Consider the following 896,588-nt stretch of genomic DNA (forward strand, 5'->3'; position numbering starts at 1 on the left):
CAGTGACACTCTTTTCACTGTGTACAGACACCATATTGTGATGGACTTTGTTTATCTTCAGAGATTTGCAGGTAAGGAATCCCTTTCCCTCAAGTATGTGATATCTTTATGATACTACAAAATATATATATAAAAAAATCCTGTTTGTCGTTAATAACAACATGTTTTAGCTTTGGGTTTTATAAAATATCATTATAGAGCAGAATGTTTCCCCGAACTTGTTTATTTCCCTTATGGGTGACTTATCTCGTTAGCTTTAGTTGAGTCATGTATTTTTTCCTCTCATATTTCATGCCATGAAGATGTGGCTTCTGTTAAATCACTTCATTGAGTTATTCTAGCTTTGTGTTGCCTAAACACATTATCTATTCAATGAGAGACAACTAATACCCTTGTCAGCGCAAGTTTTGTTATGACTCCTTTTGTAAACTCTCTGGGGTCCCATATGGATGTAGGCTAGGAGCCATTTTGGAGAGCTACCACCATGCAGCTCTTAGGGCTGCCCTTCAGCCTGCCTCTACTAACTGCCACCACATAGAACAGTCTTGCCCTGAGGGAAACAGGAAAGAAGTAGATAAGCACTTTCAAAACAAAAACAGTTGCCTTTTTTGTTTGATTGATGCTTACTGTTTTTTATAATTTTATGTAAACTTCTTTGTGAGGTGGACCTGAAAAGTGCTTTAAGGGAGGAGGGCAGCAGGGAGGGGCAACAGGAACTCAGCAGTATGAAGAAAAATTATGGTTTTTAGCTATCATTGGAAATGATCTCGCAATGAGGGAAGCTGAGGAGAATGCATTCAAAGTGAGCAGTTCATTCACCGCCATTCAACGCTGGGTAGCAGGAGGACAGTTGAGAATAACAGAAAAACTGGGGGGGGGGGGGAACCTTACCTAAAACAGACTGAATTGCAAACCAGTATGCTGGATGGAGGGGAACATGTTCCAAAGGGATACACAGCAGACCATGGTCCATAAAAGGACAAAAAAGTTAAGTTAAAAGAGCAACAGTTTAAAGTTTGAATAAATGTGGGAACTTAACCAAGAAGGGATGACAGATGTGTGTGTAAGTGGAAAAATTACGTAAGTGAAAGTGTATTGAAGTGTATTGAGAGCAGTGTGTCTATTAAAGAAAAGGAAGAGCTAGTAATTTAGAAAGTTAGAAGAATAAACTCAGTGAAAGAACACATTCTGCAGTTCCATAGTTCTGTGTATTGAAAGTATGTTCACATATTTCCTTCACAAAGGCCCTCCCACATTTCCAATAGCATTTGAGTACCATATGTATACTCATACATGAGTGTATCCTCCGTATACTCATGTTTATACCAGGTCCAGTAAACATTATGCATCCATTTCTTATTAACAGTGAATAGATGCCTTAGTTGAGCCTAGACATGTAGGCCCCATTTTCACATTCAAGAGGAGATTGCTTAAGCCCAAGGCTCACTCATATGCTCTGCAATTTGTGCAGGCTAACATGTTGAGGCAATGTGTGAACCAGCCTCAAATCCATCTCAATATGTATTAAATATAAAGAATTGGAAGACATAACTTGGATGAGTGATGTTATCACTGGCTTCACTCCATTGCTCTTAATGCCTCTTTTCCAAACTTCGAATAGTCTGGCTTTCCCCCTTCATGTATAATCACTGCTTTCCAACCAAGTTGAAACTCCCCCCCACCCCCCACCCCCCGTTTTAAGTATGCCTGGTTTTCTGCATGTTAGAAAGTAAATTATGGTTCCGCTTGCCCGTGACCAAATATTACCATGCCTGATACTCTTGGTTCTTCATAGAATATACTGATGCCCAAATTTCCCTAGGAAGTCTGAAAATGAGTTGACTACTTTTGTGTCCTTCTTGTTCATGGAGCTAATACAATACCCAGGATATGAAAGTGTGTGTCTCTAGTTCAGGCTTCCTCAACCTCAGCCCTCCAGATGTTTTGAGACTACAATTCCCATCATCCCTGACCACTGGTCCTGCTAGCTAGGGATCCTGGGAGTTGTAGGCCAAAAACACCTGGAGAGCCGAGGTTAAGGAAGCCTGCCCTAGTTCCTTAAAAATAAACTGCTGAAACCAGACAGTGGTCATTCTTGAACTGTTATAAGCAGCCAGTCAGAGTCCGCTTCCCTGTTACATCTCATATTGGCAGTGCTTCCAGTCTCTTCATGTTGTTATCCTCTCCCCCTCTCTGAAAGCATGTTGGTGCCATTAGAATAATAACTACAGTACTTTAGAGTATTGCTTTTCAGACTGCTTTTATCAAAGAGAGAAACCTTTCTTTGTGTGTTAACTTTAAATGTATTTGAATTTTTAATATAGAAGGGTAGGCCTAAGTAAGGCCAGAAGAGGGAGCTCTGAGTTAGGTAAAAAAAATGGTAGAAAAGTAGAGCTATATAATAAGCAAGGAAATTCTCGTCTCGTCTCTGAGCATTAGCCTGACATACATACATAGATACATACATGTAAGCAATATATTTAATTATACACAGTTGTTTTCATGTCCTAATGCAGTTTTCATTACCAAAAGCAGGGTGGCCTCAAGCATCCCCCTTGTGTTTACCAATGTCCCCCCCTCCTTTTTTTTTAAAATAAGGTGGGGTTTGAAGGTTTCTTCTGATTCTTTGATGGGGAGGAGAGTTACACACACAAACCTACCATTCAGCGTTATTGTGAGGGGGGGGGGACTGGATAACAATGTTCACTACCCTGTTTTTTACAATTGGGGATGTGCAGATATACTTTTAGAATTTGATTATAAAATGAGCACAGTGTCTACAATTCTATTTAAAACAGAGCAAAGCCTTTACTGCTACCCCAACCCCCCACAAGCATTTTCAACTTGTTCATTTCATATAGCTGTAGAGCTCATACATGCCATGGAAAGGAAATGGCAAAAGATTCAAAATTTAATTGTACTGTAAAGACTTAGGTTATCTTTAGTTATTTCTCATTTTCCACCTTTATGTCCTTGTTTGACAAACAAAAAAACCAACAGCTATCATTCATTAAGCTGATGAATAATCAGAATAACCCTCCAACACTGTTGACAATTTCTTTTCTATTAAGCAGGGTAGCCAACCAGAAAGAAAGAAAGAAACCAAAGGGGGGGGTCAGCATTTGATCTCTGGACAAGGTGCCAGAATTATTTGTGTAGATGCTGCAAATATTGGCAGATCACCTGCAAAAAATAGAAGAAAAGTTGCAGAGGGATCTTTACATTATTAGTGTGCATGCTTCACCTACACGCATACTAAGCTAGATGAACAGCAAGCTGTTTTACATGCCAGCTCATGCAAGACTGCAGCAGGGGACATGTGTGGTTCTTCTGTGGTTACACTTCATAGGCTATATTATACTGAGAGAGGTTGGGAATCGGAAGCAGGTGACAGAGAAACACAGTAGCATGGAAGTGGCAATTGCTCTGACACCCACTTTTCTGGATATGCTCAGACAAGCTAAGCCTACCATGACTGCCAACACCAGAATTAACAGACAGCTTTTGCCACTCCTTCTACCTCTTTGTACAGTATTCTGAAATTTGCCACACTCTGCCTCTAAACTTGCCCTAAACTCTGGCTCCTGGCCACACCCATGTACCAGAAAGTTTTAAATCAAAACTTGGTTACCAATTTTAAATATTTCTTGTAAACCACTTACAGGTTTTAGAACAATCAAGCAGTGTATAAATTATAAAGGGGAAGGAAAAACCCTACCACTGAGGGTCAAAGTAGAAGTGATGCTAGATGTATCTTTACACTTCAGATGTCTGGTTTTTTAATAATTCAAATAGCAGCTCAGATTTTTTTTGGGGGGGGTCTCATCATCATCGTTATCATAGCAAGGAGGAGGAGATTTTCCTCCCCTGCAGTGATTCGGATGAAAATCACTTTATTTTTCATGGGAGGACCCTTCCTCCCCCTATTAGCCTAATGGAAGATTCGTTTCTGGTACAAATAGTAGCTTCAGAGGAAGTAATTTTATTTCATCAGGAGTGCAGCAGGGAAGGAAAGTGTTAAACCCCACACACCTGCTGTGATTATGATACTGTTATTTTTTTATTTTAAAAATGTATGTTAAATGTTTTTCTTGGCCCAGATAAGTGGGCCAAGCTGGTTGCCTTGATTTCACAATTAGACCAAGCTGTTTAGTGCTTTTTTGTAAACATATTGTATTTGCAATAATGCGTAATACTGTAGATATCAAGATCTTGCTGGGTTTTTTTATATTAGTCTATTGTTTACCAGTATTCCAAACATCACACATTGTTTCTTTAAACCCTACCCCCATCTATATGTTAAAAACACATATCCATTTGTGCTACATACACATTAGAATGCTGCAGTGCAAATCTCTGACTTAAAAAAAACCAGGTATAACATCAATCAGTACAAAAGACACAAAAATACTGAGTGGTTAAATCATTCCTCGTAAGGTCATTCAACATTAAGAATAGCTACTTCTCTGTTTCCATTATGAATGACTGATATCTTTGGGGTGCATGTTAGTGAGGTATCATGCTGTATCTATTTGCACAACCCCCCACCCATTAAACTGGGAACATATTGAAAACTCTGTCCCACCACAATTACTGTGGAGGAAGCTCAGCATCAGTCAATAAAGGCACTTCTTTTCTATACAGATACAATAATGGTTCAGTTCAAAACTCTATCCCTTCTGGTGCAAACCAGGATAATTCAGCTGTTATGAATGGAGTGTTATGCTAAATTCGCATTGTATATATACAAAACAAAAAGTGCCATTCTGTGCTCTCACTTACTTGGGTGTAAGCCCTGTGGAACTTAGAGGCTTTCTCCTGAGTAAACATATATAGGATGGCACAAATGTATTCAAGTTTGAAGAAGATGAAAGGCAAAGCATACCAAAAAAAATGTTCACAAGAACACAAAGGACTTCTGTACTGTTTGCATATCCTAGTGCTTCCTGTTTGGGTATCTTCTTGAAAAATTGACTTGCAATTCAGTAATTTTTGTGATGGCTTTGAAATATTATTATTATTATTAGTGGTGAGGCATGGAGAGTGCTCCAAAGAATTCAAAGTGCCTGGTCTATTAATGAATGACACAGACTTTTAAACAATAGATGCTTGTTCCCCAGCTACTGCAAATGCTTAGAAAGAACTATATTGCCTTGTATACTCAATAGCTTGGTAACAAAAGACTGTTTTTCTTTTATTTATTTTTCCTTCGAATGGATTTGATGGTTCACTTGAACTTTAAAAAATTGCATAAAGGTTTACCAGTTACTGCAGAACTCTTCTGTCAGGATTAATATCTGTGTCTATGTGACAGAGACATGCAGAGGCTCGTGCATAGTTGTAATCCTTGATACATCTTCTGTTTAAAGAAGCCAAAGCTATGAAGAATTTTGAATATTTAATCTTTCAAAATTTAATTTTACATAGAATTTTTCAAAAGTTGCTTTTAACATTCACACTGGTGTTTCAAGCTGTTAAGGGAATTTTTTCTCTTGCAATTATGGTGAGCGAATGCACTCTTATCTCTTTAAAAGAGAGGAAGGGCTTGGCATCTCTCCCTTTTCTAGACAGTAAAACCTCAATTATCTGAATGACCTTAATGCAAGGAAATCCTAATCACACATGGTTGCTCTGGCATTAGGTTAAGTTGGAAACACATTTTAAATTTGGTTACCTGACTTCCAAAGAGTAGGGACTCTTTATTTTATTTTCCACTGGAAATATTTTAAAGAAAGCTAAAGCTAAATAAAATCATACCGATCTACAGCATTAGCACAGAACAGGAATGAAGAAGTGACTTGTGACATTTGTGAGGTAACTTCCATGCCAGGATAGAAAACTAGCACCTGGATCTTTTATCGGAAGCTGAGTGGCATTGCCATTAAGTTCTGGTAAAACCAAGGAGACTTTGTCTCATCTAAATATTTACCATTTCAGTGCCAAATGCCAAAGTCTTCAGCTTAAAGCAGAAATACAGGGAAGGCCATAGACAAGTAAAACATCATTGGTTTAGGAACAAATGCCTGGTGCATATAGAGAAGGGCTTATGGCTCAAGTGGTAATCTCTGGATAATTTGAGGTACATCAGCAAAGCTTTCTTGTTCCCAGCTGATCAATAATAACAAAAATTAAGCATTAAATGGGGTGGGGTAGGAGACCCACTGGGGAGGGTAGTAGTAAACCATGGATCTATTTTGTGGAAGGACTCTAAGGTCAGTTCAGTTCTGGTACTACACTGAGCTCAGAGTCTTTTGTACCAGGCTCAGGTTGATGGATCTTGATTTAAAGGTGGGGGACACAAGTGAAGTAGATCCTTCAAGCCTTAATTCTGCCCACACCTGGCTTAAGGGATAGCCTAAGTGGGGGTGGCTGTCTAATCAGCAAATGGAGCTTTCCATATACCTTCTACATGTAGATAAATGCAAAGCCAGGAAGACTTCTAGGACCAGAATTTCTAGATTTCGTGTAGACCTTTTAGTCTTAAGCATGTGCTTGTTTCACCTAGAGGCTGGTTAGGGACCTGGAGATGAATACCATGGAAAATGTTCCTTCTTCCCCTTATTGGTAGTGCATGCCCCAGAACTAGGAGCTTACATAATGTTTCTTAGTGCCTATAAACACGTGAATCTGGGTTTGATGCTTTAGAAATGCATATGTATAATCTTCCCCAGACAGCATTTTGTTAATACTGCTATTCAAATGACGAATGAAAAAAAAAGACTGGACACACTGACTGACATTGTATTGGGACCGGAGTAACAAGATCTGTTATACAAACAATACAAACAGAAGTAGTGCCAGCACAGAGCTGCTCCGCTGGAATGATGGTGCCAAACTGGCATTATTTTTTAACATACACTGCACTCTCGACCAGGACCCATTGTTTGGCAATGGTTGTATTCCTGCAACCTTGCACATGACATTATAAACATCAACTGATCTGATTGGCGCGGCTCTGAAGTTAGACTTGAAATCTGAAACAAAATGACAATGAGGCATTTTAAATCAGTAGCGCACTTTGCAATACTGCAAGCTAAATTTATATCACCTGAAATTTAACGTTTGCCTCGCTTTTGCATGAGGTCAGAAAGCCTTTAGTAACACAAACAAAAGTTAGCAAGCATGGCCCACATTTAAATGTTCATTTCCCCCCATAGTACTCTCATGAAAGCTTACTATAGCAGTTAGTCAGCCTCAATGTGAAGTTGCTTTCAGTCACTACTGCACAGTTATTAGTGCATGTTGTGAATCGGCCCTCTGATCCAATATCAGAGGATCTGAGAGAACATGGAAGAACCTCCTAACCTAATGACTGGATCTTGCTGACCATGAGCAGGTGTGGGTATTTCCAAAAGTATTGTTTAAGCAACATTATGTTGTTGGTTTGGTATCCTGTATTCTGTGTTTGGCGTTGTCTAGTATCCACTGTTCTTTTGCCTTTAATCACATCCCTGGATCTTGACTTCAGGTTATGCCGCAGTCTACTTTTCCCACTAGCAGAAGGATCCAATTTGGATGAATTTCACAGTAACAACTCTGCTGCAGTCCTTGCCATCCTGGATCAGTTTGGGACGGAATCCAGCTAAGGCTTATTTCTGCAAAGTAATTTTGACTGTATGTTCCATTTCTCCATATATGGCCGTCGTGCCACATTAGCTCTGTTCATATCCTTGATAACCTTAACATTTTCTTTTGAGATATTTGCTCCATTATGTTTTACTTTCTTTTCCCACTCATAGTATGCCCAGGTATGGGAAACAGTTACAGCTCAGTTGTTAAGCATCTATTTTGCAGTTTCAATTCCGAGCATCACCAGGCAGGCCCTGGGAAGGCCAACTGCCTAAGATCCTGAAGAACTGCTGCCAGCCAGTATAGATAATAATATGATTAAGATACTTTCCCTTCACCATGATTTAGGTAAAACAAATGACAATCAAGAGAATATAGTGGGTCCTAAAGTATATCTCTCAGGTGTCACAGGCCTAGGTAAAGAGTTGCATTTTCAGCTTACAACAAGGTAAGGTTAAGGTAGGTAAAGAACCCCTGGATGGTTCAGTCCAGTCCAAGGCGACTGGGGTTGTGGTGCTCATCTTGCTTTCAGGCCAACGGAACCGGTGTTTGTCCACAGGCAGCTTTCGGGTCATGTGGCCAGCATGACTAAACCACTTCTGGCACAATGGGAACCGGGGAGGAAGCCAGAGCGCACAGAAATGCTGTTTACCTTCCCACCGCAGTGGTACCTATTTATCTACTTGCACTGGCATGCTTTCGAACTGCTAGGTTGGCAGGAACTTCCAATCTTAACACCTCAGAGAGGGTCTGTTGACCTAGATGCACCAATGGTCTGAATCAATATAAGGCATTATGCTCCAATGTAAGACACTGAGATAACATAGCAAGAATATATATAAATGCATGCTGACATGTTTTTTACCATTTTGTGTTTGGGTCCTACTTGATAATAAAGAACCAACTCAGTCCTCCCAATTATAATTATAGAATGTGGTTTTTCACAGTGGTTAAATCAAAGGCAGTTGAATATGTTGCTGGTGATATAGCCTTTTTTTATACCAGTTGAGGAAATAATGAACCTTATCCACCCCATTCTGTGAGGGGGAGATGACTTTGGATGTACTTTGGACTGAATATGCTTAACAGACAAAGAATAGACCGTGAGACTTCATCTTAGCCTTGAATAATTTTGAATTGCTCTGGTTCCAGGAAATGAAAAAGTACTGCTTGGAATACTTTTGTTGAGTTCAGTAGAAAGAACTTATTTCTCCAACAAAAGCTGGTTTTCAATGCTTTCACAAATAAAGATACTCCTCTGATAACAGACAAGTAACATGAATAGTTTAAGGATTGGATCAAGGTGAAATGTTTGAAAAATTGCTCCTTGTTTACTGTGAGTGGAGAGAGATAATTTCTCCGTAAGGTTTGAATGATGGATTATTATTCTTTTAACACAATAAAAAGTACACAGAGCCTTGACTGTAGGCAGAGGGGTCCAAAATTTGCAACTCCAAGAACAAAAACAGTTCACGACAAACTAGACTTTTGATAAACACAGGGGGGCACAGCTAAATGTTTCCTTCTGCCAATATTACTCAAGAACATCCAATGTAGCTGATGAAATCTCAGACTACTGGCAACCTCTCAACCCAGCACAATTATCATAGCTTTCAAAAGAAAATTGCCTTTAACTATAATATATATCCTTGAGTGGCGGCTTACACAGACCTACCGTACTTAACAGGTTTACTTTTAACTGGAATGTCTGTGTATTGTAATATTAAACAAAATAAATATTGCCCTATTTTGGAGGGCGGGGAAAGGAAATAATTTTACAGCATTGAGAAACAGCCTTTAGTGTCATCAGCCCAGTCTTGTGGAAGACCCTGCCAATAGAGATTCAGCAGGCACCTTTTGTGCCAACTTTTAAACCTTTCTATTCCACCAGGCCTTTGCAGGCAATAAAGAGTACACCCCCCACAATGGTATAGTGATGCTTGTTTTTAATTCTTTTGGTTTTTAACTTGCTTTTAACTTTTTAGGATTTCATATTGTTGGAAACCACTGTGGTTTATTTTTTTATAAATATTTTTATAAAAAAATACTGCGTATGTTGCTCTGGCTCGTGACAGATTTAGGATTAGGATTTAAATAAGATTCCATATTATGCAAGATTTACACTTTCTCATTCTGTGCTCTCTAAACAGAAAGACGTTTTATTAGTTGTGCTCCCTTATGTCGTTCATAATGGCTAGGACAATATATTTTAACAAAGTCTCTGGAAATATGCTGGTAAGGCAAGTTATATGCTATTTCCCCAAGCAGTTTAAAACAAGGCATAGAAGTTGGAAGTAGAGTAACTCTTGTTTCTGCTTCATTTGCACAGCGTGAGGAACCTTAGGCCCTCTAGACACTGCTAAACTGCAACTCCCATGGTCTTTGGCCATTGACCATGCTTGCTGAGGTTCATGGGAGTTGGAGTCCAACAACATCTGGAGGGCCACAAGTTCTCCACACTTGTAGCAGAAAGACTGAATCTGCACAATTGACTCATGTCCACATACAACCAACAGACAGCACCAAAAACTGCATCTGTTGCAAGCAAGGAAGGAATAGGGTGATTATCTACTTCTCCAGTTGACCTACCTGGCCCATATGCAAGGAAGAATCCTTTCATATCCATCAGTTCATTATCATAGCCATGCCATCCATTCTGCCAGGCATCTCTTTTTCCCGTTCCATTCTCCCAGAATGGAAGCTTTTCTTTGCTCTGTAGGGGAAAGAAATTCTGTTTAACGTGAGTGTGTTACACATCTTGGGCTTCAGTCCTGAACATAGTTATTGAGAAGAGGTTCCACTGTGAATTAATTAAACTTCCTCCCAAGTAAAGGTGATCATCCAGATGAATGGATCTAAAGAATGGAATCATTAAATTAAGTAATTGCATTTAATTGCTTTGACAAAAGGTCATACAGCGCTACAAATACAGAACCTACTCCTTAAATGACTGAAGCACAATCCTGTGCATGCCCACTCAGAAGTAAGTCCCACGTTCAGTGAGACTTGCCCTAGATAAGTGTGCATACTGTATAGGATTGCCATGCTAGTTTTAATTTTGCACTGCAGTTTAGTCTTCCATAGACATAGGGTTGGTAAAATCAAAAATATGAAGGGCATCCTAGATGAGAGCCCTGTGTAAATGGGTCTAACTGGTTATTTAGTTGATATAGATTAAATACCATTACACAGTATTATAGTAACACAAACAGGTCAGTAGTGTTTCATGAAATGACTGCCCTCATCTTTTCAAAGAGCAGGAAGAAAACTCAGACATCCTTCCAAGCTACATCCATGATTGCGAAAACAATTCAGGATGACTCGTCTATCAAGGAGATATATGTGAGTAAGCATCAAGGAAATTTAAGAAAAGGACTTGGTATCTCTTCCAGCTACCCCATAAACCCTCATACTATAGAGTTCTGTTCTGTATTCTGCATCTTTTAAACCACAATTAAGCCATTGTTTGTCTCCCACCAAACAAAACACTACTGTACCAGTAAGCCAAGAACAAACTTTGATTATAACTTATGGTGTGTTTTTTGAGAGATACAACCTATGAGCCCAAGTTTGGACATAATGCTAAGCCAAATACTGGAGCAGAAATGGGAAAGAGAAAAGTGGCCCAATTTTAGCCCTGTGCACCAGCACACTGCACATTCACCTTTAAACAATAAACTCTGGTTTATCACTTCAGCCACAACAGCTGCAGCAAGCAATGGTTTTGAGAAGAGCTGACTTTGATCCTTCTTTTACAGGAATGTATGCATCACTAACACAGTCCCCATTTTCCAATGTCATTCTGATAACTCTGGCCCTGTTTTTTGACTTCCACCTCAGCTGAATTACTGTGGTGACATATCGGTTTAATAAGAAAACCTATAATACATTTGAATGTATTATCCCGTACATTCAATATGTTTGATTTTATGTACGGAAAGTTGCTGTGCTTTTGGACTTCATTCTCAACAGGCACTGATAGGCATTTTCTTCATACGTGGACCTGAGCAGAGGGCACTTTTGATTTATTAGTTTTGATGCGCTGCTAGATGAGCCAACAGCAACATCTAGCAAATTCTGAAAGGTTTAACAAGTTATGTCATGCTGGCATACGACTATTTTACAAATTAGGTAAGACTTGGCAGGCCATAGGTTAATGCTCGCAAACGTGGTAGACATTGTGCAGACCACTGACAGCCTGGAAATGAATTAAACAGAGCAGCGGTGTAAAGGGGCTCTGGAGTTAGAAGGGGGAGCCAATTTTTCCCCCTTTGCTCACCCTGAGTGCTGTCAGTAAAAATAGATAGAGAAAAGGAAACAGATTTAATTTGTCAGCTAGAATTGTTCAATTATCTAGTACATCTGCTGACTATTAAATACAGAGAAATGTATGGATACTCAAGGGGCTCCTGAGTTTTTAAAGGTTTTTATTTTTTTAATGACTACAGTGCTGACAGGCAAGGATTCTCATCATAAATAGAAGCAGATAAAAATCAAAAGGGATTCCAGCATCAGTTTATTGTGTTACTAGCTCAAATTCACTGAAGCTATAAATTGGAAGGGCATCATTCTTTGGATCGAGCCATTGCTCACTTTTGTTGGCATCACTCATACGGGAAGGGGAATTTGAACACCCCATCACTGGAGGCAGTGGCAGATTTTATGCTGCAACTGTGTGTAGCAGAAATCATGCATCTCTCCACTGTATAAGCCTAAAATCCAACACAAGTGATAATGTGTCGTGCCAATGACATTCAAGTTTTGCATATTTGTCACTGGCAGAACCCAAACCCAAGGTAACTGTACTTATATTTTGCTGAGCAGTAATAAAAAATAACAAATCATAATTCAGTTCTAACAGCTAACCAGATGTGTGTAAGGCCATTGTTTTAATGGCAGCCCCTACTACTTTTTGGAAGGAATATGACATGGTGAGCAAGAAAGGGGACACCTACCAAATCAGCTATGTTTCTGAATTGAAGATGGTGATCTATGGAGTCCTCTAACAGGACAATCATAATAAGAACTACAGCAACCAAGGTTAAAATAGTATTGAGTTGGAAATTCAGCTTTATTTATTTATGAAGACTTCTAGGCCTGACTGCTCTCCTGGTGTCAACCAGCTTCTAATGAACTCTGTTTTGGGCAGTTGGCTTCCGAGACAAAAGAGACAGTAATGGGTGATACAGACAAACTGGAACAAGATAGCTGGCTGAGGTGATCTACCAACTTCCCCCTACAGCTGGTGTCCCTGGCCCACGTAAACTATGTTTTATTTTAATCTTTTGTAATTTTTAAATGTGTGTGTGTGTGTGTGTGTGTGTGTGTGTGTGTGTGTGTCTAAAATGGCGGATGATATGCTGATAATCTGTTAAAGTAGGCACACGCATCATCACACACTTTTACTAAAAAGATTTAAAATTTTACTTTCATTTTGCACACTATTGTTCCTCCTGTGAGCTGCAAAATTGCATTCAACTATACCATGTTTCCCACATTTGGAAGACTGTCAGTCCCTCTGTTATGGGCCAGGAGTCAGCTTTGCCTGCTGAACAGCAGCCTGAAGGTGGAGAGACTCCACCTGCAGCTGATCAGCCTTCAACGACACAGAAGAGAAGACACTGATGAGAAGCAGCTGGTGTTAGCTTTCTTAATCAAAGCTTCCAGCAGCAGTCAGGTGCTGGTAACAACACTTGTAGTTCCTGGCCCAACCTTGCTGCTTCCTGCTTGTCTTGAACCCCTGACCATCAGATTCCCTGACCCCTTGACTGTCTGGTCACACGGATTGCTGTTTGCTTGACCCTAGGACTGGACCTGACTTTGGATGCTGACTCTCCTTCCAGGCAAGTACACCTCAGAGACTCTTCTGGTTGGCTGTCTTCCCACTCCACTGAGCTCTGCACAGAGTTGCTCAGCAACAAGACTACGACACCCTCTCCCCACCCCAAGAAATCTTCCACCACTATGTGCTATCCACAGTTTGAGTGTTACCCAAGAAATCAAAGTGAATTTAACCACTGGGCTATAATTTAGGACCAGATGTAGAATTGAAGGTTTTCTCAAGCCAAGAAAATCATTACACCTGTAGGTGTTATATATGGTAGGAAGCTTAAAAATGAGATCTGATTGTATGCAAAATGGTGCAGATGAATAACATGACAAAGACATTTCTGACATCTGTGTTCTGCTTATGCCTTTTCAAAATGATGTGAGATGGAGCAGTTAAGAAGAAGAAGGAAACATTTTGAGTTGCTGAGACATTTTCAACAATAACACCTTAAAAATATATTGAATATAATATTTGATAGGTTTGGCAGCCATTTTACAGTCCCTTTGATAGGGAGGAAATTAAAAATCAATTATTCGCTATATAATAAAAAGCCATTTTTGAAATTCTGTTCTGTTAATAATGAAAGTGGTTCAGGAACAACTGGTATAGTGGAAAGCTATTCTCAAAAGCTAGAAACAATAAAAAATTAAGAGTAGGAAGAGACATACTTACTCCAGTATCAGCAAAGTTTCTAACATTTAGAGAGAGAAAATATTTAATGTAAAATGCTAATCCACCCTGAACTAGATATTGTGAAAATAATTTTAGAATTTTGTTGTTTAGTCGTTTAGTCGTGTCCGACTCTTCATGACCCCATGAATTTTAGAATAAACCAGTTAATTAAAATAGATGTAAATATCTCCTTATATTCCTGAAATGAAAATGTGATTTCAGCTTTTCAAACAGTATATGTTAACTTTAATTTTCTTCCAGATACGGTTATATTGAAAAACAGCCTTAGTTTAAAACGACTCATACAAACTGTCAGTACAACCTATGACCCAACAAGCGAAATAGAGCATATGAGCCATGTATGGTGGCCCACAAGGGACTTATTAAACTTCCTGGCTTTGCTATAGAGCAAAAAACAAAGACAAAAAACAGAGGACTTATGAAGCATCAGACAGGCCACTATTCATGCCTGTCTTCTGTTTGATGGGTCACAACTTGTGTAGCCCTGACACAGATGATTTACCTCCACTATGAACCATCCTTCTTCAGCGACAAGTGTCAAAGGAGAGACAAATTTCCCTTCTTTATAATAAAATCGAGCAGGGATATCCTCTTTCCTGTAAACTGTCATATGTGGCACATTTTTCAGTTTGTTGTATACCTGCAAAGAAAGAAAAGCTATGAAGCCTCAATGCACATCATAATTGCTGGCATGGATGATCACACTGCCCTAAGATATATGGTCTTTTAAAAACAACTATTATGGGAACACTGTGGGCTTACTAACTTGTGCAGAAAATCCCATGAAAAATATTCCTTTTAAAATATCGAGGTTGGATATAATTAAAGGAGGGAAAATTGGACTTCTGCACCCCATCTTGCTGAGAAGTAAATAATGTATTTGCATTCCTAGCTCAGCCAGTCACAAAGCTAGGTAGTAATATTTTGAAACGCATTAAGGTTGCAGTCCTGTGCACATTTACTTGGAAGTGGTGACTGGTGAACTTGGTTTCTCAAGTTCTAATTTTTCTTCAGTTCTCCACATTCCCACATCAATTTACTACTACAAACAATTATCAGTGAATTTTGCCTAATACCGCACACATAATTTTGCAAATCCTATTTCCCTAATGTAATGCATTTTTGTATGTTATTTTCATGAATATATGGGGTTTTGTGCACACTTTACTATAGTGTGTGCATTTTTGTACACGTTACTTGGCCAAACTATGGCTTGGCTGGTAGCATTATGGCAGCAGAAGGCACAGGAAGGAGCCAAGTGGCCACTTTTTGTTCCATGCACCAGCCTTTATGCCATAGTTAAGCTCAATTGTAGTTTAAAGTGACATATAGACCCTGCTGATAAAATCTGACCTATTGATGGGAAGGTGATTCAGAGGTCATGATGACGCATAAAGGATGGACCAATCTCTTAGGCTGAGCCCAGTTTGTTAAGGGCACTACAGCAGCATTGCCTTAGGGCAGGCTTCCTCAACCTCGGCCCTCCAGATGTTTTGAGACTACAATTCCCAGCATCCCTGACCACTGGTCCTGCTAGCTAGGGATCATGGGAGTTGTAGACCAAAAACATCTGGAGGGCCGAGGTTGGGGAAGCCTGCCTTAAGGCTACGATGCATGACTGTAGGACGCTAGCAGACGACATGTAATTCTTCCTAGTCTAGGTTCTTCACCTTCAGTAGACCTTCAGGGGGTTATTGGGCTGTTTTTGTTTTGTTCTTTTGTTTGTTTTATTTATTTGATTATTTATTTTGGGTTTTTATTTTGTGATTTTTATCTTGTGAGCGGCCCTGAGACCTAGGGGTATAGGGCGGTATGCAGATTTAATAAATAAAATAAATTAATAATACAGTCGTACCTCTGAAGTCGAACGGAATCCGTTCAATTTCCGAAACATTTGGAAACCAAAGCGCGGCTTCTGATTGGCTGCAGGAAGCTCCTTCAGCCAATCAGAAGCTGTGGAAGAGCCATCTGATGTTCGGCTTTCAAAAGAAAGTTTGAAAACCAGAACACTCACTTCCGGTTTTCAATCATTCAGGAGGCGGAACGTTTGACTTCCAAGGTGTTCGGGAGCCGAGGTACGACAGCAGTAGTAGTAGTAGTAGTAGTAGTAGTAGTAGTAGTAGTAGTAGTAATGGACCAGGTTCTTTCCTGTGAATGCTCAAGTAACGCCAGAGTGTGGAGGCCAAGCAGTAGAACTGGGTGTTAAGTGGTACAGGAAAGCAGGGGGAAACCCCTGATTGGCACACAGTGGGTAAAGAAAGAGAAAAGGTCCCTTGCCTCGGACTGCTTCTCCTTGGCTGGCCACAGGCTTACAACAGGACCTCGGTCCTTTACTTGTATAACATCGCTCATGTTGATACAATTTCTCAGCTCGATCACTTTTTCCATCCAGTAAATGTCAGTCATCCCATGATCCGAGAAAAGAATGACATTCAGGTCATTCTGCAGGCCCTTGTCCTGTCAAGATAGTAAAGACTGTGATTGCAGCTTGGGAAAAATACACAATGAACTTCCCATTTTCAGTTCGGTAAGCAAATTCACCATTCCTGCCATGCCATCATTGATAGAAGAAAATGTACCATGGGGGAATAATCTCTTCACCATTCCAAGCTTAAAAGGGACTGATATCAAATAATATTCTAGTCTTGATTCAGAGAAAATTGCACTTAAGTTGAAATAAATGGGTCTAGTTAGAGATGGAATATACACGCTATACACTGTGATGAGGATGCAACCATTGATTGTAAGGGCCCTTCCAGATGTGCTGTTTTTGGGTGGGATTCATTCCTATACTGGCAAATTCAAGTTGCGCAGTTAAAGTTGGTGTGGCAGTCTTGCACAGTCAACTCACTTCCCACAAAAAGCTTGGGCTTTGGGGGATAAGGAAAATGATGGAGAAATGGACTGAATTGTTTGATACAGCATCATACAGCCTCCCTGCAAACAATTCAGAATTCAATAAATAGCCAACACTGTCTAGCCTCCCTGAAAACTTTCCACAAACAAATCAAGGTGAAAGTATAATAAACAGATAATGTGGAAATGACCTAAGTCTCTGCACGCCCAGCCCTCATTCTTGGTGCCAATGGCTGGAAGCGGTAGAGATTTACAATTTGATGTTCCAAACCATCATCATCATCATTAATTCAATTTATATACTGCCCTTTATCAAAAGATCCCAGGGTAGTGTACATAATTAAGAACATATTTTACAGAGCATCAATAATAAAAACATAATAAAAAGCATAACAGGCAGCATAATAATAAAATGATCATAATAGCAGTCATCCCCTCACCCAGCTTTAACAGGCCATAGATTATGGCTAAAGGCTTGCGTAAAGAGGAATGCTTTTGTCTGGTACTTAAAGACATGTGATGATGGCGCAAGGCACGCCTCTCTGAGTGAATACTTCTGCAACTACACATTCCTACTAGAGCAGGGATCATTTGCCAGAGGGAGGCTGGTTTTGGTGGGTTCCCTGTGGCTGCACAATAAATATTCCCTCAGAAGTAGCACAATGAGAGATTAACATCTGCTTCTGCTGTTAGTCACAACTAAGTTACTACCCTCTTGGTTTGCAGACTAACTTTCTCTGATTCTTTATAGTTTCTTTAAAATATAACCATGTCTTGCCAAGCTAAATCGAGTAGTCTATGGACTAGCATAAAATGAGGAGTAGCAGGAACAACACCATAAAACCCTTTTGCTACTTGCACTCATTCTAACCTCTTGAGCACTATTTTATATGTGTAGGTCTTGAAATATTGGAGTGCTGGTGGTTTTAATGTTCAGATGGATACTCTGTGTGTAGTTGCAAGCTATGAAAGGCTTTTAAAGATCAAGAGAATAACCTTGCAGTTATTGCAGAATCAATTAAATTTGCTTCCACCTTCCCACACTTATGAGCAGGCAGGCTGCAGTTTTATCTTACTAGCTCATGCTTATTGTATGCTGTAATCTGGATGACGTGAATCAATCTGTTATGTGTGCTAAATGCATCTACTACATTTATTAAGGTAAAGGTAAAGGGACCCCTGACCATTAGGTCCAGTCGTGGCCGACTCTGGGGTTGTGGCGCTCATCTTGCTTTATTGGCCGAGGGAGCCGGTGTACAGCTTCTGGGTCATGTGGCCAGCATGACTAAGCCACTTCTGGCGAACCAGAGCAGCACACGGAAATGCCGTTTACCTTCCCGCCGGAGCGGTACCTATTTATCTACTTGCACTTTGACGTGCTTTCAAACTGCTAGGTTGGCAGGAGACTACATTTATTACATAGCTGCAAAATGTCAGTGGATGCCAAGAAAGCGAAAAAGAGCAATCCTTGCCCACTGATTTTCTATTTTAATATGGTAGATTTAATCATTCTTTGAGGGAACATGCGAATCTATGTACCCAGTCACCCCAATGTTTCACATTCAAGACTTCAGACAGAGGCTTCTCCCAGTTCTGCTCAGTGCTCAAATGGCAGGGGAGTGGGCAAATAGATTCTTCCCCCTTTCCTTTTTATGATGACTCCTTTAGTGGCTAGTTGGAAAGCACGATTTGGCTTAAATGGGGTTGGTGGCTGAGGAAGTGTTGTAGATGTTACAATTGAAGGTGCCTGATACTGAGCCTGGGGACTTGGGTAATTTAAGGGCCCTGAAGACAGGCACTTAGTTGTCCCTTTTAACTTGGAAGAGGTGAGCATACAAACTGACAATCCTCTCACTTTCTCACCAAATTTATTGGGTACTCCGTGCATACATTGGCATTCTGACTTTGCTGTGGTGGTGGTGGGCCCTCAGCTTACCTTGGAGCTCTGACGAAACTGGTTTTCTTCACTATCTGGAGCCAGCCATTTGGGAACCATTGCAAGCACAGCATATACTATTCCCTTTATTTCCTTATATGTAAGCAGTAGCAGTGTTTATGCATTTTATGACATCACGTCCAGCAATGGCCACTTCACTTGCTAAGAGTACAGCAAGTGTACTCTGTTGCATCTGAAGCAGTTATGTGCATTTATTTGATCACAAGTACCTATGACTCACAGGGACACGGGTGGCACTGTGGGTTAAACCACAGAGCCTAGGACTTGTCGATCAGAAGGTCAGCGGTTCAAATCCCCGTAATGGAGCGAGCTCGCATTGCTCGGTCCCTGCTCCTGCCAACCTAGCAGTTCGAAAGCACGTCAAAGTGCAAGTAGATAAATAGGTACCTCTCTGGTGGGAAGGTAAACGGCGTTTCCGTGCGATGCTCTGGTTCACCAGAAGTGGCTTAGTCATGCTGGCCACATGACCCGGAAGCTGTACGCCGGCTCCCTCAGCTAATAAAGTGAGATGAACACCACAACCCCAGAGTCGCTCATGGGGTCCCTTTACCTTTACCTATGACTCACATCTGGAACATGTACAATGTGTGTTACCATTTCAAACGATGTGTAGATGTATATACAAGGTGTGATGAAACCTTTGATGCATAGTTACAAAGAATGTTTAACAAAGATAAGGAAAGGACTGTGGGGCAATTAACGGACCCTGTAGCCTCTAAGTAACACTAACCTTGATAAGCTTTGTCATATTTTGCAATACGTTATCCACTGCTTTTAAGGCATTCTTCCTCTGAATAGATGAGGGACCGTAGTGATGACCTTCTACATCAATCCGTTCATAATACACTGCTGCCATATCCGCTCTGCCCCTTCTAGAGTGGCAACACCACAAAAGAGTTCGGTGTGAAACAAGTATAGTATGCTACTATTTTGAAGCATCTTTCAGAATCAACACTAAGACTTGGAGTTTTTCATGCCATGTGCAGCTAAGTGTTGCAGACAGAAAAGGCGCAGGCCATGCTTTTTAATTCCTCTACATTCCTGAATTTGCTAATTTGCCTCTTCCTCCCCCCATTGGACCATTGTTTCTTATATTGTAAGCCATTTTTTTAATACCCTAAATGTTTTGTCCAAAAGACAGTTTATAGATATAGTCAACGAGTAAACAGGCCGTTCAAAGTGGAGCAGCTTCGGAACTAATGGTAAAGTTCACACAACCAGTTGTTATGGTCAAATGCCAGTTTGTGTTGATGCTTTCAGTGGCTTTTAGCATGCCGAACTAATCTTCAGAATACTGTACATTGGGAAGGCAGTTGTATAAATAAGTACAAATCTTCATTTGGAAAGTGCTACATTCATAACCATTATTGACTTCTTTCTCTTTCCCCATCTTTGTGTGTCTGTGTGTCAAATTTAACTGGAGATGAAAACAAAGAGGGAACTGAGGGAAACGTTGTTGGTCTTTGCCATATCCCCCCCCCCTCATCTGCCACCCCCTCCCTGCATTATCTCAATTAAGGGTCCTTTCTCGCATCTCCCATAATGCAGAAAACCAAAATGAATTACCTTTGTTATCATATCATGCTGCTACTCTTATGGGGAGGATGGTTTTACTCCTCAGATTAGAGAAATAAATAAAACATTTGATTACTTTACCTCAGAAGCTCAATAGCACTATATACAGCATTGGAGAAATTGCCATCTGTTGGAACACTATAATATGGTAGGCAGTAGGTAGGTCGAGTTCCAAGGATTTCAACTTCACACCCTAAAGCAAAGTGTTTAATTAGTTTAATTCAGCTTCTGAATTTTGAATTACGAATTTAAATAATGTCATCAATATTTAGATAGGAATGGATATATTGAAAGGAACTCTTAACTCGAGATATACAAGCCTGCACCAGTAAAGTTCTGCTTTTGCACCAGGACTTTCTCTTTCTCTCCTCCCCCTGCACTCCCCTAAAATATCCAGGGCACCCCGTAAACATCCGTCTTGAAACCCAAAATCTGAAAATAAAAAATGTTGACCTTAGACATGAATTCTGTATATTCCTGGTATGTTCCCAAAAGAAAAGGGCTAATTTTGAACATTCAGAACTGGAATCTGAAGGATTTGCAGCCATTTTGGTTAGCTGCTTGTTAGAATTAAACTATTTTAAAATTCAACCAATTTTTTTTCAAATAAAAATGCTTAATTTTATTCAAAAATCAGTTTTGTTTGTATAGGACTAATCAGTTACACTGCTCCATATTACAATAAATTAAGAACAGCAATAGTCTAGATTTCAAAAATACTTTTACCAAATATTTTGTATTTAGATGTGCAAAACCTCTTTCTGGAACTGAAATGTTGAATCTCTTTCCCCACAGGATCTTATGAAAGCATTTTACACCAATTAACTTTCCGTCACCTCAAACCTTTCCCAGAAAAAATGCACTGTTTTGAGTCCTAGAAGCTTGTGGCAACTTTTAAAGGGGGGAACATGAGCTCTGAACACAGGAGAACCGTGTTTTAGTATTAATATTTATAGCTGCTCTGCTTAGCAACAAAAAACACAAGCAATTTAGTTTTTCATAACCCAGACACCCTGAAATCATAGTTCTGTAACATGTATTTCCTTGAATAGTCCCAGGAGAGTCAAACAAAAGGAGGAATGAGGGGAAATGGTGGTGGCATTGGAGAAAACAAATAATGTGGGAAGTCTTACACTGAGGAATCTGAAGAAGTGTGCATGCACACGAAAGCTCATACCAATGATAAACTTAGTTGGTCTCTAAGGTGCTCCTGGAAGGAATTTTTTTAATTTTATTTTTATTTTGTTTTGACTATGGCAGACCAACACGGCTACCTACCTGTAACTAGAACTGAGGAATGTCAGATGCCCTCTATATAAGTAATGAATTACCGTATTTTTTGCTCTATAAGACTCACTTTTTCCCTCTTAAAAATTAAGGGGAAATGTGTGTGCGTCTTATGGAGCGAATGCAGGCTGTACAGCTATCACAGAAGCCAGAATAGCAAGAGGGATTGCTGCTTTCACTGCGCAGCAATCCCTCTTGCTGTTCTGGCTTCTGAGATTCAGAATATTTTTTTTTTTGTTTTCCTCCTCCAAAAGCTAGGTGCGTCTTGTGGTCTGGTGTGTCTTATAGAGCAAAAAATACGGTACATGCTTTCAAAAATTATGTGTTATCTAGTAACTACTAGTTCTCCGCAGCTGCCCTAAGAGGCCAGGTGTTGATGGTCCTCGTAGCATTTTCTGCTCCTCGTAGCATTTGTGCTCTTGGGTTTCTATTATTGTTCTTTTTCCACTTTCAGGTCCCCCCCCTTTTTTGCTGCATTTTCCTATGTCCGTCTGACCTATAGAGAGCTTCATAAAGCACATTTTCCTAAACGTTAAGGCCCACCTGAACATGGGCCTTCTTTCTATGGCATTGTGTATTTCCTCCATGCCAGCAGGTAGAAACGGTGAGCAAAAACATGATTTTGTAAAGCATAGCTTGGTGGGCTCTAAGGCTGAAGACCATTTTTTCAAAATCATAGTACAGGTACACAGTCATTATTCTCCATTGAGCATGCACACATTTTTGTCCCACCATCATCATCTCCAATCAGGCAGGCTCTGCAGCTTCTGAAACTGTACAAAAATCTCCAAAACCAGTCAACAGAGGGGATGAAAGCCTACACAAAGGGCTATTCCCTTCGCTTAGTACAACTAACTGCAAAGGCTTTTGTCTGTCTGCAGCCTGTCTGATTGCTCTGCCTATATCTCTTTTGGTATTTAGACCATTTAACTACCCCAGTTGCACTATTTTGTATTATAGTAGTAGTAGTAGTAGTAGTAGTAGTAGTAGGTATCATATTATATAGTAAGGTCCTGTTTAAGCCTTAAAAAACTTCTATTTCATTTCACTTTCTTATGTATAGTACTGTATTCTGCATCTTTATATGTTTGACACAGAGACTTGAACCTCTATCGTTTTCCAATTGTATATCTAAACATTGGTTTAGCAGTTGTATGCCGAATGTCATAACACAACTCTTTTAAAGGTTTCCAGATTGCTGCAAATGGTCTGGGAAATGTCTTGATCAGAAGGGGGGGGGGGTAAAAGGAATGGAATTTGTGGTTTTGTACTTTAGATTTTTAAAATTCACTAGTGACATGGTCATTCAACTTTAGTTGAAGTAAACACGTCCATATTCTTATAAACAAACTGAGCAGCTGCATAGTCACTTCAAAATGTTATTTGACATGACCTTAAATCAAGTTTTGAAAAAGATGAGAGGATTGTAACATTTTATCAATAATAATCGGGTGCTCAAAAGCAGTCAATTTATTTGCATGGTTCTTTCACAACAGTATCAATGATCCACAAAAGTGTTGATGCACAGATGTTAGTTATGTCACGTATTCTGAAATACCATGTGCTCTGAGGCATATAGTTGTTCAAGTTTAACAAATATTCTGTCTAGACTGTATGACTTTAGACTGCAGGTGAGGGGTTCCAATGGTTCAGAACCATGATGTACACCTGGCACAATACAGTCTTCTCCCCAACTCCTGCTGTGCTCATCCATGGTCCATTCTGGGCCAAGCATGGGCAAGGAAGTGTTCCCAGGTTGTAGCATTAGTTCCATGGAACTGTCATCTTTAAGAGCAAACGATAGTATTTTCTTGTGTACGTTGCAAAGTCAGGTACAGATATGTTCTAAGTGGCTCCACTGTAACTGTGGAGTTTCCTTCCTCTTGAGACTCAACCATTTTTGAGTTTTTAGCATTTTTAGATGCCTTAGATATTTATGCCTTGTTTTGGGTGGCTTTCAAATACAGGAGATTTTAATTAAGCATTCTGTAGTATTTAAAATGTTAATGCTTATTTTGTCCTAATTGTTTTAATCAGGGAATAATTTAAAATGTTGCTGCCTAACTTGAGGATGTCTAACCATTGGAAAAAGACACATTAATTGAGTGCAATTTAACTTTTGAAGACAAAATCCTCCAGTAATTAATAGTTTCTACAGTTTTAAAACTTAGTTGAGAATCTGTTTTCTGATTATGAAATGATTCATGTTTTAAAATTTATCGAATGACTTTAATTCTTTATTATGCTGTACAAGTATTTATAAAAACTGGACAGGCTGACATTGTCAAACAATCATTTGGGAATTATCATAAGATGAGATTCCATTTGGATGGATTTGAAGAACATCTGACAGCAATAGCAATTTTTGTGCAAGGCTTAACGGGCTGTGATAGTTTAGCTGTTCATCAGGTTTCCTATTTAAGAAAGGAAGAATGGCTTGGCTTGTTTCTCTGCCTGTCAGAATTGAGCAAATGCCAACTTGTATTGTCATTATTACTATTATTATTATTGTATCTGTCTGTTGCTGAGACACTGCCCTCTCTGTTGAATGGTCTTATGCAGTATTGTATGAGGGGAGACGTGACTAAGTGCATACGTGGTAAGATGAGATGAATTAGCATAGAACATGAATGAGTAGTTCAGCTGCCTCGTTGGCATTCTCTGTGCATAAACATAGTCCTGCACATATATCAAAGTGTGCACACACATAAGGAGCAACAGTAAACTATTGCCATTACAAAAGCAATATTAACGTGGGACTCCATTTTTAGAAATAAAGCATAATATCCAGTGACTATATCTCAAGAGTTTTGTCAATAGTTCCACATTCAATGTTACCTCCAAAGCGAAAGTGGTTTGTGGGTTTAGCAAAACTAGTGACTGACTAGGAAATACACCAGTATATCCTGGGGTGCCCATGAACCTCTGGGTTATGGATGCCAATTTTTAATGGAAAAAGGGAATTGTTGAACTTTGCATATATTTGCATGTTGGCATTCCAGATACATAAGAGGCATGGCCTGATACATTGACAATGTTGATCAAAATACTGCTCTTATTGGAAAACGTATTAGAAAATATTCATTGAAATAAATGTGCTTTTTGCCTAATGAACCGAATTAACCGAATACTATTTTGGTGAGATTAATATCAAAAGTTTGCAGCTCAAATGTTAGGATCCATTTAATATGATAGAACATCTGTTGGTGACTGTAGATAAGTGCTAACATGGTTCTCAAGGCAGCTACACTAAGCAGCTGACATATGCAGGTCTTTTTTTCAGAGGGAACTCACAGGAGTTCAGTTCTGGCATCTCTCGGGCGGACGCCATTGCTATTCTAAGAGAACAAGGGAGGTGTTAGTTGGTGAGTTCTGGCACCTCTTTTTCTGGAAAAAAATAGCACAAATGTATTTTCTAGATTAAACGATTTGCAAACTGCAGTCAAAGTGAAGATACTCCTGTGCATCTTTCTCATGTGACATCCAATACCCCACAGTATTGGTGTCCTGGTTGTGGTAGCACCTCTCCAATCCCTGCACAGTTGTGCACAGGATTCCAGGTGTCTTGGCCCTCAACCAGGGTCTGTGCTGCTTTGGGGAATTGAAGACGTGGCGGAGGCTGTTGTAACTTTAAGAAATACTATTTATTCACATATTTACACCTGAATTTAGATGGTGGGAGTCCAGATATTGCAGCATGGTCGTCTCAAGAGGGGCTCGCTCCCCAATACAGTGCAGTCTAATTCATATCTTCCAGCTTGCCTGCAGCCAGCCAGCCAGGATCATTCTGCCTTTTCTCAGCTATCCCAAACCTTGAGCCAAAGGCCCAAAATATTCCTGTGCCATCATCCCCAGTTACCCTGGTAGCCTCAGGGCAGGTGGGAAGGGCAGTTCCTTGCATTGCCAATGGCCCTCAGTGACCCTGTATTGTTTCTTAATGGCCCTAGCTAGGCCAGATTGTTTTCTGTCTAGGCTAGCCCAGGAATTCATCCACAGCTGTTGTTTTCCCTTCATATCCCAAATCAAAATCCTACCATTTATTAATTTCTAGCTGCCCCCCACCAGCCTATAACAATATATAGATAGCTAAGAATAGGTGTTGCCATCCACTTAAAGGCTTCCTTGTGTGCAGAACCCTGCAGTATACTAACCCCAGAATCGGAGGCACTTTGCCTCTGAGTACCGGTTACCGTGGAACAACAGTGAGAGATGGCTGTGGGCCATTTGCCCCGCTTGGTTCCCTTAGGCTGACAATGTACGATATAGGATACTGGTTTAGATGGGGTTTTGGACTAATTCAGAAGGGTTCTTATTCCATTCTTAGTCTTACTATGCTAGAAGAGAAAGCAATAAGTGGACCAGTTGCAGTTCCCATCTGCTTGACTTTCCTTGCTGGTTGATGGTATTTAAGCTTTTTAAACAGAGTCTTCTGGTTGCTGTGCATTGGATCAGAGCCAGAGCGATCGATCTCGAGGTTGCATTTAGAGCAGTTAAAAAGTAGAACATGTAATGTTAGTCAGCAATTTTAAGAAATGCAGAATTCAGCAACACTCACCAGGCCAGTAGTACATGAAGACTTTCCTCTTGGCTTTCATCATAGTGACCCACAAGGGCTCTGATCCATTCCACCAAAGAGGCAGCAGGCTCTCTTGATTCACGCCGATATCAAAAGACATATTTGTACTTGCATCCCACATGTAGTTCCCAGTCATTTGATGGACATTGCAGTGGCGACCTAGAAGGTGAGAGGATTGCTTTATATCCTCACTTCTCAGTTACGTTTAGCAGTCATAACACCCCCATACCCATTTCAAGGCCCTGTGGAAGCAGAATAAAGTCTCACTTCTCTCTCTTAGACTTAGAGGGCACTAGATAAGGAATTACTCCAGCTCAAATCTTGCAAATAAGTAATGAATGTAAAGATGCTGTTTTGAAGAAAAGTATATATTTTTGCGCACCCCCAGAAGAGCTGCAGAACTCATGCTCCCTCCCAGTGGCGTAGCGTGGGTTGTCAGCACCTGGGGCAAGGCAAGTAATTTGCGCCCCCTAACCTGTGGATTTGTGCCCCCTAACCCGTGGATTTGCGCCCCCTAACCCGTGGATTTGCCTAACCCCCCGATGTTGCGCCCGGTGCGGCCGGCCCCCCCTGCACCCCCTACACTACGCCACTGCTCCCTCCCTAGTATGGATGAATGAAATTACTGGTAAAACGTCATCAAATTCTATTGTCATAAACCACCTAGATTGGCATTTGATATAATGCAAAATAGGGAGAGGAAAGTTAAAGTTGTATTGACTTAGTATGAAGAAGAAGATGCAAAGAGAAATTTCATGAGTTCTTCGCTTGCAGATTGTGGGGCAGATGTACATGTCAGTGTGCTCAAACGGAACGAGCTGTCAGTCTTGCCCCTCCCCTAATGATGTAGATGGGCTGCCCACCTTTTACTGTTTTTATTTTAAGGGTCACCTAAGCAAGCACCTGTTCTCTACTGCTCCTTCTTGTTCAATGGAAACATTATAAGAATAATGGCAAACTTATTCAAGGAATGAGTGTGTGACATGCAGATTAAAAATAATAATAATGGCACTGAACCCTATTTAGAAAAAGTAAATTGGATTGAAACCAATGCCAATGCTTTTCTTCCCATGTATGAGCAATCCTTCGACATTTAAGACCTCAGATCTTTTGGCTGCTACAGAGCACCTATGGAAATGTAAATTATTTTAAAAATCATACCGCAGAATGAAACTAAAATCCAAGCAGTAAAATGTAAATATAAAACCCAATTATGATTTGGGCAGGGGGAGTAGTAGCAGGCATCACATATTTCTCCCAAACATGATGGAATGGAACAGGAATATTTTCAATAATTTTGTTCCATTTAACAAAGATATTACATAGCTGAATGTTCTACATCTACGTGGAGAAGTCATTACTCCATAAGCCTCACCTCTATCTCGACAAATTTCTGTCAGCTGCAAAGCAGGGATGATTCATCTGTTGTGGGGCTTTACATGTGGCATAGTGTTTGTCACCTGATTGTTTAAGCCTTTATAGGGAAGCTCTAACAGCTTTCTAAATAAATACCAGCACCTTCTGCCAAGCTTGGGTGCAAACTGGCAAATGCTGGAAAGGAAGGAAAGATTATGCAAGGTTGACCCAAGACAGTTTGCTGTCTGAAATACTGGAGGTGATCACAAACAAGTTGAGATGCACAGCATTCAAAGACTTATAAAATAATTTCCCCACCTAAGGCAAAAAAGCAAAAAACAAAAAAAAAATCCCATAAGTGCTTCTACCTGTCCCCAGAAGTAATATAAAAAATAAATAACTATTTTCTGCCCTTCAGGATACCCAAAATCAACTGCCTGAAGTGGCTTCCTCACTCATCCTAATGGTAGGGCTGAATCTGCCAGAAAGCTGTAATATCTGAACAGTTTTCAAGGCCAGTCCCATGTAATAGATTTGTCACCAGATAGCGAACAAATTATCATATTCTCTCCCCCCCCCCCCCCGTTTCTTTCATAATTAAGTATTAACTGGACTCTTTTTAGGTCGTAACAGATGTATTCTTGAAGATTTAGGTAGGCAAAAATTACTGCGCAATAAATTGCTATGCAAAACATTGTTAACAGTAATAACTGGCTATTCATAACCTCTCTTGCTGTATTTAACTACCCATTGTTGTGGATCACTGTTTTCGTAGACACAGAGGAGGCATTGTAGCTGATTAAAACCATATAATAACAATACTTGATATTTTTCTTTTCTTTTCAGAGCATTTCACATCCCTGTAAGACGGGTCACTATCACTATCCTTATAATAAATGCAGTATTTTATTGCAGGTGATAATAAAAAATGTTTTAAACAAGCAAACACAGTTGGAGGGCTGAGACGATAAGAATTTCCCTAAGCCTTCCCCATCTCTCTATGAAAATTTTTGTGTTTTCAGGAGTACTTGTGAGGTTCATGGAAGTGATCACAGAAGCTAGCTGTGTGATTTGTAGCATAGTAAGTACAGTATGTTGAAATAAGTGGTGTAATCACCACTCAGTTCTGGATTATCCCTTTTACTTTTACTTTTTAGCATTTGTTATTGTTATGTACTGAAGCTCTCACCCTGGGCCAGCAGGGGGATACTGTAGATAGTTTTCACTCAGGTCCACATATGCAAATAAGGGATCGAAAGTGACGTTCAGTGATTGGATAGTTATGGAAAATGGTTACTGTTGCGTTCTAGTGGAGCTCTATATAAGCAGGCTGGCTGAACCCTTCAGTTCAGTTCTGTTCTGGCCTGCGAATAAACAAGAGCTGTTTGAAGAATCGCTGTGTCGTCTGATATGTTCACCCACAACTTAACAGTTATCATACTTTGTTATGTTCTATATGGGAATAAGACCTCAAATATGTAGGAATCAGCTTGCTGCAATTGATCTGACCTTCTGTCAACAGTTGCCATGTCTTTCTACAATTGACCAAAAATTTCACAACAACTTTCTAAACCAGGGGTAGGCAACCTAATGGCTGGATGTGGCCCAATTGCCTTCTCAATCCGGCCCATGGAGGGTCTAGGAATCAGTGTGTTTTTACATGAGTAGAATGTGTGCTTTTATTTATAATGCATCTCTGGGTTATTTGTGGGGCATAGGAATTCATTCATATATATTTTTCAAAATATAGTCTGGCCCCCCACATGGTCTGAGGGACGGTGGACCGGCCCACGGCTGAAAAAGGTTGCTGACCCCTGTTCTAAACCATCGGGGGGGGGGGGAGAATCCCACTGGAGCATCCCATCACCACATTCCCTATCTAACTTCAGCACCAACAGTCTCTCCTTGCTCTTAGAAAAGTACTTTTTCACGCATCTTCCTGCTGCTGTAACCTTCCTGATTACACTTCATTGCCTCTGACAAGCTTCACATGCCAGGGAGTTCCCGTCTTCTAGCATCAGTCAGCCCAGATGTAATGCAGCGTAGGTTAAAGAGCTATTGACCCCCTTATAGAAAACAGGGGAAAGTACTTCCATATTACTTTCTGTATAGCACATCGGGTCTCTGGATGCTTGCCCCGCTCAAAACTGTTCATTTGCTGCTCCCTTACTGGAGATGATAATCATCTCTGGCAGTGCAGTGGGGTGGGGGGAATTTTAACAGCAATGGACTGTAAAGGTAGAGGGCTGGAATATAGAATTAAGAAATGTTTCTATATTTGCAAATTATGTTTGCACACCTGTGAATATTTATGATTCAGGGAACCTGCATCCCTATTTGTTTGTTTACAGACTGCCCGATAACACAGTAGGCAACTTACTTTTTATTTACTCTTGTTTTTATATTGTATTACAAGTGCAAGAAAAATCCAAAAAAACCCACAGCAAACAGAACAAGCCTATGCTGATGTGATAACCCTTGATGGCTGGGGTTAATGAGAACTGTAGTCCAAAGTAGCTAGAGTGCTTGAAGAAGGCTGAACTACACAATTTTAAAAACTAAACAGTAGACGTATACAACTCCATAGCATTAACAAATTAAAAACACATAGCAGAAGAATAAAAATGCACAGAGCTAAAGCAGTACTTAACTACCACAAAAATTAACAGGTCTGGGACAAGCAGGAGTCTTTGCCTGGCATTTACCGGAGTGTTTCACTAATGAGTACAGACTTGGGGCTATAATCAAAACAAACATGTAACAGTTGTGGCTTTCCTGAAAGATCCTTCTTCATACAGAATCTGGGTGGCCGACAATTAAGGCAAGAGTGGACCTTTCTCAGTTAAAATATATTAAAAGAATTGCCACTGTGCCTACTGAGTGTTTTCCTGCAATTGGGTGATAACCAACTCTGGAAAGCAGTGTGTCAAACTGTTTTAGACTATTACCATAATTGTTTTCCAAAACTGAGCTCTGCTTTGACCTTGAGTAAGTGTGTCAACTAAGGGATTGGCTCTTCTGGATAACTAGGAACACCAAAATTTCACCTTGGCACCCACTCCTGATAAAAGCATTTTAGTGTTAGTTATGCCTTTATTGAGCTACATTTCCAGACTTAGCTAGGTCACTCCCCATCACCTTTTCTACATGCAATCCTTGTCTTCAGGTACCTAATAATTTTGGAATTTTCACCATTTTGGAATTAACCTAAGTTTTGTTGCCTGTGTTTCCTGAATGCTGCATGGAAAAGCACATGAATCTGACCTTGGAAAAGTTTGTAAGTAAACTGTTTTTAACTTACCAAACATTTGGTCTTTTTCTGTGCTAGGGGAAGTGGGAAACTCTGGAAGAAACTTAGAGGGTGTCTTTTAAATGTCTAACAGCCTATATTTCCATGTTTTACTTTGCTGCATATTTTGTGATTTTTAAAATCTCTGCTGGGGTTCTTTCACCAAAGAGTACCTACCCCAGATCTGGATCCTGGCATCTAGGAAATTCTCTTTTTATGTACCTATTTTCCCTTGCCAACCAACAGCCATGTGGTGTGCCATCTTGCTGGAGCACTCACAGGAGCGACACCAGAACCAGTATCCTCTTTGCAAAAATTATTTATTGAAGAAATGCAGCCTAGGTGTGCTTATTTTGATTTTCCTGCCCAATCAAAATCCTCTAGTATGGTAAGTAGTGCACTGTGAGAATCATAGCCCTTGTTCTTCAAGTATGGCACAAGGAAGTTTACTGCATTTTTGTAGTGTGACAGTAACTAAATAAATAAGGAGTGTCTGTTGGTTCACTCTCATCTAGCAGCCACTCCTGTGTAGTGATTGGTTCATTCCCAGGTCCTACTCCTAGAGTAACCTGATAAACCAGATGTGACTGGGTAGAAAAGATGACCATTCCAATTGGTAATATGGAGCAAGGTGTGTAAGCAGTATGCTGATGACACTCCGCCCTCCTTCTCTACTCCTCACATCTCTGAGGTGATAACAAGTCCAATTTGACCAATATCTGGAATTATTAAGGGGTTGGAAAAAGGCCAGTCAACTGAAGCTGAATCCTGGTAAGACAGAATCCCTGTGGGCAAGTTGCTCCCAAGTTTGGGGAACTGGCAAGTTGCCTGTTCTTGATCAAGTTGCCCTCTCCCTGAAGGAGCAGGTATATAGTTTGAGAGTACTCCTAGATCTATCACTGTCTCTGGAAGAACAGGTGTCCTCAGTGGCTAAGAGTGCTTTCTTCCAGCTGCCCAACCTCCCAGCACCTTCTTCCCATCCTTGCATGGCAGGGGTGATTTGCACTGGAAACTGCCTTATTCTGAGTCTGGCCCACTGGTCCATCTCACCCTGTTTTGCCTACACTGACTGGCAGCAGCTGTCCAGGGTTTCAGCCCTATCTGGAGATGCCAGGGATTGAAAGCAGATGTTCTACTGCTGAGCTCTGGACGCTTCTCAACATGCAGAGCAGGCCTATGCAGGTTTACACAGAAGTGTGTTCAAGATTACAGCCTTAGTTATCCAGGGGGTTCAGAGTGCTGTATGTATTTGAATAACACTTAAACTGTTGCAGATCCTCTCTTTAATTCAAGTGCAGTGCTTTGATCATACAAAGCTTGTGCTTTGCTTTTTTAATTCCAGGATCCTTGCACGGTTTTTGGACCAGCTGCCCCTTGTTTATATTCTTTTTCTTTCTCACACATTCCTGCTGCGTAACCGGAATGGGAAGCAAAGTGAACTTTGGAAACACCGCAGAAGTTCCAGTCCACAACCTTCTGCTTCTGAGGGGGTCCTATGGAAGTGAGTGGGGCTTCTTCGGAGTAAGACATTTCAGTGGCTAGCCGGGTAAGTAGTTATCTGCTGATCACAGAGCTAATTGTAACGCAGGAAACAATGTACCTACCGCAGCACAAGCACGAAGTCACAAACCATGACATTATGCCGGTTTTACTCACAAGGGTTTTTATTATGCCAGGGTCACGTGTGTTGACGCTGGCAGAAGTGCTCAGAATGGGAAATATTAGAAGTACTCTAGAGAAGCAAATAAACTGCAGTTTATCTAGGATGAAAAGAAAGCTTTATTGCAAAATATGAAAACTTGGAGAGCACCTTAGATGCTCTCCAAGTTTACATACCTGACATTATTTACTATATAAACCTGCTGTGGAAGCATCTACATTCTCAACTGTGACAAGCAATGAACAAAAATAGAAAGAAAATACTGTAATGATGGGGACAACAACCCCGTCCTGTCCTGCCACAATATTTTCAGTTTTAGTTAGAATTGATGCAAATTTTGCTTAATAAAGTGAAATGATCCATAAAATGATTAAATGTGTTTACACGCCCTCAAATAAATGAATGTCTGTTTTCAGTAATTGTTAAATTATATCTTAACCAGTTATTCAGAAATGTGGGGGAGAAAACTCAGCACAATCTAATACTGTATTCCAGTGAGGGAAGATGCACCAGCTGAGAATAGTATTCTGTATCCTAGAATCATTTAATACTTTTGCTAATGCCTGATATTCCCTGAGGCGAGAAGTTAAGTGGTTTACTGTCGAGTCATCACAACTACAGTTAATAGTCAAAATTTATTTTTATTTTTTATAAAAAATCTGATTGTACTGTTTGCTTTTCAGATGAGCCAACAAGGTCTAACTGTTTGACAAGATTATATTTGTGGGGGGAAAGTTTCTTTCTTGAGAATAAAGTGGAACAAAAACTTGACAAATTAATTGTTTTTATATATATAGTTCAGACTGACCTGCAGTCATTCCAGTCATTCCTTTTAATCTTCAGCAAGGATGAATCCTCATTTAAAAATTTAGTCCGTATTCGTCCCCGCAGTGTTACAAAAACTACTGACTTTATGCAATCTGCAACAATTAAGGCTGCCTGCTGTTAAGAGCCCTGTAGTGAGAAAGTCAAAGAATGTACTCACCAGTCATCAGTGTGTAATAGTTTGGATAGGAAAGACTGGGGAAGTCTGGTGTCAGGTAATCCACTTTCACCCCCCTGTTCACAATCTCTCTGAAGCCAGGCAAGGATTCCAGCGCTTCATCGCTGATATAATCGTGGCGAAGCCCATCAATCAAGAACAGCAGGAGCTTTTTTCGACTTGCAAGGGATGAGCTTGCCAGGGTGAGGACAAGCAGGAGAAAGGGGGCCATGTGCTTTGCCATGTTGCTGGGTGGAGAGGAGCTTTGGCAGAGCCCTGTCAGCACTGCCTGTCCCTGTGCAATAACTCTCAATGAGGCATCTGAAGCTGCTCTGAAGGGCTGGACCTCACACTGCTTGCTCTCATTTTGCTGGTTTGATTCCAGAGTTTAAAGGTACAGCAGCAGTAACTGGAATTGCCAGACTTAAAAAGTTACAGGATAACTGCTATAACACGGTGGACTTTGCATTCGGATGTAGCGTAGCAGGATGCTGTGGGCTGCATTCTGGTACCGTGCTCTGACTATAGAAATAAATGTTGCATTGAAGCAACAAAAACCTTGTTCTCAGTGTTAGCTCTAGTGGCGCTTCCAAGACACTCAAAAGGTTAACACAGGAACAATGCAACTTCTCAGTTCCCACATGTCAGGCTTTTCAGGGCACTCAAAACAAACTGGATGAATTTGAGAACAAAAACATAATGAATTTTTCAGATCTTAAACCTTTTCTTTAAAGCCAGTGAGTTGATATAATTTTAAAGTATGAGGAGTGCACTTTTTATTTCTGTTTTTGACTCCTACATTAGCTTCACCAGATTTTGGCACAGTATTGGATATTTGCAAATTTACAGGGGCATTTGACATCCAGGCTTGAAATTTTTCACGTATGTTAGTGACTTCCTATATTTATAGTCTATTTATATTTATATTATAGTCTAGGTAAGTTCGTCCCTTACCTTTCCCACCCCGATCTGGCGACAGTGATCCATGCAACGGTCACCTCCAGGCTTGACTACTGTAATTCACTCTGTGTGGGGCTGCCCTTGAAACTGTCCCAGAAACTCCAGAGGGTGCAGAATGCTGCAGCGAGGCTCCTCACGGGGTCCCTGCCATGGGAGCATATTCACCCTGTGCTTTATCAGTTGCACTGGCTCCCGGTGGAGTACAGGGTCAGATTCAAGGTGCTGGTTTTGACCTTTAAAGCCCTTTGTGGCTTAGGGACCTTGTATTTATGGGACCGCCTCTCCTGGTATGCCCTGCAGAGGACCTTAAGGTCCATGAATAACCATAGTTTAGAGGTCCCAGGCCCTAAGGAAGTCAGACTATCCTCCACCAGGGCCAGGACCTTTTCAGTGATGGCTCTGACCTGGTGGAATGCTCTGTCCCATGAGACTTGGGCTCTACAGGATTTAACCTCCTTTAGCCGGGCCAGTAAGACAGAGCTATTCTGCCTGGCCTTTAATTTGAATTCAGCCTGATCTTTTATTTCCCTTCTCTTCCTCCCCCCTTCCCTTTTATGAAGATTACCCGCTCTGAGACCCCACAGCTAATTCCCCCCTGGCCTCCTCGCTGGCCCAAGTAGGACTAATTCAGCCAGCTAGCCCCAGTGACTATCTAATGTTTATTAGATGGATTTTCCTCAGATTGATTTCTGAACTTTGAATTTTATTGTTATTCATGTTTTTATACTGTATTTTATGCTGCGTCTACAATTAAGTATTTTAAATTTGTTGTTAGCCACCCTGAGCCCGGTTTTCTGAACCGGGAAGGGCGGGGTATAAATAAATTATTATTACAGTGGTACCTCAGGTTAAGTACTTAATTCGTTCCGGAGGTCCGTATTTAACCTGAAACTGTTCTTAACCTGAAGCACCACTTTAGCTACTGGAGCCTCCTGCTGCTGCTGCTGCCGCGCCGCTGGAGCACGATTTTTGTTCTCATGCTGAAGCAAAGTTCTTAACCTGAAGCACGATTTCTGGGTTAGCGGAGTGTGTAACCTGAAGTACCACTGTAGTATTATGTGAGGAAAGTCGGTGCCAGACTTCTGACATACCTCTTTGCATTTTACTGTTCTCTTCCTGCTGTGCTGTCACGCACATACACATCAATTATAAGTTAAAAGTAAACAGAAAGGCAACTTGTGTGAAGGAATGTAGGCGACAGTTCAAGGGAGCAACAGGGCACTGATCATCTAGGATGTGATGCTTGTTTTGACTCCTTTTCTTTGGTTGAGTATTTACTGTATGACCCTGTAACTAAAGAAGTGTGCGGATGTCACACATTTTATAATCCTTTGCTGATTGGGAAGAGAGACGTTTTCTATCAAGTTGTGCCTTTGTTGTTACAGAAAAAAACTATTTTACAAGCATGCAAGCCACAGATTGTGTCCCCTGGCGAAACTCAATTTCCCCTCTGCATTAGTGCTGACACAACACAGTGTGTAATTGTACTAATGAATAATGCCTGTAACATCAGTGTTGAATAACTTGTACCACTCTTTGACTAGCAAGCTTTGAAACTGTTCTCTGTTTTTAAAATCATGTTAAGACATAGAGTTGGACTTGCCTAGGTTCCAATAGCTGCAAGACGGGGGGGGGGGGTTAGCCTGTGCATTTTTCCTTGGCACTGCAGCACTCTGATGGAAGAAGTTGTGCCTGCTCGGTTTCTGTATAGCTATTAAAGGCACGCGATCTTTCTTTGAAAAGGAGCTGGCATCCTTATGGATGGGTTTGCACAACTTTCTTTCTTTTACAGTCAGATGACTTTGAAAGTCACCTCTGTTTGATTTATAGTGCTAAGCTCCGTGTCACTCTCCCATCCGCTTGATAAAAAACATGTCACCTCAGAAAGCCACCCTGTTGCAGATGTTGATAATGCAATAGACTCTAGAGATCCAGAGGGCAACAACATGAGAACAGGCCTTTTCTGTGGTGGCTCTCCATTTGTGAAACGCTCTCCCCAGGGAGGCTTGCCTGGTTCCTTCATTACATATCCTTAGGTGCCAGGCAGAAGCATAGATCTGTAACAAGGCCTTTGGCTTATTGAGCATTCTGTGGCCTTTTAAATGTGTTTGTGGGACAGGGGTTATTGGTATGCTTTGGTTCTTGTTTTATTAAGTAATTTGTGTTCTGTTTTTTATTTTTGTGTTTGTGTGAACCGCCCTGTGATCTTCAGATGAAGGGTGGTATAGAAAAAATAATAATAATTAATAATAATTTATTGTGTCATGAAATAAATAATGTATGTGAAACACTTTGAGCACTTGAGAAAAAGAGCTATACAAGTAGCATGCATATTATTATTATTATTATTATTATTATTATTATTATTATTATTCTGATTTTGTTTCAGTCTGGCTGAGTTAAGAAATCCTCCCGGTAAAAAGCAGCTCTTTATTTCTTGAACGGTCTTTGAGCCAAGTGAAAGGCCAGAACATATTGAATGTGGTTGGAGGCTGGCCAATGCAAAGTCCCAGAATCCAGAAAAGAGAGAATCTTGCAGCCAAGAACTTAGATTTGGCAGAAATAAAGTTTGGGAAAATAAAAGTGTCGAAGCCAGCACAGCAAATAGCAGACTGGTGGGGTCAGAGCTGCACCACCATTAAAGTGTGGGGTTAGGGCAACTTGTAATGAAAAACAAGAGCAAGGTCAGGTGCCAGAATGGCTGATTTCCTGGGATGCTCATGTGTTTTATTGGCAGCGTCCTGCTTTCTCAAATGCTTAAAACAGCATTCCTGGGCTGATGAAGGCAGTCCAAGCCTTCTGCAGCCACCTGCAGTCTCCAATCACCACACAGATTCAGTGAGTGGCACCTGCAAGCTGTGCTCAGACTTTTGTTTTTGTGGAGTGATGCAAGTGATTCTCCCCATTGCAACAGCACCGATACAACCTGGATAGCTTGATAATGGTGCAAGGAGAATGGAGAAGGGGTGCGTGTCCATCACTATGTGTGAGGGCGGGGAGAAGCCTGATCATACACAGTGCCCCAAATTCCAAATGGCAGCCACTCCTATGATGAAGCCCATGGAATTCAAATTGAAAATGGCACTAGGTCTAACAGGAATAAATGGCTTGCCTGAGGAAATTTTTCAAGAGAGCTTTGTGTCCATTCCTTCCATTTAAAAGCAATGACATGTAAAAAAGCACTGTGTGAACCTTTCTGGTTTTTGCCAGTCTGTACAAATTGCACCCCTCTGTGCCATTCCCAACTCTCAGGAGCAAGAGGATAAATGCACATGAGATGGTCTGAACTGTTTGAGCATAAAGCTTTTCAGCTAAGTCTGGTACCCCAAATGGAGCACCCATGGGTGCAGTGGCACCCATGAAAGTCTCCCTTGGCACTTGAGAATCATCCTTGTGCTCTTTCTTCTGTTCTGTCCCTTTGCCTCACAAGTAAGTGTTTCATTTTTTTATCAGGGTGAGAACCTTCCTCAGCCATGCCAAACAATTTTAAGTTTCTGTATTACCTGATGCGCTGGTGCCACCAGTCTAGTACTCAAAGCAAGTGTCTGCATCAGTTTCACCTTCACAATGTTCACTTTCAAAGCCGTAACTTTTATTTGTTAGTAGAACTATGCAAAGGCAAAACTTTGCTAATTGTTGAAGGAGCTGAATCAAGCTAACACCCAACCACAGACACCCCTCCCCTGGAAAAAATGAAACAAACTTCACCTCTCTCTCTCTCTCTCTCTCTCACTCACACACACACACACACACACGAAATAAACAGATCCCAAGGCAGGATAGATAAACACAAACTCCCGGGCCGGGGGGACTAAGCCAAACACTTACGTCAGAGAGTAGAAGTAAAAACTAAACCCATCTTTTCCTCTTTTTTTACTCCAAAAGTTTTTCAAAATGCTTTCTTTCCCTCCCTCCTAATATCCTATCTGCTCAGTCTGGAAAACCAGGGAATTGAAGGAGGAAGTGGAAATGAGTGAAACTCTTACCACTTCCTCTCTCAATTTGCTTTAGCTTTCCAGGTTGAGGTTGTTCTTTTCCCATTTCTAAGGAAAGCCCCTAAACTGCCAAAATGTCCAGTTTCACTCTTCCCATCGCTGACCTTTTGTTTCTTTATTAATTGCATGGTTTGCACATGATTTTAATTGCTGGATAATTAGAAAAACGCTGACTGAGAGCCAACAAACTAACTGCCATGCCAAATCAGTTAAAACAGTAGGCTGAACATTTTGACCTAAAGGAAAACTGAAGCCGTTTGGAAGTTTCTTCCAGCACAGAAATTATAGAAAAAATGATAGCAAAGAACAGTCTACTTACCGTACATTTCAAATCCTCGTTGTTCAGAGTGTTGAATAACAAAATATTGCTTTGGATTAGCCTGTGTAATAGCACTGTTTAATCTATGCCATTTGGGTGCAAGCTAAGTAAGTAAGTAAAAAAGTAAGTAAATAGTTATTCCAAAAATCCAAAGGAATAAATTCCCAAAGTTTGATTGTTTCCTTACAGAATGCCTTTCCTGCTATAAGCCTGTCCATGCCCTGTGATCATCATCAGATATCCTTCTCCAGCAGCCGTCCAGAGGGCCATGTGGGAACAGGCCTTTTCAGCAGTGGCACCCTGACATGGAATGCTCTGCCTGGTGCAGACATTGCTATCTTTTTGGCACAAGGCAAAGATGTTTCTTTTCTCAAAGGTATTTTGGTGTTTTTTCTTTGCAGCAGTTGATTGTGCAGTCATACCTCGGGTTGAATGCGCTTCGGGTTGAGCGCATTCGAGTTGCGCTCCGTGGCAACCCGGAAGTAACGGAAAGCGTTACTTCCGGGTTTTGCCGCTTGCACATGCACAGACACTCAAAATGACGTCACGCGCATGCGCAGAAGCGGCGAAAAGCGACACACACGTGCGCAGACATGCTGGTGCTAGTTACTTTTGCTTCTAGATGCGAACGGGGCTCTGGAACGGATCCTGTTCATATCCAGAGGTACCACTGTATTCTTATTTTATTTTAGAGGGTGTCTGTGGTATTTTGGCCTGTGTTTGAGGATGGAGGGATTGTTTTTACACTTTGATTACCTCGCATTGCACTTCATTTTAGTTGTTTTGTTTTTCGTGTTTTGATTTTACTATTACTTGCAAGTCCCATTAAGATGCTTCTGTAAAACAGCCAATAAGCTTAATAAGTCACTGGGCTGGCCTGCCCATGAGGCTTCGTGAGGCAGTCACCTTGGGCAGCTGGCTAATTTGACAGCAGGGAAGGGTAGCAGATCTGGATCCCAGCTGGGGCTGCCTTTTGCTGCCTCAGCTGACAGAACAGCAGGAAGGGGCTTTGGCAGGGGGCAGGAAGAGGAGGAGGAGGAGGGGTGGGCACCATTTTCTGTTTTGCCTCAAGCGGCAACATGTCCCAGACCAGCCCTGATAAATCGTGGTGGTGGTGATGATAATATGCTAATGTTAACAACCATGAACTATTACTGTGATACAGAGCTTAGCCAGACAATCACAGACAGTATATTTGTGTGTTGGGGTATAGCCCCGCAAAGTAGTGAAAAATTGTAATTTATCTTACTCATATAGAATGAATGTCGAGGTGGTAGCCTTGCCAAGAAGTGTTAGCATTTGCCCTTTGGGGCGCGAGTGGAATTGAGAGGCAGTGAGATTCAACCCTGAATAAGGGAGTAAGGAAATTTTAAAGAGAAAGAAAGAAAAAGAAAAAACAGATAAGGGTTTACTGAATTCACTCCCCAGGAAATCAGTGGGTGTCTGGAATGGATAAACCTAAATAAGATATCCGTCAGTTTGTGGTTATGTACAGTATCTGCAGTCTAGTTTATTGTTAGGTCCAGATATGTTGGAGGAACTGGACCATGGAGGAAGGGGTTACTTTCCTTCTTGAGCACAAATTGCCCCATGGAGGAACGAATCGCAGGCGCAAGGGCACTGCAAGCCAGTTGCCCTGGTCATGGCTAGGACAGGGAAAAGGAAGGAAAACCCAACTTGTAAATAGGGAGTCGTGTCAGTAAAAAAAAGGGGGGAGCTACAAATATACTAATACAGTGGTACCTCAGGTTACAGACACTTCAGGTTACAGACTCCGCTAACCCAGAAATAGTACCTCGGGTTAAGAACTTTGCTTCAGGATGAGAACAGAAATCGTGCTCCGGCGGCACGGCAGCAGTGGGAGGCCCCATTAGCTAAAGTGGTGCTTCAGGTTAAGAACAGTTTCAGGTTAAGAATGGATCTCCAGAACGAATTACCGTAAGTTCTTAACCCGAGGTACCACTGTAAATGAATGAAAATCTGTTTTCTTAAATAAAATAAAGCTGACAGAACCTCTGTGTTCAAGATGCAGGCCAATGAAAAGGTCATCATCTTTATTTTGTGCTCCTTCTCCCTGGCTGGCTCTTGTTGGAAACCAGAGTACTTAGACTTTCTGCTGATCCAGCAAGGCACTTCTTGAAATTGACTGAGTTGTGAGTGACCACTAGGTGTCAGCATTGTTTAAACCTAAGTTCAAAAAAGGACACTTGTCCGCATATCCATTGATAAATTGATCAGCCCCCATGCTCCCTCCTCCGTGTTTTGCTATCTTGATCTTAAAAGAGAAGCGATAGCCTAGCCAAATCTTTAATGTTGTGAAACTAGGCAAGAAATTAAACAAACAAACCTTCTCCAACCACACCTTTTTTGTGAAATTGCTTTCATTCTAAGCTACTTCGTTTGATTTATATCCCAATGACAGAAGAACTGGTACTTTCAGAATGTAAAGAAATAAATGTCTGTGCATGCATGACTAATTATTTAAAAATATATAATTTATATATTTAAAATAAATAATATATGATAAATGTAATAATATATTTAAAATAAAGCCCAGCCATAACAACCAACTCACTCAGACCAGAATAGTAATGTCTGTTTAAAACCAGCTAAAACCTTATAGATACCACACAGCCAGTTGAAACCTTGGAGGGCCAAAGCATCTTTTCCCAAAGGCCATCTGAAACACATGATCTCTCTCTCTCTCTCTCTCTCTCTCTCTCTCTCTGTGTGTGTGTGTGTGTGTGTGTGAGAGAGAGAGAGAGAGAGAGAGAGAGAGAAAGCCTTGCAAAGAATAATGGATGGCATATGTGCCACAAGTAGTTATTTTGCCTGCCCCCCACCCCACTTTTGACAACCCTGTGGATTAGGTTAGACTGGGCAACAGTGGTCAATTACACCCAGTGAGCTTCACACTGGTTTTCTTTTTCCTTTAAAAATTAGGTGAAATTTCATTTTAAAGAACACTTGTGAGATTACTGGATATTTTAAATTTAGGTCTTTCTTGTATTTAAATGAAATATTATTGGTATTCTCTCTGTTCCCTCCCTTCCAAGTGGCATCCTAGCAACTGTTTTTACGTGAATGACTGTTGTCATGGCTGCTGCAGGGGAAGCAGGAAATAACCCTCAGGGCAGTGTTTACAATGAGCAGGGTTCTCGTCCTTAAATTTCAGGAGACTCCCTCCTCCGTCAACAGCTCTTGTGCATTCAGATGCAAAACAATTGTGTCCTAGACTAGAAGATAAGCAGACCTGGGAAGTAAAACACACACAAAAACTCCCGTGAACTCCTTAAAATCTTTATACATAATTGAATTTATCCTGATTATATATGAGGTTCTGCTTGCTTGTTTTTGAAGGAAGGTACTTGATTTGACGCGGGTGGCGCTGTGGGTTAAACTACAAAGCCTAGGACTATAAGACGCACCAGACCACAAGACGCACCTAGTTTTTGGAGGAGGAAAACAAGAAAAAAAAATTCTGAATCCCAGAAGCCAGAACAGCAACAGGGATCGCTGCGCAGTGAAAGCAGCGATCCCTTTTGCTGTTCTGGCTTCTGGGATAGCTGCGCAGCCTGCATTCGCTCCATAAGACGCACACACATTTCCCCTTACTTTTTAGGAGGGAAAGGTGAGTCTTATAGAGCAAAAAATACGGTAAACGGCGTTTCCGTGTGCTGTTCTGGTTCGCCAGAAGCAGCTTAGTCATGCTGGCCACATGACCCGGAAGCTCCCTTGGCCAACAAAGCAAGATGAGCCCCGCAACCCCAGTCAGTCACGACTGGAGCTAATGGTCAGGGGTCCCTTTACCTTTTACCTGATTCTTCAAAAGTACTCATGGATTATGCACAGTGGGAATAGTTTGAGCATTGCTGTGGATTATTCCTTCCAAATGACATATTGCAGTGTAGGAGATGGTCAGTGGAATGGAATGTGTTAGGGCTATCAACAAGTCTGCTGCCTAAATTTTAATTAATTTGTCAAAATGAAAATCTGTATATTGAAAAAGCTCAACATAAATCATATTACAAAAGTAATCAATATAGGGGACTATTAGAACCAGATATCCCTACTCAAGGTGGTGGGTGGGGGAGGGGGGACAGGTATTACCTGGGTGTCGGTTTTAAGGAATTTTCCTTTCTGCTAAGTGGAACAGGACCTTGTTCCATATTCTGTTCTATTTAGCAGAATTGTTAGTGGAATCTAAGTCATGTACCTATGTTACTTTGAGGCTATCTAGTGCACTTGTCCTAAAATAAATAAATTCTAGAGCTATCATCCGTCTGTCTGTCTAATAACAAAACCAAACAATTGAAAATGCTATGTAATAATTGGGTGGACAAATGGTATCAACAAATCTGCTTTAATGGAAAAGCTGCCTAAGAAGTTGGAGCAAGAAGTAATCTAATTCTGATGAAAGGCACTTTTTTATGAAAGTTGGTTCAATTGCTTATATTGCACATCAGGAACATGACTGGCAGCCTCTGTTGACACACAGAGTGCTTTGTTGTGTGTTGTTGTTTTATTTATTTTATTAAAAAGAAATGATACAACATAGCAAAATACACAGGTAGCATTCACTTTGCCAAAAAGAAAACAAACGCTTTCTCGATACAACCTGAAACATTTTGAAAGGATAATAATGATAATCAGAAATAGCATGCAATCAAAATTTTGTTGTGCTTTATAATGCAGTGAACTGTATTTTGCTGGTCATGAAATGGTTTTGCTTGTTTTGTTTTTCATTTTGCTTGATAACTGTTATTATCTAAAAATAAATTATAGTAAGATATGTTTTTTAAAAGCTCAATATGTGCCTTTTTGAGGACACTGAAGAAATCCTGAAAGAGGTTCCATGGCCTTTCCTTAATATGTTCTTCTTTCTCAGTTACAGTAACACACAGGAGCCAAAATGGCTTTAGTAATTAAACGTACCCCCACAGATTAAAATTTCATCTCACCAATTACCCAATTAAAAGTTCTGTCAAGTGAGGCCTGTATGTAGAATTCATGGAATGCATGAATCAGCCCAAATAGCAAAAATTACCGTAAATACTGATTTGCCCATTCCATTTAACAGAGCTCTTTAACCAGCAATAACTTCCAATAAAAACACATATCTAATTATATGGAAGCAAGAGTCAGCTTTAAAACTGTCAGAAGCTCCTGCGCCTTCCATAATTCTTTTGCACAGATATTTCCCATGACTTGGCCTCCTTCTCTTTCTATTTTTGGTTCTGTCTGTTTATAAACAGTGCAAGTGAAAGTGAGAATAAAATTGTATTTACAACTGAAATGATTCTTAGGATCAAATGCTGAAAATAATAATAAATAAAATAGACAGACAGACGTACTGTGCTGGCATGACAGCTACCCTGAGTGATATGTTAGATTTGGCCAGTCCTGGGGATGGAGAGCAGAAGTGATACAGGATTGTGTTTCTTGAAATAATATGAAAATTGAAACCTGAAAACTGCATCACCATGTATGTGGTCAGTCATGTCCTCTCAGAAACACTCTGAGGTACATTAGCCGAGAGAATTATACATTTAAAGCACATGACTTACCCCCAAAGAATTCTGGGAACTGTAGTTTACGCCTCACAGAGCTACAATTCCCCACACTACAGTTCCCATGATTCTTTGGAGAGCGCCATGTGCTTTAAACGTATGGTGTGTATGCAGCCTCAAGTGTTCAAGGCTAGTCAGCACAGGGATTTGAGTCCTTGTCTCTGTTGAACAATACCTAATGCTCTTTTCCCATTACCACAGACAGAGATAAATCAGGTTGGTTTGGTTTGCTTCGGAGTCAGCATTATAATAAAAAGGAAATCTGTTACAATGGATAATGTCGCCTTAGCATGCTAATGCAGTTGCCACCTTTTACCAGCAGGGCTCCTGATCTCTTACATTCAACACATCAAGGCAGGAAGGGCACAACTGCAACCTTCCCTTTCACAGTGATGTAATGATTGATGGGGAAAGGTACAGAACACTTGTTGATGTTTTTGACAAAGACACGGCTTTTAAGAACAAAGGAGCCCAGCCCAGGAAACAAAAGGGAGAAACCTCTTTGCATCAAACTCTTTTAAGTACATGTAGATCAAAAAGATTATCACTGACTTGGTGGTTGATTTCATTCCTTTGTTTCCTGAAGACGGCGAGTGCTCTAACATTAGTTATAGCTGGGTGTGCATGAAACAATCTGCTGTAACCTTTGAACTGATTTAGTGCAAGTATTTTGTGTGTGTTTCTTTATATAAAATTTGGCATATTTCCATAATGCAATGTTTGATGAAGTTGCATCATAGTTGCTATTTGTTTGCTCAAAGGGCCAGAGTTATAAAAAGGAAAGAGGTAAATAGTACTGGAAGTCTGGGTTTGTTAATTTGTCACTATAAAGAATGCTGCAATCTCTGGCTAGCATTGATAAACCCTTTTTGATTTTACTACTACCCAAGAGCCTCGGTAACTCCTAGCAATGAAGGCGGGAGGAAGATAGTTAACCAATTGCACTAATATAAGGAAACTTTATTATTTCGTTATCTCTAAACTGTTGCATAACTGTCACATCATGCGATGCTCATATAGCAGTTCAATGTGTACATATTCTGGTAATGACTTCAAGCCTGGAGCCAGTGGCTGGGTTCAGATGTAACATGAAACCATGGTTTGTTTAACTAAACCATTTTTGTAACACCCCTTTTAATACGTTCGGTGCCTCTGTGTAGAAAACTTTCTGCAACATCCAGCAGCAAAAGGGCACTTATTGAAACGACAAGAAGCAGGAACAGTGGTCCCTAACCTTTTTGAACCTGTAGGCACATTTCCTCTATCACTTGTTCTTTTTGCCTTTCCCTTGTGTGTGTGGCACTCCCTACTTCCATTTAAGTGAATGGAGAATCTGACATGAGTACCCGCAAGAAATTGCTGCAGGGGTACATATAAGTATACAACGTCCATACGTGAAACAGTTGTCTACCTTTTCTTGTTCTGTAGCTCAAAGGTCATTCAGGTACTAGGAAATAATATGCAGTTTCCATGGCAAGGCAGCCAAGTGAATGGTTACTATGGGAACTTGGAGCAGCAACTAGCCGAGCAGGTTGTTGTGTAAACTGAAAGTGCAAACACATTGTCAAAGTCAGTTATTGAGGAGCTGGAGTTTTGATTATAAAAACATAGCTCTGTTTGAATGAGTTTTGAAATGTATTTAATTAGTCATTCTTGGGCCGCTGTTTCATTTTAGCGGCTTAGCACTTTTTAAAAAAACCAACACAGCTTTAAGAATATAGGCTAGAAATGGTTTGCACTGTATGTACTGTATTTTCAAAAGGTTTGCCTTGAAATCTGTCAAATCCTTGTAACAACGTGTACATTTTAAACTAGGGTTGTCACTCTTTTTAACTAGGGTTGTCACACGTCCAAAATTTCCCTGGAATACTGCTGTCGGAAGTAGTGTCTGGGCAGAAATCACAAAAATGTCTGGGAAAACCCGGACGCATGGCAACCCATCTCGGCAGTGCTCAACAACTTTGGTTAAAACTAAAAGCAGCTCCACACCTTTGGCCAAAACAACCACCACCACTTTTCTGTCTGGATTTTTACTGTTTCAATTATGGCAACTCTGTTTTAACTAATCCTGCTCTTGTGACTTTCCCTATCACTTCTTAGTTATCTAATCACCATGCCCCGTGGTTGGACTTTTGGAAAGTTGTTCTACCTGCTGCACTTTATCTCAAGGCCTTTGAGGTCATCCTTCCCACCTTTGGGTTTCCAGCCTCAGTAGCAGTGGTGAGATCTTTGGAACAGAGGAGGTAAGTGGAAAGGAAGCCTGTGGTGTGCTATCGGGGCTTAACAAAGCTAAAAGACCCTACCATGAAGTGTGGCAGTGCTGGCAGAACAATGTTCTAAGGCCACTCTAACCAATGCACTCTGAGGTTTAGCTTTTGGAAAGACACAGAGCACAGACAGAGTAGGACCAGTGAAGGATCAGGGCCTGGGTGGAGCTGTCCAGTGGGCTGGAGGTTCCCAACCCCCATCACGTCAGTTTCAGGAAAAGCTTCCGCTGATGAATTTCTGTCTCAACAGAACAGGGCTGCTTGAAGGATGGAGTCAGTGCGTGGGGTTTGGCAGTCCCAATTATTTAAAATTAAGGCCTATTTAAGTACAACTCAGAGTACTCTCAGAATTATCATATACCTGAAATTAATACCTAAGTACTTAAATTCACAGCATAAATAATGAATGTGCCTAATAGCCACTGGTGTGTCAAAAATATTGGGCCTGAGTGTTGGCACGAAGGTTGCTGCAAAAGTAATGAACTCATTCTCTGCTCCTATCCAACTACTATAAAATTTCACTGGCTCCTAAATTTTTGTATTTTTTTTTTTAATAAAAAAATATGATTACATGACTGTTAATAATTATTTGAATTTGCATAGAATCCTATCGGGAAAAGAGCATGGCTCAGAATATATTCTTTGCAAATAAGAAGTTTTTGGTTTCAGTACTCGTAATCTCCAGCTTTAAAAACTTGGAGAACAGAGCCATCAAATGTCCATCCATCTGTGGTCATGAGATCCTACAGAAGTGCTGCTGGCAACTAATATTATCCAGTTGTTGGGGTAGGTAGACTATTGCTTTGATTCAGGGCAAGACTCTTCATTCACATATGCTGGGATTTGCTACAAAGCTAGAGCTTCCAGAGCTTATCAGTATTGCTGTGTCAGGGCAGCAAGGTCATAGTACAGAACCTATCGCTGCACATGGCCCCCTTCACCCCCTCTGCAAGCCTGGCCAACCCAGGGACCACCCACCTTGCCCTGGGTCCAGCCAACAATTTGGGGTGGGGTGGTGCTTAAACCACAGAGCCTAGGACTTGCTGATCAGAAGGTCTGTGGTTCAAATCCCCGCGACGGGGTGAGCTCCCATTGCTCAGTTCCTGCTCCTGCCAACCTAGCAGTTCGAAAGCACGTCAAAGTGCAAGTAGATAAATAGGTACTGCTCTGGCAGGAAGGTAATTGGCGTTTCTGTGCACTGCACTGGTTTGCCAGAAGCGGTTTAGTCCTGCTGGCCACATGACCCGGAAGCTGTACACCGGCTCCCTCGGCCAGTAAAGCGATTTGAGCGCTGCAACCCCAGAGTCTGCCACAACTGGACCTAATGGTCAGGGGTCCCTTTACCTTTAATGTTTAATTAGGGTTCTGACAACTGCAACTGAGATACGGTCAGGGGGAAGAAACGCTGCATCTCCTCTCCCAGCCAAGAGCAAGAGGGTTCAGTCCTGCTAGGTGCTACTTCGCAAGCTTCAAAAAAGCATCCTGCAGCCCACAGGATTGAATCCTGATGAGCGGAGGATTCCATCCTGCTAAGGTTTGCTTCCCCAGCACATTCTCTGTGGGGAATATGCTGGCAAAGCAGACTACTGTAGCCTTTCCACCCAATGCCCTGTCCCTGATGGCTGCACATCACCCCAGATGGCCCAGCCTGATCCAGGGCTGCCCCAACCCAACTCAGCCAAAGTCCAGATCCCCTCTAATCAGCCCAATTTAGCCTGCAATTTGGCTGAATCTGGTGCTCAGCCACAACAGAAACCCTAAGGGGTTTTCTAACTATGTTTTGGAGTTGGGGAATCCCTGATGTATAAAGCAAGACTAAACCATATCCTTTTGTTCTAGGAGCACACACACTCCCTGTGAGACCTGGGATAGGTCTGTGTACAGAACTCTAATAAAAGAATCTCCAAATACAGTTGTATCCTGAACCAAAAGAGCAATTGCAGCCGTGCCAAAGAAGGAGCTGTATCAACTTTCTGAAAGTACAATCATTCGGACCTGTTATTGTAAGTAAGTGATTGGAACTACCGGTAGTTAAAATGCTGCACTGCAATGACGTTACAGCTAAAACATGAACAAAAGAGCACAATACTTGGGAAACTTCATTATCAGTAGCAGCCGTGAGCTGTGAGGCTTGTGTGCACTTTACTTGTGGTTTCCTAGTTGCACTGTGAAACTTCACTGTGTGCTAAATTACCAACATTTAAGTTCGTTTCAAAATGACAGGATAAATGTGTGCTACTTGAACACTTTCTCAAGGCCCTTTTTTGTGTGTGCATAAACTAGTACTGAAGCAGTAGAGCCATGGCTGGTGTGTGTGTGTGTATACATGCACTTTTAACAAATAAAAATACATTATAGAAGCAAAATATATATTTTCTACCCATACTGACATAGTTCAACTAAAGAGAATTCTCTGTAATATAATTACAGTACATACATTTTACAATTTCAATTTAGATTTGTATCCAAGCAGAAAAAGTACAGTGGTGCCTCGCAAGACGAAATTAATTCGTTCCGCAAGTCTCTTCGTCTTGCGGTTTTTTCGTCTTGCGATGCACGGTTTCCCATAGGAATGCATTGAAAATCAATTAATGCGTTCCTAGGGAAACCGCCTTCAGACCAGGTCCGGGGACAGTCTGTCCCCGGACCTCTTCTGAAGGCTGGGGGGACGACGACGACAAGGGCTTTTCTTCCCACCCCCAGCATTTTAAAAAACCCCGGGACAGCGGAGGACTTCTCCGCTGTCCGGGCGATCTTAAAATGCTGGCGGGCGGCATTTTAAAATCGCCCCGGGACAGCGGAGGACTTCTCCGCTGTCCGGGGCGATTTAAAAGCCCCTGGGAAGGCAGGCAGGGGGGACAAAGACTTTTGCCCCCCGCCAGCCTTCAGAAGAGGTCCTGGACCTCTTCTGAAGGCGGGCGGGGGGCGAAAGTCTTTGCTCCCCCCGCCTGCCTTCAAAAGCCCTCCGGGACAGGCAGGTAGGGGGGTGCAAAGACTTTCGCCCCCCGCCTGCCTTCAGAAGGTGTTCCCTCCCCCCCCCCGCCCAGCTTCGGAGCACCGGGAGAAGCGATCTCCCCGCAGCCCCTTGCTTCAAAAGAGGTCCGGGGGCAGCGGGGAAGAAGCGCTGCGCTTCCCGCTGTCCCCGGACCTGGGGCTGCGGGGAGAAGATCGCTTCTCCCCGCCGCCCCTTGCTTCAAAAGAGAAGACCCGCTGTCCCCGGGGCAAGCTTCGTTTTGCGAAGCAAGCCCATAGGGAAATTCGTCTTGCGAGGCAACTCGAAAACGAAAAAACCTTTCGTTTTGCGAGTTTTTCGTCTTGCGGGGTACCACTGTAAAGATGGAATTCGCCCTAAGGCTCTGAAGCTCAATGAATAGCCTTGGGCTATCAGCCTAATGTACCTTGCTGCTCTGTCCTCATTTGGGTTGGGCAGAAATGTAACAAGCACATAGATTGATTTAGGCATAATTTGGCTGTGTTGCTAAGAAATTATCTGGGCCAAGTGGCTGATCTCACAATCTTTGTTGTTTTGCTTATGCCACAACCAGCATCGCAGCTGCAACAGGTCCAGTGCAAAGATTGAACAAATGATATCGCAAGCAAATAAGCATTCTGATTGATGATAGGTTTTATTTTTGGAGGGTAGGGGGAACATCATGTAGCACAAAAATGCTTTCCGCTTCGTGTGAAAACTTTGGGTTATGTCGCAGATTAATATATACCTCAAGCAGCTGACATTTTAGGGGATGCTTCATTTATTATATAAACCATAAATTAATGTGGGTCTAACCTGTCCCTGTGCTGAATGCCTTTAAGTAACGTGGCTGCTTCATCATGTGTGAGAACTGCAGCCACATTCATAATAATTTATGTATTGGTTTCATGGTTAAAGGTAAAGGTAAAGGTAAAGGTACCCCTGACCATTAGGGTCCAGTTGTGACCGACTCTGGGGTTGTGCACTCATCTCACTCTATAGGCCGAGGGAGCCGGCATTTGTCCGCAGACAGCTTCCGGGTCATGTGGCCAGCATGACTAAGCCGCTTCTGGCGAACCAGAGCAGCGCATGGAAATGCCATTTACCTTCCCGCCGGAGCGGTACCTATTTATCTACTTGTACTTTGACGTGCTTTCGAACTGCTAGGCTGGTAGGAGCAGGGACCGAGCAACGCGAGCTCGCCCCGTGGCGGGGATTCAAACCGCCGACCTTCTGATCGGCAAGTCCTAGGCTCTGTGGTTTAACCCACAGTGCCACCCGCGTCCCGGTTTCATGGTTACTGATGATCAATTGTCATAAGCCACCTTGAGAATTGCCTGAGAGTCAGATTCTGTACTTGAGTATAAATACGTTTTACAAATATAGGACAAGCCTTGACTCACTGCCTAGAATCTCTTCATTGATATTATCCACAGTTAACACTAACTGGGATTCTCTGTTCCAGGGCTTTTCTTTCGGTGGGAACCTACCAGACCTCAGTCCCAGCACCTCTCAGGTAGGCACCATTGCTGTTCTAAGAGAATGAAGGAGGCATTCATGGTGAGTTCCATCACCTTTTCTTCTTGAAAAATAGCACTGCTGTGTTCACCCATATTTCTAAAGTGGTTAAGAAAGCCAGATTTAGAAGTATCCCAGTTATGGGAAAGCAAAACAGAAAGCCCAAGCAGTAGGATTTCCAGCAGAAATTATTACAGTTTTTATTATTGCCTCACTGCAAAATTAAACTACAATGCTGGCTTTTGGAGACAAGAGCTACCCGTCTCCTTATAGATGTGCACCTTATAGCTCTTTAGCATTCAATTTGTTCTAACTGTATGTCTCAAGCAAATCTTCTGTCTCAAATTAGTAAAACTGGTCTGTGTGCAGGATTTCTTTGTAAGCATTCTGTGCACTGTAAATAACTTTTGACACTGAATGTACCTGAAGCACTAAGAAATTCCACTTAACCTAATCTAAAAAACAACAGCTATAATCCAGCAAAAGTTATCATTTATTCCTCCTGCCTCTTGCTATAGCCTGGAACGTGCCCCAAAGCGCCTCTCAATTAATGGAACACACATATGTTTTGGCATCTTTTGTTTTCAGAACATGAAAGTAATTGCCCCCTTAACTTTTTTACATGATCCCTTTGTAAGTGTTTTATCTTATATATATATATATATATATATATATATATATATATATTAAATCCCACACACCAAAGAAAACGTGTTTATTTAAAAACTTATTTATATATAATATTTATTATCAATCCACAGGATAGTTTGATTGCTACATAAAATTCATTAAAAGCTATTTCACCTTTACAAATTGTAAAAAAGAAAAGAAAAAAGAAATAAAAAGAAAAAAAGAAAATGTGCCACAAAGATGCAATGGTTGCTGACAACCAAGTCACTGAATTGTAAAATTATAAATTTGCTGTAGAAAAGATAAAAAAAGTAAAACAATTAATATTCACTTTAGAATTTTACTTTGAATAAAATATCCCACTGTATAAAAAAATAAAAAAGCTTACTCTGGTTAGACTTAGAGTATTTCTCTCTCTCTCTTTAAAACCTGGGAATTTGCATAATATATCTGTAATAGATTTTCTTCTATTGTACCACACAGCTTTCAAGCATAGCAGATTAGACAAGTATAAGGTAAGCACTCTTAAAAACAACCTGCGAAATGTACAGGAGGAGGTTTTACTTTCCTATTTGATTCTTTTTCCAAACTCCAAGGCGACAGTAGCCAGAAGAGCCCTGGGAAGGAGCGAAGTTGAGGGTGGGGAAGAAGGGGCTTTAAGTGTGCCATTAATAAGAGCAAGATCATGAAAGGCCTTTTTTGCAAGTGCTTTTTCTTTTTTTCAATAAGGTGCGAAAGCAGTCTGCAGTATTGCTAGTACAGCACTGCATTATGTACATATTCACAACTGATTCTGGGGAAAAACAAAAATCAAGCAAGTTCACATTTTTCTTTCCATTCCGAGGTTTCCAGTTCCATTGTGGCCTGAACTGCAAGAAATGGAGGAACTTCATTTGGGGAGGGGCTCTTGGTCCTCTTGTTTCCGGCCCCTGGGCTGTAACCTTGGACCTCTGTCCAGCTTCACGTCTACATTCTGTTGGTTGGAGTCCTGAGTTTAAAATGCTCCAGTGCTGGAGTTGGACACGGTCGCGTGCCGCACTGTCAAGGCTCTTCTCTCTTCGGTTTGCTGAATGTACATTAGATGTGCTCCTCAAAGCCACAACAGAGAATCCGCCAAGAACGTGCCAGTTTATGTGGCTTAGCTGCTCTTTACTCTTGACTGAGTAATGTCTGACGTTTTCTTGATGACGCTGGCCCGGTTCTCGTGATCCGGTGGCCTGTTGCTGTAGCTGGTGGAAGCCGAGCACACGATTTGTTGCAGAGGGAGCTCTGGGAAAGGCCACGAGCTGTTGTAAGGCAAGGGACAGACTTCTTCCTTAATGGTGACCTGGAGGTCAGGCTTGTTGGAAGTCACAAAAGTAGCCATCCCAGGAAGCGGGTAAGGGGAGTTCCTGGTCCCCAAGTTGCTGTAGTATTGTTTGCCGCCAACGTTTTCTTTTTGCCAGTGAAGATGACCCTGCAGAGAAGAGACAAGAGGGTTTTATTCATCCCACATACAGCATAATCAGGACACCTCTTGCAATTGGAAAAGTCATTTGTTGTAGAGGAGGCAATAACCACACTTGTAGGATGATTGTTGTCATAGTGTTGAGGGTACAGAAAGGGTCTCTTCACCACAGGCGGATCTAGAATGCAAGGCAGTTTCCCTTCTCCCTCAACTGTGCTCCATATACCTGTTTGTTTTGGTCCAGGGATAGTAGGCCTTACTGACTCCCTTCCTTGCACAATTGGCCCTAGGCTCCTTTGCTTGGCCATGCCAAGTGAGGTGCGATAAAAGGGCCCCCAGCTCAGCATGTGGCAGAAGTGCTCCTACGCTGACACATGCACTGTCTTATCATCCTGGGGAAAGTCTGGGTGTGTGTTTGTAGCTTCTTTATGCCAACTGGGAAGCCCCAATTGCCCAGGGTTCCTGATTGCCTAGGCACCTCATTCAAACCTGTCACTGACTACACAGCGGTCAGGGAGCTGGTGCACATGCCAATATCAGGGGTTGTGCAATGGTAAACTCCCTCTCCTTGTCCATCCAGCGTCTGTGTGGTGAAGGAGGAAAGTCTACAGAGTTTCACTGACGCAGTACACATTGTAAGCATACATAAACATACACACTTACGACTTAACCTGCCCTGTTGCAGGGTTGACAACAAAAATCAGCTACAGAAGCTATAGTGAAGAATGCTTTTTCTCTCATACAAGAAGTGACTGTGAGGCTGGACAGAAATACTTTTGGTATTTGCAGGTACCACATGTGTAAGAAAGCTTTCCATCATGGCTAGGAGAACTTCCTGCCATTGTGTTCAACCACATGTGAGCTCAGGAAATCCAAAAGTGGCAGCTTGCAACCAAGATATGACAAACAAGCAAGCTGCAACTAGCTTTTATAGTTGGAAAATGTTATGCACAGTTGCTTGTTTGTAGCAGTACCCAACTGAAAGACTTCACTGCTCATTTTGAAGGAGAAAAAAGTGTCCTATTACAGATTGCTGCAGCACTGCATTAACTTGCAAACACCATGACTCCTGAAGTGTGAAGGTAAGCAAACAGACATGCAGTTTTCCATGATAATTAGCTATGCCTGGTGCAGATACACACCAGCCCCAATGGCTGTTCTGGGTCAAAAAAAGCACCCCAGAACATTACGTAAGGAAGCTTTGGCCTCTTCCAGCCTCTGCTGACATGGCACAGCACAACAGTGTTGTGTGCGTGCTAGAGAGGAGGCCCCTATCCAGCAATGCTGGCACCCAGAGCTTAATGCAAGGGCTCGCTCTTTGCATTGATACCAGGGCACCTTGAACTTCTATCACAACTTGGCCAAACTTGCAAGCCCAGCTGAGCTAGAATGCTTGAAAAATGCTGCCTTTGGAGTAATTCTAAAGTTTCTGCAGCAACAGGGTTGCTACTGAGAACTGCTTGTGGGCAGCTGGCACTCCAGAGGAGTTGTGCTAACTTTGAGATTCCACTTCCCTCATGGAGAAGGAGCAGCTGCAAAGCAAAGTCCCCCAGGGACTTTGCGTGTAGAAATACCGTCTGCTGTGCTAGGGCCGAAATATGAAAACGCCTCATCATGGCTGTATTTTTAGTACTGCTTCGGTGGTTCAGCATTGTAAGCTGAAGCAAAGTGGTTATAGCCATTGGCTGAAACAGAGCCTTTATTTATTTACCACGTGGGTGAGCAACATGGCATGGTTGCCTCTGCTAGCAGCATACATCCCTGGGGGCTTTTGAGTAGAAAGCGAATGGCTCTTAAGTTAAAATCCTTAAATTTTACACCCCAAAACCATCTCAGTTATTTCAGTGGCCCTGCTCTGAAGTAGGTTCTGGGATAGCAGTCTGTGGAACTCCCTCCCCCTTAAGAGGCCTAGTTGGCTCCCACCATTTCAGTCTTTAGGTGAATGCTGAATACTTTTATTTTTATTTTTGGCCAGGCATTTGGATTATTTTAATGGTTGGGTTTCTCTCTGCTATGCTAATGCCACAGCAGTGTTTTAATCTTATGGATATGGCTTTAATTTTATTGTATCTTTTTATTCTGTTGTGGGCTGCCTCCAGGGCCTTTGTAGATGGAAGGAGGGGCAGAAATTCCTAAACCAGCAAACGAACACCTCTACCTTGCTACCATTCAATTCACAGAAGAAATGGACTGAAGCATATTAGGGAAGGGGGCGGGAAAAGGAATAAAAGACTTAGGAAATATATTCTATTCCTTTGCTTACCTGTGCACTTTCTTCGTCACTCGGTATGCTGTCTGTTGTCTCACTTTCTGTGGATAAAAATATGCATACTGAAAACATGTGACATATTGATTGTCAATAAACCATGTAACAGGATGTTTCCTCTTATTCAATCATGGATTCCATGCCAGCATTATGAGGTTTCTCCAGAACCAGCGACTCCATGTGGGGAAGGGCTGGGAGCATCAGATGCCCCAATGTTCAACCCCTTGTATCTCCAGTTTGGGCAGGGAGAGGACCCCCCCCCCCCAGATACCCTGGACACTTGCAGCCAATTAGATTGGCTAATACTGAGGTTGATGGTCTGACTCAGTGTGAGGCAGCTATACCACTGAAATGCCACAACAGTGCCAGACAAAAAAAGTCACTTTACTAGGACAAGATTATACTAGAATCAGAAGTTGGTAAAGAGGATGCAAAACTTTCTATTTGAGGGTCAAAAGGGGGACACTGCTAGAACCCGGCCTGCTGCATGGTCAACAGCCCCTTCTCAACCACCTCTGGAGCTACAGACATAAACATACATCAGTCTTTGCACATTCTTCTGGCTGACCTCCAAGCAGCGCTATCGGCACCCACACCCAAGAAGCAACGAAACTTCTTTCACTTGATAATATTTATCTAGAACATGCAGCCTCAAGGCCTTTTTAAAATACACACAAACTGGTAGTGTATTAGGTTTCCTGCTCCATTGTGCCCCCAGAACCAAGCCTTTGTCTGTGGTATAGCTTACACATTCCACAATTTCCTCTGTCACATAACAGGATTTCATGTACAAGTACATGTGTATCAGCCTTTAATTCCTAGATGCAGCAGCACAGAGACAATTCAGGCAAACAATGGTCTCTTGAACCCTGTGTAAGAAAGCCTCTTGCCCTTCGGTTCCCCTTCCTCACATCTCAAGTAATTTTATTTAGACACGCATACATACTGAAATGTATACTCCACTTTTCTAAGTGAAAGCCAAAATGGAGCTTTTCCTAAGAAGCCACATTTGCAATCATCTTGGTTGTGACACCATGCACACTTGTGTATTATTATTATATACTTGTTTATACCCTGCCTTTCCCCATGAAAGGGACTCAAGATGGCTTACAGATAAAACCAGAAACCGCTAAAAACATTTTTTGCACACTGAGTGAGGTTTACTGAACATATATGTAAAGGATAATTTTAATAAGTATTCCGTTTCTGTGTTTTACAGCAGGTTTAGGTCTTTTGTTTCTCAGAAGAAATAATACCTGTGTTTAGCAGAACCCAAGCACAAAAAGAATCTGACAACTATTCTAAAATAGAAAAGAAAAGCACCTACCTACCAAAAGTTAAAACATGGCACTGACTGAAACCAAGACCCAAAGTTCTTTTGCGAGTGCAATGTTTCTTACCTGCACAGGAGGAGACTGGGGAGATCTGTAGTGGATACAACTGACTCACACTGCTGGGTTGGTCATCACATTCTGTTGTCACTTCCACTACTTGGCAAACATCAGGTGGATTGGGAACTATCATATGATCCTCCGAACCACACTCAAAATGCGAATCTCCTACAACTTTGCATGATAACAAGAAAGAATTGTGATGATTACCCGTGCCTGCATTAATAAAGAGCATACATTACAGTCAAGCAAAAAGCACTGTTATGGACTGTAACTTCACAATGGCTGGAGATCTAGCCCTAAGATTGGTACACTATGTAGAGTCTTAAACTTGTCCCATCTCAACCAACATCTGAAACCAGGGTTTGAAGACATGGTTAAGAGGGGACTTGGTTAGGAATCAGATGGAAGGTTTGACTATGAGGAAGAGAGGGGAGCAAATTCCTGATTTGCAAACCTTGGTTTGCTGGGGCCAGCATAATGTATATACCAGAACATTCAAATAAGTGCATCAGTTTTAATTAGCCTTCCCTTGATATGAAATATACTATAATTAAAATGACCTTTCATTCATGATGAAAAGTATTTCCTGTTTCTTAGTTTAACATGGAAAATGACGGTCTAGCCACAAAAATTCTTCTATTTCATCTCCTTCCCCGTCACCTTGTTAGGGTGTTACGGTGCTGGATTCCTACTTTAGCTGAAAAGTGCTGTCAAAGTTCCTGTAGTGTTTTTTCACTGGTGAGAAGGATTACTACTGAGACCCACTCGAGCGAAATAAACCATTAAATTTCATGTCCACATTTGTTCTTAAGCATTGTCAACTAAAGCAAAATATTATTAGGCCACATCAAAATACGAACTCCTGTTGCTGTAATTCCGCCGTGTTACCAACCATATAGTGAAACTGAACTATAAAAGGCCACAGTTACTGCAGTAAGAGTTTACCAGATACGAAAAGGAGTGTGCTGGGGCGACTTACCTACAATGTTTATTGTGCTGTCGACTTCAGCTTTTATTGCTGGAGATAAGCAGTAATCAGAAAACCCCTGGCATGTTCCATTACTCAGTTCATACGACGATTCCTCTGGTTCTTGCTGAAAAAATAAAATGAAAAAATGGAAGTGTGTTACGATTGTTGAGTATACAGAAGAGCGATCTCCTGACTATCCTTCGTTAACCTTTCCCTACCCTTTGTCCCTGACACACCCTTCTCAGCCATGATGGTAGGCCTAAATGAAAGCCGAATGGCTGTTTAAGCTTCCCAAGATCAGACTGAAACAGCAACCTTTCCCAGTCCTTTTCATACATAAAAGCAAAGTGTGAAATTCACAAGGTGCCTTCCAAGAAATGTTAATGCATGGTTTGTAATGAAAAATTAAACATTACAGAGTTGCAAGGGTGAGGCGCTGCCTGAAACATTTATTCCTATAATTTGTCTATGAAATGATGAGATATTTACCTTAATTTGTTTCATTTTGTCTTCCTTGGGTTTCTTTCCTGTAGAAATGTAAGGATTCATTTATTGTTTTACAATCATTTCCTGGTAAGACTGGACAATTCTGCCTAGCCCCAACGTACTCCAACTTGGGGAGTCACTGGACTCAATGTTGATCATAATTATAATTTACGTGGTACTTTAAATGGCCTAGACTACCTATTCGAACCGTAATGAAATTAAGGAAACTTGGACAGCAGTACTGCCTGCAGCTTACCCTGCAAAACCATCAACTGGGGTGAGAAGCAAGATGCCCCACTAAATTTGGAATTCAAGGAAAAACTAGTTGCTCCTAAAACAATGGAGCTACTGCTACATCTTTTGTCTTCTCATCCCTGTATCTTACCTGACCTGACATATGACAGGCAGATATACACAGTCTTGTGCCAACCAGGTAATCTTGCCCAGTGTGTATTTATTTTGTATATATATTTCTCTTGTATTAAGAAGCGTTTTTATTTGTTAACGTTTTGCTCTTTTTGTGAGGCACAGAAGTGAGGACGTTGCACAATTTATTATTATTAGCGAGGATGTTAAAGACCAAGTGTGCCTGCTATAAAGGAGACAATCTGACTAATGTACGAAGCAGCCCACTATCAGCATGGCTCTCTCGATCTCCAGAATATCCGCAATGTTCCTCTCATTTACCTTTCTTTGAAGGCCTCTCAGATAATGGCAGCATCCGGTATACCCGGAAGGCATTATTTCCTTTCTTTATGCTTTTGTCCTTGACTTCTTCAATATCAGGTAAGGAGTTCATAGCACATCGAAAGTTTGCCTTCCATGTCTTTGGGTCTGGTTTATCAACTCCTGGCTGGAACTTCCCTAACAAAGAAAGAAAAACGGGATTCGTGGTATGACACACCTTATGCTAATAAATACAGTGGTACCTCGGGTTAAGTACTTAATACGTTCCGGAGGTCCGTTCTTAACCTGAAACTGTTCTTAACCTGAAGCACCACTTTAGCTAATGGGGCCTCCTGCTGCTGTCGCACCGCCAGAGCACGATTTCTGTTCTCATCCTGAAGCAAAGTTCTTAACCTGAAGCACTATTTCTGGGATAGTGGAGTCTGTAATCTGAAGCGTATGTAACCTGAAGCATATGTAACCCGAGGTACCACTGTAATAATAATGTTGATGATTATAATAATAATATTAATAATAATATTAATAATAATATTATTTATACCCCGCTTGCTCAAGTACACTCCAAACCTCTCTGCATTTGGCCCATCAAATCAGCAATGAGCTGCCAGGCACAGAGGCCTCTGATAGACATTATGACGCTGCCACATATACAGGAATGGAGGGGGCAGCTTCGAAGAGGCAAAAGGATGCATGTGTGGATCTGCTTCCCCCAGATGATTAAATAGCTGCAGCTATATCCTCCTAGCTGCAAGAGCCCCACCTGCTCACTGCACTACAGCTGGGACACTGGGGAAAGGTGAAAATGTGGAAAAGCAAAATGGAACACTACAACGCTGAAAGAAGAGATAAAACCTCCGCAATAAACCTGCCCCAATAAACCTGAGCTCCTCTTACCTGTGTGAATAGCCCAGTTCCTAAATAAAGGAGCATCTTTTTCAACATCCCACCCATGGCGTGCTGCGTGCATCCAGGGAATCTGAAAAATCATTTTTTCCTGGAACAGAAAAAAGGAGGAAACAACCACAATTATCAACTTGCAGATATAGAAGTCTTAAACATTCTTACTTTATAAAACAGGTAGCATTTGTACAACCGGCACCTATTTTCCACTGCTTTCTCATTTTCTGGCTCAATAATGTTCTGCATGGAATGAAAGTCAAAGTTGTTGATTTTACTGAGATTAAGCAAAATTACTAACTGCTGCAAAATATTCAGGTGCCTCCTTGTGACTTAAAGCTGTGAACTAATTGAGGTACTATTGGATGTGCATTACTGTGATTTCAGGCAAACATTTCTAATTTCACTGGGCTCTTATCCTAAGCTTTTTGATTACCGTATTTTTCGCCCTATAGGAGGCACTTTTTCCCCTCCAACATGAAGGGGAAATCTGGGTGCGTCCTATGGGGCGAATGCAGCCTTTTGCTGAAGCTTGGAGAGCGAGAGGGGTCGGTGCGCACCGACCCCTCTCGCTCTCCAGGCTTCAGGAACACATCCGCAGCCTAGGCAGCCCTACGGGAGGTCCGGCAGGGATGTCTAGGCTGCGGATAGCAGCCTGCTGCCCAGCGCGAGGGGCGCTCTGAAGCAGAGCGCCCCCCGCACCAGGCAGACATCCGCAGCGTGGGGAGCCTTGCAGGAGTTCCCCGCAAGGCTCCCCACGCTGCGGATAGCAGCCTGCCGCCCAGCGGGCAGGGCGCCCTGAAGCAGAGCGCCCCCCGCGCAGGGCAGACATCTGCAGTGTGGGGAGCCTTGCAGGAGTTCCCCACAAGGCTCCCCACGCTGCGGATAGCAGCCTGCTGCCCGGCGCGAGGGGCGCCCTGAAGCAGAGCGCCCCCCGCGCCAGGCAGACATCCGCAGCGTGGGGAGCCTTGCAGGAGTTCCCCACAAGGCTCCCCACGCTGCGGATAGCAGCCTGCGCCCCTCGCACGGGGCAGACATCGGCCAGCCCCACAAGCTAGGGGGACAGCAGGGAGGCGCAGCACTGCCATCCCGCTGTTCCTCGACCTGGTTCTGTTTCCCCGATCTGCTTTTGGGGGGGAAATAAAGGGAAATTTTTTCCCCTTTATTTCCCCCCCAAAAAACTAGGTGCGTCCTATGGGACGGAGCGTCCTATGGGACGAAAAATACGGTACCTGAATTACACAGCGCCACCCACATCCCTAATTGTTTTAGTTAAATACAGTAAGTTGTTTAAATTGTTACTTATGATTAATTTTCTCCTTCCAATAAAGTACAGCAGAAAAGTTGTCCAAATATAATGAGTTAACTTATTAAACCTCACAATAATTTCATAATTATCTGTCCATGTCAGTAATTTTTGATAACTGTAAAAACTGCTCTGAAAATTTATGCAAGAATGGGTCTTTCTGTAAAAAAAATAATGGTTTAAATCAAGTCTTGCTGACTAGTGATTTAAATTGATTCAATTTAAATCAAATCCACCCTGCAGCAAACCACAGTTTTTGGTTACACTCATTCCAATTTTGGTTATACTCAAATTAGAGTTTGATGAATGCTAATGCTGGACTAATTCCCCTAGCATCAAATCATTCTGTGGCATTATGAATGTACCATGTATCAACTGTCTACTTTATTGATCAGGTTGGTTCTCCCTTTGCTTAGATTCATGCAGGCTATAAAAATGTTTTATTTCACCTGGCTTTTGATGGGTTTTTAATTCCATTCCTTAGTTTTGTTTAAACAATGGTTTTGCTTTAACTGGTGCTTTCCTTTGCATTCTTGTTTTCGTATCACCTCATGGGCCCATAAGAATGTTTAAAAACGCAGGCATGCCTTACCTCGTTTAGCCATTTCAAACCCGGTATTTTGTTTGAATTTATTTGTTCCTCCAGCCACGGCCGCATTCGCATTCTTTCCACTGGCATTGTTACCTTTGCAAGAAGAGAAAGCACAGCTCAATTATTTGACAAGCCAGGTGTGCTTCCTTTACATCAGCAGCAGGGGAACTCTGGTGCATGGACCTTATTAGGTCTCACGGGTTGGGCTGCCATGTTGTTTTCAGCAAGACACACACACCCTCCTTTTTCCTATGTCATATATGAAAAGTTCAAGCTGCACTTTGAACGTCAAGACGTACTTAAAGGGAAGAATTAGGAGCAAACTTAAGAGTGAACTCCCAATTTCTTCCTTTGCAGTTGAGTCACATTGTATTAGTATTATTCTTATTATCCAACAGAATTAATGATGATGGTGATAATAATAATAATAATAATAATAATAATAATAATAATAATAATAATAATAAAGCGATAGAACATCAGGCATTAAAAACTTCCCTAAACAGGGCTGCCTTCAGAGCTCAGGATCCAGCCCACTCACCAGATCTTGATTCCCACCACTATTTTACATTATACACAGAAGTGAAATTAACTATAATGCTAATGTAAAAAATATCTATCTATAAACTTTACGGTAATATTCAACATGAAACTTGGGAACAAAGGCTCTGCCTACAGCGCAGGCCCAAGATGGTCAGCAATGCATGACTTCCCACTTTGCTGACCTCAAGAGAACCAATCTCTAGGACTGCCTTGGAAGGCTTTAATCACACTTTACTTCTTTGGAGGGCATTCTTGATAAGACCTTTCTGACAATTTATCTTACAAGCAATTGTTCTACGCTATATTGTATTTCATAACAGTTCATTGGAGATGATTTTCACTGCAACACCATGTACCTACGCTGAAGTTTAAAAATGAAGTACAGTGGTACCTCAGGTTACAGATTCTGCTAACCCAGAAATAATACCTTGGGTTAAGAACTTTGCTTCAGGATAAGAACAGAAACTGTGCAGTGGCAGCAGTGGGAAGCCCCATTAGCTCAAGTGGTACCTCGGGTTAAGAACAGTTTCAGGTTAAAAATGGACCTCCGGAACGAATTAAGTTCTTAACCCAAGGTACCACTGTACCTCTTGAGTCTCACAAGTTTTACTGAAAGATTTAAGCATCTGCTAAACTTTTCCCAAGAGAAGTTGATGACACTTTGCCTGTAATCCTCTGCATGTCTACTCAAAACAAAGCCCGTCATATTCAATGGCCACATGTATAGGATTGGGGCATTCCATTACCTGGGCGTAATGAGTCTTCTGAGTAAACATGTCTTGGATCGTGCTGTGAGTCGCTTTAAATTCAGGGGGATTTCTGAGCAAGCATGTAATCCTATGCACTCTTAATTTGAGAACTCTGCATGAGTCAATGGGACTCACTTCTCAGTAAACATGGAGTATCAGGTTGTTGTGCACTTTACACTTTGGATGAAATACACTCATCTATTTTTATTTGCTTTATGGAAGGCTGCAATCATAGATTCAATATCATATTCTGTAACAGTGACTGATGAGCAAGTAATACCACAGAATAAATGATGAACCTGCAATGTAATATGTCAGTAAAATGAAGCCAATGTAATTTTAGACATCATATATTTCATGAATTAGGAATGTGTTCTGCCTCTAAATGGGTAGTAAGTCATACTGTAAGAAAGCAGGATGGTATGCTGTACTGGAGAGATCATGGCTAAATATAGAAGTGAATTCAGGCCTGATCAACAAATACAGGTGGGATTCAGGCAGGTAGGATTGCAAGAGCCAGAAAAGCCTTGAGAGAAGAAATCAAATGTGCTTTCTATGCTTACTCAAAGATGGAACTTAAGCAATTATTAAAACATTTCCCTATATATAGATATAACTGTTCTCTATGACCAAATCCTGATGGCTTCTGGAGGGGCTTGATTTCCACAAGAAATTAGTACCACAGCTGCTACAAAAAAATCCATCAAACATCATTTGAAATTGTGGGGAGGAAAATAACAAAGAGGGGAAAGATCATTTTGCAGGTACGGGACACTGAGAAATTAACTGCTTCATTTGCCTAAGGGAAGGAAGATCTTTCTCTCTGACAGAATACTCTTAAACTTTTTTCAGTAGACATTTATTTTGATTATAGAGTATGCAAATCATACATCAGGAATTAAAACCCAATCAATATAATTGTTGCATCAACAATGGAAAGTGGAGGTACAGTGGTACCTCGGGTTAAGAACTTAATTTGTTCTGGAGGTCCATTCTTAACCTGAAACTGTTCTTAACCTGAGGTACCACTTTAGCTAATAGGGCCTCCTGCTGCCGCCGCACCGCCAAAGTACAATTTCTGTTCTCACCCTGAAGCAAAGTTCTTAACTCAAGGTACCATTTGTAACCTGAAGCGTCTGTAACATGAAGTGTCTGTAACCCGAGGTACCACTGTACTCAGAAAGTGGGATCTACTGGTAGAGATCTGCATGAAGTACCGGTAGATCAGCAAGAATTTCTGACTCTTGATTATGGCAACAACAAAGAAAGTCCCCACTCCCAAATTAGACTGCTGAAAATGAAAGATACCTGGGATTGAGGGAGGAGAGTTAACCAGGAGTGGTTTTGTGAGGACAAACAGTGAGCTCAGTTGAAGTTTGGCTAATTAAAACTAATTCCTGGGCTCAGCATTCTTTAATTACAAGTGTATGTCTTTTGCACCTGGCTCTGGTTGGTAGATCTCAGGGTGCTGGTAAAAAACAAACAAACAGCAGAACCTACAAGTCTGAAGCATGTCCTCTCTTGACGTAAATGACTATGTTATTGCCTAGGCCTTCGCAGTTTCATTCACCAGCAGCCTCCAACAAACTCTTTGCACTGCAGTCGAAGGCAACAAGAAGCCAGAGCTTCACCTGCACTTACTTCCAGCCTCCAAACTTTACCACAAGCCATCGTGTTTCCAGCATTTACTACCAACCCCTTCCTCTAATACTCTGGCATTTTCTCCCATTTGTGCTGCCATGCAGAAGGCAAGGTGGTGCGGAGAGATAATTTTCTGTCTCCACAAATCAAACGAAGACACAGATCAGAATTGTCATTCAGAATCTCACTCACAACATTAATTATATGAATGGGTTAACTACCAACCACCTATCAACATATAAATGCAAGGTGGCAAGCCTTGCAGCAGGTCCTTCCTGCTCATGTTTGACCAGTTTAGGGTTACAGTGGTACCTCAGGTTACACACGCTTCAGGTTACATACGCCTCAGGTTACAGACTCCGCTAACCTAGAAATAGTGCTTCAGGATAAGAACAGAAATCATGCTCCAGCGGCGCGGCGGCAGCAGGAGGCCCCATTAGCTAAAGTGGTGCTTCAGGTTAAGAACAGTTTCAGGTTAAGAATGGACCTCCGAAACAAATTAAGTACTTAACCCGAGGTACCACTGTACATGCAACCTCAGCAACTGTGGCTTGTGTACAAACACAAAAGAAGAAGAAAGAGCAGGACTCCAAAAGTTCAACAGCACGCTATGATGTGTGTGGAAAGGTGCCCTACACTGGGAAGAAATAGGATTGCCCATTTTAACTGGCAACAGGGATGGTCACCACAACGTGTTAGCCTCCTATACCGTAGCAAGATTTGTTAGTATTATTGAGCCAATCAAGAACCACCTGACTACAATCTTTGAGCAGCATACCTCATACTAGGCTGGGCGATATCTGGTTTTCAACATCACGATATATCATCAGCCAAACATCACAATATACCAATACAGTGGTACCTCGGGTTAAGTACCGTATTTTTCGCCCTATAGGACACACTTTTTCCCCTCCAAAAATGAAGGGGAAATCTGGGTGCGTCCTATGGGGCGAATGCAGGCTTTTGCTGAAGCTTGGAGAGTGAGAGGGGTCGGTGCGCACCGACCCCTCTCGCTCTCCAGGCTTCAGGAAGACATCCGCAGCGTGGGGAGCCTTGCAGGAGTTCCCCGCAAGGCTCCCCACGCTGCGGATAGCAGCCTGCTGTCCAGCGCGAGGGGCGCCCTGAAGCAGAGCGCCCCCCGCGCCCGGCAGACATCCGCAGCGTGGGGAGCCTTACAGGAGTTCTCCGCAGGGCTCCCCACGCTGCGGATAGCAGCCTGCCGCCCAGCACGAGGGGCGCCCTGAAGCAGAGCGCCCCCCGCGCCCGGCAGACATCCGCAGCGTGGGGACCCTTGCAGGAGTTCCCCGCAGGGCTCCCCACGCTGCGGATAGCAGCCTGCCACCCAGCGGGCGGGGCGCCCTGATGCAGAGCGCCCCTCGTGCCGGGCAGACATGGGCCAGCCCCACAAGCTCGGGGACAGCAGGGAGGTGCAGCGCCGCCATCCCGCTGTTCCTCGACCTGGTTCGGTTTCCCCGACCTGCTTTTGGGGGGGAAATAAAGGAAAAAAATGTTTTCCTTTATTTCCCCCCCAAAAAAACTAGGTGCGTCCTATGGGACGAAAAATACGGTACTTAATTCGTTCCGGAGGTCCATTCTTAACCTGAAACTGTTCTTAACCTGAAGCACCACTTTAGCTAATGGGCCCTCCTGCTGCCGCTGCGCGGCTGGAGCACGTTTTCTGTTCTCATCCTGAAGCAAAGTTCTTAACCCGAGATAATATTTCTGGGTTAGCGAAGTCTGTAACCTGAAGCGGATGTAACCCAAGGTACCACTGTATATCATGATGTCTGAAATAAGGATGGAACTATGTAGAGGCACTGGCTGGCTTCACAGTTTTTTCTGCATCATAATCTGCACCTGCTCTTTTGATTTGCTGCCCTCTGCATGAAGCAGGGGAGAGCTGAGCTGGCAGAGTGAACAGGGGCTGCAGGAAACGAGAGACGCATTGACTGGCTTCACTGTTTCCCCTACATTGTGATTTTGGCATAGCGCACGCACGGACAATGATTTGCACTACAGTGGTACCCCGCTAGACGAATGCCCCGCTAAACGAAAAACGCGCAAGACGAAAGGGCTTTCCGACATTTTTCTGCTTCGCAAGACGTTTTTTTCTATGGGGCTTACTCGCAAAACGAATTTTTTTCCGTGGTCTCCCCTTTTTTTTTTTTTGCCTTTTCTGAAAGGCGCTAAGCTCCTTATCTCTAAATTGCCGCTTATCCGTTAATCCCCTAAGCGCTAAAAGCCGCTAAAAGCCCTAAAAGCCGCTTATCAGCTGTTTTACCGCTTATCAGCTGATCGGCTGATAGCGGAGCTCCGCAAGACGAAAATCCCTGCAAGACGAAGGCTCCCGCAGAACGGATTATTTTCGTCTTGCGGGGCACCACTGTATATTGCCAGGTCAAAAATTATGAAACCAATCTCACTTCAGACAGATTTTGGACGATATATCGATATATTGCCCAGCCCTACGTCATACAGAGGAACTGCTCGATGGGAAGAAGCCATACTGGAATTTAGAGGCTCTACAATTTGAGACGGGTCCTTTATACTCAAGCATCCATTGCTTTTTCGAGCACCTTTAGGACAGTATACCTGTAACTTGAGAAACAGCCCGCATACATGCAAATATATTAGCAAGAGGATTAAGTGAGTTGGGTAAAGAAAGAAATAGATGCAATCGTTATCCTCTACAGCCAGGAGCCATTCAGTTTCTTCCTGTTGAATGAAGGAAGCAACGTGGAATTATATACAAAAGCCTTTTGGCACCTTCATGGCAGAATTCTTGTCACAAAATAAACAACGTGCTGACGTAAGTGAACAAAACAGACTAGCCTTCTATGAGCAGGTGCTTTCAAGTAAGCCAGGGATCATCAACATTTTTAGGACTCTGGGTACATCTGGATTTTTGAACAAGTGTTGTGGGTGCTCAACCCCCTCCTCCCCTGGATCAGCCCCACACAACAGAAAGACACACACAGAGAGAAAGTGTGTGCAAGCAAATGTTGCTTTCCCAAGTGATCCGAGTTTGTTTTTTTTAAAAGTCAGATCCTTTAGAATTAATCTGAGCTTTGAAAAACACATAGGGCAAAAAGAGGAAGCGGGAAAGACCATCCGTCTTCTAAACCCCTCCTTCAGCTCTATATACTTTTCAAGGGAGAAAATGGCTACCATCCTTATGACCAAGGGACCAGTGGGTGGGTGGGTTCAGAGGCCACCAAGGAAAGACCTCAAGGGTGCCAAGTGTAAACCCATGTGCTGCACTGGCACCCCCCAAAAGGAGAGAAAGCCCTTATGCTAGACACTGTACCCTCCTCCAAATTCCAGGATCCTGCAGCCACCGGATCTGTCTCCCTCTGCAGGAGCCTATCAGCTGTGGCACAACACTGCGGCCACCACCTTCTCTATGCTTTGGCAAGATTCCTTCCATTATCATGGCACACACCTGACGATGTGCGAGGATCTCTGCACATTCACCCCCAGAACAGATGGTGTGGTGGGCAGAAGATATAGTTAGGTTCAGGGAGGGAGGTAGAGCTCAAAAGGTCTGTGTTGGGCATATAGATATCCTCTCAAACCCTGGCCAAACAAACAAAACAAAGGCAAAGGTGAGAATTTCAAACAACTAGCTCTGATTTAGTCACCTTGCAAGCAATTACAAGTTAGTGGGTGTGGCATAAATGCAACTGAGGTGCTATCAGGCTACAGCTTAGTCCCACACAGTTGTTTTTTTAAACAAAAGGATGCCCATGTATCCAGCTGGCCGAGAGCAGCACACACTGCCTGGTACACCTCTTCAAGGAGCATGGAGACGGAGACAAGGACAAGCTGGTGCCTCACCTGCAGCTGCCGCCCCATGCAGGTGTTTCCGCCCCTTTGCCCTCCTGCTCCTCGGAGGTGAAGGTCGCCACCTGGGCTACTTCACTGCCGGCCTCATCGCCCTCCACCATCACGTCGGCCGCCAATGGGAGTGCAGCGGTGGTGGCCCCGCCAAGCCCTAGCCTGGGCCAGCTGTCCTCCTCCAGGAATGCCACTGCCGCCCCCCTCATGGGGATGCAGAGTGGCAGCAGCCACAGGAGCACCAGGGCGGCGGCGGCTCTGCCAATCAAACACCGCGTCTGGTTTACCTTAGTGTGGCACGGTCTCTGCCAATCAGCCTCTTCCTCCCATCACCATTGCCAGGAGTCTCAGCTTTGCAGTGGGTTCTTAAATGGCTGGGTTCGGCTGGATTTAGAACCCTGGTGGGCCTGATCCGGCCCGGGGCCCGTAGTTTGCCGACCCCTAGATTACCGTATTTTTCGCTCTATAACACGCACCAGACCATAACACGCACATAGTTTTTAGAGGAGGAAAACAAGAAAAAAATATTCTACAATAGTGGATATATTATTTTTGTGGTTCATGCTGTGGCCACAGACATGTGATCTGACAGTGAGTTTGGAGTAGCCCAATGCAAAAATCCTGAGGATCCATGTGGATCCATGCTTTGTAACCACGGAGGAGGGAAGGAAGGGGAACCATGGATCCTCTGCTCACGACTGCAGCAGATCCCCCCGCCACCCGCAGGCATTCACTCCATAACACGCACAGACATTTCCCCTTACTTTCTAGGAGGAAAAAAGTGAGTGTTATGGTGCAAAAAATACGGTAGATTCTTTTTGCCCACATGGATCTCCCAACTGTTTCCCCTACAGGTCCCAAAGCACTCAGATGTCTTCTGCTCCATAGTGAGGCTGGTGCCTGGTTCCTCAAGTGTCACACATGTATATGTACCACATTTTTCCATGTGTAACATGCCCCCTCTTTTTGGAGACTCAAAAATGAGAAAATGGGGGGAGATTGCACAGAGTTGTTGAGCTTTTAGGGGGGGATTGCCCACAGTTGCTGAGCTTTTTCGGGGGGGGGTGTTACCCAGACTTCTTGGGCTTTTGGGGGGGAGGAATTGCAAGACCGCAAGACCACCACAGCCAATCGCACGCACATCGACGAAGCCACCAATTGTCTGCACGCTCAATGAATGTAAGTGCCAATAGCTCGCCCAATTATTGCATCAGTCAATTGCCAGCAGACCTTGACGCACCCACCATCACCCGCTAAAACACCGCTGACAATCACACGCCACACCCTAGAGAATACAGTATGAAAACAGACCTCCATTAACTTACATATCTCGTCCAATCTGTAGTTTACACAGGAGCCTTTCCTCCAATGACTTAGCAAACAAACTTCACCAAACAAACAAAAGCACATGAATGAAACAACAGAGGACACATATATAAGCACATAAGGGAGTGTGGCTTTGAAATAAATTGTTCACAATTGTACAGTCTGAGATAGTGCTTCTCCTAAATAGAGCATATCTATATGGCAAAACCTAAGTATCATGTTTATTTCTTCTAATCTCTATGAAGCAACACCCACACATTTTGTTTATTCTTGTACCTCTCCACAGGATTAAACAGTCCATGCTTCAGAAAGTCTGGCTCTAGCATAAAGATTATTTGTACAAATCAGCAGAATCAAATGGCAAGAGGATAGCTGCATTGCAGCATAAAGTCATGCTGGAGTACCTTAAAAACTGGAAGCTTTTCTGGACCTGAGCATACTTTGCCAGACAGAATAAGTGCTATGCTCTTTTAACAAACGTATATTAGGGGTGTGCACTGGCTTGGGTCGAGGCCTAAGCCGAAGTGGGCATATTTGGAGGGTCTTGGACAGGTTGGGTACACACCAGGGCTGGGCAATATCTGGTTTTCAACATTGTGATATAGCAGCAGCTAAATGCCATGATATGATGATATATCACAATGTCTGGAATGTATCTCGGCTGCTTCTTTCTCCCCTTAGCTGAGTGGAGCCGCTCCGGCTCAGGTGAGCTGGAGCTGGAGGGTCAGGGGGCTTCCTCAAAGGCGCAGGCAGGCTCCATCTGCTTGCCTGCCTCCACCTCTGCTGTCTGCAGGCAATTTGAACTGGGAATACATCATGGCTCCCTGGCCACCACAATGTATTGCCAGCTCAAAATGTCTGAAACCGGTATTGTGATCTGAATGCCATACAGCAGGAGTCAGCAAACTTTTTCAGCAGCCCATTGTCCCTCAGACATTGTGGGGGGCCGGACTATATTTTGAAGGGGGGGGAATGAATGAATTCCTATGCCCCACAAATAATCCAGAGATGCATTTTAAATAAAATCACACATTCTACTCATGTAAAGGGACGCGGGTGGCGCTGTGGGTTAAACCACAGAGCCTAGGGCTTGCCGATCAGAAGGTTGGCGGTTCGAATCCCCGCGACGGGGTGAGCTCCCGTTGCTCAGTCCCTGCTCCTGCCAACCTAGCAGTTCGAAAGCATGTCAAAGTGCAAGTAGATAAACAGGTACCGCTCCGGCGGGAAGGTAAACGGTGTTTCCATGTGCTGCTCTAGTTCGCCACGAGTGGCTTAGTCATGCTAGCCACAAGACCCAGAAGCTGTATGCCAGCTCCCTCGGCCAATAAAACAAGATGAGCGCCGCAACCCCAGAGTTGGCTACAATTGGACCTAATGGTCTGGGGTCCCTTTACCTTTACCTTACTCATGTAAAAACACCAGGCAGGCCCCACAAATAACCCAAAGATGCATTTTAAATAAAATGACACATTCTACTCATGTAAAAACATGTTGATTCCCAGAGCGTCAGCGGGCCAGATTTAGAAGGCGACTGGGCCAGATCCAGCCCTCGGGCCTTAGTTTGCCTACCCATGCCATACAGGTTTCAGACAATTTACTGATATATCGCCAGGCTATAGTACCCAGACACATTATCACTGGAAGTCAAATTGGATCGGCCTTGAGCAACAGGAGGCTGCTAGGGAGTCCGGCATTGGGCAGGAAGGAGGAGGAGCAAGCAATGTGTGAAAAAGGCCAAGTCTTACCAGACAGGCACTAGCATCTTTCTGGCAGAAGGCAGGCCCAAGACACGACTCTCCTCCCTGACAGATGCCCTGCCCCACAGGATCCTTGTCCCCACTCAACAGTGGAAGGATCAGTCTTGCAGGGTGCTGCTGCTTCACAAACCACTTTCCTGCAGGAGAGCATTTGATGTTGGATAGATAATAATAATAATTTATTATTTGTACCCCGCCCATCTGGCTGGGTTTCCCCAGCCACTCTGGGTGGCTTCCATAGAAACAAAAAATACAGTAAAATATCAGATTAAAAACTTCCCTGAACAGGGCTGCCTTAAGATGTCTTCTAAATGTCAGATAGTTATTTATCGCTTTGACATCTGATGGGAGGGCGTTCCACAGGGCGGGCGCCACTACCGAGAAGGCCCTCTGCCTGGTTCCCTGTAGCTTTGCTTCTCGCAGTGAGGGAACCGCCAGAAGGCCCTCGGCGCTGGACCTCAGCGTCCGGGCAGAACGATGGGGGTGGAGACGCTCCTTCAGGTATACTGGGCCGAGGCCGTTTAGGGCTTTAAAGGTCAACACCAGCACTTTAATTTGTGCTCGGAAACGTACTGGGAGCCAATGTAGGTCTTTCAAGACCGGTGTTATGTGGTCTCGGCGGCCGCCCCCAGTCACCAGTCTAGCTGCTGCATTCTGGATTAGTTAAGGTTTCCAAGTCACCTTCAAAGGTAGCCCCACGTAGAGCGCATTGCAGTAGTCCAAGCGGGAGATAACTAGAGCATGCACCACTCTGGTGAGACAGTCCGCGGGCAGGTAGGGTCTCAGCCTGCGTACCAGGTGGAGTTGGTAGACAGCTGCCCTGGATACAGAATTGACCTGCGCCTCCATGGACAGCTGTGAGTCCAAAATGACTCCCAGGCTGCGCACCTGGTCCTTCAGGGCACAGTTACCCTATTCAGGACCAGGGAGACCTCCACACCAGCCCGCCCCCTGTCCCCCAAAAACAGTACTTCTGTCTTGTCAGGATTCAACTTCAATCCATTAGCCGCCATCCATCCTCCAACCGCCTCCAGGCACTCACACAGGACCTTCACCGCCTTCACTGGTTCTGATTTGAAAGAGAGGTAGAGCTGGGTATCATCTGCATATTGATGGACACCCAGTCCAAACCCCCTGATGATCTCTCCCAGCGGCTTCATATAGATGTTAAATAGCATGGGGGAGAGGACGGAACCCTGAGGCACCCCACAAGTGAGGGCCCAGGGGTCTGAACACTCATCCCCCACCACCACTTTCTGAACACGGCCCAGGAGGAAGGAGCGAAACCACTGTATGACAGTGCCCCCAGATATTATAAGTTGGAGAAAGGATATTACCTTCTAGGAGATCTGCGCCCATTCATGCGCTATAAAAGACTGTAAAATCAGTTGGGACTGATTTTATATCTGGAATTGCTCTATCCCTGTGGCATCCACAAAGTTTTCATCAAACTGCTCTGAACAATTCAAGTAAACCTTAAAGTCAACTTTGCTGGCTAGCAACTCTTATGGCATACAGAAAGTGCAACTTCTGGGGCTGAACATGTTGTCAGAAATGGAAACAACACAGAAATTGAAACTGGTGTAGAGAAGAAATTAGAAATGAAACTAGACCTGGTATTTCGCTTATGTTAGTTTCAATTTCTGTCAGCAGCTGGAAAAATGTTATAAGTAGAAACACTGCAGTAACGACATCTATCTATATCCACCCTCCATGATAACGTAGTAAGTTTTGCCATCTTACGAGCTAGCCTCTAAGTTTTGTAGCCATTTTCACGCCATATGCCCTTACCTTAAAGTACCTGATATCTTCAGGTAGATGGGCAAACTGTAAAACTATGCTAGTGTGTAAGAGTCACAACTGGTAAAAGATATACAGTGGTGCCTCGCAAGACGAAATTAATCCGTTCCGCGAGTCTCTTCGTCTAGCGGTTTTTTCGTCTTGCGAAGCAACCCTATTAGCGGATTAGTGCTATTAGCGGTTTAGCAGCTATTAAAGGCTTAGCGGCTATTAAAGGCTTAGTGGATTAGCGGCTAAAAGGCTATTAGCGGCTTAGAAAAAGGGGGGGGGAGCGAAAAAAAATCGGAACACTTGCAAGACGTTTTCGTCTTGCAAAGCACGCCCATAGGGAAAATCGTCTTGCGAAGCAGCTCAAAAACGGAAAACCCTTTCGTCTTGCGGGGCACCACTGTACTAGGCCAGATCAGGCCCTTTAAAGCAAGGATTTGTGGGACTGGCACCACACTTTAAGCCAGTGGTGATGGCCAAACCTGGCCCTCCAGCAGTTTTGGGACTACAATTCCCATCACCCCTGACCACTGGTCCTGTTAGCTAGGGATGATGGGAGCTGTAGTCCCAAAACAGCTGGAGGGCCAAGTTTGGCCATCACTGCTTTCAGCTAATTGGCGCAGCATACTAGCACATACTTATATCAGGTTCTTGCATTGCAAAAGGGTTCCAAGCCACATGCCCCTATTGCCCCTGTGAACACATTGCCATGGAAAGCAGTGTGCAATGAAAGCCCTCTGTAGCTTCCTGGTAAGAACTCACACCCATGACTGTGGCAGCAAATTCTTCACCATCCCAGTAACAGGAATCGCTGTCAGGGCAGAAGCAGCAGCTTATTCAAAGAAGGATCAGTTTGCACAATGCAGTGTTTCTGTATTAACCTGTAGTATCCTCTCTCCCTGAACAGGCAGGTGCTGTTTACAGAAGAGCTCTGCCGCACAAGAGTTTCCTTCACAGGAATCAAATGAAGCAGATAAGCTCTCTGTTCCTCAACCCCAAGCAGGGAAAACCCCACTTCCTCCTGGAGAAGACTTCCATAAGCTACTTTTAAGTGGGCCCCAATGAGCCTTACCAGACTACAGGGCCGGCCCAGTTTCCTCTGGCTTTGCCTGCGATCATGCTGGATTCGTGAAACCTAATCTGCCCTGCAGTATACGAACAGAAATTCAGCAGCCAGCAAGCCTTTTACCAGTTCTTCTCTTGGGTTCCGTTTCAAGGTTAGAGCTGTTATATCACAAGATCCCCACCCATCCACTTGCTCCTGCTTAATGTTCCCCATTGGATTTTGCCTGGCCAATATCCTAGTTTAGACAGCTGACTCTAGTTGACATGACGAAGGGGCAGGTGCTGGGCCAAAGACCACAGGTGTTGCCAGAAGTCAGGTGAAATAGGAGCTCATAAGCCTCAGTTTCCACTGCTTTCCCTCCACATCTGTGGTACAACTTTCTGATTAACAGAAAACACTAAATCTACAGCTGTGAAATGTGATTTTCAAAATTAAGCAGCAGCGACAAACCCAGCCTTCCTCTCCAGATTCACAATCATTTCATAAGTCTGGATATTATCTTGTGTGACCAGATAGAATTGCTCAGATGAATCTGTGCTCTAATTATAGGATTCGGGGAACCTGGATCTGTTCAGAAGCTGGAGCTATTCCAGGATGTAAAGCAGCACCAGCCCTATTTTAAGGAACACCAAATACAAGGAAGATCTGGCCGTTGGATGTACGCTTGACCACAACTCTCCATTACATCCAGAATAAAGCGCACAGTTAAAATATATTGTATGGAAATTTCCAATATTTATCCTAATTGCACACTAAAGAGTAAGGGGTTTCCAGGCTGAGGAAAGTTATGCCAAGATCTGGATATATGCCTTATGAAGCATATTTCCCGCACAATGAGCCACTTGCCTAGGCCCCAGAGCAGGAGAGGGGAACCTTTGACCCTCCAGGTGTCACTGAACTACAACTCCCATCAGCCTTAGCAAGCATGGTCAATGGTGCCCATGGTGGGGCTGTAATTCAGCAACATCTACAGGGCCAATGGTTCCCCACACCTACCCTAGGGCAAGACGCTTCTGGGATCCTCAGATGGTGGTCAGCGTGGCCAAAAGTGCCTCATACCTACTTAGGGTGGTACTTTAGTTATGGTCACTCCTAGAATATGATGATCCGGGCACTATTGTAAATTCTATGGTAACCACTAGGTTACCAAAACTGTGCAGAAATGTTAAGTATGTAGTTCAAAATGCAGCCAGTTGTTTAATTATGCAAGTGAGCTGGAGGGGGGGGGTCATACCATCCCTTGCTAAGATGTGTGCTCTGGATCCCAACTCATTTCCTGGTGCAGTTGTTTCATTAACACTGTGATCTTGCAAGCTGTCCTAGCAGCCTAGTCTGTTCAGATTACAGATACAGCAAAGCTGAGCTCTGCACTTACCTGTCTGTCTCCTGCTTTTGTCCTATCTATGTGATACGTCTCACAGGCCATTTAAGGCTAGAAGGGAGAGATGGAGAAAGAAGCATCTGGGGAGACAACAGAAGTTGGATTATGGTCCACCCCATCCCACTTACATGAGAGTGACCAGTGACAAATGTCAGGCCACCCCCCTGAACACTTATTTTAGCTGCTAGACTACATTTCTCACCACTTAAAAACTTAGCTAGCAGAGGCATTTAAGCATACTGAGATAACACCCTTGAAGCCTTCATTGTCTTAAGACTTGGAAAAACTGCCTATAAATCTTCTGAGTATATTTTATGGCTGGCTGGATGCATGCTTCTGAGCTCAGTTGTTCCACACATGGAAAATGCCCCAGTCAGCTACTCTGAAGCACATTTTGACATTTCCCCCAATGTGGCCTTCATCTAACTTGACGCAGCTGGTGAAGATTGGGGGTGGTGGGAGGAACGGCAACACCCAAGGAAGAGGTCAAAGTGTGCAGAGAGATAAAATATACAACATTTCATATGTTTTCCTAATTCAGACAAGCCTCCAGAGCGCAATTTCCTCATTAAAAGTGGATCGCTTTTCTTGTTCTGGCACTCGCATTAGTACTACAGAGAAGCTAGGCAGCTGAACGGTACTGTGTTCCTTCATGCGCATGCTCTTGGCACATGAAATAAATTCTAAGTCAGTGCCTGTGTGCATTGTCAAGGAAAGAGAGACTACATGCACTCATTGATTCCAGGTCTTTCTCCAACCCTTCCTTTCTCATTTGAACAAAAATGAAGAACAGCCTTCTACCACAAACAAAAGAAGACTTCCATCCCACCAAAAAACCTAGCAGATAATAAAGAAGAATTCTACATATGTGAAGACCCCCCCAAGCTTCTTCTCATCAAATACTTCTCAAGAATTTCAGAGCTTTGCATGTATGCAATCTTTTCCACCAATGCTAATCCACAATCCTGCAGTGCAGTCACCCCAACTAGCCAGGATCTGCTTAGGTTCAGCGGTGACCAGATCAAAGTTGGAACATGGAATAAAAGTTAGCTGATCTGTTCTAGGCAGATGTGATGTTAAAAGGTAGGCGATATCCCCAGTTATGCTCTGAAATAAGAGATGACCCTTAAAAATCTAGCTCATCTTCAAGATATGGATACACATACACATCCACCTTAGCTTAACCATGTATATTTTGTGATTGTAAATCACCTGTATACTTAAGACATGTTCAATATACAGGGAACTCCTGATTTGCGCAGGGGTTGTGTTCTGGGTCATCACAAATGGCAGCACAGCACGCATAAGCCCACCGTGTTATGCCCCCTCCCCCTTTTCCAGCCACTTCGAGGTCGCCAAGAGGCACACATGCGTGGTCACGCGTAAACTGGACATGCATTTATCGGCCACTGCTTGTATTATAAAAGAAAGGTATGAACTTTAACCCAACTTCCTTAGTAAATTATATGGCTATCATCTGGCGCTTCCTGAATGTGCATTTAAGAAGGCATGGGAGGAAAAAATTAAGACTGGGTGGATGGTTTTAATTTAATTTGAGCCATAGAACCAAGAAAGAAAAACACAATCTTTTTGCCTTCGAAGCCTTCGCAAAAGCGACTCATCATTACTGACTCTGCATAGTGCAACCCTAATTTTCCCAGGAAATGTAGCTCCTCAGTTATTTCGATGCTTGTACAGGTTCTACCCAAAAGTTACATGAGAAAAAACTTTGCTATTGGAGAGCCAAGGTAAAACAGTCCAGCCATCGCTGGGCCCAGTGCTTTTTTGTTTTCAGGGGGTACTCAAGGGTACACAGTACTGGCACCTCTCTTTTGTTGTTGTTTAAAAGTGTGGCACTCAGTGCTTTTTTCTGGGGGGACGCAGGGGTACACATACCCCTAAACATTTTGTGAATCTAAGTTTGGCCTCATTGAGGGGCAGTATTTCAATATGAGTAGGAAAATGAGAGTACCCCTAAACATTTTTTTAAGAAAAAAAAGCACTGGTGGCACTTACTGTAACAACTTCACGGGCCCCTGACCGATGAACTTTGTGCCTTCAAAGTGACATGTAAGAAGGATGGGCTAGTCCATAATAAACCACATCTCTTGTGCATTATTGCCTGACCAGTACAGTCTATGAGGGAGGAGACTAAAAGCAACAGAATGCAAACCAGCAGTTGCCTATCTATCACCTAGACACTGCAGTGAGGAATCTGTGGTCCTCAGATAGTGTTAGACTGAGCCTCAGTCAGGACGGTGAATGGTAAGGGATGATAAGAGCTGTAGTCAGGCAACATCTGGAGGGCCACACGTTCCGCTCCCTCATCTAACCCCTTTCTTATTGCTTCCAAAGGAATTTGTACTTGGAAGACATAAATGAACGCACCAAGAATACATCTAACGATGACTGAGAAAGTAGACAATAAGGTCATAGGCAGTTACTAGGAAACTTTAGCTAATCCTTCTCGTGAATGGCAGGCCATATTTCACATTAATTCTGTGACAAGATGCATGAAAGAAATGAGAGCTCCCTAAACCAAACAAATTACATTGCACCTATTACTGCATTTGTTAACTAGGGGCTGTGTCCCTGCTCCCTCTGCTCACCAACCACTCAGCCATTCCCTCATTAACCCCTATGAACTTCCCTTCCCACCTCATGTGACTACAGTGGTACCTCGGGTTACATACGCTTCAGGTTATGGACGATTCAGGTTACAGACTCTACTAACCCAGAAATAGTACCTCGGGTTAAGAACTTTGCTTCAGGATGAGAACAGAAAACGTGCTCCGGCGGCGCAGCAGCAGTGAGAGGCCCCATTAGCTAAAGTGGTGCTTCAAGAACAGTTTCAGGTTAAGAACGGACCTCCGGAACGAATTAAGTTCTTAACCCAAGGTACCACTGTACTAAGATGACTTTTCACCTTCCTAAGCCCATTTCTGAAGCCATGTTTCTCTTTTCTGCAGCCCCACTTGCACCCAAACCAACTCACAGTAACCTTCTGCATCTTCCTCCTCCCACAAACTGCAACTTCTAAGCACCCTGTGTCTCTACATCCTTGCTTTATTCAAACCTCAGCTGTTGTTTAAAACTGCCTCTGTGTTCCTCCATCCCTGGTGCCGCTGTTCTAAAGCACCACTTCCCCCCTCTCAGTGTCTCCCCTTTCTCACTCCCATGCCAAGACCCTGTTGTTGTGCACCCTGCCTTCTCTTCTGCTCACTTCCCCAGCCCTGACTTCATGCAAATCCAGGATTGTGATGAGGCACTACAAATCCTTCAATGAAAAGAACTGTGTGATAACAGCCTTATGTTTATATGTATATAGGAGATAAGAGTGTTCCTTTCTTTTATGAACTCCTGGAAGGCCCTGGGGTATTGGGGAAATTTGGAAGCCAAAACTGCACAGAGGAAAAATTGCTGCTTACACTTACAACAGAATTAAATATTAATTCTTGTATTAGAAGTTTATATCACAAAGGATAGCTTTAATAGGTATCACTTAAATTATGTGTACTGAAAGCAGGAAGAATTAAAATAAATGGGCCCAATCTGTAAAAGCACATGATGGTTTTCAGAGATTTATCTGGTAGCATATTCATTTTTTTCAGGAGACTATCATACGGACTCTCTCACCTTCAACAAACAAAAGCAGTATTCAAGCCAGTCCAAAATTCAAAGCAAAGCATTTGAATTTTGCAATTTGCAGTCATGGCAAAAGAGAAAACAAAACATTGATACTTTTATTGTTTATGGGCTCTTTTCTGATAGCTGCATGTTACAAAACGATTTGTACTTGGGTTACAGAATGCACTCATATGTCAATTAGGAAAAGTATGCTAATATTTCAAGCACAGCTTCTCCCTTTAGAATACACAGAAGTTGAGGCTAAGAACAAATCGGTTCTTAAAAGACCATTTCATTAACCTCCTTTTAAGTGGTATTATAAAAGGACAGGGAGTATGTTTTCATTTCTGAGTAGAAATCAGAAAAAAGACACCAAATGTTTTAGTGTGGAACGTGCCTGAGCACAAGATTTCAAGTATCTGAGGTACAAGCGTCACAATCACAAGGTGTACTTGCTATTCATAGTAATCTTTGTTTTTGTAAAACTGTTCTTTGTAATCATGAGCAACGTCTATTTGCTCAGTGCAATAAAGGTATGTGATATTTGATTAAAGAGTTTGTTTTATTACCTGGGCGGGGTTGTTCTAGCTGTTAATAAAAAACCTCTCCTATTTTGTAACCCTCCAGTTCTCAGCATGATTAACCCATGGCTTTGGGGTGCAGACATTCCCACCTACAGATCACCTGTGCCTAGACAGACAACTGGAAATAAAGATGATCTCTTTAGAAAGTGAAGTTCCCCACCCCTATCCCTCTCTTCACCTTTAAGGACTTGGAAATCTCCCAAGCACAAGACTTTCCAAATTGGGCATTTTGACATTTGCTTGTACTTGCTCATTTGTGCTTTGTTTCTGTCACTCAAGCCCTGCTGTAATGTTGAGTTGCAAAGGTGAACACTCTGAACCACATCCCAAAGGATAATGAAAACATTTTTTTGCAAGTGCAAATAATAACAACAACAATAACATAATTAGCAGGAGATTACCATTACTTGGCTATTGCAAAAGCAGTGCCTGCCACTGTAGCACTGAACCCCTGGCTGTTTGTACAAACTTTCTTATGGGTTTTATTTTCTGTTTCCCATGTGTGAATTACTTTTTTGTTGCTGGTTTTAGCTTTACATAAATGAAGCAGTAATACTCGGTCACATGTGCCAGGGGATATGTATGATATTCAGTGCCTTTAACTATTACAGAATGAGGCTATTCCCCCCCCCTTAAAGATGCTCAAAAATTTACACAGCACGCCACAAACCAGCTATGGGGAACCTTTTGTCCTCCAGATGTTGAACTACTATCCCCACCTGCCCCAGCAAGCAAGGCCAAGGATTATGGAAATTGCAGTTTAGGAACATCAGGAAGGCCAAAGGTTTCCCGCAACTCCTATAAATGATTTAGTTTGGAGTTCTTGCACACATATATAACTTATAGTCAATGTGCAATGTATTAATGTACCGGAGAGCTATGGCTTAATTTCTGTTGGAGCATGATTATACAGCTTCATCTACCAGTGCATCTGCCTGTAACACCAGGGTAATAGCCCCACAGTGTTTATACTAGTTACACATCATGATAACATAAGAACGTAAGAGGCTGCTGGATCAGAGCAATGGCCCATCTTACAGTGTTCGAAATTAGTCGGGCGCCAGGTGCCTTCTGCAACAGACAACTAGCCTTTTGCAAGGAAGCCTAGCCTCTCCATCTGGCTGGCAGGCATGGCTGCGATGCCTCACCAAGTCAGCTGGCACATGGAGTTATAATAGAGTAGGCTGCTTGTGATTACAGACTGGTGATTTTGATTTTAATTTTAAGTATTACAATGGAGAACTTAACTGCGCAACTGTCACACATATGGCAAAGGGAAAAGTTCAGTCTCATACATTACAAAATTAATCCTTTTTGCATCCTGCCAAGGGGGATTTTGCCTGACAAGATGTGCTGGACTTCCCCATGACTAAGCAGCTTGTCTATGAATGCAGCTTGTTCTACTGTTACAAACATTTGATGTTTGGGTTTCATCAGTGGAGATTTCTGCATGGGCTGACTGTGGGAATCAGGAGCTATGCTACAGTGTCACTTGGTGTTGAGTAGGCGTGTGACTGGTAGCTCTTTGAGATCTGTTGCCCTTAGACGTAATACCCACCCTTCTGAGTACTGTTAATCACAAATGTAGCATTCTGAGAAGGCAGAATGCCTTGCAATCTTCATTTCTTTAAAATGCCAGTTCAACTTTATGAGACAGACCAGTCATAATACCAACCCGATGGGTGAGAAAACAAAACAAAAGGAACTACTTGCTCCCCATTGTGATCTTAGAACCATACAAACATGTGAGTAAAACAATTTTTTAAACTAGGGGTGGCAAGTCCTGGAAAAGCTTCCCCGTGCAATTCTTTCTGCCCCACCAGGAAGCCACCAATTTTACAACTGGCAGTAGAAAAAAGTAAAGTACAGCAGACATAGTGCAGGGTCTTTTTCTATCCCCCCCCCCATTTATTTATTAAACTTGTATACCGCCCTTCACCTGTAGATTTCAGGGCAGTTCTTTACCTAGCTCAGCACTCTGATGAGGATGCCAATTGCTCCCGTATTTGATGCACAGATATTTGTGGAGGGGCTCTGTGTCCTATGTATGTGTAGACATGTCATAAATTTGGAAGTATAATAAACTAACAGTGTTTCTCAAAATCCCTGCCGCCGCCTCCACCTTCAAATATCACTTGAAAAATTACTGGGGTCTCAGTGGACCACTTAGTAAACTTTTTTCCCTTCTAAAAATCAAAGCACATGCCTAATTTATGTTTTAGTAACCACACCCTTACCTTTCTTATGCGATGGATGTGTCTGCTTTTGTGAGCAAAGCTCTGTGAAGTCACTCAGTCATCTCACTTTCAAGTTTGGTCACTGGAGTCATCGCTGTCACTGTCTTCATTATCTTTAGTACTGTTTATTTTAAGAGTTTTATGGGTTGGACATTTGATTTTTTTAAAAAAAAACATTTGCTGTTTATTTATATTATCAATATATGTGTATTGAGTTGTTTTGTTTTGGGGCCCTTGGCTCTTTGTTGATTTAAGAATCTTTGGCTCCTTATTTTTATAAACCACTTTTGGATATTTTATATAAAGTGGTCCATACATGATTAAATAAACTTCTTGGATTTCTTTCAACATTCTGTTTTCAACCACCAATCAATTATTTATGGTCGTTGACTATCCTGCCTACTGCTCTGACAACTAGGCCTCACCTGCACTACATGTTTAAGGCGGTCATTGGAATCTCTCTGTCTCGAGAGACAATGGAGTGTGCCTCTGAGGGTGAAGTCAAACTGCTGCACTGGCAGCACCCAAATGACATTCCTGGGGCGCAAGCCTGGGCAGTGTGTATGGAGGTCCTGGGCTACCCAGACAAGAAGACCTCCTCTCGGCCTCAGAGCAATACATTAGACACCAGCTTAGCTGCAGGAGTTTCCTCATCTGCACTATATGTTTAAGATGACATCATACCACTTTTAACAGTCATGGCTTTCCCCAAAGAACTGCAATTTGTTAAGGTTGCTGAGAGTTGTTAGGAGCCCCCTATTCCTGTCACAGAGCTACAATTATCAGAGCTCCCTGGGAAGAGAGACTGACTCCTAACCACATTGGGTTTACTTCCGTGAGGGGAATAGGGGTCTCGTCATAACTCTCAGCACTCTTAATAAAGATTTTTTAGGGTGGAAGCTATGACTATTTAAAGTGGTATCATACAGCTTTAAATATATGGTGCAGATGGGACCCTAATCTAGACCACTATTTCAGAAATTACTTAGAGGGAAATTAGTAGACTGCACCAGCATCTTAATATGAAAATCACAGCTCCTAGGCCAGAATCTTGTTAGCCTATTTGATAATCTAGCCTTGGTTCAAAAGGCCTTGATCTCCATTAGCATAAAAAATAAAACATAGGCACAGCCAAGAACAGATATTCTTGACTGTACAACCTTTTCGCAGACCACAGAACAGAGTTCACAGACCACAGTTTGAGCATCTATCTCTGTACCTTTTTTTTTTTACTTCATAATCTGAGATATCTTTGCAAAGAAAAAGGTCAGTATGCAAATAATTGTACAAATAGTATTCTATAGTCTGGCTGGGGACAGGCTTTGAACTTGCAGACTTCTTTTACATAAGTGGCGCATTTCATATGGCTACTCTTAAAATGTAGGAGGGAGGGACTTTCCAAAGTAGTTTTTTTTGACATGGCATGGAAATCTAACGTTGATACAAAAACACAAGTTTGTTTTTCTAAACCCACTGGCCACGTACAAAACCCTGGACACGCCACAAGTATCTTTTCAGCTGCCCAGCCTATTGGTTTCCCCTTTGCACAGAGATCACACATTCAGAATTGTATTGGCAGCCCTGCTTCATAAGCAGCATGGCAAAAGTGCCCTTAAACAGAAAACAAAACTCATAAGCAGCATTCAGCATTACAGCAGTAGGCAGTGTTTTAACAAATCACTGATGCTAAGAGTACCTTACTGTAAAGAACATCATGTTGAGAGCACATTTTGTTCTTGTTTAACACTGGAAGAATGACTCATGCTTATGAAGTAGCAAACTCCGGCTGTGCTCCGAAAGGCACTTGTGCCAGTAAAGCAGAGCAAGCATCAGTGCAGTTTGGAAGCTGCAAGAGTTTCTAAAACTGCAGCCCAGCAGGCTAATAATGCACAATATGCCCCAACAAGAGAAGTCTTTCTGGATGGAATGAGGCTTCTGCAGCTGGAGACTTTTGAGAATCAGTGCCCTTCTGGGTAAACCCATTGTGACTAGAATCAAGATCCTCTGTGGGCGGCAATCTTATGCACATCTACTTGAGAGTAAATGCTGCTAAATTAAACAAAAGTCACTTCTCTGTCTACGCCATGGGTAGGCAAACTAAGGGCCGGGGGCCGGATCCGGCTCAATCGCCTTCTAAATCCAGCCCGCGGATGGTCCGGGAATCAGCGTGCTTTTACATGAATAGAATGTGTCCTTTTATTTAGAATGAATCTCTGGGTTGTTTGTGGGGCATAGGAATTCGTTCACCCCCCCCATATAGTCTGGCCCCCCACAAGGTCTGAGGGACAGTGGACTGGCCCCCTGCTGAAAAAGTTTGCTGACCCCTGGTCTACATGCAAGTAACACAAACCCGTTTCTAAAATCTGACCATAGTTCTACATGCAAGTGGAAACAACAGCCATAGTTTTTAATCTATATTCAACTCCACGCTACTTTGTGGCACAAACAATCCAAGTTTTCGAAGGGTGTCTCGCAACACCCTTAACGTCCTAAAGGGAACTCTCAATTTGGTGTGACTTTCAGATGCAGGTGTATCCTTCTGATTCACCCTCACCGTAAAGCAGGGGTAACTAACCTGTGGCTCTCCAGATGTTGTTCTCCAGGCTATAACTCTCATCACCCCTGACCATTAATGGGCCATGCTGGGTGGGGCTGGTGGGAATTGGTTGAGAGTCCAACAACATCTGGAGGGCTGCAGGTTCCCCAGTACTGCTTCTGAAAGTAGCAAATTACCTGAGATGTGACTATATGATCTATCTCCAGGAAGGAAGGGGTTTTTAACCAGGCGGCCAGAGAGATTGCATGTTAAAATAACATGCTTCTTTCTCCCCACAGAGAAGTCTGGAGACACCTGATAAGGGTTCCACACATTTTTGCTGGCTTTGGTAGCTGCCTGCCAACTGTACTGTTTTTAATGGTGTTTTGTGTTTTATTGTACTGTACACCACACTGATATTTTACGAGATGGCAGCTAGAGCTGAGCAATGTCTGGTTTTCAACAAATTAATCAGGACTATTATTAAATTGAGATAGGAAGGGGAGACACAATACATCCCTAAGTTATGCTCTTGAACATAGCCCATGGCGTTATTTTAAAATGGCCATTCTTCAGTACAAGCACAATTTCTGCCCCAAGAAATCTTGCGCCATTACTGGCGTCAGTGCTACAATATAGGAAGCGTAATTAACTGAAACTTGTCCCAGTGTCCACATTAATTTTGAGAATGTGGGAAAAGCCATCAGGCCCAGCATTCTCTTCCCCCGGTGGCCAACCAGACACCTACAAGAAAGCCGCAGAAGAACAGTGCAATAACAGAACCTGGAGCATCCTGACTGATACTGGTGGTAATATATAGTAATCATGACTGGGAGCCATCAATATGCCTTATCTTCCATGAATTTGCCCGATCCCGCTTTAAAGCTATCTATGGTCGCAGTCACCACGATAGCTTGTGGTAGCGAATGTTTGCCTTGAATCTCCCACCATTCAGCATCACTGTGTTTTTAGAGGAGAAAATGCTCTCCACGTTGCATATTTTATAAGTCTCTATCATGTCCCATTACTCATCTTTTTTCAAAACTAGAAAGACCCAAGTATTGTAAGCTTTCCTTAGAGGGGAGTTCTGCTCTGCTTCCATGGTTGGAGGCAGTATGCTTCTGAATACCATTTGCTGGAAAATACAGGAGAGGAGAGTGCTCCTGGGCTCAGGTTTTGCTTGCGGGATTCCTATAGCCAACTTGTTGGCCATAGTGAGAACAGGATGCTAGCCTAGATGTTCTTAGGAGTTGCTCCAGCCCCTTGATCGTTTTTGACTGCCCTTTTCTAGCTCAATATTGTGAGGTGAGATCAGAACTGTGGACAGTATGCTAAGTTTGGTCACACCAAAAGTCTGTAAATAGGCACTCTAATATTGACAGTTCTATTTTCAAACAATTTCCAAAAAAGGAATTTGCCTTCTCCTCCAAAGCTGCAACACACGGCATCAACATTTTCACCAACCTATGCACCACTGCTAGTTCACATTCCATCAGTGTATATGTGAAGTTTTTTTTTACTCCAGTAAATTATCACTTCATACTAAACTGCATTTGCCATTTTGGAGAGATCCTTTCTGGGTTCCTCACAATTGCTTTTTGTCTTTTAATCCCCTGAATAATTTGAAGTCTTTAGCAAACCTCACTACTCACCCTACCTCTAGATAATTTGTGTACAAGTTAAAAAGTACTTGTCCCAAGACTTTGGCTATGTTTATATTTGCATACTAACTGAGCTGGTATGAATATCTGAATCTTAAGAGTTAATGATAGGCCCTTTTCCTATGCAATCTCTGGGATCCAAGAGAACCAGATTGAGATTTTCAAAAATGGTAGTATTTCCTCAAATTAGGAATTCTAGATTGCCCAACGCAAAGGATGCCGCTCTTTTGAAGGGAATTTGCTACAATTTAGGGATAGGGAAAATCAAACCTAGACCAAACAAAGACTTAGAACACCAAAAATCCCCTTGTTCGAAATAACTTTTAGACCAGGACTTCCTTACACTCAGTAAAAGTCAGTTGCACTTAAGTCCATTTGAAATTAATGGGGCTTAAGTTTGCTGTTTAAAAACTTGTTTCATTGATTTCAATGAGTGACTCTCACTGGAATTGAGTTGTTGTGTTTCTCATAATAATAATAATAATTTATTATTTCTACCCCGCCCATTTGACTGCATTGCCCCAACCACTTTGGGTGGTTTCCAGCATATATAAAAACATAATAAAACATTAAGCCTTAAAAAGCTTCTCTATACAGGGCTGCCTTCAGATGTCTTCAAAAGGTTATATAGTTACTCATCTCCTTGACATCTGATGGGAGGGCATTCCAAAGGTGGGTGGGTGCCACTAGAGAAGCCCCCCTTACTTCTTACATAGTCTAATCTTCACGCTGTGCAATTTTTCAGACAAAGTACATTTTGATATTACAGGGCACACAACATTGCAACATTCATAGCCAATAAACTTTTATGCCCCTCACTTGAACGGCTCTTTTGTATTCAGTGAAAAGTGGAAATGCAGGTTTACAGACTATCAAATTTTAATTCATGTAAAATTCTAATGGCTTCCTGAAGTGTGGCAACCACTGCTGACTTCTAGCTGTCTCCTTAGAGACAGTCACATACAAGACATGCACAGAACTCTGTGCACACTGGGTTTTCACAATAGACCTGCTCTGCACTGTGTATGCCTGCTGCTTCTGCACATGACATTTACGGCTAAATCCCAGTGAGAAAAGGGGCTGCCATGCCACAATCTAAGGTTGTTAGAACAAATCCTTTAAAAGTGGCAAAGCATAAACTGGGGTGGTAATGATTTTAGATTAATTAAACCAGAGTAAATCAACCATGTGGCACCATGAATTTGCTAACTAGAGCTTCTGATCTAAGGTACACTTTCCTAAGTAAGGTAAGGGTAAAGGGACCCGTGACCATTAGGTCTAGTCGTGACCAACTGGGATTGCGGCGCTCATCTCGCTTTATTGGCCGAGGGAGCCGGCGTACAGCTTCCGGGTCATGTGGCCAGCATGACTAAGCCACTTCTGGCGAACCAGAGCAGTGCATGGAAATGCCGTTTACCTTCCCTGTCCTTGTGCTGAATGCCTTTAAGTAAGGTGGCTGCTTTGTCATGTGTGAGAACTGCAGCCACATTCACAATAATTTATGTATTGGTTTCATGGTTAAAGGTAAAGGTAAAGGTACCCCTGACCATTAGGGTCCAGTTGTGACCGACTCTGGGGTTGTGCACTCATCTCACTCTATAGGCCGAGGGAGCTGGCATTTGTCCGCAGACAGCTTCCGGGTCATGTGGCCAGCATGACTAAGCCACTTCTGGCGAACCAGAGCAGCGCATGGAAATGCCGTTTACCTTCCCGCTGGAGCGGTTCCTATTTATCTACTTGCACTTTGACGTGCTTTCGAACTGCTAGGTTGGCAGGAGCAGGGACCGAGCAACGGGAGCTCAACCCGTCACGGGGATTCAAACCGCCTACCTTCCAATCGGCAAGCCCTACACTCTGTGGTTTAACCCACAGCGCCACCCGCCTCCCCAAGTGCATGTACCTAAACACAATGACCAACAAAGGCGGCCATCATAGGCAGCTGTGACACTCTAGAACAGCTTTCCTCAACCTTGTGTCGTCAGATATTCCTGAACTCCAGCTCCCATCATCCCTGACCATTGCCCATGCTGGCTGGGGCTGATGGCAGTTGCAGTTCAGCAGCACCTAGAAGGCCCACAGGTTCTCCAAACTCTGCCCTAGAATAACCACCATCCCTTGGCAGAAACAAAAAACGTCGGGTTCCAACCTATTCGGCTTGACTTCAAGCAAAAACGGGTAAGGCTAGCGCGCCAAAGGGGGTATATCTGCTAGCCCTTGCACCAGATAAGCCGAGCTTCCTGGAACAAAATGCACCTAGTCTCGCCTTTCTCCTCCCACGCCTCGAGCCGCAGAAGTATCCAGTGCCGCGTTCTACTGCCTCGAAGCCGGCTCCCCATTGGCCAAGCGGAGCAAACACGTCACGGCTTGACCCGGCCGCTGAGGCGGAGGAGAAAAGGAAGTGGCCGAGCCAGGCTTGTGTAACCAACAACCTACTTCGCAGGGGGGGGGGTGTCACGCTTGTATTTGTATTTGGGGGAGGCGGGGGCTCCCCCCCCCGCCGCCTCGGGCAGAGTGGCACCTCCAGGTGTGTCTCCCCCCCCCGCACAAGCGCCAGTTGCTAGTTAAGGGCGGGAAGTGGCCATTTCCTCCCTTTCTCTCCGGCTCCAGCCCAAGGCCGCCTCCCTGCCTGGTTCTTCCTCTTACATACAGCCTCTCGGGGAGGGGCAGGGGAGAGCGGAGATGGCAGCCGCAAGGCCTCTGCGGGGAAAAGCAAAAAAAGAGCACACGGCGCCCTTCGGTACCAAGCACACGTTACGAAACCACCCAGCCCAATTCCCCCCTCCCCGACCTCATTTCACAGCACCGAGTGGGAAAGGAAAAGCATATAGGAAGCGGCAGCCGCAGGGCCCCGGGAGCCGCCCGGTTCTCCTCTCTCGGCAAAGCGACTTCTACCGGAACGGGCCTTGCCCCGCCATGGCTGGGTTCAAAGTCCCCGAGGTGGGAAGAGAAATCCTTCCCCCGCCCGCCCCCCCCCCCGGTTTTATGCACAGCTCCCCTTCGTGCATTGCAGGGTTGGGGGCCCTCGCTCGCTCACCTAGCTTCCACGCCCGCGAAGAGGCTGGTCAGCTGCCAGAAATAATATCCGCATGGCCAACGTATCCCGGGATCGAAAACAACAAGTGTCCACCAGCTCAGCAGCTCCATTAGCTTCTCTCGTCAACCTCCGCGGGAGTGAAAATAAAAGTTGCTTCCTCCGCGTCCCCCAAGCAAGGTGCTCCTGGGCTCGGTTCAAATTCTGTGCTCCTAAATCCAGATTATTTTCTCCCTTCCGCCCCGTCGCAATCGCTCCTCGCCTTTGTTTCAGCTGCTGCTATTTCTCGCCATCCGGCAACCCCCTAAGCAAACCGCCTGTTTCAGAGCCCCACAACCAGCGAGAGAAACGCGTCCTTCCAGCCGATCCCTTCCCAGCCTCTGCAAATCCAAAAGTGAAATTAAAAGCCCTGCATTCTCTTACCAGTAGCTGCACCTAAAATCATATGACCCGCAACGGCGCTGGCCTTTTATTTTTGTTTTCAATCAAGATCAATAGCAACATTTCTGGAAGCAAACGTCTCAAGCATGTGGGGGGCGGGGAGAGAAACGCCTAATCTGCAAAGGATTAATATTTGGGTTTTGGTTTTTGTTTAGAAAAAAATGCCTTACCAATAAGTTTGTTTCGCGTTATTTATGGCAGTTCCCTTCAAGGTTATCGCGGTTGCCAAGAGACGCAAAATGGAAAGGAAAACAGGCGGCTGCATAAATCGCGGGAGCAAAACTAAAAGTTATTCCCTCCTCCTCTGCTTTTGGCGGAGATCAGCCCAGATCGAAAGCAAAACAAGGGGAGGAAGCCGCGAGGAGCTGAGTCTTGGAAATCCCCCCCTCCCTTCCTCCTCCTCCTGCTCCTCTTCCAGGCCTGTTTGTGCAGAGAGCGAGAGAAGGGGAGGTGGGGGCTGGAAGGAGAGAAAGGGGTGCGGAAGTTTGCCGCAGCCGTTCATTGGCAGGCTCCGCTGCTTTCATCAGTTCTCAGAAAAGTCGATTTCATTTTCACTTCCCTCCAGCAACAGCGACATCAGCCCACGGCGAGCGGGTGGAAAGTGGCTGGTGGGGGAGGCGGAAATAGAGGTTTCGGTTCCTCGGTAAGGGAAACCAGGGCTTACAAGCAGCCACTGCTTCCCCCCTCCTCCTCGTCGTCTTCGCCTCCTTTTTCTGTGGTCGGATGCTGTATCCTGGGGACGGAATGGCGCCCGAGCATCTTCCAGAGCCTTGTGCGAAGAGACCCAGGGGGACGGAGAGATGCTGGATCCGACCTTGGGCGTTGCACGCCGTGTGTGTACGTGTGTGTGTGTGCGCGCGCGCGCGCGCTGTGGAACCGGCGGCCTCTGGCAGAACCGGGAGATTCGGCTTGTTTTGTTGCTAAAAAAAGAGAGCCAAGTTTCTAGTCATTGTGAAACAAACAATAACAGCCTAAGAGGCAGTGGCTGCTTATCTAAGCGAGGATTTGAGAAGTCAGGGCATACAGTGCCGTGCCACATGTATAATTTTCTTTCTTCTGAATTTTTATTTATAATGAGGTTGGGGAAATAACCAGTGGGATTGTCTTTTTAAGCAGCCAACCACTGTGAAACTCCTCCCTTTTCGAAAAGTCACTTCCTGTATAGCATGTGCTGTTGTTGAAAAAACCACAGGTCCAAATCCTTCTCTTGGGTGTAGAATTAGCTGCATGGTCCTTTGGTTCCAAGCCCATGCCTTGTGTTTCTTTTGGTGGTGGCATCCTGCCTATGGAATGCAATACCCAGGGAGGCTTGCCTAGTATCTACTCTCTCGTCATTTTGATTCCCGGCAAAGATCCATCTATTTTCCATGGCTTTTTAACATTTATTGAGTCTTTAATCCTCTTTCATTGATTATTGAGGGCTTTATTGTTTTTACTATTTCATTGCTATCATATTCCTTTTCATGGTTACTTATTAATACATAAATTCATAAATAACAATAATAACCTGCCCTGAAAATCTTTATTGAAAGCCTGGGGAAGAAAGTGAAACAAACATGTCTCAAGATGGCTTAAAAGAATTAGAGAAATTATCTAGCCAACTTAATTATTAAATTAGTCTTCCTTGCCTACAAAACTTAAAACGTGTCTTTCAAAAGACTGGCGTCAGTCATAGAATAAAGCAGATACATCTCCCAAGTCAGCAGAACTTCCTGGCTGATGGTTTTTTGTTTGTTTTGTAGCCCACTCCTTTTCTGAGATGATTCAATGACATGGTGTATGATTTCTGGCAAAGATGAACTGGAATTCAGACATTAATGACTCATTGTGCTTATTGCCTCTGTCTTCGCTTCTTCTTTTTCAGATGCCACTTGTAACTTCCACCTTTTAATCTTTGTTCAAAACGCATACCAAAAGCAAAACTTTGTCTCACACACCAGAGAAAATAAAATTATTGGCAACCAGCACTGCAGCCTTTAAAGGTGGGGGGATATTGCTGGACAAATACCAAAGTTAATTCCAGTCCACCTGTTGCCAGAATTCCCTTTTACATATACACATTGACACATATATTCCACTTTCAATTTATCGAGTTAGCCGAATTTAATGGAGGTGTTTGGAGTCATAGCTCAGTGGTGGAGCATCTCTAGGTATAGCTGGAAAATATCCTGTCTGAAACCCAGGAGAGGTGCTGCTGGTCAGTATTGCTAAATAGTACTGAGCTAGAAGGACCAATGGGCCTGACTCATCATAAGACATCTTCCTGTGTTCCTAAATAAAGGGAAATTAGGGAATTAACCAGCTTTGGTTCATTTAGGGTGCCAGCTGAAGACACCTTTTCTGCCAGGCCCAATAGATGCTTGGCTATGTACTGAGTGATATACTAAATAGATGGAGATGGGTATATTTCAAATAATGTTATAGTTCTTATTCTTTATTGGGTTTTACATTACTGTGTCATGCCCCCTGGTCATGTGTGATGAAGCAAGAGGGAATGCAAAATCTGTAAGTTAGAAATACACATTCAAAACAAACAACAAAACATGCAACTCACAGTTCAAAAACAACCTCTCCTGGATCTGAAGGTAAGAAGTAAAGCTGTGTGGTACCAGCATACTGATGAACACTGCAGCCCAAACCTCCAACTTCTGCCAGGGGCTTCATGTAGCTGTTAAAGAGCATAAGGGACAGTATTGAACCCTGGGATACACCAGACAGCAATAGCCATGAAGTGAAACAATCGTCTCCCAGTATCACCTTCTGGAAAGGCTTCTCTAGAACATAAGGAACCACTACAGGACCAGGTCTTGTAAAAACAACCCAGATAAGCAGTCCAGAAGGACACCATGGCCAATGAAAGGTCCAGGAGAACTAAGAACATGGCACTTCTTCAATCAATTCTCTGGCATAAATCTTCCATTGGGGGCTCAGGCTGTTCCTGTGCCAAAAGCTGGATTGGAACAGATCCAAATAATTTATCATCCAAGACCATCTGGAGCTGAGAGGTCCTACCACCTGGCCCATTCACCTTGCAGTTAAGCTTATTTTGGAAGCTTACAAAACCACCACAGTTAACATCAGTGTCCTTTATTGGTAATGTCAGCATGTCCTGGCACTTCTCTCAGGCCTCTAAAATCTTAACAGATAATTTTTTACCATTCATCAAGTGTCTCATACTTACCATAACAATATTTTTTAACTCAGTCTAGCACCTTTCATGTGTCTTCCTCTGTCTTAGTTCACATAAATACTAACGTACATAATTACAGTGGTACCTCGGGTTACATACGCTTCAGGTTACATACTTAACCTGAGGTACCACTGTACCGGGGAATCCCTTTGTAGGTTACATATATTCTGCAAGCTTCTATTTCAAAGACTGCTTCACATCAGAAAATAATGTGCTGTGGCTTTGAGGAAGCTGCCAGAAAAAGTGGTTCTTCAAAACAGGAACCTATAAATTTGCCCTCTAGGCAAATTAAAACAAAACAAAACAAAACACGCACAGCAGGAATGGGGAACTTGTGGGCCTCCAGATTGGCAGTGCAGGGATGGGAGAAATTGTTAATAAATTCCGTTCTGACACAAATATATCTATATTTTAAAACCCTGATAATTTCAAGAATAATGGCAGTATCCTGGTGCCATCTTCAAAACCTGGAAACAAGAAAATATGCAGGCCATGCCTTTAACAACAGATCACATGTACAGATCCTGAAAACAAACAATGCAGTGGTACCTCAGGTTACATACGCTTCAGGCTACATACGCTTCAGGCTACAGACTCCGCTAACCCAGAAATAGTGCTTCAGGTTAAAAACTTTGCTTCAGGATGAGAACAGAAATCGGGCTCCGGCGGCACAGCGGCAGCAGGAGGCCCCATTAGCTAAAGTTTTACCTCAGATTAAGTACAGTTTCAGGTTAGGAACGGACCTCCGGAACAAATTAAGTACTTAACCTGAGGTACCACTCTAGGTATTTTGATGCCTAAATGTAGTAAATGGAGGCAGCAGTAGATTTCATTATATTTTTCCTCATAACCAGGGGACCACTTTATTGGGTAAGGAATTAAGAAGCGGTACTCATTTGTGATACAAATATGCTACATTAAGGTATTTAACTTTGGTATAAATGACAGGCCATTAGGAACTTAACAATTGAGTGCTAAGTATGTTTCCTTGGGAGCAATTCAGACTGTGTTCAGCGGGACTTACCTCATGGCAGAAAAAGAGTGAGGCCTCTGAGGAGAAGCTGTGGGCCCAGGAGGTCTATGCCGATTCATAGATGTCTGCTCCCCACTTCCATGGGATCCTACTGTTTTAGCTTGTCTGTGTTGTAAGCCCTAAAAAGCCTGAAACAGCTCTTGTCAGTCTCATAGATTTCCCCCCCACTTGACAAACAGTGACATGGATCAGTACATAGAATACCACTCCAGCATTTGTCAGATGAAACTAAGAATACCTCTTTTATTAGATGAGGACGTCCCACGAAAAAAAGGTATAAGTTAGGTTGGTGTAATGGTTACAGTGATGGGCTGGGACTTGGGAGGCCGAGGTTCAAACTGACTGTTAGGCATGAAACAACTTGGATGATTGTGACTAAATACAGTGGTACCTCAGGTTACATACGCTTCATGTTACATACGCTTCAGGTTACAGACTCTGCTAACACAGAAATAGTGCTTCAGGTTAAGAACTTTGCTTCAGGATGAGAACAGAAATCGTGCTCCGGTGGCACGGCGGCAGCAGGAGGCCCCATTAGCTAAAGTGGTGCTTCAGGTTAAGAACAGACCTCTGGAATGAATTAAATACTTAACCTGAGATACCGCTGTATTAACAACAGATGAGAAGAATTGAGTCTATTGGGGAAATGTAAAATAGATGGAAGCAGTATAGAAACAATATATTTAAAAGTTATGAAGACTACTGAAATAAGGAGAAAAAATATTTAAGAAAAAAGAAAACACAGATTGATTGAATCATGTTAAGCTTGAGGAAATAAAAGAGACTTGGAAAATGATAGAACTCCCATATGACTGGTGGCTTTTGATCTGGTCTGTGATTGGTTCGGTTTGTGGGTGAAAGGCCTGATTGGACACTGAGTGAGGTTCTTAAATCAATTTGGCAGTTAGAAGCAATCTAAGTGGCTCTATAAATCAAACTGTACCCCAGCAAAATTGCTGCCAAGAATATTGGAGTTCTATAGTAGCCTGAACCAATAAGAATGGAATGTTTTCAATTTCTGCTCCCTCCTGCTTGATTTTATCTAATCTGTATTTTCTTTACATGAATTTTAATATTGATTATTTAATTATCTAAATACATATTTTTATTCTGTTTTTCAGCCAAAAGAGGCTTCCACAGCAACTAATAGATCAATACAAACAAGACAGTACCTGCCTTCAGTCTTAGAACCTGGAGAAACACAGCACAGACGGATAATGGATCTAATGTTTGTCTGGGGATGAAGAAAATTTTTGATTCAGCTTTCATTTAAAGGTCACACCTAAGTCACACTTCGCAAAATAATATGCAAACCAAAACACAAGTATCCTTCAATATTCACACCTCTCTGAATTTTGCAGTGTAGTTTTCTAGTCAAGTAATATGTTAAAAAAAATGTGTATACATCAGATAAAAATGAGAGGAAGGAGAAGGGATGGGGAAGAAATTAATTTCAGGTTGCATTTAAAGACAAACCTGCCAAATCTATGTTTTCTGAAACAAATATGCAAACGAAAATGCAAAAATCCTTTGAAATTCACACCTCTCTGAATTTTGCAATGCAGTTCTCTAGCCAAGCAGTGTGTACAAAAATAAATGTGATGCATAAATTAGTGAATATAGCACAGATAAATCCATTAGATTATGGAAAACTGTTCTCCAAAACTGTGTACATTAGAAGAAACCCACACTAAAATGCAGATAAATTTTCATGAGGAATAGTTTTTTTGAAAATTGCCAGCTGATGTGGAAATATAGAGAACTGAACTTAAGAATGAGAAACTGAGAGGAACCAAAACTGACAAGATTTGTCTACCCCTAGGAGGGACAACTATGTATGATGATTAATATAATGCAATATAATAACATAGAATTTATAAGAAAAACAACATCCTGCCTGCGGTCTAAATAAACATACCTCTTTAACCTCTCCTTTTCTTCCTTTGTAAGGGAATACAATGGAGTAAGAGAGACTGAATTAAATTACTTCATTTGGAAAAGATATGTGAAAATAAATATGTCAAGGCCCTTCTTAAATAGTACGAAGGACTGGATTGCAGAAATACCTGCAGGCGGTGACTTACAAAGATAAAAGTATTACCAAATAAAGAAAATGGAAATGTAAGAACAAGAAGCACTCAGGGGTCTAGAAAGAATGTACAGGGGAAACTAATAATCTGGAGCAACAGAATGCAAACATTTAAAAGTTAGGTTTTAAAATCAATGCAATGAATAGAGGAAGCCAATGTAAAGAGGTTTTAAAAAAGCAATATGAGAACGAGCCTTTTCAGTGGTGGTCCCCATTTGTTGCTCTCCCTGGGGAGACTCACCCGGCTCCATTGTTACATATCTTCAGGCACCAGGGCAAAAACATTGTTTGCTAGTCAGGCCACCCACACCATACATTTTAAATGAATTTAAAGCAGTTGGCTTCACCCAAAGAATCCTGGGAACTGTAGTTTATCTCTCACAGAGCTACTATCTGTCTTGAGAGACAATGGAGTGCACCTCCAGGGGTGAATGCAAACTGCTGTGTCGTCAGCACCAAAGGGAACTCCCCAGAGGTCCTGGGCTGCCCAGACAACAATGCCACACACAAAAAATTGCAAGTATTTAAGCACTATGCTTTCTTTGCTGCAATTAAGTAAATTTGTATAAATCCTGAAAAGACACTGGACCAGGAAACATTTCCAAACTAACTTTCACTCTGTAGCACCATAGTGGAAATATTAACTCTATGTGGGAGACAAGGCTATAACTCCTGATTTCTCTGAAGATGTATACCAACCCATGCAAGTGTGGGTAGGAATTATAAGCAGTTCAACCATCTATTTATTAAATGTGAATTTGCAATATTGAACAGTTTTAGATTATTTACCTAGCTATTAAGGCTACATACACACCATGCATTTACTGCGAACTTTAGTTTACTCCTCACACAGCTACAATTTATGACTCTCTCAACATTCTAAGTTCCCAGGATTCTTTGAGAGAAACATGTTTATAATGTATGGTGTGTACACAGATTGCAGCACAGTCCTTTGTATGTTTATTCAGAAATAAATCCCTCTGTGGGACTTATTCCCAAGCAAATATATATATTCTAGATGATACTTCAATCAGGATTTGTTGGGTTCTTCTGGTTTTACATCAGATACTCCTGAGCAGCTTTCAGCCTTGGCAAATTATTTCATTATCTCTAGTGACACCCTGTGGCAATGATCTGATGCCCACATAGCACATTATAATACAGTGGTACCTCCGTTTGTGGATGGGATCCGTTCCGGAGCTCCGGTCGGATCCTGAGATTTCCACAACCAGAGGAACCACTTCTGTGCATGTGCGCGGCATGGTAGAGCGCTTCTGCGCATGAGTGTGCAGCGAAACCCGCATACGTATCCCGAAGGAAACGTAACTGGAGGTGAATGTAAGTAGAGGTACCACTGTAGTCTGGATTGAGATGATACAGTACTGTACAGTGAAATTCCTTTGGACTATTGCTGGTGTTATTTCTATAAAACCATCAGTCTATAGGGAGTTTTACAGCATAACCCAGGAAAGAAGAGACCCCTGTCCCAGGTATACATAATATTTTTATCAAAGCCATGGAAATTCCAGTCGTTGGACTGGCAAACGTAAATGAAAGTATTTTAGTTGGGTTTCCCCTCACTTCCAAGTACATCTGGATTCCAGGATTAAGTCACACATCAAGTAAATAAATGCATCTGGTGGGCCCTATAACCAACCCTCCTGCAGCCTTGAGGCATGTACCATTAATATGGGCAGTATTATGTGAAATCAGCTTTCATACGCAATTCTAGCCTGCAGTCCTCAGCACACATACTGGCAGGGAATAAACATCCAACATGGTGGGACTTCAGAGTAAGTATTCATAGGATTGCACTGCAAAGAGACCAGATTAAGAAGAAAAATCAAAGTTGCCATTATACTTAAAATGGATAGTGTGTAAAATCTTGGTTGATTCTTCAGGACATAAGGACACTTAGAAGACTCCTTGGAGAAGTCAATTGGAGATCTGGACTGAAGGGAGGTTGAGGAACTCCTTAATTGGTGTCTGGAGGCAATTTGGGATGGATGAGGTAGACTTTGCCTTTGATACTTGAGAACTATATTTTAGGACCCACTCTGCTATTGTGACTACTATTTGTTTTGAGCAGTTTTTTTATATTAATTGCCTTCAACATAGTGCTAAAGTGAACATTCCATCAATGGATGGGTGGCGCGGTGGGTAAAACCAGAGAGCCTAGGACATGCAGATCAGAAGGTTGGCGGTTCGAATCCCCGCAACGAAGTGAGCTCCCGTTGCTCGGTCCCTGCTCCTGCCAACCTAGCAGTTCGAAAGCACATCAAAGTACAAGTAGATAAATAGGTACTGCTTCGACGGGAAGGTAAACGGTGTTTCCGTGTGCTGCTCTGGTTCGCCAGAAGCGGCTTAGTCTTGCTGGCCACATGACCCGGAAGCTGTACGCCAGCTCCCTCGGCCAATAAAATGAGATGAGTGCCGCAACCCCAGAGTCAGCCACAACTGGACCTAATGGTCAGGGGTCCCTAATGGAACATTCTCCCCCTCTGTACACTCCCTGTATCCATGGGGGGGGGGGTTTCTCCCAACTTTCCAGGAGCAGATAGGGGGATGGCACAGGATGCATGTGAGGAGAGAAGGGGGGGTCCTGTTTCTTGCACAAGCACTAATCCTTGAGTTAGTGCAAATATTTTGTTGAGTTCCGCTCGTTGGTCCTGTCATGGCCACAAGTGGGGAAGAAGCAAAGTTGAGAATTTACTGCATGCTGCCTGTTTGTCTTAACCACTGTTTAAGCCAGTGTTTCCCAAACGTTTTTGGGCAACGGCACACCTGTTAGCCGGAAAAAAATCTCGCGGCACACCACCATTAAAGCCCCGCCCCGTGACGTCAGCGCGCAGCGTCACGCCGGGAGGGACGCACAAAAGCGAAAGTTTTTTCCCTCCCCCTTGCCGGGGTGGGAGGAGGCAGCAGAGCGAGGGCAGCTGAGGCGGCGGCGGCGATAGCGGGCGGAGGAGGGGGCGGCGGCGGGAGTTGCTGCTGCTGTTGTTGCTGCTGCTGCCCGGACATGCCGGCCTCCTCCTCCTCCGCTGTCTCGCGCTCCTCCCTTTTGCGCGCGCTGCCCCGCCGCTCGGCACCAGCACCGCGGAGCCGCCCCCGGCTCGACGCGGATCCTCGCCGCCGCCGCCGCCTCTCACCGCCCGACTCGCCCGCCTTCCTCCCACGGCACACCAGCCGGTGTCTCACGGCACACTAGTGTGCCGCGGAACACCGGTTGGGAAACACTGGTTTAAGCTATAGTTTAACATGACACGTGAACAATGTCTCTTTTGCCACACTAAATTATAGGCAGAGTGACATTAAAGAGGAACAATACTTTTGAGGCCAACTCATTGCCTGAAATGGAGGTTGCATTGCTGTTAATAGTTCACATCTGTATTTGGCAAGTGTTCTTTAAACTTTACCTGTAGAATAATTTTTTTCTATGTGGGTTAATATGATTATCTATACACTTTAAACAGGACCGAGAAACTGGAACTTGTGAGACGTTCTAAATGTCTAGGTTTTTTTAAATAAAAAAGTAACCAAAGCTAGTTAAACAATGCACATGGTTTATTAGGTTTTCATACAGGAGTTAAGATAATCACAGTCACACGCATAAATTAATCATATCTAATAATTTAAACCTTTGCCAAAAATCTTGTTTGCAATGATGGGTAGTTTCAGATATTGCTCTGTATTATTCTTTTTAAAAGATTCATGCCTCTAAGCAAGAGACATAGTCAACTCTTCTGAATAAATTAACTGATTTATTTAGCTGACGATAAGTTCAAATGTATAGAAACTATTGCATATTATGCCATTTGAAGCACACTGCTGTGCTTGCTTCTCAAAGTTCGGAGTTATTTAGCAGGTGATGAGTAGGTGGGTGGATCAAATCCAGGAGCCCCCATGGCTGAATAAGGACACCAAAACTTCAAGAAACATTGAAGTGTGGATCTGCGACTCTATTCCAAAGAGCCATGATATGCACATACACCAGTGAATGCTGTATTCTGTCCCACTTGCTCCCATTTCCTATTTTGCTGTTGGCAAATCTTACATGCATGCAGAACCTATTTCTGCACATTATCTCCCATCTGGATCAAGATGAAAGGTCTCAACCCGAAACATGCACAGCTATCTCAGTTACACTCACAATAATTTCTCCGAGTATTGCAAGCATCACAAGTTCACTAACACAAGCTTTTATCCATGCCTGAAGACATTCACTATCATGTTAATATTGAGCACAACATGCACAGGCACAGCAAGCCTTGGCTCATATGCTCCCTGTATGGCAGAGGAGCTCAGATGCTTTTTCTTCCACTTTTAGTTAGCTGCAGTTTGCTGTGCCATCTAGACCCTGAATTGTGTTTGACATGAACTACGAATAGTTTAATGCAAGCTAGCTTAGTAACCCATGGTTTGAAAGTTGGCATAACTAACATTAGCTACAGGTTGCCAATTCAGTGATGCAACAAACCCATTAACCGAAAATGGAAGCAAAAGCTTCTAAACTCTTCCTCCTGACCATGTGTGAAGAGGGCAAAGGGAGTGCTTGCAAAAACAAGGCTCACTGAACCTGCTTGTGCGTGTTGTGCAAAACCATGGTTTAGCATAAATTATTAACTACCATGTTGCCTGTACTTACTTATTTGTAAGCCTACTTGAAATCTACAGAAGTTCATATTGAGTGAAGGAGGGTGAATAGCTTTACCTATCAAATGTGCACACCTAGAAAGTAATCCCAGATAATGATCATGATAGTCCCTGTGGGAAGCCCTGGGTAAAAATAAGAGAAGCAAAACATCATGGTTGGAGTATACTACAGACTGCAATACCAAGGAAGATTGGGGAAACAGGTCCTGAAACAAATTACAGATGTTTCAAAGAAGCAATAACGCTTCAAATGCCCTGGTATCTGTGGGAATACAAACTCTGCTAAGCACAGATCATGCAACAAATTTCTGACATGCCTTGCTGAAAACCATCTGTTTCACAATGTGGGGGAAGCAGCGAGGGGTTGGCTATTCTTGAAAAGATCTTAACCAGCAGGGAAGTGGTGAGAACTTCAGGGGGGAAAGTAACTAATGTACGTAATGATGACATTACATAGGGAAAGGTGGAAGAAAGTGTAGCAAAACTTGAACCTTTCATTTCAGGAAAGATGTTTTTCATGGTATCAGAGAAATACTAGGTGGGATTCCATAGCTAGATATAGTACTGGGGGAAAGAGCCCCAGACAGGCACAAGTTGAGTTGTTAGTTTTTTTTAAAAAAGGAGTTACTAAGGACACAATCACTAACGATTCCAGATGAGAAAGAAAAATTGCAGATGTCTTAAAAAAATAATAAAGACAATGTAGCTGCACAAAAAGCTGAGTAATAAGCTGAAAATAGAAGCAACCTTCAAAAAAAAGGGGGAAGGAAGGACAGGTCACCAGGGACACGTAGCCCAGACTTGTAAGAGCCATGTCAAGAAAGTGAAGAATGAGCCAATGCGGGCAGGACACAAAGTTGTATGAAGAAAGTAGTTAAGAATCTGCATGCTAGAAAGGGCCGAAGAAATATTTTACTTCGAGCTGAAGATGAACTTCTATTTTACATACTTGCTTCTAAGTCTTAGTATTTTAAAACATGCTGCTTTTTAAAAAAGGAATCAGAATCAGGATTGGGAAATGGGACATGCATTTTTCATATACTTCTTATCATCAAATAGAATATATAAATAAAACTAAGAACCACAAAAATGTGTTTAGGAGCAGGCTGAATTTATACTCTTCACAAACTACCACTTGCACAACACTCCTGCCTAAACTGAAATGTGAATGTAAGCATGCAAAACTGCTTTAAGGCCTGGATCCAGTAAGGATCAGCGTTCCAAGAACCATTTGCCATCTATTAGAAAAGAAGCACCTCTTTTTTAAAAATAAAACCTTAAGGTATTCTATAGTGGTCAAAAAGCTTTGAAAAGGCTCAAAAAGCATTTCATATAGCCATTTCTAAAAGGCTGAAGAACTATCTCACAAGATTGATTGTGCTACATGATTGTATATGAAAGATAATAGTTTAGCCCTTACGCCATATTGAAAAACTGCACTCTTGTGTCATGACATTAATTTCTCCAATTCTAATGGTATTGACTTGGGGGGGGGGATACCATTTCTATCAACAGTTTGCTTTCAGGTAAATAACCCCAGGATTGGGCTGCAACAGTTACCAAAGTTAACTAAAAGTAACCTTTTACTGCTCTTCAGTCTGCGGTAACTGATACTTTATTTTGACAGTAATAGTTGATCTCTTCCTTCAATCTATTTTAGCAATGAGGTTAGAGCATAACTGCAAATCTACATATATTTTCATTTTCCAAACTAGAATTTCTGAACTAGCAAGTGATCCCACTATTCTAGTGATTGTAGTAATCCACTCCATAGGTCATAACATTTCAATACAACCTATGTATTAGAGACTGGACATCGGGTCAAGAGTTAAAAATGATATAAAACGCTAGTGCTCTTCTGCTAGCTTTCACATCACAGTGTAGGAAGCTAGTGAGGAAAATAAAAATCTTTTGTGAGCATAGACACAATACAAGGGATCTGCTTCTTTCCGTGGAAGTCTGGTCTGTTTGAATAAGAACTGAATTCTGCAACCTTGCGATTTACACGTGTCAGAATCTGCATAAGTTCAAGTTTTGTAGCATGCTGTTTCAGCATCCCGCACAGTGACTGTATAAACCAGGAGCCATCTGATGAGTTCCTCCAAGAGTAGTAGCCTATAAGAAAAAAAATGAATTGAATAAAATATAATGTTCTTCAAAATGAGACTACAAAAGCTAATCATGTTTGAGAATCAGAATTGGGAGGGACCCCAGGGTCATCTAGTCCATGCAATGCAGGAATCTTACTTTTATTAAACTGATTAAGGTCACAATCACCCCACCACAACTAGATAACTTTGCCCCAGAACAAGGGTGTTCATTCAGTTTAGTAAAGGGCTTCACATTAATCTCATTTAACTTTTATTTGTCCTGCTGTTAAGCCTACCACCCCTTAGTCTCAAATATTCCCCAAGAGAAGTGTTGAGATTAAAAAACCATCTTCATACATGGCCATGTTGATTTGGAGATATTTTCCACTTAGGCTATCTAGCTAGTGCATGCAGGTTGATGGGCCAGTAACATTTTTGTACATGAAATGGTTTTACAAAAGGAGGGAGAAGTATCCAGGCACCTTTGTTGGACTAGGACATGGGTCGACAAACTAAGGCCCGTGGGCCGGATCAGGCCCCATTGCCTTCTGGATCCAGCCCGCGGAGGGTCCGGGAATCGCCGTGTGGATCGCCAGTGCGTGTGTTCTTTCCCTCTCCCTTACACGGTGCTGCCGCCGCCGCCTCCTCCCTCCCTCCCTCCTGGCTTCTCCCCACCCTGCCTAGAGGAGGAAGGGGGCTGGGCTTTATTGATGCCAGCAGCAGCAGTGCTCAAGCGGCCCGCCATTTTAAGCAGCCCCTCTCCGGAGCCCTTTTGTGCACCGCTCATCATCCCTCCACCGCCGCCAGCCCCTGCTGCTCGCAAGACACAGGTAAGCAGCCACCGGGGCTTATCCAATGCTGTGGAGAAGGGAGGGGAGAGTCATGCGGGGGGGGCCTTATAGTCCGGCCCCCCACAAGGTCTGAGGGACAGTGGACCGGCCCCCTGATGAAAACATTTGCTGATTCCTGGACTAGGATATGCATGAAATAAAAAGTTATAAAGTCATCTATGTATTTTGAGCAAAAGGTTGCATCTTTTATTCATTTATCTTACCGGGAGCAGTTGAATAGGCATATAGGAAGTCGGCTTCTACAGGTATTTTCTGACATGTGCTTTCATCCGTGCCACTGTCTGTTTCAATACCAGAGTCAAGGTCTGTTCCTCTACAAGCCTACGCAAAGGAAGACAGAAGAGTAAAAGGAAGACAGAAGAGTAAAAGGAAGACAGAAGAGTAAAAGGAAGACAGAAGAGTAAAAGGAAGACAGAAGAGTAAAAGGAAGACAGAAAGTAAATATTACCACTATTGGCTCGCTGAAAATGGCAACAGTCGGATACAAATGAACACAAACAAGGAATAAGAGAACTCATTTATGCACATCTTGAAAGGGGAGGCATGCTAATCTTGATGAGGTATGAGTTTCAAATTGAACTTTGCAGTTTTGTGACATGGAAAAGCCGTTCTGAGTCAGAGAAGAAGTTCACAGCACTTTTAAAGCACTCTGCTAAAACTGTGGTCACAGGTGAGAGAACCACCAACCTAAACTGAAACAGTAAGAAATGCTTTTCTGAACTGGTAGTAGATAGGTAGCCGTGTTGGTCTGCCATAGTCAAAATAAAAAAATTCCTTCCAATAGCACCTTAAAGACCAACTAAGTTAGTTCTTGGTATGAGCTTTCGTGTGCATGCACACTTCTTCAGATACACAGAAGAAGTGTGCATGCACACGAAAGCTCATACCAAGAACTAACTTAGTTGGTCTTTAAGGTGCTATTGGAAGGAATTTTTTTATTTTTTCTGAACTGGTTATGGTTTAGAGGCATTGGTCAAATGCTTAGGTTTGGCCATTTTAGTTTCTCAGTGAAAGCCCTGGCTAATGTTTCCGAAGGTTGTCCAAGTAAACAAGCTTTTACTAATTAGTATAAAGAAGGCTTCCTCAACCTCGGCCCTCCAGATGTTTTTGGCCTACAACTCCCATGATCCCTAGCTAGCAGGACCAGTGGTCAGGGATGATGGGAATTGTAGTCTCAAAACATCTGGAGGGCTGAGGTTGAGGAAGCCTGGCACAAAGTAATGTGTTCTCATTATTAATGCATTACACCGTCTTATTCTATAGGAGACCTAAAATTAAATGACAAATACAAAATCATCATACTGATCTCATTTCCTAATGAAAATGAACAGGGATCATGGCGTTTGGGGCAGTTCTCTTGTTTTCCATCTGTTTACCATATTCAAAAAAAGCAAGGCAACTTAGAGAATAATTCTTAGCAGCTGCCCCACAACTATGATCCTAGTTGCATTTTCTAAAATCACTGTTAAGATTTTCCTTTTCGTTTTCAATGGCCAGTTTTAAGGAAGAAAAGGTATCTAATTCCATTTTTAGTTTGTTTTTTTAGATTGCTGCTATCCTCTCTAAGCAGTAGGAATTGTATGGAAACTGAAATATTAACACTGCTAGAAAGCAAAAAATTAACACTACCAGAAACTGGATATATTTTATATTCCCAGAAATGTAACCATGGATCTTATGCTTATAGTATAATGCAGACATAACATTTTCTTATCTTATCTTTGGGACACATTTTTTTGTTTTTTAAAATAAAAGTCTTCACAGTATTGTCATCTGCTGAATTTTGCACAATTACCTGAATAAAGAAGAGCTTTGGCTTTCCTGCCAAGGACTTGCATCTGTCTCCTCTGAAGAGACTTGTTAACATTTTTAGCTCCAGAGGACCATCTGTACCATAGATGAGTCCATCCTCTCCATGGCTTAACAAGACACAAACAAAACTGCTTCTCTTGTTGTGATCATCCCTGGCAGCTTCAAAAAACCCAGGTGGAGGGAAAACATTGTTTAAGTATTCAGAAATTCCAAATACTCATTTGACATTTTTTCAACAAGCAACTTTTAGGCAATAGCAAACCTTCAAGCACAATAATGCTTCCCTCAAACAAACAAATAGACAAAGTGAGCTTCTTTGGGATAAGCAGCATAGGAACAGGATAATTTAACATTCTTATGAATTTGTGGCAACTGTAAGGCTACCTTAGGCTTGAATGCAGTTAAATTCTCCCCAATGTTGCCCTGCTCTTGCCATACTAACATGGCATAAATCCATACTAATATGGATAAATCCTGCTGATATGCCATATAATCCTTTTTATAGGTAGGAGGCAGTGACAGCAGTTATTAGCAGGCTTATTATATAAATGAATATTGAAAAGAATCTTACTAAAGCAAATAGTAGTGGGGGAGAGCTTTATAAGTGGAAATGTTTAAAGAAAGTTGGGTCTGACAAATGAAAGGGTAACAAAATCAGGATTGAAAGTGACTTCTATTCTAGAATGAGCTTAGTGTCTAGACAAATATTTTCCTGAGTGAGGAATATATATCTTGATGACATTTCTAATCAGGAAGGAATATTTTTGGTTGCCAATTCAGGCTCTGAAGTTATCCAGGTTAGAAATACCAATTACACTGCTTAAGGCTTAAGCAAAATTAAAATATAAAATCTTAACCTAAGGAGAGTTCATGAAAGCAGACATGGAGGTGGGATTGTATTCAGTACCTGGGGCACAACTTCCAAACCTTGTTGCTGGGCCTGCAAACACATTGTTCCATGATGGACCGGGTCCACATATGCATTCCCTCAAGGTGGTCAATTCTGATCTCCAGCTGTTGAGGGGACTGTATCCAGACTTGCCCATTTCCAACAGATGACTTAAGACTGTCAGAGCATACTTTTTTTGATGGTAGTCTCTGCTTTCAGATCCTCCTACTCAGTGGTGCGCATGCAGCCTGCTGCTACACAAAGGGACCCTTAACCCTTCTGCCACACCAGGTGTTCTACTTATTATTTAATATCAAAGTTCCTCATTGCTAAGAAGAGCGGACAACACAAAAACCCAAGAGTTTATATTTTATATTTTGGCACAACAGGCAATACATCATCCGCCAAATCACTACTTACCATTATGCAAAACTTCAATAATCTGCTTACATGTAAGATCATTATAAGGCTTGACTGTGTACCCCAAGGTCCTGAACGTGTCTACAACATGTGCAGCATCTGCATCTGTACCAGATCGATATGCCATCCCTTTAGATAAAAAAGAAAAGAAAAGAAGTTGCGTTGACTTAATTTTTGAAAACAGTGTATGCCACAGGCAAATTCTGCTCAGTTATATGAAAATAAAATATGGGAAAGCACAGCTGGAGCCTGAAGACTTGTTCCTATATGAAATATATCAGGATTTATGGAAGACATTCCACCCTGTAAACACAGAAAGAATGGAAACAATGGGTGCACTGGTTTTATTGCAGATGAACAATTGAACTTGGCATCATCCGCTGATCAATGGAAGGACCGACTTTGTATATAAATAAAACATGTATAGAAAAATCCTTGTACAGTCGTACCTCGGAAGCTGAACGGAATCCCTTCTGGAAGTCCGTTCGACTTTCAAAACGTTCGGAAACCAAAGCATGGCTTCTGATTGGCTCCAGGAAGCTCCTGCAGCCAATCAGAAGCCATGGAAGCCCCATCAGATATTCGGGTTCCAAAGAACGTTCGCAAACTGGAACACTTACTTCCGGGTTTGCGGCGTTTGGGAGCCAAAACATTAGACCCGCAGGGCGTTTGGGATCTAAGGTACGATTGTATCTAGCTTGGAAGGAAAAGGAACAATATTGTCAGGCTTCATTTAGGTGTAATGAAGTCACCTAACTGCTTAAAGCACAGCGTTGCTATTTAAAAGGTGTGTTGGAAATCTGTGGCCCTCCACATGTTTTGAGACTAGAACTCCCATCGTCTCTGACAAATGGTCATGCTGCCTGGGGCTGATGGAAGTTGGGAGGCCAACATCTGGGAGGCCAACATCTGGGAGGCCACAAGTTCCTCTCTCCTGATATTAAGACCAACAGCTCTCTCCTATGCAGGTTTAGGCATGTTTGAACTTACGGACTTCCTTAAGCATACAACAGCCAACTTTGAAAAAGACTAAGCAGTAGATATATTTCACTTTTGACAGTTTAAAGCAGGTTACAGGGAGGAAAGCCTTACCGGCAGGCGGAGAAAGTTTAAAAAAAAAAAAATTACCAGTAGCTGGATGGAAGTTTTTATTGTTGACTAAAAGACACATTCCCATTTCAGGGTGATCCATTCTGTAACTCTCATCTGCCGGTATCACAGAGTCCACAGATTTGCTAATAGGTATGCTCTTCCTAAGGAAAAAATAAAACACAATGTAAGACTAAACTCTCTCTCTCAAATTTTCAATTTTCTGATCCTGAATTTAAAAAGCAGACTGAGGCTACAATCCTACACACATTTGCCTACAAATAACTTCAAAAGAATTCAAAAGGACTTCTGAGTTTGCATGTATACAATTATACTGCAAATTTGATATCTTTTGGATTTTGCACAAGTTCAGAACAGCATGAATGTTAATGCGGAATGAGAAATTGCTAGCAAAACAACAACAACCTAGTTTTAAAGAGTTCCCTCAAATATCCACTATTAAATAAATACAATGGAACAAAGAAAATATTTCATGTTTTTATTACAGTGGTACCTCGGGTTACATACGCTTCAGGTTACATACGCTTCAGGTTACACACTCCGCTAACCCAGAAATAGTGCTTCAGGTTAAGAACTTTGCTTCAGGATAAGAACAGAGATCATGCTCTGGCGGCGTGGCGGCAGCAGGAGGCCCCATTAGCTAAAGTGGTCTTCAGGTTAAGAACAGACCTCCGGAACGAATTAAGTACTTAACCCGAGGTACCACTGTACCATTAGATAGACTGGATAATTGAGAACAGATCTGATCCTTTGAGAACATGAAATAGATTAATGAGATGTAAACTCTCCCCTGCACTGCTGAGCTGCATTCAAGATGTTTGGGATGAAATAAATATGACAGAACCATAGTAGGAAGAATGAGAGAAATGTGCAAAGATTTTTCACACAAGAAGCTCAAAAGAGGTTTTATGACTGAAAGATCTCCATTGAGCATTTTGTATTCACCTTCTATACCAGGGGTCTGCAACCTTTAAGACAAAAAGAGCCACTTGGACCCGTTTCCGAAGGAAAAAAATCCTGGGAGCCGCAAAACCATTGCGACATTTAAAACAAATATATCTCCAGAGCTGCGATCCGACAGCGGGTGGGAAGGTGACGTTGGGACTAACGCACGCACCGCCCCCATGCGACGTCACAGCCAGTACAGCGCCCGCCACAGTGGGGAGTGTCGGGGCACACAACGCGCCTCCTCCCCTCGCTAGTATCCGCCCCGGAGCTGCAGCAAAGGTGTAAAAGAGCCACATGCGGCTCCGGAGCCGCAGGTTGCAGACCCCTGTTCTATACAATACTGCTATTATCATTATTAGTTAATGTGTTAACTGCCCTTCAACAACATATCCCTGGGCAGGTTACAGCAATTTAAGATTCAGAATTAAAACAGATTATAGTCACAGGAATAGGGTCTAACATCATAGCTATGCAATATAAACCACGTAGGAGGGGATCAAACTGGCTCTAGTCGTTTTTGTATTAAATCTGAGAGGAACAACAGTAGTCCTTGAAAAGTACAAGTGAATTTTAAAAATACGCTTTTGAGTGCTTTTTAAAAGTGGGATGGTGAAGAAACCAGTATACACCAAGTGAGGATCCTATGAACAGATCTCAAAATGACTAAAGTTACAAGAGTTTTCAGCCTTAATTCTGTGAATTTATTTGCATAGTCTCTCTTACAGACCTCATTATGCATGGATTTTACAATCAAAAATGAAGCACAACAATACAAAAGGGCAGGCAAGGTCTCTGAAAACAAGTTGTTTTGGCACATAGCTGATTATAGTCGTACCTTGGTTGTCAAACACCTTGGTACTCGGACGTTTTGGCTCCCGAACGCCACAAACCCAGACGTGAGTGTTCTGGTTTGCGAACGATTTTCTGAAGCCAAATGTCCAACACAGCTTCTAATTGAGTGCAAGAAGGTCCTGCAGCCAATCAGAAGCCATGCCTTGGTTTTCAAGCAGTTTCAGGAGCCGAATGGACTCCGTGAACAGATTAAGTTTGTCAACCAAGGTACAACTGTACATGAGCACATCTCCTGTGTATGCTTTTTCTTTGGAGCAATCTTCTAGTTACAAGAGCAACTAATAGTCCTAACACCAAAACATACTGGGACATATTCAGCTAATAAGCTGTGATTCCTGAATTGCAAAGGTTTGAACTAGATTACCCTTGGGGTCCCTTCCGATTCTACAATTCTATGATGCTATGACATGGCTGTGCAAGCAGAAGCCAACACAACAGGACTTCCCCTTCTCCTTCTGCAAATATGCTCTGAGATAGGGGACAACCTCCAGAACAGCATGTGTGGGAGATGAGGGGAGAATGTGATGTAGGAGAAGAGGAACTGGAATGGTCTCATTAGTGCTACACTGAATAAAATCCACTGATTATTTGCGATTACAGTGGTACCTCGGGTTAAGTACTTAATTTGTTCCGGAGGTCTGTACTTTACCTGAAACTGTTCTTAACCTGAAGCACCACTTTAGCTAATGGGGCCTCCTGCTGCTGCCATGCCACCGGAGCACGATTTCTGTTCTCATCCTGAAGCAAAGTTCTTAACCTGAAGCACTATTTCTAGGTTAGCGGAGTCTGTAACCTGAAGTGTATGTAACCCGAGGTACCACTGTAATTGAGAGCTCATCTGCATTTCCCTCAATGATTACTCCATCAATGCATTATGAATTAAAAATCGGAGTCCTAGTTGTTTAATACACTTGTTTTCTTGATTACTTGCCTTTCTCAACTTATTCAAGTGGCATTCCTAAGATTGGTACCCTTCTTGTATTTTCCTCTCATTTTTACATAAGATTAAGTCCAGGGAGTTGCTGCATTTTCACTGCTGTTTGCTTGCCTTGTCTTTCCATGTAGGATAATGGCTAATGGCAAGGAGGAGTCACAACTCACCATCAGTTGGTGCCAGGCCCATGGGAGGAATGGGTACATTATGGGGTGGACACTCCATATATTTTGAGGGAGATCTAAACTAAAGCCGAAGCCTACAGTGGCTAGAAGAGAAGAAAAAGACCACCACAAAGAACCAACCAATACCAATAGCCAAAACCCCCACTTACCCTTCAGAACCAGGGATTTTTTTTGCATCTGTCACCGTTTGTGAGGATTTCATAATATGGTTTATGTCTGCCATAGTTGTTTCTGTAAACAAAGGATAAAGTGTTATCATCAGAATTTTTTAATGCCAATCAATGCAAGGAGAAAGCAAAGCTTCTGGGGAAAAAAATTGTGGCCTCCCATGTATCAAGAGAACAGATAAAGAAAAATTAAAAATGAGCTGCCCCCAACTTCCCTCAGACAAGGAGAATACAACCCTGAGGCATAATTATTCTGAAGGAGCATAAATTTAGCTGAAAGCTAGGCATTTTTAATAAACCCACTAAGGGGAAATGCAAACGGGTAGTTTATAGCAATTTACAACACTTGGCTACCTGTTCAGGTTTAAAGTCAAATACAGGGTAAAAAAAATACTGCTTCAAAAATAACTTTATACAGTGGTACCTCGGGTTACATACGCTTCATGTTACGTATGCTTCATGTTACAAATAGTACCTTGAGTTAAGAACTTTGCTTCAGGATAAGAACAGAAATTGGGCTCCGGCGGCACGGCAGCAGCAGGAGGCCCCATTTAGCTAAAGTGGTGCTTCAGGTTAAGAACAGTTTCAGGTTAACTACGGACCTCCGGAACAAATTAAGTACTTAACCCAAGGTACCACCATACCTGAAAATCTACAGTCTGTTAAAATTAAGCAACTTGGCCACAAAAAGACCCATCCACCAGCAGACATCTGTTTTGATTTTGTGCAGTCAGACATATGCTCTGTCACTGACGGTTTGTTTCTTTTCCACAACACCAATGCTAACGTACTGAAGCATCAAAGCTCTTGGGAGAACAGCACAGTTACTAGCTAGCTTCACCGGAGTACTAAAGCATTACCTCATCTTGGTTAGCTAATGCATTGATGTCATATTCTGTCAAGCAGAATATACATCTCTCTGGGGAGGATGATCTCATTCTAGAAAGGATGAAAGAAAGGCTTCTAGGAAAGTTAACAGATATTCTGCTTTGAAGTTCCTCCTCCCTTAGGTAAGAAACATTTTAAAGGGCACATAAAGTTATGAGGCTTCTAGGAAAAGTCAGTAACAATACAGCTGACATGATTGGTCTTTTTACCCATTACATGTGGGATCATTATAGAATCATGGAATTCTACAGTTGGAAGGGACCAGGAGGAATATCTAGTCCAGCTGCCTGCAATGCAGGAATCTTTCGTCCAATGTGGGGCTCAAACCCAGCCTATAGGTGTGTGTATACACACCTTTCTGACTTTAATGTGGCTGGAATGAAGCCAACCGTGCAAAGATAAGAGTCACTTTCATTGCTCCATCTATTTTTTGCCTCTGGTCCTGCTCACCACTGACATGGTAGGCTCACAAGACATTCCCATAATCAGAAGTTGTTGCAATGGGATCTGCTCAAAATGTGTTGCTGTGAAAGCCTATGATAAAAGTGGCTACTATGCATCACATAAAAGCCCTTTCACTAGTTGTTGGCTATGGTGCCTTTTCTACCATTTGCTACAGTGGTGCCTCGCAAGACGAAAAGAATTCGTTCCGCGAGTCTTTTCGTCTTGCGATGTTTTTCGTCTTGCGAAGCACGGTCCGTCGCAACTGCGCCTCTTCAAGCGGCTTTTTAAAAAAAGCGCAAGACGTTTTCGTCTTGCGAAGCAAGCCCATAGGGAAATTCGTCTAGCGAAGCAACACAAAAACGGAAAACCCTTTCGTCTAGCGAGTTTTTCGTCTTGCGAGGCATTCGTCTTGCGGGGCACCACTGTACTTGATGCAATAATCACAAAAGGAAACTGCCATCTAGATGCAACCTAAATTGATCTGCACGTTTTCACATGTCAATTGCTCCTAACGAGCTTTATTTCTACATATATCTGTTTATGTTGACTTAGCCACAAACATTATAAATATGGAAAATGTTTTCTGGAGCTCTTGACACTAGTGACAAATTTCATAGACTTGACTGAGAACACAGATAAGCAAAACTAGCTAGCCTATTATTGTGAAAACTGTACTTCTCTTTAACCTTGTTTATCGATCCATACACTCTTATTTTCACTTTTAACAGGAAGATACAATGAATTGCACAAGGCTGAAAAGATCTAGGCGCCTATCTGCAACTGTCAGTATAACATCATAGTGTGTCATTCCTCCTTGGAAAACTGACAAGGTTAATTCCGAATAAAGTTTAGTTTCTAGTACAGAGCCAAAATCATATTGATTTTGGTAGTTCTTCCTTGGGTAATAATTAATCACCAGATTTTGTTCAAAATGAAATTCAAAAATTCCTCCTCAGGCAAAACACCAATTTCAAGGGAAATCTAAAGCATTCCTGCAAGACTGGCAACATTTTCCAGATACTGTTGTAGTAATTTTTTGTTAAGACTGACAACATAATTTCATATATTAATCTAAGCCATTTGAGTGAGGACTAGTTCATGGGCAAAGCTGCCATGAAGTCTTTGGTGGAAGGGTGATAAATTACTATGTTCCCATCTTGGTCTCCAAGCAAAACCTATGACAGGAAAAACTCAGGTTTTAAAACTGGCAAGATTGCTAACTACAGAAACAGACAAGATGGCATTATTAAGCAACCCTTTCGATATGCCAAGTACTCCCATTGGGCTATTGATCAATTCAAGTGCAGCATACACAATTATCACAAATTTTAATTGCGATTCAGATTAAACCAAAGTAGTTTAGCTACCATCCCCTGCTTTGGTACTCACAAACAAGATTATATTCCTTCCCTTCTGCAGAAACTAGCATACTAATGGGTGTTTGGGGAGTGGTGTTTTTTTTTTTTTAAGCACTACTTCACTAATTCTTTCATATCCAGTCACAGAAGGATGCCACATGTCTGATGAGCTGAAAGAATATTAGAACAAAAACGACAGACAGTGAAGGGGAGATTTCTCAACTCTACCACCAAGCCACATGTGTGGGGGGTGGGTTCAGAGAAAACTTGCTGCATGCTGCTGAAGTAAGATCTCTCGGTCTGCTTCCGCTCTGTAAAGAAAAGAAAGCGGGTCCCCTCTTGTTTACAGCTCAGCGAACACTGGGCTGGATTCAGACCTGCCAGCTCCTCGCCTGGTTCCTAATAAAAGGCTCGAGGGCATCCGTGATCCGCGCCTCAGATGCGCTGGGACGAAAAGAAGTAGGAACAATAAGCAACTATGGCGCCGAGCAGCTGCAACAGCAGCAGGGGCTGCCGGAGGAAGGGGAAAAGCCGAGCAGGAGAGAGGCTGGGGGGAGGGCGTGGGAAGGCGGGCGGGGACCGGGCTTCCCACGCGGGTGGGGCTCGGCTGGGGAAGCAACAGTTTCCCGCAGAGAAACTTTTCTTTGTTTTACCTTTGCCGTCTGCTTTCCCCGCGCGCTTCCTGCTATCAAAACAAGGAGCGCCACGCCGGGCGGGGAGGGCGCCTGCAGGCAGGCTGGCTAGCTTCCCTGAGGGGGGAGAAAAAGCAGCCTGGGCGATCCGCGGGCTACTGACCTCGGACGCCTCCTCCTCCGCCTCCTTCGGTGCTGCTGCGGTTGCCCGCTTCCCTCTTTGGACCCAAGTGCCTGGCGGAGCGCGCTCCCTCTTTCCTCCGCACTTTGCTCCTTCGCTCCGTCTCCCACCCCTCAGCCCCGCCCCAAGAGGAGGAGGAGGAGGAGGAAAGGAAGAAGGAGAGGAAGCTGCCCTAGCAACGGCGACGGCCCCAGCAACAAGGAAGTTTGTCCAATGGAAAGCGCGGGAAACCGCCCGTCTGCTCCCTCTTTTGCGCGCGCAAAGCCACTCCTCTTCGGAAGCGGCTGCGGGGCTGCAGCTGCTCTTCTCCCCACGCTCTCTTCTTAGAGGTAGGTAGGGGGGCAGCTGCGATGCGCTTCACCCCACACCAGTGGCGGATTGCCGTATAAGCTAAACAAGCTATAGTTTAGGGCCCCACTCTCTTGCCCCTCCCCAATTTCACTATTAATATACTTCTTTGTTGTATTTCAGTTGAACAATTGCTTTGATATAATACATATTTTGTTATGTGCAAATGGATTTAGATACATATTAGTTCCATAAATTGCCATTTAGCGTATATTCGACACAAAAAACAGCGACAATTGACAAAGGCCAGCTGGACATATAAAGGGCCCCATAACCTTCAGTAGTTTAGGGCCTCATCAAACCTGAATCCAGCCCTTGTGTGGACCAGGATGAAATCGAAACAGTACCAAAGTTTTCCTGTGTAGCTATTGCTATAATGCCATGTTTTTATTTGATTTTTAAATTGGACTGGTATTGGGAGATACGTGTATATATAGACACTGAAACATACACTGTTTTGAATTTGAGCTCACCCGTTGCTATTACTTAAGCCGATTTCTACTGGTGGAGTAGAGTTAAATCTGTGGGTTGTGCCTAGACGCCAGAGCCTCCTTCCGCACTGAAATGTATTGTACAGTGGTACCAGGGGTTACATATGCTTCAGGTTACAGACTCCGCTAACCCAGAAATAGTGCTTCGGGTTAAGAACTTTGCTTCAGGATGAGAACAGAAATAGTGCTCCAGCGGCAGGGCAGCAGCAGGAGGCCCCATTAGCTAAAGTAGTGCTTCAGGTTAAGAACAGTTTCAGGTTAAGAACGGACCCCCGGAACGAATTAAGTACTTAACCCGAGGTACCACTGTACAGCAATCCTGACGTTTGGGAAGCCTTGGATGAATGGGTGTCCATAGTTCAGGCTGCTTATAGCAGAGCTTTCCAAACTCTTACGTCACAACACATTAGTGCAGGGGTCAGCAAACTTTTTCAGCAGGGGGCCGGTCCACTGTCCCTCAGACCTTGGGGGGGGGGCGGACTATATTTTTTGGGGGGAAACCTGAATGAATTCATGTGCCCCAGAAATAACCCAGAGATGCATTTTAAATAAAAACACACATTCTACTCATGTAAAAACATGCTGATTCCCGGACCGTCCGTGGGCCAGATTTAGAAGGCGATTGGTCCGGATCCGGCCCCCAGGCCTTAGGTTGCCTAACCATGCATTAGTGTGTCGGCTGCAGTGTGTCGTGCGAACGCTCCACACGCTCCTCCCAGGGCTGGAATGGGGTTAGTTTAACTTCCGTTTTGCTAGTAAAACTGAATTACTGTGTCGCGAAATGATGCAAAACTCAACTACTGTGTCACGAAATGATGCATGTCTAAACAGTGTCACCAACATGAAAAGTTTGGAAAGATCTGGCTTATAGGAACCGGCAACCCTTTGTGTGTGTGTGTGTGTGCGCGCGCGGGCAGGCCTATTTGCATTTCCTTTGCATATGGTCTGGGTGCCAAGTGAATTTTGGGCCCCAGTACACAGTGGATGTGTACTGTGTACTATATGTGCACTATATACAAATGTGTACTATACAAATACAAAGTATCTCCATTGCTCTAAATAAGTCCAGCAATTCAGAATGTAGCACTGGACAACTAACAGACTCTACTACTGAGCAGACATGTGTTAATCACAGATATAGTTGGAACACTGGGTCTTTACCATAGCAACTGGCTTGGCTGTTTTGCAGCTGCAATCAACCACGGGGTGATTTACACTTATGAAGGAATTTAACCACTTCTCATAATCAACATATCAATAGTCTATGTTTTTACAGGTATTTTCCCCTCACTGTGTTTGCTGTCTCAAAGTAGGATAAAGACTGATTGCTTCTTTGCAAGAAAGCTATCATGAGCACCAGTAAGTCCACTATTCCAAGTTCTGAAAATATTTACATTAAACTTTGCAGTATTAAGCATGATTAAAACTTATTGCAGATTAAATCACTGCTGATGCAGAATAATTTATTTGATTCAGTTGACACTAGTGGTTCGTTCCTGAATTCTGTGATGATACATCGCATGGAATTAGGTAGTCTTGGTGCCTCATTTTTCCTGTGCCCCTTAAAAATCTGCTTCAGAGGGTTGGAGGACTTTCTGGGACAGGATGTTAGGGCTGCAAGTAGAGGAAATCAGCAAAAGTCACTTCTGTTTGTGGAAGAGCTGCTGGGTCCAAATTCTTTGGATCCAACCCAATAAAAATATGTGCATATTCTGAAATATAGGGTGGGAAATGCAGATTGAGAATATAGGATACTGGACTGAATATATGCTGAGAATGGCATGATCCATATATGTACACAGACATAGTTGCTTGCATCATTGGACTAATGTCCTGTTTCATGATCACGTGTATTAATACTTCCACTTTTAGTACTGATTTTCTGGTGGAACATGACATGCTTGCTGAAGGATGTAATGGCTTGACATGAAAATATGTACTTTGAACAATTTAGTGTTAAGAGTGGTGTGTCAAGTGCAGCCCTATTTTAAAAAAGTGCTTGTTTATATACACCAGCTTTCTGTCTTATTACATGAGCAGCAACCAGCAAAGGACTGAATCCCTGTTTAATGTATATTTTAAAGTAGAAATTGTGGTCTATGTGCACCTTTCCCAATATGTTTGAGCTTTCTAATACAGTGGTACCTCGGGTTACATACGCTTCAGCTTACAGACTCCGCTAATCCAGAAATAGTACCTTGGGTTAAGAACTTTGCTTCAGGATGAGAACAGAAATCGTGCTCTGGCGGTGCGGCAGCAGCAGGAGGCCCCATTAGCTAAAGTGGTGCTTCAGGTTAAGAACAGTTTCAGGTTAAGAACGGACCTCCGGAACGAATTAAGTACTTAACCCAAGGTACCACTGTAATATCAATACCCAGTTGCTAAATAAATTGTAAGAAGTGGGTTGTGTCCTCTGTTGAATGTACTCCTGATGCTAGACATATCGTTTGCATGTCCACCAACCCAGTTAGCCTGTGAAATATCTATGCACTTCCCAAGTGTCTCTTAAGATACAGGATAAGCTGAAGCTTCAAAAGAAGCAAGTACCTTGTCTTACTGGTCAATGGTTTCAATTGATTCTGGAAGTAGTTAAGTCTGTACTTGCGTGCTTCTTTGCACCACCCATTTACCAATGCCACAATTTCATCTCTGGGCTATGTTGTATAATAACTATCTGAAAATGATCATGAGCTTCGCTTGTTATTTATTGGAACTCTTGGTTGAATACAAACTTGATATTTTGATTGCTTTAGAACAGACAAAGAGAAAATGGGAAGAAAGGCTAAAGGATATTGAGGAGCTAGCATCTTCGTATAAACGACGGCCCATCTGTCCACGTTACAAACCACAGTTGTCCAAACCATGGCAAGCAACCCCAGTTTGGAAGCTATTTCATCGGCAAACTCAGGCATTTAACTTTGCCAAAACTTGTAAACAGGTATGATGGTTAATGATTAGAATGTGGCTTTGCCAGCAATATGCCTTGCACATGTTAAGTTTTCGTTATAGCACATTTATAATTGAGAAATGACTTGGCTTTGGGTACTTTGATTTGTTGATTGAGGATTTTTTTTTTAATTTTTAAAGGATGTTCATGTATTTGCTTTGGAAAAGAATGCAGAAAACAAACAAAGGATTTATCTTGTGACAACATACACAGAGCTTTGGTTTTATTATAGGCAAGTATCTGAAAAACAAATACTGTACGCAGAATGATTTATGTTCATATATTGATGTAACCCAAACCTTTGTGTGTTTACTTTGAATAAGTTCCTCTGTGTTAAATGGCACTTACCTCCATGTAGATGTGTGTAAGGTTGCAGCCATTGCAATTTAGAAGTTGAATCCAGACTTTGCCTTTGGGATATGGAAGGGCTCCTACCTTATACCTTTGATCCAGCAGTGGGATCACACTGAGAGAAGACAAGGTGAGGGGGAGCTTTTGCTGAGTTCCCCAGAAGCCCCTATCATCACTTTTCACAGTGTTCCAGTAGGTCCCTCAATCATGTGAAGCAGATTTTTGGAGAGCACTAAGGATTGGAAGGGAAATGGGATTCTGTAATAGTCTGCTTTCCTTCCTTTGCTGACTAGAGCACCTCCTGAGTGGAATTCTGCTTGGGATGTTCCTGGAACCAAGCCTATGCAGTGGAACCTTGGTTCTTGAATGCCTTGGTACTTGAACATTTCGGCACCTGGAAGTCCGGTTTTCAAACGTTTTTTTGGAAGCCAAACGTCCGATGCAGTTGTCGGCTATTGTTTCTGGGGTGCCTGGCCAATCGGAAGCCACACCTTGTTTTTTTAATGTTTTGGAAGTCGAACGAACTTCTGGAATGAATTATGTTCAAGAACCAAGGTACCACTGTATATTCATTTGTGTCCCCCCCCCCCGGTGTGACAGAACATTCAACTTTCCATTAGATTTTTATTAGATTGAGGGTATATTTTCTTTTTCTTCCAAAAAGGAATCAATCAATCAATCAATCAATCAATCAATCAATCACTATCTATGTGGGTGCATCTTTTGCACCTTTGACCTCACTCAACAACATGAGTTCTGGTGTAGCACCAGACATCTGTTGCCACATTAGTTCACTTCTGGTATTAGCTCGTTGCAACAGTTATGCAGCTTTACTTAGATAGGCTCACTCAGCCAGCACATCTTTGTGCTTTTGTGTTCTTCAACAGTGTAGTGGCTTTCTATAAAACCATACGCATAAAGAACTGGGACATATTTTTGGAGCAGGCAATAACTCAAAGTGTTCCCAAACTATATATTTCTTTATAGTTTAGAGTTACTCATTCCAAATTTGATGATAAATAGCTGTGTTCATCAATAGGATGCTATGGGTTTTTCCAGACAATAAGGGTTCTTTTCTGTTTGGCCTCTCAGAAGGTTCCATTTGCATTTCACAGAGGTCATCACCTGCATGCAAAGCAATAGCAACGTAAAGTAACTAGGATTTTATTTTAAATAATTTGGAATATTTGCTGTAATCTGATAATTGTAATTGCAATGGATATAAATTATTGTGATTCTCCCTTTAATCTAGAACATATAATGAAACAAGCCTTATGCATTGTTATGAGGTTATTCCAGAAGAAGCTGTTTGCAAACTTTACTTTGATTTGGAATTCTACATACCAGCTAATCAAGAAGCTGATGGGAAACAGATGGTAGCAGACTTGATAGAGGTAATATTAAAGTAATAAGGAATATAGATTTAGGCGAAACATTAGGGGAAATATGCTCGGTATAATGGAATTTTAACAATGATATAAGCCACCAAGGGAGGCAGTAGAATCTTGTTCTTTGGTGATTCAAACAAATGCTATACCATCATCTGTTAGTTTAGAATCTAATCCTGCAAGGTATTGGGCAAGACATGCCATGACCTTTATATCTAATCTTAAGCACTTGAAGAAGTAGCAGTATCAATTGTGAGGGAATATAGTGTGAGAAGACTTTGATGTTGGTACCTCGAAATTTCAAGTAACACATAATACTTTTATTTTACCAAAGAAGTGTGCCTAGTCTTAAAGTTTCAAAAAAAAGAAGTTTAGTGGATGGTATGAAAGTTGGAACACACTGGGGAAAATAGCAGCTGTCTCTGTTTCAGTATGTAGTCATAAGATGTGCCCTTTTGACAGAAGTGGAAACTCTGAGTCTTTCTGATGCTGGGTGAAGAGGGACAGTGTGGTTGATTTCCCATGTGCTGTGTAAAAGAGGAAGGACCGGGGATGAGGCCTAAAACCTTTGAAGTGTTGCTTGACCAAAAAGGCTTTTTTTTTTTGCCCCAGTATAAGGGGCTATCAGTCCATCTGAAATGGACTGGCCAACAATCAAAGGGCTATGTGTAACGTACTACATACGCCCAGGACCTTTTCGGCTCCCACTCACCTGCTTGCTGTACCCCTTGCAAACTCGCTCCCAAAGCCCAGGGCATTCTCCTGAGCAGCATTCCATGAAACAGAAAGGGCTGCGGCTTAAAGGGAAAACTGACCACTGTCTCTCTCCCCATGACCAACACATAAGTAAGTACCCCTGAGCTGGAGGAGAGCTTTTTCTACCAGATGTCTTGGATGGGACTATTTATTTGGCTTTTCCTCAACTATGTAATCAATGAAAACATAAAATAACTATATTTTTAAATACTGTTACTGCAATAGGATACTGTTACAGAGTACCGTCGTACCTTGGTTTTCGAACAGCTTAGTTCTCAAACGTTTTGGCTCCCGAACGCCACAAACACAGAAGTGAGTGTTCCGGTCTGCAAAATATTTTTGGAAGCCAAACGTCTGACCGGCCTTACTGCAGAAGCACAAAGTATTGTGACTTAAGAATGCCCAATTTCAGTGGAGTCAATGAGCTTAAAGTCATATACCAAGTTAAATCTTGAATATATTATTATTATTATTATTATTATTATTATTATTATTATTAAATCTTAGTCATAAGGATACTTACTTGTATTTTGCTGTATCTGAAATTTTCTGTGTTAGTTTTTCTAAAAGCTTTGAAATGAAGCCATTTTTTGTGCCAGTTAATTTGCATATCAGGTATTTTAAATATGTTTATATTATCTTATGTTTTTACTTATGGCAATGTTTAAAATATGTTGTAAGTAGTGTGGATACTTATTGGGTAATAAGCCATTAACAAGTTTAACAATTAATAGGGGACAAAACGATAAAGGGAGAATTTCACTGTGTCTTTCAGTTCATTTGTAAAAAAATTGATGAACACTATGGAATAAAATGTTCTGTTGAAGATGTTTTGAATCTGGATTCCAGCACCAAAGATAAATTTAGTTGCCACTTAATATTTTTGCTCCACAATGCTGCATTTAAGAATAATATTCATATAGGTAAGCACAATTTATTTCAAATGCATGCAAAATTGATTTGCAACCATTTTAAAGTAGTGGATATGAATATATATTATCATCATTTTTTTATATATCTAACAAGTTGGGCTGTATAAATGAAGGGAGGGTTTAGCCCTGTCACAATATAGATTGCAATATAGATTGCCGGAGCAGCTTTGGCTTTAGATTCCAATATAGATTGCTTAAACAGGTTGGGCTTGTGACACTGGTCAAGTAGATAATAGGAGAAGACATGTAGGCACAAGGAAAAGGCTTACCAAATAAGACAAGGAAATAGGTGAGGAACTTGCTTAACGTGATTATCCTCTTAAGGTAAAAAGCTTGGTTGGCGATTGGTGATTGGTGAAGGGAAAGGTGTACCTTCAGTATAAGAATGCCTGCCAAATGCCATGTATTGCGGCCAGTCTTTGGAAGTGATTCCATTGGCAGCCTCTGCGCAGATCTCTATAAACTCTTTTCTCTGAAGAGGAAGTTGCTTCTTTGGTGCTTTTGTGCTCTCCTCGGTCCTGGGCAAGCAGGCAAATGAATCCCCCCCTAAACGAAGGCTTCACTTACAGTCAGTTGGCAAGTGCGGCTCACATGCTTCATTGGTTAAAGTGTCTGACTAGGAGCAGGAAGACAGATTCAAATCCTCACTCAGCCATGAAGTTGACTGAGCTTGGGCCAGACTATCTCTGTCTAACCAACCTCAAGGGATCGTTAAGAGGATAAAATGTTCTGGAAGAACCAACTTGAGCTCCTTGGACAAAGAGTGTAAATAATAGTAACACACAGACTCAGTACTTCCAGCTTACAGAGGTTCATTATGCAAGTTATTCCAGTCTGCACTGGTGCCCTTGCCCTCAAGGATGGTTTGGTGTGGGTTGTGTATTGCTAGCCTCCTGCAGCATGTCAGCTAATGTCATAGGGTTCTTTCTATGCTTTTGTTTGTATTCTAACCACCAGATCAGGAGCATGAGAAGCTAACTGGATAAGCTGTTAGTAAAATCTTGGAAAAAAGAATTCGTACAGCGTCTGCTGTTTTGGCTCCCCCTCCCCCCCAATTTATAAAGATTCATTATTTCCTATTAGGCAAGCAATTGCATATTGATTCTTAGACTGTTTAACTTTCATATTGTTGATCTCTCAAATTTCCCCATTCTGTTTCTTAGGTAACTTTTTAAGAAAATTTTTGCAACCTGCTGTTCTTTTAACTAGGAAAACAGATGCAACAGTTCCAGTGGTTGTCTCTCGTTCTCAGAGTTGCAAAGCTGCCACTGATTTGCCCAGCTCTGTTGAAAACCAGACTGTCACCAAGGATGTGTCTCATAGTAGGCAACTTAGTGCAAACAATTCTTTGGGAAATAGTGCATCTCAATGGAAAGAAAATCCAGATCTTTCTTTTCTAATAGTGAATGGTAAACACGGAGAAAAGCAGTTGTTCGTAGATCTTGGTAAATATAAATGCACATTTAATACACAACTCTGTGGTAATATTTTTGCATATGTGAAGAACCTGGGAACATTTTATTTCTGCCTTAACAAGAGATCTGGCAGGTATATCTGAAAATCTGCTGTAGCTGGGGGGTCCTTTAGGTATTGTCAGGCTACAACTTCCAGGAGCCCCAGCCAGTATAGCTAGTGGATGGGGATGATAGATGCTGTACTCAGGCAATGAAAGGATGGCGCCATGTTGACCCCTGCTGTAGCCCTTGTATGTATTTCAAGGTTGACAGCATAGGGTAGATGGGTAATGCTTTAAGAAGCTTTTTGCCACTAGGTTATTTCAGTACGGAGATAATTTCAAAATTACTCATTGTGAATTTGTCCAGTGTGTGCTGATTAACACTGATACTAAAAATGGTGGGCCTGATCTGGTCCTGTCGTATGTATGACTTTGGGTATGCGCAATTCTCCGCCCATGTGAAGAGTGCCAAAAGGGAAGATGAGGAACAGCTGTCAGGGACTTGGCATATGAGGAGGGAGGATGCAATAAGAACACAGTCATTCTTTATTTATACATGTGAAATTCAGGGACATGGGCCAACATTTGCTGCATAAAGTCTACCTTCTCTTGGGTGTTTTCTGGCTCAGGGTGTTTGTGTATTTTCAAGCATACTTCATCTGACACCACAAACAAGTATTGTCAGGACTCTACATTCTAATCCCCTCATATGTTGGAAATCTTATTTGAGATACAAAAACATCCCAAAAAAACCCCTGTTAGTGAGATCCCATCTGTTGTTAAAAAGGTATTCAGCGATAAATTAAGAGCTGCATTCCAAGAGAGTTTATGGATTAAAATTGGTGGCCTTAAACACATTTAAACGTTGAATTGCTTTGTTGATTCCAAAAAGCATAAGCAATTGTAGATACAGCCAATAACCTTTTTTCTCTAGGAGTATATACAAAGAACAGAAACTTCCGATTATACAAGTCATCAAAAGCAGGAAACTCTGTTGTTTTGGACATAGCTGAAGATAACAGATTTGTTCCTGAACCAGTAAAGAATTCTTGTATAGAAGAGCAGTATTTCCTTTCCTCTTTGATCTGTAATGTAAGGTAACAATATCACTATTGAAATGCTAATTTCCCTAGTACTTTTTAGTGATTATTGAGGATATTCATTATTTTACTTGCAGTAGCAATGACTGATTATTATGTATGCTAGTCCCCCTCTGCTTGGAATCCTGGAGGATTTGGAGCAACGTTGCCTTGTAGAGTCATAATAGATTGGGCTGTGTTTAAGTCTCTTGGCTTGAGGAGCTCTCCTCTCATCTGGCTATAAATCTTGGAAGGTGGTTGGTATAAAGCAGAATTTTTGCTGTTGTCCTGTTTCTTTTTTCTATGTATGTCATTTTATCCATGATTTGTGATTGCTTCTCCAAGCACTGATATAGCCAAGTACCGTATTTTTCGCTCTATAACACGCACCCGACCATAACACGCACATAGTTTTTAGAGGAGGAAAATCCGTAGGCATGCCACCCGTAGGCATTCCCTCCATAACACGCACAGACATTTCCCCTTACTTTCTAGGAGGAAAAAAGTGAGTGTTATGGTGCAAAAAATACGGTAAGTGAAAATAATGAGCTTTTTTTTTTTAACATGGTTTAAAGTGTGGCTATAGATGTGTGGCTGTGGAAAATATGCTTGTATCCTGCAAGTATTAAGATTCTTCCTCCTGTGTTTCTTCTCAGATATTCAGACAGTTTAAAAATTTTGTCCTGTGACAACCCAAAGGAGGCAAAAGAAAAATCTACGGATTTAGACGGCAGTGTTTCTAATGGCTGTCTGGGTAATTGTGTTAAAATAAATTTTAATTCATGTTATGGAAATGATGCTATGGCATTTAAAATTTCAAAATGTTTTTATTTCATCATGTGGCTGTGAAAATGAGTATGTCTGAATTGTGAAATTTATGTCTAGCTGTGCTCCTGAAGAAGTTTATCCTGAAACATTATTATGCATAGTAAATACTTCAAATATCTACAAAAAATTTGTAAGCTGCTGACAAGTATTTGATTAAACCGCTCTTTGTCAGTGGTCATTGCAGTGTATTACACACAAAAAACAAAAGGTAATCCAAAAATTTTCAGAAGTGCTACGTTATTAGAAATTTTAAAAATGGAGGAATGTGAAGCAGGATTAATTTGTACTGCTGCTGATGACTAGGCTAGATATGAAAAGCATGTTAGATTTTATTACTTTCTCAGTGCAGACTTGAGGAAAGGAGACTCTGAATTCAGCTTTCTTAGGTGAAGTTCATACCATTTCAGGCTCCATTCCTCTAATATGCAAAGCTGGCGGCTGCATTATTCCATCCGGCCCAGAGCAGCTCCACTGGACTCAGCTGGTGGAGTGATGCTAGCATTATTCCAGCCTCTGGCAGTAGCCTGCTGAAAGCCCAAACCAGGGGTGGGTGGCCATTGCTATGCCAACGCTAGAATGCTGTAGCCTCGAACAGGTTTTTGCCTGCTGCCTCAACTGACATAAGCAACGTGGATGCAACAGTGGCTATGTTTCTGTTATGCCCTGCTCCTGCCTGGCCAAGTTTTAGCATCATCTGTCAATGATTGCTTGTGTACTATGTCAGGCAAGCTAGAAATGGATTTGGTATGGAGCTTTTTGCTTTTTTTCACCATGGCAATGAGGTCCTAATTCTGTTCCTACAGTGTTCATATTTTATTTCTTAGTATGTGCTATGGAAGAATAAGTAATGAACATTTGTAATTTTTTTTATAGACCCCATAGGAGGATATCAGTGCTCACCTTATCCAGAAATTGATAACTTCGTTCTCTCTTTGGTCAATAAAGATAATGTTCAAGGAGGTAAGGAATATTTTTGGGCCAAGCAGAGGTGGTATTTCTAAAGATAATGAAGTTGTTTACAAAGTGGAACATCTCTTTTTTTCAGGGATAAGAAGATGGAACTATTTTTCTCTTGAGCAACTTCTTGTATATGACATCTCCAAGTATCGCTGGTGCATGAATATTGGCAGAGCTCACAAAAGTAACAATATAATGTATGTATACTTTGGTATTTTCCTTAAAATAATTTGTTCAATAGGTTAATAAAACTAGGATTACCTTTTCTGCAAAGCATTTATCTGTAGCAAGGCTATAAAATAAAGCAATTAAGATCACTCTCATTGACTGAAACTTACATAAACTATTAAATCTATTATTTCAAGGATTGTAATAGATTTGAAAAGTGAGAATTGGTATCAAAAATGCCATGACCCTGTTTGCAGAGCAGAAAACTTCAAGTCAGAATGTGAGTACTTTTTTGTATTACCTACAATATTACAGCTTCTAATGTTAAATGGTTATAATTCAATATAAACTCTCTTTGTATTTAACAGGTTTTCCACTACCAGCTGAGGTATGCCTCCCATTTCTTTTCAAAGAGGTATGCTTTTCTCACAGTGCAATATTGAAATGTTTTGGTTATATCCTGGCAAGACCTATTTCTGTAGCAAACAGTTTAGAAAATGAGTTGCGTAGATGAAAAATGAGCAAACGTTAGAGGGGGAAAAATTCCATGCCTACTTTTTAAAATAAAACCAATATTTCATTAGCACAGTCTTGATGTTGTCATAGGCTTGCATTATTAAAGTTGTGCAAGTGCATAACTCCTCTCAATTTGTGTACAATATGCCCATAGAATTGAAAATTACTCATTGTGAGGGGGTTGTGAATACTGTAGTACTGCCTGTGTTTCTCTCATTAAAGTCATGCAAGCCCATCCCTGATCTGTGAATTCCTTTAGTCTGCACAGTTGTGCAACTGCTAGGAACCACATCCCACTGAACCCTGAACTTCGTAATAAGACCTTCTCCATGTGTTATTTTGGCAGAAGTATTGTTAATGAAAATGCAAGTAGAATGCTCCTGCTCTATCATGAGCTAGGTTAGAAAGTACAGTGGTACCTTGGTTTACGAACTTAATCCGTTCCGGAAGTCAGTTCTTAAACCAAAGCATTCTTAAACAAAGGTGTGCTTTCCCATAGCAGCGGGGGACTCAATTTACAAATGGAACACACTCAACAGGAAGCGGAACATGTTCTGCTTCCAAGGCAAAGTTCACAAACCAAAACACCTACTTCCGGGTTTGCAGCATTCTTAATCCAAGTTGTTAAAAAACCAAGCTGCTCTTAAACAAAGGTACCACTGTATGGTGCAAAAATATTGTTGTCTAATTAGTAAAGTCTGAGCAGAGTTGTGTGTCTTAACTTTTTTCTTACCAGCAATAACAGATGACTAAATGTGCAATATAGGGTCATGTTGCTGGGACAGAAATCGCAAGAGTGCCCTCTATTAACCTCCTAATAAAGGAATTCCTAGCTTTTCATCTACCACTTTGAAAATATATCTGAGCTACACTACAGCTCTTTGACCATGTGGAATAGCACCCTTTCCACTTGAATTGGTGGCTTTTTTCTAAAAAAATGTTTAGGGGTACTTTCATTTTCCTACTCATATTGAAATACTGCCCCTCCATGAGGCCAAACTTAGATTCACAAAATGTTTAGGGGTATGCATACACCTGCGTCCCCCCAGAAAAAAGCACTGGTGGCAACCACCTCTTCATGACAACTTTTGAACATATAGATTAACTATCTTAACAAAAAGTAGGCCTCTGAGCTGCTGCACATATGTGACATCATTTAATCTGTGAACACTCAAGTTGAATGTGAAACATCTCAAGTGAAAAATAGTGATGATGTTAGATGATGCGAAATTTCTATCTGGTAACTAATTTGCAAGTGAACTTACATGTGTGGCCTCTTAGCTTTGTGCATTCAGGATCTTTAAAAGACCAACTTGTTAGAAAGTCTCCCACTGAGGCTTAGCTCTTTCCTACTGAAGGAAAGCGTCTTCAACAGCCATGATATATTATGTTGGGCAGCTGCAGACAGTTATTGGCTTATGCCTCTAAACACCAAAGCCAGGCAGTAGTTTAAGAGTGTTTGCAGCTACTGTATATGAATACTCATTGGAGCACATGGTGCTCTACTGAATTTATAAAAATCACCAACTTTGATTGGTGCATGACTTAAGGCCCTATAACAGCTCAGGACCAGGTTACTTGTGAGACTGCCCTGTCCCTTAGATTCACCCAGTAGATTGCTGCCATCTGAGGGAGAGTTTTTCCTGCAAGTTTCAGAGATCTCAGAAGCCCATTCCACAATAATTCGGAGCAGAGTTGTTAGTGGGGCCCTGTTCTTTGGAATAACATTTCTTTCACAATACAACAGGCACCCACTGTCTGCACTTTCTGAAAACAATGTTTTAAATTCATTTTTTGTTTTTCATGCTTAACTGTTTTTAATTATTTGTAAACTGCCTTAAGACAATGGTTTAGAAGGCAAGTAATCAATAAAAAACTTGTATCTGGTTGTATGAAATATATAAATATTTTAAAACCTGGTTAAAAGTTATAATCCTCAAATAACTATTTCTTTTGAAATCACTTGTTTACTTTAAAAGGATGAAGAATATGTGTATATAATGGATGAAAATGGAAATATTGAGGAAAAAGCAAACACATACCACAACCTTACAGAAAGAAAATCTTTAACGACAACACATGAAAATAGAGAGCTGAACACCAAGAAAAGCTCAAGTATCACAGGAGATAATGAAAATGACATCTGCTTTTTGGAAGCTGCTGAGGATATAGAACTAGCTGAAGCTGCTGAAACATTTCAGCCTTGGAGTACAGATGAAATACCTGATGAACTCCTAATAGAGGTTTCAAGAAAACACAAAGGAGATGAAACAAAAAAGTAACTCTACTTTAATAAATTAGGTATGGCTGAATAAAAAGCATTCACTAGGGTAGTTATGTTGGCAATAGCCAGACAAGCTAGCCAGCAATGTGCTTTTACTTGAGAAATCATGGTTTCAGCTAGCTAGTCCCAAGAGTTCAAACACCAAAAAACATTAGTACCCCTTACAGGGCTGAAACAACTTAGAACCACCAAGATGCCAGTTACTGAAATATGCTCTCTCTTAATTCTAGAAATGGATTAGTACAGCTAAATAGTCAAATTAATAAAATTATAGTGTAGAAAGTGATTTGTGTAATTCACATACATGTCCAACTACACATATATTAACTGTTTCGCACAGAGTGTGAGATTGGCAGAAGAGGGGACAAGCCACCTGCTTCATTTTAGAATGTTTTTCTTTGGTATGTTTTAATTATGTTAGTGATAGAAAACAAAGTAGCTTAATGTAAATTATACTACCCCGTGGGCCACAGGTAGCCAACATGCTGCTGTTCAGATGTTCTTAGGGCTTGACAGCAAGCAGTGAGGTCACTTTGCCATAAAAAACTATCAAGGTTTATCTTGTTTATATTCAGTTTTCTGTCCTATTCCACTACTTCCTATTTGCCTCCAACTTAACTGGCAATTTAAAAAAGCATTTATTGCTTTTTATGCTGAGTTCAGATAGCAACACTAAAAGTATGAATAGTTCAGCCACTTGAGAAAAATCTCTTCAAAAAAGGATTAATCTTCCAATTTCCTGCTTCAACTACAGTTCTATTAGAAGTGTCAGTGGGGTGGCATTCAACTGTGTTTTACTCCAATTAGGCGTAGTGAAATTAATTGACATAACTTAGTAATGTTCATTAATTTCAATGGGTCTCTGCTGTGTAGTTGTATTTAAAATATGGCAGGGTATTCGTTAGGCAGTAAAGTGTAAATTATATGTATATATGTCTAGTCCTCCGTTTGTGAATCTAAAACCTGTTGTAATTTTGAGTTGATACGGCGAACGTGGCTTTCGGCTCCTAAAATTCTTCGTGATTCCACCAGGAGTGCAGGAAGGCTGGAGGCACCATACTATGAAAGAAGAAAACAGGGGGGGGGGGACACACAATGTTTCTAAGAAAGGCAGTATTAAAACACTTTGTGAAATAATCCAGTCACAGCCCCACTCACCCATGCAGTTGTACCCAGATCAACACTAACCACTCACTGTAGTTTGGGGACTATTCAGAAGCAGGTTTGTCAAATCAGGTGGTAGCCTGGCAGGGCATTCCAGGGGCCATAGGATATACTGGATCTCCCTCTAGGTGGGCACTGTCACTTTTGTAGGCCCAAAAAGTAATAGCACCAAGGGTGGATCAGGTGCCTTTGGATCTGCTGGATCCAAACCCCTTCTTTCCCTCGGCATGCCACTGGGACTGCTGAGAGATGATTGAATACACTACCCCTGGAGCTGGTATACCAAATTTTCCCTCCCACTGGATGGGAGGGAACTACAAAAGAAAAGGCTGGAGCAGCACAGAATTTGGGGCAGGGGGGAGGTTAAATGTTACCACCACAATAAGCCCTTTCAGAATGAGCACAACAGGGTTTGGGTGGTTTCTCTGCCATGGGTTATCCCACCCACCCAGCTGCCCAAAACAACAGCAGCAACAATTAAGATTGCTCTACCTAAGTAATGAAATACTGCACATGGCATCAAACTATTAAACATATACTTACTACTGTTTTTTCTTGTGGGTTTTCCTTTCTGACATTGACATATTTTTGTTTAAGATCCTTTAAATCAGTCACCAACTGAACTGCATTCCTGAGAGTGGATAGTTCTCCCTTTAGTTCAGCATATTCTCTTTCCAGTTTCTTTAGCTGTGGTTCAGTTCTGCAAAACACAAATGTGTAAGCGTTGTGCCTTGATGAGCTACTTGGTTCTGCTAAAAAATAGTTAACTGTAGCTAACATTCAAGTGATCTTCTGCTCAGTCACACATGGGTTCTTCACTTCCACAGAACAATGTTTTAAAGAAGCTCCTGAGCCAAAGATTACTGATTGATAGAACTTCTAAACAGCCCTTCTGCTGAGGCTACCTTAGTGCCTTAAACAGAAAGTAATAAATACAATAGAATGGGAGCTGGAACTTGTCCTTCCCTTCAAAGGTGCAGAGCCCACTCTATTTGCGTGCGTCAGTGCTTTTCCATCTAGCTCAAGATGAGCTTTTAAGAGCCTACAGCAAGAAAGAGATGTGTGACTGTACAGAAGACCACTCAAAGAACATCAGTTTAAAGTAAGCAACCTGACTTCCTTCATGCTATGTGTGTACATGCAGAAATGGAAGTTTACCAAGCTGGCCTCCCTGGAGGACACAGTCCTGCAGGATTGTTCCCGCAAAGATTTCCTGGCTCTAAGATCTAAAGCATAGTGACTAATGATGGCACAGCATAGGCTAGTTGGTTACCTAGCAGAAGTCTGTTAGCAACACACCTTGAAACAGTTCAAATCCATGAGGGCCTCAGTGACAAATTATCAGCAACAATGGACTAACATATGTGTAAGTTGTAACTACTAAGACAACAAACTTCTAGCAAAAAGCTAAGGAAAAAGGTTTAGAGTTGACTGAATAACATGTATCCAACACTGCTGCTTAGCTGTCAGTTGAAAAAGATCTGGGCAGGAAGGCACTTGCTTCCACTCATTTGAGAGGAGGCTCTAGAACTTTCCAAAACGTTGCTTTGCACAAAACCCACATGTGACTCCACAGAGACCATAAGAATCATCTTTTTAAAAAAAACACCTTGAAAACAGGTTGTCACAAATTGTGTTTATGAAGCTTCTCGGTGTTTAGAAATGCATGTTAACAAAGAAGAGAACAGTGCTCTAACAATAAAATTATTCTCTGTCAACATTGATAATTGCAAAAAACAAGTGGAATTTATGATTCATGATAAAACAAAATACTACAGAATATAAAAAGCATACACAAATGAGCTTATGAGAGGTATATCATAAGAAAGCATTTAAGACTTTAATAATATAAGAAGAGTTCTGGACTATGTCTAAAACTTAAATCTAAAATGTATTTCAAGTTATTTCATGAAACATTTTAACTGATGAGAACATACTTAAGTAGTTCTCCTTTGACCTCTGTCAAACGCTGCCTTTTCTTATTTGTTGCTCTCACCATCTGTAATGACAATAAATATATTTTAAGACTGAAAAGCCAAACATACAAAGGGTGATATCCAGCTAAGTCATACTTTGAGCAGACCCACTGAAATCAATGAACTTAACTAACATGCCCATTGATTTCAGTGGACCTACTCAGCATATAACATTGGATATCACTTCAGTCAGTCCTTAATCATTTGTACACCTGCACTCTACAAAGTATAAAGTGACAGAATAAATGAGTGACAGAATAAATAAATACAATTAATGTACAGGGGGACAAGTGATGTTTACTGAAAGGAAATCCAATTGATTAATTGGTATAAGAAGACAGAACATTCATTGTATAAAATCAATACCTGCCAATATGAATACAATGCCAGTGGTTTTATTTTTAAAAAATTGTCCACCAAAACTAATGTCTGCTTTTAGAAAAGCTATAGCAAGAGAACAAAACAATTGTAATAAATTCATTTTCTCATATAAGGCATACCAATCTATTTGGGTTCTTTATCACATAAAATAGTGAATATAATGCTCCTGAACATCCAAAATGGCAGGAAGAGAGCCAGGAGTTGTATGAAAGCTATGCATTTTGTTCTAAGACACACACGCCTTTCACAAACTGGCTCCAGCAATGAGTACTGAATGCAGATTTGCTTCTTATCCTGGGGAATGTCCAGTTGCAGATGGTAGTACACAAGCACTACACCTGATCCGGTGTCAATACAATTAGCCACAGAGACAACATGCCCTCTGGTGTCCTGTCTCATGATTCCAACTATTCTCCCTCTAACAGCCACCTCGGAAGCAGAAATCTAGCCTTCCCACTCCAAAGCAATCATGGGTGAAAAACGTGGGCTTCAAAGCAGCACACCTCTAAAACTAGCATGTCTCAGGGCCAAAATCAAGACGAGGACATAAATTCTTGCCACAGCAGTTGGATTTAATCATCATTGGAAGGAGAGCTTCTCCCTCTGGTGAAATTCACAGGGCACACTGCGAACTCCAGCTCTTAATTCACTGAAATGTCCTAATCCAACATGCATACTCACTTCTGTAGTTAGACAGAACCCATACAATTAATGAAGATTCATGAAATTGTTTACCTTTGCATTTTTCAATTTTGTTGTTCTAAGTTCCTCAGCACCTGCAACCTAATGAAAATGTGCAGGTTTTAGTAATACAGCATAGCTTCTTAATTTACTCTTTTATTCAGTTGTTTTATTATGACACAGCTTTTATGTGTCACTGTAAGGGTTGCAATTCATTGGTTTCACATTTTCTAGCCACGGGGTTTCTGGAAGTAGATATCCAATTACAAGTAAGCTGATAGGTTTTTTTTAAAGTTGAGGTCTCTGACATCACCATGTCAGCAAAGGTCTGTATACCGTAAATTTCGCTCCATAACACGCAGATTTTTCCTCCTAGAAAGTAAGGGGAAATGTCTGTGCGTGTTATGGAGCGAATGCCTACAGATGGCGGGGGAATCTGCTGCAGTCGTGAGCAGTCCGTGGCTCGCTTTGAAACAGCAAAGCGGGTGTAAGCGGCTCCTGTCAGCTAGCGGAGCCGGGAAGGAGGGAGAGAAGCAGAGCGGGAGTTGGCTGCTTTAAAACAACCCCTGCTCTCTGTCCCTGCCTGCAGTTTTTTGCTGTCCGATTTTGGATTAGCCACTGTAGGGGCTGTGTGTGTGTGTGCTTGAGCTATCGTTCTCCTCCTGCTGCTTCCCCTTCACTCTCCCAGCGCCCCTGCGACTTTAGAATCCACACTCTGTGTGTCTGTGTGTGTGTGAGGGCTCCTTCTCCCCTTGCTTCCCCTTCACTCTCCCTCCGATATTAGAAGCCACACTCTGTGTGTCTGTGTGTGTGTGAGGGCTCCTTTTCCTCTTGCTTCCCCTTCACTCTCCCTCCGACGTTAGAATCCACACTCTGTGTGTCTGTGTGTGTGTGAGGGCTCCTTTTCCTCTTGCTTCCCCTTCACTCTCCCTCCGACGTTAGAATCCACACTCTGTGTGTCTGTGTGTGTGAGGGCTCCTTTTCCTCTTGCTTCCCATTCACTCTCCCAGCGCCCCTGCGACTTTAGAATTGACACTCTGTGTGTGTGTCTGTGTGTGTGTGAGGGATCTTCTCCTTCTCTTGCTTCCCATTCACTCCCCCAGCGCCCCTGCGACTTCCAGCGCCCTGCAACTTTAGGGCCAGTTCTCTCTCTCTCTCTCTGCGTGTGTGTTTTGACCTCACTGTGCTTGTTGGGGGAGAGTGTTGGTCACACTTTTTATTGATTTGTCTCAGAGTGGTTACTATCGTGGTTTCCTTGCTGGGGAGGAGGGAGAGACGCAGAGCCTGCTTGTTCTAAAGGAGCAAAGCCGGAGAGGAGCCTCTCCTGCATTATTAGCAGCATCCTTCTCCACCCACCCCACGCGTGCTCCTTGTCCCTTGAGTGCTTTTCCTTCCCTCCCCACTTAAAACGTGGTTACAAAGCACGGATCCACATGGATCCTCAGGATTTTTGCACTGGGTCACCCAAAATTCACCATCAGATCACATAGCATGTCCATGGCTACAGCCTGCACAAAAAACACACACGCACCCACTGTTTCATGGGGCCGCAATGGCGCAAAAACGTGGTTACAAAGCATGGACCCACATGGATCCTCAGGATTTTTGCATTGGGCTACCCCAAACTCACCGTCAGATCACATGTCTGTGGCCACAGCATGAACCACAAAAATCATACATCCACTGTTTTGTTTAGAATATTTTTTTCTTGTTTTCCTCCTCTAAAAACTACGTGCGTGTTATGGTCAGGTGCGTGTTATAGAGCGAAAAATACGGTAGTTAAAGCTATGGTTTTCCCAGTAGTGGTGTATGGAAGTGAGAGCTGGACCATAAAGAAGGCTTTATGGACCATCGCCAAAGAATTGATGCTTTTGAATTATGGTGCTGGAAGAGACTCTTGAGAGTCCCATGGACTGCAAGAAGATCAAACCTATCCATTCTTAAGGAAATCAGCCCTGAGTGCTCACTGGAAGGACAGATCCTGAAACTGAGGCTCCAATACTTTGGCCACCTTATGAGAAGAGAAGACTCCCTGGAAAAGACCCTGATGTTGGGAAAGATTGAGGGCACAAGGAGAAGGGGACGACAGAGGACGAGATGGCTGGACAGTGTTCTCGAAGCTACCAGCATGAGTTTGACCAAACTGCGGGAGGCAGTGGAAGACAGGAGTGCCTAGCGTGCTCTGTTCCATGGGGTCACAAAGAGTCGGACACGATTAAACAACTAAACAACAACAACAACAACTTTTTTAGAGTTCTGTGATTTCCAGATTTCTCCCTTTAGCATATGTCTGTTGCAGCTTTGGGATCAAGATGGCTGGCTAGAAGGCAGGAGCTGGCTAACTATAACATAGAGTCAACAAGGGAAGCTCAAAAGGCGTGGTTACTCATATGAGAGACAACCAAAACTGTGATCATTACTTTTTGATTCCTTCTCCTTTTTCTGCTCTTTCCAAGGCTCTAGCTACACTATCCTGCTGTAGCCAACTAGGATGCAGCTCCTACAACTTGTAAGTCCATGAGTAAGTCCATGCCAGAATCCCAGGTGAATGCCAACTGTTTGGGACACTGTCTTGGCTCAGTCCAACATTAGGGCCTAAGCAGGTAAGTTACAAAGATTCCGTAATTTGTGGAAAGTTACTTAGTTTTCATAGTTCTGAATTTGTATTTATTATCCTAAGCCAAGAATCTTAAAGGATCAGTGCTCAACTGGGGAAAATATGATTCAATGTTTTATTTAAAAGATTTATCCCACCCTTCACCTTTCCTTCCTGGTTGTTTTACAATACGTCTTCGATTTGAGAAACATGGCTGGAGTCCTTTAAAAATGTTAAATCATTAATTGCCACAAACATTTTTCATAATAAGTATTATTTTAATTTTGCTGTGGGCACTTTGTTAATGCTATCATTTCCAAGTTTGAGAATTAAATAATACAACAGGTTTCAGTTCAGTTTTCAAATGTTCTCTGTGAAGTACATATGTCATTTGAAAAGCAAGTTTTAAAGTCTGCAGTTGGGAAAACAGCAGAGGAAAAATCATGTCAGATAATACAAAGCCTTTGTATGTGTAACAGTAGAAGGGAACCTTTTTTTGATGAGGGTCACATTCTCTCAGGTGCAATTTGTTCAGAACCACATGGTGAACCATCCCCTTATCCTCCTTGTGAAGAACAGATCACTCTTGCTACAGGTCTGAACAGATAATTTGCAGAGGGCTTTCCCCCTTCCACCACCCCATCCATTTGAGCCCCTCATTTCTCTCACCGGTCTAACAAATGCAAGTCTGTTTGCATTTTGGCAGCGCTGCACCTTCATTTCCATTTGTCAGCCTTATTCATGCAGAGCATTTCATTAGCTGGCATGCCACAGCCAATAAGCAAATTTTATCATTGGCGGGCTGTTTTCGGGCTTTCCCTTTCCGAGGGTTCCCCCCTATTTTTGTAATGCTTCTGCAAACTCCAGTACCTCCCTCTTGTGCCTGGATGGTGACGTTTTGGCAACATGAGCAATGGCACTTACATCTGAACAGCAGAAATAAGGGAACAAATGTACTTACATTATTGGTGAGTTGCTCTCTGAATGCAATAGAAAAGCTATCAATAGCTTTCCTACATATTTTCAGCTCCACTCCTTGTCTGAATAGGGAAGAATGCATACAAATCAGTATATTAAACAAACCTAAAGAAAAATGCTGAACTGATCAGTATATTGAAAAACATATTCTAGGTATTGAACTTGATACGAGTGGACAAAAATTGGATAATGCTATCAACTATCTAAATTTCTCCTACTGAATAACATGTGAAATTATAACTTGAAACACTGAAAGCTTAATTTAGTTGCATTACATTTACAGTGGTACCTCAGGTTACATATGCTTCAGGTTACATACACTTCAGGTTACAGACTCCGCTAACCCAGAAATATTACCTCAGGTTAAGAACTTTGCTTCAGGATGAGAACAGAAATCGTGCTCCGGTGGTGCGGCAGCAGCGGGAGGCCCCATTAGCTAAAGCGGTGCTTCAGGTTAAGAACAGTTTCAGGTTAAGAACGGACCTCCAGAATGAATTAAGTACTTAACCTGAGGTACCACTGTAGTTAGTTCATCCTCATTATGGTTTAAACTTGAGGGCTGGGAATTGTTTTAGATAAGCACCCATTTGTTTTGTTCTAGTATTCTTTCTTCCTATATACATAAAAATGTAAGGTTGCCATTGCACAGCGCCCATTGGAGGACTTGTAGTGCGTCATCACAATACTGGATTTGCATGAAGTCAGGATGGGGCAGAGGAACAGAAGAGAAGGCGGGCTGCACAACAGCAGCAGTCATGACATGGGAGTGAGCACAGAGGGACACTGAGGGAAACTGCTGCTTTAAACAACATCAGAGGATGCAAAGCCCTCAGATATTCCACAGCATCTTCCCACAATCATGTATTTCATTCATGGTACCATGTGTTGTCTTTGACAAAATGTCTCAGATTGAATGTAGTACTTTATAAGATGTATTTTATTAACAAGCAACTACTCATTTGTACAACATTCATCAACTGAACTTAAACTGACAAATTTGCGCTTAAGATTCTACTGCTCTTAATCTGCTGTAAGGTTACTGTATCTCTTCAGATTCTACTAATCTTAAGAGATATACAGTAACATATCAGCATGGGGTGTTTGTGCAAAGAAGGCTGCAGAGGAAGAAACACGACTATGGGGGTTGCCCTAGGGTAGTAATGTGGGGGGAGGGGAATGGCAAGGGCTTGGCGAGTTGAGTGAGCAGGGGCAGAGTTCCTAGGAAGTAGTATCAGGGAAAAATAATTTCATAACAGAGTAAATATGGCTTGGCCTTTTGGTTACAATCATATGACAACATTCACTATGTTTAAACAGCACAGCTGCAGCAAACCAATCTGTAACAGAGAGAGCACAAAGTATTGTGGCTTAAGAATGCCCAATTTCAGTGTAGTCAATGAGCTTAAAGTCATATACCAAGTTAAATCTTAGTCATAAAGATACTTACTTGTATTTTGCTGTTATTTTCTCAAATGCATCCAGAATAACATCAGTTTCTTTGACACGGCTGGCAGCCTTTTTCATGTCTTTGGAACCCCAAACCTTTATCAAATCTGGCTCAGCATCTGAATCTAAATAAATGGTGTTTTTGAAGCAGCTTTTGAGATTATAGGTCTCAGCCAACCCTCAAAATTTATGATTTAAAATGCCTCAGAATTGCACCAACTTTTAATAGAAGAAATAAAATCCATAAACGATGGCATTATAAAACATTGTCTTTCAGTTGTGAAATTGAAGACAGAACTGCACGGTAGCACTAACAAACAATGCTAACACTTAATGTTTCATATATTGGCAGGCAAAATAGTGACCATTAGGCCTTCTAATAGGCAATGGTCTGATAATATGATGAGCCAGTGTGGCATAGCAGTTAGAGCGTCTGTAGTAGTTAGGAATTCAATCCCAACACGCTGCCACCATGTAGTAATGTTAAGGGGCACAGCATCCTGCCACTACCCCTTGTAGTAATGTTACGGACACATGCCCCTTCCTCACCTGTCCTACAATCCAGAGGGACCAGGCTAAGAGAGGGAAGGTGGTGCCGCAATATATACTTTTTACAGGACCAAACACATTAAAAGGGTAGATGCAGCCACCACTCCCTTGTAACCTGGGATAGCCATGAAAATTAACCCAAGAGAGAAGGTTGCTCTTCCTAGTTACCGGCTGCCCCACCCTGCAAATTGCTTCCACAAAATACAGGCAGCAATTCGACAGGTTCTGCAATTACAGGCAGAAATTCACTGGTACAGTAGGGGCTAAATGGTCAGGCTCTGGATTCAGACTTCCCCAGAATGGCACACAGAACAACAAGGAAATCCTCTTTTCTTTAAAATTTATTTAAAAAACAAGGTTGAACATACTTAAAAGTAGGCATATCTCTCACAACGTTTTAGACAGAAAAACAACAACATTGTAAAGCATCGCTAGCTAAATGTGGTTACAAAATGAAAACATAAGAAAGGTTAGAGCAGTTCACAAAGTCCTCGGTTGAATCCGCATCTCAAGAAAACAATAGGAATCTTCATCACAAAGAACACATATACGAATGTAGCTAGTTGACTGTCAGCATGATGGTATCTGACAGAAGGGCGGATGAGGTGCGGCACAAAACCCCTTTCCTAGGATTTTTTTCCTGTAAAACCCCACGTGGAATAGGACCTCAAAACCAATCAGAACTCTTGATTAATTAATTAATTAATGGTCAGCTAATTGGATAATAACTCAGCTTGTGACAGCTGAGGCTTGTTGGTTCTCAAGACCTTGGATCAAAAGTTTCCTCCCCAAATTTGTCAGACACACCAGGTCCTCATTCTCCTGTTATGAGGCTTGATAACCCATGTTCACACGGGACTACACTTAGTAACCAGGTGCTAAATCACTACTAATCAAGTAGAGGTTTTTCCTTCCTGCAGATGGCTGAGATAAGCATTCACACTCCCAGAGACAGCTAGTCTGCAGCTTAAGGTAACAAGGACACATTTCCCATAAATCCTTTGCCCTTTGGTCTTCCCACAGTGCTTTTCTTCAGCTTGACCAAAGTTTGTCTATTGAAATTTCCTAACTTCACTACACCCTGCCCTCTAAAATGAAATTACAGGGTTAAGTCCCTAAATTTCACCAAAACAAAATATTTACACAGTTTGGAAATACTCGAGTGGAATATCATTCACACGTCAACAATTCATTTTACAGACTGGTACATACGTGACAGAGTATCAGCAACCACATTCTCCTTTCCAGGAATGTGAGTGATCTTAAATTGATAATCCTGTAAGGTTAAGCTTCACCTGAGCAGTTTTTGGTTAGAGTTTTTTACTCTTTCCACCCAGGAAAGGGGGAGGAGTGATCGGTCTGGACTTCAAAGGTGTTACCCCACAGATAGGGACGGAGTTTAGTTAGAGCCCAGACCAGAGCAAGACACTCCTTTTTGACAGTAGAATAATTTTGCTCCTGGGGTAGCAATTTCTTGCTCAGATACACCACCGGTCGCCAACTCCCCTCATTGTCTTGTTGGAGCAAAACCCCTCCCAATCCTGTTTGACTGGCATCGGTTTGCACCACAAAGGGACGCCACTTATCAGCGGGTAGCATCACCTGCGAACTCACAAGAGCCTGTTTTAACAACTCAAAGGCTCGCTGACAATCATCAGTCCAATCCACTTTGATTGGCAGAGCTTTCTTACACAGGTTGGTCAAGGGAGTAGCTAGAGTAGCAAAATGATTAACAAACCTCTGATAATAATTTACCAATCCTAGAAAAGATTGTACACCCTTCTTGGTTTGTGGTTGGGGCCATTCCTGCACACACTGGATTTTGGCTTCCAGGGATTTGATGTTTCCCGACCCCACTGTAAATCCCAAGTAAATCACTTCTCCTTGAGCAAACTTACATTTAGACACTTCAACCGTCAGGTTTGCATCTCGCAATCGTGCCAAAACTCTCTGCACATGCTTAAGGCGTTCTGGCCACGAATTGAGAAAAATTAACTCAATCTCCTCCCATCTCCCTCTGAGCATGGACAAAGGATTATCTAGGAGCTTGGCAAAACCTGACTGGTTTGACACAAACTCTGAGCTCCTTTGGTAAACCTCAACCAAAGTTTTCAGCAGATTTTGAACAAAGGAGTTGGGCAGGCTGATGATCCCACCAGACCTGAAAACAATTTTACTCATAGCACAACCATGCTGTTTCCCAGGACTAAAATTTTGTAAAGGATCCACCAATTTCATTCTCTTTTTAACGAAACCACTTACATTACAAAACATATTTTGAAAAACATTAAACATATCAACTGGGTCTTTAAAGTCCTTGAGCTGTGGATAGAAAAATTCTTTTTTAGACACAAAAAAGACAGACTCAGTCTCGCAAGGAGGGCTTTCCGCAGCTTCTAGGCAACCTAGGAGAAACTGACAAATCTCTGCTTTACTTCAAACAACAGAGAACCCCCGTCATGGCAAGAGTCTCAGAACTCTCCACAAGGGTTTGGCTAGGGGAGGTGGCCCCCCTTCCTCTTCTTGACTCTCAGCTATCAGCTGACAGGACACGCTTGCATCTTTCTCATTCTGCGTTCCAAGCCAAGGGGGCTTGCTGCAAGCTGCTGGAAAGGAACTGTAGATTTCAAAACACTTTCCCCCAAAGTAGGGTTTGCACAAACTTGGGGTTCAGGGACTGGAACAAAATGATCCCCCTTAAAATCCTGGCTGCAGATTGGAAGATTAATTTTCCACCACGAGAATTACTTTTCCGAAAATTGGACTGAATCAGCTGGGACAAAAACTAAGTCATTTGGTACAGTCACAGTATCAGAGTTTTTGCCTCGAAAGGAAGGCACAGCAATTTGATGAATGTGAACACTGGGGGGTGCGTTAGACGCTGAGTTGGACCAATGAATGCAAGGAGTGGCGGTACTTATTAAGCCAACTCTCTTCCCCAACTGGGTTCTCAGGAGCAGCAGTCTTAGCAGTCCCCGTGGTTGCGGGAATTGTAGCACCAGGCGCCAAACCTCCACCCATCCCAAGGCTTCCCTCAGCCCTCAAACCTTGAGGTGTCATTCCCCAGTTTTCCATCACCTGTGCCTGGGTGGGTAAGACCTTAATTGACAAAGAGTTCACTGATATTTGCTGTGGGTGAACCTTAAATCCCAAATCATTTCCCACCAGAACAGGGCTTTTACACACTTCAGGATCATGAACTATAACAAGTTGATTTCCAGTGTAGCCTTTATAGGACACCGGAACAATGGCGGTAGGTTGGAAAATCTCATCTACGCCATACGGGCTGATCTTCAAGGGGTCAGGCTGCATCTGTATGGGCAAAACCAGATCTCTAGACACGCTGGTGATATCAGAGCCCGTGTCTCGGAAAGAGTTCACAGCAATTCCGTTGATCTCAATGGGTGCTGTAAATTTTAAATTAGCCCAGTTAACATGTGGCACCCTCGGTCCTGCCCCTGTACTCACTGGCCCCACTGTAACAGCATTAGAAGTGATTCCAGCAGTCTTAGCATCAGACACTGCCCCACCCCTCCCATCCAGGACCAGGTTTTCTCCAGCTCCTGAACTTTGCTGCTCAGCCTCCCAGTCCTCCGCCGGTCGCTGAATCATACGCACTGCAGGAGTCAATGTCCAGGCTGGGGGCTTTTTACCATTCAATTGAGGGCATGCTGCCTTCACATGGCCAGGCTTTTTACAATGAAAGCACAGCCCCGAGCTAGGAGCAAGTTTCGAACGGTCACCCCCCGCTATGGAAGAGTCTTTTGTAGGCATGGAGGTGGCTTTACTTTGTTCCTTAGCTGGGGGAGCAGATTTCCCGGCTGGAGCCGACGCCGCTGGTCTGTTCCCTCCCGGCTGTCCCCTTTTCGCCAGATGGGACCGCTTCAATTTAAACGATTCTGCGAGCTGGGTCGCTTGCTCCAAAGTAGCTGGATGCTGATTGGAAACTAGGCTTGCAATCTCAGGGGGCAATTGTTGCATAAATTGTTCTTTTAACAGCAATTGCCTTAGTCCTTCAAAAGTATCAACGCCTTCAGCCAAAAGCCATAATTCAAAATTTTTAGCCATTTTCAAAGAATACACAGAAATACTGTCTGAGGGGCTGCATTTATCCACCTTCCGGAAGGCTCGTCTATAATTTTCAGCATGAAACCCAGGCCTCTGCATCACCAGCCTTTTAAAACGCTCATAGTCATTTGCCTGGGACAAAGGGAGTTGGGCCATCAGCTCAACTAGCTCCCCACAAATTAAGGAGCGCAAAATAGGCATGTACATTCTCAAGGGCACCCCCAAATCCTGACAGATCACTTCAAAGAAAGTTAAATAACGAAAAATGTCTGTGGGGGGCTGGTATGTAGGAAACAAACGCAAGTCAAAGTTGCTCAAAGGAAACCCTTGAGGAGCCTGTCTTGGAATTGCTCCCCGCGGTTCTGGGCTACAGTCATACCTTGAGGCATAACGATAACGGGGCACCTGTCCATCCGGACGCTGAAGTCCCTCCTCTGTGTATCCACGCGAGGGTTGGGGGTGAGGTTCGACCTCCTCCTTGTACCGTCGCGCTGCCCCACGGGTTTCCCAAGCTCTTACTGGCAAGTAGACCCGGACTGGACTAGGCAAACAACGTCCCACTGGTCTGCGACTTTCACGGGACGGACGCTCCAGGTTGTCGTCCTCCACAGATGCTTCCCGCATTTGTCGTGGCAAGTCTCGGTACTCATACGCCTTCCGGCTGGTTCTTGGGTCAGTAATGATGGACTGGCCCACTCTGGGAAATTTTTCCCGGCACCGAAATCCTCCCTGTACGGGATCTGGCACCCGTTCGACAGCTTTGCCGGCTGAAAACTCCATTTCCCTCGGCTCTGCATAAACAAGATAGCTTCCTCTAGGACGTGTAGAGGCAATCACAGCTTTCACGATAGCTGTTGGTTAAACGACGTGCCAACTGCGCTCTGAGAGTTGCACGACTCTCTCCCGCCCCTCAGAGAAGTTCTTAATTGGTTGGCATTCTCTTCTCCCTCGGAATGCTCCGAGAACAAGGGGGAGGAGTCTGCTTTAGAAATTGGTTGTTGGGGGAGTTCTGCCGCAGTAGGAAGGGAGCTACTCTCTCCACCAAGCCCCCATTCATTCACTGTTCGCATTGTATTCTCATGGGGAACTCCGCCTTCCATGATTCCTAACTATCTATCAGAAAAAAATAAAACGCCTGCAACTTATAAGAGATACGTGCTCAAAGTGCCTTTCTGTAGGGAAGTTCAATCCCACCCAACTGCCAACCATGTAGTAATGTTAGGGTCACACGCCCCTTCCTCACCTGTCCTACAATCCAGTGGGACCAGGCTAAAAGAGGGAAGGTGGTGCCACAACATATACTTTTTACAGGACAAAACACACCAAAAGAGTAAATGCTGCCACCACTCCCTTGTATCCGGGGATAGCCAGAAGATTACCCAAGGGAGAAGGTTACTCTTCCCAGTTACTGGCTGCCCCACCCTGCAATTGTTTTCCACAAAATGCAGGCAGAAATTCAACAGGTTCCGCAAATTACAGGCAGGAATTCACAGGTTCAGTAGAAGGCTAAATGGTCAGGCTTGGATTCAGACTTCCCCAGAAAGGCACACAGAACAACAAGGAAATCCTCTTTTTAAAATTTATTTAAAAAACAAAATTAAACATACTTAAAAGTAGGCACATCTCTTATAGCGTTTCAGACAGAAAAACAACAACATTGTAAAGCATCGCTAGCTAAATGTACTTACAAAAACGAGAACATAAGAAAGGTTAGAGCAGTTCGAAAAGTCCTTGGTTGAATCTGCATCTCAAGAAGACAATAGGAATCTTCATCACAAAGGCACGCATACAAATATAGCAAGTCAACTGTCAGCATGATGGCACCTGACAGAAGGGTGGATAGCTGCACCCACAAACTCCTTTCCTAAGATTTTTATTCTGTGGAATATTATCCACGTGGAATCAGACCTCAAGACTAATCAGAATTCTTGTTTTATTTTAAATTTACCAACGGTCAGCTAGTTGGATCAGTTGGATCAATGGTCAGTTGTGACAGCTGAGGTTTGTTTGTTCTCAAGACCTTGGGATCAAAAGTTTCCTCCCCAAATTTCTCAGACACACACCAGATCCTCCTCCTCCTGTAATGAGGCTTGATAACCCTTATTTACACAGGGAAGACACTTAGTAACCAGGGGCTAAATCACCACTAATCAACTAAAGGTTTTTCCTTCCTGCAGATGGCTGAGATAAGCATTCACACTCCCAGAGACAGCTAGTCTGCAGCTTAAAGTAACAAGGACACATTTCCCATAAATCCTTTGGCCTTTGGTCTTCCCACAGTGCTTTTCTTCAGCTTGACCAAAGTTTGTCTATTGAAATTTCCTAACTTCACTACAGCGTCAGACTAGGATCTCAGTGACTCACAGCCAAACCCACCTCACAAGGTTGTTGTGGGGATGAAATTACGAGTTGGTGGGGAACCATGAATACCACCTTGAGCTACCACTATCAGGCTAAGTGCCCTAATTTGAAAATTCCTGTACAGTGGAGTGAGTGACAAGCTATCCATGGATCCCCTCCACTGTAAGCAAAACAACACCACACAACCTCTTTCTCACCTGAGTAATCTGTCTCCATCTGTGGTGAACAAGCCTCTTTCTGCTTCTTGTGGCATTCAGCACTCCTAATAGGCATCTGTCAAATAAAAATGCATACATTTAAATGCTTTTATTTTGAAATTTATGATCACATTAGGCAGGAGCAGCAGCTATGAAGTTTGTCTGAACTCACACTCTTTCAACTAGTATTTCTGGCTAGTTCTGACAAAGGCATGTTGAAGAAATACAAGGAAATGGTGCCAAGAGGACACTTGCCCATTTGCAACAGCCCCTAACTAATTTACACACACATAAACTGCACCAGTGAAAGCACCACCGTGAAAAAAATACTGGAAACTAAAATATAGGAAGCACTGTATTTCTTCACTAATATTTTCTGAACACATTTTTAAAAAGAACAAGACCCAGATATGTGCTAAAAGGCATCAGTCTTAGGACAAAGCTTCTCACAGCTATGGTGCATAGCAAAGTTTATAGTTAACCTTATCAGTATTCAAGTCCTCCACAAGATCTGGAATGTTATCTGATATTCTGCATTCTGAAGAGCTGCATCTTACTGGCAGCGGAGATGTTAATCTATAGTCCTCTGTGCTGGATGTAGACTCTGTGGCTCTCTAAATGAAAAGTCAAGTGATTATTCTCAGATTAAAGAGAATACAAATGCAGTGCCTTTTATTTTATAGGAACGGATGCAAACTTTCCCTCCAGTATAAAAACAGCTTTACATATTATGGAAACATCAGTTATAAATCTTTATGTAACATGCATCTGCAATGTTTTCTGCAGTCTGTGAGAAACATATGAATACTTGCTGCAGGGAGCCACAATTTACCTTGCTTTCCCACAGCAAACATAATTAAAAACTAAATGAAAGTAGGTTACATCCAATAAAGGTACCACGAAAATTTTGTAAAACAGGTAGCCATGAGGCACTTGCAGCCTCAATAAAACAGCCTCAAGTTGTTACCATATATGACAACTGTGATCACAACTGGACCAATATAAGCAGCTGTTTATAGTGAGCACATGGGAAGCAGCTGAGCTGTACTGTAGAAATATTAGACTAAGAGCACCACTATTTAAAAGCCTAAGTGTCAACTTCCATTAAAATAAGTTTCTAACATTCATAATTTCTGTGGTCTGAAGACATGCAGACAATTACCTCAACACAGAAAACAAGAGTCTGCAAAGCCTATACACATAATGTGCCTGCAAAGATACAATGCTTTGTGCACCAAACATACAATTCCTGGTATGTCTGCCATTCCTCAACTATCATACTTGTGCTAATCTTCTTTTCTGAGCACTCAAAAGCTGCATTTGCTAGATTGGGGTAAATGCATTTAAGAGCTTCAGCTCCTAGAAGGGAAATTATAATATACAAGGGAATTTATATATATATATGTATATGATTTCTAAGGCCAAGTCATGACTTTAAGAGCCATGCCATGTGAAGATAATATTACCGATATTCATTCTTCATTATCTTAGCTAGCATGAGATTTCAGCTAGTAGTAAATAAATCATACTTGCTTGAAATCTGGAGAATTAATTACCCAGTTGTAATAATATACATTTAAAACATAGAGATCCAATTATTTATTTCCAATATATTGGAAATATATTGGAATTTTCAATATATTGTTGTCTGTTTTCCTGAAGTAAAAGTAGGTCACACAATCTTAACTTCATTTCTTTACCATATTCTCTTGCACAGGTTCCTCTTCAGAAACTTCTCTCTCTGATCTTGATTTCAAGATATGCTGACACTTGCTAGAAAAAGATATAAAATAATGCAGTACTTTATATTCTGGCATGTAGCTTTAAAAATCAAAAGGTCACTTCTTTTCTTGCTAAGAAGTTTCACTGTTGGCACACAGGATTTGTCCAATGCTGACAGTAAGAATCAAAGAGCCAGCAAGAATATAGTGGGGATCAAATGGGTATGTGAATTGAATGGTATGTAGATGTGTGCATGCAAGAAAAAAAATAAGGATGCGACTGTTGTGTACATCTGAGTTACTCAAAAAGCTATATGGCTTGTGTTGCATAGTGTCGTGTTGCATAGTGGTTAAGAGCTGAAGAAGCTGATACTGCACAACAGTATGTGCTGATAGGAATTGAAGCTTAATTCACTGAGACAACTTACAAATCTCTAATATCTCTTACAATGTGTTCCTAGGGGTCACAGATGTGCCACTCAGAAAGGTACTGCAAGAGCTAAAGGCTCAGTCTTGATGACACAGTAGAGTACAAAGAGCCAAAGAAAAATAATGCAGTATATTTATACACTTTCGCTGCATAATGTATTGATTTCAAATAATAATTCTGTTTAGACCTTAAAGTTAGGAATACTCCTAGTCATATTTTTGAAACATACAAGTTGGTTTAGAACACACGTGGGGAAACGTTTTGGCTTCACAGGCCAGATCCTTTGCATCATAGGCCTCGCAGAGTGGATGGGGATGCCCACCTATCAAAACCCCATCTGTGGCTTTGCAATGTGCCCACTGAAACATTCACTCCTCTCCTTTCATTTCAAACAGTGCTTTGCTCTGCCTCCCCTTTAAGCAAAGGGGATTTGTTAAACCCATGTTTAGTGCTTTGGGAAGTTCTGAGCTTGTTTCTCCCCTCTCCACCATTGACAGGCATGAGAGAAACAAGGCTGAAGTTTGCTGGCAACAGCAGCAAGCTGGCAAACACCTGGAATAAGCTCTCTTGTGCACCAAGCCCAGTGCTTAGGAGGATTGATCTCCCTTCTCTTCAGCTTGTACGACTGGAGTGTGATCCTGCTTCGTGCTGGGTTCCAAAAGCACTCCTGAAAGCAGGTGGCACACAAGATGCTTCACATAGCGCTTTTGAGCAGGATGTAATCTCTGCTTATCACCAGTGATGTCAGCTGGTGGGCATGGTTTGGGGATAATGGCCTCATGGGCGAAAGTGGACCCCTAACAGACCAGATTGGCCTGCAGTTCCGCACCCTAGATTTTGAATATAAAGTAGGGAGCATGCTTGTGTTCACTCCTCCATATCCTTAGTTAAAAGTTTAAAAAGGAACAATCAAACCATCCAAGCATTTCACATGGTTTGGATGCTATCTTCTCAATTGCATGAAACGGCACCTGAAAATTAGATGGGGGTTCTGTAGTGTGCTGAATGAATGGCCAATGTTAGTATGCCTAGCATATTTTAGTCAAGCTAACAGGTGTGTGAGTGAATGAGAAATGGGTACATGATGTGTTACAAGGATAAACATGTTTTCAAATTTACATCTGTAGTACCTTCCTCTAGTATCTTTCTTTTTTGGCTCAGAATCTGATGAACTGCTTGTTGACCCATCTGAATACTGATCTTCCTCCTCATAAGCAGACACAGCGGTGCTATGTAAAGGTTCCTGTGAAGGTTCACCTAGATAACACAGACAAATCTAGCATTAATGAACTGCACCATCTTGTTTGTAGTGAGCAATAAAAACACAGGTCAGTCTTGGGCATTCAGACATTTGTTCACCTCGAATGTAAACATATACATGAGGGAGAGCAAGGGCACACTATCAGTGACAACTGTCCCTTCCAGCACAACCACTTTATTAAATTAACAGTCCTCCTATTTCAGAACTTCACCTTCAAAACTCATGGAGGGCTAGTAACAGAACAGTAATGTGTCAGAAGAGGTGGGCTTGACACCACATTCATTTCTCCTCATGGGCTTGTTTACATGTGAGGAGAACATATTTTTATATTTCTCACTTCAATTCCTTGTAATTTTGGACTACTCTAATGCCTCAGCCCTGAAACTGTTTACAGGATTTGGGGCACAACTTACACCGCTGAAGCAGATTCTATTTTATGTTCTGTAACTATTAGTGTCAATTTAAAAAGGCAAAATGCGATCACTAACCAAATAATTCATCAGGTTCCTCTGCTTGGTCAGTTTGGAGAACTTTCAAAATACCTGATACATCTGGTTCCTAAGGAGAAAGCAGTTTAAAATGAAAGTGCAACTTGACATGGTATCCCTGGGGAGGACCCTCAAAAAACAGAATCTGTAACAAATAGCTGAAAATTGAGATTTATTTCTTTCAGTGTAAGAAATAGAATTCAAACAAATTCAAATACTGGATTAGAACAAGAAAGAAATGTTTTATCAAAATACTATTTCCTATAATAAAAAACCCACAGAAAGCAAAACAAGACAAGAAACCAGGGGTTATGTATGTATTTTTTTGGGGGGGGAGGGATTGGCCTTTGGGGTAGGGTGAGATAGATAGGGGTTTATGTGTGTGTGAATGACAGACACTTATTTCATCTGTGGAGTGGATTTTCTGGATCTGTATGTGCTGTTTGTGTGACTGATAGAGAAACAGTTGGACATAGAAAGAGGAATAGTGGTGTGATGGGGGAGAGGGAGAGGCAGGCAGGCAAGGTATGTATGTATGATCTGTCAGAGAGGGTGAAATGTATGCAATGTGTGTGAGGGAAGGTATGCTAGTATGTGAGTGGTCTGCTTGTATATGTGGTCTGTGTAAGAGAGAGAGAGAGAGAGAGAGAGAGAGAGAGATGTTTGTGTAGCTGTGTATATGTAGTGTATGACATACATATATACATACAGCATTTTACTTGTATGCTGGCTTTCCAAAGTTAAAACCATGCACAAGGCAGCTTACAACATGAAAAAAATACATAATTACATAGACAAAATTAGCCATAAACAATAAATAAGACGCCAAAAAGTACACAACCAAATTGAACAATTTCCACATATATCTTAAGATCTAAAATAAAGATCCTTTTTAAAATTAATAACAGAAACACCCAGCCAAACAAAACTTCCTAAACAATAGTCCAGCCCAAGAGTCTTTTCAGCAGCCTCAGCTTTCATAGCTGGAGTCAGTCAGGGCCCTCCCCCCCAGGCCAGGTGGGAAAAGGCCTGCAAGGCAGGGAACAACTCTTCCAAGACTCACAGCCAAGCTGTATGAGTGTGTATGTGTGAGAGATGTGTGTGTGTTTGTGGCCTGTATTTGTGTAGTGTGTGTCAGTGTGAGAGTGAGCAGGATGTAACCATTCTGTATATTTTTTTCTGGTACTGGGGAATTCTCTATGATTTGACAGCAACAGCACCATTGTGTGCATTTGAGGAATCAATACTGTGTTATCTCCAATCCAGAAGTGGCAAGCAGCAGATTTTCAGGGTAAGGGGAGAGGAGCAGCAGTGACTGTACCAATTTTTTGTCATGCCATGCCTCTGAATGTCAGCCATTCATTATCCCATTCTCTGTACACATGTATTTTACATATTCTGTATACTTATAGTGCCCCTAACGGAGGATGATTCTGTATTGCATCATGCTCTTTAAGCACTTGGGATATCATGTGTCACCTCACAGAGTGTTTGTTGTGGGGGAGGAAGGGAAAGGAGAATGTTAGCCGCTTTGAGACTCCTTCGGGTAGTGATAAAGCGGGATATCAAATCCAAACTCTTCTTCTTCTTCTTCTTCACCTCTATAGTTGGAAGAGTGAAAGGCTTTTTTAAAAAAGTTTCAGTTCAAAATTCCCCATAGAACTCCAGTATGGATTATCTCAAGGCTGTGAATCAAATAAAACTAAACAGAAGTGGAAAATGTCTCATTTGTGTTTGAATGAAAAAGATATGTGCCACTTACTCCCAGTTTCTTTCTGAAGTCCCTCCTTGATTTTCTCTTTGGCATCTTTTTACTAACAAAATAGGGAGAAAGAAACATTACCATAAAGGGGTATATTATATTTTACATTTATGATTTTTTTTCAGCAGGACCTTTATCAACTCTTCATTGCACTTGTATCTGTGAGTTTCCTAAAACAGACTGACACAGTCCTAGGTAGTCTCCCATTCAAGTACAGAACAAGCTCAGTCCTATACAGCTTGAGTATTTCAGGTGCTTGCAGAACATCTCTGGAGTTCAATCAGTCAGTATATTTATTTTGCTGTTCCTTATACAAACACATTCCATCACTATTCTGTCCATATGTGTATTGCATATTAATGAAATTATTATTTTGTGGAATGCCATTGTGAAAGTTAAAAGATATGGTGGAAGATGAGAACTGGAAGGCACAGAGGGGCTTAGATGCTATGTCTGTTGAGAGAAATTTAACAGCAGATCTGTCATTTCTGCTTACTGTAAAATAGTATTTTTTTGAAAAGCACCTACCTCAACAGTAGACATATAGACTCAGGCAGATGATATTTATTGTATTACTCCTTTCAATTAAGAAGCCAGTATGATCTTGCAAAAAATGTAATTTCCATATAATAGGTCAAAATTCTAGCAACTTCTAGAAGCAAGTTCTTCAGTTATATGCACACCTTCATATTCTTATAGCTGACTAACACTCCCTTGTAATCTATACACTCTTTTATCAGCACAGATGTTGTGATTTACACTTGCTTAGGACAAATTAATCTATTAAAAAAATGCCAAGGACAAGACTGATGTAAATTTTGTTGAGAAAAGTGGAAATGAACTTATAAATACTTTTTTTCATAGTTACTAACCGAACACCGTTTTCCATATTTTGCTCTTGTCTTGTCTGTACTGCTATTTATTTCTTCTGAAAAGAGGAAAAAAAACACACACTTCATAATCACATTCAGGTGGAACAATAAGACATACACGTTCCACTTTTTATGAAGATGAGTAAATCCACGAACAAGTGTGGCTACCAAAATCGCGTCTGGTTTGTTTCCCACTATTCCTCCCTACTTCCACCTTGTGGACGACAGAGATACAGGAATGCTATCTGCCTGTCTTACAGGGATGTAAGATTAAAGCATGTAAAGTAACCAGCCGCCCCCCAAGCTAGTCAACCTGGCGAGAAAGCTAGAGGTGTTTTCTCTCTCTTTTTTGGCTGCTAAGACTAAAAGCGGGTTATCTTCAACTCTTGAGCCAGCAAAGATTGGCACTACAAATGATGTAAGGAGGGAGCTGCAGCCCATGATAGGAAAAGTAGTAAGGGAACACCTAGCTACTTTAAATGAATTCAAATCTCCAGGGCCTGATGAGCTGCTTCCAAAGGGTACTAAAGGAGCTTGCGGATGTAATTTCAGAGCCTTTGTCTATTATTTTTGAGAATTCTTGGAGAACAGGTGCAGTCCCTACAGACTGGAGGAGAGCAAATGTCCCCATCTTCAAAAAGGGGGAAAGGAAGGTCCAGGTAACTACCAACCAGCGAGCTTGACATTGATACCAGAGAAGACCCCAGAGAAGACCCTAGAACAGTTAATTCAACAGTCGGTCTGTGAGCATTTAGAAAAGGATGCTGTGATTATTAAGAACCAGCATGGGTTTCTTAAAAATAAGTCATGCCAGACCAACCTGATTTCTTTCTTCTTTTTTTTGATGGAATTACAGACTTGGTGGATCAGGGAAATGCTGTGAACATAGTGTATCTTTATTTCAGTAAGGCTTTTGACAAAGTTCCCTATTATATTCTTGCGAGGAAGCTGGTAAAATTTGGGTTGAACGAGGTAACTGTTAGGTGGATTTGTAGCTGGTTGACTGACCGAACCCAAAGAGTACTCATTAATGGTTCCTCGTTATCCTGGAAAAAAGTGAAAAGTGGGGTGCTGCAGGGTTCTGTCCTGGTCCCATTGTTAACGTCTATATAAATGACTTGGATAAAAGAATTGAGAGGATGCTCATCCAATTTGCAGATGGCACCCCTACCGGGAGGAGTAGCTAATGCCACAGAAGACAGAATCAGAATTCAAAATGACCTTAAGAGATTGGAGAACTGGGCGCAAGCTAACAAAATGAATTTCAATAGGGACAAATATAAGGTTCTGCACTTAAGACAGGAAGAACCACATGCACAAATATAGGATGGGGGACACCTGGCTTACTAGCAGTACAAGTGAAAAGGATCTAGGGGTCCACAAGCTTAACATAAGTTAACAGTGTGATGCAACAACAAAAAAAGCCAATGCTGTTCTAGGCTGCATCAACAGAAGTATAGTGTCCAGATCAAGGGAAGTAATAGTATTCTGCCTTAGACCGCACTTGGAATACTGTGTCCAATTTTGGACACCACAAATTAAGAAGGATGTTGACAAGCTGGAAGGTGTGTAGAGGAGGGCAACCAAGATGATCAAAGGTCTGGAAACTAAGCCTTATGAGGAGTGCTTGAAATATATGTTTAGTCTGGAAAAGAGGAGACTGAGAGGAGACATGACAGCCATCTTTAAATATCTTAAGGGCTGTCACGTGGAGGAGGGAGCATGCTTATTTTCTCCTGCTCTGGAGGGTAGGACTCGAACCCATGGCTTCAAGTTGCAAGAAAGGAGATTTCGACTAAACATTTGGAAAAACTTTCTGACAGTAAGAGCTGTTCAGCAGTGGGCTCCCGCCAGAGGTGGTGGACTCTCCTTCCTTGGCGGTTTCTAAACAAAGGTTGGTTGGCCACCTGTTATGGATGCTTTAGCTCAGATTCCTGTATTGCAGGGGGTTAGACTAGAGGACCTTCGGGGTCCCTTTCAAGATTCTATGATTAGCTTCTAGCTAAAATAAAATAAAATAAAATGCCAGAGCCGCTCCCAAGAGCTCCCTCGCTGAGCTACAGAGAATTCAAGCCGCCCCTCGGAACTCTTTTCTTTGCCTCAACGTTCACGCGGCGTGTCCGTTGGCAGGTGTGTCACCTTGACAACCCGCGCGCAACAACGGCTGCCATGCCCCGCCCCCGGCACGCAGCCTGGGGCCACGCCCTCCCTCTGTTGCGCTCTACCTTAACGTCCGATAAGCCCCGCTCCTTCTGGCCACGCCCCCTCATAACTCCTCTCGAGCCCGCGGCTCCTCCTCCCTGACTAGGGCCCCTGAGCCTCTGCACCTAGCGCCCCCCCCCGCCCCGCCCAAAGTGCCCTCTTGAGATGAACTATTCGGCTGTGGCGCGCACCCCCCTCAGTCGCCAGGCCCGACAGCTGCCGCGAGAGAAGCGAACTCACCGCGAGCTCCCTTCGGCGGTTTCTTTCCCGCCGTTGTAAACTCAAATGGCCGCGCCGGAACTGTCCCACCGAGCACCCGGAAATGGGGGGAGACGCAACTATTAGCACTTCCCTCAGCGTACAAGGAACAAGGCTTTTGAGGGCGCCCCTATTTCTATCTCGGCAGTTGGTTTGGTCCGCCGGCTCTGAGCTAAGAGGCGAAAGAGTATGCTAAGAGCTTTAGAAGACGAGCGGCGTTAGCTGCTGGTAGCTGTGAGAACAGAGGAGCAGCGCCATCTAGTGGTTGGAAGGGAGTAGGTAACCCTTATTTTTCTAGATACAGTTCATTACTGGCGTTCTTCAACCTTTGGTTGCCAGATGTTGCTGCGCTACAACCCCAGTTACCGCTGGCAGTTGACTAGGGAGTTGTGGGCCAACAACATCTGTGCGAAACTGTACACCCAGAAGACAGAACGGAGTGGCTGGTTAGGAGTAGTGCAGCTAGGGCTTCTTTGCATCCATCCATTCATAGATGGCTCTTTGATCTTCAGTTAATGTAAAATAAATAATAATAATGATAATAATAATAATAAATAATAATTTATTATTTATACCCCACCCATCTGGCTGAGTTTCCCCAGCCACTCTGAGCAGCTCCCAACCAAGTGTTAAAAACAATACAGCATTAAATATTAAAAACTTCCCTAAACAGGGCTGGCTTCAGATGACTTTTAAAGATAGGATAGCTGCTTATTTCCTTCACATCTGAAGGGACGGTGTTCCACAAGGTGGGCGCCACTACCGGGAAGGCGCTCTGTCTGGTTCCCTGTAACCTCACTTCTCGCAATGAGGGAGCTGCCAAATGTAAAGGAGGAGAGGGTTTTATTTTTATTTTTTAAGAAAGTCATGGGAATGCATTGCAAACAGTTTCAAATAAGAAACATGTTCTCTGCTCCATCAATAACATTGATTCCAACTCAGTGTTGGATTTCAATGTCCCACCTCAGTCAGAGCTTGTTATCTGTATGTTGCTTCTTTCACCCATTGGATTCATGTGGCTGTTAGATAGCACAGGGATAAATAAAACAGAACTCTAGAGCAGAAAACCTGTGAGGCAGAGCAATAGTTCGTCATCTATGGTCTGCCCATCAGCAGAGCCGCTGAAGCATGGTGCATCCCACATTCATCCTAGACAGGTGATCCTGAATGATATTGTGGTCAATCTCTGAAGGCCACTGAAAGATCTAGTAAGAAGCAACAGGGATACGTTCCTCAGCCCGCCCCCCTAAAGAGCTTCATGGCCACCAAGATTAAGACAGTTTCAATTCCAAACCTGGGCTTGAAACCACATTGAAATTGATACAAATGACTGCCCCTTAAGCTTCTGGAGCTGACCAGCCACAACCTTGACTCTAGGGACAAATAAGATACAGCACAAGTCAATAGTGTGACAAACCATCCTGGAGCTCCAAGGAGGCACTCAACACTTGCAGTCACACACTCTCCCTATGGTAGCTGTTAATTGTCATCACGGGCAAGGCTCAAGTATATAGGTGATAGGCCACATGTCTTGGATCAACCTGCCCATAATGTCAGGCTGTCTCAGTAGAAAGCCATCCAAATAAAAAGGACCAAATGACATTAAGGAGATGCCCAACATTTGCAGTGCAGTCAACTTGGACTTCCAAGTGAGACACAAGTGATTATATCCGCAAAGTACTTGGCAACAAAATCAATGGACACCTGAGGGTTCGTTGTACATCCTGCAAGAAGTGCCTTGGGACAATACTGTACAGTGGTACCTCGGGTTACATATACTTCAGGTTACAGACACTTCAGGTTACAGACTCCACTAACCCAGAAATAGTACCTTGGGTTAAGAACTTTGCTTCAAAATGAGAACAGAAATTGTGCTCCGGCGGCGCAGCGGCAGAGGGAGGCCCCATTAGTTAAAGTGGTGCTTCAGGTTAAGAGCAGTTTCAGCTTAAGAACGGACCTCCGGAACGAATTAAGTTCTTAACCCAAGGTCCCACTGTACTGACAAAGGCTTCTGTTAATGGAAAGGGAGTAAAGTATTTTTTGCTGACTTTTCCTTCCCTGTCTAGCAGGCATGGGGAACCTTTGGCCATCCAGATGCTGTTGAACAACAACTATCATCCCTGGCCATTGGCCATGCTTGCTGGGGCTTATGGGAGATGTAGTTCAGCAACAACTGGAAGGCTAAGGATTCCCCACACCTGCTTTACAGCCTCCTAAATCTGTTGCAGAAAGATTGGGGGCCCCCAGAACAACAGGAGATTGTAAAAGAGGTGAATTTGCAAAAAATTGTCTCCCTTTTTTATTCACAGAAGCCTTCACTGGCCCAGAGACTCTTCCACTAATGAAAGGACACAGATATGACTCAAGGTAATTCTTTGTCAGATCAAAGAACTTTCTATGAATGGAAGAATACAGTTCAGTACTACCATCACAGCCATGCTAGGGCACTTCAGTTCAGCCTTAATCTATATTCTTTTCACTGAATTTGGCATATTATGTGCTGCCTTTCATGTTCCGCTTCCATCAGGGTTACTGAATGTCCTGCTCAGTACAGCTGAGGCTAATAAGATGATTAAATATCCACATTTAAATAAGAGTGGTGTGTTACTACTCCCTCCCTCAAAAGTGTGAAACACGTGATGCATGTTAGACTAATTGGAGCTTATTCTGAACAAGTCTTGACTTGATATTGCAATTTACCTGACAGTGCAATTAGTCTAAGATACTTCACTAGCTTTACTACAGCGGTATGAAAGATATCTATGCAAATGGAGAAAGAGCTCAATTTAAATTCCTGCAGTCCAGACCATGTGTTGACTATTTGCTGAACTATTCTTCTAGACTTAACCACCAAGCTTATAATGTTTCAGGTGCTACTGAGAACATACCCACCCACCTTGGACACACAGATTATGAAAGAGAAAAGGGCATGGGAGAGAGCTCCAGCCTTTAATTTGAACTGGCACTGACTTGTCAACATGTTCACCGGGAAGCCCTAGCACACATACACTGTGTGTAGTTAAACAAAATAAAAAAATTCCTTCGAGTAGCACCTTAAAGACCAACTAAGTTTGTTATTGGTATGAGCTTTTGTGTGCATGCACACTTCTTCAGACTTCAACAAACATAGTTGGTCTCCAAGGTGCTACTGGAAGGATTTTTTTTATTTTGTTTCGACTACGGCAGACCAACACGGCTACCTACCTGTGTGTAGTGAGAAATGAGGAGGAGCTATGAAGCTAAAGGACAGCCTGTGCATCTTTTGTAAAGGTGATTGATTTGTCTTACTTCATCCATGCAGACAGGATTGGAAGGTGTTTGTTTCTTGGTGGAAGACACTGGGCAGAAACTGAAAGAAACAGGCAGATGAGGAGGTCTAAGAGTGAAGTCTTGCTCCTGTCAATCATAATACTGGACAGATTACTACAGGGTGTTGAGAGGGGTTATTTTTAACTATTAAGTGAGAAACAGCGGCCGTAGTCTAGGCCAGAAGTGTTTCCCTTGGTGACCCCACCATGCTGAAAAGTGTGTGTGTGTGGCGTTTCCTGTCCTTTCCAGAAAATCACTGTGCTGCATGAAAAGGGGTCTAGAACTTTTAAAAATAAATTAAATAAAACCACTTAACTCACTAAAGGTACTTTTTTAAAAAAAAGAATATTAAGGGGAGCCATGCCCATAGTTAAGCAAGGTAGCTAAAGCAATGGTGTCATGTCTTCGGCTGTAACACGTCCCCCTGCTGAGTGACTTGGCTGAGAACTTTGGGAGAAGCAACTATTTGAGGATAGTTGAGGTGAGCAAAGGTGGTCGTTAGTTTGTGGTGGTCGTTTTTGAGAAAGCAAATATGTTTTGAGAAAGCAAGAAAGTTTCTTCATCTAAAGTGTAAGTAGGATTCCTAATTCTTTCTGCATTCTGCTTCTTTTGCTATCCCTCAAGATTTAGAAACATAGGGAACCCATGTCATGGTTAGATTAATTTTAAAGAATTGTCCTCAGGGTCCCCTTAGATGTTTTGAGGGAAATGGCTCGCCTTCTCTCTTGTGGGCATCATCACAAGAAGGGCATATCCCAATTTTGGAGGGTCTTTTGACAAGATGCCCTCCTCAGTGGGTTCAACTGCTTGCTGCACTCTCCATGAGAGGTTTCTGAAACCAAGTTCATCTGCCAGGTGCCCCAAATTCAGTGCAGAGTATTTGCTAAGAATACTACCACCACCTACAGAGTTGCCAGGCTGCTTATCTGGAAGCAACTACAACACACTCTAAACTACAACAAGCTCTTTTGCTAAAGTTTTACTGCATGCTGTGGGCATGTTTCTGCAAGCATCTGAGATGTCAAGATAAAGCGAGATTGCATATTTCTGTCTCTTGCCAAACTAGGTGAAAGGGCAGCAGTAGACACTTACTTATGGTGGTTGAATTGCAGAAGTAATTACAGAGGGGTGGGGTGAGGTAGAACTTGGTGTACTCTGTAGGGTGGACCAAGAGCCAACAGATGTGTTCCTGAAGCGTGAAGATAAGGCATAAGCAGCACAACTAATCTTAGATTAGCAGAGTACTGCTCTATTCTTTTCACTTTAATGGGGAAAGGGAGGATCCTGGCACTTCTTAGCCTGTAACACCTCATGTCACTGTTTTTCAAGTTAATCAGACAAACAATTTGTTAGAGAAGACATCCATTCCACCATTTGAACTAGAAAGAATCAGGAGTATGCTTTTAAAGGTGATCTAATTTTCAGTTCCACACACACCCAATATAGTAATAAAGGCCATGTTCTTCTAAGTGCTTTTGGTCAAACAAGAAGCAGAAATGTTTGTAAATTTTACATAATTTACAGTAAGCAGGACTATAATATAGATGGCGCTTCCTCAAAGCAAGCGAGTATCAAAAGACTGTTAAGGTATCAGAATATTACAGAGCAATTTACAGCTTCCAAATACAGAGTACATACATTAAAAACTTACAAAACAAGACACCAGAGTTAACAGTTTTGATTCAAATAGGGAAAGAGTTGAGGATACATCCTGCGTTTTCTAAATCCATGTCCAATAGGGATATAAAGCTGCAGCCTGAGTGAAGTAGGGAACTTATTTCTTTAAATCAGGGGTGGGGAGCTGGTGGCTTCACAACTGTTGCTGGACTTCCAGGTCCCATCAGAATGGCCAGGTAATGGGAGTTTTAGTCCAACATATGGAGGGGCTTAAGTTCCCCATCCCTGCTTTAAATTGTGGAGCCAAACTTTTTGCAGATATAAGAGCTACAAACAAACAAACAAACACCCCACGCTAGTCAAAGGGTTTTGGTAATGGAGCAGCAATGGGGGGAAGGACAAAGCCATTGTATGACCTCAGGTTATTTTTGTAGGAGCAGTCTTTTGAATAAGGCAGTTGCTGGGAAGCTCAAATGCATGGTTGCCTATGGGAAACTGAAAGCAGGACCTGAGTGCATCTGGGTGGTTACTGAAAACAGGACGCTGGATTAGATGAGCCTTTGGTCTGATCCAGCAGCCCTTTTCTTAAGTTCTTAACAAGCTTTTTTCAGACCACTGCAGATGTTAACTGTACCGCAAGCTCCTCTTATGAGCTACTGGTTTCCTCTTGTTCATGTAGTAAGCTATAGCCCATGATTATTAACAGGCTGAGCACTCTGAATTTGCAAAGAGCTCTCTGCAATAGATGTACACAGAGTTGTGTGTTTATTGTTTCACCATAATTGCAGAGAACTCCTGCGAGAGAAAGCAAGAGTTGAAAATCCAGCAGAGCAACTTTAAGGATCCTACAATTTCTTTTTCTTTGGCTTCATTTGGAACATGATTAAGTACTTCAAGTAACACCCCTCACCCCATAAATAAATTAGTAATACTCAGTTTCTTTTAAACTACATTTTACCATGCCACACTTTTCAGACAGTGGTTCCCATTGTTATGAACATTTGATGCAATTTCTTAAAAAGGTTTACTCAAATTAAATGCAGAAATATTTATTTTGGTTTCCTTCATTGGTTTTTGGAAATTTTGGTTTATAAAATATAGAAATAGCCAACACTAAGCAAACAATCGAACTCCAATGTAACAAGTGACTTAATACTCTATGAGTATTGGCTGTGCAATTAGGGTACATATGTATGAAATTATACAACTGAGTAGTGCATTACAGTTACACAATCTTTAGTGCAAACTTCATTGTGCTTGTTTACATATATTTAAACAGGAATTTATGACTTGCTATGTGGAAAAACCCTCAAGCATGGATTATTACAAGGCATCTCAATTTCATTCCCCCCACCCAATGAAATACAGGTGCAGATACATGGTAACTGAAATATCTTTCCCCACTTCATGCCTAATGAAAGAATGTCCCATGTTAAACCACATCCCAGTTTCTGGTTTTTTTGTATATTGGAGATCAGAAAGTGAGAATAGTGTGAAGCAGAAGCCAACTTTGCACAAAGATAATCAAGTTAAAAGTGGCCAAGGTTAAGCCTGCTCTGGCAATCTAGTGGCCAACAATGAATGAGCATGACAGTTAGCCCCAGCACTGGAATTCCAACCACATGCATGCTACAGCATGATGTTGCAATGGCCCAACCATCTCTGGAGCTCATGAAGTCAACATGTATTGCATTGGTAGTTTCATCTAGATTCCTAGGGCATAAAACACACCCAGAAAAGCTTCGAAGGAGTCAACAGGAAACCAAAGTAGCCAAGTTTCTGCCAGCGTCCTAAGGGACCTGCCTTTCTCAATGTGCACTAAAAATCTCCATGGGGCAGAAACCACCAGCTGCACAATATACTAAAGACAATAAAATGTGCTAGCAACACACACACACACATCCCTTTACATGCCTTGGAGAGAGTCACATTTTTGGCTGAGGAAGTCTTAAATAACTTACAAATCACATAGATACCATTTACAGTTTTAAGGCGCATTGAAGAAGTTGTATGTCACCATAAAAAATGGTCTGCAACACAAGTGGACAGTAAGGCAGTGTTCCATTTTCTTCAGTTTTCCTATGTCGAGTACCCCTTTGCGTACAAGTTAATGATTGCACTGTTTCCTTCCCTATATTTGCTGTAGTCAATTTAGAGATATGAAGGTCAATAGCAAATGCCATTCTCTCCAACAGTTTTCCTCAGTTACATTTGTATATTGGCATAGAGTTCTTCTATCTGGGACTTGAAGTATTTGCGTAGCTCTGGTCTCTTTGCCTTTAATGTTGGCGTTAGCAGGCCATTCTCGATAGAGAACATTTCAGGGTGAAGGGTAATGCCTTTGACCTGGAAAGATAAGACAGGAAGTCAGATTTTGCATACTTTTTTCATTAACTAGTATTAACAGCAAAATTGGCATTTTGAAATATATGAGATAATGTTCAGAACAGCTTGTTCTAAGTGATTTATGTTAGGCATACTCAGCAGTATAACTCTGCAAAGTAGGATTTAACAATGAAAACTAAAGGAAAAGTTAGAAAATAAAAAAATAAACCAATAAAATATGCCTAGCAGATTATTTTATATTGTTCACAAGCATGCTGGTTGATGAGGCTGAAATTTTTGTAATATTTTGTGGTACCACTGAAGATGATCACTTGGGTTGAAACACATCCAGTTATTATAGCATTTTCTTTGAATTTATTACTATTTGTACATTACAACATTTGGTTTATTATTGATAAACACAAACACAGTGCTAGGCATATTCCGTTGGTTATATTTTGTCAATTTATATTTTAAACTTTTGATCTTAAAGCTGCTTTCATTACTTGTTTGCAGCATTAGGTTTATTTTGTCTTTGTGATAAAATTACATAACTGACACTCAAGAGGGAAAGAGAAAGACACCTCTATTCTAGTCCCTATTGCAGTAAAAGTGGGATGAAATTAAGATGTCGGTTAAAAAGATCAATATGAGGGCCAACTGGGCCACATATGAACAACTGTTAATGAAAGAGGAAGGAAAGTGGAAAATGAGGCCGTATGAGCAGGTCAAGGACCAAGTTTATGATTGGCTCCACTACTTCCAGACAAATGATATGTTTAGGAAAGATATCAAAGATAAAGGATATGCAGATAAAAACTCCAGATTCCAAATTGAGATTTTGGAAAACAATACAAAAACTTTGTCTAAAATGTACAATCAGTTACTGGACTGGAATCTAATTGACGAGGAAGTCAAGTCGGTAATGACACATTGGGCCAAAGATCTTGGCCGTAACATCTATTTCGAAGAGTGGGAAAAACTATGGAAACAACATCTTAAGTTTACGGCTTGTGTGACACTTAAGGAGAATTTAATGAAAATGTTCTACCGTTGGTATATGACTCCCGTCAAACTAGCTAGAATGTACGGATCCTGTAACAAATGCTGGAAGTGCAAGGAAAGAGAGGGGACATTCTACCATATGTGGTGGGAATGCCAAAAGGTTAAAGGGTTCTGGGAGAGTGTGTATAATGAAATAAAGAAAATTGTAAGCTATACTTTTGTTAAGAAACCCGAGGCATTCCTGCTGGGATTGGTAGGAAGGGAGATAAAAAGAAAAGATTACAAGCTGTTCCAGTACGCAACAACGGCAGCAAGGGTCCTGTTAGCTCAAAGCTGGAAACTAGAGGGTTTGCCGACAATTGAGGATTGGAGATCAAAATTATTAGACTACGTGGAGATGGATAAGATGACAGGGAAAATTAGATATATAAAAGACCAGAGGTTTATAAAAGATTGGGAAAGTTTTGCGGAATATCTGGGAAACCTAAGCGATGGACAGATAACACTAGTGGGTTTTAAGGGAGCTCTGTAAGAAGTAAAGGGTACTGTCTAAAGCAAAACAGAGGAATCAGAATGATTAACGGCACTACAAAATAAGAAATGCGGAATTACTGGTTTCTACCAATACGGATGATTTGTGGGAAGGTTGAAGGAAGTCACTTTTGTAAAATATGTGAACACTAAGTGGAATACTATAGTTTGTTCTATATTTCGATTTATGTAAATCAATAAAAATTATCTATGAAAAAAAAAAAGATGTATTCTCAAAAATCAGCCCCACAGATTCAAGTTTGTTCTAAAAATAGAGCTTTGATTCACTAATGAACCAGTTAAAGTTTCCAGCTGCAAAACTATGCAAATAAAGCAGTTTAATATGAAATCAAAGTACAAATATTATAGTTGAAACTTCAAAGAGATACTCACCTGTTCAAAGGACTTCAAGCCAAACTCTTTTCCAACTTTCAACAGGTCTTCCAGAATATATTTTTTGATGTCCTATTGGGATTCAGAATAATAAGAGTTATAGAACAATACTGAGAGAAAGTATTTCTGAACTATTTGTGGACCACCTATCAAAAGTGCACGTTTTATTGTGAATATTTATCCACCTTTATCCACCCCTCACCTGCATGTGTTCATTGAAGATCTAAAAGGGAGGAGCTAGCTGTACATGCATAGGCTCCCCCATGAGACTGAATGTTTCAGTAACCCAGGACTCTCAGTTGCTTGAGGGAAACGTATGAGTAGAGTCACCACATCCTTTAGACCGGAGGTGGCTAAGCTTTTGTGGACTGAGGGCCACATTGACCCCTAGTCAACCCTCTAGGCAATGCTAGCCAGAGCACAAAAGCAGACTGCAATGATGTGTAGACATTGTGATGAGGCTAGCAGGTGTAACCCCCGTTCACCTGCCACGCTGTGGTCTCAGGAGCAGAATGGATGCCTGGATGAAGCTTATGAAAAGGGTGGGAAGAAAAGACTTCTCTAAATCACAGATCCAATCCCTTACCTTGCTCCTGCATAGTTCTTCATAGGTGCCTCCCAGTCCTTTTTTCTTGGCCCAGCTACACAAAACGTCTGGATCTGGTACTACAATTCCTATTAGGAAAGCCTAAGTAGAAGTAAGGGAGCTTGTTAGAAGCTGCCCACTGACAATTCATTTTAGAAGTTTCTCTGAGAACCCCACCCTCCACCCCGCAAAGTACAGTCAAGTAGCAAGCTATGCTACTGTCAATGTTATTGAGGGGTTTGTTGCATCACTGCAGGTAGGAGAAGACACTATGAAGAGATTCGATTGGCCTTTCAATGACAAAACATAATATTTTTATTCCAGCAGGTTTAAATCTTGGTGCTGAGTTATTAGGTTTGGGTCATCATTTTTAGCTCATTATGATGGTCTCAAATTAGGTTGCCCTTCTTAAAGGTCTCATTGCAGGTTTGAAAATGGGATGTAAATATTTAAATAAATCTGCCCTAAAATTCTAAGGACTTCACATTTAAGACTCAGCATTTATGGAAGAATGTTTCCCGGCATAGATTAGACATTCATCAAGCCTGGCTTGTATCAGGTAGCCTAAATGTACACATTAGTACTACCACAGAAATAAATATCTTTTAAAAAATAGGCTTTTCCCAAATAAGCAATATCACTTTTTATATTTTACAAACAGCTCTTTGCTAGTCTAACCTGTCCAGAAGTAAGCATTTTATCTAACTGTAAATAAAATCCACTAACTACTAAAAAAAATTATGCTTACATGCTCCATTTAGAAGGCTATTTCTAATAGACATTGAAGGTAAACATACCTGCAAACTTTCACCATAGACAAATATCTGGGCAACAGGCTCACTCCTCATATAAACATTCTCTATTTTTTCTGGTGCAATATATTCTCCTTGTGCAAGTTTGAATATATGTTTTTTTCTGTCAATTATCTTCAGTGTACCATTCTGTAACACAATAATAATAGTTAGCTTACTCCTAAAAACTGTTCACGTAATGAATTCAGGACCACATTGCTCCATGGACAATAACACAAGTGCTAGCAGAAGACTCAATAGAAGGAATAGTTCACAGTAGCATTTGACCTTGCTCATTATCTTTGAATCATCTGGAACAACTAGATCTCTCTCTCTCTCTCTCTCTCTCTCTCTCTCTCTCTCTCTCTCTCTCTCTCTGATTTATGCCTACATTAGAACAAACAGTTCTAATGTATCAGCTATGAGCATGTTACAAACGTCAAATCAATCAACCAAAGATTCATTCATTTACATTCATTGCATAATACACTGTCCCAACTTTGTCAACAGTGATGGGATGAATGCCTCAGACTACTTAGAACGCATTCCCAGGTTCTCCTGGTAAAGAGGCCTCAGCTGCTACAGTGGTATATTGTCGCCCTCCTCCATTTGTTGGCTGGGTACTAAATGTTCTGGGCTGCTTAATCATCTGTCTTGGGGAAGAGTCTGAAATGCCTGGCATTCTATGTATTAAGGTTGGTATCCCAGGAGAGATACTATGCAACTTAGCTTTGCAGTTTGAACCCTTTCAGGTATACTGTGCAGCTGTGTTCTGGTGGCAGCACACTCTATTACAACAATTTGCTGCAGTTTATCCACTGTAGCAGTCAGGACCTCCTGGAGGTGCAGTTGCTTTGACTGATCCACCTCTTCCTGCCCCCACAGGTCGCAGGTAATCAGAGGGTTGCACTGCTAAATCCATGGACATATTCATCCATTCCTCATGTTGTTGATATATTGATCCACAGCTGGGCCTTTCTACTAGTTGTCTAACAGCTGCAGATGGCATGCCAACATAAAGAAATGTAGTAATTGTGGTAATACGAAATTTGCATTGTCTTAACTCCACTGAAAGGCCAGCTTCTATATCACAATCCTGATGGTGGTGTTGACTGACCCTTAAGGTAAGTATAGTAGCTGGAAGAAATGGTCTGCGTTCAAGTCAGAATGAAACTAAAGGTAAAGGTACCCCTGCCCATTCGGGCCAGTCTTGCCAAACTCTAGGGTTGTGCGCTCATCTCACTCTATAGGCCGGGAGCCAGCGCTGTCTGCAGACACTTCCGAGTCACGTGGCCAGCGTGACAAGCTGCATCTGGCGAGCCAGCACAGCACAAGGAACGCCGTTAACCTTCCTGCTGGTAAGCGGTCCCTATTTATCTACTTGCACCCGGAGGTGCTTTCAAACTGCTAGGTTGGCAGGCGCTGGGACTGAACGACGGGAGCGCACCCCGCCGCGGGGATTCGAACCGCCGACCATGTGATCGGCAAGTCCTAGGCGCTGTGGCTTTAACCCACAGCGCCACCCGCGTCCCTCCTTGAATGAAACTAGTTCAGTATTAAAAAAGGGACATTGTTTCTAGAATGTGCATTGCTGTCACCAGTGTTGTTTATTCTCAGATTCCTCTTGTCTAATTAGAAGCTTCACATTTCTGGCATCTGTTGCTGTTCCCTTTATTTTACTATTTCCCTCTTTTCCATCCCTTGTAGAATTAAACCAAGTAGTCACTACTCCAGTCTGAATGCTGTGTCTGTCATTAACTTGGGTTGTTGTTTTTTGTAATTAACTTCATATTATTCAGTGCTTTGGCTTGCCATCTTGATGACACTTGTACAACAGGCAATTTGATCTACACATGCAGACAAGGACATGCTTAAGTTACTTTTAAAGGCTTAGCAGTATGATGCTGCATCAAATCACACAGACTTTTTTGTGAGTGAAGCTTAAGAGAACATTGGGTTGTTTTCCACTAAGTCCTACTTGGAACAGACCCATAAAAATCAATGGATTACATTGTGTTGTCGTTTAGTCGTGTCCGACTCTTTGTGACCCCATGGAATCAGAGCACGCCAGGCACTCCTGTCTTCCACTGGCTCCCCCAGTTTGGTCAAACTCATGCTGATAGCTACGAGAACACTGTCCAACCATCTCGTCCTCTGTCATCCCCTTCTCCTTGTGCCCTCCATCTTTCCCAACATCAGGGTCTTTTCCAGGGAGTCTTCTCTTCTCATAAGGTGGCCAAAGTATTGGAGTCTCAGCTTCAGGATCTGTCCTTCCAGTGAGCACTCAGGGCTGATTTCCTTAAGAATGGATAGGTTTGATCTTCTTGCAGTCCATTGGACTCTCAAGAGTCTCCTCCAGTACCATAATTCAAAAGCATCAATGGACTACATTAGTTGTGACCATTAACTTAAATGGGTCTACTCTGAGTAGGATTAGCAATCCATCGTTCTTACTAACTTGCATTAATTTTTGCATTTTAATTGGTTTCTGATTAAAGGACTGAAGCAGCCCTCTGGTACCTTTCTTTCCCATTCTAACCTGAAACACTGTTAAAGGAGGATAAAGTATGTGAAGTTCAAAAAGAATGCAAAGAGGAAAGAAGATATGTAGGGCAATGGAAAGACTGGACATCTCTATCTGTGGAATTAAAGCAATGGCAAGCCATCTTGATATTTGTTCTTATGTCTCAAAATGCTCGATTCACAGGTTTACTTACTGGTAACCATTTCCCGATATCTCCGGTGTGTACCCAGCCATCTTTGTCAAGAACTTCTGCAGTCTTTTCAGGTTCCTTCAGATAGCCTAGGAACACATTTGGCCCTTTTACGCAAACCTGAAATAGAATGGAATACACGCTCTGTAAAAAAAATCTGCAGGACAGGTTTGTCCTATTAAGTGCTTCAGTGTTAGGATGGAGTGGGAGTAAAGCTCATTTACTGTAGCCAGTGCATCTCACTCAAGAGCTGCTCTCTCTAATCTCATGCTTTAGTGGTATTACCAGAGCATTTGTCTCTGTATGACAAACTGCATTGATCGAGATCACAATCCGAGGTCATTAAACTGAATGAGGTTTTTTATGGTTTCTTTGGATATAGATTGTATTTATTTTTAAACAATGGGTACAATTTGAGACGTAGGACTCCTGGCATAGGTCCATTCCTTGGATTTAGAGTGCTACTTACCTCACCCTCTCCTTTGGCAGCAAAATAATTCATTTCTTCAACGTCAACAAGCTTTACAATGTTGCAAGGCATTGGGGCACCAACGTGACCTATTTGTTGGATAAATAATGTCTTTAAGCATGCGGCAATAGTACTCGCTTTATAACTGTAGCTCTACATAAGCAGAAGTGGCGTCATTCAGACTGCAGTCTTTATTGTTTTCTCATGGTCCCAAGCCTGAGTTTTGAATGTTTCAAAGGGTACTTTGACCTCAGCTTTTTAAAGTTGTATTAAGGCTCCCAGCCATCACACTGATGAAAAGAAACTCTTCTAGAGTCAACTCATACATACCAAATTTGTTCATGGTCATTGACTATAGAGAGAGATCCATGTGACCTACCGTATTTTTCGCTCTATAACACGCACCTGACCATAACACGCACATCGTTTTTAGAGGAGGAAAACAAGGGAAAAAATATTCTGAATGAAACAGTGGACGTATCATTTTTGTGCTTCATGCTGTGGCCACAGACATGTGATCTGATGGTGAATTTGGGGTGACCCAATGCAAAAATCCTGAGAATCCCTGTGGATCCATGCTTTGTAACCACATTTTTGCACCATTGCAGCCCCAGGCAACAGTGGGTGCGTGATTTTTTTTTTTTTGGGGGGGGGGGACAGGCTGTAGCCATGGACATGCTATGTGCTCTGATGGTGAATTTTGGCTGACCCAATGCAAAGATCCTGAGGATCCATGTGGATCCATGCTTTGTAACCACGTTTTTGCACCATTGCAGCCCCAGGCAACAGTGGGTGCGTGATTTTTTTTTTTTGGGGGGGGGGGACAGGCTGTAGCCATGGACATGCTATGTGCTCTGATGGTGAATTTTGGCTGACCCAATGCAAAGATCCTGAGGATCCATGTGGATCCATGCTTTGTAACCACGTTTTTGCACCATTGCAGCCCCAGGCAACAATGGGTGTGTGATTTTGGGGGGGCAGGCTGTAGCCATGGACATGCTGTGTGCTCTGATGGTGAATTTGGGGTGACCCAATGCAAAGATCCTGAGGATCCATGTGGATCCATGCTTTGTAACCACATTTTAAGTGGGGAGGGAAGGAAAAACACAGAAGGCTAAGAATGCAGGAGAGGGCTATAACGTGAGGAAAGGAAGGCAAAAGTTTTCCCCCACCCACCCACACAAGCCAGCCAGCGTGCTCTCTCTCTCTCTCTCTCTCCCTCTCCCTCCCACCAGCATGACAGAAGAAAGCATTTTAACTGCATTAAGAACTATTTAGCAGCGAAACCTAAGCTTTGCCATCCCTTAAGAGGTACAGACACTGTAATCTTCCAGATCGCATGAATTTACAGGCAAAACACTGTTTAAGGATTTCATCCTTTTAAATGGAAGAAAGCATATTTGAATGCTGTGTGTCTCCAAAAACAAAAAGCAGGAAGTCAAATCAGAATTTTAAGCCAAACCTGTAATCTCTCTCCCTTCACAAACATTGTTCCCTCCGGAGCAGGGAGAGGATAGAACGAGGGACGCTCTGCTTTCCCCTCTACTTGCCTGGAGGGGAGGGGCTTTCCCTGCTCTTTGTTCCGTTTGAGCAAACACAGCAACGAAACAGAGGAGGGTGGGCAGTAAGACCCTGAGGCAGAATGCAGGAAAGCCACCACTTCCTCTCTTCAGGCTTCCCTTCTCCCTGAAGCGTGGTTTGATTTTTGCCTCATTTTTCGGCTCCAGGGAGCACACATTCGCTGCATAACACGCACAGACATTTCCCCTTCCTTTTTAGGAGAAAAAATCTGCGTGTTATAGAGTGAAAAATACGGTAAATGATACACTGGAAACTGCATTGTATGATATTGCTTCAGTGATGGCATTGCTGTATCTGTATGTAATGCCCAGTGCTTTGTTACCACAATGCCTTATTTGCGTTACACAGGGCTTTCCATGTATGCATTTGCATCCAAGGCTTACTTTCATTAAAGTAGCTAGATCTGTGATTAGCTACTGTGTTCGTCTGGTCTTATCAAAATAACCAGTGGGAACCCGACTTGAGTTCAAGTGCAGCCAGGCAAGCTGGTACTTAGTGCGTAAATTTTATTTTTATTTTGTTTATTAAATTAGTATACTGCACTTCATCCGTAGATCTCAGAGTGGTTAACAACATAAATATATAAGATTTAAAAAACACAAAATACATTGGAAAACAAGGACAAAAACAACAAATAAATAAAACCCCTCCCCTTCCCACAAACACATTTAAAAAGGAATAGGATGTTAATCAGCCAAAGGTCTGGGGCCTAAAAGTGTATCATGAAGGCACCAGCCGAACCTCCTTGGGGAGAGCATTCCACTAACAGGGAGCCACTGAAGAAAAGGCCTTTTCTTGCATTGCTACCCTCCGGACCTCTCAAGGAGGCAGCATACGAAGAAGGACCTCAGAGGATGATCTCAGGGTCTGGGTAGATCTGGCTTCCTCAGCCTTGGCCCTCCAGATGTTTTGAGACTACAATTCCCATCATCCCTGACCACTGGTCCTGCTAGCTAGGGATCATGGGAGTTGTAGGCCAAAAACATCTGGAGGGCCAGGGTGAGGAAGCCTGGGTTAGGTTCATATGGAGAGATGTGGTCCTTGAGGTATTGTGGTCCTGAGCCATTTAAGGCTTTATAGGTCTAAAACAATACTTTGAACTGGGCCTGGAAACTAATTGGCAGCCAATGTAGTCAAGCAAGGAACGGAGTAATATGAAGATGGCTGGTTCTGCTATCATGAACTTCCACAGCTAATCTCCACCAGATATATGGAATATACTATCAATTCCAGTCTAATATGGAAATGAAATGCAAATTGAAAAGCTCCACCCTCTGTGGGATTGCACAGAGCAGAACAGCAAGACTCCCTTTATTTCCAGAACACCAGATATGTGGACCACTACTGGAAGCAATACAGTTTTCCTTTCCTTGCACTAACAATCCATAAACTTCTTTGGAAGGCTCACTTCATGCTTGAGTTACCATGCCATCTTTTTAACAACGTTTCAAGAAAGAACACAGAAGCCCTACCAGCGGTCCAGTCACCAGGTACTGTTAGGGAACATCCAGCTGTGCATTCTGTCTGTCCATAGCCTTCATAAAACTGTTAAACAGAGTATAGAAATTAGCCACTGGAGCTTTTATAGCCCCTCTCCTATTCTGTTGTTCCTTTAAAACAAAAAAACCAGAACTGTAGGCAATATGCAGGCTAAGCTTTTACAAAAACCCTGTACGAATGTAGGATTCATTTTTGCTAAGCCACCCATGGTCTCTCTACCCTCCTGCACTACCAATATTTTCAGTAAGAATTCCAACATATGCAACCATTCCTACAGAACTGTCTTTAGTGAGTAATCACAAGTCTCATAGCTTTTATTATAACATTTGAACAAAATCCCATCTGCTTTCAATTTGGAACGTTTTCTGAAATACATTCTTGCAGTTTTAATAATAAATATTAGCATCCAGCCCCTAGCCTAACATTATACCTACAGGCCAAACACACTGAATTGTGGAAGCACATCTCTCTCTTTTAAGTGTGCATTGGGAATGGGATATTTCCACTCATGGGCATAATGCTTTCAGAAGGACAGGCATGTAAGTCTGTTGCAGCAAAATCAACAAGTGGCCTTGTGTCACCTTACGACAAACCAATTTATTATGGCATAAGTTTTCATGGACTACTGTCCACTTCATGGAAATACCGTGCTATCAAAAAGAGAGCTAGTTTTTGGTAGTGAGACATCTAATGACATGTTACTAGAAGTGATCCCACCCCCCAAATACATCCTTAGAGTGAGGCAACCTGCACACCAGCTTCTCCCCTACTCAAGATTCTACTCTTTTTGGTTATACTTTAACACTATGAGGAAAGTATGGCGTTTATACTCTTGACATAAAAAAAAATGCTTTAAGGAAACTACGAAATAACAAGTAGAGCAGATTTACAGTTCAGTCACAGTCCAAACTCACCTGACAACCAAGAGCTGCTCGTAGGAAGGTCAGTACATTGGCAGAAACAGGAGCTGCTCCTGTTATCATTAGCCTGACTTTTCCTCCCAGATTTGCCTGAAAAGGGGGAGGGGAGTGTCCACAATTATTTTCATTCCAACAGTAGTATCCAGGAAAAAGCTATGGTGAGTGGCACTTGGATATACATCTCAATGTGACTCAGATGTGCAAATCCCATTGATTGTTTCTATGTACATGTGAGTTAAGTGAATAAAGAGATAATTCCTTAGAACAGTATTCACTGTACCACTGACTGCCTTGTTAATTCACCATTTAGAATTGTTCCATGACATAGCAATGAAGATCAGTGGCCATTCTAAAAACATGCATGTACAGTAGAAGGCAATTTTCATTTATTTAATACATTTATTAAAAGTATATCCTGCCCTTCCTTCCAAAGGAGCTGAGGGTAGGATGACTGCATAATAAATTAATGTGTAAGTGGGCCCCATTTGGCAATTCTATGCCAGGAAAAGAGGAAGGCTCTTTACTGGGATTGTTTGAAGCCATCCTCTTGAAAGTGGATGTTTCTGCCATGCAGGGTGTACTTGTACTCCCGCTTCGACTACTGCAATGCGCTCTACGTGGGGCTACCTTTGAAGGTAACCCGGAAACTACAGCTAATCCAGAATGCAGCAGCTAGACTGGTGACTGGGGACGGCCGCCGAGACCACATAACACGGGTCTTGAAAGACCTACATTGGCTCCCAGTACATTTCCGAGCACAATTCAAAGTGTTGGTGTTGACCTTTAAAGCCCTAAACAGCCTCGGCCCAGTATACCTGAAGGAGCATCTCCACTCCCATCGTTCTGCCTGGACGCTGAGGTCCAGCGCCGAGGGCCTTCTGGCGGTTCCCTCATTGCGAGAAGCAAAGCTACAGGGAACCAGGCAGAGGGCCTTCTCAGTAGTGGCACCCACCCTGTGGAACGCCCTTCCATCAGATGTCAAAGAGAGAAACAACTACCTGACATTCATAAGACATCTTAAGGCAGCCCTGTTCAGGGAAGTTTTTAATGTATGACATATTAGTGTATTTTTGGTCTTTGTGGAAGCCGCCCAGAGGCTGGCGGGGTACAAATAATAAATTATTATTATTATTATTATTATTATTATTATTACCCAATTGCTTCTGCCCCCTCCTGTGAGCACACTATTTTCATTTTTAAAAATGCAGGGGTATAGTTACCTGTATTTTACGGAAAATCATTTTATCCCACAGGCTGTTATTTCTAATTATGCCACTTCTAAGTTCCGCTTCTTTCCTCTTGGAAGCAAAATCCAATATCCACCGCTTAAATGAAGTATTTGCTTGGCCAAAGATCTGAGAAGAGAGACCATTTTTTATTATATTTGCAGCAAAAAATTGCATGGGTCATTTACTGGCTTATTGATACAGGTTCACCGAGCAAATCCTAGAGGCAACTTTGCTTGCGATGTCCGTCCTGATGGCTACAGGCAGGTTCACCAAGCTGCAAAGTGTGCTCTTCTGAATTTGTAAGGGGAGTGAGAAGGAAAGCACGGACTGGATTCGATTGCTCGTGGACTTACTTTATCAAACATTCTGTTCAGCAGTCTTGGCACAACTGGAAACACTGTAGGCTGCAAAGTTTTTAAGTCATCCATAAGTAGCCTGATGTCTCCCTGGAAAAATCCTATCCGAGCTCCATGGCAGAGAATCACGCACTGTTGAATGACACCATATAGATTATTAAAACCAAACCCACCTGGCTGGACAAGTAGATTTGCCCAAGTTAAAAAGTAGGGACATTCTGCATATTTTCTAAGTGTAGTTTAAAGCATTCTTTACACTCTTCTGGCATATCACAAGTTTAACTGCTTAGCCATAGCTAGACTCTGACCAAGTATCTTTACCAAGAAAAACAGTGCTGTCTAAGCAACTTATTTCTATCATTTTTGCCTCTCACTCCCAACTAAAACAAAAGTTATGGTCCTCAATATGTTCTGCACTCCAATGCCAATGAGCATGCAAATGTTTGACTAGTCTGGTTCATACTGTGTTTCCTGCCTCACAATCTAGCACCAAGATTGGTAAATCTCATCCTTAACTCAGTCAGCAAGTTCGCTGAATTTCTTGCTGGGTAAATGCTGTAGGAATTACACATCTTGCTTGGCGAATTAGCCTGGAGACATATGGCTAAAGAGATCAGCAGGCACACCAACGTTTTTTTCACTGGTCTACAGTAGAGCTGTATGTTTCAACTTTTGGAATGCACTGAAGGCATTCAGAAAGCATTAGATACAGAGGATGAGACAATCTCACTTAAAATACACAGAACAGTGTGGTGCTTCTCACCCCCCCCCCGAGGGTTGTGGCTGGATCCAAGGTGGCTTGCAACAGGAGCACTACCACCATGCAACTATATGGTCAAAGGTTAAGAGGTGGGTCTCCAAATGCATGTTTGGGTTAAAAGTGGGTCCTGGGTTCTCTAACACTTGGGAACTCTGAGTAGAGACAAGAAGTTACTGTCATACCTCGGGTTAAATATGCTTCAGGTTGAGCATTTTCAGGTTACGCTCTGTGGTGACCCGGAAGTAATGGAATGCATTACTTCCAGGTTTCGCTGCTCACGCATGTGCAGATGCTCAAAATGGCATCAGCACATGCGCGGAAGCAGCGAAACACAACCCGCAGATGTGCAGTCGTGTGTTACATTCTACTCAGGATGCGAACAGGGCTCCGGAACGGATCCCGTTCGCATCCAGAGGTAAGTCAAAAGTCCTGGCTTGCCTTTTCTGTATTGGATATAAGGTCAACTCCCTGGGACAGTTTATTGTTGTACACTGTTTCTAAATTTAGTGCTGTACATTGTTTTAATTGTCTGATTTAACCATATTTGCACAGCAGTTTCTAATGTTGTGAGTGTCCTCTAAGAGGCTTCTACTCTGCAGCCTCTTATAGTTGTTTTATCTGAGAGTCTTTTGGTTCTTATGCTCTTACAGTTGTTTTAGCTGAGTGTCTTTGTTTGTTTTTAGTTCTTATCTGTTTTAATTATCAGTTTCTTATTGGGGGGTGCCGCTAGGGGCGCCTTGGAAGATGGCGGATATTAAAATCCATCCAGCCCGCACGAGGTAATTAGAGGCTGATTATGGGGAGTAAATCAGTCTCCCTAACATCTCTCCAGGGGGGAGAGATGCAGTTTTCACCCGCTGTTGCCATAAATCACCCCCGAGTTCGAAAGAAGGAGGGGCTGCACAACCCTCAACCTATCCTCCCTCAACCTATAGCAAGTGAGTTGGGAAAATAAACTGTGTGGAAATAAAAATATCAACTAAAGCCTTTGTTTTTTGAAATATCTGGAAAGAAAATAAAAGGCTCTCCTGTGACGTAGTTTTGGCTATCTAGAAAACTTTCTTAGCAACTTGTGTCATACTATTGCTATTTTTTAGCTATTTGTGCTGTACTATTAAAACTAGAAGTGCAGTAGAAATCTTGATCAGATCAGGGAAGGGAAGCAAATTTACACTAATTTTCAGAGTTCAAACATTTTTAAAAGTCCCATTTGGTCTACAGAGGCTTACTTACTTGTTGACAGGCTGACAAAAAAATTGCTTCCCCACAAAGAAAGAGTCTTACCTGCATAAGTCTTTCAAATGCATGTGCAAGAGGCAAATAGGAAATGTGTGTGTCTCTGGCACTCATTATATAGCCACTCTGCAAAAAGAGGACACTACTTAATTGTTACATAGAAAATACAGGTTCCTACCTCCACAACTCTCTCAAACATGTGGGCCAGAGGCAAGAAGGATATTAAAATATCTTCTGTAGAAGGAAAAACTGCTTTCTGTCAGTGGAAGCACCAATAGAAGGAAAGAAAGAGAAAAACGTAAGAGTTAAATTTGTTTAGTGCAAGAACAGATACCCAAACACATATTTATCCCAAAGTCCATCTTTTTAATGGTTAACCTTGAATTTTTTAAAAGAGTTGAAACAAAGTTTGGCCTTTTGATTACAGTATTTTTTAAAAGTTGCTGATGTTGAGAAGTTCCAAGTCACCAACTTATTCCCGCCTGTTATTCCATGTCAGTTAAAACAGAACCAGTACACCTGTCCACCAAAGCAACTGGAAAGAATGCAAGCTACAAATTAAACAAAAACCCAAGTTAGCTGATCAAGTTAATCTGGATACTATTTTCTATACCACATTGCCCTATCAGCTGCAAAGTGTGGTTTGAAAGTTGTGTCAATCATTTCCAGTGTGGCTTTCACAGCTAACAGGGTTCTCGCGTCTAATCCTGGGTTATTGATAACAAACATATTAGAAAAGTTTTTTCTTGCCTCAAGGTCACAAGAAAAACTGGATAAGTGAGAAGTTCTATCATATGAAAAGTTAGATAGGAACATCAGATATAAAGGGCTGAGTGCGTCGTCCAATCATCCCTCGATTGGATCCTCCTTCTTAAACCGACTGATCTACTTGTTTTTTTTTTTAATCCAGATATCTTTTGATACTTTGCTTTATGCAAGAGCTCTTTGAATCAGGCAAGTAGAGAAGCAATAATACACTTGGCTATAGAGTTAACACTAGGTTACGTTAGCTACAATTAAAATATGTGGGGAAAACTGGTAGAACATTCGTTATGGAGATAAGCTTCATGTCAGATAGCATCTGGCCCAAATACCATCTCAACCATCAAATGTCAGTGGCCTTAGGAAAGCCACTCAGAGCACCGGCCCACCTTATATTATTGCAGTAATTCTTACAACACTGTGCTGAGCACTATAGCACTTAGTGCCATAAGGCAATCTGAAGTATTAAGAAATTTAGCAGACACACCTATGTTCACACCTATGTTCTGGTTCCCCTTACAATTAATTTCAGTGAACCTTCAAGACAGGGTGCATTCTAAACCCAACTATAATTAAGATTAATTCACAAAGCAGCCTTTCCCATCTACTACCCCTCCAGGTGTTGTTTGACTACAACTCCCATAATCCCTGCCAACCAGCCATGCATGTTGCAAGTAGGAATCGAAAACATCTGGAAAGTGCCAGGCTAGGGGAGACTGCCACAGTGTCCAAGTATTAAATAATCATTGGGCAGCTTTGTGTTGTTGTTGTTTTTAAAAAGACTTTTTAAAAAGTTTTAATTGTGCAATGCAGTTGTCTATCTCCAACAGTTTGGTTATAACATGTTTCAGAAGCTTAAGGGATAGTACATTGTGGAAGGTCTAGCTGCTTCCATTCCAAGTGAGGTACACTCTAAGCTTTTAAAAACTCAACCATCACACTTTACCTCTGTAGCTTTCACAAATGCCGACATATTGCTCACTATATTTTGGTGAGTAATCATTGCTCCCTTGGGGTTTCCTAGAGGAAAAAAGGTGTTAATATATGTAATAGTGAATACATCCAGTTTCTAACTAAGCTGCTGAAAACGCTTGTATACATATGCAAGAGCTTAAGAATGATAGGTTATACAATGAATACACATAATCCATCTTAATTCCTTAAATGTCCTACCAAATGTGAAGAGAAATCCAGGATATGGACAAGGCTGGATAATTTCCCCTACCTCCAAAACCTTTGTCTTTCTCAGCAGCCTAGGCATACAACTGAAGTTTCTGTGACCCATCAAAAACTAGGGCTCATAGCAGTTTAGTATAGAATCTGCTTTTATAGCATTAAGGTACCTCAAAATTCTAATCTCACTTCCCCAACCAAAGAATGTTGTCTCCCCATTACAATACTTCTAAGGTGTACCTGTAGTTCCACTGGTGAAACAGATTATGGCTAGATCTTCTGGTTTTGGAAGCTAAGAAGAAGAGTAAGAGATTAGACTAGCAGTCTGTCTTTAACAACTGATCACACACACAGTTTGAAAGGTTTTTAAAAATGTAAACTAGAGTTTTATATTAGAATCTGCATGATACTTACTACAGCTTTGTGTTTGTGGACTCTTCCCAGTGACTTTAAAGAAGACAGGAAGGGGAAAGAGAAAGAGATGGCAAGTTAGGAAGCTAATGACGGTTGGAATTTCCATAGCTCTTACTTTAAGCTCTCTCAGGAGCAGCAGTGAAAACTACTTTTCATTCGTAAGCTTCTAACCAAGGCTCAACTATTTGGAAGGGAAAGCACAACTATTCACCTAGCACTTAAAACAATGACAGCTTTCCTCATTTATAGGCTATACACTTGGGCAGGTTTTAAACTCAATTAAGTTTCGGAAAGCTGGCAAGGCTTATGCTCTGTACTCATCAAATGCCTGCAGGTTCTGACCTTTCCCCTCCCTCGGTGAACTAGAATTGGAGCACCTCCAGTGGGAGCACAGTAAATTTTGTTTGATTGCGTGCAGTTGATTCAGGACAAATCTGAACTGGCACAACATACAACTAGTAGTAAATTCCACCTTGGTATATGCATGAGGTAACTTAGAAACACTGCTTGTTGGGGTTTTCAAATTTGTCACTTAAAACTAAATAAATAAAGGAAAGCTCCTTCCCTGAATGAAGAAAGGCTCATGCTGGTAATCAAGCATTTGGAAATCCACACCCTAAACTTCACCTCAGGACACAAGCCAGAAATTATTAAACTGGTTTAATATTAAGTTTAACAGTGCTGCCTCTGGCCTCTTTAGTTTTCTGAATGTTGCCATTTGGCTAGGGAGCAGAAACGAAAGAGATGCATGTGGTATGGCTATGATGTATGAATTTCTACCAATAATGAAACAAATAAACCTGGTGATAGTCTGGAGGCAAGAGCTAGGACTCAGCTATACAGCTGCAAATAAAATGTTTTAAGTGTGTTTTAAGTGCAATGCACAATGTGACACTAGATGGCAATCGTTATGGAATTCAGTGTATTTTTAAAAACGCTTTTAAAAAGCATTTTCAGAACTGTTTTTATATATGTGTAGATTCCACTCTAGTCTGAACAGGTTCCCGTGAAGAATAAACAAGCAGATTAAAAACAAAGCCATCTTTCCCCCAGGAAAACGCTTCAGTGATACTACTTTAGCAGTGTTGAACTCCAAATTATTTATTTAACAAAATCTATAGACAATTTAATAACAACAGCTACAATAACAACAATAACAAACACTAAGCCAGCTAAATATTTTATGCATCGAAAACTACAGATCAACAGAAATTGAAAGCAAGTATGCAATTATGTATTTGAAAAGGCATAAAGAAACAGAAGTTTTGAGAAGGCACTTAAAACAATACAGTAGACACCTGCCTGATGTTACCAGGCAGGAAGTTTTACAGCATGGGTATTGCCACAGTAAAAGGCGGACTTCCTCATAGATGTGAAATGAACATTATATGGCTTCTGCAAAAATGCAAGTTCCACATATCAAAGTGATCAAGTGGGCACATATGGGGCAAGTTGACCCTTTGAATAATCTCATTCCAGGCTGTTGAGGGTTTTATTTACTAGCACCTTGAATTTGCACATATCTTTGAGCACAGGTGTAATATATTGACAAGATTTCAATCTTGTCAGCAGCTGTGCTGCAACGTTCTGCATTAACTGAAGTTTCTGGATCAACTAGAAGGGAAGCCCCACACACAGTTTGCTGCAGTAATCCAGTCTTGAAGTTACCAATGCCTAGTTTAACGGTAGCCAAGGTATCCCAGTCCAGAACAACTGTGGCCAAGGCCCCTAGTGACAAAGCTGGATTCAGAAGCATCCCAAGACTGTGTATCTGTTCCTTCAGAGGGAGTTCAACCCAGTCTTTGGACATGATGTTGGCAAATTCAGGAATTCTTCTGCAAGTGCAAGCACTTTTTAAACACTTTGGTAACCAAAACATGTGTAACTGTCTATTGGCAATAGGATTCTGAATAGGTAGGGCAAAGTTCAGGCAGAAATGGACATCCCTGAGCCTCAACACAAAATAATATTGCAGATGCTTCAGTAGAAAGCCAGTCACCTAAAGGAGGATTTTGCCCTTGTAAAACAAGAACTCAGGTACACTAAGGAAGCGGAATGGTGGGAGATTCAGGACACACAAAAGAAAGTACTTCACACAGCAAATAGTTAAACTCTGGAGTTTGCCTGCATAGGAGGCCATGATGTCCCAACCTGGATGGCTTTACATAAATTCATGGATAAGGTCATCAATGGTTGCTAGCCATGATGGCTACATTCTACCACTACTGTCAGAGCCGTATACTTTTGAATACCAGTTCCTGGGCATCACAGGTGGGGCAAGTGCTGTTGTGCTCAAATTCTGCTTGCAGGTTTCCCACAGGCATATGTCTGGCTATTGTGAGAACAGAAAAGCTGGTCTATATGGGCCTTTGGACTGATCCAGTGAGCTTTGTCTTGTGATAAAGAGTCTCAATTGACTTGCCTAATCCTAACTGGGAGCACATAGGCATCAGCGCTAGACACTCGGAAGCTGGATCTTTTTTCATGCCATCCAATTAAATGTTCAGGCTCCTCAAAAGTCAGACTTGAAAGCTTACTGGAGAACTACATTACAGAAGCACAAAGTACATTTGGAGTATGGATTTGCGCACAAGACCTCTGATCTTTGTTGCAGTGGCACTTTATAAATCAGGACTACAGGTTCTTGTTAACATTTTTCAAGTGTGATTTCCCCCCCAGAATTGACACAACCTTTGAACCAGTTATACTAGGTTGTGTATCTTTAATCTTAGCAAATGTTTAGTGCCATGTTGTGAAATACTAATTTGTAAACTGGCCAGGAGATCCAAGCTTTTACACAACACAAGTCCAACCTTTATCCTTTACCCTGTTGGTCAAAGATCAGCATTTTGTAACTTGCTAAACTTTGCTTCTTTCTTCCCTTGATTTTGATGTATCATCAAAACTAGTGGCTGTCCCATAAACTACTTCGCTCACCTCAAATTCTTTCATGCTGATTACATCCACTCCACATTTCTTTCCACGAGTGGCAAGATCACTCTCAAAGGGATCCATAATCACAATTGTCTTGAGGACAGATATTTCTCCTTTCTCGATGTTATCCAGCAGAAGCTTCACCTTTTCAGGCTTATCACAAAAAACCAATGCTAAGTCAGCTAAAATTGAGAAGAAAGGGGGCAAATTAGAATCAGCTTACCCTCACCCTGTCTAGTCTACTTCTGCACAAAAGACTATGTCACTAAGGTTGGGAGTAAATTGCATATTGTACACTTAAGTTTGGCGCTTTCATTTTGCTGCAGGGATCTCATTGTATGTAGGGCCATTCCAAGAACGCTCTTCAGGCTGCTCTTTCTCCAAAGCCATTATACCCCAAAACAGACTGTTGGAATCGATGGATTCACTTCCTATAGTCAGCAAGTCCCTGTGCCTACTCAGCTATTAAAGGCTACTTCATCTTACCTACTGCTATTCTGTTGCTGTAGCAGCTTTCAAAAACAATTCTGCAAATAACTCTACAGCTGCAAAGTTAGTTGCATTCTGTGATGTTTAGGTTATGGTGGGTAGACTTTTTAATAGTGATTGCATTACAGACAAGTGTATTCATTTGTTGAGGAATGCAGCATATACCTTTATTTACAATGTAAGTAATAGCTTCAGTTCCAAGGGTGTCGTAGAGGGGTACAGCCACCATAGAGTAAGAGTAGCATCCTTGTTCAATGATAACCCACTGCAAGAGAAGCAGAGTTAATGTAGTGCTTATTTGCCAAGCACAGATGCTACAGCCAGCTGGCCTGGTTTAGGTATTTTCACACTAGCATTCAAACAGTGACTCAAGTATGCCAGTGTCAGCCTTGTTTGTTTGCAAAGCAAGCTGCTGTCATCAACTGAAGTACACAGCAGTAAGGAGAAAAGTCTATGCTTTTGCAATTCAAGTTTCCTTTATGAATACTGTCATGGAAGCTAAGATGCCATTCATGCAGCTATTTCCAGCTTGTGATCGGTGCTGTTTAGCCAGCCCATGCATGCGAGTGTTTGGCACGGATTTGTTGTTATGATAAGTTACAAGCCAGCTTTTGCTGATGCAGTTTGTTGCATTCTGCATGTGCATAATAACCACTTCAGTCACAAGCTGAGAGTCTGACCAGGCACCAAGATAAGGAAGAACTATTACCCCCTGACACACACGAACAGTCCTGGAACAGTCTGTTAATATATCATTGGAGTTGGACGTACATATTTGTGTTGAAATAGTTTGTAAGTCTGGAGTACTAAAAAAAGAACATTACAGTGGAACCTCGGGTTGCGGACATAATCCGTGATGGAGGCACGTCCGCAACCCGCAGCGTTCATAACCTGCAGCGCTGCATCTGCGCACGCGCGTGATGTGATTTAGCGCTTCTGTGCATGCACGAGCAGCGAAACCTGGAAGTAACCCTTTCTGGTACTTCTGGGTTTCCCGTGGTCCGCAACCTGAAAACATGTAACCCGAAGTGTTTGTAACACGAGGTACCACTGTACTTCTGCATCTTGTTTCTCAGGGTTACTTCACATTGTCCCTGTGGGAGGAACTGGACATAGTAAACATAGGTCTGCTGCTGAAAATGATATAAAGAGTTTCCCTCTCCTCTTCTTTGTAATACAGTACTGGAAAAGTGTGGTGAGATCACATCATACATTTGGCAGCTGCAGGGGCATGGAGTGGTTAAAGAAGGGATAGTGCTCCACAACAGTCGTATCTACTTCCATCTTGTATACAGGTGTTGCTATCAAACCCAGTTCCCTGCCACATGAATTTGTTCAATACAAGCATTTACAAGAACACATTACAATTCCTTATGCATGTAAAAAGCAATCACTTGTACAAAGAGTATTTTAATGCAATGTGCATCAGGAAGTGCCATCGGAGGGCATTTCCATCATTATATGTTGCCATGAACCTAAAGGATAAAGCTGATTTAAGCAAGTAATAAGCAAGCTAACCGATGGTTAAAGCTAAGCAATATGCTAATGCTTTCTTAACTAAAGTCCCAGATATTTTCCACACCTATTTCTCTATAATGTGCTGTATTGTATTACTGGATCAATCAGTTCAATGGAACACCTTTCCTAAAGAGTAGCACATTAGATTAAGAGATAATGTTGGAAAAAACAAATGCCAACAAAAACAATGTAGGAAACAAACTCCCTGAACTAGTATTGAACTGAAAGAAACATTTGGTATCTTAGCTACCACAGTTGTTATGACTCAGTTTTGTGGTCTGTTAGTATCAAGTCTTAGAGGCTTGCAGTTCACAATTCAAATTTCCATAAAGGGTGCATATGAAGGAACAGTCTCCCTCTGAAAAACATCTCAGTTATAAAGCTATGTACGTACAAAGGATTGCTGAAAGTTAGCTAATGAGCAATTAGTTCCACCCTAGTATGAGCTTGGTTGCATAGTAGGGCTTGGTATGAATTCTTCTTACACATTGTGCAAGTTTATAGGTGCACTGCATTACAACACTCTTTGTACAAGTTTTTTGTTTTCTTTTACACACATCAGAAATGTCAATGCATTCTTAACAACAGAATTTGTAAGTGCATATCCAGGTGTGTAAGAGTTGATATTGCAATTTAGGGCTCGGCAATATCTGGTTTTCAACATCATGATATATCAGCAGCTAAATATCAGTATATGCTGATATATCACAGTGTCTGAAAAGTATCTTGTCTGCTTCTTCCTCCCCACCTTAGGTGAGGAAGAAGCAGCCGAGATATATCACCCAGCTCCATACTGCTCTGGTTCCTGCAAGGAAGAACAGTATGGGGGCTTGATCAGCTGAGGGGTGGGCAGCTTCCTTGCAAGGGGAGACCAAACCCTTGATTCTGGCTTCCAGGTGAATTGGTTTCCTAGGGAGCAAGATGTGATTTTTATGGATGATGGCAACCTCCCAACCATTCACTCTGTCCTGGTGCTGCGCTGTGTACAGGGCTGGGTGAAATTAGGATCATGGAAACTCATCTTCCCAGGGATGCAAATGATGGCCTTTGATTACCTCAGGTCTGTTCTGTGAAAAGATTCCTATGAACTGATCAGGAGATGGTTTGAAGCCTCTGTTCAGAAGTGCTGAGCCAACACATTCTGCTCTTTCTGCAACCTGGGGGAAAACACACATCTGTGTAAAGGTGCATCACTTACCAATTCTGTGAAAGCATGTAGGAATGTACTGTTCCATTTTCCATTTTCCCCCGCTCGGCCTCTTCAGTAACCTTAGCCACTTTACACATTTTACACAGGTACTGGCCAACGCTTAAGGTAGGCTGTATACCATTAATGAGTAGGATGGAAGCCTGTTTTTTAAAGGCCAGGTATCTGCTCTAAAAAATTATGCCTAGGCAGAGCTAAGAACAATTCCACAACTGCCCTGGCCATTAAATTCACAAAACACATAGAAGAATCAGATTTTAAATGAGCTGAGGCATACTCGATTTGAATATGTAGGTGGGAATGCTGTTAAGTCTGTTTAGCTAAGAATACAAAAGCTTAGAATATGAAATATTATAGGGATCACACACAGGATCAATATTTCCAACACATAATATCTCTCTTGTGATATATATTAGCCAAGTTACAATGAAACATGATGGCTTAGATTCCAATATAAGCCGACTTGAGAAAGTTAATTGAATAAAGTCCTTCCCCCCAAAAAACAAACCAATCAGATGTCTGCTATCGCCCAAAGTTTCCACCCATTCTGGGTAATTTCCCCATTGTGCACAGGGTCTGGAGCCTCTGACCCCTCCAGACAGGCTTTTTATGGATTGAAAGAGAAAGGAAGGGACAGGAAATATAAGGAAGTTCACAAAAGGAAAAACTGATTAGAATTCAAGTTTTGAAAGATACTTGAAAGTGTCTGTTGAACTATAGATTAGGCAAGTGTGCAACACATAAAGCCTGGATACTAGTGAAACTTAACAACAAATTTTGTATTAAATATAAACATAAAGAACATAGGCCACTTAAGTATGCACCCAATAATTGTGGCTGTTGAACTTCCCTCATCCCAACATTTTTGAAAGGAAATAACTTGATTGCTGTAAGCATCAAAAGAACCAAGCACCAACCCCATCAACATACACAAAGTTGTGTCCGCTTACCTCCTTGTAAGAGATCCATTCATACGGTTGATTTGGTTTCCTTACACCCAAACAAGGGCCATTGTCTACAGTGATAAAAGTTTAAAAGGTTTAAGAATTTTAGCAACTAAAAAGGAAAAGAAATAAATACAGGGGAGATTCTAGTTCACTCCACCACCAGATGGTTCAATCTAGCCCCCCCCCCCCCCCCCCGCAATGATTCTAAAGTTAAAAATTCATGTGCAAGGCTTCATTACTCACAATGTCAATATTGCAACCATCATGATACACAGTTCTCACTTTAAACTTCAATCATCAGCTGATTACTATTTGCTATTCCAGCAGACAATATTTTACTGCACTATGAAAGCAGTCAGCTACTGTTTCTTTCAGGTGACTAGAGCACTGTTCCAGTTTGCTTTCCCAAAGTATGAATACTCACTTGACACATGCATTCCTCTTTGGAAGACATCATAAACTGTCTTCACATCATCATAGTAGTATGACATTGTCTCATCACTATCAAGTAGTGATGATCTTCGGGCATGGTCTTCACCCTGTATATAAAAGAAGATTAAATTACACATTTCTTTCTTCAAAGCGTCCTGTGTGACTCTTCTTTTCGATGTCAGACAGTAACAGCCAAGTGACTAGGTTGTTGCAACAGTTGATTGAATTAGGGAGCATGTCAACGAAAGAAGCAAAACTCTGGCTAAAATGTGTGACGGATATAAATTCAGTTCCTATCTCATTTCATTTCTGCTACAATACTAGGGCATCCCATATAGTTAAATTTAAGTTCAGCTGTATTTGGTTGATACGGACACACACAAAAAAAAATTAGTGATGATAACGTAGTCCAGTTGCAGTTTGCAGAAAGGAAGTGTATTCTAGAATTAGTCATCCTATGCTTATAAATTTGTTTGAATAGAATAAAATGTTGAACTTAAAAAGGGGTTGCCTGCTTTTTTTGCAGTCATGGGCACATCTGCAAACTATTGTGGGCAACACACACACACCACAACCTATTCCATTGCTAAACAAAATGCTTCTTTCAAGCCTAACATCAAAGGGGATGGGGGACCCAGTGGGAACATGTGTGTTTTTGGACATCACATTGGCAACTCCTGCTCTACACACTACAAGGTCAATGAGTCATTGCAAAAGGTTGGTTTCTCATTTCCACTTAAACTAGACCAAAGTTGAGAAAAGTCTAACATTATGCTGCAATAACTGTATAATCTTTTGCAACTGCCTTGTTTCAAGGCAGTGGTAGCCAATGTAAAGCCCTCCAGATGATGCTGAACTACAATTCCTATCATCCCTGACTACTGGCCATGCTTGCTAGCAACATCTAGAGCAGTGTTCCCCAACCTTGGGCCTCCAGCTGCTTTTGGACTACAATTCCCATCATCCTTGACCACTGGTCTTGCTAGCGAGGGATGATGGGAGTTGTAGTCCAAAAATAGCTGGAGGCCCAAGGTTGGGGAACACTGATCTAGAGGACCAAAAGTTTCTCACACCTGTTTTACAACCGCTGACAAAAACTGTCTCAGAAACCAGATTTCTCTTTAGTACATTACTGAAGTATAAGAATTGCACCTGTGCCCTAAACATTTGTACAGCGTGTGTTTTAACCCCTTTCCACTGTAATACACACTGCTCACCTTGCAAAGAAGGTAATTGTCTGGAAGCACCTTTTTGGTGTGTTTACAAACAGCTCGCTCGGGAAAAGAATTTTTCATTGTAAAACTGGTTCAGCTGGTTTCAAACTAGTTCTCACACAGAGTTTCTTATTCAAGAACAGACATCTATATAAAATACTACTTGAGTTTTACATGAAAGTTTCATTGAAAGAATTAGTCAGCTGATCAAGTTTTCAAAGTGACATTTTATGAACTAGAAGCTCCTCGCCATCATTATAGAATACTATACTCTTCAGTGAAGGCCTGCTTTGTAAGTGGACGTCTTGTGATCATGATCACTCACTATCCCAGCAACCAAAAAACCCCAAGATAAGAAATGCCTCAAATAAGAAATGCTTTATTTGCATCATTCCTATCTAACACATATGACTAATTGGTTGCAAAGTGCTCTCTACTCAATGAGAAGCTTACAGGATTTCTTCCTATATTCTCATTTACCTTGCTGCTTAGGGCCATTTCACACATTATTGTGAGAAGTGAAGTTACAGGAAACCAGGCAGAGGGCCTTCTCGGCAGTGGCACCCTCCCTGTGTAACGCCCTCCTATCAGATGTCAAGGAGATAAATAACTACACAACTTTTAGAAGACATCTGAAGGCAGTCCTGTATCAGGAAGTTTTTAATGTTTGACATTTTATTGTGTTTTTATATGTATTGGAAGCTGCCCAGAGTGGCTGGGGTAACCCAGCCAGATGGGCGGGGTGTAAATAATAAAATGACGATGAAGATGAAGCAGCAATAGCAAACCTGAATTTGTCCCAAGGTGGTAGAAGTGGTTGTGGTTCCTTGAAAGAGCACTGTCTGTATCATACACATGTGCTGTATCCATAATTTTAAGGTGTAACTGTACACAGTACCATAAAAAAATGCCTCAGGTCTGCATGGCTTTTTATCTTAAAATATAAGCAGGATAATCAAAGTTAACCACATCCCATTGTTCTTTAGACAGAAGCTTGCATCCATACAAGCTAGCTGGAGAATAACTGCCCTACGGACTCTGGTTTATGGCATGAAGCAGTGCTGCTAAGAAAAACTCTCTAGCAAGTGAATACTTGGCATTTAAACTTCCTAAGTCCAGTACTTCATACAGAAATCCTCGCTGCCACCTTTTAAAGGTGTATCGGTAATATTTCCTGTAGGAGACATGGGGGTGAGGTGAAGCTCAGAAAGGATGAGCTTTTATAAGACTGCCAAGTGTAGTAACACAGGAAGCTGCCTTATACAGTGTACACAAGGCTATTTACTCTACATCCAGTGTGATCCCACTGCTGGGTTTGTGAAGCAGTGTACACATGTTAGCCACAATCCACATCTGTCCTGAAGTTCCTTGAGAGATACTGTGTTTTTATGTTGTTTCCCCCAAACCAATTTCAATCCAATTTGCAAACGTATGAGGACAACCACTCCCCCCCTCCGCCCACTGGTGTGGGCAGGCAGCACTTGACTTGGAAACACATCCAACTGTACAGATGTGTGCAATCATGTGCAGATTTGATTTTAAAGGCAATGGGAGGTGGGGGGTGGACCTTGCTGCGTTTTAATGCATACACAACATTAAGTCAGACCCTTGGTCCATTAGTTCAGTACTGTCTACACTGACAGGTAGTGGCTTGCCAGAACTTCAGACAAAGGATCTTATTTGGAGATGCCGGCGATCAAGCCTGAGACCTTCTACACTCAAAGGAGATGTTCTACCACTGAGTTATATACCCTTCCCCTAAAATTCATAGCAAGAGGAAAAATCTAAACTAATTCCCAGCTCAGGCTCTTGAGAGACCACTGCAACTCTCATTGTGCATGTGGAATTTTGCATGCTGCTTTACAGCATAATATTCCAGTGCCTAGTTTACTGGCAGTGGAAGGAGGGAGGGGAACTACAGCAGGCATAGGCAGGCCAAGTTTGACTATGCCTGAACTACAGCAATTGGCCTGCTGTCAGCCAGCGGCTTCACTGAAAGAGGTTGGGAGAAGAATGGCAGAAGTGCCGGTAGTTCTCAAGACTCTTTTGTTGCAGGCACACTTCTCTGGAGTGAAAGGATCCTTGGATGTATGCCTGAGGAAGCTATTGTGTTGTCAGCTGTGAGCAAGCTCTTGTTGATTTAAGGAGAGCACACAACCCGAGCCAGCAGGGCCCAGATTGCCAGCCACCCACTAACCATCAGAAACTTGGTATTTTGCAACAGCTATTTGCCAACTACCGGTTTATTAGGTTATGGAAAGAGTGTCAGCATCACCAGCCGCTCTTTTGAAAGAATGCCATGAGGCGGCTCCGTTAAAATCAGCACCCCAGTTGCAAAACCATGACAAGGATGCTGGGAAAAGGAGGCCCAAAGGGACTTCAAACTAGGATTTATAGGAACATTAGAGCACAGGCGGGCAGGCTGTCTTAACAGCAGCAATTGTGAAAAGGGGGGATTTTAGAAGATGTGGCTTTGTTCTCTCTCCTCCATTAGGCTATGTCATGGTTTAAAGTAACAAAATTCTGTGTTGCATTTCAGACATTTTCCCAAAAAAACCCCACAGACACCAACTGGTTGCAATAACAAATATTGGTTTGCAGCTTGGAGGACCTTGAAGGAAAGGAAAGGGAAGGAAAGGAAAGGAAGGAAGGAAGGATATAATATCTATGGATATAAGCTAAAGCCTTTAACCCTGCTGCACACATGTCTTTCATATGGAGTAACATTCTGCAAGCAGATCCCTGTCTCTTCCAGCGCAATTGGGGAAAGGGCAATTGGTGGGCAGAAGTGGGAGCTTCTGCAGGAAGCACTGGCTGCTGCTTGAATTGTAAGCAGTGAGAAGGGGAGAAGCAGCTCAGGATGTGGTTGAGGAGTATGCCTGCACTTTGGAGAGTATGAGGCAGTCCCTAAGGTCCATACGCTTCTCCAGACTTTGGAGCAGAGGATTGTCTCTGACCCTGGACCACAGAGGACGCTGCCTCTGAAGTTCAGTGTGGCATTAGATCCTCTGGAGCAGGGTTATGGTATGCACAAGCCGAAATTCACAAGTTCCTGGAGAAAATGGTGAAGCTATTTCTGTTTGGCCATATGTGTGCACTAGCATAAAAAAAAATCAATTTATTTGCAGCTAAGTTCCAATAATTTTCCAGAAAGAATTGGTAGTTACTCCACAGAAGCAAACACAAATATGCTTCTTATTTGGCTAGTAGAGTCAAACATTTACATCTGATCACGGTGTAAGGTCAGTACAAGTTGGGCAAGTGAGTGATCCTGATGGGATATAAGGTAATCCTTCCAGCCTGTGATGACTGGCCACCCTGGGCCCAGTAAGGAAGTGTCATCTAGTAGGAGCAAGAGTTGCAAAAACCAAGAACAGCCAGATTTTCTCTAGGTTTTTCCTTTTGTTTTACATACACATTGTCTGATAGAAGCTCATTATTTCATTTGATACTACTAGTGATGGCTTTAATGTGCATGCCTTAAATACAGGATTTCCATCAGAAGTGAGCCTTTCTTTTTTAATGACACTAATAGGAAAAGAACAGAACCTGTCAAAATTCATAATTATTAGAAGTGCAAGACCTACATCCTCATTTATTCCTTGCCATCTACTGGAGTACTTATTCAGATATACTTAACCTAAACTTGAAGGAATTATTGTTGAAGTCTATGAGGACTAGAATCAGAAGCAAGCACATACCCACACCTCAACTCTCAATTATTTGCCCTGCACTCAGAAATAGTGGTCTTCTCAAGCACAGTGACTTCCAGACCTATCAATTGATAAAGAAAATGAAGTCCTGATCAGAGTTTAATTTCAAGGTACAAAGTGTACTCAAAATCCATAAACCAGATGTACTTTTCCATACACATCAAATTGGTTTTGCAGCAAGTACAATGAAACAGCAACAGTTGATAATGGATTTTCATTTGCAAGAATTATTCCCAAGCACTCTGGAAAATATAATGGGCAAGATCTGTTGACTTTTTGAAAAGGACCCTACTAATACCTTATCAGACCTAAGTTAGCAGTTCCTATTCAGCAAAAACACCCCAGTTTATCCAGGATAATAGTTTGCTAGACAAAGCGAAGTATGAGCCAGTTCAGCACAAGGTTTTTATTTATCCACACAATCAGTTTTAATGCCATGAGCCTGAAAAGTATTGCTCCAGTATACTGCGGCAAGAGATCAAGCTCATTTCAATTAGGCTGTTTCAGATTTATTTTATTAAAATACTTACAACATTACAAAACATTACAACATTCCTCTTTGGCTGGTCAGGGTATGGTGTATAAAAGAATGAAAACATGCAATTCCTAAGAATAGTGTAAAAATAAAGATCCACACTACACAGTGACCAATAATTAATGACCACTATCATTAACATGAAAATGAATGAGTGAACCAAAAAATTTAATAGCATATGCAGGAAACAAAGCCACCAACACAATGAAACTGCACATGGATCTAACTAGATGCATATACTGTACAACTAATGAGAGGAGAGCATTTAAAGAATTCAGAAAAGCTAATCGAGTATAATTTTCAGGTGCATTGTCTAATCACAATGTTTTGCATCTCTGTGTTCAAAATGTTTTGGTACCTGTGGTCTAGTGATTGCCTGTATCACAGTGTAACAATGCTGGACCCATCCCCAAAAACCTGTAGGGCTGGAAGAAATCCCCACAATCCCTGAACATGTACTTAAACAGAAAAGGGATTGCCAGAGGGACCCTGTAGATGGAAAATTTCTGTCTATATGGAAAGATGGCCTCCTAATTCACAAATAGCTATGCTTGGCACAAGATGTAGAAAATGCAAAGAAGTTTGCCAAGGGTCATGTCTGGGGCAACTAGGATAGTGAAAGCCTACCCAGGCCCCTTGCTCAAAGCTGCTTGTTAAAGTCGCTCGTAGAGGAAATTGCTACTGACCTTTATTTCACACTTGTATTGGACTGTATGGGATATTTTGACTGCAAGAATGAGCCTGGGTTGGAGCCAGGCCAGACAGCCAGGGAAGGAGACAGCACAAAGAGAAACTATCCTCTAAAGCAGGGCTGGCCAACTCCCAAAAGACTGTGATCTACTCACAGAGTTAAAAACTGGCATTGATCTACCCCCTTTTTTGGGGGGGGGGGTTCAGGTCAAAGTTCTTGAGCTTTTTTTAAAGAAGGAAAGCCCTGTTTTGGGGGGTGCAGGGCAAAAGTGTTGAGGTTTTTTTAGGGGAGCCAAAGTAGAAAGCGATCTACCACAGACATCCAGTGATCTAACGGTAGATCACGATCTACTTGTTGTACTAGGGTAAAAGGACTCACCACCTGCCTAGCCCAGAGGGAGAGAACAACACAGAAGAGGCACACTTTGTTTTGCATGTGGTTTTATTAGCAATTTACTATTAATTGTGTTATTATGCAAATGCACTTAAATAAAATGAATAATTCATGAACCTCAGTTACTGAAACTGATTTGGTGAGACCAGCTGAAAGTGAAGTTGTCTGGTGCGACATAGTTGTTTTAATTGTATGGTTGTATTATCTGAATTGCTGATTTATGAATGGTTTTATTGTTGTTTTAATGTGCATGCTGTAAATTGCCCTGGGATCCTGGAAGATGGAGGGCGATTTAGAGATAAATTAAATAAACAGTGCACATTATCCCTGTTCAACTGGAAACTAACCATCTGTGGTTACTGTAGTTGGCCTAAGGAGGGCAACACAGTGCTACAGCAGCACTGTGAAATATCAGAGGGTACATCGACAACAGTACCAATATAAGCCACCTGCCAAACTTTGCCAGCAGGGGTAGGGAGAAATAAGGATCTGGTACACCCAGCCAGAAAGGTTCCTTACCATTGCTTTAGAAAAGTATCTGTTTCAAACCTACATGGCTGCAGAAAAGGTTCTGAGCTGTTTACATCTCAGAAATCAATGGATGCTTTGAACCAAGCCTACTCCAACACGTAGTTTTTCTGCCTTGCATAGCTTCCTAGCCCTTGCTCCTGAGCACATGATGCAGTCATTCCCTTTGCACACTTCCTAGACCTTGCCAGAATAGTCTGCTGCAATCAATATGAGAAAGCTATATAAAATGCTGCAACAGAAATGGGACAAAAGGAATGTGACTGGCACATACAACCAGATTCAAAGAAATACCTTAATCCAATAACAGAACAGCTTAAAAAACCCTTTTATGAAACATGCTATGCTAATCTTACACGTAAATACGCAAGGGATGAAAGACCGCGATTCCTTACCTCCACCTCCACAGACTGCATTGCTAAATCACATGGTGGCTTCAGAGCTCTGGGTCTTGTGGCGTACCAGTAAGTTGTGAGAGCTGCAAAAGCACCGAATCCCATCAGCGTGTTTGTTGGGAGAGTGCGCACGTACTGCCTTACGTCACCAAATTCTGGCATTCGCAGATGCCTAAACAATTCATGAGCTTGCATTGTGATCTCTTGTCCTTGTTGTTTTTTTTAACGCAGCAATCTGTTGACAAAAAAGGAAAGTTGTGAACCCAACGTGTTATCAAAGAACCCCCTTTCCCCCCTAGAGAGGGAGATGCAGCTATTCTCATGCTCTACTACCATACAAAGCTGGAAACACCTGCATTTTTGCCACTTGCCCTCTTCCAGAAAGGCAAGAGATTTTGAACAGGCAAAGGCACTACGTTTAACATTTCTGTTTCTTTGTTAAGGCAGCTGTTGGCAGGCACCACACTTTGTTAGCCATAGTGCCCAAAGTTTGCAAAATACATTCTTGCTGTATTTTTGTGCTTTTGGAAAATAGAGAATCTGCTGAAAGAGCAACAGTAGTTCCTTTCCCTTCTCTTCCAAGGCAGCTATTTTTTTTTAAAGAGCCTGTGTGCAATTGTTTTTTCCCCTGTTTTCCTCCAGTGCTTTTAGAGTGCAAGCTAGCCTAAGTTGTGTATAAAAATTATCTTAACTAAGCTTGTATTGTTATCCTAACGGTCCCTTTAAATCCCCAGCAAACACTGTAGAGTAGGAACAGCCCTTTCTTTCCCCTTTTCCTTTTCCAAAAGCCCTGCTGTGCCTGCTCAGCTGACACTTCCCTCCACACCAAGGTCCCTCAGGACACGATTCACGTGACTACACTTAATAAGTTTCTGCCCACTAGGGCAAAGGTAACTAGCAGGCACAGTCCATACTTAGCTCTAAGAGAAGGAGGGCCAATAGAAAGAGAGCACGGAGTCACCCCACTGAACACAGAGGGTGGCAGGCTAGGAAGCAAACAATGTTTGCCTCAGAAACTCACAACTGGCAGTGACATTCATTAATGCCCATCATCAGCTCATTCCTATCACCAGAGGAAGGCTGACAAAAAGGCTTTTCAAGGGGGGGGGGGGGAAGAACGTGTCAGCGTGGAGAGTTTGTTTGCAGAAGCTGGTGGGGTTTTTGGAACAAGGCAGTGAAGATGAAGACAGTTTTACTATACCGGGAAGGAGATACAGTATTATGAATGCAGTTGTGGGGAAAGGCAACGCAAGCTCGTTTCGAGCCAGGCTATTAAGAGTAAGCTCATGAATGCTGGACCCATTTGTCATTACGTATCAATGCCTTTTCCAGCTGTAATAACCAAGGGCAGTTATAGAGTAGCATTGTCAGCTTACCTACTAATATACCCGGGGGGGGAAATCACTCAAATAGGACAGAGCTGCAATTGGGTTTGAAGCTAAAAAAAATATCGGGGGGGGGGGAGGCGTAGTGGGGAGAGACAGTGGAAAGCTTCCTTCATGCAACAATTTTATCTGGCAGTTTCTCCAGTGTAAGGGTGAAGCCTGATGGTCAGCTCTGCAGCCCTAAGTATGCAGTGGGCAAGTGCCAGGGATGAACTGTCAATGTTCATGAGCCATGCCCACTAGCACATTTAAGGATTTTTGTTCTACCTTTTATTTACGGTCCCGTTTACAAAATTTAATATAGGGCACAATAACAATGGTTCTGAAAACAACAAAACAGTACGTAAAAGCATTAGTTAGGCTAAGTCTTCTGAAGACTGTAAAAGATTCTAAAAGGTCTGGGAGGGTTTTGCTGGGTGTCAAAAATATGGCAATGCAGAGGGCGAAGCAAGCCTTGCAAGAGAGAGTTCTCAAAATGGAGTGCCGCAACTGAAAATGTTTGCCACCCACTTCACCTCCAACAAAGGGCACAGTGTATGGGGCAGGCTGATACGGGAATGGCCTGCTCTTTGCACGCAATAAAGAATTTCAGTGTGACCATAGCCAACTTGGTTGCACAACTACTTCACGCAGGTTGTCAAAGAGGCCCCTTTTAAAGGCTTATTTTAACCCTGTCTTGCCGCCTAATCTCTCTACTGTACTTGATAGGAGGAAGCAATCAGGTGTTTACATGCTGCCTTAACATTCAAAACCAAGGTCAAAAGGTAAGGGTTGCTCTAAATAGAATTGCTTCAAGGAGGTATTGCTCTTTTGGTTTGCTTCTAGAGTACAGTGGTACCTCGGGTTACAGACGCTTCAGGTTACAGACTCAGTTAACCCAGAAATAGTATCTTGGGTTAAGAACTTTGTTTCAAGATGAGAACAGAAATTGTGTTCCAGCGGCACGGCAGCAGCAGGAGGCCCCATTAGCTAAAGTAGTACCTTAGGTTAAGAACAGTTTCAGGTTAAGAACGGACCTCCAGAACGAATTCTTAACCCAAGGTACTACTGTACATGTTTTAAATATTTGGGGGTTGTTTGTTTGTGTGTGTTAGCACTAAGCCAGCCACATTGGGGTGTTTTGGTAAGTAAAGCAGAGTCTAAATAAAATATGCATAATAATGCTGTTCTTTTTATCACTATTTTGTTGCTTTCTTATTCTTAAGCTGGGGTTGGCAACCTAAGGCCCGTGGGCCACCCGTGGCCCATGGGGGGTCATTTAACTGGCCCATGGCCCCCTCCCACTCCGTTGGCTCCCGTGCGCCGCACTAAACCAGTGCAGAGCAGAGCAGGAACCGCCTTCCGCAACACTGGTCAGCTTGCCATTGGCTGCAGGAAGCTCCTGCAACCAATGGAAAGCTGCGCATGCCTCCTCCGCACCAGAAGAAGTGCCGGAAATAGCGTTTGCACATTCGTGTGTGCGAGCGCACTACGGCTCACTACTGTGGCATCTGTGGAACCATGAACCAGCCCAAGCCACAAAAACTTTGCCGACCCCTGTTCTTAAGCATGCAGAAAGCTATTTTCCTGTGCATTTGAGCAGCCCAAGCTTTTGCACATAAAAATACCATAGATATGTTTTATCAGCATACATTGGTGGTGAAGTAAGTGTTCATTTGATTAACAGGAGACATTCACTTTCCCTCTTCATTCATCTTTAAATAGTTGCTGAGTTTCCTATCTCAAATTTTAGCATGTATCTAACTTACAAGGCATGGATACCTCAGCAGTTATGTAGTCCAACAAAGCTTATTTGGCACATCAATTTGCACACCTTGACAGCTATTTGTATGCAGTAGACAAAAATATGCTACTGACCGTCTTTCAGCTGAGAGTGTGATAAATTGTACTGTGGGCATTTGATGCAGGCATCTAATCTTTCACTAGGGCAGTGGTTTTCAGACTGCCTTCAGTGAACACTTTCCACATCGGTTTGTCTGCTGCCAGACCGCATGCAAATTGCAGAGGATTCTGCTGACTGTTCTAGGCTGCATATTCCAAGTGTTCAAGTGGTGGCTGACTAGACCTACTCGGCCTAGCACAGCCTAGAACACACCTAACACTCTTCTGCAGCTGTTCAGTACAGTGGTACCTCTGGTTGTGAACGGGATCCGTAACGGAGCCCCGTTCGCAACCTGAAAAGAACACAACCCGCATCTGCGCATGCGGGTCGCAATTCACTGCTTCTGTGCATGCGTGTAACATCATTTTGCACGTCTGCGTGAGCGGTGAAACCTGGAAGTAACCCTTTCCAGTACTTCCAGGTCACTGCGGGATGCAACCTGAAAACGCACAACCTGAAGCAAACGTAACATGAGGTATGACTGTAGATCAGAAGCTCAATAGTGATGTACAGTCTTTCAGAAAAGCTCATTTGCCACCAATGTTCTCCATAAGAAGGTGCTGGGAAACTTCTGATTAACCTGAGCTTCTCTGGAACAATTTATTGATCTGATGGGAGCAGGGTCCAAAGTGATGTGTACGACTTAAGGTCATCTGCTTGCTGTGCCTTTCAGACTCTGCCTCCACCTACCTCTCCAGTCTATAATGCCTTTTCCCCTTAGTTCAATGGCTGGCCTAGCAATAATAGTGTCAGCAAAATGAGCAGATTAATTTGAAAGCCTCAGAAGGCCAAGACGGTTTGCATAGTGCAGGAGTTAAGAAGCACAAGCTGTAAGGCAGGATGCTACCAGCTGAAGCCTCCCTAGCTCTTCTCTTCTCTAATAAATAAATAAATAAATAAATATCAAGCCAGTATACTCGAAGTCTCATCGCTGCCCTCTGCAATATGGCAAGAAGAAGAAGAAGAGGAGGAGGAGGAGGAGGAGTTTGGATTTGATATCCCGCCTTTCACTCCCCTTCAGGAGTCTCAAAGCGGCTAACATTCTCCTTTCCCTTCCTCCCCCACAACAAACACTCTGTGAGGTGAGTGGGGCTGAGAGACTTCAAAGAAGTGTGACTAGCCCAAGGTCACCCAGCAGCTGCATGTGGAGGAGCGGAGACGCGAACCCGGTTCCCCAGATTACGAGTCTACCGCTCTTAACCACTACACCACACTGGCAAGAAAACTCTCTCTCACTGGCAAGAAAACTCTCTCTCACTGGCAGGAAAACCAGTCTAGCTTGCATCATAGTTGGGAAGGTTTACAGAAACAAAATATGCTTTGATCACTACATGAATGCCAAGTTATTCTTATACATGCTGTAAAGACTTACCACAGACAATTTAACCCCCCCCCCCAATTCACCAAGCTCTTTGATATTTTGGGTGCAAGGTCTTTTTTCAAAGCCTTCAAATCAAGCCATCATATCCTTCGACTTGCACCCTTTTGTACATGCAACATGCCAAAAATCTACACCAACTTGTTTCCTGAACTGTGTCTACATTCCTCATTAAAAGTAAGCTAGTTCAACTGGTACTGCTGCTGATTTTGTTTTCGCCCCACCTTTTTGTATGTGGGAGTTGGTGTGCAACAGAACTTGCCAATTTGCCATTAAAATAACACTTAAGACCATATGATAAAGAGCAATGTGACTTTTTAAAAAGAGATTAAATACAGTCAACATTTAGCACCTGTAAAAGCCACGCCAATAAGATAGATGTACCTTATGCAGAGATAGGTCATCTAAGGATACTAGACATGGCAAGAGAAAATTAGGATAAGCAATAAGGTGTTATACACGTCCTATATTTTGAGAAATATTCTCTTTAGCCTACACTCCATTTGGAAGTATAGCTCACTGAAATTAGCAATTCCTATTTCAGACTTAAGGTTAAGCTTATTATGAAATTATTGGGAAACCTTTTTACATCTAAGTTTAGCTCCTGTTGTGTCAAGTTTAGGATCCAATAAGATTTAATAGGACTTCAGTCAGAAAACACAAAGTCCAACTTGCCATGGATAAGCCAGTATCCAAAGAGCTTCTGTGATATCTGTATTAACAGTGAACTCTAGATTAGACTGAAGCAGCGTGAGTCCATGCTGAATTGAACTCCCAGGTTTATAGTTTCTACTTGGGGATGATCTTCAGTGGCCTCATGTTGTAAAATTAACCAGTCAAGGGTACATAGTTTAGTATGTTGTATTAGCATTATAATATACAGTACTTGATATATAGCAAACGGGATTATACTTCACCCAAGAGCTAAGGAAGTAAAACATTTTTGCAGGCATATGTAATATTGAAGTCCATTGAGGATAAGGACAATATCCTAGATATTACATCCAGATAACACACACTTTATATGTGGGACAGAACTAGCATCTTGTGTATATGGTAGAATTCAACTCTCCCTTTAAATATAATATGGTCATTACTTAGAGAGTAAAGGGTGCTTTCTGACCTAGTCTGTTATGACAAACTTAAGTTCACTGATCTCAATAGGTCTCCTCCGAGTACAAATTAGTCAAATGCCACCCAAAAGGTTTAGCTTTAGAAGAGAGTGCACAGTGAGGGAGCTGTGCATGCAGGTTTCTGTCCTTGTCTTATAACATGCTCAGTTAATAAATGCTAAGCTTCAAGCCAGCCAAAAGCTCCTTGACACATGAATAAGGAAAATACTGAATCAGCCAAGATGTGGTCTTTCCAGCTGAACTCAGCTTTGTGGAAGTCAGCCAAGTTGGCTGAATGCAGCCATTCCTAGCTCCTCCTCCTCTACCAGCAAGTACAATAATCTATTTACAGAAGGCAGAATGTTCTCCTTTTGTCTGGCAATAGGCAGACATCGTTCGAGGGCAACTGTCAACTTCTTCATTATAGCGTTAGAACCCAGCAGCCAATAGCCTCTCTCCCTCCCACTCTGCTGTTTGATTGAGGGAAAAAATAATTGCATGAGTTGCTTAATCAGAGGCATTGCTCTGTTACTGGAGTCAGTTCTACCTACATGGGGCTACTAGAAGCTGTGCAAGTCCCCCATTTAAAGTTCCAATTTAGCCCATCTTATCTTTGAGGTTAAGAAATGCTTAATCAACATGAATCTACTGATTGAAATGGAAACTTTTGCTCATGTTTTGGTTCCCTTTGGAACACTTAATCTTTTTAAAAAACAAATGGTCACATTTGAGAAATCTGTTCTAAGCCACATTAAGACATTGGTGTGTCTTAAGACAGGCATCAAGCTAGCTAAAACAATTCTCAGTGTAAATGAAATAGTTTTTCTATTACTTCTGCAGAATGTAAGTCAGAAAAAAAACATCCCAATAGTCTGGCAGAAGTCCATTTATTGCTTAATAGCACAATAGGGAAACAGAAAATGAAACCGATCAGAAACATTATTTTGACAGTGATTAATGAATCAGCCAGTGGTACTCAATTTAAGTTAACACTCAACAAAGAGCAGCAGCCAAGCATTCAGGTCCATGGTTTGGAAGGCTGGTAAAGCAGCAGTTTCAAGTAGCCATTTATGGTTTGGTCTACACAGGCATTTTTTCAGTTGGTACCAAGGCCTTTGGTAGCAACAGTGGAGCTCGTATGTTTGGAAATTTAAGTGATGTTTAAATAACATATATAGATGTTTCAGCATTCACAAGATGGAGCAAGAAAGTTAGGATTGACTGTGGTCAAGTTCTGCCTTGAGCAGGAAAAAAATCCACTGCCCTAAAATTCAATGAAGACTTAGCAATGGAGTTTATGAAACAATGCATTGCTAAACACTGAGCATCATCCTAGCTAGCAACCCATGCAGATAGTCTTAAAATAGTATCACTGGAATGCATTTGCAAGAAACAAAGTCTAGCTTTCTGAAGCAGAGATCATTCTAAGGAAAACACGAAGATTTCTGTTTTCCATGTAACTTTTCTGACACTTTTCTTTCTTTGTCAGGAGAAAAGTGTGGCAAGCACACCCTTGCGCTACGCAGAGAGTTTGTATTAATAAGCTACAAATGCCCCAACCCTCAATGAGCTTCAAAAGGTCTGCTGTTCAACATTGATATACTTGTTCTCAGAAGAGCCCCTGGTTGTCCCTGTGTGATTTCTTTCTTTCGAGTTTTGTTACCATATGCAACATCTATAGAAACATCTATAACCAAGCAGAGATCTTAGCCACAAGGTTTCTTTTTTCTTGCCCGAAAGCAAGTATAATCTCCATTGCTGTTGATACAAAGTTTGGAGAGCACTTTAAACCTTAGTTTGAGGATGAATACAGAAGTTAACTTGTTTTAGTTTCTTACAGATTCATAACCTAGATACAACCTAACTCATTTCTTCATCGTTCCCAACAATTTAAAATGGCAGTAAGTCTTGTGTATCTTTACAGGGACTACAAGTGTTTCAGCAAACAGCACAATCAGACCCTGGCTGTGTGTTGCTTCAGAATTCCAGGTTACTGAGCTGCAAATTATGTTCTCTCAAGACAGCATCTGGACAACACCTCATTAGACAGAAGCAAACATGACTTCTAGAGAATTAATGTCATAACCTTGAGAAATAGGTACTTCAGAGTCAACATCATCGTAACAAAAAAGGCATTACTTGTGAATGAACTACCTGCCCAAATGCTACTCCACTCATCTTAACATTCTGCACATTTTCTATAAAGAGATCAACTGGTGCCCAGTTACACAGCTAGGGTCTTTTGCTCTGCATGTTAGCTTGCTAAATGTAGAAGGTTTATACCCTACCTGCAGTCTTAAGCAGTATAGTTATGCAACAAACACATAGTTAAGGCCACAAGTCTTAACCCTCTTGCCTGGGAGAAGCTCCATTGAATTCAACAGGTCTTAAATAGGGAATTCAATAGGGTGGGATTGCACTGTTATTTTCATGATACATTTTGTTTTAGTGTATTCCTACTTTTAAATGTTTTTTTCTCAAGTAATCTATTTGTAACTTAGCTGTGGATAAATTCGAGCACCTATATTGCTACAAAAAAGGCTACAAGTATACAGTACTTGATGGGCAAATCTTGGTCTCCTCAGGCACATTTATATAGCACAACAATTTAACAGCTAGTATAATTTTGGTTTTCACCAAAACTTTGGTGGTCACTGGACCTGGCAGGGCATCTAGGAGGTCACAGGTTTCTCCCCATCCTCCTCCCATGCAAATCATTGAAGTTTTACAAACACCTAGGGTAACTAAACTGAAAAATGTCTTTCTTTGGTTCAGAAGAGGTCCTTTCTGTCGCAGTTGCTTCTCTAATGGGAGAAAAAGCCTCGTGTCCATTAACTGTTCTGCCCCTCTCTTTTATCCTCCTTTTCAAGGAAACACTAGACGCTCAAACACCACAGTTAACTTGGTTCAGAATTGTTTGTGCAGATTCATGCCACAGTAACTGTATGTTACTCAGAATCCCATAGGGTTTGCTTCCTGATAGGTGTTTGCAGGATTGCAGTCTGAATGGGTTAGAAATGAAGGCTGGAATTGGTGATCCACACAGGACTGCTAAAAAAGGGACCCCATAAGTTTCCAAACCTATGGAAATATATTATTCTCCTTTCCCAGCTTATTCATTTATATGTTCCACATTCTTTCCAGAATGTGGAATAAAGTAGAAGGATATTAAATGGACTAAGACCTGGGAGATCAGGGTAAAAGTCACCTACTCAGGCACAAAGGCTCCTGTGTGACCTTGGGTCATTCACAGTCTCTCAATCTAACATACCTCACAGGGTGTTTGCAAGAATAACATGGGGGAAAGTGCCACCTTGAGTTCCTTGGATGAAAGGTGGAATGGATATAAATGTAAAACTGATAAATAAAGAACAAGCAAAATAAAATGTGTCTCCCACCTGCTTACTCCCAATTTTTGAATTGAGAAAGGGGTGACCAAGTTTGGAATCTTGGAAAAAGTCTATCTGGAAATCAAAGAGAAAAGCACTGGAAACACAATCAGGATATTCAGACCTACAAAAACCAGACTTTACATGTGGGTCCTCAGCAAATGCAGTATGTGGCTATCTGCTAGGACAGGTTTGCCTGGGTGGAGGGTACGGGCAGGGTGCTATCCATGACCCTAAGTATACTACATATAGGCTCTGCACACTGAGTTCTCATCTAGACCATTCTCTGCACCATTCTACTTGTTTTAATAGCATTTTAAGTTTGGCAAAGTGTTTGATAGTTGCTTTATCCTCACAGCAATCCTGTAAAGTAGACCACAGTATGATTTTATCAGAACAACCAAAAACAAACATTAAGGATCAGAGATGAAGCGTGGGAGGGGGTGTGTGTGCTGTGGCCCCAAACGCAAACAGGCGCCCCCAGAGTAGGCTCCTTCATCGGATCCTGGCCAGAAGGAGCTGCAGCGCTTGGGCCTGGCACAACTCCGGCCCCGGGTCAGGCCTGACCTGACAGTGGAGAGAAAGAAGAGAGTGGGCAGCAGCTTCCTCACCCCTCTCCTAACTCTGAACTGTGGCACGCGCCCCCCTCAGGGGCACATCCCATACGCCCACCCCGGGCAACACTGGCATACGTTCTGCCACTGTTAAAGACCAATTTATTAGGGAATGAGCTTTCTGGGACTACAGTCCTTCATTCTTGGTGACTGATGAAAATTTGTGGAACCACATATTTGTTAGCCTCTAAAGTTTTATTTCTGCTGTAAGTGATGGCTAAGCTGGCTATCCTTTCAACTGAAAGTGTATCACAACACCCATCATCCCTGGCTGTTTGCCTTGCTGGCTGAGGCTGATAGGAGTTGAAGCCCAACAACATCTGGAAGGCCACCACTCTAGTCCTATGGCAAGCAAACAAGTAGAAACAGTACCAGAACTTCTGGCACCATAAGAGCATTTAAAAGCGAGGAACCCAAGGGGTATAAGGCCCTCTAGCACAACACGACTCTTAGTAATGACAGTAAATGTTAGTTCAAAAAGTATTCCACTAAGAGATCAAAGACTAATTTTACCTTACTAAAAGTATAGTATATTTTGGATTATCACTACCTTTTTAGTGTGTAGTTAAGAGCTACCTAGAAAAAAACCCCAGCAAGAGTCTCATTAAGCTGCTTTTGGAGCCACTTTGCACTAAGCAATACGACTCAAGCAAACATCCACTCAAAAGGTATCTACTCCATCTTTTACTCTTAGGCAAATTTATGATACTATAGGGGTTACGTTTGCCTATTCCTTTATCATACTCCCTCCTTTTCCCCTCTTCTACCCGCCAAAGTGTCCCCTCTTCTGCTTTCTACATACCTGTGAGAAGCTATCCAAGCACCCAAAATAGAGGACATTAAACCACCACAGCAATAATCTGACCATCAACCAAAGCTGACACATATCCAACAGTAAAACACCATGAATATGCTTCCAAATGAGCTCTGGTTAGCCTAATCACCATTGTTCAAATATTGAAATGAAGCCACAGCCATTTATCCTCAAGGAAGAAGATTCCTACTTCAATTGCTAAACCTGTTGAATATTCTGCACCAATCTGTCACAACATTTCAGTGGCTTCCTAAAAAAAAAAAGGCTTGACAACTTTCGGGGTGTCCTGGTTTTTACTTTTTGAAATATGGCAATCCTAAATGGGAACAGAATGGCCCCGTCCATAATAAATTACTATTTCTGCAGCAATGCTACCATTAGACACTTTTACCTAAAAGCATTTCATGCCTATCCCAACTGGTTGGGCAGCAGTCCAAGGACCGCTGCAAGGCAGATCCCACCTCCAAATAACAATATCGTTACACTGAGCTGTTCTACCAAACCCTGATGGTTCTTGAGCAAGCCGAGGAAAGTTCCATCATGTGATAAGAAGCCAGCCCAAGGGGGAGCAAGTTAGTGGCAGGCGGGCAGCATTGTTGACCTGACTAGCTGCACCTTTTTACAGGCCCATATGCAAAAGCTCTCGTAGTTTTAGCGTGGTGGCAAATAATAATAATATTAATTACACACATTCCAAGTCCGGGGGGGGGGATGGATTAGTCTCCCCTTTCCCTGCCCTGACATTCAGTGCCTCGGAATGCAGCAAACGCTTGTCCAAAAGACCAACCACTTCCCCGTCACCATAATGAGAAAATCTGCGTCCATCTGCGCCTTCAGACTCGCCGGGGGCGGCATGCGGAGGAGCCCAGTGCCAGCCATCTCCCGAGCCCTGACAACCCGGAACATCATCTCCCCCAAACCACCTCCCGCAAACGCCGCCCCTCCCCCCGAAGATGCTGCGACCGACCTCGGCTCGATGGCAAGGCTCGCCTGGTCCCCGCAAACCGTGGCAGCGGTGGCGCCGCCGCCTCTCCAGTCGGCCTATGTATGGCGGGGAGGCCCCTGGCCGAAAGCTTCGGCTTCCTGACGTGCGGCTCTCGAGCCAGGGCGACCCCCTCTTCCCCGCCCCCTTTCCCGGCAGCAGCCACAGAGGCGGCGGCGGCGGTTGGGAAGGAAAGGTCCGCCTGGAGGAAAGCGGCTCTAGGCTGGGGGAGAAGCGGGAAAGTCCCCGCGGGCCGCGGAAGCTTCTTCCGCCGCGCGCTGGGCTCAACCCTCTCCTTGCGGGATGACAGGCGCCGGTCTTGGCGGGCTGACTCACCCACCTGCTTTCGTCTCGCTCCTGGCCAAGTGGCGACGGCTGCGGCGGCGGCTACACCGACGAGGCGCTCTGCAGCTGGAGCGCCCGGCTCGTCCTATTTAAGCGGCCCGCAAAAAAGAAAAAAAGGAAACAAAACAAAACACCCCCGGCCGGAGCTGTGGCTGCAGCGGCAGCGGCAGCAGAGCGTGTGGCTACGTCGCGTCGGGCCCGCCTTTCCTGCAAGCGCAACGAGAGCTGGGGCACTAGGACCCTCAGGAGGCTGGCCAGCCAACCAGACGGCGTCCTCGCCTTTGCGCCCACAGCCAATCGGAATTTGGGAGGACGAGGACGAGGAGGAAGGCCGGGCGCAGTCAGTCACAGGGCGCCACGGGGCAGAGCCAGTGTTTCGGGGTTGGCCTGGTACTCGGAGTTGCGGAGGAGGGAGGGACTGCGCGCGGGCGGAAGGGCTGCGCTCTGCGCATTCTCAAGGGACCCACGGCGTGCGCTCGCCTGTCCGCCGCCTACCGCAGCTCGCGCCACCTAGCTGTGGATGCGCATTAAGGATCGAGGGTCTGGTCCGCGAAAGCTGATGCCGCCCTAAAGCGGCTAATAATTAAAAGGAGGCGTAAGACTCCGCTGCGCGCCACCTCGCTTGTTGTTGTTGTAAGGAAGGGATTAGTTCAGCGCAACTGCCCCCTGGAAACTGATTTATTGCACCACATGTTCTGTGGAATGAGACCGGCTCAGGGGAGAAAACAGGTTCTCTGGAAGAACCAAGCATCCATCAAAATTAAGCCCTTTAAGAAGCAAGAGCAAGCCAAAACAAACAAAAACGTGCGCACACCCCTCACACCGTCAAGCACCCGGCTTAACAGGGCAGTTCTACACGGGTCTACTCAGAAGCATGTCTCCATGAGTTCCATGGGATCTGTGGCCTGGGAGAACAAATCCTAGGAAGCAGCATCACTTCAGTGCTTACCCCCCCCCCAATAAATGAAACAAACCTACCACCTTTTTTATATGGGGGGGAAAGAGAGTGTTCTTTGACTGCACATTTGCCGCTGAATTACTTCTCAGTAAACCTCTCCATTCTTAAGGAAATCAGCCCTGAGTGCTCACTGGAAGGACAGATTGTGAATCTGAGGCTCCAATACTTTGGCCACCTCATGAGAAGAGAAGACTCCCTGGAAAAGACCCTGATGTTGGGAAAGGTGGAGGGCACAAGGAGAAGGGGACGATGAGTTTGACCAAACTGCGGGAGGCAGTGGAAGACAGGAGTGCCTGGCGTGCTCTGGTCCATGGGGTCACGAAGAGTCGGACACGACTAAATGACTAAACAACAACAAACATGATTAGTTGCCCACAGAGGTAACTCATAGAGCTTGCCAAAGTTTACATCCCTCCCCCCCTCTTCCTGGTAAATACCTGTGAGAATGGGACTTGCACAAGGTGCCAAGATGTATCCCCAGGTAGGGCAGAGAATGTCCCATCTGAATGCTCCACTAGATGGACCAATGGACTTAACTAATGGAGCTGCCTGTGTTCCTCTCAGAGGAACTGGAGAAGGGAGAGGACTAGGAGACAGACTCAAATCTCTCTATCATGAGCAAAAGTTTGAATGCCCAAAAGGCATTCTTTCAGTATTGAAAGGTATTCTTTCAGTATTGAAACAGTATTGGGGGGGAAATGCTTGAAGTATCATTTTGCTATTCTGTTTTCAAACCTTTAAACCAGCCTGTTATTCAGTGGCATAATTGGTACCTCTCCCCTCTGCCTCACATTTTGTGTCTCGGGAGAGCATTTTTATCCAGTGGCATCTATGTATAGCGACTAGATTTTAAAATCTAGTCTATGTCTGTCGTTGTGAAAGAGAGGCTTTTGTGTAACTTTAGCCAGATCTTTGTAATAGTCCCTCTCTTTGAGACCCTGCCCATAGCCCCCTCCTCATTGCTACACATACTCAGCAGGGACTAGTGTCATAATTTCCAACTTACATAATTCTTTATTGCTCCCCCAATAATATAACCAAACACCAGGGGTTGCAATATCCAACTATTAATGCTAAATGTTCGCATTGCATCCCTCCTCTCTGCCTGCCAGAAAGAACACTCTGCTCCAACAGAGTGCCCTGGGGTTGCAAAACTGAAGGGAAGCATATCCTGTCCCCATTCATTGGCAAGAAAATTAAGGGTGTGTGTGTGTGTGTGTGTGTGTGTGTTTAAAGGCAGGGATCTGTACAGGTAACTTTATGTTCTTAACACTCCAGCCACTGAAGTGCATTGATTCCACACAGGGTCATCATAGCTCTTGCACACCAGCTACTACAACATCATGTTTTAATGAGCTGTGTCATATCTAGCGGTACCACTAACTTATGTTATCTTACCTATAAGCTGCTGCAGTCTGATACTAGATTTATACCTATATATAACCCAAACAGATATATATAATTTATGCACTTTTGTGTATTCACGTAACCATGTTTTTGCATTGGTATCAATACGCTTTCTCTTTTTGGGGGTTCACTGACTTGCTCTTTAAATTGAAAAGGAACTACCAGTATGTTGCTGTTGATTGACCAGGAAAACATTTCAGAGGGAAAAAACCTTTCTACTTATTAATGTAGATCAGGGGTAGGCAAAATAAGGCCCGGGAGCCAGATACAGCCCAATCGCCTTCTCAAACCGGCCCACGGACAGTCCAGGAATCAGCGTGTTTTTACATGAGTAGAATGTGTCCTTTTATTTAAAATGCATCTCTGGGTTATTTGTGGGGCATAGGAATTCGTTCATTCCCCCCCCCCCAATATAGTCCAGCCCACCACATGGTCTGAGGGATGGTGGACCGGTCCACAGCTGAAAAAGGTTGCTGACCCCTGATATAGATGATAGAGCAAAAGGTAATGAATAAAATATTTCAGTACTCCATCTGTATAGGGTTCTGTGTGTGCTTTTAAATACCCCTTTTATGCACTGTAAATTATAGTTTAACAGAAGAGTTTGCTGTTGCTTATAGAGGACTACATTAAAGTTATGGTAAGTTACGCAGTGTGGATCTGATTAAATAAAAACCTGTTTTGCATATCAAAGTCAATTCCTGTATTGCTGGGGAAATGTTTGGCAAATAACCCATGAGGTTGCTTAACTGCATCTTCACTCCTGGACCAGTTCCCATCATCATATACCTTTGGGTGTGGTTTTTTTTTTGAGTGAGACATTAAAAATTTTTGCCAAAAAGGGAGAGGGAGGGGAAACAAATGAAGAATATTGGGGCATTTTCTGAAGAGTGATATAACAGGAGGAGAAGGAAACAAAATTGAGAGACCTGACCATTTATGATTTCTATTTTTTTTTAATTATATAGTTTTGAGTATTAGATGCATGCCTATATATAATTGCTACTATACATAAGCATTATTTAACCCAATTTAATTGTGTATTTGAATCAGGGTACTCTGATGCAAGAGAAGATAGAAAGCTAGATGGGAAATTTATGACCTTGGTAATATATCTCCAGTGGGTGGATACTCAAAGAACTGGATTTCATGTGGTCTGTACACTGATGCCAGAACAACATGTAAATACCTGTGTGGTAATACTTAGATAATTTTTTTTCAAATAGTCATTTTGTTCTTAAAGGCTTATAGTACTGCAAGGAAGGATTGCCTTTCTCTGGGTTAAAACTAATCCGTTCATCCTTACAAAAAAACCCAAAAAACAGGATAGTCCACTCTGTCATTCACCTTCCCCAGAGTCTATTTACACGGAAATCTGAGAGAAGTATTCTGCCCTTTCTAGGTGCTAATGCCCACCATTCCTAATGTACCAAAACCATAAATGGATTAAAGCTTATCCACTCAACTCCATGCATTCCTTTGCAATATCCACACCAAGCCCTCAGTCACGGTGCTGTGGAATGAAACAGAGCTGCTGGTGGGAATGCCTCCCTTTGCAAACTTCTCCATTTCATTTGTCTTTCAAAAGGTAGATGTGAAAACGAGTAGGCTGTGTTTCTCTCCACCCCTGCCCCTCCCCTTCAGGAAGATGTGCAGTGCTATACTGATGAATGCATAAGCTTCGAAAATGGAACAGAATGGAAAGGCTGTGTGGGCATAGCCAAGATTTTTTCTTGGGGGGACAGGCTTTTGTTAGGGAAAGCAGAACCTCATATTGGTATTGATTTGTACTGATTTTTCCTGATTTAGGGGAGCAGCTGCCCCCTTCTTGCCCCCCATGGAAAGGCTTGAAATGGTGAAGCCATTGAATATTGAGGTCACACATTTTGAGATCTACAGCTTGATCTTCAACATGTATGTAAATCACAGAGAATCTCATTGGGACTTGGGGGCTCATCCACACCATTGTTTAATGTGGACAGTAAGCTTCATGTTCCCCCACTAATCCCCTATTGTTCATTTGACATTATCCTCTAAAACATACTTCCCCCTCCCTCTATCCAGATTTTCTCATACTCTTTCTTTTTTTGGAGTATCCCTAGTATGAGAAAATCTGGATTGAGGGAGAAGGAAGTATGGGAAGGCAGTGATTTAGAGGCGACCATCATATGGACAACGGAGAATTAATGGAGGCACAGGAAGCTTACAATTCACATTAAACAGCATCATGGATGAGCCTTTAGTAACAGCACTTAGGACTGTAGCCCTTGCATCGTTGCCAGACCTGCTCAATCTTGCCTCCCTTCTGTTAGAACCATATTCTATCTGGTGTGTGTCAATGTGGCTGGGATTTGCAGGAGAACAAAGATAGAATGTATTACAGTATTTTATTTTATTTTTTTTGGAAGCTGCCCAGAGTAGCTGGGGAAGCCCAGCCAGATGGGCAGGGTATAAATAATAAATTATTATTATTATTATTATTATTATTATTATTATTATTATTATTATTATTACAGTGGTGCCCCGCAAGACGAATGCCTCGCAAGACGGAAAACTCGCTAGACGAAAGTGTTTTCCGTTTTGGAGGTGCTTCGCAAAACGAATCTCCTATGGGCTTGCTTCGCAAGACGAAAATGTCTTGCGAGTTCCTGCGGTTCCCCCCCCCTTTTTCTAAGCCACTAAGCCGCTTATCAGCTGATCCGATAAGCCGATAAGCCGCTAAAAGCCGCTAAAAGCCGCTAATCCGCTAATCCGTCAATGGGCATGCTTTGCAAGACGAAAAAACCGCTAGACGAAGAGAATCACAGAACGGATTCTTTTCGTCTTGCGAGGCACCACTGTATTATTGAAAGCTGCCCCCTAGCCCCAGATTCAGTTGAAATGAATGGGACTTCTATTACCCCTCAGTGCAAATTGAAGGCATGGTGGAGGAGGTACTGATCTGGATCAGGACCACAGCAGGGGTTAAAGGGTTAAAGCTCCCCCAGTCCCCCACCCCAGGTTCCCAATCCAGATTGAGCAGCCAGGCCTAACAGTAACACAATTTAAATTGCTGCACTTCAAAACACTGATGTTTAGCTAACATATTTTGGCCCTTAGCCACTGTGTTCCATTAACAGCAGCAGTCTTTTTGTTGCCAGCTAGTTCCATCCCCATCTGTTCGATCCACTAAAGGTGGATCCGCAGCCAGGGCCTAATGGTCTTTACCAGACTCTCTTCCTTGTTAAGTCTCTCAGTCACAGCACGGACTCCTACTGCAACTTGCAAAGTCCTCCCCAGTACTCACTGACAAAAAACTAAAGTGCTTCTCACCATGAATTAACAATTACATAAAAATATTATGAAGTATTAACAAGAACATCATAAAAATTACATTGGAAATCAGTAAGGAATCAAAAGTATTGTTGCTCAAAGCCCCTCCCCCCCCAAACATGAAATAATCTACTGAGGGAAATCAAGTTGCTTTGAGGTAAATTATTTGAGAATAACGGCTCAAGTTATAGGAAAATTTGGGGTGCGGCCTACAAACATCTCTACAAACAGGTCAGTGCAGTGGCGGCTGGTGCATATTCAGAATGGGAGGGCGAGAGGCATAGAGACCAACAGTAGGTGGGGTTAGGGCCAATGAGAGGCAAGGCCACCTGTTTATAGTTTTGTCCCCATCCTCTTCCCTGCTGGAGTGTACAAGGGCAACATAGGGATGTCATACTCACCAAAGTGAAAATCTGGAGAAAGTTGTTGACCTTTTTTGTGGGGGGGGGTGTTGAAGTTTTTTAGGGTATTTTTATTTTTTTGCATTTTAAAAGCATGTTTCTTTTTTAAAAAATCGCCCTAGTTGCAATTTTGACAGTCTGATTCCAGGCATGTCCAAGAAAACTCAAACATATGGCAGCCCTAACATAGACAGAGGAAGCAGACAATCAACATCACCCTCCAGACTGGGAGTAAGAAGAAAGCAGGCAGGTGGAGACTGTCTGAGGGCAGCCTGAGGTTGGTGAGAGCAGAGCCTCCACCCTGCCCTTATGGGCCAGCTTCCACTGGGTTGGTGTGTATTTCTGCCACTGGTTAGCTTGTCTCTCCTTTATTCCACAAGTGATAAATGTGCTTGTCTGCAGATCCAACGCTGACTTCTTTGGTGCTCCCTAATGCTTCAGGGAGACTATGACTTTCCATTCTGCATGCCTTGTGGGTTTATCCAATTAGAGATTCATTCAGGGTGTTAAAAGAAACCAAACCAAAATGGATAGGTTCCTTTTCTATTATTGGAAAAAGAAAACCTTGAAGATCGGCTCTAGCAACAGGAGTGACTTATGATTGTCACAAGGACTGGTAAATCAAGCACTGTGCAGAGTCCCTTCACCTATAAAATGTGTTTTTCCTGAGGTGGATGCATAGGAGAAGGCTATACATCTAACCAAAATGGGATAAGTGATCCTTAGTTTTCTGCAGCAGGAGCCTCAGACAGGTTACAGTTATCTGGGGAAAGGCATAAACACACTTGAAGGGTACAGCGCAAGAGAAGTTCTCTATGAGTTTTGACTAATGTGGCTGTGGCTTTCAAAAGCTGGCCATAATAATTTCTGATGCCACCTTTCCCAAGCCTAAAGGTAAAGGGACCCCCTGACCATTAGGTCCAGTAGCGGACGACTCTGGGGTTGCGGCACTCATCTCACTTTATTGGCTGAGGGAGCTGGTGTACAGCTTCCAGGTCATGTGGCTAAGCTGCTTCTGGCGAACCAGAGCAGTGCACGGAAACGCCGTTTACCTTCCCGCCGGAGCGTTACCTGTTTATCTACTTGCACTTTGATGTGCTTTTGAACTGCTAGGTGGGCAGGAGCTGGGACCGAGCAACGGGAGCTCACCCCGTTGCGGGGATTCGAACCACCGACCTTCTGATCGGCAAGCCCTAGGCTCTGTGGTTTAACCCACAGCGCCACCCGCGTCCTAGTTCCCACCAAATGTTCATGGATTATAACTCCCATCAGCTGTAGTCAGCATGGCCATTGGTCATGGATGAGGGAAGTTATTGCCCTACAACACCTGGAGGGCAGCAGGCTGGAGAAAGCTGCATTAAGCTCTCATTGTCTAATATACACTTGTTTCAAACCCTAAATCCACAAACCCCAAATATATATAACATAATGCTATTGAGACAGGTGCAGCCAGTTGCAGGACATGGTTCCCTGTTGAAATTGCATTCAGTGAAACTGAATGAATTGTGAGCTGAAAGGCCTCTTCACCAGGGAAATGCCGATTTAAATGCCTGGCTTGAGAACACCGCTCACAAAAGGGGGGTGGGGATAGAGAGAGTGAGAGTTCATTTTGCAACACGTGAAATAGGCCTGCATAACGCAAGGCCAGTGGGCTACTTGCAGACTCCATCCTATTTGTCGCTCCTGCAGGAGTTACCGTAAAACACTCCCTGCTTGTGTCCCACCCCTGACTCTGTAGAAATACCTTCTGATCTGCATTATGCATACTCTCCACTGCTTCTCCCTGCATTCGGAAGATCTGTCAACCTGTTTCCCAGCCTGTTGCAACAATCCAGCTATGCCAAACAACCTGATTGCTATCAAGTTCCTCTCAAAATCAATTCATACATTACATTTTAAAGTGTGCACTTAAACATCCTTTAGTTTTGATTTTGTTTTTAAAAAGAATGGCATTGGATTTCACTTAATGCTGTCGCAGTAAATAACTATTTCCTTGATCTGATTAATAGCCTTCTATCCTACCGTATTTGAATTGGTGGGGTCAGTGCTCCCCCCCCATAAAATAATATGTTTAGGGGTACTTTCATTTTGACTGAAGAAAACCACCATTTTATATAGTTCAAATCAGGAAAAATAAATACAGTAAATGGACAAAAGTACAAAGATTCACAAAATGTTCATGGGTATGCATACCCCTGCATACCCCTGGGAAAAAAGCACTGGGTGGGGCTATCCTTTTCAGTTGCAATGTGAATTTTATTATTTATGCGTGCTGACTTGGGTCGCTTGCAGGTGCATGCATCACATGTAGTTCAGCCCCACACAAGTGATTGTATTTTTCTCCCTTTTGCCATTTCCCTTATAGAATTACCAAAAAGCATGCTTTCTATCTCAATATCTAACAAAGAGCAGCACCGTATTTAGGGTGGTGCAGGCAGTTCATTCGCACAGGGTGCTGAGCTGGGGGGGGCACAAATAATAATAAATAATAAAGGAATTATTGTGAAAATAAGAAATATTGAAGGGGAGGCCACCAAATTTTCTGCTTGCTCAGGACGCCATCTTACCAAAGTCCATCCCTGCAAAGAGAGTCCCTTTTCCTAACCTCGGGGTGACATTAGGGCCTCCCTTCACCTGAATAGTTACAACATACCTTTTCAAAGCCTACATATCCTTGCCAAACCAAACAGGAAAGTAGTTTCTGAAATACTGATCACAAAGAGTTCAGAAAAAAGGAGTCACATACCAGAAAGAAAGCAAACATTCTGGGCACAACCTAATGTTTGTAAATGCTGTTTCTAAAGAGAAAGAATGGATGTTTGTTGATGCTCATTAGCTCTCAAAAGGTTCCCTTTTTCAAAAGCTCAGTTAATGGTATTTGAAAATCTATAGGTATCTGGGAATCTTATTCCAGAGCAATTTAGGGTGGGCAAATCATCGCACAAATGCCATAAAACAGGCAAAGTGTACCTCATCAGCAGTTGCCCGTTTTTATTATCAGAAAAGTAATCAATTTATTCCTGCGGCCAATCAGATATTTCAAACAAAAGTGCAATCCCAGATATTCTATGGAATCCCGCTATGGGTCCAAGCATATAACAGTGATTTAAAAAAGATTCACTCCAGCTTTCTGAGACGTATTCTTGGACTCCCAGCTGTGATCAAATATGAAACAATGTGTGCAGAAATAGGCATACACACAATGGAATATTGGGCATGGTCCACCTCAATAAAGTACTGGTTACGCTGCCATTTTCGCTGCCCTCCATCAAGTCTGCTCGCTGATTTGCTCAAAGACTCCTATAAATCAAGATGGTATCAGTACCTCGAAAAAAAGATTGAATCTTTAGGCATCGAGCTGGAGCCCCTGTACAATTCTAATGAGCAATACATTTTCCATAATATCCTAACTAGACTAAAGGATGTCGAGAGACAAAATATTACGGCAGCTGTAAACAAAATTTGCTCCCCCATATTCTATGATTTAAATATCTTAGATAGCAGAGCCAATTACGTCACTAAATTAATAATCCCAGCCCAACGTAGGGCTTTTATGCTGGCCCGTTTGAATGTTTTTCCCTCAGCATTTGTCAGGGGAAGATATCAAAACATTCCTAGAAACAAGAGATTCTGCAGATGTTCTATGAATGTCCCGGACACTGTAGAGCATATTCTCTTTCATTGCCCATTGTACAGTATCCCACGTCAACGCGTGCTGTCCCCTCTTTTGGGTGGTCTGGAACCCCAGCAAGGTGAATGTGTGGGATTCTGCCTATCCGACGTCGACCAAAGGGTAACGGCGGGGGTAGCCGAGTTTTTGGTAGCAGTCCTCCAAGGAGCAGGTTAACAACGAAAACCACTGATTTTATATGTATATATATATATATATATGTATGTAGCCAACTGCTCCCTTTTATATATATTTCAAGGCTTTTATATGTTATTTCCTCTTTTATGGTTTTATTTGCACAATGCCTAATAAAGGTTTGATAAGTAAGTAAGTAAGTAAGTAATGGTATTTGAGCACAGTAATCTCTTGGGCTGTATCAGAACTGCTATATTCAATGCTATATCCTCCTAAGTCTGCACAAACCAAGAGGATACAAGTGGTTCCCTTTCCTGTCTTACCCTCATAGCAACTCTGTGAGGTAGGTTAGGCTGAGAGTAACTCTGACCCACCTGGTTACCCAATGAAAGCTTCATGGCTGTGTGGTCATTTCATACTTGGTCTCCCTTGTCCTACTGTGGCAACTACATCACACTGACAATACTACAGTGGTACCTCAGGTTAAGAACTTAATTCATTCTGGAGGTCTGTTCTTAACCTGAAACTGTTCTTAACCTGAGGTACCACTTTAGCTAATGGGGTTCTCCTGCTGCCGCCGCGTGAATTTCTGTTCTCATCCTGAAGCAAAGTTCTTAACCCGAGGTACTATTTCTGGGTTAGTGGAGTCTGTAACCTGAAGCATCTGTAACCTGAAGCGTCTGTAATAATAGACTGTACAACAGATACTCAACAGAAGCACTGTTAAGACATACATGAATATAAATAAGGATGACAGCTTACTATCCCTTCCTGATTTAAAGGTGCCCTCATCGATTTTGTAAGCATCTGATTGTACGATGACTTTAATCACTGAAGAGGGTTTTGAGTACAGGTTTCTCTTCTTCTTTGGCAATCACTCGTAGACGAGTAAGACTGTCTTCCATGGTCTTAACAGTGAGTCTGTAAGTGACTGTGGAGGCCAATTCTGGATCCACACATCCTTCCACAGTGGGGACATAGGTTTCCGGGCAGGAGTTGATCACAACGAGGGTTTGCCAAGTGTGCCTTCCTTTTAGCTTGTTTCTCCCTTTTGTTCGAGTGCATTCAAAGCCAATGACACTCTACTTGTGCGCAATCAACTTGTATATGTGCGGCACTAGAAAATAATTTAATAATTTGATTCATACCAGGAAATGAAGGGAGAGAGCTAAAGACCCTCCTCAGAGCCTGGCAAGGACTTCAGTGAGGGCAGATAAGAGACTGGAGGCACAGCGGGGCTTTGTTTAGGCTGCTCAGCCTCCCCACCTAACAGCTACTGTGCTTAGTAGCGTAGCAGAAGCAGCTGCTTTTCCACATGTCCTCCAGCTCACCCCATTGCTTCAATTCCAGTTGTGGATATTCTTTGTACGGTAATTTTGATCTGGGTTGGAGAGGGAGTGGCAGAGAGGGCATTTAAAGGTTGTTTTTAGAGGGTGCTCCTCACTTACGCGATTTTCATTTATGCATGCAGGGCACTGGAACATAGCCCGGTAAGTGGGGTGTCACCTGTATGTTTCAGAAAAGGGTTATCCTATTGGCTGTGGCAATTGAGGGGATGAAGACCCAGCCTCACGGCATTCCATGAACTGGATGGATAGGAGTTTGCATACCCTTAATGGAGCTGCACTCTTAATCGGATTTACTTCTGAGTAGAGATGCATAGGATTGTATTCTTAATGAACTAACTGCACCAGCTGTTCATCATTTGTCACTTCCTTTTTCTACTATGTTAAACACTCGTGATTTGGATAGGCGCACATTTTAAGAAGGTCATAGACTGGTTATTTAGAGGGCACCCTAATAGGAGGCAAAAGATGCCTATAGGAGGTATATGTATTTCCTCTCCCCGTCTCAATGCTGGCTCTTTTCTCCATAATTGCCCCATTTGCCAGAATGGCAGCTTGCCATACAATACTAGAAGTACAAGAAATAAGAAGCATAAACAGGATGTTTAGCGACTCAACAGGCTTTTACAGCTTCAGGCTCTGATGATGTCACAACACCCTGACACTGTTGTTGAACTCTTCTTTACTCACATTTGATTAGCAACATTCAGGGGCAGACTTTGGTAAGATGGCACCCTGAGTGAGGACAAAATTGGGTGCTTCCGCCTTAAATATTTCTTTTTTTTCACAATAATTCATGTTGGTACACTTGCTTTTTATGGATCTTCTCAGCATATAGCTGTAAAAATCTTCTTCTTCTTCTATTATTATTATTATTATTATTATTATTATTATTATTATGTGCCCCCTCGGCTCAGTGCCCTGTGTGGTGGAGCTGCCCAGACAGCCCTAAATCTGGGGCTGCTACATGGATTGCCAATTTGTTGGAGTCTAGCAGATTTGCCTTCTAATCCTTCCCAGGGTTAGGCAAGGTAAAGTACTACTGACTTCTGTGTGCTGGGGCCGCTCCAGCATAGGCTTGCACACATTCCAGTTCTCAGCCCTTCCTTCGAATTCAGTTGTGCAAAACCTGGGTAAAGCCCTTTATGCTGGAGAGCTGCAGCAAAACAGGTGCAAGCGCAGTCATCATAGCTGATTGTTTATATGCTTTTTCCTACATGAGAATGTGCAGATGTAGCACATGCAAGGCAAGCCAAAGTGGTGCTCTCCATATATTCTGGACTACAAATCCTATCAGCCCTAGCAAACATAGTCAGTGGTCAGGATGATGGAAATTGTAGTCCAAAAGATAGGGTTGCCATATTTCAAAAAGTAAAAAACCAGGACACCCCGAAAGAGCTGTGGAGCTTTTTAAAGGAAAACCCCTAAGTTGCTGAGATTTATTATTATTATTATTATTTTTACAAAATCGCCAAATAAACATGATTTTTCGATTGACTTGCCTAAGATCCAGGACAAAGCGCTGCCTTTTGGAAATTCCCCCCAGATGTCAATTGTGCCTTTGAAATTCCAGTAATGTCCGGGGAAATCCAGATGTATGGCAGCCCTACAAAAGATCTATATGACACTGCATTGGCTACCCAGCATACACGCCACACATTTAAAGTTATTGACGTCTGGGAGGGGGGGGGATAATCCTGGGAATTGTAGTTTTTTTAAAAAAGGGAAATGTAACTCTATGAAGGGTAAAGCACAGTTCCCATGATGCTTTTTTGGGGGGAGGGGGAAGTTATGTGCTTTTAACGTATGATGTATACACAGTTTCAATGGCTGCAATCCTGAGTACATTTTCTAGGGAGTAAGAACCACTAAAACAGCAAGTCATACTTCTGAGTAAACATAGACAGGGTTGCCCTGCATGACATGTAAAATCAGCAGATATATTGCGTGATCAACAAAATGATCAGGTGGTTTGCTTTACTCTTGAATAAATAAAAGCAGTTTCAGTCATATATGCCGAAGATTGACCTGTCTGGCTTGAAATGTATGAGCCACTTTCCCAGAGGGCTCTTAAGGTGGCATACAAAAAAACCCAATGCAAATACAATAAAAGTTCCACAAGCTGAAAACAGGCAAACATTAAACAGTGCGTAAAACAATTCAAAGCCACAGAGCAAATTAGCAAAATCAACAAGACAAGCCATCTTCCTTCCTTGCATTTTCAAGTTGTACCAGCTTCTGTTCTGTTCTGATTAGGTGGATTTGGGATCACTTCTATGGCAGGCAAAAATTACTGGTTATCGAAGATCAGGGAAAATACAAGAAATAAAATGAGGCACTTTGCAAAGATGGTTCTCCTGTTTTCTCTTCATCAAGCTCTGCTCTGTCCATTTGGCCCAGTCCCCCTCATAACTTAGTAACTTGCTAAAGAAACATGTGCAAGGAGTGTTTACAGGTCGTTCCCCTTGCCCCACATTTGATGCCAAGAGCATGTGCTATATTTAATGGACCAATCTGTAAGGGAGGAATGCAATCCTGAGAACACTTAAATTGGCAAAGCCCCATCCAAACGTCCTTGCTAAAGGATAGCGGATGGGGACAGCAGCAGTGAAAGAACACTTGTTTGGCAGACAAGTTATCTCAATACTACAGAGCAGGAGGATTAAGCTGTGTCCTTCCTGCATCTCTCTGAAGAAGAGATGGAGCCATGTGCCAGTTCTAGCTCTTGCTTACTGAGGCTTACTAAATGAACAGGTGTGATGTTAGTCCTAAGTTTCTGGAGTAATACTTATCCTGCAGTCCAGGTGACTTGGGCAACCAGAAGTTGCAAGAAGAAGAAGAGTTTGGATTTGATATCCCTAAGGAGTCTCAAAGCGGCTAACAATCTCCTTTCCCTTCCTCCCCCACAACAAACACTCTGTGAGGTGAGTGAGGCTGAGAGACTTCAAAGAAGTGTGACTGGCCCAAGGTCACCCAGCAGCTGCATGTGGAAGAGCGGGGAAGTGAACCCGGTTCACCAGATTACGAGCCCACTGCTCTTAACCACTACACCACACTGGCTCTCTAGCAACTCACCTATGCGATAACCCCCAGTACAGTGGTACCTCAGTTTAAGAACAGTCCTGTTTAAGAACGATTCGGTTTACGAACTTCACAAAACCGGAAATAGTGTCCCAGATTGAGAACTTTACCTCGGTCTAAGAACGGAATCCGAACGGTGGAAGGGCACCACCGGTGGGAAGCCTCATTAGCGAAAGCGTGCCTCAGTTTAAGAATGGTTTTGGTTTAAGAATGGACTTCTGGAATGGATTCAGTTTGTAAACCGAGGTAAAGGTAAAGGTACCCCTGACCATTAGGTCCAGCAGTGGACAACTCTGGGGTTGCAGAGCTCATCTTGCTTTACTGGCTGAGGGAGCCGGCGTTTGTCCACAGACAGCTTCCGGGTCATGTGGCCAGCATGACTAAGCCGCTTCCGGCGAATCAGAGCAGCACACGGAAACGCTGTTTACCTTCCCACCGGAGCGGTACCTATTTATCTACTTGCACTTTGACGTGCTTTCGAACTGCTAGGTGGGCAGGAGCTGAGACCGAGCAACGGGAGCTCACCCGGTTGTGGGATTTGAACCGTCAACCTTCTGATCGGCAAGCCCAAGCTCAGTGGTTTAGACCACCGCACCACCCAAGGTACCACTGTATCTATATTTAAAAATACCATGGGTATACGGGGTGTTAGGGAAGAGGTAGTGCCTCTGGTGGGGGACTTGTTGTGCTCCTTCTGGGGTAGCTTGTCCACCTTTGGTCCCCACCCTGCACTCAGCTTTTACCTGTGGCTCCTAGAAGATGTCAGTATGTGACAGAGGCCACACCCCAGGAAACAGCTTCAACGGGCCAACTAAACCAGGTGAGATAGCTGATGGGTCTCAAACCCTCAGTGAGTTAGAGACTTCCCTTGCATGCGAAGACAGGCTCCGGCGGATTGAGTGGATGAGACCAATAGTGGATCCAATGGTCAAGAAAGCAGTTTCTGCATGTGCTGTAGAGGGGGCAGATGGGGCACTTCAACCTGGGAAGGTAGCCCATCTAGGAGAAGGAAAACTCTGATCCTACACCTCTGCTACCTTGTGGGAGAAGAAAAGACTAAGGAGTAAACCATATACAAATCTGGAGTCCCTGAGATGGTTGGATGGTGCCTTGTACTCCTCTTTCCAGCAATCCCTGCTCCTAAGCTGGTGCCTAATGTATTGCTCTGTTGTCCTTTGAAACCATATCAATGTGGTCAAGAGGGGGCCTTGTCATCTGGGCAGCTTAGGACCGCCAGGCTAATGCAGCAGTTTGATTTTACCCGCAGAGATGCACTCCATTGTCTCTCGAGACAGATGGATGCCAACAACATAGAGCGGGCAATAGGCCTTTTTTTTTTTTAATCAAGCAAAGATATACCAGTCACTGTTTACTTTGAAAGGAGAGGACCATGAGAGCCTGTGCTAGGCAGCTTAGAACTTCATTCTCTTTTAGCTAATGCTGACAATGAAAGTGGAATGTGTTCTGATGCTTTGATTGTGGCTGGTGATATCGTGAGTAATGTTGCAGCTGTATAGCTAAAAGAAGGTAGATCAAATAAACTGAATGAACTGGCTTAGTATCACCTGAGGGCTCTTATTGTATTGCATAACAATCCCACAACCTTGCCATGCTCTCACCAGGTTTCCTTGGGAATTTAAGAATTGGAATAGAATCTTACAGCTTTCTCAGCAATCACAGGTGTGAACAAATGGAATTCTTTCAAGTGTGCTTGGTTTGGAGAAGTACGAGGCAGAGCTGTCCTTTCTCCATTGATATTTTATTTGCGTTTGGAGCAGAATAGGAAAATTCATAGTTGTTGTTTTTTTTACATGAAGTGGAATTTCAAATAGCTATTTTGCAGATGATTTGTTATTATTGCACACCACCCCAGTCTCTGAGCAGTGCATGATTCCAGGGGCTCTTGGTCATTCACACAGTTCATGTTTCCAAAGTTCATGTTTCCTGAATGGGGAAACTGTGCCCCTGAAGGACCAGGAGCGCAGCCTGGGAGTCATTTTGAACTCACAGCTGTCCATGGAGTCACAGGTTAATTCTGTGTCTGTCTACCAGCTCCATCTGGTACGCAGGCTGAGACCCTACCTGCCTGTGCACTGTGTTGCCAGAGTGGTACATGTGCTGGTTCTCTCCCACTTGGACTACTGCAATGCGCTCTACATGGGGCTTCCTTTCAAGGTGATCCAGAAACTACAACTAATCCAGAATGTAGCAGCTAGACTGGTGACTGGGAGCAGTCACTGAGACCATATAACATTGGTCCTGGAAGACCTCCATTGGCTCCCAGTACATTTCTGAGCACAATTCAAAGTGTTGGTGCTAACCTTTAAAGCCCGAAAAAGCCTCATATTTTCTTTTTGTATGTGTTGTATTAAAATGAAATAAAAAAAGGAAAGGGGAAAAAAGCCCTAAACAGCCTGGGCCCCGTATACCTAAAGGAGCACCTTCCCATCATTCAGCCCGGACACTGAGATCCAGCACCAAGGGCCTTCTGGTGGTTCCCACACTGTGAGAAGTAAAGCTACAGGGAACCAGGCAGAGGTCTTCTCAGTAGTGGCGCCCACCCTGTGGAACGCCCTCCCATCAGATGTCAAGGAGATGAGTAATTATATATATATTAGGAGACATCTGATAGTAGCCTAGTATAAGCTTTTTAAGGTGTAATGTTTTACAGTGTTTTTATATATGCTGGAAGCTACCCAGAGTGGCTGGAAACCCAGTCTGATGAGTGGATTACAAATAATACATTATTATTATTATCATCATCATCATCATCATCATCATCACTACTACTACTAAACGAGGCACAGTGAAGGCTGTGGTGTCTTTATAATATATGGTTTATATATATAAACCACCTGAGCCTACGATGGAGGGGCTCACAGCATCAACACCACGAAAGGGTCTTGTAACGTTATTTGTCCGTAGGCCCAAAATGATGTTGCAGGTGTATTGGACTCCATAGCAACTTCCAAATTAAAGAGTCAAAGTGATATCCTTTTACTCACGAATTTCCAATCGATTTTTCTTTGGAGGAATTGGCAGCTCACGATTGCCAGACTCAGAGCTTCGTGCAATGAAGGAAGCGCCTCAATTCCCAAGTGCCTCCGTCTCCAACCCCGCTCACACTCGGCACTCTTTTTGGAGTTTACCGGGGAGCGGGGGAGTCATTCCAGACACCCACAGGAACACCAGGTCCTCAGAACGCTTGATCTGAGGGTTTTTCAGGGTACCGCAGCGCTCTAGCGGTTCTCCCCTGCCTTCAAAGCACTGGCGCCCTTTCTGCGAAAGAGCTCCTGTCCGCCATAACGGGCGACTCAACTGGAATTATTTATATTTTCAGGTGTTCAGACACTTCTAAATTACATTCCCTTTTTGTGGGCACAATGAAAACGGATCCTATGAGACATTATGGTGGCAAAGAGACTTCTGCTTCAAGACTGGAAGGAGAAGCACTCAACCTTCATTACTCAGTGGTTTGAAGATCTCACTGCCTTTTCTATGTTTGAATTTTTATCAAATGATCATCAGTCTTGTTTGGATATTCATTTGGACATATAAATATAAATATACACATATATAAATAAATGTTTAAGTTAGGATTGGGGGGATTTTTTAATTGTTTATATGAATTATTATGTTACATTATCCTGCACGTGCGCGCGCACACGGGACCCTCCAGAAAAAAGTATTTCACAAAACGTATCCTCCCCCAGCCAGTACTCCAGCCCTCCTTTGACACACCTAGCCCTAATACCTCCTTGATGTACCTACTGATAGATGGATGCTTGTTTCCTAGGCAGAGCGCAAGCATCAGCATAGCAGTGCTAAAAGCTTTCACTGCTTGGGGACTGTGGACAAGGTCAGGGCTAAACTATTTGAAAGATCTCTCTTGTTCCGTCACATTTCCTGGGATGAGACACCAAAACCTGAACTTAGCAACTCTTGATGGCTCAGCAGCCGGTAGGCATTTGGTTGGGAAGAGAGTATGAGAATCTTACAGTGCTTTGTGTAATACACGTTTATAAAATATTCAAGTTGAGCACAGAGGAGAAGACCCTTAGGCAAACAGTGTGTTTCTCCTTTAAAGAAACATTTGTTTCGTGGAGTTGCATTTTGCCAGCTGGCTGCCAACCCCACCCCTTAGGATCCTTCTCCTCCACTGACTACTGTACATTCCAATTCTCAGGCACTTTCCCTGAGGCATTGAATGTGCTGGATAGCTAGTAACCCAACAGTCATTGAAAAGCATTAAGCAAACGAACTCGTACAAAATTTTTCAGACAAGGCCATTCTGCAGAACGACGAGACAATTCAAGTATTGTTTGGAAACCTACGTGAACATTGCTTGAACTTTGTTTACAGCAATGCCTCAATCGGTGAAGAAACTTTCACGTTGAACTTCAACTAGAGTCTCATCAACAACACATTTTAAATATGTGATTAACACATGGATGGATAACGTGGGAGTCAATAAAAACTTCCCATGCTAGAGAAAGGCCTCGATTGTGTAGTCACGAGTGAAGGATCAGGCTTGCACATTCGCCACCCTAGGGCTTTGGTAGCATTTACTTTCAGTTTCACTGGGTCTCAGTTTCCCATGGTTCAGTTAACATGCAAGCTATATAAGCCGGTGGTCACTGCTGTGAAACTGAGAACGGGGTGGGGAAATGAGTCACCAGCTGCCTTACCTCTAGTGACCTCTGTACTGGGCAGCCCACTAAAGGAGCCTGCTGCCTTGCAGCAAGAGAGCCAGTGGGTAACCAACCACCTGCAGTCAGGGATAAGGGACACCTTTGATGAGGTCACATTGAAAGATGAAACAATGCACAAACAGAAACCCAGCCAGCCTTTGAAGTTTGCACTTCTCTGAATTTTGCAAAATTTGGGGATAGTGCACAACATCATAGGAAGGCTGTTGTTCAGCCAAATAATATGGATAAAAATGCACATGCTAGAGGAAATGTATAGAAATACATATATTTGTGAAAATAGTTTATAAAATGGATTGTATTAGCAAACATTGCCTTGCAAAAATGTGAATATATGGCAAAACTGCATGTACAAATGTGTATTTTGGGAGAACTTTGCACTAAAATTGCTGCTGAACTAGCAAAACATTTCCTATCCTTGAAATGTTTGCCACAACATGGGCATCTATGGATTTTTAAAGTGCCTACTGAGGCCTGGTGAATGTACACAATGGCTGGTTGTTATGCACATTTACCATTCAACTTACATTCCTCTTAACATTCACCTATAACAGCCTCATCACACAATGCTCACATTTATCCTCATTCAAGAATCCCGTGCCTCAGGTTCCCATTTTCAAAACTGGTATGTCACTGTGCATTTTAGGGTAGATGCATGCCCTCCTATGTTTCTATAAAGCACCTGTGGCATGAGTTTACATGGAAGAGATCTGTTTATAAAAACAGTGGCATTTCATTTGTTTAGCTTATGTTTCATTTTAAAACTGATAAGATAATAGCGGGAGCAAATGGAATGAAATCATGTCCACAGGCGTTTTTGTTGTTTGTCTAGCCTCTGTTTACAACGGAACATTTTTCCATTTCCTACGTACGTCAGCTCAAGTTACACAGCAAAACTGCAATCTGAGAAGCAGTCGGAGTTCTAAACCTTTAATAAAAAACCTCGTGCATGCATTAATGTTGATGGGAGCTTGAGCCCCATACACCTGGAGGGCACCAGGTTGGCAAAAGCTGCCTTAATTAGAAGCAGGGCTATCACAGGTGGCATCTAGCCTTAGCCTCCCTTGACGTCAGTTCAATGTTTCACTGAATATTCACAATCAGCAAGGCTGCTCTGAACTTTGGATGACCCAGCAATAATTTATTTATTTTTAATGAGATTTTCTGTTTAAAACATTAACTTTTTATTATTATACAATTTGTGGTGCACTCTTTTGTTGTTGTCGTTGTCCCAGACCAATTGAGGTTACTTCGGATTTCGCTTTTCTAGTATAGCAACTCATGGCATGCCTTCCTAAGTGAAAATAAATGCACGCCAATAACTAAGACAATTCCATGTTCCAAAAAACAACAACCAGTGCCTCATTTCTAAAAGGATACCTACCAAGGTCCAGGATTAAACAATATCCCATGACAAGAAAGCCTTAAATCAGTACTTATGCCTATGCCTATTACCACTTCTATTTGTTAATTTAAATGCAGGATCTAACTCTGGATACAGTGGTACCTTGGGTTACTGTACTTAATTCGTTCCAGAGGTCCATTCTCAACCTGAAACTGTTCTTAACCTGAAGCACCACTTTAGCTAATGGGGCCTCCCGCTGCCGCCGCGCCGCCAGAGCACAATTTCTGTTCTCATCCTGAAGCAAAGTTCTTAATCTGAGGTAATATTTCTGGGTTAGTGGAGCTTGTAACCTGAAGCGTATGTAACCTGAAGTGTATGTAACCCGAGGTACCACTGTATTAGGCAATATTGCATACTCCCCCCCCAAATTATATTAGGAGAAATTCACAATAAGATGATACTTTATTTATGAGAACTAGTTTTTAAAAATTCACAAACAGATGTGGAAGTGTGGGGAAACAAATTTAAGGGTGGAAAATGAGAATCAGAAACTGACCTATTTGCCCATCCCTACTGTGGAGTCTCTGAATACTGTGAATGCACTCACCGCATGGGATCATAGGAACACTGGAAGATGTATTCTACTGAATTAGATCTTTCATCTCTCTAGCTCAGCATTGCCTGCACTGACAGGAAGTTCTCCAGGGTTCAGAAAGGGGGCATTCCCAGTCCTATCTAGAGATGCCTGGGATTGGAACCTGGGACCTTCTGCATAAAAAGAAAACATATTCTCTACCACTGAGCTTCAGCACTTCTTTTGACCTGAGCTCTCCCAGCTAGCCTGTCTCTAAGTACGACTCATCCCTCAGTGCAGAGAGTCCAGAGCCAGTCAGCTTCTGCTGCTGGCCAAGAGACCAGCTGGCTGGCATTCTTTATCTCGCAAACCTACTACAGAGGAAAGAAAACCACACACAAACCTGGAAATTGGTTGCAGGACTTTCTGCTGAGACTCTAGTTTTGTTCCTAACATGCATTTCCTTAGCCATTGGCTCCTCTTAGTTCCTGTCCCCAATCCAAGACACTGAAGGTGTTGTGTTTTTTAACAGGGTTATATGGATGCTTCATGAAGATGGCGACACTGGTCATCACTTAGCAATGATTACTCGGCCTGCCTGGGGACTTCCACTGTGGGTAACATTTCTGCTTGTTCTTGGGCCTTCCCCTCTTATTCCCCTCACATACCATTGTCTGTTTTCAGTGGACATTCTTTCTAGTGGTACAGATCTGCCTTAAGCAACAAGGTGATGAAAAAAGAAACAAAGTTTGTGTTTAAACACTGGCAAGTGCCTCTCCTGCCTGAAGGAAGATGTATGGAGAGCTAACCAGATGACCATGGGAAGTCCAACAGCAGGCAAACATGTTTTGTGTTTTGCCTGGCTAAAGAAGAACCCCAGAATCCAGTGACATCAAAACGTGTTTAAAAAGCAGGGGGAAATGGGGAAAAGTCCCACAGGTTCAGAGAAATGTCTTCTCTCCGCACACACGCTGTGATTTTTGGGAGGGTTTTGTTTTATCTGCATCCAGAGAGTGAAGAAATTATTTCTTCGGCAAAGCACTAACTTAAATCTATATCTTCATTAAAACATATGTACCATATTTTTTGCACCATAACACTCACTTTCTTCCTCCTAGAAAGTAAGGGGAAATGTCTGTGCGGGTGGCGGGGGGGGGGGGATCTGCTGCAGTCGTGAGCAGAGGATCCATGGTTCCCCTTCCTTCCCTCCTCTGTGGCTCGCTTTGAAACAGCAAAGCGGGAGAAGAGCCGCTGAGTGGGGAGGAGAGAGGGACAGAGAGCCTGCTTGCTTTAAAGGAGCAAAGTGGGAGAGGAGCCTTCTCCCCTTATACCCCTCTTCTTCATTGTTAGCAGCATCCTTCTCCACCCACCCCACGCGTGCTTCTTCTCCCCTTAAACCCCTCTTCTGCATTATTAGCAGCATTGTTCTCTACCCACCCCACGCGTGCTCCTTGTCCCTTGAGTGCTTTTCCTGTCCTCCCCACTTAAAACGTGGTTACAAAGCACAGATCCACATGGATCCTCAGGATTTTTGCACTGGGTCACCCCAAATTCACCATCAGATCACATAGCATGTCCATGGCTACATCTTGCACCAAAAAAATCACGCACCCACTGTTGCCTGGGGCCGCAGTGGTACAAAAACGTGGTTACAAAGCATGGATCCACATGGATCCTCAGGATTTTTGCATTGGGCTACTCCAAACTCACTGTCAGATCACATGTCTGTGGCCACAGCATGAACCACAAAAATCATACATCCACTGTTTCGTTTAGAATATTTTTTTTCTTGTTTTCCTCCTCCAAAAACTACGTGCGTGTTATGGTCGGGTGCGTGTTATAGAGCGAAAAATACGGTATTTAATTAAGCATTTCTTTTTAAAGAAATAAATATATACATCTTTAAGGCATACTTTATGGGGAGTGAGCCCCACGGAATGTTTGCTGGGTACAATTGTGTACTAAATGTTACATAGAAACTAAAATCCCAGGCATAAATACCACTGCGGTCAATGGGATTTGCTTATCAGTATAAGTGTTTAGGATTAGAGTGTTTGTGGTTTCTTTGATGTTCAATATTTCTCCAGGAATGAATTTGCAGAATATATTTATTAAGAAATAAGCTACTTTGTATGGCAGTGGAAGAGGATCCCCTTGCCCATTCTTTATCTGGAGCATGGGGGAGTGCTGAAGCAAAACAGCAAGTGGAAACCCAGGTGGCAGGAACGAAATAAATAAATAAATAACTGCTGATCTCTAGAGAAGCATCCATAAGAGCTCCTCTCTTCCAAAAAAGGCACATGCTTCCCTCCCTATGCAGTGAAATGGAGCAAGAGATTACTTTATCCTCATTCATTTCCATTCAGGGAGGGTAGTAAAGGTAAAGGGACCCCTGACCATTAGGTCCAGTCGTGGCTGACTCTGGGGTTGTGGCACTCATCTCGCTTTATTGGCCGAGGGAGCCAGCGTACAGTTTCTGGGTCATGTGGCATGACCCAGCATGTTCCAGCATGACTAAGCCACTTCTGGCGAACCAGAGCAGTGCATGGAAACACCATTTACCTTCCCGCCGGAGCGGTACCTATTTATCTACTTGTACTTTGACGTGCTTTCGAACTGCTAGGTGAGCAGGAGCAGGGACCGAGCAACGGGAGCTCACCCCATTGCGGGGATTCAAACCACCGACCTTCTGATCAGCAAGTCCTAGGCCCACAGCGTCACCCGCATCCCTTCAGGGTGGGTAGCACCCCATATATCCTGCCTGCCATCTCCTATGTGTGATAATGAGGAGAGGAAGGAAGAGGCAGAGAGATGGGGTTAGCTCAGTAAGGGCCCCTCTGGAAACTCTTTTTCTTGCACATTCCTGATTATTTGTGCAAATGATGCTTTCAGGGTAGTCACATATTGTCAGGGGTTCAGGAGCAGAGACGCAGAGAAGGGAGGAGACAGAGAGCGAGGGGGAGGAATACGAAGGAAGGATGAGTGGGGATGACGACCCGAGATCACCGAGCCTGTCTAGCGAGTCCGAGGATTCCCAGAAGGGAGCGCCAGCAGCCAGAGCAAGGGGGGAGAGCAGGGGGACACCCCAGGAAGAAGGGTCCAGAGAGGGATCAGAAAGCAGCAGTTGGAGATCGGGACCCACGTTCCCAGCCGGGAGCAGCGGGGAGAAAGGGGACCAGATATCGGGCTCCGGAGACTTTCAGAAGGAGGGAGGGCATGAGTCAGGAGTAGTCACGCCCACCTCGGGGAGCGAGGAAACGATCAAGAGGAAAGTGGAGAGTTGGGCGCGCGCGCCAAGTTCAAATGTAATGGAAGCTGGCGCAGTCAGCAGCCCAGAGAGTGAACCGGGTCCCAAAGCCCGCCGCAAGGAGGCGGAAGGGTCAGGGGGGTCCGCGTCAGAAGAGAGTAGGAAGGGAGAGACCCAGGGGGGCAGGAGGACCCAGAGACGGAAGGAAAGGCGCAGGAGGTGGAGCAAGGCTAGGGTATTAAGCTGGTGCGCTAGAGGCGGAGACTCAGACGGGTCTTCGTCGTTCTGACCTAGAAGAAGTAGGGCTGCACGTTGCAGTTTGGAAATGGAACCTGTAATCCAATAAAGACTCTTTGAAACGGAACGCTGGCTGACTTGGTCCTATGTGAGCTGGGACTGGGCGGCAGCCCTGACAGTAAGACCCGTCTCTCAAGCTTCTGACACCTGATACCTCGCAGCGGAGACAGAAGCAGCTGGAGGAGGGGATCGGTGTGTGGGAGCAAGCTCACGACGGTTGGCAAAGATGACGGAAGCAGAGAAAGTTTCAGCGCTGCAACAGGCAGTTACCCAATTGAATGCGGAGGTACTGGCATCCAAGAAGCCGCCTACCGAGATCTCCACGCCAGGTTTGAAGCATGGGTTAAGCATGGGCAGCCAGGACCCAGACCGGAGGGGGTTGGGTTGGCACGGAGAGCAGGAGGGCTGGTGGCTCACTTCGATGGGAATTTACAACAGTACCCCAACTTTCGAGCAGATGTGATGTGCGCACTGCAACTGCTGGCAAAAGACTTTAGAGATGAGGAAGAGAAAGTGGGGTTTATACTGTCCCATTTGCATGGGGATGCGAAAGCGTGGCTGCGCAATTTGTGGAGGGATAAAGATCCGGCGCTTCAGAGTGCAGATGCCTTTATCAAAGCGATGGATGCATGTTTTTTGTCTACCATTGATGTGGATCTTGCCCGACGGGAGATTCATGGACTGAAACAAGGGAGGGCGAGCGTCCGGCAGTACCACGCCCGCTTTTTTGCGCTGGTCAGTGCATTGGAATGGGACCGGGACTCGCCCCCAGTCAGGGACCTGTTCTGGGAGGGTCTCAGCTCTGCTGTGAAGGATGAAATTGCGAGGGGGGAGAGGCCCCGAAGCACGCAGGAGGTGGTCCAAAGGGCGCTGACTGTGGGGGTGAGGCTGGAAGAACGTCCATGGTGCAGAGATGAAGGACGTGGAGGGCGCGAAGCAGCGAGAAGTTTCTCTTTCGTCCCAAGGGAAGCAGCGCGTGCGCAATCCACACCTCCGCCAGGAGGGGGAGTGGAACCTATGGAAGTGGGAGGCGCCAGGGCTCAGTCAGCTAGCAGAGCCTCTGCACCGACAGCAGTCAAGACTAAACCTCCTAGAGGGACCAGGAAGTGTTACATATGCGAGAGCCCTCAACACTTGGCGAAAGAGTGTCCCCAGAGGAGCTCCAAGCACACTGCAGCCTCCGCAACGGTGAAAGTGGCCACGCAATGCAGCGAAGCCCAGCAGGGAAACGACGATGTCTGGCTGGAGACAGAGGCACTGGGGCCCAGCCAGACGCATCAGTGAAGCAGTCCCCAGCGATATTGCAACCCACGGACCCCCTCCCACCCAAACCAGTAGTGCAACTCACAGCGTCTCTCCAGCTACCCAATGGAGTCACCATCGAAGTGCCGCTTTCTGTGGATTCTGGAAGCAACGCAGACTTTATAGCACAGGATTTTGTGGAGCAGCACGCTATAAAGCTGCTGCCTGCCACTCTGCCCCTGCAAGTCGTCACAGTGGATGGCAGAGAGTTGCTAGGGGGGCAGGTGGTGAAGCAGACGCCACCAATGGTGATGCAACTTGGTAACCACAGGGAAGTCATCAGTTTTAATGTCACCCGACTGTCGGACACGCCCATTGTGTTGGGCATGAGTTGGCTGGACAGGCACAGTCCAACGCTGGCTTGGTACCAGAGACAGCTGATCTTCGGCTCCTCTTACTGCGCAGAACACTGCATCCTGCCCAGGCAGGAGGGGGAGGAGGAGGACTCACAACTGCAGTTGGGAACGTTGCAAGCAGTTCCCCACAAATACGCGGACTTTCTGGAGGTCTTCTGCGAGAAAGAGGCAGACAAGCTACCACCGCACAGGCAATATGACTGCAAGATTGACCTCCTGCCAGGGGCGACGCTGCCGAAGGGGAAGCTATATTCCATGTCTGAGGACGAACTACAGGAACTCAAACAGTTCATCGATCACAATTTGCAGCGCGGTTTCATCCGGGAGTCCAGCGCAGTAGGGGGCAGTCCTGTTTTCTTCGTGAAGAAAAAGGACACGCCCCAAAAAAGATTGGTCGTGGATTACCGCCTCTTAAACAGAATGACCAAGCCCTCCGATTTCCCTATGCCCAGGATTGACGACCTGCTGGCGACGGTGCGCAAGGGACGCGTGTTCACCAAGTTGGACCTGCGAGGAGCGTACAATCTCATCCGCATGAGGGAGGGCGATGAGTGGAAGACAGCCATGTTCACGCCTCTGGGCACCTACGAATACAGAGTGATGCCGTTTGGTTTGCAAAACGGTTCTCACTGTTTTCAAGCTTTTATGCATCACGTGTTGGCGGGACTCCTCTACAAGAAGTGCGTCTGCTTTCTGGATGACATCCTGATATTCTCTGACTCGCAGCAAGCACACGACCAGGACGTTCGGGAGGTGCTGAAGAGGCTGCAGCAGCATAGACTGTACGCCAAACTGGAGAAGTGCCAGTTCGACACGACGGAGGTGGATTTCTTGGGTTACAAGCTGTCGGACAAGGGGCTAGCCATGGACAGCGCCAAGGTTCGTGCGGTGTTGGATTGGAAGAGCCCGCGCAACCGGAAAGAGGTCCAGAGGTTTGTCGGATTCGCCAATTTCTATCGCAAGTTTATCAAGGGGTTCGCGATGCAGACGGCAGCTATTACGGACACGCTAAGCTCCAAGAAAAAGAAATTCATCTGGACGGAGCAGGCGGAGCGGTCCTTTCAGACACTCAAGCGTCTCTTCGCGTCGGAAGAGCAACTGCTGCATATCGACCCCAGCAGACCGCTGAGGGTGGAGACAGACGCGTCCGATAGAGCAGTGGGAGCAGTACTGCTGCAGAAGGACCCGCAGGGGGTCTGGAGGCCGGGGGCGTTCTACTCCAGAAAGCTCAGCAAGTCGGAGCAGAACTACACCATCTGGGATAGGGAGCTGCTTGCCATTCATGCAGCTTTCAAGGCGTGGAGGCACTTCCTGATCGGCGCCAAGCACACGGTGCAGGTCTGCACGGACCACAAGAATCTGGAGCACTGGCGCACGGCTCGGTTCCTGAACCAGAGGCAGATCCGTTGGGCGGAGTTCTTTGCTGACTTCAATTTCCGAATTGAGTACGTCCCGGGCGACACCAACATCATGGCGGATGCCCTGTCCCGAAAACCGCAGTACCTCGAAGAGGCGACGCCAGCGGCGGCCATGCACATCTTCGCGCCAACAGCGTGGGCGTGCGCTTCAGCCACAGTAGACCTGGATGCGGTGCGACGGGCGTTGACGGACGACTCATTCGCGCAGGCGAAGATGGCAGAGGTGCACAAGGGCACGGCGAAGGGCGACGAGTTCCAGATACGAGACGGCTTGCTCTTACGTAAAGGGGCCGTCTACGTGCCGGGAGACGAACTTCGCGCCCGGGTACTGCAGCAGCTGCACGACGCACCCACGGCCGGGCACTTTGGCACAGAAAAAACGGTGGAATTGGTCGCAAGAGACTTTTGGTGGCCCAGACTGAGGGGGGAAGTCGCGGACTACGTCGCGAGGTGCGACACCTGCCAGAGGGCCAAGCCGGTGCACAAACCACCGGCGGGACTGCTGGAACCGCTGCAAACGCCGTTTGAACCATGGGAGAGAGTGGCCCTGGACTTTGTCACGGATCTACCCAGCTCGAGAGGCAAGACAGCTGTACTAGTGGTGGTGGACTTGTTCACCAAGATGGCACATTTCATACCGTGTGCGAAGGTGGCCACGGCAGAACAAACAGCCAAATTGTTCATAGATCACGTGTTCAAAGTGCACGGGCTGCCGCGGTCTATACTGTCCGACCGCGGACGCCAGTTCATCTCGAATTTCTGGCAAAAGCTGATGGGCTTCCTGAACGTCAAGATCAACCTGACATCGGCAAGGCACCCGCAGACCAACGGGCAAGCGGAGAGGGTCAATGCCATCATGCAGCAGTACCTGAGATGCTATGCCAATCAACAGCCTGCGACGTGGGTGGATTACCTGCCGCTCGCCGAATTCGCCTACAACAACACGAAACACGTATCCACAGGGGTGACGCCGTTCTTCGCCAACAATGGGAGGAATCCCAGAACCTTCCCGGGACTGGACAGAGTGGGGGGAGGGGAACCACAGACGGCGGACGCTTTCGCATCTGAGTTGCAAGAGGTCCACGATCAACTCAGACGGCAGCTGGAGCTGGCGAAGCACGCATACAAGGTCCAAGCTGACAAGCACAGGCGAGTTGGCGAGGAGATCCGAGTGGGAGACTGGGTCTGGTTGGCAGTCCACGCGGTGCCGACCCGATCGTTAGCCAAGAGGAAGCTAGGGCACAAGCAACTCGGTCCATACCGAGTCGAAGCGCAGATCAACCCGGTGGCTTTCCGGCTGGTGCTACCAGAGGGTTCCAGGATGCATCCAGTGTTCCACAGGTCGGTGCTCACTCCCTACAGGGCACCGCACAGGTTCCAGGAACCAGGAACGGCACCGAGTCAGTCTCCGGAGCGGACGGAGGTGGGAAGATTGCCACAGCAGGACCCCATCAACGAAGTCACGGAGATTTTGGACTCCAGATGGGGGGAAGACGGAGTAGAATATCTGCTAGCAAGGGAGGGCACCCGGGCCAGTACTAATAGCTGGGTGCCGGACTACGCCTTGGAGGAACCCCTGCTCAAGGATGAGTTTCATGCCCTTTTCCCACACAGACCTATGCCAGCGGGCTTCTTCGACGACTGGTTGTTCACGCCCACGCTTTCTTCCAGCACGTTCCATGGCTTCGACTCGGAAGGGGAACCCGCACCGCGCACACGTTCCCCAGAGGGGTCACCGGAGGGTTCGGGGTCCGACAACTCGTATTGGTGGGACGATCGGCCAGAGGAGCAGTGGCGCCGGAAGTGGCAGGAGACACCAGGTCCAGCGACAGACGCAGAGACGGACATGGACGTTTGCGGGGAGGACCTTGGTTTCGAGCACGGCGGCACCGAAATGGAGGCGGAGGAGACCACCGTTGACGAACACGGGGAGGAAGACTCGGAGGTCTTCAGTTGGCGGCCAGCAACGGGGAGCGAACTGTATCCGACATTCACTCCCGTGATGACGGAGCACCCACCAACCACCCTTGAAAGCGGGGAGGGGGGAAGGGGGGGCTTCGAGGGGGGGATGGATGTCAGGGGTTCAGGAGCAGAGACGCAGAGAAGGGAGGAGACAGAGAGCGAGGGGGAGGAATACGAAGGAAGGATGAGTGGGGATGACGACCCGAGATCACCGAGCCTGTCTAGCGAGTCCGAGGATTCCCAGAAGGGAGCGCCAGCAGCCAGAGCAAGGGGGGAGAGCAGGGGGACACCCCAGGAAGAAGGGTCCAGAGAGGGATCAGAAAGCAGCAGTTGGAGATCGGGACCCACGTTCCCAGCCGGGAGCAGCGGGGAGAAAGGGGACCAGATATCGGGCTCCGGAGACTTTCAGAAGGAGGGAGGGCATGAGTCAGGAGTAGTCACGCCCACCTCGGGGAGCGAGGAAACGATCAAGAGGAAAGTGGAGAGTTGGGCGTGCGCGCCAAGTTCAAATGTAACGGAAGCTGGCGCAGTCAGCAGCCCAGAGAGTGAACCGGGTCCCAAAGCCCGCCGCAAGGAGGCGGAAGGGTCAGGGGGGTCCGCGTCAGAAGAGAGTAGGAAGGGAGAGACCCAGGGGGGCAGGAGGACCCAGAGACGGAAGGAAAGGCGCAGGAGGTGGAGCAAGGCTAGGGTATTAAGCTGGTGCGCTAGAGGCGGAGACTCAGATGGGTCTTCGTCGTGCTGACCTAGAAGAAGTAGGGCTGCACGTTGCAGTTTGGAAATGGAACCTGTAATCCAATAAAGACTCTTTGAAACGGAACGCTGGCTGACTTGGTCCTATGTGAGCTGGGACTGGGCGGCAGCCCTGACACATATGATCCTGCTTTCAGTAATTGTTTATGCCTGCAAAGTTCTGAGGCAGTTCCAATCAGTGCATATCCTGTAACTTCCTGCTTAAATCCCATTAACTTTTTATACCCCACGTTGAAGGATACACCTTCAATGACACACCTGAATGGAGGGGCCCAGTCTATGCAATGCTGCAAACTCCACCCACTTTTACTTCTGGCTTTGCTCACTGACAGGAATGCACTCTACAGGTGAAAGACATCTTTTTCCTTCGCATGTTCAATTGCTCCACACTGAGCTCTACAAATTCTACTGGTACAGCGGCCTTGTTACTCTGGTGCTACTTGCTACTCTGGTGTTGCAGGTGAATGCTCTGCCACAAATATTTAAGTTCAAACAACCAGTTCCTTAGTAACTTCTTAAGTATCCTCAATTCAACCACGTGTTTCTATTAAGTTTTTTTTATAGAGAAGCTCAAAGCAAAATGCAGTATCTTTTTGAAAGGAATGTGGGGAAAGTTTTTCAAATAAGCCACAGGAAATATTTCACAAGGACACTGAAAATGACCTTGAGTTTAAAAGGAACCGCAACAAAAAATCCCAAGCACGATGGTTTCACAAATGCTTCAAGTTTGCTTTTGAGAACAAGACACAAAGCAGACCTTCAGAATTAGCCCTCCTTGTTTTAATGAAGCACAACGGTCAGAAGTGGACAGGACTTCTGCAACTCTTCCTTTCTCTTTTTGTTCCTTGAATTCCTTTCTCCTTAACCTGCCTCCCAGAACTGTATGCGCACACAGATCTATTTTTGAATCCTCAGACATGCATCAGCATTCCATGCTTGTTACACAGGAGGTTACTGTAAGGGTTGCTGAACTCGGCAAGAGCATCTGCTAAACTAACTTGAGCATTTCCATGTTGTCAATTTCCTCCCACAACACCACAGTAAACAAAACAGCTTTTGAGCACGCACTGCATGAGTCCTGGTGACATGTAGCATGGGACAAGTTATAAACTCTCCAGTTCACTGTGGAAATAATCCATTTGTCTCTGTGCCTCTTTGGCTAGTCAATTTCACACAATGTTCATTATCATAGGACTGAGAAAGCAAGAATGTGGGGGGTTTTTTAGGGCTGTATGTCCAACAGAGCAACATTCATTTATTGTTGTGGACCCTCTCTAGCCAGGACCTGGCCTGAAACAAGATCCCAGTGCCCTCCAGATATTTTGGGCTAAAGATTGCCTTACCAGAAGTTTTTGCAAGGTGGTACCGTAGGTACAAGAGCTATCACTTCAGCACTTTGGGAGAACACAGTTCCTGGGTGGGTGGCAATGCTTTGTGTGAGTGTGAGCAGTTATGGCAGTGGCCTGTACTAGGTGGTGCTATATGCCTGAGATAACAGTTCCCTGATCTCCACTGCCACCTCACATCACCCTTGGGTAAGAGTGTTGGGATCCTCCTTCCCGGTGCAGCAGTACACACCAGGGGAAGCTGGTTGCCTTCCAGAGAACTGCCATAGGATAGCTCAGTTGGTAGGGCATGAACCTCTTAATTTCAAGACCCACACTGAGCAAAAGATTCCTGCATTGCAGGGGGTTGGACTTGATGGCCCTCGTGGTCTCTCCCAACTCTATATTTCTATGATTCTGTGATTCTATGATTCTGTGCCACATGAGCTGCTGGCTTACTACTCCAAGTGCCTGAAGCACTGGGCTTTGGCAACTGGTGTCTGCATTGTTGAGGTTAATAGCTTCTATGCACGCTGGAGCCCTGCTATCTCTCAGTTAAGTACTGCCTGAAATGAAGGCACTGCATGTCCTGAAAAAAGCTCAGAATGTACTAATGAAAACAGGACCCTTCTTCCTACAGGTATACTCAGGCGGTCCCTGTCTCCTTCTCCAGTCTGGCTCTTTGCAAAAAAGCAAGATACAATTGCAAGCATAGTATGAATTCTGCAAATAGTCCAACAGAAAGTTACTTTCCCCGGCGTGCTCAAGAGCAATAGTGGACCTTGGAGTCTCAAATTTAAATGGGTGCCCTGTGCAACCCCAAAATTCGGCACTGTCTGCCTGTTCTTGCTTTCCATTCTACATCATAGTTGAGGCGCCCCTGCAGCGCTCTCAAGGCTCTATACCTGAACCGGTCATGCTCCCCTAAATCCACCTCTGCCAGGAGACAGGAGTTCCCCAGAGCAATGCAGACTTACTCGATCCGTGCAATTTTCCTAAGGGTGCTCAGAAGGAATGTGCCATTTATAGTCTTTAATTAGTCTTTCCAATCCCCGAGCTAATGATGATTATCAGTAGTCATAAATTCCTGGCTGTCCTTTCTAGTATTATGAAAATAATACACAGAATTTAAAGAATTATTTGTGGCCATGTAGCTTGCATTTTTGCCTATTGTATAATGCTTTGTTGACACAGAACAAGTTAAGAAAAACACTTGCCCTGATCGAGCTGGTGTACTGCAGCCATGGGTGGGGAACCTCAGGTCTGGGGGACAATTGTGACCTTCTTGACCTCTCCATCTGTCCCTTGGGGCTCTCCCTAGGCCACGCTCCTCATGGGAACTACTTTGTGGGGGTTTTTTTAGGGCTGCCTGGTGCTTGTCTAGATGAAGGATGGAGTGGGGGGAGTGTGTGTGTGTGTGTGTGTGTGTGTGTGTGTGTGTGTGCAGAGGGTGTGTACCTGCTGTACAAAGGTAAACATAACATTCCTTGCTCTGCTCACTTTTCCCTCGGGCCCTGATCACCACTGAATGCGGCCCCCAAAAGTTTGCCCAGAAGGGGATGAAAAAGCTTCCCCATCCTTGCTTTAGAAGTTAAGAGATCCAGAGCCAGATTTCCCTAGTTCAATGTCACCTCAGCCATTAACAACAAACTGGGTGGCATTGAGCAAGTCATCCTTTCTAAGCCTCGTCTCTTTCACTGCCATGTGGAGGAAAAGACAGCTCTATCCCCCCTCAGCCCATTTTTTTCCTACCTGGGAGATTATTGAGATGTGTGAGTACTTTGTGTGCTCAGAAAGCAGTATACTGCATAACAAAGTAGATGGGACAGATCCATAATCAGGATCTATTGCATCTTTTTTATTTTCCTTTTAAGGTTAAAACTTAGAAAAGGGAAGCAGATTTGGGCCACGATGCTGGCAGAGATGTCAACCTCCCATGTCACTAATTCTACTTCATAAATTTAGGTTTCCACTGCTGAAGCAAGTTAAAAATCCCTGTCACCAAAATTAGCCCACTAGAGGGCTCACTTTGGCCCACTTCACCACCACCAGAGGTGGCAGGGTAGGCAGGGCACCAGTGGGAATGCCATCTTGGGGGCTTCCGGCACCTGAGGTGGAGGCCTTACACCACCCAATGGCTGGGTCGGTTCTGTTTATGACAAACTACTTCCTGCAGCAACTTTTCTTTCTTTATACTGATGCTGAGTGCATTCATATACAGTACATTCAGAAGCATTTAAAGCCATAGTTTCCTTTAAAAATCCTAGGAACTATAGTTTGCACCTCCTTGAGGTACATTCCCTGCACCCTGAACAAACTATAGTTCCCACGATTCTTTGGGACAAGTCATGTGCTTTAAATGTATGGTGGGCAGGCAGTTTGAGCATTATTGAATGGGTAGATGAAGAACAAAGTGCCCTGTTAGTAATGATTTAGAACCTGAACAAACTGGATACAAACTCTAAAGTTGTGGAACTCCATCCCTACAGAACTGTGTCTGGCAAAAGATGCACCTCTTGACACTTGAGATGTATATTTTTAGGACCCACCTTATTTTGGGGATTAAATTGTTTTTATATTGTGTTTTAATTGTTGTAACCCACCCAGGGACCTTAGAGTGCTGGGTAGGTAAAATGATGATGATGATGCAAATCTTGGTATTTAACAACTTGACTTTAACTGACTTGTGTAAGTTGTGAGGCACTCTGTTAAAACTGAGGGGAACTATCTTCTGTGGTGAATGGAAGGTCTCCCTGAGCAACACAGAAGCTGTGGTTGCCCTACTCTGATGTTTGTGGCGAATGACACAGGCTTTATTTTGGTAACTGCTCATTTTCACTAGGATCATATGGGCCATCACTATTTTTTGTCAGCTGTCAACAAGAGAAAAACCCGTAACTTTGTGTATACCATGCACTTATTCATTAATGCTGGAAAATTCTGCCGATGAGCATCGTCAACTACTCTTGCCTACCTAGAGAGTCAAGCCCTCCACCTGTAACCTGGTGAGGGAGGTAGGCAAGCCAGGAGACTCTATGTCAGGCCTGGAGGTCTGACAACCCTAAGCCAGAACCAATGTCAAACAGAGTCAACTCATTCTAGTTTTGTCCCTTTCCTCTCCCTTGCTGGGTTCTGCAGGGAATAAGGAAAGAAGTGAAAGTCAGTGCTGGTTGTTAGTAAGAGGGCAGGTGGGTGGGGGCTGGCTGAAGCCAAACTGGGTGCCCCATTCACCCTAATGGTGGAACAACCTCTACTGGATGTGAGGGCCTTTTCTGTAACTTTCTGCTGGTGCTTGTCCCTCTCCTTAGCTTTTACTGTCCACAATTTAGTTAGCTTATTGTTTATTATTTATATTTACAGTCCATCCTTCACTAGAGACCATGGGTGGGCTTGTGGCCTTTCCATTATTTTTGGTATTTTAAGGTGACTCTACTTTAAATTTTCTGTGCCATTGCTTCTTAGTTTGTTGTTGTTGTGGTGGTGGTGTGTATTTGGCTTTTAAATTATTTTAGTTGTTTTATGGTTGGTTGTTTTAGTGTATTTTGAACGTTGTTAGCTACCCTGAGAACTACCTTGGCAAGTGGAAACTAAGGCAAGGTATAAATAAATAAGGCTGTCCAGGGACGTGAAAGAATGGCAGTGGAATGCCACTCTAAAGCCAACTGTATGTGATCAGAAAACTTGCCAGTACTTATCACTTGCAACAGAAACTCAGCAAACAACAACATATTAGGAGCAGGTGCAAGGAGACCTGATAGGGATGCAAGTGGCCAGCCTAAACATGTGGTTAGAATCCTTAAATTCCAATAAACATCTGATTGGAGGAAACCAAACAGAAAGGTTTTGAGGAATAGTTCAGATAAACAACTGACAAGATAATAAACTGAGACATTTCTATGGTGGCCAGGCAAAAATATATTATTCTGGTGCGGGTGTCCGATTGTGCTTGGAGCAAATATAGATGTGAGACTGAAAGCTCTGTGCTCATTCCCCACAGGAAAGAAAATAGAGGTGGTAGTGTGCAGGTTATTTGGTGGGACACTATATAAACAATTAAATTTATTGGTTGTTCAGCTTTAAAAAATAAACAAGAACGCCACCTTCTTTTCAGGCTTCCACTATATACCCCAAAAAGATGAGGGCCCCCAATATATTGGTTCAAGGTTAGGAACAAAGAGAGTTGCATTTGTCAGCTGTTCACCTATGGCCTTCAAGGTGGTGGATTCTTCCCAGAATTCCCTGTCTCCCTTGGAAGGTGGTGAACTCTTCTTCACTGCTGATTTTTACACAGAGGTTGGATGGCCATACGTCACAGAAGCTTTCCTTGCATTTGCTTATTTTTCTCAGTTCTCAATTAAGTGATTCTGCAGTTCTCTCCCTTCCCTGGAATCATGCGTCTCTTTCTCTTTCATTCATGTGTTTCTCAAGATCAAGCACTGTAATATTCTTTTCCAGACAAGTTACAAAATTTCAGTCTCTCTGGGTGAAAGAGTCTACTGGAGCATGAGTGCTCACAACCCTTGTATTTCACCAACTGCCGTCTTGTGACCTTTCTGAAGCCAGGACTTTTTGCTGACTGAGGTGAGGAACAAGATGGCCGACCCTCCCTATTCCTTGTACAGAAGCCAACTGGGCTGGCAGTTGAAACTTGCCCAACACGCAGCAGTGATAGTAAGAAAAAGGGGGAAATAGGCTCCACTGATCCTACCACCCTCCACTGGTATAGGTGCCAATATCATGTTGAATTTCTGACATATTAGGAAACCTTCTTATGCTAGAACTCCTAATCAAAAAATGGCAACTTGTTTAAACATTTAAAGAAGATTATAAAACGTTTATTGAATATGTGGGAAATAATTGCTCAGCTCAATACCTATGATATTCTACACAGCTGGGGCCTCAGGTCCCTGAAGGAACGCTTGCTCCTACGTGAATCTGCCCATATACTATGGTCTCTGGTTGATGGTCTCCTCTGAGTGCTCTTTGTGTCAAAAGTGAGGCAACTGGCAACTGGTAGAGAGAGGATACTTTTGGTTTTTGCTCTTATCTCTGATACCCTTTCCCTAGGGAAGCTCACTTGTGCACACATCAATTTGATCTTTCTGGTACCTTTTTGTTTTTTCCAACTTAGGCCTGGTTTTTTGTTGTTGGAACCTGCGCTCAGCTGAGCTGATAAAGCCCCACTTCCGGAATCGCCCTCCAACGTGATTAATGACCTGAGCCTTTGATGAGGCTCCAGGCACATTCCCATTCGGCAGAGAATCAAAACAGCACGCGGAAGGGATGTGATTTATGGCTACATCGCTATGAATTTTATTACTAAACTACATAGACAGAAAATATATCATCCTCTCTCTGTGAGAGCAGAGAGCAACTGAAACAAACAAAGGGACAGGAAACCAGTAACGTCACATCCGTCTCCTCTCTTCCGTGAGACTTCCAACAGCACGGAATGTCTCTGGAATGTAAACAGAGTCTTGTGACTCTAAGCAGCTGCACAGTGGCAAACAGAAACTAACATTTTTAAGTTGCTTTCAACTTCTGTTGATGTTTTGATTGGTTTTAATTTGTAAGTTGCCCTCAACGCTAATGTTGAAGGGCAGTATACACATTTCTTTTTGGGATCTGATGATGACAATGGCTCCTAATGGCCACTACTATATCTAGCCTCTGCAAGCCAATAGATATCCACTTGTGTTTTGATCAATGTGTCTTAAGACCCGATGCCACAGAATAGTCCAATACATCAGCTTCTGTGTGCTAGAATGACACTTCTGACCATCTACAAAGTGATTTTCTCTGTTCCTGATGAGAGAGTACAGCCAGTCATGTGGTCTGAAGTGGGAACAGTACAGGGGTTTCCAGATCAAATTATGGGCCTTTCAGTTTAAGCCAGTTTTTTCATGTCAAATACTGCCTAAAGATAAAGGACTACAACATGTCATGTACATTGCTATTTAGAATGATTGATTCAGAGGTTGCAAAACTATTATCAGATGGGAGCCTACATGTCACAATCAGCAAATTCTTAGTGCATTAAGTTGAATAACAGGATTATTTGGCTTTGTAAAAGCAGAAAATATGTGCAATTTTAGATCGCCTTGAGAATTAACTATATATGACAGCAACAGCAAGGTAGCTTCGCTATTACTTTGGGAGAAATGCACACTCAACAGTTCTATTTCTAGATGAGCCAATAATGTGCTATGGAAACTGGAAAAGTCACTTGGGGAGCATTTTTAGGTATTGGATAATTTTAATAGTTTTAATTGCTCTTCATATCTATTTGCCTATGGTTCCTCTCTGTTTACTCATCTATAAAGTGTACCCATTGGAAAACAATCAGAAGCGATATCTACTTACAAAGATTTTATTTTTTATTCTTTTAACTATTCCTAAGGGTAATTTATTAGGAATCTGTCGCCATTTTCAGAGCATTGATGAAGCTGCTAGCATGGGGTGGGGGTCTGGATGTGGCAGTGGCCACGGGATAGGGTAATAATTCTTGCCCTTGTGCTCTTTTTATTATCAAAATCCTGCCAAACTGCTAATAGCCTCATGGGTGGCAGGGAAAACATAGGCACAATATTGTCCCTTCGAACTGGAAGCTTCACAGCAGAGCTTGGGGTTGTGGTGGTATGTGGATTTCAATCTGGAAAAGAGAGAAAAGCTTGGACCTACGTTTCCCAGCACTGCAGTTCTGGTCCAATTCCACCCCACTGACTACAGTACTGTACTGTTGAGCTTTGAAAAAGATGCTGAAATCCAAGACCTTCCATATCATTGAGGTTTGCTTGACATTTGCAGCTCTTTGTGGTATAGTCCCATATTGATTGACAGTGGCTCAGAACTAGTTGGCTAAAGGTAAAGGTAAAGGGACCCCTGACCTTAGGTCCAGTTGTGACCGACTCTTGGGTTGCGGCGCTCATCTCCCTTTATTGGCCAAGGGAGCCAGCGTACAGCTTCCGGGTCATGTGGCCAGCATGACTAAGCCTCTTCTGGCGAACCAGAGCAGCGCATGGAAACGCCGTTTACCTTCCCGCCGGAGCGGTACCTAATTATCTACTTGCACTTTGACATGCTTTCGAACTGCTAGGTTGGCAGTAGCAGGGACCGAGCAAAGGGAGCTCACCCCGTCACGGGGATTTGAACTGCTGACTTTCTGATCAGCAAGTCCTAGGCTCTGTGGTTTAACCCACAGCGCCACCCGTGTCCCTTGGCTAAAGGTAACTTTGCACTAAAGACTTACATGGGCTTGAACCCAGTGCTTTTTTTCTGGGGTTACGCAGGGGTACGCATAACCCTAAACATTTTGTGAATCTACGTTGGGCTTCATTGAGGTGCAGTATTTCAATGAGTAGGAAAATGAGAGTACCCCTACACATTTTTTAAAGAAAAAAATAACTGTTTGAACCAGTTAAACAGTTTTTGTTCTGCCCCCAAAGAACCCAGAGAATTATAGTTTGCGGGAACCTTTATACCGGTAAGTGTTTGTAAAGAGAACTTTCTCCTTTTTGCAGAACAGTATTTCCTACGGTCCTTTAACTGGGAAGGTATTGTAATTAAACTTGTTTAAAGCTGATTTTAAAGTGTAGTGCATCAAGAATACTTGTTGCCTAGATACATTGTAGAATTTGTAGAACTTGAGGTCACAGAGCTGTGATGTTGCTAAAGTACTGTATGTAAACGGAGAAATGGAGTTGCCTTTGATACTTCAAAATAACAAACTGAGTCACTGTACACAGTAAAAGGCAGAGTTGCTCAATTTTGACTTTCCTCTGTAAGTATACGTGGTCTGCAGTTACAAATTATGTTCACGTTCTCAGTAAGTAAGAATTCTGACATTGTGTCAACATGACTGAGGCAAAAGCACTTAGGGTCAGGATTAGATTTCCCAAGTGCCGCTGTCATGGCAGAATTTGAACTTGGACCCACTATTGATGCAATTTTGGGTGGTCTGCCCAGAGCACTCAGTAGGAATTGCTTCATGTTTCATGTGTGATATAGTGAGATCCTTGTGCACTTCACCAGGTACATATCACTTCCATTAACATTTCTAGGCAGGAATGAAATCAAGTCACATATTTTACAGACTTGTTTATAAAAGTGCACTCCCCCCCCCCCCAGATCTTGATCCAATCCAAATTAGTGATTATTCCTCGTACTGCTGCTTCTTCTTTCTTGCTTCAGGAGACACACAACACATGCTCCACCCTGCAGTAATGCCACCATTTCAGGCCCTTCATTCCCTGATTTTCAGATTGCTTTTATAATAGTTTGATTTTATTTATTGCATCGTTTCTTCACCATGGATTTCCATGTGAATCAGCTGCATGCTATTATTTTGGTAGTGACTTCTCAATGTGCACCTGTGCTTAATCTGAAAGCTCTTTTCTCCAAGCCTTCATTTTCCGTGGACTGGGGGAGGGGGAGGAATAGTTGCAATCATGGAAGGATTGTGATTGTGGTGATCTCTTCTCAGGCACTATTTCTGGGGGTGCAGCCTCCTCCCCGCCCCCATGCAAACAAACCAAGAGAGCAATCCCTGTCAATTGACTTGCATAATCGTTAAAGGAAAGTCTGAATCTCCAGACATAGATAATGATGGTGGAAATCTCAGCAAGTATTCTGTTCTCCAGGTGATACTTGTTGGGGTGTGGTGAAATTCCCCCAAACAGACTCTCACATGTTCTGGGGATGCAGAATCTTCTGTCTATGCAGGTTAACTGAGAGCTCACTTTTAAAGCACATTCAATGCACATTCGAAGCAAATCCTGGGAACTATAGCAGGCTTCCTCGGCCTTGGCCCTCCAGATGTTTTTGGCCTACAACGCCCATGATCCCTAGCTAGCAGGAGCAGTGGTCAGGGATGATAGGAATTGTAGTCTCAAAACATCTGGAGGGCTGAGGTTGAGGAAGCCTGAACTATGGTTTGTTAAGATCACTGAAAATTGTATGTCTCGAGGGAAAACTACAGTTCCCATGATTTCTTGTGGGGAGTCATACGTGTTGAATATGCTTTGAATGTATAGTGTGGATCTGCCCCAGCTTGCATTAGCTGTCTGTGTAGGTGCACATGCCTCTACCTAACGAAAAACCAAAACCAAACCACAGTGACCTTTCAAGCCCTGCCCTCTTCCCAAGTAGTTTCAATTAGTTACAGGGATGTTTGCCACAAAGCAGTGTGAGAAACAACAAGGGTGCAATTCACATGATGTAAGAACTTCCCACATTTTATTAAAAAAAATAGATAGTGTTGTATTTTATACACCATGCCCCACCCGCCCGAGAGACAACCGCATGTGTGAAAAAGAGCACTCCAGTAATGTCTTGAAAAACAAAAGGGACACCAGCAAGGATTGCCCTTTACAGTTTCTGTAACCTGCGCTAGGGCTGGAGCTAGACACATCAAAGAAGCGTTTCAGTTAAACGTGTCGTAAACTTTGCATGAAAAACCAGATTGGCAAAAACAGAACTCCACAGCACCATTTGGTATCACAGTGCTATAATGTACAGTGGTACCTCAGGTTAAGTACTTAATTCATTCCTGAGGTCCGTACTTAACCTGAAACTGTTCTTAACCTGGAGCACCACTTTAGCTAATGGGGCCTCTGCTGCTGCTGCACTGCCGCTGCACGATTTCTGTTCTCATCCTGAAGCAAAGTTCTTAACCCGAGGTAATATTTCTGGGTTAGCAGAGTCTGTAACCTGAAGCGTATGTAACCTGAAGCATATGTAACCCGAGATACCACTGTATATATAACGCGCATAAAGCGCTTTTTCTTTGCCAATGTTGCTGAGTCCTCGGTCTGGGGAGAAATAGTGATTCAATCAAACAATTGGCACTTTTTGAACTTGCCATCTTTTTCTATCCCCCTTCACTACAACTAGCAAGGAAGAAGTGAGATAATTCCTTTGCCATTGGACTTGAATCCAGAAACTGTGAAAGCACAGAACACAGCTCTGAAAACACGTGAATATGTTGTCCCTACTCTGCATATTAAGGAATAGAGTATAAGGAAGCCAGTTCAAAAGGGTGAAATGCCTTCCTCACAAGCAGCTGTGAAAGGAGGAATTCAAAAGAAATAAGCATGGGGAAAGTGTGGAATGCAGCTAGGACCCAAACACTGTAGAGCATTTGGAAAATAATGTTTGAACTGTGGGAAGCATAATAATTTCAAAAGGTGTAGCTAAACCAGAGAAAGAAAGAAAAATCAGGTGCAGACTGTTGAAGATACTTTAGATGATACCGTATTTTTTCGTGTATAAGACTATTTTGGGGGACTCAAATTTAAGAAAATGGGGGGAGATGGCCCAGAGTTGTTGAGCTTTTTTGGGTGGCAAATGCAGAAAATCACTAACCCGAATGACATACGCTGACAATGGTTCGCTTTGCCAAAGAAGACAACATGCACCTGCCCGCTCACCAAGAGCAGAGGGGAACTGCATGCCCAATTCCCAAAGCGACAGCTAATCCACAGCAACCCTTGCCGCAGCAACCAATCACCAATCACCAATCACCAACCAATCACCAACCAATTACTGCAGCAGCAGCCAATCCAAACCAGCACTTGATGGAGCCACCAATCACCCACAAAATCGCCACTGACAAGCTCCTGCTTGTGACTGCAACCAATCACCCGTCTCCCCCCCCCCCATGCACTATCAGTGTATAAGACGACCCCCATTTTTAAACATTATTTTAGAGTAAAAAACCCCTCATTTTATACACGGAAAAATATGGCAAGTTGTATGTTGATGGTAGTAGAGGTAATAAAGACTAGTGAAAAGGACTTGAGCTTCTCTGTGCAGGTGAATGAGACATCTATCCCATTTAAACAGGAACGGAACTCATCTGAAAAAGATTCTCCCAGTCTGTCAATAAGGCCAAAACAGAGAACAGCAGCTTGTTGTTCCTTATTGCACCCAAGAATATGACACCCATCTTGGGTCGCAACCTGTGAAAAACTAAATCTGGTAAAACACATCTTTGCATTGCAGGGCCATACTGTCCAAGGGTAAGGGCCACTCATAGCAGAATACCAGGACTTGTTTGTTGGATTAGGCTGCTTGACCAGGTGAAGACTCCATCCAGATTAATAATACAGTGCCGCCCATTATTCAGCGATGCAGGAAAGTGCCATTTGCTCTCCTACAAACTGAGCTAGACAGGATGGAGGACTTAGAAGTAATTAAGAAAACAGATGAACCAGCTGACTGGGTGAGTTCATTGGTACTTGGGGAGAAACATAATGCTCAGTTGTGCATATGCCTAGATCCAAGAGATCTCTTTTTTTAAAAAATAATTTTTATTAACCGACCAATCAAATCAAATCACATCACATAAATTCCGAATTACAAAGCCGAATTTTAATTTTTTTGTTGGGGGGACCCATATTTCAAGTTCTGAAGGGGATTCCAATCATCTTCTTGCTGCTGCGTTAATATCCACAAATATGTCCAAATAATGTTCATAATTCTATCCAGTCCTATCTTGCTGTTCTCACATCTCATCTTGTTCGTATATTTTTCTTTTTTTCTTTATGATCTCTTCTGATAATGTCCTTAAGCAGGTAAACACCAGTTATAATCCTGTGTGAATTTTCCGTTCGTCCAATCATCATGTCGAGATGGTTTCCATATATCATCACTTTCATAAATAAAAGCACTCTTTCCATCATCAGTCTCGCAAATCTGTCGCCTTCTTTAGTCCCTCTGAGGAGGCTCACCCACAATATGAAAACAGATCTATTCCTCCTCCCAGACATAAGTCTTTTGACAGAACTTGCCAAAATGGCGACGCTATTTTTTGCTGCGTCATTCCAAAGCTCTTATACTTTCCATGATTCCTTAAAACATGCTTTGGTTAGAAGATTATCTCCACACAGTCTTAAATCCTCAGCTTAAGTCATTTAAACGGCATTTCTGACTTGTGACTTGTGGGGGGGATTATTGGTTAATCACATAGAGAAAAGAAAGGAAAGTCCCCCCCCCATCCAGTCCCGTTGCCGAACATACCGAGCCTTGGTGTGTCTTCTCATGATTTATTCCTGTTCCTCCGACCCGTCTTGTTTCTCAGAGATCTCTTCGGTTAGCAGTCTTTACTCCCCATTCTTCCTTGAAATATGTGCATTAGCTTCCTCCTAATTGTTTCTTTTGAAGTTGCTGCAGCTAGAGGCGCGAATCAGAGACAGCGTCCAGGAGCGCCGAAGTCCGCACAAGGGCTTTCTGCCTAGTGCCCCCACCTCCTCAAATTTGGGGGTGGTATAGGGCACAGCAGGCAAGGGCAGTTCCCCACACACACTTGGGGGGGGCGGGAGGCTGTTTACTCCCATCACAGCCTCTTAATTACCTCGTGTGGGTCGGAGAGTTGTTATTGTCAGCCATCTTCCGATGCGCCCCTAATGGCCCCCCCTGGATCCAAGAGATCTCAACAAGGGAATTTTAAAAAAAGAAAAAAAAAATACCAGCCAGAGAGGAGATAATGGCACAGTTTGAAAGTGCCTTTCTGCTGGTGCCTTGTTAGAAATAACAAAAAGGTAGGTGGGATATTGTCAGAAGTTCCTGCCTCTGGCTTGCCTGATTTAGGCTGTAGTCCTATGTCCAGTTTCCTGGAAGGAAGCCCCATTTACTTTTGAGTAAATTTACTTTTACTTTTGGGATTTACTTTTGAGTAGGATGGTGCTGTTAAACACCCAGTTTAACAGTCATTTGTGATTATTGAATTATGTCACATTTTTTTCTGGAGATGGGTGGTGGTGGTGCTGCCGCTGCCGGCAATACATCTCCTTGCCATGGGCACAAGGGAGCCTAGGTGCACCTCTGCATTGAGTACTCCATTTTGACATTATAGATGTTTGCACCTATCATTTGGTATTGCATCTGCTCCCAAAATCAATCATAAAACAATACATATGCTCTATGTGCACATCACTGAGCTGGATATCTCAATTACTTTATACTTTATAATACCTTACTTTATAATTAAGGGAGAGCAATAATCAGTGGCTTTGCCAAATCCTGATTTCAGAAGATTCCTCAACATCTAATTGAGTGCTGCGGTCTTACAAAGTCCTTACCTTACTCTTTCTCACAAATTGAGAAAGAGTTACTTAGTATATTATTTGCTTGTGAAAGATTTACTCAATATATTTATGGCAACACAGTGGCTGTGGAAACTGATCATAAGCCTCTCAGAACTTTATTCCACGAACCACTGAATGACTGTACATTACAGATCAAATGAACGATGCTCAAACTGCAGAAGTATCATCTGTAGGTGACTTAAACACAACAGGGAAATGTTTGTTCACTGCAGATGCGCTTTCAAGTGTTGTTTCCCCCCCTACAGTAGTGGGAAAGATTTCAGAGACATATTTATGTGGATATGCTTGTTGCTTCCCTTCCTGCGGCAAATGAAAATGGCAAATGAGAAACTACAGCAGATCAAAGATGAATCTGATAAAGATCTATGCAAATCCTGAATGAAGTAGTAATTAGAGGCTGGCATGAGACTAAGGGCATATGTGATGTAAGTTTCAGAGATTACTAGAATTTCAGACATGAACTCACAGCGATAGATGGCATCATCTTCAAAGGAAGCAAAGTAGTGATACCTCCTAGCCCTTATAAAGAAATACTACATAAAATCATCTTGCCATTGAGAAATGGGGGGGGGGGCCTCATAAAGAAATACTACATAAAATCTACAAGGATCATCTTGCCATTGAGAAATGGGGGGAAAATGCATAAAATGTGATATATTGGCCTATAATTAATCAGGAGATAATAGCTAAGGTAGAAGGTTGTTTCACCTGCTTAAAATACAAGTCACATCAACAACCAGAGCCATTGAATCCAGTTCCTCAAAGGCCCTACCAGAAGAAAAAAACTGACTTAATCACATGGCATTCCAAGAACTACTTAATAGTTACAGATTATTATTCTCTCTTTTCAGAAATACACACAGTTCAATGTACCAGCAGTAGAGCAGTGATTGCCAGCCTGAAATGGGATATTCAACAGACATCGTATTCCAGATGAAGTGTTCAGTGATAATGTTCCACAGTTCTCATGTGCGGAATTCAGGATGTTTGCCAAAGACTGGGATTTTCAACACACACCATCAAGCCCTAACTTTCCTCAGTTGAATGGGCTTATAGAAACGTCTGCCCAGAAGGTCAAAAATCTGACGAAGAAAGCTTTCGACAGTGGAAGTGACTGATACAATTCTCTGCTGATTCAAGGAGCACCCCACTGGAGAATGGTTGATCTCCTGCACAACTTTGAATGGGAAGGGGTATCAGAGCTAAAACAGGGACGTGGGTGGCGCTGTGGGTAAAACCGCAGCGCCTAGGACTTGCCGATCATCAGGTCGGCGGTTCAAATCCCCGCGGCGGGGTGCGCTCCCGTTGCTTGGTCCCAGCGCCTGCCAACCTAGCAGTTTGAAAGCACCCCCGGGTGCAAGTAGATAAATAGGGACCGCTTACTAGCGGGAAGGTAAACGGCGTTTCCGTGTGCTCCGCTGGCTTGCCAGATGCAGCTTGTCACGCTGGCCACATGACCCGGAAGTATCTTCAGACAGCGCTGGCCCCCGGCCTCTTAAGCGAGATGGGCGCGCAACCCCAGAGTCGGACACGACTGGCCCGTACGGGCAGGGGTACCTTTACCTTTACCTTTATCAGAGCTAAATTGCCTATATCTGAAGATTTACTACAGCCTAACAAATCTGAAAGTCCCAAAAGAGTAAAAGAAATTCAAAAGATGAAACAAAAATATTATTTTGACCAGAAGGCCCCACACTTCTAAAACTTAAGCCAGGATACAAGGTTTGCCTGAGAAATTATTCTACCAATCCCCATGATGGGGTGAGCTCCCGTTGCTCAGTCCCTGCTCCTGACAACCTAGCAGTTCGAAAGCACATCAAAGTGCAAGTAGATAAATAGGTACCGCTCTGGCGGGAAGGTAAACAGCGTTTCCGTGCCCTGCTCTGCTTCACCAGAAGCGGCTTAGTCATGCTGGCCACATGACCCGGAAGCTGTACGCTGGCTCCCTCAGCCAGTAAAGTGAGATGAGCGCCACAACCCCAGAGTCATCTGCAACTGGACCTAACGGTCAGGGGTCCCTTTACCTTTTACCCGCAACATACACATTCATATAAGGTCGAACTGCATGCAGGACTCTGGGAATTTCATACACCAAACTAGTTTCTGTGCAGAAATATTTGACTTGTGTGAATCAACCCTTAGAATGGTATAACTTAAAGCAATATAATTCGGCTTCACTATATTTTCTGTTGTATACTATAGTTTATACTATAGTATAGTCTATACTGAAGTCTATATTATAATCTCAGTGTCTGTTAAGAGTGCATTCACACAATGCCCTTGTGAATAAATGCTGGAAACTTAAGAACTCTATAGAGGTGGTCAAGGGAACAGTTAGCACTCGCCTTTTCACACTTCTGGTGCTTTCATGGGAATACTGCTACAGCAACATGGTCATAACAAAAAGAGGAAAATGTTGGAGCGAGAGCCTCCACACTTCTGTGCAGATGAACATCTGACACAGAAGGAGAAGCATCAGATTGCAATATTAGTGCAAAAGCACGGCACCCTCTGTCTGCAACAGGTGTGCAGCTGTCACAGAATGTCATATGACTGCGGTGGAAGGAAAAGAGTTCCACGCTGTTCTGATACAAATGGGAGTAAAATGTTGCACAACCTATAGGAAAGTAGCAGAAAATATATAGGTAAGGAAAGGAAGTGAGTTGTCCTGAAAGATTAGACAGATGTTGTTGCATACCCACTTCATGCTCTATGCCCTTCTGAGTCTGGCACAGAATGAGTTCAGGAAAGTTCTGCAGTCAGAAACTGGGAGAGGTAGTTGCTGGCTAATGGTGACACTCAATGATTTCTGCCGTGTGTGTATGGCACAGAACATCATTGCTTCCTCTAGCAGCCAGCCAGCGGAGTTATTTCAGACAGTCCAGAGGTTACTGACTCCCCATGCGGAGCCCTCAAAGAGCTGCTCTGACCAACTGGCTGAGCTCAGAGATCTAAACTAGTTGCCGATGTACTACCAGGCTAGGTTCAAGGTCATACTATTAGTATACAAAGCCATTAATAACTTGGGACCAGTTTACCCATGAGATCACCATGCACCACATGTGCTTACTCAACTGCTTTGATCAGTGGAACTGGCACTGTTACAGGTGCCACATAATACCCGTTCCACATTTGTAAGATCTCAATCGTTTAGTGTGGTAGCACCTACATGTTGGAACCCCCTGCCTATTGGTATCAACCATGCACCTTCACTGTATTCTTTTCGATGCCTGCTAAAAACAATTCTTGTTTAGGCAAGCCTACCCAGATGCTTAGAAATGCTGGTGTGAATTTTAATCTGTTTAGTATTCAAACTGTTTGTATGTTTTAATGCATTGTACTCCACACCACCCTCCGATTTTATGGTTATGTCTTTTTTTAAACCACTCTGAGGTCTTTTACAATCAAGCAGTGTATAAATTTTATGAAATAAATAAATGAAATTGAAATGTACACATTTACTTATTTATTTATTATTTGCAATATTGAGATTGTGACATACCCAAATTACTATAAATTATTGTTTCCAGTAATTTGCCAGTTACTTATTCACTAATCACAGCACATGTTTTCCCAATGACAATAAAAAAGTGGTAGTGCTGGGCAAGCAAAAAAGTTAAAGAATATTGGGAAAAGATATATAATGAGATTGGGGGGGGGGGGATGTTCAAAACAACCCTCCGAAAAATCCCAGAAGCATTTCTATTAGGAATTGTTCAGACAGAGGTTCCCAGGGGTTGAAAAAAATTATTCATGTATGCAACAACAGCGACTCGGATTTTGCTAGCCCAAAAAAATGGAAAGTGTGGGAGGTCCCTAGCAAGGAGAATTGGCAACTTAAGATGAAAAAATATGCAGAGTTAGGAGGTCTAACAAGCAGAATAAAAGAGCAAGAAGAAAAGGTATGTAAAGAGGAGTGGGAAATTCTTGTTGAGTATATTGAAAACAATTGTGCGCAGTTGAAAACACTGGCAGTATTAAAGTAAATTGAACGGTATAACATATATTGAAGTGATGCACGACAGGAGAACAGAATTAGATGGATATATCAAAATACGCAGGAATGGTGGGTAAGTTAAATGAACCTTGGAAGGGGAAGGAGGGAAGACAATGAATGTATGGTATAATAAAAGATGTTTAATTTGAATGGTATAATTTGGAAATTTAATAAAAATTACAAATAAATAAAATGACTTTTTTTTAAAAAAAGATTGTGATAAGGTCCTGAGGTGAAAAAATTAAGGTGGTAGGTTTGGTGCTAAAGTCTAGGAACAGTTCTACATGCAGAAGCAGGCAGAGCTGTGAGGTCCCAGTGCCTGCATGTCGGGTAGAAAAGCTTAAGTTTGTTAAAGGATGGGAAACATTTTGGAACTGCTAAGCCTGTAGAAAAGAAAAAAAAGGTCTCCACTTGAATCACAGAAGAACCAGACTGTGATTCCTTAATATAAAAAGGTCACAGAGCAGCTTTAAAATGTCTTCAGGGGCAAAGGTGACAAGAGCTAGGAAGTCTCCAGCTGATGATATAAATACTTCAGGTATTTACAGAACAGTGAGCACCCTGGATATAAAAATCTATACAAATCCATAAGGAAGGACATAAAGAGTGAGCATGTTGCTCTCTATGCTGAACTGTATACAGGTGAGGACTGCCATACGTCCAGGTTTTCCAGGACGTATCTGGGATTTGCCCGTCGGAAATAGCGTCCGTGGCGGAATCGCTAAAAATGTCCAGAAGTGTTCACAGAGGAGAGATGTGAAGTCCAATGTTCTTTGGCCTATTTCTCTCCCCCCCCCCCTACTCCCAGAGGAGCCCCCCCCCCCGTGCTTTGGTAGTAATAAAAATTGGTAGTTATTTCAAGAAATAAATGAGACTTTCTAAACTTTTGGAGCTAGCTCTTTGAGGCGAAGCTGACCAAAGATCAAAACTGGTGAGGCAACTTTGTTTCCTAAAATGTCTCCTGTTACCTTCTGCCTCTCTGTCAGCTCTAACCCCAAATTATTTTACCCCTCCAGGCACACCGACATCTGTGAATGGTTAACCGTGATCCCTGATAACTATTAATGTCCGTTTAGGAAACCCAAGACAGTTATAACTATAGTAATCTTTCCCCTAGATAACATTTTGTTCCAACCATTCTTATTAAACCTCCATTTGTCTCCCTCCTTCCCTAGGGCTGACCAGCAGAAGATGCGGAAAGGCTATTGGTTTTTTTTAAGGCTATTTGTCTTTTAAGCTGGTGGGATTTCTTTGCCATTTTACCTGTATAAGAAGCCTGTAGCCGATAGCACTTGACAGCTGTCCATAGCTGAAGGATTAGACAGATCCTTGCCAAACCATGGACTGTTGGGTTACACTGACACTGCCAAAGATGTGTAAGCCAATGTCAGAGTCAGGCACTGTTGGGAACAGTGCAAGGGGCCGACACTGTCAACCTCCGGGCAGCCTTTCTCAACCTGTGGGTCCCCAGATGTTGTTGGACTACAACTACCATCACCCTCAGCTGGCAAGGCCAGAGCTTAGGGATGATGGGAGTTGTAGTCCAACAACATCTGGAGACCCACAGGTTGAGAACTGCTGCTCCAGAGCCTTCTTGCCTAGCTGCTGCCTGCATTCACCTGCCCTCCCTAAGCATGCAAATCACTGAAAGGTCAGGAGATAGAGCAAGATATTCCACTTGCCTGCTTTCCCTCTGGTGGCTTGTATGGTTTGGGTCCAGAGGAAGGGAGTATGTGAAAGGTCAGTGGAAGCAAACAAGAGGTGGACCCAAGAGGTGGGCCAACTAAAGGCATCTTCCCCAAGGGCTCTCCCAAAATCTGGAGTCAGCATTGCTCAAACACACCAACATCAATAAGGAAGTATCATCTTCTCACTGTGATGTGACCGAAAAGTAGCTGTCAAGCCCTTTCAAATATTTCCGAACCATTATAGCCCACATGTCAGCCAGTTAACTCCCAGTGTCTCACAACTGTGATATTCCAATGGAGCTATTGCAGATTGGATTTCCCTTTTAGTTTTGAAGTTAATTATTAATTCTGTCATTGTTGAGAACATTAAGACTTAGAATATCATTTGCTATGTTTTCATAAAATTGGGGCTTTAAGCGCTAAGGTGAGCATCTTGTTTTTATTCATTTATTTCATAAAAATTTATACACTGCTTGATTGTAAAACAAACAAACAAACCTCAAAGTGGGTTACAAAAAAGCTAAGCAGTTAAATCAATGAAATTTACAATACTTTGAAACATACAAATAGAATACTAAAACAGATTAGAATTCACAGCAGCATTTCTAAGCATCTGGGTAGGCTTGCCTAAACAATAAAGTTTTTAGCAGGTGCTGAAAAGAATACACTGAAGGCACCTGATTGATATCATTAGGCAGGGAGTTCCAAAGGTGCTACCACAATGAATGACTTAGTTATTGCAGATGTGGAACTGGCATTATGTGGCACCTGTAGTAGTGCCAATTCTATGGATTGAAGGCAAGTAGGCACATACCAGTATGGTGTAATGTGATCTCATAGGTAAAGTAGCCCCAAGTTATTACCATATTTTTCACTCCATAAGATGCACTTTTTTCCTCTTAAAAACTAAGGGGAAATGTCTGTGCATCTTATGGAGCAAATGTGTGGTCCCTGAAGCTAAATTGCCGGAGTGCGGCATGCTCCTGAGCCGCTCTTTGGGGCTGGCGGGGGAAACCCGGGCTTCCCCCTCCAGCCCTGGGAGCAGTGGGCAGGCTGCGCACAGATGCCCCGCACTCCCGAGCAGCTCTGGGGTAGCCAGTGAAGCCTCTGCAGAGCAGTGGGATGAAGGCTCCCCGCTATCCTGCGGAGGCTTCGGAGGCTACCCCAGAAGCCAGAACAGCTAGAAGGGAGCACTGAGCAGCACTCCCTCTAGCTGTTCTAGCTTCTGCCTTAGCGGCGCAAAGCCTCCGCAGGGCAGCAGGGAGCCTTCATCCCGCTGCCCTGCGGAGGCTTCGCGCGGCTATCCTTGGCTTTTGAGGGAGGTGGGGGAAGGGACAGAGCACGTGGCTCTGTCCCTTCCTCCACCTCCCAGAAAAGCCCCCAAGAGCTGCACTCCCTTTAAAGAGCGCGCGGCTCTTGCAGGAGATGGGGGGAAAGCCAGGAGGTTTGCTTTCGCTGAAGCCAGGAGGGCAAGAGAGATCGGTGCGCACCGATCCTGCTTGCTCTCCTGGCTTCAGGGATAGCCCCTCAAAGCCTCCTGAGCAAAGAGGGAGGAGCGCTCCCTCTTCGCTCAGGAGGCTTTGCGTTGCTTTCTTATTTCATGTTTTCCTCCCCTAAAAACTAGGTGCGTCTTATGGTCTGGTGCGTCTAATAGAGCGAAAAATACGGTAACTAATATTACACACACACACAGAACAAGATCTAGGACCTAGCCCAGTAGCAGATCAGCAACCAGTGCAGAACTTTGAGCACTGGTTATATGTTGACAAGGCCTCACTCCTGTCAGCAACTGTGCAGCAGCATTCTGCATTAACTGCAGCCTTTGCACAAGGAAAATCCCCACATAAATCAAATCACAGTAATCCAGTCCTGGAGTAAACAACACATGAACTATTGGAACAAGGCTTTCTGGTTCCTGGAATGGCTGTAGCTATCAACGCAATTGCAGTTGGTAAAAGGACCCCCAGCCGCTGAGGCTACCTGAGCCTTCCATGTCAGAGCTGGATCCAACGCCCTAGGCTCTGTGGTTTAGACCACAGTGCCACCCATGTCCCATTAAAGGTAGAATTAGAACCAATGAAATACATTGTCCTCAATTCCCCTTCCCCATGAGCATAACATAATCAGTGGTATCAAAGCCAATGAGAGATCAAGAAGCAGGGGGCAAGCTTGCACTCCCTCTGCCTCACACTTTGTGGAGGTCATCCACCAGGGAGACCGAGGCTGGCTCAGTTCCATGAACAGGCCTGAACCCAGATTGGAATGGATCTATAATCTGTGTCCTCCAAGAATGCTTTCAGCTGCCCTACCATGGCCCTTTCCACCACTTTCCCCCTCAAAAGGGGGCATTTGAACTGGTTAGTAGCTGTTCCAATCAAAAGGGGGCAGAGCTGGTTTCTTTCAGAGTGGTCATACCAGTGCCTCTTTCAGTGCAGCAGGAACCACCCAGTCTCCCAGTGAAGTGTTAACCAAACTCTGGACTCCACCAGTCAGCCCTCCTCTGCTAGGTCTGATAAGCCAGGAGAGATGGGGTCAAGGGGGCATGTCACCATCACCTTGTCCACATCAGCTGATTGCATAAGGTGAAACCGACCCCACAAAACATCCTCAATAGCGGCACTGGGTACTTAGTTGGAGTTGCAACAAGTTCAGGATTTCTCTGAAATCAGGCAAGCTTAACCTCAAAGTGTGTAGCCCGCTGGTCACAGCTGGTCTTTGAGGGCTCCAGAGGTCCCTCCTCCACACTGGAATTCAGTAACCCCTAGACCATCTGCATACCCTCCAACATTTCTCCAATGAAAATAGGGACATACTGCTATAGCAGGCTACTACAGGATGCAATGCAAACTGAGCCCTTTTTGCGGCCTACACTGCCAAATAGTAGGCATGATTTTATGTTCTTACAAGTGTCCAATCTGCTTCAGAGTGATACTTGTGCCAGTGGCACTCCAGTCTTTGTCTGATCTAGGAGCTGCTCAGGCTCCAAAACTTTGGAGAAGGATGGTAAGGTGTGACCGTGTCAACTGCCCTGTTTTATCTTGAAATTCCATAGTAAGAACTTGGCTTTTGACAGGATCACGTTTCTCCATTGGGAAAAAAAAAACCCTCAAAGAACTACAGTTATCGGAGTTCCCTGTGAAGAGGAATCAACTGTTAAAAAACTCTGGAAACAAGTTTCATGAGGGGAATAGGAGTCTCCTAACAACTCTCAGCACCATTAACAAAGTACAGTTCCCAATATACTTTGCAGGAAGCCGTGACAGTTCAAAGTGGTATTATAGTATTTTAAATGTACAGGGTGAATGTGGTCTTAGTTTTGCTTGGGTAGCAAGTCTTAGCTGCTATCCTGAGCTGCTGCTCTGTAATTCATAAATAAATAGAACTATAGAAGTTCCTCTGATTCCTGTATTAAGGTATACCTGCTACAATGTTTCCTCACAGAGTATGTTCTCTTTCCAAACCCACATGATGCTATAAAACCAAACACATTTCTTTATTTCTTTTTTATATACTCATTTATCTTGTGAGATCCCCTGAGCCTGCAGGCTGAGGTGAAGAACAGGCCAAGACAGACAACCTGACAAGAGCAAAATCATCATTATTTTACAATCAACAATAATTGAACGCCTTGAGGGGATCTTTGTAGTCTGCAAAGATTGCTTTGACTTTGGACTGCCTGCCAAGATAACCAAAATAAACAGGAGCTCTTAGCACAGTGTTTACCAGTCAAGTTTTCACCTTTTGCACATATTCTGTTCCAAGGATCTAACATTCACCAGACTGGAAAAAGAAAAGTCAACACATCCCATCTCACTGAAGTGCCCATGGGGAAATTTACAAAAGCATTTTTGTATATCTAGCAGAAGCCCAGTTAGAAGTCTCTAGGAGATGACAGCAGCTAAAATCTGGATGAGATAAATCTCACTGAACCTATTTATGTTTACTCAGAAGCCAGTCCCAATGTATTCAACAGGGATTATGTGCATAAAAGCATTTATACTCTGTACAGGGCCATAGCCAGAGTGGTTCATAACAGACAAATATATTGGATCATAAATTATTTTAAATTGCAGGAGAGGCATTGATTTATATGTTTTAAAAATATAGCTGCATTACAGTGGTACCTCGGGTTACATAAGCTTCAGGTTACATATGCTTCAGGTTACAGACTCCACTAACCCAGAAATAGTGCTTCAGGTTAAGAACTTGCTTCAGGATGAGAACAGAAATCGTGCTCCGGCAGCATGGCGGCAGCAGCAGACCCCATTAGCTAAAGTGGTGCTTCAGGTTAAGAACAGTTTCAGATTAAGAACGGACCTCCGGAACGAATTAAGTACTTAACCTGAGGTACCACTGTACAAAGATTAAGAAGGCTAATAGCAGAGAGTATTTGGAAGCCAAAGAAAGGGATGTGTCTTGCATTAGGTCAAGGAACCTGTTGCAGGCCAGGAAAATGTAAGGAAAAAAGAAAAGATTTCTCCCCCTAATTATTTGTAGATTTAATCTACGAATAGGATTCAAGGAGGCACTCTGCATGCCCTTCAGGACATCTGAGGTCCCACTCTTTGAGTATATAGCCTCCATTTTCCCTCAGAAAGTTACTTCCAAAACTTAAGAAATCCACAGCAAGGCGAATGGGAAATCAAGCCAATCCCTGCCATTGCTGTTTGTTGTGATTCAGCTTTAAAGAGCGGGTTTTTTTGCAAGAAAAGCACTGGAGCAAATTTTAAAAAGAGTGCTTGAAGACAGAGCTTTAAAACGCAGACTTGTGCCTGGAAAGAGCAGGCAAAAGTTAAGTGTGGATAAGTCCTTAGCTTCGGACATAAAAACATCAGTATCAACACTCCCTCTACAGCTAGTAATGAAAACAACAGTATGATGACCTTAACAAAGAGTACTAAATAACCAGGTTGCGCTATCAGTAATTAGAGAAGTAACTAGAGCCAGTCTTTTAAACTTGATTCTCAAGTTCCAAGAAAGGTGATTATTTCACACTTACTATGGGTCCCAGAAATCTTTCGACCGTGTTTACCAATCAGGGTTTCTTTTCTTCCTGGTCATAACCTAGTTCCCATAGATTGGGAAGAGACTGCACGCCTTGATTGCAGATGTGCTCTTTTCTAAAGGCAAGCCAAGAAAGTATTATCAATACCCACGTTCACACATTGAGAAATATCAGCAGGAAACATTTCACAGCAGCTGGCAGGTATTCAAACAACACACATTCCTTTTAGGACTATTATCCCCTGCTTCCAAAGACCAAAACAAACAAACAAACAAACAGGTGGGGTATTTGGGAGCATCACAGCATCGGATTTAGGGGCGGGCAGTGCTTTCCCCCCTCTAAATAAATGTTTAGGGGTACTCTCATTTTCCCACTCATATTGAAATACTGCCCCTCAATGAGGCCAAACATAGATTCACAAAATGTTTAGGGGTATACGTACCCCTGTGTCCCCCCCCCCCAGAAAAAAGCACTGGGTGTGGGCACAAAACAACAACAATTTATATTTTTGTAATAATGTAAAGTTTCAGTGAGCCTATTGAGAAAACCCATAAAAATGCAACTATGTCAAAAGGAATTATTGTGAAAATGAGAAATATTGGGAGGGGACGTACCAGATTTTGTCCATAGCTTAGCTCCTGGCAGTACAGCAGCAGCTGGACCAGGGGAGAAGCTGGACAGCCACAATTTTCTCCCTGTGCACCAACACATAGTGTGTTTATCATTAAACCATAGTTACCTAAGCTTATGCTTAACTTGGGACACAGGTGGCACTGTGGGTTAAACCACACAGCCTAGGACTTGCCGATCAGAAGGTCGGCAGTTCGAATCCCTGCGACGGGGTGAGCTCCCATTGCTCGGTCCCTGCTCCTGCCAACCTAGCAGTTCGAAAGCACAAAGTGCAAGTAGATAAATAGGTACTGCTCCAGCGGGAAGGTAAACGGCATTTCTGTGCTCTGTTCTGGTTCGCCAGAAGCGGCTTAGTCATGCTGGCCACATGACCCGGAAGCTGTACGCCGGCTCCCTTGGCCAATAAAGCAAGATGAGCGCCGCAACCCCAGAGTCGGTCACAACTGGACCTAATGGTCAGGGGTCCCTTTACCCTTTACCTTCAGGCTTATGCTTTAGAGTACCCATCCAAAAATTATGGTGCCAGTTCTTCAAAACAAACATAGCCTGAGTTTACATTCCATCTGAACATGGTTTGAAAATAGCTTTCTGTTAATACTACGCAGAATAACAAATGGTCCTGCCGTGTCACAGAAATTCCTAATCTTGCAAGTTGGGTAAGGTGGGCCAGAAGCATTTATTGACCAGAAGCAATGCTCTGTCTATCCACCTAAAATTATGGCCCAATCATTTCATCTAGTGACAGTTCAGTATTGCTAATTATCCCTTCGCTGACAGGAATTCAGATAAACTGGAAGGCAAATTAAATCAGGCACACTGTCAGGATGAGTCACCTCTTTTGGAAAGAGAAATTAGTTTTGTCTTGTCACAAGCTATCAGGAACACCTAGGAAGTCATTTCCCCAGCCGACTGCTTAGGATAACCCCTTCAGTAATTTGAAAAGCAGTGTTTTTTTGCAACACAGGCTTCCAGATGGAGGTGTTTTCAACTGTCAAGCATGCTGATTCAGCATGTACTAATAACCAGTAGTGTGGACTATAAACTGGAGACTAGTACAAGGGCTGTGGTGTAGACTCATCTTCCTATGCTAGTTGGTACCTCCTCAAGATGTTCTTTTCATTTCTTGTTTAGTGCCACAGGCTGCAGTGAAGAGCGTTTTCCTGCCTGAGGCAAATGCCTATTTGTTCTCTCTCACACACCCCATTGGTTGTTCAGAAGCTGAGTGGACTGGCAGATGAATCTTACTGGTGACAGTGTTAATAATTGTGTGCAGTGCTTTTTTTTCCTGGGGGTATTCATGGGTACACAGCAGTGGCGTAGCGTGGGGGGTGCCAGGGGTGCCGACCGCACCGGGCGCAACATCTGGGGGGGCGCGAGTCCAGAGGGAAGGGACAAGTTCCTTCCTCCGCCGGGCTCCCCGCCGCCACCGCCAGCCTTGCGCCCTAGCGCGCGCGTCCCCCGCCGTCGCTGTGGCTGCGCTCCGCTCACTGCTCGCAGGAGGAGCAGCCGCTGCAGCAGCGCCGACGCCGCCACCGACGCCTGGCCGGGCACGGGCAGCCTCTGCACCCTGCCGCCGCCGCCATCCCCTCGGCCCAGCCACAGGCGGCGGCTGCTTCTGCCTCCATCCTCCTCCGGGCAAGCAGCGTTGTTTGCGCGGCAACTCGCAGGTTAGGGGTTGGGGGGGCGCAAATTACTTGCCTTGCCCTGGGTTAGGGGGCGCAAATTACTTGCGTTGCCCCGGGTGCTGACAACTCACGCTACGCCGCTGGTACACAGTACACTGTGGGCACCAGGGAAGACCTCTGTGGGTACCTGCAGGCATCATGTTGGCAACACTGGTTCTGAAACATACAAAGGCCTATGTGGTTCGTGAATGAGGTATTTTAACTATGGGGCAGCCCACTCCCCCTTATTCCACCCTTCATCCTAAAGTCGCAGGGCAGGTCACTTTTAAAGGTATTTTTACCTTAAAAACAGCTTAAAATACACCCACTAAAGAGGAATGGGTAGTCAAATTGTGCAAGTACTTGGAGCTCACAAAGCTGACAGATCCAATAAGAGAAAACCTAAAAAATTGGTGAAAGAAGAATGGGAATGTTTAAATAATTATTTAGGGGACAAGGGCTCAGCAAGAAAGATCTGGCTATGTTTAGAATGATGCCGCATAGAGAAATGTTCCCTGATACCAAGATGAGGGATTCCTTTGGAATGCAGATAGAGATAATTGATAAGAATAATGATCTGTTGTGAGCTTGACGGAAGTGTACAATAGATGAGCTTTCCTGCGTTGGCTCATCTTCCTTTTTCTTTTTCTTTTTTTTTCTTTTTTTCTTTTTTCTTTTCTTTTATCTTTCCCATAGTTGCTTATGTTCATGTACTTCAATATTTTTCGTAGATTTTTTAGTTGTTCTTTTCATTACTATTAAGGAATTTTCCTTTGTAATTTTTGTTTTCTATATTTATATGTACCTGTTTAAAGCAAAAAACAAAAAACAAAAACCAACTATAAAAAACCTTAAAAAACCGGCTTAAAACAAATTACAATCACAAACATTGAGAGGGTCCTAAAATAATAATCTCAAGGGTCAAAGGCCAGGGTAAAGAGGGTAAATGACTTTGCAAACAACTGCATGGTAAAATCAAGTTGATTTCCTCCTTAATTCACTCCAAGAGTTAATGGGTAAGTCATAACATTTCAATGTTACGTAGAACTACACTTGATTCTTCACCACAGCAGTGGAAAAAGAGCTATGATTTCTCACCTGACGTGCTCTGTTTGAATGGTTGTTTGCTTTAGGTTGGGTAAAGTGTTAATGTACTTTTGTAAAAGTCTAGCTGAGTAAATTACTAGACCCATTAGTGCAGGAATTTACCTTTCTTACACAGGCTTGCAGTGGAGAGTTGCCAGTTACTGAGAACAAAAGCAGCTGCCACCACCCCAGTTAAAAACCATTTATATGCATACTATTCACTTCACATTCTTTTATGCATTTATTTCAGGCCTTGGAGTGAAATAGCTCAGTTTCGCAAAGGTCACTGAATTAGTCTAAAAGTCTCCAAACACTTACTGAAAGTAGTTCCCATAATTTATGAGTGAAGTGAACATGTAATAAGTTTATTTTGGGGTAGATTTCTAGTTCATCATCTTCAAGTTTCTTAGCAATTGTTGGGGAAAATAAATGAAATGGTTCACATTCCACTGTGTTCATTTTTTTATGCTCCCTTAGCCTTCGTGTAGGGACGCGGGTGGCGCTGTGGGTAAAACCTCAGTGCCTAGGACTTGCCGATCGTATGGTCGGCGGTTCGAATCCCCACGGCGGGGTGAGCTCCCTCCTATCTTTCGGTCCCAGCTCCTGCCCACCTAGCAGTTCGAAAGCACCCCCAAGTACAAGTAGATAAATAGGTACCGCTTTATACCGGGAAGGTAAATGGCGTTTCCGTGTGCAGCTCTGCACCCATCTGGCATGATTCAGAGCAGCCCCCCCCCCCGCAACAACCCTTGATTCCCACGTCAACCATTGGGTAAGGTTGATTTGATTCCCCTCCTTGTTACCAATATAGATCTTTATTCCCCACTTGTTCCTGATGTGGATCTTCATTCACCCCTTCTTCCCGCCATCTTCTGGTTTGCCTCAGGTACCAAAATGTCTTAGGGGCCGCACTCTTGTAGGTTACAACATCAAAATGCAATATATATATATATTAAAGTTTAGGACAACTTACATAATGAAATTGGGTCTCAAAAACATATCCCGCTTTTCCACTGGAGTCCTCCAAGCAGCTAACCATGTGGATAAGACACACCAAGTACCACACGCTCACAAAACAACGCCCGCCATCCCACCAAAGGGAGGAGACAGCACCAGAGGTTTCTTCCCACAGGGCAGTTGCTCCAAGTTGGCTCTGTGGGGTCAGGAAGGGGGCAGTTTACTCCTACCCTGGGCAGAGCAAGGAGAATCCAACTAGAGTAGGCCCTAATATTATCTTTTTGTACTGATACATATATACAAAATATGCACAGATGTGTACAAAAAATATAAAATAAAAAACAAAGAACAAAAAATTTAAAATAAAGAAAAAATAAAATAAAATAAATAAACGTGTTAAAAAGAATAAAAGAAAATCAAAATAAATAAAAGTAATAAATGAAATCAAAATAAGAAAACAAAAAAAATAACAATTCACTAATCCTCAACCTAATCTCCACCAACCGCCACTAACTCCTCTCTCTTCCACTCGCCTCACTACTAACTCACAACGGCCGCCTGCAAGTCAGTGGCTTTTAAAGGAGAAGCAAGAGATGTCACAAAGGAGGGCGGGACCTTGTCACCGTGGCAACCCCCCCACCAGCACCTGGCCCCTCCTGAGTGGTGATGCTCCTCTGTCAGAACTCAGAGGCAGCTGGGCTGCATCTTCATTTCACATCCTTCTTCCGGCAGCCTCATTCCCAAAGGGAGACCATCCCTACATCCTTCCAGGCAGGCTAGGCATCTCCACAGCGCAGTATTTGGCAGCCCCATTTTGTGATCTTTTGGTTGACCTTATAATAAACATATTGCCCGAATATGTAACTATACGTATTCTCTTCTGATCTTCTGATATCCCTTTAGAACCTAGGCATGATTTAAAACTGTTCAGGCCCCTTCAGGTCTAGGTTGTTGTTGTTTGTTTTGTAACCCTCTAATCCAGGGGTAGCCAATACTGTGCCTTCCAGAAGATGTTGGCTTCCCCACTCCCATCATCCCTAGCCAAGATACCCAATGGTCCAATCATAAGGGTTGTAGTCCATTGTCACCTGAAGAACGTCTTGTTGATTACCTGTGTTCCAATTTCTTTAAAACATCCTTTCAGTCCATAAGAGAGGACTTCCTTAAGCACCTGTTGCCATCCCTGTAGTCTTTTCTTTTTTGTGTGTGAAGGAATCTGGTGCTGGTGTATTGATTTAATTTTACTTCTTATTTTTTAAATGCATTCTGTGTTCTCATTTTGTATTTTTATGTTGTGAATCACCTCGTGATCTTCAGATGAAGGGGGGCATACAAATTTAATCAACAATAATAGTAATAATAATGATACACAGTAACAATCCACTCACAAAATTGAAATGCAGCTTGCTTCTGTTTCCCTTGGGATGTGTGGAAGAGACTTTGGGAACTTAAAGTTTTTGACCTTACTTTTGTGGCAACCTGGGGAAGAAGCATAGACAGAGCGCAACTATGCAATCCACACTGAAATGGTTTCGCAAATTGCACAGAGGAAGAGCACTTTACTTGCAGAATTAAGGTAGGAGTAAATTGCTGTATTTCAAAAAGGGAAAAGAAGAAGAAACATAGGTATACAATGGATCACTATATTATACTCAAATAGTTTTTAAAAAAACAAGACTGGTAATGCTATTTTCATCCTATCCTTCCTTCTCACTGTACTTCTCCCTTGTGAATTACAGAAAGACCTGTCTACTTTGCTCATTTCTTTGTAAGTTTGAAGCTTCTTCTTTTTATTACATCTGTGGTAGAGCTTTTCAAAATGTGGTTTTGTAATCCCTATTGTGTCCCGGGTCAGGCAAGTTAAAGGACATTCGGATATATCTCAGGAGATTGTCCACATTGTACATTTCTTGACCAGTCGCTTACACAATCCAAGCTACAAGTCGTTTTGCAAATTGTCTGGAGCACTTGTCCTTTGCTCCAGAAGAAAGTTTCCTTTCCTAATGCAACATGGAGGAAATAATGCCAAAATAATGCCTCTTGCTAAATGTTATATATCCATCCATTTCTGTCCTGGCAGATGCCTTTGTAGGGCACTTAAGGCCACTCTATCTGTTAGCAGCCATTCTAAAGGAAGCACGCTTGAAATCAAATTCATTAAAATGAGAACAGGATTGATAGCTTTGAGCCTGTGATCCATTTTATTTTGAAGGGGTTTTTTTGTGGAGGTGGTGCTAATGGTACACTGAATGTGTACAATTCTGTTTGAGGCAAGATTATATATCAGTGTGAAACAGCAAAAACAATAACAACTATCTAATATGCTTAAAACTTTTCCATTACCATTTGATCCATTCCTATGTCTCCTTACCTGAAAGGAAGTATCCTTGAACTTTTTTGGGCTTACTTTTGAATAGACATATCTAGGATTGCTCCATAATTTTAAAAAGTCCTATAGCATCTAATTTGATGACAATTTAAGTGTCAAGTTCCCAAATTGTTCTCAGTTATTCTGTGGTGCTTCTGCATTCATTGGCATGCTGGAAGGTGGGAGTATACTTACTGAAAAACTGAGTTGTTTGCTGCAACTGAAAATTGCATTGCAAAAGAATTTGGGAAGAATACAAGGGTGCCGGTAGTACTTTTCGTGGGTTATCATCCTAGATAGACTATTTGATAGTTCCTCTTCCACTGAAATGTTTACTTTTATGCAAAATATTTGTGTGTCATCTTTCCTACAAAAGTATGTTTGAGTTAGTATATAAAAATCAATAATAAAAGCTTTCCTAGAGGATTTTAAATTATTTATTACTTCTGTCTTTTCCCCCAGGAAGAGAGGCTCATATGCATAAACAAGAATCTGTTTATAATACAGATTGCCTTGCTGGGTGCAATCCATATTCTCTCGGTTATAAAGCCAGCTGCATTCCACTGAAGGCAACTGTTTAAAATGCTATTAATAATAATTAGGTATGTTCTCTCACCACTTGGGGGCAGCAGCCAACACCAAATATAAAGTTCCACCATCAGATATACTTCCTATAAATTGCCTGTGATGCTCAAAACTGTATGTTTCCTTTTTACAAAAGGAAAGGCAAATTAACCTCTCTTTGTATTTGCAGGACTTTTCTTTTTTTGTTATGCATTAAATATCTGTGTTCAACAGGGGAAAGTATGTTAGACCGCACACATTTCATACAAATAGTTATACTAAATGTGTGTGTGTGCGTGCACACACAGACTTGGGTGCATAATAGTACTCATATACTAAATGTTTGTTGCTTTTTAACCAATTAATTAACCAGCTAAACAATGCAGTATTGGAATGCAGATGATATTTAATTAAATGCAGGTGGCGCTGTGGTGTAAACCACTGAGCCTCTTGGGCTTCCGATCAGAACGTTGACAGTTCGAATCCGTACAACGGGATGAGCTCCCATTGCTCTGTCCCAGCTTCTGCCAGCCTAGCAGTTTGAAAGCATACCAGTGTGAGTAGCTAAATAGGTACCACTGTGGCGGGAAGGTAAATGGCGTTTCTGTGCGCTCTGGCACTCATCATGGTGTCCCATTCCGCCAGAAGCAGTTCAGTCATGCTGGCCACATGACCCTGAAAGCTGTCTGTGGACAAATGCCAGCTCCCTCAGCCTGAAAAGTGAGGTGAGAGCTGTACCCCATAGTCACCTTTGACTGGACTTAACTGTCCAGGGGTGATTTACCTTTACCTTATATTTAATTATTATGACTGCAATACTGTGCATAATTATAATTTATCAGTAGTGCAATCTTATTTGTGTTTATCCAGAAGTCTTATTGAGTTCAGCGGGACTTACTCCCAGATAAGAGTGCATTGGATCGCAGCCCCTAACCCCAGTAACTTCAATGGAATTTAAACTGAACTGAATTCAGGATCATAACAGCTTCCATTTGATGCAACCATTTGTTATTTAAAGACCCTTCTCACAGGCCAGTCTTATCCTCTGTTGTGGGATATGCAAGTGGGAAAGAATTCTAGCTCATCATTCTTGAGCTGGCTGATACAGCATCACTTTGCATTATTGACAGCTCTGCAGTCCTGATGTGGCATCAGCACAAAGGACCTAAATGATGACCCATCTGTGGCGATGCAGCTGCAAGGATATGATATATGACACGTGGTCTTAAGTCAAGGAATGGCAGTTGTGACATTAGTCAGCATCTTATCCGCAAGTGCAAATTCTGAACATTGCAGCAGTTAAAGGCTGTGGTTAAAAACAACAAAACAAAACCCAACTACCTACATAGGAATACAGGAAACTGCATATTACCAATTCAGACTATCTAGCCCAGGATTCTAGATTCAGGTAGGTAGCCATGTTGGTCTGACGCAGTCGAAATATATATAAAAATAAAAAAAAGTCTAGTAGCACCTTAGAGACCAACTAAGTTTGTTCTTGGTATGAGCTTTCGTGTGCATGCACACTGTTTGCATATGTGCTATGAGTAATGCATGCCAGCCCAGCCCCACTCATCCACAATCAAAGAATTGATGAGTTCGTTCTTATTTTGGACTGATCTAGCATTTTACACCAGAACAGCCCTACCAGGGTTACAAATGTTAACCAGCTACCATCCCTGTTCTTAATCTAGTTAGGCTGTCCCCCTGCAAAATATAACTTGACCCTTCTGTAGAAGATTTCAGTAGAAGATTTCAAAGTTAGCATTATTGCCTGCTAATGTTTGCACCAATAATATAATCAGCATTCCTAATGGGGAGTGTGTATACATCCTGCCCCTTGCACTGGACCCTTTTAAAAGTCTGTAAATGCTATTGTTAGAATTTGTGCCTCACCATCAGAGTTCAGGGAGCGTAATTAATATTTTTAAATAGGGTAATTGGTACTGCATATGTTTCCCTTTATCTTTTACAACTACATGAGTGGCAGAAATTCAGAAGGGTGGATTTTTGCCAGTACAGATAGAAAAAGCCGCATTTACCAAATTTCTCCTTGTTTTATCAGTCTTTTTTGTGGATAAATGTGATTATTACAAATTAAAAGTCGGGGGGGGGGATTCTGGCAGTAAATCAAGATGATACATTTCTGCTTCTCTTGAAGGGTGGTGGAGATTGGTAGAGTTGTCAAGTTATCATTTGCACCTATCGTTTATTGTTTTACATCAGTAGTGATACAAAAACAAAACCAGAGAAGGCACAGCAAATGAATAACATCACTCGGAAGACAGTTGTGGAAGCACAATATGGATAATAGTGCTCAGACTGAACTTTGTTCGCTGTTTCCCCTTCTGTGTTAACCTGGCCTCATCGCTAGGAAGAGGGAAGGCTGCCTAATGTCTACAACTGTTAATTAGGGTCTAGCATTGTCCACTTGGTGGCAGTGTGACCAGAGCATCCCTGTATGCCTGGGTTTGAAGCTAGATTCTTATAGAAACTGGGTAGAAATTTACCAAAATTAGATTTAAAAAGGTATTTCTGCCTTGTGTAGTTGGTCAAATCCACAGGAACTATAAGGTCGCCAGCTTTAAACTGGGTTCTGCTCTGGTGCCTTTCTGCCGTCATTGGCGGAAAATAATGCTTATCTCATTGCCTTGAAAAGTTTCATCTGCTGATTTCTATAGGTCAGCCTTCCCCCAACCTGCTGCCCTCCCTGTATCTCGGACTGCAATTTCTATCTACTGCAGCCTGCATGGTTATTATTATTTATTAAATTTGTATACTGCCCTTCATCTCTAGATTTCAGGGCAGTTTATAGTTGTACTCCAAAGCAGGGCACCAAGCCAGGGAAGGCTACTGTAGCTCAAGCTGCTCTTAAACATATAGGAGCCATTCAGGTTCCAGACATGTCTAGTTTATCTGTTGGAATGGCATATGATTTACAGGACAGGGAAGGCACACACAGCCATGTTAAATTTTGCATCAGGCAGTTCTAACTAAATGTGAGCCATTCAGGGATAATAAAATATCAAATGGCTGGGATATTTCAAGGGTTCTGCACTCATCCTTAGCACCTTAATGTTGACCTATTCACATGTATGATTTCTGACTTCCTAACCAGGGATGCGGGTGGCGCTGTGGGTTAAGCCACAGAGCCTGGGACTTGCTGATCAGAAGGTCATCGGTACGAATCCCCGTGACGAGGTGAGCTCCCATTGCTCGGTCCCAGCTCCTGCCCACCAAGCAGTTTGAAAGCACATCAAAGTGCAAGTAGATAAATAGGTACACTCCAGCAGGAAGGTAAACGGTGTTTCCATGCGCTGCTCTGGTTCTTCAGAAGCAGCTTAGTCATGCTGGCCACATGACCTGGAAGCTGTCTGCGGACAAACGCCAGCTCCCTCAGCCAGTAAAGCGAGATGAGCGCCGCAATCCCAGAGCATAGCTGTCAACTTACAGATTTGAAAATAAGGGACCAGCAGCCTTGAAAATAAGGGACCAGCAGCCAAAATAAGGGACCTGCAGCCTCACCTGTTCCAGGCACTCCAGTCTTCGTGTCCTCCTGCAGTCTGGTCAAACTCATGCTGGTAGCTTCGAGAACACTGTCCAACCAACTTTGTAACCAGAGGTTCAACTGAATAGAATCTGAATCACATGCACCACAAGGCCTATGCAGCCTCAACTTAAGATGGCTCCCCGGCCTGGCTTTGCAGTGCAAAGTTTGCAGCAGCACGTGCAACAAAATGGCGTCCAGCATTCAAAATCCCCCTTAGCTTGCATTAACTAGCCACACACAAGGCATGCAAGCTCCACCCCCCAGTCGTTCTTAGACTTCTTATTGGGTGAGCAACACAGCCAAGCAACACAGTTGGAGCCTCCCTCCTCCCTGGCCGGCAGGGAGGGAGGGAGGGGAGCTGCTTCCTTTGAAATTTAAGGGACATCATTTAAGGGACATTTAAGGGACATCCATCAATAAGGGACAGCAGTGGGACATGGCGCTGGAATAAGGGACTGTCCCTTCAAATAAGGGACACTTGACAGCTATGCCCCAGAGTCAGCCACAACTAGACCTAAACTACCTTTACCTTTAAGAGAGCAAGAGAACCTGTGTGCTTCCCTTTTCCCTCCTTCTCCTCTGCTAGGCAAACTCCCTTCCTTTCTCTTTTTAGAGGTAATCATGCTGCACAGCTCAATTTCCACCAATATTACTGCTAACCATGGCTAGTTTTCAGGCAGAGGCTGGAACCAGTGTTAAGAGAAGGATTGGCAACACTAGCCGAGTTTGCATGTGAGAGGACGATGAAGAAGAAATGTACAAGCCTGTGGAGTCTTGCTTGATTTCCTAAATGCAGCCAAGAGAACAAGAACACCCGGTCTACCCCAGGCCCCTAATACTGGTTTGCTCTTGTTGAGTTGCCAAGCTGTTTTTCTGACAGGGCACCCCTTCTCTAATAGCTGCATGATAAGAGCAAATTCAGATCAGGTTTTTTAGACAGGACAGGACTGTGGCTGCCCCACCCTCATGCCCACAGGACATACATGTGCAGGTCATCCAAGGAGGGAGATTATTGGGGCTTGTAGCCATCTCTGTCCTGGCACATTTCAAAAAACTGGCCCTAGGAGAAGATATTTGCAGGTGTCCTGGCATATAGAAAGACCCTTCAGCAGGTTCATGATGAAAGCTTTATTGCCAAGCACATTACCAGGGTCATGCCTCTAGTTGTGTAGAAAGGATGTGCTTTTAGAACAGCCTCCTTCTGGACCTCCACCCAAATCTGAGCTTGAGCATTTTTTGAAGCCAATGGAAGGTACTTTTCTTCAGGCAGGCATTGGAAACTTTGGCTACAGCAACAGATTACTATGAAAGGGTTTCTTTACTAGCAGCATAACTGCAATTATTATTAAATTTCTTTTTTTGTTATATATGCCACATATCACCTCTTTGATAGATGAGCAATCATTAGACAATGATAACTACATACCACTGTAAGCAGGCAAATATATTATATTACATTGGGCAGTTTTTCCTGGTGTTCATTCAGACATGGATTTGTATTTTTTAAAGCTCAGAGACAGTTTGGGAGGACAGAGACGTGGAGGTTTCTGCTCAGCTGCACCATCTGCTTCTACTCTCCCATCTTGACAATCTGCTCTGCTGTTTTTCTTTTGCATGGGTGTTCTGTGTTTTTTAATGTTTGGATTGTTAGCTGCTTTGATTTTTGTGTGTGTAAGAAAACCAAGGGAATAAATTTCTAAAAGCCCATTAAAACTGACCTCTGGAATTCACTGTAGGTGGTGCTGCCCTTGAAGATGACTCAGAAGTTTCAGTGGGTGGGAAACGCTTTAGCTGCCTTCCTAAAAGGATATGGAGTGGCATGTGCATATCTGACCAGTGTTCTGCAAATAACATTGCTTATCTGTTTCCTTCTGAGCACAACTCAAGGTGCTGGTTTAACCATTAAGCCACTTCATCACTTTCTCTCACTCTCCCACTCCCCTTGCTGTTGTTGTCCCCGCCCCCCCAGACCAGACACTCCTGCACAAACTCCTCACAACTGCTAGGAGTAAGTCCTTTACAGCCCTGAAATGATAAGATGATATTGTTATCAAAATTAACATATGTCCCCCTTCTTCCCATATTCCCAAAAAAGTTTGTAAGACCTTTTTATTCTTACTAGAATCCAGTGACTCTAACAGATCTGCTTTTAAGTCTAGCTGGTGGGTTTTTCCCCAGTCAGTTTGATTGTTTGTAGCCAATGGCCATTACAATATGTACACAAATTGCACAGCTGCAAAACAGAACAAAAATCATTGCGTACACCAGAACAAGCCAAATCTACAATGTCAACATCCCTAGGATTTAGCACTGGTGGTTGTACAGTATTTAGCTTCAACTCCCATAAACAACTTCATACTGAATTTGTAGTTATTAATAATTTCCTTAGATGGTTAGTGATATAGTTAAAGTTTATTTCTATGCTGTCTTTCAACCCACCCCCCAAAAGCCCCCAAGGTGGTTCACACACGATAATTCCCAGATACAAAACTCAACCAAAAAATAAATTTAAAAAGTACAACTTACACAAAAAATAAGACAGCAAAATCTTAATATTTCAGAAAAGACCAAAAGCAAAATATATGCATGTTCCTTTGCCCAAATGGGAAACGGCAGCCCCCAGAAACTCACCAGGGAGAGCAGGAGTAAATCCTTAGGGGGCAGCTTCTCTTTACAAAGGTGATGTTGATGGGGACAAGGCAGGTGGAAAAGCGTCGCCCTTGGTGGCTCAGCACAGTCTCTTCCTGCAGCAATGCCTCCCAGGCAGCAGCTCATCCTTACAAAGGTCCCAAGCAGAGGTGTGGAGACTGCAGCAGATTCTGGATTGAGATTGCAGAATATGGGGTTGCAGCGCTGTGGTCTAAACCACTGAGCCTCTTGGGCTTACAGGTCAGAAGGTTGGCAGCTCAAATCCCCGCAATGGGGTGAGCTCCCATTGCTCTGTCCCAGCCCCTGCCAACTGGAGAGTGCATCTCATTGGCACTCAATGGGCCCTGTGTCTGAGCAAGCATTTATAGGATCCCACAGTTAGTCTTGGCTTCTCTGATTCAATAACTAAATGACCATGCACAACAAGTGAAATTCTGACCCACCGTCTGCTACTGCCAATGATATAAAAGGATCTGTGAAAAGCAAAGACCCCACATTGCCAATATCATTGCACAGCATAGGAGCTGTATGTTACAAAGACCTTCACCAGCCTGGATAGCTCAGCTGGATAGTGCATGGTGCTGTTAACACCAAGGCTGGAGGTTCAGTCCCTGAATGGGACAGCTGCATATCCCTGCTTTGCTGGGGATTGGACTAGATGATCCTCAGGCTGCCCTTCCAACTCTATGATTCTAGGAATACTGATAATCTTATTAATGCAGCTTTTGATAATACCTCTCTGTGCAAAATACAATGATCAAGAGCAGAAGGAAAGGCATTCTTGGGATTGAACTCTACCTTTGGAACCGCCTTCCTCCAGAGGTCCACCCAACTCTGAGCTTGAGCATTTTCTGAAGCCAGTGGGAGGGATTATTTTTCAGGTGGGCTTTGGAAACTTCTCACGTAGCCATAGATTGCTTTAATGGGGTTTGTTTAACAGCAACATACTTTATCTGTTATATATATATATATATATATATATATATATATATATATATATATATATATTTGTGCATGTTATACAAGTCATACGTCATCTGTAAATAGATAATAAATACATACCAGTGTTAGCCAGCAAACATTTTACATTTCATCTGTCATGGATGCTTTAGCTGCATGGCAAGGGCTTGGGCCAGATGATCTTTGGGGTCCCTGCCAACTCCACAATACTATGATTCTATGATTCTACAATGGGCTTCATTTCAAATTCCATCATCTACCTGTGTTGGAATACGGTAATAAAATAGCTCCCAAGACCTTGAGTTCCTCAGTGGAGTGTATTTTTATATTTAAAAGAAAATGAGAAAAACCTCTCATCCGTCAATTAGGAAGCCAGAATTAAAAACCCAGAATGTAGGCTAGCTTTTGCCAACCTCTAGATGTTACAGATTACAGTTCCCATCATGCTGGTTGGGGCTGATGGGAGTTGTAGTCCAAAGCTTCTGGAGGGAACCAGGCTGTCTTAAGACAGGTGTAGACTATCTAGAGAAAGCAGCAGTGGCTCAGAGCTGGATAAGTGTGTTGTGCACAACTAATGGCAGGTCACAATGAAGGGAATGTACATCACCTTATAAGTCAGGAATGAGGATCCTGTGGCCCTGCAGATGTCCGTTGGCAATGCTGACTGGGGCTGATGTAGTCCCAAACATCTGGAAGACCACAGGCTCCCCATTCCCTATTCTGAAAGGGATTGATTGCACCCCTGGATGTGCATCGCATAATGTAAGGAGCAGTGCCGGGTTTATGTATAGGCTAAGTAGACTGAAGCCTAGGGCCTCTAAATCTAGGGGGCCTTGCCAGCCCGCCCGCTCCCCAGCAGGCAGTCTCCCCTCTCCCAAAATTGCTAACCCAAAACTTCATGCGAGGGCAGGGCACCACCAGTGAAAAGGCCCTGCTCTGTGTAGCTCCTGCCCTGTCATCTTGTTTTTTGTACAATCTTGTTTGACCTCAGTAACCAAAATTATATTATCAATATATACAAGCAGAAAAGTTCTTTTCCTTCATCTGCAAGAAATCATACAAAACAAAGTGGCACTAATAATGAAAAGTTCCAGGGTGGCAACAGAAAGCAAACTAAAAATGCTTTTGCAGTTCATCAAAACTATCCAGCAATATCAAGTTATAGGAAAACTGGTGCTATTAACAGTAATCCTTCTTGTTGGTTAATTGGTTCGGCAATTTCCATGCACATGATGTGTGATGCTAATTATTCTTCCCAAGAGTTAAATGATAACTAATCAAAGGCAGCTCGTCGGGAGAGCTATGAGATTCAGGTGAGGGACAGATGCCTTGTCAATCCCAGCAGGTATATGAGAGGACAGCCTGGCCTGTGGGCTGACCATACTCCACAGGACAAAAGCAGAAAAGATATTTATTTTACACTGGAACACAATTTAATAGGAATTTACTATTAATAGGAATATACTACTCTTATTAGTCCTGTATACAAGACCTCTAGCATATAAAGGTAAAATGATATACGTCCAAGGTTAGATATAATTTCTCTTTCTAAATTTACATTTTTAATACAGTGGTACCTAGGGTTAATAACTTAATTCGTTCTGGAGGTCCGTTCTTAACCTGAAACTGTTCTTAACCTGAAGCACCACTTTAGCTAATGGGGCCTCCCGCTGCTGCCGCGCCGTCGCTGCACGATTTCTGTTCTCATCCTGAAGCAAAGTTCTTAACCCAAGATACTATTTCTGGGTTAGCGGAGTCTGTAACCTGAAGCGTCTGTAACCCGAGGTACCACTGCATTGTTACAGTTAACTTATATAACTACATATACACATACACAACAAAGGAGGAAATATAGGTTGCAATCCTTTACACATTTATGTGGGAATAAGTTCCATTTTTCTATTTTGCCATGATTACAATTATTTTTTCCATGCAGCCATTCCGCCAAGGAGTTCAGGGTGACATACCCAGTCCCCTCCCCCATTTCCCTCACAACAACCTTGTGGAGTAGGCTAGGCTGAGAGAAAGTTATTAACCCAAGGTCACCCCAGTGAGCATCATGGCCAAGTAGGGATTTGAACTCTGCTCTCCCAGACTCCTAGCTCAGTACTCCAACCACTGCACAATACTGCCTCTACATTAGCTACATATTGATTACAGTGGGACTTACTTCCTAGTAAAAATTTCTAGGATTGGGGTGTTAGAACCTCGATTCAATTTCTTTCCATGACAGCACAAAACAAAAACAGTTGGATTGGCCCTGAAATCAGGGTGTGCGAAGCTCAACAAAGATCCCAAACCATTTGAAATTATTGTTTCTCTGCCACCCCAACTTGCATTTATGCCTGTGAATGACTCTCTATAACTTTATCCCCGTCATCAAAGGTCCTTCTTTAAATGAAGCAAATGGCTACTATGGAAGAAGGATTGAGTAGAGAGGCAATGCTGAAGTAAAAACAAGAACCTCTTCTTGCTTTTGTGTGGTATGTCTCTTGCCAGATGTTAGCCTATTAAAACAAGTGCAGGTTACAGCATAATTTCCCAATAAGGTTTTGAATTGGGGGGGGGGGCGGTCTTCCAAGTATGCCAACTGTGCTCAAATGCAGGTGTCAGTGCTTTTATGTGTTTATGTCATGTTTCTGTATCATATACATTTTTAACATTAATGTATGCAATTACCACATAATTAAGAAATAATTAATATTATATATTAATAGCTGTATGGTATTCGGTGTCAATTTGCGGCAGCACTTTAACAGGTGTATGCTAGCATGAGGCATTAAGCCCAATCCTTTGCGTGTTTACACAGTAAGTCCCATTCTATTCAATGGAGATTGCTCCCAAGTAAAATACACAGAGGATTGTAGCCTTTAAATAAATGGATGGAAAGAACTGCTTTGCATTCAAACTGCCTTGTTTCTTGTGTGTAAAGAAAAACAAGAGCGTTTTCCAGATTTATGTCTGTGTTGAATCCTCATTGCTAAAGTGCTTAAAAATAAATCACAAACCAAGGGAGCTTTTTCTATGTATATACATGAAATCATGGCCATAGGGAGTACCCATTTCTAAATGTATGAAACATGTGCACTCTACTGTTTATGATGAATAAAAGAGTGGTGTGGGTTTTGTGTATTTCTGGAGAGTTAAACGATAAATGCTGTTATACTTCTGGAAGTCTCCAACTGGAAATGTGTCAAGAGCTTTCCAAAGCAGCTCATAATGTCTGTCTGGGGCCCTCATTGTTAGTCTGAGCAGAGATGTAACGTTAGAAATCAGAAGTAAAAGCAAACATCTCCCCTTAATATGCCATAACGTTTCCAGCACTCCAGCTCCATCACCCCTGTCATATCCACTTTGCATGTGTCCTTTCTAGCTTCCATTGTCAGCCTGAACCTGCTGCACCTCATCCAAGCCTGTCCTGACCGAGACACAATTCTCCGGCAGGGAAAAAGAAGCAAATAAACAAGTTGAGTGGTGTAAAAAAAGGGGGTTGCCTTGCAGGTGCCTGCAGCTGGCGGTTAACACAGACAGTAAGAGGATCAACTCCATCTCCACTGGCTGGAGAGAGGGAGAGAAATAAAGCTCCCACATTTACTATTCACAGTTTAGTTAATTTGGATGATAACGGTTAGTTTCTAATCCCATTGTGCAGAATTGAATATACTGAAACCTACAAGCCTTCTGAAAGAGGGTATCTTGCAAACAGAACAACAATCAGGAGCGTCTCCCCCCCCCCCAGACTGAACCGTGCAAGGCACGCACAGTTTTGGATAACATTTTGTAGGGGTTTGTTTAGTCACCCATCAGGTTGCAGACAAAACAGGTTACAGACAAAGCATCAAGAAGCGAGAGCTCTTTAAACAGACAAGAATCTGAATTTGCATTTTGCAGCAATAAAAAAAAGAAGAAGCACAAAATAACCAAAAGCTAACCAAAACTGCAGTTCTAGGAGATATTAAATGGCACAGTTTCCTTCATCTAAAAATAAAATAATAAAAATCAGGGAGGAGAACAGTAGCCTATTTTTTAAAACAGTTTGCAGAACGTCTCTCTGAAACTGTATTTCTGACTCTTTTTTAAAAAAACACGTTCATAATATTGCTTTGGAGAATACACCGTTTCCACGATGGAACGGACTAAAGTTTGGATACACTGGCACACGTCTCCAAAGTCTAGGTGATGTTTTTATTTGGACGTGCAAACTATAGTCACATTCTGAGTTGAATTTGTTATTCATTTAGTCGATGTGTAAATTGGGCTTGTTTGAGGGGCGGGGGTGTCCCTATACAACTAAATAAGAAGGTGCCAATGAAAGTTGAAAGAGGCACGAAAATGCGCTCCGAAGCTTTGGAGAGGAAAAGGATACACCCTCTTTTTTAGCTAATTTCCTCAAGTTCCTGTTTGTGTGTTTTCGATATTTTCCTCTTCAAGCCTTTCAAAAGAAAGCAAGCAACTTCCCCAAGCTCCATTCTTCCCTCTCCGGCCCCCCCTCGGACAAACTTGTTGCCCCCCAAAAAGACAGCCCTTTGCGCTCTCAAGGCGAGAAGCGCGGCTGCCAGAACAGAGGCCCTAGGAAAAAAGTTAACAATGCTGTGAAAATATGTTTGCAGAAAATAGACAATTGTTGGATTAGACGTATTCAAGTATGAAATAATGCCTTTTTGTGTAAAAACTTCAGCAATGTGCGTGTACAAAAGTTCCCTGTGGCAGTTACTTGCTCCCTTTGTGAGCGTTGCGCTTTGGCGTCTCCACTTGGCGCATTTCACTCCCAGCCCCTTTAAACGCGATTGTTTCTTTCTTTCTAATGACATTTACCGGATCAAAACATGCTGTTAATTCGATCAGAAAGCTTTACCCTCCCTAACAATGCCACAATAATTTCTCCTGAAGTTTGTTAAATTGACCAAAATTAGGCAAATGAATAGGGGGTCTGTAGGCGACCCTTCTCGCAGGTGACACCACATAATGCACTCTCAGACCAGCTGCGATCCCCTCTTTATTTTGCCCCTCTTTTCTTTGACCCGCATTATTAAGATTTAGGCCCAATGAAACCATTCACACTTTTCAATGGGATATTTTCCTATAGGATAATAGGCTACAAATTGAGCCTCTCCAAAGCGGCGAGGAGGAGGGGAAAAATAACAACCTCGAGAGACACACACACACTACAGAAACGACCGTCGTGTGCCAAAGGTTTGAGGGAGGCTCCTAAGGTCTGCAGAGGGGAGGAGAGAAAAAATTAAAGGACGGGGTGGGGGGAGAGAGAGAATCTCGTGCCAGCCTCCAGTCCCCACACCTGCCGGGGTGTCCCCGCCACATAAAGCGGGAGAAACAATAAGGCCTGGCTGCCATCTCTCATAAAGATGGACGTGTCACCAAGTCGTGTGAGAAAAGCCTGAGAACAAACGGGCCCACTCCGTCTCCAAGGGCTCTTCCTTGAACTGGGCGGAACAGCCTATTAAGGGCTTACTTAATTACTTTAATGACTCTGGACAGGCTTTAAAATGCAGTCAGCGCTTGGACAGGGAAGGGGGGCGGCGGCAGGGTGTGTGCATGTGTGTGTTGGGCTGGGGGGAGAGTGTGGGGTGCCTGGGATTTGTAAACAGGCGGCCGTCGTGTGAGAGACCGACCAGGCGCTTGGCGGCCCAGTGAAAGAAGACGGCCAGTGTTTCGCAGCCTGCAGGCGCGCCACTGCGCTCAGCTCCCTCAGCCCTGCGCGGGTCGTTGCCATGCAAATGCCCTTCGGGGGCCGATCACGTGTCCTTTGAAGGGCCACGTGGAGTGACAAAGCTGATCTGACGTCCCCCCACCCCACCCTTACACGCCCCTTAGGCTGGGGGTGTGGGGTGGGTGGGGGAAGACCCGAACATACACACGTTTTAAAAAACTGATCTTTAATGCATGCCTCCTCCTCCTCTTCCTAACGCTGCTTTCCCTAATCCTGGGGAATCAGGCAGGCCATGAATATATCCCCCCCTCCCTCAGAAATGATCGCTTTATAAACCGCCCCTTGGAAGTTAGGGCTCTGCAATCCACCTGGGCCACTTGAAGGAGGACATCGGGTGCCTTCTGCGAGCTTCTCCCCCAGCAGCGGCTTCTTGTCACGATGGCCTCCAAATTGAAGGAACGGAAAGTGAGTTGGAGAAGGAACGGTGCCCTGCGCGCTGCCACCGGGCTCGACCTTTCCTCAAGGAACTGGTGGCCCTTAGCTGCACAGGCTTAGACATCGGTTTTGAGGCTTGTGATGATGTGTGGGATTGGGGGGGGGGGCAGTACCAGAACTCAGGAAATAGAAAGAAAGAGGCGAAGTCTCGAAAGTGCTGAGATATAGGAACCTTGCAGTATTTGGCGCTTCATATATCTGGACGTTTCAAATCTCGTATGGAAGTTTCCAATATCTCAGTTTTGAGGCTTTGCCGTCCCCCACCTCAGTTTCCCTTCTTAGGATTATGGTACCATCAGCAGATGATGGGCCCATCGTCGTCTCCAGCAGTAAGGATGCTGCATTGCTAAGTTTTGGGGAGGTTTTTGTTTCTTTTTTGTCTCCAGTATGTCAAAAGCTTGGAGAGTTGGATAGGAGGAGCTCACAAGTGCCTGGCTCTTAAAGGGCTGCTCCAAGCTGTACAGAAGTAGGTTGTGGAAGGGCAGAGAAGTGTCTGGAGACGTCAAGAAAACTTAAAGGTGATGGAGCGACTTCGCGTTCTGATGCGATGCTCCCTTCCATCTTGCCATACCACACGTGTGTCTAGCCTAAGCCTGTCGTTCTCATGCATTTTCCAGAGGATCCCGGTCTCCCATAAAGTGATCGAGAAAAGGAGAAGGGACCGGATCAACCGCTGTCTAAACGAACTCGGGAAGACGGTGCCAATGGCTTTGGCAAAACAGGTGCGCATCCCAAAGTTGCGTTTTGCGTCTTTTCGGCCGAGAGGGGAAGCAATTTGCGTACGTGGGGTTACTTAGGAGTGGCTGCTGCTGCTGCTGTTCTTTTTGCGTGGAGAGGGGTGTGTGTATGTGGCATTTTGCAATATAAGGGGATCGTGATCATAGCTTTGTGAATGAAACAAGTGTGGCTTGTTCCTGCTCATTTGCAAGCCTTTTTGTCGTTAGGTTAACTCACTGGATTCAATGCTCCGGGTGCACGGGGTTGGAAACAACTCCCTGAAGTCCTGTCTGCCTTTGTGCATTTCAGAGTTCCGGCAAGCTGGAGAAAGCGGAGATCCTGGAGATGACCGTCCAGTACCTGCGGGCCCTTCACTCTGCAGATTTCCCTCGGGGGAGAGAAAAGGGTAGGCGCGCTCTTCTTCCGTGGCTGTGCGTTTCTGGCCACGCAGGCGCGCAGGGAGAAGACCCTTGGCCGGGAACTGCTGGCTGAGCTCTCAGAAGCCTTGGGAATGGATCACTCTTTGCTGTGGGAAATCCCATTAGTGAAATTGGGGGATCCTGGCGACACGGGTGGAGAGGGAAAGAAATCTCAGCTCGCGACACTGGGAGGGATTTTGGACACAAACGTTTTCACGACCAGATTAGTGGTCCAGGGGTTAAATCGCCAAGGGCAACCCACTAGCTCTTAGTCTCAGACCCCCAGTGCAATCCTCTATAAATCTTCTCAGAAGTAAGTCCCATTGATTACAATGGGGCCTGCTCCCAGATAAATGGGTGTGAGGTGGTGGCCTCAGTTTTCAGTATGTAATTTGGGAATCAGTGATTCTACCTCACAGTGAATGGATTGCATGGAACATAAATAAACAATCCTTTATATGAATTAAACTCCCCCCCCCCAAAAAAAAATGAGTAAGCAAATTAATGGAAGGTGGAGTTCTCAGTGATTAGAGACAGTGCATTACAGTAGCTTATGCATTGCTTTGAGCTTTCCAAGCCTGGGTGGTTTTGGAGACAAGAGTGCAGGACTCAAACAACATTTCATTTGATCCAGCAAGGTAACTTCATTCCCTGATAAGGAAGGATTTTACAGACTTGTGAGATGTAGAATAATGAACTAATAGTGCATTTATTATGGCACAATCTTCTGTGACCAACAGCCCACTTCATCAGCTGGATGAAGCATTAATACTCAGCAGATGTATATGATGTGAACATATACTCAAATAGGTGTATATTTTTTGTATATACCTGGCTACATAGGGGGCAAGTCCAGTGCAAAATTGTTGGCTGAGAATTTATCAGTACATTCTGAGGCTGTGTACGCACTATACCTTTAAAGCACATTATTTCCATCAAATATCTCTGGGCACTGTAGTTTACTCATCACAGAGTTGCAATTCCCAGCAGCCCTTAAGAAACAAAAGTGCTCAGAATTCTTTGAGTGGGAACCTGTGCTTCAAATGTGCTTTAAACATAGCTGCTTTTCCTACCTTAACTAGCAAGACTGCAGAGCATGGGTTGCTCTGTTCTTATGCTATATTTGCTGATCTACCCGTGATTTGTTAGGCTTCATGGGATGTGTATTGAGCATTCATTTTGAGTTATTGTGGGGAGGTTATGTGATGTCACATCAAGCGATTGTTATCTCACACTTTCCAGTGGGTTTTCCCATCACTGGGGTAGGGAGTGAGCTCATCCACACTCCCTTTTGTCCTGTGATTTATTCCATTTGCCCCATGATTTCTAGGCACGGGTCTGAGAGGTTTTTCTTCTGACCCTTTGCCTTCCCCTGGAAAACCCACAGTTTACTGCTGAATCAGTACATACATAAATCTGGAGAAAACCCATTTGACGTTTGTTCTGATGGAGTAGTAAACCACAGGTTTTCCCAGGGGAAGTGGCAGGACGAAAGGAACACCTCTTGGCCCCCTGCCTAGAAATCAGGATACAAATATAAGTGTGGATGAGCCCTTTGTCACACAAGAGCACCAAACCAACTCTAATTGTGCAACTTTAATTTGCCAGTATATGGCTGAATCCTATCCAAAAACAGCAACATTCTTGAAGCATCCTTTGTCCTGTTGCATTGCCTTCCACGGGATGCCCACGTTAACCAATGCACCTTTTCCCATGTGTAAAATGGTCAGGTGAAGAAGATACAGGTGAATACCTGCAAAGGTACAGGAGCCTTGTCCTACTTTTTTACTTCACCACTCCACTGAGACCCCCCACTTGGGAAACACTAGTTTCCAAACAGTGGCGTAGCGTGGGGGGGGGTGCAGGGGGGCCGGCTGCACCAGGCGCAACATCTGGGGGTTAGGGTTAGGGGGCGCAAATCCACGGGTTAGGGGGCGCAAATTACTTGCCTTGCCCCGGGTGCTGAGAACCCACGCTACACCACTGTTTCCAAACTCTACTTACTAAATTAGGCAAAACAGGTTCCCATTAATTTGCTGCAAGAGGCAGGAGAAGCAGGGTGTCGATTGTAGGGTGGGATGTTCAAGTTTCTTCCTGCCCCATGTAGGCAAGCCATGATTCCCAACCACACGCCCCACAGGGGGCAATTTGATTTTGAAGGCGGGCAGTTCAAGAATGATTTATTAACATTTAATGGCTTTTTAGGCTTCCTCCACGCGAATAGGAACCACTGCTGTAACCCAATTTTTCTTTCTTTCCAACAGAGCTTCTAGCTGAATTTGCCAACTACTTTCACTATGGCTACCATGAGTGCATGAAGAACCTAGTTCACTACCTGACCACAGTGGAGAGAATGGAGACCAAGGACACCAAGTACGCCCGGATCCTGGCTTTCCTGCAGTCCAAAGCTCGCTTTGTCACCGAACCCATCTTTTCCTCACTGGGATCTCTCCCAGAGCCAGACTTCTCCTATCAGCTGCCACCAGCTCCAGACTGCTTGGGCTACAGCCCCAATGACCCTGTGTTCCAGCAGGGATCTGGACACGGCCCCTTTTCCTGGCACAGCTCCGCTAGGAATCCCACTCTCCCTTACCTCCCCAACGCTCCTGTGCCCCTCACTGGCCACGGGCAGCAGCGCAGCACCTTCTTGTCATCCGTGCAAAGTCTGGACCGCCACTACCTCAACCTAATTGGCCATTCCCACCCCAACACATTCAGCCTGCCTTCTGGCCAGCATCCATCGGTGCTATAGCCTACGTCTGGCGTAGCCAGCTGGTTGTCCAAAAAGGGTCCCTGTGTCTTAAAGAGCTGCCAGAGAGAGAGAAGTCTATGGCTTTTGCCTTCCCAGTGTTGCCTTGCCATTGACCTTCTCCGCGTCTTGCAGTTCCTAAAGGCCCAAAATGCCTTCCAAGGCCAGGTAGTGCCGAGCTCACCTGCACATATTACCTATTTATATTATTTCAAGACAATAAATTATCTGGCCTCCTTCCACAACTGTAAATAGATATGGAATTAACGGTGGAGTGAAATAAAAATATACTTCTGGAAAAAGGTTCAGCCTGATATGTTTGCTGTGTTTATTTATTCATCCTTCTGCCAGCCAGTTCTTCTAAATGTTTGCTCTGATTTTGGCACAAATGGAGTAAGGTTAGGTGCACATTAGGTTTGTTTTGTTTTACCTTTTTAAAGAAAGCATTTTTAGAAGAAACAAACACAGCTAAGGGGAATGGAAACTCTATTTAAGCGATGGGGGAGATGCCTGTGCCAAATGGCTAAGGATGGTATCGTACACCAAGGTTATTTTGCTGTTGGTTTGATAGGAGCCAGGCTGCACCACAAGACTTTAACTTATGCAGCGGTGTCCTTTGATACGGGATGGGAATACCCTGGTGTATATATGGTGTTGTTTGTTGTTGCAACCTGGCCTTGAAATCTCCATGCTTCCTTGGAAGCAAACCTTATAGGATTTAATCTCAAAGGCTCTGGAGCCAATTCACACAATCATATTAGCATGTCATGGAATCATAGAACCTGAAGGAGCGTCTCCACCCCCATCGTTCAGCCCGGACACTGAGATCCAGCACCGAGGGCCTTCTGGTGTTTCCCTCATTGCAAGAAGTGAGGATACAGGGAACCAGACAGAGTGCCTTCTTGGTAGGGGCGCCCACCCTGTGGAACACCCTCCCTTCAGATGTGAAGGAAATAAGCAGCTATCCTATCTTTAAAAGACATCTGAAGGCAGCCCTGTTTAGGGAAGTTTTTAATACTTAATGTTTTTAACATTTGATTGGGAGCCGCCCAGAGTGGCTGGGGAGACTCAGCCAGATGGGTGGGGTATAAATAAATTATTATTATTATTATTATTATTATTATTATTATTATTATTATTATTATAGAATCACAGAACTGTAGAGTTGGAAGGGACCCCAAATAATGCAGGAATCTCAGCCAAGGCATCCATGACAGAGAAAGGGGGCTGTTGAATGGATCATTGCAGATCTCACCATGGAGCTGTTTTACTACTGCCCCATTAAGGCACCCATGGAGGTCTCACACCATTGCACATGGGAATGCACTAGGTACCAGCTGGACTCCAGGTCCACCTGGGGCCCACGGCTGGAACATTTCTTCAAGCTGCCTTATACTGAATCAGACCATTGGTCCACCCAGCAGCCCTTGGACCTTCTACCTGCAAAACATATATAAAGGTAAAGGGACACCTGACCATTAGGTCCAGTCGTGGCCGACTCTGGGGTTGTGGCGCTCATCTCGCTTTATTGGCCGAGGGAGCTGGCGTACAGCTTCCAGGTCATGTGGCCAGCATGACTAAGCCGCTTCTGGCGAACCAGAGCAGTGCATGGAAAGTCCATTTACCTTCCCACCAGAGCGGTACCTATTTATCTACTTGCACTTTGACGTGCTTTCGAACTGCTAGGTTGGCAGGAGCAGGGACCAAGCAATGGGAGCTTACCCCATCGCAGGGATTCAAAGTGCCGACCTTCTGATAGACAAGTCCTAGGTTCTGTGGTTTAACCCACAGCGCCACCCGCGTCCCTAAAACATATATACTCTACCATTAAACTATGGTCATGTCCCATTGCTTGTGTGGGGAAGGTATTCACATGTGGGTGATCAACATGCAGCAGTCATATAACCTGTGTGACTGCAGAAGCAGATAAAAGATCTACAATACTGCACATACCACAATGGCTGTGTGTGTGTGTGTCCAGCCCTCCAACCTCATGCAGAGGTGAAAGTTCAAATAGTTAGAGTTTCCATGTGATCCTAGTTGAATTTCACATACACACACCAACAGTGATCCCATGGAAGACAGCAAGTGTCTGAATGAGACCTGGGTGTTTGCTGTGTAATTCAATACACTTTGGGAAGCTGGGCAGTGATGACCAATTACATGATTCTGTCACCCTCAGATGATTCCTGATGTGACTTCCACATCTTAACATGCTAAAATTCATTCAGATAGCTGTAGATTAACATACTTCTGAGCAAACATACAAAGTTTTTATTCATCCACATTTGATTTAAGTGACTATTAATTCCAGGTGGGGAACTTAGGGCTGGTTATAATTATGTCCAAAGATGTCTCATGATTTCCTAGCAGAGGGATTTCAGCCTGGATTATCCCAGCATTTGTTTATCACTGTATTTTAAAATTCTTGTTGGTTTTTTTTAAATCTTTTGAATATTCTATTTCTGTACTTTACTTTCTATTCTGGTTTATTATTTAGTTATACTGCATTTCATATTTTTATATTGTATTGTCTGATGGAGTTGGTTTTCAATGGACATTATAAGCAGCTTTTTGGAGAAAGCTCCTCAAAACACAGAGTATACATATTTAAATAAGCAAAACAAAGCACAATGACTCAGTGAATCCATAAAGAAAATGATGACTAAGCCTACTTAAGGTGTGAGAGCTCTTTCCATGATAGTTTGTGCTTCTGTTCATATATGCATTTCAACCAAGTAATGCTACAATTCAACAGAGATGCACTGAGGATGCAAGAAGTGAGATTTAAACTTGCTTTCAGATCGTACACTTCCTGCCTTTATGCAAAACATGCAAGGAAGTCCTGTGGGGAAATTGAAAGGCTCCAATTTTACATTGTACATTAAGGTGAAGTCTTACATAATGAGGATAAGCTTTTTTTTAAAGATGAAGAAGTTGAAGTACTCAAATCCTGAAAGACAAATCCCCATGCCCTTTTCCAGTCACCTTTTGCAGGCTGAATGGAATGTTATCATATATAAAATGAAAACCAAAAAGGGAGTGTAAAACACAGAGCAAATAAGAAAGAAAAATACTTACTGCCAGGGATTTTGACAGCTTGGTTCTATAATTGTTCAGAACAGTGGTAACAAAATCTTGCTGAGGTACATAGGCATAGCTGCCGTGAAGGTAAACTCCATATAAAATCTCAATATAAGGAAAAAAGGAAATTCAAGTACGCACTGACCAAAACTCCCATGTTATTGTTGTTACATTTATATCCTGCCTTTCCTTCAAAAACTCAAGGCTGCATACGTGGTTTTCCTCTTTTCCATTTATCAACTGTAAGGTAGGTTAGGTGGAGAGACAGTGACTGGCCCAAGTTCACCAGGTGAATTTCATGAATGAATGAAGATCTGAACCCTAGTCTCCCAGGTCATTATCTCTCATTTAGGCTTGCAGATTATCTCCTAATACATTTTTGTAATTTTCTCTCAAGATCAAATCAATACTATTTTGATCCATTGTCGTGGGGCCCCTAAAAGTCGTGGGGCGCATAGGCTACTCTGCCTATTTGGTAATCCAGCGCTGTTTGGCTTGCATATGGCAGCTGATGCTAGATCTGCGCTGCTTCTCTCTTTCCATATAAACTATTTATTTTTAAACTGCATTAACATACCTCCTTTTGTCCAATGAGCTCAAAGTCCATGCTTTCCCGCATGGAAAAAAAATCATTCATGCCATACTGAAGTAATGTCATCGTACAACATTTTTTCATTCTTATGTATAAACAGATATTTGATCTCAAAACCATGTAAAGGACAAACAGACTTCATTTTCAGCAGTTCACAGGAGTGTCATCGACTAAAACTTCAAAACTCCAGAAAAATGTTGTTAGTTAAAAAAAAAAAGATTTAAAATTTGCCAAACTAACAAAAAGTATAGGTTTTGGCAATCCAGTGATTCTAAAAGTTACTTTCTAAATTCAGATGTATTACTCATGCTGCAGTGTAGTTCTCTCTCACCCCACAAATATTCCTATATTTTAATATCCTATTATTACCTCAGGTTGCACTTACCTTTGCTGTGTTCCAGACCAGCATTCACTCATGTGCTATGGGGGAAAATATTTCCCTACGTGTGTGTCAATCAGTATTTTACATTGTTCAGTGTGTTTTGGGCTTCCGGATCAGTTGACGGAAGGTAAATTAACTTATTCCATTTCATTCTGCAGGCTTTAGGGAGATCTGAGCTGGATTGTTTACTAAGGTCATGGAAGAGGCTGACCCACAATTTGTGAGCCATCAGCTCCATTATCCTGAGACAGACAAAAAAATCCTCATTACAATGAGTATAAAGCATAGTGTATTTCTTCCATTTAAACTGTAAACACAGAAAAACCGGGTGTGACAGATTGACTTAAAAAGAGGTCATATTGGTGGACAATTTAAGGACAGGGAAGAAATAACTGTCTGTTTTGTCAAGACACACTTGTGGCTCCAAATCCAAATGAGCGCTGCAGGAAAATAGCGCTTGTTAAATGTCCACAGGGATAATATAGAAGCGGCAGAAATTGAGTGGCTGGCGCCCATTATCGGAAAACATGTCTTACACTCATTTTCTTCATCCCTTGAGATAGAATATGGAGAGAGAAAGAAGAAGGAAAAAAAACTTTGACTATTTCTTTCTCTCTCTCCTGGCGCAAAGCCATTCAGAAACTCCTACAGCATAGAAGCATTACAGAGATAGTGTTACCCTGGAAATAAAAATTATTATTAATTTATTCAACTTTTGGCCACTGTTAACCAAATTAGACAAAAACCACCACACCGCCCTCCCTCACTTTCTTTTGCTAAGTAGATATTCTCTCTGGGATTAGCACAAGGCCACCACATTCAAAACTTAGGTCATTTACATATAATTTTGCAAACTTGCAGTGGCCCATGACAGTCTTTGTGGCTCAAATGTTGTTCTTGATCTCAACACCCCCTGCCCCAATTTTCATTTCACAGAGGAGGATAAACCCTGCTTTAGATTTACAATGGCTTTGGGATAAAAGTCTTGTCCCCTTGTTTCACACACACACACACACACACACACACACACACACACACACCCCTCAGATATTTCCCTGACTCTCTGAACCTCCTGTCTCCATCTCTAGCCCTGAAATTCCTCTGCTCATTTCTGCCTTCTGCGATAAAGACTGAAAATTACTTTGGAAGTAGTTTCAATTTCCTTCCATTAAGGACAATAATGTTAGTCTTGGCCAGAGAAGTATCTGGAGGCAGAGTTAAGAGTTCAGTGTGTCTCCCTCCCATCTTGTCTTCCCACAATGTGTCGATTCATGCCGCCTCCCCTTCTCATGCGCTCTCCTTTTAAGTAAGTTGTATAGTGCTGGTTTCCAGGAGCCCTCAACAAAACACAGAGAAAACTTCCCAGTGGTTTGGGCTGGAGGTGATCCATTGTTGCGTCTCTGAAAGGGGCAATCTCTTGTTCCTTGGGCTTCATCCTTGATTGGGCAAGAATAAAAATAATCATCCCCATGAAATCAAAGGTTCTCTCTGCCCATGGGAGTAAGGAACAAAGCTGCTTGCTAGGACCAGGCCTCAGTCTCCTTGAATTTGCCTTAACTGCTGGAGGAGCCTTACAGTCAGCATGGGTCTACCCAGTGACCGGCAGCCTTCTTAATACAGAGGTCACTTGTGCTTTCAAGCGTTATTGAACAAACAAACCCCTCATGGCTAGAGACTCTTCAGCCTGGACTGCCCCAGGACCATGCAACAGGGTGAAGTAAGAGACAGAGACCAGTCAAGAGCCAATGGGAAGGTGGCAGGCAGGATTCAAAGACTAATAATAATAATAATAATAATAATAATAATGCAATATGGACACAGGGCTTTGCACACTCTCCCCATACTCCCAAATGTCTTCTTTCAGCAGTCAAAAACATGTGCTGTTCAATACCAGCTGCAAGTCACGAAATGGCATCAAGCAGGTCCCTAGCTGCACAGAACCCCAGAGAGCTAGGTACGCCTTCACTTGATATAACACAATAGCATTCTCATCACTCATGGCAGAGGTGGTTTTAGGGTAGTACAACTGGTGTGGCCACACTGTGCACCGGCACTGGGGGTGGGGTGGGGGGACGGCGATGCAACAGTGATGTAGGACAGGGCGCAAGAGGCAGGGAGGGAGCTGGATTTTAGTGTCGCCCAAGGCGCCACAGAAATTTGAGGTCCCCAAATCTGCCACTGAACACAGCTTGCTTGTTCTTTCATAGCAGGAAAGAATGATTTATTATAATTCACACAAGCACTTGCACAGCTGTGCGGTTGACTCCTGCATATAGACAACTAAGGCACACCCCTCCAAGTACATGTACCCTCTTCAAAATGATAGGCAGTTTTCACAGAAAGGCTGAAAAGCTGTTCTGTGGGTTTGGGGTTGTTGTTTTTTTTTAAAAAAACCCAACCAGGTAGCTGCGTTAGTCTTCTGTAGGGGCAAAAACAGCAAAGATGAAGAAAAAAACCCCACCTTATTATAGTAGATGTTTTTGCAGGCATGAGTCCATTTCAAAAGCTTATGCCAGAAGAATTTTTTTAGTCTTAAAAATGCCACAAGGCTCATTTTTCCTGCTGCCTGCAACAGACTAACAACACAGTCCTCCTAAGAATGTCTACTTAACAATGTTAAGTCTTATCTAGTGCAGTGTGTCTAACTCCCAGGTAAATGGGCTAGGATTGCAGCCTAACACAGCAAACCCTCTGGAAATGGTGTGGGGTTTTTTAATGAGCTTCTCACCCTTCTAGTATTCTCATAGTATTTTCATAGTATTCTATGAAAATACTTCCCATATATTTTGGAAAGGGTAAATTTATTTGGAGAGTATTTGATCCACATGTCAGACAGGTGCTCATGTTAGCTTTCATGATGAAACAATACTCTTTTGTTGCTTTTAGTGGGGTGTGGGTTTTTGGTTTGCTTTTGGGGAGAAACTTTTATGAGATTGTGGTAACACTGCTTATCTGTTGCTGCTTGTTGATGCACACCTGTCAAAGTTCACTTCTGTGCAGCAATATAATACCTATGCCGTTGTGCACAAGTTCATCTTAGGTTTTTGTTTCTGGGTGGGTGTTTTTTCCTTTTTATTTTTAAAGGATCCATGGCCCTTGAGCCAAGACAATGCAGAAGTGAAAAGATGCAGCAGAGTCCCAGTGGTGGGCTCAACTTAAAGAGTCCTGCAGGGTTAAAGGGGAGAATGTTCAGATTCATCCAAGACCTGAGAAACTTGACATATGTAACCCTTACATGCATTGCGTATAGAAGCCAGAAAATAAAGGTGCCCCCCTAATGAGGTTTTTTTGCGGTTGGGTGAGCGGAAGGGGCTGCTTCAGAAGACTAATAACTGAAAAACCTTTCCAGAGCTTTTGTCTGGAGCAATGGCAGGCACTTTCCATCCCTTTTGAGGAAGGGGGGGGAAGGGGGGGGAAGGCAGCCTTTGGGGAGCCTCCACGAGAGATGTGGGTTTTAAGGGCGACCCAGGTCATACAGAACTAATCAAGCGAAAACAATAATAAAATTAGCCTGACAGTCAGCAAGTATCTGAGAGGACTTTATCAGAAAAAAAGAAAGTAAATAGGGGGGGAGAGAAATGGGGAAAGAAAGAAAAAAAAAACCTCACTTGAAGCAAATCCGCAAAGGTGTCATTGTGCAAATGGGGAGGGCGGGAGGATTAAATTATTTATTCATTGTTAATTTATTTATTTATGTATGTGTAAACGACTTAGCTGCTGCAGGTGCTCAGAGGCATTTATGAAAAGGCCCAGTTTGAGAGCCAAGGAGAGAATATTGGTCCATTTAACTCATTATTTCCTTTAAGGCGATCAAAACATTGACTTTTATATAGAAGATAGAGGCTGGGTTGGGGTGGGTGGGGACACATGCAGGGTCTAAGCAACCTTAAGAAGGAAAGCATTTATCTCGCATTCAGGAACTGCAGGGTAGGGAGGCGGGAAAGAGAGAGGAGGCTCAGTGGTGGAGTTTAATGTCCTGCAAATTAGCAAATGAATGCTTATGTCAATAAGCAAAAGAAAAAAGAAAAAAAGGGTGGGGTGGGGAGAACCACTCGTTTGTTTAAACAGATTATTAAAAGAAAGCGTCTTGGCAATATGCAGAAAATGTGTTGTCGCTGCTGCTTTTCTTCCTATTCTTTAGTAAAGAACAGCTACAGTTTTGACTTAAGACGCTTGTCCTCATGTGATCTTGAACATAGATGACATATTTCCAGGGCTGAAACCTAAGAAGCATCCCCTGGCTGTTCTTGGGATCATGCTTGCTATTTAAGAGGCTGAATCCAACAAGTTAACAACAGGGCCATCCTGTACCCACCTAAAGGTGCAGGAGGACCAGAAGCCTAAAACGGCCCTGCCAGTAGCGTTCCATCGCATTTCCAGAAGAATCTGGATATGTGGGTGCAGAGGGCAGCTATTTTGTTTTCCTCCTGTGTTTATGGTATTTCAAAGTGTCATCTCATGTTTCTGTGACCCAGCAGAGCATGCCGCAGTGGGGGTGCTGTGTAGGACATGACCCTAGGAGGGAGAGGAACAAGGCATCTCAGCATGGAAGGGGTGAGGAGGCACAAGGCAAGAAGTCAAGTCTCTCAGAAAAAGCATCATCGCATCAAGTTAATGCCTGGTGAGGAGGGGATCCTGCTGCTTTTGTGTACTTCTCTAAAGAAAGACAGGAAGCCCAGAGAATTATGTGCCACAAGAGACTCTTAATTAAGCAGCAGAACAGGATATTGCTGAATAAGGAGGTGCTAATTAGATATGGCTCACCAAAGCAAAGCTGGGAAGCAGGGCTGTTGTGTTCTGTAGCAGCAGGGCAAGGAAAACTGCTATTGTACCTCAGGGACTAATTGGCTTACTGTGGCACAAGCTTTCCTAGACAACTGCCTGCTTCAACAGTTAAAAGGAACTGCAGATGTAAGCAACCTAAGGACCGTAGGTTGATTTCAGGTGGTTTTTGCAGCCCCCTTGTAAAATGGCCACCCCTACCACTTTCTCTGAGGTAATAGTGGTGTGTTATCATATGGGATGCGGGTGGCGCTGTGGTCTAAACCACAGAAAGCACTGTTTAAAAGCATGTCAAAGTGCAAGCAGATAAACAAGTACTGCTCCGTCAGGAAGGTAAACGGCGTTTCTGTGCGCTGCTCTGGTTCGCCAAAAGCAGCTTGTCATGCTGGCCACATGACCCAGAAGCTGTCTGTGGACAAACGCCGGCTCCCTCGGCCTATAAAGCAGATGAGAACGCAACCCCAGAGTCATCCGCGACTGGACCTAACAGTCAGGGGTACCTTTACCTATCATATGGCAGCGGGGAGAGAATGAAGCAATACAGAGAAAAGCCTTTGCAGGCCCTGGGACCCACATTGCCAACCACTGAAGAAAGGGACTAAAAAGGTAAAGTGTACGGAACGTGGTTATTGTTGACAGTTACTGGTATAACACAAGGAGTTATATGCTGGCAGTAGCTTGCCCTCACCTAGCCAGGGCCAAACCAACAAGACTGGGAGGCTGCCTCCTCATGATGCGGTTACACTCCCTCTGAAGGACGTAGCTTGTGGGTACTCCTGGACAGGGCTGCCAACTTGAATAAAATATGGGGGAACAGGTAAGCCCCACCGTGCATAACTGATCACATGATGCGACACATGCACTCCATTTGAATGGCAATGCCCATTAATGTTTTTGTGGGCAGGCCCCTCAAATACTTTATGGGCGGGGGGCCAAAGGGTCCTCAGCCCCTAGGAGTTGGCTCCTATGCTCCTGAATCCTCTGCTGTCGCTTGAGGCTCAGATGGCCTCAGTGACATGGAAGGCCCAGCTACACTCCTATCTACAGATAGGGATAGGGACAAATAGCCCAATTTCTGTAGTTTATTATCCAGTAAGCTCTAGGCTGGATTACTGCAACACGTTAAATGCCTCTGAAGATGGTTTAGCTGGTCAGAGTTTGAATCCCCAGGTTGCTCACTGGGCCAAAACTGTTTGAACATATTACACCGATCCTGGCCTGACTGCACTGGCTGCTGATCAGCTTCTGGGTCCAATTCAAAGCGCTAGTATTGACCTATAAAGCCTTAAATGGCTCAGGACCTCAAGGATGGCCTCTCCCCATACAAACCACCCCATACTCTGTTTTCACCACCTTCTTCATGTGCCTCTTCCTTGTGAGGTCTGGAGGGTGGCAACATGAGAACAGGCTTGCTCTGTAGTGGCTCCCCATTTGCGGAATGCTCTCCCCAGGGAGGTTTGGCTGGCACCTTCATTATATATATATTTTAGGTGCCAGGTGGAAACGTTCCTCTTCAACCAGGCCCTTGGCTGATTAATATTCTACAGCCTTTAAAATGTGTTTGTTGGAAGGGGGGGTGGTTATTGTTTTGCTGCTTTGTTTTAATTATTTGCTTGTTTTTATCCTGTATTTTATTTATGTGAAACGCCCCAAGATCTTAAGATGAAGGGCAGTATATAAATCAAACAAACAAACAAACAAACAAACAAACAAACAAACAAACAAACAAGGCTAGTTCCACATACAGAGCATTGCGGAAATCCCAGCCTTGAGGTTACCAGCATGTGTTCAAGCTATCCCAGTCCAGAAACAGCATGCAATCACAAAATATACTATTGAGCTATAGCTTATTATATGGACCCCCTTCCTCATGCTTTGGCATGGAAGTTCCAGTAAGTCGGCCACCTTCTGGTATTCTTTTGGTATTGCAGGTGAGTGCTAGGGCTATGGCGTCCCTTTTCTCAAAAACCTGACCAAAATACCCACACATTTACAATGATTCCTATTTAGGAACAACGATCCAATTTTTCTGGTACCTGTTCTTGGCAAAACACTGTCTCAGTTTTTCTCAGGGAGGCAGAGTTTGTGCAGGCCTCTTACCGCACTGCAGCTGCCAATCTTCGGTGTTCAGCCCTCCTTCCTCAGGTCTCTCAAAGGCACGTTACCAATTGCAGGGCAAATGCACCTCGACTGTAGTGTATATACATAGGAACACATGCACCTAAGCACCAAGACATCACAGGCTGCCATTCCAACATAGCTGTTTCATTTTAACTATTAAATATAATCCAGTGGTACCTCTGGTTATGAACTCATTCTGGAGGTCCGTTCTTAACCTGAAACCGTTTTTAACCTGAGGTACCACTTTAGCTAATGGGGCCTCCTGCTGCCACCAGCGCGCGATTTCTGTTCTCATCCTGAGGTAAAGTTCTTAACCCGAGGTACTACTTCCGGGTTAGTGGAGTCTGTAACCTGAGGTGTTTTTTTAAACCACGGTATCACTGTATACGCGGGACGCGGGTGGCGTTGTGGGTTAAACCTCAGCGCCTAGGACTTGCCGATCATATGGTCGGTGGTTCGAATCCCCGCGGTGGGATGAGCGCCCATCGTTCGGTCCCAGCTCCTGCCCACCTAGCAGTTTGAAAGCACCCGCGGGTGCAAGTAGATAAATAAGTACCGCTGTATAGCGGGAAGGTAAACAGCGTTTCCGTGTGCTGCGCTGGTGCAGGCTTGCCAGAGCAGCTTTGTCACACTGGCCACGTGACCCGGAAGTGTCTCTGGACAGCGCTTGCCCCCGGCCTCTTAAGCGAGACACGACTGGCCCGTACGGGCAGGGGTACCTTTACCTTTACCTTTACCTTTACCACTGTATAGGAAGCAGAAGGGTATGTTGTGGCTGGCCACTGCAGTAAAAAAGAATGCAAGGAGACAGCCGATGCATCTCCTTCCACTGGGCCAGCTGCTCCTCTACCTAATGGGAGGGCTGGCCCTTTCCCCGCCACCCTCAAACCCTGACAAGTTTAACTTTTCACATATTCAGGTGGAGACTTCTTTGTGGCTTACTGACAACCTATGAGCTTCCACAGCTAAGCGATGCTGAACCACGGTGTGGCCTGGGCCTGGTTGCCTTGACAGAAGCAGAAGCGCAGCTGCTTCCGTGCTTTGCTATGTCACATGCTATAAGTGGACAGTAGCACTCAGGGTAGGCAAAGTTTCTATTAATTTAAAAATTTCAGCAGACAAATAAAGTGAAAGAAATGGGAGGGCGGGGGGGGGGAAATGGTGATGGAAACTGAACACAATATATAGGTATATAAGTAATGCTATTATTCCAGCAAGCCTACAATTATTAACGAGTCATAATTTTTATAAATGCATTCCAAGGATCGTTATATCCATGTGTCTAAAAACAACCTGTTCTCATGTTGCAAGAGTTGTCATATCTTCTATTCATTGATCAAAGAGGGGGGTGTAGTGTTCTCTTTCTAGTGAGTCAATATCAATCTTTTGGCAGAAGTAAGGGCACGAAAAGTCTATCTACAATGACCGGCTGTCAAGATCCACATAATTGGTATGTGGTTTAGGATAATATTATCATTTGACGATTTTAATTCCCCTCCCCCAAAAGTAGTATTTATACATCCAAATGCTTTTATCCAAAAATGTGTGTTGGACATTGCATAAACGTATGTTTCAAAGAAGCAAAATGTGAGCAAAGATTATGACCTCATTGACCGGGGGCTGCTAACATGGGACTGACAGGCTCCCTGGACAGCTTGCAATATGTATTCCTTTTGATGGCTTATGCTCAGACATACACTAGCAGGAATCAAAATATTTGCTAATGTTAAGGTCAAATGATTTGGCATGAGAGAAGGCCAGCTCCCAACTGCAGCACTTTTAATAGACCTACTATATTTGGAGACTGGTTGGGCAGGCTGAAATTTCTGTAGCTCAGATTACTCTGTAAGAAGCCGACGGTAAGAAATATATTCCATATTGTCTGAAGGTCCTTCATACTTACACTTTGGGAGAACTCAAAAGAATCAATCTGAGAAAATGTATGCTAAAAGAGCTAGATTCCCCTGTTTATTTGGGATGGAAATATCAAAAGGTGCCATCCTTTGCACATTTCCTTGGGTGTAAGCCCCAAGGACTCACTGTGATATATGTATGAGTCAATTAGGCCACCCAAATGAATAAAATAATTTCCTAGCAGCGTAGAATAACCACTTCAAAACTGAGGGGATGAGAATCATGTTTTGTGCCTAAACGAGATTTTGCTAAACTGAATTCACTACCCCGCTTATTGTTTTGGGTTTTTTTGGTCGCTCAGAAAACATGGCCATCGTTACAAAAATTTGGATAGATTCATTTTGCAATGCACGTTAATTTGGCATCTTGTACCCTTTTTGAAAAGCCAAGTGTAGGACACTGATTGATAACGCACACCTACAAAACACATCACACCCTCGCGCAATATGGATTCAACTTTCCTGTATATGAACATAATAACATGAGGAGAGCCTGCTGGACCAAGCCAATGGTCTAGCATCATGTTCTCACGTGAGTCAGCCAAATGCCTGTGTGAAGCACACAAGCAGGACTTGAGTGCAGCAGCACTCTTCCCTCCAATGGTTCCAGCAAGTGTATTCTGTAAGCAGGCCGCCTTGATAGACTTTAAACTGCCAACTTAAGAATTCCACAGAACTGTATGCCCGAGAGGGTTAAAGAAGAAGCATTGCGCCCTCTGCAGGCTTAGACAAAGAACTGGTTTCTTTTCATCAATATTTTATCATGCTTATAAAAGAACTTGGCTTTAAAGGTGCTATTTTAGTTTCCTTTGTTAAAAATATGCCTCTTTTCCTCAAAGCTCCCATTATTTGTTTGTTTATTCTGGTTTTTTTAAAAAAATATTATGAATACAACAGAAAAAGCAATTTAAATTTAAATTTAAAATAGTAATAATAACGATAATTTTAAAACAGCAGCAACAACAATAAACCATCACCAGCTGACATTAAAAATGAGAATATTCCATCAATCCTGATTTCAGTGTATAAAGTAATGTGCACTATCCAAATATCTGAACAGGTATTTCAACAAAATTGTGATTAAAAACCAGGTGTTGATACGTAAAAATGCCCCTTATATATTAAAATATTTCTGGCTAGGCAGAGCTCTAGCTATGTGTTTAAACAGTCCTTTTGTTTCCCCCCCCACACCCCTCTGCAAGCACACTGAGTTGAAGTTGATAAATTGTCAGAGTTAAATGTATAAATTAAAGATTCAGGTATGCACATGGAGCATCTATTGTTTTGAGTTGTTAGACAGCCAATGTATAGGTTTTTAATTTCCCATGAAAACGTGTGCATTGAAAGGGAGGCTCAAATTCTAGCCTGCCCCTCATAAATATATATTTGAATTGTGGAGGGAATGGACAAGGAAAAAAACAGCACTTCTCATTTATTAGCAGGGAAAGGACTGGACAGATAGCATGGCTCGCTTTTCTGTTCAGGCCTGACTTTCTAACCTAGGTCTACAGCTGCTGTGACCGGGGTCAAGTGATATGTCACTCTGTCAGATCACACAGAGGGGCAGTGGCTCTTCCCGGATTAGAACTCAGCCACATGGCCCCTCTGAAAAGATTTCTAAGAAGTGCCAGAGCTGACTGTCCACTGCTTAAACCTTATGCTAAAAGGTTTTAGACATCTCAGTCAAAAGGTATTGTAAATATGGGGACAAAGCGTGTAAATTCTTAACTGTGGGATCTTCACAGGAGAGAGCCAGACTTCTGATCTTCGATAATTAAACTGGGTAATAAAAGCTATACTATGGAAATATGAGTTCAATTTTATACTGGTCCACAAGTGCCAAAATGTTTGTTGCTAATGAGCTCAGATATGTCACCTTTGCAGTAACAGTTTTGTCTTAAAAGCAGGTGGTTATGATGTGGCATTATAACTGAATCAAGATTTGCTTCTCCAGCCTTTTTTCATCGTGGTTCAACTCCCCATATCCACCGCCACCCTATTTTATTGTAGACAACGCTAGGTTTCTTAGTCCTTTGTACATCCATTAATCATGGTGTCATACAAAAACTCTACACCTAGAAATAGTGAAGTGAAGGGGCTACAAGTCTAGGAAGTCCATGGCTCAAAACTCACCGCCAATAGGAGGTCCAGCTTTGGCAGACTTATTTCTGCAAAATGAAGAAGATAAATACTGACTTACTTTACAGAGCTGTCGTAAGGATTACTGGGGAGAGTTCAGCTCAGGTCCAGCTAGGAGGCTCCTCAGAGACATCTGGTTTCCCACTGTGAAAACAGGATGCTGAACCAGAATAGGTCATTGGCCTGATCCAAAATGACTGCTATTTTCCAATAGTTTCCCTGTCCTTCTCTCTTTTAAAAGGCTTGGTTTGTGGTGATTTGCATGTGGACTGGCAAAGTGATTTTGACCTGCCTGGTAAGAAGCAATGATGTTCTGTGAGGCAACTGTGATATGGAAGGTGAAGCCCTGTCCCTGTCCCCCCCCCCCCGAATTTCTTGCTTGAACTGCTACCATCACCTGCCCTGCATACCTGGAACCCTTAACAAATTCCACAAATTAGCAGTTTGCGAGAGGGATCAAGAGACTGGATTTGTCCTTCCTCGGTTCCTTCTCTCCCTGATCAGTGGGACTGCACTATGTGTTGGCTACTTCTCCCTCCACCATTACATGATCCGCAGTGTGGTTATTTCCATCCATTCCTTTTCTTTTGTATTTGGTATTTGAGTGGCTTTAAAAAACAACATGCTGGCCACATGACCTGGAAGCTGTCTGTGGACAAACACTGGCTCCCTCGGCCTATAAAGTGAGATGAGCGCCGCAACCCCAGAGTCGTCCATGACTGGAGCTAAACAGACGTTACCTTTACCTTTAAAAAAAAACAAACCAATTTTTGTTTCGGTGCTAAAGTGCAAGTGCAGTTGTCATAATCATAATCATCATCCTTTTTTTTTTAAGCTTGGCTTGGCTTATATTTCTGTCACGTGATTAAGGTTTTAAATGATAATTTTAGGTTATATTTTAGTGATCAAGATTTAATATATATTTTTAACTGCTGCTATATCTGAATTGTCTCTGTTATACCCAATTCCAATTCAATGTATTCCTGTTGTGTTTTATGATTTTCTGGATATTGTAAGTGAGCTGTGTTATGTAGTGTAGTTTCACCCTGGGCCAACAGGGGGATACTGTATATAGTTTTCACTCAGGTCTGTAGATAGTTTTCACTCAGGTCCGCGGCAGTTATTTTAGGCGGGAACTCTGGGCTGTTGTGGTTACAATGTTGACAGCCGGCTGCCTATAAATACAGGCCGGCTGAGCTGTTCGCAGTTAGTTCTATTCCAGCTTACCATAATAAAGAACTACTTGAAGAAATCGCTGTGCCGGCTGCTATGTCAACCCACCACCTAACACTGGCGACGAGGATGGGATAGATGGACATCAGAGCACAGCCAGATGCGGCCAGCCTCTGAACTGAGCTGAATCACTGAGCTGAATCACAGAGCGAAATCACTGAGCGAAATCACTGGGCAGAACCAATTCAGAGCTGACTGTTCTGGCTAGAGCACTGTGTTCCATCCATCGCCCTTCACGCCGGCATCAGAATCATGGCTTCACTTGTGCCTCTACCGCCGTTTGCGCCAGCCTCTGAATCATGGGACTCCTACCTCGCTCGGTTCGACTGCTACCTCCAAGCCAATGAGCTGACAGCAGTATCAAAGGATCGGAAGCGGGGCCTATTCCTCAGCCTCTGTGGGCCTGAGGTGTTTGAGACGGCCCGAGCGTTGGTTGCGCCTGAAGCAGTCCAGGCAACACCATGGGACACGATCCAAGAGAAGCTCCGCAACCACTACGCACCAAAGCCGTCCAAGATTGCCGCCCGCCATGCGTTCTACCACCGGAACCAGGCAGAGGGGGAGTCAATCAACAACTACACCACCGCCCTGCGACAGGCTGCAATGCACTGTGAGTTCCGAGACTTAGACGATGCCCTGATGGATCGAATCGTCTGCGGGGTCCGGGACATCCATCTGCAACGGCGCCTCCTAGCCAAGCCAGACCTCACGCTACAGAAAGCCATTGAGGAGGCTGTGGCCTCAGAAGCTGCTGAACGCTCCGCCCAGGAGATCCGCAAGTCCAGCAGCCCGCGTCTGGCTAGGGAGCCAGTTCCGGTGCATCATGAAGAGGCCAGCAGTGAGGAGGCATCCTCCAGTGAAGACGATGACGTGCACCAGACAAAGCGGGAGCGCAGGAAGTTCCAACAGAAGTCCAAGGGCCAACCGGAATGTGCTGGCTGCGGAGGCAACCATTCCCGTGCCAAGTGTCGATTCAGAGACGCCATCTGTAGGAAGTGTTCCAGAAGGGGCCACATCGCTAAGGTCTGCCGATCGGCTCCGTCTGACACCCCCCCTTCATCGACTCGCAAGTCCAAGTCTTCACTCCAGTCTGCCAAGGAAAGTTGTTTCGCTCTCACCAACTGCCGCTGCCCGTCTGGAACCACGATTGGCCAAACCGACTCGCCTACGCGACGCAAGCTGAACGTCACGGTGCTCATTGAAGGAGCTCCATGTGACATGGAGATCGACACCGGGTCTGCCCTGTCCATCGTGTCATGGAGCACCATCAAAAGACTGGTACCCAGAGTGTCCAAAAGGCAACTCGACTCTCACCGCGTACACCTGAGAGACTACCAGGGAAACGACATTCCCGTGGTAGGCGTTGGCCGGTTCCGGATCGCCTTCAAGGATTTTTCGGGCCTGCTCCGGTTGGTGGTGGTCGAAGGTCAGCGGCCAAGCCTCCTAGGGCTAGACTGGTTTGATGCCCTCGGCCTGGAAGTCACCGGCATCAACTGCATCTCTAACGCAGAGACTGAGGGTCTGGTCAAAGACTTTGCCGAGGTTTTTGACGGCACCTTGGGCCAATATACAGGTACGCCCATCTCCTTTAGCCTTGATCCACAAGTCGCCCCCATCAAGCTAAAGCCACGCCGGGTTCCCTTTGCTCTCAAGGCTAAGGTGGACGAACAACTGGACAAACTGATCGCCCAAGGAGTTTTGGAGCCGGTTGACCACGCAAAGTGGGAAACCCCCATCGTCACGCCTGTCAAGCCAGATGGGTCGGTGAGAATCTGCGCTGACTACAAGTGCACGATCAACAAGGCACTTCAGCAGCACGCTTATCCGGTTCCTGTTGTCCAACACCTGCTGCATTCCCTGGGTGAGGGTAAGGTCTTCGCTAAGCTGGACCTTGCCCAAGCCTATCAACAACTGCCAGTCGATGATGCCACTGCTGAAGCCCAGACGATCGTCACCCACCGGGGGGCATTCCGTTGCCGCCGGTTGCAGTTCGGGGTGAGTGTGGCTCCTGGCATCTTCCAAAGCCTTATGGAGCGTCTCCTGCAAGGGCTTCCGGGCGTGGTACCATATTTTGATGACGTCTTGGTGTCTGCAGACTCACACCAGCAGCTGTTCGAGCGCCTCCGTGCCATGCTGACCAGGTTCCAGGAGGCCGGGCTCAAGGTAAAGAGGGAGAAGTGCCAGATCGCCGTTCCACAGGTAGAGTTCCTGGGCTATCTTATCGATGCCTCCGGTCTTCATCCAACCACATCCAAGATCCGCGCTATCCAGCAGGCCCCCACCCCAAAGAACAAAACGGAGTTGCAGGCATTCCTGGGGCTGCTGAACTTTTATAACATGTTCCTGCCCCACAAAGCCACAGTGGCCGAGCCTCTTCACCGACTCCTTAGCACTAAGACGCCTTGGGCCTGGAGTCATCGGGAGACGGCGGCCTTCAACGCGGTCAAGGCTCTCCTTTCTTCAGACAGTGTGCTGGTACAGTACAGTGAATCCAGGCCGCTGGTCCTTGCCTGCGACGCCTCACCTTTTGGCATCGGTGCTGTCCTTAGTCACCGTTTTCCAGATGGAAGAGGAGCACCGCACGCCTACTTTTCCAGGACACTATCTCCGACGGAACGGAATTACAGCCAGCTCGACAAGGAGGCATTGGCACTTGTGGCTGGAGTGAAGAGGTTCCATGAATACCTCTATGGCAGGACTTTTGACCTCATCACTGACCACAAGCCACTCCTGGGCCTCCTCGCCGGTGATCGTCCAACTCCACCGGTCCTCTCACCACGCATGCTGCGATGGACTGTTTTCCTGGCTGCCTACCACTACCGGCTCATCCATCGGCCGGGGAAATCAATGGGCCATGCCGACGCCCTCAGCCGTTGCCCTCTTCCAGCATTTGTGGAAGACCCGGCTCCAGCTTCATCGCTCCTTCTGATTGAGGATCTTCCGGCAGCGCCTGTATCGGCTGCCACTGTGGCCTCCGCATCTGCCCAGGATCGCACCATCAGCCGGGTGCTCAACTGGGTGTGGAGGGGGTGGCCACAAGGGCCTTTTGCATCGGAGTTCCAGCCCTTCGCAACCAGACAACATGAACTCTCAGCTCATCGCGGCTGCCTGCTGTGGGGAGACCGCGTCGTGATTCCCCAGGGACTCCGTCAGCGCGTCCTGGAGGCTCTGCACGTTGGCCACCCGGGAATTGTCAAAATGAAGGCGTTGGCTCGGTGTTACGTCTGGTGGCCTAATATGGACGATGCCATCACTGCCTGGGTGTCCGCCTGTCAAGCGTGCCAGGAGTCGAGGCCTGCACCACCGGCAGCTAAGGGACACACCTGGGAGACGCCAAAGACACCCTGGTCGAGGGTGCACATTGATCTGGCTGGCCCCTTTCACGGCCGGACCTTTATGGTAGTGGTGGACGCCTATTCCAAATGGCTGGAGGTCGCCCTGATGCCCTCCACCACTACCGAAGCTGTCATCCGGGTGCTGCGAGGCCTGTTTGCAACGCATGGGTGTCCTGATGTCCTTGTCTCTGACAATGGACCGCAGTTCACGTCAGGCACGTTTGAGCGGTATCTTTTGGGACTGGGCATCCGCCATGCCCTAACGGCACCCTTTCATCCATCCAGCAACGGGCAAGCGGAAAGAATGGTGCACTCGACAAAAGAGGCACTGGCGCGCCTGGACCGGGGAGACTGGCATGAGCGGGTCGCCGAATACTTGTTCGTGCAACCCATCACCCCTCATGCGGCCACAGGGAGGAGTCCTGCTGAACTGCTTATGGGCCGCCGCCTCAGGTCACCGCTCGACCGGCTACACCCAGACTTTGCCGTGGCTGAACCCCCAGGCTGTGCCAACGCACCACGGTCATTTGTCCCAGGAAACCAGGTCTTTGCCCAGAACTATGTGGGGGACATCCCTTGGGTGCCAGCCACAGTAGTGGGAGTCACTGGACCTCGCTCGTACCAGGTGGCACTCGAAGACGGACGCTTGTGGCGACGGCACATAGACCAGCTTAGGCGCAGGGTTGGGGACTTGGACACTACCGAGGTGCCCCCAACTGCGCTTGCGGCTCCAGAAGAGACACGTACAGATGGCGAGGCCCCACCTACACCTCCCTCGCAAACTGCCAGCGTGGAGCCGAACCAAGCCGTTTCAGAACAGACTCAGACCACTCCACTTGCGGAGGCTCCACCCACAGCAGCGGATCCAGGGGAGTTGGTTCCAACGCCACCTAGGGTCGCACCACAGCCTCAGCGAGAACTGTGTGGCCCTCCGGACTTGGCTACCAGTCCCCGGCGGTCTGGCAGAGTTTCCAAGCGCCCAACTTATTTAAAGGACTATGTTGTTGGACAGGTATCACTGTTGGTCTAAGTATGGGAAATGTAACCGATATGCTTTTGTGCTTAATTGAACCATTACGCGTAGTGCTGTATATAAGGAAACCATTACGATTGTAACTAACGCCTTATCTCGGTGGGGAGGGGTGTTATGTAGTGTAGTTTCACCCTGGGCCAACAGGGGGATACTGTATATAGTTTTCACTCAGGTCTGTAGATAGTTTTCACTCAGGTCCGCGGCAGTTATTTTAGGCGGGAACTCTGGGCTGTTGTGGTTACAATGTTGACAGCCGGCTGCCTATAAATACAGGCCGGCTGAGCTGTTCGCAGTTAGTTCTATTCCAGCTTACCATAATAAAGAACTACTTGAAGAAATCGCTGTGCCGGCTGCTATGTCAACCCACCACCTAACAAGCTGGAACTGGTATGTGACCGTAATAATAATATTCTATTTCTGTCACATGAAGCTTGGGCCTCGTGTGGTTCACACATGGGAGTGGGCAACTGAAGCACATTGGGGTGGGATGAATTCTGTCACAGCCTCTATACCTGTGAAGAGATCCAAGATTTAGAACCTCAAAGCCAAAGTGAGAGCATTTGGGTCAAAATTAAGGGAGAGAAGAATAACAGAGACCTCATTGTGGGAGTTTACTATAGATCCCCAAGCCAAACGGAGGACATAGATGCTGCCTTCCTGGAACAGATGGCCAAGCATGCAAAAGGAAGGGAGATAGTAGTAATGGGGGACTTCAATTACCCGGATATTTGTTGGACGTCAAACTCAGCCAAGAGCATAAGGTCAAACAGATTCCTCACTGGCCTTGCAGACAACTTCATTGTCCAGAAAGTGGGAGAAGCAACAAGAGGAACAGCCATTTTAGATCTGGTCCTAACCAATGTTGATGACCTGGTTAGTGGGGTAGATGTGGAAGGATCATTAGGCGCGAGTGATCATGCTCTTCTGAAGTTTACTATACAGCGGAAAGTAGCAGCCAAGCATACTAGGACTCAATTTCTTGACTTTAAGAAAGCCGACTTCATAAAACTTAGGGAAGTGCTGGGTGAGATCCCATGGACAGCAATACTAAAAGGAAAGGGAGTTCATGATGGCTGGGAGTTTGTTAAGAGGGAGATAGTAAAAGCACAACGTCAGGCAATACCAATGAGACGGAAACATGGAAGGTGCCTAAAGAAACCAGGGTGGCTATCTAAAGAACTTTTAACTGAATTAAGATTAAAAAAGGATGTGTACAAAAAATGGAAAAGGGGGGAAACCACCAAAGAGGAATTCAAACAAATAGCCAGCACGTGTAGACACAAAGTCAGAAAAGCTAAAGCACAGAATGAACTCAGGCTTGCTAGAGAGGTTAAAAGCAACAAAAAAGGTTTTTATGGGTATGTTCGTAGCAAAAGGAAGAACAAAGAAACAGTGGGGTCACTCAGAGGAGAAGATGGTGAAATGCAAACAGGGGACACAGAAAGGGCTGAACTCCTCAATGCCTTCTTTGCCTCAGTCTTCTCCGATAAAGAAAACAATGCCCGACCTGAAGAATTTGGAGCAAATGATTCAGCAAAGGAAACACAGCCCAGAATAACTAAGGAGATAGTACAAGAATATTTGGCTAGATTAGATGTATTCAAGTCTCCAGGGCCAGATGAACTGCATCCAAGAGTATTAAAAGAACTGGCAGATGTGATCTCAGAACCACTGGCAGTCATCTTTGAGAATTCCTGGAGAACAGGCGAAGTCCCGGCAGACTGGAGGAGGGCAAATGTTGTCCCTATTTTCAAAAAGGGGAAAAGAGAGGACCCAAATAATTACCGCCCAGTCAGTCTGACATCAATAGCAGGGAAGATTCTGGAACAGATCATTAAGCAAACAGTCTGTGAGCACCTAGAAAGGAATGCTGTGATCACCAATAGTCAGCATGGATTTCTGAAAAATAAGTCATGTCAGACTAACCTGATCTCGTTTTTTGACAGAATTACAAGCCTGGTAGATGAAGGGAACGCAGTGGATGTAGCCTACCTTGATTTCAGCAAGGCATTTGACAAGGTGCCCCATGATATTCTTGTAAAGAAGCTGGTAAAATGCGGTCTTGACTATGCTACCACTCAGTGGATTTGTAACTGGCTGACTGACCGAACCCAAAGGGTGCTCATCAATGGTTCCTCTTCATCCTGGAGAAAAGTGACTAGTGGGGTGCCACAGGGTTCTGTCTTGGGCCCGGTCTTATTCAACATCTTTATCAACGACTTGGATGATGGACTCAAGGGCATCCTGATCAAATTTGCAGATGACACCAAACTGGGAGGGGTGGCTAACACCCCAGAGGACAGGATCACACTTCAAAACGACCTTGACAGATTAGAGAACTGGGCAAAAGCAAACAAGATGAATTTTAACAGGGAGAAATGTAAAGTATTGCACTTGGGCAAAAAAAATGAGAGGCACAAATACAAGATGGGTGACACCTGGCTTGAGAGCAGTACATGTGAAAAGGATCTAGGAGTCTTGGTTGACCACAAACTTGACATGAGCCAACAGTGTGACGCGGCAGCTAAAAAAGCCAATGCAATTCTGGGCTGCATCAATAGGAGTATAGCATCTAGATCAAGGGAAGTAATAGTGCCACTGTATTCTGCTCTGGTCAGACCACACCTGGAGTACTGTGTCCAGTTCTGGGCACCACAATTCAAGAAGGACACTGACAAACTGGAACGTGTCCAGAGGAGGGCAACCAAAATGGTCAAAGGCCTGGAAATGATGCCTTATGAGGAACGGCTAAGGGAGCTGGGCATGTTTAGCCTGGAGAAGAGGAGGTTAAGGGGTGATATGATAGCCATGTTCAAATATATAAAAGGATGTCACATAGAGGAGGGAGAAAGGTTGTTTTCTGCTGCTCCAGAGAAGCGGACACGGAGCAATGGATCCAAACTACAAGAAAGAAGATTCCACCTATGATTCTATGATTCTATGATTCTATGATTCTGTTCATACCAGGAAAGAATTAGTGAAAGAGCCATCAGCTAGCATCTTGCAAGCTATCTCTGCTTGCATCCAAAGAAAGCAAGATACACAAAAATGGGGCTATTATGAGGGCCAGAGAGAGAGCCCAGGAGGGCAGATTAGGCCTCTAGCTGCCTGTGCCCATAGCCACACCCTACATCTAAAGCACCATTATACAACTTTAACAGTCATGGTTCCCCCACAGAACTGTGGGAACCGTTCCTTGTTAAGGGGACAAAGCTACAATTTCCAAAGTGTTTTAACGATCAATCTCCCTTCCCAAGGAACTCTAGAAATTGTAGCTCTGTGAGGGAAATAGGGGTTTTCTAATAACTTTCAGCACCCTTAGAAAAGTACAGTTCCCAGGAGTCTTTGGGGGAAGATAGGACTGCTATAGTATAATATAATGGTGTTTTAATTGTATGGTGTGAATGTGGCCTACTCTAAAGTGCCACATACCTCCATTTACTACAATGATTAATATTCTTTTTATTAGTATCACATAGCTTCCAACATTCCTCAGATGAAAACAGGGATGCCCTATTTCATCATCACCACCATCATCATCATCACCCTGCCCACCTGACTGGGCTGCCCCAGCCATTCTGGGCAGCTTCCAACATATATATAAACATAATTACACATTAAACATTTTCCGTATACAGGGCTCCCTTCAGATGGCTCGGGGGGTCAGATAACTCCATACCTTCCAACTTTTCTCTGATGAAAAAAGGGACTTCCTAAGGAAAAGTGGGACATTCTGGGATCAAATCAGAAACCGGGACAGCTTCTGTAAATCCAGGACTGTCCCTGGAAAATAGGAACACTTGGAGGGCCTGGTATCATCCACAAGCCATTCCTATACCAGATTCACCAGAATGTGCTAAATGAGCACAAGATTAAGTATACCATGAGAGTCACAATTAGCCCAAAGGAGAGACTCCTAGCATTTCATTAAAGAGGCTTAAGTAATCTTTGTTTTAAATCAGTGCTCATGGGAACATAAAAACTTCATTGCCTGCAGTGTACATTCAGTTTATCGCCTGAATTCTAAATTCTGCATTAACAGCAGTCATGTAAAAGTGTTAGAGAGATTCAAATTAGTTTTTGGGTGTCTCTTTTGAAAACATTCTCACATCCAGTGACAAAATCCAGCTAGAAACTCCCCAGATCCCCTCCTTTCTTTTGCTGGAAGGCATGATCAGTGTTGGCATCTGATTGCCGGGTGCATCTCACTGGATCAGGGCCTTTGAGGTGATGTCAGATGATATGAAGTTTCAACCTTGATCAGTTTTGTGCACAAGGAAACTATTGAGTGATGTAACATTTAGCCATTGAGTGATGTTACATTTACTTAATTGTTGTGTAGCCTGCCATAGAAAAACTGAAGTTGGTACTTGTGTTTTGATGCATATATTCCTTTCTATGTATCACATAGGTTCATTAGGTGCTTTAGATAGGGTCCTATCTCTCAGTCACAATAATCCCATTGATAAAGTGGGAATAGTAACACTCTGTCTCATATGGGATATTGAGGAAATGACAGGGAAATGTTTTTTATCTTCACTGAGTTTGGGGGATAGGGCTGGCTGTAGGTAAAAATTAATTAATGATCAAAGGAGTCAATGTCATCCCAAAGCAAAAGTTTATAATAGCACTGAAGTAACAAGATCTTCATTGGGGAAATGTTGGACTGAAAATTTCAGAGTCGTTATGGCTCCATTGGAATCAGGACTAACCAGTAACCATTCTTAGCGAAGCATATAGATATAAATATTAGATAATAAATCTAGACAAAGAAAGATATAGGACAAATGTGTAAAAGCACCCATATCAGAAAAATAACTTGCACAGTAAAAGAAAGGCAAATAAAATGTATAGACAATTAACGGGCGAAGCCTTTTGCAATATATGTTGCTTGAGAAACCAACAATTCCATGGAGACCAGAAAGCATTTGACACATTTTGACCCCAAAGGCTGCATTCCAAATCTTTTCAATAGTGTCCTATGAGAAGCAGCTTGTATGACTTGGACCAAACTAACTTTTAAACTGTTACCTAAGTGGCAAACATGAATAATTGCAGACCTTGTCTGTTTTTCATAGATCAGAAATACCTAGGATAGAGACGTTCTTTAAGTTTATTGCAGGGTCTACTCAAGCACATGCTTAGGCAACTGTGAACAGGACCTGCTTACTTAACTACAAAATTGCTGTTTATTCACAGACCTGACATTTCCTTTTCCAAATGTTGGACTTGGATGACAGCAGGCACTTCATTGTTTGATTGTTATTTTTAAAAGTGGATTATTGTCATAAAGCCTGCAGTACATAGAAGTACTTTCTGTCCTAAGTCTATTTATGGTTTTATTCCCACATGCCACATTTATTTCCCACTACAGTAATTTCTTCTACTGGCCATGTATCTGCACCCAATATTTGCATCATAGCTGTTGTTAAAGTAGGTTGTTTTCTAACCATGGTTTACTAGGCAAAACTGTTAATATTTAGCATTTCAGCCTCCAAGAATGTTGCCTGAACATACACATTTTCAGTTTCAAGGCAGTTATGTGTAGCGAGAAACTAGCCAAGCCAGCATAGGAGCACATCGAGCTTGGGCACCCAGCAGCAAGCATGCCTTGCGTTGCCAAAGAAAATAAGAAAAGGCTGAGCATTAGACAGACAGACAGACAGAATAAATGTGCTTTTTCTCATGCAAAAGGATAAAAAAAAATTAGATGCAAACTTTACATTTAAAACTGCATTGTTCCCCTTTTAATCTGGCCACCATCCGAGTGGTGATCTGGATGTTAGAGAAGAGATGAATGGGAGACATTGGCAGGGATTGGAGCTTGCGGATGAATGTGGAAATGTAGAATGGATGTTTCTTTTTTCTGGCTTTGAGTTGACTGTTGTTTCTGTCTGTTTTTGAGAACTGATCCAAGGGACAGGGAAGTCAGTGTGGGCGCCTCTAAGGAAGGCCCTCCTCTACAGCTGCAGCTCAGCGGATTAGGAAGCTTCATCCACAAGGCAACATTACACAAGTAGCCTTTGAACAAAAGTCATAGATACTATTAATGATATGGTAATCCTTAATCGAGCTACCTCCCAGTAGTGATTATACTGACATGGGAAGAATATCTAAGTCGTAAAAGCAGCCCATAACAACACTGCGCTATTGTTCGCCCCAAGCTTGACCACGACTAACTTTTACCAGCATCTCTAACGTCACCTTTCTCTCCCCCCCCTCACCATCACCACCCTGATCCTACTTATTTTTAAGATGGGCTTTTTTTCTCCCCCCCAAGTTCCCACACACATTTTGTACCGTCTCAAAATTCACACTGCCAAACGCGTCAAGCGATCATTTCCATCCGAGACCAAAGACCACACAAAGGTTAGTTCTGTAGGTCCCAGTGAAGATGTTTTAATTGGCTGACAAAAGGCACAGTGGATCATTTGACTTGTAAATCCTCTCTCTCTCTCTCTCTCTGAGATAACACAGCCGGAATTAGACAAGTCTGGTGTTCACTGTAGTGCTGCACCCAATATTCTCCAGCAAATATTTTTTGACATGAAATGAAGGGCTTCAGGAGGCTACAGCCAGTAGGTTTCTGGACCCATTGTTTGCATTTTTTTTGCACCTGTTCATAACCAATTTGAAGCCCCTCTTGGCTGCTACTACAGTATCAGTTCTCCTCCCACCCAAACACATTCTCTTTTTCTGAGACCCCGATCCCCGTGATCCCCTTCTGGAGTTTAAAGTTATCTGGAGAGTACCTCTTACAGATACTCCTGCATACTGAGGTAGAAGAGTGGGGACCAGAGATCAGGTGACACCCATATTTGGAATGTCCTCCTTTGGCCTATATAGCTTATTGCTACTCCTTTGAATTTTGCAGGGTCATCCTACACCTTTCTACCCAGAAGTAAATCCTGCTGAGTTCAATGTGATCTTGGTCCCAGATAAATGCATATAGGATTACAACCTTAGACTCCAGGTAAAGAGAGTTTTCTTTGGCCAGGGCTTTTGACTTTTTTTGTTGCTTTCTGCTCGTATTGTAATACTAATAATTTAAATGTGTTGCTGCTTTTGAATTTGCGCCGCTCCACCCATTCTCAAAACCAAAATCTTTGGAGAAGAAAATATATTTGTGGAGAGAGTTAAATCTGCCCTTGTAGAAACCAGCTTTGCCACAATTCCACAGAAGCATTTCAGTCCCACACTTTCTAAATGTGGCATCAATGTGAGTGTCTGCATGCAACTAGGAATATTCAGTGTTGCTTAAATAAATGAAGAAAAATGAGAGAAGGCTGCCTGGGAACCATATGATGACCTGTACCAGGATAACATTGGGACAGCTGCGCAACTGATTTCTTGATTGCTAAGTCAGTGTTTCAGTTCTGCCATATGAGTCCAAGTTTTGGCATTTACATACCAGTCACAGCCTCTGCATCCTAATGATAAATACAGTAATGGAATGCTTTATTTGGCTTTTAAGTTCCATGTTAAACCAATATTGTTGGCTATTTTATTTTGAAAAGCAAAACTTTGGAAAAAACACAAAAATCTAATGGTGCATGGATAGCAGCAGAATCACACACACACACACACACACACACACACACACAGTGATGCCATCACAAAGGTCAGGTCAGGTTTCCTCAAGTTAGTTTCGTCCCCATAAAAGGTTAAGACACACACAATCACTAGTAGTTTGTGATAAAGCTATGATGGATAAGTCTTATCAAATGGGGAGTGGAACATAAACCTAACCCATTGCAAACATTATGGGTTTGTATGTGTGCAGACACAATATCCACCACTCTTGTTTTTACAAGCATTTAAAAGCTTCAAGGGAAATTGAGAAAGAATGAATTCTCATTCACTCAGAACTCTGGACTTATCTCCTAGGGAAGACTCAATATGAATACCCTTCCCCAACATATAATCTGCCCATTATAACAGAACCAACACTAGGAACGCAGATCTAAGCAGTCAGACACAGAAACACCTTCAATAAAAAAAGCTTTACTAAAAAAGTATGTCTTACAAAACTTTTGAAAAAGTTGTTCATTTGTCACACTTGCAAACATATTCCCAGTTCAAACAAGAACGTTTTCACACATGAGACTAAGAACCACCACATTTGAGCCACTTTCACATTCTTTCTGCCATCTGTGAGTATTTTCAAAGCATAACAAGTTGGAATAAAAATTGCAAGTGCCTTATAGCCCGTATAGGTTTTACCTCCATGGTAAGGACCAAATTTAAGCCTAGGCTAATTCAACTCTCAAGTGTGAAAACACTTGAGCTCTTGTGTGTGAAAATGCCCTGAATGTCAAACTTTGTTCAGTGCCTTAACACCAATTAAGCTGTCACTGAATGAGGCAAATTGCATTTCCTGAAAATATTAAATGCTATAAAATGCAACACGGACAGATAGCCTGAACCTGCTCTCGTGGATTATTGCAAAGCTTCTCTAGCAAACAGAAATTGATTGGCATATGACAAATTCAAAAAGTCGAGGCTGTAAATTGTGAATCAAACATGGGTATGAACTGGGGAAATTTGACATTTCCATCTTCATCAAGAGGGATTCTGTCAAGTAGAAGCTCAAACTCTTCATCAGTAATCTGCACGCCAAACTTGGAACAAACAGCAGTTCGCTGCAGTCACTCATGGAGTTCACATTTGGGTCAGCGGAACCTACAATACCCCAAGCATATGGCTGCCATTAACTCTTTGTTACAGCTTCGGTCCCCAAGATCAAGAGCAGCACGTGAATATCAGAGGTTAATCAGGGTTTTGATCGCTTCAGCTTTCTCTGAGAAAGAAATTCTGCCACAGAAATCCCTCCATTGGTGGTGCACAGAAATAGAAATACCGGCATACTGAGCGATGTGTGATTGTCCCCTTTGAAAAGTTATTCATTACACTAAAACACTGGTATCGCTGAAACTAGTTAACTCTGAAAAGGCCTTTTCTTTGGACTGTTTAGCATGAGAGAAAATGTGAGAGGGTTTCTTTTTTCTTCTTTTTTTCGAGGTTGCAAAAAGCTTCTTACTGCCTTTTCGCAAAGCATTTCCATAATGGCCTTCGATACATTTTGCATACAAATATTTTTAAAGCGCCTGTGTTTATTCACAGGCAAGAAAGTGTTTTCATAAAAACATAATCCATGAAATACCGGCATAAATAGGAATGACTTCAGTGATAATAATGAGCAAGGCATTCATTCTCCATTTTGCAGAGCTGATAAGGCAGGGCTGACTTCTGGAGAGCTGGGGAGAACAGGCTTCCTTTGGGGCAAGGCAATGAAAGAGTTTACTTATGCAGTGTGGATTTGTCATTTTGGTCCCACCATTCCCCTTTCCCTGCTGCTCCCTATAAATCAACAACCGGAATAAACTTCCTTTCATATGCATGACATTTAAAACATTTTTTTAAAAAGTGAAGTCATTTTTTGAACTTCTTCATTTTTTGTTTGTCCTTGTTTACAACCATCTGCCCAGATTGCTTCCCCCCATAGCTGTCACCGTTTCCCTTTTTTAAAGGGAAATTCCCTTATTCCGAATAGGATTCCTCGCAAGAAAAGGGAAAGGTTGACAGCTATGCTTCCCCCCCCCCCATCAAGTCTATTAAACAGTTAGGAGGAGATAAACAGTTGCTTCATGTATGTGCTGCTTCCACAAATTGGCTATGCTTATTTATTTGATTGGTTTCACAGATTTCTAAACTGCTTCAAAGTCAGAAGCTCTCAAACTGTTGTACAATGAGATGAAATGAGATAATACACAAAAGATGCAGGACCTTTCCAGTTGGCCATTTTATTAATGATTTGTGATCATGATGGTATCAGAGCAGTTATACGTGACCCTGCTTTTAATGCTGTTTCAGCTTGCAAAGGTTTTAGGGTGTGCATACTGCTTTGTTTCTAATCAGTGCATGTCCCTTAACTTCCTTGCGGAAATCATGTAAGTTGTTGTAACACAAGTAACATTGGGGGAGCATTGCAGAAAAACTAATAAGGTGAAACTGTGTGTGGACACCACCCATGCACTAGAATTGCCTTGATGCAAAATTGCAGAAGCAGTGGCTTGGGGGTCCCATAGACTTAAAAAAAAAAAAGATAAAAAAGATACAGACTATAAAATCAATAAAAACCCATTTCTAAAATTTGTACAATTATACAAACCAATGTTGTTGGTGTATTTATATAATACCTTTGTATCTGAGTTTTTGGTTCACCTTTTTTAAAGATGCTGCAGAATTGTTGGGAGAGGTCTGTGGATTAGCCACCCAGAAACACTGGGGGCTGGGGGGGGGTGAGGATTAGCCACTCCTGCTAGGCAAACACCTAATTATTGTTATTGTTATTGTTTTTATTTGTTTGTACCCCACTCATCTGACTGGGTTAACCCAGTCATTCAGGGTGGCTTCCAACATATATAAAAACATAACACAAAATTAAACTTTAAAAAACTTCCCTTCAGATGTCTTCTAAAGGTTGTATAGTTACTTATCTGCTTGACATTTGATGGGAGGGTGTTCCACAGGGTTGGCACTACTATCGAGAAATCCCTCTGCCTAGTTCCCTGTAGCTTCACCTGTCAAAGTGAGGGGCACACCAGAAAGCCTTCAGAGTTGGACCTTAGTGTCTGGACTGAATGACGGTGGTGGAGACACTCCTTCAGGTATACAGGGCCATGGCCATACATACATCCTATTGAACTCAGTGGTCTTACTTCTAAATAGACGTATACAATCACACTGTAAGTTCTCACTGAAATCAATGGGGCAGAAGTACAAGTAACTTAGTTCTGTAGCCAATCGATGATTATGATGACTATTATTAATAATAAAAGTTGCATTCCTTTTATTATACGATGCAATAAGTGCAATTGATTGAAGCAACAATTTGAATATTCCAACCTTTGCCGGTACCCTTCTCTGATCCCCTCTACCCTTACTAGGTAAAGGTAAAGGACTCCTGGATGGTTAAGTCCAGTCAAAGGTGACTATGGGGTTACAGCGCTCATCTCACTTTCAGGATGAGGGAGCCGGTGTTTGTCCACAGACAGCTTTCTGGGTCATGTGGCCAGCATGACTAAACCACTTCTAGTGCAACAGAATACTATGATGGAAGCCAGAGCACATGGAAACACCATTGACCTTCCAACCGCAGCTATTTCCAACAGTACCTATTTATCTACCTGCACTGGTATGCTTTTGGACTGCTAGGTTGGCTGGAGCTGGGACAGAGCAATGGGAGCTCACCCCGTCGCAGGGATTCAAACTGCCAACCTTCTTATCGGCGAGCCCAAGAGGCTCAGTGGTTTAGACCACAGCGCCACCTGCATGCCACTATTAGCCCCCCTCCCACCTACCCATTGCAATAAGGGTCAGAAGGCTGAAGTGGCAGAAGTAATCTGGGTGGTGGGTGAGACCTGCCCAAATGCTGAACAGGGGCAGATCCACTATGAGACGAATGAAGCTTAAGCTTCAGGGCACCTACTCCCACCAGAAGCGACTTTAGTCCATATGGCTTTTAAAAAATGGAGTCTAATAGACCCATTATTTGTTGTATATATTTCAACAATCCCGAAGTTTGAGAGTCAGCTGTTGTAAAAGTGGAGGGTCGCGGTACAGCAATTTTAAGCAAAATCCGAGATGCAGTAGGTTTTTGTTTTAATTGTGGTAATCTGGCATGGAATAACCCCACTGAAGAATATAACAGTGGCTACCCAGATCTCGGTGCTTATTGTGAAAGGGCCTCCAAAAGAGTTCAAGCTTCAGGCCCCCTCAAATGCATGTCTGCCTGCTGCTGAGCTTGAGGCATAACCCTCCTTGTACTAGAGCCCACTTTATCAGATCTAAGCAATGGGTACTCTGCCATCTAGTGGCAGGAAAATATTCAGCTGTAGCAAAGCTCAGTTGAAATGTTAATGTCAGATACAGTACCTACTGCTCCTACAAATCCTACAATGTAGGCACATCCCTCCCAGGAATGGGTGACATTTTATATCCATTTTAGATTCTAATATTTGCATTCTTAAATTAAGTTCTACACATTTCCATGTCAGTTTTGATTTTGTTTTTTAATCCTCATGAAAATTCACCAGCATTTTTGTGTGAATTTGTCCCCATATGTGCATTGTTTACGCAACATAAATTTCCAGATTTTGATTTTCGATCCTTGTGATTTATTTATTGTTTTAGCCAGCTTGTAATTTATTCTTAACCAACTCAACTTCATTATAGCCTTGCTAGAAATTTCTAGAGTTTAGTTTATTTGCCAGCTTGTAATTTGACTGATTCCCAACCTACTTGACTTCATTATAGGCTTGCTAGAAAGTAGCCAACAGAGACAGGAACACAAAATGGCACTAGGTTGCTAATTTGCTTCAGCAGAAGCCTATGCAGCCTTTGGACGAAATGTGGAAGGGGAGAAATGAAACAGGAAAAGGTTACTGCTCAGAAATCACATGCAGAAGTTCTGTTCTATTTATGCTCACCATTCTGTGTGGCAGCTTGACACAGAGCAGGTGACGTTATAGACACCCAGGATCTTGGCTCTGTTCCTGAAGTCACATGCATGGCTATGTTTTAAATACTGACACCAGCACAAATTCCCTTATGCAATGCATTTCAGCACGTCAGATTGGTTGTATGAATTTTCCTATGTATGAGCAGTTCACATGAAGCATCACCTTTTGCAGAATATCCACAATGCATGAAATTATGATCCAGACAATACTTAGCAGTGTCCTTCACATTGCATCCCTTTCCTGCTTCTTTTTCTCTCACTTGCAAACCATCACATATGATCCTGGTAGTCTACATTGCTATACAACCTTGGGGACATCTCCCCACTCCCACACTATCACTTCCGTCTGTGGGGAAGAATTAAGCAAATCAAGCACCACCACAATCATGTGTCTGCTTGGAGCATATTACGTATATGAGTTAGGAGAAAGGGCCTTGTCACTGCTTCGCTATGCAAGCAACCAGTGAATATGTGGCTCAGAGCTTCCAGGTGCCATTTCTGATGCTTCTGGGATGCGGGTGGCGCTGTGTTCTAAATCACTGAGACTCTTGTGCTTGCCGATCAGAAGGTCAGCGGTTCGAATCCCCGTGACGGGGTGAGCTCCTGTTGCTCTGTCCCCAACCTGGCAGTTTGAAAGCATGCCAGTGCAAGTAGATAAATAGGTACCTCTGTGGCAGGAAGGTAAATGGTGTTTCCGTGCACTCTGGTTTCTGTCACAGCATTCTGTTGCACCAGTAGTGATTTAGTCATGCTGGCCACATGACCCAGAAAGCTGTCTGCAGACAAACGCCGGCTCCCTTGGTCTGAAAATGAGATGAGCACCGCAACCCCCTAGTTGCCTTTGACTGGACTTAACAGTCCAGGGGTCCTTTACCTTACCTTTTTTTACCTTCTGGTGCTTGTATATATTTCATTCGGACTAGGGCAACTAGATGCAATTAAGGACATTACAGGGGTAAGAAAAGCTGAACATCCCAAAAGTTTATTTCTTGATGTGATCATGAATGGTACAGAACTATCAAATAACATTTTGGCTTTCTTTTGCTTGTCAGTTACTTTGACACTGGTAAGTCTTATCTCCAAATAAATGCAGTTACAATAAGTGAATTAGGTGTTTTAGACACTTGGACAATTTCACTCCTGCCACAGCCCCAATGCTAGAACTTCAAAAGAGATGGCAAATACCAGCATAATCTGAAACTATGAACTTTTTAGCTGCAGGTACAAAATAGGAGATGAATGTCACTGGGGAATGAATGTACATTTTGAAACAGAATTGTGTGAAAGTTTTAAAAATTGTTTTTTCTTATTCATATCTTCCAGAGCCAAGGTAGATAATAGTGATTTTAGCATGGCTAAGATTGAAATCGGTCTCTCCGGAGATACACTGCAGGGATAATATTACAGTGAATATGTTATAAGGTTATTTCAGGTCACTTGTCTTAGAACAGAGACAGAATCCAGTTGCTACAGCAGTCTGCTTTCCAAGCAGCAGAAGTCCTTGAGTTTTGGCTTTGTACCTTATTATTCAGGTGAAAAGTCAGCCGACCTCAGAAGGCCAGTGCTAAAATAAACCAGTTTGCTGCGAGATCTACAGGTCAACTCAGGGGAAGTAGTCCCAAGTAAATAAGGTCTCTTGCCTCTTCGCAACAAAACTCCCTTTAATTAACCCTATCCTCCCCATCACTGAAACCACATTGATATGGGGTGACAAAACGTAACGGATGGCAGAACTCCTGTACCTTTAAAGATTGCATGGGAGAGTTTTTGCCACCTTAGAATGGCAAACTGTTCCCACTTCTGTACAGCTGCTTCAAGTACAAGAACTCTCATGCAAGAAAAGTTGGCTGTGATGATCTGTAAGAGATACCCAGCATATTTAAAGTAGCTCTATGCAATTAACATGGGTGGCGCTGTGGTCTAAACCACAGAGCCTAGGGCTTGCTGATCAGAAGGTCGGCGGTTTGAATCCCCGCAACGGGGTGAGCTCCCATTGCTCGGTCCCAGCTTCGGCCAACCTAGCAGTTCAAAAGCACGTCAAAGTGCAAGTAGATAAATAGGTACCACTCTGGCAGGAAAGTAAATGGTGTTTCTGTGCGTTACTCTCGTTTCGCCAGAAACAGCTTAGTCATGCTGGCCACATGACCCGGAAAAACTGTCTGCGGACAAACACTGACTTCCTCAGCCTGTAAAGTGAGATGAGCGCCACAACCCCAGAGTCATTCACAACTGGACTTAACTGTCAGGGGTCCTTTACCTTTTTATGCAATAAAGAAAAGGGCTTTTATAATGCAGAGATAGAAAATTAGAGTGACACATAGCCTGAACTTTTGGTAAACATGAAGAACTTCTGATAGCCATTTTTCTACTATTTGCCTAGCACTGGTGTCTATGTTTACTTTGCTAAAGCTAAAGTGGAAAACCAGTTCACAAGTAGAGAATGAGTTGACAACAGTGCTGTCTAAACTTTTCCTTTTCCACAAAGGTGTTTACTTGATACACTTAGGTTTCCATGCCTTTTCCTCCCTGCACATGCCGCAGGTGAACAGAGAAGGAAGTGGTGGTTGTGCTTCTTGTATATACCACCCATTGCCAGAATCTCCTAAATCTATTTTCAAATGGACACACCATGGAGTAATGTAGAACCAATCTGCAACGAGCTTTTTTAAAACTTTCAGTGGCAAAAAATATGCACTGGCTTCTGTGTGGACTATGTAGAAAAAATGTAGTCGACACTGATTCTAGAATAAAATGTTGTGTGCACACAGCCTGAGCCTCTATTGTGAAAATGCCTCTCCAGCAAACAATGCAAAGAAGGATGTGAAGCTGCATACTCATCATAAATTTAAAACACATTTAAAATGCATTTCCTCCCAAAGAATCATGAGAACTGTAGTTGCTCCTCACAGAGCTACAGTTCCCACCACCTGTAACAAAATACAGCCATAACTTGGATCCCGAACACCTTGGTACTCGGACATTTTGGCTCCCAAATGCTGCAAACCCAGAAGTGAGTGTTCTGGTTTGCGAATGTTCTTTGGAACCCAAAAGGCTGATGGGGCTTCTGCAGCTTCCGATTACCTGCAGCAGCTTCCTACAGCCAATGAGAAGCCACGCTTTGGTTTCCGAACGTTTTGGAAGTTCAACGGACTTCTGGAACATATTCTGTTCGATTTCCAAGGTACGACTGTAGATTCCAGGATGTTTTGGAAGGGGGTGGAAGATTGTGCTTTAAATGTATGCTGTATACACAGTATGAGAATATTTTATGGTTGTTGCCATCTGTCTATCTCAAGAGACAATGGAGTGCCCCTCTGGGAGGTGAAGTCAAACCACTGTGTTAACGGCACTGAAGTGACCTCCCCAGGGTGCAAGCCAGGGCAGTGTGCATAGAGGTCCTGGACTGCCCAGATGACATCAGCCTCGCTGATATGGTCCAAAGGAAAACAGAGCAATATGTTTGGCACCAGCTTTGTTGCGGAAGTTGCCGGAAGGTGTACAAGGCGCCATCCAACCGTCTTAGGAACTCCACTCCGAATTTGTGTAGGGTTTACTCCTTAGTCTTTTCTTCTCCTGAATATATTCTGCAAGGCAGCAGTGGTTTAGGGTCAGATTTTCCCTTCTCCTAAATGGGCTGCCTTCCCAGGTTGATACGCCTACATCCACAAGATCCATGATGTCAGGCAGTGACTGGATTATACTGTATACAAGCACTTCCTGTACTTATAGTTCATATTTTGGGTTACGAACTTTCCATTTGCTAGTCATATGCTCCTGGCACCTCCCACCAGCCTCCTTTCCACCTAAAGAGTGACACCTGCCTTCTGATCACATGCAGTGGTTCTCCTTTCAAGGCACTACTAGGAAAAGAGCATTAACTCCTCCTCACTACATCCATGAATGGAGAGAAACTGCTGGCATGAGAAAGACTCTCCCTCAGTGGAACTTTAAAGCTATAGCTCTGCGCTTTGCAAGAAAACTCATTGGTCTCCCTTCATATTCTAATTCCAGGATCAGCATCTTAAATATGGACGCACACTCCTCGCTTCATTACTTTTCAGAGTTCACCATGCACAATAAGTAAATTATGAAGGCAAAAACATCTGTGTACATGAGGAAGGCCATAGCTAAATGGCTCAGCACTTGCTTTTCATGGGCAAGGGTACAAGTTGACATTTAAAGGATCTCTGCAGATGAGCTGAGACAGGTCTCTGCCCCAGACACTGGTGAGCTGCTGCCAGCCTGAGTAGGCAATAGAGAATTAGAAAAACAAAGCAAAGGGCATATGAAAACACAATCCTAATTTTACTAAATTGGAAATAAAAGCAGGTGAATGGAGGACAGGGCTATCAGTGGCTACTAGCTTGTTCAGGTCCGGGGAGTGCATAATAAAGAACCTGATCTGATCTGGCTATTAGCCACAATGTCTGTGTTCTACTTCCAAAATTTAATAAATAAATAGAAAGAAATGCGAGGCACAGTGCAGTGGGCTTACAAACTGAAAATAATAATGTTTGGGTGCAGCGAGTGTGACCCAGTAGCAAGGACACGGACCGGGAAGATCTTGAATCCATCCCCGGGCAGATAACATCTTCAGCCAATCACTGTATCTCGGCTTCCCTAGCCTACCTCATAAGGCTGCTGTGCAGGCTAAAAAAATGGAACCCCACCTCCTGAGCTCTTTGGAGGAAGAAGGGTGGGTTTCTTTTATTTCATATGTTGTAACAGCACGCACAGGCGCGCGCCACCATCGCGAGGGCGCACCGCGCATCTTCTTGCCCTTGCCCATTTCCCGCGGCGCCGCTTGCGCTCCTCCTCGCCAGAACCTCGGTCGCCCCGTGGAAGGGTTAACTCTTCCGCCCAGAGAGTGTCAGTTTCGCCCCCTCACCTCCCCCGGCCAGGGCCGCCCCGTGTGCTATTAATAATAGCGCGAGCACATGCCGTGACATTGCGCTCTCCAACAGGGAGCAGCAGATAACTTTACTTTGCCCTTGCCGAGACGTCCCCCTCGCCAGGGCTGCCCCTTCAGGGGAGAGCAGCATGGCGGCTTTGCCCCGGTGCCCTCGCCTCACGGGGGGTCCCAGCCAATGTGCGCGCGGAACGGCCCCCGGCCGGCCCCCTCCGGCTATCGCGAGACCCGGGGGGGAGCTATAAATAGCTGAAAAGGGGGTAAGGGTCCGTCCATTTGGAACGCGGGTGCTTTAGGTTGGGGGGGCGCAGCTGGGTGGGGAGGTGCCTGTGGACAGCTCCTCCATTAGCCAAAAAGAAAACAAATAATAAAAGGAAGGAAAGAGGAAGGGGCGATTGGTGTGTCGCTCTGACTTGCCTCCATCATGTCTGACCAAGCTCTCAGTTTCCTTAAGGACTTCTTGGCTGGTGGGATTGCTGCTGCCATTTCCAAAACTGCCGTAGCACCTATTGAAAGAGTGAAACTGCTGCTACAGGTAAGGAGGTTGGGTTTCTAAAGTGGTGTGCTTGCACGTGCACAAAATAAGCTGCCCAAAAAGTCAACCCGCACCTGTTCCTGGAAAGGTTGCATCGTTCTGTGGACCTAAAAGTAAATGGCAGGGACATTCTTTCCAGATTGACAAGGACAACAAGTTGTCTAGTAATTTTTTTGGCTTAGAAATTCACAGGCCCTTTGTTAGAAGTGGTGATGGTTTGGTGATGGCGATGCCTTAAGTTTGCTGCCCTCAAGAGCTGTTGCTCGGCTGTATCTCTAAGGAAAGGATCTTCCTGTGACTCAGGAGTGTAGCAGGAATTCTACTGTCAGATGGGCTAGAGCTTGAAGTGACTAAATATGGAAACTCCAGTTGTGCAGTTCTGATTACACAAGACCAGCGCAGCTCTTTTTTCCTTGGCTCTGTTTATAGCACAGATCTGCAAGTGTGCTGAGCATTGGGGAAAATGCCTTGAAATCTTGGGTGCTTTATTCCTTTCTTTTCAGTGTGTGCCTGCACGTATATGGCAGATGGCCATTAAGTCCAATAACTTGTAAAAAAATACACTAAAAAACTATTGTGAAAGGAACAGTGTTTTGAACTAAACTGGGGGGGGGGTGCTATTTGCTACTAGGATCAGTGGCCTGATAGCTAACTGGAGGTCAACTGAAGGACATGAGTTCTTGGGAGGGCCATATAAATGGAAGAATGACGTCTTGCATATGTAGCCAGTCTCCCTTTAATACTGCATATGCTACCGAATCACCATGGTTTTTTTTAAAAAGTGTGTGTATAATAGAGAAAATCAAGCTAGTCCATAGCCTATCAAGAACTTCATATGTGAGGGGGGATTAATTGTTTGATTGGAAGGAGGAGCAACTACAGTTCTTCCACTTTCCATTTCTAATGGTCAAGTAAGTTATTATAGTTACACATTATGTGCAGCTGTTATGCCCTGGTGTTGTAGGAAGTGATGCTAATCTCAAGCGGATGGCCAACTTTGGCACCAAACAGTAATCAAAGATAAAGCTGCAGGTGCAAAGATAGGAATGGCTATTTCTTCCAATTGAGAGGTTGTGTATAATGTGCCACAATGATTTTCCTTCCTTCCTTCCTTCCCACCTCCCTCTCTCCATCTCTCTTTCTTCCCATCCCTTTTCTTCCTTTAACAGGTCCAGCATGCCAGCCAACAGATCACAGCTGATAAGCAGTATAAGGGGATCATGGACTGTGTAGTACGGATCCCCAAGGAGCAGGGCATCATTTCCTTCTGGAGAGGCAACTTGGCCAATGTCATCCGGTACTTCCCCACCCAGGCCCTCAACTTTGCCTTCAAGGACAAGTACAAGCAGATCTTCCTTGGGGGTGTGGACAGGCACAAGCAGTTCTGGCGTTACTTTGCTGGCAACTTGGCCTCTGGGGGTGCTGCAGGGGCAACTTCTCTCTGCTTCGTTTACCCGCTGGATTTTGCCAGGACCAGGCTAGCTGCTGATGTGGGCAAAGGGGCGAGCGAGAGGCAGTTCACTGGGCTGGGCAACTGTATTGCCAAAATCTACAAATCTGATGGCCTGAAGGGTCTCTACTTGGGATTCAATGTTTCAGTCCAGGGCATCATCATCTACAGAGCAGCGTATTTTGGCGTCTATGATACAGCTAAGGGTAAGAAAGGGAAGCCACTTGATGCTAGCTGAGTAGCAAAACACAGCCTAGATTCTATGAGTTATAGCGTTTTCCCTGAATGTAGAATATGAAATACTTAAACATGCTCCCAAAATAGGGTTCTTCTTGCTTCAATAGGTTGGTAAGTATTTCTAGTTAAGACAGGTTTGGAGTGTGCTTCATCTTTCTCCCTTTTCTTAGAAAGAAAGAAAACAGAACAGTTCTTAAATGTCTACCTCCTCATCCAAGTATTTTCAAAGATTTATAATAGGTATAATTTGTATTATATCTAGTTATGAGTAAACTTCATAGGGCCATGCACTGATTAGTAAGGTTCTTTTATTTGCCAGCATAGGGAATCAGGCTGCCCTTTCCATGCCCCATTATTCAGATACCCTATCCTACCCTTCTTGTGACTCTCATCATACCAGCTTCTTAGTCTCCTTCAACCAATCATCTCTTAATATTTGCCCAACTGGCCAAGAGGTCAGTACATATGGATATTCTAGACATGAAGCTAAATATTCCCACCTAGAAAAAACAAACCCTTTCCTTAGGCTCCTACTCTGTTGTTAAGTTCTGGCAGTAGAAGCAATTTCCCAAAAGTGTCATTGTAGTGTAATAGTTTGAGTGCTGGATTTGAACTGTGAATATATGGGCTTTAATTCCTGAAGTATACCGAGTGAGACTTTGGGAGTGGCCTAATATCGTGGGGCTGTTAGGATAAAGTGAGATAGCTCCATGTTTGCCACCTGAGCTTCTTGGAGGAAGGCTAGGATGCTAACTGAGTGGACTACTCAGCGTCTACATATATCTGAGGGTGGCTTAACTGTTTGGTTGACAACCCCAAACTTTCCTGTAACTAAGGATTATATGAATGCACTTGCTATCTGGTAAAGCTATACATTCTAGGCACTGAAAACACAACAGCATCTGTGTATATGTACGTCTTCCCAAAGTAGCATGCAAAATGACTTGCCTTGGAATTCTGCTGCAGCTGCTGATGTCTAGAATAATAGAATCTTAGAGTTGGAAGGGACCCAAGGGTCATCTAGTCCAACCCCCTGCAATGCAGGAATCTCTATCATGTGACTTGGATTGATTGGGTGTAAAACAAAACTTAACTGGCATGATTGGTCTTGCTTGAGGTAGAATTGATAAAGTGGTACTGATAACACCCTCTTCTCACCCCTCTCTCTTCCTCTTCCTTCTCCTGTCTTTGGGTAATCTACTCCCAATGGTAGGTATGCTGCCTGATCCAAAGAATGTACACATCATAGTAAGCTGGATGATAGCACAGAGTGTTACTGCAGTAGCTGGGCTGGTGTCTTACCCCTTTGACACTGTCCGACGTAGGATGATGATGCAGTCTGGCAGGAAAGGAGGTAAGAAAATAACCCTACATTTTTGTAATGTTGCCAAAAAAGTCCTCCATTTTAAATGCTCAAGGGAAGCTAGAAGCCTTAAAAAACAAGTACTTTTCCTTAAGAGGTTAGATTGAAACAGAGACACAGGTGCAACTGACCGTAATAATTATTATTATTGACGCAGTTTCCTTGAGCAATGCCATTTGATTTTATATTACAGCTTTTCTGTTTGGTGTATGTTTACATTTTGTAGTAAAGTGCATTAATAGTACAGTGCTATTTCTGTTCTGCAGTCTTTGGGCAAGTTATATTTATCTATATTTGTCTTGTTTTATAGTTTTAGTGTGCGTGTATACAAATCAAAGGGAGGAAGGTTCTTTCACTCCCAGAATGTGGGGACAAATTTGAATGTGGTTTCTTTGTGGTGCTGCTGGTGAAATTATAGTTTCATTGTCCTCCTTTTGAAGCGAGTAAAGAGCAGAGAACTGCATTCCAGGTCTTGGGAGGGGAATTAAGGCAGTATTGCGGGGGTCTTTTTCTCCAGGTAATGTAACTATGTTTTACCTGTCCATGTTTGTCTTCCACAGCTGATATCATGTACAAAGGCACAATCGACTGCTGGAAGAAGATAGCTAAAGATGAAGGGGGCAAAGCTTTTTTCAAAGGCGCCTGGTCCAATGTGTTGAGAGGCATGGGCGGTGCGTTTGTATTGGTCTTGTATGATGAGATCAAGAAATATGTCTAAGACTCAAATGGCTTGATTCAAATGAAAGTTCTCTTTTGTAAGGTACCTACATGTGGTTTAACGGGCAACAAAATATTTCCTAGGGAAATAGAGATGGCTTTCGTGGGTTAAATCCAATTCAGAGACCAGGTTGCAACATTGTAAGATAGATCAATGGTTTGTTCATTCAATTACAGCCAAACTCTTTTGTATGGAAAAACTAAAGAGGCACCTGTATATATAAATATATTTGACAAAGATCCATTAATATATTCCTATATTTAAGTGTGTTTCCTGAAGGCGGCAAGTTACACAGTATTCAGATAACTAGAAATGTGAATTCAATAAATACTATTTAAATCAAAGCTCTGTCAATTTTCTTTTCCTGCATGGCTCGTCCTTTATAAAGGTAGCTTCAAAGACTGTGGAAAACATAGGCATGTTACCTTGCATTTGTGCCACCCAAAAAACTACAACCATGTGAATGGTTCTGACCTGTGTATGTCAAACACTGCCAAAAATATTTCATGGGAAGTACAGTCATACAGGGTTGAAGCCCAAGTGCTTAAAGTAAACAAACTTCAGAAAGTGAAGCATAATTTCAATGGATTTCTGTGTGTAATTTCTCTGGATTAAAATCATGCAGTCACTTTTTGCGGTTTAAAATTGTGTAACATGAATTATGCAAGTTTTATCTCTTGTGCTTAATCATTGGTGTAATTGCTGCAGAAAACAGCGTATATACATTTTTTTTTAAAAAAAAGGTTTTAGTTTTAGCTTCTGTCCTCCCTTCGCATTTACTGGAAGTTTGTGGGTGAAGATTAAGTGTGGGCAGGTGTTGTCGTACCTGTATAGCTAGAACGGACCTGTTCTCACAAGAAAACCAGACAGGCTCAAATGAGGGCAGGCAGGAATATGAGAATCCCAGTAGGAAAATAATGAAGCTGGAAAATAATCAACAATTCTGAGAAGAAGCTATAGGGAGAAGAGAGGGAATGCATGTAAGAACAAGATAGACATCAAATAAATAAAAATATTTTTGAAACTACTTTCAACTACTTTAAGGGGAAAGTTCATGGAAACCGTAATAGGCAGCTGTAGATTTATCTGAAATTTAATATATGAAGAACAAGAAAATGGGGGAAGTGAGGAAGAAAACTTTTTTAAGAAAAGCAACCTGATCTTAAATGCCCTGATCAAATAATTACTGGAAAGCAAAGGAAAATAACTTTCTTTTAAAAAGAGACTTGCAGGATAATTCTATACATGCCTTGACTGAAGTAAGTCCCACTGAATTTAGTGGATTCATTCAACAGTTACTAGCTATAGGATTGCAGCCTAAAGCACTTGTGATATCCTTCTTATTCAGATTAGACACATAGAAACCAATGGCGAAAGATTTTAGGTCAGTTATGAATAGGGCAATTCACTGTCTCCTATTCTATAATCTGCATAAACACACATGAGAGTATGTGTTGAGGTAATGGGATACCATTCCATAACACACCCAAAATGGCATGTAGCCCACTAGAGGGTTGGGTCAAAGGTGAATGTGGCCCTTGGGCAAAGTGCAAGCTAGAAACTCCCCCAACCACTATTACACATGCTATAATGAACCAGATAAGCACTGAAATTCCATTAATTTCTGCACGAAGAACAAAATCATCTTGTGTTTTTAATGTATTTGGTGAACATGTGGCAGCATACTATCATCAAATACTACGGGCCATTTATTATACTTGCCTACCATGACACATGTAACAATCTAGCAATCAAACTTTTTCAGCAGGGGGCCAGTCCACTGATGAATTCCTATGCCCCACAAATAACCCAGAGATGCATTTTAAATTTAAGGACACATTCTACTCATCTAAAAACACCAGGCAGGCCCCACAAATCACCCAGAGATGCATTTTAAATAAAAGCACACATTCTACTCATGTAAAAACATGCTGATTCCCGGATCGTCTGTGGGCCGGATTTAGAAGGCAATTGGTCCGGCTCCGGCCCCGGGCCTTAGTTTGCCTACCCATGGCTTAAGAGGAATCTTGCCTGTGACACTTTTGGTGCAGTGCCCTTTAAGGTCATTGGCACCGTTGTCAAGTGTTGTTTTTATTTTGCTTTTGTAATTATAGGAAGCGGAAGCAGCATCTTGAAGCTGATGGAAAATTAATCAGCAATAGACTATTTTTAACTCCTGCCACAGTGGATTATAGATTAGCACTTTGTGGTCTGCAGTTCTGGTTCAGATTGCTTAGCATAAATGTATTGGGATCTGTTTCTTGTCATTCCCTCTATGCCTGTGATTCAGGCTAGACGCTTGATGATTATATAGCAAGGGGAGCTCCATTGGTACACAAGAAAAAGGTCTCAGCAGGCTTGTCCAAGCCCCAAGGTATATCAAAGTGCCAAAAAACCCCCAACATTTTAAAAAAAGACCCCCACTTTTTTACAAAAATATTAAACACAACTGTTTATATATGCAGCACGTGCCTAATTCACCCACATCTGCGATTAAAAATGGTACCAGGGCTTCTACGATGCTCTTCCAAAGGCCATTTTGGCCAAATTTGATATGAGATGGAAGATGCTGGAGCAGAGGGAGCTTAGAGGAAGAAAACAGAAGAGCCTGCCAATGGCCCATCTGGTCCAGCATCCTGTTCTCACAGAGGCCACCTGATGCCCACGGGAAGCCCAAAAGCAGGATCTGAGCACAGCACCAACCTCCCCACTTGTGATTCCCAGCATTCAGGAGCATACTGCCTCCAACAGTGGAGGCAGAACAGAGCCATTTTGGCTAGTACCATATTTCACCGCATAATGGTCGCCACCACCTAATAGCCCTTTTTTGGTCCATAAAATCTGTCCCAAAGCATTCACCACATGATAGTCACAGGGCATTCTTAGCACGCATTTTCTGTACTAGCCCAATCCATGCCTTCAGAGTTCCCATGTTTAGGAGTGTTACCCCACCCCACCCCGGGCAGCTTCAAAGAAGAAGAAGGAGAAGAGTTTGGATTTGATACCCCGCTTTATCACTACCCGAAGGAGTCTCAAAGCAGCTAACATTCTCCTTTCCCTTCCTCCCCCACAACAAACATTCTGTGAGGTGAGTGGGGCTGAGAGACTTCAAAGAAGTGTGATTAGCTCAAGGTCACCCAGCAGCTGCATGTGGAGGAGCAGAGACGCAAACCTGGCTCCCTAGATTACGAGACTACCGCTCTTAACCACTACACCACACTGGCTCTCAAAGGCTCCCACAATACACAAAGTGGAGCTTTACTTGTACCAGCCTATTATAAATATGTTTTGTTTATAAGCAGTTATCCTAGGATATTTTTGGTACTCCTGACAAACGGTTATTGGTTCCATACCAAACGACAGCTGGGAAAAGATCTCTAAAAAGACATGGCATGAGAATCTTGAAGCAGCATTGCATCATGAATTGGACAGCCCAGTTGGGGTTGCTTTTGCTCCTACCCTTGCTTGCTATGCTGCCAGACAGAGGCCTCTGAAGGCTGCCAACTACAGGTGCTGGGGTAAGAGGGAATGTTTCCTGTTCAGAGAAAGTCTTAAAATCACAAGGGCAGACTGCTAATCGTGCATCCAGACGGCAAAACAATCCTATTATGAGAGTTGTACAAATGATGTGTTGCCATTTGGCAATGTGTAAGTTAACAGAGCAGTGTGCTTCCTGTAGTAAATGCAGTAATTGCATTTGCTACATGGAGATTAGCTTGGAACTGAGGCAGTAAAATCTCATATTTACGAAAGGGCTGCTACAGCTGTTGTTTGTTTCCTACACAGGCAAAAGTATCAAGAAATTCTTTGTTGGAAATGGGAAGAACATGCCAACCAACCACCTCCATTTCAACCCTCAGCTCTTCTTCACAAATTATTAGAGGTTTTCTACTGTCACTGTAAGCCACAGACATTATATGGGCTTGAAAGCAAAAAAAAATGACACCTCACAGTCAGTGGCGTAGCGTGGGGGGTGCAGGGGGGGCCGGCCGCACCGGGCGCAACATCTGGGGGTTAGGGTTAGTGGGCGCAAATCCACGGGTTAGGGGGCGCAAATCCATGGGTTAGGGGGCGCAAATTACTTGCCTTGCCCCGGGTGCTGACAACCCACACTACGCCACTGCTCACAGTAGCCAACAACTCTAGGCATAATTCAGAAAGGTCTTGTACAGCATAGAGAATTGCCATTCAAGTAAAAAAAAAATCAAAGTTCCCTGTGCCTTTTTTGCTATCTGACATTTGAGTATTTTATCGAAATAAGACTTCTAGGTTGAGTCCACTAAATCTCTTGAAATGCCACCATCCTCAATCCTTGGCATCTTTGATGCTTTTTCCAAGATCATAATCATCAAGATGTTTGTTAATTCTGAGCGATACACTGATTGAAGACAGGCCTAAGAGCATTCTGCTAAATTAAGTGCCTCCAGAGGCCTCATAATAGCCATGTACAGCACACTTTATCCTAAAACAAGAAAGGAGCAAATTATGAAGCACCCTATTATGCTGATGCACAGCTTTCAGCTGTCCTAGTTTCTGGCAATCCTTCCCTGATTTCAAATTAGAAAGGCTCTCTGCTAATTAGGAGCTGTGGACATTATTAGAAGGGAAGAGATTTCAAATCTGCAACCCAGCATTGAAAACTTCTGAATGAAAGTGAGCCTTCAGTTTTCCAAGTCATTGTGACCCAGGCAGTTACCTTGGTAAGAAAAATGTGGATACTGTTCTCATTTTAACACAGGTTTGTTATTTGGCTCAGGGCTGGCCCAATGCATTTTGGCACCAGACCCCAAAATGGAGCCACCCCAACATCCTTGCTTGTGAAGAAGGGGGTCTGCATCAGATACGAGGGTGGTGGGAAAAAGATTCACATCAAGATCTGCTGCCCTGGTGGCGATTGCTTCACCTTATCTCATGGACCCAGCTGTCAAAGTTAAGCACTTATGGGAACCAGTCAGCAAGAACAAGACACATTTGACTAACCTACAAATGTCAATGGGCCTTAAACACGCTTAACTATGGCCAGTTGCTAAATTGTGTCATTAATAAAAATTTGTACAAAGCACTAGGAGTTAGTTACTGATGGATGCAAACAGAGTTTTGCAAAGCTGATGTATGTAAAGCTAGAATTTTGAAGTCGTAGTGACTGCATTACCATCGAAAGGTAGGTAGGTGATGCTGTCTTTCTGCGCTTCCTAAATTATTTTTTAAAAACCTTACAACAAGAAAACCAGTACTAGCAACCGAAGGTTGGGATTCTACTACATGTGTAAATCTAGCACAAGGCCTATTTTAGAATGAACATATCTATCTATCTATCTATCTATCTATCTATCTATCTATCTATCTACCTACCCTTTAAATCCTGCAGCTTGAAGTTGGGGGGGAAATCTAGCTAAAAGCAGTATTGTGTGCTCATTTTGTTGCACAGCCTGCCAGCAAATGGTCTGAAAATGAAAAGGACACGGTTACAACTTTTGAAGCTAGTTTGACCCTTAAGCCACATGAATGAGAAGCTGTCAAGGAACCACATTAAGCTGCTCTGAGCTCTTTAGAAGAAGAGTGGGGGTAGAACTGTAAAACATATACACATACATATGGGTCATATTACAAAACAGGTAGGCATTGCTTTCCCTGAGCAAACCGATATCGGCTTTTATCTCTGCAAATGTTTATCACTACTATTGTTCCTTCCGAAAAGGAGACAATGTTCTTGGGTGTCTTACCAGAAGCAGAAATATAATTATCTTGCTTCCAGCTAAAGTTACAGACAAAGCACTTTAGACTGCATATACATCAAACAGGCAATTATTTCTAACCCTCTTCATGGAAACTGCTGATGCCCTTAATTAGCAGAAGATACTAACCAGAACTTCAGGGAAAATGTCTATACTGTACCAGTACTGCAGAAATGAACAGCAAACAAGCCAATGAAGTGATGGGAGAATGTCAAGACTACACTCTTGGATGCTGTGCAAGTAAATGACATCTCATATATTATGTGAGACATGTAAACAGAACTTGCTTTGTGGGCAAAAGGAGCAGAACACATAGACACCAGTTTCTGCCTCCAAGCTGATCACTGCTTGATTCAAGCTAACAGAACAGAAAGCACCCAATATACATACAACAAGACACTTTTAAGAACATAGAAACCTGCCTTATACCAGGACTTTGGGCCCCTCTCGTTAATACTCAGTATGAGACTCTCTCATCTTAGCAGATGCTTGACATAATCAGCAGGATAGGATTATTACAGCTATGCCCTGCATGTGGTCTTTCCCAATAAGTATCTCACAGTATGGCAAACTAGCTAGCTATTTAGTCAAATCCAGCAAGGAGGTATTTGTGAAAATGAATGTGTACACTAACCTAAGTTACCTCTGTATCCTTGATTAAACCTTTCCTGCTTATACATCAAATCATGTTTAACTATTCTGTGAAGCTCCAAAATCTGCATAGGATAACAACTATAGTTTCTCAGGGGGGCTCTCCGTGCACTGAATTATGTACACTAAAATCAAGTGTTTTCTGCACACAAATAGCTTGTGTATAACTGACACAGCTTTATTTATGGAAGTTTAAGGGAAGTTTAAAAGTTTAGGGAAGCTTTTAATGTTTGATGTATCACAGTATTTTAATATTCTTTTGGAAGCCGCCCAGAGTGGCTGGGGAAACCCAGCCAGATGGGCGGGGTATAAATAATAAATTATTATTATTATTATTATTATTATTATTATTATTAAAGAGATGAGATAGGCTATTGTTCTCTGTAGCACATACATATTGTGTGTTTAATGTAGCGTTTGCTCCTTCACACTGTGCGAGGCAACTCTCTTGATACTAGCAAGAATCTACAGTAGGCCTGCAAATTACATGGGGTTTAAGTTCCGGGGATCGCAACTAAAGCCAAAATCACATCAAAAGTCACTGGGTTCAGTGGCAGGACATTTTTCAAAGTCATTTTTCCTGGAACCCTGCAACCTTTCAATTTTTGGCCATGCGCATAAATCTGCATGTTAAGTTAAATGTGTGCAAGTTGTGGGCTTACCATACTCCAAACAAACCAGAAAGCTACCCAGAAAATACACCATCAATAGAACTTGTTTCAGGTGGAAGCATTATTTCCTATATCAAAGAATAATGGGGAATCACTGCAGAGTGCTAGAGTTGGCAATCAGTACAGAGAGAACTTTAATTAGAAGAAGGAAGGGAATTTGACTCTATGACAGACTTACTAAACTTAAGCTCCAAATTTACCTTATTTTGTTTATATCTGGATAAAATATTCACAGAAAAGAAGTACAATGCTGAACACAGATGTAATTCAATTAATCATTTACTTAAAGCTTTAAAAAGAGTGACATACAAGTTCCATGTCTTCCATAATCAATCAAGTAAAACATTTAAGAGTTTTAAAGCTAGCACACACTGTGCTTTCTATGAAGAGAAAAAAGTCACGGAAAGGTTTAAAAGTGCTTAGTAGTTTTTTTTAAAAAAAAAGTGCAACCAGAAGATGGCTTGCTCATTTGTACTTCATTCAAGAAACAGTGAAACTCTACATAAAGAACCATTCAATCAGCATAATTGTGCATATACTTCACACTGGCAGAGCTACTGAAATGTTAGTTACATTGCAAGGTCAATAAGAGAGCTTTAGTTCACAGAGGCTACTCTTTTCCACACCACTGTCTAAATGTTTACTGCTTAAGACATTAAAATCGCTGTCAAAATTGAGTTTAATCCACAAAAAGGAGAGCTTCATTTAATTAACAAAAGGTTTGCCAAGCTTTAACGGGAGACAATGGATAAAACCAAATGTACTGCTTAAGTTACAAGTAGCAAGGGTCAGCATAGAAGGTTGGTGGTGCTTATCTCCCGTCACCAGCATGGTTGCACCTTACGAGGAGGCAGAGAAACAAGATGGCCTGTGGAGTGCAAACACATCTGGTGTTCACACCGCATCAGGTACGCCTTTGTCTTGCCCCTCCTGGTAAGGGCACAGCAACACAAGGGGAGGGTCACATAAGCACCTCCACCCCTCCATTCTGACTGCTACTGGATACATGTAATATTTAAACATTTAAAGATAACATTTCTCAGTATTAAGCATGGAGACCTGATCAAAAATCATTCTTGGAATGTGACACAGAAGCAGCAGCAAAGCATAAGCTCATCTGAAAGCACTCAGCCAAAGAGAACCATTTCAAGAATCACCAGAAAGAAACGGAGTTGAATTGTACTGCATATCGTCACTCTACCATTTCCACAAGACCTCATAAATAATTATACTGAACACCAGCGATGTAATTCTCCTTGAAGACTGCATAAATTGACTGTGCTAAATTAAAAACAGCAGCTACACTGTAAGAAACAAAAGATTGAGCAACTAATCCAATGCAAATGTTTATTGTACAATGAAAAATGAAATGCATATTTTTTACACTGGTCCAAAAGTGCTACAAGTCCACCCTCTACTCTTCACATCTGAACTTCAGTTGTGACTGAAGAACATAAATAAGATTTACAGTGCCACTTTTCTTATACAAATATATCATTAGCAGAAATACTGATTGGGAAGATATTATCCAACACATATAGTAAAGATCTTGCTTGCTCAAAAAACAACAACAATAATAATCATCAGTGTTGTATCTGTTTGTAGTTAATGTCACTTTCCAGTGTCCTTTAATCACCAACAGTGAATATTACAATACTCTTGCACAGACTTTACAGCAATCTGCAAATACATCAGAATTAAAAATCTGGTGGCAAAGTGCAAATAACTTAGAGCCAGGCAGTACGAATACTAGCGGGTTTCAATCGCTGCAGGGCACCACTGGATGAGTCATAAACGGGTCTTTCACTTCTCCGACTCACGGTACTAGATGCACTGTGGCTGGATGCCCGTGAAGCACCTCCTGTGGGGAAGGACACAGAAAAGGGAGGACAGCGTTAAGGTGCTTGCATAACTTTACCATTTTGAAAAACAAAGCCATCTAAAATCTATGCAAGCAACTCCACGTTTTATGATCAGAAATATTGGGTTAGGGTCTTAACAATTGCAAATGGGGCTCAGCTCATGGGAAGGGGCTTTCTCCATGCCTGCTTTCTGCTGCTGTCTTCTGAACCCTCAAAAAGCCACTTCTGAGCATCTAGGACATGTGGAGCAATACTTTGGATCCAACCCGTAATGTGTATTTCGCTCTTGAAATGTACCCCCACAGAATCAAGAAATCTGATTTTCCACCCCGTAAATATTCATATATTGTTTTTTGTTTTCTTCTTCTCTTTTTCTTTGTGTCACTTTATTTCTTTATCATGGAAAACTTTTCCATAAAATATTAACACAAAAAACAATAATCTGAAATTTAGTGCACAAGTAACCCTAACCCAAACACTCCAGGGGACTAGAAGACGCTGAACAGTAATGCGGACTTCCTTTAAAAGGGGGAACATGAACTCTACAAATAATCAACATTCGCTAGATGGCTGTAATTTGGTAGTCATGTTGCCCAAAACATTTTGTTTGCAAGAAAAATCTGAGAATGGGACTTCCCATCTCCCCATATAACTCTCATTGCTTAGCTGGACATGAAGGGCGACACACACTGAGCAATGCAAGTTGCATATGGGACTAAATACTGGGCTTTAGTAATTTTCTTTTCTTTTCACACATTTGAATCCTGTTGAGACTGGGGGATGAAGACACCCAGAATTATGCATGTATACTTGAAAGCATGATTCACTATTACAAAAAATACATAATGAAAAGCGCAAACTCTGCTTACGAGAAGGGCTGTGGTGGCTTAAGGCAGACTTCCCTCGCCTTGGAGAGGGAGCAGAACTGAGGTAACTCATCTGCCGCTGATAGTCCATGAGTTGTTCAGAGCGCCTCATACCAGCCGTCGGTTTCACTGCTTCAAGCCTCTTCAAAAAAGCCTTAAATTTAATTTGTTAAAAATATTACTTTTTGTTTAGAGGACATCCATAGCAGTTATCATAACTAGTTAAAGCTGAATACCATTTCTTTGCTATGATATACCGGTAATTTGTGTTAGGGAATCATGGGCAGCAGAAAAACTTACTTTTAAAGAACTAAACCAAGCCAAATTTTATGCTGTTGATATAACAGTTAAATGGTAAAGTAGCCCATTAGGTTTCCTACCAGCCTAATTCAAATACCAACAAAAAAGCAGTGTCAAACTTTGGAGTGATTGTGGGGTTTATACATTAGATCAGCTAATAGGGTCAGATTGTGAATTTTGTTGTTTTCTGTATTGCGGCTTAAGTATCATTTACCGGTGAGGGCCAAATAGTAATCTAATCGCTGCAGTTACCACTCCTTTGTAATTTATGTTCGGATACTCTTAAACAATATTCCTATAAACATGGGGATTAATGAGAGGAAAGCAGAAGCTGTGAGCCTTTCTTGTTGCCAAGGTATTTTGAACTTGCAAGAATAAACACACACCATCCATTGAGCAACTGCCTGAGGGCCTCGCCACCCTTGCTACATTTGAACATATTTTTTTATAAACACCAATTTCACGAGGATACCTATCTAGATGGCTTATACTGACTTCTGTGTTTAGTTTTGTAAGGAAGTACTGGTAGCTATTATATTCTTGATTTGTGTAGACAGCGTGTACTGTCACTCTCTGCCCCCATCTCCCTGCCCCCTGATCTTTCTTTGTTTTTCCCCTTCTTCTTTTTTATATTTGGCACTTAAATAAATGTGGTTGTTTTTTTAAAAGCTCAAACTTACTCCCCCCCAACAGTGCTTTATTCAAAATGGAAGTCAAATGTGAGGGAGACCACACACTCAAGCTACCAGCTACACATGAATTATGAAACAACTGGCCAGTGGACTCTTGGGCAGATGTTTGGCTTTGTTTATATGATGTCTCCTCTAATTTCATTCGCAACAGAAACCAGAATTATTTTTCACAGCACAGGCGGAAGAGTACATTTCAAATCTAAATTTAGCTTCTTTAGCTAGTTGAACTAGAAATAAAATTTCTATCTCGTACCTTAACTCCACATTTTCAGATTTTTATCCCTGCTTCTCTAACAGAAAACCCAAAACTATCAGACACATCAGTGCAATCATTTTGCTTGATGACACTGGTGGGTCATATAAAATCTGAATATTTAGTATGGGCAAGTATGCGAGGAGACAGTGTGTTTGTGCTTCAGTGTGGCGTTGTGGAAAGGATGTCCGCCTTGGATTAGGGAGACTCCAAGTTCAAATTCCTTCCCTGCCCAAAAGACATCTGAGTGATCTTGGGCCAGTCAAAATCTTGCAGTCAGGATTACCTCACAGAAGAAGGAGGAAAGGCAAGATAAAAATGTAATAATAAAAAAGAGGAAATGCTTTTCTAGAAGAAAATTCTCTTCAGCTACAGCAACGTACTTCACGTTGCCAATTCTGTTTACATGTAACAGTCACAGGAAAAACAGGAAACTGGTTTTTGTCCAGTATAAACAGCTGTCTATATAAAAATGTCCAGAACACACAGAATATCCTGTATTACTTGGCACTGGTTCATTTTCCCCAATACAGATAAAAAATAAGTGCTGTTGTGAACTTTCCAGAAAAAAATGAACTGGAGCATTTCCATAAACAAATAAGGTTAATTTACATTGGATTTCAACTCAATTTAGCAAGTTAGCATTTTACTCCTATTTAGTAAACTTAGCTAAATACTACCCTGTATCACTGCTACTACTAACAGTTACACTGAAATATTCCACTGTCACTCAACAAAAAATAAATAAATAAATTTGCAGTCTGATATTTGGTTCTGAGAAGTAACAGAAGGAAATTTTGGATTAAGGTGCTTAAAAAGTTTTCTTCATAAAACCAAGGGCAGGGGAGAAAATCAATTTAGACTGAGGATCTCAAAATTTATTTAAACTTACATTGCTATCAATGTGATGCTTGGGGAGAGCGCAGGAAAATGTTCTTGCACTAACTGAACAAATACTTTAACAATGTATTACGGGGAAAATAGAGAGAAATGGCAAAGAAAGGGCTTTGACTATAATCTAGAGCAGTGGGGAATGTAAAAATAAAAGGTTACTTTAAAATGCAAGTGGAAATTTTACTCATACAAAAATTATGCTATAAGGTATATTATATATAACTAGTTATTTCACAATGGCCAGGAAAGAGTGTCCTGAGGCTATTACGTATCAATTGTCAGAATGACTATTTTCAGATATAACTCAGTCTAAACCATAGGTTAGCATTACAAGGGCAAGCCCCAATGACTTTTGAGATTGTGGATTCCTTCTTATGGCAAAGTCAGAAGCTTTTACTTCCACTTCAATTTAACTGCAGTTTAGCTCATCGCCTGACCCCTAAACTGTGGTTAATCTTCCTTATGATTAACTGAAACAGGCCAGCTTCATCAACCATGGTTTGGCTTGTTTCAGAAAAAAAAACCATCATTAAAATTAATTAGTTTGTCAGAGTTTGGATGACATGACAAATTGCAGTTAATCTAAAATGGAAGTGAAAGCTTCTGAACCTCTCCTCATGGCTCCAATGAGAGAAGGGTGCAGGTCTGAGGCATTCTGTGGGCTGTTACCGTAACACTAAACCATGGCTTAGTGTTACATCCGAACAAGGCAAGCAAATTACATTGATGCTGAACAGTCACATTGAAAGGGCACCTGCCAAGTGAGGAAAAATGAAAACTTCAAAATAAGCTATAAACTTTGTTTTAACCTGTAAATGTGTTTCTATCTAGGAAGGGTAGCAGAAAACAACATGGAAGATCTGCTCCCCTACGAAGGAATGCATATAGAAAAATATGATACGAAGGAAAAAAGATTTAAAAGGATAATTGACTTTAGAATGGGACCAATGACTAAAGACAACCTAACCATGTACCAATAACTAAATGAAGTATAAATGCAACCTGGGTAATTATAATGAAATGTTAAATAACCGAAACAGAAATTGAGCACTCGGCAGTGAGAGTTCACCAAAAAAGAACCTTTTAGGTCAATCTTCTGAAAGATCACTACTTTTCTGAACAAGTGTGGTCAAGCTATTTCATTTAGAGCACGAGGGATGTGGTTGCTAAAATTGGGAAATATGAGCTCAATGCAATTACAGTATATCAAAAGAACCAACAAGCAAAGAACAAATACATTTGCCTCTTGGTGAAAACATGGACAGATATTTCTGTCTACAGCTCTTAGCAGATAATTTAAGCCCTGATAAAGAAAATGTGCATGGACCAACCTCATGGCACAAAATTCACCAAGTATGTGTATATGTCAATATATCTGATACTATGAAGAATAATGCAACTGCAGATGTGTTAAGAGGGTGTTTGTGGGAATCATAGTATCATAATGTCATCAAACCATTCTGCGATGAATTTACATCCAGAATATTTGTATGCATTTGTGGTTGCTGCACCTCAAAAGAATATAATTGAACCTGTGAAGGTTCAGAAAGAGACCAACAGAGCAATGGGATTGCAGGGTGGGGATACACAAGGAAAGGCATCAAGTGCTTAAACATCTTAGTATAGGAATTTTAAAAATAAAATCCTGAGTACTGGAGAGACAGAGTACATTATGTAATCTACTGCAAATTTAGGATTCATAAACCCTTAGCAGAGATCAGAATTCTTATGCAAAAAGCAGACAGACCATGAATCAAACTCTCTCTGTTCCTGCATGTAATAATACTTTGCAAAATTACATTATATTACTATTTGATCAGCTCTAGATAAAGACCTATTACATGGAAATGCGAGTTTCCATTTGCCTCAATATGTGTTACTATGGTTACAACAATGGTTCAATGGTAATGGAACAAGCAAAGATACAGATAATGAAACTGACTGCTAGCTATCGCCTCAATTATTTCCATTTCATTTTATGTTGTGCGCTGTGGTGTAGTGGTTAAGAGCGGTAGTCTCGTAATCTGGGGAACCGGGTTCGCGTCTCCGCTCCTCCACATGCAGCTGCTGGGTGACCTTGGGCCAGTCAGACTTCTTTGAAGTCTCTCAGCCCCACTCACCTCACAGAGTGTTTGTTGTGGGGGAGGAAGGGAAAGGAGAATGTTAGCCGCTTTGAGACTCCTTAAAGGGAGTGAAAGGCGGGATATCAAATCCAAACTCTTCTTCTTCTCTCTTGGTACTACATAATTTGTTTTTCTTCTTCCATTTTCTTCTTCCTTGCTACCAAGACGACAGTTCAAGAACTCCTCAAGTTAACTTTCTTTTTTCCTAGGGTGTGGTAGATAGGGATCCCCCCAAGCCACTCCTTATCGGAGGTGTGGAGCCCTTGTATATAGTAGGCCGCATTTCAGCCATGCAAAAAAGATTTACACACAACTGTGCATCCAGACAAATAAGGCAGCATGCACACTATTCCTTTAAAGCGTATATGAAGCACATTATTTCCCTCAAAGAATTCTGGGCGCCATTTACCCCTCACTGTGTTACAGTTCCCAACAACCCTTAAGAAACTACAGTGCCCAGAATTCTTTGAGGGAAAGAATGTGCTTTAAAGGTACAGCGTGTACGCAGCCCAAGAAGCATTATCAAAATTTAGGAACACATTCCAGCCAGGGGAAAGTACTCAAGCGGGGCATGGAACAGGGTCAATGAGGAGGGAGATGTGAGTATGGCACTGCAGCCAATAAGACTGGGTGTGCTGCACCATGACAGTGTGTCCTGCAGTCGGGGGCTGTATCATTGCTGGGGGTTCACTGGTTCCTTCTCCATGTGGGTGGCATGTGGACCTCATAGTTCACACAATGGTGGACTGCGGTTGTATTTCCAGGGATGTTGGGGGCATGCCATTTTTATATCGCCTTTTATTTTCTGGTTGGCTGGTTTCCCCCTCTTCCCTCCTAGGTTGAACATGGACAGAATGTGGCGTATGTTACAATGACACATCTTTCCACATCATAGTAATAGTACAATGACACTGCTCAATGACTTACTAAAGATTGTAATAGATGCACTTAGTAGGTGCAAAACTCTGCTTAATAAACGAAAGAACTTCAACTAACCAGATTCTCTCTGTCAATCCTTTGCTGCTCTCTCTGCCTGTTGATGGCACTGTGGTACATCTTAGGTGCTGGGCCTGAAGGCTTCTTCAACGAGGTACTTTTGCTCCTGGGCTTTGCAGAGTGCTTTGTCAATTCCTTTAAGAGCCTTTGGTTCTCCCGATCAATTTGTCGAACTTCCTCATTTGTGAAAGAGTAGTTTTTCCTTGACCCTATAGAGGACTGATCCAAGACCAGCTTCTGTTGTTCTTTTTTCTCCAGCTGCAGAAAAGCTTTGAAAACAGATAAACCTTTGAGAAGCCAACATATATGAAGGGGGTTGTATATCTTCACTTGAAATCCAAAAATATCTGAGTTCAGATTTAACCAGTTAACTTAAGTGAGGGGGTTACCTCATTTTCAGCCTATAGCTTTTAAATGACAACACATGCATACGTAGCAAAAGCTTACAGTAGCTTTTCCCAGCCTGGTGTCCTGTGGGTGTTGCTGCACTATGACTCCCATAATGCTCCAAACCATTGACTAAGCTGGCTTGTGTTGTTAAGAGTTGTAGCCCAAACACTCAGAGGGCACTAGATTGGGAAAGGCTAGCCTAGAGAGAACACAATACTGCTGCTACCACGGCATCGAAGAATATTTGCAGTGCACTCTTTTGCAAGGTTATTTATCCCAGTTTGATCAATGACACTTAGTTCTAGAAAATTGTGCATAAGGTTGCAATATTAGGCTCCAAGCGTAAGAGGCACACCAACTCTCATTTGTTTCCAAACAAAAGAAACAGAATGCATGTAAACCATAAAAAGTCATGACATAGCACAGAAGTATACTTAAGGAGGAATCCAACACATATGTGAAGCTGGGTCTATGGTGTGCGTTATAATTCTTAAACATGAGCACTGGGCATTAAACACTGGCCATCAAACACTGGGCAATGTGAGCACTTGGCCACATCTAGAAATACATGATGAGCTGATAATATAGATAATTTTGAAAATGTACATGCAGTTAAGACAGAGTTCTAAAACCAAAGGCACACTTGAAAACTGGAGATACTATTGTGGGTGCTTATCACAACCTATTCTATTAGCTATAGCAAAATGCTTCAAGTCTAATTTCAGCAATTTCAGAGAGCCAGTGTGGTGTAGTGGTTAAGAGCGGTAGTCTCGTAATCTGGGGAACCAGGTTCGCGTCTCCGCTCCTCCACATGCAGCTGCTGGGTGACCTTGGGTCAGTCACACTTCTTTGAAGTCTCTCAGCCCCACTCACCTCACAGAGTGTTTGTTGTGGTGTGTGTCTTGGCTGTGTGTCTTGGGCACCTTGTAAGTGTAACAAAAACCCACAGTGATGTTAGAGACTCTGAAATTGTTGAACAAGTTTGATTTGTCTTTAGGGACTTAAATGGCAAGAGTAAAAGCAGACAGAAGGTGGTACATAAATTTTAAATCTTAATTAGGTTCAAAACCTACAGAAATCAAGGGAACATATGGTGTGTTGAATGGTGTGTTCAGCAACTCTGCATGGATAGGGACCTCCATTACTCTTAGATAAGCTTCTACGTGACTCTCCAAACCCTTACACTGGTGACCAAGATAGAAATAATAAGCAGTATGATAAACTGCAAACAATAGGAAAATAAGTTTTGGGAAAGGGCTACTCAGTTCATGGAAAGAGAAAGAGATTTTAGCTGTAGGGGTATGCAACTATTTAACAAAACATCTAGCTATTGTCAATGTTTTAAGAAGTTTTAAATATAATTTATTTTAAGTTGCACTGTTTTGCTGCTTAGTTGATTGCCACCCCTGGGCTATGTTGAGAGGAAGGGTGGAACAGAAACATAATAAATAATGATGATGATGATGAGGGGGAAAAGGTAAAGGTAAATGACCACTGGATGGTTATGTCTAGTCAAAGGTGGCTATGGGGTGTAGCACTCATCTTGCTTCAGGCAGAGCTGGCATTTGTCCACAGACAGCTTTCCAGGTCATGTGGCCAGCATGACTAAACCATTTCTGGTGCAACGGAACACTGTGATGGAAATCAGAGCACACAGAGACACTGTATACCTTCCCGCCACAGCAGTACCTATTTATCTACTTGCACTGGCATGCTTTCAAAGTGCTAGGTTGATAAGTAATTATAAGCCAGGATTCAAAAAGAAACCTAAAAGGGAAAGCCAATGCATACAGAGAAAACAGCTAGTTGTTCCATCCTAATACCCATCTTCGCTTGGGGCGAAATACCAAGAACTGGTAGAAGAGTTGCAGGAACAGTATCATGAGATGCATACAGTAAAGAAAGGGAATGATTTATTTCCAGCAAAAGCACAAAAATTGATAAAAGAGTTTTCCCAAATTAATAAAAGGTGCTCTCACACTACTTAGTACTGAATTTCATGCCAGTATAAAATTAAACTCAATTAAAAGTGTTACTCTTCCATGTGCTCAGTTTCTCCCAATATATTAGTATACAATTCTAAGTTACCAGTATTCTACCTGTACTTCAGTTAAATACAACAGGTTTGATTCAAAGGTGCCCTTCTACTCACAGAAAACTGTTTTGTATCTGGCAGTGGAGTGCTAGGTAAGGAAAGTGAAATTAAATCAAAAGATTACATTATGCCTGCATGATAGTTTGTGCACACTAGCAAAAGCATGAAAACAGCCCTATATTATATTATTATAGTACAGTTGTGTGGTTATTTAGCCAATGACAACTTTTACATGTTCTGTTCTAATGCTTTACATATTGGAATATAGCAAAACAACTATTAAATATTGCATATTAAAGAGTCACTTACACATCTCAACCCTTCATTGCTTGAAGCTTCTACATAGATAATTTCTTCTAAATTAGAGTGCTTTAGTTCTCTGCAATGGATAAAGCACCCCAGTCTTGCTCTATCATACAGTCCCTACGGAGGACAGTTAAAAATGTATTGTTTAATACTGAAACACGAGGTCACCTTAGGAAACAAAGTGAAATCTTAAAACTCCTAGATTAGCAGATTAAAATTATTGTTGCGAGATATAATATATAGGGAAGTTGTGCAAGACTAATCTTTCCTACACCTCACTGAGAACAGTTAAAAATGTGCATATTGTGACCACTTGGCTTCTGCTTCATAAGCAATGCCATCATAAACAAAGTTAAAACAAATGTCCTAAGGCACAAGAAGGGAGTTTTCTACTTCTGGCCCCCCGCCTACAAATAATATAGGAGTGCTTTCATATAGCCAAAAATGTGCTCAAGAATATTCTATCACCACAATTACTATAGATTCATTAAGAGAAGTGCTAATTTTCTAGAAAAAGAGGTGCTGGAATTCATCATGAACACTTCCCTCCTTCTCTTAGAATGGCTATGGAGTCCACCTGAGAGGTGCCGGAACTAAGTTCCAGTGAGTTCTGGCTGAAAAAAGCCCTGATTAAGGGATTGTTGATTTGCTACCTGGCACCAGGTTTTCTCCTTTCACCATGGGCAGAAGTTAACAATCTGGAACAGGGATAAGGAAACTATGGTCCTCCAGATGATTTTTGGCTATAGCTCTCATCATCCCTTACCAGGGATGATGGTTAGGGATAAAGGAGACCAGCAACTAATAATCTGCATGAACATCAGCACCTAGCTTAATAGCTATATTCAAGACTGTCTGCTTCAGCTGCACCAAGGAGTCAAGCCCCAGGCATGTTCTTTGGCAACTTTCGCAAAATGGTCACAAATAAGAAAATATTTTGGGTGGTATTTGTAAACCAATACCAGTTGGTTTGGCAGTTTGGGAGATACAGCACTTCATGTAATCTGTTAAAAGTTTGTTAGGGTGATCATGTTGAACTTACCGTATTTTTCGCCCTATAGGACGCACTTTTTCCCCTCCAAAAATGAAGGGGAAATCTGGGTGCGTCCTATGGGGCGAATGCAGGCTTTCGCTGAAGCCTGGAGAGCGAGAGGGGTCGGTGCGCACCGACCCCTCTCGCTCTCCAGGCTTCAGGAAGCTATCCCAAGTCTTGGCAGCGCCGCCACCCCGCTATTCCCCGACCTGATCTGGGGGGGGGGAAGCAAGCCTGCTTCTCCCCCCCCCCCCCGCCAGCCCCACAAGCTCGGGGGATAGGGGGATGGATGAGCGCCGCCACCCCGCTATTCCCCGACCTGATCTGGAGGCTGGCGGGGGGGGGGAGAAGCAAGCTTGCTTCTCCCCCCCCCCCGCCAGCCCCACAAGCTCGGGGGATAGGGGGATGGCGGAGCGCCGCCATCCCGCTATTCCCCGACCTGATCTGGAGGCTGGCGGGGGGAGAAGCAAGCCTGCTTCTCCCCCCGCCAGCCCCACAAGCTCGCGGGATAGCGGGCCAAGCTGTCCCTGAAGGCAGAAGAGGGAGACGAAGTGCTCCGTCTCCCTCTTCTAGCTTGGGGATGGCTGCGCAAACCTGGGGGGAAATAAAAATTTTTCCCTTGATTTCCCCCCCCCCCCAAAAAATAGGTGCGTCCTATGGGCCGGTGCGTCCTATAGGGCGAAAAATACGGTAAAAGGGATTTCACTATTAAATATATTTTATGTATATAATTCCCCCCCAAAAAAGTACAATTGTGAGATAATCAAAACAAAGATGTAAGACATCTTTGTAAGAAGAAGTCTTACATCTTTGTAAGAAGATGTAAGAAGTTGTATTGGAAAGCTAAAAAATGGCAATTGATGCCATGGATATTAGCTATGCCCACCCAGGATAAATACATCTATGTATCTCAACTATAAACCAATCTACCAATCTATAAGCCAAAACCAGTCTACAGTTCTTCCTGCCCAACCCGCTTCTGCAGGGAAGACACTGGAACCAAGACTATGACTACCATGAACAACTTCACATATCCTTAGAATATTGCACCTATCCATGGATTGCAAAATCCTTCTGGAGACAATCCTGGCTTAAAACCAGAGCTTACATATAACATATGTATACATATTTTTATTAAATAGGAGGTCTATGGCAGCACCCAGACTGTTTCCAGGATTAGGATGAAACTATGTGCTAGGTACTGTACAAAATAAACGTAGATTGATTTTGATTACAGAAATGTTTAGTTACATATTCCAAGTCATGTTTAACATATTGCCCATTAAAGTAACCTCTCTTTGATGCTGCCCCTTAAAGTTCCACATTAGTTTAAATTTCTCTCCCTAATTTCTGCCTACAGCACTCACCTATTTTCTGCCAGCAAATTCCTGAAAACTGGGATGTTTCATCACATTGATCTATAGCAAGTCTAACTGTATGGAGAAATCCTCTTTCCTGCTGTTCAACTCTTGAAACACTTCTGATGCTGCAATGATTACTGCCAGGATGTCATAATACAGAATCTGCTTACATGACATCAGCAGTGCGTCATAATAGATTGGCACCAGACATCTCATATCAGAGCAGTGTAATCAAATGATAGAAAGCATTCAGCAAACTACATATATTTGTACTAATTCCAGAATCCTCAGCTCCAGCCAATAACTATTCCACAATGTTTGAAGGCATACTGGTGTTATCTCTAGATTGGTTACATTCTTAACTTTTTAAAAACTTTTCTAAAACAAGAGGACATGCCTATGTGATCATCATCTGAGGCCCTTCTTTGTGTGTCTCCTCCGCAAAAGGTCTAGAGGGCAGCAATATGAGAACAGGCCTTTTCTGTGGTAGCTCCCCTCTTGTGGAATGTTCTCCCCAGGGAGGCTCACCTGGCGCCTTCATTACCTATCTTCAGGTTCCAGGCAAAAACAACCATCCTCTCCCAGGCCCTTGGCTAATTAAGCAATCTATGGCCTTTTAAACTGTGCATGTAGGTGGGGTGTTATTGGGTGGCACTGTGGTCTAAACCACAGAGCCTAGGACGTGCCGATCAGAAGGTCGGCGGTTCAATTCCCATGACGGGGTGAGTTACCGTTGCTTGGTCCCTGCTCCTGCCAACCTAGCAGTTCAAAAGCACGTCAAAGTGCGAGTAGATAAATAGGTACCACTCCGGTGGGAAGGTAAACGGCGTTTCTGTGCGCTGCTCTGGTTCGCCAGAAGCAACTTAGTCATGCTGGCCACATGACCCGGAAGCTGTACGCTGGCTCCCTCAGCCAATAAAGCGATATGAGCGCCGCAACCCCAGAGTTGGCCACAACTGGACCTAATGGTCAGGGGTCCCTTTACCTTTACCTATGTTCTTGGTATGTAGTTTTTTGTTTTTATATTGTAAATCATCCTGTGATCTTTAGATGAAATTCGGTAAAAAAAAATTAATAGCTAATAATTTATTTATTTATGCTAAATTCTGCAGCTTAGCTGCATTTAACTTGTAAAGAGAGCGCATGACACATAATTCCTCCCATGTTATATCTTTTGCAAAACTGGGCTGTACTTGCTCTTCCGAATGAGTTATAATGTGGAAAGTGTCCTCTGGGTGGACTGAAATCTGTGATTTATTGTGCTAATTTCTATCGTTTATTGTTTTGTGTACAAGGAAGACTTCCGTTCCCTATCATGCATTGACGTGCATGTCCAATTGAGTCAATACAAGTTGTCAAGGAACTGTAATGAGCTACTGAGAAGTAAAGCAGCCACTTCTGCTAATTGACCCAGAGCTCTGTGTTCAGAGAGCTCCAATTGCATTCTAAGACAGGCTTCCTCAACCTCGGCCCTCCAGATGTTTTGAGACTACTATTCCCATCATCCCTGACCACTAGTCATGCTAGCTAGGGATCATGGGAGTTGTAGGCCAAAAACATCTGGAGGGCCGAGGTTGAGGAAGCCTGTTCTAAGAGTACTATTCTAACTCACTTATGCTCAGAGACAGACAAATGGCTCCCTTCATCTACAGGACATTTTAATATTTGCATTACAAAAACTGGAGGCTAAACAGGAGGCTAAAACAGCGTGGTCTTTGCATTGTGTAAATATGTGACATGAAAAATGTACGCAAAAGGAGAAGTTGGGCTGCAAGGGGGGGAAAAAAATCCAAAGTCTGTATTTGGGCAATACCTTTATTAGGTCAACCCAAATGCCACAAATTAGCAGGCAGGAACTCTATATTAGATGGCAAACAGAACAAGGTGGGAGGCAGAGAAGGGAAAAGTTGGGTGACAGATGGAGCCTGCATCTGATCACAATCTCAAGATGCAATGTGAGAGAAGAAAGTAGATATTAAAATGAGGTTTCAGGTTGTCTCTGGGGCTGCTGGCAAGAAAGAAAATAAAATTCTCTTCACCTGAGAAAAGATGCATACATTATCAAGGCTCTTCGGGAGTGTTAACAGCTAAAGAACATACCCTTTCAAAAACCAAATTACCAGTGGTGCAAGAACAGAAGAAATATTACCTTGAAAATAAGTCTATCCAGAATTCAAGTGCAAGAGGATGAATAAGTATACGATTATCAAAGGATATGAATAGTGTTCTAGCATCACATTTTAAAGCAATGATGATCTGATATCTTTTCAGTCTTGATCTGATAAAACATCTTTAAACATTCAAAAACCATGATTAAGCTAATGTGTACTGCCATTCTGCATCGAAGTGACTTAAACGGTTAATAATCCATATTTATCTATTTGGTGATATTGAGTTTCTTTTTAAATATATATTTTCAAGAATTAATTGGAATACCCTCCCCTCTCTCTTTTGATTTATCATCCTCTTTCAAAAGTGCCTGAAAAATGTAACATTCAGTTTACGACTGAAGTACGTAATTTTGTGTTGCTAATATCAGATACTATTTCCCCAAGACTGACACGTGGATAGTTCCTGCAGAGGAAAGACATGTGTGAACTTATGTGCAACTGAGGAGACTCCTGAACAGCAGAGTTTCATACACATGACAATTTTATATGCTTGGATTATCATTTTCTGCCCTGCAGGAGGAGATCTGCACACGTTTCCTCTATTTCATGCCAGTGAATTTAGTACATTGTGTTCAAACAGTTCTCAGGCAGCATCTAGACTTTTGATCACGTCTTCCCAAGGAGTACAACTACTAAACTTCTATTGCAGTAAAGAAGGGAAGTTTTACAGAGTCCTAGAGTTTTCCCATATTCATGGTTTGCCCTCTAAAACAATACCTCTAGTTGATTTTCAGAATAGTTGCTACCATGGGTGCAATACTTTGGCAAATTTAAGACAGTGAGATAAAAAGTCTTGAAGGCTCTGTATGGGTTGAGAGAGTTTGAGTCCAATAGAGCATTGATGCTTTAGCCTTTTGGGAATTGATGCTTTCTTTTCCTTAGTTACACGGAAGGGTGTTTGGATGTGTTTACCAGAACCACAAACTAACAGACAAGCATATCCTGAATTCCTGTTTCATTATTAATTTGATAATTGTAACGATCACCTCATAACAACAAGTAAAGCCACCTTAATTAAATACATAGCATTGAGTCATCATTGATTATTGCCTCTCAGTAATTTATTCAACAATGAACCTCTGCTAAGAGAGAAAAGGTTGACATGTATCAGATACAAGCATCCTAACATCTGAAAACTGCCACTTGAAAATAATAACTTATTTTACTATAAATATACATTGAGGGTCCATTGTTATGATGAACTATGAGATCTGGTTGTTGCTGTTTCGCGAAAATGAGTAGAAGGAAAATTGGGTTGGGAGGGCCTTGGTGAACTAGGATCACCACACCCGGTTTATCTTTCAGGAGACAACCAAGTTTCCCCAGTCCCCCTTGAATGTGATTTTTTTGGCTGGGCCGTAGCAGCTCTGCTGGGAAAAAAAAGTGTCTTCCATTGACTGCCTCTTTAGTTTCTAAGCCGTCCACAGAATTTGGCTGCAAATTTCAGGTTCTTTTTTCAACTACAAACCTTAGCTAGCAATGTACTATTTAAACACATACATACATAGAATCAAGAGTCTGCTTCAGAGGTTATATGTTGTCATTTATGCTACCATGGCCATGCAGATTTTTACTACTACTCTGAATTCAAAAATATATCCAGTGGAATCAATGGTGACCTTTTGAGCTTGTTGCACAGATGGGCCGGGCAGACCCAGATTCAAACACCCACTCAATCACTAAGCACCATGGGGAAACCTTGGTCCTGTAATTATTTATCAGCCTAACCTCCATAGCAACTTATATGCGTTGATGGAAGTATAAAATGGACAGGGAAAACTCTGTGTCCTTCCTTGAGTTCATTGGAGAGAAGGCACAATATAAATGTAATAAACAGAAATAAATTGAAAAGACATTTATCGTGTATAGAGTGCAGTCTATCTAAATAATAACTTTACCAAACAAATATTTTTGTTAACAATTGCTGTTCCGTAGAACTCAAGGGAAAAACTGAAAATGTTTATCCAGATCTGAAAGAACAGCAGAGACATACGTATTATATCAGAATGTTATTATTTTGAGAGCAAATCCCATATTTTTAAAGTTAAGAAAATGTCACCTTTCAAAAGATGATTCAAGTCCACAGCCTCCTGCAGGACCTTTTGGTGACATTTGTGATCCAAGTCGGGTTCTAAGGAGAAACAGAAATTCAGTCAGGGCTTGTAATTGTTCTCCTCAAAAATGTAAAGCTTTTTGCACCTCATGCTTACCATATAACTCCTGGCTCACATTTTCTTGTCTTTTAACCTTTAGTTTCTTATCATTAGATGCTGCAAGTTCAAAAGACTGGATGGGACTGATGTCTGGAGTTGACAGAGGAGTCACATCAGTCACAGTATCTTCAGACTCTTCTGCATAGTCACCGAGCTTAGGTTTTACTTCCACCGATTTAATTCCTGGGCTGGGTTTTTCTCTCAGAGAAAGAAGCGCCAAGTTACATTTGCTTTTCTTTTTTGAAGAAGAGCAGGATGAGTCTGACAAGCAACCATCTGAATCTGAGCAGTCTGTATCAGAACTACAGGATAGGCAATGTGAGGAGGAGGAAGACGAGGAGGAACTGACTGCAATATTCTTGCTAACCTTTGCACTATTAGACTGCTTAGACAACTTAAGTCTAACCCTCTGGTTTCTGCTGTCATCGCTACTGTCTTCTTCATCTGTATAGTAGTTTTCCTCAGATGCTTTAACTATTTGGTCAACTTGAGAGGAAATATTTTTTCCATGCGTTCCTTTACCTTGTGCTGAAATCCTACCAGATGTACTTGCCTTTTCTGAATTTAGAGAAGCTAACGACAACACAGAATTTTCAGGATCACAAGCACCATTGTTTAATTCCTCCCCCTCCTGAGATTCTGTATCTTTATTTGCTTTGTCTTCTTCCTCAGTACAGTTATCCTCCACCACTTTGGTTTCCATGTTCAAGCCAGGTTTGCCTATAATTGTATCTTCCGTTTGTGTGTGCTCACCATTTCCCTTCTCATCTGTTTTCGTTGTTGCTCCTTTCCTCGCCACATCTTCTTCAAAGTCACTATCGAAGAAAGAGTGATCCACTTCACAGTCTGACACATCTTCATACATACGGTCCATGATCAAAAAAAGGGTGCTGAAATGCGGTTCCTGCAAATGGAACACCAGAATTACTAACTGAGAAATTAAAGAAATATAGGTTCAAAACCCACTCTACAACTACAAGTCAATCAATCAATCAATCAATCAATCAATCAATCAATCTCCTTTATTGGCATAGAAAAAGTGCATTCTATACATGGATCGGGGACGCGGGTGGCGCTGTGGGTAAAACCTCGGCGCCTAGGACTTGCCGATCGCCAGGTTGGCGGTTCGAATCCCTGCGGCGGGGTGCGTTCCCGTTGCTCGGTCCCAGCGCCTGCCAACCTAGCAGTTCGAAAGCACCCCCGGGTGCAAATAGATAAATAGGGACCGCTTACTAGCAGGAAGGTAAACAGCATTTCTGTGTGCTGCGCTGGCTCGCCAGATGCAGCTTGTCATGCTGGCCATGTGACCCGGAAGTGTCTTCGGACAGCACTGGCCCCCGGCCTCTTAAGCGAGATGGGCGCGCAACCCCAGAGTCGGACACGACTGGCCCATACGGGCAGGGGTACCTTTACCTTATACATGGATCAGAACACAATACAGTTAACAAAACATAGTAGGAGATATTTTACGATAAAGCTGTCCAGACATTGTGAGGTATGAAAATGGCTCTTAGGACCTATGGTGATGTAATTTCATGGCGTCACTCAAAAATCTTGCCACATTCTCCACAACGTCATTACTACAATTGTTCAGAAGATAGAAAACCCTGGAAGAGCCAGTGCGATAAATCCCCTCCTTCAATAAGGGGGCCAAATACTTATCATATATTTTTGCATAAAATGGGCAATTAAAAAAACACGTGTGTGATGCATTCAACCTGTTTTGTGCCACAAGGGCAGTATCAGAGCATGGGATTTTTGAAAATCAACCTTGCAAAACTGCAGATGATAAGACATTAACTCTTGCGAGGGAAAGAGCTCTGCGTAGGTGGGGATTGTAAAGCTGGTGTAAATATGGAATGTCCTGGCCAAAGAGGGTGGAATTCCCAACCCCAATGGGGAACAGGGTTTATTGGCTGTGCTGCTAAGGGTTTGGAATTCAATCTCTAGGGATACTGTGCTTGATTGTATGGAATGCTTCCAATTGTGGGAGCATAAGCAGCAACTTGAGTGATAGGCCACAGGTTCTGATTTCGCTTTCAATGCGACCTAACCATTTGGAGTGGTGGGCTTCTGCCATGTGGAAAGTTAAAGAAGGATTGGACATGAAATGTAGGCAAAGCCAGAATTTTATAGTGGTGACCCATGCTTTGGTTTAACTACAGGTCTTATAGATCTGCTTAAGTTTGCATCCCTGTATCTCTGTCCAACTTTATGTCTATGCATAATGTTAATCATTTATCTCTTTTAAAAAGACAATAATGATCCTAGAGAGGATTTTGTTGCTTTCCTCCCCACCATTTCATAAGGAAATCACATTTATTTGATATTGCATGGAATTGCTTGTTTTTGTTCTGAGCTTAACATTTCATATAATCTAAAGGTGCACAAAAGCTTGCCATGCTGAATCGACAGCTCCTGGCCAAGTCTCACATAGAAAGCCACTAAAATGCTTCCATAGGAACTCAAGGAAATGCAACATAGAAAAATACAATCTTTAAAATGTCTGATAATTGCCACTGTTGCTTCCTGAGTATCACTGTTGAAAGCGAGGGAGGATGCCGAGAACATTTCACAGATGCATGTGCTGCCAACTGTGTGTACGCAAAAGGCAAGCACGCTGGCAGGCATGCGACACTGATCTGGACTATTCTAGTCATGGAAAGGAAGTATGTTTTACAGTGGAAGTGGGGAACCTGTGCTCCCAATGTTGTTTGACTACAATTCCCATCATCCCTGACCACTGGCAATGGTGGATGGGGCTGATGGGTGGTGGAGTCCAACAAATACTGTATTTACTCGAGTCTAATGCTCCATTAAATCTAATGCGCATCTCAATTTTCGCAATGTAATTTGGCCAATAAAGGTGAGCATTAGAGTTGAGTAAATATGGTAAATTGTTATAGACTGAGGGGGTATTCCCCCTAAACCTTAGGAATAAATAAATGTTAGGATTTTGATTAATTGAGATACTGATTAAGACACAAACTTATTGTGTCCTTCATTGTTTATGTAACAATATGAAAGGCTAAAGGTAACGGTAAAGGGACCCCTGACCATTAGGTCCAGTTATGACCGACTCTGGGGTTGCGGCGCTCATCTCGCTTTATTGGCCGAGGGAGCCAGCATACAGCTTCCGGGTCATGTGGCCAGTATGACTAAGCCGCTTCTGGCGAACCAGAGCAGCGCACGGAAACGCCGTTTACCTTCCCGCAGGGGTGGTACCTATTTATCTACTTGCACTTTGACGTGCTTTTGAACTGCTAGGTTGGCAGGAGGAGGGACCGAGCAATGGGAGCTCACCCTGTTGCGGGGATCTGAACCGCCGACCTTCTGATCGGCAAGTCCTAGGCTCTGTGGTTTAACCCACAGCGCCACCCGCGTCCCTATGAAAGGCTACAGGTTGCCTAAGCCTGCTTTACAGAAAGAAAGGATCCATATTAACAGATGCTGTAAAGCTCTGCCACTCTCTTATCTTACACTACAGGTATCTATGTATTGAGGTAAACAAAAGGAAGCAGGCTCCAGCCTGCCTGGATACCGCTTTATTTGATCTGGACTCCCTGGCCCATGGCAAAGAAAAATGAAGAAGGTGGTAGAATGATCTATACCACTTCAGACTGTTGGTGAGGGGGATGAATTGCTTTTTAACTTTTTTTAAAAAAATAAAATCTCCCTACATGTAGAAAGCTAGCACAGTAAGGAGGAGGAGTAAGCTAGAATCATTGTCTCCTATGTGCTTCCCTGCCTCACTTCTACGTGCAAGGAGGCATTCGTATGTTTAACATTATGAAGGATTCAAAACAGACTTCCTCCTCGCCATCACTTGCATCTGAAGCAGTACAGCCCAACCTATCCAGCTCTGAGTAATCTGCTACCTATCTAGACCAGGTCCACCCCAGAATGCAGGATGCCCACCGCTCCTTTGCCTGCACAAAGTCAAGTTTAACACTGGGAGATGGCTTCAGGCTCACTCTTCGAAAAGGCATAAGCATTCCCCATTCGAGGTAGAGCTCAAACACCACGTGCCCTCCCCAGTCACAGCCAAACAGGCTCCGGCTGCCTAGGAAGACATCTGTCAAGAGCGCGGTTTCCTCCCTCCTGAGTCGTGACCGCGATGCGTCAGGGCGCAATGGGAGCGACTATAATCGCGCGCAACTCGCCCCCCTCCCGCAACGACCTTTGCTGGCGACAAAGGCCCGCCCGCACGTCAAGCCGAAGCCTAATGATAATTATTGCAGCGACATTGCACGGAGGATTAACTAAGGAGCTTCTCGAAAAGGCTCGGCCCCTCGCGAAGGAGGCTGCATAGAGAAGGCTAGCCACGCGCAGAAAATTGATTTCATGCAGGCAGGGTCGGGCGGAGGGCAGACCCCTTCCTCTCCTCCATTGGAAAAAGGCCGAAGAGTCCCCGTCCCCCGCCACTACGGCCAATGCTCCTCCGATACGTCGGAGGAAACGCCGGCACACGCCCGCCACCTTCCCACTTTGTTGTGGTTACATAGCCCGCGGCGAGGCGTCGGAGGGCGGCGGGTCGGCGCTCTGCAGCTGCGGCTCCGCCGATACCCACCTCCCTGCAGAGGAGGCGGGAGGGCGAGCAGCCTGGAGCAAGCAAGGCTCGGGTACTCACCGCAGGCCGGCCGGGCAGAAGGCGTCGCTAGCGCCCCGGCGCTTGGAGGCCCCTTCGGAGAGCGCTTCTCGCCTCGCGCTCTACACCAAGCCCGGCTTCTCCCGCCCGGCCTTGTGTTTGCGTAACCACGGGAAGGGCGGGATTGGGGAGAGGAGGGGAAAGAGGCTGCTTCCGTCTCCGCGTGGGCATGTGTAATAGTTCCCTTTCCAATGCAGCAGGTGGAAGCCTTGAGCTCGCTCGCTCCCTTTGCCTCGGGGGCCGCCGCTTTAGAGGCGCTTGCCAAGGTGTGCCCTCAGGCTGCCAGCAGGCTCCTGGGCTAATCTTGGATGCGCCGGCAGGCTAGCTAGGCGGCCGTAGCCGCTTACTCTCTAGCTAAGGTCAAATCTTCGTCTCGTAAATGGTAGCGACTGGCAATGCCGCAAATAGGGCATGTAATCCCCGCAGATTAGACGGGGATCTCGGATCTTTTTGCCTTTTCTGTCGCCATCACCCAGCGTCAAGAGAGCCCTTAAAGGTGTGCTATAAGCATTAAGAGCCTCCTCCTCCTTCGATGGCTCCTTCACGAGGCTGCTCAAAGGGTTTTGTAAATAAGATCTGCTACAATCAGTGTAAATAATGCGATCTCTAATTCCTCATGGCATCCACACAACCGTTGCCTTAAACTTCATTTTCAAGAGAGTTGTGGCTGACTGAGTGTTTAAGTTGCATTTCCCAAAGCGTTAAGGAGTAGGCTTAATATGGTCACTGATTTGGGGTTAAGTCTCATTAAGAAGTGGGATCTTCCGATTAAACGTGCAAACGCCTGTGTTGCAAGGCTACTGTTCAATACACGTTTCTGACTCAATCCCATTGTTTTGATTTCTGAGGAAATGCATAGGATCATGGTGCAAGTCTCATTTAGTTTAACAGCCGTTAAGGTTACAGCCTGAAGCAGGATCTAGGCATATTTACTTGAGAATAAGGTCCACATTATATTCATTGGTTATATAAAATAATTAGCAATAATTATCGAATGTAAGGTCCCACACTTAGGCAGGAATAACCAGCTGCACAAATATAAAATGGGCGACACTCTGGCCTGTCAGTAGTAAATGTGGTTCTTAGTAGACCACAAGCTTAACATGGGACAACAGTATGATGCAGCAGCACCCAAAAAAAGCAAAATAAAAAAGCTAATGCTATTCTAGATTACATCAACAGAAGATCCAAACCTATAGATTCAACTTGAAAGAAATGAGATTCCAGCTAAAGATCAGGAAGAACTTTCCGACGGCAATGGTAGCCAACCCACAAGGGATACAGGGCTAGGTGGAAAAGTGGACAATCATTATCTCCAGGACGTTTCTAACATGAAACATTAACTCCCCCCCCCCCCCGCCATGGTATAGCAGAAGCCTTGCTATGCTTGCATGAATTTGCAGACTGCTACGGTAATAGAGATAAGAATCAACCAGTTTAGCAAATTACAGGAAATGTGACCTTTTAGGGTTTGGAAAGTACATAGGTACTGTAACAACAGAGCATGACAAGAAGCAAGGTGGCTTTCCAAAACCATATATGAAACTGCTAATGCAAGCACGGAACAAACATGAGAGCACCCACAAGTGGCGGGAAGATCAGAGCTTAGCATGCGCTTGTCTGTGCAGAACTTTAGCCACTTAGTAAGCTTTTAGGGACGCGGGTGGTGCTGTGGGTTAAACCACAGAGTCTAGGACTTGCCGACCAGAAGGTCGGCGATTTGAATCCCTGCTCCTGCCAACCTAGCAGTTCAAAAGCATGTCAAAGTGCAAGTAGATAAATAGGTACCGCTCCGGCAGGAAGGTAAATGGCGTTTCTGTGTGCTGCTCTGGTTTGCCAGAAGCGGCTTAGTCATGCTGGCCACATGACCCGGAAGCTGTACGCCGGCTCCCTCAGCCAATAAAGCGGGATGAGCGCCGCAACCCCAGAGTCGGCCACGACTGGACCTAATGGTCAGGGGTCCCTTTACCTTTAAGCTTATAGGCACTAGGCGTGAGCTCAGGCATTTTTGCAATATGTATAAGTATCTGCTTCCCCCAACGTGAGGTACACAGCCTTTGTGATCTTATTCACCCTGTGTCTAGATTGATGCATCTCTCAATAAACTGAATACCTTTTCCACCCATCGTCCCCTCAATTGGCTTTACCGCAGGAGGCAGTGCCAGAGACCCTTTTGGGGGTGGGGTGGGGTGTTACAATAAGAACTGTTCAACAGTGGAACTGACTCCCAGGAGAGGTGGTGAACTCTCCTTCACTGGAGATATTAAAGCAGAGGTTGGATGACCATCTGCCATGGATGCTTTAGCTGAGATTCCTGCAGCGCAGCGGGTTGGACTAGATGACCCTCGGTGACCCTTCCAATAATACAACCCTATGAACTTACGGCCATGCATAGGGTTGGGCTGCATAACTCTTGGTGCTGAAAGCGCCCTGCTATCACTCCCTATCTTGTAGCTGGGTTGCAGGATGCAACTGGAAACACGCGCATTTTGCATGCTTCTCAAATCACAACCAGGCATTGCAAAACGCAGGAGGATTTGCAGACTTCCGCTGGAGGGAGCACTTCTTTTTCTCTTCCTGAGAAGCGAAAACCCACAGGACGGAGCCGCTGCGCGAATCTCAGCGCTAAGATTGACACCGCAACCAGCCAAGGGGAGGAAGGCAAGAGCTGGCCCGGAGCTGCTGCCTTTACGCGGCTGGCCCCGCCTTGCCCGCTGGAGCACACATGGCTCGGTTTCCAGCAGTTGCTGTCATTCAGGCGCTCCCTCCTCCTCCTCATCCGCCTCCTCCTCTCGCTGCCGCGGCGCGCAAACAGGCTCAGCGGGGCCTCCGCCGGCTCCTGCGCGAGATGCGATGAACTAGACGAGAGCCGCTCGCAGCGGCGGCAGCAGCAGCTCCTTTTGTTCGCAGTTAGGCGGCCAGGCTGCGTCGCTGTAGCTGCGCGTCCCTTCGGGGATCCCGGGCATGAGCCCGGCCGGCCGCCTGCGCCCATGCGGGGCTTTGAGTCTTGTTGACGGGGGGGACGCGACCTTGCGAGGGGGCCCCCGCGGCGGGAGATGCGCTGGTTCCCGGAGACGCCTGGAGCAGCATGTTCCCCGATGCCGACGCCGCTAACGTGCCCTCCAGCAGCAGCAGCGGGCAGCTCGATTCGGCTGCCGCCGGCTCCCCTGCAGCTCAAAGTCCCGGCGAGTCGTGCGGGAGCGGCAGCGTCCCGGCCGCCGCCGCCGCCGCCGCCGAAGAGGACGACGAGGCGGCGGCGGCGACTGGTCGCGGCTTGCCCTGCTCCATGCTGGCTGCCGGACTGGGGGTGCTGTTGCTGGCGGTGTCCCTCTTCTACCTGGGCCGGCGGAAGGAGAGCGACGACGGCGAGGAGGCGGCCGACGCTGGCGGGCAGCTCAGCCTGGCCTTGCTGCTGCTCCAGCTGGCGCTTTACCTGGCCTGCGCCGCCAGCGCCTTCGTAGTCGGCACCTTGCTGGCTCTCGTCAGCCGGAGCCGCGGCCGCCTCAGACCCGCGCCGGATTTCCGCGCTGCCTGGAACTGCCTCTACCCGGGCAGGGAAAACGCCGCTCCCTTACTGCAAGCTGCCGTGGTAAGCAAGTGCCCCTGCCATGGACCCCTTGCCTTGCGCCGAATTAAGTTTTCCAGACTCTTTTCAGAGTGCATGCCTTGCCTTCCAAAGCAGGGCTGGAGTTCACACCAGAGTTGCCCGTGTACTGTGCTCTCTCCTTGGGTTCTCAGCTCCGTGGGGTGGACAGTGCCTCTGAGCCCATACAGAGTCTATTTTCGTCCCGCCTTGGGAATCGCAGAGATCTTCAGCCTTCCCCAGACATCTGGGGTTCAACTGTAGGCCTCCCTGGATAGTATGTTCAGGTAGACTGGAGTCCAGGCGTCTTTTTTTAATTATTTAGCAAGTAAGTGTAAGGTGGTCTAGGCTTGATTCCCGCCCCCACCTCAATATCTCATACCAAAATAGGAATAAGGGGGGGATCTGTGTACCTGGACTGCCCGTGTGCCTGCTTAGCGGCCTGAAACCTAATTTCATCTCCCGCTTCCCTGCTGAAAGATGACTGTCTCCTATTATTCACCTGTGCAGTGACAGTGCAGCTGCTCCAGTTATTTTGGCTGCAGTGCCCGAAGTAGCAGAGGATTATTTCAGGCCTGGAAGCTTAATACTGGTAAACTTGTTCAAAGTAGGATTAACAACAAGCAACACTAGAAAGTGTGTTCTGTGCTGTTGATAGGTTTTAATGCTGCCCTGCAATGGTTGTATTTCGTTTGGGTTACTGCTTTCTCACTGTTTTTATTCATTTAAACCACATGTCACTCAGATAACCCTTTGGAGCAATGCAGAAATACAGTAAATAAATAGAACTGGTTCAGTAGGCGAAGCTGGCCAATTTCATATGTGTGTTCCTATACAACGTGCTTATGAATAAAAAGCAGAAAAACATATTTCCCTATTAAGTGGTTTAATTTGAGATGTTCTTTTGGCCATTTGGCTTTTATATTATAGCTGGCTGAACAGGCAGTGACACAGCTCACTTATATGGCAGTGGTTTTTTGGGGGGTGCCATTAAAGGGAGGCCCAATTATGAGAAGCAGCAGATGAGGATGAAGGCACCATATTGTACATGATTTTGATGACATTGAAGGATCTGCACTTCATTCTTACTTTTGGTAAGCTTTTGTTTACCACTACAAAGGGGAGCTTGCAGAGTGGATTTCTTCTCTATACCAAAAAACGCACACACCTGTGCTCCCTAAATGTAGAAAGTTAGATGTTCACCAGCTCCGGAATATCTAGTTTTCTACATTGAGACATCCATGCCGGCTGAAGTGGTGCAACCCACACAGATTTGTATGTACACAAATCTAATGCGTCATCAAATCTAATGCACACCTCAATTTTCAAAACCTTGAAACCAGAAAAGTATTTGCCGGCGAATGTATATGTGCCATCAAATCTAATACGCACCCCTAAGTTTCGCGACGTAATTTGGCCAAAAAAGGTGTGCATTACATCCGAGTAAATACGGTACTGAAGAACCGTCATTCCTTATTTGCTGTGAGGATAAGTGGGAAACAGTGTTTGAATTGCCACAGCTAATTTTGATTGTAGAGTGTCAGATCTACTGAAAACAATTCATAATGTTGATCACACAGGAGTTTAAGCCTGCTTCATACACGACAATTTTCCTATATTTCTTTTCTCAAGGAAAATGTACCCCACCTTGTGATTGCATGTAGTATCCCAGGACCAGAATAGACAGATGTGTTTGTTGCACATCATAGTATACTCTTACAAATTATATCCAGAGGGGAATAATCAGTGTGAAGCACAGTAGATGAATGTTTGATTGAGAGCTGTTTATTCAGTCTCACATATAAATAGAAGCTAAACTTGTAACATTTTTTCCTTATTCTGTAATTGGACAGACAATGCCTTGAATTTTATGTGTCTATGATTTTGGTCAACTGATTTGTTGGCCACCACAAGCCAGCTACTATAATCACAGCAAAATTCTGGACATGATAAGCATAGTAGTAATGCACACTGATTTGAAACCTACTGATTATATCATCTGCCTTGCATATCAGACAAAATTATTTTGCATTGTTGGCATTGGAACTAGGCATATAGTTGGATTTATCTCCCCCATTAATGGGATTTCCATGTGTATATCTATTCTCTCTCTCTCTCTCTCTCTCTCTCTCTCTCTCTCTCTCTGTGTGTGTGTGTGTGTGTGTGTGTGTATAATTGGAAAAATTCTGCAGTAGAACCTGCCTTAGCCTGCAGTTTTAATTGGGAACTTCTTTGAATGAGAGCTGTCTTATCGTTAATCTGGGCAATTTATTAAACCATCCACTAATGGTGTCAGCCTCCAAACTCAATGGATTTTGTTGTGCTGCAAGACTTGAATTGATTTGGCTCGTCACTCGCAAACCACCAAAGAACAAGACTATTTTATTTGGCTTTAAGATATTTGCTTGTTTAGCAAGGGTGGAATAAATGGCAGGCTGTTTGTTTTACCCTTGTAAAAATAGAGAAGGTGCCACCAAAAGCATGCCGCATGGGATGTGAGGGCTGATCCACAGGTAGCTGCTGTTACTCCCTGGATCATTACAGACCAAACTGCTAGTTCTTTATCTGCTAATGTAGCTTAACTGGAAGTACACTTAAAAAATCCCCATGAAATTACTCCAGTCCAAGTCCTAGCTATGTAGGAAGGGTATTGCAAAAAAAAAGTCTGGTGAAGTTACTAACCCATAAAATACTTTTTAATCTGCTTGTCTTTTTGCAAGAGCTAATTGGATATACTATTGTTTGGCTTTGTGAAGTAATAGTCATAGAATAGAATAAACTTTTGGATCGTTAGTGGTTTGTATACTTAGACTGCTAATTGGCCTTTAGCACTAGAATCGGTTTCATTCTGAAGTGTGACCTAATGTGTAGTTTATTGATAACAGCTATCTTTTGCCTTCCAGTTTTGAAGAGTGGGTACTCCTTGTCCTTGTTGCTTGGATTCTGTCTCTAGATAACATTCTTAGATGAGAGCAGCCTCTTGATTACTTGCGGAAATGTAACCTTGCAATTGCAAATTCTCTTGCATTTGTAGGCAGTAGAATTAAATCCTTCACAGCCCTTTCACTTTTTATGTGCCTCTGCTAGCTGTCATTTTTTGAGCTTCCCTTATAAATGCTGCTTTTCTCCTTTATGGTTGCACTCTTTTATAAGCACCTCTAGTCTTTTCTGGGGACGCCGCGGGTGGTGCTGTGGGTTAAACCACAGAGCCTAGGACTTGCCGATCAGAAGGTCGGCAGTTCGAATCCCTGCGACGGGGTGAGCTCCCGTTGCTTGGTCCTTGCTCCTGCCAACCTAGCGGTTTGAAAGCACGTCAAAGTGCAAGTAGATAAATAGGTACCGCTCCGGCAGGAAGGTAAACGGAGTTTCCGTGCGCTGCTCTGGTTTACCAGAAGCGCTTAGTCATGCTGGCCACATGACCCAGAGGCTGTACGCCGGCTCCCTTGGCCAATAAAGCGAGATGAGCGCCGCAACCCCAGAGTCGGTCACGACTGGACTTAATGGTCAGAGGTCCCTTTACCTTTTTACTAGTCTTTTCAAGCATCCTTCCCCCTTTCCTTTACCTTTCTGTCTGTCCATCTTTATCTGACACAGACAGGTATGCTTTTGTTGGTGGGTTTTTTAAACAACAACAACAACACATTTATGGTGCAGTTTTATGGGAGGCCTTAACAATATCCCATTTATTTTCAGATATTTTGTTAAAGGCCAATCTTGTAACTAGCTAAATGCGCAAGGTTGGCTTCCTGACTGGGAAATAATAATTATAATATTTTTTTATTTATATTCCGCCCTCCCCAGCCAAGGCCGGGCTCAGAGCGGCTTACAAGCAATAATAAAAACAAGATGAATGATTACAACTTAAAAACAAAAATAAAATACAACATTAAAATAATGGAACATTAAAATATTAAAATGTAGCCTCATCGCAGGAGGAGAAGGAAAAGAAAAAAGAAAGAGAGGGAGGGAATCAAATTGGCTCCAAGCCAAAGGCCAGGCGGAACAACTCTGTCTTACAGGCCCTGCGGAAAGAAATCAGATCCTGTAGGGCCCTGGTCTCATGAGGCAGAGCGTTCCACCAGGCCGGAGCCAGAGTTGAAAATGCCCTGGCTCTGGTTGAAGCCAATCTAACTTCCTTAGGGCCTGGGACCACTAGGGTGTTGTTATTTATGGACCTTGAGGCTCTCCATTGGGCATACCAGGAGAGGCGGTCCCGTAGGTACGAGGGTCCTAGGCCGTGAAGGGCTTTAAAGGTCAAAAGCAGCACCTTAAATCTGACCCTGTACTCCACCGGGAGCCAGTGCAGCTTGAAAAGCACTGGGTGAATATGCTCCCATGGCAGAGACCCCGTGAGGAGCCTCGCTGCAGCATTCTGTACCCGCTGAAGTTTCTGGGACAGCTTCAAGGGCAGCCCCGCGTAGAGCGAATTACAGTAGTCAAGCCTGGAGATGACCGTCGCATGGATCACTGTGGCCAGGTCGGGGCGGACATGCTTTGGAACTTCAGTTTCAGATTGTAAAAATATAGTGACAATGGAAAAATCAGCCTGTATGCTACTCTTTAACAATTGACAGCACAAATGGGTAAAGTATGAAGGGGTAATTAATCTGCTGTGTGTGTGTGTGTGTGTGTGTGTGTGTGGGCATGCATGTGTAATGATTGATTTGTAGACATTTTAATAACATTTCAAATTGTGGGTGTTTTGTAGACCGGAAATTATTATCTGCAGGGTACTATATTTTGTTTTTATGGTTAATTGTATTGTAACTTTTATTTATTTATTGCTACCATGGGCAGCCTAGAGAATCTTGTTCTGGGTGGGATATAAATAATCCAAGTAGATAAATATTATCCATAAAATGTAATGGAAGTATTTGTAGTCAGAACTCAGAACTTCACTCTAGTTTGTTGGGGATGAACATTATTCAGCCAAAGGAACACATTTCATGAGCAATATTGCATGTGGTGGATGCAGCCACATAAACACATCTTTCTATCCAGACAGGCAAGAGGCATTGCCACAGTTCTGTTATACATTTCAGCCAGGCAAAAGCACTTGAGGATAGACAACAGAGCCCGAGAAAAGTTATGGCCTCAAGAGAGCCCTGAGAGCTGGGAAGCATTTGACCTTCAGGCTTGAGATTTCCCACGCCCCCCTTTTGTTCCTAATTTTTCAACATTGGTGTGAGTTCTGTTGCTGTAAACACATTTTAAATAGAGCACTCTTGTAGGTCAGTGAGAAGCACTTGCATGCGATAAGATTTGTTTTGTATTGCTTAAATCCTTTCCCAGCAAGCCTGTACTCTTTCTAGTGAAGTATTTCTTGACATGATTCTTTAAAAAAAAAAGTTATTTAAGGATTCGGAGAAGTTCATTCATTCTAATAAGTAATACTCACCCACACCCTGGCTTCTCAGCTATTTGATTCAGGGGGAAGTTACCCAATATTAGCTTACTTGTCATTCAAGCCTGAGATTCAGATAATTGTGTAACTAATTCCCAGATGCTGTAGGCTCATTTGATCCGAACACCCTACTCCCTGTGATCATAGTAAATCACTTTTGAATAAGGGGACTTTCTAGAACAGTTTGTGATACAGCATTTGGAAGAGGGTGGTCTGAGGGAGTTAAAAACAACAGAAATCTCTTGAGTATCCCTAAAGTAGCATAAAATATCCCTACATTAGCTTTTTAGATCCCAGTCGAAATAAAAGATATGTGTACTCTACATTTTATGTTTATGTTGTGAGGTAAAAGAAAAAGGTAAAGGACCCCTGGACGGTTATGTCCAGTCAAAGGCGACTATGGGGTGTAGTGCTCATCTCACTTTCAGGCTGAGGGAGCCGGCGTTTGTCCACAGACAACTTTCTTGGTCATGCGGCCAGCATTACTATACCGCTTCTGGCACAACGGGACATCATGACAGAAACCAGAGCGCACAGAAACATTGTTTACCTTCCCACCACAGTGGTACCTATGTATCTACTTGCACTGGCATGCTTTCGAACTGCTAGGTTGGCAGGAGCTGGGACAGAGCAACGGGACTGCCTTTGGGGGAAGGGTGGTATTGCAAATTTAATTAATAATCATAATAATACATTTTATAATAATGATTAGGAAGCAGTTAAGACATGTGTACTTAAAGCAACACAAAAGTGGCCTTCCTGTGTATGTGAATCTGAGAATAGGCCATATATTTCAGTTTAATAAGCTGAGATAGGAGCAGTGCTGTTTTTCTAGAAAAAGAGGTGCCAGAACTCACTGTGAACTTCTCTGTTTCTCTCTTAGAATGGCAATGGCACCCACCTGAGAGTCGCTGGAGCTGAGCTCCTGTGAGCTCTGGCTGGAAAAAAAAGCCCTGGATAGGAACAAACCTTTGCCCACCATATATGCCCCCTTCAGTCCTTCCTTTGTAGCATTAGTAATCAACATAGAATCCTTTTTCCATAGTTGAAGTTGGCTTTACATCCTGGCTTCTTTGAAAACTAGTAACCCGTAGTTTTCCAGTTTGTACAAAATGGGAAATGCTAGTTATTTAGAGTCTTATTGGGTTGATTGCTTCTACAACAGAAGGGCTGTGGGCACAGGCAAAAGCTTTGTTCATATGTCCGCTTATTTGGCCAAGAGGATCATTATCCAAAGCAGGCCCGAGAACTAATACCAAAATGTTATTAGAAGCAGCAACTCTTCATTATAAAACTTAAATCTGGCATTAATTGACACCCAGAGTGAGAGGGCAGGATCCACTGAGGAATATTAATTGTCTCAATATTTAACATTAAGCATGTGTGACTCATCTAGTATTGCTCCTTCACAACCTGAGTTTTTCATTTGGGCCCTAGAATGAAATAAGATTATTATTTTTTTGTGGACAGTCCATTATTTTTATGTTCCTGGCGCTATGCCTGTTTTTGTTCCTCCTCATAATTTCCTAGAAATAGTTGATGGGCTTGTTGGTGGTGCTGGTTTTTCTGTTTCTTTTCATTGACTGAAGATAACCAAGAGGGAGAGATAAATATGCACAGAACTGTGTTTGGTTGCTTGAACTGAATATTTGAGAACGCTTTGCGGAGAGGGCCATAGCTCCTTTGTTGACCTAGTTTAGACCTTTTTTGAAACCAGTAGAACTGTTCATTTCCACACGTACCTGCCATACAATAACAGTACAGATCAACCATGTCGTCCTGGAAGTAAGTCCTATTGTATTCAATGGGACTTAGGAAAGTAGGGTTAGCACTGTAGCATATGAGGCCCTTCTTGGAGTGCCCTTTACATTTGTGGCATGGCAGGTGGCTGCAGGAGAAAGGACCTTCCCTACTTGATGGTCCAGCCCAAATGTGGAATGGTGCTTTGCTTGGCATTTCAAAGCCAAGCAAATGCTCTTAGTAAAACCTCTCTTGTAGGCTATGCTGTGTGTGCTTATTTCTGCTGCTTTTCGTAATTGCTTTTTTAATATTGTGGCGTTTAATGTTTTGGTTTTAAGAGCCTTTGGAGAGCTTCCAGTTGGACTAGACAGTATGGGGGTAGATGGGCCAATGGCATGAGAGTATAAAGTGGTTTCATATGTTCATAACCCTTGAGTGTGATTCAGAAGTGTACATAAGAAGAAAGTACGCTGAGTATACAGTTAGCAGCGTACAGCATGCCCATGAAATGAGATGCCGTACTTTCCATGTAGAGCACTTTCATTCCATGTTGCACAGGGGTGGGAAACATCCAGCCCATGGGCCAAATTTGACCTGCCAAGACTCCCCATTTGGCTCACCCGGGCATTTTGGCCAAGCCCTGCCCTACACCTGCTATCATATATGACACTCACCCCCCCCTTCCCCACTACAGTGGTCCCAGCCGAATTTGAGTCCTTCCCCAAGCTGCTACTTTTAGAACAAAACAAAAAGGGAGATCCTGATCACAGATTGCGCACATTACATCACATCTGGTAGTTTTTCAGGAAACAAGGTAGGATGGGAGTGGTGCTTTTAGTATCTGTAATATTTTGACCGATGAATATTTTTATACTATATATGTTGCATTTTTGTATGTGTATGTAATGTGGTTTATGACATGGTGGCTTGCCTCACACCATCTAAACGAAGCTGTAAATACCTATTCTGAGGGTTGTTGTGATTAAAGGTGTTGCTGGTCATCTTCCACTTCAAAGACAATACTGCTGCTAACTTGGGTGAACAACTAAATCACCCTTTTTGCATAGTGTTGGTTTTATAGTCACTGGAGATGGAGAAGCTTTGAGGGAGATGGTTTTATCTGTGGAGCTGCACATTTATTGGACACATTCAGCTGTATGAGAAGTCCTCCTAGGTGAGGTGTTGATTCCGATCATGTTTGTCCCCCTTTCGTGTTGGCAGCAAATGTTGAATGTTGACTCCTTGTGACTTCATTTATATGGTTGTATTCTTATCTTGCATACTGTGGCCGTCAAATCTGCTGTGGGTTGACATTTCTAGGAGATGAATGGTTCTCTTCCCTTATTAGTTTACATGTCCTTATTTGCAAATGATAACTTAATTTTCTCGCTTCAGATTGGTCATTTAAGAAACTGAGCAACTTTTGGAGTCAGGAGACTGGCTCGGAGTTTTGGCAAACCCCAGATTTGGAAAGAAAATTACTTTTTAAACGACTGTTAGTTCGTAAGGCTGGGCTAGATGTCTCAAACGTAGTGTGTGCTTTGCTGGATTTAACAATCAAATGTCATTATTTAAATACTGCATTCATCCATGTCTTAGGTGTGTGCATGTTTGCTTTCTTTCAGACTCTTTTATCTGGAAACGCACATGAATCTGTCCAGTCAAGGAGACTGATGATTTCTCATAACATGGATAAAGCTCTGAAAGAAGGTAGGACTCAAAGATAATCAGTTATTTGATGAAGAAATATTTCACACCATGGGATTTTGTAAAATAAAAATTTGAGAACCTCCCTCACACCCACCCACAGTACTTTGGGATACATTCAGGTTGCGCAACTAGTAGCATGGAATCTGATTGGCAGTAACTGTGCTGTCATTGTTTAAAGGAGATGTATGGTTGGTTGGATCCATTACTGGGGTTCCCCAAACAGAATGGAGTGCTCTTGGGTCTCAGCTCTCCCTTTCAGCTGTGAAGGATCAGGGGATCCCATGGAATGGAGTTGGAGGTGGCACGGGGGACTGCAGTTGGAAACTCACAACAGACTGGACGCTGGCTAACAAATTGAAGCTTCATTGGACAAGGCAGAATATGACTACTCGAATAAACAAGAACAGTAGTCTTCATAGTGAGCACACCTGGCTCCTTCCTTTCTACATTTGGAGGTTTATATTACATGCAGGGCTTTTTTCCAGCCAAAGCTCACCGGAGCTCAGCTCCTGCATGTCTCAGGTGGATGCTATTGCTATTCTAAGAGAACAAGGGAGAAGTTCATGGTGAGCTCCGACACCTCTTTTGCTAGAAAAATAGCACTGATTACATACATACATACATACCTTTCCACAGTTCAAATCTTGCTCAAGGTGCCTTACAATGTGAAAAAATACAGAACTGCAACATAACATAAACAATAAAGAAAACATTAAAAAATACACAACCAAAATGAACAATTTCCAATAAATTTCCAATAAATAAATTGTAAGAAGTTCTAAAATAAATATACAAAAAAATCAACATCAACAAAAAACCTCAAACAAAGAGTCTGTCCAGCAGCCTCAGTTTTTGTAGTGGAAGTGAGCCCTGCCCTCCCAGGCCAGGCGGAAAAGTCCTGCAAGACAAAGAGCAGGGCTTCTAGGACTCACAGCCAAGATGGTCTATTTCCCCCCTCCTTTTTTTCCTTTTTAAAATTATCACCTATTCAGTATTGGAGAACTGTGCTGCTGGCCTTGAAAATGATCAAGGATCCACTTCTCTTGCATTAGTTTCTTCTTGGAGTAGGCAGGCATTTAGGACAAACACTGCGGGTAAGAGATGTGATTCAATCAAGCAAAGTCTGTAATAGCTGGCTTTTAAAACTCAGGAACCTGTCATCAAAAGAATATACAATGCTGATATATCCCAAGTGTGTCTCTGTTTTATAAAATGTATTGTGCAGCCTAGGAATGATATTCTAAAGGCAGTATCCAAATAATTTAATTAAAAAGAGTGAAGACATGGCTTAGGTTGAGTTGCCAGCAGATAAAGGATAGTATTTTCTGTTGTCTCTTAGAGAGCTTCTGTCTGTAAATGAATGCTGAATTGCAAAGGCTGTGTTGCAGTGTTAGGGAGTAGCCTTGCATGGGGCTTAACCATGTGCATTCTAATTGTGGAGGCAGGAAGAGTCAGCCATGCAATGTTGGCAATTGGTGTGGTTGCTATGCATTGGGTTGAGATCTACAGTGACCAGAGATAGGAGGCTTGGTGCTAAGGAGCTGTGGGTAGAAGCGCATGGATTTACACTGGAACCAAAACCAGCCAACACTTTGTATTGCATGCCCACCTACAGTTGATAGTGGGTTCAGTCACCTCTAATGTTATGTAAGGTTTGTTACATGAACAAGTGTTGCACCTGTGTGGCCTCTTGTCCCCTCTTCCCATGCTCTTCTTAATCAGGTAACTGCTCTGGCAAAGTCTGTTAATTTGCTGCTGCATCTAAATCTGCAAACTGTCATTCCTGTGAAAGTGGAAGTAACAGATGTAAAAAAGTGGGAGGTGAACCAACCCAGCTGTCTTAGTGAACAGCATGAGGCTTTTTACTGTAACTCAGTAACATGTGTCTACTTACATGTGACTATAAAGCAGTTAGGCATGACGAACCAAAAAGGTATGATAGAGCTAGGTAGTTAATAGTTTAATAAAATAAAGCTTAGTTTTCATGTGACACAGTGTGTTTTATCAGTTGTACTTAATTAAATTAATCTGTGGGAAATTACCGTATTTTATTTTTACTTACAGTTATAGGCAGCTATTTAGGATTTCTAGTAAGGTGACTGACAAATGGCAGTTGCAGTCTTACTCTGTGAACCTCCAGCAAGCTTTTTCAAGGCTGTTTTTTCTTATATCATCCCTTTCATATTTTTTGAAAGGTGGGAGAATGCTATACGCTGAAGGTGCAAGCAGCCAATGTTTTCAAGCACCAATTGTTCATAACAGTACTCCCCCCCCCCTTTCCCATGGCTCCTGACTGAATTCTGCTTCATCTTTGGTGTTGCTTTGGTTTCAGTGTTTGACTACAGCTACAGAGATTACATTTTATCTTGGTATGGTCACCTCAGCAGAGACGAGGGACAGCTGTACCACCTGCTATCCGAAGACTTCTGGGAAGTTGCCAAGCAGCTGCGACAGAGGCTCAGTCACATTGATGTAGTTAAAGTCGTCTGCAGCGATGTAGTGAAAGCTTTGTTAACCCACTTTTGTGACCTTAAAGCAGCCAGTTCCAGGTAAAAACATATTCCCCACAACACCCTTATTCCATTTTAGTTTAGCTATTCTCCCCTTCCTCTTTTGCTTGTGTTTGAACCGTGTGGTGTAGTGGTTAAAGTGCTGGACCAGGACCTGGGATACCAGGGTTCAAACCCCACTCGGCCGTGCAGCTCACTGGGTGGCCTTGGGCCGGTCACTGCCTCTCAGCCTCACCTTCCTCACAAGGTTGTTGTGGGGGTTAAACAAGGAGAGGGAGCCACTTTGAGCTGCTTATAGAAAAAGATGGGCTATAAATACCGTAGATTCTGGCGTATTAGGCGACTTTGCATATTAGAAGACCCTCCAAATTGGCAGCTGCAATTTGGGGGTTTGTCTTATAAGCCCAGTCGCTTAATACACTGGGCAGCTCTGCGCCAGGAGAAAGCCACCTGGCATGGAGCAGAGCCTGCCACCGGCTGCTGCTGCTTCCAAAGCAGCGGGGGGGGGGGGGAGAGGGGCTCTGCGCCGGGCTGCTTTCTCCCGGTGGAGCCTGCAGCAGCAGCAGTGAGCTGCGCTCCATGCCGGGCAGCTCTCTCTCTCGCGGCGCGGAGCCCGCTGCCTGTACCCGGCGTATAAGACGACCCCCGACTTTTTAACCTCCTTTCCGGGGTTAAAAAGTTGTCTTATACACCAGAATCTACGGTACAAATGATGATGGTGATGATGAAGAAGAATACTGAAGCCTTTGAGGCAACAACGATAAACAGCAATGATAACTAGCTTTTTTGGCATGTATGTCGCAATACAAGTCAAACCTCTCAGAGACTATATATGCCGCTTGCTCCCTCATACATTGTGGTTGGCCTGTGTCTAGTCTACTGAGCTGAACAGGCCCTGGTCAGTAGCAGAAAGGCAATCGGAACTGTAGGCCTGATCCTACTTTTCTGGCAGGCATATGCACCCTCCTTTTCCTACCTAAATATATAATGAATTTCTATTGTTTTGTTGCATATGTTACCTTCTATGCTGTGTGCATGGCAAGGCATTGTTCCCATCAAGGTTAGAATTGTGGCCAAATTCATAAATGTTTTCTGTCCTGTATTAAAAATGATAAACGTTGCCAATTATTCTGTTGGGAGCCACCGAGAGTGGCTGGGGAGACCCGGCCAGATGGGTGGGGTATACATAATAAATTATTGTTGTTGTTGTTATTATTATTATTATTATTCAGCATTTGGGGTGGGGTCATTTAATACCTTTTTGATCTCAGTTAAAGATGGGCTATGGAGGTTGCCAGAAAGCAAAACTTGGATAGAGTATGTATGTATGTATGTATGTATGTATGTATGTATTTAAAGAGAGAATAATGCTACTGATGTGTTATCAGACATGGATTGCAGTTGTATATTTGTTGTCCACTTCTCTTGCACTAGGAACTGAATCCCTTTGACTTGGGTGTGTTCACTACATAGGCATGGGAAGTATATTGTGAAAGTTGATGTTCTTGCAAAGGGAATTTCCTCTTTGTTCTTGTAGTTCGTTTTTTTGTTGTTGTTGGCCTTGTCATTGGCAGTACCTAGTTGGCAAAGGTGGTTAACAGAAACCACAACAAACAGGGAAGCAGCAGCAGCAGCATCTTTACAAAACACACAACCCAAATTAAAGTATATTTGTGTGGGTGGACCCATGGGCTAGCTAGGCAACTGCTTGGAATCCCTTGAACTACATTCTTTGAAACACAGCTGTGTATTCCCCCCCCCCACCTGTTGCATATTGAATGTGGCTGGTTAATAGCTGTGTAGTTGTTATATGTGAGTCCTTGGGATGCAGCAGATCTCCATGTGGCATTGAAGCTCACTGCATGACCTTGCTGGCCAGTTTGTTTGTTTATCTTGGAGATGCTCTTGATGCAATAGATTAAGAACCAGGTTGCTATGTGGCTTTCTCTAGCAGAGAAAGAAAGCTCCTTGACCTACTTTTATTCCAGCCTTCAGTATGAATTCCCAGAGTGCTTCACATAAGAGGAAAATGCAAATTTAAAAACCCAATTAAAATATAAATAAAACAAAACTGAATAATAAAAAATACAGTTATTAAAAGGCAGCAGGATCTTAAAAGCCAGGTAAAAAGGATCAGCAGGACTAAAACTGTAGCATGCACAAATAAAAAGGACACCAAAGTAGGCACTAGATGTTTCTTTTGCATAACCTACTTCTTAAGGATGTTCTGTGTTTAAAAATGGGACAGCTGCTATAAGCTTTCTTGCTGGGATACCAGTATAGCACAGTAATATTACATATGTGCTCTTTTAGATATTTACAAATGAATGCCCAGTTGGGAATTAAAACATGGAAACTTAACAGGATTTCACTGTGTTTTAAAATCCATGCAAACTTTTAGTGCAGTGGTGGGGAACATCTGGCTTGCCAGTCTGATTCTGCCTGCCATGGTTCCCGGTTTTACCTGTGAGAACCTAACACTTGCCACTCACTTTGTTGCATTGCAGTTAGTTTTAACTTTCTGACAGGCTCAGGTAATGAATCAAGACATGAGTTTGTTCCAGTTGCACATTCATTATAGCTTATGTGACTTGGGCATACTCTTTGCTCTTGCTTACAGTCTCAGGAGGGATCACTTGCAGTTGCTAACTAACTGTTGATAGCCTGGTAAAGTACTGTATTTTAATATCTTGTGGAAGCCGCCCAGAGTGGCTGGGTAAACCCAGCCAGATGGACGGGGTATAAATAATAAATTATTATTACTACTACTACTACTGCAGGAAAATGCAGAGAACAAACATACTTTGCAAACTAGGTTGAAGTATAGGTAAAACTACTGTCGTTGCCGTTTTCTTTCTCTTCTTTTGTTAATAGCTTTTCCAGTAGTCATTTTAATGCATTTGGTGGACATGGGAAATATGAGAGGGTTTTTCTTTGCAAATAGCAGTCTCAAGGCCAGCCGGAAATATTAAAGCAATTAAGAAATAAAAGCTGAAATATCCAACTTAGTAGCTAGATAGTCTCTTGCCAGTGCCCTAAATTATACCTTTCCCCCCAAAAAAGGGTTCTAGCAGATCAAACTTGCTTTAATTCTGCCAATCTCTTAAGAAGCTGAGGCAATGCAGATAAAGAGATGTACAGCCACTTCTGCTCCCTTGTGAATTACTTAGCAGTTTGCTGCAGACTTGTGTGGAAGCCCTGGTAGATATAGAGTCCAGTCCAGTGAAAAATGTCTTTTTAGATTTACTGCTGCATAAACATCTTTCAGATTTATCTCCTGCCTGTTAGGGAGCCCCTTTACACTGTCACGATGATGAAGAACCAGAATGCTTTCAGGATTTGTTTTTATTTTTTTAAAGTTGCCATTAGAGTTAATAGGAGGCTAACATGAATGTGGTCTCAGGTTTCCTTGCAAAAGACTCTCACTTGCACACCTTGATCAATTACCCTACTTTCTAAACAGATTTTTGGTGTATAATGCCTTTTAAAATGCCACTCTCAGCATGCTTGTCTCAGCCAATGGTAAGAGACCCATTTCCTTTGCAAAACTGGACAAAGGTATCAAAATGGCCACACCATCCTTCTTTCCAAGCCATGGTGGCCCAAGGTTGCAAGGCTGTCCTTGTGCATTCAGGAAATATATTTTTGACAATGGAGTGTAATGGAGTGCAAAATCAGAGCAATTTGCAGGATGAGGGAAGACAAGTAGCCTGTGTCTTACTTCTCCTTGGTCCAGGATTGTTCCTCCAGAGACTGGCTTGAAAGTCTTGGTTGATTGAGAATGCTTAGCTGGCTCTGAATAATTTGTCAGGGGTTTGGACTAAGTGTCCCATACACTGTGCTTTTCCTGAGCTCCGTTCCTACCCTACTTATTGTCCCAGTGATTGGGAAGATTGGTCTTGCTTTCTTTTTGCTACGAAAACAGCTGTGGGTGGGTGGGCTCAGAGGAACCAAGAGCTTTCTTTAACTATCAGGGCTTAGGAGAAAGGAAACTGAATGTATAATTCAATGTCTTTTACCCTACAGTTTGATCTAACTGTGGTTTGCACAAACTATAGCTTTCCTTTGAATAAGGACTGCAGGTTGTTTTGAACTGCAAATAGAAACTTGAAAATTCTTCCCTTCACGCATCGAAGACTGAGGGGAAGTGTGTGAACCCAGGACTTAGATCTGCTTTTCCCAATAAACTGGATTTAAACCATGGTTTGGTGTTGCATCTCAACTAGGCGGGTGTGTTTCATGAACTGTAAATGATTTTTATTTTAGGTGATGTTTGATTTTGTTCTGTCTTTGTTGTGAGTGCTGTACTTTGTGCCTGGTAGGTGTCTCCTTTTACTTATTACCTGCTGCCTGAAAATGCTAGAGCTTTATGGAATACTTTCTTGCATGCATTTTATTGCAAGAGCTGCGTCAAGGATTTTCAAACACCTGCTAAGATAAACTTATCCAGTACATGTTTGCATACTTGCCCTCTTATGCAAGCATATGCTGGAAGTATTTTACTGGCTGATTGGAAATGGAAATGCAGCCCTGGTCTGGGCCTTTTTCTACGGCATTTGCAAAGCAGGCCTCAAACTGACAATTGCAACCTCCCTCGCAAGCTGACGGCTTTTCAATAACAAGATGGACCAAAATGAAAATCATTCAATGTTCTTGATAAATGCCTTGTATGGAAATTCTGTAAAATAGACATTGGAGCTGTTGAAAAATAAATTTGCATATGTTTGTTTGAACCAATTCATTGAGCTTTTTAAAGTTTATCTGGTTTATTCAAAGCAATAGATTGCATAAAGCTGAAGTGAAGCCTTTCAAATTCCTCCACAGACATGTTAGAGGAGGAAACACAGGGATGTGAGATCTCATGTTGGTCCCCATAAACCTTGTCCCCACAAACTACTAAACCTCACCATGGCATAGTGGTGTGAAACTACAGTTGCGTGTGTGTGTTTAAGAAATTCAGAAATGTTCATAACTTGGTTAACATTGCAAAGCCCAAGTGATTTAAATTGCTGTTTTCCTTTTCTTTCAATAACGAATAAGGAAGAAGGGAGGGGCTTGCTGTGGGGAAATGTACAACTAAGTCATACTGTAACTAAAAAAAAAGCCTTGCATGTAACATTCAACAAAGGCAGTGGTTTTTATAGGTAGCTGGCTTTCTTCTTTGGATCTTTGGATCTCCAAGCAGTGATGACTAGAGGATGATTAACTTTCTGCTGCTCCTCTTTAGACTGGAAGAGCAGCCACGGCCATTTTTATTGCATCCGTGTTTGAGGAACTCTGATGAAGAAGCAAGATTCCTGCAAGCATGTTCTCAAATTTTGGTGTATTGTCTTCTGCCCTCAAAGGATGCCCGGTCGCTGAGCTTGCGCATAGTCCTTGCAGAAATACTTGCATCAAAAGGTAATTATAGGTCAGGTCAAGCGTTTGGTCGCGATTAGAAAATCAGTCTGCACATTTATTTATTTATCTTATAAAATTTATACACCGCTTGAGTCTTAAGAAACCTCAAAGCAGTTCACCAAAAAAAGCAAGAAAATCAAGAAAAATTCACATCCATATGTCAAAACATAGCAAAGTTAAAACAGATTTCGACTTCCGAAACATTCGGAAACCAAAGCACGGCTTCTGATTGGCTGCAGGAAGCTCCTGCAGCCAATCGGAAGCCCCGTCGGATGTTCAGCTTCCGAAAGAATGTTCAAAAACCGGAACACTCAATTCCGGTTTTCAGTCGTTCAGGAGCCAGAACATTCGACCCCCCAAGGTTTTTGGGAGCCTAGGTACAGCTGTCCTGCGACTCGGCAAGCATCACAACACCCTTGGCTACAATGGGGTGTTTTTTTGAAGCCTGATTGTAGTGAGGGGAGAGGAACCTGTGGGAGCCGCTTCGGCAACCCTTCTTGTGCATGCATTGACATTTATTGCTTGTTCTGATAGCTTTTTAGAGGAGCCCAGGAGATCTCAAGCTAAGAACGGGCCTCCGGAATGAATTAAGTTCGTAACTAGAGGTACCACTGTATATTCAGTATATTACTGAAACCTCAGTATAACTGTCTCTTTGAGACATTAAACAAATTTATGTGATTTACAACAATAAATAAAAACCACCATTAATACTTAGAAAAAGAGGCAAATTTTTATATTTTTGTTTTCATTCTTTTACTCATAGGAACAAAGGAAGCTGTCTTATACCATTGGTTCATTTTGGCCAATATTGTCTATGGCAGCTATCTAAACGTTTCAGATCTAGGCTCTACTTTTAACACAGGCATGCATTTGGGAACTTATTTCTTAATATTTTACCATATATTTGCATGGTGGTACTGCTCCTGTTGTGACCCACATTGGATCAGGCCCAACCCACCAGTTGAAGAGCAGTGGTCTACAGTGACTGTCAGGAGCTCTCCATGGTGTCAGGATAAGCATCAATCCAAAAGAGTCCCCAAAAAACCAGTATTCTCTTAATTTGCAGCTCTTCTGATCTAAAATTTGCCCTTACTGATCAGTCAACTACAGCTATAATGGATTGAATTAAAGATTTAAAGCTTGCTCTCCTAATTCTTTTCAGGGTTCTAGGAAATACTTCACAAGCATGAAGCAACAGTATTTTAACAGACTGAATTTCCAAACTCCTGTGATTATAAACTTCTAAGGTTGTGTGTCACCTCCAGCTATTTTTAGGAAAAGTTCTTTAAGGCTACAATGGGATGCACACTTCTTGGGAACAGTTTTCCCACTGGGCACTGGGATTTGTGTCCAAGTAAATAAGATCAAGCTGTTAAGATTTTTTGAAATAAACGCAACACCAGCATTTAGAAGTGGTTCATTTGTATCCATAAATTCAGGCTAATATTATTTAGTGCAAAATGTACAGGGTTTTTTTTCCTTGATGAAGATGTCTTCAGCATTACATGTGTGCCGCGTTCTTCTTTTTTAAAACTTTAGTACTGAAGCCCATGGTAGAGCTCCTGAGTGATCCCAACTACATCAACCAAATGTTGCTTGTCCAGATGGAGTACCGGGAACAGGTGAACGAGCATCACAAAAGGGCCTACACATATGCTCCTTCTTACGAAGAGTTCATCAAGCTTATTAACAGCAACTCGGACGTTGAGTTCCTCAAACAACTAAGGTAATTCCATGTTTGTTTATAGGAAAGTCGACACAAAATAGGTCCATTGGCATTCCTTGAATTGGGGGCAAAGTCTGTATCAGAGAGAGAACAGGCATGTTCTAGTTAGTATTTATGGCATGCAGGTAATTGAGGCCATGAATAGCTATACTGTGACCCATCTCCAAAGTGCATATTCTCCAGCCTGGTGTTTCTGGAGGCAGGTGTTTTTGCTTTATTGAACTCACAGGAATAGGCCACAATCATAGGATTTATACCAGGCATGGCCAATCCAGATGGCTTATAGAGTTCCTGAGGCTCCTCACAGGAGTCAGATTGCATGCATGGCCTTATTTCTTTCTCTGTGCATATTGTTGGTTTTTTTTCATTCCACCCTTGACAGGAGCTGGAGGCAGGCGTAGGTCAACAATAAAGCACTCGATGCCAGTGAAGTTAACTGTTTATTGAAAGAAACAAAACAGCTCTGTCCTAGTGGTCACCACAACCCTTCCCAGTAGGTCTTGACCCAATGAATCAGTTGCGAGGACTGAAGGTCCCTGCTCCTCCCCGAGTCCTTCCCCAGCAGCCGAAGGCTCCATCGTCTTCTCTCATTGCTCTGCCCACTTCATTTCTCTGTGTGTTCTGGGAGACCAAGGGGGAGGCTCAGATATATAAGCCAGGGCTGGGCAATATTTGGATTTTAACACCGTGATACATCAGCAGCTAAATACTGCAGTTTACTGATATATCATGATGTGTAAAATGTATCTGGGCTTCTTCTTCAGAAGCAGATGAGATACATCATTCAGCCCCATACTGCACTGGCTTAAGCTTGATCAGCTGAGGGGTGGGCAACTTCCCTTGCCCCTCAGTTGATCAACCCTTCCTCTGGCTTGCATGAGCCGGGGGGGGGGGGGAGTCTTCCTTAAACTACTCAGCTGAGGGTCGGGAATCAAAATTGCAAGATTATAGTCTTTCTGTAAGCCACACATTTAGATAACATACGATTTCTGGTCTTAGTAATATTTTTAATCCTTTAATTATTGTATACGTGACAACAAAAATATTCTGAAAACTGCTACAGTCTGACAGCCCTGAGAGTTATAACTGTTATAATCCGTTATGGTGATAATAACTTCTGAGGGATGCATGTGAAACTTTGGAAGTACAGTGGTACCTCGGGTTACAGACGCTTCAGGTTACAGACGCTTCAGGTTACAGACTCCGCTAACCCAGAAATAGTACCTCGGGTTAAGAACTTTGCTTCAGGATGAGAACAGAAATCGCACAGCGGTGGTGCAGCGGCAGCAGGAGGTCCCATTAGCTAAAGTGGTACCCCAGGTTAAGAACAGTTTCAGGTTAAGAACGGACCTCCAGAACTAATTAAGTTCTTAACCCAAGATACCACTGTAGAGATGTCAGTGTAAACATTAAACCAATCCAAAATGTCCTATCCTCTATACTGCATAAAACAAAAAACTCTGCTCAGCCCTTCCACTCCTCACTCAAAAGTTTTCCCTTTCATTGTTGCTTATAGGTACTATTAGCCATAAAGCCAAAAAGATCTGATTGTATTCTTCTCTTTGTAACTAGGTATCAGATTTTAGTGGAAATAGTTCAAGCAACCACTATCGGCAGCTTTCCACAGTTGAAAAGGCAAAAAGGTAAGTTGCGTCTTTTCGGGAGGTGTTTAAAACTATAAAACTTATAACTAATTCTTTACATGGCCGTCTGAGATTAAGAGTTTTATGCTGTACCAACTGAGCTATCCCATCTGTAAACTGATAATACTGTTCTTTCTTTGTTTATAAGGAAAGCAAACATAGCGGGGAGGCTACACTGCAAAATGCGAGGGGGGTACCACTGTGTAATATTGCATGCCCTCTTTTACCATCTTAAAATGATGTATATCATCCTAGGAGATGGCCATTTTTGTTTTGATGCCAAATTTGTCTACATTCAGAGAGAGTCTAAGCAAAGTATTTTCGTTTGATGAAAAATGTCGGCTGGTTGAAAACATGCCTCTCTTAGCCTTCAGCTTTCTACAACAACAATGGAACCACTTTCAAAACTTTTCCAGCATTCTAAATGTTGGTTGATCCATTTCAGTTTTGCTTCACGTACATCATTTTAATTTTACTGAGATGACTGTTCCTTTGTTCAAGACTGGTACATTTTACTTGCTTTTTGGTTCACTTCTCACATCTGTCCACTTTAGTTATTTGGGGACGAAAGGGCAGCCTTTTATGTTGTGGGGTTTTGCCCGCTGGCAATCCATTGTGATAAGCGCAATGCACTGCCAACATCACTACTGGCAAATAAATAACATAATAGAAGATTAATGAATAATGATAAATAAATGGCATAGTGAGAATCCCAGAATAGCATGCTCATCCCCCAAAATCATTTGAATGTTTTAGTGTGCCCTTACGTGGATTTATGACGTGCTTCATTTTACTTCAGTTTCATTTTAAGTGCATGATTCTCTGTTCCATTTTTGTTACATACTCTAGTTATCTTTGTTCTGTTCCTGTTTCTAAAGGCATGCTCTGAAATGGGTTACTCGAAATAGGTTATTTATTGCATAAAAAGCCTAATGTTGAAATAGTACTAAAGGCAAAATATAAACAGTAGTTGTTGTTAACTTCCCTTTGCAAAGAGCGAGATATTTATGAATATATTCATTTACTGGAAAGACCATTTCATAAGATACTGAGTGGAGAGGATACACAATAGGCATGAGACTTCTGTTTCTGCTGTGATTTGTAGGCTCAGAGCCATGATTTCCAGGCATGGGTCTGAACGTTTTTCTTTTGTCCCGCTACTTTTCCTCGGAAAACCCACTGTTTACTTGCAGTATCGTCTTACCCCATATGTGCCCACTCAACTGCTTTGATCTGTGGAATTGGCATGGACTGTTACAAATCCCACATAATACTCAATTTGTACTTATAAGAAATCAGTCTTTTAAGCTCCCTATCAGGGAGGCACCCTCAATGTACTTTTTTCAGCACTTGCTTAGAACCTTTGCTTAGGCAAGATGTTGATGTATTTTAATCTCGTTTTACTGTAATTTTAATTATCTTTTGCAGTCGAACCTTGGAAGTCGAACAGAATCCGTTCTGGAAATCCGTTCGCTTTCCGAAACGTTTGGAAACCAAAGCGCAGCTTCTGATGGGCTGCAGGAAGCTCCTGCAGCCCATCGGAAGCCGCAGAAGCCACGTCGGACGTTCGGCTTCCAAAAATAGTTCGCAAACCAGAACATTCACTTCCTGGTTTCCGGTGTTTGGGAGCCAAAACGTTTGAGAACTAAGCTGTTCGAAAACCAAGGTACAACTGTATTTTATTTTTTTCTATTTCTTGTTTAAAGGTTTCCGATAGCTTTAATATTTCTTGCAAACCAGATGGCGCTTTTATTGCAGTTGAGCAGTATATACATTTCATTAAATAAAATAAAGAAATAGTACCCAACAAGAATCCATTTCTGCTAGCAAGCAGAAAATGCATACACTGGGTTATTGATTTTTAAATACATGTCCAAACAGTTTGGGCTTGGGCTCATGCAGACTTCCGTTTGTGCTGTCATTTGTAGGCACAGGTCCAAGCAGAGTTTGTCCCTGCCACTTTTCCTGGGAAAACGCGTTGTTTACAGCTGAATCGGAACAAGCAAGCCAATAGTAACACCTTGACCATGACCTGGTAACAAATGAGCAGAGGTGTTATACGCCCACTGTACCAGCAACTATACTGCAGCATTCCGCACTTAACTGCAGTTTAGAGGCCAAGTGCGAGGGAAGCACCACATAGAGTGCATTGCAGTAATCCAGCCTTATAATCACCAGTACTCAAACCACTGTGGTTAAGCTCTCCAGGTCCAGGAATCAGGTTTCTAGAATTCATATTCAGGAATACAACTATTAAAGACTCAATGGATCTCTGCTGAGATAGCAAATAGTGCCCTTGGATGTTTTTAGTGTCGCTAATAACATTTTAACCACAGTCGTACTTCGGAAGTCAAATAGAATATGTTCCGGAAGTCCGTTCGACTTCCGAAACGTTTGACTTCCAAAGCATGGCTTCTGATTGGCGGCAGGAAGTTCCTGCAGCCAATCGGAAGCCCCGTCGGACGTTCGGCTTCCAAAAGAACATTCGAAAACTGGAACGCTCACTTCCAGTTTTCGATCATTCGGGAGCCGGAACCTTTGACTTCCAAGGCGTTCGGGAGCCGAGGTATGACTGTACAGTGGTACCTCAGGTTACATATGCTTCAGGTTACATACGCTTCAGGTTACAGACTCCGCTAACCCAGAAATAGTGCTTTAGGTTAAGAACTTTGCTTCAGGATGAGAACAGAAATTTTGCTCCGGCGGCGCAGCGGCAGCAGGAGGCCCCATTAGCTAAAGTGGTGCTTCAGGTTAAGAACAGTTTCAGGTTAAGTACGGACCTCCGGAACGAATTAAGTACTTAACCTGAGGTACCACTGTACTACTACTTCTTCATTAAAAAAAAGGGTTGCTGCAAGCCAAGTTGTTCCTTTTTTTTGCTACTTGGTCCACTAGAATGTCCTTCCCCTCCGAAATCCCCTCTCCCTGAGCTGCAGGTAAGAATCCCTTACCTCAAAAATGCGTCAGTGTTTCTCTCTTCATAGCAGCTTGCTGGCATTTGCAGCAAATGGTCATTAGGATGACAAGCTGACAACTAATCTCTCTCATTACGTCCTTTTTAAGTACCCCCTCAGCATGATTAGAAAGATTGCTGCAAAGAACACTGAATGTGTGTCACAAAGCCTCTTCCGTGCAGCTTTTAGAATTGATTGCACATCTCCCTTCCTTCCTTGACAGAAAATGGAGCTCTCTCCAATTTCCATCATCCTGTGAAATTACTATGGGCTTCTGTTGAAATAATACTCCCTGTGTCTTCTAAAGAAGAAAAATACTTTTTAAAAGTTTCTATAACAAACTAACAATAGTTTTTTTTTAAAAGGTCTTCTCTACTTAGTGTATCTGCAGCCCAGGCACATACCATTGGCTACCAGTTGGCCCTATATCACTTTGCCACTCTATGTTTTATATAATGTGTTTGTTTTAGCGTTTCAAATTGTAAACCATCTTGAGTGCCTTAGGAGAAAGGCGGTATGGAAATCAAATCAATAAATAATTACTTAATTTTGTGGCAGACCCTGAGCTTATAGTGCTACTGTCCCATGTTCAGGGGAGTGCAGCAACTGAGAGCTGTGTATTTTTCAAACCACTTCTGATTCTGTATGTAAATTTTATAGTATTTATAGTATTAATTTTTATAGTGTTCTATTTGGCTTAGAAGGAAAAATGGAAGGTATATAAATTCAATAAAAAATAATAAGTTTCTGCAGATCAGCATTGCAGGCTGCAACTCTGTATAAGTTCTTTATAGCTCACAGAGACTTGCTTCAAAGTAGACATAAATAATATTGCATTTTATTTTGAATTTTCCCAGATACTTGTTTACCATATCCTTGATTGTCCAGTTCATTGATACCAGGCAATAGTGGAGGCTGCTGAGGGTGAACCAAAGGGATATGGAATTTGTTAGGGTGTTGTTAAGCTGGAAAAGCATCCTGGAGCCACATCCACCCACACACCCGCCTTTTGTTTGTTGGCTTTATCTCTGTCTCTTCAAACTACAGTTTCCCATTTGAGTCACAACTGTGGTTTAAATGTCAAGCTTATTGATCAAAATCTTGATATCTGTGTATATTCTGTTTCTTGACTTTCCTTACGCATTTTTGTAGAATGCAAAAAATCTTTATGGAATACTCATTTCTACTCAGTTGTTGTGGAAAAAGTTAGCTGTGGACTTGTGGCAGACTGGATACTTTTAGCAGAATGGGAAAGTGGCATAGGGAAAGGTGGTATTCTCAAATTTCAGCCAACCAAGTGTTTTCAAGAGAAGATCTGATTCACAGTCTTGAATTACTTGTTCTTTTACCCACTTGGTTATGGGCCAGAAAAAGATCCTTGTTAGTTGTACTTTTATGTATGAGAATAGCCTTCACTTTCAAAATTTTGACAAATACTCCACCTGGGGTCATTTCTTCTTCAAAAGATCTTGCTCCCTCAGAGCTTAAGAGATTCTGAATCAGTAATTGTAGGAGGCTACGCAGTTTCTTCCACTTGAATGTTTCAGTGTAAGTAGGTACAATTTGTACTAGCTTTTTAAGTCGATGCGAAAAAGTGCACTTCTGTGTGTACAGGAACCAATTTGTACAGCTTAATCGTTTAGGTGTGGGTGGTGAAGGAATTTCAATTTTTTAGTATTTTGAGTAGGCCTAAATATGCTACTCTTCATTTTTGCATTTATACCTATGAGAAACACATTCATAATAAAAAATACAAAAAATGTTGCATATATCTAGTTTTGTAAATATACTCGGTAGAATAGGGGCTGTTCGAAATGTTTGAATTCTGTGATTGAGACATGGACTAGAATCCATGAAAGCTGATGCTGTAATAAATTTGTTAGTCCTCAACGGTGCTGCAAGATTCTTTTTTTTAAAGTGTTGTCTTGGCTTCTCTACCTATAAGAGTGTGATGATAGATAGCACTCAGGTTTTATACAAGTTTTGGGAAGACTTTAGCCCTGTAGTCAGACCAGAATGCCAGAAACTGAGAAACCCACTCTCTCAGAGTGCAGGTGGGGATGCAAAATAGTTTAGTAGTCATTGCTAGGAAAAAATCATTTTGAAAAGCTTTCCTAACTCTCACCGGCACTTATTTTATGCCTTGGGTTTTAATTTCTTGCAGATTCTCATCAGGTGCTGTTGCAATTAACTTCTAGCTTTTCTGTCAGATATAGCAGTGCAGAGTTTGTGCAGCTCCCAAAATGTGACTTTTTATAGTGTTCTTAAAAACTTTCAAAACAAACTATGATTGACATTGGAGATCATATTATTGATGGTTGCTGTTCAAAAAATATTTTGAGGTTTTCAGTTATACTCCGCTGTCTAATAATGATGTATTATGGCCAAAGGTTCTAGCTAGGATGTGCTGTTATGAAAAAAAACAAACCACCTTGATTCTATGCCTTGAGGATATAGATCAAAGGGATTGAGGGGGGGGAATGCTTAGGTGTTTAAATTTCAAATTATTATTTATAATAGCTCAAAAAGTATTGTATTTGTAAATCATTTGGGCATGCCTCGTGGGAAGCAATAGATAAATAAAAAGCAAACAATAACTTGCGAATTCCAAACACCATGGTTTGAATTTATTTTTTGCATCTTGGGCACAGTATCAAGGTTTTTCTCTTTCATTCATTTTTAATGTTTGGAGGAGAAAGGCTTTTAGGTTGTTGTTTTTTTAGGCAGTGTTGTAGGGACTTGTCCACAGTTGTCCAGCGCCTTTTCCACTTTACATGCAGAGTTTTTTGTGATTTGGGTATTTGATTTGATTATTTAAAGAGGGAAAGGTCCATAATAACAGGACGCCTCTACTTTTATGGGGAAGGCAGGCTGGTGTGATTCCACATTTGTGGACAAGCCATAGAACTGGGAAGGCCTAGGCTCAAATCTTGAATATAAAGTTAACTGGCTGATCTTGGGCCAGTTATTTTCTGTCCCAGCCTTACAGGTTGTTGTGAGGATGTGCCAGGCAGAATATTCTGCGCCAGGCCAGAATAACATGAGAAATGTGTGCGCCACATAACCTGTCCTGGACCCCCTAAACTAGACTTTTGTCTCAGATTAAGTTGCTACTGTATTTGACATCTGTATGTGAACTGCTACCTTCCCCTTCACCTCAGGCAGCAAAATGTCTTGGCGAGAGAGAGAGATGAACCATGTACGCTCCCTTGGTTTTCGAACAGCTTAGTTCTTGAACATTTTGGCTCCTGAATGTTGCAGATCTGGAAGTGACTGTTCCGGTTTGCGAACTATTTTTGAAAGCCGAACATCCGACGGGACTTCCGTGGCTTCTGATTGGCTGCCGGAGCTTCCTGCAGCCAATCGGAAGCCCGCACCTTGGTTTACAAACGGTTTTGGAAGTTGAACGGACTTCCAGAACGGATTCCGTTTGACTTCCAAGGCTTCAGTACCACTGTATTTGTAACTTGTATCTCATGGACTTGAAGTTGTTTAGCAGTCATTTTGCGAGAAGCACCTCTTGTGTGCCCGAGGAGAGCTCCTAATGTACGTAAAGTACCTGAAGCATATAAAGGAGGCTAATTAATGCATCATTTACTATTCTGTAATTAGTGCTTTGCAGTGGTTCATTTTTTATTATGGCAGATGTGTTTCCGCAAATGCAGATTTTTTTTTTGTTCTGGTTGTGATCAGGCATTTATATTCTTTTGCTAATTTTGTAATCTCTTTCTTGCAGTTAATAGAGGGTTTATTTAAATATCTTCAATTAATACTCTGTTCTGTTACTGAGCTAAATGGAGCAAAACTTGCCTTGAGAACCATGTTAGGCTCCCTGAAGGAAACACCTGTTTTCTTTCATCTTAAAACACATGTGTTTGCATATTTTTAGACATTTGTATAAACAAAATTTAAACTGTAGGACAAAGAGACTTCCTGAATTTTGCCTCAAAGAACAATTAAAACCTGCTCAAATGGTTTCCTGGTTGATCAGAACTGTTGTCTTATAAAAATAGGATAACTCTCCCATCCGTTCATGGCCGCCAGAACTGATCTGAATGTTTGAGGCATGTTTTCATCCACCAAGATCAATAATAGTTGGCAAACTTATAATTCGTAGCTTTGTTACCTAGGTTAAATTTGATTATACAGTGGTACCTTGGTTCTCGAACATAATCCGTTCCGGAAATCTGTTCAACTTCTGAAATGTTCGAAAACCGAGGCACAGCTTCCAATTGGTGCAGGAGCCCTGGAAGCAATAGCCAACAGCCGCATCAGACGTTCGGCTTCTGAAAAACGTTCGAAAACCGTAACACCTACTTCTGGGTTTTTGACATTCAGGAGCCAATTTGTTCATCAACTAAGCTATTAGAGAACCACGCTTCCACTGTAATTAAGAAAGCTATCCATGAGATCTTGGAATATTCCTGCTAAGGAGGGGTTATTTTAATAATTTTAGATTCTAGCAAGTGCCCTCATCAGTTTGGGATGGTTGCTGTAGAAACATCACTTACAATTAAACATGCTTTTTTGTGTGTACAGGATATCCTTCACTATTAATTTAAATGTTTCATGTACAAGGAAGCAAGAGCACCCCCCCACCCTTGACTCCTTCCTTATTTTCACCTAAGATTTACATACAACTGATCTTTTGAAAATTGCTAACTATGAAGAGATAAGTGATCACTGAGAATGTAGTACTTTCTTTTCTGGTGGGACAAAGACTGTGGCCAACCTATATGGATGTGCATTTAATCGGTTTTGTTTTGAAGATGCCTCTCTGACCTCACTGTTGTGTGTCAAGACCCCAAGGCCTCCCCCTTATGTTGAACCTGGACACAGTATATTAGGTTAAATAGGCAAATTTGAGCCACAGCTTTATTGATTACAGAATGTGAGTGGTATTGGCTTAGGCATTGGAATTGAACCGACTATATCTGACTCCTGCCCGCCATGCAGGTAGTCCAGTAAGGGTCAACCACCAATAGGGGGAGCCCTGTTGTTGTACATCAACTAAGAACTCCCCCAGGGTCCCCAATTGTGGCATGGCCCTAGCCCCTACCTGGGCTTTGGACAAGATCCATACATCCCGGATCCCTTTAAGGGAATACCCTTAAAAATGGAGGGGCAGGTGATGGCCACACCTCACCTCCCCCAAACCAGGTTTTACCAATGCCTAACTGCCAAACCTTACAAAAGTTGTGACGGTTGCTACAAGGTAGGTGAAAACCAAATGGCCAGTGCCAATTTGCCAAGTGGGAAAATTCCTACCAGGCCCCCTCAACAGGCAACCAACTGAGATCCATAGCAAGGCCAAAATGTTGAATGGGAAGGGGTGTGTGATGTGGCCAGGGTCTCCCCGATGATGCAGGGGTTTAGCCCAGCCCCTGCTGTGTGTGGGAGGCCACGTGGCCTGCCTGAAACACTACCCCACCCGGAAGTGGAGCGGCCTTAACAATTCTCCTCCCACAACATCTGATGAAGTCGACTGTAGCCTAGAAAACCTTATGCTGTAATATGTTTGTTGATTTTTAAGGTGCCACAAGACTCTTAGATGTTTCAGGGGTGAAAATAATAATAAAAAGCTAACATGTAAACCGTTTATGAACAATACATTTCTATGATGATAAAAAGTGTTGTGGACCAATAAAGTTTATTAGTCAGCTTGCACAATTTGTATCTCTGTTAGCTGTTTGTGGCATAAAGGAAAGAAACGCAAAGCTACTTTTGTGAACTGTAATACCTTGGCACTAGGAGACAATCCTTACTTTTACTACAAGGTGTGGGTTTTTGTGTGTGTATGTGTGTGTTTTGAAGTCAAGACTGCTATATGGGTCTGTTCTTCAAAATTCATTACATGCTGACCTTTTTAAGTTCAAAAAGTTAAATTTTTAACAATTGTTTTTGATAGAGAGTAAAGGTAAAGAGACGGCTGCAATGAAAGCTGACCATCTGAGAGCCCGGAACATGAAGAGGTATATTAACCAGCTAACTGTAGCAAAAAAGCAGTGCGAAAAGCGAATACGGCTTCTGGGAGGTCCTGATTATGACCAGCAAGAAGATGGCATCTTTGACGATAGTGATGGCCCACAGAACCAGAAGGTAGGCATGCTGGCTCTTTCTTTCTTTCTTTCTTTCTTTCTTTCTTTCTTTCTTTCTTTCTTTCTTTCTTTCTCCCTCTCCCCCCCCTCTCTGGGTGGCGTTGATGCAGCTTCTTCTGCCTCATGTTATAGGACCTGATTGGAAGTAAATGCAGGCAAACTGGAGGAGTCTCAGTACTGCAGCGGCTACATGTTTGCACGAAGGAAAGGTTGTGGCTTTTGTAAACAATGCAGAGATTTATCTCTTCCCCCCAAAAAACATTCTATACTTGTTATCTTTCACTTCCTTTGGAAAGTTCAAAATATCTTATGTGAGCCTGCTATCAGGGACATTGGCAAGGCCTGCACCTGACTCTCTCTGATGACTCTAGCACCGTTCACAAATATTGACTAGCTTCAAGAGCCAGCCGGAATTTTTTGCTTGCTGTTGACCCTTGCTCTCCACAAAGTGGGAGCATGGAGGTCTTCGCTGCAGTGCTGCTCTTGAGTTTCAGAGGAGCCAGGAGCACCTCTTGAAGCCCAGTGCAACCGTGCAGGGATTTGTCCTCATCACATTAAATTTGTAGGGACTGTGACCTTGCTAGTGCTTCTATTTCTGCTTTCCAAGGCTAAGCACAAGGTCAGGGGATTCCCCAGGCATTGTCAAAGTTTGGAAGAACAGAGAGAAACTTCCAGACACCACACTGACTATGGAAAGCAGTGTGGAGTCTCACTGATTCTGAAGCTCAGCACGAGATCCAGAAGATACCCTTCTTGTGTGTTCTTCAAGTGTTGCAGAACTTGCAAACAAGGGTGCAAGTCCCTAAAAGCTTAAACTCGGACAGAATTACATTTTTCATGTGGCTATTTCTGTATGATATTCTCACCCCCGCCCCCGCAGTTTTAGTGGAAACCTTTTGGAAATTGTCAATTTCTTTGGAAAGCCTTTAAAAGCTGGGACTCTTTTTCCACAGTTAACATAATGGTACTCATACTACAGGCCAGAATGGCCCTCTTTCTTATAAAAATTGTGCTATATTGAAATGTAGTACATAATTTTAGTAGCTTACCTAAGTCAGTTTGTCAAATACTTTGTCATGAAATATATGTGAATCATATATTTGGGCATACGGTTGGCATGGGGAAGAAACTCCACATTTCATAATAAAATATAACAATTTATATGTTCCAGCTGTGCTTTGGCAGAATATTTGAGCAGCAAAGGTTGTCCTGTGCTGACTTCACAGGTAACAATAAGGACACTACCCCAGTCAACACAAATTGTCGTTCTTCCGGGTAAATGTGGACACAATTGGACCACATGGCTGTAATTCTGTGTGCATACATTTAGAATTAAGTCTCTTTGGATTCACTGGGACTAATTCTGAGTAAATATACACAGGACCCAAGACTGAAAGGTTCATTAACTCAGCTCCTCCTGAGATGTGGCAGAGTTAAAGGGCACCTGTTGAATTTTCATCCCTAAGTTTGAAGCTACTTGACTTTAAAAAGCTTAAAGGGACACACCGTAGCTGTGGACTAGCTCTAAAATTAGATCTTCTAGTTCATAGCCAATCACGTGACAGGATTCTTGCCTGTGTCCCAGCATAGCTGTCTGCTTTCAGTTTATTGCAGGGCACCAAGGGTACTGGAATTTTCAAGACCTTGTGAGAACATTTCAGCCTTGTTCAAGGACTATACAAATTTCACATGCTTGGAAGAGAAGGCAATTTAAGAACTGTATCTGTGTTGACTGCAGTTCTAAGCATCTTACTTGGATGCAGCTTCTACTGACAACAGTGGGTCTTGTTTCTGAGTAAATGCAATTAGGATTGTGCAAAAATTTGGTAAAACTGGCACGAATGCTTGCAGCCAAAGCATTAAAACCACAGCCTCTTCTACCATGATAATGATACATCTAATTCATTTTTTAATTCCTTTCTTGCTTTAAAGCAAGTCAATCTGTGAAGAAATATTTGCAAACGTGTACCACTCCTGACAGTACTGAATTAATAAAGTACAATGAGAGCGCCAGTGATTGTGTTGCGATAATATTTCAGACTGAGTTGTATTTTTCCTTTTATTACCCTGTGGCATTTTTTATATGCCCTTGGATTTGACTCCCCCTGCCTTGGGGATTTAGAAGCATCTAAATAGGTTTAGAGGCAATGAGCTATTTAAACAAGCGGATGAAATATATAGCAGCTGAATTTAGTTTTAAGATGGTTAGCAGTAAGAATCACTGGAGGGAGAGTGGCCTTCTACTTCCTTCCATTTAAAGGAAAAAAAGAATCCTGTCAAATCTGTTTGCCTGGTATGCATAACAAATTCCTCTTCAAAGAGTCCAGTTTACAGAGACGTTGACATTTTAAAGAGTAAATTGAACATATAGAGAAAAAGGGAAGGGCAAGAAGAGTCAAGTAGATGTTCTGGAGTGGCCAGAACAAGATTTTCAGCCCCTCTTGTTCCATTTTAGCTTTGGAGAGCCAGACATTGCCAAACATTTCCATGCCTTTTCAGTACCCTGCAAGGCTGAGAACAGGTTTTTGGGCTTCTCCAAGGCTAGGTTCAATGAGATGGGATACATTTTGCTATGAATTCCCCGCCCACCAGGTACAACGTGTCCCCCTTGTGGTGGCTTGGGGCTGTGCAAAAGAAGTCTAAAATGTTTGTGGTGGGACCTCCAGTGGCACACGAGTGGCACCCGTTTCCCACTCTGCACCTTTCGTGCATAGTGAAAAAGGCCAGGCCAGGAAGAATTGGGTACACGAGTGCCCAGAGCAAGATTTTAACAGTTTTGTGGGAGAGAGAAGACCCAGGAAACGTGCAGCGACTAAAATCCTGCTCCTGCTGTGTCCAAAATGCAATGGCCACGTTACTTTCTGGGGTTTCGTTTAGATCTCTCATAACCCCTGTTTTAGAGCAGGAGCATTGGTTGCCAGCTTGTTCCCAGGGCTAATTCAAGGTGCTCATGCTAATGTTTGAAGCCCTAAATGACTCAGGTGCCGAATTTTGGAAAGACCATCTGCTTCCCTAAGGCCCTCTCAGGTGCTAAGATCAGCAGAGGGGGCTTTCTTGGTAGGACCATTGCATTCAGAGGTTCATGGTGGTGGCCTGCATGAGGACATTCTCTGTGGCAGCACCTAAGTTGTGGAACCTTCATCTGGCACCTTCACTATTGAATGGCCCTTCTCATTGAATGCTCTCTTTACCCTAGCCTCTAAAACATAACCCTGAGATGTATACTTTAAGGATGCATCCTATTTTTGTGATAGTAAGTTGTTTTAAACTGGTTTTAATGTCGTATTTTTAAATTGTGGCAGCCCTCCTTGGGAACTTAGGGTGTAGGGTAGGTAAATAAATTAAAACAACCACCAACATTATTATTATTATTATTATTATTATTATTATTATTATTATTATTATTTATTATAGGACACCCCTGCAGGGCTCCCCTTCTACTAACAAGGTGGCGCTCTTGCATGCAGTCTCTGCAACTGCAGCTGCAGTTCCACATTCCTTGTTGCTGGCTAAAAATCAACCACCATCTCTCAGCCAAATCTTACCAGCTACCTGACAGCATTGCTGTTAACAGGAAGGAAGAGTTCAATTTCTTTTAATCAACACTGAAGCTATAGCTGATTCGGGTGGTGAAATGAACAGGGACAACCATATTTATCTGGGGTCTTTCGGGAAATACTTTGAGCCTCCAAAACAGATGTATTTTTTTCATGCTGAACATTTTGCTTGCCCTTCCAGCCACTAGATTTTGGTTACAGATAGCAAATCAGCAGGCATATAACTGTGCTGATAAGGAACACTTTAGAACATTTATTTCCCTCCACTCCAGTTAAGTTGCTTCTTGAGTTCTTGGTTAGAGCATGTTGGATCCCAAGGTTCATTGTTTCTGTATTGTAACAATTGCAGCACAGCAGTGGATTCCAGTGTCTCATTTGCAGCTCAGCGTGAAGCTATATGAGCTAGTGCTTAAGCTGTTAATGCTCTAGTTTCAGACATGTTTGCTGGGAGCAAGTCCTGTCTATTTATTTGGGACTTATTTAAAGGTAAGCATGCCTAAGATTGTCCTGCTGGCCGTTTTACACATAATTGCTTCGGCTCCAGATTGCAAAACTAAAGGTGAGGTGAGAAAAAGCTCATCAACCAGGAAATTGTATAGATTAGAAGTGGAGTTGGGGGCTACTCTTGCATATGGATCCATCAGTGACACGGAAGAGAATGGAAGAAACTTTGCACCCCTCGGGGCTCTACTATATGGAGGAAAAATAAATAAATTCCTTCCAGTAGCACCTTAAAGACCAACTAAGTTAGTTCTTGGTATGAGCTTTCGTGTGCATGCACACTTCTTCAGATACACTGAAGCAGAAGTTGCCAGATCCTTCTATATAGTGAGAAGGTGGGGAGGGGTATTACTCAGAAGGGTGGTGGGAATGGGAGATTGGCAGATAGCTGAGATGAGCCTGTTGACGACTCTTAACGACTGCAGTAGGTCTTACAGGAAAAGGCAAGGGGTGAGAAGGTGAAAAATGGCTTAGTCATGTATAATGAGATAAGAATCCAGTGTCTTTGTTCAGACCAGGTCTCTCCATGGTTTTAAGTTTGGTAATGAGTTGCAATTCAGCAGCTTTCCAGTCTATTTCTGAAATTCCTTTGTAGTAAAACAGCTACTTTGAGATCTTGTATAGAATGTCCTGGGAGATTGAAGTGTTCTCCTACTGGTTTCTCTGTTTTGTGATTCTTGATGTCAGATTTATGTCCATTTATTCTTTGGCGTAAGGTTTGGCCTGTTTGTCCAATATAGAGAGCTGAAGGACACTGTTGGCATTTGATGGCATACACAATGTTAGACGACCAAGAACTAACTTAGTTGGTCTTTAAGGTGCTACTGGAAGGAATTTTTTTATTTTGACTATGGCAGACCAACACGGCTACCTATCTGTATCTATATGGAGGAGTTCTGCAAAATTCATAGAACTGGATTGGGTGAAGGAGTCACTCTTTCTGAAGATAAACAAAGGAAAATTAATATAGTGTGTTCCTTAATTCCTTGGGTAAATAATTAGTGTGTGATCAGGTGATCAGGTCTTAGTAGTTGTGTCATGAACACTCATAAAAATTGTCTTTAAGGCTGTGCAATATAGCGTACCTTTGTACCATTTTTTAAGAAGTTAACAGCAGAATACTATATCTGCTTCTTTGGAATAAACAATTGCTTATTATGTTTTTAGTATTTGGTTGTCTATCCAGAGAGCTGTGTGATGAGCTGCTGAGTTATTCCTCCCAATTTCTGGATACAATTCCTTACTACAAAGACACTTTTCCTTGGAACTGGGGGGGAAATTCAAAACTCATGTTTGTCCAGCCCTTTGAAGGAGTTTGAAATGGTTTAAAATGGAGGTGCTCAGAAAGACCTTTTTTTAAAAAAAATGTTTTGTGCAGTTATGTATCAACGCCTCCCGGGGACCATATAGAGAAGGGTAGGTTATAAATGTAATTAATAAATAATAAATTAAAACTGTTTCCAATACAGTACAAGGAGCTGCTGCTGCTGAACCTAGTATACACAAAAACATTCTTGCATGTGCTAAGAGGGGCCCTTGTGGAGATGGCACTGGTGATCTCTGCATCCATGAAACATTTTTAATGCCTCCTGAGATTTTTATCAGAGTGCTGGGAAAATGGTAAGGTATAAAAAAAACAATGAATCCAGAATCTTGGATTAACTCTGCTGATCATTCCAACCTTAATCCACTTTGTCAATAATAAGTGCACTTAATGAGGTTTGTAACCTGTGAACTAGATTAGTTAATTGAAATAATGTCATTAATTGTCCCCCTCCCCCCTCCAGATTCTTCAATTTGAGGATATTTTGTGCAACCCATCCTACAGAGAGCACTTCCGAACATACATGGAAAGAGTGGATAAGAGATCTTTGATCAGCTATTGGGAATGCGTGGAATACTTGAAGAATGCTAACAAGGTACAAAGTAGATAAACATATGTCATACCTTGTTATTGGAAATAATTTTTGGCAAGACTTTTAATTGTAAACCAGTGTTGTATAAAAAGTTGGCATTGGCTTTAGTATTCAAATTGCATATAAACTGCTCCTAGATATTTTATCAGTCCAGTCAGTTGTGCTGGTGTGGCAAAAATCAGGCCAAATTTAAAAATCAATTCCCTGTTTCATGAAATGAGTGAAGAAAATGGACTGTTCGAAAACATAAACAGTTAACACTTAATCTTCCAGATCACTGGTATTTTTTTAATAATGTTTTTAGTGTTCACATGCAGAAGAAGTCTGCTGCTGTGATCTCCCTACCATGTGTTGCTGAGGATCAGCCATATGAAAAGAAAAACCTGCATGGGGTGTGATCCTTCTTGCTTTCTGTTTGAGTATGCTGTACTCTGGATTATGATTATAATTATTTGCTGTATGCTTACAAATATTTAAAACCAAGGGTCATTCTTCAGAGAACCGAATAGGATAAACAAGCCTATATTTAACTGCATGGTTCTTGATTATGATGGATGCATCTCTTCATGTTGGTTTTTCTTCCTCCTTAGGCTGAAATACCTCAACTTGTGAGTCAAATCTATCAGGATTTCTTTGTAGAAGGTAGAGAGATTACTGTGGAAAAGTCACTGTATAAAGAGATACAGCAGAGCCTTGTAGGCAACAAAGGCATTGAGGTGTTTTACAAAATCCAGACTGATGTTTATGAAACACTGAAGGACAGGTACTACCCATCGTTCCTTGTCAGCGATTTGTATGAGAGGCTGATCAAGAAGGAAGAAGAGAGGAGTACTGTTCAGATGACATCTGACGACAAAGATGAAGTGGTGAGTGATGCCTACAGATGCACTGTTGTGGACATGGAAGATAAACTGGGTAAAAAACTAGAATATTTGATAGCATAATAATATTGGGGGACATGGATCATAAGCGCTGGTGGATCAGACCAAAGGTCCATCTTAGTCTATCATTGTTTCCAACAGTGGCCAGGCAGCAATAGCTCTTCCTACTATTGCCCCAACAACTGGTGTGTTGTCTCTGAACCTGGAGCTTCCATTTAATTATTATGGCTAAGAGTAAGTGGTAGACACATCTTCCATCAAACCCCTTTTAGGGCAGCATTCATGGTCCTTTTCCCACATCATGTTAACTTTCACAACAACCATGATGTGGCTGTGAGATAGTGGCTGGCTCAAGGTTAACCTGTGAGCTTTGTGATTTGAGGAGGGATTCAAACCCAGATCTCATTCTAGTTGGTACAGTTATTTACTTCTGCTTAGACCATGTGTGTTAAACCAGGTAGTCAAGTTAATGGATTATACTTTAACATATATTGATCACTGTTGGCTATCCATACTTTCTCTTCTAGAACCAAGTTTGTGAAGAAGTTATTGATGAAGGAAGCTCCGGAATTAATGAGCAGGCCAGTTACGCTGTGAATAAGCTACGCCAGCTAAATGACAGACTTGAATATAAGAGACAAGCTCTAAATTCTCTCTGCAGTTCACCAAAACCTGACAAAAAGGTATGTGGCTTTGTTATCTATATGCATTATACTGGCAGACTTGTGTTTCAGAGTAGGCATGTAGATAGAGTCTAGAGAGCTTTCACTTCAAAAAATAAATTGGAAGGTGCTGTTTTCCAGGCTTCTCATTAGCCACTGATTGTTCCACAAAGGCAATGATATACAATATTTAATATTGTTTCCTTCTCAGCACCCTGAAAATCTGACCTTAGCAATTTATGCGGGTTGCAGTGTTGTTCTGTCAATGAATATAAGTACATATGTAGCTGTCTGACACAGAATCAGATCTTTGATTGCTTATAACCCAGTAATCGTCAGTTCCAGCTGACCCTGGTTCTTCTCCAAGGACTCAAGCATAGATCTTTCTCAAATCTATTACCTGATATTCTTTAACTGGAGATGGCAGAAATTGAGCTCTGGACATTCTGCATGTAAAGCTGGTGCTCTACTGCTGAACTATGAACTTTAGTGACAATGTGGTATAGACAGTGGGGCTTTCTAGCATTTCTGAAATGCTGCATGAGGGTCTATGGGCCTTTTGGATGGCATAGCATCAAACCTGCATTCCTGCCTGCTTCTCCAGTTCTGCACCAGTGCTTGCTCTTTGGTTTGGTAAATGAGACACAAAATGATACCAGGTCCTAGGTGTTGGCATGCAAGGTCCTGCCATGTGGGTTGATTGCAATATCACAGGATAATATTATTCGGAGCTTTGCAGCTGTGTTGCCACATGGAATTAATCTGACGTGTTTACTGGTATAACAGTAAGAACTGGTTTTTGTTCTGATACGAGCAATCAAGGGGAAATCAAACCCCTTTAATTTTAAAATACTTGGCAACCGTTCCATGACTTCATACAGCATGAGAACCATGTTCATAACCTGCCTTTGACACATGGCAGTCTGTGGAGAGTTCTACTAAACTAACCTCTGGAGTAAAACGTTGTCAAATGACCCAGAAGTTTTTAAAATTTTTAATTTTTGTTGTTTTATTGTTGTTACCATGAGCAATGGAGAATCAATAAAAACATATATTTTTTAGTAATAACTGCCTTTATGGGAGTTGCTTATAAAAAATTGTTGGTAGTTGGTTACTCGTGTATTTTTTGATCAAGTATAAGCCTCTTCTATTCTATTTCACTTTTCCTGCTCACATGATTCAATAAAATAAACCACAATACCACCTCAGCACTTTCAGATCCTTCAGTGCATCCTTGGGCTTCATACATTAACATCAAAAGCAATGTTGCTGTGATATAACAACTAAGGCATGGCTAAGTCAGATTCCTGGGTTCAGGATGTGATGCATTCATCTGAAGTCATGCAATTGCCACTTGGCCTTTGTTACAGTTTTATAGATAAACACAATATTCTGTGTGTACCCATAAAAATGGTGTGTAGCATAACCATACTTTTTCAGGTCCAAAGATTCCAAAGCCTCTTTACAATCTAGCTCTACACCATGATGTTGGACCTCTCTGCATGGATTATCTATTAGGTTGCTGAATGTGCATTTCCCCTCAGCTGTCTAACAGCCTACTGTGTCCCCCCCCAAAAAAAATATCTAAGTGAATTAGTGCTGGACAATATCTTAAGTATTTTTAATTTTGTTAGTTCATGGCATCTTTTAAAAACTTTTCTGTAATGATTTCCCCCTTCCCCCTATCTTTCATGAACTCAGCGCTAAATCTCCACTTATCATTATGTTTCAGGGCTTAATTTGCTTTTCATTTCTGAACTATACGTGACCTTAAGCAAATTATGCATGACCTTTTAAGCAGTACTGCTATGTCAAAACAGAGTCATTTAGATGGGGAATTGGTTTGGGAGCTTTTACTAAATTCCTTGCCTCTTTCCCTTCCACTCCATGACAATTTTTTATTTCTCTTCCTTATTGCTACACATTTTAATCTGTTTCGTCCAGCACAGGGGCGCCGACTTATAAAAAATATTGGGGGGGCCCATACCGGGGTCCTGCCGCTGGTTCGCTCGGGTAGCCGGGAGAACGCAGTTCGAGGTGGCGGTGTTGGGGAGAGACCCTCGCTCAGGGCGCCACTAGACTTGGCGGCCGGCGGCCTATCTGGGGGGTTTTGGAGCGTATTTCGGCGGAGCGATTGGGGAGGAGGGGGCTTGTTGCCGGATTCTTCAGCTGAGCCGGAGATCCGCTGCTGGGGGTCCCTGGGCCGAGTTGTGAGCACGGCCTGCTGAAGGGAGATCCAGCCGATTGCGCGACGGGGACGGCCGGGGCTCTCCGGCTAGGGTGCGCGGCTGGCTGGCTGGCGAGGGAGCAGGTGGGGAGGAGGCGGGGGTCCTCACTCTCTTAGGAAACGCACCCACGCGCCCGATTGCCACGAAGTCCGAAGGGTGCGTGTGTGGAATTAAAAAGCAAAAACGAGATATGGGCAGGGCAGGCAAAGAGTTTTCTGCAAGAGGATGGAGGGCAGGTTGAAGAGAAAATCACTCAGGATGAGACAGTCAAATCAGCCATGATAAAATGGGCTCAGGATATTGGGTATAACATCATGTTTGAGGACTGGGAAAGGTTATGGACCACCGGAATGAAATTCACGGCATGTAATGCCTTGAAGGAAAATATTATGAAAATGATTTATAGGTGGTACATGACCCCAGTCAAGCTTGCAAAAATATATCACCTGTCTGATAATAAATGTTGGAAATGTAAGGAGGCTGAAGGGACATTCTTTCACCTCTGGTGGACTTTTCCAAAAGTGAAGGCCTTCTGGGAAATGATCTATAATGAGTTAAAAAAGGTATTTAAGTATAACTTTCCCAAGAAACCAGAGGCCTTCCTCTTGGGCATTGTTGGCCAGAAAGTGTTAAAGAAGGATAGAACTTTCTTTATGTATGCAACTACAGCAGCAAGAATACTTATCGCAAAATATTGGAAGACACAAGATTTGCCCACACTGGAAGAGTGGCAGACGCAATTGATGGACTACATGGAACTGGCTGAAATGACTGGCAGAATCCAAGATTTGGGAGAAGAAACAACGGAAGAGGACTGGAAAAAATTTAAGGACTATTTACAAAAACAATATAAGTTGTATGAATGTTAAAAATTTACACGATTCGGAAACTATAGCTTCAGCAATTAGATTTGGGAAACAGGAAATTATATTTTAAGTAAGAAAAGGTCAAAATCTAAGGTAATACTATGTTTAATTTAAGATATAAGTAACTGATGAAAAGTATGTTAAATTTAGAGGTATAGTATTTGAAAAGTACAAAATAAGGTACGAAACAAGGTAATAATTTGCTGATATCTTTATTATAAAGAATGCAGGGTAAGGGAGATGCGAGGAAGTCCAGTTAGTTATATAAAAAATGTGTTGAATGGTTGGTTTTCTTTTCTTCTTTTTCTTGTTCTTTTACTTTTTTCTTCAGTGTATGTTTCTAACTTTGTATTTGAAAACTTAATAAAATATTTATAAAAAAAGAAGAAGAGAAAATCCTTTCGCTTTTCTGGGGCGCAGGGAAGTCTCAGAGCCGGAGGTTGGGGAAGGGACCCCCTTTGCTCTGCCCTCTTCTCCCGTCTTAGATTCGCATGGGGGTCCCCGCCTGAGCTTGCCTGGCCACCGGGCCACACAAGGGCCGCGCTCTACGCGGCGCACCTTGCTAGCCGCACAGCTGTCCTCCACGGCTGTGGAGCGGCCCTGCGCCGGTGCCCAGCCCCTCTGGGCGCCCGCTGCGCTGCCAATGACAAGCGGGCGACGTCGCGGGCGGGGAAGGCGTCGCTTTCTTTCCCGATCCTTCATCCTCCCAGTCTTCCAGCCCTTTTTTGGGTTGGAAGCTCGTCTCGTTCGCCCTTCTCCTTTCTTCACCCTGCGCGCAATTTTCCTCCCTCGTCTCCCTCCCCATTTCTCCTTCCTTCCTGACTGACTGACTGACTGACGGGCTTGGGCTCGGGCTCCGGCTCGGGCTCCGGGTCGGGCTCGGGCTCAGGCTCGGGCTCGGGCAGCCACAGCGTCGGCGGTGTTGGCGATCGGCGGCGCGGGGGGATGGCCCTCCCGGGGGAGCCGGCGCTGCTCAATGGGGTTGCCAAGGAGACAGGCCGGCCGCCCCCCTCCCCCGGCGCCCCCCGCCGCGCCGGTGCCCGTTATCGAGCTGGTGCGCGCCGGGCGCCCTATAAAAGCCGCGGGCGCGCCCACCGCCGCCCGAGATTATTGGGGGGGCTGAGCCCCCCCAAACGAATTTTTGAGGGGGCTCGGGCCCCCTCAAGCCCCGTGGAGTCGGCGCCTATGGTCCAGCACATGCACCAGAGTGATCTGTTGCAATAGTTGTGTAGATTTTCTTTAAAGGAAGGAAGGAAGGAAGGAAGGAAGGAAGGAAGGAAGGAAGGAAGAAATATGATAACCGGTAATAACAAGTGGTTTCCCCCCCTCCTTGGCAGATTGTTTCTAAACTGAAGGATGAAATCACTCTGATGGAGCGAGAACACGGTGACCTTCAATTGCACATTGAAAGAACAGATTGGTGGTGTGAGAATTTCGGCATGTGGAAAGCCTTCATAAATTCCAGCGAAGTATGGATTTTTCCTTCTATTTAATTTTTTAAAAATATATATATAAATAAGTGGAACCTTTCTGTCATGTCGGTGTGCATGCATATCCTTTTCCAGTATGATGATGATATAATAATAATAATAATAATAATAATAATAATAATAATAATAAACAACCAACCAACCCTTTCTCTGTTTTAGGTCATAGAAGAAAATGGTGAACAAGTGCCCTGTTACTCTGTCATGGTGAGTTTACAAGAGATTGGCAGCGTTGAAGCTAAGGAATGGACGGTACTCCGAAAGCTCAGCGAGTTTCAAAGCCTACATAGGAAACTCAGTGAGGTATGGAGAACATGTGGAAGTTGCTCTTGCTTAGTTTTAATATTCTGTATAGCCAACTTCTGTATCCTCCGTCCCCCATATTGTAGGGAAGGAGCCAGACATGTCTGCTGACAAAAACAACAACCCGCTATCCAGTACCAGGCAGTCAGATTCAATAACAATGGGGTAGGAGATGGGGGGGGGGTCAGATCTGGCAACCAATGCACCCCTTGGGCTTCAGGTAGTACATGGGTAGACAAGTCTAAAAAGCCTGGGAGCACAAATTTTGATTCCCCTCTAGCCGCTATGGTGGCTCATTTACCAGAAGTAATGTATTTAGCAACAACTCTGAAAGTGTATACATGTATTTGATTCTGACCACGCTAAACCTTCCTAGAGCAAAATATATATCAGGCGGCTTAGTTTGGTCAGAATCAAGTTGGGGGTTCTCTTCATGAGCTCCTGCAGTTCAGAACATATCACTCCACTGATCATAAGCCCTTTTTTGCCCCCTTTCCTTCCTCTTTCCTCTTTTCTGCTCTTGTGAGGTAGAAAATTGGGCTGTTTTGTTTTCGCTCTCTTGGTGTTTTGTCTCCCTTCTGTTCACTACATTTACTGATTCTTCTCAGCAACATTTTTCTGTTCAGGGAACCTGGCAATTTTCTCTTTGTTGTCTTGTGTTTTTGCTGCTGGTACTTTCAAGGGGAGTATTCCAACCACAGGGTGCCTTCTGTGTGTTTATTATTTATTCACTAAATTCATATCCCACCCTTCCTCCTAAAGGAGCCCAGAGCAGCACCAAACACCATCATGTTCATGTGCCCCCCGCACCCCCGTTCTTTTAATCTGGTTTTGGCTCTCAACATCCTAGAAGAGTGTAAGCTTATATGCTGTATCTAAAACTTTTTATCCTGTGTTCATGTTAGTTCAGAGCGTTGGCTTAAGCACATCAAGTCAAAGAGGCATAGCATGCAAGGCATACTATGTGTGCATGTGAGTGTGAGTGACAGCAGCCAGTGGTAGAAAGGCATCATGACATGTTAAGCTGACACTGAAGGGCAAATGTGAACATAGGCTTTGTTCCGTCTTTTCATATACACCTAAAGTAAATTATTTTCACGATAGCTCTTTCTTTTTCCTTCCAACTATTTGTTGGTTCATTCTTATTTTGCCATTTTTATTCTGGCTGTATGAAGCTTTACAGCTTTCTTCTACTTGCTTAATTGCACTGACCTGACCCTTTTATAACCTATTATACTCTGCATTTTTTGCAAGATGTTAGTTCAAATGAGCCTTAAGCTGGCATTGGCTTATTTCTGCAGCCTAGTACTGTACTTAGAGCTACTCTTTTTGGCTGATTGATGGAAGAGTTCCTGCAGGCGATCAAGGGTACAGGCAGAGGAGCTGAAAACTAGTTCTTCCCTTTCTGACTAAATTGAACAGGACAAAAATAAAGACAGTGTGTAAATTAAAATGGAGAAATAATTGTGATTTGCTTTCTTTCCCCGTCCTCCCACCTAGTGCTTCCCATCATTAAAAAAAGCTCAGTTGCCTTCACTCAGCAAACTGCCCTTTAAATCAGTAGACCAGAAATTTATGGAGAAGTCAAAGAACCAGTTAAATAACTTCTTACAGGTAAGATATCAAAGAAGCAGCAATCACAATATATATATCTGTTTTATTTTACTAACTCAGAATGGTGCGTTGTTCTTTTTTGCATGGGCTTTAGAGTAAGGAACTCAATTTCTTGACTGCATATTCTCACATTTCCCCCCAATGTTTATTGGCCTTTTCACATACTGCAATCCAAATCCAGAGCGAGCCGAATTTGAAGTCCTATTCATTTCAATTGGGCATTGCTTACAACTAATTGTTGATGTTGATGTGACTTTAGTATGACCAAATTGCTCTGGATTTAGGCCTATGTTATTTAAATGTATAACTCAAGGTATTTTAAGTGCAAACCTAAGCATATAGTAAGGTATGATGCATATGTTTGGATCTGTTTAAATGTGCAACTTAGGTTTACATATGTTTAGCGTATCAAAGAAGTACACTTGTCAGGTACACAGAACTGGCTGGTGGTGTCAAACGTGGCTTTCCTAGCATACAGCCCAATGTAGTGAACAGCTCTTGAGAGGTTGGCTGCGCCTGTAGCCAGTAACAGCTCCTACCTTTCTGTTACGTTCTCTGGGACAAATTAGGTACTCTCTCAGATGGGCTCCACATCTCCCACCTCACCTTTCAATGGATTCTGTGGTGTTTCAGAATCCTACCACATTCTTGCGTCTTACTCATACCATCAACCATGTCCAGACTTCATTAATCAACCCTTTTCTCCAACCCCAAATAGTGATGCAGCTGAAAATTTTCTATAGGTTGCTCTGCTGACCAGTTCATTGAAGTTCCAAAACTGCCGTTGAAAGCAGTCAAGGGGTTCCATGCTTAGAAATCCTTAGAAAAATGCTTAGGAAATCCTTTTAGAGTTCTCTTGGCCCTATAGCCCCTCCCCCAATGTTTAAGGGACGCCTGATCATTAGGTCCAGTTGTGGCCGACTCTGGGGTTGTGGCACTCATCTCGCTTTATTGGCCGAGGGAGCCGGCGTACAGCTTCCTGGTCATGTGGCCAGCATGACTAAGCTGCTTCTGGCAAACCAGAGCAGCGCACGGAAACGCCATTTGCCTTCCCGCCGGAGCAGTACCTATTTATCTACTTGCACTTTGACGTGCTTTCGAACTGCTAGGTTGGCAGGAGCTGGGACCGAGCAACAGGAGCTCACGCTGTCGCGGGGATTCAAACCGCCGACCTTCTGATCGGCAAGTCCTGGGCTCTGTGGTTTAACCCACAGCGCCACCCGCGTCCCCCAATGCTTAAGTAACTCTTATGCAGGATCAAATAATATGTAAAACATCTTAGTAATTTCTTTTAAGTACTGTTGGGGGGGATGGGATTGCTTTATTTGATGGCCCCAAATTGACCAATGTGCAAGGAGAGAGAGGGGGGTGCAGCCTGCACAACTACCCAGCTACCCATGCCACTGACATGCAGCTACTGGGAGAAGTCCAGTTAGCTACTGGCAGCACTGGTGGCAAGGCCTACAGATTTTCCCTTAGCAACTCTATGAGGCCATTGTTAGGTAGGTCCACTTGGCACTTGGACGGCACCAGTGTTAAAAGCATAAACAAGATGCTTCCCCTGTGCTGTTTTCAATTAACATACTTGCCTTGAATGTGCCTAGGAGCTACTGAAGTGTATTGATTCCAGAAATCACTGCTGATTTTGTAAACCCTTAAGACTGGCTGACATCGGCAGTGCTGATTAGCACTCCTTGCCCTCATGCAGAGTCTTCATCTGCTCTGCTTAAAAAAGAAAATTACAATTGTGGTGGCTTTTCTTTTTCCACAGAAATTGCTTTCTGATGAAAGGCTCTGTCAGAGTGAAGCACTTTATGCCTTTTTAAGCCCTTCTCCAGAACACCTCAAGGTTATCGATGTCCAGGGAAAGAAATCTTCTTTTTCACTCGCTTCTTTTTTGGAGAGGCTTCCCGGTGATTTCTTTTCTCATCAAGAGGTGAGTGGGTAAAGAGCAATATTTACAGTAGATGAGCACCCAGAATAAATAGGAAGCATCTCAGATGGAACTATCTGCAGAATTAATTTAAATACATGAACTAATGGACAGCATATTAAAGCGCTCTGCCAACTGTAATGCAGGTTGCCAATGAATGTTTGTGCCATCTCCACATTTCACTGGCACCAACTGTTCAAGCTCCACTGAAAGCTATTGTGAAATCCATTGCGGCTTGTGCCCAGGTACACAAATCTTGGTGACTGAAGCACGTACAATGGCATGCATGAGACCCAAGCCTATGCCATGCCTTGCCCAGTTGAAGAATCCTGGGCAGCAAAGCCTAGGCAGTATTCTAGAAAGCTTCTGTCAATATACAGTGGTATATATAAGTTCTCTGGTTAAGAACTTAATTCGTTCTGGAGGTCCGTTCTTAACCTGAAACTGTTCTTAACCTGAAGCACCACTTTAGCTAATGGGGCCTCCCGCTGCTGCTGCACCGCTGCTGTGCGATTTCTGTTCTCATCCTGAAGCAAAGTTCTTAACCCGAGGTACTATTTCTGGGTTAGCGGAGTCTGTAACCTGAAGCGCCTGTAACCTGAAGCATATGTAACCTGAGGTACCACTGTAGAAGCACCATTGGTCTTAACCTTCTGCTCAACCTTTACTGCCATGGCTGTCCTCACTAATTCATTGGCAAGAAAGAGTAAGAGATAATGGACTATGGGAGTGAAGATTTGGCATTAGCATAAAACAAGTGGACAGCCTTTGAATGGCTACAAGATGTAGAGGCGTAAATCTGGATCTGACGGCTGATTTATATATGCAGGGGCATTACATAGTATCTTCTTACTTAAATGTTTAATTTGAAATAATTTGTGATGCCTGTCTCAGGCATATAAATTTTTGCTGGAGGTACAGACTTGGACAGTGTGGGTGGCTCCACCATTAGGCGGAGGGAGCAGCCTCAGATGGGGAGCAAAAATGGCCGCCATAACTTTTGGAACCACCTTTGCCACCCTGTGCTTGTTTGGTTTGTCCAGGAGGAGGCTGAAGATGACGACGACCTGTCTGACTATGGAGAAGACGTGGATGGGAAACGGGATGCCCTTGCTGAGCCTTGCTTCATGCTGATAGGAGAGATATTTGAGCTGCGAGGAAGTAAGCAGTGGTCTTGTTCATTGTTGGGTTGGACTAGATGACCGTGGTGATGTTCCTTCCAACTCTACAATTCTATGGTTCTGTGAGTGCACTCATCAGGATGATAGAAATGCACCACATTTTCATGCTCAGTTTTAATATGGGAAGGTGGTTTTCTGTCAAATCAAGCACTTGCATATGTAAAATGTCTACATGCACCTCATTGCATAGACGTGTGTTTTTTGCATGTAGCATTAGCATGGTTGTGACCTGGGTAGGTGCACTTGCAACATTTACGCAGGTAAAATTGTTCTACCTGTGGCCCACATAAATCAGGTTTCCTGCACCTCATTTGCATATGTCTTAGTCATGGTTTAGTGTTAATGCGCAGCCCCTGTGTTGCAGAAATAACTCTGTAAAAGAAACATTCTGAGGTTGAGCATGTTGAGCAATGTAACTCTTTAGCTAATTTCCACATGGAAAAAAGTGTATTAGTGTTGCATGCTATATGTTAAAATCCTCCATGTAAAATAGGCAGTGCTTTTTTTTAGGGAGTACTCAAGGGTACACTACACCTCTTTTGTTGTTAAAAAGTGTGACACTTTCTGTAACAACTTCGTGGTGAGTACCGGCGCCTATTTTTTCTAGAAAAAAAGCACTGAAAATATGTAGCAATAAATAAATGAGTTTTGTATCCTGATACATTCAAACCATCTGTGTGCAAATAAGCACTAGGAAAGAATTGTTCACTAGAAAGGTTGGCCATTTTTAAACATTGTCTGGGCTCCCTATGAAGGCTGCTGAGTAGGAAAAGTCATATAATCGCTTTAGTAATTAAAGGGGGGCACAGATTTTTATGTAGTAAACAGCATAACGTGGACATATACTTTAGAGTATTTGAGTAGACCCTAACTGCATGCTTGGAGTTGACTTCTGTGTGCTGCTTGCTTTTGTTTGTTTTAGTGTTTAAATGGGTGAGGAAGACGCTAATTGCACTAGTTCAAATCACTTTTGGAAGAACCATCAACAAGTGAGTGCATTACGATTTCTCTGCTTCTAGAATTGTACTCTGAATCAGCTGCTTGATGCAGGAACAACTGACAACAGCACTGACATGGCTAGCATGTTTGTTCAGAAACTAGCTTCTGCATGTTTCTTTGTATGTAGAAAAGGAAAGTTAAAATTTCACAAGCTTCGTTTCGGAATTACAGACAAATCTTTCTTAACTTTCCCCATGCGCCTTGTATGTCACAAATCCTTATGTACTCAGGGCTGAACCAGAAAGCAGGGTGGGTGGGAGAGCCAGGCTTCCCCAAAATTTGGTGCCAAGGAAATTCAAATTTGTGATCTGCATCAATTTGTATATACCGTATTTTTCGCCCCATAAGATGCACCAGACCATAAGACGCACCTAGTTTTTGGAGGAGGAAAAGAAGAAAAAAATATTCTGAATCTCAGAAGCCAGAACAAGAGGGCTGCGCAGCGAAAGCAGCAATCCCTCTTGCTATTCTGGCTTCTGGGATAGCTGCGCAGCCTGCATTCACTCAATAAGATGCACACACATTTCCCCTTACTTTTTAGGAGGGAAAAAGTGAGTCTTATAGAGCAAAAATACGGTATTTGCTTATTTTGCATAATTCTCATTCTGTCAGGCATGGGGGAGATGAGAGTTACACAGCACATTGCCAAGCTTATGAGACTTCACCAGGCATGCCCTACAAACTCCTACAAACTTCACCAGGCATGCCCTACAAACCTGTCCTTGCAGCTTTGGGGATTAGAAACTTGCCTGTCCGTCCCCCGTCCCCCCCGCCCTTTAAATGAAAGCATAAGAGTTTCAGGATGCTGAATTAGCCAGTATCAGATGTAGACACACAGTGGTTGCATTGAAATATAATGTGACTAGAAGCCACCAGAGGGGGCATGAGAATGGAGGATTTCTAGCTATTTGCATGTTTCCATAGAACAGTGCTTCTCAAACGTTTTGAAGTGGGATTCACCTTTACCTTTTTTAAAAAAAATAAAAATAAACCACTGCTTCCCCCTCCACAACAATACAGTAGTATCACATTTTAAGTTAAAACTTAAAAAGTTTGTGTTTTATAGTTAATATTATTATAGCTGCATTTGTGTATAATTTTATTATTACTGCCAATTATTGTTTTACTCAAACCTAGTTTTCACTGCTTGCTGCTATCCTGTTCCTAGCTCTCTCCCCCCTTTTTATTTTCCAAATTTTAGGTATTGCAGTTGTAAGAGTAACATTTAAATTAGTCCAAGTTGCTGTATTGTCTAAGCAACATATTGTATCTAGGTGGATATTTGCCTCGTGGAAACCCTATTTTTGTTGCTTGATGTGCAAGTTGTCTCTAGGAAGTTTTGAAGTGGGTTAAAAGCATGTCTACTCTGGCTATAGTATTATGACCATTTCTTCTTGGCGCCTCTCCCTCAAGGCAAATTCGCGACACTGTAAATTGGATCTTCAGTGAACCAATGCTTGTTTACTACATCAATGTGTTCCGAGATGCTTTTTGGCCAAATGGAAAACTGGCATCCAGCTCAAAGCCCAGAAGTGAAGAGCAAAGCCGGGAGACGAAACAGAAAGCACAGCAAAAATTACTTGAAAACATTCCAGGTGAGCATATCAAATCACGTGTCATATGTTAATGTTCAGAATGTAATGAATCAAAGGAGATTATGGTAATAAACAATATTTACCATTTGTTTAGCCCTTAGAATGTTCAAAACACTCCACAGGCAGAGTTAAACACTGCCCACTTTAATAAGCAAATCTATGAGATTATATGAGATTAAATTTTAAGCAAACCAAGTACACACAGAGAGAGAGTTGCATATTTAACCTTTATACGGATCCCTGACATCTGTCAGATGTTACTCTGTGGGTAGAAGTACTGTTTCTTTTAAAAGAAGTCAGGGTGGCATTTAGGTGATGTGGAAAAAGCAGCGAAGCAGGGAACTAAATCTACTGCTCCCAAATGTTGAAAATAAAAAGGCACTTTACATGTGTATTAATCCATATTATATTCTTCTTGATGTTAAAATCTCTGATTTGTTTTTAAAAGATAACACGAATCTATTTTGACATTTTGGATATGCAGGCTTTTGAATCAGTATCTCAATACACAGCTTACGTTGCTCATTGTATATATATATTTAATTTTTAATACTGTGTTTTAAAACACAGTAGCAGATACGTCACCAAAATTAAATATATTTTCTTTCAGATACACTACAGAGTCTTGTTGGTCAGCAAAATGCTCGCCATGGTGTAATCAAAGTCTTCAATGCACTTCAAGAAACCAAGGCCAATAAGCATCTTCTTTATGTGAGTTACCAGCACATTATTGCATGGGTTTGTTACTTAAAATTACTCTTCCTTCAGACCTCAGAACTTGGATTCTTGGTCTTAGTTTCTGGCATTTACCCTTTGGCCTGCAATAGTAGCTGTTTTAGAATTAACTTGTTGAATTTGTTTTAACCAGGGATGGGCAAGATCCACTGAGGGAAATGTGGAATTTGGGCGATAAAATCCCCTTGAAGGTCTGTGCTGCTTGAGATTTTGGTTTAGACAGGGAGGAAGAGAGATAATCTAAACCTGATAAATTTACTAATCCTTGAGGTCTTCGTAGGTATGCGAAAAACTGTGCAGAGCCCTGTAGGTGCCAGTAAACATTGACGAATAATAAGGATTTGGTCCTCCCCAGAGGGCTACCAAGAGCATTTTTCCATGTGTGGTTCTACAACTGTCAGGTGTGCAAATTGTTTTTTAAAAAAACAGCCAATGAACCATAGTACATAGTGGACAACCTGTAGCCTTCCAGACAGGCCAAGCCCGCCCATGAGGCAGCCTGAAGCAGCCGCCTGGGGTGGTGGAATCCCATGGGGCCGTGCCCTGCCCACCGCCAGAGTTGCGTGGCAGCTTCCAGCGAGATCTTGTGGAACTAGGTATAATACCTTAGAAAAGGCTTTTACTGGACAGCCACTCTGAGGAAAGCATAACGGGCCCCACAATAATCTGTGGACTTTGCAGCAACTACTTCCTTCCACGTATGCCCCTTGTCCCTGAATTGACCACTGTGGGATCCATGTGGCAGTCCTGGGGGGCAGGGTGTGTGGGCTTGATCTCTGCACCTATTAATGACTTGCTATCCAAGTTTGTAATTACCAGTTCAGAAAGAGGGGGGGAAATGCTTTTAATCTCTCTTCTTTTCCAGGTGTTATTGGAATTGCTGCTAATTGAACTGTGTCCTGAGTTGCGAACTCATTTAGAACAGCTTAAAGCAGCTCAGGTTTGAATCTGCACAAGTGAATTACTAGAGACATGTCTGTTCTTAATAGCAGACATGTAACTTATTTCCCTCTTTTCCACAGAGGGCTGGCTGAGGACTACTGCAAATTTGTATTTTTCTTTTCTTTTTAAATTCTACATGGAGCAAACAAGACTTGAAAGAACTGACGATACGGTAGAATGCCAGCACTGCGTAGTTTCTGGCTTTTATTTAACTTGAGACATGAATAATTCTGTTTAAGATGCAGATTGAAATGTAAATGTTAATATAAGGTATAAGAACTATAGAGTATTTTAAAACATTTATGAAAGGCATTTTGCTTTAGTGGTATACCAATGAATGTTGTACAGTTAATTTCCTTGCTGAGGATAATGAACATTCCTCTATTTTCTTGTTGTATTGAAGAGCCTTGTTGTGCAATATATGTAAAGATATTGTGTAAATTTTATTGTTTTTATTTTTACCAAAGATTTCCCATAGTTTGGAGCCTTTGTAAGCAATAAATAACAAAAATGAACTGTAGTGTTTCATAATTAAGCTACACTTTCAGTGGGTCAAAGTGCTGCTTTCAGAGATAATTGCACTGATTCTGCAAGGTGCAGAACATAGATTTCATGTTGTCATAAATCACATGAATGAATGACTTGGCATTCATTGCATAAACAATTATACTAATAACCTGTTCACTTAAACCTTTCATCCTCTCTTGATATCATTTATATAGCTATTTTCCTAAATGTGGCTCTTTTTAAAGCACTGGTAAAAGAACAACTGGATTTAATGCGAAGGTTGCCGATTCATTGCTGGAGACTCCTGCTTTTTGAATTTTTTGAAACTTAATTTAGTCCAGCTAGGAAATGTGATGGTATTTCCAAAGCCTGAATGGGCCCAAAAGCCTTTTGGGTCTCCCACACCTTAACAGATGGAGAAAACATCCCTTTTCAATTCCTTGTTCCTAAAGAAAAATGCCGCAGTACAGCCACTTCGCTTTTCCATGAGTGGGTGCCTCAATCCTTTGCCAGCTCAAAACATAGCCACTACTGCCTTGAAAAATGCCCAATAGCTTTTTGAGTAGCAAGGGACTTTTATGGTACAATTTCAAATGCACACAACGTGTCACAGTGTGTCAGTGATCAACTCCACATGCCTGAGCTCACGGTTTAACTTTGATTCTGCAATATACCAACCTACACAGGGCAGAGGGTTTAGTGCTCACCAGTCTCATGCAGTTGCCCAAGAGGCATGTCTTAACAGACAGTGACTAAATTATAAAGCTTCAGCATCTACAGGGTGTGCTACTCTTCAGCAATACTAGAAAGGTCTGATATGGGACTTTTCAACAAAGTAGTATATGTAAAGGATGGTTCAGTTGTTTAATTCCAGTATTCTTTTGCACTGTGCAACTGATGACTGAAATAAGAAAAATTATCTAAGAACTGAGGGGTATTTAATAAGCTGGCCTTGAAAACTTTTAAGTATTTGTAGGCAATGAAAGATGCATTTAACGATGCACTTTTTATTAAGTAAACTAGGGTTGGACAGCCTTCCTAATGTTGTTGGATTCCATCAGCCCCAGTCAGCCTGGCGAATTGTCAGAAATGGTGAGAGATGGTCCTGCACCCCACCCTGATACCAGGTAACAGAGCTACAGTTCTGAACTTAATGCACGTTGACCTAAACTTGATGGTTACGTAACACTGAAAGTAACTCATACAATGCTTTACTTTTAGATGAAGATAATCAGAACATTATGTACCTAAAATGCTTGAAATAATAACCATGATTTATCAAAAGCTGAACGACAACTGACATTTGTCGTTATAAAGACAAACTGCCGGAACTTGCTCAGATTCATCAAAATGTTGATCTAAATTCTCCCATGATTAGCCAGTAGCTCAAGTTCAGAAGCCAGATCGGGATCCAGCCTGCATGCCTATAAACACAAAGATGAATTAGAGCGACCATAATTGCAAATGAACTTTATACCTTCATCGTATTATATTACAAAGCTACAAGGACACACACTTTTTAAAAAAAGTATTTTGAATGAAAATCCAAATAATGTCGCCTCAAAGAACTAACAGAGTTAAAGCAACTTACCTTAGAATAATAATTTTTAGCTGCTGCTAAATCTTGTTGTGTTCCTAGGCCAAACTGGAGACATCTAGCCAGGTAGAAGGAAGCCATAGCAAGCCCTCTCTTTATATAAAAAGGAATGCAGTCTGTTGCCTTTGCTAACTTTTCAACGTCATCATTTTCTGCAGTCCTGTTTGGATTCACAATACAAGGTAAAAGGTTGGTTATTCTCAGAACACTTGGGGGCCGCCATTACGACTTTGCCAACTGTTCTTCCTCCACATCTGATCAAACCTCTCACTTTACACCCACCCCTTTGCTATCCCTCCGCAGCAATCACAGCTAGCACAAAGCACCTCTCTACTCCCACCTTCTGCTAGGCCCTTTTAAAGCAATGGGGAGGTGCTTTAAAGAGCAGTTTTCTGGAATGCTAACACAGCTGGAGGGAGGTACTTCAGAGTGCCTTGCTAAACAGCTCTCTGATATGCCCCCCCTCCCCGCCATTAAATAAATTTGTCAGGGCTGCCTGCCACTGCACTGCTTGTTTGCTCACCTGCCTGCCTGTCATTTGCCCTGTTTACTTGTTTTTATTTTTATTTATTAAATACCGGAGTTGGTGTGGCGGCCTACCAGCAGCCACGCAAACTTCAGCATGACAGCGTCCTTACATGTTGATGTTTAAGGGAAGAAGCAGGAATAACTTGTATAATTGGTGCATTTTTGTGCTAAAATCCTCATGCCCTTCTCCACTTTTTGCAAATGAACCAAGAGACAAGCAAAGGGTTGTTAAAGCCATATTCCTTGTGAAACAGCAACAGAGACAGGCTTGTGTCATAGTCCCCACCCCCACACATCTTGTCTTCTCATTCTCATTTGCCTGAACATGAAAAGCATGTTGATAGGGCTTTTGTTGCTGTTTTCAGAAAAAATGGAGGGGATGTTAAATACTAAGAGCCTTTTGCTCTTGGTCAAAACAGCATTAGAACGAGAAGGGTCTGCAAAAGCTGGCATTGCTGCTGCTGTCAGAAGGAGGTGGAAGATTAGAAGTTTGTTGTGATCTCATAGCAAAGCAAGCTAATCATTATAAGTTGGGAGAATTAAGGGCCAGACTAGATATTATTATTATTATTATTATTAATTTATTTATACTCCGCCTTTTTCCCTGATAGGACTAAAGGCAACTTACAGACATGATGGTGTTCAAATTGTCTGGCTGTGTGTTAAACAAATAACTGACATGGGAAGGTGGTGATCCGGACTGAGAGCATGCTGGGGGTTGGGAGGAAATAGGGCTTCCCCCCTACTATGGTACCAATCCTAATTGGGGGCTTCCTCCCTGGTCTCCCTTCCCAGAACACCAGCATGTTTTCTCTTCTCAGGGTCCCTCCCTTCTCATTGTACTCAAACATCTCCCTCTTCCATTCTTCAGCCGTCTCCTGTGTGAGAGAAAAAGAACGCAGAGCCCTCAAATGGACATGGCAGTGAAGACAAAACCAGGTGCAGAGCAGGGCTGCGGAAAGGAATAGAGAAGTGGCTTCAGAAATGGAGTTGTGGTGGTGAAAACCAAGTTTAGTTGCATGGGGTGGGAAGGGGGAACCACTTTGGAGTAAACATGGAGGAATGGCAAGCAGAGCAAGTAGGGACACAGCCCCTACTGGGTTAAACAAAAAATGAAATCAACTTGTACAAGGCCAGGCAATGTGAATAATGTAATGTTGAGCTTGGCCCAAAGATTTCACAGTAGTATAGTGACTTGTTGTAATGATCTCAGGCAGGCAAGCAAGCTCTGATAAGAAGTACATGGAAAAAAAACAAAAAACGAGGCACTACACTTCTGTAAAACAAGAAAATCCTGAATAAAATAAATATTTTAAAAAAGAAGAAGTAACGAGTCTCTGGCAGTTTACGGTATGTTTATTTACAATTAACACCCAGAGAGCAGCTCTGAGCTTTCCACTCTTAACTACGAGTTGGTCACTCTGAGTCTTCGCCCTGAGTCTATACTTCCCTTTCAGCTCTTCTGGTTTGGTGAGAAGGTGGGTGGACTCCCCCCCCCCAAAAAAAAGAAGAGTCCTCTAAATGCTGCCTCCCTCCTGGTTGCATAGCAATCCCCTCAATGTCATCTACTCCTCCCTTCTCTCTGCCTGCAAGCCTTCTGAATCTGCTGCTCTATCTGAGAACTCTTGATGAAGTGGTGCCGAACTAACCCACTCCTGCTCTGTCTGTGACTGCATTCCCTCGTCTTCAGAGACTCTTCCCAGAAATGTCAGATATAGGCTGCAAACCCACATACACTTTCCTAGATGTAAGCCCCACTGAACATAGTGAGCCTTGTTTCTGAGTGCGCATGCTTAGACAGGCACCATTAGGCAAAAGGTTAGGTGTATCATTCTTGTCACAAACCAGGTAGGAACAAGTGGAATGGTAGCTATTTCCCAAAGTTCTAGGACATCATTTAACAAAACCATTAAGGCAAAAATGAGAGTGCTGAATCATTTCTCCATTCTCAAATGACATCCAAGTGCTTTAAAACTGAAGCTGGATGTATTGCTGAAAAAACCCTTGAGCTAGAAGAAGATTACTTTAGCACTTGAACATGCGATCTGGAAAGTAAAATAATTCTTTATTGAATAGTGACATGAAGAAAATTGTCTTGCCACCATGCCTTACCAGATATGAACTAGATAATTATGCCTTTCTTGGGTAAACACATGTGTTCCTCCCACTTAAAATCTAGTATCCTGAATTTAGTGGATATTAAGGGCAAAACATAAAACTGATTGTCCCCCCCCTCCCCACTGTCTTTCCCTTTTGCTGGAGAAAGCAAGCAGAGTCAAGCAGAGAGGAAATTTAGTTGCAACAAGCAGATTTGTTTTTTTAAGATCAGCAACACAAAAATTAAAAGGTACGATATTTCTATGTATCTGTTCTTTAGGAACTGATCTAATAATGCCTTTGTTTTCATCGTTAGCTTCCACTTGAATTACTAATGAATTAATTTACCTTTTGGCAAAGTCAGCTGCTTTTGTAAAAAATTTCCTTTTGTAGTAATATTCCACCAAGTGACCTTTAGCATAGACATTCCCACGATCTGAGGCTGCAGTCAGGCACTCCAGAGCAGCTTTTAAATTTGGACGTACACCATGCCCATAAAAATACATAAGACCAAGGATGCCCTGTGATTCCAGGCTCCCATTCCCACAAGCTTCTGAATGCCAAAAGAAGGCCTGTAGGAGAAAGAATGGGGTTTTGAAACATATATAGTGGCAACATGGTTGAATGGGTACTGTACAAAATATGCTTACGAGCAGCCTCACTGGCTAGGCAGAGATGTAGACTTGTAATCACCATAACGGCCATTAAATTACATGTCATTGGCACTTTAGCCAACTGATTTGAGGGCTCTCTTATTATATAACCTAAAAAAGGTAAAGGTAAAGGACCCTTGACAGTTAAGTCCAGTCACAAACGACTGAGGTTGTGGCGCTCCCATCTTGCCGAGGGAGCCGACGTTTGTCTACAGACAGTTTTTCCGGGTCATGTGGCCAGCATGACTAACCTGCTTCTGGCAAAACCAGAGCAGCGCATGGAAACGCCGTTTACCTTCCTGCCGGAGCGGTACCTATTTATCTACTTGCACTTTAACGTGCTTTCGAACTGCTAGGTTGGCAGGAACTGCTAGGGTGGCAGGATTACATAGATTAGGGGGTACCAATGTGGTTCCCACAGGGGCTTTTGCTGACGCCTACGGGGTCTCCTGCCCTGGCTGAAATCAGGCTTGAAAGAAACATTCTGTTGCAGCCCATAGAGCAGGTTGTGGTGTGGCCTTGGTTGCGGAGTTTATATGTGGTGCCCGTAAATTTCTCCTGCTTGTTCACGGTCCCAAAAATGTTGGCGATTCCCAATTTAGGCATATGCATAAATGGCAGTGAAAATGGTAGTGAACACGCCAGCACTTCTGATGTAGGGTATGGGCAGCTACCAACTGCAGTATAGACTCTTGGGGCTTGTCCACCACATTTCTGCTTGCCCTATGCTTGATAGGCATTGGTACGAGAGGTTCTTTGTCTGCCCTGCTGCTTTCCCTAGGAAAACTTGCTGTTGAATCGGAACAAATGTTGATCTGCAGAAAACCCAATTGACGTTTTGTTCTGATTCAGCGGTAAACAGCACGTTTTCCTGGGGGAAAGCAGTGGGACAAGTGGAAGTGTGTTTGAGCACTTAATCTTAGAACGCAGTCTTTTAAAAAGAGCAAGCCAATGTTTCTATTTACAGCCTGCCAGATGTTTTGCTTAGTTATAAATGCAGAACTTCTCTGATATTTAATGCCTTCTTATTTTTTGAAATGTTGAGCTCATGGCATTAAGAAAAGACTGGTTGTTAAATTACCCCAGGATGTTCAAGCCTTCCTTCAAATGACTAATGCTGTTATCATGAGATCCAAGTCTGATGTGCCAACCCACGCAGCTCATTAGTGTTTCATTACGCAAACCTGGCCACAAATGTCAAAGGGTCGAAAGTGAATTTTGCTTTTGCCAACGTACCACTTCATTCTTTTTCTTTGTAGTGCTCCTATCATCTTCATTTTATTTCTACACTGCCCTTCATCTGCCGATTGCAGGGTAGTATACAACAGTACATTAAACTATTCTCATAATTGTGGCTCAATTTCTTGGGGAGGGGGATTATTTGAGTTTATATTGGTGCAAGTTGGATCCTTCTTTCTCCTGGGTATTTGAAAGCTAAGGCAAGAATGTTTGGCTTAAATGGGGGAAGTGTGTTTTGCTTGAAAACTCAGGGAAGCAAATGGCTTGGGGGGGGGGGAACCACACATTTCACTTCTTGCAGTGGCAACGATCATAAGTGATATGGGTATCCGGTACCCTAAATTCAGATAAGGTGAAAGGCTACTGTGTCTCTTAGTTTATTCTGAAAGTTAGTAGAAGCTAGCTCTTCTAAAATGGTTTAATATACCAAGCATGCTTGAGAGGAGACCTTATTCACATAGAGAAAATATAATAGGTATTTTTTCTCTCAAGCAAGAAAGATTTGCCTGTATAACCAGGCTTCTACATGCACTGCCAATGTGCAGCTGGATACTGTTCTCATCAGTGTCATAATGGCTGGATCATCTTTTGATGCAAATGGGGATGTAGCTTCACAAAGAGCCACTAGCTCATGGGTAGGCAACCTAAGGCCCGGGGGCCAAATCCAGCCCAATCATCTTCTAAATCTGGCCCGCGGACAGTCTGGGAATCAGCATGTTTTTACATGAGTAGAATGTGTCCTTTTATTTAAAATGCATCTCTGGGTTATTTGTGGAGCATAGGAATTCGTTCATCCCCCCCTATACACACACACACACACACACACACCCCACAAGGTCTGAGGGACAGTGGACTGGTCCCCTGCTGAAAAAGTTTGCTGACCCCTGCAATAGCTCTTACACATGCCTAGTTGCCTACAGCTACAAGCAGATTAGGGGCAGTGCTGCTGTAAAACTTTCTCCCCCCTGGCAAAAAGTGCTGCATGTTAAAAGGCACCAGGTACTTAAGAAACACCTTAAAATGCTTGGCAATGTTTCATTGCAAACCAGTTGTGGATGCACAAGTATTTTGTACTACTCACTTGATTCTTGCCACATCGAAATCACAGCCGCCTCATTTAACTGGACCGCACACCTGAATCAAGCTTTGTGATGTAAGCCAAAGCAGGACACATACCTTTTTCAGATCCTTTCGATGCTTTGCTGAATACAGCATCCCAAGGGCTGTTTGAGCCTTTACACTTGCTTTTGGGTTCCCGTGGTCTGCAGCAATAAACCATAAACTGGAAGACATAGGAAAACATGAGTGGCATGGTTGGCCTGTTCCTCTTAAAACAGGCATAGGTAACCCGTGACTCACTGACTGAATTTATATGGGTGTGGGCAGAAGAATAAAGGGAAAGGGAGAAGCAATGGACAGAGCTAGACTGGTAAAGAAAAAGCGATTTATGTGTGTTGTATGTGTGATATAGGACGTGGATGGCGCTGTGGGTTAAACCACAGCCTAGGGCTTGCTGATCAGAAGGTCGGCGGTTCAAATCCCTGCGACGGGGTGAGCTCCCGTTGCTTAGTCCCTGCTCCTGCCAACCTAGCAGTTTGAAAGCACATCAAAGTACAATAGATAAATAGTTACCACTCTGGCAGGAAGGTAAACACCATTTCCGTGCACTGCTCTGGTTCTACAGAAGCGGCTTAGTCACGCTGGCTCCCTCAGCCAATAAAGCGAGATGAGCACCGCAACCCCAGAGTCGTCCGCGATTGGACCTAATGGTCAGGGGTCCCTTTACCTTTATGTGCCATATAACATTGTGAAACCAGATGGCGACGTGGAGTCCTGTTTTTCTCTACCTGTTTTCCCTGTTTAAATTTACAATGCTTTAAACTGAAATGCTTCTTTGATGTGTCTAGATCCCGCCCAAGACAGATGAAGCAATGGAAGGTGGAGAGTTAAAAAGCCCTCTGTAAGTTATCTGCTCAGACCTCTGGCAAAATTAATCTGTTGCTCCATCTCCTGGCAGCCAAACCCATTATGTGGAGGTGATGGAGAAGGGAATGAAATGTCTTTTAAAAGGTGATAGCATGCATGGACAAAGAGGCTCCGTCCCTGCCCACCAATGACACCTGTCAGATTACTCCTAAGTGAATGCTGGCTTTGACAAGTGAAAAACAACAACAAAGGTTCCCCACTCCTGCTTTAGGGCTGTGCTATATTGCAGTGTCCAGATGCAATTACAATGAAGTGGGTACCTGGAAAAAGTGGCAGACCGAGCTCCTCGTCTCCGTGCTGAGAAAAGGATTCCTGCTGTGCACATTTCCTACCAGTAATATAGCTATGTGGTGTGACAAGGCAAAGACTGATGTGTGTGTGTGTGAAAGAGGCATTAACACATGTGACCTTTCTCAAAAGTGCATCCACGTAGCACAGGTGTCTCGTGAAAGTTACCGTTCAGCATCTTTCTCTGAAATCTCAATTCCACATCCTTCATAGCAAGCTCTTCCAAGGTTGTAGGCAGCGGCAAACTTCAAATGCCTTGCTTTAGGGGAACTGGAGTTGATAATCTTCTCCATATATTCAATTCCCTTTTGCTGTAGGTGACAGAAACAGCAAAAATACACAGCATAACAAAACTCTACCAAACACAGCATATGATATGCATATTGGCAAACTTAACAAAAACATTAACATTCCACTAAATGTAGCAGTTACCAAGGGGGTAATTGTTTGTCACCAGGGGGAAAAGTTTGTGGGAAGAAAGGTTTGTGTATCAGGAAACCTAGCCAGATGGGCAGAGTAGAAACAATAAATAATAATAATAATAATAATAATAATAATAATAATAATAATAATAATTTAGCATAGGACTATTAGGATCAAGGCAAAGTTTTGGGAAATGATGCTTCTGCCATTCTAAGGAGGCAGATATGTATTCCAGTTGGGGGAGGCTTTTCTGGCAAGCTTGAGCCACAATCATTGTGTGGCTCGCAGCAACTAGTCAGATTGGCTGGAAACAGGGTTATCTACATGGATGGAAGCTTGGGTTACACGTATTTCATTGGATCCACAAGTAAAGTATGTGATACACATGCATGTTTGCCTGAGTGATCGTATCTATCTCCAAAGATAGCCACCAACATGCTAGGACCTGACCAGAGATTGGTTTTACTGCCTGTTTGATTTCAGATAGTTTTATGGCTTATTTTTTCTAACATATACATGATGAAATACTGTGCTCTACTGGTTTGTTGGGCACTGCTCTGGGAGACCCTTGCAGTATAGAAATAGTGATTTCTTTTTAGGTGGTGAATGCCTGTGTTAAGGCAGGGGTACTCCTGAGACTCTCTTCTGTGGCATCAAATCAGAGTACAGTGGTGCCTCGCCAGACGAAATTAATTCATTCCGCGAGTTTTGTCATCTTGCGATTTTTTTCGTCTTGCGAAGCACGGTGTCGGGAAAGTTTTGGAAAAGCTTCAAAAATCACCAAAGTCTTTAAAAACCTCAAAAAAGGCTACCACACCGCGTTCTATGAGTTGCTCCTCGAAGTCAAGTCACAACTGTATTAACGGTTTCCGTCTTGCGTTTCTGGAAATCAACGTTTCCGTCTTGCGAAGCAAGCCCATAGGGGAAATCGTCTTGCGAAGCAGCTCAAAAAACAAAAAACCCTTTCGTCTAGCGAGTTTTTTGTCTTGCGAGGCATTCGTCTTGCGAGGTACCACTGTAGTGGTTTGCTGATAAACCGTTGTCGTCGTCCTTTCCCGCAAGCAGTTGCGTGAAATCCCTCTTGGTCTTACAGTACTTTCACCTTCTACAGGAACCCAGAAATACATCTGGAAAATCCTGCCCCTCTATAGCTGCCAACAGCCCAGTTCCCCAGGATGTGCTAGAGCATGCTCTGTAGTTTTTTGTTTTGTTTTGTTTTGTTTTACAAGTACCAATTTGAGTAAAACATAAAGGGTTTGGTAAATTGTAGCCAGATGCATAGTGTGCCTGATTTCTCACAATTTTATTTGCTTCTTTCATTTGGTTTCATGTGCAGCATTTCCTTCGGAAATTACAATGACCCCCACCCCGCCCCGCAATGTAACAAATATATTGCCCTCTAGTGACATTAGGAAATATTTCATATTATTAAGATTGACGGGCAATTGTAGAAACTTAATACAGTAATTGGCTTTTAAAACTTAACTGGGCAACATATAAATTTCTTCGTTTTTATTTTTTTAAAAAAACCTTGTACAGTGGTACCTCGGGTTACATACGCTTCAGGTTACAGACTCTGCTAACCCAGAAATATTACCTCGGGTTAAGAACTTTGCTTCAGGATGAGAACAGAAATCGTGCTCCGGCGGCGCAGCAGCAGCGGGAGGCCCCATTAGCTAAAGTGGTGCTTCAGGTTAAGAACAGTTTCAGGTTAAGAACTGGCCTCCGGAACGAATTAAGTACTTAACCCGAGGTACTACTGTATCAGAATTCACATATGCATACATTCTAGCTCTAGCATGAATGCAGCACTCAGGGATAGGACTACAGTGGTACCTTGGTTCTCGAACGCCTTGGTACTCATACGTTTTGGCTCCCGAATGCCTGAAACCCGGAAGTGTTCCATTTTGTGAACGTTTTTTGGAAGCCGAATGTCCGACGCAGCTTCCACCTGACTGCAGGAAGCTCCTACAGCCAATGAGAAGCCGCACCTTGATTTTTGAACGGACTCCCGGAATGGATTAAGTTCGAGAACCAAGGTACCACTGTAGCAGCATTGCATACCATCCAGCATCTATGTAGGCCACCTGATACATGTTCTCCAGGCTGCTCACAAAAAGAAGACAATGCGGTATTTTAAAAGGTCAAAAACAATTAGTTGCTGGATAAAATTATTTTTACCAGTAGAGTGGGGGAAAAGATAAAACCAAGACAGCAGCACAAATGTACAGCAAATTACAGATCTGACTTTGAGAGCCTGATTTTTAAAAAAGGCTTGTACAGATATATATATATATATATATATATATATATATATATATATATATATTACTTAGCACCCAAAAGATCATAACAAAAAAAACCAGGAAAGTCTCCCTGTGACAATATTGGGCTCTGCCTACCATATTTAGGGCACATTCCTATGATTCTCAGTAGGGCCCCTCAGAGGCCATAGAATATTTTAGACCACCTTTTCCATGGATAGACCTCCTCTTCGTTCCCAGGCCTTTGGCGAAACAATCTATGGCCTTTTAAATTGTGTGGGGCTGGGTTATTGCTTTTGTTTGTTACTATGGTATGCATTTTTGTGTTTTTTATATTGTAAGTTGTTCTCTGATTCTCAGATGAAGGATGGTATAGAAATTTAATAAATAAAAAGCACAGCACTCTCAGAATTGGGTGTTGGGGGGACAAGATCCCCCCAATAAACTATGATTGCACAACCTGACTTTATCAGTGACTGAATTTGCCACCTGAAAACGCTAACAGTCTAGAAGCATCCTCTGCTTTCTGGCTCCACTGATTTGCTCTGCCCAATGATGTTATGCTTCAGACAGTTGCTTACTAATCTGCATCTTTGAAATTCATGCTATTAAGTAAGAAAAGTTGTTACCTAATGAATAACCAAAGGGGGGGGGACCAATCTGGTTGTAACTTACAGGATCTGGTGTGGTCCCCAGTCCATCATAGTACATTACACCTAGTTGATACATGGACTGAAAATCTGTGTTTTGTTCAAACTGCTGCAGTGCCTCTTCATACCATCCCTGTGCAAGAAACGATGAGAGATCAAATACTCAGGATTAAATCTAGCTACTGAAGCCTTTGGGATACAATTGTGCCATTTTAATGTAAAATATTGTAAATAAAATATAAAATCCAACCCGGAAACTGTCACTAGACACCCTGGAATACGGAAATTATGCAAACTATTTAATAAAACACTCGGAATGCCTGGATCCAAGCCATGAGAGATGCGTGTCACTTTCAGCAGAGGACCTTGGAATAAGAACTAGCTGTTTTTGTTCTCCTGCTAATCAGGCCAGGTTCTCTGCTTGCTCCCCTAAAGAGAAATGCAAGCACTACAGAAGAGAGGTTCTTGGGAAGAAACCACTGGAAAGAACAAGTCACATGAACCCAAAACGTTGTGTGTGCTTTTGTGATGGGCTGTGTACAGAGAGCAGTTTCCTTTACTGAGGTCACTGGACAAGCCTGAGTTGATATCGGGGTTCCCACTGAGCCACAAAGGATCACTGGACAAATGGTTGGAGTACTAAATGGATTTCAATTTCTTCATTTGTAACTAGCCATTGGACATCACAAAGCATGAATGTTAGCAAACTACAGATTGCATAAAAATGACTTAAGTTTACAGAAATAAAACTGACCCATACCCAAATAAAACTATATACAACAACATAAAATTCTGAATCTCTCTGGCAAATCACTGGATTGTCCGTTATATTGTTGGGCCCCATTTTAGCACATATTGAAATAAGTAAAATAAAAATAAAGATGTAAAGCCTGAATAGAATAATATAAGTCCTGAGCAATATAAAAGCATGAAAGAACTTGAAATTCTGCATCTTCCTGGCAGGACAGGAAGATTCCCCTTAAATTTCCCCTTAAAATTTCTCCCCTTACAGCAGATAGAAAATGAGCCAGTTTCAGCATATTACACCAATCTGACTTGGTAAATGGTTGTGAATTTTCCTAACATATTGGCATCTGAATTCTTAACCCCACATTTCTACACTGATACTTGTTCAACACAATTTCAAACTTCTTCATGTATGTATATGGTGTGTGCGCAAAGTCCCACCTCTTCAAAATACATCTGCCCTCTGAGAAAAGAGGCCAAAGGATCTCCATTTTTAATCCGCTTTTCCAGTAGCAATTCAGCCCTTGAAAGCAGATACTCGTGACTGTAAATCTCTGTTTAAAAAGCAAAAAACAAAAATAGTATTTGATCCTGAAACTTTAAAACAATATTCATTGCATTATCATCACCTATGAGATGACGTAGTTCTTGTTTTGCTACACTACAAGCTGCATTAAACAGTCTCCGGACTTCTTTTGATATTGTCTGCATGCATCCTGCGAAATACAACTTGAGGCTTGCAGCCAAAGTAAGTGGCCCCAATCCAAAGATCACTGTACACAACAGTTTCTGCCTACGAGTACCAGGTATACAGATGGCACAGTCAATTTTTACAGTGCCTGATTAAACTGGGGAGGAGAGCCAAAATTCAGCCCCCTTACCTTCAACAGCCATATCCACAGGAATATCAAAGCTGACCACACCATCTGCCAGGAAATATGCTTGCAGAACAAACCCAGCATTCACTGTGTGTGTATTCTTTTTATTAAAAAAAATCTACAACACTCCTTGGCACCTGAGGGGCCCAATCCTGAAAGCAGGCCTATGCACACAATGCACAGATTGCCCTCTTTGTCTCAATGTGCCTGAATGATTTCAAAATGTTCCTGGAAAATAAATCTGACCTTGAAGCAAAATTAAGATGAAGGAACAAAGCTCCTGTTAACGGTTCTTTTCTTCCCTGTGTTTAGGAAAGTAGTAGGAGATCCCATGAGCCAGAGGAAGACAACCTTTTCAGAGCTAAGGGCTGCAATACTGGTGGCAATAGGTGGGACCAAAGCAAGAAGTGGGTGGGTGTGGGACACTCGCTCTCGTCCATGCTCCCACCCCCCCTCTCTCACACACAAACATATCCATTCACACAAACGCACAAGCACCATCTCTTCCCTTCCTTCATCCTCACCCTGGGTGTGGGCTAGAGGCTGCAACTAAAAAGGATGTGTGTGGCTATATACATTGCTTATACACCGCAACGGATGAAGTAAAGAAGCAGCAATATCACCTCTCTACTAAAAAATATGCTTCCATTCAGCTCAGAAGCTGCAGTGCGCAGGAGTGTTACTTCACAGCAGAGATGGGAATCTGTGTTCTCCAGATGTTGTGAGACTCCAACTCTCATCAGCCCCAGCCAACTACTGTGAACAGATTTTTTTTTAATGATACCATCCATGGGATATGGAATGAAAAATCGAACAGCCTAGGCACCAGAGTCTTCATTATACAGTGGATGCTCGGGTTGCGAACGTGATCCGTGCGGGAGGCACGTTCGCAACCTGCAGCGTTCGCAACCTGCAGCGCTGCATCCGCGCACGCACGGGTTGCAATTTGGCGCTTCTGCACAAAGCGTGATCGCCGAAACCCGGAAATAACCTGTTCCGGTACTTCTGGGTTTCGGTGGGTCCATAACCCAAAAAAACGCAACCTGAAGCGTCTGTAACCTGAGGGATGACTGTACACCTTCAGGTGCTAGGTGAAAAAATGTTCCTCTTCAACCAGGACTTTGGTTGACTAACATCCTAGGTCCTTTTAAATGTGTTTGTGGGAGGTTGGGATGTGTGTTACTGGTTTGTTTTGTTCTTGTTCTTATTATGTATTCAGTGTTTTTGTAGTGTATTTGTATGCTGTAAATCACCCTGAGATCTACAGAACAAGGGCAGTATACAAATTTAATTAATAATAATTACCTGGGTCAGGTTTGAACGCTCCTGATTCAGAAATCTGGAGCTTTGAGATGGTTTGGAGAATGGTCTCGCTTCTACTTTCTTGAGGCAAAGGCTCACTGGTCAGCTCCATTTCTTTCTTTCAAACTCTTTCTTTCTGGAATAAATGAATAAATTAGAAGTAAATGCCCAGGCTTGGGAGATTGTGAGGACCACAGAATAATTACTACTTGCGCCTCATTCAGCCATCAAAAATAAGAGATTCAGAAGCTACAATCTAATCTTTTAAGGTTCTCTTCTTAAGAGGAACATCTCATGCTGATTTTTAATACTACCCACATTTACCTTTATGGGAACACACAGTGCCAGAAACTTTTAAAGGCCTCTTGTTATGAAAGGCACCTTCTACACTTTGCCTGATCTTGGCCAGGCTCCAAACAGTTGAGAGGCTTGATTTGAAACAGGAGGCAAAAAAAAGAGAGATGCCTGATGCCTACACATACCACTAATCCAACATTTGAAAACAAGCAGATATGCTGTTGGCTACATACATACACATTTCCAGGCAATTGAAAACTTAGTTTACTAACAAGGGCTCAAAATAGGATACGACAAAGCAAACTTTTTTTTTGGGGGGGGGGGGTGTCATCTTGTAGACTTTTCTTAAAAATGTAGGACATGAAGAAGAAGAAAAAACTAGGCGCACTGGTGACTTATCCCCTGTTTTAGAAGGTCCCCGATCCTGAGTGAACTTCCTCATCACTATATGGACCCTCTCAGCTTATTATGATGGTGGTCAGTGATGTGATGATGATGATGATGACGACGATTCTGTGACCATGGCTGCCTCTCACCCCTCCTTCGGAAATCTGGGAAGTGGGAGAGCGAGGGTGTCCCTTTCCTTCCCCACGTCTCGTCGGAGGAATTGCCCCAACAGGTGAGCGAAAAAGGGAAAGGCGGGTGTGTCTTAATTAGAACCGGAGCTTCTAGGGCTCAGAACACTTCCCGTGCCAGGGGATGGTGCTCGGGTGGTCGCCGAAACTGCGGTGTGCCCTCTGACCATGCGTAGAGTGCACCAGCGCCACCAAAATTAACCCGTGCACCCAGTGGCGTAGCGTGGGGGGTGCAGGGGGGGTCGGCCTCACCGGGCGCAACATCTGGGGGTTAGGGGGCGCAAATCCACGGGTTAGGGGCGCAAATCCACGGATTAGGGGGCGCAAATTACTTGCCTTGCCCCGGGTGCTGACAACGCACGCTACGCCACTGCGTGCACCTACGATTTAGCCGCGGGGTGTGATGCGTGTGTGACTTCAAGTGGCGTTCGAAACCCAGTACTTAAAATTATGTACCAGGTAACATTTGCGAGGGGGCAAAACCAGGCGCTTTGTTGTGTGCGTGGGGGCGGGAGAGAGAGAAGTGCATGGAAAGGGAAAATGAACCCGCCCGATTCGGTTCCCCCGCGCGCGAGAGAGACTCACTGAATTGACCACCGGTTCCCATGGCGAACTGCGCCCTCCCGCGCGCGCTCACTCACACTCTATCTCCCACTTCTCAGCGCCCGCCTCCTGCCAGCTTCGCGTTGCTTGGCAACGCCGCCTTCGAGCCTCCCAGAAAGGCCCGCCCTCTCCCAGTGCCCCGCCTCTTCGAGTGTTGCGGGGTGCGCGCAAGCGCTTGGCGGGGAGCGGAGAGTGGGAAGGAGGCGCTGAGGGAGCGGGAATCCTTTGTTCGTTCTGCTGAGGGCGGGGCAAAGGAGGGGCGCGCGCGCGCGGTCGGGTCACAGACAGCCCCGCCCCGCTTCTCCTCCTCCTCCTCCTCAGTGCCGATAAGGAGGAGGGATGACAGGGCAGTGCGCGCGCGCTCCAGAAGCTGCCTGCGACCGAGGGAGCATTTCGTGCTTTCCTCAGCAGCAAAACAGGGCAGTCCGTCAGAATAAATAAATAAGTACATAATGACAGCATTGCAACCTAGTCAAAATCAAGAGGGGCTTCTGGGAAAGTGATGATAAAAAGAAGAGTGCCTCTGAACATATGCAAGCATTTGAGGCAGGAAGCTACTGGAATAATCTAGTTTGTAATAGCTAATTCCAATTGATATACAGTGGTACCTCGGGTTACATACGCTTCAGGTTACATACGCTTCAGGTTACAGGCTCCGCTAACTGAGAAATATTGCCTCAGGTTAAGAACTTTGCTTCAGGATGAGAACAGAAATTGTGCTCCGGCGGCGCAGCAGCAGTGAGAGGCCCCATTAGCTAAAGTGGTGCTTCAGGTTAAGAACAGTTTCAGGTTAAGAACGGACCTCTGGAACGAATTAAGTAAGTAACCCGAGGTACCACTGTATATGCCGTATGGTTTGCTCACAGTATCAGCTCTCCTGAAGCATTTGACTGCATGGCTTTGACTGCGGAAGTTTTGTTATTACCTAAGTAATTTTATTCTGTCATGTTGCTGTGCTTGTGGCTAGTGCTAATTTACCCCAAATTGCATCTCCGGAGGGAGGTGCACAAATTTGATGTTTTAATTCTGTCGTTCCTGTCTAGGTGGGACACTGCAGTGACTCCATGCAAGAGGGTCAATTTGAGAGGAAATGCAGCGGTATGCAAACTGCATCCTCCCATGTCTGTGACTGTTAAGATTTCTAGTTTAAAATTACAACTATAGTGTTTTACAGGAAAGCGCTGTCTACTCATAAAAGGTAGAGTGTCAGGTGCTGGGAAACCTGAGTTGCAGATATGTGCTAAAATATTTAGGACTCACTGCTGGTTTCTATGATTAATGAATTATGCCCATAAAGGGGGGGGGGGTGACTACTGCTAGCAATAATTAATTAGATTCTCTTTAGAATAGCAGTAGCCAAAGGCACATCACAGTCTTATACTTTTAAACATTACACGGACAATCTCACTAAATATAGCACTTCTAAATTCACACTTTGTCACCACAGTGGCAGTGACAAAGTGTAAATTGTTCTCTCTTACATTTCTAGTTCTTCTGTAAATTGGCAGGGGGGAGATGCACACATCTTTCCCTTAACACAAGACCCAGACAAGAGGAGAAGCAAGATTCAAAGCTTTCTTCTTGCTTCATTATGTAGCATCTTAACGATTCTGTCGAAAAATCAGGATTGAAACCAGACTGAATTAGCTCTTGATTCTGTTTCTTCAAGAAGCCGTCAAACTAAGATGCTGCATGTGTGCATGGGACAGGAAATATTTCTGCGGACAAACAACTATAGTGAATGTATTTGCTAGGTTTAGAATTAGTTTTTATCATAGGCCAGATAAGCTTTTATAAATTTAAAAAACTAAGTCCTGTGCGCAGTCTACATGAATCTGTTCTCTTAATTTAGTGTGTTGAATACACTACAGTGGTCCCTGCAGGAGATTGGCATATACACCCATAATAAAATGTGAGGGATTGTGATGTAAGAATAATCTCCATTTACTATCTTAGTTGCTAATTGTTAGATATTTCTTTGCTTAACTCCCTTTTCTGAATAAACTCTTTATGCCTTCTATTGCCTTTAAGTCAGTACAGTGTGCTAGATGGATTACTGTGAACTGTAAACTGTCAATAGTATCTAGAGGTTTCTGAGAAATAACTCAAGTTCTTTGGTTTCTATTTGTAACCACCATTGCTATGCATAGATACTATTTATAAACTGAGCATTAAGCAATATGGCTTCCATTTATACGGTTCTAGATGTTTCCAGTTCTATTGTTTACTTGTATGGAGATATGTAATAACATAATTTAGCCAAGTCCGGCATAAGAAACACAAAGGGTAGCCAGAGCAGCTGTTATCACAAACTATTGAGTTGGCTTGCGTGGATGAAAGACCCTGTGCTTGGCAACCATTGACTGTCTCTGGGGGTCAGGAAGCCTCCCCCTTACTAATTCAGAATGAACTTAAGTATGCATTTCCCCCACATGGGACACAAATAGCAACTTGAGGAAGCAGTAATTTAAAACCAGGAAAATGATGGGGGTGAAGAAAACCCCAGCTTCTCAGCCGACTAAGTTCCTGTTTACTGATCTTAGCCACATCTATAGTTTGGTTCTTAGCCATTAACCAGTTTGCAGCCTTAGGCAAGCCACTATTTATTTGTCTCCTAAATGCATTATGAAAATAACAGCACTCAGCTATATCACCAGGCTGTTGTAAGGATTACTAGAGGTAACATATATGATCAATTTGTTTTTAATCATTATTTTCCTAGAACATGGAGAAATATCAATCCAAATTATTTTCTTGCTCATTACTTCCACCTAGATCCTCTCAAATATTTGAGACACCAGCGCTGAAGTAGTGAAGCACTTTTAAACTTTAGTATCTGCTCCATATGGAATTATTTGCTTCAAGTGTTTTCATGACCAATCACGTTGTAAGACTTCTTGCTTCACATCTTATAGAAACAGGCTGCAGTTTAAAGGCATTTAAATATAGAGCCTGTGGCTGATCATAGAACTTAAGATTCCCATTACGCTGCCCAGCATAGCTTTATACTTGGCTAACTGGTTCTAGCAGGTATAACTCCCAGCTCTCAAACTGATTACCATGAGGTCCTGAGCCCAATTCAGTATTAGTCTTTAACCTTTAAAGCTGCAATCCCAAATACACTTGCTAATAAATGCTAAGCCCCACTGAACACTCTTTAAAGAAATATGCCTATAACATTGAGCTATGAAGGCTGAAATTATCTGGGTCCAGGGTATCTGAAGCACTCCCCCATAGGGTTTCTCATACCTTAAATAAGAGAGGAGCTGCTATGGATGCCCCTTCATTCCGAGCTTTTGTGAGCAGTGACACGCAGCCAGCCAGCCTTCTTTGTGATAGCATCCACTCTTTTGAAGCACCTTGCTAAGAGAGGCTCAGCTGGCTACCTCCTTCCCTATATCCAGGTAAGCGATTATGGTGTTGCTTATTATTATTTTTAGTGCCTTTATGGGTAGTTGACTGTTTTAATGCTTTGCAGCATTATCTTTTCTGGTTTTTGGCCTTATTTCTTTGCTTAAGTATCTCGAATGCATTTTATCCAAGACCCACTTCAGAAGGAAATGTCAATACTTATTACAGAGGGATTGTTTTGCTTCCTGCCTTCTTCTCTGGAGGATGCTGCAAGGGGAGGGGAGCAGACTGCGGGTGGCTGAGTGTGTGGGTGTGTGATACGTGTCTAGCTGTACTGTGCTCCATGGCTGCCCCACCTGCCATAAGTCTTTCCTGCTCCCTCCCATCTCATAAGCATAGCAAACACAGGATGCATGGGGAAAGCAACAGCAGGAGCCAATCAGGACACAGCAAGGCGGGTCGAGTTGCATGTGCTCTTGTTTGTGTACGTGCAAAAGACAGCTCCCGGCAGAGAGGGCGGGATTGCAGCCAGAGTGTCTCACTGTTCTTTAGCTGGCACTGCCAGTCTTGGGTTAGATTCACTGGATAGAGTAAAGCTGTGCTGGAAGTCAACCAATCCAACCACAACTTTTGCCGCAAGTATACTGGAGGAAGGCAAGAAGAAATAATGTTACTGTTGGATTGCAACACAGAGGTAATGCTTTGAAAGCCTTTGTTTTTAATGTGCTTTTAGATTTCTAGATGTTAACATTGCCAGTTAAACTCACAGACTTTTAAGATCAATGAGAAGTCACACTTCTACAATGCTTCATCATTTTCATCATAATTTATTGGGAACCTTGTTTTTTGCTACTGAGGGTGGTAAATCACATTTAGGAACAATAAATGTTTCAAACATTTATCTGACTTGTAGGCTGATGGGCAGAGCCACCTTCTGGAAGCTGGGACTGAAGTGAATTTAGCTGCTGATGGATTTTGTCAGTCCCCAGCTCATCTGGCTGCTTGTGGAGGACATGCTTTCTTCCTACTTTGGCAACAGCAGACAGGAGCCAATCTGAACCAACAGGTATAAGTTATGTTTTCTATTTTTCAGGAAGGCAGTCTGGTTCCAACAGACCTCATCCTCTTAAACAATAGCTGTCCATTCTAGTGTAACACTTAACACTACGAACAAGGTTGATGCAAAGCTAGATATGCTAGAATAGTTTTGATAGTACTTTGGCTTAGCATATACTAGGTGCCATTGTATAGCAAAATGTAAAAAATCACTATTTGGGGAGAGAGTAAGTTTGGTTAAAATGCACATATTTTCCCAGTGGGGCCCAATCCAGAGAATTGGGGGCTGTACGGCTAATTCTGTTGCAGTAGTTGGTCTTGGTTTGTGAATTGTGCCCTTAAAGATGAGGATTTTTGGATTGGAGATTGTGGCAATTTTAAGTAGTACAGCACTACGCTAGAGATCACCACCACTTTTATAGTAACTGATTACAACCATTATGTACGGCTGTGCTTACAAAAGGAAACCTCTCTGTTTATTCAGGACTGGATTGGGGAAGCTCCAATTCACAAGGCAGCTAAAGTTGGGAGTTTGGAGTGTCTCACTTTGCTAGTTGCCAGTCATGCTGACATTGAGTAAGTGTACAAATTCAATTACTAATCACATACTAATTCAAATTCAATTACTAATCACAAAGCTATGGTGTTTATATTGAGGAAATGTGAATGGAGATTTGAATATGAATCCTAAAGTTAGCAACAACAAAAAAAATAGTTATTACTGATCTCATTAGTTTTGTGAAGCAATGCAAGGAGAGGGGAATTATTACAGTGGAGTTATTTTGATTAATTAAAATATGCTGTACAAGTTCAAATTGCATTTTAATTTATGAATAATCACTTGTGCACAACTTTTACAATGGCCTTTGAGGTAAGTTTGGTAAAGGATGGAAATTTAGGTCCCGATATACTTTAGATATACTTAAGTCTTACTGAAATCAAGGGGGCTTAAAATTAGCTATGCCTAAATTGTCATGTTGATTTCAACATAACAATCATGACCTTTAGTTAGATCAAAGCCATGTAGCTCTATCTTACACATTTAGCCAGAAGTAGGTCCTATTGGATTCAATGTAATTTACTCCCCCAAAACAATGCAAAGGATTCCCAACTAAACTCATTGAGACCCACTTTTGGGTATTTAGAGAACTGCACTGTTAAAAGTGTTTTTAAAATTCATAATAGTTCACTTAACACTTGTTAGTTCACTTTACTTTATCAAAATAATACTAATAATCATTCAATCAAATGCATTGATTTTGTTTTAATTCTCTTTTCTTAGCTTGCGCAATAAGAATGGTGAAACAGCAGAAGACCTTGCATGGGCTTTTGGATTTTTGGACTGTGCACAGTTCCTCAGGAAAATGAAACACATTCAAAACAGGAAAACAATAACACAGCTTAGTTACTCTCTGCATGATGACAGCTTGCTTAAAGACACAGAGACAAGACAGAAACGAGCATATGAAAGCAAGAGATCCATAAGCAAGAAGAGGAGGAGATCAAACGGTATGGCATTTAGCTTTCACTAGACAACAGATACAAGGCAGCTTCTTCAAAGCACAATGTTTTATCTGACACAACTTCTATCTGATAAAAGATGTATCAAACAGGCACAGTGAAAATGGACATATTCATTTGTATAGTAGGCTAGCTTACACACCCACACCCCTCTAACCTGGCAAGCAAGAAACCAGAGTTCAAGGGCATGTTTCAGCCATGCAAAAACACTCAAGTGGGAGGTGGAGATGAAGCACAGCTGGTGTGATGTTTGGCCTGGAGAGAGCCCCAGGACCAGACAGGAAGGCCTGGAAAGCCACATTTGACCCCTGAGCCCAAGGTTTCTCACCCCTGCCCTAGGACACTTCAATCACAGTAGTGCAAGTACAAAATATATTTCAGATACTGCTAGTTATGCAACCTAATCCTGAACAGGCTTACTCAGAAGTAAGCCCACTCGATTTTAGTGGAAATTCTTAGTAAGAGTGTTTAGTATTACTGTCCCAGTCTACGAACCCTATCCTTCCTCCTTAAACAGCACCCATTTAATATTACCTCCTCCAATGAAAGGAATACAGATTGCACATTTATATAACATTATATACTGAGTGTCATTTCCTCACCACACAGCAATATGCACTTAGAATTAAGGAGAAGGGCTCCTTCCAGGACAGGTAACAGGTATTTCACATATCTGCCTAGGCCTTCTCAACTCTCTTTTAAAGGCTACCGCAGCCTCTCTTGACATTTTGAGAACACAGCTCCAAACAATTTTTTAAAATGTTTACAGTTCATAGCCATATTATTGCGCTCTTATGCTGGTACTGTATACCTGGTCATCTCCACTCATTTTAATTGGATGATTTGTTCTGTGTGTTCAAGTCTTGCTTTTGTTTTGTTTTGTTAAAGTTCTAAAGGGATTTTTTTTATTTAAAAATTCTCTATGGTCATTATGTTGACTGCTTATATAAGTTGGAAAACTGACACAAAATGTTCTAAACAAAAAAGAAAGCTGTAACAACCCTGCCATGGTCAATCTGTATGCAAGGGGTGGGGGGAGAGCATCTAAGCTGCCAAAGGGAGTGGGAATAAGCAACTACCTCCCACAAAACTGATTTCTAAGACTGAGATATGCCAAGCTGAAACCGAGTGCTATGTATAGGTTAGCAAATGCTTAATTCAGATGCACGATTTATATATGAAATACAAATCTTCTCTTTGCATTTAAATAGAATAAAGATGAAGTCTTTGATGTCACGTGAAAGCCAATTACTACAAGAAGACGTGTGAACACTAAGAACTTTACAAAGAAATAAGTCTGCATCTCAAAACCAAATATTTTGAACAGTGCCTTCTAAGAAGGAGAATGGGTTGCTTCTTGAAGAAGATTTTAAAAAATATTAATTCCTGTATTCACACAATAAAATATATATATGTATAAATTGTGCCCTCTCTTTCTACCATCTATGCCCCAAGTAACTATGTGACATCTAGCACTGATTTTGTGATTGGTATTTTGTTCCTTCCACAACAAATGCTCCACATATATACACACAAACACACTTAAGGAGTGCAGAGGAACAAAGATGGTATATTAAAAATTAGCATTGTTATGAGGTCCCAAGATCCACTTTACAAATACCTTTAACCAGTGTTCAAACAGAGGATTAAAATGTACATGATTTTGTTGAGCAGTGTCTGAACAGATATGTATAGGATTGCACTGTTAGGATCAGATTATAAATGCAGAAAAGCCAGCTATTAGGAAATAACAATGTTTGATAATCAGGTTTTATTTGAAACCCCCCCCCCCTTCATTATTTGGACTCTAATATATTGGATTAGCATTTTTATTTTAACTGGTGGTGAGCAACATAATACTATGTTAAGGAAAAATAAATAATCACTGCTTAAGTGTGTTTGTGTACCTATATGTATTTACAGAACTTCTGGTAGTTCACCATGATCATCTAAATAGCCATTTAAATAGTTTTTGGTCGTTGAGGAAGACACAGGTTATAATAAGCATCTTTGTTCCAGAAATCTGGACCCTTCCATCCACACCAGCCCTGTACAGAAGAAAAACAATACACTATTAAGTCTGTTGCTTCTAATAAAATAGCTGGCATTTTAGTAAAATTGATATGAATGTCAGAGGTTTTGTTCTACTAATTCATACACACCAAGGATAACAAAACACCTCTTGGTTTATTCAGCTCTGTTGGGAATGTGCAGCAGGAAACCTTGGCTTGCAATTCCTCTTCTCTCCCCATCATGGCCAGATTGGAAACTTTTGCACCCACTTTTGATTAACTATTGTTTAAAATTATGTCTGAAGCCTAAATTGTAATTAATCTTAAGCATGGCTTATTGCAACAAACCAGCTTCATAAACAACGGTTTGAAGATAGCTTGTTTCCAAACAATATACAGTTACATCACCATTCGTCCGGTAAAGATGAAGCAAAAAGCCATGGTTAATGATAGAGAAGTGAATCACAGACTTTTTAAAATATCTCACAAAATGTTCCCTTTCAGTATTAACATATGCAGTTGGAATGTGAAGGCAGAGTCTCACCTTTTCTAATATAATATGCAGATCCTCTGCTCCGGTATAATGTGGGTCCAGGATCAGAAATCTTATGTGCCCTGTGATCTCATTCCATGCTACTCCTAATATTGTGTGAGCCAAGACTCCACCACCTGAATAGAGAAGAGGAGAGAAAGAAGATGGAGAGGTAAGACAGTACATTCAAAGACAAAATTATCATTTGCTAATCATACTTTTAAATGATCCTCTGAAGTCAAGAAGGAAATTTTCATTTCTGAACATCTAAAAGTCGATTCTAAAAGCCTTTCGTGGAAGTGCATGGTAGAAGAAATCTGGACAAAGGCTGAAAGAAGCCAAATTGGAACTGTGCAAGAAATAAGCTATTATAGATAAACATGCACAGGACTGAAAATAAAATGAGTTAACTGAGAAGGAATTCCAACTGTGTTCAATGGGGCTTACTCCTTAGTAAGTATATTTAGAATTGCACTCTGTTTTGTTTTCAGCAATATAACCACTCAAAACAACTGATAAGAAAACATCATGTATGATCCTTAAAAAAGTCTTTTCTAGAGGTTAGGAAGTCTAAAGAAAATTGCCCAAACAGTATGAAATATCTGCATAAAACAGAGTTTTTTTTAGTGTCAACAGCAAGTTGAGAACAATGTGCTGAAGAGATGAAAAAAGGAATAAGTGAACACTGCATTTTCTGTCTCTGGAGGCTAAGAGCACATCAAGTGGGCAAACATAGGCTAAAGCATAAAATTGTAAAAGTAGGTTCTTTATCTTACTGGATGTTGGCGTACACTATCCAGCTCATAAGTTGTGTTATCCCATTAGTGGGAATAGAAGTTGTGTTGTTCCACCATGTGAAGAGCACCACTCTTGTGATGTTCAAATTGGGGCTGAGAGAACTGAATCATTTTGCTCCCACTCCCTCTTCTACAAACTTGGACCTTGGAAACTGAATAGAATGTCTAAAATTACAGGAGACACCTTTGGCAGCTGATGTGGAAATCCTCTGAAAACATGCCTGGGTGCAGTACATCTTTGCCACAGGTGCCATTTGTGAAAACAGAGGGCAAGGAAGACATTCAAATTGTATGGATAATTACAAGGTCTCTTGGAAAGTAAGTTTAATTAAGCCCCATCTTATTTCTTAAGGTGGGACTTAATTAGACTTACTTTCCAAAGTAAGATGGGACAGAAACAACTAGTGGATGAAGGTCACCTACAGGGGCTCTTATCTTGCTTAAGACTCCAGAAGATCTTTTTTCATTAAGGAGCCGCACACAGGATAAAAAATAAAAATAAATCACAGGCCAGATGTTTCTTTACTTCTGTTAAGCCACTTCAAAGCTATCTAAAAAGCAAGGTAAACAAAAGAAAGACCATGATTCACAATCATGTGGTGATAGAGGTTTTTGTTAAAGATTCCTGACAAGCTCTGCTTTTAAACACCGCATTCCTATGTGTGTTTACTCAGAAGGATGTCCAGTTGTGTCCACTCCCAGAAAAGTGTGCATAGGATAGGACTGCAGTCTAAAAGAAGTTACTCAATTTATAGCTTCCCAGATTGGAAATCATTAAGTATATCCTGCAGACTTTAAAAACAATTGGGGAAAGAATATTCTTTTTCAGTTTCTAAGTTAAGGTCATTATTCTGAATAATAGATTTCTTAGACGGTAAGGACTAGCAAAAACATATCTCAGGAATAGCTTAGATGTTCTTTGGAAATGGAACATTGAACTAATAGACTCAACATGTCAGTAGTGAAAAAACAGTTGCCACAGACATAGCTTTACATTCTAAGCCGTGTGTTCCAAATTCTCAAATGATACAGCTCTTCCCAAGACTGCATCACCTCAAAATGCAAATAGAGGATCACATGACTGAAAGGTGTCCATTTATAAAAAGGAAAATGTTGATAGAAGCAGCTTTTCCTGGATGTGCTATTTTCTCCCAGGAAAAATAGTTGCAGAACATTCAAACATTTAACAAGCAATCCCTTATCCGTGTGCTAAAGTAGCACAGTCCCAAGACAGGGGTTAAGAATGTAACCAGAATCTCCAAAGCCAACACACTGCTTTTAAAGGGTCAGTAGCATATTTAGAAAAGAAAAGTTGGGATAATGTGGATTGGGTGGTATTTAAAATCTTACCAATCATCACTGGTGTTCCCTCAGTCTTGAAATGATTAGCAAGTTCTCTTCCCTGAGAAGCCAGCTCAGACCCTTGGCTAGAAGAAAAAGTTGTCATCGTTTTCAGCTAGTGCTTAAATTGGGGGTGGGGGGTTCATGAAAGCCACAAGTTCCAATCCATTATATTCCTCACAATCATGCACACCATAGCCTGATAAAAACAGTAACGTCACAAAAGACTGAGCCCCCTCTGCCCCCCCCCGACCTGTGTTTTGAGCATTGCTTTCAGCAGTACCCATCTAAGGTGTGTTGCAATGGATTCCCCTGAAAACACGGTAGTCAGAACTACTGGTAATGTCTAAGTTGTAGCATTCTCAGTTGAAAAAAATCACCTCATTTTAAGTACTTCAACAGATGAACGGTATACTGGACTTTCTTATTTTCATTAGAGAAATATTGGAAGGAATGATATTGGCATTGCCACTTATGACAAATAGTTACCAATAGTTATATATTCTTCATGAAACTATACAGCATACAGGTCAGTGTATTAAGCTGCACTCTTCATAACACAAATTAGGAACTTATACATCTTGGTTTTTCTCTTTGCAATCACTTAAAACAGCACATTGACTACACATTAAAGGGAAATCTCCAAGGTGCTCTACAGCTGCTATACATCACTGCTGGTATGTCTGTCAGTCCCAATAATAAAAATCTAAAGCAAACTGTATGCTGCTTCTAACAGTGACAGAAAATAACATTAGGATATTTTTTTATGTAGAAACGGAAACCAATTTTACAAAGGTTATAGTATTATATCAGTGGTAAAAATGTTGTGTTTGGTCTAGAATGAAATTACTATTGAATAAAATGTCCTGTCTTTAATTCCATTTTAGAGTTGACCACCATAAACAAAATAATTCAGAATCAATACATTTTTACAGTCTCTTGATAATGAACATAATGGTCACTAAATAACAAAATATCCAATTGCTATCCACTCAGGTGATGACTGTGCTTCTTTTTGTTAACATGGAATCTGGTGCCTTATCTGTCATTTAATGGTGTATTCTATGATTTGCGCTATGGTATTGTGGCTCATCCTCTGAGGCACTTGTTTCTTCACCTGATTCTTGAGCCATCTTGGTTTTGTTAGAAATTAGGAACAGAGGAAGCTACCATACACTGAGTCAGACCACTGATCCATCTAGTTCAGTATTGTTTACACTTACTGGTAGCAGCTCTTCAGGGTTTCAAGCAGCAGCTAATTCCCAGCTTTATCTAGAGATGCTGGGGATTAAAGCTGGAACATTTTGCATGCAAATCATGTGTTCTGCCACTGAGCTGCAGCCCTTCCTCAGTTTTCCCCGTGAGCATTCTTACCTGACGAAGAGTATTTTTGAAGTTATCCCTAGGAATTGGTTCAGTACAAGCTGCACTTCGATAGAACCAATCCATTGGCGTGATCCAACAAATCCTGGTTGCTTGTCTCCAACATCAACTAGAGCCTTTGGAACCACCACAAATGAAAGTACAAAAATAACAAGTCATTTGTACCATAACTGTAATTAATAATAATAATATTTACCTGTCTACTACTATTTTAAATCTGGTTTATTAGAAACGGGACGGGGTAAAGAGGGGAAAATATCTTTACAAAATTAAATACCGTATTTTTTGCTCTATAAAATGCACCAGACCATAAGACGCATCTAGTTTTTGGAGGAGGAAAACAAGAAAAAATATATTCTGAATCTCAGAAGCCAGAACAGCAAGAGGGATCGCTGTGCAGCGAAAGCAGCATTCCCTCTTGCTGTTCTGGCTTCTGGGATAGCTGCGCAGCCTGCATTCGCTCCATAAGACGCACACACATTTCCCCTTACCTTTTAGGAGGGAAAAAGTGAGTCTTATAGAGCAAAAAATATGGTAATTATTCATTACAATTGATACACAATTTTATTAACATAAGGTGTGCTGTGGAAAAAGCTTGACTTAAGATGTTACATCTGACACCAAAACTGTCCCTGCCATATTAAAGTTTGCTTTTAGCCAGTATATGATAAATATCAAAATAGAAAATGTATATAACTCTAATTTTAGGCTAGACTAGGATCCTTCTGCCCAACATGGTATATGAAGCCTTTTATCAGGTGTGTCCATTTCCAATCTAAAGTGGAATGCAGACACAGGTTTGCCAGCTCAGTGCTGCAGTGATGGGGCACAAACATAAAGTGGAGCACCCAATCATTCAAAATGCAAGCTTCAGAAATGTCAAACCGCATACAGTCTGGTAAGTGTAGGTGGGCTATCCCAAACATACAATTCCACTGGGAGCTGTTATTTTTCAAGGAACCCAAACCTGGAAGTCTTCAGTACCTGTTGGATTTCCTTGTGTGTTGGTACTGATCGGTCCATGTATCCCTGATGCCTGAACCATGAGCATATAGTCTGTAGAGACCGATAGGCACAGCCCCAGCCATTATCATCAATACGATCCTGCATGTAATGATGGTAACTATATGTGCCATATACCACATACACCTGGGTAGGAAAGAAAAAGCACATTGTAGTCCTGCAAGTCAAGTTCAGAATATTATTATGATAGTAATTTTGTATTTCAAATTGGTATTTTTATTGCTGCTGTTACTAATTTTATTAAAAGTATTTTTATTAAAGATTTCTGGGGGCCGTAAAAACCAACAAGAATATGCTGCTAAAGGGAAAAAAGGATGGAGAGCCAACAGGAAAGCAAGCAGAATCAGGTAGTAATTCTTCATAATTGTGTCATAAAATGTTTAATGACCATGTGGAACAGCCACTGAGAAAGAAGTCCGGGGAGAGCTGTCTATGAGCAGCTAGTTCCATTGTGTGTTCTGTGCTGTCTCCCCTCTCCTTTCAATACTGCCAGTATATTTCCCAGTAGAACACAGTGAATTTGTTTGCAAATTAGGGGACTGGCACCAGGATACCGCTAAGTATGCATGCACTAGGAAGAACCATCAATGTCAAAATGTTAACTGAAATTCCCAAGAAGAGCCTCCCAGTTCTCTTGCAATCAGCATATGTACCTGTTTCCTTATTGGGCCATTAGATGAGAGCAAGTACAAATGAAACTCACCATCCCAGACTCTATACCAGGTGGGTTGAGATGTACATGTGGGTTCCTGAGATATCCATCTTTGAATGGTTCATCTGGAAAATGATAGGCATTAGCCCTTCGGAAATAAGGTCTGTCAAACGGTAGATTAAACCGTCTATGTAATTCCTAAAAGCAAGGTAAAAATGAGAGAGAGAGTGTATCCATAGGAAACAGAAAAGCCTTTGCAGATTTCAAGCCATCAAGCTCTACCCAGATTCTCTGAAGGAAGAACCAGATGGTGTGAGAGATGTGCAGATGACATGGAATCCAGTTAACCTAGCATTTCTTCTTTCTCTTTGCCTGGATAATATGTAGAAGAAAAAACATGTGGCAGCAACACGCTCCAACTTTCTCTCACCCCACAAAAGCAACCCGTGAAATAGCACAGGAAAAGGGAAAGCTTGGAATTTGATGACATCACATTACATCCTTCATTTCTGTGCATGTTACGAGAGGAGGGAGCAATGCTGCACTACAGCTTTTGGCAGTAGCCACACACATATATCACAATGTCTGGCTTTGTTTGTACTGAGTGCCCAGCACACACTATAAGGAATCCCTGTGCAAATACAGAGCAATTTGTATATAGAAAAGACACACCCACTCTCCTCAGGCCACACCCCCACCAGATGTGCTCCATACATTCCTTGAAGACTTTTGCCTGGCTGGAAGGTCTCCTGCATAATTCCTCTTGCTTAACTGGTGTTCACTTTGGACACACCCAGCATCAGCATGCAGCCCAAGGAAGGTTTCCTATGGGGGGATGTGACCTTCAAGCTGACAACAGTCCCCCATTCTTGTGCTATTTTAAAAATATCATAGTCAGAAAAACAGTATACATCATAATCTGTATGGAAGTACACATAGGCCACTTGATAGTAATGAACTTCAGTACATAGAACCTAACATAACTTTTTAAAGGCCAGTTTAGTTTAAAAAAGAGAACTATAGATTACTTTTATTAATAATTCTATAAAGTAAAACTATTAACTATGCCATGTTTTAGTCATCACCATCCAAACAATCTTTCAACATAAGGTACCTGTCTGTAAGTCTCCAATTGCTGATCAGAAACGCCTGAAGGATATGAGATTGTTACAAGGTGTTTTTTTCCTGGTAGCATGAAATGAAATTGTTCAGGTACCACAACAGTTGTTCCTCTCATATATTTCAAAATGCACTTTTCCATATCAGTTAGCTGTGTATGAATCGCATTCACCAGGAGACTTCGTACACTGCAAGATATTGATGGAACTATTTAAGAACACCAGAAAATCAGAATAACTTTCTTACTCTCAAAATATGTGTATTTTTCAAGAGATGGAGGGAAAAGTCCCATAATAAGCTGCTTTGCTTCACTTTATACAGTTGTATCTATACTGGGGTTAATGACAATTGACCAGTGAGTGTGCATATGTGAAAGAAGGCATGGAGCATGTGCTCAAGATGACAGAATTGATAGGGGATTTTGCACATTGGTCAATGTTTTAGATTACAGTCTAATAAAAAACTTAGGATACATCTAAACAGCTTTTTGTAGCCTTTTTAGATTTATCAACAGCTTTTGATATGGCAGTTCAGGAATCAACTGAAAGAAACCAATACAGATTGAGGAGTACTTGTTTAAATTCAATAACGACATACTGGCACATATATAAGAGTAAAATGAGCCCGCCTATTGGCACCTAGTCAGTTTAATATTTATATAAATGGCAGTCTATATATTGAAAACAGGGGATGCATGCTCCACTGCAATACGTGGCAGGATTACATTATACTACATACTATCTCTTTCTTGCTTAGGCTTGAAGAAACTTTTTAAAGGGTTTATAACATTTTGTATGCATAAATATACACTAGCACTACCCAAAGCTTACCAACACTATGCCTTTTTCTTCTCGCATCATGGTGTAGCTGAAATACTACTTCTCTCAAGCCCAATGAAGATAACTATTCCCTGCCAGAAGATTTTAATTAATTTCCAAGTGCATAACCTCTAGTTATAACATTGGGTTATGTTATGCACACCTTTAGGTATTTCAGTCTTTCTGAACAATCTGCTTCTTGGGCATCTACTTTTCTGAGTAACAAGATAACAATTCAGCACACTTCTTTTCGCCCTAATTATTACAACTGTAGATTTAAGGATATAAAATTCAGCAGAGATATATCCACCTTCGCATGATAAATATGCAAAGATCATACAATAGAAAAACTCAAGCACATCCTTTATACATAATCTACTTACTTCCGCCACACTTCTTCTGGAGACACGGAGACAACAGCATCAACTGGCAAGGTCATGCTTATGTAGTGATGCCCCCTGCTCTCCTTTTCAATGATTGGAGAAAGAGGATCTAACGAAGTTGTCATTTCCAGCATAAGATCTATATTTACTATAGGTTGCTGTAAATAATAAAAATTTAAATGTGCAAGCTGTGCAGTTTACTGCCCTTGTTTTCCTTAACAAAGCACAAAATATTTTTTTGTGGAGGGAAATCTCATTCTTAAAATTGACCATGTTAAAAGGGTTAAACACCTTTTTCCTCCAAGCATCACAGTTCCAATCCAAATTAGGTGCCCTGTAACTGCATTTAAAAGAAATTAAGAGACAAAGATATCTAACATCTCCTCTAATTTGGCCCACAGACTCGCAAGGAGGTGGGGTAGGGGGTTGAGTTGACTGATCAATCCACTAGTGCAGTATTATAGCAAAGCAACAGGACTGCTATGCCTATGTTGCAGGCAGATCTGCTGGGAACATGTTAGGATCTGCAAGTCAACAATCGCAGATGAGATTTTAAAATTTTATCTGAATGTGTAAACTTCTGCATTTACACCAAATGCATGATTTGGCTATAAAAATGTCACAATGGTTTCACTCACTCAGTTCTACAAAGCCATAGCAAGGAAAGGCAAACATACCAGTTCTTGTAACTTTTTATCTTTCTTTTTTGAAAACCTGCGTTTGTTATCATCTTCCTGCTCAAATCTGAAAAACAGTAATAAAATCAACTCATACTGAGAAATGCATATACTATCAGAACCCTCAAAAATCATTCTTATTTTTGTTGAGCTATACTCACTGAATAAATCGTAGTATCTCCTTACATGCAGAATCATCTGTAAGCTCTGTTGCAACTGAATTTTTACCACTATTTGGCCACAGATACACCGAGCTGTGACAGATTCTGAATACCAGCACATCTGAAGCCAGTTTGGCTGAAAGATCACTGAAAACATACTTCAGTCCCTCTTTTGTTGACGACTCTAAAACACACAGAGAAAAGAAAGAAGATGAAAGGAATTGGGGAGATAGTTGCACATTTTAAATATTCTGAAGGATGATGGAACAAAAAGAAATAGTAATTTCTTTAGTTGTCAAAACTATTTGCTAAAGTGAAAGCATAAAACTGCCTCAGACCTACTTGCCCATCTACCTCATTATTGTCTGACTGGTAATGACTCTCCAGTATCTCAGGTAGAAGTTTTTCCCATCATCTGCTATCTCACCTTTTTAAAAGGAAATAGTCCAGGGACTGAATGTGGAACCTCTGGCATTCAAAGCTCTGCCTTCTTTTCTGTGGTATCCTTTACTTGAGAAGGAGGATGGATTCACTCAGCTTCAACTATTTTTTCAAGCAAACCACTTAACAAATTAGAGGCACAAGTGCTTGTGCTGATTTTCTGGTTTATGTCTTACAGAAACAACTTTGGATGCTGCCCATAAAACCAACATTGGCTCATTCACTTTCTGCTGCTTTGTATTGTTTATATGCTGATGCAAAACCAGAGAAAATTATAGTGCAAAAGGATCCACTGCTGCTGTTGTGCTAACAAAACATTGCAACTGTATCTGGATCCTTCAAAAAATATTTTTTAAAGGACCTGAATCCTTAAAAATTATTCCTGCCTAGATCCACCAAAAACTTATTCCCATGCCAATCTGGTTAAAATGAAATATTTTCCTTACATTAGTTTCAGTAATAATATTGTAACACAGTGTTTGATATGAAGACTCACCATCAGTAGTGGCAAGTTGAAATGCCAGATCAAGGCCACCTCTTATTCTAAAAAGTATGTCCATAGTCTCTAATATGACCTATTTGGAGGGTAAGAAAAAGCTGTTAGTATGAAGTGCTGCTGCTTTGGTTGTAAATTTTCACAAGTTGTGATTGGAGTGTGGCCCATGCCTAACACTCAATTCTACTCTCCATGCATCAAAACTGTATGTTGTTAACATGCTGAATCTCATTTATAAGATGAAACTAATACAGTACACCTCTACTTCACAATGGAACTGAAATATGATGCAGGACTGAACTGAAACTGAGATTTGAGTGCTCAGGAATGCTCAGATCCATTCTCATGATAAGGCCATGACAGCAATCACAAAAAGCCAGTTGACATTTGGTTAATCTTAAGACTCAATAAAAAGGTGCAAATGTGTGCAAGGAAAATTGTGCTAGGCACCATGTTTACATATTAATGTCCAAATCCTCCAGTTCCCCATCTGCTAAGGGAAGCTCATTTAGCATCTATGTGCGGGAAGTGTGCAACAAATGCTGGCCATAGCCACAACAGGTCTCTTCTGTTGGCTCCTATTAACATGTAATCCATAACTGCTTAATTTGATCATTATTTAAGGTTGCATCTTATATGTATTACATGCTGTTTATTGCAACCCTAGTAAAAAGTAAAGGACCCCTGACAGTTAAGTCCAATCATGAATGACTCTGGGGTTATGGCGCTCATCTCGCTTTACTAGCCGAGGGAGCAGACGTTTGTCCGCAGACAGGTTTTCTGAGTCATGTGGCCAGTATGACTAAGCCGCTTCTGGCGAAACCAGAAACACCATTTACCTTCCCGCCGGAGCGGTACCTATTTATCTACTTGCCTTTTGACGTGCTTTCGAACTGCTAGGTTGGCAGGAGCAGGGACCGAGCAACAGGAGCTCACCCCGTTGCGGGGATTCGAATCACCGCCCTTCCAATCGGCAAGCCCTAGGCTCAGTGGTTTAGACCACAGCGCCACCCGCGTACTAGTACTTAGACCAATTTAAAATTTGTAAATCAGACTCTGGAGCAGGTATTTAGTACAGCAGCATGTCTTACACAACCCACCCAGTCATCCACACATTGGATTTGTCTGCCTGTAACGTCTCATGTGCATAGGCTAGTATAACCTGGTTGTCTCCCAGATTCTTTTTTATTGTTATTACTGTGTTATCATTTTAGGGCTGGTGTACTTTTTGTATTACCCCAACTCAGAACTGGGTGTGGACAGGCCGGATCTTTTCTTCACCATCACGTTTATATCCCACCCCACGAATCCTCAAAGGAGGAAAAAAGAAAAATGGCAGTCATGGTTCCTCATTTCATCTTCACAACGACCCTGTGAGGTAGGTTAGGTTGGAAGACGGTGCCTGGCCCAATGTGAACTTTATGGCCCTGTAGGCATTTGAACTTCTGTCCTCCCGGTCTTGGTTCACTTATTATATCCCTCCACCTTACTCCATATTCTTGGTGGTGGGGAAGATGGAGGGGTTAATAAACTAGGGGGAATCCGGTCTTTCCTCTCATTGGCCACGCCAACTCCAGTTAAATGTATGCCCCAGGAAGGAGGCACTGTTTTATTGGTAGAGGAGCCCCATGGCAGCATCGCAACCGTCCCCCAGCCCCCTCTCTTCCTCTTCATTCTCCCCTCACAGCGACCCCTTCCTCGCGCGGGGAGAGTGTGGCGGTTACCCGCGTCACTTACCACGTCCGTCAACGGCACGCTCAGGGGCGGCTGCATGGCTCCTCCCCCTCAACCTGAGGCAAGGTTAGAGCTACTCCTCTGCACACGCCCCTAACGAGCTGACACGTCACCCTCTCGCTGCCTCTCCAGGGCAAAGCAAAGACACCCCTCTGCGTTTTGTTTTTTTTTAAAGCCACCGACGGGCTTGCGTACGCCGGCATCCGGGCTCTTGAACTACATTTCCCGTCATGCCCTTCTCACCGCGCAGCCGCCGCCGCGATCCTTTCGGGTTGTGCCATACGAGAGCTGCGGGCGGGGGGGGGGAGGAAGTGAAATATTTAATGATGGTGCTTACCCGAATCCATGGCAACTGCGCATCAACAAAGAGACGCTTCTGCGCAAAGGAGAAATTGGCGCTCATTGCGGATGGAAGAGGAAGGCCGAGGAAGTTTCTGCTGCTGAGCCAGAGTAGTGTAGAAAGGGAGGGAGAGAGAGAAAGAAAGAAGGTGGGTGACGACAGTTTTTTAAAAATATATTTCGTATCCTTAAATTTGTATTTTTTTCTGTTGCGAACTAACCTGGTATTTTCGGATGAGGGGCGGTATACAAATTTAATAAACAACAATCATTCAAGGGCTCCCTATTTCCTGCACCGAACCTGGGCTCCAAGCCTTGTTTCCGACAGCTGTGAGGCATAAATGGTGCAAACTAAAGGAATAATTAGCTTATTTGTAATGCAGTTTCCTCCCTAAAAGTGTGTGTGTGTGTGTGCCTTGTGAAGAGAAACTTTAACGTGCAACGATAAATGCGTGTCATGTGTATGGATACAGCATTACACGCGTGCACTTAAGCCTTTCCCGGGTCACCAGGTGGATTGCAGTCATTTTGCCATTTTGCCCTTGCTGTTCTTCCAAGGGCTCACAATTGAATTTGTGCTTCTTTTTTACGTGGTGCTTTTATTGCTTTATGCCTAATAAGGTATGACTAGTATTTTATAGAATCATAGAATCAAAGAAGGAGACTCCACCACACTCCTTGGCAGCAAATTCCACTGTCGAACAGCTCTTACTGTCAGGAAGTTCTTCCTAATGTTTAGGTGGAATCTTCTTTCTTGTAGTTTGGATCCATTGCTCCGTGTCCGCTTCTCTGGAGCAGCAGAAAACAACCTTTCTCCCTCCTCTATGTGACATCCTTTTATATATTTGAACATGGCTATCATATCACACCTTAACCTCCTCTTCTCCAGGCTAAACATGCCCAGCTCCCTTAACCGTTCCTCATAAGGCATCGTTTCCAGGCCTTTGACCATTTTGGTTGCCCTCCTCTGGACACGTTCCAGTTTGTCAGTGTCCTTCTTGAACTGTGGTGCCCAGAACTGGACACAGGCATTTAGGATTGTGGCAGAAGTTCTTTTTCTTCTACAGTTCTTTCTCAGCAGGTGGTGCAATTCTTTGCAAGCTTAAGTTTTCCCAAGCCTGGAGGTTCCCTAAGGATTTCGTTCTCCTATGCTTTATTAATGATCTATATAAACCTGCTGGGAGGTTTGGGTAGTAGTGTCATCAATATGCAGATGACACTTAGCTCTCCCATACTTTTCCACCTGCTTATTGCAAAGAGGCTGCTGAACTTTTGAATTGGTGTCTCAAGACTGCACTGCTTTTAGCAGATGCTTGTCTGCATGGTTTTTTAAAAGTCTGGATTGCTGAGGTGCCACAAAGTGCTTCAGTGGCCCCTGTTTTGATTTGTGTTGCCTCATACAGATCCTACCAGATTTCTGAATATGATGCACATCCCTAGTAGTTTGTTGCTGATCAATATTTGAAAGACTTTTATATCCACAACATAAAAATCAACTATTTTTATCTGCTTAAACTGCCAGCATAATGAAACAGATAATAATAAATGGATTTTTGAAATCCAGTAATATATTAACGCTCAAAAATCACATAAACATACTAATCTTTGCACATATTAATATATAAGATGGATTAAAAAACAACAATGAATGGAGGGGGGGAGAGGAAAGCAAGCATTGGAACAGCTGCACCTTCAGTGGCCAAAGGGGTGGTCCAGGTTGGTCTCCCCCTTGTCAGGATTTTCCGTCTGGGAATGAGTGCATATTCCAAATGACACGTCGTATCAGCAGAGTGCTGTTTCCCCCCTCATCGTAATATTATTTATATTAGCACTTTTGCTTCACGTTCATTATCTCAAGTCTTACAACACTCCATCTATATTTCAGTGAATGCAGTGAATTTGTGTTTGAGGTGAGGCTTGAGCCATTTCTGTACTTCAATTTGCCCAATCCTAGCTTGTTATATTTCCTGAATTACTTATTGAGACAAAAAGTAGGATCAGCTATATACATACCAGATTGGTGGTCTAATTCTAGGTGTATGAGTGTGAGGGAGAGCAATACATCAGTTGGATCAGAGAGTCTGATAAAATAGATTCAAATGAATTTACTGCTGCTTCATCCGCTGTGCCAAAGAGAAACTAAAAATTCTGTTTGTACCTTAATTTGAAATTTGCTACTGAGTTCTGCTATCTGTTTAAACCAGTATTTTCAGCAGTAAATTGACAGTGATTGTTTTGGAAATGTCTTGAAAACTGACATGTATGAATCCATCTCTTTTTCTCTAGGCATTGTAAGGCATTGGCACATATTCTAGAGTAGCGGGTTATCACACAAAAGTAAACATGCCTTCAGAAACAGGAAAATCAGACATGGAGAGGATTGGCCTCTTTAGTGAAATGGAATATGTTTCTATTGGGGATAAATATGTCTCACCATTTAACCGTAAGTATATTTTTTCCCTATTTTACAATACTGTGGTTTTTCTTTCTGGGGGGAAAAATCTTCAAAACTATGAATGAGTTATAGCAAGGATAATAAAACAGGTATGTTTGAAATTAACTCCTTAGTATGAGAAATGTTTAAAAATTGCTTTGATTAATCCTTCACTGTGTAAGTCTCAAATGTATAGAATAAAGGCCAACATAATTTTTAAAATTGTACCAGTGTTTCCAGGACACTGCATATGTATAGCAGCATGAGTTGGAAGCACTGATTTGGTAGTAACTAGCAGTATATGTTAGTTTATTTGCCTTGTGTAACCAATCCAGTTTGCTGCATGGGAAGTTGGGTAAAACTGCAGTGAAGAAGGCAGGATGATTGGAGAGTTTCTCTATCATGCTGTTGGCCAATTACATTAGTGCAGCCTATATGCCGAAGAATTGATGCTTTTGAATTATGGTGCTGGAGGAGACTCTTGAGAGTCCCATGAACTGCAAGAAGATCAAACCTATCCATTCTGAAGGAAATCAGCCCTGAGTCCTCACTGGAAGGACAGATCCTGAAGCTGAGGCTGAGGCTGCAATACTTTGGCCACCTCATGAGAAGAGAAGACTCCCTGGAAAAGACTTTGATGTTGGGAAAGATTGAGGGCACAAGGAGAAGGGGATGTCAGAGGATGAGATGGCTGGACAGTGTTCTCGAAGCTACCAGCATGAGTCTGACCAAACTGCGGGAGGCAGTGGAAGACAGGAGTGCCTGGCGTGCTCTGGTCCATGGGATCATGAAGAGTCGGACACGACTAAATGACTAAACAACAACAACTTATGTCTGTATATTGCAATAGGAAATGACAGTGGGTTTGTGGCTATTAGGCAGGATGGATGTGTCCCAATGCTTTACAGAGGGTGCCATTAGAGTTCTGCACTGTATGCCACCACATAGAATTGAGAAAGTAGTCTCTATAAACTTCATCCACAATAATTGGGGGCTTTTCTTACAAAAGTACTTGGATTGAAAGCAATTCACGCATACTTCTTTGCAATTAGAATATTTCATAAAACAATAATAACTTCCATCTAGGTCCTGATTATCAGGAAGGAACTTTTCTTTCTTTACCAGTTCATGGGCAGTTTAATCCCCAATTCTTTTAGCCCTACATGATGTTATTCTCCCATGTGGTTAAAATTCTTTTATATATATTGGGAAATGTGGTTTGAAGGCAGTCTTTTTCTGCAATTGCTTGGAAAAACGCCCTATTCAAATGGAACCAGGACACAGTTGACCTTTCTCACTTCCTAGTTTGTGATAATTATGGTTTCTTGTTATGTCTGAATGAGGCAATCTGTGGTTTTGTCCTCATCTGACTGGACTTTCTGCCACATCATCCTTCAGTTAAACTTCTGTATGGTTAACCAGATTCTAGGCTCAATAATTCTCAAACTAAGGGGCCCTGGGAATATTTTTTCAATAGCATTCCTTTTGGTGTAGTAGTAGATCTTTAGATTGTGTTAAAATCTATTCCAGGCGTCTATTCCTCAGAAACAAATTATGTTCTTATAGGGGAAAAGGGTCAAAAATCTCTAATTAGGGGTTCCATATGGTCATATTACTACCCTCTACTTGGAGGCAGGGTCAGGGTCTTTAGTTTAGAACAAATGTTCACAATTATTACTTTTCAGCGCATCTTGAAGATATATAGCTTATTGTAATGCCTTATTGGCATAGATGTAGTAGCAGTTCATGCCCTAAATTGCTTCTACATAGTTCAAGAGTCTGAAAATATGGCACAGATGTAAATATCTAAAAATTAAAACTAAGTAAAGCCACGCCCATTAAACCAAAACTGACAGCACTAACTTGTTTTAAAGGCCCCTTTAATGAAGCTGCAAGCAAGAACAAGCAGATGTTACCAGGGGGTAACAAAGAGAAGGCAGCTACCCAGGCAGGTTACTTTGACCCTGTATATGCAAGAATTTTTGAAGGTGAAAGCTATCTGAATCCTGTTCAGCTAAGGAGAAGATACCGAATGGCAGAGTCAAAGAAAAACCTGAGCAAACCCTTCCTTCCTAGTAATGGAGAGAAATATCCGTAAGTGCTGGGGAAAGGCGTTAATTTTGGTCCTCATATGGGTTCTATTTATTTTTACATGTTAAATTAAAATAACTTTAGAAACCTTGAAAGATTCTTTTGTTAGGCTTTTATTTCTTGCTAAAATAAATGTATTTACTTCTGAATTTTATATATACCTTTGGTCCCACAGTTTCTATGTCACCCTCCACCACTGTGCATCACATTTTTTTCTTTTCTATGAAAGGAGAATAAACAGCTAGTGGAATGGAAAATGTTCATGAGCACACAGATTAGTTCTTTCTCATAGAGGAACCAAGGAAGCATGCATGCCTTGGGCTCTAAATCACAGGCCAGGGCCTTGAGGGAAGACCTAGATTACGGGAGGTCTTTCATTTAGTGATCCTGAAAATGAAGCAGTTCTTGACAGAGTTGGTAATCAGTAGATTAATGTGGCTTGGAGAGGAATATAGAAGAAGAAATGACCAATGTCTTTTACTCCACTGTCACATGTGCCACAAATGCCTTTCCCCCTCTGGGGCTGCTTATTTTAATTTCTACAAACTTTCTCAAACTTCCCAGGAGCCATTTCTAGGATACAATGTGAGAATGCATCTATGGCAGCCGAAGGCACGTGCAGAGAGATGAAGGGGAATCATTTGGAGATGGCTGTCTGTTGTCCTATATTCCCACAGGATAACCCAGGCATTAGCCCTTGTCAGGAAAAAAAAGGGATTTTGAGCATGATGGGGCCTCTGGTCTGATATAGTACGTTAATTCTTTCATTGCTAACCAAACCAAATATCAATATTAAAATGCAGCACTAAATAAAAATAAGCAGCCAACCACTGGCAAATACAGATGTTTGAATAAGGTTTTGAGCATCCAGTGCTATCCTATACATACTCAGAAAGTCCAGCTGAGTTCAGTCGTGGTCACTGGGGAAGAAAGGCAGCTTATGTATGCTCATTTTTTTACCCTGAAACTCCTATCACCTCCCCAGTTGCTCCAGAGGATTGAGGGACCCTTTAGATCAGCACAGGAGGTGGCATAGAGTGCTTCCCTTTGTGTGTTTGTGTTTGTGTGTGTGTGTTTCATTGAAAATAGCGTCCCACTCCACTGATGAGAGCCGCTACTGAATCAAAGAACCTTTTGTCCCTGGAGGGAAAACCTTGGACACAATACTTAAGGCAATATTAAAGTTAGCAGTGTTTCACTCCAACAACATTTGGAGGGCCACAGGTTCCTCATCTGTTCTTACATAATTAAGTTGCAAATTTAATGGATAAATATTTGCTTATTTGTTTTTTTATTTATTTCAGTTGTGGTATAGGAACCTACTATGGAACAATCGGTGGCCCATGTGCTTACTTCAGTGCGCAAGCAAAAGACAAAGTGCCATATGTTGCACCTGGGAAGAATCTGTATACCAATCCAGGGAAGAAGGGAACTGGCTACGGGTAAAACATGACATCAACTTTCTAGAGTTGTAATAGTCTCTGATATGTTTTCTTGAATTTTAGAGGCTTTTGAATGTTGGTGTCACCATTATTTTCTTTTCTTTGCCCAGGTATGCAAATCTTACCATAGGTAAACCATACCCACACTCAGTGGAACTGTATGACACAGGAAGGATAAACTTCAAGGTAAAATTCTGTTGGATTTCCATTTAATTAATGTCTGTGAATAGAGAACATTACCCTGTTTGACATGACCAGATCTTAGTTTGCTCTGTTCTAATGAGACTGTACATGAATCATATTTCTTTTGTAAAATGAACTAGTTAAGACTATTAGCTCTTTGTTGTTTCAGCTTGCTGATTCAAAAATGGGAATTGTTCCACTGTAGCATTCTTTCTGTTTTATAAGAATTTTTATTAGTACTTTCTAAACGTTCATAGTTTGTTATTTAGTATCAGCAATGTGCTAGGTAGCAAGGTTTACAGCCGTCTCTGCCCCATACTGAGACTGACCTGATCATTTTGATGGATTACTGTCTTGTGTGTGTGTGTGTTTGGGGGGGGGGGGGAATACACCATGAGAGCCCTCTTAGACCTAACATTGTAACCTGAACTCATAGTCTGAGCCAACCACATTATGTTTGAAATTAGTCTACTATGAACTTAAGCCACATCCCTTTTGGATATAAGCTGCTCAAGTCCTTTTTCAACAACTAGGAGATTTGGATAGTGGCCCATTGGTACAGTTATTTCCTTTGGGGCCCACTTGTTTGTCCCAGATGGAACCAGTGACACGAAGCCCTGCTATTGGGAGAAAAATTGGAAGGTGTTGGGAAAGTGGAAAAGCAGGGAAATGGAGAAAAATCCATTTATGTTTACAAGCATTGCTCTCTGTTTCCTATTACTACAATAAGGATCATACCCTTCATATATCTAGTTTGCGTGGTTCCTGTGTGAAGCTTTTGAGGAATATGATACTGTGCCAGTAACCCCAATGATAAATATGAGGCAGTCCAAAGCTAGGCTGATTATTCTTTTTCCTATAAGCATTAATTGTTTGGATCAAGAAGGAAAGATGTTATTTCCTCCATTCTGCAGCTCTGCCATGGTACACATTTGGTACACATCATGTGTTAGCCTTCCGATATAAGCCTTTGACATATACCATGGATTGGGACTCTGTAGCCCTCCAAAGGTCTTACCTGGGCTTATTTTGTTCTGGGCTTATTCTGCATACCACCTTGATATCTGATTGATGAAGGGTGGCTTTAAAATCAATAGATGGATGGATGGATGCTGTTGGCTAGTGGTTTGGGATGGTGAACTACAGGTGTCCCACTCCTGACATGTTCAAATTGCTAATGTTGTTACACATCTGCATCTACTTTGTCGCATTTATTGCATTATCATCTCAAACAGTGCAGTCCTGTGCATGTGTTTGTTCAGTTTAGTAAGGCTTACTATCAGATAAGTAAACATAGGATTCCAGCCATAAATTATTTCCTAGTCATTCCCTATTGAAAATAATCTTAATTAGAAGTACTCAATGTGATATCTTTCCTCTCTGGTTTACACAGAAAATGAGTGAAGAACACCACCGTTTGATGAAAGGTGGAGCTTTCAAGTTGAATCTTTACCCACGAGAATATTTTGATGTAAATCCTTACCATGATGACAAACCATTGCCACCACCAAAGAAACAACCCCCGCCAGCACCAGTTACCCATCCATTTAAACCAACTTCTCCTGCAAAGAAGGTGCAGTTGTTCTCTAAAAACGTTTCTTCTTTGTCATTTAATTTTTATTGCAGACATTTTCATTTAGCTAGAAAGAGAAGATGGTTGTGATGGCTTACTTTTGTTGCAGTTTAGAGAGCTATTTTGAATGGTGGAAACATAAATAAGTTTGAAAAATGGTTTTTACAATTATTTATTTAATCAAATGGCATTTTGTTTAAAGATGGTGCTAAAAGTAAGTGGGAAATATCCACAAGTCCTGAAGTGATTTGTTGTTATTCTTCGGTCTCGTCTGACATGTTTCTAATTTCTTCAGCTCTTTCTTGAAGGTGCTAATATACAAAGTAAACTTATTAGGGCTCCAAAGTTTGATACATTAATCAATGGAATTCATAACATTTGAAATTGCTTAAAATGGTGCTCCCAGTAAATTGAAGAGCCATTTTTAAAAAATAATAATAATACCAATGCTAATTTTTTTAACAGAATAGTTTTTTTAAAAAAAATGCAGCATTATTTTATGAGGCATTCCTCCTTATCTCTTACATTGGATGTAATGCCTTTTCTAAGATGCCACAATGACACTTGTGCATCAGTGTAAAAAAAAGTATTTTTCTTGCTTCATAACTATTTGTTTTACTTATGTGCTAATTTAATTAATCAACTAAAAGTTAAACGATTGACTAAGATTTCTTTGGTGACGCCTGTAAAATGTAGTGGAGCAAAGATGCTATTGAATGTACTTACCCAGGAGTTAGCTCCACCTAACAGAATGGGACCTACTTCTAGGTAGCCATGCAAAGTACACCCGCTGAAATTCACTCTTGTGCACAGCTTTTGTGGATGAAATAGGATAAATGTACATCATTTTGTGCTGCTTAGGGCTGTGATAAGCAAGTTGTCTGTGTAAGCATTTGGGTTTTGGCTGCCTGGTTATTTACATAATACACTGTGTTTCGTGAAATAATATTTCTGAACTGCTGCTTCAGGCTCTGTATTTTTGTGCGAAGTATTTTTGTTACCAACTTATCAAAATTCTTTATCCTTGCTTTCCAGCCTGGGGGCATGAAAGCAGGCACATTTGATCCTTATCCAACCCATTCCGTAGACCCTTACATCGTTAAACAGGCAAAGCCTGTCACAACCAATAAACAAGGGCGGGTATTTCATCCTTCTCCTGGACCGAAGAGCAGACCAGTAAGAAGTATTATGTCATTAAATGTTGAAAAGTAAGTATGACATACCTTTAATTACTGAATGTTCGTGATAAGGTTTGCTGGGGCTTCTTTGAGAGGCGGAGCAAGGTGGGGGCAGTGGGGGCGGTCTGCCTCTGGTGTCATCCCGGGGGGGAACGCCCCCCCAGGACGCATGCCGCCACCACAAGCTCCCCCTCTGCCTGTCCCTATGGGTGCCTTGTGGCGTGCCCTGTCCCTAGCTTCTATGGGCGCCGTGTGGCGCAGTGTCCCCCGCCCCTATGGGTGGTTCACCTGCCCCTGGGAGCACTACCCCAGATGCCCAAGAGACTTCTTCTGCCACTGGCTTCCTTCTGTCGGAACACAACATTCTCTGGTCTGGAAGCCATTCTTCTTATTTGTGGGAATTTTCTTACTACTTACTCATTGCTGTGGGTAATATATTCCAAACATACTCATGGGCACTTTGATCTATTTTATCTTCTTATGTTCTAGATCAGGAATGGGGAGCCTCAATCTCCTAAAGCTGAATGCACTCCTATAGGTTTCTCTATCTGGCTCCCAGGAATCTCATAGAATCCTAACAATTGGAAGGCATCACCAGATGCCCGCACATTAATGATTTGCTTCATAAAATATGGCTTGATTTAAATTGATTTTAATATAGTGGCTGTAATATGAAGAGTGGTTATGATGTTTCCTTTAGGTCTGTTTGCCAGATATGTCACTTCATGTGTTTTGGAGCCCAACTTCCATATAGGCCTTAAAAAGTGGGATACAAATCTAATGAATTTGTGCCCCTAGTACGGCAAGGAATATGATGACCCTTTTTAGGTGGGGTAGAGGAATGAGCAGGTTGCCAGTTTACCTTCTCAACAGATAAATGTAAGTGAAAGGAAGGTATTGTTAGCATTATGCAACTGGTTGAAACTGTAAAGTTTCCTTCCTTCCTTCCTTTCTTCCTATCTATCTATTCACTCACACATCCATTCATTCACCTCTAATCCAGGGCTTATTTCAGTGGCCTGGAATGCAGTTATGGAGAGGTTCATTGTTTAAGACAATTTCACAAACTATGGGAAAATAGCATTATATCAAAAGTTGCGTAATATGCTATATTATTAGTATTATTATTTTAAAAAACACCATAGGTTTTAAAATGAATAGGCTATGTTACTGACTACGGTATAAGCTCTAGTTTGATGGGTTAAGATCTTGTTTGACAATGAAGAGCTTATGTGGGAAAGCCAGGGTGAAGAAATGGCTATTTATCTTAGCAAAATGTCACAAATGCTCTGACACTTTTCTTTCAAATTTGAATTTCAGATCATTAAATGCAACCAACTATACGAATCCGCAAGTGATGTCATATTAGTTGCACCAAAGCAAGGTGAATGAACTTTTTAGATACTGCAAACAGTAGCATTTTAACAGCTCAAGGGTATCTGAAGCAAATAAAAAAAATGTGGGAAATATGTCAAATATGGCTATCCTTTGCCAAAACTGTTTACCACACATGACGATGTTTTATGAATATATTCTTTATATATATAAAGAAATAGATAATATATTTACAAATAATGTATATAAAATGTGAAGTATATTTTGGTATAAATGTTATTTTGATTGTATGTAGCACTAGCAAAAATAAATACTTGCACTTGATGAACCTCAAGCTTATGTCCAACCATTTACAAAATCTTGCTATGGACATCTAGTCTGGTCCAATGTTAATAGACATTGATCTACTAAAAGCTATTTCGTTGGGTTCCTAAACACTCTAGTATGGCTACAAGAATGGAATCTAGGGTATAGGCATGCAAACAAGGGCTGGTTCTGTGCTGTGAGACAAAGGGTGATAACCATTGTGAGTCATGCTCAGAGTAGGCCAATTGAAAACAATGGACACAAGTTAATTGATTTTAGTGGGTCTACTCTGAGTGTGTCTAACACTGGATATCGCGTTCTCATTTTTTTTCAAAAAATTAAGAGTTTCTAAAATTAAAGTTGAAGATTTAAGGAATATCTGGGAATCCAGATCCCCAAAGCCCCCTTCCCATGATTGCAACTCCCAAAGCTCCATGGTGAGAGACTATTCCAAGTGTTCCATTTCCTCCTTTCTTTTGCTATCATGGTGAACCTTTAAAGTCTGCAGATCTCTCTTCCTTACCTCCCTATTCCAATCTAGACTAAGGTTACCAGATTTTTTTCAAAGAATCCAGGGACACTTTTTTTTTTGAAAGAGAAAGTTATTTTAAAAAGTTATTTTTAAAGAAAATTAAGAAGTAATATCTTCTCTTCTGTGGTCTCTTCTGTCACGTGGCCTTCCTCTGGGCCCCGGCCTGCTCTCTTGGAGCGCTAGCTGCTGTGGAGTAAGCTTGGCTTGGGCCTGGGCTTGCGACGTGTCCTTGCCCTCCCAGTGCTCTCCTACTGCTGTTCCTCAGCGGCAGCAGCGGCGTGGCAAGGTCGGGGCTCCTCTTTTTTTCTCCTTCCTCTTTTTCTCTTCCTTCTCCTCCTCCTCTCCTCCTTCTCCCTGCATCGGCTCTGGGGTTTTCCTGGCCCCATAGCGCTGCTGGGCAGTCGGGCAGGTGTTCTTGCTCCCAGCTCGATTTGGGTTGTGGGGTGTGTGTGTGTGAGCGGTTCGCCCTGTTGATGCGCCGGGCGTCCCCCGTTCCCCCTCAATAGTGGCGGCAGCGGCAGTCTCAGCAGCCCAGAGCCAGTCTGGTAGTGCAGTTGGCTCAGGCTGTCTTCAGGAGCTGCTCGCTGCTGTGGCGTCCGCCATTTTGCCTCGCCAGAAGTCTCCATATGATGTGTCTTGTGCCGTTGAACCAATCACGCAACATTCATTCTCTACTAATAAATCTACAACACTTAAAATATAAATCCGGGGACATTAAATGAAATCCGGGGACAGATTTTGTCCGGGGACGGATTTGTAAATCCAGGGACTGTCCCCGGGAAACGGGGACATCTGGTAACCATAATCTAGACACAATGCTATTATTGCTTTGATAGGAATGCAGTGGGTGATTAATCAACAGATCCGTTTAAAATGCTTTTGGTCAACTGTAAAATATGATTCTGATGCTACTCTGGGTAGCAGAGTTTTTTTTTATTATTATTTTAAAACATTATTGGTTTACTGGAAGAACTATAAACAGCAGACACTATCTTAGAAGGAGCATTTGTTCCTATGAAAAAGAGAAGAGAAAATGAATTTTCTAAGTAGTACATTTTCTAAATGTATGATCTAAAAAAGTGTTTGCTTCTTTTATTATGTTCAATAACTCATATGAATAATTAGCTAAGATGTCCTTAATGGGATGACCTAGTATTATGGTTTCCTGCAAGGTACCCTTAGCTTCTACTTTAGTTTTGTTTTTCTCTACCAACTACAAATAGTGTCCAAAGAAACATTGATATAAAGCACAGCAATAATAAAACTCAAGTGTTTTAAATGCAAAGATTTTTAAATGAAGACTGGTTTGGGTACAATACTCAAGTTTTACATTTCACCAGAAATTGTCTTTATTTCCAGTTTGCCTCCTTTTATATTCAGTGAACAATTATGACAAAGCTCAGATGATTACCTCCTTTCTTAGAATTGAAATAGCATAAAATATCATTCAAAACATTGTCAGGTGTTTCATTCTTTGAGGAAAAAGCTCCAGCTGAAATGAATGGGAATAGTATAAAAGTAACCATAAATATGTATTATGTGTGTGCAGCTCAAATCTCTTTCTCATCTACAACCTCAAGTTAGTTTCTTTCATAGTACTTGGATTTCTGATTGCTCTGCTCTTTGTTATGCTTCTCAGGCACAACCATTGGAAAATAGAGTAGTGCTTAACTTCTGTGGGCAGAACCCTTAAAGCACTAAGTAGCAGAGCAAATAGTGCTATATTTCTTCCGCACAGCAGTTGGAAAACCCGACTCTTTTATGACGGATGTGGTGCAGCTGACTGAAAAAGCACTGTAGAGCTTCTTGGTGGTGTTGCGCTTCTTTTCTGTAGAGAGTTCCTCCTCTTCCAGTTTCTTTCGGATTTCAGAAATCTTTCCACACTCTACCAAATTGGAAATGTTAGGAAAGAAGACAAGATAGCTTTAAGATCTAATGAACTAACCAACTTAATTATTTGCAGTGGAATTCCCACAGCTGATAGGACGTAAAACAAACTTCCCTTCCCTGTTTGATAAGTATATATCTCTCCCTTGGATGTTTAGGAACAAATAATATAGTATGCAGTCTTGAGAGAGACAGGGTAGTATAACCTTCTCTTCTTCCTAGGTGAGTTAGTGGGGCGCTCAATGCACTCAAAAAAGTTAGCCTTACAAGATGAGGACAGAGGGTGTAATCTGTTGACAGACAACATCCCTGCCTTTGCAAGACCTTTTAAACCTTGACCTATGCCCTTAGTGTATAGGAAAGTACTGTGGAGATAGTAGATGTCTAGGAAAGAGATATTTCAGCAACAGCTATCATCTTCCAGTAAAGGAGAACATGGTAAGTGCCACACACAAGCAAGTTTATATACTTAATCTGTTTCACATTTAAATGTGGAACAATCATCCTGGTTATTGCAGTACTTTTAACCACAACTGAAAGCTTTCTTCTTGTCTGATTTTGTGTGTGGGTTTTTCTCTATATTCATAAATACAGAGCAACTAAATTGCCTAAGTCTGTTAAACTACCTAAGCAGAGGCTTGCTCCATTTCAGTTACAAAAGGATGGAACAGAGCTGTTTGGCTCCAATTTACTTGGCATGAAAGTCCCTACCTTTGAACCCTACAGTGAGATTGTTGCCACCCACTGTAACCCCTAAAGATCTGGAAGACTCCGGATGTTCTGTGAAGGGACTAGAGGATGCTGTCACTGTCACACCTCACTTTAATGCCATGGCAGTAGGCAGGGGGAACCACCTGTGCTACATAGGGACTTGTGCTCTTGCATTGGAGTTGGGAAGGTGATGCCCAATCCTGTGTGCACAGAGCACAGGAAATTGCATTAGGTATAATTATAATTGGAGGGAAGCTTGTTTTAGATGTGTTCTGACACCATCAAGATATTAATTCAATTTTCAAAAAGCAAATGAATGAAATTAGAATTCACATTGTAAACAAAAAGGCACTAAAATATTCATGCTCTTATACTTTTATGACAGATATAAATCCACCCTCCCCAAGATTTGCAAATACAGACATGAATTGATTGCTTATCTGCAATATAATGCAATTGTCAGAATACAGAATACAGAATACAGAATACACCATTGCATAAAAATGAAATTGCTGCATTGTGTCAAAAGAGGTGTAATGGGTTCACATATTAATTCTTATGGGCAGACACCAAAGGGTATGAATTTTTTACAAGCTATCACTCTTTCTACTGAAGTAACATTAATATTCAGTCACTCATAAACTTTTACAGCCTTTTTGTGTGTAAATAATGCAGAGGCTGTTTCAGCAGTCTGTCTGAAATAGTATCTCTGTATTTTGCAGTGGGTATGTTTATGACCCCATGGCATGGACACTATTTGCACAGATGTGGCGTTATTCAGTCTGAACAGAATGTGTGGTAAAATAATTTATATGGACTTCACATAGCAGCAGGTCTATTGAAGAGACTGGTGCCACTGAGAGCAACTGCATATATTTGGTTGATGTGCCATTCTATGGAAAAAATAGCATATCAAATGCTTGGTGTAACTATGTAGAAAGTCCTAGACACCAGTGGTTTGGATTTGCAAACCAATTATACTATATATGCATATAAGGTTGGCCAAACCTGAAGGTGTGGCCAACAAATCAAAAAGAAACACAAGGAACAGGCCAAAGATTTGCAAATTTTCAAAATCTGACTACTGCTGTCAAAGGAACATGCTGGGTTGTAAACCATGCTTCATAGACTATAGAAATATATGTAGCAGAAAAATATAGACCCTGGCTGTATTATTGCTAACAATATAACCATCCTGTATTGCAACGGGTTGCACTAGATTACCCTTGGGGTCCCTTCAATGGGTCTGTGATCATTATTAATCTACAGAATAATCTCAAGGTGATGTACAATAAAAACAGCAAAAACTAATAAAAACTCTCAAGAAGCATACATTTTAAACAAAGCTAAAACTACTAAACAGACATTCACAGAAAAGATCCATTTATCCAGTTGGGGAAGCCTATCGGAACAAAATGTCTTCAATTGTTTCCAGAAAGTGCAGGTGGAGGCCTGTCATAGTGAGATGAACACTATTCCATAGAAGGGGCAGCCACACTCAAAGCCCTGATCTGAGCAGGCTTCTGAGATCTTTGAAATTTACAGAAGAAATTTGCCAACAGACCACAGTGATCTACTGGGTATATAAGGGCTAAGGCGATCTCTCAAGCAAGCTAGTCCTAAACTTTATAAGGCCTTATATGTTAGAACCAATTCTTTGAATGTAGGCCAGTAGCATATCGGCAGCCAGTACAAATCCTGCAAGCAACCTAGTCTTGGCAGGCTGCAGCAGCTGCAGATTCCAGACCAACCCCAAGGACAGCCCTGCAAAGAGCACATTGCAGTAATCAAGCCATGAGGTTACTGGTGCATGCACAACTGTGTGCAAGCTATCCTGATCCAGGAATAACCAGTTATCTTAGCAACTGAAGTTGGTAAAATGAGGTAGGTATCCGAGGTAGGTATCTTGAGCTTTATCCAACACTATAGGTGTTAACAGTCTTGCCCACCCTGAAGAGTTCTCCTGGCCAATTTCTTGAGGACACAGTGGAAGCAGCAAAATAGGTTGCCTTTGTTGCTTTCATTGCCATGCAGCAAGCATGGTTGTGCGCTCTTAATGCATGTTCAGTCGTCTTTGCAGTAGAATTTCCGTCACCTGTTTTCTGGCAGTGATCCAGACTATTTCACTGCATGTAGTTCCCCAGTGTACCAGGAAACCAAATATGCTCCACATTGTCAGGGAGGGCACTCAGGAGCAATCATATCTCTGGTCCTCTGCCTTTTAGTGCCCTTAGTGAGACAAGGGCCTTCACAAGATCACCATTTCTATCCACCAGAATATCTCCCAGAGCATTCAAGAATCCATTGGACTCAAGTCTCCAGATGCGAGCCATTCTAACAGGTTTCCCAGTGCTAAAGGGGTAAGTTGGTACTTTTCACCAGGAAGTGGTCTGACCATGACAGTGGGATCATCCGAGAGCAAAGGAAATCAACATGGTGCCCTCTAGATGTTGTGAACTATAGCTCCCATCTTCACTGACCATTGACCGTTGACCATAATGGCTGGGAGCTGTTGGAAATTCACAACATTTGGAGGGTAACATGTCGTCCTAGAAATTATTAATTCAGTAAGTCAATACAGTCATACCTCATGTCCGCTTCATGTTACGTTCTTTCAGGTTATGTCCTGCGGCAACCCGGAAGTACCGGAAAGGGTTACTTGCGGGTTTTGCCGCTCGCGCATGTGCAGAAGCGGCGAATCACAACCCGCGCATGTGCAGACACGCCACTGCGGGTTGCTCTCTTTTCATGTTGCGAACGGGCCTCCAAAGCGGATCCTGTTCGCAACCAGAGGTACCACTGTACTAGTGCAACTTCACTATGGCGTTCATATAGAAATATTTAAGATTGTGTTTTACATACATTTCATCTTACTTCTGAGCAGGCAGGCATAGGCTTGTGGTGTAAAGCATTTTAAAATGTGCGTATATTGTGCATAGCTGCAACCAAAATTTACAATGATTAACTGGATTGAGCTAACAGGATTTAATGTCATAAGGAAGTATTTTTATCTTCTCATATGGCCTGCTCTTTGGAAGCAATACAAACTACTTTGATGCCTGTAGGATATGAAACATATTTGACTAATGCACTCTTCCCTATATAGTTGTCTCAATGTGGTGGTTTTGTTTCCAGGTATTGTTAGAACTTGATGTTATAATTCTGTAGCTTCTGCTAGTTCATCAGGCTACATTATTGCTTGTTTAGCCATCAGGTATGTATATACTATACTGGATTAGGCAACGATATGTGAAAAAAGAGATGTAAAACTTCATTATCATTGGTTACCTGTAAAACATCATCCCAATTTTTTATTCAAAGACTTAAGGGGAAATGGTAGTAAATGGATAGGAGAGTTTAAAAACAGGTTTCAAAGAAGAAATTTTTATTATGCTTTCTTTGAAGGACAGATTGTTGGAGTTTGTCTGGAACTGCCTGGAAAAAAAGACAGCTTTCTTTAAGAAAAAACCCCCTAAGCAATTCACTGTTGGAGACTGTGGTATCTACAAACCTATATAACCATGATGTCTCAGGAATCAGTCAAATAAGTCACTGAAGCTAATGCTTATATTTCACTGATGGTAGGTTAGTTTAAACCAATTCCAAAAGCAATCAAAGCTAATAATTCTTATGATCATCTCTTTATCAACATTAAATAAATTTCTCCCTGTTTGTTTATGACTTAAATGAGTAAAAAGCATCTGCCAGGATCATATTCTACACACATTTCAGAGAAAAGGTCACTTTAAAAACTATTTTCTTACCAGAACTATAAATTTATAAAAAGCTGAATTCATTGAATTTTTTATATGTAACACAGACAAAATCAAATGTGTTTTAAAAATCAGCTATACCTAGCAATTTCTCTCAGTACTGGTTGTGGCTGAAAATATCTATAGATCCAGCTGTGTCCAGACCTCATGCTCAGGTCTGTAATACTTCTGGGTCAAGGGCATATTGAGAAGGGGGACCATTAATGACTATATGAGTTATATACCTGGGTGCATTTCAAGAAATGACTGGCTTGTACATGTCCAAGGGTCTTGCCTGAGAGGGAGGGAAAAGGCCTGATGAATTGCACCCTAAAATTTCAGGCATTGCCAGTGATTTCTTATTGTTTTTAATCTAAGCATTTTTTCTTTTATTTTACATTAGCCCTAAGGATGATACCAACTGTCATTTTCCTCAGAATAATAAAGACTTGGAACTGAGTTGAATTTTACATATCAGAAAGCAAAACATACCTGGTGAGTTATGTATTAAAGAAATATGCTGATAGCTAGATATTTCTTCACAGAATTCACTGGGATCTGCAAATTGGTCGTTTTGCTTTTGGCTTCTGGAATTATGCCTTTGCTTAAATTGTTGATCGACCAAAGCCGTAACTTGGTCCCTGAGGCTAGCATTATTCTTTTGGAGACGGCGCGCTTCAAACTGCAACACATCTCTCTCATTCTCTGTAGAGCGTATTTCATTTTCCATCAGCAGGAGCTGCTCGCTCAGTAGTCTTGTTTTATTTCTGCAGTCAGAAGCCTCCTGTTTATATGCATTCAGCTCCTTTTTAAGAACGTGGTTTTCATCTGTCATGTCTGCTACTACCATTCTCATCCTCTCACACTCTCGTTCCATGTTTGACAAGTTAGTTTTCAAAACTCCAATTTCTATTTTTGTACTTTTGCGTTCCATCAGAAGTTTTTCCTCAGTATTAGTTCTGCCTGACTGGGCCTCTTCAAGCCCCTTCTGCAGGACTTCTTTCACAGTGAGCACCTCCTGCAATGCCTTTTCAAGACTCTGTTTTTCATCTTTAAGCGACTGTGTCATCCTAATAAGAGCCTCCAGATTCGATAGTGTAGTTTTCTCATTTATCTTCAGTTGTTGCATTTCATTCTGGTTTTCGCCAACCACCTTTTCTAACAAACCCTTGTTGTCTGTTAGCTGAAGTACTTCCCCGCCTAGCTTCTTATTTTCTTCTTGAAGGGTTGAAACTTGTTTTTCCAAATTTTTTAAGGACACAATCAGATCGCTTTTTTCATGTGTGGAAAAAGCCAAGGTTTCCTGTGTTTTCTGGTCTTTCTGTTGTAAATCATTTATCTCGGACATCATATGTTGATTCTCAGAATAAAGCTGCTCCTGCTTTTCTTCCAGAGCTGACTTTTGCTGTTGAAACTCCTTGCATTTCTTCAGTAGTCTTTTCACTTCTTTCAGGCATTCCTTGCAATCTTCTTCAGATTTAACTAGCCTTTCTTGAAGGCTATTCTTCTCATCATGCAAATCCTTGATTTGCTTCTGATATTTTGAATTTTGCTCTGTCAGAGACTGTATAACGTCAGTAAGAGGTTTCGATTCATTTTCATCTTCATGGCTCATCACCTTATTACAGACATGTTCAGATTCTCTATCAGATGTCTCTAACCATCTGACCTTTTTAGCATATTCATCAGACACAGCACCACAGAATTTCTGATGCTTTCTGAGCTCTTGGTTTGTGCTAAGCTGCTGCCTTGGTTGGTCTATCTTTGTTGGTCTGTATTTGGACAGGAAATTCATCTGCCGCTTTCTATCATATGCTGCTTGTGCAATATTTTCTTTAATATGCAACTCATTGGAATCCTCTAGTTCTGAAATCCCCCTAGGTTTAAAATCCTCATATGACATTCCCTTTTCTATTAGATCCTGTTCTGACAGATAACCAGAATCATTGTCTTTACCACTCATAACATTAGGAGAGTTTTGAAGTTCAAAAGTAAATAGTTCATGCTTACATGTCTGTTTGCCGTCCTCTTTCGTATCCTTGAAAGAAGAACTCACACTCTCAGTCAAGGACTCCTCTTCTTCTTCCTCCTCATACTTACGGAATGCCACACACACTTTAGGTTCATCCTGATTTTTCTTCTCCCTTCGAAGAGTCCTCTCTTCTGCTTCCAAACCAACAAAAGATGGGGAGGAAAAGTTGTTGGCAGATCTCTTCAATATTTGGTCAGTATTCCAAGGCAGAATACCATTATTTCTACACGTTGGGGCATGGTTTTCAACTGTTATATATTTTGATAGAACCTGATCTGGAATGCGTTCACCTGTGACCGGCTTTCCAAATACAGTGTTGAAATTGGTTTGTAGACAATTACTGGCACCTGGTCTGTTACCAAGATGAAGTTTTTTCTTCAACGGAAGCGCTTCTTGATGCCCTCTTGGCTGAGAGACGGAGAAAGGGATAACAGTCAGATCAGAAGGCCTTCATTATTTAACAACCGAGCTAGGAACCACCAATGAGTTGCATAGAGTGGCTATTTTCAAAAGGGAATATAGGTTTTGATACAGATGTTATTCCACAGAATCACTGCCTCCTGACATCTGCACCTTTCTCTCTTTGCAACTGTCTGAACAGCATTTGAAAGTATGCTAGTTCTCCCCAATTTATGACCTCTAATTACTGCCTCCCTTTCCTTTTGTGTCCCTTCTCCTCTCCTTTCCATCTTGAGTTCTTGTGTGTGGGTGCTTGTTTTTAAGATGGTAGGGCTGTGGGCAGGGTTGGTTTGATTGAATATAATCATTGTACACTATCTAGCTTTTAAGGCATTTTATAAATCATTAATAGTAGGGGAAAGCAAAGAGTGATTCAACAAGGAATTGGGTTGTGCACAGATGCAGTTTGCAACCGCTTGGGAAAGACCCTGGAGAGAAGGAGCCATAGAGAGTGGTGGGAAGGTGGGGACCTTCAGTCCTTGCAACTGTTTCATTGGGGCAAGACCTACTGGGAATAGTTGCTTGGATCACTAGGCCTGCACTGTTTGGTTTCTTTGAATAAAGAGCTACCATGTTTTTGTTTTATTGCTGACCTACGCCTGACTCTAGCTCCTGACCTAAGGAAACTGGGGCATTTATGTCCAATATTATCACAAAGTCAAGGAGAATTATATCCTGCTCCCTACTTTATGGAGCACTGTGGTGCATATTACATGGACTGCTCTCTGGATCAGCAATGATGGTAAATTCAGCTGAGGGATTAGTTCCTTTGAACCGTAAAATGCCATTATATAATTATTGTCAGCAAAACAAAACAAAGCAAAACAACCCCACATACCATAGTAGTGTTGCTAGGCGAGCTGGTCAAAAGTAAATTGTCTGGAATAAATTCTGGGCTCTTCATATCAGTTATATTTTTATTAAGTATATGGTTGATTTCAGACTGAACCTGAAGAAACAGGAAGTGAGATAGTTATCCTTCTCCTGCTTTCATCCTGTTTATATTGGTTTAAAGGCAGAGGTGGGAAGCTGTAGCCCTCAAGACATTGTTGGACTCCAGCTTGTATCATCCCCAAGAAGCATGGCCAATAGTCAAGGATGATGGGAATTGTATTAGCCCGCTAATATTGAGAGAACCACACCCACGTTTTAAGCCTGGTAGCAACTTATTTTTATTCTTAAAAATACTTGAGTACAAATGTATGCATGTCACTTACTCAGAAGTAAGTTCCACTGCGTTCAATGGGACTTACCACCACCCCACCCTACAGCATTTGCAGAATTTAAATATTTAGTATTACTTATTATCGGATGTGTTGCTGGATAGCAAACCATGGTATCTCTGACTATACTATTTACTGTACTGTGGAACATCTGAAAAAAAATAACAATAATATTTATATATGCATATATTGTTGGCAAGCATGACCAGTCCCTTCTTGCTTCCACAGTGAGAAAACCCCAAAGTTTATCAGAACTTTGATATATACGTATAACCATATCTTGTAGGAATGGGAATTGTTGGAAAAAGTAAAGGGAAGGTTATTTGACACTTGAAACGGCCTTCTTCACCACAGGCATTTATACAAAGTGTCCAATAGCCAGCCAGCTGCAATTTATCTACTATCTGGAATTGGGGAACCAAGTGGCAGATGATCATGCAAGGAATTTTGAGAGGATGAGGTGATCCAGAGCAGGAGAATAACAAGAAAAAGTTGACATGTAAAAGTAATATGCGAATATTAGAGGCCTTTAGAAAGGTTGTGTATTGAATGAAGAATTAAACCTTGTTTAGGGCTTGGTCTTACCATGCTGACATTCTGCAAAGTTTGTTGTCGAAGGGCTTGAAATGAATCCAACTGCTGTTGTAAGATCTATATTGTAAAATTAATTAATTAGACATATTCTGCAGTAGTCTGCACTTTTTCTTCCTATGCCTAGATTGTGATCTTTACTTGCTATTTATTATCTTACCAGATATAAACTGCATACCATTGTAGCAGGAGGAAATTGTTGAAGGTATGGCAGGGCACAATGGCAGAGCCAAATCCAGGCCTAATCACTGATCTAACTCCAAGCTGGCGCAGCCAGCAGGCCCAGATCAGGTCTCATGCCACTTCACAACAGTACTGAGACCTGCTCAGAATCCTATGGATCCCATGCCAGCTCAGCTCTGCCCCCAGAACACATTTTGAGTTTTTCCACTGACTCCTGCTGGTGGGACTCCTCTTTGCTGGCTGGCTAAACTGGACAGAGAAGGAATTTGATTGCTCTGTTAGACAGTGATCTCTCTTTAGGCCATGTACAGTTTTGAAAACAGTTGATCTAGGTATATTTGATATCTGTACTGTGCATGTTGAATTCTGTACTATGTTCACAACATTGCTGCCAAAAGAAAAGTCTTATCTTTGGATCGGGTTATCCAAATGTTTCAGGATAATGAGGCAAGCCCCTGTTCTCTTTTTATCTTAAAGAAACGCAAACATTAAAAACCTACCTGTACAGGGCTGCCTTCAGATGTCCTCGAAAAGTCAGATAAATATTTAATTCCTTGACATCTGATGGGAGGATGTTCCACAGGGCGGGCATCACTACTGAGAAGGCCCTCTGCCTGGTTCCCTGTAACCTTGCAATGAGGGAACACCCAGAAGGCCCTTGGAGCTGAATCTCAGTGTCCAGATTGAACAATGGGGGTAGAGACACTCCTTGAGGTATACAGGGCCAAAGCCATTTAGGGCTTTAAAAGTTAGCACTAATACTTTTAATTATGCTCAGAAATGTACTGGGAGCCAATGTAGATCTTTTAGGAGTGATGTTATATGGTCCAGGCGGCTACTCCCAGTCACCAGTGTGGCAGCCGCATTCTGGATTAGTTATAGTTTCTGAGTCACCTTCAAAGGTAACCCCATGTAGAGTGCATTGTAGTAGTCCAAGCGGGAGGTAACCAGAGCATGTAAAATTATGGCGATCCAGTGTGCAGGCAAGTAGGGTCCCAGCTGGTGTACCTGATGGAGCTGGTAGACAGCTGCAGGAGCACAGGCTGGACAATCCTAACAACATATTATATAAGAACAAGGGAACAGCCTAAAGAACTGTAGTAAGGTTAAAATCCATACTGAACCACCTTCTCTTCTAGCCATTATGTATGTATTTTAGCAAGGATATTATCCCTCAGCCAGCCACCCAAAATCCAAAACAGATAAACTTACTTTTAATGCTGATGGTGGCTGTACTTGCCCATCTCTTCCTGAAGCAGATTTATCTGAAAAATCAGTGCAATAAGCCCTGAAGAATATAATGTTGGAACGTCTGGAGGCTTTAAACTTTAGTACTTTGACCAGGAGTGGAGAATCTATGACCCTTAAGATGCTATTGGACTCCAACCCCATCAGCCCCAGCTAGCATGGTCAGTGGTCAGCAATGGTAGGAGCTCAACAGCTTTTGGAAGACTACGTAATCACTACCCCTGACCTAGACCAAGAGTGTGTTCCCTAAATCAAGAACATCTTAATGCATATTCACACTTGTTCCTTCTGACATTCTGTATTTTTATGTGCCTCTTTCGTTCTTAGTAAGCATATTCAGTATTCATGCCAAAGTGGGAACAAATATAAGTTACTTTTTTGTTACCTCCATAAAAGTCATAATTTCTAAGGCTTGGAAATTTACATATTAAAGGTCCTAAGCCTGTTTGAAACACTATATCCAGCAGTAAATTTGCTATCGTATAATCTGGTTGATACTAGAAGATATTCCAGAATATTTTCTTCCTGAGAAATAGAGAAAAATATATGAACAGACCTGCCACTGGATAGCTCAGGCAGTAGAGCATGAGACTCTTAATCTCAGGGTTGTGGGTTCTAGCCCCACATTGGGCAAAAAGATTCCTGCTGTAACTCTGGGGCTTGTAACTCTACAATTCTATGATTCTCTCAACTGAGTCCATGTGCCTATATGTCAAATGTTCCACTTCCACAGCCATAAGGAATCACTTATGGTGCACAGCTTGTTGCTTCTGTGTAATAGTATTCAACAGGGTCAAAGAAGATGTGTTCTCCTGCCAATTTAGCCTTTGTTGCTGTGGCTGACTTAAACCCTCCTCCCCCAATTGGCTTTTGCCCATGGAGGGTGAAACCGAGAGCCCTCCCTCCCATTCATTTGTCATGTCTTTGTGGGCCATCTTAGTACTGATTTTGGTAAGCCCCTCCAACAGCCTTTTAAACCAGTGTTTCCCAAACTTGGATCTCCAGCTGGTTTTTTGCACCACAACTCCCATCATCCCTATAGCTAGCAGGACCCCGTGGCCAGGGATGATGGGAATTGTAGCCCCCAAACTGCTGGAGGCCCACATTTGGGAGACACTGTTTTAAACTAAAGTGCAGGGGTATAAATCCCATAAATAAATGACATTGCCCTGCTGACCACAGGAAAAAGAAAATTAGCATTCAGTGGCACCTTAGTTCTGGAGGTTGGGGACAGCTGTGGAAATGAAGTACTTTACCGCTGGTTACTGCTAGAGTAAGCAGTTTGGGGAGAGAGGTGCAAGGGTGCATCCGGGTGCTGAAGTCTGTTAGTAATGATTTTTTAAACTGTTATTTTCACATTATGATGGAGGAAGGGTGCAGGGAAACATCTCACAGAGGGTGGGCACAATAACCCACCACTGCGCTGTGCTGTTGCAGGAAATTACATCATTGCCCATCGCAGCATCCCTACACCAACCAGGGAGGAGGACAGGGCAGCATTTTCAACAACAATAATAAAAGTGTCATCATAGGCCTGTCGACGTCCAGGTGAGAGGAGTCGGCTCACCTGCAGCTGAGGCGTCTTGGCGCCCCACGGGAGAGCCTTTCTCTTCCTCCCTCAGCCTCCCGAAATTGGGGGCGCTCGTCCTGCCGCACTCCTGGGTTCCTGCAACGCAGTTTGCGTTAATACTGTTAATATAGATGTCTCCTGCCGGAAGCTTTCCCCGCCCGCCCGGCTAACTTTTAACCCCTCCCCGCTCCCGCCTGACTCACTATAGCCAACACCGGCTCTCATCATTCCTCCCTGCGTCCGCCCGCACGATCCTCGTCCCATTCAAACTGAGGCTCTCAGGCTTTCTAACCGCCACTCCGCTACCTGGGGTTGCTAAGGAACGTGTTTCCATAGAGACGAGGGGGGGCGCGCGCGCGAGGGAAGGTTGCTTGTGCAGCGTTTTCTACGTCACGCGTCGTTTCGCTACGCCCCCTGGAGGCCGCGCGCTACCCCTGCAGGATTCTGAGGTAAATTCTGAGGTAGATTCGAAAAGTTGGAATAACCGTCATTTTAGATGTTCGTTAAACGGATTTTGTCACCTGGGGAGTTGTAGAGCAAAGCGCCTGAGTTTTTTAATTGTGTCAGATTCATTTGCCCGAAGGTGGTTCTTGTTCTTGGTCTATTTTGCCTTTTAAGACCCAAGCCTTCTCAAGGCTGGTGGCACTGTGCAAAATAAGAAATCCCAGATTGAAACATTAATGCAGTAAGTATATAAGAATTCATGGAACAGAATCAGATTGAAATTCTGCCAGCCATTAAACCAGTATGTAATAATAATAATAATAATAATAATAATGGCTTTTTTTCCTTACGTCAGTGAAGGGGTACAGTTAGGGTTACCCCAGAAAGCCCTAAAAACTCTTTGTGAATTCCCCCCCCCCAGCCGGGCCTCGGCGTACGCATTTTTAAAACTGAATATTCCTCTAAGACAAAAAGCACGAGCTAAGCAGTCCTCTCTGTAACAAAAACGCTGTAACAAACCTACAGCTGAGAACAGTAAAGCTTTTCGCTTCCCAGATCCAAGATAACCTTGTCCTGGTACATTGACTTGCAACATACTTCCGGGAACAGAGCCAGAGAACGAAAAGCAACATTTCTATGTAAGAATCTGTGAAGGGGGAGAGGAAAAAAGGGGTTTGAAAAAAGGATAAAACCTGCTTGTAAAACCCTAACTGTACCCCTTCATTAGAACTCGACGGAACTCAGATCTGGCACCTCTCAGGTGGGTGCCATTGCCATTATAAGAGAACAAGGGAGAAGTTCATGGTGAGTTCCGGCATCTTTTTTTCCTAGAAAATAGCATTAATAATAATAATAATAATAATAATAATAATAATAAAGTTTTATCTGTTTGAAAACTTCAAAAAAAGGAAACCAAAGTTGAGAGGGAGGTTCCTAAAATTATAAAGATCTGAAAACTAATGTAGCCCCACTATTAAGGGTCTCCAAATAGTTCTAGCATTTAGAACACGGTTAGCAAACCCTTCCTACACCTGTTCCACAGCAGCTGAGAAGTCCAACCAACTGGGCTCGATCCCAACAATATTATACAACAGCGTATATGTTACTGCTATATTTAAAAGTTTACTCTGCATTGTGGTTTTGCAGGTACCTTTGTTTGTTATAATGGTTTTGACTAGCATATAAAATTAGACCTGGCATGATGTCACCATTGTCGTGTGGTAGTAGCAGCAACACTTCTCCTTTCAATTCCAGTAGATTCTTATAGAGAACAAAAAGATTCTGTCTCATTTATTTTAATATAGCAGGATTGGAGTCTTATATGTCAGTGTTTCGTGACAATGAAAGAACTGCAGGCTCAATATCTATTTCATTGGAGAAGGAAGATTTTCTGTGTTCACAGACCAATCCCTCCTGTAACCCATGGGTGAAAGCAAATTTTATAACTTGCTTTGCTTACAGAAGGTTCCAGGATGAACCCCAAGCCATCTTCAGATAGGGCTGGGAAAGGTCCCTGGTTGAAACCCTGGTGAGCTGCTGCCAGTCAGTGTAGACAATACTGAGCTAGATGGATTGATGGTCTGACTTAATATAAGGCAGTTTCTTATGTTACTATGTGCACTCCCTACCGCTTAAGCCTCCAGCTGAATAAATGGTACCTTGACATGGTAGGGCCTGTCTTAGGAAATTTATTAGTTGCTGTGGCAACTGTGCTTTTATTTTCCCCCACACATAGCATAAGGGAACTGATGGACACAGCTTGGCCCAGAAAGCAGCAACTTTTCAGTTGACCACTGCAATTGGCAGGTTGACAGTTTTACAATTTAGTCATTTTAGACTTTGGATTTAAGGCAGGGAGGCCTCCATAGATGATAATGTTTTACTTCACTGACTTCAAAATATACTAAGCCATTGTTGTTGCCTTTGGGGCCCTGGAACTCCACTGCAGGTTGATACAGATAACCAAGGTACCCTAGGATAGTTTGGTCATCTGTGTGGGCTCTCTTTGTGAGGATTGCCACACTGACAATGTAGATTTTTTATTATTGGGAAGAGCAAACATCTGTCCTTGTAAGGTAACTCGCCAGAGTTAATCTCTCCCCCTGTATTTAACTTGTTGAATTACCCCACAGTAAGTGTCATGTGCTGGCAGAAACCTCTGGCACACAACCAAACATGGTTCACATATCTTATGCTACTTGTGTCTCTGTTGGGAAAACGATATGCATCGTGCCCTCTGATAGCTTTATTCTCCAGCTCTTTCCTTTCATCTGAGAACTCAATTCACAAATACCTTTTGCAATCTCATCTCATGTATTTGTTTTTAGTGTACTCCCAACCACTACTCTTTCCCCAACAAAAATCATTTTGGTGTCTCTCAGAGAAGGGGCATATTTTCAGGTGGGGGATGTGGCCTGGGGATAGCTCCAGAGGCTACATGGGGGCCTGGATTAGGAGGTTTAGAAAGGGTTTGAGGACTGATATTTTTCCTTCAGGTGAAGATATAGGTTACATCAGAACATTGCAATAACAATGCCTTAGGGAGATAAAGTAGGCTATAGTCTTAACATTAAGGTATATATTCAATTTTCATACTAGCCATCACCTGTCAACAGTCTTGCACTTGACTTCTCTAGACACAAGCTTAAACTTATTTTATCACAGAGTTTTCTTCCAAAAATGTATGAGGTTGAAGTTATTTTTCCCTATGCAGATGCAACAACTGCTAATTTGAGACATCTGCCTCTATTTCACTTCCCTTTAAAAACTTGTGATATTTGCCACCACTGCTTCTACCACCACAAGTCATATTTCTTCAGACATTATATTCCTGAATGTGTCTTCCCACTTCCACTGGATATGAAGGTAACAAACACCTGGGGAGTAAATGCTGCTGCAGAACATGTCTTTTTTAAAAAAGCCATTTAATTGCACTTGTACAGAGAAACAGAGGTACATTTTAAAAATACAGTATGGTTCTCTCACTGTAGATTACTCATAGTATTATACATGAACTCAATTTGCAAAGGATCTTAATATAGCATGTCAGATTTATAACTCATTGGATTACACTGGCAGCCATAGTGATAATGTTTTGGGAAATAATTCCATAGATACCAACATGGGCTACAAGAATGATCATCCTTCTCCCAACTTCTCCATCCTGTCTCCCTCCCTGTTTTAAAAAGCAGAATGCTGGATTGCATTCAGTCGTATTGCTGCTGTAAGCGGATAGTGCCTTATGTGAGCATGCAGGTATTTGTGTCTCTCCGGACAGCTAAGCCTTGGGATAAACAGTGACGGCTTCATATCCCTCTGGGGGCCTCATACGAGCTCGTGCATGAGCTTCACAGTATAATTGCCCCTCCACAAAGAAGTAGCCTTTCTGCTTCAGGTTGAGGTTGCAGTCAGAGCACACGAAACATTCAGGATGCCTGTACTTATCACGTGCCTTCACCACTGTGCCACTGTAGATCAAAGAAAGGGGGGTGAAAATAACATAAAGTTCAATTATGAATATACAAAATCGGGTTTCTTAAAAATGAAAAATAAAATATACCTAGATGCCTGCAAGCCAAAATTTGACTGATGAAAACCATTAAGTAAATTTAAGATACCCTCACCTCTGCAGCTCCTGATCATATGCTGTTACAGCCAGTCTGTACAGCATCTGTTAGGCTCCCTGCTGAGGTTGAATTTCAGTGGGAGCCAAGAAGAGCATGTAAAATCAAGAAGCTTCGCCAACATTTCTTTTAGAGCAACACAGGCTATGCAGACTTTATTTATAGCATTGTCCCAGACCTTATGTAACCTTTTAAAAATATATGCTGCACCAACAAAATAAAACAAAATGCATAAAAATGTGTAATAAAAAATAGCTCTATAAAGAGGTATGAATGCTTTGAATTTTGTTTAACTTCATGAAAGAGAAATCACAGATACCCACCCACCACAAATTGATGTGAACTTTTCCAAAGACCTATGCCATGAATCAATTAGAAGTAAAATAAAATATCTTACACAATTCCATTTCCACACTTGTCACACAAGGGCACCTTTGGCACACTTCCCCCAGCAGCAGGTACCTTCGTTACTGGTGCTTTCACACTCCTTATAGCAGGGGCCCGACCATCTGGAGAAAAAGATAAATATGCCACTTTTGTTTACAGGACAGGACAGAGCTCAAGGCATCTTCTAAGTGTCTTGGGTTAAATGCAATTTAGACGGAGGAAATGGCGTAGGAGAAAAATAATTAAAAATACTCCCTTAGTGTCACATTCTGATCTGCAAAGTTACTAGATGAGATTGCTAATTAGTATTAAAACAAAACAAGGGATTGCCTAACAAAACATATAAAGCTTGATTATTATTTTAACCATCCAAATTCTCTGGCATAATGTTGGTGATTTCCTCAATTTTTAAGCTGTTTTAAAAAATAAGTTCACTCATTATATGCAGGTGCCATATCTATAGACTCTCTCCCTTAGGCACATTCTGATAAACACTAGGGGGCAATCCTCATTCAACACAATTGGATTTACTTCTGAGTTATGGGACTGCTCAGTAAGTTACAGGATTCCATTTAATTAAGCAATAGATATATGCTGCTACTTTTATCTCCCTCTCTCATTTTTACTGTGAACACATGGTCTGCATATGTCTAACCCTCTTGGTTAACATTTTATATTGGTATCACTGTGCATGTTCCAGTTAGGCTTTACTTTATTTAGTGCCTTTCTTCCATTAGGGAACTCAAGGTTCCATGTGTGCCTACTTTACAGTTCTTTATTTGAATGGCTATCAGGGGATAGCTCACTCTTTAAAGGAATATTTTATTTGAAGTGCACTCCAATCCAAGTCTCCCATCTCTGTAAGAAGAGAGAACAGCAACCTTAGAAGTTTCCTATCAACAGGTTGAGTAGGCACACAGGTCACCAGGTCACAGTGTTCCCCACAATAATGAGAAGTATCTTACGTCTAGCTAAATTATTGTAATTCTTTCTTAATTCACATCTGTATATGTTTATCATGGCACGCAAATTTTATGCAGGCTTGTGCCCTTTTTTTGGTGATGTCTTCCCTCTTTTTTGACAATGTGTAAGTGATGTCCTGAGTTGCCTTCTATTAAGTAATTAACAAGCCCAAAACCTGCTTAGCTTAAGCAAAGTGGCTGCATCCAGAGGTGCTGTCTTGCGTGCAAGATTGGGGGCTGTTATACATCATGTGTGAGTGATGTCATGTGCCTGGCACACAATGCATGTGCAATGTTGCACCAGCGGGAGGAGGCCGATTGCAGCACAGTTTAGTGCCTGACTCCTCCTGAGCATAGGAGAGGTAGTTGCATCGTGCAGCTTCCTTTCTCAAGCTCAGGAAGAGGCAGCCACTGAACTGTGTCGTGCTCAGCCTCCTCCGCCCTCTCAATATTGAGGGGGCCTGGCCCTCTGCTAGCATATATTGAGGGGGCCGAAGAAACCTCTGCCCCTAGAAGGTGGCGTTCCTGGCTGCATCATAGACATGTAATGCAATGTAAGTGAAGAGAGATGCCGTACAAAAATGGCAACTAACCAGATTCATCAGAGACCATGTCTTGTAGAATCTTAAAGGAACCGGACTGACGTGGCTTACTCGGTCCTTGCTGATCATCATGTAGCAGCCTATACACATCAGACTGGGGCACTGCAGCTGGTACTGGGTCACTGAAAAATCAATGAGCTGTATGAGATAGTTAACCAGTAAATGTTCACTATAATTGCATTGTTTAAAACAAAAGTGGAAGGCACAGAACTGAACGAAGTCAGATCATGTTCCATTCTAGCAATGTGCAAAAGAAAATCTACACAGAGAACAAATATAAAGTTCAGAAAATGAAGTTTACCAGTTTCAAAGGAAATTAAAGCTTAATCACTTTAGATTTAACTCTTGATTTTTAATCATCATCTTATAGGCAACTGAAGCATCCCACAAGAAGGGTTAAAGCTTCTATTAGTTACTAGACACAAAATACCCCTAGGGAATAATATGGCATTTCCAAGTTCATACTTGGTGAAAATGAACCCCATCAACAAAAACAACTCAAAGTGTTTTTTTTTTTTTTTTTACTGAAATGGTTCCCAAAAGCATGCTTGCCACTACTTGTAATATGATAAATAAATATTTAGTCCAGGAGTGCAGTATGGGTAAAGTCAGTTCACTTAATGAACACCCCAGGGAATCACTGTCCAGAAAATGTAGCTACTTTGTGAGTGCACACAAAATTCTAAAAGTTTAGAGATGCCCAATTTCCAGCAGATTAGCAGGACAATTGCTATATACTTTAATGTAAATGTAATTTATATATAGGGCAATTTATCTGAATGTCTCGTTTCCTGTTGACATCAATTATGGGACTCTTGTGACTGTTTACAAGCTGAGTGCATATAGATTGAGATTTGTTATCAAGTCTCTAGTTGTCAAACTATCACAAAGTAGGAGCTGGACATATAAGGGGAGCTATATACCCATATCAAAGTAACATTTACACAAATTGTATAAAGCTATATAAAAACTTAACCAAACTTAAAACTCTTCATTTCCCTAGGAAGTCAAAATATTTTCTTTCAAGCATTTGTCCCTAATTTAAACATAAGTTAGAATGCATAAAATTTTCACAAACCTAAAAACATTTATATGAAATTTAACCAAACTTCATTTTTAATCTCCCTGGCATGACACAGTGGTTCTCCTAATAATTCTCAATTTAGGCTACATTTTGTCCATCTGTACATCTTCCATAGAACCAAGGTGACAGTCTTTATCCCACTGAAACTGATGACTAAATAGGCATTGACTTTCAGAATTTCACACTGACTTTCAAATTGGTATGGTTTAGATATATTTAAAAGCCTTAACGACTAATGAAGCAACAATAATGGTAGCACTATTCATGCCTTAGAAATAAGCTAACCATACATTGTGGCTTGGATTACCTTATCGGGGTGGCTTCCCCCAGTGCTGTAGAAACCTGCCCCTGCAGTGTTTCCATAATATTGTCATCTGAATACAATTGCATAGGTGTGTTAAACTGAGCATGTACAATCTTGACACCAGGCAGTTCCATTTCTAAAGGAATGTTGGGGGCCATCTTAGATGCAGCTTTCAATTCGGTAGGACAGATAGTGCTAACAGTGCTAACAGAAGAGGGTGTGCTACGTCCGCTGCCGCCGTCAATACCGGAAGGAGTACTGCAAACACTGTGCCAAAAACCAGTACACAAAAATACGTGATGCAAACCAGAGAGGAAAAGATGATGAATAACAGGGAGCAGAAGTATTCTCCAGAGTGACAAAAGCGCCCAAAAGAATCAAATGCAAGAAAAAACACATTTTATGAAAGACAACTTTTGTGTATTTTTCTACTGAGTATAATCTGCCATAATTTTAAAGAGATCACAACTATTACGCAAAACTTCTAAGTTTTATAGTTCATCAAATGTTTGTTTGTCTCATACTACCTCCTTCAGCACATAATTACGTCAAAGATGGCACAGGTTAATGGCCAGATTCGAACAGTAAATCAGAATCAGAAGAAATTTTGGAAGTTAAAGCTTCTCTTGCCAATCGTATGTATAAAATAACAACTTCGTGAGATAATACTGATATTTCCAGTACTGTTCCAATGCATAACTATGATGCTTGCACAGCATTGCAACAGCACTAGTGGAATCTGTTTCCTAAGAACACATTGAGGTAATGGCACCACAAGGCATCCCAAGCACCAGTATGCTAATACAGCAGGTGTAAAGATCTGTTAATTATTTAGTCTTTGATGCCACAGAAATAATCAGACGTGTCAGATTTTCTTCTTGCATTCGTTTTGGATTACAAAAGCCTGCATTCTTTGTCAGTTTTTAATTTAGAGTCCTCAATTTTAAATATTCATTGGTCCAAGACACAAACTACATAGACTAGGACTGTATTAGCAGTTGACCACATATTTTTTTCTTGGTTCAGAATTGCTATGAGACACAAATCTCACTGTGGTAGGAAAAGCTGTGCCTTCTTTACCCATTTAAAAGCCATTGGAACATTACCAATAGAATCAACACATGAGAAGCTGAGAAGAAGAAGAGGAGGAGTTTGGATTTGATATCCCGCTTTATCACTACCCAAAGGAGTCTCAAAGCGGCTAACATTCTCCTTTCCCTTCCTCCCCCCAAACACTCTGAGAGACTTCAAAGAAGTGTGACTAGCCCAAGGTCACCCAGCAGCTGCATGTGGAGGAGCGGAGACGCGAACCCGGTTCCCCAGATTATGAGTCTACCGCTCTTAACCACTACACCACACTGGCTCTCCAGTGTGGAAAAACAAAAAAGGGAATGCCTAGTAGTATGAACAGGAAAGACTCAAGTTGCTCCTAATGTATTTATTATTTATTGTTGTTATTTAATAAATTTCTATGCACAAATTCAGGTATACGTGGGGTGGACTACTTGAGTCTAATTCGAATGGGATGGGGAGTGGATTACTAGCTAAATAATGCTCAGTTGTGGCCAAGCCCTATAATAGTTATATGGCATTATCTGCATCCAAAGCATGGTTTACTAAGACATATAGATGGAACCCCCCTTAATTTACAGTTAATTTAATTTGGAAGCTTAGGGGTAACTTTGAATATTGCAAGAGGCAATTGGCAAGAAATAAATGGGCAACTTGTACATTTATCCCATGTTGAGATGCCCATGGGGTGCCCATAGCAGGGAACGAGAGGTGTGTAAGTGCCCTTTTTAGTTGTTAGATGGGAACTGTGGGGAGTGAACAGACAGTTCAGCTGCACATCCTCTATTGCCAACATTACCATTTTTTTAAGATATGTGAAACTACTCTAAGGATGTGGACTTATTTAGCAGAAATATAACAAAAATAATTAAGTTTTAATTCTGGATAAACATGCTGTAGGACTAATATGTAAATACTACAGCAGCATAATCCTACAAAACACGTTACGTCAGAAAGAAATTACTGGTATACTCTGCATGTGTGCAAAGGACTACAGCCTTACAGAACAATCCTATGCCTCTTTCAAAAGTAAGCCCCACTGATTTCAGTGCGTATTACTGCCTCCCAGACAGTGAGGGTGTAAAATTATTGGACTGGAACCTTAATGTCCCAAATTTGGTGAACATTCACAGTGCCAAATTTTGGGAACATTGAAACCAGATTTCTGATTCATCACTTCTAGTGACTGATGGCAATCACATGTAGATTATTTGCTGCATCTACTGATACCTCTTTGAGTTTTCAGACATTCACAATATTCATTATTTGTCATCTTTCACTGAATTTCAGGTGTTTACTGTCACAAATATTATAAAGATGGAAATATCACCCACAGCTAAATGGCAGCTTTATCTACATCATGGATCCTTTTTCATTGAACTAACTTCCCTCAGGGATGCCATGTGGAATTTAAGTAGGACCATGTTGTCAACTGCCTTAAGAAAATTGCATTCCTTACCATCAAAGGCAAGACAAAGAATTCCAGAAGAGCTGCACATGTGCCAAAGCAAGTAAGAAACTTTACAGTTGCCAGATCACTCAAGCTAAATATCCATACAAGGGGATAGCCATACAGCCACACACCGTTACTCAGAAATAAAACCATGATCCATGTTTGGAAAGCATGAGCAAAGCTTGTCAATGATGATGCTGTTAACTCCAGAAGCTGAAGTGCACTGTTAACGGCCAGGTATTGTTAGAAGCAATAGGGCACTTCCCACAAGTGCTGCAGAAGGAGAAGGAGTGCATTTAGCAAAATATTTCAGATGCCCACCAGCTGATATTTTATGTTGCTATGTAAACTCAAAAAATATGCTCAGCATGGAACTATATACTCTGCAACACAACAAACTTATTCTTACAACACAACTCGGGAGATTGGCGAGGGAGGCCTTAGCTATTGCCTGTTGGCGCTGGTCCTAGGGCATACGGGGTACTGCCCCAACAACCTCAGACTGATCTCAGCCAGTCTCCCTCTGCCTGCCTGCCTTGATAATAATTTTTATTAGTTTTCAATTACAATCCAATAATAGCCTCGTTATAACAATACCAATTTATACTACAATTACCAGTACCAATCGCTCAAATACCGAATTATATAATTTAGATAAGGTGGTCCCCCGCATGCTAGAATTGATGGTTTGATGATTTTATTTATTTCTGCGTTCCAAAATCTTATTAATTTCAGTTACATTCTGGTCATAATAATAATCCCTTATACCAGTGTTTCCCAACCGGTGTTCCGCGGCACACTAGTGTGCCGTGAGACACCGGCTGGTGTGCCGTGGGAGGGAGGCGGGCGAATCGGGCGGCGAGAGGCGGCGGCGGCGAGGATCCGCGTCGAGCCGGGGGCGGCTCCGCGGTGGTGGTGCCGAGCGGCGGGGCAGCGCGCGCAAAAGGGAGGAGCGCGAGACAGCGGAGGAGGAGGAGGCCGGCATGTCCGGGCAGCAGCAGCAACAGCAGCAGCAGCAACTCCCGGCGACGGCTCCTCCTCCGCCTGCTATCGCCGCCACCACCACAACAGCCGCCGCCGCCTCAGCTGCCGCCGTCCCTCAGTCCCTCGCTCTGCTGCCTCCTCCCACCCCGGCAAGGGGAAGGGAAAAAAACTTTCACTTTTGTGCGTCCCTCCCGGCGTGACGCTGCGCGCTGACGTCACGGGGCGGGGCTTTAATGGTGGTGTGCCGCGAGATTTTTTTCCGGTAAACAGGTGTGCCGTTGCCCAAAAACGTTTGGGAAACACTGCCTTATACAGCAACTGCAATATTAATAACTTCTATTCATGTTGACACATTGAAGGTTTTATAAAACTACAAGTGAGGCACTCTGCCTGCCTTCTTGCCTACAAAAAGTCAGAAGGTGGTTCCACCTGTCGTCATATCTCGCTCCACCTGATGTTGGTCTCCTAGACCTCTGCCCAGCAGTCCAATTGCACACCAGCCCCTGCACTGCAATTAGTGCTTCAGTAGTAGGAGTGGTGATGTGCATGCCAGCTTCTGGGGTGGCACCCTGGCTTTGAAACTCCCTGTCCCTTGAAATTGAGTTGGCACTTACTCTAAAAAGCTCAAAACGTAGCTTTTTTTAGCTAGACTTGGGGGAATGGTCACTGACATTTAGTAACTTATTTTGCTTTTATTGTGTTTTTAATGGTATTATGTATTGATGTGAACTGTATTTTACTGAATTTAACTGCTACCCACCCCTAAGATTTTCAGATGAAAGGCGATGTGCAAAACAATCTAAACAAATAAGCAAAATAGTATCATTTGCCTATGAAATAGAAAATAAGAGAAAGGTAAAGGGATCCTTGACCATTAAGTCCAGTTGTGGCCGACTGTGGGGTTGCGGCGTTCATCTCGCTTTATTGGCCGAGGGAGGCGGTGTACAGCTTCCGGGTCATGTGGCCAGCATGACTAAGCCGCTTCTGGTGAACCAGAGCAGCGCATGGAAACGCCATTTACCTTCCTGCCGGAGCGGTACCTATTGATCTACTTGCACTTGGACGTGCTTTCGAACTGCTAGGTTGGCAGGAGCAGGGACCGAGCAACGGGAGCTCACTCCGTCGTGGGGATTCGAACCGCCGACCTTCTGAACGGCAAGTCCTAGGCTCTGTGGTTTACCCCACAGTGCCACCCGCGTTGTGAGATGAGAAATGAGAGTATCAATGTGTAATTTGTTAATGACACATTAACTGCAAAATGCTCATCTCCTGCAGGACATAAACATATGTAGCTCTCCATTTTCAACCCTCAAGTCACTTCCTCCATTGAAGAATTGTATAAGAATGATCATTAAGCATTCCATAAAGGACAGAAACATCCCTATCAAACTCTATCCCTGCTCTGTTTCATCAGAGTGCCATCTTGTTCTTATCCACTGGTGTCCTTGGATGTACGGTAGCCTTAGCCTGTGGAGGTTCAATATGAGGTCCTTCCCTCCTTTCTCATTCTCCCTTCTAGCCCAACATCATAGTGTTGTAGTTTGTTTGTATGTGCGTTACTACATATTTTAAAGCCCTGTAAGTAATGTTACGTGTGATATTTCAGTTTTGATCTCTGTAATGCACCAAACAATTCTCTGATGTAGGTTCAGTTGAAATTAACCTGATTGCAGGCGCATTACTGCTTGGCAGATTGTTGTGGCTTTGATCAATAATTGCACAAAAAGTGTGCCCTTTCACTACTATTCTCCATGACAAATGAAACAGGCGTTTCTTTTGGCATTTGATCTCAGATTTATAGGTGCTGCAAAGCAAGCATTTATCCATTAGAAGGCTTTACAACATACTGAAATAGCAATGTTACTGTTTTCATTAAAAAACAAAACACCATGCACCCAGTTACAGATTACACAGAGAAGTTATAACCTGCTCGGGCCTGAGACTATGAAAGGTTTGGGCCGAATGTTATGCTTGTGTTCAAAGTAGCCCAAGTCCTGGAGAAGAAGAAGAAAAGGAAATACAGGGTTGTTGTTGTTTTTAACTTAAGCAAGCATATTTGCTTCCAGAAAAGATTAGTTAACATACATGTTGTAAATTATTGAGTTGTTAGTTATATAGTAGTAACATTAATACATCTGATATTATTGTGAGAAAAAGAGAACAATAGGAACAATCAAGCCAAAGTTAACTTTTTAGGCTACAAGCCTAAGCTCACGTACTTTGGAATATGTCCCATTGAACACAGTGGGACTTACATATGTGTACACATAGGATGAGGCTGCACACCGTTTTTATATATATTGCCTGTTGCAATCAATAATACTTGCAGCCTGATCCTATCCATGTTTACTCAGAAGTAAGTCAAACCAATGGGGCTTGCTCCTGTGTGCATCTTGTGTGTGCATGCACATAGGATGTGCCTTCAGTATTTAGCTTTGGCTGGAATGTGCTTAATAATAATAATGTCTTGTGTAGCCAACCCCCTGAAAGAGAAATGTCTATAATATTGGTCTTGCTTATTTGAAGATTCATTTTAGAGGTAAATTTTTTGAATAACATTTTGTATATTTTGAGCATCAGGAAAGAAAGAAAAAAGAATAGCAAGAGCTGGACTTGAGACCATGAAGCCAGTTAAACAGATGTTGCAGCAAAAGACCATCTTAGAGCATCTTACTTACTTTGCAGGTGAATTGGGGATAAGGCCCCGCAGCTGTCCATGAAGAGCATCATGTATATTGCCAGATGAATACAGCCCAATGGGAGAGTTATAGGCAGAGCTCACCACCTGTCTTTTGTTATCGAGATTTGCTGCTGCAACAAAAGGCTGGGCCCTTCTGTTGTGAGCTGTACCAATGGGCTTGAATTCCTGTGCATAACAGGCAGACAAAATACACAAAGCTACAATGCACATTAAAGCCAATAACAAGCACAACTGGCAATGCTTCTACTTATTAATAAAACACATCTTGCTGCAAACCACTAAGCAAGCATCCTGTGTTTCACCATAGAAAATATATGGAGGAGTATAGGGAGGATATATACTTATAGACAATAACATGTCATTGCTAATTTCTGTAGAAGAAACTGTAAATTTGACTGTGTAGCTAAATATGGCTGTAATTAGATATTACATAAGAGGTGCAGTCAAAATTAGTAGCCACCATGCCTTCTATCTTCCCCAGTAACTTCTAGTAATCCCAATATGAGTCAACTCACATTGTCATTGAAGTTTATTTCTCCCTGCAAATTGCATCCAATAAAGGGACATGGTATTGGCAAAACTCAGCATTACACATGTAATGACATCGTTTGGATTGCTAGACGTTATCAGGGATTGGGGAGAGGGTTCTCTGTCTCAGATTAAATAACAGAAACCTGCAATCCTATGCATATTTAATTTGGGAGTAGGTCCCCTTTAAATCAGTAGGATTTATGTCAGAGTAAACATGTTTCAGATTAAACTGTGAAAGGATGCTTTCAGTCAGTCTTGGACATGGATAGCTTGCCCTGGTCACAAGGCATTAGTAACTTTAAGACTTTGATTATTGAAATGCTCTCTGTGGAGTCAACATTGGGCCCAGTCTGGAAGCTCCAGCTGGTGCAAAATGCTGCAGCTGGATTGCTAGTAGGGCCAAACTACCACCAGCACATGACTCTAGTGCTGAAAAGCTTGCACTGGCTATCCATATATTACTGGGCCAGGTTCAAGGTTCTTGTATTAATTACTGCAGGATATTTATAGCTGTCAAATCAAAAATTCATGTTTTTCTAGCTAGGCACATAATGGGGCTGAAGCTCATAGAGTTTTCCTTCAGTTCTTACTAGAGAGGACTGTGACATCACTTCCCTTTTGTGTCCTGACAGGAAGAGGTATAACTTAGTGTGCTCCTCCCTTCCTGGGCACACCTTTTTTTCTTATAACCTGTAACCTTCAGCTCAGACTCTAAGCTAGACTTTAATGTCTCTTAGTAACTTAAATAGCATTTTAAGCCTGCCTACATTTTGCTGCTGTAACTGCTGTTCTTGAAGATGTAGACTGAGTGAGTAAATGTTATTTTAACTTTTCCAGAAAACCTATTGTGTGGTTATTATTTGAGGGGGAGGAAAAGGTGGGTAATATCAGGAAAATCCAGCCTGCCTTAAAGCACCCTGGTTTATTAATGTTAAAAGGCTAAAACTTGCTTATACAAGCTCCCTTTTAAGTGGCAAAGGAATGGCACTCTGCTGAACTCAACAATGTGAGGAAGGATAAAATCTAATAAATATATCCTCTCCTAGCCTCTAATCAAATCTCAACAATTACAAGACAACAATTGGGGTCAGATATTTTAAGGACCACTGATTCCTTATATCCCTGCCTAATTGCTGAGGTATTTGGGGAGTCACTGTTAGTGATCCCCCATAGCTCACATGCACAGTTCATAGCTGTGCATTCAGTATTGTGGGTCTAATTCTGTGGAATATGCTCCTCGCTGGCTTCAAACAGTCCACCTCTCTGTTTAACTTCTGGTATTTCTTATTTTAGCAGGCATTTTAATGCTAAGATTTTCTGATTTTATGTTTTAACCAGATTTGTGCTTATTGATTTTTTTGTAACCTTATTGTTTACCACTTAGAGGCTACTGTTGAAACAATCCTAATAATATTTTGCAGGAGGGATTGAAGCAGATTCCAGGAAATTTAGGTTTAGTAGAATGTGTGCTTTTTATTTAAAATGCATCTCTGGGTTATTTGTGGGGCATAGGAATTCATATGTTTCCCCCCAAAATATAATCCATCCCCCCACAAGCTCTGAGGGACAGTGGCCGGCCCCCTGCTGAAAAAGTTTCCTGTTGTATATCCTCCCACAAACGCATCAGAATAAATGCTCCATAAAGACCAGATATAATCTAACTTCTGCATAAGCTTTGTGCAAGCAAGTCAAGATTAATGTTAAATAAATAAGCTGTCTGGCGGAGCCCACAGCAATTTTTGAAATGAAAAGGCTAAATAGCCATTTAAATTTTTTAAAATGCATCTATTTTCCACATGTACTAACGTCTTGGCATATTTGCTTGAAAAGTCTCACAGCCACAAATCAGCTTAACCTTGAGTAAAAAAAGACATGGACACATAATAGGTATGTGTGTGTGTGTGTGTGTGTGTGTGTGTGCGCGCACTAGATCAGTGTTCTAAAAGTAGACAAGACTAAACTGAAAAAGACCCAGCATATAAGCAAACACCATAGTGTGGAGTTCTAAACAGAATGCTTCCAATATCACTGAAGTTAAAGGACAAAAGTGCCACTGAAACCAAAAGCCCAGATCTACAGCCTACTTAAGTGAGGCTATTCACTTGCTTGAGTCATTTTGGTTGATTTAGTAAACTAATCTTTAAAAGTGTGGGCACACCTGGCATTGAAATATCTTGTAAACTCAGCCACATGTTTCAGCTGTGCACATTCTGTAGCTAGAAGCAAATGCAGCAAACCCATAGCATGCCATATTTAGCACATCAGCATCCTAACAATAAAATCTGCAGTTGTATTTTTTTATTCAAACACCCACCCTTCGTCCATATAGCTGAGAAAATATGCTTAAAAATATGTGGGAAATACTTGTTAATATCTCAAAAGCCAGACAGGTTGAGCAAGATTTCCACTTGTTTGGTATATCAACCTAATGGGATGGTTGATAAATGCAAAGGTTTATACTATCAGTGGGGCTTACTTCCAAGTAAATGTGCTTGTGGAATCAAGGTGCATTTCTAAGAATGCAAGTAAATCCTATATAGTCAGAAACCATGTTATATGTAAATTAACTTTGATAAATATATCATCAACTGGTTTTTAACTGGGATTAGTTTACAGATGGAAGTGCAGAAAGAGTACATATTATAACAACATCATATTTGTAATGTCTTACTGTAAAAGTATATCATTGCTGCAATGAGTTTATTTTAGTTTCTAGAAATATCACCATGTGCACAAAGTGTAAATGGCAAAGCAAGCAACAGAAAAAATAACAGTCCAGCTTTTGCATTTATTGTATGAATAAACCTCTAAAATTTGTCTGATAAATTCACTGAGAACTCAAGACCAAATTTAAATAGTAATCACTGCACATAATTTATAAGTCCCAACAAAGCTGTTAGGGGCATATCACACAGATAGCTCTAAATGGTGGACACCTTTTGAATTTTACAAGCACCAGAAGAGTATTTTCAAACAAACCAGTTGGCCTATTTATCAGGATGGCATTGTATAGGTTAAAATGTGTGGTTTGAAAAGACCATTTTCAGCATTGTAAAATGAATTCAGTATTTTTGATTTTGACATATTATTTTGTTACTGAGATTTCAAACAATGCAGTATTTCTATTATGCATGCCTTAGTTTCCAAATATTATTACTATTCAAGCTCACTGTGTGGTGTGCCCCTAACAGATATCACAAGTTACTTCAGATCAGTTCATCTAGAATAATGACTACCCGAATGGGTAATCTGTTTAGTGTCACACACTAACTAACCATAAGCATGCATTGTTAAGAAAGTTACATCATCAGTGTTACATCCAGGATGGCTGTAAATCAACCAGGCTGAGGATACAGTAGAGGGTTTCTGCCTAACCAAGGAAGATAAGACTCCCTCAGAATTCTGAGACTTTAAAATTTCAATTTGGGGACACATCCACATTATACATTTAAAGTACTATTATACTACTAACAGTCATGGCTTCTCCCAAATAATCCTGGGAATTGTAGCTTAAGGCTGCTGAGAATTTTGGGGAGACCCCTGTTCTCCCCAAAGAGCTACAATTCCCAGTGTGGTTTAACAATAAGTCCCTCTTCCCAGGAAACTCTGGGAATCGTAGCCCTGTGAGGGCAGGGGGTCACCGAACAATTCTCAGCTCCCTTAACAAACTACAATTCATAGGATTCTCTGGGAGAAGCCATGGCTTTTCAAGTGATATACAGTAATGTATGGCACAGATGTGGCTTGGGTTAAGACAGTAGACTTATTTGGGTTAGGTGTGATACTCAGGTGAGTGAGGATGAGTAAATTTAACCAGGGGTCCTTGGGGTCTTTCCCTAGAAGCTGTTTTCAGTGTCAGGATTCGGCTCTGGAACATGTGAGGTATTAAGAATTTAATGGCTCAAGATCATGTCCAGAACAGATGTAAGAATCTTACAGCTTCCAATGGTTTTTCATACAAAAGTATAGGGATATACTGCTTTAAGATAACTTATGTTTAACAGGAGGTTAACTAGACGTTGGGAAACATAATAAAGATATAAGTAAGCTGCTGCAAAATACAACGGGAATGCTGCTGATTTAAAGCAATTTGCTACCTGTGGTTCAGCTTCCAAGTTCACTTTGAATGGATGTGGACTACCATCTTCTGTTATTTGCGGAGACCACATTCTTGTTTCTGCCCTGTAGGGTGAAAAATGAAGAATCCTTAATATAGCACATCTGCATTCAATGTGTTATGCAATCCTAAAGCCCCCAAAGCTTTTGTCTCTCTTTTATCACAACACGAAAACTTAACTTTTAAATAAGTTAACTGTTTATTTGTATATTAAATCTTATGAAAAGTAGACAATACTGAATTGGTAACTAAAGAAAAATAGGACAGTGGTCCTTTAGTTTTTGTTGAGCAGGGAAAATTTCAGATAATGCTTGTAAGCTTACTTGTGGCAAAAGAAAGATAAGAGGAATTGTGAAAGTCTAAGGATGTTTCCAAATGGGGGTTTAATATTGCAAATAGGTCATTGGCAACAAGTTATGTCAACTTAACAGAATTATCTCAGACAGGGTAAATCTAAATTAAATGTGGGTGGGATTCAAGCTGGCATTTTGAAATCAATGTGTATGGCTGCTGTGAAAGACTTTGCCTAAGCAGCACTGATCCCCCAATAAATATCTATCTGGGAGCACCCCATAGCAATACAGGCAGGAGTGACTTGCTGGGTGTTGTGGAGCCACTATACCAGCTTCCTAGCAGATGGGCTGCTGTTGCTTACTCAGAGGGAGAGGAGGGGAGAGGCAGTGGGGATGTTGGCACTAATCTGCTGGTGTGTTTGCACCACACCAACCTCCCCACTGCCTTGTCCCTCCCGTAAGCAACAGCAACACACCTACCAGGAAGCTAGCAAAGTGCCTGCGTCCCAACTGGTGAGCCACTTCTGAATCCAAAGTGTGTGTTTTTAAACAAAACATAAAATGGATACAATCAACCTGTTTCGGGGTGTTTTTTTTTAAAGAAAAGGTTGTGCTTGGTAAGAATGTGTACAGTGGAAAAGCTGAAGCATGTAAGGACAATGGTAACATCAAGAATAGAATGGGTGGGCTATATCTTACAATGCAATTAGGCGAAATGCAAACTTTTGCCCTTTACTGCAAATTGAGCTAGGATTTAGAATTTGGTTGCTTTGGTGTCTGTGAAAAGAAGCAATGCCCCAAGTTTCTATGGACAATAGCATACTGGAATTTGAACCAGCAGCCTTGGGCCTGGAGACAACTTTACTTATACCTCAGAGTCATGCTCCCTTGCTGAATTCCTTGTTATCTTATCCAGCTACTGTCTCCAGTTTCTGCAGTCTCACACTCCTCTTGTTGAGCCCTGCAGGGCCCTGACTAACTAAACATTGCCCAATCCAATTCCAGCTCGCTCTTGAGCAGCAGGTTATTCTGTGCTCATGCTTTCTCCCTGTCCTTACTTTGCTTGCTTCTGCCTGATTGGCCCCTTGACTAGCATTTCTTGCTCTCAAATCACCCACTGATGGGTGGCCTGGGAGACAGCCTCATTCCATTGTGTGCCTTCCCTTCAAGGCCAAACTGAGTACTATTTTGTTTCGAACCTGTAAGGAGCAGTGCTGTTTAACAGTGGGACTATTTAGTAGAAAATAGTCTGAGAAGCTGCAGAAGATATATTACACCAAGGGAAACAGGACTAGGAATTGTCATGGCAATCTTGCCACATTATCATGCCAAGAACATCTAGGATGTTGGGCCCAGAAATATATTGGATCCATGGATATGAATGTTTGTAATCATCAGATAATGGCAAACTTTAATTTAGATGGGAAATATTGAATCCATTACAGTGGTGCCTCGGGTTAAGAACTTAATTCGTTCTGGAGGTCCGTTCTTAACCTGAAACTGTTCTTAACCTGAGGTACCGCTTTAGCTAATGGGGCCTTCCACTGCCGCTGCGCCACCACCGCACGATTTCTGTTCTCATCCTGAAGCAAAGTTCTTAACCCGAGGTACTATTTCTGGGTTAGTGGAGTCTGTAAGCTGAAGTGTTTGTAACCTGAAGCGTCTGTAACCCGAGGTACCACTGTATTGTACTCCAAGCATATGGCGAAATCTTACCTCTCAATTTTCAGACAGAGCTGGTGTGACGCTGCTTTAATTCTCTCTTGTGCATCATTGTGAGTCATGTTTTCTGTGCCATAGCCATCAATAGCTATAATGATGTCACCAGGGCACAAATTGGCTTGTGAAGCTTTGCTTCCTGGAGTGATCTGAAAGAAACACAAGATGTTTCTTTTAAATGATAAGTAGACCTGTTTCCACCTAAGAAGTTGTATTGATTTCAGTGCAACTTATTTTGACACAAGGGATGTGGTGAAACTTCACTTAATTTCAAGTATGAGCTGTAGTTGATCTGTGACTCATTGTGACAGGCATATAAGCATTAGCTTCTATTTTTTATTATTATTTTGGTGCTAGCTGATATTTTAGCATTTATTTATTTCATAAAATTTATACACTTTTGATTGTAGAAAAAACAAAGCTGTTTACAAAAAACCCCTCAATAAAATTATACAGCAATAGTTTAAAACATGCGAAGAGTTAAAATACTAAAACAAGCTTATGTTCAGAAGAGTTTTGGTGCTGCCAGTGAGGACAGACAACTGTCATCTACATTATGTTGCATGACATGGAATGTGCAGCAAGGGACCATGAGTCAACAAGTCTATTTGCAATGGTAATATAGATTTCTCAGTGTTTTATATGAGTTATAATGCCATTGTTTAGCAGTATGGATGTATAAAACAGAAACTTGCTCTCTAATTTTTTCTTTATCTACTTTGCATATGGATGGGGTGATGATGGTTGGCACACAGGTTATATAATTTGTTGTGCTTTATACAGTTTTACGCATGTAACAGGTTTTGTTTTTGGTTTAATACTTTTGAAATTTGTTATAATTACAAAACAGAGGAAAAAAGCAAACATTGCTCACTCAGGTCTGGTGTGGGTGATGGTTGTGGCCTGGCAACCTTGGGACTAGTTTCTTCCATGAACCACTCCTTCCTATTGGTTTCTATACCTCTCCTTGTAAAACAGAATGTTAAACTGCACAAGCCTTTTCTAGAAGGCTGAAGAATTCCAGAAATATTTCTCTCTTCAAAAAATACCAGACATGAAGCATGTGATACAGAGGTTAGCAAGTGATATATTGGCTTGAGGAAATGCTATGGGTTTTGGAAGTTCCAGACCTGATCTCCTCCTCAGCACATTCCAGTGTTGCACAGTGGTTAGAGTGTCAGGCTAGAACCTGGGAGTCCAGGGTTTAAATCTCCACTTAACCATGGAGTCCACTGAGTGACCGTGAGCCAATTACTATTTCTCAGTCTTACCTACCACACAGGGCTGTTGTGAGGATAAAATAGAGAGGAGGAGAAGCATGTACACCACCTTGAACTTCTTGGAGGAAAGGTGGGATTCTAATTGTAGCAAGAAATAAAGATTTCAAATAACTGAAATGGTTTCCAAACTCTTGTGGCATTGTCACAGAGTGACCAAACAGAGAATATAGTCTCATTTCGGGGATGTATTTTTTTAAAAATTATAATTTTGCTATGGAGAACACTTAGGGGTAATTTCTGGTATGTTACAGTTTCTGTACAATGCCTTGCACAGCACAGGGCATTTAGAAATCTCATCTGGTTCAGCATTTCCTAGAATGTACCAGTTCAGATTTCAGATGAGATTCCTTGTCTACATAATTCGCCCCTCGTATGTGAAAAGCTAGTGTGACTGAAAAAGCTTCTGATGTGCTAAAAAAAATTATGCATACCCATGTTGGATTTCTACCTGTCATGCCATTAGTAAAGGCTCACCAACCCTACTAGAGAATAAAAGTTGTCTGCCTTACTAATGTGTGGTTCTTACTGATGTGTGTATCCTAGTTTTCAAGAGAGAGAGAGAGAGCTATTGTTTGGAAGCATCATTGCTTGATAAAGCTTTTTTTGTGAAACATGACAATATTGTAATCTACTTGTCAATTGCTTCATCTGTAAATCCACCTTCTCACAGTTATTAGATAAGGAAATATTTTGCTTCTTTCATTGATGTGCTTAACTGTCTCTTAGCATGCTTTTATTAATCCACAAACTGCTCTTTTTGCCTTAGTTGCATTGGGTTTGGTGGCCTTCAAGCAAGCAGTGCAGTATGTTGACGATTGGGCTGCAGTTCAATACACTTCTATACTTAGCTTGTCTGGATTATCTGCCCTGAGGTTTTACATTTGCTTGAAACCTTCCAGAGGGTTGTCTTACTGTATTTGGTTTGGGTAACCACAGATAGCTTTTTGATTATGACATCACTTCTCTAGATAAACAGGTGGTAGTAGCCCCTTCTGTCTCTCCCTTGTGAAGTCTTTACCTGATTGACTAGGCTACTCTGTTTTGCTATGGTCTGTTTAAAACTCTATGCTACTAGAAAATCAATTCCAAAAAGATTTATTGCTTAATTTGAAAGCTATTTTTGAATGATCATGCTGTCTTGTCACAAATTGATGGGAAATTGGCATCGCTAAAGAATTTTTTAAAAAAAATATGTACATCTTCATCTTGAAAAACATAGATCTGTCCTGTATCATTTTCCTAAGGATTCAGTACAATTCTCTTAAAATGATAGCCTGAGCCACTAGGAAATAAGTCCCTCATCCGTAAATACCTTTACTTAGAAAAGTCCAATAAGTTGTCATTAAAAGCTCCCGATAGTGAAAAGTTAAAACTATACAATGTATGGTAGACACTATTGCCTTGATGCAATTATTCTTTGAAGGTGTGAATGTGTACAACATGGGGAACCTGCAGCCCTCCAGATGTTGTTGAGTTATAACTTCATTCAGCCCCACCATGTAGCCAGAGACCTGGACTGACAGGAACTGCATCTTCTGAAGGGGGCTGCAGGTTCCTTGTCCATGGTATACACGGATCCCACTCAATCTTCAGGTGTTCCAGCACTCACTTCAAATAAGGGTTCAGTTCTGGATGTGCAAAGGGATGCTCACACAGAGCTTGTTCCTTCCATTGAAGTGTATAGGGAAAGTCTAGTTATCCAGGAGCTCAACTTCATTTACCGGTATTTGGAGTGCATGCAGACATTCAACCTGAGATAAATGTATTCTTAAAACTGTAACTGTGGCTGTGTTCACACTTCCATTTACTGTGCACTTACTGTGTTTCCACTGTTCAGTTTTAAATTTGTGTTTACATAGTGTTATCAAAAATGCATATTTATCCTGTACTTTGGTATAAAATGCTACGGTTTGGTGTTTTGTTTCTCAAACAAAATAATTTGACTCCCATGTATATTTCCTATGGTTTGCACATGGATAGTTCAAGATACCCTCAAGCCAGTTACCTTAAAAATGGTTAACCTAAGCTGCTTTAGGGCCATTGATTTTAGAACTTGCTTTGATAAATCCACATCTTTTGGATCAAGGAGTTAAGGTTTTATTGAACTGATTTAAAGTATTCTGGGGCTTGGGCCCGCACTTTAGAGATCCATTTCTAAATACTGAACTGTTACATATAAATGAGAAAAAGAATCAAAGTAGTTGACATATGTTAACATCAAACAGATGTACCAGTAAAACTTAAGGCATCCGTCTTCACATTTGTCTTTTTATGTAAACATGCCTTGTAGCACGGAGCAGTAGGCCTTGAAACAGACAGTTAATGAGTTCTTGTTCAGCAGCTCCCAAAGCTACTTGTCTCACAGCGACTCAGATAATACCAAACAATTTACTTCTCAGTAATTAGGTATAAATGCAGCTCCTCTTTCGTTAATAGAACTTTAAACTTGACTGAGCTTATTGTAAACAAATGCAGGCAAGAAGCCTAGCGTTACTAAAATACTTTTCTTGAGAGATAATGGAAAGTCCTTCCCTCTTATAATGCCATAAAAGGCAATAGGAGTCCAAAAACTCCACAGTGTCTTCTATTGTTTTTAAGCTCAGACATTGTTTCCCTTTCTCCAGTGTGTCCATGTCAGATGCCATAAGCATGCACCACATCAGCTTACATGTGCTTTGTGCATTTTATGAAGGTTAAACACTCAGAGTGCATGGAATTCTGGTGAAACAAACTACTCTTTGTTTATGGTACTAGCTAGCTGTGTTGGTTTTTCTTTGAGTGCCTAAATTTAGTACCTTAACTCTAACAAGAGTTCTGATTTGAAATACTGTTAAGTCAGCAGTAATTCTTCAACTCCTTACACTGGCATTTTTTATTTGTGTAGTTGTACTTTTTCAATCAGACAACAAATTTGAGAGGATAATACGTTTAGATATTCTCATTCTGAAAGGAATACTAGCTGTATATGTAGCATCCAGTGAAATTGAAGTTGTTTGTAAAATAGTGATATTGAAAGTACATCTGGAATTTTTAACACTTAAAGGGCACGATCTGCTCTGTAAGGCTACGATCCAGTGCACAGTTATTTGTGAGTAATCACCACTGAATGCAATGGGAATTTATTATGAGTAAGCCAACAAAGGGCTGTGCTGTTAATCACTTTTCAAAGTTCTATTAATGTCAGTTAAGGATGTGCCTGTCATTTCAATTGACCTCAGTGAGATTTAAACTACTTTGTTGCAGTAGGAGCATTTTTATTTTTGTTATTTATTTCAAATATTTATCCTATCTTTCAGTCCGTAGAGGTCTTCAAGGTTGTGGCCAATTAATTCTACTTGTGCATGCAGTAAAATGAAATAAATGAGAGAGGTGTTGAAATCACAGTTCTTGCATAAGGCATTGGCACTGACTTTATTTGCTCAGCATTATAAAGTAATGGAAAATGCAGAAATGTGAATTCCAAAATTAGGTCTCACAGTTTTTGTCCACAATGGCAACATTCCACATCCTTGTGCATGCTGCCTCAGGATAAAGATATGGAGTGGCTGTGCATGTTTGGGCAAAAATGTATATCAATCTGGATGGCTCAACAAGGATTTATGCTCCTGTAAAGGACGTTGTGTACAGATGGTGTGGCCTTGAAATAGTTTGTTGTTAATGAATCAATCCTAAAACTATATCATCTCTTTGCTGATTTTTGAGGTCAGCAAAGTAACCCCAACTGATTCAGTATGAAGACTCTCTGAGTTAGCATTGTAGTAGACATGTTAAGTTGCTCCTAGATGAACTCAATAAAATTACTAACCTGATTTGCTTTAGGGAAGTATATCCCACTTGACAACAAGGTCCCAGTTACAAACCAACAGGGTGAGTGTGTAATCATTTTGAAAAATATCTGAAGATAGCACTCAGAAATGTCTACATTTGATCCTTCAGTTGTCCCCTTATTAGGCACAATTAATTACATCATTACCCCACTCTCCCCGTGAACTCTCATTATGCTGATTTTGTGTGAACTTACCCTAAATGTGAAAATGAATATGTATAGCTCCTTTCCCCAAGAAGCTATCCTGCAAATTCCTTTTGTACAACTTAGTTAAACTAGTTAACTGACACCCAGCTGTGTTATTGTATGGAGATGCACATCTGGAGTGGCTTGAGGAGGTGATGAAATGGAAAAGCAGTGGGCTAGAAAAGGATTGTGCCCCCTTTGCTTCTCTACCTCAAATTTCTGACTCCTTGAGTTTCTTTTCACTAGAATAAGTAGCATAAGGGTTTCAGTCGAAGAGTTTGCATGATGTTCCGTTCTTTATATATGCCATCTTTGTGCTTGAACAGGGAAGAGAACATCCTTTTAAATTTTCAAGTTATCATATGCACGTTAGAGTTCCAGTTAGGTGAAGTGAAGTGGGTGGCTGTGTACCTCTCAGTTTGAAAGCAAAACATCACAACCAAAAATAAGGAGGTGGTTTCTATAAACTTGAGGGAGCCCTGGGTAGATTGAAGTATGCAAGTTTGTAAATTAAAATAAAACCCCCCAAATGGTCCAAGAGGAACCTGTGAGTTTCCAGGACATACCGAATATGATAGTAGTTGAGCCTATATGGAGAAAGCAAGAACAGACTCATCTTATTTCATCAGAGATGGACGTTCTAGGTTCACATTAATGCTATGGTTAGGAACTCCTGTATTTGCTGCTACATTTTGCTTTTTTTGAGGAGGAAACTCAAGTATGCAAAAAATTGAATTTATCCATTGCTTTCTACAGGTTTCTCTCGTTTCTGTTCATAGGGGAGGTGGGAGGAAGGCTCTGAAAGCATTGGAGGGGTGAATAATCAAGATGTTACAGGAGGAAGCAAAGGAAAATAAGACACATTCTCCAGTTCCTTAGTCTCCAAACCCTGACTCCCCTTCATGTAGAAACAAAATGCTCAAGTTTGGGGCTGGCAGCCAGACCCAAGCTTGAGCCCCTCTAGCAGTATTTATGGGGAGGGGGCAGGGGTGGAAAAGGTGTCCTCCCACCTTCTCCTAAGCAGTGCTATAAATGCCCTGTTCCAGGTTGTCTGAAGCTAAGTGGTGGGGGGTGAGGGCACTGCACTGCAAAATTGTGTTGCAAATTTGGCCCTATTCCAAATCCCACTGGATTCAATGGGGTCACAGGTAAGCGGATTACAGGACTGCAGTCCAGTGAATCCTGTGTCCCCTTACCTGAGATTGATTCCATTGAATTGAGTGGCTTTCTTCTTCTAGAGACATATCTAGGATTGCACTGGTAACCATTCATGTGGTTGGGTAGAAGAATATTACATTAGAGTAAGGGGTGCATGGGAAGAAATAGCAGTGTCAAGTCTGCTCACTCTTCTTGACAAGCATATTAAAAGAAACCCTTCAACCATTGATTGCACAGTGCAAAATTAACAACCACCTGTGTTGTGTTCTTTAAAAATACAAAGCATTCAGCAAAGCATGTATTGTCTGAGGATGAGTAAGACACCATCAGCTCCTGCAGACTCCACACTTCCACAACTTCAAGGATGCCATTGTAAGAAAAAGAAAAGAAAAGAGAAGGGAAAAGGACATACCCTGGATATGATTAACGGCTGCTTAAAATCTATCCCTCCTGTCAGCCTGAAGCCCCAAGGCGCCGGTCCTGGGAGGACAACGTTCTGTGGCATTTTTCAGCAATTTTCTGAGGGTATCTTTTAATGGTTCCCTTTTCTTCTTCCTCCTCCCTAGATCTCTGTAAGAAAGGGTTCCTGTCAGCTTAGCAGTGGTTCCCTGGACTGAGCAGTAGAGCCTCTCTCCAGCACGCCTTAGAAGTTTTCGTTTTCCAGCTGCTGTATATCACCCCTTTATCTCTGCTCCTCAGTGACGTCAGCAGTCCCAGGCTGCCTCCACTCAGAGGGGGGAGCAGTACCAACTTTGGTAAACTAAAATCTGGACACTGCTCTGTGGACTTTACAACTTCCAAGCAGCTTATTAGCTGTTTCCCAGGAGTCTCCCAAGCCTGCACTCAGTGGCGCTTCGGGTTACAGCCTCCTGTTGGCCTCTTAAAACTGGCCGGCTTCCTTTTTGATGATGTGGTGATTGAATTGTGCATCTCTTGACCACCGAATCTGTGCTCTCTAACTCTCTGGCTGTCCTGCCAGTCAATTAATTAATATGCACCTCAGAATAAATAAATACATAGTCTTCCTTAGTTTGCCTCTGCCTCTGTTTCCCCTCCACTCTTCTCTCTTGATTCCTATGTGCTGAATTTTGGTTAAGTTATTCAGGAAAAGTCCCTGTTCCCTTGTAAATTCATCATGCGTATTGATGGCACTTTATAATAATTAAAAATGGCAAGATATTTATTTTATATAAATAATTGGTTTGCAAAAGAGACAGTTTGCCAAGCACTCATTTCCCTGCTATTCACTTCCCACATCATCTCTTTTCTTCATATTAATATTTAAAATTGCTACTATAAGATTTATTCATGAATTCATTTTATTTCTTAGTGTGTTTGTCCTGCCTTTTGGCCAAGAGAAAAGGCTGAATTTCACACAATTTGCATTCTGTTTTTTTCCAAAGAACTCAGGGTGTCATATTCTGTTTTCACAACAACCCTGTGAGGTGGATTGTATGACAAGAGTGCCCAAGGCCATGCAGTGACCTTCAGAACTGCAAAGGGATTTGAATTCAGGCGTCCCCAATTCATGCTTTGGATGCCGTTGACATGATTTGGTGTAATGTAAAGGTTTGATCCGCCCCCCCCCCTTCATGATGAAGGTTTTTTTGCCAACATGGTTACCATCACAGAACAAAATTGCAAAGCAGGTGAGGAAGGCATTTACAATGAAGCACTCATGGCCTGCTCAAGACATTTTGCAGCCCAAGGCAGAATAGCAAATAGTGCTCTCCCTAAGGCTATGTTCACATTAGTAGTTTTAAATGTAGCAAATATATCCCCCCCCCCCGTGTTTCAAGCCATATTTGCATGGTGTTCGCATCAGAGATGGGGCAGGAATGTCTTCACCAAGCATGCACAATCTTTTAAGTTTTCCCTTGCAACTTGCTTGAATTCCCAATTAATGAAGCTGTTCACACCATCCTGAAGTACTAAGTGAATGCTGTTAGTTTTCTGCTTGAATGGAAGGTGGTCTCTTAGAAGTAGCACATGAATCAGCAGTATTTGACAGGAAACTACAGGATTGATATGGATTGTGGCTAACGTGAACGTGGCTTCAAAAACTAGCAGTAGGAGCATCCTGGATGTGGAATATGTAGTGATGCAGACATACCCTAAATCAAGGTGCAGAATATTATTATTTATTATTGATTACATTTGTTGGTGTCTTTATCTTGCCCAGGGCAACCCAAAGCATATCCAAGGCTGGCCAGGTTATTTTGGCACTTGAAACAGAAAATCCCATATGTGCTTCTTGATGGAAATAAAAATACAACAATAATAGATGAAATAACTAACAATATGCTATCCTTCCATGACATCCAAGATGAGCTGCCTGAAGCACTTGATGAGGATCTGTTACTTTTTGGGAGTTAATGAATTACAGTTCATGATGGGTAGGGCTGTAAATTAGTAGTTAATTACTTGTGTTACTTGGAGGGAGGTATCACGTTTAATCCCCGAAGTGAGACATGATCATATGACTTTGGAAATAGGCTTGATGGTACCTATAGAAACTATTGGGCTAAACGATTGCTTGGTTTGATTTGATTATAATTTACCTTCCCAGCACATAGCATCAGAATCTGTGTGCAGACAGACCAGAGTTTGGTTTCTCAAAAGTATTTTAAATCCATTTTTAAAATTTACATAGCTGTTTGTCGCAGGGCTCCTCCAGATTACCTCTTTGAGCTTTCAGCCTGATTTACTTGCATGGAGGTTAGAATGTGGCTGTATATACCTTTAAAGCACATGACTTTTCCCAAAGAATCCTGGGAACTGTGGTTTGTTAAGGCTGCTGGGAATTGTAGCTCTGTGAGGTGTAAACTGCGGCTCCCGGGATTCTTTGGAGGAAATATAGGGTGAGTGTTCAGCCTTAGGCCAGTCTTTATTGAATATTCATTTGTTGTTTGCTTTACGCTGCTCAGATTTGTTTCCTATGACATTGAGCATTTAGTCTAAATTGCTGCTTCAACGTTTGTATGCTTTCCTGTTAATCATTCATTCATCCCACTCATTTTTAGTGCATTTCCGTGTCACTGTCCTAAGCACAAAACCCTCACTTTTACAAAAATGCCTTTGTTGTGTTGGGGTGACAGACTGCGTTAATCAACTTTAATTGAGCATATCTAAATTTCCTGGTATGTATTTGAATCCAGTACTGGCGCTGTGGTCTAAATCACAGAACCTAGGGCTTGTCGATCAGAAGGTTGGCGGTTCAAATCCCTGCCACAGGGTGAGCTCCCGTTGCTCGGTCCCAGCTCCTGCCCACCTAGCAGTTTGAAACCACGTCAAAGTGCAAGCAGATAAATAGGTACCGCTCCAGTGGGAAGGTAAACGGCATTTCCGTGCGCTGCTCTGGTTCGCTAGAAGCAGCTTAGTCATGCTGGCCACATGACCCGGAAGCTGTATGCCGGCTCCCTCGGCCAATAAAGCGAGATGAGCGCCACAACCCCAGAGTCGGCCACGACTGGACCTAACGGTCAGGGGTCCCTTTACCTTTACCTTTTACTGACAGTTTGGAGATGACCTGAATGAAATTGGTTGAGCCAGTTTGTTAATATCTGCTTTCTTCATAACTGAAAATCTTAAGGAGACATTTTCCATTTTTTTTGTTTATGTTTTTGTTAAGTGGTATGAAATATAAAAATTCTTTTGAAACGAACACCAGCCTGCTGAAGTGCTATTGTGTGTTCTGGAACCTACTATGACAGCTTAGTCTTGTGACACCTGAGGCAGTAGGACTGACTCTGGTCAGTAGGGATGTAGGTTCTCTTACATTTTTACAGCTGGGATAAATCAGTTGATAACATTTGAGTCTTGGTGACATTTTTTCACAGCTTTGATTGGGGACATGGCTAATGCTTTAGCCATGGTTGCCATAGAAAAATTGGCCTTGTTTATTGGCCTTTAACAAACAGCAACAGCTGCAAGACAAATATGGTGACATGTTTTCAGTCTGGGGATGGGACGCAAGCCAGCAGTTTGGCAGATACAGAATCTAGTTAGTCATACTCAGGCTTTTCAGTGAGTTGACATATGTAGTCATTCAGAGATTGCTGTAGATAAGATATAAGGTTCCACCCCTCTCTTCTTTCAACATAGTGTTGTATGAGGCTAACCAGGGATCTGCATCAGTCCTTCCTCTCCTCTCCTCTCCTCTCCTCTCCTCTCCTCTCCTCTCCTCTCCTCTCCTCTCGTTGTTTCATTGCCTCTTGTCTGTCCCTGCGCCATCTTTCATGAGATTGTGAACATACTATGTACATGTAGGAAGCAGTCACAGGGCAAAGACGAACAAGGAAAACAAACATGGACCTTGAAAAGGCCACCTGGTGCACCCACTTGTGAGTAAATGGAGGGAGCTGCTCCAGCTTGTTGCTTGAAATCATAAGCAAACTTGCCCACTCACACAAGGCAGAATGTAACTTGAATCTTAGGGTAAGGGGTCTGTGTGTTTCATAAATAGAGTTGCCAGATAAAATAGTTTATAGAGTAAACAGGGATTGGCTCTACAGATGAACTACTTTGGAGAAGTACATGTGAGAAATATAGGCAGGACCAATTCAAAAAATATGAGATGGTAAGAAGATGACAAAATCCTAATGTGTCTTGCCTAGTGTCTTAAGTTGTTGTTCTCAAAGTTCACTCTTTAGCAATTGAGAAGGCTGTTGCCACATCAGGAAAAATGCAGTAAAATATGAGGAGGAATTCACACTGTGCTTGAACTTGTCTGTGTGATATTACCTTTGCAAACACTTATGGCACATTCGGGCCAAAGTTAAGCACTTCTTCTTAACCCTCCAAATGAAGTTAATGGGATGTACAAGAGCTCAGTTTTCATGATTGTATTGGGTTTTGCATGCTAAACCCTCCAGGAATGCAAAATTACCTTATTACTTTCTGATCTTTGACTGTTTTTGGAGACACCTGTCATTAATGTACTAAAGATGGTTAGTTTATCCATATCCTTGGGGAACTAAAATCATGTACAGTTCCATAAGCTACCTGGATCAAAACTACAGCCTCTGTTTGCACTGTCAGAATTTTGAGAGAATGTAGAATTCACAAAGTCCACTGAGTTCTTAAATAGCTGTTATTCATGTCTTGTGGCATTTAACAGAGGTGTGAGAAAGTGAGAAGAGGCTAAATTTACCTGTTCAAAGATATCAAACTTTGTCAGTTTGAAAGTCAGAAGAAGACAACAAATAAATCAGTGTCAATGAAACAAACGGGCAAAATAAATCCTTAATACAGTGATACCCTGGGTTACATACGCTTCAGGTTACATACGCTTCATGTTACACACTCCGCTCACCCAGAAATAGTGCTTCAGGTTAAGAACTTTGCTTCAGGATAAGAACAGAAATCATGCTCCGGTGGCACAGTGGCAGCTGGTGGCCCCATTAGCTAAAGTGGTGCTTCAGGTTAAGAACAGTTTCAGGTTAAGAACAGACCTCCGGAATGAATTAAGCACTTAACCCGAGGTACCACTATAAGTCTTATAGTAGCTGGAACCTTGAAGCGTCTTGGGGCACTGCATGTATTCTTTCCTGTTTCACATTACAGCCTCCTGTACTTGGGACATAGCCTATCCCTGGAAGGAAATTCTACTTTGAATGATGGAGCAATTGCTCTGGATTCTTTTAGTGAGCCATATGAACTGACTGAAAAGCAAGTAAGCTCCAGATTCTGTTGGCCACACCTTTGACCCATTGGATTCTTCCAGGCTGGGCTCATAACCAAGTGTAGATCAATGTGCAGCATTCTTGACAGGGCCAACCCACCCATGAGGCAAGGTGAGGTGACCGCCTCAGGTGGCTGGATCTGCAGGGGGACAAGTGCATTGCCCGCTGCTGCTGCTCTTGGCAAATAGGAGGCACTGCTGGTCTCCTCCCACCCTTGTTTCTGAAGTGGGTCTTTATTCTCCCATTGTTCCTTCAGTCCTTATTGCCTGGGGTGGGACACCATTTTATGGTTTGCCTCAGGTGCCAAAATGCCTTAAGCCAGCCCTGATTCTTGGGCAGCCCCACAGAGCCTCCAAAGGGCACACCACAGATGCTAGCCCTGGCCCCCCTTTAAACAGTGCTCCAATAAGCAACTGTGTTTGGTTGCTGTCATTTTAATTTACCACAATATCTCTGATATGAAATTATTCTGGGGCAAGGGCAGCCAAAAATAGGTGACTAATAGCTAACATAGAAGGCAATCCGTATTTTAACCAAGAAAATGAAAAATGAAAACCAGCTGGCATAAAACAATGTTTGACTTGAATGGAGCAGGACTGCTGCACCCCCTGTGATCTTTCTGAAATTGCCACAGTTGTTATTTGTCCAGTCACCCAAATAACCACCTTCATTAATCTGTCTCAGTGAAATCTGTGCAGTTTAAAAGCAGTGCTATAGATTTATTATGAGGAATAATGGTACATCCTCAGGAAAGTACTCAAAGCCATCTGCTTTGCAGAAAAGCAAATTAACACAGGAACTAGGCCCAGTAAATGGTCTGAGAACACCTAATGCTGTAGCATTCTTGAAGCTAAGCAGCTGTCCAGATGTGGATTAGAAGCCCATAGCAACCTCTGTTAGCTTCTCTGAGATTTCAAATAAGACCAGGGCAGAACATTTTTCATTCACTTAGGCTTTATTAACAAGAAACAGGCCCGCAGCACCTTAAATAATAACAGATTTATGATGGCATAAGCTTTTGTAGACTAGTGTCCACTTCATCAGATCATAGAATCCTGGATTTGGGTCAGTGAAGGTCATTTAGTCCGATCCCCTGACAATTCAACAAACCTACCACTACAGCATGCCTGAGAGGTGGCTCCCAAGCCACTGCTTAAACTCCTCTAATGGAGAGTCGTCCACCTTCTGAGTCAGTCTCTCCCACTGTCAAACAGCTCACCTCATCAGTAAGTTTTTTCTAAAGTTTAGTCTAAATCCTTATTCTTGTAATTTGAATCCATTGGTTTGGGATGTATCTGCTGGAGCAGAAGAAAATACATTTGGACTATTATGTGATAGCCCTTTTCAAAGACCTTATCGGCACTATATATTTAAAGCAGTATTATATTCCTTTCAACAGTTATGGTTTCCCCCTAAGAATTGTCCTAAAATGTTTGAAGATATATCCTTGGATTGTCTTGTATCTCCCCAATCTTGTAAAGCTGGTCAGTATTATTAGCCCCCTATTTAAGATGGGAGACAATGGGTGAGGATTGGGTTTGGTTTACTTAAACCACTTAGTGATTTTGTGACAGAGATTCAAAGCAGACCTTTACTGGTTTGTACCTCAGTCTCATAACTACAGTGGTACCTTGGGTTAAGTACTTAATTTGTTCCAGAGGTCTGTTCTTAACCTGAAACTGTTCTTAACCTGAAGCACCACTTTAGCTAATGGGGCCTCCTGCTGCCGTGCTGCTGGAGCTCGATTTCTGTTCTCATCCTGAACCAAAGTTCTTAACCTGAGATACCATTTCTGGGTTAGCTGAGTCTGTAACCTGAAGCGTCTAACCCGAGGTACCACTGTACTACAATCACAACAGTTCTCTTGTTGTAGTTCTTTTTCTTTTTTTTTAAGAGAGGATTTTTGGGAGTCCAGAAAAGGAACCAATAGTTGGCATCTGTGTCACCATGTAACTATTCTGGGACAAAATGTACTGCTGAGCTGACCAGCGAAGTGTGCAGAGCAAAAAAGAAACTTAACACGTTCCACGTTGTCACTCAGGAGCAGTTCTGCAATGCCACTCAGCAAGTGAATGCTATTTTGCTCCAGGGGAAACCTCTGTGTACCAGAACCTAGATTAGATATGACATCACCCAACCATGGATTATCACAGACTACATTCCCAGAATTCCACATTGTACACAAGATCCCAAAATCAGCACTTGCTACAGAGCTAAGTTGTGCAGAACTGCAGAGCATAAATAGCCCTTTCCTGGAGCTGCCTATGTGCTTTGGTACTGCAGTTTCATTTTCTTTCCTTGGGTATCTTATTGGATTCAAACATTTTGCATGACATGTAGGGTGGGCGGGCACACACACACACACACACACACACACACACACACACACAGACTTTCAGCAATTGCATTTTGTAAAAGTATTTTATTTATGTATTTAGACCTTTTACCCCACCTCATTCTTGAAGACTTGAAGTAGGAAACACTATCATTTCCAAACACAATTAACCACCAGCAAATCTTTATCTTATTCTGCACTGATATAAAGTGAATTTTATTGTCTTTAAGGATAGAGTTTTGTAGGCTTTAAAGATAGAGTGAGAAGGCTGAAAACATGACAGCAATGATTGGTGAATTCTCAGAAGCTGTGTAGGTTTCCTTTTTTAAAAAAAATGTTTTTATTAAAGATTTTATTGGGTTAGGAAAGTACATACAGCGTCTCTGCTTTCTGTTCATATAATCTTTATACAGATCATTTATATTCAATGTGAGACACTAATGTTACAGACAGTATAAGGTTGGGAGAGAAGAGAGGTGGGGAGTAAGAGGGGAAAGAGAATGGGGGGTAATGTACTTTCATTCTTTTACATAGCGTATGTCAGCGTCACGTGAGTAGGTTCTCTTTCTATTAATTTATAAGTTTTCATCGGTGGTGAAAGAGGTTGGAGGGCCCAGGGCATGGTTGGTTGCCTTCAGTTGACTGCAGTGTGTTTTGTTTGTGTGTGTGAGGCAGAGGGTTGTTGGGTTAAGTTAGCCATATTGATGGGTATGCTGTTGGTGGGTTCTTGTTGTTTTGTAGGGTTGTGTATGTAATGAAGGGGAGCCACACCAGGGAGCTGTGTGTGTTTCTCTGAAGGGGAGTTAGCATAAATAGCAGCATTAAGTAGTGACACTTGTGTTTAGCTTGAGATAATATAATTGAGATGGATATCCATTTCCCCCCAGTGAATACAGTGGTACCTCGGGTTACATATGCTTCAGGTTACAGACTCCGCTAACCCAGAAATAGTGCTTCAGGTTAAGAACTTTGCTTCAGGATAAGAACAGAAATCGTGCTCCGGCGGCAGCAGGAGGCCCCCATTAGCTAAAGTGGTGCTTCAGGTTAAGAACAGTTTCAGGTTAAGAACGGACCTCCGGAACAAATTAAGTACTTAACCCAAGGTACCACTGTACCTCAAATAGAGCTTCAACATAGCTACCCCCTTCCCTGATACAGTGGCAAAAATGGGCAACTGCTTTCTGTTGTGCTGACAATTCTTGTTAGTGCAAAGTGTCATCCTTTCGAAGAGACTCCCTATCCCTACTACAACCCCAAAAAAGTGAGGTAAGAGTGCTGTCAGTAGAGCAGCCTTTCCTAGACTTGGGTCCCCAGTTGGACTACAGCTCCTGTTACCCACAGCCAGCACGGCAAATGATGAGAGATGATGGAGCTGTAGTGCAACAGCATGTGGGGACCTGAGGTTGGGGAAGGCTGTCAACCATGCAACATATTCTCCAGATTTCACTGCTGCAATGCAGGAGTAACCAAAGACATTTTGCTGACTCAGGAGAAGCGCAGGATGGTGGTGCCTCACCGTATTCCATGTAGAAAAGCCAGCTAGACTGGTAGTCAAATCTTTTTTTGACACTGGCAATGAGACAACATCTTCCATTGTACCTGAATGCAACAGGCTAGCTTTGGTGGCACAGAGCAGGCCATGTAGCGCGCACACAGCTCTGTCATTCCCTGACCCTCAGCACTTGACCTAATGATGTCTGTCTCAATCTGCCTATTGGTAAAGCTGGCTTTTGTAATGTGTTGTATGCAGGGTTGCCCTTGTAGACTGTTCAGAAACTGTAGTTAGTTCAAAATACAGCTATTAGCCTGTGTTTTTCCAATGCCCAAAACAACTGTGCTGACTCCTGGTATGTTTCTAGGAATGATTCAAGTGCTGGTGCTTGCATTTAAAGCCCCAAATGGCTTCATGTCTGGATACCTGAAGGATTACGTTAGCCTGCTTGTACACAAAGATCAAAATCAAAGATCAAAATCAAAATCTGGGTGCCCCTGCCATTTGAAGTGATTAGGGAGTGGGAAAAATGTTCTTTTGGTAGGCACCAGGAAAAACTCTTTTTATCTTGTTTTCTAGAGCTTTTTAACCATTTTTAACAACTGTACCTTTTACACTTTATTGCTTTTATCTGCAGTTTAGATTTTATTGTTTGACACTTTGCAGTGTTTTCATTTTGTATGTATTTGTGGATTGTGGAAGGGTGGCAAATCACATGTTTGAAAATAATTATATTGAATTATATTGAAAATAACCTCCAAATATCTCACAATCTGTCTCTCTTGGTGGAAATAAGAGGTTGCCAATAATGTGGTTGTGCATTGTGTCAGTGGACAGCAACTAGTGGCTTACAGGCCAAAATACAGCTTTGGGGTAACTGCCTCAAGATGACCTATGTTTACCTCACTAACCATCTGCTTATTTGTTGATTTAAACTGATTTAAGAGTATTCCAAAAGCCACTTGAGTTTGATTTTTAAACAGATAAAAATTTATGGCAGCTGTGAAAAAAAATTCCTAAGAACATAAAGAATAGCTTTGTTGGCTCAGACCAAAGACCCATGTAGTCCCGCATCCTGTTCTCACAGTGGCCAACCAGGTGTCGGTGTGAAGCCCACAAACAGGACATGAGTTCAACAGCACTCTCCCCACTTGTGTTCCCCAGCAACTGGTGTTCAGGTGTAATGCATTTGATACTGGAAGTAGTACGCAGCCATCATGACTAGTAATCATTGATAGATTTATCCTCCATGAATCTGTCAAAGCTCCTTTTAAAGCCACCCGAGTTGGTGACCACTACATTTTCTGAAGGTGAAATCCGTACTATTAACTATGCACTGAGTGAAGAAGTACTTCCTTTTATCTGGTCTGAGTATTCCAACATTCAGCTTTGTTAGATGACCTTGGAGAGAGGAAGGAAAAACTTCACTGTATCCGCTTTCTGCACATGAGGAATAGTTTTGTACACCTCTGTCATGCCCTCCCCTTTCTTGCCTTTTTCCAAAATCAAAAAGCTTCTTTCTGTATATGTGATTGGATTCTTTTGGTTGGCTTTTTCTTGCTCTAAACCATCATTTTGAGGAGAGGTGACTTTTCTTTAAGGCAATTGTACAGAGCTTCCTTGTAAGAGGAGTGTTTTGCATCTTAGTTCCCTTTGTCCACTTACCGTAATTTGTTCATATTAGATGATGAGCTTGTCACAAGTTTGATAGCTATATTATAATAAGAATACAAGAATAAATTTGAACTGGTTCTCACTTTGAGAGCCTTTGCAGCATTTTAGTGTTACTTTGAATGTATTTAAACCACATGTAGCTGACTGTCAGTTTGACAGGAACTTGAAACAGACTTATTTCATGAGCTTTAAGTGTAGAAAGGAATTTGAATTGATGTTTTCGAGGGTATAGCCGAATGAACACATTTTGCCTTGCACATTTAAGAATAAGGCATTGTCTGAAGGACAGTTCAGTAGCTAAACGCTTATATTTTGTCCGTTGTCACAACTCTGCCAGTTTCAAGGCTACCCCACTAACATACCTGCAGCTCTTCCAAGGGAGTAAAAATAGCAGTGACCTAAAACCCCGTTGGAAAGATGCTTACTTAATGCTTCTTCAGATAGCTCTGTGCTATTTCATGTTTGGTGACAGATCATTTTGTTTTTTAAATGTGCACCCCATGTTCCTGTTAACCCATTGCAGGAATTAAAGAATTCCCACTGCATTATATAAGAACTGTAGAAACTTCCCACCAACTTCCGTGTAGTGAATGGAGAGGATTACTTTAGGTCAAACCACACTGCCAGGCTGTCGAGGGTTATTGGAGGAATCTATAGCCAACAATCTCTGATTTGCAGAGATTACTGTACAAACTTGGCCAGAAAAGGTTATACAGTATAAGGAGTTATTACTCCAATTTCTTTGGCCTATTGATGTATTCTTGGCTGGTCTGATTTCTCTGCAGTTCCTTCCCTTTGCTGAAGCCAGTGTAGTATAATGGTTAGTATGTTAGACTGCGATTAGGTAGACTGAAGTTCAAATTCCTCATCCAGTGATGAAATTCACTGGCTGACCTTGGAGTAGTCACTTTCCCCATGCTTAACCTACCTCACAAGGTTGTTAGTAAGGAACATATTGCAAGTGGAGGAGAGAACAGTGCAAACTTTAGAAGACATTATTTCTCTCAGAGGACCCGGGTAGCTAGAGCTTACCCCTCGCAGAGCTACAATTCCCAGCACCTGTAGCAAACTACAGTTATGAGGATTCTTCAGGGCAACTGAGGTGCTTTAAATGTGTGGAGTGTAGGCATAATACATGAATTTAAAATTGATTTCTAGATAAAGTAAGATAGGGTCTAGATTGTGGAATGAAGGATAAAACATACAAACAAGGACAGCATAATGCTCCAGCTGGTGCTTTCCTCCGCTCTTTTGTGAAATATCAGATTGTTTTTAAATTGTCACTTCTGAGATACAGGCTTTGCTTGTCTTGACATCTTCCCACACTATCGCTTAAATTGTAATACTTACACCATAATAACTGATTTCCCACCAAATAACTAAACCATATTTATTTGCAGGCAGTGCTTGGGATGTAACAAAAGCTGAGGGGTCAAATAAAAATTAGATTTTTAAACCAAGTAAAATAATTTAATCATAGAATTAGAGTTGGAAGTGATCCCCAAAGCTCACCTAGTACAGTCCCCTGCAATGCAGCTGTTCTGTATGGGGATTAAACCCTTATCAGCATCACACTCTAACCAACTGAGCTAATTTGAAGGTCTCAAATGTTATACCTTGTATGCCATCATACTTAGAGTCCCGAAGAAATTTTTTATTCAGAATTTAGCCATTTCCAGGATTTAAATTATTCTCTTTACTTTAACCTGCAACCTTGGTGTTCATAGCACCATGCTCTAACTAACACAGACGGTATAGTGGAGGGAGAATGGAGGGGAGCACAGCTCCAGGACCTTTTTTAAAGGAGCAACAATTAGGAAACCTGCTGATGCATCAGAGTAATTGGCAAACCTTACTTGCTCTGCAGGTAAGAGGTGATAATGAAGCAGTTAACTTCTACTATTGTTTGTGACAGATTAACATAGGGAAAGTCAGAAAATGTGCAAAAGAATTAAGAATAGGCTAGAGGACTATTTTGACAGGTGGGCAGGCCTGACTTAAAGCTCCACTTTCTACAGGGAACTTCTAGCACATTAAAAGCCAGACAGTAGCACTCTGTGCACAAAATTAATTATCGTGGAGTGGTCATTCATTTTAGGAATAAATCCCTTAGCAAAGTATGCATGAGGCTCCTTTGAATGCTATGCAGGGCTGTTGGGACATGCCAATATTAAAATGTGGGACACAGATCCACTGCAGTGCTTCAGAGTCTAGGATTCCATGGCCAAGAAAATATACTGTATTTGTAAAGCAGCTTAACACATTGTTGTTTATTATTACTCCCTTTCTTATTCCCCACGCTTGAAAATGAGTCATTTTTAATGGAGGGGAAACAATTGCTGCACACAGTATGGCTATCATCAGCATTTGCCATTCAACACTTTCGTATGACACAATGATATACTATCTCCACCCATTTTTCTCTCTGTGATTATTCCTGATAAAAATGGATGAAACATTTGCTGTGCGGTCTCTTTCTTTGCATTTAAAATACTCTGAGCTTTGTAGACTGATGTGTGGTATAAGAACCATACTTTATGGCTGATCTGTGTGTTCAGGAAAAACAAAGTGTGACCGTTTCCCTGCTAGCTGTGCATGTGTGCTGTGCTTAGCTTCAGCATAATGCCTATATTCTTACAGTCTCTTTATTTCCCCAGCTTACATTATTGCCTGGGGTCATGATATCCTATTTTTTAAAATTAGTTTTTAATTAAAGTTTTTCTTGTGTTACAAAACAGGCAAATAAACAGAGAAAATTACAGTTGGGGAAAATGAGGAGAGAGAGAGGAAAGGAGAAAGATGGGGGTGTTGTTCCTTCATTCTGTTGCCTAGTGTGACATGTGGATAGGTCCTTTGTTTAGATATTGCCATTGTGAGAGTTTGGAGGGTTCAGAATTCGGTTGGTTGTGTTCAGTTGGTTGCAGTGTGGCTTGTTTGCATGTTTGTGCGGTGGGGTAGGTTTTTGGGTCAAGGTAGGCATATTTATTTGTATGCTGTTGGTGGATATAGGCCATTGTCCTGTTTATGTGCTAAAGAGGAACCACACTGGGTAAATGATATCCTATTTGTTGTAGAAGCAGCAGCAGAAAAGGCACTGTGTCGTTGCTGTCTCTGGTGCCTCTGTTGTTTATAGGATAATGAACCTTGCTGTTCAGGATTTTAATTCCAGCATATTCAACTTAAATGTGTGATGATTTCCAGTAAGGATGCTAATCAAAAAGGCATACCAGTGTACTCCAAGCAAATTTTATTAGAAGTCTATTCAAGGGAAAAAACACAGAGACCCTTTGCATGTAAGAATTCAAAGTCAATTACCTGAAAGCCAGGTATGAAAAATGTTCTATTAAAATCAGATAGAGAATAGAAACAGTGCTTTTTTAAAATATCACAGGCAACAGACATTTAAGTCTTCCATCATAAATGGCATCAAAGATAGGTATTGATTTCACAGCAAAGCTGCATGCACATCTAGTTTATAATGGAAAGCCTTTGAAATATAAAGCTTTTGCCATGAAATTTGCAGTAATAAAGGTATGCTGCACAAATATGATTTATTGTCTGTCTTACTGACATTTCTCCATAATAAAGACATATGTACATTTTTTAAAGATTTGGCTGGTAAAACCATATTATACTTCATAAAACTTTTGCAGCAAATGCTATTTTACAGAATTGCACTATCCAAATGTGCTTATACATTGGGAGGAGGACAGGGGTAAAGAAGACGAGGAAATGTTGATATTTATTAGTGGAAGGGGGGTAGGTTTTCTTCTTCAAAAAAACCCCAACAATAAAATGGCTCTGTACAAAAAAACAAACATATATACAAAATGCTACAAGACTACAAATATTTGTGAGAAGATCTGTCCTTTACCCAAAAAAGGGTTTTGTTTTGTTTTTGCCTTCTATATGGTGCCAGCAAAACCAAATCTGGACTCTTACATAAAGCCGTAGATGTGGGAAATCATGTGTTTTCCCTCATACACTATTGATGCCTCGCTTTGCATAAGGAAAACAAATACTATATTCAAATATTTCATACTATTTCATTACATCCACCCACATGTACCTGTGTTCATTTTTGTGCCTTTCTGTTTCTTTCTTTTAATGCTGGAGGGCCAGGAAGAAAATATTGTTCAGGTTTATTAATGTATGTGTATACATATGTAGGAAAAAATAAAAGCATTGTGTGATACTTTCTGCAGAATTCCCCCAACTCGGTGTTGCAGTAAAATTGTGCACTGGATATTGGTTTTTTTTGTTGCAGAAACTTTGTATGATAAATGAATGTTGAATACTGTACTAGACTTTCAGATATTCTGTTGAACTCAGGGTATTTTTGATGTAGTAGAGAAGCATACGACATCAACAATTTCATTATTGGTTTGCTTAATTGTTTCCCAGTATTTTTGTTTTGTTTTGTACACTTCTTTAATATTAAGCAGTAAACATGGATTCCTTTGGGATAAGTTTGCCCATATCGCTGATGTTGGAAGTGGGGCCTTTGAACATGCACTTGCAATAGGAAGATCTACTTCTTCTTGCAAAGACATGCATACTTCTCTCCTGACTTAGGGCATTAACATATGCAAATACAGAAGATGCATTTCATCTGCTTCCTGTCTTTGTGCACATCATTAATGTATGACTCACATATTTTCTCTATGGAGAGAGAACATCTTTAGGAACATCTGCATGCCCTCCCGGACATTAATGTGTACGGATGCAGGAAGTGCAAGTTGTGCTTACTGTATTTGCAAATAGCTTCATGCATGAAGCTGCTCTTAGCTGTGGAAACGGGGGATTTAACCAATGTATGACCTCCGTTCACTCAAGCCTCATGAAATCTTTGAGATCCAACCAGAAGTCATGGCTTGTCAACTATTAAGAGCAATTCTCCTTTTGAATTATTCCTGCTCAAAATTTTATAACCACTCTGCATATGTTGCAACATACAAGGCCATGGAAGCTATATGTCTGAGTGATTATTCTATATTGCAAATGAGTTAAAAACAGGCAAATGTGTGACACAGCAACGTAAAAGCAACATATGCTGCTGAGCTTAAAAAGAATGTGAAAACTCAAAACAATGATTGAAAAGTAGTAAGCCACAACCTGTTCTATATATGAGGTGAAAGAAGATAAAACATTTTTCTTAAGGACAGTACTGCAATTTCCCTCAAATAATATGGATAACCACTTGGAGTGTCACAATGTACCTTCCATTAAGCTTTTTCTTCTTGGCATATTTCAGATTGGTAGGGGCAGGCAAATATTTAATGCATACAGAAAAAGATGTACTAAAGGTTGAACTAATTCCTCTTGTTTCATAAAAGCTGAGTTATCCCATTGTAGCTGTTAACGGTAATACTGCTGGCTGGCGGATGAGGATGGGAATGGTGAGGATGAACTAGATGACTTCTACCTGGAATTGCAAAGCAGCATAACAGAAGACTGGTGGAGCATGTTTTCTAGCAGCTTTATATGCAGATGTGTTGCAGAAATGCAGCATAAATAAGTAGGAAAAAATAAGCAACATTTCACAGCCTCTTGACATAGTTTCCAGGGAAAGTACCAAAGAATTTTGTTCTTCTGGAGGTTCCTGAAAGTAGAAGTAATAAGTGAAACATGGCAGTAGTGGTAACATATTGCTCTCTAGAGAAGATAGTTACATTTCATTTTAGCATCCTTCATTAGTATATTCAGCTATGTAGTTTGGAAAACATGGAATAATACATTGCAAAAGGGAATTAAATATCACATTCAATAAAGCCACGGTAGGGTTGGGGAACCTTTAGCCCTCCAGGTGTCACTGAGCTACAGTTCCCTTCAACCCCAGCCAGCATGGTTAGTGCTGATAGAGAGATAATGGGAGCTGTAGTTCAGCAATATCTGGAGAGTCAAAGTTTCCTACACCTAAGCTGCAGGTGCAAAACAGGAAAAAGGTAGAACTGTTGGAAGTTTTAATTACAGCAGCTCACATTGATGAGGAGGCAAGATGTTTTTAAAATGCAGCTTGCCTCTTCAGCAGTACAGGTAGATGCAGTTGAAACTTTGAAGAAACCTCTGATATAATCCATGGTTCTTCCCAAGTCCTATATTCAGTTTTGTTGGACAGTGTTTTCTTAACAGGGAACAAGTGTTACTCAAATGCTTGGTCCATCAAAGTTAATGGGGAAGCCTTCTATGACCTATGCTTAGCATGTGTCAATGCCAGGCATTTGCTGAGGTGTAAATGGAGGGAGCCACTGAGCTCTGAATATTGCAATCTCAGTGGTGCAAGACAATTCTGATGGTGTGCTCTCATGTCAAGCAAGCAATCCCACCAGTTAGAAGCAGGAAGATGAATACACACTGCCTCTGACTTGGCCAGGTCTCATATAGTGGTCATCTGTAAACCTTGCCAGTCAACAGCTCATGCTTGGGATGCAAGAGCCCAAACACCCTACACTGGTTGGCATACTGCTGCATTATCAGTGACTCAGATACAAATGGTTATGGGATTTGGGAAGCTCAAAACATTTTTTGGAGCTGGCCCTTTGTGCAAGCTCCATGCGTGCTTTACAGCATCTGCAGAACTCTGGGTAAGGGGATGATATGCATTGTGTGTGTGAAGGCATTAATGCTTGCCACATTCTTTCTAAACAGTGTGATACAATTCATACCAAAGGTTTTTGAAAAGATTCTAACAGGTTTAGTGTCACTGCAGGTATCTCATGAAGTCTGATTTGCCAGCCACAAAGTACTGAGAGTATCCTGCTATGCAATCTCTGAGGTAGCACATATATCCTAGAGCACTACTAAATTTAAAATTAACATACCCACAAACCATCCATCATCACATTTTTCCATCACATCAATGACATCTCCCTCTCTGAGCTCCAATTCATCTTCATTCCTAGGAGTATAGTTATACAGAACCTGAAACCTTAAACAGGACAAATGGATGCATTTAAAGAAAAAAAATTGAACAGCTTTCATTTTTACTTAGCTGGAAAAGCTTGTTAAATAATAGTCCTTTGAAGTTAAAAATAGGTTGCTTACAGGTTGTTGTAGAGACTACAACTCATTATGCATATGGAGTACTTTGAGCACTTGAATATTCTATAGAAATGCAAATTATTCTAACTTACTATTTATTTGGTTAGCTTGTCAATCAGCTACAGTTAAGCTCTGATCCTTTCCCTATATCTTCCTTCCTATTCTCTTGTACATGACTGTATTTTCATATAATAACCAGGCAGTTGTTTACTAATTTGCCAAGGGAATCTAGACATCTTTCCACAGAGGCTTGGATCCTAAGGTAAGTTAACTTCACCAAGGTCACAAAAGTTCCCTGTCCCTTAATCTCTGTGACTACCTGCACCCACCAAAGTCTATCTGGAGAATCAGAGGACTCTCTTGAACAATGTGGGATGAGTAGTTTGTATACGTGTGTGGGGGGAGGCCTATCGAAGGAGGAAGAGTTATCAAAAACTAATATTGGATTTGAATATAAGTTAGTTCATGGAAGGGATGCTTCCCACCCCTCCCCCAGTAGCTCCCTCTCATGGACTGGCTGGATGCAGAGGAGTGTGGGAGGCACCACCTGGGGAATCCCCAGAGCCAGGGGATTGGTGGTGGGACAACAATGAATGGTCCGAGGGAGGAGGAGAAGCAGACTGGGGGGAGGTGGTGTTCGAAGCAGAAAACAGAGTTTAGTGAGCAGAAAGAGGCTGTGGCAGAGAGAAGTTCTGACTCTGAAGCTGGAGAGGAGGTTGGGCAAGAGGCAGAGTTGAGGGATACACCCCCCTCCTCTTGTGACCAGCTCCCCTCCCCTAGTATCCTATAACATGCAGAGAAATGAAAAGAACGGAGATTGGTTTTGTGCAGACACAGTTTGCGACTGCTTGGGGAAGACCCTGCAGAGGTGGAGCCTTAGAAAGTGGTGGAAAGGTGGGGACCTTCAGTTCTCATAGCTGTTTGATTGGGGCAAGACTAGGGCTGGGCAATATTAGATTTTCAACATTGCAGTGTATCACCAGCCAAACATCACAGTTTGGCGATATATCACTATGTTGAAAGAGCTGCGTTGGCCCCAGCCTGTGAGACCCTGGGTGAAACCACTTCAGCTCTCACTGCGCAGGAGCTAAGGTGCTTTTACCCCAGGGCTTTGCAGGCTGGGGTGAATGCAGCTGGCCCCAGCCCGCTGCTCGGCACGAAGGCTTCCACCCCCCAGCTGAGCAAGGCCTCAGCTCCCCAAGATGGAGAGAGCCCTGCAAACACAGCCTGACAGGCTCCGTTTGCAGGGCTCCTTCAGCTTTGCTGGCAAGGAGGGGGGGGGGTCAGGGAAGCGGCTTCCTTTTCCTCAGAGAAAGAGACTGCTTGCTCTCCCCATTCCTTGCCTGAAGATGGAAGGAGTGCTGAGACTGAACCTGACAGGCTCTGTCATCAGGGCTCCCCTTGTCTTTGCTGGCATGGCCCTTTCAGCCAGGCAGCATGAAGCAGAATCTCTGTTCATCCAGCGCATGCACATGCTAGAGTGACGGGGTCTTATTTGCACACATCAGCCTGAGATCCCTAATCCTCCTACTTGTGTGCAAGTAGAAGAATGCTTCCTCAGCTGGGGAGGTGGAGCAGTTTAACGGAGCCCCCACCCCACCACTGGCTCGTGCCAGCTGGTGGCAGGTTGGGGGCTCCATAAAACTGCTTGGCTGAGGTGAGGGCAGCCACGTGCTCCTCAGCCAAGCATTTTCAAGAAAAGGAGGGAGGAACAAGCTGTCCTGCCTGCTACCTTGCTGTGCTGGTAGCAGAGGGACTCAGGAACTGTGGTGGTTTCACTAGCTGAGTGAAACCACCATCACAGTCTTACCCTCATATCGGTCCTGGGTGATATATTGCCCAAGCCTAGGGAAGAGTTGCTGGGATCACTAGGCCTGCACTGTTTTGGTTTCTTTGACTAAAGACTTAACTGCAATGACACCATGTTTTTTATTGCTGACCTGCGCTTAATTCTGACTCCTGACACTCCCTAGCCCATCCTTTCAGGGGGCATAATTGACTGCATGGCGAAAATGAGGATAGGGAATGTTTCCTTCCATGAAGTTACTTAAATTAACTTCCTTAGGGCCAAGCCATAGTATCTATTGTGTGGATACTACATTTCTTAAAGATAAACTTGTAATACTTTGTTCCTTAGGGAAAACAAATGTATTGTCCCTACCACCTCCTCCTTAGTTCATCTCAGCAATCTGCCAATGCCAGATGAAATGTGAACTGGGCAAGGCACCTATTGGTTTGTGCCTGTGACAGCACCAGACCTATGTCCACTGAGTCCTCTCTTGCTGTATCACACAAGTGATGGAGAGCTCATGCAGTCCTTAAAAGATAAAGGTGCATGTGTATATAGGAGGGAGCCCTAGTAAGGCTGTCCCATCCTGGAATTCTGGAGAATTTAAATTTTAATGGACTGAAATGTGCCCAGCTGTGATGGATTGTGCACTGGCATTCTTTTTATTGTCTGCTGTTATTACTATGCTGTAAGCAGAGTTACAGGGACGCGGGTGGCGCTGTGGGTAAAACCTCAGCGCCTAGGACTTGCCGATCGTCAGGTCAGCGGTTCGAATCCCCGCGGCGGGGTGCGCTCCCGTTGCTCGGTCCCAGCGCCTGCCAACCTAGCAGTTCGAAAGCACCCCCGAGTGCAAGTAGATAAATAGGGACCGCTTACTAGCGGGAAGATAAACGGCGTTTCCGTGTGCTGCACTGGCTCGCCAGATGCAGCTTGTCACGCTGGCCATGTGACCCGGAAGTGTCTGCGGCCAGCACTGGCCCCCGGCCTCTTAAGTGAGATAGGCGCACAACCCTAGAGTCGGACACGACTGGCCCGTACGGGCAGGGGTACCTTTAAGCAAAGTTACAGGGTTGTGCAGTAACTAAGTAAAATAGATCTAATATACTGAGTGTTCAGATCTTATGCTTCATTGTTAGAAATTATTGACCGACTAGTGAGAATGTTGAACAGGAACAACCAGTAATGTCTTCTTTCCAGAATATAAGAAGAGCCCTGCCAAGTCAGAACAAAGGCTCATTCTGTTCTCACAGTGGTCAACCAGAAACCTATAGGAAGCCTGCAAGAAGCATCTGAGTGCAACAGCACTCTCCACTCTCCCCATTTGTGGTTCTAAGCAGTTGGTATACAAAAGCTCCCCCTCTCTACACCATTTGCAGGCTAACTCTTGACTTTTTCCTACTTTAAGTACTATGTCCAACACATCAACAAAGGAGGTATTTATGTATAAATCTCATAAGCTAATTCACTTCCCATCATAATTGGAAATAGAACTCATTTCTGAGATTAAAATTGCATTAAGTGCCCAAAGTGGATTTGATCAGTAATTTGTAAGTTGCCTGTCACCACTAAGAGGTGCCAGAATATTCAGTGTAACAACTTAATTAGCATGACATTTACTTGTGTGTGCTTGAATTTCAACTACAACTGTTAAGTTGTTTTCAGTAATGGTGATACATGTTCAGATTTTAACACTCCAAAGGAGCTATAAAAGGAAAGCTTTCGGCAACTGAATAAAATGATGCAATACACCAGCTACACAACTTGCACAACTTCCACTGGCATTGTTATGTGCAAATGAAGTCTGTCTAGATTTTAACAAAAAATGAAGTTGCCTTCTACTTAGCTGGACCAATGGTCCATCTAGACAGTACAGTTTCTCCTGACTGGCAGAGCAGCTTTCCAAGGTCTCATTCAGAGAGTTTTTCCAGCCCTGCTAACAGTACCAGTGAGGTGGTGCATTGCTCACCTAGCTTCCCAGTGCCAGGTTTTGCTGCTGGTTATTGAGATGGGGAGGGGCAGGGGAAGCTCAGTGTGGTGTAGATGCAGTGGCAGATTGGCTTTGCCATTGTGCTCACACTGCACTGAGCAGCCTGTACTTCATCCCTTTGCCTCTAACCAGCAGCGATGCTCAGCATGCATCTCCCCACTTCTGCCTAATACCCAATATCACTTTGACTGAAGATAACAACATAGAGTTGTTCCTTGCCATAGAGTTTTGAAAAAGCTCTCTAATATGTTCATGACCAGAGTGCACAACCCAACTTCAACTCACTTTGAAAGGGATGCTGCTGATGTTATGCCTCTTGTGCATGAACAGGAGCTCTTGAGTTTTAGGAGCGTTTAATGAATGGCAGTATGGGTCATGGGTCTATGTATGAGTCAATGGTGAGAGTCAGAGGCAGATAGCATGTTTTGAAAGGACAGCCAACACCGCCCATATCATTACATATATGTTGTCCATGCACTGCTGTGCCATGGGATGCAAGCTGCCTCAGTAGACAGCTTCTGGGATGTCAAATACTCCCTAATCAACCACACTAGAAATTTACCAATGTCATTTAGATAAAAACTTTAGTAGATTAAAATACTTACGGTTCCCCCCCACTGTGTATATTTTCATGAGCAAACACAGGGCGCTGTGGCTGAAATGAAATGAGTTGAAATGTAATAAGAGTATAAATGGTTACAAATCCAGGTATAGCTTTCCACAGTCCTATATGATTTGCACCCCTAGGACCACCATGCACAGCTCACCAAGTGCTCAACAACAACAACAACAATCCTCCCCATATTACTGGTCCTGAGGCTGCATATAAAAACAGTTTAACAAATAGCTAAAGGTCACAATGCAGAAGCACATAGAGCCAAGTAGGATATTTGTGATGCAGGCCTCATTTACTGGCTGTCTGCTTCACAAATAAACAACTAAAAGCAAAGCAAACCAACCCCCAAAGCGTAAAAGAAAAGGAGATGCTAGGATTTCTTTAACGCCTTTTGCAACCTTAATTATCATCAGCATAAATATCACATGCCAAAGAAAGCTGTTAAGTGTCATATATACTGCTAGTCTATAAAATGCACAAATGAATATACAATTTGGCATGTTTTTCAAGATGGCCGCCGTGTAAGGTTCCTCCTTCCAGTTCTCTCCGACCTCTTCTCCCGATTTGGATTTTACAACCACTGGAGTAAGCTATTTACTTAAGTTTTGCATTTTGCTAGACAAGTAACTGCTGGACTCTCCACTGGTGTGATGCCAGATTTTAATTAAGTTTGACGAAGGAGGATTGCTTTGGATTGATCTGGGATGCGGCTGTAGAAATGGCGACGAGGTAAGACACATCTGCCGGTGTTCATTTCGAATCCTCCCTAAAATCGGTGTTGCGGCTCTTTCAAGTTCTTGCTGAAGACTGCACCAGGGTGTTGGAGCCCATGCCAGGAGTTCAAATTGCTGATAATCTGTAAAGTCTGCATCGTAAATCAGCTTTAACGAGCAGATAACTGTATCCTCCGGCAGCCCTCGACTCACTGGTTTTCCGCCAGCTCACATCAGCTTGTATTTCTATTTTTACTACCTTTTATTACCTTTTATTACCTTTTAAGCACTGCTATTTTAAAAGACTCACAACGATGGGCCAAGGCAAACGCCTAAGGGACTGTGACGAGGCTTTGCCCTCCCCAAGAGCCAAACAATCTAAAACCGAACCCCCTGTGTCTGGCAAATGGAATGTCCCCACTGATCACTGCTACAGGGTGAAAACTCAGAACCGCTTTCACCCTCTAATGTCACCAGAAACAACGTCAACACCAGAGGAATTACTTTTACCCCAGATTAAAACTGTGGACGGCAAGCTCGGAGGAAGAGGGAGTGTCCCACTGGGGGTGGTGCAGGACGCCGGAGCCGAGGACTGCGCAAGACAAGAACACCATGAACATCTCCACCTTGTGGTCAGAACCCTTAACTGCATATTCAAGAAGATTGATGTGCTATCCTCCCAGCTATGTAACCTTGAACAGAAAATTGATAACCTCTGGTCAAAGTCTAAACCAACTGTAGTTATGGGGGAAATGAAGTGCCAGAGAGCCTTACCCTCAACCAAAAAAGGAAGTGTGATCCCTAAATATAAACCAAATCCTGCACTGAAACAAGCATTGTCTTTGCAACCTAAGAAAATCTGCCTAAACATCGGGGCAGGGTCAGCAAGGTGGCTCACTCTGGATGGGGTCAAAAAGCATCTAAGCAATCTCCTAAACATAGAAATCACACAATGTGATCTCATTGCAGTATTACCTTTGAACCAGCAACTCAGACAACAGAAAGTGATGCTTGCGTTTTACTCTCCAAGGATCCCTTCAGCTATCATCAGGCAGAAATCACTCTTGGCTAGGTATGATATCATCCCAACAAGAGTTTTTATGGATAGCATGATCCATCCCCTTCTACTTGCCGGTAACGACACGGAGCGGACCCTGTCGGAGAGGTCGGGAGCACCTCGGGACATTGAGCCTCCTTTTTCGGAGGATATCCATCCGTACCAAAACTGGACTTACCCCACGTCCCCACGAGCTCCAAAGGAACCCACTGGCGCAAGTAATTCTCTGACCCCACCGGAGGAAAGAGAACTTTTAGCCACCTTTGGCGACCTTCCACCGAGGGAACAGCAAGAAATAATTGATAGACTAGAAGTGCTTAATCATCAGCTCATACATGTCCAGAAGAACGGAAAAGTCCTGCCCACTTCTCAGGATAACCTTGCCAGCTTTTCGGAGTCGTGTTTTAAGGAAGTAGGAAGTCTTCCATACCTCAGCCCAGCTCCTAAACCCATGCCTCCCCCACTTGTGGGCAAATCCCACCGACGCTTGGCAGACCCAGGTTCTGCCTCACAAGTTGGCCTCTCATCCCAACTCTTGATAAATTTTGACTCGCCCCCCAAGAGTCCCCCGCCGAAGAGTGTAACTCAGAGTCCTTTCCATCAAAACAATTCCTTACCTTCCAATCCATCAATGCCGGAACTGGAGTCCTCATATTCCCCTGAGCGGCATAGACCCGACATACAATCGGTACCTGTACGTCAAGCATCCCCAGTACCTTCGCTAGCATCAGGTCAGGGGAGTGTTCCACTTACATCAAAAAATGACCCGGATTGGACTGAAGACCCGGCCGGTCACATAAATCAAATGGTTTCATCGGCGACCTTTAGACCTCGCGGTGGGGCAGTCCCAGCAAATCCTGTGGAGTCTCCCACTGAAGTGTCCGCCCTTGGGCCAGCCAGCGGGAGACCCGTTCTGTCGCCCCAGTCTGAACACCTCACTACCAACTTCAAGATTAGGCACCTCCAGCAGGTGCCTGCCATGCAAAGTAAGATAACTGACTTTTTTGTGGGGTCTGCCCTGCCTCCAAAGAACTCACCTCTCTCCCTGAATTGACAGCGAATTGAACACAACAGGAACTCCCCCCTATCAGTCCTCAGCTGGAACATCGCAGGCTGGAGGGGAAAAAAGCATGAGCCAGAATTCTTGGAGTTTATTAACCTGTTTCATATCATCTTGTTCCAAGAATCGTGGGAAGTAGAGAAAATTGTCCTAAATGGCTTTGAGCTGCTACAACTCCCTGCCTGCCCCTCCCGGAAAGGAGGCCGCCCTAAAGGGGGCCTAATAATAGGCATCTCCCTCAACCTACATTCTAAATTTACTCTACTACAGGCCTTGCCTCCCTACGCCCTTACCGGGCTGATTACGGGGGAAAAGATCTCGCTCCTAGTTACAAATGTTTACTTGCCTCCTGGGGGTTCTTCCCTCGAACTGGGCTCTAAATGGGGCTCGCTAGAAGAGCATTTGCTCTCATGCTATGTTAAGTTCCCTAACACCCCGGCCATTATAGGTGGCGATTTTAATGCCCGCACAGCAGCAAACTGGGACTCGCTGACCAAAGCCAAATGGTGGGTTACCCCAAACCTTGATAATTACGACCTGGAACATATCATGAGGAGAACTTCTAAAGACCACAGAGCAAATGAGGCTGGGGTACTCCTCTATCAAATGGCCATCCGTTTGAATTTGGTGCCCTTAAATGGCACATGCCCCCCTGATATTCCAGGGGATTTCACTCACCTGAGCGTTAAATCAAACAGCGTCCTCGATTACCTGTTGGTCTCTAGGGATCTACTTAAGTGTATTTCCACTTTTAAGATCGAGAATGTACAATTTAGTGATCATCTTCCCCTTGTAGCTAAGCTTTCCCTGAACTGGCAGCAGGAGGCTCATAGACATGCGACCCAGATGGTAATCAACGAATCTCTCCAAGTAAGAGGAATCAAATGGTCGGAGACCCAGGCTCAAAGGTACCAGGAATTCTTTCAAAAAGAAATCCTCAGGCCCCATTCCAACATAGGCTCTGCCTCAGACGAGCATAGCATAGTGTTGAAGCGCTTCCACCATCATACGACTGATCTTACGTCCTTCTTTAGGTTACCACCCAAAAATTTAAATCGAACCGAGTATACTCACGGTGCCCCCTGGTATAATTCTCAGTGCAAACAAGCAAGACAGCGCCTCCGTGCTATATATAATGTATATAAGATCTCCGATGCATCTACTCTGCCAGCTAGTTATGCCCAAGCCAAGCAAGTCTACAAACGCACGCAGAAAACCGCCAAGCGTGAGTGGCAACATAATCGTTGGCAGGCTTTGATTACTGCTTCAAAACCACACAGATCCAGGGAATTCTGGTCTTTGATTAACAGAAGGGTGAGGAAATACCCAAGGGCAGTCATCTCTGCACCGACATGGGAATTATTCCTGAAGAAATGCTTCTCACAGGCAGATGCTCCCTCCGACCATCTGATGCATCTGTTTACCCACCTACCTATCTGGCCTCCCACCGATCCTGACGAAATAGCCAAGCTAATAGCTCAGCTGAAACCGGGCAAAGCCCCTGGGCCCGACTTGATCCCTGCTGAAGCCATCAAACTACACCCAAAATGGTGGGCCGGCATCTTGGCCAAAACCTTCGATGCAATCAACACTTCCGGTCTCATCCCCAAAGTATGGAAGGAGGCCATTATAGTACCAATTCATAAAAAAGGTTCTCCAACGGAGCCGGAAAACTACCGCAACATCAGCCTCCTCTCGATCATAGGGAAAATTTATGCCAGCTTTTTGCTGACTAAATTATTGCGATGGGTAGATGAGACTAACCAGATTGGCCACGAACAAGCAGGGTTCAGAACTAAACGTTCTACAACAGATCATGCAATAATTCTTTATCATCTGGCATGGAAGTACTCTTCCCCTCCCCGGGGCAACCTCTGTGCTGCCTTCTTAGATCTAAAGGCAGCCTTTGACAGCGTTCCTAGAAATATTCTTTGGGAGAAACTTGCGAAACAGGGCATTGATAGAAGACTCTTATGGCTCATAAGTCAGCTCCACGAAGGTACCTTTGCCAGAGTGAGACTTACTCCTGCGGGCGACCTCACAAATTCGATACCAATAAACAAGGGAGTGCGCCAAGGATGTATATTGGCTCCCTGCCTATTCAACCTTTTCATCAGCGACATGCGAGCACCTCTAGTTAACTCATCTCCAAGTACACACGCGCCTAGACTAGCGGATTACCGCTGCCCACTCCTTTTATATGCGGACGACGCGGTAATTCTATCTTATACACGTGTTGGACTAACCAGAGCTCTGAAGATCTTTGCCACGTATTGCCAACTCAACCAATTAACCATCAACCATGCTAAGTCCAAGATTCTGATCTTCTCCAGAAGCCGGAGATTATACAAATGGAAGCTTGGTGGAGCAAAAATAGAGCAAGTCCTAAAATTTCAATATCTAGGAGTTATTTTTCAATACAACTTGGGATGGAAAGCTCAAATTCAACACCTACTTAACAAGGCCAAAACCCTGTCATATGCGCTCCTCCGATTTTTCTTTTCGGATGGAGCTCTACATGTTCCCTCGGCCCTAAAGGTGTTCAAGGCAAAAGTGGTTGCAGTGCTTGCTTATGCTGCCCCGCTCTGGGCCGTGATGACAGATCTTGCTCCCCTTGAGACTCTGCAAAGCCAATTCCTACGCCGGCTCCTAATGCTCCCCCTGTGCGTAAGCAACGCAGCCATGCGACTAGAATTGAAGATCGCATCCTTAGAAACTTGCCTGTGGAAGCAAGTCTTCAATTACTGGTTATCATTGTGGCATAGATTACCAAACCATTACCTTGTCCAATGCTTATGGCGAGATGAATACTCCAGCCTCTGGACTAGTAAAATTCATGCCAAACTCCTGAGCTATGGAATCTCTCCTTCAGATTCCCTAAAACTAGATCAAATCACTGCTCAAAGACTGATCCGTCAAAGACTGGATGACATCGACTTGCAGCAAAATTATACGCTGGGGGGAGGTGTTTGTTCGCCCCAGAACATTGGTATCACTTTAACTTATTGCGTTCCATCATACCTCTCCTCCCTTTCGACTGTTGCCCATAGACTGGCCTTCACCAAAGCGAGGTTCAACGTTTTCCCCTCCAATGTCCTGAGACATAGATTCTCAAAGGGCCAAGTCCCCGCCACGTGCGAATGTGATAAGGTGACGCCGGAGTCGCTCCAGCACATTATGTTCACTTGCCCCCTGTTCAATGTGCCACGGGCAAATTTGTTGGGATCAATCATACAGAAACTAGAGGGCACCCCACCAAAATTCCACCTTGCCCAAATCTTGCAGGATAAGGATTCCCACACGACCCTGAAAGTGGCTAGGTTCCTGGTCGCTGTCCTCTCCCAAAAGCGACGCCAAGGAGCGCTACAAGCTAATTAAGGCGTAGCATGCCTTTCCATCTTATAGTATTTTATTGTTATAGTGGTGTTTTAGCGACTGTTTTTTATTTTCCCCACGGCACAAGCCGTCACTTATGTGTTGTTTTTACCTGTATGGGCCTACGGCCGCAATAAATATTATCTATCTATCTATCTATCTAATATACAATTTTAATCCAGACAAACAACCTCAGACAAGCAGAAAGCAAATCAGTGTGAATAACACTGACCGAACAAGCAGCCATTCCTTATGATTGCTCAATACCACATTCTTGCAAAAGTACTCTCAGATATCTAATTGGCAACTACCACATGCTATGTTTGTTAATGATACTGCCTAGTTCTGAGAGGACTGTGGAAGGTTTTTTTAAAAAAACAAAAATAAACTATCCCATAGGGAATGAGAAAAGAGAAAAACAAATTATTAAAAGAATGCAGATAAATTATCAACACGTAGCCTTTTAAGGGGAAAATGGTAACCAATGCCAGTATAAAAAGCTGAAAAGCAATTTTCATTTCCTACCACGGATTGGCATTAATTAAAGTTCTGAAAAACAAACTGAATATTTTTAACATAAAATAAACTGCCTTTATTGAACAGAAAGGTAAGTAAACATACATAAATACCCAGCAGACTTAGTGTAACAAAATAAATATGGAAGTTTTCAAAATATAAAAGGGAATCCATGGTTTAGAATTCATGACTTGAAGTTCACAGTTCAAAAGAACAGCTATTAGGGTATATTTATGTAACTGTCTCATAGTTTGATTTTATGTGGATCCTGATTTTATGAATGGACCACCAATGATGGACATGAAGTGAACAATGTAGTCTGAGCTTTTTCAGATCAGTATAACCCAATTCCATCTTAAATGCGAGAGAAAGGTAGTCCTTGGACTTGCAGGACTGGACTTGCAATGATTTGTACCAATTATAGACGCTAACTAGTCTTCAAGATGGGTCTATCAAGAGTACAGTAAAGTAATCAAGTCTCGGGATCATATGGTCAACAAATGGTTGATGAGAAAAGAATATAGCTTTCTTGGTAAAAGGCCCTTGCCTTTTACAAGCCTCATAAATAATTAAGCCTCATAAATAAGCATCCAATAGTTTTTCCGTGTAACTGTACATGATTGTAACACTATAAAAACACTTACATTTTTTTCAAACATAAACATCTTAATGCAAACATGATCATCTCTGACTCCTTCTCTTGTAGTTCAGATAAATGAAGTTTGTAATGTATACAAAAACGATTAGATTCAAATATGTATAACATTTGGTTTGTACATAAAATGCAGAAATCACACACATTACTTTCAAAGACAGAGTATGGACAATTATAATAAGAAATTGAACTGTATAGAGGATGCAGCTTAATGTGAATAAGCAAGAAAAAGCTGATGCAGATGGCAGCTCAGAGAATCAGTGCGATGAAAAAGCATGGTGTCAAGTGAGTGCAACATATGTTGCCATAGCAGCAAAATATTTTGGTGTGTGTGTGCGATCATGCATTTGGAAACAACAAGGAACAGCAACATAGACATTACGAATGAGGTCTTCTTATTTAGTCTTTGCAAATGGTCTCATAAGTAAGATACTTAGAAATGAGAGGAACTACTTAAGAAGGAAGGGAGAGTTAAACACAGATTGGTTAGAGAAATTGCTTCTTTTTAGGGCTGTTTCACACATACTTGCAATTTACAATTCCCCAGCAGAACGGTCCAAATCAAGAACAGCTTCCTGTGGCCTCCACACTTTTATCACTCAAGCTTTTTCCATTTTAAAGAGAATTTACTTAAGCATGTGAGCCCCAGACTTCACAATGAGAAACCAAATTCCTTATGCTAGGGGAAACCTGGCAATATCAGGGCCATATGGTACCATACCCTATGTAAATAGCTGTGCCCTCTGACTGGCGAGCTGCAAGATCTCCTTGTCATAACAGGGCTACGAGGAGGTTTGCCGATGACAAATATCTCTCTTTTTAAATCGGCCTGGAAAAACCATAAACATGGGGGTCAATTCATCTAAAAGTCTAGACGGGCAATTTTACTGTTGCCATATCATTCTCACTTGCAAGCTGCACAAACCAGCTTTCAAATCTCCAAAATGCCCTTGTGCAAAAAGACATGCACATCTGTTAATCCACTGTGTCGCAAAGCTATGATGATCATTTTCCTTAATGCAACACCCCCCACCCCACCCCACCTCACCCCACCCCACCCCCATCCTCAAGCACTTAAAAATTGCAATGCCTACCAGTCTACCTGGGGCAGAAGATCCTATCACAAAATGCAGCACTGTACATTTTCAAGTTTAATAATGGAGCAACCTCAAAAGCAAACAGCACTCATAGCCAGGAGGAAAATATTAGTAGCTGAGGCATTATAACTCTCGAGAGATTAAAAGGAGCTCATTGCGAAAATCTGACGTGCATTCTAAGCATCTCAATGTGTCTTTTGCATGAGTGAATATAAGTAGAGAGGAAGTGATATATGAAAGGGAGATGAAGCTGATTCCAAAGCTTGACTGAGAAGATGGGTGTGGAAAAACAAACAAACAATTACAGGATTCTAAGAGTGCCTTTGCACATTCCAATAAGTGTTGAAGCAGACAGTGTGGGTCACACATTCCTTCTGCAAAATTCATAAGCATTCTTACAAAGTGATATATATATATATATTTGAGTCAAAAAGCAATGGTTTATTATTTCTCAGTGCCATTACACTAGTTCTTGTTTCAGTTGTAGTACCTGCTAATGATAGAACAGGCTAAAATGCTAACTGGATTTGTAGCATCATAAGCAGTGCATGAATAATATTCTCTTGCAGGAATTCCTGCAATGGTGGGTTGGATAGCTGTGAATAGACCGTGCCACTGTGAGTGGCTGACCAGTGTTGGTAGGAATAGCATAATTCAATGAAAGGGAATAAGGAGATTTCAGTTCAGATTGGCTACACCTTCCCCCCACATGATTCCAGATGTGTGGTATGCTTTTGATCTAAAATGTCTGTATGTGAGTTCAGAAGGGTTGCTATGAATGCTTTATAATTGAGCAATATGGAAGTGGTATCAACCTAGGCCGAGTCTAACCAGGTACTTCACGATGAGACACAACACCAACCTGGCAAGAAGCCCTGGGTCTCCTGAGTCCCTTCCTATGAGACTAGGTGTGTTATCAAAAAGAAAGTCGTCTAATTATCTGTTTGCTGGTAGGAATGGCAAGGTACCTGAGGCCTGTGATAACCTCTTCCACTTGTCCATTCCCGTCGGGACTTCCAAGACCATGGTTCTCCCTAGTTAGTAAGTTGTCATGTGTATGGGGATCCCAGCTATGCTGGTGTCTCAATTCTAGCCTGGCTTTGTGTACTCCTAGAACTGACTTGGAAGCCAGGCAGGCAAGTGTAATTTGGCTCTCAAGAATAGGAATGAATATGCTTGCTATAAGAGTAAGAAATACATATGCATGCTAGGTAGCTTGTTCAGGATTTTAATGAGTTATTTATGTTTATACTAGCCGAGTAGATAAAAGTCCACACCATAAAAGTCAATAGTGATTTTCCAGCAGATTGGATGAAGGGCTTTGGATGAAGTCCTTACTGATAAAAATTTGTATAGCAAATGTCTTAGTAGTATTAAGGAGGAATCAAAATCTAGACAAGAAAAATTGTAGGAAGTAAGGACTGCTGATTTATATATTTATTGTTTGCCATGTCCTAATTCTGATGCACTGATTTCAGTAGTGACATAACTTTTGCTCAGTTGCACCAGTGTATGAAGATTGGAGTATTTGGTGAATGGTGTATATTTAAATACTTGGGGCTACAACGTTTTGATCTGACTGCATGCTTATGTCATTAAATGTTAGTCACCATCAAATCTGATTTTAAATTATTAGGTTAACCTCCAGGCTTCCTGAATGTCAGGCATTTGAGAAAGCATGCAGCATTTCATATTCTAACAGATATTGTTGTTACCTTTAATTTTGGAGAATGTTTCTCCTGTCTGTATGACAGTTTGGAAAGGAGAGGGGGTGAGTGGGTGACAGCAGGCTTGGAAGATGTAGAAACGCATTCAGAGAAAGATGTTTTGGCTGAGTGAAATGGAGGACTGGAAGCAAGGCAAGAAGGAGAGGTGGAAGGTGCTTGCGTCTCATAGGGAAGTGAAGCTGGCTTAAACATTTAAAGAAAGACAACAGTAATTGAGCAGAAGAGCAATTACAAAGGGAGCAATAAAGCAGAGAGAGGAATACTGCACCACCACCAGTGAAAGGAAATGAGACACCCCCAACCTTCCCACCCATTGCTGTCTTCAGTAGGGTTAATTGAGTACATATAGGACAATGCAATTATTGGAAATACATGGATCGATCTCTGTGCTCAGCAGGACTGTTTCCTATCTGCTTACTTGAATAGCAGCTCCCTGTTCCTGGCATAGTGGGTCCCTGCTCCTGCACCTCACAGTGCAGCAAGCTGCTTCTTAAATGCTCCCACATTTAGAAAGCAGCCTACAGTGAAGGTCAGGGAGGAAAACAAAAGGCTTGTGCATGTAGAGTTAACAAGTATGCCTGGAAAATGTTTGCTGGATTGCAGCCCTTGTCTCTCTTGGACAAGGATAGCCAATGCTTGCATTCTTGCAGGTGGCGAAGGCATATTCTGCTTCTCAGAAAAGGGCCTGAAGCATGTTTTGTCATGCAAACTGATCACTCCATGCAGGTTCAGGCTTTAACACTGTTGGGAGCAAGTCTAACCCTTCAAGCGGAATGCAAGTGACCAGGGACCACAACAGACACACTGTTTTTGCTGCCTGTGTGTGCACAGTGGTGATGCTGGAAAACAAACACTGGGCAGGCCATTATAAATGGCTGGTTCCACAGCTGGGATGCTACATACAAATTCTTAAGAGAGATGTAACATTAGACGGAAGACAATCTTACAAGCCAAAAATCCTCCCCCCTTTTCTTATGAGTAAAACTGTGGGAAACATTTTATGACAACTTGATTAAAATTCAGTAGAGCCACCAGGGACTAATTAGAATGGCACTGGGGCCAGACTCAACTGCTGCCAGTTGGCAGTTTCTAAAGCTAGATGGTTCTTTTTTGTTATCAAGCAAAGCTCTGTGCTCAATGATTGTGTAAACTGGCTACCCTCACCCTTCATGTGGTGGGGCAAGCAGAAGTTGTTTGTGGCTTGCTCACATTTCAAGGAATTCAGTGTTATACACACCATGTGTAGGTATAAAGTATAAAACAGCATTAACTTTAATGGGTATTCTGGGTAATGCTTCCCTTATATCAGAAACCTATGGGGAATTGTTCAAGTTAAGTAGATCAGGGTAGCCAATGCAGTACCTTCCAAATGCTGTTGGATTACTGTTACCTGACTACTGGCAATGCTTGCTGAGGCTGTCAGGAATTTTAGTCCAATGACATCCGGAGGACATGTTGGTCACTTCTGAACAAGAGAGTGACCTATAAATAAATGGGCATTTCCTGAATGACTTACTGTAAAGTTTTCGAGTCAAAACTTGATGGCATGTTAAAGGTGTGTGTCTCTGAATAAATAGCATCCCATGGTGGTGCGACTTGAATCAGTGCCGTGTGTAGAGGGAGAGGTGTTAATTATCTATTAAAAGCCAGAAGTTTCTGTTTGCCATAGGAGAAGAGATGGTATAGCTACAAATAGCATTTCCCCTTCTGGGGCAAATTGGCCGCTGTGGTCTGGTGGTGGAGCATTTGTATTGGGGAAATTGCATGGGGGTGACAGATTTTACACTCCTTCCTCCCTAGGAAAGTATGATCACATTGGCATGTCTTCTAGTTTGACCAGGAGTTGTGCCAAACTACTTAGTGCCCATCAAAGGAACCAATGGTTTTTCATTCCTGATGACAGCCACAACTAATGGCGGCTAGCTCCAGAAGGAAGGAAGGAGAGACTTTATTCAGTTAGGGTAAACTAAATTACAATGTGACATTTCTTCCCATCTCCAAAAGAAAAGAACTGGAGAGAGGGCTTGTGTGTTAATGTGCATGCTACTGTTCTCAAAATATTCCAGTTTATACTAGAAAGGCACATGCAGGCAGAATCACACACAACAGAAAGTTAAGACTTGAATTCATGATGAGAATGTAGGAGTTTATCTTAAGAAGTTTAAATACCTCTTTTTTAGTATCTGGTGAACTGTCCCCTTCGCAAGGTATCATAGGTTCTCTCTTAACTGATATGAGTGACTCTAAATTGTCATGGCTCAGCTCTTCCTCTATATGAAGCCTTGCCAGTTGTTCTGTTACATCAGGGGCACGCCTGTAGAAACCTGAATCTTTACATTTTGACCGGCCCCCTTGGATTATCGCTAGCAGCTCTTCACAGATTTCTTCTTCTGGTTCGTCAGTCTCCGTCAGGGTTCTGAATAATGGGTCTTCTTTGGAGAGAACAAGAGTAGGGCCTGCTATTCCTTGAACTTCCGGAGTTGTTTGTGAGAAATTTTTCCTTTCCTTGGTGAGGCTTCCTCTCAGCTCTCTGAAATTGCTACATTTACTTTCGCTCAGATTTACACTATTGGTAACAGGCTTACGCACGCTGTCATGAAACCAGGTTGCTGGAGGAGGTGATTTACAGGCAGATGAAGAAAATGGCTGAGGTGAAGTTGGAGATTCAGGGAAGGAGTGGGAAGCCTTTGGTGAGGTAATTGGAACAAAATGGTCATGCTTTACTTGAGGAGTGATATTATCTGAATGCCCCAGCACGCTCTGCGGACCTGTCAAAGCTAGAGTGCCAAGTTCCTCTAAATCAGAAAGAAAGAGTTTGGGAAAAGGTGGAGGAGTTGGGGAAGGTGTGCTTGAAGGTGAGACGGCAAGAGTCAGTGACAACCATTCATCGGTGACAGCCTGAAGATTCCCTTTATTAGAATCTGGACAAGGAGAGGATCGGTACCTGAGAGGAGGGGATGATGCTTTGGAATCCAACTTGAGAAATAAGGGAAAGCATAGAAATTAAAACAAAGTGAAAAAAGGCAATGGGCTCAGGTAGGTGTGTGTGTGTGTGTGTACACACACGCACACCCCCCATGACATCTCCTAGCCATAGGATATTATTTCATTGAGCATAAATGTCTGAAATCATTATCACATGAATCAGAAGAGCAGAAAAGCATATCTGAAAAGTGAAACTGTATCAGGTTCATGCCCAGAGCTTAAATGTCAAACATCAAGACAGATCTGAATCACTGAGTTCATGAAGTGAATTTGATCCATGAGAGTTATGTTCTCTCTACTGTCCTTTAGTAAGCCTATGACTAACGGTCCAAATGTTATTGCCAGAATTCCCCAAACCATAGCTATTCTTATTTTTAGAGCAGAGTGGTGCTGTCAAAAAAATAAAAATGCAGCTCAGATTGGGGTACTATTAAATACTAGTAAATATTAACACCAACTGGGCAATCTCAGGTTGTGCAAGCATTAAAAAAAAATCATCACTTGACATGGAAACTTTGCAGAAACATTTTAAATACAACTGCATACTGCATTTGACGTATAATTACATGTCTTTCGAAAGTATACAGCATTCCGATGCTACTTATTGCACATCATAGACAATAATTGTAAACACACACAGCCATATATTTTGAATATCCTTATTGGCTGAATCATATTGTAAAATTAAATATTGATTGAAGTTTCCTTCTGGCAAAATAAAGGTCCTTTTTGTAAGAACGGGAAGAGTTGGGATTCATACGTATATTGCATCGGTAGATATCCATTGCTTCAGTAAATACTGAAAATGTAGTTTTTGTTATTAAAACTCAAAATTAAACCTTCATTTGAAAAGAAAAGAAAAAAACTTTTGAGATAATTCTTGGAATGATTGAAATCAACTCTAGGGGTAAAGGGAGGCACCTTATACAGCATCAGACCACTGGTCTATCTAGCGTGGTATTTTCCGTACTGATAGGCAGCAGCTCTCTAGGGTTTTATCTACCTCACACTAGCCTTCCCCCTTCCTCTCCCTCTCTGCACAGCAAGAGAGAGACAGAGCTCCTTGCGATAGCTGGTAGCCAACTGCCATTCTTTTCAACCCTGCTGCCACAGCTGGGGTGACACAGTGTCAGGATGCCACTCTGAGGAACACTCTTGCAAGGAAGAGGATTCAGTGACCCTTGAGCAGGAGGTTTGGCAGAGCTCTTTATTCTCTTTTTCTCTTCCAGGCTTGCCCTCAGCCAGGTCTCAGTGAAAAATACCTAGCCAGTATGGGCACCAGCCATATATAGATCCCATAGGGCCACTCTTCTCTTTCCATGATACAGGCTACTCCTGCTTGCACCAGTTGGTATGTATGGTTGTGGGGACAAGTAGGCCATTTGGATCTATATATGGGAGGGTGTGTGCAGGCCTGTGAGGGCAAAGTGCAAGTGAGCAAGGGCAAGTGAGCAAGGAGAGGAAATTGTTTCATAATTTTCTCTGTGATGCAGTTAGAGCAATGGTCCTCAATTTTATCATTATTAGGGACCACTTGATGATTGCTGGGGGCCTCAGACTACTTACTACAACCTTTTAGCTCTTCAGCACCACCAGTGCAGTATTGTGGAAATGAGGTGTCTGAGGTTGAGAAAAGTCCTTTTAACTGGTAATTTTTAGGGGAAAATAAGTAAACAGCATTTTAAAAAAATGAAGATCATGGGTCATAGGCCAGAGCCTTGCTATTTTGAGACATCTGTCCATGGTCAAAAGAGACTTGACCTCAGTCATTAGGAAAAATCAGGTGCAGGGCCAAGTACAGGCGATCTCTACTGAAATATAACCTTTGTGTAAACCACAAAAATGGAGCTTGCCGACCACTAGTGATCTGTAGGCCACAATATGAGAACCTCTGGGTTTGAGGATGATTTGAACTGATTACATGGTAAACATTAAAAGAGTTCATCAACTATATTTTTGGTGCTCAGAAGAGACAAGAGAAGTGGAGATGGAAAGAGCTCAATTGCTAGTCGACATATGTTTTGGACACATAGAGAGGGAGAAAATGAATTCTGTTTGCAAAATTTTAAAGCTTTTTTCAATTAGCATCCCTCTAGTAATCATCTATAGATAGAAAATATTATGAACAATGACACATAAAGTGATAGTTCTCCACTAACATCCTATATATTTATGGATTGAAGAGATTTTATGGTGGGTGGTGGTGGTAGTAAGAGAGTCTATTCTCTTTTGTTATGAAACATTTAGGTGGAGAGTGTCCATCAATTGCTAGCTGCAACTGTATACTAGCAAAATACCCTACTGACACCTGCACATATTAAAATGCTGGAGAAACTGCAATTAATAGTACATCACAATGACAGTAACACCTCACATTCAAATAGTTTATCATAGTGTTAATCCTCTTTTGTTCAACATCTGACATTACAAGAGCTGCAGATTTGAGATATGATTTTAGGACAGAAACATGGCTTGATGGACAGGATGTAGATTGTGATCCATCAGTGGACTGCAGAATAATTTCTGATGAACTGTTGCTGCTGCCCACGCAGGTCCTCAACAAAAAGGACAGTGAAATGCACACAGCACTGGCACCATACATTTCTGTATAAGGATGCCCATGCCTCTGTAGCACCAAGGCAGTCTATTCAAAGCTACCTGTGGGTTGCTGCCACTTCTACTAAGCGATAGTATAAGTATTGCCTGTTGTATGCTATTTTAAAGAATACAGTGGTGCCTCGCAAGACGAAAAGAATCCGTTCTGTGAGTCTCTTCGTCTAGCGGTTTTTTCGTCTTGCGAAGCAAGCCCATTGACGGATTAGCGGATTAGCGCTATTAGCGGCTTTTAGCGGCTTATCGGCTTAGCAGATAAGCGGATAAGCGGTTTAGCGGCTTAGAAAAAGAGGGGGGGAAGGAAAAACCCCCCGCAGGAACTCGCAAGACATTTTCGTCTTGCGAAGCAAGCCCATAGGAGATTCGTTTTGCGAAGCACCTCCAAAACGGAACTCTTTCGTCTAGCGAGTTTTCCGTCTTGCAAGGCATTCGTCTTGCGGGGCACCACTGTACATGCATTACTATGCACATCTCCTCCCGTTATACATATTTTTATACACATCAGTTGGTTGACAAACTAGAAGGCAAAATTCAGAGAAGTGTGAATTTTGAAGGATAGCTTCATTTTTGTTTAGGCATTGTTTTGGGAAGTGCAAATTAAGTAAGTTCACCTTAACCTGAAAACTCAACCAAACTTCTTCCCCATCACAGGTTTATACACGTGAAAAGAGGAACCTTCAATTTGACCAATCCACATTGCATTTACGGGAGCAAGAAACTGGACAAAGTGGAAGCAGCTTACAATAAACAGTAGCAAATGAAGTGGATTTCCATTGGCTTTAATACGGTTAATGCTAACAAACTCTGAGAATCATTTTTTAAAAAACAAAAAGGAAACTTTTTTAAAACATAAAGGTAACACAATGGGGAGAACTTTTTTTGATATAAATACTGCAAACAAAAAACTATGCATTTGTGTTTTCATAGAGGAAAGTATTGTAAGTATAGTAGTGCTGTGTGCTTGATCGTTTCAATAAATATGTACCAATTCCATTGGTTAATTTGGCTCGAGTCTGTGCATAGGAGTATTCTAGACATGTTTGAAAAGATCAAAGTTCTCCTTACCTTAGTTGAACTTAAATGATGTATTCTGTCGCTGGAATAACTCTGGGGTATTGGAGGAACAGGAGAAACATCTGCTCCTTTGGTGGCATTCTTTTTTATGATTTCCACATAGGACACGGGAAAGATTCCTTGTCGGTTGGTTCCTGGTAGTTTGCCTTCATACCAGTTTTGATCAACCCGTCTAAGGAGAATTACTCTGTCTCCCTGGAAGGCAAAACTTGGAAGCTGAGATGTGATAATCTTCTACAAAGCAATCACATGTTCATTACCACCCAATCTTTCAGATCGTGACAAAGAGCGAGAGTTGCAAGCCTGAAAACTCCAACCCCAAAGCTCACCTCAACCAGGTGGGTTTTGGTACTTTCAGAATTGCCCACAACCACAAAATGAGAATAATGTGGAATTGAGGAATTGTTCCTCCTGATTTTTATTCCAGAAAGATAATTGTAAAAAAGATTCCTCCCCCTCCCCCCGGTTGCTCTCTACAGCAACTTTTCTTACTAGTGGAGACAGTTTCTAGTTATTTATTTCATTCAATTCATATGATTGTATTTTTAATTTTCCACTGTTGGCTGTAACACACTGGAAAAGTGAGACACATGTAAAAACATAAGAAGAGTCCTGCTGGATAAGACCAAGGGCCTATTTAGTCCAGGGTCCTGTTCTCATATTGGGCAACCAGGCGCCTATGAAAGGTCTCCAAGCAGGAAGGACCTGAGCGCATCAGCACTTGTTTCAAACAATATATTGTCTAACTTATAGGACCCTTTTAAAGAGATTAGCAAGACAGCGTATGTGAATTATTTCGAACACTTCAAATATGTGTGAAACACTAGGTACTATTAAAAGTTGGCTAGTCTCTTGTTTTTCACCTGTTTTCTCATTAGATGAGCCACAAATCTCACCAGCCACAGTGTGAAACAGCAGCGTTCCGTTCCATCACTTCAGGTAATTTTAGTTCTGAATAACAATACTGTTTAAATGCTTACTTGACAAAGAAGCTGTTAGTCATTGCTTACCTTTCTCAGTGACAGTTCCACATTTGTATCTGCATTGAAATTGTATTTTGCAACAGCTTCTCCAATCTCTGCAATGTGTGCTGGGGGTGGTGGCCTTGCTGGCTGTGCTTTTTCGGGGGGAAGAAGTTTCTGGAAAGAGAATGGTGGTTGCTTTAAATCAGTCTATTCAGTTTGCGCAAGTACTCTGTAAAGCTAACACAGAAGGGGGAAAAAAGATGGCAATACACACAAACCTCAACGTAAGAAATTGGAAAAATCCCAACTCTTCCATAGTGTTCACCCTCATACCAGTTTTGATCCACTTTCCTGAGGATATAGACCGTATCGCCTTTCTTAAAGGATAACTCCCTGTAACAGATATTTATAAACAGTAATGTTAAGCTAGCTGTTTGGATTTTCTGTACTTCAAATGAGCTTTATATTGAGATCTGATTTGAATGTTTATTATTATTATTATTATTATTATTATTATTATTATTATTATTACTCCTCCTCCTAAATGTCTGTGGAAGGAGAGTCATGAGCACATAAATTCTAATTGATGTTATTGGCCTAGTGCAAACATAAAAACAGTTATGATGCTTTTTTCTGTGAGAACTTGCTTTAAGTTAAATACCCTTCTATTTCTGTCATTCTTTAGTTCTGGTTCCCTCCTCACTTTTTGTATTTCTCTTGCTGAACAGGAATGTAAAAGAACAATATTGGTTACAATGTACATGCAAGCAGGAAAAAACACCATATAGTGATACCTCGGTCTATAAACTTAATTCATTCTGGAAGTCCATTCTTAAACCAAAGTGTTCTTAAACTGAGGCATGCTTTCCCTCCCACCGCCAGTGCCCTTCCACTGTTTGTCTTCCAGGGCAAAGTTCGCTAACTGCAACACCTACTTCTGGTTTTGCGGAGTTCATTGTGTGAATAGTTCGTTAACAGGACTGTTTGTAGAACGAGGTACCACTGTATTTCCATGTCCACATTAGCAGCATCTATTCATGTGCTCCCATTGTGCAAAGGGAGCTAAAATGAACTTTTAGTATCACACATAAATATACATAGTTCACTTTAAAACTGTTTCCTGTATTGGGATGGGGGAGTCTTCAGTTGCTATCCAACTAAGGGTAAATCCATTGAAATTAATGACTTTAAGTTACTAACAATATATATCGCCCTTCAGCTTTAAAAACCAGTAACATTTTATGTTTCCTAAAATTTATTATGCCTTTGATATAGCTGAATACTTCATGAGAATGATTCTATGCATTATTTTGCAGTTAAACACTGCAGAGACTCATTCAAGTTAAATGACTGAACATTTGCATATTGTAGAATGCTTAAATATTCCACAATTAGCCCACAATAGTTTAACTACATCTCATATACAGACTCATCTAGATCAATTAAAAGTGCTACATATAGCTCTTGTTTCCTCTGCAAACAGCTCCAACATACATAATAATTTTTAAAGGAAAAACAGCAGTCACTAATACTTACTTAGGGGTTTGAGCCTTAAAATCATATATTGCTCTAGCTGGCAGTCTCTGAAATGGAGCGAAAGAAATGAGTCTACATGAATATAAATATTTAAATGTTATGTTGAAAACTTTGCAAAGAAGGGAACCATTTAAAAATCTTTTTTATGTAAGCCCTTAAGTAAAAGGCCTAACATTTAAAAATAATAGTGTCTCCAATGTCTCTTATTAGCATTTATGCTATAAATGATTTGTCTATTATTCAGTTAACTTGTTTAAGAGACTTTTATATTGCTTTTTAACTGCATGGCATACTTTCCAACATCTGGGGGATGCAAATCAGGATGAACATTTTTTTTAACAGGATGATTAAAGAGTGTTAAGGAATCAGGAGTCACAGATAGGCCAGAGTCCGATGATTGTTGCCTATATATACGCCAGATTAGAAGATCCCCCCAACTGTCAATCTCTGGACCATGTGTCAATCCTTTTCAGTCTTTCTCGCCCCACCAATCCTTTCTCCATTGTCTGCCTCTCCTTTCACACCTGCCTGCCCTTGCCCACCTCCCTTCCAAAGCTCCCAATTTGAGCCGCCCTGCTCAAATTGGGATGTTTGGCAGGCATGGTATGGCACCTATTTAGTTTTTTGGTACCTGTGAGTATCAAATGTGCAATGGGAACCTGAGGGTGAGCCTTACTCCATAAATGCTAGTGTGCCACGCCAGCCACTGTTGAGAGTGACAAATAATCATCAATCTCACATAAATGCATTTGTCATTGGAGCCCCCTCAATGGAGACACAACTCTGTCCCCCGACATGTTAAATGCATTCATGCATTTAACATTACAGGCAGTTAGGCCTTCAGAGACAACATCAAGACTTCTGGGGACCAGAATATCACTTTCTTCTCCCTTTCCTTTTTCCATCCTAGTTCCATTGTGTTGGCAAATAAGTTACCATATACACTCGAGTATAAGCCAACTTTTCCAGCACATTTTTTATGCTGAAAAAGCCCCCCTCGGCTTATACTCGAGTGAGGATCCTTTTGGGCTGCTCCTTCCTCCTCCTCTGCCTTTGTCACTGTCGGCGGTGGTGGAACGAGCAGCCGAAAAGCAGCCCTTTTGGGCTGCTTGTTCTTCCTCCGCTGCTGCCACCACCAGCCTCTGCCTCTTGGCAGAACGCTAGGTAGGCAGGGAGACGGGAGGGGCTGGGGGGGAGAGAGAAGCCCCCTCTGCTGCGAGCGCATGCACGTGCGCACACACTCACTCCAGCCCACCAGGAGGTTTGTGGTGTGGTGAACCACCTTATACTCGAGTCAATAAGTTTTCCCAGTTTTTTGTGGTAAAATTAGGTGCCTCGGCTTATATTCGGTTGGCTTATATTTGAGTATATACGGTACTTGTTTTGTAGCACCTGGGCAAGAAAAAGTACCATTGATAAACAGTGGACTTTTATACAGTGGTACCCCGCAAGACGAATGCCTCGCAAGACGGAAAACCCGCAAGACGAAAGGGTTTTCTGTTTTGGAGGCGCTTCGCAAGACGAATTTCCCTATGGGCTTGCTTCGCAAGACGAAAGCCCATAGGGAAATCTCCGGGGACCTCTTTTAAATGCTGGTGGTGGGGAGCAAAGCCTTTCCCCCCCTCCGGCCTTCAGAAGAGGTCCAGGAAGGCCGGCGGGGGCCGAAAGGCTTTGCTCCCCACCGCCAGCATTTTAAAAGCAGTCCGGGATAGCAGGGAAGAGCTTCCCGCTATCGCGGACGGCTTTTGAAGGCAGGCGGGGGGGGGGGAGCAAAGACTTTCGCCCCCCGCCGGCCTTCAGAAGAGGTCCAGGACCTCTTCTGAAGGCCGGCGGGGGGCGAAAGTCTTTGCTCCCCCCTGCCTGCCTTCCCGGACGGCTTTTGAAGGCAGGCGGGGGGGGGCAAAGACTTTCGCCCCCCGCCCGCCTTCAGAAGAGGTCCAGGACCTCTTCTGAAGGCGGGCGGGGGGCGAAAGTCTTTGCTCCCCCCTGCCTGCCTTCCCAGGGGCTTTTACATCGCCCCGGACAGCGGAGAAGTCCTCCGCTGTCCCGGGCGATTTTAAAATGCCGCCCGCCAGCATTTTAAGATCGCCCCGGACAGCGGAGAAGTCCTCCGCTGTCCCGGGGTTTTTTAAAATGCTGGGGGTGGGAAGAGAAGCCCTTGTCCCCCCCCCCAGCCTTCAGATGAGGTCGGGGGACAGACTGTCCCCGGACCTGGTCTGAAGGCGGTTTCCATAGGAACGCATTAATTGATTTTCAATGCATTCCTATGGGAAACCGTGCATCGCAAGACGAAAAACTCGCAAGAAGAAAAAACTTGCGGAACGAATTAATTTCATCTTGCGAGGCACCACTGTAAATGTCAGTGACAACTACAGAGAATGCCTTTTTTGGCTTCAAACTCTTTTAAATTGCTCATTTTCTTTTAAATACCTCTCTCTCTGGAGTTCCTCTTCTTTCCTTTGGAGCACATCGACCCACATCCGTGAAAGCAGAATAGTTCCCAGGAGACTCCTGGTCTACTGAAAATAAGATGTCACTTTGTGAAATTCAGTTTAATTAAAAATAAAGCCGTTGGGCTCTTTTTGAAGGGGCACTACATCTAAATTATATGCAAAATGCAAGTTGGGGCTAAAAAAATAAAAACCAACAAATGAAAAGGACAAACAGAAGCTAAAACCTGATCTGTGGGAAATTTCTTCCACTAATACTTTATGCTTTAAAACTGAACTTGAGCAATTAAAGAGCAAAAGCAGGACCAGAGCACCCTAATTCTAACTTGTACAACAGTGATTTGAGCAACTAAAGGAACAGAAGTATGAGATATTAAGGATGCGAAGGGTAAGAAAAGCATAGCAATGAATCACAAGATTTAAAATATGGAACCACATGCAAGGGAATGTATCGGATACATGCCACAATCACAGAAAGGTGAACTACATGACATTTTTCAGATTATCAATAAGTATGCATTCCTCTTTTATATAAGTCCAGAACTAGACAACTAGGATCGCAACTGCAACATCTATCTCTGAGCCACTTTCTCACTGAAAATCACTCCCACAGCTCCTGTTCCCCCAGGAAGGTGCCATTTCCCAAAAGAGCATATTTGGGGGCAATTTACAGTGGTAGAACAGATGATAAAGAGTAAAAGATAGGGTAAAAGGTAAAGGACCCCTGGATGGTTAAGTCCAGTCAAAGGCAACTATGGGGTGCGGAACTCATCTTGCTATCAGGCCAAGGGAGCCGGTGTTTGTCCACAGGCAGCTTTCCGGGTCATTTGGCCAGCATGACTAAACCGCTTCTGGCACAACGGAAACACCGGGACGGAAACGCCATTTACCTTCTTGCGATCTGGAGGGGCAGTGGAGCTCTGTTGAGGCTGCTCAGCCTCCTCACCTAACAGCTTACAGTTGTTTCAGCAACCTGTAGTTTAAACTAACCAGAGCACACACTGAGCGTGGATCCAACAGAAAACTAGTTAGTTAAAAATGGATGTTTCCAAATTCTTCCTTGGAGAAGGGGAGGGGAGTGCACAAGCCTGAGGCTTGCTGCTGCTTGTGCACATAGTTCTAAATTATAGATTAGTGTTATGTGTTAAACAGGCCACTGTATAGTTGAATGTCTCAGAATAGTATTCTGTGCAATTAATATATACCAACATCTTTTTGTTGTTGTTAAAATGGGAAGTTAAGCTAAGTTATGCAAGATGGAACTGTTAGAAATGGCTATCAATACTCCTCGTCTTTGTCTTCTGGCCTTTGTGCCTCTCAAATCTGAATGGAGGCATTTTAAAATAGTTAAAGAGATCTAGTTTTGCCACCCTCAAAAATGAATAGTTGTACAATGGACAGTTCTCTTAAAGGGTCTAACATTCTATTTACCTAAAAAGGGATGGTTAAATGAGCAACGTAAAAATACGTTTCAGCTATAACTGTGCATACTCTTTGTGAGCCTAGTTAGAACCAATTTAAAAAGTAGCTTTTCTTGCATTGTTTAATGCTATTATTGCACAACATAGCTTCTCTAATAGCTTCCCATGGTCTACTGCTTATGCATTTTATTGGGATATTTTTGCCCTGATCATAAGCATCTTCCTACCTTTAAAAACTCTGGGTGAGGAAATTACATCACTTCCTTGGGAGCAGATTTTCAAGGGTGTGACCTTCATTTCCATTATGAACCACAACTTTACTATTTTAGAAGCCTATGAAGATCTGATAATTGCATCTCTATGCACAGATAGCTTTAATTTTACACTCATCAATGAGCCTTTCACTCCTATGACTTTTTGCACCACAAACAATTTGTTTCTAAAAACACAATATAAATGCAATGACAATGGGCTGGAAGTGAAAGGATAGGGGGTGGATGACTCAATCACAAGCATAAAGAAAAGGAGATAATCAACCTTGGAAACATAGTGCACTATCATTTTCTTGGCTGCTGCTGTTGGTTGTTTCCATGTCTTGGTAAGAGGCACTAAGTGGTAATCTTCCACATTCGTTCTGGTACAAAGGGCAATGAATAGCACCATCTTGAGGCAGTGGATGAAAAGGCTGGAGCATGGGACTCTTCCTAAGAGCTTTAAGGGAGGAATTCCTCTCGGGAATGTCTGGAAGCAGCTCAGAAATAAGTCTGTGCAAGATGCTGTTGTCAGGCAAGCTTCCCCTTCTTCTTTCTGCTTTGATTTGGTCACAGATATCTTTAAGCGCAGAGTCCAGAGCGTCAAAGACAACTGATTTGCATTTAGTCTTTTCAGCCTGCTTTTTTGGGGCTGCCGTTTTTTTCCTCCGGAAAGGCACTGGGCTGACTAGGAATGCTATCTTAGAGAGGCCAGAGTCAGAGTCTTGTCTTCTAGGGTCTTCTGGGGTACTTTCTTGTTTAGCCCTTTCATGCTTCCGCATGGTGGTGAAGCGGGTGTACGATGCTGGGCACCTCCCTTTGCAGGAGCTGATGAGATGCTTGTGATGGTGGTGGTGGTGGCCCGATCCATAAAAGCTTTCCGACGACGTAAAGGAAAAGTGGTCAAAATCACTTTCACTACAAAAGGAAGAGCCTTCTATCTGTATAAAGTCACTGAGGTCAGAGACCACCCCATCTTGGTCACTGTCTGAAAAGTCCAGATTAGATCTTTGCGGTTCCTCACTAGTCACTTCAATGTGAATTGGCACCAGAGTTTTAGATTTGTAATTCCGTTGTACCTGAGTAGCATGTCTGCCTTGGTTTTCCTCCTCCAGCAAGGACTCGATGGAAAACCGTCTCTTTGTACAGAAGCCATTTTTAGGGGGTTCGAGGAGGGTTACTGCTGACAGTGCTTCTTCAGCTAAGTTTGGCATTGATTTTGACTTCTGAATCAGCTTTTCAAATTCAGATATTCTATTGGGCACCATGTCTCTGGGCACTTCCTCAGCAGAGGAGTCTTTCCAGCCCTGCAGCAGGTCTTTATGCTGTTCCTTTTCATACTGCAATACCCTGGACTTTACAGAACAGATTACCTCAGAATTCAGCAAGTCTTTCCGATTGATACGGTGCATCCTCTTATACATTTTCAGGAAGCCAGGAGCGTCGTGTGCTGATCTATGACGTGCCCGTGAGTGACTGGAGCCACGGCTTTCAGAAGCGTATGGGGAAGCCCAGGTAAGTGTGGAGCCACCTTTCGAATCTTCCTCACATAACAGAGACACCATGCTTTCCGATTTATTCTGTGGGTCAGGAAAGCTACAACGATCATCTGCTAGCAGGTCATCACAACTGCGAGATTTCCGCTTGGGAGAGGAAGTCTCTTCCGTGCTGCTCCAGATTTCTGCATTCTGACGGGACATTTGCCAGCCATTCTTGTAGCTGATTGCCCTTCTTGAGTCACTTGGCACAGCCAAGCGCTGTCCATAGGTTCTACAGTAATCTAATTCATTTGAGCTGCTGTAGTTGGGCACTGAGTAACTGGAAAGGGGTGAACACACTTTGCTAATATCCCCACCTTTATAATCCACAGAGCAGCATGGTGAAAAAGAGACATTGCCAGAAATTAAGAGATTCAAAAGTAGATAGGAAATAAGACAATCAGCACATGCCAGAAAGAACAGAGAGAAGGCAGTTAGTCTTCCTAACCTAGCATTAAGCACTAATGTAAGATACACATTACCAAAGCATAGGGGATGAAAAACAGATCTAAGCATTTATTAGACCCTGGGCTGCAATCCTTTACACACTTACTGGGTGTAAGCCTCACTGAAATCAATGGTACTTACTTTTGATTGAGTAGACAGGTATAGGATTGCACTGTTAAAATCTAAAGGTTCAGCAAATAGAATCTCATGCTTCTACTAGCAGTTAAATATTTTTATAGGTTGCAGTGGGAGGACCGAGCACCTGTTTCCAGCAAGTCTACCAGGACTGTCTCATTTCTGACCATATGAAAATCCATGGGTTTATACGCAGTGATCATGTCACCTCTTCAGGGCAATCAAAGCAGACAAGTCAAAACACACATCCTGTTCAGAAACTGATAGCAAGGCATAGCAAGAAGTGTAGAGACAGACTTCTAACCTAGACACTTCTAAACTATCTTTCCCTTTCCTCAAGAGGCTGCACCTTTGGTAAGATTTATGATGGATTCAGTTTAACTGTGAACAAATGAGAGTTGGTTATTATAATGCTCTAGTAGCCACAGCCATAGCCTACTAGGAGGTCTCGTATGTAGGGGGGGGGATGTGTGCCCCCCATTTATTTTTGAGATCCATATCCTCATTCAAACTCTTGTGTATGACAGAAGGTATAACATTCTTTATATCTTCAAAAATAGAACATTCTTTTCTGTCCAGACAACAGAAGAAATGCAGTTAAATGGCATGTCATACATTACAGTCACAAATGCTGACTGCATTTAAAAAAAACAAAAAACAGAATAATCTTCATATAGAGAACTTTTTAAAATACCCAAACCCCAGAGGATGAATATGAATATAAGCACAGAATTTTGACTTCTTGCTTGTAGACATTTGAGAGATCAGTGAATGCTTACCATCTAATAGCATTCGGCATCCATCAACAGCTCAACAATATTTTGCAGTTTATAAGGAATGTTTGTATAATTACATCATAGCCTGTTTACAACTGTGCTAATTTCTTACCTTTTGCTTTTGATGGAGACGATGGAGAAGAGGTTGTAACAGGCTTCCTAAGTGTAGAATATGTGTTCTGCGTATTTGTATGGCCCAGACTAGTCCGATTTGCATTTTGATCACTGTGTGCCTTCTGATGAGGTACCGCTGGCTCAGACTTCCTTCTTTTCCTGTAGTCACTTGCAGTACTTGTTGAACTAAGGAAATAAGCAGTATGAGTGTCATTGCACAGGATGCATTAAAAAAACTTCAGTGATGTTCTCATCACCCAGTGCTGACTTAATTACGTAGTAATAATAAAAAACAAACAACAAGATGATTAGGCCAAATAGTGTGACAACAATCTCATTTTGAACCCGATTTATTTGTTTACATGTCTCAAGCTCTTTTAAGTTGGCAAGAATCAGAGCTGGGGTCTGTTGGTTGACAACTTTGTGGCCTTGACTCTTTTCTTTTTGACAGCACACAAAACATACAACACAAGTTCCAGTTCCCTACAGCATCTGTGGGATGCTCTTTTGCAGTTTAGCAACTGAATGGACAATGTGAAACATAATACCAAACTATGATTTTGTGGAAGAACAGAATGCTTCCTGAAGCACTGCCTGACACTAACAACAACAAGTCCAGTTATAGTGACAGTGTAACCTGCCTGTTTTTCCACTTCCAATTAGGGGGTACCTTAATAAATTCAAAGCATTTTCCAAAACCATGGTTTCCCGGCAAGAAGGAAGGCTTCTACTGCTGCCATATAATTTACAGACAGTTGACATAAGCCTAATGGAGAGCTGGTGATTACATTATTCTTAATCTGAATGCACGATAAACACGGCTGGCAGCAACATACATCCTTTCACTTCATGGGTTTGGCACTTGAAAAACAACACAAAATGAGAATGCAAACAATTTAACCACACTAACAAATCTTGCGATGGAGATGCTGAAAACAGAGAGGAGGGAAATTTGATGGTGTGTGGAGCATCAGGACAAATTATGCTTCATATTCAAAGAGAAAGGGACAAGAACAGATTATTAGATTTGTACTGAGGTAAGGAGTAAGGAAACATGCATATCAGTCTAGGCATAGCAAAAATAGGGGGGGTGGAGCCTGTGCTTTACCCAAAAAGGCTATATGGAAATGTCTTCCTGTAGGAGGAAGACCAAGTCCAGTTACTTTCAAATGCAAGCTGCTCTATAGATGAGCAGAAGTCTCTGTACAGCCCCTCCCCCCCATTCATTGATCAAAGTTATTCTTACCTAGAAGGTCTGCCCAAGCCTCTGTCTGTTGGACTGTAATATAAGGAAGTCTGGAGGCACAAACAAGCAAGACAGTTAGCCTTTCATATGGGATTTCACTGGTATAATTCATAAGAAATCACTATGCAATGACTATAGGAACATCATAATTTATCACACCAAGAGAAGCTTGAAAAATTAGAAGAGAGGCAGCTTTCAAAGTTAATTTTATGTCCCTCATTTAATACCTGAAAGGTCAAGCAGCAAACTGTTCCTTTTTAAGCTTGTTCCCAAAATGATAGGTGCAATGATTTACATTGGCTAAAAGGTGGAAGCTATAAAATCTCAGATAAATACATTAATCAATAAGTAAATGAGAGACTTGAGATATCCTATAATTACTTACCAAAGTATTAATGTCAAAGAAAGCTTGAAATTCTCTGTATACATAGCTTACACATCTATAACTTGCACGGCCACTTGGTGACCTTCTTAACTTCATGTTAAGAGCAGAGTTGGTCCCACCAACCTAAAGACTTTTTCCGTTGCTTAAGAAGTGACAGCCGAATGACCTTTGGGAATGCAAATACTTAAAACTTGTCAATATATGCTCAGTCCTTAGTGACACACTATTTTTAATCTAGTCACTTAACTGGTGTGAAAGCTTGCGCTGGAATTAGACACACATCGTACTACAGTTTGTGGGAGCTAGAAAAAGAATCATGTTATCCCAGGGACATCTTTTCATGGGCACAAAACTATGCATTCACATATTAAGCATATTTTACATTCAGGCTATGTAATTTCAGAGATGACCCAAGGAACTGAAAATAGAATTTTCACACTGTGTGCTACTGTTCTTTGTGGAAAAGCAGGAGGTCAGGCTGAAATCACACATAAAATGTATTATGGGAAGCAATCGCTGTTGCATTGCATCTGGGTGAACCCATTTACTTTTGGCGAGTGACAGCAGAGCTTGTATTCGTATTTACATTTTAATTTTCTTATACATCACTTCAGTAATTTCTTTTTTCGCTGTGCCGAGAGAGACAGCAAAAGAGATTTTGCATCCCCACCCACCCAGAGTGGACTCCAGAATTTATTGAGCCTGGGCACCAGACTATTCCTGTGTTCCGTCCTCTTCCTCCTTGCTGTGCACCACCCTAACAGTGGGGACTGGGAGCCCAGCAGGAGACAAGGCCGGTGGACTGCTGAATCTGCTCTGCCTCTTATAGTGTTAGTAGCTATTCTGGGGGATCCAGTCAGCAGTGAGTTCCCTGCCAATCTGCAGGCTCTTGCCAAATGCCTAAACATGCTGACTACTGACATCAGGGCCTTTTACCACAACTGACATTCATTACAAATGCATTGTATAGTAGAACACAGAAACAAAGGAAGTTGCTATGTGCTAGCTGCCACCTAACCCAGTTTTGTCCATTCTGACAGACAATGGACGGGGTATCAGGCAGCGGCCTTTCCCATCACCTGCTACCTGGAGAAGCTAGGAATTAAACCTGGCACCTTCTGAATGTGGAGCATGAGCTCCACTACTGAGCTACAGTCCCTTCTCAGTAACAAGACCCAAAAGTAATTTGGGAACAGGATCTGTTGGAGATATTTAAGTACATAAGAAGAGCCTGCTGGATCATGCCAGTGGCCCATCTAGTCCAGTATCCATTTTTCACAGAGGTCTGTGGGAAGCCCACAAGCAAGACCTAAGTGCACCTCCTCTCCTGCAGATCTCAGAAACTGGTGTTCAGAGACGTACTGCCTCCCGCTGTGGAGGTAGACCATAGTCACTATGACTAGTAGCCATCAATAGCCTTTTCCTCCATGAATTTCCCTGTTTAGGGAAGTTTTTAACGTTTGAAGTTTTATTCTGTTTTTAGTGTTCTGTTGGTAGCCGCCCAGAGTGGCTGGGGAAACCCAGCCAGATGGGTGGGGTATAAATAATAAAATTATTATTATCATAACCCTTTTTTAAAGCCATCAAGGTTTGTGGCCATCACTGCCTCCTGTGGGAGCTAAAATACCAAAGGAGCATACACATTTCCAACATCTCCAAATTGATTTTTCCCTTGGAAACCAAGTTATGCAGAAGTCGTTATCAACAAGTATTCAAGATCTTAATCATATTTTAAAGGCAGAGAAGTAGTATTTTTGAACATAATAGAAATGCAGTTGAAACCTAGAAAATGATTTAATTTAATATGCACTTTAAAAGTGTAACATTTTAAGAAAGTTCACACCCCCCAATTTGATCATGAAATAGATGCTGATGAGACAAGACACTATGTGTATTATTATTATTTATTATTACCGTATTTACTCGAATCTAATGCTCACCTGTTTTTGCCAAATTATGTTGCAAAAATTGAGGTGTGCATTAGATTCGATGGCACATTAGACTCTAGTAAATACGGTATTTAGATTTCTTACCCACCCTCCCCCATAAGGTTCCAGGGCAAGTTAAAAAAAATATAAAAACATAATATTAAAATCAGTTAAACAAATGTCTATCAAAAAAGAATAGGGTAAGTCCTAAAACATCTCTCAGGTATCAAAGACCAAGGTAAAGAAATGTGTCTTCAGCATAGGATGAAATGAGAATTATTCCGGTGGAGTTTGCAGGGAAAAAAGCTTAAGAACTGGAGATGTGAAAAACTTACTTGAGTTTAGTCACCAATTTCATTGCTTCATGCAAATGGATGGACAAACAATGAAGGGGATAGCTTACTTAACAATATAGAATAGTGGTTTGTTTCGCCCTAACAAACCAGGATTCATAAACGAAGAACAAACCTTGATTTAAGGTTGACTTGTTAAGGAGAAATAAACCATCCTTCTGGGTTTAAATGAATATTAAGTGAAACCTTTCCTGTTTTGTTTAACTGCTTGTGCACCAGCATGCAGCCAGGGCTGACCAACTCCATTTTACTGCTGAGAGTGAAGGCTAAGATTCTATCTCCAGAAGCTCATTTGACAGGCAGCTGAATCTTATGTCAACACTTGCCGTAGGACAGTATGGTCTACCTCACCTGGAGGAAACAGCAAGCTGTATGGTATGCACTGCTCTGTTCTTTAGGACCTTGTGGCTATTCCCTATGCCTCACTTTGCCTAAAGGTAGGGCCAGCCTGCATCCATCTTATGCACAAAGCATTTCCTTAAGCCAAAATTCATGCCTTGTTATAATGTGTAACATTGCCTACATACAACTGCCCAAATAATTGCAAATGTTGCTTATTCTGCATTTCATGAACAATGAAGAGATATGAAAACCACACATCTCCAAGAAATTTGGCTAATCATAGTAGAGTTGGAAGGGACCTCGAGGGTCATCTAGTCCAACTCTCTGCAATGCAGGATTCTACGTTTTCCTCAAGATTGCCTCAGTCATACAGAAACCTCCATATTTGTCTTGTATTTTGATATGGGCAAAATATGGTGGCTACTCTATTTAGAATGGCTCCAGGAAATGACTCAGCATTTTAAATGTTTCTTCAAATTGTCCCATTCCACCCCCTCGATGCTGTCCCTATCTTTTCTTGCTGTCTCATGGAAATGTTAAACCACTGCCTTGTTTTAAACTGACAACAAAAGAGAGAGAAAACGTCAGAACTGTTTAACTTTGCATTTTCTAAAATAAATAGGCCTCGTTTTCCTTTAAGCAAGGTGGAAATACATTTCCTGCTGAATTTAATGTCTCAAGGGAAAACTGTTTTCAAAATCTTTGTGACATTGAGCAAACTAATTTGCTCATTATAAATTGCCTGTTCGGGGGCAGGTACTAACTGATTTGCAGCTGTCATTTGCAGCTGCAAAATGCATCACCAAATCATCACCAAATTTTATTTTTAAAAGTGAAAAGGAGATATACAATAGCGCAAGTTAACGGTACCTGGGGAACATCATCGAGGTATTTGAATATTACCAAAACAGTCCTGTTTGTTTCATTTTGAAGGCTCGTTTTTTGGTCCTGCTAAACTGTAAAATATTCATACTGCTACACTCTGTTACATTCTGATACATGAAGGATACCAAGGCTCTCAAATCTGAGGATGTGCATATTGTCTACTCTAGATGACAAGAACTGCCTTCTACTTTCTATGCTGCTGGATTAGAGAGAGGGGCCACTGCCAAGTTGCCTAGTCTCTGCTATTCCTTGTCTTGCTTCCTCCAATCCATTCATCTCACATGTGCCTCTGGTCTGCTGAGAGATGCCAGCTACCAACTTCTCCCTCTCTTGCTGCTGCCTAGCTGTGCTCCTAGGCAACATGACTTGCTGGGAGCAGCCACCAGCAACAACATTCCACCAAAACTCCAACCCCTGTGTCCTGATTTGTGTCCACTGTGTAAATCCCAGAAATTCCAGGGTAAATAAGCAGAGCACTGGACCTGGACATCCTACTTAAGGCAATTTCACACTGAAGAACAACACCTAGTTTCTTCTTTCCCTTGAGAGAAAGAGGAGAAGGCACAGTGGCGGCGGCAAGACACAGAACAGGTCAGAAGAAGAGCAGTGAGCATGTGCAGCAGTCAGAATGGACCTTTGTGGAGAAGCAAGTATGTCTTGTACGTACAAGTCAGGACAGGAGAGTGCAGTGTGCTGCCCCATTGCCCGTATGAGGGACCCTCCACTGATGCTAGAAAGAAACCGAGTTATAATTGTACTTAATTAGAAGGCCTGTTTATAGGGTGTTGTGTCTATGAGCACTACATAGAAACCAAGCGAAAGAGAACTCATGATGTATGCAGTTCCCGAGTTTTAATCATTGATAGAAGAAACATGCTTAATTTACCTCATTGGAAAGACCTGGAGGATTGTCTTGAACATAATCCAAAAGCTTTTTAGGAGGCTGCATCATTTTAGCAGAATTGCGAGATGAAATGGAGGAGAATCAATGGCAGCAAGGAATGGAACATGTGGAGAAGGTGAACATAGTTAGAAACTGAGTGTGGACAGATTACAAGAGTGGCACAAACATAACAAAAATGTGGGGAATAGTGAATGTGGAAAATGTGCAACAGAAAGTATACAACCATCTTATTAAACCCTTGCCTAGTTCAAAATCAGCTGCCTTAATTCTTACAAGACAAACAAATGTCAAGAAAACCATTCAAATATATCACCAGCTCCTATTTAGATCTCTGCTGATTTTTAGGGTGAGGGAAAAGTGTTCTGGGGTGCAAATAACCAAAGTTCTGCTTCTCTCCCTTCCACCTTCATTCATTTTGTTGGACTTGAATGAACAGCTAGGGATGCTTGGGTAATTTTCTCTTTGAATTCTGATACAAACTACACTAATCATCACCTACCAGACTAAGGTAAAGACTCAGACATACTCATTCTCTGTATTTGGCATTTCTGTTAATATTGTGGTGCAGTGTGGAAGATGGTGGTCTCTTTCTCTACTTATTTCATTATCACTGATTTTGTGTTTCTGCAACTATAACAGAAGATCTCTTAGGGTCTAAATTAGAGTAATGATCAATTTAATTATTAAATCTAAACAAGCATAGTAAAACTTTAATAAAAAGTATAACATACTATGTTTTTCTTGTCATTTAAAATTGCTTTTAGATATTAGTCTCAGGAATCATTACTCCAAATTAGTGATCATCTGTGTTTTCAATAGTAAAGGGCTCAGGAAAAACTATTAAAGAAGTTCAGTTTGGTGAGCCATTCTTATGAAACATTCTCTGAGCTTTAGTGGATTTTCTTCAAACATTCCAAATGTATATACCACAACCACAATATCTAACACACGAGACCTTTGACGGTGTGCATCTATTATTCCTTTTTTAAGTCACTGAAGCATGTCTGGAATCTAGGCAATTTGATCTGGAAAAGTGTAAACTGCATCTCATTTCCTAAAGTTTATCTATTGATATTCTAGCCTCACTTACCGGGCGTCCAAACTCCAGCTCAGAAAAGAATTTATACCAGGGTTCATTTTCTAAATCTATGTCATCTGGGTTTATGCGACCCATCTGGAAGAATTGTGAAGGAGAAAGGGAAGGAAAAGGCACACACTGATCAAAGTGTTGGAAATGACATGGCACACTGATGACACACAGACATTAACACAAATAATAGGAAAGAAAGAGTGAAACAAAAACAAAAGGATGGAGGGGACTTCATGGTGAAGTGAGATTTGATTTGAGAGTTGTCACACTGTGGTGGTTTGAACTCCTCCTTTTCAGCTTCTCCTCCAAAGGATTGTTGTGTACACACAATACAGAAAATATGATGGGTTTTTAAGAAGATTACATCAGATTACTTTGTGCCACTGTTTCTTTTTTTAAAAAAGCACTATTATACAACAAATAGAAGCATGTTTGGTTGCATTCGGGGATGCAGTATATATGCTTTCTTTTTCAGCATCTATGTAACTCTCAATGATAGGTAAATGCACATGATTTGGGGCAGAATTTGGATGACCCAAGGAAAACAAGTTAATTTTGCATTTTGAAGTCAAGCACTCTGAAGTAGTATGCAGGATGATGACAGCACAACCTCCTCCTTCAGCCATTATAAAATAAACTACTCATATAGTACTGACACGTGCGTCTCTGTGTGTGAAATGTTTCGCATCACTACCTGACACTTGAAGAAAAAGGTTATTTGGGGAGATGGGAGCCATAGACAGCATCTAGGGTGAGTTCAAGGTACTTGGCCAGACAGGCAGCTAGTGCTGTCAATTTTAGACAGCATGTATGACTTTTCAAGGATGGGAGAATAAATGTAGCCACCCATTCCCATGTCCCCTTTCAATAAATAATCAGGTGTCTGAATAATCATGATGAAGTAGTTACAGATAGGTAGCCGTGTTGGTCTGCCATAGTCAAAATAAAAAAATTCCTTCCAGTAGCACCTTAAAGACCAACTAAGTTAGTTCTTGGTACGAGCTTTCGTGTGCATGCACACTTCTTCAGATACACTGAAACAGAAGTTGCCAGACCCTTCTATATAGTCATGAATGAAGTAGTTAGAGAGTGTTGAATTTGGAGTGAGATGACCTAGTTCAACCCCCCTTTCACCCATAAAGCTCACTGGGTGACCTTTGACCACTTCCTCTCAACTAATTTCCTATGTTGTTTCGAGAATAAAAAAAATAAAGGAAGGGTGGGCCACATCCTTGGAGGAAGGACGGTATATGAATGAGATAATAAAATATATGTTATTAATTTTTATTTTCCTGGCAATTTGATATTCATTCAGCACACTGATTTACCCCCAGTGGTGATGGTTTGTGAAGAAGGCAGCCACAGCTGATTGGGTGCTTCCATGAGGGTCTGTCTTTAGTGTGCACTCTTTAAAGTGATGAACAACTTTTTAGAGCATCATCAATACATAGTCAAATAAAGCAGCCTTTTCCCCACAGTCATCATGGGACACATCCTTTTGATTCACCTATTGTGCTGTAGAGGGCAGCAAGAAACAAGAATTTCTGCTCAGAGCCTTTTGCAATTGTACAGCCCCAGCTTCACCTTTCAGGACAAGTCTTTAGCAAAATTATTCCCATCAGAAGCAGCAGGAGTCTCAAATAACATCTAACATCCTATATTCCAAGTGGGGGAATTAGGTGAACACAAGACGAACAAGTGATTTTCCTTTTGACACCACTGCTGAGCATCTTCCTTTTTGCCATGGCACAATTCTTTTTATCTGCTACTTTGGTAGCTGCTGTTTTTTGTTAGTTATAATTTCTTTATGAGTTACATTTTTAAATTAGTCACCACGAGACAGTATGGAATCAAAGATGAGATAAAATATTTAAAGTAAATTTCGTACACACAGATTCAGAAATTGCCACTCCTGACATACCTTTAGGTTTTTTTCAGATCCACAGAACAAATGCCCTGAACTTACATACTGCTCAGAGTGCCAGCTTGTAAGCTCAGATGCTATTAGTTTCCACCAGCTGAACATCACAATTTGTGTTAGCTGTGCAACAGTAAATGCATTAGTGTTAGAGTAAGCATCCCCAGGATTCCCCTCTTTCATTCACCATGCCATACCATCCTCTTCAGTAGTCAAATGCTAACATTTCTGGCTTTGTAGCACTTTTCTGTGTTTATTTTTCTGTGTTTACTCATAAAGATGATGGATAACTACCATGCACAAAGCTTATTACTTTCTGTCTCCAATTTTTGTTCCATGATTAATTGAAAAGCTTGGTTCAAGTACAATATTCTTTGTCAGATAAAATGTGGTTTATCAGTCTGAGAAAGAGCAGTGTCCTTCCTTCCTTCCTTCCTTCCTTCCTTCCTTCCTTCCTTCCTTCCTTCCTTTCTCTCTCTCTCTCTCTCCTGAATGACTTGATGCAAGGTTTCCAGAACTCCTTACATAAAAATCAGAACTGTGGTTAAGGCTACCGAAAATTGCTAACCACAGATTGCACTAGTTCACAAACAAGAGGACTGCAGCCCTTGTTTAAAGCACTGTTTACTGGTTTATATGTATATAGGAAACTGGATATAACAGGAAACTCTGGAAGTCTTGCACTAAGGTAGGAAGGAAGCACTGTGGCATATGGTCCAACAAACCATAATTTATCAGATTGAGATCATTCCATCTGAACTGAGTCAAATGTTTTTTTTGGGGGGGGGAGGGCATGGATATAGGAAGGCATCTAGCTCAAAGGTTTCTGAATATGGAGACTCCATTTGGTTATTATGACTAAAATGATCTGCTAGAGAAATTTATGGAGAATGTCCTATATCTAGACTTACATGTAGATAAGCTTTTGACACAATCTAACATTGTGTACAACTGCAGCTGGTTGACTGGTTGGAACCCAAAGGGACTGGAGAAGAGATGATTGAGATGTGATATGATAGCCATCTTCAAATATATCTGAAGGGCCATCATATGGATGATGGAGCAAGCTTGTTTCTGCTGCTCCAGAGCATAGACTCTGGACCAATGAATTCAAATTAGAAGAATGGATATTCTGACTAAACATTAGGAATAACTTTTTGACAGTAAGAGCTGTTTGACAGGGGAATGGACTACTTCAAAAGGACTACTCCAATGGACTCTCCATTGGAGGTTTTTAAATAGAAGCTGGATGGTCATCTGTCAGGGATTCCTTAGCTGCTGTTGATGCACTGCAGGGGGTTGGACTAGATGCCATTGGGATCCCTTCCAACTCTATAATTCCGATTCTGTGAAATAGGCGTGCTCAACTGGTTTGTTAACTTGCCAACTGGCACAACATCTATTCAGAATCCTGGTAACCCACCAAAGCCTGATAACAGGCTAGTGAGCGAATGTTAGGTTTCTGATTTTTGTAATAAGGTAAGCCCATACACCAGGGGTCAGCAAACATTTTCAGCTGTGGGCTGGTCCACCATTCCTCAGACCATGTTGTGTGCCAGACTATATTTTGAAGAGAGAGAAAAAGAACAAATTCCTATGCCCCACAAATCACCCAGAGATGCATTTTAAATAAAAGTACACATTCTACTCATGTAAAAACATGCTAATTCCTGGACTGTCCATAGGCTGGATTTGGAAGGTGATTGGGCTGCATCTGGCCCACAGGTCTTAGGTTGCCTACCCCTGCTATACACTATACATGTTTAAAAAGCTGTCCCCCCCAAAAAAGTAATACAGCAACTCCATACAGCTATGTGTGTAAGCAGGACAGTCAAAAATTGTGTTACTTGATCTGCACTGTCAAAATGTAAGATGTTGTGTGTGCATAAATAAAGAGGCAACTGAGGTCTCAATCAAAAATAGAGCCCTGGATACATATCTCCACTTTTTGTCCTGGTACTAATTTACACATGCCTCCTCTCTTTATATGCTTTTGGGGGAGGACTACAAACTGTCAGTTGAAGGTATGGGGTTTTCTTCTTAAAAAATGCAGAATTTGCACAACTGTACTCATGCATGCAACATGCATACAAACAGATGTTGGGAAAAATCATAATTTGTTTTAAAGGGAAAAGTGCTCCAAATATATTTCAGGGATGGACATGTATGATCTAACATTAATTATTGAAAAACATTTAGAGTTGTTTTTGATGCAGCACTCATGTTGCTGAGCTGTTTCAGTGATGTCTCATTTTAGATTTTATTTTTTCTTGAAGAATTTCATAAAACTGCACTAGTTGTAAGCCTTACTGAGAGTTATTTTGACAGAGAACATGGAATATAAGCACCTTGAGAGCCAAAAGCAGACTCAGAAATAACTGAAAGGGCTCAACAAAACAAGGGCTGCCCCCCAAAACAGCTCTATTTCCCCTCCAAGTAATTGATACTTTTCAATCAATGATGTGACAAACCCAACATAGAAAAATGTCTGTCAATTATGAATTGCACACCCAACCCTGTGTAATATGGGCCTCTTGGGTGGGCAGTTCCTTGTAATAATTTGATAGCCTTCCTTTGATGAAATGACAGATATCCATGAGGCCATGAATGCTGCTTTCTGACATACTGAATAAAGCAAAGCTGTAATGCTAATTGAGGAATAGCACTTTGCCAGGGTATCAATATGACATCTTTAAAAATGTATTTGCTCCTCTTTTTTACCCTGGACTTGGGACCAAACTAGCTTGGGCACTGAGAGAGGTCCTCAGTTGGATCTCCCACATATTATTTAAAGCATTGGGGAGGGGATCTGAGCCAGGAGTACCATCAATATGGTTATGTGGTAAATAGCAGCTTCAGCTTGTTCTGTTGAGCAGTGCGCCTATCTATGTTTGCAGACTGCTTGCCTGGAATCTCTAGTCAACTGAGGCCAAGCCACATGTGATAAGGCCTTATATAGGCCTCCCTGTATTTTTGCCTCCAAATCTCACAAGATACAGGGGATCCCAAGTAAAGAGATTATATGCCTCTCTACTCTCAAAGTGGCTCTACTCTCCCATGACTTCCCTTCCCATCTTGCTGTGGTGTTCCAGTTTCCCAGGCATCATGCACTGCTGTTGACAGTAGCCAGGAAGTAGAGAGGAAGGCAGGTGGTGTTGCCTCTACTTCCTGTGCCACAACCCCAGCACAGATGGCTGCAGGATTTGTTTGTTTGTTTTGGAGGGGAGGGGCTTTCTATAATAGTCAAACTCTGAGTTGTCTTAAGAGCCTCTAACTCAAGATGAAGGATAAGCATCATCACACCTATGAAGCCTGGTAAAAACATTCTTGTTTAGGCAAGCTTACCCAGAGGCTTTAAATATGTTGGTGTGAGTTTTAAACATGTTTTGGTATTTTAACTTTTTATATGTTTTAAAGTATTGTATTTTTTATTGATTTTATCTTTTTGTAAACTGCTTTGAGGTCATTGTTGTTTTTACAAACAGGCAGGCAGTGTATAAATTTTGCTTAATAAATACATATAGATTTTGACACATGGCCTACTCAAATGTAGAACTTTCAACTTCTGTTTTGAGACGTTTGAAATAGCACACCTGTTTGATACAAAGCGCCTTTTAGGATCAAATACATATTTTTTGGTATTATTTCTAAGTACATATTTCTAAAGCTACTGCTAAAAATAATATACATTCTGAAGAGTAAAAACATATGAGCACAAGGAATACTGTGTACCTCCTGGCTTTGACTGCTAACTTCTTTACATTTTTCTCCATAAACAGAGGAAAGAAGCAGAGCTCTTGGAAAGCGGAGGAATTGGGGTTTAGCTTGCTAGAGGAATGATAAGACAGGAGCTCTCAAAAGCTGTTCAGAAGATAATTTATTACCCAACACATTTTTAATATAACTATTCTTCCTCAGGGTCAACCCTGATTTCAAACTATTCCACACCATGCCTTTCCTTGCTTTTTGAGATACTTCAAAATGCAGGTTTGGTCCCTTTCTGAAAGAGAGGAATAAATGCATTGAAGTCTCCTCCCCTTTTGATCCTGTGTTTGGTGCCTTTCTTTCCCGCTTTTGTTATCTTTTCGGAGGAACTCAGCAATTGAAAAAACAATGAAAAAACAAGTCTGTGAAGCATTTAAGTATCCAGGGCTGCTAATGTTACATTGGCATCATGGGCAGTTATGTGGTTTCCAAATAGCTAGCATTCAACAGGCCCTTGAAGCAAAACCTCTATAACCTATGCCTACAGGGGCCATGTGTTTTGCAAAAAGCACTGATATTTGATTGTGGCAAAATGGTGAAACTGGTGAAAATCGGCCCTTATGAGAATGAATGTGGCCTCCCTCTGGCTTGTGCTCCCCTCCTCTTCCCTCCCCCACTTAACCACTATTTAGCATGTTGTCTGAATCCTAAACATGCTTAAATTTGACTATGGTTAGTGAAAACAAGCCATCTTCACAAATGATTGCTTGAAGTTGGCTTGTTGTTACTAACCATGGCTAAGAACAACTGCATTTTTTCCTCTGGTCAACATTATTAGTACTTATTATTATTACCACCAAAGAGCAGGGTACGCTCCCATTTTCTTTTCTAGCAAGGTTCGGGCAACTTTAACAGCTGTGTGACCAAAAGAATTTCAACACACAAAACTTCTGCTATGCTAGAAGTTGCACCTGTTAAATGTCTTCCTGTCCTAAGCAGTTAAAAGCACAGGAGGCTTTCTAGAGAAAGAGGTGCCAACCATACATCAAGGAAGCAAATCTGGAGCCTTTAATACTATGATTCTAAGATCCAGTTGTGAAAGCAATGTGGGTGAATTCATGATGTGAACACAAGTGATATCCCTAAAGTGCAAAACCACATTCTTTTGCTTTCTGGGCCAGAAAATAGCCCCCCCTGTGTGTGTGTGTGTGTGTGTGTGTGTGTACACACACACACACACACACACACACACACACACACATATTTATGCCCATTCTCTCCATATTAGATTTCAATTCACATTACAGCCCCAGGTAATGGGAATTTATTTCCCACTTCATGAGCATGCTATAAAAAGGCAAAGTCCCAATTATAGTGCACTCTGTAGATTGCATTTCTTTTGTCCACAAATTTTGCAGCTCTGACACAAAAAGGCATTGCCTATTACTTTATGCAAATGAACTGTTTTACAATCAACATCAGTTGTACAGTGAAGACTTCAAAATTAATGTTACATTAACAACTTGGCTCTGTGCTAATTGATTTAGCGTCTGTTCAAAAAGAAGCGATTGTCAGAACACCACAGCTACCGTTTAAGATCCAGACCCCCAAAGTTCTTTGAAACATTTAGCATTTTGCAGCTCCCTTTGAACATTTAGCAACAAACTTACTCAATTTGTCACAACGTGAAATGGAGTCCTTGGCAATCAGTGCCAGCTACAAGCGCAAGCAGGGTTTGGGGAGATGGTTATATTTAGATCACATCAATGATGAATCTCACATAACTAAAGCTTTATTCCAAGGGGGAAATCTGGTAAAAAATAAAGTGAATTAATTTAGGATTTGCTAGGCATTACAGTGGAACCTTGGTTCCCAATCTTAATCTGTTCTGGGAGTCTGTTTGATTCCCGAAACAGTTCGGGGACCAAGGCAGGGATTCTGATTGGCCGCAGCAGCTTCCTGCAGTCAATTAGAAGCTGTGGAAGCCGCGCCGGGCATTTGGCTTCCAAAGGACGTTCAAAAACTGAACAATTACTTCTGGTTTTTGTTCGTCCCAGAGCCAGAAAGTTCAGCTCCCAAGGCGTTCAGGAGCCGAGGTTCCACTGTACTAAATAAGGGTGCATTTGTGAAACATTTCAATATGCAGAGTTATTTGTATTGGGTGGGTTTTTTGCTCCATGATATTTCTATTGCAGAAGTTGAATACCAGACAAGGATTGTTATTTGAGAGTGTTTTAATTATAAATGTTTCTGAAGTGGTGCAGAGGAGAGGAATCCAAACCCCTAATCTGCTGTCCTAGAGAGGATTTGGATAGGGCAGAAGGCTCCCTCCACTCAGCTCTGCCATTTCCAGCAGAAACTCCCCAAATGGGCTGTTTGGGGTGCAGTGATTAATGCAGAAATGGAATTTATGAATGCGCACATGTAATACTGACACAGACTGGAAATTGACTGATTTCTCCATGTTACTGTAGAGAGCAGAAGTATGGTAATTTTCAGCAGTGATCTTGTATTTCTCATAACATATAACTTCACCCCAACTTCCTTCAGATTGTACAGTGTGCCTGTCCATGGGAGGCAAAGCACAGACATTTTCTTAAATCAATATAGGGTCAGGTTTTTATGCTTGGCCTTCAGAAGTTTCAATAGATGTGATATTACAGTTAATTCATCACTTTTTTTTAAAAAAAAAAGAATGGTACACTCTTATTGTGAATGTTGGCTGGTCGGAATTGGCCAATGTTAACTTTAATTCTTCCCAAATATCAAGTTACATTTATCCCACATGTATATAAAAATTCATCATGCATGATATGCTGATACAAGTTATTGCATTTGTGACAAATAATCTATATTCCCACTGAAACCTTCATTATTAATCATACTTGAGAAATAAAAACTGGAAACTACCCCCTAACTGGTTTAACCGATAAGACAGGGAAATATTAAGACACACCCATTCAGTGCAGTTTATATGCTAAATAACTGCTATGATAAAATTCGGCTTCAAAAGCAATGGCCACAAAGTAACATGTCATAAGTAAAACTCAGCATTTGGGTACCTACATCAATCAGTATTTTAATTCCTGAACAGTGGAAATATAAAATAATTTACAACTTCTAAAATGATATATTAGAATGCTAAAGATCAACCCTAAAAATGCTGAGTATTTAAAGACAATTGCTGCATCCAAGTTAGGCAACATAAATTGTACTGGTCTGGTTAAAGCCAGCTGAGCTAGACCACCACCTGGGTAATGAAGAAAGATATTGCCTTTGTGTCCACTAAAGGTATAAAAGATGTTACTTTTGCAAGGACAGTATTGTGTTTTAGTACGTTTGAGCAAAGCACACTTCCCCCAAGGCTACACATATGCAATAAAAATCAATGAGCAGAATACGTATGCCATAGAGTTACTGGGAACATTAGTGGTGATTTTGCAAGTATCAGCCTTATTAAACATGCTTTTAAATAATTTTATATGAACCCTAGCTTAAAAAATGTAACAGAGACATTTAGCCACAAGTTAGTGTGCATTGAGCCATCATTTGTGAAGACCTCATTAAGCATAAATAATGAAAACACATTTGTGGATTTATTTTTTCTGGAGTGCCTAGGAACAAGGATCCCCCCCCCCCATGTGTAACAACTTTCATGTTATACATGTGCTGGTAAAATTGCTACAAAGGTGACAAACTCCCCACATTCATTCTGCAACTAGGGGCTTATAAGACTGCTTACCTATGTGACAAGTTAAACAAGAAGATTTTTCAGATTGAGTCCAACATTTTAAAAAATCCAAAGTAGTCAAATGTGGGAAGCAAACCCAAATTGTGACATTTCAGCCACAAAATGTGAACTCTTCAACCACCACAACAAATCTCTTTAAAAAGAGTTCAGTGCTTTTCATTTCTTTTCAAAGCATTTAATGATATCCGTTAAAACTATGTCAGCTTTTATGACTCGAAATGAACCCATTAAACTATTTGTCGTGTTTAAATACAAACTGACTTCACTTACCGGTCTCTCATGTTCGAGGATAGAAGACTTCCCTGGCTCGTATTCAAAAATACTCCTTGGTTCTGAACGGAATTTGCGTGTGTCTACTTTTCTGTCAGGAGGGTCCCACTCATTTCTAAGATAAAATAAAATTTGACAACTGAATTAAATTATCTTTCCCACCAAGCTCTATTCATATATATAAAAAATGTATTGTGGGTACTGCAAGCCTACTTTCTCCATGTGCCATTTGTAAAATCACAATAAAACTGACACTAAAAGCAGAGATTTCATAGAAAGGAAAACCGTGTTTCGCAATAGCATAATTAGTGACATTATGGTATTTGAAAGTCAAGAGGCAATGCAGCAGTTTAGATTTTTTTTTTAACCAGCTTTTATAAACATGAAAAATGTTATACAAACAAGTACACCAAGTTTCCTCATGTCGTTTGTGTATCACAAAAATAGCATAATAAATGTGGAAAAGTATCTACAACATATATTTCATTATTAGTGGTTATTGTGTAAATTCTTGGTTTATGAATTGGTTTAAACCAGTGTTTCCCAACCTTTTTTGGGCAAAGGCACACTTGTTTGATGAAAAAAATCTCGAGGCACACCACCATTACAGCCCCGTGACGTCAGCGCGCAGCGTCACGCCGGGAGGGACGCACAAAAGTCTAAGTTTCAATTTTTTTCCCTCCCCCTTGCCGGGGAACCTCCAAGCTTTGGGGGTGGGGGGGGAGGAGGCAGCAAAGCGAGGCAGGAAGGAGAGCGCGGCTTGGCTGGGTGAGCTTTGGCAGGGGCAGGGAATGAGAGCCGCGTGGCGGGCGCTGCAGACGGAGGCGCTGCCCACCGAGCTCGCAGGCAGCCAGGCAGGCAGACGGCGAGAGCCCCGCGCTGGGCGGCCTCTCCTCGCCGCCGCCGCCCCGCCTCTCGCCGCCCGACTCGCCCGCCTCCCTCCAGGCAACATCTCGCGGAACAGTGGTTGAAAAACACTGGTTTAAACAATTAGGAAGAAGAAGAAGAAAAAGAAAAAAGAGGGGGAGTGGCGAGTGGGGTGGTTATTCTACTTAGTGTGTGTGAGGGGTTGTGTCAGTGTTACTAGTATGGGTTTTCTTACTATTCACTTGTATTTCTTTGGTGGTGAGAGAGGTTGGGTGTGGCGTAGGGTGTGGTTGGTTGTCTTTGGCTGGCTGTAGTGAGAATTGTTTTTGTGTGTGAGCGTGTATTTTTGAATCAGGCTAGCCAGATTGAAAAAGCAATGACAAACCTAGACAGCATCTTAAAAAGTAGAGACATCACCTTGCCAACAAAGGTCCATATAGTAAAAGCTATGGTTTTTCCAGTAGTGATGTATGGAAGTGAGAGCTGGACCATAAAGAAGGCTGATCACCGAAGAATTGATGCTTTTGAATTATGGTGCTGGAGGAGACTCTTGAGAGTCCCATGAACTGCAAGAAGATCAAACCTATCCATTCTGAAGGAAATCAGCCCTGAGTGCTCACTGGAAGGACAGATCGTGAAGCTGAGGCTCCAATAGTTTGGCCACCTCATGAGAAGAGAAGACTCCCTGGAAAAGACCCTGATGTTGGGAAAGATGGAAGGCACAAGGAGAAGGGGACGACAGAGGACGAGATGGTTGACCAAACTGCGGGAGGCAGTGGAAGACAGGAGTTCCTGGCGTGCTCTGGTCCATGGGGTCACGAAGAGTTGGACACGACTAAACAACTAAACAACAACAAAGCCAGATTGATTCGTATGCGGTCGGGGGATTCTTGTTGTCTTGTTGGGCTGTGTATGTGATAAAGGGGAGCCATACCGAGGTGAAGGCGTCGTCTTCTATTTGTCCCTGTGTGAGTTTAAGTATATTGGTTAGTTTTTCCAATAAGGCTGCTTCCCATACTATTTGATACCCTTGGTCCATGCTTACTCCTGACAGGTCTCTCCAGTGTCTGGTTATGATGTTTCTGGCTACTGAGAGTAGGTGGGTTATGAGCTCTTTGTGGTGTGAGTGGAGCAGTTTAGATTGTTAAGTTATTTATGGTGAAGCAAGGCACACTCTATGTAAAAGCATTTGCAGCAAGTATAAAAAGACTTCTTATGTGCTTTACACATTAAAAGAGCCTGAAATAATGCCTCTCACATTATGCCTCATGGAATTTGCTGCTTCTAGATTGACTGCTACAAAATGGCTGCAAGGCTTACTTCTCTGGTGCAGATCGTTGCCGTGGGCGAATTGGTGGTGCTGGGGGTGGTGGAGGTACAGGGGACGAGACCTTAAAGGCCTCCGTGCCATTGTCAGAAGTACTTTTCGTCAGCGGTCTGTATGTCTGTGTTCTTGCAGCAGGGTGTGCTTGAGCAGAAAAGGATGGGCTGAAGTTACCTAATAAAATGACAAAACAGAAAAAAGCCAAAATATAACTATTAAAATCACTTGATATGATACATATATGCCACATTCAATTATGGGTTTTAAAAAATTAATGTGAATTTAATGGTAGTTCTTCTTGGCTTATATCCTCAGTTCCATGAATGGAATAGAGTTTACAGAATGGAATTTTCCTGCTTCTTCTTTTCCTCTGCAGCAACCTGTGCCCCTAAACATTGGCTCCTAGAGACTGGGGCATCCTCTAGAACAGACTAGCATGTGGTGTGGAAGGCTGCAGCAAGAAGGGCAGATTTCCAAAGACCAGGGCTCCCAGGATGAGAACAAAAGAGTCATCCACTTGTACGCCGTCACCTTGGATTCCACATCATATACCCAACACAGAGGATACTTGTGGACCTATCTTTGAGAAGAAGGGTATGTAACGACAAAACATTTCAGTCCCTAAACACATTTATTGGAAGTAAAGCCCACTAAATTCAACAACTGGTCTTGACTGGAGTGGGCAGACTTCAGGCTTGAGGGATCTACTTTGATTTTTACTAGAACCCTGAGCTCTATTAACTGGAGCCAGGTTCAAAAGAGTAGATCAAGTTGAGGCAAACAACATACTCCTAAAAGTTAATAAAAAGGGTGCCTCTGGGCAATTGTTCAATTAAAAAAAAGTGTTTTTGGTACCAGAAGCCCCGTATTGATTCATGGTAAGCATGGCTTGCACAACTTGTAAACCATCAAGTGAAATGCAGCACACCACCTAGGTATAGGGCCATATCAATGACTTGACAGGACCTCTATTTCTGCAGTCCAAAGCAAGTGGTTTATCATGCCTTAGGTGGACTTGATACATGGATAAAGGGTTCTGTTCACATTTCTCTAAAATCTGGAAATGCCTTGAGGCATAGCCACAGTTGGGATAATTTACTGCTGGCTGCCATTGTTATCTTGGTGGTTGCTTGCTAGCAGAAAACTGAAAAAGAAATACACACATGCTTGAATTTAAGCATGCCTTTGTTAATTTTGTAACAATGCATTTCTGGTTAGTAATATAATATTTATCAGCATTAGTTCTGGACAGTCACCCAAGCAGATCACATAGATGTAATTTTTTTGCAAGTGAAGATTGAATCTATGCAGATTGTGATGTGAACTTAAACTGGAAGTTGCATTTTTTAAAATGCATTTTTTCCTATGGTGCATTACCATTTTGCATATTTTTGCAAATATGTATAACACATTTTTAAAGGGCTTTTCTAATCAATAAGTACATCTGATATATTTTCACAATTATTTGGCTTGATGTACATTTTTACAGAAATTTGCAGCCTTCGACCGCTGTTCTGTCACTTTCTATTGTTATATTGACAATTTCAGTTTAATTTCCAGCAGTTGCAAAAGCAACGTGCAGACAGCTTTAATGGAATGCACAGTGTGGAAGCTTGAGTTTTGGATTCATGTTTTGTCCCATGGTAAAGGGGATGATCTAGTGAAAATTAAACGAAACAGAGAGCCAAACTACACATTACACTTAATGAAGAGCATGCAGACACAGCTCTGGATTTAATTAATTACAGGTGCAGGGGGCTTTACCTATGCTTCCTAGCCACATGGCCAGAAAGCAGGCAATTTTTGTCCCAAATGTGACAGTATGGGTGGGTGGGGTAAACCTCCCTTCTTCATATAACAATTGCCCACCTGCTCCTTTAGCATAATGTATAGTTTAGCCCTGAGCAGAATTTATTTCATTTATTTCATTGTTAACTCATTAAAATTAATGAGACACAAAAATATATGACTTTGGATTGTTCCCATGTTTTATGCATACAATGCAGTATTCTACTCAGCTACTACCTTTATCATCCCAATGCATGTTGATGGAGGTTATGCTAGTAATCAAGCTCTGCTTTGAAACTGTTCCCAAAGCCAGAATCTGTCCAAATTAGTACAAAATCAAAGCACTGGAAGGTCACCATTGAAAATACATTTTGGGTTATTTGGCTGGAAAAAGAATTCACACACAATCATTCAGGTGTCAGGAAAATAACGAAATGACAACAATACACTGAGATCCCACAACACAACAATAAAAACTGCAGTTACACAAGCACAAGAATGATGGGCCTACAAGGTTAGGTAATCGCCAAAATTAACGAGAACAGACTCATGAAGGGAAGGAATAATTCCTACCAGTATTATATGCATAGGCAGTATTATACATGTCTGTGTCATCATCTACAAAAAGAAAGATAAATGTTATAGTGGTGTAACATTGGTCCGCTTAGAACAGCAAGGCAGCTCTACCACCCCAAATACTGTAAAACAAACAAGCAAGCAAATTGTAGCCACCTTTATACTTCAGGAGTCTATCTCATATGCTACCAATCCTGGATCGCATATAGCTGTTCTGTCACTTGAGATGCAAATACAGCAATATGCTCTATCCCTGAGCTATGGCCCTTCCAGTTAGGTATGGAATATTTAGCTCATTCGTTAGTTAATCTACAACAAATATTTAATTAACTTAAATATGGCCCTGATTAATTGGCAGTGGGGGTTTTATGTTAATTATTTTTAAAACAGGAACTTACAAATGCAACAGGTGGCAGCATCACCTTTCACACATATCCGGAAAGGCTTTTTTTGAAGATGGTGCCATTGTAATGTATATGTAGATTAAGAGGACAATCCTGACCTCCTGGTATTGCCTGTTTGCAGAGGGGGTGTAATTAGGAAAAGGCCTAGGTATATGTCCTTTGCTAGTGGAGATGGATAGACTAAGATTGTGGAGGCTCCCTACTGTACCCTCAGAAAGCTTGGTGGATAGAAAGCTACCCCCCATTTGGTGTTCTTGCTTGTGACAGCAGACCTATGGCCCCAGAGTGTGGAGCATTATGAGAATGGAACAAAATCAACTATGGATCTACTGGATCCAAAGATGTTTTGTTTCCCTGTGAGGGACTGAATTTAGGCTCTTCATCTATGCTTACCTGGAGCAGATGAAGCTAATTTCTCCAGTGCTTTTGGTGATGGCGGGGAGGGCGTGGATACAAAATATAGTGATCTACTGCGCTGAAAAGCCCAGCAAAAGTGCTCCCCTCAGCTTCCATTTTGGCTGCCACGTCTATCATTTAGCTCCCTCTCCCCTTTGCTCCTCCAGGATTGCTTGGTTAATCAATAAATTAACTGTTATTTGATCAGTTCCCTGCTCAGCCATGAAACTCGCTTCATGACCCTGGACCAGTCACTGTCTTTTATTCTTGGATTAAATGTTATTCTTAGTACTTACTACGCAAAGCGAATCCTTTTACAATAACTAAACCAAGAGGAGAACCAAATGATTCCATACCTAGGCTAGGATCATTTTGTCATTAACTTTGTTGAATTTATAAAAGAAAGAAAAAAGGGAAGAGCTCTTTATTTGATTTGTTGCCTTGGCAGGATCACAGCAATGAAAATCTTCCCAAGCTAATTCTAAGGGATGAACACAAAACCCTGAGCTACTTTGTTTCCCTAACACACTCATTGTAACCTCTCTTATTTTTCTGTACTTCTTAAAAATGTTAATTTCTGTTAGAAAATTCCTTAAGTTTTCCCCACAGAAAAATGCACCAGCTGTATTGAATATACTTATTTGGCTTAAAGTGCCCACTGGACCTTGGTATTTTATTATTGAATGACCACTGGCATATATTATTATCTGACAGCAAAACAGCAAGATGTATGAAAATACAGCAAGGAGAAAGTTGGACATACCAGGCTTGTGAACCATGTGTATTTGCTTGAACATCGTCTTATACCAATCCTTCGGCCTGTCAACTGTCTAAAAATGACAAAGTTTAAACAATTAGCAAGAAAACAACAACAAAGTTTAAATTAGTTACACAAAAGGTTGAATTAATGTACAATAGAGGTAACTAGGAGGGTCGTTTACCCCTTTGATGGGTCCTCATACTTAACTGATGGGTGTATTAATAATACAAAAATAATAAAGTGATTTTTAAAATCACTTTATTTGCAGAAAAGAACCTCAAAAGCAAGGAACAAACAATAATAAAATCTCGATTCAATATGTAAGCCTATTAAATCATCATTAAATTGCTCCAGAGTTGATAATGACCAGGTGGGGATTCTCCTTCTCTGCATGCCTACTGGAATAAAAACCTCTCCAATAGGCACCAAAATCTCAAAAGTACTTGTCTGTTAGCCACCTGAAGGGAGTTCCATACTAAAAGTCCAGGCCCATGGCACCATTACTGGGGACATGATTCCATAAGACATGGTTCTGGTGACTGCAATGACTGCACCAGCATATAGGGAGCAAGACCAGCTCTCAGGTTGTTTTTGGCCTAATGGGTCATAGATGATATAGCTCTGCCTTTTGCAGTACTATTTAATGTCTCCTTCATTAGGAATGTTTGGATATGATTGATATCTCAGTACTTCAAGGCACTGGGTTGGATAAACTTCAGAACCGCTCCAAAGAAATAATTTTGTGGAAAATAATGGACTAGAAAACTAGGGATGGAATGAACATTTGAAGCTGAGTTGCTTGAATATTCAATTGACTGGGAGCATAACATAGCCAAGCTTGAGCTGAGTCCAGGATAACCTCTAAACTGTGCACCTGGTTGTGTAGGGGTGGGTGGGTGGGAGTACAATCCTATCCAGCATTAGCCATATAGCTCTATCCAGATCAGCAGATTTACAGGACTTACAGGACCTTTATGTTCAACTCATTTGCCTTCATTCATCCAAGAACTGACTCCAAACCTTTGTTCAGGATTTCTACAGACTCCCTACAATGAGAGGTCATCAGCATACCAATGACATTTTAACTCTAACCTCCATTTGATTTCTCCCCAGGGCTTCATGTCAATGTGGGACCGAATGGATTCCTGTGGCACCTCACAGGCCAAAGGCCACAGAGTGAAGTCCCCCTGTGCTGCTTTTTGTGCTCATCCCTTTGGAAAGGACTGGCACTACCATAGCACTGCATCCTCAGGTCTCACTCTGGCCAGATGACCTGAGAAGGAAACTATGGTTGATGAAGAACTATGGTTGATGAAGACGATGACTGCCAAGAGGTCCAGGAGGACCAGCAGAGTTACATTTCCCCTTTGGCAGAAGTGTAAACAAGGTTGGAAAGGATCCAAATATCCATGTTTCAGGTTCTGAACAGTAAACTACTCCATGGGTTGTTGAGAAAGCAACTCGGCTCACCCATGCTTATCCAAGGAAAGGTTTCTTGTCTTGGGAGAATGGGGAGCAGTAATGGCCAAACCAAGCCTTACCAAGTGTTCCAACTGGAAAACCAGTAAGTTCCTCAAGTACTTTCAGGATCAGCTGGGGGGGGGAATAACCCATCTTTATAGATAACTGTCTTTGTGAAGCATTAGTCCTTTCCTTTGTTTTCAGCAAGAAGGGCTAACATAATACAAATGATCTAGCACAACAGGTCTTCGTAGGTGCTATTTCATTTCACATTGAGAGGGGTAGGGGGAACCGCAGGACTGGGTGACTGCTCCTATCTCAACATATATCAAGTTAAAATGGGTGCTTATGTGATTATCAGCCTGGTGCTACAGGGAGCCCTGATCATCTGGGGATGCATCAGCTTTGAACATGCATGTGCTGAGGGAAGGGCCAGTGGGGTGCTCCAATGGTCAACAGGAATAGTCCTTCCATCTCTCCACACACAGACTAAGCACATGGAGGAAAAGCCACCTTTTATTGGGGCTAAATAAAGGAGGGATGGTGGGAATGCACTACATGAAGATTCGTCATTACTACAAAGGCAAGTAATTAAATTAAGCATTAGCGTTATCCACCAATGCATGCAGTTTCAGTTGCACTGAAATGTATTCAATTGCTGGACATATTCCTTTGATGTAAAAGAATTAAGCACTACAATTATAAAATCAGACTGTAGCAATGATGTAAAAAAAAGGAAGAGATGCAAGAATTGTTTGAGAGGCTTGAAGAAATAAATGCCGTGGAGTGATGATCAATGAGGAAATGCACAGCTAACGGAGGCATTTATTCTTCTCAGTGGAGAGTCTCCTCTTTGCCCTACATTCTGTTTAGCCTTTGTAACAATCCATAATCAAGCAATGCTTTGTGCAAACAGGCTTCTAATTTTCTCTGGGCAAAAGCCCACTTAAAAAACAGAAAAGCTAGCTACAGTATTCCAACACTGCTTAAGTCAAACAAATCCGGATGGACCGGATTTAGTTATTCACACATAAATGAAAGGCCTCTTTGTCGTACAAATAATCAGAAGGTTGACCGTGAAGCAATTATAATGGATTGTTGGTTAAAAGTAAAACACACACAATCCAGTAGCTACACAAAACTTCTTGCAGCTCGATTCTTTTCTAGATAAGATCCTTTGTAGCGGTAGTCAAATCCATTGACAGCAAGCATCTTTTATTCTCTTTGTAGGCACAGCCAATATACTCACCATTTACTCTTTTTTTTTTTTTTTAAAAAAAAGCATTATAATTGGATACAGTGTAGGGTATTTTAAAAATTCTTATTACCAAATCCTGGGAATCTTGTAAATGCTAGGCAGACAACTAAGCTGTGCATGGATGTAAGCTTATTTTGTTCCACTGAAAACAATATGGAAGAAAATAATCTTAAATCCATCAGCTTAAAAGGTAGGGAAACAGGCAATGCTTAGAACCAATGTTGAAACTGGACACAATAGTGGATTCTAGTTTGCCATTGGTATAAGTGCATGTGTGGCAATACTGCATTCAATTCTTTATCTTTCCATAGTGCTTAGCATCACATTGTGCTTCTCCCCATCTTAGCACCGTGTTACTGGCTGCTGAAGAGGTGGGGTGTTATTTATCACTTGCCAGAATTCCTTCACTGTCAATGCATCTAAGGGACATGTTGGTAACTTTGACGAACTTCAAATATTAATGGTTTTTCTGTGGAAGTTTCCATGGGGGAAACTGCAGGAAGACCTGTGTGGGATGAGGGCATTAGCTTCTCTATTTTGATAAGGTTTGAATGAGCCCTTATATCTGGGGTTCTAGCTGACCTGAGTTCTGCAGTCCTACAAGCAAGTGTTTAACAAGCACCTTTTGCAAACACTCATACCAAGCACTGGCAAAAGTTAAGTTTATTTTGGAAAGAGAAATTGGATTGCTCATAAATTGGGTGACAGCATTTAAATATTCAATGGGTCAGTGGGGGGAAATCATAAGACAACAAGAAATGACATCAATTATGTTAACAGTAGCATTCATACATTTTTTTATGTCCACTATGTTCAACTGACAGTAAACCTTTTCTATTCCTTAAAATTCATCATCTGTCTGTACAAGTAGCATGGGTGAAGCAAAATAAGACCTATTTACAAGAAAAACAGCTAATCTTGAAGTCTGCCACCTACAGACACAGCTTTAAGAAGACATACAGTGCAAGCTGGCTACAAAACTGCCCATTTTGGGGAACAAGTGGATGAGAAACTTGGGCTGCATTTCTGGTGCACAAGGATGCTTTTTGCATGGTCATTCATGGCAACCTAAAGGATCACAACTTCTAAAAATACAGAGTAGTGCCAGTAAAAAAATGAAACAGTGTACACCAAAAGCCAGTTGCAAAACCACCTTAAACAGTGATGCATGCAAGCTGCAAAGATAACAAATTTGTACACTCATTCCTTCCCTGTAATGCATAATCCTATGATCTTGATAAAATGTCAGACAACGCAATTCTATTTTGATCTGAAGTCATGTATCCCTCTATTATCTGCACATCATATCCTAATATTTCACATTCGGTGTTCTACATATACTTTCCAAAGACCTCTACATACAAATGGTGCTTCTAAATCTGAAATGATTGACTTGCACAAATATTTGGTTCCCATTATTTTAGTACATTGCAGCTAACTGAATGCTGCAAAGTTTGCTTGTCTATCTTGCTCAATATGCAGAAAACTATCATGTATTACATTAAAATAATTGAGTAACTGTAACTATACTTGGAATACATTTTTATGAGTCCTCGGCCAAAAACTAAAGAAATGACACAATACACATTCTCATATATGATATGGAATTTTTTAAAGAAATGAAATATAAAAATTCACATAGCCAAAATATTAGAGACTTTCTAAGATGACTCAATATCTGAAACTGGGTGTATAACATAAATGTAGATATATTTACAGTGGTGCCCCGTAAGACGAATGCCTCACAAGACGAAAAACTCGCTAGACGAAAGGGTTTTGCGTTTTTTGAGTCGCTTCGCAAGACGAATTTCCCTATGGGCTTGCTTTGCAAGATGAAACGTCTTGCGAGTTCTTGCGAGTTTGTTTCCTTTTTCTTTACGCCGTTAATAGCCGCTAAGCCGCTAATAGCTGCTAAGCTGCTAATCGCCGTGCTTCGCAAGACGAAAAAACCGCAAGACGAAGAGACTCGCGGAATGGATTAATTTTGTCTTGCGAGGCACCACTGTATCTTAATTTTCAATTTACTTAGAGTATTGTACAATGACCAACCGTTAACATAGAGAATAAAAATGACAATGATGCAATGCACTATAGGGCACCTATAGTTTTCTAAGCTGCGCCTTGTAGATCTACCTAGAAGAACTAGTTACTCAAGGTTGAAAATTTGGTTTTCTGTGTCAGAGGCTGACAGTGAGCTTAATTGTTGTAAGCTCTTGGAAAGTGACCAGGGTTCTTAAATGGGCAGGCATTACATGCTGCAAAAATATGCATTTCCAAACTCTTGGCTGAAAGATATCTTTGTTCAAAAAATGTTTCCTATACTGCTGAAACCTCCCTTTACTGCAGCTGAACTTTGCTTTATGAAGAAGCTAGATTTCTCACTTCACACTTTACTACAGAGACAAGCAAGTTTACAATATTTATGCTCCTACAAATTGACAGAATGAAATCTAAGGAAAAGCTTAATATCTGAATAGACACTGTCCTTCCAATAAAGAGCAAATTCTACATTCTGGTTTTCCTAAGAATAGCTTTTATACAATTTTTGGTAGTTGGCATTTTGCATCTGAAGTGTGCACAAGTGTATCTTCTGCAGCTGCCACCTTTAAAATATATGGAAGGAAGCCCCATCTCCAGTTTATAGGTTTCCTTTGGCCAAGATGCCTTCCGTGGTGCCACCATAGGAGCCAACTCTTTGGGGCTGAGGTCCATTTGGGGCAAAGTTGATGGGCTTTACCATTCAAATGGTGTCTGTGTGCGCACCATGACTTGTGATCAATTACACGGAGTGGGGCTTACCTGCCCCCCCCCCAATATTATATTCAAGTTGACACTCCTGGATGCCACTGAGTAGGAATTGCTTCCTTGCTGCAATCTACACTGCCCAACAGCTCGGCTTCTTGGTCTATGCCAATCTGTACTCAGCTTAGAATGAATGAACAGAGACCAATGAATACACTGCCAATGCAAAATTAAAAGGCAGAATAAAAAATTGGGAAAGTCATTTCCCCCCATCAGTGATGCCATGGACACTCCCCAGTAGGAATCCGAGGCTGTTGCAAAACAATTTTACAAATGGCAATCTTAAATGTCAATAAAGGAACAGCTTGATGGAGAATTGTGTTCAAAGCAATCTTCCGCTGTGGTTGGAGTACCGAGTTCTGCCAAATAGGCACACAATCCGCTGGGAAGATCTCTGCATCCCTTCCAACATATTGTGTACATATGTGTGTTCCTGTTGTAAATCATTTTTTAAAAAGGAATGTCTACAGAATCTGAAAGTACTTAATGGATTGCAACCAAATTATTTCTAGTGGGCAATGCATTTGATCCTCAAATTGTTAAGTGTCCGCTACTTAAATGTTATCTTATCTACAATACTTTTTTTATAGTAAGCACATACAGCTGCTGGGAGGGATCATTATTAGACAATATGGAGTGCAGTGTCAACAATATGCTGAGCACTCTCAGATTTATTTTTCTTTCAACCTGGATCTGGGAGCTGAAGTTAGGTGCTTGTGCAAATGTTATGGGCTGGAAAAGGAGAACTGCAGATGAATCCAGATAAGACAGAAGCGATTATATCCACTTGAACAGCTAGAAAACTGATCCACCATTGTCAATTATGGGTGGCTTTCAATGCTACTTTTTAAAGGCACATCTGACATCTGTGCACATTGGTATTCTATGATTCATTCAGACACATTGCTGGAATGTTAACAAGCATACCAATTTCCCAGCGAAGGTGCAAGCTCAGCAAACCACTTGAAAAGGAGAAAGTATATCAACTAGACAACTGGTGTCTGATTTAGAGCATATTTACACAATAAAAGAGCCAAATTGATTACCAAAATTTCCTTTAAAAATCAAATCTCCTAATTTCCATTCTAATTGACAAGCATAATGTGAAATTTAAGTTAATCACAATAACTAATATGCTCTGCTGGCTTCAGTGAAAGTGAGACAGTGACTGACAGTGTGATCTTGTGCACAACTACAAAGAAGTAAGCTTCAATTGAGATCAGCAGTACTTACTCCTTGGTAAGTGTACCTAGAATTGCAGACTAACTAGCTGGATTGGTAACTCAGGCAGAAATGTGGTGTACACTTCATTATTTGTCATCCCTCCTAAAAAGATGTGCATGATAATGCACACTTTTCTCTGTACTAAATTACGGAACACAGCAGCAGCAGCAGGAACAGGAACAGTACTAAGCCCTGTTGAACTCAGCAAGATGTATGGACAAGTACAGTGATATATGATCCAATACAATTGCATTTGAAACACTTGTGCTGTTTTGCATGGATCTTCAGATGAATATGCAATCAGTAAAAATTAAAAAAGTAACTCTAAACAGTCTGATGCTGCAGAGCATTAAGCACTCCACCTTATCTAGTTTGTGTTTTTGTGGTCCCTTAACACATGCCTCTTTGTTTATATGACATTCTGAACAAACTAGCTGCTATTCTATACATGCCTAATTGGGAGTAGGTCCTATTGAGGTCAGTAGGACTTCTGAATGAGCATGCCTAGGACGGCATTGTGCATGTCTTAAATCACATCAGCTTATAACATTTTATGCAATAATAGTTCTACAAGCTAAAAACATGTTTTTATATAGAAACAGCTATCCAAAAATGAGAGGAATTTCATAGCCAATCTTAAAGAGATCAAGAGAATCTGGAGGCTTAAATATATAGCTGGCAATGGGCCAGGCCCATTAAGTACAGTTGGGAGGATTTTAATTCATGCTCTTATATAACTAATAGCCATCCTATTTGATTAGTCTGTGATTCTTTTAAAAAGACACACACAGAGGGATCTGCCTCTGTTAAATGGGATGGAAATGTCTTCAGAATTGTTATAGTGAGAGTTAGTCATTTTTTAAAAAACCACTTTACATGACTTAGCTAGATCACAACCATAGTAAAAGGAAGCAAGAACTCACTGAGCTTTTCCCCTCCCTTACTCTTTTTAAAAGCCGCAGTCTTACAACTTAGAGCGAAATCTTTCCCTATCGCTTTTTCTCCATCAGTTCCATTTCTCTCTCTCACCCCACCCCACCCTGTTCCCCTCTCCACTGAATCTGTTCCTGGCAACGCCACATCCCCGTATGTTGGTCTTGGCTGGCAAAGTATACCCACAGCTGCTATTTCCTTGCACCTCCCAAAGAGTTCACCTGCAAGGGCTCTGCTGCCTTCATCCTGGCTCCTAGTCGTTTCATTCAGCCAGTGCAGCAGCAGCCGCAGCAGCCGCAAGAACTCCTCCAGACCGGCAAACAGTTCCTTTCCTACAAGAGCTGCAGCTGCTACTGCTGCCGCTTGGACCGGCCAGAAGGGGATGCCGGGGCAGCAGCGTGGAAAGAATGCTTCAGCATAGCTAAAAACAAAACACTTCAGTGTGGCATCCTGAAAGCACTCAAGCACTAACTAGTGGCAAGCTGTCAAAGCTGACCCAAAAGCTTTTTCCACCCGCTCAGCAAAGGAGAGCTAGTTCTGCACTGGGCTTCCTGGTGATAATGGTTAAATAAATGATTGCCGTGTGTGTGTGTGTGTGTGTGTGTGTGTGTGTACATTAATTCATTCATCTTATAACTGTTAACTCATGAATACAAGGAAGGATTAGGCATGCAAGGACATCTTGATAAAAGTTACAAAATGCACCAAACTTTAGGAAACTTTTCAAAGGCAAAATAAACAAAAGAAGGAAAGGTGGAGCAAAGGAAAGGAAAGGAAAACAAAACACAGAGAAAGCGGCAGATCTTCTGACAACTTTACAATGAAAAGTAAAAAAAAAAGTCAAGGCTAACCAATTATACACCACCAGCCTCCCCCTTTCCCCACTACTCACAGAATTATAATCATGAGTCCCCTGATTATGCACATTCTATTACACATTATATAAGCCTAGAAGAATGTGAAAAAGCCATTACCAACAATCAATTCATTGTACGACGTGTTCATGCTCTCACACACACAGAGCCACACTCACTCACTCAACATTTCCTACCGTTCTAATTGCAGTTGGGATTCCTGATTCATCGACTGGGCCAATCCCTGCATAATGTGGTGCTTTAATGACTGTGACTTTCTTCTCTTCTTCCGAAGTTCTGCAGATTGGTATTGTGCTGGTGGTACTGCTGCCGCCAACAGAATGAGCATGCTGTGAGTATGTCTCTGCGGATTCTACAAAGATAATGTTAACACAGTGTTGTATAACCATTTAATTAACATGCTTCACCTGCGTTATCAGACTAGGCACTTTCAATGTGGCAAACTGACACAGGATTAGGAAGATGTTTCATGATACTAGATATTGGATGCATTGGAGTTGGGCCTCTGTGCTCAGAGGGACTCAAACTCCATAGCACACCACATGCTCTGTTTCTTTCTAGAAGATTCCTGCTGTGTAGTTTCTAGTTATTTTTTAGAATCTTTAGAAACAAATTACTTTTTGACCCACCTCATTCCACCCTTTCCATTTCCCTGCTATTTTATAAGGGGCAAACATTTATTTCTGCTATATTATGAGTTCAATTATTGGGAACTTATTGTTCAGATGATAACAAGAGGCAGCACCTATATTTTTGCAGTGTCCCTCACATGCCCCCATAAAATGCCCTGGGATGACAATGATTCTGGGTAATTTAGGGGTTAAGAAAATGGCAGCTGGGTCACTGACAGCCACTGGCACCAACTCCAGGGTGCCCTGGGTGCCTGGGTACCTGCGAACTTTTCACTGGGTGCCTGGCCTGCAGCACTGACTGGGCCAGGGTCTCGCCCTCCGTTGCAGGGCTTCTGTCGGGGCCCGATGCATGTGTGGACATGCACATGCTCTGCCGCCGTTGAGGAAGCACAGAAGCAGCACCAGAAGGCAGCTGTGGCACACAGAGCTACGTAACAGCTTCACGCTGTGGCACACAGTGCTAAGCACTCACGGTCTGGGGCCCAAGTTGGCACCTCTGCTGCCAGCAAAGCTATGATGCTTCTACTGTTGCTGCTAGCAATATCAAAGCAACACATACACACACATCCCTGCCACCATAGCTTAAGAAAATGTTTTTATGTTGCACACATTATCCCCTGCAGAAATCAGAGAAATATTCTCCAGATTCATGGTTTACAAAGGGAGCAGTGTCATTCAGAGGGACATTTCATTATTCAGTGTACACCATTTAATTTTTTAAAATAAATGTATGTTATTTGTTTATGTGGGAACTCACCCATTGTTCTGCTCTGTTGCAGGAGAACCAGGCTTGAATTGAGTGAGACTGGTGGGGAATATCCTGAAGGGGAAAAAGGCCTTTGAAAGTGGCTCATGGGACTGGTTGCTGAACTAGAGTTCCCATTCACTGTTATCTGAGCCTGAGAGGTAGAAAAGAAACAAAGCAAAAGTCACATCCCAGTAAATTAATCGTAGAACTGTCCAAATCCTACCATCCATGTACAAAAGGTGAAGAACGAATTGCTATCCCTATAGCAAAGATGCAGCTGTCAGATTCTTAGCTATAACAGTCCGTGTTCAGGATTATGTTCCCTATGCAACCCTGTTCTATTCCCCCTACAAAAACAGCATGCTGGAATTATGGGAAGGCATCAAGAAAGTCTTAGGTCAAAGCGGTACAAAATGAAAGAGACAGTAAAACTTGCACTTCCAATTTTCTCTTGAAGGCAATTTTCTCTTCCATTTCCAAGTGCTTAAATCTTATTGCCATTCACTTGAAGACAAAGAAAAAAGATGCCAGCAAGAAGAGCTGAAATCTCCTTCAAATATTGTGGCCAGAATCTGGATGCAAACTAGATGTGATGGTCAAGTTTAACCCACAGCATGTTCTCAAAATATAATACATGGCCAAAGTTATCCATTGTTATGTGATTAACATCCTAGGCAATGAATTCTGTCACACATCTTGCCTTTTTTTTGGAGGGGGGGGAATAAGTCACTGCCAATATTGAGGCATGCTTTGATTTATTAAGATCACACAGCTGCTGTTTTTCAAACCACTTAACATGCTGCTTTATAAAATCAGAATAATGAGTAGCACTGAAAAGCTTTTTTTCAGTGCATGTCTACTCAGAAATCAACCCCATTGACTTCAGTGGGGTTTGGCTCATTTGTAAGTGTGTGTGGGATTGCGGCCTTAGAAACCAATGGCTATAGATGAAGAAACCTTACTTTGTGTGATACACCAACTTGCTTTTCCTTAGCACTTCTGGTTAACTTGTAACCTTACGTGTAGCAAGGAGGTCACATGCCATGCCTGAAGTCATGCAAACTTTCTAACCTTGTACCCATTTACCTGGATTAAAATCCCACTGAGTTCAAGCATTCTGGTTAAGTATACCAAAGATTCCATTTACATTTCTCATGTTAACCCTTACGGCATGATACATGATTCAGAAAAGTCTTTTACAATCTACTGTTTTATTATCTTGTAATACAGTGACCTATAAAATATTAGGCATATTCCAGCTTGTTTTAAGAGTGTGACCTGTATCTATAGGATGCTTCATTTGAAATTAACTAAGCAAGTTGCTGATTTTAACTGATGTATGTATATATCACATGTATTAGACTTTTGAGTTATACATAAGGACATGTGTATTTAAACAGTTGGAGGGAAGTGACTTAAGAATAAAGAAAATGCATTCCTGGAAAAGAAAAGAAACAATACATTTTGTAGCAAGTGAATGTCAGAATATCCATAGTTTTATTCCTGGAAGACAAGAATGCTTTAAGAGGGGAAATGTTAGTTGGAGAGAAAGCGAAAATCAGAAGCAAACTCATGCAGTCAGTGATCACTGCTAATGGAAGATAATGTTGGGTTAAGTGCTGTACTAATCAAACACCTTAAAATCCATTTTTGAGGCATACATCATAGTGGTCACTCAGTAGTTTCTGACAGGTTTGTAGCTGTACTAACATTCTGTTTGAGCATTCTATCTGCATGTGCATTTATCTAACATCTTAAGATAGTTCTGCCTATATTCCAAATGTCACTTCCTTTTTGGCACAGTGAGACTGAAGAATAACCATTACAAGATTTGTTCAGGGCTTAATTTGAGCAAGAGTTTTCCAGAGCAAATCCCCAAAGAGTCTGTTGCACTGCCAATGCTTGGCACTGGAACATAAGGAGCAGAGATAAATGAGACAGCATCTCCAAGAATGTGCAAAGTACTTTTCCCTCGCTACTATGAGCTGCTTTGACTGTGGCACTGTTCCAACATGAACTGTGTGTGTCTTGTGCTTCCTGTTTCATTGCACCACCATTACAACCAAAAGACAACTTCTACAATTCTCACACTTTGGTGGGATCCATGCTCCCCGATAGACTGCCTGTGCATTTCTTAGGTAGGAAAGATCCAAATGGGGTGAGAGGATGTTGTGGAGAAACAAGGAACACAGGTGACTTGTGCTTCTTGTTCACCACACCTCCACGCACAAACCTACCTGTCTCCACAACCTGCCTCTAAATTGATGGATCAGAACTTCTAGATAGAAGGTTAAAATTAAAACAGGTATTGTAAAAAATACTATTATACCTCAGCCTTAACTATGAATACTTTAAGTATCTGTACTGTTACAAATTGTAAAAAATTAAAATAATACTGTCATGTATTTTTTAAAATCCAGAATAAAACAATAATTATTAAACACAATATAATTAAAAAGCAGTGCAGCAGATAAAATAATGTTCAGCCTTTTTAAGGCCTGGGAAAATGAGGATAATAAATATTTATCTAAGAGCTGATACTTCCCTGAGGAAGAGTATTCCAAACACTACTTGTTATGTAGCGAGCGATTCAGGAGCACTTCAGGCTTCTGACTTATTATCCAAGGAAGCTAGGAAGCTACCATCACATCTATTACAGGAAGCATCACTCCTCCAGAATACTGGGATTACTGATCAGCAAATTTAGACTGCGTTTACATGTAGCGAGTTTGAAATGTTCCCATTAAGGAAAGTTATAGAACCTGAGTAGGCCATTTCCAGCATGCTCATCAAGAAGGGACAAGAACAAGGATTATCTCTTTTCCACTTTGACAGCCTGGTTGAACAAAATGGGAGGAGGAAAGAGGAAGGATAATTACATGAGCTCTGGCAGCAGTGGTGGTTAAGGTGGTGGCATCTGACACAGCAGACATCTGGCTCAAGGTTGGGGAAGGTGTTTCAGAACAGTCAGTAGTATCATAGTTACAGCTCTGGAGATCATCTAGAATGGCAGTGGAGGACTCGCTCACCGGGCGAGAGGAGTACTCACTCATGGCTGAGTCGGTCATAACAGAGGCCGTTTCAGTCCTGTGGATAGTACTGTCAGGAGCTAGGAAAGGGTATGCGTATGAAAAACGTGAAAGGGCCAGGGTTCTATACAAGCGTGACAGCCAAAAATCATCCTGTGTTGGCAAAATAAATGATGCTACGGGGTGGGTGCCACTGTCGGGTGAGAGAGAGGGTCTGTTAATCGATACCAATGAAGGAGGTGGTGAAGGAGGCAGTGGCGAAGCTTCTGCTGAAGTTTGTCTGTGTGTCTGTGAAGCATTTACCTCCATCACATTGGCAGTTACTTTCTGGTTTCCAAGCTGAGTTTTGAGAAACAAAAGAACAAATAAACATATTACTAAATTTATTTATTTTTTACTCTTTTCCTTACCCTTTTGTTGTGTACAAGAGTTCTCAGAAATCAAAAAAACCCACACACCATGTGTTTTCTAGCAGTCTTAGGAAGTACACAGTCAAATAGATTAGGAAATAAACAAACTCTGTATTACAAAAGAAAACACAGTAAGTGAATTTGTCAAGTATTAATGGGAAGCAATGCCAGAAACTACAGTGTGTTGGAATAAGCCTGATGTTCATTTCCAAGATTTTAATTGTTTGACGTTTAATTCAAATAGTGTTCCGCCTGTTTATCTGCCACAAACCTTAAAAGGTTTTTCTTCCCATATGCAAAATTGGAATTGCCCTTTGGGCCAATAGTAAGCTTAATTCTCAGCCATATCACTATTTCCATAGTAGTAACCAAAGTATCTCATTTTAGGACTAGGCAGCTGACCTTCTCAGCCAATGGTAAAATATATCACAATAATAGCCACTTTCACACACTATGCATAAGAAGGGGGCTCTACACAATGAAGCGAAAGCAGGATGAAATCCTGGCTATGCCCCATTTCATAAGTATCCCTGCCCACCTGCTCAAATATCCATGCACCACGTGCAACAAACCCATTTTATGCCAGAGTGACTTTTTCCAATAAGGGAAGTGATAGAGAAATGCACTTGAAAGTGTGGGGTAACATTTGCTTAAGGCAACAATATCTAGCCTCCCTAAAGACAAAAACAAATCAGAAAGCATAGATAGCTAGCATTGTCCGTTTTCCCTATAAACAAATTGGGATCAACACTCAGTAGCACTCAATAAACCAGGCATCTGAAATGACCTAAAACCTGGACCTCAGTACACTTTAACAGGAAGTTCTCTTGTACAAAGTAAGTTTTTGTAAAACTTTTTTTACAATTAAAAGAAATCACAACTTCAAATTTGCAAATGTTTGTGCTGCGGGTTGAACTTTTTTTAAAAAAATAAAATGTAAAGTCTAGAATTCACAAGACAGCAGACTGATGACCCTGAGCTGATTGACTAAAAATGAGGAAACTATTCTTTTTAAGAATGAAAGCAAAATAATGGTACCTAAATAGCAAAAAGAGCGAGTGGGATTGGGAAGTGAAGTTACCATGGAAAATGCTCACTAGGTAAAAACCCAAGACTGATGTAGTCACCATTGCTACTCAAAAGGTACACAGAAAGTTAATATACAACCTTGAAGGCAGCTGGGTAGACAACTCAGAGGAAACTTGATGTTCCTAAGCAGTTAATATAGCAAAATATTTTAAATATAAACAAAAAATAAATATGTAACTTCCAGGTCTAATTTATAAAATCTGTAACAGTGTCAACAGGAACATAATGGGAGGGGTGTTTCCAGCTTCCCCACTATAAAAAGCTGCTGTAGGGAAGGGACTGAAGAACATCATGGGAATGGTATTTCTTGGATTAAGGTGAAACTGTTAATTATTTTTTATTTTGGATGCTGCATGTTGTTTAAGTAATCTTGTTATATTTATAGCTCTGAATTTTTTTGGGGTATGTTATAATAGTTGCTATTGTTTTGCTGTGCTGTTACGAAACACTTTTTGTAGCGTTTGAAATGTATCCCTGCTTACTTTGTTGCAAGCCACTTTGAGCATGGCTTTTGTGTGTGTGTGTGTGAAAAAGCAGCATACAAATAAAATGAGTGAGTGAATGAACAGTGAGCATGATCATTGGTTCCTCTATGAAGTGAAATTTATTTTTCAAGCTGAGAAATTGTCCACTGAATATGCAGATTTTAGAAAACAACAGCACATTCAATTGTGAGTATGAGGCCCGGGAACTGAGAGCAATGTATATGGAAGTCATGGAATTCCAGATAGCACACTCTCAAATTAGAAATATCTTACAATGGAAACAGGTAAATGTGAAGTTGACAAATATTGAGGGTTTGCAGGGGACACTAGGGGGGATGAGAGGGGGAAACAGTTCTGTTCTGCAAGCAGAACAGTAGTATTGGATACAACACATAAGCTTAGGTTTCTTCATACTTCCTTTTCTTTTAATGTACTATAGGCAGGGTGGCAAGCATATCAGTGATAAAATAATATGATTAAAACCATATCATTGCACTCCCATGGCCAAGGACCCATGACTGGAGGCTGCAGTTGGTGGAAGACAACTGGTCCAAGACACTGGCCCCATGCAAGGCAAGACTGGTTTTGCCCCAATCTTCCTTTCTAGATATTCATTGCTCAGACTTTGACCTGACCTTGACCTGCTGCTGATCCTTCCCAGAAAGGTCTTGCACGCCTTATTATAGGCTGTTTCCTACCATCACTTGCTTAAACTTCTTCTGCATGGACCTGAATTCCACAGGAAGTATATATATACTGTGTATTGATTTGTAATCATTCTCCAATAAAAAATATTAGTCTGATAAGAAGTGTTCCCTCACATGCTACATTTTTTAGAAAAGTAGTTGTAAAGCACCACAAGAACTTATCTGTTGTAAAAATTCCTTCTCAATTCCTTATAACATGGTGAAAACCGATACCCTACAGCTCTTTAACATTGTTTTCTAGGATATAGGGAACAAGGGGCATATTCATAAGGAATTATCACCATGTAAGTATGGAATATAAAAGTCACTTTGCTGTGATTTTTCCATGTCAAAAAAACAACATGTTCATGAGACCGCTATTTGTGAAATGGAAATTCCCCCAAAAAAACTTCAATCCAAACACGTTGTGACTACCCTTAGTTTTTTGGACAGTGGCCTTGGATAAGCACACTGTGCTTATTACAAATCTCTGCACCGAGATATATTTCCCAGATTGCTTGTATAGGCAATTAACATTAAGTATGTAGATACAGGTATATTATAAGCACTGTGGACAATTTCAGATTTTAATAAGAGGTTCGTGAATGGGTGCATGATAATGACACCAAATTGCTGGCCTTGCTTCAAAGGAACAAGACACGATTAAGATTCTAAGATGAAAAAGTGAACTGATTGTTGTTAATTAACACATAAGAAAAGATAGCACACAAAACTCAGATTTTAACACACACACAAACACACACACTTGGGTAAAAATACCTCTTGCTTTAATTGTTAAGAGGGTCATGCTCAACATTTTAAAATTTGGTTGCTTAAAGTTAGGTGTAAAAGTTTTTTCCAATTTTCAGTCTTCAATTCACGGAACTAGTCTAGTTTTATGAACACCTGCATTCCTTTGGGTCCCTTGTTTATGTCTGTAAACTTCTGATAATACAAAAGAACAGCACCAACAGCTGCATGAAAATATGCTGTGTTTTGAAAAATCAAGCCCCCCTTTTCTTTTTAAAAAATCTTCGATCTTCTGCGCTTTCCCAAGCACATCCTCTTTTGGACATGTAGGACAATCATCCATGATCTAGTAATTGGTAACACAGAATTTCACAATAATCTTTAACTATTCTTTTGTTAGAATGTTTACATCTTAATGCTAATACGAACCTACTTGGCTCATCTTTCCAATACATTGCACTACAATATTGGTGGCTATGGTGAACTCTTCCTACACAAAATAAAAAAATCCCTTCCAGTATTTTTTATTTTTTTATTTTTTTTATTTTGACTATGGCAGACCAACACGGCTACCTATCTGTAACTCTTCCTACACAGTGTGAAGATTATGTGTATTTTCCACCCTCCCACAGATGAGAAAGGGATCTAGTTTCCAAAATACATAAATACAAATCCAGGCATCTTGCGTCAAAACAACAATACACGTTTTGCAATCTAAAAGAAACAACACTTGTCTCAACTGCACACCTCTGCATGCAAGTATATTGCAGCATCTGCACTAGTGGTTTCCCTTAAACATAAGCACACCTTAAATTCTTGTGGATAGATACAATGGCACTCTAACATATGCATATTCACCAGGAATCTTCATGCTGTTCACACACTTCTTAGTGCAGCAGTAAGCACACATTCTTAGTGCAGGAATGACTACACAGGGCCCTTTCCACATGCTCTCTCACCTTTGTCTGGGCATTCACCTAGAACCATGAACATACTTGTCATTAGGATTCAGTTTACATGTCCTATAACTTCTCTCAAAACTGGAAGTTTGAAATACATTTTGCTTTTTACTGAGACGTATACAACAGCTCTTATATCTGCCCTTTTGCTATAAGGAAACTAATTCAATTCCGTATTTTTCTTCTACTGACACTTCAAACTTTCTGTAAAGTGTCTAACCTCGTTGCTGAAATAAATCCACATTTCCCTATCCAATTATTGCATACCTACTCATAACACCTGTGAACATTTCTGTGCCTGAGGCAGTACAGAAAATGGCAACCCGATCCCAGTCAGGGTGCACTATAGTCAAGACTAGTCAGATCAGAGAGACAGGAATTGCCACAGTACCTCACATTTTCAGTAACAATACAATAATAAATGAAAATAACAAATTGCTTCCTTTTCATGACACCCCAAACCAGCTGCCTTAGACAAATGTTTCACTCTTCCTAACAGTAGGACTGGCCCTGACTGCCATTTCAATAACTGTGACCCAAACCAATATGTAAAAATTTCAGATACCTGGTAGATGTTATGAACTGCATGCCAATGAGAGCTTTAAATGGGATACCCAAGGTTTAATTGTGGGAAAGTAAATGATTGGACGGATGAACCTGACAGACTCATTTTATTTTACTGATATGGAGTTCACCAGTAATTTCTCCTATGAGCTCCCCACCAAAATAAGTGAGAGATTTACTAAAAATTTCTTAGTGGATTTTGCCCTTAATGTACTAGTAAAACCATTTTTTAAATCAGAAATTGCAAGGTGACTTTATTTCATGAAAACATGATATATACATGATATACATTTCCTGAACACTTTGGCCCAGTGTTGAAAATCCCAACCCAGCTTTCTACCAAAAAGGTGGATTCTTACTAAAAACGGAAGAAATAAATGTGAATGGCTCATACTACTTCCATAAAGTGAGCCTGCAGTGAAATCCACAGGCCATCCACCACATAATAAAAGCAGGAAAGCAAAAACGCCCCCCTCCCCCAGTCACAAGTGCTTCTTTCCTGGTTTCCTGGAGAAACGTAAGCTAGGCCTTGGTTTATGTTTTACCAAGGGATTGCCAAAAGAAATGTTTTTACAAAAGCTGGTAACATTTGGAGGCTACTAAAAGTAGCTCCTTACTGGAATGCAAGTCTCCAGGTGATTCAAGTAATAACATCCCTGCTTGCTTTTTCAATTGTGTGGGCCCCCCAATGTGCCATTTTTTACTCATTCCAGCTTCTCAGAGCAGAGGCAGAATGGCAAAGAATGCTCAGCTCTGTCTGCTGCCCAAACTAATCACCCTCTTGCTCGTTTAAAAGCCCCTCTGTAGATTGGCACATATGCTTTGCTTGCCTCCATGTTCCATCTTGGCTGGGGTCCAAACTGTCCTATGGGATTTGGAGTTTATTTTTGAAACTGAAGTCAGCTTCAAAAGTTGTTTCCCATGTTGAGCCGGGTCTCCCCCCCCCCCCTTGGGCAAATGCCAGTTTTATGCTCCCCGCACCATGGCACACAAAACTTGTTGGGACCATTTTGGATCCTGGGCTTTCACATTTTGATTCTAGGGATTCAGGACACGAACATCATGACAACCAAACTATCCGCTTTTATTCTGATTAATAAAAGCAACACCTGTACTAATATTAATACAGTTGTAACAATTGTTTAGCTTTCCCATAGCTCTGTCTGTATAATGATTTATGGTAACTCATTTCTAAAATATATAAATAAAACGGTTCTATAGCAACCTTGATCAGATCAGATCCCAGGGTGCTGCACTGCATTTGCAGATCCTAATGCAATTATATTATGAATCCTCATATCAGATGTGAGGCAGTTGCATTTCTTGGCTCAAACATTAAATAGCACCCTCTCCATAGCATCACAATCGAGCACTGGCATCTGGCAAGTCATTAGACCAGAAAGAAACAACAACACCACACTGTCACTCCTCCTCCTCTGGTGTCAGAGAATTTTATCCTTTTGGAATTGGACTCTTTATGAAATACTTTTCTGTTAGCCATACTGTTCTGTTGCTTGCATTTAGTATACCAAAGAGTGCTGTCAAAAATAATAAAAATTGCTGAAGACATCAGAACGGTTGACCTTGTTCAATGATCCTGTTTCTAATGAGGCATATCTTATGGGTGACTGGGGTGTGTGTGCAGGGGCAGAGAGAACCCCTCTGATTAACATAGGGGTGCTTTTTTCAAAGTTGTATTTTAAACAGCAGCATGGAGCATGGCGATCAGAGCAGCTTGTGTGAAGTGTGAACACACTCACTCAAGATGTAATTAATGCCAATATCCCTAGCAATTCAAGCGCCTACATAAATTAACAGCTCAGTCTTCTGCCTTTGTTGTGGAAGCCTTGTAATTTGTGCACCACTAAGGGCTGGATTTAGATGCATCTTGTACAGCCACTTTATGCGCTTCTGGTGTAATTAAAGAAGAGTTTCATCTGGGAAGAACGGCCACAGAATTCTCACCGTGGCAAAACAAGCATAACAGCTGGAATCCAGGTAGATTGGCACACATGTGCAAAGGACTTTTGTGTGCACAGAGGTGGGCAGGGTTGAAGGGTTTCCTGATTCATTTATTTATTTGTTCAGCCCCTTGTACTTAATGGAATGCTATGCTGGTGTGTTTCCTAACCTTTGGAGATGGGTTTTTTTTTAAGGATGGGTGGGTCTGTAGGAGGAAGGCGAGGGTAAGTGGGGAGAAAAGCCATGCACACATAGAAGAGAAAACATGCCCCTCTGGATCTCAGACACTTCCTTTTAGGATTTCAATACCTCCAAGCAGTGTCATTCAGGTGTCACTCAAACTGCCTTCCCTACAAAACTGAATTTTGCAATACCTAGGACACAGGCAATAAGGTGCGCACTTAACAGGTACCTAAACATCACTTGTTCCTTCCCTCTCTCCATGTACTAAGGCAGGCCATAAACATCTTTCAAAACCAATAAAAAATAAACAAACAGCAACACTGTTCTCAATACGGTGTTTCAGGTAGTTTTACCCAGGAAGTGTAAACCACTACTCAGAGCCAGGTGAGTAGACTAAAGAGAAAAAGGTTAGGTGACACAGGAAAGATCTAAAATAAACAAGAGAGAAACATAATATACCACATTGCATTCTGTGGACTGTGCGGAAGGAACTGTAGACATTTGTTGCATATTGTTTGGAGGCGTCTCTGAAGTGTCTGGAGAAAGCCTAGGTGGATGTTGTTGGCTTTCAGGCGCCGCTTTATTATCAGGGATGGGAGCTATCTGAATGGAAAGAGATGCTTTGTGTATCTCAGGTACTGGGTTACAAGTGGGTGAGACAGGCCTCCGTGGAGTTGCTGGTGCTTCAACAGGCACAGGCTGCTGCTGTACACAAGAAGGAATACTACTAGATGCATTTCGTGCCCTAGTTAATTTCAGGGCAGAAACTCTACGTTTTTGACCTGGTTGTTTGTGGCCTTGGCGGAAACTTGTTCTAATTCCAGCTATTGTTTTTGTGCTGTAAACAGAGGCCAGTGGCTTAGTGGTTTTGTGTGTGTAGGACACACTGCTGTTAGATTTTTTAGAATAAACTGCCCTCCGTATAAACTCCTTGTTAGTACCGTGGTCAGCATCAGGAGATTTCTTAGTTTGTTTGGTTGTTATGGACCGGGAGTTAATTTCGCTCTTCTTGTGACTAATTATTCCAGATCTACTCAAACTTTCTTTCCTAGGAGGAAGTGGGGGGGCCTTGTGTGCCAAAAGCATCCACGCAACAAAATAAATATTACAGGAGAAAGAGAGAAAGCAAAACATTAGCAGGAAAGTAAACAGAGATAAAACGTGTCACTTCTTAAACAGAGATACCGACACAAATCCAGCCAATGGTTTTGAATCAGGCCTCCACATTCTTCATCATCCCAGATTGTAAACATTTTATTTTGATGTTTGGAAAGCCAGGATGCAGATATTAATTGCAAATTCATTGTGAGGTCAATACTGACCCATTAATATGAAGCATCCCCCTCTTGGGATCAATATTGCTAGTTATCACCTTTAAATTATAGAGATGAAAATTAACAAGATAGATCACTGGAACCAACAGACTGTTCTGAAGGAAATTAATGTACAGCCCCTTAAATTTTATGGTCTACAATAATAGAAACTCTCTCTGTGTGTCTGTGTGTGTGTGCATGTGTGTGCGCGTGGGGGGAGGTATCTTAAGTAATTTGTAGAATGGATGAATGTTTTAAATTTAAGTCAAACTCTATACTTTGGACTACAAAAAATAAACTGTACTGTTGTTCCAACACCAGGAATATGTTTTAACCTGATGAACACTGCATAGCTGTGCTTTACTCCTTGAAATGAATTCAGTGCATGAGTGAAGCAGCAGCTGTTCATCCAAACCAGTATTTGTATGCACAGCCAAAACAGAGATCATACCACAAACCAATGCAATAATGTCAGGAAAGCACCCCAAAAGCAATAATCAAATGGAAACTGCCTCTCCTTACTTCACGAAATCACAGTATTAAACTTTAGAATTTCACATAATCTCAGAGTGTGAGTCTGCATATCTGCCATTTTACCTGAGCTGGCGATCTCTTTTCTTGTAGGTTTGGCCGGACACTTCGAAAGCCTTTTGCTGCAAGAGAGGAGCTGCTAGTGTCGCCATTCAGTGTTTCTCTACTCCCACTGTTAAATGATCTCCAAGCTTTTATATGAAAAGAAATCCAAGCAAATTTATTTCTGACAAAGGATTTGCTTTGATTATGTCAAGTAACTGAAATGAGCTCTACAGTGACTGGAATCAATATAATACAGATGATGTGGCACAAACATGAAAGATGCCTAAGGGATATAATGCACATACGTCAATAACAAAGGGTACATTGATACTATTTGCAGCCAGTCTGCCAGATTACAGCGGAGGAAGATGGCAGACAAGTGCTGGCCCATTCCATTGGCTCAGTTGGAACCAATTGCCATTTGGATCTTCCTCTTCTATAACTATCTTCCTAAGTGGTTAGGCAGTCTGGTCATTAATGTGACTTTATGGGGGGAAAGTGCCTGTTTTTGCTTGTTTTGCTGTTCCCTCTCTATCCTCCCCTGCTTTAATCATGCCCTATGCTATTTTTCTAGAAAAAGAGGTCCCGGAACTCACCTCCCTTGTTCTTTTTTAATGGCAATGGCGCCCACCTGAGAGGTGCTGGATGGGGGAAAACCCCCTAATAGGACTGTAGGCCTACAGGCACAGGCTATGTTGTTTTTATAATAGATATGTATGAAATGCCTAGCAGTGGCATAGCGTGGGTTGTCAGCACCCGGGGCAAGGCAAGTAATTTGCGCCCCCTAACCCGTGGATTTGCGCCCTCTAACCCTAACCCCCAGATGTTGCGCCCGGTGCGGCCGGCCCCCCCTGCACCCCCCACGCTACGTCACTGATGCCTAGAAAATACTAGGCATTACAACATCATGGGAAGCCAGAAGCAGCGCTGCTGAGCTCCTGACTAGGTCAGGATTTTATGATGGTGTTGCTTTCTATTGTTTTGCTTTATATCAGTCTCTTAATCCCAAAGTCTTTTACTCAATGTACCTACTGAATTCAAGGGGACTTGAAATGAGGATATCTGTATGGGATTGCACAGTAAATATAGTGTAGCTGTATATGCCTGGCAGATCAGGAGTCCAGGTTGCAATTGCCTCTGGATTATGAATCTTAACTAGGGAGCCCTGGGCAAATCAGTACCCTTCAGCCAAATGTATGCCTTAAAGTAGCTATGTGGATAAAATGAGATAAATCCCACACATGGATTATAACTGTTGGGAGAGAAAAGGCTAGTTCTAGAGTCTTCAGATAACACTAAAAAATAAATGAAGGCTCAAATCAGAACAACATTCCCAGATGCTCTAATCCTTCAGCTTTTGCTTATGTCATTTACTGATTTGCCACATTTGCTCTGGTTTTTACATGTATCTGCCCTTAGTCAGTTCAGGAGAATGCATGGGTACTCCATTTGTACAAGCCTCTTAGATGTAGCTTCCAGCAAAAACGGCTGCCCCCATGACTTGTTTTGCCACTAAATGATACTCAAGAGATCTATGGATTCCTTGTGTTACAGAAGCAGCAGTCAATGGCATGGAGCGGGGTGAGGAAAACTTGCAGCACAATGATATGTTGAACATTCCTAGGGAACAGTCACGGGGCTGGTATTTTTCATGGCATTTCTGTGGCATTCATGATGGCCAGTCCTGTCCTTGAACAACGGGTATAAGCTGGAGCAAAGCTTTTATTTCTAAATTTAAATTTTGTCATAGGAAGGTGCTTCCTGCTGAACCAAACCATTGGTCCACCCAGCTCAGCAGTGGGCATACCAACTGGCAGCAGCAATCCAGGGTGTCAGACAGGAATCTTTCCCGGTCATATTTGCAGTGCTTTAGATTTGAATCTAGGACCTTTTGCATGCAGAGCCTGTGTTCTACCTCCAAACAGTGAATTGGGTGTAAGGGTATAGTTTGCCTTTGACTCAGATGCTTGGCAAACACCGACTTAGAGAGGTGAAGAAACGCAAAGGGTATACACATGGCTTCCTTTGGGAAGATGGAAAAAAAACCAGAACTATAAGCTATCCAAAAGAGATGCTGCAGGATTAGACTGATCGCTGCAGCTAGCAGCTTTATTGTTGGCTAAAAGGACCAGTAAAGCCCTTATTAACTGAAAGCTGTTCCAAATTATATCTCATGCAGCAGTACAGTCTTCCTGGTGTAAGGTTGCAGAATTACCCATTCTATGCCCACTGGCACCTTAAAAACCTCCTGTTATACACCTGCAAGAACAGATTTCTTCTGTTTCACTACCACTTTGTAACTGAAGATAATGAGCACTTTTGCTATAAATTACATAGAAATGTTGGTATGTAATGTAGGGTCTTTTTGGATGAGTGGTCTGCATTTAAAAAAGCCATTAAGAAAGCAAAAAATTAGGTTATCATCCATTATATAAAGGCCAGCAAATGTAAAAGAAAGCCTTTCACACGTATCAAAAGTCTTTAGTTCAATATTTAGAATCTCAAAATTAGTACAGTTTGGCTAGAGAAACAGTGGAGAGGGGGTTTAAATGCATGCCTTATTTATTCCACTCACAGTGTTGTTATATTCAGCTTAAAATAACAGCAACCTATTTACCTGAATCTGGTGACTGAGAATCAAGTCCTAAAGAAAGAGAACATCAAAGTTAATATGTGGAAAGTACAGTTAGCATTCCTACTTTATGCTTTGATACTACTGTGGTAGACAAGGGGTAATTCACTTACCAAAAATTATTGGCACACATACTTTAATGACTCTTACTATACCGGCATATGTAGCCAAGGATCTTTTTTTCTAAAGACCACAATCTTAAGCATATTTAAGTTGGGCATAAGCACTGCTGAGCTCTGAAGTAAATTTTGCTAAGTAAATATGCACAGCATCAGACTGAATGGCTCATTATGCCATTTTTGCTCGGTCAAAGAGCCCTCTAACCTTCATTAAAGTTATGTGGCTCAAAACAAGAGTGAACAAGCAAAACACAACAGCACTTTTGCTTCAATTTCACACTGGTTCAGCTTGGATGAGACATTAAACCATAGTTTAGCACTACACAAGTCAGCATCAGACACATATACTCCTTTTTCCTCTATGTTCAGAAGCACATAATGAGCACAGTGCCTCCTTAACCTAGCATAACCTATTATGCTATTATTAACAACCCAATATCATAAACTTATGTGCAGACCAGGGGAATTGGACCCATTTGACCTTGCCAGGTCAATTTGTTTTAAGAGATGGCAGCAATAGAAAAACCATTCAAATCTCAAGGTAACTAAAAGCGTTTTGGGGACAAGTTAGGGGGAAACTAAACTAAGGCAGGGCATTCTAACGTTACTATTGTCAGCAACATTGTCTGTGACCTTATTGATAGACAATGTATGAACCTCTGCCATGGTGCCCTTCTTCATAGAAATTGATTGAAATCCCTGCTCCATTGTTAGTCTTTGATTAATTATGTGAGGGTGCTTTAAGATGCATTAGAGAAAATTTTATAGACAATTGCAGAGGAATTACTCTATGGCAGGCATAGGCAACCTCGGCCCTCCAGATGTTTTGGGGCTACAACTCCCATGATCGCTAGCTAACAGGACCAGTGGTCAGGGATGATAGGATTTGTAGTCCCAAAACATCTGGAGAGCCGAGGTTGCCTATGCCTGCTCTATGGAATCAATCTCTTTAAAACAGGTATATGATAGTAGTTGTAGGCTGAAAAGGGCATGTTCTTCATGAGGCAGTGTCCAATTTACCCTTTGCAAATTTCCTTATGTCAGCTTAGTAAGGAGCCACAAAACATGCATTGATTAACTGAAATTCCACTTCTCTTCTGCTACCTATGCACAACTTGGGCGTGTGGAACACAGGTAAATAAATCAATGCTTATGGCTCCATTAATTCACACTTTCTGAAGGCTACACTTCAGGGCTACTGTGGTTCTGCTTTATTTTGTATTAGTTTTATTGCTGTTTTATTAGATAGAAATTCAATGATACTATTCTTCTTTTTCAGTCCATGTCATTCTCTAGTTGCTTTCCAGAGCTATTGTAATTGAATATAAAATTGTAAGAAGACTTTTCTCAACTTTACAATTAAGGTGACTATTAACAACACTAATGATTTGTAGCTGGAAATTTTACTGAGATCTGTTTCTGTTGACGAATATTCGTCTAGGTATGTTACATTATATTGCATAATTAATCTGTTTACGATGAAAGGCCAGGACAATGAAGCTAGAGTTGTCACTTTAACATTCTTCATTTTCTTGGGCTACTGCCAAATTCAAATCTTTAAAAAGCTGCTTTTAAATGTTTATAGCAAAATGGCCACAAACCTTTAAGTCCAACATGGTTTCTATTACTTTGGCATTGGAAACCTTTAAAAAGTGTAAGCTGCACTGACTTAGCAAAACTTACCCAAGGGTAAAATTCAATGGCCAAACTCACATTAATTTCTGAAACCTGGTTTATGATTTCGAACAGCCAAAGGGAAGGATTTCAACCCAGCATTCTGAAGAGTACTGAGAATATTGTAAATGCTACATTGCTTCCAATTTGGTGATGATGCATGAAAACGTCTTCCTATAAAAATTTGGCCTGGCATTCATATATCTTGTAATATATACTGACTGGCGTTACAGGACACTTGCACTGTCATTTTATAGAGAATATTATGGTACTTTCCTTCTTCCATCCCCAAGGGATTTCAATTAGTTTCTAGCTAAGCAACCACAGCGATAAAATAGGAAAAAAATGAATTAGTACTACTAACTTAGTCCCACTTAAAAAATTCTGTGCCATTGGCCGTCCACTGCCAGAGTCATCAGTGCATAGAAGTGTGGATGGATACTCCATATCTCCCCTCTGTTCTTTAAAGAACACCTCTGCTTGATTATGGCTCCAGCTCACATGATCACTCTCCCTCAAATGGGGGAGGGAAGCCCATTGATTTCAATGGGTCTACTCTGAGTATGACTTGGTTGCACACTACTCAAAAGCTATTATTTCACATGAGCTCTGCTGTGGAAAATAAGTTCTGGGGCTGAGCCCAGATAAGCTCTCGTTCAAATTAAGGCATGTGCACTGCTGGTCTAGTTCTCAGTGGACACAGCCCAGAATGCCTCAGAAGTTCCCACAAGGACATAGCTTAAGATTACATCAGCAGGACAGAAACATTTCATAATAACAGTTGTGATCAGCAGGTGCAGCCACATTCATTATCAACCATGATATTCAGCTCCAACACTGTACAGAAACCATGCCACAATGGCACCCAAGTGGGACATTCCATGGTTAATATTTAATACCTGCTGTCAATAGGTTTGGAGAACTCTGAACTCTCTTCACGGCTGTTAATTTGACAGACATGGCAGCACGTTTGCGAGCACACCCACCACTATCTGAAAGCACAAAATGACACAGGCCCACAACATAGAGAGAGCAAGCACATGCAACACAGATCAAGTGGAGTTAAGTGAACTATGTAAATGTGGACATAGAACTCATGCGGTTAGAAATTGCTGTTGATCTTCTGGGTTTTGTACATACATACCGAAGGGCTGGGGAAGCTGTAGTTAATTATTACTGCCATTCCAAAGAATACCCAAGCCAAGAGAGATTTATCATGTGCTTTCCAGTACTGGAAAGACCACTTGTTGTGTGTACCTAACTCACCACAAAAAGACTAAAACGGAAGATCAAAATTGACACAACATTACTTTTTCAATAAAGAACACATTGTGTGGCCCTAAAAAAGATCTGAGTCATAAAGTAGGATTTGTTGTGTGATTTGGTATGTTCATTCATGGAATACTTTGATACAGATTACTAAAATGGGTGTCTTCCCCCTATGTGTAACAGGAGATATCTAGGAAGAAACTAAATTGTGTTGTTACAGAACCCTCTCCTAAGTGTCTTCCAGATAAGCTAGATAGATAAAGGAGAACATTTATAGTTCATTTAAAGGTAGTACAGAATGGGGAGAAGACTCCAGTCCTCTAGAATGCTGCATTTTTAATGTCTGGCAGTTCTTTGTATCTTCCCTTTGACATCTGTGCCTATACCCTGGATGGACAATGATGAATACAAAGGTCTTGAATTCATTTTGTTCCCTGAAATACTGGGGGAACCATCAGCTGCAAAGTTGCCTGCGAGTGCTTTTGGCCAAACTGCAGGGAGTAGTGCTCTCTTCCCCCAAGGTATAAGCACACAGCTGAAACAGGCAATCCTGGGTAAGTTTGCTCCTAAGGTTAGATGGGCCTTGCAAAGCAGAATATAGCTGAAGGGACAGCAGAAAACTCAACCATCCTTTGGGTGCGTTGGATCCAATCAAAATCCCATCTCAGCAATTTCTAGCTGCTCAATCAGGTGTAATTTATGTGGCCCGTTCTTTGCAAGGGAACAGCCAAGTCAGCATGATGATGTTGGGCCACGTTTAAAATTGCCAGCTCAGGGAATGTATGCTCTTTGTAGTCAGCTGAAGGAGAGCATCTATTGTGAGCCCAAATTTAGAATAAAGCTGCCACTAACAGGAAGATCATATTGGGTGTCTTAAACACATGGCTACTATACATCCCACATACTACATGGCACAATCTCTCACTGAATAATTATACGAAGTACAAGAGTTGTGGTGATCAATCCGAATCCTATGCAAGGGCAAGGAACCTGTCTACACAGGGCATGTCTGCTAAAGCGAAAGGGAAACTCAGCTTCATTTGAAGTTTCTTCAGCACCAAGGGCAGGTAACTTTAAAGGGGAAAGAATCCATGCAAATTCATTAATTTGAGTATTCCTATCAAAAGTAGTTGGAATACGGAGCAGTGATGGTGGCAGAAGGAAGCCTCTAGAGTGCATGCTATTGTTAAGTTTAGAAAATGCTCTTCAAAACTGTGGGTGGTCTTCCTTTGCCTGCTGCTGCGTTACAGAAACATATTGGATAAATTGCAAGAAGTTTGCATCATCATGATTTAACAGTAACAAAGTTAAGCCTCACAGATTTTTGCAGTCTCTGAGGGCTGTGTGTGTGTTTGCTGTGGTTTGTATTTATGTCTTTCATTTATTATACAACAGTTGGCTTCTTTAATCATTTTTAAATTAGATGCATTTATCACACATATTATCCTCGTAAATTCCTGCCTAAAATATTTATTGGAGGACACTAAAGATATATTTTAGCAAATTAAGTTTGACCCATTCATTATCCATCTGTGAAAAAAAAAAGGCAGTGAGTCTGCAGATTGCCCAGACATTTTGTGGTGAAGAGTCCTACCACTATATAAATTCTTTGAAATTTTGTCTGCTTAGAAGCCACCAGGATTTACGCACAGCTTGGACAACAACCTACTTTAAGTTTAAATGCTTGCATTTTAGCCAATTTTGGGTGCAACACTAACCCCACTTACCTGGGAGTAAGCCTCATTGAATTCAATGGGGCACATTGGATTCAATGGGACTTACCTCTAAATAGACATGGTTAGAATTGTGCTGTTAGTCACACTGGAGATAGCAGCACAACTAATAGAAGCGATTCCTCAGTGTTAAGGATATACTTTGATTCTGTCATTGAAATTAATAGGATTTGGGCCAGTTCTTATGTTACAGCTACAACATGGTTGCCACTCCCCATGCGATGTAGGATTGCAGAAACTGCACCATTGTGTGTGTGTGTGTGTGTGTGTGTGTGTGTGATGTAGGACAGGCTTTCTCAACCTTGGTTCCCCAGGTGTTTGTTGTTGGACTACAACTCCCATCATCCCTGACCACTGGTCCTGTTAGTTAGGGATAGTGGAAGTTGTAGTCCAACAAACATGTGGAGACCCAAGGTTGAGAAAGGCAGATGTAGAAAGAAGCAAACACGCTGTTCAATATTTGAGGCCTTGCTTCCAGTTCACTGCTGACTCAAGTTCAGAGGGAGGGTGCCAATGCTCTGAAATACTCCATCAATACTGAAATACTTCATCAATGGCTTCCAAAATTTGGCTCTATAAAAAGATTTTTTTTAAAATTTATTTTTTGCAGAAGCTTAACTGGTAACCTGTTATCTAGGATGATTCTATCATAATTTTATTTTATCATGCCCTTTGATAGTGTCTTGATTATTTCTATCACTCTATTGTTAGTTATTTGAGTTCTCACCCAGTGGGGGGAAAAAACAGAATATAATTTTTCTAAATACATATGGTAATCCAAACAGGATTCATGACCATCGCTAACTACCACATTTTCTGACCCATGATTAACGTTAAACATAGTGGTCTCAAAAGGCAAGTATGCAATGTATCCTAAACTGAATTTTAGGAATATGAATAGGTGTTTAAAAATGCACCAATAAATATACGAATTTTCAGCAAAGTATGTGATCCTATACAAACTTGCCTGAGAGTAAGTCCCATTTAATTCAATGGAGCTTACTTCTGATGTCTGGGATTGCACTGTAAGTAAGTCACAGCACAATCATTTTAGAATTAAACAGCACACCATAAACACAAGTGTCTTGATTTATGCCACTGTGTTGGACTATGTACATGTGCATTGTGCCCCAATATATTTTACTAAATACCAGAAAATATATTGAAATGGAACACACATGCATATGCATGTATAAATCCATATATTTATACATAGCAGCACATATAAGTAGATACAAATAGATAAGTCATCTATATTTTTTACAGTTATTATTTGAAGCAAATTAGGATAGTTCTACTTGCATTTGAACAATATACTTAATAAAAGAGTTTAAACTTAATATCCCCTGCCCCACCATAGAAATTGCATACCTGTATTCATTTTGACTCTGGATGATTTGCTGTTGAAGTCTTCAGTTTTCCTATCAAATACAAAAACAATCTATTAATTTATCACAAGGGCATAACGTGTTTTTTAGGTGGTGGTGTAGAGTTACTGGTAACTTTACATCTTGTCAATGATTGCTATATTTGGCTTTCATTGTGTGGTGGTAGGCCCTCGATATGCTTCTATACAAATGTAATTGTGATGTTTCACCCTCTGTTGGGTTCTAATCACATGCGTATTAATTGATTACAAACTTTGTCCAGAACTGGAAAAGATACCCTATTTGGGCTGCAATCCCAAAAGGAGAAGATTCCCTAAAACACGGCACAGCATTTCTGAGGAAACAGTCCTAGAACGGCATTGCACGTTGTCTAAATTCACACTTCCACAATTGTCCAGAGCTTAAAGACATTTATTTATTAGAACAGTTTTTACTTAATTTTTAATACATGCAACCCTTCAGCCTGGGTGGCATAACATAAAAGACCAAAACCACCATAACTTAACATATAAGTATCAAATAAAACCCAAAGAATTTTGATAGCAACAACAACCCCCGTAGTCACTCCAACGAAACAGTACAGCTTTCATGATCCAAATGCCTGGACAAATAGGAAAGTCTTAACTTACGCTTAAAAATGTTGACTGTGGGGGAAGATGTGGTGCCCCCCACCAGGAGCAAGTTCCATAACGAGGGTGCCCCACCAGTAAGGCCCCCTATCAAGTTACCACCCTCCTAGCTTCTGCTGTGGGTGGGACAAGCAGGAGGGTCTTTCTTGCTCACTGCAGCCCTCAATCAGGTGGGTGTATTGAGGGGAGAAACAGCAGAGACCAAGGCTCTGTTTTGTACTTTTGTAAAAAGGACCATGAGGTCATATGTTGGTTTTTACAAGGTGTACATTATGTTTCAAGCGCTAATGTTGCGTTTTGAATGTGGTTAGGCTGAGGCAGTTCTTTCTATTGGCTGTGTAAGAATTACTGCTTCTGAAGACATCGATTCAACACAGTAAAAAATCACTGAGCGCAAGGAATGCTGAATCAGGTCCCAACCGAGCCTGCCAGATACTTAACATGCACTGAAAGCAAATTATAAATACATTAATCCAAGAAGTTGGAAGGGTTTCAGCAGCTGTGCTATTCCGTTTGGGGACTTGATGCTCCATGGCATTCAAAACACAAACGAATACACAAACAAACAGGAAACAAGACATGAAATAGCAACTAAAAAGGAGCCAGAGCGATGCTATCTAAAGGCTGATAAAATTGCTTTTAACTACGGATGATGTTGTGACTCTGTTTATTGCATATAATGCTGAAGTCAGCAAAACTGTGTCAGGAACACAGGTAGGTGCTACTGGTGATGTTATATCCATTAAGGAGTCTCCCCCATCCCCCTGAATAGAATTTTGGGATTTGTAAGAAGCATGTTGCTTCTGGGATACCTCAGCCTATTAGCATCCAGGCACTTTGGGACAAACTATTGCAGTGTTGGCCGCTGCCCATTAGGACTGGTAGAACGTAAGGCAGGAGGCCAACAGTAGATGGAGCCACAGCCAATGACAGGTGGAGCAAGGACCAGTGATGGTTGGAACCAACTAATTGTAGTTCTCATTTCTCCCTTTGCTGAGTTCTACAAGGGCAACACTGAGTCTAAGGAGGAGGAGGCTGACAGTCAGTGCCACCCTCTGAACTTGTAAGGTAAGAAGCCAGCGAAAGACTTGTGGTGGCTAAGGGTAGATTGAGGTGGTTGGGTGCAGTGCTTCGAATGGACTCGCCTCCACTGAGCTATTATACATGACCACTGGACCGTTTCTATCTGTGCAACTGGAACTTTTATAGGTGTTACCTAGGCTGGATCTAGACACATCCAATAAGTGATTCAGTTAAACGCGTTGTAAACGTTATACAGGGGAATCCCATTGGCAAAAGACTGCACTCCACAGTGCCATCTGGTGTCACAGTGTTATAACGCATATAAAGTGTTTTATCTTTACAAATGTAGCTGAGTCCCTAGTGTTCATTTTGAACCTGTTGATTGATATTAGGGAGGGCCTCTTTATTGTACTGTTTTCAATGCCTATTACAAAAAAGAAGGAATTGGTTCAAGCCTATCTAACCATGTAAATTTGACATGCAATTCTACGTTATTTATTTTGAATGTGTATTGTAAAAACTGATTTCATTTCCATTTTCAAAAAACTTCTTTTTAATATCTGATTTTCACAGTAATTTTAATGTATGTTTTATGCAAGCCACTTTGAGGCTTTGATGATTAAACAGTTTATAAATTTGATTAAGTAAATAAAAAATGAATAATAGGAAAGAAGCACCGTGTTCTAAAACCTATGACTCTGCAGAATGCCAGGGATTCTGGTAGTAAACTCCTTGGGTTGTCAGCCCGCAAAATGCACACTGGATGCAGCCCTTTGAATCTCTCCCTAATGCAGGCAAAAAGGAAGACATGCATCATTCTGCCATGGTCCTGCTGCCCGCCTCCTTCCACACCAGCTATTCTTTACTGAAGAAGTAAAAACAACAGCAGATGAGGTGAGGGTAGATGGCAAGTCTGGGAAGAGAATGGTGGGGAAGAGCAGAAGCAGACATGTCTCTTTCTCTGAGGTTCAGGAGATCTGGCCTGCAGCCCCATACCCATTTGGTTCTGGTAGACATGTATAGGACTGTACTTTTAAAGGATTGTGTCCAGTGTTCAGTTTTTTAGATAGTGGAAACTCCACAACTTCCACTGAACTGCCAATCACTTGGTCTTTCTGCAGTGACACTCATGTAAGAAATACTGAATATATTAAAAATAAAATAAATCAATTTGTCTAACAAATAGGGAATTCTGACAATTCAAATCATTTTTCAATGGCTATGGAAAATATTGTCCGCAACTCAAGAAAAAAAGCATAATCTCCTTCATCATATTTAGAGTAAAATAGCTGCCGTCTATATAAAAGCTTTAGCGCAGACCAAGGTGAATAATAAAGAAAAGGACAATTGCAGGAATTCATGGAATGTCTAATAAAATTTCTTGTCATTCAATTTAGAGAGAAACGAGACTCAAGTTAGCCCATCAAACTCTCCCCAATTATTCAAAGATTAAAATGAGAGTCCAGTCTGTTTTGTTCTATTTCAATAAACAGTCTTTGATTGCAACGCTGGTTTCCTTAACAGCCACAAATTATTCCTGAAAGCATCAGATTCCTGGAGTGTTTCCTCTCTGCTGCGGAGACAGCATTTTAAAATGTTCTGTTAGCTGGGAACTGAACAAACGGTAGCACCATGAAAACAGGCTATAAAATGCAATGCTACACACCAAGCCTCAGCAAAGACACACTGAGTACAGAACTCTTTGTACAGAAGGATGTCAACGTGATTTTTACTGAGAGCTTTGATTCGTTTACATAAACTGTATTTAGCTCAGCTGAAGTTATATACATTTTTGCTATTTGGCATTATTAGAGTGCAAAAATGTATAGTGGACATGTTGTGTTCTGTTGCAAAGATGATGCTGTCTTGTCTTGCCTCAGTAATGGACTGGATGAGAGCCAACAAACTGAAGCTGAATCCAGATAAAACTGGATGGATGGGAGGTTGCCTGCTCTTGATGAGCTTACATTTCCTCTGAAGGAGCAGGTACACAGCTTGGGGGTAATTCTGGATCTATTGCTGTGGCTTGAGGCTCAGGTGGCCCTGGTGGCACAGAGCGCCTTCCATCAGCTTTGGCTGGTAGCCTAGCTGTGCACCTATCTGAACAGAGATAGCCTAACATCTGTTGTCTATGCTCTGGTAACCTCTAAGTTAGATTTCTGCAACTCAATATAGGTGTGACTGCTTCTGAATATGATTCAGAAACTTCAGCTGGTGCAGAATTCAGCGGCCAGGTGGCTCAGAGGGCATGATGGTTTGAGCATATAACTTATGGTTACCAGGTTTTTTTCAATGAATCCGCCCCCCCCCCCTTTTTTTGAAGCTGAGTAGCAACAGGGAGTCAGTAGTGGGGATGGTGAGGCAAAAGACCCTGGGCCCAAGCATCATGCATATTGTATAAAGGTGCAAAGCTCTTCTTTCGCACCCTGTGGAACATTAATGCACAGAGTTTTTTATAAAAAACTGGGCAATGGCTGGCTGGCCACAACTCCCAAGCCTCCCCCAATCAGTCAAAACAAAGAGGGAAGGGGACAGGAGATCACACAAGACACATCATATGCACACAAGACACATCATATGGGGACTTCTGGCTAGGAAAAATGGTGGGCGCCACGGCAGCGAGCAGCTCCTGAAGCCAGCCAGAGCCAACTGTGCTACCAGGCTGGCTCCAGGCACTGCCACGTTTCCCGGGGGCAGATTTGCAAATCTGGGGACTGTCAATGGGAACCGGGGACGTCTGGTAACCCTAATATAACTGTCAATTAGTTTCTAGGCCCAATTCAAAGTGCTGGTTTTGAACTATAAAGCCTCAAAGGGCTCAGGACCACAATACCTCAGGGACTGCATCTCCACATTTGAACCAACCCAGACCCTGCAATCACCATCTCAGGCCCTTCTTCACGTGCCTCCTCCACAAGAGGTCCAGAGGTGGGCAACACGAGAATGGGCCACAAGCTCTTCACTTGTGGAATGCTCTTTGCGGGGAGGCTAACCTGGCACCTTCATTTCATACCTTAAGACGCAAGGCAAAAAACACCCCCCCTTTTCCAGGCCTTTGGCTAATTAAACATAATCTACGTCCTTTTAACACAGGTGGCGCTGTGGGTTAAACCACAGAGCCTAGAGCTTGCCAATGAGAAGGTCGGTGGTTCGAATCCCCGCAATGGGGTGAGCTCCTGTTGCTCGGTCCCAGATCCTGCCAACCTAGCAGTTCAAAAGCACGTCATAGTGCAAGTAGATAAATAGGTACCATTCTGGCGGGAAGGTAAATGGTGTTTCCGTGCACTGCTCTGGTTCGCCAGAAGCGGCTTAGTCATGCTGGCCACATGACCCAGAAGCTGTACGCTGGCTCCCTTGGCCAATAAAGCGAGATGAGCACCACAACCCCAGAGCAGGCCATGACTGGACCTAATGGTCAGGGGTCCCTTTACCTTTGCCTTATGCCCTTTTAAACTGTGTGTGTAGGCTGAGCCTTCTTTTTGTTCGTTATTGTTATTTGTTCGATATGTAATGTTTAATGCTGTATTGTGTTTTAATATTCAGTTGGGAGCCGCCCAGAGTGGCTGGGGAAACCCAGCCAGATGGGCGGGGTATAAATAATTAAAAAAATTAAAAGAAAGAAAGAAAAAGTTATTATGGTATGTATTTTTGTTTTTTAATATTGTAAAGCGCCCTGTGTTCTTCGGACAAAGGGCAGTTTGGAAACAACAACAACAACAACAACAGGCAAATATAAACTAAGGGGGGAATCTATTAACTGTGGTAATTTATATACTGCCTCACAGTTTAGAAAAACAGTTCTAAGCAGTTTACAAGCATTTCAAACATAACACACGGACATCACGAAATATCAGACGTGCCCTGCATCTGAGACATATATTTATTACTCTACACCCAGAATTTTGCGCATTGAATGAAGAAACAAGTCTGCCACCCTTACCACCATCGAGCGACACCAGGTGATCTGATGGAAAGAATTCAAGGTAAGACAGACTGTTGTACTTAAATAATGTGTTTGTGTTAACTGAGTATGCCTCAAGCCACTGGACTGAGTAGCAATGGTGGGGAGACTTTGTGTTATTACACTATCCCTTTTAAGTGAAAACAAAGCAACAGAGCATAAGGGCATTTGACAAGCTGTGTGCTGAAAGGTGGCAATTTGATCCTTGACCTTTAGTGTTGAAATGTGGTAAGTGCTGTCTCTTTATATGGATTCCCCACCACTCATGCCCAAGATATTTAAGCCATTTTCCTGAAAACCAAACCATGTGTGCCAGACCAAAAATGTCAAGGAAGCGACACAAATTGACAGCACAATATGCACATTTCACGGGTGGTTTTTATAGCTGCAAAAATAGTTCTTTACAGTGAAGCAAATAATAAAGAGTTCTTTTTAGATTCTAAGTCTCTCCAACAAATTAGGGTTTATTTAGCCATTCAGATGGTGCATGCAATTTTTTTGGCTTCAAAATTAAACAGGAAGAAAACAACTTTTGAATAAACACCTACTTCACATTCACAGCCTGAAATTTGCTTTATATTATCTGGCTTCTTCATGCTCCCATGCATTCTTTCATTACCCAAAATTAATTGGACAGTGGTAATCCTTGGACATTGCTTCTTCTTCTTTCTGTCTACATTATGTCAAAAGGGTCTGGCACATATAGATGTGCACTGTCAATTAAAAAGTGGCCAGGCACAAGCTCTCTAAAACATGTGGAACAGACTGAGCGTCCTTTCTGGTTTCGTGCGTTTATTTAGACATTTTTCTTCTTCTCCCCCCCCCCATCAAAATATCAAAGAATCAAGTAGATGCTTCTCAGACATTAGACACTGCCTTCCTAGACATTACAAATAGCTAGCTTCAAGTCCAATCCACAGATGCTCCTGCAGCAAATATGAATTTAATAAAAGCCGGAACAGCTTGTAATCTGTACCATCATGCCAGATTTGAAAGCCAACTCAGGAAGATGAATTGGTGCACTAACATGGCTTGGTCCTGCTACTCTGGTGATTGCCAGAAGGTTTGGAGCAGGAGCCTTGGAGACTCACTGGAGCACAAAGGCAGCTGGTGTCTTCTGCAAGGAAGAAATGAACCATGCAAAGCCAATGAGTTATTAAGAGAAAGCTCATGAAAATCAAGGATTGACTCTTTGCTCTCAATACTGTCAACCAGCAGAGATGGGGAAAACATAGCCAGTCGTTTCCAATGGTTGGGAAGTGGGATGGACTCTGGTTCTCCACTTGATGATCTATTTTGTGGATGTGTCCAAGAGGAACAATTCCCTCCCCTTCCCAGCACTTTCCCTTAGGAAAGTCTACATCTGACTCTGAATATTTAAGTGATGAAATTTTTAAGACACAAATTAGAATGCTTGCCAAGTAAGAATGGTCAAGTTCACTTTTAGAATGGGGTGGTGACATCTTGGCCATTCAGATGTTGTTGGGCTCCTACTCCCACCAGCGTATTCAGAACAGCTGGTGGTCAGGATGATGTTAGACAGCATCTTCTGGTTCCCCACTCTGGTTTAGAAAAGTTAGCCCCTTTACCCTGCTGTGCTTGAAACAAAAAGAAAGCAGATTGTATAATCAGCTGTTTAAAGAGTAACTCAAGCATGCCAGCCTCTTTCAGTCTCTGAATTAGACACAAGCAATTCCACAAAATGTTGCTTTGCCCTAGTGAGGCTCTCAAACTAAGTTTGTTGTCCCGACTTTGAAGAATCTAGTGGTTTAGCAAAATGATTGTGGCAGTGGCACTCAACTTATGTGAGGTCACCTTAAGTGCTGCCTGAAAAAACCCTCAAGAATTTAGAAGCAGTAACACAATACTGTCTATGTTGTGGACACAGTGCATGCGTGTAACCCTCAAGATGGAGCTAAGCCTATTTACGCTATTAAAAACTAAAAGCTGCATGCATTATTATTAGAATCACACAAGATGTCAGGGCAGTCTGTCCTCCCAAGTATGAGTGCAGTGCCCTCACACACTTGCAGCGCTGACTGTATTTCACATCAGTCCAATGGCAATTTTGACAGCACTTGCAATTTTCAGCTACGTGAAGACCCCCAAAACTCACAGACCTTGCGTCTGCTGTTAACCCAACTTGTACACACAATGCTGCCTCCTGTTTTATACCTAATATAGTCCTGCAAGTCTTGTCACTATTAAAAGCAAAATATCTGCTATTCTGCCCCCCTATAAATAGCCAAAGTAAACATGACCACGAAAATTAAACTTGGCAGGGCTGAAAAACTCACATGATTATGAACAGTTAAAATAACTGCTTGGCTTTAACAATTGCCAGCACTTAAGCCTAAAAACCTTTGAGATTTACTTCATTTCAAGCCTGAACTGAACCAGTTATCTACTTGTTTCTTCTGCCATTGTTCAGATTCAACATTTATCCATAGCTACCCTTTCAATTTTCTTTTAATTAATTAATGATCAGGAATGTTGTAAAGACTTTATTCCAGTTAGCATCTTAATTAGTGGCCAGGAATAAGTTGCATCAGCATTTAGTTGCTGAAAAAGCAGAATGAAGTAAAACAAAGGAAATCTGCTAATACTGTTAAGAACACTAATTCATAGAGATCTGTTGAGATAGAAAGCCTTCAATAAAATGTGATTTACCAGCCGAATTAGGTCTGGAGCTAGAAGTCATGTGTGAAAAATTAAAGAAGGCATCATTCTGAAAGAGGTCTTCAGGAGAATGGAAATTTCTCTGGAGAAGTTAGTAAAAAAAAAAAGAGAGAAGCAGAATGGGAGTCGGAGGTTGAAGGCAATTAATTATGTTTCCCATTAATATGACTCTGGAGAAATTCTGCCTGCGCTATTACATTTATTAATGCCTTTTATCCCAGATGATAGAAGCTATTACCACAGTGTGTATGCTAACTACTGACTGACCTCTATTGCATTCATATGCAAGGCTTCTTCAATCTTTAATTTGTTTAGATTATTGTCTTGTCCTGCCTAGAAGACTCTGCATAGGGCATTATGCATTTGAAACAAAGCCCAACAATAATAGCATGTAAAGAACTGTAATATACATGCCCAAAACACCAGAAGTTAAAACTGTTGAAAAGGAGAGTGCAATCCTCTCCACGGCATCCAGTACCAGCTTCATCCTAGTCCCCAGAAACCAGCTTGAATAGGATGATATTGCAACTCTCTCTCTCTCTTTTTGAAGATATGAAAGTTCCTGCAGGGAATTAAGAGTTCCACAATGGTGGAAAAGCTGCCAATTTTCCAAGCACACTTTTCATTTGACTTTTGCATGCATGGCTTTGCAAATAAGGCTCGCATGAGCAGATGCTGAGAGCAGACCATTTTTCAGGTGGGCAAACCAAATGCATGTTTCAGGCAGGGAAGGTAGAGATAAGATAGATGAAGGCCCATAGTCTGATGTGGAGAGAGAAAATGTGAGCATCCCAGTTCAGTTTTCTGCATTTCCACATCAGTTTGTGGTTTGTTTGTTTTTAAAGTCCTCATGAAAATTCGCCAGCATTTTAGTGCAAACCTTCCTTAATACTTTTGCAAAGCAATCTCTCCTAATATAATGCATTCTTGTATATTATTTTGAGTAATAGATGCATGAACACACACACACACACACACACACACACACACACACACTTCACCATAGTATATGCTTTTTTGTACACTTTCCTTGGCTGAAGAAGTGTGAATCTTGAAGGATGGCTGTGTTTTGGTTGACCAGGCCTGATAAACATACCAGAATCCTGGCCTTTTGCCACTGCCTAGTCAACAAGGCAATGTGTTCTGTTCGCTGAACTTCAGGCTCTATATTTGCCACTTTCCAATTCAAGGCAGTCACTGAACTCAAGGGCCTCCAAGCCTATATTTGGATATGGCTACCCACAGCCTTGGCCTGGCCCTGACAGCCAGATACCTTTCCATACCCCAGCCTTCTTTGACATTAGGACAGCTCAGCCAGTTATCACGAGAGGCTTTAACAAAACCACTACAAAAGCCCTTAGTGTGTTACAGGTAAAAGGAAATGATACGTTTTTAAAGGCATACTTCCTTCTAGTGCTGATCAGTATCTCCTTTATATCTCGTTTAATCTGATACAAACTAAATGACATGGCTGCCTACTAAGGGAAGCAAAAATGAACAAGAAATATAAATTGCCTTTTTATACGATTATGTCGTTCTTTTCTATTGCATACATTTGTGCACAGTAGCATGCAGTTTAAGAAATCCTCTTTCATTTTTCTCTCTGGACTTAATAATTTTGTTAGGTAAGTAAAGCTAGATTTCTAAGACAATTTTATGACATTTAGTGGATGCATCCCTCTAAATGTGCATTTTAACAGCAGGTTATGAAATGGGTAAGGCAGCAATATATATATATATAATCATTATGGGTATGAAACGAGATTAATTCTAATTCTGAGCTTTAAATTGCTGTCCCTGCTCAACTTGCTTCAGTTGTATTTCTCTGTTCTGCTATCTAAAAACAAGGACATTCAGTCTGCATCTATTTCTAATACCTGATGATTATTAAAAGTCATATATATTTTGCTACTGGACCAGTCAGGAAAACCTCTTCATTTCCCTTTTGTAGCATCCAATATAGGCAGATTCTGGAGCTGGCTGTCAGAATCGATGGCAAACAATCACAGACTCTTATTTCCCACTTTCTACATAGCAACATGACTATATGGAAGAACTACAGCTACTGTCTGAAAGTTAAAAACCCACCAGTTCTCATTATCAGCTTATATTACAGCACTTTCAAATGTGTGATGAACTTTACAACAGTTGTGATTTAGCCTAATGTGGCTAAATAAAAAATACAGACAAGGAAGGGTTCAGCAAACAGTTGCATAACTAGAGTGGGTGTGAGGAATGTTCCAAACTATGTGCAAGATGTAGGATAATCAGTCTCATATAACCAACATGCTTAAGTCTAATTAATGCATGAAGGGGTTAATACCATAGAGTAAGCTGTCCTGTCAGGCTTAGTATGTCCAGTTTCTCTCACCTTGGGAGGAACTAGGTACCTGAGTAACTCAGTGTGTGAAGAGGTTAGAGCTGATTGCTCCAGCGCAGACTGCATGGCTCAAAATTATCCACATGGAATTCGTAAAATTGTCATAAACTGTAAGTAATAGTTTTATTAATGTCACATGGGCATTATTTTGAAATATGAAAAACATTTATATATGTAAAATATATTTAGTTAAAATAATTTTGGCTCAAATTTACCTGTTAATAAATTGTTCCTACGTCATTTTGTTAAATTGGGATGTTTACTGGAGCCTCAATTTAATTTGAATGAGCTAACTTGCCTTGGGGGACAAGTTAGCTTGGGGGACGCGGGTGGCGCTGTGGGTTAAAGCCTCAGCACCTAGGACTTGCCGATCGAAAGGTCGGCGGTTCGAATCCCCGCGGCGGGGTGTGCTCTCGTCGCTCGGTCCCAGCACCTGCCAACCTAGCAGTTCGAAAGCACCCTCGGGTGCAAGTAGATAAATAGGGGCCGCTTACTAGCGGGAAGGTAAACGGCGTTCCGTGTGCTGCGCTGGCTCTCCAGATGCAGCTTTGTCACGCTGGCCACGTGACCCGGAAGTGTCTCCGGACAGCGCTGGCTCCCGGCCTATAGAGTCAGATGAGCGTACAACCCTAGAGTCTGTCAAGACTGGCCCGTACGGGCAGGGGTACCTTTACCTTTACCTTTAACTTGCCTTTATAAAACAATAGTTGGGTGTTGTTTGTAATTTTTCTTATTTAAGTCTAATTCTAAATATCTAGATAATATTTATCAGTCTATTCCCCTGTGGGAAAAAAATCATTAAACATATGATCAAAGTGGCTGTCTGGTGCTGAATATAAACAGGAAAGAAAATACATTTTGGTGTTGTTGTTTTTTTACAGTTTATACTGCTGTCACTTCACTCATTTGAAAATCTTCATAACAAAGATGATAGCTCATTACTGTTACTGTTAATTAAATATATATGTTAACCTACTGCAAAATGCCTCTAGGCGACTAACAGTTAAAACAGAGCATACAACCCTACAAGCGACTAATTTTCAAAATACATGTAATCAACTTCACTGACAAAATTCCAACTTAAACAGAAATCTAAATAAACACAAAATCCCTATTTGGAATATTAAAGCCAACGGCTGAGAAAGATGGTACTTCAAAACACCAAATACTCGCTACTGCAGCTAAAACTATCAAAATACTAAAAGGGGGGGAGGCTTGCAAGGGGGAAAGAAGGATTGCAAATGGCTAGAAGGTGTACATCTCTTGGGGTGAGCATTCCAAAGGCAGGGGGCCACTGCCAAGAAGGCTCACTCTTTCTTGTTCCCATTCTGCCCATTTTAGCAGGAGGGCACTCTGATAGAGCAGGAAAGGAATGAATATTAGGATAGCTTTGCTGTCTCAGTGAAAAAAATGATACGATTGCATTCACACAAACACACACAGAGCAAGAGAGCGCAAAGGGCCTAAGAGTTGTTCAAGGCCCTGCTGCTTTTCAAGAGGAAAAAAAATGTATCTAGGAAAGAGCTGCTAAACATAGCAAAGCAATAAGGTAGCACTTGTATTTGCCATGAGGTAAAAGCTATTTTAAAAGAGATTTTAATATATTTCTTAAAAACCAAAACCAGAAAAAACCTACAAAGAATTTCATTTCAAGAGTTGAACATTATTTATATATATTTTAATGGCAAGAGTGCCTAACCTATGGCCATCCAGAAGTTGTTGGACTACAACTCCCATCAGCCCCAGTCAGCAAGGGGTTATGGGAGTTGGAGTCCAGCAACATTTGGAGGCCCACAGGTTAGACAAGCTTGCTTTATAGAAATGAGCAACAGAACACGGATGAAGAGCATCCTTGTCAAAGGCCAGTTCCCTATGAATGGACCACTGCAGGTGTGAGAGAACCTTGAGGAACTGGCACCCTTTCTTCTGCTTTTGGATTCTGAAATGAGCAAACAGCTACCTTGAAAGAGATGATGACTATTTATGGCTCCTAATAGACTCAAGGCCACAGAGAATCAATGGAGGCTGTTAAATGCTTAGCACTTCTGAATCTCAGGCCAATTATTTAGGTGCCAATCTTGCGCAGCAGAGTTGGTTTTTTCTAAAGCTGGATGGCTTGCCAAGGTCACACAGGAGGGCCGTGGCAAAACAGAAATAGAACGCCATATCATCGCCATAGCTGTAAGGCCATCTTTCATCCAAAGTTGTCTACTTATTGCAACGTCTGTGTTTAAATTAGTGTTGGGTAGATCTGGAACTCAGGCTTTGCTTCCAGCCCTGATACAAAAAGATAGAGAGATAAAGCTGCAATTCTGAAAGTTCAGTTTTCACCCAAAAGTCATGGCAAATTTTATTCTATGGGACTATATTGCAGCGATGCTCACATTTGAATACAGGTGCTTGGAACAACTGGAGTACCCTCTCTCTGCCAGAAATAATACAAATCACTCCCCCCCCCCGCTGGTATGCTGGGACTGGTAGGCATCTTTGCTGCTGCTGCCCAAATCTCTTTACTCATTTGAAAGGGGAGTTGCAATTAGGAAAAAAACCACTGTTATGGACCCTTGCTCCACAGGCTCTGGGGACTAGGCAGTTGGAGAAGTATCCCACCCCCCAGCAGTCTTCCCAGTTGGGTCCACCCAAAAATTCAAGCCAATGATACAATCCCACAAATGCCTAGCTGCATTATATGTGCTGTTCCATGGAATTTGAACATTGTTACAACCTGCTTACAAATACATGTGTTCTTCCTAAATTGCTGCTTCAAAAAACATTTCTGCGGCAACTTATTGTTGGATTATACCAAATCATAAATAATAAATTCCACATAAATATGAAATCATCTCTCTTGATAAAATGTTAAGCAGCATTTTCAGAATGAATACTAATAGCTTGTTTGTTAGGAAGCAAAATATTCAGCATATCAATGTACTTCATAGCCTCTTTTTGAAATTGCTGAGCATTGAAGGGGCTTAGTTTCTAAATCATAAAAACAAACCATTCCCCCTCCATTTGATAGCAACATATTTGGGCCATGGAGGATTCTGTCTTAGGTACATGTACTGTAATTGTGCCCCACCCAGAACAGAAGCAAGTATGGAGACTGTCTTCTTACGATGGAATAACCACAGTGTAGTTTGTCTAAGGGGTAGGTGTGAGCTCCATAATTAGAGAGACGGCTCATACAGCCTACATTGAACTAGAAAACAAAATGTCCATAAAACCGGGGGGAGGGGGGGAATGGCTGCAAGGGATTGGGCAACACTGTGGGTATTTGAAACTCTTTGGCAGGTGGGCAGGACACAATGATATCAGGTGAGCCATTTTCCTTTGCGCCTATGCTTTGCAGGCTCTGAAAATCAGTTTTGCAGGAACCAGTGATCAGCAAATTATATTTGCCCAGCGAGACAATGTTGTGCTTTTGAGTGCTGGGGAAATGGGTTATCTGCAAGACAAATCTAGCAATCAGGAAAAACATCTGGGCCTTGTACATGTAACAATTGCACAACAGCCATACTAAAAATTCTATGGGAAGGCTCTACGCAAGAGGTATGTGGAATTATTTATATGCAGTTAAAACAACCCTGAAGCTTTTCCATTTGATTCAGTTTCCTACCACAAAAGAATGAAAACATACATTTTCTATGCTTATATACTAAAAGAAGCAAAACTATCTCTTCTAAAAAGAAACCAGACACTAGATTGTTGGCATTCCTGAAGGAACACCTGGAAATTTAAATTTTGATTTACCCTTTAAAAACGTTTTAAAGCATTTACATGAACCACATGTGCAATTTTATGGTATTTTTTCTTAAAAACCATTCTGGAGGATAGTGTGTTGTATAGTTAGCATGTATCACAATGGACATATACTTGCACAGCTAAGCTGATAGGCATGCCATCAAAGGTATTAAGTGAGCCAGCTTGCTTTTACTCCTTTCTGTAGTAACTGAACAAAATTTGCAACCATGTCACTTTGACACTGGCAGCCTATTGTGGTGGCAAGACCAAGCTACCAATTTATAATTACCTCTGACTGGCCTTCAAAAAATGTTCCCTCTTTTATATAAAGATCAGCCTCAAGAAACTAATCAAGCAGGTGACATGTTCTCCCTATTGCTTTTGAAACAGAAGGCAATTCAGAACCATTTTCAATATAGTCATTAAAATAAAAACTGAAACCTACTGATTGGTAAATGTCCCAAGTCTTTCTTCTGACTGTTCCATCATTATTGTCCAACCCCATACAACTCCTGCTACTTTTCTGCCTTTCCCCCACTTTTTGTTTTGTCCTTGCTACCCACGCATGATGAGTTTATTTCAGCTTCCTGAAATGTCTCTTCAGTACCTTTCTGGATCAGCATACAGTTCACAAAAACCATCTCATTCTCCTTTGTAGTAAACCTCCAAGAGGTTTTCATGTTTCCCCCCCTACAATGAAGTATAGGGAATCAGTGGCCTTTGAAGTTGCTCTCTCTTTTCTCCTTTGTTGCAGCTCAAAGAAGGATACCTGAAGCCTCTGCTTCTGTTTTAGATTAACTGCGGTTCAGCATGTTGTCTGAACCCTAAACTGTTGTAAATTTTAACTACGGTTAACAAAAACAAGCAAGTTTCATAAACTATGGCTTGTGAAGTTTGGGTGATACCACTAGCCAGGAGTAATAGAAAACTGGAAGAAAAAGCCTGAAGGGGTGGGCAGCATGTGAGGTTAAGTTCAGCCCCATCACAATAAGCCATGGTCTACCATGACATTTGTACGCACCCAATAAACTGAAAATAGAACGCCTTCCTCACAAAGAAACTGCATTCACACACTGAAAACTCCAGTTTAATTCTTCAGAGAATATAAAGGTTCACCACTTTTGGAATATATAAATTATAGTAAATCATAGAAAACAATTACATATACCAAAATATATTGTTTTAAAGGTTCTCAGTTACTTAAAGGTCTGTAACCTGACGCGTATGTAACCCGAGGTACCACTGTACAGGTGGGACTTCTTGTTGTTGTTTAGTCGTTTAGTCGTGTCCGACTCTTCGTGACCCCATGGACCAGAGCACCCCAGGCACTCCTGTCTTCCACTGCCTCCCGCAGTTTGGTCAGACTCATGTTTGTGGCTTCGAGAACACTGACCAACCATCTCGTCCTCTGTCGTCCCTTTCTCCTTGTGCCCTCAATCTTTCCCAACATCAGGGTCTTTTCCAGGGAGTCTTCTCTTCTCATGAGGTGGCCAAAGTATTGGAGCCTCAGCTTCATGATCTGTCCTTCCAGTGACCACTCAGGATGCACTTGATCTTCTTGCAGTCCATGGGACTCTCAAGAGTCTCCTCCAGCACCATAATTCAAAAGCATCAATTCTTCGGCGATCAGCCTTCTTTATGGTCCATCTCTCACTTCCATACATCACTACTGGGAAAACCATGGCTTTAACTATACGGACCTTTGTTGGCAAGGTGATGTCTCTGCTTTTTAAGATGCTGTCTAGGTTTGCCATCGCCTTTCTCCCAAGGAGCAGGCATCTTTTAATTTCGTGACTGTTGGGGGGACTTAGAAACAGCTTTATTCAATGAGGCCCTACGTTTCATGTGTTCAAAATCATGTAACAGAGTAGAGCACTGATTTGCCAGCTTCCCCCGAAGTACCAGCATGGCCTTGGAGAAGAATTAACAAACTCTTGGGCGGGTGATCGCTTAGAGGGCATAAAAGAGTAAAGAAAGCAGGATGTACATCTTTGTTGCTAGAATTCATGTTCTAAAGGTGTCAAGATGTCTTCATTTGCAAATTGATGTAGCCCACTGTAGTTCATATAATATTAATCTCACTGTATGCAATATTTAACAGAGAAATGCTTAAAGGCTCCTTCAAAAGTTGGCTATTCTAGCATACTTGAATTTAATCCGATTTAGTTTTCTCAAGGCTAATTGGAATATTGATTGCGCAATATTGGGTTACATACGCTTCAGGTTACAGACTCTGCTAATCCAGAAGTAGTGCTTCAGGTTAAGAACTTTACTTCAGGATGAGAACAGAAATCGGGCTCCAGCGGTGCGGTGGCAGCAGGAGGCCCCATTAGCTAAAGCGGTGTTTCAGGTTAAGAACAGTTTCAGGTTAAGAACAGACCTCCGGAACGAATTAAGTACTTAACCCGAGGTACCACTGTATTTGTCTCTAAAGGTATTTTCATGGGGTAGGGTTGGCTCAATATAAGAGTACTTAATCATTACATCCCAGAATAGGCACTTGGACATGTTTGCTCCACTGAATCTTGTCACACGCTTGCTGTGGGCTTGCCAAAAGTGACTACAGAACAGCCTTCTGCTGGGCTTACAGACAATTTCCATAGTATCTGAAGTCTGTAAATACTTCTGCCCTGACCATTTTTTCTTCCCTCATATGTGCAGACCCTCCAAGTGTCCCTATTTTCCAAGGACGTTCTTGATTTAGAGAAGCCATCCTAGTTTCTGATTTGATCCTGGAATGTCCCACGTTTCCTTAGGATGTCCCTATTTTCATTGGAGAAATGTTGGAGGGTATGGAGTTATCCTATCCCTGAGCCATCAGAAGCCAATCCTGTGTAGGGATTTTTTAAAAATGTTTAATGTTTTATTATGTTTTTATATATGTTGGAAGCTGCCCAGAGTGGCTGGGCCAACCCAGTCAGATGGGTGGGGTATAAATAGTAAAATTATCGTTATGCAATGGAATGCCCCTATTTTCATCGGATAAATGTTGGAGGGTATGTATGTGTATCTTGCCACTCACATATACAGTGGTACCTCAGGTTACATACGCTTCAGGTTACACATGCTTCAGGTTACAGACTCCGCTAACCCAGAAATAGCACCTCGGGTTAAGAACTTTGCTTCAGGATAAGAACAGAAATCGTGCTCCGGCGGCGCAGCGGCAGCAGGAGGCCCCATTAGCTTAAGTGGTGCTTCAGGTTAAGAACAGTTTCAGGTTAAGAACAGACCTCCAGAACGAATTAAGTTCTTAACCCGAGGTACCACTGTACACTCTCTGTACACTGCTATAGCTCAGCTATTTGGCCAACCAAGAAAGCCCACATTGTGCTACATGGCTTTTCTGGAATCTCTCCTCTATCCCTTTTCTTCTGTCACCACAGCACAGTGGGGTTTAATTGTTTAGTGGTGCTGTTGTTAACCTCAGCATTGCACTGCCTGAGGCAATGGACCTCTAGACAACATTGAGAGTGAAGCCAATGAGTGACCCATTTCATTGAAAGGATTGCAGTGAGTGTCACTGCCCATTCGCCCACCCGATCCCCACCCTGAAGGTGATGGGCAGGAAACCAAAAGTCTTCTGAGGTCAAAGAAAACTTGGTCTAGCCCTGCTACCAAATTCTTATAGTACAGGAGGAAGGAAAAACTCATTGGACAGCCTCTCTCGCCCCTGCCCACCGCATGCAACAGAGCTACAGAGATAAAATGAGAGGGATATCAAGCGCTGACAGCTTAAGAAACATAACAGTGATTGAATGGGTTGGATAATGGTTCCCATCAGCACCTCAGTGACAAGGAAGGAATATACATTTCAGCACATCAAATCAGATGCAATGAAAGAAAGAAAAACAACAGCGAAAGGTTATGGTAAGGTATGATAAAGCAAAATTAAGTAGGACTAAGTTTCAAAAACCATTTAAGTTGTTTTTGACAATTATTTTCACAAATTATCTGGTGTGGAAGAAAACCATGAATGTTCATAAAAAGATTGACCACCTAATTTGGGCGGTGTAGAAACTAACGATGGATTAGTTTTTTATTTTGTTTCTCTGCCATCCCTATTCTTGAGTGCTGCTTTTTGATGACATTATTGAACAAAAGCAGTGTTTAATCTGAGGGGAAAGGAACACAGAGCCTTTGTCTTCCTTACTTCAGCAGAGAGAAATTCAACCAAACAGACAGAGGAAAAACTCCCTCAGAACAGCACAAGCAGTAAACATTATAGCAGTCTGCCTGGCTGGTAAGTGCTGCCAGCACCATAGGTGCCGACTCCCTAGGGCCCTGGGTGCCCAAGCACCCACAAAATTCCCCATGAAGGGGTCAGGCACCCACAAATTTCAGTGCCAGGGCCATGCACACTGCATAGCACCCACAGTCCTGGGCACCCATGGTTGTGGGGCCAAGTTGGCACCCCCAGCCAGCACCAGCAGCACTACCACACCCTCTTGGTTAGCTGCCTTTAACATGGACAGAATTAACCCTTAAGTGACAAACTGAATGATCACTGCTGTTGCACTTCCAACAGGTGTGTGGCCCCAAAAGTATGGATGTAGATCTGAAGTGGGCTCATCTCTCCATCTATGCTCATCTAGCTGCACTCTTTCAAAAGCAGAACATATATTGGCACTGAATGATTAGCCAAAATAGAAATGCTCTTCCATTTCAAGGACCATGCTATTTGTGATCTTTAGCATAATTAGAGTGAGGGTTTCTTCTGTTTGAGGCAATATTGTCAAGAAAAGGTATTTTGCTAAATGATCTTCTCATGCTTCTTAATAGCTTAATCTGCGTCTTAAGTATATGGATTTGAAAAATAAATTGATTCTCTGCAGAGTGTGACAGCCCAATCTCCAAACAGAATCCTGTAAACCAGTGGAGCCTAACTGTGAATTAATGCACTGGAAAACTGCTGAGAGACAAAAAAGAATACTAAAAGCAAAGAACCGAGGCACCTAATAGATCCTGCAAGTGGCAACATTGCTTCAAAATTTATCACAAGGCAGAAAAATGTGACATCCTAGCTAACACCTCATTAAAAGCAGCGGTCAATAAAAGTGGGGCAGATATTCATAAAGCATGGTGGACACTCATAATCTAAGGACACTTCCAGATGAAGGCCTTGGTGAGTGTTGAGCATGTCAATACCTGGAAGACCTACAGTGGTGATTGTGCTGATCCCCATGCTGATTACTGCAGATTGGAAAATCACAGAACACGAGCGTAGTATCATGCCAACAAGTGTAGTAAGAACCTAAGAACAGCCTTCTGGATCAGGCCAGTGGCCCATCTAGCGCAGTATCCTTTTCTCACAGTGGCCAACCAGATGCAAATGGGAAGCCTGCGAGCAAGACCTCAACACAACAGCACTCTCCCCACCTGAGGCTTCCAGCAACTGGTATTTAGAAGCATTATCACCTCCTACTGGGGAGGTAGAACATAGCCATCAGGGTTAGTAGCCTTGTCCTCTATGATTTGTCTATTCATCTTTTTAAAGCTATCCAATGCCCGCAAGAAGTTGGGGTCCCTATAGAAATACAGTGTTCAGCAGTATAGATGAAATATGTGGCTGAATCAGAACAGGGAAATAATGCAGTCAGACACGCAAGAGGAAACGCTTGTCTATTCTTAATGCTCTCTACTTCCTCAATAAGGGGAAGTCTGTGGGCAGTGCTACGGCATTCAGCCACCATAGGATGAGAGAACACATGCAATGGAGACTTACAGTGTCTTTTATTATATTTGTTATGTTTTATTCACAAATATATATAGGAGGACCATAGATGAGGTATGCCAAGTCCCTCAGCACACAGCACAACCACAAGTCCTACACTAGATCCCCAAACAGCAACTGTGTCCAAAAGAGCCTTCAGCTTGGACCAATGTACAGCTCTCTCTCTTCTCTGTCTGGTCATCTCTAAAACTGCATGCTTCCTTCATCAGCTGGGAAAAGGCTGTTTTCTCCCATACACCCTTAAAAAGCACCAGTCTCAGACTCCACCCTGCAGATAAATAGTCCATTCAGGAAAGCATCCTCACTAATTAAGAAAACTGTTGTATTTAATCCCTGTCTCTTAGGCTGTGTACACACAGTGTTTTATTCTAGAAACAGTGGAGACTGAGTGTTTGTTTTTTCTACACAGTCCACATATAATCTAGTTCTGCTGCATATTTTATTGCACCCAAAAAGCACTTCTTGAGAAAGTGGTTCATTCCCAAAACAGAAGCTCGTTGCAGATTGATTCTTTTTTACCCTGCATCTAATGACATAGAACCAGAGTTGACACTTGGGCTACACTTGTATGGAAGAGGGGCTGGCTTGGGCAGGAGGCAGCTACACAGTCAAGCCTGGCGTGGTAAGATGGGTTGGAAGGTAAGTTGCTGATGGGGCCAGCCAGCAGCTTGAAACACAGGGAGGGACAAGCCAAAAAAGAAGGAGCAGAGGTATAGCTGGGAGCAGACAGAGCCCTGGCAATGGGAAGTTACAGCAATGGTCTGTCTGTGGGTCTCCACACCTGCCCAATGAAGTTGTGGGTAAGCATTTACCAAGATTGCAACCACCACTTCCTTCTTCATTCACCTGGGGAATCTGTGGGGAATGTGGTGGGATTTCAAATGTGCAGCAAGTAACCACAGCCACTCTTGGGGGTGGCAGAATCTGAAATCAGCATGTTGAGGATGAGTGTGAATGATTCTGGACTGAGAAAAAAAAACCACCCTACATTTTTGTGCTGCACATTCAAAGATCACCAGTGTTGAAGCTATGATTCTTCAACATCAACTTCATTGGACTGGTCATGTTGTGCGGATGCCTGATGATCGCCTGCGAGCTCTCCAGTTGGAGAACAGCCTTTACCAAAGGTGTCACGGGCTTTTTAGACACTTGAACTCAGGACGCATGGGAGAAATGTGCTAAGAGGAAGGCACGCTTGGCAAATCCACACCATGATCAACTCCTGCCCAGAAACCAATGTCCCCACTGTGGAAGGACGTGTGCATCCAGAATTGGCCTCCACAGTCACAGACTCATTGCTAAAACCGTGTTTATGGAAGACAATCTTACTTGGCTACAAGTGATTGCCAAAGAAGAAGAAAGATATTACTTTGTATGCAGTCATAGGCAAAACCATACTGAGCATCTGACAGTCAAAGCATTTCTTCTTCTTCTTCTAAACTAATTATGGGGAAAGCAGAGACCAGTTAGCACTATGAAGTCACCAATGGGGACTTTCCCTGCTAAAGGTTTCCCTCCCTCCCTCCCTCTCTCTCTCTCTCTCTCTCTCTCTGTGTGTGTGTTTGTGTGTGCGCGCATGCAGAATTATCCTGAAAAATACAACTTATGTGTTTATTGCAGCAAACCATAAAATAGTCATTAACACTGGAGTATCAGTAATCAACCATGTCAATATGATATCTTTTTCAAGTTCATATGCAGGTAGTTTTTAATTTCTTGAGGAAAGCGTTTGGTGTTGAAGTTTTTTCTATTTTAATAATAGCATATGCTCATATTTGTGAGTACAATATAGAACTAATGTATATGTATTGGGGTTTTGTGTTTGTGTTGTGTTTATTGATCTCTGTCAGAAACCAGGTCACAAAATAACATCACATTACAAAACCAGGTCACAATATAATGTCACATTACAAAAGACGTATCTACCTACTTGCACTTCTTGCCCTGTAAAGTGTTACATCATGCACCGACAGAGCCATGGATCTAATACCCTTAAAATGTCAGTGACACCTGCACAACCTCAATCTATCCTGAAATTACAAAATCTATTGATGCATTCTGGATTTTCCCAGATGCACGATATAGCCTTTGTTTAGATTACGTGAAAACAATCCTGTGAAAAAGGCACTGCTAGGGCAAAATATGTGAGAGTTGTTTACAAGAATTGGGAAATAAGGGTGCAATGCCCTGTGAGAGCAACTAAGCTGACAGAGCTTTGGATTTTGCTCAATGGATACAACCCAGAATACAGTTAATATGCTTAAAACCCCACTGAAATCAGTAGAACCTAAGTATGCTTTCTTACCTCTCTGTACATGGCCTTCCTTTGATATTCTTCAAGGATCTGTAGGTCATCAGGACATTTTTTGCAAGTGATCAAATATCCCTTCCTGTGATATAAGCATTTCCCCCTCTAAACAGTAGAGATCTTTTTTCCTTATAGCTCAGAAAGGTGGGTATAAAGGGAAGGGGGCCTGGTTCTCCGCAGGTAGTAATTCAAAAAACTTAAGTGACTATGTAAATAGAAATGACTACTATCTGATAATAAATCACATGCAGGCACCCACAGCATAACATGGTTATGGTTAATATGCTTGGGTAAATCACGAACTGTAATGGCCTGTCAGCATTAAAATGAAGGGGGTGAGGAGATTATACTATTACATTACAGGGTGGCAGACGGGAGGCGACAGAACAGCTGTGATTGTGTAGAAGTTATATCTTTGTACCCAGAGAAGGCTGAGGCAGGACATTTGTATTACAGTCTGAAGGCTGGTGGAATACGAGAACTTTGCTTGATTAATCAAGTTAAGTACTGAGATATGGAGGACTTGCTATTCATTGGCTCAGAAGCAATTCTTTGATCTCGTCAGCCCAATAAATGTACCATTTTGATTTGTGCAGCAGGGGCTGTTAATGAAAGACTGGCATGCTTCTTCATTCCTTTTCTGGGGAGCAGATTTAATGATTTATGGGGTGATCAGAATGCTCTGTTTATGAAGTGTATGTCTGGCGCTCTCAAACATATCAACCAACAACAACAACTGTCAAAGACCAGTATTTCCTTAAGAATGTCAGAGTGATATATGCTACTTTCTGGCGCACTGGTGAAAATGGCAGCATATTCCAAGAACTGCTTAATATTATGATGCTGTAGCTTAGAGGGTGGTGGAAGTCTGTTGTATAAATTTGGAATTATCATTTGGATAAGCCATTGAAGCTGCAATCCTATGCACACTTACTTTGGAGTAAACTTCATTGGACTCTGTGGAGCTTGCTTATGCATAGGATTTGGGTTCAGCTTTATACCCACTGCTATGGCCTTTTCCCAGTTATGCCACAACAAATTATTTTGGTAAAAAGCAAGCCAGTGATACATAGTGAATTTTGAACTGCATATCTTTAATGTGCTCTAATTGTGAGAAACTAAAGACTTCAGTCCACACAGCTTTAAAATACAACCGTACAGCAAAGACTGCATTCATAAAGATGCAATAAATCCTGCTTTTTGCGGGGAGGGGGACTGCACTCTCCATTTCAGGACAAGTGATGTTTTATTATATTCCAGGCAGTCAATGCAGCGATACATATAGCCACCTGAAAAAACAGACTGACCATTATATTTTGATAATTCCATCACCAGCCTTCAGCACTGCAAAAATCCTATGGTGGTGTTCCTACCAGAATCTTTGCCTGCCCTATTTTGCAGTACTGTATTCAAAAATAAACATGAATCTCCTTTAATCACATCTAAATGAAGATTGAGGAATATGAACTATAGTTCTAAATAATTGTGGATTTACATCTGCATATATCTGACTATGCTACTAAAGTAATCAACATCACAGATCTTCATATGAAACAGGGAAAGAAAATTATAAACCTGAATAGACCCTTTTAAAAAAGGCAGGTATGGGGAAAAAGAGTAGTAAAATGAAGGAAGCACAAAACATAAACAAATCACGGCTGCAAAGCTATACAGTACTCACCCATAACAATCTAGGTGCACAGGTTATCATAGAAAAGCCACCGTGTCCATATAAATCATCACTGCCAAACTCTCGCAAAGACGGCACCACATCATTTTCCGTCTATGTTCCAGAATCAAAGTACTGAAAAAGTCCACGGAATCGTTTGCTTTCACTTTGACGAATGTAGCAGTAGAGGCAACACAAACTGAACTATATTGATCCACAGCAGCAGTCAGTTGCCTCTTGGCTCAGTATGTTTAGTAACTATTTGGTTTCACACTGTTTTGTTTGGATGACTCACACACAAGATGCATCTCCCTTTAATATTTCAACTTGTGCTGCTTTCAGATGTCTGGCTGCTAACCTCTTTGCAAGGGGCGATTTTGCGTTTTGTGTCTCAAGTGTGACTACAGGAAACCACCCTGGGTGTAGCAAGAAGCTTTCCATTGTTTCCAGCTTCCACAGGATGCAGGATTTTTGAACAGGTTAAGTGCCACCATCCTTCATCTCATTCCCAGAGATATATATGCAGAGATATGTGGCTATGAAATAAGGTGGAAATGGTTTGCTGCATGCTAAGAATGAATGACAGAAAGCATTTTCCAAAAGTAAGAATGGAATGTTGCCAAAACTATGGAATTGTCTTTGGGAGGTTGGAAATCTTGTTGCCCTGAGAGTTTTGGCTAACAACCCTTGCTGCACCTTTGAACTCTAATTGACTATCAAACTGTAATCCATAATTACCTTTGTGTGCTGCGTACTTGCAGGAAAAAACCTAAGAGTATTCACTCCACCCTTGTCACATTTTGAAAACAATAAGGCTATTAGCTCTTTGATTGGCCCTGCTGCCTCCACCCATTCCAAACCTGACAGTCCTGTGCTCCTACTATGAATACAGGCACAGAAATAAAACATACAGTTCATTAAAGCAATTAAAATCAGATAGAAATAAACGCACATTTCGTCGTCCTCTCTCTCTCTCTCTCTCTCTCTCTCTCTCTCCCCCTCAAGCCTATAGAAATTTTATCCTGATCTGCACTGAAGTCAGTTTTTGTTTTTTTCTGCAATCCCCTCAACTAAAGTAGGAGGAAGCATTTGTGAAGCAGTGAATCTTCAGGTGACCTCCCCAAGAGAATTCTTAGAAAGAGAATCAACTGTTTTCTGTACTCACTGTACAGGTTACAGTACAGAAGAACATGGTCAAGAGATTTTATTGCTCCAGTTCCACACACAAACAACCATTCATTAGCCAAAGTTCCATTGAATCATCCACTCAATGGTGCAGATTGAAAAAACAAGAATAAATGTTCTATGCTTCATGTGCTCATACTACGGAACTCACTACCATTCGTATAGCTTAAAAAGGGAATTAGGCAAATTTGGAGAGGACAGGGCTATTGATACCTACTATTCATTGCTTACTAGTGCCAGAGCGTAAGCTGCTGAGCATAGGAGCCAATTCCTAGCAGCCAAGGGATCTTCACCCCCCATAAAATATTTGAGGGGACCGTCCCCCAAAGTTCATGGGCATTACCATTCAAATGGTGTGTGTGCAGAACTTATGTCCAGAACTTACTGCTTTTCTGCCTCACTGAAACTTAATCAAGAAATCCTTCCTTCTTTATCTTTCTTGCCTCCTACATGTAACATCCATTACATTATTTTGTGGGGTAGCAACTAAAACTGAGTGCAAATATTCTTGCAATCACACAGTCATATTCACCAATTTTCCTCGTAGCGCAAACATACAGCCATGAAATGTATCATGTGAATTGATATGGTTCCCAATTTATTACTGAGACTACTCAGGCTTAAAGGCAGGGGATAGCTTTTTCAGTTTATTAGCATAATGTCTAAATAGTCTAAACTGTGTATGGTGGCTATTTTGCAGAAGAGCAAATGGCACGTGGCCACAGTATGTAGTCTAAACTCTCTTAGATTCTGCATTCCTCAGAACAAGGAACCATCTTATTTCTGTGTTTTCGCATAGCAGCTCTGACTGCATTTTCCTTGTTTAATGAATAAATAATAACGCGTGTTATTAAACCAGAGGATAGCCAGCTTTAGCAAGAATATTTATTTTGGAAAGAGTGGTTAGGGTACAGGAAAGCTGCTAAACTCACTCTTGATTTTAAAGTACCATAATTCCTTCAGAATTCATCATATCCATACATTTAAATAACTTCCTTTAAAAAAGACCTTAGCAGATCATGTTAAGCTTCAGCTCAAGATGAACGTTCTGATTATTCTAGGGTGTAGTTTTGGCCATCTTCCAATTTCCTAACAGGAGTTTATTAAAGTAGCTTGGTAAGCCTTCATTTTGGTCATAACTGAAAAGTAGCCTCTGTTCTTGGGGAAAACATCTATCTGGGTCAAGCACCAATAGCTAGCAAAATCAGCTTATTCCTCAACAGACAAAGGATTTGGTTCCAGCTGACCTTGAACAATAAAGATTTTGTCACTCACCCTGCTGAAATGATGCATTCCTAGAGACCTGCAGGAAACATTTGCTTAGCAAGTTCAATCAATATATGAAATTCATCTGCAATCTCCATTGCCTGTTTGGCCTCTCTGGCTAAAAGCCCCCAAGGGCTCCCCTTGCCTGCCTACACACTGACAAGCACACAGTCCCTATCCTGTCTTTATGGGATTTTGATACTCTCTTCCTAGCCACTCTCTCTTGCTTCCTCAATCTCTTTCCTCATCCATTTCCTACTTTTCAGCCCTACGTCAATTCTGTCCTGCTTCCTTTGGCCACCTGAATTATTGGATCTGTTCTCACTTGGCCTTCCAGCATGCCACCTATTTTTCTATGCCAAACAATGTTGCCCGAAGCATACAATCACTACTGCCCCTAGTTTCTGTATAATTTTTTTCTCGGGCCTTCTACCCAGCACTGGGAACTCATTCCCCCTGTTTCACCAGCCCTTCATTTAGAGTTTGGATTTGATATCCCGCTTTATCACTACCCGAAGGAGTCTCAAAGTGGCTAACATTCTCCTTTCCCTTCCTCCCCCACAACAAACACTCTGTGAGGTAGGTGGGGCTGAGAGACTTCAGAGAAGTGTGACTAGCACAAGGTCACCCAGCAGCTGCATGTGGAGGAGCTGAGACGCGAACCCGGTGCACCAGATTACGAGTCTACCACTCTCAACCACTACGCCACACTGGCTCTCTAACTATTTACACTGTGCAATGATCCCAATGCTTGGTGGAAGCCTTGAATGAGGCTAGGTTTCAGGACACTTCCTTGGTGGTGGTAAGGGGAGAACGGTTGGGGCTTCATTCAAGGTCCTTCAAACAGTTCAGTCATCATCACTAATCAAAATATGAGTCCTCCAGTTCTTCTGCCTCCCCAACATCACACAATCCAAATATTACAAATCAACGGGAGAGTCCTTTAACATGTTATATTGTGGAGCCTACCATGCTTCAAGCCTGGGCATCCTACATAAGACTTCAGGTGGCTCTCACTCCCTGCCAATACAACTTCTCTTGTAGCTGTTCAAGGTGCTGTAAGCTGGTCTCTGCCTGCTTCCATGTGAACTTTAAGCTTCAAGGTTTCTAGTAATCCTGTCTCAAGGGTGGAATTTTAATCCAGGAAGAAGGTAGGTCTCCACAGATCATATGAGACAATAAGCACATTATTTCAAATTGTGACCATTATTCAGCTTTAATCACCCAGGACAACCAAACATATGCCAAAAAAGCAGGGGCTTTCTGGAGCCATAATATGGTTAACAGTGTGCATAAATCTTTTGATGAAAAGAAAAATTAACATATAAATTTAAAGTTAATTTTCCAAATATCTGTTTTCTGCGAACCAAACACAAGTTAAATACGGTACTTATTTCCAGCCTTCAGCCACTATATTTTTTTTCTGTCAGGGATCTTAAGAGAGTTTTTCCCAGCTAAATTGACACCTCAAACCTCATATATTGTGAACCAACAAACTGCTGGTCTCGCCTGACACTGTAGCCCCATGCAGACCATTTGGCAAAGCCTAACTAGCTGTTTACATAAAATGGATAGTCAGTCTGTGGATGGGGAGCTGAGTGTTAGGTTTGAGGACAACTTAATTGGCAAGTTAACTGAACGACATTTGTTAAACTGATACATTGGTACCTGAATGTTAAGAGCTTCCAAATGACCCTTTGTTGTTGATGCAGGTTTGCTGATGATACAGATAGATGTTTATGAGTTGAATCAAGACTTCTAAAAAAAAACCCTAAGGTACTCTAAGGTGCAAGAAAATAGGGAACAATCAGGGATACATTTGACATGAAACCTCATTTGACAGCTGAAGCAATAGAAATCTAAAATGACACACAAACTTTGCAAATTTAGCTGTTTTGGAATGCTAATGGAACTATGTAGTCAGCCTTGCAAAACTCTTGTTCAAATCTTCTAGCTCAGAAAATCACCAGTTTGCCAGCTTTATGTCATTAATATGGATGGTGACAGAAGTCTACTATTGTACTGAACCACTGGAGAATATAGATGGCACTGGAGAATATAGATGGTGACAGTCTTGCCAGAATCCTAAACTTGATGACCCTCATGGTCCCTTCCAGCTCTACAATTCTATGATTTTCAAAACAGCACATTTGGTACAATGGCTGCCCCCCTAGAGCTTTTGCAATCAACACAACATCACCAAGGCAACTATCTGTAAACAAACAATAAATGTCCATAAAAATGGCAAAAGTAGTTTCTTTCCAAAAATAGGTTTTTCCAAAATAGTCTTTCCAAAATAGGTTTTATCTTAAACAATTGCAAACAAAATCCTGCAGTAGTCATTGTATCACCATCCTGTTCATTGTCTTGTTGTTCCCCTACAACTTCTAGCACCATTTATGACTGGTCCACTAAGTCAAATCCTTTATCGTAGTTTAGGGTTACCATACGTCTGGACATATTTGGAACACCGCATTCATCAGCAGTGTCCGGTGTGGTCTTGCTCCGAAAAAAGCTCATCAACTTTGGGCAAAAGAAGTGCAACAACTTTTCTGTTCAGATTTTCACTGTTTGAAATATGGCAACCCTAACGTAGTCCACAATAGAGCTTGAGAAACCTCCTGTTTTTTGGTGCTGGCCAGAGACACTGAAACCAGGGGTATTCCAGGTCTGAAATAGGCTGCAATACAAGGGATGGAGGGCTGAGTTCAGTTTGGCAGGTCACAAGTTGTGAAGAACTGTGATAGAACTATCATTACTAGGGGTGCCGCAAAGATTCAATAAAGCAAATTTGAGGCAAAAGGGCTTTATAAGTCTTCAAGATGAGAACAACCACATCCCCCTATACCAAGGACCCAGTTGTTCAACCTGGGCTAGTGGAAGGTGGCAGCAAGCAATCAGGGGCCACAACAGCGCTTGTGCTCATCCCACCAGGGAATCCACATTGGGAAACTAACACTACTGGCATCATTTCTACAAGGTAGAAGAGCTTCCTCTTTGATGTAAATAGTTCCCCCAAAAGGGATTATGGAAGTGGCAATCTCAGTCCCATACCTGGCACAAAACCAAACTCGACTGAAGCTTCCATACCACTTGCCACTACTGCTTTCCCTTACTCCAAAGGAAAGGGATTGGAGCAGGAAACAGTGAAGGCGGAGCTAAATGAGCGAGTGCTCAAATGAAGCACTCACAAAATCTCTTCTTGGTGCAAGACTCAAATTCATGCTTTTATTCCACACTAGGCTATCTCATCAAAAAGGTTTTATAATTTTGTAAAATCTGCAGAATCTGTTTGCCCGGGGACTGTGGGTGCTTGCAGGCAATCTGGCTATTTAGCATTCATTCTGATGTGTTTGCCGGGCGGTTACATGATGTTGTGTCAAAGCAAGTGTTACCCCATACTTTCCAGTCACTTTCCTTTTTCAAAAAGTCAGATCTTTTGAGGAAGCAGGTTTGTTCCGCCAGATCTCCCAGTAAACTATAATTGTGCTGCCTGAATTTGCCAGTATGCAACTGAATCCTGAAAACAGCAACAGTCCAGGAGCACCCTGGGTGAAACAGGAAGGGAATTGAATAGATGTACCATGAGCAATGATAGCTCCCTATCACAGCAACTTCCAGTCTGTGAAAAACTTGTGCTGCAGATGATCCTTTTCTTTTTCTTTTTTACATCCCAAGGTAATTTTAATGTAAACAAGCAGATTTTGGCAGGAACTCCCAGTCTGCTGTGGGCAAAACGAACCAAGATCCCTAAACAGAAGCTTCTTTGAATCCAACCAGACCTCCTTAGGGCCTGTAATTATGGCTAAAATGACTGCAAAAGAAGAAGAAGAAGCAGCAGGTGACTGCCAGTGCACTACTCTGAAGTCAGTGGTTTGAGGACCTCAGCCAAAGCTCATACCCATCTACTAGTAGAAGAGTTATGTATGTATCCTTAAAGGGCCATCATTCACCAGGAGTTGCTCCAGATTCAGTTTGAAGTGTGATCCTATCTGAGCAGCTGTTAAGCCTGGAATTCAGGCTGTTCACTTGATTGACTGCTGTTTAAATCACACAGTCACGTCTGCGGTGTCTTCACAAATTATCGGAGCATTGATGCTCTCAGGTGTTTATACTAGAATTACTGTATGAGAGCAGATAATCCAATGCAGACGTATATGCACAACCTACTGATGAAGGTTGTGAGGTAAAGGCATATCCAGCCAACAGAGGGGTAGATTTTATTACTGGATAATAGTGGTACTTCATAGCACTTTTTAAGAAACTTGCTTTTGACAAAGCATGTTAGATGTAAGCTTCCTTACTGATACCAGCTGCTGCTGCTGTGCCTTTAACACAGCTTGACAATAGGAAATAGTTCCTCATCCCATCACCCTTTGCTTCATGCAATGTTTTGCCTGACAAGGAGTTCTAGAGAATTTATAAGCTTATCATATTTTTTGTGACATTTTGGTTGGTCCTAATAAAAGTTATTATCCAGTTTGGTTTGTTGCATTTGCCTAGATTTTTTTTTTAAGGGGGTTAAACGCTGTTGTAAGTTAGTTTGTTTTTGGCAATTGCAGCAAAGAAGTCTCCAGCTTAATCTTACCAGGCTGAATTCATGCAGTCACAATTTTGCAAAAATAATATAGTCCTTAGATGTGCAACGTTCCTAAAAGTAAATGTGCCAAACTTAACAAGGTGTTAATGAATCAGCATGAAAGTTAAACATAAATATATGAACTTGAGCTACAGTGGTACCTTGGGTTAAGTACTTAATTCGTTCCAGAGGTCCGTTCTTAACCTGAAACTGTTCTTAACCTAAAGTACCACTTTAGCTAATGGGGCCTCCTGCTGCCGCTGTGCCGCCGGAGCACGATTTCTGTTCTCATCCTGAAGCAAAGTTCTTAACCCGAGGTACTATTTCTGGGTTAGGAGAGTCTGTAACCTGAAACGTATGTAACCTGAAGCGTATGTAACCTGAGGTACCACTGTATAAGAAAAAGTTAGCATCCCTTAAATATGCTTAGTCTCAAATGTGCTATGCTTAAAGGAAAAAAGCAAAGTTGAAGGCATTTTCCCCAGCTGTTAGCTGGAGTCCAACGACATGGATGCAGTTGAGCCAAGAGAAAGAAGAATTCTGACCCTAATAGGATCACACTTTAGCCTTTGAAAAACCTCTACTGTACTGGAAGCCTGCTTCCCATTTTCATTAGAGAACAACAGCTCCTTTTACTAAAGTATCACTAACATTAAAAAAATCACAGCCAAAACCTTTTGAATGCTAAGCTGATGAAGAAAAAAAAAACCTGAACAGTGAACACTCATGAAGTTGCCCCTTTCAGGTCATGTTGAAAAATCAAAAGAAAGATTGTACAATAGGTATTATTTTGATTCAGTCCTTTGGCTAGAGATAATTAACTTGACACTTTTCTGGTGTTGTTCTGTTGTCATACTTTGAAAGCAGCTATTGGGTTGGGATTTGTTTTTGTCTTTTAGAGCTTCTCCGAGGGTATGTGTGTGCATGCAGGCCAGGGAACACATTCTAATATTGATGTAACAAGCTAGAGCAATTGGATGCTCTTTTGGCACATATCACCACAACAATGGTATACAGAGCACTAATGAAAAAAAATCGATTGTATAACATTGATTTGATAGGTTTTTTTGTTTCTTTTTTAAAGAAACACATTGGGCCATTGCCAAGGCCTCATGTGAATAATTATACCTTCCTTTATCCTGTGCTTTGTAAACATGCAGGAATAGATATAAGCAGGTGCTCCAATTCTTTAACATTCTCCTAGATCTTCCAGTACTTGACAAAAGTAAATATACCTAGCTTTTATACTGAAGGCTGCTCTCCAAGTTACAATTAATTCTTAGCCAGAGGATTACTATTACAAGTCATTAAAATGACTAAAATTGTAACCTGGGAAAGCTTCATATAAACACACTGAAGGTCACAGAGAAAGCAGGTCAGAGCAACTGCAAGGAAGTAAAAGTAGAGTGGATAGAGAACAGCTCAGAGGGGTGTCCTTTATATTAAGATATTCTTTCTCCCTGGTTGGACAGTGTTCTCGAAGCTACAAACATGAGCCTGACCAAACTGCGGGAGGCAGTGGAAGACAGGAGTGCCTGGCGTGCTCTGGTCCATGGGGTCACGAAGAGTCAGACAGGACTAAACGACTAAACAACAACAATTCTTTCTCCCATCCCTAAGGAAAAGCTTTCAACCTTAGTGCTTAATTGCAACCATATACAGAGAATCCCAAAGCGCGCGCGCGCGCACACACACACACACACACACACACACACACACACACACAGTGCAGGCTGGCCCATTATGGAGGATTGCCCCATCAACCACAAGAATGTAAGATCAGCCTGCTGGGTCAGACAGATGGCCCATCTGGTCCAGTTTTCTATTCTCACAGTGGCCAACCAGATGCCTGTGAGAAGCCCACAAGTAGGACCAGATCGCACTCCCTTCCTGCGGTTTGCAGCAACTGGTAGAAAGAGCATGGCCTCCATGGGTCCATCCATTTGCCCTCAGCCATCCCTTGCCTTGCCTGCCTTCTTACTTGCAACCAGTCCAGCGGGTGGCAGTGGTGCCTTTCAACTTCTTTCCTTTAGTCTCTTGGTGTTGCTTTTGTAAAACTCAAACTGTGTGCCTTTTGTTTTTGTTGAGGGGCATACCAGGGAGGGATATACCAAACACCCCTTGGTCCATTGGTTTCATGATATAATGAACAAAGGAATCAGACAAAGCAGTATTATTTATGGCTGGTTAATATTAAGGAAATGTCCCTTCATGGGGGGAAGAGCTGCCTGTTGAATCCTCAGTTAAGACAGGTCCATCTTCAACTTCAAAGATCCTGTATGTGCTTGGGATGGTAAGGGGTGGGGTGCTACCTCTACCCCTGAGACTCTGACCTCTCTCTGTAATTTCTCAGAAATCTACCTCTCTTTCCCTTCTATTTGTGTTCTGTCTTCCTGCCTTTCTCCCAGGACCTCTTCTCCATCATCATGTCCATGTATCCAACTCTTAATGTCTCCTAAGCTTTCTACCTGCTGCATCTTGCCTTGCTGGGGTTTATGAACAGCTACATTTCCTCCCAACATGTGGGGCAACTGGAAAGGGAGACTGTGGTGTGTAGATCTCCAGCTTGCTGAGTTGATGTGGGAGACAGCCACACAGCACACGCTCTCTCTTCAGTTGGGTGCAGCCTCTTGATGACATCTTGGTGCGTTCTCAGAAGGGTACAGTGCCTGGCACCACTTATCACCCAAGCCTTCAGTTCCAGTGATGTCCCCACAAGTAAAGGTGATGATGATGCTAGCAGTGTTGGCAGGACAGACCCCAGCAGTTTTCTGATATTTGTATCCTGACCTTTTCTGTCATGGAACCCAAGGAAATACACATGTGGTTCCCAGGTGGTCACTCATCCAGCTACTGACCAGACCCAGACCTCCTTAGCTTCATCAGATGGTGACCTCCTGTGCCTTTAGGTCACATTCTGAGACAGTGGCAGACTAGTATGTGTTGACATTTGACATGCTCAAATGTATGCATGATATTGCTTGTCACAGTATAGTTTTCATTCACTTCTGCTGCCCTGCCTTGATGCCCAAACACATGCACAACTTGAGAAGGTAAGTGGAGCCAAATTGAATCTGGAAAGTGTTCAACATTCTTTTGTTTAGATAGCACTTTAGGCTCTGCCAATGAACACCCTAATCCAGCTTTGGCCATGCATAGTTATGCATTAGGAGCGCCATTTGAAACAAAGGCACATCAGTGAGAATAATGCAGTACTGACAGACATTGGATGTGCATTCTGATACATTTTCACTTTCTCTCTCATCCTAGTTCCCTGTGCAGTTTGCCAACAGTTTGCACATCAGCCAGCATTCCCCTCTCTGTGCATGTAGTAGAAAGCAAATCAGAGCGAAGGCGAGGGGTAATTGTTTGCACAAGCAGGACAGCAATATCTATGTCAGAAATTTAAGTTAGTAATTTATCGTGGAATTCCTAGCCAGAACAGCCCTAGGAGTGAAATTTATACTGTGAGAAGCCGCCACCAGCAAAATCTTTATAACATGGCAGTAAGCAAGTTATGAACAAGACCATTCTATGAGGTCTGATAGAATACTGTACTTGAAGGGTGTATAAAAGCAGGCAGTACTCAGCATTTAGCTGGTGGGGATGTAAGCAGTAGTAGCAGCGGGTATGACATCAGAACACTCAAGCAGCTAGTAGACACAGAGGGAAAATAGATACCGCTGAACCTATTAAATATCTATTATTAAGCATTCCAGTTAAGCTCTCCCCACGCCTGCAATATCTGTCAAAGTTCCATGCTTCCAGCCTATTCGCCTGTAATTTCATCTCTAAATACTGAACACCACAAGGCACTCATTTTCTTTGAAGCTATACTGCTTCAAGAGGCCTCTCATGCTTAAAACCTCTCTTTCTCTCTCAACCATTCCCATTCATCACGCAAAGACCTGTAATCTATGGAATATTTCTGACTGTACTCTCCTGCGTGGATAGGCTTTATCCAAATCTTGTTTTCCATTATCTGATAATATCTCAAAACCAAGTCTTCTCTCCTTCATGCATGTGCACACACACATACTGAAAATGATTCATGGACTCATACAGATAGAAATGGACCTCAAAAATCATCAAGCTCAGTCCCCTGCTGATGCAGAAAACCTACGGCTACAGTATCCCTGATAGGTGACCATCCAACTGCTGCTTATAAACCCCTTGTGATGGAGAGTTAAACACTATTCCAAGGAAGGCAGTCTGTTCCATTATGGCATAGGGTGTGCCACCAGAAAGGTCTTCCCAACGTTTAGTCAAAATCACCCTCTTTGTAATTTGAACATATTGGTTCAGATACCACCCTCTGCAGCATCAGAAAACAACTTTGTCCCATCATCTATGTAAAAGCACTTCACATATTTGAGAATTGCTACCACATTGCCTCTTAACAATCTCTTCTCCAGGATAAATACAAACTTGCTTCTTCCAACTTTCCTTCATAAGATTAGGTATCCGGGCTCTTCATCATCATTCCTTTGGGCATGTCCCAGTTTGTCAATATCCTTTTTAAACTCTGGCACCCAGAACTGGACCCAGTTCTGCAGGTGAGGTCTGACCAAAGCAGAACAGAGAGATATCAATTATTCTTGTGATCTAGAGACTCGTTTATTTGCAAAATCAACATTTTATTTATTTACTTCCTCACCTTTGGTCCCAGAACCTATAAGGCAGCTCACATATAAATTCACACAGAAAATACTGAACTGCTCAGATATCCTCAGATATCCAGATATCCTGAACTGTCCAGATATCCTCTACTCACAATTGTGCTTCTGGTTGCACTTTGAGCACTGGATGCACAATAGCCTACATCTGGGAGATTCAGTGATTCATTCAACTAGAATGTCCATTGCTATAATAATTGCTATGTGCTCCTTGGTTGTGGAGGCATTTTCTGAGATATTGCCAAGGCTAATTCAAAACCAGGTTTTAAACTAGGCTTTGAGAAGTATGAAAAGCAGAGACACTACCACTTTCTCATACATTACTATGGCATTTTGGGGACCTGGACTTAAGAGTTGTTTGGGTGTTGTTTTTAAATTTCCCTACCTGGCTGTGCGTATTTCTCATGTGCAAAGGCAGGGTTGGAGTTCTCATACCACCAACTCATACTTTGCTTCATGCCCCATAGCTAGGCTTACTCCCCCCCTTCCAAACAAGTTTTCCCCTAAATCATTATGGCAATAAGATATTTAAATGGTGGCACTGCATCGGGGCCAGCACAGAACACACAGTGATTAAATGTATGAGTTTTTCCATCCAAGAATCTGGAATGGGCCTTAGTGTTCAGGGAAGAAAGCTTGAGGTATGATCAGCCAAAGCCAAAACACTTTCAAGCGCCATCGGTCTCAAAGGGACAGATTAAGCATATATTTATAACTCTCCAATTTAAGCTATTAGGTCTGAAAAGTATTTTACTTTCTTTGAACTGCACTTTCCCCCTTTTTAAAACTCTCTCCAAAAGCAATTTTAGGAAAGGCTTTGAGAAAAGGCTTTACTATGTATTTCAAAACCTGAAAACAATCCAAAATAATTGCACAGCCTTTTCAACCTGTTATCTCTTTTCCTGGTTTTGCAATAATCACTACTGCTATCTCAATGTCACATACCTATTTAGATGGTCTGGCCCCATTTATAAACTTTTCTGATCTGCTTCTTTACAAAAGTTTTTATGTACACTATTTATTTAGTTATTTATGAATGAATGAATGAATGAAAAAAAATCTATAAGGTTCTCAAACTGCCTTACAGATCTATGAAAATTAATGTCTCAGGACTACCATCCAAAATGACTAAAACAATGTTGCTGTAAGATTAAACCCCTCTATTAACTAAAAAATAAATAAATCCCTTCATTGATGAGATATCCAACTATATTTTTACAGACAGAAAACTTAAGGGCCCATTCAGACTTCTTTCTTCAATACTCATCCAGCTTTGCTTGCACAAAGCTTACGCAGATGCTAGACTATATCCCATGTTTAATGAGCATTCATTCTGATTTATTCATGGGGAGGTTATATGACAATGAACATTTGTCCTAAATTCATCCTAATTCCCTTGTGTTGTGCTTACATGTCTTCCCACTTATTTCTCTGTCACTTCCTAACCACAAAATTCTGAGCGTTTTTTTTAAGTGTTTTTTTTTTTTTTTTGGCCAACGCAACAAAACACTTTAACTGTGTAAACCTAAAGTTCTGGTATGCACTCGAATTCCTCACACAAAACACTGACAGCCTTGGAGGCAACCTTTGTTTCTTAAAGCACATTTATTGGGTCAATAATAACTCATAGCAGGGATAAGGCACCTGAAGATTTCCCAGTGCTACAGCTCTCATTATTCTATGAACTGCCTTGATATTTTATGATGAAGGGTGGTGTATAAATTTAATAAAGAAATTAAATCAACCCTGACTGTTGACCATGCTGCCTGGAACTAAGGAAGGTGGAGTCCAACAACTGGAAGGCTCTCCATCCCTGACCGATAGCTTTTAGAAATTATAAGGAAAAGACAAGTTAAACTGTTAAGTTGTGGGTGAACATATCAAACGACACAGCAATTCTTCAAACAGCTCTTGTTTATTCAGAGGCCAGAACAGAACTGAACTGAAGGGCTCAGTCAGCCTGCTTATATAGAGCTCTAGTACAACGTTACTGTAGCGACTTTCTAAAACTATCCAATCACTGAACGTCACTTTCGATCCTTCATTTGCATAACTATCTACAGTATCCCCCTGCTGGCCCAGGGTGAGAACTTCAGTACATAACATAAACAGTGCAAGAACTCTACATCTGAGTATGTTTCTAAACATGTTTTAAGAGAGACCAGCTAAGGTTTTGTTTTTGAAGTTCCACTTTTGCCTGCTTTAGGAGCATGGGAAGCTGCCTTATACTGAGTCAGACTGTTGATCCATCCCAGTGAGTACTACCTACACGGACTGGCAGCAACTCTCCAGGGTTTCAGGAAAGGGTACATTCCTAGACTTTACCTAGAGATGCAGGAGATTGAAACCTTTTGCATGCAAAGCAGATGCTCTATCACTGAGCTATGGCCCTCCCCCTCCCCCAATAACAACAAAAAAACTGTAACATTTATATATATATAAGAATAGATGAGTCAAACTCATCTGAGCAAGAAAGGGCAAAAGCAGCCAGCTGGCAAGACAAGCTGTAATAAAACTGCTGAGGTTTATGTGCACATTCATTTCCCTATTTAATTACACACACACTACTCTTCTCATCACCACAGCAAGTTCTACACTGTGGTTGCATTTCATATGGAGAGAATACCCAGAAACAGGCATCCATTCTGTCTGCTGTACCTGCTGATCCTTACAGCAACTTGGGGAAGCAAATTCTGAGGGAAGAAATGTACAGTGGTACCTCGGGTTAAGAACTTAATTCGTTCTGGAGGTCCGTTCTTAACCTGAAACTGTTCTTAACCTAAGGTACCACTTTAGCTAATGGGGGCCTCCCGCTGCCGCCACTGTGCAATTTCTGTTCTCATCCTGAAGCAAAGTTCTTAACCCGAGGTACTATTTCTGGGTTAGCGGAGTCTGTAACCTGAAGTGTCTGTAACCCGAGGTACCACGGTAACTGTAAATGGGGGGTGATTTTAATCTGTTTCAGTATTTCAACTTTTGTATGTTTTGTTTTGTTATGAGATTTTTATTAAAGTTCTTCCCAACAGAGTAAGATGACAACTGTGAAAAAATACAGAGTACAGAGACCTCTTCTAAAAGCAATTCTCAGACCCCAGTACCCACAGAAGGTAGCAGCAGCCCATCCCAGCTCTCAGCTGGGATCCTTCCTTCCTTTCGACTCTCACTCTGGGGAGACTGACCTTACCCTGTCTCTCACCCAGGGCATACACAATCCCTGGATCTTAATGCAGGCCCCAGACATAGGATTCCAAAAGAAGAAGAAGTAGTGACAAAAGAAACAAGGACAAAGGAGAGAGAGAGAAAGAATTATAAATTCAATCATGGACCTCAAAATTGGAACGCGTACTGAAAGCGACCATCAGCCATTATTGTTGTCTATTAACTTAAAGGACGAAACCAAAATAACCAAGTACAATATCATAGAACCTTCTCAATACAAACAAATGACCCAATTAAAATGGTCCCAGGAAATGAGTGCAGCAGTGGGGCAAAAACTTACAGCCAACCTGAGAAAACAAGTATTATCCAACTTAAAGACCACTAATTCCTACAGTGATATTCCGAAAATTTATAATGAAATCTTCCAAATGTTCGTAGAGCTTAGTACTCCACCTAAAGTTTGGGTACTTAAACATAGCGCTAGCCCTTGGTTCGATGATGAATGTTTCCAGCTAAAAAGAAAGCTGCGCCAAACATTTAAAAATAATCGCGCTAAACTAGAGCCCTCTTATCTTGATGAAAAAAGACAATACCATTACATTCTGGCCGAAAAGAAACAGAAATATGCAACCCAAAAATGGCTACAATTATTCGACTCAATTCAGAGTAAAAACAACAAAGCGTTCTGGAACCTAGTGTACGGAGGATTGAAAGCCGAAAACCAACTAACTCTACCACCAATTGCAGAATCCAAATGGTCCCAATACTTCACATCTGTATTTAACAATCTACACAGTGAACTCAAAGGAAATGAGACCACTAAAAATAAAATCAATAAACTCCAGGAGTGGCCAAGGGTAGAAGAAGAGGAAATTAGAGAGATAGTTAAAAATTTCAAATCGGGGAAATCTCCAGGGCCAGACGGTCTACCAATAGAATTATTCAAGACCTATATAGATTGGTGGGCAGAACCCTTAGCTCAATTGTTTACTCTCATAGATAAATATGGGATCATACCTGAGATATGGTTAAGATCAATAATTATCCCAATCTTTAAAAATGGCGACCCAAAAGAACCAAGGAATTACAGACCGATAAGCCTATTATCAGTGATAGGGAAAATCTACGCTAAGCACCTTTTATCTAAACTCCTTACCTGGATGAAAAATCTAAATTTACCAGGGAAAGAACAAATAGGTTTCTCCAAAGGTTGCTCTACATTAGACCACTGCCTTATACTTATGCATTTGGTTGAAAAATATAGATCTCAAAGGCAATCTAAGATATATGCTGCTTTTGTAGACTTTCGTGGTGCATTCGACTCAATTGACCGCCCAAAGCTGTGGAGGAAACTCGCAGAATTAAAAATTGATCAGCGCTTATTGATTCTAATACAAAATCTATACTCTTCCAATACCTGTCAAGTCAAACTTAACACCAAAGGTCACCTTTCATCAGACATCCCAAACTCGAAAGGGGTAAAACAAGGGTGTATTCTCGCTCCCTTTCTATTTAATTTATTTTTATCAGACTTGCCAGATCACCTCCAAAAAATAGAATCACATGCCCCTAAACTTAATCAGAAACCAGTTCCTCTCTTATTATACGCAGACGATGCTGTCCTACTATCATTAACGAGCTTGGGTCTGAAACGTCTTATATCTTCTCTGATCCTTTACTGCGAATGTAACAAACTCTCTATAAATTATGAGAAGACAAAAATTTTGGTCTTCTCGAATGGTTGGAAATTAGAGAAATGGAAAATAAGAGGGCAAGAAATCCAACAAGTGAAAATCTATAGGTATCTGGGAATCTTATTCCAGAGCAATTTAGGGTGGGCAAATCATCGCACAAATGCCATAAAACAGGCAAAGTGTACCTCATCAGCAGTTGCCCGTTTTTATTATCAGAAAGGTAATCAATTTATTCCTGCGGCCAATCAGATATTTCAAACAAAAGTGCAATCCCAGATATTCTATGGAATCCCGCTATGGGTCCAAGCATATAACAGTGATTTAAAAAAGATTCACTCCAGCTTTCTGAGACGTATTCTTGGACTCCCAGCTGTGATCAAATATGAAACAATGTGTGCAGAAATAGGCATACACACAATGGAATATTGGGCATGGTCCACCTCAATAAAGTACTGGTTACGCTGCCATTTTCGCTGCCCTCCATCAAGTCTGCTCGCTGATTTGCTCAAAGACTCCTATAAATCAAGATGGTATCAGTACCTCGAAAAAAAGATTGAATCTTTAGGCATCGAGCTGGAGCCCCTGTACAATTCTAATGAGCAATACATTTTCCATAATATCCTAACTAGACTAAAGGATGTCGAGAGACAAAATATTATGGCAGCTGTAAACAAAATTTGCTCCCCCATATTCTATGATTTAAATATCTTAGATAGCAGAGCCAATTACGTCACTAAATTAATAATCCCAGCCCAACGTAGGGCTTTTATGCTGGCCCGTTTGAATGTTTTTCCCTCAGCATTTGTCAGGGGAAGATATCAAAACATTCCTAGAAACAAGAGATTCTGCAGATGTTCTATGAATGTCCCGGACACTGTAGAGCATATTCTCTTTCATTGCCCATTGTACAGTATCCTACGTCAACGCGTGCTGTCCCCTCTTTTGGGTGGTCTGGAACCCCAGCAAGGTGAATGTGTGGGATTCTGCCTATCCGACGTCGACCAAAGGGTAACGGCGGGGGTAGCCGAGTTTTTGGTAGCAGTCCTCCAAGGAGCAGGTTAACAAGGAAAACCACTGATTTTATATGTATATATATATATATGTATGTAGCCAACTGCTGCCTTTTATATATATTTCAAGGCTTTTATATGTTATTTCCTCTTTTATGGTTTTATTTGCACAATGCCTAATAAAGGTTTGATAAGTAAGTAAGAGAGAGAGAGAAGCAACAGAAAATGAAAGACAAAAGGAAAAGAAACATTAGAAAAAAAGAAAAAGGACTTCCAATTTTCCATCTGCTGGCAACATTTTAAAAAGTGTGGGGGGGGAGGTAGGAGAGTTTATTTAAGATATTCAGTCCATGATAACATCCATCTTTCCCACTTTCTGGTGAAGAGTTTTTCTTTTAGGTCAAAGTTTCTCAGAATCATTCATTTCTTTCCCTCCACGAAAAGTATGTTTTTAAAGCTTAATTGTGAATTTCCCCTTGGTTTTCTTGTTTCATCTTTTTATAAACTACTCTGAGTTGTGTTTTTTTTACAACGGAGCATTTATTTAAATAAAAAATTATTTAAAAAATAAATAAGTAAATAAATAAATTCCTTCCTGTCACATTTAAGAATAAATTTCATGACATTCCATACACCTACATTAATAATGGTATCAGGTCAGCAGACATACAACTTCACAAGATACTAGAAGTGTGTGTGTGTGTGTGTGTACGTACGCATGCTGAGCCCTATAAAGTAATTCTGAGCTTAACATTTATTATGGGGTAGTTTTTGTTTGGTGCGTTGCAGGTTTTCCTTGATTCTCCAATACACCAAACTCTTAAATCACATCAGCACAAAAAGGGTTTTTCAACCTGTGCTGCGGGCCCTTCAGCATGCTCTTTGTAGACATGGGGAACCCTTTTTCAAGCCCAGGGTTGCACTCAGCCCAAGGGAAAATTGCTGGGCAGAATAGGGGAACCTCTCATCAGATTGATAGAGAGACCTACACACCTGAATGGGATTGCCACCTTTTTGCAAGCGCAAAAAGATAGCAACTTGCTCAAGGTTGTTTGGAGTTCATAATGAGCTGGGGTTTGATCCCTGTTTGATAGGCTTAAGCATTTTTCCTGCAGGATTAAAAAGGCTACCAGTTATGATAAATACACACTCTGACTTCCTAAAATATTAGAACTAATTTGGCAAAGAATTTGGACACTTAGTTAATGGGTTAGAAATGTATATCGCCAATTGACTCTAAGTGGAACCTGCAAGCCTATATTTATCCAATTGTTTTTAATTCATATGAGTCACACTCTCTGCTAGTAGCAGCACTGGAGGCAACACACAGCATCCAGTTAATAGATACATTTATTATTTCAACAGAGTAGAATTACAATAGGTTTTTAGTTTCCATTGCCCCAGACCAACATATAGATGACAATAGGCTCCTCTGTGTGCAGTTGATGCAGATGTGTATCCAGATGTTTCATCTGTACCATATCTTCATCCAAACCCCATGAAGCTGGTGAGATGGCTATTGATACAAATGGTAATGCACTTTCCCAATGAGGACCATTCATTTTTACATGCGCACAACTAAAGCAAATAAAGCTGTTGTGGTTACCCTCTCCACATGCCATACAGAACCTATGTGAAGCATTTCAAAAAGAAGTTTAGGAAATTCAGCCTTTCATGTTGCACAAACACACTTCTTATTTCAGAACCATATGAGGACATCTCACTCATGGCAAACTCCTACTACATTATTAGTAGATTAAAGACAAATATCTCAATGCCTAGTTTGACTACATTAGTGGTGACATTGAAAGCTACAGTATATGTTACCACTGATAAAACACAAGTGATATTCTGCCACACTACAGAAGTGCATTTCAGATGCAACTTGACTTTTTCTTCTTTCTTGACCACAAAATATGATACAGAGTTACAGTTCATCTGACAAGGCTTGACTCCACACAATTTCACTAACTGTTCCACAAAGTGTAAAGGACACTTCAATCCCAGCAATTTGCAACTGGGCACATTTGTAGGTATTTTTACTTCTTTATGTTTTGCCAGACTGTTACTGTTTTATTTTTCCTAAAGCCTCCCTAAGATGCCCATTCCAGATATTTTTCCCATGCCTAACGTTATTCTGGTGTTCTCCCCCGCCCCATCCTAAACTAAAACAAATTATTCGGCTTACCAAAATGTCAGTCACCCAACACGAACTGAACATATCTTTATATAGTAAAAGCATCCAAAGCAATTGCTCAAGATGGTGTTATAAGAAAGGGACCAGCTTATAGTGGTAGACTTATTTACAGCACAATCCTATGCACGTTTACTCACAAGGAAGTCCCACCGTATTCAGTGTCTTTTTTTATTAATTGTAGGCTGCTTTTTGTCCTTTTGTTTTTGACATAGATGTAGTTCTGTCAGGGTTCACCTGGGAGGAAAGGAGCTGTTTCATTCATTCTAAGGCAGGCTCCAATCAAGCTACCTCTACTAGGGTCTGTGAGAAGAAGCAAGAAGCTTCCTGTTATTAAGAGACAGTAACAATTCTGAAGCTTGACTTGGCCATAAATCCAGAACATTATTTCCCAGAACAATCCTGAAGGAGCACACACCCTTGGACTGTGGCAGTGCATTCTGCTGTATACTTGGACCTTTGTGATATGACCATCAGGGCACAAAACAAAGTCCTGCACACTGTCAGATGCAGAGAGCTTCCAGTGTTGCTGGAGGAGACACAGCCTCTCCATCCTGGGCAGTTCTTGCAGCCAATCAATCTTCCACCTCGCTTCCTCTTAGAAGAAATGGGCTGGAATCAATGTTAGCCTGCCATGGTAATTGGAAGAGGGAAATGTCTGTCAATTCTTGACAAATAGCAGCACGTAGTGTTTCATATATTAGTGGGGCTGAAAGGCTTCCATTATGATGCACAATCATTCTTCTACTTGGGGCCGTGTAGTATTGAGGTTAGAGTGTGGGACAAGGGTTAAAATCAACACTCAGCCATGAAGCTCACTACCTTCTCAGGGTTGCTGCAAGGATAAAATAAGGATAGGGAGAGCCACACATGCCATCTTGAGGCGGGATATATATGTAAAAAAAGTGTATGGGGGGGGGAGGGGAATCTAATCTTCTTCCCTCACTGCATGGTACATAAAGAGATCAAACTTATGGTAATAAGAAACTTCCTGCATATGTAGATGAAGTGACTTGCTAGACCTCCTGAGAAAGAGCTGACATGTGCAGAACATAATTCGCTTCACAAACAAAATGTTAAACGTTTCCAAGCAGCTACCAAAACCCCCACAAAAAACACCCACTGCTCTTAGCATCAGCGATATCAGTGATAATAAACTTTTTCAGATTTCTAGTAATTATGCACATCAAGCAATTTTAAAGCCCCATCTGTGAGCACATAATGTGCAAATATTTTCTGCATGTTGGATGTAATCAAAAGTAGTTTTTTGTTTTCTTAGTAGAATCCATTTTCTAACATAAGACTGATGAGCATGAAGGCCATGATGATGTGGGGGGTGGGGGGCAGAGGGAAGGGGGGGGGAGCACAAGTTAGCCCTTGCAAAAAACCCATCAAATAGATGAAATGGAAAACAAAACTTTTAATTTAGGGACAAAACTGAAGAGGAGCTGGAGATCCAGGATCAATCTCCCAGCGTTTTCATTCTTACCTAAAAAGCTGGTGTAAGAGGTAGGGGTGAGGGCATGAGCGTCCCAGATGGGCAGGGTATAAATCATCATCATCATCATCATCATCATCACCACATTGGAAATCTATTTTCTAGATTTCAAGTATAACACCACATTCAATATAACAGCCCATAAGGTTCCTTATGTGCTGGCAGGATATCAGGTTGAGTTATTTCACTGTGTGGAATTTATTACAATTGAGAAATGTAACTGATATGTTGTTTGCAGCCAGTAGAGGCTGAGCATTGTACAAAAATCTTGGTCCACCCCCCCCCCAAACTAACTACAATTCTTGTGATATAATCTTTTAACAAAAGGGTAACATAAAGTACCGATTGATTCTAACATGCTGTTTTTATAGCTAGGCAAGTGTTAATATTTATTAGATCCATCACCTTTAGTTGCCCAAAGAGGAACATTACTCTTGTTAGATACGGGTATGAGGGAGAAAGAAGCCTGCAGAATACATATTAAGGAATACATGGCTGAGAATTTTCTACAGCTGTTAGTGGGCAGGCACTATAAAGTAACACTATGATGCCGATGATGCTTTGGAAAGCTGCATACGATTATATATTCATACACTTGGAAAACTTTGTGCATTCAAATCCTGGATCTGCCTGTCATGCCTCCAGATTCCTCAACAAACATAGCATTAAATGCATATAAACAATCATATCCATGCCCAATACATATATTTTATTCTCTCTCCCTCTCTATGGATCCCACTCTAACACACATAAAGACCTTTAAAATCTATCATTTCTTTATTTGCATGCTGCCTTTCCACACAAAAATATGCTCAAAAAGCAATTTACATGCGTAGGAATAATTTCATAGTAATAGCAGTAATAAAACAGCAGCGTATAGTTAGCAGTATACTAAAGGCAACATTTCCATATAAGTTTAGCAACTTTGTACCTCCTGGCAGCAACAAAAATAACAAGGGAGTTTGAACAGTTTCAACTTGGTCCTAGCTGCACTGCACTAAATCCTTCTGTATCCTTATATATATTGCAACACAGTGGTACCTCGGAAGTTGAATGGAATCCATTCTGGAAGTCTGCTTGACTTCCAAAGTGTTCGGAAACCAAGGCACGGCTTCTGACTGGCTGCAGGAAGCTCCTGCAGCCAATCAGAAGCCACATCGGACATTCAGATTCCAAAGAACATTCGCAAACTGGAACACTCACTTTCAGGTTTGCGGCATTCGGGAGCCAAAACGTTTAACTTGCAAGGCGTTCAGGATCCAAGGTACAACTGTAGAAGTATAGAAGCTTGGCTTTTCCCTTGATTTCACACTCTCATTCCCTTGCCACCCAGTCTGTCACCAAACCAGTTTTACAACTTTCCAGCCTCTCTGCCAGTCCCCTTGGCAAAAAATAAGAATAAGAATTCCTTCATCAACTCTCGCCTTGACTACTGCAATATTCTCTCTAGCCTTGGTCCACCCACTCTCTCTTACCGCCTTCCAAGCAGATCTTGCATGTCTGCCTTGGGTAACATTTTGGATCACTGAAACTTTCAGAAGATGAAAACAGCTCCTAGATTAGCTTTCAACAGCAAATAGATAGGGATCCCTTAAGAAATGTGATATTTGCAAATTCTGATTGGACTAGAACTAACAAACCCACTTTGCATCGGGCTGAGGAGGGGGGACTGTCAATTCGGCAAAGGTGTTTCTCTGCCGAGACCTGCTATCCCCTGTAACTGAGTGACACTAGAATAATTTTCTGTCGGTACAGAGCTCTGCCCTATTCTACCCACTGAACATGCGGGCAACTGAAAGTGTTTCTGGCCAGATATCTACAGAAGAAGAAGAGGAGTTTGGATTTGATATCCCACTTTATCACTACCCGAAGGAGTCTCAAAGCAGCTAACATTCTCCTTTCCCTCCCCCCCGCACAACAAACACTCTGTGAGGTGAGTGGGGCTGAGAGACTTCAAAGAAGTGTGACTAGCCCAAGGTCACCCAGCAGCTGCATGTGGAGGAGCGGAGACGCGAACCCGGTTCCCCAGATTACGAGTCCACTGCTCTTAACCACTACACCACACTGGCTCTCAGAGAACAATCAGTGGAAAGCTCCAAGATGAGGACTTTGGGGGTGGTGAGATGCTAGGTCATTGGATCCTGGTCCAGGCTCACTGCTACCATGTGACGGCATCAGCCCAGATTTGGGCTTGATTGCTGCACCAGTTCCAGGCTGCTACAACAGTTTGCTTGCATCCCATCGTCCACCCTGATCTGTGTGGACTGCAGGGCTGCAGATGCAGCAGTGGGCCCACTGCTCCATTAGTCCCTCTGGACAGTGGCCATGGTTAGGATTTGGTATTTACTGGCTTTCATACTTCCCAATTTACTTTCACAATTCGTGGTTCCAAAAAAGTATAAATAATTTTCTTTAGAATGTGCCTTTTAGGAGAGAATGCACTTTGAAATGCATAGCTGGAGGCAAAATGCTTTAGAATGATGAATTTAAGTATCTATTTAAATGTGATTTGGGGGAAGCATTTGCATTTATAGATCCAATCATTGAATATTATTATGGGTAACCATTTCTTTTGCCAAAAATAAATTTAGTATGAATATAAATGACAACAACATGAAACCAAGTATGCTTTCAAGGATCAATTAATAACATTCTTTTGCAAAGTAGTGCAGAAGCAGAGCGGAATGGGCTTAAGGATGAACACATGTAGAAATGATGTGAACAGAGTGATTCATCCATCTCTGGAAATAAGATAGAAACTGGTTGGTGGAGGCTACGCCTGTTCTCCAGTGACACAAATCACTGAGATTCAAGCATGCGCCTATCCATATTTTCCTATTCTGAATTCTGTTTCTGAACATCATCAGTTTGTTTTATAAGGATTGGCTGCTCTCTTTACACACACACCCATCAAAGAGGCACTAGCGAACACTGGCTTTGCTTGCATTAGCATTAATTAACTGCAATGCTAGCTATTAGCTTAATACAAGATAGGCATCTGCTTTATGTTCTTCATACTGCCCCCTTCATCTTGTTCCACCTCATCACATCGATGATAAGTGATTTATGTTACTCCTCATTGCCTCTTTAATGACAATTAGCGGTGCAATGTTGAGCAGCATTGAGCAAAAGACCCAGTCCATTAACGTTCTCTCAATCCACATCCAACAGTATGTGTTCAATTCTCATACTATTTCCCCCTTTGCCAGTGTTCAGGCATGAGTGTTGTTACAGTGGTACCTCGGGTTACATATGCTTCTAGTTACATACGCTTCAGGTTACAGACTCCACTAACCCAGAAATAGTGCTTCAGGTTAAGGACTTTGCTTCAGGATGAGAATAAATCGTGCTCCAGCGGCTTGGCAGCAGCAGGAAACCCCATTAGCTAAAGTGGTGCTTCAGGTTAAGAACAGTTTCAGGTTAAGTACGAACCTCCGGAACGAATTAAGTACTTAACCTGAGGTACCACTGTACTTATGTAGTCAAAATGGCCTCACTCATGCACAAACCTTATCCTCAGTTTGCCACACAAGTCTTCAGAAATGTTCATCAGCATCTAAGCACGCATTTCTCCTAACACTCCCCCCCCCAGCTCCCTCCAATATACTCATTTTTGCAAGCAATTCCACCTAATACAGGAGTGGGGAACCTCCCCCCCCCCCGATGTTGCTAAACTACAACTCCCATTTGCCGTGACTATCGGCCACACAGGCTGGGTTGTAGTGTCAGCAACATCTGAAGAGCTGAAAGTCCCCAACCCCTGCCTTAATATAAATCATTTTTGTGTATTACTTTCACCAATATGTACATTTTCACACACACTTCCCCTAACACACACATCTTTTGGCTGGAAAACTGCTTCACAAAGTTCAGAGAAGTGTGGATTTTAAAGGACAGCTGTGTTTTGGTTTGCACATTGTTTTGGGAAGTGTAAAGTGAGCTATCCTTGCCTTAAAATACCAAGCAAACCAAATTCTGCGTTCATCACCAATGCACAAGAGGGAGATATATTTGTGACCAGGTTAAGAAGAAGAAAACACTAAGGGAGGAGAAGAGAAGAGGAGAAGAGAACCCTCAAAACTTTGCAAGGAGGACAGAGCATACTTGGTGGCCCCATGCTTGATTCTTCTAGTTTGGGTAGGGGGAGAGACCAGGCTAGACGGATTAGACAAGTACTGTGAAGAATCATAGAACTGCAGAATTGGAAGGGACCACAAGGGCCATTTAGTCAAGCCCTCTGCAATGCAGGAATCTTTTTGCCCAACATGGGGCTGAAAGCCATGACCCTGAGATTAAGAGTCTCATGTTCTACTGGCTGAGCTTTACAGCCGACTGATTGGAACAGAAGCACTCAGCGCTACAGCACACATTATGGGCAGGGGCAGAGGAAGGGGGGCGGTGGGGGCCTGGCTGCCCCGGGTGTCACCTCTGAGGGGGGGGTGAAAAAATGGCAGGTGGCACCCACTGTGGGGCCTGCAGCACACCCGAGCCACGCATCTCTCTTGGGAGTGACGAGGTGGCTTGGGGGCCCGCAGGCTCCGTGCTGCCCAAATGGTCCGCCCGCTGCCTCCCCCTCAGCTGTAGGGAGGCTGAGAGGGAGGAGGCAAGCAGACTTCTCGGAAGTCCCATGGAGTGTCCTGCCCCGGCTGGCCCCGCCCCTGCGGGTGGCTGGCCCCGCCCCTGGGCGCAGGGCATGCACGTCGCCCCAGGCGCCTGATCACCTCGCTCTGTCGCTGGTTATAGGGTCCTCTTGTTCTGTTTCTGTGGCTCAGTTTCTGCCATGTACTTATTTAAAGCGCCTTTACCCCGCTCATCATCCAAAACAGCTCTGAGAGTGCTCACGGTTCTCCAAGCTGTATGAATTACCTCCAGACTTCTCCCCCTCCCACCCGTTTTAGTTTAAAGGATAGTTAGAGAAAATCGCTGACCTACTTCCACCCCATATAATTTACATTCAAGCATCTCAAGTGGATGCCGCTGGCTCGGCTGCTAAATTTTATCATCATTAGGTTGCAAAGATAATTTCTTTTGTGGTTTAGGGATTTGATCATGTCATGGAGTCGACTCCCTTTGAGCCCAATTTTAGATGCAATTTGGGGAAGATGTAGATCCCCGATTCTCAAACTTTGCGCGCTTCTCTCTCTCTCTTTACCCCTTTCACCCTGAGAGGTTTGCTTGCTCAGAGACATTGATCTTAGAAACCCAGTAGCTGAGAGGCTTACAGAGGCAGCCTGGGACAATATTCTTTATTATATCTGGAAGTGTCAAATAGATTTTGTTTCCTTTTTTAATTTTTTGTCCCTTTTAGTATTCTGCCTTGTCTGGACTGCTGATTATATATTTAACATTCAGTTCCAGCTGCCAGCTGCTTATATTGAATATACATAAGCGAGTCAGAACACCACACAACAAAGCCTAGAAGAATCAATATCAGAATCTAAGAACTGGTTCATACTTCCAAACAAGAAGTAAAAGAAGAAACTTGATCAATTTAATATTCTTCTCCCTCCCCTACTACTTGTGACAAGTTGAACTCATGGCATCCCCCTGTAGAGAAGATCAGTGGCTTCTAGTAGTCCTGAAGGAAACCCATGAATTCTACTTCTTGTGAGACACCAAAAGCCATTCCTCCTTTCACAGTTTCTTTGAAGGTATGAACAGTTCAGCTGAGTTCAGGAAAAACTAGAACACTGATTGCTAAACTTTGCAGTACTGCAGAACACCGTGTTTCTTTGCTTGTTCTCTTTTAATCACCATATTCTCAGATTATGTGGCTGACAATGAATCAGAATCACAGAATCGTAGAGGTGGAAGGGACTCTGAGGATCATCTAGTTCAACCTCCTGCAATACAGGGATATGCAGCTATCTCATGATAGTGTCTCAATAAATATCCAATTGTTGGATATGAGTAGCAAAGTCTCCTTGTGCCTTGCAATGCTTTACTTTTTCCAGCTGCTCTTGTGTTCAGTAGAACTTAATCTGAGTGAATTGATGTTGAAGTCTTTCACAGTTCTCCCAGTGCTGATGCAGACATATCAATGGAACTCTCTTAACTAGGGATGGCCAACATGATGATGCCCTCCAGATTTTTGGACTAGAAATCTCATCACACCTAACTATTTAACATGGTGGCTAGGGCTGCTGAAAAATCTAGTCCAAAATACCTGGAGGACCCTCACTAACAATCCCTGGCTTAGATATTTAGCTTTGGCTGGCATAACTGCTGAGACAACACTTAAACATGGGTTATGTTGATGAGAGAAGGAACACAAAATTCCATCCTCTTTCTCTCAACACCCCAGCCCCTATGTGGCAGACATATAATAAGAAATCACAGTGGTCTGCCAAGACATACAGACCAGACTAATAATCAATTATAGGTAAAAAGGTAAAGGTAAAGGACCCCTGGACTGTTAAGTCCAATCAAAGGTGACTATGGGGTGCGGCACTCATCTCGCTTTGAGGCCGAGGGAGCCAGCATTTGTCTGCAGCAGCTTTCTGGGTCATGTGGCCAGCATGACTAAACCACTTCGAGCATAACGGGACACCGTGAGGGAAGCCAGAGAGCATGGAAATGCCATTTACCTTTCCGTCACAGTGGTACCTATTTATCTACTTGCACTGGCGTGCTTTTGAACTGCTAGGTTGGTAGAAGCTGGGACAGAGCAATGGGAAGCTCACTCCACCACGGTGACTCGAACCGCTAACCTTCTGATTGTCAAGCCCAAGAGGCTCATTGGTTTAGACCACAGCGCCACCCGCGTCCCATCAATCAATTATGACCTTATAACAATGCAGTGTTTGAAGGATATGTAGAAACTATTACTGTTTGAGTCTCACTCAAATGAATTACAGTGGTGCCCCGCAAGACGAATGCCTCGCAAGACGGAAAACCCACTAGACGAAAGGGTTTTCTGTTTTTGAGCTGCTTCGCAAGACGAATTTCCCTATGGGCTTGCTTCGCAAGACGAAAACGTCTTGCGAGTGTTCTGGGTTTTTTTCGCTCCCCTCCCCTTTTCTAAGCCGCTAAGCCGCTAATAGCCTTTTAGACGCTAAGCTGCTAAGCCTTTAATAGCCGCTAATCTGCTAAACCGCTAATAGCGCTAATCCGCTAAGCCGCTAATAGGGTTGCTTCGCAAGACGAAAAAACCACTAGACGAAGAGACTTGCGGAACGGATTATTTTCGTCTTGCGAGACACCACTGTATTTGTAGTTTTGGTACATCATTAACTGCATCAACTCTTTAAACAAAATAAACTGCTTTTTTTGTAGTTCACTTTACAAATGGGAAGAGGGGCAGTGAAGGTACTGCAGTTTAACAACAACAACAAAAAGCTATGCATTGTCCCAAAGAGGCATTAATTTCAAGTACATTTTTTGGACCCAAGACCATGCTTTCACAAAACTAATCTGAAGTTCCAGTGATTTTTGCAATTCCAGATGAGCCCAAATTAGTTTAGCACTTGGCTGTTTTGTATATCAGCCCAGCTCTTGTCCTGTGTCACATAAATTACATATAAGCAGGGAGATACTAATATTTGTGTGTGCGAGTAATTATTTTAAATTCTTTACCACTTATATGCAGCTTGATGAAAACGAACATTTTAAAGGGAAAATGTAAGTAGTAATTATTTAATTTTCCTGTTTTCTGACATTTGGGGTGGCTATATACTTATACTTACAAACGACAACAGAATTCACACTTTCCTCTGCATGTATTTATATTGTAAATGCATTTTGATGTAGATAGTCAAGAACGGTGGGAAAGTAATATATTGAGTATGAAAAAATTCTAGTTAGCTAAAAGACATTCCGCAAGGGGTGAAAAATCTCTGAAGAGGTTTATTCATCCATGCATACTTCAGTTGTTACTTCTACAGCACATTACCCCCAAACAATTTCTCAGCCTCCGTGAGTACACGAGGTTCAGCTACCAGAGCTTACTAAATATTTGATCCTAATTAGACCTAATGATCATGTTTGTTTCTCTCCATCTGTGATTTTGCAGAGGCAACCTTTGAGTTAATCCTGAGGACCTGATGTGGGGTGTAAGCATTGTTGAATGGGTCAGGAACAGTGACCAGACTGCAGTGAAATTCAACATGTAAGTAAGAAGAAAGTCTGACATGCTCACAATTACTTAAAAGAAGAAGAAGAGAGAACCTCAAAAATGAAGAGATTAGTTAAGCAGGAAAGTTATAAGGGCCAAGCTCCTTTAGGACATTTGGAAGTTTCTTAAAATCATTTTAAAAGAAGTTCAGATGAATCGTGTACCGCAGATCAGGAACACACCATGTTCAAGAAGATGCCAGAATGGTAAATGAGTGAAGTCAAGGAAGGAATGTTATTGCTGTTAATGTGTTTTGTAAGCCTCTTTGAGTGACTCATTTTTGGAGGGGAAAAGTGGGCTGTAATTTTTGTGTATAAGTGGTATAAAATAATAATAACAGCAAGAATTATTCCTTTAAAAAGTATATTGCTAAAAAAAACAACACCCCACTGGCTTCTGAGAAACATCTGGCTGGTTGCTATGGGGCTGAAAAAGATATCAGACTAGATGACTCTTGGTCTGCTCCAGCAAAGCTCATCTTATGTTCTGTGGGAAATCAATTAGTAAGAAGAAGTTAGTTACCAGCTACTCTTTTGATAATGCAAGTACCCACGTAATACTTGAATATTTTTGACCACATGACAAATAGAAGTTCTTTTGGGTGGCATGAGAATTTAATCAGAAATACAGCACAGGCAAAGAGGTTAAAATCCACTTCCACCAGCACTTCAATCCTGATGTAAGTATCACACACTGTAGCAGCAACACCAATGTGGAACATCCTATTAACAAATCCTGCATTACATCCATTTTGGCTCTTAGTCTCACATATCTGCACAGAAGGAAAAACAACTGTTTTGCAATGTGCCAGAAAGAAACATTTAGGAAAAGAGGAGGAGAAGTAACACTTGCATGATTTGAAAAGCAAGAGTTAGCTGTGGCCTTGTGAAGATTGATTAATTTCCATCAGAAACAAAAAGATTACTAGATAAGACAAGGAAACCCATCAGGCAAAGAGAGCACGAGCAATTTGCTTCTAGCTTGGCTTAGTCAGCACTATAAAATATTGATGAATACTGCTGCTTGAAACAGCATCTTGTAGTAAGGAAAGTGCTATTACTTTGAACTTTATCCACTGGTGACTTTAGTAATATAAAGTAGGAAAGATGGTTTTACAGAAGTAATGCACTTTTTTCTCAAGGAGAGTATATTTACTTAATATCAAAGGAACGTGAAGGCATGCCCTTTCAACATCCAATTTTTTCCCATGGTCTTTACTGCGCAACTTGAAATCTACCCCAGTCAAATTTAAAATTTACAGCATTCGATTTCAGGAATTTGTGGGCCTCCTACATTCTGTAACTGAAATAAACTTAGTATTGCTATATAAAATTATCACTATTGCATCTGATGACCTAAAACTCAGAGCTATAGTTCAGAAATGGAAAACACATGTCTTTGAACGGAAAAGGTCCCATGTTCCCTGAATCTCAAGGTAAAGGATGTTGGGAAACAGAGCTCAGAATCAGCAATACCTAATACCCTAAAGCAGGTCCCCTCAACCCGGTGCCCTTCAAATGTTTAAAACTAAAACTCCCATCGATGCCCACCAGCATTGGCAATGGTCAGGGATGATGGGATTTATAAACTGGATCTACACTGATCTGTAAAAACGCTGTAAAAATGTAATATAGCACTCAATGCAATTTTCCATTGCTGACAGATCGCTGCTCTACAGTGCCCTCTGGTGTCACATTTTTATAACACATCTTTAACATTATAACCAATCAGTGTAGATTCGTCCATAGTCCAAAAGATGTGGAGGGCACTAAACTGGGAAAGGTTGCTATGGAGAGCCTGACAGTTGAAGTAAACAGCTCTGAACTTGATGAACCAGTGATCAAACTTCATAAAGCCAGCTTCAAACTCACAAAATTAAAATCACATGCTTCTCAGAGAATAGTAGTCCTCTTGTAGTGTCTCAGTTAATTGTACAGATCAGCCTTCCTCAACTTGATGCCCTTCAACCTAGTGTACCAGCACAGTGCTGGGGGCCAGGGCTGATGGATTTGGTATCCAAAACATCTGGAGGGACCAGGTTGGGGAAGGCTAGTGTAGATGAACAGAGCACTGTTTTATTCCCCTATACTGTGTGCTTCAGATAGGCTGCACTCCAGGGCCAACCCAAGACATTTTGGCACCCGAGGCAAACCACAAAATGATGCACCCATGTCAGGGATGAGTGAAGATCTACTACAGGAACAAGGGGACAATAATGATCTACATCGGGAACAAGAGTGGGAGGAGAACAGCAGCTCCTTCTATTTGCCAAGAGGCTACTATAGAGGTGGCCTGGGTAGGGGTGGGGACTGCTGAGAATGCTCAGATCTGACTTCCAAGGAGTGCACCCTAGTTGTTGCTCCTCTGCAGCAGTGGCGGCAGCAGCAGCAGCAGCAGACAATGCATTCCCTGGAGGGTAGATCTGCTGCTCCTGTGGATCCTGCTACCTGAGGCAGTCACCTTGCCTGCCTCATGGGTGGGCCGGCCCCGCTGCACTCTCTTTCAGTATAAGATCTCCATATAATTATTTCATATTTTGATGTTGGATGTCTCTGCATTGTTCTTTCTGTTGTGGGCCTCCCAGTTTCAAGTTGTGCCTATTCTGACAAGCCAGTGTTGCTTCTGCATTCGCAGGTCCGTGATCACCAGCTGCCATGGACCAAGGGGGTGCCTATGGTTGAAGTTAAACAATATGGTTGTTCATGGCTACAGACAGAGATTTGCCAGGCCATAAATTGCACAACCTGCTATCATTTACAATGTTATGTCGATAGACAAGAAGTGGCTTAGCTGCCAACAGGCTTTTGGAACATCTGTTTGCCCTTAGGTGAATGAAATGCAATGACTGGATGCGCATGGGGTCACGTACCAATATAATACAAACCCAGCATAAGGCACTAAAAATACTGCTTGAATATTCTACTTTCACTCCCTCTTGTCAGTTTCAGTCACCAAGCTGTGAGGCTTATCACTGGGAAGACCTCTCTACAGCACAGCATGCGTTTTAGCTAATTGAGAAGAAACTGCCACACTTTGTCAGATCTGAAAGTACTGGGTTGTATAATTGTTAAGTACACATTCTTCTGCTTTAAGGCTAACAGAAACCTATGGCTGTCACAAGAAGAGGCTTACCGTACTTTCCTAACAGACTGAATGTTTATTAAATATCAGGAACAGAGCAGACTTTTTATATATACAACTGCATTAAGTCAATTCCTTAAAAGTTTACACTGCATTGATGCAGCAGGTACAACCGTTTCAGATCTTTAGGTATTTGACAGCAAATCATGCACAGGACTTACATAGTGCTTTTCAACATCCACACATACACATCTCAGTAATTCTTACAATACATCTGTGAGATAGATTAATAAGTTTACCCCAATACTGTCTCTGTATGTTTGTGTGTGTGTAGGGCAGCAATTCAGAATGAAAGTTCATGGATGAGCCATTAGGCAGGATTCAACTAAATTGTTGTGCAAGTGGAACAAGGGCCACTTGTGCAATGAGATTTCCCCCTCTCCTCTCCTTTTGCCCTCTAGGTCTTCTCTGGAGGGTTGGGGGAAAACCCAGGTTTGTGGGGCATGGGGGGACGGACGGGGAAAACTCCATTGTGCGAGTAGACCTCATTTCACCTGTGCATATCCCAATTAATGCTACATTTAATTATTTAAAAATAATAATTAATAGCAGCAGGAACTGAAGTTGGATCAGGGCTTGGTGAGAGCTTTAACTCTGAAGTCTACATCCTTACCTACCCACTAGACACCTACACCAGTCACACCCCCTGGCCGACATGCTGTCACAGTTGGTCTGAGGAGAGTCTATGTGCATGCAGATGTAAGCAGGGCTCACTCCATGAGGACAGAAACCCACGCTGATCAGCATTCATGGCCCTGTGTAAGGGGCATTGCCCTCATACACCCACACAGTCAGATTTCCCCTTGGCTAGTGGGGGGCATAGCCAATGTGCACACAGGTGTCTGTGGGGCGGGGCTTGGTTGCTTTTGCATGCGAGGTCCCTTCTTGCATTCACCCTGAATGACTGAAGGCAGCTACGATAAGGTGTGGAAAGCTGAAGATCCTTTAGATTACAAGTGGATTTCATATTTTGAATTTTGTGGCTCCCACTGTTAAGTGGTGCAAACAACTCAGCTAAGTCCTATCCGTATTTTAGAAAGAAACTAGCCAGTGCTGGCCAGACAGCAGCACTAACATTGCACTATGCAGGTGCTGCTAAAAGTAGTGCCAGTGTTGCCAAAAGCACACACAGTATTGAACAGGGTGATTTAGATGCAGTATGGATCATTTTCAACAAGCTTGGCCCATGCTGATGCACACATATCATAATGCAACGCCATCAATAATAGCCAAGATGGCACACTATGGCCTTGGCTCAGAGATTTACCAGCCTTCCCTAACATTCCATTGTTTCTTGTGAGACGTCTATGATATTGTGTGTGTGTGTGTGTGTGTGTGTGTGTGTGTGTTTATTAAGGGTTTGCTGTACAAATCTTTCACATCTGTATGAGAATTTAAAAAATTTAAAATATCCTGTAAAGCTATCTACAAACCACAGCACACTTTGGAGACAGATATTCTGACAAGATTAATAATAATAAAAAACCTGCTTAAGAACTACTGTTGGGTAAGACCTTGTATTTATAAGTGTGGAAACAGGATACTTTCAGAGAGTATCTAGGTGGTGTGTTTTGTTTTTTTAAAAATGAACCCAGTTCTGTCATTCTTAATGTCAGCTAAATCAATGGACTCTTTGTGGAATCAGGTGGTAGGCAGTATAAGGAGGTTCAAAGCACAGGGTTCTGTTTTAACAGGTGTGCTTTTACTTATTTTATGATCCCCAGAAAGCGGGGTTTTCCCAATTTTCTATTAACCTCAGAGGGTTAAAAATTATTTATGGGGTTATTCACTCTTTAAGGCAAAATGACAGCTGTTTCATGAATAAGGAAATATTTAAGGGAAAACAGGGCCATTCAGACAGCTGCATTAATGCACCAATAACCACAGTGATGTTTCATGGAGGATAACATGCCCAGTGTAGCCCAGTGGTCGACAATATTGACATAAGGCAATGTGTAGAACTCACATTTGTAGGTAATCTAAGGCCCTTTTTTATAATATTGAAGCAGTGCAGGAATCATATCTCCATAGCTCTTTCCCCCACCTTGTTTAACATTTGGAAGCTCAGAATCACATTGGGTTTGGATGTGTTCCAGTTGTGTAAGACTCTTGTGTAAGAGAGGGCAGTGACTGGATGGGAAGGACTGTGTGATTGGCTACACACACTAGTGGTTCTGGCTTCCAAACCAGTATGGAAATGGCATAGAAGGAAGTTTCTGGGAAGAGACTCTTACGGCATAAGATGTACGCTGTTGTGAGAGATCTCTAGCTCTGTTTAAAGGACAAGCAAATATCATTTTGACCATATTAAGCAACATGATTTGTTTGCCAGGCAGTTTTGTTCATTAAACAAATGAACACTCCTGTTTCCACAATTCAGCACTTAAAAAATGAAATTATATAAAATATTTCCAAATATATGTTATTATATTAATGCATTGTAATATAAACACTTTTGAATAATCTGCTTTGTGTTCACCATCATTTTGCAATAAGAATTGTATGCCCCAAAGTTAAAGTTAAGTCCATTGGCCAGTCTATGGGAAATTGAAATAGCTCTACCAGAACAAATGTATTTTTAATGTTCCGCTACTTTTTAGACAAATATGAACGATGATTTAATGATTTAATGAGAGGCTAACATTTGAAAACATACAAACCTTGGAGAGAGAACTAGCACTGTGCTTTCAGGGAGTGATTTTTAGAAGTGCTGGATATAACCTTCACACAGTGAAGCATGAACAAGCTTAGCACTTGCTGTGAAACAGCACAACAGCATCCACAGAGAACTACTGTATGTTAACCTTTAAAATGAGTTTTACAGTGCAATCCTTTACATGCCTACTCAATAGTAAACCCCAGTGAATGCAACGGGCTTACTCCCATAGTAAGGTAAAGGACCCCAGATAGTTATGTCTAGTCAAAGGCGACTATGGGGTGTGGCGCTCATCTCGCTTTTCAGACTGAGGGAGTCGGCGTTTGTCCACAGACAGCTTTCCGGGTCATGTGGCCAGCATTACTAAACTACTTCTGGTGCAACAGAACACCGAGATGGAAAACAGAGCGTAAGGAAACGCTGTTTACCTTCCCGCCACAGCAGTACCTATTTATCTACTTGCACTGGTATGCTTTCAAACTGCTAGGTTGGCAGGAGCTGGGACAGAGCAACGGGAGTTCACTCCATCATGGGGATTTGAACCGCCGACCTTCCGATTGGCAAGCCCAAGAGGCTCAGTGGTTTAGATCACAGCACCAGCCACATCTCTCTACTTTTTATTTTTTACCTTTACTCCCAGAGTAGTAGGTATAGGCCTGAAGCCTTCAGGTGTTCACATGAATGTTCAAAGGGTGGACAGGAGAATGCATGCAAAGCTGCTGCCCACATCAATGTGTGTACTGCTTCCCTCTCAGTTCCTGCCTGAATGCAAGTAGAACCATCCATGTGATCAGGGACCCTGGTAAAGAGTAAGATCCCTGATCATGTAAGGTGTTCTACCCACTATAAAGCTCTTTGCAGAGCTTCCCCACTCAATGTAGGGAAAGTCCAGGACTGAGGGTGTGGGACAAGAAGCAAGGGGATGTTGGGGGCAGGACCTATGCCCCATCCACAGATATAGCACTCATATGCTGAGGCAAAAGCCTGAACACGCCCTTAGTTAAACACACATGGCTTCCTGAAAACAACATTAAGAGAAAAAAACAGAGCTCCAACAGAAGGCTTCATCTGAACATCTGTGAACTGGAAACTGTTTTCTTAAGAAGATTCCCCCCCCCCCTTTTACTTTTGCAACTCAATCTATTTTGCTCCTCATTTACTACAAATATACAGCCTAGCTCTCACGACTATGTAATTTTCACTGCTGTTTAAAAGACTTTGCATAGGAGGTGAATGAGTAGGAATAAACTGTGGGCGCACTCTGGTTTCAAAACAAACTGTAGCTCTGCTACTGATTCAGCGTAGTATGAATCATACACTTGAGTATCTACTAATGAGGGTATGCAAATCAAAATATTTCAGACCTGCTATTGCTAGAATCAATGTAGACAAGAGGTGGTTCTGCCCTGTGCAGAGGGGAACTGGGACAATGCTCACGTCTTCTTCTGAACCTGGGTAGGTGGTGAGACTGAGTCTCAAAAAGTGGGGCCAAAAGTAGGATATGCACAGCAACTGGCTACCCAGAAACAAGAAGTCAGAAGCCCAGACAAATAGGGTGTGGTCTAGACGTTATTTCCATCACTGAAAACCCAGAGAGTGATTCAGCTGAACACCATCCCTCTGCATTCTTCCTCTCTGTGTTATTTCTAGATATGCCGCAGAAAGTAAGTGACAGAGAATTAAGAAATGAGAAGGGTGTGCGTGTTGACAAATGTACAAGAAAGTGCCTAATTAATGAGCTGAAAAGCAATTCCTCAATAACCCTAGATGAAGAGAAAAACAATACTCTCTTACAATACGCCTGTCACAATACCAATTCATACTCATTCATTCTCATTCTCTCTTCCATACCAGCTGTCAGGGAGTGGCAGGATGATGAGTGTGCACTAGGGGGAGGGAGGCTGGAGTGTGACTTGGGAGAGGGAGTCAGTGATTTGTGAGGAACTGGACTGGCCAGGAGACAAGAGTCAGAGGGTAGGAAGTTGTGATTTATAAAAAGCACATGTGTGAAGCCCCAAGAGATGTTTCAGATAGACAGATAGACAGACAGACAGACAGACAGACAGACAAGCAAGCAAGCAAGCTGCAAAGTGAGTGACTATTTTAAATGAAGCACCAGCAAAGAGAAGGAGTTGTGTAAACCATTCCTCACTGCTTACCGGCTCCAAATCCCACAGCTCCAAAACACACAATTGCTTTTCCCTTATGGCACTCCAAACATGTTTCATTAGCTTTGTTTATTAATTCCCATCTTCTCCATTTCCAAGTTTAGTGCCATTCATTTAGTTTATTAATTTAATCCATTCTATATAAAAAACACCCAGAGCAGTTTACAATAAATAAAAACAGAAATAATATTTGTTTTCATCTCCAACCCAGCGGGGGAATGTGCTTTCTTTGTATGCATTTTAAGAAAGTCACGCCAGTGAATTCATAACACACATTTGATCTGTAACATATAGCTTACCCCTTAAAACCAAGAGATTTCCCTTCTTTCTACACAATTTTGAACCCTACAATGTATTCCTCAATGTAAGCAAATGTTACTCCCCTCTCTGACATTTATTTTCTCTTCCATTAACTATTAACTTATACAAAGGAATGAGCAGTAAATTTCCAACTATTGATCTGACCTCAATGCTTTATTTGTGTTAATTCCCCCCCCCCCAAGTTTCAAGCTTCCTCAATGTTGCAGCCACTTACTTGGGAGTTCTTTCCCCCAAATTATGTGAAAGAAGCTGGTTGTGCTTTCTTAAACTAAGGGAATTGCACTATGCATAAATTCAAAGACATTTTATCCTTCATTATTCATGCACATGCTCCATATTAATCCCCTTAACACTTATATTTCATAACTAAGGGCTTATCCACACTTACCTGTCCTCCATGCTTTCCAGGCATAGCTAGTGCTTTAAGCTTCTTGCCTAAATACATTTTTTTGAGCTCCCTCCCCCGCAAACTCTACTCTTTAAAGCTGAATCAGAGCAAATGGCAATTCACGGACCCATGTCTGGAAAGAGTGGGGCAAAAGGTGTGGGCAATCCCTAAGCCTTGTGAGTCCTAGCTACTGATAGGTTTCATTGGACCTTTATCTATCCTTCCCATTTCCCTCCAAACTATCTTATCAATCATGTAGTCCAGGGTTCCCTAAACCTGGGTCTCTAGCTGTAGCTGATGGGCTACAATTCCCATCATCCCTGACCACTGGTCCTGTTAGCTAGGGAAGATGGGAGTTGTAGTCAAATAGCAGCTGGAGACCAAAGTTTGGGAAATGCTGGCAGAGTTCTATGAAACTGGATTCCATCCATGCACCCAAATCCAGAGACCAGGGCAGACTCCACTGTGCACACAAGGCTCTAGTAGCCACAAGCAACTCCATTCATGTCAATGAAAGAAGCAAATCTGCAATTGGAACAAGATGTACCTAATATGAACCTGCATTTTGTATTGAAAATGCTGTTTGGGGTGAAGAGAGCTCCATACGTATGTTAGATGCTTTGGACAGATCAGAGGGGTGGGATTTTCAAGAAGCAATACATTTTTGAAAGCAATATTTCTACAATGGACTGTATTAATTTTACACTGGAAACTAAATTCAGAAACATTCCAAGATGAGGTGGCATTTTCATTGTCAATAGCCTAATAAAACACACATGTGTGCATTTTCTCATTTGAATATTTATAAAAACACAGGAGGCAGTTCATTTTACAATCCTCTGCATGGTTACTCAAAAGTACATTCTGTGTTCAGGTTAAGTACATAGCATTGCAGTCTTATTCAGCTAATGGCCCAGTGCGGACAATTATTACCAGCTTCATAAAGCCATAGTTTATTAAGCCAGGAATTGCCTCTTCCCACCCTTCACATCAGATGTCAGTGAAAAGATCCTAGCTTGTATTGAGTCAGAGTTCCTTGCTATGGTTGAATCAGGGAAATCTTTCTTATTGCTGGTTAACAAACCAGGAAAATAAGCCAGGAGTGCTCAACTCAACACTCATTCCTGGCTTAATAAACCGTGGTTTATGAAGCAGAGAATAATTGTCCAAAATGGGTCAAAGTCAATTATGCCAAGTACTCCTTTTACTCATAGCACTGAGCTTTTGAAGGCTTACAGTGTTCCCTGGGAGTGAAACAGGTAAGTTAAACAAAAAATGCAAATAGGGAAATTTCGTATTACTTTTTCACTAACATACTTGACACCACCATTGGAGGTGAACAAAGAACACACTGTCAAAGACGAAACCTGCACAGAATGTTACCACTTGTTTTCTATGAATGCAGAGGTATATTTACTAAAAGAAAGACATTCCATTCCTCTCCAGAGATTTCTCCTTCATTCAGAAGAACTACAGTGCTGTGTTCATAGTATTTGGATTCCAGGTTACATCAACATTTCAGTTACAGACCCCTATTTGCAGGAGCAATATTAGTTTGATATATTAAAAAAAATATGCAAGCTTAGACTTCAATTTGGCATTGCTTGGTTCTAATTGGAGGAGAATTTTAAGTGTATGTAATTTGGTTTTTGTGAACTAAGTGAGGGTACTTAAATATTAAACAAACAGAAAAGAATAATGTAGAAGACATTGTTTGGCACAAAATCTTTTAATTCAAATTTTATTTCCATTAAAACTAATACTCCACGCTCTGGTAACTTCCAGACTGGATTATTATTATGTACTCTACATGGGCTGCCAATGATGATGACCCAAAAATTTCAGTTTGCTCCAAAATGCAGCAGTCAGGTGCTCACATTAGTGTTTAAAGCCCACCCCCACCCTCTTGGATATTAAGATCAGCAGCGGAGGCCTTCTTAGCAGTTCCACCACCTTTATAAGTTCAGGGGCTTGGATAGGGCATTCTTTGTGGCAGCACCTAAAGTTGTGGAATTCCCTCTCCACAGAGGTTCATCTGACAACTTCATTATGTTCTTCCTGCCACATGCTGAAGACTCACTTTTTTACTCTGGTCTTTGACACCTGAGTTATATGTTTGTAGGACCCACCCTATTCTCTTGACTGCAATTTGTTTTAAACTGATTTTAATATCATATTTTTAAATTGCTGTAACCAGCAAAGGGAATTTAGGGTGGAAAGCAGGTAGGAAATCAAATAAGTAATCAGTGGCGTAGCAAGGTCAGGCGGTACCCGGTGTGGAACATTTCTTGTCACCCCCCCTCCCTGCCACTGAAATCTAGTTGGACTCCCAAGAGACTGCGATCTACTCACAGTATAAAAAGACCGGCTGTGATCTCCCCATTGTCATTGTTGTTGAGCTTTTTAAGGGAAGGATTGACCAAAGTTGTTAAGCTTTTTCAGGGGTTGCAGGGTTTGGGCCCTGAGTTGAGAGAACTTCTGCTTCTCTCCTTCCCTCCACTTGTTTGCTTGCTTGCCTCCTTCCCGTCCTTTCTCTGCCTGTGGGGCTGTCAAAACGAAGCAACGCAAAGCAGCACAACTACCCCCTTCTCCCGACGGCTCCAGGTAGGCGGGAGTCGTGGGTGGGTGGCACGCCAAATGTCACCCCCCTCGGTGATGACACCTGGGGCGGTCTGTCCCCACCTTGCTCTGCCCCTGTAAGTAATAATCATATTTTTGCAGTATGGTGTGCAAAACACTTGCCAGTTTCTCCTCCCCCTGTCACAGGTCTGTCCAACTATGAAAGTAACAAAAAACAAGAGGAAGTACCTACAAGACTACTACTATTTGTAGGGTGGACACAAGGTATCTTTAAGCTTTTTCAGCTCTTTCTCAATGGTACCTTCTTCTGAAAAATAGTCATCTTCTTTTGAATGGTTTCACTAGAGATCACACCCCTTCTGGATTTGCACGTTATGCCCCTTATCATATAAAATGACCCAAGCCTTAAAATCAACATCAGATTTGCCCTCTGGCTTATCATTAGCAACAATACGAGTCAAAGAGTCCAGGGATGAGAACTATGTGGTGATGGCATTGTTGATATGATGTTCTCTCTCTAAGGGGTGGAGGTTAATAAGCCCACCCTTCCTATTCTTAGATGAATTCACAAAACATTTTAATTCCATAAAGGGCTTTATGATTGATTTCTGCTGTTTTTATTTCTCTGTTCTGGTTTTTAAATGCTGTTATGCTTTTATCTGCATACTGTGCTTTATTGTTATGCTCTTATTGTGAAGCTCCTTTAGAAAACTAGTTTGAAAAGCAGGATATAAATAACTAGCAACAATTTCCTTCATCCACATTTTCCTGGGAATTGGCAGTCTACCCACCAACCTTTCAGCTAAGGTGGGTGCCTTTTTTCAAAGCCAACAGAACATTTGCATAAGGAAGCTTTAACCCTTCATCATGGCAGCTGGACAGTGGTCAGATCAAGAAGTCTGACAGAAAAAAAGGGACAGGTCACGACCGAAGGATTTCAGGAAGGCAAGTGGAGCTACTTATATACTTTTGCTATTCAAGACGCAAGTTGCAAGGCAAAGTTGAGAAGAGATTAATAAACTGAAGGCAGAAGGCGGCGGCGGCAACCCATAGCAAGTATATTTCCAGCAAAATTAAGAGATAAAGCTTTTCCTGTACCCACTTCAGGCTGTCATTGGAAGGCTGGCGACGGCTGTCACTGCAGATACTGAAATGAATTCTGAACATTTACTGTATCAGAATACCAAGGACTAAGGAAATACAGATCAACTCAAAAATATACAATTACATTCCCTTATTTCCCTCCCTTTTTTTCCAGGAGAAATGGAGTATGGCAGCAAATTATAGTATTCCGAGTTTCAAGTACTTGAAAGCTAGCAAACAATTTAAAAAGAAAGTCACTGACTAGTTTGCTTCAGACCTTTTCAAAGGCAATTACCAGACCAAAGAAATTAATAGGAAAAATAAATTATTTTCTTAAAAACAAAATTAGCATTTCATTAAATTTTCTGAATTACTATTTATTTAGCAATACACAGCATAAATCTCACATGCCTCTGCACACCCTTAGCTTGCTGAGATTTCAAAGAGACTCTCTCTCTAAGAAATACCAACTCTCTATGGCAGGTTCTTACAGTATGTTAATTAATGACCAAGGAATGCCAGCTATGAATGCAGAATGAAATTGTAAATCCCTAACACACACACACACAAGCACACACACAAAGAGAAAATTACCGGTCAGACGAGTCTTCTTGTTTTTCAGATGTAGGAGATTTTAATATTTTTGTTCTTGTACATCAAGATCTTGTTAACTCAGTCCTTTCTTGATGTTTAGCTTCTGTAAAGGTCTAAGTTTAACTGAAGAACAAGAACCTGCAATAGAGAGGAAAAGAGAGGGCGATAAGAGCATGAAAGAATTTCAGCTGCTGGCTGCAGCTACTGTTCTCGGAGCATTTGAGCTATTTTCAGCACCGGACGGGTTTGTCTGCAATAAGAGAAACCAGAAAAGTACACAGGCAGGAAACTCACAACAACTTTGTTCACTGTTCAGATTCCACATTCAAACTTGCAATGCTGAGCAAAATCAGTTTTCAGACAATTTAAAGCAGCATGCTGCACAAGAAATAAACCCTGATTGACTTCATTTTTCTTGGATCGGGTGACCAGCCTGGAAAATACTGTAAATATTGTGCCTCCTTTTAATAGCATCAACCCAGATTCTTTGAATGAGGAGCTTTCTCTTATATGCTTTATTTTGCTTCCAAGGCTTTTAGATCTCACTGGCTCACTTGGCTTCCTAAAAGGGAAACCAGAAGTTTATTTCCTGTTTGCAACAAAATGTTTGGAATCTGCAACCCTTCTATTTTTGAATGCTTAGTGACCTAAGAATGATTGTTGACTCTATAGCGTTTATGTGACAAGGGAAATGAGGAGCCAATTGGTATTGCAATTGCCCACCTATTCACTACTGCAGAGAAGGAACAACTGCTGAAGGTTTCTTCATGTTGGGATACAGTGGTAAGCATACTCATCAGGTACATTACAACAAGAACAACTTTAATATCTGTGTCTATATATAACACTTTCGACTGTTCAAAATGGTTAGTGTACATTATCCTGAAAGAATCCTGTAAAATAAATCAATATTACTTATTTTGTAAATGGGGTGACTGAAGCTGAGGTGCGGGGCAGCTTATGTAAGTTTATGGAAAAGATGAGATTCAAACCCTCAACTTCCTGATTTCAGAGGATCAGTCTAGACACCATTTTCACACTGGGGAATAAAGAACACTAACTTATTAATTAGACTCCCCCCCCGAATATTCCATCATTATAGATGTGGGAGATTTAAAATGGAAAAGGAAGAAGAAATTGCTGCCGTTTGCAATGGCCAGGAATGGAAATGAGTCAGGAGAATACAATCAATTTTTTTTTTTACATTACTGTTGTTGTTTTTTTAATGTCCACAAATGAAATGTAATTAATGAAAACAATGTTTTGACATGTCCCTTGCATCGAAATGTATGTAAGTTAGGTAAATACTTTGCAACTTACATTAAGTAGAAGATATAGCAAGATGAATAATGTAGTAATAATCAAACTGCGAGGGACGCGGGTGGGGCTGTGGTCTAAACCACAGAGCCTAGGGCTTGCCGATCAGAAGGTCGGCAGTTCGAATCCCTGCGATGGGGTGAGCTCCTGTTGCCTGGTCCCTGCTCCTGCCAATCTAGCAGTTCAAAAGCACATCAAGTGCAAGTAGATAAATAGGTACTGCTCCAGTGGGAAAGTAAAAGGCGTTTCCGTGCGCTGCTCTGGTTCACCAGAAGCAGCTTAGTCATGCTGACCACATGATCCGGAAGCTGTCTGCGGACAAATGCTGGCTCCCTCGGCCAGTAAAGCGAGATGAGCGCCACAACGCTAGAGTCGTCTGTGACTGGACTTAAGGGTCAGGGGTCCCTTTACCTTTACTCAAACTGCCATGGAACAGAAACCAGCAATGGTTGTGGGGCAAATACAGGTCGGAACAGAAATTGCTGCCTTCTTATATGCCATCATGCCAGAGAACTTTCCTGGATGTCCTCTACAAACATCTTTCCTAACTGGGAAACCCTTCACCACCAAGAAACAACCCTCATCTCTAACAGTTTATCTTGCAGTGCCCTTTACAGGACTTTTATTTCCACTAGGTAGAAAATTAGCTCATTGATCCTCATATCAAGGGATGGGGAGAAATTTACTCGGTCCACATTTTAATGCAAACCCATCAAATTTGCACTTTATGAACCAAAGAATGAACCCTTCAAAATTCACACTTCTCCAGCGTTTGTGATGCAGCTCTCCAACCAAAGAGTGCATACAAAACGTGTATATTAGAGGAAAATGCATGCAAAAAAATGCAGATATTGCTGGAAATAAACACTGATTGTATTAGGGGAAATTGCTTACAAAAATGTGTTTATTTGGAGAAGTGTGCACAAGAATGCAAATGAAAATTAACTAACATATGTGGGACATACGAAACTTAAAACTGGAAAAATAAAAAAAACTGGGTGATGAGATTTTTTCTGGTTCAGCTCATTCCTCATCTAATGCACTCAGAATGGCAACAGAAGGATCAATATCACCAAGACCACAAATGAAAATCGAATGTTGCCTATTTTGGAGTGGTTCTGCAACATTATTGTTGTTTGAAAAGTAATGCCCAAAAGCTTTGTTTCAAAAGCAAACACAAACAGCGCTTTATTAACCAACCCATGCAATAATTTTGCAACTTCCTGTCCATGTGACTGACAACTTCCTTCTCTTAAAAGTACAGGCAAACTTTACAGAACAGGGGTAACCAACATAGTACCCTACAGATGTTTTGGGCTACAGTTCCCATCAGTGCCAACCAGCATGGCCAATAGTGAGGGATGATGGGACTTGCAGTCTGTAACATCTGGGAGGGCACCATGTTGGCTACATCTGTTCTAGGAAATGCCTCAGGAGCCAGTAAGGTGTATTGGTTAGTGTGTCAGACCAAGATCTAGGAGACTAGGATTCAGATCCCTACTTGGTCATGAAGGTCACTGGGTGACTCTGAGCCAACCATTCACTCTCAGCTTAACATACCTCACTGGGTTGCTGTGAGGATAAAAATGGGGAAAATGAGAAAACGATATGTACCTCCTTGAACTCTAAAAAGGGAAAGGTGGGATATAAATGTAAAAATAAATACATAAAATAAAAATACAGGACAATCTCAGTTAAGCAATGGATCATTCAAATATATGTGCTTGTTACAGGAGTTGTAAAATCAAGATTCATAAAAGATATCCAGTAAAAGAGCTCAGGATTGAATGAGTCCTGGATTAAATACAGTGGTACATCTGGCTAAGAACTTAATTTGTTCCGGAGGTCCATTCTTAACATGAAACCATTCTTAACCTGAGATACCACTTTAGCTAATGGGGCCTCCTGCTGCCGCTGCACCGCCAGCGCACGATTTCTCTTCTTATCCTGAGGTAAAGTTCTTAACCTGAGGTACTACTTCCGGGTTAGTGGAGTCTGTAACCTGAAGTGTTTGTAACCCAAGGTGTTTGTAGCCCGAGGTACCATTGTATGCAGACAGGCAGCTGGTTCTTGCCTGGACAAGACAGAAATTCCCTGTTCTCTCTCTCACCAAGGAACAAGTTCCAGTTCTAGCCGCTTTTCAAAGAACTACCCCTGTTCATTCCAGCCCTAAATACTACACTGGGCTGCTTGCTCCACTTCTCCTTCAACACTGCTGTTTTGGGGTTTTTCCACACTAAGGAGAGACAGCTACTCTTGTCCCAGCCAGCAAGATGCAAGAAAAAACAAATGTATGATGCTCTGCAGAGCTATATTTCTTTCCTTTCCCTGAAACAGTCTCCTCAAGCAGACAGCTTCCATCCACCTTCAGATCCCCTCATTTACCAGCGGCACAAAATTCAGTCTTGCAACTTGATTGTTTTGCTGTAAATCTATCTTACCTGTCACTTTGATAGCATTTACCAAGCTTGTTAAGTAGCACTGCTTTTGGGGTGAGTTAATCATTTGCAGCAACTGCCCACAATAATTATTCGCTTTTGCTCGATTTCAAGAAATATGTTTTATAGGTCGCAAATATTATTAAAATTTTTGCAGCCAGCCTGTCTGTCTCCAGGACATGATAGATTTCCATAACTCTGAAAACCATGCCATGCCAAAAAAGAAGTCCAGAAACATCACCCTTAAATCTAGACAACTGCTTGCCAAATATTTTGCTACACCCGACGTTTTAAAATGGGGATGGGGAACCTTTGGCCCCCTAGATGTTGCATAACAACTCCCATAAACCCCAGCCAGCATGGTCACTAGTCAGGGCTAGCTGGATTTGTAGTCCAACAACATTTAAGACCAACGGCTCCCCACTCCAGTTTTAGGCAAGGCTATTGATATTGCTTGCCATTTTTGATAATACTAACGTTTTAGCAAAAATATGAAAGCCTTTGGGAAAGTATTAAGTCAGTCGTACCTGCATTTGCCCATCTGTTGTTAGCCATAATAGCAAAATAGAACCACATTCACAGACAACATACCTTGCAATGCCAGATGCTGGGGAGAAACAGGGAGGAGCTATCACCTTCACACTCTGCTTGAGAATACCGAGATACATCAGGCTGGCCACTTATGGGCAATCATTTTGCCATTACCTTCTAGATCAGGTGTGTGCAGCATATCTTGTGATCGATTATGCAGGGCAGGGCTTACCTGGGTTACCCAACATTTTATTCAGATTGGTGCCTCTGCTCCCTCTGAACCTAGAACAGGGTTTCCAAAAATTGGGTCTCCAGCTGTATTTGGACTACAGTTCCCATCATCCTTGACCGCTGGTCCTGCTAGCTAGGGATGATGGGAGTTGTAGTCTAAAAACAGTTGGAGTCCCAAGTATGGGAAACCCTGTTCTAGATCCTCCCACATATTTGCACTCCCTTGTCAGTTTTATACTAAAGTTAAACCTTTGGAAAGGCTACTTCCTGAGCTTGCCACACCACAGACCAACTCCTGGTCCTTTGCACTTGTTTCTCTTTCTGTGAAAGCACGTATGACTATGAGTGGAATATGGGCCTCTCCTGCAAGAAGGTAAGAAAGGTGTTTTCAACATGTTCCCTGGCCAAGATCTGGTGGAGACGTCCTTCCCTGTGTTACACCTATGGTGGAAGGGTGGCTGCGGTGATCAGAGAAGACTTCCTTGTCGAAGCTGTGCAACGCATCACATCATGAGTTTTAGTGGTCCCCTCTTTTGCTGTTCAACAATTGGTGTTTTTTTTGTATTCCAGCAAGCTTCTGCAATGCTTAGGACACTACTTTAATCTGTCATGTCTGATCTCTATTGTATTTTAATTATGTTATGGTTTTACTATCAAATTGCAGCTTTTAACTGATCTAAGTCATCTTGAATGGTGTATACATCAGAGGGGTGGTGGTAAATAAATAAAGAAGGGTCAGCTGGACTGTTGTGGGCAACAGACCACTTACTGAAAGGGTGTTATAACTATTCCCATTAACAGTTCAAAGCAAATAAAAAATAAAATTGGAGACATTTGAATGCCAAAATCTAGTCCTTAAGTCCAGTAAAACTGACCTACTTCATGACTGCCTACTGCAGAAGACAGCTAAAACAAGCAACTCCTTTCTGCATACTGTCATAAGCCGAAACACATTTGAAAATCCTAGGAGTGAATTGAAATGCTTAAGAGTCAGCAATCAAATTGTTTAGTTTTCTGAATAATCAGGCATTTGGGATCTTCACAGCTCTGCTTCAAAGCAAATGGTAAATAATATAGTTTTTGATCTGCAGCCACACAAGTAGAATTCTGCTTGCTGAAGAGGGCTTTTCTCCCCCCACCCCAGCTCCCCATACCACCCAAAAAGCCACTCCAGAGAGACTGAGGGGGCTGCAGTGGAATGGGGAAATCAGTGGAAATCAGTGAGGTTGTCTTGCACACATGGAAAGGCCCTTCCACCCATGGAAGTCATCTCTGGATCCCATCCATCATTGCAGTGTTTGCCAACATAGTGTCCTTCAAGTTTTGGACTACAACTCTCATCAGCCTCAGCTCTGGTGGCTGGGGCTGATGGAAGCTGTAACTCGAAACATCTGGATGGAATCAGGTTTGTGAAGGCTGTGTCATTGGGTGCGGTCTACAAATTATGAAGCCTGCTTAATCAATAGAACACAAGTTTTAATTTTGTGTTTAAGTCTGTGATAAAACAAAGAAATCCTGTTGAAGCTGCACACTTTTAGGACTGGATTGTAAGTGCTGTGAATTGTCAGTGGGGCTTAGACACACCTGCTTTTCTCTGCAACCACCATTTCCATAGCGCTACTGAGAAAACAACATACCAGGAATGGGGAAGCTGTGACCCTTCAGATGTTCTTGAACTGAAACTCCCATCAATCTCAACCAGCAAGGCCAATGGTTATTTATGATGTAAGTTCCTCATCATCTGGACGGTTACAGGCTCCCCATCACTATCATATGATGTAATCGTGAATAGAAATATAATTTTGTTAGGAACAAGTTCAAAGCCAGACTTTTGCCCTTGGTATATGACTTCTTGGCCGAATGACACTGGTAGGCTATGACTGTAAAGTTTAACTACCTGAAGGTAGTGTTCCAGAGCAGTAAGAAAGAAACACAGACCTTTTTAACGCAACCACAGAACTTCTGGATATACTTGACTATTCCTAAATCACCTGTTTGGATAGCATCCATCATATAGCTTAGTCACCTGGTGGCAATGGACTTAGCTATATCTGGATGGTGTCAAGGAGTTTCCTTGTTATCTATTGGGGGTAGGGGGCCAAACCCTACAAATTAATATATGGTAAGATTTTGATTATTTGCAATATTGAAGGGAAGATTGCAGGCCAGTGGAAAAGTACAGGCTAAGATTCCTTTCCAAGACAGTACCTCACGTGAGATAGAGGCATTAACATGACAAAAAAGGTTTGATGGCCCATCTAGGAAGAATCCTGGGCCTGGGCAGATAGAGGTTGCCATGGTGGCGGGGTGTGTATTTCAAGTGACAGGGAAAAAAAGAGACTTTAGAGCAAGGTGTGCTGAGAAGAGGGAGAAAAAAAGACTGGGATCCATCTTGAGCAGGCTGGATGAAGGCTGGGAGAGATGCCTTTAACTCCAGTGCTGCACTGCTGTGAGGAACAAGCCCCTCTTGCTGTAAGATTCAGACTCCCTCCATGCAGACTGAAGGTGTAAATATATGAATAAATCATATTTCTTAAAGCTAAGACAGTCTCTGCCGTTTCTCCACTCTCCAAAGAAACACAGATTGCTTTGGGTGAGTGCCAGGAGCCCCCTGGAATCTTACTACCACTTGGCAGAGAGTTGGGCTGGGACCCAACTTCCGTAACATCCTGATACATTCTTGTTTAAGAAAAATAATAAAGTTATTTTCTATTTTTCAGACTGGTGTCATCTGAGCATTCCATGACAACCTTCATTTCTTAATATATTTTCCCCAAATATGCAAACGCCTTCTCCCCCTTGCATGTATTTATTAAATTGCATGGAAGCATTGAATTAAAGAATTTGCCCAATAATAACTATTTTCCCCTGAGAAAAGATATTGGTGGGTATCCACAGATGCCATGGGAACCGTTTACCAAAGCAGTCATCTATAGCATGTTTTCACTCCTGTAATTTCCTTGAATACATGTCTGAGGGTGGGGTAACAATCAGGGGACCCCAATAGATCTTTTCTGTAGGGACAGTTTTGATAGATGAGATCACGTTAGCTGGCAGCTGGCCCAATGAACACTTTCATTTCTCTTCTCAGATGGTAAGGTGCTAAGCTGTGGGAAGCTTTGAAGTTGCAGATTAGGTTGCTGACAGGTGGGCTGATCCCCACTTTCAAAGGCATCCTTCCTTAGACAGAAGGCTGCCCAACTGATTATGGCTGTCATCTCTCTCCTCCTCAGCTTGAGTAGAGGATGGGTGCAAGTTTGGTCCAGAGGTACCTCACCTATAGTTTAGCACTCTGGCTCCCTTTCTCCTGTCCTCTGTCTCTCATCCAGACAAGCACAACAGAGGTTTTCCCTATTAGGAGGGAATGCTGAATGCTCTATTAAGTACCTTCTGCATCCACTTATTTGGATTCACACTCAAAGCTGTGGGTGATAAGAAAAGGAGCAGATGTCGGGAAATCACAAAAGCTTATTCTACTTAGCAATGGGAAGGACGATTTGTTTCAAAGGACATATTCAAGGAATCTGGACATTTGTTACCATAACTAAGGCACAATGAACAATAAGGTGGCCAACCTGTTTCTCAAATGCATTACTTCAGACTGCCAATGATAGCTCACAATATAAAATACTCCTCTATATGTAAAATCCTTGCACACAGAAAAGTAGATACCAGGGAGGAGTCTAGTGAAGCCATCTGTCTTGACATATCAGTTTTCTATGTGCAGGGAAAGCATACCAATCAATAAATAAATTCCCTCATCTAAGTAGAACAGTTCAGAAAACAGGTCAGTTGTCTACTATTTGTGAGAACTAGGCCTCAAAGTAAAAGGGAGATCATTTTGCCATCTTGCAGAAAAGCATCCATTGTTCCCTCTGAAAAGGAATGTCAAAGTCCGGGTAGAGGATCAGGGCTGTGTAGAATACCTAGTAAATATTGTGTTAAGTCAGTATTTGCACATTTGGATCTTAAATGTAAAATCAGGAAGTCTAAAAAAGTCATCTAACTGCAAGCGACCGTGTTCAGGCTATAAACGTGGCATGGGACACCTAAAAATGAGCTTTTATTATAAACCCTGAAGGCAGCGCCAGGCTAACAATGCCATGTAAACCCTGAAGGCAGTGCCAGGCTAACAATGCCTTAGAGGCAATTCAGAAAGATGGATCAAAGTAAGAGATGACTGGCTATTCCTGCTAGTGACCCAAAAAGGACAAAGGAGAGAAGAAAAGATAGGTGCGAGGTGACAAGGATTATATACGAGCCATTCAGAACTACAAAATGTTCTGTGTGCTGCAGTGTGTGCTGCCAATGAAAAGAAATCACATAGGCTGTCAAATTTCAGAGGGATAGACATCCAAGTGTGTTCAGGGTGAATTTTAGAAACCAAGCCCTGCTGGGCTACAAACTCATACATCCACGCTGTCCTCATTTTTCTGGTACCCATCCCTTCTAAATCACTGCGGCTATTTTACAATTGAGGGGCGGCTTTATGTTGTTTATGCGTGCACATGTGCACTAGCCACAACTCGCTTTGGGCCAAACTGCACATTACATTATTCACACTGAGCAGAGGGGATTGTGCTTAAAATCATGCTCACAGTCCAGGTAGCCCCCACCCAACAATTTCCTGTAAATCAAACAGCCCCAAGACGGCCAGAGACATTTTGAATGCTGAGGCCAAATATCCCACTGACAGCCCTGCAAGGGCTTCACCTCAACGACAAATACTTCAAGTGTATCTGGAACGCCTCCCTCTCACAGGAAGCAGCAGTACATTTTTATTGTCAAGTTCTACATGCTACCATTCGGTTAACAATGCCACTGATATATATGGAGGCATTCTTCATGAGCAGAGTTTCTGCTTTTGAGGAGAAATGGGACAAAACAAAAATTGGCCTTCCAGAGCACAGACAAACAATGTGGCGATGGGACTTTTCTTCTTGTAAATTAGACGGAATGAAATTCAAATGAATGCTTTCTTCATGTTAACGTAAAGTGTTGTAAGTTATCATCTAAGCTGGAGAAACTCATCACTCAGAAGCAATACTCTTTCCTGATAAAGGAAATATGTGTTATCTCTTCTTAATGTATATTCAGCTGTTAAGTCAGTGACCACACCACGGCAAAATTAAGAAAATTCCATACCCTCCAATAGTTCTCTATTAAAATAGGGACGTCCCATTCCATAATGATAATTTTACTATTTATACTCCACACATCCTACTGAGTTGCCCCAGCCACTCTGGGCAGCTTCCAACATATATAAAAACATAATAAAACATTAAGCATTAAAAAAACACTTCCCTATACAAGATTGGCTTCCAATGGCTCAGGGGTCGGATAACTCCATACCCTCCAACATTTCTCCAATGAAAATAGGGACATCCTAAGGAAAAGTGGGATCAAATCAGAAACTGGGATGGCTTCGCTAAATCAGGGATGTCCCTGGAAAATAGGAACACTAGGAGGATCTGGAATTCTACTGGGGGAAAGTCAACAAACATTCTGTGTTCTCTAGCCTTTAAAAGCCCAAAGCTTTAGCTTATATATTTTTTATTTGGTATGTATCCACAGATATGCAATTTTATGCACAGTTTTACTGTCAGCTATCCTGAGGTTGTAATGACTCCAGTCCAAAGCCAGGCATGACCACTGTTATCAGTGGGCTTATAATATGTATAAGGAACTATCATAGTGCAGAAACTTAGTTCAAAACAATTTCTCTTCTGGCTAGGTGCTGAATATAGCAGGTGGAATCTTCATGCATGTGGAAGCATGCAAGTCATCTGAAAACAGTCCATAAGGAACTTATAAAGCTCAGTGAAGTCAGTGGAACTACTGGTGAGTATATCTATACAGTTGCATCTTTATGTTGAAAGGCCTATCAAACTTGGGGCATTCTTCACACATATCTTTCTAAGGAATCTTTGCTGTATAGGCTAGACAAGATCCCATTACTTAGGTCATTATTTTCACAGGATATATTTTAGAAGACCCTTGAATGTAGTTAATCTTACCTGCACCACCTGGTGTATGTTGTGTGTGCTTTGTAAACTTCCATACCTATAGGTATGCAATAGGTAGTTGACAGCAAGGGGTGAAATATTTCGGTCCTACCTCAGTGGCACTGGTTAATCATTAATACACCATTTTGATTAATTCCAAAACAATCACAGCCAACACCAATCTAGCTGCAACTGATTAATTCTGGACAGGAACATGCACAGATGTCGTCAAATGTCTTCATTTGAGCACAGCTTTACATCTATCACCACATATGCTTCTGGTTTCCTCAGTTAACTCACAGTCAACAATTAATTTTGTAGTATGCTAAGATAATGTGTTATGCATCCAAGGAGCAACCTTATCCTTAGATTATGCCCTGATTCTAACATTATGCTGCTATTTACAGCCTGAGCAGTATATACCAAGTCTGAGAGATGTGATCTTTGCAGGACAAGACTCAAATTTCACTTCCGTCACAAACCCTATCAAATGGCCTTATGCGAGTGACTGTTCTATCAACTTTTCACATCCTCATCTGCAATATGGAGAGAATATGGCTGACAGGACTTCGAGAGACTGATGTCCTACTTCAGACATATTTCTGAATGAGCCACATCTTTGTTGCCACCTACTACCCCTCTCCCCGGTCACTTTCTTCTCCTTACAAGCTCAGCTTACTGCAGTACCACCTATTTGGCCAATTCAGTTTGCCATGATACCCAAGGTGGAAAGCTGTAGTTTGAGTGCTCCTTACAAACTTGAATGGCAAACAAATATTTCAATGTATTTAATTTACTTGTATTATTAATACATTTATGGCTCACCTTTCCTCCAAAGAGGGCTCAGGGTGATAGGTGTGAATCTCCCCCTCCTCATTCCATCCTCACAACAACCATATGAAGTCATTTACACTGAGATAAACTGACTGGTCCAAGGTCACTTAGTGAGCCCCGTGGCTGAGTGGAGATTTGAACCCTGGTCTCCCAGGTCCTAGTCAGGCACTCTAACCACTACAGCATATTGAACCTCTGAAACAGGCCCATGCATTTTTGAAGAAATGAAATGTGATTTTTGAAAAGAGAGAACGACTGTGTCGAGCAAGATCACTCCTACCCCAAACCACACTGGTGAAGAATGAAACTGAGCTGTTTCCCATAATTTCAGAAATACCATATATTTTGCTCTATAAGACTCACTTTTTCCCTCCTAAAAAGTAAAGGGAAATGTGTGCGCGTCTTATGGAGCGAATGCAGGCTGCACAGCTATCCCAGAAGCCAGAACAGCAAGCAGGATCGCTGCTTTCACTGTGCAACAATCCCTCTTGTTGTTCTGGCTTCTGAAATTCAGAATATTTTTTTTTCTTGTTTTCCTCCTCCAAAAACTAGGTGCGTCTTATGGTCTGGTGCGTCTTACAGAGCGAAAAATTATGGTACTTTTGTTTATTTTCTGCGCTACTCCAAGTTCAGAAGCGTGCCTTGCTACTGCAGTGCCAGTAGGTCCTGGGAAATTCCAAGGGCCACCCATACTCTAGAAAGAAAAGTGGGATCTGAACTTTTCATGTCTGGGGCATACCTGTTCTCCCACCCAGTAAATGGAGAGGGAATGGAAGAGGAGGTTTCAGGGATTGGGGTGACTGGCTGGCTGGAAGAGCCAGAAGTTATTCTCTAGCTTGGATTTTAATTTGAGCTAGAGAGGTATGTTGAGGTTGCATCAGAAGCTTCTCAGAGAGCCTGGGATACCTCGCTTGCACCTGTAAAATGCTCCTTCAGTAGCAATGTTATTTAACAGTTAATAACACATACAGGGCAAATCAGCATATAAACCAAACAGAAGCCTATTGTTTAATGAGACACCTGAACGTGCTGCCAAACAATTGCTCCTTAATTCTAACAAGGTCAATTCTCTTTACATGCATTGTATTTTAAAAATATTGTAAATAAGAGAGACTAAGAATGTGATGCAATCAAGCTCTCTGCCACACAGCAGAACGGATCAGAGAAACAGAACATCTCTTCCCAAGCAAACCGTTCACCATCTTAAAACTTAGGCAGTGTGAAGATGGGCAGACTTTGTATTAAAAGTGAGTCCTGGGGGTTGTCCTATAGCCTAGAATTTATAGCATCACACTCAAGTGTAACTAAGAAACGGAATACAAGGCAGGACACCCCATTTTTTCTCACGAGATCTCGGTGGCCATTTTGGGTGAGAGTGAGGTGCAGGCCGTGTGACTCTCCCAGCAGCATGTCTTGGAAGACGTGCGCCCCAGTTTTGACTATGCAGAAAAGTGTGGGCTCATTTTTAATCATTCTCATTAAGATGGATGAGGCAAATCCAAACAGCTGCTGTTTGCAGAGGTGGGGAGACAAAACTTGCTGCTCCCCTATGTATGGTCAGTTTAACTGCTGTATATTTTACATTCTCACATATATGACCTAAAGGCTGCCATTCATAGTTATGGTGAAATGCTACACTGGGAGATACCAGTCCATCTTAATGAGAATAAATTAGCCTCAGAAACTCCAGGGAGAGCAATTGCAAAAGCAGGGATAGGGAACCTGTGACCCTCCAGATATTTTTCAGCACCCATCACCCCTGACCATTGGGCCATGCAGATTGATGGGAGTTGTAGTCAAACAACATCTAGAGGGCCAGAGGTTCTCTGCCCCTGCTATAGTTCTGCTATGAGATCACTGCAATAGGCAAACCCTCTCTTTGCCCTTGGGTCATTATAAGAATGCATTCTTACCTTACAGGCCTCAGCAGTGGCATAGCGTGGGGGGTGCAGGGGGGCCGGCCGCACCGTGCGCAACATCTGGGGGGGGGGTGCGCTCACATTCGCAGCTCTCTGCCCCTACCTGGCTCACTCACTCTCTCTCACTGCAGTGCTGGCTGTGCCCCGGGTGCTGACAACCCACGCTACGCCACTGGGCCTCAGAACTAGACAGCCAGGAATTACTTTGCTTCATAGAATCATTGAATCATAGAGTTGAAATAGACCACAAGGGCCATCGAGTCCAACCCCCTGCCAAGCAGGAAACACCATCAGATCACTCCTGACATATGGTTGTCAAGCCTCTGCTTAAAGACCTCCAAAGTAGGAGACTCCACCACACTCCTTGGCAGCAAATTCCACTGTCGAACAGCTCTTACTGTCAGGAAGTTCTTCCTAATGTTTAGGTGGAATCTTCTTTCTTGTAGTTTGGATCCATTGCTCCGTGTCCGCTTCTCTGGAGCAGCAGAAAACAACCTTTCTCCCTCCTCTATGTGACATCCTTTTATATATTTGAACATGGCTATCATATCACCCCTTAACCTTCTCTTCTCCAGGCTAAACATGCCCAGCTCCCTTAGCTGTTCCTCATAAGGCACCCATCACCCCTTATGACTCAAGAGCATCTTGAAGCATCTGGATGCTGCTAAGAAAGCAGAATACTGGCTGAGTTAGACCTCTGTCTCATCCAGAAAGGCACTGCTTATAGTCTCTCATAAACATAATTTTGCTATTAACTAAATGGCTCTGCTGGATTTATTCTTTAGAAACCAATAAATGCCACTAGTAAAACTACTCCTTTTTCTACAAATAGCCCAACAATTCTGCTAAGGAAAGTTCAGTGTTACTTGTGCATTTCTAATGAATGGATGTGGGCCAGCCAAGTTAAAGCTTTTAAAAAAGGGAAGATTTTTTTTAAAAAAAGTGGGAAGTATCAGTTTGCAAGTATCAGAGATAATGAATTAGGGAAAAACTCTCAGCGCATCATCCAGAGAATTAAACACAAAATGGAAGCCTTTACAATTAGGACCAAGAGAGAAACAACATTCTTTTAACTAGAAATATCTCACACTGCCAGTCTGTTAGAAATTGAACTGGCAACCTGGAAAATGAGCTTAAGCAAAATCAGATTGGAAGAGATCAGGCTGTAGGGATTCCTTAAAGTACAGAGGCAGGAGAACCTGTCACATCTATTCTAATTAGTGGATTAGGAAACAGCAGTGAATTAACTCTATATACCAATCTTCACTAAGGGATGACACAGTTGTCAAAGGAAGGCAATTGCTACAGAATGCATTTGCTCACTATTATGAGGGCTGTTGTGAAGATCCAAGTAATGAATTATGCTTTGTTATTACACATGGACAATGTGAAGCCTTGCAGATGGCACAATATAAAGATGCTCCAGTTCCAGTCTTGAGGAATTTATGAAGCAGCAAAAGGAATCATAACACACATCACAGTAAGAAGAGCAAGCAATAACAGTATCACAGTATCATTGATATATTCCAGGTGACAGTTTAGGGTGTTGAAACGGCAGAAAATGCAGCAGTGCCAAACCTGAGGTGGTTCCTGTCCCACCCCCCTGCAGTTCTTGAAAAACATTCTCCCCTGAATTTTTTGCTGCTCTTCAAAACTTTTCGGTGGGTGGGAAGTTACCACTTTTCTTACTAGGTCTCAATGAGCCCTAATGAGACCTCTCATCAGGAAGAAGAGCCAGTGTAAAGCTGAAGAAAGCATCCTTGCACTGTTTCCCACCCTCCACACTTCCTCAGGACCTACAGGATCATGAACATCATGGGAATGCAGGAGGAGTTCAGTGAGACATGATCTTAGCTCAAGTGGTAAACACATGAGACTCTTAATCTTAGGGTCATGGTTTTGAGCCCCACATTGGGCAAAAAGATCCCTGCATTGTAAGGGGTTGGAGGACCCTTGTGGTCCCTTCCAATTCTATGATTCTACGAAGTGGACACACCTGACCACTCCAGGTTAATGTTGGGTTTGGGGCAGGAGTGCACTTGGGAATTGGCACTTTATCATTTTCCTATTCCCATCCCATACAGGTATCCCCACATTTGCATGCAACCACAAATACGCATGGCGCTGGGAAATAAATAGAACCACACCAAGAAATGGCAGGAGAGAGCTAGAGTGTCCTCGTGGCTCACAAGGAGACCCTCTCCGGAGCCCAAAGGGTATGTTGGTGAGGGAGGAAGAAGCCCCAAAGAGACAGGAGGCACAGCAGGACTTTGTTTAGGCTGCTCAGCCTTCCCACCTATCAGCTGATACATGAGGAACATCTTCCAACCTCCAGCAGACCCCAGAGTTTCAACTCTAGTTATTTTGTTCTGAACTGAAGAGACAGTGGGAGAGAACACTGGAGATCGGGGGGGGGGGAATAAGCATTTAGAGGGTGCTCTCCAAATATGTGGTTTTTGTTTATGCACAGGGCCCTTCAGAATGTAAACCCAATTTTAACAGTGGGGTTAAATACACACACCTGTATTTCCTGTATTTGTATATGATTTGGTCTGAGAGCTGTCTGCCAGTCTTCTCTTGTTTTTTGGCTGCAGGAAGGTGATTGTATTGCTAACATTTCAGCACAGCTCTAGCCCAGATTTAGAGAACCTGTGGCCCTCCTATTACCCCTGGCTGTGGCGGTCAGAGTTTATGGGAGTACAACCCTACTCCTACCAAAACTCAACTCCAAATTATTTTGGGCTTTGGGAACTCAGAAAGGACAAGCCATTACATATATTTAAGAAGTTGCACTTGGGATGAAGACAGATGCACCATAAAAAGAAAAGTCAGTGCCTTCTTCAGTCAAGTGGTAAACCTGACTCTGCAACTGAACTAATGGAGCTTATCTGGACTGAGGGGGAGTAGAGACTTATCCCTTGCCTTAGCCAAATACAGACAGTACAGGATGTTCCTGAGCTAACTGACTGCCCAAAAGCCAAGAGCATATCTTGTTGTTACTGCTGTTTTGAAAAACAACCCCCCGAAACACTGAATATTTAAAATAGGAGCATAATTAATCGATGATAATTGTAATCTCTTACCTGGAATTAAATTATCTATTTCACCACAGCTTTGGATGCCAGCTTTGAGGACTGCCAACCAGACAGACACACGTGTCACATATGAAAATCCCTGCCAGGTGAGTTTGGGTTGATACCCTCATATTAGGAATATTCAGGCGAATTATAAAAAATGTTGCCCAGGTTTTAGGGACTTAGATGAAGTTGGTTGATAAATACTTTTTTTGGTTTTGTGGTTATTTTATGTTTTTAATAGTATTGTTAGGTAAACTTTTAAGATATTAGCTGCCGTTCGGAGGAAGGGCAGGGTATAACAATGATGTAATAAATCCTATATAATAAATATGATAAAGACACACACATATGCAATCTGCATGTATATAATACACCCATATAAACATGCACAGTATGTATATATGTGTATGCGACACAGAAAAATTAACTCTAAACTGAGCAAGAATTTCAATGAATGGTACCTTGACTTGAAGACCAATCAAACACTGCAAGCGGGGGAGGGGTGGGGATTGTATTTTGAGTGTTTAATCCAGATCTAGAAAACAGCACATCCTATGGTGAAAGCAAATTATGCAGCCACATAATTAAGAAAGCTGAAAACTGTTGTGTGTGACACGTCCCCCACCCACTTGACAAGAATAAGGTTGTGTAATTTCACTCATGGTTTGAACCGAGATTCTCTCATCTGGCACTGAGTATAGTATATATGAGAGAGACTTATCCACATGCACCTGTACTCACATGTAGCCCTTTAACTTAACAAATAACATGGGGCAGGGGTAAAGAAACAATACAATAATTCAAATGCTGAGGTCGCTTTTTGTTGGCAAATAAACATATTTAATATTTGGTATGTTATCATGTGCTACTTCAGCTTTTTGCAGGCAAAAGAGAGAAAGAGGAGATGGATATTGTTTGCCACTGAAGTTCTCCTCAAAGTACCACTGATGGGAGTGCAGGTTGTGTTTGTCTCAAGCAATTGTGGGAAGTATATTTTGCTTTTTTGTGGCTGAGGAAAGATAAGTGGATGTTGAGACCACAAGAGGAGATTAGGGATTCTATGCTTGTACTGCTAATAAATCACACTCTGCCCACTGATTTGCAAGACCAAATTACATTTCAGAAACTCTGGGGAGCTAACATTGGGTGGAAGGAGGTGATGATTGCCTGCACGGTCAGTGCTTAGAAAAATCTAATGAGAATAATCTGAACAGGACATTGGAGCGCTTTTCTGAGTAACTGGGAGTGCAACTGGCAGTTTTTGCCTGCACCATTTGGTACACTGGAAGCCTGTAATCCTGTGGGGAGGTGTCCATTATTAAATTCCTTCCCATATTAGAACAGATCTTCCTGGGACACTAGAGCAATGATGGCCAAATCAACAACGACCACACACTATGAACTCCTACATGACTGGACTTCCAACATTATCGCAATTCATTAGAAGGAGACATACTACCTCTGCTAAAGGCAGCATCAGCTAGCATCCTACATTTCTACACATTTCTTAAAGAGTGCAGGTAAGCTATGCTAGACTCACTGCACGGCCAGAACTTGCAAATAACCTGTTCTCTATATAGCTGGAATTCTGCTACATAGGCAGTAGAAGATTATTTGTTCTTACTAAATAGAAGCATTTAAGCAGTGAAAATACAACTGTCTAGTTCCACCCTTAGAAAGGGTAACAAAATTACTTAGTTAGATACTTGGTGTGATTCAATAAAAGAGAGGAACCTTTTTTGATGACTAGTGAAGATGCTGAAAGGCAAAACGTAAGCATAACAGCAGAAGTGGATAGCATGATGGGGCAGCATAGATCAGCAGGACATAGTTGCAGAGCATCATCAGACAGGGAAAGAAAACAATCCCTTGGATTTAAAACATTTCACCCGAGTTGTGGAGATTATCACTTCCAACCATCTTTTTTTTTTTTGTATTCCTTCCGGGAATGTGACCTGTCACTGCTTTTCTTCCTAGAAAAAATGTGCTCTACTCACCATGAAATTGTAACAGTAAGTGCCACACTTATTAACAACAAAAAAGAGGTCTGGGTAATGCACACCTTTGAGTACCCCCTGACAAAGCACTGTGACGTGTCCTTTCAATGCATCCACACCCATCACAACTGGTATGAAATTTAACAGTGAACTGAAACTCCCTTCCCATTTTTTCAGTCTCGTTTGTTATCTCCATACTCCTCCCTGCAAGGGGAAGGTTTTCATTTGCTTTTTTGAGAGCACAAGGAAGAGAGATTTCTGTTAAATTCAGTGTGTGTGTTTGGCTTACCTAACTGTAAGGGGACAAGGCTGAGGTTTCTTCCCCTCATCCCCACTTTTTACACTTTAAGAAAAAAGTCTGCATTTTGTCATGTCACTATCACGACCCAGTGTTGCATTGTACAGGTGCACAAATAAGAAACTGATATGTGGCTCTGTTGCAGTTGCCCTGTGGAGAATTCATATGAAATGACCACACTGCAAATGCTTGCCCAAAACACATGAAATGGTAAACAGGTTAAAATCTGTGGTGTTTTTGTTTAGATATGTTTTTTTAACCTGGGTTCAGACTTATAATTAAATGAGAATTTTACCTACCAAAGAGCAACACAGCCTGCAGATCTCTTCATTTAAGGAAGAGTTTATCTTACGTAGCAAAGTTCTGAAATAGCACAACTTGAAGATGTTCAAGGATGACTTTCGTGACATGTTTATTTATCCCCTCAAAAATTTAACCTGCAATGACAAACGTGCCCCACCCACTAACAAACAATAAATGGAAACCTGCACTTTTGCTCAGAGATTCAAAACTAGTTTAAATGGCATTGAATCATTTCCAAATCCTCAAGTGACCATTTTAAATAGCTGAAATAAGTTCCAGCCACTGAACTCAATGGCTGGGTCTCCATATTCACTATGGCCAACTCTCTCTCTCTCTCCCCCCCCCCCCATTACAAAGGGGCAGAGGATAAGGTAGGCATTTGTTCTTTCTTTGGTTGCCTTTTTGAAAGGTTCCAGAGGGTTTTCATGGGTATTTTTTATCATTTTGGGGGCAAAAATTCTGTGGTTGGGAAATCTCCCCAGAGGAATCAATGGAAATTTTTGACTCATTATGCAAATGCTTGCCTAACAAATGATTTTCTGGATAAGGCTTTGAGCTCAGCTAGTGAGACCTGCATGCATACCTGTTCCACAACAGTTGCACTGTTGGGGGAACAATTCAGAACTGGTGGTTACTTTTTAAGCCTTAAATGGCTTAGATTTGGAATAATTGACTGCAATCCCCCTCCAGCTCATAGCTGAGGCACCATTGGTTGGGGGCAAGAGGCCATTTCTGTGGTTTCCTCCAGATTATTGAATAGTAGCTAGAGCCCCTTCAGCCTTCCAATTGTTTACCACCCAGTTAAACCTTCCAGCAGGCATTTGTCTGCAGGACAGAAACTTTTTACAAATTTGGTAGACCCTCATTTTAGAATATTTTTTGCTGCTGAACCTGCATCCATCATATGTTGCTGCTTTATGTATTTTGATTGTTTTATTCACTGCTTTTTTATCTAGAAAAATAGGTACCAGTACTCACCATGAAGTTGTTACAGTAAGTGCAACACTTTTTAACAACAAAACAACAACAACAACAGAAAAGGTGCCGGTACTGCATATTCTTGTGTACCCCCTGGAAAAAAACCACGCTGGTTTTATTGAAAGGCACATCAATTGATGCAAATGCCACCAAAGGCTGGGGCGTATTTGTAAAAAAGAAAAAAGATGATACTGTGAAGAAAACCAAATGCAAGAAGTATATAAGTTAAAAAAGTGAAATATTGTACCTATTTAACTACAGTGTCCTATTACCACTGAATTTGACATGCACATCAATTTAAGAAATAATTCCTGATGAAAGCAACTGTTAAAGCCAACTAGCTGATTTTGTAAACGCACACAGCAGTCTTTAAACGGTTTATATCAATGCACTCACTTTTTAGGAAACTTTCTAAAATATATTTAATTGACTTCAAAGCAGCATCTGCTGCATTTAAATCAGGAGTTAATTTTAAGCTCTCTAGACATCCAAGTCTTACTGCCATAAGAATGCAATATTGTATTTTACAGCAGTTAACTTACTATGCTCCCCCCCCCCATGCTTCGCCATACAACTAGACTGTATTTCATGCTGACATGTGCTGCGTGAACAGGTGCAGACTTCAACAGAAATTTCTCCTAGGGCTAGTAGTCCTGAGAATACTGTATGTGTCTTGAATCTTGGAATTGTGTGTAAGCAAAACCATAAATCAGCTACCAGACGTCTCTGTGAATCAGATGTTATGTCGGTTCAAAACACGTGCAACTGTACAGCTATGCAAAACGGGAATTAAAACTCTCTCTTGTGCTTGTTTAAAGATGGGATAGAAATCTCCATTGCAGGTCAAGTTACATGATACCCTATCTGTAAACTGACTCCTAAAGAAAAGAGCTCTTCCAAAGAACTGTGTGCGCCAAAGTATGTCAAAGCTATGGTCTTAGAAGACTGACTTATTTATGGTCAAATTGTCATTCATTCATTTTGTAGGTCAACAGAGGCACACTTCTTTTGGGTGCTTTCCTCCCACTATGCCCCATGAATTCACACAGTTATCATTACACTCTTTTAAAACTGTTATACCATGGATTGACAATAAAATGAAATCATACAGCTGATGAGGGGGAATAGTTTCTGCTATCAGTGGAGAAATGAAAGGTGCAGCCTATACAATATTTTTCACTCTTCTGAGGAGGATGGAGACTATTAGCTTTCCTAAAGACATGCCAGGGCAGTGAGGAAGTAGGGCTCCCAAACAGAATACAGTGGTACCTCAGGTTACATACGCTTCAGGTTACAGACTCCGCTAACCCAGAAATAGTGCTTCAGGTTAAGAACTTTGCTTCAGGATGAGAACAGAAATCATGCTCTGATGGCGCGGCGGCAGCAGGAGGCCCCATTAGCTAAAGTGGTGCTTCAGGTTAAGAACAGTTTCAGGTTAAGTACGGACCTCCGGAACGAATAAAGTACTTAACCAGAGGTACCACTGTACAGCAACTCAGTCTCAAGACCAAGGAGTGAAGGCCAAGCCAGGTGGGCCGTTATTGGCTCATCAGGACACCCAACCCTTTTGGGCTTAAAAGCTGAAGCACACCGCCCAGCCATTTGCAGAAGTTGAACTGTAAAGCAAAAGATTCGGTTCACCATTCCTTTTGCATGCAATTAGCCCAAGTGATGCAGGGACTGTGGCACACTGGGCCCCAAAGTCCCAGATGTAAGACCCCCGCTAAGGCTCACAACAGGAGAAATATACACACTATCACAACTTTAGTCCCTACTTTTGCCAAGAATTCAGCAATCCTTTCAAATGATGAAGGTGGAAAACTAGTCTGTAGACTACATGGTTTCATACTGGGAATTATTCCTCTCTCCTAAAGGGTTCACATTCCCATCCCATGTGTATACTGGGCCTCCCAGTATTTATTCTGTGATAACCCTAAAACCCAAATCTAACCACAGTGTTTCTATCCTTACCTATTCTTACACATATCCCACTTGAATGATTCTCCACATGAGACCATATTCCTTGAATATTAAAACCAGATAATGATCAACGTAGTCAATATGCTGATGCTTCTGTCTCAATATATAGTATTTCTTTCAGACTCTGTAAACACACCCTTCCTCTGTTTAGCAAGAATTTAGAATTGTTTTGGATTTTCATTCCTCGAAATATTTAAAACCAATCCTGTTTTAAACTCCAAGGACTCAATCATCTATTCTGACCTTCAGTCATAGCTGTTATTTTCTCATAGCAAGCTATAGCTTCTATAAATTAACAGACCATCGATTGCTTTTACTGCTTTTATATGCCTGCAGGGCTTTGTTCCATTTCCCCCACTCTAGTATGAGCACTGCTGATATTGATTCTGTTTATTCTCTACAACACACTCTTTTTTGCTGTCCTCCTTCACTCAAGCATGTTGGTCTTAAGAACTCATTTATAGGGATACAAAATAAATTTTAAGCAGTTGTGATTTAAAGGAATCTTGATAGCAGATTAACAATCACAGGGTTTTTATTGAGATAATAGGGTGAATGCAGTATATCCCACACCTTTGACAACTTGGCAATTGAAGTGTCATATAAACACAATGCTTTTCTTTTAAACCTGAAAGGTAAACGACAACTGTACACACACAAAAATAATTTTTGTTCATAATTTTGCATAAAGTCTTGGGGAAGATCTTTCAGCAAAGCAATACTGAAATAAAAAGAATATGCTCCAGCTTTTTCAAGTAGAATTTCTTTTCCCATCAGATGAAACGTGTAACATTTGACTTGAAAACATCAAATCCACAGTTGCACCCAAATCAGTGCTTCTTTCTTGTTAAAAAGGTGTACATAAGAACACTGTTCAGAAACAAGTTGTTTTTCAAATGAAAGAAAAAATTCAACAGTAAGAAGTTCAGCATGAACAGGAAAAAACATATTTGTTTTGGGTTTTCTTGATTTGTAGCTTTGTTGAATGTGACATATTACCTGTCAGGGCACAAGCAATTCAATAAGCAGTAGCAGTTCTATGAGAAGGCAAATTCTCCGACTGTCAATCATATCTCCACAGGAGGGAGTTCCATAATTAGGGAACTTCCAGGTGTTACCACCAAACAGGTAAGGCTTATTGGCATCACCACCAAGAGGCCTCCCACACTGTTCTCAAAGGCCATGTTGGGACATACTGGAAAACATACTCCATCAAATATTTTGTCTCCCCTCCAAGATATTGGGTTTTGTTTTGTTTATGTTTTTGTATTTCTGCAAGCTTTGGAATTCCCCCATTCCCCCCAGCCTGCCGATATATCATGTGTGAATTGGAAATATGTGCAATTTGGACTACCTAAGAATCCACATTCAAAGGAGTTTGCTATTAATATATATAATTACAGTAAGATTTTGCACTATTAGGAGACATTGGTTGATGACAAAAACCCTGAATCATACCCTCGAGTGAATTATGGGAATGCCTCCAACATAAAATGTTCATGTTTACAGAGATCATATAGTAGTTTTTAAACATATATTTTCCAGTGCTGTTTACTTGATTTCTCAACACACTTTTGTGATTACTGTAAAAATACAGGCAGACTTAGTATGATCCACATGGTCCAAAGATATGGCTTTGACATCTGTCTGTCAACAGGGTCAGAATTTGAGCATGGCAATGAGTGGGACATCTTGCATGCCCATATCACAGGGATGGGGAACCTGTGACCCTTCAGGTGTTGATTGACTCCCAACTCTCATTAATCCCAGCCAGCATGGCAAATGGACAGAGATGGCAGGAATTATGCCCCAACAATATCTGGTGGGTCACAGATTCCCCATCCTTGACATATTGTATGCATTCCCATAATCAGTTGTATGAGAGTCTGGGCAAATGGCAAATCCACTTACATGAGCAGGAAAGTCAACAGAGACAGAAAAGAAACCACAACAGTGATAACATAAGCCAACTTCTTCATTTGCATTTGAGACCTGATGGAATGACAAGTCAAGCTGCGTCCCCCACTTCTGCTCGCTCTTCTCACCATGCAGCCAATATTTAATGAATACAGAACATGCAGAGCAAATGCTTTCACACATTTAATGTCATGTGTAGTTTGGTTCTCAGTAAAGAAGCCAAAAGCAAATTTGTAATCATAAATGGAGACAGTGTTCTCTTTCTGTGGCCTGGTAGCAAAACACTAAACATGTTAGCTTTAAATCTGTGTACTTTTTGAATGGGAATCTGTTTATGTTTTTATTTCATTCCATTTACTGCCTTAACTTAGAGCACAGCTTGTCTTGTTCATAAACCCTAGCAAAGCAGGAGCACCAAGTGACAGAAGGAAGTATTACAAAACACAACAGCCATCCTCACACAAAAGAGCAATTGGAAAGACTGGCATATAAAGTAGTTCCTAGGCAGCCAATCATTCAGTCACCAACCAGATGATGACCTCATGTGCCTCCAGACCATAGGTGATACCCAACCAAGTCATACTCAAGAGTGAAATCAATGAACATCAGTCAAATCCCTTTCTTACAATGGATCAACCTTAGTATGACTAACACTGGATCTTACACCATATCCTGAGATCCGAATACTTTCTTTCCTGCACATTGTGTGACTTGAACTTGCTACAAAACAGTGCCATACTGCCAAAGCTGGGATATTTCACGTGATCATTTGTCTTATTCTTGCTTTCAGAGCTCTGTATATTCAAGCTGCTAGAGACACACATCCAGTTTTCACTGCAGGTGGTAAACCTGTGTTACTACTTCAAGATTGCAGGGGTGGAAGGGGGGCTCAACATGACTGAATGCTCCTCCAATGCACATAAATTTCCTCTACCTTGAGAACTGGCATGTCAGGGAGATGTAGAGTTCTAGCATAGCCTTCTCAGCCTTTGCATGTGGGCTCTTTTTTATTTTTTGGCTGTTGTTAGGGAGGTGCATGTGAAGATCCCACCTGCATTCTGATGGATTACAGCCAGGACAGATTTACAATCTCAGTGAAAAATAGGCCTTAGACAAATGTCTGTAAATTACTGTCCATTAAAATGAGCATATCGACAAACAAATATAGATTATAAGATTCATATACTTGTCAGTAAAGAACTGCTCCTGTAGGTTCTGCCTTTATGTAACTTACAGGTGTACGAAAGCTGGACATGAATGGCATTCCATTAAATGTCAGTTTAATGCCCTCCCCACAACAAGAGCTGGACAATAGGGAACATCAAGTGAATTAATTAATGCAGATGACTATTTACCAATAGGCAGTTTACCAAGCTGGGCATGCAGCTGCATGATAAACTGGTCACCTGTATCATCTTGCTAACACTGCATTAAATATCTTTTGTTTCAGTGGCTTAAAGGTAAAGAGACCCCTGACCATTAGGTTCAGTAGTGACAGACTCTGGGGTTGCGGCACTCATCTCGCTTTATTGGCCGAGGGAGCCAGCGTATAGCTTCTGGGTCATGTGGCCAGCATGACTAAGCTGCTCCTGGCAAACCAGAGCAGCACACGGAAAAACCATTTACCTTCCCGCTGGAGCGGTACCTATTTATCTTCTTGCACTTTGCCGTGCTCTCGAACTGCTAGGTTGGCAGGAGCAGGGACCGAGCAACAGGAGCTCACCCCGTTGCGGGGATTCAAATCACCGACCTGTTCGGCAAGTCCTAGGCTCTGTGGTTTAACCCACAGCGCCACCTGCATCGGTTTCAGTGGTTTACGGTTGTACCATGGGGATGGTGAATATGTGGACCTCCAGATACTATTAGGACTGAAACCCCTATCATTCCTGACTACCAACCAGGCAACATCTGGAGAACCACAGGTTCCCCCACTCCTGAAGTACACTCCTGAGTGCCCAGAGAAACTATTTCCCCCCAAATGTGTGAAGGACCTTCCATACTGCCTTGAGCTGCTTTGAGGAAAGACAAAATATAAAAGTAACAATAAGGTGTACTGGCCATCATTTTTTGTCATCTCTAGAATAAGTCTTGATCAGCTTGCCAACATCTGGCCTCCCAAAAACAAGTCTGCCTTTCAATCCAACTGCCAAGAAAAGAACTAGAGATGATGAGGCAGTTACATATATTTATTTAAAGGTTGATGCACTGGCACAGGAAAGCAGGTAGCACCATCTGTTTTTCTACATGAAACAGAGCAAACAAGGGAATGGAATGAAATCTCTGCCTCCCTGCTCTGCCTTGTTACGCTTGTGCCCCATAAGCCTGGGGCAATTTTATTCCAGTCCAGCTTGAATACTACAGCTGAGCTAGACTAGGGGCCTAACTGCATTGCTTTTGATCACCTGTGCCACTGCCCCGTTATTTGAGGAACAGAGGCTAGAACTCTATTTTGGGCAGCTAGAGCCCTATTTGGGTGTTCCCGCCACAAGATTAACAATTGTGTGAAGGGATGAGTGGGGCTCTGCCTGCCTGCCACACCCAGCAGCCCTTGAAATCCATGAGTTGGGCAAAAGAAATGTTTGTGCAAGGTAAGTCGCCTGTTTGTGCCTAGGCTCCACTCCACAACACAGAACCCTAATTCCACACTATGAGCAGGGGATGCCTAGGTACATATAGCAAGCTACCGTCTGCAGACATCTCCCTTTCCAATTCATAAGATGAAGCAACACAGACAGAGTGGGTGCAGCTTCTGGGCACAGTTCTGCTCTCCCCACTATGCAATTAACTACTTGGTTCCTTTTGTGCCATGCTTTTGAAGGCACTCAAAAAAAAAAAAAAAAAAGAGCAAGAAGGATATTCTCCATTACTTCCAAGTGTCTGCAAATCCAGTGTGAAGTAAAGAAATAACATTACTCTTCTTGAAGCCCTCTGTACATGTTTGAGAATTTAGCAGAGGGGAGTCTCTCCCCCATCTCTCCTGGCATATCTTTCCCTCATTAAACCACATTTGTCTCTGGAGTTGTTAGGGTCCTCCAGGATTATGTGACTAGATTTTTCTGAATGTGCAGACAGCTCTTAAGGCTCCAGTGTATTACTTATGACCGAGGTCAACGTGCTATTAAAAGCAGAAGAAATCCATGTTTAAATTGAAGGTATGTTTCAATGAGCACAGCTCCATTCAAATACCATTTCTGGAATCCTGTGGGAAAACTCTTTAACACAAGGTAATCCATACATTATGAAGTTGCAAGGAAAAGGGAATTTTGTGACAAAAGTAAATGTCAACACATCCCAGCATGTGTACACTGTGTATACATAGAGAGCAACTTGTGTGTACAAACTTCATTCATTATGATCTGCACACAATACTCACATTAGTCCCTGTTAAAAATGCCATCCTTTTAAAAAAAGCATTGTGTGAAGCAGCACTCAGTGTTTAACAGTGGACTTGACACAGAGCAGAATCAATAAATACCTGTTAAATTGAATCTGTGTGATACTATGAATGAATGACACATCATAGCGAAAGGGATGGGGGGGGCAGTCAGGTCCTATATCTGAAAGATCTTGAAGTGTAACAGAAGACAAGAAATATAAAATAGGCCAGTTCAAGTAACTTAAGCGCTTGGGGATGAAACTAAAAAACAACTCAAAACATAGAAGATGCTTTGCAAAGGACTTGGCAGACAAGCGACTCTAAATGTGAATGTGCAATTCTGTGCACACCTGAGTACACCATTTCCCGATCGCCTTTAATAAATGCTCATATATATATGTATATATATATATATATATATATATATATATATATACACATACGGAAAAGACATCTGAAAATGTATTGGACTTTGGCACCTTTATTGCTTCACCAGCACATAATACTACCTTTGTTACTAATTTACCTACTGACTTCGGCGCAGCCGTCTGCAATGTTTAATCTAGCAGCGATTCTATTATGTTAAGTATATTCTAAAGATTATCCAGTAGTGCTTTGAGAAAGCATGGAATTTTATAAAAACATGAAAGGCACTCCAGGTTTTCAACAACGTTCTAAGCAGCCAAAAATGATGGCATTCTGGCAAAACAACAGCCACCTATTACTAGTAACCTGGAGTGAGTACAATTCTCTCCTTTACCATAATTTAAACATTATCTGCCTTACGCTATGTCAACAGATTGCGGTTTTATTGATCAGTTTTACGAGTTATTTCAAGAAACCAAAAGCCTATACGTTTAGCACCTAGACATATGCCAGAACCACTCTGCTTCAGTAAGGTCTATAGACATTCCATGTGTGTATCTTTCATTTCCTTTGTCCCCGATATTGCTCTTAACATGCAGCTTGCCACCGAGGTTGTGTTTCAAAGGAGTTTCGCTCTCCACCCCAGTCTAGCTGCATTTGTGGTCCATGTGGAGAACTGGCTTCCTTTATATCAATACAGACCCCAACTCAGGCGCACAATGGGTGTGTTGTGCTCCGTGTGTGCCTGAGTGTGGGTCTGTGGGAGCTCTTTGAAAAGGAGGTGTGAACTGTTTCTCTCCTACCTTACTCGCCTCTTAACAGCACAGCCATCAGAAACTAATCAAACACAGCAACGGGGCGTGCAGCCCACAAGACGAGTGCAAACGCCTCTTTTCCCTTATGACCTACATACTACAACAATGCAATGTAATGCAATTCAATGCAAGAGCCGTGGTGGAGAGGGCAAGGGGTGGCCGGTGCTCTTCCAATCTAGTTATATAGCAACATTCACGCCGGGCAGAATGTCAACACCGCAATATGGAGGGGTTTCAAGGGCTTCAGATGGTTATACTTTTAAAAACTCTCCCCAAGTCCTGGGGCATAGTGATGATTTCCTAGAGTTGGGACAGTGGTGGTACAAAAGGAGACCCCCCCCCCAATGCACATCATCATCTCTGAATGTGGAAACGAAGTGAGAGGGGGGGAGTTAACACAGATCCCAAGAGCAACTGCTCGCTTGCAGTAGTAGCGCAAGCCTGACAGTTCGATTATCTGTGTCTTGAAAGAAAGGCTCTCTCCACTATACACATCAAAATAAATAATAGCCCGGGCAATTGAATGTAAAGTCAACATGGACGGCTTTTTTCTCTTTTTTAAAACAACTTAATGCAAGCGAAATATATACATACAGACATATACCACCAGGGTCTTCAGGGCTACGAACTGGAAGCAGGCGAACAAAAGCTTACCTTTCTCGCCGAGCAGCTCAGGCGCGCGCGAGCAGCAGCAGCAGCAGCAACCTCCTTCACCGACTAAATCCACAGCCAGGTGCTCCCAAGACAGCAATCTGTTAATAGGAAGTGCATACAAACCTGAGAGGGCTTTTTTTTTACACTTACACACACACACACCACAAGACAGAGCTCGTCTTGAGCTGCACACCTGCTTGCTTGCTCTCAGCTAGGGGTGTGTTTTGCATGAAGCGACGGCAGCAGCAGCAGCAGGCGGGCAGGCAGGCAGCGTGCAGGATCAATGTTGTGAGGAGAGGGCAACACCCTTCTTTTGGGTCACCAGCTCGCGCTCTGAGAGCCCAGCCGGCGAGCTGTGGAGATAACTGCAGAGGAGCCTCGCTTCCCACCCAGCCCCCACCCCAACAAGACGCGCACACGCGCGCGCACGCACACACACAAAAAGCAGCCCCTGCCCGCGCGCGAGACTGAGATATGTACCCTTTATCACGCTGCATTCCACCTTTTCTCAGCTGGGGGTGGGGGTAGTGGGGGAGGAGAGCAGAGGCGATAGGCAGCTTGTCAAAATGGCAGCTGGGAGGCATTCCCGGCTCTATTAATTAGACCCATAATGGGCTCGTTTCTTCAGTTTCCTCGCAATAAATTACGCCCCCCCCCCCGCGCTTTGTGTACTCCACGCTAAAGCCCAGCATAATATGCTAACACTCTCTTTACTCCCCTTCCCCCCCCCCGCCCGCAAAATGGCTGGTCCTTTCAGCACTGCTGCAGACAGCTCATTGGGTTCCACTAGCTTTCTGTAGCCATGGCAACAACCAACAGACTTATCCACCAAGCATGGTTGATCATGTGCGGATCTCATCCCCCCCCCCCCCAACACAGGAGGTTAATTGCTGTTTGTCTTATAAGTACCAGGAAAGGGGGTGGGTGTTCACGCAGATATTGCCAATCTCCCATTAATTAGACGCGACGGTTTTGGGTCGTTTGCTCCAAACCTAGGTGGAGTTGGGAATGTTAGAGCCCTATCCTATGGGCAGCATTAAATAATAAATGCCAGTGTTAACAAATTGTCTTAAACTAGCTTTCTTTCTTTCTCTTTTTGTCTTCTTCCTCATCCCTTTCTCTTTCTCTTCTTCCTCCCTCCTCTCTTCCCTCTTTCTCTTTTATTATTGTATGAAGTGGCAAGTGTAGAAAATTGGTCAGAGGCTTGTAAAATGTTTATAAGGCGATCGTCTGCTTATTCTGAAGCTCCCTCTTTATGTCTGTTGGAATCCCCTTGTTTATTGAAATGCCTATCTAACTATTATCAACAATAATACTTTTTCCAGAGCAACTTCGCTGTGACCACTCTTTGAATGGTCTTCCATAAATGTGGGATGGTGGGGCAAGGGGGAGGGAATCAATAGTATCCAGTATTCATCCTAAAAGTGTAAATCAAGAGATCTTAACATTTGTTGCCTTCAATGTGGAATGTAGACAGAATGTTACAAGCACTGTTATTTCGGAGTTCCACCATTGTTTTCCCAGCAAGGCCTTTAATGGTTGGTCTCCAATGCATTCAACAAATGAAGCTTTTTATCTTGGGACAGAGATGCAGAGATGGAAATGGCTCCACCTTTAGAATTTCTGCGTTATCTCACATAAATATTTATCACATATTTGGTGAGTTCTGCACAGCTGAGAGATCTGTGAGGATACTGAAGGATACTATGTGAGTTTGCATAAAACTGAGTGACATGCTTAGTGGCTATTGTACATCTCTTCTCAGAGCTTGCATCCTGCCATATAGTGCCTTATTCCGCAGTTGTACATACTTTATATCCCAATTAGATGTTCCTGCTTACTCGTAGCAGTCTGAAGAACTGTGGACACTTTCACTTTGTATGGTTGCACCAGTGCTACATTAGGACACCACAACATTTTTGTTTTAAAAATGTGCTTTCCTTCTCTTTTTTCGTTTTAGTAAAACGGGGGTGCCAGTGCTCATATATTGATAAAAATGCATTTTTATCAAGAAGTGGCTGCCATAGGCAGCAAAGAAAGAGGTGCTGAGTAGACATATTTTATAGCTATGTCAAGAATTTGTAGATTTTGCTCAATACAAGCAGTCCAGACCAATGCATGGTTACTTGGAAGTTCCACTGGGATGCATTCTCAAACAAGCATGCACAGGACTGCAACCAAAGTAGCCCAAATGACAAGGGTTCCAAGAGGTGGCTTCCCATACCCCTGTGCTAAGGTAAGGGTTGTCAACTTGAATAAAATATTAGGGGACCAGGAAAGCCCCACCCTGCATAATGGATCACATGGGGCAGCACACACACAGCATGTGAATGGTAATACCCATCAACCTGGGGGGGGGGCGCCCCCTCACATATTTTATGGGGGGTGTTTTTGAATGGACATCAGCCCCTAGGAGTTGGCTCCTATGACTAAGGCTGTGTACACACAATACCTATAAAGCACATTCTTTGCCTCAAATAATTGTGGGTGCTGCAGTTTACCCCTTGCAGAATTACAATAACCAGCCAACAAGCCAGGGCCAGCCCAACACATTTTGGCACCTGAGGCGGACCACAAAATGCCACACCCCTCCCTTTCAGGGAAGAAGAGATGTGGGAAGATCTTTATCAGGAACAAGGTGTGGCAGGGGGGAGATCAACATTGGGATGCGTTGCCACCGTGGATCCCGTCACCTGAGGCAGTTGCTCCATCTGGCCTCATAGGTGGACTGGCCTCCCCTGTATTCCTGTGCTTCTCTGAAAAGCCCCTCTGGAGGGCCGAGGGCCTTCCTGAACAATGAGGAGCTAGGCTTAGGAACTGCTGAGGGAATCCCCAAATCAGGCTTGAAGGAGTGAAGAAGTTCATGGAAGTTAATATGCGGCACCCCACATTGTCCAGGAGGTCTCCCATCCCTCCAGAAAGATTTTCACAGAGTCTCTGTTGGGGAAGGGACCCTTTCCATCCACGAACTTCCTTAAGGTCAATGATATATGTACAGTTACTTGGGAGCAAGTCTCACTGAACACAATAGGGCTTACTTCTGAGTAAACATGCATCAGATTCCTATGCATGTTGTTGTTATGAGCTTGTCCTTTCTGTTCGGGACTTGGGGCTCAGCTGGAACCTAATAGGGAAGCAAGATCTGTTGGGGTGTGAGCTTCCTCACCCTGTGCTCAGCTTGTATATGTGTAGTTAAAACCATATATCCTAAGAACACCATGGTCTCCATTGACCCTCATTCCTAGGAAATTGAACCCTGGGAAAGTGCAGGAACCTCCTGAGTCTCTTGCTGCTCAGAGACTGGGGTTGCATGTAGCAATATCTTAGGATGAAGTCTTGGTGTTTTGCTTTTCTTGGGCCTTATTCCAATTGCTTGATTTTCTAATGTGGGATAATTATTATTAGCAGCAAATAATCAAGTAATTTGGGAGGGGAGGGGCTAGCTGATTTTAAGAGCCTCAGGAGCTCCAGACAGAGAACACTGCCAGCTACTATGACTCAAATTCTCTTTCCTGAACCATGGCCCATGGGCACTGACCAGTATGGTCTCTTTTTTAGTACCAATTTGCTGATTTTGCTGCTGACTCAAAAGCTGTTGGCAGATGCGCACATAGCAATTTCTACAATTTATTACTGACATGTAATTACTTTGCATCACTTACAAATACCACTTCACTGCAATTAGTTTAGGAACTCCTCGACTGTAAAGTGTACAGCAAATAGAGAGATGGTACTGCAAATCCCTATTCGCCTCTCAGTGGTTTGTACTAACCTTAAACAGAATTGTACAAAGTTATGGAGCCACCATACACTCAATATCTTGTAGTTAGGCTATCGCTGTCCAGAAAGGAACACAGTTGGGCCACTAGCTGAAGCTGATAGAAGGCACTCCATGCCACCGAGGCCACCTGAGCCTCAGTGAATAGCAATGGATCCAGAAGCTGTGTGTACACTCCTTCAGTGGGAGTGTAACTCCATCAAGAGCAGGCAACCTCCCATCCATCCAGTCTAGGGAACCACACACTAACTTCAGTTTATTGGGAGCTTCAGTTTATTGGCTCCCATCCAGTCCCATTAGTGAGGCAAGACAAGGCATTATCATCTTCTGCACCTGCTGAAGTTTCTGAACCATCTTCAGAGGCAGCCCCACATAAAACACATTGCAACAATATAGATGCCTTCCGATTTAGGGAGGCTGCGATTCTGCATCATTGGAGGTACTTGTTAGCCATTATTCTATCAAAATTCTGAGTAGTTTGTAAAATATGCAGGGCAGGGCATTACTCTAACTTCTGCTTTATTTCCTCCACCATTTTTTGGAATCACCTCTACATTTACCATGCGCAGTAACTATAATTTTTCACACTTTGCCAATCTTATCAATTTGGGTTGTGAGCTACAGTACACAGAACTGTAGGTTCTGCTCATGATGGCCTATTCAGAAATCCACAGTGTCATAAAAAGGAGACCATGCTGCAGAGAGACAGGGAAAGCAAACCACACACAAAAAGGCTGCCTAGTAAACCTCATGCCTGAATATTTTCTGGGCCTGATTTGGTACACAGCTGTCAGGGGTTCAGGAGCAGAGGCAAGGGCAAGGGAGGAAACAGAGAGCGAGGGGGAGGAGGCAGAAGAAAAGATGAGTGATGACGACGACCCGAGATCTCCGAGTCTTTCCAGTGAATCAGAAGATTCACAGAAAGGAGCACCAGTGGCCAGGGCAAGGGGGGAGCCTAGGGGGACACCCCAGGAAGAAAGGGCCAGAGGGGGCTCAGAGGGGAGCAGTTGGAAATCGGGACCAGCGTCACCAACAGAGAGCAGGGGAGAGGAAGGGCGCCAGGGATCAAGCGCTGGAAGCTCACAACAGGAGGGAGGGCACGAGTCAGGAGTGGCCACACCTCCATCGGGGAGCGAAGAAACGGTCAGACGGAAAGTGGAAGGTTGGGCGCGCGCGCCAAGTTCAAATACACAGGAAGGTGGCGCAGTAAGCAGCCCGGAAAGGGAGCCAGGTCCTAAAGCCCGGCGCAAGGAGACAGGAGGGTCCGGGGGGTCAGCGTCAGAAGAATCCCGGAAGGAAGAGACCCCGGGGGGCAGAGGGACCCAGAGAAGAACAGTCAGGCGGAAAAGGTGGAGTAAGGCTAGGGTATTAAGTTGGTGTACAGGGGGCGGAGACTCAGACGGAGCTTCGCCGGTCTAACCCTTAAGACGTAGAGTTGCGCGCAGCAGCTTGAGAATGGAAATTGTAACTCAATAAAAGACTTTTACAAGTGACCGCTGGCTAGCGTGATCCTCTGTGAGCTAGGATCGGGAAGCAGCTCTGACAACAGCATTTCACACATGTACACATACCAACCCCTTCTCAAAGTTAGCCAGGGCAAAGCAAGACAAAATAATTTCATTACCTTCTATTTCCACTATTTCCACTCTGTGGAAGCTAAGACCCATAATGGACATGTATTTTCTTGCAGGAGTGAACGTATTAAATGAAGTAAAGAGGATGACAACTACCATAGACTTCTGTTTCTGCATAACTAAAAAATGGTAGATAAGAAAGCTTGAGGAAATTTCTAAGGAACCACGTGATTTCTTCGAGCTCTCTTCTTCTCCATATTAGCCCTGAATAGCCACAGGAATTGGCAGTGACCTTCCCACCCGGAGACCATATTATATTGGTTTGGCGTGGGTAACCCAAACATTATTGCTGCATGTTCACCCCACAAGTTGCAAAGTCTCAAGATCTGGCATGTGTTCACAAGCCAGGCTTCAGTTATAGTCAGCTATGTTTAAAATCACCATTTGCTATAGTTGCTAGTCTACATTTAAACAGAGAGGCATGGATGTTAGCTTGTTCCATGAACTAATGCTGTCGGTCTCTCTGCTTGGAGCTTTACTCATAATGACAATCATGTCTATCACTCCTCACTTTGAGGACAAGAGTGGCAGACATTCCACACAGCTTGTCTCCAGTCCAGACAGATGCGTTTATCCTCACATCGTGCATGATTGCATGTTATTGCTTCCAGTTGCTATTCGCCCCATGCAAGAAGCGTCCAAATTCCACTTCAGTAAAATTGGCAGTACCTTTCAATACCCGCAGAAGGGTTACAGGCGGGTGCACTTTTCAAAACACATTCTTGTGCTATTATACTCCTACCCTGGGGAAATTGGGACATGTGAAATTAATAGAAAACTTAGAACAGCTTCTATGAATATATATATATATATATATATATATATATATATATATATATGGAAGCACTGCAAATCACATTGCTTTTTTATATAACTATCTGCCCTTGCATGCAACTGGCATCGCTACACAACAAATGCCAGAAGAGCAAATCCTAGTGAAGTAGCAATTACAGGAAATAAAATTACCCTTCTAGATATAGGATTGCTATAATTATTCTTGAGGGTAATTGAATATCCAAACTGGGAAGAAAGTTAAAGGCCGATCCAGTTGGTTCCTGGTGTGTGCTATGTGGCAAGCACAGCTAATCTGTTCATGGGAGAGCTGCCAAAGGGGAGGGGGACCTCCCACTGGCAGAAAAGGGTGGGGAGGATGCAGCAGGCAACTGGCTCAGCCCCTTAAGTGTTTGACCATGCCTGAACAACATTCACTGAGTTGCAGAATTTTTGCCCTCCTAATCCAAACTAAAAACTAGGTCCATGCAAAAAAGGTGGTTCAGATAATGCAGCCTGAGCTTAGTTTATGGTGGTTCCCCATACTGTACTTTCATTTATTTATCTGAATTCCAAATGGGCAGTTCATGAATGCACATTTGCATTCTAGATTTTTGTAGCAATTTCAAAGAGATTGTGTTTTCAACATCTTTGTAACAGTGGTTTACCGTTGTCAAGCAAGTAGCAATCAATGGCTTTAAAAATTAAGTTCCTCTCATGTTTCCATGCCATTTCCCTGATAAAAGGCTCTGCTGCTTAACCTGAAACTAGAGAAAGATGTATGTGGTAATGTGCAAACAGCCACAAACAACTTGAGATGGCATGTCTCAGTTTTGTGTGTCTGTTCACCTGCTGCAAAGACCAGACTGAATCTTCACAAACATTTTAAGAATGCAAGTAGGGGGAAGTACTGTAAGAGGAGGTCTTGAAGATAAGCAGAGCCAAGAATAATGTACTGTGGATGACTTCTCACTCATGCATCCATGAGGATGTTGACAATTGGGAGGACAGCCCTGATATCAATTAAATTCTAAGGGTTGTGGTCCTTAACCTCACTAACACAAAAGCAGAGGCTAAAGCTGAGCCTGAATTACAATCTTATGCCTCCATGATCCCTAGCTAGCAGGACTAGTGGTCAGGGATGATGGGATTTGTAGTCTCAAAACATCTGGAGGGCCGAGTTTGAGGAAGCCTGGCATAAGGTCCTGCCTGATTCTAAAAGACTAAATCGTAGTCATTTAAGACAACTTAATGATGCTTTACCTGACACATACAAAATGGCTGCCATTTTGGAGAAATGTACTGAAAAGGCAAGTGCACAGCAGCCTTGCTGCTAGCCTGGGTGGCAGGAAGTGCTGTTCAGGACAGACTCAGTATTTTTATGGAGCCTGGTGAAACCATACTGGCTCTTAGTGTCACATGACCACTGTTGAACTATTCTCCACAATTCTACTTCTTGGCCATTCTTTCTAATTTTACAGTTTTACAAAAATTCCAGAAAATGTACTGTTAATGGAGCTTCTAGATTTTGAATTTGAATCTTGGATTTATGCTGTTATTCTCAATTTAAGAGGGCTAATGGCTGATCAATATTTAGCTTTGAACACGTAATCACATACACAACACAAAGTTGCAATTAGTAAAATACGAGGTGTAAAATGATGGCTATAGATTGGCACTGTGGAAAACTAGTCTCTTTTTATAATGCTCATCATGCATAATACCTCAAACTACTTAAGATAAAACCACATTTTAATTTTTTAGATTGCAAAAGCTAACATGTCAAAATGATTTTAGAGGAAAGGGATCCTTCACTGGTTGTGAATCTTGTTTACAAACTAGGGATTTACTAGGGGAGCTGATCTGTCTTGTCATCGCTGCAGTGAAGTCAATAATCCTAACCAAGTGTCTCATGTTTTATTATATTCCGTGCATACCTCGCCAATGAGAGTTGAGTACTAGGTTAGTGTTCCATTTTAAGATTTCTAGGATAGCTTTTCAAAGAGACCCATGAACAAATATGAAGGGATGGACTTGTTATCATGGCAAGTGAACTCACCTTGGGCATTTTTTATTTTTTTAATCTGTGGATTTATATGCATGAATGGTTGGGGACAAATTCAGCTGGGCTAGGGAAAAGCATTCAGCATAAAAAAAAATGTTCAGAGAGGAGCTGGGAAAGAGCTGTTGGTGAGTCCTGATTCTCCACTGAAGGAATATCTTGTTTACAGATAGTGTCAGGAACCTTGGTCCTCCTTAGAACATCAGGGTATGAGGCTAGGATCTAATCTAGCAGATACTCTGTACTGTGTCTGTTCTGACTTGCAGAGGCGAAAAGAGCCTAGAGATCAGCCACTTTCAAATCAGGGCCCTTGGCACACAAACAAACAACGCCAAATGAGAGAATAATAATAATAATAATAATAATTTTTATTTATATCCCGCCCTCCCCAGCCAAAGCCGGGCTCAGGGCGGCTAACAAGTGCGGGATTAGACATAAATCCTGATGTGTACGCCAGCTACCTGCCTTCTGTGGCTACTGCAGCTAGGGCTGGGTAAAAGATGATGAAAGAGACAAGGGAAATGCTGATTGCTTTGCTAAACATGACTGAAACAATATATTGCTTAAAGCCCAGGCTTAGGTCATTGGCTACCAGCATGAAGCTCATGGACCACAGTTTGGGAACCTCTGTTCTAGAAGGTATTTTTATGAGCTTTTTTTCTGACGCTGTGATCAAGTTCTTATGTAATTTGATAGCAAAAGGTGAAAATTGTGAATTAAGAATTTGGTGTTAATTGTGTATGTACTGGTAGGATAAACTATGGTTACTAACTGGATAAGAATCTCTGCCCCCTCCACATTTTACTAGAATTTTGAGTGTGACAGAAATGACAAGTCATTAGGTATATACAAGTCAGAGAAAGGAATCAAATGTCAGAAAGTGACAGTGAACTACACATCACTGGAACTCCTTTAATGATAATATGCATCCTTATAGCTTGTTTCTCCTATTCTAAATATGGCTCGTGGTTTTGTTTACATATTGAAGCCCCTTGAGGTGATGTGTAATTTCAAAGGAAACTAGCCATCTCTCTGAGGTGGTAAGTTTTGACTCGAACCACTGCTTTGATATGGGAGTACCTAAAATAAACACATCTCTACATGAAAACTATGGTAATATGCACGAGAGGGAAATGTACTCTCCTTCATATAATGGCACCTTTCTCCAGTATGCCTCCTTTGCATGTGTGCGGTTTTACAGAGGAAGCCCTGTTCTCTGTGTGTCAAATGGTAATAGAGTTCCTGGCGCATTTAGTTATCTGAGGAGAAATAGTTTGGCCATATAAGGTGATTGTATTGCCAGCCTAACCAGTGGTTCATGAGGCTCTGTATAATATAACCATAAGCCATTGGTTTTCAGTGGGTGAGTCTAAAGTGGTCTGAATTAGGGCTCAGCCAGACTTCCTTTTGTGCTGTGTTTCTAAGCACAGGTCTGCAGTTTAAAGCTCTATGCCTGCTCCCCCCCCCCAGCACTTTGCCCATGAAAACCCACTATTTACTGCTGAATTGGAGCTAACAGCAATTTGCAGAAACCCCAACTTGTCATTTGTTCCAATTCAGTGTTAAAGAGCAAGTTTTCATGGAGAAAGTGCTTTTGGGGGTGGTGGAGCATGTATATAGCTTTAAAATACAGACCTGTGCCTAGAAAGCTTGGGGCAAAATAGGTGTGGATGAGCCCTTAAAGTGGATTGCAACAATGGCACTACAATATTTCCCTTAAAAATGAAAAAGGGGAAAGGCATTGTAGGGGAGAAGGAAGAAGAGGGGCAAAGTACATCTACGCTACAAATAGGGGTGGGCAAATCATTTTTTTGTTTCTCTCAGTTTTTCATATTTCACACAGATCAGTTCTCCACACTTTTCCATTGGTCTGATTTTTTTTTAAATTAAAAAACCCCTCATGAAAATTCACGTGCATTTTAAGTTAACGTATTTCTGTATGCAATTTTGCCTAATATACACAACTTTGCAAATGTATTTCCCCTCAATATAATGCGTTTTAATGTTATTTTCACCAACACAAGCATTTTTTATGCATATGTTCCCCTACTGTACATGGTTATTTTGGTACACATTACTTGGGCAGCAGGGGTGGGGGTAGGGAGAACTGCATTTCAAAATTTGGAGAAGTGCAAATTTGGCATCATGGTTTGGAAAGGTAAGTTTACATTAAAATCCAGTCCCTTACTACATGTGCCAGTTCTATCTATGCTAATTAAACTGTCATTGTTTCCCCACAAAAGATAATAGTTTAGTACAAATGCTAATAAAGCTGTAAGAGATTTCTTAATCTCCATGCAAGTGTAATAGTATTTACGGTGCACAAATCCCAATGTTCCTTTGGCATAAGAAAAGTCTGTCAAGCCAGTATGTCACTGATTTAATGATTTGTGCGAGGTAGAGAGATTTTAAAAAGGGGAAAGAGAGGAATATACATTTTTTTTCTTAAAAAACACACACACACAAACTGGATCCCATTGTCCAGATTAGGGCTAAAGCAGGTAGATGAGCTGTCCACCTATTTAAGATTCTGTCCGTGTTTGCATTTCAAATACAGTGGTACCTCAGTTTACGAACTTAATTCATTCCAGAAGTCCATTCTTAAACCAAAGTGTTCTTAAACCAAGGTGCGCTTTCCCTACTGAGGCCTCCTGCCGCTAGAGCCCTTCTACCGTTCGGCTTCTGGGGCAAAGTTCGCTAACCGGAACACCTACTTCCGGTTTTGTGGAGTTTGTTCACCGAATAGTTTGTTAACAGGACTGTTTGTAGACTGAGGTACCACTGTATAGCATATTCAGTTCATTTGCTGCAGTGCCACAGCTGTGCATTGCTACAGAATTTCATAAGTTGTTTCAGCAATGAAAGTTAGTGCCAGGCATAGAAATATCTGATAGCTTTGTTAATTCCTAGAGTCCTGCATATATAATATGCCCAAGAAGATGTGGGTCGCTCAAGAAAGCTGACCCACTCTTAAGTTTCCCCAACGCCCACTGTGAAAGTGAGAACTATTATATGTAATATGTTATTTCTAGCTCACAGACATTATACTTTTTAAAAGTCCTGTGAAGAAGCATCATGGGTAAAGCTCTCCAGGAAGCTTTGCTATGTAAGTTCCAGTTAAATGAATGGTAAGAGCTTATTATTTAAGAGGTACCCTGCATTTCCCTCCAGTGATTTCACAGTGGCTTAAATATGGCCTCCAAGGGGACCTTCATTCAAGCTGACAGGATTAGGCCTGCATAGCTTGCTTCAGTAATAGAAAGTCCTCTTGAGTGGTTCCTAAGCATTTCAGTGCCAGGGCTTTCGCAACATAGCTTCCCAGAGGATTGTGCCCATGTGTCAACTGAAGTCTGTGCAACAATTTATTAAGCATGCTATTCTTTCTCAAATATTTATATACCAGTTTGGTTGTGGTGTTTTGCTCAATAATGCCTGCACAGCTAAGAGCAATTTAATCAATACAATCATGCGTAAAATAATTTAAGCAATTAAATACTGCAAAGGAGAAAGCCCAGCATCTTAGCAAATCCATCCAAGTTTCCTAAAGGCCTGGGTAGGATGGATATTGGCAAGCTTTTGTTGCGGTGGAAAGGTTGTAACCTTGGGACCATGATGTAAAAAGACTGTTCCACAAAGAATAAGGAGAGTGTTCTTCACTTCTGAAGACACACACATACCTTTATATGTTTTATTCACCACCAGATTTCTTTAATGCCACACTGTTCAGCATTCAGGATAAATACTGGATGCCCAGAGGTAATCCCCACTGAAACAAATTGCATTTTCAGGCCTGCTCACAGACATGCTCACAGTATGTAGGCTCCATACAGGGGTGCCATCTCTGTGGGGCTGTGGAGGTTGGACCCCCCCCTTGAAATTTTCAGTGAAGGAGCTGGGCCCCCTATGAGCCACAATCCGATGAATGTATCCATGGCTGTCGTTAGCATATGTCCCACACCCCTTGCACCCCTGGGTAAAGACGGCCCTGAGTGTGTCCCTCCTATGAGTCACACCCAGCTAGTTATGCCAGGCTGGACTGGCTTGTTTGGTACTTTGATTCAGTCTGATGTTTTACTAAATAAAGGAATTCTGGAGAGGATCTAGCACTCAGGAGTTTAGTGGATTATTTCCTCCTGGCAAAAAAACCCTGTAACACTATGTTCATAGTTGTATTCTTGCCCATCTTCCTCATGTAAATTCAGAGGGAGATGTGGAGAATCAACAGAGAGCAAAGCTGAAGGAGTGTCTCCACCCCCATTGTTCAGCCCGGACACAGAGGTCCAGCTCCGAGGGCCTTCTGGTGGTTCCCTCACTGTGAGAAGTGAGGTTGTAGGGAACCAGGCAGAGGGCCTTCTTGGTAGTGGTGCCTGCCCTGTGGAATGCCCTCCCACCAGATATCAAGCATATAAACAGCTATCTGACTTTTAGAAGACATCTGAAGGCAGCCCTGTTTATGGAAGCTTTTAATGTTTGATGTTTTATTCTGTTTTTAGTGTTCTTTAGCTGGGGAAACCCAGCCAGATGGGTGGGCTACAAATAATAAATTTGTTTGTTTGTTTGTTGTTAAACATCATGCTTACTTTTTTCTATTTTCTTTGAACTCATGAGCCAGGAGAACCAGAGAAAATAGTGCATTAACGCATTATGGAGTGTATTTCACTGTCTCCACACTTTCATTGGCTTATGAACCTGGATTTCCTAATGAAATAGCAGGTGTCTTTCTGGGTTACTTCTACCAGCCATTTCTCTTTCAGCCTCTTTGTGAGTGAATTTGAGGGCACTTTAATTATTTACAACTTAAAAGATTGGCCCACCACAGTTTTCCCTAGCAGTGAGAACAAGTTTTATTCAGACTTCCAAGGTGGCATTTTTGGAAAATATTAACCAACGCTTCATACCAAAGTTCAAAAGCACTGTGAAAATAGTATCAACTTGGATGGATCTCACTATTAATCATTAGCTTGCCCAAAATGAATGTAAGCGGAGGAGGAGGAATGGAGAGAGAAATATTTAAAAGGTATATAAAACATATTCATTAAGTATCTTTCTCTTAAAGTAGAAAAGTAACATGATTATGAGAGCTTTCAAGTCTAACCCAGACATCAAACCTTATTTCATGGTTCCGACATTTTAAAACATGGAAACTTTGTTTGTGGGCATTAGAACATAATGGTCAGTTTTGAGAAGTGGCAGTGTTTAACTTCAGTTGTTCTTGGTAAGGTATAAATACTATTGGACATCATGCTTGAGTAATGTTAAAATGTCTGGTTGACAACACGGCTCTAACAGCCAGCTTGATAAGGAGCAGATCAGCTTATCGGTAACATTCTTTTCACAAAGAGGTCGGTGTTCTTTTAGGTCCCTGAAGTGCAACAATTCACAATCATTCCAAAAATGTCTTAATCAAAATATTTATAGAACCACTGACCTTGCTCTTTTTTCTTTTTTGGTACCTTGTGCTTCTGTGGCACTTTGTGATTTTTGAAGCAGCACTGCAAAGCACACAGGTATAAGGTCCATCTGACCACAGCTACAGAATGGATGGAGTAGCATTGCTAGAGAGGCTCTTTATATGCCTGTCTGTCTGTTTCCCTGTCCCACAGTTCAATGATGGCATTTTGAAGACACCAGAGTTTGAGAAACAGAGACAAAGCTAACTTTAGAGAAACACCTGGATCTATTGCAAATTAAAGCCAGACAATTCTGGCTTTAATTAATACAAACTGAAATTAACAGCATGGGTTCTGTTCTGTTCTGTTCTGCTATATAGAGTACAAACCAATGAGAACCTAATTTCAAATATACAGAAGAGAAAATCAGCCACCCTATTGCTTTATGATCTTTCTTGGCTCTTCAGCGGCTAAATCTGCCCCATCTCTACGAACACTAGCTGTTTGGGGGATGGAGGGGGCATTATGAAGAAGTGTTTTGTAATAAGTTATGTTCTTGTTCTGCTGTGGCCTCTTGGAGATTTTTGCCTGCCCTTAAACAAATCTGCAAAACCTTAACTACAGAACATGAGACATTGAATCTCCTAAACCACTCAACAAGATTACTTGAAAATTGTGCTTTGCCTTATAAGATGAGAGGTGCAATTGTCATCGTCATATATGAGTCTGGTTAAAATGAGAGACAGAGGCCTGAATTCACCAGTGACAGCTGAAAACTGGTGCATGTTCGACTCTTCCCACCCCATCTATTTCCAGACAATGCTTAATTGACAACTCTTATGGCTCAACCTGGGAGGAATTGAGGGCTCCCAACCCAGATGTTATCAAGTGAGTGGTTAAGTGTTGCAGTTAGGGCTTAATGAAATAGGAGGAGGAGGCCAGGTTCTCTACACAGAGGCACATATTGAAAACAACCTGACTATGCACACAAAGCTTAAAGTAAGTCCCATCGGTCTAAATGGGGCATATGTGTGAGTGGACAAGCATAGAATACCACCCTCAGAGACACAGGGGGCCACAGTTCCTCTTCTATCATATAGTTCCACATACAAAGCAGACATTTGTGGATCTTCTCTGGAAGGATGTGTAAATCTGGAGTGCAAGTTGGGTTTTTTTTATTGTTGTTAGCTGCCCTGAGCCCGGCTTCAGCTGGGGAGGGCAGTATATAAATAAAAAATTATTATTTATTAATTATTATTATTATTTTTCGCATTACAAGAAGCAATAGAGGGCAGAAGTGTCTTTTTGGTGTAATAAGCATTCTACCAAGCCTGTTCAGATGTGGTATCACATTATATGGAAACAACATCTACTCTACAGGAGGCATGTTCCCCTAGGATTTAACTAAATAGCAAGGCTGGTTACTGAGAGTGCTCACTAGTGTTGTTTAAGGGAATTCCTTCCTTCCCTCCCCCCCTTTTAAAAAAAGACCCCACTAAATGTAAAATCATTTCACTTTTTCTTTTTCTTTTTTATACACCTTGAGCACTGGCTGATGGACTCAGCACTCAGAAGGGCCCCTTACCAGCTTGATCTGCTGTCCATTCACTCCCTACTGGGCCCAACTCTCAGCTATACTAGCTGGCTCCCTCCCTCCACTGCCCTGCCTTGTCTGGGCTTTGAGAAAGGACCATGGGGGTCCTTCGTATCCCCTGGCATTCTGAGAAAGGTGAAGAGGCATTGGCTGTGCCACGGCAGCTAGAAAGACTTTAAACTTGGAAATCTATATATGTCTTTCTAGCTGCTGTGACAAACTGCAATAGCAGCACAGGCATTCTTCTGGCCTCCTTGTCTCTGAAGATACCTTTTCTCAAAGCCCAGGTGCCAAGGGAGATGGCAGAGGAGCCTCCAGTGTAGGTGTGACTACTACTACTATATATCTATACCCCACCTTTCCCCCACCTGACAAGACTCAAGGAAGCTATCACAGCAGCAAAGAATATTTTAAAACAAAAGTAAGGATGGCAGAAGGGGGGATTATGGCGAGGCCATTGGTCAGGACATGACTATGTCCTCCCTGAAGTTTAGCACCAGCCCTGAAGCTGGGTGGGCAGCTGGGAGGCTGCAGAATGCAGATTACTTGGAGAGATGACTTATAGAATAAAAGAAAGGATACCCAACAAAATCCATTGGCCACTGATAAAGAAAGGTCAGTGCGTTCTTTTCCTGAGTATTTCTCTCCCTTTTGATAATAAATTGATGGGGAATATTTGAAAGAAGAAGAAAAAAGAGTGGAATATTTTTTTCAGCAAGGCACTATGGGAAGCTGTCTCCAGGACAACTTGTCTTCTTCCCCTTGCCAGTGTGTTGCATTATGTGTGAGAACATACCTGGAGGCAGCTCCTCTTACATTCTTTATATAAAGCACATATAGTGAAGAAATCTATAATGAAAACGAATATCTTAAAAATCTGTTCTTACAGCATGCAGGCAAATATGTGGTCTATGAATACTACACCATCAAATGGACTCTTTAAGCAACAGTTTCAGTCTGACAGCATTTCATCAATATTGCTGATTTCTTTTCACTACAGAGCATTTAGGGTGATGTTTTATCCTGGGTTTCGAAGAGCTGCTTAGTATCTCCATTTCACAAAGCTGTATTTCTTGGAAACAGCTTTGACAAAAAATAAATTGGTAAACAGCCTAATGGGAAGTAGATCACTATCTTTTTTATTAATCTGTGCAAAGATCTGAAAGCAGCTTGATCCTCACTCCCATCCTGGAATCAATTTGCTATAAAACAGCAGTAGTGTATGTATGTCCTTTTCCCACCAGAAATCAAGTCTGCAAAAGGTCTTTTTTATCCACTCCCTTGTGAGTGTCAAGCAAGGTTTTTGGCTATTTCACCATGATGCAAATGCAAATGTTTTCTAAACCACTAATAGGGCAAGTAACTCGTGTGGAATAGCTTGATATTTATAAGGCTGTCTCTATTTTAGTTGGGATTCCGTCATATCCATCAAATTCAGATTGCATGATAGAAGATGTTTTGGTATTCTTGCACCATAAATCTGCATCCTCTCCAAATTTCCTGAATAAGGAAAGCACACTGGAAAAGTGTGGGATGAGAATGGCTTGACTCTCATATAACCTTCCTGCAAACAACACAGAATGATTCCTCAATAATTAGCTGGCGTCATCAAACCTCCCCTTAAACTTTGCGTAAGCAAATTAGAATGAATGTTCAAAAAACAGGGGAAGCAGCCTAAGAGCCTCAATTTTATGCTGTTTCTACACACTATAAGGCACATTCAAACACAATATTTCCCTCAAAGAATTCTAGGCACTGTAGTTTACCCCTCACAGAGTTACAATTCCAAGCAACCTTTAACAAACCATAATGCCCATAATTATTTGAGAGGGTGATGAATGTGCTTTAAAAGTACAGGGTATACACAGCCTTGGTGACAACAGGCCTGGCTTACTGGTATTACTATGTTGCTCAGCCTTGCTTGGGCCACTGGATTTGCCACTCCATACAAGGAGGGAGGAAGAAGGCTAGGCAGGATGGTGGCCAGCTCCCTTCAAAGGCCCCATGAGATGCAATACCCACTGAGATTTTGTGAGAAGGCCACTCCTCCCCTCCAAGTATGGCAGCTGCTATGCTAGCCTACAAGTTAGCCAATGGCTTTAACTAGCTTTCCAAGCAGTATGTGGTAACTCCACAAACACACTTCAAACTGTAGTTTCTAGGCAAGGTTCTAACCACAGTTTCCAACTTTAAATGGTATGATAAAGTATGGTTAGTAAAAACCAGAAATGGAGGAAGAAATGTGCAACAGGTGAGGAGGGATGAAGCTGGGGGGGTACATGGGTCTGTGAGATCACTATGATTTGGTATTAATCTGAATTGAATTAGGTTACGGTTCCTTTTCCTGCTTAACCTTGAATCTGAAAGAATCCACTCAAAGATCATATTGATCAAACACCTGAGAAAACCAAACCACCCAAATTGCAGGACTTGTAGAACAAGAAACAGGAGAATACAAAGAAGGGGGGGGGATGTACTGCAGACCTTTTTTGCTTTTCAATTTCAGGTCCCATATTAAGCACCATTTAGCACATGAAAACTTTTGCAACTCAAGCAAATAACAGTGTATGTTTCTGTCTGCTTTTGGGGGAGAAGGTGAAATGGGGTATACGTAAGCATGCAATGCAACACTAGGTTCCCACCCTGCACCAACTCTTACCTATTTTGAAACTGCAACAAGTATTTCAACAGATTCTTCACAAATGCAGGGCTGGCGGCATAAGCGTAAACCCCGAAGCAAATTCTAGCAAAAATATTTAGCTATTAATCTTCTTCCTCCAAAATACTCCCACATTCCTCCTGCTCTGTGACATCTTGTAACTATTCTGTTAACAAGCCCAAATACATGTAAGCCAAGTGGCATAGGCATTGTAATTTTTTCATGCACATGCCAGTTGAACCATGTTACACATTGGATGCATCCAAGGTAAAGGCACATAATAGATGAACAGGATTGCAGTGGCCCCAAGTGTTGTTGGTAAAATGGCCTGATTCAATTTTAGAAGTGGTGAAGCAAGGCATGCCAAGTGCTCATAGGGATATCAGCACTCCTAAATGAGCATTTCAAAATGTTAAGTGTTTTTTTAAAAAAATATATATTAAAAATAGTGAGGAAATTAAAGAACAAAGTTACAGGACAGAAGGGGCTGTCCTTTACAAAACTCATAATTAACTTGTAGAATTCATTGCTCCCAGCAGTGGACCATGTGATAGAGTTGCACCATGCACCTGATCTCCCTCCGGCTGCATTGCTGCTGAATATAGGGATAGAGAGGGGACAAGGGGAAGTCAGCATGGTGCAAAAGCCCTGGAAGAGCCAATCTGCTGCTCCTGCTGGCATGCCTGCACTGCACTGATCTTTCCTCTACCTCCTCCTCTGTCCATCCCAGTGAGCAGCAGTGATACAGCCAGAGGGAGGTCAAATGAGCAGTGCAGCAGCACCATGCTGTCTACTGCAGATGGCCACAAGATGTTGTTGCAATGATGGCCACCAACTTATAAAAAGGTAAAAGGTAAAGGTACCCCTGCCCGTACGGGCCAGTCGTGTCTGACTCTAGGGTTGTGCGCCCATCTCACTTAAGAGGCCGGGGGCCAGCGCTGTCCGGAGACACTTCCGCAGCGCAGCACACAGAAACGCCATTTTCCTTCCCGCTATAAAGTGGTACCTATTTATCTACTTGCACTTAGGGGTGCTTTCGAACTGCTAGGTGGGCAGGAGCTGGGACCGAAAGACGGGAGCTCACCCCGCTGCGGGTATTCGAACCGCCGACCATGCGATTGGCAAGCCCTAGGCGCTGAGGTTTTACCCACAGCGCCACCCGCGTCCCACCACCAACTTATAGGTAGCTTTAAATTAGATATAGCTTCCATTAATTTGTCTGTCAAGAGCTATTAAGCATGAGAACTACAGCTCAGTAGTTAGAGCATCTGCAAAAGGTCATTTGGTCTACTTTAGTAGGGTTTTACCTGGGCTTTTGAGGAATCCAACCCATCTTCCATAGTAGCAACCTCTGTAAACAGAGGCAGAAGTGAATGTTCTGGACGGACATGGCTGCTCTGGTTAAAATCCACTGAGTTCAACGAAACTCTTAACAATCAAAGTTACAGCCATTTGAAACTCTTAACAATCAAAGTTACAGCCATTTGTACTCGGCCTTCAGCTATGCCTTCCTACTGTAATACATTTACCCACAAAAGCAACCAAGACGGAGCATCGCTTTTAATCTAAACTCAATTACAGAAGAAAGTGGGGGCATTTGGGGGTGGGGAGGAGGGGGAGCTGTGAACCTTTGTAGTAAATGTGAAGGCATATATGAAGGAAACTGGAATAGTCACATCACCAAACGGTAATAAGAGATGAACAGCATGACTCACAATCCAGAGAGCTAATTTTCGAAATGTTTGATAATAACTGAATTTCCGTCTTTTCAAAGCTGTGTGGGGGAGGTATGGATTCTATGTTCTGATCTGAAAGTTTAAACTGATAGATTATCACATCCAAAGAAAGGGGACAGTTAGTTACATAACAAGCAGCTGTAGGTGCATCAGATACAATGTGTGGGCAGTCTCAGGCATTTCTAAGAAGTATGTTTCTGTAGGTGTCAGAAAGTAATTTATTTTCCATCCTTCACCAGCATCTAATGTAAGTGTAGCATCTTTGTTATTTGCCTGATATTTGAGGATTTCGGATTTTTAAAAACCACATGGATACATTACAGTTTCGTTCAGAAAAAGAAAGGAAAGTAAAATTGATTCATTTAGGAAACCTCTCAAAGTGCTGTATTGGATAGATCCATTGGACACATAAAGGCTGCATGCTGCTTTTAAAGGTCTGGGAGTTGCAGCTGGTGCAGAATGCTGTGGCTAGACTGGTAATGAGAACAGACCACCAACATGAGATATGACACGTGTTAAGAGAGAGAGGAAAAAAGCCCTGCACTGGCTTCCCATTTACTACTGCACTAGGTTCAAGGTTATTAGACCAATGCACAAAGCCCTGAATAACTTAGGTCTAGAATACCTTAAGGACCACCTTACTCTGTATGGCCCAAGTCAATTGCTGAGATTGTCTGGGGAAGCACTATTAGTGGTCCCCCATGGACTTAAAAGCATGACTCATGCCAACATGAAGTCATGCCTTCAGTGTTGCGGGCGAACTCTGTGGAACTTCCTCCTGTCAAATAGGCACCATCCTTGCAGAGCTTCAGATGCCTTGTTAAAACAGTTTCATTTCAGGAGGGCCTTGGATAATGAATGCTTCTCGGACGTGTTAACATTTTCCCATTGCTCTTTCTAAAATTTCCGAGATTTTAAACGTCTGAAGTTTAATTTATATTTTAAGTTTTGTTATTTTGGATATTTTTCTTGTTGCAAGCTGCTTTGAGAACGCAGTGGTAAAAAGTGGGATCTATCATCTATCTATCTATCTATCTATCTATCTATCTATCTATCTATCTATCTATCTATCATAAATAAGAACACTGCATTCAATTGCAGAAATAGCTCAAGGCATTTGGGTACCTGAAGAAGAAAATTCCAATGGCACCCCCAGGGTGATAAAATATTAAACAAACAAACAAACAAACAAACAAACAAACAAACAAACAAACATGCCCGCTAATGGCAACCTTAGGTCTGCCACTAGGGACAAGCTGGTTCATGCTGCCTAATGGTAGACCTAGCTATGCTATGGTGCCCCTCCCCCACACATTGGTTATATGAGCATCGGCATATGAGTATTTAGTTTTTTATTCCACAGGAGAAATAACACTTTCTAAGATTTCCTATGGTAGTGGTTACGCTTCGCCAAGCATATCTTGCCAGTTAAGTGCTGGTTGTGTAGACTACACCACAAAAGATACATGAGTATACATCTGAGGCTCTTTCTTGGTTACCTCTGTGACATACTGTGGGAATGTGGAAAATGTTTCAGCCTGAGGCAACCTTTTGGAGGTCACATGGTGGGCAGTGCCAGAGGCAAAGCAACAAATGTAAATTTTACCATTGTACACTAAGCTCCTTGCTATACACACACCAACCCTGCCTAGCCTGCATCTAGACAAGCAAAATACATTGTCAGATTTCCAGGACACACTCCAGCCAGGCAAAAATATTTTGGATGCAAACACGGCCCAGTGAGGGATTTGACCTAGAGAGAGTTCTAAGGGCCCGATAGAGAGGCCTGGGGTGTGGTGCAGGAGACAGATTTAGTCCCTGGCCTAAGATTCTCCACCCCTGCCATACTGTGTACTGTAACTGAAAAGGCTTCCTGTATACTTGTGTACCAGTGGTAGGAAAGGTCTATAAATGAAATAATGATGCAATGAAGAATCTGCTTCCTTGGAACTTTCCTTTCACCTTTTGCTCCTTCCTTCTGTCTCCTTCTCCTATCTGGTTTATCAGATTGCATTCTTCAAATCTTTTCACTCTAAATTGCCCTCCTATCACTTCAAGAGACAAAACATCCATTTCCTTTCGATATAATGTCTCAAAATTTATTTTACGTTAGTCCAATCTCATTCTCTTCATGGTGTCAGGGTTCTGGGGGTAAGTCGAGCTTTTCAAAAGTCACCATCCAAGCGTCAAGAAACATTGCTTGCTCAGCTTGAGAAGATGGATGGAGAGTAATAAAAATATATTGAAAGCAATGCAGAATAATGCTGGAGAGTTTACAAAACAGTTATATACTGCAAGGAAAAGAAGACTGAAAGTTTATAATAGGAACTCCAGGGCACTCTAAAACAATAAGTGGACTCTTAATCATCTCTACTCTCAGGATTGTCCTAAGGATAAGTACTCTTGGCCAGAGTAGGAACACAGACTGAGGTTTCTCTAAAAGAATCCATAGTAGTCTGGACATTATTGGGTTATATACAGTAGTACCTCGGGTTACATATGCTTCAGGTTACATACGCTTCAGGTTACAGACTCCGATAACCCAGAAATATTACCTTGGGTTAAGAACTTTGCTTCAGGATGAGGACAGAAATCATGCTACGGTGGTGCGGCGGCAGCAGGAGGCCCCATTAGCTAAAGTGGTACCTCAAGTTAAGAACAGTTTCAGGTTAAGAACAGACCTCCAGCACAAATTAAGTTCTTAACCCGAGGTACCACTGTATTAGTATTATAGCTTGGAGCAAGATTCCACTCTTAGACCTTTCTAGATTCTCCCAGTTTCTGTCCAATGCAAGTCCAGCAATAAAACATGGTGTTGGGGTTGGAGTGATCCTACACAAAAGTACTTATGTTAATCTACATAGGGCACATGGAGGCAGCACTTACCTAAGAACAGCCTACTGGATCAGGCCAATGGCCCATCTAGTCCAGCATCCTGTTCTCAGTGGCCAGCCAAATGCATGCAGGAAACCTGCAAGCAGTACTGAAAAGTTACATCTCTAACAACTCTGAGACATCAGTTTGGGTTTAAACATATACATATGCAAGGGTGCAATTTTTCCCTGGGTACATATTAAGATCCTAACACTAGGTCCTGCAGACTACAGCCTCAGCCAATGTATATAGACGAAAACCAAGAACTTTTCTAGATGTTTCAATGTTTTAATACATATTTGTTGCCTAGGTTTTATTTCAATATGTTTTCTTCTTGGATTGCAGATATAAGGCTGCTTCTTTCATTAAATGTTATTTTGGCAACAGTGGGGTGCTCCTGTATCAGGTCAAAGCAAATGGGATGTTAGGAGATCTGTGGGAGGGGGCTAATCCATTGAGGGCTGTGGTGCTGGTGGGGTGTGTGTGGTTTAACCCAATTAAAATCACCCCTGCAAGCTCCTAATTGCCCTCTGAGGAAAGCACATGAGCATACTCTTGTGTCTTGGTGTCTTGAATAGTTACAACGAGTGCTGTGTCAAAACCTGTTCTCCAATTTCTTGAAAGTTTTCTTCAGCTGCAAAAGAAGTTTCCACCTTTCTGCCTCTTTTGCAGTGTGGGAAGCATTTTAACTTTTGCATTTTTTAGTATTTTAAACTTTTGTATGTTTTAAAGTATAGTTTTGGGTTCCCCCCTTGATTTCCTTATCTTTTTGTAAACTCTCTCTCTCTCTCTCTCTCTCTCTCTCTCTCTCTCTCTCTCTCTCTCTCTCTCTCTCTGTGTGTGTGTGTGTGTGTGTGTTTCACAATCAAGTAGCATATACATTTAATTAGATAGATAGTTATAGATAGTCGGGGAGTGTGGATATTGAGAACCTGAGACCAGCACACTGGCTATGCTTGTTTTTAAGGGAGGTTTTTCCTTTTTAAAATAAAGGAATCAGTGCAGAAAGATGATTTTCTTTATCACTTAAAATAATAATAACGAACAGCAGCCAGCCACAGAGTAGAGAGCACACCTGCCCTCTGCACTTAGAGGAGAGCCTGACCAAAGGCATCATGGGGTTTTCAGGAAGGCTTCAGAGTACAGATCAGAAAAGAGGTGATTTGCAGAATGAAAGAAAGAAAGGGTAGTCACAAACACCATTTGGCCTCCTTGAAAGCATCCCGAGCACAACAAGAGCTCTGTACCCCACTCATTTCTCTCCCCTCTGATAACCTTCATGTTCAGTTTCTTTCCTCATTAACTGATGGAGAAAAAGTAACTTTCAGGACATCACAGTACACGAACAAGGTGAATGGTTCAGCCCAATGTATTCTAATATACTACAGGCAGATTAGTATAATAACCAGTTTTCAAAAGTTGCACAGTCTAGGGGTGGAATGGCAGTTAGAGGAGAAGCAAGCAGCACATTTTTTATGGTTTTTTTTGTGGTGCAATGGATTTTGTATAAATATTAGCCTCCAGTAATTCACTGAGTGCCATTAGCTGTGCAAAGCACTCATTCTCAGCAGCTCATCTGATCCCTCCCAGTGCTAGGTATTAACAGGATTTTGTATTAGGGAAGGTGATATGGGAACATTCAAGTCCTGGGAAGCAGCTCTTTGAATAAAAAGCACAGACAGTTAAGACTAACTTTTGTTATTGAGTCACTTATCAGTATTCACTTTCAAAGCTTCAGTTGTGCACAGGAATTTGAGGAATGGTAATACACTTGTTCACCTGCACATCTTTCTCTCCAGGAGAGGCAGTCTATTAATTCTTCTTGATGAAGATCCATAACCAGCATTCACTTTACATAATTGCCCATCAACTTTAGTGGCTCAGAGTCTGAGCTTGTCTAGATTTTATCCTTGCCATGGAGACAGCACACATCCTGGCCACATGGCTCAGAGCAACTCACAGTATGAGTCAGCCTGCTCATAAAAGTGTGATTTGCCATGATTGGTGGATAGGGGGGGGAAACACTCTCAATGTGATAGTCCCAACTCATCACAGCAGCTTCTAAATGTTATAGCTATCTCGTTGCAATTCAGAATTAGGACGCAGATCCCAGGGCGAGTATATTCAGGGAACATCATCATTTGTCCTTGTGTGAAGATGGCAGTGATTATTACGCTGTGTGCGCAAATGGTAGCTATCTGAACAACTCTACTGAAGAGCAACAACACAGGTAGGAAGACATAGATCTACAACATATCACTTTTGTACACCAAAAATGACAAGGAGAAGGTAAGAAAAAGCAACACCTACAAATAATATTGCCACCACTTTCCTGACTGAAGGAGAAACTTGGCAAGTGTACAAATACTTTCCCCCACTACTGTCTAAATTGTCAACTAAATAAAAAATTCACTGGCATTTGCTAGCCAATTACAACAACAATTTGGCAAGGTCATCACACCATCATCATCCGTTTGATGACATTGTATGAACCAGTACCATTTTTAACATCCATAGCACACAGTTCTCATATCTTGAGCAAATAAGATTAAATAACTGTAAATGGTTTGGCATTGCTATAATTTGTTGAGCACCGTCAGTTCATTGTCAAAGGAGTCATACATGTTTTTGCCCACACTGGAGAGGAGTGGGGAGGCCAATGAATGAAAATATACAACTAAACAGGAACCAGCATCAGAATCCTAGACATGTCTACTTATATGTAAGCCTCATTGAATTCAGTAAGATTTACTTCTAGATAAGCATGTATAGGACTGCAGCCTTAAAGTGGAAGAAATGCCTCATTTTCAGTCTTCCAAAATTGGCAAATACAGTTACCTTATCTAAGGAGAAAACCAGAATTTGAAGCAAAGTATTCTAGCAGGGGGTTGAATTTCAGACTGAAAATTAAAATGACTGCCATTTTTAATTTGATTGCATCAACTTGGGAGGCCTAAGAGCCACAAATCCCTTCTGTTTCCACTGTTAATTGCATTTACCAGCTCTTATTGTGTCTTATTTAACAGAGAACTCTACCTAATTGGTGGAGCTCCATTAACCTCATATGTAATTTCTCTCTCTCAGCACTGGATGAACAGTACCAATCAATGATCTAATTTTACTTTTACTTGTAAGTTCTCCAATTAACTTTCTCCCCTTAACAATGCTGAAACATGTGTTTTTTTCTACTCAAACAGTATAGTCATTATGAGTACAATGAATAATCCTGGAGAATTGTCATCATTTAACTGGATATAGAAACATTTTGCTTCGGAATGCCCTGCTAATTCCTGTATTCTCAAATTTCATAAGGTGTTCTTAAAATAAAAGTATTAGTTTTTAGGCACCAGGCAAAAAAGTTTCTATTGACCCAAGTTTTTGGTTCTTAATCTGTGGGGTATTAGATATATTTGTGGCCTCTTTTCTGCTCATCTTTTTAGTCGGTTGGGGTTTGATCTCCCCTTTTATGTATATTATAGATGTGTTTTTTATTTGTTTTATCTATTGGTTTTAATCTTTGTTTCACTTTGCAAGTGACCCTGGGTCGCTTTTTTGTGAAAAATACTGACATTGTATTTGAAAGCAAGTTTTGGGGAAATCACTGCACCTTTCATTTAACTACAGGAGTTTGGGATTGGGAAGAAGAGTGCAATGTGGGTGAACCTATTTAAGAAAGCCTGTTTAGTAAAGAGAGACTTCAAAGGAAAACTTCATCAACTATTGGCTTATGTAACATAGTTATATTGCTCCAAAGAGAGCTGTTCCAAAGGAGGTTACAGCAATAAACCTGAGCCTCTTAGATAACTGCACAGGCTGAGGTGTGGATCAGGCCATAGCTCACTGTGAACCATGAGGCCACGGTTAAACACTTTTAATGTCCTGTTGATTTTAATAGGTGATACCGAAGCACAAGCTTATGTCTCTTCTGTTGACATTAGTGGGATCTTAACGTCCCTCCCTTTGGTGAGATTGTGTGCCATGGGCTTTCTCTAAGTTTGCTTCTGAACTGATTTTAATAACAGCACAAGTGAACTAGCTTGGGGAGTGTTAAATAGACTCATATGAAGAAATTGGCTTCTATTGTTCTGTGGCATTGCATTTGATAGTGTGAGCCTGAAGGCACAAGCCAATGTAATTGTTTGACAGCCTGTATGCCTACTGGAAGCAAAGTGAAAAGAGCCTAGTATTTTGTATACCTTAGTGGAGCAGGCTGTATGTTTACTTACAAGAGCAGTCCTGCACCATATTTAATCACAGGTAAGTTTCACTCTGTTCCATGAGGCTTATTCCCCATAAAGTGTATTTTGAATTGCAGCATTTGGATACCAGTCAGGGCTCAACTATCTCTGAAAGTCAGCTCTAGGTTGGAGAAATCTGATTCCTTGATACTCAGGTCCAAAGCAGATATGATGTTATACGCATTTTTGCATCCAGAGAGCTACAAATTATTGGAATCACGGTAGGGTCCAATGGATGATTTCCTCCTGCTGTAAATAGCTGCTCCAGAGGAGGGATTTTATTCAGGATCACAACAAGGGAGGAAAAGGCTAATTTTTCCCTCCATGCCTGTTGACACCAGCCTCACTGAATGTCCCCAGGTTCTAGTAGTTATATGAGAAAGAGAGTGCTCTCTGTGTCTGCTTTCTGTATCATGCACAATTTTATATACCTCTGTCATATCCCCCTTTATTCATCTTTTTCCCCCCAAGCAAAAAAAGTGCTAAACATTGGACTTTTTCAACCAATCATTTGGGCTGCCATTTTCTTCACCATTTCCTGCTCCACATCTTCTTTGACATGTTGCAACTAGAAATGGACCATTTCAATAGTAGACACACCATACTATTTCAATAGTAGATACACCATAGTACATATAACTGTACTACAAACTTGACAGTTTTATTTTCTATCCATTTCCTAACAAACCCTTGCATGAATTTCACATCTTTCACAGTTGCTGACACTGGGTCTTTTATTCCTTCGGTTGGGAGGCATCACTTGATCTCCTCTTGCCTTCTGGTGCAAGAAGAAAGCTTTGGTGGAAGAAAGCTTCCATGGCTAATGTACAGTTTTCTTTCCTTACAGAGCTTGTTGAAAATTCTCTGGCCTGACATCCTTCAGACCAGTGGTTTGGAGCCCAAGTCTTGATACCAAGGGCTTGCATGCACAGCTAAGCTATGGGAGAAATTGCCATACTTGGAAGCTCACTGTAGTGACCCTACTGCAAGGCAATGCAGATCAGCTACCTGAAACTTACAATGTCAGTTCAGACAGATGACCTTATGCAATAACAAAACCTTGCAGAGTTTCCATTCTATTCCATTTATTTGGTTCTACAAGATAAGCCGGGTGACAACCTCTAGTGTGACAGTTAATTTTAACCTCCCTATCAATACACTGCTGCAAAAAGTATTCCATTGTTATCATGAAGCAAGGCGGCTTGATATCATTTGTACTAGTACAGCTATAAAAAGGGAAGGCATAGCTGGAAACTGACGCAAGCTTGAAAAACCCAGGAATGACGTTATCACTGTACAGGCAGGCAGATTAGAAGTAGAGGCTCTTCAAATACTAAGAATCCAGTTGAAGAAATCCAGCATGCTCTTGTTAGTCATGTCTTCTCCCTTACTGAAGAATTTTTCTGTCATGCGGAGGAGTATATAGAAGAAATGAAGTCACTTTGGCACAGGAAAGAGTGCACACACACACACACACACACACACACACAGTAGACAACATGATTTGGGACAGACTGTTGCTGTTTCCATAAATCTGAATGAGGGTCATGACTCACTATGACTCTTCTTCCATTCTGTCCCTTTTTACTGCCTGGCCAGACGGGTAACAGGCAAATTGCTGATGTTTCCCTAGCTATATTCTTATAGGCCTTGCTCTTAATACTCTCTGTACATATGAGTTGCATTATACTTAATTTGGCCATATGTCCAATTTACTCCAGCAAGCAGTTGTTCTCCATGGTAGCTCAGTGGTACAGTACATGCTTTGCATGCAGACTCAGGTTGGGTTTCTGGCATCTCCAGGTGAAGCTTGAAAAGCCCCTTGTCTGAAATTCTGGAGAGTCATTGTCAAATATGTAGACCACAGGTAAGGAATCTGTGTTCCTCCAGATATTGTTGGAGTCCAATTCCCATCAGCACCAGCCACCATGTGCAATGGTCAAGGATTATGGGAACTAGAGCCCAAGAACATCTAGAGGGCCACATGTTCCTCAGTCAGGTGGGGGTGGTGAGGTTGGCTTGTCTCACTCTGTAGACAGTACAGAGTGAGATGGACCAATTGTTTGTTTCAGGATAAGACAACTTTCTAAGATCTCAAGTCAAGGTCCTTCCCACCTGCACCATGTGAGATCCTTTAAGTGAAGATACTAAGTCTTTAACCTGCAACCTTCTACAAATAATTATGTGCTTCATCACTATTTCCTTCTCCAATGGATAAGTATCTGTGTTTGTTTGCCTGGGCGCACTATTTGGCCATGGCTCAGAACTGACACTTGAGCTCTTCTTCACTGGAGGTATTTAAGCAGAGACTAGATAAATATGTTGTCAGAGATCTTGCTATTGGGTTGGGTGAGGTGACCTCCAAAGTCCCTTCCACCTCCACCATTCCGTGATTTTCATATTCACTGAAACTATTTTTCTTTTGATAAATGCAGGGTGTGTCAAGTATAGGCAGCGGCAAAGGGAAGATTCCCACCATTCTTGATTTTCTAAATTGATTCAGACATGCCTGTTCGCCTACCCAAATGATAATGCATGACAGAGGAAGGCTTCAAACACTGAAAAGGTCACCATGAAGCAGAAGGGGAGGGGCAGGAATGACGGGTTGCATTACTAATGAACCTACCTTGCAGAAGAATAGGTGCAGGACAAACTTTGCATCTTTAAACAGAGTTGGGGCTACGGAAGAAATTTGCTTAAGGATGGTTACTCTATCAGAGATGTCTGTAGATGTAGGAAGAACTTATGATTGAAGGCACAGTGATGCTAAGAAACTGTGTGTGTGCATACGAATATGTATTCTCTCTCTCTCTCACACACACACACATGCAGAGAGAGAGAGAGAGAGGGAGAGAAAGAGAAAGAGCGAGATGGAGAGGGAGAGGGAGAGAGAGAGAGAGAGAGAGAGAGAGAGAATGAGAGATGGTGCTAGGATATTATTTACATACAGTCATCTGCTGGCATCTCCAGGTCTCCCCATACCAACATTGTTTTAAAAAACCACAATCTGAAGGTGTTTTACTCTGTGGTGATCCCTGACATAATTTCAGAGACTGTTCACAACTTAGGGGGCCAAACCAACTGCACTGGTGGATAGGTTCAGAAGCAGCCATCATAAGGAAAGAACAAGTTAAGAACCAAGCCATATTTCACAGCATGGGTTTGCTGACTCAGGCAGTGAAGAAAGCACATCCATCCTTAAGAATGTGCACTTCTCAAATTTTCCAATGCAGTTCTCCAGCCAAGTAATGTGTGCAAAATCCATATACTATAGTAAAGTGCATAAAAACACATGCATTAAGGAACACACCAAAGAAAACTGAATTATTAGAGGAAACTGTTTTGCAGTAATGTATTGGGTAAAATTACATATGTATTAGTAGAAACTAACACCAAAAAGCTGATGAATTTTCATGAGGACATAAGAAAAATAGCAAACTGATGTGGAAATGTGGAGAACTGAACATAAGTTTGGAAAAATTAGAAACTGAGAAAACCCAGAATTGACCAATTCACCCATAACTAGTTTCAAATCATGCTCTCTACTAAGCATTTTTTAAAGGTACAAAGGCTAAGTATAGGACATGCGAACTTATTCATTAGCTGATAGGTCTTTTCTGAAAAGATGATGTTGATGTTGCCTTCACAGAGCAAGACTTTCCACATAACTTTTTTCCTGGATAGTCAGGTATGCAGGATTATGACCATCAGTTTCGAGGCCAGGGCAATCTAATTTATGACCCATCCATGATCGTTTTGGTTTTTTTTATATGAAATTGGGAAGTTGCACAGAATGCTGCAAAAACCTAGCCAGCTATTAATCTATCACTTTGAAAGCTGGATAATACATATTTTAAATAAAGGGACAGAAAATATTGCTTTTGTTAATTGGCAGCCTCCAAGAGCAAGTATTTAAAGCCTACCTTATAAAGCATGTATAAATGTATTGTCACTTCATAGGACTTTTATTGCTATTGCTAATATGCCTGAGCTCCCAGTTTCATTAAATACATCACCCTGCATTGACAAGATCTGCTCCTAATAGCATGAAGCGGCCCACTGCCAGCATTTAATTTATTGGCCATCGTTTATATGACCAAGCCTTACAATAATTAAAATGCAGGCATGACTGCTGCTAAATGATATTGCTTTCAGTAGCTCGTTGCCCATGATATGTCTTCGTATGTTAATGCATTTCAGAAATTCAAGTGACAAGTGAGGTTCTGCGGAAAACGACAACGTAGGGTGTGTTTCTGGGAAGGAGGGCCTTTAAAACACTCCCTTCTCAAGCAGGCACATTCCCAGATTGTGCAGGTGAGAGAATGAGGGACTAGGAAGATGCCTCTATATCTATTTCTGTGTATCTTTACAAGTATTTAAGTGGGGCCCCACAACAAAATGGTGTGTGTGTGCATCTGAACAGAGTGAGCAGGTGAAAGAGTAAGGGAATGGGAGCAGATTTCAAAAATCTATAACACTAGATAGGTGCTCAGTTTACAACATATGATGGAAACCACACAAAGGAGAGGGGTGGCACACTGCCAAGCCATGCCTCTGTCAGCGCATCGCTTTGCCTTCTTTACAACCTTCCATGCATTAGAGGTTAAAGGTCTGAAGCTGCAAGCCTCCTGCACTCGTGGAAGCTCTCCATACTATTTGGATTCCTGCATAATCAGGGTTCTAACTAGGGATGTGAGAATCTGCTCCTTTCAGGTTTTTCCAGTTTCTCACTTTTCTGGTCTGAAGTTGACTTCTCTATATTTCTCTGTATTTCTACATTTCCCCCACATTTCTTTATATTTCTACACTGTATATAAAAAAGGGTCCTCAAGAAACTTCTACAGCATTTTAATGTGAATCTCTCCTAATATATACATGCAAATATGCAGTACATATTCTTGCAAACCAATTTCCCCAAATATAATGCATTTTTGTATATTATCTTCACTAATATATGCATTTAATATATGCACACTTTACCCAGGTGTATGCTTTTTGTACATATTCTTTCACAAAACTCAGAAGAAAATGCTGGACTAGATAGGCCTTTAGTCTAATCCAAGTCCAGTCCAGTCCAGCAGGGCTGTTCTCACATTATTCTAAAAGAAGCAGACCTTGTAGTGTTAGAACATTGCCATGCCTGCTGACATCTATATCTTAACACCTTTGCATTGCTGTTAACAAATGAGGTTGGAGGTAAAGCCAACAGATGTGAATGAACTCATTATGTAACATGGTAGCCCCAACAAATTTGAATCACACCAGGTTCTTTCTCAGGGGAAATCTGACAAATCCAGTAAGCTGGAAACTGCTTCCTTCCCTTTATACTTGCTTGCAGCAGTCAATCTTTCCCAAAAAGAGTGCAATGTGAAAATGCAGCCATTTCCAGCTTACTAGTATTTTATATTTCCCTTGAGGAAGAACCTGGTGGGATTTGAGACATATTTGGACTACAAATTCACTGAACACATTGTTCGGTTTTACATCTGTTTTCTCCAAGGGAGTGATACACATCTCCTTGCTACAGACAAGACCTGGAAGTGTAGGGGAGAAATAGCTCTGTGTCCTTTGTATTTACATCCACAGAAAAAGAGGACATGGGTCACCCATTAATATATATATATATATATACACACACACACACACACACACACATTTGCATGTGCTGATTTGAATATTGTGATTCAAACTTAATTACTGTTATTTTAATGGAAATACTATTTATCCCTTCTTGTTGTGCTCTCTCTTTAAGCTGGACTTGGACTCTGGCCACATCCCTCCAAATTTCCTTTCCTCTGTAAAACTGAATACATTTCATATGTTCATCCTACTTGTTTGCCTGCTTTCCCTGCTTCTTTTGAAAGCTGTGCCCCCTCACATTTCAGCGGAGAGACTTCCTTCTGAGTAAACAAGCATAGCATTGCATTATCATTTCCCTAGAGTTCAGCAGGACTTACACCCTGATAGGACAGATTTTGCTAGTAAAGGAAAATAGCACCCTGTTTGCTAGAATCTGAGCTTGGATGTGCAGGCTGGGTCTGTAAGGCAATCAAGACTTGCTGTCAACAAGTATTAGCAATGGGAAGAGTTTACCAGCAAACTGTAGTCAACAGGTTTATGTACACATCATGCCATCTTCACAAGCATTTCCTGCCTCCGTAGATAAAATTGAAGCCCTACTTTGACCTGGAGGTTGATTCAGTTGAAACATGGCATTTGACCCTGGGAGAAGCCTTAGCTCAGTGGTACAGCAGACAGTCTCTTTGCCAATTATTTTTTATTGATTTTCCCATTTTAACCCAATTATACCAATTATTTTCAAATTAATACAGTTCTGTTTATGTACTGCGGACAGTCTCAGTTTAACCCCTGGCATTTCTTTTGAAAAGGATCTCAGACAGACCTTTGGAAATCCCTGCAAACAAGAGCAGATTGAGTAGGCAAACCAATAGTCTCAGTATAAGTGGGATCCATACACTTCTGGGCCACATAAATAATATCTACAAGTGGCACACTCCAGTCAAAAGGTATGCAGAGGGTCACTTGGGAAAAAAATCCCTTAGAGACATCATCAGAACAAGTTCAGCGGTTCAGCAATTGCATCATACTCATTACAGCAGGCAGAAACCAGGAATATCATACTCGTGTAAGCATTGCACTTGTCTGTAATTGCAGTCCAGAGAGGGAGGGAATCGTGGAAGTTGATCTGACATAGCCCTATTCCAAATCTAACTTGCATGACTCTCCAGTGGAAGAATGCAATCTGCTGGACTAATGTAGTCCAGCTATTCCATTTTTATTCCCTCCCTCCCTCCTCGTGCTTCTGCAGTATGTTTACAAGCAACCAACAGCTGCTAGGATGCCAGCAATTGCTCCCAAGGGATTCCGATTAATAGTAAATCTGTATCGTAGCTGGCTCTCCAGGAGAACCTCCTCCCTTCTCGAGCATGCTTAAGGGTGGCAGCTAAATCTCACTGGTGACTCAGCTACTCAAGAGATTTGGTCTCATTACTGTAAACTAGCCTATTAAGGTAAAAGTGTTGTCTTTTACCTAACAACATGCCAGAAAGGAAATACTGTGTTGCAGAGGGAGAACAGGACATTTAACACTGTAACAATACTCCCTAGGAAAAAAAATGGTTTGATTTGGTAGAAGGGGATGGGGAGATCAGGATACTGATTTATGAATGGGACATATCACAATGTTATTGACATTCCAGAATATAATTGCAATTTACAGTAAGAATCCTAAGTCTGATTGATATAACTCTAGAATTAATTGCATTGTAGCATGTCTGTAGTGGAAGAGAGTCTACAGTAGCCATCTCCAGACCTGGAACATGAAAAGGTTTAAACTAGCTGTAGGCAGGGGCAGACTGAGGACAAAATTTGGCGTCCCTCCCCTGTTTTCTGTTCTGCGCATGCTCTCAAGTGCATCCCCTCGGCTTGGCACCCTGTGTAGGGGAATTGCCTGCACTGCCCTAAATCTAGTGATGCTGTAAGAGCATGCCCAGAAGCCCCACCTCACTGGCCTCAGGCATTCTGCCTCTCAGATCTTCAAGCATTTATGTGTGTTCTGCTGAAGGTATTTATATATCACCATGCAATTGGGAACCTCAATAAGGCTTGATAACCTTGATAAACATGGAAGCCTGAACACAGATATAAGACCATTTCAGATCTTTGTACAATGGTCTGAGAGGAGCCTGTGTGGACACTGGGTATGGAGCATGTGCCTATGTACCTGCCCCTCTACCCCCCCCAAGACCCTCATGAATTCAGGCAAGTGCATGAACAGGGCTTATATAAATAACGCAATTGCCTTCACTTGCAATACTGACATAAAGCCTGCACAGTTAAACTGGATTCATATTCATAATGCCTTGTAAACCACTCACAAGTCTATCTTGGCATTAAGTGGTACAGTATATATATTAATACCTAATAATGATGATGTTTTGCAATATTGTACTTTGTATACACTGCAGAGGTTTGGACTAGATGGCCCTTCCAACTCTATAATTTTACTGTATGGGGTTGTTGTTTTTTTTAAAAGTATAGCTACTACTTAAATTATATCTATCTATCTCTGTAGCCTATCCATAAACAGATGCCTCAATTAAATTTTTCTGAGGAAACATGTGTTAAATGAATGTAAATCATTTTTGTGCACTGTTATCAGATCAAGGTGTGATTTTCACTTAAGAGTGTGTGTAAATCATTTAAAAGTATAATTTTGTTTCGAAAAGAGGGAGAGTTGCTAACAGTTCTAAGCAAAGACTCATGTCTGGCAGTTTAAAAATATGTGCAAAACCCCTTTGATTTACCCCTCATAATGATGCAGGCAAATTTCTCTAACTCTCTGCCTGCTTCCTTTCTTTTAGCATGTTTTGAAACAACAGCTGTACAAATTTGCTATGGATTAAAGCATTTTGGCTTGCTAAATGGCTTGACGACTATTGTTACAGGATTGCATACAGGAAAGAAAAACTAACTGATCCACATGCTATCTCATAAAGACAAGTAAGCTCAATATTTTATATTTGTAGAGTGCTCTGGGGGAAAGAATATCCCTTTTGTAGCTTTTGCCGTAGTGCCAGACTTCCTATGATGAATGAGACCAAATGCATGAGCAAAACTGTATCAAGGGGCTTGGAATAAAGAATGTGTTCCGCATTGGACTTTAGAAATAGGATGACTTTGGCCTCTCTCATCTGTAAAAATGTAAAATATATGAAGAAATTCTGCAGCATTTTCCTTCTCTTTACACATTAGGATAATGAAAAACCTGTTTAATTGACCGTTAACCAGTGACTGTGCTTTAGCAGTTATAATTACCCCAGCTAGTATCTATAGGGGTGTGAGTTCTTCCATGATAGCAGCCAGCAGAGCTGCAGAGCCAACACAGTGGCAGAGCATCTCCAGTTAAAATGGTAGCCAGTCCTTATGTCAGCACCCAGCAAACCTGGGTTTCTGCTGGGACCCATATGTACTGGCTGAGTCCACAAGGTCTGATGCCTTTCTTGTCTCCCTGAAACCCCCAATCATTAAATCCAACCCCTGTCAACTATGGAGGTCAGGCTGTGGTGACCTTTTTGGAGGAGTGCCAATTGGCTGTTTGGCTCCAACTGGCCCTGAGTGGCCACCATTTTGATTTCTAAAATGCAGTGCCCAATGTCTGCCACAATTTCCAATGTCAGAGGATTTTTTTTTGCTAGCAAGCAACATAGAAAGTTGTGCAGCACAGCTCTGCTTAGCTCCGGTGGCGGCAGCGGCTTGCTTGTCCCGGGTGCCAGCAACTCACATTACGCCACTGCCAGTAGTAGCCATGTGAAAGATAAAACAAAATGTGGAAATTAACAGGTAGGGAAATGTTGGGAAGCTGGAATAAACTGCCATGTGAATGCAACCTGAAAGAAAATTCTTCATCTCATATCATAGGTTCATGAATGAGCTTTTCAAAAAAGGCCAGTGCCAGACAGTGGACTAGATAGAGGAGTCATTGTGAGGACTGTTTCTTTTTTATTAAATCATAGAGAGCATGAATTTTGTATTGACTTCTGCAATGGTACTCTCCTATTATGTATGTACTGTTTTATGTACTCTCCCACTTTATAATTATTTCTTTCATACACTATGTGTTTAAATATTTGTAGTGTATTTCCACTCTTGCATAATGTTTGGATTTTGTAGTATTTTTCAAATACTTACCAAATTTGTTTTTGAATGCTTGCTACTTTACAAGTTTAGGGAATTGGTGTGTTATGATTCTTTGCCCATTAACATCAGTAAATAAAGCCACAGTCTGATCAGCAAGTATGAACTCAAAGAGCTAAATGCCTCAAACTTTTAATATGATGATGCACTTCATTAAGCATCCTTGGGAATAATTAAGTATGAATGAGTCCATATATAATTAAGGAGACAACTTTTATGATTGATGTACACAGAACTAATTTACCACCTCTGAATTGCTCCAGCACATAGGTATGATTATGCTCCTATGCCTAATTGCTTATATGCTCATTTTATTTTTCAGCATTTCTCTGTGTTTAAATGATTGCTATGTTTTGTCTTCTCACAAAAGTAGTACTCTAATGGAAAAATGCATATACTTTTATCAGTCAGCATTTCTGTTACTAACTTTGAGAAAATGCTAAAGTAAAGTGTTCTAAGGGCTGCTTATAATAACAATCTGTTTCTGTACGTGCCAGCAGTCCTGATTGTCCCTGGGTACATTTTCATGTTGCAAAATGTAACTTGTGAACTGGCTGATGACTAATATAGTTAGTAGTAATTAATGTCCCTGATCAAAGTAGCAGTTTCACACCCGGTCACTGCAATCCTGGTATATTCGTGTGTGCATAATTTGCATGCAAGTTGTTGACATCCATCTGTCTCAAGTGTGTATGGAGGTCCTGGACCACCTAGATGACAAGTCCCCACTATTGGCCTCACAGATATGGTCTAAAGGAAAGCAGAACAGTATGTTTGACACCAGCCTGCCTGCAGGAAGGAGGCGTACAAGGCTCCATCCAACCCTCTTAGGGACTTCACTCTGGATATGTGTAGGATTTGTTCCTTAGCCTTTCCATCTCCCAAAGGTGTCCCACAAGGCAGCAGAGGTTTAGGTTCAGGTTCAGAGTTTTCCTTCTCCTAGATGGGCTACCTTCCCAGGTTGACAAGCCCCATCTGCCCCTCACTTTCCTAAACAGCACACACAGAAACTGCCTTCTTGACCATTGGACCCACTATTGGTCTCCTCTGCTCAATGCACTGGAGCCTGTCTTCACATGCAGGGGAAGTCCCTAACTCACTGAAGGTTTGAGACCTATCAGCCAGCCTCACCTGGTTCAGTCATCCAGTCAAAGCCATTTCTAGGGTGTGGTCACTGTCACATGCTGACAGCATCTAGGAGCCACAGGTGAGAGTTGAGTGCAGGGTGTGGACCAAAGGTGGACAAACTACCCCAGGAGGAGCACAATGTGTCCCCCACCAGAAGTACTACCCCTCCCCTAACACCTCATATGCATGTAAGAACATTCCTGATAATAGCTAGGAATGCTCACATAAGAAAAATCTGCTGGATCAGGGCCTATCTAGTCCAGCATCCTGTTCTCACAGAAGCCAACCAGATGCCTGTGGGAAACTGACAAGCAGGATTCAAACACAAGAAAACTCGTCGCTCCTCTGGTTTCCAGCAACTGGTATTCAGATGCATTGCTGCCTTGAACTGTGTGTTGTACTCTATGAAGTAGCCCTAATCCCTAGCATTTTAGTGGTGTCAACAACATGTCTACATATAATGGCTATGCCCTATCTTTTCATTCAGAGGACCGTGAAACGAACTATTCAGTTTTGTGGTCCATCAAGTTGAGGAACCTCTGTTCCCACTACCGCCATTCCACAGTTGTAGAAGAGGCATAGTGGAAAAGAAGGGAGGGTCGGATGGGCCCTAAATCAACTTGAAAGAGGTCTGCATTTGTACAATCCTGCACATCTATCCCCGCCCCTTCACAACCAATTGCATAGGTGGAACTGGCTGGAAACATCACTTTAGATTATGTAGTGCAAGTTCACTGTAGGACAGTTTCAATGAGATGGCTGCTGTTTCTTTAGGAAATTATTCAACATTAATTCAACTCCATTGAGTGTCAGATTAACTTGGTATATTAAGTTTAATGGCTGAAAAACAGCTCCCTTTTTAAAATCCTGCTGTTTTGACAGAGCTGGAGAATGAAACTAGGCCCGAGGTTTTAAAAGCCCCAGAAAAGAACAAGAAAGGAAATACATGCTTTACACTCTTTAAAAAACCTCTTTTGACTAACTGCTCCCTCTAAAACCTATGTTCATGGCATCAAATATTTACCAAATGGAGGTTTAAACTGCTACAAAGGCAGTCTTGTCTCGAATGTGGGTACTGTACAGGAAAAGTGAGTTGGGGAAAAAGAACAGCTAACATGCTTGATTTACAGCTTTCTGCAAACTCGTCTTCTAAGCACATCATAGCTTGGAATGGCATAAACAAAGTAGGCTGGTCTCAAATAATTCTGCAGGGTGAGCTTCATTGAAATTATGTGATGAAACACTTTGAGGAGTGGAAGTTTTAAAAATAGAAATCTTTAAAACAAGGCCTCTGTTTTGTGGTTTCTCAAACAATTGGTTTTAAACTGATGGTTGTCGAAAGCTCTCCCCCCTTCAACATTTATTCTAGCTTCTTCTCTGGAGGCTTTCCCAAACAGTAAACAAGCCAACCAAACACACTTTACTTTTTGGAGCCATATTGCAGAGGTATTTACTTTAGAATCTTAGTCATTTAAGAGTCATTCCCTCTGCTCTGACCAAGGAATTCTATTTCTTTGAATAGGACTAGAGATCCAGCCTCTGCACTCTCACTCTTCACTCAGTCATACTGGCCGTCTAAGCTCTGTGATTGAAGGAAACCCTCTAGGCCGCTATACCGGTCTGAGTTTGGTCAGCTGACTCACCTGGAAATGGTCAGCTGACTTCACAAGCTAATGAAAACACACCAGCATCTAAAGAAACTATCCTCCCAACTCGGCTTCTCAGTTTTCTGGCTACCTCGTTGCTTCAGCAACAGCACCATCCACTGTGTCATGTGTTACCCACTATCGACCTCCAGCCAATCCATCTGGCCTATCTGACTATTTGTGTCAGGCTCAAAGGCCTAACACTATTAATCTACCTCCTGATGGAGATTCAGTTGTAGACTTTCTTCCTTCAAACACACACACACACACACACACACACACACACACACACACGCTGCAAAATGCATCTGTTCAAAGAAGGAACACTAGCTAAAGTTGCTATTTCCTGCTGCTGAGTCAGATACCAGTTTTTGCATATTATTTTCTGGTATACATTTTTCTTCTTCAAAATTGAGTCATCTTGAGCATATGGAGAAGGCAGGATATAAAAATTAAAATAATAAAATAAACATCACTGACAAGGATGCACATGTTCCCATCTGTATACCAAGGCTCATTTCCAACACTGTTATCACATTGCTCGAAAAAAATAATGGAGGATATGGTTATCAACAGTTACTAGTCATGGTGGCTATAATCTCCCATATCAAAACCAGTATGCCTTTGAATAGGAATTGCTAGGCAGAGCGTGATTGCTATTCCACTCATGCCCTTCTTGGGGGCTTCCCATAAGCATTTAGATGGCCACTATGAGAACATTATACTGGAGACTAGATGGGCATTTGGTATAGTTAAGAGCAGCCTTATGGCTTACTATCTGAATGCACCATGACTATACCTGGATGGGGGGCAGTAAGCTTAAGTAATGGAAAGGTCCAATTCACCAACTTACACATAGAGACTGTGCCTCCCTAGCCTAATTGCTTTTCTGCCAAATACAATATTGCTCATAAACATGCCTTAGGCACAAAACATTTGAAATCAGTCCAATCCAGTATGTTGGTTTTGTTTAACCCTGTGCCTAATGGGTAAGGTCCAGTGCGGCTTTTGTTCAGAAATCTATATAGCATCTCCATACAACAAGTGAGGAAAACAAAAGCTGTCACTATGCCTCAGAAAGCGCTCATTTTCATTCTTTTGTTATAGCTTCTGCATTCCTAGTTTTCCATAGAACTCCTAGCTTTTTGGGGGGGGGGTATTTGATCCCCAACAAATAATTTGTGCATTCCCCTGTAGGTTTTTTTTGATGGACATACCCAAGTAATTGGCAAGTAACCAGTTAGACTTCTGCATAAAAGCTCCCACCAGTTTTTGTTGAAAGTGAATCACCCTGAATGAACATTTGCATGAGGCTTCTTTGTGTGTTATGAAAAGAGGACAACTATTCTGAACTCATTGGTTCCCTAGCCTGACTTTGCCAAGGTAATGCAAATGCAGGATCAGGAGAAATTGGTAGGCCTTATCTGACGGTGTATTTATGGTGTCATAGTAACTCTCTACATGAGAAAATTAGGAGGCGCGTGGTGGTGCTGTGGTCTAAACAACTCAGCCTCTTGGGCTTGCCGATCATCCGGGTGAGCTCCCGTTGCTCGGTTCCTGCTGCTGCCAGCCTAGCAGTTCGAAAGCACATCAAAGTACAAGTAGATAAATAGTTACCGCTCCAGCGGGAAGATAAATGGTGTTTCCGTGCACTGCTCTCATTCGCCAGAAGCGGCTTAGCTAGCTATCCACATGACCCGGAAGCTGTATGCCAGCTTCCTTGGCCAATAAAGCAAGATGAGCGCCACAACCCCAGAGTCATCTGTGATGGGACCTAACAATCAGGGGTCCCTTTACCTTTACATGAGAAAATTAAAAAATTGTCCAGTAGCACCTTAGAGACCAACTAAGTTTATTCTGGGTATAAGCTTTCGTGTGCACGCACACTTCTTCAGATACACTGAAACAGAAGTCACCAGACCCTTATATAGGTAGTGGGAGGGTGGGGTGGGGTGGGGTTTTTCTCAGAAGGGTAGTAGGAGATGGGTGATTGGCTCAATAGGTATGGTAAACTGGCGAATGTCAATGATTGCAAATAGTCCAACAGGAAAAAGCAAGGGATAGTATGCAGATGACCAAAAATAGCTTTAGCATATGTAATGATACAAGAATCCAATATCTCTATTCAGACCAGTTCTCTCCACACTTTTCAGTTTAGTGATAAGTTGTAATTCAGCAACTCCTCTTTCAAGTCTATTTCTGATTTATTTATTTATTGTAATAAGACAGTTGCTTTGAGATCCTGTATTGAATATCCTGGGAGATTGAAGTTTTCTCCTACTGGCTTCTCTGTCTTGTGATTCCTGATGTCAGATTTAGGTCCATTTATCCTTTGGCATAGGGTTTGGCCTGTTTATCCAATACAGAGAGCTGAAGGGCACTGCTGGCAGATCTACAGCAAACCTTTTTGGAACTAAAACTGAGATATTGGATTCTTGTCTCATTCCATATGCTAAAGCTATTTTTGGTCATCTGCATACTATTCCCTTGCTTTTTGCAGGAGGCAGGGGAGAGCTGAGCTGGCAGAGAAATAAGAAATAATGAGAAATAAGCCCTATTGAATTCAATGGGACCTACTCTTAGATAGGTAGGTTTTTGCCCCCTTTGTCATGTTTAAAGTAGAGCAGATGAAGTCATTGGGATTCAAGTTAGGACTAACTTAAATCCTATTGTTTTCAGTGGGTCTACTCTTTCTGGATCCAGTTCAGGGCAGGGAATGCCATGTTTGCCTAGTTACATTTAATTTCTCCCCATGACATAACCATGCCAGTTAAAACACAATAAAAACACAATAAAAGGCTACATTCTCTCTTTGCAAAAAAGACACTGTTCACGTCCCATTGCCAGAAAAGTCCCCAAATAAAGATTAACAGTGTGCCATGAAGGTCAACAAATCTAGAGCATTTTGCATCAAACAAGGAGTATACTTTCAAGATGACAGTTCCCCAAAGGCAGTTTTCTATCACTAGATCCCTCTCCGTGACAAGGTCAGATGATGGTGAATCAATAAGCAACTGCCACGGATGAGCAGCTATCCTCTTGCTTTATATCCAGCATATGAAAGCAAATTGAAGCCTTCTCCACTGAACTCCAGTGCCATCACCAGCTCCATATGGAAAACAGTATAGAACTGCAGACATATTCCAAGAACAAAGCAGCAGAGAAGAAACCTATATAGTCTGCATTTTGCCCTGGAGCTTCTGTTACTGAAGCAGAAACCAGGGGATGCACCCTGACCTTCTTGTTTACTGTAAGTCCATATGCCTTTAAGAACTCATCTCAACACTAGGAAAAATGGGGCAGGCATTTCATTGGGAAGGGAGGATAGACATACAGCAATAACCGAGTGCTGTTGATTTTTACACAGTGGGAAACAAAGGACTTAAACAAGACCGGGGATGAATAAATCACTTTGGCAGGTGCTGAATTACAGTCCACCTGAGGAGCATAGTTTATGAAATCCTATATTAATCAAAGAGTTTTATGGTGGTGTTTACACCATGCTTTTTACTGTAAATGCATTTGGCACACTTTCAAAATAAAGTGCAAATGTACTGATGTGCCATGGTTAGGTTGTCTGTACCACCTTATTTTCATAAAACCCATCACTGAAAATAAGATTCAGGAGAGTGCCAAGTCTGTGCCTCTCACCATTTGCCTCTATTTCTTCTCATCCACATTCAAGAGGCAATAACTTTTCCATTCTTGCTTCACTCATGTTTAGACAAATGTCTAATCCCTTCCTATTGTGCTGTCCTTCAACCATCACCATTAGAACCTTCTCCCTTTTAGATGAATAATTGCAAATTCAGCTGTTAATTGGATTGTTTTTAAAAGAAAATAAGCTGAATTTGTCTTTGTATTCCAAACATTCTTCATCTCCGATGTTGAAGCCTTTCTCCTGTTTGCAAAATGTTAGAAGCAGTTTTGTTGTTCATATGCCACTAGGCACACTTATTTCTTGAATGGGATTAATTTCTAATCTCATTCTTATACTGTCCATGTGCACAATTGCACCATCTGTTGGAAGTATGACAGACTTCCAACAATTATGTATTCTGTCTAATGATCTGAACTGATTCATATCTCTTACTAAGCATGTGGATCTTGTCCTTATACTTTTCATAAGAATATCTGAAGATCTCAGAAGACTTTTCAAAATATGCACACACTTTTGTAATAGTGCTTGGTTTCTGAGTGGTTTAACTAAAGTTTTAATAAATTAACTACTGTAATAGTAAATGCATGCAAATTCTACAGATTTCATTGAACAGAAACTTGTACTATTTGAAACTCACAGTAAAAATTAGTTTTTGAAAGCATTGTCTTTTAAAAGCAGATCTGTAATTCATGCCTTCCACAAATGTGTTAAAGGGGAAAGATGGGACTTAGTGGAGCCTGACTTAAGGAGATGGGCTTTGGCACAGTGGATTTTGTGTAGCTCACAAGAATGAGAAGAGTTTATAGACTGCGGCTTCATTGAGGAGTCTTTCATTTTCCACTGAGATCATTTTAGCTACTGTACTTTTCCATGTATAACACGCCCCCTATTTGGGGGGACTCCAATTTCATAAAATGGCCCAAAGTTGATGAGCTTTTTTGGGGGGGGGGGGAATACAGTAAATCACTAACCCGATGGTTGCAATTGCTCACCCCACTTGCTAACAATTGCTCACATCTGCTACAAGCGTCTTCCCGATCGCCTATAGTGGAAGTAAATAGCAAGCACAATTGCTGCAGCGGCAGCCAGTCCTCAGCAGCACTTGACACATCAAACCATCACACACCCATTTCCCACAGCCAATACAAAGAAACCCTTGCCACAGCCACCAATCACAATACCAGTCACCAATGACAGTCTGTAGTTCGCGGCTGCAACCAATCACCCGTCACCCATAACCACTACCTGTGTATAAGATGCCCCCAGTTTTTAAACCTTCTTTTTTAGTAAAAAAAAAAACCCAAAACAACCCCTAGTCTTATACATGGAAAAGTACGGTACTTGCTTTTACAATAGGTATAGAGAACCTGTACCTTTTCAGATGTTGTAGGACTAGAACTCACATCATCTGTGATGATTGAACAAGCTAGCTGGGGCTGATGGGAGTGGGAGTTCTACAACATCCGGGCCAGCAATATATTCCCCATACATGATTTAGTGTGACAGCTCAGCAGGAAAGACACAGAGCCATCATACATTGAGCATCACCAGAAAGATGTGGACAAAGGCTTGTCAGGTTAATTCAGACTAACAATTTACATATCTCATTGCAGTTCTTCTTGCCTTGCTTCTACCCTTGACTCTTAGTCTCCCAGCCAGCAGCAGTCCTTAGTCTGTCTACTCCTTTCCTGCCAAGAGAACCAAGGTTCCTTAAGAATTTATTTTCTCCCATCCAAACTGACCTTCACAAGATTTTGCCAACTTTCTGACATCTACATTTGTGGCCTTCCGTAGAAGATTTAAGGTCACATATTTTTCTTACATAAAAATATGTAAATGCAGGCCTACAGTGCTGATATCATGATATATTTACAACATGAATCAATTTATAACTCAAAATACATCATCCTCTTGATGAAAAGAGACGTTTGATCAGCATTAAAAAGCCCATATTTAATAGTGATGACAAGAAGCAAGCTATAAATTATCCATAATAGTGGGCAATCCTATGCAAATGTTACCCTCCAGGTTAGAGTGGTGTTAAAGATAAGGGCTAGTCTTGCAATCTTATTATTTTCATTGGACTGGAAAGGACCAGGGATGCAGTACAGCATTCAATAGTCTACCTACTGATGTTTTGGTATAATTAAAAGAGTTTCCAGATTACCTTTGTCCTAGGAGGCAAAAGCAGCTGTTCCAGGACTGAGCAATACTGTCTTGCATGATTTCCAAAGAGCCAGGTGCTATGGCTGTCAGCCAGAACAGAATGACAATTGGGTAATCTGTGCAAGAAAGAGCAGTTTCTGCTCCTCCTCCTTACTGGCTGAGAGAGTTAAGTAAGTCAGCCGATCCCCGAGAGTCTTTCCCTCCATTTACACTTGTGCTGAACCTGGCAGAAGGCTCTTTGATTCGCCTTCCACAGGATACCAACATAATCAGATGGGAACTCAGATGCACATGGTGGCAACTACATGTAAATAACCACAAAGACAGAGTAATAACTGTGGGACAATGTGGCTAACCCATTGATTTTATTAATGCCAAATAGTATTTGTCAGTACAGTGGTACCTTGGGTTACAGACGCTCAGGGACGCGGACTTATAAAAAATATTGGGGGGGGGGCCGGGAAAGCTCATGAATAATTAATAAGCTCATGAATATGCAAATAAAGTGGCTCCGGCCCTAAATAGGGCAAGCCACGCCCCCCAGCCAGCCGATTGGCTGGCTGGGAGGTGTGGCCAGTCGGGATTCCCCTGTTCTCGCGGGATTTCCGGCAGTGCCTTGGCAGTGGCGGTGGTGCTGCGAAGCAGCGAGGCAGGAGCCCCCGCCATTAGGGCGCGCGGCTGGCTGGCTGGCTGGCGAAGGAGCAGGTGGGGAGGAGGCGGGGGACGGCGGCGGCGCTCTGCTGGAAGGGTGCCCAAGATTATTGGGGGGGCTGAGCCCCCCCAAATTTTTTTTGAGGGGGCTCGAGCCCCCTCAAGCCCCATGGAGTCGGCGCCTATGCAGACGCTTCAGGTTACAAACTTTGCTAACCAGGAAGTGGTTGCTCCAGGTTAAGAACTTTGCCTCAGGATAAGAACGGAAATCGTGCGCCAGCGGCGCAGCGGGAGGCCCCATTAGTGAAAGCACGCTTCAGGTTAAGAACTGTTTCAGGTCAAGAACGGAGCTCTGGAACGTATTAAGTTCTCAACCCAAGGTACCACTGTAATTGTCCATACAAAACCTGAACACTTTGACTCAAAATTGCTACAGACAAGGTACTAAATGGAGTGAAAGTAGATGCAATCCTTTTGAACAAAGCAGAAAGCTGTATTTCACAACTTCCATAGGCATCTAGTTGGCCACTGTGAGAACAGAATGCTGGAATGGGTGGGGCTGTGGTGTGATCAAGCAGGGCTGCTACCTATGATCTTAAGATAACTGCACCCACAGAATGCCAATTAGCACTGAGCTAATTTTCTGAGCTCAAAGGCAAATAGATGACAGGCAGGTTGGTCTTTTACTTAAGCAAAAAGGTGGTTTTTTTGCTTAAAAAACCTCCATCTTTCTGTCAGACAACTATCTAGTCTCAGCGAATAAAAGCTATATTATAGGAGATGGATGTTGGCTATACAGAAATGTTAGGGTTCAACACCAACGCCTTGCAATACATACATACATCCGGTACATCTGGACTGAAAGCAAAACTGCAAAACGTACGAGTCTCAAGCACATTGATGGTCCACATGGAAGAGTACAGCAGAACATGTTATGGTGGAACATGGACTTCAGAATTCACCCGTCATTTATTTATACCCTACGCCATAAGGTTGGGTAACCAGTCATTCACCAGAAGTTGGTGGAACACTACTAGATAAGAAGGAATCATTTGACACAAGCAAGTGTTACCTAGTCTTATGAGGATGCTTACTCTGGTCTCTGCTCAGTCAAAGTTACTCTTGAATTGCTGGTCTGTTAGTTTGCTTCCAGACCTGATCTGTTTCACGCATTCAAAGATTATTAACTATAGCTGAATATCTGCTTGTGTCCTATATATGCCACTAAATGAAATGCCATAACTCAGAAACATCATGGACAGTTAAACTCTCTAGGTGGTATTGTTTTAGTCAGAGTAGACCAATTGAAATTAATGGTTCATACTTAGTCATGTAATGAATCATAGAATTATAGAGTTGGAAGGGACCATGAGGGTCATCCAGTCCAACCCCCTGCAATCTTTTGCCCAATGTGGGGCTCAAACCCACAACCCTGAGATTAAGAGTCTCATGCTCTATCGACTGCGCTATCCCATTTCATTAATTTCAGTGGGTCTTCTCTGAGTAAATCTTAGTTGAATACCACCCTCTGTTTTCCAACTATGCTCTAATTATAATTTACTCAAACCTGAGGGCGGGTCTTGATCCTAAACGAGGAAGGACTCAGAAGTTAAAAGATTAGTCAACGCTATGTTTTGCATCAGTTAGAAACACAGAGATATTCTGAAAATGATATCACAAACTGCTCGACTCAATAGTAGGTAATTTATTTTCAAATACAAGGAGGGGTTCTGCCCACAACTATTATTTGAAGTGTTCATTTGCAAACAACAGAAGCTTAGCCTTTATGATGAATGCACTTCAGTTCAAAGTCATCTAGGGAAAATATGGGGGTTTTGATTGCCAAAACACAGAGAAGACTGAGAACAGCCCAGCTGAGCTGGAATTAGTCATGTTTTAATAAAGTCCAAAGCTACAGTACTGTTGTATTAACCAACATGTGCCAGTACATTTCCCTTAGAATGTGCTTTCACCCCAAAGCCATGTTCAATTATAGCAGCATTTCATCTTAGTTTTGTCTACCACTGTCTAAGAACAAACATGTGTGTTTCCCATTCAAATACCCTCCCCCCCCCCCCTTGGAACTGTTGGCTTTCATGTACCGTATTTTTCGCCCTATAGGACGCACCGTCCCATAAGACGCACCTAGTTTTTTTGGGGGGAAATAAAGGGGAAAAAATTATTTCCCCCCAGGCGCGGGGCTGGGGCAGCCCGAGCTTCCCCCGACCCCAGCCCCCAAACAGGCAGCTCTCTGCAAGCCGTGGGAGCCCAGCGGTGGCTCCCGCTGCTTGAGAAGAGGTCCCCGAAGCCTGGACGCGCTGAGATCAGCGCGCGCAGGCTTCGGGATGCCTGCAGCTCTCCCCAAGCAGCGGGAACGTTCCCGCTGCTTGAGGAGAGATCCGCGAAGCCTGCACGTGCTGAGATCAGCGCGCGCAGGCTTCGGGATGCCTGCAGCTCTCCCCAAGCAGCGGGAACGTTCCCGCTGCTTGAGGAGAGATCCGCGAAGCCTGCACGCGCTGAGATCAGCGCGCGCAGGCTTCGGGATGCCTGCAGCTCTCCCCAAGCAGCGGGAACGTTCCCGCTGCTTGAGGAGAGATCCGCGAAGCCTGCACGCGCTGAGATCAGCGCGCGCAGGCTTCGGGATGCCTGCAGCTCTCCCCAAGCAGCGGGAACGTTCCCGCTGCTTGAGGAGAGATCCGCGAAGCCTGCACGCACTGAGATCAGCGCGCGCAGGCTTCGGGATGCCTGCAGCTCTCCCCAAGCAGCGGGAACGTTCCCGCTGCTTGAGGAGAGATCCGCGAAGCCTGCACGCGCTGAGATCAGCGCGCGCAGGCTTCGGGATGCTTGCAGCTCTCCCCAAGCAGCGGGAACGTTCCCGCTGCTTGAGGAGAGATCCGCGAAGCCTGCACGCGCTGAGATCAGCGCGCGCAGGCTTCGGGATGCCGGCAACTCTCCCCAAGCAGCGGGAGCGTTCCCGCTGCTTGCCGAGAGGTCCGCGAAGCCTGGAGAGTGAGAGGGGTCGGTGCGCACCTACCGCTCTCGCTCTCCAGGTTTCAGCGAAAGCCTGCATTCGCCCCATAAGACGCACCCACATTTCCCCTTCATTTTTGGAGGGGAAAAAGTGCATCTTATAGGGCGAAAAATACGGTATTCTCATCCTCTCTCACTATGCTGAATTTGCACAACAGCATCTACAGGGTAACTTTAATCCATTTTGATCCTGCAGGAGTCCTGAGACAGAACAACAAAACATCCAGATTTAGTTTCTGCCAGCTATAACTTTACGAACAAATGAAATCAACAAGGTCCTTAAGGAAAGCAGGGCAGATGCATGTAGCAAAAATGGACTGGGATAGCAAATGCTCCCGTTGTTAATGAAAAGGGGAATTAGACATGGTGAGGGACATCACAAGACTTTAGGCTAATCAAACTAAAGCTTGTACCTCTTTAATGAGAAAGAGGATTTTGCAGAGGAAAACAGTTATTGGTTGTAAGTGAATCACAGCTATTGAAATCCAAAGCAGCAATTGAGGCGGACTTCTTCTTTTGTAGTGAATATATTAGCAACAGACTGAACTATCTTTCTTGCCACACCACAGGGGAGCCTGATAGCCCTCCACGTGTTCAAAGAATATGTGAGGTAGGTTGCATGAGCTAACCACTTGCCACTACTAATACACCCAACAACCATGACCACCACCATTTTGCATGTTTTGGACTCTATGTGCCCAGCAGTAGAACAACAGCCCTTTTCCAAGGATAGTTAGTCATGGGCAGGGTATAAATAATATATATGATGATGATGATCTTATTGACATCCTTTGGTTGATCTTATTGACATCCAACACCCTATTAGAATGTGGTTCTTTTTTGTTTTTTATTGGGTTATTGTTTTTAGTTTGATTTTATATGTTGTAGTCTTGTTTGTGAACCACCCTGAGACCTCCAGGTATAGGGTGGTGTATAAATTGAATAAATGATGATGATGACTGGGCCAGGATCCCAACCCTTGCATAAAGGAGTGGGTTCATCAGTGCTGAAGTAAATTGTTCTCCTTGGACTGCACTGTTTCATCTCCTGAATAGGACAGTCTGGCTCTAAGCAATGCCAGGAGGGAACCTTCTACTGGTGCCAATGGAAATTTCACTTCTGAGGATGAGAGCAGCAATGGGATGATTTTTGATGGTACCATGGCGAGAGGAGGAAAGGGCTAACCTTGCCACAATATCACAGTCCCAGTGGAAAATAACTCCACCTTCAATCAATTCTTAAAAAAAAATACACAGCAGCAATTGCCTTTCACAGACAAACAGAAAGTATTTTTTAACTGTCATATTTTTCAGTAATAACTGCTTCCTTTCCCTCTCTGACCTGAGTCATGGCATTGGGAAGCATATTAAGGATGGTCAGGGCTTTTTTTCCCCCAGCTGGAACTCACCAGAACTCAGTTTACACTTTTCTCAATTTTGCAGGGCAATTCGCCAGCCAGGTAATGGGTATACAAAATGCATATACCAGGGATTGTGTGCATGGAAATGCATATAGCAGTGAAAATATACACACATTGTATTTGGCAAAATTCTTTTGCAAAGATGTGTATATTTGGCAACACTGCATTTTAAAATGTACACTAAAATGCTGGTGGATTTTCATAGGGGTGGAGGAAAATCACACACTGGTGTGGAAATGGGGAAAACTCAACTTAGGGCTGGAAAAATGAGAAATGGAATGAAACCAAAACTGACAGATTTGCCCATCCCTCACTGAGTTACAGTTGCTTTCTCCCAGCCCTGGTGTACCTAGTGCCATCTCCCATCTGCTATGCTTCCTCTCCTCCATCTATCTATTTCCTTTTCTTTGCCATCCCTGCCTCCCAGGCCTTTATCTCAGTTGGTTTACCTACTGCTTCTGCAGTAGCAACATCTCTGGTTTCTCTGGCAACCCAGCAGGCAGGCTGAAACTCCACACAGTCAGCATCCTCCCCACCTGCCATGACTTATTTTAGCTTCTCAAGCAAATGTGCCCTCTTCACCCCCAGTCCAGTCCAGGTCTCAACTGCTTTGCAGAGTGAGATAGCAGGATGCTTATTCTGCTTACTTACACAAACGGTAAGTAAGTCATATTTGAAGGGGTCCTAGATAAAAAGTCCTCTTTTTTTGAGGAGTCTTTCACTCTTATTCAGAAGGTAGAAGAAAGGAGGCAGTGCTAAACATAATAGCCTGGAATGTCCTCAGGGAATAAATACGAAGATGACATTCGAGCAAAATAGTAAGTTGGTCCACTTCCTCTCCCCCACAATTAATGTTTCCAAAGCAAAAGCCGGAATGGGGTTGGGTTGATGGCCCATTTCCTGGGAGAAGTAAATGTAGTGATGTGGTGGATGGAGTTGACTAACCAATTATCTAGCAGAAAGACCCCCCAACCTGGAAAATGTCTGCTCCATGCAAACTGCCTATGCAAACAAACCATGATGTTAAGCCAATGTTTATTCTTGTGAAACAAAACAAACCACAAACTCTGGTTCGGCGGCAATGCTGAGCCAGGGATCCTGATTTCTGGCTTTCACTTCTGCTAGGGGAAGAATGAAGTGGGAGCAACGGTTCACTATGTGAAGTGGGCCAGGATGTCTTCAGGCCTTTTACTTATTTTCTATCCCTGTTAAAGTAGAATTTTTCTTTTCTGTCCCACAATGTTATTTGCTTCTTCCTGATTGTGTGGACGCTGCTCCTCCACTACGGAGACTATGCCTTATCCCTCACCATTCCTTGTGGCTCGATCTTCAAAAACTTGCTTCTTTGTTCTTTTGAGCTTCAAAAAACTTGCTTCCTTTTTGTTCTTCGGTCCACTGCAATCCTGAACTAGGGCGCATCCGGCCTATATAGCTGGGTAGTGGATCGGAGTGAAGACTGTTGCACTCTGGTCCATCACCGAAGCACCACCCCCTCTGGCCACCTAACTGGCTAATTTAAATCTTGAGGATAGTGGGCCATCTCACCCTCCCTTGTAGAGGGGGGCAGGGAAAATTCCTCAACAGTCAGGCTCTAATGGTGAGGACTTTTCTCCATGGAGCCGAGGGCCTGCTATGATGGGCCACAAATGTTGCCCACCTGGGGACTGGGTAACCAGTCGTTTTCTATCCCAGTCAAATACAAATGATTCTGTATTCTAGACGGGATTTTGAAAAAAAGAGTATCTCCTACCACCCAGAATCTCTCTCAGTGCCCCCCCCCCCGCCAGCATATTTTAAAAATACAAAGCGGGTCAGATAAAAATCTGAAGTCAAGCCAGTTCCCACCATTTGTGAGGAGAATCAAATCCTGTTCATTGGTGGAGTTAATGGAAGCAAAGGAAGATCAATTTACTGCAGCACAGAGGCACTACTATCCCTGAACCCTGGGTAACTTCCCTAGGACAAAAACTTTTGCCATGCCTTACACACCTCTTTGGGATGTAATTGGAGTCAAATGGTGCACAATTGCTGTGAAAGGAGTGTACTATTCAGTCAATGAGCTTTGTAACTGATCCAACTTTGTTCAATGGGCTTTTTTAAAAAAAAGAAAAGAAAAACCACACACACCTCCATTCAAAATATTGCCATTTCTACCTTTGTAAAGTATCCCTGGTATTCCATGGCAAGGAAGCAAACGTGAAGCAGCATGTGTTCTGAAAGGATACACTCAGTAAAACAGTTACACAATAGTTAGGGTCAAAGAGGCTCTCGCAGCCTGAGTGATTTTGCGGATCACAGAGAGCTCTTTGCATCAGCAATGCCCCCTGTTCAGGGATCACTGTGTGTCATATACTGTTTTGCATTGATTCACTGAACTCCCAGACCTATCAGCTCATCTTCTTTCGATGAGACACAGCTAATTTCAAGTACAGCTGCACTGAAAGTCCTTAGGAAACTCTTTCAGTATGCAAAGGAGGCTTTTGGGGGGAAGTTATACATTTTCTCCAAAGACTGCCAAATGCTTATATTGTGTATGCCTGTTGGCTGTTGCTTGCACCAGGCACTTCTTCCTATCACTGGGGATCTCCTTCCTCACAACACAATCACAGTCAATTGGGGATCAAACTCTGAATGTAAAAATTTCAGATGGCCATGTAGCCAATCAGGCTTGGCATCATGACGACATCATGGAAAATGTCATAGTGGAGGATATAGAAAGCCAATACATAGTGAGAATGTGGCTTTCTAGCTGGGTTGGGGGAGCAAATCTGGTCTTGAATACATTTTGTGGAAGAAAGGGATCAGCTGCCCACACTATCATAAGGAACAGACAGTGCAGTTACTTCCCTACCCAAAACTTCTTTCTTGTCCCATTGTTCATAGAATCATAGAATCATAGAATCATAGAGTTGGAAGAGACCACAAGGGCCATCGAGTCCAACCCCCTGCCAAGCAGGAAACACCATCAGAGCACTCCTGACATATGGTTGTCAAGCCTCTGCTTAAAGACCTCCAAAGTAGGAGACTCCACCACACTCCTTGGCAGCAAATTCCACTGTCGAACAGCTCTTACTGTCAGGAAGTTCTTCCTAATGTTTAGGTGGAATCTTCTTTCTTGTAGTTTGGATCCATTGCTCAGTGTCCGCTTCTCTGGAGCAGCAGAAAACAACCTTTCTCCCTCCTCTATGTGACATCCTTTTATATATTTGAACATGGCTATCATATCACCCCTTAACCTCCTCTTCTCCAGGCTAAACATGCCCAGCTCCCTTAGCCGTTCCTCATAAGGCATCGTTTCCAGGCCTTTGACCATTTTGGTTGCCCTCTTCTGGACACATTCCAGTTTGTCAGTGTCCTTCTTGAATTGTGGTGCCCAGAACTGGACACAGCACTCCAGGTGAGGTCTGACCAGAGCAGAATACAGTGGCACTATTACTTCCCTTGATCTAGATGCTATACTCCTATTGATGAGGCCCAGAATTGCATTGGCTTTTTTAGCTGCCGTGTCACACTGTTCTCCAGATCCTTCACATTTGTCCACCCAAGCTGTCAAAAGGGATCCCCTTTCATCGCCTCTGAACAGGGCTGCAAATCAAGGGGTCAAAGTTAGCTAAGCCAGAATTTTACACTTTCCCAGTTTGAAGAAGGGGTTCTCTTATAATTCTGCTCACTTTCACTGTGGTTTCCTAGGCTAGGGTTTCTGAAGACCAGCATCTTGTGTGCTCTACAACAGAAAATTAGAATCCCAATATTATTTCCAACATAATGCTAAGGTAAACCTTCTGTCAATGCAATGATTTCCTGCCCTGCAGGATAGAACATTCTCCCTACCTCCCCATCTGTGCTCCTTAAACTTGCTCAGGATTTCCTCCCCAACCCTATGGAACAGGTCTGGGGATAGTGTAGGGGCACGAATCCTTGCAAAAAATCCTTGCACTAGCACTAACCTTGTAAAAAGTTCACTGAATACAGTAGTAGTCTACTGATGTCTTTTGCATTTATAAAATAATGGTGCTTATTCAGGATGTCCTCAGGGCACAACTAATAAATTTTAAGGGATCCAGAGTATGCCATTTTGCTTAAGAATTGGATTAAGTTCCTGGCTAGATCGGATCAAAATCTACATTGTTTAGCATTCTTCTCAGCAATTCCAGCAAGTAGCAAGCATTCAGTGGTATATCCATAATCACAATAGTCATGCAAAAATTCAAGGACTGTGTACAACCCTCCAATCCTATATCAGAGCAGATCCAGTGCTTCAGAGTGGCTCTGATCTAACCTGAGCTGATTCAACCCAGATCTGTGCTCTGAGCAGATTTAGGGGCCTTCCACAGTGTTTAATTAGGGTTCAAAACCTTAATTAAAGATGTAGTCCAGGGAGGGGGGAGAGGAGGCACACAGAGACTGCTGTGTACATCTCCTTCTTCCCCCTCCCAACCTCATGTTTAATTGGATTTTAAACCCTAATTAACATGCAGTTAGGAGAAAGGGAGGAGATGTCTGTGCATCTCCCCCATCTTCTCTGCTATATCATCCCCCCTTCCACTTTTGACACCCACAGATTGCTTTGGGTGGACCCTATCCAACCTGGGGTAATCCAGGATTGCCACAATCCTATCTGACTAAATCCCAGGTCAACCCAAATCAGCTAGATTCAGTTCAGGATCTGGTCAGGTTTGGTACACAGCTCTCACTAGCAGTAGCTTGAAGCTAGTCTCTCTTTGTTTATTCAGTGTCTTTACCACCAGAAGTTGACCAGTGCTCACAAGTAAAAAGCTCAGGAATGTCCCATTTTTTGATTGATTTCATCCATGTAGAAGTATCCACATTTTACTGAAAACAAAAATTTTGCCTTCTCGGCGATTTCTTTTTATTTAAATAGATGATGATGATAATAACAGATTAGGCAGTTTATATAATAGTATATCATTTATTTTATAGTGAGTCTCTGCTCATTATTTTTCACATTTCCTTGTCAGAGTACAACAGTAATTAAGGAAAAACAATGCAAATGAATACCATTCCCATCAAGTGAACAGCTCCCCCTTGACATTTTTTAAATGTCATGAAAATGTTGCTACAGTCAGTTACACTTGGATGTTTAATTCACAGAGAAAAACTATAACTAGGGATGCAATGGCCCCATCAGCTTTGAGTAAATAAAGACATAATTGAAATGGCACACATGCAGGGAGTTCCTCCGCCACAGAGGGGGGTTGGCAGAAGACTACATACTAAAGTCAATTGATACATCTTCTATTGGTCTTGCCACTGGCTGTCATGACCCCATACCTGTCAACCTTGCAGACTGTGGTGAAGGACCGAAGAGGAGGATGTTCACACTACTTCCATGGGGGAATAACCACCAGTTCCTTATTCAGTGCCTTTCCAGCTAAAGAACACAGCTTTTCCACCATCCAGACTTGGAGGATGATTCTTCTTCAAAAATCTCTGCCTCCCCAGCATCACAGAAATCAAAGGCTACCAAATAAGGCAAGTGCCTTAAGCAGCCAGCCAGATGGAGCATACCATATTTTAGGCTTGGTCAGCCTCCATAAGGCTTCCATTGGCTCTAGCTCCCTGCAGAGAGAACATCTGCTATATCTGCCTTAGCATGACCCCTTGGAGCTGTCCTAGGTCCTGTCCATATGTTTTCCTCTTGACTAGACTCCCATGTGAGACAGGTTCACTATTTTGGTGTGTGTGTGTGCACATGCACCACAGAAACATTCACAAGTTTCGTTTATTGCAGTGATGGGGATCTGTAGCTCTCCAAATGTTGCTGGCCTAAAATTCCCATCTGTTCATAACTCTGGGATCTGAAGAGGGGGTATCTGAGGATGTGGGTTGGGGATTCAGAGTGGGAAAGAGAATTGCCCTCAGGGCCAGCACCAGATGTACATAATCAACCAGAAGCACACATGCAAGAGAATTTCATTATGCCACTACTGCTCTGGTCTGAAGTTGTCACGTTGCCCTCCTCTAACTCAGAAGCCATAGTGGGCCCATAGTTGACCCCACTCTGTTGGAGTCAGTGACTGCCAAACAAGCTGGAGTCCTTAAGTAAAGATGAACCTCTTGCCAAAGACAGAGCCAGCAACTTAGACACAAACCCATCCTTTATGAAAAAAATAAAAATAATAAAAATAATTGCAATTATTTCTACCACTACTTAGTTACTCACTTTTATTTCAGCTCACTTAGCATAGATACAGGCAGCATTATATTTTGAAGGCAATTAATACAACATACCTATATTTTTGCACTTCTTCCAGTTCACATGGGCTTGATGTGATTACTGGCCACAAGACTTCCATAAAGTGATCTAATATCTGCCTCCTTCATTAAGTCTGAATTTGCAGCATCAACTTTCATTATTAATAAGCTCAGAACATGTTAAACCAAGTCATCTTTGGCAGGTGTTTCAATAATAATAATAATAATAATAATAATAATAATAATAATAATATAATTTATTATTTATACCCCGCCCATCTGGCTGGGTTTCCCCAGCCACTCTGGGCGGCTTCCAAAAGAATATTAAAATACAATGATACATCAAACATTAAAAGCTTCCCTAAACAGGGCTGCCTTCAGATGTCTTCTAAAAGTCTGGTAGTTGTTGTTCTCTTTGACATCTGGTGGGAGGGCATTCCACAGGGAGGGCGCCACTACCGAGAAGGCCCTCCAAGCGTAAAAATGGAAAACTATCACTAATAAGGCAGCTGGTAACAAACTCTGAATTTCTAACCGATGTATTCTATAAAAGTGTATTCATCTATGAACCAACAACATAGTGAAGGGGATAAAAAATTAATTTGTATTTCATAATTTTCCCAATACCATCTTGCTGGCCTGACCTTAACAAGAAACCCACAGAGGATCGTAGGGCAAGGCAGCCCACTAGCTTCAGCACCATGGAAAGCTCCGGGAGAACAACTTGCTCCAAAAAGAAAATCTAAAGGTGAAATAAAGCCTTTTATACATCTGCGGCCATTTCATCCTTGAGCAGCGGAAGACCTTGAAGGGGCGAATCTCTGCCTTGGATGTTAGCACTCCTCCTCCTGTCTTGACAATTCCCTGCAGTCTTATTGCCTAGGCTGATGGGCTGAAATGGGGATTTCATCCCTGGTGCAAAGGGGTCTGTTCCTTGAGTAGTGTAGGCTCTTCGGACCACAGAGGACCTAGTTCAAGTACCCAGTTATTTAAAAATGCTCTCTCCCTGTCATTTCCCACATCAGTTTCAATGCTCCTCTAATTCCACTTAAGGATCTCCAGTTTACGTTCTGACTATGTAAATTTCTTCCTCACTCTCTGCTTCCCAACAATAATTTCTTTTCCTCTATCTCCTTCAGTTTAATCTGCCATTCCCATTCCCATTTCCTTCACCATTTCTTCTCCAGTCTTCTAGCATTCCACTTTTCATTTCTACATAGCCTCCCCTTCTCTGTCTACTTTCCTCTCTGCCTGTCAACCCATTATCAAAGTCAACTTCCTCTTAAACCTTTTATTGACCCACTCACTTTAGATTTACTTTCTCTGCAATTTGTTAGCACTTAATCCCTGCACATCCAATTTGTGTAATACTTCCATCTGGCCACATTGCCTCTTCCCATCTTTGTTGTCCCTGCCTTAGATTGTAACCCTTCTGGAAAGAACCTTGTTATTTGGGTAACCTATAAATTGTGCACTAAAACGTACTAAATGCAAGATGGGAATTTTAAAAAAAGAAATTACCTTAGAGTGTGGGATAAAACAAATTAATAGTAGCGTAGAAATTAATGCTCAAGTTGCTACAAGAACTTACTCTTTTTTGCTATGATAAGTGACTGAATACAGAGCTATATGTTACCTTGCACAGAAAGGACACAGACCAAAAGATGCTGATATTTGAGGAAAAGACACCTGTGCAAAAATTAATTTTCCTCTCTGTGACTACCTTCTCCCATATCTTCTGAGCCTCCTTGGGGCTTAGGATATACATTTTATAATTGATTAAAATTCCGAAATCACAACCCACCCATGTCCTTTTATCTATGCCTTCACCCCACCCCACAGGCCTTCCAACATAAATCCCCCACTCCATTCAATTCAATTCCTACATTTTTGTCATTATTTATCCATATGCCTAAATTCAAAATCCCATGCTTTTCTGACTCCATGGCTACTGAATTCCCTTTCAACCAACCTAATGATCTAACCCCCAGTAATATGTACCCCAAAATGGTCAAATCGTTTATGTGCTGCCCTTCGGTAGGAACCAAGCAGCCAATGATAAGCCAAACCCTGGAAGTGGAGAATTCTGTTATGAGAGGCCTTATTTCCTTTTACCTATGGAAACAAGAGGCACAGCAGCAAGCTTGATGCAACTGTACTGATGGAAGGAATCTGGTGGCATTGCTTGCAGGAGCCTAATAAATGCAAAACTGGTGTTTATCCTCTAGTTCTTGAATGCCTCATTTAAAAATAACATTATTGATCTGGCATTTTGCTGTTTAAATGGGCCCTTAAGACTTCTATTCTTGTGTCATCCAGAATTGATTTTTTAAATCTATAATTTAAAAAATCAGAGTTTTAAGCATTCCTGTATCATTAATGTGCCACGAACTGCTCATTTTTGCTGTAAGAAATCTATGCATTGATTTTAAAAAATGTCACTTGGAGTTGCACTTCCCACCACAAGAGAATTTTTTTTGCATGACTTACATACCGATATCAAGTACATTCACATAGAAGTGGCTCTAAATGTTCCCATTGTGGACAGTTCCCTTTGTGGACAGCTCGCAAGGCTCAGGCTCAGCCTGAGTTCGGGCTTCAATTCCCCATAGCCATTCAGACAAGCTTTGCCTGAGCTCTGTCCAGCATACAATATTCGCTGTAGTGGTGGAGATTGGCTTGGCCACAGGAGAATGTGTTCAGATGACCTCTGCCCTCAAAGGGAAGACTCCTTTTAGCATAACTTCTGCCTGTGAAGTGTGTGGTCTGCTGTGCACTTAACCTAAACCCATGACAAGATCCTGTGATTGTGTACCAAAGCTTTTTTCATGGATCTACATTGTGAATAATTAGTACACCACCCCAACGCAAGTCAGATACTTTGTTAAACTGCTGTGAGGTTTATTGTACACTTGCTCAACAACTACTGGCATATGCGGAAACAAGATAATTTCTCTCTCTTCTGCAGGTGTTGGGGAAGGTCACCATAATATCTTGCTTAGAAATGAATAAGGCCTATTATGCAATAAGCCATCTGTATGCCAGTGAATAACTGATGACAATAGCTGCAGAAAACCTTCAGATGTATAGTTCTCATAAATATGTTCTGTAAGCCTGTAGCAGTTGTGTATCTACATGTCTGAGCCATCAGATTGTGAGTCAGCTTGCACAAGTAGATATATGTCCCGAGCCTTTATATTGGTAGGTGCTTTAAGAAGTTATAGCTTAGCTGCAAACTACATCCTTGACCTTTTTAAGGGACAGCTGCATGGTGCTTCTACTCTTCAGCAGTATCAGCTGCCTTTTGTAATTCTCATTAGTAAGGAAATTGCACATCTTCCTCCCTTTTGTTTTATTGGCTTCTGTAATCTGAAGACTTCCTTAGTCCTTCCATGATATATAGTAATAGATTGTCTGAGTGGGAGGCATACAAGGCCCTACAGCACTATGGTTCTGTGAAATGAACCACACTACAGATATATTTTAAGCAGCAAACAGGTACCGTGAAACACCTCCTCAGAACATCTACAGGCTAGTTTATAAATGCACATACACCACTTGATTACTCAATACCGTAATTCATCAAGGAATGTGTGTGAACTGATTCTGCTTGAAATTATCATGGTTCAGCTAGTGTAGGATGATATGGAAATTCCATCTCTGGTGTTTGATCTGTGATGGGGAATTCCATCCTTATGAATAAACAACTAATAAATATGTATGTGTCGAAGCAGCTCCATGAAAGCTTCTGCTAATTACTAGGAATATTAAAGGACCAGCTCACACATGGCTTTGCAGGAGCTGAAAAGCTGTTATCTGGTGGGATAGCACAACATGGACCCCCTTCCTTCCTGATTTACAGAAAAGCAGCATAATAGTCCATACGTGGCACTGCTGGGCCATAAAGATGCTGGAGCAGAGAACCAGGGAAGCAGTCCTGAAGGAAGCTCTTGCAATGGATTAGTGACAGGTTCTAGCGCTAGCGCCAGATGGTGGTGAGATCCCCTGTCATGCTGTGGAAGGAACTTTACACTGGCTTAAAGTGCACAATTTCATAGTGTTTGGGTCATCAGTCTTTGTAAGAAAAGCTACTAGAGTTTGGCTGGCATAAGCAGCTACCCTCAAGCTCAGTGGCATGTCTTGTGTTAGAAACATGAGTTTCCTCCTCCAATAGGCAACTGATCTAGAGCCTTTCAAGAAAATGTGGTTTTCCTGTAGGGATTGAGCAGTCATGACTGTATGATGTGGACAATATAGCCCTAAGCAGACATTTTGACTGGGTACATTGATTTTACTTGAAGTGGGGGATCTGGAGTCAGACCCCGCCACAAACTGCCATGCAGATTGTGGCTGTGTGTGTGTGTAATATAGGCTTTCTTCCACATACCAGAGCAGCAACACTGGCAATAGGATTGTGTCCTTTGCTGTACCTGAGGACAGCAGACTAGCTTGCAAAATGCAAAGCAAGCCATTATGGTACATACAGCTCTGTCCTCCAAAACCACACAGTTGTTTCCTCTCATAGATTCCCATCACCTGTGCCAGCCACCTCACTTGGCCTAATGGTAGGGTTGGGCTTACACCTGCCATTTCAGACTCCTCTCCTGTTTTCAGCTTCCCTGCCTTTTCATTCACCAGTGCTGGAATGTGCATCTCTCACAGTGCAATTCCCTCCTGCCCTTCTGCGTATATCACTCGATGTGTCTGCTAGCATACAGAATGGAGAATACAAAAGGGCATAGCTGACACCCCCCCATGGCAATGTCTTGGTGGTTGGAATAAGACCAGGCGGAACTTAGAAACAGAGCTAGCAAAAAGAATGGGGGGGGGCAGATGAAGTTATAGCAATGGGAGGAAAGAAATAAAATAAATTCAAGGACACGATGACAACTGCTGTGAGGAGCCTCTGACTGTTACAGAGGTATTAGAACGTTGCCATGGTTACAACTTTCCCCCCACAAAGGGATAAGCAGACTTTTAATAGAGGGATTTATTGATGGTTGTGCTGTATCAAGAGTGTCCAGCAGAAACTGGCAGAATAGGGGAAACTGTGATAAGCAATTAGAGTGTTCTAAGCAGGCAATGAATAAACTTCTTCAGTCCCCTGGGGAAACACGAGAGTGATTATTGGAAAATGTAGCATAGTTTCAAGGAAATCAGAGGCAGCTGGTACCCAGGGGGGCACTGCCATTTGTCTCCAGAAATAATTCAGGGTTACCTCAACTACTAAATACAGTGGTACCGCGGGTTAAGAACTTAGTTCGTTCTGGAGGTCCGTTCTTAACTTGAAACTGTTCTTAGCCTGAGGTACCACTTTAGCTAATGGAGCCTCCCGCTGCCACCGCCGCACAATTTCTGTTCTCATCCTGAAGCAAAGTTCTTCGAAGCAAAGTAACCTGAGGTACTACTTCCGGGTTAGTGGAGTCTGTAACCTGAAGCGTCTGTAACACAAAGTACCACTGTACTGTGCAGTGAAACAGTTACATATCTTCTTTTTCTCTGTGTCTGCAAACACAGGCCATTTTATCACACACACACCCAATTCCTTACTTTGCTGCTGAATATTATTTTGCTCTGAAAGTAATAGTCTGTAGTCTATCTTGAGAATCACACACTACTCTTTTTCCTGCTTAGCATATAAAGACCAGTTTACATAAACTCTCCTCAGGTGCTAGCTCACCCCCATGTCCATTTTTGGAAGGCAACTCTTTGCAGTGGGAAGCCTTGTATATATGGAGGGGATCCCTATGTTTTGGAACCTGAGAAAACCAGAGCTCCAAACACACAGAAGAAGTCACCACAGTTCCGTGTTTTTATGCCTGAAAGGGGCTGCAGACCCAGCAGAATCAAACGATTAGCTGGCCTGTACCACTCCAGGTAGGGGGCCTGCATATTTGAATGGTTTTGCATGAAAAACCACCCTGAACATACCAAAATGGCATGTCAGGGAGGTCTAGGCTGATACTTTCTCCCTGGCTTGCTAAATTTCTACGCGCAGGAAGTTTTTCACTCAGAGCAACACAGCATATAGGGCTGCATTGAACTAAGCTGTTGCGTGCACAGAAAGAGGTCTGCTCTGCTCATGCAATAGGACCAGAGGTGGATTTAGGGAAGCATGACCGGTTCACCCACACTGGGTGCCAAGTCGAGAGGGTGCTGCAACAATGACTTAGAATGGGAGGAGAGAGGCAGGTGGCACTGAATTTTGGCTTCTCAAGGGGCACTGCTGAAATCTGAAAGTTCAAAGTCCATCATTGACAGGACTGAAACCCCCCCCCCCCAATTTTGTGTAAGCAAACCCAGACATGTAGAATGTGGACATGTGTTTTAAAATGATTTTTATTTGCTTACTGGTTTGTTTGTTTTTAATCCTTTCAAATCGTGTAGTTGTTTTTTACTCTTTTTACTGATATTTTTATTGTGTTGTTTTTATAAACTGCTTTGAGCTTACACTCCAGCAGTATATAAATCTTGTGAAATAAATAAAAGTGCAATTGTTGTTATGGTGCATATGTTTGAGGAAAATGGTGGTTAGGAACCCTATTAGTGATAACTGCTCCCTGCCCTAAAGTCTTGAATAGCTGCGGGGCTGAAGGGGGGAGGGTAGTAACCTGCCAAATATCTGCTTGTCATTTGTCTTTTAGACTGAGGAGCACCAACCAAAAATGTGGCAATACTAGCTGTCATGCGTTGATGGGGAAAACACTACATGTCAAAGGCTTACAAGCTAAGCCTCCAATAAAGGGAGGATAGAAGCAGAAAAAAGTTCCACTGAACACAGTGGGGTATATAGCTACCACTTTCGTTAGTCTATGTATATATGTGCGTAGATAGATAGATATCTGTTCCCAAGCTAGGTGAGAATTGTTACCATGGTTTCGGTTTTACACTACGGAAAACGGGGATGGGGAGAGATAGGGATTTATGTAAGCAAGCGAACCATAAATGCAGCACTGTCGATTTAGAGCGGACATTTACCCACTTGAACAACTTCGCCAGGGAATACTTTCTTTATTAGGAAATGAAACTGGGGGGGGGGGGGGAGACAACGAATCAAAAGCAAGCTGAAATTCTTCTTCACCTCTGAGCTAGACCACTTGTTCCATAGAAATGTCAAAGCTGGGATTCTGTGCCCACGTTCTTTCATTTATGTGTTATATAAACAAACAGACAACCAGTTTACTTTGGTGGGGGGGGGGGTGCCGCAAAATGCACCCCAGAGCAGTTTTCAACTATCGACAATACAAATCCATGAAATCTAGCAATCAAATCATTAACACATATAAAATATTCGTTTCCATACACACTGACAAACCGTCACACACACTATGGGCTGCTACTATGGGCTTGTACAATTTGCTTGCCAACCCTACCTAACCCTTTGCCAACTTGCCCACAACTGACCCACCCCACTCCTTTGACACCGTATCCACCCCTTTGCCTATTCCATGTGGCAGTAGTGGACTTTGGGCTCCCAAATTTCAGTGGTGCCCTGTGCAATGCTAAAATCCTTCTATAACAGGTGTAGCTAATGTGGTACTCTCCAAATGTTACTGGACTCAACTCCCACCATCCCTGACCATTAGCCATGCTTACTGGTGTTGATGGGAGCTGGGGTCCCACAACACCAGGAAGGCACCACATTGGTTACCTATATTCTACAGCAACAATCTCATAGAATACATTGGCTACAGACTGTAAAATATAGCTTATTCTAGAAGTAAGACCAGAAGACCAGAGATTCAGGGCCAAGTGTTCCTCATGAGTTGATCAAGGAGTGGGGCCACACCCCTGCGTTAGGACGTACCACTAGCTCTGCCTCCTGGACATCAGCACAGATGTCTGCTTGGAGGAAACTTACATGTGAGCAGGAAGATCTGTCATATCAGGACTCTAGGAGTAGATCCACAGGTTGGTGCCTACACCATTCAAGGTCTGTGATCCACAGAACCTTTCCAACAATGGCTCGATCTACTTCTCTCTCACACTATGTATATATATCTCCATGCAACTATGAATATCCATTCCCCTGGATAATACAGATGCTAATCTTATAATTGTCAATCTAACAATATATAACTAATATAATTGAGTGTGTTGCAGGGTCCATGTCACTGCATTATGTTTATGTCACAAATACCTTAATTTTCCATCTTTCCTTTCTTTCTTGCAACCCCCTTCAGTAGTTTGTTTCTTGTGTATGATAAACAGTTATGTATCAATTTTATGCCAATGCACCCACAGTTTATAGCAGCAGCTTACAATTCAATAGTGCCATACAACAAGGGAAAGGAACAAGGATGGGAGAAAAAAATAAGCATACCTTGCTTCCATGGCTGCTACATGAGACAGTTCTGGGTTGGAAGGAGAGAAATGTGATCTAATGGAGGAGGCCTCACTATACGACCACTTCCACTTTTGCAGTCAGGTGGAATTGTTGCTGATGGTGATTGGTTCCAACAGAGCCAATGGAGGAGGCCGTTTGGCCAACTAGTCTCACCTGTCCCTCTTTTGTATCCAGGTGAAATGGCCACTGAGGGAGATAGTTATCACTTTCTCTCCTTTTACCAATGGCTTTGTATAGTTGTAATATAACATACCAGTTACTTGCAGGGCTTTTTTTAGCCAGAACTCACTGGAACTCAGTTCTGGCATCTCTCAGATGGGTACCATTTCCATTATAAGAGAACAATGGTGTTCATGGTGAGTTCTGGCACCTCTTTTTCTAGAAAAATAGCACTGGTTAATTTTATGGTGGGACAAAGCTGCCCTCCTGACACTAGCATCACTCCTGCTTATCTGGACAGGGCTTGGGCAGGGTGATGGGGTAAGGCTGAGCAGTTTCTCCAGTTGGATTGGCACCCCCAGTACAGTGCTCCTCTTTCTGCAACAGCATGGCTCTGGCTTCCTCCACAGCCTATCTAGGTAAACAGCAACACCTATGTCAGAAGGGCGTCTTCATCCCATGTATACCATGATTGTGTCATACAGTTTGGTAAAACAAAGAATGCAACTTCACATTGCTCTATATATGTGAAGGCAAAACACGCTGTTTAAGAATCACATGCCTGAAGGAAGTAAACCCCGTGGTGCTTAAAGAAGCCTTGTTAAGCTTGTTTAGGACTGCAGCCTTAGGAAGTTTATAAACTGTACTGTAAAATGGTGGGCTTTCAATTAATCCATGCAAATGCATATAAGGTAATTTACACCCTGGTCCTATGCATTTTTATTTTCATCCCCCTGGCATTGGAACTGTTTTTCAGTAGCAGAGCCCATGATTTGCACATGGAAACGTTCACATTCAATTCACCAGATCTCTACTCAACATGATCTCAGGTACTGGATTTGGAGAGATCCCTATCTGAATCCTTGAAAACCTGCTGCCAGCTATATATATATCTGCACATAGGAAAAAAGTATCTTTGTAAACTCTATCTTTTAGCTACGGCCTGAAAACTCCTTCTGTATGAGAAGCAAGAAATAGTAGCTTAAGTGATGTGTGGATCCTCCTAGACAAATTTGGCAGCGTTAAACACACCACATACCAGTCCTATGTAACTCGACTCAGAAGTACATCCCTTTGACTGAGTAGGACTTACACACAGGAAAGTGACTCCCAGGATTACAGCCTTAAGCTGCTGTAGTGATAGTTGGTTTCAGGAGGACTAACATGTTACCTCCTGCATTGCTTATTTCAGGGCTTGTTGCACTCATTTTTAATATGTATACATGTTAAAGCTTAACCCACCATCCACAGTTGATAGGAATAAAACTCTGGCTATGCTATGCAGTATGCAAGGCTAGTTTCCCATATATATTAAGAAAGGTGCCCAGAATGGAGAAGCTACTCAAGTTTTTCCTCCCAGGTACGTGTCCTTGTTTCAGATGGTGTGTTAAAAGGGCCTGAACCCAGAGTGCAGACCGCTGTCATGCAAATGTGCCCTTCAACACAGTGGCTGTAATTATTTATTGAGGACCCAATGGCATTTTAATTTATGAGACAACATACTATTGAGAACTCATTACATTAATAGCCGAATTGCATCTGGATTCATTAGGCTCAAAACTCTAGAGCAGCCAACAATAGCCCCCGAGGGCACTGGATAAAATTCTAACTTGCTGCACTGTTAATTGCTCTTGATGAACAACAGGAGGAAAACAGGAAGCAAAAGAATAGGCACTTTCTACAGTTCACATCTACAAATACTTTTTTTTTTTTAAAGCAGGGAAAGTTTTCATTTTATCAACCTAATCACTATGCCATCTTTTACTATCCCTCAGGAAAACTGAAGGACATTGTTTCATGTTTTACACCAGCTGGTCACATGATTGGATAAAACATTAATGTCCTGGAGGAGCACAGCTATACTGATAAACAGAACTGTTTAGTAGCACAATGGCTGTGCTGGATAGGACTGGTGGGAGTTGTAGTCCAAAACATCTAGAAGGGTGGGGTGGGGGGTGGGAGAGGCTGGGTTAGTACCATGCCACAACTTTAAGCTTCATTGTTGGAAGAGAGTCCCTAGCACAGCTGTTATTCCCTTCTTCTCAAAAAGAATTTAGACACACAGCTGGAAGATTAGCTTTTAGTTCTCTCCTTTTTGTTGCTTATCTAACTGTAACAAATACCCATTTCAGTGCAGCAAATGAAACCAAGTTATAACAGAAGCAACAGGAACAATAAACCAAGCTGACGTATGCAACCTATTCTGTATCTGATATGGCTGAAAAGAAGTCTCTCTGCTAATCAACAGAAACAGAATATTGTGTGTGTGTGTGTGTGTGTGTGTGTGTGTTTCTCTTGTTGGACAATCCTACCCTGGCTGTAGCCACAGGGGGGAAACAAACCTGTTACAACTTAGCAGTTAGCACAGGAGAAAAAGCATGCTTGGGGAGGGAGTGTGTGATCTCCCCTTTTCAGCTTCATGCAGCCTCATATATATATATATCAAATCACTCCTTGAATGAGAACAAGGTTTCGGTTTAACAAATAAAAAGGTGCCAGTACCTTGAAATGACAGCATTCCAGCTGCTGAGAAACGTTGCAGTCAGACAGCTCACTCGATGCTAGCTGGCATGAAACAAGTTAATGTGCCACCTGCTTGTATACAGTGGTGGTGATGCCCCTTCTCGTCTATCTGATCCACCTGGTAGCCTCTGCCAGTAGTCTAGGCACTTGCAGCAACATATATGTTCTATTCATGCGCAGTCAGTTCCATGCTGTACTATTTGTCCAGAGGCATCAGATCTTTAGAGCTTCCTCAAATGTGATTGGCTGCCCCCCGAGCTCATTGTACTTCTCTGGCCTTAACCTTCAGTGTGTTCAACATGCTTCCCGAGGGATATCTGTCTGTCTGTGTCAGAGAGAATTAGCAGCTAAGGGAACGTTGGCAGGTTAGGAGGAGATGGTTAAAAATACCGTTTCCTCCCATCCCCCCCCCACTTTCCGAAAAAGACTTCAGCAGACAAGACTAATATTTAATTTTCCAAGGCTGTGGGGAAACGGAACGGCGACAAACCAACAGTATTGATAACTTCACAATAGAAAGCTTTGTATTTGCATTCTGGAAAATAACTCAACTGAACAGGATTAGGCACAGTGCTGAAGTGATCCGTTTTAAGGAGAGTTAGTATAATCACCCTTAAATGAAAAACAGAGAACAGACTATATTAAGAAGGCTATTTTAAAAACACTAGAGGAAACTGTTAAATAAGGGGAGCTAATCCATTTCAGCAGGTGTTGTACAGAGCATTGCTTAAGCAAAAATAGCCTTGCCTATTACTGTATTGGTTTGAGGCATTGTTGTTGTAGTTTTTAAATGAACAAGCCATCATGAAAGAAAATGCATTTTTTTTTAGTTTATTTACTAAAAAATGGGAAGCTTTATAAAAATAGAAACAATCAGAAAAATAACATGAAAAAAATGCTGTCTGCCAACTAGTTAAGAAAACTTTACTGGATCAATCCACTTCCTTCTAACAGATATATTAATTGTAGTTTAAATAAAATATGAATGTTTTGTTTATCTGAGAAATAAATACTATTAAACCTCAGGATATGACTTTTGAATCTATTTATTTATTTGACAAGATTTATATACTGTTTAATCAGCAAAATCCTGTAAGTGGTTTATATGAAATTTGAAATGTGGGAGGGTATACCAATTAACAAACCCAAGCTGCCACACATTGTTAGAAAGGCCATCTTTCATATTTACCTTCTTGTTTCCTGTTGCAAGAATCAAAGTGACTTAAAAGATCCACATCTTTGTCTTTTTGCTGCTTTCTTGGGGGGGGGCGGGGCGGTTGAGAGGATCCCTCAAAAGACTTGATACACTGCATGTTGGTGGCAGAACATCTCACTATCACTCAACACTAGGAAGATGCAGTCGGAGTTACCATCCAACATTTGAAAGAAAAGCCCTAGAACCTAGCTGTTACAGGACAACTAAAAACCATCTAACGACCTTAAGAAATCACAAAGCCACAGACTCCTTTCAGAACACTTGGCAAGACTTCGTTTATTTCGATAATGATGATGTAGATGTACAAGGGCCAGACTGGACTGCCCCCTTTTTGGAATCTATAAGCTTTCTGTCTGCCTATTTGTAACCTAACAAATGAAAGCATACTTTTGGTCCGTGGAAATACAGAGCAATAAGACCTTCATTCTTTGCTGTTCATTACCTAAAATATGCAGTCGTACCCTACAACACACCCACTTGCCTATCTACTTCTTTGTTTCGATAAGCTGAAGGTTGCACTGAATTTTATCTTATTTACATCCCGTTGAGTTTGTTGTTCATGATATTGAATTACATAATAAAACTATTGAAAACCAAAAAGACAAAAATCCAAGCAACTTGAATTAATATAAATAAGTGTGCCTTTTTCCTCTTACTGCTCAAAATACAACCCAACCCCCCTTTTTTTGTTTTCAATGTCTCTTATAAGCCTAAGACCTTTCTGAGCTTAGCCCTTCTGTTGACATTTTCTATACAAGCTCTGGCTATATATTTGTCCTTGCTGGTTTGCTCCTCCTTCCATTTTCTTTAAGCATCCCTTTTAAATCTGAGCTCAGCAGAGAAGTCTTTATTCATCCAACTGAGTTTTTTTAGATAGGGCGCTTGGGAGTCACCAGTTGCCACCACACATCTCCTCTTTGGAGCAACTGCATGGTTCCTTCTATTCAGAGTCCTCTGTGCAGTCTACAGTAACTGTTATTGATCCAGTGGTGAAAACATTGTCTATTGGAAGGCCCTGCAATCAGCCACAGAGAATCTGGTTATTTTGCTCCTCTGTGGGGTGCTTTTTCCTGTGCTGTCCTCTTGTGTTTCCTTCCTTTTCCTTCAAGATTGCCCATATAAAAAAATTCCTTCCAGTAGCACCTTAAAGACCAACTAAGTTAGTTCTTGGTATGAGCTTTCGTGTGCATGCACACTTCTTCAGATACACTGAAACAGAAGTTGCCAGATCCTTCTATATAGTGAGAAGGTGGGGAGGATCTGGCAACTTCTGTTTCAGTGTATCTGAAGAAGTGTGCATGCACACGAAAGCTCATACCAAGAACTAACTTAGTTGGTCTTTAAGGTGCTACTGGAAAGATTGCCCATGTCCTTCTAAAAACACTTCCTGTGCTATATCTAGAAATTCTGCATCTCTGCTGATAGATAGGTATATGTTAAGCCCTTGTATATTCTCTTCCAGCTGGGATGTCAGCTTGTACTTGCTGCAGGTTTACTTCTATATGTCCCCAGGCAGAAAAACAAACATAGCACTGATCTTGCAGGTCACCAGTCTCTCAGTAGACCTGTTGGTTGCTTGCTTGTACAGTAGCTGTTTCTGCCAACTTCCTGGATCCCTGGCAATACTTCCCCAATAAAATTGCATGTAAAACTCTCTGTTTGCTACCCATCTTCACTTGCTCTGTATCTAATGAAATCTCAACATTTTAAATATGCACATGCTGCAGCTGATTGGATCAACCAGAGGCCCACATCAAGCCCCTAGTTTCTCCAGAAAATTTAATAAGAGGTAAGAAAATGGCTTTAAAGTTTAAAAACAGTGGGGGAATGATAATACTGGCAGCTACATGTCTCTTTAAATTTTCCTTCTTATTCATGCTAGATGAGCTTCAAGAAAAAAGGAAAGATTTCAACATATGTTAGCAAACACGCATTCCCCTTCCTAGATGACTTCATCAACCTAACATGTGTTTACTTCCAAATTATCTTAGCCGGCATAATTTTAATCATTAAACATCTGTTTCTTAATTCCCAACAGTAGCGCCTTTTTATTAAAATGTTACAAAAGAGCTTGCCCATTCCTTTAGTAAGAAGCTTTTAGAACAGCCGGAGCTTACCTAGGTACCACATTCACTGGAAAGCAAATTCAGGCATTGGCTAAAGGTAATATTATCTGGCAGGCCTTGAGACTTACCAGTAAATGTCAGCAATGTATGTCACATGGCTTGAATGGTAAATAATATATTCCAATATCCCATGAGATAAGTCCAAATTTATTGAAAAGTAATTAGGCAAAGCAAAAGTGTAAGATGTTAGAATGTCCCCAAAAGTCAGCATTTCATTTATTTTGTCACTAGCTTTCTGAAATGTTAATACATACATATGTGAACACACAAAAGTGCTTGACATAAGTTTAAAATAGACTAAAATTTCACTAAGCGTGCAATTTTATGCACAGCAACTTGAGAGCAAGCCCCACTAAAAAGAGTGGTATTTGAGTAAATACACATTGAATCGATTGTTATGTTACTGCAACCTCAAATGCTTTCAATGCAGCGAGAGAACTGCACTGAATATGCCCTATTTCCAATTTGATTAAGATTGCTATCTTCTGGTTGTTGGTCAGGGGCAAGACTTTCTATTAGCGTATCTGAGCTACAGAAAAAATATTAACTGTTTCTTGTCATGCCAGTGTCTGGTTCTATAAACTCCTTTCATTGATTGCTAGTATATTTTTGCAGTGTTCTGTGTTTTGGTTCTTATTTGACTTGTGCTCTAAGTTCTGATATCTCATCTGGAAAATACTACGGTGTTAAACCTTTGATAGTAATAGATAATAGCTTATGTTGCACAATAAACACATTGAAGCTATCCTGGCCACCCTGAGTGCGTTGATTTGCTTTACTAGTACATAAAGCTTCTGAATACCAGTTGAAGAAAAACATCTAGAACAGGCCTGCACTGTGATTTCTCCCAAGCCAAATGTAGCTTGCCATATATGATGGCCTACCAGTACCTGCGTAAATCTCCTATTTTTGTTGTCTGTTTGGAACTATGAAGACAGAGAACTTAACCACTCACCACAGCACAATATGTGACTGTTGGGCTGTAGTTGACTTAATAGATCACAAATTATGCAGGTATGTCCAAGACAGATCACACCCGACTAACCTATTTTTTATGTCATCATCTGAGAGACGAATTCTTTTCTGGACAAGTGCAAATGAGCTGATCTGTTTGGACGAGATTTGTGCAACTTCAGACTCATCAAGCAAAACACAGGTCACCTCCCTGGTGGCTGACAGTTTCCCATTTTTGCAGTCCTAACAAGGCAGGCTGTAAAAAGTCAAAAATTATTGAACACCTAGTGGGACACAATATATGGTTGATAGGCTGTGGTTGATTAGATGGATCACAATTTACATGTGCCTGAATCGGTTCTTGCCAGGATATTTGTTGCAGCATCACACAAGGTAATGATTTGTGGTACCGCATAAAAAAGTCATTACAGACATTAGTATATTGTATAGTATAGTATTGTTTAGTAATTCATACATATAGTATAGTATTATAACGTTTATAGGGAAGTGGCATGCTATATAGTACTGAGGAAGATTTGAATGGGTCAGATGCTATTGTAGGAGAATGGTTGAATTGCATTGTGTCCAAAGAAATGTAGAAATCCAGGATGCAGAGGGACAGTGAGAGAAGGTCAGTGGAGGACTATGAAGTTGGAGGCAGTGCGATTTGAATCTGGGTGATAGAAAATGACTGGAGGTAAGGAAAGGAAATGACATGGATCTTAGCAGCTGCACATCTAGCCCTTTCCAATCTGCTCACATACTTAGAACTGGCCATCTTGTTTCCTAAATGAAGAGGAATTGAGTTGTGATCTTTGCAGTCAGATTGAAACACCAGCCAACACTAATATGTAAAATATGTAATTGCAGATCTGCTAGCTTAGCTGTGGCAGACAGACAGTAGCAACAAAACAGATTGCCTGCCTGATAAAGTCCATATGTTTGAAATACACCATACATTTGGCTTTTGCTCCTTTAGGAAAGCCTTGGGGAAATGTTAGGCCAGTAATCTAAAGCTTCACAGGGCAAGTCAGCTCTTTCTGGGTGCACAAATTCTACTCTGCCTGACTTCTGCTGCCTCCAGAGTTAAAGGTGGAATATTTGATCATCTTGTGAAATGTTACAGAGAAGCAAGATATGGGAGTTTCCTTAGAAACTAGGCTTAAATTCAGTAGTTTTCTTGGTACTGTGGAGGAGTAAGTTCAGAGTACTGTACTTAGAAATCTTCCAGGTTTGTCAGAACTTCAATCCTTTTATACAGTTAGCTGATAAAACTTTAAAATGCACACCCACAAGAGGCCTACACCCAGAGATGCAGCTGGTAAAATGATGATTGTTAGAAATCTAGCCTCTTCCAACTGTAGCCAGAACTAGCAGTCTTTGGCTTCCATACATGGTTGGGGACTGCAGCCACTTTGCAGTGCCTTACAGAGCATAGAATTTGTGCATTTTTTCCAAGATGCAATGATCTAGAGTGCTGATGCTTTTATGAAAGAATTCAACACGTCCACAGATACCTCTCAACAGCTACTATGAGCCATGAGAGCTATGCTTCTTGTCAGGGAAGAGTTAGAAGTTTCTAGTTTCTCGGGGGGGGGGGGGCGCGGAAGCATTCCCCAAGGGGGGTAGGAGAACAGTGAATCTAATAGAAGAGAGCAACAGGAACAACAGGGAGGGACAGGATGTTCCCAGGAAAGGCAAGGGTTAAGTTCTAGCTCAGATTCGGAGGAGGGGAGATACAAGCCAGCTCTAGTGAGGAGGTTAGAAAAAAGAGCGGGAAAGCGAAAGGAAGGGCGCGTTCGACATTTTGAGAGTGGCTGGTCACAGAGAAGCAGAAGTTATCTGAAATAAGTGACTCTGAGGAATAATAGTTAATAAATTATTATTATTATTATTATTATTATTATTATTATTATTATTTGTACACTCATCCCCCACCACCACTTTCTGAACACGGTCCAGGAGGAAGGAGCGAAACCACTGTATAACAGTGCCCCCAGCTCCCAGCCCCTCTAGACGGTCCAGGAGGATGTTATGGTTGATTGTATCAAAGGCCGCTGAGAGATCCAGCTGAACTAGGAAACAACTCTCACCTTTGTCCCTAGCTCGCCGGAGATCATCAACCAGCGCGACCAAGGCAGTTTCAGTCCCATGATGAGGCCTGAATCCCGATCGGAAGGGATCCAAATGGTCCGCATCCTCCAGGCGTGCCTGGAGTTGTTCAGCAACCACGCGCTCAATCATCTTGCCCAAGAATGGAAGATTTGAGACTGGGCGATAGTTGGCCATACTGGCCGGGTCTAAAGATGGTTTTTAAGAAGCGGTTTAATGACCGCCTCTTTCAGCGGATCTGGGAATGTTCCCTTACAGAGGGAAGCATTCACCACCCCGCAGAGCCCACCGCCCAGCCCTTCCCGGCTTGCTTTTATTAGCCAGGATGGGCAAGGATCAAGGAGACAGGTGGTTGCTTTCACGCGTCCAAGCAGCCTGTCCACATCCTTGTTTAAGTTAAGAACTGTTTATAAGATTGTTTTGTTAATACGCAATAAAAAGTTATAAAAGAACAAGAAGCATTTTGTGGTGATCTGAAGAGGACAACAACCAGTCCTAACAGCTTCTTATGAACATCTCTATCCCACCCTTCAAGATTTGAGATAAAAGATAAATTTCAATTGTTGTGTCCACAAGCTAAAAGCAGTAGTTCTAAAACAGGAAGCATAGACCACAAACCAAACAGGTGCCATTTAAGTGAGAGTGTCGGGGGGAGGGGGAGAAAAGGATATTCACCTCATGCCACAGATAGGCATCAGGCAAGCCTCTTTGGAGAGAGCATTCCAAAGTTGGGGAACTACCGCTGAAAAGACCCTCTCTCCAATAGCCACCTGACACACCTCCAATGGCAAAGGGACTAGGAAGAGGAAAACTTAATGTATGGTCACTCGCATGGCTATCATGGTTACAAGCTGTGAAAGAGATTTAAAGGTCAAAACTAGCTCTTTGAACTGACCCTGGAAATAAACCAGGAGACAGTGCAGCTGTCAAAGTACTGGTATGATATGGTCAGAGTTAATGACAGTCCCAATTAGTAATCTGCTTTAAACTAAATGGAGTGCCTGAGACATCTTCCAAGGCAGCCCCATATAAAGCACATTACATGAGTCTAGTGAAGTCTCCATGTTCAGAGTAAACCTCTAAGTTTCAGGTGGTGGGAGCAAGCAGTAAGTAAAGGCTTCTGTTGACTTGTCTTCCTTGTGGGCATGACACCAGACTGGCCAATCTTAGAAAAGGGAGTCTAGATTAGACAAACCTAGCAGGACTCCTCATAAATTCTTACGGATTAAGCTCTTAATAAGAAATTACTTTATATAACTATTCTGCAGCTGAGGGTCAAAGTCATTCCTTTTCTGCATGAATCTATTTATGTGAATTGGTAACAGACTTGTGTAATTAATACCCTCATTTGGATTCCTGAATATCACGTGTCACAGAGCAAATGAATGCATTACATTCTATACAGGGATGGGGGAGACGCAGACTGCATTTAATGGTGAAATCTACCTAACCCACCCTGGGTGGAAATAGGGGTTAGGAATGGGGGGGGGGGGGAGAGGATTTGATTCAGTTCACATTTAAAGGCAGTCCTGCCACATTCACATTTTCCATAACAATATGCCAACCGAATATGTCAACCAATATGCTTAGCCATTCTTTGGAATTTGCACTTCTCTAAATTTGCAAGGCACTTCTGCAGCCAAGGAATGTGTGCAAAATATGAGTGCTCATAAAACGCATTTGAAAACAGCATACAAAAGACATTATATGTGGGGAAATTGCTTTGTGAAAATGTGTAAATTTGCAAAATTGCATATGAAGGCAGGAATACTAGAAGAAATTTGCACTCAACTGCTGTTGAGTTTTTGTGAACAGAGGTGAAGAACTGAACTTGAGGATAGGGAAATGAGAAATGGAGAGAACCAAAACTGAAAGAAACCCAAAGAAGACAGATTCACTTATCCCTAATTCTGGATCAGCATTCTTCTTCTCTGACCCAGAGTCTGAACAACCGGTCTTGAGAGTTTGGTTCAGCAGACCCAGGTCCTGCTCTTCTCCTGTCTCTCCAGTACCTGCACACACACACTCAAGTCCTGCTTCTTCTACCATGGCTGTTTTTCTCCTACTCTGCACCATGTCCCAGCAGCTGAACATAAGAGCTCTGCTGGATCAGACCAAGGGTCCACACAATGTTTAAGAAATAGCCCTTTCTCCAGCTACTACAGTGGTACCTCGGATTACAGATGCTTCAGGTTACAGACTCTGCTAACCCAGAAATAGTACCTCGGGTTAAGAACTTTGCTTCAGGATGAGAACAGAAATCGCACAGCGGCGGCCCCATTAGCTAAAGTGGTACCTCAGGTTAAGAACTGTTTCTGATTAAGAACAGACTTCCAGAACGAATTAAGTTCTTAACCCAAGGTACCACTGTAGTATTATTCAGAGGTGTAGCTTTTCTGATTCAAAAGTTATTTTCCTGATTTAAATAACCTCATTGCATGAATATTGCAAATTGCAATCCATGATTGAGCAAGGTATCCTCGCTCCTTATTCGTCCCCTCTTTTCACCACCACCTCACCTAGGTGCGCCTCCTTTTTTGTGATGAAGGGCAGTATAAATATGCAATAATAAGGAAGGTGCAAGCTGGAGTTTCCTCCCACTATCTTCTTAATCCCAGAGCAGATAGACAAGCAGGGTCAGCAATGAGACCTGGATATTGGAGGAGCAGGACAGGAGAAGCTGTGGTTACATACTCTTCTGCAGCTGCTGAGCTGTTAATGAGACAGGCAGGATTTCTAGGTTGTGACCTGGCAGCCTTAGCTGTGGCAGATGCACTTAAACAAGGACATATGCAAATGAGCAATAGCTGGTGATTTTATTCTTCGTCCTGCATAGAATCTGAGCTGCCTTGCACTTGGAAAGCCAGATCAGAATTAAATAGGCTCCAGGCCCTTTAGTGACTCACACACTCATCCTTCCAAGGGCTTCTCTTTCCTCATCATCTGGTGCCTGTATACTCATTTTCACATATTTGTTTGGGCAAAAATTGTGTAACCTTGGTTTAAGCTGGTAACTGGTCCACATTTGTCTGCCTCAATAGGTTTTCCCTATACTTTTGTGTTTGCACACAATCCATTTAAAATGAAATTGTCTTAATATGGCTTTGGTACACCTCAGCATTTCTCTAAGGTGACTGTTTTAAGATCTCCCACAGTAGTTCAATGTCTCTCTGCTGAAGTTTCCAGACTCCCAGTTTCCACGAAAAAAGCAGAGGTGCACAGGTGTATATGCCTGTGGAAGTGCAGAAATACCCATTGGTTTATATCCTATTCCATGAGTGTGCTGCCACCTAGCAACAATTGAACGGATTCAGCCTTACAAACATGTAACTAGAAAATCAGAATACCAGTAGCACATCCATGCCAAAGAAAGTAAGAACCCCATTGGGTTCAATAGGAGTTACTCTGAGGTATGGATAAATTTGGGGAGAAGTTAGATTCAGATTGCATTCAAAGGTGAACCTACCTCATTCACATTTTCTGAAGCAGTACACAAACGAAAACATTCACTTCTCTGGGTTTTGCAGTGCCGTTCTCCAGAATTGAACCTGAGTAGATAAATATATGGAAATTCTTTTAATACTCTACACATTTTAAAATCATAGTGATAATTTATTTCCAATTTTTTTCTACCATGTTTTCAGAGTTAAAATAGGGTATTTTTTTCTAAAGGTTAAATTGTATTGATTTAATGTTTTTTTTGTAGGGGCAGGTTGCATTTGCTATTGGAGAACATCAGTTGCTCAAAAAGCATCAGGTATCTAGCTAGAGTCTTATAAGTCAAGTCAAGTCAAGTCTTTTTATTACGGTCATTTACCAGTGTGTTCTGGGTGGACATTTATCTGTCAGAAATAAATACAGTGGTACCTTAGGTTAAGTACTTAATTTGTTCTGGAGGTCCGTACTTAACCTGAAACTGTTCTTAACCTAAAGCACCACTTTAGCTAATGGGGCCTCCTGTTGCTGCCGCGCAGCAGCTGTTCTCATCCTGAAACAAAGTTCTTAACCTGAAGCACTATTTCTGGGTTAGCTGAGTCTGTAACCTGAAGCATATGTAACCTGAAGCGTATGTAACCCGAGGTACCACCACTAATAATAATAATAATAATAATAATAATAATAATAATAATAATTTATTATTTATACCCCACCCATCTGGCCGAGTTTCTCCAGCCACTCTGGGCGGCTCCCAATCGAGTGTTAAAAACAATACAGCATTAAATATTTAAAACTTCCCTAAACAGGGCTGCCTTCAGATGTCTTTTAAAGATAAGATAGCTGCTTATCCTTCTGGCCTAGGAGTGTTTTTATTAATAATTATAACCCCATTATCTCTCTCTCCCCCCCCTTCTCATTATTTTTTTAAATTTTATATTATGCCATCAACATAAAAAGTAACAGTTGTCAACAACCAATTTGTTGAGGTAACATAAGTCCTGGGTCTTATAAGAAAACTCCACCTTAAAACTAAGTTGAGAACTAGTCCTGAATTAGCTTTCTGTACCTTTCTTCATTCTTCTTCCTCTCCTCTTAGGTGAAGGTTGGCTAAACCAAATAATTGCTGTTCTCTTTACAGATAAGAAAGTGAGGTTAACACCAGTTGAAGTGCCTGGTATGTCACAAGGAGGTGGCAGCCTTCACTTTGAGCAATTCCCTTGATTGATTACAATGATATGATCCGTTCAAAATTTTCATTAAGAGAGAGCTTAATCTTGCCCTGTGCAATGCTTTCCATTCCACACTTGATAGCGATACCTTTTGTACTGTGGTGATCTAGTCCATTATATCTGAATTGCCTTAATCTGTGGAAATCCAGGTTTAAAAAACTGGCAGGTTGAGAAGGGATGGAATGTGAAAAGCCCAGAAGCCTTGTAAAGTACAGTGGTACCTTGGGTTACAAACACTTTGGGTTACAGACTCCGTTAACCGGGAAGTAGTATCTTGGGTTAAGAACTTTACCTCAGGATGAGAACAGAAATCACACACTGGCGGCAGAAGGAGGCCCCATTAGCTAAAGTGGTACCTCAGGTTAAGAACGGACCTCCAGAACGAATACCACTGTACTCTTTTAAGTGACTGAGAATGATAATGGACTAACAATTTTTAAAAAGAAGAAGCTTTTCTCTTGGGAATTATACCCAAACAGTATAGAAATTTATTTATGTATGCAACTACAGCTGCAAGAATGTTATTTGCCCAAAAATGGAAAGAAAAGGACAAGAAATGAAAAGATACATAAACTTATGGATTATGCAGAAATGGCAAAAGTTACTGGAAGAATAAGAAATCAAGATAAAAAACTTTTTATTTAAAAAAAATGGAAATGGTTTATTGAATATTTACAAACAAATTTTAAACCGATAAAGACATTGGCATGATTACTGTAATAACCTGTAGTTTCAAAAGAATATATAATCAAAATAGATGAATAAACAAATAAGTTAATTTACACAGGAAACGATAAAATTTAAGGAACCACAGAAAGGGGAGGAAGGAATTTGAGGTTTGAAATGTTAGAACTATTGGTAAACTATTGAAATGTATATAAATGAAAACTATAAATAAAATTATAAAAAAGAGAATGATCATAGGCATCAATTATTTTTTTAAAAAACCATTAGATCATTTTTATGCATATACTTTTGAGGTAGTATTGAGTGATCGTGACTACCTTGTGGGAGCAAATTTTGTAGTTCGCTTTACACTGTGTGGGGAAATCCTTTATTGTCTGCCCTAAATCTTCCAACATCATGAGTCACTGGATATCACTGAGTTTTACTTTGTGTGTGAGAGAGATAAACCTTTCTGTCTGCTTTCACCACATAATTTTATACACCCTTCTTGCTCACCTTTTCTGTAACAGAAAAATCTCCAGGTGTTGCCATTTTCCTCACAATAGAATTGCTTTGATAATTTTCTCAACATTTCCCAGCTTTACAGTATCTTTTTTGTGGTAGGATTATGAGGGCCACATTCACACCGTACATTTAAAGCACACTGATGCCACTTTAAACAGTCATGGCTTCCCCCAAAGAATTATGGGAATAAGATTTTGTTAAGGCTCCTGAAAGTAGTTTGGAGGCCCCTTTCCCCCTCTCAGAACTACAATTTCCAGAGTTCCTTGTGAAGAGAACCACTCTGAGAACAGCAGCTCTGTGAGGGGAAAAGGGGCTCTGAACAAACCACATTTACCAGAATTCTCTGGGGGATGTTTGAAGTAGTATTATGATGCTTTAAATGTGTGATAATAAAAAATTCCTTCCAGTAGCACCTTAAAGACCAACTAAGTTAACTTTAAGGTGCTACTGGAAGGAATTTTTTATTTTGACTATGGCAGACCAACACGGCTACCTATCTGTAAATGTGTGATGTGAATGTGGTCTACAGCTGTACACAATATTCCAAGTGTGGTCACACCTTAGATATTACTGAAGTTATATATTATTGTTGATGTTGTTACCTCACATCCTGACTTGGGTACTTTATTCACCAATCTACTGTATCCTTACTGGATGAAGTAGCTGTGTTTACATAACTTTTTCTATGTCAAGAAAATTCTGTGTTCATTTTTTCTGCCTGTATTTCTCTTCTGTTTTTATCCGTCTCTCTTCGTACATCCCCTCCCCCCCTTCCCTATTGATTTCCCACATACTTTCATCTTTTTTCCTTCTCGGTGTCCAACGCTGGTCTTTCTTTCACACTCTGTCTTTTCTGTCATTGTGTCTCTGGTGGTTGTAAATTATTGGTTGCATTTTTTTCAATTTCAGTTGCCATACGCAGTTCCAAAGGCCTAATCTTTCTCTGACATTTCCTATCATCATTTTTCTTTGTATGCATGTTTGGGCATATACAGTCCAGAAATATGTACAGCTAAGCCATTCACTTCAGTAGACTTATTCACAATTACTCTTGTGTTTGCCCTCACACTTGCAGGCTGTGTTCAGTTTTCACTGGCTGTACCCGTTTTCCCAATTGTGCCACACCAGAACTCACTGCTGTCTCTTTCTCTCTGCTTCCTTTTGCACCCAGAGCACACACACACACACACACACACACACACACACACACACACACACAGTATATCCACTTGCAAGGAGTGATATATCCAGCTTCAGAAGGTCTGCAATCTAATTTTAGTGCCAATTCTCAGTTCTTGAACAGGTGAAATAATAATGAGAAAGCACCTTTGATGTGTATATGAGGATACTGCATTTCCTCATTGGCATTGCTGAGTAACCCTCTTCCATACATCTGGGACTGTAGGAAGAGCTTTCAAGATCTCACTTCTAAAAATTAACTATTACCGCTAAACGTTTTGAATATACACATGCTTTAAAAACAATGTGGAATGCTCTCCAGCAATTGCATGTGTTAAATTCTCCACAAATTTGCCCACTTCTGAGCAAACACTCTTGACTGATCACAAGCCAGCAAATGGCTGCTATTGTTTTCTTTTGCATGCTTCTGGTAACTGGTCCTCAATATTAAATAGGTAAATCGTGTACTTTTTCTTTGTTGTCTTTGCCCACTTGGGCAATGAGTCATGAAGCTGTTACTCACTTGAATCTGCTCTGCATTTTATAATTTTGAAGGGAAACTGTTTCTTGTGTTTATCCTTTGACAGGCATTCTGATGACTGTAAAGCAAAACATTTCGCATGGTAGTACAAAGATGTTTTTATATATCTGTAAACCTTAGCACTGTGTTTCATGTATATACACATATCGACTCAAACTGCTTTGGGATGCTGCTGTGCATTCTGGCAGGGGGGGAAAGGGTAGTTCTGCACTATATCCATCAAACACCTGCTTTTTCTTCTTTCCTCCCATCTCCACAGTGCACACTCCTGTTCTGTTTATCCCATAGGTCTTTGGAGTCTCAGTTCTCATCCTAACCACTATGTACAATAACTTAAGCAAAGTTATGGGTGGGCAGACTTTAGATTTGTATTATAATAATAATAAATAATAATAATAATAATAATAATAATAATAATAATAATAATAATAATTTATTTGTATGCCACCCACCTGGTTGGATTCCCCCAGCCACTCCGGGTGGCTTCTAGAATATACAAAACATTCAACACTTGTGTTTTACTAGAACCTCAAAATCTCCAACCAGACCAGGTACAAAAGACACACAGAGCTAAAGTTCTGCATATAGTAAGTTCCTTCTGTCAGGGATCAGAATCCTCTTCAGGTGATGAAGCAGAAGACTTCAAAACAGAAGGACATGAAGGGCTCACTTCAGAAGTAGGGCTAGCCAAAGACATTTCAGCACCTGTGGTGAGCTACAAAATGGCGCCTTCACCAGGAAAGAAGGGGTGAGTGAAGATCAACATCAAGTACAATGGGGGAATCAAGCTGTATCCATCAGCCAAACAGGGAAGCTGCTTTTGGTGATTCCTCCTTCACCCTGCAGCACTTCATGGACTCAGCTACATTGGTAAAGAAACAGCGTTTTGAACCTGCTATAAACATCCAACACCAGATGGCGCCAGAGAGCAGGGATTTTTAAAACATTATTTTTCATAGAGATTTTTTTCTTTTCTTATAACAATCTAATTTCTGACTTATTTATAGCATCCCCCCCCCGTGTTTGGATCCACCACTTGTCTCCCAGATCTATGCTGGATGGTTCCCCAACTCCCTGGAGCAAATTTAATGGGAGTGTGTGAGGCTGCAGTGAAGGGGGGGGGGGGAATTGCTGAAAACAGCTGAGCATCACCATTAAACACAACCCAAGGGAAACAACAGAGTGTGGAATGATTTCAGTTGCATATAATGCAGTTTTGTAGTGGATTGGGAATAGGGGATTGTGGCAAAATGAGGGGGGACTCTCATAGAAAGAATGACTTTTTAAACTCTAACCTTCCCTTGGTGAGTGATGTTGATGTGCTTGACTGCTTACTGCACAGCTGCTCATTTCAAAAGATTCCATGTGTTAACTGGATTGGTATGGATTTTATGTTATATTATTTTTGCTATATCGCAAAACTGTCTTGAAGACTTGGCTTAGGGCAGAATGAGAGAGCGATGTGTTAAATTAAAATAAACATATTTTCAGGGATGCGGAAGTTTGGTTTGGTCCCCATATACCTTAGTGACTCTCCCCGTATCCTACTCTGAATTCTGTGTACTATAGCCAAGAGCAGCTTCTGAATATTATCCTGTGTGGCAGACGTACTGGGCACTCAAGAAGCATTCCGGGTGCCTGCTTACCCCTGAAATTATGTAAGATATTTTTATTTGGCTGCATAGTCAGAGACTGGGGACAGATTTGTTTATTTTAGTCTATTTCTCATATATGCTGTTTTTAGAACTTGTTTCAGAATTTGACTTAAATGCCTTGGTGGTTTCAGCTGATTTATGGAATGAATTTGCTAAACCCTTTTACCTAATAATAGATTCTCTGCTGTTTCATGCAGCCCTCCATTAGTTGCCTATGTAATGTTCTAGTGTGGGGATACTGGTTAGACAGGCTATGTTGGGGTGGTGCAAATATGACTGGATCTCCTGGGTGGGATGAAATGCTTCTCCCCAGCTCCCAGCCAGCCTCGCAAGTCCACAGTCTAAAAGCCCAAGGCAGCCTGTCTCCTTTATGTTCCAAACCACAAGGGCTTGAGTGAGACAGGTGCAGAGGAGGTGGGCCTTATATGGCCAAGTGCATAGAGGGAGCCTGTCACTGGCATGAAGATGGGACTCAAAGTGTAAGACTCCGTGGAACCACAGAGCAAAGTGTACAGCTGAGTGAAAGGAGATACCCCAGCTTCATCCTTAGAGAGAGCTGTCCCTGTCAGAGCCTCTAGCTCATTAACGACGTGTTAATCACCGTTCAGCAGCAGAGATTCAAAAAATGAATCATCACTGCTTATCTTTTAAACCCGGGATATTAACGTCCAGCAACTTTCTGATCATTCCTTGGGGTGAATTTTGACAACTCTATTTCTGCTGTTTTAGTGCAGATGTTGCAAATGCTTGAGTGTGGCAGGGCTGGGAATGAGGTGAGAAGGCAAGGGAAGTAGTAATAAAGTGTGGGTGGCAGGCTAAACCAAAGCATTCCATGTTTGTACTGTCTAACACAGTGTTTTTCAACTACTGTTCCGCGGCACACTAGTGTGCCGCGAGATGTTGCCTGGTGTGCCGTGGGAAAAATTGAAAAATTCGAAAGATTTTTATTTTTTTTTAAAGTCAATTTTTCGCCCACTAGGCGGGCGCCGGACTGTGTCCACCCTATTTTCCATCCGTCCTGGGTGGGGATCAGATCGGATGGGATCGGATGAGAGCGGACAGGCGGTCCGCTCTCATCCGATTCCCCATAGAGAGCAGCGGGGCTCTGACATCTCCCTCTCCGCACACAGTGGTGGTGTGCCTCGTGATTTTTTTCATGAAACAAGTGTGCCTTTGCCCAAAAAAGGTTGAAAAACACTGGTCTAACAAGCTAACAGATGGATTGCGGAGTATGCTTTTGTGGACCAGAGACTACTTTGACAGCTGGGCCCCACGACCAGGAGACCTTATGCTACAATATATTGCTTTAGGCTGCAATCCTATGCATACTTCCCTGGGAATGAATCCCATCAAAGTCAACAGGGCTGATACCTGGGTATACAGGACTGCATTGTTAGTTTTTCAACTGCCATGAGACTCTCTTTTTTTAGCTGCATGGCTAACCTGCTAGAACACTACTGGCAAATAGACATATTTTAATCAATCTGATCCAGTTTCTATCCAGTGCTTTCCTTTACATTGTCAAGAGTAAAAGAAGATGATACTGGGAAGTGGGGAGGACGGGAAATTTCTCTATCAATTATCATTTGTGGGCAGCATTCTGTGTCTGCAGTAATTTCCACTGACAAAGTACAGAAAGAGCATAGGGGCTGCAGTTCATGGTAGGGATGGTGCACCGTAGCCACTCATTTTAGTGAAGCTTGCACAGGAGAAGTCCCTGGTGGATTGTGCCCTTTGTGTTTTTACAGGTTTATCATGTGTTGCATAATACAAGTGCTCTAGTGATCCTGGCTAAAAAGAAAGAGTGTCCTGAAATAGACCTGTATCACTTTCAGACTGACCTTTTCATGCCACAGTTAAGAGCTCTCTCGCTAAGCTACCTCTCTGATCAAATCTCACTGGGCAACAGTTTTGCTGGTCTAATCTTTCTATGGTTGTTTAATATACAGTTTGTTACACACACACACACACACACACACACACACACACACACAGAGAGAGAGAGAGAGAGAGAGAGAGAGAGAGAGAGAGAGAGAGAGAGAGTAACAGACTGGCAATCTTAGATACCTTGACCTGGGACTAGGCCATCTTGTTTTTACTAGGACTCTTTAGAATTGTAGTTGTACTAAAAAGTTTATAAACTCTACTGCTGTTGCAGCAGACATTTCTGGGAGAATTGCTATGCCCCAAAAGTTAATCAACCACAATCCTTTCCAGTTATTTATGTGCTGACAATATAGTGGTAACTGTTTTGATTGTACACCCCATTAGGCTCTGCCCCCTAAACTTATGCATGAGCACAGGTCTTTATAAAAAGACCTCCTCACTTTATAAAAAGACCTCCTCACTCCTGACTATGGCAGACCAACACGGCTACCTATCTGTAACTCCTCACTATTGTTACTATGTTCAACTATACAGGTGGGGGGGGGGGGACTGTTTGAGAACCCTGCTTTTCCAGAGTTCTTGAAAGCATGGAGGAGAACTCTCCATGTGTACAGTTGGGCATGCAGGGATCATATATGTGCACGAATCAGGGATGGACCATATCTCCAATACAGAGTACTGTATGATAATATACTGGATAACATACAGGGAGGGGGGGGCGCCATCCTTTTTGGGCCAGTGGTATATTTCAAATTTTGAGAGTGTTGTGGGTGCACAAACTTCCTTATGCTTATCATGGGAAATTGGCTAAGTCCTGCTGGGCCTAACTATGTAGATCACACAATTGATTATACACATATACACACACGTTCTGGACCCAGCAGTCAGACTCCTCTGCTAGAGTTAATAAGTCAGGAGGGACAGGTGTCAAGAGGGCATGTGGATAGATCTATTGCCACCAGCACCTTGTTAATGTCAGCTGAATGTATAAGCTGGAACTGATCCCATAACACATCATTGATTCTGGTACTAGCTACTTCAGTCCAAGCTGCAGCCACTGCAGAATCAAGATCAGTCCGAAGCTGAGTGCCTTTATCTTCAAAGGCAGTTGATCGCAATGGGCCCTCAAATGCTCCAGAGGGCCCTCCCCCCACAGTGGGAGCAGGGCCAGTTCAAGACATTTTGGCGCCTGAGGCAAACCACAAAATGGCGCCCCACCCTCCCCACCAGGGAAGGGGTGAGTGAAGATCTACATCAGGAACTAGGGGGGAGTAAATATATTTATTGGGTTTTGCTGCCTCTGTAGATCCTGCTCCCTGACGTGGTCACCTTACTTTGCCTCAGGGGTAGGATGGCACTGGTAGGAATGGGTAACCTCCAGAGCAGGCATAGGCAGACTTGGCCCTCCAGATGTTTTAGGACTACAACTCCCATCATCCCTAGCTAGCAGGACCAGTGGTCAGGGATGATGGGAGTTGTAGTCCCAAAACATCTGGAGGACCGAGTTTGCATATGCCTGGTCCAAAGTATCCAGAATAATTTTGCCAGCTCATCACAAGAGAATGCAACGCAAGCTGCAAAATGGGACTTCCTTGTAGCTCCTGCTGCCACATGCTTAGCTTGATTATGAGCACTAACCAATGTTTGGTCAACTTCAATGTGAGACTTACACCATTTTTGCTCGTTTTCAGCTTGCTTCAGATGCTTGCCAGAATACCAAGGAGCCACTCAGGCTCCCCAACTCTGGAGAGGACTCTTGGGAGTGACCATGTTAGCAGCATGTCTCATCTTGCCATTCAATAGCGAGACCTGGGTTTCAACAGAATCCTCAGCTTTCACCAATGGAAAATCCCCCAGAGCAGTCAAGAACACCTCATTTTCCATCAGTTTCCAAGGGCAGGCCATCCCAATGGGCCCACCAGGAATTGCTGCTCCCAGTGCAAGGTTCAACAGATCCAATGAATGCACACCACCACCACCTTTGGTCTATTCCTCATATAACTTGGGGTAAATACTACAAAGGGTGTACCCTGTCCAGTGTGTTGAAGTGATGACTGTTTGAGAGAAACCCATTTGTGGAAGCCATGGAGTTTTGAGGCAGCCCAGTAACAGCCTCTGCATAGATATTTAAGTCACCTAGGACTTCCTCACAGTAACCCAACAATCTAGAGATATCTAATTGGAAATCATACTCAGAGTTTCAGTAGGCCTTCTCCGCAGTGGCGTAGCGTGGGTTGTCAGCACCTGGGGCAAGGCAAGTAATTTGTGCCCCCTAACCTAGGTAGGGGCAGAGAGCTGCAAGTGCGAGCGCCCCCCCCCTGATGTTGCGCCCGGTGCGGCCGCCCCCCCTGCACCCCCCATGCTACGCCACAGCTTCTCCGAGTATGACTGATATTGGGTCTCGCCCACTGTGATTAGGTAGCTTTCAAAATATTTCCTACTGCTCTTGTTGGTGCTGACTTTTAAAGCCCTAAACAGCCTCAGCCAAGTACCTGAAGGAATGTCTCCACCCCCATCATTCTGCCCGGACACTGAGGTCCAGCTCCGAGGGCCTTCTGGCAGTTCCCTCACTGCCAGAAGTGAGGTTACATGGAACCAGGCAGAGGGCCTTCTCACTGGTGGCACTTGCCCTGTGGAACACCCTCCCATCAGATTAAAAGGAAATAAACAACTATCTGACTTTTAGAAGACATCTGAAGGCAGCCCTGTTTAGGGAAGTTTTTAATGTTTTATTTTGTTTTTAATCTGTTGGGAGCCACCTAGAATAGCTGGGGAAACCCAACCAAATGGGTGGGGTATAAATAATAATTTATTATTATTATTATTATTATTATTATTATTATTATTATTATTATTATTATTATAAGGGACTCAGCTATATAGCTGCAAATAAAACATTTTAAGCGTGTTGTAAAGTGTAATATACAAATATGACACTACATGGCGAAAGTGAGCTATGGAAAATTCAATGTATTTTTCAAAACACTTTTTTTTAAAAAAGCATTTACACAGCGTTTTTTATGTGTGTGTAGATTCCACCAAGATGTCAGGGCATTGGGATAACATCTAAACAGGATATTTGACAGCCTTGTTTGCCACTTGACAATATTTGACAGGTTTAATTTTGATTACTTTTTTTAAAAAAAGTATCATAGTAATACTTGTTTTGGGGTTTTGTTACTTTTCCATTTCCTTTCTAATGGGCCAACCTGCAATTGTTTTTGAAGGCTAAATGGCTACTTGAAGTCTGTGCACTTTTTGAATATGGATGTCTTGGCTGATCTATGTAAGTCATATTCATGGCACTAATTTTAAGAAAACTGAGCTTAGAATAATTGTACATAATACTAAATCAATATTTATGCATCACAAAGAAAAAGAAAGCTTTTACCAAGCAGTACTGTATTATTCAGGAATTTCTTAAGATACCTTTTCCCTATTAATTTCTCTCTCACCCCCCCCCTTTGCTTCATACACAGATGCCAACATAATATAAATCAAAATGTCATTCCTTCAAAAGACCAAGAAGCAACATTTTGTTATTCCAAAATTAATCTCTTTCCCTGGGAACTCTCCTGAACATGGCAGTGTTTTTATTTCCATTTTCTTTTCATGTAGCTGCCTGTCAGAATGTTAGTGTACATTTCCATTTGCAGCCTTAAGTTTTGGCACGCTTCTCTTTGCCTGTTGTCCATTTCCAAGCCTTATTTGTACTGACTATTTTCTCTCGTGCTCTTTCTCATAAAGATGCATTTGTGATGTTCCCTAACAATGAAAAATAGTTGCACATGATGTAAGGCCTTGTGGTGGGACAACATGTGTCTGTTGACCTTAGCCTAGAACCTTCTGTGCACAAGCAGCTTTTGTATTATGGGAATGTTGTGTGCAATCACATGTTAAGTGAATTGCAGTCCTCTCGCTTGCACTTTGCCAGGGATGATGGGGAACCTGCAGCTTTAGAAATGTTGGTTTCTAACTCCCATCATCTCTTACTATTGGACGTGGGTGCTGGGCTTGATGGGAACTGGAGCCCAACAATGTCTGGCAGGGCACAGGTTCTCATGCGTATTCTGTGAGACTGCCCAAACCTAATCACAGGTTTATAAAGATAACGGTAAAGGGACCCCTGACCATTAGGTCAGTTGTGACCGACTCTGGGGTTGCGGCGCTCATCTTGCTTTATTGGCCGAGGGAGCCGGCGTTCAGCTTCCGGGTCATGTGGTCAGCATGACTAAGCCACTTCTGGCGAACCAGAGCAGTGCACAGAAATGCCATTTACCTTCACACTGGAGTGGTACCTATTTATCTACTTGCACTTTGACATGCTTTTGAACTGCTAGGTTGGCAGGAGCTGGGACAGAGCAACAGGAGCTCACCCCGTTGTGGGGATTCGAACCGCCAACCTTCTGATCGGCAAGCCCTAGGCTCTGTGGTTTAACCCACAGCGCCACCCGTGTCCCAATCACCGGTTTATAGTAGCAAGTAATTTACCAAAGCAAAGAGTAAAGGCAGGTTCACATCTGCATCTGCATTACAAGGATTCTATTCACCAGGTTATTCAACACTGGATGACTCATAGCTGAATAGAAGAACAGTTTCCATGGAAAAGCACAGTGTCTGTTTTTTATTTGTCATTGGTCACTCTCTCGGCCATGTCACTGCTTGCAGTTATCAAATGATTAACTTGCACATGGGAACCAGTTGTGTGTAGTGCGGGAAGCTGCAATGGCCTTCCCACAATGTACAGAGGGATATGACTTTTCCAAACTGTAATTGCTGAAGACTGAGCCTCTTTGAGAGCCAGTGTGGTGTAGTGGTTAAGAGCGGTAGTCACGTAATCTGGGAAACCGGGTTCGTGTCTCCGCTCCTCCACCTGCAGCTGCTGGGTGACCTTGGGCCAGTCACACTTCTGTGAAGTCTCTCAGCCCCACTCACCTCACAGAGTGTTTGTTGTGGGGGAGGAAGGGAAAGGAGAATGTTAGCCGCTTTGAGACTCCTGAAGGGGAGTGAAAGGCGGGATATCAAATCCAAACTCTTCTTCTTCTTCTTCTTTAGCCCTGCCTCCATTTCCTTTGCCCTTTTCTGTTTTCCCTATGTGGAATTTTATAGTGTAAGCTCCTTGGGGCAAAGACTTGCCCTCTTGTACACTGTAAAGCAGGGGTTGGCAACACACTTGATAAACACAGAGAAGGCTTTTTGATTCTTCCCCCATCACCAGCCCATTAGCATTTCTTCTTCTTCCATTGTGCTTCACAGGGTGGGTGGCAGCCTTTTCCAACCCAAGGGTTGCATTACTTCACAGAAAACCTTCCTCGGCCCAATTCCAGGGGTGGACAGGGTCAAAGTCAAGAGTGGTCAGCACAATGGATTTCCCTACATCCCAGCTACCCAAAAGCCTGAGACGTTTTCACTCACCCCCCACCCCCATCATTTCATTTTCCATCAAAGAAAGCAAAAGACATGATCATTCCAGTTGGAGATAGCGCCTGAGGAGGGCACAGAGCAGGGCTGCTGAGAGGTGTGACCTGGGAAGTGGGCACAACAAAGGAAAGTCCTAAGCGTGGAATAGAGAGTCCCGGAAGGCTGCATTTGCCCCTGGGCTTGAGGTTCCCCACCCCTGCTTTACAGCTTATAAGAGGGCAAGTCTCTGTCCCAAGGAGCTTACATTTTAAATTCCACAGAGGGAAAGCAGAAGAGGAGGAGGAGGAGGAGGAGGAGGAGGAGGAGTTTGGATTTGATATCCCGCTTTATCACTACCCGAAGGAGTCTCAAAGCAGCTAACAATCTCCTTTCCCTTCCTCCCCCACAACAAACACTCTGTGAGGTGAGTGGGGCTGAGAGACTTCAAAGAAGTGTGACTAGCCCAAGGTCACCCAGCAGCTGCATGCGGAGGAGTGGGGAATCAAACCCGGTTCACCAGATTACGAGTCAGGACTAAACAGGGAAGCAATTCTATCTGGTACACATGCTAAGTTATAAGCTCAGTTGCAGAAGGGCCTAGGAACAGGGATCTGTGCCAAAAGCCTTGGTGTCAAGGAACAATTTAAAGCTGCTGCAACACTGGCAACATAGGTATTAAGATTGTGCAGGATGGTGTTGGTGTGAATGTGAGGCACACATCAGTACACATTTTGTTCATAAATCAAGGAGATATTGCAGTGCAGCTGTTTGGAAGTCTTACTTTCTTACTTCCAGAGTCCTCTATGCAGGTGCATCTGTGGAGGCGGTGGGGGGGGGGGCTGGAAAATGTTGTCTCTAAGGTACTGGAGCATAGTTGCTATGCCTTGTAAAGGGTTATGCAAAACACCTCAAAGCCAGACACTTTGGGAACAGCGTCCAAATTCCATCCTTTTGACATGAATCTTAGCTCAATGGCTTAATTATGCAACCGTAGTTTTGTGTACCAGCCTGTAACAAAAGGAAGGAATTTTGATTGCATGGCTCAAGGGCAGGTCACAAGCCTTCCACTGTGAGTCTGAGCTTTCAGTTACTGCAAAGCAAGTGTACGAGGCCATACCATACAGAGCTAATTTTGATGAAAAAAGATGACCAGGTGAGATTTGTTTTCCAGTTTGAGGTATGTTATTCACAAGTGCTGGGTTTCATTTAACCAATAGATGTTGTAACTTTTAAACTCTGTCCTTCAGACTTTTACTTACAGTTTAATGGCAGCTCAGTGATTCTAAGCACCTTTATTTGGAAATTCTGTGGAATTTGACTTGACTTACTGTGACACATTGAAGAAAGAAAGAAAGAAAGAAAGAGAAAGAAAGTCATTTAGTTTTCAATTTACTAGCCTGCTGCTACCTCCTGAAGTATTTCCCTATGTTAGCACGTACCCTCAAGTATGCTGGAGTAACCTGGTTGTTGCTGTGGCTCCCAGGAGTGCAGCCAGACCAACTTGTAAAATTTGTTTACTTTGAAAGCAGGTGCATGGGGCCTGAAGACTGCCTCAATGGGAGAGCTGTGAAGCTGGTTGATATTGGCAGAGTTGCCCTTTGAGGTACTTGGGCCCCAAGCCATTTACAGCTTTGTAGGCTAGTATTAACACCTCAAATTGTACTTGGTAGCTCACCGGCAGCCAGTGCAAAACTTCCAAGACTGGTGATGGCATGCTCCCATCTCACCAATCCAGCAGCTGCATTCTGTGCTAGCTGCAACCTCTTGAGTTCCGTCAGTTCTCCAACCAACAGGAATGTTGTGTTTTAAGTCTCTTGTTTTTCCCCAAATTTAACTGTATTCAAACAGCTTTTCTTTTGCCTAATATTCTTGTTCATGCACTAATATTTATATAATGTCTAAAGGAGGAGGAGTAATCCTTAGGACCAGAGGCCAGATATGACCCACTGTCAATGACCAGGAGTTGGATCCTTCATGGTTGGGTGGTATAGAAGAGGACTCTGAACCTTAAAGGGAAGAACATGCAGGACCATCCATGTCCCAAGGAGGTGGCACTGTGATCCACTGACTGTGGACTACACTGTACAAGACCCTTGGATACCTAAGCTTCCCCTGCTCCATCGCAAGAGGTTACTAGAGAAGGTTGGGTCCCTTTAAGCCAAACGGCATCTTGCAGTACAGGTGGTGCTAATCAGGCTGTAACTGACTATCACTATGTAAGTGTTCGGTTTCAGCTTGTTCTTTGCTGGAGTAAATTTAGAGCTCTGTGTTTCGTAGCAGCAACACTGCCTTGCCCTGCCCTACATCCTGGCTGAATTTCGCCTTAGACTGCAGAGGACGACATCTTCTAGGCTTCTCTTTCTGGCCCTTGGAAGTCTTCCCAGGCCATCACTGGCCACACTGTAACTCAAATATATTTGCCTGGCTGATGAGTGTCCTTGGGCTCTGACGATGCTTCATGTGGGTCTGGATGGAGAATAGAGGGCTGTGTGTAGAAACTGGCCTAGTGTATACAAAAGTAAAATTTACATACATTGCTCCACCCATTTTTGCCTCTGGCCCCACCCACTACTTATGTGTGATCGTCATAAGGTTGTCCAGAAGGAAGTGTGACCCTCAGCTTGAAAAAGCTTCCTCAAACCTGATCTAAAGCATTTCCATCAGCATCAACATGTTTTGGTATCAATGTGCTACATTTAAGTCGGCACTAAATCACACTGTTCAAAGTTAGATTTAACTATTAGCAAGAACACAATCCGCACAGACTTGGTGGAGTGTCGGGCCTAATGAGCACAGCAGCTCATCCCTAGTAGGTCTTGCCCCATGGATCAGTTGCCGAGACTGGAACTGTCTAAGTTCCCTCCTCTTCAGGGTTGTTTCCAAGCAATCAGAGACTGTGCCTGTGTGAACCCAAGCTCTCCTCTGCTCTGTTCATGCCTCTTCTGGTTCCAGGAGACAAGGGGGGGGGGAGGGGAACTTGTCACAACAAGAGGGAGAGACACTTGTGACTCTGCACCAGCCTGACTCATCTCTCTCTCTCTCTTGGCCTCCCTTATCCCACTCTCCTGCTTCAGCTTCTGCCTCTAGTTCTGGACTTCTCTCTGACACAGACTCTCCCAGCTCACTAAGTCCTGTTACTTCTTGAGCTTCCAACACGTCCTCCCCCCCCCGTCTTCTTCTGACCACTCATCATTTTCACACCACCACCAACCCAGGCTCTGAGCCTTCTTCCCTTGGGGGCTCCCCAGTTGGTTCCTCCCACCATTCCTCTGCGTCCAACCAGTCCCTGACATCTAGAAGTTTTTGATAAGCACATAGGAGCTTGCTCACTGATACGTATTTCATTATGACATCACACAGCATGATACCATGCCAGCATTTCAACAGTATAATGGTGTAGTTTAGAATGATTAAAAGTGTCATTTTCCAGATCAGTCGAGTCTAATATTCTAAGACTGAACATGTTTCTAAGAGCACTTCAAAGTGTTTTCAAATCTACAGACAGTTTTCACAGTATCCGGTGTTCAGCTGTAGGCTGGGTCAGTTTGACTTGAGATGCCATGGATATATATTTTTTTCCTGGAAGTATTCCAGAACACTCTTAAAAATAATCTCTAGCTGGGGTATGGTGACACGCTGGCCAGGATCTGAGAGGTTAGCAGGGGGCATCTAGTCTAACCTCTGCCCAAAGGCAGGCTCACCCAATACAATAGCTGCCCAGCAGGGCAACCTATGCAATTGCAGTTCAGATTAAGGTTGTCACAAGCAGGAAACTGAACAACTATTAAATAGCTTAAGGTGATTTAAGCAGGAGATCCAAGCCACATCTTGCAGAGAAAGGCAAGAAGACACCAACTCCCCATCTCCCAATGTTACTAGACAATTTGCAGAGGGGGGGAGTTAGAGAAAGAATCATTTCCTGGTCCTATATAGAATTATCTTGGAAAGCTATTTATAAAAAGTCACAGTACAGTCAATCTCAGTCCTTTCGGAAAATCTTGATGCTCAGACATTCTTGATTGTCCCATCAGCTACTATACTGGTGGTCTTTACTTCTGACATTGAAATTTTCATTTTCATGTGACCCGAATGATAAAGTACAGCACTGTGTAACTTACTGGAATGATGCAAATGAAGAAGACTTCACTTCCTTTATTATCATTTTTCCCTGGTGCATAATTCATCAATCTGTTGAGGTACACACATTTATGGGTGTCAGAAAATGAAGTGGAAAAAGCAGGGCTGGTTCAAAGAAGCATATTCTGTGCATTTTCTCCAACCCCGAAAGTGTTGACAACTTAGAAGAAGAAAACTGGGGATGTCAGGAAAACTGTTTAGCCACGCAACTGAAAATTGCACACCCAGCGCTAGCTCAGCAAATCCACTCCAGTGTTGGTCTTGCTGACCTTGACCATACCATGGGGGTTATTGATTCACACAGAGACATTTCACTTCAGTATTTCTCTAGCAAGCAAGAGATGGCAAGGCTAATGTGCAAAAGGAGAATTCCTTTTCTGACAGAGGTGCCATTTCAGATTTCCAGGAGGGGCAAAGTGACCCATTCTCAGATAAACTCCAAGAGTGCAAGTCTATGTGCGTTTAAGCTGAATTTAATTGGGTTTACTTCTGAGTAGCAGGCCTGGCCCGTAATGATGCACTCATTTGGGAATTAGTCCCATTGGCTTTTAAGTGGGATTTACTTCGGAACAGGATTTGACTGTAGATTGCATAATAATAAACAAATAAATAACAATGCAGTGTGTTTATAAGCATGTGCTATGGCTACTCTTTAAACTTCCTAATACAGTTGTACCTTGGTTTTCAAACAGCTTAGTTCTTGGTTTGGCTCCCAAACGCTGCAAACCCGGAAGTGACTGTTCCGGTTTGCAAACTATTTTTGGAAGCCGAATGTCTTATGGGGCTTCCATGGCTTCTGATTGGCTGCAGGAGCTTCCTGCAGCCAGTCAGAAGCCGTGCTTTGGTTTCCAAACTTTTTGGAAGTCGAATGAACTTCCAGAACAGATTCTGTTTGACTTCCAAGGTACGACTGCAACTCTTGCATTATTGTAATCACAGGACATATATTTACTGCTTTTACAGGGGATAAATGCTTTTGTGTTCAACACCTAGAGCACACAACTCAATTTAATAGATTATTGTTATAAGCCTTATAACAACTATCATTAAGTAGAAACATAAGTGATATGGGATGGAGGGGGGCGTTGTCTGTCCCTTGCTTTCTGTGACTAATATTTGGGTTTGCTCATATGTTGTGAGGTGGGATAGCATTACCAGGGGTTACCATGGACACATGTAGAAAAATGTGGTACCAATGCTCAGTTTATAACCATGCTGGAGTGGATTAGCATGCATCTGTAGCAAGAAAAAACCTGCCGTTTTAGGCGCATGGTGCCATGCCCATTTACATTTGTTGTGTTTTTGTAGTAAACCAAAGTTCTTCATGGAATAGGAGCTGGGAAGATTCAGGTAGAAATTGTGTTTCTAACTCTAGTATGACAATGGCTGCAATCCTTCAGCCCCTAACTTGGAAGTAAGCCACATAGAGCCCATTGAGGCTTACCTCCGATGGACATGCATGTGATTGCACTGCAAGGCTGCAATCCTATAAAATGTTCTTGGGGGAAGGTGTACTGAGCATAGTGGAATTTAGCTTTGAATAAACACCCACAGGCTTCTTATAACATTTTATTTTAGAGTGAGGGCTGAGATTAGTTTCCTCCTGTTTTAATATTCTGGGCATTGACCTTGGCCTGTGCTCTTGGCAATCAGTTTGTTACAGTTTAATTTAGACAAGGGAAAATAGGATTGTATTAGCAGTAATGGGGAAGGGTAGGGAAGAATGACAACCATAAGAGTGTCAGCAAAAATGGGATGCATTGTGTTGTAAATGGAGGCTTTCGAGGCTTGAAGCTCTCAAATGAATTTGCTCCGACAGCTATTCCATTTGACAGCATGCACAGTGCAACCACACACACACACACACACACACAGAGAGAGAGAGAGAGAGAGAGAGAGAGAGAGAGAGGGGGGCAACATTTCACTTCACTGCTGTATTCATAGATAAGAATGATCTACTTATGCGTGCAGTTCTGATGGCATCTTAGATGAAATACAGTCTAGTGTTTTAAATGAACGTATAGGCAAGGATTGGGTCCCCCTATATGTCAAGACTGATACTTAACTTATTCAGAAGTGTGGCTCTTTCCATTGTTCTTAGTAATACACAAAATGATTCACCATTAGAAATTGTACTGTTTTATGGTTTTGGTGTGGTCTGTTGATAGCAGTTTATTGTGGGCTTTGTGCTGGTTTCAGCAACGTTTAAATTAACAGAAGTATTGTTGGTTTAGTTGGTTTTAATATACTGTTATATTTTGTATGTATCTTTTTGCAAAACACCTTGGGAAGGTTTTTGGTTTTTTTACTGCTAAATAAAACAAATTTATATACATAGATAAATATAAAACATTGAGACTTTATCAGAATTAGACAAAATACTCTCCCTCCATGCTCCTATTGGAAACATTTTAAGAGCTTGTGGGGTGTTATAATGGATTGGATGAGGTGATTTTTTTTTTTAATATAGCAGACAGATGAAGAATGGGAAGTTCTTTACTTTCTGACTCTTATTTTTCTGTCTTTCTCTTTAACCTCTTTTCTGTCCTTTATATTTCTTTCTTTCTCCCCTTCTTTACTCTCCCCCACCTTCGCTGTTTTTATTGTATCTATCGGAAAGTCGTGGTTTGGTTAAAAAATGGGAAAATATATCAAGTTTTGTATATATTTTTTCTAGAACCCTTAATAAAATTTATTTATTTTTTAAAAGGAAACATTTTAAGAGCTTAGATAGCTGCTACTCATTTGTATAGTACACTTGAAGTAGTTAGTGGCTGTATAACAGCTGTTGCTTTTTGTGATGCTCTTCATGTGGTTTGAATGTAGTAGTTCGTGTTATACAGTTGTGTTGATGTTCCTTGGATTTTTAAAATTATTGCATTTCCACCCCAACTTTCCTCCAGAGAGATCAAGGTGGCATACACTGTTCTCCCCTCTCTCCATTTTGCCTTTACAACAACCATGTAAGCTAGGTTAGGCTAAGAGGCAGTGACTGGCCCAAGGTTACCCAGTGAGCTTCATGGCTGAGCAGGGTCTGAAATTCTGGTCTCCAAGGTCCTAGGGAGAACACACGTCTAAACCATTACAGCACACTGGCTCTCAAGGATACCTTGAGTAGGAGTTAAGGAGTAAAGGAGTTAAGACTTTATTCTAAGGCCACTAACTTATTTTTACTCCTGAGTTCTGGCACCTTCTAGCTTTGGACCTGGCCACCTTTGCCTCCCAGTCTCTTTGCCCAGCCACCATGTTGTTTTCAAATTAACAACATACAATACAGCAGGGTTTTTAGAGCTAAAGTGCTGCAGTATAGGGGTGTGTGGGTGTGGGTGTGTAAAAGACACAGAGAGATTGAACATTTGGTCCCTTGTTGAGAGACTACTGTTTTTAAGCTCCTCGCTGTCCAAAATATTGTATCTCGTTTCTGAAAAGGGCACCGTGCAAAGGCTTATGCAAACTGACCACATCAGATTCTGGGGCAGAAAGGGTATTTTATCAGTTTCTCCCAGCCATTGGGACCACATTTGCTGGGGATGATGGTGGTTGTAGTCTAAAAGAAAGAAAGAAAGATTGCACCTGGTGGGGGAAGGTTGAGGGAAAGAAATCGCTCTCAAAAAACTTCATCTGTGGATTATATTTGTGTTGCTACAGTTCTTAAGTATTAGCCCTTCTTCTGGTGAAATTAATGCCAAACTTCCATTCAGTATGACTCTGAACATGAAATTTATTTGGCCTGAAGAAGAATTTACTGCTTGTAAAATCGTACCTTAGAAGTTGAACGAAATCTGTTCTGGAAGTCCATTCAACATCCAAAACATTTGGAAACCAAAGTGCGGCTTCTGATTGGCTGCAGAAAGCTCCTGCAGCAAATTGGAAGCCGCAGAAGCCGTGCTGGACGTTTGGCTTCCGAAAATTGTTCGAAAACCGGAACGCTCACTTCCAGGTTTCAATCATTCTGGAGCAAAGGCGTTCGAGATCCAAGGTACGACTGTATTCACAAAATCCTCAGGTTTGTTTGATGTGTGTGTGTGTGTGTGTGCGCGCTAGCATGCTTAAATTCTGTGCAAAGTTAAGGTTGCCATCTAGTGGTTCTAGATTAAAACAGTGGGCTGCAAATTCCTTTGTACCAAGAGCTCAAGGGACAACAATGAGATGAGATGAGATGAAATGAAATACAACGCAACAGAGGTGCTTACCTCTGCAGACCCAGAGTTAGTGGGTTCCAGACTGAATACAGATTGAGTTTGTTTTCCCTGTCAATACAGGCTTCTTTATTCCTGAGCTTCAACATTTGTTTGGAGCATAGATCATGCTCTCAAGGCTGCTTCTGTGCATGGGGCTTTTTATATCTGCTCCAGAGGATCTGCACAATTTAGCACCAAATAAACATGTTTCTATGCATTTTACCCTAAAATGGGCATTTTATATGCATTTTAATCTAAAACACACATTCTTGCACACATTTTTTGTTATTTTGAGACAAACACTGTATTGCAATACTTGGGAGAACTGTGAAATGTGTATGAGAAGTGCAAATCAGGTCACTTTGCTTAAAAATACAGGCAGAAATAAATCCTTGAGCATAGTAGTGCACAAGTAGAGTTCGGGCACTGTCAATGAGCCTTTAGGCCAATATAGATGTTTACATTCTCCTTTCAAGACTGATTGAAGCAGGAGCCTCTTTAAGCATGTTGTGAAAGTGCCACTAATTCTCCTGTTACCATTTCTATTTTTCCCTCTGTGAGGCAAAGGCTGGGCTGCATGGTCAGTGAGAAATTAGGTGCACATCTGAAGGCCCTGTGCTTATACTGAATTCCTAGAAATCTATTTGTGGTATGTCTTCTCACTGACTGCACAGAAGCTCATTAGAGTAGATACAATGGTTGTCAGTTTGATTCTATGCAATACCATCAACAACAGTACACCTTTGTTTTTTCCTAAGTTTTTCTTGGGGGTGTGTGTTGTTGGTAGCTATGCTGGTAGTCTGGCCTCCATTTTGCATTTACCACAATGCCCCTGACCTACTATTGTTAGCATCCATCTATCCCAAGATATAATGAAAAAGTGTATCTTCAGGGGTGAAGTCAAACTGTTGTAGAATTACAGCGTCTGCTGTGGCTGTAGAGACTGATACGGGAGAGACATGTTTTGTTACAGCCGAGGCAGAGGAAGGTGCCCAGTTGTGTGTTTCTTCTTTCTGCACATTTCTCCTCTGGTCACTGCTGTGGATACACAACTCAACTGTCTGCCTGCAGGGGTTTCCCATACGGAGAGGTTAATGTTGCCCTACTATCATTCCAGGGTATGGGGGGGGGGGCAGGTAGGAGGGAGGAAATAGTTCCTTCCACAAAAAGGGTGGCAGATATTTAGAGAATATCATTGTGCAGAACTGCCTTTTTTGAGGGAGGGGCAGAGACAAAACAAAACTGCTCAGGAAAAGCTCTCCTGAGAAATTTCAGTTAAGCTCTTAAGCAGACATAAACAAGTTTGTACTTGCACAGTAATTGATTGCCGTTATTTCCACCCATGTAAACATTATGTAGACACAGAGCACTGTTTGCAAACCACTAGATGGAGGTATTGCACAGGATTTCAGACATCATCCACAAGCAACTACATATGTATATTTACCTACATCCTATCTACCCCATTTTCTGCTACTCATTCCTGCAAATCTCTTTTCTGTTCTCTTTCTCTCGACCCCCATTTTCAGCAGATTTGAGAGACACCTTTTAATATTTGTTTTCTTTTGTACACTTTTCTTACCACAATCAAGAGAATGACACTGACACCACATTAGAATCAGACATATTGGCAAACAGGGCTTTTTTTTCCTCTAGAAGAAAAGGTATCAGAACTCACAGCCAACAGACTTTTGTACGAGTAGTACAGGGGATTTCTCATTTATGCAGGAGTTACTGTAAAGCCCATTGCTTTTATTGTAAAACTTAAGGCGATAGAAATAGTGGCTAATCCATTTATGCAATAGCACATCTTTCCTCCTCTGCCAAGATGGTTGTGAGAAAAGGTGGGCACTTGCTTGCATAGAAAACCTATCCCCCCCCCCCCCAAGTAGGGGAATGGGAATGAGAAAGAATTCTGGAGCTATCCTGTACAACTTTCTTTGCACATGCTTTTGGAGCGTTGCACTTGTGTTTGGAGCATTCATCGCAGTACTCAACTAAGTTCTTCTCAGAGAAAACCTTTTGAAATTAATGAACCTAAATCAATCATGTCTATTTACTTCAATGGGTCTGCTATGGGTAGGATAGCATACCACACACTTATGCCAGAGTACATGTGTGAGGTGAGGAAAAGCTGGTAAGGTGGAAGAGAAGAGGTAATTCTGGAGGTTTCTGTTGAAATGAGTGGGGTGTGTGTGTGTTGCTCAATGTTTCCGTTGTTCTCCTGTACTCTTTGCACAATATCCCATTTTCTTCGAAAGAGATGTTTTTTAGCAATATCATCACATTGGCACCACCATAGTAGTGAAGTAAGACTTGCATCCTAAGTGTGTATGTTCCTAAGTTTTCCATTTGCTTTGGAGGAGATGTTGTTAACCAATGTTATCACCAGCATCATTATAGCAGTACTAGGGTTAGGACTTGCAGCCTGTGTGTGTTGCTGGATGCTTTTGTTATCTCATTCATTATTATTCTGATCACAACACACTATGGGCGGCCTGTTGAAATTAATAGTTCTAACTCAGTCGTGGTTATTAAAAGCGGGTCTACTCTGAGCAAAATTCATTTGAATACCAAAGTGTGTGCAGACTTTTTTGGGGGAGGGGGGCATCTCATAGCTTACCATCATAGCACATAGTGTCACGGTCCGGTTCACGGGCGATCAAAGTCCCAGCTGGGGACGTCGGGACCGGGGAAAAGATGGCGGGGTGGGAGCAGGAGCACGAACAGGAGTCCAGAAGCCAGGAGTCAGGAAGCCAAGGGTCAGGAAGCAAGGACTCACGAAGTCAGGGGTCCAAGGATCAAGAAGCAAGGAGTTAGGAAGTCAGGGGTCCGAGGATCAAGAAGCAAGGAGTCAAGGAGCCAAATGCAGCAAGGCAGGGAACGTGTTGCTGTGGCAAAAAGCTGAAGGGAAATGTTGACCTTATATCCCTTCCTGGCTCTTGCCACCAGGTGCTGTGAGTTACCAATCGGCCTCACCTGTGCGGCCGTGCCTTGCCTCTTCAGAACAAACTTAGGAAGACTCCAGTCCTGCAAAGTCCTACTGGTCACAGGGCCTGGCTCCCACACACACTCCTGACACATAGTTTAGTAAGGTACTAAGTATTTGTAACAATGCAGTTCTTTAATTTTCACAGTATCTTTGCAAGATAGGGAGAAAACTAGTACACCTTAGCCATGCTCAGTGGCCCCATTGGCAATGCCCTCATGACCTCAACCAGGTCTAGCGGGCACTGCTGATCTCTTTTAATAATATCATTGCAACCTCAAGAAACATGGCCATGGAGGACCCTTCAGCAGTTGAAGACAACTTCTCAACATGAAAGGAAAAACTAGAGGGTTGTATAATTTGAGAGCCTTCCTCAAAGATATCTCATAGAATCATAGAGTTGGAAGGGACCCTGAGGATCATCTCTTCCAATCCCTTGCAATGCAGGGATATGCAGCCTTGAAATCTCAATTAGATGACAAGTGCCATATATGCAGAATAATTGCCCCTGCTTTCCCCCATCATGAGGTCACTTGCTAGGATAGCCACATTTTCCCCAAGCATGAGATGAATACACTCAGAAAAATGACAGTTAAATGTTGGAATTGATTATGTCGCACTTCATGTGGATCCCAGTTCATGAATACAAACTGCCCGTGTTCATCCAGCCTCAAATGGGAAGTGATCCTGATACTGCTTTAAAAAAAAGCCTACCGCAAACTGGTAAACTAGACAAAAGTGGGAAGTTCTTTATGAGTGTGTAGGAAAACATTCAGACATTATTATGCATACAAAAGATACTTCCTTATACACTTCTTTCATTTTTCTGCCTTGAGGGGCTAGGCAAGGAAACGAAAGAACTTATTCTACTACTACTACTACTATTATTATTATTATTATTATTATTATTATTATTATTATTATTAGCTTAAAATAACTACAGGCTTTACCTTCTATTTTATATTGAACATTCATATTTTGGAATGAATTATTATTAGTAGTAATAATAGTAGTATACCACCCTATGCCCACAGTTCTCAGGGTGGTTCACAAGATAAAATCACAATATAAAAACAGAAAAAAGTACATAATACATACATTATATACTCACCCCTGTTACAATTTTGGTCCCAATCAAACTAGCTGTAGTATGTTGTCTCTTAAGGAATAATCATGGCCTAATCATCTCTATCCATTACAGGTATGTGTGGTAGATTAATCAATTACAGCTTTAGTATCAGAGTAAAATCTCTCTTCCCCCTCCAATTAGCCGGCGAAATTGAGTCAGGCTGGCCAAGAGAATGGAGAGCTGTGATCTCCTGTATTTTCTCGTTTTTTGTAATAAACAAACAAAAAAACAAGCAACAAACAACCCCCACCTTGGGTGAAGTGATTCAGTTTAGGGCTACAGAACAGTGTGGGGTGAAGGCCACAGTTATGTGGCACACATTCTAATGGGGAATTCATGGTACAAATACAATTGCATACTGTGCCTCCTAGGTTTTCCTAAGCTGTTGTGGAATCAAGGTATCCTGTCAACAACTTGCTTTTCTTATTCCTATCAAGCCATCGTGTGGATTAATATGGATTCTGAGTCCATCCGACATACCTCACGTTGCTGCAACGGCCCTGCAAAGTCGCAGAAGAAGAAGAAGAAGAGTTTGGATTTGATATCCCGCTTTATCACTACCCAGAGTCTCAAAGCGGCTAACATTCTCCTTTCCCTTCCTCCCCCACAACAAACACTCTGTGAGGTGAGTGGGGCTGAGAGACTTCAAAGAAGTGTGACTGGCCCAAGGTCACCCAGCAGCTGGATGTGGAGGAGCGGAGACGCGAACCTGGTTCACCAGATTACAAGTCTACAGCTCTTAACCACTACATCACACTGGCTCTAGTCTCATTTAAACATGATCCTGTGAAATAATGAAGAATGGAACCGTGTGGTGCTGCACATGGTGATTCCTTATCAGTGGCGTAGGGTGGGTTGTCAGCACCCGGGGCAAGGCAAGTAATTTGCGCCCCCTAACCCGTGGATTTTAGCACTGATTTTAGCACTGAGTGCGAGCGCATCCCCCCCCCCCGATGTTGCGCCCGGTGCGGCCGGCCCCCCCTGCACCCCCCACGCTACACCACTGTTCCTTATTTAAACTGGACACTCCTACATATAGAATGTTAAGCCTGACATTGTATATTCTCAACTGCACGATGGATTCCTTGGTGGGCTTCTGCAGCACACACAGATGAGGCCATCAGGTTAAATGATAGCCCTGTTCATGTGGTACTTGCCAACTTCTAGGGGCCACCCCAATATAATATTTGAGGGACCCGGGGTCCCCTAAAATGGATAGGTATACTACAAAGGTTGTAATGCCTATGTTATAGAACCATAGACTTGTAGAGTTCGAAAGGACTCCAAGGGCCATCTAGTCCAAGCCCCTGCAATGCAAGGATCTCAGCTAAAGCATCCATGACAGATGGCCATCCAACCTGGCCTTTGACAACAGAGATACGTATCTTATTCCTGTGGTTGTAATTTGTTTCAAACTGTTTTTAATAATGAATTTTAAATTGCCAGAGCCCAGCGTGGAATCTTGTGGTGAAGGGCAGGTAAGAAATCTAAATAACAATAATAATCCTCAGCATGCTTTAAAAACATGCTCCATTTGTGTGTGCAAATGTGCTTTACCAAGAAAAGCAAATCTTCAAGGGTGAAATTTTTGTTGTGGGTCACTTAACATGTGCTATCTGAAAGTTCTAAGTGCAGAGGAGAACAAGGAAGTGAGCCAAACAGATGGGCTGTGCTTGAAGTTTGCAGAGCAGGAGGTGGAAAAACGAAAGTAGGAAGCTTGCTCCTTTCTTCCTGCTTTTCTTGCCACTCCAGTGCCCTGCCTTCTTTCCTTTGTTCCAGATGAGTCAGATTGTGCAGGCCTCTTTGAGTTCCTGGTATATTTAAGAGAAAGTTTTGGAGACAGTTAGCAAAGAGCTGCAGTGCCAGGAATGTGTTGATCAGCCTCTGAAGTTGCTTGAACAGAGTGGAGAACAATCAGGCTGCAAAGAAATATAAAGTAAGTATAATTATCATGGTACTTATTTTTTTGTGGGCCAGCTTTCAGAACAGAATTCCTTCATTCGTTCCAGCCTCCTGCAGGCCCTTCATTCATGGCTGAACTCAGTTTCAGCCTTGCAATTTTTAAAAAAGCATTGCATTCTAGTTGGAGCGCAAAAACAAACAAACAAAATAACCGGCATTCAAAGAGGGATGTTTAGAACGTTGTAGCAATTTTGGCAGACCTCAAAGCAAACTAAGCTGGAATAAAAATAGAAGAGGAAGCAATACAGTACACTTTTTCTCTGCAGTAACTCCACAGAAAAGAAACAAGTATTTGTTTTGAGAGTTTAGGAAGGTATGTTCTGTATAGTCTGGTGTTGCTCAAACTTTCTCCAGTTTGGGCAGCGGTGTGGATATACAGTTTGAGCCCACCCTTGCCAGAAATCAAGGTCTTTTGATTAAAAACAAGAAAAAGAGCTGTCTTTTGATTAAAATCAAGAAGAAGAGCCAGCCCCTCCCAGGTCCCAAGAAGTAGATCGTTAAAGAAGAAAAGAGTTTCCCCAAAGGTTAACATGAAAATCCTAGCCATACTGTAATCTGCAATATTTATATTAACCTGTTTCAAGGGTCTTGTTCCCATGATCTGTGGTAGTGAAATCTAGTGTAGTGCATAAGTCCCCTTAAAATCAGTGTTTGCTTCTGGGATGTTTACTGCTGAATAAAAACATGCAAAGGCTTCAGCTGAGGAGGTTCCAGATTTCAGGGTTCATAGCTGCAGCTCTGGTATAACCTGGAGAAGTTCAGTCCATATTTAAGCAATTGTTCAGGCTCTCTCCACTTGTTAGATCCTTAAGTATTTTGCAGGTGACAAGTAGTATACAGCAAAGACTCCATGGCCATCCTTCCTTCTGTTTTCAGTGTAACAAACTGCTGAAAGCACATTTCTGCCTGCTGGTGGAGTGTTGCCAGCTTACTAACCAATCCTTTGCTACTGTGCTTCTGTTGTGGCTTCCTGCAGCTCACAATTGTGGTTAAACGGTCCCAAGTGCTGGAGGTTTGAAAAACTGGCAGCCCAGCTTGTTAAGAGGAATTGTTCAGGGGGAATTGCACACTATTTTGAGGAAGACATTGGAAATTTAGGTTTGCACAACTAAAGTGCTATGTTTGGCCCAGTGCCACAAACCCACTTTTTTATTTAATGGACTTGTTGTTGTTGTTAGGGAAGTGATGGTGGAATTGCACTGAAAAGTGTGGGTTGAGTGAATGATTAGCAGGGAGACATGTTAACACCCCTCAAGCAAATCTGTATGAATGTGCATTGTTATATAACTGCTCCAAAAAGCAAATCAAGGTGAGGGTTTAGTACAGACTGGTCATAGTCTCGTCAATCAGGATGAATGCTGAATAAGCAAGGTGCTCTGGAGCAGCCTTTAGTTTGCAAAAGCCACTGGCTTCTGAAGCAGGGTTGCTAGTCCCAACAGTTTCCTTTTTATGGTCAGCTTACTAATATAGTGGAAGGGTAGTCCTGGGTTGTGGTTGTTTTTAAAGGCAAATTAGGGACTGTGATTTACCAAAGACAAGCACCAGAAAGCAGGAAGTGTGCCTTGCAGACAGATAAGGTACCAATGAAAAGTATTGGTAGGTCCCATCCTACCCTTCCAGTTTACATAGGATTTGTTTCATTAGCCCCCTACTTCATTTCTCAGATTTTTATACTAGGGTTTCCAAAATTGTGATCCACTTCACTCAGGTGGTTTGCATTATATCTGTGGATTTGTGGCTGAAGACAGGAGATAGCACACCCGCCATGTTAAACATCCATGTTGATTTTTAATTGTATTTTATTGCATATTTATTATTATTATTATTATTATTATTATTTATTATTATTATATTTATTATTATTATTATTACCCTGCCATGACAGCTACTCTACCCTTTTGTGGTCCTATATTCTCCACTTCCTGACCCCTCTCCCCCAGACTGGTCCATGATGTGAATGACAAAAGATTAGTGCAAAACCAGGACCTGTTGCTTCCTCCATTGTGTACAGAAGTGGCCCTGGGGACATGGTCCTGGCTTTCCAGGACGAAATGATGAGTGAACATGCTTGGTAGCTTGCAAGCCTGTTTTCCAGTAAGGTGCTGACGGTCTTTTAGAATGACATAAATTCAGATAAGCAGAACTCCATGATTATACCCAGTGCAAAGGAAGCCATTTTTGCTCCAAGTTATTAAAATACATTCTTTCCCCTCAAATAATTCTGGGCACTGTGGTTTACCTCTCACAGAGCTGGAATTCCCAGCAACCCTTAACAAACTACCATGCCCAGAATGCTTTGAGCAGGGAAATTGCTTTGAATGTGCTTCAAAGGTATAAAGGGTACGCAGAGAACAGCATGATAAGTCTCTTTTTTTAAGCATTTGGGGTATAAGAATATTGCATCAAGGTTAACACTAGGATCTTTTTTAATAAACAGAACTTTGAAACTTGTGGCCATGAAACAAGGAGAGGAACTTAAAAGCAGATGTCAAACTGTTAAAAGCACTTTTGTATAGAATTCCCCCCTCCTTCTTTCAGTATCAGGCACACATATTCAACACACTCACCCCCTGTAAGCCACACTGGCTATGCCAGTGCCAGTGCTTAAGCCTGCTAGTCAAAATACCCAGCAAGGCACCAGTGGGATCTGGTGTGTGTGAGAGAAAATCAAAGTCAGCAATTGTTTTGCTTAAATGTCCTAAGATACTTCCTTTCCTTTTGTTCAGCACTGCAGTTGAACCAAGGCTTTGTACACACAATCGTATCCCTACGAAAGGGGCCTGTCAAAAACATTGGCTGCTTTCTACCTAGCCAATCTTATTTAATTTGTGCTACCTGAGGGGCAAGAAGAGATACCAAAGAAGTAGGGGGGAAGGCCCTTCCTTTGCTTCTTCACAATTTCTCTCTGTTTTCCATACATGATTTCCTAAAAGCTAATCCTAAGTCACCACTTACGTTTCTGCTCTTTGGTGCACATCCAGCCCGTGTTTCCTACTGACCTCCTCTAGAAGGCAAACTGCTCAAGGGAGAGAACACATTTCCTTGGTATGGCCTGACCTTACTCAGCTTTCCTACCTGTCATCTCACCTGGAGGAAATGCTTGGAAAGAGACAGATTTGAGCATACCATGGAGATGGATAAGGGAGAGGAAACATTCCTTCCCTTTCATTTATATGTCCAGTATTCAACTTTCTCCATATGTGATCATTTAAGACACAAAGGATGGTAGGGTTAGGGTTGTCAGCTGTAGGTTAGATGATGTATCTCAGAAATATAAATTATTGAGCCTTACTTGCATTTCTTCAGCCTGTATTTTATCTTTTGAAAAGCAAACATTAATGTTAAATGTGCGTCTTCTTTTTCAGGAAAATGAGGAAGCCTTTTCTTTATTGGATATGCTTGTCTTTCACCCTCTTGACCATCTGGGTTCACTGTGAATCAGCTGGGAGTGTTTGCAAAATTACAGATAATACAGCAGATTGTAGTCATTTAAAGTTGACTCAGATTCCCTCTGATCTCCCAACCAACATAACAGTTTTGGATCTTTCCCATAATCAGCTAAAAACGCTTCCACCTGCAAACCTTACAAAGTATGGACAGCTTGTTTACTTAGATGTAGGATTCAACACCATCTCTAAACTGCACCAAGAACTGTGTTTGAATTTGCCTTTGTTAAAAGTTTTGAAGCTGGGACATAATCAGCTGCATAAATTTCCTGACGATGTTTTTATTCACTGTGGCAATCTGAAAGAACTTAATTTGGGATTCAATATACTGGAAATAAAAAATGAGCCTTTCATCAATCTGAAGGTAAGAAGCAAATTTCACCTGTGATTTTGAACATGAACTTGGATGATGGCCGAGTCAAATTCAGATCAGCAGGGAAGAGGGGTGGGTAAGACATGGCAGTAAGTAGTTGCCTTACACAAAATCCAGATCATGGATCAATCTGTCTGGCTAATAGTCAGTTATTTTTTACTGGCAGCACTTATCCAATTTATCAAATAGAGGTATTTTCCAGATGGGCCTGAGATCCTTTATTCAAAGATTCCAGGATTCAACCTAAAGATGAGTACACAATGAAATAAATGCTCTTATATATGCCTCCTCCTTGTCATTAGAGCCTATAAGGGACACTGGTGGTGCTGTGGTCTAAACCACTGAGTCTCTTGAGCTTGCTGATGAGAAGGTTGGCGGTTCAAATCCATGTGATGGGGTGAGCTCCCGTTGCTCTGTCCCAGATTCTGCCAACCTAGCAGTTTGAAAGCATACCATTTATTGTCCGGGTTCAAGGATGAGCCACTGGACCTTAAAACATCCAGATTGAAAGGTTTGGTGAGCTATGGTTTAAATTAAATCATAGAATCATATAGTTGGAAGGGACCCTGAGGATTATCTAGTCCAGCCCCTCGCAATGCAGGAATATGCAGCTATCCCTTACAGGATCGAACCTGCAACTTTGGCATATTATCAGCACCACACTCTAACCAACTGAGTTATCCAGCTGAAATCCTAGAATTAAATTCACTCAAAGTACATACAAACTTCTAGGACCTGTCTACCTAGCACATTTGAATTAGTTTCACCTTTCATGACTTCTCCTGAGGAATCTTGAACTTGTCATTTGTGAATACAAATGTGAATTCTTTGCACACACAGAGAAAAAGAGAAAATTAAGCACAATCCCCATGTATCCTGTGCAGAAAGAAAGTTTGAAAGCTATAGTATTGAAATACATTTAGTGGATAAAGATATCATCCATCCTTTCCCATGATAGAATTATTATATTTTATTTCATGACACCTAAGGATTACAAGCTTAAAAGGGTGATAGTGTTAACTGATAAAACTTGATGCAATCTAAAACAGCGTTTCAAACATGCTGTAGTCATCGTTTGACATGTTCTAACCAGACAGTGTAAAACTGAGTTTAAAAGCTATGCAGTCAGTTGTGAGATGAGGGAAAAGACATAACTTTCTCCTCCTTTGTCTTCCTCAGAAATTGAGTTTGCTCGATGTCTCTCACAATCATTTAAGTACTCCCAGACTAGGCTCCCAGCAACAGCTGGAGAGTCTTCAGGAACTTGTGATGTCTCAGAATAAAATTACTGAATTGAGGAAAGAAGACCTAGACTTTCTTAGAAACTCTTCGTTAAAAAAACTGGACTTGTCATCAAACCCCCCAATGCAGGTAAATGTCATACAACTGGGCTTGTTTTATTGATGTTAGTTGTACAGATGTTAGTTGTATTCAGTTAGGATAACCTTAGCAGGCTATAATACTGGTTTGTGTTATTTAAAAATGAATTTGATAAATGAGTAGTTGTTTAAATACCTTATAGGTAAAAATACTAATATACTCACTGTTTTCTTTATATGATTGGCAGCTTAAAGAATTTTGATTAGCATGTCCTGTTGCATAAGAGGGAACACAGCTTACATAGGGTTGAAACTAAATACAGTGGTACCTCGGGTTAAGTACTTAATTCGTTCTGGAGGTCTGTCCTTAACCTGAAACTGTTCTTAACCTGAAGCACCACTTTAGCTAATAGGGCCTCCTGTAGCCGCTGAAACACGATTTCTGTTCTCATCCTGAAGCAAAGTTCTTAACCCGAGGTACTATTTCTGGGTTAGCGGAGTCTGTAACCTGAAGCATATGTAACCTGAAGCGTATGTAACCCGAGGTACCACTGTATGAACAAGTTGAAGATAAGCAATGAATTAGAATTACTATGAATTTTTGGACAATGTCTGGAAAGAGCCCTGCCTCCCTGTTTTCTCTTTCATTTTCCTTGTGGCAATGGCAGCTGGACTGTTTTCATCCAGCCCACAGTGATCCAGCTGTTGCTACTGCAAGAACAAGAGAGAAGACTGGAAGGCAGTAAGCTCAGAGGCCCAACCACAGGCCACAATGGCTAGAGCATCTTTCCAGAAGAACATCTGTGGTTGTGGTCTTGTGCATGTGCCTGCCAACCTGCTTGTCTCTCTTCATCTGAGGGCTGGGTTCCTGCAGCCTGGATGTGATATGGGAAGAAAGAAAGGGGCCCCCAGGGTGGCATGGTGCCTGTAGACTGTGCACCCTTACAGAAAGGCCCAATGGGAACAATGCTACATTATGACAAATACTGTTTCCCTCCAACAAAATTGTGCCATTAATCAGTCACAATTTCACACACATCCCGAAACAGAATTAGCTGAATATTTCAGTCCAGGGCTAATTTCATGCAGCCACTGTTTTTGTAACCCCATTGTTTTGTATCTTTCTAGTTTCATCCAGGTTGTTTCCGTGCTATTGGTAATCTCTATGGTCTTCTCCTTAACAATGTTCCATTGGGACCTGATCGCACAAAGAATCTTAGTTCTGAATTATCAGGAACAAGAATTCAGAATCTTTCACTGAGCCATGTGCAGCTTTCACACATTTCCAACTCAACTTTCAGTGGAATGAAAGAAACAAACCTCACAATTTTAGACCTATCTAAAAATGATTTGTCTCGCATTGAAAATGGTTCTTTTGTCTATTTTGAAAATTTAAAGAGTTTGAATCTAATGAATAATAATATTGGATATATATTTTCTCATTCCCTCTATGGGTTGCACAATGTAAATTATCTGAATTTGGAAAACTCTAATGTAAAAAAAATTAATGATTTTGCTTTCCGGTGGTTAAAACATTTAGAGTGCCTTATTATGGATGGCAATAAACTTCTGGAAATTACCCCTAATACATTTAAAGGTTTAGAAAATTTGAAAAACTTGAGTTTAAGCGAGTGCAATCTGACTGTAATAACAGAGAAAACCTTTTCATCTCTTGCTAATTCTTCATTGCAGTTTCTCAACCTAACAAAATGTGGAATCACTTATATGAAGGCTGGTGCCTTTTCTTGGTTGGGACAATTAACATCTCTGGATTTAGGTTTAAATAATATTAAGCAGGACCTCACTGGCCATGAATTTCAAGGTCTCAGTAATATTGAGACTCTCTATCTTTCTTACAATAGTCATCTGAATTTGACAAGTGAATCATTCACTTTCACTCCAAGCCTTAGAAAGCTGAGACTCAGAAAGGTTGGTTGCAGTAATCTTGCCATCTCTCCCTCACCATTCCGTAAGTTAAGCAATTTGACTATCCTAGATCTTGGTAACAACAACATAGCTAATATGAGAGAGGAGATATTTGATGGACTCCACCAGCTTGAAATTCTGGATTTGCAGCATAATAATCTGGATCGACTGTGGAAGCGTGCCAACCCAGATGGCCCTGTTCTGTTCTTAAAAGGTCTTCGAAACCTGCGTCTACTTGATTTAGAATCCAATGGCTTTGATGAGATTCCAGGAAAGGCTTTCAGTGGCTTATCTCAATTAAGAAGCTTGAATTTCGGAAAAAATAACTTTAATTTGTTTCCAAAGTTTGTCTTCGATGAACTGGCATCTCTGAGCTCACTCTTCCTAGAGAAGAACCTTATCACGGCTGTTGATGAAAAAGTGTTTGGGCGAATTTTCACAAATCTGAAGGAAATAAATATGGAGGGCAATCCTTTCGACTGCACTTGTGACAGTATAGCTTGGTTTGTTAATTGGCTCAATGGAAGCATAACATATATCCAAGGATTAAATAATTATATCTGCAACACCCCTTCTAAATATCATGCTAACAGGATTACAGAGTTTGATACCTCACCATGTGATAGTGCACCCTTTAAATTGGTCTACATTGTGAGCACTTCTTTGGTACTGCTCCTCATCTTTGTAGTCCTACTCGTCCACTTTGAAGGGTGGAGAATCAAATTTCTCTGGAGTGTGACCGTAAACAGAGTCTTTGGCCACAGGGAATTAGACAGGCCACTGCTACAGTTTGATTATGATGCCTATATCATTCATGCAAAAAAAGACAGGAACTGGGTGTCCAAAAACTTTATTCCTCTTGAAGAAAACAGTCAACCAGAAATTAGGTTTTGCTTGGAAGAACGAGATTTTGAAGCTGGGATATCTGAATTCGAAGCAATCATCGACAGTATAAAAAGGAGCAGGAAAATTATATTTGTTGTAACTGAACATCTCTTAAAAGATCCATGGTGCAAAAGGTAAGCTAAAATTATTTTAATAACTGACATTCCATTTGTTTGTTGTTGTTTTTAGAGCATGTCTTCACTACCATCTTAAACTAGCTTCAAACCTTTAAATTGGTGTGATTCCCAGTCAAATAATCTTTGGGGCTGTCTCTTGGGGGGAAATGACGAATGCAGTGGCAGTTTCCTGCCAGTTTCTGGGACTTCTAGGTTCTGTCCCAGTCCCCAGGTGGAAAAGATGTTCTGTAAGGGCCCTCAGAGGCTGGGAAAGGAGAAGATAGTGGTAGAAGTCTTATAAGGTGATGCAAATCTTACAAGGTCTTTGAACTTTTGGAAATTTTATTAGGACACCCACAACGGCTTGATCCCCTTCTGGGCTGTACTTTTGCAAGCACACTTGTACAGGAAAAAATGAATTATAAAATTGGAAATAAATGGTTAAATTGTTGCAAACTCAAAACTGGAGGCACAATATAATGATAATGATTTGAACTTATGTATTTTCTTAGTGTCTCAAATGCCTTAAATCCATTCTTCCTTTTGTGAGCAGGAACAGGTGATAATATTGTGCACTGTACTAAGTCCCTTGGCAGGCAATCCATATGTTGCACTCAGATTGTCAGGCACTCAGATTGTCAGGACTCGAGAATCGGGAAACATCCCTGAGGATAATAACTACCGGTTTTTTTTGCTCTATAAGACTCACTTTTTTCCTCCTAAAAAGTAAGGGGAAATGTGTGTGCGTCTTATGGAGCGAATGCAGGCTGTGCAGCTATCTCAGAAGCCAGAACAGCAAGAGGGATTCCTTCTTTCACTGTGCAGTGATCCCTCTTGCTGTTCTGGCTTCTGAGATTCAGATTTTTTTTTCTTGTTTTCCTCCTCCAAAAACTAGGTGCGTCTTGTGGTCTGGTGCGTCTTATAGAGCGAAAAATACGGTATTTGCTCTTGCAACTAGGGTTTGAGAGGTCACAAGCTGGCGGGGGGTGGGAACACTCATATATTTAGGGAAAGTTGCAAACAGAGGTGGCAGTGTTCATGCATTTAGAGTAAGGGCAATGCTTCTGGCATTCAGTCCAAATTATTTGGTCTTGTCACATAACCAAAACGTATTAGCTACAGGGCATCCTAACATTTGCATGGTTGTTGCAAGATCCTTGACTGGCTGTGGCATGAAGAAGCTGTGACTTAAAACAAATGTAGCTTCAAAGCAATTGCAGGTTGTTCCCAAGCTGTCCTTGACTTCTCTTTCATAATTGCTTGCATGCGGTTCATGGCAGAATCTCAACACTTCTGGAAACAGTTTTCATGGAAAAAATGATCACTGCCTCTCAGCCTAACCTGTACTCACAGGGTTGCAATGGGGTAGAACCATGGGCACCATAAGTAGAGTGCAATTATAATCATATCCTCAGCTAAAACCAAGACCACCTGAATACCCTATTCCAGGGGTCAGCAAACATTTTCAGCAGGGAGCCAGTCCACTGCCCCTCAGACCTTGTGGGGGGCCGGACTATATTTTAGAGGGGGGGGGGAATGAATGAATTCCTATGCCCCACAAATAACCCAGAGATGCATTTTAAATAAAAGGGCACATTCTACTCATGTAAAACACGCTGATTCCAGGACCGTCCGCGGGCTGGATTTAGAAGCCGATTGGGTCAGATCTGGCCCCGGGGCCTTAGTTTGCCTACCCATGCCCTATTCTGTGAACATTGCTTGTTTTTGTTAGCATTTTACCATTGACTCAGAGTCACTACATCGTAAGAGAAAATGAGCAATTGCATACATTTGTAAGTGAAATATTGTCATGTCCCAAATTAGCTCTCATCCCCTTTGTCTTCTGTCCAGGTTCAAAGTGTATCATGCCATACAGCAAGCCATTGAACAAAGTCGGGATTCCATCATTCTAGTTTTTCGGCATGACATTCCTGATTACAAATTGAAAAACGCACTCTGCTTACGAAGAGCGATGTTCAAATCTCGCTGCATCTTGGAGTGGCCAGTACAGAAAGACCGTCATGGTGCATTTTACCAGCAGTTAAAATTGGCACTTAAAACTAGTAGCAGGGTACTATGACATTTTAAAAAGGATTACAGTAAATTATTTTGTATGCTTGAATTAGCAGTCAAAATGCTACCCAAAATATATAATATGAATGCAGGAAAAATATAAATTGTTACCTAATGAATGTAGAACTTTCCAAAGTGTTCTAAAGGATAGAGATCGTAGCCTCAACATGCCTTCTCATCACCCCATAGGAGGAGACAGGCACTTGAAGGGGAAATAATTTACCCAGCCAGATGAGAGCTCTGTTTAACGCCCTCTGCTGTGTCTTCTTCCCACAGGAGAAAAGTTGTTCTACAGCAGGCAGTCTTGATACCTCTTGCTGGAAGATACAGGGCTTGGAGGCAGAAAATGTAGATAAGGCTTGATGCCTAGGGTAGATAATGGTATGACAGTTAAATAATATATGGTGAATTGGCTGTGTCCCTTGTGATAGTTAATAGGCATATAAAGTTAACAGGTTTATAATAATGTATCTGTATTGTTGAAAAACTTTGTTTAAAAAAATGTTCTGTAGTTTTTCATTCTGAGTTTTCAGTGCTGATTCACCTCATTTCTTCTCCTTATCCCTTCCCCTCCCTATTTTACTCAGAACAGAGCTGAAATTAATGGATCCAACCTCATGTTCATTGGTTTCAGTGGGTCCACTCTGTATGAAACTTAGTTGTTTATTGTTTATTTTCTCTGGGAAACACGCATGAGTACCCCTGCCTACTCTACATTTTGATTCATGCTTCATCTAGCAAATCACCTGGAATAGACAAAAGGTGTGAGTGATCAGCTCACTCAACAGAGTAGAGATTTATGACTGTACAGGTTATCAAAGTGTCCGTGTGTGTGTAGGGCTAAGGGAATTCCTTCTCAATCTCTTTGGCTTTGGCACATACAAAATAGGGCAACCAAAAAGAAAGAGATAAGTTCAATTACTTTATCACTATGGTCCCTTAGTAAATCCAGTGTAAACAAATTTGGGGAAAACAGGCATTACCACACAGGGTCTCTTATTTTGTTACTAAAGAAACTCATTTTTGTATATTCATTTCAATATATTTTGTATATTTATTTCGGTATTAGAAGCCACAATTTTGGGAGCATCTATGGACTCTCATTAGGACAGCGTCAAGTCTATATATTTTCACTATATTTTTCTCCTTTCTGTTCAGATTCAGTGTTAAATATATGCTAATCAAGAAGACCTGTTTATGGCCTGATTAAGAAGATACATATTTCAAACCATACAGTAACTACATGCACATATATTAAAAATATATAATGTTTTATACTTACTTGAATAAACTCCCCCAGCTTTGGTACATAGTGACAGGTTGTAAATATTCTATTTGAATAAACTTGATTTTTAAAAATATGCAGTTTTGGTAATTAAATTGTTATGAAATTTAGGGGAAAGGGCAAATTTTAAAGAAACAATAATAGTTTTTGTATATATAAAAATTGTGTCTGAAGGGACGCTTTCAGAAGATCTAAAGTTGAAAATAAAGGATCCTGTTTACAGATGAACTGGTATGTGACGATTCCTTAATTACAGTAATTGGATTATCGCCATTGTGATGCGCTCATCTCATCTTTCTGATCCTCTTTTCACTTGAAGTGACAAGTTCTCTTGTCTAGTTTAAGCCATGAAAGCTGAGGAGGCTTCAAGGTGGTAATGCCAGGTTTCTTTCCAGGTAGATTATACTTTCTCCTATTTAAAGAGGAGCTCATAAAGATCTAAATTCCTCTGGTAGAATAAAACAAACAGCATGTACTCATGAGAATCATGTCACCAGTTTTAGGCACCCAAGTGAAGTACTTGAAGAGGCCTCTCTGATGCCACATAACAAAGCTGTTTTGGGAAACTTAGAGGAGCTTTATGAGCAATATGTGTTGAGATCCACTGAGCAGGGAGAATCTGCTGGGCACCCCAAGGCCTTGACCATGTCAAAAGTAACTGTTTCCAATATTTCCTATGGTTGGGGTGCATTTTTTTTTAAATTCCAGCTGGCCAGTAAGGTTGAACTTGCACATTGAGTATAAATTGCAATAAAACTGAAAACTGAAACTAACTTTGGATTGTACGAGTTGCGCTTAAAGGTGACATTCTTGATTATTATAAATAGAAACTGTTTCCCCCTAGTGGAAGTTTCTGAAATTGGTTACTTTATAAGAGCTGGGCTAGGGGAGTTTCCAGCTGCAAGATAAAAACTGTGTGACTCTGGGATTGACCTTGAATCTGTTAAGTGTTATGGCAAATGGAAAGGAAAGAACAGATGAAATGTTAACAGAAGAGGCCTTAGTGGCCGCATTATTGAAAATAAATGACTCGCTGGAACAGCTTCATAAGAAAACAGAAGTGATGAATGTGAAAGCAGATGCTGCAAATAATAAAATTGATTTAATTGTAGAAAGTTTAAATAATCTGGGACAAAAGGTGAACACCAACCCAGAAACCACCCAGAAATTGACACAGGAATCTACTTTAATATGGCAAACTGCGGATGAAGTCAGGGAGAAAACCTTTGCTAGTGAATGTAAAACAACATAATTGGAGTGTGACAGAGCCCCATACGTTCAAAAGCAACTTGACGAATATAAGCTGACATTTGCTATGATGGAGCTTAAAGAAAAACAGATGAATTTGAAGATCAGAACCCCACCAGAACTGGGAAAGGAAAGTTCGACAGAGCTTCAGGAGGAGACAGGATCAACATCGGCTGAGAAAGAGAGACTTTTGGGGGTCAGTAGGACCGCCAAAAATGTGAATTTACTTAAGGGCAACTGTGAAGGATGTTGGATTGAAGAGAAGGGGGATTGGGAAATATGGACAAATCTGAAGTTGTTATGGTTGGGCCGAGCTGTTGTGGTGGGGATGAGGGTTGCTGTGTTGCCGGGGATGTTGCTTTTGTGTCAAAAAGTGCAAGTTTTGGATGGGAGGGATTGTTTCAGGAGGTGGCAGAGGGATGTTCCTGGATTGGTTTGGCAGGGCAGGAAGCCTTGAGTAAAACTTAAGATATTGATGGATGCTAAAGAAGGAGGTGGGCCTGCCCTGCCAGACACCTAAACTTTGTTGTGAATCATCTGCTTTTTGCTGGCTGAGAGAATGGCTGTCTCTTAAAAGCACTGAAGTGTTGGATAATGGCAGATGAAGTTGATGGACTAGACGGAATTGGCGGAAAAGATTGGCAAGATCCGAGACCAGGGAGAAGAGTCGGTGGAAGAAGACTGGGAAAAGTTTAAAGACTATTTACAGAAATATTGTAAAATTAATGAATGTTAGAAGAATGTTGGAATGAAATTATATGGCTTCAGTAGAAATGTTATAAGGAATTAAGCATAGATTAATAGAGTATTAAAGGAAAATAAGGTTAAAAGATGTTAAGATAATTATAGGATAGAAAACAGGGGAAGATGGTAAGGAATTGCTGAAATAATTAATAGAAGTGGAATACAAAAAGGGAGGTCTGAGGAGGCCGTGGAAAAATGGGAAAGAAAGATAAGATATTGGAAGTTTTTTCTTTTTCCTTTTTCTTTTTTTTTCTTTCTTTTGATGTGTTTTTAAATTGTTTTTGTTTTGTTTTGTTAATTTTTATGTAGTGTTTTTGTATTATAATGTATTGTTTTTTCTTTGTTTTTTCTTTTGTAAGTGTTTAAATTGTTGTAAAAGCAATAAATATTATTATAAAAAAAGGAAGAAAGATAGCATCTGAATGCGCAGCCAGCTGCAGCACAGACAATATCTGCATTTGGTTGCACAGAGGCACACAGCTAATGGCCATGGCTACTAAAGGCAACAATATCTTGAGACTGTGGGAAGGAAAGACAGAAACGGTGGGCTATATCAACCACAAATTCGCAGCGTATTTGTGATCAACTGTGTGGAGTTTTCACATGCCACATTGCAAACATACTGTACGCATGTATGATGGCCAATGCTGCAGTCCTGGGTGTGCATACTTTGAAGTATGTCCACTGAATGCTGTGGGACTTATTTCTTAGGAAACATACTTAGAAGTGCACTGTAATTCACACTATCAGTTCACTATTTGCACATTCAGTGGCATACCTAGGCTCCCTTCCGCCATTCTCTGGCAAGGAGCTATATGCCCCCTGCCGCGGTCCCTTGCACTGCTCTGTTGAGGCAGCCACAGCAATGGAGGAGTGGCCCAGAGAGCAGGTGGGCAGACTCCGAGCCACAGCAGAGACGTGTGGTTTTTGCATTCCTCTGGGACTATGCCCTTGGCAGGGGCGAACCTAACCAACCCCTAGGTACACTCCTATGCAGCTTTAATATTGAAAGCCAGAAATGGGATGCTCTCTCACATTTACAGAGATCAGTACCACTAGATGCCAGAATGGGAGGTATTTGTGTCTCTAGTTGTCTATCCCCATCTCCTAGTGGCGATTTACAAAGAAACAAATCTTGCATGTTAATTGGTAATAGCACAAATGTCACATCTAACTTTGCCCTGGGCCCACCGAATCTTTATTGTACAATAAACTGATTATACAGATCAGTCAAATCTTGTTTCCCTAATATGTTTCTCTAAGGCGGTTCTTTTCTAAGACCAGATTCCCGCTATTAAAAAAAAAAAGCTTTTCTAGAAATTTGAGTTTGCTTTGCTCTCTTCACAGCACAAGAAATAGTTTTCTTGAAAAATAAAGCTTGTTAGATAACGGTAATCACATTTTTTGTGTCACAGTTTAGTTGTCAAGATGTGCTATAAATGCATTATGCAGTTCTTAACAATACTCTGCTGATCAGTCTTGCATAGTTTACTCTTTTTAAAAACCAAAATCCAATTATGTGTTTTAAGTTTATAAACCAAAAATACATGATCCGGTTCTATTCAGAATTAAGGTGTAACTAATCTGCTGAGTATTCCTGTAAATTATAATTTAAGAATGTAAGCACCACCTGAATCAGACCAAGGTCTAACTTGTTTAGCATCCTTTTCAATAATCCAGGCAACCAGTTGGTATTATGTGGTCTAACGGAAATTGCCCACTGGTCCACTCTTAAACCACTGTCTGTCTTACCTTTAAATACAGTGGGCCGTACTTCTGAGTAAAAATGCACAGAACTGTGCTATTAAACACATTTCCTAGGGAAATGAATTCTGCTGAACTCAGATTTACTTCTGAGCGAAATGCTTAGCAGTTTTCTATTCCTATGGCACTTAAATACAGCTGGATGTGTTTTAATCTAGGTCATTTGTTTCACATCATACACAATTATTCATTGATATACTAAATAATATGCAACTTAAATAAAAGTTGTTTTTTCTTCATAGATATTGAGTATAAATATTATTTTATAACGTGTAAACAGCTCCCGTGACTTCTTCACACATCATGGGGCAACAAAGTTTGTTACAGATCCATGTACCCAGGGAAGGGAGCTGAAGCCAAAAAAAAAAAAAATGGGCTCACTGAAAACACACACCCAATCCCGAAACGACAGACATTCAAACCGACTCTTGCCAAATTCATCCGATAAAATATATTTGAAGGGTTGGAACCTCGTGGCACACTTAGAATGGGAACATCTCACAGATTTAAGCAGTACAGTGGCACCTCAGGTTAAGTACTTAATTCGTTCCGGAGGTCCGTACTTAACCTGAAACTGTTCTTAACCTGAAGCACCACTTTAGCTAATGGGGCCTCCTCCTCCTGCTGCACCACCAGAGCACGATTTCTGTTCTCATCCTGAAGCAAAGTTCTTAACCTGAAGCACTATTTCTGGGTTAGCGGAGTCTGTAACCTGAAGCGTATGTAACCTGAAGCGTATGTAACCCGAGGTACCACTGTAAACAGGCAGACTCTACTGTATGGCCTCAGGATGAGGCCTCACATTCTTACAATATTTCTCCAAGTACATTCCTTACAAGTCTGCTGGGATCCTTCGCTGAGGCATATGGCTTTCTAGAGGCAGGGAGTTATTTGCTGTAAAGGGGAAGAACATATTCAGACATCCCAGCCCTTCACCTGCAGTCTGAAGGGAGAAACAGCCGACCCTCGTCACTTGCTTCTTGTGAGAATTAGGCCTTTTACTGAGCTCCAAATGTAGCCTTATGAGGCTTTGCCCTCGGGTGGGAAAAATATTGCGCCTGGGAAAGGGAAGTGGGAGTCAACAGACACTCAAGGAATAGTTTCAGAGAAAAAGTTTTATTTCTACCATCCATGAACTGGTAGAAGGAGCAAGTGTGATAAGTCACAAAAAGCATGCACGAGTTCACAGTGATGTGCACAAACATATATACCCCTTTCTAGTTCCCTCCCCCTTTCTCCTCCCTCAGGAGTCCTGCCCCATGTTGAGGTTCCTGGGCATGTACAGAAAGCTGTCTTGGAACTATTGTGGACTCTTGGCAGGAAAGGGGGTGAGGGGGTTTTCAGAGTGTTCCCGTTGTTTCTTTCTTGTGCTTTGGCATGGTTCCCGGAGAGAAAGCAAGTTGCAATGTGGTTCTGAGAAAGGCCTGAGAAGACAATGGGCTCTGTTCTCTACCTTGTTGCAATCTTTTTAGTTACAGCAAGCGGAATGTTTCTTATGCTTAGCTGCTGAGAAAATGATTTTGAAAAGCTTTGAGAAGCTTTGAGCCTGCTTGGGGGGTGACTTCGGGCCTAGGTGAGGTCACCTGTCCTCACCTTCCTTCACAATGAGCTTTACATGCTTATAAGGAAATGTCTACACAGCACCGGGCTGAAACTATGTGGCATATACTTTAAAATATATGGGAAGTAGTACCTCCAGAGAAAGCTTGCCGTTACAAGGGGAGGAATGAAGAGCGGGCCCACAGGGCTTCCCGCCCAAGCCTGCAGGTTTCTGTTTTGGCAGAGCTGTGGCGCCGACGTGCGCACGCCCCTTCCCGGCTCGCCTCCTTCCCGACGCCTCGAGCTCGGTGAGGGCGCGCGCGGCTGCAGAAGCATCTGCTGCTGCTAAGTGCCCAATTGCCGGCGCCTCGCTCGCTTTTTTGTTTAGCTTAGCAACGGGCGCTCCCGCCCTCCGTCGGCGGCACCAGCGAGCGAGGCAGGCCCCAGGCAGCCGCAAGACCAGGAGACTCTCCCGCCTTCTGACGGCGGAGTCTCGCGCCTCGTCGCTCGAGCGTGCGGCTGACTGAAAGAAGGCGCTCCTTCGCTCCCCGAGTCCCTGAGGGAAGCGGCGGCGGCACTCTCGCCGCTTGTGTCTGAGGTGACGCTGAGAAGCTCCTCGGGCCGGGCGGAGGCGGCACCATGAAGGTGGCGGTGCTCGACTTGGGCACCGTGTTTGCCAAACTCTTCAAGCCCTCTTCCTCCTCGTCTCCGCCTTACTCGCCAACCGCCGCCGCCGCCGCCTCTCCCAGCAGCGCGCCTCAGCCCAAGGCGCTGCTGCCCCTTCCTCCGCCTCCGCTGGGGTCTCTGCCCTCTCGCCCCGCCGCCTTGCAGCCCGCAGGGGGCTCGTCTAGCATAGCGGCAGCCAGTCGAGGCGCTCCCGGCGGGGCGGCGGCGGCGAAGTCCCCCGGAGGAAACAGCTCTCCGCGCGCGGCGGCGGCGCCGTCCCTGCCGAGGGAGCCCGGGGCTTGGGCAGCGCCCGCGGGCAAGCAGCTGCTCTTCGTCACTCTGCCCGACATCGGCGAGGAGGGCGCGCCCGACGCCGACCCCCCAGAAGAGGCAGCGGAGCCCAGGCAAGTGGGAGTCGCGGGGACCCCGCCAGGTGGGGCGCCCTGGGAAATGCAGACCCTTTTACCCTGCGGTAACATAATCTCCGGGTGGTTGTAGCTACTTGGCCAACTGGTTGCCTTCTCAAGGGAGGCATTTTCTCCTTAAGGGGCGAGGAGACACTAACTCCGCTTCCCTGCGTTTCTGATCAGGTACAGAAGGTGATAACTTCTTCATCATTTGAGAAGAGAATACAGAGGCTGTATAGACCTTTTTATTTTGAGAGAGACAGCTTTGTATTTTTGGGGTGGTGAGGGATTTGCTTGCTTTGTTAATTGGAGAAAGGTTTTAAGTTATTTCTAAGACTGCAAATGCAAGATCTCATTTTTTTCTGGTGGTCCAGTTCATCTTGAATAAACCTCATACTCTAGTTCCCAACTTGAAGGATATTTTCCTACACAGTTCCTATGGATACTATTCTATGTTCATTTACTTGGGAGTAAGGCCTATTTAACTCAGTGGAGCTTACTTACAAGTAAACGTGGAATTGATAGAGCTGTAAAAGAATGTGTTTTGTATGTTCCTGGTTTAGAGTTTTGAATTACTTTTATATATGTTCAGTGCATTTAAGCTTCTTCCATTTACACATATAGACCCTACCTGCCAGTCATAGCTCTAAAGGTGCTCTACAACATACTTTAAGGCAATATGGTATAAAACAATTTTCAGTCTCTCCTGCCCTGTGTCCTGTATGAAAGCTTTTAATGTGGGAGAGAAATTCTGTGTGCTGTGACCAACATATGAGCGCTAACTGCTCATGTGAAAACATTTCAGAGTTATTGGCTAGGCTATAAATGCAGAATAAAAACGGCTCTCATCCATTTTCTTTCTACTGTTTTTAGCATTGACACGTGTGTATAGATAAAGGCAGTGAAGCTCAAAAGTACTTTTAATTTCATATCTGAAAATGCCCACAGTTACTAATGTCAATTTTCAACAGATTAAAAAAAACAGTCAATGAACCTTTTCTTAAATTAAAGAATGACCTGCTTCCATTTTGTATTGTTGCATCAATAGCTTCAAAAGTGATACACTAGAGACATTAAAACATTGCTTGTGAAATTGCTCTGGAGGTTGTGCCTGCGTACCCTCGCGTTTGTGTTTCAGGACCAATCTCCATAGAGCTATCACTCTCCCGAGGCACTGTGACTCCTGATTGACATGTCATGGAGCAAATGGGAGAAACTTGTTGCCTTCATGTTCCATTACAGAGCTTCATAGAAGCCTATGACAGGCCAGTGTCAGAAACAGAAGGTGTATCTAGGTGGGCCCTTTGCTCTGATCTAACAAGATGGTTATTGCGGTATTATGTTCCTCATATGAATTTGGAGGCACCCATTGTCACCAAAGGCACATGATGACTGTGGCCGATAGGGCTGGGCAATATATCGATATATGGTCCAAAAAAGATTTGATGTCCATATCATGATATTGGTTTCATATTTTTTTGACCTGGAGATATAGCACAAATGTTTGTGTGTGTGCTATGCAAAAATCACAATGTGGGAAAAATCGTGAAGCCAGCCAATGCTGCTCTCAATTCCTGCAGCACCTGTTAACTCTGCTGGCTCAGCTCTCCCCTGCCTCCTGTAACGGGCAGCGAATCACAAGAGCAGGCACCAGTAAAAATCACAATGCACGGGAAACTGTGAAGCCAGCCAATGCTGCTACATAGCTCTATTCTTATTTCAGACCTGATGATGTATCTGTATATCACTATGTTTAGCTGTTGATATACATCAAGATGCTGAAAACCAGATACCACCCAGCCCTAGTGGCTGGTGCAAGGGAGGCTGAAAGTATGGACACAAGAGACTGATACTGGGTTCAGTTAGGCTGCAACTTTATTGATTATGCGAAATAGTAGGTTTGGCTAAGGCATTGGGCATGTATCCAGCATCAGGCAGCTTAGGAGCCCCATGAGGAGTCACCCCCAACATGGATTTGGTGTCTCAAACCTGCATAGGCCACCATTGGGAGGGGTGTATTGGCCCATTGGTCTCCCTGTGGCTTCCCAGACAGCCGCCCCTCCAGGACCCCTCTAACAGGCTATTTATCCTTTAAAGTTGTGACAGTTGGTATGAAGTAGGTGAAAACCTGCAAGCCAGCCAATTTGCTTGCTGGGGAGAATTTCTCCCTGGCCACAAATATGGCATCCGAGTAAACCATAGCAAGGTCCATATGCAACTCACCCACTCCTCCACTGGGCGGGCCCCTAACAGACTGGGTGGGTGGATGAATAAGAAAATCCTTTAACGGTCAACCACGAGGGCAGCCTGCCCTTGGCCGCTCCCTTAAATAAGCCGGGGCAGGCTGAGCACAGCTCTCATGCCCCTGCTGCCAATTGGCTTTGTGGGTGCTGCCTGCCCATACCTGAAAGGTCCATTGTGGCCAGAGAGGGTGGTGTCAGGTCGCCATCCCATCCCCTGGCCATGCGGGAGCACGATGGGCTCCCCAGATGAGCCTCAGCCATGCCGTACGGCAAATGCCCTCCACTCGGAGCCCTGGAAATATATCTTTGCAGATTTATATAATCTATAAATATATCTAGCAAGTGTTAACAGCTACAACACTAATTAACATTAAAAGTTGGGTCTCCTGATGACAACTATACATGTTTTACCATACATTTGCTAAGGTGTATTTAACATCTCCAGACATGCTTCTCTTGATGCGGAGTTTCTTTGCATATGTTTAATAGCAAACCAAATATTTTATTCATATTAGGACGGTATGTGGTGAACCTGCATTGTCTGCCTTTTAGAAAAGAGAAAGATACATAAGAGGGAATAAGATATGCCTCTTAGAAGAGGAAAGGCTATACCTTCACATTAGCATTTTTTTAATTAGACATTTCCACTTAAGCTTTTAGAAGAAACACCCTAATAAAATATTGATCATTGCAGCCTCCTTACCCTGAGTTCCAATTCAAGTTTACCTAGACTCCAGAATATGCTATTTATTTCAATTGTTATTCAGCCATGTGTGAAATGCATTGCCTCATGAGAACATAAGAGAAGCATGGCTGGATCAGGCCAAATGTCCATCTGGTCAGCACCCAGGCCTTACCGCAGCCAAGAGTCGCCGATGAGAAGTCCTTGGGTTTTCTGGTTAAGAAAACATCTGGAAAGGCCTTTTGCAATTTACTGAAGCTGAAAAAATAATGTAGCTTGTCAATAGGCACTTCAATTCAAATTTAAGATATATTGTAATTAACCATAAATTCACACGAAGGTTTTGAGAGTATATTGCCAGTTAGTTTCATTTGAATTCGATTTTTTTCAATTACTTGTGGAAATGTGTTTGCCATTTGCCCAGATTGATTCCTGGTGTGTCATTGGCCAAATAGAAAATTCTAATTGCTGATGTTAATGTATGCAGGTGATCTTGGAGCATGAACCCATTTGCTTGCCCAGTCACCGTAGGTAAGTTCAAGATGCAGAAGTAGTTAACCTAGTTTGAAAATACATGTGAAAGCCATCTTGTGAATTAATTCTAAATAGCTATTGGAGGCATTGGGCCAGTTCATGCTTGCACATTCATCATCTGAAATCTCAAAGCATCAAGTGATGGCTTGTATGTATAAATGACCCTACACAGGTCAAATGCCATAGGTAGAATTTCCATCTTGTGTCACCTCAGATTTAGTGTTTCAGAGTGGAGCCAGTTCAGACAGTCAGTCATCATCAAGGGATCTGCATGCACTTGTGAACTAGGCCATTAGATGCAGGTGCCTGGTGCAGGGGAAAATATAACTTCATGTTCGCCAGATTTATAGGTTGATCACAGACTGCTGCTATCCAATATGTACAAATTTCCAATATGGATGACCTTATTGGTGACCAAATTCACAGTTTCATCATATGCATGGAAGGCCTTGTGAAAGAGCACGGAAAACACTGCTGACAAAAGCTATTTTGCAGTAGTTATGGAGTAATGTATTTAAAATTAAATGTTTATAGGAAAGTGGAATATAAAGTAAAAATTTAAAACAAAGACCACTAGACATGCAGCAAGTTTGGTTTTGATGAGTGAAAGTCAGTTGCAAGCAAATGTTGTGAGCATCATGGGAATAGCTGATGCGATTACAATGTGCTTGTGTGCATGCATTTTTTCCGGTAATGTTACTCCTGAGGTTTCGTTCCTCTATTCAACAGACATGTTTTGCACAGCTTTTCTGCTTTCAATTGTAAATGCTCCCTGGTAATGAACAAAACAGCTCTGCCTTGTTGATTTGGTTGCTAACAGGGATTCACAGATTTTGGCATGGTTTATTCATTGCCAGCCCTTGTTTGTGGTTGCCATCGACCCATTCTTCTGAGTCCTCCTGAAGGGTGTGTGATTTCTCTCCTTATGCTGAGCTTTTGCAGATGTCAGCAAGGTAAGATTCTGTCTTCCAAAAAGACCCAGTGATAACAGAAAAACACCCTTCCCCAAGTTCTCTGAATTACAGATAAGAGGGAGGAGGGGTAAATCCGTTCTTCCCCTGGTTGTTGAAGACGACATGGCAAACATCTCTCCTACATCCCTAGGCCACAAAGAACTCAGAATCTTTGTGCTGGTCAGGACTAAGGGTAGTTGCCAGAGAGAGGAAAGGGCACTGATGCATTTCTGGAGTCTAGTCACTAAGAGTCATGCATAGCTTAGTAATGAGCACTGGGTTGTATTCAACTAAGTAATAATAATAATAATAATAATAATAATAATAATAAATTTTATTTATATCCCGCCCTCCCCAGCCGAAGCCGGGCTCAGGGCGGCTAACAACACTAAAATAGTGCACCATTATAAAACATCATAAGAATTAATTAAAATCAAGATTGATGGCAACCATAAACTAAAGTATTGTAAAGATTGCCAAAGGAGGGAGTCAGGCTGTGCCCTAACCAAAGGCCTGGTGGAACAGCTCTGTCTTGCAGGCCCTGCGGAAAGATGTCAAGTCCTGCAGGGCCCTTGTCTCTTGTGACAGAGCGTTCCACCAGGTTGGAGCCGCAGCCGAAAAAGCCCTGGCTCTAGTTGAGGCCAGCCTAACCTCTCTGTGGCCTGGGACCTTCAAGATGTTTTTATTTGAGGACCGTAAGTTCCTCTGTGGGGCATACCAGGAGAGGCGGTCCCGTAGATACGAGGGTCCTAGGCCGTGTAGGGCTTTGAAGGTTAAAACCAGCACCTTAAACCTGATCCTGTACTCCACCGGGAGCCAGTGCAGCTGGTATAGCACCGGATGAATGTGATCCCGCAGCGAAGACCCCGTAAGGAGTCTCGCTGCGGCATTCTGCACCCGCTGGAGTTTCTGGGTCAGTCTCAAGGGCAGCCCCACGTAGAGCGAGTTACAATAATCCAGTCTGGAGGTGACCGTCGCGTGGATCACAGTGGCTAGGTCAGGGCGAGAGAGGTAAGGAGCCAACTGCTTAGCTTGGCGGAGATGAAAAAATGCCGCCTTTGTTATAGCTGCAATCTGCGCCTCCATGGAGAGGGAGGTATCGAAGATTACACCCAAACTCTTAACGGACGGTGCTGGCACTAATTGCACCCCCGCAAGAGATGGGAGTTGCCCCCTCAATCCCATATCGTCCCGTCCCAGCCAGAGGACCTCTGTCTTCGAAGGATTTAACTTCAACCGGCTCCCACGTAACCATCCAGCCACAGCTTCCAAGCATCTGATCAGTGTGTCTGGGGCCAAGTCAGGATGGCCATCCATCAACAGATAGAGTTGGGTGTCATCAGCATACTGATGGCAGCCCAGCCCAAAACTCCGGACAAGCTGGGCGAGGGGGCGCATAAAGATGTTAAAAAGCATCGGGGAGAGAATCGCACCCTGAGGCACTCCACACACCAAGGAGTGGCGGGATGACAGTTCCCCCCCAAGCGCCACCCTCTGTCCCCGACCAGAGAGAAACGAGCGCAGCCATTGAAGGACTGTGCCCTGGATCCCCACGTCGGCGAGGCGGTGGTCCAGAAGTTCGTGATCAACCATGTCGAAAGCTGCTGACAGATCTAGAAGAATCAGCAGCCCCGACCCGCCTCGATCCAGCTGTCTACGAAGATCATCTGTTAGGGCGACCAGAGCCGTCTCGGTCCCATGACCAGCGCGGAAGCCGGACTGGAATGGATCCAGAGCAGATGTTTCATCCAGAAACCTACCAAGCTGTTCAGCAACCGCTCTCTCAATCACCTTACCCAGGAATGGAAGATTCGAAACTGGGCGGTAATTGGATAGATCTAAGGGATCTAATGATGTTTTCTTTAAGAGCGGACGCACCACTGCCTCCTTCAGTTCCCCTGGGAAAGTCCCGGTGCCAAGGGACAAATTGATGATATCCCCCAGGGGGGCCCGCACCTCGTCTGGACACGCTCTAATCAGCCAAGACGGGCACGGGTCGAGAGGACAAGTGGTGGGCTTTCCAGCTCGGAGGAGTCTGTCCACATCGGCTGGGGATATCCGGTCAAAGTGGTCCAATACTGGACCCGAGGACAGTCGAGGGGCCTCCAGTTCCTTTATTGTATCCAAATTGGCAGGGAGGTCATGGCGGAGCGACAGGACCTTCTCCGCAAAAAAGCTCGCAAATGCCTCACAGCTGTGTGTCGAATTGTTATTTAAATTTGGCTGTCCTTCGAGGGACGTTAAAGACCGAATTATACTAAATAATTGTGCCGGGCGAGAGCTAGCGGATGCAATGGAGGCTGAGAAGTAGGACTTCTTAGCGGCCTTCACTGCCATCTCGTAGGTTTTCATAAAAACCCTATAAGATGTTCTTGAGGCTCCGTCACGGGCACCCCGCCATACTCGCTCTAGCCGTCTGAGGTCCCGCTTCATTTTCCGGAGCTCCTCAGTAAACCAGGGAGCCCAGTTTCTGCGGGGTCGCAGAGGGCGCTTAGGTGCGATCTCATTGATGGCTGCCAGGAGCTGGGTATTCCAGCCCTCAACAAGCTCAGTCAATGAGTCGCCAGGGGGAGAAAGGTCCCGCAAGGCTTGACGGAATCTATCAGGGTCCATCAGCCTCCGCGGGCGAGCCCAAATCGGCTCACCACCTAAGCAGGGTGGGGGTGGAACGTCAATCCTGGCTTTCAGAGCGTAGTGATCAGACCATGGCACCTTCATCGAAGGAAACATGATCACATCTATACCGACGCCAAAGATCAGATCCAGCGTGTGGCCTGCTTGATGTGTGGCGTCCGAAACAAACTGGGAGAGCCCTAGTGTCGCCATGGAAGACACCAGGTCCAGAGCCTGTGAGGAGGGAGTGGCATCGGCATGGATGTTGAAGTCCCCCAATACCAATAGGTTAGGGAACTCCAAGGCCCAGCCGGCCACCGCCTCCAGCAGGCCTGACAGGGTGGCTGCTGGTGCGCTAGGTGGCCGGTACACCAGCCAGACAGCCAAGCTCACCTCGGAGCCCCACACTAGGCCAACACATTCAATGCCGGGGATCGATGGCGGTGGTAGAGCCCTGAAAGAACAATCTTCCCGGATTAATAGTGCCACCCCTCCCCCCCGGCCCACAGTCCGTGACTGGTGGAGGACGGAAAAACCCGGGGGCGCCATCTCTCGTAAGGTAACAGTATCCCCTTCGCGCACCCAGGTCTCCGTCACACAAGCCAGGTCGACCCCCTGCGAGATGATGAAATCTCGCAGGGTGGCGGTTTTGTTGCCTATAGACCTGGCATTGCACAACACCAGTGACGGAGGTGAGTAATCCTTGCTCACCCTACCCTCGTCTCTCGGGATGGGGCGCAGATTGGAAGGGGTACGAGCATATCCGTATCTCGATCCCCTTCGCCTATGACATCTGCCCCCACCGCCATACCTCCCTCGCCCCTCCACAGTAGGAATCCCAAGTTATACTCAAGAGTATATTAAAACCACTGCTTCTTTTTGGTCCAGCTCTCACTTCCATACATCACTACTGGGAAAACCATAGCTTTCACTATATGGACCTTTGTTGGCAACCTGTCTCATATATAAAGCTCTATGTCCCGAGGAGGATGGCTTTGTAGCTTCCCGTTGCTCTGTCCCTTCCATTAACATCAATACATCTAGATGGGCGGGGTATAAATTAATAATAATAATAATAATAATAATAATAATAATAATAATAATAATAATAATAATTCTACTCTGAGGGGGGCTAGCACTGAATGAAACCTTTGTGTTTGAAACAACACAATGTTCCAAAATATTGCTTCCAAAATATAGGTGAAAGCCACATCCTCTTGACAGCAGCAAGAAGATTTAAAATGTATTCTTCTTTTATGAATGATTATAGAGGAGGAAATGGTGGTGAGATGTACTTGTGCTATTTTGCAAGGGCAGCTTAGAATTCATTGGAAACTGAATAATAAATCCACTTGAGAAAACTCAGCAAGGCCTTTCATTATATCTGCATTATTACAAGAGTGAGTAGCAGATGCCCCAGACTCCTCTGTTGAAGTCTCATGTCTAGCAACCATTTTAATTGTACTTCAAGGTTCTTATGAGGATGAGCACAATATTGGCTGCTTCTATGTTAGGCAGTTAGCCTGGAATGGACAAAATTTGTTCATTCAGGTTTCACAGAGCATCCAGATGATATTGATGCCAACTCATTGTATCCAGCAATTTTTGTGGTGGTCTCCCGTCTTTTTTCTGACCTGATTTCTGGCATTAATAAAATAAAATAAAACATAACAGCAGTGTCAGCTTTCCAGTATGGATTAACAGTATGGTAGATACTCTTTAGAACTGCTGGTAATAACTTCCTCCTTGCCTTTTCTCCTAAAGTAGCTCCAGAATCCCTACATCTCTACATTAGATGTAAGGTGACATAGTTGGACCATAAATAAACAGTTTTAGAAAGATCATCAGCAAACGACATCCCTACTAACACATTTCCAAGGGAAAGCACATATTTCATAAAACAAGTCCATGATAAATATTTTCAGTAGCCAAGCCAAGCGTATAAAACTTGTTACTCTGACCAAAATTTACAAGTGCTTAAGAGGGCATTGCTTTGAACCACATAGCTAAAAAGTTGTGTTTGGGGAGAAGACAATATCACATCAAGGAGATAGAACTCTCAAATGCAATTTTAAAATAATGAAGAAAAAGGGTGGTACATTTTTAACCAGTTACATCAGTTAGATTTCATTCAAATGGCACTATAGCAAAAGGATCCTGCTTCTAATTCCAGCCCACCTTACTTCACATAATGGAGGGATCGATGTTTACAAGGTCTTATATAATATAACCAGTAATATGATGGAGAGATTATTGCTATCTGCAGCTTGTGCCTTGTTATAAGATTGTATTCTTACCATTCTTAGAGGCACATGGACCATTTCCAAGATTTTTATTCAACCTTCCATCCCTTCTGTTTCAGGGACACTTGATCTTGTTATAGTAAATGCTTCCTATCTGATCCCAAAGAAATAAAACACCTCTACCAAGACACTAATTAGTCTCCTTTTTGTGACAGTTAATTAAGCTGATTGCATTTTTCTTGACTTATAAATTATTTATATACAAAATACATTGCAGTCATTTCCCCCCATTGACACTATTCTTTCTTAATACATATGCTGCTGTCAGAACTGAAGTATAGCTAATCATAATTAACTTTTGTTATGAGTTTGAGGTGCAGGAAAGTAGGCTAACCCTTGGAACCTGCAAGTGTAAAAATATAAGCCAGGCTAGCTTCCTGTTGAGGTGATCACCTGAGTGATGGGCCATTAGGGAGGAACAAAGGAAGTGGATCTGGGTGAGGCAGCCCCTCCATCAACTCAGATAGTTAGTTGGAAGGACAAGGCCTGTTATGTGAGCCAAAAGCTGGAAGAACTGCAAGCTGGAAAGATAAAGAGTATGTTGATTTCTGTTGGAATCCAAAGTGGTGGCTATGGGAGAACTATGATTATCTTTGGGTAATGCTTTGAACCCATCCACATTGCAGTAGCATAATTTAGCATCTCAGCTGAGGGGGGAATGAGGAACAGGTGTGAGCAACACACAAGCATCTGCTTTGCTGCTAATTAATGCCCTGATGTTGGGAACGATTGAGGGCACAAGGAGAAGGGGACAACAGAGGACAAGATGGTTGGACAGTGCCCTCGAAGCTACTAACATGAGTTTGACAAAACTGCGGGAGGCAGTGAAGACAGGAGTGCCTGATGTGCTCTGGTCCATGGGGTCACAAAGAGTCGGACACGACTAAACAACAACAACAACAAATGCCGAGGAACTCTGAAGGCAGCAACAGAAGATGTGGAGTAAATGGGAAGAAGGCTTCCCACTACAAACTAGAATGGTGTGCTGGTCCTTCTACTCCATTAAGTCAGTGACGAGGGGTTGGATTGCACACGAGTTCTGATGGATGTGCTAATTAATAAAAGTTTGAGATAGAGGTATTTTTCGCTCTATAAGACACACCTTTTCCCTCCTAAAAAGTAAGGGGAACTGTGTGTGCGCCTTATAGAGTGAATTCAGGCTGCGCAGCTAAGCCAGAAGCCAGAACAGTGAGAGGGATCACTGCGCGGCTCTTCCTCTTGCTGTTCTAGCTTCTGGCTTAGCTGTGCGAAGCCTCTTCAGGGCATAGGGAGTCTTGATCCCGCTGCCCTGAGGAGTGCGCGGCTCTTGCTGGCTTTTGTGGGAGCCCCTCAGTCTCTTCCCCCACCTCACGGAAAAGCCCCCAAGAGCCTTGCTCCCTTTAAAGAGCTGTGCGGAGCATGGGGGCTTTTCTCTGAGGAGGGAGAACGGCAGCCCGTCAGTGACACACGCTCCACGCGACTCATGAAAGGGAGCGCTGAGCAGAGCCTGGGATGCACACAGGCTCTGTTCAGCGCTCCCTTTAAAGAATATTTTTTTCTTGCATTCCCCCTCTAAAAACTAGGTTCGTCTTATGGAGCGGAAAATACGGTACTTGATTCTACAGCTGGGTTTTATTTTAATTTGGGAAATAGCTACATGAACTTAAAAATATATTTTAATGACTGATTTATTTGCATGGTAATGGGTTAGATGAACCTAGTCCTAGAACTGAATGAAGCAACATGTTGGAAGTAAAAATTAAAACATGAATGCCATGCAAATACTTCAATTAGAGAATGGCAAACAAAACTATTTGAATTTGTTAATTTGGCAAAAATGACACAAAAAATCAGAAACCAAAAGAATACAAAGTTTATTAACGATTGGAATAAATTTATGATTTACATCGAAGGGAACTACAGAAACTTAAAAACTATAGCAGGTTTGATATAAATCTTATGATGTGCAAATCATTAACAACCACTAGCTGCAGGAAAAATAAATTATGTATATTAAGAAGCCTGAAAGCGGGAGGGATGGAGATCGGTAGGGGGTAGAAGAATGACTTAAGTTCCTAAAGTTATAAAGAAATAAGTGTGAAGATAAATAACTGTAATGGAAACGGATAAGATCTTTACATTACGTTTGGAGATTTGTAATTTATTTTTTCTCTTTTTTTTGTAACTGCTGATCTGTTCTCCTTTTTTGGTTATGTATATGAAACTTAATAAAAAGAAATTAAAAAAAAAACAAATACTTGAATGACTTGTTTCGACCTGAAGGAATCTATCTACATAATTAATGAATATTTATATTGTTTATGAATTCTGGATTTGATTTAGTGGCTTATGATTACTTTTTTAAAAAAATGTATATTTATCTGATGAACTTGAATTTGATTGTAGTAGCATAACTGGATTAAAATCTATAGAATGAATTAAGAATTTGCATATAGTATATGCTAGGTTGGTTTTGTTTAAGTACAAAGGCATCTCGAATTGTGTAATATAAAGGTGTAATTGCATGACTGCATGCTGGGGGAGGGGTTGGGAGTGGGGAGAGATATTACCCTAGGAAGAGAGACAAGAAAGAAAGGTGACAGGAACCCTCTCTATAGGTTTCTTATTTGACAGATTGCTTGAATGTCTAAATTGCCCATAATATGTGAAAGGTTAACAAATAAGAGACAAGGTATGCTCATTTCAATTAAACAGGACAAGGGAAGAAAACTAGAATTACTATAGTGTAAACAGTCTAATTAATGGCAACATCTAGTGGTGATGTGTAAACTCATCATGGCTGCCGAAAACAAAACGTATTTTCAAGGCATGATGGCATGGTTTGGATGCGCATATGTCAGGCATTTATAGTTTAGTTTGAGTATAGTTTAACTGTAGTTTCCCTTTTTTAGCTCAACCTGGAAACTTTGTTGGAGCAAGCCAAGATCTTAAACCAGTCTGAAGTTTCCTCATGGCTTGTTACAAACTTGATAACATTCCATTTCTTGGTACAGATGTACTGGGAAACAGTGGTTAATGGAATACCTCCTGGAGTATTATTGCAGGGCTGGAGGAAAGGAATGGCACAAGGGTGGAACACATGGGCACAAGTAGGCTGAACAAACTCTGCAGTAGAGTTAAACTGTCCTCTGCTGAAGAAATAGAAAATATAACAGCATCACTCCTCATGAAATGGGCTTAAGCACCAGCAGGCAAGCCAAGTAATAGATTTATTATTATTATTATTATTATTATTATTATTATTATTATTATTATTATTATTTTAAATTGTTTCTAGCTTTGGGGCATCAAGTAACATTCTCAATTTCATTCTAATAAAAGAGCTAAGATTGGACCTAATTCTTCAGGGGTGATAGTACTACTTGAATGTGCTGCTAACATTTATTCTATCGTGAAACTAATGGAATGATGTAAACAATGCATGATGTTGAAGTGCTGTGATTATAAAAAGGTAGAAGACCCCTGACAGTTAAGTCCAGTCATGAACAACTCTGGGATTGCGGCGCTCATCTCGTTTTACTGGCCGAAGGAGCCGATGTTTGTCCACAGAAAGTTTTTCCGGGTCATGTGGCCAGCATGACTAAGCCACTTCTGGCGAAACCAGAGCAGTGCACAGATTATAGCTGCATTCAAAAATGAATAAATTTAAATGCAGTGGCGGGTGGTGGTGGTGGTGGTGGTAAGACTGCCAGTTTTTTTCGCGTAGCAGCAGAGGGGTGGAGTATTTAATCTTTTCTCCACTATGCCATTTTGCCAATCAAAAATTGTCCTCTTCATGTAACCTGCACCGCAGGAGCAAAATAGATGTAGATGTGTTTTTCCTTTCATGTGGCAAATAAAAGTCAGAGGAAAAATTTTGAGTATATTCACATGCCCCTAGCATCACCAACTACCGTATTTTTTCGGTCTACAAGACACACCAGACCATAAGACGCACCTAGTTTTTGGAAGAGGAAAACAAGAAAAAAAAATATTCTGAATCCCAGAAGCCAGGACAGCAAGCAGGACCGCTGCCCAGCGATCCCGCTGGCTGTCCTGGCTTATGGGATAGCCGTGCGCAGCCTCTCCCGGGCAAGGGGAGCCTTCATTCCCTGCTCGGGAGAGGCTGTGCTCAGCTAAGGCTCCCCCAAGAGCCGCACTCCCTTTAAAGACTGTGCGGAGTGTGTGTGAGGCTCTTGGGGGATTTTCCCTGAGAAGGGAGAAGGGCAGCCCTTCTCCCTCCTTGGGGAAAAGCCCCGAAGAGCCAGACACACACTCTCTTTAAAGGGAGCGCTGAGCAGAGCCTCCCGCCTGCATTTGCTCCATAAGACGCACACACAGTTCCCCTTACTTTTTAGGAGGGGAAAAGTACGTCTTATAGAGTGAAAAATACGGTACATGGGCCCCTGCAGAGGTAGCATTCTTTTATACATCTAGAACACTCTTTTTGATAATACTATCATTTGCCCTGAGAGTAGCCTAGAATAAGGTTCCCCAGTTGTCCACTGTGATCTTCCACATTTGTAAAAATAGTATTGGTATATAATTCCGTCAGTTGCAAGCAAACTCTGCATATGGTGCCTCCAGACTGTCAGTATTTTGTGGGAGGGATTCAAGAGCATAACAGAACTTGAGGATTGTGCATTTAAAGTGCATCAAATAGCTGTTGCCCAGTGCAGGGGTTCCTAAATTGTGGTCTAAATTTCATTCAGGTTGTCCACAACATTTCTGTGGATTTGTGATAATACATTGAAAATAGGGTATGTATTAAGCACATTAACCTTTTCAGACTGTGATTAGGGAATACTGTACATGAATGTACTAATTATACATGTTTTGATCTCAGGCAAATGCCCATTTTAGGCCCCAGTGATGTGCATCTAAGCTGTAGCATCTTAACATCTAAACTGTAACTTCTACCTGCCCTACCTCTCTCCTACCTGCAAGGAATGGAAATATATATGAACTGCACAATTTTGAAAAGAACCAAATCTCCCCACTTCTGAATTTTCTGATGTGTATGACTGTTTGGATGGAAATCTGGCATTTCAGACACAGGACTTTATAAACCCTTCCCCTCAGTTCCAATGAAGGGCTGCAGGAAGATGCATCATGAATCTCCAACCCCCCTCCCCCATCTATCTTTCTCTCTCTCATGCATGTCATGGGCCAGAACCTGTCACAATATTTTGGATGATCAGAAAGGAATGAACACCAGGAGAAATTGCGTAATGCTAAATAACGGTATAATGCTAAATAACGTTTTGCTGCCTTTGTTTACTCAAGCTGCTTGCTGACAGACTCAGGATATTATTCCAGCTAGACAGTAGTAGATGATATCCATGTCCTCTCAGCATCAGACAAATGCATTGTGAATCAACACTGTGACAGAAGTACATTATTGTGAAAGTCAGACACACCCTTTCAGATTGCAGACGCTGTAGCAAAAACGTAACTGGTAGATTTTGCTTGTCTGTACATTATTGTACTCCCCCTTCCCCTTCAATGCAGCTGTTTTGGAATGCTGTTCTCCACAAGATGCGTTTATATCTGGGAAGCGCAGCCCTTTGAAAAGCACTAGGAACAGAGCATGAGGCAGAAGCAAAGCCTCTGGGAGCAGCTTAGTACTGCAAGACCTCCCTTCTTTCTCCTCCCCTCTTACACACACACACACACACACACACACACACACACACCTCCTAGAGGGAGATGGAGGACAATGTGCTGAAATGAAACGACACTGTGTGTTTGTGAAAGGGAGCGAGCAGAGCTTGTTGAGGAGGGAGGGACAGAGAGCCTTCTCCGGCTGTGCTTTTTCATGCGCTTTGTTAGCGGGGTACGTTGCCCCTGCCATTTGTCTGTGGCTTCCAACCCTCAGCAACGTGAGCAACAACCGGAGCCAGAGCTGGTTATTATAGGGTAAGTCAGAAGGGATGAGGCTTAAGATGGGTATAAATGTATATGCATATTCTCAGCTCATGGGTCTCTGGCCGTTTGCTCATCCACCTACTCATATTCAGAGCAGTAAACTCGGCCTTAACGCGCACTAGCCTTATGCAGAATTAGGGAAGGGAGGGGGGGAAGCATTGTGTGGCCCCTCCTATGTTTCTGTTGTAGTGCCTTGTAAATGCTGCATTTCCAGATAGGGTTGTAAACACCCTAATACAGTGCAGAAGAAAATGAACACACTGGAAATACTAAAATGTAAATATGATATTTTAATGGTGCAATGGAAAAAATAGTCTTCCCTCCATTGCATTTGTACAGTATTCTTAATGCTCTATTTTTATTATTATTTCAAATTGAATTTAAGGTGGGGCTATGCTACATTTGGGGAAATGTTTACAGTGTGAGCCATCCCAGCCAAGTACTGATTTAAAACCCTGTATGACCTAAGCATAACAAGTGCAATGTGCTTGCCTGTCCGCAGGAGTAATTTTGAATGAATTTCAGGTGCTGTATTTCCATACCTTTTCCTGTACTTTAAAATTGTTGGGCTCCCTATATAGTACTACTGTCACAAAGTATATTATTACAGGGATATGATTTCAGGTTCATTATCCCACCTCCAAGCAGTATGTGCCTTTTATAAGGAAGTGGCAGGCCCCAGATTTTCCTTTCAGATGTTCATTGGAAGAATTTGTCGATCATTAACTATAATATGAGTGAATGAATAGTCAAACTTGTACTTCACGGAAGAAAACAGCCAAGATTTTCATCTAAATAGTGACGTTGTGAAAACTCATTATGTATTACATTGGACTTTATTGTATTTTAAGAAAAGAGACTTCCTTTTAAACTGTCACAAGATTTTATTTTTCAGAAGTGCACATGCTAAAAAATAGTGATTCACTGGAAGGGGCATATCTACACGGCTTAAGAAACTGGTGATTGGCTCCCTTATTGCATGGATTTTTTTCTTTTAAAAAACCCCAACCCATGAGTTTGTTTCTTATAATATGTGAAGTGGCTTTGTAGCAAAGGCGGGGCAGGGAGGGGAGGAGAACTTACAATTTTCAACTATTTATTTGTTGATTTTATTAAATTTGTGTACTGTACTTCATCCGTAGATCTCAGGGAAGTTCGCAACAGAAAAATACAAGACAAAAAACAAAATACATAATAAAAACAAGAACAAAAAAAACAACCAAATAATACCCCCTCTCCTCTACCTTCTCTCACAACACTATTTCCTTTCCCAAGCCCATTTCATTTGGTAAAATCAGGGCTTTTTTCAGCCAGAACTCACTAGCCATAACTATCCCCAGGGCTTTTTTTTCAGGGGTAGATCCCAGGAACTCAGTTCAGCACCTCTCAGGTGGATGCCATTGGCATTCTAAGAGTACCAGGATGGTGTTCATGGTGAGTTCCAGCACCTATTTTTCTAGAAAAATAGCACTGATAGCCCCTAGTAATAAATATAAATACAAAAATAGGATTTCAGAAAAGTGGCTCTGGCTACAGGAATTGGCTGGTGTTTTCCCCCCAGTCAGGGGTGATGTGAAGAAATTAAACCTTTTATCAATGCAGAACAACTCCTACAGTTCAAAAGAGGCATAAACAGAATCTAGCAATCACAGGACAGCTTCCCTGAAGTCTGCCTCTTTCCTCTCTTTTTGCCAGAGTTTTACTAAGGGCAGTAACATATTAACAGTAAACATATTAACAGTAAAAGTTTAAAGTGTTCTGCAAAATTCCTTGACAGACTGAGTACCTTTTATCCTGGTAGGCCTGTTTAGGGAGTGGAGATGGGGGTTATGGTGCTGTCTCACTGCCTCTTGCTCACTTCTCAAAGTGGCCCTCTTGCTGACTAGGGACATTCCTGCCTAATACAAGTCCTATGTTATAAGTGATTCAGGGCAGGCTATAATACATGGTTTTTCACATGGTCAGCTTCCAAAGAGGCAGTATTAGCAGAACACTCTGTAGCCATGAATACATGGTATCCTAATGCTTATATGTAGGGTGCAATTCAAATGTGAACCCCAGTCTCCTATTACTGCCATAGGTAAGTAAGTACCCAGTGAGACACACACATGTGTGGATTCTAGGTGGAACCTGTAGACACCTACGACTATAAACCTCTCTTAAATTTTAATATATTTTGATATCTGACTCCTGCACAGTGAAGTTGACATTTGGAAGAATGTGTGTTGGCAGAAGGGGACAAGAGCTGAAATCTTAACTACATACGAGAAAATTGAATTAATTCGGTTTCTCTTTTCCCTTTCCCCCCTTCTTTTCTTCCAGAAAAGGACTATCTAAAGGAGACGCAGACCGCTGTTTCCAAGGAAAGAGTGAGGATGGCCTTCCAGCACCTTTTACCAAAAGTGTGCAAGAAGCCATTGATAAATATACATTGTATGTGTTTATGTCTGACATTATTTGAATAACAACATAAGTATGTGTTAAAAGAATAAGATAAAATTGTGTGTGTGTGTGTGTGTGTGTGTGTGTGTGTGTGTGTATACAGAGAGAGAGACTAGAAATTGATTTTGGAGATCACAGCATTGCAGCATTTCTGGGGCAGCACCTGTCCTAGCCACATTATAGCATGGCAATTTGAAACTGGGGGATTTCAAAAGTATTTTGTAATTTTGTATTGTGGCATTCAGCTTTCAGTGGAGGGGGGAAAAAAGGTTGTAAGTTCTTTAGGGATAGCGCAATTTCCTTTTATGAGCCCAAGAAGATGTTTGAATGCTAGTTAGCTTTTGGTATTGTGACTTGCATTTTCTGCTGAAATCATTCTTTAAGATTTCGTGGTGGGGAAAGAATGCTCAAGGTTACTTTAATTTAAGTAAGAAGAATGGGCCAGAACAATGGTCTAAAGGGAGAGTAGTGCAAATCTTCTACACATGAAAGTGTTCATTTTGTTAACAAGGTTCTGCAACAACCCCTTCCCCCCAACCTAGGAAACTAAGTGCAGTCAAACCTTGGTTCCTGAATGCCTCCGTTTTGGAACGTTTCGGCTCCCAAATGCTGAAAATCCAGAAGTAATTGCTCCGGTTTTCAAATAAGTTTTGGAAGCCTAATGGCTTCTGGGGAGTTTTTCTCTTTTTTCTCCATTGATTTTGCTGACCAACCTTTGATCTTTGGTTGTCGAACGTTTCGGAACAGTCTTCCAGAATGGATTACGTTCAACAACCAAGGTTTCACTGTACAAACTGGAATATTCCAAGAAGTTGTGCCTGAATATCAACAGCTGATTGTATAAAAAATTTGCTGGCCTTTGGCTCTTACTTTTCTTTTTCACCTGTATAAATGTGTGGCCTTGTGTATGTCTGTCAATTAAGTATGTCTGCCAATGCACCAACAAAACCATAAAGAGTCTTGTGATTGTTGGACTGCAGTTCCTATCATCTCTAATCATTAGCCATTCTGGCTAAGGCTGATGGAAATTGGAAGCTGGTCTGCAGGGCCACAGTTTTTCCATTCATACCCTAATGCTAAACAGAGCTTCACCTTTTTGTACGGGGAATTGCATATTTAAATTTTGCCAGTATATTTGAATGAGATATTGACCTTTTGCCCACAAGAGTCAATCAATGGCATTTTATATTTGCTAGCTACTATTGCTGCTCTTTAGGGCTTTCTGGGGTGGGGTGGGGAGTTAGTCTTTGTCCTTAATGAAGTCCTTAATGAAACACATGTCCACAAAGTCCTTAATGAAACACAATTGCTTTCTTTCTTAATGAACCATGATGCCATGACTTACTTTTGAAATGTCTTTCCATCCACAGTGTCTCTGTTTCGTCACTTTCATCAAGCAGACGGACAACACCAACAGACTTGAATAATTCTTGGTCTGGGATTCAGAGTTGCACCACTGGCCCATCTACTGAAAGAAGCTCTGTTTACTCCTGGAGAGATGATGTATGTTAGCATTTATTAACAGGTTTTGTGTATCCTCTCCTGAAAAAAAATCTGAAGTCCTTATTTGCCTATATTACGTCCTGTCCTCCACTGCACTTAGCTGGAAATCAAGGTCAATTTTTATACTCAGCTACGTTAGAAACTAGTTTTCCGCTTGGTGACTTCCTTGACTATACTGAGACTTAACGTTGCTTTGCATGGAATAATCCAGGCTTGCAAAACTATTGTTTACCTTCCTTACTGAACACTGTTTCTGCCTTGCGTGCTGCTTTCAGTGCTGTGATCTTGATCAGCCATGTGCAAATATGGTTGATTTAGATCAAGGGTAGCTAATCTCTGACCCTCCAGCATGGTCAGTGGTCTTAGAAGATGAGAGCTGTAGTCTTGAATACCATGGATTAGTGGTCTGTGATCTAAACCAATATTTCTTAATGCTCAGACCCAGTGCTACTTGTCTAGAAAAAGAGGTGCCAGAACTCACCATGAATTGTTCTCTTATAATGGCAATGGTGCCCACCTGAGAGGTGCCGGAACTGAGTTCCAACAGAAAAAAGCCCTGCTCAGTGCTCTTCTGTACTCTAAATTAAAATATTTTACTTTACTATACATCATTGATATCAATTGTAACCTCACCCTCTTCTGCTGTTTTTTTTTTTTTTTTACTATGAATCTGTTTTGTTTCTCACATCCTCCTTTACCTTCACTTTGAAAGATTCTTGTAAACCTTGCTGAGGTCATTTCAAGGAACTTGCTACTATGCAAATTAAGACCACAGCTTCAAATTCCAAATCTGAGCACCTCTGTCCTGAAGCAGATGTTGCTGCCCCAAACCTACCTGAACAGTTGATGTTTCCTTTCCCCATGCTGTTTATCCCCCACCCCCCATGCACACACCACGCGTCTCCTCATATGGTCAAAAGCATTTTTGTAGAAGCTGTTTTGCCAATGCAAACTAGTCCTTTTCAACACTGACAGGAAGAATTTAACAGCCAGGGGCAGTGCCAGGTGATTCTTCCTTCCTTTGCAAATAAAGAATGATTTGCTAGCTGCAGTAATGATGCAGCTTACTGTCCATAAGATCATGCTATTTGGAGCCCAATTTCTTTGATAGTGAAGGAGTGACATACTTGCGGGCTCATAGGCCTATGAAGCCATTTGCATTATTAACCTGCCAGCCCTCATCTTCCTTCCCATCACAGCAGTGAACTAGGAGAAGTGGTTTATACTACATCATAGGGCCAGGCAGAGATGAGAGGTTCAAACCTCACTGGCAAGCCCAGCTCCGTGATGTGTGGGGCATTCAACTAAATTTTAACCAGTGCAGACCTGCTGAAATGAATGAACAGGACTAAATTAGGTCCATTCATTTCATTGGGTCTTCTCTGAATAAAACCTAGTTGAATACCAACCAGAGTCATTTCTTCCCCAGCACAGCAGTGTGCTAGGGATAAAGAAGAATAGTCCACCCATCCTCATCTTTCTTCTTATCACAGTGCTGGGATTGGTGGAGGTTTGGGGTAAGTGTGCCTGAGTGCGTGATGTGCATGTGATGTCCATATGAGTATGCTGTGTGAGAGAGGGTGTGCTGTGCACTTGCATTTGTGGTGAGTAATGCAAGTAACATGTTTGGTGAAACGTAGCTCTTGGAAAGTTGGCCAACCCCAGACCAAAGCCTCACCTGTTTTGGTGGAATTCCATTCTCTGAATAAAAACACTATTTAAAAGATGTGTGACTTTTCCTAAATAACTACAGTGACAAATATGTAATTTTATTCAGCTTCAAACATGTATAGAAATATTATTTGAAAATATTAACCTAAAATTCCCCAGGAATTTGATAAAGCTAATACACAAAGAGTTCATCAGCTGTTTTGGGATGTGGATGAAATGTTGTTTGAAGGCAAAGTGAGTTCCCAAACGGAGAGTCTAAAGGCAGAATGCAAGGATTGGACTAACAGATCACTTCACCTAAGGCAAGTCTATGCATGTGGATTAAATAATTTCTTTCTAGAAGCATTTTCACTCAAATATGCACTTTATTTGCTGCTTATGTGTTGGCTTGCGTAGTGAGCATCTTGTGAGTTGATTAGCTGCCCATCCTTTGAATGGAAGAACCTATATAGCTGCCCAGTAGAACGGCCAGATATTAGCTTAATTGCTTCCAGATGGGGTTTCCATGATTACCTCCCATCGATAAGTAATCCTAGATATTTAAATCTGAGTACTTGCTCAAGGGTGTGACCATCTAGAGTCCACCTGGACTTGGTAGTCCTCTTGCCAAATACAGTGACCTTGGTTTTTATCGTAGTTAATTTTTAGATGTTCTTTTTTACAGAGCTGTCCAAATTTAAGCAGCATCCTCCTAAGTCTGATTTTATTCTGAGATAACAAAACTACATCATCGTCATAGAGCAGAATTGACACTTTATGATTCCCAAGGGTGGGGGGAATTAGATTGACATTAACTTACACTATTTAAAGTTCTGGCTTCCTATGCTACAGAGTGCTTTTCAAAGAAAGAATGTTGGTTCAGTTGTGTTGCGTGTATCTGCATTTTCTTTTCACTTCATTAGCCAACCCTATATTTGTTCTTTTTATGCAGGATTTTGGGAAAACAGCTGATTTTCCCAAAAGATGAGGGCTTTCAGCATTACCAGGGCAGAACTGCCAGCTCTGTTTACTCCAGGTCCTTACCTACCCTGAGTGAAATCACCAGCAGTATGAAAGAGTAAGTTTTTATTTTAATGCAAACATATTCCTATTTCTATTTGGTTGACATTGTTTTCTATTAAAATGCACATTTTACATATTCCCAGAATATGAATGCAACTGCCTTAGCGAAATGAACAGCCATTATTTCTGAAGCTTTGATCTTTAATGCAAAGCTCATACTGTGTATTATGCCATTTTCTTGGTTAAATAATACATTGGACAACTATTGGCAACATGAGACATTTGTCCTGGATATAGGTCTGCAAAGCAGTGCTCAGGCGCCTGTTGTAGGTGATTAGCAAAAGAATCCCATGGCTTCTCACAGTTACAACATCCTCCTGTTTTTCTTCTACCTGGAAAAATTCTGATTTCTTGACTGGGTTAAAGCCACTGGAAGACATCTCTGAAAAATCTGAGATAGTTGCTGTCTTTCTAGCCCGTATTTTTTTGCTTTGTGACATTTTTAAAAAATGCTTTAATTGCTTAATGTTACTTTCCTATAAAAGATTAGTGTATATTTTATTTTTGTACCTTTCCCCCCTTCTGTCTTAAAATTGCTGTCTTTAGGTTATGCATCTCAGGCTCTAAACTGATTCCTGCAGCTTTTCCAGTGCAGAAGGCATTCAGCTCTGAATTACCAGAAATTTCTATAGCGAAATCACCTGTATATTCATTCTTGGAAGAAGAAATCTATGATGCAGAAGGAAAAATTGAAGAGTATCTTGCATTCGACAACAAGGAACTGTAAATGTTTGATTTTTAATGGATTATAATGCACTTTGAAAAGAACCAGATTTACTTCTAAGAACTGTTTCATTTATTATAGAATGGCAAATACTATCATGTCGGACTCCGCACCACATTAGTCATGTGTTTAAACTAGTGTACTCAACCTGCCTGCTATTTATTTTGGTTACAAAAGAAAAATCCCTAGGTCTCCAAACTGCTGTGGACTTCCAATCCAGATTGTACCATTGTACCAATTTGCAGCTGAAAATGGTCCCTACCAGGCTGCTGTTGGGTCCCAAGTTGCTGTTTGCAGTAAACAACTTTCAGATTAAAAAAAAAAAGCCAGGAAAGAGCAATTATTAGGAGAAAACCCATGTGGAGCCCCCAGTCTGGATCAGAAGCACATTCCAAATCTGCTTTTTCTCCAAATAAAAACAGTCACATTAATAATAATAATAATTCTATTATTTATCCCCCTCCCATGTGGCTGGGTTTCCACAGCCACTCTGAGCGGCTTCCAACAGAACACTAAAAACAGAATAAAACTTCAAACATTAAAAACTTCCCTAAACATTTAAGCACACATGTGCCTTTTGTCGCAGTGGGTTTGACTAGATGACCCTTGGGGGTACCTTCCAACTCTACAATTCTAGGATTGTATGAGTAGTCTGTGATCAAATAATAGGGGGTTGCGGCTAATCTGTATGACCCAGTGGCTAGAAACACATTTGACATGAGCATAGATCCATGCTTTTTTATGTACATTTCGTAGACATGTCATAGGTTTTTTATATAACGTAGTAAAGGTAAAGGTACCCCTGCCCGTACGGGCCAGTCGTGTCCGACTCTAGGGTTGTGCGCCCATCTCACTTAAGAGGCCGGGGGCCAGCGCTGTCCGGAGACACTTCTGGGTCACGTGACCAGCGTGATGAAGCTACTCTGGCGAGCCAGCACCAGTGCAGCACACGTAAACGCCGTTTACCTTCCCGCTATAAAGCGGTACCTATTTATCTACTTGCACTTAGGGGTGCTTTCGAACTGCTAGGTGGGCAGGAGCTGCAACCGAAAGACGGGAGCTCACCCTGCCGCGGGGATTTGAACCGCCGACCATATGATCGGCAAGTCCTAGGCACTGAGGTTTTACCCACAGCACCACCCACGTCCCCATATAACGTAGTAAGCATCCCTAAATCCCTGTAGAATTTGAATATTACATAATTAATGCTCATTGTTTGGCAGATTTGAAGTAGCACTGTCCCGCCTTTTTTATATAACAGGATTGTGTAATTAGAAATAGACTGTTTTTTATTAATAGTTAGTAGTGCTTGGTAATAAAGATTCAATTTGCTTCAATCATTAGTGATGATGAAAAGTTGGAGCAAAAGATATATCAGCTTGCCCAAAAGAGGGTTAAACATGGCATTCCTCCTATTTCCCCCAATGCCTGTATCAAAGATGCTGTGGTTGCGGACGTTTTCGATCACGTCTGGAAGAATGTAATTCAAGTACTGGAAGAATTAATAAGGAAACACTGGGAATCATCTATCACAGGTAACTGGAAAAGCCATTTGTGAAAACATTCTTAAAAATGAAATGAAAAGCCATTTGTGAAAACATTCTTAAAAATGAATGCTTTATATGATCTCTGTGGTTTCAGGAGTCCCAACGCATTCTAAATATGTTTTAGAAATGTATTGTTACGAATTATGGTGGTGGGAGGGGCTGGGGGAGTTGACTGTATGTCGAGACCCTCCTAACTCCTGGATGCAGCAAGTGGTAAAATGTAAACCAGGCTAGCTTCTTGTTGAAGTGATAGCCTGGGTGATGGGCCATTAAGGGAAGAAAGGAAGTGTTTGAATCTGAAGCTGTGGATATGGGGGAAGCAAGGCTTTTGGGGGGTGTTAATGCTGTGAACCCTCCATTGTAGACTCAGGTTGTATATACAGTGGTACCTTGGTTTAAGAACAGCTTAGTTTATGAAGAACTTGGATTAAGAATGCTGCAGACCCGGAAGTAGGTGTTTTGGTTTGTGACCTTTGCCTTGGAAGCAGAACATGTTCCGCTTCCTGTTAAGTGAGTTCCATTTGTAAATTGAGTCCCCCGCTGCTATGGGAAAGCACTCCTTGTTTTAAGAACGCTTTGGTTTAAGAACAGACTTCTGGAACGGATTAAGTTCGTAAACTAAGGTACCACTGTATGTGTAAATAAACCACATAGCAGTCTCCTCTGTGTCTCATTCTCAAAAGAAACACGAATCCAGGGTAAGCACCTGGACGTCCTGGAATCTCACACTGCTCAGAGGCTGGGGTGGTGTGCAGCAGTAGACATGGTCTGTGCTAACATATCCATATGTATGGTATCATATTTCAGTATTGGTCTTCATGGCCCAGTTCACATACGATACTGGGGGCCATGATGTGTGTTAACTATGGTTTGTGCACATGTGATTGGGCATGTGGGCCTATGGTTAGCACTAACTCCTGAGATGATGAGAGTGAAATGGTAAGAGGAACATGTATTCCTAAGGCTTGCTTTGATTTCCAAACTGTAGTTTGGAGGCAGCCAGCATTATTTGTGCATAAAGTTGTTACATATTTACCAGTTTACTATGCTAAAGCAAATGTTTACATTTATGTCTGATTGAAATTTGGGTGTGTTTTTTTTGTTTTTGTTTTTTTAATGATGAACTAGAGAATGACAAACAGATGGAGAAATTGAAAGCTACTGGAAACAAGTTACCACACCTATCCATTTCCCGTGTTGCAATGGATACATCAAGTGTACCCCCATCAAGAGGGTCAGAGGCCCGAGGCACATCTGTTGGTTTGCATTTTGTCCCATCACAGGTAAAATATCTTCCAACTAGCTGGCATTAGTCAGCATATGAAATCCTGTTTTCTTTTTTTATCAGCAGCACACAACTTCTCCAGTCCCCAGGCCCTCTGTGAGGTTTTCCTCTTCATTCCTTCTATCTCGGTGGCCGGTGATCATGCCCAGCCAAGGTCTCTTAGCATGCCAGCCACACTTCAACACACACCTCTGCTGTCCTTAAGATGTTGTATGCAGTGGTGTTTTTTTTTTTTTTAAGAAAAAAGGTGCCACCGCTCACCATGAAGTTGTTACAGTGAGTAACAGCTAAGTACCACACTTTAAACATTTGGGGCAGGCGGGAGGGAAGGTGCTGGTACTGTGTACCCAGAAGAAAAGCACTGGTTGTATGACATATACAGTGGTACCTCGGGTTACATACGCTTCAGGTTACATACACTTCAGGTTACAGACTCCGCTAACCCAGAAATAGTACCTCGGGTTAAGAACTTTGCTTCAGGATGAGAACAGAAATTGTGCTCCGGCGGCGCGGCGGCAGCAGGAGGCCCCATTAGCTAAAGTGGTGCTTTAGGTTAAGAACAGTTTCAGGTTAAGAACGGACCTCCGGAACGAATTAACTTCTTAACCCAAGGTACCACTGTACTGATTTTCAGCATTCCACAACTGGCCTTTCGTTTTTAGCCTTTAGGGTTCCTGATAGGCAGCAGCAGCTTTTTAGATGTGTACGTACATGTGTTTATTTTGTGTGTATACGTAAACACAATCAAGACAAACCTCTGGTTCTGCTTGGCACTCTTCCTTGACACAATGCATTGCAGTCCTTGAGCCACACAGCTAAAAAAAAAAAGTGAATTCCTATCATATGTATTTAGTAATGCTGAAGGCTCCAGTTAATAATAATAATAATAATAATAATAATAATAATAATAATAATAATAATAATAATAATTTATTATTTATACCCCGCCCATCTGGCTGGGCTTCCCCAGCCACTCTGGGCGGCTTCCAAAAGAATATTAAAATACTATAATACATCAAACATTAAAAGCTTCCCAAAACAGGGCTGCCTTCAGATGTCTTCTAAAAGCCTGGTAGTTGTTGTTCTCTTTGACATCTGGTGGGAGGGTGTTCCACAGGGAAGGCGCCACTACCAAGAAGGCCCTCTGCCTGGTTCCCTGTAACTTGGCTTCTCGCAGTGAGGGAACTGCCAGAAGGCCCTTGGTGCTGGACCTCAGTGTCCGGGTAGAACGATGGGGGTGGAGACGCTCCTTCAGATATACTGGACCAAGGCCGTTTAGGGCTTTAAAGGTCAGCACCAACACTTTGAATTGTGCTCGGAAACGTACTGGGAGCCAATGTAGGTCTTTCAAGACCGGTGTTATGTGGTCTCTGCGGCCGCTCCCAGTCACCAGTCTAGCTGCCGCGTTCTGGATTAGTTGTAGTTTCCGGGTCACCTTCAAAGGTAGCCCCGCGTAGAGCGCATTGCAGTAATCTAAGCGGGAGATAACCAGGGCATGCACCACTCTGGCGAGGCAGTCCGCAGGCAGATAGGGTCTCAGATGGAGCTGGTAAACAGCTGCCCTGGATACAGATTTGACCTGTGCCTCCATGGACAGCTGTGAGTCCAAAATGACTCCCAGGCTGCGCACCTGGTCCTTCAGGGGCACAGTTACCCCATTCAGGACCAGGGAATCCTCCACACCTGCCCGCCTCCTGTCCCCCAAAAACAGTACTTATGTCTTGTCAGGATTCAACCTCAATCTGTTAGCCGCCATCCAAGCTCCAGCCGCCTCCAGGCACTCACACAGGACCTTCACTGCCTTCACTGGTTCTGATTTGAAAGAGAGGTAGAGTTTTCACATTCTCGACATAGCATGTACATAGCCTGTGGCCAACTCTCATAACATATTGCATCTGAGGCCTATTGCATCTGTTGCTCATGGATAGTTCCCATATTTCCATTCAGGGCCATTGATGCTGGCACAGAAAGTACTCATGTAATCAAGATGCAAGCATGTAAACATGATGCAAGAAATTTTTGCAGCAGTTGCTATACAGGTTGATATTTAATTAAACACCCACTCCTGTGCACATCTCTCTCTCTACTAATCATTATTCTTATTATTGATTGCAACATGTGCAAGATAACTCATGTGTTACTTGTGGCCTGTACAGCGGTACCTCTGGTTACGAACTTAATTTGTTCTGGAGGTCCATTCTCAACTCGAAACCGTTCTTATTCTGAGGCGTGCTTTCGCCAATGGGGCCTCCTGCTGTGTGTACACCTCTGGTGCATGACTTCCGCTTGCATCCCGGGGCAAAGGTTGCAACCAGGAGCATCTACTTCTGGGTTAGCAGAGCTCATAACCTGAAGCGTGCGAAAGGAGGATGGTTCGTAACCAGAGGTATTACTGTAGATCAGTGTTTCCCAACCGGTGTTCCGCGGCACACTAGTGTGCCGTGAGACACCGGCTGGTGTGCCGTGGGAGGGAGGCGGGCGAGTCGGGCGGCGAGAGGCGGCGGCGGCGGCGAGGATCCGCGTCGAGCCGGGGGCGGCTCCGCGGTGGTGGTGCCGAGCGGCGGGGCAGCTCGCGCAAAAGGGAGGAGCGCAAGACAGCGGAGGAGGAGGAGGCCGGCATGTCCGGGCAGCAGCAGCAACAGCAGCAGCAGCAACTCCCGGCGACGGCTCCTCCTCCGCCCGCTATCGCCGCCACCACCACAACAGCCGCTGCCGCCGTCCCTCAATCCCTCGCTCTGCTGCCTCCTCCCACCCCGGCAAGGGGAAGGGAAAAAACTTTAACTTTTGTGCGTCCCTCCCGGCGTGACGCTGCGCGCTGACGTCACGGGGCGGGGCTTTAATGGTGGTGTGCCGCGAGATTTTTTCCCGGTAAACAGGTGTGCCGTTGCCCAAAAACGTTTGGGAAACACTGCTGTAGATATGTCTCAACAAAATTACACTAGTAGTTGTTATTATTTATAATAAGACCTGTCCTGTAGGGTAATTCTGTGTTATTGTGTAAAAAGAAAGAGGGATAAGTATAGAATTGGCATCCATTTCTTCTTCATGTTTTCATACATGCTTTTTGCATCGGATGAAATGTTCTTCAGCATCTGCATTAGGTAACTTTGCACATCTTCACCCACAATGTTGCACATGTTTTAGGCCTTCAGACATATTGATAAATTACCTCGAAAACTTTAAGTGATTTGCTTCTGTTGCTTTCCTTAGATCCACCGGTTTCCCAGCAATTTACACAGCGATTTAAATGGTGTCATGACAATCCAAGCCAAGCCACTGCAACAGAGGCACTCTGGGCTAACAGAAAAGATACAGTATGTGTTGCAAAGACTTATGAGATCACATTTCACTCTCAAAGTGCATGCTATATTTATTTTTCAATCTATACCTCAACATACGGTTCTATGAAGCCTTTCTGAAGTCAACATTCAATTTTATGTTATGTGTTTTAATTTTGGGCCTTGGTGAAATTATTTTATTTCAAATATAAAATATAATTAAAGCTGCATATTCTCTTCTGCGGGGGAAAGGGCTTTTGGGGCAGGCTGTAGAAGGGTTGAATCTTATATAAGTGGCAACTACAGTTGCTGAAATTGCTCTTTTTCAGGAATGAACAGGAAGACAAGCCGCAAGTGGGTTCCAGTGTTAACTCAGCACGAAATCGACCGGGGCGAATTCCTGACAGTAGTTTTCTCTCATGTTCCCGAGTATTGCTTGGATCCTCTAGAAAAACAGCAGGCCACCGTAGGCTACCGTCAATAGCTACAGATCCTCTGCGCTCAAAGACCCCCAATGTTTACAGTGATGAAGTCCTTAGGGGGACAAAACTGTGAGGCTTCATTTCTGTTCTTCACTGCCGTGACCTTAGTGACATATTAAGCTCAAGTGTGGGAGTTAGTTAGGGTGTGTTTCACCACCCTGTGGTTGCATCTCAGAAACAGGCACTGAGACAGTTGTGTGTGCATTAAAAACTAATGGCCAGATTTTTGAAATGGTTCCGTTTGACAGTTAAGGGGGAAATAGCATGTACAGTCAATGGGAAACATGAGCAGTGGTATGACTTTGGCATCAACACAATATGGGAGAACATCATATTTTAAAGGGATGTGTTGTCTCTCACAAAGAACATAATACTATATCTTTCTAATTAACAGGAATTCTGTTGTTGTTGTTGTTGTTGTTGTTGTTGTTAGAATTGTAGAGTTGGAAAGGATCCAATAGTCTTCTAGTCCAATCCCCTGCAATGCAGGAATCTCAGCTAAAGCATCCATGACAGATGGCCATCCAACCTCTGCTTAAAAACCTCCACAACCTCCTGGGGGAGACTCTTCCACTGTCGAACAGCTCTTACTGTCAGAAAGGTTTTTTTATATGTTGAGTCAGAATCTCCTTTCTTGGATCTTGAAGCCACTGGTTCAAGTCCTACCCTCCAGATCAGGAGAAAACAAGCATGCTCCCTCTTCCATGTGACAACCCTTAAGATATTTGAAGATGGCTATCATATCTCTTCTCAGTCTCCTCTTTTCCAAGCTAAACATACCCAGCTCCTTCAAGCTCTCCTCGTATGGCTTGGTTTCCAGGTCCTTGATCACCCTTGATAATTAAGAATAGATCCTGCAGTGATGGAGAGAAGTGAAATAAATATAATCTCATGTATCCTTATGTTTGTCCCACAGATGTACTGCCTTAGATCGCTTGTCCTCTCCACTTCTGCCTACAGCCCGGAACAAGCTGCCACCGATTACATCAGATGCCGTTGAGCAATATCTTTCCGTTCCTGGATCGCAGCTAGGCTTTGTAAGAAAGAGAGAGTCATTCTTTGTTTTATACCATTAGGAATTCGATTGAGAATTTAATAGTATTGTCATTGGAGCACTTTAAATCCTAGAGAAAATCAAGCAAGTACAATTGTTAGTTGCTGGGCTTGGAAATGATAAAATTAGGTTCCATTCTCCTTCCATCTATGAAGCTTGCTGAGTGGCCTTGTAAAAATCATGCTCTCTCATTCTAACTTACAACTTCAACATGAAATCAGCACAACGTAATAACTTTTAATAGTTTCAGCAAAATGTATTTTTCTGTAACTTTTCAAGGATCTTTATTCAATTTGTAGCTCCACTGACACTTATCCATATTGCTTCATTTGTTGCACATAGTTACCGCATGATAGTTTGTTTTGTGTTTTAATTGATTCACTTTTGCACCATATGCTTGTTCTTTGTTGGCAACTTTGTTAACAGTGTTGTTTAAACAGCTACCCATTTTCCTGCTGGGAAATATCTAGCTTGCATTCCCTGAATTGGAACTACATTGCCAAATATTACAATGTAGTTTAAGCACTATGGATATGAATTGTCAAAGTAAGTCATAGCAGCCTTAGCATAAGTCAAGCAAACAGCTGTTCCAACCTTGTGAATGGTAAACTAAGGCCAGAAAAAAGATGGAATTGTTTACTTTTCAACCTCACCACCGATTGAAAAAATAACAAAAACTGCAGGGAGGAGAAGACCCTTGCTGCCTTCTCTGGGGCTAGTCACCCCACTGCTTCTTCCAGAGATAGATGCAGACAGGAGCTGCAGATCCTTTCTAGCCTTTTTAATGCTGCTTGTATCTGTCTCTTCTAATCCATTTGAAACCCAATTGAAAAAGCCTAAGTAAATCGTTTTAGAAGCTCTTTTCTCAGTGTTTCGTGACTAATGGAAAATTAGCTTTTGGGAAGACAATAAGTAATCAGTTGAAAAGCAAAAGCATACTTCTGCTAATAATAATTTACACTTTTCCCAGTGATGGACTTGCTTCTTTTTCTCAACCCTACCCCAAACATTTTCCAGCATAAAGGAAGGTATCCTCATAGCAGAATTTCCAGCGCGGTACCTGATGGTGCAGAACGGCGGCCACTTAGAGAGCGAACTGTCATAATAGATCAGTTTTCAAGACCCAATACTACTCACACATTTCGGGTAGGTATTTGAAAACTTTTGAGATTCTTCATAAGAAACTGGAATTGGGGGGCAGGGGCGGGAATACCTCTCTTTTATTCCCTGTTAAACTGTATTAGATTATTCCTATGTGCTTAGTTGTATGCAGTCTTGCAATTCTGGGAGGAATTATTTCCTGCCTTCCAGATACCATTCCTTTGATACAAATAAACGTCTTCATATTTTCATGCTTTGTAGCCCAAACCATGCTAACCATGCATAACAGAGTTTTTAGCTGACTTGCGGTTACTCTACACTTTGGGACAACCCTGTTTTACAGGTGCTTAATTTTTTTTTAGAAAAAAAGAAAGGACACCCTCCCCAAAAAAACACACCCCAGCCTCATAAGAAATGACACCAAATGTTGAGAAGCTGTGGTGTTCATGTGTGTGGAATGAACACCTATTTTGTGGTGTTGGGGGTGGGAGAATGATCCAAAGCCAGAATATCCCACTTGCAAAGATTTGAATGTTTGCTCACTGTTTAACCACATTATTGCCTTTAGTGCTGAACAGGAAAGTGGAATTAGTATTGGACATTTTTCAATGCTCCTTGTGGAATAGTTACATCTTCATAGCTCTTTTTCATGTCACGGGCTATATGCACGCTGTATCTTTAACAGACATTCGAAGCACATTTCCCCTCAAATAATTCTGGGCTCTCTGGTTTGCTAAGGGTTGTTGGGAATTGTTTCTCAGTGGGGGTATACAACAGGGTTCAGAATTATTTAAGGGAAAGAATGTACTCCAAATGAGCTTTAATAAAGCGTGTATGCAGACATAGTCACTCTTTGCCCTTGACTTGTGGCGGGGGGCGGGGGCGGCGAATGCTATAAAGGGTAAAAATCTGTTTTTCTCTTTCAGTCAGATACACCTCATAAAATATCATTGACTCCTATGGATTTTGCTAATCAAATGTGGACAGGTCATGGGGTATTGACAGGTAAGACCTCTGTTTTATTAAAGAAAAGAAGATTGTAGCACAAGATGCCAATCCCCTCAGAACTGTGATTCTCAGTTTCAGCATATTAGCATTTGTGGGAGAATGGGGTAAAATGAGCAATAAGCATTGTATTCTACATCACAAGTTGAGCCCAAAAAACAAATGCTGTAAACCATTTTATTCTAGTTTGCCTCTGTATGAAAGAGGTGCAGCAGCAGGCAAAATTTAGTGGAGCAGCAAGGATGGAGAACCTGTGGATGTTGTTGGACTAAAATTTCCATAATCCTCATCCATTGACTATGCTGGCTGGGGATGAGTGAGGTTCCAAGGAACATGTGGTCCCTCCAGATGTTGTTAGACTCTATTAGCATTTGGAAGGACCACATGCTCCCTGCCCCTTCTTTACTGGATTTATACTAATTTCTATTCCTTGGTACAATCAAGGATTTTTGATAAATTGGCCATAGACTTTCAATAAATTGGTCAATTTTTGCAAAGCAACTATTTACTTAGTGTTCACTACTGCAGCCTGAGTAAACCCCATTATTCAGTTGGAGCCCCAAGTGAAGATGCTTAGGGTGGCTCTTTTCAAGAGTTTGTAGCTATATTTAATTCATCTAAGACTAAGTCACTGGTTCTTGTACAGCTGTAGTATTAGCAGAGAGCCAGCAGAGGGCTACCTTTCCACTGGAAAGCACCAATGATAAGCAGTCCTTTTCTCCTGCCACAGAAATTGGTTGTTGCTATTTTAAGATCTCATAAACTCATCATGTGTACGTGTAGCATGACAGTTCATACCAGGTTACAATACCTCCTAGCCCAAGCATATTCTCCAGAAGTAAATTAACTGAAAAACAATCCTTCTTTAACGTTGGTGATGTAGTGAAAGGTAACAATCCTTGCAGAAAAACACACACTTTTTTTTGCTGTGTTGAAGTTCGCCATCAGTTCATGTTGTCTAGCTATCTATTAAATGTGAAATAATGTATTTTCTTGCACTTGCACAGACTGCTTTTAATAACAAAATATCCCCAGAAGTATTCAACTTCCTGCTGCCCATGATTATCCTTGCAGGGTAGTGAATTTTAATAAAACCTCTCAAGCAAGGTCTAGGGACAGAGGGAACTCAGTGCACAGGCAGAAATTCTGAGAACTAGAAAGGACACTGGGTAAGATGCTAAGAGACAGAAAGTGGGTAGACATAGGCAGCAGGCTCACTAGAACATGAGTTAAGGTTCAGCAGAAGCCTGTGAGAAAGGGCAATGGGGGTGGCCTAGTGACTGGTGAGAGAGCAGTCTGGTGGGGTGGGGGGCTTGAGATTGCAAGTGGTAGTAGCTGCATGTTGGCAAGAAGCAGAAACAGTGCTCTGGCTAGGCAGGCAGACTGAGAGTCGAGCTGCAGGAGATGCTAAATTAGAAAAAGGGTTTTAGTGTTAAAAAGTAATAATGAGCATGGTTTTAATGGGGACCAAAGCACTCAGGAAGACATGGTTTAATCCTTCTATTTGCAGTTCAACACCTCCCCTTCCCAGCATTTGTGCAAATGGGGACTTTTCCTCCAAAGTTACCATATTTTTCACTATATAGGACACACTTTTCCCCCTCCAAAAATGAAGGGGAAATGTGTGTGCATCCTATGGAGCGAATGCAGTCTTTCGCTGAAGCCTGGAGAGCAAGAGGGGTCGGTGAGCACCGAAGCCTCACGCTCTCCAGGCTTCAGGCAGCTATCCGCAAGCCTTCAGAGCGCTCCAAAGGCTTGCGGATAGCAGCCTGAAGCCTGGGGAGCGCAGCGCCAACTATCGCTGCGCTCCCCGGGCTTCAGGCAGCAATCCACAAGCCTTTGGAGCACAGCGAGAGTTCCCACTGGGTTCAGAAGGCTTGCGGAAAGCAGCCTGCTCTCCGCAAGCCTTCTGAGCGCAGCGAGAGTTCCCGCCGGGCTCAGAAGGCTTGCAGAAAGCTGCCTGTTCTGGAGGCTGGGGTCGGGGGAAGCTCGGGCTTCCCCTGTGCCAGCCCCGCGGCTAAGAACAAAGCCGCACACAGCTTCTCCCGGCTGGAGAGGTTGCGCGTGGCTAAAGAGGAAGCTAAGACAGCTGTCTTGGCTTCTTTGCTCTTTGGGGCTGGGGGAAAAAATAATTTCCCCCCCTTTATTTCCCCCCCCCTAAAAACTAGGTGCGCCCTATGGTCCAGTGCACCCTATGGAGCGAAAAATACGGTAATAGCAGCATTGGGGGGGCGGGCCATTGGTTCATATCAGCGTTGTGGTTGGGGCTGAAGAATTAAACGTGAACAGTCCCCCTCTGTGTATGTTGTCCTGGTGAAAATCAGGATTGCCCATGCCTGCAATTTTTAAAAAAACACCTCTGGTGTTCTTTCTCATGATGCATTGTGTAGTTTGGCCCCTATAGTTAGAAAGCTAAGGCAGAAGAGGGGAGAGTTGGCCTGGCTGAAAGATCCCGCACCAATTTGACAGTAGACTAAAATGCAATGATGTGAATGAGGCAGAAACTTGAAGGACTGGGGATTGCAGAAGATGTGGAATCGAGAAAACAAGTGGCTTAGGAAGAAGGCAGTGCGAACGCTGGAGTAATCCCTCTGGCAGGGATCAGGAAGGGTGTGGATCAGGTAGTTATCATTAAGAAATTCGTCAAGGTGATTGAAGTCAACCGAATTGATGAACTCACCTAGGGTATTACTTGTCAGGCTGGCAAGCCTCTTCTTTCTCCCATTTGCAACACTGGACTTATCCCCAATGAACGTTAATAGAGAGATTAATAGAGAAATTTTGGCAGCTGTAAACAAAATTTGCTCCCCCATATTCTATGATTTAAATATCTTAGATAGCAGAGCCAATTACGTCACTAAATTAATAAACCCAGCCCAACGTAGGGCTTTTATGCTGGCCCGGTTGAATGTTTTTCCCTCAGCATTTGTCCGGGGAAGATATCAAAACATCCCTAGAAACAAGAGATTCTGCAGATGCTCTATGAATGTCCCGGACACTGTAGAGCATATTCTCTTTCATTGCCCATTGTACAGTACGCTCCGTCAACGCGTGCTGTCCCCTCTTTTGGGCGGTCTGGAACCCCAGCAAGGTGAATGTGTGGCATTCTGCCTATCCGACGTTGACCAAAGGGTAACGGCGGGGGTAGCCGAGTTTTTGGTAGCAGTCCTCCAAGGAGCAGGTTAACAAGGAAAACCACTGATTCTATATGTATATATATATATATGTATGTAGCCAACTGCTGCCTTTTTATATATATTTCAAGGCTTTTACATGTTATTTTCTCTCCTATGGTTTTATTTGCATAATGCCTAATAAAGGTTTGATTGTCAATAGAGAGATTGCTCTTGCTATTACCATGCATAGGGAAAGAAAGGATGCACCCCAGAAACAGCTGGTGGGGAATGAAAACTCGCGCACCTCAAACAAGGACTTGTTACCCCAATGGTCCCTAATAGCAAGTTTGGCTTCTCTGCTCACAAGCCTTATATGAGGTTGCAGGCCCTTCCTACCTCTCCTATGCTCTCGCCCCTAATTTGCATAGGACTGGGTGTCAGTCCAAAATCAAAAACACATCCCTGCTCTGTCTGAAATAGTTGATCTGTACTTAACATATTATTGGCTTCAACTTGTGTATTTTTCGATCAGCTTCCTGTGACACTATTGTTCCCATTTTACTGATAGGAAAACAAGGCTAGGAGAGGTCACTCACCAAAAGAATTTGAGCATGAACCCTTTTGTTTCAAATGCACTGTATCCACTTGACCCTCAATATTACCTACTAATGTTTTTGCTTGCAGGTTCACAGTTCCATGCCAAATCATTCCAGAGAAATCCACCTGTATCTAGAAGAAGATTTCAAGTTGCTTCATAACATATAGCAGAAGGCAAAAACAACCAACCAACCAACCTGATCTGTACTTTATGGGACTCTGCAATACTCCCAACTATATTATCAGAAGGGATAGCGTTCCAGTATTGTAGTTTTGTGCCTTAGTGTTCTGTGTCTCTGCATACAGCCAGCTTGGAAATTGTTTCACCAAAGACTCATTAGCAAGTGCATCAAGACAGTGGCATATATCTGGAAAACAGAATATGAATTGGTGCCAATTTTTTTCTAAAGGCAGAAGTCAAGTTTAAAAGAAAGTGCCTTCCTGGTTCTGTTCTGTTCTGTGTTTGTTTGTTTGTTTGTTTGTTTGTTTGTGGACCAGGTACAAGTAGAGCTGAGCCAAATTGTCATTAGCTTTCCTTTTCTTTTTCTGTAGCGAACAAGGGAAGCTTTCATAAAGCAGCTAAACAAATTGCACAAAATTTAAATAGTTTCCCTGTTTTTCATCAAAGTTCTGGGGCTCAGGGAGAACTGTGTAAAAGCCCTCAGAGTCTGGTCTTTAATTATCTGAGCTAGCCCACAGAACTATGAAGCCTTGGGAGGAAGGGTACTCTTTTCACAGAGAAGCATGCTAAGGAATTTGAGCTAGACTTTGCCTCGGTTCTTTTGGTGGAGCTTCCGTGATCTTGGTCAGACAAGTTTGGTGGGGGAGTGGGGGGGGGGTGTTGCACAGGCATTAAAACAACTTAGAGCCATTAAAACAAACCTTAGCAGGGCTTTCACACATTTCCTTCTAATGAAATTTTGAGGAAGCAAACACTGCAAAAACCAGGAATTGTTTCCGCAGGAATGAAAGTGACACCAAAACAGTTGGAGTTGGTTTTAGCTCAGCTGTAGCAATGCAGTCTATAAACCCTTGAAGAGTATGATAATCAGTTTTAATTCCTGGACTCTTTTTGTTATGGTTCCATAAGAAAAATCTATCCCTTCTCTCTGGTTTAGCTTGGGCAATCTCTAAAATTAATTTTGGAAGTGAAGTAGGCATACGTTGCTGCAGTTTGGGTTCAAATATTTTCTTCATGCACAAACTTAGCTAATGCACATTGATTAAACACCATGAAAAAACAAATATTGATGCAATCCCATCAAGATCCTTTTTGTGCAATTGCATTAAGAACCTTTGGCCATATATTACTGTTGCATAGACACAATATATTATTCTGAAATCAATGGAGATTTGAGTACTTGTTTATTCTATGTGGTCTACACATAATCTAGATATTTTGCATATTTTTGCCCCCACCCAAAGGCACTTTTTGAGAAACTTAGTTTCATTCTGAAAATAGAAGTCATTGTACATTTCTTGTGCATTACTCCACAGAGTGTCCATTTGAAGCCAGAGGTACCCACACCTGCCCATTGACATGGTAGGGCATATATACCAAGAGAGCAATAACTTCTTCCTTCTCCATTCACCTGGGGCATGTAAAGGGATGAAAATGTATGGATAACCTAACCAAGAGGAGGGTTTTCAAATGTGTATCAAGTAGCCATTCCTACCCTGGTGGACAGTAGGATCTGGAATTAATCTAGATCAGGCACCCCCAACCTGTGGCCCTCCAGATGTTTTGGCCTACAACTCCCATGATCCCTAGCTAACAGGACCAGTGGTCAGGGATGATGGGAATTGTAGTCCAAAACCATCTGGAGGGCCGAAGGTTGGGGATGCCTGATCTAGACAGAAAGCAGCATGTTGGGGGCAAACATGAATGCTTCTAGATTGAGAAAAACAAATGGGTTTGTGTGCATGCACACTGCATAAAGGTACCTTGATTTCGTTTTGCATCATTTTAATAAGTTCCCCTATACCCTAATTCACATAGTTAATATGTAAAATAATCAAAAATATGAAAATCGGTAAAGTACATATATTGAGGTGTAAACTAACTGTGGAAATCAAAACGGAAGAATTGCAAAGTTATTTCTATGTTAATGTATGTATCTTTATATCTTTAATCATACGTTATTTGTTGTTGATTACCATTGTTGCATTTTCCTACCTTCTCTTTGTTATTAATTTGGCATGTCACCCTGTGAAGGATAATTGGAGGGCTGACCATCACGTATTACCAGTAATTAATACATCAAGCACTGTAAAATAGCTCAGATGGATTTGTTCTCAGAAAGAATTAGCAGCAAAATTATATCATAGACCATCATGGACTTAGCCCACTTGCTGGGCTGCAACTGATATTCTGTTTATTGAGTTTTTCCTTCCTGAACTTCTTTGATGTCACCTGCTAATGTAAAATGAATTGATTTATTTAGTACTTCAGCAACCCTAATAAAAATTTGCTTCATGAGCCAATGAATCTGTAGAAATGTGTACGGAACCATTTTTGAGGACTTGCTATTTTCATTACAGTAGTGATAACTCTTGCCATTTAGCCAAAAGACTAGGCCCACAAGTTTGTTTGTAGTGTACGCATGGGAAGAAACATTGTTTGTTAAAAATGACTGGCCAACTCACCCACGCAAGTCTTACTTATATAAAATGCATGTGACTAGATCAGAATGCTTCATTGCTGAGCCCAGGGTTAAAATCCAGGTTGCATTCAAACTGTATTAGTGATCAAGAAAGCTTTTTATAACAGCTTGAGTCACATGATTGAAGGAAAGATATTTGAGCAGTGGTTTTGTCCTTTCCTGCTACTGTCTCCAAGGTATGAGTTAGAACTTGTCCCCGTAGCAGATGCTGGTTTAAAATAAATGTTTAAATAAGCATATCAGTCTTGTTCTCCAGCACATTTATTTTTAAAATGTTCTTGAAAACAAGAGCCACTTTTGTTCAAATACTTATATCCAGCTCCTCCAATAAGAAGTGATTTAATTTTTAAATTGGCAGGACATAATAGCAGCTCTGTGAATTGCTTCCATTTCTTTTGGTCTGAGAGGACTGTACTGGGCAATAATTCATTAGCTCTGAAGAGTCTGTAATTCAGTGCTCCATTGAGTGTGCTTTATGAACTCTCCTTGGCTGGCTATGGGAACAGCCAGAAACTGGGAGGAACTTTAGGGCTTGATCTCCTTACTGGAAATTTTGAAGGGGCTGAACAAACTGCTATTCTATTTCACCTGCAGCGCATGCTTTCTTCAAATGCTGTACAGTGGTACCTCGGGTTACATACGCTTCAGGTTACATACAGACTCCGCTAACCCAGAAATAGTACCTTGGGTTAAGAACTTTGCTTCAGGATGAGAACAGAAATTGTGCTCCAGCGGCACAGCAGCAGCAGGAGGCCCCATTAGCTAAAGTGATGCTTCAGGTTAAGAACAGTTTCAGGTTAAGAACTGACATCCAGAATGAATTAGAGTACTTAACCCCAGGTACCACTCTATTTGAAGAACAAATAACAACTCCATTAAACTATGTCAGAGATGGAAAGGCAAGGAAATGGATGAGAGATGTATTTGCAGGATGCGGGGCGGGTATTCAAAACGTATTTGTGGCTGTATAACTGGAGAAGGCAAAGTTTGCCTATCTGCAAACTGTTTTCTTAACTGAGAAAGAAACTGGAAATGCTGAAAAGGCAGCTTTATCTCTAAATTCAGGGAGCAGTCTGGTTGCAGCAGCAATAGCCTGTGACTTGCATGTTAATCATACTCTGCCTTTTTTGGGAGGCTCTAGAAAAATGAGGGAAATATCAAATGCACAAAACAGTGAGATGACAAAGGCAGTGTATTAGAGGGGCGTCTGCTGCTACTGTGCACAAGAGCCACTCCAACTCTACTCCTTTTTTTAATTTTCTGTCTCCTAAAATGCAAGGCAAGCTGTCTTGATAATCACTGGAATAAAGTTACACCAGGGGCAGCCTTCCAGATGCTATTTGGACAAAACATTGGCCATGCTGGCTAGGGATGATGTAAGTTGTAGTCCTACAGGATTTAGAGGCCAACCATGTGGGATACCCATCCTGGTTATACTTACAAGATCTATAGCTGCTTTTCTCCCTACCATTGTCTGAACACTTAAAAGGGCTCACAGTCTCCCATCTGTATGCAGAGAAATGTATGCAAGGCATTCACTGCCCTTGATAGTTCTGTTTGGTTGCTTATATCTTGCCTGGGTTTTCAGAAGACGCCCTAGTGAGCAGAAGTATGGAAGAAAAGCACCTCTTTCACCTTGAAGTTGAGCTGGAAAAAATCAGGAGTCATCTTATTGTTGATAGGATGTCTTGGCTGTCATGAATGATCGGTCTTTATTCTCTCTCCCCACCCCCACTGATAAAGACTGTCACAACTGAAGATGAAAAGTTACGCCAACTGCACTAATGCCATGATCTACAACAATAAACAACAGAAAATTTCAGATTCGTCCCCATTGTTACAGGACTAATTATCTGTTAATATCCAATGTCATATGTACTGGTGTCCATTATGAGTTTGTGAAATTTAATTCCATAGTTTAACATTGTCATTTTTGGAGTTTTGTTTGTTTGTCCTGAAGCCACTACTAATTAATTTCACCACCTGATCCCAAGTACCAGTGTTTTTGGGGAAGAAGGAGTGGGACAGAATAATTTATCCCACTTTGTTCAGTCAATGGAGCATATCAGGGTTGTTGTTGTTTTTGGTGCAGCAACAGCTCTTCATGCGCTGAACACATTTCTCCTGCCGCTTCGCTGAAGGGGCGCTGTGCAGAGAGGGAGATAATTTTTTTTCTTGTTCTCCCCCTCTAAAACAAGGTGTGTCCTATAGAGTGAAAAATACAATAACTTCTAGGTCATCTCAGATGAACCAACCACAAGAACAATTCATTCTGGTTGCCAGAAAGGAAGGAAGGGCAAACTACAGAAATAATAAGGAAATAATTATTTACTAAAATAATTTTAGAAAATAAGAGAGCAGTGGCAGAAAAAGTGCACTAAAGGGGAACAGAAAGCAACCGATGGAACATGATATGCTGGTGATCGTCAAGCACAAATAAAGAGGTACCAATTGCAACCAGTAGGAATGAGCGCGCTACTGCTAAAATAGACCATGACATACTTAATAATAATGTAAAGCCAAATGATTTGCAATATGGATAAGAGACTGGGTTTTAAATGAAATATTAAAACATTTAAAGTATGCTTACACTGCTTTTGAAAAAGAAGATCCTGTGAGTAATAGCTAACTTTTTAATTAGAAAAGGATCTAGGCTGCTACTTAGCTAATACAAATATTGAGTGTTTATCTTGGATTATGGCAAATTAAGGCCAAACCAGGTATGTTAGACATGTATTACAATGTTGAGCATGCCTCTTCAATTAGTTTTTCTGTTTAGTTTGGAGTTGCATAATTGAAGCATTTCTAAATAGTTATTTGGAGAGTTGTCCTTAATCACCTATTTTACTTCTGGAGTATTAGAAATTGTTGGGACACAACAAAGAAAGAAAGGTTTGCCTAGTTTGTCTAGCTTCTGTACTATCTCCCCCTTCTAAGGAAATAAAAAAAAATGTCCATTTTTCTATACATTTGATTTTAAACAATACTTCTTTTCTCACAAGCTTATACATTGTAGCTACATCCCACCCCCAAAATATATTCAGACAAGGGTGGAGGGGTTCCTCCCATAGGTTGAGATGCACATTCTAGCTGCAGTTAATACAGATGTAGAAGGGACTATTTTATTATCCACATTTCCTTTCAATTACTTTAAAAGAAGATTTAACTGATTATTTTAGGAATTTCATAACCAGTAATTTGTTTACTATTATCTAAAACATGACTGCATAAACATTTTGCGGCATTTCAAAAAGATTTGGTATCTTCAAATGTTTAACAGGGTAAGTAGACTGACCATTCGTGGTGTCCTGCCTCCCACTCTTGGACCAAAGACCCGAGTTCTCGGCTTGGGAAATTCCCCAAGTTTATTTTATAATTCAGAATGTGATTATTTCATCAGTTCAGGGTACAGGTTACAAAGTTCAACAGGTACATCGGCAGAGACTAAAATACATAGACAGGCATAACTTGACCCAGAACTTGATATGCCTCCCCTGCTCTACTTTTACAGGTGCAGAGTGCGGTCCATTGTGCATAGAATTGTAGAGTTGGAAGAAACACAGAGGATCAGGGCTTTTTTTTTTTTAAGGATAGAACAGAACTGAGTTCCAGCACCTCTCAGGTTGGTGCCATTGCCTTTATAAGAGAACAAGGGAGGCATTAATTGTGAGTTCCAGCACCTCTTTTTCTACTGCTGAGAATCATTTAATCCAGCCTCTGCAATGACAGCTCCAGCCCTGCCCTAGATGGTGTCACAGCACACATGCCACATGGCAGCAGAAACTGGGGGTGATACAATCTTTATAGCTATGCTATGTTAATTTTAACACACACACACACACACACACACACACACACACACACAGGCAGAGAGAAACTTGGCCTTGATTGAGGCCTAAACAAATACAGTGGTACCTCAGGTTACACACGCTTCAGGTTGCACACTCCGCTAACCCAGAAATAGTGCTTCAGGTTAAGAACTTTGCTTCAGGATGAGAACAGAAATTGTGCTCCGGCGGCGCGGTGTCAGCAGGAGGCCCCATTAGCTAAATTGGTGCTTCAGGTGAAGAACAGTTTCAGGTTAAGAACAGACCTCCGGAACAAATTAAGTACTTAACCCGAGGTGCCACTGTAGTTCGAACTTACTGATACATTCTTGTTCAGCAAGTTCACACCACAGGTTTTTTTCCTGGGAGTTATATTTTTGTAGAATGTGGCTTTCATGTAGGAAACAGAGTGTACTGAAAAACAGGAACATTCAACCACTGGTTTCTGAATGCTACCATTTTTGACATGTTTTCTGTGCATTTATTATTTTTGCATAGAGACTGATGTTTGCTTGCCAGATGTTGTTTTCGAGGATGAGCAGGTGAAATAATTCCTGAACATGTGGCTTCATTTGTGTGCTTGCATGACGGAGCTAGCATCTGATTCCTGGTGCAGGAATTAATCACCAGGTTTATATCACTATTGAAATCTCAACAATCTGGATTTACAGCTTCTTTAAATTAGTGGACTACGTGTGAGGACAAATTTGTCACCTGAGTCCCATGCCAGGGTGTATACTTGTCTAGGATTAACGATATATAACCTTGTGACCTCCAAATATTTTGGATTACAACTCCCATCATTTCTGACCCAATGTTGGGCACGTTGGGTGGGGTTAATGGGAGTTGTGGTTCAAAACAGCAAGGTTGGGGCAGGCTGTGCTAGGCTGTGTGTGGGTATCAGGCTGTAGTCAGCTGCACCTATCAGTTTGGCTTTGTTGATCTCTTTCATTACTTCACTGGCTGGTTTGAAGAACGCATACAACAAATAGTTTAGGTGTGAGGCTCCTGTCCAAAGAATAAGGGCAAATGCAACTGCATCATAGGACTTAGCCATTCTGTTGTGCGTTATGGGTGGTCGCTGGAGCTGTGGAGTTGTGCACACTGTTTTCCAGTATAAGATGGTGATTAAGAGGTCGTTGTGTGGTTGCACAGTAGTACCCAGAAAGTGAACCAGACACTTAGACTGATCTAGGTGCAAGCAGTCAAGTCCTAGTGGAATTTCTCAAGATCCTCCTTCATATATGCAGTGTACAAAAACACACCTTAGCAGGTCAAGGAAAGGACTGGAATGCTGGATCTAAAACATTTTAGCTGGAAGAAAGCATTTAACTAATGAAAAGTTGATGAAACCTCAACAGGTTGCATTCAGCAGAAGTCAGCAGAAGAAGGGCCATCCAGGAAGCTTATAGGTTTCTCTCTCTGTCTACTCTTTCTCATGCAGATAAAGCAAACTGACCTACACCCTGACATCTCCAGCTGTTGGGCTGCATAATGTCAATATTTACTATGTAACACACTGGCTTTTACAGGTCACTGATAGTGATTTGGCAACCTTTGCTTGCTTGCTCTGGTTTCTTCCCTGGGTGTTTCCAGTGCATCCACTTCTAACACAGGGATTGCCAAAGTTTGGGTGTTCAGGGAAGAACCGGCCCGCCAATGGGGTGGGGTGAAGCATCTGTCTCAAGTAGTGGAAGCACAAGAGGCGGTGCCTCCCCCCCCCTGCTTCCGCTGCCTTGCAGAGTATTCTACCCTCTCACCAAGGGTGGACAGAGAAGATGAGTAGGGACACCTTAAGGAATCCCCTGGCTCTTGCCAATATCAGTGAGATCTGGGGCATTCTTGCACACAGTGTTTCTATTCATCTTCCCATGGGCAGACAAGACAAGAAGAAATGCATGCAATTTGGCAAGAGCCAGGCCATCCCAGTGATGGTGGCAGTGTGGTGGAATGGCAACAGTGGAAGTTGGTAAGGAGCAGGATGTCATACCGTAATTCCTGTTTCTCCACCTAAGGCCCACCCTTGCTTTGGATAAAGGTGTGGCAGTAGCCAATCAACAAGACATTGTGCAAAGTATAATTAATACTAATCCTTTCACTGTAATGCAGGTTGGTCAGTATTTTTATTTCAATCTTCATTGTTGAGAAACTGAGGTAAAGATCACAAACAATCCATTAAATGGATTTCAGAGCATGATGTGTGTAACCAAGAGTTGCTGACACTGAGCAGGACTCTGTGTCCCCACTTTTGACCCAGCTAGCTCCACCCATTGGCTGGTCAGCTCCTCAGGTACCATAGGAATGGTAGGCTTCGGAGGGCACTGCTGGTTCTCCCTTCCTCTCTGAGATGCCTGGGAGCGCTGGGATGGGTTACTCATCTGAGTCACTACCCAGTCTGCTTCCGCTCCCCACCTTGGAGTCATCTTCCTCTTCTGAGCACGCATGTCATTCCTGCGCTGTCCAAGTTGGTGCCACAGCACCCATGACACATAGCAGCTGAAAATGGGGATAATACCATCTTATGGCTACCCAATGTAACTTTTAATACATGAAGAGGGAGTGAGAAGGACTGAACGGGTTCAGAAGCATGGATGTATCCAAGACTTCCTGGATCTGGGCACACTCTGCTGGCTTTTTGGATCTAGGGCGAAGGTTACATTCTGTCCCAACTGTTTACATATGTAGGTATTTCTAAGTTACACTGCAGTGTTTTGAGCCCCATGAAACCTTTGGACAGATAAGATTTCTTAACTATGATCATAACAACATTGCCACGTTTTCTTTCATAAAGGTCAAGTTCTGTCCAGTTATATGTTTTGTTGAATACCAAGGCACTGTGAAATGTCATAAGAGACAGCAGACTAGCAGATAGCACTCATATGTTAAAGAATTATTTTAATCACTCTTGAGGCCTCAAGAATTTCCAGTACAGTGGTACCTTGGGTTAAGAACTTAATTCATTCTGGAGGTGAGGTCCGTTCTTAACCTGAAACTGTTTTTAACCTGAGGTACCAATTTAGCTAATTGGCCCCTCGCTGCTGCCACACGATTTCTGTTTTCATCCCGAAGCAAAGTTCTTAACATGAGGTACTATATATGGGTTGGCGGAGTCTGTAACCTGAAGCGTCTGTAACCTTAAGCGTCTGTAACCCAAGGTACCACTGTATAAAGAAATGTACACTCTTCATTCCCCCCCCCACCCAATCCTGCCACTGCAAATCCTCCTAAATATTGTCAAGCTTTATTGTCCTGTAGGGGTGTGTAACACCTCCAGTTCAGAGACCTGATTGAGCCCCCCTTAAGCAAATTTTCTGGACTCCCACGGCTTTTTGTAGAAGCAGCAAAAGGACAATACTGTGATGCACAGTCCAGCACCCTGATGAGAATACAGATCACCTCCTCCCTGGTCATCAGATCGATCATGTGATCAGAGGAATGATTCCCCCCCCTCCCCTGGTGCTGTCCACAGCAGAGAAAGCTGCTTACTTCTGTTTCTATCCCCACTCTCTCTGTGGGTGGCATACAGCCCTTGAAGGCTGGGGCCAAGTGTGAATGTGGCCATTGGCAAAAGCAAGGTTAGCGACCCCTTCACTGAGGAAGTCAGAGAGTGCTGGAAATTATTAATGAGAGGCTGCCTATTTTCCTTTTTGTGGTGGTGGTGGTTTTTTGTTGTTGTTTAGTCATTTAGTTGTGTCTGACTCTTCGTGACCCCATGGACCAGAGCACGCCAGGCACTCCTGTCTTCCACTGCCTCCCGCAGTTTGGTCAAACTCATGTTGGTAGCTTTGAGAACACTATCCAGCCATCTCGTCCACTGTCGTTCCCTTCTCCTTGTGCCCGCCATCTTTCCCAACATCAGGGTCATTTCCAAGGAGTCTTCTCTTCTCATGAGGTGGCCAAAGTATTGGAGTCTCAGCTTCACGATCTGTCCTTCCAGGGAGCACTCAGGGCTGATTTCCTTCAGAATGGAGAGGTTTGATCTTCTTGCAGTCCACGGGACTCTCAAAAGTCTCCTCCAGCACCATAATTCAAAAGCATCCATTCTTCGGCGATCAGCCGGTGGTGGTTTAGGCTAGCAGTTTAAATGGTTCCTTTGCACGGTTGTTTGCATTGCTAATTCAAAGCCAAAGCTTGCACTCCGGCTGGGTGAAATGTGTTTGCTTAATGCTCAGGGTGTTTTACAAAGCAAAAGCCCTGCAGTCAGAAGAAAGCATGTCTGAGTTTAATGGAGGGGACTCCCAGGAAACTCACGCTCCTTCTACAGGGTATTGTGCTCCTTACCGCTGCCTTGAGGACCTTGATTATAAAAACGTCCACATTTCCCACTAGGTCACAAGCGACCAGGTCTTTAAGAGCCTGCTGGTCCAGGCCAATGATGACCCACCCTGTCCAGCATCCTGAATGAATTTGCCTAATTTGCCATCCGGGTTGGTGTCATATGAAAGAGGAAGTAAAACTTCTCTCTCGATCCATTTCCTCAGGCCTGGCGTGACTTCAGACCTCCCCCCAGGTCGCCTCTTGCTCGCGTTTTCGCTCGGCTACCGAGCCCCAGGACGGCAACCCTTCTCCACCCCCGTGACTCTCTTCCTCCCCGCCCCCGCCTGCCCTCTTTGACTGGAGGCGGAGGCCATCGCGCCCCGCTTCTCCCTCCCGTGCCCTCCTTCTCCCCTCTCGCAGTCCTGCCCCTCGCCGGCTCCGCCTCCTCCTCTCGCCCCGGGGCTTCTTTTCTCAGCAAAACGTTCCGCTCCCGAAGCAGAGCGACGCCGTCCGCGCTCGGCGACGATGGACTTTTGGGCGATGGCTCCGGAGGGCGCGCGGCTCTTCTCCTGGGCGCTTGCCCTGCTCGCCGCGCTCGCCACGCTGCTGGCTGTCTGGGTCGCCCGCTTGGTGCTCGATCATTACTGGAAATACAAGGAGCTGAAGCCCATCCCGGGGATCAGTCCCTGGTACCCGCTCCTGGGCAACGCGCTGCTCTTTGAACGCGGTGGGGAAGGTAAAGGCCGACGGGGGGAGGGAGGGGGCGGGAAGCGGCTGCAAAGCTTGGCAAGAGTTTTCCGAGGGAGAAAACGAAAGTAGCCTGGTTTCTCAAGGTTTGGAAAGAAGCGTCTGTCGATCGTAACTTGTATACTAAAAGCGGCGAACAATACACAAGGGAGCGGCGCTTCCTAGGATAGGCACAGAAAAGATACAGGCGCTGTATCTTTCCTTGTATCTCTTAATTTCAGTAAGGTGAGATGCCCCACAGTCATGTTCTTGTTTGAGGTGTGGCTGAGATGCAGCCATCCATCTTTTTACTGCAAATGTGTGAGTTTATGCTTTCCCGGAAAGGCTGGTTTTTACTTTAATATTCTTTAAACTTTTCTCTTGTATTCCACGCTGCACTTGTGAACAGGGGTGCCAACTTGAATAAAATATTGGGAGGGCCCAGGTAAGCCCAGCCTTACATAATCGATCAAAAGATAAGGTGTGCACGCATCATTCAAATGGCAATGCCCACCAACTTGGGGGGGTGCCCCCTCTAATAATTTATTGGGGGTATCCTAATAAGTCTCCGGGCTTCTCTTCCAAAACTAGGCAGGGAGGATGAGGATAAGGGGGAAAGTAGAGGGAGTTTCCTCTGCCTGTCATTGGCTCTGACTCCAACTACAGTTGGGTTCCCCGCCTTCTGCCCCACCAGCCCCAGTGAGAACTAACCTAGTGCACTGGCTGTCTCTTAACTGTGTATTGGAACGCAGCTTTCTTAGAGGCCTCTCAGGCATTGTTCTTGAACAGAGAATTGCAACAGGAGAAGAAAGTGCATGGAGTTTGGCCTCACCATCCTGGATTAGAACATCACCAGCACTCCACGCCACATGCTTGAAGTGGTAGGAGATTTTGTTTGCCTGGGTTCCACCATAACAAGCAACCTCTCCACTGACCATGAGCTGGACAAGCATATTGGCAAGGCAGCTATGTCAACGGCACACCTCTCCCAGAGGTTACTGGAGAATGTGATGCTAATGTCTAAGACCAATATGAAGGTCTACCAGGCTTGCATGTTGAGCACACTGCTTTGTGGAAGGTAGTCGTAGGCAGCTTACAGCTGCCAGGAGTGATGCCTCAATGCCTTCCACATGCGTTGCATCAGGAATATTTTGGGAGTCACATGGAAGGACAGAGTCTCAAACAAAGATGTGCTCTCCCAGGCCCATGTTCCCAGCATGTTTGCACTCCTGTCTCTGTCGACTTGGTCATGTCCACAGAATGGAAGATGGCAGGACCCCCAAGAATCTGCTCTACAGACACCCAGCCCATTGGCAGACCAACTCTGTGTTACAAACGTGACGTGAAGACTGGCAGCATCAACCCCATTGTGTTGGGATCTCTTGTAGATGATTGCAGTGTCTGGAGACAGACAGTCATGTCATGCATTCACAGCAGTGACCAGAGGAGGAATAGCTGCTGGGAGGAGCACAGAGAGGAGAAATGCCACGTTGCACCTGAAGCAGCAAAATCAGATGCCTTCATCTATCTTGCCTGCAATAAAACATGCCCCTCCTGTATTGGTCTCTACAACCACAGCAGGTGCTGTAATTCTCCAACGGTTTGACTTTACCCCCGAAGGCGCACAGTTACATTGTCTCCCAAGACGGACAGATGCCAGGAGAGAGAGAAAGTATCATCAACATCCCCCTGTGTACTGGCCCCAATGAAAATGGGGCTGCTGCGTTCAACTTCCCCTCTTATGTTTTGGTCTCATTTACTGTACCTCAACATTCTTGCACCTTGGTTTTCCTAAATTGAGTGGATATGTCTTAAAGGACGTTCTCAGTACAGTGAGTTGAATGCATTAAAAATGTTCCCTATGGTAAGGAACCTGCATGCCTGAAGCTTTTTTTTTATTATTTGAGGAAGTCAGGGATGTTGTGGACAAGGCTGGTGCCTAGAAAGGGGCATTGGGAAAGGGAGCTGATATGTATATAGCTTCAAGCCCCCTATTCATGTTGAGATCCCTTCTTCAAACATAGAACCTGCAAAGGGCTTAGGAGCAAGTTCAACTGAATGCTGTTTTACTTAAAAATAAGCACTGCAGTTTCCAAAATAGTTACATGAAATCTCCTAGGTGAATCAAAGTGTTTCCAAACAAAGTGTGTTAAGAGCATGTTACATAAAGTAGCTACATTAAGAGCAGGAAATCAAATACTTTAAGTATCTATCTTGGGAATTGAGTAAATTGGTATGGTTAGAATTTTTTAGAAGTATTATTATCCAACTCTCAAATAAGGTGTTCTTTTATACATTCTTTGCCTCCTGAGCAATTCTGCAATGCTGAATATTCTGCCTACCGTAGTAGACATATTTTTTTTGACAACTACCAAACTTAAAAATGTGAACTGCTGCTGTTCTTCTGTGTATACAAAATGTGGCATTCTTTTGTCACATTTGCCACAATGTATGAATTCTTTTTCCAGGCTTGGAAAATGTCATTTAATTGTTTGGTTGCTGAATCTGAAGAGAACTCACTGAGCCCAGTCTTGATGGTCCGCCAATCCATCATTTTCGCTTTCTCCAGTTTCTTTAATAAGGGCTAGCCTGACTGTGAAGTGCCAGTCAAAATCCCCCTCTCCACTTACCCAACCGGAGTGCCAGCTGTTGCTCTTGGGCCTGAAACTTTGTTTTGCAACACCCACATTCTGTGAAATAAATTATCTGCTGTTTGCATAAACAGAAAACATTGATCATGTAAAACACCATACAATGAAGGGGTTTCAGCCTCTGTTTCAACTGAATCAGCTTTAGCAAAATCGTTTACAAACGGTGAATACTCCGTTATAGGATGGGGACTGTATTTGCAGAGGTGCAGATGTATCTTCTCCTATCATGGCTGGATCAGCTGGCCAGTTATATAGACTTTCATTAGAAGAATATATGACAGGACCTCTTTGCTGGGCTACAACATCTCCTGCCTCAGCTATTGCACTCACGTCATTGTAAAGGACTAAGGGTGTCTGTTCTATTCAGGACAGATCTATTACTTCTTGAGCCACCTGATTTGCTGTTGCTTCTGGGTCCCTTTCTTCAATTACATGGTCACAGTGATCAAATAAGGATTATTTTATATGCTGTGCCAGAGTGGGGCCCACTACCCACTAACAATGGGGAGCCTCTTTATATGGAATCACCCATGAAGAGGGGTTATTTATATGGTTAAGATGAGTTGTAAGCAAATGTAAATGTGCTCTTATACTTTCTGATGTTTACTAGAACTGATTGAGCGTGCTACATGAATTTAAACTTGATGTGCAAGTGGGAGGTTGGAAGGAGACCCTTGTCTCTTGCAATCTGAATTTAGGAAGAGGGGCCTCCTGCTAAGTGGCTGTTGATCTTTGCTTAGAGTAGGTGCTATTCTCGTGAGAACAAGTAGCATAGAGGTGGGATATTGAATTTCTTATTTTCATACCTGATGCATTTCCTTCCTCCCAACCCAGCTTTCTTTAAACAGTTGATCGATTACACTGCGTTGTTATGGAATACTCCACTGCTACAGCTCTGGGTAGGACCACTGCCCTTTATTATCTTATATCATCCAGAAACCGTAGAGGTGAGTCTCTCATTCTTAGTCTTTACTACAGGTCTGGAGAACTCCTACCCACCAAAGGCCACATTCCCTTGGGAATAATCTGCCAAGGGGTGCATGCATGCCTGTGGTGGGTGGGGCTGAAGAGGATGGTGAATAGGGCCAAAGTGGGAGCAGAGCCACCCCATTCTCTCATGTACCATCCATTCACACGCATTGCACAAGCATGTACCTTGGTCATCCATCCTCTATTCTCGCATACGCTTCTCACTCCATCCTTCTACTCTCTTGTTAATTTGCATATTCTCTCTCTCTCTCTCTCTCTCTCTCTCTCTGACACATACACCCCTTCCCATTTTCTCTCTTCCCCTCTTTGCCCCTCATCTCCCCATGGGGCAATTGGACTTAGGAAAACAAGTTTCCCTTAGTCCCCGATCCCACCCCCAAGGTTTGTTTTCCTAGGGTGGATGTGTGTAATTTCACCCCCCCAAAGGGTAGGGGAAGGATGCATGGGAAGCGTTAACTTTTTCCTCCACAGCTGCTGCACCTCTCTGAAAATTGCCTTCCACACTGCAATCAGGCTTAGAAAAAATTGTTTGGTGTGGATGGGAGGTAGCCCTCCCAGGCCTAATTCCATCATTGGGACAGGATGTGGATCACAGTATGTGATCCTGCTGCACGGTGCTTTTATTCTAGAAAAAAATAGGTGCCGGTACTCACCATGAAGTTGTTACAGTAAGTGTCACACTTGTTAACAGCAACGACAAAGAGGTGACAGTGCTGCTTACCCTTGAATAAAGGTAAAGGGACCCCCGACCATTAGGCCCAGTCGTGGCCGACTCTGGGGTTGTGGCGCTCATCTTGCTTTATTGGCAGAGGGAGCCGGCGTACAGCTTCTGGGTAATGTGGCCAGCATGACTAAGCCGCTTCTGGCGAACCAGAGTAGTGCACGGAAATGCCGTTTACCTTCCCATCTGGTACCTATTTATCTACTTGCACTTTGATGTGCTTTCGAACTGCTAGGTTGGCAGGAGCAGGGACCAAGCAATGGGAGCTCACACCGTCGTGGGGATTCAAACCGCCGACCTTCTGATCGGCAAGTCCTAGGCTCTGTGGTTTAACCCACAGCGCCACCCATGTCCCTCTTACCCTTGAATACCTCCTGTAAAAAAAGAGGAATGCTGCTGCACCTTTGAAATAAACCACCCCCTTCATAAAGCAGTCTGAATGAGAACTCAGTCAGCTGCCTTTCATTGGAGAAGGTAACCTAAAAACTCTGTTCGTCTTCCAAGGCGGGTTTGCTCAGCATGTCCCCATGAAGATAAACGTAACCCAACAGCCATAGCGTTGCCATTTTACCAGGTGCTTTATATACCTCTCCATCTTTTACCCGGAAATAAGTTCCATTGTTTCTAATGGAGCTTGCTCAGTAGTGGGTATCTGTTTAGGTTCATCTGCTGTCCTATGCACACTTACCTGGGAGAAAGCTTGAATGGACCGTTTGGAACTTACTTCTGAAAAGACTCAGATGCAATTGCATATTAAAGGCACCAGTCCTCTGAATTCTTACCTGGGAGTAAGTCCTGTGGAAGTTGCTAGGACTTAATTCTTAATAAATACAATCAGTGTTACTGGATCCAGTCTTGGATCCTGCTAAATTGGAAGCACTTCTGCAACCCAAGAACAGGAGTGAGATAAATTGCTTATGTAAAGCTTGAGCTGTACAAAGCCTTGAACTTCATTTTGTACTATCAGCGCGAAGATTGTTTTTAATGCAGATATTCTGTTAATGATCCACTAGTCTGAAAACATCAGCAGAGTGCTGTTATCTTTGTTCAGTTGTTGTTGTTTTAAGTAAATCCTATTATAGTGATATGCATTTTCCATTATATCTGTTTGGATGTATTTTTTTACATGTGGAGGTGGAGGGTTTTTTCCTTGGCGGGATTTTGACAATGGCAGCTGCTAAAGGGATTAAAAAGAATTCCACCTGCCAGATTCAAGGAGTGACTGGGTGTAAGGTTTCTACCACTTATGCTGGACAAAAGGATTGTCTGTGGGCAGATACTGTTGAACTATTAGAATGGGATTAAACTAGGCAGGGCTGCCTGGATTTGATTTCCTGAGAGGAAGATTAGAATTCTAGAAGCTGCTAAGAGTGTTTTATGGGTGGTGTAAGACGACAGCCCATCCTAGAAGGATTTTATCTGTCCAGCGACAGGTTTAAAGTGTGAAGTTAAGAAGGATCTTAAATACTTCATTACCAATCTGATGCCAGGACCTACCACACCGTCAGGGCATAATCAAGCTCTGGAATCTAAAGAGAAAGCAAAGGAGCTGCTAAGACTGCTAAATCAACAGCCGTCACTTTGAACTCAACTAGAATATATTTTAGATAGCAAAGGCAGCATTGAACAGATAGCATTGGAGGGCAAAGTCAAGAATTTACATTTTTTAATCTCTTCTGTTGGCAGGTTGTATTGAGTAGCTCTAAGCATATTACAAAATCCGATCCTTACAAGTTTCTGCATCCTTGGCTGGGCACAGGGCTTCTGACGAGGTAAGGAAAATACACCCCTGGAACATGGGTGCGCAGTGTACCCCTTTGTCGCACCCCTTGGAACACAGTGTAGCTGGTGTGTCCACTACTGGTTGAGCTGTTAGTCCTCCTCAACACATTCTACTTCCAACTCCACGTGTCCACCTCCTCATGCCCTATTGAATATGTGAAAAGGGCTCCTCATCGTGCACAAAGGTATTCACTGCAGGTGGGAGGCCCCTTTCAGATGCTGTGCTGAATATGGACTTTGGAGACAGGGCTTCGGCTGCAGTCCTGCTCCATTTTCCTCCTGTTTAGTAACTGTGCTAACTCATTTTAACAAATTTTTTTTTTGGGGTGGGGAGGATGGCCAGCTGGGGGCAAGGAGGAATAGAGTGAACTGAAGCATTGCATGCTGCAATGTTTTGTTCCAACTTCTGCTTGAAGGCATTAATGCATTTTGAGACTTGTGTGCATTTTGAGACTTGTTTGTGTAGAGAAAAATAATATTTAAGTTTCTGTTTTGCAGCACTGGGGGCAAATGGCGGTCCCGAAGGAAAATGTTAACGCCCACCTTCCATTTCACCATTTTAGAAGATTTCCTTGAAGTGATGAATGAACAAGCCAATATCCTTGTTCAGAAACTTGAAACGCATGTGGACAAGGAGCCGTTTGATTGCTTTTTCTACATCACATTGTGTGCCCTTGACGTAATCTGTGGTAAGTGCTGTGGTTGCTGTCAAAGTGTTGCAATAAATGAGGTTTAAACATTCCTGCTCAATTTCTGGAAGAATTGAGCAGAAGTGTTGTTTTCCAGTGTTAATAGCTTGTTATTCATTTAAATGCAGATTCAGTGATCCACGGTGGAGAACACCAGTGGTTTTGAACCTGTGTGCCATGGCACCCCGGGGTGCCTTGAATGATGGTCAGGGGTACTGCAGGCAACACTGGCCTCCGTCCATCTTTTCTTCCCCTCTGATGCCCTCTCACGTCTCTGCCTCCCAAAGGCTTGTGTGGCTGTTGGTTACAGCTGCCCTGGCTACAAGTTCCCCAGGCAAATGGTGCCTCTGGGGCTGCCCAGGTATACTTCCCAGGCCCCTGTGGGGCAGTGTGAGAAGGCACCTCTCTTTGGAATGGGGTGGGGGGCGGCTCAGAGACCAGGGGTGGGAGCTGCAGGAGGGGAGAGAGAAGGCTGAGGGAACGTTCCACAAGGGAGGGTGTTTGAAAAAGTGTGAGAGGCTGCCAGCTCTGCAAGCAAGGGATCACATAACTGGGCTCCTGAACCCCACAGGGGTGCCACAGAAAGAATGTAGTTGGTCAAGGGAGCCGTGGACTCAAAAAGGTTGGAAACCTCTGATCTACACTGATAGAGAAGGGAAATAGTTCATTGTCAAATTGTAGTCAAATTGAATCACTGTTGATTTGTAGTCAGTCCGAATGCAGGTCAGGACAGGGACACAAGAACACATACTATGGGACCAAAAGGGAATCCCAGGAGACAATGACCACAGGTGTGGTATTACAGTGGTGCCTCGCAAGACGAAAATAATTCATTCCGCGAGTCTTTTCGTCTTGCGATGTTTTTCGTCTTGCGATGTTTTTCGTCTTGCGAAGCACGGTCCGTCGCAACTGCGCCTCTTCAAGCGGCTTTAAAAAAAAAAACGCAAGACGTTTTCGTCTTGCGAAGCAAGCCCATAGGGAAATTCGTCTAGCGAAGCAACGCAAAAACGGAAAACCCTTTCGTCTAGCGAGTTTTTCGTCTTGCGAGGCATTCGTCTTGCGGGGCACCACTGTAGTACAATAGTACTACAATTTGACCATATGGTTCAGTGCTTTCATGCAGGGCACCTTGGGTTCATATCCTGGCATCCCCAGATGAGTCTAGGAAATACTTCTCTCTGAAACCTGGGAAGTCAGTGTAGACAGCATTGAGCTCGATGGGCCAGTGTGTGACTCGAAGTAAGGTCTCCCTTTTCTGTCCTGTTCTTGGTTTGTAGGAGCATGATTCTTTGATTGAGTTCTTTCTCTCCTGTCCCTAGAAACGGCTATGGGCAAGAACATAGGAGCACAACACAATAAGGATTCCGAGTATGTCCGAGCTGTCTACAGGTAGGTGTCAATGTGATCTCCTTTCTAGAAGCAGGGATGGTGAACCAGTGGCCTGTCAGAAATCAGAGATGCTGGTAGCTGGAGTCGAACAGCATCAGGAGGGCCCCAGGTTCCCCGTCTCTGCAGCAGAGCCTTAATCCATAAAAGCTTTTACTGGGGGCTACACGGAAAAAATGTCTTTTTCCTCTACCATGCAGATAGCCTTCTGCACGATAAATTTCCAAAGGCCTGCTTTGTGTGATCTTCCCCTGCCCCTCATTGGAGCTGAATAGCACAATTCAGGGCCTCTATGTGGGTTGAATGCTCACATAGAAGCTGCATTCAAACTGCATCTTTGCAGTGGAGGAGCAGGGCACTGCTGTGGCTGTATGTCCCAAACTGGGCTCTGTTTTACATGTGAATCACTTTTCTCTGCATCTCTACATGTCACTCTGATTTGCTCAGCCTACTAGCAAAAAATTGGGCTCTTTCATGCACTTTATGGTACTTTCCTAGAAATATATCCAGCATTGTTGCTTGTTACCCTAGGATGAGCGATCTGATTCACCACAGACAGAAGTCTCCCTGGCTCTGGCCTAACCTTCTATACCTCATGTTCCAAGAAGGGAGAGAACATTACAGGAGCCTAAAGATACTTCACACCTTTACTGATAATGTAAGCTGCTATATTTTCCTTACTATTGCCTGTAGTTTGTTTGATTCCCTTCATTCATTCATCCATCTATCGCAGTTTAACAGTGCACTGACCCAGCGCATCACTTATTTCAGGGGACAACCGTCGCATTATTTGGCATTGCAGGGAGTGCACACATTGGATTATGCAACCTGAAAAATAAACAGCTTTTTTGTTTGGCTATCTAAGGTTATTGCAGAAAAAGCTCGTGAATTAAAAAACCAGGAGCGACAAAAAAGCAATGCTGTCAGCAATGGTGATCAAAGCAAGCGCAAAGTCAGGAGGGCTTTTCTTGATATGCTTCTGAATGCCACCGATGACGATGGGAAGAAGTTGAGCTACCTGGACATCCGAGAGGAAGTGGATACATTCATGTTTGAGGTATAGAATGCCCAGTGCCGGTTTAGGTTGCAGAACTCTACCCATTTACCCAAGAGTAAACCCCATAGAGCTCATTGAACCTTGTATGAGGATTGCATTGTAAGTGACTTCCAGAACTCAGGAAATCTCCGGTTTGAATCTTTTTCCTAGCTGGATGTAGACAACTCAGTCTCATTTAGGCCAGTAACTACAGTATGGGGATAATAATTCTGACCACAGGTGGTCATTTCAAAGAGAAATGAGGACCTTCAAGCCTGTGGGCCAAATCCTGTCCATGCAAACCCCTCTGTCAGGGGTTCATGACTCTCCAAACAATGCCCCTTACCAGTCCTGCTTTGCACCCTGTTGCAGTATTTTTGTGGATGCCAGTGCGGTGTAGTGGTTAAGAGCGGTAGTCTCATAATCTGGGGAACCGGGTTCACTTCCCCGCTCCTCCACATGCAGCTGCTGGGTGACCTTGGGCCAGTCACACTTCTCTGAAGTCTCTCAGCCCCACTCACCTCACAGAGTGTTTGTTGTGGGGGAGGAAGGGAAAGGAGAATGTTAGCCGCTTTGAGACTCCTTAAAGGGAGTGAAAGGCAGGATATCAAATCCAAACTCCTCTTCTTCGTCTTCTTCTTCTTCTTCTTCTTCTTCTTCGGGCTTACAAGAGCAATTTTTCTAGCTCCCACTCCCAGTTGTGGAACTCTATCCACTAGGAGTATTTGTTCATGCCTCTTCGACTATTCATCTTTCAGCAACCTAGGGAAGACAATTTTGTACAGAGGACTTTCTGTTGATTTTGGTATGGCTGGTTGACTTCTTCATCTCCTCCTACACCCACCCTTCATTGTAAAGTCCCAGGGCAGTTTATATCTAAAAAGGGATAATACAGCACATTACAGCAAATAAACCAACCTCATCCCATGCAACCCAATAGATACATATAAACAAACCAGTTTATATGTATACCAGTTGGAATGTAAAGGTAAAGGTAAAGGGACCTAATATTAGGTCCAGTCGTGACCGACTCTGTGGTTGCGGCGTTCATATCGCTTTATTGGCTGAGGGAGCCGGCGTACAGCTTCTGGGTCATGTGGCCAGCATGACTAAGCCACTTCTGGCGAACCAGAGCAGCACACGGAAACGCTGTTTACCTTCCTGCCGGAGCGGTACATATTTATCTACTTGCGCTTTGACATGCTTTCGAACAGCTAGGTTGGCAGGAGCAGGGACCAAGCAATGGGAGCTCACCCCGTCACGGGAATTCGTACCGCCGACCTTCTGATCGGCAAGTCCTAGGATCTGTGGTTTAACCCACAGCGCCACCCAGTTGGAATTTAGGGGGGTCCTAATGATAATAGCTCATCAGTTGAATGTCCAAGGCAAGAGGTGCATCTTCAGTGGCTACCTCACATGGAAACATCTGATGCACCTCTGCAGAGAGAGAGTTTTGGGGCCATGACAGAGAAGGCTCTGCTATGCTGCTTCTGGGCTTTGTTTTGTTTTCTGGCTTGTAATTATTTTATGTGTTCTGATTGTTTTTTGAGTGTTAGCTATGTTGAGGACTAATTTTTTAAGTGGAAGGACAGGATATAAATAAAATTAGGTGACACCCTAGAAGCAAAGTTGCAGTGTATGTGTTGTTGTTGTATTAGCCAATCTGACTGGGTTGCCCCAGCCTTTCTAGGCAGCTACCAACAAAATATTAAAAACACAATAAAACATAGCTAGGTAGGCATATCAACCATTCTGAGAAGACCTTTTCAGATATGGGAATGACTTAGGAGTGTCAGTCTGCCTTTGGCACATGGGTAGTGACCAGAGCTAGAAGAATCCCTGGCATCTGCTGTTGCCTATACACTTAAATTTTTGAAATATTCACTCTTGTGTATGTGGCTGGTGTCTTAGAAGTTTAGATTTGTGCAAAACCAAAGGTTGTGGGTGCTAGAGGATTTGAAATATTTTGTTCAGGTCCTGGAAAGGGCCAGCAGCTGAGATTTCTTTTGTGTGTGTGATAAAACGTTAGACATTTAATTCTTTCTTCCAAGGGTCATGATACTACCGCTGCTGCCATGAATTGGTGCATTTACTTGCTTGGGTGTGATCCAGAAGTCCAAAGAAAAGTTCACCGTGAACTGGATGAAATTTTTGGTGAGTTTTCCTTTCCTCTGGGAGTGAACCTGGGCAAATGTAGTATACAGGTGTTTATCTAAGTAAATGCTCATAAATGTCACATAATTCCTCTAACACAGAGATGGGGAACCTCTGGGCCACAAGTGCAGATCCCAGTTTGGCCCATGATGCTGTTTTCACCAAACCAGACCCACCTGCCCCACACCTGATGTCCTTTGTGACTTTGAGACTGGAGCTGAGGTGGATGTGGTTACAAGAGGACAACTGGCATCTTAAAGGGTGAATGACCACTGGGATTAACTGTCCTAAGGCATTCCCAAGCATGCAAGGGGTTTCTCCATCGGTGGCCGTCAGCTGAACAACAATGTCTGCTGAGGAAAAAAGTCTGGTTGCAAAAGTGGTTTGGATCCAAAGCACATTTGCAAGTAGACCTCAAAGGGGATTCCTGTAACTGCCATTGCAGTTGATTGCAGGTTACAGCAAGCTCTTGTGAATTCTGAAAGGTGGGCAGCCCCACCCAAATTGACCAGTGGTGAGGTGGTAAGAAGATTAAGGGTCTGCCCCCCTGGTCGGATCCAGTTCCCCATCCCTGTTCTAAATCAGGTTGGGAAACTATGGTCCTGCAGACTTTCCTAGAACTCCAGTTCCCTTCAACCTCAGCCAGAAGGTCCTCTCCAGCTCCAAACATTACACCTTTTAGGTATTGGCTGCACTGTCTTGGCCTGCACATCAAAGGCTCCCAGATAACATTCTGCAGGTTCAATCTTTGATGCATTGCATCCTGTCACTTTACTGGACAATGATGCTGCACTGCTTTAACTCTCTTAAAAGGGACCACCTAGGAAAGAATTGAAGCTTAAAACAAAAATATGGTTTTTATTTTGCTGGCTAAGGAGAGTTATGAATGCTTGGAAGTGCTGTCCTCTAGTGGCCTCAGAGGCTAGCAATGTCTTCTGCTGACAAAAAAGCTATTCTGGAGTCAGGAGCCAGACCTCATGCTTTTTTGTGCTGTGGTCTTTGCAGCTCTAGTGTGATCAGACCTTATGCCAACAAAAAGGAAGCCCTGATGAGCTGGTTCTAAGCATAAGCACAGAAATGATTTATGGCGGTTAGTGGGTTAGACCCCACAATGCCTCCTGCTCCACCATAATTTAAAATAGGTGTCTGAATAACACACGTTTATTCTCAGGCGACTCCGATCGTTATGTTACCATGGACGATTTGAAGCAACTACGGTATCTGGATTGTGTTATTAAAGAAGCTCTTCGCCTCTTTCCTTCTGTTCCATTTTTTGCCCGTACACTGAGTGAGGAATGTTACATAAGTAAGTAATTCAGGTTGGTTAATGCTTTGATGCACTGTGACTATAAGCTTAGTACTATTGGGGGTGCTTCTGGAAGAAGAGACTAACAAATATCTCTTCTTCTTTGGCAGGAGGGTTTAAGGCACCAAAAGGGGTTGATGTCATAATTGTGCCCTATGCACTGCATAGAGACCCTGAAGTCTTCCCAGACCCTGAGGAATTCAGACCTGAGCGATTTTTCCCTGAGAACGCGGCTGGACGGCACCCATATGCATATGTGCCTTTCTCTGCTGGGCCCAGGAATTGTATTGGTATGTATGAGAATAAAGAAAATCTCTATCTCTTCAGAACTCCAGAGCACAGTATGCTTCCATTACTGATCTTTCAAAGGGAGATTTTTGTCATAGTACAGTGGTGCCTCAGGTTACCGACTCTTCACGCTAAAGATGCTTCGGGTTACAGACTCCACTAACCCAGAAGTAGTACCTTGGGTTAAGAACTTTGCTTCAAGATGAGAACAGAAATCGCGTGGTGGGAGGCCCCATTAGCTAAAGTGGTACCTCAGGTTAAGAACAGTTTCAGGTTAGGAACGGACCTCCAGAACGAATTAAGTTCTTAACCCAAGGTACCACTGTACTTAGAGCAAGGCCTACAAATGTATTGTTGTTGTCAGGACTGGCCCTAGCTTTAGACAACCTGAGGTAATTGCCTCAGGCAGACAGTCCTAGAGGATGGCAAATCGGTGCCCTTTGACCAGCTGTGGTCCTGCTATTGCCCAGTGAGGCCTTCCACCTTCTCCATTGCTCTAGAAAGGAAAAGGGGGCGGGTAATGAGTCAGTAGCAGAAGCTGTCTAAAGGGGATGATTATCCAACAGCAAAGCTGAAAGATTATGCAATCTACTAAAGCCCAGCAACACTGCACATCTAAAGCAATTATTACACCATCTTAAATGGTGATGGCTTCTCCCAAAGAATCCTGGGAGCTGTACTTTGTTAAGGAGTCTAAGAGTTGTTAGGAAACCTCTGTTTCCACCAGAGAGCTATAGTTCCAAGTTCCCTAGGCAGAGCGACAAATTGTTAAACCACTCTTGAGAACAGTAAGTGACTGAAGTGAATGTACCTGAGTTTAAGTTATATGAATGGAGATTATGTCTATCCATAAGGAAGAACAGTAAGAGCTGTTTGGCAGTGGAACAGACTCCCCACAAGAGGGAGTGGAATTGTCTTCCTTGGAGTTTCGTTTTTTAGCAGAGATTGGATGGCCTTCTGTCATGGATGCTTTAGTTGACATCCCTGCATTGCAGGGGGTTGGACTCGATGACGATCAGGGTCCCTTCCAACTCTACAATTCTATGATTTTATGATGCTAAACCTCTTCAAGCATTTCACACACTCCTTCCAGTGGCTTTATATACACCCCCCCATACTACCTTCTTGGTATTTTTGAGTAAACATCTGAATAATTATAGAAAAGTGTTTAATAATTCTTAAATTAATTTGACAGCCTGACCTCAGTGTCATGTGGCAATAATACTACTACTACTACTAATAATAAAATTATTTATACCCCGCCCACCCTGGGCGGCTTCCAACAGAATATTAAAAATGTGCTAAAACATCATAATAAATACATATTATTGCTCTAGTTAACTCTATCTTGTCTTCACTTTCCAATGTATAGCACAGTTGTACCTGGATCTAAAGGTTATTTCTACACTATTAATCCACCCCTTCCAGTTTTTCACTCACTCCCGCCAGTGGCTGTAAATCCATCACCATCTGTATAAGTATAGAAAAGTGTTCAATTATTTTTAATGAAACTGACCTCAGTGTCACATGGCTCATACTGAATAATAATAAATATGTACAATATTACAGTGGCACCTCGGGTTAAGAACTTAATTCATTCTGGAGGTACGTTCTTAACCTGAAATTGTTCTAAACCTGAGACAATACTTTAGCTAAGGGGGCCTCCTGCTGCCGCTGTGCCGCCGCTGCACATTTTCTGTTCTCATCCTGAAGCAAAGTTCTTAACCTGAGATACTATTTCTGGGTTAGTGGAGTCTGTAACCTGAAGCGGCTGTAACCTGAGGTACCACTGTATTTCTCTGGCTAATTGTATCTTGTCATTGCTTTGCAACCCCTCTGCAGGTCAGCGCTTTGCACAGATGGAAGAAAAGGCTATTTTAGCCACCATTCTACGGCGCTTTTGTGTTAAAAGTACACAGCAACGCGATCAACTCGGCCCTGTAGGAGAACTGATTCTTCGTCCAAATAAAGGCATCTGGATTCAGTTGAAAAGGAGATCGTCTTCTGGCTCTTAAAATAAGAAACACTGCATTTGGACTACTTGAGAAGAAACACTTGATTTTCACAGCAGGACATTTCAGACTGCCCAACCCTACTAGGACTTCTTTTTGTTAACCAAAATTCTGCTGTTGCCTTTAAAAAAGTCAGCAACTGCAATGCAGAAAGTGATGCTTGTTCAATTGATGGGATATTCCAAATGACTTTGTAATTCTTACGCTTCGACCTAGGTTGCACTAGCTGATTTTTCTTATCCTAAAGAAAATGAGCAATTTGTTTTATTCTTTAAAACTCCTTTATTCATTATTTATGCACATAAGTAGGGAAATATAGATACTGAAGTATATATTTTAAGGATGTATGACTATAATAATAAAAATTGAAAGTATGAATGAAATTACTCCTGAGCACCAGAGCAATCTTTTCTTATTGGCTGTCATGGACTAAGATGGGATTAGGACCGCCTAGTACTCAAAGGCTTCACAGAAACATTTAACTAAAGAAGCTCAAGATTTGACATTAGTGAAAAACTATCAACTTATTTATTTATTGAACAGTGATTATAAGTTATTAATTTTGTCCAAAATATTAAGAACGGTTTTACAGGTTCTCAATCATCATAATCAATGTGGATTTCTGCCTAAAAGATAATGCCAGAAATGTGTTTGATATTTTGGAATATCTGAATTTTCATAATGAGAGGCAAGCTGTTTTGGTATTTTTGGATGCAGAGAAAGCCTTTGAAATGGGTATTTTTGTTTTGTTTAGAGTATTGCAAGATATGAACTTTGGAGATAACTTTATTAAATGGGTAAAATCGATTTATACTTCCAGATAGTCTAGATAAATGTTAATGGGGACCTGATAAAAACCCTTTGAGACACAGAAGGGGACAAGGCAAGGGTGTCCATTTCCCTTGCTACTTTTCATCCTGGTCTTGGAAGTCTTGCTTAGAGACATTAGATAAGATGAGAGAATTATGGGAGTAAAGATAAGAAAAGAAACTTATAATGATGACTTCATGTAATAATACTAATAATATATTTATACCCTGCCCATCTGGCTGGGTTTCCCCAGCCACTGTGGGTGGCTCCCAGCAGAATTAAAAGCAAAATAAAACAATAAAAACTTCCCTAAACAAGGCTGCCTTCAGATGTCTTCAAGTGTCATGTTAGTTTTGGAAAATCTGCGACAGGGAATGAAAATTCTCATGGTTGAGCTAAATGAATTTGGTATGTTAGCAGACTTTTAGGTTACTCACCAGAAAATGAAAATATTGACAAGGAACATGTCAACAGAAGATCAGAAGGTTTTGATGAAGAAGAAAGGGTTTCAAATTGGGGGTTGAGTAAAATATTTGGGTATTACTATGACAAATATGAATTGTATGTTGTTTCAAAATAATTATGTTAAGACATGGACTGAAATAAAAAAAAGACAGGTCAAGATGGGAGCTGATAAAATTGTCATTGAGTAGAATCTCAGTGATAAAGATGAATGTTTTGCCTAGAATGAGGTTTTTATTTCAAAATTTTTGACTAATGATTTATCATTTAAACAATGGCAAAAAGTTTTTATTTGTTTTTATGGCACAGGAAGAAACCACGGGTTAAAATTAAAGTACAGTGGTACCTTGGAAGTCAAACGGAATCTGTTCTGGAAATCCGTTCGACTTCCAAAATGTTTGGAAACCAAGGCACAGCTTCCGATTGGCTGCAGAAAGTTTGGGAGCCAAAACATTTGAGTCGCAAAGCGTTGGTCAACCAAGGTAGGACTGTATTGCAAGATGCAAAGGAAAGGGGAGGATTAGGCATACCTGACTTGAATTTGTGTTTTGCCACTTGTTGCTTAGTATGGATAAAGTATTGGGTGACACTGAAAAATAAAACACACTTGGAACTGGGGGGACATGATTTAACGTTGATTGGCATGGGTATTTGTGGTATGATAAACTTAATGTGGATCTCAAAAATCACTTCATTAAATGTGCCGTATTAAGAATCTGGAATAGATATGAATCTAGGTTCTGTACAAATACACCTTCATGGATTTCACCACAATAAGCTTCTTAAATAATAATAATAAAAATAAATAAATAAATAAATAAATAAATAAATAAATAAATAAATAAATAAATATATTTTTTAATATCCTGCCCTCCCCAGCCAAAGCCGGGCTCAGAGCGACTAACAACAGTAAAAGTAACACAGTTTACATAAAATCACAATCTATTAAATGCAATACATTATAAAATCAATTCAGAATCAAAGTAATGGCAACTATTGGGCTAGAATTCTATGAGGATTACCAAAGGAGGGGGTCAGACTGTACCTTGGCCAAAGGCCTGGTGGAACAGCTCTGTCTTCCAGGCCCTGCGGAAAGTTATCAAGTTCCGCAGGGCCGTAGTCTCTTGTGACAGAGCGTTCCACCAGATCGGGGCCACAGCCAAAAAAGCCCTGGCTCTGGTTGAGGCCAGCCTAACCTCCCTGTGGCCTGGGACCTCCAAGATGTTTTTGTATGAAGACCACAAAGTCCTCCGTGGGACATACCACGTACGGAGTCTCACCGCAGTATTCTGCACCCGCTGGGAGTTTCTGGGTCAGTCTCAAGGGCAGCCCTACGTAGAGTGAGTTACAATAATCAAGTCTGGAGGTGACCGTCACGTGGATCACAGTGGCTAGGTCAGGGCAAGAGAGGTAAGGAGCCAACTGCTTAGCTTGGCGGAGATGAAAAAACACCGCCTTTATTATAGCTGCAATCTGCACCTCCGTGGAAAGGGAGGTGTGGAAGATTACACCCAAACTCTTAACGGACGGTGCTGGCACTAATTGCACCCCCGCAAGAGATGGGAGTTGCCCCCCAATCCCTTATCGTCCCGACCCAGCCAAAGGACCTCTGTCTTCAAAGGATTTAACTTCAACCGGCTCCCACGTAACCATCCAGCCACAGCTTCCAAAAATTTGATCAGTGTGTCAGGACGGCCATTCATCAACAGATAGAGTTGGGTGTCATCAGCATACTGATGACAGCCCAAACCAAAACTCTGGACAAGCTGGGCAAGGTGGCGCATAAAGATGTTGAAAAGCATCAGGAAGAGTATTGCACTCTGTGGCACTCCACACAGCAAGGACTGGCTTGACGACAGGTTCCCCCCCCCCCAGTGCCACCCTCTGTCCCCGACCAGAGAGAAACGAGCGCAGCCACTGAAGGACTGTGCCCTGGATCCCCATGTCAGCGAGGCAGTGGTCCAGGAGTTTGTGATCGACCATGTCAAAGGCTGCCGACAGCTCTAAAAGTATCAGCAGCCCCGACCCACCTTGATCCAGCTGCCTGCGGAGATCATCTGTTAGGGCGACCAGAGCTGTCTCGGTCCCATGACCAGAGCGGAAGCCGGAATGGAATGGATCCAGAGCCGATATAGAAAAGAGGCGATAGGGAAAGAGTTGACCATGGGTAGGTAAACTAAGCCCCAGGGGCTGGATCCAGCCCAATCGCATTCTAAATCCGGCCAGCAGATGGTCCAGGAATCAGCATGTTTTTACATGAGTAGAATGTGTGCTTTTATTAAAAATGCATCTCTAGGTTATTTGTGGGGCACAGGAATCAGTTCTTATTCCCCCCCCCAAAAAATATAGTCTGGCCCCCCATAAGGTCTGAGGGACAGTGGACCAGCCCCCTGCTGAAAAAGTTTGCTGACCCTTGGGGTTGACTTATCAAGAGCTATTAGAGTGGAGTCAATAAGACTGTAAAATTAAAACAAGGGAATGGTTAACAATGGAAGGTTATAGATTCCAGTGGTTATCTCATTTACAACTAGCAGAGAGATCAAAGTTGGATGAAAGGGCTAAGATTTACATTGTGCTATGGTATATAGATGATATAGATATAGATATAGATATAGATATAGATATAGATATAGATATAGATATAGATATAGATATAGATATAGATATAGAGAGAGAGAGAGAGAGAGATAGAGATAGAGATAGAGATAGAGATAGAGATAGAGATAGAGATAGAGATAGAGATAGAGAGAGAGATAGAGAGAGAGAGAGAGAGAGAGATAGAGATAGAGATAGAGATAGAGATAGAGATAGAGATAGAGATAGAGATAGAGATGATATAGATATAGATAGATGTATTGACGCTTTCTAACTCAGGTTAATTTGTTTAGAATGTGCAAAGGTGTTGCAATTATTTGTGGGAAGAATATGAAGGGACATTTTATCATGCCTGGTGGAATTGTAAAAAAAACAACACCCTAAGAAATATTGGATGCAAATACATACATCGATACAGAAGATTTTAAAAGTTAACATTCAACTGAAACTGGAACTTTTCCTGCTAAGAAGAATGGATATACAGTTAGAAAAGGACTATGGAACGTTATTTCAACACATGACCACAGTGGTGAGACTTTTATATGCACAAAGATAGAAAGATTCATCATACACAGCTCCACATCTCACTGCTGTATGAGTGCCTTCCAGAGCTGGGCAATGAACAAGAGTTCCTTGGTCGGAGATGATCCACTGCCACTCTTGCCCTGCCCTAGTTAGTGCAGTAGCACCCATGACACATGGCAGCCGAAACTGGAGATAATACCATCTTCATACCTAGCCTAAGTAATTTTTAATATCTGTAGAGAGATGGGAGATTAAATGGATTCTGGTGCATGATGTTCCTGGCACTGGGCGTACTCTGCTAGCTTTTTGGAGCTAGGGTAAAGGTTACTATCTATCCCAAATGTTTACATAAGTAGATATTTCTAAGTCACACAATAGTCTTTTAAGCCCTATGAAACCTTTGGACAGATGAGATTTCTTAACTATGAGCATGTTTTCTTTCACTGGACCTGATTCTGTGTGCAGCCGCTGCCTCGGATGTAGAAACTGAATAGCCTTCCCCATCTCTTGATCTTTATGTGAGCAAAAGCTTCATCTGCAATGTTTACTTTTTTCCCTAGCATGAAGATAAAGGCTACCTCCAGACTGCAGAAGCTTTGTGGGAGGCATTCAATTGCATACCACAAATTCAGGTTTGTGCAGTTGCGGTAAATGAATTAAGGAGCTCTGTCACAATGGAGAGTGTTTGTGGGGGTGCAAGGAGAAGCAATTAAAGTGGATGTGGTTGCATTGCTCCACAGATCTGCTTAAGCATCGAGGTAGGGTTCAGAGCTTCTGCAAGATGAAGAGGTCACCTGGCTGTTAGCCATGTGAAATACAAAATAGGGCTGTAGCTCAATTCCAATCTGCTTTGCATGTGCAACATCCCAGCTTCAATGCCTGACATCTCCAGATAGTATAAAGATTCATGCCTGAAACTCTGGTGAGTTGCTGCCAGTAGTGTAGACACTGAGGTGGATGAACCAGTGGTCTGACTCTGAATATTCTACATGTTCTTATGAAAATGAGAAGAACAAGGACTCACTCCATTGGCTCTGCTGCGACAGGCCAGCTTCTTCAGGTCTCCTCTCCCCCCAACTATCACCTGGGAAGCAGCCATTTGACCAGGCTGCCTCAGTGGGAGAGAGAGGAAGCAGGGTTCATTGCATCCGTTGTACATCCTGCCCATGGGCATAGCCAGGATTTATTGGGGGGGGGCAGGCTATATGTTAGGGAAGCAGAAGAGAGTTATCTGTGATGCAATTGGTCAGCTGGTTGTGTTTTTATTTATTTACTTTATTTGGGGGGCAACTGCCCTCCTGTCTCCCTGCCTACGCCTATGCTTCTGCCTCTGGTCACAGTGGGCAGCCAGATGGCTGTGGGAAACCTGCAAGCAGGACCCAAAAGCATATGCTGCTCCAGACAATATTCAAAAGCATGCCGCCACCAGCCATGACGGCCGAACACAGCCTCCATCATGGCTAGTAGAAGAAGAAGAAGAAGAGTTTGGATTTGATATCCCACCTTTCACTGCCTTTAAGGAGTCTCAAAGCAGCTAACATTCTCCTTTCCCTTCCTCCCCCACAACAAACACTCTGTGAGGTGAGTGGGGCTGAAAGACTTCAAAGAAGTGTGACTGGCCCAAGGTCACCCAGCAGCTGCATGTGGAGGAGCGTAGACGCGAACCTGGTTCCCCAGATTACGAGACTAACCACTACACCACACTGGCTCTCTATCAGTAGCCACTGATAGCCTTGAATTTGTCTAAGGTAAAGGTAAAGGGACCCCTGACCATTAGGACCAGTCGTGACCAACTCTGGGGTTGCGGCGCTCATCTCGCTTTATTGGCCGAGGGAGCTGGCGTACAGCTTCCGGGTCATGTGGCCAGCATGACTAAGGCGCTTCTGGTGAACTAGAGCAGAGTACGGAAACGCCATTTACCTTCCTGCTGGAGTGGTACCTATTTATCTACTTGCACTTTAATGTGCTTTCGAACTGCTAGGTTGGCAGGAGCAGGGACCGAGCAACGGGAGCTCACCCCGTCGCAGGGATTCGAACCGCCGACCTTCTGATGGGCAAGCCCTAGGCTCTGTGGTTTAACCCACAGTCCTCCTTTAAAGCCATCCAGGTTGGAGACTTCTGGGGTGGCACCACCGGCAATGGCGGACTCCCTCTGAACCGGAGGGACCAGCTCCGCATGAAACGGGTCTTTTCGGCTGTGTCGTAGCGGGGACCCTTCTGGAAATCACAGGCGGATGAATCCTGTGACCGTGGGACTCGGCAGGCACCCTTAGCGCCCCCCCAACCCACAAAGGAACCCACAAACGGGCTCTGAAGTGAAGAGGGGGAAGTGGCGCGGTGCTGTGAGTTTACTGCTTTTTCTGTGGAGCGAAGCCGCATAGCCGTTGCCAGAGAGCGCTGCCTTTTTCCTGGGACAATTTGGCACTTAAAATAACTAACCGTGAGTACTGGAACAGTAAATATTTGGACTTCAAATAAGAATTGGCGAAATAAGAAGGAATCTGGACTTTAAAACTAACCCTAATTTGGTACTGAAACGGGAAGGATAAACAGGAAGTCACCCTTCCGTTTCTTTGTAGTTAGAACAAAGCAAAGACAATACAAACTAGAGCCTTAAAAATTATTTTCAAAGGATCGACTTTCATCATTTTAAATCGCTGAACCCCTCTTCGGCAGCAGGAGAAGAAGGGGGATTTTTCCTGAGTCGTTTAAACCTGCAGAAGTGAAGTTAAAGTAAAGTAATTTTCCACCATCCTGACCCTGGAGCGGGGTGTCAGATTTGAGGTTTGAAGCTCATTGACCAGAAATAAATGTTTTGACAGATAGTTAAAAGAAGAGAAACATTGTGACTCCATTGTTTCCTTTCGTCTTTTAAAAGAACAAATTTGGACAAAATATCTTGAAAAAGAAACTTTGTTGTTATTGTTTCTAAGGAAAAGAACTACCAGAAGTCTTCCCCCTAGAGGGGAACTGTGAGATTGTAACTAAATTTTGGGAACTTGCAGCTGTTACTGATTACAACTGTGGGAAAGAATTCGTGACCTTGTAGGACAATGCCTTCAGAAGCACTGTTGGGTGCTTTCTGCAAAATAAGTGCCCTATTGGATCAGTTAAGTCAGAAGATGGATTTTATGACTAATGCGGCCAGAACCATTGAACAGGTAGTGGGAAATCATATGGAGGAAACCCAGGAACCAAAACAGGAGCGTGCCATGACAGAACAACTGAAAGAAGAGGACCTTGTTGAACCATGGGCGCCAGGGATGGAGGGACTTTTGGCCCAGCAAGAAAATGAGTATTTGGATTTGATAAATGAACTTGGAAAAAACCAGATTCTGAAAGACAAAGTTTGGCTGGAAATGGGGGGTTGGACTGACCCCCCCTATGCAGGGATGTTTGGACTCTCAGAATCTGGCAATGGGCCGTCAGAGGTTTGGAGTGGTTGGGACTTACCTTGGAGGGAATTGGAAACATGTTTACTACTTGAAACATGTTTTAAAATACCACATGGAGTTTAGTCTGGACTATGAGAAAGGGGCTGATCTGTCGAAAAGGGTCAAAAACACTATCAAGCTGGAGTTCCCACGAGTGAAAGGAAAATATGAAGAACTGCGGAAGGGACATGGAAGAGATTTGATGGCCTCGGATATAAGATCACCAGCTTAAATGGGCCAGACTAATGGGACAAAAAGGACTGATAATCCCGGGCCCGGGGGGAGGGGACGCTGGAAGAAGATTGGATTGTTTTTATTCTCTTTTTTTATTGTCAGAAATGTTTTTTATGAAAGTTGCAAAAATGTTGAAATGAAATTATTAGGCTCTTGTAAGAATGTTTAAAGAAGTAGGTAAAAAGGTAATGGTTATGAGAAGCTGGTAAAAATAAGATTTAAATTTTAAGTTTTAAGGTTTTATATAAGATAAGATGAAAATAGAGCAAGGTAATGTATTGACAGAATATTATGAATTATGGAAAGGATTTGCTGTGACGAGGAGGAGGTCATGGAAAGAAGGTAAAGAAAGTGGAGAATTTGAAAATGATGATTTTATTTTTTCTTTTTATCTCTGTTTTTGTCTTTTTTTCTGTAATTTTGTTTTTTTCTCTTTTTGTGATTTTAAAAATTCTTTTTTCAATAAATATCATTAAAAAAAAAAGCCATCCAGGTTGGTGGGCAGCCATGGCTCCTGTTGGAGCCAATTCCACAGTTTAAATTGCGCGCTGTGTGAAATCCTTTCTTTTGCCAGTCCAAAATTCACAAGTTCTCGTGTTATATGAGAGGGGAAGAAAAACTTTTCTCTATATCAGGCCTCGCACGAGTCTATACCTCACGTGGCCTTTTCGCTAAGCTAAAAAGTCCTCAAGGCAGCCACCTTTCTTCACAGCGCACTCCGCCCTGGGTGAATGGGAAATGAACCCATCCCGCCGGTTTCTGCTTTGCCGTGACCTCCTTCTTCCCTCTTGCACTCCTGCCCCTCCCGGGCTCCGCCTCCTCTCGCCTTGAGGTTTCTGCTCTGAGCAAAGCGCTTCCCGGATCAGAGCGACACCGTCCACGCTCGGCGACGATGGTCCTTTGGGCAATGGCTCCGGAGGGCGCGCGGCTCTTCTCGTGGGCGCTCGCCCTGTTCGCCCTGCTCGCCACGCTGCTGGCCGTCTTGCTCGCCCGCTTGCTGCTCGACCAGTACTGGAAATACATGGAGCTGAAGTCCATCCCGGGATTCAGTCCCTGGTACCCGCTGCTGGGCAACGCGCTTCTCTTTGAACGCGATGGGGAAGGTAAAAGGCTGGTGCCCGGTGGTGAGGCGCCCTCTCCCTCCTGCTGCCAAAGGCAAGCGCGCGGAGCGCGCGCGCAGTTTTTCCAGGCGGGTGGGGACACAGAGAGAGCAACCAGCTCGCTTCTCTTGAGATTTGGCAGACGTCACCTGCCCAACGCGACGCTTCTGGGACAGGCACAAATAGGAGGCGTTGTGAAGCAGCCGCCCTCCGCCTCCCAGACGGATCTCCTCGCTTGCGGTGGTTGTTTTGGGACCTTGCTTTTCGTTTTATCGCCTCATTTCAGCACTGTACAATACAAACATTATTTATTTGTTTAGCGAGAGGCGTTACAGAAGATGAGTACAACACATTTTTTAAAATATATATATATTCACAGTTAAAATGATGATCAGAAACAAACATTTTGTCAGATAAGAGTTTGCTCCCCTGAAGAATTTAACTTATCACCCCGACAAACTAAAACTACCTCTCTAAAGACAAAACTGGCCACTTTTTCAGAGGTGTAGCGGGACCTGTGCCCCCAATAAAAGGTGAATCTAATAATCAATCTCTCACTACCCATCAATCATGTGGAGCTCCTTTGTATGGAATCACCTATTAAAGGGGCTCATTTACATGGTCAGACTGAGTTCTAAGCAAATCTAAATATACTCTTAGATGGGAATGATTGAGCATGCTACATAAATTAAAACTTTACTTGAAAGTGGGAGGCTGAAACCAGCTCCTTGTCTGAATTTTGGAAGAGGGGTCTATTGTGGTGTGGCTTTTGATCTTAGTTTAGACTATGCAATAAATTTATTAGAACAAGTAACCTAGAGGTGGGATCACTGAATTTATCCTGTTCAAACCAGATGCATGTCTTCTCAGCCTTCTTTCGGCAGATGATGAATTACTTTGAAGACTTCCGGAATGTCCCACTGCTACAGCTTTGGGTAGGACCACTGCCCTATGTGGTCTTATATCATCCAGACACTATAGAGGTGAGTCTCTCATGCTTAGTTTTCTCTGCAGGGCTGGAGAACTCACCACCACCAAAGGCCCCATTCCCTTGGGTTTAGAATGCCTAGTGGGTGGTGCTGTAGCAGGTGGTGAACAGGGGTAAAGTGTAAGTCAAAATGTAGGAGGAACAGAGCCAACCCAAAATATGGGTCGTAGTTTTGAATCAATATGTGGCCATCAAGAGGTGGGGTCACAGTGGGAGTCACTGCTATTTTGTGTGTGGTGAACAGTGCTTTGGTCAATACGATTTCCCATGGTCAGAGTGCAGGGCTTCAGGGCCCTGTAGAGGTCCTTACCATTTTGATGTCAGGATCTGGCATACCTTGGGGCATAATCAAACTTGGGGAAACTAAACAGAAAGCAAATAAGCTGCTACCTACATTGCAAACAGCTTAGGGGGATTTGTGGTCAAGTCTGCTAAAACACTAGCCATCACTTTGAACTCAAATACCGTATTTTTCGTTCTATAGGACGCACATTTCCCCCTCCAAAAATTGAGGGGAAATGTGTGTGCATCCTATAGAGCGAATGCAGGCTGCGCCGCTAAGCCCAAAGCCAGAACAGGAAGACGGAGCACTGCGGAGAGCTCTGTCTCGCTGCTCTAGCTTGGGGACGGCTGCGCGCAAACCTCTGCAGGGCAGCGAGGTGCCTTCACCCCACTGTCCTGCAGAAGCTAGCAAGGCTGTTCCCAAGCCAGAACAGCGAGACGGAGGGCTCCGTCTCGCTGCTGTAGCTTGGGGGCGGCTGTGCGCAAACCTCTGTAGGGCAGCGGGGTGCTGCGCTCCAAAGGCTTCAGGGATCTTTGAGGCTGGCAGTGGGGGAAAGCAGCGCTTCTGCCCACCGCCAGCCCCACAAGCTCTGGTGAATGTACCTTGAACACACCTTGTTTTAGAGGGGGAGAACAAGAAATTCCCCCCCCCCCGTTCTCCCCCTCCTATGGTTCTGTGCGTCCTATGGTCCGGTGCATCCAATGGAGTGAAAAATATGGTATATTTTAAATTTTCTCTCTCTTTGGCAGGTTGTTTTGAGTAGCTCTAAGCATATTACTAAATCCCGCCCTTACGACTTTCTGCATCCTTGGCTAGGCAAAGGACTTCTAACAAGGTAAAGGAAAAAGCAACCCTGGAATGTGGTGTACCCTTTTGGAACACAGCATAGGTGGCATGTCCAGTACTGGATGAACAATGAAACTTGTTCACAAGTTTCACCATACACGTATAATGAATGAGTGAAGGAGGAAGTGGAGATGAAGTCATAGGTAAAGATAAAGGGACCGCTGACCATTAGGTCCAGTCGTGACCGACTCTGGGGTTGTGGTGCTCATCTCGCTTTATTGGCCAAGGGAGCCGGCGTACAGCTTCCGGGTCATGTGGCCAGCATGACTAAGCCGCTTCTGGCGAACCAGAGCAGCACACAGAAATGCTGTTTACCTTCCTGCTGGAGCGGTACCTATTTATCTACTTGCGCTTTGACGTGCTTTCGAACTGCTAGGTTGGCAGGAGCCCCAGGGACCAAGCAATGGGAGCTCACCTCGTCACGGGGATTCGAACCGCCAACCTTCTGATTGGCAAATCCTAGGCTCTGTGGTTTAACCCACAGCACCACCTGCGTCCCAAGTCAGGCACACCTGAAATCCATCCCACTGCCCACTCTCTACCTGCATGTGTGCTACTGAAAAGAGCCATTCCTTGTGTACAGAGGCGTCTATTGTAGATGGGCGGCCCCTTTCAGATACTCAGCTGTGTGTGTGGACTTTGGGTGCAATCCTGCTCTATTTCTCCTGTTCAGTACCTCTGTAACCTAATAAAATGGCCAGCTGGGGGCAAGTGGGGGTGGGATGGAGTGTCTGGAAAGCTGTTCCAGGTCCTGCTTGAAAGCATTGCATGTATTTTGCTTTGAGATTTGTTTGTGTAGAGAAAGATAATGTTTAAGTTTTTCTTCCACAGCACTGGGGGCAAATGGCGGTCCCGAAGGAAAATGTTAACGCCCACCTTCCATTTCACCATTTTAGAAGATTTCCTCGAGGTGATGAATGAACAAGCCAATATCCTTGTTCAGAAACTTGAAAAGCATGTGGACAAAGAGCCGTTTAATTGCTTTTTCTACATCACATTGTGTGCCCTTGATGTAATCTGTGGTAAGTGCTGTGGTTGCTGTCAAAGTGTTGCAATGAATGAGGTTTCCCTCTCAATTTCAGGAAGAACTTACTTTTTTGTGAGGCCTGAACAGAAGAGTTGTTTGTCGTCTATATTGAGCACATTCCATTTTTTTTATTTTTTAAAAAATCATAAATTCATAGAACTGGAAAGTTGGCAGATACCCCAACTGTCATCTAGTCCAATCCCCTGCAATGAAGGAATCACAGCTAAAGAATCATTGACAGATGGCCACCCAACCTCCAGTGAAGAAAAGTCCACAACCTTCACAACCTTTCATGGATTGTAGGAGCAGGATTCTTTAACTGATTTTTATTTCCTTTGTTCCTAGAAACAGCTATGGGCAAGAGCATAGGAGCACAACAGAATAAGGATTCGGAGTATGTCAGAGCTGTCTACAGGTAGGTGCCAATGTGATTATTCTAGCAGCAGGGACGGGGAACCTGTAGTCTGCCAAAGGTCCAAGATACTGGTGGCCAGAGTCAAACAGCATCAGGAGAGCCACAGGTTCCCCATCTCTGCAGCACAGCCTTGATCCACAAATAGTTTTACAAGGGGCTAGATGGAGAAAAAGACTCTTTCCCTTCCACAATGCAGATAGCCTTTAGCTTGAACTTGACTGCATGATAAATTTGCAAAGGCCTGCTTTGCATGATCTTCATCCCCACCCACCTTTTTGGAAGCAGATTGCACAATCGGACCTCTATATGGGATTATGTAGACGCCCTGCTCAGTGGAGGAGCTGAGCACTGCCCCAGTTCTATGTCATGAACTGGAACTCTGATTATCTGTTTCACGTGTCATCCATTTTTCTCTGCCTTTCTACACGGCACTCAACTTTGCTCAGCCTAGTAGCAAGAAATCTGGGCTCTTTGCTGTACTTCTCATCACTTTCCTGGAGATAGACCCAGCCTTGTTGCTTGTTACCCTAGGATGAGTGTTCTGATTCAAGAAAGACAGAAGTCTCCTTGGCTCTGGCCTGACTTTCTGTATCATATGTCCAGAGATGGAAGAGAACATTACAGGAACCTGAAGATACTCCACAGCTTTACTGATAATGTAAGCTGCTGAGTTTTCTCTTTTTGCGTTATATTTCATAGACACAGATACTAAAGTGTGTTCTGCTAAGATTCACAATGGTGCCCCCTGCCCCGGACTCCGGAGCCCTGTTCAAGGCTTGTTAGCCTGGGCATGTGTGGGCAAAAGTTTGCAAAGGGACATGTTGGGCCAGCCCCCAACATTGCTGACAGTACCCCCTCCATTCCCAATCTTCGTACATTTAGAGCAAAGATCTAATGAAGGCTTGCAGGTGTATTTTCCTAAACTCACTTTCAAGACTCCTGGAATTTGGAATCCCACATTCAGGCTACCTAATGGATCTCATGGCTGAATCAGGATTCAAACTCAAGCCTGAGTCCAACACTAACTACAATGCCTCACTGTCACCATTTTGTTATTGCCGGTACATCAAGTGTGTCTTCATAGCCAGGGGACATAGCTAAGTCCAACAGAGATAGCTGATTGTTTTATTTGGCACTGCAGGGACTGCACACATTGGATTATGCAACCTGAGAAATGAATGGCTTTTTTGTTTTTATTATCTAAGGTCATTGCAGAAAAAGCTCAAGAACTAAAAAACCAGGAGAAGCATAGAAGCGATGCTGTCAGCAATGGTGATCAAAGCAAGCGCAAAGTCAGGAGGGCTTTTCTCGATATGCTTCTGAATGCCACAGATGATGATGGGAAGAAGTTGAGCTACCTGGACATTCGAGAGGAAGTGGATACATTCATGTTTGAGGTAGACAAGAGTGCTGGAGTAGAGTGGTGGTTAAGGAAGCAATCCCGTTGAACTGAATGAGCCTTATTTCCAAGTAGACATGTTAGAAGGATTGCATTGTAAGAGAAAGGAAGGCCTACAATGGGTGCCCCAAAGACAAGACAACCTGCCTGCTGCCTAGAGGGAAGCACTTCCAAAAAGACTCTTGCTTTTCATCAGCTAATTAATGGGAAGCAGTGGTAGATTACAAAATAAATTAAAGTCGTATCCTGGAAGCAAAGCTAGGG

The 896,588-nt window shown here is 42.4% G+C and overlaps 21 protein-coding genes and 10 long non-coding RNA genes across 146 annotated transcripts in view; 19 read left to right on the forward strand and 12 right to left on the reverse strand.

Annotated features, from left to right (window-relative positions):
- The first annotated feature begins 1,134 nt into the window (after positions 1-1,134).
- Positions 1,135-14,561, forward strand: LOC310686432. Its single transcript, XR_014515905.1, has 4 exons — positions 1,135-6,079; positions 7,469-7,614; positions 10,830-10,911; positions 13,376-14,561. It is a non-coding gene; the product is annotated as an uncharacterized lncRNA (long non-coding RNA).
- On the reverse strand, positions 6,728-34,073 carry ENPP6 (ectonucleotide pyrophosphatase/phosphodiesterase 6). Its single transcript, XM_083460053.1, has 8 exons — positions 33,634-34,073; positions 26,323-26,502; positions 20,562-20,673; positions 19,636-19,777; positions 16,370-16,549; positions 14,595-14,732; positions 10,159-10,282; positions 6,728-6,974 (listed from the first exon to the last, which is right to left on the reverse strand). The coding sequence occupies exons 1-8, from the start codon at positions 33,872-33,874 to the stop codon at positions 6,769-6,771; spliced, it is 1,323 nt and encodes a 440-aa protein (XP_083316179.1). The 5' UTR covers positions 33,875-34,073; the 3' UTR covers positions 6,728-6,768.
- On the forward strand, positions 28,909-51,237 carry LOC310686415. Of its 2 annotated transcripts, none has more exons than XR_014515879.1 (6): positions 28,909-30,976; positions 32,331-32,534; positions 39,094-39,280; positions 46,575-46,717; positions 48,581-48,744; positions 51,178-51,237. It is a non-coding gene; the product is annotated as an uncharacterized lncRNA (long non-coding RNA). The 2 variants fall into 2 exon arrangements; XR_014515880.1 differs by lacking the exon at positions 28,909-30,976 and adding an exon at positions 31,405-31,759.
- Positions 51,238-51,928: 691 nt separating this feature from the next.
- On the reverse strand, positions 51,929-90,420 carry IRF2 (interferon regulatory factor 2). Of its 9 annotated transcripts, none has more exons than XM_083460073.1 (11): positions 90,281-90,412; positions 82,442-82,562; positions 75,988-76,073; positions 61,906-61,998; positions 60,005-60,104; positions 59,111-59,287; positions 58,427-58,464; positions 57,947-58,061; positions 56,974-57,138; positions 55,571-55,617; positions 51,929-53,316 (listed from the first exon to the last, which is right to left on the reverse strand). In XM_083460073.1, the coding sequence occupies exons 3-11, from the start codon at positions 76,036-76,038 to the stop codon at positions 52,999-53,001; spliced, it is 1,104 nt and encodes a 367-aa protein (XP_083316199.1). In that variant the 5' UTR covers positions 76,039-76,073; positions 82,442-82,562; positions 90,281-90,412; the 3' UTR covers positions 51,929-52,998. The 9 variants fall into 9 exon arrangements, with proteins under 9 accessions (XP_083316199.1, XP_083316198.1, XP_083316196.1 ...); XM_083460072.1 differs by lacking the exon at positions 90,281-90,412 and adding an exon at positions 89,673-89,806; XM_083460070.1 differs by lacking the exon at positions 82,442-82,562 and having other exon boundaries at positions 90,281-90,420.
- On the forward strand, positions 66,619-67,872 carry LOC310686501. The gene is made up of 2 exons (XR_014515963.1): positions 66,619-67,639; positions 67,670-67,872. It is a non-coding gene; the product is annotated as an uncharacterized lncRNA (long non-coding RNA).
- On the forward strand, positions 82,641-92,294 carry LOC310686442. The gene is made up of 3 exons (XR_014515920.1): positions 82,641-88,034; positions 88,325-90,947; positions 91,975-92,294. It is a non-coding gene; the product is annotated as an uncharacterized lncRNA (long non-coding RNA).
- Positions 92,295-99,967: 7,673 nt separating this feature from the next.
- On the reverse strand, positions 99,968-114,950 carry CASP3 (caspase 3). Of its 5 annotated transcripts, none has more exons than XM_083460115.1 (8): positions 113,089-114,950; positions 111,842-112,834; positions 111,316-111,726; positions 108,266-108,390; positions 107,138-107,266; positions 105,812-105,987; positions 104,220-104,337; positions 99,968-103,190 (listed from the first exon to the last, which is right to left on the reverse strand). In XM_083460115.1, exons 3-8 carry the CDS (start codon positions 111,423-111,425, stop codon positions 102,964-102,966), a joined length of 885 nt encoding a protein of 294 aa, XP_083316241.1. In that variant the 5' UTR covers positions 111,426-111,726; positions 111,842-112,834; positions 113,089-114,950; the 3' UTR covers positions 99,968-102,963. The 5 variants fall into 5 exon arrangements, with proteins under 5 accessions (XP_083316241.1, XP_083316245.1, XP_083316242.1 ...); XM_083460119.1 differs by having other exon boundaries at positions 111,316-111,821; positions 111,901-112,834; positions 113,089-114,944; XM_083460116.1 differs by lacking the exon at positions 111,842-112,834 and having other exon boundaries at positions 111,316-111,397; positions 114,819-114,949.
- A 109-nt stretch (positions 114,951-115,059) lies between these two features.
- Positions 115,060-132,228, forward strand: PRIMPOL (primase and DNA directed polymerase). Of its 2 annotated transcripts, XM_083459994.1 has the most exons (14): positions 115,060-115,165; positions 116,952-117,034; positions 118,429-118,613; positions 118,763-118,854; positions 120,226-120,367; positions 121,893-122,040; positions 123,213-123,494; positions 124,440-124,602; positions 125,241-125,338; positions 126,286-126,372; positions 126,458-126,566; positions 126,735-126,817; positions 126,906-126,952; positions 129,033-132,228. In XM_083459994.1, exons 2-14 carry the CDS (start codon positions 117,025-117,027, stop codon positions 129,333-129,335), a joined length of 1,749 nt encoding a protein of 582 aa, XP_083316120.1. In that variant the 5' UTR covers positions 115,060-115,165; positions 116,952-117,024; the 3' UTR covers positions 129,336-132,228. The 2 variants fall into 2 exon arrangements, with proteins under 2 accessions (XP_083316120.1, XP_083316121.1); XM_083459995.1 differs by lacking the exons at positions 115,060-115,165; positions 116,952-117,034; positions 118,429-118,613; positions 118,763-118,854 and adding an exon at positions 119,191-119,373 and having other exon boundaries at positions 129,033-131,051.
- CENPU (centromere protein U) lies at positions 128,844-154,976 on the reverse strand. Of its 15 annotated transcripts, none has more exons than XR_014515823.1 (14): positions 153,089-154,409; positions 152,269-152,324; positions 151,397-151,448; positions 149,635-149,704; positions 149,016-149,142; positions 147,435-147,507; positions 146,217-146,348; positions 145,735-145,810; positions 138,561-138,684; positions 135,314-137,175; positions 133,594-133,867; positions 132,439-132,500; positions 131,045-131,201; positions 128,844-130,396 (listed from the first exon to the last, which is right to left on the reverse strand). XR_014515823.1 is itself a non-coding variant. In XM_083459856.1 (14 exons), the coding sequence occupies exons 2-14, from the start codon at positions 152,283-152,285 to the stop codon at positions 130,274-130,276; spliced, it is 1,140 nt and encodes a 379-aa protein (XP_083315982.1). In that variant the 5' UTR covers positions 152,286-152,324; positions 154,711-154,976; the 3' UTR covers positions 129,103-130,273. The 15 variants fall into 15 exon arrangements, 13 of the variants coding, with proteins under 13 accessions (XP_083315982.1, XP_083315983.1, XP_083315986.1 ...); XM_083459856.1 differs by lacking the exon at positions 153,089-154,409 and adding an exon at positions 154,711-154,976 and having other exon boundaries at positions 129,103-130,396; positions 133,594-133,641; positions 137,097-137,175; XM_083459857.1 differs by having other exon boundaries at positions 129,103-130,396; positions 133,594-133,641; positions 137,097-137,175; positions 153,089-154,394.
- Positions 154,906-285,477, forward strand: HELT (helt bHLH transcription factor). Of its 4 annotated transcripts, none has more exons than XM_083460173.1 (5): positions 154,906-155,003; positions 226,767-226,847; positions 281,896-282,000; positions 282,305-282,401; positions 284,679-285,477. In XM_083460173.1, exons 3-5 carry the CDS (start codon positions 281,983-281,985, stop codon positions 285,164-285,166), a joined length of 603 nt encoding a protein of 200 aa, XP_083316299.1. In that variant the 5' UTR covers positions 154,906-155,003; positions 226,767-226,847; positions 281,896-281,982; the 3' UTR covers positions 285,167-285,477. The 4 variants fall into 4 exon arrangements, with proteins under 4 accessions (XP_083316299.1, XP_083316300.1, XP_083316298.1 ...); XM_083460174.1 differs by lacking the exon at positions 154,906-155,003 and adding an exon at positions 267,900-267,994 and having other exon boundaries at positions 226,644-226,847; XM_083460172.1 differs by lacking the exons at positions 154,906-155,003; positions 226,767-226,847 and adding an exon at positions 280,876-281,248.
- ACSL1 (acyl-CoA synthetase long chain family member 1) lies at positions 159,537-265,573 on the reverse strand. Of its 8 annotated transcripts, none has more exons than XM_083459933.1 (22): positions 265,041-265,573; positions 260,682-260,802; positions 193,396-193,630; positions 185,919-186,033; positions 185,498-185,562; positions 184,396-184,497; positions 181,988-182,087; positions 181,337-181,515; positions 178,400-178,432; positions 178,226-178,277; positions 177,759-177,832; positions 176,229-176,306; positions 174,052-174,186; positions 173,690-173,824; positions 172,464-172,559; positions 171,522-171,594; positions 168,469-168,557; positions 168,003-168,119; positions 165,292-165,435; positions 164,495-164,596; positions 163,909-163,980; positions 159,537-162,000 (listed from the first exon to the last, which is right to left on the reverse strand). In XM_083459933.1, exons 3-22 carry the CDS (start codon positions 193,588-193,590, stop codon positions 161,860-161,862), a joined length of 2,097 nt encoding a protein of 698 aa, XP_083316059.1. In that variant the 5' UTR covers positions 193,591-193,630; positions 260,682-260,802; positions 265,041-265,573; the 3' UTR covers positions 159,537-161,859. The 8 variants fall into 8 exon arrangements, with proteins under 8 accessions (XP_083316059.1, XP_083316057.1, XP_083316056.1 ...); XM_083459931.1 differs by lacking the exons at positions 260,682-260,802; positions 265,041-265,573 and adding exons at positions 202,551-202,616; positions 205,288-205,643; XM_083459930.1 differs by lacking the exons at positions 260,682-260,802; positions 265,041-265,573 and adding exons at positions 202,551-202,616; positions 204,937-205,643.
- Positions 285,478-323,252: 37,775 nt separating the features above from the next.
- On the forward strand, positions 323,253-327,856 carry SLC25A4 (solute carrier family 25 member 4). The gene is made up of 4 exons (XM_083460113.1): positions 323,253-323,744; positions 324,914-325,400; positions 326,645-326,785; positions 327,355-327,856. The coding sequence occupies exons 1-4, from the start codon at positions 323,634-323,636 to the stop codon at positions 327,510-327,512; spliced, it is 897 nt and encodes a 298-aa protein (XP_083316239.1). The 5' UTR covers positions 323,253-323,633; the 3' UTR covers positions 327,513-327,856.
- A 6,976-nt stretch (positions 327,857-334,832) lies between these two features.
- On the reverse strand, positions 334,833-359,276 carry CFAP97 (cilia and flagella associated protein 97). 2 transcript variants are annotated; one of them, XM_083460017.1, is made up of 6 exons: positions 356,755-359,276; positions 352,122-353,028; positions 351,971-352,042; positions 342,556-342,824; positions 337,301-337,451; positions 334,833-336,430 (listed from the first exon to the last, which is right to left on the reverse strand). In XM_083460017.1, the coding sequence occupies exons 2-6, from the start codon at positions 352,996-352,998 to the stop codon at positions 336,297-336,299; spliced, it is 1,503 nt and encodes a 500-aa protein (XP_083316143.1). In that variant the 5' UTR covers positions 352,999-353,028; positions 356,755-359,276; the 3' UTR covers positions 334,833-336,296. The 2 variants fall into 2 exon arrangements, with proteins under 2 accessions (XP_083316143.1, XP_083316144.1); XM_083460018.1 differs by having other exon boundaries at positions 352,122-353,170; positions 353,538-356,887.
- A 130-nt stretch (positions 359,277-359,406) lies between these two features.
- On the forward strand, positions 359,407-411,458 carry SNX25 (sorting nexin 25). Of its 2 annotated transcripts, none has more exons than XM_083459828.1 (19): positions 359,407-360,361; positions 369,125-369,209; positions 371,542-371,758; positions 376,947-377,119; positions 378,662-378,848; positions 380,421-380,491; positions 389,354-389,544; positions 395,389-395,520; positions 396,108-396,383; positions 396,926-397,081; positions 401,492-401,623; positions 401,804-401,944; positions 403,445-403,558; positions 405,330-405,494; positions 406,535-406,652; positions 407,595-407,661; positions 409,085-409,266; positions 409,877-409,977; positions 410,867-411,458. In XM_083459828.1, exons 1-19 carry the CDS (start codon positions 359,861-359,863, stop codon positions 410,945-410,947), a joined length of 3,090 nt encoding a protein of 1,029 aa, XP_083315954.1. In that variant the 5' UTR covers positions 359,407-359,860; the 3' UTR covers positions 410,948-411,458. The 2 variants fall into 2 exon arrangements, with proteins under 2 accessions (XP_083315954.1, XP_083315955.1); XM_083459829.1 differs by lacking the exon at positions 359,407-360,361 and adding an exon at positions 361,286-361,449.
- A 983-nt stretch (positions 411,459-412,441) lies between these two features.
- On the reverse strand, positions 412,442-427,738 carry LRP2BP (LRP2 binding protein). 4 transcript variants are annotated; one of them, XM_083460093.1, is made up of 10 exons: positions 427,560-427,577; positions 426,427-426,530; positions 426,106-426,238; positions 424,364-424,476; positions 423,201-423,308; positions 420,007-420,149; positions 418,741-418,846; positions 416,021-416,244; positions 413,042-413,207; positions 412,442-412,874 (listed from the first exon to the last, which is right to left on the reverse strand). In XM_083460093.1, the coding sequence occupies exons 3-10, from the start codon at positions 426,212-426,214 to the stop codon at positions 412,809-412,811; spliced, it is 1,035 nt and encodes a 344-aa protein (XP_083316219.1). In that variant the 5' UTR covers positions 426,215-426,238; positions 426,427-426,530; positions 427,560-427,577; the 3' UTR covers positions 412,442-412,808. The 4 variants fall into 4 exon arrangements, with proteins under 4 accessions (XP_083316219.1, XP_083316218.1, XP_083316217.1 ...); XM_083460092.1 differs by lacking the exons at positions 426,427-426,530; positions 427,560-427,577 and adding an exon at positions 427,616-427,738; XM_083460091.1 differs by lacking the exon at positions 426,427-426,530 and having other exon boundaries at positions 427,560-427,687.
- LOC310686424 lies at positions 413,141-419,991 on the forward strand. Its single transcript, XR_014515891.1, has 4 exons — positions 413,141-413,229; positions 414,447-414,514; positions 415,842-415,922; positions 419,472-419,991. It is a non-coding gene; the product is annotated as an uncharacterized lncRNA (long non-coding RNA).
- A 1,207-nt stretch (positions 427,739-428,945) lies between the features above and the next one.
- Positions 428,946-434,926, forward strand: ANKRD37 (ankyrin repeat domain 37). 2 transcript variants are annotated; one of them, XM_083460200.1, is made up of 5 exons: positions 428,946-431,622; positions 431,842-431,994; positions 432,469-432,560; positions 433,267-433,493; positions 434,717-434,926. In XM_083460200.1, exons 1-5 carry the CDS (start codon positions 431,596-431,598, stop codon positions 434,719-434,721), a joined length of 504 nt encoding a protein of 167 aa, XP_083316326.1. In that variant the 5' UTR covers positions 428,946-431,595; the 3' UTR covers positions 434,722-434,926. The 2 variants fall into 2 exon arrangements, with proteins under 2 accessions (XP_083316326.1, XP_083316325.1); XM_083460199.1 differs by having other exon boundaries at positions 430,997-431,622; positions 433,267-434,926.
- UFSP2 (UFM1 specific peptidase 2) lies at positions 433,229-447,305 on the reverse strand. Of its 2 annotated transcripts, none has more exons than XM_083460037.1 (12): positions 447,078-447,305; positions 445,341-445,419; positions 444,404-444,587; positions 444,243-444,309; positions 443,566-443,723; positions 442,360-442,552; positions 441,297-441,443; positions 440,555-440,719; positions 439,562-439,686; positions 438,197-438,273; positions 436,062-436,186; positions 433,229-435,553 (listed from the first exon to the last, which is right to left on the reverse strand). In XM_083460037.1, exons 1-12 carry the CDS (start codon positions 447,111-447,113, stop codon positions 435,467-435,469), a joined length of 1,443 nt encoding a protein of 480 aa, XP_083316163.1. In that variant the 5' UTR covers positions 447,114-447,305; the 3' UTR covers positions 433,229-435,466. The 2 variants fall into 2 exon arrangements, with proteins under 2 accessions (XP_083316163.1, XP_083316164.1); XM_083460038.1 differs by lacking the exon at positions 447,078-447,305 and adding an exon at positions 446,578-446,996.
- Positions 447,306-447,436: 131 nt separating this feature from the next.
- On the forward strand, positions 447,437-457,790 carry CFAP96 (cilia and flagella associated protein 96). 2 transcript variants are annotated; one of them, XM_083460107.1, is made up of 8 exons: positions 447,437-447,562; positions 449,700-449,856; positions 451,722-451,941; positions 453,243-453,380; positions 453,491-453,566; positions 454,957-455,136; positions 456,172-456,344; positions 457,635-457,790. In XM_083460107.1, exons 2-8 carry the CDS (start codon positions 449,757-449,759, stop codon positions 457,681-457,683), a joined length of 936 nt encoding a protein of 311 aa, XP_083316233.1. In that variant the 5' UTR covers positions 447,437-447,562; positions 449,700-449,756; the 3' UTR covers positions 457,684-457,790. The 2 variants fall into 2 exon arrangements, with proteins under 2 accessions (XP_083316233.1, XP_083316234.1); XM_083460108.1 differs by lacking the exon at positions 447,437-447,562 and adding an exon at positions 449,302-449,323.
- Positions 457,791-459,811: 2,021 nt separating this feature from the next.
- CCDC110 (coiled-coil domain containing 110) lies at positions 459,812-472,536 on the reverse strand. Of its 10 annotated transcripts, none has more exons than XM_083459870.1 (7): positions 472,450-472,536; positions 472,141-472,239; positions 470,538-470,590; positions 469,137-469,202; positions 468,167-468,277; positions 465,330-467,277; positions 459,812-460,372 (listed from the first exon to the last, which is right to left on the reverse strand). In XM_083459870.1, exons 1-7 carry the CDS (start codon positions 472,475-472,477, stop codon positions 460,185-460,187), a joined length of 2,493 nt encoding a protein of 830 aa, XP_083315996.1. In that variant the 5' UTR covers positions 472,478-472,536; the 3' UTR covers positions 459,812-460,184. The 10 variants fall into 10 exon arrangements, with proteins under 10 accessions (XP_083315996.1, XP_083315994.1, XP_083315998.1 ...); XM_083459868.1 differs by having other exon boundaries at positions 472,347-472,483; XM_083459873.1 differs by lacking the exon at positions 459,812-460,372 and adding an exon at positions 464,450-464,520 and having other exon boundaries at positions 472,347-472,483.
- LOC310686416 lies at positions 460,648-469,130 on the forward strand. 2 transcript variants are annotated; one of them, XR_014515881.1, is made up of 3 exons: positions 460,648-463,449; positions 464,496-464,666; positions 468,838-469,130. It is a non-coding gene; the product is annotated as an uncharacterized lncRNA (long non-coding RNA). The 2 variants fall into 2 exon arrangements; XR_014515882.1 differs by lacking the exon at positions 468,838-469,130 and having other exon boundaries at positions 464,496-464,753.
- Positions 472,537-472,619: 83 nt separating the features above from the next.
- On the forward strand, positions 472,620-582,271 carry LOC310686406. 3 transcript variants are annotated; one of them, XR_014515860.1, is made up of 13 exons: positions 472,948-473,391; positions 475,301-475,452; positions 481,911-482,843; positions 483,373-483,912; positions 484,277-487,097; positions 535,901-536,022; positions 537,936-538,071; positions 539,237-539,297; positions 546,412-546,496; positions 567,336-567,553; positions 571,997-572,447; positions 579,627-579,767; positions 580,848-582,271. It is a non-coding gene; the product is annotated as an uncharacterized lncRNA (long non-coding RNA). The 3 variants fall into 3 exon arrangements; XR_014515859.1 differs by lacking the exons at positions 472,948-473,391; positions 475,301-475,452; positions 483,373-483,912; positions 484,277-487,097; positions 539,237-539,297 and adding an exon at positions 472,620-472,692 and having other exon boundaries at positions 481,867-482,131; XR_014515861.1 differs by lacking the exons at positions 472,948-473,391; positions 475,301-475,452; positions 483,373-483,912; positions 484,277-487,097; positions 539,237-539,297 and having other exon boundaries at positions 480,734-482,131.
- PDLIM3 (PDZ and LIM domain 3) lies at positions 475,448-499,719 on the reverse strand. 2 transcript variants are annotated; one of them, XM_083460080.1, is made up of 8 exons: positions 499,281-499,719; positions 492,416-492,567; positions 490,387-490,471; positions 484,984-485,051; positions 479,553-479,816; positions 478,153-478,283; positions 476,608-476,719; positions 475,448-476,054 (listed from the first exon to the last, which is right to left on the reverse strand). In XM_083460080.1, exons 1-8 carry the CDS (start codon positions 499,371-499,373, stop codon positions 475,865-475,867), a joined length of 1,095 nt encoding a protein of 364 aa, XP_083316206.1. In that variant the 5' UTR covers positions 499,374-499,719; the 3' UTR covers positions 475,448-475,864. The 2 variants fall into 2 exon arrangements, with proteins under 2 accessions (XP_083316206.1, XP_083316207.1); XM_083460081.1 differs by lacking the exons at positions 479,553-479,816; positions 484,984-485,051 and adding an exon at positions 485,736-485,923 and having other exon boundaries at positions 499,281-499,711.
- Positions 502,174-505,101, forward strand: LOC310686471. Its single transcript, XR_014515952.1, has 2 exons — positions 502,174-504,120; positions 504,365-505,101. It is a non-coding gene; the product is annotated as an uncharacterized lncRNA (long non-coding RNA).
- SORBS2 (sorbin and SH3 domain containing 2) lies at positions 513,284-697,810 on the reverse strand. Of its 50 annotated transcripts, XM_083459620.1 has the most exons (31): positions 697,580-697,810; positions 697,100-697,197; positions 668,064-668,201; positions 601,621-601,670; positions 598,147-598,239; positions 595,440-595,466; positions 592,844-592,968; positions 591,393-592,001; positions 583,696-584,184; positions 580,826-580,967; positions 579,613-579,788; positions 570,887-570,953; positions 569,321-569,365; positions 566,956-567,133; positions 564,769-564,883; positions 555,125-555,208; positions 554,017-554,073; positions 549,238-549,287; positions 547,990-548,177; positions 545,268-546,836; positions 543,290-543,378; positions 540,860-540,906; positions 539,602-539,716; positions 539,369-539,497; positions 538,350-538,553; positions 533,856-534,662; positions 531,675-531,869; positions 529,584-529,691; positions 521,476-521,525; positions 516,875-516,981; positions 513,284-515,655 (listed from the first exon to the last, which is right to left on the reverse strand). In XM_083459620.1, exons 4-31 carry the CDS (start codon positions 601,628-601,630, stop codon positions 515,594-515,596), a joined length of 5,937 nt encoding a protein of 1,978 aa, XP_083315746.1. In that variant the 5' UTR covers positions 601,631-601,670; positions 668,064-668,201; positions 697,100-697,197; positions 697,580-697,810; the 3' UTR covers positions 513,284-515,593. The 50 variants fall into 50 exon arrangements, with proteins under 50 accessions (XP_083315746.1, XP_083315793.1, XP_083315747.1 ...); XM_083459667.1 differs by lacking the exon at positions 598,147-598,239 and having other exon boundaries at positions 592,844-592,899; XM_083459621.1 differs by lacking the exon at positions 697,580-697,810 and having other exon boundaries at positions 591,393-591,536; positions 592,844-592,899.
- Positions 684,305-689,154, forward strand: LOC310686439. The gene is made up of 3 exons (XR_014515917.1): positions 684,305-684,519; positions 685,755-685,935; positions 687,970-689,154. It is a non-coding gene; the product is annotated as an uncharacterized lncRNA (long non-coding RNA).
- Positions 697,811-697,916: 106 nt separating the features above from the next.
- TLR3 (toll like receptor 3) lies at positions 697,917-813,476 on the forward strand. Of its 5 annotated transcripts, none has more exons than XM_083459843.1 (9): positions 697,917-697,981; positions 702,568-702,640; positions 728,036-728,149; positions 732,220-732,358; positions 801,643-801,799; positions 805,191-805,635; positions 806,824-807,015; positions 808,092-809,908; positions 811,742-813,476. In XM_083459843.1, the coding sequence occupies exons 6-9, from the start codon at positions 805,195-805,197 to the stop codon at positions 811,968-811,970; spliced, it is 2,679 nt and encodes an 892-aa protein (XP_083315969.1). In that variant the 5' UTR covers positions 697,917-697,981; positions 702,568-702,640; positions 728,036-728,149; positions 732,220-732,358; positions 801,643-801,799; positions 805,191-805,194; the 3' UTR covers positions 811,971-813,476. The 5 variants fall into 5 exon arrangements, with proteins under 5 accessions (XP_083315969.1, XP_083315970.1, XP_083315971.1 ...); XM_083459844.1 differs by lacking the exon at positions 697,917-697,981 and adding an exon at positions 705,914-705,983 and having other exon boundaries at positions 702,622-702,640; XM_083459845.1 differs by lacking the exons at positions 697,917-697,981; positions 702,568-702,640; positions 728,036-728,149; positions 732,220-732,358 and adding an exon at positions 746,348-746,444.
- On the reverse strand, positions 788,797-812,182 carry LOC310686409. 2 transcript variants are annotated; one of them, XR_014515872.1, is made up of 6 exons: positions 812,075-812,168; positions 801,421-801,674; positions 800,223-800,363; positions 798,369-799,427; positions 791,546-791,615; positions 788,797-789,893 (listed from the first exon to the last, which is right to left on the reverse strand). It is a non-coding gene; the product is annotated as an uncharacterized lncRNA (long non-coding RNA). The 2 variants fall into 2 exon arrangements; XR_014515871.1 differs by lacking the exon at positions 801,421-801,674 and having other exon boundaries at positions 812,075-812,182.
- Positions 813,477-818,702: 5,226 nt separating the features above from the next.
- Positions 818,703-858,216, forward strand: FAM149A (family with sequence similarity 149 member A). 3 transcript variants are annotated; one of them, XM_083459914.1, is made up of 14 exons: positions 818,703-819,613; positions 837,174-837,284; positions 838,664-838,796; positions 840,627-840,769; positions 841,399-841,524; positions 842,076-842,252; positions 843,598-843,788; positions 844,929-845,083; positions 848,296-848,399; positions 848,693-848,914; positions 849,762-849,882; positions 850,917-851,045; positions 851,927-852,005; positions 855,806-858,216. In XM_083459914.1, the coding sequence occupies exons 1-14, from the start codon at positions 819,183-819,185 to the stop codon at positions 855,877-855,879; spliced, it is 2,196 nt and encodes a 731-aa protein (XP_083316040.1). In that variant the 5' UTR covers positions 818,703-819,182; the 3' UTR covers positions 855,880-858,216. The 3 variants fall into 3 exon arrangements, with proteins under 3 accessions (XP_083316040.1, XP_083316041.1, XP_083316042.1); XM_083459916.1 differs by lacking the exon at positions 818,703-819,613 and adding an exon at positions 834,290-834,842; XM_083459915.1 differs by lacking the exon at positions 848,693-848,914.
- An 8,691-nt stretch (positions 858,217-866,907) lies between these two features.
- On the forward strand, positions 866,908-882,599 carry LOC310686323 (cytochrome P450 4V2-like). The gene is made up of 11 exons (XM_083460001.1): positions 866,908-867,201; positions 870,677-870,789; positions 873,240-873,325; positions 873,834-874,024; positions 875,344-875,413; positions 875,942-876,068; positions 876,276-876,467; positions 878,498-878,600; positions 879,772-879,906; positions 880,017-880,196; positions 882,037-882,599. Exons 1-11 carry the CDS (start codon positions 866,991-866,993, stop codon positions 882,207-882,209), a joined length of 1,581 nt encoding a protein of 526 aa, XP_083316127.1. The 5' UTR covers positions 866,908-866,990; the 3' UTR covers positions 882,210-882,599.
- Positions 882,600-891,135: 8,536 nt separating this feature from the next.
- The window catches only part of LOC310686322 (cytochrome P450 4V2-like), an 8,124-nt gene continuing 2,671 nt past the window's right edge, over positions 891,136-896,588 (forward strand). Inside the window, exons 1-7 of the mRNA XM_083460000.1 lie at positions 891,136-891,369; positions 892,237-892,349; positions 893,387-893,472; positions 894,315-894,505; positions 894,856-894,925; positions 895,457-895,583; positions 896,131-896,322. Of these exons, the coding sequence (XP_083316126.1) occupies positions 891,159-891,369; positions 892,237-892,349; positions 893,387-893,472; positions 894,315-894,505; positions 894,856-894,925; positions 895,457-895,583; positions 896,131-896,322 (990 nt within the window). The 5' untranslated portion in view covers positions 891,136-891,158. The remainder of the gene's footprint in view (positions 891,370-892,236; positions 892,350-893,386; positions 893,473-894,314; positions 894,506-894,855; positions 894,926-895,456; positions 895,584-896,130; positions 896,323-896,588) is intronic.

This window comes from Podarcis liolepis, assembly GCF_965112155.1.
Source record: "Podarcis liolepis genome assembly, chromosome: 9".
NCBI lineage: Eukaryota > Metazoa > Chordata > Lepidosauria > Squamata > Lacertidae > Podarcis > Podarcis liolepis.

Bases quoted from the DNA above. Each gene is read 5' to 3' on its own strand.
- ENPP6 (XM_083460053.1), bottom strand. From the start codon at position 33,874: ATGGCAAAGCACATGGCCCCCTTTCTCCTGCTTGTCCTCACCCTGGCA. The intron at 20,674-26,322 runs GTGAGTGTTGCT...ACTTTGCTTTAG, and splicing joins CTTCATGTACTACTGGCCTG to GGTGTGAAGTTGAAATCCTT. The intron at 14,733-16,369 runs GCAAGGGACCTT...CTTTCTTTGCAG, and splicing joins CCAAGGAGAAGCAGTCCGAG to GTATACAACAAACTGAAAAA.
- IRF2 (XM_083460070.1), bottom strand. From the start codon at position 76,038: ATGGCCTGTGAGACGTATCACATAGATAGGACAAAAGCAGGAGACAGA. The intron at 61,999-75,987 runs GTAAGTGCAGAG...CTTCTTGCAAAG, and splicing joins CAAAAGCAGGAGACAGACAG to GTAACAATGCCAGTGGAAAG. The intron at 57,139-57,946 runs GTAAGTCGCCCC...TATCATGCAAAG, and splicing joins CAGCACAATAAACATTGTAG to TTGTAGGAGATTCGCATTTT.
- CASP3 (XM_083460115.1), bottom strand. From the start codon at position 111,425: ATGATAACACTTTATCCTTTGTTTACAGAAACAACTATGGCAGACATA. The intron at 107,267-108,265 runs GTAATTTTTTTT...TTTTATCTAAAG, and splicing joins AAACTTCCATCCAGCTACTG to GGATGGCATATCGATCTGGT. The intron at 104,338-105,811 runs GTAATTGTGCAA...TCCTTTGCGTAG, and splicing joins CAAAGCTCTTCTTTATTCAG to GCTTGTAGAGGAACAGACCT.
- PRIMPOL (XM_083459994.1), top strand. The intron at 126,373-126,457 runs GTAAGGAATATT...TCTTTTTTTCAG, and splicing joins TAAAGATAATGTTCAAGGAG to GGATAAGAAGATGGAACTAT. The intron at 126,567-126,734 runs GTATGTATACTT...TATTATTTCAAG, and splicing joins CACAAAAGTAACAATATAAT to GATTGTAATAGATTTGAAAA.
- CENPU (XM_083459861.1), bottom strand. The intron at 147,508-149,015 runs GTACTACAGATG...ATCTTTTTCTAG, and splicing joins AAGAAAGATACTAGAGGAAG to CAAGTGTCAGCATATCTTGA. The intron at 145,811-146,216 runs GTTAACTATAAA...TTTATTTGACAG, and splicing joins AGGACTTGAATACTGATAAG to ATGCCTATTAGGAGTGCTGA.
- ACSL1 (XM_083459933.1), bottom strand. From the start codon at position 193,590: ATGCAAGCTCATGAATTGTTTAGGCATCTGCGAATGCCAGAATTTGGT. The intron at 173,825-174,051 runs GTAAGTCCACGA...CTCTCTTCTCAG, and splicing joins TGAACAGAATGTTTGATAAA to ATCTTTGGCCAAGCAAATAC. The intron at 168,558-171,521 runs GTAGGGCTTCTG...TCCAACAAATAG, and splicing joins ACCTGGTGACTGGACCGCTG to GTCACGTTGGTGCCCCAATG.
- HELT (XM_083460171.1), top strand. From the start codon at position 281,800: ATGGAGCGACTTCGCGTTCTGATGCGATGCTCCCTTCCATCTTGCCAT. The intron at 282,001-282,304 runs GTGCGCATCCCA...TGTGCATTTCAG, and splicing joins CAATGGCTTTGGCAAAACAG to AGTTCCGGCAAGCTGGAGAA. The intron at 282,402-284,678 runs GTAGGCGCGCTC...TCTTTCCAACAG, and splicing joins CCCTCGGGGGAGAGAAAAGG to AGCTTCTAGCTGAATTTGCC.
- SLC25A4 (XM_083460113.1), top strand. From the start codon at position 323,634: ATGTCTGACCAAGCTCTCAGTTTCCTTAAGGACTTCTTGGCTGGTGGG. The intron at 325,401-326,644 runs GTAAGAAAGGGA...TCCCAATGGTAG, and splicing joins CGTCTATGATACAGCTAAGG to GTATGCTGCCTGATCCAAAG. The intron at 326,786-327,354 runs GTAAGAAAATAA...TGTCTTCCACAG, and splicing joins GCAGTCTGGCAGGAAAGGAG to CTGATATCATGTACAAAGGC.
- CFAP97 (XM_083460017.1), bottom strand. From the start codon at position 352,998: ATGGACCGTATGTATGAAGATGTGTCAGACTGTGAAGTGGATCACTCT. The intron at 337,452-342,555 runs GTTAGTTGAAGT...ATTAAATTTAAG, and splicing joins GGATTGACAGAGAGAATCTG to GCTTTTTTGAAGAGGCTTGA. The intron at 336,431-337,300 runs GTAAGCAGAGTT...CCTTCCCCACAG, and splicing joins AAGCCACCACAGCCCTTCTC to GAGGTGCTTCACGGGCATCC.
- SNX25 (XM_083459828.1), top strand. From the start codon at position 359,861: ATGTTCCCCGATGCCGACGCCGCTAACGTGCCCTCCAGCAGCAGCAGC. The intron at 396,384-396,925 runs GTGAGTGATGCC...TTTCTCTTCTAG, and splicing joins CTGACGACAAAGATGAAGTG to AACCAAGTTTGTGAAGAAGT. The intron at 403,559-405,329 runs GTAAGATATCAA...CTTTTTCCACAG, and splicing joins AGTTAAATAACTTCTTACAG to AAATTGCTTTCTGATGAAAG.
- LRP2BP (XM_083460092.1), bottom strand. From the start codon at position 426,214: ATGGAGCTGACCAGTGAGCCTTTGCCTCAAGAAAGTAGAAGCGAGACC. The intron at 423,309-424,363 runs GTGGGACTTTGC...TTTCTTGCACAG, and splicing joins GGCAGATGTATTTTGAAGAG to GGATGGTATGAAGAGGCACT. The intron at 413,208-416,020 runs GTAAATTAATTC...GAATCCAAACAG, and splicing joins GCAGCTGACTTTGCCAAAAG to GACTGCAGAAAATGATGACG.
- ANKRD37 (XM_083460199.1), top strand. From the start codon at position 431,596: ATGTTACTGTTGGATTGCAACACAGAG. The intron at 431,995-432,468 runs GTATAAGTTATG...CTGTTTATTCAG, and splicing joins GAGCCAATCTGAACCAACAG to GACTGGATTGGGGAAGCTCC. The intron at 432,561-433,266 runs GTAAGTGTACAA...CTCTTTTCTTAG, and splicing joins GCCAGTCATGCTGACATTGA to CTTGCGCAATAAGAATGGTG.
- UFSP2 (XM_083460037.1), bottom strand. From the start codon at position 447,113: ATGCAGCCGCCCCTGAGCGTGCCGTTGACGGACGTG. The intron at 440,720-441,296 runs GTGAGTTTCATT...TTTCCTACCCAG, and splicing joins CTGGTATAGAGTCTGGGATG to GTGTATGTGGTATATGGCAC. The intron at 436,187-438,196 runs GTAAGATTTTAA...TTCTCTATTCAG, and splicing joins GGGAACACCAGTGATGATTG to GTGGTGGAGTCTTGGCTCAC.
- CFAP96 (XM_083460107.1), top strand. From the start codon at position 449,757: ATGCCTTCAGAAACAGGAAAATCAGACATGGAGAGGATTGGCCTCTTT. The intron at 455,137-456,171 runs GTGCAGTTGTTC...CTTGCTTTCCAG, and splicing joins CAACTTCTCCTGCAAAGAAG to CCTGGGGGCATGAAAGCAGG. The intron at 456,345-457,634 runs GTAAGTATGACA...TTTGAATTTCAG, and splicing joins ATGTCATTAAATGTTGAAAA to ATCATTAAATGCAACCAACT.
- CCDC110 (XM_083459868.1), bottom strand. From the start codon at position 472,407: ATGGGACGAGGATCGTGCGGGCGGACGCAGGGAGGAATGATGAGAGCC. The intron at 467,278-468,166 runs GTATGTGGGGTT...TCCGTCTCTCAG, and splicing joins CGCCTAGCAACACTACTATG to CCAAGAGGGCATCAAGAAGC. The intron at 460,373-465,329 runs GTATGTTTTGCT...CCAATTTGGTAG, and splicing joins TTTAATACATAACTCACCAG to AGTGTGGAAAGATTTCTGAA.
- PDLIM3 (XM_083460080.1), bottom strand. From the start codon at position 499,373: ATGCCACAGAACGTTGTCCTCCCAGGACCGGCGCCTTGGGGCTTCAGG. The intron at 479,817-484,983 runs GTTATAACTTCT...TTTTTGGCACAG, and splicing joins ATAGTCTCAGGCCCGAGCAG to TGTTTGCAGTACTCCTTCCG. The intron at 476,720-478,152 runs GTTAGTTGCCAT...CTTTTTCTCCAG, and splicing joins CATGGTCTCTGATGAATCTG to ATGGTCGGGCCCCTGCTATA.
- SORBS2 (XM_083459620.1), bottom strand. The intron at 579,789-580,825 runs GTGAGTTCCCAC...TTATCTTTGTAG, and splicing joins GCAACAGAGCAGAACAATGG to AATCCGCAGAGACATACTCA. The intron at 548,178-549,237 runs GTAAGAATAACT...TTATTTCCTTAG, and splicing joins GGCTTGGGCAGACCTTCTAG to TTCAACAAGTACTGCAAGTG.
- TLR3 (XM_083459842.1), top strand. From the start codon at position 805,171: ATGTGCGTCTTCTTTTTCAGGAAAATGAGGAAGCCTTTTCTTTATTGG. The intron at 807,016-808,091 runs GTAAATGTCATA...GTATCTTTCTAG, and splicing joins CATCAAACCCCCCAATGCAG to TTTCATCCAGGTTGTTTCCG. The intron at 809,909-811,741 runs GTAAGCTAAAAT...TCTTCTGTCCAG, and splicing joins AAAGATCCATGGTGCAAAAG to GTTCAAAGTGTATCATGCCA.
- FAM149A (XM_083459914.1), top strand. From the start codon at position 819,183: ATGAAGGTGGCGGTGCTCGACTTGGGCACCGTGTTTGCCAAACTCTTC. The intron at 838,797-840,626 runs GTATGTTAGCAT...AAAATTCCCCAG, and splicing joins TTTACTCCTGGAGAGATGAT to GAATTTGATAAAGCTAATAC. The intron at 849,883-850,916 runs GTAAGAAAGAGA...AACATTTTCCAG, and splicing joins CTGGATCGCAGCTAGGCTTT to CATAAAGGAAGGTATCCTCA.
- LOC310686323 (XM_083460001.1), top strand. From the start codon at position 866,991: ATGGACTTTTGGGCGATGGCTCCGGAGGGCGCGCGGCTCTTCTCCTGG. The intron at 874,025-875,343 runs GTAAGTGCTGTG...TCCTGTCCCTAG, and splicing joins TGCCCTTGACGTAATCTGTG to AAACGGCTATGGGCAAGAAC. The intron at 878,601-879,771 runs GTGAGTTTTCCT...GTTTATTCTCAG, and splicing joins TGAACTGGATGAAATTTTTG to GCGACTCCGATCGTTATGTT.